Raw genomic sequence first — 1,069,448 nt, 5'->3', positions numbered from 1 at the left:
AATAATACAGGTTTTGCAAAAATAGCTATAGATGAAAATTAAGAAAGCAAAGAGAAACTCAATTGATATAAGAGCATAAACCCATACATTTTTTTAAAATGTGGCTGTATTTTTAAATTAAATTCATTTCATATACCTATCATCTATAACATGCCTGTCAGTATCTATGACATTTCAGAATTTTATTAAAAACAAAATATGTTCAGAAAACTCAATACTATTGGAAGTATGAAATAGTTTAAAATTATGTAAACTTATTATATTTATTATATCCTGTGGCTGTGCTATTATCAGTGTTGGGGTTCTGAGAAACCTACCTCCACAGCAGTGGTAACCAGTAAATATAAATTGGGTATCAGATATTTCAATAAGATTTAAAAAGCATTTGCTAATGCAAAAATATGATTTTTCTTTAAATAATCTAATAAGAAATAGAGAAATAAAATGCCCAAGTTCTATTGTTTTTTTAATTAAATTTTATTTATTATAAATAGAAGGTTTTGTATGTGTGTGAGCTGGAAGTGGTGTTAGTAAAAAAATCAATAGCAAAAATAGCAGAATCAACAAGAAAATATTGACCATAGGAAATACAGTAACTATCCTATATAATCATATGTAATATAGAGGTAATATACAAATTGGCCATCACTCCAACATACAAGATGGCCGCCCCCATGTGGACACAAGGCCTCCACAAGATGACCAGCAGGGGAGGGCAGTTGGGAGGGACCAGGCCTGAAAGGGCAGCTGGAGGCAACGAGGCCTACAAGAGGGACAAGTAGGGGGGACCAGACCTGCAGGGGAGGGCAGTTGGGGAGACCAGGACTGCAGGGGAGGGCAGGTAGGGGCAATCGAGCTGGAAAGGGAAGGAAGTTAGGGTGACCAGGCCAGCAAGTGAGGGCAGTTAGGAGTGATCAGGCTGACAAGGGAGGGAAGTTAGGGTGACCAGGCCAGCAAGTGAGGGCAGTTAGGGGTGATCAGGGTGACAAGGGAGGGAAGTTAGGGGTGACCAGGCTGACAAGGGAGGGAAGTTAGGGGTGACCAGGCCTGCAAAGGAGGACAGTTAGGGGCAACCAGGCCAGCAGGGGAGGACAGTTAGGGGCAATCAGGTCAGCAGGGGAGCAGTTAGATGTTGATCAGGCTGGCAGGGGAGTGGTTAGGGGGTGATCAGGCTGCCAGGCAGAAGCAGTTAGGGTCAATCAAGCAGGCAGACAGGAGAGTGGCTGGGAGCCAGCATTCCTAGATTGTGAAAGGGATGTCTCAGATTGTAGAGGCTGCAGGCTCCGCTGAGGGACACACCCCACCCTGTGCACAAATTTCATGCACTGGGCCTCTAGCACTTGGGAAAAAATTTGGCTCAGTGAGTCCTCTGGATGGCAGGTGCAGTGACAGCTGTTTGGAGCATAGGGCATCACCCTGCATGGAAACGCCAACATTGTGGTAGAGTCTGTCTCATTTGGCATCAATAGCATTTTTTTTTTTTTTTATCAATGTGGCATTTATAGGTCTGGAGCCTTTAATAGAGTGCAGAAATATGGACTCACCTTTCTGGTAACCACTGATCCCAAGCTCACAAAACACCTAACCAATGTGGTGTAACTACTGAAAAACTGGTTGTATAAGTACTCAGTGCAGAAGCTGGTGGTGGTCATCTCAAATATTGAAAGTGGGGAAGTCCTTGAAAGGTGGCAGTTTAACACTGAATGCGACAAGATTGCCAGAGATGACAGTGTACCTAGAGAAGAGTTTCAGAAAGCCATTCAAGATGAGATCCACTGGGTGATCAAACAGATCACATCTATGGGGAAGTTTCCTAAAATGTGGAAATGGTAAAGAAAAAGGACTGAGAGCATTCTGCAGTATTTCTTCTCCAACGTTTGGTATCATTCCTTTCACTGTTCTTGCACGTTTCTGTGTACATGATTAAGACCAGAGCTGTGATAGTGTTTGCTCTCCTGGGCAACTCCTTCACTCACCAAACAGCTCCTGCACAGCATTGAGCCAGGGCAGCTGCCACCGGGCAGTATGCTCACATTCCATGGCTTGCACTCAAGCTGTCCCATTGGAGGAGACACTGTCAGAAAATATTTTATAATGGTTTTCTTGATTGTAAAAACAAAACTTGAATTTTTTAAAAATATATTTTATTGACTTTTCACAGAGAGGAAGAGAGAGGGATAGAGAGCCAGAAACATCGATGAGAGAGAATCATCAATCAGCTGCCTCCTGCACACCCCCCACCGGGGATGCACCCGCAACCAAGGTACATGCCCCTGACCGGAATCGAACCCGGGACCCTCCAGTCCCCAGGCCGACGCTCTATCCACTGAGCCAAACCAGTCCCGGCCAAAACTTGAATTTTTAATAAGATAACATAAAAGGAGTGCAGTATTTTCTGCACTAAAATAAATTTCCATAGAGAAAGAAATAACTCTAGTGATTAGAGTCCAGGCTAAACTCTTCTCTAACACTACGAGTAGTTTAAAATGGAGACAGGGTGAGTAGTGTCATGAGAACATGATCTACTTTAATGATCTTATCCCCAATTTATCTTCATTTGATCTGCTGCTCTATACAAAGATTTGATTGTATGTGAAAAGTGGAAAGAGTCCAGACCACAGTTTATTGCCAATTCTGAGCAAGCCCATCTGCATTCCTTCAGGACTACAATCCATAAAATAAAGAGCATGGTGGCCTACAAAGTATCTGCCAATGACTGAAGGTGTGTGGAACAGCAATGAATCCCACATGTGTGTTTCCTAATATCAAGACAACTGTAGTTCATTTTTTGTTTCACTGATTAATTTTTATGTGGGGAAATCTTAACATTTACTTTGCTAAACTGCAGATTTTTCCATATTTTGGTGACTATTTGACTTTCCATAGGGTTGACATCAGTTTTTACACACTGTTAGAAGGGAACCAGCAGATTATATCAGCACTGTAATGTCAATTCCTTGGAAGGTGGTAACTGGAAATGGAAAACGTTTAAAATAAAGCTAAATGCCTTCCTAAGTCAGAACTTCCAGTCATACTTGAAGTAGCCTGACTCAGAACGGAGATAAATATGAAACTGAAAAAGAAGTCTGAATATTCTCTCTTTATTTAGTCCTAAAGTAACTGATAACCCATAGTAACAGTATTCCTTGTAGATCCTTTTGCATTTATTTCATTTGTATAGTTTACATATAGAAAAATCCCCAGTTATTTGACTTTAATGTATATAATTTACACTTATAAGGCTGTCACTATTTCTCTTGTTTAAATTCACTGATACAAACTCTTAATGTCTCTCTGTGTTTTATAAAATCAAACTTTAAATTACAAAGATAAATACAATTAAATAAAATAAAAGTTGACCCCAAATCACCTTTAAAAAAAATTTAACACCTACATTATTTCTTTAGATGGAAACTTTCTAGTGGTGCACTTTTGAAATCAGTTTGGTGTACTAGCTTGGTATATAAATAGATATTAAGCTCGACCAATATGGGTCAGTGGTTGAGTGTTGACTTATGAACCAGGAGATCATGATTCAATTTCCAGTCAAGGCACATGCGCAGGTTGCAGGCTCAATCTCCAGTGAGGGGCATGCAGGAGGCAGCCAATCAATGATTCTCTTTCATCATTGATGTTTCTATCTCCCTTTCCCTTCCTCTCTGAAATCAATACAAATATTTTTTTTTAATTTAGAAATAGATATTTTAAAAAGGCTTCTATGGAAAAACATTTATTGCTTCCTAAGGTTCTTCATTAATATGCTTTCCACAGATAATCAAGATAATATTATTTAGGATATGAATTCTAAAACATAATATTACAAAGTACTTTTTTATTGCAACAGTTTTTAAATGCTGACTTAATTTCCTGACCATCTAATTTTACCTTAATGAGATATTTTATTAGTTGAATCACTATTTTTATAAATTCTTCTGCATAACAAAACAGAATGTGACAGCTAACAGTATGTGCTGGCTGAGAGAGCTCACTTGCCTGCAGTCCTATTGCTCTGAATGATTTACTCAGAACAGAGATATTTGACACAGCATGCAAAAAGGCAGCCTTTAAGCCAAAACCGGTTTGGCTCAGTGGATAGAGCGTCGGCCTGCGGACTGAAAGGTCCCAGGTTCGATTCCGGTCAAGAACATGTACCTTGGTTGCGGGCACATCCCCAGTAGGGGGTGTGCAGGAGGCAGCTGATCGATGATTCTCTTTCATTGATGTTTCTAACTCTCAATCCCTCTCTCTTCCTCTCTGTAAAAAATCAATAAAATACTAAAAAAAAAAAGCAGCCTTTTAGATGTCCTCTTAAGGCCCTCTTGAAAGTTATCTACCATGGTTCTTTCAATATCAAGCCTTGCCAAGAATAAAAGTGCTGTGTCATTCACTCCATTGGTTCTTACCTTTGTCACTTACCCAATAAAAAGTCCTTGTTTCATTTCTATGATATCTAGACTCAGCTGGCTATTCCTGCCAGCTCATTGCTGGTTCCTGATAGCAAGTGACACAGCCAGAGGCACCTAAGTTTTAGCCCAGGGGCCCATATCCTGGTTTGCTTGTGAAGAACTTAGAATCATTTTTTGGGAGGGTTGGGGGAAGTGATATTGGAGGGATTGCACTCAACCCACCACCCCCATTCCTTTCTGCTTCTGGTTTGGAAATCAGGATCAGAGCTTTAGTCCTGATCAGTTTTTTTAAATAACTGCTTAACGGTGTAAGTTTTGGGCCTGCATGATATCTACAAAGCATTTAATAAAGAAAATAAAAATAAAACAATACTGCCTATTAAATGCATCTCTTTTGTACAATTAGATTTTATATCTTATTTTCTTAAAATGAAATATAATTTATATTAAATTCATCACATTTTACCATATTTTGAGCTATTCCTAAGGTTTGAAAGATGAATAATAGTTTTGATTATTGATTATCAGAGAAGACAGTTATGAGGCCATGTCAGCATTAAGAAAGAAGTGATTAATCCAGCCCTGGTGGGAAGAAGTCTGGAAAGGTCTATGACTTTGAAGGTAAATTTAAAGAATGATTAACAATATTCCAGGTAAGACATTTCAAGATGGCTGCAGAGTAGGTAGAAGCTACATTCACCTCCTCCTGGTGTCAAACTGTATTTACACCTAAATTATAGAGCAATCAACATGAATTACTAACAGAAGGACAGCTGATCAGTAGTGTTATATCCAAAGATTTATAGAAGAAGCTACATAGGGCCTGGCATTGTATGAAGGGCAAAGATGTAAGACGGTTGGCCTCTGTAACCATGTGCAGCAGCTGAGAAGCCAGAGTGATATCTTGGCTGCAAAAGTACTCTCTAAGGAGTTTGGGGTCTAAATGCAATATTAGGCCCCCAGAGCACCAGGGCCAGGAAGAAAAACCTGCATAGCACCTGACTGTGAAAACCAGCGGAGACTCTGTCCACAGAGAAGGGGAGGGAGTCTGCTAGAATCCAGGTGCCCTCCTAAAGGATCATTGAACCTCAGGCACTCACCTGGGATTCCAGTAGAGGTAAGACAATGAAGGGCATATAGGAGTCATACAGAGAAGATCTAGGCGGTGTGAGTAGAAATCTAGAGGGTCAGCTAACTTAAGTGTCACTCCTGAGTCAATATCCCTCAGATGCCATTTTCCTAGGGTTAAGGACACCTATCCTTCTAGCACCAGCCTGAGGAATACACTAACCTGGTCTTCCTAATAGTGGTGACACCACCCAGCCAAGCTTGAGTCTAGCAGAAAGGATTGTTGGCTGTATTCAACAGAGACCTATGGTGTGCTCTTTATCTGAAGAAACTATAGGTACAGTACATGCTGACACACACAGTGAATTGTGAGGCCTTAATGGGGGCTAGGCTACCTGCAGGCTCAGCTTGTACCACCTCCTACAGAAAACTGTTTTGTTCTATCTTACCAAGTCCCAGAGGGCATGCCCTGCTGAGCTCAGTTTCTTGGGGAAGGAAGGGCTGGGACCTTCGGAGCACATCTCCCTCAGAGAATCTACTCTGGGGCTAAAATGGAAGTGACTGTAGAGCTGACAGGAAGCATGGAGCTTGCTCCCACCTCCTGTGGACTTGACCGGCACCACCCCCAACAGAAAACTATCCTGTTCTTGTTTCCCAAGTCTCAGGAACCCTGCTCTGCTAAGCTTGCTCTTATAGTGGGGGCAGCTGGCTGCACCAAACCTGAACCAGTGGTGTGCTCTACTTGCGGGAGCTAGAGATGGCGAATTTATCAGACACTGCATGGTATGGCACTGGAATAGAGGCCAAATTCTCCCCATTGAGTGCGTGGCCACAGTGCCCCAAAAAGGGGACCCTCTAGCCCTGTCCCCATAAACCAGTTACCCCTCCCTAGTGAGCTTGTGCCATGTGTAAAGGGCAGTGGGGTGGACAGCTTGAGCCTGCTCTACAGTCTTTCCTCAGAAAACTGTAAAGGAAGTTCAGGAAACCTCAGGGGATGGCAGAGTAGGAGACAGGTTGATATTGATCTCAGAAAGCCTTGGAACTTATATTGATTTGTCCCTTACTCAGAATTTCAGAAAGTCAACCCTTGTACACAGCTTGGCCTTTCTGATGAACACCCAGAATTAGCCATAATCAGTGAATAGCATGGTAGTTACAGATACATAGCCCAGGGCCAGTTACACACATCTAACATTGACTTGCACAAAACTCCATCCAAGGGGGCCCAGAACCAATGAAACCAGTGATGAACTTCAAACTCACCAGAGCTTGACCCAAGTATTTACAAAAATGGCAAATCTAAAGGGGGACTGCAGCAGGCACCAGATCCTGCTGGAACAATTCTGCCTTGGGGAGCAGCCCTTGCACAGCAACTCATACCAGGTCAACATGGTCTATTCTTATAGTCAGCCAAGCTGAAGGTTAACTCAACCCCCAATTAGGCCAACAGCATTTGAGACTCAACTACAATAGGAAGGGACACATAACCCACACAAGAAACATTTCTGAAGCACTGCTCTGGCTCAGAGACCATGCCACCTTGAAGGATTTACAAGGCCCTCTTTGGGAGGATGTTGCAGGAAGTGGCTGCAGCTAGGTGCCCAGCCTCACCATCACCAGGATTAGCCCTGGCCAGGGCCCAAACCCACAGACACCTTGGCCTGGGCTCCTCATGAGTGAGCATTCATCCCCAGGACACAACCCTAACCTTACACTTGCCCACTACAGTTGCCACCTGGACCAGCAAAAACGGTGTACTTGCAGCTGACATCTATGAGACCCCATGCTGCTGCTACAAGGAGCTGCTGCTACTGCCAAAGCCACTCGCTGGGCCCCATGAACACTCCACCTTGAAGGGTTTCCAAGAAAGCAGAAGCAGCTAGGTGCCAAGTCTCTCCACCACCCCATTTCATTGCCACTACCGTGGACCACCACTGACCCTGCTGGAATCGGTGCTGCTACTGCTGCCCTAGAGCCCAGCTCTTTGACTACACTGCCAGGGCTTGGGGACAGCATCCGTGCTAAAGGCTGGGAGGTGAATGCACCCTTCCCTGACCTGGACCTTTTAGAACCAAGAATCTGAGGAGATAAAAAGACTGTAGATCTGTAGGTGAGGTGGGAGTGCCCTGAGAGAGGAGGCCCTCAGGGCACTGGCTGTGGACACTGCAGAGTGGGTACAACAGGGAAGTCTGGGCTGAAGTCTCTGTATAGAGTAGCCCTAGCACCCCACCATCATACAGCCTGAAAAGCTCCTCCTGACCAGTGGAATGGTCCTGCAATTGATCTCAGGGCCAGCCTACACTAGAGGGGTCTGAAGGACACAGCCAACACTGAATCTGGAGACCCCCTATTACTTGGTGAGCAGAAAAGGAGCTGGTCACACTCCTAGGAATATATCCCAAGAAACTAAAAACACCGATCAGAAAGGATATATGCACTCCTATGTTCATAGCAGCACAATCTACAATAGCCAGAATTTGGAAACAGCCTAGGTGCCCGTCAGCAGATGATTGGATCCAAAAGCTATGGTACATCTACACAATGGAATACTATGCTGCCATAAAAAAGAAGGAATTCTCATCATTTGCAGCAACCTGGATGGAATTGGAGAACATCATGCTGAGTGAAATAAGCCCATCAATGAAAGAGAAACACCACATGACCCCACTCATTTGTGGATAATAAAGATAATTATAAACTGATGAACCAAAAGATAGATATAGAGCCGAGGCCGGTTTGGCTCAATGGATAGAGCATCGGCTTGGGGACTGAAAGGTCCCAGGTTCGATTCTGGTCAAGGGCATGTATCTTGGTTGCGGGCATATCCCCAGTGGGGGGTGTGCAAGAGGCGGCTGATCGATGACTCTCTCTCATCGATGTTTCTGACTCTCTATCTCTCTCCCTTCCTCTCTGTACAAAATCAATAAAATATATTTTAAAAAAAAACAAGTTTAAAAAAAAAAAAGATAGATATAGAGACAGTAAAGCAACAAGCAGATTGTCAAATTACAGCGGGGAGGGGAGGAGGATCTGGGGGAGATAATAGATCAACCGAAGGACTTGTATACATGCATATATGTACAACCAATGGATATAAAACTCTGGGGAGGGAGGGGATGTGTGGGAGGGAGGGAGGGGGGCAAAACAAATCAACAAATATGTAAAAAATAAATAAATAAATAAATAAATAAAAATTAAAAAAAAAAAAGAAAAAAAGAAAAGGAGCTGGTCAGTAGGTCCAGGGAGGAGAATCAGCCCTGTGTACCTGGAATGCAGGGGATACCCCCTTTGCCACTACCAAAATGACCACTTCTGACCCAATCTGCAGTGATCTAAAGCAAGGGGGTACAGCCAGGAGCAGGAAATCTGTACCTTTGCAGGTGACAGAGAGAGGTTCCAGCTAACCAGAGCTGATGCATTAGAAGAGGAAGGGCCATCCCCCTCCCCTCCATATAAGTGACCAGTACTACTCCCAACAAGAGTCCAATCAAACCATCCCAGCCAAGAACAGGATACCCTCACAGAGCCCAGATCCATGGAAGAACAGAGAACAACTCAGAACAGGGATAATCAAGATGTGAGGCTCAATCCCTGTAAACAGGCAGCAGGACATCCTTCAACAGGTCCCAGATTGGAGAAGATGTAGGCCAGGCTGAGGGACTCCCTCCCCCATGCATGAATTTTATGCACCAAGCCACTAGTCCTATATAATTAAGAGGTAATATGCAAATTGACTATCACTTCAACAAATAAGATGGCCACCCCTATGTGGACACAAGATGGCCAGCAGGAGAGGGCAGTTGTGGGAGATCAGACCAGCAAGGAAGGGCAGTTCGGAGGGACTAGGCCTACAAGGTAATGACAGTTGGGAGAACCCAGGCCTGCAGGGGAGGGAAGTTTGGGACAACCAGGCCTGCAGGGGAGGACAGTTAGGGGGAATTATATCAGCAGTGGAAGGAAGTTAGGGGCCACCAGGATGGCAAGGGAGAGAAGTTAGGGATGACCAGCCCAGCAGGGGAGGACAGTTGGGGGAAACTAGGCCTCTGGAGAGGACAGTTATGGGTGACCAAGCTGGCAGGGGAGGGCAGTTAGGGCCAATCAGGCTGGCAGGGGAGCAGTTAGGCATTGATCAGTCTGGCAAGAGAGTGGTTAGGGGGAAATCAGTCAGGCAGGCAGGTGAGCAATTCGAAGCCAGGAGTTTTGGATTGTGAGAGGTATGTCAGGCCTAAATGGGCAGTCAGACATCCCTCAAGAGATCCCAGATTGGAGAGAGTGCAGGCTGGGCTGAGGGACACACATCCCACCTTGTGCACTGGGCCTCTAGTGTGTGTGTGTGTATATATATATATATATATATATATATATATATATATATATATTAATAATTAATGTCGTTTTTTAACATTTGTTTAAAATCTTGCTTGGCATTGACTTGTATTGACATAACCTTCAAACACGTGGTATCTACAGAACGTGTGAAGTGCAATTAACAAGTTTTGCTTGAAAAAGTTTGTGTTTGGTTTGGTTTTTGTTGCAAAACTAGGGCTAAGAAGATGGCGGATGAAGAGCATATTCGGCACTGCATGCTTTACGAGTTCCAGTTAGGAAGAAAAGCAAGTGAGGCTGCAAAAAACATCTGTAGTGCTCTTGGTCAAGATGCAGTTAGCGCCAGAAAATGCCAGCGTTGGTTTGAGAAATTTCGCGAGGGAAATTTTTCGTTAGATGACAAGAGTGGTCGAGGCCGTGTGTCCAATTTTGATCAAGAAGCTTTTCAAGCTCTTTTGGTGCAAAATCCTCAAATTACCCAACAAGAGCTTGTGACAACGTTAAATTGTTCACAAAAAAACAATTTCCAATCAATTGTGTGCACTTGGCAAAGTCCAAAAGTTTGGAAAATGGGTTCCTCATGAGTTGACCGACAACAACCGTAATCAAAGAGTCACAATTTGCAGTTCGCTCCTCTCTCGTCAAAACCATTTGCCGTTTTTAGAGCAAATTGTTACCGGAGATGAACAATGGGTGCTGTACGTTAATCTGAAAAGGCAGCCTCAATGGTTGGACAAAAATGAGGCTCCGCAGCCCACTCCAAAACCTGACTTGCATGCGAAAAAAGTGATGTTGTGTGTTTGGTGGAATTTTAAAGGAATTCTTCATTATGAACTTTTACCATCTAACCAAACCATTACAAGTGCAATGTATAGTGCCCAATTGGAAAGGTTAGCCCAAGCTTTAAGAGAAAAAGAACCCGCGCTGATTAATCGGAAGGGCATAATTCTTCACCACGATAATGCATGACCGCATACTGCAAGAATCACTGCTGAAAAACTGCACCAGTTGGAATGGGAAGTTCTCCCTCAACCTGCATATTCTCCTGATATTGCCCCTTCAGATTACCATTTGTTTCGTTCTTTGCAAAACTTTCTTCTTGGAAAAAACTTTAATAATGAAGAATGCCTCAAAAATGCATTGACCGAATTTTTTGCATCAAAATCACAAGAATTTTACAACAGAGGGATTAAAATGCTTCCTGAGCGTTGGGCACAAGTAGTAGAAAACAATGGCAACTATATTGTTGATTAAATTTTGTTGTATTGTTTAAATAAATTAGATTTTAAAAAGTATTAGAAAACGACATTAATTATTACTAGACATAATATATATATATATATATATATATATATATATATATATATATATATATATATATGTCTAAGCAACCATTATGATGGAACAACCAAACACGGGGTAGACACTCAATGCAGGAGCTGTCCCCTAGTGGTCAGTGTGCTCCCACAACCAACCTCCCAAAGGCCCACTCCTCATGCCCATTCAACCTCTCCCAGCCCCTCCCCTCCACCAGCCCCCCTTCAGCCCTGATGGGGGATCCAGCTGACCAACATCCCATGGTCCCTCCCCCATGCCAACCAGCCAACTTCTCATGGTCCCTCCCCTATCCAGCCAGTCCCCCTGGTAGACCTTAATTGCTGGCCAGGCTGAGGGATCCCACCTGTTCACAAATTTGTGCACCAAGCCTCTAGTTTTTTATAGCCCTTTGTATTTCTGTGGGATCCGTTTTACTTTACCTCTTTCATTTTTCATTTTGATTATTTAGGTCTTCTCTCTCTCTCTTTTTTTTTTCTTGGTGAATTTGGCTAATGTTTCATCAATCTTGTTTATCCTTTCAAAAAACCAGCTCTTGGTTTTATTGACCTTTTGTATTGTCATTTTAATTTCTATGTCATTTATTTCCTCTCTGATCTTTATTATTTCCTTCCACTTACTCTGAGCTTTTTTTGTTGTTCTCTTTCTAGTCATTTAAGTTGTAGTGTAAGATACTTTATCAGAAGTTTTCATTGTTGTTTGAGGTAGGCCTGTAATTTTATGAACTTCTCTCTCAAGGCTACTTTCACTTTGTGCCATAGATTTTGGGTTGTTGTGTGTTCATTTTCATTTGTTTCCAGGACATCATTCTTGATCACTTTGGTAAACCATTCATTGTTTAATAACATGCTATTTAGCCTCCGTATGTTTGAATGGTTTTGATTGTTTATATTACAGTTAATTTTCTAATTTCATGCCATTGTGATGCAACAAGATGGTTGGGATTTCAATCTTCTTATACTTGTAGAAATTTAGTTTGTGTTCTTACAAGTAATCTATCATTGAAAATGACCCATGTGTACTTGACAAGAATGTATATTCTTCCGCTTTTCTGTAAAATGTTCTGTAAATGTCAATTAATTGTATCTGATCTGTGTATTTAGGATCATTGTTTCTTTCTTTGTTTATTTTTAAAAATATTTTTGTCTAGGTCTATCCAGAGATGTCAGGGAGTGTTAAAGTCCCCTACTATAATTGCATTGCTATGGCTATCTGCCTTAAAATCCTTCCAAAGTTTTATATTCTGTATATATAAAACCCTAATATACAAATAAACCAAACAGCAAAACAACCAAATAACCAACCAACCAGTCTTTGCTGACCACTGGGATAGTGGGCCGGGGGGGGTTAGGGGGGTAGGAGAGCTCATAGAATATGGTGGGTGTCAATAGCAGGCACTGGAGCACAGAACATGGTAGGCATTGGCCATGGCAGGATGGTGGGGCAGGTGATTGGGGGCACCAAACCAAGGCAGGGCGCCAGTCTCTGTCATTGGGATGAGCCTCTGGTGGTTACTAAAAATTCTTTACTCCAGCACACCACAGTCCTGTCCTATACTCACACCCGCTGCCATTGCCAGCCCCACTCACACCCGCTGGCAGTGCTGGCAGTGGGTTCAAGTAGTGGCTACCAACTCTGATTGTCCCTCAGGGCTTCTTCACCTCCCCCTGCTCCTAAGGGGTGATTGGGGGCAGCATCTTCCTCTCACACCCACAGCTGGTTCCAGAGCCATCATTCATACCCACTGCTAGCACTAGTCCCAATTTCTCAGTGCCGTCAGTGGGTGTAAGTGGCAGCTACTGGCCTCAATCGCCCCTGTGGGTTTCTCCACCTCCCCTGACCTGGGGGCAATTGGGGTGCTTCCACCCACTGACAGTGCTGACCCCACTCACATGCACTGCTGGCACCAGCCTCAATCATTCCAAGCCATCAGTTAGTGCAAGAGGGCCTGGTGTCTTCAGTGCCTGGGAACAGTAGTGGTGGAAGTAGAGCTGCAGGCAAACAGGAAACCAGGGGCCATGGTGGGAGGGACTTGGTGGGGGCATGGAGGATGGGCCAAGACCCACACTCCTGTGCCCACTGCAGCCTCACAGTCCACAGTTCCTTCCAAGGTGCACAAATTTGTGCACTGAGCTCCGTGTGTGTGTGTGTGTGTGTGTGTGTGTGTGTGTGTGTGTGTGTATTGAGTGCTTCCGTATTGGGTACATGTATGTTTGCCAGAATTATATTCTCATGATGTATTAATCCCTTTAGTAGTATGAGTTACATTCATTTTCTCTTGTTATGGCCAACATTTTGAAGCCTATTTTATCATATATGAGTATTGCTACCTCAGCTTTTTTTTTCATTTCCTATTGCTTGCAATTTTGTTTTCCATCTCTTCACTCTCATTATTTATGATTATTTTGTTCTGAGAATGGTCTCTTGTAGACAGTATATATATATATATATATATATATATATATATATATATATATATATATATGTCATGTTTTCTTATGCATTCATCTATCCTGTTTTTTGATTAGAGCATTTAAGCCACTTCCATTTAAGCTGATTATAGGTACTTAATTGTTGCCATTTTAATTCTTTCTGCCTGTGTTCCTCTCTATATATTTATTTATTATTTAATTAAATTAATTTATTATTATTATTATTATTATTATTATTATTGCAGGTTTTTCCCCCCATTTTTTTATTAAGGTATTATGTAAGTATCTTACCATTGCCCCCACCACCACCACCACCACCACCACACTCCCATACATGCCTTACATATTTCTTCTTATAATGGTCCTTTTAGCATTTCTTGCAGTGCTTGTTTGGTGGTAATAAACTCTTTTAGTTTTTTTGTTTTGTTTTGTTTTTGTTTTGTTTTTTTGTCTGCAAAAGCTTTATTTCACCTTCAATTTTGAATGATAGTTTTGCTGGATACCATAGTCATGGGTACAATCCCTTGCTTTTCATTACCTTGTATATTTCATGACAATCATTTCTGGCCTGAAGTGTTTCTATTGAGAAATCAACTATCAGTCTAATAAGAGCTTCCTTGTAGTTACCTTTCTTTCTCTCTCTTGCACCTTTTAAAATTCTTTCTTTGGTCTTGGGGGAAGATGGTGGCTGGCAGAATGGAGGTGAGGGAGAGGAAGGAATGAGTGAGGATATGAAAGGAGTGTGTGTGGATGTGTGTGGGGTGTGTGTAAGTGAGTGAGGGAAAGTTAAATGTCACAGGAGCAGCAGGGGCTTGCATACAGGATCTCCTTGACAAGGAGAGACTACCACTGCTGCAAGCACTCCCTGGATGGGAGGACTCCAGCATGGAGTTCACGCCATCTTGAAGGGGAGAATGACTTTTTTTTAGTAACTCATCAACACCACCAATAAGACAGGCCTTGGAAGTGCCCTGCTACCCAGCAGCAACTTCAGCCAAGGTACTGCTACCCAAGCTGCAGACCAGAGGACTCTAGGACCTTCACCTCCAAAGGTATGCCAATTGGCACCAGTAAGTGCTACCTCCCCTCTCCCCAGTGGCAGAAATTCAGATTAGCGTGTTTCCAACCAGAGGATCTATGCCACTCCACTCCTTAGGCAGTGCTTAGGAGCTTCTGAGAGCCCCCAGGTGTTTGTGTGTCTCTAGCTAGAATTAGCTAGTTTCCAGCTGGATCTGTGCATCTCCAGCCACACAGATACCCTGGACACTCGACCCCTTAGGCAGCACTTGGGACCCTCTGAGAGCCCCCGAGGGTGTAACTCTGTACAAACAAGGGCTTACACGGCCCAACCTTAGAAATTCTGAATTCCCTCTTCCCTGAAAAATTGCCCAGAATCGCCTGGCTCAACTGTGGTGCCAGGACCCCTCAGAGTACATCAGAACTCTGTGCCCAGAAGGCACACAACTACAGAAGTGAAGTTCCAATAGTCAGGCACCCTGACCCCATCTACCCACAGGACACTAGTGCGAGACAATGTGAGCTCTCCTTGGATGCAATCTTGAACAAGTGGGGGGAGGGACAGGTGCACTCTCCTCCACCAGTAGTTTTGATACCAGCCCACAGGCACCTCAATTGCGTGGCTACACAGTCAGGGCCCTTCAGAGTCCTTCAGTGCTCCTCACTGGCAAATGTACCAACGTTGCTCCTGTGAGCCGCCACTGGGAGAAAGCGCCTATCCACCACAGGTGCAACAGTAGTAGTTGAGTCAGCCCAACTCATGACTGCAGAACACTGAGCACCACAGCACACCTTTCCAAAGAGCAGGCCCCCTGAACCCCATCACCCCAACAGAGGTTCCTGGAGGCCATTGTGAGTCTCTGCTGGGCATGCGAGATTACATTTAAGGGTGCAAGACTGCAAAAATTGGGACACTCCCCTCCACAACAGCTAATTTCTAGACACCACAGTTGTGCCTCTCAAGCTCACAGGCCTACATCAAGAGAACCAAAATAGCTCAAGTAGGGAGCTACATTAGATTAACAAACCCAGGAGAACTGAGAGATTATGCCAGTAGCACCATCCCCAAAGAAACTGAGTAGCAAAGCAATTGGATCTACAATTAAAACATTACAGGAAAACATGGGAAGACAAAACATCAATCCCCAAAGTAAAGAAAAAGTCATATGAAAACCTGCTCAAAGTCACTAATCATCAGAGAGATACAAATGAAAACAACAATGCGTTACCATCTCACACCTATCAGAATGGCTATCATCAGCAAATCAACAAACGGCAAGTGTTGGCAAGGATGCAGAGAAAAAGGAACTCTTTTTCACTGCTGGTGGTAATACAGACTGGTGTAACCACTGTGGAGAACAGTATGGAGTTTCTTCAAAAATATTAAAAATGGAACTCCCATTTGACTCAGTGATCCAACTTCTAGGAATATATCCCAAGAAACTAGAAACACAAATCAGAAAAGATATATGCACCCCTATGTTCATAGCAGCACAATTCACCATAGCCAAAATTTGGAAACAGCCTAAATGCCCATCAGCAGATGAGTGGATTAAAATACTGTGGTACATCTACACAATGGAATACTACACTGCGGTAAAAAAAGAAGGAACTCCTACTATTTGCAACAACATGGATGGAAGTAGAGAGCATTATACTAAGTGAAATAAACCAGGCAGAGAAAGATAAATATCACATGATCTCACTCATTTGTGGAATATACTGAACGACATAGATTGAAGAACAATTACAGATCCAGAGACCCAGAAATGTTTATCAGAACCTCAAACCTCAGGGAAGGAGGAGGTTGGTGGGAGTAAGGGGGAGAGATCAACCAAGGGACTTGTGTACATACATATGAGTGTAACACAGTCAACAGGGGAGTGGGGCAGGAGTGAGGGGTATGGGGTAATGGAGGGATAAGGACACATAGGTAAAAAATATATAATAATAATAATAATAATAATAATAATAATAAATTGTAAGGTAACCAAAACCCCAAGAACGCCTGAGAATGTCTTTCCTGCCAAACTAGCAATCATCAGCGGTACGGTAATATTACCTGGGGCAAATGGGTAAGTATTTTGGACTTATGTTCCTGAACCTTCATGGGTAAGAGCTCTTAAATGGACTGATCCCCCACCTAATGTAGTCACTAATAATACTAAACACCTTGGTCATCCAGGAGGACCATGGGTGGGGTAAGGAGGTATAATTACACAGGATTTGCCACCAGCTTCCTTTTGTACGACACAATATCAAACCCATGCTCCTTTGTGTGTAAAATTAAAGAGAGATTTCTGGCTTGTGTGGACACCAAAGGAAGGGACTATCATTACTTGCTCCTGGGAGAGGTCTGGAAAATGTAACTAAGACCTTGTCTACACAAAAAGTAATTGATATCCAATCTGAAATAGAATTGCCATGGCCTAGAGCAAAAAAAAAAACAACACCTTATTATATGATATTATTCTACTATGTCATTATAATTTTTCCCAGATTTGTGTTACCCTCATTACCTATAATAGTACCTCGCACCCTTGGGGATCATCATTTTGGTGCTTGGAGACAAAGGTAACACATCTCTTGATATTTTAGAATTACAATAGCATAATGTACAATTAACCCAAACAAACTTACAAACCAATTCTTTGAATGTCTGGCAGCAGTTTTAAAAAGACTTGAAAGGATTTAATCCCTTCCACTATGTAGAGGGCCCCCTGGGCAGGCACATGAGCATTCTATATTGGCCCCTCTTGCCTTTTTGGCCCCTCTTCTCACAATCCAATTGCCCACAGCTGTTGCCTGAGCTTTCTGTTCACGTTGAGGTTGAAGCCTCATGATGACTGGTACCATGGATCTGTCCCTCGCCCAGTAGGATGAGCTGGGTCCTCCCTGGAGAAGAAACATGGGTTCCCCAAGATATGTGATTATTGCTGGGGCCTTGCCAGCAGGCAAGGGGATCCCAAGGCAGGTGCTGGGTGTGGAGGTCACAGGGATATATGCTACCAAGCAGACAGATCTGGGCCTCACATCACCCTGCTTGGTCCTGGAGGATGGCTGGTTAGCCATAGATGAGTAAGATTCCTCAGGGAAGGAACAACCTAAGACAGGCACAGTCACAGAGGGTCCAGCAGGAGAGAACTTGGGGGTCAGCAGAGGTGGGGCATAGACCCTCACCCCCCCCAACTTTGCAGTGGCCCAAACCCTCACCCCTTCTGAGGAAGGTCTACTGCTCCCATGGCTGCCTAACTTCCCATGCCCAGCTCAAATTGGGATCTGGGTAAGAGACAGAGACTTGGCCAACAGCAGCTGCCCTCTTACTGCAACAAGACTTGTTTGAGTTGTCTTGTACTCATGTTGTGGAGAAGTGGGTTTTTGAGGCCTAAATCCAACTTAGTACCATGAATGCTCAGGTCCTACTCAAGAAGGCAAATAATCCTTTCCACTACTATTTACAGAGTAAAATAAGATTGTTGTTAAAGTATTTAATTTGACAGTAAAATAGTAGTCAAGTTTTTGGAATAATTTAAATTGGCTAATTTAAATAAGTGAATATTTTAGAAAAATTAATTGTACTGGACAAAAAGCTATTCCTAAAGTGTTACAAAAATTTTTATTGGTAACTCATGGTAAAATAAGTAACATGTAATGAACCTATAACAGTCATACTTTAGTGCAAAAAAAATAATAATAAAATTTAAAAGCTATCAATATTACATTATAAAATTTCCAAAAGCTTCCTAATATTTAAATTAAAAGGAGGGATAATAGAAGAATATCATGTAAGGAAAAATATCCTGTAAGTAAATTATATCTGGAAAATTTTTACTTTAGAAAATAAACTTTCATTTGTAATGCTAACAACAAGACACCCAAGAAAAACACACATGGTGTCAAAACAAACCAAAGGAAAATCATTTGGGCAAAAAATGAAAAAGGATCCCAAGTCAAATATATTGAAAATATTTGTTTATTAACTTTTTATAGAGAATATGTTTTTATGTTTTCAGAAAACAACTCCAAGACCATGTGGATTCCTGCAACAGAGAGGAATTGATAGGACTGATCCAGCCATGAAGATAGAAGAGAAACAGTCCAGAGATGGAAGACACTGACAACACTTTGCCATACTAGCAGTCAGCAGCTGTGCATCACTGCAGGTTGCCCAGGACCAAACCAGAGAGGGTTGGACCTGCATTACCACCATTTGTACACCATTCATAACTGAAATATTATTGCTGACATGTACACATGAGGAACTGTTCAACATTGAAATTGGGACTCAGAAGAACTGTTGGCCCAAAATGAAACTATAGACTGATTCATTTGCCTACAAGCATAACCATTTATTGCTTGTCTCATTTTTGGTTCTTAAAAGTGTATTTCTTGTATCACATGATCTCACTCATCTAGGGGAAATAGTGAACAACATGAACTGATGAACAAAAACAAACCTGGAGACAAGGAAGCATCGATAAGACTGTCAAACTTCAGAGGAAAGGTAGGAGAGGGTGAGGGAAAAGGGAGAGATAAACTGAAGGACTTGTATGCATGCATATAAGCCTAACCAGTGGTCATGGACAACAGGGAAGTGGTGGCATATGTAGGGAAGGGTTTAGAATGGGAATGGGGGGATGAGGACAAATATGTGATTCTTTAATCAATAAAGAAATTAAAAATTAATTAATTAATTAATTAATTAAAATTCTTTCTTTGTGTTTAACATTTGCCATTTCAATTGTGATGTGCCTCAGTGTGGGTCTTTTGGGATTCATCTTCATTGTGACTCTGTGTTTTCTGAACTTGAGTGACTTTTTCCTTCACCAGGTTAGGGAAGTTTTCTGCCATTGTTTCTTCAAACAGGTGTTCTATTCTTGCTTGGATTCTTCTTCTCTGGCAGCCCTATGATGCAAATGTTCTTATGGTTCATGTTATCCCAAACTCCTGAATACTCTCCTCTTGCTTATTTTTTTCCAATTGCTGCTCTGACTAGGTATGTGTGGGGTTGTTTTTTTTTCCTACCTTATATTCTAATTTACTGATTCAGTCATCAGCTTCTTCTAGCCTACTGTTGGATCTTTCCAGGGCATTCTTTATTTCAGCTATGTCATTCTTCATTCATGATCAATTCTTATTCATTGTTTCAACCTCTTTTTTCATATTGGTGTAGTTCTTATTTAGCTCCTTATAATTCTTCTTAAGTTGCTTGTAGTTCTCTCTAAGATGTTTTAACATCATTTTAACCATTACTTTGAATTCTTTATCTGTCAAATTGCTTCCCTCCATTTCATTTAGACCCTTATCTGATTTCTCCTTTTATTTTATTTTGGGATTGTTTCTTTTTCTCCCCAATTTTGCTGTCCCTTTGTATTTGTTTCTATGTATTAGGTCAAATTTCTATACATTCTAGACTTTGTGGGTGGTCTCATGTAGTAAGTGTTTTGTGGGACCTAGTGGTGAAACCTGTCTGATCTAGTTTGGGTGATCTAGGAATTCCCCTTGTTTAAATTATTTGGGTTCTCCTGTTATAATTATGTCTTAAATGTTGTTGTTCCATTTGTGGATTGAATATCCTCTCAGGCTGGCTGATTATGAGGCTCACCACTGACCATGTCATGCAAGCTTTTGTAGAGGTGCTAATAGAACAGAATAAAATACAACACAACAAAACACAAAAGAAAAGAAAAAAATATACACAAGACCCTACAACAACAACAAAAACAACTAGCAAATAAATAAGAAAGAGAAAAGAGAGCAGGAATGATAGAAGAAAGAAATAAACAATACAAGGGTCAAACAAATTAAAGAAAGAAAATAAACAGGGGGAAGATTATGAAGGGTCAGAGGTGAAATAAAGAATAGTGGAATGAGGAAAGGAAAACTGTTGTTTGTTTGTTTTTTAAGAAAAAAAAGGGGGGGAATACTTGAAAGGGGACATAGAAAGGAAAGTAAATAGACCCAAGATAAGAAAAAGAACAAAGATGACAAAGCAGGAGAAAACAAAAAATTGAGTAGGAAAGGGGAAGAAAAAAATTGGGTATATGTATGAAACAATAGAGACTAAAATAATACAATAAATCAATAAAGCAGATAGATAAATAAGGTAAATTAAAAAAGAAAAAAGAATGGAAGAGAAAAAAGAAGAGGGAGAAAAAGTACTTAAGTGGCATTCATCTCAGTCAAGTTTAATACCTCCAGAGAGCTCCCTTTGGAAACTGCTCTTCTCATGACTTGACTGTGGATGACTGTTCTGTCTGCCAATTCTGGGCTTCCCGGGAGGTACTTAGGTGCTAACACTGTCCGAAACTGTCCTCCTTTGGCTTTCAGCAACCTGCTGGAATATCCAAGTGATCCACAGTGTGTCTGTCTCCACCAGATTTGGTTACACATGGGAAGGTCCAAACTGCAGTCTAAGGCTGATTTTTAGCAGCAAGGATCCCAGGGTTGGGTCAGTAAGCCTCCCAAGGTTTCCCAGGCTCCACCTCCACCTACTTTCTCTTGCCAGCCAACTGTCACACTAAATAACTCTAAAATCTGTTTCTGAATGGGTTTTAGGTAGAATTCAGAGTCTAGACCTCTGGGTCTCTTGAGAGGTGGAGGTGTTGTTCAGATTTTAGGGAAAATTATGGATATGTTCCCCTGTCTCAGAGCTACTCATCTGTGAGTGTCCCAGAATATTGCTCTGCCTTCAACTTGGCAGAGATCCTTATATGGAATTTAGTGGGATCAGCTGAAAACCTGAAGTTTCTATCAGCACTTTTATGTGGGGAAGGCACCAGTCAGTTTCCCAGGATAGTGGGGCAGAAGGCCCCAGCCCCAACCTAGAAACAAGCACTCCTTGAGACTGTTCAATCCTGTAGGCTTGGCCTCTGTGGCTATATCCTTTGAAAAGGTCAAGAAGGAGGGTGTTGCAGACAGAGTTCCTAAGGGTGGTTTTGTTGTTGTTGTTGTTGTTTCCTTTTTCTGCACTGCCACTACTGAGAGCAGCAAGCTTCTCTCAGGAAAAATGGCCATTTCTGTTTGGGGGTGAATGACCAAATGTAGGGCTCCAGACTACTGCTTTTCCATGCCTGTGGTGATTTTCAGGCTGGCCAAGCCCCCCAGTGACCCAAATGGAGGCCCTGGAATCTGGGATTTATTTATCTTCTATAATTGAAACTTTGTAGGAGAGACTAAGGCAGGCCAGAGCTGCAGGAGCTTGACTTCCTCCATCACCAGGGGCAACTCAAGTCTCCTGCTCTCTCCAGCTCTGTGACTGCCACCATTTTTGTTGGGATTTATTTACCTTCTATAAATGAAACTTTGTAGCTTTAAGTGGAGGCCTGGGCCAGCCAGGGTGTGCAGAAAGTTTAGCTTCCTCCATTGCCAGGGAAACCCAAGCCTCCTGCTTGCTCTGTGGCCATAGCCATCTTGATTGGGTTAATTTGCATACCCACACCTGATTGATGGGTGTGGCTTATTGGTGTAGCAGAGTGATGGTTAATTTGCATGTTACTGTTTTATTATATAGGATGACTCATTAGTTTGGGATCATTGTCTCTCAACTGGCCTGCTCCTACTTTGAGTGTATTCTCTATAAATCCCACTTTGCTTTCCTTTCCTTTTAATTGACCTTAAAATCTGTGTCCATGAGAAGAACCAAGGTCCCAGTCAATTGTAATGGGTGTGGGCTTGTTAGGGTACTGCAGATATAAGTGAAAGCAGTTTTTTGTTGTTGTTGTTTTTTGGTTTTTATTTATTTTTTTACATTTCATTTATTTTTATTGTTTAAAGTATTAAATATGTCTACTTTTTCCCTATTTACCCCTCCCCTGGCCGTTACCACCCCCCATGACAAGCCCTCACTGCACCAGTGTCTGTGTCCACTGGTTACCCTAATATGAATGCATACAAATCCTTTGGTTGATCTCTTACACACACACACACACACACACACACACACACACACACACTGCCTGTCCCTGCCTTCCCTCTGAGGTTTGATAGTCCCTTTGGTGTCTCTGGATCTACTTTTGTTCATCAGTTTATGTTGGTCATTATAGTATTCCACAAATGACTAAGATCATGTGATATTTATCTTTCTCCAACTGGCTTATAATGCTCTCTAGGACCATCCATGCAGTTGCAAATGGTAAAAGTTCCTTCTTTTTTATAGCAGTTTAGTATTCCATTGTGTAGGTACACCAGAGTTCTTTAATCCACCCATCTGCTGATGGGCACTCCAGCTATTTCCAAATCTTAGCTATTGTAAAGTGTGCTGCTATAAACATAGGGAACATATGTCCTTTTTGATTGGTGTTTCTGATTTCTTGGAATATATTCCTAGAAGTGGGATTACTGAGTCAAATGGGAATTCCATTTTTAACTTTTTGAGGAAACTTCATACTGTTTCCCACAGTGACTGCATCAGTCTACATTCCCAACAGCAGTGCACAAGGGTTCTTTTTCTCCACATCCTTGACAGAACTTATCATTTATTGAATTGTTGACGATAGCCATTCTGACAGGTGTGAGATGGTACCTCAATTTTGTTTTGATTTAGGTCTCCAGGATGATTAATGACTTTCAGCATGTTTTCATGTGTCTCTTGGCCTTCTGTCTATCCTCCTTTGAAAAGCATCTATCCTATATAATCTATCTATACTAATAAAAGGGTGATATACTAATTAGACTGGATCAACTGGCCATCTTCCAGATATCCAACTTCCTTCTGGACAAAACCATGGTGGTGAGGGCCAAGGCAGAGAAAGCAGTTGGGGGCGAGATCAGGCTGGCAGGGGAAGACCATTGGGGGCAATCAGGCCAGCAGGGGGGAGACCAATTAGGGGCAAGATCAGGCCAGCAGGGGAGAGCATTTGGGAACTAGATCAGGCTGGCAGGGGAGGACAGTTAAGGGTGACCAGGCAGGAAGGCATAGAGGTTAGGGACAATCAGGCAAGCAGGCAGAGGCCATTAGGGGTGATCAGGCAGGCAGGCAGGTGAGCAGTTAGGAGCCAGCAGTCCCAGATTTTTAGAGGGATGTCCAACTGCCAGTTTAGGCCTGATTCCTGGATTGGACCTAAACTGGCAGTTGGACAACCCCTAAGGGGTCACCAATTGGAAAGGGTGCATGCTGGGCTGAGGGACCCCCCTGCCACCATGCACAAATTTCATGCACTGGACCACTAATGAGTACATAAAAGACAGATATATATGAAAAAAATAAACACCAAAATCAGAATAGTGTTTGTATTACTTTAGTTCTCCAAGAAGCAGACACCAAGATAGGATTAGAAGGTAAGAAAGTTTTTAGTGAAGGACGAAGGGAAAAAAGCGGGAGTAAATAGAAAAAAATCTTCACATCACAAGGTTGATACATGTAAAAGGAGACAGGAAAAGAAGGATTGGGTAAGAAGAGTCAGACTGCAACAACAGTCTAAGAAATGTGTGGCCAGGCCAGTGAGAAGTCCTTAAACCACTGTCTTCTTTCAAAGAAGTCCTATATCAAACCTAAATCTTTATCCCCATCATGTTCAGTCATTGCTGATAGAAGCCTGGGGAAAGAAAGAACAGTTGTAAATTCAGAGGAGAATCATGTGGGATCATCTTTCACCATGCTTACTGCAGTAAGGGATCTGTGTGCTATTTTCATAGGGTCACATTAGCTATCTCTGGGGTAGGGGATGTGGTACATGAGGAAAGTGATCCAGGAGTTATATAAAAGAGCTCTTTGTAACATTTATTTCTAAATCTGGGAAGTGGAGATATATTGATAGATGTTCACTATATTATTTGCTAATTTATTTCTGGGCCAGTGAGGGAAGAAAATGGGATGTTAAGGAGAAAGGTAAATATCACATGATCTCACCCATTTGTGGAATATAATGAGCAATAGAAACTGATGAACTAAAATAGATCCAGAGACACAGAAGCATCAAACAGACCATCCAAATTCAGAGGGAAGGCAAGGGAGTCGATGGTGAGAGATCAACCAAGGGACTTGTGTGCATGCATATACTAGTAAACAGAACCCATGGACACAGACAGTAGTAAGGTGAGGGCATGTGCTGTGGGGGGAGAGGGTGAGAATGACTGAGGAGAGGTCAATGGGGAGAAAGGAGACATATGTAATACTTTAAACAATAAAGAATTTAAAATAAATAAATAATAAAAAGAAATTAATACATTGAAGTGAGGCACAGCTTTCCTATGATGAGATATTATAGCCTTCTTGAAGTTGATCCAATTTATGGGGAAATGTGACCTGAAAAAGAAGGAACATTGTAGGAACAAAGATTATGAGTGCTGAGAGAGGATGAATCCCAGAGTAATAAATGAAGAAATTGGCCCTAGATCGGCACAGGGTAAAGTTTACCCACCCTTGAAGAGGGAAGACTGAATATATGATAAAGATGAAGATAGAAAAATAGACTTAGTGGGGGAAGATGTAGAAGTTCTCTAGACTGTTTTTTATTTCCTCAGTAAAATAAAAAGCAGGATGTTCAGCTGAGAGTGAGGAAGAGGAAAGTGGTTTTGAAGGTTTGAAGTGGAATTACAAAAGAGTCCCGAGGGCTCATTTGAGGTTTTTGTCAGAGATTCAAAATTATACCAGCCAGCATGGTTGTGTGTTTTATAACAGCTGTAAGCAGTTGCTCAGATGTAGTCATGGAGTTGGGCCAGAGGATGGAGAACTGGATTCAACAAAAGGCAGGGGTTTTCTAGGCAAGTGCAATGAAGATATTTAAGACAGAGAGATCTGAGGGTGCAGGGAAAGACAGGAATATTAGAGTGATGGACTATAGTACAAGAGGAGACCGTGTCAATGAACTCTCTTTCCTTCCCCTGTATCTTTTGTAAGCTGAAAGTTAGAGCTGAAAGCTTCATTATCTTCAGTGAAGCGTTTTTGGCATGAATATTTTGTAGTCAATGCTCTGAATTTCATATTGCATTACATCAGGACACACATATGTCTGTCCCACTATATTTTGCTAAGATTGATCTCAATGAGAAAAATAAAGAACCATACTAATAACTGGAGAAAATCCCATTTTAAATATGTAAATCTCATTTTACTGTGCAAAAAAAATAATTAAATCCAGAAATCAGAAGTATCATATAAACACAAAGGTTGAAAACCTGCTATTCCAGAAGCTCATAGAATTTTTTACCTTGAAGGACTGGACTAGGCTGAGGAAGTTTTATAATCATTGTTAGAAGGGAAGAACCTCAGTGTGGTGAAAAATATGGAAAACTGGGGGAACTTATGCATCATTTTATCCCCTTCTATTCTTAGTCCAACCTGAAAACTAAATGACTGTGAAACCAAAGATCTTTCCCTAATAGGCAAGGCTAAGTATAACTTCATAATATAATATTACTGCATCCTGGCAAACCAAATAGTTCTTAGATTGTATATTTAAAATAACATCAAATGCTTATAGGGGCTCTTGCTACTTTTGTAAAAAAGCTGGGAGGGCACTGAAACCGGTTTGGCTCAGTGGATAGAGCATCAGCCTGTGGACTGGAAGGTCCCAGGTTTGATTCTGGTCAAGGGCATGTACATTGGTTGTGGGCACATTCCAAGTAGGGGGTGTGCAGGAGGCAGCTGGTCAATGTTTCTCTCTCATTGATGTTTCTAGCTCTCTATCCTTCTCCCTTCCTCTCTGTAAAAAATCAATACTATATATATATATATATATATATATATATATATATATATATATATATATATATATATTTTTTTTTAAAGCTGGGAGGACAAAGGCAAAAAAAAGAAACATAATTAAAACACATTTTATATGTCAACTAGAGGCCCAATGCACAAAATTCGTGCATGGGGGAAAAGGAGGTGTGTGTGTCCCTCAGCCCAGCCTGCACTCTCTCCAATCTTGGACCTGTCGAGGAAAGTCCAACTACCCATTTAGGTCCAATTCCACCAGGCCTAAATGGGCAGTAAGACATCCCTCTCACAACCCAGGACTGCTGGTTCTTAACCTCTTGCCTGCCTGCCTTCAGCCTGTTCACCCCCTAACCACTCCCCTGCCAGCCTGATCTACACCTAATTGCTCTCCTGCCTGCCCGATTGCCCCTAACTGCTTTCCCATGCTGACCTGGTCACCCCTAAATGCCCTCCCCTGCTGGCCTGGTTGCCCCCAACTGCCCTCCCTGCAGACCTGGTCCCCCCTACTGCCCTCCCTGTAGGCCTGGTCCCCTACCCCCAATTGCACCCCCTGGTCAACCCTAACTGCTCTCCCCTGCAGGCCTGTTTCTCCCCAACTGTCCTCCCCTACAGGCCTGATTGCCCCCAACTGCCCTCCTCTGCTGACCCAGTCACCCCTAAACGCCCTCCCCTGCTGACTTGATTGCTCACAACTGCCCTCCCCTGCCAACCATCTTGTGGCGGCCATCTTGTGTCTACATGGGGGTGGTCATCTTGTGTGTTGAGTGATGGTCAATTTGCATAGTATTCTTTTATTAGATATGATTATTAGACAGAATGAGCTAAGTGAGTAGTGATGGTTCCTTTAATAGAGAAAGTTATATCAGCATTCACCTGACTAGCATAGAGAGCAAAATTTAAGTTGTAATATATATATATCCTGTCCCTAGATTTTTGTCATTGGGCAAGCAAAACTTAATTTCATCAATATGGTATAGAGATTTTCTATCTACTAAAGTGATTAGCTGTTTATATTGAGTATTTACTTTCAGGAAGCAGAAATAGGCTTTCTAACCATAGGACTGCCTGATCCTGCCAGTGTCTGTGCTGTTGTCAACTGTCAATCCAGTGAGGCAGGCCAAAGCATGAGAGATGTGTACTGTGTATGCCTAAATCAAGGGCATATTTCAGGTTTGTCATGATTACACATATAAGTTCAGGCTATGGCATTTCCATTCTATATTCACTGTATTTTACACTACTAACAGGTTAAATCTAAGGGAAGAGGAATTCTTTCTGAACACAACTGCATTTCTGAATGACCAGAGAGCACAGGAAAATTACAAAATCCAAAACCTCATTTGAATGTGACTATATTGGAAAATCTATGAAGCTGGAAACCCAGGGCAGAGTCTTCTTTACTGGTGGGTTCTACTTATAAAGAAGAGTCCCACAAGAAAAAGAATATGGCATAATTTAACTCTTCTTTGCTTTTCTCACCTGGGGAAACTGTGGCTAATCATCAATTCAGTCCTTGAACTCTCAGATCAGATTAAATGCTTAGAATTTCCTAGGAAGGTTTAGTACCCAGGACTCCTCTCCACATTGAAACTATTGCTGGGGTATCTTGAACTGCTTACAGGAATACTATTAAGCACAATGGGCAGCGTCTGGTGCATTAAATGAAAAATAAATATTGCATCCTTTTTTAAAAATCAGATTTTATATTTGGCCTTTCTTTGTTACTATGATTTATGTGGGTACTTTAAAAACAAAATATACCTGGATTTACTATTTTATTCCAATGTATGGCTCTCCATATTTGATAGGTTAAATTCAATTTGTTCACAATTATCTTGACAAGTAATAGATTATAGTTCATTTTTTTCCATCCTCCCCATGTTTTCATTGTAACTTTTTTAAAAATATATTTTATTGAATTTTTACAGAGAGAAAGAGAGAGATAGAAAACTAAAAACTTCAATCAGCTGCCTTTTGCACACCCCCCTACTGGGAATGTGCCCGCAACCAAGGTACATGCCCTTGGCTGGAATCGAACCTGGGACCTTTCAGTCCGCAGGCTGACGCTCTAGCCACTGAGCCAAACCAGTTTAATCTCATTTGTAACTTTTATAATTTCCTTTTACAATCCATTGAATGGAATCTAGTCTCTCTCTCTCTCTCTCTCTCTGTCTCTCTTTGCAATTTTCTTTCTTAACCATTTTCTTCAGATAGTATGCATTGGTGGTATCACTTTTATTTGCTCTATAATATCTTATCATATATATATATATATATATATATATATATATATATATATATATATATGTGTGTGTGTGTGTGTGTGTGTGTGTGTGTGTGTGTGTGTGTGTGTATAGGCATAATATATATAACCCTAAAATGCAAATAGACCAAACAGTGGAACAACGGAACTGGTCACTATGACATGTGCTGACCACAAGGGGGTGCATGTGGAACATAGCTGGCGTCAGCAGCAGGAAGCAGAACATGGAACACAGTGGGCATCAGCCATGGCAAGATGGTGGAGCAGGTGAGCGGGGCCACCAGACCAAAGTGGGGTACCAGTCACTATAATCCGGGTGAGCCTCTGGTGGCTATTGAGAATTCTTTGCTCCCCCATGCTGCAGTCCCACCCAACATTCGCACCTGTTGCCAACGCCAGCCTCGCTCACACCCACTGCCAGTGCCAGTCCCGCTCGCACCTACTGCCGGCGCTGCAGCTCACACCTGTTGCTGGTGCCCTTTTTTATTGCTTGAAATGTTCTATTTTCATCTTTTCATATTTATTATGCTTATTATTTATTTGTTGTGTGTCTCTCCTGCTAAGATGCCTGTCCTTTATGAAGCAGAGACCTTTGTTTTAGTCATGGATATGTCTAAGCGCCTACAACAGTGCTTGGAATATATGAAATATTTGGCAAACATTTGTTAAATAAATATGGAATAAATTATTTTTAAAATTAGTCTTTGTCCAAGATTTGTCTGTTTCTTTTTAAGATGGGGGTGGGCACGTGTTTTTGCTGACTTTCATTTGTGCCATTCATGTCTTCAAATATTTCTACTTATACTTCTGAATGAAGGCAGCTAGGATGGCATATTTCTGCAAGTACAGCATCTTTTTTCCTCAAGGGTAAGGCTGGATGCAAGCAAACTTTTAATGGAGATCCTTGGAGATAGAGCAAAAATTTATACTTGGACCACACCCATCCCCACACCTACTGGCACAGCCTCAGTCATCAGGCTAAAATTGTGTGCTATATCTTTTTTGCCTATACCAATTCTACACCTCAACATACCAGTTAATTGTTTTACAGTGCAGTTGTCTGAATTTAGTCTGAGAATAAACACAAGAGGCCAGGACTCTGTATATTGAGGATGGAGGAAAGCATGAAAGAAGAATATAAAAGCAGGAGGACAAGCACACCTGTTTTAAATATGCCCCTTCAACTAACCATTTCAATGAGTCCCTTCTTGCACCTTTTGTTCTGACTGTATACTGCCTCCAAGCCTCTGAGTGAGGAAGTATTCTTCCCCACAGGGATAATTCTCCACTTTAGATTTCTATGGATATGTGAAACAAAGTCTATCCTTTCTATAATAGTTTATTTTTAGTATAATCCCATCTCTTTTCAATCTTCCAGAATTTTTTTTTAAATCAAATTGCCTGGTTTTTTGCTGCCCCTGCCTACATCACCTTCTTTACTCCCTCTAATGACTCTATTCCCATTTATATGTTTTAGGTAGCATATTCTTTGAATTTAATAAGAGACACATATAAGGAAGTTTAGTCCTCTATTTTGAACCAGAGCCCCAAGGAATCTCTGAGGAAACAGTGTTGTTGCCAGAGGACTGAGTGCATTGCTAGCGGGGTACAGCTGGAAAAAGAATTTCCATAGGTCCCCACAGGATGATGAGATGTGATAGAAAGCTTTATTTGCATATAATTATATCCCTCAGTTTGTAAAGTTCCATGTCCTTTACTCCAGTCCTGGAAAATATGTAGCTGGGGTTCTGAAAACTAAAGCATGGCCAATGTCCAGAGTTTCCTTTCCGTGGTGGCAGAGCATTAGGCTATATTTAGTCCATCAGTCTATTGTGTAGGTCCCACATGGCTATGGGCCATATGGGTGAGTAGAGTGTGTGAGCCCTGCAAACCAGGATTCAGGCATGAGCAGCAAGAGAGAGAACTTTCTTTGTTCAGGAGTTAAGTATTTCAGATTTGTGCCCTTGCAGTTGCCACACTTATTCTGGCCACTGACTTGCTCCCAGGTGAGCATCTTCCCACCTCACTCAGACCTTACTGGACATGCATCTAAATGGCTTTTGTCCAGTCTCTTCCCACAGCAATCTGTGTGGAATAGACATGGAGAGTGTTAACTGCAGCTTCCTGGCAAAGCTGCATAAATGGCATGTCTATATTATCTAATATCTCCTTTGCTCCTTTCCTGTTAAATAATAACAGATTATTACAACGGAATCCATTAGGAAGAGGATAAAACATTTACCTGAAGTACTGAAGATTCTTAAATTTTACTTCAGTTTCTTTTTTTTTCTCTTTAAATAAAATTACAGTTAATATACACTTAAATAAAATTACAGTTAATATCACTGGAGAATGTAGTCACTATGATTACTAAGCTATTCTTGCACAACCGATCATGGTCATTGTCTCTGCCATTTTCAAAGTGATAAATGGAAAGGTGTGAGAGGTGATTAGATATTAGTAAAAGGCGAAAGATTTATGCGATCTGAAGAGAAACCAGAGTATTAGATATTAGAATGATTTTATCACTCATCACAAAATCTCACAGTCACATATCTGATGTATATATACCATACAATTTCATATATGTGGTTTATCCCAGAATTCTTCATAAGGATGATATAAATACTTTACTATGGTCTTTGCATTTATAATACCCAAAAGACAATGGCAAAATTGATTTTTTAAATATGTTTAAAAATACCGCCAAAACCAGTTTGGCTCAGTGGCCTTTGGACTGAAGGGTCCTGGGTTTGATTCTGGTCAAGGGCATGTACCTTGGTTGCGGGCACATCCCCAGTAAGGGGGTGTGCAGGAGGCAGCTGATCGATGATTCTCTCTCATTGATGTTTCTAACTCTCTACCCCTCTTTCTTTCTCTCTGTAAAAAAGATCAATAAAAATATATTTTTTAAAAAAGAATCAGTTATTATAAAAATAAATAAATAAATAAATAAAATATGTTTTAAAATATGATATATTTATCCTTAGTGATACTATAATAAACTGACAGTTTTTAAATACTTGTCCAAATTCATTTGTAATTAACAAATTGAAAAGTATTTGTAAATGTGTTCCCTGGTGATAACTGACAGTGACTTTAGTATTCTCAAATCTTTTATTCAAATATTAGAGGCCCACTACTTGAAAATTCATACACTGGATGGGGGTCTCTCAGCTCTCACAGTCCAGGAGCCCTCAGGGGTGGAAGGCGACCCAGTGATCAGGGGAAGGTGATTCCAATCACAACTCTGCTGATGCCACTGCCGGCAGCACAAGCCTCAATCGGCCATGGTTACCTGAGCCTCAGGCAGCTCTGGGAGGCTGGACAGCTGCCATCTGAGGCTTGCAAGCACCTCAGACCAGACCTGGGAAGCTGGGGGACTAAGGAAACTAGGCACCGCCATCTTGTGACTGTGGGCACCACCACCTCCGAGGACGTGGCAGTCAATTAGCATATTCCTTCCTTATTGGTTGTGGACACCACAATCTTTGAGGGCAGGGTGGTCAGTTAAGATTTTTCCTTCTTATTGATTGTAGTCACTGCCATATTTGCTATGGTGTGATGGTCAATTAGCATATTCCCTCTTTATTAGATAGGATGTCAGAAATCTAAAGAAATGTATTTCAGAATAAATTTTTTGAAGATGGAAAATTTCTTATAGATTAAACTCATTCTAGTGGTTCAACAGCTCCTGGTTTTCCCAAGTTAATTATAAAATAGAATAAACATGAACTGATTATATTATAATAAAAGTGATACATTAATAATTACTGCAGGCATAATATCCCTTTAAAAAGCATAGTTGTTGTCTGTATCTCTAAGTCTTTCTTTTCTTTGCTTAATCCCTTTAGCCTTCTCACCCAGTCCCCAACTGCCTCCCCCATGACAGACAACTGTGGTGATTGCCAGAGAAAAGGGGAGTGTGAAGAGGTAAATGAGGGTAAAGGGGAATAAATGATGATGGAAGGAGACTTGACCTGAAGTGGTAAACACACAATACAATATACAGAGGATGTATAATAGAATTGTATACCTAAAACCTATATAACTTTATTAACCAATGTCTCCCCAATAAATACAATCCTCTCTATAAAAGAGAAACATGCAAATTGACCATACCTTTGCTATACCCACAAGCCATGCCCACCGGCCAACCAGAGCAAGTATGCAAATTAGCCCAACCAAGATGGTGGTTAATTTGCATATCCATGCCAGAGTGAAGACTGAAGACAGCATAGAAAGAAGCCAAGCGCTGCAGAAGGGAGTGAAGCTGCGGAGAAGCAAGCAAGCAGGCAGCAGAGAGGGAAGAGAAGCAAGAGGGGCAGCAGAGACTGCAGCAGGAAGCCCTTTTGAAGGAATCTTCCTGCAAGGGACCTCTAGTCAAAAATAAAAAGCAAGTTGTTACAATGAAGATAGGGTCTACTATTGAAACATGATGTAAAACTCTCCAAATGGTAATTTAAAATGTTTTTTCAAGGCATTATCTAAATTATATTTATCTTTAAACAAATGAAACAGCAATGATCTATAACGAAGTACATGGCTGCCTATGTGGTTTAATTTGAAGGTTGCCCCAAGCTCTTTCTTTCAATGGAGTGCCATGTTGCTTAGAATCCACAAAATCTATCCCAATCTTTGAGCTTTTCAGGAGGACCCTAGTTAATATTGAAAATATTTATAGGGATTAAAGATAGAGCTTAGCCGAAACCGGTTTGGCTCAGTGGATAGAGCATCGGCCTGCAGACTGAAAGGTCCCAGGTTCAATTCCGTTCAAGGGCATGTACCTTGGTTGTGAGCACATCCCCAGTAGGGGATGTGCAGGAGGCAGCTGATCGATGATTCTCTCTCATCCATGTTTCTAACTCTCTATCCCTCTCTCTTCCTCTCTGTAAAAAATCAATAAAATATATTTTTTAAAAATAATTTAAAAAAATAGAGATAGAGCTTAAAGCTGGGAAAGATATTAAAGGTTATGTATGCCTGATTTGTGCCCCAGTAATTAGCTATATAATATCCAGCAATAAACTCTTTCTTCCATTTAAGGTTCTTATAACTAAAAAATAAAAAATGAATTTAAAAAATTTACTCAAACTCTCTTAAGAAATAAAGATAATTTATTTTAAATTCCATGAAGTATTATGGAAAACCAAGATTGAGCCCTCAGGCCAAAGGTTCAGTGAAGTCCAAGGGAACTTTGGTGAGTAGTCACTTTCTAGTCTCCCTATCTCTCACTACAACTGTGCTTCTTAGAATGCTTCTATCATTCTTCTTTCTATTGTTCAGTGTCCTCTTCTTAACCATTTTAAACATTACTGTAAATGGCAGCCTTCTCATTAAGCCTATAGATCCTTAAGTTAGTTACTTACTCTTGAAATTTTTTGTTCCCTCTCCAGAGAACAAATATAAGATTGTGATAGCACATCACTTCTGGTCAGACCATCCAAGTCTTAGGTCACTGACAAGCAATGAATGGACAAATCTGAGCCAGGTGCTCACCTTGACACAATACAATAGTCAAAAGAATGTAGTTACACAGGCAGTAGGTTCATCCTAAGGGGCCAGGTAGTGGGAAATAAAGTCTCCAGCACACTGTCTTCATCTCACCTTTTCCTCTGCAAAATATGAACAAGAAATTTATTTCAAAAATTTCCTTGGGACTTGGGTACATAATTGACTTTTTACTTGAAGAAATTAACTAAGAATGGTATATTGCCTCTCAGTGCCTTTAAGCAAATCCCACCAACTTAATTCATTTTATTTAGTTGACATCACTAATGGTAACTGTCTTCATAGTCAATCTGCATTGCAATACCATCATATGTAAGGGCTGGCTCCAGGGCACACATATATTGCCTGAATGTATAGAACAACTTACTGAGACCAAGTTATATTTGTAATTCTCAAGTTGCACTCACGTGGATATCATCATTTCATGTGGCAATCTACGGTGGCCACGTACACAGCACAGGCCTCTCTGCCAAGGCCTTGTGTTCCTGTTTCTTCTGCATCTTCATTGCCCTCAGGCCATAGTGCTGCTCATCTAAGCTTCAGATATGCTTGTGCTGCTTCTTTAAGAAAGAAGGCTGTCAGTTATGTTACTCATGATTTGATTTTTATTTTTAAAATAACAAAACAAAACAAAAAAAACATAGGTGATCCCAGTGTTTACTGGAGGAAAACTCTCAGCATGATTGGGACACTCTGGAAAGTCACAGGGTTGGAGAAACAGTGACCCAATATTTAAGCAAAGGAGAAAACCAATGAGATTAATATAGTTTAAAGGCTTTTTTATAATTTCTTAATTATCAAAACTTGAGAGGTTACATCTTACTCATTATTATTTCAAACTTCTCAACATCTTCCACTATGGGGAAAAGTCTTGAAGAATTACTACTATATTTGCATTACCTCAGAGGTGAAAAAATAGTTTATTGCCTTCGTACATATATCTTCAATAAACAGGTTCCCTGCATAGGGTGAATGCTGTAACAACACATCCATGAATAATTGCTATCCTGTGAGTTCCTCCAATTTAGAAAAGAAATGTCACATATACTTGTGCCACAGTCTTTTTGTAGCAAGGGTTCAGGAATCTGGAGAATGGCTGCACATATATGAATAGAGACTAGACAAGAAATATAAATTTGGAAGGCATAGGGGAAGGCTAGGCAGAAACTTAGCTCTAGTGACTAAGCTCCCCAAAACTCCGGACCCATGGCTTTTTATCAACACGTTTTTCCCTTTAGCAAAGCAGATACACACATCAAAGGTAAGGTTTGGTAAACAATAAAGGATTATCAGGTTAGGGGAATTGCCAAAGCTGTTTAGCAGCAGGTAATAACATGTAGATCTTCAGCCCTGCTGAAGATATCTGTCAGCCTTCTGATGAACTTCTCACATTTATTATGCTAACTACTGTCCTTAGCCTGCAGCATAATTGGATCACTGGGTTGTAACTAGGATTCACCTTTAAGAATAAATTTTAGGAAAACTGTATAAAAGCAATTTAATAGCAACAGTGGGATGTGTTTCTTATCAGCTTCTCAGTTACCAAAATCATAAAATATTGAAGCTTTTGGAGCAAAAATCCTTCAGACCTAAAATATTTATTTAGAACAACACTCAAAATGCAAAGAGCTAGAAAAGGAAAGAAAAACAATTCAATACACAGTGTTCCATTTCTCCCAGAATGTGTGTCTTAAAAGAGAAATACTGAGAGGCAGACAAAGGGAGTCATGCCTTGTTTTCCAGCCCCAGGAACCACCTGACCCTGCACAATGGTAGCAAGTGTTGAATTTCTGCCACTGTGGGACCATCCACAGTAGAATCAGGACTAAAGAGAGGCAGATATAATACTGCCTCTGCCCTTAGATACCGTGTTTCCCCGAAAATAAGACATCCTCAGAAAATAAGACCTACTTACAGGTTTCCTTCTGAGTGAAATATAAGGCATCCCCCGAAAATAAGGACCCCCCCTAGGCTAAACATGAGATATTTGGTCCACTAATTCTGAAAGAAATGGAGTCACAAGAAATTCACCAGGAAATTCAGGAATTGGATTGTTATGATGATGTTCCAGAAGATGATGACATGATTGTCATTGAATAAATGAGTAAATTCTTGATACTGTAGGATTCACAGTTTGTCTGGGTTGTGTTCACAACTACCATACTACCGTACCGTATACAGGTAATAAATTTCCTTTATTTTCATTTAAAATGAATGTGTACCTTATTCTTCTTCATGGAAAAATAAGACATCCCTTGAAAATAAGACATAGCGCATCTTTGGGAGCAAAAATTAATAAAAGACACTGTCTTATTTTTGGGGAAACAGGGTATCTACACTAATAAAGAGAAACATGCAAATTGACCATCACTCTGCTATGCCAACCAGCCAATCAGAGCTAGTATGCAAATTACCCCAACTAATATGGCAGCTGCCAAGAAGCTGGAGGTAGCAGGAAGCTTGGGTTGTCCCTGGCGATGGAGGAAGCCAAGCTTCCCACCTACCCTAGCCAGCCCTGGCCTCTGTTCAAGGTTACAAAGTTTCAATTATAGAAGATAAATAAATCCCAGCTAATATGGCAGCTTCCATGGAACTGGAGTGAGCTAGAGACTTGAGTTGCCTTCAGCAATAGAGGAAGCCAAGCTTCCCACCCACCCTGGCCTCACTCAAGGCTACAAAGTTTCAATTATAAAAGATAAATAAATCCTAGATACCTGCTTCCAGCCAGCTCTGGCCTATGCTTGGGTCACTGGGGTGTGTGGCTAGCCTGCTTGCCCAGGCCAACCCACACTCCAAGGGAACCCTCACCCTGATCCAGAATACCCTTCAGGGCAAACCAGCCAGCCGCCACCTGTGCACCAGGCCTCTATCCTATCTAATAAAAGAGTAATATGCAAATTGACTGTCACTCCAATACACAAGATGGCTACTCCTATGTGGTCAAAGATGGCTGCCTCCATGTGGACACAAGATAGCTGCCACAAGATGGCCAGCAGGGGAGGGAAGTTGGGAGGGACCAGGCCTGCAAAGAGAGGGCAGTTGTGGGTGGTCAGGCCAGCAAGGGAGGGCAGTTGGGAGGGACAATGCCTGTAGGGGAGGGCAGTTGGAAGGACCAGACCTGCAGAGGAGGGAAGTTTGGAGAGACTCAGGCCTGCAGGGAAGGACAGTTGGGGGCAATGAGGATGGCAGGGGAGGGCAGTTAGGGGTGACCGGGTCAGAAGGGGAGGGCAGTTGTGGGGGACCAGGCCAGCAGGCAGGGCAATTAGGAGCAATAGGGCTGGCAGGGGAGTGGTTAGGGGGTGATCAGGCTGACAGGCAGAAGCAGACAGGAGCAATCAGAAAGGCAGGCAGGTGAGTAGTTGGGAGCCAGCAGTCCTGAATTGTGAAAGGGATTTCCGACTGCCGATTTAGGCCTGATCTTACGGGGATCAGGCCCATACGGGCAGTCAGCCATCCCTGGAGGAGTCCCAGATTTGAGAGGGACAGACTGGGCTGAGGGACATATCCTGCTCCCCCCCATGTACTAATTTCATGCACTGGGCCTCTAGTATTTAATAAGATATATTTTCTTTAAAATGAAAGTGACTCTTCTAAAAGCCTAATTACTATATACTAGTACATGTGTTGTGGTGTGTGTGTGTGTGTGTGTGTGTGTGTGTGTGTTCTCTCAGTTCCACTAGGCCTTTGTATATGATATTCCTACTTGGAATATTCTTCCTTACCATTCTTTCGTTTTCTCAAATCCTAATCCTGCTTCCCATGACCCCACCTTCTAGCCATTTCACTTCTTAAGGTTTCCATAGTCCTGTAAATGAAGTTAAGTTCCCTTCTTATTTCATTCCTTGCATGTTCTCCCTCTGTCACAGTTCTTATGATATAATTAGAGACCGAATGAGTGAAATTCATGCAAAAGTAGGCCTTCTTCCTCCAGCTGCCAGCATCGACTTCCCTCTCGCACCTAAGACCTGGGCTTCCAGCTTCATGCAGCCCCAGCTTCATAAAGCCCCAGCTTCATGCAGAAGGTCAGTCAGAAGGACATCCGGAAGAATATCTGTTATAATTTGCATAGACTTGTGGCCCGGTGCATGAAATTTGTGCACATTGAAAGGGACTTAATTAGAGAAAATATTTAAATATTGCTATTTGTCCTTTCTCTATAATAGAAGTGTGAGAGATGAAAGGAAATGAGTAAAATATATATGAAAATACTACATAATTTTATTAATAAATAAACAATAACAAAATGATATAAGAACAACAAACACATGATATAAAAACAACATTAATGCAAACAATGACTGATAAAGTGATTAAACTTATTCTAATATCTCCCTGTATACCACATTAAGAGTGAAAACACTTTCAGAGTGCTTGACTAGTTTCCCTTGGAATGAAGTTTTTACAAATTTAACTTGTCAAACACTTTTCAAACTCGAGAGAAACCAACATATAACTGGCCATGTGTGAAAATGGGTTCAGATAGGAATATTCCTACTGTGTCTAGAGTTTGTCCTTGTGATTTATTAATAGCCATCACAAATGCTGGCATCATAGGAAACTGTCATCAAATTAATTTAGATGAGAGGCCAGTGTCAGATGACTAACCTTTTCCTCTGCAGATCCTGTTCATACTTCAGCTTAGATTATGTTAGGTCATAATCTTTTGATTATAAATCTAGTACCATTACAAAGACCCCATTAACTATTAAGATTTCTCGATTGCATGATGATTGCACCCACTTTTGATTTTAGTTTATGACACCACATTCCCAAAGAAGTAATACTATTAAGAAATTTAATGGGAAATTTTTCCTCATCTGTTGAGTCAATGGAATCATCACTCAAATATGTGTGAAAATCTCCATCGAGTATATCCAAAATTTCTTCATTTAATTTTTGAACGTGCTCATTTTTTGGACAAAGAATCACATATTTAGATATACTTTTAGTATTATCTATAAATATACTATTTCCAAAGGTATCTTTAATAATAGATCCATTACAAATCATTTCACAGGGGATTTCAATAATATCCATTCCTAAGTGAAAACTGCTATCAAGTTTGCCATCTCCAACTTTTACTAACAACTCACTATAAGCAGAATCCTTTGATCTCATATTTGTTTTAAGAAACAACTTTCTGAAACATCCCCAAACATCACAGTACTTTAAACTCGCTTGTACTCTGGCCAATCGCATAGCATGCAGTACAATACTGAGATGTTGTTGAAAATCCCCTCCAAGAAAGACAACTTTTCCACCAAATACAACATTCAAATTCCTAATTTCTCTTAGTAATCTGTCTATATCATATGTTTATAGCATGACTGGATGCCATGGTGCATTCATCAATAAGAAGTTGGGCCTTTTTAATGGTTTTAGCAACTTCACTCTTTATATCAAGTCTAGAAATTGAAGTTTCATTTAATGGAATTGGGAATTTATATTAGGAATGAAAGTTTCTTCCAGCAAGTAAATTTGCAGCAATTCCTATAGATGCTATGGGTAAGGCAGTACCACCACAACTTCTAATATTATGTATTAAAACTTTATACAGATATGTTTTTTCTGGACCATCCAAGAAAAAGCATTTGGGAAGTACAATTTGATCTTCGATGGCTGAAGTTATAGTCTTAAAGGCTGCCAACTGTTCATCATTCAGAGAATTTATCAAAACCTCTGCCTGTTGTCACTCATACTATTTATCACGTGTATTTGCATTCTTTAATAGAGGATAGTCCGGAAGTTTGAAATGTGAACATTTCATTACATGCAATGTGAATACCTCCTGAATTTTATTAAGGGCATGGATTTCACAGTTTACACAGGCACATTTTCTTCAGTGCAATTTCTAACAAAAATCTTCAATAAAATTAAATTTATTCTCATCCCATAATTTGTCTGCATCAGAAGGACATCCAAACACACATTTGTATGCAAAAAGTTGCCATAGTTGTTTGGGCATATTAAGAATGATTGCATCGCCAAATGGATCTTTCCAGAGAGTGTTGTTAATAATCCTCAGTGTTTAACAGCTTCATGAAATGTATCATATGTTACACCTCCTACAGTTCACAGATCATCAAAACTTATAGCATCTTTTACATGCAGAAGCAAAAATCGTTCTGGTTCTCTAAAGCTCACAGTGAACACTCTACCTAATACTTTATTCCCACTCCTTTGACATTTTGTCCACAAAGAATTATTAAACACATAATGCTGTGGAATCTCCCAATAATAATAATTATGTGCCTCAGAGTCTTCTCTATTCAATAAGAACCAAGCCATCAGTGTTGAGTTATGCCTTTTAGTCCTATTTAAAACATCAGCAAAATCATCAGTATGAAATACAAATTTTGTTCATTTGGCAAATGAATAGCTAATCTTGTGATTACATGAGATTGGTCATGCATTTGCATTGCAAAAAGTCTCCAACAGCCTCAGTAGCACTCACATACCTGGAGTCAATGAAGTTCTGTACTTCATCATGATTGATAATATTTTTTTCAGAAATTTGAATGTTTGCACAATCATGCCCTTTATATATGTATTTAAATATATATTTGACACTTCTAATTGATGTGCAGACTTCAATGTTTATATGGCAGTTATATTTAAGGCACAAATACGGGTTATAAAGGACAATCCAAATATTACTGACAAATTTATTTCCAATAGACATGCTGCTACCAGATCTTTGTTTGTATTTGGGATATCCATCAATATTTACAATTGTCACATTTTGGAATTCTTTTGATATCCCTTTGAACATTTTCCACTTTCCATACATTGACTATTTGGATTTTATATTCCCCATGGTCCTTGTATCATATTTGATTTTACAATTTGAAAAAAGTTGAGAATACTGGTCTTCATCTGGAATTTCTGCCTTAACTATGTGGTCAATGTCATCTTCTGTTCATAATTTGTTTTGTTTTGTTTTGTTTTGTTTTTTAAATAAATCTTTATTGCTCAGATTATTACAATTGTTTCTCTCCCTCCCCCCATATCTCCCTTCCACCCGGTTCCCGCCCCACCCTCTGCTCTTACCTGCCCCCCACTCCCTGTCATTGTCCTCATCCATAGGTTATACGATTTTAATCCAGTCTCTTTATGCACCCCTACACCCATTTCCCCCTGATAATTATCAATTCACTCCATTTCTTTTCCCCTGATTCTATTATATTCACCAGTTTATTCTTTAATTCACTTGAATTTTAGATTCACTTGTTGATAGATATGTATTTGTTGATCATAATTTTTATCTTTTTTCTTCTTCCTCTTCTTAAATAATACCTTTCAGCATTTCATATATTACTGGTTTGGTGGTGATGAACTCCTTTAACTTTTTCTTATCTGTGAAGCTTTTTATCTGCCCTTCAATTCTGAATAACTTTGCTGGATACAGTAATCTTGGTTGTTGGTTCTCCTATTCATCACTTTGAATATTTCTTGCCACTCCCTTCTGGCCTGCATAGTTTCTGTTGAGAAATCAGCTGATAGTCCTATGGCTGCTCCCTTATAGGTAACCAACTGCTTTTCTCTTGCTGCTTGTAAGATCCTCTTTTTGTCTTTGGCCCTTGGCATTTTAATTATGATGTGTCTTGGAGTGTTCCTCTTGGGATTCCTCTTGTTTGGGGTTCTGTGTGCTTCCTGTACTTGTAAGTCTATTTCTTTCACCAGGTGAGGGAAGTTTTCTGATATTATTTCTTCAAGTATGTTTTCAGTATTTTACACTCTCTTCTTCTGGCACCTCCATAATTCTGATGTTGGTATGCTTGAAGTTGTCCCAGAGGCTCCTTACACTGTCTTCAACCTTCTGGATTCTCTTTTCTTCTTGCTTCTCCAAAGGAGTGTCTTTTGGCTCTTTGACCTGATTCTCGTGTTCCTCCATTCTGCTGTTGGATCTCTGCATAATATTTTCCAATTTAGTCAGTTTATGTTTAATTTTTAGTTGGGTCTCATGAAATTTATCAGCCTTTTCTAGGATATTCTTGCATAACCTTAAAACCGTGGTTTTGAACTCTATATCCTCCATCTCTTTCGTTTGAGATATATTTCCTTGTCTCAGCATTTTCGCTGCTTCCCAGAGTTGGTAGGATGGCTTTGTGTGTTTGGTGTCCTATATGGCCTAGTAGGTCAGCCTCCTCAGATACCTGAGGCAGACACTCTTGGTGCTCCCCTTTGTGGACTGCGGGAACCGCCTTGTGGTAGCTAAGTCTTTATTGTTGTTGGTATCCCTGGGAGGAATTGACCTTCAGGCCAATTGGATGTGGGTATCAGCTGTGTCTACTCTGGGATACCTTCTGTATTGGAGACAGTTTTATAGTATCAGACTTGCAAAATTGCAGAAGCCTCTGTGCTCAGCTTGGATGGGGCGGAGTCTCAGGGCTGAGCTGACAGTCTTGGTTTCTCATCAGCCCTATCCTTGTGTGCTTGCCTGAGTTTCGACCTGACCTCTGCCTTCCACAGCTCACCTGAGTTTCTGCCTGACTGTCCCAGATTCCCATGCAAGAGCATGAGTGCCCCAGGGGCTCGCCCGGAATTGGGATGGGTCTCTAGTCTGGAGCTTCTGACTCCTTCTGCTATGAAGAGGCAGTGGCAACCTCTGCAGTCAGACCTCTGAGCATACTCACTCGTGTGTGACTGTAGATCCTGCCCGCTGTGGTTCCAGGCTCCCCCAGTCTCCCAGTCTCTGAATCTCTGGGTGCCTTTCTCTACAGTCCAGACTTCACTCGTATGAGCCTGGGTCCACGGGGTTTCAACCAGGGTTGGGATTCAGTACAGTTGGAAAGAGTTCAGTGCAATCGGGAATTCCTCCCCTCCCGCCAGCCAGGCATTCGGCTGCACTTCTCTGCGCGCTCTAGCGTCTTTCCTACCTCAGCGCTTTGTGGCTCCCAATCCGGTCTATAAGCCTCTCTCCTTCTTTCTAGTTGTAAATTTCCCACTCCACCAGCTTTACTGTGTTTTTGGATGAAGTCCATTGTGATTGTAGTTGTTGTTTTTTTAAACTGTTGTGTGAGGCAACAACTTAGGTGCTTACCTAAGCCACTATCTTGGTTCTCCTCCTTCTGTCCATAACTGGGATTCACTATCTAATATCAATAATATGTAAGTGGGAGGCAGTCCACATTTCTGAAATTCAATGACATGAATCTTAGCTATTACTTTGCCAAATAAATGGAATTTACATATATCTTAAAAAAGCATTCAGCTTAATATTAAAAACTCTGGCTATCAACTCAGGTCTATTTTCAACTTTTTGCCAGTGTTGTAAATTGTTTGCAATACTTGCCCATTTGGGGGTGCATATCATGGTTTTTATTAATCAGGTTTGCCATACCTCGTTACAATTGCCATAGCATTCTGATATCACTGCTGCATAATTCTGGGACTACCCTCAAAAGATGATGGAAGTATTATCATTTTACCTATCGGCACAATGTCATTTTCAGATCTAAATTTGAGATAATCTATCAAACCACTATATTTTTTAACTCTCAACTTAGATTGGTTGCTTTAATGAAATTTATCCAATTGGCCTCCATTTTTTAAATATGAATCCACAATAAACTGTTGAGTTAATTTTCCTCTATTTAAAATAGGATTGAACGTGTCTCACACAGACAGATGAAATCCATAATATTGCATTTGTGTGACTCATGTCCTTATATTTTGTCTAGTATTATTTTTTATTATATTGTTGTCTCTGAGTCTTAATGATATATCTGTTCCCCAGCCTTTTTCACTATGTGGGAAAAGAATAGGATATGTCATTGCATCTAATGTAGGAAACAGGATACTGATTTTTTTTTTTTTTTTTTCATTTTAGTGGCATTCGGATTATTGGGATCTGGTTTACCATGAAAAAGCAAGTCCCTTTTAAAAGGAGGTTCTCCATCTGAATATGAAAGCAACCTCAGTTACATGGGGAGAATTGTATCTACCTGGGTCACTGTTAAATCATATTTAATTGCCATTGTTACTTCTGTGAGAGTAATACCTTTTGCTGCTGCTTCAGATTGGGCTTCCTTTTCTATCTCACCTAGCATCTTATACGATTTTGTTAATTCATTTATTTTATTCATGAGGTTGTTGATGTTGATCATGAGTATTTCTGAGAAGCTCTGGTTTTCTGGCATTGCTAATCTTTTACTTGTAGCTTCAGCTGTATCTAAAATATAGAGTTGAGCAAGCTCTGAGAAACACCACCTGAAAAATGTAAAGTTCCAGTATGGTGATAAACTTGTTCTTATTTTCTAAAACAGTATGGCCCATATCATGATGGTGATGCAATATTTGCACCCATGGAAGCAAAAGCAAAAGCAAAAGAACTATATATGGATCAAATATTTTCCATGCAATTTTTACTGTCAGATTCTTCATTTGTTATTAATATTTTTAAATATGCTGGCTATTCTGGAAAATGTAGACTTTACCTTTTCTACAACATTGAATAAATTTCCCATTGGATGGTTTTTCATCAGAGAAATTTAGCGATAGGTAAAATTCACATCTAATAATCATTTCACCATAACTATGTTCAAGAATTACATCCTCATGCATTCTATTTTCACTGAGAAGGCAGTTCCTACCAGTATTGGTAGTATTTGTTGATGACTGTTCTCTAGACATATTCTGTCATCGCCACTACCTTCTTTCAACTTCAAAGGCATGTTGATCTTTAGACATTTTCTTTAGATGATACCGGCGTTTTTTTGGCTTCAGAGCGATGTTTTTCCAATAGCTGCTCTTCAGATACATTCTGTCACAGGCACTGCCTTCTTTTAAAACCAGACACACGTTGCTCTTCAGTCATTTTCTGTCAATAACGCCGGCATCTTTTGGCTGCAGAGGTACGTTGTATCAACAGTTCTTTATACATGGTGCCACCTCTCTGCTCTCAGTGAGATTCCTGGCTGTCAGGCCACAGAGAGCAGTCTGACCAAAGGCTGATTCCGTGGGGGCGGGACTTCCTCCTCTCTGCTGTCAGTCTCCATGAGGAAGCTGGGACAACTGAGGGAGCCAGTCCCCCCAAGACACCCACTCTCCCGCTCTGCTCTCCGTTCAGCCACGAGCCCACTGTCTTTGTTGGGTTAATTTGCATCCTCACTCCTGATTGTCTGTGGGCATCGTGGATGGATGGCAAACTTACATATTTGTCTATTATTAGTATAGATGATTATCTGAGTGGTTTTTCTTTCCCACTAAATTATGCTTCATGTAAACAAAAACTGTTGTTCATCCGTGGCTTCTTGCAGAGCTCCTAACATATTCTAGGGTTACAAATCTCAATTAACATAGGTTGAATGAATGAATGATTCCCTCAGAAGGTTCTCAAGCACATATCAGCATCATTTACTTAAATGTATCTTCCTCCATTCCTAGAGAGTGGATTCTGCAGTCTAGAGATAATTTCATCAGGAACTATTTATGAATGAATACATGAATAGATGACAGAAAATGTCATAGTTATGACATGAGAAATATATAACCACTTCCTACAGTAGACTTAGATAAAAATCAAGGTGCTAGGCTAGATGTGGTGTTTAAGGAAATTAGAGCTGGTAAAAAGGACATTTAAGGACTGAAACATGTCTTATTCACTTAGGTCTGATTTGAGACAAATTGATTGTATCACTTTTCCTCCATAGATCACTTGAGTGTTCAGAGATGAATATACTTATAACTAGGGCTGAAGACATGGGTTTACACAGTCCTATGTAGCTCGTGACCACACATTCCTACCCCCATCTGCAGTTGCTTAAGTAAGGTATGGACACCTGACCCAAATGTATCTAATTTTATCCTCTTCATTAAATTTGAAATTGGGAAACTGAGAGACTCTGGAGCCAAAAAAAAAAAAACCATACAAAATCAAGACAAACCATTCTATAACAGAACAAAGCCAATGACAAGCTTATCTCTAATGAATAGAGGGAACCACACATAGCAGAGAAATGCAAGTAAATAGAGAGGCATGCAGGATGTTACCAGATTTGAAATATCTGTAACATGAGAAATGAAAAGAGTAGCCTTATTTATTTATTTATTTATTTATTTATTTATTTATCTATTTAAATATTTACTGAACCTCCTAGGATCCCTACATTCCCATAGGTGCTGGGGATTCAACAGCAAATGGGACAATGCAAGCCCTTGCCTTCATAGGGCTTGAAGTCCTATGAAAGGACTGAAAGGAACAAATTATAATGAAGTGTCACCAGTGTTATAACGTGGGATGTTCAGGCGCTCTGGAAACATAAAGCTGGGGAGCCCAAACTGGTATATCTTTACAGATCTTTATAGACCTTCCAGTTCCAATATTTTTGTTACCCAGTTGTATTTCATTTCCTACCATTTGATTAAGATTTATTCTCTCAAGAATTAGCTCTTTTTTCTCTTGAACCAGTATACCAGATATCATATGTATTTTGTCTACCCAGCACCTTTTTGGATGCTAACATTATAGGAACTTTCCCTTCTCTTCCTGGTATGGCGTTAGAGGGTTGCACACAAACTATCCTGGGTGACTTGGAATCCTTTTGTGAAGACTAATAGAGAGTCTCTGTCCTTTGTCCTATCTAGAACAAAGGGTCTTTTGAGGTTGTAGTTGTTGGGACCATTCTTGCCACCACTCGGAGAGAATTTGCCCAAGCATAAAGCACAAAGGATGGCAGAGTCAAGAGATTCTGAAAAAGATGAAGATTCCTAATGACATATTTTTAAGCATCTCTAAGGCTTTCTAGTTACAGGACCCGATGAGCTCATTTTTTCCTAATTTATATGAGTTGCTTTTAATCGCAACTAAAAGTATCCTTACTAATACAACTATTATGAATAAATTTCTATTTCATGCATAAATAATCTTGACCAAGATGATTTAATGGGGTGGGAGAGTGGAGAACAAAATTAACTTGCTCTATCTTTCCCATATTCTTTCCCAGCTTGTAATAACTCATTTGAATACTTTATGCAATAGTTACTCACACAAGTTCCTACGGCCCTTCTGCCATTTCTGTGAAGTAAATATTAGAACACCATTTTGCTGTGGTGTTATAAAGTTGATTTGGTACTTGGAATGTCATTCTGAAACCAATACACAGCTCTGATTCCTGTTCCCCCAAACCCAGTACCCCAATCTCAGTGCCACCATAACCAACCACCAGGTCCAGCTCTAGTCCCTTGGGGTATTTACTGGAAAATTCCCACTGGAAAATTATCCATAAATTTAATTATCTTATTACCCAGGAAGAGTTTAATTTTCATATGCAGATTTTAATAAATTAATAGTAAAATCAGATTTTTAAAAAGAACTATGCCAAGTTATTTAATGCATTAGATAAATACATATTTTATTGACACTTGGCAAAATATCTGGAAATAGTAATAGCAATAATCACACATAGGTATAATCACACATAGACAATAGACAGAAAAATCTTTTTTATCCAGAGTTCGTCTCTTAAATATATGAGAGCCCTCATCAAGAAATAAAACCCAGAAAACTATAACTATTTGTTAATAAAAAATTCCTATACTGCTATAAGATATAATCCTTAAATCTCTAGGATTTGGGAGACATAAATAATATTTTGTTCCATTACTCTAAAAGATTCCAAAGAAATATTAAATTTAAATTGAAACATTTAAAATACCATTTATTTTATTCACAATTAAATTTATGTTAAAATGGGGCCCTGAACATTATTTCCTTGACAGCCTAATAAAGCTAAACTTTCTCTTTCAAACTCCATTATACTTTTAGTGTTTAGAATTTCATTTTAATACTATCTTGTTATTTTTGTGTCCTTTTTTGAAGAATGACACCAACAATTATGCACTTGAAAGCCCTCTGCTAAATTACCTACTAAAATAAGCCAGGGATTATCACCACTCAACACACTTTTACTTTGATGTGCTATTAATTAAAGCTTTATTTTAAAATATAAATATTGCCACTTGTTACCCATTAACATAGGCTGGGGTCATTTAATGAATCTCAAATTTGTGTTTGTAAGCCACAATTTTTTCATTAAAATATTATCCTATTTATATATTATATTGAGCAAAAGAAAAAAATCTAAAATTCTTGTTCCAAGCTCATTCTGAAACCCTTCTTTGATTTTTATAATTCTATTAATAATTTTTCTGAACTTATTTCCATCTTGCTTACATAAAAATGAAGCATTAAATAATAATCAGACATGAAGATTTGATTCTGTGTGCTATCTTAGTAACTGCCTATGCAACATGATTTTGAAAACTCCACATCTCTCAAAATTGAAATCACTTAATACAGTCTGAGAGCAGAGACCTTTGAACCTCCTTGCAGTATCAATGTCAACTGCTAACACCTGGCCATGAACAAATGATGAATAAATCAGGTTTTCTATTATAGCAAAACATTAAAGGAATGAAACTGAGAATCAATGTGTTTTGTCAGACAGTAAGAAAGTCTAAGATGACTGCATGGAGCTGTGAGCAGCCAGGGGACATCAGAAAAGCCCTAGAGTCCTGAGAGTAGGGAAGGGCAGAAATAAAAGATAAGAAATGTGAAAGGACCTAAAGAGAAACTCACAAGAAATTTCACCTACTTCACATTTTAGACAGCACTAATTCTATTTAGTAACATTTCCAAAATATAATATCAGTATCATGACATTTAAAACAGACCATGAAACTAAGGGTAGTGATGGTAGAAATTATTCTCTTAATTAAGTTCACCGAGATAGCTGGCAGACTGGCAATGAAATTTAATTTATTCTTTTCCCCATTGTCTCATATGCACACTCTTCTGCACCTTACTGAACAAGCTGAACATTCAATAGATAAATCTATTCATTAATAATTTAGTATAACCCAAAAGGAAAGAAAAAATGCTGGAGTCACTCCCAGGGTCTCCACTTTGCCTAAAATGATTACAGTGGTGCAGAACTGATCTTTCGCACCAGAACTGATCTTGCAGCAGCCGCTGTTTGAGTGATCCTGTAGTTGTATTGATAGCCTTAGTAGTTGCACACCCACAGTGAGAAAAGATAAATTTAAATGTATTCATGTTAAGGGTTTTTTCCTCCTCCCTCTTCATTATGCACCAAGAGATGTTCTAATAAAATTCAAGACATCAGCTTAGAATATGTTAATGTTCATAAATTAAATTGCTCACAGAAGGTGATCAATTTTTAATGTTTACACTCAAGATGTTCTTTTTAATTAACACTTAGCTACATTTGTACTCTCTGTTCACTCAGAAAATGTATGAACTTGCAAAGAACTGTAATAAGTTGTAAGACATCAAACTACAGTAATTTTCAAAGCTGTGCCCTTCAACTGAACAAAAATGGATTAGCTGGAGAGTGTGGACATCACAAAGAGACCTAAATTACTCTTAGAAAGTAGTGGGAAGCTACTCTGTGTGCATAAATATTTTTGGAAAGTTACCTAAATTTCTCATATGGAGGTGGAAATTACCCATCCTTAAATTCCTATTATAAGATATTCTGTTTCTAAGATATATATGAGAAAATTAAAAGGGAGTTTCCAAATTTAATGAGCAGAAACTCAGTAATGAAAAATTCACTGCTTTATTATTGATCACTTGTTAGCTATGTAGAACTATAAGCAGATTGTTTACTAGCTGTATAATCTTGAGAAATTCATTTACTCCTCATCAGTAAAAATGAAAATATACAATAGTTTCTTATGACCATTAAGTAACATAGCACTTGTCAGTACCCTGCATATATTAGCTATTAAATAAACTTTAGCTTCTTTTCTGTGTATACTACCATACTTAGTTGCATTGTGCTTCTTAGTACTTTTTCTCTAAAAATGGGAATATTATATATATAGATAGATAGATAGATATAGATAGATATAGATATAGATAGATAGATGATAGATAGATAGATAGATAGATAGATAGATAGATAGATAATAAGCCCATTGCATGAAGATTCATGCAATAAGCCTTTAAGCCTTTCTTCCCCTGGTTTTCCTCTGGCACCCAGGACCCAGGCCTTTGCTCTGGCCTCTGCCTTCTGTCTTTGCTCCTGCTGGAACCTTCAGTGTTCACTCCAGTCAGAGCCTTCAGTCTTCTCCACTCCAGCCAGAGCACCGATCCTGTAGCTTCCTCTACCCACTGCCCTTCCCCTCATAGCAGGTATCCCACCCCACCCAGCAGCTCTGCAGCTGTGTATGCAAATCAACCCACCATGTTTGTTGGGTTATTTTGCATACTCACTCCTGATTGGCTGGGGGGGGGGTATCACGGAGGTATGATCAGTTTGCATATTTCTCTTTTATTTGTGTAGATAAGTATATATCTCCTTGTGGATAATGTTGCTTCTGGTATAGTCCAGGGGCCTGCTCCACAATAGGAACAACTCAGGAAAGCAGACCCAGGACTATAAAGTATTCTACAAAGGAAGGAGTATGGCTTATAATTTAAAGAAAAACTAGCCTCAGTAGAAAAATAGATATTCATGCACCATAAATAACAGAATGACTTTCATGGTGGAATTGTCAATTATACAGGAAACTAGTCGCCTGGTGCACAAAATCCGTGCATGGGGGCGGGTCCTTCAGCTCAGCCTGCACCCTCTCCAATCTGGGACCCCTTGAGGATGCCTGACTGCCAGTTTAGGCCTGATCCTGGCAGTCGGCCATCCCTCTTACAATCCTGGACCACTGCCTCTTAATCACTCACCTGCCTGCCTGTTTAGTCACCCCTTACTTCCCCAACTGTCGACTTAGTTGCCCCTCACGGCCCCCCTGCCAGCCTAATAACCCCCAGTTTCCCTCTCCCTGGCAATCTGGTCACCCCATCCAGGCTGCTGTTTGGTAGTCCCTCAGTGACTCCCCTGCTGGCCTGGTCATATGCAGCCATCTTGTGAGGGCATGAAGGTCAATTTGTATATTACCTCTTTATTATATAGGACAAAAGCAGAACAGTGTAATGAGAGTATAAAAGAGTAATTTTTTTTAAATGTTATGCATTCTTTCTCATCCTTATGTTCTTTCTATGCAAACTTTTATTTTAAGTATCTGTAAGAATATCTTGAACAGATTTTAAATTTGTTTTAGTTTGCTGGGAGAATAAATTTCAAGCTTAAAGAAGATAGTGAAAAAGGAGAAGTATTGGCACCAAAAAGGGTTGGTGGGTCTAAAAATAATTTTGCAGACTGCCGAAATTGGTTTGGCTCAGTGGATAGAGTGTCAGTCTTCGGACTGAAGGGTCCCAGGTTCGATTCCCAGTGGGGTGTGTGCAGGAGGCAGCTGGTCGATGTTTATCTCTCATTGATGTTTCTAGCTCTCTATCCTTCTCCCTCTCTGTAAAAAATCAATAAAAAATAATAACAATTTTGCAGACTAATGAAGTGTGATTTTGACAAAGAGAATTTTTTTGCATAATTCTACATATCTATGCTCAAACTAGCTGTTGAGTGGCTGAAATATCTATAATAATAAAAGGTGTAATATGCTAATTAGACTAGACAGCTGAATGACCTTTTGGATGTCATTTTGGAAGTCCTTCCAAAGGGGTTATTAGGCAGGTAGGCAAGCAGTTAGGGGTAATCAGGCAGGCAGGCAGAGTGGCTAGGGGCAATCAGACAGGCAGGCAGAGTGGCTAGGGGAAATCAGGCAGGTAGGTAGGCATGGAAGCAGTTAGGAGCTTATGGTCCCAGATTGCAAGAGGGATGTCTGACTGCTGGTTTAAACCTGATCATTGGGCCTAAATTGGTACTTGGACACCCCCTGAGGGGTTCTGGATTGCAAGAGGGTGCAGTCCAGGCTGAGAGGACCCTCCCCCTTGTATGAATTTTGTGCATTGGGCCTCTAGTTAAATTATAAATGCATAATTTTTACTCTTGGTGTGTTAACTTGACCAGGAAGTTCTCAAGATATATTTTTGGGATAAATATCCTGAAGTCTGAGTTTCTTCATCTATAAACAATTTCTGCCTATTTGTAATTCCAATAATTCATGTGTCTTACTTCCAGATGTCTATAGAAAATTTTGGTGTGTGATTTATTCAAATTATCATTTAAGCCCATAAAAATCAATAGTGCACTATACAGGTCAATGAGAGTGTATATTCTTGGAATATTTAAAACCAGATCTGTGAGAGAGCTTCCTGATTTAGAATTTCAGGGATATCTACACTAATAAAAGAGAAACATGCAAATTGATCGTCCCTCCACTATGCACACCACCCACAATTAAGAGTGAGCATGCAAATTAGCCCAACAAAGATGTTGGTTAATTTACATATGCAGGCACAGAGCAAAGACTGAAGACAGCATAGAAGGAAGCCAAGCACTGCAGAAGGAAGTGAAACGGCGGAGAAGTGAAGGAGTGAGGCGGCAGAGAAGGGAGTGAAGCCCACTGCAGGAAGTCCTATTCTTGCAGGAATAGGACTGAGGAAGCCCTATCTTCCTACAATAGGCTTCTAGTTCATTATAATTTGCTACATGTTAAAGTAGGAAAAATGATTTACCTTACCAAAACTTAATTTTCTTGTATTTTAATCGATTTCCCAAAAACTTTCTAAGCATTGCAATGTAAACAAATTTTCAAACAGCAGGGCAGAATATAACTATACATTGTATGGAGTTTTATTTTCTAAATTCAATGATTCAAGAGTGATAAGGCACAAAAAAAAAAAAAAAAAAAAAAAAAAAAAAAAAAAAAAAAAAAAAGACTAAGTGACCCTTTTGTTAACCTGACAATTAGTTTTAAATCTGGATGTGTGTGGGGGAAGCAATGCTAGTTTACATAAAAGAAACTTGGACCAGCAAAAATTCCATTGCCTTGGACTTGAAGACGACCCACTCAATCTTAAACACCCCCTAATCCTTGAAATTTTTTATTTTGTTAATCTATTTCATGTTTACTTAATATCATATTTAAGTCACTGTAATTCAAACTGGATAATTACATAATATAACCCATAGAGCAAATAGTTGAAGTATAAAATAATAACCCTGATCAGTGCTTTGTAACTTTGGAAAACATGCAATACCCACCTCCTACACAGTTCATGTCCAAGTAACTATAACACTACCCAAATGATTTTTTATGTGCAGATAAGATTAAAAAGCCCTTCTCCCAATAAAGCCTTTATTAGATAGGAAAGAGATTAAAACAAACAAACAAACAAAAACCTATGTCCACCATAATTCCCTGAATATGGAGAACAGTCAACAAATACCAGAGCCTTAAGTATTTAAATCCATCATGATTGGCAATTTTTTCTGTATGAGGTCAGATCATAAATATCTCAGGTTTTGCAGGCCATAAGGTCTCTGTCACAACTTCTCAATCCTGTCATTGTAGCACACAGTAACCATGCACAATATGAAATATATGGATCTATCTCTGTTCCAACATAACTTTAGTTACAAAAACAGGTTGCCAGTTGTATGTGGCTCACCTGCACCTGGCAATCATTTGCCAACCCCTACAGTGCATCTCTTCTCAATTCTATTGTATAGTTAAAAATTGCCAAGGATTAAATAACTAAGTAGCTAAAATAGATTATTATTAAAGAAACTAGAGGAACAGTGCATAAAAATTTATGAACTGGAGGAGGATTGTCCCTCAGCCCAGCTTGCTCCCTCTCACAGACCAAGAGCCCTCAGGGGAAGGAGGTTACCTGGTGATCAAGGGAAGGAAGTTCCCTATCACACCTCTGCAGCTGCCCCTGCTGGCAGTGCAAGCCTTGGTCAGGCCTGGTTACCTGAGCCTTGGGTGGCCCTGGGCGGCTGAGCAGCTGCCATCCAAGACTTGCCTGCACCTCGGGCTGGCCCTGGGCAGGTGACTCAGCAGGGCTGCAGGGACTGGACACCGCCATGTTGTCACTGTGGGCACCACCATCTTTGAGGGTGTGGCAGCCAATTAGCATTTCCCTCATTATTGGCTTTGGGGGCTGCCATCTTTTGCAATGGTGTGAGGGTCATTTAGCATATTCCATCTTTATTAGATAGGATTGTATAAATGAGAATGATCAAAATAATAACCTGTGCACTTTTTTATGAGATTACCATATCTAATGATGTTGATTATGAGTGAATTTCATTAAACTTTACCAACCTAACTAATATAACTTCATAAACTATGTCTACTGGATATGAAGTAACTAAATAGAAATTTCTCAATGCTACTACTAGTAGAGGAAAGGAGCTATTCAATTATTTTCATAGAAAGTACCATGGACAATGATAAGAAATATTTGGTATATAAAGGGCCACTTTTCTCTTTAGGAAATACATTGCCAATCAGTTATAACTAAGCTTGCATGTGGTCTCATAATATTTCTTAATATTGCTGCAGTACTCATCACAAATCAGAGTTAGAAGACTGAATGAAATCCATGTGATGTTCTTAAAACAAAAGGAGATGTTTTTCCAGCTCAGACAATAAGCAGGAAATTATTCTCCTCTCTAAGGGTATACTAGTGAATACCCATCCCATCACCTCACTAAAGAGTTGGCATTTTGCCAAAATCGGTTTGGCTCAGTGGATAGAGCGTCGGCCTGCAGACTGAAAGGTCCCAGGTTCGATTCCAGTCAAGGGCATGTACCTTGGTTGCGGGCACATCCCCAGTGGGGGCTGTGCAGGAGGCAGCTGATCTATCTTTCTCTCTCATTGACGTTTCTAACTCTCTATCCCTCTCAATTCCTCTCTGTGTAAAATCAATAAAATATATATATATTTTTAAAAAGTTGGCATTTCATGCAGCATATTTAGAAGACAGCAATAATTCCTATTGAAGTCAATCTATAACAATTCTGTAATTAAAGACTGTAATTCGAGTTCCTGCAAAAAGGAACAGTTAAAACTTTCTATTTATAGAAAACTTATTTACTTTACAATTTATATAAGATAAAGCATGAAGCAGAGTTTTTTTGGGTAGCTCACAGGAGACTAGATCTCATGACTGATATTTTGTGCTCTGCTGTCACCTGAGCATCCTAGTTCTGCTCCCCTTGGCCTCTCATCTTCCAGTTGCCTAGACCAGTTCCCACACATTCAGTTATAGCAAAGACAGAAGTTGAAAGGCCTTTGAGGCCTAAGGTCCAGAACTTGCAGAACATCACTACACTCATTCTAAAGGTCAAAGCAAGATTCAAGGGTAGGAAAAAAATTCTTGCTGGGAAGCTCTACAAAATATTTGGACATGCTTTTGAATCTGCCACTCATACTGGAGTCATAATCTTACTTAACACGTTCTTTTATTTCTTCATAAAATCCCAAAGTAAGCCTTTCTAGTATGGATAGCAGGACCAGATGGCCTCTCTGACACAATTTGAGCTTATGATTGCCAGAGTGGCCAAAATGTATAAGAAGTTGATCTAATAAAATTCTGTCACAGTGAAGCTTATTTCTGTTTAAGAAACATATCTTACATGTTTGCTCTCCTCTCATATTTAATTTTTTAGGATCCCAATATTAAAAAGAAGAAAAGACCTTAAATATCATAATACTTCATGGTAAGCCAGGTTACCAATTGATGAAAAAAATTATTTTATTAAAAAACATTGAGGTCCATGGGGAAAATTATATTTTTCTAAAAATATGCCTTTTTTTGAATAGTGCAGTACAGTACATTTTAGTGACTAATGTTTACTATCTGACTATATTTAAGAGGAAGCAAAGCTAGGAAGGCAACGTGACCTGGTTTCCTAAATGAGAAACAGAGAGAGAAACTAAGGGTCTTGTTCAAAATTACAGAGCTGGCTAATGATAAAATCTATGCCATGAGACAAAACTTCCCACCTCCCCAAAAGTATTTTTCCCATTGCTCTATCAGGACAGTTATGTGAACTCAGGAAATGTATACTAGTCTTTATGTGTAGAGCATGCTGCTTTGCCAAGATCAGGGACCAGTAAACTTGTTGTATAGGAACATATAATAATTATTTTGAACTTTTCAAGCCAGATGGCCTCTTGTCACAGCTACTCAACTCTGCCATTGTAGCAGGAAAGCAAACATGGACAATACATTTTTTAAAATCAACATACCTGTGTACCAGTAAAAAATTATTTATAAAAATGGACTGCAGGCCAGGTTTGACCAGGGGTCATTTTTTGTCAATTTCTGCATCTAATGTAAAATTTAAGCAATTAAGACCCCCACCATTCCTTACTCTTTCCTTCATCCATACCCCTGCCATATCTACATTTTTGTATACAGTTTATTACACCTTTACACTGGATTTGAACTTGGGTTGAATTGCATCCCCTCCCAAACAAAATATTTATACTTTAAAGTTCTAACCACCAGTATCTGAGAAGGTGACCGTTAGATTTGATGGAGAAATTGAGTTGATACCCTTCCCCTGGGAACTGGCTTTTCAGGTCATTTCACTATGGACATTCCCTTTGCTGAAGATCACTTTTCACTTGCAGTGACCACATTCCATTCTCTCACCTCCGGGTATTCATAAAGAAGTCTCCGCCCAGAAAAACCCCTCCAAAAGTCCTTTAAAAGCTGCTGACTCCCCTCACTGGATGCTGGAGCCATCCAGGCTCAGCCACCTGGTGTGTGGAAGATAGAATAAATTTGTAATTCCTCACCACTCTGGCCTTGTGCTTTCCTCTTTCAGCGACATAACATTTGGTGCCAAAACCTGGGAGGATTCCCAGGGGATGGGGAGGCATCCTCCAGGCTTCGGTCAACCGAGTTTGCTACTTGGAGAGCAGTAGGCAGCAGCAGCTCGTCCTGGGCTTACCTCCAAATCCTACTCGGGTGACTTGATTGCCAGACTCAATTAGGCCTCCCTCCCTTACAGGTCTTCCCAGCTAACCAAGGAGGATGCGGGATCAGGAATCGCTCTTTCTCCATTGCTGACCCTCCATCCCACACAAGCCAATCTTCTCTAGTGATGTTCCACAATTGCCCTCATCTCTGGTCTTCTGCCCATTCTCTCTCTGACTTCTCATAAGTTTCTCACCTCAAAAGTCCTAAAGGTAGGCCAGAAAACTCCTCAGCGGTTCTGCTTTGGGTCCTTCTGGATTGGGCATGCCCAGTCCAGAGGGTCACCTCTCATTTCTCATGGTGATTTTTTTTTAGCAGCAGGGATGCCTGCCCTAAACAGTCACCTTTGGATTTGTGGTCTGTAACTCACCCTTCCTCTTTCGTGGGCCACACCACACTCCATCTTGCACACTCGTGGGGGACATCATGCCCAACCACTTCACTTTATTTTGTAACACTGTTTGGCCACAATATAAACTAGATAATAAGTCTCAATGGCCTGAAAACAACACTTTCAATTTTAACACACTGAGCAATTTACATAATTGCTCTCTCTGCAATGGAAAATGGTCAGAAATTTTCTACATCCAGGCCTTTTTCACCCTTCAGTTCCAATCCTCTCTCTCTGTTCTGCTGTAAACATCAGATCTTTCTCCATCACACAAAATATCTTACCCCTAACAAATCTGATTCTGAATCTACTCTTGACCCAGCAGACTACCAATCTCCACCCCCTTATACAGCCTCACCCTCACCTGCAGTAGATTTCCAAAACCCAGACCCTCCTAACCAGAAGCTGCCTTCTCCCCAGTCCCTAAGAGCCCAAATCCTGAGAAAATCAGCTCCAAAATAGCCTTTCCCATCTAACACTCATTCTCAGGCCACCCAAAGCCTGCCTTCCTCAATAGCCTTTTCTATTTCCACATCCATTCTATCCCTGAGGGAAGCAGCAGGAACTGAGGGCATAGTCTGAGTCTGCATCCCATTCTCTATGTCCAGCCTCACACAAATTAAGAGGCATCGTAGGTCTTTTGCCACTGATCTGACCACCTTTATTAAGGAGCTTGACCCAGTCCTATGTCCTGACTTGGTATGACATCTATGTCCTCCTATCCTCCTCTATAGAAATTTACCACCTTAGACCTCACCTCCCCAGAGGGAGTCCTTCTTCTAAACACCCTTTTTATATCCCAATCAGCCCCTCACTTATGCCACAAACTTCAAGAAATAGACACAGGTTCACAAGTCACTCAAAAACACCTCATTAACCTGACCTTTAAGGCCTTTAGTAATAGAGACAAAAGACACAAATCCAAAAACAAAGGCGAAATCAGGCCAAGACTGAGGCCCAGAAGAAGGCCTTCCAGTTCCTAGCCACCACCTTCCTGATCCCCAAATAAAGTGCCAGTCCTCCAACTGCAGGTAAATGAGGGGCTAAGCTTTCTCCAGGCCCATGCTTCAAATGAAGCAAGGAAAGACACTGAGCCAAGTCTTTTTCAAACCCAATATCCCTGCCTGGGCCCTGACCAAGGTGTGGAAGGGAAGGCCACTGGAAATCAGACTAGTCTGGCCCCTCTGGGACGTACCTGAGCCAGTCCAGCAAGGCCTCCCTCTGGATCCTGTTTGAAGTTCCCAGACCTCCTAGGATTGGCCACTGAAGAAGCTTCTCAGGCCCCGACAGGCCCCACAGACTTACATCACCAGGACAGAGACTCGGGTAATGACTCTGGTGGCAGGCAAGCCAAACTCCCCCTGGCCGACCCATCGTTCCTCAGTTTCTTGCATGTTAGGCTTTTATTATGTAGGATTTTCTTCTTTTAGTCTTTCTTTTCATTTTCTCCTGCTTCTATATTTTATTATTATTTAAGGTATTACATATGTCTCCTTTTTCCATGATTGACCACTCCCAGCACTCCTATCCCTGAGAATAAGCCCCCACTACCCCAGTGTCTGTGTCTATTGGTTATGCTAATATGCACTTATACAAGTTCTTTGATTGATCTCTGAGCCAGCTCCTCCCCTGCCTACTCTCTAAGATTGAATGGTATGTTCAGTCCTACCTAGTCTCTGGAACTATTTTTGTTCATCAGTTTATGTTGATCATTATATCCCAAATATGAGTAAAATCGTGTGATATTTATCTTTCTCTGACTGAATTATTTCATTTAGCATAACCCTCTCCAGTTAAATGGTAAAAGGTCCTTCTTTTTTATAGCAACATAATATTCAATTGTTTAGATTACCACAGAATTTTATTCCATTCCTTTGCTGCTGGGCATTTAGGCTGTTTCCAAATCTTAACTATTGTAAGTTGTGCTGCTATGAACATAGGAGTGCATATATCCTTTCTAATTGGTGTTTTTGGTTTCTTGGGATATACTCCTAGAAGTGGGATTACTGGATCAAATGGGAGTTCCACTTTTAACTTTCTGAAAAAACTTCATACAGTTTTCCACAGTGGCTAAACCTGTCTGCATTCCCACCAGCAGTGCACGAGGGTTCCTTTTTCTCCACATCCTCACCAGTACTTATCATTGATTGATTTGTGGTTTACAGCCATTCTGACAGGTATGAGATGGTATCTCATTGTTGTTTTGATTTGCATCTCTCAGATAATTGATGATTTTGAGCATGTTTTCATATGTCTCTTGGCTGTCCTTCTGTCTTCTTCCAAAAAGATCTATTTAGGTCAGTTGCCAATTTTTTTATTGGATAGTTTATCTTCCTTTTATTAAGTTGTATAAGTTCTCTGTAGATGTTGAAGATTAAACCTTTATCAGTGATAACATTATTCAATGGGCAAAAGCTAAACCATTACCCTTAAATACAGGAACAAGACAGGGATATCCACTATCACCACTCCTGTTCAACATAGTACTGGAAATATCAGACATTGCAATTAGATAAGAAGAAGAATTAAAAGGCAAACAAATTGGAAAATAAGAAGTAAACTGTCCTTATTTGCAGATGACATGATATTGTACATTAAAAACAAACAAACTGAAAGACTCCATTAAAAACATATTAGAATCAACAAATTAATTTGGCAATGTAGCAGGATACAAAATTAACAAGAAATCTATGACATTTCTATACACCAATAGTGAACTTAGAGAAAGAAAGACTTAAAAAGCAATCTGATTTGCCAACACACCAAAAAAATTAAATTACTCGGAAATAAACTTAACTAAGGAGGCAAAAGACCTATACACAGAAAACTACAGGACACTGAAAAGAGAGATAAAGGAAAACATGAACAGATGGAAGAACATACCATGTTCATGGATTTGTAGAATCAACATCATTAAAATGTTCATACTACCCAAAGAATCTATAGATTCAATGCACTCCCCATTAAAATAAGAATGGCATATTTCACAGACCTAGAAAGAACTCTCCAAAAATTCATCTGGAATAAAGAAAAAATACCCTGAATAACCACAGCAATTCTGAGAAAGAAGAACAAAGTAGTTGGGATCTCAATACCAGAGTTTAAGCTGTATTACAAAGCCACTGTTATTAAAACAGCCTGGTACTGGCACAAGAACAGACATATAGACCAAGGCAATGGAATAGAGAACCCAGATATTGACCCAAACCACTATGCTCAATTAATATTTGACAAAGGAGTTATGAACTTACAATGTAGTAAAGATAGTCTCTTCAACAAATGGTGTTGGTGTGAAGGAAAAGAGCCACATGCTAACCTAACAAGCTCAGGGGAGGCTTGCATGGCAGTCTTGCAAACTCAGAGACCTCGATAAAATAACCACAAAAGATGGTTTTTGAAAATTGGTTATAGTGGGTAGTCATATCCTAGGCAGGTATTTCACCTGACAAAGATCAACTTATATATTCTTTACTGAGCCCATTTGCCTTCCTGCCTCTAAGATAACTTGTAACTTCCCTTTTTCTGGAGTCCCTGGGGCACAACCAAATGTGGTGGGCGCCAGGACAGATGCCTCAAATTCCTTCGTTATCATGTTAATTGTTCCTGCACTCACCTAAGTACCAGTCCATCATTTTACTTTTTATCCAAACTCAGGGATTTCCCATAGCTTTGCTTTCTTCTGCCTCCTTAATCCATCACCAATGAATTTCATGTAACCCACCTATGTCCCTCCTTTGATTGCAATGTATAAATAGAAATGTAACCTGCCATTCTTTGGAGCATTATCTCAATCCATTGAGGTTCTGCTTCCTAGCATATGTCGACAGTTTGGCTCAAATAAACTCACAAAAATTCTTTACTGGTTTCAATGGTTTTTTCATTAACTTTGGTAAAATTGAACAGATACAAGGAAAAAAAATGAAGCTAGAGAGCCAACTTACACCATACACAAAAATAAACTCAAAATGGATAAAGGACTTAAACATAAGACAGGAAACCATAAAAATATTAAAGGAATCCACAGGCAGCAAAATATCAGACATATGATGAAGCAATTTCTTCACTGATACTGCTCCTAGCACAATAGAAACTAAAGAGAAAATAAACAAATGGGACTACATTAAAATAAAAAGATTTTCACAGCAAAAGAAACTATCAACAAAACAAAGACAGCCACTGTTTGGGAGAACATATTTGCAAATGTTATCACTGATAAATGTTTAATCTTCTTGAATTTGAAGAAATTTTTTTTCTTCCAATATATGATCTATCTTTGAAAATGTCCCATGTGTACTTGAGAAGAATGTATATTCTGTAGCTTTGGAGTGAAATGTTCTGAAGATATCAATTAATTCCATCTGATCTAGTGAGTCATTTAGGATTGATGTTTCTTTGCTGACTTTTTGTTTAGAAGATTTATCCAGTGGTATAAGTTGGGTATTAAAGACCTCTACAATGATCATATTACTGCCAATCTCTCCCTTGGTATCTTCAAGAAGTTTTTGTTTGTTTGTTTTATGTATTTGGGTGCTCCTGTATTGGGTACATATATGTTTACCAGAATTATATCTCTTGATGACTTGCTCCCTTTAGTATTATGAAGTGACCTTCATTATCCCTAGTTATGGCCTTCACTTAAATGTCTAATTTGTCAGATATAAGTATTGCTACCCCAGTTTTTTCTCATTTTCATTCTCCTGAAAGTCTATTTCCATCCCTTCATTCTCATTCTGTGTGAATCCTTTGTTCTGAGGAGAGTCTCTTGTATACAGCAGATACATGGGTCTAGTTTTTTATCCATTCAGCTACCCTATGTCTTTTGATTGGAGAATTTAATCCATTTACGTTTAATGATATTATTGATAGGTATTTGTTCATTGCCAGTTTTATTCTTTGTGCTTTTGTTCCTTCTTCCCTTCCTATTTATTCTTTGTATAGTTGTCCCTTTATCATTTCTTCTAGTGCTCATTTGGTGATAATAATTTCCTTTGGCCCTGTATTTTCTTTTTTATTTTTTTATTTTTATTTTATTTTATTTATTTATTTATTTATTTATTTTTTACATATTTTATTGATTTTCCCCCCTCCCTCCCTCCCACACATCCCCTCCCTCCCCAGAGTTCCATGTCCATTGGTTGTACTTATACGCATGTATACAGGTCCTTCAGTTGATCTATTATCTCCCCCACATCTTCCTCCCCTCCCCGCTGAAATTTGACAATCTGCTTGTTGCTTTACTGTCTCTGTATCTATCTTTTGGTTCATCAGTTTATAATGATCTTTATTATCCACAAATGAGTGAGGTCATGTGGTGTTTCTCTTTCATTAATTGGCTTATTTCACTCAGCATGATGTTTTCCAATTCCATCCAGGTTGCTGCAAATGATGAGAATTCCTTCTTTTTTATGGCAGCATAGTATTCCATTGTGTAGATGTACCATGGCTTTTGGATCCAATCATCTGCTGACGGGCACCTAGGCTGTTTCCAAATTCTGGCTATTGTAGATTGTGCTGCTATGAACATAGGGGTGCATATATCCTTTCTGATTGGTGTTTCTAGTTTCTTGGGATATATTCCTAGGAGTGGGATTACTGGATCAAATGGGAGTTCCATTTTCAGTTTTTTGAGGAAATTCCATACTGTTCTCCACAGTGGTTGCACCAGTCTGCATTCCCACCAGCAGTGCATGAGGGTTCCTTTTTCTCCACAACCTCGCCAACACTTGTCGTTTGTTGATTTGTTGATGTTGGCCATTCTGACAGGTGTGAGATGGTACCGCATTGTTGTTTTGATTTGCATCTCTCAGATAATTAGTGACTTTGAGCATGTTTTCATGTGCCTTTTGGCCTTCCTTCTGTCTTCTTTTGAAAATATTCTATTTAGGTCCATTGCCCATTTCTTAATTGGATCATTCATCTTCCTTTTATTTAGTTGTATCAGCTGTCTGTAGATGTTGGAGATTAAACCTTTATCAGTGGTGTCATTTGCAAATATGTTCTCCCACACCGTGGGCTTTCTTGTTGTTTTGTTGATGGTTTCTTTTGCTGTAAAAAAGCTTTTTATTTTGATGTAGTCCCATTTGTTTATTTTCTCTTTAGCTTCCATTGCCCTAGGGGTAGTATCAGTGAATAAGTTATTTTGGCATATGTCTGAGATTTTGCTGCCTGTGGATGCTTCTAGTATTTTTATGATTTCCTGTCTGATGTTTAAGTCCTGCATTCATTTTGAGTTTATTTTTCTGTATGGTGTAAGTTGGTGATCTAGTTTCATTCTTTTGCATGTGTCTGTCCAATTTTCCCAACACCACTTATTGAAGAAACTGTCTTGACTCCATTGTATATTCGTGCCTCCTTTGTCAAATATTAATTGAGCATAGTGATTTGGGTTGATATCTGGGTTCTCAATTCTATTCCATTGATCTATATGTCTGTTCTTGTGCCAGTACCACGCTGTTTTGAGAACAGTGGCTTTGTAATACAGTTTGAAGTCTGGTATTGAGATCCCTCCTACTTTACCCTTCTTTCTCAGGATTGCTGTGGCTATTCGGGGTCTTTTATTGTTCCAAATGAACTTTTGGAGAGTTCTTTCTAGGTCAGTGAAATATGCCATTGGTATTTTAATGGGGAGTGCATTGAACCTATAGATTGCTTTAGGAAGTATGGACATTTTGATGATGTTGATTCTACCAATCCATGAACATGGTATGTTCTTTCATCTGTTTACATCTTCCTCTATCTCTTTTTTCAGTGTCGTGTAGTTTTCTGCATATAGGTCCTTTACTTCCTTAGTTAAATTTATTCCTAGGTATCTTAATTTTTTTGGTGCGATGGTAAATGGAATTGCTTTTTTAGTCTCTGTTTCTGTAGTTTCACTCTTGGTGTATAGAAATACCATGGATTTCTTGGCATTAATTTTGTATCCTGCTACATTGCCAAATTCATTTATTAAGTCAATTAGTTTTTTAATGGAGTCTTTTGGGTTTTTATGTACAATATCATGTCATCTGCAAATAAGGATAACTTTACTTCTTCTTTTCCAATTTGGATGCCTTTTATTTCCTCCTCTTGTCTAATTGCAATGGCTAGTACTTCCAGTACTATGTCAAACAGGAGTGGAGAGTGGGCATCCCTGTCTTGTTCCTGTTCTTAGAGGGAATGGTTTTAGTTTTTGCCCATTGAGTATAATGTTGGCTGTGGGTTTATCATATATGGCTTTTATTATGTTGAGGTATGATCCTTGTACTCCCACCTTGTTAAGAGTTTTTATCAGGAAAGAGTGTTGGATTTTATCAAATGCTTTTTCTGCATCAATTGATATGACTATATGATTTTTATCTTTCAATTTGTTTATGTGATGTATCACATTTATTGATTTGCGGATATTGTACCATCCTTGCATTCCTGGAATAAATCCTACTTGGTCATGGTGTATGATCTTTGTGATGTTCTTCTGGAGTCGATTTGCTAGAATTTTGTTGAGGATTTTGACATCTATGTTCATGAGGGATATTGGCCTGTCATTCTCTTTCATTGAGTTGTCTTTATCTGGTTTTGGTATTAAGGTGATGCTGGCTTCATAGGAGGAGTTTGGAAGTGTTCCTTCCTCTTGGATTTTTTTGAATAGTCTGAGGAGGATAGGTTTTAGTTCTTCCTTGAATGTTTGGTAAAACTCTCCTGTGAAGCCATCTGGCCCTGGGCTTTTGTTTGCTGGAAGCTTTTTGATGACTGTTTCAATTTCTTCCCAAGACACTGGTCTATTGAGATTTTTAGATTCTTCCTGATTGAGTTTTAAAAGTTTGTATTTTTCTAGGAATATGTCCATTTCCTCCAGGTTGTTCAGTTGGCCCTGTATTTTTTTGTGAATCTTCTGATTTCCCATTCAGATCAGAATGATATCCTTGCTTGGTATAATGTTCTTGATTCCAGTTCCTTCTTTACATTACTTTGTATATTTTATTACATTCCTTTCTAGTCTGGTGTGTTTCTGTTGAGAAATCAGCTGATAGTCTAATGGGAGACCACTTATAGGTAATTCTCTATCTCTCTCTGGCAGCCTTTAAGATTGTAGTTTGCCATTGGCGCTTGCCAATTTAATTATGATATATCTTAATGTCTGTCTTTGGGGTTCATCTTGTTTGGAACTCTATAAGCGTCTTGGACTTGTGTGAGTTTTTTCTCCTCAATACCACAGAACTTTTCTGTCATTGTTTCTTGAAATATGTCTTTTACTTTTTGCTCAGTTTCCTCTCATTTTGGTACCACTATTATGTGGATGTTGTTTTATTTCATTTTGTCCCAAAGCTCCCTTAGGCTCTACTCCTGTTTTTTAGTTGTTGTTTTTTTTTCCAGTTGCTGCTCTGCTTGGGTGTTTTTTTCCTACCTCGTCTTCTAGCTTGCAGATACTTTCCTCAGCTTCTTCTAGTCTATTGTTGATGCTTTCTATTGTTTCTTTATTGCTTCTATATCACTCTTCATTTCTTCTTGGTTCTTCCTCATTTCCTGTTGATTATAATACATGTTGTTGAATTTGTCTTCCATCTTTTTTAGCATCCTTATGACCATTGCTCTGAATTCTTTCTCTGACAAATTGCTTGCCTCCATTTCATTTACTTCCTTTTTTGATGATTCCTCCTTTTCTTCCATATAGGAGATATTTCTTTGTCTCTCCATTTTCATTCCTCTCAGGGTGTCTGGTTAAGTGCTTACTCTCTGTCACATTGACCAAAAGGCACAAAATACAACTCAACAAGACACAACAGAGAGGGAACAAAACACAAATATATTCATGACACCAATAACCCCACATAAATGTGACCACCAGAGAAAAGAGAATTAGCAGAGAGAAAAGAGCACAAAAATGATATTGAGAAAAGGAACAAAGGTAAGAGAGAAAAGAAAAAAAGGGGGATAAATATACATATCTGGGGAGAAAACTCCACAAAATCAACAACCAATCCAAAAATATGCAAACAACAAACACCCAGGGGAAAAAGGGGAGGCTGAATCTGAAGTGGCAGAGATTATTACCAGAATGTAAGGTAAAGGAATTGAATGGATGAGGGAATGGCCATGATTCAATATAGAGGAGGTAGAAAGAGAATTAGTGTATAAGAAGAAAAGTAAAAAGCAAAATTTTCAATTTTTTTTAATTCTTAAAAATAAAAAATAATAGCCGAAACCGGTGTGGCTCAGTGGATAGAGCGTCAGCCTATGGACTGAAAGGTCCTGGGTTCGATTCCAGTCAAGGGCATGTACCTTGGTTGCGGCCACATCACCAGTAGGGGGTGTGCAGGAGGCAGCTGATCTATGTTTCTCTATCATTGATGTTTCTAACTCTATCTCTCTCTTCCTCTCTTTAAAAAAGTCAAAAATTATATTTAAAAATAATAATAAAATAATAATTAAAAATTATAATTAAAATACATGTAAAAATTTATATATAAAAATTGTAAATGTTTTTCATTTATCTATCTATATATTCATCTATTTTTTGAAAAGGAGAATATAGTAGAGAACAGATAGGCCTAAGTTCGGTGAGTGAAACTAATTAAGCTATTAGTAGAAGAGAATAAGTGAGAGGAGGAAAAACAAAAGCATAAAGTAAAAAAAAAAGGCTAACAAGGAAGAAAAAATTGGCTAGCAAAGAAAGAGAAAAGAGAATGGTGCAGGGACTTGGAGCAGGGGTGAAGAAATTAACTAGTAAGCCAACAGAGACTACTATAATAGTAATGTGTTAACAAAACAGATAAAGAAGATCAATTTTTAACAAGAAGTAAAAAGAAAGGAGAGAGAGAAACTAAAACAGGAACAGGAGAAGAGAAACAAGATGAAAAAGGAAGAAGTGAGGAAGAAAGAGTTGGCATGAAGAAAAAATGAGATAGAATAAAATATTGATAAAAAATAAAAATAGACTGTAGAACACTAATCCCCCCCCCAAAAAAAAATAATAATAAAATAAAGAGAAAAACGTTAGTTTAAATAAAATATAAAAAATGGGGGGAAAAAGTGTAAAGGAAAGTAGTGAAATTCTTTCACTTCATTTGATTTTAATGTCCCCTGGTAGCTGTTTCAAGACCACCCTCTACTGTTCTGTCTGCCACGTTTCAGCCTCTTATTAGGTAGTCAGCACCATGTTGGATTTCCTAGTGATCTACTACTTCTCTGTGTCAGACTCCACAGCCTTGGTTTCAGGCCTGTGAGATCAATCTGCCCACTTTGTTTTACTGCCTGTTTTCAGTCTTATTTACACAAGTGTCTATTTCCGACATGGCCTCTAGGTGGCAGTGTTTTTGTATTCGTTTCTGGGACCAAATGGCCCCTCATCCCAGTTCCAAGGGCTCCCTGGGGTTATTTAGAATCTTTGTTTCCCTGCCCAGCTCAAGGCTGGGAGTGGCTGAGCTGCTAGGTCTTCGAGAGAAAAACATCTGTTCAGGGTTGGAGGGATCGGACTATCCCAGAACTGGATTCCTGATTGTTTCTCCCTATTTTGCTCCCCAGCTTCCACAGAACCACCTTCCTCTGCACAGCAGCCTCTGTGAGTGTTTGTAATTGAATGATCCTATGCACTGGGTTTAGCGAGTAAAAGCAAGGAAATTATAAAGACAGAGCAACCATGCTGCTATGCCTCTCTCTCTCCCTGGCACTGTGCACCCACTGCAGAACCTCAGGCTGCCTTCCTGGGCACAGCCTCCCATGGCTGTGGGCTTAGATCTAGAGTCCCCTGCTGCAAGCAGCCCTGTGGAACCCCGTCCACAGTTGAGGCCTACACATGTCCTCAAGGGACATGGATTTGGTATGGTGTAGTTTCCCTCTAAGACACTTGTCACAGCTGCATGTCTTTCTCACTACAGCCCATATCCCTGATCCTACCTCTCTCTAGTCAACCTGTGATCTTTCCATCCATGGATTGTCTCACCACCTGTTTTTAATTCACCAATTCCAGGTGGATGTTATTCTATTCAGCTCTTTCTTCTATCTACTCCATGAGAAGGCCCAGAATCTGTCCACCTACTAAGTTGCCATTTTGTCTCCCCCTGGACAAACTTTTTAGGAGCCCGCAGCCAGGAAGGCTGGAGTCTCGGTGTTTGTGGGTTCACAGCAAAGGCAGTGTGGCTGTAGTGTCCCATGTGGTTTTCAAGATCTCCTTAGGTGGAGGTGAGACTGGCTCCCTTTCACAGCTACTCTCCCCTGAAAGATTTCCAACCATAGTTAGGTTACATTCAGGGCTTCTCTCTTTTCTCTCTTTCTTTCACTATATCTTCAACAGATATCACTTTCTAAGGCTGCAGGAAACACACATGATGAGCTTGAAGCATCTTATAGTTCTAAGAAATATGAAAGTACTGAGTAACAATGCCACATCTTAGATTTGCATAGTAGATCAGTGGTCTCTCCTCCTTCTTTTCTTTCACATTCTCCTCTTTCCTTTTCCTTCTTTCTGCTCCAATTCTTTTGGTCTCTTGCATTATAGTTTTCTATTTTTTTAATCTTTTCTCTTTTGTTGCCTTATTTATTTATCCTGGTAGTGGTATTCTTTTTTGTTATTGTTAGTTTTTAGTGTGTGTGTGTGTGTGTGTGTGTGTGTGTTATTTCTGGGTTGGTGTTGTTTGTTTTGTCAGCACCTGTATGACAGTTGCCAAAACGTAGTTGGGATTGAGTCTCATAGTCAGCCAGCCTAAAAGCTGAACCTTCCCATGAATGGGACAACAGCAATCAAGAGCCAATTACAATAAAAAGGCCCACATAACACAGAAAAGGGACATTCTTAGAGTATCCAGCTCAGATCTAGCAGACTACACCACTAAGGTCTACTGGACATTCACTTCAGAAGACCACCCCACCAGGACTGGAGTCATAGCAGATCTACCTAATAAATAGAAACAAACATAAAGAGGCACCCAAACTGGATAGATTTTAAAAATAGGCCCCAAGTGAAAAAACAAGAGACTTTTCCAGGGGAATATCTACATGAAATGGAGATAAGCAATTTATCTGATATAGAGCTCACACTAATGATTACAAGGATGCTCAACAGCATTAAAAAAAAAAAAAAAAAGACATAGAAAATAAGACAAGCAGTCAGAAATGAAGAATAACATAGCTGAAATAAAGAATACACTGGAAGGAATAAACAGTAGATTAGAGGAAGCAAAGTATTAAATTTCCAAATTAGAAGACAGGGTAGGAAAAAAACACCCTCAATCAGAGCACCAAAAAGAAAAATAATAATTACAGGAGATCAAAGATGGCTGCCAATTGGAAAGCAGGCTGCAAGATAGTGTGTGAGTGAAAGAATGAAAGGAGAGTTTGTGGACATATGAGGAGTGTCTAAATGTCAGTGACAGGCAACTATATTCCAAGGGATTATTGGAGACTGCCCGATTGAACTCCCCTGACTGGGCAAACTCCACTGCTGTTGAAATCTCCCCCGGAGCAACTGGTTTTGCCTCAGAGACTGTGCCATCTTGAAGAGAAGAGAGCTGTGATCAGAAGCTAAGCCTTAATTCCAACCAGGAAGAATCAGATACCTGCTGGGACCCTAAAACCACAACACCCAGGGACCAGATGCAAACCCATGAACACTGAATCTCAAGCAGCATGAATACTCAGACTCAGATGATGAGCTCTGCACCTTCCCTTTGGAAAGGTGAGCTTTCAACCAGAGAAAAGTGAGGTCTGCGACCTAGGCTGGGGGAAGAAACACACACAGCGGGGTCTACAGGTACAGAGGAAGTCTGTGCCCTACAAAATCCATGGTTGTTGGGGCAAGCGTAGTCCATGAATGTGGAAGGCGGGCTGCTGGCAAAAGGGAAGTCTATAAATCAACCCATAGCGTGGCTTCACACAAAAAGGCAGACTGAAGTTTTATGAGTATACCAGATGCACTGTGCTAAGGGAAAAAGACTTGCACAAAGATGTGAGCAGATTCACTCACAGTGCCAGGGCTAAAAAGTCGTGAGTTTGCATGCTTACTCTGACTCCTTCTTCTTTTTAAATCCTTGCTTTTTAAAAAAATATATTTTATTGATTTTTTACAGAGAAGAAGGGAGAGAGCTAGAGAGCTAGAAATATCTATGAGAGAGAAATATTGATCAGCTCCTTTCTGCACACCTCCCACTGGGGATGTGCCCGCAACCAAAATACATGCCCTTGACCGGAATTGAACCTGGGACCTTCAGCCTGCAGGCTGACGCTCTATCCACTGATAAATCCTTGCTTTTGATTACTAAGCCTAGTATATAGGATCACCCAATTAAAAACTATCAGAGACTGCAGGGGAAAGTTGTTTTTGTAGAACCTGGGGATCAGAGCTGGGAGAAACTATCAGAAAACCAGCTCTGGGGCCCATTCCCCCAAACCAGTATTAAGTGTAGCAAGGAAAACAAAATCTAAATACTGGCTAGAGAGGACTTATAGCCCTGGATTTTGATACAGAAACACTGCCACCCAGGGGTTGAATCAGAAGTTGACTCTTTTGTAAATACTACTAAAGGCAGGCTGAGAAACAAAGAAATATTGCCTGCTTGAAAACAGGATTGTAGTTTATGACACAGAGGAGTGGTGGAATACAGGGAACTACAATACTGTCCCGACTATCTGACAGGAAATAGACATGCCAAACTGAACAGTAGAGGAAGTGAATGACCTTCACTACTGAACATTTTTATTTTTACTTAAGAAACTAATTTTTTTCTCACTTGATTTTATCTTTTTAATTATTATATTTTTACTTTTAATCAGTATTATTACTACTATTATTTTACCTTTTTTAAAGTTTCATTTTATTTTCTCTGTATTTTATTTTATTTTGAGATTAGTATCCTACATTCTATTTTCATTTTTCCTTTAGCATCATTTTACTCTATCTCTACTTTAACTTTATGCCAAAACTATCTTCATCACTTATGTTGTCCTGTTTCTTTAACCCTATTCTGGCTTTAGATTTTCCCTATTGCTCCTTTTTACCCTATTAAAAATTAATTCTACTTATGTGTCTAATTTCTGAATCATTGCTCCAAGTCCATACACATTTCTCTCTTCTCTTTCTTCACTATCCAATTTTTTTCTCTCTCCCATTTTTTGTTTGCTTCTTGTTGTTTTCTGTTTTGTTTTATGTGTTTGGTTTTATTTTGTTTGGTTTTGCCCTTCTTTCTCTCCATCATATTGCTTTTGTTTGTTTGATTGTTAATTAGAAAGTTTATTTGATTGTGTGATTGTTTCTCTGTCTTTCTCTCTTTTCTCTCTCTCTCTCTCTCTCTCTCTCTCTCTCTCTCTCTCTCTCTCTTTTGCTTCATTTTTCCTCACCTCGCTTATTATTAGTCATGGTTTCTAGATTGCATTCACTCTGAGTGTTAGTTGTTTGCATTTTTAAAAATTAATTGTTGTACTATTGAGTTTTCTCCACTTATAAATAAGTGCCTTCCCTTAGAAAGTGAACAGAGAACATAGAAAGTATTTTCTCCACTTGTCTCCCCCTTCTTTTTTATTATCTTTCTTTCCTCTCTTACTTTTTTTCCTTTTCTCAATAGCATTTTTGCACTCTCTTTTTTTATCCCCTAATTCTCTTTTCTCTGGTGGTCACCTTTATTTGAGGATATTAGTATCATGAATACATTCATCTTCAGGGCCTTGTGTGTTGTGCCTTGTTGTGTTGTGTTGTATTTTGTGCCTTTAAGCCAATGCAGGAGAGAGAGAGAGCTACATAACTAGAAATGCAGAGAGGAGAGATCATGGGGAGACAAGATAACAGCCATATATGAAATAAAAGGAGACATTGAAAGAAAAGGAATTAAACTAAATGGAGGCAAGCAATATATCAGAGAAAGAATTCAGAGAAATGGTCATAAAGTTGCTGTAAAGGTTGGAAGACAAATTCAACAATATGTGTAAGTGAAGAAGAACCAAGAATAAATGAAAAATAAATGACATCACTGCAATAAAGAACTCAATAAAAAACATAACAGTAGACTAAAAGAATTGGAAAACTACATCAGTGAGCTAGAAGACAAAGTAGGAAAAAATACCCAAACAGATCAGCATGTAGAAAAAAAACTTAAAAAACAAAAGGAGAGCCTAAGGGAGCTTTGGGACAACATGAAATGAAACAATGTCCACAGACTAGGGCACATGTGTCAAACACAAGGCCCGCGGGCCAAATCCGTCTCGCCAGGCCTTGGATTGTGGCCCGCACCGCGCTGTCATCACTGCACTCCGCTGCGTTTCCATCACAATGACAGTTTATGACTGTTCAATAAACCATTCGGCCCGCGATTTAGGCTGGATTTTAGATTTTGGCCCCTTCTCTGATTGAGTTCGACACCCCTAGACTAGGGGTTCAAGAAGGAAAGGAAACTGAGCAAGGAATCGAAAACTTGTTTGAAGAAATAATGACAGGAAACTTCACTTATTTAGAGAAGAAAAAACTCACACAAATCCAAGAAGCTCACAGAGTACCAAACAAAATAAACCCCAAAAGACCTGTGCCAAGGTACATTATAATTAAATTGGCAAACACCAACAATAAAGTAAGAATCTGATAATTGGCCAGAGATAGACAGAAAGTTTCCTACTAAGGATCAGAGTAGTGACTGATTTCTCAATAGGAACACATCAGGCCAGAGGAGAATTGAATGAAATATTCAAAATCATACAAAGGAAGTGTCTGAATCCAAGAATACTGTACCCATCAAAGCTATCAATCAAAATTAAGGGGGAAATCAGGAGCTTCACAGACAAAAAAGGACTAAGGGAACTTATTACCACCAAACCAGCAATGCAAGAAATGCTAAAAAGTCTGCTGTAAAAAGAAGAAATAGGAAGCAAAGAAGGAACACGGGCATAAAGAATAAAAAGGCGACAAATAAGTACTTATCAATAATAACTCTAAATGAAAATGGGGAAAAATGCCTCAATAAAAAGACATAGGGTAGCTGAGTGGATACATAAACATGACCCATATATCTGCTGTCTACAGGAAGCCCACCTCAGATAAAAGGATACACACAGATTGATGGTGAATGGGTAGAAAAAAAATTTTAGGCAAATGAAAATGAAAAAAAGAAGCTGGGATAGGTAGCAATTCTTATATCTGACAAATTAGATCTCAAAGTGAAGAACATAGCAAGAGATAGGGAAGGCACTTCATAATATTGATGGGAGCAATCCAACAAGAACATATAACACTGGTAAACATATAAGCACCCAATACAGGAGCACCCAAATACATAAAAAACAAACAAACAAAAAAAAACACTTCTGGAGGACATAAAGAATAAGCTTGACAGCAATATAGTCATAGTAGGGGACCATAATACCCCACTACCACCACTGGACAAACCATCTAAACAAAAATTCAATGAAGAAACATCAATCCTAAATGACACTCTAGATCAGATGGAATTAATTGACATCGTCAAAACATTTCACCCCAAAGCCACAGAATATACATTCTTTCCAAGTGCACATGGGTCATTTTCAAAGATAGGCAATGTATTGGGAGAAAGGAAAAGTCTCTTCAAATTCAAGAAGATAGAAATCATATCAAGCATCTTCTCAGGTCACAATGGCATGAAACTAGAAATCAATTACAATAAAAACAATAAAAAATAAAACACTTGGAGATTAAATAGCATGTTATTAAACAGTGGCCTTTTATATTCCAATAATTAACTCACAGAAAGATAAATTAAAAAATCTATCCCATTTAACATTGCACCAAAAAAATTAAGACACGAATAAACTTTAAGAATGTAAAAGACCTTTTCTTATAACACTATGAGATATTGAAAAAAGAGATAGAGAAAGACATAAACAAATGGAAGAACACAGAATATTCATGGATTGGTAGAATCATCATCATTAAAATGTCCATACTGCCTAACGCAATCTATAGATTCAATGCAATACCTATTAAAATATCAATTTCAAAGATCTAGAATGAACTCTCCAAAAATTCATCTGTAATTAAATAAGACCCCGAATAGCTACAGCTATCCTGAGAAAGAAGAACAAAGTTGCAGGGATCACAATACCAGACATCAAGCTACATTACCAAGCCATGATTCTCAAAACTGCCTGGTACTACCACAAGAACAGACATATAGACCAATGGAACAGAATAGAGAACCCAGAAATTGATGCAAGCCATTATACTAAATTAATATTTGACGAAGGAGGCAAGAGCATACAATGGAGTTAAAATAGTCTCCTTAATATATGGTGCTGGGGAATTTGGTCAGATTCATGCAAAAAAAATGAAACTAGATCACCAACTCACACCATACACAAAAACAAACTCAAAATACCCAAAGGATTTGAATGTTAAGACAGGAAACCATAAAAATACTACAAGACTCTAGAGGCAGCAAAATTGCAGACATAGGTCATAGCAATATCTTTATAGACACAGCCCCTAGGCAATGGAGACTAAGGAGAAAATAAACAAATGGGATTACATAAAAATAAAAGGCTTCTGCACAGCAAAAGAAACCATAAAAACAAAACAAAACAAACAAATAAAAAAAGCAAGCCCACTGCATTGGAGAACATATTTGCCAATGTTATCTTCAATAAGGGTTTAATCTCCAAAATTTACAGGGAACTCATACAACCTAACAGAAGAAAGATAAACAATCCAATCAAAATATGGGCAAAGGACCTAAATAGACACTTTTCAAAAAAGGACATTCAGAAAGCAAAAAGACACATGAAAACATGCTCAAATACACCAATCATCTGAGAGATGCAATCAAAACAACAATGAGGTACTACCTCACACCCATTAAAATGACAATATATCCTAAGAAAACTGAGACACCAATCAGAAAGGATATATGCATCCTTATGTTCATAGCAGCACAATTCAACATAGCTAAGATTTGGAAACAGCCTAAGTGCCCATAAACAGGTGAATGAATTAGAAAACTATGGTACAGTAGAATACCACACTCCTATAAGAAAGAAGGAATTCTTACCATTTGTAGCAGCAAGGATGGAACTGGAGAGCATTACACTAAGTGAAATAAGCCAGTCAGTTAAAGAAAAATACCACATGATCTCACTCTTTAAATAATAAAGAACATTATAAAGATGAACAAAATGATAGATACATGGGCAGAGAAGCATCAAACAGACTGTCAAATTACAGTGGGAAGGCTGGGGAGGAATGTGAAGGGAGGAGGCAGTAAGAGATCATCTGAAGGACATGTATGCAAAACTGAGACTAAAATAGGTCAAATAGTTTATTTACTACTAATATTCAATCATTTGAAAGATAGTTTTGAGGAATTTAACTTTCTCAAAATCCATATTTTAAGAAATGTATTAGTCCTATTGTTTTATTCATTGCTATATTTCCTGTGCCTTGGTTTGCAGGATATACACGATAGTAGTAACAAAAAAGATGTTTATTTTCTTTTAGGCTTTTTAATAACAATTATTCATGTTATGTTTCTATTGAATGAAGACTACTTATCAAACACATGAGTTCAATGTACCGTATTTTTCGGACCATAAGACGCACCGGACCTTTTTAGAGAAGGGAAATGAAGAAAAAAAGATTCTGAAACAAATAGTGTCCTAAAATATTTTATGTGCATTAAAACCCAACATCACAGTCATAAACACATGTAATCAACCCTGTAAAGTAAACAGCAGCATTTAGAACCATTTTAGAGCCGGGCAAGCACACAGAGACCACACAGAGCTGGGCAAGTAAAAAAACTTTTTTTTAAAAGTATATGTGTAGGCTATATTTGGACCATAAGACGCAGGGACTTTTTTCCCCCACTTCTGGGGGGGAAAAAGTGCGTCTTATGGTCCGAAAAATACGGTATTTTTCTTAAAGTTTTAGAGGAATGATTGTGTTGATTTAAAAAGTCTTTGTTCTTCTCTCATTAATAGTTCAAATAAGCAAATGTATTTGTATAAAGTTGTTGAATTTATTGAACTGCTAAAATATCTGCCTTTTTTTCTTCCTTCCTTCTTTTCTTTGCCCAAATATTTATTGAGTACTAACCACGTATCAGTCAATGACAGACATAATTCCTGCAGTCAAGTAGCTGCCAATCTAGTGAGAGAAAAAACAAAACACTTGGCAAATGATTACAACTTCATATTTTTCCATAAAAATAATTACCATAAAAATAATTTCCATAAAAATAATTACCATGAAACTATCATCTTCCAAAATCATATTATTTACTTAAATTTTACAAATTTATTGTCTTGTGTCCTTTTTAGAATGCAAGTGCAATTAAGACAGGCACTTTGTTTTATTCATTGCTATATTTCCTGTGCCTTGGAACTATTCATGGCCTGCATGAATAGTAACAAAGAAGATGTTTATTTTCTTTTAGGCTTTTTAATAACAATTATTCATATTATGTATCTAGTGAATGAAGAATGCTTATCAAATACATGAGTTCTTAAAGTTTTGTGTGTTTTTTTAAGTTGAACTTCTTTTTCAAGTATTCTACCCTTATCCAACAGGCCATTTGTGTTATATTATTTAACAGACACACAATCTTTTACATATAGAATTCCTTTCACTTATTTAACAACAAATTTGTACTGTAAGAAATGTATAATGTATCTTTAAAGTTGTTCTATTTCAGGGCTTTATTCTTTGAGACTGAAATGCTTTCTGATGAATCTATAATGAATATTACAGAGATGCTACTTGTTTATGTAACATTAGAGGAATAAGTCCTTATTTGTCTATATGACATTTCATTTTTGGTTAATGCTTATTGCGTAAGATGATCACAAAGCTCAAATAATTGATGTTTCAGTTATATTGACCATTTTGTTTATAGTTGTGTGTTCCAAGTTCCATTGCTTCTCTATGCTTACTCTATTTTGTATTATATTTGACTAGAGACCCAATGCATGAAATTCATGCAAGGACCTTGGCCCCTGCCACCATGATGGCTGCCTCTGCCTCAGCCCCCACCACAGTGTCTTCATCCAGAAGGTTGTCTGGAAGGACATCTGGTCTAATTAGCATATTATGCTTTTATTATTATAGATTATATTTTCATTTGTGTTTTTCTTACTTAATTGTCAAATAGATTACATTTTACAACTCTGGAGTACTGTGACCATGTCTCTCTATTTAGCTTTCAGAGTAATTAAAGTATTATTTACATGTTAAAAGTTAATGTATGCTTTAAAGTGATTCAATATAAGACATTTTTGGTTTAGTCATTAGCAAAACTATTGAAATAATGAAAAACATGAATTTTATAATTTCTGGGTTAGGACAATTCCAAAGAACTGATAGGAAAAGAAAGTAGAATTATAAAAATACCCACTGTTAACTCACATTTTAATAACTGGAAGCTACATGAGCTACATGAATAATCTTAGCAATAGTTAGAAAGTTTAATGTATGGCATATGAATAATGTCATTAGTGCTGTGGGTTTCTGAGAGCCTATGCAAAATTAAACACACATACCTAAGGAATAATTTGGAAAAGTTAATCCCATAAAGTCCTACTGTTCCTTTAAAAAAAAATAGAGAAATGTTTCTGTTTTGGCATTAACTTAAAGTACTAAATTTTATATACAAAGAAAGCAATGACAAAAGAGTCTAATAAAAATAAAAAGCAGAGAAACAGATATTGCAAAAGTTTGGTTTAAATTCTCAGTTACATTTTGGTAGACTGTTTACCTCTGTGGGTTAGTAAGTTATATATGATAATTTTGTTGTTATTATTTGCTTTTCCTTTTGGCTTTTTTATTTAAAAAAAAAAAACCAAACACCTAATTCAGAATACGCCTCCTCTCCCTGTGAATAGTAAAAAACAAACAAACAAATAAAAACAAAAAACAAAAGCAAGGAAAAGATATGTTGCTAATTTGGTTTCATGTTCAAAAAAACTTTTAAGCTTGATATATAAAAGGAAATTGTTAATTTTTGAGGTAGTAAATAAATATAGACAGTATATATATGATTACTTATTTAAAAAACTAAAAAAGACCCTAACTTGTTTGGCTCAATGGATAGAGCGTCGTCCTGCGGACTGAAGGGTCCCAGGTTCAATTCCAGTCAAGGGCATGTACTTTGGATGCAGGCACATCCCCAGTAGGGGGTGTGCAGCAGGCAGCTGATCGATGTTTCTTTCTCACAGATGTTTCTTACTCTTTATCCCTCTCCCTTCCTCTCTGTAAAAAATCAATAAAATATATTTTTTTAAAAACTAAAGAAGATAATGCTGTCCTATTTGCTATTTGAAGATGGAAAATTAGGGTCAATGAATGAAAAGTAAAAAGCATATATTAGTTTATTATTAATTATTATTAAAAATTCACAAAATCCTTCTATCTTCTTTTTGTGTTAATGTATAATCACAACTTCTATCATCTGTTAAATACTTGTTACAGGCATTATTGTAAATGTTTTATATGTTTGTGTCTTTAAATCTTTTAAGCAATACATGTGAGGTACTTATATTTTACAGGTGCAGAAATAGGTTCTGCTGGTTGATACTCTATAGCCCTGGGAAATCAAAGAACAAACCTCTGCTTGTCTTCATGTACTATTATATTTGCTAATTGATCAATGAGGTAATATTTTAAGCCATTTTCCCACTGGTTAATCCTTGGCAGCTGTCACCATTAGAGAAAGGCTCTAATCCAAAGCTTTATGCACCAGAGGCTCTTTAGTAGGGCTAAAATTTAGTATAGAAGCTCTTTCTTACCTTAAAGAGATTCTGTTAACGAGATAACTATTCTTGAGGACACTAGCACATTTCCTCATATGATACTTTTAATGGAATTATAAATTAAATTGATGAACATAACAAATTTTTTTTTATTTATTCCAGGTAATTTTTGTCTACAATTAAAATGATTATAAGTAAAAAGGCAAAAGGAGTTTCCTGAAACTTTATAGGCACAGATATATAAAATCAGATTGATTCTAGAAAGCACCTCTTGTTTGGCAGTTTTCACCAAAAAATGCAAAAATATATTGACAAAAATGACTTTTCCCGGTCTCATTGTCTTTCATCTGGTATATTTGATAGAAATAAAATAATGGCCTTAGTCTAGTTCCAAAGTAGGCCATGTGGAATAGTGAAATAACCTGAGGCCTTGTGCCAATCATGACTGAGATAAAAATCTTAATTTTATCACTTCCTAAGTAAGATCTCACACAACTGACAATCTCTGTTCATATTTGTTTCCTCATTTGAAAAGAGTGAACAATAACATCTTACTTGAAGGATTGTCATAAGGATTAGAGGTAAATCTAAAAGTGAATGGTAGGTAAGAGATGAACAGTATATGACAGCTGTGGTGGTTAACAATAATCAACCATAAACTTCACTCTTTAACATAAGTTATTTTCTCTAACACGTGTATGCCAAACATAATGGCAACTACAGAGCAACAGATGTCATTGTGGGGGGGAAAAATAAACTTACTGGTCAATGTTTCCTAATATGAAAATAATTATAAATATATGTTTTAAATATTTCAGTGAACAAAGTGCAAGTGACTAGATAAACAGTATTGTCTTGCCAATTTCTTACTGTTGGCAAATGAAGCAAATAGGATGAAAACAATTTATTTAAGTGAAAATTTGTCCAACTATACTACCTGAAAAAAAAAGTCAGAAAAAAATTAAATGCTGAAAATGGGTATAAAGTTTCAGATCACTTTCATTGAAGTGAAATGCTATATGCATTCATGAAGGTGGCATTTATGATGGTAAGAATTTCAATAGAGGATATGAGGAAGACAATACTGTAGATAGAAGAAAGAGCATGAGTAAGGTACCAAAGTAGGAAAACAAAATGTATTAATTGAGAACAGAATAATTTAAATTGGCTAAAGCATTGTTTCCCAAAGTAGGAACCCCAAAATCATTGAAAGTGATCAATAAACACTATATATGGCATTAATTCTTTTTTAAACTATACTTTACATTCAATATTCTTTGGTATTAGTTTCTGGTGAACAACATCATATGGCGAGCCAATCAAAAACTTTACATTTCCCTCTCAATATTTCCAGTACCCACACTTAGTTATTACAATACTATAGGCCTGTTGCACAAAATTCCTGCACGGGGTGTGTGTGTGTGGGGGGGGGGGGGGTTCCTTCAGCTCAGCCTGCATCCTCTCCAATCTTAGACCATTGCAGGCCTGTTCCCCCCCCAACTGCCCTCCCCTGCTGTCCTGAGCTCCCCCAATTTCCCTCCTCTGCTGGCCAGGTCACCCCTAATTGCCCTCCCTGCTGGCCTGGTCCCCCCCCAACTGCCCTCCCCTGAGGCCCTGGTCCCTGCCCAACTTCCCTCCCTTGCATACCTGACCCTCCCAACTACTCTCCCTTGCAGTCCTGGTCCCACCTCTAACTGCCTTCCCATGCTGACCTGGTCTCCGCCAACTGCCTTCTCCTTCAGAACTGGAGCCCCCAAACTGTCCTCCACTGCAGGCCTGCCCCCCCACCTTCAACTGCCCTCCCATTCTGCCTAGTCTCCCCAACTGCCTTCCCCTGCAGTCCTGATTCCCCCAACTGCCCTCCCCTGAGAGCCTGGTACCCCCAACTGCCCTCCTCTGTTGGCCTGGTCACCCCTAACTGCCCTCCCTACTGGCCTGATTGCCCACAACTGCCCTCCCCTGCAGGCCTGGTCCTCCCAAACTGTCCTCTACTGCAGGCCTGCCCCCCACCTCAACTGCCCTCCACTGCAGGCCTAGTAACCCCAAACTGCCCTCCCCTGAAGGCCTGGTCCCTCACAACTGCTCTCCCCTGAAGGCCTTCTATCCCCAACTGCCCTCCCCTGCAGATATGCCTCCCCCAACTGCCCTCCACTGTAGGCCTGCCCGCATAACTACCCTCCCCTGCAGTCCTAGTCCCCCCACCCAAATAGCCCTCCTCTGTTGGCCTGGTCACCCCTAACTGCCCTCCCTACTGACCTGATTGCCCACAACTGATCTACGCTGCAGGCCTGGTCTCCCCTGCCACTGCCCTCCCCTGCAGGTCTGGGTCAACCCCAACTTTCTTCTGTAGGCCTGGTCCCATCCCTAATTGCCCTCCCCTGCTGACCTGGTCTCTTCCAACTGCCTTCCTCTGCTGGCCCAGTCACCTCTAATTGCCCTCCCTGCTGACCTGGTCTCCCCAACTGCCCTCCCCTACAGGCCGATACCCTCCAACTGCCCTCCACTGCAGACCTGGTCCCCCACAACTGCCCTCCCCTGCTGACCTGGTCTCCCCCAACTGCCCTCCCCTGCAATCCTGGTTCCCCCCACCTGCCCTCCCCTGCAGTCCTGGTCCCCCCACCAACTACCCTCTTGTGGTGGCCATCTTGTGTCCACATGGGGCAGCCATCTTTGACTACATGGGGGAGGCCATCTTGGTGTGACAGTCAATTTGCATATTACTCTTTTATTAGATAGGATTATTTACTACATTCCCTATGCTATACTTGATATCTGCATGACTATTTTGTGATTGCCAATTTGTACTTCTCAATCCATTCACATTTTTCATTAGTTTCAACACCAACTCCCCTCTGGCAACCATCAGTCTATTTCTTGTGTCTATAAGTCTATTTCTATTTGGTTTATTTGTTTACATTGTTCTTTAGATTCCACACAAATAGTAAGTGAAATCATATGGTATATTTATTTCTCTGACTGACATGTTTCGCTCAGCACAATACCATCTAGGTTCATCCATGCTGTCACAATAATATTTTATTATTTATGGCCAAATAATATCTTATTATATATATCTGTCACCACATATGTTATTGTTCACCTCCTTCTCCTTCTTTTTGCATGGATCTGTCCAATTTTCCCAACACCATTTATTGAATAGATTGTCTTTACCCCCATTTTATGTTCTTGCCTCCTTTTTTAAATATCCACCCATCTATTGATGGATACTTGGGTTGCTTCCATAGCTTGGCTATTATAAATAATACTACAATAAACATAGGCATGCATATATTCATATATTCTTCAAACTAGTATATTTGTTTCCTTGGATATACACTGAGTGGCCAGATTATTATGCATTCAGAGATCATAATAATCTGGCTACTCAATTTATATATATATATATATATATATATATATATATATATATATATACATACACACACACACACACACACACACACATATATATATATACATATATATATATATATATATATATATATATACATATATATACATTTGTTAATTTTTTTTCTTCCCCAGGAACATATATCAGAAAAAAATATTACATAAAGACATTTAAGAGATTTTCTATGCTTTCTTCTAAGAGTTTTATAGTTTCAAGTTACATTTAAGTCTTTAGTACATTTTGAGTGTATTCTTGTATATGGTTTAAAAAGGTGATCTTGTTCCCTTCTCCTTCTCCTTCTCCTTCTTGTTTTTGCATGGATCTGTCCAATTTCCCCAATAACATTTATTGAATAGACTATATTTACTTTCTTTTTTATGTTCTTGCCTCTTTTGTTAAATATTAATTAACCATATAGGTGTGCATTTATTTTTGAACTCTATTTTGCTCCATATGTCTGTTTTTAGGCCAGTACCAAGCTATTTTGATGTCTATAGCCTTATAGTACAGTTTGCTATCAGGTAGCATGATACCTCTAACTTTTTTGTTGTTTTTTTCCCTTTTATTTTGAATTTATAGGTTCTTGGAGCAATATGGACATTTTAATGATGTTAATTCTTCCTATCCATAAGCGCAATATATTCTTGCATTTTTTGTATATTCTTTGATTTATTTTATCAGTGTATTATAACTTTCAGCATACAGGTCTTTTACTTTCTTGGTTAAATTTGTTAATAGGTATTTTTTTATGCAGTTGTAAATAAGATTGTTTTCTTAGTTTCCATTTCTGGTAGTTCATTTTTTGTTGTATAAAAATACCACAATTTCTGGATATACTTTTTAAAAATCCTGGTACTTTACTGAATTTATTTATTAGTTCTAGTAATTTTTTTGTGAAATCTTTATAGTATCATGACATCTGCAAATATGAGAATTTTACTTCTCCCTTTTCCATTTGGATGTATTTTATTTTTTGTACTTATCTGACTTCTGTGGCTAAAAATTTCAATATGATGTTGGATAAGAGTAATAAAAGTGGACATCCCTGTTTTGTTCCTGATCTTAAGATAATTCTTTTAGTTTTTGCATGTTAAATGTGATGTTAGCTGTTGGTTTGTCATATATAACCTTAAGTTGAAATATGGACCCTCTATTTTCACTTTGCTGAAAGTGTTTATCATAAATAGATTTTGTCAGATGTTTTTCTGCTTCTATTGATATAATCATACAATTTTTATTATTATTAAATGCTAGAGGCCCAGTGCATGAAAATTCATGAACTGGACAGGGGTCCCTCTCACAGTCCAGGAGCTCTCAGGAGTGGAAGGCAACCTGGCAATCATACCTCTGCTGCTGCCACTGCAGGAAGCCCAAGCCTCAGTTGGACTTGGTTACTTGAGCCTCAGGTGGCCGTGGGCAGATGGGCAGTCAGTCACTATCTGAGGCTTGCCTGCACCTCGAGCCAGCCATGGGCAGCTGTTGGGGGGGGGGGGGGGACTGAGAGGACTGGGGAACTCCAGAGGCTTGCCATGCTCCTGCTGCCCCAATGGGGCTGAAGGGACTGGGCGCAGCCATCTTGTGGCTGTGGGTGCCTCCATCTTTGAGGGTGTGTTAGTCAGTTTGTATTTTCCTCCTTATTGGCTGTGGGCACTGCCATCTAGCAGCCTTCCAAACAGTTAACAACCCCCCTCTAGGCCTTCCTAGGCCCCTCTCTAGACCTCCCCCACTGAGGTCATCCATAGGTGTAAGCTCTTTGTTCAATATCTTCCTGCACCCCCTACAACCCCTTCTCCCTGAAAATTGTCACTCTGCTCTCTTTCCTTGTCTCTGATTCTATTACATTCACCAGTTTGTTATGTTCATCAGGTTTTTTATTCATTTGATTTTTAGGTCCACTTGTTGATAGATATGTATTTGTTGTCACTTTGTTGTTCATAATTTTTTATCTTTACCTTTTTCTTCTTTTTCCTCTTCTTAGAGAATACCCTTCAGTATTTCATATAATACTTGTTTGGTTGTGGTGAACTGCTTTAGCCTTTTCTTGTCTGTGAATTTCTTTATCTGACCTTCAATTCTAAATGATAGCTTTGCTGGGTTGAGAAATCTTGGTTGTAGGTTCTTGCTATTCATTACTCTATATATTTCTTGTCACCACCTTCTAGCCTGCATAGTTTCTGTTGAGAAATCAGCTGACAGTTATATGGGTACTCCCTCATAGGTAGAACTAACTGTTTTTTTCTTGCTGCTTTTAATATTCTCTCTTTGTTTCTGCCCTTGGCATTTTAATTATTATGTGTCTTGGTGTGGTCCTCTTTGGATTCCTCTTGTTTGGGGTTCTCTGCACTTTCAGGACTTGTAAGTCTAATTCTTTCACCAGGTAGGGGAAGTTTTCTGTCATTATTTCTTCAAATATTTTCAATATCTTGCTTTATCTTTTCTTCTGGCACCCCCATAATTCAGATGTTGGTACGCTAAAGTTGTCCCAGAGGCTCCTTACTCTATCTTCTTCTTCTTCGTTTTTTGTTTGTTTGTTTGTTTGCTTTTTGCTTTTCCAGTTGGGTGTTTTTGCTTCTTCATATTTCAAATCTTTGACTTGATTCTTGGGATCCTCTAGTCTGCTGTTGGATCTCTGAATATTATTCTTTATTTCAGTCAGTGTATGCTTCATTTCTGATTGGTCCTTTTTCATATTCTTAAAGGTATCTCTAAATTTCTCTGAGGTTTTCTAAAAAATTCTTGAGTAACCTTATAACCGTGGTTTTGAACTCTATCCAGTATCTTGCTTTCATCCATTTCTTTCATTTGTGACTTGTTTCTTTGTCTCGCATTTTGGCTGCTTCCCTGTGTTTGTTTCTATGTACTGGGAAGCTACTAAGTCTCCTTGAGTTGATAGAGTTGCCTTGTGTAGTAGGTGTTCTATAGGGTCCAGTGGCTCAGGCTCCCCAATCACCTGAAGTGGACACTCTTGGTGCACTCCTTTGTGGGGGGTTTGCACAGTCTTGTTGTAGTTAACCCTTGATTGCTGTTGGTATCACTGGGAGGAATTGACCTCCAGGCTAGTTGGCTGTGATGACCAGCTATGTTTATACTAAAAGATCTGTTGTTCAGGAGACACCCTTATGGGGCAGGACTTGCTTCAGGGGGGCTTTGGTGCTCACTGAGTCTGCCCCTTGAGTGTGTCTCTTTATGGATGTGAAGAGTTGTAATCTGGTATGGTCTCACTCTGGCCACTGGATACACTGGCTCTTGGATCTCCAAGGAGGTCCAAGATCAGCCACTGGGGCTGCCCAGCAGAAGCTACAGAGACATCTGCAGATTCCTCCTCTTTGTATAAGGTTTGGAAGTGCCTAGATGAGGCCCAGCTGTGAAGCAAAGTAGGCTGCTGCTGCTGGACCTTGGGCCTTCTTTTGGAAGCTCTGGGGCTCTCTGACCCACCTGCAGTTTGACAGGTTTTAGGCAGAAAAAGGACAGGTCATTCATATGCAAAAGCGAATGCCTACAGCTTGGGTGGGGTTGTAAATTGGGTGGGGTGGTGTCTCTGGGAATCACCAGGATGGAGCAAACAGCAATAGCTGTCAGTCAGCCCTGCATCAGAGAGTTCCCTGGTTTCCTATGTTCCATGTCCCCCTGTAGGAACAATGATCGCTGAGAGCCCCTATAAGAGAAAGCCGCCATCATGTTCCTGTCCCAATGCCAGACAGTCCAGTTTCTCCCCATATGGGTCTGGGTCCCCCAAAGACTTGTCCAGAACTGGAGTTCAGAGCAATCAGGAGCTTGTATCTCCCTCCCAATTAAAAGAGCAGCACATCCAGGTGTCAACACTTTCCGCGACTCTGCACTCTTAACAGTCTCAAGGTTCTTCACCTCTCTAGTTGTGGAATTTACACTCAGCAAGCTTTCCCATGGTTCTGGGTTGTAGTTTTTCTGCCTGTTAGTTGTAATTTTGATGTGGTTGTGAGAGGCAGCAAGTACAGGTGTTTACCTATGCTGCCATCTTGGTTCTCTGTCTTTGCAGTATCTTTATCTGTTTTTGCAATTACCGTGTTTCCCCGAAAATAAGACCTACTTACAGGTTTCCTTCTGAGTGAAATATAAGGCATCCCCCCAAAAATAAGGCCCCCCTAGGCTAAACATGAGAGATTTGGTCCACTGATTCTGAAAGAAATGGAGTCACAAGAAATTCACCAGGAAATTCAGGAGTTAGATTGTTAGGATGATGTTCCAGAAGATGATGACATGATTGTCATTGAATAAATGAGTAAATTCTTGATACTGTAGGATTCACAGTTTGTCTGGTTTGTGTTGACAACTACCGTACTACCGTACCATATACAGGTAATAAATTTCCTTTATTTTCATATAACAATAAATATGTACCATATTCTTCTTCATGGAAAAATAAGACATCCCCTGAAAATAAGACCTAGCCCATCTTTGGGAGCAAAAATTAATATAAGATACTGTTTTATTTTCGGGGAAACAGGGTAGAATAATGCTAGATGCATAAAATTAGTTTTGGAGTCGTTCCTCTTCTTGATTGTTTTGGGTATAATTTTAGAAGAATAAATGTTAGTTATTCTTAAACATTTTGTAAAATTCACCTGTGAAATCATAGATCCAGGATTTTTGTTTGTGGAAATGTTTCTCTTATTACTGCTTTAATTTCATTATTTGTAATCCCTTTGTTAAGATTTTCTGTTTCTTCTTGATTCAGTTTTTGAAGATTATATGTTTACAAGAATTTATCTATTTCTTCCAGATTGTCCAAATTGGTTGGCATATATTGTTATTAGAATTTTTTATACTCCTTTGTGTTGTCAATTATTCTCCTCTTTCATTTCTGATTTTCTTTGAGTCCTCTCTCTTTATTGAGTCCAATGCAGGCTTTATCAATCTTGTTTATTTTTTTTTTTTCAAAGAACTAGCTTTTGATTTCATTGATCTTTTTTGTTGTTGTTTTTGCTTTCTTCTTTCACCTGGGATTCTGAAGTCCCTGAAGAAATGAAGCTGGGTTTTTGTTTGTTTGTTTTGTAAGTGTTAATTCTCACTCAAGGATATTTTTCCATTAATTTTTTTGAGAGAGTGGAATGGAAAGGGAGTGACATAGAGAGAAACATCATTGTGAGAGAGACATATCAAATGGTTGCCTTCTGCATGAATCCTGACTGGACTGTGGATTGAGGCTGCAACCAAGATATGTTCTCTTGACTGGAATTGAACCTGGAAACCCTTCATTTCATAGCCTGACACTCTATCCACTGAGCCAAACTGATTAGGGCTATATTGTTTTATTTTTAACTCTATTCTGATTATTTCTGCTATGATTTTCATTTTTTCCCTTCCACTCATTCTGGGCTTTGTTTGTAGTCATTCCAGTTCCATTAAGTGTAATGTTAAATTGTTCATTTGAGATTTTCTTGCTTCTTGAAGTAGGCTTATAATCCTACTAGAGCCATGGTACACAAAATTTGTGCACAAGGCTGTGGTGGTGGTCCCTCAGCCCAGCCTGCACCCTCTTGCAATACAGGACCCCTCGTGGGATGTCTGAATGCTGGTTTAGGCCCTGTTGGATCAGGCCTAAACCAACATCTCTCCCACAATCAGGGACCACTGGCTCCTAACCACTCGCCTGCCTGCCTCATCACCCCTAAGTGCTTGCCTCCCTGCCTAACTGCCTCAGTCCACTTGTGTGCCTGCCTGATCACCCCTAGCTGCTCACCTAATTAGCATATTATGCTATTATTATTATTATTATTATTATAATAGATGATTTACCTCTTAGTATTAATTTCTTTATATAAAAAAGCTTTTGGGTTATTGTATTCCCATTTTCATTTGTCTCAAGGTATCTTTTAATTTCTTCTTTGATTTCATTTTTAACCCATTTATTGTTTAATAACATGTTTTTAGCCTCCATGTGTTGTGGTTTTGTGTTTTTTCTTATAATTGATTTCTAGTTTCATACTATTGTGTCAGAGAAGATGTGTGGTATGATTTCAATCTTTTTTTCTTTTTTTCTTTTTTTTCTTTTTCAAATTAAGGTATTTTATGTGTACATATCTTACCATTGCCCCCACCTCACTGTCATATATGATCTCACCCCTCAGTGTTTTGAATCCATTGGTTATGCTTATATGCATGCATACAAGTCCTTCAGTTGATCTCTTATCTCCCCCACATCTCCATAATTTTCCTGCTATAATTGGACATTCTATTTGATGCTTTACAGTCTCTGTATCTATCTTTTTGTTTATTGGTTTATAATGTTCTTTCTTACCCATAAATGAGTGAGATCATGTGGTATTTTTCTTTCATTGACTGGCTTATTTCACTTAGCATAATGTTCTCCAATTCCATCCAGGTTGCTGCAAATGGTAAGTATTCCTTCTTTTTTATGGCAGCATAGTATTCCATTGTGTAGATGTACCATGGATTTCTGATCCAATCATCTGCTGGCGGGCACCTAGGATGTTTGCAAACCTTAGCTATTGTAAATTGTGCTGCTATGAACATAGGGGTGCATATATTCTTTTTTATTGGTTTTTCAAGTTCCATAGGATATATTCCTAGTAGTGGGATTACAGGGTCAAATGGAAGTTCCATTTTCAGTTTTTTTGAGGAAACTCCATATTATTCTCCACAGTGCCTACCAGTTTGCATTCCCACCAGCAGTGCAAGAGTGTTCCTTTTTCTCCACATACCCGCCACACTTGTTGTTTGTTGATTTGTTGATAGCCATTCTGACAGGTGTGAGATGGTACCACATTGTTGTTTTGATTTGCATCTCTGATTTTTATTATTTCCATCCTTCTGCTTACACTGGGCTTTTCTTGTTGCTCTTTTTCTAACTCTTTGAGTTGTAGGGTTAGGTAATTTATTAACATTGTTTCTTGTTTTTTGCAGTAGACTTGTAGAGCTATAAACTTCCTTCTCAAGACTACTTTTTCTGTGACCCATAGATTTTTGGATTGTTGTGTTTTCATTGTCATTTGTTTCCAGGATGTTTTTTATTTCTTCCTTGATCTCTATAGTAACCCAGTCATTGTTTAATAGCATGCTATTTAGTCTCCATGTGTTTGATTTCTTTGGATTATTTTTATTATAGTTGATTTCCAGTTTTATGCCACTATGATCTGAGAAGATGCTTGATATGATTTCTATCTTCTTGAATTTGAAGAGACTTTGCCTATGTCCCAACATATGGTCTGTCTTTGAAAATGACCCATTTGCACTTGAGAAGAATGTATATTCTATGGCTTTCGAGTGAAATGTTCTGAGGATGTCGATTAATTCCATTTGATCTAGTGAGTCACTTAGGATTGTTATTTCTTTGCTGATTTTTTGTTTAGAGGATTTGTCCAATGGTGATAGTGGAGTATTAAAATCTCCTACTATGAATGCATTGCTGTTAATCTCTCCATTAATATCCTCCAGGAGTTTTTTTTTTGTTGTTTGTTTGTTTTTGTTTTTTTATGTATTTGAGTGCTCCTGTATTGGGTGCAGGTATATATACCAGGGTTATTTCTTCTTGTTGGATTGCTCCCTTTAGAATTATGAAGTGCCTTCCTTATCTTTTGTTATGTACTTCATTTTGAGATCTAAGTTGTCAGATATAAGAATTGCTACCCCAACTTTATTTTCATTTCCATTTTCCTGGATAACTTTGTTCCATCCCTTCACCCTCAGTCTGTGTGCATCTTTTTTTTCTGAGGTGGATTTCTTGTAGACAGCATATATATTGGTCTTGTTTTCTTATTGAATCCATTACCCTGTGTCTTTGATTTGAAGTATTTAATCCATTTACATTTAAAGTTATTATTGAGCAGAGGAGGTAAGATGGCGGAAGAATAGACAGGCGGATTCTGAGCTCTCTCCCGAAGCAGAAAGAGAGAGCAGCTGATGGTCTTGAGCTGTGAGTGTTTATTAGCAAGCTGGGAGACAGCGAACACCAGAAGAAACTGCTGGGGGGAGGGGGGGCGCTCACAGAGGTACCCCTCTCAGGGAAGCACCCACGTGGGCTACGTCCCTGCCCAGAGCTACCTACCAGCTTGGACGGGGAAACCTTGTCATCTCAAGAGGAAGATAGGATCGTGTCAGAGGCCTGAATATCCACAGCCGCAGCAACCACCAAGCAGCTGTGACCCTCAGAACGCGGATCCCAGGAGGCGCGAACACCTAGCCGCACTGGAGTGGCCCACTGCTCAGCGAAAAGGTCAGATTTTGCAGGGAGAGGGTGGAGAGTGCTGGCCGCGAAGACAAAGCCTGCACGCACAGAGCGCGTGGAAGCTGGAGGACAAGGGCGGTGATTACAAGTAGAAGCCCCAGCTGTTGGGAGGGTGTCACCCAGGAAAGTGGACGGGGCTCCTAATGGGGGAGATATCTAAAGAGCAACACATTTGGATCTGGCTCGGAGGGATATTGGAGAGTTGCGGGAGATTGCAATTGCTTAGACTTGCCTCCTCCCCACCTCCATAGTTCCTGCTTCAGAGAGGACAAAAAAAAAAAAAAAAAAAAAAAAGGCTGGAGAGGCTCTAGACTAGAGTCTGGGAAGTCAACCTAGAAACACTGCCCCTGGAGGCTAATTCACAAATTGACTCTAGTGTAATAAAAACAAAGCAAAACCTGCTTAAAAATCAGGACTGGATCATAACAATAGAGGAAGCGAATGACCTTCATTACTGCAAATTTTATTTAAATTTTTTAAATTTTATTATTTTTTTAATTGTTAAATTTTTGTTTTTTATTTTTGTTTTCATTATTTGCAATGTTTACCCAAGAAACTATTTTCTTTTCTTTTTCCTCACTTGATTTTATCTTTATAATTATTACATTGTATATGTAATCAACATTATTACTACTACTAATTTACCTTTTTCATCTTATTTTCTTTTGTTTATTTTTATTATTTTTATGTCATTTTATATTACATATATATTTTTTTTTTATTTCAGGATTACTGTTCTACAGTCTTTATCTATCTTTCCTTCTCCAACGCTTTATTCTATCTCAACCCTACTTTTATGCCTTCACCCTCTTTCCGATCTTTTCCTTTGGTACCCCATTTATCATAACCCTTTCCTGCTCTAGATTTTCCCCATTCCTTCTGTCTACCCACTCCTAAAATTTCACCTTTCTTGTATATATCTAATTTTCAACTACCTGCTCCAAACCCATTCACACCTCCCTCACAGTTGTCCTAAAAACAAAACAAAACAAAACAAAACAAAACAAAAACAGTCTTTCTCTCTAACTCTTTGAAGTTGTATGTTGAATGTTAACTATATTGAAGTTGTATGCTTTTTTTTATAAGATTGATTTGCCTATGCTTTTTGTTTGATTGAATGTTTTTGTTACATGGGTTCTAGTCACCTTTATTGGTGGTTATTAATATCGAAACACATTTCTATTCAGTGCCTTGTGTGTTGTACCTGGATGTGTTGCATTTTGTGCCTTTAAATCAAAGCAGGAGAGAGAGAACTACACAACCAGACATCCTAGATCATGGGGAGACCAAAAAACAGCCTGAATATGAAAGAAAAGCAGGCTTCACCAGAAAAGGAAGTAAACGAGTTAGAGGCAAGCAACCTACCAGAGCAAGAATTCAGAGTAATGATCATAAGATGGCTAAAAAGAATGGAAGACAAATTTGACAATATGAGTAAGAACCAACAGGAAATGAAGAAGAACCAAGAAGAAATGAAAAATGACATCGCTACTGTAATGAACTCAATAGAAAGCATCAAGAGTACATTAGAAGAAGCAGAGGACTGCATCAGCGAGCTAGAAGACAAGATGGAAAAAAAATACCCAATTAGAACAGCTTCTGGAAAAAAAAAAAATTTAAAAACAGGAGGAAAGTCTAAGGGAACTTTGGGACAATACAAAACAAAACTATTAGAATAATAGGGGTTCCAGAAGGAAAGGGAATTGAGGAAGACATGGAAAACATATTTCAAGAAATAATGACAAATCTTTCCTGAGATAGAGAAGAAAAAACTCACACAAATCCAAGATGCTCAAAGAGTCCCAGGCAGAATGAACCCCAGAAAACCGACCCCTAGGCACATTATAATTAAGTTGACAAACACCAACGACAAAAAAAATTTTTTTTTAAAGCAGCCAGAGAGAGAGAGAGTTACATATAAAGGAACCTCATCAGACTAGCAACTGATTTCTCCACAGAAACTCATCAGGCCAGAAGGGAATGGGAGGAAATATACAAAGACATGCAAAGGAAGGGTCTGAATCCAAGAATACTGTACCCAGCAAGGCTATCAGTCAAAAGTGAAGGTGAAATCACGAGCTTCACAGACAAAAACAACTAAGGGAATTTATCTCCACCAAACCAGCAATGCAAGAAATGCTAAAGGGTCTACTGTAAAATTACAGAAATAGAAAGCAAAGAAGGAACACAGGGGTATAGAATAAAAATGGCATCTATTAAGTATCTATCAATAATAACTTTAAATGTAAATGGACTAAATGCTCCAATCAAAAGACATAGGGTGTCAGATTGGATAAGAAAACAAGGCCCATATATCTGTTGTCTACAAGAAACCCACCTCAGAAAAAAATATGCACACAGACTGAGGTTGAAGGGATGGAAAAAGTTTTTCCAGGCGAATGGAAATGAAAAAAAAACAAAAATTGGGGTAGCAATACTTATATCTGACAAATTAGATCTCAGAGTGAAGGACATAACAAGAGATAATGAAGGCCACTTCATAATACTAAAGGGAACAATCCAACAATAAGAAATAACCCTGGTAAAAATATATGCACCCAATATGGGAGCACCCCAATACATAAAAAAAAAAAAACACAAAAAAACAAAAAAAAAAACTGCTAGAGGACATTAAGGTTGAGATTAATAGCAATACAATCATAGTAGGAGACTTTAATACTCCACTGTCACCCTTTGACAAATCATCTAAACAAAAAAATCAGCCAAGAAATATCAATCCTAAATGACTCGCTAGACCAGATGGAATTAATCGATATCTTCAGAACATTCCACCCCAAAGCCACAGAATATACATTCTTCTCAAGCGCACATAGGACATTCTCAAAGATAGACCACATTTTGGGACATAGGCAAAGTCTCTTCAAATTCAAGAAGATAGAAATCATATCAAGCATCTCAGATCATAATGGCATAAAACTGAAAATTAACTACAATGAAAAAAATCCAAAGAAATCAAACACATGGAGACTAAACAGCATGCTATTAAACAAGGACTGGGTTACCAAAGAAATCAAGGAAAAAAATTAAAAACATCCTGGAAACAAATGACAATGAAAACACAACTATCCAAAATCTATGGGATACAGAAAAAGCAGTTTTGAGAGGGAAGTTCATATCCCTACAAGCCTATTGCAAAAAACTAGAAAAAATGGTAACAAATGATCTAACTCTATAACTCAAAGTGTTAGGAAAAGAGCAACAAGAAAAGCCCAGTGTAAGCAGAAGGAAGGAGATAACAAAAAATCAGAGCGGAGATAAACTACATAGAGACCAAAGAAACAATACATAAGATCAACAAAACCAAGAGCTGGTTCTTTGAAAGAATAAGCAAGATAGATGAACCTCTAGCCAGGCTAACCAAGAAACAAAGAGAGAGTACCCAAATAAACAAAATCAGAAAAGAAAGAGGTGAAATAACAACAGACCCCGCCAAAATACAAAGGATTGTTACAAAATACTATGAACAACTCTATTCCAACAAACTGAACAACCTGGAGGAAATGGACATATTCCTAGAAAAATACAAACTTCCAAAACTCAATCAGGAAGAATCTAAAAATCTCAATAGAGCAGTGACTTGGAAAGAAATTGAAACAGTCATCAAAAAGCTTCCAGCAAACAAAAGCCCAGGGCCAGATGGCTTCACAGGAGAGTTTTACCAAACATTCAAGGAAGAACTAAAACCTATCCTCCTCAGATTTTTCCAAAAAATTCAAGAGGAAGGAACACTTCCAAACTCCTTCTATGAAGCCAGCATCACCTTAATACCAAAACCAGATAAAAACAACTCAATGAAAGAGAATGACAGGCCAATATCCCTCATGAACATAGATGCCAAAATCCTCAACAAAATTCTAGCAAATCGGCTCAAGCAGAACATCACAAAGATCATACACCATGATCAAGTAGGATTACTACACGACAGTGAAAAAAGAGATAGAGGAAGATGTAAACAGATGAAAGAACATACCATGTTCATGGATTGGTAGAATCAACATCATCAAAATGTCCATAGTTCCTAAAGCAATCTATAGGTTCAATGCACTCCCCATTAAAATACCAATGGCATATTTCACTGACCTAGAAAGAACTCTCCAAAAGTTCATTTGGAACAATAAAAGACCCCAAAAAGCCACAGCAATCCTGAGAAAGAAGAGTAAAGTAGGAGGGATCTCAATACCAGACTTCAAACTGTATTACAAAGCCACTGTTCTCAAAACAGCGTGGTACTGGCACAAGAACAGACATATAGATCAATGGAATCGAATCGAGAACCCAGATATCAACCCAAATCATTATGCTCAATTAATATTTGACAAAGGAGGCACAAATATACAATGGAGTCAAGATAGTTTCTTCAATAAATGGTGTTGGGAAAATTGGACAGATACATGCAAAAGAATGAAACTATAACACTAACTTACACCATACACACAAAAAAACTCAAAATGGATACAGGACTTAAACATCAGACGGGAAACCATAAAAATACTAGAAGCATCCACAGGCAACAAAATCTCAGACATACGCCAAAAGAACTTCTTCACTGATACTGCCCCTAGGGCAATGGAAGCTAAAGAGAAAATAAACAAATGGGACTACATCAAAATAAAAAGCTTTTTTACAGCAAAAGAAACCATCAACAAAACAACAAGAAAGCCCACTGTGTGGGAGAACATATCTGCAAATGTTACCACTGATAAAGGTTTAATCTCCAACATGTACAAACAGCTTATACAACTCAATAAAGGGAAGATGAATGATCTAATTAAAAAATGGGCAATGGACCTAAATAGAATATTTTCTAAAGAAGACAGAAGGAAGGCCAAAAGGCACATGAAAACATGCTCAAAGTCACTAATTAACCTAGAGATGCAAATCAAAACAACAATGCGGTACCATTTCACACCTGTCAGAATGGCCAACATCAAGAAATCAACAAACAACAAGTGTTGGCGAGGTTGTGGAGAAAAAGGAACCCTCGTGCACTGCTGGTGGGAATGCAGACTGGTGCTACCACTGTGGAGAACAGTGTGGAGTTTCCTCAAAAAACTGAAAATGGAACTCCCATTTGACCCAGTAATCCCACTCCTAGGAATATATCCCAAGAAACTAGAAACACCAATCAGAAAGAATATATGCACCCCTATGTTCATAGCAGCACAATCTATAATAGCTAAAATCTGGAATCAGCCTAGGTGCCCGTCAGCAGATGATTGGATCCAAAAGCTATGGTACATCTACACAATGGAATACTATGCTGCCATAAAAAAGGAATTCTCATCATTTGCAGCAACCTGGATAGAACTAGAGAACATTATGCTGAGTGAAATAAGCCAGTCAATGAAAGAGAAATACCACATGGCCTCACTCATTTATGGATATTAAAGAACATTATAAACTGACAAACCAAAAGTCAGATATAAAGACAGTAAAGCAATAAGCAGACTGTAAAATTACAGTGGGGAGAGTAGGGAGATCTGGGGGAGATAAGAGATCAACCGAAGGACTTGTATACATGCATATAAGTTCAACCAATGGACACAAAACTCTGGGGAGGGAGGGTGTGTATGGGAGGGGGGGGGGAAATGTTAAAATATGTACACAGATAATAATTTAATTAAAAAAAAGTTATTATTGAGAGGTACTTGTTTGTCGCCATTTTTATTTTATACCCCTGTGTTCCTTCTTTACTTCCTGTTCCTTTTTTATTTTTACAACAGACCCTTTATCATTTCTTCCATTGCTCCTTTAGTGGTGATAAATTCCCTTAGTCCCTTTTTGTCTGTGAAGCTCCTGATTCACCTTCAATTTTGATTGATAGCTTTGCTGGGTATGGTATTGGATTCAGGTGCTTCCTTTGCATGACTTTGCATATTGCATTCCATTCCCTTCTGGCCTGATGAGTTTCTGTTGAGAAATCAGTTGCTAGTCTAATGGGGGTTCCTTTGTTTGTAACATTCTGTCTCTCTCTGGCCGCTTTTAAGATTCTTACTTTATCATTGGTTTTTGCCAATTTAATTATAATGTGCCTTGGAGTCAGTCTTTTGTGGTTCATTTTGTTTGGTACTTCGAGATTCTTGGATTTGTGTGGTTTTTCTTCCCTATAGCAGGAAAGTTGCCTGTCATTATTTCTCTAAACAGGTTTTCTATTCCTTGCTCTGTTTCCTTTCCTTCTGGATCCCTTATTATTATATGTGGATGTTGTTTTGTTTCATGTTGTCCCAAAATTCCCTTAGGCTCTCCTCCTGCTTTTTAATTTTTTTTTTTCTAGAATCTTCTCTACTTGGGTATTTTTTCCCATCTTGTCTTCTAGCTCACTGATGCAATCATCTGCTTCTTCTAGTCTACTCTTGATGCTTCCTATTGAGTTCTTTACAGCAGTGATGTCATTTTTTCATTTCTTCTTAGTTCTTCTTTATTTCCTTTTGTTCTTACTCATATTTTCGAATGTTTCTTTCATTCTTTTTAGGCACAGTATGATTATTTCTCTGATTTCTTTCTCTGATTGGTTGCTTGCCTCTTATTAATTTACTTCCTTTTCTGGTGATGCCTGATTTTCTTTCATATGCAGGCCCTTTCTTTGTCTCCCCATGGTGTCTCTTCTCCGGATGTCTGGTTATGTAGTTCTCTTTCTCATGCATTGATTTAAAGTCACAAAATACAATGCAACCAGGTACAACACACAAGGCACTAAACAGAAAGGTATTCATAATATTAATAACCTCCAATAAAGGTGATCACCAGATAAATACAAAATAGGGAATAGTAGAGAAAGAAGAAGAGTAAAAAGAAAGAAAAAAAGGAATGTCAAAATGAAATTGGGAAAAGGAAAAAAAAAGTAAGAGAGACAAGAATGAGACTATCAGAAAAAAAGGAGAACAAACTATATGTATGAGAAGAAAACTACAATAGGACATCCACTAATCCCAGCAAATGCCAGCAACAAGTACCTAGAGATTAACACAAAGTACAATACCAACTAATATCAAGTGAGGCAATGGAAAACAGAGGTGAAAAACAAAGCAAACAAAAACAAACAAACAAAAAAGAATAAGCAAAACAATCAGGAAAAACCATAAAAATTTGATATAATCAACATTCGAGCAAACAACAACAAAAGGACAGAGAGACAAACAATTTTTTTGATAGTTAAGACAGCAAAGAGAGTGTTGTGTATGGAGTTGTGGCCGGGTATTGAAAATTAGCTATATATGTAGGGTGAAATTTTAGCAGGAGGTATACAGAAAAAATAGGGAAAATCTAAAGCAGGAAAGGGTTAAGATAAAGAGGACACCAACAGGGGAAAGTTTAGGATGAGAGTGATGGCATAAAGGTAGAGTTGAGATAGAGTAAAATGATGGTAAAGAAAAGATGAAAATAGAATGTAGAAAACTAATACCAAAGTAAAATAAAGAGAAAATAAAATGACGCTTAAAAAAGAGGTAAAATAATAGTAGTAATAATACTGATTAAAAATAAAAATGTAATAATTAAAAAGGTAAAATCTAGTGAGGAAAAAAGAAAAAAAATAGTGTCTTAATTAAAAGTTGGAAAAATGAAAATAAAAAATAAAAATGAATAAAAATTAAAAATAAAAAAATAATATGTGCAGTAGTGAAGGTCATTCACTTCCTCTATTATTCTGTTTGACATGCCTGTTTTTCCAGTCCATACAGTATTGCAGTTCCCTGCATTCCACTGGTCCTCAGTGTTCTAAGCTAGTCCTGATTTTTAAGCAGGTGGTGTCTTAATTTTTTATATTCCTTTATTTTTTTATTACACAAGAGTCAATTTGTGATTTAGCCCCTGAGTGGCAGTTTTTCTGGATTGACTTCTGGATCTATTTGGCCTCTCTATCCTGTATTTAGATCCTTCTATCCCTGTGGCACTCAATACCAGTTTGTGGAAGTGGGCTGCCTTAGAGCTGGCTCTCTGATGGTCACTCCCCATTCAGATCCCCAGGTTCCAGAAAAACAGCTTCCCCATACAGTCTCTTAGGGTGTCCCCAACTGGGTGATCCTATGAATTGGACTTAGTAATTATAAACAAGGATTTGAAGATGAAAAAGTCCAAGTGTGCGAACAATGTGTCCGTGCACAAGTCTAAGCAGCCTGCATACCTTTGAAATTCTTAGGCTGTCCCTCCATGTCAGTTCAAAATGGGTTGCTTTTTAGAAATCCCTTCAGTTAGCAGATCTGAGGACCCCCTTCCACATTCACAGATCACACCAGCCCCAACAGCCACGGATTTTTCTAGGCACAGACTTCCCCGATCCTTCAGCTCCCACAAAGTGGGACTTCACCTTATCCCAGGCAAAATCTGGCCTTTTTTGGTGGAGTGAAGAGCTCCTTTGAATCAGTGTGTTTGCATCAATTGGGGACCAGTGTTCTGGAGCTCCCAGCTGTGTCTCAGTCTTTTTAAATGACTGAGACTTGTTTTGTATCCTAGAAAATGTTCCATGTCCAGTTGAAAATAATATATATTTTGCTGCTTTGGGTGAAATAATGTGAACATATAAATTAAATCCATCTGGTTTAGTGTCTCTTTTAAAGGCACTGTTTCCTTATTAATTTTATCTCTGGAAGATTTATCCAATGATTTTAATGGAATATTAAAATCCCCAATTATGACTGGATTACTGTCAATCTCTCCCTTTATGTCCATCAAGATTTACTTTATGTATTTAGGTGTTCCCATGTTGGGTGGATAGAGGTTTAAAAGAGTTATATCCTCTTGTTAGGTTGATACCTTTATCATGATATAATGTCCTTCTTTGCCTCTATTATAGCCTTTGTTTTAAAGCCTATTTGACTAATATAAGTGTTGCAATTCATTTATACTTGCATGAAATATCTTTGTCATCCCTTTACTTTTAGTTTATGTGTGTCTTTCATTGTGAGGCAGGTCTATTTTAAATAGGATATATTTGGGTCTTATTTTCTTATCTTCCCTGTCTTTTGATTAGAGAGCATTTAAGCCATTTGTATTTAAAATGATTATTGATAGGCATGTAGGCCCTTTTACTCTTTGTAGCTATGTTCCTTTTTTCTTTAAAAAAAATATATTTTTATTGATTTTGGAGAGAAAGGGAGAGGTAGAGAGAGACAGAAACATCAATGACGAGAAAGAATCATTGATTTTCTGCCTCCTTCATGCCCTGCACTGGGAATCAAGCCCACAACCAAGGTACATGCCCTTGGAATCAAACCTAGGACTCTTCAGTCCGGAGGCTAATGCTCTATCCACTAAGCCAAACCAGCTAGGGCACATGTTCCCTTTTTCTTCTTTTATTTATTTATTTTTTTTCTTCTTAAAGAAGACTCTTTAACACGTCTCGTATAACTCCTTTGGTGGTATTGTTATCCTTTGACATTTTCTTATTTGGGAAGCACTTTATTTCTCCTTCAATTTTAAACAATAGTCTTGCTAGGTAAAATAGTCTTGGTTGAAGGTCCTTGCTTTTCAGCACTTTAAATATTTCATGCCAATCCCTTCTGGCCTGAAATGTTTCTGTTCAGAAATCAGGTGAAGGTCTTACGGGAATTTCCTTATAGGTAAGCAACTACTTGTCTTTTGATGCTTTTAAGATTCATTTTTTTAATCTTTAAACTTTGCCATTTTAATTAAGATGTGTCTTGATGAGGACCTCTTTGGATTTATCTTGTTTGGGACTCTGCACTTCCTGGACTTCTGTGTCCTTTTCCTTCCCTAGTGTTTGTAAAGTTTTCAGTCATTTCTTCAAATAAGTTCTCAATCTCTTGCTCTATCTCTTCTCTTTCTGATGCCAATGTTATTACATTTCATGTTGTCCAAGAGGTCTCTTAAGCTAATTTCATTTTTAAAAATTATTATTATTACTAGAGGCCCAGTATACAAAATTCACCTGGTTGGGAGTGGGGGGAAGGTGGTTCCTCAGCCCAGCCTGCACCCTCTCCAATCTGGGACCTTACTCAGAATCCAGGACTGCTGGCTCCCAACTGCTCCCTTGCCTGCCTCTTTGATTGCCCCTAATCGCTTCTGCCTGCCAGCCTGATTACCCCCTAATCCTTCCCCGCCAGTCTGATTGATGTCTAACTGCTCCCCTGTCAGCCTGTTTGCCCCCAACTTCCCTCCTCTGCCAGCCTGGTCAACCCTAGCTGCCCTCCCCTGCTTGACTGATTGCCTACAACTGCCCTCCCTTGTAGGCCTGGTCCCTCTCAACTGCCCTCCCCTGCTGGCCATCTTGTGTCCACATGGGACCAGGATCTTTGACCAGATAGGGGCAGCTATCTTGATCTTGTGTATTGGAGTGATGGTCAATCTGCATATTACTCTTTTATTAGATAGGATAGAGGCCTGGTGCGTGGGTGGGGTCTGGCTGGTTTGCCCTGAAGGGTGTCCCAGATTAAGGTAGGAGTTCCCGTGGAGTGTGGGGTGGCCTGGGTGAGGGGCCTGTAATGGTTTTCAGGCTGGCCATGCCCCCCAGAGACCCAAGTGGAGGCCCTGGTGTCTGGGATATATTTATATATTTATCTTCTACAATTGAAACTTTATAGCCTAGAGCAGAGCCAAGCCTTCTGCCCTCTCTGTGGAGGCAGCCATTTCTGTTGAGGTTTATGTATCTTCTATAATTGAAACTTTGTAACCTGGAGTGGAGGCCTAGGCTGGCCAGGGTAGTGGAAAGCTTAGCTTCCTCCATCGCTGGGGGCAACCCTAGCCTGATCTCTCCAGCTCAATGGCTGCTGCAATTTTTCTTGGGATTTATCTTCTATAATTGAAACTTTGTAGCCTTAAGCGGAGGCCTGAGCCAGCCAGGGTGCGCAGAAAGCTTGGCTTCCTCCATTGCTGGGGAAATCCAAGTCTCCCTCCTGCTCTCTCCATGGCTGCAGCCATGTTGGTTGGGTTAATTTGCATAACCACTCCTGATTGTCTTGTGGACATGGCTTATGGACTTGGCTTGTGGGTGTAGCAGAGTAATGGTTAATTTGCATTCTTTAATTAGGATTATTATTGTTATTATTATTATTATTATTATTATTATTATTTTGATGTTCTGATTGGGTGTTTTATGCTACTTTGTCTTCCAAATCACTGACTTGATCCTCTGCTTCATCTAACCTATTATTTATTCTTGTTGGTATTGTCTTCATTTTAGATAATATATTCTTTATTTTTGGCTGGTTCATTTTTATGGTTTCTATGTCATTTTTCTTGCTGTTGAAGTTCTCACTAAGCTCTTATAACCTATATCAGGTAGATTGCTTGCCTCCATTTTGTTTAGTTCTTTTTCTAAAGATTTCTTGTTCTTTAATTTGGGGCATGTTTCTTTGTCTCCACATTTTGGCTGTTTTGTGTATTAGGCATATCTACTATGTCTCCCAGTCTTATTAGGTTGGCTTTATGTAGTAGGTATCCTATGGGACTCAGGGCATAGCTTCCTTGATCATATGAGTTGGGTGCTCCAGGAATGTGCATTTTGTGCATTATGTGAGCTCTCCCATCATAGGTGAGTCTTGACTGCTCTTGGCCCATCTGTGCATAAGGTCAACCCTCAATCTGACTGTGAGGACCTATTCAGACCAAACTGTACAAGCTGTTGTGTGGGTGTTGACCACACAAATTGGAATCTGCCTCAATAGGGTGTGGTGTCTTCAGAGATCTCCCTCTGGATGTGCCACTTGTGGAGCAAACTGGATCTTACTCTGATGTTGTTTGAAGCTTGTCACTGTGTGTATTGGTTCTGGAGCCTCTTGGAAGGGATTCTGGTGTAGGTCAACTTCAGATACTGCCTGTGCCTGGTTCTGGGAAACCTATTTGAAGCTACAAAGGGATTTATAGTTTGTGGCTGTCTCTGCTTTGTGTGTGTGTGTGTGTGTGTGTGTGTGTGTGTGTGTGTGGAATGCATCAAATTACACACAAAGCCTCACTTCTACCAACACAAAGTTCAGAGGGAGGTCAGCAAAAGACCTAAGGCACTCTGAAATCCACATCTGTTTGTGTCTGCCTGTCATTGCCACTTAAGTTAGACTCAGCCAACTTAAAATCTTTTGGACATACTCAAATTGTGTGAAGTAGGTTTTCAGTGAGTCACAAAGTAAGTGTGAATGTTGTTTGCCTGACTGATACATATTCAAACTCTGTTCCAGTGCTGGATCTGAGGCGACCCTGAACAAAAGGTATACTATCTGCCACATGCCCACAGACCTTTGTCTTGGAGTGGGGTCTCAGGGAGCTGTCAGGGGGAGGTCAGCAGTGTTTATCAGGCCCCTAAGAGACCAAGATTTTGCCTTGGGAAGGGTGGGCTCTGTACCAGTCAGTCACATGTGTGAGAGAAGAAATGCCTTATCTAGAGCCACACAACTCAGTATGTCCTGCATTTAGCCTGGCCCTCCTGGAGAGCTCAAAACTAGTGGGGTGAGGCTAGTGGATCTCTTGTGGGAGGATGGTTCAGGTCAGGATAGCAGGGAGGTGGGTCAAATGGTCCCCTCTCCAGAGCCACACAACTGAGGCTCTGACACTCTGAGTCTGCCCAGACATCTACATACCAAGGTCTGAGCAGCTGATTCCTCTCTAAGGCACAAGCTCCACAGGGCTAGGAGACAAGGAGTTGGGAATATGAGGCTATTGCATTCCCCCAGGCTGATGCCATATGGAGGGAAGTGCTCAAGGAAGATGGGATCTGTGGGCAATGTGACAGATGAACTGAGTACAGGGAGACTGCCAGCTGTCCCTCAGCTCTTTGTCCAGATTCATACAACTGAGGCTTGCCTCCTACAGCTTTAGTCTGCTCTGAGCTGCCTTCCTCTGTTGGAGCGTAGGGTGAATGGATACAAACTAGTTTTGTGTGCTGGGCCTTTAAAAGGGTACCTGAATTTCTAGGCGATTCTTGTCTTTCCCCGAATAAAATCCCTGATTTAAAAATATTTTTGATTTTAGAGAGAAAAGAAAAGATAGAAACAAAGATGAGAAAGAAACATTGATCGGCTGCCTCCTGCAAGTCCCCTACTGGGAATTGAGCCCACAACTCAGGCATGTGCCCTAACAAGGAATTGAATCACGACCTCCTGGTTCTTGTGTTGATTCTCAACTACAGAGCCATACCAGCTAGGTAATCCTTGCTGATTTTCACAGCCAGATATTATGTGGGTATCTCTTCCTAGCTCTGGTGCTCTAGGCTGAGTTATAACTCTAGAACCTCAGCCAGCCTGTTTTGCATCACTGCGCTTCCTACCAGTCTTCATGTAGCTTCTTCTGTAAATTCTTGGTTATAAGACTTATGCCCAGATAGTCTTCAGTTTGTTATTCAAATTAATTATCTTACAGTTATAATTCTAGTTTGGTCTGAAAGGAGGTGAGTGTAGCTTCCACCTATAAGGCATTGGATCTCCTGATATCAGTATTTCTGATTGTGGAAAGAATTTCTGGAAGCTCTATGAATGCAGTCAATTTAGTTTTTTTTTTTTTTTTCATGGCGGTTTCTTTATATAGGCATGGCTAATGAAGTCACTGTACTTTTGTGATTCTACATCAGGCATTTTTTGTGGTCAGAAAAAATATTAAACACACTTAAGCATATTAGCTTTCTAGGGCTGCTATAACAACAGAAATTTATTAACTCACAGTTCTGGAGTTGAAAAGTCCAACATGAGGGTATCAATAGGGCCATGCTTTTCCTGGTTGCTGGTGGTTGTCAGCAATTATCAGTATTCCTCGGCTCACAGCTGTAGAACATCAAGCTTTGCATTTCTTCACATGGCATTCTTCTCTGTGTGTCTGTCTTTCTATCATCTTCACTTTGTGTGCATGTTTGTCTGTATACCTCTTTTCCTCTCATTACAAATCACCAATCATATTTGATTTAGGGGCCACCTAATTCCAGTATAACCTCATTTGAACTTGATTATATCTATAAAGGCCTTATTTCCAAAAAAAGCGCCACAAGATACCATGAGCAGGACTTTACATATCTTTTGGGGGAATACAATTCAACCCACAATATATGTGTGTGTGTGTGTGTGTGTGTGTGTGTGTGTGTCTGAAATATATGTAAAAGTTGTACTTTTTAAAAAGTAAATAAATATGAAGAGGCATTTTCAAATTGAAAATAGCTTTTCAATATTGTATTAATATTTTCTCAATTAATGGGCATTAAAAGAATATCGCAGGTAGGAGTCTAGGAGTCTGAGAATATTATTTTTAATGATAAAAGGAGTTATGCACATCAAAAAGATTGGGAGCCATTGGTATAGACTTTGTGTCAGGAATAGAATAAGGTAAAACTAGCTAAGTAAGCTAATGTAAAGTATGGAGAGCTTTTAATGACAAGATAAGGACTCTTGGTTTCATTTGTTAAACAAAGAAAACAAAGAGAATTACTAGTGATTTTTTAGCAGGTGACATGTATGCATGTAAAAGCTATTGTGATTGATAAATCTGAACCAAAAATCTATTCATCAATGTGGGCTTTATAGGAAAATTACCCAAGTACAGGATGGACTATATAAGATCGAGTGAGGAGAGTTAACCAGGCATGACGTGACCAGTATCTGCTCACTGGATGACAATGATAATGAAGAGAATGAGATAAATGCTGGATGTATTACTAAGAAGGGCAGAGGTATGATAAGTATGTACATGCATATAGTGCATTTATATGTATATTTTTTGTGGATAATTGAAAGTACACATGTGAATTAGAGGTCTTATACAGTATCTAATTCTTTTAAAATGAAATAATACTTATTTCATTTGATATTTTTAATACATTAATTTGGTGGTTATCTTTCTATTTGTAAATGTAATATTTTTCTAAATAGAAAATTTTAAATCATCTATTTTAATCTGTCTACTTTCTGACACACAGTGGGCACTCAAATATTTCTTGGTAAACATCAACATTTTAGGCATTCCAAAACTTGATCTAATTTATTATTGTATATTGAATTTATATTTTCTATAAGTGATATTTTGGTTTGTTTGTTTTTGCTAATCCTTATAGAAGATTTTTTCCATTGATTTTTAGAGAGTGGAAGGGAGGGAGAGAGAGGGAGAGAGAGAAGGAGAGAGAGAGGGAGAGAGAAGGAGAGAGAGAGAGAGAGAGAGAGAGAGAGAGAGAGAGAGAGAGAGAGAGAGAGAGAGAGAGAGAGAGAGAGAGGAATGTGAGAGAGATACATTGATTGGTTGCCTCCTACATGCAGACTGATCAGGCTGGGGATCAAACCTGTTACCCAGGCATGTGCCCTTGTTGGGGAATCGAGCCAGTGGCCCTTTGGTACACAGACCAATGCTTTAATAATTTAGCACCATTGACAGGGGTATTTTGTGCCAGTGTTCTATGTTTAGGAGAGAGAGTGGTGGAGAGAAAAAGGTAGAAGTTATAGTAGTTGGAGGAAACTGAAGTTTGAGTTTGGTAAAGAAATTGTAAATATGTACCAAGCTAGTCTAATTGATTTCAAGTCCCCAAAACAGGACAAATTCTATCTATTGATCCTGAAAGAATTTGAAAACTAGATTACTAAACAATTTTCAGTGGTCTTTGAGGAATCAGAGAAGTAGAAATGACAAAAGATTAAAAAATAAAAGGGATGAGAAGATATATTCTCAAAAACCCATAGTATATAATTTAGTATTACTTCTAGGTGAGATTAGGAAACTTATCATTCATTAGAAAACGGAAGCAGTAAATCATGTCATCAGATTAAACACGCTATTTTATTTGTAATATAATTATTTGTAAAAGGTCATGATTCGCATCTCTCTCTATTTTTACATTAATTTTGCTCAGATACATAGAATATATCCAGACTCCAACCAAGTATAGTTGTTAAGGTCCCTTATGACATTCAATTAGAAAAGATAGTTGTTAGCATAAGATGGTAAATATTTAACATTTGAAGGATTATACCAAATAGATGCTCATAAACAAGTTAAATTAGTGGTTTTCAAACTTTTTGACTATGATTTTTAAAAAAAATATTTTATTGATTTTTTTACAGAGAGGAAGGGAGAGAGGATAGAGAGCCAGAAACATCGATGAGAGAGAAACATCCACCAGCCACTTCCTGCACATCCCCCACCGGGGATGTGCCCGCAGCCAACTTACATGCCCTTGACCGGAATCGAACCCGGGACCTTTCAGTCTGCAGACCGAAGCTCTACCACTGAGCCAAACCAGTTTTGGCACACTTTTTGACTATGATTTGCAGTAAGAAATACATTTTACATCATCTGGTAAGCATAAATGTTCAAATGTATGTTTGTTTATGTGTATGTTTATTTACAATAATAGGTGCACTTTGATATTTTCCACTCTATGTTTTTCTATTCTATTTCATTTACAAAACTGCTGTTTGTAACCCACTAAGTCTATTTCATGACTCACTAATGGGTTGGGACTCACAGTTTGAAAAATGTGAATTGATTTCTATCCGAATGTTTTTAGTGACTACAAAGCTGTTTTTATCCTGTTCATTGAATATTTGAATGAAGACAGAAGGAATGTTTTCAAATTTGCATAGAGGAATAAGGTCTTTTTTTGCATGAAATTATTAACAGTTTAAAATTAAAAAGGAAATTAGAGTCTTAACAGGTCCTTGAGGTGATTCTGAAGCACAGTTTAGTTTTACCATCATCACTGAGGCAAAACCTTCAACTAAAGACTTGGGGGATAAGAAGGAAGGACAGGATAGCAGTGAGGTTCACTTGAAAGTGAAAATACACCTCAAGAAACTCAAAGAATCATACTGCCACAGACAGAGTTCCAATGGATTCACTCAGGTTTCTCTTTGAAGGTCAGAGAATAGCTGATAACCACACTCTTAAAAACTGAGAATAAAGGAAGATGTGATTGAAGTTTATCAGGAATAAACAAGGTCATTAAATGGGTAATTCTTTTTATTTTCCCTCAGTCCTTTTTTATTTTTTAAAAAAGTTCTTTTGTAATGTGGTGTTCAAAATAGAATTTTGAACTGCCCCCCTCCCCAATCTCTTTAACATCTGGTAATGTGAATTTTAGTGCCCATTGTGCTGAATTTTTAAAATAAATCTTTACTGTTCAGATTATTTCAGGTGTTCCTCTCACTCCTCCCCATAGCGCCCCTCCACCTGATTCTTAACCCCACCCCATGCCCTTACCCCTGCCACTGTCTTCATCCATAGGTGTAAGATTTTTGTCCAATCTCTTCCTGCACACCTCAGACCCCTTTCCCCCTGTGAATTGTTAGTCCAATCCTTTTCTATGCCCCTGATTCTATTATATTCACCAGTCCATTTTGTTCTTCAGATTTTTTTTATTCTCTTGATTTTTAGTTTCGCTTGTTGGTAGGTATGTATTTGATGCTTTTTTGTTGTTCATACTTTTTTACCTTTACCTTTTTCTTCTTCCTCTTCTTAAAGAATGCCCTTCAACATTTCATGTAATCCTGGATTGGTGTTGATGAACTCCTTTAACTTTTTCTTTCTGTGAAGCTCTTTATCTGACCTTCAATTCTGAATGATAGCTTTGCTGGGTAGAGTAATCTTGGTTGTTCATCATTTTGAATATTTCTTGACATTCCCTTCTGGCCTGCATAGTTTCTGTTGAGAAATCAACTGACAGTTGTATGGGTACTCCCTTGTAGGTAACTAGTTGTTTTTCTCTTGCTGCTTGTAAGATTTTCTCTTTGTCTTTTGCTCTTGGCATTTTAATTATGATGTGTCTTGGAGTGGCCCTCTTTGGATTCCTCTTGTTTGGGGTCCTGTGCGCTTCCTGAACTTGTAGGTCTATTTCTTTCACCAGGTAGGGAAAGTTTTCTATCATTATTTCTTTTTTTTTTAAATATATATTTTATTGATATTTCACAGAGAGGAAGAGAGAAGGATAGAGTGTTAGAAACATCGATGAGAGAGAAACATTGATCAGCTGCCTCTTGCATACCCCCCACTGGAATATGCCTGCAACCAAGGTACATGCCCTTGACTGGAATCGAACCTGGGACCCTTCAGTCCATAGGCCAATGCTCTATCCACTGAGCCAAACTGGTTTCGGCTCTGTCATTATTTCTTTCATTAAGCCTTCAATATCCTGCTCGCTCTTTTCTGGCACCCCAAGAATCTGGATTTTGGTATGCTTTAAGCTGCCCCAGAGGCTCCTTACACTAGCCTCACACTTTTGGATTCTTCTTTCTTTTTGCCTCTCTGATTGGGTGATTTTTGCATTCTTATATTCCAGATTTTTGGTTTGATTCTTAGGGTATGTTAATCTATAGTTGAGTTTCTGTATATTCTTTATTTCAGACTTTGTATGCTTAATTTCTGGCTGGTCTTTTTCCTTTTTTTTTTTTTTTTTTTTTTTGTATTCTTATTAAGGTCCTTGAAGGTCTCACTAAGCATCTTGGAGGTCTCATCAAGTTTCTCAAAGGTTTTTAGAAGAGTCTTGAGTGATCTTATGTGATTCAGAACTGTGTGTCATCCAGTAGTTTACTCTCCTCTCTCCCCCATTTGTGTAATGCTTTTGTGTGTTCTCATTTTGGCTGCCTCCCTGTATTGATGAAGTGGCTTTGTGTGATCAGTGACCTACAGGGGCCAGTAGCTCAGCTTCCCCAATCACCTGAAGTGGTCGCTTTTGCTATATCCCTTTGTGGGCTTATTGCAAAGTCTTGGTGTAATTAAGCCTTGATTGCTGTTGGTACACGGGGAGGAACTGGCCTCCAAGCCAATTGTCTGTGAGGACCTGCTGTGTCTATAAAGGAAGAACTGCTGTGCTGGAGACATGCCTTGTCTTAGTGGGGCTTTGGTGCTTACTGAGACCGCCTCCTGAATGTGTCCTTTACAGGTGTGAGGGATTGAAACACTAAAACTCTGGTTTCTGGGTCTCAATGAGGTGCAGTTCAACTACTGTCTGAGGCCAGTACAGTTGCGGGAGCTACAGTGCGAACCACAGTCCTGTCCTCCTTGGATCTGTTTGCCCCAGGTTGCAATTTTGCTAAATCGCAACAGAGAGTGCCATTCATATGCAAAAGCCTCTGCTTGGAGCTTGTGTGTATTTGTAGGTTTTGCGGGGCAGAGTCTCAGGATGTCACTAGGCTGGGGCGTGGCCAACAACAATTGCTGCCTGTCCGCCACCTCTCTGATAGTGTCCCTGCATCCCCATGTCTCCCCATGTCTCACACCACAGCACAGCAAACAATCTCAGCTCTGCAAGCAAGCCAGCCTCACTTTCCGACCCGATGGCAGACAATCTAGCCTCTCCCCAGAAACTGGATTTCAGAGAGATTGGGTGCTTGTCTCTCTTCCAGTTGAAGAAAGCACTGCCCTCAGCCAGCCTGGATCCACTGCCAGCCCATATAGCCTCTGCGCCCCCCTACCTCCGTTTTTCGGCACTTGTGCCCTGGATTCTCCTCTCTTTCAGTCTAGTTCTAGGGCTTCCTCTCAAACCAGCTTTCTCTCGGTTTTTGGGAGATAGACGTTTGTGTTATAGGTTTTTTTTTATAGTTTATTTATTTTTATTTTATTTTTTATTTATTTTTACATATTTTATTAATTTTTTTTGCCCCCCTCCCTCCCTCCCCAGAGTTTTGTGCCCATTGGTTGTACTTATATGCATGTATACTAGTCCTTCGGTTGATCTATTATCTCCTCCAGATCTTCCTCCCCTCCCCACTGTTATTTGACAGTCTGCCTGTTGCTTTACTTTCTCTATATCTGTTTCTTGGTTCATCAGTTTATAATGATCTTTATCATCCACCAATGATTGAGGTCATGTGGTGTTTCTCCTTCATTGATTGGCTTATTTCACTCAGCATGATGCTCTCCAATTCCATCCAGGTTGCTGCAAATGATGAGAATTTCTTCTTTGTGTTATAGTTTTTTTTTTTTTTTTTTTTTTTTTTAATTGTTGTGCACGGTCGCCATCTTCGTTCCTCTCCATTGTACTGATTTTTGGTGATCAAACTTCAGCCCCCTTCATATTGCCCTCTCCTTTTGAAATATTACATGAAAAGGGAGACCACCATTTCCAAGACTGAATTTTCAGGCTTGTGATAAATAAGGTGGACTAATAATGCAAGTCTGCACAATGAATTTCTAACTGGCCTGGAAGTTCTAGTATGTGATTGCTTCACCCCTAGATTATCATTTTCAGTGGGAGAAGCAAGTTTTTTTTAGAAAACTGAACTGTGGAAAAATAAGCTTTCCTCAAATTGAAGCCACTTTTAAAATATAAAGGTCTGGATCAAAAGAAAAGGAATATCAAGTTGGAGTCAAGATGATCGGTAAAGTGAGAGTAAAGACTATGATAATTCCAAAGATGGCTTCGCTGAAGAGAAAGCATTTTAAGAGTAAAGAAAAATCTTGTCAGAAGATCCTAGAAAAGTTCTAAATTTAATTATCAGTTAATAAGGTTATCCATGCAGTAGTGTGTACAATAACACACAGATCTTTTTTATTTTATTTGTACCTTTTGGCCTGGGATATAATTTTTAAATGAACATTATCTGTACCAGGTTCATTAAAATAAACAAAATATTTTTAAAAGTTGTACTAATGTTTTTCCTATTTCTTACTGTACAGAAAGAAAAAGAAAATGGCTTAAACAAGATTTTTTTTGCACAAATTACTGGAAATTATTGTTTGTACATAATACAAATAAATTTTTTCTTCAGTACTATACAATGATGATGATCATGACTTTGGTGCACTGGAAGTTACTGAGGTGTCTTCTGAATTAAGGATTTAATTAAGGCAAAAATATTTCTTACTCAGTGTTCTGTTTTCTTACTCAGTGTTCTTTTTTTTTTTTTTTAATGTGATATTTCTCTATGGTGCTTATATATGACAGTCAACCAATCATGTTGACTAAGTGGGGATGCCAAAAATTTAAAATGGAAAATCTGAAAAGTAAATTAGATTTAAGTATATATGCACATTTCTGTACTTTATATCTCAAAATCTATATGTAAAACCAATATTGCAGATATGCTGCTGCTTCAGAGCAGCATGTTTAGAAACAAAATAAAACATTAGCAACAGAACAAAATATGTGGTGTTTCTGATGACAAAAAACTTTATATAAGAGGGGAAAGGGACCAAATTTTTTGAGAACCTACTATATGCCAAACATAAATCATTGCTATGATATTGTTGAAAAACCATGACCCTAAGCAAAGCAAACCAAACTGATTTGATTTGGATTACCTTAAGAGGGGCTATAATTACAAAGGATGAAAGTTTCCCTCTTTTTTTTTTTTTTTTACTGGTCTGAACTTAACTAGAATTTGAAGTACTCTGTTCAGATTAAGTTTAGAGGACAGTGAGAAACCTGCTTTTTAGATAACACATGAAGGAAATAGGAATATTCAGCCTGGAGAATTGCTGTTCTCATTCATTAATTTTTGAACACGTTTATTAAATATAAATTACATGCCAGGCATGGTAGGTATTGAAAACACAAAAATAACTACAATGTTGCCTTTTCCAACAGTCAAAGAAGGAAAACATTTATTTATTGACAATTGCTACTACATTAATTACCTTAAATGTATTAGATTCTTTCATCTCATAATCCTGTTAATTTCTACTTTGGGATGGGTAAACTAAGACTTTGAAGAGTAGTCCTTTGGCCCAGAGTCCACACAGGTAAGTGGATGGTGGAGCTGGAATTCAAATCCAGGTCTTAGTAAATATGGAGCATGTATTCTCAACTATATAATATTGTCTTTTGAAGCTCAGATTCATGGGCTTCTTATTTTGAAGAACTGACCTTTGAAAGTATGGATATGCATCTATTAAAGCAAACATGTATACAAAATTAATATTCACCACACAAAATATACAGTATGTTTTTAATATAAAGACTTAAAATGAACATTTTAGGTAACTTCTATTATTATATACCTATCTTTTATTTCAAAATATTGTTAATACAAACGCTAAGTTAATTGTACATTTGCAGGGAAACAGGCTTTGTATGCTAAAAGGAAACAGACCTGCTGTCTTTTTCTAAACTTTATGTTTGGAGATAGTATTGAAAACATATAACTGCAATTATAAAGTCTGGCACGTGGTTTTAAATTGGTCTTCCATGTATTTATAGGTCATTCAACACATTGTGTCTGTGTACTAAAGGTAGAAGGACACATATAATGTGTACTGGCTGCTGGTTGAGATTGTTTTATTAAATTTTACTGCTGTTAGTGAATGAGGAGACTGAGCTCAATAACTTGAGTAGACTGCATGGGTAATAAGTAGTGAGAGTGATTTCAAAGCTTATGCACTTTCCACAGTACCACACTACCTGCAAGGAGCTGACAGTGTACTGTATAATTCGTTTAAATTGATAAACTCTTTTAAATGTCTTTGATGTTGAATTAAACCCCAGTTGTTTTCATGGAAAATAACACAATAACCCTATATAATCCTACAAAGTAAAAGCCTAATATGCTAAATGTCCAGTCACCCATTCAACCAATCAAAGTGTAATATGCTAATGATATGCTAGGGCTGCTCAACCACTGGCTATGACGTGCACTGACCACCAGGGGGTAGACACTGTGACTGATAGGTTATCTTGCTGCTGGGGTTTGGCTGATCAGGACTGAGTGAGACAGGCTGGACACGCCCTCCCATGGTCTCTCCCTGGCTGGCCAACCTCCTGCATCCCTCTCCCGCCCTGATTGTGCACAGTGAGGTCCCTTAACCTGGCTTGTGCCCTCTCAGAATCTGGAACCCCTCAGAGAATGTCAGAGAGCTGGTTTCAGCCCAATCTCACAGGCCAGCCTGAGGGACCCCACTGGTGCACAAATTTGTGCACTGGCTCTCTAATAATACAAGAATTATCTTTGTCTCATGTACTCAAAACTGTAAACCCATTTTTGCCCTACCCTGAATATGTCCAGTGGAATGACAAAAGATAGTATAATGATCTTTCAGTATAGACTTATATATTTAAGATAGATGTCATTTTAAATTTGCAAATGAAAATAGCACTGGTAAAAGTAGAAGATATATATTTGGGACACACAAGTGCTATAGGTGGATATACACATTACAAGAGTTTTCAATTATATAACATATCTAAGTCACACTATTAAAAGTTTTTGGTTTTGTAAATTTTTCACATATTTCCATTTTCAAAATCTTCCATTCTAGCATTTTAAAATTAAATGGCATTTAACTTTAATAATGTACGAATTGCCACTTCTTTCATAAATTTTTGCTAAACTATTTCAGTAACTTAAACTCTCCAGTGCAAATTTAAACACACACACACACACACACACAGTCTAAGCACTGGTTTTGAGGAAATTTGTTATACTAGTATATGATGTATACCAATTTAGAATTTTACCATATTCCAATATCCTGGGAGTTAACTTGACTAGCTAGTCCAATATAATATATGCAATAACAAAACAAATTATGATAGGTAGGTTTGTATATTGACAATTAAAATGATTTCATATATCTAATATTTCTAGCAGCTTTTAATATATTGAAAAGGGCATACCTCGTGAAATATTAAAGTAAATTACATCATTTCGAGGAAGAAAATGACAATCATACCTATTTAGTTTTAATTAAATACTAGGGCAAGATTACTTGTACATTTTAATTTTTTAACTAAAAGTATTTTTTTGCTTCTATACTTGTGAAGGCAGAGAGATATACTTTTATCACAGACCAACACTGGCAGTGAGAATGACCTATACTTTTAGGTAATGTCGAAATTGTCTGAAGGGTACAAGCCTAAGAATAAGGGAGGCATCATCATTAACTGGTATCATACCTGAGGATCCTTAGAGATTTTAAAAATAAGATATTTGTAGCTTCCACCATGTTACCGCACAGTGTGACAGGGTGCATTCTTTTTAGGCCAGGAGGTGAGTTCAAGAGCTGTTTGTTGTTCAGAGCTCCGTCCAAAGTAAATCACCTTTTGACAAGTTCTAATTTAAGTTGTACCTGTGTGTGCAGGTGTCAGCCTCTTTCATAGCTGCAAGAAAAGACCCATTCCGATTCGTCTGTATCCTTCCCCGACAACACAGGATCTTTCCCCACAGTGGTGTGTTTCTGCTTCGCCAGCCGCCTTTGCTTTGGATATTGCAGGGATATTGCAGGGGCGGTGGGCAGGCCTGCGGGAAAGGGCGCAGCGGGCGGCAGTAGGTGGGCTGGCGCTCCCTCCCTCAGGAGCACGCGGTGCTGCCTGGCGGCTGCGGGGTGCGACGCCGGAGAGGAGGACGGTGAAGCTCCCAGCAGGGGGGCAGGGGAGGCAATGGCAGCGAAGGCGAGACGCGCCCTCAAAGGTGTCCTTCCCGCAGGGAGAACTCACCTCAGGGAACAGCTACAAGGAAGCTGGCGCCAGGGCCTGGCCGCGGTCCCGGCGCACCTGGTCACCTGTCCATCCGGTGGCGGCGGGCCCTGGGGCCGGGCTGGGGGGGCGGGCGGGGGGACTGGCTGGGCCGGGAGGGGGGGGGGGCGCCCGGCTCCGCCCCTCGGAGGCGCTGCGCAGGCGCAGTGGCCCTACCGCAGGCAGGGGGCGGCAACATGGCGGAGTGAGCGGCGACGGTGGGGCTTCACAACAACAGTGGCGCCGGTAGTGGCGGCTGTAGCCGTGTCCGCAGCGTCGCCGCAGCCCGGGCTCCAGCTGCGGCCAGCGCCGCGGCCCGCAGGGCGCCCCGGCCTTTCCGGGGGGGGGGCGGCGGCATCTCCGCCAGGCGCGGCCGGGCCGGGCGGCCGGAGGGGGAGAGCGAGGCGGCGGCACAGCTGCTCCGGAGAGCGGGCAGCGGCGCGGCCCCCGCCGGGCATCAGCCTGAGGGGAACCACCGCCTCGGCCGGCGGGGCTGAGGCGCAGGCGGGAGGGAGCTCGGCGTCGGCGCCGGTGGATGCTGGGCCTCCGAGGCGACGCCGGGGGGCGGAGGACGCGGCAGGTGTAACGGTGCCGGCGGAGGCAGCGCCTCTGCTTTTCCCTGCTCAGGCGCCGGGCGGATGGCGAGTGACAAGCCAGGCCCGGCGGGGCTAGAGCCTCAGCCCGGAGGGCTCATCGCTGTCGGGGCCGGAGGCGGCGGCGGGGGCGGCGGGATGGGCGAAGCCAGGGGCCCGTCCGCCTCCGGCGCGGTGGTGCTGCCCGCGGGGATGCTTAACCCCTCCGTGCCGATCCGCAACATCCGGATGAAATTCGCAGTGTTGATTGGACTCATACAAGTCGGAGAGGTCAGCAACAGGGACATCGTGGAGACGGTGCTCAATCTGGTAAGGGAAGAAGCCCGCTCTTGCCTCCCAGCCCCCACAGCTCCCTGCACCCGGGTCGCCGCGCTGCGCATCCCCGCGGGTCGGGATCGTCCAGCCGGTGCTGCCGGCGGGTGACCTGCCAGCCGCGGCCCTAGCCAGCCGCCGCCTCGGTCTCCTCGGGTCCTCTTTTGCCACCTGAGCGCAGTGTCCAATTTAATGACTAGCAAATCGTTCCTTTCCGTGCAGGTTTTGGGTCGACTTGAGAGTTAGTTGGGGGGAGAGGAGGCCTCCCTTTCTCTGGAGTCCTTTCGCTCACGCAGTTAATTGTCCCTGGGGTCGCTCCGCGAGGAGGAAAGCCGGGTCCCTGGAGTCTGAGCTCCCCGGTGCTTCTGAAATGCGAGGAGCGCCTGAGCTCGAACTCGAGCAGCTGGGTGTGATGTTTTCGAATGACGATGGAGTGTTGAGGCTATGTCCCCCGACCTTCATCTCTATTAGGCAGCCTTTCTTTCTTTGTAATGTTGTTCTGAATGTGCTCACCTCTTTAGTTGTGTGTGTGGTGTGGTGTGTGTGTGTGTGTGTGTGTGTGTGTGTGTGTGTGCACGCGCGCGCGGGTATTCACTTGCGCCCCCACAACATGTTAAAATGTGAGGGCACTAAATCATACAGGTTGGTTTCTGTGGTTGTCTTAGCGTGGCATATGGATAAAGATTAAAGAGAAGGTGCTACATGCAGCCCTAGGTTTTTTGTTGCTGTTGTTGTTATGTGTGTGTGTTATAAGAAAGCTTTACTGCAGAACTGTGTATGACTTAGGTTTTACGCTATCTACTGAGGCTAAGAAGCGTTCAAAATATTAGGGGAAGAAATATATTTCACATAATTAAGAGCAGTTCATTTTTCATGTTTTATAAATGCAGTTTTTTGTTGCAGCAAAGCTTTTCAACAGTTTCCTTTACAGTAGTATTTGACATTAAGTAGGGTTCAGTTTTGAAAGGCAAGGCTTAAATCAGGAGCAGCCAGCTGACTATTGTATTTAATGTGGAGTCACAGCAATAGAAACTGCTTGCAAGGAGATTTTATGACACCCAGGTACTCTGATTTTTCAACCCATTATTTTTATTTGCTTTATTGGAAAACTGAAAGGATGCTGCAGCTATAGCAGTAGTGCCATGGATTAGATAATGTCTATAGTTTATGCACCTCTTAAATTCACAGAGAAGTTAAAGCTGTTTTTTTTTTTTTTTTTTTTTTTTTTCTCTTTTTGCTAGTGTTCAAATCTAAGATAGGAGAATATCTGTCCTTGTTTTGTTATGTTTACTACTGTTTAAATACAGACCACCACTTTCTGTTTCTTTTTACCCTTAAATATGTCAGTTGTAACTTTGGGTAAAGTTGTAAGTTTGAAATCAGCTGTAAGTTTGGGTAACGTTACCACATTGATATAAGTTACCACATTGATATAACCGGATTATTTTTAAAAACATCAATAGAAATATTGAGAGTTTTAATTTTAATCAGCTGCAAATAGGAGTTTAGTGCATGTCTTCTTTAGTTTTCCCTTTTAAAAGAAAAGAGGTGAGATCTCAACATATGTTAGTGTTTTAGCAGGTACTGTATTCTATAACTTTATTTCTGTAAATTTAAAAGAACACATTTATAGTGTTTTTCCAGTTTTCACCAAACCAATACCAATTTTACTTTAAAAGATGTGCTATTAGGTTATTTTAACAACTGGTTTCATGCTTACTTAATACATTTTAACGTGATAAGAGGCAATAGAGCCCTCACAAGCTGGAAACGGATTTGAATGGGTTTGGAATCTGCAGCAGTAGCAATGTCTGCTAGATCAATCCTTAACAGATGGGGTTCTATAGATACACACTAGATTAAGAAAGGATGTGAAATATTTATTTTGAGGTTAAAAAATGCATTTAACTCTCTTCAGTGCAATAAAAATCTCCCATGAAGTCTCATATGCAAACATTATTGTAGAGATTAACTTGTACTATTAAGGTTTAGATTAATCAAAAATAAGTTAGCACAGAAATGGTATATCCCCACATCTACTTATCACCTTGTAACTGCATTGATTTTTGGAATAAACAGAGTTAGGTTTAAAAGTTCTTCGTATGTGTTTAAAGAATACAATGAATCTTTAAGTGAAACTTTTGGGGAAAACAAATGACAAAAGGAGCTATTTGCTATTTAAGTTAATTATATTGATTGTGGAAAACATATTGGTCATATGAAGGGTCATATTTTCTGAACAGTAGGTTTAGGTCTTTATCTTTCCAATATATTCATGATGAAAATGTCCTGTGAAAACTTAAGCTGATTCTGAAAATATTTGGAAATCTTAGGAATTTAAAAATAATTATAAAACTTAATTCTATTTGTTTAATAAGTATAATCCTGTAAAATCCATTTAGGACACTCAGTGATTTGTTAGAGATTGAAAACCCCTAAAGTGGGGTTCTCTCTAAAGTGAGTTTTTTTAAAAAAAATCTTAATTTAAAACATTAAATAAAAATGATAAGTAGAAATAGAATAATATCTATCACGGCCCTTTATGACAAAAAAGAGAAAAACTAGTGAAAATTGAAAACAGTAGAGTTTCTGCCTTAAACAGTACTCTTAGTCACCTCTTAAAAATACTTTTCTTTCTATTTTTTCCTTATACATTCTTTATATATAACATGAGACTACTAATAATTGCTTTTTAGGTGCTGTTTTTCACTTGTCTCAAAAACTAAAAGTTTTGCAGAGTAAAGTTTAGGCATGCAGCAAAATATGAGAGCTTCTTCAACACAGCCGTGGTTATAATTTTTTGCTTCTATTTGTTAAGGTAGAAATGTGTTTTCATTACTCAGGTGGATTGTGGGTGTTTGTTAAAAATTTTTATATGTATAAAGAAAAAAATGAATAATTTTCATTGTAGATGGCTATATTTTTCATAAAAATATTATCACTGACTTAAAACATTCATATATGGGATGGATAGCATCTGAAAGCTGAGTACATTGGTTTGTAAATAATGTTACTTGAGAGCATATTGTCAAGGATTTTGCATTGTAGCTTTACTAATGAAAGAAAAACTGATCATCAACAAACTTTGATTTAGAGAGGAATTACTTAATGTGGTAGTATAAGCGCATTTATAGAAAAAAATTTGACTGTTTCAGTTATAAAGCAGGCATATTACATAATTCATTGCTTCCTTAACATGTTTTTATAAGATTTTTCCTTCCTTGAGGTAAATGCTATGTAAATATCATGTGTTATTTGTTTATAATATGAAAGTTTATTTTTATCAAACATTTTAATATGAGCATATTTTTAGAAAAGATAAAGTAGAGAATTAATATTTACTTAATGAAAGAATGCACAGTGGGAATTTTTGAAATAGCTATCTATAATTCTATAGCATTTAATTTGTAGATATTTTCCCCCCATGAATTTGAGTGTGATATATCAGTGTATCCTTATTTGTAGAAAATGGTCATTTTTTTCCCCGTTTAAGTGGCACATTGTATATTGTATTAAAAATATAACAAGACACTTTCAGGGGATTTTGTGGGCTAAGTTCTTTTTTTGGCATATTGATAATATATTTTGGTAAAAAGGAAATTTCTAAGTTATTCTATACTTTTGTTTCTTGGAGTTTATTTGAAGCTTGATAATCAGAATAATTTTCAATGAAAAGATACTTACAATTTTATAAACAAAAGTATGTTCTGTATTTGAACTAAGTTTATTTTAAAAATATGAAGCATTTTGGAATAATCTTAATATTAATAAAACCACATTTATTTATATTAAAATAATTTCTTGCATTTTACTTTATGTTGACATGTAAGCTTTTCATATTAACTTGAATTATATTTTATTCTTGCTATTGGGTGTTGAAAATGGAATTAAAATGCATATGTAATTATTGAACTTTCTGAATCTTGAGTTCTTTGGTTTTCCACAGAATTACTAATTTTGTCATAGAATGACTCTTAAGTTGCAAATATTCTATAGCCAGTCTATAGTCAAGTTTTATTACTTTTAAATAAGTACTTTGTATATTGCTAGTTTTTGGCAAATTCGGTGCTCTTAATTAAATGTATCTGTAGGATCTCTCTGCTTTTGTTATTTTTCTCCAATACAATGTAAAGAAATTTATTGGTTCTAGCAGACCCAACCCCCATATTGGTTCCCTGATGTAGCTGTATTATACTAGTAAAATTCAGTCGTCTATCTTTTTGACTAGTATTTAAATATTATTTTGCATAAGTTTTATAGGTTTTTTATTTCTTGCCTATACAGCTCATGTGTTACGAAGATATACCTGTCACTCTCTGGTATTATGGTTTACAGGTGGTTCCCCTCCTATGCTGTGAACTCCAAGAGGACAGGAACCTATCTTATATATATATATTGATTCTTTGTATTTCTGGGTTTTTGATAGGTTAATGCATTTTGAGTATACAGGATAACATTATTAGGCAGAAGATCAGTTTCTGAAATTCTGTTCAACTGTAGGGACCAGACCCAAGATCTTTAAATAAATTAGACTCATGTCAAATTAATATATTGTTTATTCCTACGACTAGAAATGTGTGTTGAATATGTATGATGTTATTTATATAGTCATTATTATATATGTAAATGTTATTTTAAATTGGTATCCTGCAAAAAGTAGGAATCTGATAAAAACTTTTCAGTAAACCTATGTTTGTCAAATATATAAGGACATAACAAAGATTGTATTATTATTAATAAAGAATACATAGTGCATTGAATAGAAATTTAAAAAATGATTGTTAGCATTTGTCATATTACCAGGAATAGTGGATATCTCTTATTTTTGTCTATCTAGCATAATGGTAATGAAATGGGGAGCCACAGGGACAGTCCCAGGACTTGTGTTGGAACTCCTGTTAGCACTGCTGAACAAGTCAGCTCATTCCATAGTTGTTGATGCCTGTGTTAGAATTTGACCAAAAGTGAATCCAAGAGCAAGAAATGTGTTTATCATTCTGCTTGAGAACCTGAAGTTCTCTATGCTATAGTAATTATTCATCAAATTTTCTCTTTTAAAGCTTATTATTATTATTGTGATAAGCTTGAAGTCTGTTTAAATTGGGTTTTTGTTACTTATAAATGGAAAGGATACTTAGAAGTGTAGACATCAGTAACTGGAAATGGGACATTGTAAGGATCAGGCCTTAAAGGTTGAAATAGAATGCAAGGCAGCCAGGATTTTGCTTTCTCTACCAATTCCTCTTAAGGAATTATAGAGCAGCTGTTTGAATTGTCACCTGTGTTATTTTTGCTCATGAAACTACTGAGACTGGAACTTTAGTGATGACAGAGTGTTTGGGGCATGTCTCAGGGCCTTTAATAATGCCTTATAAGAGGAATTAGCTTTGGTCCAAGCTGGCATGCCTGAAATTATAGAGGGAAGAGAATATTGTCTTTCCAACTAAGAGAGGCCCTTTCTGTCCTCATCGGCACCGTCCAAAATAGTAGTGAATCAGAATACATACCTAGAACCTTGAAGGTTGAAAAGCCCTAATTTTTGATGAGTTTAAATTAGAACCAGGTAAAGTTTTGTCTTATAAGCTTCTCCCAAGCATCTCATGTATATTTCCGACTTCTCACCAGAGTAACAATCCAGTTACTAAAGAGCTTTAAAAAGGGTGCAACTAGGGAACAAATGCTAGGTAGAATAGCTGTGTCTGTTACACAGCTTATTGTTTCACATTGCTTCCCGGAAAATAATTAAGCTGAGGGTTAAGGAGATGAGTCCTGTGAAGGCCTGTTGCTTTGAGACTGAATATTGCTAGGAAACTGGAAAGGTGGCAATTTAGATTCATATACTGTATCCTGACAAGATCTCTGTCTTTGTTTGCTAATTTAACCAGTTGCCTGAAGTAAATTGATCAAAACCTTATTAAGCTTTTAGGGAAACTATTTCCATGGTTAACTTCAAGCCAGGTAACAAAGGCCTCTATTCTTGTATTTCAAAGGCAGTTCTCAGGAGGAAGTTGGCTGCAAAAGCAGTACAACTACCCTGTTTCCCCAAAAATAAGACAGTGTCTTATATTAATTTTTGCTCCCAAAGATGCGCTAGGTCTTATTTTCAGGGGATGTCTTATTTTTCCATGAAGAAGAATACGGTACACATTTATTGTTAAATGAAAATAAAGGAAATGTATTACCTGTATACGGTACGGGAGTACGGTAGTTGTCAACACAAACCAGACAAACTGAATCCTACAGTATCAAGAATTTATTCATTTATTCAATGACAATCATGTCATCATCTTCTGGAACATCATCATAACAATCCAATTCCTGAATTTCCTGGTGAATTTCTTGTGATTCCATTTCTTTCAGAATCAGTGGACCAAATTTTTCATGTTTAGCAATAGCAGTGTCTTTATGTCCCATAGATTTTGGATAGTTGTGTTTTCACTGTCATTTGTTTCCAGGATGTTTTTAATTTCTTCTTTGATTTCTCTGGTAACCCAGTCCTTGTTTAATAGCATACTGTTTAGTCTCCATGTGTTTGATTTCTTTGCATTATTTTTATTGTAATTAATTTCCAGTTTTATGCCACTATGATCTGAGAAGATGCTTGATATGATTTCTATCTTCTTGAATTTGAAGACACTTTGCCTATGTCCCAACATTTGGTCTATCTTTGAGAATGTCCCATGTGCGCTTGAGAAAAATGTATATTCTGTGGCTTTAATTCCATCTGGTCTAGTGAGTTACTTAGGATTGATATTTCTTTGCTGATTTTTTGTTTAGATGATTTGTCAAAGGGTGACAGTAGGGTATTAAAATCTCCTACTATGATTGTATTGCTATTAATCTCTCCCTTAATGTCCTCCAGCAGTTTTTTTTATGTATTTGGGTCCTCCCATATTGGGTGCATATATGTTTAGCAGGGTTATTTCTTCTTGTTGGATTGCTCCCTTTAGTATTATGAAGTGGCCTTCATTATCTCTTGTTATGTCCTTCACTCTGAGATCTAATTTGTCAGATGTAAGTATTGCTACCCCAGCTTTTTTTTTCATTTCCATTCGCCTGGAAAACCTTTTTCCATCCCTTCACCTTCAGTCTTTGTGCATCTTTTTTTCTGAAGTGGGTTTCTTGTAGACAACAGATATATGGGTCTTGTTTTCTTATCCAATCCGTTACCCTATGTCTTTTGATTGGAGCATTTAATCCATTTACAGATAAAGTTATTATTGATGGGTACTTATTTGATGCCATTTTTATTCTATACCCCTGTGTTCCTTCTTTGCTTTCTATTTCTTTAATTTTACAGTAGACCTTTAGCATTTCTTGCATTGCTGGTTTGGTGAAGATAAATTCCCTTAGTCTGTTTTTGTCTGTGAAGCTCCTGATTTCACCTTCATTTTTGATTGATAGCCTTGCTGGGTACAGTATTCTTGGATTCAGACCCTTCCTTTGCATGACTGTATATTTCCTCCCATTCCCTTCTGGTCTGATAAGTTTCTGTGGAGAAATCAATTGCTAGTCTGATGGGGGTTCCTTTATATGTAACTTTCTGTCTTTCTCTGGCTGCTTTTAAAATTCTTTTCTTGTCCTTCGTGTGCCATTTTAATTATAATGTGCCTTGGGGTTGGTCTTCTGGGGTTCATTTTGCTTGGGATTCTGAGAGCATCTTGGATTTGTGTGGGTTTTTTTCTTCTCTGTCTCAGGAAAGTTTTCTGTCATTATTTTTTATTTTTTTATTTATTTTTTAATATATTTTATTGATTTTTGTACAGAGTGGAAGGGAGAGAGATAGAGAGTTCGAAACATCAATGAGAGAGAGTCATCGATCAGCTGCCTCTTGCACACCCCCTACTGGGGATATGCCCGCAACCAAGGTACATGCCCTTGACCGGAATCGAACCCGGGGCCCTTCAGTCCCCAAGCCGACACTCTATCCATTGAGCCAAATCGGTCCTGGCTGTCATTATTTCTTGAAATACGTTTTCCATGTCTTCCTGTTGCCTTTCCTTCTGGAACCCCTATTATTCTAATATTGTTTTGTATTATCCCAAAGTTCCCTTAGACTTTCCTCCCACTTTTTAATTTTTTTTCCCCAGAAGCTGCTCTAATTGGGTATTTTTTTTTCCATCTTGTCTTTTAGCTCACTGATATGGTCCTCTGCTTCTTCTGGTCTACTCTTGATGCTTTCTATTGAGTTCTTTACAGTAGTGATGTCATTTTTCATTTCTTCTTGGTTCTTCTTCATTTCCTCTTGGTTCTTACTCATATTGTCAAATTTGTCTTCCATCCTTTTTAGCCATCTTATGATCATTACTCTGAATTCTTGCTCTGGTAGTTTGCTTGCCTCTATCTCGTTTACTTCCTTTTCTGGTGATGCCTGCTTTTCTTTCATATGCGGGCTGTTTCTTTGTCTCCCCATGATCTCTCTTTTTAGGATGTCTGGTTGTGTAGTTCTCTCTCCTGCTTTGATTTAAAGGCACAAAACCAGGTACAACACACAAGGCACTGAAGAGAAATGTGTTTCGATATTAATAACCACCAATAAAGGTGACTAGAACCCAGCTAACAAAAACATACAATCAAACAAAAATAATAGGCAAATCAATCTTATTAAAAAAGCATACAACTTCAGTATAGTTAACATTCAACATACAACTTCAAAGAGAAAGAGAGAAAGACTTTTGTTTTGTTTTTAGCACAGCGCAATAGCACTGTCTTTAAATGAGTACTTCTTGTCAAGGTAGCCTGCTCGCAGTGCATTTGCAATGCAACTGTCAGTGATTTTCTCCCATGAATTCTTCACCCACATCACAATTTCTTGCAGTTTACATTTCACAAAGTTTCCATGCTGATTTCTCTCCATTCTATTTTCAATGTAGTCATTACTTTCCATGCGCAAATTGTCTTTGAATGGCTTCTTTATTGCAATATCAAGAGTCTGAAGATAGGCTGTCATTCCTGTGGGAATCATTATCTGATCTATTTTTCTTTCGTGAAGAAATGTCTTCAAGTCTTTAGCGCAGTGAGTGCTGGCTGCATCCCAGACTAGCAGACCACTTTGGCTCCCTCGCATAACAAGCAGCAGCATTAAATCGGCCCACTTCCTTATAACTGCTTGTGTGGTCCAGTTTCAAGATTAAAAATGCCCAAAACACATTCAATTTTTTCCTTCCTTAGAAATGATTAAAAGTGGGGTTTTAGTGCCATCCAGATGAATTGCCAAAATACAGGAAACACATGCACTTTCGTAAGCAGTGGAGGGAATGTACACTAAGGAGGCACCCTGCTGTTCAATTGTTGTTGAGATGATTGGCCCATAAACACTGCAGTTTCATCTATAGCAATCATGTTAGAAAGATTGATTTAGAGAAGCCAGCATCATCAAGTGCTCGCTTAATAACTTGAGTATCTTCCAACCTAAACAATGAACTTCTTAAAGACAGTTCACTTTGCTGAAGGAAATTGTCCAGCCATTGTTGTGATGCTTTGAAGTCTTCGGGGGCTATGTCAAACTGTGGTGCCATTGCAAGAGCAAATTCTTGAATCTGAATCCTATTCACAACCAAAGCCTCTGCTCTCCTGTCAAGAACCCATTCCTGTCAAGACAGATCAGGTCTTCCAGCTCAGAAAATAATGGTTGCGCTTTTTAGCATTTCCCCTGTCCACTTGTTCAATGAGGTTACCATACTCTGCTTGCCATTTTCAGACCAATCAGATACTCAACATCTCTTTGCAGAAAGCAGTAAGATTTTGGCCCCAAGAGTCTTCCATGATTCCTTTCTTGTACTCCACGGAGTAGCTTTTTCTTTTTGCGCTCATTTCTAGGGATTAAAAAAAAGAAATTGAGGTATCAAGGTGGGGGGAGCGGGATCACTTAAAATGACCCAGGGGGGATCAGAGGGGGGAATCAAAATGGCACAGGAGAATCAGAGGGGGGATTATCATTTTAGTAACCCCTTTTGATCCTTCTGTGTCATTTTGATTGGCCCCTCTGATCCTCCTGTGTCATTTTAAGTGATCCCCCTCCCCCAACCCCTGTGCCACTGAACACCTTCATCAGACATCCCCCCTACCCCTTTATCAGACATTTACCCCCTGGGGCCTGCCTGGGGACTGTCACTGGGCTTGCTGGGGCCTGGATCTTGGCTGGAGCAGGGTCTGCCACTGACTGAGAACTTTCAGTCATCATGAGGGCGGCCGTGAGCATCAGGTAGTGTCACCAGAGACAGACCAGCACTCACCACCTTCACCGAGTCCTGTCTGCTCTGATCCTCCTGTTCTTGTACACACATCTGCTAAAGTCTCCTCCTCTCTCCCACCCTGCTCTCACTGCTCACTCCGACCTCCGCCCTGCCTCCACACAGCAGTGACGTCAGGACTCCAAGTAATGTCACTGGTTGCTAGATGCCAGTCGGGGCGGCCCTAGCGACCAGTTTACGGTAAATTAATTTTCATTCTGAGACACAGCCTAGGGAGGGCCTTATTTTCGGGGGGATGCCTTATATTGTATTTCACTCAGAAGGAAACCTGTAAATAGGTCTTATTTTCAGAGAATGTTTTATTTTCGGGGAAACACAGTACTAGGAGGAATATCTAAGGCCATAGAAGGTAATGGATAGGGAGGTCTTCTGAGTTGGTAATAATGATTACTTTCAAATTGACTGACCAAGGAACTCTATTTCCAGGACAAAGAATATTTGCTACTCTCACCAATATTGTATGGCTGGTCTGCGCTTTGAATCAGTGATCATGGTTTGTTTTACCCTTTTCACTTTTTGAAGTAGGAGTTAAGTTCTTTTACTGTTATATATTAATTACTAGTGACCCAATGCACGGGTTCCTGCACATTGAAAGGAAATTAATTAGAAGGTGGCCTGCAGGGTGGGACTGGGTGAAATGGGCTAGACATGCCCTTGAGCCAACCTCCCAAGGTCCCTCCCTGGCCGGCTGCACCTAGGGCTGTGCCATGGCTCCAAGGGCTTCTGTGGAGTGAGTGGAGTGGCAGGTGGGGTCCCTCGGCCTGGCCTGTGGGAATCCAGCTCTCTGACATCCCTGGAGGGATCCCTGAGTTTGAGAGGACACTCTGCAAAGTTCCTGTCATACAGGGTGTGGAATGCAGACACAAGTGTGCAGTAAACCAGATTCTGAGCCAGTAGTGCCCCAGCAACAACATAACCTATGGCCAAAGGTGGAATCGTAGGGCCCTGCAAGGAATTGGGTTCCCTCTTCTCTGATTTCTGGGTGCATCACCTGAAACCGCCACTGTCAAGTCACTCCTGTGTTGAGCATCTGCACCTTGGTGATCAGTGTGTGTCATGACTACCAGTTGGACGGATACTTACCATATTAGCTACACACACACACACACACACACGCACACGCAGACACACACACACGTATACACACACACACACAATTACATAGGTATATTGTCATATTATTAGGTATCACCCAAAAATAATTTAGATTTGTCCAATTGCTCCTAGCTCAAAGATTTTTCTTTGTCTTTCCTCCTTGCCTTAGTGAGATGAGTGTATGTGTTTTATTTTTTTTATTGTGCCTAAGATTAATATTGCTAAACGGAAGTTTAAAACGTGTTACATATATGGAAAGAAGTGAGTTTATAAGGCAGGTGAGCAGCCAAGAATTAGAATGTTTCAGATTTCTGTTGGTTTCTGATGCTAACAGTTCTAGATTTTTTGGCACTTCGTTGGGGAGTCATTTCTTTTTAATTCTTGTTTACATGGTTTGGGATTTCTCTGAATTCCTTTCTGCTTTCCTGGACCAGAATCAGAAACTGGACCTGGCCTATCAATAAAAGATATTGGTTAAAAATGTAGCTGCACATCTGAGACAGCATGATAACTTCTTTCATTCTGCTAGAGCAGTGTTTCCCAAACTTTTGACATATGTGTACCCCTTCTATAATTTTCGTAATGCTGAGTACCCTCGTACTCATGAGAATGTAGAATTAGGTGCAGCTAAGCACTGTGCAGTGCATATCCCCACCAAACTCCGGTGCAACGCATACCCCCATCAAACTCTTCCCGTACTCCTGGGGGTACACGTACCACACTTTGGGAAACACTGTGCTAGAGAATAAAAGGATGCTCACAACTAGAGTTGCTAATATGTCAGAATGTAAGTTTAGATTTGATTGGCAACCTGCCACAATTAATGCAGAGTATGCTTGAGAATGAAGTTAGCAACAGAGGCAACTAGAACCAAGAGATTGACAATGGTATTTTTGGAGCCTTTCAAGTTAATTATATGCCCAGACTTTTCAGTGTATTAAGCTAATATGTTTCCTGTTTTGCTTAAGATAGTTTGAGTTGGGTTGTATCCATTTCACTCCCATGATTCTGTTACCGGAAAGGGGACCTGGCCCTGAGAGGGTCTTGTCAAGGGCTGGTCGGTTGTGTGTGGGTTCTTGACTTCTTGCAGGAAAAATTTCACAACCTGAGTCTGGTTGACCATGAAGAAACATTTATTAAAGCTGAGGACTGTGAAACAAGAATGGGCTTAGCATAGAAGAAGCAACAGGAAAGCCTATGCTGAGCTGCCCTAGATCTCTGGGAAGTCAGAGAAAATGGTGCCTTGGCATCAGGTTCAGGGGTTATCCTGGGATTAGCTGCTGCTGCCCATTGCATCTTTAGTTGCAAGCCTGCTGGAGTCCTTTAGGACTTAGGAGATGCATGCCGTGGGGGAAGAAGTGGGAGAAAAATAGGGAAAAGGTAATTGCGGGGACTGCTACTCAAGAGGAAGAGCTTGCACTAGGTCTTTGTCTTGAGGCTTTATCTTTTTCTTACTGGCGGGAATCTTAGGGGAGGTCTCAGGAGAGGGTTTCAACAGAATATACACCAGTTTTCTAGGTGTGCTCCTCAGGGTCATGGTCTTCACTGTTTGGTCAGTGTCAGGGCAGGGGATCATTGGTCATTGTAGCTAGTTCTAGTGTTGCCCATCTGGTTTTTCCCCTTTCCTGGGTCTGGAGCAGAAGTACAATTGAGGCCAAGATTTATATTTAGGGAGGTGTCCTTCTGTACCTGCTGTAAATTGCTCTGTCATTTTGTGTAGCTGTCTCAGTTTTTTTATTTCACTTGTCCTGACTACTGGCCTGCCTCAATTCCTGATAAATATTCAGAATTAATTTTCTTTTTAAATTGAGTGTTATGTATTACAGGACAGATAACAAGAATAAAAATTAACTTGGCAAAGTATTTAATATATTTCAAGAAAGTAGAAATATATATTGCTAGTTAGTGCAAAATTACTCTTCACTAAATAATAGTGAGGCACCATGAATAAGAAGAAAATTACCATTAAATTAAAAAGAAAACTACCACTGTTTTCTAGGCATGCTTAAATAATCCCAAATGATGATTTTGGAGGTGTAAACATTATAGTTGTCCTGAATGGCATTTTAACAATATCTATCCAGGTTTTTGACATCAGTACTCAGTTCTTTTGACAAAGGAAGAGTTTATCTGTGGACAATTATAGGGTTTAAATATAGTTTTGTGATATAAGACTTGGCAAAAACCTAAATCTCCAACAATAGGAAAGGTTAAATAAATTCTTTTATATCCATGTTATGGAATATCATACAGTCATTAAAACTTTATGTGCCTTAGTTTCATTAGGTGTAAAAGAGGATATTTACCTTAAGGTTTTTGTACAGATTAAATGAATTTATATGTGTATACAGACAATACACACACACACACACACACACACAAACACACACACTTGCACTCTAGGGGCCCGGGCATGAAATTCATGCATGTGGATGGGGAGTGTCTCTCAGTCTGACCTGCACCTTCTCCAATCTGGGAGCCCTCAGGGGATGTCCTATTGATGGCTTAGGCATGCTCCTGTGGTTCTCTAATCTCTGTGGACCTGCCTGCTTGATACCACTGCAGGCCCTGCTGTCTGCTCACTTACTGTGGGGGACTGCTCGCTCACTGCAGGGGATGTTCCTGCCCTGCCCCTGGCCACTTGGGCACCACTGGCTCAGAGCTCCCGGGTCTTGGGAATGTTCCTGCCCTGCCTCCTGCTGCTTCATGCCTGTGCACATAGGACTGGAGTGGCTGGGGGTGATTCCAGAACCCCAGCTGTTCTGAGGTTACATGAGGAACTACGGGCTCAGAGTGGCCTGGGTCCTAAGGATGCCTGCTCCCAGGATGCAGGCTGCTTGGCGCTGGCTCAAGTGCAAGTGGGCACCCCGCCCCCAGCTGCTCTGTGCCTGTGTATGCAAATTGACCCACCATCTTTGTTGGTTAATTTGCATACTCCCAATTGGCTGGTGGGCATTGTGGAAATATGGTCAGTTTGCATATTTCTTTTTTATTAGAGTGAGTGTGTGTGTGTGTGTGTGTCTGTGTGTGTGTATTTAATTTTAATAGTTTATTGATTTTTAGAGAGAGCAGGAGGGAGAGTGAACAAGAGAAACATTGATGTGAGAGCGCAACATCGCTGGGCTGCCTCCTGTATGCCCCCTACTAGGAATCAAAACTGTAACCTGGGCGTGTCCCGCACTTGAATGGAACTTGCAGCCTTCTGGTGTACTGAAAGATGCCCAGCCAAGCGAGACACACCTTTAATCCTCACCCAAGGATATGTTTCTATTATTAGTTTCTAATCTGTTTCTATTATAATTTTTATATAGAGAGAAACATCAATGTGAGAAACATTGATCAGTTGCCTTCCATACATGCTCTGACTAGGAATTGAACCTACAGCCTTTTGGTGTATGGAATGATGCTCTAACCAACTGAGCCACTGACCAAAGCATGAATTAGTGTCCCTTAAAGTATCTGGTACAAAGATAATTTAATTTACTACTTACTGTAGTTTTTAAAAAAATTTTAAATTTTTATTCTTATCCTGAGCCTGGAGATAATCTGGTCAAAGGAAAAACATCTATTTAAAACTGAGTTATTCTCTTTTAGCTTGGAGTACCTGAGTCTGGTGAACCTCTCAGAGAACAGATCTCAGGTACCTACACATCATGATCTCCTGTTAAACATAGGAGGTCTGTTCCCCTGAATCTTGCATAGTCTTTAACAGTGTCCTTGGGTCATTTTTCCTAATTTTTTAATTTGAGTGAAGTGGGATGGAAAACTGGAGAAAGGATAGGAGGTTATTAAAGTTCCTTTGCCAGGAATCTCTTCCATCTTTTCCCTTAAATGTCTGAATTTCACATGTAGACCTAGTAGGACATGAATGATGATCCTAGGTAAATAATACTCCCCTCTGGGAGCATTAGTTTGAATATTTATAAGACTACTTGAATAACAAGCCTGAGGGACAAGTTAGAGGAGTAACAACGATTTTGTGATTTGTTTGAGAAATTTTTAGCCTATATTTTAATAGCTCTTAACTGTTTATAGTTCTTTTGAGAAATTACTCCGCATTAACTAATCCTCAGAATAACTTTCTTTTCAGATACCATTCCTTCTCTGCAGATTTGGAAACAAAGGCTGTATGAAATGTCAAGTAGTTACACAAGGTTATCTAGGTATTAAGTCGGAAGAATTGGGACTCAGGCCTTCAGATTTAAAAGATGGAGTCTTTCCCATTATTAATTGAAATGTTTATCCAGTACTTAGAAACTATCCCAAAGGACAGTTTTATATGAAGAGATGATATTAGAAGAGAAGGGATCATCCAGTCTCGGTGAGTTGATTCTGTGGCAGGGAATGTTAACCATAGAGGGCTCAGGACAAGATGTTCACAGGAAATGAAAATGAATGCAGGACAGTTTGATGGATTTGAACGCAAAGTGATTTAGCAAGCCCAGCCCGTGTGGCTCAGTGGTTGAGTGTCAACCTATGAATCAGAAGGTCACGATACCATTCCTGGTCATGACACATGCCAGGCTTTGGGCTGGATCCCCAGTAGGGGCTGTGCAGGACGCCTCTGATCGATGATTCTCTCTCATCATTGATATTTCTATCTCCTTCTTCCTCTCTCTAGCATCAATAATATATATATATATATATATATATATATATATATATATGTATATGTATATATATATACACACACATACACACACACACATATATACATATACATATATACACACATACACATACACATACACATACATATACATATACATATACATATACATATACATATACATATACATATACATATACATATACATAAATATATATATTAACGTGATTTATCAAGAAATACAAACTATGGGCCCAGTACACAAATTTGTACACCTTGAAAGGAACCACGAGGCTGAGGTGGGCACAGGAGCAGGTTTCAGTCCATCCTCTGAGCCCCCGTCTGGTCCCTCTCACTGTGGCTCCTGATCTCCTGTCTGCCTGCTCTAGCCACTGCTATTCCCACATGCTGATGGCACTGGCCCTGCTCATACCCACTGATAGTGCAGAGAGATTGGGGTCAGCACCAGCAGCAGGGGTGAGTGGGGTCGTCGCTGGTAGTGGGTGTAAGAGGTGGCAGATCCCCTTCAGGAGCAGGGGGAGGGGAGAAGCCCTCGGGGGCGATTGGGGCCAGCAACTGCAGCTCACACCTGCTGATGGTGCTGAGCGATTGGGGCTGGCATCAGAGCGATTGGGGCTGGCATCAGAGCGGGGCTGGTGCTGGTTGCAGGTGCGAGTGCTGGGCGGGACCATGGCATGCGGTAACAACCAGAGACTTGCCATGATGACATCAACTGATACCTTGCCTTGGTCTGGCTCCCCAACTCACCTGTTCCACCATCCTACCATAGCTGATGCCAGCCATGTTCTATGCTCTGCCACCTGCTGCCACCACCATGTTCTCTGTGCATTCCCTGGTGGTCAGCGCACGTCATAGTGACTGGTTGTTCGGTTCCACCTTTGGGTCTATTTGCAGATTAGGGTTTTATCTATATAGATTGCTTTTTCTGATGGAGTCAGATAGTTCTTGTAGCGCTCTTTCAATTTTGTTTATTCTAAGGTCTCTCTCTTCTTCCCTCTTTGTCATTTCTTATTTCCTATCTTTGATATCACTAATTCTTTGCTCCATCTGGTTGGCTCTGTTTTCTTTGCTCAGTAGTTTACTCTTGATCTCATTAATTGCATGCTTCATTTCTAGGATTTCGGATTGGTTCTTTTTTAAAGTTTCAAGTCTTTTTGATAAAATAATCATTTTGTTCATTGAAGTGTTTTTTGAATGGATTGAACTGCCTCTCTGTATTTCTTGCATCGCATTGAGTATTTTTAGAACTGCAGTCTTGTAATTTCTGTCATTTATTTCACATATTTCTATGTGTTCCAGCTTGCTTTCTGGGGATTTTTGATTTTTCTGATAATCCTTGTTACAGTGGTTATTCATAATATTTGCTGCTATCCTTTGTGTAGGCACTTATATCTGTCTATATTAATGGCCATTGACACTTTCCTCTGAAGACATCTTTCTCCTCTTTTCCAATAGATGGTGCTGAATTGCAAGATTTTTTTTTTTTTTTTTTAATCTCTTTGATCTTCCAGTCTTGACCTCCATGTCTTCTATAAGTAATGCTGGGCTCCTTTGGATTGGGGTTTGCTTTGCTCTCACCATATTGGTGACCTGATCTTTGTGCAGTCCTGCCCCAAGCATTCCACTTGGGTATTTGGGAAACAGCAGCTCTATTTACGGATGATATGCTCCTCAATCTGAGTCTAAGAGCAACAGGAGGTGAGGTTTTAGGAGTCCATGTCATGGCAGTGCTCTGTGGTTCTGTTTCTTTGTCTGAAACACCACTGCAGGACTGACAGTGAAGAGCCATAGGGCAGAATCCTGTGCTCTGTTCCTTTAGGCTGAAGGAAGCGCTTGCTACTGCAGGCTTTCTCCTCTCTTTAGGCCACATGTGAGCTCCAAGCTGCAGGGCTTTGCTATAGGCCATTTGCACTTTCCTCCTTTTTCATTTCCCATTTACTCCAAGTTGTCCAGCTTTAGATATTTCAGTGCACCTGTTTCTCAGGCATGCCTATGTATTGAACAGGTAATTCTTTGTTGAATAGTTGGTAAACTTGTTGAAATTTCAGCGGGAGAAGCCAAGGTTATTTCCCATGCCACCATTCCTCTTATATCCTAACTTGTTTTAAGAGTGGGTAAAGTAGTTGTGAGGAACCATTTTTGTCTGTGGAAGTATGTTGGACAAATAGATTTTAGTCAGATTTTCTGGGTTTTTAAATTAATTATATTGAGCTTTTTTTGTTCCAGAAATAATGTTTAATGATATTTAATGATCCGTACTCATGACAAACTGTCATTTGGAATGACAGCTGTATCCAATTATATTGAAAAATAATGCTGCCAAACTCTGAAATAAATTGAAGATGACTTCTTAGAAAATATGGAATCTAGACATTTAAAATAGTGATTATAGTTCCAGTGAGAGTGGTTGGGGTTTTGGATCAAAATAATTATGCATTCTGTATCTTAGAGCCTTAATTTATTATCTTTGTATGTAAAAGAAATACATGTATACAATGGGGAGGTAGTTTATGATATTGAAATTTCATAATTGGTTGTATCGTATTTGTGGCATATGTTAGTAGTTTTTAAAGAGAGACACTATTAATGTAGTTTATTCCTGAGACCTTATAAAGGTTTTGCTTTTATTATGATACTTAGCTATTAATGTTTAATATACATTTTTACAGAATCATATCATTCTATGGTTCACTTATTTTCTACTTGATTTAATTACTTAAGATACATTACTGTAGGGCGGGTGAGTGAATGGGGAGACCTCAACCAAAGAACTTGTATGCATATATGCATAACCCATGGACACAGTCATTAGGGTAGTGAAGGCCTAGGGTGGGGATGAGGTAAGGGCCGATCATTGTGGGGAAAAAAGGGGACATATGTAATACTTTAAACAATAAAGATTTTAAAAAGTTAATAAAATACATTACTATCTTTAATTTGCAGATCATTTAGTTTTTTGTTCATGGCTACTTTTCCTTAGGGCCCCCCTACCTCTTTTAAATAGTTGTGTCTGAATATATATTCTCATTTTTAGTCTAACTGCATCTTTAACCACATAATCTGTTTTATTCAACAAACATTTATTGACTCCTTACCTTATATAATGCTAGGCATGGAGTTTATAGTACTTTATCTGATGACAAATGTAGGCAATGAAATGTAAAAATTCTATAATAGAAATAAATTACGGCATAGTGGGCCACACTGAAGGGAGAAAAATACCAATGGAGTCAAGGAAAGGCTTCACAAAAGTGATGCTTGAGTTGAGGTTTAAAAGATGGCTAGATCTATTTAGAATTGTACAGTTGTGTGGTAGCCACTAGCGACATGTGACTGATGAGCACTTGAAATGTTCTGAAAGCATAAAATGCACACTTGATTTTGAAGATTTGGTATAAAAATGTAAACTCTACTAATAAAAGCCTAGGTGGTCTTTGCGCCCTTTTGTGCGAAGTCGCCATAAGATGGCTGCCACAGATAGCCTCCACAAAATGGCTATGCACAGAGTGGAGGCGGGGCTTGGGTGCTGCTCTGCACAGTGAGGCCTGGGAGTTTCATGGCTCCACGCAGTGCAGAGGCGGTCAGTCCCAGCGTCTGCCGTCTCATGCAGAGGAGGCGGGCTCCAGCGGAGGAGGCAGATTGCAGCAGGGGAGGGTGATCAAGCCAGCAGGGGAGGGCAGTTGTGAGCAATCAGGCAGGCAAGGGAGGGCAGTTGTGGGTGTTCGGGCCAGCAGGGGAGCAGTTAGGTGTCAATCAGACCAGTAGGGGAGCGGTTAGGGGGTGATTAGGCTGGCAGGCAGGCTAGTAGTTAGGAGCCAGTGGTCCTGGATTGTGAGAGGGAGGTCTAACTGCTGAGAGACATCCCCCCCCACCTGGTGCATGAATTTCGTGCTCCGGACCTCTAGTCCTATATAATAAAAGGGTAATATGCAAATTGACCCTAATAGCCTAATGGTGGAACAACTAGGAATGACGAGTTGCTATGACACTCACTGACCACCAGGGGGAAGACGCTCAATTCAGGGACAACTGCTCAGTCACACCTTAGGCTGATGGCTGTGAGCAGAGTGGCAGTGGTGGGAACCTCCCCTACTTCCTTTGTAGCGCTAAGGATGTCTGACTGTGGCTTGGGCGGAGAAGAGGCCTAAACCATCAGTTGGACATCCCCTGAGGGCTTCTGGGCTGCCATAGAGATGTCTGACTGCCAGCTTAGGCCCAATCCCTTTGGGGAGCCGGCCTAAGCCGGTAGATGGACATCCCTTGAGGGGTTCCAGACTGCGAGAAGAACACCCTCCCCCCTTTCCCTCCCACCCGCCGAGTACATGAATTTTCATGCACCGAGCCTCTAGTCTCATCAATAATTAAAATTATTTATTACATGTTGAAATTATATTTTAGATAATTGGTTTAAATAAAATATAAATGAACATCTGTTTCCTTTTACATTTTTTTTTTTAATGTGGCTAATGGACTATTTAAAATTACATATGTTGCTTACATTGGATAGTACTGGTTTAGAGATGACAGAAGAAGTAGATGAACCATAGAAAGAAACTAATGGGTATTTTAGCCTGTTGCCCTTTTTATGTGTATGCATATCTATTTGTGTACATATACACATACCCCATATGCTTATAAATACAAACACATGTATCTTTATTATATTGTTTGAGCCACTCATATTTTTGGTTCTGTTAGATGTCAGTAAATCTCATTCTAACGTATGCATTGGCTTAATGACAACAATTTAAGAATTACTATCATTGGGGAAAAACTTGTTCTTCCTGCTCCGGTAAAAATTGCCTAAACAATTCATGGAAATCAATATGGCAACATAGTAAATGCATTTTATTGTCAGTAAATATTTTGGGAGGCAAATTGTAAACATTGCTAGAGTTAAAAAAAAACCCACAAAAACAATTTCATTTTATTATTTATAAAAAAATATTCTTATTGATTTCAGAGAAGAAGACAGAGGGATAGAAACATCAGTGATGAGAGAGAATGATTGGCTACCTCCTGCACAGTCCCACATTGTGGATCAAGCCCACAACTCTGGCAGGTGCCCTTACTGGGCATTGACTATAACCTCTTGGTTCAACCACTGAGCCCTACAGGGTGGACAGAAGAAACAATTTTAATAAAATGTAGGAGTTTATTGTGTAGGATTTAGATAAAAGTACTATTATTTCTAATATGTTTTGCTTATTCTAGACTAATTATTAGTGAAATAAACAATTGCTTCTTTGAGTTACTATTAAAAATATAGAAAGTATACTTTCTGGAAATACATATGTGCCCTATTTACCCAAACCTGAAATCAAGAAGTAACTTTACCTGGAAAACAGGATATATATACTTAGTGAAGGTTTATTTGATTTATCAGAATAAGAGTACTCCATTTTTGTTAGAATGTAATTTTTGTATTAATGAGGAGTACCATTTACACTAATAAAAGAGAAACATGCAAATTAACCATCACTCCACCATGCCCACAAGCCACGCCCACCAGCCAATCAGGAGTGACCATGCAAATTAACCCAACCAAGATTGTGGCCAGCCACACAGTGAGCAGGAGGCTTGGGTTTCCCTGGCAATGGAGGAAGCCAAGCTTTCCACTGGCTCTGGCTGGCCCTGACCTTTGCTTAAGGCTACAAAGTTTCAATTATAGAAGATAAATAAATCCCAACAAAAACGGCTGTGGCCATGGAGCAAGCGGGAGGCTTGGATTTCTCAGCAATGGAGGAAGCCAAACTTCCTGGCCTGCCCTGGCCTCCACTCAAGGCTAAAAGTTTTAATTATAGAAGATAAATAAATCCCAGATATCAGAGCCTCCGCTTGGGTTATTGGGGTACATGGCCGGCCTCCAAATCACCACAGGCCCCTTGCTCAGGCCACCCCATGTCAAGGGAACCCCACCCTGATCCAAGACACTATTCAGGGCAAACCAACCAGCCCCCATCCATGCACCAGGCCTCTGTCCTATCTAATAAAATAGTAATAAGAAAATTAACCATCACTCCAACACACAAGATGGCTGCCCCCATGTAGCCAAAGGTGGCTGCCCCCATGTGGACACAAGATGGCTGCCACAAGATGGCCAGCAGGGGAGGGCAGTTGGGAGGGACCAGACCTGCAAGGGAGGGCAGTTGGGGCTGATCAAGCTGGCAGGGGAGGGCATTTATGGGTGACCAGGCTGGCAGACGAGGGAAGTTGGGGGCAAACAGGCTAGCAGGGGATCAGTTAGACATCAATCAGGCTGGCAGGGGATTGGTTAGGGGGTGATTAGGCTGTCAGGCAGAAGCGGTTAGGGGCAATCAGGAAGGCAGGCAGGTGAGCAGTTGGGAGCCAGCAGTCCTGGGTTGTGAGAGGGATGTCTGATTGGAGAGGGTGCAGGCTGGGCTGAGGGACATCCCCCATACATGAGTTTCGTGCACCGGGCTTCTAGTATTTTAAATAAGACTCTGAATTGAATAGTAGAATCCTGGTATGCCAGTGATTGATAAAATTTCAGATTTTCTGAATTATAGATAAGAAAACCCAGGCACAGAGAAGTTACTGATTTAATCTGCTGTTCAGTTTTTAAATTGCTCAACTGAATTTCAGGTCTCTGAATTTCTAGTACCCTTTCTGTTATATTAACCTGAGTGACTTGGGTTTGGCTAGCATATCTATCATTTTGCTAGGATGCTATAACAAATACTACAGACTAGGTAGCTTAAATATCAAATTTACTCTTTCATAGTTTGGTGGCTAGATGTCCCTCTTCTCTCTGTGTCTTCATATGGTTGTCCGTGTGTCAGTGTCCTAATTTCCTCTCTATAAGGAAAGCAGTAATATATGGATTAAGGCTCACCAGTATGATCTCATTTTACCTTAATTACCTCTTCAAAGTTTCTATCTCCAAATACAGTTAGAATTTGAGATTCTGAGGGCTAGCATTTTTTTGTGTGTGTGGTGAGGTGGGGAGTTGGTTAGGGACCAGCTTTCATATAGTCTCTTTAATATGACAGAAAAACACCAATCCCAGGTTTATTTGGTTTAATAAGTTTACTCCTTTAGTTCCTATTTGCAGCAACCAATATTCCTTTGAAATACCAGATAGACCCACGGTGGCTGGCAGTAAATTTCAGAACTTCATAGTTTAAGTTCAGGTTCTCTGAGCATTCTGTGTTGCAGTGTCACTTATCCAAAATTGGTACCTCCCTGTAGTTGGGGAACTTTAAACATAACCAGTGAAAAAAGCTTTTCCCCTTCATGAAAAAGGAAAACCACTCCTTAACACTCAGCAGGTATGGCTGTGAGGTCTTTCGTCCTATCTCTCCATTCAGGTTTATTTTTGCAGTGGAAGAAGAGAGACCAGCCTGAGTTACAAGAAACAACAGGAATGGCTAAAAAGGGAATGAGTGACCAGAAGCAATTGAGATACCCCTTTACCTCCCACTTATAATATATGTGCTTCATAGAAAAACAACAAAAATAACAGGACCACAAAATACAAAAGCTAGAATTTCAAAATCCATTCATCTAAGGGTGGTGAAAGGGAGGAAGGGGAGATGGGAAGTAAATAGCATGGGGAGAAAAAGTATTCAGATCAGTCCAGGCACAGGGGCTGGCAAATGCTAGGAAAGACCTGCAGAAAATTTGTCCTTTCAGACTCACAGATGTTGAAAATCCACATAGTTGTGTCAGGAAGATTGTGTCTTTCTGGCATGCACCAGAGACAAAAATCCAATTGCTCAGAAGGGAATAGGCAGAGGGCCCTTGGCAGAGTCGGTCCTGGGGGAGATAAACAAGGAAAGAGCTGCAGAGCCTCCTCCCAGTCCCACTTACATCCTCTTCAGGCTACTCAGTGGCCTGAAGTAGCCTTCAGTTTGCCAGGAGATGAAAGTGGTGGAGGGAACTTCTCTGCAAAGGTCAAGTTACTCAGAGCAGACTGTAGGTAGACCATCTTGTGGAAGTCTGTTGCTTAAGAGAACCACCAAGGAGATGAAGCACAACAACAGTAAGCTTTGACAGGGGTCTTTACTTTATTGGCATTGACAACAAATGAAGGAAAGAGGATAGAGAAGAGGCAGGCATTGATAATGGATGAGGACTGCATAGCTCTGAGGGCAAACCAAATCAGAAGTTAGTTGGTAGTTTCAATCTAAGGAAAAAAAGGTTAGGGCCCCTGACTAATATACTATCTAATAAAAGGGTAATATGCAAATTAACCATCACCCTGTCATAAAGATGGTGGTGCCCATAACCACAATATAGGGGCGCCCAGTCCTCTCAGCCCGCTGGAGTCCCCCAGTCCCAGTGGGGTAGCCACTGAGAGTGGGCAGTGAGAGCGGCCTGGTGGAATGCTTGCTTTGTTGCCGTGGCGAGAAGGCAATCATTCCATATCCGACTGTGGATGGGCCTTTGGGCTGCAGAAAGCCTGTGGGCAGCGGGCGAGGAGCGGCCAGGTCCTGCAGAGAGCTACTGGTGCACAGATTTGTGCAAAGGGCTACTAGTGAACAATAAAACAGGAGGAGATTAAACAAGAATACCCTGCCATTTTAAGCACAGCATTGGAGAAATTCTACCAAGAATATGTGGCTCACTTTCTTGTTTCCTCTCTATGCTTTCGACTCTCCTCTATGCCAGGACACTATCTGCTCTTTTTTAATGCTGGTCCTCTCTCTTTTGCTGAATTCAAGCATTAATATGGTACATATTTCCCAGATGGAGTCTTTGGTTCCTTTGGCAAGCCTCTGGAGAAAGGTTTGACAATGCCAGCCATCTCTTCACCTCCCACACTACCAACTGTATAGAGGAGAGAGAAGCATCCCAAGATCTTTCATTATGAAGAACATGGCCGCTCTATCCCTGGCTCTGGTCTGGCCCCTCACACATGGAGGGCCACTCCAGTCCTTCTCACCCAATGACAAGCTTCTGCCTGTCTAGGCAGTCATAGGGCTGAGGCCACTGCACCTGCACTGTGAGGTGAGGGTTAGTATTTTAACATGAGTTTTGGAGGTAAACAGAAGGTATTAAATAAAAATAGGGATTAAATAAATGATGGTGATGAAACTATGAGATCTGTTCATAGTGTTTCACATAAATATCCTTTAAAATTTACACTGTTTTTCATTACACAAACCTGACTTCCTTAATTTGAATTATTTTATTCTTTTACTTTCTTCTACTCTTTCCTTTTCTCTCTCATGTTTTTATTCTCATGCTAGAGGCCTGATGCATGAAGATTTGTGCAAGAATAGGCCTTTCTTCCCCTGGCTGCCCGCATGCCTTTGCTCCGCCCAGTTCTTCCTTTCTGCCTTCACTCCAGCCCAGAGCCACCTTTCTGCCTTTACTCGTCCTGCAACCGCCTTCTGAAGGTCTTGTCGCATCAATTTGCATATTCCCTTCTTATTAGCTGTGGCACCATCATCTTTGTCGTGGAGTTATGGTCAATTTGCATATTCTGTCTTTATTAGATAGGATGCCTTCATCTGTGCATCCAAAGACATTACTTATTTACTGGTGTCATTAAGTCCAAACAGTTTTAACTTTTTTCTTTAGCTAATCACAAGTGTTATTTTTATATCTTCTGCAGTGTTGGTAGAAAACTGATGTCTTCACTCTCCTTCAATAATAGCAATAAGGATAATAATAATAACGAATCTGGTTGAGCTCATGAAGCACCAGGTAGCCATTGTGCTAAGTCAGCTATTTTCAACTGAAGACACACACAAACTAATTACTAAAATTCTGTGGCATAACAAAAAATGTTCTATTTTTTGCTGATGTGACAAAAAATAGGTGTAATTCTTATTAATTTACAAAAAAATAATAGTAACTACCTATTCTTTTTGCTCCAAAGTGACGATTAAAAAAATTAAGTGCCTATATTTGTATACAAGGATTTCTGATATCAAGAATTAATAAATCAGACACAACCTTATTGTGTGATGCGACCAATATAAGATGTAACATTACTATATGATCTCTATATTTATGGTTCATATGAGGGCATTCATTCCAGATGGCTATTGTTTTGGCTGTTGTCATTTTTTTTAATTTGGCAATCTAAGGAAAAGAGGTTAGTGCCCTTGACTAATTATTCAGATATTGGATATTTTAAAAATTCTTGTGGCACACTGGTTGAAATCTTCGTGCTATTTAGTGCTTCACATGCATTAAATCTCACCAGAGTCATGTGAAGTTAGGTAGTGATGAGGAAACTACTGATTAGAGGTGTAAATAATATTTTCAAGGTTTTATAAGTAATAAGCATTGTTAGGTTTCAAACAGAGGCAATATTTGCTATGTTTATTGCCTCTATTTTAGAAATCTTAAGAATTTAATTTGCTGCTATTTTAAATTCTAACTATAGTCTCATTGAAATAAGATATGGAAATAGCATCATGTGTTCATAGTTTCTGTGATAACTATGCCAAGCATTTAGCACACTTAACTTGGGGTATTTAAATTTATTGAAGTTTTGATTCTCAAGCCCTTAGAAGTCTGTTTGTATACCTTTAGTCATTCAGTATTTCCTCTCCACTTATCATATAGCAGGAGTTTAGTGGCATGATTTATATTTCTTTTCATCATCTGTCTCTGCCTCTCTTTTTGGTGACAATTTATTTCTCCATAAGCTGTACATTCTTTAGTCATAATAAACTAGTATTTTTACTTTCAGAAATTTAACATACTCTTATTGCTCTGAGGTATTGCACATGTTTTTTAGGGTTGTTTATGAACTATGTTATTCACCACCTATTGAGACAATATCCAATGTATGTTTGTGTTGTTGTTGTTTTTTCTCTCTGTACTATTCAGAGTGATAATGGGGCCCAAAAGATGATTACTGCTTTGGACCAAAAAGGAGATATTCACAGTCTGATGTGGGCTACCTTGAAGAAAATCTGAACATACCTATTTGTATCTGATCAAGTGTATTTTTATTTCTATTTATTTATTTTGATTTCAGAGAGAAAGGGAGAGGGGGAGAGAGAGTCATAAACATCAATGTTGAGAGAATCATTGATTGACTGCCTTTCTGCATGTTCCCCCAGTGAGAATCCAGCCCACAACATGAGCATGTGCCCTGATAAGGGATCAAACCGTGACCTTTTGGTTCCTAGGTCGATTCTCAACTACTGAGCAGCACCAGCCAGGCTAGCCAACTGTATTTTAAATGGGAGGCAACAGGAGAGGGGCAGGGTTGTGAAGGAGGAGCAGGTGAAGACCATTAACTAGATTACCAGGTAGGATAGACATTTGATCCCTCTTGGGTCAAATTAACATTGGAATGGAGTAGAAATAGTGGACTGGGAAAATGACCATTGTGAGTAGCTTCTGAATGCTCCATAGCAGTGCCCAAAGTAGAGGACTCATAGCAGTGTTCCAAGGATGACTTGCCTACAAAGCTAGCACTGGGTATTTGTAGTGTTGTGGTTGTTTATTAAGATTTTAGAGTATAGTTCAGCAACATTCTTGGATCTTAAACCCTGAAGATTTCTAAATACCTAATGCAGAGGAGAAGGAGATTAATTTAAACATACATTTATTTCTTTGTGGTGATTGGGATCTCAAGTGTTCAAATCTAGTGTTAGTATGCTGAGACAAAGTGGGATTGAAAAGATGATTCTTTTCTAAAAAGTTCAAATTCTATTAAGAGACCAATATAAAAAATAATAAATATCCCTACCCAGTTTGGCTCAGTTGTTACAGCATCAGCCCTTGGACTGAAGGGTCTCTGGTTCAATTCTAGTCAAGGTCAAAAATATCTAGGTTGCAGACTTGATCCCCAGCTCAGGTCAGGATGTGTTCTGGTGGCAACCAATCAGTGTTTCTCTCTCTCTGTCTCTCCCCCTCCCTTCTTCTCTCATCCTAAAAATTGAATGGAAAAACATATACTTGGGTGAGAATTAACAAAAAAATATACTAAATAGTGTGATCAGGTCTTTGTGGTTTCACTTACTTGAATTTACATCCTGGCACTGCTTTTTTTTCTCTTGTGATCTTGAGTAAAAATATGTAATAGAATGTGATATCACAAAGGAGAAGATGGTAAACTATTTGCAGGAGTCAGAAAAGACTTTGAGGTGGAGGATTCTCTTGAGATTGGCTTTGAAGAGTGAGCAGAATTTTATTGAGTAGGCAGGATGGAGCAAGGGCTCAATTCCAGTATTGGAAGTTTTAATTGGCACAGTATATTTAAAGTAATATCTCCTTCTAGGAGTGTTTTTCTCCTTTAAAAAATTGCAACTTAGTCTTTAGGATTCAGCTTAAGCTTCTGTCATTTCCATTTTTCTTGTATCCATTAGCACATTGTAAATATATTAATCTCAATCTTATGAGTCACATTTTTGAAATGTATTGTGGTTTGCAAAACTGCAGTTTGCAAAATCAAGGTCTCTAGACAAAAAGGGGTAGAAAGAAGAGGAGAAATAAAAACAGTGGCTTAATCATGTATATATTTGTATATAAGTACATAAAGAAAGTTCTGGGAACAGCTGTTACCAAAACAAACCAGAATCATTTGCTGCTTGTTTGCACCAAATATAATGTAACTAAAGGCCCACTGCACGAAATTTGTGCACAGGGGGGGTGTGTCCCTCAGCCTAGCCTGCACCCTCTCCAATCGGATATCCCTCTCATAATCCAGGACTGCTAGTTCCAAACCACTTACCTGCCTTCCTGCCTGTTTGCCCCTAAAGATTCTGCCTTTCAGCCTGATCACCCCTAACCCTGCCTCTGCCAGCCTGATGGATGCCTAACTGTTCCCTTGCTGGCCCTATTGCCCCCATTTGCCCTCCCCTACTGGCCGGGTCATCCCTAACTTCCCTCTCTTGCCAGCCTGGTTGCCCCTAACTGCCATCCCCTGCAGGCCTGGTCTTCCCCAACTACCCTCCCCTGCAGGCCTGGTCCCCACCAACTGCCTTCTCTGCAGGTCTGGGTCCCCCCAACTGCCCTCCTCTGGTGCACTGGTCACCCCTAACTGCCCTCCTCTGCAGGCCTAATTGCCCCCAGCTACCCTCCCTTTCAGGCCTGGTTCCTCCCAACTGTCCTCCGCTGCTGGCCATCTTGGGGTGGCCATCTTTTGTCCACATGGGAGTGGCCATCTTTGACCACATGGGAGTGGCATCTTGTGTGTTGGAGTGATGGTCAATTTGCATATTACCTCTATTATATTGGATAGTAGTTGCAAGTTTTGGTTAGGTATGCTATTAGGTTGTTATGTGTTATTATTTAATAAGAACTCTTGGTGGGGAGAGAAAAAACACAGTTACATTAAATGTACACATCTATTATGGGTAATATGTGATTTCAGATTTTTAAAATCTAAAAAATATTTTCTTGAATAAAAGGAAATACAGCATTCTCAATTAATAAAATAATTCTATGACATAAGCATTTCTGTCCCATTATACACATGAGAAAAGTTAAGATGGGTGAATTTGAAACTTGAGTCAAATTCATTTTTGTATCCTGGTTTTCTATAAAGTGGTTGGCCTTTGTGGTATTTTCATCTGAATTCATATCTTGGGTCTGCCTTTTCTTTGGTTTGTGACTGACCTTGAGCCAAGTATTACATCGTTGAGCCTCTGTTTCTCTTTTTTTATAACTCCATCTCTATATCTATATCCTTCATATATCTATGAATATATAAGCAAAATATTGTACATAAAAAACCCTTCCCCTCCCCCTCCTCCTCCTCCTTCTTCTTCTTTTTCTTCTAAAAGCAGAACATAGTCTGATATTAAAGTAGCTGATAGGATACACTGGGATAGAAACATGCTTTAAGAAGTTTTTCCAGTGGATATAGATTTTTTTTTTTTTAAGCTTCTATTTACCAGATACCAAGAAGTTGATTCTAAAGATAAAATGATTAATGAAAACTATTTTTTATTCATAAGTGGTGGTCTTCTCGGGGGAGATGGATGTTTAAGTTTTTCTTTTATATACAAGGTGGTGCAAAAGTAGATTTATAGTTTGCAAACTGTAATACAATAATTAATAAATAGTATACTAATCCTATATAATAAAAGGACAATATTCAAATTGACCCTAATGCCAGAATGACCGAGAATGACCAGTCATTGTGACACGCACTGACAACCAGGGGGCAGATGCTCAACTCAGGAGTTGCCCCCTGGTGGTCAGTGTACTCCCAAATGCTGGGCTGACGGCTACGAGTGCAGCGGCAGTGGTGGGAGCCTCTCCTGCCTCTTCAGCAGCACTAAGGATGTCCGACTGTAGCTTGGGTGGGGAGGAGGCCTAAGCCATCAGTTGGATATCCCCTGAGGGATCCTGGGCTGCCAGAGGGATGTCTGACTGCCAGCTTAGGCCCAACCCCCCAGGGATCAGGCCTAACTGGCAGGTGGACATCTCCCAAAGGGTCCTAGACTGTGAGAGGGCACAGCCCTGGCTGAGGGGACTCCCTACCCCAAGTGCACAAATTTCTGTGCACTGGGCCTCTGGTCTGTACAATAAAAGCCTAAGTGACCATTACAGCAGAACAACCAGAACTATAGGTTGCTATGATGTGCATAGACCTTCAGGGGGCAGATGCTTGATGCAGAAGGTGCCCCTTGCCCCTGGTGGTCATTGCATTCCCACAGGGGGAGCCCCGCTCAGCCAGAAGCCGAGCTCCCAACAGGTGAGCACAGTGTCGTACCATGTGCCTCCTGCCTCCATGGTACCACTAAGGAGCAGTGAGCTGAATGGTAAGGAACAGCAAGCAGGCGGGTGGTAAGGAATGATGGCTCCTGGACTGCGAGAGGGTACAGGCTGGGCTGAGGGACACCCTCCCTCCTCCAGTGCATGAATTTCATGCAGGGGGCCTTTAGTCTATAACAACTTTAAACCTACTTTTGCCTCATCTTGTACATGCAAATATATATAATTTAAAAACATGTATGTGTGTATATATATATATATATATATATATATATATATATGTTAATGATACAGACAAAAATGTTGAAAAAGGAGCCTGTGAGAAACGAATTCTCTAGAACAATAGTAGGCAAATGCTTTCCTTAAACATCCAGGAATTTTAGGTTTTATGGGCCATATGGTGTGTCTATTGCAACTACTCAACTCTGCAGTTGTCACTGTAAGGCAACACTACCAGTATTTAAATAAAACACATTATTTCGGACACTAATTTTCTGGCACCAATTAAGTGTTCTAGAATTCAGTTAAATTCTGATACTAACTTCAATTCTGAAATTAGTGCAAACCCAACAGATTAAGGGCTCTCTTCCCCAAAAGACTGCCTTCCCTTAAATGCCAGCTGCAGCAGGTGGGCTGCCTGCATTTCTGCCTGTCTGACTTCAACCCCATCCTCAGGTTTGATAATTTGCTAGAATGATTCACAGAACTCAGGAAGGCACTATACATACAATTAGTTTTATTATGAAGGATACAACTTAGGAACAGCTAAATAGAATAGACGTATAGGAAAAGGCATTGGAGGTAGGGGAGTGGATGCACAGAGCTTCCAAGTTCTTTCTGGGCACCCTTTTAGAACATAGATGTGCTCAGAAATTTGGAGCTCCCTGAACCTCTTAATTTAGAGTTTTTGTGAAGTATTCATTATGTAGGCTTGATTGTTGAATCATTGGCTACATAATTAAATTCAGCTTCCAGCACTCTAGTTACATGGTTGGTCTTTCATTGGCCAGGAACTGTCTTGGAACTGTGTAGGGGTTGACCATGTCACCTTATTAGCATAACGTTAGGTGTGATCAAAAGGGTCTACTTGTGAATAACAAAAGACATTCTTACCATTCATGAAATATGAAGGACTTTTTGAAGTCCTCTGCTAGGAACTGGTGTAAAAAAAAAATGATAGCTAGGACGTATTGAACACTGCTATGCTATATGCAGGGAAGTATGCAGGGACATGTGCTTACTAATTTTTGTGCATTTTACATAAGGCTCATAAAAGTCATATAAAATGAATACCACTTGCCCCACAAGTGTAGGTCAGTGATTACGCGCCAACCTTTGAACCAGGAGGTCTTGATTTGATTCCCGATTCCTGCTCAGGACACATGCCCACATTGGGGGCTCGATCCCAGTGTGGGGCATGGAAGAGGCAGCTGATTGAGTATTCTCTCTCATAGTTGATGTTTCTATCTCTCCCTCTTTCTTACTGTCTGAAGTCAATAAAAATATTTAAAAAGTGAATACAACAATATTATTTTCTTTTATATAGATGAGAAAACTGAGCAGCTTAAATAATTTGCCCATCTGGCACTAATAAAAGGGAGAACCCAAATCCATATAATGGCAAAATCCATACTCTTAACTATAACTGGGCTGAGGGACACCCTCCCTCCTCCAGTGCATGACTTTAATGCATGGGGCTTTATATTTCTCTGTTTACCAGCTCATATAAAGAGTATCCCCTAAAAAAAAAAATATATATATATATATATATATATATATATATATATATATATATATAACATATATATGTACTTTATATATATACTATATATATATATGTGTATATATTTAGGGGATACTCTTTATATGAGCTGGTAAACAGAGAAATATAAAGCCCCATGCATTAAATATATATATATATATATATATATATATATATATATATATATATATTTTTTTTTTTGTTTGTTTGTTTGTTTGTTTTATTTTTTTTGTTTCTTTAACAGTGTATCCTTTTAACACTTTAATAGTTGATAGCTCAATTTTGAAAGTGAAATACATTTTTCATAAACTCTGCCTTTATAATTATTCAAAGTGTGTGCATAAGGTTTTTGGGATACACACACACACACACAGAGAGAGAGAGAGAGAGAGAGAGAGGGAGAAAGAGAGAGAGAGAGAGATAGATAGATAGATATGCTTGGTGAGTAACTAAGGAAATTTTCCACACAAATACCCTGGTTATTGATGTTTTAATATCAATTGAGAAAGAAGACTTCACTTCTCAGACATTAATTTCTCTTAGTTCCCATGATTAAGGAGGTTTGAATATTACCTACCAGATAACTGCTAGCTGTTTTTGTGCTGAATGACCACGGTTTTTGTCATATTTCTTAATGATATTTCATTTAATCTGTTGTCATTAGAATGCTGTTTTCCTTCTCTCATTTTTATTTTGTCTCACTTTTGTTTTTAGTGAAAGGAATTAGAGCTCTTTGGGTTTGAGGTTTATCATTTTGACTAAGAGAGCCTTCAATTAGGCAGATTTCACATTATGAGAGCTGTCACTTGTTAAAATTGCTATGTAATAGAGGTAAAAGGATAATCATTTAGAAACTTTAGTTTTCAGCCATTTGTTTGTTTGTTTATTTTTGCCACAGCATGAATTGTCTCCTGGTCTTATTGGAGACTTCACAATGAATGAATAATCATGCTTACAACAACGTATCAACTTATCTTGTTAATGTATAAAGTTTCAAATGTTCATAAAGATGAACATTTGGAAGGCCTCTAACTAAGATTGGGAATGGCCAGAACCATTTTAACAGGCATGCAGGGGGTTTAGGTTATCAAAGCTTGTGACTGCAAACTTAGGATAGGGAGTAAAGTCAATTCTCATAAAGAGAACTGACTTTATGAATACATGCAGCAATGATGAAAAATAGGATAATGGAAATATAATCTAGTATTTTAGGGATAAAATGAAAGCAAAATTTTGAAAAACTAAAGCGGAGCTCATTTGTTTTTATTAGCAACCATAGATAAGTTAGTACTCTCTCATCTTTAAACATAAAGGGCAGTTACTGTTTATACTAGAGGCCTGGTGCATGAAATTTGTGTTTGGGGTGTGTGTCCCTTAGCCCAGCCCTCTCCAATCTAGGACATCCCTCTCACAATCCAGGACTGCTGACTCTCAACTGCTTGCTTGCCTGCCTTCCTGATTGTCCCTAACCGCTTCTGCCTGCCAGCTGATTATCCCCTAACTGATCCCCTGCCAGCCTGATTGCTGCCTAAGCCTTCCCCTGCCAGCCTGATTGCCCCTAACTGCCCTCCCCTGCAGGCTTGATCACCCCTAACTGCACTCCCTTGCAGGCCTGGTCCCTCCCTACTGCCCTCCCCTGTTGGCCATCTTGTGGTGGCCATTTTGTGTCAACATGGTGGCAGGATCTTTGACCACATGGGGGTAGCCATTTTGTGTGTTGGAGTAATGGTCAATTTGCATATTACTTTTATTTTAGATAGAACTAGAGGCCCAAAGCACGAAATTTGTGGAAGGGGTTCCACCCTTGTAGCCATGGCAGCTTACCTCGGCCTTGCAGCCTCAGGGGGAATCAGGCCTAAGCTGCAGGGGTCCCAGATAGTGAGAGAGTGCAGGCCTCCTGAGGGTCCCCTTCCCCAAAGTGCATGAATTTTGTGCACTGAGCCTCTAGTGTAATAATATAAGTGTGAACTCTGTCTCACAACTGTAAACCTACTTTTCTCACTATGTATTTTCAAATGATCTGCAATGAGCTTATACACTATTAAAATAAGAAAATACCTGCACATGTATTAAAGAGTAAACTTCCCAATACACACAAATCTGTTATATACACAAATCATGGTCAAAAGTATATTTCATTGTGCCTGAATAATGTAAATAATATATGAGTTAAAGACATATCTTTCAAACTTCTATTCTTTTGCCTAATAATCAGTTTTATGAAAAACTAAATTTTTTCTCCATTTCTTCTAAACCAAATATTTCTAAAGTTGTTATAAAAAACTTTTTACCTTCTAATAATAGAAGCTGAGTATTATGAAGCTATAATTTAAAGTTGTATTCTTTGTTGTAATTTCTGGCAGTATGTCTATCTCTACTGTCAGATTCTTGCATGTTGTGGTATGTACTGATGAAAGGGCTTTATAGTATCCTACAAGTTACTGATGTTTTTGTTTCTGCCAGTTCTAAAAGATCTTATTATAGTGAAACCAGTGATATATAATAAGGTACCTTTTTCAGAGTGCTATTTGGCTTATTTTTACTTTTTTTTTTTTATAGATATACCTCCAGCTTCATGCTTATCAGATATTTTTCAGTGTGGACTTGATAGAGTAATGTAATTAAAAAAGGACACATCTTCCCTTATTATAGAATTAGTGAAATACTATAATTGCTAATTCTAACAAAAAACAAAAATATGGTAACATTTAAAAAATATATTTTAGTGATTTTTTACAGAGAGGAAGGGAGAGAGATAGAGAGTTAGAAACATCGATGACAGAGAAACATCAATTAGCTACCTCCTGCACCCCCTACACTGGGGATGTGCCCACAACCAAGGTACATACCCTTGACCGGAATCGAACCTGGGACACTTTAGCCCGCAGTCCATCACTCTAACAGGCGTCTTCAAACTACGGCCCGCGGGCCACATGCGGCCTGCAGAGGAGTCTGATTCGGCCCGCCAGGTTTTTTGGGCAGTGAGCACAGCCGAGGTGTTACAGTAGGAATTAGTAGTTCATATAGTCCGGCCCTCCAGCTCTCTGAGGGACCGTGATCTGGCCCCCACTTTAAAAAGTTTGAGGAGCCCTGCGAGCCAAACTATTTAGGGCCAAATATAGTAACATTTAAAAAAATTATTTTTAAGAATAACATTTGAGCATGGACGGGTGAGCCTTAGTGGTTAGATCATCAGCCTGCACACCAAAGGGTCACAGGTTCAATTCCTGGTCAAAGGCACATTCCTGGCTTGCAGGCTTGATCTGTGCCTTTATCTGTTCGGGGCATGAGAGAGGCAACCAATGGATGTGTGTCTCTCATGTTGATGCTTCTCTTTCTCTCTCCTTTTTCCCTTCTACTGTACCTAAAGTCAATGAAAAATATCCTCAAGTGAGTATTACCGTATTTTTCAGACCATAAGACGCACTTTTTCCCCCCCAGAAGTGGGGGGGAAAAAGTCCCTGCGTCTTATGGTCCAAATATAGCCTACACATATACTTTAAAAAAAAAGTTTTTTTACTTGCCCGGCTCTGTGTGGTCTCTGTGTGCTTGCCCGGCTCTAAAATGGTTCTAAATGCTGCTGTTTACTTTACAGGGTTGATTACATGTGTTTATGACTGTGATGTTGGGTTTTAATGCACATAAAATATTTTAGGACACTATTTGTTTCAGAATCTTTTTTTCTTCATTTCCCTTCTCTAAAAACTGGTGCGTCTTATGGTCCGGAGCGTCTTATGGTCCGAAAAATACGGTAGCAACAACAACAACAACAACAACAACAAAAAACAAAAAAAGAATAACTTTTGAAAATGGTTTTGATTGAGAGGTATTTAATCCATTATTTGTGTTCCCTCCCTGACTCAGGGATGATAGAACTTTGTATAAAGTGGGTTTAGACTGTGGAACCTCAGAAGGAAGGTTGGGAAGGATGAGTGGGTGGGAAGAGATTACCCCGAGAACTTATATACTTCTATGCATAACCCATGGACACTGACAATAGGGGTGGTGAAGGCCTAGGGCAGGGATAGGGGCAGGCTATAAGAGGTCAATGGAGGAAAAGGGGACATAGGTAATACTTTCAACAATAAAGATTAAAAAAAAAAGTGGGCATAGAAATTGAGTTTTCTATTTTACTAGTTTTAATTAGTACTTTAATAAAATAATATTTTAACACGTATTACTTTAATTTTTTTAAAGCAGCTCACAATTTTAAAATGTGAAGACACTTTGAGAATTAAAATGCATTCAATAGTTAAAATGAATTATATTCACTTTGACTGAAATGCTGTTTTACTGGTAAACTAAATACCTTGAGGTTAATTCTAAGCCATGCTCTCATCTCTTTCAGTTGTGTGTGTTCTTCCTCCATGGTCATTGCCTAAGATACAAACCTCGATGAACAAGTTTTTTCTGTAAACTTGGTGTGTAGTGCAGTGATTAAGCATGTGGCCACTACTTGTTGAGTATTTATTACTTGCTGGGCACTGTGATGAGTCAAAGCTTCCAAACAGGATGCTGTGCATTCACCTTGAAACTGCCATCCACAAACCAAGCAGCTCCTTTTATTAAAATTTTAATTTATCTTTATTGTTGAGAGTATTACACATGTCCCCCCACTTTCCACCCAATGCCCTCTTCCACCTGGTTCCTGTGCCTCTCAGGACTTTACCACATTATTGTTTCTTCGTTGGTCAGTTGAACGGTTTATAGTAGTGGTCGCCATCTGGTGGTCTGAGGACCACTGGTGTTCTGTGAGGTCTGAAAGGTTGCGACCACTGGTTTATAGGGCACTAAGTAACAATTCAGCAGCTCCTTGCTCAGTTTCAGAGTCAGTCCCAGGGGAAAAGAGGCTCCTTGTTCTTGAGAATCTCCTCTTTACATTCCCCAGGCAGCATGATTCTTTATAAACCATATTCATTTTATTATGTTACTTTTGTGGCACTGTCATCCTTATTATAGTGTTTCTCTGACTTCATTCTGGACATAATGGCTATTTTGGGCTTCAAGATCACTTTATGTCTTTCAGTCATAGGAGTAGCTTCAATTAATAATGTCCAATAGCAAGGTAATAAACATTCCTCAAATATAAATTCTGTAGTCCAAAGTTTCAGTAATCTTTGCTGGGAGGCACTCACTCAGCCTCTTCCCATAAGCCCCATAAGTCCCAGCCTATGCTCTACATAGGATTACCACAGAAAATTTGTCCAGACCAGCACTCGAGCTTGTAACCTATACTATGAGCCATCTTATTGATTCCCATTTAGCATGTTCAATTAATATTGTTTGAAGGGTGGATTTACATGATTTATATTTTATAATATTAGGTAGGGGAAATGTATCCCAGTCAGATACAATGTCCATCCCCATGTATAATAATAAAAGCATAATATACAAATCGACTGAACCACCAAATACCAGAAAAACTGTCTGGACGACCTTCCAGATGAACATGCTATGACACATACTGGCACCGGGCCAGCCAAGGCAGGTGTGATGCAATTGGTCAGGAGGCTCTGCCATCGCCCCATGATTGCTCCGCAGAGGGAGGCCCAGGCCAGCCAAGCGATGACACCCCACACCTGTCACTCGCAGAGGGAGGTGACCAGTGGCAGAGGAGGGGAAAGCACCACACAGATGGCAAGCAGTGGCAGCAGCGGGGGTGGGGCCAGCAGTTGTCAGCTGGGGGAAGGAAATCCCCATAGGCCCTGAATACTGACCATGCTTAGGGGCCCTACCCAAGGGGTTCCTGATTATAAGAGGGTACAGGCCAGGCTGAGGGACACTCTCAACCCCCCACCCCTTCCCGAGCATGAATTTCATGTACTGGGCCTCTAGTAATACAATAAGAAAAAGGGACAACTTCACATAAATCCTGTTCAAATATACTAAATCTACAAACCTTTATCTTAATTCATTGACTATAGTCTATTCACTTAAAAAAAAATATATATATATATTATTGATTTTTTTACAGAGAGGAAGGGAGAGGGATAGAGAATTAGAAACATCAATGAGAGAGAAACATCGATCAACTGCCTCTTGCACACCCCCTTCTGGGGATGTGCCCACAACCAAGGTACATGCCCTTGACTGGAATCGAATCCAGGACCTTTCAGTCTGCAGGCCGACGCTGTATCCACTGAGTCAAACCAGTTTTGGCTCTATTCACTTTCTGATGTGACTATTTTACAGTTTCTCATCTCTCCTTAAACATTCAAGATCTCCTGCCTCATCTTTACTCCGTGACACTAGTTTTTTTGTTTTGTTTTTTGCACTAATAAAATGTGAATAGAAAATAGCTTCATTATCTCTATCATATTTACCCTGCAGGTATACCCATATAAACCACCTTCCCATCTCTTCATATGGATGAACTATTCAGGTTCCTACCTATATTAAAGCCAACTTTTCCATCTATGCCCTCTATATTTTATGCCTTTTCCTTCCCCTTCTTGAGAATATACCCTGTTTCCTGGAAAATAATACAGTGTCTTATATTAATTTTTGCTCCCAAAGGTCTTATTTTCAGGGGTTGTCTTATTTTTCCATGAAGAAGAATACGGTACACATTTATTGTTAAATGAAAATAAAGGAAATTTATTACCTATATACGGTACGGTAGTTGTCAACACAAAACAGACAAACTGTGAATCCTATAGTATCAAGAATTTACTCATTTATTCAATGACAATCATGTCAACATCTTCTGGAACATCATTATAACAATCCAATTCCTGAATTTCCTGGTGAATTTCTTGTGACTCCATTTCTTTCAGAATCAGTGGACCAAATCTCTCATGTTTAGCCTAGGCAGGGGGCGGGGGGGGGGGAGGGGGCTTATTTTCGGGGTGATTTCTTATATTTCACTCAGAAGGAAACCTGTAAGTAGGTCTTATTTTCGGAGGATGTCTTATTTTCAGGGAAACATGGTAGTTCCAAGAATTGTTCCTAACTTCTATATCCATGCATCATCAGAAGCTGGATCATTTCCTTCACTGAATCATTCCCATCAGTACACAAAAACACTAAAATCCACCCAATCTTTAAGAGTCATTTACTCAACCTCACTCTTAAGCCATTGGCCTGTTTGTCTATTCTCCTTTGCAGAATCATCCTCATTTCTAGTATTTTATAAAATTTGAATTGCACCTGGTCCAGTATTTATCTTTTCTCACTCCTAGAAGACTTCACGTAATCTCATGACTTTTAATACCTATTAGATATCACTGACTCACAAATGTTTATCTTCAGCTCTTAACATTTGCAGCCTCATCTATCTAATTGATTTCTTGTCATCTCCTTATATGGGTAACTAGAGGCCCAGTGCATGCATGGGGAGGGGGGGTCCCTCAGCCTGGCCTGCTCCTTCTCACAGTCGAGGAACCCTTGGGATATCCTACTGACGGCTTAGGCCAGCTCCCCATGGACCTAAGCCACAATCTGGCTTCCCTCTGCTGGAGGTGACTGGGCCGATCAGGGGAAGGTGCCGTCTCCATCAACTTGCCATGTTTCTGGCCCTTAGCCCTTGCAGCCGCCTTGGTGTTTTCATCACCATGGACCCCAGTCCCTTCATCATGAAAAAATGACAACTTTCTTTAAGGCTTTTCAAGATGCCTTTTTCATAGGACTTTCTCTCTCTCATTTCTCTCTCACCTGAGGATATTTTTTCATTGATTTATAGAGAGTATGGAAAAGACAGAGAGAAACATCAATGTGAGAGGGACACATCAATTGGTTGCCTCCTGCATGAGCTCTGACCTGGGTCCGGGCCAGGGAGAAGTATGCAATCTAGGTACATGCCTGTGACCGGAATTGAGCCAGGACCCTGCGATCTGCAGGCTGAGGCTCTATCCACTGAGCAAAACCAGCTAGGGCAGGATATGACATTTATTAGCCCCTTCAGCAGCGGACCTTCGTTTTTTCCTCCAGGAGTGAGGTGGAAAAACCCTAGATCACCGTCTTGTATTCTTATTACCCAAGTTACCAAGAACACCACAAGTGGTATATAGCAAGCTTAGCCAATGAGCAGTCAGAAAAGTTGTTTCCTGTGAAGCTCATGCGAAGAGGCAGAACTTCTGGTGCCTGCAGCTGCCAGGTCCTTGTCCACCCTCACAGCCTCCATGGCTGCCCGGTCCTTTCCAGCCCTTGCAGCCGCCATGGCTTTGTCTGGAAGGACGTCCAGTTTAATTAGCATATTACCCTTTTATTAGTATAGACACCTAAAATTTAACAAGGCCAAGAACAAACTCCTAATATTCCCATTCCATCCCCATGTTAGATCCTCTAGCAGACTTTTCAGACTCAGTCAATTGAAAACTCTGCACCTGTACATTTAGGCCAAAAGTTTCAAGATCATTCTTGACTCTTCTTTCTCAAGTGCCCCATCCACTAGCTAACAAATCCAGTTGTTATGCCTTCAAAATATACCGTATTTTTCGGACCATAAGATGCACTTTTTTCGTCCCTGCGTCTTATGGTCCAAATATAGCCTACACATATACTTTAAAAAAAAAGTTTTTTTACTTGCCCGGCTCTGTGTGGTCTCTGTGTGCTTGCCCGGCTCTAAAATGGTTCTAAATGCTGCTGTTTACTTTACAGGGTTGATTACATGTGTTTATGACTGTGATGTTGGGTTTTAATGCACATAAAATATTTTAGGACACTATTTGTTTCAGAATCTTTTTTTCTTCATTTCCCTTCTCTAAAAACTGGTGCGTCTTATGGTCTGGAGCGTCTTATTGTCCGAAAAATACGGTACGTAGAATCTGGTCAATTCTTACTGCTACCATCCTGATCTGAAACAATATCCATCTCTTGTCTGCTTTACTGAAAAAGGTCCTCAATGATTTCTCTGTATCTATTCTCACAACCTAGGGTTTATTCTCAACATGAGCTAAGTACTAAGCAGATCATGTCTCCTTTGTTCAAGACACTCCAGTGGTTTCCCAACTGAGTTACAATAAAATCCAAACTTCTATAGGCTCCTACATAATCCACCCCATCCTCTACCTCTCAGGTCTAATCTACCAACTTCATTTCTCCTCTATACTGTTGCTTTGACAATCTCTCTTCACTCATGCATGCTTGCTGTTCCTTCAGTTTACTATAGCTTTTCCTTGATATCCACTTGTGTCTCTCCCTTAAGGTCTCTCTTCAAGTGTTACCTTATCAAAGAGGCCTAAACTATTTTACTTAAAAGAGTTAACACCCCAGAACTCCCTCTGTTCTTATTTCCCACCTTATTTTATCCATATAAAGTTTCTATTCTGACATATCATGTTTTTTAAGTGTGTATTTATTTTATACCACCTGTCCCTGGAATGTAACCTCCATGAGAGCACATACTTTTGTCTATTTTGTATGCTATTGTTTTACCTCTAACATATATTTGTCATTCAATAAATATTGATTGAATAAATAAATTCAGTACTTCAGCATAATTTACAGAGCCCAACCCCACTATAACCCACGGGGAATTATGAAAGATGCACAAACTATGAAAACAATATTTGATGATATCAGAGAGCTACAGAGATAATGAAAGATTTCAAAGCTGGACCCAGAGAAGAAGAAAGCTCAGAGAAGTAAATGCAGTATCTTTCCCCTCAAAGCAAATAGCCACTGCAAAAGCAAAAGTTGAAAGGCTGTGAGCCTTAACATAAATTTTATTGATAGCATACACATGGAAATAGACAAAAACTATGGGAAGGTGTCATGCTTTTATGGTGGGAAGAAGAGTAGTCATGGAAAAGGCTTTTAATTTAGGGAGATAATTTTATTTTTTTCAGTCATGATGTGTTGCAGATGGATTTGGGGGAAGGAACCCTTCTAGGTTCTTTTGGCCGATCTAATATTTAAATTGACATGCCATAGGTTAACAAGAGAAAATAATAAAATTTAATTAAATGCAGACTTATGGGAACCCCACATACATGAAAGAATCAGAGACTCACATATGCATGAGTGGTTCAGAGATAGAAAGTAATTATGGAAATTACTTTTAAGTTAAAACATAACATTAAAATGAGATATATATGACATACTGAGCCAAGGAATGAGATAAGGCTCCTAGGCTACAAAGTTTCAATTATAGAAGGTAAATAAATCCCAACAAAAATGGTGGCAGCCACAGAGCTGGAGAGAGTAGGAGGCTTGAGTTTCCCCCAGTGATGGAGGAAGCCAATCCTCCTGCAGCCCTGACCTGCACTCAAGGCTACAAAGTTTCAATTATAGAAGATAAATAAATCCCAGATACCAGGGCCCCACTTGGGTCGCTGGGGGGCGTGGCTGGCCTGCAAACTACCACAGGTCCCTTGTCCAGGCCACCCCATGCCCCATAGGAACCCCCACCTTGATCTTGGACACTCTTCAGGGAAAACCAGCTGGCCCTCACCTATGCACCAGGCCTCTATCCTATCTAATAACACAGTAATATGCAAATTGACTGTCACTCCAACACATAAGATGGCTGTCCCCCATTGGACACAAGATGGCCACCACAGATGGCCAGCAGGGGAGGACATTTGAGAAGGACCAGGCTTGCAAAGGAGGGCAGTTGTGGGTGATCAGGACAGAAGGGGAGAGCAGTTAGGGGTGACCAGGCTGGCAGAGGAGGGAAGTTGGGGGCGACCAGGCCTGCAGGGAAGGGCAGTTGGGGGGAGCCAGACATGCGGGGGGGGGGGGGGGGGAACAGTTAGGGGTAATCAGGCTGGCAGGGGAGTGGTTAGGGGGTAATCAGGCTGGCAGGCAAAAGCAGTTAGGGGCAATCAGGAAGGCAGGCAGGTGAGCAGTTAGGAGCCAGCAGTCCTGGATTGTGAGAGGGATGTCCGGCTGCCCATTTGGGCCCAATCCTGATAGGGCAGTTGGATATACCTCAAGGGGTCTGAGATTGGAGAGGGTGCAGGCTGGGCTGAGGGACACCCCCTAGTGCACAAATTTCGTGCACTGGAACTCTAATACTCAAATTGGCCCACGAGTGGGAGTTCAACGGATTAGAAGTTAGATGTATACTGACCACCAGGGGCGGTGCAGAACATGGTGGGCATTGGCAATGCAGCACTGGCAGCAGGTGGCAGTGGAAGAGCTCCAATGGGCCCTGATGAGAATGGGACTGCAGTTTGATGGTGGAACAGGTGAGTGGGTGGTGCCAGGCCAAGATGGGTGGGAGCGGGGTCCCTGATTGCCCTACTGATTGCCCCAGAGATGGCGATCAGCGGTGGTGGCAGGCGGTAGGGCAGGCGAGCAGGTGGCTCTAGACCAAGATGAGTGTGAGTGGGGGCCCTGATCACCCTGACAGTCGCCCCACAGATAGGCTGTGATTGTCGGCCAGAGCTAGCGACCTTACCTGTGCATTAATTTCATGTACCAGGCCTCTAGTACCATATACTCTAGGTGTAAAGTAGGCTTTACTATCTAGGTTTGTGCAAGTATATGTTGATGTTCGCACAATGACAAAATCATGTAATGTCGCATTTAGAAAATATCCCTGTTAAGCAATGTGCATGAGTGTAATTGATTCATTAGCTATTGGGATTTTTTGCCCTCTTGGAAAAAAAGTTACATTACATAAGAGGCAGTGAGATAGGCACTACGATATATAATGACGAACAAGACTAGGACTCTGCCCTTTAGGAGCTTATATTTTTCATGTGAGACAGATAATTTACACATAAAACAAGTACAGATTGTAATTGGTGTTATAAATGAAATACCTCTGATGTATTTTAATATAGAAGAATGGAGACACACTTTAGGTAGTCAGTGCCATCTCTTTCAAGTCACGCAAACTGTGACTTGAAATGTCCCATATAATAAAGAGGTGATATGCAAATTGATCCTCACGCCCTCACACAAGATAGCCACCTCCATGTGGTCAAAGATGGCAGCCACAAGATGGTTGGCAGGGGAAGGCAGTTGGGGGTGATCAGGCCTGCAGGGTAGTGCAGTTAAGGGCAACTGGACCTGCAGGGAAGGGCAGTTGGTGGCAAGCAGGCAGGCAGGCAGGGGAGCAGTTGGGTTCCAGCAGTCCCAGATTGTGTGAGGGATGTCTGACTGACCCATGATGGGGCCTAAACTGGCAGTCACACATACCCCAAGGGGTCAGATTGGAGAGGATGCAGGCTGGGCCGAGGAACCCTCCTCCCCCAGTGCATGTATTTTATGCCCTGTGCCTCTAGTGATAACTGGTCATTGCTAACTTTAGAAATAAAGTCAAAGTGAGAGGCAACAAGTGTTCATTTGAGGTAAAAAAGAATTGTAATATATTCTGGCAGCAGCCCAAATTATGTGTTGATTATGGGGTGAAGGAAAGGGTTGTTTTTTTTTTTTTATGAAAAAATGAAGGAAAATAATCACAAGAATAGAAGGAAAGATTTTTCTATTGATACTAACAAGCTAGGTTGCTCTTTAACTATGCATGGCTAATTACTGACTTTAAAGTACATCCACAATCATTGCTCCTTGCTTTTCATGATGTCTACTTCCCTGTTAGTTTTATAAATAGTTGTTTGTAACATAGTGTAGATGTGGACCAGTCCAAAGGTTATTGTGCCAGGTCACTGTTTCTGAGGTTCGAAGAGTAAGACCTATAAGGCAGTTCATTTAAAATTGCTTCTCAAGCCCTATTTCAAAATGGCTCCACTGAATGTCAACTATTCACATCATACAAAGAGCCAGTGAGAGCAATGCAGTCAGAGGGAACAAGGGTGTGTGTCCCTCAGCCCAGCCTGCACCCTCTCCAATCTCAGACCCCACGAGGGATATCCCTCTCACAATCTAGGACTGCTGGCTTCCAATTGCTTTCCTGCCTGCCAGCCTGATCACCCCCTAACCACTCCCTGCCAGCCTGATTGCCCCTAAATGCCCTCCTCTGCAGGTCTAGTCCTCCTGAACTGCTCTTCTCTGCAGGCCTGTTTGCCCCTTACTTCTCTCCTTTGCCAGCGTGGTCATCCTTAACTGCCCTTTCCTGCAGGCTTGATTGCTCTCAACTGTCCTCCCTTGCAGGCCTGGTGCCTTCCAACTGCCCTCCCCTGCTGGCCATCTTTTGGTGGTTATCTTGTGTCCACATGGGGGCAGGATCTTTGACCACATGAGGGCAGCCATTTTGTGTGTTGGAGTGACAGTCAATCTACATATTACTCTTTTATTAGGTAGGATTAGTAAAAATTCATGAACCTTTGTTTTTATTTCCTGTGAGTAAATATTAAGACTGGAACTGTTGGGTTATATGGATAAATACATGTTTAACATTATAAGAAACTTGCCAAATTATTTTCAAAAGTAGCTGTTTCATTTTGTATTAACACTAAAAAATGTGCTGTAGTTCCAACTGTTTCATATACTCTACTTGGTATGGCCAATCTTTTTTATTTGAATTTTGAATTTTTTTGGGTGTGTATTGTAGCTTAATTAGGGTTTGATTTTCATTTTTGTTTTTTAACTTTATTATTAGGAGTATTACAGATGTTCCACTTTTCTTCCCCAGTGTCTCCCTCCACCTGGTTCCCGCACCATCCTAGGCCTTCACCACCCTATTGGCTGCCCCCCCCCCCCCCCCCCCCCCCGCTTCTGACTTTTGTCAGTCTGTTCCATGTTTCCATGCCTCTGCTTATATTTTATTCATCAGTTAGTTTTGTTCATTAGATTCTTTGTTTATTTTGATTTTTAGGTTCAATTGTTGATAGATAGTATTTATTGCCATTTTATTCCTTTCCTTCTCCTCCTCCTCCTCCTCTTTCTCTTCCTCCTCCTCCTCCTTCCTTTTCCTCTTCCTCTTCCTCTTCTTTTTCCTCTTTCTCTTCTTTCTTACTCTTCCTTCTTCTTTAAGAATACCCTTTAACATTTTATCAATACTAGTTTGGTGGTGATGAATTCCTTTAGCTTTTTCTTGTCTGTGAATCTCTTTATCTGACCTTCAATTCTAAATGATAGCTTTGCTGGTTAGAGTAATCTTGATTCCAGGTCCTTGCTATTTACCACTTTGGGTAGACTAATCTTAGTTGCCTGTAGTTACTATTCATCTCTTTGAATATTTCTTGCCACTCCCTTCTAGCCTTCAAAGTTTCTGTTGAGAAATCAGCTGACAGTTACAAAGGCACTCCCTTGTAGGTAACTAACTGCTTTTGTCTTGCTGCTTTTAAGATTCTCTCTTTGTCTTTAACCTTTGGCATTTTAATTATGATGTGTCTTGGTGTGGGCCTCTTTGGGTTTCTTTTGTCTGGGAGTCTCTGCACTTCCTAGATTTGTAAGTCTATTTCTTTCACCAGATAGGGGAAATTTTCTGTCATTATTTCTTCAAATAGGTTTTTATTATCTTGAGCTTTCTCTTCTCCTGGCACACCCATAATGTGAATGTTGGTACACTTGTAGTAGTCCCAGAGGCTCCTTACACTATCTTCATATTTTTGGATTCTTTTTTCTTTTTGAACTTCTGATTGGGTATTTATTGATTCCTTATTTTCCAAATCACTGATTTTACTCTTGGTGACCTCTTCTCTTCTGTTGATTCCCTATAAATTATTCTTTATTTAGTTAGTGTATACTTAATTTCTGACTGGTCCTTTTTCATGTCTTTGATATTCTCACTAAGATCCTTGAAATTCTATTTAAGTCCCTTGAAGCTGTCATTAAGTTCCTTGAGAATCTTTATAATCATTGTTTTGAACTCTGTATCCAGTAGTTTTGATTGTTTCCATTTCATTTAGTTCTTTTACTGCATTTTGGCTGCTTCCCTGTGTTTGTTTCTATGTATTAAGTAGAGCTTCTATGTCTCCTGGATTTGATAGAGTGGCCTTGAGTAGTAGGTGTCCTGAAGGCCCAGTGGCACAGCTTCTTCAGTCACCTGAGGTAGACACTATTGGTGTACTCCAGTGTAGGCTGTGTACTGTCTTGTTGTAGTTGAGCTTTGTTTGCTATTGATATCACTGGGAAAAATTGATCTCCAGGCCAATTGGCTGTGAGGACCAGCTTTGTCTAAAATGGAAGAACTGGTATGTAGGAGAAACTCTTACGGAGCAGGACTTGCTTCAGTGGGTCTTTTGTGCTCACCAAGTCTGCCCCTGAAGTGTGGTTGAGTCGAGTTGTAATCTGGCATGATCTGTCCCCCACTGGCTCTGGGGCTTCCTGGGAGGAGCAGTGTCAGCCATGCCTGTGTCCTGCTGTGGGCTACCTGGCAGGAGCTATAGAGCAATCTGCAAATGGTGGCTGCTTGTGTTGTGCTTGGAGGTACCCAGGAGAGGCCAAATTTTGAAGCGAGGCTGGGCTTGAGGCTGCTTATCAAGAAATATGGGGCATCCTGAGTCTGGCTGCTAATTGTTGGAGAGATTTTAGTAAAACCTGAAGCCTGAGGCAGTATAGGCTATTCATATGGAAAAGCTGCTGCAGTCAACTTGGGTGGGACTATAAATTTGATGGGGCAGATTTCAAGAGAATCACCATGGCAGGGAAAACTGTGAGTACCAAGTAAGATTCAGATATCATGCTTGCCAGTCAGGGCTCACGTGCGCGCGCGCGCTCTCTCTCTCTCTCTCTCTCTCTCTCTCTCTCTCTCTCTCTCTCTCTCTCTCTCTCTCGTGTGTGTGTGTGTGTGTGTGTGTGTGTGTGTGTGCTCGCATGCGCATGCAGGGAGGGGGTTACAGGGAGAAGGTTTCAGATGTTGACAATGACCTCTAGAGGACCTCTAGAAGGACCTCTGGATTCTTTCAAACTGCTGCCCCTGCCCTGGAGCTCATTGGGAGTGAGTCCAAATAATTCTCTGCAATGGCCCTTCTAGAGGAACTATTTGGGTCTCCGGTAGCCTCCATGTCACAATCTCCACAGGTTTTTACAGCGCAAAGTGATGGAATTCTCTTTCTGGCTCTGGAACCCTGGCCTGGGGGCCTGTTTTGGGGCTGGGATCCCCTGCTCCTTACAGGAGACCTCCTTAGCCAAAATCTCTCTCCCAATTAAAAACAAGCCACACATGGTTGTTGTGCCAGCCTGTTCAGCACCTCTGCCCCTCCTACCTTAGTATCATTGTGCTTCCTACTTTTCTTCTCTAGTTGTAGGACTTCCATTCAGCTAGATTTCAGTTAGTTCTGGATGATGGTGGTTTTGTATATTAGTTGTAATTTTGATGTGGTTGTGGGAGGCAGAGAGTACCATGTTACCTATGTGCCATCTTCCATTACTCTGAATTTTCATTTTCTTAGTAACAAATGATGTTTAATATCTTTTTATTTGCTTAGAGGACATTTTAATACCTTTTTTGAAATATGGTTTTATCTTTTCCCATTTTAAAAAGAAATTGGGTTATTAATAGTAATATGTGAGAGCACTTTAAAAAATTTTTTTTTTAATTGATTTCTGAGAAGAAGGGAAAGAAGGGAGAAGGAGAGAGAGAGAGAACATCAGTGATGAGAGAGAATCATTGATCAGCTGCTTCTTGCATGCTCCCAATTGGGGATTGAACCTGCAACCCAGACATGTGCCCTGACTGGGAATTAAACCTCCTGGTTCATAGGTCAGTGCTCACCCACTAAGCCTCACCAGATGGGTGAGAACTCTTTACATATTCTAGATACAATTCCTTTATTACAACATGATTTCTAAATAATTCTTTTAATGCTGTGGTTTGTCTTTTCATTCTTTTAACAGTATATTAATTTTACAGAAGTCCAGATTATCAGTGTTTTCATATACATGTTGTCCATTGTGGCCTGTTTAAAATATATTTGCCTAATTAAAAAGTTAAGATTTTTCTTAGAATTTTTATAAGTTTAACTGTTAAAGAGTCCAGATTCATCTACTGGCATATGAATGTCCAGTTTTTCCTCACTATTTATATACTAGGGGCCCAGTGCGTGAAATTTCATGCAAGAGGGGGTGGGGCGTTCCTCAGCCCGGCCTGCCCCCTCTCACAGTCCCTCAGGGGCCTGAGGTGACCTGGTGATCAGCAGAAGGCAATGCCCCATCACACCTCTGCTGTTGCCACTGCTGGCAGCGCAAGCCTTGGCCAGCCCTGGTTACCTGCACGTCTGGTCAGCCCTGGATGGCTGGGCAGCCACCATCCAAGGCTTGCCTGCGCCTTGGGCCGGCCCTGGGCAGCTGGGGGTCTTAGGGGACTGGGAGATTCTGGAGGGAGTTTGGGGAGCGAGCCTGGCCTTGCCCACGTGCTGCTGCCCCGGCAGGCCTGAGGGGACTGGGCACTGCCATCTTATGGCTGTGGGTGCCACCATTTTTAGGGTGTGGCAGACATTAGCATATTCCCTTCTTATTGGCTGTGGGTGCCGCCATCTTTGTGATGGCATAGGGGTTAATTAGCATATTCATTCTTTATTAGGCAGGATACTGTTCTTTCCCCATTATTTATCTTGATATCTTTGTCTATAACCAGTTGATCATCTATTGATTTATTTTTTTATTGTGTGGGTCTATTTCTGGACTATCTGGTATTAATGCATATGCTTAGTCTTATAACAATACTACTGTCTTGATTTTTGTGGCTTTGTAGTAAACTCAAAATCTGGTAGTTTAGCGCCTCTCCAATTCATTCTGTTTCTGATTTGTTTTAGCTATTATCGGCCCTTTTATTGTTTATTATTCATATACATTTTATTTATTTATTTAATATATTTTATTGATTTTTTACAGAGAGGAAGGGAGAGAGATAGCTAGAAACGTCGATGAGAGAGAAACTTCGACCAGCTGCCTCTTGCACAACCCCCACTGGGGATGCGCCTGCAACCAAGGTACATGCCCTTGACTGGAATCGAACCTGGGACCTTTCAGTCCACAGGCCGATGCTCTACCACTGAGCCAAACCAGTTTCGGCTATTCATATACATTTTAGAATCAGTAAATTTTTAACAAAAAGATTGCCACAGTTTGATTAGAATTGTGTAAAAATTTGGGTGGAATTCATATTTTTTAACCTTTAAAATTATACATTTCTGTATCTGTGTAGGATTTTGTTTTCTTTCTTTTTTGAAAAAAAATCTTAATTTTGTATGTGTATATCTATACATATAAAGAGGTAATATGCTAATTTGTCCATTATGGTGCCCAAGACATGACCGGGCAGGAGCTGGTGGGTGGAAAAGGCTGCGGAGACTTCCGCTTCTAGAGCAGGCATGCACAGGCCTGCCCAATGCTAACTACATGTTGCCGTGGAGGCGGAGGCCACTCCCAACTGGTGGATGGAAATAGGGGAGGCCATCCAAGCCAGAGTCTAGCTTTGGTGGAGCCAGTGGGAGCCTGAGGCCACCGGGCCAGGCAGGGGCTCAGTGGCAGTCGGCCTCTCCATGCAAGGTGCCCAGGGGAAGCTTTGAGGGGAGGGGTGAGGGGCCTCACCATAGGTTGCTGCGCCACCACTGCTGCTCGGTGGGATCCTGGTGGCCTAGAGCCGGAGTTGGTGTGCACAGACTGCCATGCGCCCAGGCCCGCCGTGCCCTGGCCCCACGCCTGCCTCCGTGGTTGGCCTTGGACCCTGCCCTGCACTTCAGGCAGAAGGAGGAGGCTCACAGCTGCTAATGTCCTAGGCCATACTACCTGTGCTGCTGCCTGCCTGACTGGCAGGGACCAGAGCATCAAAGGTGTGCTGCTCCCACCCCTGGTGGTGAAATGGGGAGGAGGGCACTGAGTGCACGGAAGGGACCTCAGCTGGTGTCCTCCCCACGCAGAGAAGGGGCCTGGCCTGGGCCCTGTGTGGAGCTTAGGAAGTCTGGTTGAGCAGGCTCCAGTTCATACCAACTGTTACTCTGCCATCTTTCTCCAGCTCTCCAGGCCAACGCCCTGCCCCACCTGCCTGGGGGAATGGGCTCCGGGCTATCTCCCTGAGGGCAGACTGTGGGCCTGGAGACTCAAGGAAGAGTGCCTAGTGGGGTCGGGCGAGCACCAGTGCAGAACTACGAGGGCAGAGCTGCTTCAGTGTCTTGGTGAACTTTGCAACTGACCCAAGGAGGAAACCAAAAGGGGAGAGGCTGGGAGCTGTGGATTCCCAGCACTTTATTCACTTGAAAACAGCTCCGCTTAGAATGTGAGGTTGTTGTACATTCAGCTGAGAAGTGAGGGAGTGAACCCCACTGTCCTGGGCTCTGGTTATCCGAGGCCCGGGGCCAGAGGAAGAGAGGACAATAGAAGGAAATGTGTCTAGACTTTCCCCAGCCCCCTCCCCCTCCCCTTCCCTCTCCCCCTCCCCCTCTCCCTCTCCCTCTCCCTCTCCCTCTCCCTCTCCCTCTCCCTCTCCCTCTCCCTCTCCCTCTCCCTCTCCTCTCCTCTCCCCTCCCTCCTCTCCCTCTCCCCCTCCCTCTCCCTCTCCCTCTCCCCCTGCCCCTCTTCTCCTGCCCCTCTTCTCCCTCTCCCTCTCCCTCTCCCCCTCCCTCTCCCCCTCCCTCTCCTCCTCCCCCTCCCTCTTCCCCTCCCTCTCCCCCTCCCTCTCCCCCCCCCCTCTTTCCCTCTCCCTCTCCCTCTCCCTCATAAAAGCCCCTTTGTCTTGACCTTTTAGTCCCCTGTTCTCTAACCACAGAGGAAAGAAATAAGGAAGGAATACATGCTGCCTCCAGAAAATATCTATATACCTAATCGGCCAGTCGCCTCCCGCAGAGGGGTGGACCTAAGCTGTCAGTAGGACATCCTGTGAGAGCTCCCCAAGTGTGAGCGGGGGCAGGCCAGGCTGAGGGAACCCTCTCCTTGTGTACAGATTTTCGTGCACGGGGCCTCTAGTTAAGTATAATGCTGAATATGAGCAGTTGGAGAAAACACTTCCTTATTTTAGTCCTTAAAAATATGTAGTCATTCACCATTAAGCATCATGTTACTTGTAGGTTTTTCATACATGCCTTTTATCAGTTTGAGGAAGTTTATATTCCTAGTTTGTTGAAAGTTTTTCTAATAAATTGTTTTAAATCTTTTAAAGTGATTTTTCTACATCTTTTGAGATGGTCTTATGGTTTTTAGTGTGTTCATATGGTGAATAACATTGTTTGGCATGTTGATTAGTAAACTAAACCTGCTATCCATTTATATATTTACTAATTTTTGTGTGTGTCTATATTCATGAGGGTTGTTAGTCTCTAGTTTTTATTTTTTTCTCATATATTTTTCTGGATTTATTATCATGGTATTGTTGGCCTAGAAAATGAGTTTAGAAGTGTTCTCTCTTTTTAAAATTTCAGGAAAAATATGTGTAAAATTGGTAGTAATTTTTTTTTAAAAGTAACTGATAGCATTCACCTGTGAAGTCATCTGGATCTGGGGTTTTGTTTGTGGGAAGGTTTGTAACTACAAATTTAATTGCTGTGATGGACATAGGACTAGTTACATTTTTTTACTTCTTCTTACGCATGCTTATTTGCATTATTCAAATGATATATGTTTGATTTAAGTTGTCAAACTTACAGGCATACCTTTTTTATTTGAAGGATCACATATCCTTTGAGTATACATATGATCTATAGTGATGCCTTCTTTATTTGTACTTCTTTGTATTTCTGTCAGGTTTTTTCTACCCTTCATTTCCACTCCCAATACACACACTTTGAGTCATCTTGCTAAATAAGTGGAAGAACCAGGATTTGGTTTCATAATTTTTCTCTATTGTTTTTGATACTTTAAAATACCTTTGATTTTTTAAAATTTTTAGTTAAAATTTTCTGTCTTGCTTTGGGTATAATTTGCTCTCTCTTTTTTTTTTTTTTTTTTTTTTTAGTTCTTAATGTGCAAACTGAGGTGATTTTATTTAAAATCTTTCTTTGTTAGTAATATTAGAATTTAATGGTATAAATTTCCCTGAAGCACTGTTTTGTTCCCATCCCATAAATTTTGACATGTTGTGTTTTCATTTTCACGCAGTTAAAATTTTAAAAATGTTTAAGTGCTTTTTCTTTTTTCCTGATGTATATTTTTGCTTTAATTCTACTGTGATCAGAATTGTGACCTTCATTGAAATTTTTTTACATCCCTAGATTTCTTGTCTTGTGAATATTTGATGTACATTTGAAAAGGATATGTTTCTACTGTTGTTGGATGTTTCTACAAGTTGGTTGATAATATTATTTAAGTCTTCTGTATTTTTTCTGATTTATTTTAAATTATTATCAACTAATGAAAGAGAGGTGTTGAAATTTGCAACTAAAATTGCAGATTTGTCTATTTAACTTACTTGTATTAGGCTTTCCTTCCTGCTTTTTGAAGTTCTATTATATGAATTCATACTTAGGATTACTATCTTATTTGGATGAATCAATCTCTATCTCCTTGTGGAAAGTCTCTGGTTATTTTTCTTATGTCAAGTCAACTTTTTGTGATATTAATATAGCTACTGTACATCCTTTTTTTTTTTTTTTTGCTACAGCATGTGTTTGTATCCTATATCTTTGTACATTCTTTTACTTTTAACCTTATTCTTTATTCTTTAATTCATTAATTTGCAGTGTTAACCAAAGAAAAAATTCAGCCTGTAATAAGAAAACAAAAACTATTTGAGCAAAAATAACCTGGAAGACAGATTCTCGTAGCAAGCTAAATTGTGCTCCAGAGAACAAGGACAAGCAGAGCTTATAAGGCATAACCATAATTGGGGTTCATCCATGCAAATTAAAGATTGCTGGTTAGTTTAACAGGGATTGGTTAGTTCTATTATGCAAAAGAGATATGTAAAAAATGCAAGGAGGTCTAGTCCTTGCAGCAATTGTTCCAGGATATTTATGACTCAGCCTTAGTCTGAATTAACAACAGGTTAGCAACTTGATAGCAGGTCTCGAAACTTAGGCACAAGATGTGCATAGGTTCCTGACTATTTTATGTGACTGTCTTAGAAAAGTTTATTCCATTTTATTTTTTCCATTATCACTAAACTATTGCTCATGTGCTAGCTCCCTGGTTCTAGAAATAGCAATTTACACTGAACAACAGTCACATTTTGTCATTTAGATATTATATGGGGCTGTTTTTAACTAAAAAATGCACAATTTAATAGTTATGATAGAGGTCAAGTGATCTGGAAGTCTAAGATTTTTACTGTATTGCCCTTTGAGAAAAAGTTTTTGACTTCTACAGTTTTGATTTTTTGTTTTTGTTTATATTGTTGGAGCTTGCTATAGTTTTACACAACTACAATTTCTACCTTTTAAGTGATGGCTTCAGATTATTTACATTTAATGCAGTTGATTAATATGGCCATATTTCAGTTAGCTACCTTTGCTATCTGTATATATAAAAGCCTAAGTGACTGAACGAATGAATGACCTATTGCTATGATGCACACTGACACTAGGGGCCAGGTGCTCAATGTAGGAGCTGGCCCCTGGTGGTCAGTGTGCTCCCACAGCCAACCTTCCATGGCTGACTAACCTCCCATGGTCCCCTACACTGCATTCAACCATTTGACTGGTCTCTGTGACATGCATTGATCACCAGGGTACAGATGCTCTGATTAGTAGGTTAGCTTACTGCTGGGGTCTGGCCGGTCGGGATTTGGCATGCCCTGGAGCCCTGCCGTGGTCCCTCCCCGGCCACAGTTGTGCACTGTTGGGGTTCCTCAGTCTGGCCTGTGCCCTGTCACAATCTGGGACCCCTCTGGGATGTTGAGTCAGTTTTGGCCCAATCCCGCTGTCCAGGCCGAGGGAACCCATGGGTGCACAGATCTGTGCATTGGGCATCTAGTTTACTTTGTATTTATCATTTCTCTATTTTCTTTTTGTCTTTTCCATTTTCATATCCCGTTTGTAATTAGTTGAATATTCGCTATAATTTTATTTGATACTAGAGGCCTGGTGCACAAAATTTATGCGAAGATACAGTCTCTAGGCCTGGCCTGCAATCAGGGTCATCTTCTCCAGCTACCCACAGCCAGCCTCGCCCCTGCTGCCACCCACCCCTGCTTCCCTGTTCTCCATCGGGTGATCAGTGCCTGACAACTGGGGAAAGGGACCAAGCGGTCAACTGTTTCCACCCACTTGCTGGCGCCGCCCCTGCTGTGGTGGCCATCAGGTGATTGGAGCTTGCCAGCCCGGAAAAGGGACCAAGTGGTCAGTGCGCCTCATAGTAGCATAGTGACTGATCCTAGCATAGCTGCTGTTCCGGTCTTTCTGCTCTTAGGATCAATTTGCATATTACCCTATAGGATAGAGGCCTGGTGCAGGGGTGAGGATGGCTAGCCTTCCCTGAAAGGGACCCTGGGTTGGGTTGATGGGGATCCCTGCTGGGAGGTGGGGCCTGCCTGGGCGAGGTGCTATGGGTGGTTTGGAAGGTTGTCTGGAATGATGTCCAGAAGACGTCTGGTCTATTTGGTCTAATTAGCATATTTCCCTTCTATTAGTATAGATGTACTATTGATATATTAGTTATACCTTCTTGTTTCTTTAAGATTTTTTTTGAAAAAAATTAAGACTAACTTTTTTAGTAGTTTTAGATTCATAGAAACATTTAGGGGACACTACATAGATTTTTCATATATACCCTACCTCCACACATGCATAGCCTCTCCCATTATCGACATCCCCCAAGATAGTGGTACTTTTGTTATAATCAAGAAACCTACATAGATACATCATAATCACCCAAAGTCCAGTTAATCTTATAGCTCAATCTAAATGTTTTACAACCTATGTATTTGACAAATATATAAAGACATATACACACCATTATGGTATCATATTTTCAGTGCTCTAAAAAAATCTTTGCTTCACCTATGTCTTTCTTCAAAATCCCCTGGCAACCACTGATCTTTTTATTGTCTCCATAGTTTTGCCTTCTTTAGAATCTCATCTGTTGGAATTTAACATTTTATAGCCTTTTCATATTGGCTTCTGTACTTTTTTAAAAAATATATATTTTATTGATTTTTTACAGAGAGGAAGAGAGAGGGATACAGAGTTAGAAACATCGATGAGAGAGAATCATCGATCAGCTGCCTCCTGCACATCCTCTACCAGGGTGTGCCTGCAACCCATGTACATGCCCTTGACGGGAATCGAACCCGGGACCCTTCAGTCCCCAAGCCGACACTCTATCCATTGAGCCAAACCGGTCTTGGCTGGCTTCTGTACTTAATACTATGTTATTAAATTTACTCCATGTCTTTTTATGATTTGATAGAATCGTGATTTTTTTTTTTTGTGTGTGTGTGTGTATGTTACTAAATGATACTCTGTTATCTGAATATACCATTCACTTACTGAAGGACTTCTTGATTGCTTTGCAGTATTGACAGTTATGAATAAAGCTACTATAAATGCCCCTGTGCATATTTTTGTGTGGACATGAATTTTTGTCTCATTTTAAGTAAATACCAGGTGTCACAATGCTGGATTCTATGGTATATTTAGTTTTGAAAAAAATCTACTAAATTGTCTTTCAAAGTGGCTGTGCCATTTTGCATTCCCAGCAGCAAAGAATGAGAGTTCTTATTGCTCCACTTTTGCACTAGCATTTGGAATTGTCATTATTCTGAAGTTTGGTCATTCTAGTAGGTGTGTAGTGGTATCTCATTGTTGTTTTAATTTGCATTTCTTTGATGTGGAATATCTTCTCATAAGCTTATTTATAATTTGTATATCTTCTTCAGTGAGGTATCTGTTAAGAACTTTAGAATTTCTTTTTTAAAATTTAGTGTTTCTCTAGTTTACAATATTCATTATTAAGTATAATTTTTTACCTTCAAATAATATACCACTTCAGGTATGGAATTAGAACCTTTTAAAAGTGTACTTATATTTTCCCTTTCCTGTTCTTTGTACTTTTGTTATCATTGTTTTTACTTCTACATGTGTTATAAATTTCTTAATGTGCTGTTCTTTTTTTTGCATTAAATAGTTTTATTATAAGGGTTTTTAAAAATAAGAAAAAATATTTTATATTTAACAACAGACTTAATAGTTATGGCATTCCTCATTTTTTTGTGGAATTTCAAAATTCCATATGATAACATTTCCTTCTGCTGGAAGAAGTAACTTTAACATTTCTTGTAGTGAAGTATGCAGGCAATTAGTTCTCTCAGTTTTTATTTATCTGCAGAAGACTATTTTGTTTTCATTTATGAAATAGATTTCTAAGGGTTTTCTTTTTTGCTTAGGGTTTGCTTTATTTTTTTTTTTACATTTTGAATTTATTGGGGTAACATTTATTCATAACATTATATAGTTTTCAAGTTTACAACTCTATATAATTTTAGGATTTCCTTAGGGTTTTCATTGTTAGGTTATAGGTTAGAATTTAAAAGCATTTTGTAGTTTAACATGTAGAACTTCTAATTTTTAATTCTTTTTACATGTCAGTTGGCTGAGAGCTACTAGTTGTACTTTTATCTGTTTGTTATACTCATATTAAACAGTTATAAATGTGGTTTATACTGCATGTTATTTAAAAATACACTTTAAAGAAGGCACTTATTATTTGAAGTTGCTCCCTTTATTTTTCATCCTTCCCTGAAGTTTTTTGGGTTGTATTTGTAATAGTATTCATTATACTCTTGAGTATAGTTATTTCTACACTATGGAAATATTGTCAATATTAATTACCTGTAGAGAGGACTGGTGTGAAGGAAATAGGAAATAAACAATAATTTTTTATTTTTATTGCTTTAGTTTGTTAGCTGGGTTCAGTATCATTAACTTATTATTACATCCATGTCTGAATTATAGAATATTTTTTGTGATTTACTAAACACTTATCTAAAAGTTTTTTATTTTTATGCTAACATTTAACAGCCAACCTGGATGGTTTGATGACTGGTAAAGGTACATCTTTATGTTTTGGATGTGTTTTTTCTGGTATAGATATACTTCTTAATTCTTTATGATATTGTTAAGATAAGATACATTCTGATGATGACTAGCTTTTGGACCTTGCCAACTTAACTTACGCCAACTTCAACTTACTTGTTTGGGATAGTCATTTCATTGAGTCATGAGAATTACATGAAGCTATCTATATATGTAAATTACTCAGCACATACTAAATATTCATAAAATAATGGTTTTTAATGATGTTTCCACCTTTTTCTTTGTAAAGTTGCTGATAGATATAGCTTTATCTTGAAAAATAAGTTGTTTAGAAATTAATAATTGAAAAGCCTTATAATTTAGATTATATCAATGTTGTCTCTTGTTATAGGCTGATACACTTAATACCTGTGGCATTAAATGTTTTCAGCAAAAGTGTCCAAGTTGTGGAGATATTCCGAGTTCTGTGAAACAAAAGGCATACTTTGCATGTGTCTTTTAGGGAGCTCTCAGGTACTTGATCACCTCAAACACAGCTCTTTGAGAATAAGGACCCTACTGCTTCTTGTGGTACTAGTAACCCACAGAGTACAGGCTGTTGTCCTCATGATTGTCGTCAGTGATGATGAGACAATGCTTTTTAGCACAAAACAGTAGTTTCTCTTCATCAAGTCTTCCCATGATTGTTGTATATTTTTTATTTGATTCCAGAATTCTTCAGAAGTTCATTCTGACATTTTTTTGCCAGCTCATTAGTTTTTTACAGAGGACATAAGCCCTGGAATTGCCCACACTGCCATTTTTTGGTGATGTCACTCTCAAAGGAAGATGTTGTAAACTGATTTTACTTCAAAATAAAAACTGGAAGTGGAAATATATTTAAGACTGATTTTAACAACTAAAAATTGTGCGTGGTATATTTAATGTCTTAATAATTACAAACATCAATTTTGCCTATGGAACCTTACATATTTTCCATGTAATAGGAAACAATGTAAGGCAATTGAGAGGTATAAAAAACAATGAGAAAACAGTTTCTTTTTCTTTGTGGTAATCTCTGGGGCATTAAAAATGTTCAGTGGCAATAAAAGTAATTCATTGCTGAAGGAGAAAAGAGTATAGTAGAAAAGCTGGCATACAACTTGGTGATTGACTATGGATTAGTGAAGCCTTCTAACCAGCCTACTTTCATCCTCCATGTTCTCCCATCCTGCCATCTTCCATTTAAAATATTGAATATTTTACATGGGCCTGGAAGTGTGCTAATGATACAGATATAGAGAATAGTTAGAAATGGTCCTTTACCTCTACAATGATTAATGTAATGTGGGGGTTAAGAAAGAAATTTCTAAGCATCTAGGATATCATGTAATGTTTTCTGATGTGGATGGCTCATATGGGAGTGCAGGAAAAGGTCATTTTTGTGGTTACTGGGAAGGCTTTCTGGATTAAGTCTAACTGAGGTTTAGAGGTGTAATGGAAGTTAACAAATTTAAGAGTTGGGAGAGAAATCTATATCATGACTAGTTAATACCATAAATGAAGAATTTTAAATGGTGTGACCGAGGGCATAACAGTAGTGTTCCTTATGGCAGTAGGTAGGAAATGGGAAGTAGAGGAAACTGAACCTGGGATGTTAAATTGGGGTAATAAAAGTAATGTTTAGAATTGAGTTTATCCAGATAAGTAAATTATAAAAAAAGTCCAGCTGGTTGATAATAGTCCAGTTTGATCTAATTAATTAACATTGAATTATTTCATACTTGAGGCTGGTGCAAAAATTTGTGCACCTGTGGGGCCCTTTGCACCAGTGCATGATCAGGGCTGGGGAGGGACCACAGGAGGGCACCAGAATGTGTCCAGCCCATCTCACCCAATCCTAATTGGCCCAACCCCAACAGCAAGCTAACCTACTCGTCAGGGTCAATGTGCATCATAATGAGTAGTCGAATGGTCAAGTGAATAGTTGGACATTTAGCATATTAGACTTTATTATATAGGATTAGAGGCCTGGTGCATGGATTCATGCAGTGGTAGGGTCCCTCGGCCTGGCCTGTGCCCTCTCACAATTCGGGATCCCTCAGGGGATATCTGGTTTTGGCCCGAACCCTGAAGGCCAGGCCCAGGGAACTCACTGGTGCACAAAAATCATGTAGTGAGCCTCTAGTATGCATATAAGATCTTTGGTTAATTTCTTCCTGCCCTCCCGCCTCCCACCTTTCCTCTGCGATTCATCAGTCTGTTCCATATATTCATTCATATGCATTGAGCATCTGCCCTCAGTGCGCATCATAGCTATCAATCGAAAGGTAGCTATGCTTAGGTATATATGTATGAATATATATATATATATATATATATATATATATATATATATATGATCTTAACTAATAACTAAGATTTCAAAATAGACTATATTTTAAAATGTAAATAATACCTAAATTGCTAGTAATTATAAACCTTAGTACTTTTAGAAAATAATATATTTCAAGTAAGCATTTCATACTCCACATTTTTATGCAGTATTAAAAATGTTTATTTAAGTACACTTGACATGAAATATTATATTAGTTTCAGGTGCACAACATATTGATTCCACATTTTTTACCTTATTGTATGATAATCATAATTAGGTTAGAAACCATCTGTCACTGTGCTAAGTCATCAGATATTAACATATTCTTTGTGCTATACACTGTATCCCCATGGATTAATCTATATTAATAAAAAAGGTAATATGCTAATTAGACCATGAGACCTTCCGGACGTCCTTTGGGATAAAGCCATAGTGGTGGGGCTAAGGCAGAGGCAGTTAGGGGTGAGCAGCTAGCAGGGGGATGCGGTTGGGGGCAAGCAGACCAGCAGGCAGATTGGTTAGGGGTGATCAAGCAGGCAGGCAGGTGAGCAGTTGGGAGCCAGCAGTCCCTGATTGTTGTGGGAGGAGGTTGTGTGGGACCGGGCCTAAACCATCCGTCAGACATCCTTGAGGGGTGGTCCCAGATTAGAGAGGAAGCAGGCTGGGCTGAGGGATACCCCTTTCCCCAGAACAAATTTCTTGCACTGGGCCCCTAGTTACATTACAACTGGAGATTTGTACCTCTTAATCAGCTTTACCTTTTTCTCCTGTTCCCTTCACCCTCTTCTCCTTTGGCAACTAGTTTGTTGTTCATTTCTATAATTTTGTTTTTTTTCTTACTTTTTAAAAATGATTTCTCATGTAATTTACTTTCTCTGTCTTATTTCACTTAGCATAATACACTTTAGGTCCATCCAGTGTTGTCACAATAGGCAATATTTCTTTCTTTTTTTTGAGGAAGGTTGGCTTATATATTTATTGCTTTGGGGTGACGGAGTGCTCAGGACCTCTTGGCGGGGAGGGCCACTTCCTCTTCACCTTCATAGGCTTCTGGCTGCTTAGGATGGCACTGGCTCTACGGTTGGCAGCCCTGCTCAGATCCAGGCCACATGGTTCTTGCGGACCATGTACTGGATTCTGCTCCTAGGCATTCTTGTTGATGGTGGTTCACAGGGAGGATATGGCAGGCTTTCACTGCCCAGATCTCTGCTTCATGAGGACTACCACATCTTTGCCATAGGCCACCACTCCATGTCCATTGTAGTGAAAGTATAATAGTTGTGGGCCTTTAGGTTATTGGATTCCATAAATCTGCTTGTTCCTCTTGATTAGGAAGCTGAAGTGGTTCCATATGATCACCCATTGCAGGTGGGCAGACATGGCATGGCAGCTCTTCATGATGCCACAGCCGGAGACTAAAAAAGCAAAATTTCATAGTCCTTATTGCTTTAATAATATTCCATTCTATACATATGCCACATCTTATTTAATTCATTACCCATTCATCTGTGTATGAACACAGCTAGGTTTCTTCCATATCTTCCTATCCAATAAAAGAGCAATATGCAAATTAACAATTACTCTGCTACACCCACAAGTCATGCCCACCATCCAATCAGGAGCAATTATGCAAATTAATCCAACCTAGATGGCTGAGGCTACAGAGAGAGCAGGAAGGAGGCTTGGGTTTCCCTGGCAATGGAGGAAGCCAAGCTTTCCGCACACCCTGGCAGGCCCAGGCCTTCGCTTAAGGCTATAAAGTTTCAATTATAGAAGATAAATTCCAACAAAAATGGCAGCCATGGAGTTGCAGAGAGCAGGCTAGGGTTTCCCCTGGTAATGGAGGAAGCCAAGCTTTGTACCTGCCCTGGCCGGCTAAGCCTCCACTACAGGCTACAAAGTTTCAATTATAGAAGGTGAATAAATCCCAACAGAAATGGCTGCTGATATGGAGAAAGCAGAAGGCTTGGCTCTGCTCCAGGCTACAAAGTTTCAATTGTAGAAGATAAATATATCCCAGATACCAGGGCCTCTGCTTGGGTTGCTGGGGGGCATGGCCAGTTTGCAAACCACCACAGGTTCCTCGCTCAGGCTGGCCCACACCCCAGGGGAATCTCCCCCCCCCCTCCTCCCCCCGATTTGGGACACCCTTCAAGGCAAACCAGCTGGCCCCCACCCATGCACCAGGCCTCCATCCTATCTAATAAAAGAGTAATATGTAGATTGACCATCACTCCAACACACAAGATCAAGATAGCTGCCCCCATGTGGTCAAAGATCCTGCCACCTTGTGGACACAAGATGACCACCACAACATGGCAAGCAGGGGAGGGCAGTTGGGAGGGACCAGGCCAGCAGAGGGAAGTTGGGGGCAAACAGGCTGGCAGGGGAGCAGTTAGGCATCAATCAAGCTGGCAGGGGAGTGGTTAGGGGGTGATTAGGATGGCAGGCAGAACTGGTTAGGGGGAATCAGGAAGGCAGGCAGGCGAGCAGTTGGGAGCCAGAGGTCCTGGATTGTGAGAGGGATTCCAGATTGGAGAGGGTGCTGGCTGGGCTGAGGAAACCCCCCCCTCCCCGTGCATGAATTTTGGTACAAATTGGGCCTCTAGTAGTTATTATAAATAACTGGAGGCCTGTTGCATGAATTCGTGCACCCAGTGGGGTCCCTCAGCCTGGCCTGTGGGATTGGGCTGAAAATGGCTCTCTGACATCTCTGAGGGTTCCTGGATTGCGAGAGGGTGCAGGCCCTTCTGAGAGACCCCACTGGTGCACGATTGGGATCAGAGAGGGATATGGGAGGTTGGCCAGCTGTGGTGGGACCATGGGAGGACTCCTGGGTGTGTCCAGCCCCTCTTCCTCAGTTCTGATTGGTCAGACCCCAGAAGCAAGCTAACATACCAGTTGAGGTGCCTGCTCCCTGGTGGTCAGTGCACATCATAACCAGCTGTTGAGCAGCCTTATCATATCATTAGCATGTTATATTTTGATTGGTTGAACAGTCGACTGGACACTTAGCGTATTAAGTTTTATTATATAGGATTATTATATGCTTTAATGAACATAGGGATTGCACATTACTTTTCAAATTAGTGTTTTTGTTTTCTTTGGATAAATACCCAGAAGAGCAATTGGGTCAAATGGCAGATCTATTTTTAATTTTTTGAAGAACCTCCATGCTCTTTTCCATAGGGGCTGTACCAGTCTACAGTCATACCAACAGTGCATGACAGTTTCCTTTTCTCCACATCTTTAACAACACATCTTATTTGTTGATTGACATTTTGATGATAGCCATTCTGACAGGTGGTATGTCTTGTGGTTTTGATTTACCCTACCTACTAAATGGGAAAAGATATTCACAAATGATATATTAGATAAAAGGTTAATATTAAAAAATAAATAAAGAACACATACAATTCTATATCATAAAAAACATACTGTGTATTGGCCCGAGTGGCTCAGTTAATTGGGTGTTGTCCCCTGCACCAAAAGGTTGCTGGTTTTGATTCCTGGTCAAAATCACTTCAGAGTTACAGGATCAATCCCCTGTAGGGAGTGCTCTCACATCAATAGTTCTCTCTCCCTCTCTCTCTTTCTCTCTTTCTAAAAATCAATAAACTATTTAAAAACAACAACAATCTCATAATCTGATAATTAAATGGGCAGAAAAAAATATTGGCAGAAATTTCTCCAAACATTATATACAACTAGGGGCCCAGTGCACAAATTCGTGCACCCTGAAAGAACTGCGGGGTTTGGTGGGCATGAGGGCAGGTCTCTGCCCATCCTCTGTGCCCCACCTGGCCCCTCCCTCCACATTTCCTGGTCCCCTGTCTGCCTGAAGCCCTGCTTCTGCTGCTGAGGCTCCCATGTGCTGACGGCGCAGGTCCTGATCACACCCACTTATGGAGTAATTGTGGCTGGCGCTGTCAGTGGGTGTAAGCATCAGCTGCTGCCTCATCACCTCTTAGGAGCTGGAGGAGGTGGAGAAGCCCCTAGGGGCGATCAGGGCTGGCAACTGCTGATGGCTCAGAGTGATTGGGGCCGGTGCTGGGCACCGCAGCAGGGACAAGTGATGCCTCAGCACTGGTAGCCCGTGTGGCAGGGCTGACGCTGTAGAAGGTGTAAGTGCTGGGCACGAGGGAGCAAAGTTTTTTAGTAACCACCAGATGCTTGCTCTGATGACAGCTACCAGTGTCCCACCTTGGTCTGGCATCCCCCCTCACCTGTTCCACCATCCCACCACGTTCCTCATGCGCCCCCTGGTGGACAGCATACGTCATAGTGACCAGTTGTTGCTGCCATTTATTTGCATATTAGGGTTTTATATATATAGATAATTTTTTTAAGTTCTATCCACTGAGCAAAACTAGTTAGGGCTCTTTGTCCTTCTTAAAAATTAGATTATTTGTCTTCCTTTTGTTGAGTTGGATGTATTCTTCATATATTTTGGAAATTAGCCCCTTATCTGATGTATTATTGTTGATTATGTTCTCTCATACAATAGATTTCCTTTATATTTTGTTGATTTTTTTTTTTTTTTTCTGTGCAGAAGCACTTTAGTTTGATGTAATCCCATTTGTTTATATTTCCAGTGTTTCCCTTGCCTAGGAGATGTATCAGTAAAAATAATGCTACATGATATGTGTGAGATTTTAGTGCCTATTTTGGGGGGGAGGGGGTTATGGTTTTGCAACTTATAGTTAAGTTCTTTATCTATTTTGAGTTTATTCTTGTGTATGATATAAGTTGGTGATTTAGTTTCATTTTTTTTGCATGTATTTGTCCACTTTTTTCAATACCATTTATTTCAGAGATTATCTTTAATCCATTATGTGCTCTTACCTCCTTTGTTAAATATTAATTGACCATATTACCATTCTTATGCCACTATCAGGGTGTTTTGATTACAGTGGCTTTTTAGTATAGTTTGATATCCAATATTGTCCTTCCAACTTTGTTTTTCTTTCTCAGGAGTGCTGAGGCTATTTTTTGGTTCCACATAAATTTTTGGAACATTTGTTCTACATGTGTGAAATATGCTCTTGGTATTTTAATAGGGTTTGTGTTGAATCTGTAGACTGCTTTGATGCTAATGCATTCAATTCATGAACACAGTATAGGCTTCCATTTGTTTTTATCTTTTTATATTTTCTTTTTCAATGTACTATACAAGTAGTTTTCTGAGAACAGATTTTTTACCTCCTTGTTAGGTCTATTCCTAGGAATACTATTTTTTTGTTGTTGCAGTGATAAATGGGATTATTATCTTTTCCTCCCTTTAATTAATTTTTTAAATTTCTCTTTCTGAGAACTCATTAGCTATCTATCTAGTATCTATCATCTATCTATCTATCTATCTATCTATCTATCTATCTATCTATCTATCTATCTATCTATCATCTGCAGTGATCTTGATGACAATTGTTTGCCTGGCCACCATGCGGTGCTAGCATAGATGCAGAGACGCAGGTAAAGTCTATGAGTGAACTAAGAATGAACAAGACAAAAGCTTGCCTTCACGGAGTTCACACTATAAGAAGGTTGGATCAGGGATGAGAATTCAAAATTGCCACCAACACAGACCTGAGGTGCCACTTCTCAGTATGGCCAGAGATACACCTACTAGCACATGTGTCAAACACAAGGCCCGCGGGCCAAATCCATCCCGCCAGGCCTTGCAATGTGGCCCGCACCGCGCTGTCATCACTGCACTCCGCTGCGTTTCCATCACAATGACAGTTTATGACTGTTCAGTAAACCATTCGGCCCGCGATTTAGGCTGGATTTTAGATTTTGGCCCCTTCTCTGATTGAGTTCGACACCCCTATAGAGCATTGGGGGTGTGACTCAAGGGCTGGTGCTGACTTGAAGGTAGGGCCGTTCTGGATTTCCCAGAGGAGCCAATGCCTGTCTAGGAGGTAGAGCTTCTGATGCTGACTGGCATAGAAACTGACCAATCAGAACCAAATCTGGGTGAACTGTGAGGAACCAATGACTGCTTGGAAGGTGGAGCTTTTTCCACCAACCAAATCTGGGTGGACTGCAAAAGCAGAACCTAAGGTAGGGGCTGAGGAAGGATTTTAAGGGCAACAGCTGTTTGGTGTAAGGTGTAAGAAAGCACTTCAACTTTTTAATAACCAGTTTGGCAGTATAGTGCATGTGGCTCACTCTCAATCCAGATATAGAGGTTATGTATTTTTCTTTGCCAAGAGCATCTCCTCCTGTTGAAAAAGGCTTCCCCCCATTTAAGCAATCCTATTCTATTTAATCTATCTATACTAATAAAAGGGTAATATACTAATTAGACCAGGTCGACCAACCATATTCTGGAAGTCCGACTTCTTTGGACAAAGCCATGGTGGTGGGGGCTAAGGTAGAGGCAATTGGGGTGACAAGGCTGGCAGGGGAAGGCAGTAGGGGCGAGATCATGCCTGCAGGGAGGACAGTTGGGGGTGAGATCAGGCTGGCAGGGGAGGGTAGTTAGGGGCAAGATCAGGCTGTTAGGGGAGAGCTGTTGGTTGGCAACCAGGCCAGCAGGGGAGGGAAGTTGGGGGTGTTAGGCAGGCAGACAGGTGAGTGGTTAGGAGACAGTGGTCTTGGGTTGCGAGAGGTTTGTCTGACTGACTGCTGGTTTAGGTGGAATCAGGCCTAATCAGCAGTCCAACATCCCTCGAGGGGTCCCAGATTGGAGACCATGCAGGCTGGCCTGAGGGACACCCCCCATCCCCTGTGCATGAATTTCGTGCAGTGGTGTAAGGTGTAAGATATACACTGAGTAGCCAGATTATTATGATCTCTGAATGCATAACAATCTGGCCACTCAGTGTATACCCTATATAATAAAATGCTAATATGCAAATTGACCCCTTGACTAGGAGTTCGACCAGCAGGCAAGCTAGCCAACTTCCCATGTCCCCTTCCACTTGCCAGGCTGGTCGGATCCCACCCACGCATGAATTCATGCACCGGACCAGGCCTGTAATATATATTTATATTAGAGGCACAGTGCACAAAATTCATGCACAGGTGTGTGTGTCCCTCAGCCCAGCCTGCACCCTCTCTAATCTGGGACCCCAGTAGGATCGGGCCTAAACGGGCAGTCAGACATCCCTCTCACAATCCAGGACTGCTGGCTCCCAACTGCTCTCCTGCTTGCCTTCCTGATTGCCTCTAATCACTCCCCTGCCAGCCTGATTGATGCAGAACTGCTCTCCTGACAGCCTGTTTGCCCCTCACTGCCCTCCCCTGCAGGCCTGATCACCTCTAACTGCCCTTCCCAGCAGGCCTGGTCACCTCCAACTTCTCTCCTTTGTAGGCTTGGTCAACCCTAACTGCCTACCCCTGCAGTCTTGATCACTCCCAACTGCCCTCCCTTACAGGCCTGGTCCCTCCCAACTGCCCTTTCCTGTTGACCATTTTGTGTTGGCCATCTTGTGTACACATAGGGGCAGGATCTTTGACCACATGGGGCAGCCATATTGTGTGTTGAAGTGATGGTCAATCTGCATATTACCCTTTTATTATACAGGATATAGGCCTGGTGCATGGGTGGGGGCCAGTTGGTTTGCCCTAAAGGGTGTCCTGGATCAGGGTGGGGGTTCTCTTGGAGTGTGGGGTGGCCTTGGTGAGGGGCCTGTGGTGGTTTGCAGGCCGGCCGCTCTCCCTGGCGACCCAAGCAGAGGCCCTGGTATCTTGGGTTTATTTATCTTCTACAATTGAAACTTTGTAGCCTATTGTAGAGCCAAGCCTTATGCCTCCTCTGTGGAGGCAGCCATTTCTATTGCTATTTATCTTTTATAATTGAAAATTTGTAGCCTTAAGTTGAGGCCTGGGCTGGCCCGGGTGTGCAGAAGGCTTGGTTTCCTCCATCGCCAGGGGCACCCCAAGCCTCCCTCCTGCTCTCTCTAGCTCTGTGGCTGCCGCCATTTCTGTTAGGATTTATGTGTCTTCTATCATTGAAACTTTATAGACTTGAGTGGAGGCCTAGGCTGGCAAGGGCAGACGGAAAGTTTGGCTTCCTCCATTGCGTGGGAAACCCAAGCCTCCTTCCTGCTCTATGTGGCGTAGCCATCTTGGTTCGGTGTATTTGCATATTTGCTCCTGATTGGCTGATGAACATGGCTTGTGTGTGTAGCGGAGTGATGGTTAATTTGCGTATTAATCTTTTATTAAATAGGATATGTGTGTGCGTGTGTGTGTGTGTGTGTACACACACACACACACACACACACACACACGCACACGTTATGTGGCCAGGTTATTATGTGTTCAGATATCGTAATAATCTGGCCATTCAGTATATGAAATATCATTGATTTCTGAATGTTAGTTTTTTATCATGCTATCTTGCCAAATTTATTTATTAAACCTAATAGTTGTTTTGGTGAAGTTTTCAGTGTTTTTTTCTTTAAAATATTGTTTTATTTTCTAATTTAGATGACTTTCATTTCTTCTCTTCTAATAGCTGTGGCTAAGACTTCCAATACTATGCTGATTCAGTGGTGAAAGAGAATACCTGTCTTGTTCCTGATCTTAAAGAAAATGCTTTTAGTTTTTCCTCATTCATTGTGATATTGACTGGAGGTGTATGGCCCTTATTATGTTGAAGTATGATCCCTCTATTCTCACTTTTATTTTTTTTTTATCATAAATGAACACTATATTTTTGAAATTTTTTTTTCCTGTCTATTGTTGTGATTATGTGATTTGTCTTCTTCCTTTTGTTTACATGATGTATTATGTTTATTGATTTACAAATATTGAACCAACCTTGCATCCCAGCATAAATCCCACTTGGTCATGTTGTGTGATTTTATTAATGTATTGCTGGGTCTAATTTGGTAATATTTTGTTGAGGATTTTAACATCTATGTTCACCAAGGATATTGCTGTATAGTTTTCTTTCTTTGCAACTTTTTTATCTGGTGTTGGCATTCGGATCATGCTGGTCTCATATAAAAAGCTAGGAAGTCTTTCATCCTCTTGAAATGTTTAAAAAAGGTTGTCGTGGATAGTTGTTAATTCTTTGAATGTTTGGTAAAATTTGCCAGTGAAGCAATCTGATCCAGGACTTTTGTTTGTTGGCAGTTTTTTGACCACTGCTTTAATTTCATTAGCTATTACTATCCTATTCAGGTTTTCTGATTCTTTCTGTTTCAGTTTTGAAAGATTGTATGTTTCTTGGAATTTGTCGATTGTGCCCAGGTTGTTGGCATACAATTGTTCAAAATAGTTTATTACAATTCTTTGTATTTCTGTGATACTAGTTGTTGCTTTGCCTCTTTCACTTCTGAATTTATTTATTTGGATACTCTCTTTGTTTCTTGGTAAGTCTGGCTAAAAGTATATTGATGTAGCTTATCTTTTCATAGAACCAACTCTTGGTTTCATTGATCTTTTGTACTATTTTTTTTAGTCTATTTCATTTATTTCCCCTCTGAACTTTATTATTTTCTACTGCTTATTTGTTTTTTTCCTGTTGTTTTCTTTTTAGTTATTTTAGTAGTTGGGTTAGATTTTGTATTTGAGCTTTTTCTTATTTCTTGCAGTAGACCTGCAGTGCTATGAACTTTCCTCTCATGACTGCTTTCTTTGCTTCCGTTAGGTTTTGGTTTGTTGTATGTTCATTTTTGTTTGTTTCCAGGAAGTTTTTTTTTTAATTTCTTTCTTGATCTCATTGGTAATTCATTTATTGTTCAATAACTTATTATTTTGCCTCCATGTATTGAATGTTTTTGAGGTTTTTAACTCTAGTTGATTTCTAGTTTCATGCCATTGTGATTCGAGAATATATGATTGATATGGTTTCAGTCTTCTTGAATTTCTCAAGACTTATTTTGTGTCCTAACATGTAGTCTGTCTTTGAGAATAACCCACGTGCTTTTGGGAAGGATGTATATATATTCTGCCATTTTATGATGAAATGTTCTATAAAATCAATTAAGTCTATCTGATTCAATGGGTCTTTTAAGGTCACTGTTTCATTGTTGAGTTTTGGCCTGGAATATTTATCTAATGATGTTAGTGGGTGTTAAAGCCCCCTTAGCACTCCTGTATTGCTATCTATCTCTCACTTAAAGTCTTCCAAGAGTTTTTAAATATTTAGTTGTTTCTGTGTTTGGTGTGTATATGTTTATACGGGTTATATTTTCTTATTGGAATGATTCCTTTAGTATTATGTAGTGATCTTCTTTATCTTGTGTTATTGTCTTTGTTTTAAAGTGTATTTTGTTAGATACCACTATTGCTCCTCCATCTTTTTTTCCTCTTTGCATTTACATAGAATATTTTTTTCCATCCTTTCACTTTTATTTTGTGTGAATCTTCTGTTCTGAAGTGGGTTTCTTTTAGAATATGTATGGCTCATGCTTTCTTATTTATTTAGGTACCTTACATATTTTGATTGGAACATTAGTTCATTTACATTTAAGGTTTTTATTGATTGGTCCATATTTATTGCCCTTTTTCTTCTTATGTTTATATTCCTTTCTCTTGGTTTCTTCTTAAATCATTGCCTTTAACATTTTGTTTTGTTTGGTTTTTTGCAATGCTTGCTTGGTGTTAATGTACTCTTTTAGCCTTTTTTGTTGTTTTTGCCTAAGAAGCTCTTCCTTTCAACATCAATTTTAAATGATAGCTTTGCTGGTAGAGTAGTCTTGGGTTCAGGTCCTTGGTTTTCATTACTTTGAATACTTCATTCCAATTGCTTCTGGCCTGAAGTGTTTCTGTTAAGAAGTCAGCTGACAGCTTCATGGGGACTCACTTGTAGGTAACTGTTTCTATCTTTAAGATTCTTTCTTTGGTTTTATCTTTTGCCATTTTAATTATGATGTGTCTTGGTGTGAGTCTCCTTGGGTTCATCTTGATTGGGACGCTCTCTGCTTCCTGTACTTGGGTGACTTTTTCCATTAGTAGGTTAGGGAAGTTTTCAGTTTCCTTCAGACATTCTGTTTGCTACTAGCTCCACCTGGTAACTTTATTGATACCGGAATAAGCAAGGGTAGTGTCTCATGCAATCAAAGAATGAAACTTGAGGATTAGAAAAGTTCACACAAGGCAGGGATTTATTTTAAGCAAACATAGGCTCTCTACTCTGGGAGGGGATTCAGATGGGTTGCCACTGAAGCATTCTGTTCTTTCCTAATATCTGCTAAAGGCCTACTCTTTGTCTTCCTGTGCCACTCTCTCATTGGTTCTGGCCTTTTTGCAACATTTTACTTTGTACTTGCAAGAAAAACATCTTCATTTCAAAACATCCTGATATTCTGCTATCTATCCTGTTTTTCTGTGGTTTCATCTAACTCTAGGATTCCTCCTTCTTTTACCCCTTACATTGTGTTTATCTAATTTTGCTTTAACTCCTTTCACTATCATATGGTTATTGCTATGTTTCATGTGGTGCCATAGTTCCCTTAAACTATCCTTCTGTTCATTAATTCTTTTTTCTTTTGGCTTTGAGTGTATGTTTTTTACCTTGTCTTCCAAATTTGACCATCTCCTTCATTCAATCTGCTTTTGATTTCTTTCTGCTTATTCTTATTGTTAGATATGCTATTTTTCATTTCCAACTGCTTCTTGTTCATTGTTTCTATTTTCTTTTTCATGCTGTTAGTAGATACCACTATGTTCCTTGTTATTCTGACCAAGTTTATTTGAACATTATTATAACCTTTAATTTGAAACTCTACTGTATATCTGCTAATATGCTTGCCACCAATTTAATTTAGCTGTTTTTCAGCATATTTCTCCTTTTCTTTAATTTGGGGCTTGTTTATTATCATTTTTCATTCCCTTTGTATTTGTTTCTATTATTAGATTGAAAAGCTATGCCTTCCAATCTTCATGGAGGGATGCCTTATGTTCTGTGGGACTTGACGATTCAGTCTCTTTGATCACCTGAGGTGGATACTCTAGGAATGTTCCTTGTGTAGATTGTTTGAGCTCTCCTGTTGTAAGTGGATCTTGATTGTTGTTCTTTGTCCTATTCATGGGTGTATTTTCTCTCAGTCTGGCTACCTGTGCGTTTCAAGTCTGACCAGGTTGTATGAGCAGTTGTGCCAATGCTGACAGGACAAAACAAAAGAAGAAACAACCAAAAGCATACAGAAGATGCTTATAACAACAACATACACAATCACAAATAAAAGATTTAGGATAGAAAAAGGTGAACCAGAATAATAAAAGAAATATGAGAATAGAAAAGGGTAAGGAAAAGAATATGAAAGGAAAGAAGGGAGAGAAAAAATAAGAACAAAGAATAGGAAAAGGAAAACAGTATAAAAAAAAAAAGAGGAAAAAATTATGAAAAGGAAAAAAAAAGAAAAAAAAAGACAAAAATAAGAAAGGGAAAACAAGAGAAAAGAGGAGAAAGAAGAAAAAGCAATAGAGCCAGAAAAGGAAAGAAAAGTAAGGTATGAAAGAAATAACAAAGCAATAAAGGAGAAAAAAAAAAAAAAAAAGAAAAAAGAAAAAGAAAAAAAAAAGTGAAGTAGCATTCCTCTCACTAGAGTTCAGTGCCCCCTGGGAGCTTTCTTTGAATTCTGCTCTTATGTTGACTGAGGCTGTCTGTTTTATCAGTTGTTTCTGGGATTCCCAGAAGTTCTTTGTGGGTTGCCACTATCAGAAGCTGTTCATATTTGGCTCTCAGCAACCTGCTCTAAGCTTCAAGGAATCCATATTTTGTGTCTGTCTCCAGAGGGCTTGGCTGCATACAGGAGGGGCCAGTCTGCACTATAGGTCCAACTTGTTAGCACAAAGGGACCCAGGCAAGGGTCAGTAAACATCCCAAGATTCCTTGGGCTCCACCTCTGCCCTACTCCACCTGCTGGTCAACTGTTAGCCTTACTCACTGAAAAGGCTGTTTCTGAAAGGACTTTTGGCTGAATTAGTAGTATGAGACCTCTGGGTTTCCCATGATGGGGATTGCCACACCCAAATCCAGTCACTGACACCAGCTGATACTGTCTGGGTCAGTGTTTTTCAACCTTTTTTGGGCAAAGGCACACTTGTTTCATGAAAAAAATCACGAGGCACACCACCATTAGAAAATGTTAAAAAATTTAACTCTGTGCCTATATTGACTATATATAAAGTAATTCTCTTGAATAGGAATCAAATAAACACAAAGAAAGTATTTTATAATTACTTTATTATGAAATATTAAGTAAACAAAATAGTGAAAAATTATAAAATTCTTGTCTTGTCTGCACCTATGGCACACCAGGCAACATGTGCCGCGGAACAGCGGTTGAAAAACGCTGGTCTAGGTCCATAGGTTTGGCCCCTGCTGCTACCTTCTCTGCAGGGTCCAGATGCAGGCTGTGGCAAGAAAGATGGGGTGAGCTGTATCCCGAGGGCAGGGTATTTGCCTTTTCCCATAGCTTTGGCTGCTGGGAGGGGACTGTGCCTCTTAGGAAAAATGAACTGATGCGATATTGATGGTGGTGGGGGGAGACATTAGATCACAGGTTTCCAGTAGCCACTGTTCCACGTCTACCCCATTGCTTCCTATCCAAGCCTCTCCTCAGTCAACTCCAGTCCAAAGCATCCTCCTTCCGCCAAAGACTCAGTTGAGTGGCTGCAAATGAAAATCCTGTGAGATTTTTTTTTGGTGTGTTTTTTGTTTTTTAAATGTGGCTTTATCTCTGATAGGCCATAAACCCCAAGCCTTTCACTGCTGAAATTTACGTGGGCCACTGTTCTCAGCTCTAGTGCTCTGGGTAAGGGTGTCTAGCCTAAGGTTTGGGCCTTGATCCTCTCAGGAGAACCCCTCATTCTCAGCTCCTCTTTTGACCCTGCCATTTCTTTCAGTGTCCAGATGGTTTCTGCCCTCCCTTGTTAAATGTTTCCTCATTAGTCCTAAATTGGTAATGCCAGGTGAATGTTCCCCAGTTTAGTTTTATTCCAATCTGACTCAAAGGAAGTGCAAGAAAAGTTCACCTACTCTGTTGCCATATTGAAATCCATATGTGGCTATTATTATCTTTTTAAATTTCCCATTCTATTGATAAAAAAGATATCCAGTTTGTCAGTATTCTTTAAGAATGGAACTTATAATGGAACATAATTTATGTCGTATTGGTCAATTGAGAATGAGCATCATTATAGTACCGTATTTTCCGGCGTATAAGACAACCCCCTAATTTTACAGTTAAAACATAGGTTTAGGCCTATATTCTCTGTATAAGACTACCTCCCACTTCCGAGGCAACACCAGTTCTTTTTTTAATAGACCGCCTCTCTGACTGGCCAATCTGAGCAGGCTTTTTACTAGAACAGTGTCATCTTATACGCCGGAAAATACGGTACGGTATGTCTTTTACTCTATGCTAGTGGCCAGTGGACGAAATTCATGTACAGTGTGTGTGTGTGTGTGTGTGTGTGTGTGTGTGTGGTGTCCCTCAGCCCAGCATGCACCCTCTCCAATCTGGGCCCCCTTGAAGGATGTCCTACTGCTAGTTTACAGGGATTGGGCCTAAACTGACAGTTGGACATCTCTCTCGCAATCTGGGACTACTGGCTCCTAACAGCTCACCTGCCTGATTGCCCCTAACCACTCTGCCTGCCAGCCTGATCACCCTCAACTGTCCCCCATGCCAGTATGCTTGCCCCAAACTGTCCCCCCTGCTGTCCTGATTATCCCCACTAGCCTGCTTGCCCCCAACTAGCTCCCTTGCTGGTCTGCTCATCCCAACAGCCCCCAAAACCCGCCACTGGTCTTATCACCCCCAATGGCGCCCTCCCTCCCCTCAACAGCCTGATCACCCACAACCACCATCTCATCCTGGCCTGATTACCCACAACTGCCCTCCCTTCTTGATATCAACTACCTCTACCTCGGCCCCACCATCATGACTTTGTGCAGAAGAATATCTGGAAGGGTTCTTGGAAGGTCTCCCAGTCTAATTAGCATATTACCCTTTTGTTATATAGATAGATGGTGCACAGAAGGGGGGGCGGTTGGTTTGCTCTGGATGTCCTGGATCAGGGTGGGGTTTCCCTTGGGGTGTGGGGCAGCCTGGATAAGGGGCTGAGGGCTGTTTTCAGACTGGCTACACCCCCTTCAAGGTGGGAGTCCCCCTTGGGGTGCTTGACCAACCTGGGTGAGGGGCTGATGATTGTTTGCAGGCTAGCCAAGCCGGCCCCAGTGGGGACCCTCACCCCATGGGGGTGTGGCCAGCCTGGGTAAGTGGCTGAGGTCCGTTTTCAGGCTAGTCTCCTCCCCCCTCCTCCCTCCCCCCCCCCCCCCACACACACACCCACACTCCCAGCCCCTTTTTGAGTGGTGACCAGGGTGGGCTGGAAAGTCTGAGTTGCACATTGAGTGGAGTCAGGGGGGTTGGAAGCTTATGTTGCCCCCGATAACCTAGTCCCCTAGCCCTTCCTTGAGCTGATTGGTTGGTGGGCATAGCAGAATGATGGTCACTTTGTATGTTTCTCTTTTATTAGTGTAGGTGTATTTGTTTATCACTATACTTGAAGTAGCATTTGGGAGGTATAGTAATACTTATGACTAATTTGACATAATGCCACATGTCAAATAGGGTGTTGTTATTTCAACTTTCAACTTTTTAAAGTATTACAAGATAGGTATTTCTCTTTCAAACGTTTTAACATTGATTATCTCATTTCTGCATCTATATTTTATTTCTTCAAATTTATACATAATTTTGTCTTTTAATTATTATCACTTTTAAGAGCCAAACCCATTTTTTGTAGGAATGTTTCTTGAATCCCACCCAGGAGTGATATTCTCTATTTTTCTCTGTTATTCTAGATTTGAAATCACCTTTTTCATTAAAATTTTTACATTTCTCTTTGCAAATTTTAATTCTTACAAAGCAACTGTGTTCACTTATCTGTAGCTTAGAAATTTTTATCAAATTAGTTTTAGACTAAATGACAATTTTTAGAGTACCTATGCTTTCTTGCTAGTTGAATGGTTGGTATTATTTTATTTTATTTTATTGTTATAAATAACCTTCCTCCTTATTAGTTATTGGGTCTTTTTTTCTTCTTCTTTCAGCTGGTTGGTGGAGAATTTGACTTGGAGATGAATTTTATTATCCAGGATGCTGAGAGTATAACATGCATGACAGAGCTTTTGGAGCACTGTGATGTAACATGTCAAGCAGAAATATGGAGCATGTTTACAGCCATTTTACGAAAAAGTGTTCGGAATTTGCAGACTAGCACGGAAGTTGGGCTAATTGAACAAGTATTGCTGAAAATGAGTGCTGTAGATGACATGATAGCAGGTATGAGATTATCTGACAAGAAAGTATAATTTAAATGTTTGTAAAGATTTATATACTATAGGTAATATAAGTTTATTGAAGCTAACTTGATTTAAAATAGATAAATAGAAATGTATGAAAAATTTACTCTTTGTATTAAGGGAAAATCTGGCAAATGTAGGATGACTTCTATATTAGACAAACATAATTACTAATTTTGCTTTTTCAGGTTTTAGAAAATTTAAATAATTTGAATAAATGCTATGAAATCTACCAGAAAAACTAAGCAGTACTTTCTATGTAGTATTTAATTAAACTTTTACATAATTAAAAGATATAATACATATTATATTTCTGTATAATGGGCACTTTATCAAATTCTTGAACTCTGTGCTCTTCAGTTTGACGTACATGGAACTATGACAGGAGAAACTAAAAATTTTAGGATAAACTGGTTTTTTGGAGGTGTTCATTTTAGTAGACAATTTTTGAAGAAATATTTGTAGAAAATAAACAGATATATTGAGGGATAGAAAGAAAAGTATTATGAAATTTTAAGGTAAGATATTAATTATTGTACTTTTATTATATGTTATGTTAAATAATAATTCTGAAGTCTTTATTCTTCACCACAAGTTTTTTACCTCCCTGCAAGTTCATTCCCCTTTGGGTTAGATGCACTGAAATATAAATAGTTGAAAAGTTAGTCCCAGAGTAACAGTCATTCCCAAAAAATATGTGTAGAGTTTTAAGTGTTGATTCTCTGAAGCCATGGATCTTGAGCATAAGTTTCTTCTGACATGAAAGAGGTTTCCTAATTCTAAAAGTGGTAATATGATTCCATAATATCATATCTGATCCTTAAAAGTAGTTCAGACACTAGAGAATTCTCTATGCTATTTTGATTTATGCTTTAATTAATACTAGTAGAGCAAAAAATTAATCAAAAGAAAGCAGAATGAAGAATAGGTTAAAGAAGAATGCTTTTAAAATTTAAACAGTATTTTAAAATTTTCGTCTTCAAGAATATATTAAAATCATTTTTAACTGTTTTCATGGTGGCATCTATTACTTATTTAGAATTATTTAGTATTCTCTATATTATTTACTAATTATTCATTTGAAGAAAAATTAGATTCTAACAAAACACCTTTTTAATGTAGATTCTATTGTTTAAAAATTTATTTTTATAAAGTTATATGTACATGTTTTATTGAAGATCATGTGATCTTTGAATACTTTATCTGGATTTAACCTGTTAATTTTTTTTTCTTGGTAAATAATAAAGTGTCTTTATAGAGTGCATTTTTCAAAATGTGCCACACTTACATACATAGTGGTTACAGGCATATAATTGATGAGCATTCAGATCAGTGTGATAGTACAGCAGAAACTTAATATCTTCACAATTTTTTGTTATATAAAGCTTCCTAATTCTTATAGTCTTTGCTTTAAATAATAATATAACAAATTTCACTTTTTATCGTATTAAACATTGAATAAGTGTGAGGAAAATACCTCTGAACCTTACTTTTCAGTAGAAAAATGAAAAATTAGGCAATATACTAATTCAATAACCACCAAAAACTCTATTTTGTAGCATAAGTTCAAAGACATACATTTTATTTAATAATTGAAGGTATCACTAGAAGGTGGAATAAACTGATAGGAGAATTTCATAGTTTTGGTATTTTTTTCTACCTTAAAAATTTTGTGTACAGAAAAGAAGACCTGTTACATAATTAAATTGAGCTACTTTGTGATAAGAAATTTTAGTAATTATGTAATTAAGTCAAACTTAATAGATCACTTTTTATGGCACAAATAGGAGATAAGAGAAATGGAAATTACATATTTCAAAAAAGTATTTGAAGGTGAATTTTTAAGAAATCTATGAAAATTGAAGCTGACTTAAAACTGCTTTATATTAACTTAGAGATTTAAGATGTTTAATTTTTATCCAGAATTCTTTCTTAGGAACATATCTTCTGACTAATATGTAGTAACTATGAACATTTTTGTTACTTGAATGATGAAACATTTTATTAAAAGATTTCTCTCAAAAATGGCATATTCACTGTCACAATTTTATCACAGGGGTTGCTTACTTATTGTGGCAGTAAGTGAAAATTAGTCAATTATTTCTTGATGAAAACAACCAGTTAAATTTCTATTTTGAAATCATAAATATTTTTAAAGTTTCAAATTCTGGTTATTAACCTGTGATATTGGATAACATATATTAAATATCAATAAATAATTATTTCAACTTATCTTAAAGTAATCTTTTTAAATTGATGATTATTTTTTTATAATATATATGGATATTGATTGTAATCAATTTATATAGTACCTTTAATTCTTAGGAAGCATGTTAGAAATCAAGAAAATGGAGTAAAAATATTTAGATGTTTTATTTCTTGCAAAAAAGAACAATTGATGGAGGTATGACTCACAGTTTAGAAAAGGGAAAGTAATTAATTTGGGACAAGGAATTAAATGTGCTTTTTATTGTTGAGCTGGTATGTCTCTTATGTGCTCATAAACACATTGATATATGGCTATCGCTAGTAGTGCCTTTAGACTAGAATACTTCTTTTGAGGGACTGTTGAGTGAGAGAGTGAGGTCTCTGAAGCCATACTACCTACATTTGAATCCTGATTTTACCACTTACTAAATAGAGTGTATTGCAGGAAATGTGATTAATTTATCTGTGCTTCACATTACTCATTTTTAGAAGGGGGTAGTGGTACTTACCCCTTGGCTTGTTGTGAAGATTTGTGAAGTTAATACATGCAAATCACTTGGAATAATGCCAAGCAAGGTGTTAAGTACTCAAAATTGTTGTTAATGTGCCAAGGAATATTTCAAAAACATTTTCTAAAAGAAAATATTGTGAGCTATCACTTTTTCATTGGAAATAACCAGTTTAAAATGTTAAGTCAATGTACCTTTGCATATTTTTGCCTACCTTCCCTGCAAACAGCAGGTTTGTGTGTGTATTCTGGAAACTTAAAAAAGTCTATTTTATGTATTTACTAAGAAAACTTAATTAGATTGGTATACCTGATGTGGGAAAATTCTAAAACTTACATATAATTTTTTGTTTTTCTGATGACTTAAAATTAATTAGAATGACTATTCATGAGGATGTATGTTATATATATTTGACACTTGATAACTCCTGTTCTTTTAAAAAGTATATTATCTTGATAGATGACAGCTCATGACTAGAGTTCAGAATAACTTTATTTTCCTTTGAAGATCTTCTAGTTGATATGTTGGGGGTTCTTGCCAGCTACAGCATCACTGTCAAGGAATTGAAGCTTCTGTTCAGCATGCTTCGAGGAGAAAGTGGAATCTGGGTAAGCTGAAGTTAGAGTGAAAAGTATCCAATATCAGTACATTAATATTTAATGTTCAATAATTTGACTCTAGAGAGCTACGGTCTTGAATTTATAATGGAAATTCTTCCTCTTAAAGTTACATAAATGATTTAAAATTAATTTTCTTTCTAGTTAGAAAAATAGTTCAGTGGTTAATGTGATGTATTAGGTATTTTTACTAAATTTGTGCAATGCCTTTATTTATTTATTTTTTTTGTTTCCTCAGCCAAGACATGCAGTAAAATTATTATCAGTTCTTAATCAGATGCCACAAAGACATGGTCCTGATACTTTTTTCAATTTCCCTGGTTGTAGTGCTGCGGTAAGTTTAAAATACACATGTTTTTTTTTATTTACATATTTTTAAGGCATGATTTACATACAGTAAAATTTACTAATTTAAAAAGTTGGTTAAGTTTTGAATTGTTTGGTAATCACCACCACAATAATAATTTAGAACATTTCCATTACTCTCCAAATATCCTTGTTTATGTTTGAAGCCAGTACTCACTTCCCAGCCCTGTTTCTGTTACCTCTTATTTATTTTTGTGGTTGTTTAACTTTGCCTTTTCTAGAATTTCATATAATTAAAATTACACATTTTGTAGTCTTTTTGTCAATCTTCTTTCATTTACCATATGCTTTTGAGATCATTCTTGTTGTAGTTTAGTAATTTCCTTTTTATTCTGAATAGTTTTACATTTTATGCATATACCACAGCTTATTTATATATTCACTAGTTGATTGATATTTGGGTTTTCAGTTTTTGAACACCAATGAACATTAGAACATAGGTTTGTGGAAATGCTTTCCTATCTCTTGAGTAAATGCATGAGAGCATGATTGCTGGTTTTTATGTTTTGTTTGTTGTGTGTGTGTGTGTGTGTGTGTGTGGTGTGTGTGTTTCATTTCATGAGAAACAGGCAAATTACTTTTTATAGTTGAAAATTTTTCATTTCCATTTGGAATATATGAGAGTCCTGGTAGATATGCATCCTGGTCATGGTCAGTCTTTTTAATTTGAGTCATTTCATTGATTATGTAGTGGTGCACCTCATTTCAGGTTTGTTTGTTTGTTTTTTATAGTTTTAATTATGTATTGTTCTCATGGCTAATGATGTTGAGCATTTTTTCGTGTGTTGATTAGCCAGTCTTATGTCTTTTTTTGTTCTGCTTGTGTTAAAATATTCTGTTTATTTTAAAAAATTGGTTGTAAGGTTCTAATGTATGCTTGGAGTATAAGTTAATTTGTCAGATATGTATATGTCAAATAGTTTCTATTAACCTGTGGCATATCTTTTTAATTTCATAACATTTTATACTATTCAAGATTTTAATTTTGCTTAATTAAATTATTTTATGGCATATGATTTTGTAATGTCAGAAAATAAGGTCATGACATTTTTTTCTCTTATTATTTCTACTAAGAGCTGTGTTTTAGCTCTTACATTTAGGCTTATGATCACTTTTGTGCTAATTTTAAAAACATTGTGTGAGTCTCGCCTGGCTAGCTCAGACGGTAGAGCATGAGACTCTTAAAAACATTGTGTGAGGGAAGGTTGAGATTAAGTTTAATTTTATTATATATTAATATTGAAATATTTCCTTGACTATTTGTTGAAGAAACAAATCTTTTTATCTTTACTTGCCATGGCATTTTTTTCAAAAACTATCCTAACTCTCCATTTTGTTTTTTGTCCTATATAGCTATCTGTATGCCAACATCACATTATCTTTATTGTTGTAGCTATATAGTAGTTCTTGAAATCAGGTAGCATAAGTATTGCAAATTTGTTCTTTATTTTAAATATAATTTTGGCTATTCAATAGATTTTTTTGCATTTTTATATACATTATGAATAAAGTTATCAAATTTTATAAAAAGCCTGATGTTATTTTTATTGTGTTGTTTTAAAACTATAGAACAATTTGGAGATAATAGATCTCTTAGAACTCTTGAGTCTTCCAGCTGATAAATACAGTATATATCTCTCCTTTTATTAGATTTCTTTGAGTTTTCAGCATTTTGTAGTTTTTAGCATACAAATCTTAAAAGTCTTTTGTTAAATTTATCCATATAATAGTAGATAGGACTTTTGGGTAGTAAATGGAAATGGTATAGATTATTTCAGAGAAGAAAAGAGGGAGAAAGAGACAAAAAAAATATATGATGAGAGTGAATTATTGATTGGCTGCCTCATGCACACACCACACTGGGAGTCAAGTCAACAACCTGGGAATGTGCCCTGACCAGGAATTGAACTGTGATGTCCTGGTTCACTGGTTGATGATCAACAACTGAGCCATGCCAAGCTGGGCTCAGGGTTTTGTTCTTTATTTGAAATTGTTTGTGCATCTGTGTATGTGTTTGTGTGTGTTTCTGTTTTATTTTTATTTTTAAAGCAAGCACTTATAAATCTCTTGTACATTGAGATTTTTCCATTGATCATGTAGTGAATGTCTTCTACTTCTTATGTCACATGCTGGGAATCTAAATTATATTCCTTACTCTTGAGGAACTCTAATGGGTAGGTAGATGTAAAAACATCTTGTTAATTGTAAGCTACTGTAGATTTAGTTACTAAGTGCTGTGGTGTTGGAAGCCGCCCATTGTCTTCACTAGCAGAGAGGTGTGGACAAGGAACTTGGAAGGCTAGTCAGCCTTGAAGCTCTGAAAGGTCAGAGCCAGCCACCCACTGTTTAGTTGAGACAATGGTAGCTAAAGCAACTCCACCTTTTAGTTGTATGTAAATCCTTGCTGATTGGCTATTATTAGAATTGCCTGCCTCAGGGCTATGGGTGTATCCCACAATCTGAATAAAAGGGATAGCTAGGCCAGATCTGAGTGGAGTACTTCACCTTGAGTTGGGCTCCCACCTGGCCCCTAATAATACCAAATTAATATTTTATAGGCTCTTTTATTTACTTTCAGTCTCCTCCAGAGCCCAAACCCTGAACCTGAACCCTGAACCACGTGGGATGTGGGGGTGGCACTCTTAACTGGCAGTCCAATGTAGGGTACTTGTAAGTGGCAGCACAATGTGGGACACTCACAACTGGCGAGACATTGAGGGGACACTCACACTATGGGAAAAAAATGAAAAAGGAAGCTAAGCTAAGGTGAAGTCCAGGAAAGCTTCACAGAAAATCCTGGTGTGCAGAGATGCTTGTGAATTTGCTGGAAGAAGTCTTTTGGACAGAGGGTGTATCATATACAAAAAGGGGAGTTGTAACAAAACAGGTGGAGGAGCTGTCATATTTAGTATACTTTGGAATATGGAATAAGATAGTAGAAGTGAGTAAGATTGAAGGTGTTTTTTTTTTTTTTTCCATAGGATGTTTGAAGAGCTTATATATCCTGAAGAAATTTAGACTTTATTCTGTATGCAGAAGATTTTTAATATGGAAGCTATCTTATATTTGAGAAAAGGGTCATTATCCACTCAGCAATTTGAAGGATCTGTTTGGGAGAACAGATCAGTCATAAAAGCATAATAGATAATTATCTTTTAGGTGATAGGAATTTGGATATCTCATAGGAAGATAAGTAAATCCTCAGGTGTTTGTTTACATCAATTAAAGGAATCAACCACTTTCTCAATTTTTCCTTAGATTGGCTAGATTTTTAAAATTATTATTATCAACTGAATACTAAATTATTCCTTTCCTACTTAATGAGTGGGTCTTAGTCCTTTTCAGTCATAAATTTTATCGGTGAAGTTTCTTAATGATCTTATGATTTCCCTTCCTTTGTTTCACTAGTAATGAGCATTAATTACCTTATGATACTTAAATTTCTTCAATATTGATCCCATTAACATCCTCTCACAGAGTTGTTTTTGGATTCAAAGGTTCAATCAGCCTTCTTTAACCAAAAGAAATATTACTGAAAACCTACCAGATACCACAGAAAACTGAAAATTCTTAGGCATAGTAATGAGGGACTGTATATTGGTGAAACTGGAGGAGAACTTCTTGGAGTCTGAAACTTATTATGTAACCTGGAGATGAAACTTCATTCAGCTAGTATTTGAAAATATAATGCTTCTGTAGCCAATAAATAATATTTATAGACTAGAGCAGGGGTCCTCAAACTTTTTAAAGTGGGGGCCAGATCACGGTCCCTCAGAGAGCTGGAGGGCCGGACTTTATGAACTACTAATTCCTACTGTAACACCTCGGCTGCACTCACTGCCCAAAAAACCTGGCGGGCTGGATCAGACTCCTCTGCGGGCCGCATGTGACCCGCGGGCCGTAGTTTGAAGACGCCTGGACTAGAGGCCCGGTGCACGAAATTTGTGCACTTGGGGAGGGGGTCCTTCACCCCAGCCTGCGCCTTCTTGTAGTCCAGAAGCCCTGCAATTGATTGTCCAACAAAAGGAGGCGCTGCCCACTGCTGCAGGCTGGGTAGCCTGGGCCTCCCTCTGCAGGGCGATCTTGGGGATATGGCAGGGCTCGCATCGCACCTACTTTGGTGATGGCAATTGCTGGGTTGCTGTGGTGCTCATAACCCAGGAGGGACTGAGAGGTCAGTAGTTCAGCCCACTTGCCAGGCCCTGCCCACTCGAGCCTGCTGCACATGTAATCTGGTGTTTGGTCGGCTGTTAGGTTGTTTTGGACATTATGGACCCTGGCTCTTTATATTTTAGGATTATTTTCATAAGATACTATTTTACATTTTTATATTTACCATGATTTTCTGATATTTATTCCTCCACCATTTTTTAATCTGTAAAATTCATATCTGACCTTGGTTGCTGTTACATTTTCTTTTACTAATACTTTTGTATCTTTTTTTCATTGCCCTATAGGCAATTGCATTGCCTCCTATTGCAAAGTGGCCTTATCAGAATGGCTTCACCCTGAACACTTGGTTTCGTATGGATCCATTAAATAACATTAATGTTGATAAGGATAAACCTTATCTTTATTGGTAAGTAAGATATTTAATTTCAGTATGATTGTCTTAAGTATTTCAATTTTGTAAATAAAGTAAATTTAACATTAATATATTAAAGTATATGTTAAAATGATAGACACAGTTAAGTCAATTCATTATATATTAAAAATTTTGCTGTTGTCTCCATATTTTTTTTCAGATACAGTACCCCCTTCCCCTCTTACATTTAAGGGTCAAGGGTTGCAGACTTTCTCTGTACTGTCTTACCAATATAGATCAATTGTGGGTTTCTTAGTGAAGATGTGGATTTCTGATCAAGGAGAAGGAAAAAACCCAAAACTCCTACTTTTTTTCATTCACTTTGCCTTTTTACTTATTTTGTTCCGTGAGCATAATCAGGATATGTTTTAAAATATTAATAACAATCCTATAAGAAATTATAATTAGTTAAGAATAATTATTTGGTAGGTGTGTAACAGAATGAGTTGCTCAACCCAGAGATGGATTGACCTGACAGGACTGGGAGCTTGGTAATTTTAGTTTACCCGTAATGCACAGATATCCTATGAAACTTTAATTGATTGCCTTACTACATAGTAGGTATTGTAATAGCTTACAAATATTAACTGATTTAATACAGACAGTGCTCTGAAATAAGACAGTCCTATCTTTGGCTTTTATTTTATCCTTTGCTTTGGTGTCTTTAACTGTAAAATAAAGATGTTAATAGTATCTATCACAGGTTATATATGAAAGAATAATATTTAAGTTGCTTTTTCTGCAATGATTGGCTCTGAAATGTGAGTGTGAAAATGTGGTCTATTAATAGCTTGTAATTGCTTATTATAAAAATTTAAACACATACCTGAATTTCCAAACATAAATTGGATTGAATTCAGAATAGTCATTTTAGGAGAGCATTAATTTATTTCAGTAATTCTATCATTTTCAAAATCTATATAAATTTTTATATGGGGGTTGAATTTATAACTAGGAAGAATTACCCCTAGTTGTAGAAGAAAATAACTATATTTCATAATCACATAGCCAGAGGGGCAGGGGGAGGAAGGGGGCGTGGGCGGGGAACTGGATGAAGTTGGGCAGAGTGGGAATTGGACGATATCTGTAATAATGTGAACAATAAATATAAAATAAAATACTCTAAAAATGTTATATATTATACTTATAAAATAAGAAAAATGAAAACGTATTCCATTGCTTGATTACCTACATTATTTTTCGAAGTTGACTGTGACATTTAAAAAAAATTAGTATGTTTTTAAGAAAACATTTATCTTTATTGTTGAAAGTATTATAGATGTCCCTCTTTATTCTCCTCTGATGCCTTCTACCCTATTCCCATAAGATAACAGTAAAATTATGGAACAAGTTGTTTTTGAAACATTAACTTTATGAGTGATTTTAAAAATTTGCTAATTCCAGATAGTTCTTAAATGTAGATGTAATTGACTTGATAGGCTTTTGTAGGCCATTACTTTAATTTTATGTATTAAAATTGAAATGTTAAATGGTTCTTTTGTCTTCCATTTTTCTAATTTAAATTATTTCTTTAAGTTTTCTAAGCCTTTTATGTTTTAGCCTTTACTTGGTACATAAATTTTATTTTTATAATAATATTTTGTGTTATTCATATAATAAACGTTAGATACATTGTTCTTTCTATCAGAGGATATTATACTATTCTTAATTTTCTTTATAGTTTTCGTACTAGCAAAGGAGTTGGCTACTCTGCTCATTTTGTTGGGAACTGTCTAATAGTCACATCACTGAAGTCCAAAGGAAAAGGTTTTCAGCACTGTGTGAAATATGATTTTCAACCACGCAAGGTAGGTGTAAGTAAATATGTCTATAGAGAATGCCACAATGCACCATTCCTGCTGTTTTAAAACTCACCTGTTATGATTTTTGTAATATTCTTTTAATGGTTTTCTCATGACTTCTAATTCCTTTGATCCTTGTCTGAATTCTCTTGCTACTATTGTATTATGTCTAACTTTTGACATAAAACATTAGGCTCTTGACCTTTTGTAGTCTCTCTCTCTCTCTCTCTCTCTCTCTCTCTCTCTCTCTCTCTCTCTCTCTCTGTGTGTGTGTGTGTGTGTAATATATTCTCTTATATTCTTTCAGATAATACTTATAGAAGTATGATATCCCTGCAATTTTGCCTGCCATGGTTTTAGTTACCTCCAGGCAACTGTGATCTAAAAATACTGAATGGAAAATTCCAGAAATAATACATAAGTTTTAAATTGGGCACCATTCTGAGTAGTGTGATTAAATCTGTGCTTTCCTGCTCCACCTTACCCAGTACCTGTATGTATAAGCTATTCTCTATCTCCCTCTAGTTACTCACTTACTCACTAGCCATCTTGGTTATTTGATTGGTTATCAGGTAGAGACCACATTTATATAACTTTTATTAGAGTATATTGCTATTATCTCTCTCTTTTATTATTAGGTACGTTAATCTCTTACTGTGTCTAATTTATAAATGAGCTTTTATTATAGGTATATATGTATTGGAAAAAATATAGTATATATAGGGTTCTATACTACCCGAGGTTTCAGGAATTTACTCGGAGTCTTGGAACATAACCCTCTCAGACAAGGGAAAATAATCTATTTGGTCAATTTGCATATTAGGGTATTTAATTGAGTACCAGACACTGTGTATGCACTGGGGAATATGACAGTGAACAAAACAGATAATACCCTTGTTTTTCTGGAGTTTACAAATTTGGGGGAATTTTTACTCAGTTTCATGATAGCTTTCCACTTTTATTTTTATCTCCCGAATTTGATTCTTGTATTCTCATCCACCTATGAGATTTACCATGTGGATATCTTTATGATTGTTCAATCTCAGATATGTAATATTGAATTTACTATTTCCAGTGCCATGTTCATTCATGTTCCTAAGTCCCATTTTGATTTTTTTTAATAGTATTAATTTTTTATTGCCTCATTTTCTCTACAAGGAAAAACTAGTGCTTCCTAAATTTGGAAGGCCCATGAAATATTTTTTATTATATTTTCTATAGTTGACTAGAGGCCTAGTGCATGACATTGTGTACTTGGTGGGGGAGGGTGTCTCTCAGCCCGGCCTGTACCCTCTTGCAGTCCGGGGCTCCTCAGGGGATGTTCAACTGCTGGCTTAAGTCTGCCACTGCTGCTGCACTAGCCATGAACCTACCTGGCTTCTAGATGAGTAGTGCTTCCCCTGTGGGAGCCCACTGAATACCAGGGAGCCCACTGAATACCAAAGACACTCTGTATTGAGTGTCTGTCCCCTGGTTGTCAGTGTGTGTCATAGTGACTGGTCGTTCCGCCATTTGGTCATTTTGTATATTAGGGTTTTATTATATAGGACTAATGCACGAAATTTGTGCACTTGGGGTGTTGGGGGGAAAGAGATTCCCTCAGCCCAGTCTGTGTCCTTTTACAGTCTGGGAACTCTGCTATCAAATGCCCCATCTGCCAGTGGCCTGGGTCTCCCTCTGCAGGGCGATCATGGGGCGATGGCTGGGCCTCTGACCAATTGTATCATACCTGCCTTGACTGGCCTGGCACCAGTGGGTGTCATAGCTTGGTTGTCTAGACTATCATTCCGTTGTTCGGATGTTTGGTTGATTTGCATATTATGCTTTTTTAAATTATTATATATATTTTCCATTTTACACCCCTTGTTCTCCCTCTTCACAGATCCTACCCACCCACCTCCTATTGCCAGTGTTATGGCCTATGCATATCCTATATAATAAACAGCTAATATGCAAGTGGTCATCATGCCCTCATGCCATCACTTGGTAACAGCTCACAAACTCAACACCAGGGAGAGAGGAATGGGGACGAGCTAGGCACAAATGAACTCGTGAGGGAGGAATTAGCACCAGCCAGGATGCAGCTTGGGAGAAGGACAAGCCACCCACCCTGCAGTCTTGGGTGCCAGTGGCTCGTCTGTGCCTATGGCCCAGGAGAGGGACACCTGCACGCACTTGGTCCCAGGCACCAGTGGCTGGGGCTGCTGTCAGGGGGAGGGACAAGCAACCTACCCTGCGGTTCCGGGTGCTAGTGGCTGAGGCTGTGTCCCAGAGAGACACTAGCAGCCCGCCCTGTGGTCCTGGCCACCAACGCCTGCTGCCCAGGAGGGACAAGCCACACTCCCTGTGGACCCGGGTGTCTGTGGCTGTGGCATGGGCCATGCTACCTGCCCATGGTCCTCTGCGGCTACTGCCTGCCTGTGTCCTAGGTGCCTGAGGCAGCCCGGGTTCCCGGTGCCTGCGACTGGCTGGAGGAGGGAATCCTGGGTCCTGGATGCAGGGTGAGGCAGAGGAGGTTAGGGAAAATCAGACCAGCAGGGAAGCACTTAGAGGTGATCAGGCAGGCAGGCAGAGGTGGTTTGAGGTGATCAGGCAGGTGAGTGTTTAGGAGCCAGTGATCCCAGATTGCAAGAGGCAGTCGGACATCCCCTGAGGGGTCCTGGATTGGAGAGGGCACAGGCCGGGCTGAGGGATCCCCCTCTTCCATGCATGGATTTCGTGCACCAGGCTTCTAGTAAGTATATAGGTTCTTTGCTTTATCTCTTTTTGTTCTCCCAATCCCACTTGGATTTATGTCAGTCTCTTCCATGCCTCCCTGCTTCAGGTCTTGTTTTCTTGGTCACTTCATTTTGTTCATTAGATTCTACATATAAGTGAGATGATGTGATATATGTCTTTCTCAGTTTGGCTTATTTCACTTAGTATAATATTTTCAGGTCCATCTATGCTGTCACAAAGGTATGAGATCCCTCTTTTTTACTGCTGCATACTATACCATTATGTATATGTGCCACAGCTTTTTTATCCATCTAGTGATAAGCACTTGGGCTGTTTCTAACTTTTAGCTATGGTAAATAATCCTGCTATGAACATAGGGGTGCATATATTTCTGATTGGTATTTTGGGATTTTTAGCATATATCCTAAAGTGGGATCACTTGGTCAAATGGAAGTTTCATATTTTATTGTTTGAGGAAACTTTACATTGTTTTCCATAGTAGCTGCACCAGTCTGCATTCTAACTAGCAGTAAACTAGTGTTCTCTTTTCTCCACATCCTTCCCAGCACTTGTTGATTTTTGATGATATAGCCATTCTGACAGATGTGATGTGGATTTAATTTGCATCTCTCTGATGATTAGTGACTTTGAACATTTTTTAATGTTTCTTGGCCATTTGCATTCCCTCTTTGGAGGAATATCTGTTCAGGCTTTCTGTCCATATCTTAATTGGATTGTTTGTCTTTTGTTGAGTTGTATGAGTACTTTATATATTTTGGATATTAACCCATTATCAGATATATCATTGGCAAATGTGTTCTCTCATACAATGGGTTTCCTTTTTCATGTTAATGGTGGTTTCTTTTGCAGTGCAGAAGCTTTTTATTTTGATGTAGTCCCATTTGTTTATTTTCTCCTTAATTTCCTTTGCCTAGCAAATATATGTATAAACATATTGTTGCATGAGATATCTGAAATTTTACTGCCTATGTTCTCCTGCTCTCTAAGTCATTTATAGTTCACTAGAGGCCCAGTGCATAACAATTCATTCACTGGAGGAGGAGTCCCTCAGCCTGGCCTGCCTCCTCTCACAATTTGGGAGCCCTCAGTGGCAGGAGGTGACCTGGCAATCAGGGGAAGGTGATGCCCCACAACACCTCTGCTGCTGCCACTGCCAACAACACAAGTTTTGGCTGGCCCTGGTTACCTGAGCCTTGGGCAACCCTGGGTAGCTGGGCAGCCACCATTTGGTGCTTTCCTGCATCTCAGGCCTGCTCTGGGCAGCAAGGGGGCTGAGGAGACTGGGGGACTATGGAGGCAGGTGTACGGAGTTGCTGGGCCCACCTGGGGGTGGGTCAGGCTTTGCTGCTCACCTGCCACCCCAGCAGGGCTGAGGGGACTGGGCACTGCCATCTTGTGGCTGTGAGCACAGCCATCTTTGAGGGTGGGGCAGCCAATTAGCATATTTCCTCCTTATTGGCTGTAGGCACCTATATCTTTGCTATGGCATGAGAGTCAATTAGCATATTCCCTCTTTATTAGATAAGATGTCTTATATTTAAGTCTTTTATCCATCTGGAGTTTATTCTTGTATATGGTGTAAATTTGTGATCTGGTTTCATTTTTTTATGTGTCTGTCCAGTATTCTAGCACCATTTGTTGAAGAGACTGACTTTTACTCCATTGTATGTTCTTGCCTCCATTGTCAAATATTAATTGACCGTAATGGTGTGGGTCAATTTCTTTGGTTTCTGTTCTGATCCATTGGCCTATATGCCTCCCCTTGTACAAGTATAAGGCTGTTTCGATTATAATGGCTTTGTAGTGTAGTTTGATATCTGGTATTGTGATCCCTTCTTCTTCATTCTTCTTTAGAGAGATTGCTACAGCTATTTGGGATCTTTTATGGTTCCATATACATTTTTGGAGTATTTGATCTTGCTCTGTAAAGTATGCCATTTGTATTTTAATAGGGATTTTTTTCAATCCGTAGATTACTTTGGGTAGTATAGACATTTCAGTGATGTTAATTTTTCCAATCCATGAACATGGTATATGCTTCCATTTGTTTGTATCTCCTCTCTCTCTCTCTCTCTCTCTCTCTCTCTCTCTCTCTCTCTCTCTCTCTCTCTCTCTCTCCCCGCCCCCCTCTCTCTCTCTCTATTATCCTCACCCAAGGATATTTTTCCCATTGATTTTTAGAGAGAGTGGGAGAGGGAGAGACAGAGATAAATGCCAATGTGGTAATGAAACACTTCAATTGGTTACTTCCCACATACCCTCGACCAGGGCCAGGAGTCTGCAACCTAGATATATGTCCTTGAATGGAATTAAACCTGGGGCCCTTCAGTCGCAGGCTGGCGCACTATCCACTAAGTCAAACTGACTAGGGCTTTTAAAAAATATATATATATGTTTATTGATTTCTGAGAGGAATTAGAGGAAGAGAAATAAAGAAACTTCAGTGATCAGAGAGAATCTTTGATATTGTTGCATCCTACACGACCCACAATGGGGATCAAACCCACAACCCAGGCATGTGTCCTGACTGGGACTCAAAAACCATGACCCCCTGGATGCTCAACCCTTGAGCATGCCATCCAGGCTCTTCCTTTTTTTTCAATGCCCAATACTTTTCTAAGTACAGGTTTTATATCTCTTTGTTTACGTTTATTCCTGGGCAACTTATTTTTTGTTGTTGTTGTAATGTTAATTGGGATTGGTTTTTTAGTTTCTGAAAGTTCATTATTGGTGTATAAAAATTACATTGATATGTGGATGTTGATTTTGTATCCTGCTACTTTTTTTTTCATTTCTGTTTGCCTGAAGAATTTTTTTCTACCCATTCACTTTCAGTTTGTGTGAGTCCTTTGTTCTGAGGTAGGTATCTTCTGACCGTCCTTCTGGACAAAGCCACGGTGGTGGGGGATAAGGCAGAGGCCATTAGGAGCGATCAGGCTAGCAGGTCAGGGCAGTTAGGGGCAATCAGGCTGGCAGGGTAGGGCAGTTAGGGGCAATCAGGCTGGCAGGCTAGGGCAGTTAGGGGCAATCAGGCAGGCAGACATGTGTTTTAGGGATGTTCAGGCTGGCAAGGAAGAAAGTAGAGGGCAATGAGGAAGGTAAGGGAGGGCAGTTAGGGGGCAATCAGAATAGCAGACAGAGGCAGTTATGGGTGATCAGGCCGGCAGGGGAGCAATAAGAGGCATTAGGCTGGCAGATAGAGTGGTTAGGCACAATCAGGGAGGCAGACAGGTGAGCAGTTAGGACTTAGCAGTCCCAGATTGCGAGAGGGATGTCCTACTGCCAGTTTAGACACAATTACTGTGGGATCAGGCCTAAACTGGCAGTTGGACATCTCTCTAGTGTTCCCAGATTGGAGAGGGTATAGGGTGGGTTGAGGGATCCCCCCCAATGCATGTATTTTGTGTACCAGGCCTCTAGTCTATATAATAAAAGCCTAAGCAACCATTACGGTGGAATGACCAGAGTGACCAGTCGCTGTGATATGCACTGACCAGCAGGTGGTAGACACTCAACACAGGAACTGCCCCCTGGTGGTTGGTGTACTCCCACAGGGGGAGCGCTGCTCACTCAGAAGCCAGGCTCATGGCTGGCGAGTGCAGTGGTTGTGGCGGGAGCACAGTTGTAGTGCCGGTGCTAAGGAGCAGTGAGCTGAGCAGTAAGGAGTAAGCTGGCAGGGGGTAAGGAGCAAGGGATCCCGGATTGCGAGCCAGATGTCCAACTGCTGGCAATCAGACATCCCCCAAGGGATCTCAGACTGAGAAGGGGTGCAGGCTAGGCTGAAGGACCCCTTTCTCTCCAGTGCATGAATTTTGTGCATGAGGCTTCTACAATAGTATATATATGTCTGGGTTGTGTTTTCTTATTCATTCAGCTACCCTATGTCTTTTGATTGGAGCATTTTATCCATTTCCCTTTAAGCTTATTATTGTCTAGAAGCCCGGTACACATAATTCGTGCATGTGGGTGGGGTGTGGTGTCCCTCAGCCCAGCCTGTACCCTCTCCAATATGGGACCCCTCAAGGGATATCACTCTCACAGTCCAGGACTGCTGGCTCCCAACTGCTCACCTGCCTGCCTGCCTGATGGTTCCTTAACCGTTTCCATGCCAGCCTGATCAAGGCCTAACTGTTCCCCTGCCGGCTTGATTGCCCCAACTGCCCTTGCCTTCCAGCCTGGTCACCCCAGCTGCCCTCTCCTGTTGGCCAGTTAACCCCTAAAAGCCCTCCCTTGCCACCTTGGTGGCCCCTAACTGCCCTCCCATGCTGACCTGGTTGCCTCCAACTGCCCTACCCTGCAGGACTGGCTGCCCCTAACTGTCCTCCCCTACAGGCCAGGTCTCTCTCACCTGCCCTGTCCTGCTGGCCTGATCACCCACAACTGCCCTCCCCTGCCAGCCATCTTGTGGCAGCCATATTTTACCATATGGAAGTGGCCACCATGTGTGTTGGCGTGATGGTCAATTTGCATATTAGTCTTTTATTAGATAGGATAGATACTTGTTTCTTGCCATTTAAAAAATATATATTTTATTGATTTTTTATAGAGAGGAAGGAAGAGAGATAGAGAGACAGAAACATCAATGAGAGAGAAACTTCGACCAGCTGCCTCCTGTACACCCCCTACTGGGGATGTGCCCACAACCAATGTACATGCCCTTGACCAGAATCGAACCCAAACAGACGAACACCAAAATACAATATAATTAAATTGGCAAATGTAAAAGTCAAAGAAAGAATCTTAAGAGCTGCAAGATATAGACAGAAAGTTATCTAGAAGGGAGCTCCCATTAGACTATCAACTGATTTCTAAATAGAAACATTAGGCGGAAGGGAATGAAATGAAGAATATAAAGTGATGAAGAGCAAGGGACTGAATCTGAGAATACTCTATCCAGCAAGGCTATCATTCAAAATTGAAGGTGAAATCTGGAGCTTTGCAGACAAAAAGAGTCTAAGGGAGTTTATTACTACCAAACTACAAATGCAAGAAATACAAAAGGGACAATTGTAAAAAGAAGAAATAGAAAGAGAGAAATAAATACAAGCATAAAAAATAAAAATGGCAACAAATGCTGAAACCGGTTTGGCTCAGTGGATAGAGCGTCGGTCTGTGGACTGAAAGGTCCCAGGTTTTCTTCATTTTCTTTTAGTTCTTACACATACTTTTGGATTTGTTTTCCAACCTTTTCAGTGACCTTATGACCATTTCTCTGAATTCTTCTCTGACATATTGATGGCCTCCATTTCATTTACTTCCTTTTCTTTTGATGCCTCCTTTTCTTTCCTTTGTGGGCTGTTTCTTTGTCTCCCCTGATCTCTCCTCTCCAGGTGTCTAGTTATATAGCTCTCTCTCCTGCATTGACTTAAATGCACAAAATACAACACAACTAGATACAATGTACGAGGCACAAAAATGATATTGAGAAAAGGAAAAAAAAAAAAAAAAGAAAACTAAGAGAGAAAAGAAAGCATAAAAAAGTAGGGGGGAAAAACTACTTATATGTGGAAAAAATTTAAGTGAACAACAACTAGTCCAAAAATATGCAAACAACTAACTCCGAGAGATGAATGCAAACCACAAAAAACAGCTAATAACAGGCAAGGAGAGGAAAAACAGAATCAAAGAGAAAGAGAGAGAGAGAGGAACACACACCAAAAAATCAATCTAATCAACAATCAAAGAAACAATAATAATAGGTCAGAGAGAAAGAAAGGCAAAATCAAAGTAAATAAAATAAAACCATAAAACAACAACACACACACTAAAAATAAACAAACAGAAAAAGGAAGAGCAAAAAAAATTGGATAGTGAAAAAAGAGAAGAGCGTGTGTGTATGGAATGCATGGATGTTGAGCAGGGGATTGGAAATTAGATGTAAAAGTAGGATGAATTATTAACAGGGGTTAAAAAGAAGGAATTCTGAAAATCTACAGCAGTAATTGGATAAGAGAAATAGGACTACAAAACTGAAAGAGTGAGGAAGAGAGTGTTGCCATAATGGTAAAATTGAGATATAGTAAAATGATGCTAAAGGACAAATGAAAATAGAATGTAGAAGATTAATCCCAAAATAAAAGAAAATAAAGATAAAATTATATGGAAGTTTTAAAAAAGATAAAATATCAATAGTAGCTAAAATGTATTAAAAAAATATATAGTCTGATTAAAAATAAAAATAAAATAATTAAAAAGGTAACATCAATTGAGAAAAAAAGAAAAAAATTAGTTTCTTAAGAAAAAGATATAAAATAATAAAGTGCAGTAGTAAAAGTCATTCACTTCCTCTACTGTTCAGTTTGGCATGCCTGTTTCTTATTGGGTAGTCAGGACAGTATTGAAGTTCCCTGCATTCCACCGCTCCTCTGTGTCATAAGTCACAATTCTGTTTTCAAGTAGGCAATATTCCTTTGTTTCTCAGGCTGCCTTTAGTTGCATTTACAAAATAGCCAATTTGTGATTCAACCTCTGGTTGGCAGTGTTTTTTGTACTGACATCTGGGGCTATAAGTCCTCTTTAGCCAATATTTAGATTTTGTTTTCCCTGCCACACTTAATACTGGTTTGGGGGAATGGACTGCCCCAGAGCTGGTTTCTGTTTCTTTCTCCCAGTTCTGATCCACAGGTTCCACAAAAACACCTTCCCACTGCAGTCTCTGGTAGTGTTTTAAATTGGGTGATCCTATGTACTGGGCACAGTAATCAAAAGCTAGAGTAAGCATGTGGACTTGTGACTTCTTAGACCTGGCACTGCACATGACTGTGCAAGTCTCTGCATATGTCTTTTTCGCTGGCAGAGTACAACCGTATACTGGTAAAACTTCAAAATGCCTTTTTGTGCCCAGCCCAGCTATACATTGATTTCTAGAGTTTCCTCTGCCAGCAGCCTGTGGACCCCCTTCCACATTTGCAGACTTTGCTGGTCACAGTGCTGGTAGATTTTGTAGGGTGCAGACTCCCTCTGTACCTCTATGCTCCTCTGTGTGTGTTTCTCCCTCTAGCCTAGATCGCAAACCTCACCTTTCTCTGGGTGAAATCTGACCTTTCCTTGAGAAGCTGCAGAGCTCGTCCGAGACTGCATATTTGCACTGCTTGAGACCCAGTGTTCATGGGTTTGCAGCTGGTCCCTGCATATTGTAGTTGTAGGGTCCTGGTAGGTATCCAATTCTTCCTGGTTAAAGGCAAGGCTATGCTTCTGATCACAGCCACTCTTCCCTTCAGGATGGCACAGTCTTTGTGGCAGAGCCCATCGCTCTGGGAGAGATTTTAGCAGCTTTGGAGGCTACCTGGTCAAGGCAGCCCAGTCCACCAGTCCTCTATAGCCCCTTGGAATATAGCTTTCCCTCACAAATAGATACTCTCCACACATCCACACTCTCTCCTTTTGTTTTTTGTTCTCTCACACACTATCTTTCAGCCTGCCTTCCCGTCAGCAGCCATCTTTGATCTACCCCATTTACCAGATCTTATGCAGTGGGAAAATGGATGTGAACTGTTAATATATGACTTAAGGTGTAGTAACTGTGCTATACATTTAACTACTATTGATATTTATAAAAATGTTATGTTTATTATGAATTTTTAATTAAAACTAAATTCATATGTGAATATGCATACATAGTCTCCAAGTTTATATCCATGTTCTTCAGTCATCAAATATCAAGTTAAAAAGTTGTAGTACATTTACACAAAGGAATACTTTTTTGTTTCAATAAAGAAGGAAATCTTACTCCTTGTGACAGCCTGGGTGAACCCTTGAGAGCATTATGGAAAGTGAAATAAGCCAGTCAGTGAAACACCATGTGATTACACTCATGTGGAATCTAATGAACAAAATAAATTCACAAACAAAATAGAAACTAGACATATCCATAGTTAGAAAATAGACGGACAGCTGTCAGATGGTGAGGTATACAGGGCTGCTTGAAAAATTGAAGGGATTAAGCAAAGAAAAAACAAAAACAAATAAAAAACACTATCATAGAAACAGACAAGAATATGGTGATTATCAAAGTGAAATGCGACCAGACAGGTAGAAGTGATTAAGGGGAGATAATTTGTGATAGATGGAGACTTAGGGTGGTGAACACACAATCCTATCTAATAAAAGAGTAATATGCAAATTGACTGCACCTCCACTACAAGCCACACCCTCCAGCCATGCTCACTGGTCAATCAGGAGCTAATATGCAAATAAACCCAACCAAGATGGCTTCTGCCATAGAGATCAGGAGGGAGGCTTGGGATTTCCGGGCAATGGAGGAAGCCAATCTTTCTGCCTGCTCTTCCTGGCCTTGGCTGGGAGTCTGTTCATTGGAGCCAGTTGGGGTCCCCTGCAGGCCATCAGAGTAAGCTGAGGGTCCCTGCCCAGGTCCTGAGCCTTGGCCAGAGGTTATGGCCTCGAACAGGGGTGGAGCTGGGCAATTGGAGCCAGGTGGGGGTCCTTTGCCCAAGGCCAGAGGCTTTAGGCCTTTGACCACATGGGGGCATCCATCTTGTGTGTTGGAGTGATGGTCAGTCTGCATTTTACTCTTTTAGTAGATAGAATGGAGACCTGGTGCCTGAGTGTGGACTGGCTGGTTTGCCCTAAAGAGTGCCCTGGATCAGGGTGGGGTTCCCTTTGGGTGTAGGGTGGCCTGGGCAAGGGGCCTGTGGTGGTTTGCAGGCCAGCCATGCCCACTGGTGACCCAAGCAGAGGCCCTGATTTCTGGGATTTATGTATTTTCTATAATTGAAACTTTGTAGCCTGGAGCAGTCATTGTCAATTATGAATTTGGTTGATACTTTTAAGGATAAAGTATCAATTTCCTTTCAGGATGCAGAAATCCATACACCAGGCCACTAGTATTGAATAAGATTGGTGAATGGGGATATCACTGTATTGTTCCTTTTCCTAAGTTAAACACTTTCAATTTTTGCCCTTTGAGTATGATATTTGCTGTAGGTTTATCATATAAGGCCTTTATTATGTTGAGGCATGATGCCTCTATTCCTACTTTGCTGAGTTTTTATCAAAAGTAGATGCTGGCCCTAACTGGTTTGGCTCAGTGGATAAAGCACCAACCTGTGGACTGAAGAATCCTGGGTTTGATTCTGGTCAAGGCCTCATGGATGGGTTTTGGGTTTGATCCTTAATGGGGTTTTTAAGGAGGAAGCTGATTTATCACTCATTATTGGTGTCTTTACCTCTCTCTCTCTCTTTTCCTCTCTGAAATCAATAAAAATATATTTTTTAAAATGGGTGCTGGATTTTGTCAAAGGCTTTTTTTTTTAATGTATTGATATCATATAATTTCTATATTTTATTTTATGTAATGCATCATGTTTATTCATTTACCAGCCTGCATCCTTGGTATATATTCAACTTGTTCATGGTAAATAATCATCCTGTATAATAAAAGGCTAATATGCAAATTGTCCCCACTTGGGAGAGTTTGACCTGGAGTTCAACTGGGAGTTTGACCTGGGGGTTCCTTTGCCCGACCTGCATCCTCTGCAATCTGAGAGCCCTAGAAGGATGTCCAACTGTCAGTTTAGGCCCGATCCCAGGGATCTCTGGCTCCTAACCGCTCACCTGCCTGCTCACCCTAACCACTCTCCCTGCCTGACCCCCTAATTGACCTCCCCTGCCAGCCTGGTCACATCTAACTGACCTCCCCTGCTAGCCAGCCTCATCACCCCTATTAACTTAAAAAAAAAATCTTATCCTCTTCATACACAATTGTATTTAATTTCCTTATTGGCTTCTCTCTCACACAATTTTTCTCCTTTATGTAACACTTTTTCCTGCTGATTCATCATTTATAAGCTTTTCTTTCCTCATTTCCTTCTGTTCTATTATTCTTCTTCCTATCTTCCTCTTACCTTCCCTCCCTCCACACATTCCTTCTTTCCTTTATCTTTATCCCAGCCCTTCCTCTTCTTTTCTTTTCTTTCCACTTTAATTTTTTTCTTCTCTTCCTTCCTTCGACCTGCTTTGCTCTCTCCTGCATTTCTTCCTTCTTCCCATTCTCCTTTTAAGCTCTACTGGCTCCTATTTAAAACTTTTCGTCCTTCCCTCTTTCTCATCCTACCTTGCCCATACATTCTTCTCTACTTACTTGCACTCTTTTAATATCTTATCTTTCTACTTGCCTAATTATTCACTATCATTTTTCTTTTTTCTTTTCTGACTCCTATTTTTAAAATCTGTCCCCAGTATACAACTATACTTGATTTTCATTATAGTTCTAACAGTTCACTCACATGTCCTCTTTCCTTCTTTAACTCTGCTCTCTACTGACTCCTTTATAAAATTCTTCTCTCCCTCCCTCCCTCTTAAAGCTTCCTCTCAGGGTGGGGGGTGGGGAGACGCGGGGTGCATTAACCCCCAGCCCAGGGCTTAGTCCCGGCCAGGTGTTCACTTTCTTGCCTTTCTCTTGCCTCCTTGCCACCATCCTGCTCTCATTCCCTGCCCGGAATGGAGGGTGGCCTAGGCCCTTGAAGCCTGGGCACTGCTGCTGGCACTGCAAAGTACTAGCAGAGCCTCTGCCTAGAAGGCCTTGGATCGTCCACCTCTCTGTCCTGAACTTACGGCGCCTGCCCGCCAATGGCCTGCACTGGGGACCAGCACCCTCATCCTGCGGCTGGGTGGGCCTTCCAACGCACCCTTGCTGGGCGCACCTACTCCCCCCATGCGATCACCACCCCCTCCTGTGTGCAGCCCCTCTCCCCCTTTCCTTCCCTTTTCCATTCCTACATCATTTTCTTGTTCCCTCTCTGTATTTCTGTTTCTCCTCTCCGTCTGGTCTGTCTGCATGCAGGCCTGCCTTCCTCTCCCTCTCCTTTCATATCCCCTCCTATCATATCATATCCTACCCTGGGCCTTGCAGCTGCCAAATCATTCGTTATGATACTATAACGAATAATTTGCATATTTCTCTATTTAGTTTAGTTTTTGCCTCCTTGTGTTTGAAAGTTTTTGAGGTTTTTTATTTTATTTAAATTCTTTATTGTTTAAAGTTTTGCATATGTCTCCTTTCCTCTACATTTTCACCAGAACTTGTTTGTTGATTTGTTGATGATAACCATTCTGTGAGATGGTATCTCATGGTCATTTTGATTTGCATCTCTTGGATGATTAGTGACTTTGAGCATGTTTTCATAACGTCTCTTATCCTTCTGTATGTCTACTTTAAAATAGTGTCTATTTATATTTAGGAGCTTTGTATATTTTTATTGGATTGTTTATCTTACTTTTGTTAAGTTGTATGAGTTCCCTATAAATGTTGGAGATTAAACCCTTATCAGAGATAAAATTGGCAAATATGTTCTTCCACACAGTGGGCTTTCTTGTTGTTGTTGTTTTTTTAATATATTTTATTGATTTTTTACAGAGAGGAAGGGAGAGGGATAGAGAGCTAGAAACATCAATGAGAGAGAAACATCATTGCCTCCTGCACACCCCCTACCGGGGATGTGCCCGCAACCAATGTACATGCCCTTGTCCCGAATCGAACCTGGGACCTTTCAGTCCTCTGACCAATGCTCTATCCACTGAGCCAAACCGGTTTCGACTTTCTTGTTGTTTTGTTGATGTTTCTTTTGCTGTGCAGAAGTTTTTATTTTGATGTAGTGCTATTTGTTTTCTCTTAGTTTCAATTTTTCTAGGAGCTGTATTGATAAATATATTGCTATGACATATGTCTGATATTTTGGTGCCTGTGGATAATTTAAAAACTTTTATGGTTTCTCATTTTACATTTAAGTCCTTTTTCCACTTTGATTTTAAGTTGTAAGTTGGTCATCTTGTTTATTTTTATTTTTTCATGTATCTGCCCAATTTTCCCAGCACCATTTATTGAAGAGACTGACTTGTATGTATGTGTGTGTGTGTGTGTGTGTGTATGTTTTAACTTGGGTTGATTTCTAGTTTCATGCCATTGTGATTGAGAATATATGCTTAATATGGTTTCAGTTTGTTAAGATTATTTTTTGTACTAACTTGTGGTCTGTTTTGGGGAATGGCTTTTGAGAAAAAATGTATATACTGCCCTTGAAGGATCATATGTTTTGTAAATATAAATTAAATCTATGTTATCAAGTATGTTGTTTAAGGAGGCCACATCAAGATGGATAGGAAGTATGGTGATATGAAAAGACTGGCTAGACTCCCAAAGGCAGCAGCTGAAATTCTGGAGAAATATCTCAGTTGTAAGGGGTTACTATTTCTTTATTGACGGTTTTTTTTTGTTGTTTTGTTTTGTTTTGTTTTATTTTTTTCTGGAAGTTCTGTCCAGTAAAATCAGAGGTGTGTTAAAGTCTCCTACTATGACTATTGCTGTTGATACCTCCTTTAGAGTCCTTCAAAAGTTTTATTTTAAACTAGAGGCTCAGTGCATGAAATTCATGTATGTAGGGGCTGGAATCCCTCAGCCCAGATTGTGCCCTCTTGCAGTCTAGGAGCCCTCAGGTGATGTCTGATTGCTGCAGAGGTGAGAGAGGCTCCTGTCACTGCCACTGTGCTCACCAGCATGAGCCTGGCTTCTGGCTGAGCCACAGTCCCCCTGTGGGAGTGCACAGTCCCCCTGTGGTCACTGTATGTCATGGCGACCAGCCATTCTGCCGGAGTCCAAGGTGAGTGGCTGCAAATGAAATTTAGAGTGTTGGCCCATTAAGGGAATGTTAGCCATCTGCCCCTGCTGGACAGTACCCCTGGTGCTTTTCACAGCCAGGTGTTATGTAGACACCTTTCCCAGTTTTGTTACTCTGGGCTTGGGAGTCCTGCTTGGGTTTATGCCACAGACATCTCTGAGATAACCCCCTACAATTGAGATATTTCTCCAGAATTTCAGCTGCTGCCTTTGGGAGTCTAGCCAGTGTTTTCATACCACCATACTTCCTACCCATCTTGATGTGGCCTCCTCTTTACATGCTTGTTTATAATGATTCTTACCACTTAGTCTTCTGTAGGTTATTCAGGATGATATCTCTATATATTAGTGTAATTTCAATTTAGAATGAGAGATTGTTGGTGTAGCTTCTAATTATTCTGCCATCATCTTGGAATCTCTCAGTTGTTCAGCTTTTAGTGTTTGTCTTTAAAAATATATTTCAGCAGTAGAATTTTTTTTTTTTTTTACATATAAACATCTCTATTCTAGGTAGATATCTTAATTTCTCAAAATTTCATTAAAAATGTACAGATTGTGTGTAGATTACATTATGGTTGAAAATTTTCAAACTCAATGAATGTTATGTAGCCAAATTATATATATATATGTATATGTGTGTAAATATATTTGATTTCACAGAGGAAAGGAGAGGGAGAAAGAGAAATATGATGCGAGAGAATCATTGATCAACTGCCTCCTGCACACTCCTACAAGGGATCAAGCCACCAACCTGTGCATGTGCTTTTGACAAGATCGAACCTGGGACCATTCAATCTGCAGGCTGAAACTCTATCCACTGAGCAAAACTGGCTAGGGCTATTTAGATAAATTTTGATTCTTATATTTGTAAATATCTATGAGGTTTTCTTAAATTTATTTGATGCTCAATTTTATGAGTTCTTTCTGATAAGTTTGTAATACTTAGAAACACGAGCTGTTAAATGACTAATCTTAATGACTCAATTTGCAACAAAGTAGATAACCTAAAATGAAACAACTTAAAAAAATAAAAAATACTTTTAAATGAGTGAAATGATTTGACCTGACATTTTTTTTATAGTTGATAAACAATGTTTTTATATATTACTGATTTCTGTTGTTCATTGTTGATTTTCTAAATAAAAATAAATGAATTGAATTTTGTTCAAAATATTTTAGACAACTTGAAATAACAAATTTTAGTGGTTGATAATTACTATTAAATTATGTACTTGGCAAATATATATTAAATAACTGAATAGTGCTATTAAGTAATCTGGAGAACAAGGTGGTCTGTAATCTATATTTTTATTTATTTTTATTTTTTATGTGAAAGCTATTCTAATTATCCCCTGTCCCCTTATCCACTGGAGGTATACTTGCTCAAATATCTAGAAATCATTTGTGTTTTTCTATTATTTTAGAAAAACAACTTTTGTATTCTCTGCTTTAAGCTATTCTATCTAATAAAAGAATAATATGCAAATTAACCACCTCTATGCTACATCCATAAGCCATGCCCACCACTCCATTCAGGAGTGAATATGCAAATTAACCCAACCACGATGGCTGTGGCCACAGAAAGAGCAGGAGGGAGGATTGGCTTTCCCGGTGATGGAGGAAGCCAAGCTTTCCACATACCCTGGCCAGCCCAAGCCTCTGCTTAAAGCTACAAAGTTTCAGTTATAGAACATAAATAAATCCCAACAAAAATGGGGGCAGCCACGTTGCTGCAGAGAGCAGGAGGCTAGGTTTTCCCATGGCAATGGAGGAAGACAAGCTTTTGCAGCCCTGACATGCTTTGGCCTTCGTTTAAGGCTACAAAGTTTCAATTATAGAAGATAAATAAATCCCAGATACCAGGGCCTCTGCTTGCTTTCACTGAGGGGCATGGCCAGCCTGCAAACCACCATAAGCTCCTCACCCAGGCCTCCCCACAGCCCAAGGGAACCGCACCCTGATCCGGGATACTCTTCAGGGCAAACCAGCTGGCTCCCACCCATGTACCAGGCCTCTATCCTATCTAATAAAAGAGTAATATGCAGATTGACTGTCACTTTAGCACACAAGATGGCTGCCCCCTTGTAGTCAAAGATGATTGCCCACATGTGGACATAAGATGGCCACAAGATGGCCAGCAGGGTAGGGCAGCAGGGAGGGACCAGGCCTGCAAGGGAGGGGAGTTGTGGTCAATCAAGCCTCCAGGGGAGGACAGTTAGGGGTGACCAGGCTGGCAGAGGAGGGAAGTTGGGGGTAAACAGACTGGTAGTGGAGCAGTTAGACATCAATCAGGTTGGCAGGGGCATGGTTATGGGGTGATCAGGCTGGCAGGCAGAAGTAGTTAGGAGCAATCAGGAAGGCAGGCAGGCAAGCAGTTGGGAGCCAGCAGTCCTGGATTTTGAAAGTGATGTCCAACTGCCTGTTTAGGCCTGACTTCACTGAGATTGGGTCTCAACGGGCAGTTGAGGGGTCTCAGATTGGAGTGGGTGCAGACTGAGCTGAGGGATACACTCCCCCATGCATGAATTTCATCATCAGGCCTTTAGTCTATATATATAAAAGCCTAGTATGAGAATTGTCCCTTCAGGAGCTCGAAAAGGTTTGATCACTCACTATGACATGCACGGACCACCAGAGGATGGTGTGAGGTAGGGGTGTCGAACTCAATCAGAGAAGGGGCCAGAATCTAAAATCCAGCCTAAATCGCGGGCCGAATGGTTTACTGAACAGTCATAAACTGTCATTGTGATGGAAACGCAGCGGAGTGCAGTGATGACAGCGCGGTGCGGGCCACATTGCAAGGCCTGGGGGGACGGATTTGGCCCGCGGGCCTTGTGTTTGACACATGTGGCTGTGAGGCAAAGGAAGGCCCCTGCTAGTTGCCAGCAGCCTGGGAAGGGAGATTCCTGCCAGGAACCAATAGCCGGGGAAGGAATGGCCTGTCTGGCAGCCTGAAGGATGGTCCAGGCCAGCAGTCGGAAGGCCCCAATGGGCCTGATCACCGGCCAGGCATAGGGACCTTACCCATGCATGATTTTAATGCATTGGGCCTCTAGTTAACTGTAAAGAGACTAAAGTTTGGGTCCACAAATTATTACAGAACTTAAACCATCTATATAAAAAAAGCACACTAAAAATGCATTTTGTTGACCCTTGTTAATATAAAATGAGAACTCAATTGAAATGTATTTCTTTATTTTTAATGAATATAAAATTACCCCTGATTTAATAAGTCTACATGGTGTGTTTCAATTGTATTTAAATTGTACTACTTTTTAAAAAATATATTTTTATTGATTCCAGAGAGTAAGGAAGAGGGAGAGACATGTAGAAACATCAGTGAGGAGAGAGAATCATTGATTGGATGCCTCCCACAAGCCTCCCTTCCCCCTCCCAACTGGGGATCAAGCCCTGACTGGAATCATACTTGGGATTCCTCAGTCCACAGGCTGTTGTTCTATCCACCAAGCCAAACTGGGTAGGGCTAAATTGTGCTATTAATGTTAAAAAGTTTTTCACTTGCCAGGTCTTTCTTGAATTTACAATCCAAAGTAGAATGTAGGTTATTCTCTCTCATTTTACACCATTCTCTTTTTCTCACAGAAATCATTACAATTTGTGATCCTATATTGTTTTGCTTGTTTAATGTATTTCTATTTTATTAAACCATAAATTTCAGAAAAGTGGGAACTATGATCAGTCTTGTCAAATCTGTGTGTTTGCAAAACCCTGCACAATATAAATGTTAAATGAATGAACACAAATATAATTGTAATTTCATAGTTTTGGGGTCTTGGTTAATTGGAAGGTTTATCAAGATTTAAGGCTTTCTTGCTGTGTCCAAATCACAAGTTTATTCTTTGTGAACCATTTCTTTTATCTGAAAAATGAGAAATGGGATGAGGGACTTGAAATGGTAGAGGGCAACTGTTTCTTTCTGCAAGCATTTTTTGTAGGTATGTTATGAATGTTACAATTGCTTTTTATACAATAAAAACTATACATTACTTATTGATATCTTTAATTTTTTTTTCATATAAGTGGTACATGATCAGCATTGTCCACATATACAATCGATGGAGAAACAGTGAAATTCGATGCTATGTGAATGGACAGCTAGTATCGTATGGTGATATGGCTTGGCATGTTAACACAAATGATGTAAGTTTTATTTTAACCTGTGTTTTAATGTATTTGAACATATGCTATGTAGTTTGTAGTTGAATATTAAATAGTTTGTTAGAAACTTAATATATTGTTTTACTTTGAATGTTTTTTTCTATTAAGTGAATTTTTAAGTCTTAAATGTAATGTAATTGCTACAAGATATGATTGGTGATACAAAAAAAGAAAAAATGCTTGGGTAATTTATTAAGTATCAGGTCAAAAACATCAAGGCAGTATTCTAGTATTTCCAGAATCCCAGGCATTAAAAATGTATCTTTCACCTTATTTGGATGTGACACAAAAACCTTAGACAGAGAAGTATAACATATAGTCACTACTATTTTTAGATAAATGGTGAAAAATTCTATGGACTAAAATTAAGTGGGAATAGGTATAGAAAGTGTAGGTTTAGGGAAGGGAGAAGACAGATAATACAGAAATGATTTTATTAGAGTTCAGGGAGCAAGCTATGTGGATATTTGGGGAGAAAATCCCATTCATTGCATGTTCAAAGGTTTTAAGCTGAAACTGGAAAGTTTCTTAAACAACAAAATAACCAGTTTCTTTGGGGCAGAGGGAAGAGAAGAGATAAGAGATGAGGCAAAAACAGATACTAGACAGTTAAATATGCAAGGCCTCATCTACTAACTTAAGGCTTGGGCTTTCCAGTCTTACCTAGTGTAAAAATCTTTACCGATAATAATCTATAATAATAAAAGCATAATATGATAATTATACTGGAAGTCCTTCCTGACCACCTTCTGGAGGAAGCCAGGGCTGCCAGGGAAGGCCTAGTCCCAGGTGCCTGCTGACAATCAAAGGGAAGCCTGAGTCCTGGGTGCCAGAGGGAAGCTGGCACCCGCAGCTGGGGGAAGGAAGGCTACTCTTGCATGATTTTCTTGCATTGGGCCTCTAGTAAGATTATCAGCAGACCAGTGATATGATGCTGGTATTTTAGGAACATCAGTCAGGTTGCAGTATTGAAAATATTTTTAAAGGAAATAATTGGCAGAAGTAGGGGGATCTGTTAAATGATTTACAGCTACTATAACAAAGGCACTAATTTTGACTAGAATATTAGCAGTGGAGGAGATAACATAGTTGGATTCTTAATAGAGGATATATAGATTTAAAAACTCTTTTTTCTCTATTTTGTGCCTTCTCTTAACTTCATCCTAGCCTGTTAGAACAAAATTAAGAGATGTGTTCTAATGCTCACAGAATAATCCCAGCAAGCCTCTTTTTAATAAATTCATATCTCAATATTATTTGTATCTCAGTAGACTTTAGTCTTCTCAGTGCATGGATTGGCTCTTGTTCTAGTAGCACTGTATGCATAGTCTATTGTTTGTTCTCTCAGTCAGGGCCCTTTACCTCTTTCAGTATAGTCTAGAAATTAAGAATCTGTTTTTACATTTTTTAAGGACCCTAACAAACAGAAATCAAAGAAAATAACAGAAATCATGTGTCTTACAAACCACATTTCATATCTGTTCCTTTATAAGAAAAGTTTTGTCCTAGAAACTTGTACAATAGTTGGGACATAGTAAATATTTATGAGGATAATTTTGTCAGAATTAGAATATACAGATAAAATTCTTGTTTTGCTCTCCAAATGAAAAAGTCTTTTTATTAGAGTGGAAAAAAACCTCAGTCATATTGTTGAGTATCATTATCTCTACGAATATATATATCTTAATACAACAAAGAAAATACTTAGATTTGTGAATTATTTGCAGTAACACTCCACTACATACTACATGAAGAGACCTGGAGAGTAATGCATATGTACATAAGTATTATAAAGTCAGTACTTAAGTCCTTATACTTTTAATTAAGAATTGGATAGTTAATGACTAGTTTCTGGTTTTTGTATCTCATTCACATGAATGTAATAACCTGTAAGGATGTGAAAGAGAAACAGCCAGTGAGTGCTTTTACTGGTCTAGATTGGTGGGACCAAATATTAGGAGAGGTTTAAAACACCCTAGTGGGAAAGGTCTTCTTAAGAATGGCTTCTTAGGTACTCGACTCTCCAGGTGGAGAACACTGTACCATCTGCTTTAGGCATCAGACTTCTGTGATCTTTTTTGATTTTGAAAAATGCTTACTTATGTGAGAAAGGGGAGTGATTTTCTCTGTTTGGAGAAATAGAGGATTATATCAATAATGGAGAAATTGGGTTGAGTTTTAAAAATTAGGCCCTATGTATTTATGGTTAAAGTTGGACCAGTTATTCTCTGATTCAGATGCGTCTTTTTCTGTATATGGATAATAATAACTCATTTCAGTTTAAAAATAAGTTTTACTTTTGTAAATAAATAACTATAAGCCCTTTTGCTTTTAAATATAAAATTGGAGAACTGGTCAAGTGATTATTGAGTAATGGTTATTGTTTGTTTAACTTGTCAATCAATACCAAACATTTAACTGAGTTATTTTTCCTAAAAACTTTTAGCTGGCTTTTATTACTTAAATACTTGATAAGAATTAATTGATATTTTCTTTTTTATTGTTTTGACAGTGAAAGAAGGTGTCCTTAATTTTGTCATTAGAAAATAATACATTTGCTTTTTATAACTTTTTAAAAATAGAGCTATGACAAGTGCTTTCTTGGATCCTCCGAAACTGCTGATGCAAATAGAGTATTCTGTGGTCAACTTGGTGCCGTGTATGTATTCAGTGAAGCACTCAACCCTGCACAGATATTTGCAGTTCATCAGTTAGGACCTGGATATAAGGTAGTAAGAACTCTCTTATAAATTCTGTGGAAAGATTGTGTAAATTCCATGTTAAATGTGATATAATATTTAGTGATAGTCTTCAATGTGGTTTAAAGTCATCTCTATTTTTTGGAACTCAACTGTTATGTTTATTTTCTTTCAAAGGTGCTTTTCGTTTTTTAACATTTATCTTTCATGAGCTATTTTTAGTCTTTAGTTTGTTTTCTAATGTTGAAACCATGGCATTTCTTATATAATTTTGAAATATAAAATTTATAAAAACCTGTTGTTTAATGTGCTATTTGAAATATCAAATTTTGAAAGGTATACACTGAGTGGCCAGATTATTATGGCCAGATTAATATGGCCAAATTATTATGGCCACTCAGTGTATAATAATTGGCCACTCTGTATATCCTATATAATAAAAGGCTAATATGCAAATTGTCCCCTTGACCAGGAGTTCGACCAGCAAGCAAGCTGGCCAACTGCCCATGTCTCCTTCCCCTGGCCAGGCTGGCCTGACCCAGCCATGCACGAATTCATGCACTGGGCCTCTAATATATATGTGTGTGTATACATACACACACACACACACATGCTGAGTGGCCAGATTATTATGTGTTCAGAGATCATAATAATCTGGTCACTCAGTATATAATAAACAAGTGAAATGACTGTTAATTTTAAAATTAGAGTAACCTAGAAAGAATAAAGATTTAGAGGAAAAATGGTATAAAGTATTACATGTGGCTGAAATTATTTAGTTCTAGGGTAGGCAGTTATTATGGAGTAATAATTCTATTTTTGCAAAGCTAATTATTTAATATGATTTATTATATTCTTCCTGCTTTGTAATATTTAAGATGAAGACTTATTTAGGTAAGTTATTGTATTCATATATATGAACTAGAGGTCTGATGTATGAAATTTGTGCATGGGTAGGATCCCTAGGCTTTGCTGGTGATAAGGGCTGATCTGTGGGGCGACTGGCAAGGCGATTGGGGGTCCCCTGCCGGCACTTGCCTTGGAGCCATCCGCTTGTGTGCCCTGCCTCCTGGCACTGCCGCCAGTTGCCTCACTCTGTGGGGCAATCAGAGGGGCAAATAGGAGGGCTCTCAATGGCACACTCCTTGGCTGATCTGGGCCTGCGGGTTGGGGGCAGCTCCTGTGTTGAGCATCTGCTCCCTGGTGGTCAGTGTGCATCATAGTAACCAGTTACTCCATTGGTAGTTCTGCCATTTGTTCAGTCAATTTCATATTAGGCTTTTAATATATAGGATAGGATTAGCTTTTTAATTTAATTTTGTTTATTTTATCTTATTATTGACAGTATTACAAATTTTCCCCAATTTCCCCCTCCTGGATCCCCCACTTCTCAATCCCTGCCCCACCCCAGGCTTTTACCATACTATTTAATGTACAACACATCTGGCTAGGAAATATTCTAGTATAGGAATTTTATTAAAATTACATTGGAAATAGTGACATCACTAAATGTTTGGAGTTGAAAAATTATTATACAGTGTATGTGAAAATGTTTTTGATTCTGAAGAAGTCCATGGTTTGAATGGAAGAGCCAGTGATTTATTTTAAACCTAATGTCCAAATTATCAGTGTAAAGATTGTGTTAGGAACAAGGACTAGAAACATTAAAAATACTTTTTTCTCTTTTTATTTTTGCATTTGTTTTCAACTTTATGTTCCATGTTGACATATAAATCACAGTTTGAGTTTACTATTATGAAAATATATTGCTGTTTTCAGGGATCTTAGTAATCATAAATTGCATTAGGATAGTACTGTTGTTTTTATGTCAAGGTGGTAATACTTGCTATCTTTCCTTTTTCTGTAAAATTTTACTTGTTTATCCATAGAAGTGAATTTGTTCTTGTACAGTTAGTTACTTCTTCTTTCATGGGTCCTTTTGTTAGGTTTGAGACATAGCTGTGCCAAGTGTTGGCTTTGCATTGGAATCTATACTAATAAAAGGGTAATATGCTAATTAGACCAGAAGTCTTCTGGATGTCCTTCTGGACAAAGCCACAGTGGTGGGAGCTGAGGCCAAGGTGGTTAGGGGTGATCAGGCCTGCAGGGATGAGTAGTTAGGGGCAATCAGGCTGTCAGGGGAGAGCAGTTAGGGGTGATCAAGCTGACAGGGGAGAGCAGTTATCAATATCAGGCAGGCAGGCTGAGGTAGTTAGGGGTGCTAAGGCAGTCAGGCAAGGGCAGTTCAGGGCAATCACTTTGACAGGGGAGCAGTTAGGGGCGATCAGGCCAGCAAGGGAGCAGTTAGGGGCATCAGGCAGGCAGGCAGGCAGAGTGGTTAGGGGTGATCAGCAGGCTGGCAGAGTGGTTAGGTGTGATCAGGCAGGTAGGCAGGTGAGTGGTTAGGAGCTAGGAGTACCAGATTGGAGGGTGCAGACCGGGCTGAGGATCCACCCCCTCTTGTGTACTAATTTCATACACCGGGCCTCTACTATTTTTATAATTGCAGCCTGCCTGCCTTGCCTACTGCTTTGTCTTGTTCCATAAAATATTTGAAGTAGCTTTCTTTAAGCAATAACAGAATGATAAGTAGAGTAACCAATCAAACCAATGAAACATAAATAAAGTTAGAAAATCAAGTAAATACAGATATGCAAACAATAAATTCAATATGATTGACATAGTGAAATTTCAAAATTGATGGGTGCTTTTAAGGCGCAAAAAAGGAAAATACAGAGTTATGTAATTTTTTCATTTAGAAAGAGAAAACATTATCCTGAACTACTTTGCAAATGTATTAATTAGTCATACTGCTCTTTCTTATCATGTTCTTCCATACTAACAGAGAAAATGAGTATTAATCCTGAGTCACTGTGTTCTATGCACAAGCATTCATGTTATAACATATTTTTTCCCTAGCATTCTAGCATAGATACAGAGTACCTATATAAAGTGAGAACTTTTAAAAGAACATACCTCTAAATTTGGGGTTTTACATGAAAAAGTATTATGTTTATAAGTTGCTAGCGTTTCAAAGGATCCTTGTTGTTAATGGAATTTAACTTTAAATTTATGGGTGTATATGTGTTTTCTCAATTTTTAAATACCAAAAGTATAATTAATATCAGGAAAGATACTTGCAAAATTTTTTTGATATTAATATTTTTTTTCAAGAAGCTTAGAGAATGAATAAGGGAAGGTTGATTGGATGCAGATGAAGATCAAATTTACTTTTGACTGGTAAAAAGGCTGAGATAGTTCACACTTGGTAGTCTCAATTTCTTTGTGAAATAGGAAGCAAAGTAACTTCCTATGAGTGAAGGAAGTAGAGGGCTGTTGTGAAATTTTTAAGGGGTGTACGTTATATTAATTAGTTGACATTTGATTTAAATCACAAAGGAAGCTTAAGTTTTTCAATGTTGCATAATAAATTTATTATTTTTTGCCTCAAGTTATATGAAGCTTTCTGTCTTTGCAGTGGTCAGACAGTATATGATTCTGAGCTTAAGGTACTTAGCATATCAATATTTGGGCTCTGAAGTAAATAAAATAAATCAATTTTGGCCTTTCCCACCCCTCACTCTCCACACCCCAACCCCCATCCATAGTCTCAAATGATTTTGGTCTGTCACTAGAGGGCTACAAAATTTTCTTTCTGTGAAATGCCTGGTTTTGAGCAGTGAATATTTGTACTGGATTATTTTAAATTAACAGTATATAAGGGAGGGTATCACTAATCAAAGAAATTGTTAGGTTTGAAAGTAATTTTTAAAAATCAAATTTTCTCATTATAACTTTATGTACTATAGTAAAATTTAGCATGAGTTATATTTATTTGGTGCTATGGAATGTCTATAATATTATGAATTCTTATATGGTTGTCTTTTGACAAAATTGCAACACTGATTTTAGTAAATAAAGTTTTGGTAGTTTATAGTTGTTATTGGGAATTTTCTAATTGTCAGGTAACCTCATTTGGCAAGTAATTCATCTACATTTGTAAATACTTTAGTTTTTTGGCTTTCTGTTCTTTCTTTCATTTAAGAAAATGAAACTATAATGATTTTTTATCAGTTTATTATCCTACCTAATAAAAAAGTAATATGCAAATTAACCAACAATCTCTCATGCCCACAAGCCACACCCACCAACCAATCAGAGCAAGTATGCAAATTAACCCTAAACAAGATGGCTGTCGTCACAGAGATCAGGAGGGAGGCTTGGGTTTCCCCAGCAATGGAGGAAGCTAGGCTTTCCACACGCCTCAGCCATTCCAGGCCTCCATTCAAGGGTACAAAATTTCAGTTATAGAAGATAAATAAATTCCAACAGAAATGGCGGCAGCCATGGAGCTGCAGAGAGCAGGAGGCTAGGGTTGCCCCTGGCAATGGAGAAAGCCAAGTTTCTGCAGCCCTGGCTGGCCCAGGCCTCCACTTGAGGCTACAAAGTTTCAATTATAGAAGATAAATAAAACCCAACAGAAATGGTAGCAGCCATGGAGTGAGCAGGAGGCTTGGCTCCGCTCCAGGCTACAAAGTTCAATTATAGAAGATAAATAAACCCCAGATACCAGGGTCTCCACTTGTGTTGCCATGGTCAGTCTGCAAACCACCACAGGTCCCTCACCCAGGTCTCTCTTGCCCCAAGGGAACTCGCACCCTAATCCGGGACACTCTTCAGGGCAAACCAGCTGGCCCCCACCCATGCACCAGGCCTCTATCCTATATAATAAAAGAATAATATGCAGATTGACCATCACTTCAGCATACAAGATGGCTGCCCTCATGAGGTCAAAGATGACTGCCCCCATGTGGACACAAGATGGCCAGCAGGGGAGGGCAATTAGGAGAGACCAGGCCTGTAAGGGATGGTGGCAGTTGTGGGCGATCTAACCTGCAGGGGAGGGCAGTTAGGGGTGACCAGGCCTGCAGGGGAGGGCAGGTAGGGGCAAATAGGATGTTAGGGGAGCAGTTAGGCATCAATCAGGCTGGCAGCAGAGTGGTTAGGTGGTGATAAGGCTGGCAGGCAGAAGCAGTTAGGGGTAATCAGGAAGTCAGACAGGCAAGCAGTTGGGAGCCAGGAGTACTGGATTGTGAGAGAGATGTCGACTGCTCATTTAGGCCCTATCTCGAGGGGTCCCAGATTGGAGATGGTGCATCCTGGACTGAGGGACACCCTTCCCCTCCCCGTGCACGAATTTTGTTCACCGGGCCTCTAGTTTATTATAAAGACTTGTCTGATAAGAGAAAAATATATAAAACTATCTCCAAAAATAAAAATCACTTTGCAGGATTTCCATTACTCAAAGTCACATATATTTTCTTGATATGTAAATATTCAGTATTTTATTTCCAAACAGCATATTCTGTAGACTTCTTTTTCAAATCACAGATATCTTATACTCAACATATACTCAGTAGAAAAGAAAAACAAAATAAATTAATTCAAACTAAGGAATACAGGAGAGAGGCCTGGAAATGCCCGGAGCATGCTGGGCACTGGGCTTGTTTTGGTTGCTAGGGAATTCTCCCTCTGCCACTTCAGAGGGTGCTTCTTTCAGAGGTTGCCCAGGCAGGGAGGAGGGAGCAAGCTTCCTCACAGCAGAGGGGGAGCATATGGGGCGCTGGGATCTTCATGGCCTGCACTGCTGAGAGAGGTGCCCTCCATGGTGGCAGGGGGGGAGTGCCCTGACAACCTACTGAAGCCAAGTGCCCAGCATATTCCCCCTCTGCCACCAAGAGCCCCTCTGAGGAAGATTGCTTCCTCATAGCTGCTGTGGAGACTGACAGCAGGGTGGAGGAAGCCCCACCCTCACAGAATCAGCCAGAATCAGCCTTTGGTCAGACTGTTCTCAGTGCCCTGACAGCCAGGACTCTTGTTTACCTGCATCTCAGACCATGACATCAGGGAGGTGAGATTATGTCTAAAGAACAACTATTGAAACAATGCAGCCTAGACATGCAGGCGTTATTGACAAAAAAATGCCTGAAGAGCAATGTGCTATCTGATCTTGAAAGAAGGTGGCACCTGTGACAGAATGTATGTGAAAAGCAGTTATTGGAAAAACATGGCTCTGAAGCTGAAAAATGCTGGCATCATCCGCAGAAAATGTCTAAAGACCAACATGCTTTTGAAGTTGAAAGAAGGTGGTGGTGACAACAGAATATGTCTAGAGAGCAGTCACCAACAAATACTACCAATACTGGTAGCAACTAACTTCTCAGCGAAAATGGAGTACATGAGGATGCAATTCTCAAACATAATTGTGGTGGAATGACTTTAGATGTCAGTTTTGCCTATCACTAAATTTCTCTGATGAAAAACCATCCAATGGGAAATTTACTCAGTGTTGTAGCAAGGCTAAAGTCTTTCCAAATGAAATACATTTTCCAGAATACCCGGCATATTTAAAAAGATTAATGACAAACGAAGATTCTGGCATTAAAAATTGCATGGAAAATATTCATTTCATAAATAGTTCCTTTGTGTTTGCTTCCATGGGTGCAAATATTGCATCATCATCAGGATATGGGCCATACTGTTTTAGAATACACAGAATAGTTTATCACTGTACTGGAACATTACATCCTTTGGATGGTATTTCTCGGAAGTTTGCTCAACTCTATATTTTGGATACTGCCGATGCTATAAGTATAATAAAAGATTAGCAATGCCAGAAAACCAGAGCTGCTCAGAAAGACTCATGATCAACATCAACAATTTCATGCATGAAATAAATGAATTAAAAAAATGTACAAGATGCTAGATGAGGTAGAAAAGGAAGCCCAATTCGAAGGTATTGCTCCCACGGAAGTAACAGTGGCAACTGAATACTATCTTAATAGTGACCTGGGTAGATATAATTTTCCCCATGTAACTGAGGTTGCTATCATATTCAGGAATGAAGATGAAGAACCTCCTTTTGAAAGGGACTTGCTCATTCATTGTAAACCAGATCCCAATAATCCAAATGCCAGTAAAATGAAACAAATCAGCATCCTGTTTCCTATATTAGATGCAATGACGCATTTTACAATTAATAGAAATGGGGGAAGTCTTTCATTTAATGAAGATAGAATTCCTTTCAGAATTCAAAGAGAAACATTAATTAGGATTGAAAGTATAGTTGTTTAGTTTTGCTTGTTTTATTTAAGTACATTTCTTACCAAGGCATTATCTCTTTCCTTGTTATATTTTTTCACTCCATTTCCATCATTGTTTTCTTTTGTGGTACTGTCTATATGTAATTTGTTTTTCTGCTCTCCCGATTATTTGCTTATACCTTCTTATACATTTATTTATGCCTAATATATCTGCAAATAAATTTTTTATAGAAAAATACCTCTGAGTAGTATGTGCACATATACTTATGTTCATCTGTAAATTTTTGTGAAATAGGGAAGCTTTATTTTTAAACTAACATATTTTAAATATTTATAATTTATAATTTTAGCCAGAAGATAAATGCATATTTGAATGTTATCATATTTCAATTAGTTGTAATTTTTATTTTGGAATTGATTGAAAGGTCAGTGCAGTTTTCATTACAGCTATCCTATATTTTTTATGAAAGATGATTTTATAACACTTATTAATGTATCTACCATGGCTGCAAATAACTTTCTTTATCCTAAAAATAAATCCATCTCTTGAGGATGACAATTTGTCTTCAGAAATATAATTTTAATTGCTTAGAGTTTGATCAGTAGTAGAAATGAAGAGCTACCCCAGCTGGCCCCAGTCACTATTATAGTAACTATAAGCACCCAGGCTGAGATGCAGCCTGGCACTATGGCAGTGATCCTGGGTGGCCTTATATTGGTAGCACCTGACAGGAACAAGAAGGTCATTGCAAGGAAGATAATGGCTCTGGGTGAGAAATGCATATGGTTTCATCAATAGGAATGACTCTAAGAAAGATATATTTGTTCAACAGGCTGCCATAAAAAAGGATAACTCCAGGAAGCTCCCTAACAGTGTAGAAGATAGAGTTTGGTGTTAAAGGAGAAAAGGGTGCAGAAATAGCTAATGGTACAGGCCCGGTGGAGATTCAGACAAGTCAGTACATATGCAGCTGACTGTAACTATAATAGACCTTATCTACGCCCCATGGGTTTTCCACACAATTACCAGCAGAACTACCAGAATGGAGAAAAAGAGGGGAAAAGAATGAGGGATTGGAGAATGCTCCTAAAAGCCAGGTGCAACAGTGCTGGCCCTACTTCAGGTCATGGTGATCCTCACTGTATGTGGAGACTGTATCTTTGGATATTGACCACAGTCTTTCAGCTCTCCTCTTTAGGTAGAAGTCACAGAGGATGCTGACATCCCAGGTACAGGAGATAAAAGTTAGACCAGGAAGACAACATGTATTAGGCTACAGCTACATAAATATTTTGCATGGGCTCCCCTTGCCAAAGATAGTTTAGATGAGGAAAATCAAGGAGCTGAGACCCCAGGTTAGCAGCCACCTCATCATTGGTACCACAGAAACTTCAATTATGATGCAGATGTTTAAAAAATCCCAAACCACAAGATGGCAAAGAAACAAAGCACCAGTCCACCAACTGAGAATTGTCATCTACTGAGGGCTGGTAGAGTAAATTCCAGTTTATCAACTTTATCATTATCTGGGTCAGTTATTCAAGTAGAGGAAATGAATTTGAAGTTCCAACAATGAGAAAAAGAACAAAAGATTTAGAGCTGAAGCTTTCAAAGGCTAGCTTTTTGCCCCCTAACCAGATAACTAGAACTGTTTGCATTTTCCCTCTAACCCAGTGGTTGGCAAACTCATTAGTCAACAGAGCCAAATATCAACAGTACAACGATTGAAATTTCTTTTGAGAGCCAACTTTTTTAAACTTAAACTTCTAATGCCACTTCTTCAAAATAGACTCGCCCAGGCTGTGATATTTTGTGGAAGAGCCACACTCAAGGGGCCAAAGAGCCACATTTGGCTTGCAAGCCGCAGTTTGCCAACCATGACTCTAGGGCTTATAATTTACATTTTAAGTGATCAAAATCAGCTTCAGATTTCTACTAATTTAATTCCAGTGAGATATAGAAATGTTATTTCTATCCAGCTCTATTGCATTTTTCTTTTTTTTTAACTGTTACATATGTATACATGTTATACTATAATCTTATAAGCCCAACATTACATTATTATAATTATTACTTTATATAATTATATGTCTTTTAAGAAAGATGAGCAAATAAAGGATATCAACTATATATTTATATCTTTTATTATATTATCCTTATTTATCACTTTTGAATCTTTTTGCTTCTTTAGTTACCATCGGGAGTCATTTTCTTAGCTTAGTATAGCTTTCCCACTTACCTTCTTTTTGTTCTTATTAACAAACGCTTTGCATTTCTATATGTTATGGGCAAAATCATATGTTACATATATATTATTATATTTAATTGCTTTGAAATCAATAAAAAGAAGAATAATATATGATAAAATTATATTTTTATCATCTTTGATAATCATATAACTGCTGTTGCTTTTTGTTTTTCATGTGGATTCAGGCTACTGTGTGGATCATTTAATTTTAAAATTTGAGGGACTTCCTTTGGTATTTCTTGTAAGGGAAGTCAACAAATCAACAAATTATTAAAACTTTTTATTCATTTGGGAATGTATTTAATTTTCCCTTCAGATTCAAAAGATTGCTATTGCTTTGTTAGAGATAAACTATTGATTGTAAGGTTATATTTTTCTTTAACAGTTTGAATGTTTTACTTCTCTTTGTTCTTGCGTCTGATTTTCTCAGATGATAAGAATGCTATGGATCCTATTGGTATTCCTTTTTAAGTGAAGAGTTATTTTTTTATGCTAGTTTTTTTTTTTTTTTAAATTCTTTATTGCTGAAAGTGTTACATTAGTCCTCCTTTTTCCCTGGTTAACCTCTTCCAGCCCACTCAGGTCCTCCCCTGACCTTTATCCCTGGCCCACACCACGCCATTGTCTGTATCCATGCGTTAGATAAATATGTATACAAATTCATTGGTTGATCTCTTCTCACCCACCCTCCCCTGCCTTCACTCTGGAGTTCAGTAGTAGGTTCATGTTTCTATGACTCAGGGTCCATTTTTTTAATAAGTTTATTTGGTTCATTAGATTCCACGTATGAGTGAGATTATGTGATACTTATCTTTCTATGACTGGTTTATTTTGCTAAGCATAATACTCTCCAGGTCCATCCATGCTGTTGCAAATGGTTAAGAGCTCTTTCTTTTTTATTGCCCTATAGTATTCTATTGTGTAAATGTACCATAATCTTTTTATTCTTTCATCTTCTGATAGGCATTGCGCTGCTCTGAACACAGGGATGCATATATTCTTTTTGATGAGTGTTTTGGGACTCTTAGGATATATTCCTAGAAGTGGGATGACTGGGTCAAATGGGAGTTCCATTTTTCATTTTTTGAGGAAACAGCATTCTGTTTTCCACTGAGGCTGCATAGGTCCGCATCGCTACCAACAGTGTATGAGGGTTCCCTATTCTCCACAGTCTCGCCAGCACTTGTTGTTTGTTGATGATAATAGCCACTCTGACACATGTGATGCGATATCTCATTGTCATTTTGATTTGCATCTCTCGGATAATTAGTGACTTTGAGCATTTTTTTCATATATCTCTTGGTCTTCTATATGTCCACTTTAGAGAAGTGTCCATTTAGGTCCTTTGCCCATTTTTAATTGGACTATTTGTCTTTCTTTTGTTAAGTTGTATGACTTCCTTATAAAGTTTTGAGATTAAAACTTTGGAAAATATGTTCTCCCATGTATCATTGGAAAATATGTTCTCCCATGTACTGGGCTCTCTCGTTATTTTGATGGTTTCTTTCATTTTGTGCAGAAGCTTTTTATTTTTATGTAGTCCCATTTGTTTAATTTTCCTTAGTAGTTTCCGTTGTCCTAGGAGACATATCAGGAAAGATATTGTTACTAGAAATGTCTGAGATTTTGGTGCCTATGGTTTCTCCTAAGACTTTTATGGTTTCACATTTACATTTAGGTCTTTTACCTATTTTGAGTTTATTCTGTTATGGTGTAAGGTGGTCTAATTCATTTTTTGCATGTTACCTCTCCAATTTTTCCAACACCCTTTATTGGAGAGACTTTGTCTTGACTCCATTTTATGCTTTTGCTTCCTTTGTCAAATATTAATTGAACATAATGGCTTGGGTCATTTTCTATTCTTTTCCTTTGCTCTATATCAAGCATGTCAAACTCACGACCTCCAACGAATATCTTTGTGGCCCAGCCAATATAACCGTTTGTAAGAAATGTTTTTATAATAATTACATAAATTTTTACAATATCCTATTATACATAATTAATAATGAACTATAATGTTCACTAATGACTGATTACTATAATTGTGTTGCATTAATTTCCCTTATGGTTCTTACGAACAGATGTACCATTTCTGTTCACTAATACTAGCAGCTAATATTTTAGCAGCTGATTGCCATGTTATTAGTCTTGTACTGACTTGTTTTGTATGTGAAACAGGAATTATTTCACATTCAGAGAACAAGAAAATTGGATTTATTTTCATTATTAATTTGTGCAGTTATTCAATATCTAGTAAGTTAATGTTAAAGAAAAATACTAATTTTCATTAAAATGTTCTATTATTTCATGCTATAGATTCTTGTTTATTTGGCCCATGTTAGCCTTTGAGTTTGATATGCTTGATCTATTGTTGTGCTAGTACCAGACAGTTTTGATTACAGTGGCTTTGTAGCTTTGTATTACAACTTGATATCTGGTATTGTGATCCCTCCAACTTTGTTCTTGTTTCTCAAGATTGCTGTAGTTTTTTGTTCCGGTTCCATATAAATTTTTAGAGCATTTTTCTACATCTTTGAAATATGCTGTTGATATTTTAATAGGGATTGCATTAAATCTGTAGATTTCTTTGGGTCATATGGACATTTTAATGATGTTAATTCTGACAGTCCATGGATACGGTATATTTTTCTCTGTTTATATCTTCCTCTTCTACCTCTTATTTAAATATCCTGCAACTTTACAAGTGCAAATCTTTTACCTCCTTGTTTAAGTTTATTCCTAAGTATCTTAAAAAATTTTTAGTTTTTAGTTTCTCAGTCTGAGAATCCAATATTGTTGTATAAAAATGCTGTCTATTTTGGGGTGTTAATTGTGTATGCTGCTGCTTTGTTGAATTCATTTATTAAGTCTAGTAGATTTTTTGGTGAAGTCCTTAGGGTTTTCTATGTAAAATATGTCACTTATGAATAAAGAGTTTCACTTCCTCATTTCCAATTTGGATGGCTGTTATGTTTTCATCTTGTCTGAGCACTGTGGCCGAAACTTCTAATTCTAATACTATGTTGAATAACAGTGGTGAATGTGGACATCCCTGTCTTGTTTCTGTTCTTAGAGGAAATGGTTTTAGTGTTTGCCCATTGAGTATGATGTTGGCTGTAAGTTTGTCATATATGCCCTTCATTAACTTGTGGTATCATTCCTCCATTCCCACTTTCCTGACAGTTTTTATAAAAAATGCTGTTGGATTTTGGTGAAATCTTGTTTTACATCTATTGATATGATTGTGATTTTTGTATTTCACTTTATGTGATGTATCACATTTATTGATTTGCACATATTCTATCAACCTTGCATCCCTGGAATAAATCCTGTAGTCATTCTGTATGATCTTTTTAATATGTTGCTTGATCCAATTTGCTAATATTTTGTTAAGGATTTTAAGATCTTTGTTTATCAAGACTATTGGCCTGTACTTCCCTTTCTTTTTATCATGTTCATCTTATTTTGGAATTAGGACAATGATAACCTCATAGAAAGAGCATAGGCATTTTCCTGCCTCTTGGATTTTTTTTGATAATTTGAGGAGGACAGGTGTTAATTCTTTAAATGTTTGGTAAAACTCCTCTATGAAGCCATCTGGACCAGTGCTTTTGTTTGCTGGGATTTTTTTTTAATTTTTATTACTGCTTCTATTTCATCAGTTGTTATTGGCCTATTCAGGTTTTCTGATTCCTTCTGATTAATTTTTGGAAGCTTGTATTTTTTCAGGAATTTTTCCATTTCATCCACATTGTCCAGCTTCTTGGTATAATGTTGTTCATAGTATTTGCTTACAATCTGTTGTATTTCTGTGATGTCAGTTGTTAATTTTCTGCATTTGCTTCTGATTTTATATATTTAGGGCTCTCTTTGTTTCTTGATGAGTCTCCCTAAACATTCATCAATCGTTTTTATCTTTTCAAAGCTCAAGCTCTTGATTTCATTGAACTTTTTAATTAATTTATTTATTTTAGTTTCTGTGTCTTTTATTTCCACTCTAATCTTTATTATTTACTTTCTTCTACTTACTCTGCTTTCTTGTTCTCTTTCTAAACCATTAGGTTGTAATGTTAGTTTATTAATAATTTTTCTTGATTTTTGAGATATCTCTCGGGGGAGAGGGGGAAAAGACAGTTGACCCACCCTATTGAAAAACCCCTTGCCCCATCCTATAGAGTTTCTGAGGCCCATTTAGAGTTTAAGAATTACAAGTAGCTTCCAGGCAGCAGCAATTTCCCCACCCTTTTAAAAAACCATACCCTACCTCTGGACAATTGCTGAGGCTCCTTAAGGATGAATCCAATTAGCTTGCAGGCAGAGGACATTCTTGGAGGCTTTGAGTTTTTGCCTAATCTAATAAGTTAGAATGAGATTTTGGGCCTGAGCGAGGGGCCTGTGGTGGTTTGCAGGCCAGCCACACCCCCTGGCGACCCAAGCAGAGGCCCTGGTATCTGGGATTTATTTATCTTTTATAATTGAAACTTTGTAGCCTTGAGTGGAGGCCTGGGCCAGCAAGGGCAGGCGTAAAGCTTGCTTTCCTCCATTGCTGGGGAAACCCAAACCTCCCTCCTGCTCTCTTTGGCCACAGCTATTTTGGTTGGGTTTGGCTTGTGGGTGTAGTGGAGTGATGGTCAATTTGAATATTACTCTTTTATTATAATAGATAGGATGTTCAAATTCACTAATCATCAGAGTAATGCAAATTAAAACCACAGTGAGATATCATCTCACACCTGTCAGAATGGCTTATCATTAATAAATCAACAAACAACAAGTGCTGGAGTGTATGTGAAGAAAAGAGAACACGAGTTCACTGCTGGTGGGAAGGCAGATTGGTGAAGCCACTATGGGAAACAGAGTGGAGTTTCCATAAATAAATAAATAAATAAATAAATAAATAAATAAATAAAATGGAACTTCCATTTAACTCAATGATCCCAATTTTGGGAATATATCCTAAACACCCCAAAACACCAATCAGAAAGAATGTATGCACCACCATGTTCATCCAGCATTATTTATAATAGCTAAGATTTTGAAATAGCCCATTAGATGAATGGATTAAAAGCTGTGGTACATTTACACTATGGAATACTATATAGCTATAAAAAAGAGGGAAATCTTACCCTTTGGCACAGCATGGATGGACCTGGAAAAATATTATGCTAAGTAAAACAAGCCAATCTGTGAAAGACAAATATCACATGATCTCACATATTTGTGGAATTAAATGAACAAAATGAGTTGATGAACAAAATAAGAGCATCCAGGCATGGGTCACACTGACATAACTCCAGTGGTGTTGGGGGGATGAGTAGAGATAAACCAAAGAACTTAATATATTTATATACATAGCCTGTGAACATAGGCAATATGGTAGGGAAGACTTGGAGGAATGGGTTGGGGCTAGAAGGAGATAGGTTAAGATGGGGAGGGGAGGATTCAAGATATCTTTTATACTATCTATACTAATAATACGCAGATATGTAGATTGACTGTACCTCTGTGTCACCCACAACCAATCAGGAGTGAGTGTGCAAATTTCCCCAAAAAGAGAGTGGGTCTGTGGGTAACGTGCACACACACAGGCGCTGAGTAACCGGTGGTAGGGTGGAATGCTGGCATCATTGTCCAGGCAATGAGGTCAGATGGTTGCCCGGCTGTGTCTGCCTCTCAGGGTGTGCTTGCGCCAGCGGTCCTATACAGGGTTCCAACCACTGAGGAGTCCTCAGACCCCATGCCTACCCTCTCTGCTGATAAACAGGAAGCTGCTTCCCTGAGGCCCAGGCAGAGCACGGTTCTGCCTCCTGCTTTCCAGACCCACCTGGACACAGGAGCCGAGCTTGGACTTCACAGTCTCTCTGGAAGCACCCTTCAGGGGCAGGTGAGCAGGCTGGAGGATCATGCCTCGGGCTCCGTGCCTTCCTGTGAGTGGGGAAGTGGCAGCTTGGCTCCTCCTCCTCTCCCCAATCCCATCCCTCCCTTTCTAACTAGGGGCCTCACTGGGAACTTAACTTTTTTTTTTTTTTTTAATAATATATATATTTTATTGATTTTGTACAGAGAGGAAGGGAGAGAGATATAGAGTTAGAAACATCGATGAGAGAGAGTCATTGATCAGCTGCCTCTTGCACACCTTTCACTGGGGATATCCCACAACCAAGGCACATGCCCTTGACCGGAATCGAACCCGGGACCCTTCAATCCCCAAGCCGACGCTCTATCCACTGAGCCAAACCGGTTTCTGCTTAACTTTCTTTGTTAAACAAGGGAATTATGGACAACAATTGTCCGACCTCTGCTAACCCATCCGGAGAACATTTCCAGGGCCAGGGTGTCTCCACCAGCCCGGGACCAGGCAGTGACTGCACAAGCACACATCCTTTTTTCCACGGAAAATGGACAGCTCAGAGAACTCTGTGGAACTGCAGGAATCTGCTGAGCAGTTCTCAGGCATCTGGAGACCAGTCCATCTGTGAAGTTATGGGAGAAGGGTGTCTCTGCTGCAGGTGCTCCCAGCCAACCTCTCTGACTCCCCCAACGGTGAGGTTTCCCACGGAAACCGCAACACAGGAGGGGACCTGCATTTTCTCACCATCGAACTCTCTGAGAAACTAAGAAAGAGGCTTCCAAAGCTGGGAGTGTGAGCTCTTCCTGCATACCCACACAACTGCCTCCCCAGCCAGCACCCGGCTCCTGCTATCACCCAGGGGTCTTCCATGTTCCGTTCACCCAAACACATGACCACACACCTCCATGGCTGCGAGCTTAGGGGACCATGATGGACGAAAGCACCATGACTGCCCCGGGGACACAATAGTGGGGCGACTCGGTGCAGAGAACTGGCCAAATTCCCAATGCCTGGATCTGGTTACTGCGTGGGATCAAGGCTCTGACTCCCCAGGCTGTGCCTTTCCCATGAGCTACACACAGCCCTGACGGACACTACACTGCTGGGCAGCACACAGCAGATGCATGAAACCCATGAACAAGCCAGTCTCAGGCAGCTGTTCATGAACTAGCCATTGCTGAGATGGCCTGCTGTCCATCCTCACTCAATTGCCTGCCGAGGTCCTGACCATATGGTTTGGTTCACTCCTCTTCCTCCCCAGCCCCACTAGAGACTAGAACTAGTATATATATAAAATCATCTGAAGAAAGAATGATTCAAAAATTTCTAAATTTAGCAAAATATAGTAAAAAATATAAACCTACAGATCAAAGAAGCTCAGTGAATAGCAAGCACAGGAGATAAAGAAAGCTACATCAAAAACATTGCTCAACACCAATGATGAAAAGAAAAATCTTTTAAGTAGTCAGAAGAAAATAGACACTATACACAGGAATAAACATAAGGATTACAAAAGATTTCTCATCAGAAACATTGTAGAGCAATATCATTAAAGTAATCACAAGGGGTGGGGGAATATTCTCAATTTATAATTCTAGACTGAGTGAAAATATTTTTAAAAATAGTTAAAATATATTTTTTGTATATAAAAGATTGAATTATTTTTTTATCACCAGCAAATTTGTAGTGTAAGAAATGTTAAAAGCAGTTCTGCAAGCAGAAATAAAATTTTGCCAGATACAAATAACTATCTATGCCAAGAAATGGAAAACACCAAAGACAGTAAATACATAGGGAAAAACTTAAGTTTCTTATTATTTAAATATATTAAAAATAATTAACTAAACAAATAATAGTGTTTTTTTTATTGTTTGAAGCATTACAAATAGTAGTACATATGTCTGTTTTCCCCACTTGACCTCCCCCAGCCTCCCCTACTCCCCAGAATATGCCTTCCCTGCCCCCCCCCCCCATGTCTTGTATCCATTGGTTATGTTTGTATGCATGCATATAAGTCCTTTGTTTGATCTCTTACAGCGCCCCCTCCCACAACCTCCCTTGCCTTCCCACTGTAGTTTGACAGTCTGTTCAATGGTTCTTTATAACTATTTTTTACCCATTTTTTTTAAATCTTGCAACTGGAGACTAGAAATAAACATAATAACAACAACAACAAAAAACAAAACAAAACACACACACACACACACACACACACACACAAATTGAGTTCCAATTTCAGTGTCCATCAGTTCTGAGACCCAATTTCAATGTCAAATAGTTTCTTATGTGTACATGTCACCAATGATATCTGGATATGGACAGATGGTGGCAATGTAGGTCTGACCCTGTCTGGTTTGGTCCTGGGCAACCTGCAGCAACACACAGCTGCTGACGGCTAGTGTGGCCAGGCATCTTCAGCGTCTTCTATCTCTGGACTGTTTCTCCTCTTGTCTTCGAGTTTGGGGCAGACCTGACAACTCCTCTCTGTTGCAGGAATCCCCATGATCTTGGAGTAGTTTTCTGAAAATATAAAAACATATTCTCGACCAAAAGTTAATAAAGGATTCTTTTCTGTAAAATTGATGGGATTCTTTTTATTTTTGCCCAAACAGTTTTCCTTTGGCTTATTTTGATACCATGTGTGATTTTCATGGGTGTCTTGTTGTTAACATTACAAATGAAAATTAATTTTCTACAGTAAAAATTTTCTAGATGTAATTTATTTACAGGCTATTTTTCCTTATATGATATTACCATACTATCCCTCCTTCTTTTAATGGTTGCTTTTGTAAATTTTTAGGTTCATTTCACGTTAAGCAATTTTACCGTGTGATATCGAATACATTACCATTAGAAATTTTAGTTAATACTTTAGGAACAGCTTTTTATCCAGTACACCTAAATTCTTTTGGATGTTCACTTATTTCTATTAACCAATTTAAATCTGTGAAAGTAAAATACTTGACAACAATCATGCAAAGATTGCCCCAGAAAATTGAAATTTTTTTACAGTGAAGTTTCTATACAAGATGTGAAGTGGTATAATATCCACTTGAAGATAGACTGTGACAAGTTAAAATCCTATATAATAAAGATCTAATATGCAAATACTCATCATGCCATCATGCCATAATGGCTAGACACTCAACACTGGGGACCAGCCAGGCTGTGCCCATGAGAGGGACAAGCCACCTGACCTAGGGCCCCAGGTGCCAACAACTGTGCCTATGACTCTGGCCCAGGAGAGGGACCAGCTACAAGCCCTGTGGTCCTGGGAGCTTGCAGTTGTAGCCTGGGTGAAGCTGCCCACCCATGGTCCCCTGTTGCTGCAGCTGGCCTGGTTGAAGCTAGCCTGGGTCCTGGATGCCCATGGCTGGCTAGAGGGAGGGAAGCCTGGGTCCCGGGTGTGGGGCAAGGCAGAGGCAGTTAGGGGCAATCAGGCCAGCAGGGTAGCAGTTAGAGGCGATCAGGCAGGCAGGCCTGTGAGTGGTGAGGAGCCAGCAGTCCCAGATTGCAAGAGGATCGGGCCTAAACTGGCAGTTAGGCATACTCAAAGGGGTCTCCAATTGGATAGGGTGCAGGCTGGGCTATGGAAACCCTCCCTCCGTGCATGAATTTTGTGCTCCAGGTCACTAGTAATATGTATATTACTATAATTGTTGCAAAGGTTAAATTTATTTTGTCATTGCCAGGTTCATATATGAAGATAAATTTTAAATATTTCAAACAATACCCTTCTTATTACAGCTGGTATATTTTTATTTTTTCTCTTATTTAAAGTGGTAATATATTTTTTCTTAAGTTTATAATATTTAAAATAAAAGATTTTATTAAATTTATTGGGGTGACATTGGTTAATAGGACCATATGGGTTTCAAGTTTATATTTCTGTGATACAAGATCTGTATATTGTAGTATGTGCCCACTCCCCCAAAACCAAACCATCTTCTGACTCCATTTATTAGACTCATCTCCACCAACCACCGCCTTCCCATTCCTTTCCCTGTGGTAATCAGCACTCTGGGGTCTGTGTCCAAAAGTTTCAATTTTATATCCCACATATAGTTAAATCAATATGGTTCTTAGGTTTTTCTGACTGATTGATTTCACTAGTGTAATAGATCTATCCATGTCACAAATGTCAGTATTTTGTTTTTTTCTTCTGGCTGAATAGTATTCCATTGTACATATGTACCACATCTTTTTTTATTCAATCCTCTGTCAAAGTACATTTTTATTATCTCCATGTCTTGGCCACTGTGAATAATGCTTCAGTGAACATAGGGGTGCATATATCTTTTAAATACTTGTTTTCCAGTTTTAGGGGTCAATACCCAGGAGAGGGATTGGTGGATCATGTGATAACTTTATTCTTATTTTTTTGTGGAACTGCCAGACTGTTTCCATAGTGGCTATACCAATCTACATTCCCAACGTCAGTGAATTGGAGGGTTCTCTTTTCTCTACAACCTCCCCAACACGTGTTTTTGTTTGTCTTTTTGATACTAGCCATTCTAACAGGTGGTAACATGAATTTTTGTTTGGGGTTAATTGGGTTTTTGTGAAGTACCATCATTGGTATTCAATATGTTAATAAACTTGCATAGAAGTTTTTCATGTGCCAGGCACTATGTGTGTGTGTGTGTGTGTGTGTGTGTGTGTGTGTGTACACTTGAAAGTAATAACAAGATAAATTTATATTATAGATTATTAAAGTAAAATTTTATTTACATTTAATATAATCTGGTTTTAGATGTTTTCTAATAAAAACAGTTTATAGTGAAAAACAGTAAGAATGAGAAAATGAAGATGTGTTTATTAGCATAATAAAATTTAACTCTTATAGAACTGAAGTGAATTAAAAAAAATGTAAATACCATGGATTAATACTTGGAAGGGTCACACAAGTATTTTTTTCCTTAAATGTCCTGATCTTTAAAAATTTAGGGTTTTATTGTATATTGCCTTTAATATGAGTATTTAACTTAGCTTTATTTTTTTCAGAGCACCTTCAAGTTTAAATCTGAGAGTGATATTCATTTGGCAGAACATCATAAACAGGTTCTATATGATGGAAAACTTGCAACTAGTATTGCATTTACGTATAATGCCAAGGCCACTGATGCTCAACTATGCCTGGAATCCTCACCAAAGGAAAACGCATCAATTTTTGTGCATTCCCCACATGCTTTAATGCTCCAGGTGGGTGAATAGTAACATAGTTTTCATGTTCTGATCCTGGTTGACAGTATTTTTGTTTCACATATTAAACATTGTTCATCTACAAATCTACAACTATTCTTCTGTTTTTCTTTTTGATTTTCTAGTTCTTTGAATGACATTTTTTCCTTCTTCCCTTTTTTCGGCAATACACTTTACCTTGGACTTGTCTCCTTAATAGGATATCTGTCATTTTTGATATCTCATAACTTCTATAGCCTTTGAAATAAAATCAGTTGGTTAACTGAACAGATAGTTGTTAATATAAAAAATACTTTGGTTTAAGAACAGTAGTCTATATCTCCTTAACATAAAATTCCTTGAGTATCTTTAAATCTTATTAACAGTATTTCTTATAAAAATATCTTGATTTATAACTTCATATTTTTAGTGTAAAAAATCTCTCAACTTAAGATTTCAAATTTCTATTTTATATGGGCAACAAAAATATTATAATTGAAGGTTTTTAAAATGTCTAGCTAATGTTATTTAATTGTATTTCAAAGTTATTTGGAACAAGGAAATAGTGATACCCTTATGCTTGTGATAACATTTTTGTTTTCTGAATGTAGGATGTGAAAGCTATAGTAACACATTCAATTCATAGTGCAATTCATTCAATTGGAGGGATTCAAGTGCTTTTCCCACTTTTTGCCCAACTGGACAATCGACAGCTCAATGACAGTCAAGTGGAAACAACTGTCTGGTAAGTTTTCTTTGAATGTATTATTTCTAATATTTTTTACATACTTAGATTATATCTGGTATACTTGGTATTGTATAAATGTATTATAATATTTGGGTTTTATTCTTAGAGTTTGAATTAAAGTTTTTTTTTAGGATTAAGGCAAATACATATTTAACCCTAAAGAGGAGTGACTTCCTTCATTATAAATAAAAAAATTCTTACCAGATGAAACATAGTGATTACATTATGCAGTTGAAGAAAAATATTACTCTCAACATAATCCTTTGCAAATACTCATAGATTGGATTGTCCACGAGAAATCCTTTCAGGTTAAGTAAAATTACGAGGGTAAAGTTTATTTTTAAGAATAATATTTAATAACAGTTACATAATTTAAATATTGATGTTATTTTATAATGCTGTTATCATAAGAGTAGCAGACATTAGCTTTTCTTTATAGGTAGTTCATGTTTGCAAGCCCAAATCTAAACCACTGGCATCTATGTCTATAAAAATTCAGTATATCCAAGTAGGTTTATTTCTGTTTTTGTAGCTTCCCTCCTTTTTATTAAAAATATCTGATTCATAAAACTCTGATTTAATCATATCTTAGAATCATATATGTAAGAAGTTAAATGTAAATTTTAAGTTATTTTGGCTGTGTGCATTGCTATGCTTAGAGAATTTAAGGGAAAAGTTTCATAGGCAAACATTAATTTCTACTTCAAAAGTAATATAGGAATGCTTCACCAGTATGCACATGAAATTGTTCATTTTTGAATTGATGAAAGAAATCTAGTGAATTAAGCAAAGATGGGAACATTTAAAGTCCACTGAAATATAACATGACTTTCTCATAGTTATTATCTGATCTAGCTTTTAACAAAATTCTGTTGTATTATTGCTTTTAATATTGTTGCTGCGGATATAAATATAAATATAAATATAAATATAAATATAAATATAAATATAAATATAAATATTACCTGTACCTTTATAAAATTTAGCTCCCATCCATAGGTCATGCTTTCTTTCATATCAATATAGTATAAAGATTGATGTTTTGAAGTGACATGCAATCCTGAGGTCATGCCCTGTTATCATACTACTTTTGTATGAAGTATTAAATAATTTTCATTGGCAGGCAGATCCACAATTTGGAAAAATAAAATTTTAAATTCTAGTCCTGAATTTCAGTTATAAATGTTTTATCTTTATCATCTAAGTAATCCAGTACATATTATGATCAGTAATTAAAAACTTAGTAAACGCTATGAAAAATAAGTTGAAGATGAGATAGCCAGTAGAAAGTTCCATGTGTGATTTTAATATTCCTTATGAAATTAATATTAAGTCCATAATTATTTTAACCTGAAATGGAATTATTTTGCTTGAAAAAGAAATATTAGGAAGATTATGCTGTTTGAAATGTTTTAACTAAAATTATCCACAATAACTTAAATCTTTATGAATAGCTATTATAAAATCGTAGTGCTAAAATTACACTTAACAGTTTATCTCGTTCATTTATCCAACACACATGGTTATTTTTCATTGCCTGTCATTAAAACTCATTTTAGTTTTTACATTATATTGTGGTATTTAAGTTGTATTTATTTTATTATAAAAGATAGTGTAAAAGTTCAGCATTCTGATTTTCATTTTGATTTGTTGGTTTTAAGTTAATTTAAATAATTCATTTAAAATTTTCTCTGTAATAAATAACTTCAGTTTTTTCAGTGATATGTATGTTCTTAGTTTATTACCAATAGAGAACATACAGATATCACTCTCATTTTTAATAATAATATATACACAATTCCAAGCTACCCTATGCTTTTTTGAATTCTTATCAAATGAAACATAATTACTATTTTTAGTTAATTATGTCAAAAGCCCTTGATATCTGAGGTTCACTTATGTGTGGACAGTTGTGTGCATCAGTAATATAATCTTTTGTTATTTAAAATTTTAAAGTGAACATTATAGACATGTGTGTACATCGGTGATAAGGGCTTTGGGTTTTAAATGTTACATGCAAATTGTTAAATGTGATTTCTCTCTCTATTTGAAGAACACAGTCTTAGCTACAGGATAGGATAAGCATTATTAGAATTTCATGTGTTCTAGGGAGATAATAAATCCATATTTATGAATGAGACCTTGAAATAGCCTATATCTTGTTTTTAGTCAACATAAAAATCTTGTGTGGGAATGAAAATTTATTTGAAGTTTTTAAATTTTCCAGATAAAATTCAAAAGACTCTCTTTTTTTGGAAAATTTGTTCACAAATGTACATGCCAAAAATTGCAATATTACCTAATTCGTAATCACATTTTGGAGAAATTGAGCAAATCACTAAAATAAGTTATTTCCCTTCTGTGTTTCAAATTGTAGTGTTTTAGGTCCCATGAATTTTCCTCCACTCGGTAGTCATTTTTAATAAGTTTTTTTCTTTTTCAATAAGACTTAACCTTTATTGGCACTACTCTGCCATTATATAAACTTTGATGAGTTTTACTCGATATAAAGGGTTTAGGATTAAAATAATTTATTGAAATAATAATCTTATTTCCTGGAGCCTTTAAAAGTAGGCTTTATTTGTGTAAGATAATTTTTGTGGCTTGTTTTATCATAAAGGCTTCCTAATACAACTATTATATGTGTGTCAGACTTGGGTACAAATATAAAGTTTACTATTTCTTATTAGTATAAATCTGAGTGTGTTATTGCCTTTTTTGTGCTTTAGTTTCCACCATTATAGAGATATTAATTGTTTACTGGATTATTTACTTTAAATGCGAAAAAATATATAGCAAAACATACTAATCACTCAGTACATGATGGTGTTTTTTTTTTTATTATGAGTGTGGGCTCAGGGATATACAAGATTATGTAAAATACTATGATTTTATATTTCAAATATATATTATCTCTCTTAAGAATTAGTTGTTATTATAGGGGCCATATTGTTATATATTTGAACTTCTTTCTACTTATTTAAATAGGACTTTTATTTTGAATTTTAGTTGTAATGATCAAAACTTCTTTTGAATGATCCTATCCATTTTTTTTTTTTTTTTTTTTAGATAGAATGGCTTAAAATTGAGGACTTTAACTCAGTTTTTAAAATAAGCATATATTTTATGAGGCCCAGTGCACAGGTTCGTGCACTGGTGGGGTCCTTCTACCCAGCCTGCATTCTCATAATCCAGGGAAGTCAGAGGCCCAGTGCACAGATTCAGCCCAATCCCACAGGCCAGGCCCATGGACCCCACAGATTCGTGTACTGGGCCTCTAATATGCATATAAGATCTTTGGTTAATCTCTTCCTTCTTTCCCCCTCTCTCTGAGATTTATCAGTCTATTCCGTGTTTCCAGGCCTGTGCGTTGAGTGTCTGCCCCCTGGTGGTCAGTGTGCGTGATAGCTACCGGTCAAATAGTCTAACCATTGCTTAGGCTTGTATATAATATTTATTGATTTCAGAGAGGAAGAGAAGGAGAGACAGATAGAAACATTAATCATTAATCAGCTGCCTCCTGCAAAGCCCCCACTGGGGATGGTACCTGCAACCCAGGCATGTGACCCGACCAGGAATAAAACCATGACCAGCCACTGTGCCATACTGGCTGGGCATTAACTCAAGTTTTTAACAGAGTCAAACAAAAAACACCAGGTCAAACAAAGCTTGGACTGGTTTAAGATGATTTTTTTGAATTAGTTTTTGGATTTTGTATAATTATCCTCTTATTCTAGATCTTCAGAAATAATATTTTCTACATACTTTTATTTTAACATATAGCTAGCTGTTAGTATGGCATAAAATAACTAACCAACAAAGGAGTAGATAAATACTGTTGAACTGAGAAAACTAACATGTGGCAACACACACTGTATTGTTGATGTGATCTGATTTTAATAAGTAAATAAGGCCAATATATAGTCACTGTTGTGATTTTATCCTGTTCATAATGATTCTCAATCAGCATGATCACCTTGAGTAATACTGCCTAAGTGACCAAAGCTATTTGGATGTTTTATCATTTCTTTGGGACTAGTAGTATTTTATATTGTACTGGTTGATCTTTCTCAGTCAATTGACTATTGAGAGTATTAACTATGCAAATTACATTTCACTAGACATTTAATAAATACTTAATGACCAAACGAATAAGCAGATGGCCGTAGCTGGTTTGGCTCAGTGGATAGAGCATCGGCCTGTGGACTGAAGGGTTCCAGTTCAGTTCTGGTCAAGGGCAAATGCCCAGTTTGCAGGCTCAATCCCCAATAGGGGGCATGCTTGAGTCAGCTGATCAGTGATTCTTTCTCTTCATTGATTTTCTATCTTTCTCCTTCTCCCTTCCTCTCTGAAATCAATAAAAAATAATGTAGCCCTAACTGGTTTGGCTAAATGGATAGAACATTGCCCTGTGGACTGAAGGATTTGAGGTTTGATTCCGGTCAAGGGCATGTTCCTTGGTTGTGGACACATTCCCAGTAGGAGGTGTATAGGAGGCAGCTGATGGATGTTTCTCTCTCTTCCATTTTTCTAACTATCCTTTTCCCTTCCTCTCTGTAAAAAATCAATAAAAAAATTAAATAATGAGCAGATTAATAAATTAAGAAGCATAACTAACCTTGAAATAATCATATCATCTGTATTTTGTGTCTAAGAATGACTCAGTATATTAGAAATTTCATTTTCCTTTGATTTGGATTATCATACTAAGTGAATACAAATGATATATTCTTCTCAAATTTGGCCTACACCCCTTCTTTTTAAGAATGTTTGTTATTAAATTTTATGGATGATATCAAAACAGAATAAATCTTCCTCAGTGTGTGACTTAAGAAATTACTTTGATAAAATGTTTTTTTGTCTAAAGGTATAGAATTTTTATGTTAAGCAGTTAAAAATGTATGAAGCCCTGGGCAATGTTCTCAGTGGTTAGAGCAGAGGGTTGTGGGTTCTTAGTTATAGATTCCATACCTGGCCCTAGTTGGAGTGTGTCCTGGAGGCAATGGATGTGTCTCTCTCATAGAGATGTGTTTCTCGTTTCTCTCTCTCCCCTCCTCTCTTTTTTCTCCTCCCTCCCTCCCTCCCTCACTCTCTCCTTATGTCCCTCTTTCCCTCCCTCCCTTTCTTCTTTCTCTTCCCTCCCTCCCTCTCTTCTCTTTCCCTCCTTCCCCCTGTCCAGTCTATCTAAAATTTTCCCCAGGTAAGGATTAACAAGACAGACAAAAAATACATGAAAAGAGTGGTTTTTATTAGAGACCATGTGACATGATGAGCAGGTCTTGACCTTGGGTGTAATACAGATGAAGCCAGACTGATGTTTGTTATGTACTCTCTGATTTTAGGAGATTGTAATGTTTGAGGGTGTATAGTAGTAGTAGTAGCTCATGGTATTTATTGATAACTCATTATGTCCCAGTCACTGTTTGTAATTGTATTGTCTTTTCTGCTGATGAGGAAGGAAAAAGTTAAGTACCGTATTTTTTGGACCATAAGACGCTCCGGACCATAAGACGCACCAGTTTTTAGAGAAGGGAAATGAAGAAAAAAAGATTCTGAAACAAATAGTGTCCTAAAATATTTTATGTGCATTAAAACCCAACATCACAGTCATAAACACATGTAATCAACCCTGTAAAGTAAACAGCAGCATTTAGAACCATTTTAGAGCCAGGCAAGCACACAGAGACCACACAGAGCCGGGCAAGTAAAAAAACTTTTTTTTTTAAAGTATATGTGTAGGCTATATTTGGACCATAAGACGCAGGGACTTTTCCCCCCCACTTCTGGGGGGAAAAAAGTGCGTCTTATGGTCTGAAAAATACGGTAGCTTGTTCAAGGTGTCCCAGAGACGCAAGTGGTAGATTAGAACCAGGGCACTATTTCTGAAAGACTGACTCCAGAGCCCACATCGGAAACCGCTATAGACAACACTGACAATCAGTTTTGCCAACTGTGGAATGATTTTGATAATACCAACTTTACTTTATTGTAGTATGCATTTAAATAAGATAGTATATATAAAGTGTATATAGTATATAGTAGGTATATAGTAGGCATTTAATGAGTTTTCTTTCTTCAGTAAATATTGGTAAGTCTGTTGATGTGATAAAATCTTGTTTTGATGCTATTTTACTTCTGATAAATGATATAAACAAAAAATGAATTTCAAGTGATAAATAAATTATAAATATTTTTCTCAGAAAAGTTTTTATTTTTATTATGGGACTAGAGGCCGGTGCATGAAATTCAGTGTGTGTGTGTGTGTGGGGGGGGGGGTGTCCCTCAGCCCAGCCTGCACCCTCTCCATATGACCCTGGTGGGATTGGGTCTAAACCGGTAGTCAGACATACCTCTCACAATCCAGGACTGCTGGCTCCCAACTGCTCACCCGCCTGTCTTCCTCGTTGACCCTAACCGCTTCTGCCTGGCAACCTGATCACCCCCTATCCACTCCCATGCCAGCCTGATTGATTTGTAACTGCTTCCCTGCCAGCCTCTTTGCCCCCAACTTCCCTCTTCTGCTGGCCTGGTCACCCCTAACTGCCCTCCCCTGCAGGGTTGATCACCTTCACCTGCCTTCCTTGAAGGCCTGGTGCCTCCCAACTGCCCTCCCCTGCTTGCCTGATCACCCATAACTGCCCTCCTCTGCAGGCCTGGCTCTTCTCAACTGCCCTCTCCTGCTGGCCATCTTGTGGTGGCCATCTTGTATCCACATTGTGGGCAGGATCTTTGACCACATGGGGTCAGCCATCTTGTATGTGGGAGTGATGGTCAATCTGCCTATTACTATTTTATTAGATAGGATAGAGGCCTGGTGTACAGGGGGGGACCAGCTAGTTTTCCCTGAAGGGTGGCCCGTATCAGGGTGTGGGTTCCCTTGGCGTGTGGGGGGGCCTGAGTGAGGGGCCTGTTGTGGTTTGCAGGCCAGCCATGCCATCTGGCGACTCAAGTGGAGGCCCTGGTATCTGGAATTATTTACCTTCTACAATTGAAACTTTGTAGTCTGGAGCAGACCAAGCCTCCAGCTTGCTCTGTGGTCAGCAGCCATTTCTGTTGGAATTTATATATCTTTAGTAATTGAAACTTTGTATCCTGGAGTGGAGGCCTGGGCTGTCCAGGGTGTACGGAAAGCTTTGCTTCATTCATTGCCAGGGGCAACTCTAGCCTCCTGCTCTTTCCAGTTCTGTGACTGCTGCCATTTCTGTTTGGATTTGTTTACCTACTATAATTGAAACTTTGTAGTCTTGAGTGGAGTCTTAGGCTGGGAAGGGCAAGCAGAAAGCTTGGCTTCCCCCATTGCCTGGGAAACCCAAGCCTCCCTCCTGTTCTCTGTGGCCATAGCCATCTTGGTTGGGATTATTTGCATACTCACTCTGAATGGCTGGTGGACGTTGTTTGTGGGTATAGTTGAGTGATGGTTAATTTGCATATTATTCTTTTATTAGGATATATAGTTTGATAGACTTCCTGACAGAATATTATATATAAAAAGATTTGTCCTAGCCAGTTTTCCCCAGTGGTTAGAGCATGAGCCTGTGCACTGAAGGATATTGGGTTCCATTTCCAGTTTAGGATGTGTACCTCGGTTGTGGGTTTACTCCCAATCCCCACTTGAGGCACTTGTGGGACGCAACCAATGGATGTGTCTCACATGGATGCTTCTTTCTCTTTCTAACCCCCTCCTTCCCTTCTACTCTTTGTGGAAAAAAATAATTTAGAGAATACCTTAACACATTGGTGTTAATAATACTATCATTGAGAATACTCTGGTAATATGAATATTAATGGGTCATTAATTTGGTTAGTGAACATAAATCAAGATTTTCTACACCCCAAAATACATTGCTAACCAATTATTACAGTAATTTTCTTGAATTTTATAGCCTCCTTAATAATTAAGCAGCCCTCTTAATAATTAAAGATTTCATAGTAAAGTACTAATTAGAACTAGTTATATATAGTAAACCAATAAAATTACCTGAAAATTTCAACATTTCAGTGTTTAACTACCTAATACAGATTTTTTTTTTCTTAACCTTCACAGTGACATAAAATCTTTCTTCTGGCTATGTTTCCTGAATTCTTGTTCAAGGAAAAGTGCCTAGTATGTATGTAATGTCAAAATTTGATTATGTAATTTTAGATCAACTGACATAAAAAATGAAATATAATTACTTTCAGTAAACAAAATAAGTGAGATCAATATTTTTTCGTAATGGTTGTCTTTTCTGTGGCGGCTGTTCATATATGTATATATAGAAGATAATTATTATTTCAGTTTCCAAAAGTTTTTAAATATTTTGAACATATACCTATCAAATCATATTACCTTTGTATAGTTTTCAGAAATGTACATCTGTTACTCCTTAATATGCATATTCGTTGGTTTGTCTGTTTTATAAAGATTACTAAGTTAGTAATGAAAATATTCTTTCATATGAAAGAGACACAAATAAATGCCATTGAAGTATTGTGATACTACTATTATTAGAGGATAAAATTTAATAATTGGTGTAGTGAGGTTTAATGAGCGTAAAATATACCTTACATTGAATTCACTGAGCAAATTAATTTGTAAAGAGTGAAAAATAAAGTACAGTAAGCATTCTGCCTAAAACATAGGGTCATTTTAATGTGATGTTCAAATTATTCTCTCTTTTTTGTTAGGCAAGTCATTTTTATTCCAAGAAGTCTGTACAGAGGCTATCTAATAATAAAGTGTATAGTACTTATATAATTTAGAGTGTTTTTCATAATTAATTAATTTTCTACAATAATACTTCAATAAAACATTTCCTTTAAATTTAGTGACATCCTTTTTAATGCTATGTCACTTTGTGCTTTTTTAGTTTACAACACAATCTTTAATGCACTGCTTGCCTTCATTTTCCTCTAGTTTGCATATCTACATCATCTGTCATTCAATATTTCAATCATATCATGTTACAGAAGGTATTGTTATTTCATTATGGATTAATATTAATTTCTTTTAACTTATCTATGTCTTTAAAATTCTTTTGAAAATAAATAAATTGCTTTATTTTAATTTCATGGTAATCATACAGTCTAAAAAGAAAATTAGTATTATTTGTTTTTATAAGGAATATTGTCATATGCCTAAATGTTTATGAATTTAATCTCAAAGCTTCAGAATATTTTTAATGAAAAAGTGGGTATAATACTGAATCTCCCAGGTATTTAGGCTCTTTTTCTTCCTTTCTCCTGGATGTGATGACCTTTATGTGCAGTGAGTAGAATCTATAAAACAACAACAACAGGGCATCATTAGGAGATTGTAGTTAATTTAATATTGGTGTTTTATTGCTTTTATTTTTTAAAATATATTTTTATTGATTTCAGAGAGGAAAGAAGAGGGAGAGAGAGCTAGAAACATCAATAATGAGAGGGAATCATTGATTGGCTGTCTCATGCACCTTCTAACTGGGGATTGAGCCAGCAACCTAAGACATGTGCCTTCGACCAAAATTAAACCAGGGACCCTTCAGTGTACATTCCCAGTGTCAGTGAATAAGGGTTCCCTTTTTCCACAACCTTACCAATACTTGTTATTGCGTGTTCTGTTGATAATGGCTGCTCTAACAGGTATGAGCTGGTATTTCATTGTAGTTTTGATTTGCATTTTCTTAATGGCTAGTGAGGTTAAACATCTTTTCATATATCTATTGACTGTTCATGTGTCTTTTTGGAAGAGGTGTATTTTCGGGTCTTCTGCCCACTTTTTTGATTGGGTGGTTTTGTTTGGTGTTGAGTTTTATGAGTTCTTTATTAGAAATGAAACCTTTGTTAGAGCTGTTGTTTGGAAATATCATCTCCCATCTGGTTGGCTGCCTCTTTATTTTTTTGTTTGTTTGTTTGTTGTGTGGGTGTTGTTGTTTTATTGTCATTTCTTTGGCAGTTCAGAAACTTTTTAGTTTTATACCGTCCCATTCATTTATTTTTACCTTTACTGCCCTTGCCTTTGGGGTCAAGTTAATAAATGTTCTCTACCACCAAGGCGCATAAGTTTGATACCTATATTTTCCTCAATGTAACTTATTGTTTTAGGTCTTATATGTAGGTCTTTGATCCATTTTGAATTAAGTTTTGTACCTGGGGACAAACTGTAATCCCGTTTCATTCCTTTGCATGTGGCTTTTTAGTTTTTTTTCAGCACCATTTATTGAAGGACTAACTACTCCATTGTATGTTTCTCACTCCTTTGTGGATAATTACCTGTTCACATACATGTGGTTTTATAGCTGGATTCTCTATTCTCTTCCATTGATCTGTGATCTCTGTCAATACCATGCTGTTTTGATTATCATAGCTCTGTAGTACAATTTTAACTTAGTGTGATACCTCCAGCTTTGTTCTTTTTTCCCCTCAGGATTGTATTTGCTCTTTGGGGTCTTTTATCGTTCCATAAAAATCTGATGATTTCTTGTTCTGTATCTTTAAAAAATGACATTGGGATTTTGATGATGATTGCATTAAATCTGTATGTTGCTTTGGGTAATATGGCCATTTTAACTTGATTCTTCCAACTCAAGACATGTGATTTTTCCCCATTTTGTTTTGTCTTTTTCACTCTCTTTTTAAATAATTATTAGTACATAGGTCCTTCTTGTTCTTTGCTAAATTTATGTCCAGGTGTTTTATTCTTTGGTTTTAATTGCAAAAGGAAGGTGTGTTTCTCCCCACCCCCCCCCCCACCTTTGTTTTCATTTCTTTTTCTAAAGTTTTGTTGTTAGGAAGGCAATGGATTTTTGCATATTGATTTTGTATCCTGCAACTTGACTGTATTTTTTAATTGTTTCTAATAGTTTTTTGGTGTAGTCTTTAAGTTTTTCTATATTCAGAATCAAATATTTTGCAGAGTGACAGTTTTACTTCTTCCTTCCCTATTTGGGTGCCTTTCATTTCTTTCTCTTTCCTTTTGCTCTGGCTAGCACTCCCAGCTCTGTGTTGAATAAAAGTGGTGAGAGTGGACGTCCTTGTCTTGTTCCTGATCTTGGAGGAAAAGCTTTCAGTTTTCACCATTGAGTGTGATATTATCTGACATTTTATCATAGATGGCCTTAATTAGTTCAAGATAGTTTCTTTCTACTCTTATTGAGTGTTTAAATCATAAATGTATGTTGTGTCTTTTCAGGTACTTTTTCTGTATCTATTGATAAAATCATATGTTTCTATCCTTTTCTTTTGTTAATATGGTGTATTACATTGATTGATTTTTGTCTGTTGAACATTGTGCACCTGGAATGAATCCTACTACATCGCATTGTATGATGTTTTTTATGTATTTGATTTCCTCGTATTTTGTTGAAGATTTTTGTATCTGTATTAATCTTACATAATTGGTCTATAGTTTTCTTTCTTTGTGTTATCTTTGCCAGGTTTTGGTATCAAGGTTTTATTGGCCTCATAAAATGTGTTAGGAAGTATTGCCTCTTCTTCAAATTTTTGAGAAGGATAGGTCTTAAATCTTTGAACATTTGGCTATTAGGTCCTAGAATATTCTTTCTTTGGGGAGGTTTTTGATGATTGTTTCAATTTCCTCACTGCTGATTGGTCTATTTAGGTTTTTCAATTCCTCATGATTTAGTCTAGGAAGGTTATATATTTTTAGGAACTTACCATTTCTTCCGGTTTATTGAATTTGATGGCATATAATCTTTCTTAATATTCTAATATAATCCTTTTTATATCTGTGATGTCTGTGGTGACGTCTTTTCTTTCATTTCAGATTTTGTTTACATGGATCTTCTTTCTTTTTTCCTTAGTGAGTCAAAACAGGGCTTTGTCAATTTTCAAAAAAATATATTTTATTGATTTTTTACAGAGAGGAAGAGAGAGGGATAGAGAGTTAGAAACATTGATGAGAGAGGATCATCGATCAGCTGCCTCTTTTACATCCCCCACTGGGGATGTGCCCGCAACCAAGGTACATGCCCTTACCAGATTTGAACCTGGGACCTTTCAGTCCGCAGGCCAATGCTCTATCCACAGAGCCACCGTTTTGGCGGTGGGTTTTTTTTCTTGAAGCTTTAAACATTTCACTCCATTCTCTTTATGCTTGTACTGTTTCTGAGGAAAAGTTGGATGTCATTCTTCTTTTTGCTACATTTAAGTTGTCTTTTCCTTCTGGCATATTTCAGGAATTGCTGTTTAACTTTGATTTTCTGTAATTTAAAAATGATATGCGTAGGTGTAGTTTTCTTTCCCTTCCCTTTAATTTTTTTTAAATTAAGATTTCCATCTCTATGCTTGCATTGCCCCTTTGTTCTTTCATGCTATTTTTATCATTCAGAACCATTAGCATGTTAATTGTAGTTGTTTTAAATTTCAATTCTGCTAATTCCAATATCTTAGCCATGTCTGAGTCTTATTCTCAATTTGTCTTTAAATTGGAATTTGCCTTCTAATTTTGCCTTGATAGTCAGCCATTGTGTTGGGGGTGGGAGCACACTATAGTCTTTATGATTGTCATTTTATTTGTTTGTTTGTTTTTGTCCATTTAAAGTATTACAAATAGTAGTGCATTTGCCTCCTTTTACCCCCATAGACCTCCCCCAGAGACCACCCACCTCCTGGCACATGCCCTTAACCCCTTAGTGCCTGTGTACATTGGTTATGCTTATATGCATGTATTCAAGTCCTTTGGTTGATCTCTTATCCCAGTGGTTGGAAAACTCATTAGTCAACAGAGCCAAATATCAACAACACAACTATTGAAATTTCTTTTGGGAGCGAAATTTTTAAAACTTAAACTTCTAACGCCACTTCTTCAAAATAGACTCGCCCAGACTGTGGTATTTTGTGGAAGAGCCACACTCAAGGGCCAAAGAGCTGCAAGTGGCTTCTAGCTACAGTTTGCCCAGCATGGTCTTACCCACACCCCTTCTTTCCCCTGCTTTCCTGCTGAAGTTTGAAAGTCTGTTCAATGCTTCTTTGTGTCTGTAACTGTTTTTGTTCATTGGTTTATGATGTTCTTTATTTTCCACAAATGAGTGAGATTACGTGATCTTTATCTTTCTCTGACTGGCTTATTTCGCTTAGCATAATGCTCTCCAGCTACGTCTATGCTATTGCAAATGTAAGAATTCCTTCTTTTTCAAAGCAGCATAGTATTTGATTGTGTAGATGTACCAGTTTTCTAATCGACTCATCTGCTGATGGGCACTTACACTGTTTCTAAATCTTAGCTATTATAAATTGTGCTGCTATAAACATAGGGATGTATTGTATATATCCTTTCTGATTGGTGTTTCTTGTTCTTTGGAATATATTCCTAGAAGTGGAATCTCTGGATCAAATGGGAGTCCCATTTTTAGTTTTTTGAGGAAACTCCATACTGTTCTCCAAAGTGACTGCACCAGTCTGCATTCCCACCAGCAATGCACGAGGGTTCTTTTTTCTCCTCATCCTCAACAGCACTTGTCATTTGTTCATTTGTTGATGATAGCCATTGTGGCAGGTGTGAGGTGGTATATCACTGTCATTTTGATTTGCATCTCTCAGATGATAAGTGGCTTTGAGCATGTTTTCATATGTCTCTTGGCTTTCCTTATGTCCTCTTTCAAAAAGTATGTAGGTCCTTTTCCCATTTTTTAATTAGATTGTTTATCTTCCTTTTGTTAAATTGTATGAGTTCCTTTTAAATTTTGAAGATTAAACCCTTATTGGATATAATATTGGCAAATATGTTCTCCCATGCAATGGATTTTCTTATTTTGTTGATTGTTTCTTTTGCTGGGCAGAAACTTTTGATTTTGATGTAGTTGCATTTCTTTATTTTCTTCTAAGTTTCTATTGCCCTAGGAGCTGTATTGGTAAAGATATAGCTATGACAAATGTATGCTATTTTACTTCCTATGGCTTCTTCTACGATTTTTATGGTTTCCTGTCTTACGTTTACGTCATATATCTATTTTGAGTTCATTTTTGTCTATGGTATAAGTTGGTGATCTAGTTTCATTTTTTTGCATGTTTCTGAGCAAGATTCCTAGCACTATTTATTGAATAGACTGTATTGACTCCATTGTATACTCTTGTTCCTTTTCAAATATTATTTGAGAATATTGGCTTGGTTCTGTTTTGTGGTTCTCTGTTCTTTTTCATTGGTTTATAGGTCTGTTCTTTTCCAGTACCAGGAAATTTTGAGAAACTTGGCTTTGTAATATAGCTTGATATATGGTGTTTTGATCCCTCCAACTTTGTTCTTCTTTCTCAGGATGCAGTGGCTATTTGGGGACTTTTTTTTTTTTTTTAATTTTTTATACCATATGAATTTTTGGAGAGTTTGTTCTAGGTCTATGAAATATTCTGTTGGTATATTAATGAGGATTGCTTTCAAACTATAGATTGCTTTGGATAGTATGGAAATTTTAATGATGTTGATTCTACCAATCCATAAACATGGTATGGTCTACCATTTGTTTATTTCATCCTCTATCTATTTTTAGAATGTCCTGTAGTTTTCTAAGTATAGGTCCTCTATTTCCTTGGTTAAGTTTATTCCTAGATATCTTAATTTTTGTTGTTGTATTAGTAAATGGGATTATTTTTTATTTTCTCTTCCTGTTAGTTCATTATCTATGATAATTAAAGCATAAGGTGCAAATTGACCGAATGGCAGAACCGCAGAATGACTGTCTGGACATCTTTCTGTATCAACCCAGGGCTGAGAGTTCTGAAGCAACTGGAGTTGCATAGACCGAGGCACACGGGGCTATGAAGGTCTACTCTTTTTTCTTTTTCTTTATTGATTAAGGTATTACATATGTGCCCTGATCCAACCATTGCCCTCCCATCCCCAACTCATGCCCTCACCCCCTGGTGTCTGTGTCCATTGGTTAGGCTTATATGTATACATATAAGTCATTTGGTTGATCTCTACCCCATACCCCATACTCTCCTACCTTCTCTTTGAGATTTGATGGCCTGAATGATGATTCTCTGTTTTTACATCTGTTATTGTTCATCAGTTTATGTTGTTCATTATATTCCATAAATGAGTGAGATCATGTGATACTTATCTTTCTCTGACTGGCTTATTTTGCTTAGCATAATGCTCTCCAGTTCTATCCATATTGTTGCAAATGGTAAAAAATCCTTCTTTTTTACTGCAGCGTAGTATTCCATTGTGTAGGTGTACCACAGTTTTTTAATGTACTCATCTACTGATGGGCACTTAGGCTGTTTCCAAATCTTAGTTATTGTCATCTGTGTTGCTGTGAACATAGGAGTGCATATATCCATTCTGATTGGTGTTTCTAGTTTCTTGGACCATAATCCTTGAAATGGGGTATTGGATCAAATGGGAGTCCCATTTTTAGTTTTTTTGGGAAACATCATACTCTTCTCCACAGTGGCTGCAGCAGTCTGCATTCCCACCAGCAGTGCATGAGGGTCCTTTTCACTCTGCATCCTTGCCAGCCTCTTTCACAGACCTAGAACGAACTCTCTGAAGATTCATCTCCAATGAAAAATGACCCCAATTAGCTGCAGCAATCCTGAGAAAGAAGAATAAAATAGGAGGGATATCAATACCAGATATCAAGCTATATTACAAAGCCACTGTTCTCAAAACTGACTGGTACTAGTACCAAAACAGACATATAGATCAGTGGAATAGAATAGAGAACCGAGAAATTGACCCAAACCACTATGCTAAATTAATACTTGCAAAGGAGGCAAGAACATACAATGGAGTCAAGTCAGTCTCTTCAACAAATGGAGTTGGGAAAATTGGACAGATACATGCAAAAAAGTGAAACTAGACCACCAACTTACACCATACAGAAAAATAAACTCAAAATGGATAAAGGACTTAAATGTAAGCTGGAAAACTATAAAAATATTAGAGGAATTTGCAGACAGCAAAATCTCAGACATGATGAAGCAATATCTTCACTGATACAGCTCCTAGGGCAATAGAAACTAAAGAAAAAGTAAACAAATGGTATTACCTTAAAATGAAAAGGTTCTGCAGAGCAAAATAAACCATCAAGAAAACAAAAAGAAAGCCCCCTGCATGGGAGAATATATTTGCCAATGTTATGTCCGATAAGGGTTTAATTTCCAACATTTACAGGGAACTCATACAACTTAGCAAAAGGAAGATTAACAACCCAGTGAAAAAATGGGCATGAACCTAAATAGATACTTTTTGAAAAAAGAAAGAAGGAAGGCCAAGAGACATATGAAAACATGCTGAGAGTCATTAATCATCCAAGAGATGAAAATCAAAATGACAGTGAGGTATCATCTCACACCTGTCAGAATGGCTATCACCAACATATCAACAAATGACAAGCAAAGGCCTACTCTTGCATAAAATTTGTGCATAGGGCCTCTAGTTGGTTTAATAAAAGCCATAGATTTGTGGGTGTTAATTTTGTATCCTGCTACTTTGCCAAATTCATTTATTAGGTCTAGTAGTTCTTTGATGGAGTCTTTGGGGTTTCTATGTATAATATGTCATCTGTTAATGATGACAACTTTTACTACAATTTGGATGCATTTTATTTATTATTTTTTATTTTATTTTTTAAAATATATTTTATTAATTTTTTACAGAGAGGAGGAGAGAGGGATAGACGTCGAAGAGAGAAACATCGACCAGTTGCCTCCTACACACCCCCTACCAGGGATGTGCCGCAACCAATGTATATGCCCTTGACCGGAACCGAACCTGGGACCTTTCAGTCTGCAGACCAACGCTCTACCACTTAGCCAAACCAGTTTCGGCTGGATGCATTTTATTTTTTCTTTGTCTGATCGCTATGGTTAGCACTTCTAGGACTACGTCAAACAGCAGTGGTGAAAGTGGACATGCCTATCTTGTTCTTATTCTTTGGAGAAATGTTTTGTTTTATTTTATTATATTTTATTTATTATTGCAAATTGAGTATGATATTGGGTACAGGTTTGTCATATATGGCTTTTTATTATGTTGAGGTATGATCTCTCTATTCCCACCTTGTTGAGAATTTTTCTCAAGAAAGTGTTTTGGATTTTGTCAAATGCTTTCTCTGCATCAATTGATGTGATTATATGGTATTTATCTTTCAATTTGTTTATGTGATGTATCACGTTATTGATTTGCAGTTATGTACCATCATTGCATCCACAGGTTAAAAACCCACTTGGTCATGGTGAACTATATTTCTAATGTAATGCTGGACCGGATTTGCTAGAATTTTGTTGAGGATTTTGGCATCTATGTTCATGAGAGATAATGGCCTTTAATTCTCTTCATATTGACTTTATCTGGTTTTGTGATAAGGGTAATGCTGGCTTTGTAGAAAGTGTTGGAAGTATTCCTCCCTCTTGAATTATTTGGAATAGTCTGAGAAGAATAGGTTTTGATAAAACTGCTGTGAAGGCATCTGGTGCTGGGCTTTTGTTTGTTGGAAGTGTTTTGATTACTGCTTCAATTTCCTCCATAGTTATGGACATATTCAGGTGTTTTTATTATTCCTGATTGAGTTTTAGAATATTGTATTTTTTAGGAATATGTTCATTTCTTTTAGGTTGACCAATTTGTTGAAATAGAGTTTCTAATAGTATTTTTTTTTTTTTATGATACTTCATATTTTGTGGGTTCTGTTGTTTTTTCACCTCTTTTGTTTCTGATTTTTTTTCTATGTGTCCTCTCTTTTTGCTTCTTGGTGAGTTTGGCTAGAGGTTCATCAATCTTGTGTATCCTTTCAAAGAACCAGCTCTTGGTTTCATTGGTCTTTTTTTGGTCTCTATATTTTTATTTCCCCTCTGATTTTTATTATTTCCTTCCTTCTGTTCACTCTGGGCTTTTCTTGTTACTCTTTGTAATTCTTCAAATTGCCAAGTTAGATGGTTTTTAATATAAGTTTTTCTTGTTTTTTGAGGTAGGCATGTAATGCTATGAACTTTCCTCTCAGGACTGCTTTCTCTGTGTCCCATAGATTTTGGGTTATTGTGTTTTCATTGTCATTTGTTTCCAAGATTTTTTTATTTTTATTCTTTTGTTTCTTTGGTAACCTAATCATTGTTTGATATCATGCTATTCAGCCTCCAAGTGTTTGAATTTTTGTGATTATTTTTATTGTAGTTTTTCTATACTACCTGATAAAAACCTAGGTCGTCCTTGCACTTTCAAGCACTATTTTATCACAAGATGGCCACCCCAAATGGCTGCCACAAAGATGGCTGCCACATGATATCCACCATAAGATGGCCACTATAAGATGGCCACCACAAAGATGGCACCACAAATATGGCCATGTGGATAGCCATGGCTGCCACTTCGCACAATAAGACATGAGGTCCCATGGATCTGCATGGTGAGGACATATGGTCCTGGCATCTCTGCCACCTCACGCAGAGGTGGTGGGTACCAGCAGAGGAGGAGGGTCATGTAAGAGGTGGGGTGGGGGGCGGAGTTGTGGTCAATTAGGCCAGTAGGGGAGGGCAATTGGGGGCAATCAGGCTGGCAGGAGAGGGCAGTTGGGGGTGATCTGGCCTACAGGGGAGCACAGTTGGGGGTGATCTGACATGCAGGGAGGGCAGTTGGGGTGATTATTCTGGCAGGGGAGTAGTGAGGTGTCAACAAGTCTGGCAGGGAAGTGGTTAGGGGGGCGATTAGGCTGGCAGGCAGAAGTGGTTAGGAGCAATTAGGCAGGCAAGCAAGCAGGTGAGCAGTTAGAAGCCAGCAGGGATCGGGCCTAAACTGGGATCAGATATTCCCTGAAGGGTCCCAGATTGGAGAGAGTGCAGGCCAGGATGAGGGACACCCCCTTGCCATGCACGAATTTCGTGCATCTTGCCTCTAGTTTCTAATATTATGCCATTGTGATCTAAGAAGATGCCGAATATAATTTCAATCTTCTTGAATTTGGAGAGACTTTGCCTGAGTCCCAAAATGTGGTTTGTCATTGAAAATGTCCCATGTGTACTTGAGAATAATGCATTCTGTAGCTTTATGAATGGAATGTGCTGAAGATGTCAATTAAGTCCATCTTATCTAGTGAGTTGTTTAGGATTACTATTTGTTTGCTTTTTTCTTTTCTTTTTTTCTTTCTTTTTTTTTTTTCTAGAGGATTTATCCAGTGATGTTAAAATCCTCTACTATGATTGTTTTGCTGTCATTCTCTCCCTTGATATCTACCAGAAATTTTTGTTTTTTTGTTTTTTTTAATGTATATTGGGTGCTCCTGCATTGGGTGCATATATGTTTACCAGAGTTATGTCCTCTTGTTGTATTAATCCCTTTAGTATTATGTAGTTGCATTCCTTGTCTCATGTTATGGCCTTCACTTTGAGGTCTATTTTTTCAGATATAAGTGTTGCTACCCAGCTTTTTTTTTTTTTTTTTTTTTTTAATTTCCATTTTCCTGAAAGATATTTTTCCATCCCTTCATTTTCAGTGTGTGGGAGTCCCTTGTTCTGAGGTGGACCTCTTGTAAACAGCATATATCTGGGTCATGTTTTCTTATGCATTCAGTCACTCAATATCTTTTGATTGAGGTATTTACATTTAATTTTATTATTGATAGGTACTTGTACTGTGGGCAGCTAGCCATTTTTATTCTCTGTACCTGTTTCTTCTTCCCTTTCTATTCTTTTTACAACAGTCTCTTTAGAATTTCTTGCATTCCTGGGTTGGTAGTGATAAACTTCCTCAGTCTTTTTTGTTTGTTTTCTCTCTCTCTCTCTCTCTCTCTCTCTCTCTCTCTCTCTCTCTGTGTGTGTGTGTGTGTGTGTGTGTGTGTGTGTGTGTGTATGTGTGTGTGTGTCTGTGAATCTCCTGATTTCCCCATCAATTTTGATTGATAGTAATGCTGGATTGATAGAGTATTCTTGGATTCTGTCCCTTGCTCTGCATCAGTTTGTATACTTCCTCCATTCCCTTCTGGCCTGATGTGTTTTTCTTGAGTAATCATTTGATAATCTGTTGTGAGATCCTTTGTAGGAAACTCTCTGTCTCTTTATTGCAGCACTTAAAATTCTTCTTTGTCATTAATGGTTTCCATAGTAATTAAGATGTGTCTTGTTGGGACTCTTTCATCTTGTTTGGGACTCTCTGTGCTTGTGTAACATTTTTCTTCCACAAATCTGAAATTTTTTTTTGCCATTATTTCTTCAAATAGGTTTTCTAATCCTTGCTGCTCTTCTTGTCCTTCTGGACACCTATTATATGTTTGTAACTTTGTTTCATGCTGTTCCAGTGTTCCCGTACGGTGTCTTCCTGCTTTTTAATTTTTTTCTCTAATTTCTGTGTAGACTGTGCTTTTTTCTGTATCTTATTTTCTATCTCAAGAATTCGGTCATTTGCTTATCCTAGTCTACTGTTGAAAACTTCCATTGTGTTTTTCATTGTAGCTGTATCACTATTGATTCCCTTCTGATTTTTGTATAGGTTGTTGATTTTCTCGTCCATCCGGTTTATGAATTGTAGGACCATTACTCTAAATTCTTTTTCCAACATATTGCATGCCTCTTTCATTCAGTCCCTCTCTTGGCAATGCCTCCTTTTTTCCTTTGGGGATTATTTCGTTGTCTTCCCTTTTTTCTATCACCAGATGGTTCAAGTGTCGTGTTGCAAGAATCTGAGCTGCGTGCAGTGGGAGCATCGTGCAGCCCAAGTGTCACTGAAGAGCTCTGGCATCGTGACCCAGCTGTTGTGGGTTGGTGGGAGCTGTGCATGCCGAGAATTAGAGTTCCTGCATGCTCTGAGAATCAGAATCAATGGTGCTTAGCTAGGCCTCATGTGTGTGCCAAGCATCAGAGTCCTCGCATGAATGCACCAAGTATCATAGTCACTGGTGCTTGGTGCATCCTCCCGTGTGCACTGAGAATCAGAGTTCCCGTGTGCGTGTGCCAAGAGTCAGACTTATGGGCACTGGGTGTGGTTCCCGCAGGTTAGTGGTGGGCCTCTGCACCTAGAATACGAGTCTCCACTCATGCATGCTCTGAGAATCAGTCACAGGCCTGCTAGGGGATCCGATTGCATGGCTGCCCGATTTCGGTGAGAGGCCTACTTGATCACTGTGGGTTGAGTATGCCCTATGCTGTGGCAACAGGCCAGTGGGAGGGGTATGCGCTCTGTGACTCACAGGAATCTGTGGCTGGAATGGCTGGAGTCTTGGTGTCCCTGGCTCTGCACCTGTGGCAGCAGGTCTTTGTACAGAGACGCTATAGGGTCCCAGCTGGCATCTAAGCACAGTCTGGGTCATGGTAAGCCTGGTTTCTGAGTCACAGCAGTTCTACTCTTCAAGATGGTATGGTTTGTATGCTAGTGCTGGCTTCCCTGGACTGTTTGCAGCATCGGTGTCTCGCAGTCTAAGACCACATTGTTTGCCCACCCCCGAAAGTACTGCAGGATCTAACTGTCCCTAACACACATACCATGTTCACACACTCCGCTTCTACTCCCTCATTCTCTCACACTCTGTCCCTCACTACTGTCCTGCTGGTTGCCATCTTCCACCTTTCTGATTAGGTCTTTTAGTGATCCTGTGCCTATCAACTGTGACCTTTAGAAGTGTTTTTCAGTTTGTTAAACCTCCTTAGTTTAAAGATGATTAGAGTTAGCTGTCATTGGACATTTTCTTTCCCAGGTCAGTTAGGCTCTAATAATACTTCAGCAAATTAGGCCTGATTAACTAGTTTATCCTGAGATCAGGCCTTGTTAAAAATCTAGTGTTTCATAATAGTTCCTTTTCCTTACTTCTGCTGGAAGCTCAGGATTTTCCTCTCACATTGTCATATGGGAACTCAGTCAAGCTCTGAAGATAAATCTCATAATAAACGTGGGGGCCTCTCTATTAATGGTGAATTGTAAGCACTCAGCTTCCAGAAATTTCTCAGTGATTTCTCAATAGTTCAGGTTTTCCCACCTGGGCACTAGTACCCAGGGAATTTTCCATGTGTGGGTCTCTGCTTTGGTTTATTATGACTTCCTGTGGGATTTTTGTCTGCCTCACAAAACTTGGGGACAGCAGTTTGCCCTGTTCCCTTCTCTTTTTTAATCCTAGGAGAGTTGATTTTTCAGACTGTTCATTTAACTGATAGGATGGAATGGTGACTCCCAGACTCTTGGGCTCTTTGCATTTAGAATCAGAAATTTCTCTAATGTGAGTGTGTGTACGCGCGCTAATCTCTCTCTTTTACAGTTGGTTTATTTTGGATGTTGTCAGAGTTACAGAAGTGCATAACAGAGTGAGGATACTTCTGAAGCCCTAGCATTTTGACAGTAGAACTGAAAAGTGGAGCCCCAAAGCTGGAAATTATCAGGGAAGAATGTGTGGAAGTAGCCATATAATATTATGTATGAACTGAGCCCTGAGCTATACATGTGTATATCTTTTCCAAATCAGATTCAAGCAATTGAAATAAGGCAAAAAAAAAAAAAAAAAAAAAAAAAAAAAAAAAAAAAAGAAACAAAAGTCATACTGATTGGAAAGGAAAAAAAATGTAACTGTCCCCTTTAACAGATTACAGCATTATCTGCATAAAAATTAAGGAATTAATACATGCAAAAATCTAGGACTAGTAAGCAAGTTTAGAAAGTTTGCAAAATACAAGGTTCTCACATAAAAATAAATTATGTTTCTTTGTATTAATGTGTAGAAGGTATTTTAAATTTGGTATTTTAAATTTAGCTCTGAAGATAAATCTCATAATAAACGTGGGGGCCTCTCTATTAATGGTGAATTGTAAGCACTCAGCTTCCAGAAATTTCTCAATGATTTCTCAATAGTTCAGGTTTTCCCACCTGGGCACTAGTACCCAGGGAATTTTCCATGTGTGGGTCTCTGCTTTGGTTTATTATGACTTCCTGTGGGATTTTTGTCTGCCTCACAAAACTTGGGGACAGAAGCTAAATTTAAAAACCAAATTTAAAATACCTTTAATGATAGATATTCAAATATGTATATAGGATCTGTGTGCTGAAATCTAAAAGTTGCTGATGAAAGAAATCAGAAGTCCTAAATGCATGTTGGAGGTATATTGTATTCATATATAGGAAGATTCAACATAGTAAAGGTGTCATTAAATTGATCTATATATTTAATGTAATACCATTTAATTACCTGTCTGGATTTGTTTCTTGATATAGATAAGATGGCTTCAAAATTAAAAGGAAAATTAAAGTAAGTAGCTTAGATAAAATTTTAAGACAGAATAAAGTTGCCTCTAAGACTCGCTGTAAAGCTACAATATTGAAGACATTGTGGAATGAGCAATGTGATAGACATATGTATCAGTGCAACAAATAGAGTTCAGAAACAGTTCCTCACAAATATGGACAATTGATTTTTGGTGGAGGTGCAAACGCAGTGTCAGGGAGGAAAGATAGTTGTATGCCAAAAGAAGAACCTACATCTAAACTTCACACTTGATAAAAAATTAACTCTACATGTAAAATATAAATCTATAGAGGTTTTAGAGAAAACACAGGAGGAAATCTTTGTAATCTAGGTTAAGCAAAAGCATATTGGACATAACACCAAAAGCATGATGCATAAAAGAAAAAAAAAGATAAGTTTGACTTGGTCATCATCAAAGTTAACACCTTTTACACTGCAAAAGATGCAGTGGAAAGAATGCTACAGACTGAAGAAAGATGATAGAAAATCATTTATTTTTAAAAGGATTTATATCAAGAATATATTAAATTCTCAAACCTAAGGAAACCTAAATTTCAATTATAAAAAATGGGCAAAAGACTTGAACATACACTTCACCAAGGAGATATAAGTATGTCAAAATAGCACATGAAAATATCTTCAACAGCATTAACCAGTAGAAAAATGTATATTAAAGCCACTGTTAGAGAACAAATACACATCCAGAAGAATGGCCATGATAAAAAATTCTCATGGTACCAAGTTCTGGCAAGGATGTAGAGCAACAGGGACATATTACTAGTGGAAATGCCAAGTGTTATAACCACTCTGGCAGGTTAGCAGTTTATTATAAAGTTAAATATACACTTATTTTATTATTCAACCTTTCTACTCCTGGGACTGTTTTTATGAGAAATGAATGGAAACAGTATTCACACAAAAACTCTTTTGTGCATGTTTATAGTAGTCCTATTCATAATTGCTATTAACATATATAATTCAAATGTACACAAATTTTTACAATCCATTTATACTATGGAATTATATTGAGTAGTTAAAAGGAAAAAACTCTTGATACATGCAACTACTTGGATGAATCTCAAAGGCAGTATGTTGAGGTCAATGACATATTCAGATTATATAGTGTACTAGAGGCCCTGTGCATAAATTCATGCACAAGTGGGGTCCCTCGGCCTGGCTGGTGATCAGGTCAGCTGGGGGAGTGGGGAACTGGCTGGCTGAGGTGAGGGACTGTGGGAGGTTGGCCAGATGTCTGCGAGGAGGGGCCTTGGGAGGTTGGCTAGCTGTGAGAGTTTGGCTGTGGGAGCACACTGACCACCAGAGGGCAGCTCTTATGTTGAGTGTCCGCCCCCTGGTGGTCAGTGCACAGCATAGCAACTGGTTGTTGGATCATTCTGTCACTTAGGCTTTTATATAAAAGGTGATTTTATATAGAAGGTGATTCCATTTATATGAAATTCATGAGAAGTCAAAAGTATAGTGATGGATAAGAGGCAAGTCCTTACCTAAAGTTACTGGTGTTGAGAGAGTGTGGCTATAAAGATGTAAAGGGATAAGATAAATTAGTATTTTTGATGTGATGTAACTGGTATTTACTTGATTTTGGTGAGATTGTATAAATCTATATATCTAACATTCTTAGAATTATACATATACACATGACAAAAAGAGGTCAGTTTTACTGTATAGACCACTTAAAAAAGATAATTAACTAGAGGCCTGGTGCATGAAATTTGTGCACGGGGGAGGGGGCGGTGTCCCTCAGCCCAGCCTGTACCCTCTCCAATCTGGGACCCCTCAAGGGATTTCAGACTGCCCATTTAGGATCGGAATTAAACAGGCAGTCTAACATCCCTCTCACAATCCAGGACTGCTGGCTCCCAACTGCTCGCCTGCCTGCCTTTTTGATTGCCCTTAACCACTCCCCTGCCAGCCTGATTGATGCCTAAGCATTTCCCTGCCTGCCTGATTGCCCCTAACTGCCCTCACCTGCAGGCCTGGTCACCCTAACTGCCTTCCCTTGCAGTCCTGGTCTCCCCCACCCCTCCCCGTCCCAACTGTTCTCCTCTGCAGGCCTGGTCCCCTCCCAACTGTTCTCCTCTGCAGGCCTGGGTCCCCCATAACTGCCCTTCCCTACAGGCCCGGTAACCCCCAACTTCCCTCCTCTGCTGGCCTGGTCACCCCCAATTGCCCTCTCTTGCATATCTGGTCCCTCCCAACTGTCCTCCCCTGCTGGCCTGATTGCCCAAAACTGCCCTTCTTTGCAGACCTGGTCCTTCCCAACTGCCCTCCCCTGCTGGCCATCTTGTGTCCGCATGGGGGCAGCCATCTTGTGTGTTGGAGTGACTGTCAATTTGAATATCACTCCTTTATTAGAAAGGATAGAGGCTGGTGCATGGGTGGGGGCCACCTGAAGGGTGACCCAGATCAGGATGAGGGTTCCCTTGTGGCATGGGGCAGCCTGGGTGAGGGGCCTGTGGTGGTTTGCAGGCTGACCACACTTCCTGTGACCCAATCGGAGGCCCTGGTATCTGGTATTTATGTATCTTCTATAATTGAAACTTTGTAGCCTTGAGTGGAGTCCAGGGCCAAGCAGAGCGGGCTGAGAGCTTGGCTTCCTCCATTGCTGGGGAAACTTAAGCCTCTTGCTAGCTCCATGTCTGCAGCCATCTTGGTTGGGTTAATTTGCATACTTGCTCCTGATTGGCTGGTGGATATGGCTTGTGGGTGTAGCAGAGGTATGGTCAATTTGCATGTTTTCTTTTATTAGTGTAGATGATAAGCAGATTAAAAAATTATTGGGCATACAAGGTGGGCAAAGGTAAGTTTACAGTTGTGCATATGGAAAATAATTCAATGATAACTAGCAATACAAGAATGAACTGCATTTCTCATACTCACAACTGTAAACCTATTTTTGCCACAACATGTATGTAGAGCCGAAGTGTCAAATGATCATTTCAGCTTTCTGTGTATTCAGCTGTTTAAATATTTTTTCTCTTTATTTTGTAATTTCAGCACATCTGGGGTATATTTTTAATCATGCTTCCGTTAAATAGGCTGAGGGTTGACTGAAAGTAGAGCCAGCACCAGATAAAGCACTGACCAGTTGGCATGCTTTCATCATGAAGGGCATTATACGTATAGTTAAGATTTCACATGTTTTGTTATAATCTTTCTATTTTTTTCTTTGAAATTTTTAATTTTTTTAAGTGTAGGAAGTTATAGCATCAAATTTCCAAAGTACTCATGTATTACTATAGTGGTGCTGCTATTTATTACACGTCCAGGGAAGTTTTCATAAAGAGACTAGGGAATTTACTAGTAGAGTATTGAAGTGGCTGTTGGTCATTTGAGATTAAATTACAAACTCTTAGACTTTGAGAGTGTTTTTGTTTTGTTTTGTTTAAATTGGAGCCTTTTCAGTTAATATCTATCAGCCATTTTATAGACATTATGAATGCAGCTGATCAAAAGACTCTTGTTCTCAAACTATGTAAATATTGGTAGATATTATGTAATAACACATCATGCAATAATGGGTTTATAGTTATTTTGTTTACATGATTAATTTTTTAAATTGTTTCTTTGCTAAGACAAATTGTTATACCTTTCAATCATACTTTATAAACTTCTATGTCTTTTGCCTATGCATATATTTTGGAAGAAATAAAATAGGCTAATGAAATATAAAATCAAAGTTTGTTACCAAAGAAAGGTAAGAATGTGTTGCAGCTTGACAAACTTTTATTAGAGCCTTTTCAGACTGCTCTTAAATAGCCATGATAGTGATAGCAATTGAATTAATATGGCAGCCTGTCTCATATCAGGTTGAAAGGAAGGAGAGATTACAGAGGCGAGATTTCATGGCAAAGTGCAGGCTCAGTCATTTCATGTGCTACCCATTGTATTCCATCCATTCTTACACTTTATTGTGCTGCATTTCACTCTTTTTCTTTTTTGACTTGCAGATAAATGCATTTTATTTAATTTAGCATATATCTCCACTTGATGTCTTATTTGATGAATGTAACAATTTGTGTACCAGATTCATTGCATATGTAGGCAGGTAGGCAATGATCTTTTGAGATAGCATCTTCAGGAATATAGTGTCTAAAAGTGACAGCTAAATGTACCTGTAGTTGGATACTTTCTGTTTGGGCATTTCTAATTTTGAACTGTGAAAAAATTTAACTCTTCTAACTTACTATGAGAATTTTTGAGTGTGTATGTTGCTGAAAATTGTGTTGAGTATGAAATTATGTTGAGTATGGCTTTGAGTTTATTTTTTTTACAGTTTTATTCTTGCTATGATCACTCTCATCTCCAAAGAGTTTTGTAGTAGAAAAAATCTAGTATTAAAACTATAGTATTAGCCTTACCTGGTTTGGCTCAGTGGCTAGAGCATTGGCCTGTGGAGTGAGGGGCTCCTGGTTCTATTCAGGTTAAGGGCATGTATTTTGATTGCTGGCACATCCCCAGTAGGTGGTATGCAGGAGTCAGCTGATTGATGTTTCCCTCTCATCAATGTTTCTAACTATTCCTGTCCCTTCCTCTCTGTAAAAAATCAATAAAATATATTTAAAAAAAACCTATAGTATTAGGTATTTTATGTAAATTTATCTTTTGCAAGATTTCAATCTATTTCAATACTAAAGTAAAGACATGAAACTTTATGAAAAAGCCAAAAGACCCTCCCCTTACTGGCACCTTAAATCTTATTAGGACTTGATCTACTTTCGAATTTATTCTGACAGTTACTTTGCTTGTAGTGAGTGTTTTTTAAAGATTAAAAACATTTTTATAAAGGGATGTGTTGAATCTCTGAGTGAATATAGAATATTTTATTTTAACACCATTCCATTCTTAATGTATTTAAACAACTCATCAAACTGAGGTACTTGCTTATACAAAGCAAATTGAAAAATGAATTTCTGTATTCTAAGAACTGCTTTTGAACTGAACTTAGGTTATATATTTAATGTTAATCATTTCAGTAATAAAGTAGGACTATCTATATGATATATTTTACCTTTAAATAATAAAGTACCTCAAATAATAAAACTTCTGTGATCACATCACATAAGTTATCCACATTGTTATTTTAAGAAATAAATAAAGATCAAAGTAGAATGGATAAATAATATTAAAATCAAGTAAAATCTATAGTTATATAAATTTTAATGGAACCTAAATATCGTCATATTTTTATTAGAAACATAATTTAGTTACATTTTTACATAGTTATTAAAATTCTTATGTATTTTTGAGCCAAGACTGATCTTTGTGGGGTGTGTGTGTGTGTGTGTGTGTGTGTGTTTAGATAATATGGGCCAGAAACCTCTGGAGATTTTAATAAATATAGCAAGTTGTTAAATGTACTTATTGTTTTCTTTAATTTTCCTAAGGTCTAGACCTTTATAAGTATGACACTTGAAATAAATATTTCCTAGTTTACTTGAAGCTTATTAAAATTGGGAAGATTGTTATTATTTTTAAGAAATAACCCTAAAAGATACTTAGTGTCTGTTTCCTTAAAAGGAGACAGAATTAAAAACCCATTAAATGTTTCTGAAGTGGAATTGCTATGTACAGAACATGTGTTATAATGTCTATTGAAAAGCTTAGCAGTTTTACCTTATGAGATAAAAATCAGAGTACTTTTTATCTATCAAGTAAAAAAAATTCTTTTTTTTTTTTTACAAAAAAAAACATCTCTTTCTAGCAATTGATACACTTTTCAAGAGAATTATCTGGTTTTGGCTGACACAGATACTTTCTTTTGATTTATCCTATATATTTAGATCCTCTACAGTTGAACTGATGTGTCTAGACAGGAAGTGGTATGTAGGAGATATAGGAATGGGCTGAAGTATCCTTTATATTTGCCTTTGTATCTAGGGGAGTTGGAAATAGGCAAGAATGGAGAGAAATTTTGTATGGCAGTACACAGAATTTTGCAAGTTTATTGTGAGCCCTGCAGCAATCCGATGCATTTTAGTTACTGGTAAGTTTGTTAAATTATGTTTGAAAATGTACCTCTTCGAAGATGGCCATCTATTTACTATTACATCTACCATGTCAAATATATCTATTTAAAGAATTAAAAAAAGATATGGTATTACTATTGCATTGGGTCTTAGGTATAAATGAATAATACCTTTGTTATAGTGAATGAATTTTACTTTTTAATTTTTGTCATAGTTAAAATTGAAGTGAAATTAATATTATATGGATAGTATATATTGTGTTAAGACTTTGGAAAAATAAAATTAATATTTCTGGTTTTGCAATGAAAGTCTAGTGTGTTTAGAAGTCTGAGTTAATTCATTAGATGTTTGTGGAAGAGTTGTCTTTCTGACATAAAAGAATAAAAAAATCCATGGCATCCTTGTAATTTTATATGGGTCTACGTAAGAGGAAGATTTATCATAAGAAATACTTTTTGCATTTTTTAATGGACCGTAGGGACCATAGTGATGCTTTTCTGGTCTTTTTGGCAGTGCTGATGTTTAGGAATCCTAGTCTTCTTCCTCTCTAAATCACTAACTCAGATGTAGGTTAAAAATCCATGAACAGATTAGGATATTGTGTGATCTCTATGCAATCTCTGTCTTCATTGTTTTCAAACATGTAGGCAGAAGTACTTTATAACATTTCTTAAGCAGTTATTTGTGAAGTGGCTTTGACTATTGATACAATTCATTTAACATGGACTAGATTATTTTTAATAGCTGTTCTTTGTTACAGAAACATTTAGAAAATTCCAAGGAATTCCTTGGGAGTTGTGTTTTTCTTGTATATATCTAACTTTGATTTTTAGGACAGAGTAAAACAATATCATTGATTTATAATAATAGTTTACTTGTTTTTGTGGCTTAAAGATACAAATAATGTAATAGAATATTAATTTCCTATAATGAAGTACTTTATTTTAAATGTACTATATATTTTTTTCTAGCTGAAATCTGTTAAACTATTTATTTTTACAATAATGATAATTTTGATAATTATTTTTATGAGAATACTTTTCTGATTTGAACAAGTATAGCCTCACTGTTAGAGAAAAGTATTATTTATAATTTTTATTGAAATCAGAAGAGCAACCCCCACGTAGGTCAAGTAAGTGCCCATGACTCTCAAACCACGAACCCTGCTGGCCTGGGCTTTCTTGATATTATTTTACAAATGCTTTTTTTTTTTTTTTAATAACTCCAAAGAATATAATAACTTTAGATTATTTGGGGGCCTTAGTAATTTTCAAGTTTACCTCATTACCAGATTTTCTTAATTTCTTTTAGGAATGAGTACTTGTGTGTTAAAATATATTTAGAAGTTTCAGGCTTTACCCATGCTTGTGTATATTAATAGGGAATTTAGGATCCTTGTAAAGAACTTTGAAATAGATATTATTTTAAAAGGTGGTAAAGTCTGGCTTATAGTCATTTATTGCCATAAATTATGATAACATATAACTAGAAATGCTGTCATGTATGAATGCTGCTGTTTGAAAATTGTTTTATGTAATTTTCTCACTATATTACCACATCTTAATAAATTGCAATACTTTCTTTTTCTTTTGTTCATTCAGTTACCACATCAAGTATTTTATGTTTGTCTGGCACATATCTGTATGTGCTTTTATGTATTGTATTATATATACAGTGTTACTGTCACTTTTCATTTTAATATCACATAAATCATTTATTTTCTCTGCTCTCATGAACTTTCCTGAGGGCACATAGGGCCATAAGTAACATGTTTCATGTGTCTCTGGATATATATTTTTATTGACCCTTACTCAGAAGTAAGGATGTTTTTTCCATTAATTTTATTTATGTATTTATTTTTTTTTAGAGAGAGTGGAAGGAAGGGTGAGTGGAGAGAGAGAGAGATAAACATCAGTTAGAAAGAGACACATCCATGGGTTGGCTGCCTCCCACATGCACCCTGACTAAGGACAGGAAGGGGTTGTGAGAGTGGGGGCTTGGGGAGGGGTTAAACCTGCAACCTCCAGGTAGGTCTGGTAGGTGACAATGACCAGTAGTTGAACCTGTGATCCTCTAGTGTGCAGGCTGATGCTGTAACCATTAAATCCTGCTGGCCAGGACTCTCTGGATATTTTTTTTAAAGTAATTTAAAAAAATAGATCTCAATGAAAGGGTTATTTAAAAAATCAATGTGTTCTTCCAAAACAATCTTATATACTTATTTAAAATTGTCTAAGCTAGCACATTCTTTGAAGATATGATAAAGTCTTTATTATGATGAAGTGACATATTTTGGAGTGTGTTTCTTATATGTTAAATTTATTTGAAATGGAATATATATGTATATAGGTAAAATTAGATGTTTTGCCTTGGAACATAAAAAATATACACAGTTTTTTGTTGACTTACAGTATTTAATTTTAAATAAGTGAATCTAGTTTTCTCATGTTTATAAGAAATATATTATTGCATAACATAAGGTATAATAATAATTTTCAGCAAAACAGATTTGATTTAAATGTGGTTATCTTTTTCATAAAAATATTGAAGTTGAACACTATTTATAATCAACAGTTGATGATTATATAATGAAATTATCTGTACTTTGCAGTGCTACTCTTTTGGCTTTCCTGGTTGAACTCCTTAAAAGTTCAGTAGCCATGCAAGAACAGATGCTGGGTGGAAAAGGCTTTTTAGTCATTGGCTACTTACTTGAAAAGGTAAGTGATATGTAATGATTTTATTGTGTAGCCTTCAAAGCTGGACAACTGTCACTCACTAATTATAGTTTTTCTATAGTTTCCTTTTCCATTAACTATACAGAGACTATATTTTAGGCTAATTCATAAGCATTTTTATATTATACACCTAGATGTTAGTGTAGACATTGCACTAAATTAGGTTAGAAATTTATATAATTAAGAAATTCTGAGTAAAAATAGAAACTAAAAAAGATATTTCATCTGCTTTTCTTCAAAGTGATATGTTTGTTCTTAATTATTTTTTAATTATGGAAACTTTTTTTATATCTTGATTATTGATAATTACCTAGATTTATCTGAAATTACATTTTACATAAATGAGATTCTATAAAATGTCTTTGCCATATAACTGCACATGACACAGTCACTATCAGGAGCTACCCCTTATATAAACATAAACTTGACATTTATTTACTAATGATGTTTTATTAGCATAATCTTAAAGTGAGCTTTTTTTTTTTTATCCTAACCCATGGAAATTTCTTCATTGACTATCAGAGAGAGTGGAAGAGAGAGAGAAAGACAGAGAGAAACATCCATGTGAAAGAGACACATTGATTAGTTGCCTCCTACATGAGCCCTGACCAGGGCCTGGGCCAGGGAGGAGCCTGCATCCAAGGTATGTGCCCTTGAATGGAATCAAACCCGGGACCTTTTGGTCCACAGGCCTACACTCTATACACTGAGCAAAACTGGCTAGGACTAAAGTGAGCATTTTTTTTACACTAAAATTTAGTTTAAATTAGAAATATTGGGAAAACACTTCAAATCAAATAAGTAGAATTCAGTACTTTCTCAGAATCAATGTCCTTAATATTATACTGTCAATTTAGTGGATAAAATATTTTCTTATGGTTTTTATTTATATTTTTAATTTTGAGTAATATTGGATATATATATATATATATATATATATATATATATATATACACACACACATTTATATTTATTGGACATCCTTTGTTTCTCTTCTATGAGTGCTTATTTATTCCTTTGACAATTTTCCACATTACCTTCAAGACCCCTACTCCTAGGCAGTCTGTTCTTGTCCTTTTGTAAATGGCTTATTTCACTAAGCATAATGTTTACAAAATTCATTGTTGTAGCATATATCAGAACTTCATTTCTTTTTATGACTTAACAGAATTCCATCATATGCATTTATTGCATTTTCTTTATTCACCTGTCAATGGACATTTGTATTGTTTCTATCTTTTGGCTTTTATAACGACGCCTAGTGCACGAAGTTCGTGCATGGGGGTATATGTCCTCAACCCAGCCTGTACCCTCTCCAAACTGGGACCCCTTGAGGGATCCCAGTTTGATCACCCCCTAACCACTTCCCTGCCAGCCTGATTGATGCCTAACTGCTCCCCTGCCAGCCTGATTGTCCCTAACTTCCCTATCCTGCACACCTGGTTCCTCCCAAATGCCATGCCCTCCCCTAATGGCCTGGGTGGTTCCCCCCCTACCCCCCAACTGCCCTCCCCTGCTGGCATTATTGTTCACAACTGCCCTCTCCTGCTGGACTGATCCCTCCCAACTGCCCTCCCCTGCTGGCCATCTTGTGGTGGCCATTTTGTGTCCACATGGGGGCAGCCATATTATGTGTTAGAGTGATGGTCAATTTGCATATTATTCTTTTATTAGATAGGATTCTTTATTAGATGGATGATTTCCAAAGGTAGTGTTCCATTCTGTAGATCACTTTGTGTTATCATTTGAATTTCTCTGATAGCAAATTAAATTTAGCCCTTTCATATTTTTATTATCTTTTTGGTTATCTTTTTTCATTAAAATCTGCAGTGTTTGCCCTTTTTCATTTGGATTTTCTATCATTTTCTTATTAAGTTGTGGAACTTCTGTATATATCCTGGATATGACTCCTTTGTTGATAATGTATTGCAAATATTTCTTCCTCTGTGGCTTGTCTTTCACTCTCTTCATGGTATTTTTTAATGAACAAAAGTCCTTAACTTTAATATATGTCAAGTTTTCATTTTCTTTTATGATTAACTCATTTTGGATTCTTATGTATGCCAGAACCATAAAACTCAAAATTATGCTTTACTTTTCACATTTAGATTTATAGTCAACCTTCAGTTGCATTTTGTATATGGTATGAACTATAAAGGGCAAAATTTATTTCTCTCTCTTTAGATATGTATCCTATATAATAAAGCCTAGGTGGTGTCACATGACATCATCATAAGATGGCCACCACAAGATGGTCAGAAGGGGAGGTCAGTTGGGGGCGACCAGGCCTGCAGGGTGGAGGGCAGTTAGGGGCGACCAGGACTACATGGGAGGGCAGTTGGGGGTTATCAGGCCAGCAGGGGAGGGTAGTTGGGAGCCATTAGGCTAACAGAAGAGGGCTGTTGGAAGTGAGATCAGGCCTGCAGAGGAGGGCAATTGGGGGCTTTCAGGCTGGTAGGGAGGGCAGTTGGGAGCAAGAAGGGGAAGGCAGTTGGGAGTGATCAGGCCATCAGGGGAGTGCAGTTGGAGGCAATTGGGCTGGTAGGGGAGCAGTTAGGCATCAATCAGGCCATCCTGGGAGCAGTTAGTGGGTGATCAGGCTGGCAGGCAGAAGTGCTTAGGAGCCAGTGGTCCCAGAGGGATGTCTGACTGCCAGTTTAGGCCTGATCCCACAGTGTAAACGGGCAATCGGATATCCCCTGAGGGTTCTCAGATTAGAGAGGGTGCAGACTGGGTTGAGGGACACCCCGCTCCCCTTGCAAGAATTTAGTGCACTGGGCCTCTAGTATGTAAATAAATAGGTAACTGGGTGACTATGTGTAGTCATTTCCAAAATCTTACTATTGTGTTTTTTTTTTCTTTTTCTTATCTTTGATGTAGTACAACATTATCTTGATACCTCATAGTGTGCCATCTAGTTTTTTCTTCAAAATTGCTTTGACTATTCTTGGTCTCTGAACAAGCATATATATCAGCCTTTCAATTTTCATACACAAAAAGTTTTTCTAGGATTTTTATTGTATTATGTTCATTTTTATATTGAATCTTTCAATTCATACACATCTTATGTCGTTCTGTTTATTTAGGTGTCTTGATTTCTGTGTAGAAAAATTTTTACTAGATAGTTGATTTTTTTCCTAGATAGTTGAAGTTTTTATAAATTTCCTTTTTTCTTTTTTAATTTCTCGTTTGTATGTAGAAATATAGTTGGTCTTTGTATTGATCTTTTATATATTGATCTTGCTATTACTCTAGTAAACTTAGTAGTTTGCAGATTTTTTATATTTCTGTTAAAGCACTTCAGTCCACAGGTTGATGCTCATTGGATAGAGCATCAACCTGTGGACTGAAGGGTCCCAGGTTCGATTCCTGTCAAAGGCATGTTCCTTGTTTGCTGGCACATCCCCAGTAAGGATGATAGCTGTTCGATGTTTCTCTCTCATCAATGTTTCTAACTCTCTATCCTTCTCCCTTCCTCTCTGTAAAAAATAAGTGAAATTAAAAAAAAAAATCTGTTAAAAGTTATATATCTGAGAATGAGAACTTTTTTTCTTTTTAATACTTTTTATGCCTCCCCTCCCTTTGACTAACTGTATTATCTAAGCCATTCAGTATAGTGTCAAATAGAGGTTGTAATGTTGCATTCCTAACTTATTTCAGATTTCATGGGCAAAGATTTCAATAATTTTCTACTAAGTAAGATTAGTAGGCTATAAATTACATTTTGTTAATCCTTTAAATGAAATTAAGAAACTATTAAGAGTTTTCTTTATCAAAAACAAGTACTGAATTTTATTAAGTGCCTTTTCTGCATTATTTGAGATAGTTATAATGTTCCTACTTTGTTTTATTAGTTTAGTGAATTATATTGATTTTCAAATGTAAAACCATTCTTACATTCCTGGAATCCTGTCTAGTCTTAAATTCATTCTCATTCCAACCAGTTTTCATCTCTTTACTTCCTTTAAAATGTCTATGTGTCACCCTTAGGCTTCATGTTCTTACTTTATGATTCTCAGTTTACATCTTACTTGCTCTTTCAATAATATTTCAGTTTAACATTCTTGCCTTGAAATTATTTCTTCAATTGTATTTTGTGACAGTATTCTTTGTTTCTTCTTACTTCCTTGAACTTTTTTTATTCTCTCTCTGTAGTTCCTCCCCTTGTTTCTAAATTCTAAAGATTGTACAATCTTGTTATCTAATCCTGTAAACCTTTTTACTTTTCTGTTTACATATAACTGAGTTTATCATTCCCTTAACTTTTATTATCCTGTAAATACTACATATTCTCAAATATATATCTCAAACCACAATCTTTTCTTTGACTGCTAGTTTCTCATATTCAGCTCCAGATGGATGTCTAATAAGCTTCATAAATATAAATTATCCAAACTTACTTTTTGTTTTCCTCTCTAAACCTTAATCCTTCACTCTTCTCTTAGTTAAGAACAACATCATTCAAGAAGTACTTCAGAACAAAAATGTTAATCCCTTTTTTAAGAGCATTTTCTTTTTAAATATATATTTATTTTTATTGTTATTGATTTTAGAGCAGAGGAGAGAGGGAGAGATAGAGACATCAATGATGAGAGAGAACTAATGATTGGCTGCCTTCTGCATGCCCCCTACTGGGCCTGCAGTGAGCCTGCAAACTGGCCATTTTCCCTTGACCTGAATCAAACTTGGGACCATTCAGTCTGTAGGCTGATACTCTATCCACTGCGCCAAACTGGCTAGGGGAGTGGTCGGCAAGCCAAATATCAACAGTACAACGATTGAAATTTCTTTTGAGAGCCAAATTTTTTTAATCTTAAACTTCTTCTAATGCCATTCTTCAAAATAAACTTGCCCAGGCTGTGGTATTTTGTGGAAGAGCCACATTCAAGGGGCCAAAGAGCCACATGTGGCTCGCAAGCCGCAGTTTGCTGAACACAGGGCTAGGGCAATGTTAATCTTTTTTGACTGTACTTTTTCACACAGTAAATTTGTACTATCAGCAAATTGTATTGCTTAGTATCAAAATATATTCCAAGTCAATAACTACTTTGTACTATTCTGCACCTTTCTACATTCTATATATCTATAAAAGCGTAATATGCAAGTCAACCAAAGGCTGAACAACTGATCACTATGATGTGCACTGACCACCAGGGGGCAGACACTCAAAACAGTAGCTGCAGGTCAACCTCTTGGTCCCTCCCCACAGGCTGCAGGCTCTGATCACATGATGGGGAACCAGGGATGGGTGGCGGCAGATATGGGTGGTGTCAGGCCAAGGCAGGTATGAATGAGTGGGGCCCGATCACCCTGCCAGTTGCCCAAAATACAGGGCGACTGGCATCAGCTGCAGGAGGGCGGGGCCAGCTGCTGGCAATTGGGGAAGATTGGTCCTGATCGCGGCCAGGCCTAGGGACCCTACCCATGCTAGAATTTCATGTGCTGGGCCTCTAGTACATTGATATTATCCTAGTTCAAATTGCCATCTTTCAGCATTGGTTACCCATAGTCCATTTTTCACTTGCATTCAGAGTAAAATTTGCCAGATCTGACAAGTTTATCCTTTTTATAGTAAATTCACAAATTTCTCACTTATAACATACCTTTAACATTCTCCTTTTTGCCTTTTGCGATCACATGAAAGGCCTTGATATTTATCACATTTATGATAAATGTGTTTCATGAAAAACTTTTAATGTATTTTGTTTCATTTTTCCAAAATATGAATGATACTGTGATTACTCTAATTAGAATAGTAATCCTTCCCTGATCATCAGTATCTGTCTACCCGGCTAATTTTTATAGTACTATTTTGATATTTTTTAAAAAAATGTTTATTTTCTAGCTCCTTTCACTCAAATGTAGTTTTCGGATTCATGAAAACAGAGGCAAATTTTTTCCACTCACTTTATTGCTGTATCTTCAGCACCTAAAATAGTGACTAACACAAATATTTGTTAAATAAATGAAATGTTCTTACATGCTTCTTTGATTACCTAAAAAGAATATGCTTTCTCAGATTATTTATACTGTTATTTATTTATTTATTTTAAATGTATATTGGTTTTTATTGATTTTAGAGAGCGGAATGAAGAGGGAGAGAGAGCTAGAAACATCAGTGATGAGAGAGAAGCATTGATTGGTTGCCTACTGCATGCCCCGTAAGGGGCATCAGTTCTGCAACACAGGCATGTGCCCTTTATGGGAATTGAACCTGAGACCCTTCAATCTGCAGGCTGATGCTCTATCCACTGAGCCAAACTGGCTAGAGCTATACTGTTTTACTTTTAAAATACTCAGCTTCTAGGTGAATAGTATCTATACTAATAAAAGGATAATATGCTAATTAGACCGGATAGACTGGGCATCTTCTGGACGTCTTTCCAGACAAAGCCATGGTGGCTGGGGCCAAGGCAGAGGCAATTGGGGACAATCAGGCAGGCAGAAACGCAGGTAGGGGTGATCAGGTCAGCAGGGGAGAGTGGTTAGGGGCAGTCAAACCAGCAGGGGAGAGTGGTTAGGGCAATCAGGCCAGCAGGGGACAGTGGTTAGTGGTGATCAGGTCAGCAGGAGAACAATTAGGGGCATCAAGCAAACAGAGGTGATTAGGAGCAATCAGGCAGGCAGGCAGAGGGGTTAGGGGTGATCAGGCAGGCAGGCATGTGAATGATTAAGAGCCAGTGGTCCTGGATTTTGAGAGGGATGTCCAACTGCCAGCAGGTCCTGGATTGGAGAGGGTGCAGGCCAGACTGAGGGAACCACTCCACTCCCCATGCATGAATTTTGTGCACTGGGCTTCTAGTAGATAATAAAGATTCCATTTCTATTTTATTATCAATAAATAATAAGTTAATGGTTAACTGTCTTACCTTTATGTTCTTGTCTGGGAAGGTATTAAGATATTATCAAGGAAGATAATCTAGAATCTATAAGATATCAAAGAAGATAGTCTGATGAAAGGCCTTGATATTCATCACATTTAGATTGTTTCATGAAAAATGTATTTTGTTTTATTTTGCCAATATATGAATGTTCTTGAACCTATTATTACTGAATAAGAATGGAATATATGAGATAAGCTATGCGAAATTATAACAAGTGAAGGAGCTGGCTGAAGCTTTAAATATCCATTGATCTCTTATTTAATTGTATTCCCCTTTCCATTAATGGTATTTTAGAACTTGAAAGTATTATATTCTTTTCATTAAAATTCCTTTAAAATGAGAGCCCAATCCTTGCAATTTGTTTTTACTCAAATATTTCTTTTTGTCCCACTGTCTCTTATAATAACTCAGCTATTTGTTAGAACCATTTACTTTATCTTCTCAAAACATTATCATGTAAAGTTAAGCGTTAAGGCTTGTTTTGAATTTTATAGGATTATTAGAGGACCTGTGCACTTGTGCACCAGTGAGGTCTCTCAACAAGGCCTGTGGGGATCTTGCTGAAACGGGTACGCGACATTCCCCCAAGGGGTCCTAGATTGCCAGAGGGAGGTTCTTGGGTGGCCCAACCCGGAATTGGGCTCCCTCCTCTCGTTCCTGGTGCATCACCTGAGAACCACAGCTGTCAAGTCACTGCAGCTTGGCAGCTCCTGTGTTGAGCATCTGCCCCCTGGTGGTCACTGCTCATCATAGCTACCGGTCAGAGCGTCTGCCACCTGGTTGTCCTTGTGCCTCATAGGTACTGGTAGGACAGTTGAATGGTCTGAATGGTCAGATGGTTGCTTAGGCTTTTATATATATAGATTGCTTATCTACTAACCATTGGTGGTTTGTCAAACACACAAGCCTACTAATACAATCCAAAGTCATTGCTGGTGTTATCATACTTCACTCTAATTAAATGCTACCTTCTGAGTAATACCTTCATTTAACCACCCATCTACAAATTTCCTATCCACTTTATGTTTTTTTCATTCATTTATAAATATTCAACATGCTACATATTTTACCTTTTTATTTTATTGATTGTTTACTCTGCCTTCTTTCACCAATGAGGACAGCCTCTTTTTTTCTTTTTGTTTTCTTAACTCTTCTTTCCATAGTACTGAGGAGAGTGCCCCCGAAATTGTAAATATTCAACATGTATATTTTTTAAATGGCTAAATGAAAAGTATAATGCTCTAACTTTACAGTAAAAGAAAAGGATATAATGGTTTTACAAGTTGAGGGAGCATGATAGAGAAAGCATATGAAACAAATTGGTGCTAAGTAGGTGAAAATGGGGCAAAGAAATATTTGGTTAGTTCAATGGAAAGTTTCTGTTTTGAATTTTAGTTCCTTTGTGTATTTAGAGAAATCTTCACTATTTTTTTTAATTAAAATTCTTTATTATTTAAAGTATTACATATGTCTCCTTTTTCCCCCCATTGACCTCTCCCCGGACACTCCCACCTTACAGCACATGCCTTCACCCCTCTAACTGTGTCTTTTGGTTATGCTTATATACATGCATACAAGTCCTTAGGTTAATCTCCTATCCATTTCCCCTCCTGCCTCCCCCTCTCCCACATTCTTTCTGAGGTTTCACAGTCTGTTCGATGCTTCTTGTCTCTGGATCTATTTTTGTTCATCAGTTCATGCTCATATTCCACAAATGAGTGGGATCCTATGATATTTATCTTTCTTCTACTGGCTTATTTCACTTAGCATAATGCTCTCCAGGTCCATTCATTCTGTTGTGAATGGTAAGAGTTCTTTTTTTTTTTTTTTTTAACCACTGTGTAGTATTCCATTGTGTAGGTGTTCCACAGTTTTTTGGCTTTTTAAATCCACTCACCTGCTACTGAGCATGTAGGCTATTTACAAATTTTAGCTATTATAAATTGTGCTACTGTGGACATAGGGATGCATATATAATTTCTGATTGGTGTTTATGATTTTTTGTAATATATTTCTGGGAATGTGATGATTGGGTCAAATGGGAGTTCCATTTTTAATTTTTTGAGGAAACTCCATACTGTTTTTCAAAGTGGCTGCACTAGTCTGCATTCCTGCCAGCAGTGCACGAGGTTTCCTTTTTCTACATGTCCTCGTCAGCATTTGTCCTTTGTCGATTTGTTGGTGATAGCCATTATAACAGGTATGAGATGGTACCTCATTGTCCTTTTGATTTGCATCTTTCAGATCATTAGTGACTTTGAGCAAGTTTTCATGTCTCTTGGCTTTCTGTATGTCCACTTTTGAAAAGTGTCTTTTAGGTTCTTTTTTTTTATTATTGGATTGTTTATCTTCCTTTTGTTACATTTTATGAGTTCCTTATAAATTTTGGAGATTAAACCCTTATCAGATATAACATTGGCAAATATGTTCTCCCATGCAGTGGGCTTTCTGATGATTTATTGATGGTTTCTTTTACTGTACAGAAGCTTTTTATTTTGATGTAGTCCCATTTGTTTATTATTTTATTAGTTTCCATTGCCCTAGGACCTCTATCAGTAATGATATTGCTACTATATATGTCTGATATTTTGCTACCTATGGCTTCTTCTATGATTTTTATGGTTTCCTGACTTACGTTTAAGTCCTTAATCCATTTTGAGTTTATTTTTGTGTGTGGTATAAATTAATAGTTTAGTTTCATTCTTTTGCATGTACCTATCCAATTTTCCCAGCACCATTTATTGAAGAGACTGTCTTGATTTGATTGTATGCTTTTTCCTCCTTTGTCAAATATTAATTGACTATAATGCCTTGGGTTGATTTCTGGGTTCTCTGTTCTGTTCTGTTGATTTGTATATTTGTTCCTGTGCCAGCAGCTGACAGTTTTGAGAAAACTGGCTTTGTAATATAGCTTGATATATGGTATTGTGATCCTTCCAACTTTTTTCTTTTTTCTTAGGATTGCTGTGGCTCTTCCGGGTCTTCTTTTATTTCATACGAATTTTTAGAGACTTTGTTCTAGGTCTGTGAAATATGCCATTGATATTTGGATGGGGATTGCATTGAATCTATCTATTTCATTTTAATGATATTGATTCTACCAGTCAATAAACAAGGCATATTGTTCCATTTGTTTATTTTTTATTCTATCTCTTTTTTCAATGTCCTGTGGTTTCCCAAATACAAATCATTACCTCCTGAGTTAAGTTTATTCCTAGGTATCCTAGTTTTTTTGTTGCAGTGTTCAGTGGGATTTTTTTTTTTTTTTAAGTTTTTCTTTCTGTGAGGTCATTATTAGTGTATAAAAAAGCCATTGATGTCTGGATGTTAAATTTGTATCCTGCTACATTGCTGAATTCATTGATTAAATCTAGTATTTTTGATGGAGTCTTTAGGGTTTACTATGTACAGTATCATGTCATCTGGGAATATTGACAGTTTTATCTCTTTTCCAATTTGATTGCCTTTTTTTTTCTTATTCTTTTTGATCACTATGGCTAGCACTTCAATACTATGTCAAGCAAGAGTGGCGAAAGTGGGCATGCCTGTCTTGTTCCTGGTCTTAGGGTAAATGGTATTTGTTTATGTCCATTGACTATGATGTTGGCTGTAGGTTTGTCATATAAGGGTTTTATTATGTTGATGTATAATCTCTCTATTTCCACTTTGCTGAGAGTTTTTATCAAGAAAGGGTGATGGATTTTGTTCAGTGCTTTTTCTGCATCGGTTAATATAATTATGTGATTTTTGTCTTGCAATCTGTTTATTTGATGTATCACGTTTATTGATTTGCAGATATTATACCAGCCTTGTATCCCCAGAAGCAATCCCACTTGTTCACGGCATATGTTCTTTCTAAAGTAATGCTGAATCTGATTTGCTAGAATTTTGTTCAGGATTTTAGCATCTATATAAATCAGGGATATTGGCCTATAATTCTCTTTCTTTGTTGTGGCTTTATCTGGTTTTGGGATTATAGTAATGCTGGCTTCACAGAAAGAGCTTTGAAGTCTTCCTTCCTCTTGAATTTTTTGGGATAGTCTGAGGAAGGTAGGTTTTAGTTCTTCTTTGAATGTTTCTTAATACTCCACTGTGAAGCCATTAGGTCCAGGGCTTTTGTTTGCTCGAAAATTCTTTTTTATTATTATTCCTTCAATTTTCTCCATAGTTATTCTCCTATTCAGATTTTTTTAATTTTTCCTGATTGAGTGTTGGAAAATTGTATTTTTCTAGTCATATGTCTATTTCTTGTAGGTTGTCCAGTTTTTTATGGAATAGAATTATTCATAGTATTATTTTTATTTATTTATTTATTTACTTATTTTTTGCAATCCTTTGTATTTCTGTGAGGTTGTTACTCCACATCTTTAATTTCTGATTTTGTTTATTTGGGTCCTCTCTTTTTGCTTCTTGGTGAGCCTGGCTAGAAGTTCATCAATCTCGTTTACCCTTTCAAAGAACCAAAGAACTTGGTTTCATTGATCTTTTGTATTGTTTTTATTGTGGTTGACTTCTAATTTTATGCCATTGTGGTCTGAGAAGATGCTTTATATGACTTAAGTCTTCTAGAATTTGTAGACTTAGCCTGTATCCTAATATGTGGTCTATCTTTGAAAATGTACCAGGTGCACTTGAGAAGAATTTATATTCTGTAGCTTTGGGGTGAAATATTTTTAAGATGTCAATTAAGTGCATCTGATCTAATGAGTCATTTAGGATTGCTGTTTCTTTCTTTTTTTAAATATATTTTATTGATTTTTTACAGAGAGGAAGGGAGAGAGATAGAGAGCTAGAAACATCGATGATGAGAGAGAAACATCAACCACCTGCCTCCTGCACACCCCCCACCAGGGATGTGCCATCAACCAATGTGCATGCCCCTGACCAGAATCGAACCTGGAACCTTTCAGTCCGCAGACCGATGCTCTACCGCTGAGCCAAACCAGTTTTGGCAGGATTGCTGTTTCTTTGTTGATTTTTTTCTCTAGGAGATTTATCAAGTGATGTTAATAGGGTATTAAAATACCCTACTATGATTTGATTGCTTTTGATCTCTCCCTTGATATCTTCCAGAAGGGAGGTGTGTGTGTGTGTGTGTGTGTGTGTGTGTGTGTGTGTGTGTGTGTATTTGGGTGCTCCTGCATTGGGTGTATATATATTTAGCAGAGTTATACCTCTTGTTGTATTGATCCCTTTAGTTTTATGAAGTGGCCTTCCTTGTGTCTTATACGGCTTTCACTTTAAGGTCTGTTTTGTCAGATATAAGTATTGCTACCCCAGCTTTTTTTTTTTTCACTTCCATTTGCCTGCAGTTCCCCCCCCCCCCCCCCCCCCCAATCCCTTCACTTTTATTCTGTGTGAATCCCTTATTTTGTGGTGGGTCTCTTGTAGACAGCATATGTGTGGGTCATGTTTTATCCATTCAGCTACTGATGTTTTTTGATTGGAGCATTTAATCCATTTTCATTTAAGGTTATTTTTGATAAGTACTCGTTTGTAGCTATTTTTATTGTTAATCCTTATATGCCTTCTTTCCTTTCTATTTCTTTTTTTTTTTTTTTTTTTTACAGCAATCTCTTTAGCATTTCTTGCATTATGGCTTGGTAGTAATAAACTCCCCTAGCCTTTTTTTTGTCTGTGAAGCTCCAGATTTCTCCTCCAATTTTGAATTTTAGCCTTGTTGGATAGTATTCTTGTTTTCTGTCTCTTGCTTTGAATCACTTTGTGTACTTGCTTCATTCCCTTCTGGCCTGATGTGTTTCTGTTGAGAAATCATTTGATAATCCAATGAGAGATCCCTTGTAGGTAACTCTCTCTCTCTTGCAGCCCTTAATTTTCTCTCTTTGTTGTTAAAGATTTCCATAGTTATTATGACGTTTCTTCATGTGGGTCTTTCGTGGTTCAATTTATTTGGGACTCTCTGTGCTTATGTGACTTTTCCCCCCCCAATTCAGGGAAATTTTCTGTCATTATTTCTTCAAATAGGTTTTTAAATCCTTGTTCCTCATCATGTCGTTCTCTCACCCCTATTATACAGGTATTGCTTTGTTTCATGTTGTCCCATAAGCTTCTTAAGCTCTCCTGCATTCCATTTTTTCCCCCCAACTGCAGTTCAGATGGTGTGTATTTTTCTACCCTGTTTTCTACCTCACTGTTTTGGTCCTCCACTTCTATTTGTCCACTGTTGAAACCTTTCCATTGTATTTTTTATTGTAGTTATACCATTCTTCATTTCCTCTTGATTCTTATATATGTTGATTTCCTCATTCAGCTGTTTTAGCAACTTTATGACCCTTGTGCTGAATCTTTCTTTGACATATTGCTTACCTTTATTTCATTTAGTTCCTTTTCTGGTTATTCATCCATTTCTTTCCTTTGGATATTATTTTTCTCCCCTTTTTGCTGTCTCTTTCTTGCCCTGGGCTCTCTACTTGCGGTTGAGGGGTTGAAGCCCCTAATGGTTCAGCTATCTTCAACTCCCAAGTCAAAGGTTGGGTCTGCCTGAGTTTCACACCTTATTGTCTCTGCTCTTAATTGTACCCCCTTCTCCCACAGTTCTGGTCCCTCAGTTGTCCACTTAAGATTCTCGGGGGTGGCAGTGGCCATGCACAGTTCCTCTGGTGTGTGACTCCCTGTGATGGCCCAGGGCCCTCTGGCATGCAATTCACTGTGCGGCCCAGCACCCAATGCAGAATGGTGCCCTAGGACCCACTGGCAACACACATGCATTGTGGTCCTGGGACCTATGGTTGGGCACACCAGATTGCACCAGCAACTCCGACCTGGGCTGGGGAAGGTATGCCAGCTGTATTTGTGTCGGGGGCTGAGCATGCACCTACTGATTGCTGTCTGTGCTGGGTGGGGAGTGCACTGGTCTTTGGCTCTGTACTGAAACCAGGGATAGAGCTGGGCAAAGGGTATCCCTGGCTTGCACTTATAGCACGGACCTGAAGCATGGGCTCCTGGGACACTGGGTTTGGGCTCCTGTGAGGAGGTGAAGCTTGGAAGGTCTGTCTGGTGTATACTCACTGAAGATATCTGGAACCTCTGTAGCTGTACCATGCTGCTACAGTCTGAGGCATGGTGGTCATTCCACATTGATTATGGGCTGGCAAGTCGCTCACTATACAAGTCTGGTGGTGGTGGTGGAGGCTCATCTGGGTGTTGGTATGTGTGCACTTTGGCCTCCATTGCTCCCCTCTTCAAGATGGCCTGAGCTCACCGCTAAAACACCGGCCTTGGAATGCCCGCAGGAGTAGCAGGGACTCCCCGCCTAGGAAAGTTGGATCTGCCAGTCCCCCGGACTCCTATGACATCTAACTATCCCTCACTCCCCATAAACACACCACAAATGTCCCCGCATGGTCCTCTCACTCCTTTGGTTACTCACACTTTCTCCTCCCTGCTGTCTTGTCGGCCCCCTAATCTTTATTGTCTTCTACCCTGATGATATATTATTGTTGACTACATGCATATTGTAATCATTTGAGTTAAAAGATTTCTTATGTAGAAGTATGAAAATGCATGCATGCTTAAAGCAAATTTATGGAGTTGTTACGAGCATGATGAGTGTAGGTAATATTATACCTTAATAATCCTATACTGATAGTGTGACTTTAATCAGTGGCTAATAGAGATAAAGCTATAATATGACCTGAGCTTTAGGGTAGTGTGATAAGTGATTCTACTACTTTGGAGAAGCTGGTGATACTATGAACATGATTCGTAGATGAGGAAGAAGTAATTTGTATAGGTATATACATTTTTTGACATTTGAGTTTTTGTCATTAGCTTTTTTGAACACCGTTTTCTCTATAATATTTTCTACTGAAATTATACTCTAGGGCAGGGGTGTCGAACTCAATCAGAGAAGGGGCCAAAATCTAAAATCCAGCCTAAATCGCGGGCCGAATGGTTTACTGAACAGTCATAAACTGACAATATTAACCAGAAATGTGAATTTAAAATGAGTGGAACAATCTTTTCCTTAACAGTGCTGTTAACCAACTCACATGCTATCAAGCAAAACAGTAATATTGGCATCAAGCAAAACAGTAATATTGGAATGTACCAAAAATGCTCATTGTTTTGTTTTCTGGCTAGATGTCTGACACCGTTTTCCCTGGATCAATGAGTCAATGTTCGGTTTTATTTCTTGGGCTGTAGCATCCCGCAAAACAGCATGGAGGTTGTCATCGGTAATGCGTGATCTGTGCTTGTTTTTGTTCAGATTCATTATTGAAAACATCTGTTCACAAAGATAGGCGCTCCCGAACATGGAGAGAATACGGGCAGCATGAAGTCGGAGCTCTGGCATTGAGTCAGGGGCCAGTAGAGGGTAGAAGTCCTCAATTTCAACATCCTGAAACCTTGATTTCAGGCCACTGTCAGACTGAAGCTCGATTATCTCCATCTGAAGGTGATGAGGCACATTGTTGACATCAACTGTAAAAGGATTGGCAAAGATGCCAAAGCCTGAGTGCTGTGTTCTAAAGTCAGAGAAGCGCCGCTCAAATTCACTTACTTAACGGCTAACTTTGGTAGCCAGCCGTCTGCAAGGAAAAGTACCAGAAATAGTGGTTGAGATACTCAAACAAACGGGAAAGTGGGCAAGATTGTCCTGTTCCAGTTGGGACTTCCATAGTTGAAGTTTACGCTGGAATGCTGTGATCATGTCAGACATCTTCGTGATGACTTGTTTGAGTCCCTGCAGCTTCAGATTCAGTTGGGCGAGATGCTCGCATATGTCACACATCATAGCAAAATCACATAGCCAGGCGGGACCCGACAGTTCAGGCAAGGGCTTTCCTTTACTTTCCATGAAAAGAGCAATTTGTTCTCTGAGCTCAAAAAATCTTTTGAGGACTGCGCTCTTGCTCAGCCATCTTACTTCTGTGTGGTATGGCACGTCTCTGTGCTCTGCACCCACCTCCTGTAAAAACTGCTGGAACTGGCGATGATTCAGGCCACGTGCCCGTATAAAGTTAATAGTTTTAATGACTGTGGTCATTATGTCATTCATGTCCAGAACTTTTCCACACATAGCCTCTTGGTGGATAATGCAATGATAAGTAATCAAGGGTGTGTGGCAGTGACTTTTTTGCATTCTTTCCTTCATTAGTCCAACCAAGCCTTTCTTGTCTCCGCACATTGAAGGTGCGCCATCGGTAGTTAGCCCCACCAACTTTTCCCAGGGTAATTTAAAATTATTTATAGATTTCTCCACAGCCTCAAATATATCTCTACCAGTCGTCGTCCCATGCATGGCAGCTACATCCAAAAGTTCCTCAGTGACAGAGAGGTCGGTCTTTGTAGCACGTATGAAGATGGACAGCTGCGCTGTATCAGTGTTGTCTGTGCTTTCATCGATAGCAAGTGAAAAAGCGAGATAACTGCATGCCTGTTCGGCCAGCTGTGATGATAGATTTCCTGAGAGTTCTTGAACTCTATCTGCAATGGTGTTTCTTGACAAACTGACATTTTGAAAACTCTGTATCTGGTCTGGGCATACTTGCTCACATACTTTTAGCATGCATTGCTTCAAAAAGGCACCCTCTGAAAAACACCTTGAAGTACGGGCAATTTCTTCAGCCACTATAAAGCTTGCTTTCACTGCAGCATCATTTTTCGCTGTAGCCTTTGTAAACATTTGCTGCTGTGATTGTAGTTTGCCTTTTAGTTCTTTAACAATTTTATGCTTTTCTTCCAAAGTATATTTGCCATACTTAACATTATGTTTGGTTTCAAAATGACGACGTATATTGTACTCTTTCATCACCGACACTGTCTCATAACACAATATACACACTGGTTTGCCCTCTCTAAGCACAAACATGTATTCATTTTCCCATTTGTCATTAAATTGTCTGCCTTCACCGCCAACTTTTCTTTTCCTGGACATTTTGGGATCAATATTGGCAGTAAAAGATGTAGTTTATTGGAAATCTGCATTAGAAGGAAAAAGTTGAAAACTGCACAGGGATAGCTTGATTTGGCAGATGGAGTGGAGAAAAAAAAAGTCAGTCAATAAATGCCTGGCTGGGTACAGATAGCAGATTCTGTTGCGATTTTTATGCACTTTATGCCAGGAACTGGCAGCTTCTGCTGTGTATTTTTTATGCCCGCACACTCACTCTCTCCTCTGCTCTGCCACCCGCACAACCACATTGGATGCCGGACTATAGGTCACGCCTCCTGAATCTCGAGTGACTTGTTATCTATGCGCATGCGTAATAGATAGCAAGTATGGCGGCCAGCTAGGCAGCCGGCGAGATCACAAGCCTCCTATGTCATTGTGCGTCATTGTGATGGAACGCAGCGGAGTGCAGTGATGACAGCGCGGTGCGGGCCACATTGCAAGGCCTGGCGGGCCGGATTTGGCCCGCGGGCCTTGTGTTTGACATGTGTGCTCTAGCGTAGCATTTTCAGTTAAACTATAATACAAGTTTGATATGCATAAAATTTTCCAGTAATAAGTAACTTTTGAAGTTAACTTTAATAATGTATTTTATTTAATTTAGTATACCCAAAATATTTCCACTTCATCATATAATCAATATGAAAAAGAGTATTTGGTATTTTGCTTTATTTCTTCATTCTAACTCTTCCAAGTCTAGGATGTACCGGTACATAATTACAGCACATTTCATTTTAGACTAAACACATTTCAAAGGCTTAGTAATTACATATGATTAGTGGCTACTCTATTGGACAGTAAAGCTTTAAGGTTTGATTTGAATTTTGGAAGATCTATCATTTACCTAAATACCATTTGTTACAGGTTATGAATTGGTGATGGCACTTGAAAATTCTTGATGGGAGACCTCAGCATAGAGATTTGTTATATGAAGTTGTGGAAGCCTAAAATATCTAGGGAGAGTGTATTTATTCAGAAGAAAGTTCCAAATAAACAATCTTCAGCAGTTTTCATCTTTTAAGTAAAGGATTCTTTGGAGTAATCTAAGCCTTGTGAATGCCAAAGGAGGACAGTATTTTCAAGCAAACATTATGGATAGGTCAAAAAATTTTATGCTGTGCAAGGTGCAACTCATTTGTAACTTTTTGAACAAAGGTTTCAGTAGAATGGTAGCATCAGTTTATTTTCCCTGTGGGTTGGAGATAGCAAAAGCAGTTTCTACTAATAACTTTTTTGTATGTATATGTATTACAATATAATATTAATTTTAGCTCATTTTTTAAATTTTGTGTTTTTTTTATTTTTAATTTTCCCCTACCAATTTCTAAAAAAAAAAGGAATAGAACAATTTATTATTCATAACATTTTATTATTTATTATTCATAACATATTCATAACATATTTTATTTCTTTAGCTCGAGTTAGGTGGCATTTTTAAACAGATATTTACTATCTGCTGTTATACTAAAAAGAGCTTCAGATAACAAACTATCTTTCAGAGAATTATCTTAATATTCTAAATTTCAAAATAAAATTTAAATATAAAAAGAAATGTAAATTAAAAAATATTTAAAGTATTAGGGATAGCATATGAAAAAAATAGTATATGTTTATGTTGACTCAACAATTTTATACTTTGGTATTCTGCATAGTTTTAGTTTAAATTTCTGTTTTCTTTCTTCAGTCCTCACGAGTTCATATAACTAGAGCCGTCCTAGAGCAATTTTTATCATTTGCAAAATACCTTGATGGTTTATCTCATGGAGCACCTTTGCTGAAGCAGCTTTGTGATCACATTTTATTCAACCCAGCCATCTGGATACATACACCTGCAAAGGTATAAATTTTTTCTCATTTATTTTATTTTATTGTAATGTTGTAACTAGATGCCTAGTGCATGAAATTCGTGCACTCTGATGGGTGTGGTCCCTCAGCCCAGCCTGAGACTTCTTGCCATCTGGGAGCCCTCAGGGGATGTCCAGCTGATGGCTTAGACCCACTTCTTATGGAGACGCTGCCTAAGCCAGCAGTCGGACATCGGTAGCACTGCTGTGAAGACGGGAAAGGCTCCCACCACCGCCGCTGCACTCGCCAGCCATGAGCCTGGCTTTTGGCTGAGTGGTGCTCCCCTTGTGGGAGCACACTGACCACCAGAAGGCAGCTCTTGCATTGAGCATTTGCCCCCTGGTGGTCAGTGCATGTCATAGCGACTAGTTGCTCCACTGTTCAGTTGATTTGCATATTAGCCTTTTATTGTGTAGGACTAGAGGCTGGTGCATGAAATTCGTGCATGGGACGGGGTCCCCTCAGCCCAGCCTGCATCCTCTCCAATCTGGGACCCCTCAGGGTTCATCCCTCTCACAATCCTGGATCTCTGGCTCCTAATCGCTTACCTGCCTGCCTGCCTGGTTACCCCTAACTGCCACTCCCTACTGGCCTGATCACCTCTGTGTGCTGGCCTGATATCCCTAACTGCCCCCCCTGACGGCCTGGTCATCCCTAACTGCCCCCTATTGTTGGCCAGATAAGCCCCCATTTGACTCTCCCTGCCGGCCTGGTCACCCCCACTTCTCTTCTTCTGCCAGCCTAGTCACTCCTCAGTGCCTCCCCCTCCTCACCCCCCCCCCCCCCCCCGTCAGCCTCATCACCCCAAGTACCCCCCCTGTTAGCTTGGTTGCCCCCAACTGCACCCCTCTCCTCTGCCGGCCTGGTCACCCCCAACTATCCCCCCCAATAGCCTGATCACGTCTTACTGCCCCCTCTGCCAGCCTTGTTGCCCCAACTTCCTACTCTGCCAGCCTGGTCACCCCCAACAGTCACTCCTGCTGGATTGGTTGACCCCAAATGTCCCTCCTGGTCGCCCCTCACGGGCCCCTCACTGGTTTGGTCACCTCACTCAGCCTGCTGCTCAGTCATTTGCAAAATACCTTGATGGTTTATCTCATGGAGCACCTTTGAGGTTAAAAATAAATATTTATTAAATATTATTTATATTAAAAAGCGATCAGCAATAAACAGGATCCCTCAGTAATCCCCCTGCTGGCCTGGTTGCCCTATGCAGCTTGCTCTTCATTCATTTGGTTGATCCTCATTATGCCCCCAGCCTGCCTGGTTGCCCCACACAGCCTGTTTGTTTAGTCATTTGGTTATCCCTCAGGCCAGCCCTGGATAGCTGGGGGGTTGAGATTTCTGAGACTCTGGAGGCAGGCATGTGGAGCCGCCGGTCCTGCCTAGGGGCAGGCCTGGCCATGCTGCATGACTGCTGCCCTAACGGGACTGAGGAGACTGGCGCCGCCATCTTGTGGCTGTGGGTGCTGCCATCTTTGAGGGCATGGCAGTCAATTACCATATTCCTTATTGGCTGTAGGCACTGCCATCTTCGTGAGGGCGTGATGGTCAATTAGCATATTCCCTCCTTATTAGATAGGATAATTAGTGGGTCTAAACTATCCAGTAGAGCACATTTGGAATTTTCAGCTTATTTTGTACTCAACATGAAGCAGTTGTATTAAGCTGCATCAAAAATCAAAATATTAAATATGTAAATATTTAAATAAGTGAAACAATAGTTAAAAATTAAGCGTTGATATAACTATATTCTGATGTCATTAGCTATGATTTATACTTTTCCAAAAAAGAGAATTTGGTACACTAATTATTAGAAGACTAAAGAGAGAAAATAATAGATAACCAACTGTATTATGATAATTAGGATTCTGTGATTGAAAAATTGCTTGTATTGTAAATATAGAATTTGTTTTTAAATAAATATATACACAAGACATTTTTTCTAGATTCAACATAAACCTATTAATATTTTGTATACCTGCACTTACAGTTTAATGTTAATCAATAATTAGGGACATATTTTATGATTTTGAACTGCCTTTTGCAATTTTCAAATCTTTCACATAACTTTTTGTACATAATCTTTAAATTATGACTTTTATTACAGTTTATGTTCATTATAGTGCTAATCTCAATTAACCATGAAGTTTGTTCACTATTTCAACAAGGTGTTTGACTTATCTTTTCTTTGTTGACATGGTTAGACTTCCCATAGTGGCAATGGGTTACGATATTTTGAATTTTACATTAAACTTTTAAGATATATGATAATACTATATATTATTTGCAAATATGACATAACTATTTGATATTCTGTGTTTTTTGAGGCTGAATTATACTTTGATTTAGACTTTCAGCTAATTGACTTTTTAAACAATTTGATAATCCTTTCAGATACTTTCAATGGAATTACTGATTTATTTTAAATTATTTCATGTTTAATAACTATTACATTTATTAAAATAAATGGCATTAGATCCTGTTTATTGCTGATCACTTTTTAATATAAATAATATTTAATAAATATTTATTTTTAACCTCATATGCTACTTGCTAGGCCTTTACTAATTTTCATCTAAGTTAGAATAGAGTGCATATGTATAATATAAACACTTGAAACTTTAAAAATTTATTTTAATGGTCTGTTAATATTTTGTGAATTAGGTTCAGCTTTCTCTATACACTTATTTGTCTGCTGAATTTATTGGAACTGCTACCATTTATACCACCATACGCAGAGTAGGAACAGTGTTACAGCTAATGCACACATTAAAATATTACTACTGGGTCATTAATCCTGCTGACAGTAGTGGCATTACACCTAAAGGATTAGGTAAGTATAATCTTTATCTTTACCTTATACTGTACTGTGATAGGTCTATATTCTGAGTACTGTTATAGTTAATAGATATGCTTGGTTATGAAAATATCACTCAACTTTTGTGTTTCTTATTTAGTAAACCATATAAGATATTTTGAGATATTTTTCTTGGTCAAGAAGTTTATAGTTCTGCAATATTAAATTATTTTCACAAAAAGAACAGGTAGAGCGAATAATATTCTATCTTGTGTACAATATACTTATTGTGATTGAGGAAGTATATTCATAATATTAAAAACAGATGAATGATATTGGTCATGATACCATGAATTCTGATAGTTCTTTCAACATTTTGAAATTGTTGACTTTTTTTATATTTGTTTCCCAACTTCATAGTTTCTTACAAGTATAGAAGAAGCTAATTATTCACTGCATTGGGTTGTTTAAAATATACTGAAAGTTATTTTCTAATTATAGAAAAATACATACTTTTCATAGAAAATATAATAATATAAAAGAAAAATTATTCATAACCCAAACCTCAGGAATTAACTGTTACAAGTTTGGTGTATGTTCTTCCACTGTTTCTCATTAAATAAATCTGAGAAATATTTAAACTCTTAAAGAAATAAGGCTTTCTTGATTTTTGCATATTTTTGTTTTCTTAGGTCTGTATAAGATGATGTGCCATTTACCTATTTCTAAAGTTTTGATTCTATAAATAATCAAATCTACAGATAATTATTTGGGGCACATGATGATGAGTTGTCTTATTGCCACTAGTATTAATTTTGATCATTTGATTATGGTGGCTTATACCAGGGTTTTCTTTTTTTAAAACTGTTTTTGAACTTATTGGGGTGACATTGGTTAGTAAAATTATATAGGTTTCAGGTGTATAATTCTGTAATACATCTGTGTATTGTAATGTGTGTTCAGCACCCTTTATCTCTCCATACCTCTTACCCTCTACCGTCCTCCCATTCCTTTTTCTTCTGGTAATCACTGAGGGAAAAATCATACCTTTTTTTTGTTTTGTTGTTGTTACTTAATCCCTTTACCTTTTCAACCAGCCCTGCAACCCCACTTCCCTATGATGGCTGTCAGTCTGTTCTCTGTGTCTGTGATTCTTAGTCTGTTTAAAATTACTTGTTTCTCTCTTGTAATAAGTATTTTATGAGAAAATACATTGAGATATGTAAGTATCCGCTTTTTAAATAAACTCACTGATTCTTCCATAACTCTTGTCAGAATTGATTTTTACTCTGAATGTTGCCAAGAAGCAATATTTTTAACATTTATTTCTTTCAATTCTACTGCAGAAATAACTCATTTTTCTACTCCATTTATTTATTTTCTCATTTTTAATATTCGTATACATTTTTCAAGGTTTCCTATTTTATTTAGTATGTTGTACCAGTAGTTGGTAGGCTTTCTCAGGGAAGAGCCAGACAGAAATTATTAGGTTTAGGGTACCTTAATGTCTCTGTTGCCAACAGTTTAGTTTGCTACTGTGTTGCAAAAACAGTCCCCCAAAAACCCAAACCCAAAACACTATTTATAGTATGTAAATGAATGGGTATGGTTTGGTTCATGAAACTTTAAAAAAATCTGCCTTGATGTAACCCAAAGACTATTCCCTCAGTTGTATGAACATTTATTTTTATGTTCACGTTGTCTCAGATTTTGCCAGTAGGAGCCCCTTCATATGAGTTCTTGGGTTTTTATGACTGATGTCCATATTTTTTTGGTACTTCCTTGCCTTCTAGTATAAGATGCCCTTTGTTCATGTTATACTTTTCTCATCTGAGTCCTGGATTCATCCATTTCTTCAAGGAGTCCTAGATTGTTTTGGTAAATACAGTTTTTAGAAACCAGAATTTTGGTATTAAATATGCTTGTTGTATTTATTCTTCTTTGGTGTTATTGGTTTCTGGGCATTTTTAGTGAAAATGATGCAGAGATATAAATACATGCATTCATCTAAACTGATCTACCTGTATTAAAACCTGTGAGTTTATACCTTCAATCCCAGCCCAAAACTGTGGTTCAATATAACCTCAAACACATCCTATTTCAGCTTTCTTCCTTTAATAGTGAGAATTCTTACTCCCAGTATCTTTAATATATTTAGATTAGAGGCTTAGTACATGAAAATTCGTGCATTTGGGGTGGTGGGGGAGTCCCTCAGCCTGTTCTTAACCCTCTCACAGTCCAACAGCCCTCAGGAGATATCCACCTGCCAGCTTAGGCCCACTCCTTGGGGGATCAGGCCTTAGCTGGCAGTCAGACATTCTTCTGTCAGCGGGGAGCAGGCCTAAGCCACAGTCCAACATCCTTAGCACTGCTGCAGAGGTGGGAGAGGCTTCCACCACCACCACTGTGCTCACAGCCCATCAGCCCGGCTTGTGACTGAGGGGAGCTCACTCTGTGGGAGTACACTGATCACCAGGGGGGCAGCTCCTGTGTTGAGCATCTGCCCCCTGGTGGTCCATTATGCCTATTAGTGGCCAGTTGTTCTGCTGTTTGGGTCAATTTGCATATTGCCCTTTTATTATATAGGATATTTGCACATTCTACATTATGAAACCAGTGTTCTGACACCTACACCATCACCTTTTCAGCATTGACAATCCTCTTGGCTCTGACCCTCCACAACTTTAACTGTGGATGATCCTTATTGCCTCCTTGCCCTCCATTGTTTCTTTGCCATTGCATACCACTGGCCTCTATTGTTTTTTTGCTTTGTCCTGAAGGTGTTGCCTCCTAGTCCATGCTAGCCTCTGGTGTCTCTTTGGCCTCTGCTATCTTCTAGACTCGTAGGCCTTGCTGGCTCTGGCCGTGAAAAGAGATGAGAGGGGAAAAATCACATATATATCCTATATAATAAAAGCCTAATATGCAAAATGCCCCCTTTGCATGGTTGTTCAACTGGGAGAATGGGAGTTCAACCGCTTGGTATAATGTGCACTTACCACCAGGCAGCGGCACAGCACTGGCAGCAGGTGGCAGTGTAGGCCCTGATGAAAGTGGAACCTAGGTGGGATGGTGAAGCAGGTGAGTGGGCGGCACCAAGCCAAGGCAGGTGCAAAAGGAGGCCTGATTGCCATGTGGATCGCCTTGCAGGAGCCAGCCAGCAACAGTGGTGGGGGAGGGGTCGCCACCTGGCTCCCAGGCACTGAGGGAGACAGGTGGCACCCCAGCCTGATCAGTTGCCCTGCAGGTGGGATGGTGGATTAGGTGAGGGGGTGGTGCCAGGCTAAGGCGGGGCAGCAAGGCTAGGGGCCACAAGCTGGGGCTATGAGACTGGGGTGCGAGCTGAGACCTGATCTCCACAGGCCATCCTGAGGGACTCCACTGGTGCATGAATTCGTGCACCAGGCCTCTAGTGTATATGTGTGTGTTGCTGAAAATATTACATAGGTCCTCCTTTTTGGAAGAGCTTTTTTTTTTCTTTAAAATTTTTTTTTCTTTATTGATTAAGGTATTACTTGTGTCCATACCCCACCCCCAGTGCCCCTTTCACACACCCCATTTTTCTTTATTTTAAAAATATATATTTTTATTAATTTTTAGAGAGAAGAAGGGAGAGAGAGAAATATAGATGTGAGGGAGAAACTTTTATCAGCTGCTTACTGCAACCTGGGCATATGGCCTAACTGGGAGTCGAACCAGCAACCTTTTGGTGAATGTGATAATGCTCAACCAACTGAGCCACACAAATCAGGGTGAACATGTCTTTTTCTTTATGGAAAAGAGGGATAGAGAAGCCTCAATTTGAGAGAGACACATTGATTGGTTGCCTGCTGAACCACCCCAACTGGAACCATCAATGGAATCTGCAACCCATGTATGTGTCCTTGACTGGGTATCTGACCCAGGACTCTCAGGTGCACAGGGCAATATTCTAACCACTACACTATGCTAGTATTATATGTGTAAGTATAAAATGAACATATTTTCTAATCCATCTGAAATTTTGTTACTTAGTGTTATGTCAAATTCTGATTGAAACTTATAGTTTGCTTTCATTAATACTGTTTTAAACTAAAATGCTTTAAGGACATAGTAAAGATACTTTGTCCTTCATCAGCTTTTTATTGAACCTTTGTGAAGTATGATCTTTTTTACTTTGATTCTGATTAGTAATTTTGTTTTTTAAATTATTTTATATGGTTCACTGTAAAAACATTTATTTATATTATAAATATCATGGGAATACATGAACTTGGTAGCAAGTAAAATAATAGAAAGTTTTATGAGTAAAAAATAATATTCTCAAAGGATCCAAGGTTATCAGCTTTACATATATGCTTTGGCCATTATTTTCCTTCTCGTGTATGTACATAGATGTTTCAAGTTATAGGTGTTTTTTTTTTATATATATATTACTAGAGGCCCAATGCATGAAGATTCATGCAAGAATGGGCCTTCCTTCCCCTGGCTGCCGGCACTGCGTTCACACATGACTGGAGCCATCTTTCCACCTTTGCTCCAACATGGAGCCACCTTTCTACCTTCACTCTGGCCTGGAGCCACCATTCTACCTTCATACACTGCCCAGAGGCCCGGAGTGGCTGGGGTTATGCAGAACACCTGTGTCATTGCCATGGGGATGATGCAAGTGCCCTGCCCCCAGCTGCTCAGTGCCTGTGTATGCAAATAACCCACCATCTTTGTTGGGTTAATTTGCATATTCACTTTTTATTGGCTGGTGGGTGTTGTGAAGGTATGGTCAGTTTGCATCTTTCACTTTTATTAGTGTAGATAAACACAAAGTGGTATTATATGTGTAAATATAAAGTGAACCTTAATAAGAATAATTTAAAAAATAAAGGTAGAATTTTAGCCCTCTAAATAAATAAATAAATAAATAAATAAATAAATAAATAAAATGAACCTTAAGTACACTAAGCTTAAGAAATAGAACATTATCATAAGCCTGTTTGAAGGTGAACATACCTTCCTCCCCTCTCCAGCCTAGAGATTTCCCCATCTTTAATTTTATCTTTATTGTGCTTTTACTTTACTTGAGTACTTTTTATTTTATACTATGCTTTACTCCTTTGCTATTTAAATCAATCATGTTAGGAATATTCACATAATGGAAATAGAACTTTGCAAATGACCTAAATCAGGACCTCACTCTCCACCTTGTACAGTTCTTTCCCTGCATTCAACTGGTTAATGGGTTTCCCTGCCAGGCTGTTCTCAATGTTCAATTTCTTCACCTAAGAAGTGTTTCTACAATAGATGTTCATTTTATAATAATTCATTAAGTTGTACATGTATATCTTTTGTATAAGTGCTTTTTTACACAGCGAAAAATATTATTTTAAGAATACCTAATACCAGTGTTAATAAAAAGGATAGGATACTTTGTATTATTGGCAAAAGTGGGACAAAGATGTAGAAGGGAGTCTTGGAAAAATAGGAAAGATATTTCTTTCTCAAGAATAAAAAGAGTAGATTATTTGAATGTTAATTTGCTTTGAGATATAATAATCTACATGTTAATTTTTGCTGAATAAATAAGAGATGCTAGAAATGATACATAAAGAGATTATAGTTTGAAAACTATAATGGTTGCATTAAGAAAAGTTTGATGTTTAAGGACTATCACGGTTCTAGCTACCTGCCTTAAAGGCATAATTTAATTTTTGCATATTATTTATTTTGTATATACCGTATTTTTCGGACCATAAGACGCACTTTTTTCCCCCCAGAAGTGGGGGGAAAAAGTCCCTGCATCTTATGGTCCAAATATAGCCTACACATATACTTTTAAAAAAAAGTTTTTTTACTTGCCCGGCTCTGTGTGGTCTCTGTGTGCTTGCCCGGCTCTAAAATGGTTCTAAATGCTGCTGTTTACTTTACAGGGTTGATTACATGTGTTTATGACTGTGATGTTGGGTTTTAATGCACATAAAATATTTTAGGACACTATTTGTTTCAGAATCTTTTTTTCTTCATTTCCCTTCTCTAAAAACTGGTGCGTCTTATGGTCCGGTGCGTCTTATGGTCCGAAAAATACGGAAATTTATGTAAATTAGGTATATAAATATATACAAATTTATATTTTGTATATAATTTAATTTTGTATATTATATATTACATGTGCTTTTTGTATATTTTCATTTTTTTGGTAATTATCTGCAGTTAATTAACTTGAAATTTAGATACTATAATGTAATTTACATATATTTAATGTAACTAAATATATATATTAATTACCATTGTCATTTTCATTTATTGACTCATAAGCATTTATTGAGAGACCACTATAATATGTATTTGGTATATACATGTGACAGAAGAAAAGACTTGCAAAGAAATAATTACAATAGTGTCACTCTTTCTATGCTTTATTTTTTAAATGAAAACCCTTTTGAGGATGGACGATATTTTGGGAAAACTTGGATTTGAGGGGTAATAGAGAACCAACCTATTAAGTTAATAGAAGTGGGGAAAAGTATTTGTGTAACCATTTGATAATTATACATTTATCCATGTATAATAATGTAATTTTTAAAAAGTTATTCCCTCAAGTCTGACATTTAGTGAATAATTTGAAATTGTTAAAACTCTGAAAAATTACTGTTTAAATCCTCTGATATAATTGAAAGTATGGAGCATTAGTATTAATAAATATTATAATTATATCAAATATAACTATTAAAGAATTCCTTACTATCCTAACATTATTGCATTAAGATTATTTAATAACAAAAATTTTTCCTGTTTTTCTTTTTCTTTTTTCTTTTTTTTATTTCAGATGGTCCACGGCCATCACAAAAAGAAATTATATCACTACGGGCGTTTATGCTACTTTTTCTGAAACAGCTAATACTAAAGGTAAAATGATTTTATGTAATTTAGAATTACAATATATTAGATGAAAATAAATTTTTGGTATAGTTTAAAATAATTATCATAAAATTAGCACAAACTGTTTAATTCATGGATTATTTTCAGAATTTTATAAATCTTAGTATTAACTTTGGTTGAATTATATTTTTTGTTAAATACTCTTTGAGATTCTCTATATTAATGGTTATAGCACAAAAGCAAGGAACATGTGAATATGAAACAAGAATAAAGATTTTATTCCAGAAAATGGTGTGTGTCTTCTTTTAATAAGGCTTATATTAATGTATTTTATCAAAGTAGGGTTTTTAAGAGATTAATATTTTAAAAATGGAAAATAAAGATAAAATTTTCAACATTGTGAAGTTTTATAGCAATTTGCATTATTTTTCAATTTTACTTAATTTTTATTGATTTCATAATGGAAGGGAGATGGAGAGGTAGAAACATTAATGATGAGAGAGAATCATTGATTGGCTGCCCTCCTGCATGCCCCCCAGGTATGATGGGATGTGACCTCCTGGTTTATAGGTCAATAGTCAACCATCATGGCACACTGCAGCGGCAGTAATTTGCATTATTTTAAGGAAAGAGTATATGTTTAAAAATAGTGATTATTAATACAACAACATGATCAAAATACACTAACTCTTTATAGGGAATGTCAATCAAATATTAAATTCAGAGAATAAATACAAATTTCTAAATATTTATTTAAACTGAAGTAATATAGTCTCTTGATTAGGAAGTATCTGGATATTTTAACTAAAATATTATTTAAGTTTTTTAAAATTTCTTTAAAAATGCTCATTTTGATGCCTTTAATTAAAGTTTTAATTTTAGATTTAAATTAATTCTGTTTTTAAACATTAGGATCGAGGGGTCAAAGAAGATGAACTTCAGAGTATATTAAATTACCTACTTACAATGCATGAGGTAGGACATGGTCTGGCTCTTCTATTTTAATTATTTTATTCAAAACATAGCATAAAGTTTTAACTAAAGAAATTTTGGTTATTCTTATGCAGGATGAAAATATTCATGATGTGTTACAGTTATTAGTGGCTTTAATGTCAGAACATCCAGCCTCAATGATACCAGCTTTTGATCAAAGAAATGGAATAAGGTATGAGTATAATATTAGCATTTTAATAAACTTTAATTGAATACAGTTGTGCTTTTTTGAATGGCCCCTATTCTATGAACTTTTGAATAAATATAGCAGTCTTACATAATAAAAGGAAATAAATGGAGGAAGGTGCTATATAAACTCCAAAATGTAACTGATGAGGTATATACTAGAAAATGGATCTCAGCTCTCAAGAAGAGTAATTAAATTGTTTCTATACTGGATAGTATTATTCTAAGAAATAAGCCAGTCAGAGAAAGACAAGTATCACATGATGTCACTCATTTGTGGAATCTAATGAACAAAAATAAAATGATGAACAAAATAAATCAAGAGACATAATATCACGGAAGAGACTTTGGAATCTCAGAAGGAAGAGGATGGGGGGACAGAAAGAGATTAACCAAAGAACTGTCCTAATATATAAAAACTCAGGGTCTGTAACGACCGACATAAGGTTTGACTGAGAAATGCATGTGTATTTATCTTTATTTTAAAGTTAGGAATATACAATGAGTTTTCAAATTCAAAATATTGTTATAGTTTACTTTTATCCTAATATATAAAACCCTGGGTCCATCACATCCATAAGGACAAGAGGCTCAACCTAATGCCCAGACTGCACAAGCAGCAGGCTCTGGTAGGTGGGGACTTGTGCAGTGGTCATGAGGACAGAGGAGGCGGGACTGGCACTCACACTCATTCACAACTGCGAGCGTGCGCGCGCGCACACACACACACACACACACCACCCACCAGCTCACAGCCCTTTCTCCCTTTCTTTCCCTTCCTTCTAGGTCGCTCTCAGGACCTCTCTCAGAATGAGGGAACAAAACAGACTGGGCTTGAGAAGGCCTGGATGGAAGGGAGGGCGGGCAGAGGGTGGGTGGAATGATCCCCACTGGCCCCACCTCCTCCCAGCCAGGAAAGAGGAAGAGGGAGACTGGGAGGCAGGGAGGTCTGGAGGAGTGCTGAGAAAAAACAAAGTGAGACAGAGACTGGGAGAGATCAGGCTGTCAGGGGAGGACATTTGGGGCAACCAGGCTGGCAGGGGAGGGAAGTTGGGGGTGATCAGGCAGGCAGAGGTAGTTGGGGGTGAGATCAGGCCCACAGGGGAGGCCAGTTAGGTGCAGACAGGCAGGCAGGCAAGCAGAGGCATTTAGGGATGATCAGGCAGGCAAGCAGGTAAGCAGTTAGGAGCCAGCAGTCCCAAATTGCGAGAGGGATGTCCAACTGCTTGTTTAGGCCAGATGCCTGTGGAATTGAGCCTAATCTGGCAGTTGGACATCCCCTAAGGGATCCCTGATTGGAGAGGGTGCAGGGTAGGCTGAGGGAACCTCACCTTCATGCACGAATTTCATGCACCAGGTCAATAGTCTATATATATAAAAGCCTAAGTGACCTTTAGACTTCTCAATTGGTAGCTACGATGCACACTGACCACCAGGGGGCAGACACTCTGACCGATAGGTTAGCTTGTTGCTGGGGACTGGGCTGGACATGCCCTGGAACCCTCTCTCAGTCCCTCCCTGCCCAGCCAACTTCCCATGGTCCCTCCCCAAGCTGGCTGGCTCCAATTGGCCCCAATCAGGAGGCTGGACACACCCTGGAGCCCTCACACTGTCTCTCCCCATCCCCTTTCATGCATCTGTGGAGTCACTCAGGCTGGCTTGTGCCCTCTCGCTACCTGGGAACCCTTGGAAGATGTCCACAGGCCAGACCCAGGGACCCCACTGTTGCACGGATCCATGTACTGGGCCTCTAGTATGCATATATGCATAACCCATGGACACAGACAGTAGTGCATAGAAGGCCTGGGTGTGGGTGAGGGCCTCACTGGGTGGAATAAAGGCTACATCTGTAATACTTACAACAATAAAGATAAATTAGAAAAAATAAAGACATTTCAAGAAGTGGGAAGAGCAATTTGTTTTTTGCAGGAAAATGAGAGTATGGAATAATTCGGCCAAAGAGAACACAAGAAAATCAATGAGTTTAGGATCAAGAGCTAGAAAAGTGGCCTGGAGTGGAAGGTCCATAGCATGTTAAATTTAGATTTGTTCTGTTGATGAAAATTTATGAATTTTTAATGGGGAACTTATTTACTTAGATTTCAATTTTGTAAAATATAGTCAACTGTGTGGAAAAGAGTTGGAAAGGAACAAAATTGTAGTGAGTTCATGTAGTGAGTTCATTAGAGCAATTATTATATTCATCAGTGTTAGGGATGATAAGTTAGGGTAGTGGCAGTACAATGGCAATTATATAGATGAAAAATGTCTTAGGGCAAGAGGACAAAGCAAAGGACTTTGAAGATTAACTTTATTTATTAAGATTTAAAGTAATTATTATAAATAAGTGGGACATAATTTTTTGTTAATATATTTTTGAAGGTCAAGTTTAAATAAAAATTAATAAAATGTGCTAATTCCCCCCCCCCCCCCAAGAATTTGTAATCCTGAGTGGTATTTTATATTTTACATATGTGAAATTGAATTGTAAAGGATACAGTGCTTATATTTTCAGTACTTATAGAAGTTTAAAAGATCACTGGTTTCTATATTTTTTTAGGGTAATCTACAAATTATTGGCTTCAAAAAGTGAAAGTATTTGGGTTCAAGCTCTGAAGGTTTTGGGATACTTTCTGAAGCATTTAGGTCACAAGTAAGTAGAAGTTTTTTTATAATGAATAATAGAAATTGTATTTTTACTCCTTTTGTATCTAATTTTACATGCAATCTGATTGGAATAATCTTACAATGGAAAATAGCTTCTTATGGTAAAAGTTGCAAAAATATTTTATAAGACAGTATTTATTAATAGTAGATTATATAACAAATATCACAATTTCAGTAACAGTGTATTCCTATATGCTTGCTAAAAAAATATTGTCCATCTTGATATAATATTTCATCAAATAAAGTATCGCACATTGGATAGGATTTCAATGAAAATTTACTTGTATCATGTATATTAAAATTTCCTTAGAGCTATTTCTTTGCTTACATGCTAAGTCAATATTTTATTATTTGGTACATTGGCCTTTACTGGCATTGGCCTTATTAATCACTTTTGTGATTTAAAAGTCCTAAAATATATTTTTTCCCCAAAGTCCATAAGTCAGGTACTTTAAAAGTCACCTGCTGATACAATAAGTTTTTTTACACTGTTTTGACCACTGTATGATTACTCTTTTTTAAAATCCATTTTCTATGCAAATGAGCCAGCCAAAATTAGTGCTTTTATTGAAATACTAGTAGCCCTGCACACGTAATATGCAAAGTTGTCACACCATGAAGCATAATGACTGACCGAGTAATGACTGGATCACGGATCAGCAGGAGGGTGGTGCAACAAGCTACAAGGGGGGGCAGGGCAGTGGGCGGAGAGTTACTGGAGGGTGGCAGCAAGCTACTGGCATGCTACTGGCACATGGATTTATCTTTATTATATAGGATTGCCAAGTGGGATTCCTGTCAGAACCTTACTTTGGCAGTTCTTTTTAGTGTTTAAATTTACCAAGAGTTTACTGATAAGACTGATGAAAACTCCACAAAATCCTGATAAAAGATACTATTTTCGTTTTGTTATCAAAACAATATTTAAGTAAAAGGGAATAAAGATAGCAATGATACAAAGACTAATTCAGTGTAACCGGATTGTAGGAAAAAATTACCTATTTATGAGGGAACAGTATATAGATTACTGAGAATGAGAAACATATATACTTCAGTATTAAGAGAAAAGGTTGCTTATTTAAAGAAATCGATTATGAGATATTAATAAAAGATTCTAACTAAGATGCATCTGTTGAAACTTGTAAAGAAAGCACATTTAAAAATATAAAAATGTGAAAAAATTGCTATTGACTACATCATTGTGATTAGAAATTTATGATATGTTAAAACAATAAATAAATTATTTGCTTCTGAGGAAGAACAACTACTAACCACATGAGGACTAACATAAATAAATTTCTATAAGGAGACAAAGAAGAAGCCACTTGGAGACTGGTAGGAGAGATGGAGACATAGAACAGACAGGTCACACACCCACGGTGTGTTAAGAATCAGAAGAGGTATATTGGTTGCATTGTTTTCACCTCAGAAATGAGTGATCCCAGCCCCAAATGTAGCTCTTCACCCAGACAAGCAGTGTTGGGAAGAGGAATCCTTATCATCTGACTGAAAACCAGAAGGGATAGCATCTGAGTAAGATTGAGGGCTGCTAGAGACCAAGTTGATTCTTTTGAGGGGCGCATACATGGCTTCTCATTCACAAACTCATTCATTTTAAGCTTCAGTTCAGAGGCAGCAGCTTGAGACAAATACAGGGAGGATCTGAATTAATTAACTTCAGCATGAAGGCTGCAGAGGCACGGATTCGGGTAGCTTTTCTCAGGGACAGAAGTGCGGGCAGGCATCATTATTACTTTGTTGAACTTTTCCCCCTCCACGCTTACAGGCTCAAGCTGGGATCAAATCTGAGCTAAGATTGTTCACCTTGTGCTGGTGATTTCCTGAGACCTGGCCCCACACAACTCATACACTAGGTCAATACCTTTTTCCAATCGATTTTCCATACCAGCAGCCTGCCTGGCTCATGCTGCAACTTTCCCAAAATCTTTTAAAGGTCCACAAATCCCAAAGAAGCAACAGCTAGCCTGGCTATGCCCTCTTTCTCTTCTAAGCAGCTCTAAGCCATGCACAAAGTGGCAACTGGTCTCACCTTGCATTGTAGATTCCACCAAGTGGTCCCAAGCCTGGCATAAATGGCAGCCAGCCTTAGCTTGGAACAGAGCTTCAAGTAAGCAGTGACAAGCTTGGCAAAAGTGACAGCTCTTCTCAAGTCACATCATGGTACCCACCAAAGGGTCCAAAGCTCTGTACTAGTGATAGCTGGCCTCAATTCATAGCATACCCTCTCACAAGTGCCTCCAAGACCAGCACAAGTGACAACGAAACACAGCTCACTTTCTAGCTTCTACCAAGCAGCCCCAAAGTGGATACAAGTGGTAGTGGACCTTGGATTGCACTGGAGCCCTCCCAGAGGCTCCACAACAACACCACATGGTAGCTGGCATTTTACCAAACAATAGCACTGCCCACCCAGGTCCACCAATGACATACCTAAAAGGCAGATTCTGTAGGCACAGAACCCTGTTAAGTTGATTCCTACTTATCAGGTCAGCACCAAACAGAACTTCTTGTCTACTATAGTAGTCTTCAAAACCGATAAGCTTGAAGGTCAGTTCTACCTACTGATGTGCCAACAACAATCAAGGCTTACCTACAACAGGATGGCACATATAACCCATACAAGGGACACTTCTGGAGCACCAGCTCAGGTGATCAGAGACAGTGTGATTCTGGGCCCCACTGGAAACCTATTATATATAGCCACTTTGCTGAGCCTGGGATATATAACAGATATATATAATAAATAGAAATAAACACAGAGATGCATTCAAAACGAGGACACAAAGAAACATATCTCAAAGGAAAGAACAAGACAAAACTCCAGAAAAAGAATTAAGTGAAATGAAGGCAGGCAGTGTAACTAATACAGAGTTGAAAACACGGGTTACAAGGGTGCTCAATGAATTTAGGGAAATAATATATGAACTCAGTGAGAAATCTAACAGAGAGACAAAAAACAAAAACAAACAAAAAAAATCATAAAAAAAGAGAAAACATAAAAGTACAGTCAAGAACATTCAGGAATAAAGAATAATGAAATAAAGGATATATTAGAGGAAATCAATATATTACATTGAATAGAGTTTCTAATAAACTATCTGGAAGACAAAGTGGCAGGAAATATTCCACAGGAAAAGAAAAATGATTTAAAAAAAATGAGAATAGAGGAAGTGGCCTCTGTGGCAACATCAAGCATATCAGCATTTGCATTTTAGGGGTACCAAAAGGAGAAGAGAGAGGCCAGTATCCCTGTTGAGCATAGGAGATGGAAAAATTATCAACAAAATGTTAGCAATTCGAATTCATCAATATATTAAAAAGAATATACACCATAGTCATGTGAGAATAATTTCTGGGATGCAAGGCTGGTACAATATCCATTAGTCAATTAATGGGATATACCTCATTAACAAAATGAAGTATAAAAATCATGCACCCATGTCAGTAGATTAAAAAAAAGTAATTTACTATATCCAACATCTGTTTACAGTAAAAACTCATAGGAAAGTGGGGCTATAGTGAACATGCCTCAATATTATTAAGGCTTTATATGATGTATCTGCAGACAGTATCATACTCTGGTGAAAAGTTGAAAGCTTTTTTATTTATTTTATTATTTAATTTAATTAATTTATTATTTTTCATTTTTATTAAGGTATTACATGTGTACATATCTTACAGTTGTCCCCTTAACCCCACTCCCATACATGCCCTATCCCCCAAGAGTTTTGCATTCATTGGTTATTCTTATATGCATGCACAAAAGTCTTTGGTTCATCTCTTATCTCCCCTAGCTCTCCCTAACCTTCCCACTGTAATTTGACATGCTGTTTGATGCTTTATTATCTCTGTATCTATCTTTTTGTTCAACAGTTTATAATTTTCTTTATTATTCATAAATGAGTGAGATCATGTGGTATTTTTATTTCATTGACTGGCTTATTTCACTTAGCATGATGTTCTCCAATTCTATCCAGGTTGCTGCAAATGGTAAGAATTTCCTATTTTTTATGGCAGCGTAGTATTCCATTGTGTAGATGTACTATAGTTTTCTGATCCAGTCATCTGCTGATGGGCACCTAGGTTGTTTGTGAATCTTAGCTATTGTAAATGGAGCTGCTATGAGCATAGGGGTGCATATATACTTTCTTATTGGTGTTTCAGTTTCTTAGGATATATTCTTAGTAGTGGGATTACTGGGTCAAATGGGAGTTCCATTTTCAGTTTTTTGAGGAAACTCCATACTGTTCTCCACAGTGGTTGCACCAGTTTACATTCCCACCAGCAGTGCACGAGTGTTCTTTTTTCTCCGCATCCTTGCCAACATTTGTCATTTGTTGATTTGTTAATGATAGCCATTCTGGCCGGTGAGAGATGATACTGCATTGTTGTTTTGATTTGTATCTCTCAGATAATTAGTGACTTTGAGCATGTTTTCATGTGTCTCTTGGCCTTTTTTCTGTCTTCTTTTGAAAAGATTCTATTTAGGTTTGTTGCCCATTATTTTTTTTTTATTGGATCATTATCTTCCTTTTATTAGTTGTATAAGTTGCCTATAGATGTTGCGAGATTAAACCTTTATCAGTGATAACGTTTGCAAATAGGTTCTCCCATACAGTGGGCTTTCTTGTTGTTTTGTTGATAGTTTCATTTGCTGTGCAAAAGCTTTTTATTTTAATGTAGTCCCATTTGTTTATTTTCTCTTTAGCTTCCATTGCCCTACGGGCAGTATCAGTGAAGAAGATCTTTCGGCATATGAGATTTTGCTACCTGTGGATTCCTCTAGTATTTTTATGATTTCCTGTCTAATTTTTAAGTTCTGTATCCATTTTGAGTTTATTTTTGTGTATGGTGTAAGTTGGTGATCTAGATTCATTTTTTTGCATGTATCTGTCCAATTTTCCCAACACCATTTATTGAAGAGACTGTCTTAACTCCATTGTATGTTCATGCCTCCTTTGTCAAATATTAATTGAGCATAATGATTTGGTTTGATATCTGGATTTCCTATTCTATTCCATTGATCTATTTGTCTATTCTTTTGCCAGTACATGCTGTTTTGAGAACAGTTGCTTTGTGATACAGCTTGAAATCTGGTACTGAGATCCCTCCTGCTTTGTTTTTCTTTCTCAGGATTGCTGTGTATATTTCGGTCTTTTTTTGTTCCAGATGAATTTTTGGAGAGTTCTTTATTTGTCTGTGAAATATGCCATTGGTATTTTAATGGGCAGTGCATTGAATCTATAGATTGCTATAGTATGGACATTTTAGTAATATTGATTCTACCAATCCATGAACATAGTATGTTCTTCCATCTTTTTACGTCTTCCTCTACCTCTTTTTTTTGGTGTCCTGTAGTTTTCTGCATATAGGTTTTTTACCTCCTTAGTTAAGTTTATTTCTAGGTATCTTAATTTTTTTTGATGTGATGGTAAATGGGATTGCTTTTTTATTCTCTTTCTCTAAGTTGAAAATTGTATAGAAAGGCCATAGATTTCTTGGTGTTAATTTTGTATCCTGGTACATTACTGAATTCATTTATTAAATCTATTAGTTTTTTGATGGAGTCTTTTGAGTTTTTAATTTATAATATCATGTCATCTGCAAATAAGGACAGTTTTACTTCTTCTTTTCCAATTTGGATGACTTTTATTTCTTCTTCTTGTCTAACTGCAATGGCTAATACTTCCATTACTGTGTGGAATAGGAGTGGTGACATTGGGCATCCCTGTCTTGTTCCTGTTCTAAGGGGAAATGGTTTTAGTTTTTACCCATTGAGTATGATGTTTGCTGTGGGTTTATCATATATAGCTTTTATTATGTTGAGGTATGATCCTTCTATTCCCACCTTGTTGAGAGTTTTTATCAAGAAGGGGTGTTGGCAAAGGACTTGTGTGCATACATATGGGCCTACCCAGTGGCCATGGACAACAGTGGTTGAGGGGGGTGCATATCTAGGGAGGGTTTTGGGATGGGAGTGGGGGAATAAGGACAATTATGTGAGACCATGATCAATAAAAAAAAATAATAAGTGTAAAAAATATATATAATCTCACATTGACATAGTAAGCTTCTTCCAGATGCATTCTGCATAGGAAATATTATGAGATATCTTAGGAGCTGAGAATGTTGGTTTGGCCTGTAATCTCCCCAGACTCCTGTCTAATAAAGGGGTAATTCCAAAAAAAAAGGAATTGGATGTTGTCAAATGCTTTTTCTTCATCAATCGATATAACTATGATTTTTATCTATGTTTGTTAATGTGATGTATCATGTTTATTGATTTGCGGATATTATACCATCCTTGCATTCCTGGGATAAATCCTACTTGGTCATGGTGTATGGTCTTTCTGATGTACTGCTGGATTCGATTTGCTAGAATTTTCTTGAGTATTTTTTCATCTATATTCATAAGGGATGTTGGCCTGTAGTTCTCTTTCATTGTGTTGTTTTTATCTGGTTTTGGTATTAGGGTGATGCTGGCTTCACAGAAGGACTTGGAAGTGTTCCTTACTCTTGAATTTTTTGGAATAGTCTGAGGAGGATAGGTTTTAGTTCTTGAATTTTTGGTAAAATTCTCCTGTGAAGCCATCTGGCCCTGGAATTTTGTTTGCTGGAAGCTTTCAGATGACTGCTTCAATTTCTTCCATAGTTACTAGCCTATTGAGCTGTTTGGATTCTTCCTGATTGAGTGTTGGAAGGTTATATTTTTCTAGGAATCTGTCCATTTTCTCCAGGTTGTCCATTTTGTTGGAATAGAGTTGTTCATAATATTTTGTAACAGTTCTTTGTAATTCAGCGAGGTCTGTTGTTGTTTCATCTCTTTCATTTCTGATTTTGTTTATTTGAGTCCTCTCTTTTTGCTTCTTGGTGCGCCTGGCTAGAGGTTCATCAATCTTTTTTATCCTTTCAACGAACCAACTCTTGGCTTTGTTGATTGTTTATATTGTTTTTTGTTTTGCCTTTTTTTTTTTTTTTTTTTTTTGTCTCTGTGCTGTTTATCTCTGCTCTAATCTTAATTATTTCCTTCCTTCTGCTTACTCTGGGCTTCTCTTGTTGCTCTCTTTCTAACTCTTGAGTTTTAGCGTTAGGTAATTTATTACCATTAGTTCTTGTTTTTTGAAATAGGCTTGTAGAGCTATGAACTTCACTCTCAATACTGCTTTTTCTGTGTTCCATGGATTTTGGATTGTTATGTTTTCATTGTCATTTGTTCTCAGAATGTTTTTACTTCTTTCTTGATCCCTCTAGTTACTCAGTCCTTGTTTAATAGCATGTTGTTTAGTCTCCATGTGTTTCATTTGTTTGGATTGTTTTTATTGTAGTTGATTTTCAGTTTTATGCCACTGTGATCTGAGAAGATGCTTGATATGATTTCTATCATCTTGAATTTGGAGAGACTTTGCCTATGTCCCAACATATGGTCTATCTTTGAAAATGACCCATGTGCACTTGAGAAGAATGTATATTCTCTGGCTTTGGGGTGAAATGTTCTGAAGATGTCAATTCCATCTGGTCTAGTGAGTCATTTAGGATTGATGTTTCTTTGCTGATTTTTTGTTTAGAGGATTTGTCTAATGGTGATTTTCGGGTATTAAAATCTCCTACTATGATTGTATTGCTGTTAATGTCTCCCTTGATATCCTTCAGGAGTTTTTTAATGTATTTGCGTGCTGTTGTATTGGGTGCGTATATGTTTACCTGAGTTATTTCTTTTTGTTGGATTACTCCCTTACATATCTCACAATGGTTATCATCAATAAATCAACACTAATTGTTGGGGAGGATGTAGGCCAAAAAGAACCTTTGTGCACTGTAGATGGGTTTGTAAATTGCTTCAGGTGCTATGGAAAACGATACGGAGATTCACCAAAAAAATTAAAAATAGAACTACCATATGGCCCAGCAATTCTACCTCTGGGTATTTATAGGAATAAATTAAAAACAGTAATTCAAAAGATCCATGCACTCCTGTCTTCATTGCCTAGTTCTACCTTATAAAAGAGTAATATGCAAATTAACCATCACTCTGCTCAAGCCACGCCCACAAGCCAATCAGGGCAAGTATGTAAATTAACCCCAACCTAGATGGCTTCAGCCACAAAGAACAGTTGAGAGGCTTGGGTTTCCCAGGCAATGGAAACCAAGCTTTCCACACACCTTGACAGGCCTAGCCCTCCACTCAAGGATACAAAGTTTCAATTATAGAAGGTACATAAGTCTCATATAAATGGCTGTGAGCCACTGAGGTAGCAGGAGGCTTGGCTCCACTCCAGGCTACAAAGTTTCAATTGTAGGAGGTAAATAAATTCCAGATACTAGGGCCTCCGCCTGGGTCACCAAGGGGCATGGTCAGCCTACAAAACCATCACAGGCCTCTCGCCCATGCCACCCTCACCCCAAGGGAATCCCTACCCTTATCCAGGACATCCTTCAGGGCAAACCAGCTGGCCCCCACCCATGCACCAGGCCTCTATCCTATCTAATAAAAGAGTAACATGCAGATTTACCATCACTCCAACACACAAGATGGCTGCCCCCATGTGATCAAAGATCCAGCCTCCATGTGGATACAAGATGGCCACCACAAGATGGTCAGCAGAGGATGGCAGTTGGGAGGGACCAGGCCTGCAAGGGAGGGCAGTTGGAGGTGATCAATCCTGCAGGGGAGGGCAGTTACTGGTGGCCAGGCCAGCAGAGGAGGGAAGTTTGGGGAAAAGGCTGATAGGGGAGCAGTTAGACATCAGTCAGGCTGATATGGGAGTGTTTAGGGGGTGATCAGGTTGACAGGCAGAAGCAGTTAGGGGCAATCAGGAAGGCAGGCAGGCAAGCAATTGGGAGCCAGCAGTCCTGGATTGTGAGAGGGATGTCTGACTGTCCCTTTAGACCCAATGGGATCAGGTCTAAATGGGCAGTTTAACATTCCTTGATGTGTCCCAGATTGGAGAGGTGCAGGCTGGGCTGAGGGACACCCCCTTCCCCCGCATGCATGGATTTCATGCACCTGGCCTCTAGTTATTTATAATAGCCAAGATATGGGTACAACCCAAGTAACCATTGATAAATGGATGATGAAAGAATGAGTGGTACAAATATATAATGTAATATTACTCAGCCATAAAAAATAATGAAATTTTGCCATTTGCAATAACATGGATGGGATCTAGAGGGTATTTATTATTCTAAATGAAGTAAGTCAATTGGACTAATTGAATAGAAATTTGAACAATGGTATAGAGAAGTTGAGTATGTATTCAAGGAACTTAGTAGATGTATATTCAATTTTACATTTTTGAGACTATATTTAATGCATATATTACTGCAACCTGGGCATGTACCCTGACCCAAAATTGCTTGGAGGACACTCAACTAACTGAGCCACACTGGTCAGGGCTACTGTAATTTTTTTTAAGTAACCAATAAAATGGATAAAAAATTTCCATACTTAATTCAGATAAAATGTCCTCCAATTTAGACGGGAAACAAGAAAAAATCTTAGAAAAAACTATAGGCAAGAAAACCTCAGACATCTCTCATAGCAATATGTTTACAGATACATTTCTTAGGACAGTGGAAACTAAGGAGAAAAGTAACAAAGGGTACTACATCAAAATAAAAAGTTTCTGCATAGCAAAATAAACCAGAGGCAAAGTAACAAGAGAACCCACTGCATGAGAAGACATATTTGTCAATGATATGTGATAATGGGTTAATCTCAAAATTTTATAGGGTACTTATGAAACTTAATGAAAGAAGACAAACATCTAATTAAAAAATGGGCTAGGGACCTAAATAGACACTTCTGCAAAGTAGAAATACAGAAGACCAAGAGACATATGAAAAAAAAATGCTCAGTACTAATGATTTGAGTGATGCAAATCAAAACTACAATGAGTTGCCAGCTCACACCTGTTAGAATGTCTATCATCAACAAATGACAAATGTTTGTGAGGTTGTGGATAAAAGGGAACACTAGTATACTGTTTTTGGAAATGCAGACTAGTGCAGCCTCTGTGGAAAACAGTATGGAGTTTTCTCAGAAAATTAAAAATGGAACTTCCATTTGACCCAGTCATCTCACTCCGAGAAATATATCTCAAGAAATCAGATACACGAATCAGGAAGAATATATGCATTCTTATATTATAGTAGTGCAATTTACAATAGCTAAGATTTGAAAGCAGCCTCAGTGCCCATCATCGGATGAATTGATTAAAAGATTGTGGTACATTTACATAATGGAATACTCTGCTGCTATAAAAAAGAAACAACTCTTACCATTTGCTACAGCATGGATAAACATGGAGAATGTGATGCTAATCAAAATAAGCCAGTCAGAGAAAGTTAAGTATCACATGATCTCACTCATATGTGGAATTTAATAAACAAACTGATGAACAAAAATAGATCCAGAAACATAGAAGCATCAAACATACTGTCAAACCTCAGAAAGAAGCCAAGGGAGATTGGATGGGTAGGAAGAGATCAACTAATGAACTTGTATGCATATATGCATAACTCATGGACACAAACAATAGGGCGGTGAAGGCCTTGGGTGAGGGATGGCAGTGGGGCTGGAAGAGGTTAATGGGAAAAAACAGGGGACATGTAATACTTTCAACAATAAAGATTTTTAAAAAATAAACTGGAGTAATGTAGAATGAAGAAATTTTAAAATCATAAGACAGATTATAAAATTATAAGAAAATATGTTAATTTTTGGCAACATAGAAAAGGTAATCTTTTAGCTCCTAGTAATAAAATCATTTTGTTATAAATGTTTTAAATGTTTATTTTATGGCTTCTCCATACATATACATGTTATTTTCCTCAAATAAAAGATGTAAAGAGTAATACCAAATTATTAATAAAAAAGGTAAATGTACATACTTTGTTTTGCTTCACTAGTAGGCAGTACTGATATTTCAAGTTTTATCTTGTTGTTCCTTAATTCATAGTTGTGTTTTGGTTTAGTTTCCTTCTAATTACTGGTAGAAATTTACCTGTAATCCTTGATAGATATGGTTGAACTCATATAGCTTTTTAAATTTTAGCCTCAAAGTAAAAGGATGTGGAAATGTAGGTTAAAATGTCAACCTTCCCATTGTCCTAATATGTTGAAGATTAAAAAGCATAATAGAGTCTAATAGTTGAATAAATAATGATTTTTACTAAAGACTATTAATATATCAAACAGTAGCCTAAAATACTGTTATTTTCAGTTTATTAGAAAATAAATTGAAAAATAAATAAAATTTTCCTAAAAACTATGAAGAAGATTTAATAACTATAGTAAATGAAGAACTACTATATCATGTACTTTAATGGAAAGGCTCAATTATTTTTAAGACAGAATTATAATGAATTAACTTATTGACTCAGTTTTAGAAAAAAATTTGTTTTAATATAGTTTTTAGAAACTTCTATAAAGTTAACTCTGATAAACAAATGAGTAAAAATGTCAATGAAAGATTTAAAAATGTATTTAGGAAAAGCACATGATCTAGGAAAATGTGCATAGAATTATCACATTCTGTTGTGATAAGTCTAATAGACTGTATACCAAGGCAAATGATAAAACAGAGGTGAATAGCAAGCCTAAGAACAAATACTAATTAATACATGTATGCTTAGATGCTAGGAACATAATTAAGATGAGATTTAACCAATAATTTACAATGGGAAATTCTTTAGTTTCTGAATTGGACATAGGAAGTACAGAAGAGTCATACCCCAAACCATGTCTCCTCTCTCTTCACCCCACATGTCCCAGTATCCCCCCCTCAAAAAAAACAACAGACATTATAAACATTTGGAATTGTAGACTGCATCACTTAAAGCAATGCCCATCTATAATTTCATGTGTATCCTTACCCTATTCCTATGCCTCCATAATCAGTAGAATTCCTAGATTTCTCCTAAAATGGAGTGATAGGAACTTATTAAGCATCCCTATTTTATTTTGCCTCTAAATTTGGGTGGGTAGAAATAGTTGCTGGGAGAGGCATGGAGAAGGAACAACTATGGCTGACATTATGTGATGAAAGTTGAAATTCTAAGATTTTCTATATCAAATATGGGGATCAATCCAAAGCCTAAGATAATCTCTTTGTCAGAATGAGGTATAGCCCCTTAAGTAGACTGAATTGTAGTAGAGAATATTCTTTTAAATTGTCTCAGAATAAAGAATGGTACTAATGCTCTAATAAAATCTGTACATAGTCTCAGCTGTTCTCTTTCTATCCAATAAAATCTTCAGAACTCAGAATAAAATAGAACAGGAAATACTTAGCCAGGACTGGTTTGGCTCAATGGATAGAGCCTTGGCTTGGGGACTGAAGGGTCCCGGGTTCGATTCCAGTCAAGGGCATGTACCTTGGTTGCGGGCATATCCCCAGTAGGGGGTGTGCAAGAGGCAGCTGATCAATGACTCTCTCTCATTGATGTTTCTGACTCTCTATCTCTCTCCATTCCTTTCTGTACAAAATCAATAAAATATATTTAAAAAAAAAAAAAAAAGAACAGGAAATACATAGCCCTGAAAACTACCCCAGATGCCAAAGCAAACAAATTTCAACATGGATAAAGAGAAAAGATGAGAGATACATGATTTATATAAGAATTAAGAATAGATACTATATCATAAAATATACTAGAAGCCCAGTGTACGAAATTCATCAACTCGCAGTGTGGGGAGTGCGGGGGGTGGGGGTGGGGGGTCCCTCAGCCCAGCCTGCACTCTCTCACAGTCCAAGATCCCCAGGGGGATGTCAGGCCTAAGCTGCAGTTGGACATCCTTAATGTGCTACCGCCTAGGTGGAAAAGACTCCCGCCACCACCACCACCTCTGCAGCTGCACTCTCCAGCAGTGAGCCCAGCTCCTGGCTGAGCAAGTGCTCCCCTGTGGGAGTACATTGACTAACAGGGAGAAGCTCCTGCGTTGAGTATCTGCCCCCTGATGGTCACTGCATGTCATAGTGACTGATCATTCCATTGTTTGGTTGATTCGCATATTAGCATAAACAAGATGAAAAATATGATAGAGAAATCATTACAAATATGAGAGAGACTGAAGAATTTACTTCAGAAAACACATATAATAAGAAAAAGAGGTAATAATATTTTGACATAAAATAAATTTCAAGAATATAAATGCAGTGAGCTCACAAAGGTCAGCTAATAACAAAATGAGATGATCAGGAACCTAAAGAGTTAATAAAACATGCTGATGAACCAATGAGATACAGAGGACAGTGTATCTAAAGATGACGAGTTTCTGGAGAGGAGACCCAGTCAAATAATACAGAAAGTACTCCCAAGAAATAAAGAACTCACTTATGTAAAGGAAAAGCACACGATTTAGGAAAATGTGACAGAATGATCAGTACTGAACACAATATATATATATATATATATATATATATATATATATATATATATATATATTTATTTATTGAAGTTACGGATAATAAAAAGAATCCTATTGTAATCTAGACCAGCTATTGCCAACCTTTGGACCTCATGGACCAATAAGTCTGTTGTAGGAAGATAAATATCACATTTGTGGAATGTAATGAACAATGTAAACTGATGAACAAAAGCAGATCCAGAGACAGAGAAGCATCTGTCAGACTGTCAAACCTCAGAGGGACAGTGTAGGGTAGGGGAGAGGAGGAGAGATCAACTAAAGTACTCTTACACATGCATATAAGCATAACCAAAGGACATAGACATCAGGTGGATGAGGAAATGAGCAGGGCCGGGGGTGGGGGGCAATGGTGGGATAAGGACACGTATGTAATACTTTAATCAATAAAGAAAATTTAAAAAAAGAGATAGAAGAAAATATTAAAAAGTAGAAGAATATTTCATGTTCATGGATTGGTAGTATCAACATCATTAAATGTCCATACTACCCAAAGCAATCTATAGATTTAATGCAATCCCCATTAAAATACTAACAGTATATTTCACAGACCTAGGACAAACTCTTCAAAAGTGCATATGGAATAAAAAAGACTATCTTGAGAAAGAAGAACAAAATTGGAGGGATCACAATACCAGATATCAAGCTGTGTTACAAAGCCATTGTTCTCAAAAGTGCCTAGTACTTGTATAAGAACAAATACATAGACCGATGGAACAGAGCAGAACCCTAAAATCGAACCAGCAGTTGAGTGGATTAAAGAACTGTGGTACATCTACACAATGGAATACTACACTGCTGTAAAAAAAAAAAAAAATAACTTGTACCATTCCCAAAAACATGGATGGACATGGAGAGCATTATGCTAAGTGAAATAAGCCAGTCAGAAAAAGATAAATATCATATGATCTTACTCATTTGTGGATTATAATGAAAACATAAACTGATGAACAAAAATAGATCCAGAGACACAGAAGCATGGAACAGACCATCAAACTTAGAGGGAAGGTCGAGGGTGAAGCGGTGGTTAAGACATCAACCAAAGGACTTATATGTATGCATAGAAGCATATTTAGTGGACACAGACACTAGGAGGATGATGGCATGTACTTGGGGGTAGGGTTGGCTGTGGAGAGGTCGATGTGGGAAAAGGGAGACATATATAATAGTATATATAATAATTGAAACAATAAAGAATTTAAAATAAAAAGTAAATGAAATCATAAATGATGAAGATAAAATCAAGGAACTCAATTTAAAGTAGGTCAGGATCTAGCAACTAATATATAACTATGTTAACATAAACATAATCTGAATATTTTAAACGTTTAGGATGTTAAAATAGTAATGTAGGTCACAAAAATGGGGCTGACATGAAGTGTGGAAGAGCTAATTTTCTTTTTAATTTAATGGGAAATTAATAATTTCCAAAACTGAAATGTTTGGTCAAAATATATTAGCATTTTACTCTTTAATTCATAATTTCTTTTTTAAACTTCATAAATACTTTAAAAATAAATTGTACATTTTTGGGGTGGAGAAAGTCACCTCAGTTTCACAATTTTTAAAAATTAGTTTTATATACATTTCTTAAATATTTCTTAAACCACCTCATTGTCAAGAAGACAACAACAACCCTTGAAATTCAAAATGTGGAAAATATTTGTCAATTACTTGTATATTATGAGAATTCTTATATTTAGTAAGAAAAAGGTGATACAGAGATTTAAAAAATGGTTAGAGGATGGCATCAGGCAGTTCTTAGAAATATGTAAATGGTGAAAAAACTTGTGAGCATTTGTTAGCACTTCTTGTAAATTAAAATTCTATTTTTTGCATATCACATTGACTGCTTTCATGATTATTATAAGATTAATACCCTGTTTCCCCAAAAATAAGACAGTGTCTTATATTAATTTTTGCTCCCAAAGATGCTCTAGGTCTTATTTTCAGGGGATGTCTTATTTTTCCATGAAGAATACGGTACACATTTATTGTTAAATGAAAATAAAGGAAATTTATTACCTATATACGGAGTTGTGAACACAAACCAGACAAACTGTGAATCCTACAGTATCTAGAATTTACTCATTTATTCAATGACAATCATGTCATCATCTTCTGGAACGTCATCATAAAAATCCAATTTTTGAATTTCCTGGTGAATTTCTTGTGACTCCATTTCTTTCAGAGTCAGTGGACCAAATCTCTCATGTTTCGCAGTAGCACTGTCTTTAAATGAGTACTTCTTGTCAAGGTAGCCTGCTCGCAGTGCATTTGCAATGCAACTATCAGTGATTTTCTCCCATGAATTCTTCACCCAAGTCACAACTTCTTGCAGTTTAGGTTTCACAAAGTTTCCACGCTGATTTCTCTCTATTCTATTTTCAATGTAGTCATTAATTTCCATGCGCAAATTGTCTTTGAATGGCTTCTTTATTGCAATATCAAGAGTCTGGAGATAGGCCATCATTCCTGCGGGAATCATTATCTGATCTATTTTTCTTTAGTGAAGAAACGTCTTCATGTCTTTAGCGTGGTGAGTGCTGGCTACATCCCAGACTAGCAGACCTCTTTGCCTCCCTTGCATAACAAGCGGCTGCATTAAATTGACCCACTTCCTTATAACTGCTTGTGTGGCCCAGGCTTTTTCAGTTTCAAAAATAAAAATGCCCAAAACATGTCCAATCTTTTCCATCTTGCCCTTAGAAATGATTAAAGGTGGATTTTAGTGCCATCCAGACGAATTGCCAAAATTCAGGAAACATGTGCACTTTCATAAGCAGTGGAGGGAATGTACACTAAGGAGGCACCTCGCTATTCAATTGTTGTTTGAGATGATTGGCCCATAAACACTGCAGTTTCATCCATAGCAATCATGTTGGAAAGATTGTATTTATTTAAAGAAGTCAGCATCATCAATAAAGGACTTGAATGCAAGTGCTTGCTTAATAACTTGAGTATCTTCCAACCTAAACAATCTTGTAGATCTTCTTAAAGACAGTTCACTTTGCTGAAGGAAATTATCCAGCCAGTGTTGTTATGCTTTGAAGTCTTTGGGGGCTATGTCAAACTGTGGTGCCATTGCAAGGGCAAATTCTTGAATTTGAGCCCTATTCACAACCAAAGCCTCTGCTCTCCTGTCAAGAACCCAATCACAGATCAGGTCTTCCAGCTCGGAAAATAATGGTTGCCGACCTGATCCACACTTGGGCTTTTTAGCATTTCCCTTGTCCACTTGTTCATTTTCTGCTAGCCATTTTCAGACCAATCAGATACTCAACATCTTCTCTTTGCAGAAAGCAGTAAAATTTTGGCCCCAAGAGTCTTTCTTGTACTCCACTGACTAGCTTTTTCTTTTTGTGCTCATTTCTAGGGTAAAAAAAATGGAATTGGGGTATCAAGATGGGGGGAGGAGGATCACTTAAAATTACACCGGGGGATCACAAGGGGGAATCAAAATGGCACAGGAGAATCAGAGGGGGGATTACCATTTTAGTAACCCCTTTTGATTCTCCTGTGTCATTTTGATTGCCCCCTCTGATCCTCCTGTGTCATTTTAAGTGATCCCCCTCCCCCCACCCCTGTGCCACTGAACACCTTCACCAGACATCCCCCCCTACCCCTTTATCAGACATTTACCCCCTGGGGCCTGCCTGGGGCCTGTCACTGGGTTTACTGGGGCCTGGATCTGGGCTGGAGCAAGGTCTGCCACTGACTGAGAACCTTCAGTCATCATGAGGGCGTCTGCGAGCATCAGGTAGTGTCACCAGAGACAGACCAGCACTCACCACCTTCGCCATGTCCTGTCCACTCTAATCCTCCTGTTCTTGTACACGCATCTGCGAAAGTCTCCTCCTCTCTCCAGCCCCACACTCATAGCTCACTCCGACCTCCGCTCTGCCTCCACACAGCAGTGACATCAGGTCACTGGTTGCTAGATGCCAGTAGGGGCGGCCCTAGCCACCAGTTTACGGTAAATTAATTTTCATTCTGAGACAGAGCCTAGGGGGGTCTTATTTTCAGGGGGATGCCTTATATTTCACTCAGAAGGAAACCTGTAAGTAGGTCTTATTTTCCGAGGATGTTTTATTTTCGGGGAAACATGATAATTGTTGAAACTGCTTATAAAATGCATTTATACTTTGACAGTGGAAGTTTGAATGTACATATTTCGAGAGGTTTTTAACTGTAAGGTCTCAAAAAATAAAATGATATCTAATAGCTATTACTAAATCATTTCAGTTACAGGAATTTGTCCTAAGGGAATAATCATGGATATGCCCAAAAATAAAAATAAAGGCACCAAGTTTTGGGTAGAAATTTTTATAAATAACAGTCAGCAGTAGTGACTAGATTATTATGCTACTTTCTTTTTATCAATTATATTTAATGACAGTAAAAAAAATTGTGTTTTTTTGTTGTCAATCCTCACCAGAGAATATATTTCGCTTGATTTTTAAAGAGAGTGAAAGGGAGAGGGAGAGACCGAGATAGAGCAACATCTATGTGAGAAAATTCAATGTGTTTTATATCACATCGTTTGGTTGCCTCCCCATATGCCCTGACCTGGGTAAGGGCCCTTGTCCAAAATTGAACCGGGGATCATTCAGTCCATGGGCCAACACTCTATCCACTGGGCCAAATTGGCTCGGGCAAAATTTAATATATTGATTTATGGGACACAAGTAACAAATTACCTTATACAGAGTTATTTTCACTGCCTGTGTATCATTATATTTGTGTCATCTTCTTAGTAATCTAGAATAACATAAACTGGTATTTAAAACTATCTCTGAGTTAATAGAGTTATAGGTTTCTTTTTTCTTTTTTCCTGTTCTAACTTACTCTCTGAATTTGTTACAAGAGTTATTTCTATGACCATCAAAAACAAACAAACAAACAAAAAAACAAAAAATAACTCATTTGGTTTGTGAAGAAGGAAATCAGAGTATATGAACTTTCCTGTTCGCAGTCTTTAGTTAAATGGTCACACCTAACTATAGTGTATAGCTGTGGTCTCAGGCCCAGGAAGAAAGCAACAAGAATTTGGTAATTATCTAGTCATTTTATGTCATAGTTGCCAAATCTAAACAGGGTACCATGGGAAATCAAGGTAAGAAGTGAAATACATTGGGTTGGGAACCAAGAAGACCCAGAGCTTGGATTTTAAGAAAGTGAAGTAAATGAGAAGCTTGTAATAATTCCCTGAGCTAGAGCTATGTGTTCTAGGAGGCCTTCAATAGTGCCTTCTATCCTCATTATGGATTAGGGTAGAAGGGCATTTGAATGAGTCAGTAGTAAGTATATAGAAAGTATTGTTTGTTCGTTTGTTTATTTGGTTTTTTAATCCAATGGCAGACTACGAGTACAAGCAATAATGAATCTGCTTCACTTCTGTCAATTTTTTAGTTTTGTAATCTCCACTTTAAGCTAGAATATTCATTTTTAACTACAATTTTAAGTTCTTGATATTAAAGTTTGTCATAGACTATTTTATATACTTCCATTTGAATAGAAAGGATTTAAAAATTCTGTGGTCTCTGTTAGGGGAATCCAAAAATCTTAACCTAATAAAAAGAGCTCCTAAATAGTTATTAGAAATTTGAAAATGATAGCTGTTAACATATACATAATATTTTATAATTCTATATAATATAAATTTTTATATTTCACATTTTAGTTTGCAAGATATTTTGAGAAATGTTTAAGTAGTATTATTGGAATTTTAGGAAATATCTGTGCTATAAATTCTTTTTTGTAGGTGGAAGTTAATAAAGATTATTACTTATATAATTGTGTATCTACTTAAAGATTGTATTTTTTTTAAATCTCAAATCCTGAAATAGAAAATTTAATGTATTTTCTATCACTGTGTGGTGTTTGCTTTTTGTTTTTAATCTCTTTTTCTCCAGGAGAAAAGTTGAAATTATGCATACCCATAGTCTTTTCACTCTTCTTGGAGAAAGGCTGATGTTGCATACAAATACTGTGACTGTTACTACATACAACACACTTTATGAGGTAAACATTTTAAAATGTGTGATGTCAATTTGAAATGTATGAAGTGGATACTCTCTATGGAATTAGGATCCATTGTTGGTTAATTAACCTACAAAGCCAGTAATCATTTTAGAAAATAAAAAAACAATTGCAGTTTTATATTTTATATCCAAATTTACCCATGTACATTTATTTGCCAATTTTTATATTGGTCCAAGGACATTTCTTTGAGTATGGATTAGGTGATTTGCTTTGCACAGAGTTTTGCTTTTTTTATTGCGCTAATATTTTATGTACAGGGATGAATAAGTACTCACTAACAGATAGTCTTAAATTATATAGGACATCTTGATTCTCATTTATTTTTCTAATAATTATTTATTTTTTGGGTACTTCCTACTGTAGTCATCTTGGCAAGTTCTTTACAATATTATTTTAGATCCTTGAAACAATCCTATGAAACTGGTATTTTTATTGCTTTTTTAAACAAACAAACTGAGACTCAGTTTAAATTATTTGTTCTATGTCTTATCATTGATAAGTAGTTATACAATATGCAGTTTCCTTAGTATATGTGTGTAAGGCAAAAAATGTCAGAATATACCTTCAAGTTGAAAGCATTAAAGTCATCTTTGCTAAAATATCAGAGTTCTGAATGCTAGTCTCTAATATTAATTAACTTGTTTTTCTATCTTGGTGTCTTCCTACTAATTGCTTTGGTTGATGATGTCTGTATATTTTTTTAATCTCTATCTCTATTGCTATATCTCTATCTTTATCTCTATCTCTATCTCTATCCCTATCCCTATCTCTATCTCTATCTAATCTATATCTATTGCCTACATGAATTTCTGACCTGCTTGTTTTTATCTATAGTGTCAATATGGTAGAAAGTCTTCCTAAACAATGAAACTTTATATTAAAACTGTGGCTTGGTGCATGAAATTCATGCATGGGAGGGGGTTCCCACAGCCCAGCCTGCACCCTCTCCCATTGGGATCTAATCCAGCAGGGGGACATTCCTCTTGTAATCTGGGACCTCTGGCTCCTAACTGCTCACCTGCCTGCCTGCCTGATCACTCCTAACAGCTTCTACATTCCTGCCTGTCTGATTGCCCCAACCTCTCTGCCTGCTTGCCTGATTGCCCCTAACTGCCTTTGCCTGCCTGTCTGATCACCCCTAACTGCCCTCCCCTGCCAGCCCGATCACCCCTAACTGCCCTCCCCTGCCAGCCTGGTTGCCCCAAATGTCCTTCCCTGCCAGCCTGATTTCCCCCAGTCTCTGTCTCTCTTTTTCTCAGCAGTCCTCCAGACCTCCCTGCATCCATGTCTCCCTCTTCCTCTTTCCTGGCTGGGAGTGGGTGGGGCCAATGGGGGCTGCTCCACCCTCTGCCCTCCCTCCCTTGCATCCAGGCCTCTTCAGGCCTTCTGTTTCGTTTCCTCATTCTGAGAGTGACTCCTGGAGCCAGCTGGAAGGGAAGAAAAGAAAGGGAGAAAAGGCTGTGAGCTGGTGGATGCTGTGTGTGTCTGTGTATGTGTGTGGTTGTGAGTGAGAGTGAGTGTCGCCCCACCTCCCCTGTCCTGGTCTCCTCCACTGTCACAAGTCCCCACCCAGCAGAGCCTGCTGCTCCTGCAGCCTGGGCATTAGTTTCAGCCTCAAGTCCTTGTGGATGTGACAGACCCAGGGTTTTTATATATTAGGAAAAAAGTAAAGTATAACAATATAATAAGTTGAATTTGAAAACTCATTATTTATTCCTAACCTTAAAATAAGAATACATACACATGCATTTCTATTAATCTTCCTGAAAAGTGGCTCAATAGCAAGTACAGCAGCATTTTCACGTACTATCTATACTCACTTGCATGCTTTTAGTATCCAGATTGTGGTCTGTAATGATATTATACACTAAACAAAGCCAAGTTTAGTGTATAATTGCTGATTTCACATCTTAGGTAGAACAGCCATGATAAGGTTGGATCTTCTGATACTGGATTTCATAGAGTTTCTGAAATGATAAAGTAACTGACGTACTGTCTGACCAATTCAACAAAAATATATGCTTTTAAAGTAGCATAATAATTATGGTTAATTGGAATGAAGAACTCTGAGTTAATTGATGCTCTAAGAAGGAAAGTTAATGTACGTGTACAAAAAGTCCAAAAAGAAAAATGGTAATGATGTGATTAGATAGAACTGTAGATCTCACCTAAACAGGTTTGGCTCAGTGGTAGAGCGTCGGTCTGCGGACTGAAGGGTCCCAGGTTCGATTCTGGTCAGAGGCATGTACATTGGTTGCGGGCACATCCCCGGTGGTGGGTGTGCAGGAGGCGGCTGGTCCGTGTTTCTCTTTCATCGACATTTCTAGCTCTCTATCTCTCTCTATTCCTTTCTGTAAAAAATCAATAAAATATATCTAAAAAAAAAAGTAATGTAGATCTCAAAAAATTTAGAAAGTATCTTTAAAATAAGCTTTATTACAACTAACAAATCAAATTGTTTTATCAGATTGACAGGAAGGTAGATGACTAATTCCAGATCACCAGTTTAAAGACTGTATCATTTTAGAGGGTGACATCTATCGCAAAACATTAAAATTTATATAATAGGTTTAAACTTAAATTCCAATTAATATAGCATGTGAAATATAACCAAAGGGGAAAAAAAAGAAAGAAATAAAAATCACCTGAAAACCTGCAGTTGGATTTGATGCACCCTGAGTCAACCAGGGTCTGCACCCCTAGAAGGATTTGATTGATAATCTATAGTTAGCAAGCTGATTTCATCTCATTCTCTTTTTTGGCTTAGGGAAATTATATTAATCCCGGCCAGTGTATCAAAATCAATATCACCACAGTATAGAAATGTGTAAAAATAAGTACAGAAATAATAACTATATAAAACCTGTGGTGTGCTGAAACCGGTTTGGCTCAGTGGATAGAACGTCAGCCTGCTGACTGAAAGGTCCCAGGTTCGATTCCGGTCAAGGGCATGTACCTTGGTTGCAGGCACATCCCCAGTAGGGGGTGTGCAAGAGGCAGCTGATTGATGATTCTCTCTCATTGATGTTCCTAACTCTCTATCCCTCTCTCTTCCTCTCTGTAAAAAATCAATAAAATATATTTTAAAAAAAACCTGTGGTGACAATAATGACATTTTAGAACATGTCGTTTTCACAAAGTGAATGTCCAGTTAGGATAAGGACTATGTCACTGTGATCTTTAAAATTCTAAATCTAGTAGAATACTTGTAATAGAATAAATAACAAATATTAAAGGACAAAGTAAGTTAGGCTTTTATTTTAGCAGAATATATCAGACAACATTGCTTAAGTTATGAAAATGTAAGAATGCTAATTATTATATAAACTAAAAAGTTATTAAGAAAACATCCCTGTCTCCTGGTTTTCTGAGAATTTATTCTTGAATCTCATATACTAAGAAGTGAGTTAGCTTTAATAGACTCTTCTTTGAAATTACACAAAGCTATTTTTATACAACTAATTTTGAGAATTACATTTGCAAAATATGTCTTAAATTTCATTTGCTTTATTTTATATTTCACTCCATATATAAATTATATTTGTGTTTTCTTAGTTATTTTTAGCATGCTTCAGAATTACTTGTTAGATTTTAAAATATGTCTTCTAGTGAAAAAACTGGACTTTTTAATATTCTTATAGATCTCAAGAATACTATTAGACACATTACTTAATTAGGTATTGTGATATTAATGTCTCTTTTTATAGGTTTGGGTAAAATACTTTTCTTTACATCGTATTCCTATAATTCAGTTAAACAGTGCAGAGACCTCACAGTGTGGGATCTTTAAAATAGTGATTTAATTTCTTGTTTTACTTAATATGCTAAGCAAAATAAGATATAATTATTTCTTACAGAAATAACTGATTTTTAAATGTATATTTTTAGTTACTTTGTCTTTTTTTATGAGTATAATGGTTATTGAGCACAGATTTTTTATAAGAAGGTATTCAAGTTTAAATCTTTTTTTAAAATAAGTATTGTTCAGATTATTACAGTTGTACCTCTTCTCCCCCTCCCTCCCTGTTGCTCCCCTGCACCTGGTTTCCACCCCACTCTATGCCCTTACCCCCCCTCCCCATTGTCCCCTTCCATAGATATTTTTGTCCAATCTCTTCCTGTACCCCACACGGCCCCTTCCCCTCGAGAATTGTCAGTCTACTCCCTTTCTATGCCCCTAATTCTATTATATTCACAAGTTTATTTTGTTCTTCAGATTTTTTAATCACTTGATTTTTAGATTCACTTGTTGATAGATACATATTTGTTATCACTTGGTTGTTCATAATTTTTAACTTTACCTTTTTCTTCTTCTTCTTAGAGAATACCCATCAACATTTCATATAATACTGGTTTGGTGGTGATGAATTCCTTTAGTTTTTTTCTTGTCTGTGTAGCTCTTTAAATGACCTTCAATTCTGAATGATAATTTTGCTGGGAAGAGTAATCTTGCTTGTAGATTCTTGCTATTCATCACTTTGAATATTTTTTGCCACTCCCTTCTAGCTGCATAGTTTCTGTTGAGAAATCGGCTGATAGTTGTACAGGTACTTGTGGTGTTTCTCTTTTTTCCGCATCCCACACAGAAAAAATGACTGGTTCCTGAGGGGAGGAGCTGGGGATTAAGAAATTAGAGAAAGAAAGAGAAAGAGACTAGACTAGAGGCAGAAATAGATTCATAAAGCTGGGAGCTAGGTGGGTGCCATCTCTCTGATGGAGAGACAGTCACACTCACCACAGACAACACAGCATATTTATTGGCTTCCAAAGGGGAGTTTAAGGTCAAAAGGACTTTCGAGTGTGCCCAGATCCTATTCATCAAAATCTGGGTAAGCTCCTTATTTTTTGGTACAAGATTTAGCATATCAAGACCTGGGTGAATCAAGGTCCTATTTGTTCCTCATTCCAAGCACATGGATTAAGAAATTAGTACTGATAACTGGATTCTGCCAGTGCCCTCGGGCTCAGCTGATCAGAATTAAAACAATGTCCATGTGCCTTCTTAGGTGGCTCTCTACAGGTACTCCCTTTGTAGATAACTGTTTTTTCTTTTGCTGCTTTTAAGATTCTCTCTTTTGTCTTTAACCCTTGGTATTTTAATTATAATGTGTCTTGGTGTGGTCCTCTTTAGATTCCTCTTGTTTCGGGTTCTCTGTGCTTCCTGGACTTGTAAATCTATTTATTTCACCAAGCAGGGGAAGTTTTCTGTCATTATTTCTTCAAATAGGTCTTCAATATCTTGCTCTCTCTCTTCTTCTGGCACCCCCATAATTCGGATGCCGGTACACTTGTCCCAGAGGCTCCTTACTACACTATCTTCATGCTTTTGGATTTTTTATTTATTTGTTTTTTTGCTTTTTGCTTTGACAGATGGGTGTTTTTTGCTTCTTTGTATTTCAAATCTTTGACTTGGTTCTTGGGATCCTCTAGTCTGCTGTTGGATCTCTGTATATTATTCTTTATTTCAGTGCATGCTTAATTTCTGATTGGTTCTTTTTCATATCCTTGAGGGTATCACTATATTTCTCAGAGGTTCCTAGAAGATTGTTGAGTAAACTTATAACCAGGGTTTTGAACTCTATATCCAGTATTTTGCTTTCATCCATTTCTTTCATTTGTGACTTGTTTGTCTCTTCATTTTGGCTGCTTCCCTGTGTTTGGTAGCTGCTAAATCTCCTTGAGTTGACAGAGTGGCCTTGTGTGGTTGGTGTGCTAAAGGGCCTAGAGTCTCATTCTCACCAGTCACCTGAGGTGGATGCTCTTGGTGCACCCCTTTGTGGGCTGTGTGCACAGTCTTGTTGTAGTTAACCCTTGATTTCTGTTGGTATCACTGGGAGGAATTGACCTCCAGGCCAATAGACTGTTTTGACCAGCTGTGTCTACACTGGAAGATCTGTTGTTCAGGAGACACCCTTATGGGGCAGGACTTGCTTCAGGGGGGCTTTGGTGCTCACTGAGTCTGCCCCTTGAGTGTGTCTCTTATGGATGTGAAGTGTAATCTGGTATGGTCTCACTCTGACCACTGGGTACACTGGCTCTTGGAACTCCAAGGAGGTGCAAAGTCAGCCACTGTCTAGGGCTGCCCATCAGGAGCTACAGGGACATCTGCAGATTCCTCCTCTTTGTACAAGGATTGGAAGTGCTCGGATGAGGCCCAGCTGTGAAGGAAAGCCTCTGCTGGGAAATAATTCCATTTATAAAATACAATTTAAATGTAAATGCTAAGGTAGGTTTATGTCTGTAAATAGCATATTTATTCAGTTACCTCAATGCACTATTATTTTCATGCATGCTCTTATATGAGACACTAGTCTCATGTAGCTATTAAATACTTAAAATGTGGCTAGTTTTTATATCAAGTCAATGCCTTTTTTATATACATTACTAACATAACTAAGTACATTTCCTATCTTTTTTTTCTTTTTTCAAAAAAATCTGGGGAGGAAAGTAAGAAAAATGTGACCTTTAGATGTAAGCGTCTTTTTCTATTTCAAAGGGATCGTTTATGTCTCTTTTTTTATAATTTACTTTCTTCATCCCCAATTTTTGCAATATAACTAATTCAACTTACTTTTATAGTTTTTGTACTTTAATATAGGCTGAACTATTTTGGGGGGGGCCTTGAACTATTTTTAATTCAAAACTTAGCATATTAAGCAAAACAAGAAATTAAATCACCAATATAAATACCTTTACTCAATAAATAAGTGGAAATAATAGGGGCGCGGGGGAAGGAGTACTGTACTCACCAAGATTTTGTTAGGGGAAAAATTACTAAATGTTTTAGAATTGTTCTTTCCTTTATTTGGTTAACTTTTGATATTTTACTATTGTTTGAAAGAAGTGTTTAAAACTATTTTGTAAATAATAATGAGCCACATATTTTATTTAAACAATTTTTCTCTTATAGCCCTTCTGGGGTGGCTCTGGTTGAGCATTGACCTATAACTCAGAAGTCATGGTTTGATTCCTGGACAGGGCACATGCCCATTGGGGCATGCAGGATACAGCCGATCAATGATTCTCTTTTATCGTTGTTTCTCTCTTTTTTTCTCCCTTTCTCTTTGAAATCAATAAAAATGTGTTTGTTTGTTTTTTTAAAGAATTTTCCCTATGGCTTTTCATTTTGAGTTGGGACCCAGGTTTCAGACTTGATTTTATTTATTTATTTTCTAAGTTTAAAAAATTAATGTTGACATCAAGAGTCAAATGTTTGCAATTTGCATCATAATATATTAAGGATTTATGCTGAAAATGTATTTTAAACAGAAGAAATTCTTTTATTTACTAATTAAGTTTTTTTTCCTATAGATACTGATCTTTGTTTTTGTCTTTATAATTAAGAAAATAAAAAACAAACAAAAATTGAAGAATCCATAGTTTAGAACACATGTGTCAAACACAAGGCCCGCGGGCCAAATCCGTCCCGCCAGGCCTTGCAATGTGGCCCGCACCGCGCTGTCATCACTGCACTCCGCTGCGTTCCATCACAATGACAGTTTATGACTGTTCAGTAAACCATTCGGTCCGCGATTTAGGCTGGATTTTAGATTTTGGCCCCTTCTCTGATTGAGTTCGACACCCCTAGTTTAGAAGTATGTAGAATACACTAGAAGACCATTTAGAAGAGATATTTCTCTTAATTTGAACAGAACTTACATACTTTTAAAATTTTATGTAAGTATCTATTTTTCTTTTATGTTTTAAATTATTTTACAATTGAAATTAAAATTCTTCATCTTTTAGATATTGACAGAGCAAGTATGTACTCAAGTTGTACACAAACCTCACCCAGAACCAGATTCTACAGTGAAAATTCAGAATCCAAGTAAGCAAACAGCAATTTTTTTATTTTAATGAAATAGTAACATGGTAATATGTCAGACTAAATCACCTTTTTCCCAACCATCTAAATTCATTATGGTGCTTACATAGTTCATAACACTTGAAAATCACCTACCATGGTGCTAAGTAAGCCTTTAGTTGAAAAATCAGTAAATAATTTTTGATTGGAAGATATGATGTAGTTATAAATCTATACTATGCTTTTTTTGTTATTGTTGTTCTTTTACAGTGATTCTTAAGGTAGTGGCAACTTTGTTAAAAAACTCTACACCAAGTGCAGAACTGATGGAAGTTCGTCGTTTATTTTTATCTGACATGATAAAACTTTTCAGTAATAGCCGTGAAAATAGAAGGTAAGCAATTGGAATACTATTACAAAAAAGCAACAAGTGTATTCCATAATTTACCCCAGTTCCTTTTCTTTATTTTCAATCTCTTTTAGAGAAAAAAAAAATTCCAATCTTTTCCACTTTTCTAAATCTATTTTTATCCTCACCTGATGATATATTATTTTTCCCATTAATTTTTATAGAAAAATAAAAAGAAAAGGGTGGGGAAGGACGAAGGGAGGGGGAGAGGGAGAGGGAGAAGGAGAAGGAGAGGGAGAGAGAGGTGGGGAGAGAGAGAAGAGGGGGAGAGAGAGAGAGAGAGAGAGAGAGAGAGAGAGAGAGAGAGAGAGAGAGAGAGAGAGAGGAGGGAGGAATCTACGATTGGTGGCTGGTTGCTTCTCTTACTGGGGCTGGGTGTGGAACCTGCAACTAAGGTACATGCCCTTGACCCATAATCAAATCTGTGACCCTTTGGTCTGTGGGCCAATGCTCTAACCACTAAGCAAACCAGCCGGGGTGCTGAACACTTTTGATCAGAAGACATTGCATGTTTCTTTAATATAATCTGCAGTTAGCATACTTTTGCTTATATCAATGTTTTTACTTATATGGTTATTATATTTTAATTGAATATATGAATATATACCCACAAAACATATTTTTTAATTAATTGAATATATGAACATATACCCACAAAACATATTTTTAATTGAATATGTGAATATATACCCATTAAGAACATATTTTTTTATTATTTAAATTGCACTGTTCCTTTTGGTGCTTTCTATTATCTATCACCAATAATAGTTTTAATTAGAATTGTGTTGGATAAGCTCATATTCATCCATGCTTTTCCTGAATTTGTCTGATAACTGGTAGTTACCATGTATTTTTAAGCTGGTTACCTAGGACATGGAGCCATAGTTGCTGCCTGAGTCATTAATTTAACAAATATCGATTTTCTGGTGGGTATAAAGCACTTTGCTGTATAGATTGTCTTGTATACAGTCTTAGTAGAGCTTAGTGGGAAAGAATAATAAAGCAGTGGTTATTTTACAAGATATAAGTGCATGGTGAGTGCTGCAGGTGATGAGGTAGTAGAGAAATAATAACTTAATGTGACTGGGAAAGTTATGAAATTAGTTTTAATAATAACTTAGATTTTTTTCCAGGTATAAAAATGGGAGAATGCTATTCCAAGTGTAGAATATAGAATATGCAGAATGATTGTACCTTGGTGCAGTTTTCACTATCTAAATTTCAAAATAGTAAATTCTAAATAATTTAGATGTCTTTAATGAATATATTTTTTTCAATAGATGTTTATTGCAGTGTTCAGTATGGCAGGATTGGATGTTTTCTCTTGGCTATATCAATCCTAAAAATTCTGAAGAACAGAAGATTACTGAGATGGTCTATAATATCTTCCGAATTTTGTTGTATCATGCAATAAAATATGAATGGGGAGGCTGGAGAGTCTGGGTGGACACGCTCTCAATAGCACATTCCAAGGTAATAGAGATTTAGCATTTTATATCATCTAGTTTTCATCTGTAGGTTAATTAAATGGCAATAAATGCTCATTTGGTGCCCTCTTCTGGGCATTTTCCATTAAAGCCAACTCCTCCTTCCCAGTTTTCTTTCTTTTCTGTTTTTCCCCCCTTCTGTTCATACACTATTAGATCTTTAAGTTTTATATATCATTTGATTGAAATCTCAGCTTTATAAATTAGGAATTTTAGACCCCAAAGGTGACTCCGCATATATAGCAGATCTGAGAACTTGAGACTGAGCCAATTGCCCTTTTTAAAAATAAAACATACCTAAGAGTATTTTATGGATTCTACTTTTTAAGACTTTAAAAAAGCAGACAGAAGTTCTTTTTATTTACAAGTAAATTATAAATATTTTAAAGTGTTTAATTTTAGTGCTATCTTTAATTGTATTATCATTTCTTTATTTTTAATCCTGGAAATAAACATATTTATATTTAAAATAGTATCTAATCTTTGGTAGAAGGAAGACAGTTTTCCAACTCCATTTTTGGAATTTGATTTTATCTTCCATAAAATAAAGGGATAATCAAGATAATCTCCAAAGGGAGGTGCACTACAAACTAAAATTTTCTTTCTATGACTTAATTAGAAATTAATATCATTTGTGCTACTAAGGAAAAATGTTTAACTTATTTTTATTTTTAGAAGAGCTTTTATTGCTATTAATACCTTAAACTTTATAATATAATATATTATACTAACAAATTTGAAAATACTATTTTATAAGAAAAGATACTGCATTTTTTTATTATAACATTATTACAAATGCCCTCCTATTTCCTCCCCTTTGCCCTCCTCCACCAGATATTGCATTTTATGTAAGATATTTATATATTCTAAATAAGTCTATAAAGTTTCAAATTAATATAGCCTATGTAAAAATAAAATTGTGATGACTTAAATATTTATAATTATATATATTCATAGATGTGTGTGGGTTTCTTAAAACAATTGTTGAAATAGGCACACATATGATTAATGAGTGGTGAAATCTGATCTAGTAATAGTATTGGGTCTGTATATTAGTCACTTCTTCAATTTAGCTCAAATAACCTCAAATATGTAGGAGTTCAACTGGCATATTAGGTAAGAGCAACACTGAAATACTTAACCTGTAAGTAAAGATCACTATTTAAAACATTAATATTGTTAATTTACCTAGCTTACTATTAATACATGCTGTGTTTGATAATTAAAATTCTTGGCACCATTTTCCTATTATTAATATAACTAGGGTCCCAGTGCATGAATTCGTGCAACTAAAAGGAACTGTGGGCCAGGAGGCTGCAGTAGGCACAGAGGTGGGTCTTAGCCCATCTTCCTTGCCCCCTCCTGGCCTTCCTGCCACCCTGTCCCTGTCCCTGTCTGCAGGAAGCCCCCACCCGCTGCTGCTGCTCCTGTGTGCTGATTGACACTGGCCCCGCTCACACCTGATGGTGCAGAGTGATTGGGGCCATTGCCAGCAGTGGGTGTTAGAGGTGGCTGCTAGCCCTGATCCCCTCTCAGGAGTAGGTGGAGGTGAAGAAGCCCTGAAGGGCAATCGGGAATGGCTGCCACCACTTGCACACACTGACAGCACTGAGTGATTGCTGCAGGCACCAAGCGCTGGCAGTGGATGCAAGTGGGGCCGGCGATGGTGCCAGCAGCAAGCGTGAGCAGCAGGGTGGGACCATGGCATGTGAGAGCAAACAATTTTCAATAACCCTCAGAGGCTCGCCCTGATGACAGTGACTGGCAACTGCCTTGGTCTGTCATCCCTGCTCACCTGCTCCACCATCTGATGCCTGCCATGTTCTGCGCATGATCCCTGGTGTTCAGCACACAACATAGTGACCAGTTGTTTGGTTCTTTGGTTGTTCTGCTGTTCAGTCTATTTGCATATTAGGGTTTTATATAGAGAGATTGTATTTGTATCTTTTATTTCTTGTTATATATAAAATGCCTTAAGGTTTTTTCCTTTGTTTCTAAGGTCACTTATGAAGCACATAAGGAATACCTAGCCAAAATGTATGAAGAATATCAGAGACAAGAAGAGGAAAACATTAAAAAGGGAAAGAAAGGGAATGTGAGCACCATCTCTGGTCTTTCATCGCAGACAACAGGAGCAAAAGGTGGAATGGAAATTCGAGAGATAGAAGATCTTTCACAAAGCCAGAGCCCAGAAAGTGAGACAGATTACCCTGTCAGCACAGACCCTGGAGACTTGCTTATGTCAACAAAAGTGCCAGATGATATACTTGGGAATTCAGATAGACCGAGAAGTGGTGTACATGTGGAAGTGCATGATCTTTTAGTTGATATAAAAGCAGAGAAAGTGGAAGCAACAGAAGTAAAGTTGGATGATATGGATTTATCACCAGAGACCCTCGTAGGTGGAGAGAATGGTGCCCTTGTGGAGGTTGAATCTTTGTTGGATAATGTATATTGTGCTGCTGTTGAGAAACTTCAGAACAATGTACATGGAAGTGTTGGTATCATTCAAAAAAATGAAGAAAAGGATAATGGCCCATTGATAACATTAGCAGATGAGAAAGATGATCTTCCTAATAGCAACACATCATTTCTCTTTGATAAAATACCCAAACAGGAAGAGAAACTTCTTCCTCAGCTTTCTAGCAATCACATTATTCCGAATATTCAGGACACACAAGTGCATCTTGGTGTTAGTGATGATCTTGGGTTACTTGCTCACATGACTGGTAGTGTAGACTTAACTTGTGCAAGTATAATAGAAGAAAAAGAGTTCAAAATCCATACAACTACAGATGGAATGAGCAGTATTTCCGAAAGGGACTTATCATCTAAAGGGTTAGAGTATGCTGAAATGACTGCTACAACTCTGGAAACTGAATCTTCTGGTAGTAAAATTGTACCAAGTATTGATGCTGGAAGTATAGTTTCAGATACTGAGAGATCTGATGATGGCAAAGAATCAGGAAAAGAGATTCGAAAAATTCAGACCACTACTACAACACAAGTAAGTTACCTAACATATGTTCTAAAAATTTATTAAATAGATGTTGCATTGTTAACATTAAAGAGGAGTAATTTCTTAACAGTTACACTATGCTTATATTTAATTATGATAAAATAGTATTTTATAGAATTGAATAGTATGGTAGTACATATTAAAGAAATTTAAAATAGCTGGATTATATTTCCAATTCTGTGTAACTTTGCTCAATCTCTCTGGGCCTGAATTTGCTTATATTATACTACAGATTGTATTAGATTAAAATATGGCCATTAGGGGCTCACCTAGTTCTAACATTTTATGACTCTGTGACTACATGTACACATTTTGTATTCAATATCTTCACTCTGAATACTTAGTTTAAATTGTTTTGTTGTCATTGTTGAAAGTATTACAGATATCCTCCCCCCCCTCAATGACTCTCTCCAACCTGCTCCCATCCCTCCCCAGCGTCAGCCCCAAGCTTTCCCAGCACTATTGTCTGACAATGGGCTATGCATATAAGTTCATTGATATATCTCTTCCCACACTCCCCACCCCCCCCACTGCTTCCCTCTGAAATACATTAGTTTGTTATATGGTTCAATGTCTGTTATCTTTTTTGTTCATCAGATTTCATATGTAAGTGAGAGCATGTGATACTTATCTTTCTCTGACTGGCTTATTTTGCTTAGCATAATGCTCTCCAGATCCCTCCATGCTGTAACAAAGGGTGAGAGAACATTTTTTACAGCTATATAGTATTCCATTGTATAAATCAGGCGTCCTCAAACTTTTTAAAGTGGGGGCCAGATCACGGTCCCTCAGAGAGCTGGAGGGCCGGACTATATGAACTACTAATTCCTACTGTAACACCTCGGCTGCGCTCACTGCCCAAAAAACCTGGCGGGCCAGATCAGACTCCTCTGAGGGCCGCATGTGGCCCGCGGGCCGTAGTTTGAAGACCCCTGGATAAATGTATCACTGTTTTTTAGTCCATTCATCTACTGATTGGCACTTGGGCTCTTTCCAAGCTATTTTACATAATGCTGCTATGAACATAGGGGTGCATATATTGTTTCTGGCTTCTTAGGATATATTCCTAGAAGTGAGATCACTGAGTTGAATGGCAGTTCTATTTTTTTATTTTTTGAGGGAACTCCACACTGTTTTCCATAATGGTTGTACCAGTCTGCATTCCCACTAGCAGTGTGCTTGGGATCCTTTTTCTCTACATCCTTGCCAGGAAAATGGACAGATTCCTAGAAAAATACAATCTTCCAAAACTAAAACAGGAAAAAGCAAAAAACCTGAATAGGCCAATAGTAACTGATGAAACCATTCTCCTTAAAAAGCAAGACAGAGTTGTCCACTTTCACCACTTTTATTCAATACTAGAGGCCCAGTGCACAAAGATTTGTGCAAGAATGGGCCTTCCTTACTCTGGCTGCCAGCACTGCCCTCACTCCAGCCTGGAGCCTCCTTTCCGTCTTCCCACACTGCCCAGAGGCCCGGAGCAGCTGGAGCCATGTGGAAAGCCTGCATCATTGCCATGGCAATGGCGCAGTCTTAACCCGTCCCAGGCTGCTCTGAGTCTGTGTATGCAAATTGAGCTGTCATCTTTGTTGGCTTAATTTGCATACTCACTCCTGATTGGCTGTTGGGCATCGTGAAGGTATGGTCCATTTGCATCTTTCTTTTATTAGTGTGGATAGTACCCAAAGTCCTAGTCACAGCAATCTGACAAGAAGACAAAATAAAAAGCATCCAAATTGTAAAGGAGGAATTAGAACCGTCATTATTTGAAGATGACTTGATATTTTATGTAGAAAACTATAAACACTCCACCAAAAATCTACTAGATTTAATAAATGAATTCAGCAATGTAGCAGGATACAAAATTAACACCCAGAAATCGATGGTAATTTTATCCACCAATAATGAATTCTCACAAAGAGAAACTAAAAAAAAAAAAAAAAATTAGATTAGATTAAAAATCCCACTTACCATTGCAAGAAAAAAATTAAGATGTTTAGGAATGAACTTAACCAAGTAGGTAAAAGATCTGTACTTGTAATTAATTTTAACCTTTTAAATTTCAGTCCCAGACCTATTCTGTGGATTATAGAAAAGAGGACTGGGAGGCCAGATTGAACTGATAGATGAAATAAAGGGGATGAAGGGGAAGGGAAGAAGGACATGTTATTTATCAAGTGCCTACTATGTTCCAGGCAATGTGATACATGTTTTCAGATTTAATCCTTACAGCAACCCTGTGAGGTATGCAATATGGCTGAGGAAATTTGCAGTTATTAGCAGTGAGAATTTTTTCTTACAACCACATGGATATAAAGTTATTATGAGAAAATGAAAGACTCTAAGGCCTGGTGGGGAGGAAATGTTAGTGCTTCAATTTTGGCCTCACCAAAGTAAAATGAAAAATGGATGATTTTTTCTAATATGGATTTTAATTATTGATCTTTGTGTTTTTAGTCTACTTCCTTATTTTCTAGGCTAAATAATTCCTTAGAATTAAGAGTTGAAAAAAATTTTTACCTTTTATGATTTGTTTTGTTGCTGGTCTCTGAGTTTTACAGAATTCACTAAGTTTAACATCTACACTAATAAAAGAGAAAGATGCAAATTGACCATACCTCTGCCATGACCACCAGTCAATCAGGAGCAAGTGTGCAAATTAACCCAACCAAGATGGCTGTGGCATGGAGAGAGCAGGAGACTTAGGTTTCCCCAGCAATGGAGGAAGCCAAACTTTCTGCATACCCTGGCCTGCCTTGGCCACCACTTAAGGCTACAAAGTTTTAATTATAGAAGATAAATAAATCCCAACAAAAATGGTGGCAGCCCTTGATCTGGAGAGAGCAGGAGGCTTGAGTTTCCCCCAGTGATAGAGAAAGCCAAGTTTCTGCTGCCCTGGCCTGCCTTGGCCTCCGCTTATGGCTACAAAGTTTCAATTATAGAAAATAAATAAATCCCAGATACCAGGACCTCTGCTTGGGTCGCCCTGGGGTGTGGCCAGCCTGTAAATTACCACAGGCCCCTTGTCCAGGCTGCTCCACGCCCCAAGGGAATCCCCACCCTGACATGGGATACCCTTCAGGGCAAATCAGCCAGCCCCCACCCATGCACCAGCCTCTATCCTATATAATCCTATCTAATAAAAGGATAATATGCAAATTGACCATCACTCCAACAAACAAGATGGCTGCCCCCATGTGGACACAAGATGGCCACCACAAGATGGCCAGCAAGGGTGGGCATTTAGGAGAGATGAGGCCTGCAAGGGAGGGCAGTTGAGGGCAACCGAGTCTACAGGGGAGGGCAGTTAGGGGTGACCAGGCTGATAGGAGGGAAGTTCGGGGTGACTGGGCCTGCAGGGAGGGGAAGTTGAGGGGCAGTTGAGGGGGGACCCGAGCCTGCAGGGAATAGCAGTTGGGGGACCAGGCCTGCAGGGGACGGCAGTTAGGGGTGACCAGGCCTTCAGGGAAGGGTAGTTAGGGGCAAGCAGGCTGGCAGGGCAGCAGTTAGGCATCAATTAGGCTGGCAGGCAGGAGTGGTTAGGGGCAGTCAGGAAAGCAGGCAGGCAAGCTGTTGGGAGCCAGCAGTCCTGGATTGTGAGAGGGATGTCCAACTACCTGTTTAGGCTCTATCCCAGTAGGATTGGGCCTAAATGGGCAGTCAGAGATCCCTCAAGGGGTCCCAGATTGGAGAGGGTACAGGCTGTGCTGAGGGACACATATATATATATACACTAGAGGCCTGGTGCACGAAATTCGTGCATGAGGGTAGGGGTGTCCCTCTGCCCAGCCTGTACCTTCTCCAATTTAGGACCCCTAGAAGGATGTTCGGCTCCCAAATGGGCAGTCAGACATCCCTCTCACAATCCAGGACTGCTGGCTCTCAACGGCTCACTTACCTACTAGCTTGATCACCCCCTAACCACTCCCCTGCCAGCTGATCAATGCCTAACTGCTCCCCTGCTGGCCATTTTGTGAAGGCCATCTTGTGTCCACATTGGGGCATCCATCTTTGACCATATGGGGGCGACTATCTTATGTGTTAGAGTGATGGTCAATTTACATGTTACCTCTTTATTATATAGGATATGTAAATAAGCTAGCCTACTTAAGTGATAAGTAAAAGCTTTATTCATGTACTTACTTTACTATATTGTTTTTATTTTGAAATCAGTAATTTGTTTTGCTTTCTACAAATGTTCACCTTTTATTTCTCTAGGCTGTTCAGGGTCGGCCTCTTACACAACAAGACAGAGACCTCCGAGTCGATCTAGGATTTCGCGGAATGCCAATGACTGAGGAGCAGCGGCGCCAGTTTAGCCCAGGTCCACGCACTACAATGTTTCGTATTCCTGAGTTTAAGTGGTCCCCAATGCACCAGCGCCTTCTCACCGATTTACTGTTTGCTTTAGAAACAGATGTACATGTTTGGAGAAGGTAGAAATATTTTTTTTCTAGAATTAAGACTACTTTCATTTAAGAATTTTTTTTTTATCTTTTACTCTTAAAAATTAATACCATGTAATAAATGTATTCTTATTATTGAGCTAATAAGATATATGCATTTTTAAAATAAAAGTTTAAATTATTTATGACACCTATTTTAAAGACTATATCAGTTAAAATATAACCACTTAATGAAAACCAAGTGTGCATACATTAAGTCAATACCTTGCCTCACTTTTGATTTAATTTTTAATAGCAAATATACAACAAATTGATTATGAGAGTGTGTCATTTATATATGCAGGCATATAAATTAGGAAATTGATGGTACTCTGTAACAGAATAAGACACTATCACAAGTATCAGTGGTGCAGTATTCTCAAGATTCAAATGGGTTCCTCTGCTTCTCCTGATTTTTTTCTAAGATTCACGGTGGTTGCTTCAGCTCCTAGGATTGAATCAATGTAGGTAACTTGTCCTAACTAGAGGGTATGGATGACTCTTCTTCCTTCATATCCTTCTTTCCTCCTCTTTCTTTTTCCTCCTCCTTTCTCTTCCTTTCTTTTCTTTTTTTTTTTTCCTCTTTCTCCTCCTTCTTCTTTCTTTTTTTATGTTTTGTTTTAATTGAAGCCACTCAAGAAATTTCCCTTAGCTAGCAGGATCATATGCTCTTTTCTAAGTTAATCACCAGCAAAAGGAAATCCTATCTAATAAAGATGCAATATGCTAATTGACTATCATGCCCTCACAAAAGACAGTGGTGCCCACAGCCAATAAGGAGGGAATATGCTAATTGCTACCACACCCTCAACGATGATAGTGCCCATAGCGACAAGATGGGGGCGCCCAGTCCCCACAGCCCTGCCAGGGCGGCAGGCACTCGGCACAGCTGGGCTCGTCCCAGGTGGGTCTGGCCACTGTGTGCATCTTCCTCTGGAGTCCCCCAGTTCTTTCAGTCCCCCCAGCTGCCCAGGGCCGGCCTAAGGTGCAGGCAAGCCTGGGATGGTGGCTGCCCAGCCACTCAGGGTTGCCCGAGGCTCTGGTAACCAGGCCTGGCCAAGGCTTGTGCTGCTGGCAGTGGCAGCTGCAGAGATGTGATGGGGCATCGCCTTCCCCTGATCCCGCCTCTGAGGGCTCCTGGACTGTGAGAGGGGACAGGCTGGACTGAGGGACCCCTCCTCCAGTGCATGAGTTTTCATGCACCGGGCCTGTAGTACTATATAATAAAACTCTAATATGCAAATAAACCGAACAGTGAAATGACCAGTGCTTAGGGGTAGCACCACTCAGCCTGGCTCATGGCTGGCAAGCACAGCGGTGGTGGTGGGAGCTTCTCTTGCCTCCACTGCAGGTGGGCAGTAAGGAGCGAGGGGCTCTCAGACTGCTATAGCCCCGTACTAAGAGAGGGATGCCTGACTGCTAGCTTAGGCGGACTTCTCCCAAGGGGCCCCAGACTGCAAGAGGGCGCAGGCCAGGCTGAGGGACCCCGCCAGTGCACACTAGGCCTGGTCTAGTTCAATAATAGAACAAAATCTTGATTGTGTTAGCATGGAAGAGGAATATGGTAGTAGTCAAGGTCTGCCACATTAAATTTTTACTTCTGATGTTATTTTATTAGTTTGTCCTTAGTCTACTGATGTATAGAAACAAAGGTATTTTCCTTGCTAGTGTTGTTACATGATAAATTACGTACAGATGGTAAAGAAGGAACCTAGAATACCATGAAAGACATTAAGGTTAACATGAATAGCATTGTATAAAAATTATGTAATTTCCTAATTTCAGTATTAGTGGCTTCTAAGTGAGTGATAGTCAATTTTATTTCCTTTAACATACTGTGTATCTTTGTTTCCTTTCAAGGGCTCTCAAAAAATTTCCCAAACAGAAGTCTATATAATTAAAAATATTTTTAAAGGCAGAACTTATACTTAGGACAGGGGAAAACATCTTGAGAGCTAAGATATAATATATGATATTGTACAGTTCTAAAAGTTGAGAATCATTGACTTAAATTTGATCATAAAGTAGTTTCTTCCTTTCCCCCGTTAGAATATAGTTCATATTCTTGACTGACACAGAACTAAAGCAGTGTATTTCTCTGAATATCTACAGTATATGTTTTATATGCGGAAACTCTACTGCCAACCTTTGAGGTCTTTTCTCTTTTTATTCAATAAATCTTCGAATTTTTACTGATTTATTTCTCCTACTACATTACTTCTGTGACTAGCAATATACATTTTCAGTATGACTGGTCAAAGGTAGGGGACTGGAGTCTGGTGATGCAACAAATTGAAACTGCGTAAAAGGTAGCCAAACGTTGTTAACTATCCAGTTGTTCTGCCTTTTAACACAAGATGAATAACTGGCAAAAATAAATATTTTTAGCCAAATTCATTGATAGAGTAATATACCTTTGAATATATTTCATGGTAAACAAAATACTAGATTAATGTACACACATAATAACCATGTAAAGGTGCTAAATTTTGGTAATATAAAATATCAATTTTAAATTATATTATTTTCTGAGAAATCCATTTTAAATTTGCCTAGCTCTTCATTATTTGTCACTTTAAAAAATGTTATTATAAACTGTCTAAATTTCTTATTCTTTAGCCAAGGAATTGTTCATTTGCATTTTGTTTTTCTGCTATTTTAGCCATTCCACAAAGTCTGTAATGGATTTTGTCAATAGCAATGAAAACATTATTTTTGTACATAACACAATTCACCTCATTTCCCAAATGGTAGACAACATCATCATTGCTTGTGGAGGAATTTTACCTTTGCTCTCTGCTGCTACATCACCAAGTGTAAGTACTCTGCTTCCATCTAGTGGTTATATTGTATAATTACTTGACTAGAGTATGTCAGTGGTGTTCAATACTGTACACAGATTTATAAGGCCTAGGACTCATTAAAAAAGGGTATCTAAAAATTTAGGCTTTAAGTTTATAAGTGGATTTTAACAAAATATCTTCATCTAAGGGAACTTGTAACTGTATGAAGTTATATTTATTCATCATATTAATGTTTGTCAGTTTTGGTTTCTAGCTATGTATATTTATGAAAATATTTTTCTGGTAATTCTAATAAATACTTCTTATAAATAGTCATAACTACAAGCTGTTAACTTTATTTTGTGTATGTTGTTTATCCCTTCAAATATAATATTATAATGAACTGTTAAAATCTTCGTTCTGTAAATCTTGATGTTCTAAATAGAAGTATATACTTAATCATGAATATAAATTTAGAAAAAAGTCATCATTATAAATGCAATCTCATATAATTTATTTGACATATTATTTCTAAACTTAATATTATTCTAAACTACATCTATGATGTTTACCTTCCTGCTCTCTGAGATTTGATCTTAAGTAATTTGTTTCAAATAAAACCAAATTAATAATTTCTAGGAGTGTTTCTTATTTAAAACTTAGGCACCTAAATAGAAAAATTATAAAACATGCTGTTTTTATGCTATCTTAAAAATTTTGCAATCATTGAAATCCTCAGAAAATTTTATGTTCTCATTGGCTTTTAATAGCATTTTTACCTGACTTTATTTGCTGGTTCAACATTTATTTTAGAAAATATAGTTTGCCTCTATATAAAACATTGAAATATATTAAAATAATAAGGTTGAAAGTCAATCGGTGTTAATTATGTCATTTATAATATACTAGGTAGATGCAAACTTTATATTTAGTCATCACTTTAAAAAATATATCTGAACTATATAAAAAAATTTTGGCACTATAGCTGTCTATAAAATTTCATAAATTTTGTTCTATATCTAACTGAAATGAGAAAGAATAGAGAATTATGCTTCCCATATTTCCTGAGAGCTTGCTACCATATTGGAGACTCATCTCTAAGCCCATGAAGTACTATACTTTTTTTCCAGAAAGAGATCTGTTTTGTTAAGATGTCTTTTACTAGCCCTGGCCAGGTAGCTCAGTTGTTTAGAGCAGTGTTTCCCAACCTTCTCTCATGATGAGAATCACCTGGTGGAGTTGTTAAAACACAGATTCCTGAATCCCAATAAGAAGTGCTAAACTAGAATTTTTGGGAACATATAGGTAAAATTGTATACTTAACTAGTGCTCTAAGACAGATTTTATATACAGAGCACTAAGTTAAGTATGCAATTTTACCTATATGTTCTCAAAAATTTTAGTTTAGCACTTCTTAGTTGGGATTCAGGAATCTGTGTTTTAACAACTCCACCAGGTGATTCTCATCATGAGAGAAGGTTGGGAAACACTGGTTTAGACTCCCCTATACACCAAGGTCGTGGGTTTGATCCCTGGTCAGGGCACATAAAGTATCAACCAATGCATTTATAAATAAGTGAAGCAGCAAATTATTATTTATCTCTCTCTGTCCCCCTCCCCCATCGCCCTCCTCTCAAATCAATAAATTTTTTTTTCAAGTTTCCTTTTCTTTTTTTTTTAAAGATGTCTTTTACTTGTTAAGACAATGTTTCCAAATTGATCTCTGGCTTTATTTAATCCTTAACACACTTCTACATGACTCTTTTGCTCACTATATTTTTTGTCATTGCTACCACTCCCCAAGCAACCTTGAAACTTAATATTAGCAGAAGATTGTACTCTCAAATTCCCATTCTCTCACAGGTACATGTATTTCAGTTTCATCCATGAATTTATTCAAGAAGTCTAAAAAACATGGAGGTTAGTTCAGGCGAATGTGTAGCAGAACATATCATCATTAGGACTTTAATGGAATTAGTAGCTAACCAAGGAAATAGAGCCAGGAAAAAAATTGCTGAGTGCAGGTATCCTGTGAGATTAATATACTGTCCCTTCTTTTAATCTGATTCTCTCTGGAGATATATATCAAATACCAGTAAATTGACAATTGTGTATGATTTAAAAAAAATATTACAATGCTGAGGCAGGGAAAATTTTCATTTTGTCTTTTATACACTAAAAACTGAATAAATCAATATTTTCCTCCTGGCATTTTTTTCATCATATAAATTTTGTTTTATGTCTTATAAATTATCATTTATTATCAATACATTTTAAAAGTTTGTGTTGAAATTCATTTTTAAATATATCATTTTAAAATTTCTGCAGAACAGAAAAATTGGCTTTATATAAAGTTAACAGTTGGTGCTAAAATTTTTATAGGTTTCAGATATTCACATTACTATATAGTTTTCCAGATTTTAAAGCTAAAACATAACTATCAAGATAGGGAAATATTAAATTAATGGAATATGTTACTGATAAATATTAAAAAGTATATAATATTTCACGACCCAAATTTGCTTATTTTTATTTTATAATGAATGTGCAGTAAAGATACTGACATTTTGAGGTTTGATTTTTCAAACATATTACCTGTGCAATTTTGACTAGTATAGTTTGAGTTTGGAATTACTTAAAGGCTAAACTGTTTTCAAAAGACTTGGTAATTCATTCAGTAGGAGAAACTTTTCTTCTTTTTCTCTCTATATTTTTGTTATTTTGGTCCATTAATTGATTTTACCTATGCCTGGTTATATATCAATTTTATATTCTTTGAATAAATTGTTTCCCTAAAAGAAACAGCTAGAATTATTTCTCCCACTTTAGTATATTTGGTGCTGACTGCTGATATTGTTTTCTATTCCTTGACTATATAATATTCTTGCTAAAAATTATAATGTATTAGAGGGGGAAAGTTAGAAAGGAGGATATTGAATTAAGAAGGAATTAGAACTAAAATATGGAACTTTTTTTACTTAGTTTTAAAATGTAAAAAGCTAATCGACATATTTGGAAGGAATAAGTGAAAAAGAATCATTGGCAACATCAGATTACCAAAGAGAAACATTGCTATGTAGATGTCCTTAAATTTTTAAAAGAGAAATTAGAAATATTTGAAACTAATACTCGAGTGATCTGATAACTTTGTTTAGGTTTGTGAAGTTTTTAAAAATATTCATGCATTTTATGTGGATGTGCATTTAATGAAAAATTATGATAAATGATGATATGGCAGTGGATGGCAAACGTTTTCCTGTATGGATCAGATAGAGTAAATATTTTCAGTTTTGTGGGCTGTATGGTCTCTATCCCATATACTCAGCTATGGTTTTGCAGCTATAGGTAGTTACATAATGGATTTGGATATATGTGTGCCTTAATAAACTTTATTTATAAAAACAGCCAGTGGGGCAGATTTGACTTGTGGGTTATAGTTTGCATCATTTCTTCAAGTAAATACAAATATCATAATAAATGTTTTAGTGTGAAAACTTTATTACTTGGTACTGAAATTTAGTGTGAAATTTTAATAGAGCTTAACATTATTACAGTTTAATTTTTAAAAGCAATTTCTGAATATTACAGGCATTATATTCCACTAGGAGAGATGTAAATTTTGTCAGCCATACTACTTTTCTTTAGCATTTGACATGTCTAATGTTAGATTATATTTAACTAGGAGAGTGTAAGTAGAATGCTAAGAATTCTGCATAGTTATCTATTTTTAAAAATGACTCAAAGCTCAGGACAGGAACATATCTTTCCCATATAACTTACTTATTAGAAAAAAACAAACTTGTTTCTGTTATCAGTAATATTCAGACATGATCTTTTGATGTTATGGTTTAATATAAGGTATATTAGTTTTAGCATAAATCTTATATTTTAACTTGGGTTTTACCACTTCCTAGATATGACCTTAATTGCAACTTTGTCATTTATTAAAAGGTGTTCATTTTACTGATCCCATAGGGAGTTTGTTGAAAATTGTTAGGTATATATATGTAAAGTGCTCTAGAGAAGCTCTTATTGAATGTTTCCTTTATTTAGTTCCTTTTGGAACTATTATTCAGAATTGTATCATGATAGAATAATCTTCCCATTTATAAACTAAAGTTGTCATACTCAAAATTTTGAAGTTTAAAAGAAGATATTTGACACAAATTTAGTTATTATGGATTTTGATGGCAAAATACTAAAATGATATAATATTTTTGCCTGTTGTTTCCATGGGATTGGCATAATGTTTGTCTATTTTCTGCCCTGGGACCTTATATGAATACAACAATCCATACTAAGGATAACATTTGTGTATTGCTGTTGCAGTATTATCATGTATGAAAATATGAGCTGTTTATATTCATCTTTCTTGTAAGGAAATATCTTAATGAAAACTTCAAGGAAAAGGGAGTATAGTGATAGAATATTTATGTTATAGTGAACACCTTGAACTTAAATCCATGGAAGAATAGGAGTTTGTCGAGTTTCAATTTTGCCTATATAATTTAAAATCATATGTGGCATAGAAAATAAATTACAAAAATAATTTCAAACATATTACCTGTGTAATGGTTTTAACTTTAGACTTCTTAGTATGTACTTTGACCAATCTTTGTTTTCAGGAAGGAACATTATTTTTGTTGATTTTTTTGAGTTAATGTTTTCATGATTAGCTATTTGAATCAAACTCTTATTTACTAGTATTTTCTACACATTGTGCAAGTAGGTCATAAATGAAAGAAATTGGAGGGGGGAAATAAAGAAAAGTAAGAAACATGGATCAACTGCAAATTACAAAATGATTTTGTGATTTTAGATTGACCATTTTGGTCAGTTATCCAGAACACTGAATGCTTAGAATTTAATTCAGTTTCATGTATGGTTTATTTCTCTGTTATAGAAAAATAATTGAGACTGATATTTCTGGCTTTCCTAATAGTTTCAAAGTCAAAAGAAAGAAGAACAAGGTTTTTCTGTTAAAAAATGATGACAAAATTTTAATATTGGTAATGTTTTCTTACCATTATAATATTTAGTTAATAGATTTGAAAATATTATTTTTTGTTTTATCTCATAACATTGATTATTCTTTAGTATTCTCAGGAAGATTTTGTATATTGTCCTATGCAATGTACAAGTAAATAGTGTATTTTAAAATTTATACTCACATATATTTGATCAAAGAATAGGAACAGTTGATGATTTTACTATAAACAATTCTACCCCAAATTTTCAATATGTTAAATATAATTCTTATAAGATTCTGAAGCTAAAATATCTATGTTAGTTCATATGCAGAAACCATTTAGTATCAGGTATATCAATAAATTCTTTCCTAGCAAGGGAAAGTGGTCTTTAAGTTATAATCACTGAAATATTTTATCTTTTATTAACTTCTGGGGGGTGTGATCTATTGGAAGGGCTCCAAATTATAACGTAATTTTTTAAAGAAAATTCTGGAAGTATGGTATAAATAGTTTATTTTCCTAATTCATGTCTGCCTAAACCAGTACAGGCTTTTACAGAAATATCATACTAGTTTGTTTCCTTAAAGCCATCTGCTAGAAAAAAGATACTTAATTTACAAATAGGATATGCATAATTTCTAATACATAACTTACATTTATAGACATGTTATTTGGCAGAGTTATTCTAATAAAAAATAAACAACTCTGGATATTTGATATTTGATTTTAGTCATTTTAAATTATAAAATGAATATCTCTTCTGAGATTTTTGCTTTTAATAAAATACTCAAATATAATTTTAAATATATTATTTTGTGTTTCAATTATATATTGTATTTTTATTTAATTTTAATAATTTTCTTTTCTTGTACTTTTTTGGTCTGTTGTCTGTTTTGTCTAATGCATGTCCAGGGTTCTAAGGTTAGTATTAACTTCAGTAATTTTCAGGTGTTAGTTTTAAATTTTATTTTTACTTTTTTATGAATTTTTTGACTTGGTTATATTTTGTGTTTCCATACGATCTTTAACATTAGGCATGCCTTCAGCATATTTAAAAAATTCACTGAATATTCTTAGTTTATTGATGAATTACTGTTTTATTATACCATTACCTTTAGACTAGAGTATTAACATAATGTTTCAGTCATATGTACAATCAGATGTTATATGGTTCCAATGAAAGGAAATTGGATGGAATATATTAAAGATTAGTAGTAATCATATGTGAATGCTCTTTATTTTTAAACCTGATATGATTTTCATATAACATTTCATTAAAATTATAAGTTATTTTTATATGTAATGTAATAAGAACTCCTTTTGAATTTATGGTTTGTATTAAAATGAGTACTTTTTAAAAAATATATTTTATTGATTTTTGTACAGAGAGGAAGGGAGAGAGACAGAGAGTTAGAAACATTGATGAGAGAGAGTTATCGATCAGCTGCCTCTTGCACACCCCCCATTGGGGATATGCCCTCAACCAAGGAACATGCCCTTGACTGGAATAGAACCCGGGACCTTTCAGTCCCCAAGCTGACACTCTATCCACTGAGCCAAACCGGTTTTGGCTGAAATGAGTACTTTTTATTTAAAATGTGTTTAGTCAAAGATAACAATTTGGCAAACTATATGGATGTTAATTTTGTTTATAATTTCCATTTATAATTCACTCATTTAAAAATGAAAGCCCTCGCAGGTTTGGCTCAGTGAATGGAGCACCAGCCGGTGTACTGAAGTGTCCCAGATTTGATTCCTCTCAAGAGCAAGTGCCTAGTTGCAGGCTCAATCCCGTGCCTCAACTCGGGGTGCTTGAAGGAAGCAACCAATCAATGTGTCCCTCTCACATCATGTTTCTCAGATTCTCTCCCAACCTTCAACTATCTCTAAAAATTCATGGAAAAATATCCTTGGGTGAAGATGAACAAAATATAAAAATGAAACCATATTTTAAAGGTTAAGTCTTGGTAGACTCCAAAAGACTCAAAAATCAGACATTGACTAAAAAAGTGAGTGAGACTTCTAATAATTTCAGAAATTCAGAATGATGAAGAACTTATTTGAGAACATATCTATAGATATACTAAAATTCTAATATCTTGGGCCCTGGCTAGGTTGCTCAGTTGATTAGAGCCTTGGTCGGCAAACTGTGGCTTGCAAGCCACATGCGGCTCTTTGGCCCCTTGAGTGTGGCTTTTCCACAAAATACCACACCCTGGACGAGTCTATTTTGAAGAAGTGGCGTTAAGAAGAAGTTTAAGTGTAAAAAATTTGGCTCTCTAAAGAAATTTCAATCGTTGTAGTGTTGATATTTGGCTCTGTTAACTAATGAGTTTGGGTTAGAGCATCATTCCAATACACCAAGGTTTTGGGTTCAATCCCTGTTCAGGACACATGCAAAAATCAACCAATGAGCCCTCAGCCGGTTTGGCTCATTGGATATAGCATCAGCCTATGGACTGGAGGGTCCTGGGTTCGATTTTGGTCAAGGACATATGGCTGGGCTACAGGCTTGATCACTGCTAGGGGGTGTGTAAGGGGAAGCTGATCAATGATTCTCTCTCATCATTGATGTTTCTCTCCCTCTCCCTTCCTCTCTGATTTCAATAAAAATATATTTTTTCAAAAAAATCAACCAATGAATGCATAAATAAGTGGAACAACAAGTTGATGTTTCTCTCTCAAAAAATTAGTAAATACAAAATGAAATTTCAATATCTTGAAAAATTATTTTGAATGTTTAAAAGATCTAAGCATTGACAAAATCTTCCATTCTATTATAAAATTATGTTGATAAGTGTGACTTAAAGGAGATTTTATATAAAATGAATGTCTTTGCTTTTCATGTAATCTATTGGTGGTGTGGCCACAGATTTTTAATACATGCTATAACATGATACTGAATAAAGTGCTAGGAAATAAAGAATTTTAATTTTGAAAATACAATTATTTCTTTAATCCATAAATACTAAATTGGCATAATGTTGTAAATCAACATTAAATGCAAATTTTTGAATATTTTCAAGCTCATTTTAGAAAGACTGATTTTGCCTCTATTTAATGTTCCATTTATAATCAAGTTATATAGTACTTGCAGTAGTTACCTATCATTTTTAATACCCATCTTGTACACAAGTTTTTAAAAGTTGGCTTATAAAAAAATCATTATTTTCTGATGACATTTCCATGTTAATATGAGCAAGAATATGTTTAAGTAGAATGATGGATCTAATCAATATCAAAATGAAACAATAATTTGGAGCATGTACCTATAATAGATGCTTACCTTGTAGTTTAATTTATCATTTGAAGAGCTAAATTTAATCAACCTGGCTAGTATGTCTATTTTCAGAAATTTTAAAGAGTAATATTTTTATTTATAAAGCATTCCTTACTTTACTCTTTGAGACATTGAGAAAATGAGGCCTTGTCAATGAGGCCTAGTCACAATGAACCAATATAGCTAAAATTTTATGTGATAAATAATGAAAAGTAAAATAAGAAATGTTGTTATTGCTTATAAAATCCAGTTATACATCTTAAGAAACAGAATACTTTGTAACATTTCCCTTGAAAGCAGGACATTATATTTTATTATAGACAATATTTAGTGAAATTGTAGCTTCTACTGATTCTTCTTGTTACTAGTGTTTATATCTGTAGAAGAATTAATTAATGATCTTCTTGATTGTTTTTACCTTAGATTTTTACTGTATATTTGAGATAACCTCGTGGTTTTAGACTGTTCTGAAATGGATAAGAAATTGTTATACATTGTGATTGGATAGTTGTCTCATTTTGATGCCAAACTAGAGTGACATATATTTTCCCTAGTAATCATTATACATTTACAAGAGAAAAAAAAAAGTAACACTTTGTTTTTGTTTTTTTAATAAACAAGAGAGGGGAATTTAGGAAATATTTTTTTAAAGTAGTATAAATAGCCGAAACTGGTTTGGCTCAGTGGAAAGATTGTCAGCCTGCGGACTGAAAGGTCCCAGGTTCCATTCCGGTCAAGGGCATGTACCTTGGTTGCAGGCACATCCCCAGTAGGGGGTGTGCAAGAGGCAGCTGATTGATGTCTCTTATCAATGTTTCTAACTCTCTATCCCTCTCTCTTCCTCTCTGTAAAAAATCAATTTAAAAAATATATAAAATAGTATAAATATATATGCTATTATTTCCAAATATCTTTGCAAAATGATCTTCAGTTTGGAATGTAGTTTTTATAAGTAATGACATTTAAATCTAACATTGATTTTAAAAATAGACTTTTTTTTATTCAAGGATAATTCATAGCTAACTAAATAAATTCAATAACCAACTCATATATATCAAATTAGATTATAATTTGCAATCTATAATTTATTTTGTTTACTAAATATACTAAACTACTCTTCACTTGTAATACGTATGTATACGTATTATACTTCTAAATTTTAACAAGTCTTAAATCTGCTTTTTTAAAGACGGAATTGGAAAACATCGAAGTGACACAAGGCATGTCAGCTGAGACAGCAGTAACTTTCCTCAGCCGATTGATGGCTATGGTTGATGTACTTGTATTTGCCAGCTCTCTAAATTTTAGTGAGATTGAAGCTGAAAAAAACATGTCGTCTGGAGGTTTAATGCGACAATGCCTAAGGTTAGGTAAGTCTTAAGGTGTCCATTATGTAATTATCTACAAAGTAGTTATTTGACATTCTGTGGTATATAAAGTATTGATTATATAAGTTGATGATTATGTAATGTAGAAATTATTATAATAAATTATAGAAAATTATAATATCTTTAATTGGAGATTTATAGAATTGATCATCTTGAATGGATTATTATTTGAAATAGAATTAAATATATTTTGACTTATTTAAAGTTTAATAGTACTGTGACTGTGACATTTTTAATTGATCTGATTTTAATGTATACTAATTTATTAATTCTTTTTCTGGTAGACTAATACAGAGGGTAGTTGCTCTGGGATCACACACATATCAGAAAAATCAGGACATAGTTTTATACATAAAATGCTGAAGAATAAATTGACAATGCCAGTCTCACTATGTCTCTCAATGTTAACTGTTAACTCTAATAAACATTACTTTACCTATGCAATTCACCTTCTATCTTGTGTTGCAAAGAAACTAAGCACTAATATAATATTGTACATCAACTACAATTGAAAAATAAATAATTTAAAAAATCTATAGATATTTGGAGGATGAAAGATAAAACAAAACAGAATGCCATGCCGCAACTGGTTTGGCTCAGTGGATAGAGCATCAGTCTGGGGACTGAAGGGTCCCAGGTTTGAGTCCAGTCACGGGCATGTACCTTGGTTGCAGGCACATCCCCATTAGGGAGTGTGCAGGAGGCAGCTGATTGATGAATCTCTCAAATTGATATTTTCAACTCTCTATCCCTGTCTCTTCCTCTCTGTAAAAAAATCAATAAAATATATTTTAAAAAAACAAAACAAAGAAACAGGATGCCATATGGCTACTTTCTAAATACTTTTTTTTATTATTTTTATTTTTTTTAATAATAAATCTTTATTGTTCAGATTATTACAGGGGTACTTCTTTTTTTCCTCACCATAGCTCCCCTGCACCTGATTCCCCACCCCACCTCATGTCTTTACTCCCACCACTCTCTTCATTCATAGGTGTAAGATTTTTGTCCATTCACTTCTTGCACCCCTCAGACCCCTTTCCCCCTGAGAATTGTCAGTCCACTCCCTTTCTGTTCTTCAGATTTTTTATTCACTTGATTTTTAGATTCACCTGTTGGTAGGTATGTATTTGATGTCTTTTTGTTCATAGTTTTTACTTTTACTTTTACTTCCTCATCTTCTTAAAGAATACCCTTTAGCATTTCATGTAATCCTCGTTTGGTGGTGATGAACTCCTTTAACTTTTTTTTTTTTTTTTTTTTTTTTTTTTTTTTTTTGTCTGTGAAGCTCTTTATCTGACCTTCAATTCTGAATGATAATGATAGCTTTGCTGGGTAGAGTAATGTTGGTTGTAGGTTCTTGCTGTTCATCACTTTGTATATTTCTTGCCTCTCCCTCTGTCCTGCATAGTTTCTGTTGAGAAATCAGCTGACAGTCATATGGGTATTCCCTTGTAGGTAACTGTTTTTCTCTTGCTGCTTTCAAGATTCTCTCTTTGTCTTTTGCCCTTGGCATTTTAATTATGATGTGTCTCGGTGTGGTCCTCAATAGATTTCTCTTGTTTTGGGTTCTGTGCACTTTCTGAACTTGTAAGTCTATTTCTTTCACCAGGTAGGGAAAGTTTTCTGTTAGTATTTCTTCCAATAGGCCTTCAGTATTCTGCTTGCTCTCTTCTTCTGGCACCTCAAAAATCCGGATGTTGGTATACTGAAAACCATCCTAGAGGTACCTTACATTGTCCTCACACTTTTGGATTCTTTTTTCTTTCTGCCTTTGTGGTTAGGTGTTTTTTGCTACCTCATATTCCAGATCTTTGGTTTGACTCTTGGGGTACATTGATCTGCAGTTGAGTTTCTATATATTTGTTATTTCAGACTGTGTATGCTTAATTTCTGACTGGTCCTTTTCCTTTTTTTTTTTTCATTCTCATTAAGGTCCTTGAATGTCTCACTAAGCTTCTTGGAGGTCTCATCAAGTTGCTCAAAGGTTTTTAGAAGATTCTTGAGTAACCTTATAAATGTGGTTCTGAACTCTGTGTTGTCTAGTAGTTTACTTTTCTCCATCTCTCCCATTAGTGACATGCTCTTGTGTCTCCTTATTTTGGCTGTCTTCCTGTTTTGATGGAGTGGCTTTGTGTGGTCGGTGACCTAAGGGGCCAGTAGCTCAGCTTTTCCAATCACCTGAGGTGGTTACACTTGGTATACCCCTTCGTGGGCTGAGTGCAAAGTTTTGGTGTAATTAAGTCTTGATTGCTGTTGGTACACTGGGAGGAATTGACCTCCAGGTCAATTGGCTGTGAGAACCCACTGTGTTTATAAAGGAAGAACTGCTGTGCAGGAGATGCGCCTTGTTTCAGTGGGGCTTTGGTGCTCACTGAGTTCATCTCCCAAATGTGTCACTTATGGGTATGAGGAGTTGAAATCCTGTGTCTCACTCTGACCACTAGGTACACTGGCTTCTGGATTTCCAATGGGGTAAAGTTCAGCTTCTGTCTGAGGCCACCCTGCAGGAGCTACAGCGAGAACCACAGTCCTCTCCTCCCTGCTTGGAGCTTGGAGGCTTTGGAGCTGTCTGCACCAGGTTTCAAGTTTGCTAGGTTAAATTGCACTAGAGAAGGCCATTCATATGCAAAAGCCGCTGCTTGGAGCTTGGGTGTGTTTGTAGATTGTGCGAGGCAGAGTCTCAGGGCATCAGTAGACTAGGTCATGGCCAACAGAGATGGTTGCCCGTCAGCCGTCTCTGCCTCTCCACCCGTGTCCCCACATCTCGCGACCCCGCACAGCAAACAATTATTCTTGCGTGCAGCTCTGCAAGCAACCCTCACTTTCCAATTCGATGGCAGACAGGCTAGCTTCTCCCCAGAAACTGGATTTCAGGGAGATCGGGAACTTATCTCTCTCTAGGTTGAAGAAAGCAACGCCCGCCTTTAATCAGGATCCGTCACCAGCCCATATCGCACTTGTGCTCCTGTACCTCAGTTTTTCAGCGCTTGTGCCCTGAATGCTCTTCTCTCTCTCATTCTAGTTGTAGAGCTTCATCTCAGCCAGCTTTCCCGTGGTTCTGGGTGATAGATGTTTTGTCTTTTGGTTGTATTTTTGTAATTGTTGTGCCTTGCAGCAGTTTAGATGCCCACCTACGCCACCATCTTGGATTTCTCCTTCCAAATACTTTTTTAAAAAGAAAGAAACGAAAACTTAACATTGACAACTCTTAGTAAATTTAGACCAGCTCAAGGCAGGAACCATCTTTACCTCTCTTACCTGTCTTAAAGGGGAAATTTATTTATACTCTTTAGACTTTACAAAAAACCAGAAAGCTACTATTTATATACTTGCTTTGCATCATAAGTAAGATGTAAGAAACCAAGACATTAGATAGGGAGGAAATTCCTAATGTGTATTCTTTTTACCCAGAATTAAAAAAACAAACAAAACTTATGTAAAACGCTATAGGTGTATAATTTCAGGGGAGAAGTTTCACCTAAGAAAGGCATTAGAACTGCGTTAAAAATGATATGTTAATTAATATGATTGTGATTGTCATTTCACAAAGTATTTATATGTTAAGTATGCTATACTTGACATATCTACACTAAAAAAAGGGGAAAATGCTAACTGTCTGTACCTTTGCTACACCCACTGGCAATCAGAGCAAGTATGCAAATTAAACCAACAAAGATGGTGGTTAATTTGCATATACCGAGGGAGGAAGGAGTAAAGACTGAGACAGCCTAGAAGGAAGATGGAGGGAAAGCAGAAAGCAAGGCGGCTGTGGGAGGGAAAGTGCAGGAGGCATGCGCAGCAGTGGTGGCAGGTGGGGCGGGGCAGATGGGGCGAGTGGCAGCAGCAGTGAGCTGCAGAAAAGGGCAGTGTGGCAGCAGAAGGGAAAGCTCCGGGCAGCAGAAGCTGGAGGGAAAGCGCAGGGGGGGCGGCGAGGGGTGCGCAGTGGCTGCGGGAGGAAAAGCATGGGGTGGGGGCAAGAGGCGACAGGGAAATTACCAGGGCAGGAGGGCGGGAGAGGTGGTGGTGGCGGGAGGGAAGCCCGCCAGAAGCCCTGTTCTTGCAGGAACCTTCCTGTAAAGGGCCCTTAGTCCTATATAACAAAAGCATAATATGCTAAGTGTCCGGTCATCCAGACAGCTGTTCAACCAAAGCCTAATATGCTAGTGATATGCTAGGGGTACTCAACTATTTGCTATGATGTGCACTGACCACCAGGGGGCAGAAGCTCCAACTGGTAGGTTAGCTTGCTGCTGGGGTACTGCTGATTGGGACTGACTGGATGGGTCTGACACACCCTGGAGCCTCTTGCAGCCCTTCCTCAGCTGGCCAACCTACCACATCCCTAAACTGTCAGTCAGACATCCCCTGAGGGCTCCTATACTGTGAGAAGGTGCAGGCTGGGCTGAGGGAGCCCCCAAGTACACGAATTTTGTGCATTGGGACTCTAGTAAATACATAAAAATTTTATAAGTACATAAAAAAAATTATAAGTACATACAATTTTATTTCTCAACAAGAGTTCTGCTGCACACATTCGTGTATAGGTGGAGTCTACTGGCCCACATCAATGGGAACCATTGTGCTAGTCCAGCAGGGGGTAGGAGGCACAGGAGGTTGGCCGCCCTGCCCTTGATGGGGGGATTAGGGATGGGGAGAGCTGAGGGAGGTTGGCCAGCCAAGCCTGTCCCCAATTGGTGTGGGGGCAATTGGAGGCAGGGCTGGCTGGGGGGAGGGCCCACATGTATATATCGACCAGAAACTGCACAGGCGCCCCCAGAGCACCATCATAGCGCATTCTTTTGCATTCTCTCTCAGTTTCCTTCATGAGCTTCAGGGCCGCAGGAGGTGCGGTGCTTTCTGCGAGTTGTAATGTACTTCTTCAAGAAAGGGCCCTCCTGTAGACTGGGCTCTGGGTTTCCAAGAATTATGTCTCCAGGCATACCCACAGGAGGGCACCATACGTTTGCCTAGGTTGGCCTTATCCTTCAGTGCAGAGTGGAGGACCAGGGAAGCTGGCTGCTGCGGGAGAAGGGAATGTGCTATGTGCTTAAGTGCAGGGCAAAACTGCCCTGTTCATCCCAATCATTACAAACAGGCAGAGGCAGGGCAAGGTGAGAATGGGGTGCCTGAGGCCAGCCAGGGGTGCAGTGCAGGAGGAGGCTTTGGTGGCTGTGATGGCAGTGTGAGCGTGAGGAGGTGGTGGCTGTGGCGTAGGTGGGTGGTAGTGCAGCGGGAAGCACAGGTTAATGAGTAGCAGCAGTGACATGCAGGGGTTGCGGTGCACCCCTCTCACGTGCCCAGAGAGCTCTCTGCTCATCTGCCTCTCAATAGTGTCTGTCAGGCAGCCTGTGGCGCTGAGCTAGAGTTGGGGTTGGGGAGCATGGCTCCCCTAGTGTGGGTTCTTCCAGGCAGGCTTTACCTCTGTTCTTGCCCTCTTTGATGTGCATTCCTCCCACTTCCCAGGCAGGCATCCCTCATGGCAGCCACATTTGTAATTTAGTGCTCTTGAGGTGTAGAGAAGCACAGCCAGGAACTGAGCCCCTCCCCCCTGGGGCTCCAGGCCTCAGGGCAGCTCTTGTGCACCTTGAAACAGGAGAGAAGGGTAGGAGGGTCCAATAGGGGTGGGGGGGAAAGGGGCTTCAGGAGTTTGGGGGGACAGATCGGGCCTATTGGCTTCCACGGTGCATGTCATAGTGACTGGTCACTCCAATCATTTTGGCCATTCTGCCATTCAGTAGCTGGGCTTTTATATATCTATCTACATAAAACCGTAATATCCAAATAGACGGGACTGCTGAACAGCCAAACAACCGGTTGCTGTGACATGCACTGACCACCAGGGGGCATGCATGAAACATGGTAGGTGTTGGCAGCAGGTGACAGAGCGAAGAACATGGCAGACATCGGCCACAGTGGGATGGTGGAGCAGATGAGTGGGGGTATCGGACCAAGGCGGGGCACCGGTTGCTGTCTTCAGGGCAGCCTCTGATGGTTACTGAAAATTCTTTGTCCCATGTGCTGCGGTCCCGCCAAGTGCTTGCACCTGATGCCAGTGTGCTGGTCCTGCTCACACCTGCTGCCAGCACCTGGCGTCGGCCCCCAATACTCAGCGGTTGTGAGTGGCAGGTGCCAGCCCAAATCGCCCCTCAGGGCTTCTTTACCTCCTCCAGTTCCTGGGGGATGATCAGGGCCAGCAGCTGCCTCTCTCACCAGCTGTCAGTACCAGAGCCTCTGCCCTCCCCTGCAGGCCTTGTTCCCCCCTAACTACTCTCCCCACTGCCCTTCCCTGCATGCCTGGTTGCCCCCAACTTCTTACCTCTGCTGGCTTGGTCATGCCTAACTGCCCTCCCCTGCAGGCTTGATTGCCTCCAATTGCCCTCCCTTGCAGGCCTGGTCCCTCCCAACTGCCCTCCCCTGCTGGCCATTTTGTGGTGGCCATCTCATGTCCACATGGGGGCAGGATCTTTGACCACATGGGTTCAGCCATCCTGTGTATTGGTGTGATGCTCAATCTGCATATTACTCTTTTATCAGATAAGATGCTTCAGTATCTTCAAACTAGCACTTATTTGGTTATTTTTTTTTTTCTAATATATTCCAAAGCTTTACTGATGATTTAATTTTTATCCCAATAATTTCTAGCAGATTTATTTCTTGGAATGTTTTATAAGTGAATAATAATAAAGCAAAAACAATTATATATCTATGTCTTTTTACTGTTCCAAGCACTTTACATATATCAATTCAATTAATCTTCACAAGAATTCTCTAAAGAGGTATGTTTATATTCATTTTTTATATGAGGAAACTAAGGCACTGATAGTTTAAGCAGCTGGCCCAAGATCACAAAAATCAGAAGTGGAAGAGCCAGGATTTAAGCTCCTGTGATCTGATTCCAAAATCGGTAGTTTATTGCTATACTTTACTATTTCTTAAAATAAGTAAAGGAAAAGTTTCTTCTTATTGAATGCTTATTGACAAACGCCATGACTTTCTTACCTTGAGGAAAGATGGATGTTGGGATTTGTGATAGTTGCTAAGGTAGTCAAATTATGGGAAGAAGTCTTATCCAAAAGAACTTAACAAATATGAATATTAATTTTATAAAAACATTTTAGTAATTCATAAAATTCAGGATTTTGAGTGATGGAGGGGAAAGACAAACTATGGAAGAGAATATTGGGAACTTCAAAAGCCCTGGTAATAATCTGTTTAGTTTTGTTTTTAGCTAGTACATGAGTATTTTGTTTAAATTTTGTAACTACACTTATGTTTCATATGTACTATTCATCACTATCCTATATAATAAAGAGCTAATGTGCTAATTAGACCGAACAGCAGAAAAACGATCTGGAAGACCTTCTGGACAACCTTCCAGAAGCCAGGGCTGAGAGGGCCGAGGCAGGTGGGGCTGCAAAGGCTGAGTCCCTTTCACGAATTTCATGCATCAGGCCTCTAGATACTATAAATGTTAAAGATTACCTATCCTGCTCCCTCCAATGTTAAAGATGTATGTGTCTCTCTGTTTTGCTTCTTATCCAATCCTAGAGATTTCCTGGCTTTGCTTTCTTCTGCAAAGTATTAATGTATAACCAAAGTATTTCATGTAACCCTCCTTATGACTTTTCTTTTCATTCTAATCCTATATAATAAAAGCCTAATATGCTAAGAGTTTGGTTGTCAGGTCATATGTTTAACCAATCAAAGCATAATATGCTAAAGCTGCTCAACCACTTGCTATGACATGCACTGACCACCAGGGGACAGATAGTCAACCAGTCAATCAGTTGCTATGATGTTCACTGACCACCAGGGGGCTGACACTTGAAGTAGAAGCTGCCCCCTGGCGGTCAGTGTGCTCCCACAGGAGGAGCACTGCTCAGCCAGAAGCCAGGCTCATACTTGGTGAGTGCAGCAGTGGTGGCGGGAGCCTCTCCTGCCTCTGTGGCAGCGCTAAGGATGTGCAACTGATGTCCAGGGTAAGCGGGCCTAAGCTGTCAGTCGGACATCCCCCGATTGCTTCTGGACTGCAAGAGGGCACAGACTGGACTGAGGGAACCCTCCACCACAACCACAGGTGCACAAATTTCATGCACTGGGCCTTTAGTATTTTATAATTATCAAACATATTTACTGATCTAGTTGATTTAAGTATAATAAAAAGATGGAGGAAGGGGAAAGAAAGAACAATAGAACCTAGCAACTTTAATCAACATGTCAAAGTCAATTTATATTAATAATAACCTTCTGGTTTTTTAGTTTGTTGTGTTGCTGTGAGAAACTGTTTAGAATGTCGGCAGAGACAAAGGGACAGAGGGAACAAATCTTCCCATGGAAGCAGTAAACCTCAAGAAGCAACCCAAAGTATGACTGCCATAGCAGCTTCAAAGGTAATTCAATATTTTCTATGTTAATGTAACTTACCTTAATTTTATTTTAACTTTATGAGAACAAAACTAAAAAGGGTTTAGTGATCAGACATCACCAGGCTCTAGTGCTGGCTTCTCTCTTCATAATATGGCACCAAGTTATTTAACCACTCTGAGACTTGAATTTTTGTTTTTTACATGAAGATACTAATAATATCTACTTCCTTAGGGCTCTTTTAAGCAGTATAGCATACATAGATCTGAAAAGTTCTTAGTTATAACTATTTTAATACATATATTTTATACAGAGTTTAATATATATTGACTAATGAATGGAAAATGAATGAATAATATATATTACATGAGTGAATAATGTTTTTTTGGTGATAGACTTCCATAATGTTCAGTAAAAATAAATTGAATGTCTAGGAAATGAATGAATAGTGGAGAGTATTTTTGAACCTGCTATTAATCATTATCCTAAATTAGCTCTCTTTATCATATGTGTAAGTGACTCTGCAACTTTTCCCTTTTCCCTTGCTTTTACCATTTTTGTCACATTATACACTTCATTCATTTCCTCAGAAAAATCTTTTTATTCTTTATTTATTGACTTTTACATGGGTTCTCTTTTCTTAAAGTTTGTATCTGTATTTTTTACCCAACTAAAATCTATTAAACTCTTAGCTATAATTAAGGGCTACTCTGAGGAAAATGTTTTGAGATAACTGTCACTGTCACCCTGGACTAGGGTGGATATTTGTTTGATATACTCCACTTGTAATGAGATGTTTGATATTGGCCCATGATTTTTCCCCTCAATAAGTGAAGACATGGAATAGAAGTTTAATTAATTTAAAAAGTTGTATGGCTTCAAACTTCTGTAGTTTTTAAACAGAACAACCACACATTTAGTATATCTGTATTGCAGCATATTTCTTTTTCACTGCATTTAGAAAGACATTTGTAGAATAATTAGACTGCTTTACTGCTCACAAGTCTCCACAGGACACTCCATTGCTTAGAAAATTAAATATAAAAACATGCGCAGTAATGCCTCATGTTATTTTTGTGGGTATAGTAAACTCTAAGTTATTTGAGAGTGTTCCATAACTTGTACATTTTTGTAATTCCAGAGCTTGTATAGCACTGTGAGCACTTATCAAAAGAGCACAAACTCTGGAATCGGACAGTTCTGAGTTTGTATCCTGGTTCTACCACTGAGTGGTTTTGTGAGCCAAGACATATTCCTTAATCTCCAATGCCTCAGTTTTCCAGTCTTTAAAATGGGTCAAATCTTAACCGAAAAGGTGTTTGTGTGACTTAAATAAAACAACAACAACAACAATAATGTATTAAAATACTTAATTCCTGACATGCAGTGAACATTCAATTAATACTAATTCCCTTCCTTTTTCCAGCAGTTAACCACTGATTGTATGAACTCATGAAATGAATAAACTACTATTTTTTAGAGCTTTGATTTTAAAGGTGTCTGTACTCAATTCAGGAGACAAAGCGAACTTTTCATGATAGTCAAGCCAAGTATTACTCTGATTGTTGCATATGAACAGAAAAGTCCAAAAAGAAAGAAATTTGTAGTATTTTAGTTGAGGTATTCCATTTATCTAGCAAGAAAAATGGATAATAAGTGATCACTATAGAAATATTAGAGGAAAAGTTAACTTAGTAAGATAACACATTTTAGGACAGAGAATCAATGGACTGGTTGGTGAGTGTTCCTTTTTGACTTTCTGTTAGATATCTACCTAATAAAATAGTAACACGCTAATTGACTGTACCTTTGTGATGCTTATCAGCCAATCAGGAGTGAGTATGCAAATTAACCCAACAAAGACAGCGAGTTAATTTGCATATGCAGGCATGAAGCACAGGGCTGGACTCTTGCATCATCGCCATGGCGAAAACGCAGGCTTTCCCTACCACCCCAGCCACTCCAGGCCTCTGGGCAGCGTGGGAAAGCAGAAAGGCAGCTCTGGCCCAGAGTGAAGTTGGTGCAGGTAGCCAGGAGAATGGAGGCCCATTCTTGCATGAATCTTTATTCATGCATTGGACCACTGGTGTGTGTGTGTGTGTGTGTGTGTGTGTGTGTGTGTGTGTGTATATATATATATATATATATATATATATATATATATATTTTTTTTTTTTTTTTTTAAAGTAAATCTTTATGGCAAATTTTTATTATTGAAAATATTACATACTAGAGGCCTGGTGCACGGAATTTGTGCATGGGGTGGGGTGTCCCTCAGCCTAGCCTGCACCCTCTCCAGTCTACCATGTTTCCCCGAAAATAAGACATCCTCTGAAAATAAGACCTAGCGCATGGAAAGATAAGACATCCCCTGAAAATAAGACCTAGAGCAACTTTGGGAGAAAAAATTAATATAAGACACTGTCTTGTTTTCGGGGAAACAGGGTAGTATCCCTCGAGGGATGTTTGCCCATTTAGGCCCGATCAGTTGGACATCCCTCTCACAATCCAGGACTGCTGGCTCCCAACTGCTCACCTGCCAGCCTTCCTGATTGCCACTAATTACTTGTGCCTGTCAGCCTGATCACACCCTAACCACTGCCCTGCTAGCCTGATTGATGTCTAACTGCTCCCCTCCCAGCCTGTTTGCCCCTAACTGCCCTCTCCTGCAGGCTTGATTACTCCCAACTGCCCTCCCTTGCAGGCTTGGTGCCTCCCAACTGCCCTGCTGGCCATCTTGTGTCCACCTGAGGGCAGAATCTTTGACCACATGGGGGCAGCCATTTTGATCTTGTGTGTTGAAGTGATGGTCAATCTGCATAATGCTCTTTTATTAGATAGGATAGAGGCCTGGTGCATGGGTGGGGTTCAGCTGAAGGGTATCCCAGATCAGGGTGGGGGTTTCCTTAAGGTGTGGGGTGGCATGGGCGAGGGGCCTGTGGTGGTTTGCAGGCCAGGCCGGCGACCCAAGTGGAGGACCTGGTATCTGGGATTTGTTTATCTTCTACAATTGAAACTTTCTACCCTTGAGTGGAGGCCTGGGCCCGCCAGAGTGTGTGGAAAGCTTGGCTTCCTCCATTGCCTGGGAAACCTAATCCTCCCTCCTGCTCTCTGTGGTGGCAGCTATCATGGTTGGGGTTAATTTGCATATTTGCTCTGATTGGCTGGTGGGCATGGTTTGTGGGTGTAGCAGAATTATGGTTAATTTGCATATTACTATTTTATTAGATAGGATATCTCCTTCCCCCCTGCATTGACCCCCTCCAGCTCTCCACTCCAGGTATTCAGCACCATATTGTTTGTGTCAATGGTTTATGCATATATATATACAAGGTCTTTGGTTGATTACCTCCCACTCACACTCCCCCACTTTCTTTCTGAGATTCCACACTCTGTTCCATGCTTCCCTGTCTCTGGTTCCCAGCTTTTATGCATTTTTATGTGCTTTAATAAGGAAACACCTTAATTAATTTGGGTGTGGCACTAAACTGGATTTGCAGTGGTCTCATTTTTTATACTTTTTAAAAAGGAGTGATGAGCCGAAACCGGTTTGGCTCAATGGATAGAGCGTCAGCTTGAGGGACTGAAAGGCCCCGGTTTCGATTCCGGTCAAGGGCATTTGCCTTGGTTGCGGGCATATCCCCAGTGGGGGGTGTGCAAGAGGCAGCTGATCGATGACTCTCTCTCATCGATGTTTCTAGCTCTCTATCTCTTTCCCTTCCTCTCTGTACAAAATCAATAAAATATATTTTTAAAAAGGAGTGATGATACAAGCTTTTTTCCCCTTTATTGATTAAAGTATTACATATGCCTTTATAAGGATTAAATTACTTTATGGATATAGAGACATTATAAAATGATTTATACGTTAAAATGTAATTTCTTCATTTTTGCCATAAATTATGTACTTTTATGCTGTCAATGCATTATTTTTTGTCTTGTGATAAATATTGTTAGCCTATTATTTAGATTAAATCACTGAGGTTTATAGAGGTTAAATATCTCACCTAAGGTTATATTGCTGGTAAGTTTTGGAATTGTAATGTAAACCAAATAACAACCTTCAAATACCATGCTCTTTTTACTGTCCTGTGCTGCAGTGGAAATCATGTTAATTTTTGGAACAAAATATCATAATTGTGATCTATAGAGAAATAGAAAGATATTTTTAATCATAATAACAGCAAGTTTTCTTATTTATAGGAATTATATTTTGTACATCACATATATTACCTAGTTTAATTCATGCAATTAAAAATTATTTACTGATTAGGGAGAGAGGAGAAAGAGAAAAAGAAAGAGAAGGTGGGGAGGAGAGAGAGAGAGAGACAGAAGCAGGGGAGGAAGGGAGAAGAGAAAGAAAAATATATATTGGTTGTTCCATTCATGCATGCATTCATTGCTTTATTCTTATATAAGCCCTGACCTGGGATTGAACCCTACAATCCTGGGGAATTGAACTTGAAACCTTGACATATAAGGATGACCTTCTAATCAACTAATTCATGCAATTCTTAACATATTCTGTCCATACAATTCTTAATATGTTGTGTGAATAAGTGAAAAAGTACTAGATTGAATTTCAGGGAACTTGACTCTGTTATTAGTTTGCTATGTGACACATTACAAATAATTTGTCAATTTTTGTATTTTCAAGTATAAAAAGCATTTTGATTGTAATGGTCTTTAATATCTTTCAGCTTTAATATTAAGGGTATGTTTACATTTTTTTCAGTTTACCTATCTCTAACTTGTGTAGTTCATGAAATGGTCACACACATAAAGTCTCATATAATAATGTAACATAATAAGTTCATATAAAAAGTATGATGGTTAAATGAAACCCAGTGACTTAAAGAGATTTATTAACAAAAGGTAGGGATTAAGGCCAAATAAATTTTAGTAATAAGCTCAAGGTCACACAGCAGAGATTTAGAGCCCAGATTTTCTGAAGTTCAAAATCAGTTTTTTTCTTCCTTCCACAATCTTACCCATTTTTCTAAATCTATCTTGGTTGGTCTGGTAATAAAAAACAAGAATACTAGAAAGGAAATCTACAAGATACAGGAGAACAGAAAACTACTCTTATAATACAGTATTGTTGTCATTAAATGTTGTCCAGTGAAGAGGAGTTAAAGAACACGGACAATTTGATGCCTAAATTAGAGAAATTATTCTACTTTGTAAGTTTATGTATTGTGTTGTTATGTTTTTACAATTGGGTATCTTTTTTTTTAGAATTCATTAGAAAATGTTCCAGGTAACCTCTCTCCTATTAAGGACCCTGATAGACTTCTTCAGGATGTTGATATTAATCGCCTGCGTGCCGTTGTGTTTCGGGATGTGGTAAGTTATGCCTGTTTGATGTCTCAGGAAAAACCTCTCATTATCATTTGTGTAAAATAATTTAAATTTTAAAAGAAATCTAGATATTAAAACTAAGAGTCCCAATGTTAGGAATTGTAGGATTTATAACATACTTCTGTTTATAAAACAGTTGAGCCTTAGCTTTCTCTGAAAGCTTATTGATACATTTTTTTTAAATTATGTGAAATTTTGATATAAGTTGTATATATATATTAATTAATATTATAATTCAACTTACTTTGAATCACCTACTGTCTTTTAGTATTCCCTGCTCCATGTGTAGGTACTAAATAGTTTGTTATCCATCAATATTCCTTGTATTATGGATTAATTCATAATGGTATTACTGGCATTACTTTTGAAAGAAGAATCTGAATTTTAAAATATATTTTATCAATAGGAAATTGAGTTAGAAGGATAGCTTAGTAAAACTTAAGAAAAATATAGTTTAAGGAGAGAGTTTCATGGAATACTTCAATTATATCATCAATTACTCAAGATAAGCAAAAATAAGATGGGGGTATTTCAGAGCAGATTCAATATGACAGCACTGCTTATTATAGTTACTATTTACCAGCCATTTTAGGTTCTAGTTTTCTTTTCTTTTTATTGTTATTAATTTTTTCAATTATAGTTTATAATGAATATCATTTTGTATTAGTTTCAGGAAGTTAGCATTATTTTAATTAATGACTTGTGAAACAGAAGAAAGTTTATGTTTTAAATTTACACTTAAGAAATTGGGTGCCGTACTTTAGAATGGCTGAAATGTATGTATTTCATATAGTATAATACTGGAGGCCCATTGCTGAAAATTCATGCACTGGGGGGGTGTCCTTTATCCCAGCCTGCACCCTCTCCAATCTGGGACTGCTGGCTCCCAACAGCTTGCCTGCCTGCCAGCCTGATCACTCCCTAACCACTCCCCTGCCAGCCTGCTTGATACCTAACTGCTCCCCTACCAGCCCGATTGCCCCATAACTGCCCTCCCCTGCAGGCCTGGTTGCCCCCAACTGCCCTCCCCTGCTGGCCTGGTCACCCCTAACTTCCCTTCCCTAATGTCCCGGTCACACCTAGCTGCCCTCCCTTGCCAGCCTGGCCACCCATAACTGCCCTCCCCTGCCAGCCTGGTTGTCCCCAACTGCCCTCCCCTGCAGGCCTGGTCCCCCCCAACTGTCCTCCTCTGCAGGCCTGGTCACCCACAACTGTCCTCCCCCGCAGGCCTGGTCACCCACAACTGCCCTCCTCTGCCGGCCCATTCACCTTTAACTGCCCTCTACTGCAGGCCATCTTGTGGTGGCCTTCTTATGTCCACATGGGGATGACTATCTTTGACCATATGGGGGCAGCCATCTTGTGTGTTGAAGTGATGGTCAATTTGCATATTACTTCTTTAATAAATAGGATTATATGGTAGTAATATACAGTAGAAAAATAATCTAATATGTATCAGTTTTTATAAATCACTGGGAAAATTATAAATATATCAATACAATAATAGGCAGTAGACATAAATATTAGAATTAAGGTAACAAACATATGATAACATTTTATTATCACCAGTAGTCAAAAGAATGCAATTTAAAACAAAAGTGAGATATTCTTGCTATTAAATAAACTAGTATGTAAAACTTTTAATTCCAGCATTGGAAGGGTACATTAAAATATGCCATGATCCTATATAATAAAAGGGTAATATGCAAATTGACTCTAATGGTGGAACGGCCAGAACAACCATTAGACTAGTCACTATGAGGTGCACTGACCACCTCTAGGTCCCTTTCCCTGGCCAGCAGGCTCTGATTGTCCGATGGCAAGCGAGGAACCAAAGGTGGGGGGGGGGTGCGGGGAAGGCTGCAGGCTACTGGGGAAAATGGCGCTGATTACAAACCACATCTAGGGACCATACCAACACTCGAATTTCTTGCCCCAGCTTCTAGTATATAGATATGTATGTCTATACATATCTGTCTCACTGGTAGGAATAGAAATTGGATAAAAATTTTGAATAGCTCTTCATCAGTATGTGTTAAAACTCTTATAAATATTGATGCCCTGTGATCCATTGGTCTTGCTTAGAAGTTATTTAACCTCATGTGCTCATTAAATATTCCTACAGGAGATATGGTAACTACAGGAAATATTTTAAATCTCTAAAAGAGTTTCAGCCCAATAAATCATAGTATATTTATTCAAGGGGGAAACTGTGCAGCCATTAAAATCATATTTTTGAATGAAATTTAATGGCATGGAAAAATACTCATGTTTTAAGGGAAATTAGCAGTAAACAAAAGTACTTATATTGCACAAATATTACATTTGTATGCTGAGTATATGTGCATGCATATCTTTATTTAAAAAAAAAAAAGACTAGAGAAAACATATTGAAATATGACCAATGCTTATTTCTAGATAGTTTTCATTTTGTGCTTAATCCTTTTATGTTTTTATATATTAAAATGTTTAATGATAAACCCATATTTCTTTATAATTAATAAATGAAGGGATTTAAAAATAGGATATAAAACATGATAGTATAAAAAAATATGAAAATCTTATCACAATTTGATTTGTAATCTAGACTTGGAAAAACATCACTTATTAACAACTTGACCATTTAGAATTGGAAATTACTCATCTTGAAAAAAAATATTTTGTGGAAAGAATGCTTTTTAAAATAAAGAATGATTAACATGTAGAGCATGTCTTTATCTCCAAGAGGCACAGTCAGATCTAACAAGTTTGACATTGCGTTTTAATAATCAATTCTGTATTATGTAGTTATGGTAAATTATTATAATTTTGGTAGATAATGACATATTTTTAAGAATTATAGATGTTCTATAAATATGTTGTATAGCCAAGCCATGACACTTAGTAATTTTTCACGCTAATATAGTTTCCACTAAGTTTTATGTAGTTCCCATTGAACTCTGTGTTTGATAAATTCCTTGCCTTCATTTCATTTAGATTTATCTATGGAGGTTCCTCATTTGGGGGTTGTTTCTTTGTCTCCCCATTTTAAGTGTTTCTTTGTTATTGTTTCTATGTGTTAGAGTTGCTATTACTCCCAGTCTTAATGCAGTGGCTTTATGTATTATAGTAGGTGTCCTGTGGGACCTAGTGGAGCAGTCTGCTTGATCTCTTGAGCTGAATGTTCTAGGGCTGTCCCTTGAGTGATATTTGAACTTTCCTGTTGTAATTGGGTCTTGACTGTTTTGTCTCAAAAGAGATTGCTAAGATAAACTCACATGAACTGTTAAAATAAAAGTAACAGATTTGTGTGGCAAAATTGAATACATGGCAAAAAAGAAATAAGTGGCTTTAAAAAAACAAAAACTTCATTTTTAATGTTCTCTAGTATGTGCAAAATTTGAAAACAAATTTGTCCTAGGTCACCTGTGTTCAAAATTATATAAACTAAAGTAATTTTAATCCTTAAAAATTAAATTTAAAGTTTTCGAACATTCTGGTTGAAACATTATAATTTTTAAAGAATTTCAGTTATCCTATAAAATAAAGACGTAATATGCAAATTGACCATCACACCCTCTCACAAGATGGGTGCCCCCATATGGTCAAAGATGGCCACCACAAGATGGCTGGCAGGGAAGGGTAGTTGTGGGTGATCAGGCCATTAGGGGACAGGACTTTGTGGGGGAGGGAGTGAATAGGCTTGCAGGGGAGGGCAGTTGGGGGCAACCAGACCTATAGGAGTGGGCAGTTAGGGGTGACCAGGCCAGCAGGGGAGGGCAATTGGAGGCACTGGACTTGCAGGATAGGGCATTTAGGGGTGATCAGGCAACAAGGTAGGGCAGTGGGGAAAATTGGGCTGGCAGGTGTGGGCAGTTGGGGGTTATTGGGCTTGAAGGGTAGGGAAGTTGGGGGCAATTGAGCCAGCAGGGGTGCAGTTAGGCATTGATCAGGGTGGCAGGGGAGTGGTTAGGGGGTGATCATGCTGGCAACCAGGTAAACGGTTAGGAACCAGCAGTCCTGGATTGTGAGAGAGATGTACAACTGCTGGCAGTCAGACATCCCCTGAGTGTTCCCAGATTAGAGAGGGTGCAGGCTGGGCCGAGGGACACCTTTTCCAGTGCACGGAAGGAATGGTGACTCTAAAGTACCATTGCAACCTAACACATAGCCGAACAAGCTGTGTGCGGTGGCTAGGACAGCAGGAGCATTAGTGAGGGGTGACCAAACAACTAAGCAGCAGGCTGCATGGGGAAATCAGGTTGGCAAGGGGCTCAGTGAGGGGAGGCCAAACGACAGAGCAGTAGGCTGCATGGGACGACCAGGCCAGCGAGGCGGGGGGTGGGGGGGGGCTTGTGAGTGACCTGGCTGGGACGGGGGTGGTAAGGGGTGACCAGGCCAGAGGGGGTGGGGGGGCAGTTGGAAGTGACCAGTCTGGCAGGAAGGCAGTAAGGGGCGACAAGGCCAGCGTGGGGAACTGTTGGGGGGGGGCAGTTGTGGGGGACTAGGCCAATGGGGGGTCAGTTGAGGGTGACCAGGCCAGCAGGCAGTGGGGCTGTTAGGGGCAATCATATTGGCAGGCAGGTGAGCAGTTAGGAGCCAGTGGACCCAGATTGTGAGAGAGATGTCTGACTGCTGGCAGTTGGACATCCACCAAGGGGTCCTGGATTAAAGAAGGGTACATGCTGCGCTGAGGGGGGGACCCCCCTCCATGCATAAATTTAATGCATTGGGCCTCTAGTATAATATATAAGAAAGTCAATTAACTTGTATAAATTTTAGTTGTTCTCCAGATGTTTTGCCTCTTTGTATATTGTTATTCTTCTTCAAAGCCAGAATAGGGAATAAGCAGCACAATTTAAAGATCTGACTTTGAAAAGAAATGGCAATTATTTTCATACCATATTTAAAGGGAGATTTTAGCTTGGCTAGGACAACTATATGTTATTTGCAGTTCTACATCTTGGTGGTTGACATCAATTCATTTCACATATATATATTTGTTAAGTGCCTGTTAATTGCCTGGAACTGAGGTCCAATGGTGGAAATAAAAAGTGACATGGACTTTTATGGTTTATCAAAGCTTGAGCTGCGTTCACATTTATTCTAGGTCAATATTGTTTGTTAGTTTGATTGTACTTATGTCCTTATAATAACCATTTAAGCTTTTGTGTTTTTACCTTTTTCTGTATATCTATTCCATTAGCATTGTAATGCAAGTAGTATGTAACTTAAACACATCATAAGAAAGCTCTCAACCACTAAATATGAAATACTAAATTTATATGCCAGAACAAGTTTAATCTGTTTTGGTAATTTTCACCATTAGCTATACTAATTTTGTTTCATAGTATTAAATCATTATTTCTTGTTTACTTTCTTTTCTGACAAATGCACATAAATTTTTATTTTTGTTTATATTGTACTTAAATGAAATAATCCAATGAACCCATTAATAGAGTTACTAAACTTGAATGCTTGTTTCTTTTCCTTATTTTTATGATACTAATTTTTACCAATTATCAATGGGACACAGTAAATGCAGTTTTGATTTGAAGTATTACTTTTATGTAGCTTAGAAAAAGGCTACCATTTATATCTGATTATTTATACATAGTCTAATTTGGTAGTGGTCTTATAGGTCATATAAATTTGCCTTCTTCTCCTCCTCCTCCTCCTCCTTTTTCCATTTCTCCTCCTCCTTCTTCTTCCTCATCACCTCTTCCTTCTTCCTCTTCTCCTTCTCCTTCTCCTCCTTCTTCTCCTCCTTCATTTTTCTTTCTTCTTCCTTCTTTCTCCTCCTCCTTCATCCTCCTTCCTTTCTCTTGCTCCCTCCTTCTTTCTTCTTCCTCCTTCCTTTTTCCTCCTCCTTCCTTCCCTCTTCTGCCTCTTCCTCCTCCTCCTTTTTCTTCTTTCTTCTTCATTTTCCTTCTTAACAGTTTTCCCTATAAGATGGTTATCTAAGCTTTTTGGATAGAACTTTTGCAAAGGATGCTTATTATAAAGTTGTCTTCTCTGCTGGACAGCAAGTTCCTTTTAATAAAACTACTAGTAGACTATCTCGCAATATTGTACACAGTAGGCCGCTTGCCACTTCCCTGGGAGCCAGCAAGAACTTCAGTGTGCCATTGGGAGGGGAGCCATGCTGCTTCCATGGGAGCCATGTGGGGCTTTTGCCAGAGCTGGGAGGGACCCGCTTGCTTCAGAGGAAGGAAGGCCTGACATCTCCTCTCTGGACCTGTGCTCAGCCCCAGAGGCTGTGGGCTGGCCCCCTGTCCCCCAGAGGCCCTCTGCAGCCAGAACATTGCCATGGCAATGAAGCAAGCATCCTGCCAGGCCCCTCCATGCCCACTGCCCAGAGGCCCTCCTTTGCAAACATTCCATCAGGCTGCTCAAACTGTTTGCTTCCAGCAGCAGCCCCTCCTGGACTGGAAGACTCCAGCAAGGCTGATGGGACTGGGCACCTCCATCTTGAGGCTATGGGCACCGCTATCTTTGTGATGGAGTGATGGTTAATTTGCATGTTACCCTTTTATTTGATAGGATTACCTCTTTATTCTAAATAGGCTGATCTCTATCAGATCTTTTATTGTTAGGCTCTTTTCCTCTGGAAGAACTCTATTTTCTTATAGAGATTTTGAAATTAGGAGCCTCAATCCTGGCAGTGTTGTAGTGATTATTTTTCCAAATAGTGAGATTTTTACTTCTTTTTAATCTGTTTAAGCAGGTAAAGATTGCAATCGCTTTCTCTTAAGCTACCATGTCACCTTTTATCTCATATTGAGATTGTATAAAATTTGTTTTAATGCTCCCCCATTATGTGTTAATAGTCACTTGCTCAGATAGTAACATGTCTGAAATGTTTATGTATTCCAATTATAATTATATTCTGTTAATTTTTAGTTATAACATTTGAAACTCTGTTTTTATCATTGAGGTGTATAATTATTCTATTAATCTTGTGCATATTTTTAATATACATACAGCATATTTTAATATACATGTTGTATATAGCTGCATTTTTATACATACTCTATCATGGAAGATATAGATAATAATGATGAAAAACACAAAGAATAAAGTTTTATGGCATATTCAGCAAAATTTATCATTCGTCGTTTTGTTTTTAATATATTTTTATTGATTTCGGAGAGGAAGGGAGAGGGAGAGAGATATAAATAAAAGTTAAATATCATATTTTGTTCCATAAAGACAACGTAATAGGAATAATTTCTTGTATTCCAAGAACTTTCACTTTAGAATTTTTGAATGTCAAAATTGCCTTTGTATTTTACACAGGATGATAGCAAGCAGGCACAGTTCTTAGCTTTAGCTGTTGTTTACTTCATTTCGGTTCTGATGGTTTCCAAGTACCGTGACATATTGGAACCCCAGCGAGAGACTGCAAGAACTGGAAGTCAACCAGGTAGAAACATCAGACAGGAAATAAATTCACCAACGAGTACAGGTATTTAATATTTTTATATTATTTAAATTTTCATTATAATTTGCCTTCTTTTAATCTCATTTTTACATCCATACTTAAACTAATTCTATTCATAATTATCTCATACATTTACAAGTTAGTGGAATATAAAGACCAATTTAATATTCACCTGATCCCTAAAAAATGTGTGAATGGTATTTTTATATTTGCTATATTTTCATTTACCTGTGCTGTTTTGGTTTTAATGTTTTATATTCATTAATACAAATCATTTATACTACTATTTTATTTGCAAGCAACTCATTTTGAATGTATTATTTTTAACCTTTATAAACATGAAAGTAGGAGGTTCTTATAGAGTAGTACAAGACCAAGACTAAGCCAAAATATAAATCTTTGTAGCCAAGTTCAATGATAGTCCCCTTCCTTCTTTCCTTCCCTTCCTTCCTTCCTTCCTTCCTTCCTTCCTTCCTTCCTTCCTTCCTTCCTTCCTTCCTTCCTTCCTTTTCTTTTGCTGTATAATTATTTCAGTATCTAAATAGATATGCTCTATGTTCTATATCATCTATATTAAAAATATTCTGTATTCTATATCAGTATTCTAGCAGAGATCATAATAAGCAAACATACATTCTAAAGTTTATACCACAGTAGCTTCAATTAAAATCTAAGACTTATAGATAACAATGAACCATCTTGGATCATGTCTTTCTTACCTACCCATTATTGTAGGAATTCTTGCATTATCAACTTTGTCTACTCTGCTTGAAAATATTAATATTTCCTAGCAACAAATTTTTTAATATCATGGGGTTCCTTCTATCAATTACAATATAGGCCATGTTTATATCAAGCTTATTTCTCTGTGTTTGTTCGTTTGTTTTTTGCAGTGTAACCTTGGTAACCCGGTGGTTATTTCATGTACCACTGTATTGGTAGTTTAAATTTTATTTCCTAAATAAATGTATATGACATATAAATAAAATGGATATTTTAACAAGTGCATAGAAATTAGTGGTCAGATCTCTGCATCTTGTTTTTTATAGCATTTTATATCTCATTTACCTTTTCTTGCTGTTGTGTAAATAATGGATTATATAGAAGTTTTAATACTTTGCTGTTTTATGCTATATTTAGTTTAAACTCATAAACATATTATTCATTGTAATATACTCTTTTAACTTTGTTCTTCAAATTAAACATTATCTTACCACTGCAGTTAATGTCTTTTGACCGTTTAAAATACTAATATTTTATTAACTTAACTTTTTAAAAATGTATTCTTATGAGTCATATGTATATGAAATAAACAAATATTAATGAATTGCCAGTTCACTCAAACCAGTTCTGATTTTTGTGTATGTTTTTATGTGTCTGTGTCTGTTGCTAAAATTACTTAAGCATATTATTTCCTTTCTCTTAATATATAACCACTTTCCTTCCCCCAGGGGTGCAGTCTTTGTTGCTATCAGTGCTTGTATGTTGCAATAATATAAACTTGTCATGTTTTGTCAGTGGATCTCTTGCAGTTGTTACATACTGGCTCAAATTTGGTTCCATAATTTTCTTCACAGTTGTGGTCATACCATCTATCTCTCATCCAACTTTGAACCATGGATTCCTTGCCAAGTTAATTCCTGAACAGAGTTTTGCCCACTCATTTTACAAAGGTAATATTGACCTCACCTTCTAAACTATTTGAGTATTCTTGCTTCAACATATTATGTAATAATTATCAATAACTCTATTGTTATAAACAAGTACATCACCTCAGGTTTCATAGAGATATATGTTTCATAGAGATATATTCCTGGCTAATGAGAGCAAAATATCGCTTTTATATTTATAGTGGAAGCCTGGTACACAAATTCATGCATGGGTAGGGTCCCCAGACATGGCCCCTGATCAGGGCCCATCAGGTTCCTCCCACTTCCCCGCCTCTTCCTTCCCTCGCTGCTCGTGCCGCCATGCAGTCCCCTGCCTCCCTGCCTCCCCATTGCCTTGCTCCCTCAGTGCCCTGCCGCCACTGCTTGCTGCCCGCCATGTTCTATGCCACCCTGTGATGGTCAGCGCCTGTCATAGCAAGCAATTGAACTCCCGGTCTCCTGGTTGAACTCCCGAGGGGACAGTTTGCATATAAGCCTTTTATTATATAGGATTCCATTACATTTTTAAGTACCATCTGCAAATTAAGGATACCTAATTATATGTAGAATAATATGTACAGTGGTAACATTTATTCGAGAATGCAAAAGAGTCAGACCTTAGCAGAAGGACTAAGTTAGCCCTATAGTGAAGGCCAATCCATATTCACAACCAAAAACCTTAAAACAAGCTGTGAAAGCATCAAAGCAATATAAAGTTATTTAAGTTTTTGTCAAAGCAAAGTTCCAACTCTCTTTAAAGGAATATAAAAAAAATTCTTCAACAAGCAATGTAAATGTCAGTGCTAAACATCTAATAAAAATTATTAAACATGCAAAGAAGCAGGAAAATGTAATGAATAAGCAGGAGGGAAAAAAAATTAGTCAATAAGAACAGATTAAGAAAGGACAGATATTTCAGAATTATTAGATTAAGAACATTTAAACAGCTAATTACAAGTATATACAAGATGTTTTTTAATCTAAAAGAAAAAGGAGACATAATGTGGTTGAAAATGAAGAGTTTTAAAAAGAACCATTAGAGATGAAATATTAAATAGCCAAAATGGTTTCTGGGTAAGATTAACATGAGAATTGTCTCTGCAGAACAAAGGATTGTAGTAGTCTGATTCTGCATCCCCATATCTCACCCCCAAGTTTTTCCTATGTATACTCCTGCATAATTCCTGGAACACTTAACAAAATGGATTTTGCTTCTGTGACTGTTATTTTCTATAGGACAATTGCTTTTAATAAAAGATGATTATCCAGGTAGCCCTGATCTAAGCCCAGGAGTTCTGTAAAGGCAGAGAGACTTTTCTGGCTGGTTGCAGAGCAGTGTGAGAGGGATTTGACATTGCTGTGATGGAGATGATCACAGGATAAAGATATACTAACATCACCTTGCAAGATCTGAGAACACTGCCTAGCTAAGAGTCAACACAAAATGGGGGACTTGCCAAAACTGGTTTGGTTCAGTGGATAGAACATCGGCCTGCAGACTGAGGGGTTCCAGGTTCGATTCTGGTCAAGGGCATGTACATTGGTTGCGGGCACATCCCCAGTAGGGGGTGTGCAGGAGGCAGCTGATTGATATTTCTCTCTCATTGATGTTTCTAGTTCTCTATCCCTCTCCCTTCCACTCTAAAAAATCAATAAAATGTATTTTTTTTTTTAAGTGGGGGACTTTACCCTACTACTGCAAGAAACTGATTTGAGTGAGTTGGAGAGGACCTGAGCTCCAAATGATACGATGGTTTAGTGTACGCCATACAGTAGTTAAGGATATGGAAGACCAGTTTATAAAACAAAGGAAGCAATAAAGTATTTTTTGTTACAACTTGATGAATGCATATATCTTTTTTTTGTAAATATGCAACCTTTTAAGCATCATAATGAAATAAAGGGAAAAAACATTTTTTAGCTTTATTTCTTATAAACACATAAGGCTCTGAATTGTGTAAAGTAAGAAGCTTTAGATTTAATAAATTAAATGTCCTCTGGAATTTCTGTAGCGTGTAAGCATATTCCAAAGGTTTAGCTGTAATGACTGGGAAGTATTCCATATTAAGGAGCCTACATCAGAATATCAAAAAAAATTTGTTATGAAAATAATTTTGGCTGAACTGCACAGTGGACTTAGTGATATGATATAATTTTGAGGTCCTTTTAGGTTGATGTGGTAAATTTTTTATTATTCTCTTTAATATGTGCTATTATGGAAGTGGATTATACATATCTGTGATTGCATGCTGTGGTGCAATGGTTATTAAGAGAAAGTTTCTGTTGATGATATTGGAACTATAGAAAAAACTCTTAGTGTTTTCACAGGATAAAAAAGTATTTGGATTCTACTATGTAAAGATTAATAGGATTATATTTTTAATGAACGTAGCACTGCCAAACAAAGAAGGATTCCAACATATTTTTTTTTCTTGTTTTGTTTTTTCTGGAGGCAAGTGTCAGAATAAAAATCGAAGTAAGAATGCAATTGTCAGAGAATAAAAATCAAAGTAAGAATATTGGAAGTACACAATTTATATGATATGTTTCATTATCTCTCTATATAAAAACCTAAGTGACCATTATGGTGGAATGACCTGTCACTATTGGAAGTTGTGAAATACAATGCATATGTAGACCACCAGGAGGCAAACGCTCAATGCAGAAACTGCCCGCCGGTGCAGCCAGAAGCTGGGCTCACCACTGGCAAGTGCAGCTGCCATGGTGAGAGCCTCTCCAGACTCCGTGGAAGCCCTTCCAGGCAACAACAGCAGCAGATACAGGCCTGGATAAGCAGGAGCGGTGTTGCACCCAGCCCTAATTCAGGCTCCTCCCTGACTGCCTGCCCCTTGGCACACTGCTACTTCCCTCAGGGAATGCCCAACTGCAGGTTTAGTCAGCTGGACATCCCTTGAGGGGTTCGGACTGCAAAAGGAATGTCCTACTGCCAGCTTAGACCTGATCCTGTTGACATTCTCTGTGTAAGGCAGTCAGTCTGAATTTCTCAGTGACTCAGGGACGCTCAGGAACTCAGGGTGAGCCTTCCATCCACTTGATGTTGTTTGCAGGACAGACTATGGTGGCCCAGATCTTATATATGCAGCAGCTGCTAAAGCTCAAGCAGTAGGCTATGCAATAGCAGAAGGCCATCCATCCACAAGCAGCAGTTGGACATCCTCTAAGGGATTCCGGGCAGCAGTAGTGTGCAGGCTGGACAGAGGGATCTCCCCCCACCCCAGTGCATGAATTCCATGCACCAGATGTCTAGTCCTACCTAATAAAAGAGTAATATGCAAATTAACTATTACTCTGCTACACCTACAAGCCACGCCCACCAGCCAATCAGAGCAAGTATGCAAATAAACCCAACCTGGTTGGCTACAGCCACAGATTAGGAGGGAGGTTTGGGTTTCTCAGGCAATGGAGGGAGCCAAGCTTTCCACTTGCCTTAGCTAGCCTAAGCCTCCACTCAAGGCTACAAAGTTTCAATTATAGAAGATAAACAAATCCAAACATAAATGGCTACAGCCACAGAGCGAGCAGGAGGCATTGCTCTGCTCCAGGGTACATAGTTTCAATTATAGAAGGTAAATAAATTCCAGATACCAGGGCCTCCACTTGGGTCGCCAGGGGATGTGGCTGGCCTGCAAACCATCACAAGCCCCTAGCTAAGGCTGCCCCATGCCCCAAGGGAACCCCCACCCTGATCCAGGATACCCTTCAAGGCAAACCAGCTGGTCCCCACCTGTGCACCAGGCCTCTGTCCTATCTAATAAAAGAGTAATATGCAGATTGACCAGCACTCCAACACACAATAGCTGCCCCCATATGGTCAAAGATGGCTGCCCCCATGTGGACACAAGATGGCCATCACATGATGGCCAGCAGGAAAGGACAGTTGGGAGGCACCAGGCCTGCAAGGGACGGTAGTTGAGAGGGACCAGGACTACAAGGAAGGACAGTTGGAGGTGATCAACCCTGCAGGGGAGGGCAGTTAGGGGTGGTCAGGCTGGCAGAGGAGGGAAGTTGGGGGCAAACTGGCTGGCTAGAGAGCAGATAGGCATCAATCAGGCTGGCAGGGGAGTGGTTAGGGGATGATCAGGCTGGCAGGCAGAAGTGGGTAGGGGCAATCAGGAAGACAGGCAGGTGAGCAGTTGGGAGCCAGCAGTTCTGGATTGTGAGAGGGATATCCGACTGCTGGTGGGATCGGGCCTAAATGGGCAGTTGGACATCCCTCGAGGGGTCCCAGATTGGAGAGGGTGCTAAGGGATAATCCCCACCCCCAACACCTTGCATGAATTTTGTGCACCGGGCCTCTAGTTTAATAATAATTGTCAATAAACTGTCTTGAATTCTAAGAATAAAATTCATTTTGTTCATCCTTGCAAAGTTGGCTTTTGTCATCTTAAGTATTGGATGGAATGTTTTGTGTTTTCTGTTTTAAAAAGATTCATACATAAGAAATTCATGGAACTGGAACTATTTCTTTCAGTGAAACAATTTATATGTGTTATCATTATAGGATAAATTACTGTAAGTGGGTATTGAACATTAGTGGTATGTTTTGAAGATACAGCACTTCTAGTTTCATTCTGGATAAAATTTTAAAATAAATATTCTAAGCTGAGTTTTCATTCCATCAACATACTCTGTGACACTGCTTTCTCCATGTTATTAAATAAAAATAGGTTAGCTCTATGCTATTCCCTTGAGTATCATTATTCCTGGTTCAACTTGGTTTAGATTCAGTTTGACAAGCAAAAAGCTCATGGTCACGTTATAAACTTTAAATATGTATATTCTCAATGTTTGTTCATAGTGTTTACATAGTCATATCTTTTGGGGAATCACTTTTTGCTTAAAGCTTTTTGTTTAGTTATGATGTGTAATGAGAAAATTTACAGGTATAAAACCATTTGTGTAATATACACTTTCAGTGAACAACATACACAGTTTTTACAATTATTGTCTTTTTCCCAATGTTGTCTTTGTTCAGATTATATTTATTGTAGTTTTATGACTGTGGAGTCAAATAAAAAATATTTGTACTTTTATTTTGTGTACTTTTAACATTAAAAAAAAAAATTCCCAGAGAGTTTGAGAAACATTAATATCATCTACTCTCTAACTCCTTCCCACTTCATTTCCTTCTTTTAGCTCATTATTGAGCTTTTTAAAATGTTCTGAACTAGCTCTCTGGCCTCTCTTTTTTTTAAAAAAATCTTTGATAGTCACTCATTTCAAGGTCTTATTCAGTTTTCTAGTATTGCCATTTTCTTCATTGGACTTATCTCTAATCATTTAAGTTTATTAATTGATGAAAAATTTAAAAAAAAAAACACCAATTTGTAATCTCAGAGGGAAGGTGGGAGTGGGTGGGTGGGTGGGTGGGTGGGAAGAGATTAACCAAATAATTTATATGCATATGTGCATAACCCATGAATAAAGAAAATACTGTAGTGAAGGCAAAGGGTAGGGGGTACTAGTGTGGACTAGAAGTGGTCAATGGGGGGAAAAGGGAGATCTATACTACTTTCAACAATAAAGATAAAATTTAAAAAATTTAAAAAGTAATGTAATGAAATATAATTTCTATTTAATATATGTTTCTATAATAAATACTTTATATATGTAATATAACAAATATAATAAAATATTTTTTCTTTCTAAAGCATTCTATAATTTTGGGACAAAGTTAACATGTCTAAACTTACAGTGGCAAGACTACTTTATTTTTATTTTACCTGAATTACTACAGTTGCTTCCATACTGGTTTTTGCACCTGTTCTCTTAGTGATCACCATATTACTTTTTTTTTTAAGTTTGGCTCCATTTTAGTAAAAATATAAATGAGATTATGTCTTGATTTGACTGAGTTTTTTCTTAATCCTTAGTTTAGAGTAACCTTAGATAATCTTATTGCTGACTACTTTTCCAAATTTATCTTGTTATTCTTCCATTTGCCCACTTAGTTACAATCAGATTCCTTTTTAGTTCTTTAATCATTCCAAGTGCTTTCCTGCCTTTTGATCTGTGCATTTTGTTTCTAGTTTATAGCTCTCTTTCCTTTTTTTTTATTTTTTATGATTGCCTTATTTACTCTTCTTTAGGTATTGGCTTAAAGAAGGTTACCTTTTCATAGAGGTCTTTCCTGCACGTTAGAGTGACTGGTCAACTGTCTGCTGCCTGGTGGTCAGTGCACATCATAGCCAGCGGTTAAGCGGCCTTAGCATTTTAGCATATTATGCTTTGATTGGTTGAATGGCCAACACTGGATGCCCAGCCACTTAGCATATTAGGCTTTTATTATATAGAACTAGAGGCCCGAAGGACGAAATTCGTGCGTGGGGGGTGTCCCTCAGCCCAGCCTGCACCCTCTCCAATTTGGGACCCCTCAAGGGATGTCCAACTGCCCATTTAGGCCTGATCCCAGTGGCCTAAACATGTAGTCAGATATCCCTCTCACAATCCAGGACTGCTGGCTCCCAACCGCTTGCCTGCCTGCCTACCTGATTGCCCTAACAGCTTATGCCTGCTAGCCTGATCAAAACTTAAATACTCCCCTGCCAGCCTAATCACCCCTAACTGCCCTCCCCTACAGTCCTGATCACCCCCAACTGCCCTCCCTTTTAGGCCTGGTCCCTCCTAACTGCCCTCCCCTACTGGCCGGATCTCCCACAACTGCCCTTCCCTGCTGGCCATCTTGTGGCAGCAATCTTGTGTCCACATGGGAGTGGCCATCTTGAGTGTTGGAGTGATGATCAGTTTTCATATTACCTCTTTACTAGATAGGATAATATTTTTATTATGCCATGTTCTTTTCAGAAAGGAAGGAGAAATGCCCAAAGTAGCTTAAAGCCTAGACTTTTAAGGTGGGATTGAGAGGTCACATTTTTTAGGATAGGATATAGTGCTCTACAGATAAAGGGGCCAACCTAGAGAAAAGATACAGCAATTAATGATGAGTAGAGTGAATAACTAATAGAAGTGTTAGGCTCTATATTTTCTTATAAGTGGCCCGGCACATGAAATTCCTGCACTGGTACAGTCCCTAGGCCTGGCCTGTTATCAGGGCCATCTTCCCTGGCTGCTGGCAGCTGGCCTTGCCCCCATTGCCACCCATCCCCGGTTCCCCATTTGCCATCTTGCACCTGAGGTGGGTCTGGCCCAGGATATATTTCGAGCCCAGGTAGGAGGCTGTGATTCCCCTGTTGGAGGCCCTTTCATGGGAGGTGCTTTTGTGTGGAATTTCTTTCAGGTAAGGGATGGGGTGTGGGCCCAATGCCCAAAAGAGTTCCAAGGGCAGTGGTGCTATCAGGGTCATTCTGGTCACACCTGAACGTTCAGTGTGTCAGTTTGCTGGAGGATTCTTCTTTCAGGGTCCTAGGGCACAACAACCCATCCCACAAACAAGTCCCATTAGATTTCAGGTTGCAGCACCACTGAGGAGGGTAAGATCAGGTGCTTTAAGCAGAGAACGCGGAATTCTAAACAGGGTTAGAATTTAGCAGAATCAGGAGACAGGTTTCTCAACAACCCAGCTAACCAAGTCCTATTGCCTTGCTGATGGCTTCTCCCTCCCCCTCAGGGAGCAGGTAGGGAGGAGTGAGGAGCAGCTGTCTGCATCTGTGCGCAGGCCTGTGTCTAGGCTGTGGGAAAGAATGCCAGTCAGCCGGGGGAAGGACTAAGAGGTTGGCAAGTTCCACCCATTCCCCAGGTCCACCCCCCGCTGCCACCCACCCCCAGTTCGCCAGCGGGTGATCAGAGCTTGCCAGCACAGGGGAGGGACTGAGAGGTTGGTCCTTCAGCTCACTTTGGCGGTCCCACCCCCCATTGCCACCGGTTGCCCTCTGTGTGTGGAGCGACTGGCTAGGCAGGGCCCTTGGCTGGCTCTGTTCACATTTACCACCATCTACTGGTGGTTCCCCATCCTCATTGGGCCATCGGAACCTGCCTGCAAGGGGAAGGACTGAAAGGTTGGCCAGCAGGCCCTGATCACCTAATTGGGGCCTGTGGGCTGGGGACAACTCCTGTGTTGAGCGTCTGCCCCCTGATAGTCAGTGCGTGTCACAGCAACCAGCCATTTCCCCATTCCGTCTATTTGCATATTACCCTTTTATTATATTAAAAGACTAGAGGTTTGGTGCATGAAATTCATATTCAGGGGGATAGAGGGAAGTGGTGTCCCTCAGCCCAGCTTGCACCCTCTCTAATCTGGGACCCATTGGGCAGCTGGACATCCTCTTACAGTCAGGGACCACTGGCTACTAACCACCTGTTTGCCTGCCTGATCACCCATAACCACTCTGCCTGCCATCCCGGTCACCCCTACAGCCTCTGCCTGCCTGCCTGATCAGCCCTAACTGCCTCTGCTTGCCTGCCTGCCTGATCACCCTAACTGCTCTCCCCTGCCAGCCTGATCCCCCTAACTGCTTTCCCCTGCTGGCCTGATCACCCTAACTGCTCTACCCTGCCACCCTGATCTCCCTAACTGCTTTCCCCTGCCATCCTGATCACCCCTAACTGCCTCTGCCTCGGCCCTATCACCATGGCTTTGTCCAGAAGTTCGTCAGGAAGGTCATCTGAAAGATGTCTGGTCTAATTAGCATATTACCCTTTTATTAGTATGGATGATTATGGTAATGATAATGGTAGTGAGGATAATAGTAAAATCCATAATGACAGCAACAGGTACAAAACTTATAAGTTAAATATTACTTTATGGTAGATATTCATTAATTATGCTCTTTAATAATCACAACTATGTATATACTTTTATTATGCTCATTTTACAGGTAAAACAATGAGGCTGAGAAAAGTTAAATGGCTCATCCTGCATCGCAAATCATGAATAACTTAATTGGAAGTAAAACAATCTTAATTTCAAAGCCTAAGTTTTTAATCATATATGGGGGTGGGCAAAAGCAGGTTTACAGTTGTGAGCATGCAAGTCATAGTTCAGTCCTATATTGTTATTTATTATTTGCTAGAAGCCCGGTGCATGAATTCTTGCATGGGTGGGGTCTTGCATGCCCACCCTGATCAGGGTTGAGGGGGTCAATTGGGAGTGGGGCCAGCCAGGGGGTGGGACCTGGAGAAGACCCACTGAGCTGGAGCTGAGCATGGGCCCAGAGCTTCCCAGGAAGGATGGCCTCAGCAAGGAAACAGAAACCACCAGAAGGCTCTGCACACAGGCCCTGAGCTCTCTAGCCAGGGGGCTCAGAGCTGGTGTCTCTGTGTGTATATTAGACACAGCCACCACTCGCCTTTGTCTGTTGGTCAAACCCATTGCATTGAAAACTGTTCCCCTTCTCTTTGGGCTCTTACAACAAATACAGGCCAATTGGAAGATGCAGGCCCAGTGGCAGAGCCAGGCCCCACAATCACCCGGAATTTAGGCCTAAGGCAACTGGGTAGCAATCTCTATGGAACAGAACACACTGTTTTAGAGTCTTAATTCTCCCCTAAAATATGCCCAGCTGCTCCTCTTTAGCCGGGATAGACTGAACTAAGGAACCAAAGACCGAGTTTCCTTTGAGGTGTGATCCACCGGGAGCTGGCTGGTGGCAAGGCCCCTCACAGGCGCTGCCTTCCCTCCAAGCTCGGTGTGCTCTGAGCAGTCCATTTCTGGCTGTGCCAAGACCTAGGCTGCTGTTAGGGTGTCAGGTCCACAGGGTTTCTCTCCGCCTCCTTCTTGGTGTCCCGAGCAGTACCCTCTGACTCACCATGCCCAGTGGCTATCGCTAGAGCTGAGAATGGAGAGTGAAGGATCTGGCCTGCACCAAGAGGTACCTGGCTTCTCAGTCTTGCTCGTGTGTATCTAACCAACGCCCACTTGTCTAAGACTGGCACCAAGTGGGGAGGTTACAGCAAGGAGAGGAGCACCCAAACCTGCCAGTCTTGGTGACAATTACCTGATTGAATTCATCCCACAGAGCCTTCATCTCAAGCTGCACTCACATGCTGGCTGCCTTTGCATTCTTCTTTACCAGCACATTGGCAGTGGTCATACAACTGCCCTGGGGTCCCTCAGCTCAGCAGCAGTGCTGGTGGCAGCCCCTGCAGCTGGTGCGTCATGGCAACTGGTCGTTCTTGTTGTTCATAATGATCACTGGGCTTTTATTATATAGACTAGAGGCCTAGTGCATGAAATTCGTGCACGAGGGTGTGTGTCCCTCAGCCCAGCCTGCACCTCTCCAATCCTCGAGGGATGTCCAACTGCCCGTTTAAGCCTGATCTCACTGGGATCCAGTCTAAATGGGCAGTCGGACATCCTTCTCACAATCCAGAACTGCTGTCTCCCAACTGCTCACCTGCCTGCCTTCCTGATTGCCCTTAACTGCTTCTGCCTGTAGCCTGATCAGCCCCTAACCACTCCACTGCCAGCATGATTGATGTCTAACTGCTCCCCTGCAAGTCCATTTGCCCCCAACTTCCCTCCTCTACCAGCTTGACCACCCCTAACTGCCCTCCCCTGAAGGGTTGATCACCTCCATCTGCCCTCCCTTGCAGGCCTGGTGCCTCTCAACTGCCCTCCCCTGCTGGCCATCTTGTGGTGGCCATCTTGTATCCTCATGGGGGCAGCTATTGTGTGTTGGAGTGATGGTCGATCTGCATATTACTCTTTTATTAGGATAGAGGCCTGGTGCATGGGTGGGAGCCAGCTGGTTTGCTCTGAAGGGTATCCCAGATCAGGGTGGGGGTTCCCTTGGGGTGTGGGGAGGCCTGAGTGAGGGGCCTGTGGTGGTTGCAGGCTGGCAACCACCCTCCCTGCCCCCCCCCCCCCCCCCCCCAGTGACCCAACCAGAGGGATTTATCTGCTACAATTGGAACTTTGTAGTCAAGCATCCTGTTCACTCTGTGGCCAGCAGCCATTCTGTTGGAATTTATGTATCTTTTATAATTGAAACTTTGTAGCCTTGAGTGGAGGCCTGGGCCAGCCAGGGTGTGCGAAAAGCTTTGCTTCCTCCATTGTCAGGGGCAACCCTAGCCTCTTGCTCTTTCCAGCTCCATGGCTGCCACCATTTCTGTTTGGATTTCTTTACCTTCTATAATTGAAACTTTGTAGCCTTGAGGGGAAGCCTAGGCCAGCAAGGGCAGGCAGAAAGCTTGGCTTCCTCCATTGCCTGGGAAACCCAAGCCTCCCTTCTGCTCTCTGTGGCTGTAGCCATCTTGGTTGGAATAATATGCATGCTCACTCTGACTGGCTGGTGGGTGTGGCTTGTGGGTTTAGCAGAGGTGCAGGCAATTTCCATATTACTGTTTTATTAGGTAGGATTGTATTTATTTGTAATACAACTGCCCACTCCAACATAAAATATAATGTGTGATTTATCTATTATTTGATGATAATTGATATTGACAATGTTATTCCGCATTTGATTGTTTCTATTTCCCTGCAACTCAAGAAGAGTTTTATATATTTATGTTGGCATTTTATTATTAATGTTATTGTCTGCCTCCATTACATTATAGAAATGTACGATTTTTTTTTTATTCTTTGAGAAGAGAAAAAGTACAAATAAGCTAATGCAAGGGAAGAACAAAACAAGTTTTTTGAATATTTTATTTTATTTAAATCCTCACTAGAGGATATTTTTCCATTGATTTTACTTATTTATTTTTCGAGAGAGTAGAAGGGAGAGGGAGAGACAGAGAAACATCAATGTGAGAGATACACATTGATTGGATGCCTCCTATATCAGCCACAACTGAGGTACATGCCCTTGACCAGAATTGAACCTTGGACCCCTCAGTCCACAGGCCAACGCTTTTATCTACTGAGCCAAACTGTCTAGGGCTATGTGAATATGCTGTAATTTCTATTTATAAAATGTATAAATTGGAACTGTCCTTAAATTTGGAGCTGAAACATCATTTAGAGGCAGGACTTGTGAAAGAGTAGAGTTAAGAACCTCCATAAAACTACTCCTCCATAAGAGCAATGAGAACATTGGCAAAAATTGTCACAATCCCTTTTTAATTCTCTGGTAAGTAATCAGAAGTTTGAAACAATCCAAAGATTGTTAAATCAAGAAAATCTGCAAGGTTTTTTTTCTTTTTCTTTTTTAATGAGAATAGCAAGCTTTGTGGAGACTTAACTTGCTTTCTTGCCATCCAGCTCTGCATTAACCTTGAAAACCAGCAGCCAGTCAACCATGTCAGTGGTGAAAACTAGTAGCCTAGTAGCTTCTGGAAGGAGGCCAATTAGAAGAAAGTCCCATTTTGGGGCATTGTTTGGCAGCTCCCTTTGGTAAAGCTCCATTTTTTTTTTTTTTTTTTTTTTTTTAATCTGATCCATGTTTGCTTGGTGAGTAAAGCCTGTTTCCAAGGTATTTGTCAAAATAATTATTAGAAAAAACCTATTTTTTCATAACATTGCAACTGCCTGAGGTTAGCCATGACAATCATATACCTCTGGATAATTTTTGGCCCTTCGCAAGCAGGAAGAAAAGGGCATGGGAGAGTTGTAAACGTGATAAGTGTTGAAAGTATGCTCCAATATACACATAGGATCTCTGGCATTGAGTACAATTCTTACTGGTTCATGACACTGAAGGCAATTTCTGTCCAGTTATTAGCTGATGCAGCTTCAGTGGCTGCAGGTGCCAAAGAATATAGATTTTACAGAATTAGTTCAGGAGAGTCAATAAACAAACAGAGACACAATGAACCCCATCAGAGGGAGTCTGATTTCCAGGATTGGTACATCATATGTTTTAATTGTATAATTTTCAACAAAAAATTATGAAATATGTAGAGAAACAGGCTAACACACAGGGCGAAAAAAAAAAGAAAAAGCACTTAATAGAAAGTGCCCCTGAGGACAACCTGATCTTGGACTTTAGACAGTTACTTTAAACCAGCTATTACACATGTGCTCAAGTAATTAAAGGAAATATTTTCCGAAAAATTAAAAATATGAGTATGATATCTAACTAAAGAGAATATCAATAAAGAAATATTGATATTATTGAAAAGAACCAAGTAGAAATTGAAAATTTAATAACTAAAATGTAAAATTCACTAGAGAGTCTCCACAGAAGGTTTGACTTGACAGAAGAAAGAATCATACTATAAGGAAGGTCCATTGCAATTATCATACCTTGAGGTACAGAATGAAAAAAAAAAAAAAAAAAAAAAAAAGAATGATGGAAAGTGAAGAGAGCCATAGAAACTTTTGATATACCATCAAGTGGAGCAACATACACTTATGGGAGTTAGAGAAGAGAGGAGAGAAAAAGAAAGGGAAGAAATAATATTTGATGAAATACTGTTCTGAAAAGGTCTTAACTTGATGAAAGTGACTACTAGCAATCCAAGGAGCTCAGTGGTCTCCATTGAACTCAAAACTCCCAAACAGATTTATACATCATAGTCAAAGCATCCATTGAAAGAATCTTTTTGCCTCTTAATGGTTTCTTCTAAATTATAATTTGTATTTTTTTTTTTTAGTAATGTTGAGTTCCTGAATTATTTTTTATACACTTAGCAAACAAAAAATTTGAATCATATGTATATGTGTATCCTATATAATAAAAGTTATATGCATATTGACTGCACCTCTGCCACGCCCACCAGCCAATCAGGAGTGAAGATGTAAATAAACTCAACCAAGATGGCTGCAGCCACAGAGAGCAGAGGGAGACTTGGATTTCCCTTGCTGTGGTTTGCGCCTGCCCTTGCTGGCCTTGGCCATGGTTGGAGCTGAGCGATTGGAGTCAGCTGGTGTCCCCCGTAGGCGATCAGAGCCAGCTGGGGGTCCCTGCCCAGGGCCTGAGCCTCAAACAGAGGCTTGCAGCCTAGGCTGGGTCTGGAGCCAGGTGATGGAAGCCAGCTGGGGTCCCTGCGGGCATTCTTAGTGAACTGGGGTCCCTGCCCAGAGCCCAAGCCTCCGCTAGAGGCTTGTGGCCTTGGCCATGGGAATGGAGCCTGGCGATTGGAGCCAGCTGGGTTCCCGTACCAGCGATTGAAGCGAGCTGGGGGTCCACACCCAGGGCCTGAGCCTTGGCCAGAGGCTGGCCTTGGCTGGGGGCAGACCCTGGCAATAGAGCCAGCTGGGGGGTTCCCTGCCAAAGGCTTGAGGCTTTTGGCCTTAGCAGGGGTGGATCTGGAGATCTGAGGAGATAGGTGTGAACTACAGAGGAAACACCTCTTCTGACCACTCATTGGCTAAGCTCCCTGTTTCCACTGGTAATATTCTTAGAAACTTGGGTATAAGAATCCAAAAAGGTGATCTAGGGCTTTTCCACCACACTCCTGGGGGAAAAAAAGAAGGTCCGCTGCTGGAGAGCTAAGAAATGTCATAACCTGCCCTAGGTGGTTTGTCTCAGTGGATAATGCCTAGGCCTGCCAACTGCAGGGTCTGGATTAGATTCTGATTAAGGGCATGTACCTAAATTGCAGGCTTCTCCCTGGCTGGGGCCCAGGTCAGAGTTCATGCAGGAAGCAACCAATAAAAGTGTTCCTCTCACTTTGATGTTTCTCTTGTCTTTCCCTTTGTCTTCCACATCATCTAAAAGTCAATGGAAACATATCCTCAGGTGTGGGGGGGAAAAAAAACAAAAAACAAAGAGAAAGAGAAAGAAAGAAAGAGAGAGAGAGAGAGAGAGAGATGTAGATGTGGGTTATCAGGCTAGATAGAGAGAGCTAGATAGAGAGATAGAGGGAGAGAGAGAGGAGAGAGATGAGGAGGAGGGAGAGAGGGAAGGGGAGTGAGGGAGGGAGGGAGGGATGAGTGCGAGTTTAGGGAGAAGTGACACAAAGAACCTCCGATCGCAAGACAATCAAAGCCATACAGAAGAGCAAGAACAGAAAGCACGCAGCCGCCAGAAACGCAAGACTCAGCCCCTTCGCCGTTCCTTGAGTCCTCCCGTTCCTAGTCTGGATCCTGATTCCATCCCCTCGTTACATAGGGAAGGAAGGAAAGGGAAGGGAAAGGGAAAGGGAAAGGGAAAGGAAGGCATATCCTATGAAAGACACATCTTGAAAATGCCTAAAGAAAGTTGTCATTTTCTCATGGTGAAGGGACTGGAGTCCGTGTTGATGAAAACACCTTGGTGGCTGCGGTGACTGGCAGTGGTTCCAGCAGTGGGGTGATGGTGCTGGTGCCTTCCCCTGATCAGCCCGGTTGTCTCCCACAAAGGGAGGCCAGACTGCGGCTTAGGACTGTTCCCCTTGGGCCTAAGTAGGACATCTGCCAGTAAGTAGGACATCCCCTGAGGGCTCCCAGTATCTGAGAGGGGGCAGGCTGGGCTGAGGAGAAACCCCCCCCCCCCCCAGTACATGAATTTCGTGCACCAGGCCCCTAGTACGTATGTATAATAAAAGCCTAATGTGCAAGTAGACCGAATGGCAGAATTACCGGCAAAACGACTGGTCACTATGATGGGCGCTGACTATCAAGGGGCAGATGCTCAACGCTGGAACTGCCCCCAGCATGCAGGCCCCAGGCCAGGTGGGGCGCAGGGCTGGTGAGCGGTCAGCCAAGGCTGGTGCCAGTGGGGGTCCTCCTGATCATCTCGCCAGTCACCCCACAAAAGGAGGTGTCTGGGGTGGGGGGTGTGACCTGCCAGTGGGTAGAGCCAGGCTCACCAAGGTGGATGTGAGTTGGCCCCGATCATCCTGCCAGTTGCCCCACAGATGGGCTCCGATCACCGGCCATGCCTAGGGACCCTACCCATGCATGATTTGGTGCACTGGGCATCTAGTATATATATATATATATATATATATATATAACTGCAAATAATTACTCAGTGCTTATTGCATTTTTTTTTGTTTTGTAAAATGAACTCCAATGATTTTTAAAATTTTTATTTGTATTTTCTTTGTTATTCTGGTTAATTTTTATATAACTTGGAATTTTTTGGATTTAATATAAACAAAATATACATGTTTGTTATAGACAGATATTAATGTTTTAAATCACTCTAATGTGACTTAGTTTCTTTAGTATTACTATTTGAAGATGAAATAATTATTCTTAACATAATATTTAGTGTTAAAGTAACAAGGAGCTGAATGTTTCTTTTCATGTTATTTCTTATTGAGTTTGGAAAATACCAATATGAATAACTTAATAGGTCAGACATATTGAAACACTTTATAAGTCACTATAAAACAAGATTTTTGGAGGAAGGAATGTTATAAACATGATCTCTATGTAGAAATCATGTTATTTGCTAGACTTAATCCCATAATTTTCTTGAAATTTATTAAATGATCTAAATTAAACTTAATGAAACACAGTAAAAAAAGAAGAGGCACCTGGCTTCCAACTGCCTGTTTCCTAGGAGGTTAAAATCACTTAGGCTAGTAATGTTTCTGCATTATTGTTATGCTAGAAGCCTGGTGCATGAATTCACACATGTGTGGGGTCCCTCAGCCTAGCCAGCAATGGGACCATTTAGGACCATCTCACCCAGCTCTGATTGGGGCCAATGGGGGCTGGCCAGCTGGGGACTGGACTACAGGAGGTTGGCTGGCTAGGGAGGGGCTGTGGAAGGGCTCCAGGGCATGTCCGGCCCTCTTGTCCAGTCCTGAGTGGCCGGACCCCAGCAGCAAGCTAACACACTAGTTGGAGCAGCTGTCCCCTGGTGGTCAGTGCACATCATAATGACTGGTCAAGCGGTCAACCAAATGTCCAACCAATCATTCAGACACTTAGCATATTATGCTTTTATTATATAGGATAAAACTGATGAGAGTGTCACAATAAAACATGTAAGTTATCTAAGCTGATGTTTATGCTATCAACTAAGAGCATGTTATGTAAAACATGTTAATACATAATGGGAAATTAATATTTTGACTATGATTTATTTTTAAAAAGAATTGCTATTATAAAAATTTCCATTGGTGTTAATTTTTGTTTCCATGCAACATGAACACAGGTTATGCTTTACAAAACATATTTATTTCAATAGGATTTTTGTTGAAATATTAAATTTACTGCTTGCTTCATTTTTGAAATATTTTTTCACCAGTTTCAGTAAAAATAAAACTAAGGTTTTTATTACCATGTAAATATTTATTTTATTTTTTAAAAACATTGTTATTGGATTTTTTATTTTATTTATATTTTCGAGAGAGAGAGGAAGGGAAAAGGAGAGAGAGAAAGAAACATCCCTGAGAGAAAATATCCTCCTGCAGGCCACTCATCAGGGATCAAACTCACAACTCAGGCATGTGTCCAGACCAGCAATCAAACCAGCAACCTCTTGGTGCATAGATCAGCGCTCAAACACTGAGCCACACTGTGTAAATATTTTGATGATTCATTTGAAAGTTTAATAATGTTCATTTTTATAAACTTTTCATTGTTTTTGTTTTTTTTGAGTTTTAAGTAACTAGTTAATGAGTTATAGATTTTTTTAAAATTTGTTTTTATTAATTTTTAGCTACAGAGGAAAGGAAAGGGAGAAAGATAGAAACATCCATGAGAGTGAAACATCAATTGGGTGTCTCTTGCATGCCTCCTACTGGGGATTGAGCTAGCAACCCTGGCATGTGCTGACCTGGAATTGAACCGGTGACCTCTTGTTGCATGGGATGATACTCAATCCACTGAGCCACACTGGCATCAGTTATGGATTTTAATTGTCCATTGAGAGTCATTTGAATAGAAAAAGCAAACAATTATATTTAAAAATAAATATTGTATATGGCCCCTGTAGATACCAAATTAAATTTTTTTATTTCCTTTGATATTTGTTTGCTAGCAAAATGTTTATACTTCATATTACTAAAACTTGAAACATTTACAATGTTCCCATACCTCTTAATATAAAACACATCTTAAGTAAAGACACCACGTTAGGGTAAATGTAGGCCAAATCTGTAAGTTGGTTAAATTCAGGTGAAGTGGTAGACTTGATTATACACCTTTTGATAATTAAACTCTGTAGGAAAAGTTGGCCCATTCTAGTAACCATGATACTTATCTTTTCTTGATGTTAGTGTTCTTATTTTGTTTCAGCATTTACATTCTCAGTCCTATTGTCACAAAAATACTAATACTATTACTTACTTCTTTTTGTTTTCTCTCCAAAAATGTATTATCTGTAGGTGCACATGTACTAAAAAAAATTGAGTAGTATCACTGATAGTGGAAAAAATGCCTTCAACATCTTCTCATTTTGTATCTCTAAGGTTATTATGAAACTTCCAAAGTTTTGATTAGCTCCTCAGTTTAAATGTTCCCAAAATATATGTCTATACTTACCTTGACCTGCAGATATAAATATCCCATAGATTATGAAGACTTAATTGATTAAAAAATCCAATTAATTATTTTTCTAACAAATACACTTCTCCTTTGCTTTCTTCCTCAATTAGTGGCAGAGCACTATGCTTCTTTTTCATTAAGAGATATTCCATAAACATCTCGATTCTTTTCCTTCCTGTTTATTCCTAATAGTATTATGTCTTAATCTTCTTTTACAAGGTTTTATAAAAAAAAATCCCAACTGTTACCTTTATCTCTTAACTTTTTCTTTCTGTAGTGCTTTGCCTGTAGTATTACTGAAATAGTTTGTCGTCTCAAAACTTTTGTGAAGTTATTTTAAGTCTTAGTCTTGGGGTCATCATAGAATAGATTTATCATGCTTTCATATTGGTTATCCACTTTTTAAATTTAGTATCATGTTACACTAATTAATATTTTATTTCAATTTTAAAATCAAACAAACATGCAAAACTAAAATCTATGTAATAAATATTAGGAAGAGCATAATATAACACTGAACTATGAGAGATGATTGTTTTAATGAATTTAACTAAATATTATATATTAGGAATCCTACCTAATAAAAGAGTAATATTCGACTTAACCATCACTCCACTCAAGGCACGCTCACAAGCCATTCAGAGTGAGCATGCAAATTAACCCCAACCAAGATGGCTGCAGCCACAGAGAACAGTTGAGAGTCTTGGGTTTCAATAGAGGAAGCCAAGCTTTCCACATACCCTGGCCAGCCTACGCCTCCACTCAAGGATACAAAGTTTCAATTATAGAAGATATATAAAACCAAACAGAAATGGCTAACAGCCACAGAACTAGCAGGAGGCTTGGCTCTGCTCCAGGCTACAAACTTTCAATTGTAGAAGGTAAATAAATTCCAGTTACCAGGGCCTCCACTTGGGTCACAAGGAGGGGGCATTGCCAGCCTGCAAACCACCATAAGCCCCTCGTCCAGGCCGTCCCACACTCCAAGGGAACTCCCACCCTGATCTGGGACACCCTTCATAGGAAACCAGCCGGCCCCCACCCATGCACCAGGCCTCTATCTTATCTAATAAAAGAGTAATATGAAGATTGACCATCACTCCAACACACAAGATGGCTGCCCCTATGTGGTTAAAGATATCTTTCCCCCATGTAGATACAAGATGGCCACCACAAGATTGCCATTAGGGGAGGGCAGTTAGGAGGCACCAGGTCAGCAAGGAAGGGCAGTAGAGAGGGACCAAGCCTGCAAGGGAGGGCAGTTGTGAGTGATCAATATTGCAAGGGAGGGCAGTTAGGGATGACCAGGCTGGCAGAGAAGGGAAGTTGGGGGCAAATGGGCCGGCAGGGGAGCAGTTAGATATCCATCAGGCTGGCAGGGGAGTGGTTAGGGGGTGATCAGGCTGCCAGGCCGAAGCAGTTAGGGGCAATCAGGAAGGCAGGTAGGTGAGCTGTTGGGAGCCAGCAATCTTGTATTGCGAGAGGGATGGCAGACCCACCGGGATCGGGTCTAAATGGACAGTTGGACATCCCTTGTGGGGGTCCTAGATTGGAGAAGATGCAGGCTGGGCTAAGGGACACCCCTGACCCATGCGTGAATTTTGTGCACCAGGCCTCTAGTATTGAATAATATGAAGACATTATTTCTAACTAGCTAACATTTACTAAGAATCTAAGGAGGAATCGCAAATAATTTTCATGCAGTATCATATTTTCTTCTTTATCATGCCTTTATAAAATTAAGATCTGTTATTATCTCCATCATATTCTAGATTAGATAAACTTTTAAAATATATATATATATATATATATATATATATATATATATATATATATATATATATATTATTTTTTTACAGAGAAAGAGAGAGGGATAGAGAGTTAGAAACATCGATGAGAGAGAATCATTGATCAGCTGCCTTCTGCACCCTCTCCCCCCCATTGGGGAGGTGCCCGAAACCAAGATACATTCCTTGACAGGAATTGAACCTGGGACCTTTCAGCCTGCAGGCTGATGCTCTCTAGACACTAGCCAAACCAGTTTTGGCAAATGAACTTTTTAAGGTCATCATTTACAATTTTATAACTATTTATTTGTGTGTGTGTTCACTATGGTTTCATTTTTTATCTTTATTGTTGAAAGTGTTACATAAGCCTCTACCATATGGAGAAGTTTATTATATTAACATTTGTATAATGAGATTTAATGTGAATTTAATAGTTTAAAGGTATTTTTCTTTTTAACCATTTTAATTGGTAATGTTACATGTGTATCTTATATCTATATTTTTCTAATTAAGTTTTCATAAATTTAAGTTTATATTTATTCACTAGAAATAAGTACTCTAAAATAATTATTATTGAAGAAAGGCACATGTAGGCTAAATCCTTGAAGAGCATCATTTTCTGATTAAACTATTATTTTGAATTAATCATTTGACATGATTTTTTCACTTAACTCTTTTGAATTTTATGTATTATGTTATTGGAACTTTAAAATATCTTCAACCAGTTTAAATGTTTTAATTAGACACTGATTATTGAAGTATGACAAAAGTTATAATAATAACATTTTAAGGACAATATTAGAGAAGTATAAAAAATCTCTTCAGTATTTTTTGCTAACAATAAAATGATAAAAGGGTGACTTCAGATAATAATTATTTATGAGCTGTTATGAAAAATTGTATGGGAACTTTGTTTCCTATTCTTAAAGACATCTGTTTTGAAATGCCAAGTGATTTATAATAGGAACAGGGTTCTGTTGATGATTACTAAACAAATATAAGTATATATGAATATATTTTAACCCAGCTGTCCTGCACATCGAGATGGCAGACTTTTTGTTTATTACAGGTTTTATTTTCTCTATTATGTGAAGATATCTTATAATATTACTGGGTTTCCAATTACTGAGTTTTTTATTGAAAGCATTTCCTTTCATTACAGAAACACCTGCTGCATTTTCAGACACTATAAAGGAAAAAGAAACACCAACCCCTGGTGAAGATATTCAGCTAGAAAGCTCCATTCCTCATACAGATTCAGGAATTGGAGAGGAACATGTGGTTAGCATCTTGAATGGGGCAGAATTAGAGCCTAGTGCAGGCCCTGATGCCATGAGTGAACTGTTATCCACTTTGTCCTCTGAAGTGAAAAAATCACAAGAAAGCTTAACTGAGAATCCTAGTGAAATTTTGAAGCCTGCACCATCCATATCTAGCATTAGTCAAACCAAAGGCATTAATGTCAAGGAAATATTGAAAAGCCTTGTGGCTGCTCCAGTTGAAATTGCAGAATGTGGCCCTGATCCTATTCCATATCCAGATCCATCATTGAAAAGAGAAGCGCAAGCTATTCTTCCTATGCAGTTTCATTCTTTTGACAGGTAGGTACTTAAACTAATTACTTACAGTGCTGTATATAGGGAAGGAAAATTGTGGTCTGTTAATTTAAAAATAGTAGGAGGTCTTAAAAACATTAGATTTATTAATATGGATTCTTACTACAAATAATATCTGACAGACCAACTTGATTGATCTCAATATGGCATTTTCATAAGATATCTCTAAAAAAAAGGGTTTCAATATGAAATGGAGGATATCACATTGAATTAGAAATAGCGAAACTCAGATTCTGGTAATAATCAACCATCTGATTATTCTGATCATAATCAACCATCAAGTGACTATACTACATTGGAGAACTCATTTTATCTTTTTAGACTCAATTTGTTAATGGATATAAATGGGGAAGGCCAGATTTTTCTCAAGGTTTACTCTGGCTCTAAAATTCCATTATATTATTAATGAAAACTATAATAATTGTTGGATATTAAGCAGCCTGCCTTAAATAATAAATAATTTGAGTTTTAAATGCAGATATATGGGAAAAATTAAATGTTTGATCATCTTCCTCTTGGAATTTACATTATCCATGCAAAAAGCCATATTTTGAAGCAAGTATTAGAAAGTAACTATTGCTGAAAGACATTTGAAAGTAAATATTGCTGAAAGGTATTTTAGGGTTCTAAATAATTTATAACAATCCCCATTTATCTGTTTGTATTCAGATATTAATTGTACAAGGAACTTTTAGTTGAGAACCAAGAATTTTGTTTTCTGTTCCATTATACTTGCCACAGAAGAATAGAATATTTTACAATCAAAGAATATGTGCATATAATACATTCTGCTATTTAAAAACGTGCAGCATTAGAAAATTACTTTAGAATAGTCATTAATTCTAACAATATTACTTAACTTTGATACTGGGATTGATACATATTCCAAATTATGCTTATATACTTTTTTTTAACCTTCTGAATGTTCAGAACACATTTTCCTACAAAAAAATTATGTGTGTGAAGTGATTGACAAGAAACTCTTTTTTTTTTTTTTTTTTTTTTTTTTTTTTTTTTTTATAAAGAATCAAGTTAGGAAATAAAATGTTTCTTAACCTGTAATGCCAAAATAAATATATAGTTAAAATATAATATCTAAAAAGTCAGACTGCCTTGTATAAATTAGAAACAGTAATTTTTTTGGTGTTTAAGGGTGAGGATTATCTTTTTTTGTATAAGAATATAATTTAAATTTTGTCCTTACACATTTTAACCAGTGTTCTACACATTATTCTTAAAAATCTATTGTGAAAATATAAATGGCACTGGTCATTATGTTAGTATATAAAGATGAATTAAATCTTTTGTCTATTATGTAATTAGAGGAGATAAAATGCTTGCAAATAATTTTGAACAAAGGAGATAAAAAAGTTTGCAAATAATTTTCATATAAAATGTGCTGTCAAAATAAAAAAAATATAAAAAGAGAGGTCAATAAATATAGAAAGATATTTCTTTTAAAAATAGTTTGTTAATATTTGGATGTTCATTCATGTGGTTTCTTGGATGTTCCTATGCCATTTCATATTTATGTCCTCTATCTCACCTATTTGGTTTATGTTCATGGGATGTCTGGGTATATGCGTTTTTATGAGTGCATATAAATATGCATGTAAATATGTTTTATTATATAGTTCTATAAATAAATGTTACGACACCTTAAGGTAATGAAAGTTTGTGCTCCATTTAATTTTAAGTTACATATTTAAATTTTGTTAAAATAAAAAAACAATAAATACAGAGAATTATGGTAATTTGCATAAGAGAATCTAGTGAAATAAAGAGTAAGTAAGACATTTTTGTGTAAGTTTGGATTATTGTTAGAATGGTCCCCCCCAATAAATCTTAACAAAGCAATCACTTGAGTGCCAATATTCTTAGCTACTCAAAATTTATTATATTTGGGGAATATTGCTTTTAAAAAATAGAACCTTTTGATTTGTTCTTGGTAGCTTTTGTGTAAAATGCAATGGGAGGATAATCATAATTCTAAGTAGAAATAAAATTGAGGTGCACAAAGCATATTTTTAATTCTTTTTAGGAAAAGGGTCTCCAGTGTAGTTAATATATGCAATAGTTCAAGTACTATCAAATGTAAATGATGAGGTGATATTGATGAAAGGAGGGATTGAGGTCTCAGGGGGCGAGATGAAGGATTGAACAGAAGCGGCCTCGCACTGCCTGTAACTCAAGTCTGTCGTCTTCACTGCTCAAAGCCATAATGGGAGGTGGCAGTCTGAAATGAGTTGCCACGGCAAAGAGTATTATTTTTGAAATGCTTTCACACAAATCACTAGGCCCTGCATACAACTTAGTTTCATGCTTTAATGTCATCAGGAGGCACAAATTGGTGTGTCTAATTGTTTGCCACCTGCCAGGCAAAATGAGCTGCCAGCCAGCCAGAAGGGTTTGATTGTCTGTCAGCCATTCAATAGATTGAGAGTGACAACATCAAAAATTTAACTTCAAACTCTGTAGCTTTGAGCAGCTTTTCAGAGATATCATACCCACAAATACTTCTGGACAACTGCATTTTTCAATTACATTTCCAAAATACAGCTACCATTTATTTGCCTTATCTACCTTAAATAGCTATAATTACACAATGAAGTATGTAAACACATTTTTGAAAGACCAAAGTCTGAAACCCAAGTTATGACATATCTTTTAACATCAGATTGAATTTTTGAAAATAAGATCCAAGATGATAGGCTTTCAAAGCAAAGTCCTGATTACTACCAGTTTCAAACACAGAAGTAACACAGTCTTATTGTACCAATCATGTATTTACGAAATTATCTTTAGTTTAAAAACAGCTATAAATTCAATTATCTATTTACTTACAACTAAATTATACCTAATAATACTGTAAAGCCCCCATGGAAATCACTTAGGACTTTACTATTGTTAGCTAATAACTTCCTTGTTCTATTGCAAACATATATTCTTTGCATTTATTCCAGTTTGTAAATTTGGAAATAGCTTCCTGAAACAACGAATGTGATTTGAATAGTGTTAACTTTGGTTGTGCCTAGAGTGTTTCTCACCACTTAGTAGTGGATGGAGCAGTGGATAATTGCAGTGTTTTGAAGTTTATTTTTTATTTTTTTAAGTTCATATTCATTAGGTAAACTGCAATATCAAATTTTAGAAACATTTATACCTAACTAAAGTAAGATTTTATTCTTTTAGTTTTAAATATTTTACCAGATTTTATTATAAAATGCAGAAATGCTCTTATCAGAGTATATGAAAGAGCTGTTTCTTTTTCTTTCATTTGCTCCCATCATCATCTATGCCAAATTTGAGTATGTCTTTGATTACACTGAGTGGCCCTAACTAATATATATTTATGAATTGTAAACCACTGAAAATGCTAGATATCCTGTAGTATTGTTGTATAGTGATAAAAAAAAAAACTATATGCAATTTTAAAACTATATCAGCTTTTCTAATGTGCTATTACCATGAAGAAAAGAGAAATATTTGTTATGCATGTTTTTAACAGAAGTGCTTAATAATCTCACCATAGAACTCATAAATCAAGTTGTAAAGTTTCCCCAAATACTGTTTTGATAGATTTCTGTATAAGTCTATACTTTATAAAATATACTAGCTGAGCTATATTTTTTATGAATTAGTAACCTTATCACTTTTAGATTGTGGTAATGCTTTTCTCCTAAACCACCAATTAAGTTTTACCATATCTTTTATACTAAAATTTTAATCTTATAGATCTACGTGTTTCTAATCTTTTGAGAATTTGGTATATATCTGTGATTTAGCTCAGTCAGTTTTCCTGGGATTTTTTAAGATTCCCTATAGTTTGGACAAAAGAAAAAAAAAGTCAGAGGGCAATATGCTTCTCCATGGATTTTAATTATTATTATGTTTAGAAAATTGTTTTAACTCTGGTATTTCACAAATAGATTTTGCTGCCTTTCTGTCTAATAAACATTTATCTAACATGATCCTTTAGGATTTTGCAGATCTGCTTATATTCGAATTTCTTCTGAGTTTCAATAAAGTGATGTCCATTTTGTCCCATCAAACTTTTCTATTCTTGCTTCCAAGTGTTTCATTCTCTGAGAAAGAAAATTTCTAAAATGAAAAACCATATATTTTCTCAATATTATAGTATAAAAAAAACTATATAGATAGCCTTCATATTATTGAATTCAAAGTACAAGCTTAGACTAGGTATTTTTCTATAATTTTTAACATTAAAATTTTTAACATCAGTGCTAATGATGACAATTTGGAGTATAAAATAAATGTTTTATATATTTAATGGAATTCTCCTACATTTATTAAAAAATTAACATTTTTCACATTTATGCCAGAGACCTTTTTATTAACTACAGATCTGAAATAAATTACTGTTACTACCTGATAAAGGATGAACTTTTAGTTTGGAATGGAAAGTCCTTAACTTTCACCAGTTGTGAAACTTAGAATTAAGTGAGATTATGAAAAATTATAATTTTGTAAGATTCCAATTTCTGTTCTTGTAGTTTTCTATTTTTTAACAAATGTGTTGATTATATTATTTAAAGGAATATTAAATAAATGTGATCCAGATTTACTAAAAATCTGTCAACCTTTACATTTCATAGTTTCTGTGATATCTAGCTATTGAAAGGACAGTTATTATACTCTACCTGTCATGGATAGAGTATTTTTTATTTAAGTTTTTTTATTATTGAAAGTATTACATATGTCTCCTTTTCTCTCCATCCACCTCTCCTTCCCCCCCCCCCCCCCCCGTTTCTCCCCCAAGCACGGGGCCCTCATCCCCCTCTGTCTCTGACTCTGGTTGTGCCTGTATGCATGCATACTTCTTTTGGTTGATCTCTTACCCTCTCCTGCCTTCCCTCTGAGGTTTGAAGGTCTGTTTGATGCATCTATGTCTCTGGATCTATTTTTGTTTATCAGTTTATGTTGTTCATTATATTCCACATATGAGTGAGATCATGTGATATTTATCTTTCTCTGACTGGCTTATTTCGCTTACTATAATGCTCTCCAGGTCCATCATGCTGTTGCAAATAGTAATTCTTTTTTTTTTACAGGAGCTTAGTATTCCATTCTTTAGATGGAATAAGTAGTAGATGGATATTTTTGAATTTGATTAAAAGACCTGTATTCCAGAAAAGATAGGACATGTTCACCCCCAAAACCTCACTAAAGCTGGAGCATCTCTCAAGTGGATTCTTTATGTTGCCGCCTATCTGGCCTCCCTGTTTCCAGAAGCTCCTTCTGACCCCCAGGGTATTTTTCACATTTATGCCAGAGACCTTTTTATTAACTACAGATCTGAAATAAATTACTGTTACTACCTGATAAAGGATGAACTTTTAGTTTGGAATGGAAAGTCCTTAACTTTCACCAGTTGTAAGAATCTATTTGGAGTTCCTTCAGTCTGCTGAGTTTTTCAATTTATCTTTGTCTAACGAAGTTTTTACAATTGAATTTTTCACTTCTTGCCTAATTTCTATTGATCCTTCTAGATTCAGTCACTCTTCCCACAAATACACACCTTTTCTGTTCCTAAAAGGCCTTGTGCAGAACTTTGATCTAGAGCAATTATTTAAATATATTGCACATTTGATTTGTTTGTCTCTTGTATTTCTTTAAAGTATCTCTAGCCCGGATTGTCTCTTACTTGGCTTCCTATCACCCTGAACATATTAGTGTAGTTCTGTTCCCTTGACCTGTCATCACTTAATAACTGTTACAGAAAAGGAGTAAAGGATATTGATAAGAAAGGGATTTTTACATGGTGCATAATTAATCATGAATTTCACTTGCTGAGAGTTTTTAATCAATAAAGCTTATTGGTTATTGTCAAATGCTTTTTCTGCATCAATTGATATGATCTTGTGGTTTTTGTCTTTCAATCTGTATTTGTGATGTATCACATTTTTTGATTTTTTAATATTGTACCAGCTTTGCATCCCTGGAATAAATCCCACTTGGTCATGGTGTATGACCTTTGGAATATATTGTTGGGTCTGATTTACTGATAGTTTGTTGAGCATTGTAGCATTTTGTTCATTATGGATATTGGCCTGTAACTCTCTTTCTTTGTAGTGTCTTTACCTAGTTTTGGGATTAGGGTAATGCTGGCTTCATCAAAAGATAAGATCTTCAAACCTCAGAGGGAAGGTAGGGGAGGGCAGGGTTAAGGGGGAGAGATCAACCAAAGGGCTTGTATGCATATATATAACTTTAACCAATGGACACAGACATCAGGGAGATAAGGGCATGAGTAGGGATGGGGTGGGGGGCAATGGGTGGATAAAGGACACAAATGTAAAAAGAACTAGCTTGTAAGTGTTCCTTCCTCTTGAATTTTTTGGAATAGTTTGAGGAGGATAGGTGTTAGTTTTTCTTTGAATGTTTGATAAAACTCTCCTGTGAATCTGTCCAGTCAAGGGCTTTTGATTTCTGAGAGTTTTTTTGATTACTGCTTCAATTTCATCAGATTCACCATGATTGAGTTTTGGAAGATTGTATTTTCTAGGAATATATCCATTTCATCCATATTGCCCAGTTTGTTGGAGTATAGTCCTTTGTAGTATTTTTTTTTTTTTTTAATAATCTTTGTATTTCTGTGGGGTCAGTTGTTATTTCACCTCTTTCATTTCTGATTTTGTTTATTTGGAACCTCAAACATATGGAACCTCTTAGCAATATGTTTATCAATACTTCTCTTAGGACAAAGGAAATTAAGGAGAAAATAAACAAATAGGATTACATCAAAATAAAAAGCTTCTGCACAGAAAAAAAAAAATCATCAACAAATGAAAAGAGAGCCCACTTCATGGGAGAACATATTTGCTAATGATACATCTAATAAGGGGTTAATTAAAAAAAAAATATATATATATATGGAACTCATACAACTTAACAAAAGACAATCTAATTTAAAAATGGGCAAAGGACCTAATTAGACACTTCTCCAAAGTGGAGATATAGAAGGCCAAGAGATATATGAAAAAAATGCTCAAAGTCACTAATAATCTGAGAGTTGCAAATTAAAGGGACAATGAGGTATTTACTTATACCTGTCAGAATGGCTATCATCGGCAAATCAACAAATGACAAGCGCTGGCAAGGATGTGGAGAAAAGGGAACCCTAGTACACTGCTGGTGGAATTAAGACTGATGCAGCTGCTGTGGAAAACAGTATAGAGGTTTCTAAAAAAAAACCTGAAAATGTAATTGCTGTTTGACCTAGTGATCTCACTTCTCAGAATATATCCTAAGAATCCTGAGATATCAATCCAAAAGAATATGTACACCCCTAAGTTCATAGCAGCACTATTTACAATAGCTAAGATCTGGAAATAGTCCAAATGCCCATCAGTAGATGAGTAGATAAAAAGGCCATGGTACATTTATACAATGCAACTCTATGCAGCTGTAAAGAAGGATCTTTTACCCTTTGAGACAGCTTGGAGGGACCTGGAGACTATTATGCTAAGGAAAATAAGCCAGTTAGAGAAAGACAAGTATCACATGATCTCATTCATATGTGGAATCTAATGAACAAAATAAAATGATGAACAAAATAGTACCAGAGTTAGGAATACATGGAACAAAATAATAGATCTCCAGGGAGGTGGGGAAGGGAGAGAGCAGGAAGAGATTAACTAAGAATATATGTATAACTCAGGGGCAGAGAAAGTAGTGTGGGGAAGGCCTGGGATAGGACAGGAGTTGATGGGGGTAAATAGGCAAAAGATAATAAATGTGTTATTAACACATACTGATAAGTGTAAATTTTTAAATTATCCTACCTAATAAGAGTTATATGCAAATTATTCCCCTATACCCACAAGGCACACCCACAAGCCAATCAGAGCGAGTATGCAAATTAATCCCAACCAAGATGGCTGCAGCCACAGAGAACAGGAGGGAGGCTTGGGTTTCTCTGGCAATGGAAGAAGCCAAGCTTTCTGCCTACCCTTGCCAGCCTAAGCCTTCTTTCAAGGCTACAAAGTTTCAATTATAGAAGGTAAACCAATCCAAACAGAAATGGCTGCTGCCACAGAGCAAGCAGGAGGCTTAGCTCTGCTCCAGGCTACAAAGTTTCAATGGTAGAAGGTAAACAAATCCCAGATACCAGGACCTCTGCTTGGGTCACTGGGGGGCGTAGCTGGCCTGCAAACTACAACCGGCCCCTTGCTCAGGCTGCCCCATGCCCCAAGGGAACCCCCACCCTGATCCAGGACATCCTTCAGGGCAAAGCAGCTGGCCCCCACCTGTGAACCAGGCCTCTATCCCATCTAATAAAAGAGTAATATGCAGATTGACCATCACTTCAACACACAATATGGCTGCCCCATGTGGTCAAAGATCTGCCCCCATGTGGACACAAGATGGCCAGGGACAGTTGAGAGGGACCAGGCCTGCAAGGAAGGACAATTGGAGGCAATCAACCCTGCAGGGGAGGGCAGTTAGGGGTGACCAGGCTGGAAGAGGAAGGAAATTGGGGGCAAATGGGCTGGCAGGGGAGCAGTTAGGCATCAATCAGGCTGGCAGGGGAGAGGTTAGAGGGTGATCAGGCTGGCAGGCAGAAGCAGTTAGGGGCAATCAGAAAGGCAGGCAGGCGAGCAGTTGGGAGCCAGCAGTCCTAGATTGTGAGAGGGATGTCCGACTGCCCTTTAAGTCCCGATTCTACCAGGATTGGGCCTAAATGGGCAGTCTTATATCCCTCAAGGATTGGAGAGGGTGCAGGCTGGACTGATGGACAACCCCCCCTCAGCGCCCCTGTGCATGAAGTCTTGTGCACCTGGTCTCTAGTTTATAAAATAGATTTTTTAGGACATAGAATGCTTTCAGGTGTTATGGAATGGATAGTGTTGGTGAGGAAATAATATTAAGAATGGGAATATACAGTCCTTTGATTCTAGATAAGTGATGTGGCCATAATAATCAAAGGAGACATAGTAGTTCTTATTAATGCATTAGGTTGTAGACAGAGAAAGAATTTAAGGAAACAGTCAAATCCAGCTTTCCAACCATCTCAACACATCCCCTTGTGACATGATCATCTTCTAAGCCATTATGGAGTTCATGAAAGTTACTATATATTCTTCCTCTTGTTAGCCCTAATTTGATATTTGAATGTACATAGAAGTTTTACCTTATTTTCTTCTCATATACATGTTTTCTTCTCAGATCTTTAATTGGTAATATATTTTAGTCTTTCAGCCTTTTCTCATATGTCTTGATTTCCAGATTTGCTATCATCCTAACTTTCCTCTTATGAACATGATGCTGTTAGTCATTATTCTTGACACACAGTCCCCCAAACTGCACATAGGTTTTTGTTTATGAGAACTGACAATCAAAAGGTGTATCAGATTTATTGCTTCTTTCAATTGGGTACTGATATAGACCCAGATTACATCAGTATTTTGGGGAATCATAAAAGTATTAATAATAGCTAAGATGTATTGACCACTTGCAATATTCCAGGTAAAGTGCTAAGTACTTTATATTTATTATATCCTTTTATCTTTATAACAATTTTCTGAGTTTAAAACTGTAGTGAATCTCATTTTAAAGGTGAGGAGAATGGAGCTTAGACAGATTTACTTGCTCAATGTAAGGCATGCCCATATGTCTTAGTAATTATTGGAGGTACTCTTCTAACTCAGGTTTGCTGTCATTAATAATTGGGTTTTTATCCACTGTGCTACTGTATTTAAATATCTTGCCATCTTATCAGTCACTGCTATGTTTACTGTCAATGAAGTGTCTGGAGACTTTCATATTAATTGCTATTAATTAGCTATTGGTTTTTTAGTAGACATGCATATAATGTTGTTTGCATTTATTACAAGCCGTTGTTACAGGTTGTTGAGGTTAAATTCTTTTTTCTCTCATCCATGTAACTAATTTTCCATACTATAGTTCTCTAGCATTAGCACTTGACAAATTACCTGCACTAGTCTTACAGAGAGAGTTTTTGCCCAAAGTTGGTAATGATCTGTTAATCAGAAATTTTTGGTAATAGTGTTTCTACCATCTGTAAATTTGTATCACAGCACTGTTTATCAGCCTGTGTTTCTTTATTTTATCCATACAGATATTAATGAGAGATGTAGAAAAAAAGTATAGTTTCACTAATGACTTATTTTCAAGACTTGATAATTTTGTTTTCTTTCTAGGTAGTCAGTGAAATAGTGCATCTCAACATTAGTTTTGACATTGAGAGAAGATAAACCCAAAATTACAGTTTTTTTTAAAAATTGATCTTTATATAGGACATTATAATTTGATAGTGTATCTTAAAGGCAGATAATTATTTCAGTTTAGACAGTGGTAACAATTGTTAATATTTATAAGATAACTCATACTTGACGAAGTCCTTTTAAATAGTCGTTTTTAATCTCCCCCAACTTATATGTGACATGTGGCATTCATCTTGCCATTTTTACAGTGATAAACAAATTTAAGATCACATAGCTTAAGAGTGATTTAGTTCTCATGACTTAATTTTCTAAGTCTGAATCTTATATTCTTTCATTGTCAGACTGCCTCTCAATGGTATATGAAGTAATTAGATAAAAAATGGCCAATGAAGAGATTGAAAACATAATATGTGATTTGGATAGTTTAGTAAATAATTGAGAGTTCAGGGTGAGTCTGATGAATTTGAATGTACTCATAAAGAAAAGAGCCAGGGTAAGGGGGGAGTGAGGACATATATGTAATACCTTAATCAATAAAGAGATTAAAAAAAGAAAAAAAATAAGTACCCATATGTAATGAAGAAAATTTTTTGGCACAAGTCAAATTTTCAAGTTTATAACCTTTGCTTATAAAAAAAAAGTCATGAAGTTATTTGAGCATAAACCATTGATACAGATTCCTTGAAGTAGAGCTTTTTAATGGGAAAATTGTAAAATATAGATATATTTAAAGATCTAATTTAGATTAGATATTTTGTGTTCTCCGTCACCAGTTTTCAAGCATTACACTTGAGCTTACAACATCTAATTTCTAGATCAGTGATTTTCAGCTGGTATGGCATACCAGTGTTTTGCAAGAATTTTTAAAACATGTAATATCTGATTCTTTAGTCAGAGGGATTAACCTCTTTTTCCTTAGGTTGTTAAATTAAAAAAATGACAACGGCCAACACAACAATAGCTGTCTGATGTGAATGAAGCAAAATTATACCTAATTTTTGTCAGATTGTTAAAATATATAACATATTTTTTGGTGGGCTGCAGAATTTTAGTAATTAGTTTATGTGAGCCTTGAGATGAAAAAGATTGAAAATCGTTGTTCTAGATTAGGGGTGTCGAACTCAATCAGAGAAGGGGCCAAAATCTAAAATCCAGCCTAAATCGCGGGCCGAATGGTTTACTGAACAGTCAAAAACTGTCATTGTGATGGAAACGCAGCGGAGTGCAGTGATGACAGCGCGGTGCGGGCCACATTGCAAGGCCTGGCGGGATGGATTTGGCCCGCGGGCCTTGTGTTTGACACATGTGTTCTAGATAAATAAGTTCAATATGTTCTTGAAATGAAGTAGCAGTGCTGTAAACTTTGAGAAGAATAAAGCCTCCTGCAAAGAAATAAAGATACCTGGTATTATGTTAGAAAATAATTTCTTTATCCTTTAACTAATATTCCTACGCATTTATAATTTAAGGTTAGCACAATGTCACATTCAGACTTTTTGTGTGAAATTCATTTAAATATGCTAAAGAAATATGGAAGAAAATACTCAGCTCCTATGTTCAGAAAGTCAAGGCTTAAAAGCTAATAGATTTTCACCAAATACCTAGTGTATAGTCATAGTTTTTTTTTTTTTCCAATCCATTCCTACTATGATGAATAATTCAATTTTGTTCATAAAAATAAAGTATAAACTTATTTAGTATCAGAGTTTTTGGTTTAATTTTTTGCTTTACTATGAAGAAGATTTAGAATTCGATTTTCAAAGTTCTTACGACTATTTTATAGATGGAGAATAAAATGTAGGTAAGGTGGACAATTTATATATATTTTGGGGGGAAAAAAGGCCATTGTGCATATGCAAAATATTCTAACTTGAGCACACATTTCCCCAAATTCATGATTATAGCCCACATGCCATTTTGAGAAATGTTTGAAAACTTCAATTCTGCATAAATGTTTGCTACATGAATTATAGTAGTGAATACACTTTATAATATGTTTAGTATCCATATTGTTTCCAACAATGAAGTTGTGTTCAGGAGTTTTAAAGCAAGGGAAAAGAAAGAAAAGAAAATAGTATCTTATCTATATGTATCTGCCATGGTAGGATTACAATTCATCCAAACCTTGTGTTATTTATTACTTCCTATCATTTCTTTGCAGGAGTGTCGTGGTGCCTGTGAAGAAGCCACCTCCAGGTAGTTTAGCTGTAACCACTGTGGGAGCCACTGCGGCCGGAAGTGGGCTGCCAACAGGCAGCACTTCTAATATATTTGCTGCTACTGGAGCTACACCAAAAAGTATGATTAATACAACAGGTATTGTCCTTATATATTTTTGTGATATCTCATTGTTTTCTGAATCTTCATTTTTGTGTTTATTTGATATTAAAAATAAAATACCCTGATCATTTAAGGTTATCTTAATTTTTAAGAAGGTTCTACCTTATGTTATTACCTTTAAGAATTTGTCTGTAGTTCTAGAGTATATATTTTCATGGTCATTTGAGAAGACACTTAGTAATTGTGGTTTTGAGTCTTCTCAAAACATAGAACTTACTTTCAGAGTAAAATCAGGTTGCCAAAAGATATATGGGGAGCAAAACCAATGGTAATTTGACCACTGAAGTTTTTTATGTAAAGCAGTACATTCTATCAAGAATAACAAAGTGTACTAAATATGTTAGTGACAGAAATGAGATTTCATGACATTTAATGGTTGAATCCTAATCTATATATTTTTGCTAACTCCTCTAAGGGAAGGCAGAGCACCCCTAAGAAGCTTGGGGATCTTCAACTTAAAAAAAAAATGCATTTGACTAAGAACCATTGTATCATATTGAATTAGCATATATATCTAGATCACAATTGTATCCAATTCATTGTCCAACACTTTTCTAATGATTCTAGGGACAGGCAATTCCAAATCACTACAGATTTTAAAAGCCTGCTTAAAATAGCCTTTTAAAAAAATTTTTGGTAAATTTCCAGAAATGTTCCTGTTGATTAATAGCTAAATAAATCCTTACCCAAATGTTTGTGATTCCATTTTAGGTATTTATACAGCGCAAGATGATCCCTGACTTTTCTTCCCTGATTATAGTAGCCTTCTCTTCTTCAAACTTTTCCATCTATTATCATTACTTAGATTATTAATTTCATAGCTCTTCTTTGTGCTTTCTATATCTATGTTGTTTATCATACCACCAGAGTAACATAGCATGAGCAACACGCTTATGTGGTTATAGTAAGTAGAATGTACTCTGATATTTATATGAGCAAATAAACATCATTGATGGCATTGTGCTAAAGAATATAACATCTTTGATTTACCTGTATTATAAATAAATACATTTGGCTTTTCTGAAGACTTTATATAAATTTTTTGTATTATTTACAATCTTACTCTTTTTGCTTTCTAGATATAGAAATACAAATGTTTTTCTTTTACCAAAAACTTTTTAACATACTCCAATGTGCCAATGTAGTAGAGAAAAATCTGCATTTGATATTTATTGAATAAGTTCTATTTTAAAAATATAGGTAAATGAAAATTTAAATCAGCTTTTTATCTTTATATGAAACGTTATTTTGTTCTAATGTGTATTTTATTAATAAATAAGAAATATAGGAAGTGATGGTAACAAAAGGTCTGATAGTATGAAGTATATAATATTATAATGAAAAATAAAATTCTATATAATAAAACCCTAATATGCAAGTAACTGAATGGCAGAAAGACCGTTCACTATGATGCACAGTGACTACTAGGGGTCAGACACTCAATGCATGAGCTGTCCTCTGGTGGTCAGTGCTCTCACACAGGTTGAGTGCTGTTCAGCCAGAAGCCGGGCTCACGGCTGGTGAGCACAGTGGCAGTGGCAGGACCCTCTTCCGCCTTTGCTGCAGGCGGGCAGTAAGGAGTGAGGGGTCCTGGGCTGTGAGAGCTCCAGACTGTGAGAGGGATGTCTGACATCCCCCGAGGGGTCCTGGACTGTGAGAGGGTGTAGGCTTGGCTGAGGGCCTCCTCCCCGCCCAGTGCACGATTTTCCTGCACTGGGCCTCTAATGTAAGTAATAAATTCCCTCCTTAGAGGTTTTGTTGTCTTACAAAATGTGTATACAAGTTTTGTGGGCCAGCATCTAAATGGGACCTATTATCCAGTTAATACAAGGTGTCCCAAAAATGTATACACACTTTGAATGATTATAAAGTCAGTGTTTATTAATATATAGTTAATCTTTAGAATTTAAAAGAATCACAGAAATGAATAAAATTTTTTGCCAATGCCTGTTTTCAAACTGATGAACATTCTAGTCCAGGAACTGCTGATAAGGTTAAGTAATGGAATCTCAAATATCAAGAATAATTTCTTTCAGTATTAGTGTGCCCTGAATTCATCGACTATTGCTGGCTTTGTTTCATAAAATGTATCTTTATTCCTATAAAAAAACGTCTGAGGCACTTTGGGATACATTTTTTTTGTTCAAAGCTTAGTCTAGCTTTACCCATTATTTCAAATCTGTTAAACATGAAAGGAATGAAAATGAAGTGAATGATCAGCTATTGAAGTATGTATATATTTTGTGGGGATAGCTTATGTTTTGGTACAGAGATGCTTTATGTATTAAGAGTTGAAATCCCAGGAAGCAATCCTGTTTTATGGGAATTCATATAAGATAAAATAATATTTAGGAACACTAGATGTCTCTCAACTCCATAACTATTTCATATACTTAAGAATTATAGAAAAGTCTGTTCTAAAATGGCATCTTCATATCATTGAGAACTCCTTTTAAAATCAGGTATAGATATACTCATTATAGCCCTTCTTATATAATCATTCTATCAAAATAAATATTTGGTGCTCTAGTGCTACAAATTTATACTCAGACAATTTATTGTTAATTATATCTTAAATGATGGAAACTAAAAATATTACAGCATAGCCATAAAACAGATAAATTTTCTACATCTAACTTTGCATGGTTTTATCAGTCACATTACATCTAAAATTATTTTAATTTATTGATGTTTATTTAGACCTCATTTGTAATGTGTAGTTTTGTTAGATTAATATAAGTAAATCAACAAAATTTAATGCAACACATTAACTATAATTATAAGTAATTAGTGTACTAATAGCCAATTATTTTTTAATTGTTAAATTCTGTTTTGAAATTCAGATGAGTAATTCTTCAAAATCAGATAGCAATAATGTAATGAAAATTATTTTGTTAAATGAAATTTATGTCTAAGGTTAGAAATTTATTATTTTGGAAACAGGTGCAGTGGATTCAGGGTCCTCGTCCTCTTCCTCCTCTTCTAGTTTTGTGAATGGTGCTACCAGCAAAAACCTTCCAGCTGTACAAACTGTTGCTCCAATGCCAGAAGATTCGGCTGAAAACATGAGGTATACATTACAATTTGTTTGATGTTTTACTCATTTTACTCCCTCCCTGCCCTTTCAAACATAGTGAAACAGTACATAATGAACACAAAGGTAGGGCAGGGTGGAGTAATGGAGGAATAAGGACACATATGTAACACCTTAATCAATAAAGAACTTTTTATTTTTTAAAAAAAAAGGTATAGCTAACAATTTTTGAGAATGGTATTATATATTGTGACTACATTTCATAATTGCATTGTTTCAATACTTTATCTTTTCATTTTACAAAAATCTGTTATCATATTTCAGCATCCAGAGATCTTGAATACTTTTCAGACTGAATATATAATCCATTGTCATATAGCGTTTTACAATATCCAATAAAATAAGAAACTTGATAAAATTAGGCATCTTTGGGATGATGAAGAAAAGTTTAAATATAGACTTTCAAAATGAACTTTTAAATTATAGGTTAACATATAATTGGAACTTGAATAACCAAACACTTTTATTATGGTTAATAGGTAAAAATGTTTTTAGCTCTGGCCAGTGTGCCAGTGTGGCTCAGTTATTTGGGTGTCATCCTACGCACTGAAAGGTTGCCTGTTAGATTCCAGGTCAGGGCACATTCTTAGATTGCGGGTTCAGTCCTTGGCAGGATGCAGCCAATTGATGTCTCCCTCTCACATAAATGTTTCTCTTCCTTCCTCTCTTTTCCTTTCTCTCAAAAATTAGTAAAAAAAAAAAAAATCTTAATTAAAAAAATTAAATTGATTGCAGTGATATTGGTCAACATGAACATATGGCTTTCTATGTTACAAGATCTTATAGTGCATCATATGTCTACTACCCAGAGTCAAATCCTCTCCTGTCACCTTATATTAGTAGCATATCAAACAGCATTCCTAGAAGAGACTGGCCTACATTCTTGGAGACACACACACACACACACACACACACACACACACACACACACAGGTATATGTATGTATTCACATTTTTAGTTCAAGTATTACACAAATGCAGAATGTAAAAGCTCAATGAACAAATGAATACACTCATATTACCATCACCGAAATCCAAAAGTAGAATGTTACTAGTGCTCCAATAGCCCAACATTGTGCTCTTTTTCTTTACACTCTTCTTGCTCCCCTTCAGATTCACTACCCTGACTTTTAATACTAGGTTCGTTTTGTAATTTTTGAATTTTATATAAATGGGATTGTACAATATGTATTCTTTTGTCTCTGGCTTCTTTTGTTCAACATTATGTTTATGAGATTCATCCATGTTGTATTTAGCAAAAGTTTATTTTTATTCCATTTTTATTTTTTGTGAGAATATAATTACAAAAATATTACAATTTATTAATCTATTTCACTGATGATAGTCATTCGAATTTTCTAGTTTAGGGCTACAAATAATGCTATGTTTTGCATAGCAGTGCTGCTTGTACTTCTTCTCTTAGTTGGATTTAGCATTTGTATGTATACCTTTTGGGTAAATAACATGGAGTAGTATTTCTGATTCATAGTATCTGTGCAAGTTCAATTGTATTAGATAATGCTAGTTGGTTTTCTAAAGTGGCTATGTAAGTTAACTCAGCAGCAACATATGAGAGTTCATATTTAATCACGTCTTTAACAATGCTTTGTATTATCAATCTTATATTGTACCATTTTGGTAGAAGTATAGTGATGTTCCATTGTATTTTTAGTTGCATTTTCTTGATGATTAATGAAGTTGAGCACTCTCTTATATATTTATTGGTCTTTCATTTTCCTCTTTTGTAATTTACCTATTTCTTTTAAAATTAATTTTAAAGGTTCTTTATGAATTTTTAAATTGAGCCATGTGATGATTATGACATCTGTCAATCTGTCTATTTATCATCTATCTATATATCTATCTATCTATCTAATATCCTATTTTGTTGCTTTATATGATCTGTTTTGATCATATGGAAATTGTAAACTTTAATGAAATAGTTTATCTAGTTTTGTTTGTTAGTGCTTTTTGTGTTGTAGGTGATACCTTTGCCTACATTTTTCCTACCTTACCTTCTTGTTCTTTATACATAGACTACAGGCCTGATGCATGAAATTCGTGTGGAGGGAGAGGGGGGAGTGGTGTCCCTCAGCCCAGCCTGCACCCTCTCCAATCTGGGATCCCTCGAGGGATGTCCGAGTGCCTGTTTAGGCCCGATCCCACCTAAACGGGCAGTTAGACATCCCTCTCACAATCCAGGACTGCTGGCTCCCAACTCTCGCCTGCCTGCCTTCCTGATTGCCCCTAACTGCTTCCACCTGCCAGCCTGATCAACCTCAAATACTCCCCTGCCAGCCTGATTGATGCCTAACTGCTCCCCTGTCATCCTATTTGCCCCCAACAGCCCTTCCCTGCAGGCCTGGTCACCCCTAACTGCCTCCCCTGCAGAGTTGGTCCCCCCCCAACTGCCTCCCCTGCAGACTTGATTGCCCCCAACTGCCCTCCCTTGCAGGCCTGGTCCCTCCCAACTGCCCTCCCCTGCTAGCCATATTGTGGTGGCCATCTTGTGTCCCCATGGGGCTGGATCTTTGACCACATGGGGACAGCCATCTTGTATGTTGGAGTGATAGTCAATCTGCATATTTCTCTTTTATTAGATAGAATAGAGGCCTGGAGCATGGGTGAGGACAGCTGGTTTGCCCTGAAGGATGTCCTGGATCAGGGTGGGGGTTCCCTTGGGGTGTGGGGCAGCCTGAATGAGGGGCCTATGGCGGTTTGTAGGCCAGCCATGCCCCTGGTGACCCAATGAAGGCTCTGGTATCTGGGATATATTTATCTTCTACAATTGAAACTTTGTAGCCTGGAGAGGAGCCAAGCCTCATGCTCGCTCCATGGCTGCAGCCATTTCTGTTTGGATTTGTCTACCTTCCATATTTGAAACTTTGTAGCCTTGAGTGGAGGCTTAGGCTGGCAAGGGTAGGCAGAAAGCTTGGCTTCTTCCATTGCCAGAGAAATCCAACCCTTCCTCCTGTTTTCTGTGGCCACAGCCATCTTGGTTGGGGTTAATTTGTATACTTGCTCTGATTGGCTGGTGGGTGTGGCTGGTGGTGTAGTGGAGGTATGGTCAATTTGCATATTACTCTTTTATTAAATAATATCTATCTTTCATCTGGAATTAAGTTTCTTGAATTTAATGAGAATGGGAATAATATGGATGTCAAGATGACCCAGCACCATTTATATGAAAAAACAAAACAAACAAAAAAACTCTTCTTTCCCCCATGCTCTGCCACTTTTGTCACAAATCAAGTATCCCTATATACTAGACTTGTTTATCAATCAGTTGCTCCACATTTGTCTATTTGTCTATCCTTGTGCCATAATGTCATAATTACTCATAGTGTTTAGTAATTAATATGAATATCTTGCCTGGCTGGTATAGCTCAGCTGTTGAGCATTGATCCAGGAACAAAGAGGCAACCAGTTCGATTCCCAGTCAGATTACTTGCCCAGCTTGCAGGCTCGATCCCCAGTGTAGGAGTGTGTAGGAGGCAGCCAATCAATGATGTTCCTCTCATCAATGTTTCTATCTTTCTATCCTTCTCTCCCTTCCTGTCTCTAAATATCAATAAAAACATATTTTAAAAAATAAAATGAATATCTTGTTGAGTAAAGTCTTTCCAACTTTGTCCTCTTTTCAAGAAAGTGTAAGCTATTCTTAATTCTTTGCGTTAGTTTAGATTTTAGAATTAATTTGCTAATATACAAGTTAAAAACAATTTGTTATGGTTTTGGCAAGGAATGGAATTTATAGATCTATTACATTTGGAGTTCTATTGCATTTATAAATCTCCCTCAAGATTGTGATTTCCAAACTATAAACATATCATATAGTCCTTCAGTTTCTTTAATTTTTCTCAAAAATTTTTTAGTAACAGTGTTTACTGTTCCATGTTGAAGTCATATGTTTCTTACTTGAGTTATTCTGAGAATTTTAATATTTTGTATTTGTATATTTTTCTCAGTGATGAGAGAGGATCATTGATCAGCTGTCTCCTGCATGCCCCCTATTGGGGATCAAACACAAAACCTGGGCATGTGCCCTGCCTGAGAATCAAACTGTGATCTTCTGTTTCATAAGTTGATGCTCAACCACTGAGCAGCACTGGCAGGGCTAAGTTTTGCTATATTAAATACATATATCTTTGTGTAGGTCTCTTTGGGTTCATTTCTGTGCCTCTTGGACATTAATGTCTATTTCCTACCTCAGATTAAGAATGTTTTCAGCCATTATTTCTTCCAATATACTTGCTGCTGGATTGACAGGGCAGTTGCCTTTGGAGAAATTGTGTGCATTGCTTGGTGTCCAACCTGGTCAGAAGAATTTGGTTCCAGGTGGAGCAGCCTATGTCTGAGAGTGCTTCCTTGCACTTTTTAATCCAGATTGGCCACTTCCTGTGCACAAAGTATGCCTTACTGCTTTAATTGTCTGCTTCCTGAGTCAGGTCTAGGCAGTGTTGCTCTGAGTGCAGTTTGCAGTGCCCTACTGGTTCCTCACTCACTTTCTCGGAATGGGGCAGTTCTGTGTGTGCACATCATCATACTTTGCTAGTTACGCACCCTTGACTGGTAGGCAACCTCATGTGTGAGCACATCAGTGCCCCACTATCATTGCACAGGGCATCCCGGTCTGCAGGTAGCATACATTATGTTATTTCATCACTTTGTGAGGATGGAGCAACCCCCCGTGTATACATTGCTGCATTTTGCTTGTTCTGCATCATCTGTGAGCAGGACAGCCCCATGTGTGAGTGCTGTGGTACCCCACTATTTTCATACTTTCTCTGAAAAGGGAAGATCTGTGTGTGGGTACCACAGCAGTTTGCTAACTCCACACTCACTTCAGGAGGGGGAGCCATGTGTGCACATGCAGCCTATTGGCTGCACACAGCAGTGCCCTTCTATACCAGCTGGATCAGTCTCTATATTGCAGAGCCCTTGTTCAGGAGCTCTGGTACCCTCCTATTCCTGTAGATCTGGTTCTAAGAGAGGTGGCTGGGGACATGCTACACTAGTCCTGCAGGTCAGCCAGAGAACTGAATAGAGCTTCCACACACTAGCCAAGTGCAGGGGAAATGTAAACAGTGGTGCTCACTGGTTCCTCTGGTCTGAATAGTTTCTTCACCTCACAGGTAACTCTTGTGGTTCCCCAACCTTCTCTATACAGTCTTTCTCTCTTGTTTGCTGTGCAGTAGCTGTTAAATTGTCTCTCATTTGTCTCTCAGGAGGAATTGCTCTAAATATAGATGTACATTCCTTGTGTTCTTGGGAGGGGGTGTCCTCCTACTTTGTCATTCTGGACCTATCTTCTTATGCTGACATTTTTATGAAATAGATTTTATTTCATTGTCTTCTGGCCTGCATAGTTTCCAATGAGAATATCATTCTTATCATTGTTCCTTTTTATAATGTCTTTATTTTCTGATAGCTTTCTTGATGTTTCACTGTATATCTGGGCTTCAACAGTTTATTATGACAAATCTATGTTATTAATTAATTTTTATTCTGCTGTGTGTGTGTGTGTGTGTATCTTTTTTGGAAAATTCTCATTCATTATCTCTTCACATTTTTCTACTATATCTTCTCTTTCCTTGTATTAATTTTTTACTGCTATCATAATAATTTGCCACACATTTTGGAGCTTAAAACAATGCCCATTTATTATGCAATGTTCTGTTGGTTAAAAGTACAACAGAGATCATACTGGGCTAAAATTCTGATTTTTGTGCTCCTTATTGCATTCCTTATTTGAGGCTGCAGAAGTTAATCAGGTTATTTAGGTTGTTGGCAGAATTCAGTTTCACTCAATAAAGGACTTATGATTGTAATTATTTGTTGACTGTCAGCCTGCAGTGGCCCTTATGTCGTAGGGTCTCTTTTCCAGTCTTCATACTCAGAACCAGTGACAGTGTATCACAGTCTTTTCATACCTGGGGTCTCCCTGGCTTCCCTTGCTGATACATCTTTTCTGCCTTCCACTGTCACAACTCTCTGATTCCACCCATAGAGTTTTGTACTTTTTAGGGTTCCTGTGATTAGATTGTGCATACCTACATTGCGGGAGCCTGATGCGGCGGGGATCTCCCTTTTCCTTGTCCTGCACCAAAAGAGATGAACAAACTGGTTCTAAGTGGAGGCGGCCAGGGATTGAGAAATATTAGAAATAAAGAAAGAAGACACAGAGATATATTTTTAAGCTGGGAGCTGGGTGGACCTCCATCCTGTCTGCTGGAGAGCCAGGAAGAAGATGATGACCCCTCCCAGCACATTTATTTTATACCCCCAATACCAGGAAGTAACACCAACTTATTTGCATTCTTAAGTAGGCCCTAGCATGCCTGGATTTACATATCTAGTCCCGCCCCTGCCGACACCTGGGCTGATTTGAAGGCCAAGCTGACAACATGTTCCCATCTTGGGGAAACATGTTCCCACGGCGTGGTTCTGGCTACACCCTGAGTTCAGCTGACGATAATTAAAGAAAATTGCCCATGTGCCTTTCCAGGCAGCCCTCTACACCTTCATAATACCAGATAATATCCCTATCTTTATTTTTATAATATGATTTTCATTTGCAACGTCCCTTTCACCAATTATCATAGCCTATTCACAAGTTCCAAGGTTTATAGTTTGATCATCTTTGGGCAGCCATTATTTAGCATAGAACATTTCCCTCTGGGATTCTAATAAAATTAATATAAGTCTATTTTATACTATTCCGTAGTTTTTGCATACACTTGCCCTCTACCTCTCCCTGTCTCATTATATATACATATATTTTTCTCTTTTTTTTTTTAAATATTGTTGACAGTATTATAGATGTACCCCATCTGCCCAGCCTCCCTCCCCCCAACCTTACCCCTCTCTACTCAGCTCCTGCTCTATCCCAGGCCTTTATCACACTATTGTTTGTGTCCATGAGGTATGAATACTGGTACATGTATACTAGAGACCCAGTGCATGAAATTTGTGCACTGGGGAGGGGGTGTACCTCAGCCAGGCCTGTGCCCTCTTATAGTCCAGGAGCCCCGCAATCGATCACCCCAAAGAGGTAGGCCCCACCCACCTGGTCAGGGCTACTCATTGGTTCACCCCAAGGACATAGGCCCTGCCTCCCAGCTGAGGCTCTATGATGGATGAGGGAGGCCTCACCCACTCGCCACAGCCCCAAGTCAATCAGTCACCCCACCGGGCAGCGGCCTGGGCCTCCCTCTGCAGGGTGAATATGGAACTTACCCTCTTCATCAATCGCCCCAGTGGCTTGTGGCCTGGGCCTCTGCAGGGCGATCCTGGGGCAATGGCGGGGCTCCTGACGATTGCATCGCACCTAACTTGGCTGGCCTGGCACCAGTGGGTGTCATAGCGTGGTCTTCTGGAAGGTCGTCCAGAAAGACGTTCGGAAGGTTGTTTGGCTGTCCACTCTAATTAGCATATTATGTTTTTATAATATGCTAATTAGAGATAACTTATAGATAAGTTCTTTGGTTAATCTCTACTTGTTTTAATGTATGATTTTTAAAATTGATTTTAGAGAGAGAGGAAGAGAGAAGGATAGAAAGATAGAAACATCAATGAGAGAGAAACATCAATTTGCTGTCTCCTCATGCCTCCTACTGGGGATCAAGTGGACAACCTGGGCATGTGTCCAGCTGGGAATCAAACCAGGGATCTCTTGTTTCATAGGTTGATACTCAACCGCTGAACCACACTGGTCTATTTGTTTTAATATGTCTTTTTTATTGGACTATTTTCTAATCCTCTGATTGTTTCCTTGGTGCTATGAAGTCTACTGATAAATCCATTGAAGACATTATTATATTTTTAGTGTATTTTTACTTAGTAGCATGGTGTCTTTTTTATAGTTTCTTATTTGTGCTGAAATTCCCCATCTGTTTATGCAAGTTGACTATCTTTTCAACTATTAATTAACTTTTAAATGTTAATTATAGTTATTTTAAATTCTTTATCTGATAGTTCCAAAATATGGTTTATCTGTAGTCTGATTCTGTTGGTTTGTGATTCTGACTACATTGATTTTTTTTTCTTTGTATGTCTTATATTTTTTGGATGACATCTGGACATTATATATGGGACAGTAGTGAATAACATTCATACTATTTATGCTGGAAATAGGCCCAACTTGTCTTATGCTAGGCCTTTAATATTGAGTTTAAGACTTTCTACTCAGGAATTGAAGGAGGTTTGTGTTTTCTTGTTTTAGTTACTCTCAGTGCTTTTAATTCCTCTACCTTTTCCTTGTGTTAATCTAGGGGCTGGTTTGTGAGAATGTTTTACTCTGTGCTCCGATTTTACCTTCATCTTTAGGCTTTCCTTTGATCCTATACTTCAAAGAAGTTCTCTATGCTATGGCTGCTTCTGCAACAGTATCCTTCTATTATTTGTTACTGGATACTTGCAAGCCTGGAGTTTGGGGGATATAGGCTTGTTTTCTGTTGTTCTGGTTCAGACTTCTTTTTAGGCAGGTTCGCAGGTTCTGCTCTGGGTCTTGGAAGTAGAACTTTCCCACTCTTCCTGCTGATTCCTGGAGAAAATCTAAATATCAGGACTCAAGATAAAATCCTGCCCATCTCCAGAGCAGAGGTTTTTTTCTGTTCTCATTCTCAGGCTTCACTAGGCTTTCTCCTATAACCTGAAAGTGAAAGGTTTTGTATCCTTTTCTAGGATGTAAAAGACTTTTTTCATAGAGGATAGAGAGAAGGGGTAGGGATTCTAAGCTGGGCTTTGTGTCTTTTCTGCAGCAGTTACTGCTTCCCTCTCTTCTCCTACAGCCTTAAAGGAAGTTCCTCAGTTTTCCTTGCTGTTCTGGGCTTTATCGTGAGTAATCCAGACTTAGTGTCTGCCCCTCTAAAGGTTTTATTCTCTCACATTTGGAGTTAAGCAATTTATTAAAAGCTTTATCTGTTTTCTTCCTTTTTTTTTTTTTCTTCATCTGTTTCTTACCAGCTTATATGCTACCCAGTGTTCATTCTTCCTGTGCTGTACCCCAAGGAAGCAAGTTCTTGTATCTCTCCCATGTCTCCTTGGAGGTTTCTGTCTCTCTTCAGATTTCAAGGCTAGTTGTTTGGCCTGCAACTTCAGCTCTCTTATACTTCCATAGATTATCTGGCTCTCTCTTGTAATTAATGTGGGTGTGACCCTTTACAGCTTCCTACAAGCAAAATGGAAATTCTCTATTTCTCTTTAAAACTTCATATTCCTAATCAATAACTTTCCAATTTGTATTTTCAAAAGATATTATGTGAACCAAGAAATATAAAAAACACTCATTAGCTGCCTACTATCCCAGGTAAGAAATTTATAGATAGAGCCTTGGATATAGGTGATTTACTGGGGAATGTTCTTAAAAAAATATATATATATGTGTGTGTGTGTGTGTGTGTGTGTGTGTGTGTGTGTTTATTGATTTCAGAGAGAGAGAGGAGGCCGAGGGAGATAGAAACATCAATAATGAGAGAGAATCATTGATCGGCTGTCCCCTGCATTCCCCCAATGGGAATCAAGTCTGCAAACCAGGCATGTGCCCTGACCAGGAATTGGACTATGACCGTCTGGTTCATGGGTCAATGCTCAACCATTGCACCACATTGGACGGGTGTGGGGAATGTTCTTGATCACATCACCTATAATGAAATGGGAAGAGAGGATTGGTCAGAAAGAAAAGTGATGCAATTATAAGGGAGACCCCAGGCCATTCCATGGGAAAGCTCTGAAAGTGGACTGGCTACAAGAGATGTCCTCAAATGAGTCAAAAGATCTAGTATTTTTTATCTCCTAAATGACTAGTGTTTGAATGCAGATTGCTCCTGCTCCTGATGAGGGGACATAACTTTGTGTGAGACAGGTTCTTTTTGGGGAGGAATTCAGCTGTGAGCAATAACCCAGTTATCCTCCTTTGAACTTTCCAGGAAATGAGCATCTCTATCCTAAAGGGGGATTTTGATGATCCTCTATAGTATCTACTACATTGATATTTTTTATATTATAATTTTTTAGTAGGAAAAGTTTTAGTTTTTCAAACTTTTTGTAACTTACTAGAGGCCCGGTGCATGAAATTCATGCATGGAGACGAGGATGGGGTGTCCCTCAGCCCAGCCTGCACCTTCTCCAATCTGGGACCCCTCAAGGGATGTCCGACAGCCCTTTCAGATCCAATCCTACTAGACTCAATCCAGGACTGCTGGCTCCCAGCTGCTTGCCTAACTGCCGTCCTGATTGACCTAACCACTCTCCTGACAGCCTGATTGATGCCTAATTGCTCCCCTGCAAGTCTGATTGCCCCTAACTGCTCTCTCCTGCAGGCCTGGTCCCCCTAACTGCCTCCCCTGTAGGTTTGATTGCCCCCAACTGCCCTCCCTTGCAGGCCTGGTTTCTCCCAGTTGCTCTCCTCTGCTGGCCTGATCACCCACAACTGCCCTCCCTTGCAGGTCTGGTGGCTCCCAACTGCCCTCCCCTGCTGGCCATCTTGTAGTGGCCATCTTGTGTCCAGATGGGGGCAGGATATTTAACCACATAGGGGCAGCCATCTTGTGTGTTAGAGTGATGATCAATCTGCATATTACTTTTTTATTAGATAGGATAGAGGCCTGGTGCATGGGTGGAGGTCAGCTGGTTTGTCCTGAAGGATGTCCTGGATCAGGGTGGGGGTTCCCTTGGGGCATGGGGTGGCCTGGCTGAGGGGCCTGTGGTGGTTTGCAGGCTGGCCACGCCCCCAGCTACCCAAGTGGAGGCCCTGGTATCTGGGATTTATTTATCTTCTATAATTGAAACTTTATAGCCTTGAATGGAGTCCTGGGCCTGCCAGAGTGTGCAGAAATCTTGGTTTCCTCCATTGCCAAGGAAACTCAAGCTTTCTGCTGGTTCCATGACCACAGCCATCTTGGTTGAGTTATTTTGCATACTGTCTCCTGATTGGCTGGTGCTTGTGGCTTGTGGGTATAGCAGAGTGCTGGTTAATTTACATATTACTCTTTTATTAGATAGGATTTAAAACACAGCCTTCTTTACATTACTAAGTTTGTTGTTTTGCCTCAGTAAAATCACATGTATTCTTTTCTTTAGCCCCTCTATGCCCTCTTCACTTCCTCCCCACCAACTCCCCCCACTGCAATTACCACACTCTTTTCCATCTCCATGAGTTCTCTCTTTTCTTTTTTGCTCAAATTGACATATAGTCTTGAACTTATATTTTTATTTCATTACAGTTAGTTTTTATGTCATTTTATTTTCTAGTTGACTAGAAAGGAGAGATTTTTTTCCATTTCAGTTTTTCATTTTCTTTCTCCCTACAAAACATGCAATTAGCAATTTTAAAAAATGTGCTGCAAACAAGCTTTTATAATTATTTAAAGACATCCTTGCATTACATTTCTTGAAACTTAAAAAATGTGTATTTCAAATTTAGTTTATAGTTTACCATATAAAAGAGCCAACTTCCACACTGAGAATTCTGCTGAGGCTTAATTTCTTAGTCTTTTGTAATTTTATCTACTTTTTTAACCAGTACATCATACACTTGAAAATGTATATGATTCTTTTAAGAAAGATTGAGGATAAATGTCATTTTTTAATTTAAAAGACCTTGGAGAAATAAAATAAGCAACATATTTTTTAGCTTCATATTTTGCTTAGTGGCTGTGAAAAGTTATAGTTTGAAGAAATTGTTTATCAGTAGGATCTAAGTGCCACAGATTTGATATGTAGGATGCACTTTATCCATCTGCTCTCTAGTATGTCTATGATTCACACTAGATGTTTAGTGAACTGTGAACAAGATATTTAAAGTCAGTGTTTTTCCATTACTAGTTATAATATACAACTGGTTAACAATTTAACTTTTACAGTATATGGTTTTGCTGTCATTAATATTCTCCTATTCTTTTCTTTGCATCAGTCTTTACTTAGATAAATCAGCTCACTTACCTCTGCCTGTATTCCCTCATTTACATAGGAGTATTTGATTAATAAAATCTGTGGATTTCAGGATTGGAATAATTTTCTTTATATCTGAGTCATAACTTTTAAATACATATCTTAAGGGTACATGATTACTCATTTTCATTCTAGATTATATTTTTATATACACTGATTGTTTTTTATGATTTTAAAAATGAGTGACAAAATTTAAGAACTTGAACATATCAAATTAAGTTATTATTTATTATATTTTGACATGCTAGGGGTCTGTGAGAATACAAAAAATTAAAAAAGTAAACAAAAATTGTAACATTATAAACTGGTAGAAATATACTGTTGCTTATTAAAATGCAATTCACAGTGAAAGTAATATCTTAAGTAAAAGTAGAATTATGTTTTTCTAAAATTATAAAACATTTAATATTTGAAAGTAATCAACACTTGTGAAAGCAGACTTTAGAAAACATCATGTATCTTACTTTTAAAAAATATATATTTTTTATTGATTTCACAGTAGAAAGGGGAAAGATAGAAACATCAATGAAGAGAATTATTAATCAGTTGCCTCCTGTACATCCCTCACTGAAGACTGAGCCCACAACCTGGGTAGATTGGTCAGTTAAATTTGATAAGATTTGATGATAATTGCAGCCATAGGATTTCATACCATTGTTTCTCTCACGAGTTAATTATATCTCTAGTCAAATAAATTTTTTAAAATCTATAAATCTCTGAAAATGAGATTTTCTTAATACAGGTAAAGACCAATATATAATTGTGTCTTTTAAAATCATCATAATAAAATGTTATGTTTTAAGTCATATTGTTTTATGCAGGCATTAGATCTATAGAATTTCATTTAAAACATTAATATTTGCTTTGAATGTTTTGTTTTCCTATAGTTGGTAAATTTGTTAGAGTACTTGATAAATTTATTATATTGTAATGGCAATTTTCTTCATGGAAATAAATCAGTAATTCTCTTTCTTAAAAGAGTTTGCTCTTACTATCAAGAAAAATAGCCAGCCTTAGCTGATTTGGCTCAATGGCTAGAGCATCGGCCTGTGTACTGAAGGATCCTTGGTTTGATCGCAGTTGAGGGCACACGCCCAGGTTGTGGGTTCAATCCCCAATAGGGGGCACGCTGGAGAGAGCCAATCAATGGTTCTCACCCATCATTGATGTTTCCATCTCTCCCTCTCTTTTCCTCTCTGAAATCAATAAAAATATATTTAAAAGGAAAAAAAAAGCAAAAGTCAAAATAACATTCCAACCATAGTTAGTGTGACTGAAGAGAAGGGAAAAATATAGAGTGAGAGAGATAAATGGATAGCTTGAGGGAATGCATTTCAACCTAGAGTTGACAAATTCTATGTTTAGAGCCCAAGAACTTTTCCAAACTTAAGAAATTCCTAAAGTGTTAAGATAATAAACCTCACTCAAGACTGTGTAAGGAAAACTCCCCATCTAGTGCACCTGTATATTATTTCTATTTATAAAATGTCTGAGTCTGAATGTTGTTTTTTAAAATATGTTTTTATTGATTTCAGAGAGAGGAAGGGAGGAGAGAGATAGAAACATCTATGATAGAGAAACATTGATGGGTTGCCTCCTACATACCTCCTACTGGGGACTGAGTCCACAACACTAGCATATACCCTGACCTGGAATCAAACAGGTGACTTCTTTGTTCATGGGTTGAAACTCAAATCACTGAGAAACACCAGCCGGGCTAAATTAATGTGTGTGTGTGTGTGTGTGTGTGTGTGTTTTGTTGTTGTTTTGTTTTGTTTTTAATAAGTGAAAACAAGCTTTCAAATAAAACTGAAAAGTTACTGCTTAGTTGTTTTCCTAACCTGTACTAATTTTTCTTACAAAAGATTTTTTAAAGAGCCTGTTGTTAATTGTTTTCTGATAATTATGTATTGTTTCTATTTTTAAAATAAAAATTATACTAAAAATGAGGTGATTAATTCATGTATTTGTATAGGACACAGGCCAACGAATATTCCCTTGTTCAAATTTATTTTTATTGTTATTACATGTAATTAGATAAGTTCTTCATGTATGCAGTTGGGAATAAGGAGTTTTTATTATATTCCTCTCAGATGAGAATTGAAATAACACTATAGGCACAATGTTATTTTTTAAATAATTGGGGGTTATTTGCTGGGTGATAGAGTTGGGTATAAGGCTGAGATTTAAGTTTATAGCATTTCCTTTGGGAATTTAAGTTATGTAAGTATGAAGATCACATACAGTGTTTATTTTTCTTAAAATTTTATTGTGAGGAATCTATAAATATTAACAACAAGAACAGAAACTTGCCCACATTCTTCTCTGTGAGAAGTGATGATAAGACTTCTCTGCAGGGTTGGAGAAATCTGCTTGATAATGACTTTTTGTAATTAAAATATTTGACCTCATGGTGGGTAAAATGTTACATGGTTTGTCCACTATTAGAAAATTAAAATTATGATTGCAGATAATATGTATAAACAGAATCCCAATATTCTAATAAATTTTATAAGAAAATAGTTGCAAAAAATCTTATTATAGGGATTCACTCTCTGACATATGTCTGTTTTTATCCATACATGCTATTTACACACACACACACACCTACTTAGTTGCTTTGATTAGTTTCTATTTGATATTTAACTTAATCACCAAGAGGAGAATTCTTGCAATTTTGAAGTCTCTAAATTAAACATAAACCTGTAAAATATGGGAGGAGGGGGGAGTTTTAAATTGGGAAAATCAATGTTCCTGGATGTAATTGAATAACAATATACTACAATCCAACAGTATAACTGTAATGTGAACCTGTATAAGTCTAGATTTTTTTCTAACTTTATTTTCATTAATTAATCTTAAATAAAAATAAGTATTCATGCTTCACTCAGAATTCAACTGCAGAAGCAAACAAGAATAACTACATATAGATTTTTCTCCTTTTCATAGGTTCATGTTTACCTTTCTTCCTTACATTGCCTTAGTAGTGGGGAAGAATCATAGGAAATGATCCTGGAGAATGAAAAAGAATGAAAGAAGTAGTAGATCCAAAAAAGAATTTATATCTACTGTCACTAAAAGTCATAAATAGCATGATAATTATATTACTTTGGGTAGCCTTTCCTTTGCAACATACTGAACATAATGAAAGTAAAGACTTTCATTAAAACAGTTCTTCTCAAAGTGTGTTTCCTAGAATAGCAGTTTTAGACCACCTGAGAATTTGTTACAAGTGCAAATTCTCACAGTTCACCCAGACCTGCTGAATCAGGAACTCTTGGTATAGGGTTCTAGGACTGTTTAAACAAGCCTTGGAGATGATTCTGATCTGCACTAACATTTGAGAGTCATGGCCTTAATGTAGGTGCTTGCTTCAGGAATAACAGAGTAGCTCTTTCTTCAGAATATTGTCTTTAAGTATTTACTTAATCTGAATTTCCCTTTCTGGGTTCTCCTTTCTCTAAGGCTGTCCAATCAGATAAGATGAGATAAAGTCAAATCGAAGTAATGGTAAGGCTGTGTGTACACAAAGGATTCAAATAATGCTTTTTTGAAAGTATGAAAGAAGGCATTTTGATTATTTCCTAATCCCTAATCATTTAATTGCTTTAAAAAAATGAAATAATTTAGTTTCAAACATTAGTACTATGTTTCAAATCATTCTATGATTTTTTGTCATTATGTTTTCTCATGCCTAACAAATATGTTACTTAGCATTGTGGCAGAACTTTTATTATTTGGAAGCATTGTTTTAATTCTTTATTATACATGTTTTCTGTATGGATAAAAGGAGTGGTCATCTAATATTATATTTTTAAATTGAATTTTTAAGATACATCAGACTCACATTCTGTAAGAGTAAATGTATCTGTTTTTTTAATTAACATAGCTGTTAGAAGAGCTACTATTGTTGATCTCTCACTGTGTCCAGGTACTTTTCTATGTACTTTACATGTCTTAGCTGATTGAATCCTCACTAACTAGTGACTTGTCTTTTCATTTTTCAGGTGTAGGTCATCTAGATACCATATGATAGAATCAGCGTTCCAGGCTAAGCAGTCTTACTCCAAAACACTTTTTGTATTTGCCTGAGCAGAGTTAGTTTTTACATGTTTTTTTCTTCTTTTTGCATATACTACTCAAACGGTGCTTATGTAAGGTCATATAACTGAAAACTTAATAGTGAACAACATACAGTTAAACCTTCATTCTTGAAAGTCTCCTATCTCAAACAATTGGGTGATTGACCAAGTTGTTCATAAAAATAATGTTGTGGTTGTTGAACCAAACTTTGCACTGGACTTGACAACCCTTTCGTGCAGATACATCATCATGACGAAAGGCATTTCTCACATCACAAACAAAGGAGAGAATGAGAGTCAGTTTATTTCTAAACCTCTCTTGTTAACATCTCAGGATATTGTGCTGTGAATATTTTTTCTGTTGTTGGTGGTGATAGTGTGTGTGTGTGTGTGTGTGTGTGTGTGTGTGTGTTTCTCTTTTGCTTTGTTGCTAGCCAAATGGATGCTTAGCACAATTTTAAAATTTAAATAGGCCATCAAGAGTGCTGATGTTGCAAAAGATGTGAAAGAAACAATGATCACAGGCAATTGAAGAGGTAGAAAAACTTGTTGATTTGGATAAGTGAAAATCAGTCAGCTGGTGACAACATTTCAGAGGCAGTGATACCTGAGAAGTGAAGAATTGCATACTGACCTCCAAAAAGACACCCGGAAGGAGTATGAAAACGATTCCTTTAAGGCTAGTAGGGGGTGGATCAATAAATTAAGAAAAGAAGTGTGTGTTTATAAATTAAACAGTACATTAGACATGTACTATATACAAGGAAGGTTTAAATGGAATCATTTGGGGATCTGGAATGAATTTATTCAATTTACATTATTTTTAATGGGAAATGATTCTGTTTTATTTTATTTTTTTAACAAATTGCTTCTCAAACAGCCTTCTGGAACAAATGAAGCTTGAGAACTGAGTTTGGTAAATACAACTAAGTGGACTTATGAAATGGAACATGCCTACTTTAGCAAAGCAATTCAATTATATTACAGTGAATTTCAATTATTCCCTTATTTGTTTAGCTTTTGAGGAAATTTTCAGGGAATTTTTTAGATCAAGAGTTAATTCTTTGTAATTATCACAGTGATCCTTATAATAAGTGTTGAAAAACTGTTTTATTTTAGGGATACAATGAGAGACAAAAAAATGATACATGGAGAACTTATTTTCTTAAAGCTTCTAGAACTATGAATAGTGTCTGTGGCCCTCAAAGGTTATAGAACCCTAAATCCTTTTCACCATATAGTCATTCTAATTTAGCTGCAGTCTTTGGAGTAGCCTTATGATTGATATGAAATTTTACTGTGTCCATTCTACACATTATTCAGTGGAATAGATTGAACTTTTATTATTTTCAAAGGTTTTAATTTAGAAATAAAAAGTTTATTTCATTTTTTATTTTGAATTATATTTACTAGTCTTTATGTCTTAATTTCAACAGCATCACTGCAAAACTTGAAAGAGCTTTAGAAAAAGTTGCTCCTCTTCTTCGTGAAATTTTTGTAGACTTTGCCCCATTCCTATCTCGTACACTTCTTGGCAGTCATGGACAAGAGCTATTGATAGAAGGTATGCTTTCTCTCTCTATTCTAATTATTTTAGTTTCCTATAATGTTTCTATTAATCATGACATAATTTGTACTTCTGGAGGAAAATTTATTGTCAAAGTATATAAAGACATTACTTCCACGAATGCTAATAAGATATTATGTATACTTTCTTCTTGTTCATTTTTTTTAAATAACTTATTTGCACAGTCAGTCTTATTGTACAGCTAATAACAGAATGAAGAACTTTGAAAAAGTTGGATGGAACTCTCTGGTCCTTATGATCCTAATCTACAGGCTGTATATTTTTCATTAGGATGCTGTGTATACTAAGCAAGGATCTCTAAAATTTCCTTCAAAGAGCCAGGCTTCTTTAAGTGACTTTTTTTGATTCACATTTGTTATATGAGGATCTTTAACTGAGAAAATGTAAAGAAATACTTTAGTTTTTATTGATTCAGAAAACAAAATTCTGAATAAAATTACTTGAAAAAAAATGAAATACTTAACTGGGAATTGAAGCTGTTGTCTTTTACTTAGTAGCAGCTTAAATGGAGTAAGAAGGCAAAGAAGGTAAATTAACTCCTATGAAGATTTAATGCACTTGTAATAGGAGAGTAGCTTTGAAAAAATATTATCTGGAGCCTTAATTATTTAAACAAAGTTTAAATAGTCATGAAATTCAGAAGGGGCTAATCAATATGCAGATGATCCTGAGAGTGAATAATTGCTTTAGGTACCATTTGTTGAATTTAGAAGCCATATATATGTTTGCTTTTCACTTCCTATTTACTCTGTGTTTCCTATGCCTTTTCTATCATGTCCTCAACTGCTTTTGCACAGTCTGTTTCTATTAGAAATATCTACTAACTGGACTGAGTTTAAATCCTTATTCCTCCACTTTCTTAGCTCTATGACCTTTTGAGACTAATTTGGCCATTTGTAGCTTAGTTTCTTACTATAAGTTGTCATCAATGGTAGTACCACCCTCCCAGGACTCTTGGGAGGATCACATTATATAATGCATACAAAGCTTTTAGAACCTATCTGGACTATCCACTTTTTATAAAAAGTATTGCATTCTTACTCTAGGTTAAGTGCTATCTTAGGTACTTGGAATATATTAGTAGTTAACAGACAAATATCCCTGCCTTGTGGAGCTTTTAACCTAGCAAGGAGAGACAATAAATAAGCATTAAGCACAAATATTTGAATCATGTAAAATGTTGAAAGTTGGCAAATGCTATGTAAAAAAAATAAGTAAAGTACCACTCTAGTGACTGGGATTATAGAAATGGCAGGGTTATAGTGCAGTTTTAAAAAGGGTGATTGAATTTTAATAAGCCAATATTAAAAGTTATATTTGAGCAAAGATTAAAAGGAGGTGAGCCATATAGCTTGCTAGAAGAGTGCTCTAGGCAGAGAGAATTGTCAATGACATGTTACTTTTACAATAAGAAATAAATTGAATAACCATTATTGAAAACATAAATCTTAAATGTTTCCTTATTCCCTAAAAATCTTTTATTTTTCTACTAGAGGACTGGTGCACTGGAGAGGGGTCCCTCAACCCAGCCTGCTCCCTCTCACAGTACAGGAGTTCTCAGGGGATGTCCTACTGACGACTTAGGCCCAGTGCCCTCAGGGAGCAGGCCTAAGCCACAGTCTGGCCTCCCTCTTCGGTAGGCACCCGGCCAATCAGGGGAAGGCACTGCCCTTATCACTCCCTCACTGCTGCTGCCACTGCTGGCCGGCCGCCATGGCTGCCTGAGCCTTGGCCCTCATAGCCACAGCAGCTGCCTGAAACTTGGCCTGGCCCTCTCAGCAGCAGCAGCTGCCATCCATGGCTGCGGCTTTGTCCTGAAGGGTGTCTTATCTAATTAGCATATTACCCTTTTATTGGTATAGATATTTAAGTATATCTTTTCCTAAAGTGTTGTAAAAAATATATAGTAGAAATTTGTAATTATCAAGGACATACCAAAATAAACACAGAACACATCTAGTAAAATAGCAATACTAGTAATGAGTCTAGCATTGTTATTAAACTGGGACACAAATCTGCCCCAAGTTCCCCAGCAGCCAAAGCAAAGAAGGATTTATGTTAAGTTATAAGACTCACTTTAGTGGTTCCTAAGTGATAGTTTATAACACTTTAAAATGTAAGGAATTGCTGTCAGGTAACTTTTACTTCTTCCATATCTGTCAATCAGGACTCCATTTATGTAGCCCCCTTTTTAGACATCTGGACTGTTTCTTATTTTCTTCCCAGCACTTCAAAGAGAAGATAGAGAAATGGCTGGGTAATCGAGAGTAATTTTTCTTGGGCTTCTCTGAGTTTACCTCCAATACTCTGGATTGAGTTGAAAGAGCATTAGGATATGCCACTTGGATATTTAAAAAGGACTATGCTAAAAATGAAACATTGGAACAAGTTACATATTGAAGTTCATTTTGTGTTCACTGGGCAAAATAAAATTTTATTTTATAACTTTTCTGCATCTAAAGTTATATCCTAATTTTAATATATCAGATATAAGTCCTGTGTTTAAGATTATACAGATGTATTATTCATATTCTTTTTTGTATTAAAATGATTTTTCTTAATAAAATGACACTAAATGGTAGGTCTTAGGTTTTGAGTTCTGTTTTTTAAATGCCATTATTTGGCAAAATATGAAATTGACAATCTTAAAATATGGTCCTTTAAATTTTTGCCAGTTTATGCAATCCAAAATCTAGAAACGTCTGCTATATAACAGAACATTTGGTATCCCTCACAATTTAGTCCTAACAATTTTTTTTTCAGATTCAACTCATCTCTATCTTCTTGCTGTAGAAGACATTCCTTAAATATGCAAACAAGCTATGCATTATCACATTTCCTTGTTTTTCTACAACTCTTTCTTCTGCATTGGATCTTTCTCCTTTTTTCTATGCCCCAAATTCTTTTCATCTTTTGAATCCTGCTTCAGGCTTCTCATACAAATTAATGCCATCTCTTTGTGGTTCTGTGACATTATATTTATATAATATTAATAAAATTATTTTTACTTGTAAATAGAAATAATCTTATTGTTTATATTAACGTTGTTTAACTTAGATTTTTTTGCTAATCATTTTTGATGAAGGTAAGTTTTAAAAATAAGGGAAGATGGAGAACATTGTTGTGTGGTGAGAAATCCCAATATTGATCATGAACACACATGAGGTAGCTGCTACATTCTTTCAAGGTTCATTCTTGCTCTTCACCCCAGCTTCTGGAAACAATGTGCTTTCATGTTCTCATTCTTTAACAAGTACTCTTGATTATTCTTTCATTTTTCTTTGTTCCCTTTTTTTTTCTTTCTATTATTTTATATACTATTCCTCTCCTCTGAGAAGAAAAACTGTCAAACTCTTATGAAGAACTCAGGATATTTACATGGTAAAAATATCTTTACCTTAGCTATTAATTCTGTTTAAAAAATAGTGCTAATGATGAATAAATTGCTTTACTTTTGACTTTATTATATATATGTATATGGTAGCAACAAAATAAGATTAGGTAACTAAAGGTATTTTAGAGTCTTACAGAAAGAAACAGTGAGTACTCTTATTTTAAACTAGAGGCCTGGTGCACGATTCGTGCACAGGTGGGGTCAGGCTGGCCCACCCTGATCGGGACCTATTGGGGTGGGGATGGTCAGATGTGAGGCAGGGCCAGCTGGGGGGAAGGGCTGTGGGAGGTTGGCAGGTCAGCCCCACCTTCTAGTTCAACTCCTGGTGGAGGGGACAATTTGCATATAAGCCTTTTATTATATAGAATAATCAAAATATATTTGAATTGCACTTTGTCTTATTTTATTTTCAGGTTTTTTTTTTTTAACCATCATGTATTTAAATTTTTTCGTATAGGATAATTGATCTTTGGTAGTTGATATTGTTATGTATTTAAATTATAAATTAAGATAATGTTTAAGTTTGTCACTTTAAAAAATATATATTTTATTGATCTTTTACAGAGAGGAAGAGAGAGGGATAAAGAGTTAGAAACATCGATGAGAGAGAAACATTGATCAGCTGCCTCTTGCACACCCACTACTGGGGATGTGCCCTCAACCAAGGTACATGCCCTTGACTGGAATCAAACCTGGGACCTTTCAGTCCGCAGGCCAACGCTCTATCCACTGAGCCAAGCCGGTTTCAGCAAGTTTGTCACTTTTATTAGTCACACCTTTTATTTGACTAATAAAAGGACAAACTTAAATGTATTATTATAGGATTCTAGAGTAATCAATGTAGTTCACATCTTTTAAGGGCACCCATTAACTGTAGCTATTTTTATATAGCTTTTGGTGTGTATATGTTTCTCTTGGCAATAATTAAGGATTTTTTTAAAGACAGTAGTTATTTGGAGCTTAGCCAATTTTCTTTAAAAGGATTCCAGCTTTTCAATTTGCAAACTGATACAGAAAAAATAGAGTAACTATGTATGTAACTATCAAACCTATTAGCCCATGATGACAAAGCAACCTTTGATCCAAACTTGTTATATTTGTCTTGCTGCAGCAATTGAGAATGCAATTCAGAGATACTGTGGAGCTTCCTTTAAAGGAGTTATGAGGAGCTTATTTTGAAGTTTGTATTTAAGTAAATGGGGCCAGTTATAGATTGTCAGGAGGTGGGTTAGATAGTGCTAATTTTTATTTTGGGGGCTTAAGAACTACAGTGGGCCTAGAGTTGTAATTAGTAATAAAGAAACAGTAGTTACTCAAGCTAATTAGAAGAGAAGATGCTTACTTGTGTGTATATTTGTTAGCATAGTGTGCTTCACTCTGTCTTGTTTCACCATGGCATAGAGTGGCCTTTTAAAATCACTGTTTATAATCTGTGTGAGCATTTTATATTTGTTTAAGACTCATGAGAATATTTAAGTTAACGTAATTATCATAAGGGTACATCAAAAGTTTCATAAGCATCCACGGACAGGAAATGGACTCCAGGCAGCTTAGAAATGGGAGAGGGGAGTCAGTAACCAAGGCTACTCCCCTTTAACTCTTAAAGCAACTTCACAGACTCCTATTTGTGCTTCTCTCTGTATATGAACTCTTTTTTTTTTTCTTCTCTCCTAGACTAGCTTCACTCTCTTAGTCATTCGAACATAGCCCAGCATAACATCCATTCTTAACTCCAAATGTGCTTTTGATGTAAATATCTTTCATTATCTGATTATAAATCATTATCTATCTAGAGATAATGTGAATGGCTTAGCCTTGGGTTAGGTGTCTATCTCTGTTATAATCAGTTAAGATTGATGTGGATGTGAAAGGCAAGGTTAGATGTAAAACACAGGCTTCCCTTTTTATAAGCTATATATAACTTGAAACATCTTGGAAAAACGGTAGCAGTATAGCAAATGTCACTTATGAGTCTATTTCTAGTGACATTAGTAAATATTTTATTAAGTCATATAATATTCAAGAATCTTTATAGTTTCCAAGACTAGCTTATTTTAAACATATTTAAGTATAGCCTGAAATTTCACCTCTACCAAAAGAGAACATCACTAAAATCTTATTATAAATGGAATAAGCTTAGTCAAGAATCTCATAACACCTTTGGGTCATATACAATAACAATATGATAGAAAAATATATCTGTTTATTTTAATTTAAATTTTATGTATTACCGTATTTTTCGGACCATAAGACGCACTTTTTTCCCCCCAGAAGTGGGGGGGAAAAGTCCCTGCGTCTTATGGTCCAAATATAGCCTACACATATAATTAAAAAAAAAAGTTTTTTTACTTGCCCGGCTCTGTGTGGTCTCTGTGTGCTTGCCCGGCTCTAAAATGGTTCTAAATGCTGCTGTTTACTTTACAGGGTGGATTACATGTGTTTATGACTGTGATGTTGGGTTTTAATGCACATAAAATATTTTAGGACACTATTTGTTTCAGAATCTTTTTTTCTTCATTTCCCTTCTCTAAAAACTGGTGCGTCTTATGGTCCGGAGCGTCTTATGGTCCGAAAAATACGGTAAATATAATTTTAATAATTTTGAAATTGTACTGATACATAAACTGTACACAACATGACAAATTCAGGGAAATGGCAATGGTGGCATTGTTTTTACATTTCCCTGAATTCTTCCATGAACAACAGACATAATAATCCTATATAATAAAAGGGTAATATGCAAATAGACCAAATGGCAGAACAACTGAACAACCAATCAAAGTGTAGTATGCTAATGATATGCTAAGGCTGCTCAACCACTTGCTATGATGAGCACTGATCACCAGGGGGCAGTCAACTGGTTGACCAGTCACTATGTGCACTTACCACCAGGAGGCAGATAATTCAACCAGTAGGTTAGCTTGCTACTAAGGTCTGGTTGATTGGGACTGAGAAAGATGGGCTGGACACTCCCTGAAGCCCTCCCAAGGTCTCTCCCTGGCTCAGTGTGCACCAATGGGGTCTCTTAGCCTGGCCTGTGACCTCTCACAATCTAGGACCCCTTGGGGAATGTCTGAGAGCCAGTGGCAGCAAAATCCTGCAAGCTATTCCCCTTGCGAGAGTGCTAGACATAGGGCTCATGGCTGGTGAGCGCTGCTATGGCAGCACGAGCCTCTTCCAATCAGGACTGATTGGGCGTGAGCCCACGGTAGGCACAGTGGGGCCAGGATGAGCGGGAGCAGCAGTGCTGGACTACAGGTTTTGGCCCAGTCTCTGCAGGCCATCCAGAGGGACCCCACCCATGCCTGAATTCATGCACCGGGCCTCTAGTAGATAGTAAAATGATTACTACCCCCCTTAATAATAACTACTCCATTAGCAATAACATATGGACACTTACAATGAAAATAAATGACAAGGTATCCCATTGAACTCCAAAATATGATTGGATGAGGAATATATATATATATATATATATATATATATATATATATATATATATATATATATCTATCTCTAAGTGACCATTACAACTGAATGACTGGAATGACCAGAATGACTGGATGACTGCATGACTAGTTGCTATGATGCACACTGAACAGCAGAGGGCAGACACTCAACACAGGAGCACTCCCCTCATGGTCAGTGTGCTCCCAAGCCAGCCTGCTGCGTCCCCTCTTCCTGGCTGGGCAACCTAACACGGCCCTGCCCCCCCAGCCAGCCAACTTCCCATGGCCCCTCCCATTGGCCCTTTCCACCAACTGGCCAACCTCCTGCAAGCTCTTCTCCCCAGACAGCCAACCTCCTGTGGTCCCTATCCTTGCTGGCCATTTCTACCCCCTCCCTTAGGCGCCGATCAACATGGCCGACCAGCCAACTTCCCAGGGCTAGCACCCCCAATAGGCCTCAATCACCGAAAAGGCTGAGGAATCCCACCTGTTCACGAATTCATGCACTGGACCTCTAGTTTATCTACAATATAAGATATACATGGTATCAGCAGATGCATGGGAAAATGGTAGAGAACAAGAGAGCACCTGAGGAGCCTTGTCTATAAATACTCCGTGGAAAAACAATGGAGGGCCAGTTTAAAGGAAAGCACAAGGAGGCTTTCACACACTATAATAGCAGATGACATATATAATAACAAGGGCTCCAGGGTAAGGCTCCCATAGCTAGAGCGATCGGGGCCCCATGAGAAATTAGCCTGCCAAGTTCTCTTCCAAGGTAAAGCCTCTCATTTAGGCTAAACTGCTATGAATAGAACTCAGACAGAGAGAAAGCCCAAATAACAACGGGAAAGACAGGCAGAGCTGGTACATCTCAGAAAGTAGGCTGTTATATTTTTTAAAACTTCATGAAAAAAATCAAGTGGGATCTCTAGAATCTGAAGAAAAGTAATTTCAGGTGTAATAATTGAACATAAAATAGTAACCAGCAAGAAGAATCTTTATCCCATATATTACAATAAGAAAAATGAAAAAAATAGCCCCTCATACCATAAAAGCATGCCAGAAAAAAGGATAACTGTTTAAATAAGCTGAAGAACATTAGAAAATAATACAGGATATGAAAGAACAATTTAAATCAGAATTTAGAGAATTTCACCAATTAGGTGATAGAACTTAAGAAGAATTCAAAATAAAGAATTCAAAATAAAGCGGAAAAAAAAAAACAATTTTATGAATAAAGGCTAAATTAGAAGAAATAAATTAATGAATAATCTTTACAGATAAGGAATAAGAGAAATTTAAGATAAAGAGATAATTTTTGAATATTAAAAAAATGACTAAAGAGACTAGAAAAATGAGGACAAGTTTAGAATATCTAACATACATAAGAATTTTCAAAGGAAAAAAATACAAAAGCAAATAACAGAAAAACAATAGAATCAGTTATTCAAAGGATCTCCTGGAATATTTTTAATGGACATTTTTCTCCTAGAAGAAAACATAGGCAATAAAATTTTGGACATTTCTCTTAGGAATATTTTTTCTTTTTTTTATTTCTTTTTTTAAAAATATATTTTATTGATTTTTTACAGAGTGGAAGAGAGAGGGATAGAGAGTTAGAAACATTGATGAGAGAGAATCATCAATCAGCTGCCTCTTGCACACCCCCTACTGGGGATGTGCCTGCAATCAAGGTACATGCCCTTGACTGGAATCGAACCTGGGACCTTTCAGTCCGCAGGCCGATGCTGTATCCACTGAGCCAAACCGGTTTTGGCAAGAATATTTTTTTCTGATATATGTTCTCATGCAAGGGAAACAAAAGAAAAAAATTAATGATGGGACTATATCAAACTACAAAGTTTTTGCAAACAAAAGAAATCATCAGCAAAATAAAAAGACAGCCCACTAATGGGAGAACAAATTTGCCAATGCTACATGAAATAAGGGGTTAATATCCAAAAAGTGTAAAGAATTCATACAACTTTACACCAAAACAAAAAACAATCCCATGAAAAATAGACACTTTTTCAATGAGGACATGCAGGTGGCCAATAGACATGAAAAAATGCTCAATATCACTAATCATCAGAGAGCACAAATTAAAACTGCAGTGAGGTACCACCTCACCAATCAGAATGGCTCTAATGAATAAAACAACAAAAAACAAGTGTTGTCCAGGATTTGGAGAAAAGGGAACCATTGTGTACTGTTGGTGGGAATGTGGACTTGTACAGCTATGAAAAACAGTATAGAGGTTTCTCAAAAAATTTAAAATGAAACTGTCTTATGACCCAGAAATTTCACTTCTAAGAATATATCCTAAGAAACTCAAAACACTAATTTGAAAGAATATGTGCACACCTTTCTTCATAGCATTGTCATTTGGAAAACACAATCTATGGAAGCAACCTAAGTGCTTATCAGTAGACAAGTGAATAAAAAAACAAACAAAACTGTGATACATACATTCAATGGATTAATATTCAACCATAAAAAAGAATGAAATCTTACTATTTGCTATAGCATGGATGGGTCTAGATTTTATTATACTAAGTGAAATAGGTCAAAACAAATACCATATGATTTCACTTTTATGTGGAATCTAAAAAACAATATAAGCAAACAAGCGAAACAGAAACAGACACATAGATCCAAAGAGCACACTGACAGCTGTCAGAGGGGAGAGGTTTGGGGAACTGGGTGATAAAGGTGAAGGGTTTGAGAAGTACAGATTGGTGACTACAAAATAGTCACAGGGATATATAGTATAGAATGGATATCATAGTCAACTAGAGGCCCGGTGCACTAAATTTGTGCATGGGGAGGGTGTCCCTCAGCTCAGTCTGCACCCTCTCCAATATGGGACCCCTCAATGGATTTCTGGCTGCCCGTTTAGGCCCGATCCCAACAGTGGGATCGGGCCTAAACGGGCAGCCGGACATCCCTTTCACAATCCAGGACTGCTGGCTCCCAACTGCTGTCTTCCTGATTGCTCCTAATCGCTTCTGCCTGCCACTCTGATCACCCCTTAACCATTTCCTTGCCAGCCTGATTGATGCCTAACTACTCCTCTTCCAGCTTGTTTGCCCCTAACTGCCCTCCTCTGCAGTCCTGGTCCCTTCCAACTGCGTTCCCCTGTTTGCCATTTTGTGGTGGCCATCTTTTGTTTACATGGGGGAAGCCATCTTGTGTGTTGGAGTGATGGTCAATCTGCATATTACTCTTATTAGATAGGGTAGAGGCCTGGTGCATGGATGGGGGCTGGCTGGTTTGCCCTGAAGGATGTCCTGGATCAGTATGGGGGTTGTTTTGGGATGTGGGGCAGCCTGGGCAAGGGGCCTTGTGGTGGTTTGCAGGCCGACCACACCCCTTGGTGACCCAAGTGGAGGCCCTGGTATCTGGGGTTTATTTCTCTTCTACAATTGAATCTTTGTAGCCTGGAACTGAGCCAAGCTGTCTGTTTGCTCCGTGGCAGCAGCCATTTCTGTTGGGATTTATGTATTTTCTATAATTGAAACTTTGTAGCTTTAATGGGAGGCCTGAGCAGGCCTGGGTGTGCGGAAAGCTTGGCTTCCTCCATTACCTGGGAAACCCAAGCCTCTCTCCTGCTCTCTGTGACTGTAGCCATCTTGGTTGGGTTTATTTGCATATTCGCTCCTGATTGGTTGGTGGGCCTGGCTTGTGGATGTGGCTTATGGGTATAGTGGAGTGATGGTTAATTTGCATATTACTCTTTTATTAGATAGGATAATATTGTAATAACTATATATAGTGCCAGGTAGGTACTTGACATATTGAGGGATCACTTTTTAAAGTGTATGGTATATGTACACATAAAAAACCTTAATAAAAATATATATAAAATAAAATAAAATAAAATAAAAGTGGTTGATTGTCTAACCACTTTGCTGTACACCTGAAACCAATCCTATAGAATAAAAGGCTAATATGCAAAGAAACCGAATGGCAGAACTACCAATCGCTATGACATCACTGACCACCAGGGGCAGATGCTCAATGCAGGAGCTGCCCCCTGGTGGTCAGTGTGCTCTCCCCGGACCTCTAGTATAAACTAATAGTGAATGCAAATTGTAATTGAAAATAAATAAATAAGTAAATAGGAGATTTAAAAAATTATTTTTAAATGTACTTTGAATATTTGAAAAATATTACACAGGTGACCAATATTGAGACATAGCCTAGTAAAGTCAATGTCCTTTAAAGGGAAAACATTTTTAAATATGAAGTTATTATGTACGCAAATGCATGCCTATGACCATGCACACACGCACACGCACGCACACACCCACATACACTCACATGTATTCTCTAGCCATATCTACTGTTTTGCCTAGATATAGTAACCAAGTCAGTAGCAGAGAGCACACCTAAAGTCCAGATTATAGTCCTTAAATATCATTTGCCTCTGAAAGAAACCAGAACTTCTTGGAGAAATGGGTGATTTCAAGGTTGAGGCAGGAAATGTTCATGATTCGCCCATGCCATTTGGTGATACCAAAAACCAAGGAAGATATTAAAGATTGTAAAGAAGTCTAAAGAGTTAACTTGAAGACATTCTTATTGGCCAAAGATGGAGCATTTTGAGCATTAGTAAGTATAATTACTACAATGAATATATTTAAATCTATGAGTTATAAGAGTGATTTTTTAAAATGATTTGGTGGAATTTAGAAAATGGTAGGGAATGAACACATTATTTTGAAAACTGATAGGGGAAAATTCATTCTGTCACTTCTTTTTAAATTATGTCATTTATATTATCAAGTCATTAATAGGAGAAGTTTTCTTTTCATCCTATATAATAAAAGGGTAGTATGCAAATAGACCAAACGGCAGAACAACCAAACAACCAATTAAAGTGTAATATTTTAATGATATGCTAAAGCTGTTCAACCGCTCGCTATGACATGCACTGACTACCAGGGGGCAGATGCTCCAACCAGTAGGTTAGCTTGCTGCTGGGTTCTGGCCAATCCAATCAAGATTGAGTGAGATGGGCCTAACATGCCCTGAAACCCTCCTGCAGTCCCTCCCTGGCCCGAACATCCACCCAGGGGGTCCCTAAGCCTGGCCTATGCCCTATAGCTTTCCGGGACTCAGGGAATGTCAGAGAGCAGGTTTCAGCCTGATCCTGCAGGGAACTCCTTTTGGGAGGGTGCCAAACACAGGGCTCATGGCTGGCAAGAGCTGCTGCAGCAGATCGAGCCTCTTGTAATCAGGACTGATTGGGCACCTGCCCTGGCAGGCACAGTGAGTTCGGGATGAGCAGGAGGGCAAGTAGGAGCTGTAGGCCAGTGTTTCCCAACCTTCTCTCATGATGAGAATCACCTGGTGGAGTTGTTAAAACACAGATTCCTGAATCCCAACTAAGAAGTGCTAAACTAGAATTTTTGGGAACATATAGGTAAAATTGTATACTTAACTAGTGCTCTAAGACAGATTTTATATACAGAGCACTAAGTTAGGTATGCAATTTTACCTATATGTTCCCAAAAATTCTAGTTTAGCACTTCTTAGTTGGGATTCAGGAATCTGTGTTTTAACAACTCCACCAGGTGATTCTCATCATGAGAGAAGGTTGGGAAACACTGCTGTAGGCAGTGTTGGGCTGCGGATTTTGGCCCAATCCCTGCAGGCTACCCAGAGGGACCCCACCTGTGCACAAATTCTTCCACCAAGCCTCTAGTAGAAATATAAATAAATGTGATAAATGGTGGAAAGGTATTTCAGTTAATGTAAATTTGCATATTCTCAGAAATGAATCAATTTTAGCATAAATTGCTGCTAACACCATAGAAAGAGTAAATAGATAACCAGATGAAGAAAATAACCATTGCTCATCAAGACTTACTGACCAAATGAATGAGTAATGGATGCATGAATGAATTGATCAATTAAAATAAACCTGGATCTGATTGATCTTGTGTACCCAGCATTTTAAACTATCTTATGAGAATTCCATCATCAAAATCAACACTGGTGAAAATTCTGAAATACAAATGTCTTGGTTTCTTCAAAATACATGAAATGTGTAAAAAAAAAAAAAGTGATAGAAAAGGAAATTATAAATTAAAAGGAGCTTTTTTGATATAAAAATTGGCAAAATTAAATTGTTTATAAATATAACTGAATTAGGTAGATCATAAACTTCAAGAAAAGCACAGTGATCAAAATGATGTTTTGTTACTAGAATCGATAAGGTAATTAGGACAAGACACAGGGAGGGCTCTTGAGATACTTGGCAAAAGTCTGTTTTTTCAAACTATGTAGTGGTTACAGAGTATTCACTGTATTATATGTTACAAAAGTGTCTTTAATACCCTCTCTGGAAAGATAAAGTATATAATGCTATTAAAGACATAAATAATAGTGAGCTACATCTATTAGTTGTTAGTATGAAGACAATATCTCAAACAAGTAATTTATGTCCATAATAATACATCAACTTCAGTGAAAATTCTATTTCAAACAATCTCAAATTATTTTCATGGAATTTGATGAGAATTCTCATAATTTTCAACAGTTGGCCTGGCCACTGTGGCTCAGTGGTAGAGGGTCAACCTATAAATCAGATGGTAACTGTTTGATTCTGGTCTCGGGGCACATGCCTGGGTTGTGGGCTTGATCCCCAGTCTGGGGAGTACAGGTGGCAGCCAGTCAATGATTCTCTCTCACTGATGTTATTATTTCTCTCTTTCTTTCCTTCCTCTCTGAAATCAATAAAAATATACTTAAACATTTTTTCAACAGTTGAATGAGAGGTTCAGTATAACCAGGATCATTTTAAAGATATAGGAGCTATTATAATTTAAACAGTATGGTAGTGTCCCAGTGATGAACAGATTGCTCTGTCATAATAAATATCTAGATGCACACATTATATGGCAGAGCTGCTATTTTTGAAGAAAGAGATGAACATCGAAACAATTGCAGCTAAATCAATTGGATATTGTTTGTTAATTAAAAACAAGAAAGAAATCGGATCCCTTTCTCATTAAATACATAAAAGTCACCATTAATGGGGAAAAGCAAAACATTAAATGTTGCAGAGAAGAAAATAGAGAAAAATGTTTGTACAGCCAAAGGCAAGAAATATTTCTTTAAACATAAAAGCATAAAATGTACAGTTTAGTAAATTTAACCATATTCAAATAATTTAATATATCAGAAGATACCACTAAAAAGTTAAAAGATGGAGCCCTAACTGGGGTTGCTCAGTTGGTTGGGCATAGTACCATGGACTAAAAAGTTTCCAATTCAATTCCATGCCTGGGTGTGGGCCCTGTCAGGGCATGTGAAGGATGCAGCCAATTCATATTTTGCTCTCCCATTGATGTTTCTCTCTCTCTTCTCTGTTCTCTCCCTCTTCCTCTGTCTCTAAAGCAGTGGTTCTCAATCTTTGTAATGCCGTGATCTTTTAATACAGTTCCTCATGTTGTGGTGACCCATAAAATTATTTTTGTTGTACTTCATAACTGTAATTTTCCTACTGTTAATGAATCATAATGTAAATATCTGTGTTTTCCAATGGTCTTAGGCTCTACAGCAGCGATCCTCAACCTGTGGGTTGAGTCTAAAGCATCAATAAAAAAATTTTAAGTTAAAAGATCAAGAGTGACATCGATATGATGGTAAACTAGGAAGCTCCAGGATTTTATTTTCCCATCAAAGCACTGAATAAACAACAATATACAGATCAAAGTAGCTTTAACAAAGGAAAAATTTAAGAAGCTGCAGAAATCAAGCTAATGCTAAAAATGGTTGGAAAGTTCAGGGTATTTTGTGTGAACTTGTGCTATCTCCTCCACAATACAGTATAGAGCATAGCATACATACATAGCCAGGAGGCAGTTACCATTTCTTTTTCTAAGTGATGGAAGGAAAAGAATGGAACTTGCTTGCAAAAGTCTGGCTTGTCTGATGCTGCCCAAGTGACTGATTTCTGTTTTCCTATTTCAGAGCACTGATGGGAATAGTGGCATAGTTTGGATAGTAGAATAAAGATTTTGAAAGTAAGTGGTGGTCATCATGGCATATTACAGATGCAGAATATCTGACCTATGAGCAATTGGGGGCAAGGGATTATGGGAAAAAAATACAATACTAATGCAAGTCATCTCAGGAGAAACAAGTTTGATACCCTTAAGGCATTTAAAAGCAGTGGTTTATACAGGAACAGGAATAAAAGGGAATATATAGACCCAGGGGATATGCCAGTATATCCCAGAAAATATTTGAGAAGACCTCAGCCTTAAAGTCAGTCTAGTAGGTGAAGGCCTTTCCCTACATGAAGGCAGTCAATACATCCTGTGACAGGTGACTTTTTTAAATACCAAGTATCATTAAAAATATACAAGTCATATAAAGAATAGGGAAACATGGCTTATTCACAGGAGCAAAATAAATGAAGAAAGTAACCCTAAATAAATGCAGGCCTCAGTCTTTCTTGACAAATAATTTTTTTAAATGTGTCTTTACTGAGCAAAAGAAAACACAGTCTGAAAACTAAAAACAGGAATATATTTTTTTTAATAAAAGGGGAATATTAACAAAGAGACATAAATTATAAAAGAACCAAACAAATCCTGGAGCTGAAATATACAGTACTACAATTGAAAATTCACTAAAGGGGTTTAAGATCTAACATGATCTAGCAGAAGAAAAAATGAGCATCCATGGACCTAGAGAGCATAATGCTAAGTGAAATAAGCCCATCAGAAAAAGATAAATATCACATGATTGCACTCATTTGTGGAATATAATGAACAACATAAACTGATGAACAAAAAATAGATCCAGAGACATAGAAACATAGAATGTACTGTGCAACCTCAGAGGGAAGGCTGGGGAGGGGAAAGGAGGAATAGGGAGGGAGTCAACCAAAGGACTTGCCTGCATATAAGCATAACCCATGGGCATAGACAGCAGTGGGGTGAGGACACGTGCTGGGGGGGGGGAACAGCTGGGGAGAAGTCATTGGGGAAAGGAGACGTGTGTAGTACTTAAAACAATAAAGAATTTAAAAATATATTTAAAAATAATGAGTGGATTTGAAAACAGGTCATTTAAAATTATTGTTAGAGGATCAAAAAGTAAAAAGAAGGAAGAAAAGTGAACAAAGTTTAAGGGACTTATGGCTCATCATTTGGCGTTATGGAATCTCAGGAGAAGAAGAAAGAATGGGGCAGAAAGCATATTTGAAGAAACAACAGCTGAAAAATTCTCAAATTTGAATAAAGATAGAGAAACATAATTTAAAACAGTTAAAGTTCCAGTAGAATAAATTCTGATAGACATATACTGAGATACATTATAATCCAAGTGTGGAAAGGAGAAGGAGGAGGAGGAGGAGGAGAAGAAGGAGAAAAAGAAAGAGAAGGTGGTGGAGGAGGGAGATATCTACTAAAAGCTGTAGGAGAAAATGATTTGTTACATACAAGAAAGCTTCTGTAAGATTGTCAACAGATTTTTCAACAGAAAGCCTACATGCCTAAAAGCAGTAGGATAATATATTTGAAGAAAAAGCACACCTGTTGACTAAGAATACCATATATTGTACATCACAGCTGTCCTTCAAAAAATGGAGGAGAAATTAATAATTTCTCAGATAAAAGTTGAGGGAATTGATTATCACTAGATCTAATCTAGAGAAAATGATAAAAATAATTGTAACAAAAGGATTCCAGACAATGCTTGATGATATCCTACCTTATAAAAGCATAATATGCAAATTAACCATCGCTAGGCTCAAGCCAAGCCCACCAGCCACACCCACCAGCCAATCAGAGTGAGTATGTAAATTAGTCCCAGCCAAGATGGCTGCAGCCACAGAGAGCAGTTGACAGAGGCTTGGGTTTCCCCAGCAATGGAAGCCAAGCTTTCTGCTCACTCTGACTGGCCTAGGCCTCCACTCAAGGCTACAAAGTTTCAATGATAGAAGATACATTAAACCAAACAGAAATGGCTAACCACAGAGTGAGCAGGGGTGTGGCTTCTCTCCAGGCTACAAAGTTTCAATTGTAGAAGGTAAATAAATTCTAGATACCAGGGCCTCCACTTGGGTTGCCAGGGGGCTTGGCTGTGCCTGCAAACCACCACAGGCCCCTTACTCAGGCTGCCTCACACCCCAAGGGAACCCCCACCCTGATCTGGGACATACTTCAGGGCAAACCAACTGGCCCCTGCCATTGCACCAGGCCTCTATCCTATTTAATAAAAGAGCATTATGCAGATGGACCATCACTCCAACACACAAGATGGCTGCCCCCATGTGGTCAAAAATTCTGCCCACATGTGGACACAAAGTGGCCACAAGATGGCCAGCAGGGGAGGGCAGTTGGGAGGCACCAGGCCTGCAAGGGAGGACAGTTGGGGGTGATCAAGCCTGCAGGGGAGGGCAGTTAAAGGTGGCCAGGCTGGAAAAGGAGGGAAGTTGGGGGCAAACAGACTGGCAGGGGAGCAGTTAGACATCAATCAGGCTGGCATGGGAGTGGTTAGGGGATGATCAGGCTGGCAGACAGAAGTGGTTAGGGGCAATCAGGAAGGCAGGAAGGCGAGCAGTTGGGAGCCAGCAGTCCTGGATTGTGAGAGGGATGTCCGACTACAGTTTAACATCTCTCAAGGTTTCCCAGATTGAAGAGGGTGCAGGCTGGGCTGAGGGACACCCCTTACCCTGTGCACAAATTTTGTGCACTGGGCCTCTAGTGTGAAAATATAAAGTTCTCCATTAAAGATATGTATGTGAAAAAAACTATATTATCATAAATCCACTTTCAATTATTTTGTAAGATTTAAAACACAAAAGCATAAAAATACCTATTACTCTCTATCTGTCTCTCTCTCTCCATATATATATATATATATATATATACATATATATATATATATATATATATATATGTATATATATATATATATATATATATGTAATTTGTGACAACAGTAACAAAATATGGAGAATGATAGGTGTAAAGGAGTAGAATTTTAGCATGCAATTGGAATTGTTTAGTTAAAATTATTTAATATGTTTTATGTAATGACCATGAAAACTACAAAGAATATATTTATAGTATTTACACAAAAAAGAATATGAAGGGAATTGATACATATCACTTTGTAAAAATCAACTATACACAAAGGAACGCTGTAAGGGAGGAAATGAGAGACAAATGCTATGAAGTTTACAAAGCCAGTTCACAAAATGGCTATTATTATTGTTTCTTCCCTATCAGTAATTGCTTAAAATGTTAAGTGTATCATATGATTCAATCAAATGGCATAGATTGGCTGAATGTATTACAAAAAGAAAAAGATAACAAAATGGTATCCAATTGTATACTGTTTACAAGAGATTCACTTTGAATTGAAGCACAGTGAAAGTGAAAGGATGGGGGAAAATAATATATTTAATACAAATAGTAATCGAAAAGAGAGGGGATGACTATACTAATATAAGACAAAATAGACTTTAAGTAAAAAACTTTTGTAAGAGACAAAGAAGGGCAATAGTAGTATATATGGGCAAAAAGATCCATTCACTAAGAAAGATAACAATTATAAATTTATATGCATCAAATATAAATTTGACAGAATTAAAGGAAGAGAAGATAGATAAGTCTAGAATCATAGTAGGAGATTTCTCCCAAATTCAGTAATGGGTAAAACAGACAGAGATCAGTAGGAAATGATGACTTGCACATCAATTGAAACAAACTAACAAGCATATACAGAACATAACATGTAAAAACAGAATATTTTTCTAAAGTGCACATCAAGTATTTTCAAGGATAGATTGTAGATTAGACCACAAATGTTTTAATACATTTTAAATTGTTTAAATCAGACAAATTATATTTTATGTTCACAGTGGAATGAAACTAGAAATCAGTAGCATAAGGGAAATTGGAAATCCACAAATATGTGGAAATTAACATACTCAAAATAACCATTTGGTCAAACAAAAAATAGCTACGGAAAGTAGAAAAGACCTTGAAACAAATGAAAACTGAAATACAACATACCAAATCTATAAGATATGGCAAAAGCAGTGCTAAGAGGGAAATTTATAGCTATAAAATTTTACATTAAAAAAAAAGATTTAACATCAATAACCTGACTATATACCTTAAGGAACTAGAAAAAGAACAAAGTAAAGCCCTCACTGACACAAGCAAGGAAATGACAAAGATTAGAGCAAAGATAAGCAGAAGAGAGAATAGAAAAACAATAGGGAATATAAAAAAACCAAGACTTGGGTTTTTGTAAAGATGAACAAAATTGACAAGCTCATAGCTAGATTAACCAAGAACAGAACAGAACCGGCATTCCTATAGCTGAAATTTAAAACACCCTATGTTACAAACATAAAAGGATAACAAGAGAATACTATGGCAAATTATGTGCCAACAGATTCTGTAAATGAAATGAATAAAGTCCTACATATATACAACTTATCCATAATAATCGTAAAGAAATCTGAACAGACCCAAAAACAAGTGCAGAGGTTGAATCAGGGATAAGAAATCTTCCAAAAAAGAAAAGGCTAAGACTAGATGGCTTCACTGGTACATTTTCCCTAGTAATTAACACCAGTTCTCCTCAAACTCTTCTGAAAAATGAAAATGAAGTGCAAATTTCCAAACTCATACTAGGCAAGCATTTCTTTAACACCAAAACTAGACAGTGATACTAAAAGAAAATACAGACCCAAATCCTTTATGAGCATTCATGCAGAAATCCTTAACAAAATACTAGCTATTTAAATTCAGCATCATATTAAAAGGATTATATTCCTGATTAAGAGAAATTTTTTCATAAGACACAATGAAAGAAACAAATTATTATATCAATTGATGCCGAAAAAGCATTTGACAAAATTCAACACCCTTTCATGATAACAACACTTAAACCAGGAACAGGAACAGAAGGAAACCACCTCAACATAATAAAGGTTATATATATGAAAACCCACCAAATAAAAGTTCTTCCCCAAAGATAAGGATCCCACTTTCACCACTTTTATTCAACGTAGTACTAGAGTCTTAGATGGAGTAATTATGTAACAAGAACAACAACAAAAGGCATTCAAATTGGAAAGGAAAAAGTAAAATGTTTACATATGACATGGTGTTATATAGAGGGTGCTAAAGATCCTACATATCTGTTAGAACTACTTTGTAAAATGAAAAATCAATACCCCCAAAATGAGTTGTGCTTCTATACACTAACACTGAAAAATGTACCAAGAACATTAAGAAAATGATTATTTAAAATAGCATCAAAATAATAAGTTATTTATGAATAACTGATCAAAGAAAGTAACAAGCTTTTATGCTGAAAATTTTTTAACAATTGTGTGAGTAAAAAGCCACAAATACTAGCAATAGGAAAGACATCCCACATGCACTGATGGAGGGAATGCAGACTGGTGTAGCCACTGTGGAAAATAGTATTGAGTTTCCTCAAAAAATTAAAAATATATCCTAAGAATCCTCAAACACCAATTTGAAAGAAAAAATGAACCCCTATCTTCATAGCAGCATTATTTACAATAGCCAATACCTGGAAACAGCCCAAGTAGATGAGTAGGTAAACAAGTGCTGATACTACTCAGAATGCATAGTGGAATACTACTGGATTGTAAAGGAAAAAAAAAAAAAAAGTAGAAGAAACTCTTACCTTTTGCGACAGCCTGGATGGACCTGGAGATTATTTTGCTAACTGAAATAAGCCAGTCAGAGAAAGACAAATGCTATATAATGTCGATTATATGTGGAATCTAATGAACAAAATAAACTGATGAACAAAATAAATCCAAAGGCATGGATACATGAACAAACTGAACCCTGACAAGAGGAAGGGAAAGGAGAAATAGATGAAAGAAAATATTTATACACAACCCATAGGCACAAACAACTGTGTGGTGTTGGCTAGAGGAAAGAGGGTAGAGAGGGCTGGGTAAAGATGGGCAAAGGGGGGAATTGGGGATATCTGTAAAAGTATAAACAATAAAAGTTTAAAAAGTCAATATCCAAAGCAATCTACAAATTTAATGCAATCCCTATCAAAATCCCAAAGGTATTATTTCAATCTAATAGTAGAATTTCAAAGGACCCTAAATAGCCAAAACAATATTGACAAAGAAAAATGTGGAGGTTTCATGCTTCCTGATTTCAAAACTATAATAATCATAACAGTATGACACTGAAATAAACACAGATATATAGATAAATAGGATCAAATCTCTAGCCCAGAAATAAATCCTTGGAAATATGCTCAAATGGTTTTCAGCATGGGTACCAAGATCATGTAATGGGGGAAGGACAGTTGTGTTTAAAGAAAAAAAAAAAAACATCTTGCAAAAACTAGATTCCAAATACGAAAGAATGAATAACATTATACCCTAAGCAAAAATTAATTTCAAAATGGTCAAAGACCTATATGTAAGAATTAAAAGTTATTAAACTTTAGCAGGAAACAGAGAGAAAAGTTCCATGACATTTGGCAATGATTTCTTGAATATGACGCCAAAAGTACAGTAAAAAGAAAGTAAAAACATAAATTTGGCTTTATCAAATTTAAAAAGTTCTGTGCATTAAATGACACAATCAACAGAGTGAAAAAAATCAGCCTAGAGTAGTGTACAAATATTTATAAACCATGTACCTGTTAAGGAGTTAATATCAGGAATATGAAGAACTGCCCAAATTCAACAAAATAAATATAAATAATTTAAATATGAGAATATCAAAGCCACAGATATCACCGCATACTCACTATTTTGGTTGCTATCAAAACATCAGAAAAATAGTATTGTAGGATGTGGAGAAATTGGAAGCCTTGTGCATTATAGGTGGGATGTAAAATGGTATGATCAGTATGGAAAACAGTATGGCCATCCAATAATTAGAAACAGAATGATCACATGAATCAACAATTTAACTTTTGGCTATATCTCTAAAAGAATTGAAAGCAGTATCACTCAAAATGGACAAGGTATGGAAGCAACCCAGCGGGGTTCATCTGTACATGAATGGATAAACAAAATGTGAGATATATATACATATATATATATATATATATATATATATATATATATATACACATATATATATATGCACACACACACACACACACACACACACACATGCACACATACCATACAATTATTCAGTCTGAAAAGGAAGAAAATTCAGATACATGCTGTGATATGGATGTACCTTGAAGACATTTTGCTAAGTGAAATCATAAAAATATTATGGATTTGTAAAATATTCAAATTTACGTAAACAGAAAATAAGATTGTAGTTGCCAGGGTTTGTGGTAAAAAAGAAATGTGGAATTGTTCACTGGGTATATGATTTCAGTTTTGCAAAATGAAAAGTTCTGGAAATTGTTTATGCAGTATTGTTAATAAAATTAACATTTAAAAGTAGTTAAGATGAAAATGTTTGAGTTATGTGTATTATACCACAATTTCAATAAAAGTGAGAAATTCACCCACCCATGGAAAATGTCTATCTAACAACAAACATTGACTAAGGTTGTTATCGTGATTACACAAAAACTATAAGTCAATAAGAAAAACATAGTTTCATAGAATAGTGAGTAAAAGACAAAATCTTTAATTTTCAAATGAGGAGAAGGTAAGTTAAAAAAAATTAAATCTTAATTATAATCAGGTACATAATACAAAATGTGTGTTTGTATCCGTTTTTTACAGAATGTGTATTGAAGACTCATTCAGTTGGTACAAAATATGTATTTAAAAACCCACATATTATGGCGGGTGTAGAATCTTCAAATGGGAGTGTAAATTGCTACAAAGACTTTGAAATATAATTTTGCACTACCTTATAAAGTTGAATTTGTAACAGTACATTGACTCAGCATTTTCATTCTCAGGAAAATTTTCATACACTGTGAAGAATATACACAGCAGGTATAGGTTTAACATGCTTACAATAATAATGATTTTGCCAAGGACAAACTTAAAACAGACTAAATGTACATTAATAGAAGAGTAGAAAAAAGTGGTACACTTATCCAAGGTAGTTCTATGCAGTAGTGAAATGTAATTTCACAAAAATAATACTGAGCCTAAAAGCTTAACACATGGAAAAGAATAATATATCTTGTTTAGAGACTAATTCATATATAGTAAAAATATAAAATGTGAAGAGATTATTAGTTTATAATAGGGGTGTCGAACTCAATCAGAGAAGGGGCCAAAATCTAAAATCCAGCCTAAATCGCGGGCCGAATGGTTTACTGAACAGTCATAAACTGTCATTGTGATGGAAACGCAGCAGAGTGCAGTGATGACAGCGCGGTGCGGGCCACATTGCAAGGCCTGGCTGGACGGATTTGGCCCGCGGGCCTTGTGTTTGACACATGTGGTTTATAATAATAATTTCTTTGGGAATGTGATTAGGGAAGGTTACACAAGTGCTACAAGTCCAGATATTTTCTTTTTTCCAATTTAATTTATCTTTATTGTTGAAAGTATTACAGAAGTCTCCCTATTCCCCCCCATTGACCCCCTAGATTACACCACCCCCTAGGCTTCAGCATCCTATGTCTATGTCCATGGGTTATGCATATATGCATACAAGTTCTTTGGTTGGTCTCTCCTAACCCATCCATCTACCTATCCCCCACCTTCCCTCCAAGATTCCACAGTTTGTTCCATGCTTTTTTGTCTCTGGACCTATTTTGTTCATCAGTTTATTTTGTTCAACAGTTTATTTTGCTTATTAGGTTCCACATATGAGTGAGATCATGTGGTATTTGTCTTTCTCTGATTGGCTTATTTTGCTTAGCATAATACTCTTCAGGTCCCTCCATGCTCTCTCAAAGAACTGAGTGCTGATTATCATTACATTATGGTCCAAGTGAACAAACTATAGCCTGGTGGCCAATGTGATGGCCACCTATTTTTGTAAGTAAGTTTTATTGAAACCCAGATAAGCCATTCCTGTATAATATCCTATATAATAAAGAGGTAATGAAAATTGACCATCACTCTAACACACAAGATGGCTGCCCTGTGGACACAAGATGGCTGGCAGGGGAGGGCAGTTGTGGGCAATCAGGATAGCAGGGGAGGGCAGTTTGGGGGGACCAGGCCTGCAGGTAAGGCAAGTTAGGGGCGACCAGGCTGGCAAAGGAGGGCAGTTAGGGGCAATCAGGCCAGCACTGGAGCAGTTAGGCATTGATCAGGTTTGCAGGGAGTGGTTAGGGGGTGATAAGGCTAACAGACAGAAGCAGCTAGGGACAATCAGGCAGACAGGCAAATGGTTAGGAGCCAGCAGTCCTGGATTGTGAAAGGGATCCCAGACTGGAGAGGGTACAGGCTGGGCTGAGGGACACACCCCTTCCCCATCCCACCACCCCGTGCACAAATTTTGTGCACCGACCCTCTAGTTATTATATAGTATCTAAACTGTTTCTGTGCTGCAGTGGTAAAGTTGCTTGATTAAAACTGAAATCATATAGCCCTAAAAGCTGAAAATATTTGCTGACTCTTATGGCAAAAAATTACTGACCCTGAATCTATATCTCTGTGCCTTTTGGTAAATCGGAAGTATTCTTCTATAAAAGAAAGAAAGAAAGAAAGGAAGGGAAGGAGGGAGGGAGGGAGGGAGGGAGGGAGGGAGGGAGGAAGGGAGGGAGGGAGGAAGGAAGGAAGGAAGGAAGGAAGGAAGGAAGGAAGGAAGGAAGGAAGGGAGTGATGTGTCTGAAATTTCAATTGATGTGCTTACCCACTTTATGAAATAAGAAAGGCTATTTTTTTAATAAAGTTGATTAATTGATGATGATTTAGTTTTTGCTTTATATATATATATATATATATATATATATATATATATATATATATATATTTTTTTTTTTTTTTTTTTTTTGGATTTTTTACAGAGAGGAAGAGAGAGGGTTAGAGAGTTGAAACATCTATGAGAATCATTAATAAGCTGCCTCTTGCACACCCTCTACTGGGGATGTGCCTGCAACCAAAGTACATGCCCTTGACCAGAATCGAACCTAGGACCTTTCAGTCTGCAGGCTGATGCTCTATCCACTGAGCCAAACCGGTTTTGGCTATTTAGTTTTTGACATTGTGTTGGAAATTTATCAAGCACATACACTTTTTGTTTTTCCAGATTCAAACCTTAATATTATCCATTATGCCCTATATTTTATTACATCTCTTCTATCATTAAAATTTCTTAGCAGTTAAAAATAATGAACTAACATGATCTTCTTTCTTCCATCTTTTAGAGTAAATGCAAATAGTTTACATAAGTATTTTACCCCTAGATAAAGTCATTTGGTTGATATTTGTTCCAATTCCTGCCAGAATTTTCAGGGGTAATATTTTTATTATAAAACTATTAAAATTATATTTAATGTCATCAAAAAAAATATAGGTTTTATAGTTTGTATACCTATTTTTGATAGCAGTGTGAAAATAAATAATATTTCTTTTCTGTTCTTGAACTTAGAACTGACAAATCATTTTCCCAAGATTAAAGAAATGACATTTTAATTAACTATTTTTATATTTATATTACCTCTTTTGCTTATAATTGTTGAAATACTACAAATTATATGACATAAACTTAAAAATATTTAGCTCTAGCCGGTTTGGTTAGGTGGATAGTCAGCCTGCAGACTGAAAAGTCCCCAGTTCCATTCCGGTCAGGTCACATGTCTGGGTTGTGGGCACAATCCCCAGTAGGGGGTGTGCAGGATTCAGTCAGTCAATGATTCTCTCTCATTATTGATGTTTCTATCTCTCGCTCCCTCTCCCTTCCTCTCTGAAGTCAATAAAAAAATATTTTTTAAAAATAAAAATATTCTGCCAAAGCCGGTTTTGTCTCAGTGGATAGAACATCGGCCTGCAAACTGAAGGGTCCCAGGTTCAATTCCAGTCAAGGGCATGTACCCTGGTTTTGGGCACATCCCCAGTAGGGGTGCAGGAGGCAGCTGATCCATGTCTCTTTCTCATCAATGTTTCTAACTATCCCTCTCCCTTCCTCTCTGTGAAAAATCAATAAAAATATATTTAAAAAAATAAATAAATAATAAAAATATTCAAAATTGATACAGTAAATAGGTCTGTCTTGAGAAAATTGATTTTGCCATGATATTTCCAAAATTTTAAATTGATAAGAATAAATATATGAATTGGATTCTATAAATGCTCAATAAGGATTCCTGATATAAAAATATGTTTTTGACACTAATCAGTTTTGGCATTTCAGTTTTAGCTTTTCTTACCCCGCCATTATCTTAATATCTATTTAAAATATTGTATAGCCCTGCCCTGGCTGTGTGGCTCATTTGCTGGGCATGGTCCCATGCATTAAAGGTTTCTGATTCGATTCCTGTGCAGGGCACATACTCTGCGTGATCCCCAGTAGGAGGTTTGCAGGAGGCAGCCAATGGGTGTTTTGTTCTCACTTGATGTTTCCCTTTCTCTCCCCCTTACTCTTCCTCTCGCTCTGAAAAGCAATGAAGACATTTAAAAATAAAATATTGTATATGTGATTAATTGCTTTATCATTTCTGAGTGATGACATGGTGCAGTAGCCACATAATTTTTAACACAACTTCTATTAAAATTTACATTGTAAGAGTAGCAGTGGACATGGCAACTATGATTATGTTTAGTGGCTATAGAGATAAACTTAAAAACTTATCTGGTTAAAGTTTTAATTTTTACACAATTTGAGTATTTAATGCACAAGATGATGGTGTGCCCTGAAGCAAATGGAAAGAAACTCATGTAAATCCTACTTTAGACAAGGATGAATAATCTAACAACAAAACACAATTACAGAAGGTGTATATTAGGGTTTAACAATACTGGAAACTTATTCTTTTCTTTCTTTTTTTTTTTTTAAGAAACTGTTTATTTTCCACCAACCTTATTTCCGTTCTGTTAATAATCTGTGGAAGAACAGCTTAGGACCACTCAGTGGTTGTTGCTACCCACTCAGTAGCCTGAGCAGTGGGGGCTGCAGGCCAGTCTTCAGGGGCAGGCTGAGCACTCCTGTCTTCAGGGAAAACTGCTGAATGGGCACAGAGGGCCCCTGCGCCTTCAGACCAGTCTGTGACCTCAGGCTGCGCAGCTCTTTAGGAATAAGTTAATACTTTTTAAAATGTAACAAACTCCAATTTTCTATATTCCATTGAGCTATTTGACCTTGTAAACACTAAGATGGATAATTATGTTTTTTCTGTGTTTCACATAAATCTGATTAATAAAAAATTTAAATTCTATCATGTATTGTAAAAGGAAAATTTCCAATTTTTTCATATTTAAATAAATAATTATAATCATCTCACATCTGATTGTGAATTAAAAATCTAACAAAAATTATCTTATACAAGAAGTTAGATAAACTGTATAGTTACAAGTTTTATCTCTTTGAAAGTGGAATTATGAGGCCCTTATATAAAATTTTATATTCAACATTTTTATTTATAATGTGTTCTGGTGCACAGATTTGTACACATTAAAAGGAAATTAATTAGAAGAAATATTTTAATATCGCTATTCATTTATAGCTAATGAAAAGAAGTCTCCTATCTACCTATTCCAGGACTTCTGAGAGAATCAAATGGGATGAGGCATAGGAAAATGCTTCACAAACATTTGGTTAAAAATGTTTGCAACTGGCTATAAAGCAAGTTGGGTTCCTGGACTGTAAAAACTCCAAGGAGTTTAGTGACTAGGAGAAGAAGCTGGGCGTTGCTACATGATGTCATTATCTGGCGCAACTGTTTCCAGGGGGAGCTGTGGGTGGCATTTTGCACTGTAGGGTCTTGGAAGTGTTGGCTGCGATTTGGTAGGTGTCGCTCCCTGGGGTGGTAGGTAGCAGGGCCTGTGTTCCTCTTGGGTTAAGCTAAGTGTTGAGTTTGTCTGCACCAGGTCTGTGGTGCTGTTTATTTTTATTTTTTTTAATTTTATTTTGTGGGGTTTTTTTGGTTTATCTTTATTGATTAAGTATCACATATGCATCCTTATCCCCCCATTGTCCTCCCCACCACCCTAATCATGCCCTCACCCTCTTGGTGTCTGTGTCCATTGGTTAGGCTTATATGCATGCATACACGTCCTTTGGTGGTGCTGTTTATTTTAAACCTAGCAGCCCTGTGCACGAATCCGTGCGCCAGTAGCTCTCGGCCTCTGCCCCACCCTCCTGTAGCTCCTGCCCCCCTCTTAGCTTGCTGCCCTGCCCCCTTCTATAGCTCTCTGCCACCCACTTGTAGCTCACTGCCCCACCCTCCTGCTGATCTGTGATCCTGTCCTTAAGTGGTCGGTTGTTACTCTTCTCAGCATAAGGACCATTTGATTATTAAATCTTTATTATATAGAATGGCCAGTGCATGTCATGGAAGCTCCTGCATTGAGTATCTGCCCCCTGGTAGTCAGTGTGTGTCATGGTTACCGTTGGATGGACAAACACTTAGCCTTTTATGTAGATAGATATTGCATATTATTCAAATTTTCATTTTAAGAAATTTAACATTTCTCTTTGTTCTCTAGGTGTATCTTAAATCCAGAAGTACTCTAGAGAAAGGGTTTGTAAACTTTTTCTTTAAAGGTCTAGATTGTTTAAGGACCAATAAATAGTCTCTATAACATGTATTTTTTTGTGTGTGGTTTTTTTGGGGTTTTTTTTTGCATATTTTTTAACAACCTTTTAACAAGGTAAATTTGGTCTTATCTTATTGGCCACATAAAATGAAGCCGAAGGCTGGATTTGGCTATACTTTGCCAACCCCAATTTTTAGAGTAACAGATAATGGCATCATCAAAAGAAAAATTAAATTTAAACACAACTGATACCAATATTATTCTCAGGATTCTCAGAAAGAAGTGGCAGGGAGGAGGGGGGGTGTGGTTAGGTGGATGGCAATCAACCAAAGACCTTGTATGTATAGATGCATAACCTATGGACACAGACAATGGGGTGGTGAAGGCCTGGGGTGGAGGATGATGGTGGGATAGAAGGGGCCAGTAGGGGGGAAATGGGGAGATGTGTAATACTTTTAACCAATAAAGACTTTAAAAAATTTGAAAATTATAAGTTTTATTTCTTTTAGCTGAGAACCAAGCTCAACCAGTATAATTTACCAGACAACCACAATTAAATGTTGTATCGCTTAAGACTGAACTATATTAACTGCAGAAAGCATTTTCTTCCCATTTTTTAATGTTACTCTTGATAAATGTTGTTAACTGGCACTTAGGTGCTGTTGTTCATTTTTTGCATAATTCTGCCAAAGCACTGTGTATATCCTTAGTTCCTATAATTGTTTCTAGTTATTTTATTTAAGAAAATAGCCACTGACATCTTAGCAAAATTTCACATGTATTCACATGATATTTTATTTAAAATTTCAAGTTTTTGCAAATAATAGATTCATTTTAACATTAGGGGAAAATATTTCACATATTGTGCTAAACTTCAAAAAAATTAAGAATTTATAATCAATTTTTATCAAGTAAAATATTTTCTATTTCAAAATATATTGTAACTTATTCTATAGAGATTTGTGCTGATATATGAACAGATGATCACTTGAATCACTACAAATATTATAGTTAAGTGACATTGTATCAAAAGATTTCATTACAATTTTCAAGTAGCTATTGAGTCTTTTAGGTACCTGGATTTTTTGTGTTGCTTTTATGTCAAGAGATTATAGGGAAATGACCCTTCAGAAATGACATCTTTTATCAAATTTTTTCATGTGAATCAACAAGATGGAGTAGGGTGCCTGAATGATTAGCTATATCAGATTACACAACATTGTGAAGATCAGAGTATCTTTATGTGTCTGCTGTATAATGTACTATGTATGTTTAGGGATTTTGCTTTAAATGTATAAAATTTGATCTTGCTTTCAAAAATGGGATAATAAGGAGAACCTTTAATCAAGATTTTATCTTCTTAGTAATTAAAATTGAATATAAGATTCTGCAAAAGATGTTGAAAGAACAGGGAGAAAGTGGCAATGATACTATGTTTTTAAAAACGCATGGATACACCTACAGATATTATATGAAGTGAAATAAGTCAGAGGAAGACAAATACTATGCCATTTCATTTATATGTGGAATCTAAAAAATGAACAAAGACTCATAGATAGAGAAAACAAACTGAGTTACCAGAGGATTGGACAGTAGGGGGGAACAGGCAAAAAGGTGAAGTACAAACATAGTTATTACATAAGTAAATCACGGGGATGTAAAGTATAACATAGGGAATACAGTTAACAATAATTCAGTTACTGTACAGACAGATGGTTACCAGACATATGATGATCATCTCATAAGGTATATAAATGTCAAATCACTATGTTGTACCCCTGAAACTAATATAATATTGTATACCAACTATACTTTAATTAAAAATAGCTTTACATTTTACACAAAAAAAGGAGAATCCTAAAAGAGGAGTTGACTTGTCCTCTAGTTAAAATCACTAGAAGTTTTAGACCTTAGACAATTGGCCAATGAGAACTCTAATCCCTGAAAAAATGGAAATGATTAACTTGGGCTCTATTATTTCCCTGCATTTTTCCTGGAGGCACATTCTAGATTGTTGCAAAATAAGAGGGATTTCATGTAAAACACAGCAATCTACTGAATGGGGGAGACAGTGATCAGAGTAAAGGAATTGTTGAGCAGTTTCATAGAGGAAGGAGCTAAACAGTAAAATAGCTGCAGAAACCTGTATGTGGGCCCTTTAAATATTTTCTTAATATAGGAAGAAATTCTGTAAGACCTGACAAAATATCCAGAAGCTTTGAAGTGATTAATTTTCACAGTGCAAGAGGAGAATGCATTATTCTAACTACCCTGCCGGAGTAGCAAGTCTTCATTGATTACAGTGAGTAGAGAGCCCAAAAGGGAAACATATTAGTAGTAGAGCTAAATTATTTCTAGAGTGAAGGACTCTCTAGTATAGTTCCATGCTTTAAAAAGAGTCTTTAAAGTAAGTCTGAAAAGGATCAGATTGATGTACCAATATTTTAAATGCCAGAAAAATTCCCAGCACATTTTTAAAGAATATAGCAAAATGCAAACACTTAATGTAATAATTATAATTCCCAACATAAAAAAAAAGACTAGACATGAGGTGAAGCAGTAAACATAACACAAAACCAGAGGAAAATAAGTTTATAAAAATGACAGAGATAATGGGTTTAAAAGACAAGGATTATTAACTGTTATAAAAATGCACATTTTAATTGAATTTTGATTTTCCCAGAATAAAATGTTATCATTTTTAACATTTTATAGTAAATTATATACTGTTATTAAACCTCAAGAGTATGATTTATTTTTTCCTATTTTAATAAATTCATGGAAAGCATTTACTCCATTTAATTTCCAGTCACAATGAATGGAACCAAAGCATCAGGAATATGTGAGAATTACAGTAGATAAATATATGTAAAATTCAGCCCATTAGGGACAATATTCCTATAAAAGAACAACTGACTGTTGTTGTAAATTAAGAAATAGCAGTACCTGGCACTGGGGCTAGAAGATCAGGGACAGTGTATTTGCCATCCTATATACAAAAACCCTACTATCCAAATCTCTTGAACAGCAGAATGACCAGTGGAATGACCTGTCATTCTGACAAGCACTGACCACCAGGGGGCAGACACTCAATGCAGGAGCTTCCCCCTGGTGGTCAGTGCACTCCTACATGGGAGCATTGCTCAGCCAGAAGCAGGGCTCTTGGCTGGCAAGTGCAGCAGTGGTGACAGGAGCATCTCCTGTCTCCACAGCAGCAGCAGTGTTACAGAGCAGTGAGCTAAATGGTAAAGAGCAGTGAGTAGGTGGGTGGTAAGGAGCAAGGGCTCCCAGACTGCAAGAGGGCACAGGCAATGCTGAAGGACCCTCCCCCTCCAGTTCACAGATTTTGTGCACCGGGCCTCTAATATAAAAATATTCTTGTGTGCCACTTGATAAAGTGATTGATCCGGGTAATGAAACCCAGGCCAATTTATTTATGCATTCTTTAATTTCCATTAATTTTAGATTCAACAAACATGAAGGCTTGTATGCATTTCAGAGATTCTTTGTATTTGTAGCAGATAAATTAGAATTTTCCTTTGGTGATGTGTATGTTTAAACATTGTGACTACAGAATTCAATGAAATCAATGTTTTAGTCATTAAGAATACAAGGGATTCAAAATACTTTCCATGATGAAATTATTTTTAATGACCACAAAACGCTTTCTATTTACCTAAATTTGCCTTACTGACTTATTTATATCCTTGTATCATAAACTTCCTCTGAGAAGACTTATGTGATATTATAGACCAGCAATTTTCAGCTCTGTGTTCTGGCACCCTGGTGTACCTCAATAATTTTTAAACATGCAATACCTGAATATTTAGTCAGGAGCACTGACCTTTTCTCTTAGAATCTAAGACGTAATAGTCAAACTAAAACATGATAACAGCCAACACAACAATAGCTGCACAGTATGAATAAATCAAAATTATGCCTATGCTTTTGTCAGGTTGGCAAAAAATATATTTTAGTAACTATTTTATTTGTGCCATGAGATAGAAAAGATTGGAAATCACTGTCCTAGACTATGAGGCTGCCTTGTTACAATCTTTCATAGCACAATGTACATTTTCTTTTGAGCATGTATCAAAATTGTAATTGGTAACCCATATTTGTGTAGTTAGTTGGTAATGTCTTTATCACCTGTCATACATTAAGCTCCACTAGGGATCCAGGACCTGCCAGTGTATCTGACATAAAATGCATATCCCCCAAATCACTCATGGTTGGTTAAGTGAACTGTAGAACAAGTGAAATTGTTTTCTATTAACACATATATTTCAGTAATTGCCTTACTAATAGAAGAGAAAGATGTAATTTAATATAAAACAAGCAAAAAATTTTCATTACCTTATTCTAACATTGTCTGAAGATTTTATGAGAGAAGGTGACAGCAACCAATTTTTAATATTGTCCATGAAATAATCTACCAGGTGTACCAGTTACCTATGCAGATTTTTTTCAATAGATGGAATTACACTTACGTTGATAATACTAGTATATGCCATTTGATATGTATGCTATTTTGTTGTATTGATAACAAGCTTCAAAACTTCATATGTCAAATTTTCTGAAGGTTATTAACATCATAGATATTTTTACACTTAAAAATGTCGAATTTCATGCCAAAAAAAAAACAAAACACATTTGTGGGAAATTTCATTCATTAGTTTATTTTGAAGAAAATTGCTGCTGAAAGTTATCATATACTTCTGGAAGCTTATGGTGAACATGTTCCATTTCAAGTTACTTGTGAACACTGGTTGAATCACTTTAAAAGTGATGATTTCTATGTGAAAGACAGAGAATGTCCAGGTCAACCGAAAAAGTTTGAAAAACATCAATTACAAGCATTATTGGATGAAAATTCATGTCAGGCTCAAAAACAACTTGCAGAAAGATTAAATGTTGCTCGCCAAGCAATCTCTGATCTTTACAAGTAATGGAAAAGATTTTAAAGGAAGGAAAATGGGTACCACATCAATAGAACGAAAGACAAATGAAAAAAACGAAAAATCATCAGTAAAATTTTGCTTCACTGGCACAAAAGTCTTTTTTTTCAATAGAATGGTGACTGGTGATGAAAAGTGGATTATTTTGAGAATTCCAAACTCACAAAATCATGGTTGATCCATGTCAGCCATCAACATCACCAGCAAGGCCAAATCACTTTGGACAGAATTCAATGCTCTGCGTTTGGTGGGATTCGGAAGGTGTAGTGTATTATGAGCTATCAAAGTCAGGTGAAACCATTAATACTGATTGCTACCAACAACAAATAATCAATTTGAACCACACTTTGACTGTAAAACGACCAGAATGGGTCAGAAGGCACAACAAAGTAATTTTGCTTCATGATGACGCACCCATCACACACCTCAAAACCAGTTAAAGACACGTTAAAAGATCTTGCCTGGAAATTATTGACCCACCCGCTGTATTCATCAGACCTTGCTCCTTCAGATCACCATTTGTTCTGATGGAAAGCACATGCACTTTCTGAGCAGCGCTTCAAAACATACGAAGAAGTGGAAAATTGGGTCTCTGAATGGTTTGCCTCAAAACGAGAAAAGTTCTATTGGGATGTTATCCACAAATTACTTGAAAAATGAGAGAAATGTGTAGCTAGAGATGGACATTACTTTTGATGTTTCTCTTGAAATTATCATGTTTTCTTTTATTACAAAAATCCTCATTATTATCTAATACAACTAGTATTTCAGGATAGTAGTTCATTTTGTTTTTAATCTAAAAACTTGGTAAATATTTATTTATTCCCAACTTTTTTCCTAAAACAGAATTTTGTAAAATAACAGTACATAATATGGATGACATTGTTGACCAAGTTTAAGCCTGTCAGAGAAACTAGAGCCAAGAAAACATGCATATTTTTTCATGACTGCTGTTGAAAATTATGTAAAGGCAGGGACAGGGACTTTGCCAAATACATACATCTAGAGCACATGTGTCAAACACAAGGCCCGCGGGCCAAATCCATCCCGCCAGGCCTTGCAATGTGGCCCGCACCGCGCTGTCATCACTGCACTCTGCTGCGTTTCAATCACAATGACAGTTTATGACTGTTCAGTAAACCATTCGGCCCGCGATTTAGGCTGGATTTTAGATTTTGGTCCCTTCTCTGATTGAGTTCGACACCCCTAATCTAGAGATAGAAACTAGATTCTAGTCATCTTTGGAAGAATTTTGAACAGGGAGGAACAAAATCAAAATATGATTATTAAACAATTTGTCAGTTGTATACAGCAGATTTAAGTAGGATAATCTGGACAGAAACCAAGATGGTGGTGTAGGGTAGACACCCGAATGCAGCCTACCACAACAAATTTGAATTTAGAACTGGAAAACAGTAGGCATTGCCTTGAAGCACCAGACAGCTAGCTGAGAAGAGGCTCCGCCATCTGGGAAGAAGAGAGAAGGCGCGCTGACCCTCAGAAACTGTGAAGATAAGGAGAACTGTGTGCATGAAAAGGCCTTGGCTTACTCCCTGTGAGCGAAGAGGCCAGGCTGGGCCAAGTTCGCTACTGGCTTACTCCCGGTGCGCAGAGAGGGCGGACAGCTAACGCGCGGCTGGCCTTGTTTGAGAGAAAAACAGAATCACCCTATTGCTCTGATAGACGGCCCCAGTCAGGGAGAGGCCAGACTGTCAGGCAGTGGGCAGAGATCTCTCAGAGGTGTGTGAAGCCAGAGGCCATTACTGCGGGACTTGGTGAGGAGCCGACAGGAAAACAAAGCTTGTCTGCACCAACCTGAGACTCTGCCCCATCCGAGCTTAACACTGAAGCTCTTCCAGAGGCTGGTTTTCTCTAAGGAGGGACTGGCCAGAATCCAAAGCTTGTCTGTGCCTTTACCAAAGAGGTGCGCCTGCCTGCAACCAATCTTGCGAGACTCAGCTCGAACAGGACTTTTCTAAGGCGAGGCTGACAGGAAACCAAAGATTGTCTGTGCCACACCGAGACTCCGCCCCATCCAAGCAGAGTACAGAAGCCCTCCTAGCTGAGACTGCTGATCCTCACAGCCAATTGGCTTGGAGATCAATGCTTCCCAATGATACCAACAATAAGTAAGGCTTAACAACAAGACTGCACACACAGCCCATAAAGGGCTACATTAAGACTGTCCACTGCTGATAACTGGGAAGGCTGTGCTACTGGGCTCTACCAGAACACCTAGCACACAAAACTATTTCATCAAATCAGGGAAACAACTAAAATGCAGGCAAGAGGCAGGACACAAAGGAAGGAGATGGAGGAAAAGAAAAGAATGGACATAGAGTTCAAAACTACACTTATAAGGCTTTTTAAGAATTTCCTTAAAAAAGGCTGATAAAATAAATGAGACCTATGAGGATATGAAAAGGGATCAACTAGAAATAGAAAGGGATCAACTAGAAATAGAAAGGGATCAACTAGAAATAAAGAAAACATTGTCTGAAATAAAAAATATTACATAGAGTCCTAAAAACAGACTGGAAGATTGCAAGAGTCAAGACAAAGATTTAGAACACAAAGAGCCAGAGGACACTCCTCTGCAGAAGCAAGAAGATAAGAGAATCCAGAAAGTTGAAGATAGTGTAAGAAATCTCTGGGACAATTTCAAGCAAACCAACATCAGAATTATGGTGATCCCAGAAGAAGAGAGAAAGCAAGATACTGAAAGGATACTGGAAGAAATAGTGACAGAAAACTTCCCCCACCTGGTGAAAGAAATAGACTTACAAGTCCAGGAAGCGCGCAGAACCCCAAGCAAAAGGAATCCAAAGAGGACCACACCAAGACACATCATAATTAAAATCCCAAGAGCAAAAGACAAAAAGAATATTAAAAGCAGCAAGAGAAAAGCAGGTAGTTATCTATAAAGGAGCACACATATGATTGTCAGCTGATTTTGCAACAGAAACCATGCAGGCCAGATGGGAATGGCAAGAAATATTCAAGGTGATGAATAGCAAAAACCTATAGCCAAAAATACTCTACCCAGCAAAACTATCACTCAGAATTGAAGGCCAGATAAAGAGCTTCACAAAAAAAAAAGCTAAAGGAGTTCATCACCATCAAACCAGAATTATATGAATTGCTGAAGGGGGTTATTTAGGAAGAGAAAGAAGATAAAGATAAAAATTATGAACAACAAATATGGAACTATCAACAAGTGAAACTAAAAACCAAGGGAATTAAAAAATCTGATGAACAATATTAACTGGTGAATATAATAGAATCAGGTATGGAAGGGGAGTGGACTGACAATTCCCGGGGAAAAGGGAAGTGGGAGTGCAGGAAGAGACTGAACAAAAACTACACCTATGGATGAGGACAATGGTGGGGATGAGGAAAGGACAAAGGGTGGGGGTGGGAACCTGGTGGAGGGGAGCAATTGAGGGGGAAGGGGAGAGGAACACATTTGTAATAATATGAACAATAAAGATTTATTTAAAAAAAAAAATAAGTAGGATAATCTGGAGACAGAAAAAACAAATAAAATTTTATTGGACAAATCTAGTGTTTAAATAAAGGTCGAATATGAACAAAAAAGATGTTTTTAAAAGACATTTGAAAGACAGTTTTAATTCAGAGAATGTAAAAATGAAGAGAAGCCACTGGCTTCATTTTTTCCACCTGAAACATAAATTTTAATTGTGAATTTGACATGTACTTACCAATTCAATGCAACATAATTAGCCATTTAGTTGATTTATTAATTGATTTTAGAAGAGAAATGTTGTTGTTCCACCTGTTTATGTATTGACTGGTTGATTCTTATATGTGTCCTCTCAGGGATCAGACCCAAAATCTTGGCATATTAGAATGATGCTCCACCAAATGAGCTATCTGACCAGGGCCTAATTGGCCATATTATGTTCAAAACTAATTCCTGCTGAAACAGTTACCAGACTTCACTGGGCCCACCATTAAAACTGAAACACTTGGGAGATACAAGTCTGTGTCCATGGGTTATGCATATATGCATAAAGTTCTTTGGTTGATCTCTTCCACCGCACCCATCCTCCCCTGCCTTTCCTCTGACATTCCAGTCTGTCTTATGCTATGTCTATGGATCTATTTGTTCATCAGTTTATTTTGTTCACTAGATCGCACATGCAAGCATGTGATACTTGTCTTTGACTGGCTTATTTCATTAGCATAATATGCTCCATTTCCCCCCATGCTGTCTCAAAGGGTAAGATATCATTTTTTACTGCTGCATAGTATTCCATGATGTAAATGTACCACAACTTTTGTATCACTCATCTCCTGATGGACACTTGAACTGCTTTCAGATTTTAGAACATAGAATCAGAAACTGGTGTTTCTGATTTCTTAGGATATATTCCTAAAAGTGGGATCACTGGGTCAAATGGCAGTTATATATTTAATTTACTATTTTCCATAATGGCTTTAGCAGTTTGCATTCCCACCAGCAGTGTAGTATGGTTCCCTTTTCTCCACATCTTTTCCGGGACTTGTCATTTGTTGATGGTAGCCATTCTGACAGGTGTAAGATAATACATCATTGTCATTTGAATTTCTATCTGATGATCAATGACTTTAAGCATTTTTACCTATATCTCTTAGCCATCTGTATGTCCTCTTTGGAGAAGTGTCTATTTAGGTCCTTTGCAATAACATGATCATATCTTCTTTTCCTCTCTTTATTAATTAAGGTATTACATATGTGTCCTTATCCCTCCATCGCCTCCCCCAACTCCTCCCCCTGCCCCGGTGACTGTGTCCATTGGTTACGCTTACATGCATGCATACAAGTCTTTTGGTTGATTTCCCCCCCTTACCCCCACCAGAAAAAGCATTCGACAAAATCCAACACCCATTTTTGATAAAAACTCTCAGCAAAGTGGTAATAGAGGGATCATTCCTCAACATAATAAAGGCGATATATGACAAACCAATGGGCATACTCAATGGGCAAAAACTAAAACCATTCCCTTTCAGAACAGGAACAAGATAGGGATGTCTGCTTTCAATTCTCTTATTCAATAGAGTACTGGAAGTCCTAGCCACAGCAATCAGACATGAAGGAAGGATTTAGAACCATGAATATTCAAGTCAAAAGGCACCATTAGTGTCTCGGTCAACAGCATTTTTCTGTAAGGGACCAAAAAAGAAATACTTGGAAGCTTGTATTTATGTATTGACTGGTTGATTCTTATATATGTGTCCTCCCAGGGATCAGACCCAAAATCTTGACATATCAGAATGATGCTCCAACCAACTGAGCTATCTGACCAGGGCCTAATTGGTCAGATAGCTCAGTTGACCTATCTGAAACTTTTCTGATGAGACTGAAAAGTTTCAGAAAGAAGGGGTGGGGGGAAGGGGGAGAGACTAACCAAATAATTTATATGCATATATGCATAACCCATGGACAGACAATAGTGCAGTGAGGGCCTGGGGTGGCAGGATAGGGTGGTGGGAGTCAGTGGGGCAAAAAATGGGACACCTGTAATACTTTAAAAAGTAAAGATAAATTTAAAAAATAATTTAATTTAGAAAACCTAAAGAAAAACAAAAACAAAGAAGTCTTTGTGGCCTTATAGTCTCCATCATAACTTTTCAACTTTGCAATTGTAGTGAGGAAGTAGCCCTAGACAGTTTATAAAGGAATGAGCTTGGCTATGTTCATATAAGACTTTATTTATGAACACTGAAATTTTAATATTCTATCAATTTTACATGCCATGAAATACTTTTTTAAAAACCATTTAAAACTGTTTTAAGCTTACAGACCATATAAAAACTGGAAGCAGTCCAGCTGCAGATAGTGATTTGTTGATGGCATGGTACAATCAGTAAAGTATGCTGAGACAATATTTCTTAATGACATTTTATAACATAGCATAGCATAGACCAGAGTATAGGACACAATGAAAAGAAGTGCTGGTGTGAAACATTTGTTTCACTTTTATATCCTGCATCATGATGTAAAAGGTATTGCTTTAAGTATAATAAATTATGTTTGCAATCAGTAATCTGCTCTTTACCAGCAAATATTTTTATACCATGCAGCAGTAAAAAAGGATGATCTCTTATCCTTTAAGATAGCATGGAAGGACCCGGAGAGTATTATGCTAAGCAAAATAAGACAGTCAGTTAAATACAAGTATCGCATGATCTCACTAATATGTGGAATCTAATGAACAAAGTAAATGGATGAATAAAGTATATCAGATATAAAAGCATGGAACAGACTGGCAAATTTCAGAGGGAAGGCGGAGTCGGTGGGTGGATGGGAAGCGATTAACCGAAGAATTTATCTGCAAATATGCATAACTCATGGACACAGTTAATAATGTGGTAAAGGCCTGGGGTTGGAGACTAGTGTTGGCTAGAAGGGTCAATGAGGGGGAAAGCAGGAATAACTGTAATACTTTCAACAATAAAGTTAAATTAAAAAAAATTTTTAAAGAAAAGCTCAAGTTTACACAGTTCTTTAGTGTGTGCACTAAAACCAGATATTTCAATTTCAGTCTATAACTTTTTTGACTTAAAAACTAGATCAAGATTAAAGAATTAGCTGAAACCAGTTTGGCTCAGTGTAGAGCGTCGGTCTGCGGACTGAAAGGTCCCAGGGTCGATTCCGGTCAAGGGCATGTACATTGGTTGCGGACACATCCCCGGTAGGGGGTGTGCAAGAGGCAGCTAGTCGATGTTTCTCTCTCATCGACGTTTCTAGCTCTCTATCTCTCTCCCTTCCTCTCTGTAAAAAATCAATAAAATATATTTTAAAAAAAAGATTAAAGAATTATGTAATGCTAATAAAAATGCCTAGGTCTGAGAAGTCAGGGTAAACCCAAATATTAAAATGTTTAGAAGGAGGTATAAGGGCTAACTGGTCTATTACTACCATCCAGATAATTAGTAGTATCCACGTTCCATTGTGTTTTCACAATATTTTTTTTTTTAATCTGGGTAAATCCAATTTATTTATTTTTAATTTCTTTATTGGTTTAAGTATTACATAAGTGTCCTCATTCCTCCATTACCCCCTCAAAAACAAACTAACAAACAAAAAAAACTCCATTGTGTTTTAAACACCTCTCTAACTAAAGAGAATACATATAGGCACGTTTTTCTGGTCCATAATCTCTGCTGTCCAGACATGTTATTCCTTGTCTCTAGTTTCAGAGATTGAGGTCAGGTCCAGGGCATGTCACCCTTAATCATCAGTTTCCAGTCTGTCTTTCTCAGGTATCAAAACACAAATTTCTACATTACAGATGCCCCTTAATTAGATATAGTTGCAACAATTTAGGTGGCTCAATCACAGAGAAATAAGCCCTTTCTACAATAACCTTCTCATTTGCTAAATAAGCATCTTTGGTTTCCTGTAATTATTTCCTAGACCTCCCTTCCTACCTCATACCATCCTCATATTTTCCCTATATATGAACTTAATTTCATTATGTCCTTCTAAAATTGTAGTACTTCCATGAACAACTAGTTCTAGCCCCATTATTGCAAAGTACTGTGAGATAGTGAGTTCATTTTTAATTTCTCTACTAGACAATAATGCACACCAAGATTGTATTTTTTCAGACTGCTGAGATTTTGAATGACTAATACCATTTTTTTAAAATTTTTTCTTTTTTTATAATATATTTTTTTATTAAATTATTATTTTTGTACATATACCAATGTCCCCCCTCCCGTACATCCCCTCCCTCCCCAGAGTTTTGTGTCCATTGGTTGTACTTATATGCATGTATACAAGTCCTTCAGTTGATCTCTTATCTCCCCCAGATCTCCCCAACCTCCCCGCTGTAACTCTGACTAATACCATTTTTTATTTCAACTACTCTTAGTCTAATAGGTTATCTGACTTGATACCTTTGTGCACTTTTTCCAGAGGATTAAGCTTTTCTCACTTTACAGTTATTTTTTCTGTGTAGCTTCTTTGTTTTCACAGCTTTATTTTGTATATATGTTGCCCCTCCATGTAGAATAGGTGCTTTTTATCCAGCTAAGAGAATTTACTGGGTTGTCTATAAAATGAAGTCAATTGTACATAATATAATCCATGGAAACTACAGTTTAGACTCATGATACTGAGTCTTGCTGTTACAAGATTATTTTCTTCTTCATGTGGAAATAAGACCTATTCACAGGACATGCATGTTATCATCCATGCTGTCAATGTACTCAATAGTGTTCATCTAATTATGCTAAATCCAATCAATGATTAAGCTTATTATTTTGACTTTAAAATTAATTAATTGAAAAGATACATGTAATTTCAACAACTGTATATTGCAACATTTACACTAGAAAATATTCTCACATTAAGTGTTTTTTGTTTTTTACATTTGTTTTGATAGAGAAAACGTGGGGCTGTCCAAAGTAGTTGTTTATATCAAGTTAGACAGATTCTGTTTTACAAATTGAATAATGCCATTTGTGATAGTTGAACTTGGATTGATCTCTAACTCATTTTCCCCAAGAAATTAATAACTGATCATTACTTCAAGGTAAATATTTCCTATTGTTATTTCTCAATTCCACCATTTTCTTGTATTTACAATGGAATTTCTCTAATGACACTGTTTATCTTACTTATCAAGTCAACATTCTATAACAGTTCTGAGATTACACTTGGTCTCATCACATTAAAATGATCCTTTTATCTGCCTGTATTCTCCATTAGAATGCAGGCTTCTCTAGGACATGGGGCATATCTATTTCATAATTGTGTATGCCATGTAGTAAGTATGCAGTACTGTTTTTGGAACTGAATCATTGAATGTCTTTCATTCCTATTCACTTTTTGACAAACATTTTTTATGGCCATTTATTTCATTCCATTTTTTTTTTTTAAGATTTCCCAGTTCATACTACTTCAAAAGATAACTGTTACTTTTTGTAATAGATCTATTTTTGCAAGAAGGAATAGAAGAAATAAAAGCACCATTGCTTTTAATCTATAAATAAGATTAATATTTTATGCTTGAAATGTGTTTTTTTATTTCAAAACAATTCACATGAATTATTTACTGTATCATTATTAAATCGATGCTGGTATCTAACCATAAAATTTAACTCCAAAATATCGCTCTCAATGCAGGTAGGTTTGAGTTGGATATAGAACGTAGGCTAAATAAACTTGTTAATGCAGTGACCTATACTTTCATGTTCATATAAGCCATACCATGTATTTTCAACAATTTTTTGTATAAAATAATATGTTTATTATAATTTCTTTGATTTATGAGAATATCTTCAATGTTGCAAAATTTAAGGAACTTTAAAGTTTCAAGGACCTCCTATTTCCTTTCTAAGAATGAATAAATCTAGACTAATTACTCATCTCTATTTAATACTTTACCTTAAATGGAGAATTCAGTAAATAAAATTCAGCTTGGGTCAAATTCAATAATTTGTTTTAATCACAAATAAGGAACTTTGTGAAGTTCTAATATATATTTTTCACAGTACTTCAACAACCTCTGTGTATAATTATTGGATAAAGTTAATCAGCTCTTGAAGATAACTGGGGTTCACCTGTTTGACCTCTATTTGATTCTACCTAAATCTGAAACTTTCATGCTCTGTGCCTTTATCACAATTATAAAATAATTTTATTTTATCAATTATATTATAGTTTTTTTTACCTTTGACTTTATGAGTGCATGATCAAGAAAAGTAATACATAATACCTATATTTTGCATTTAATTTAAATATTGAAGGGAAATGAGCCAATGATTTCCTGAATCCAAAAGATAAAGAACTTAGAGGTACATATTACTGCCAAAGCAACTTTAAATTTATTTTAATTTGATGAATTAAATATACCGTATTTTTCGGACCATAAGACGCACTTTTTTCCCCCCAGAAGTGGGGGGAAAAAGTCCCTGCATCTTATGGTCCAAATATAGCCTACACATATACTTTAAAAAAAAAGTTTTTTTACTTGCCCGGCTCTGTGTGGTCTCTGTGTACTTGCCCGGCTCTAAAATGGTTCTAAATGCTGCTGTTTACTTTCCAGGGTTGATTACATGTGTTTATGACTGTGATGTTGGGTTTTAATGCACATAAAATATTTTAGGACACTATTTGTTTCAGAATCTTTTTTTCTTCATTTCCCTTCTCTAAAAACTGGTGCGTCTTATGGTCCGGTGCGTCTTATGGTCCGAAAAATACGGTATTATATGTATTTATTTTAGGATACAAATGAAAACCAGAATTTGGCTTGTTTGGAGCTATAACTATACAAGGGATATTTATTTATTTATTTATTTATTTATTTATTTATTTTCTATGTTCTAATTGACTTCAGAGAAGAAAGAGAGGGAAAGGGAAAGAGAGATAGAGATAGAAACATCAATGATGAGAGAGAATCATGGATCATCTGCTTCCTGCATGTCTCCTGCATGGGACCAAGCCTGCTACTCAGGCATGTGCCCTGCCCAGCAATCAAACCATAGCCTCCTGATTCATGGGTCGATGCTCAATCACTGAGCCACAACACCAGGGCCAAATTATACACTTATACATAAACATAACAGTGTTTAAAAAGTGAATCCTATATTTTATAGAATATAAGTTATTTTTAATATAAAGGCATTAGTGTACCATTTTCACTCAACTGTAACAATGTAATTTGTTGACTATCTATCTGAGTGTTTTTTATTCTTTTGATTATTAGTATTTTTTAAAAGTGAAATACATAGCTAAAACAAATATATTATTCTCAAAAAGAATGGACCGGAGTCTTTCATGGATTATGTTAAAATTTGAGCCGACATAGTTTGGTAGTTTTAGAATTTGATTGAGTCTCTTTGGAATTTCAAAAGGCATTCTGAGAGCAGAAGAAAGTTGATGCAGAGAAGTGATATAGGAGTTGGTTTAAAAATAAAATATAACCCAAAGACAGTTGAGGGATCCATATGATTTATGATAGTGAAAATGTCTCTTATATTCCTGATTTCACCCTTATTTATTTTTGTTGTGATTAAATCAGAAGTGAAGAAAAAGGCAAGATACTCATTTCTGTAGTGGAAACTTGAGACTAATATTATGAACAAGAGTATTTAATAAAAACTTCAGAAATTATTATTTTATTTTGAGGCATAGAGTTTTATTGTAATTTTTTTCAGTGTAATACCACTACACTTTTTTCATTAATATATTATCTTTGTAATTAGACTGTTAGCTACTTGAAATCAAATACTGTCATCTCTCAGGTTTACTTATAGTTCCTTACATAAGTTATTTAAATGAACATGTCTCTCAAGAGTCAGCCAACTCAAAACTTCAATAATTCTAAGTGATTTGGAAATTGTAACCTATTTTTTAGTATGTGTAAATGAAAAACGGTATTTCAATAGAATGTGCAAACAGATGTTAAAGTCACAGGGTGACATGAAGAAAGTGACATTGGACTCAAGAATGTGCCTGAATATTTCCCTTGACATGATGTTTTTGATGTACTTGTACAAACTTGATTTCTAAAGCATGTATCAAAGGAGCAGCATTGTTTCACACGTAATAGGTATCAATGCCATGAGACTATCTTTTCAGTCCATCTTTTATTAAGGCATATCACCAGTAAATATATGTGTAGGAACTATCACTATAGCTTCATTTTATTTTACTTTATTTTATTTTTTTATTTTATTTTATAATCTGTCATTCTGTGAAAATTTTATTTTAGGAATTTCAACTCTACCACAACACAAAAAAATGTTAGCAGAAGCAAAATTATAAAGAAAGAACAAAATATCCAAGTCAATAAGATTCCTAGGCTGTATCAACACAATGGTTGAAAAAAGAAACAATTTAGAGAAACAATTTCAATAAATTGGTCAAAATGATTATTGGGGTATTACATAACTGCAGTTTCAATTAATCCTATTTCTGAGCTACTTAAATGTCCTAAGTTTACACTTTAAAAACACTTAGCCAAACATTTACATACAAAATAGATTTTTATTTCTTTTAAAATATATGGAATTTCCATCAGGAAAATGACAATAATAAATTATAATGAATATTAGTGATATTAATTTATTTATTAATCTTTTAAAATATATTTTATTGATTTTTTACAGAGAGGAAGGGAGAGGGATAGAGAATTAGAAACATCTACGAGAGAGAGAGAAACATCAATCAGCTGCCTTCTGCACACCGCCCACTGGGATGTGCCCGCAATCAAGGTATATGCCCTTGACCAGAATCGAACCTGGGACCCTTCAATCCGCAGGCCGACACTCTTTCCACTGAGCCAAACCTGTTTCAGCTCTTTATTAATCTTTCAGAATATTTCATACTTAGGAGTATTACTAATTTCTGACTTTTAGAAATCTGAGTCACATTTATTTTAATAAATGCCTGTAATGCCTTCTTCAAAACCTTAGGGCCAGTTGTGCCTGTAATTCAGATATTTGGGAATTTAAGACAGATAATAAATACCTATATGTATACTTCATAGCATCTTCAAGGGGGTTTGGGATATCTCATTAATAAAACAATGATCTGTTTCCAGTAATACATAGAGATATTTATACTAAGTGGAATAAAGATTTTAATAGCATCACATTAAGTAAAATTTTGCTGATAATTGGGTTTCCAATGACAAAAAAGCTTTTTTCAGAGATTTTTGGGGTTTGGAATATAAAATATCATAGATATAAATCTAAAATAATTTCCCCTCCAGTTTTAAAAATCTATAGATATATGTGTTTGTGTATATGTTTTCTCTCTCGTACACACATACACACCCACACACAGGTACACATATGCCTTGGAATGAGTCAGTAGTTTTATTGAAGACAGCAAAGCTCATATGATTATTCATTGCCTATGATTTCTTTGGCCCTAAAATAGCAGGGTTGAATAGCTATGACAGAGACTATATCTGCTCAAAGCTAAAATATTTTATCTGTCTGTGTCTTTACAGAAAATGTTTGCTGATTGGATATATATAATATATCCAGAGACTACAGTTTTTTGCCTATTTTAAAGATAGTAAAATTTCTATAAAATTGCCATAACTTAGTTTTTACTGAAATAAAGTAAATCAATGAATGAATGGATTTACTGTTTTTAATGGGATTTTGAGTGTATTTTTTCAGTTTAATTTAGAATCTAAATATAAAAATAAACTATAATGGTTTAATTATGATTAAAAAGGCTTTTCTTAGTAACTGAACATAATGTTATTTTAGGTAAATATTTTAGTTGCTTTAAGGTAACTTTGCTACTGTTTGCATTTGTAATGCAGTTTTAAATTAAAATAAAATCTCTAAAAGAGCATAAGGCCAATCTTAAAATGTTGAGTCGAAAGAGTAGTTAGTTATACTACATATCTTAAATTATTTTAAATGATGTTTAATATTGTGGGTTTTTTGGGGGGAGGGGTAATTGTTTTTTTGGTTTTTAAATTAGAAAGCCAAATTAATTACTTGGTATGCTAATTTTAAGTTTTAAGTTCAGATCTCCTAAAAAATAATACTGAAACTAAGTTTTTTCTAGACAGGAACATATCACAATGATGAAATAAAATAAATTTCATGTTCCAAATTTGAAAAGCAAAAGAATATTAAAAAACAAGAAATTGCTAGAATGCAGAAGCCTTAAAAAATATACACTTTATAACAATGTAAAAAATACATAGAACAGATAATTTCAAACCAATTATCAGCTATACTTTACTGAGACTAAAGCAAATGAAACATATTGAGCCCGCAAAATTCCTTTCAATGTCTATGGTTCTTTTCATTATTTATTACTAAAATGAAACTATTTCAGTGCCATTAGTCTCTGCTAATTTGGAGATTTAAAAAATTAGATTATTAGGAATTTAAAAACTTAATAGTCCAGGAAGGACTTGATTTTTAAAATCCAGATGATCAGACTTGTCATGTCTATTTGATGGAAAATAAAGTAATGTATTTTACTATGAGGAGAAATAGAAAAACTAGATCTTAAAACTGTACTGGTACAATAAGTATTTTAAATATACTAGTGGGACTCTTAAAAAATGTTACAATTATATTTTTCAATACTGAGTTATTTATATGACTTATTTATATCTGGTTTGTCAGAGATAACAAAAGAATAAATCATATGTAAGAAGAAGGTGGATGGCAGGACAGCAGTGAGAAAGAGAGTGTGAGTGTGAGCGAAATGGGAGTGTGTAGATGTGGGGTGTGTGTGACAATTAGATCTTGCAGAACTTTCAGGGGCTGGTAGACCTAAGAGAGCCCCTACTACCACTGCAGTCACTTGTGTGTGTGTGTGCTACCATAGAAGCCACACCATCTTGAATAGATTAAAAAACCAAGTTATATCTACACAATGGAATACTACACTGCTGTAAAAAAAAAAAAAAAAGAAGGAACTCTTACTATTTGCAACAGCATAGATGGACATGGAAAGCATTATGCTAAGTGAAATAAAAGCCAGTTGAAGAAAGATAAATAGCACATAATCTCACTCATATATGAAATATAATGAACAGCATAAACTTATAAACGAAAATAGATTCCGAGACAGAGAAGCACTGAATAGACAAATAAACTTCAGAGGAAAGCCAAGGAAGAGGGTAAGAGATGGGCCAAAGAACTTGTATACATGTATATAAGCATAACCAATGGACACAGTCAGTAAAGGGGTAAGGGCATATGCTGGGAGCTAGGGTGGCTGTGGAGAGGTCACAATGGGGGAAACAGGAGACATGTAATACTTTAAACAATAAAGAATTTTTAAAGAGAATAAATCATAATCCCAAAATTAATTTTTTGCCTATCAATATTTCTGATTTTGATCATATTTAAATTTGGCACTTTCTTTCTTCCAACCTGCTCCTTCATTTGTTTCCTTGTCTCAGTTAAAGGTATCATCACTCACACTTCGATTGCTCCTTTACTCTACTACCCTTTAAGCTCATATTCTGTAAAAAATATTTTATTGTCTCAAAGTAAAATGTATTTCAAATCTGAATTGCCACTACCTTCAGCACAGGCCTTCACTATCTTAACTTGACTTTGCAGTTCAGGTTTCTTCCTATATCACTGAGAGAAAGAGATCTTTACAAAATGGACTAGATTCTATCTTCCCCCTGCTTGAAATCTTCACTGGTTTTCTGTTGCCAATAGGAAAAAATATGCCAATTACGGCTCTGCTTCTGTCTAGCTCTCTGTCTTCATTTAAGCTCACTCTCTCACATCTGCACTCCCCAACATAACATTCCAACTTGATTTTACTAGCTATTTCATGTTTCTTTATACCTCTAACATTTTTCTTTCACCTCAGTCGCCTTTCCCTTTTTTCTTTCTTTTATTCAGAAAAGCTCAATATCATCCAATTCAAATGTCACATTCCTTATAAATTCCCCAGAGTTGCTCTTGGATCTTCCTGTTATTCTAACACGTTGTACACTCTGTGTGCAGGAGGCAACTGATCGATGTTTCTCTCTCATCGATGTTTCTAGCTCTCTATCCCTCTCCCTTCCTCACTGTAAAAAAATCAATAAAATATATTTTTTAAAAAGAGAATTGAATGAGATAGTGTATATAGAAGTGATTGTAAATAATAAGGCTCAATGTAAATGTTGGATAATCTAGAGATTGGATTAATGTATGGAACACGTGGAAGGTGTAGATGATGCCTTGTTCATTATTGTAAATTCCAGAGTACAACATTATACTTTGCACAGATGGGGAAATATCAAAGAAGTGAATTTGATTATGAAATCCTGACAGAACCAAAAAAGGAAAAACTCAACCTGTTTAAGACACACACTTATAAGATATACGCTTTATCCATTTATAGCCAGAGTTTTTATAGCATCATTAGGAAATTTGGCTATTTGAGCTTATGACTAAAGTTATACAAAACCATTTTTATAATAACATCTTAAATTTTTAAACATGGGTTTGTTTTTACTTAGAAACTATACAAGGACAGAGTGTTATCAGACTCTTTATTTTCAATATCACTATAAAAATTGGAGTTTACCTGTTTGTTTTAATAATACTTTTGTTAATACTTAGAAATAGTTGCAACTAAAGTGATTATATAATTTTTGGAGGTTGGTAAGTCTTCCAAAATTGCCTCTACTGTGTTCTCATTGTCAAGGTTAGTGTTTTGTTTTTCTTTTAAAGAGAATCCATTAATTCATATTGTTTAAAACTAATTAGACAAGGTATTAGTTTAGTAAAGGCATGAGTGTCTGTGGAGTTGGAATCACAGTGGCCTTTTTCAAAATATTGAGAGTACTACTTATAATCTGAAATTTTTCTATCCATTTGTTGTAATTTTCTTGGAACAAAGTATTGATTGAGCATTTGTTTATATTTTTCTTATGCTAGTACTTTTAAAGATTATGATTATTTTGTTACATGGAGGTTTTCTTTTGACTGTTCATTTAAAATATTAGTCTGTGAGAAATGAATCTAACTGCATGTTTTTCCTAAGTTTTACTTCAAGTTGTTATGTATTTAAAAACTCTTAATGCACATAATATGTGGTGAATGATTCTTTATATAGCCACTTCAAATAGCCTTGTAGTCTAATCATCCTTTTATATACCTTACAGTTTAAATCTAAATTCAAATAGAGTATACATCTTAATTATGATAATCTTGGTATGCATGGTCCTTTGGCCTTTTACTTAGTTTATCTGTGTAAGAATTTCAAATAGTTGAGTGGCCAACAGATAATAAATGTCCCATTTAGCTTCTTTCTGCCTCTTTATCTCCCTAGCATGAGATTTGCTGAGCAGTTATACCAATTGTCTCTTAAACGAGCTTCTCACATTTAAGAAGCTCATTCTTAAGAAGCTTCTCACATCTGCCTCTTATTTCATTAGTTAACTGTCTGCCCAAAGATCTGATAAGATGGAATACTACTGCCTTTTTACAGCTTGTTCTATCTGTACAATAAGGGTAGGGTCATTAGCAGAGTGGGCAAAAAAAGGTACTTATCATGCCCTACAACAGTATACATGCTAGTGTCTAGAAAGCAGTTGAAACTGTTTATTGAAATCACCTTAAGAAGACAAAAATGACTGGTTTTGCTTCAAGTCTCCAGTTAGCTACCACTAATGTAAAACGATGGCATTTCTTACTGTAAAAAGCTTTTAATGATTACATTTGTCCTCATATAAAAAGAAACATCATTATTAGTATACTCTCATCCAAAGTTTATTACTTCTTGGTTAATCTTTCTCTATGTTGGCACTTTTAAAAAGTACCAATCATGATCTGCTTTGTGACATGTTATAGCAGTTATAATTATTATTGGGAAAAGTATGTATGATTACTTAATGTTTATTGGAATAATATTTTCTTGCCTATACAATGAGAATAAAAATAGTATATAACAAAATTTAAATGAAAATTAAATGAGACTATACACCTAAGGCACTTAACACATAGTGCCCAGCACATAGTAAGTGATCAATGAATAGTAGCCATTATTTCAAAAATATTTAATTCCCCCCGATATCTGTTCAGAGACTTTGGAAGCAGAACACTGGAAGATTTTATGTGTTGTGTAATATGTTAATTGTGTGAACTTTTCTTTTTAATATATTAAAATCATTTAACAACTGGCAACCAATGCAAAATTACCTATTTGCAAATTATTTCAACTTTTCCTTTTGGAAGAAAATTTAGGTACATCTTCAATGATTATTGTTCTGTGCTTCAGGAAAGAATCATATAACTGTCATTGTAATGAAAGTAGGTCTAACTACTTCATCAATTTTGATAACCACCTTATTTAAATATAAGAAATGCCTTCACCAAATAAATAACCAAAGCATGAAGACAATTTTTAGTATTTTTCATATCGTGAATACCTGAATTTTTAAAAATTAATGCTATAAAACATGTCAATGATAAAGGAACGAGACTTGAATGTGGATAATAAACACACAATACAGTATACAAATGATGTATTGTTGAATTGTATACCTGTAACCTAAGTAATTTTATTAACCAATGTCACCCTAATAAATTCAATAAAGTGTATATTTAGGAGTTCTAAAGTTAAAATTTTATCATGAATTAACTTGGAATTGATAATGTGTCTATCATTGTAATTTCATTTTGTTTTAACCCTTTATTATAGGCCTTGTTTGTATGAAGTCCAGTACTTCTGTGGTTGAGCTTGTTATGCTGCTTTGTTCTCAGGTACGAAATCTCATTTATTTGATTTTTTTGAATGTTTCTAACAGTAGAATGATTATGCATATATATGTATATGTTTATATATTTTAAATTTTCATCTATCATCCCATAGTTAAATAAAGTAATTTATATTGAGATATACTTATATGTAGATGATCTTACCACGTATATATTGATTTAGTCTCCCTCCCCCTTCTTCTCTGTAGCTTTCTTTTTCTTTCCCACCCTTCCTATCCTGCTATTGTTCCCTATCTTTTTATCTCTGTATATATTATACAAAATTTGTTATTTATCTTTTTATACTCCATCTTTTAAAGATGATACAATAGAATTTATCCTTTTAATTTTTATTATTAATTACATGATTTCTTCTGTTAGATTAGAGATAATGAGAATTAAGTCGTTTTTTTATTGCAGTAGCCATAGTATAAATACAGCTCTTCAGTGGGTTGTCTTTGATATGATACCCTTCTGCTTTCTTTTTTCTTCACTGGAATTTGTATATTTCAGTGTAAATTCTAGAAATCTACTTATCCTTTTCTTTAGTAATCAGAATTAAAAATAGAATAGTAATTGTTGGATATTGTTTCTTCCTAGCAATTATAATAAAATTAAGCATATATATCTTATATTTTTCTGATAACTAAATTGGGTACCTAATGGTCTTCTCACCAGCTCTTTCAAGTATGTTTGTGATGCTGATTTTTATTTAAGTATAAATAAAATATGAGAATGAGAAAAGAAGCTACTAACGTTTTGTAATAAATATTATTATATTTATTCCTAGTTTCCTCAGCAGAAAGAAAAATACATTTAAACAGTTTCTAGTTACTGACCTGAGGTTTGCTTAAAAGCTAACTCGCAAATAAAAAAAACAATATGGCTTCAGTAGATCCTATAAAACATCAGCAAAAATAAACCAAAAACTTACCGATTGATTTTCAGTCTTCAGGTTTACTTTCTTCAAGAATATGTTCATAGGGAAATCATTAGGCCCATTTCCCCCTTTTCAGCCAGCAAGAATTTTAATAAGACATTAAAGAAAACAGCAGGAGTTCATCTTCAAGGCATTTGAAAAGTGTTACCTAATACCCAAGTCCTGAGTTCAAGAGACATTCTGAGAGATCTATCTGGACCTTTTAGGATCTTAATGATGCACATTAAAAAAAATGCTTTTATGAAAAAATAGCTTTAAATTCCTTTTTCCTTAGCTCTGGTTTTCACTGCAGTTCAGAGAAATAAAGAGGAGTGTAGCATTAGGGTCTAGTGTCTTTGATGGCCTCATCATCTAATCATAGGTTTAACATTACTCATTTGCTGGCTCCAGGAATTCCTGCCATTAAAGGCCCTAGAGAGGAAACTTTGCCTCAGATATTGATTGAAAGGAAGAGTGAGAAATTCAAGCTCTCTATGCTGTGCACTTTCTTTTCGTGTTTCAGCAAAGCAATTAAAAGCATGTCTCTCAGTTTGATTTCTAAGTTGATTTTAAAAATAATTCAAAGTGCATTTAAATATTTCAATGGTTGATTAGATATACCTTATAGAAGTGACTCAGAAATGTATATTTGTTTGTTTGTTTTTTTAAAGCTCCAACTGTATTATTTTCTCTTAAGCTGAAAGATAGCTTTTCACAAAAATATTTTTAAAGAGCAGATGAGTAATTTCTCTTTTTGCAATTCAGGTGGGGCGAGTTAATATTCTACTTTGAAATTATCTTATAAAACCATCAACTATCATTGTAGGTCATTACTTGTTCCATGGATGTATATAAAACCTTGGTTTTAAGGACACAAGAAAATGGATATCTTAAAAGTTTCTAAAAATAATCTATCATTGTTCTTTACTAGTCAAATTCAACATGATTTATATTCTACTTTCACCCATTAGCAGGGCATCCCATAGCAGTAGCAGACTTCTGATGAAGAGAAATAAATATAGTTAATGCTACTGAGGGAGATTGTGTGGTATAGCACTCTCCAAAGCTGGGTTCTCTTCTACAGGCCTAATGCATCTTTTGGACAATGGAGCTGATCCCTGTAGAATTAGCACACTCCTGTAGGCTGTGTTTGTGGCAATGCAGAAGGCAATCCTAAGAAATCTTTTAAGCTGCAGAGTTCTGGGTTGTACTTACATTTTATTTTATAATCTCCTGTTTTAAGTATTGATATTTCCATGTTATTAAGATGAGCAGTTATTACTACTAATAAAATAATTTAAAATATGAATTTAAAATATATATGTTGAGTGAGAATTATAGCTAAGATGTTACCCACACTGTGATTTAATTCTTGGTTAAAATAAGCTTTTAATGCTAATGGAATATTCCAGTATATTTATTTGCTTAAAATGTGCTTTACTTTTTTCTAAGTTTATAAACCACTGAAGAATAAAATTTTGTTGAGAATGGATATCTAAGGGTTGAAAAAGGAGAGGAAAATGTAACATTTCTTGCAGCCCTTATTCGTCTTTTATTTGCTACAACACATTAAATGCCTTTATTTTTTGTGCTTTTCATTTGGGAAATTTCATGTTAACTACTATGATTATTAAGGATATTAGTTTTCTTTTCTTCTTAGCTAGCTCCTGATTAAACTTACTATTACCAGTGGTTTGCATGCAAAATGTGGTCTGAATTTACATGAGGTCACATTACAAGTGTCCGGAGGTACTTGCCAAGAGTAGTAATTCAGTTCATGTGGATAGCCTTTCAGCTCCAAAGGACATGCCATCGTCTACCCCCCCCCCCCCCCACCTCCAGGGGAATCTTTGGTCTCTGTAGAAAACAGACTTTATATTTTAAGAAGCTATTAGCATTAGCATTATATTGCACTTATTTTTCCAGAAATACCCAAAACATTTTTTACTGTGTTTTGGGTACTTTGCTTTTTCATGTAATATTTATGACATAAAAGTAAATATTAATAATTGACTATTCTTATTCTCTTCTAATTTATATTAAAATTGCACTTAGCATTCTTTGAAAATGATTTTCTGTCATTTGTAAAATAAATTGAAGTAAAAAATTAAAATAGATATTATTTTGAAAAAAAATCAGTGTTTAATAATTTAAATACGGTGTTTTCTAAAGAGTTCTTCAGTATATCACTGATCTAATGCTGTCTTCTCCAAACTTGTTTTAAGTTTTTAAAATCAGGATTATTTTGTATGTGTACCTTATTTTATATTGTGTTCTGATTGTATTGTGTTCTTTGATGAATAGCAGATTTAGTTTTCAAGTAAGCTTTTCTAGTTACTGTAATAGTTTCTAATTATTTCCAGACTTTTTTAGGAAGTCTCCATCAGAGGTACTCCAAGAAAAATGGAGTGATGTTATCCCATAGGATTTCTTTAACTTTTCATAAGTAAAGCTTAACAGATGTCATTAGCATTTTTCTATGCCTTACTGTCAATAGAAAATGTTTTATAAGTTGAGGAACTTTTATGTAAAAATAATGTCTCTCAGTATTTAAGTACTTGCTGACTTGAAGCACTGATTAAGCAAATGTAAGCTTAATAAATTATTTTTAGTCTCATTAAAAACTCAAACATGGATATGTGACATAAAGCAGAAGTCAGCATTGCAAGTCTCCCTAGGATCTGTGTATGAAGTTAACATGAATTATTTTGTGGCTTTGTTTGCCTTTCTTCTTTTCTAAATACTTTATATACTTAAAAAAGGATTTTAGTGACTTCACTGATGTGATGAAGGCCATAACCCAGCACTTAAAAATGAACCACAACTAAAGAGCACTCTTCCTTTTTCAAATGATTTAGCCTTTGAACATTTAAATTTTTCATTTTTCTTCAATATGATACAGTTAAGTCAGATGGTGTGAAACAGAAAGTCATACTTCTCATCTAATTACAATAAATCTAACATTGAAGTACAAAGACACAGATAAGATGAATATGATGGTCTATTAAGGACTATTCACTCATGAGTACTCAGTATTGAAAAGATTTGGGGGGTATATAATAAGATTATGAGTGTAAGAAAACTAGGGATGGACTAGAGTATTTTTTTAAATACATTTTATTGATTTTTTACAGAGAGGAAGAGAGAGGGATAGAGAGTTAGAAACATCGATGAGAGAGAATCATCGATCAGCTGCCTCTTGCACACCCCCTACTGGGGATGTGCCCACAACCAAGGTACATGCCCTTGACCAGAATCAAACCCAGGACCCTTGAGTCCGCAGGCCGACGCTCTAGCCACTGAGCCAAACCGGTTTCGGCAAGGACTAGAGTATTTTTTAAAGCATCTTTGGAAGTAAGTCCTATTTATCATGAAGAAGATATATCACTGCTCTAACCAGTTTGGATTAGTGGATAGAGCGTCGGCCTGTGGAATGAAGGGTCCCAGGTTCAATTCCAGTCAAGGACATGTACCTTGGTTGCGGGCACATCCCCATTGGGGAGTGTACAGGATGAAGCTGATTGATGTTTCTCTCTCATCGATGTTTCTAACTATCCCTCTCTCTTCCTCTCCGTAAAAAATCAATAAAGTACATTTTTTTGAAAGAAATTATATTACATTTAATTATGTAATTATTTTGTGACTTTTTAGCATAATGATATTTAATAAAGATTTATTAATATATTCTTCTTTTTCTTAATGAGTCTAGTGTTCATCTACTGGATAGACCAGATGTCTTCCAATGTCCCTCTGGACAAAGCTACAATGGCGGGGCTAAGGCAGAGGTGGTTAGGGGTGATCAGGCAGGAAGGTAAAGGTGGTTAGGGGCGATCAGGCAGGAAGGCAAAGGCGATTAGGGGCAATCAGGCAGGCAGGCAGAGGGGTAAGGGGCCATCAGGCAGGCAGGCAGGTGAGCAGTTAGGAGCCAGCAGTCACGGATTATAGGAGGGATGTCCGACTGCTGGTTTAAGTGTTCCAGATTGGAGAGGGAATAGGCCAGGCTGAGGGACCCCACCCCCATCATGTGCACCAGGCCTCTAGTTTTTAGTATAAAATATTGTAGTGTATTAGTAGGACAGAATTGAAGTTGATAAGAAATTTCTAACTGTGAATAGTATTGAGTGTTTTGTGGGTTTTACCTTCATAGTTATGCCTTTATTTTTAGAAGGAATGAAGATTAAGTTTCATTCCTGAATATCTAACAGGTTCCTGCTTTTTTCTCTGGAAGATGCCTGACCCCCAACTCTCACCTGTGGTATAATATCATATCAAAGTTAAAGGAACACAATGGGCATTTAAAATTTTGGAGTTGCAATGATTGTATCATCTCTATTGCCATAAAGTTTGTATCATCCCAAAGTATAAATAAAAGTTAAGCTGAAGATTGAAAATGTAGTGATGAATAAATATCATTTTCAATTTGGGTCATAATAATGATTTTAAATTATTAGATATTATATAAGAAAATATAGACATTTTTGGATGGAAAAAAAGAGGTTATAAGTATTAAATAATCAGAAAAATTCTATTTATTGTATCTTAGGGAGAATGCTTACTGAACAAATCTAATAGGATGGTAGACTCAGCTATTTATTAGCTACAGCATCCCTCTATGAAAATTTAATCAAAGATGTAAAAAGCATAAAATTCAAATTACTTTTTACCATTTACTTGAGGTCTTCTATTGTTGATTTTGTTTACTTCAACTGTAGAAGTTAAGAGGTATAATAAATTTTGAGTCAGTCACTTTTATGTTATAAAATATTTTTCTAAGCAACCTACAATGTATGTGATCTAACACTTTCATTCTTGTATATTAATTAGTTCATATTCAACCCAAAGTTTAAACAGGGAAGGAAAATGAAGGATGAGCAGTAGTTCTGAGTTCATCTGTATGACAAGGGTTAAATATAAAAATAAGAACTGACAGTCCTATTCTAATGTCTGAATTCTCATAATTCTACTAAAATTGGGACAAAAATAAATCAGTAAGCCTTGGCCACTTGTAGGTTAATCCTAAAGTGTTCTATAGTTTCTGTGGTAAAGGAGGAATGTAGCATATTCTAAAGGTTTAGATTTCCCTGCATCACTGACAGACTACCTCCCTGACCTATACTTTGCCACAATAACCTCCCCTTTCCTTCTTTCCAGCTATTTTGTTTTGTTTCCCCTCAATTTTATTTTTCCACATTTATATTATATAAATTATTTGGGTACATTATAACAACTTTTAAAAATAGTGTAAACAATGTTTCTATGGGGTGTCCCAAATGTATACATACATTTTGAATAATTTTAAAGGCAGTGTTTATTTATTTTTCAAATATTGATATTGGTAAAATACTGTTAACTAGACTTCAGACATTATTCAGCTTTTGATATTTTGAAATTAATTTGTGTGTGCATCTAGAGATCAATGCAATTTCATTATATTGATATATTTACCACCTCTATCAAAATACAGGATCATTCCTATTACTTAATGTCTTCCCAGTTATTTCAAACTTTTTTTTTTTCATGAAGCTTCTCTGGTTTATTATTATATTAAGGGCCCAGGGCCCGAATTTGTGCAACTTGAAAGGAACTGTGGGCTGTGAGGCTGCAGTGGGCACAGGGACAGGTCTTGGCCCATCCTCTGGGCCCCCACCTGGCTCCTCCCACCATGACCCTGGTCCCCTGTCTGCTGGCAGCCCCACTCCTGCCACCACTGCTCCCATGTGCTTACAGTGCTGGCCCTGCTCACACCTGCTGATGGCACAGAGTTGTTAGGGCCCACACCAGCAGCGGGTGTGAAGGGGACTGACACCATTAGTGGGTGCGAGAAGCAGCTGCTGTCTGGATCACCCCTCAGGAGCATGGGGAGGTGGAGAAGCCCTCAGGGGCAATTGGGGCCAGCAGCTGCAGCTCACACCCACTGAGGGTGCTGAGTGATCAGGGTAGGCTCCGGCGGTGGCTCTGGCACCAGCAGCGGGTATGGGCCGGACCAGCACTATCAGCAGGTGCAAGCATGGGGCGGGACTGCGGCTCAGGGAGCAAAGCATTTTCAGTAACAACCAGAGGCTCACTCCAATGACAGCGACTGGCCCCCGCTCACCTGCTCCACCATCCCGCCATGGCAGACACCCACCATGTTCTGCGCTCTGCTGTCTACTACCAACACCTGCCATGTTCCATGTGTGCCCCCTAGTGGTCAGCACATGTCCCAGGGACTGGTTGTTTGGTTGTTCGGTTGTTTTGCCATTTGGTCTTTGGCATACTGAGCTTTTATTATATAGGATGGTTCTACTCACTCCATCATTCACTCTAGCATTTAAAGTACATATATCTCGCTGGATCTGGTTTGGCTCAGTGGACAGAGCATTGGTCTGAGGACTGAAAGGTCCGGGGTTCGATTCTGGTCAAGGGCATGTACCTTGGTTGCGGGCACATCCCCAGGAGGGGGTGTGCAAGAGGCAGCTGATTGATGATTCTCTCTCATCGATGTTTCTAACTCTCTATCCCTCTCTCTTCCTCTCTGTGAAAAATCAACAAAATATATATATATTTTAAAAGTACGTATATCTAGATAGTAAATATATGTACTTGTACATATTTACATGTTTTAATTGGATAACCTTATAGATGATAAAGACATGATTTTCTTATTCATTACATTGGAATTTCTTTTCTTTTTTTTAAAATATATTTTATTGATTTTGTACAGAGAGGAAGGGAGAGAGATAGAGAGTTAGAAACATCGATGAGAGAGAGTCATCGATCAGCTGCCTCTTGCACACCCCCTACTGGGGATATGCCCGCAACCAAGGTACATGCCCTTGATCAGAATCGAACCCGGGACCCTTCAGTCCCCAAGCTGACGCTCTATCCATTGAGCCAAACCGGTCTCGGCGACATTAGAATTTCTTTTAGAATAAGTATCATATCCAATATATCTTTTCTTTTTAAACCATTCTATTCAGCAAATAAAGAAAATAAGTATTATATAGTCTTGTCACCATATTCATTTAACATTTATTGAGGGCATTTTCATAGAATGTTTATTTAAAACTATCCAAAAGGAAAAACAAGTTAAGGATAGCACAAAAACCTTGAGTCTTCCAAGGTCATTTTATAGATTTTTTTTTTTAATTATGCTACACATTTACACCATAACAGTTTTTTTTTTTCTGTTGACAATGTCTTCTGTTTTGCTCATTATTGTGTCATCCACTCCTAGAACAATGTTCAGCACATAGTATAGATATTTATTAATTACTTATTGAGTTAATTCATGAGTAAAAGAAAAACAGTCCTCAATATTATTTGATTTTTTTTAATTGTGGTAAAAGATTTTTTTTTAAGTGCCATTCTAACCATTTTTGTTGTTGTTGTTGTTGTTAATCACCTGAGGATAATTTTTCTATTGATTTTTAGAGAGAGTGTAAGGGATTATGAGAAAGAGAGAGAGAGAGAGAGAGAGAGAGAAAGAAACATCAGTATTAGAGAGATACATGGATTCCTTACATACCAGACCTTGAGTCTTGCAACTGAGGTAAGTGCCCTTGACAAGAATTAAATTCACAACCCTTCAGTCCATGGCTGACACTCTAACCACGAGCAAAACTGGCTAGTCCTTAACCACTTTTAAGTGGCATTAATTCAATGGCATTAATTACATTCACAATGTTATATAATCACCACCATTATTTATTTTCAGAAATTTTAACACCCCAAACAAAAACTCTGTACCCACCAAGCAGTTATTCTCTATATGTCTCTCCCCGAAATTCTCTAATTCACATTTTCTCTATGATTTGCCTATTATCAGTATTTGATAAAAATGAAATTATACCGTATTTGTCCTTTGTGTCTGGTTTATTTTTCTTAACATAATATTTTCAAGGTTAATTTCTATAACATGTATCAGAACTTCATTCCTTTTATGGTTGAATGATATTCTATTCTTTGTAAAGTTCTGTATTTTATATATCCATTAATCTTTTGATAGACACAGGCTATTTTTATTTTTTGACCATTGTAAATAATGCTGCTATTAACATTGGTTTACAAGGATCTTATTTGAGTTTATATTTTCAATTTTTTTAGGCTTATGCCTAGGAATGGAATTTCTGAATCGTGTGCTAATTCTATGTTTAACTTTTCAAGGATATGCTAACCAGTCTTCCACAACCATTGCCCCATTTTACATCTTCATAAGGAATGGACATGCTTTCCAATTGTTTCATATCATCTCCAACACTTACCGCTTTTTTTTTTCTATTTTAAATTGGGATTGCTGTTGTTTTTTATTTTAGTCATCCTAGTAAGTGTGAAGTGATGTATTCTGGTTTTGATGTGTATTTTCATAAGACTAATGTTGCATCTTGTAATGTATTGGCCATATGAATGTTTTATTTGGAGAACTGTCTATTCCAGTTATTTCCCAATTTTTAAATTGGGTTTTTATTGTTGACTTGTAAATGTTTTTAATTTATCCTAATTATTAAACCTTTATCAAGTATATGATATGAAGAGATTGTCTCCCATTCTGTGGGTTATTTTCATTTTCTTGATGTAGTTTTTTTACACAAAAGTTTTTAATTTTAATAACGTCCAATTTATTTGTTTTTGTTATTGTTATTCCTGTGCTTTGGTATCCTACTTAATATATATATATAAATATATGTGTGTGTGTGTGTGTGTGTGTGTGTGTGTGTATCTGTGTTTTAAATTTATTTGCATAATTTAGTAATCTACTGAGATCCTGGAAATCCTTTTTGTTGTTGTTGCTGTTGTTATTAATCCTCACCCGAGGATATTTTTCCATTGATTTTTTTAGAGAGAATGGAAGAGAGGGTGAGAGATAGATAGAGAGAAACATGTATATGAGAAAGACACATTGATTGGTTGCCTACCAGGGCCAAAGATAGAACCTGCAACTGAGGTACATGTCCTTGACTGGAATCAAAGCAGGTACTCCTCAGTATATGGGAAGAGACTCTATGCACTAAGCTAGGGCCTAGGAATACTTTTTATATTTATATGATATGCCAAGTTTTCTTTTAGTAACTAGATATATTTGCATATTTCCTAATGGTTTTTCTATTATTGACTTTCATATCAGTAATATTTTTGAACTTATAATTGATTATTCATCTTTTACATTCAGTTTTTCTTATCATGCTTTTAGTAAGATGTTCAAAAAAAAACAAACAATAAAAATAAGAGAGAAAAACCATGATGGGGGGAGAAGTAAAAGCATTTACTCACCACCTCCCACAACCACATCGAATTTACAACTAATATACAGAACAATCGTCATTCAAAACCACCTGAAATCTGGCTGAATGTAAGTCCTACAATTAAAGAAGTAAAGACAAAAGCACATTGAGACTGATAGGAGAAGTAGAAGTGATGGATGGGCTGGTCTGACACCCACCAGGTTTTGTGTTTTTTTTTAATTGGGAGGGAGATAATCTCTGTGGAGGCTGCCTCTGAGGAGTCAGGGTACTCATCCCCACACTAGACCCCCAGCCCAGGTTTCCAGAGCTGGGAAGAGAAGTCCCTGTAACTTTGGGCTGTAAAAACCTGCAGGGATTGTGATTGAGTGACATAGATGATGATAGAGACCTGGGCTGACTGGAGCCATGGCTGAGTTTTCATCAGCCTGGCTCACAGTTTCCTCTGAACTGGGATTCCCTGAGACCCTGCTTCATCCAATTTGCAATCCTGCCCAAGCTGTTTGCAGCAGCTTATCCATATGAATGCACTACTGGCTTAGTCTTCAGACTTTCCTAAAATCTCTCAAACAAGGTACCAGCCTCCTTTGCTTTATAGCTGGACCTCACCTGGGCTCTTCCAAACCCAATAGAAATAGCAGTCATGTGCAGATCTCTCTGTAGGTCCTGCCTGGAAGCCCTATACCCAAAGTATCTGATAGACAGCTTCAGACAATACCAGATTACAACTGTATAAATCCATAAGTGACACAATCAAGGAGCAGACTCAGTGAGCACCAAAGCCCCACTAAAGCAAGTACTGCTCCATAGGGGTTCCTACTATAGTCGCAGCTGGTCTGCACAGCCAATTGGCCAGGAGGTGACACCAAAAGTAGTCAAGCCTCAACTATAACACAACTATGCACACAAGGGTGCACCTAGACTGCCCAGCTCAGCTGACTGGGGAGGCTGAGCCACTGGGCCCTGCAGGACACCTAATATACAAGGCCATACTTAACAACTCCAGGAGACTTAGCAGCTCAATCTAATACATAGAAACAAACACAGGGAAATAGCCAAAATTCAGAGACAAAGAGACATGTCACAAATGAAAAGATAGAAGCAAGCAAACTACTGCATACAGAATTCCTGAATGACATTTGTGTGCATAGTTGAATAACCAGGAGTTCAAAACCCTAGTTATAAAGTTACTCAAGGGACTTAGTGAGATTTTCAAGGATCTTACCATAGTGAGAATGTTGAAGACATGAAAAAGTAACAGTCGGAAATTAAGCTTATACTAACTGAAATAAAGAATAATTTATAGGGATTCAACAGTAGAGTAGAAGATTCTGAGAATCAAGTCAACAATTTGGAAAATGAGGAAGCAAAAAAACACACCCAATAAGAAGATAAAAAAGGAAAAAGAACCCAAATATATGAAGATAGTAGCATAAGAAGCCTCTGGGACAGCTTCAAGTCTACCAACATTAGCATTATGGGGGTGCCAGAAGGAAAAGAGAGAGAGCAAGATATTGAAAAACCTATTTGAAGAAATAATAATATAAAACTTCCCCTACCTGTGAAAGAAATAAACTTACAAGTCTAGAAAGCGCAGAGATTCCTAAACAAGTGGAACACAAAGAGGCCCACACACCAAGACATTATAATTAAAATGTCAAGGGTTAAACACAGAATCTTAAAAGCAGCAAGAGAGTAGTAGTTACTTGTAAGGGAGACCCATACGACTGTCAGCTGATTTCTCAACAGAAACTTTGCGGGCCATAAAGAAGTGACAAGAAATATTCAAAATGATGAATAGCAAGAACCTACAACCAAGATTACCCAGAAAAGCTATCATTTAGAATTGAAGGTCAGATAAAGAGGCTCACAGACAAGAAAAAGCTAAAGGAGTTCATCGCCACCAAACCAGTATTACATGAAATGTTGAAGGATATTTTTTAAGAACAGAAAGAATAAGAAGAAAAAAAGATTAAAAATATGAACAATAAAATGGCAATATACATATCTATCAACAGTTGAATCTAAAAATCAAAATAAACAAGGAGTCTAATGAACAAAATAAACTGGTGAATAAAATAGAATCAGAGGCATTAAAACATGGAACAGACTGACAAATCTCAGAGGGAAAGGAGAATTGGGGTGGGGGGCGGTAAGAGATTAGTGAAAGATCTTACATGCATACTAGAGGCCTGATGCACAAAATTCATGCAAGGGCTTGGCCCTCACAGCCGGGGCAACTTGCCTCTACCCTCACAGCATTGACTTCCTCTGGAAGGTCATTCGGCTGTTCAGTCTAATTAGCACATTACACTTTTATCAATATAGATATGCATTACTTATGGACACAGACAATAGGGTGGTGAAAGTCTGGGTGGAGAAGGCAATGGGAGTAAAAAAGAAGGGCATCTGTAATACTCGCAACAATAAAGATTTAAAATTTTAAAAAGATGAGGAAAGATACTTTGAATACTTAAGTATGTTCTTAGTTTATTTTATATGTCTATCTGTCTATCTATCTAGAGAGCATTACTCATCTGTTTTTCTACATAATACATTTTTGCTTTAACCCATGTACTTACTAACTTTTCTAACTTATTTCACAGAATTTATAAGCTTGCTAGTTTAAATGAGCACTGATTATAAAAAATTTTGCAGAACATATCTACTTATTTTAGAGGCAGTTTAAGATAAGCAGACATTAGGATACAGGAAATAAAAAACCAGTTCTGGAGTTCCAGAAGACTTAAGATGTCAATTTTACCTTTTATTTTTACCTTGAAATATTTTTTAATATTTTGAAAAATTTTAACATGATTTGAGTCTCCAAGGATACTAATTTTTTTTTAATTTTATACAAAACAAAAGGGAATGAGAAATGTGCATTAGCTGCCATAGAGAGAAAAAACTTTAGGGAAAAAGATATTTCATCCTGTATCTGAGATTTCCACTAGGTCGACTAACTACCATAACATGATTGTTAGGAGAACATCGGGATTTCATTGTTATCCTTCTGGAACTTATTTGTCTTCAAAGTTTTTCGTTTCAAAGGATCCTTAACTTGATATTCAATTCTCTGAAAAAGTCCTTCATCTTTAGGAAATTTTATGCATCCATGTAGAAGAGTTAAAGAATTGTGACAAAACTGTCTAAAGCCTTGGCAGTTCTCTGCAGACATTTAAACCCAGTTTCCTTGTGAAGATAAGAATTCAATGCCTATGTGTAACCTATCTTTTTTTATGGCTGTTCATTTTCTTTAATAGTGGGGTGAGTGTGTGTGTGTGTGTGTGTGTGTGTGTGTGTGTGTGTGTTCGGAAATGGCAGAAGACTTTTTGGAATGATTTGTAGATAAGATTTTTAAATAATACTTTTTTGCTGTCATTACCAAGCAGTTATCTTTATTGAAATGACAATCAATTATTTTTATCTCCTTGTATACATTCTCCTGTATGCCTTTTCATTGTTTTAAGTAATTCCTCTAAGCCTACATTTAAGAGAATTGTTAGCAAGTTCGACGGTAATTAAAATTTTCATTCCCTGTGTAGCTATCCCATTTGTTAATTCTCATGGTACTTTATACCTGAGGAACAACAGCAAATAAATATTCAAAACTCCTCTATTATTTGTACTTTTGTTGTCACAAAGTTTTACATTTCTCCCTTTTCAGTATTTTCCCAAATTATTTTTGAAACTCCTAGAATCACAATGATGTGCATTTAAGAATACAAAACCAAAATTGCTTCAGTGCCAAAAAATATAATCATTGCCTAACCTAATTCATTACTCACATTTTAATACATTCATTATAAGTTAACACATTCAGTCTTACAAAAATACCATTTATCATAATGAAATAACATGTTAGAGCTTCAAAGGATCTTAAAAGTGGCCTTAGTTTAGAGATGTGTGTATTTTAATAATTATGCCATAAATTTTTATGTAATTATAATACAATAGTATACTATTTTACAAAAGAAGTTTAATTGAACAATTTTTACGAAAATATACACATCACTTTGTGACAACTATATTACCTAGAGGTACTTTGAGATTTTATGAGTGCAGGCTTGTCTAGGAGGAGAAATGACCTAGATCAGTGGTTTTGAACATTACCTTAACATTAAAATTATTAGGGAAGCTTTAAAATAATACTGATTCTGGGCCCTATTCTTAGATATTTTTCTGATATAATTGGTACATTTTAACAACTCCCCTGTCGATTCTTTTGTTCAGGCAAAATTGGGAACCACAGATTTAAGTGATTTCATAGATTTGTGAGGATTAAATTATTCAACAATAAAAATAACTGAGAATATACAGTATGCCAGTCACTTGCTAATTAGCGGGTATACATAGTTAAATAAAATAAGATCCTTCCTTTTATTAAGGAGTTTATGATCTATTGGGGAGACATATGTGTAAGTAGATCACTACAAAATATAAATAATTATATTTAAGAAGAAATGTTCTCTGATTAATAAAAATACAAAATATTAAGTGCTGAAGAAATAATGATTCTAGGTTGATCCTATTTCCCATTTCCAAAGTTTTAAAGTTATTTCATTGACACACTTAAAGATTTATTACTTAGCCAGCATGAACTTTTAGTATTGCCCTTTTCCACAGGAATAAGGAATAAAAAAAATCATCTATAGCTTGGGATAACTGAAGAATGTGCTAGTTCCTTTTTTCCCATCCCACTTTTTTTTCCTTTGCACTTAATAATTTTTGTTGACTGCACAATTCTGTGTACCATATTTTACCAAGGATGTAGAGAGATTGGATTTTCATCTAAATGCCCCCCAAAAGTCGTACTACTTTCACAACTGTCATTCATAAATCTTTAAACAAGATTTAAAAAACACAATCAATCCTGACATTTTCTGTGGGGAAAATATACTTGTGAGTAATATTTTGTCCTCCTTTTTTGTCTTTCTCATTTAGTATTTTCCTCATTAGTTGAAAGAAATAAACTTGTATTTTCTTTTTGCCATGTGAAATAAATTTGTTTAAAATTCATCAAAATAATTAAAGACTTAAGTAAATGTCTTATGCTAACTCTCAGAAAACAACTGGTGAAAACTCATGTTTAAAATTTAGTTTTATTGCTACTGTGTGGCTTAAATCCTCATTTCTCCCGCTCCTCTGCTGAAGCATCACCCTGGGACACAGTGGGTAACAGAGAGGGGTTGAAAGGCTGATACAAATGTAACCCATACAGCCCCCCATAAGCACAAACATTCTTTGTACTTACATTTTAAATTTATATTTAATTGTATTCTTTTATTGCTTATAATCATGAATTAAATTACTTGGCTTTTTTTTTTCCTCTTAGACACTAGGGGGATGAGTTTGTCCAGGGCATTAGTTTCTCTCCTGCCTGAGATTTTCATATCTCCTATAACACTTTCAAAAACAGAAGCTTTCACAAACCTCTTTCTTAAGGAAAGGCAATTGGCACCATTTTTGTGACCTTGCGAATTGTTCATATTTTATTTTATTTTTATTTATTTATTTTATTTTTTAATATATTTTTATTGATTTTTTTTGCACCCCTCCCTCCCATACATACCCTCCCTCCCCAGAGTTTTATGTCCATTGGTTGTAATACTTATATGCATGTATACAATTGTTCATATTTTAACAGAGCTGGCCTTGACAAATTGAAATTGTGTAAATTGGTTATTATAGTTGATGAGAAACTTAAAAAAAAAAACACTCAAAAACTAAATTACACTCTAATATTAGGCAGAATACGCTTTGGCTCCTCCTTGGGACGAGGCCTGCAGAGTTAGTCCTGTAGTTCCAGCCATCGCATATTAATGCATAACTCAGGAGGTTTCCGTGTCACAGAAAAACATATTCATGTTTGTCAAGCAAATAAGTGATAGAAGTTGAAAAAACTGTACCAGGGAGTATAATATTCATTAAATTTTAGACATAGGATATTTTTCTTTGTTTTCCATCCAGTATCACTAACCTTCTAGAATTAAAGTCTTGCTGCTTTAATGCTGTAGTATAGTCTCTGAAAATTATATTATCTATTTCTTCTGCTCCTACAGTTATCACAGATGAGTAAAATATGGTTCTTTGTTCAAAGATGAAGTACCTAACATCTAATCATATTATGTGCACATAAAACATATAAAGAGTAAACTGAATTTGCAGACATATGGAAAATACCAGTAAGCAAATTAGTGTTGAACTCCTATATTGGAAAATTTGTATTTCAGTGTATGTTGTTTGAAAATCCTGTATCTGAGATTTACTCATGTCTGAAGACAGAAGATTGGGACAATCAGAGGTAGCAGAAGTGGTAGGTAGATAAGCAGCATCTTACATTTCCTGTAAATGTTTGGAGAAGAACAGAAAATGTCAGACAGAAAGAGAGAGGGAAAGAAAGGGGCAGGGGAGAGGGGGGGGGGAGACAGGAGAGTTTTTCTTTTTGTAATCAGCATTGCTTTTTCATGTCTTCACAGGAAAAGAATCCACTTGGTATGTGCTTTCACAGAAGAAACTCTGTGTAAAGTTAGTTAGGAGTATCTTTAACAAGGACATTTTTTAAAAATTATCTTCATTTTTATAGTATTACAGATGTCCCCTACTTTTTCCCCATTGACCTCCTCCTTCCCACTCCCATCCCCTCCCTAGGTCCACTATTGTCTGTGTCTATGGGTTGTGTATATTTTAAAAGATTGCATTACCCGTCACATAGCTTTATATCTTATATAATAAAAGCCTGATATGCTAAATGTCCAGTCGTCTGGTCATCCATTTTACCAATCAAAGTGTAATATGCTAATGATATGCTAAGGCTGCTACACTCACTGCTCACAATGATGTGCACTGACCCCCAGGAGTCAAACAGTGGACCAGTCGCTATGGTGTGCACTGACCAGCAGGGGGCAGACACTCCAACCAGTGTGTTAGCTTGCTTCTTGGCTCTGACCCATTGGGACTGAGTGAGAGGGGCTGGACATGCCTTGAAGCCCTCCTGCAGTCCCTCCCCAGCTGGCCAACCTCCCACACCCCTTCCCAGCCCCAATTGTGCACCAGTGGGATCCGTAGGCCTGATTGCACACTCTGGCAATTTAGGACCCCTCAGGGGATATAGGAGAGCCAGTTTCGGCCTGATCTCGCAGGCCACGCCAAGGGATCCCAGTAGTGCACAAATTCATGCACTGGGCCTCTAGTCTGTAATAATAACAATGGGGAATTGCATGTGAATGCAGCTTACCCAATAAGTCATTAATTATATTTATTGAGTATTACTTAATATGGCTTGGTTTCAGCAGATGATAAAAACCAAAATTATAATAGAATATAGGATATAAAAACCACATTTTTCTCTTCATCATAAAAACAAGAAGCTATCTTTCAAACTCCTACCAAATTTTTTCTTAACTTGCACTGCAAAATTTTTTGAAAGAGTATATTTCTAGCTACTATTCTCTTTTCTTTAATTACCTTTCATTCGTCAACCCAGTTCAATCAGGCTTTCATCTATTGAATTTTAGATACCAAATCCCAGGATCTCTCCTTCGTCCTCATCAGACCTAACATTTTTCACGTGTGGAAAAATTAACAATATAAAAGCAAAAGTAATGATAGGTTTTTAATGCCTAATCTGCAAAATTTAGATAGTAAATGAAAAAGGACACAGTCCCACCAGCACAGAAAGGTTCAGGAAATTTCTCTTGAGCAAGGAGACCTCAGCCCTCGTTTTAAGGTAGGAAACTTGGAGAAAATAGCAACTCTGACTTCAGGCCTTTGAGGAGGATAATTAACTCAAATACAAAGCCTGTCAGTGGCATTCTCCTTGAACAAATTAAAATTTTATTGGCTGCTAATCCATAAAAATCAATTCTAGATAAAAAAAATACAGGCATTGCAATAATAAATTTCCATATATTATATAATTTTTGATAAGTCTTCCATATTCAAAACTTCTTTGTAATCTGATAAAATTAACTATTTCCTTCTTGACTTGTCTGCATGCTATAAAAGTTTCCTGATTCTTTAAGAAACTGTTATTTTGTAATAGTTTTGTTACACTATTACAAAAGAAAAAGTTTAATTTTGAAATAATTTTAAAATTTGTGTAGATAGTTTAAAGATATAACAAAGCAATACAAAAATCAGAATCTTACTTCACCTCAGATGCACATTTAGTTGAGACAGCTACTTTGCATTCTTCCCTTTCCCATGTTATAAATCAGTATCATATATAATAAAGAGGTAATATGCAAATTGACCATCACGCCAATACACAAGATGGCTGCCCCCATGTGGTCAAAGATGCCACCCCCATGTGAACACAAGATGGCCACCACAAGATGGCCAGCAGGAGAGGGCAGTTGGGGTGATCAGGCCAGCAGGGGAGGGGAGTTGGGAGAGACCAGGCCTGCAGGGGAGGGCAGTTAGGGGTGGCCTGGCCAGCAGAGGGGGGCAGTTGGTGGCAACGAGGCTTGCAGGGGGGGCAGTTGTGGGGCACCAGCCATGTAGGGGAGGATAGTCGAGGGGCAGGGAACCAGGCCTGCAGGGGAGGGCAGTTGGGGGCAACCAGGCCTGCACGAGAGGGCAGTTGGGGGCGATCCGGTGGGCAAAGGAGAGCAGTTGGGGGTGATTGGGCCAGCAGGGGAGCAGTTATGTGCTGAGCAGGCTGGCAGGGGAGTGGTTAGGGGATGATCAGGCTGACAGGCAGGCAAGCAGTTGGGAGCCAGCAGTCCCGGATTGTGAGATGTCGGGCAATTGGATATACCCCGAGTGGTCCCAGATTGGAGAGGGTGCAGGCTGGGCTGAGGGACACTCTCCCCCCCTCCCCCCAACCCCCTCAGTCCACAAATTTCATGTTAATTGCAGTAACTTTACATATCACCTCTATAATTACAGTGTTATTTTTTCTGTTTCTTCAGTCTTTCCTTTTCAGGTTTCCTTTCTTGTATTTTGTTATTATTCCTTGTATCCTTCTACTCTTGTCTTGATCTCTGTCTTTCATATCAGGTTGCCAGAAGGACTGTAGGTAATGACTTCAAAAGTGATATTAGTAGCTTAGACACAAGCTCCAGCACTGTACAGCTAGGACTACTTTTAATAATTTTTAAAAAATATATATTTTATTGATTTTGTACAGAGAGGAAGAGAGAGATAGTCAGAAACATCGATGAGAGAGTCATCAATCAGCTGCCTCTTGCACACCCCCTACTGGGGATATGCCCGCAACCAAGGTACATGCCCTTGACCGGAATCGAACCCGGGACCCCTCAGTCCCCAAGCTGACGCTCTATCCATTGAGCCAAACCGGTTTCAGCTGCTTTTAATAATTTTGAAGGTATTATTTTCTTTCCTTCTATCTTTTTGTTTTGGTATTGAGAATTCTAGTGTCTTTCTAATCCTTGATTCTTTAATTTTTTTTTTTTTTTTTTTCCTATTAGCCTTTTCCTTAACCCTGGTGTCCTAAAATTTCATGATGATTAGCCTTACTGGAGATTTCATGTCATATATTTAATTCTTGGGGAAATTTTGAAATTTCTTTGATAATTTCCTCTCATTCATCTTCCCTAATCAGGGGATAGTTGCTACTCAGTGGATATTGGCCTTTCAGCAGAACATAATCTACTTTTCTTTATCACTTTTGTTTTCCTTGCATCTTTTAATCTTATCATCTTTCTGTTTTCTGGGAGTTGTTTTAAACTTTGTTTTTAAAGCTTTAGTTTTATTTTTTATAATTGCAGTAACTTTGCATATCACCTCTATAATTACAGTGTTATTTTTTCTGTTTCTTCAGTCTTTCCTTTTCAGGTTTCCTTTCTTGTATTTTGTTGTTTTTATTATTCCTTGTATCCTTCTACTCTTTTCTTGATCTCTGTCTTTCATATCAGGTTGCCAGAAAGATTGTAGGTAATGACTTCAAAAGTGATATTAGTAACTTAGACACAAGCTCCAGCACTGTACAGCTAGGACTAGCCAGATCTCACAAAAGCTCGAGCTTCATGTAACTCTGGGACCTGCTCTGGCTTGAGAACTAAAGACAGTGCCAGCTCTAGAACTAGAGCCAGGTCTAGAACTAGCTGTAGCACTAGAGCCAACTCCAGAGATAGAAGTAATTCCTTCATTAACAAGCACCATCTGCAGTAGCACCTTTAGGGCTAGGGCCAATTCCAAAATCAGATCTAGATTGAATTTAGGAGCTAGAGCAAACTCTGCATGAGCTCCAGAGACAGAGCTAGAGCCAACTATAGAGCTACAGCCAACTCCAATATGAACTGTTTTATCAGCTCCAAACTTATTATCAACTCCAGCTCCAGAGCCAGTGTCAGCTCCAGAGATAGCATCATCTCCATTGCCAATTCTCACACCAGATTTAGCGTCAGTGCCAAGATTAGAGTGAGCCCAGAACTAGAACCAATTCTAACACTACTATTCTGAGCTGGAGCCAGCCTTGCCAACACCAGCTCCAGCTCCAGAGAGCTTTTCTTTTCCTTCACTTCCTTAGAATGACATGTTTTGTTTTTTGTAGTTTTGTTTTCATATTTATTTTTGTTTGTGGTTTACTATATGTGAATTTTACAAATTCAAATATAATTTAACTTTTTAACCATTATAAAAAGAGAATTATATTAATGATTAAATGGTCTTGTATCTTTTTCTCTGAGCCAATATATATAATGGATTATTTTATTTTAAATAATATTATAGTATTCTTCTTTTCTTCTTAAATTCTGGAAGATCTTTTCTTGTCCCATTCAACTACTCTTTTTTCCCCATCTTAAATATGTGAATGGTTCCCAAGAATCAGCTTGAATTTTTTTTTTATCTTCTTTCTGTTTATTCTTCTTTGGAGACTTGCCTAATCCTGTGCCTTAGTCAATATTTCTATCTAAAGAATTCCAAATTCATTTTTTATATTCTATCATCATTCTAAATTCAACAAATATAAACTGAAGACATCCTTATTTTTCCCAATGTGTACCATTCTTTAGTATTTTCATAAGAATATTACTATTCCCTCTGCCATTCATGTTAAAAACTTAATAATCTTATTTAACTCACTCTTCTACTTTAACCCTTAAATCTAATTTCTCATTCAGTCCTGGCATCTCTTCTTTATGATATCTCTTAATTTTTGTTTCCCAGTTCATAATTGGAGTTTATTGTCTCTCTTCTGAAAGGGCCTATAAAACAACTCCCTACTATTTCCCTCACTCAGAAATGACAAATTACTTTTCTAAAACACTAATTTCTTGGATGTTGTGTTGCAATCATATGCTTTCATTGGCTTTTTCATCATATAAACTATATCTTTAGCTTAGCTCAGATTTAATTCTACTATTCTATGTAATAGAAGCCTAATATGCTAAGTGACCAGTCGTCCAGTTGTCCATTCAATCAATCAGAGGGTCATATGCTAATGATATGCTAAGGTCACTTAACTGTTTACTATGATTTGTACTGACCACCAGGGAGCAGGCAGTTGACCAGTTGACCAGTTGCTATGATGTGCACTGACCACCAGGGGATAGGTGCTCTGACCGATAGGTTAGCTCTTTGCTGGACTCCAGTCCATCAGGACTGAGTGAGAGGGACTGGACACACCCTGGAGTCCTCCCTTGACCCCTACCTGGCTGGCCAACCTCCCATATTCCTCCCTACCCTTCATCCTCTGGTGGGGTTCCTCGACCTGGCCTATGCCCTCTCACAATCCAGGACCCCTCAGGAGATGTCAGAGAGTTGGTTTCATACCGATCCCACTGGTGCAGGAATTTGTGCACTGGGCCTCTAGTTCCTCTATAAAATATTGCAGATAAGCATCTCATGGTCTGATGGTGCCTTGCCCATATGTTTTGTTTGATCTGAACAGAGTTTTAAAAAACATTTTATTCTGTGATTTTTTAGACAGTATAATTTGGGGTGCATATGTAATACCTGAATGTACATTGTGAAATATCCTCTTTAAAAATTCTATTCATATTAGAAGTTTATACTGATAAAGAGCCTTGATGTACAAGCAGCATCATAGAGAAAATTGTCTATAAGAAATTGTCTGCAAGAATCTACTCTTCTGAGTGACATGATTCTTGTTACATAAAAATCAGTTCTTTCTTTAAGTTAATATCACAGTAAATGTCAACTATTCCTGATAAAATGGCACATTGTGGTTTATTTGTTTGCAGTAATTATAGGCTATATAATGGTATATGTAAAATATTTAAGAGGATAGTAGTAAGCCATTTTTTTAGATATATTTTTATCGATTTTAGAGAGGAAGAAAAAGGGAGAGAGAGATAAAAACATCCATGATGAGAGAGAATCATGGATCAGCTGCCTCCTGCAAGTCCCCCACTGGGGATCGAGCCCACAACCTGGGCATGTACCCTTGACTGCAATTGAACCTGGGACCTTTCACTTTGCAGGCCAATGCTCTATCCACTGAGCCAAACTGGCTAGGGTGGTAATAAGTCATTTTGTTAAAATGTAGGAAAAAGTTTCCTATAATTTTTCAACAGAAATTATTTGAAAGGTTTTAATAAGCTCTGTAAAATACAGTAATGATCTTATCATTTTGATAAACTTTAGTTAAAGGTTGTTGAGGCTAAAACATTTTGCTAAAAAATACATCATTTAGGTATCTTTTTTTCTTTATAAAATAATTACTGACCCCATGCTACCACATAACTTTTCCCAAGTTGTTGATTTTCTCTTGGGGAAATGTGGGATAGCGGTTTGTTCTTTTATAATTCTTCCTAAATTTACTTAGAGCAGAGAATATTTACATACCAAACACCTACTTTTGGGGACCACATTTATTCACAGAATGTGTATAAGCTTCAGAGGAGCATGTGATCAGGAATAAAGTTAAGGGTTTTCATAAAGACTGTTCTTTTTGTGGAGCTGAATTCATAGGCAGGGAGCTGATCACTTAAGGTATGTGAGGCCAGCATTTTAATTGTTAACTCACAGAGAAAAATAAATCTATAGATGAGTGACGTAAGTGACCAATAAGGACTTTTTATATATAAAATATACTAGGGAATTATTTACTTATAGTACTATTGAAGTGGATATAGTTATAATCCAAAAATTGTAATTTACCACCTACATTTAAAAAAGACTCCCAAAATTAAAATTACTGGGATAAACCAATAACCAAAAATTATTTAAAGCATATTCTAAATATGTCATAGGAAGAGTATAACATTTGGATTTAGTTTTAATATTAAATATTTATTTTATAGGTTTTAAAAGAATTTATTTACTATTAAAAGAATTTATATACATTTTTTATGCTTTTCAGTTATTTGGACTACATACATAACTATAACATTTCATTTACAAACTAATCTAAATATGTTGTTTATATTTCTAATTTTTATTTTATAACCTCATTGAAAATTTTCTATATCAGGGACTATATTCCAATATTTCTAACCCTTATACAGCCACTAGGCATTTGATTTGTTTTGGAAGGAAGGACACTTTGTGCTGAGAATTTGTGATCTGTACCTATGATCTCACTTTCTATTTCAGTGGGCATCAAGCCTGAAATTTAGTGGGAATTCGATAGCACCTTTTAAACTGAGTAGCAGAGTAACATTTTTTATTTTTTTTTAAGTTTTAGAAATATCATCACACATGGAAGTTATTTTAACAGCACCAACATGATCCTTAAACAAGATGTTACTTTGCTTTACATGCTCATTTTTATGACACTTGGTTTGGTTTCTCCTTTTAGGAATGGCAAAATTCTATTCAGAAGAATGCAGGACTTGCATTTATTGAACTCATCAATGAAGGAAGGTAATTAATTTTACAATTTTTATTCCACTGCACATTGTATTCCACTGGGTAACTGATATTTCCTGCCATCTGGTCAAAAAATGTGTAGGAAAATATTTTAATTAAATAATTTACCAAAGAAACTTTAAAGGAACAAAATTTAAAATGTTGAAAATATTTATTCTGGCATGAGCATGTATGAAATAAAGGGACAAACTTCAGAAGGTTTTTTTTTTTGTGAGATTGGAGCCATATCTCACTAAGTAGTAAAGTTGTTTTACATAGATCAAGTGAACCCTGTCTGCAGTCCCATCTGCCACTCCATCTGGTTTCAGTGTTATGCTCCATGTGGACTCTCTCCGCCTATCTCAGCTCATGTGAAACAGTTTTATCTGAACATGCTGTGCTATCTGGTATCCAGCTGAAAATGTGAATGATGTTAAATATAGGAAGTATAACAGTCTGATTAGGAATTTATATATACATTATTAAAATGATGCTGTAAGTAAAGTTATGTTTGAGCCCATTATTGTATTTTCTCTTTATTATAAACAGTTGTTCACTATGATTTTCCTAAACTTTACTGGCACAATATACATTAAGACAAATGTAACTGTCATCATTTTGACATGTACAGCTTCTATCAGTTAAAGACCTATATCCTTTGCAAGTTGAGTTTCTTCTATGATATAGTATAATCTTTGGGAAATAATAACTGCATATTTGGCATAATCTATTTATTTGTATTTCAAACCAAATTAACTTAAGTTGATAAATAATGCTTACTATTTATAAAATTTTATCAAGGAAGTGGTATTATAAAAGAATATTTTATAACATATTCCTTGAAAATAAGTTTATGTATGGTATAGAAATCCATTTTAAGAGTAACTTAAACTAAATAAGTTTAGTATTATTGCTTTTTTAAATCAAGTTTTATAGTCTAAAAAATAACCTCTGTTGTTATAACAGTGAATCTTAATGAATATCTCTCATTTAGATATTCCATCTTTAAATTATTTTTAGTCATAATAATATAACTAAAATTTTAAATAAATATTCTACTCACTGCAAAGCAAAAGGTGCAACAAATAATTAGTTTTTTTAATAACATAAATAATTTTATATTACAACACACCATAGTTCTTATAAAACTTTATTATTGTAAGAATTGATAATAATTATTACCCATCTTCAAATGATGAAAACTAGAAAAAAAAACTTTTCACAGGCTACTTAACTCATTGTCGTATTAGTTATAGAAACTCTCAATTCACATTTATGCTCACTTTACTAGTTTCTTTCAACTATGAAGTCAAAAACAAAAATTATTTTGTCATCAGTAACTCTGAAGAGTTAACAGAATTGCATTTTTAACAATTAATATTATAATATTGTCTTAGACAAAAAGAGGATGGAGAATTTGCTATTATCAAAGGTTTTTTAGCTTTTGGTGTGTTGTTTTTTTTTTAAATATATTTTATTGATTTTTTACAGAGAGGAAGGGAGAGAGATAGAGAGTTAGAAACATTGATGAGAGAGAGTCATTGATCAACTGCCTCTTGCACAGCCCCTACTGGGGATATGCCCGCAACCAAGGTACATGCCCTTGACTGGAATCGAACCCGGGACCTTTCAGTCCCCAAGCCGACGCTCTATCCATTGAGCCAAACTGGTTTCGGCTAGCTTTTGGTGTTTTATTGTTCAGTGGTAGCACTTGGGGTTTACTTTGTTTTATTTTAGGAAAGAAGTTGGAATTACAGAAAGTAGTTTAATTTTGTTTAAATTTAAATCCAACTAAACCTTCAAAATGCTCTCCATAATATTTTTGTGCTATTGTAGAGTATGCTTCTATTTTCATACAGATTTTTCCTCTAATAAAGATGATTTTGGAATAATAATTGAAGCATGACTAGCTATAAATATACAGATCATGTATACATTAGTACAGCAAATGTCTATTCAGTACCTCCTACATTACAAACACTATTATAAGAACTGGGAATAGAGAAGTGAACAAGACAAACATTAAACTGGCACATACAATAATACAAGGGTGTGATTGGGGTTGTATAGATATTAATGCAAGCCTAAGGTACGGCACTTAATCTCATCTAGAAGAATGCATTATCCTAATGGTTGGGTTATCAGGGTATGATATGATAGTCTTTTTGACAAATGACGCTGTACCAACTGGACATCCATCCACATGTGAAAAATCTAGACATAGACTTTATAACAGCACAAAAATTAACTGAAAGAGGATCACAGACATAAATATGAAATGAAAAACTATAAAACTCCTAGAAAATAACATAGGAGAAAATCTCCATGACCTTGGATATGATGATGACTTTTTAAGTACAATACCAAACATATGAGCCATGAAAGAAAAAAAGTGCTAAATTGGACTTCATTAAAATGTAAAATGTTTGCTTTATGAAAGAGGATATCAAGAGAATGAGAATACAAACCAAAGACTGTGAGAAAATATTTCCAAAAGATATATCTGATGAAATGCTATTATCTTAAAATATAATATGAAGTCTTAAAATTCAACAATAAGAATACAAACCATCTGATTTTAAAATGGACCAAAGACCTAACAGATACCTCACCAAAGAAGATATACAGATGGGAAATAAACTTATGAGAAAATGCTCTGCATATCATCAGGGAAATGCTAATTAAAACAACAATAAGATACCACTATATACTTATTAGAATTTTCAAAATCCAGAACACTTGACAACACCAAATGCTGGTAAGGATGTGGAACAACTGTACTTTCATTTGTTGCTGGTGGGAATGCAAAATATACAGCCACTTTGAAAGACAGTCTGGCGGTTTCTTACAAAAGTAAATATACTCTTACTATACAGTCCAACAGCCATGCTTCTATCTACCCAAAGAAGTTAAAAACATCTACATAAAAACCTGCATGCAGATGTTTATATCCACTTTGTTCATAATTGCCAAAACTTAGATGTCAAGATGCACTTCAATAATTAATAGATAAATAAACACCCATTCATTTATATGATACATCCAGAAAATGGAATATTTATTATCTAGTTCTAAAAAGAAATGAGTTTTCAAGCCATAGAAAGACAAAGAAGAAACTTAATTGCATATTACTAAATGAAAGAAGCCAATTTAAAAAGGCTAATATACTGTATGATTTGAACTATATGACATTCTGGAAAAGCAAAAGTGTAGAGACAATAATAGATCAGCGGTCACTAGGGTCACAGAGAGGATTTTTAGAGCAGTGAACCTACTCCATATGATGCTGTAATATTGGATACATGTCATACATTTGTTAAACCCGTAGAATATACAGTACCAAGAATGAACCCTAATGTAAAGCATGGACTTTCAGTGATAATGCTGTATTAATGTAGGTTCATCATTTCTAACAAATGGTAGATGGTGATAACTTATGGGGGAAGGATTTGTGGGCTGAGAAATCTATCTTCTCAAGTTTGCTATCAACTTAAAACTGCTTTAAAAAATAGTCTACAAAGAAAGAGATTTCTAAAAAAAAGAAGCATACCCAAACATAATGCCATCTTGGTTAATAATTGAGAGAGGATTATGACATAGCTATATGAAATTTCAAAAAAGAGGAATAAAATTCTGGTCCAAGGGCATAATTTAGTGTAAAAGCAAAGATGCAAAAGACAGCAAGACATATTGCTGGAGAGCTATTTTTAGTCAGACAACAGCTATTTAATTGTGTGTTTTGTGCTAACCTACATAGAACTTGAGGGTCATTCCTCAAGGCAAGGGTCATTCCAGGAAGGGGTTTCTAAGATGTGGTAAGGCTGTTGAGATGTAACTGAAGAGGTTTAGGCATAGCTTGAAATGTGGCAAATGGATTTTAGAGGGTCAAGACTAGAACAGAGATGTCAAACTGAGGTTTCAGTAATCCTAATGAAGATGATGGTGTCAGACTAACAAATAGTGCTACCAGGATTGAAGAAGTGGACAAATTTGAAGTATCTTTTGGAAATTTAATTAATAGACTTGCTCATATATTGGATTGTAAAAGATGAATGAAGGAATCCAAGATAACTTGATTTTTAGCTTTCGTAGCTGCATGGCTTCTGGCAGTGCTTCCCAAAGTGTGGTACTCGTATCCCCAGGGGTACGGGAGGAGTTTGGTGGGGGTGCGCCTTGCGCCGGAGTTTGGTGGGAATATGCACTGCACTGTGCTTAGCTGCGCCTAATTCTACGTTCTCATGAGTACGAGGGGTACTCAGCATTATGAAAATTATAGAAGGGGTACACATATGTCAAAAGTTTGGGAAACACTGGTAGATACAGTTTATTTAGTTTAGAATAACACAGAAAGAGGAGCATGGCTCGGATGAGAGAGATTTTCACTTTGGGTTACACTGAACTTATGGCACCTGTGTAATGTCCAAGTGGAATCATTGACTAGGCATCTTGTAATTTGTGTCTCCAGCTCTCCAAAGTTATAGCTAGAGTGAAGATTGAGAGTTATCTGCTTGTATATGGTAAGTGGTAAGTAAGGACACAGATGTGATGCTCAGGAAGAGTTTGCAGAGTGAGAAGAAAACCTGGGGACAGGCTTGACTGCTCTTTCTATGGATAATTCTCTTTCTCCACATCTTCATATGATTGGTTGTTTACTGTCATTCAGGAATCAGCTAAAATGTCACCTCTCATAAAGGCTCCCTTTACCATCTTATTGATTTAGCACATGTTCATCACATGACTCTCTTTTAACATTTTAATAATATCTCATTATTTTATGTCTATCTTACTACAATGCACTTCCCTTAAGAACTCATGTCTTATTTGTGGATATCTCCCTGGTATCTGAAATAATGCCTAGTACATGGTTGACAATCACAAATATTCATTGAAGGAATGAAAAAAAGAATCGTGAGTAGAATGTTTGAGGAGGAAGGAATAGTCCAAAAGACAATAGTTAAGTTGGGATTAAAGGATCCCCTGTATAATAGGTATTTTATCCAGGCTTATACTGGTGAGTACCTATGTGCTAAAGATTCTGGTACAGACTCTAATGGAGCTTGGAGTCTAGTGGGAACAACAGTCTTTCATTAAGTACTTATCTATACTAATAAAAGGGTAATATGCTAATTATACTGGATAGACTGATGTCTTTCAGAAGTCCTTCCAGACAAAGCCACAGCAGCTGCAAGGGCCGAAGAGAGCTGGCAGCCACGGTGGCCAGCAGTGGCAGCAGCAGCAGGGTTATGGGGGTGATGCCTTCCCCTGATTGGCCAGTTGTCTCCCACAGAGGGAGGCCAGACTGCCATTAGTAGGACATTTCCTGAGGGCTCCTGGACTGTGAGAGAGGGCAGGCTGAGGGACGACCCCCTCCCCCCTGCAAGTGCACGAATTTTTGTGCACTGGGGCTCTAGTTGATGTAACAGAAGTGCCAAAGAACAAGTAGAGGGTGCTATGGGAGCAGATAAATGAGGAAAGTAACTTTTGAGAAAGTGGTGATTTGAGTATTGGGGTCAGAACTAGTATAGACATCAAGTATGTACAAGTGTAAGAAGTTTGGCCAAGAAGGGGAAACTCATAGGGTAATTACTAAAGATATATACAGTTTTTAATTTGGTGAGGGAGGATGTGTGGCATATTGTTTTAGAAGGAAAGACTTGAGTATTTTTAAATGCTGGTGGGGAAAAAGGCCAATATGGTGGGTGAGCCTGAAGTCCAGGGACTGGCCTTTCATTTAAGTTTTAGCAGGATTCAAGGGGTTTTTGTTTTGTTTTGTTTTATGATGCCTTACATTCTCAATGAAGAAAGTAGTGCTATTTACTGACAATAAAGCAAATTTGGAGAGGTGGGTATTATGTTTGAGAAGCTAGGAGAATATTGAAAATAGCCAAACCAACAGTCCATAGCACAAAAAAAGATGAACATTTGCTTTAAGATATTTACTTCTATTACTTTAATGAAAATAATCTCTTTGCTGAGCACCAATCTCTCCCCATTGCTACTCCAGATTATAGGTGCTTTCCTAGGTTATCATAGCACCTTCCATTTTCCCCTGGTTTATACTTCTCATACCATAGTGTTAGTGTCTATTTGTAGTGTATAATAAACTATTTTGTGACTATTTCCACAGTTCCTATTATAATACAAATCATATGTTTATTATTTGTACTGAGTTCAAATACCAGTTCTCCACCTGCTAGATGCTAGGCATGTAACATAATCTTCCTCATGCTTGTATTTCATTGGCATTGTTTCACATTGCACGATAGTATAACACCTAAGAAAGAAGTCCAGTTTATCTGAAGGTTGGAAATAATTTATATCACATTTATTACAACTTCTGTAATATAAGCTCTTAATAAATAGAAGGGTTTTATTTTCTTATCCTATATAATAAAGAGGTAATATGCAAATTGACCATCACTCCAACACAAGATGGCCACTCCCGTGTGGTCAAGGATGGCCACCCCCATGTATGCATAAGATGTCCACAACAAGATGGCCAGCATGTGAGGGCAGTTGAGGGTGACCAGGCTGGCAGAGGAGAGCAATTAGGGGGCAATTGGGCCAGCAGGGGAGCAGTTAGGCATTGATCAGACTGGTAGGGGAGTAGTTAGAGGGTGATCAGTCTGCATGGCATGCATAAGTGGTTAGGGACAATCAGGCAGGCAGGCAGGTGAGCAATTAGGAGCCAGCAATCCTGGATTGTGAGAGGGATGTCCAACTGCCTAGGCCGGACATCCCTTGAGGGGTCCCAGGTTGGCGAGGGTGCAGGCTGGGCTGAGGGACACACACCCCATCCCCAAACATGAATTTAGTTACCTATTATAGGTACTTAGAATTTTCTGACTTTCACCTTTACTTTGGTTCATATCCTTTCAATTTAGACCTTTTACTTTCATGAATTTGAATTGGAAGTTCCAAATCAAAACATATATTTAGATAGTTGGGATGTAGGTACAATAGTTACACATTGTTCTGTTTTGTTTTGTTTTTCATAGGTGCCTACTAAATTCTAGACATAGTTTAGATTCTTTGCACATGCTTGTATTTCATTGGCCTGGACATAGAGCATTTTTGTTAATTTTTTCTAATACTTTAAAATGAAACCTATTAAAATACTTTCTCATGGTTGTTAGAATATGTCTTTAATTTGTCCTTGTGGGAATGAAGATAAAATTATTTAAGTGGAAATTGTTATAAGTGTTTATCCTATTTAACAGCTACACTCTTGAATATAATTCATCCATCATAGCTGGAGAAAGCAATTGTGCAGTTGTCTATAATTAACAGACCAAACCAGTTGATGGATGTGCAGCTGAATCAAAGTACTCCCTGGGACAGGTTGAAATTATAAACTGGATCATTTAAAGGAATCTAACAAAGGATCTTTGTAATTAAAACAAAACAAGGTTAATGGGATGTAAAATTCCCTATAATGTCTTGGCAATAATAATTGGATTTTAAATTATTAAAATATGAATTGAACCTTAAAGCAAATAAGACTTTTTTAAATTATGGAATTTGCATGATTTTTTTAAATAAATCATTTGCCTAAAATAAATCTTTATCACTCTTTTGAAAGCATATAATATAAATCTAATTAATTGATATTCATACAAAAACCAGGTTGTAGTATTATTTAGCACTGAATTTAACCTAAAATTTACAAGATTTCAAGTTTTTATTGTATCTTTAAAATAGGGGGAGGAAAGCCTTGCATTTATTGGGTTTTGGAAAAGAGAAGTTTATTGCATCTAAGTATAATTCTTTAGTAATTATTATACGGCCCCAATTCGAATGTCCTTTTTTACTTTAACAATTACAATTTAATGATTAAATCAGTAAGCTTTGGTTTACTTGAGTTTGTTCTTAGCTTACTTATTGCAAGCAAATGTTTGCCATGAATCAGATGATCCATGTTTTAATTAGAAAACAAAATGTTGTCCTTGCTTTGCTCAGTTGAAAAATGCAAAAATTTCAGAGCCACAACTAGTAACACCACCTCCAACAATATAATTCCATGTCAGTTATCATGGTATATTAACTGTATTATATAAGAGTTGTTGGCTCTTTGATCCATAAATCTCCATGTAAATAATAGATATAGCATTATGAGCAGTGACCAATAGGTTCCTTCTTTCAAACTCTATTGATGATTAGTTACTGCACATTTGTATTTAGGTTAAACATAGGCAGCAAAGCATATTGCCTCTTGTTTCCAAGTGGAAATTCACATGACAATCCCCAAAAGTGGATAATCAACATATGAAAGAGTAAAGTACAAAATGCGATGCTGTTAGAACTGAAATAGGATGTGAATAGATCTGAAAATATGATAACCAAGGAAAGATAGGCAAAACCTAAGCCAACATGAAGTGAAGGTAAGAACTATGAACAAAGCTTCTGCACAGCAAAAGAAACCATCAACAAAACAAGAAAGTCCACTGCATGGGAGAACATATTTGCCAATATTATCACCGATAAGGGTTTAATTGCCAACATTTACGGGGAACTCATACAACTTAACAAAAGAAGATAAACAACCCAATCAAAAGAAAATGGGCAATGGACCTAAATAGATACTTTTCAAAAAGGACATAAGGAAGGTCAAGAGACATATGAAAACATGCTCAAAGACACTAATCATGCAAATCAAAATGACAATGAGGTACCATCTCACACCCTGTCAGAATAGCTGTCATCAACAAATCAACGAATGACAAGTGCTGGTGAGGATGCGGGGAAAAAGAAACCCTTGTGCATTGCTGGTGGGAGTGCAGCCACTGTGGAGAACAGTATGGAGTTTCCTCAAAAAACTAAAAATGGAAATACCATTTGACCCAGTAATACCACTTCTAGGAATATATCCCAAGAAAACGGAAACATCAGTCAGAAAGGATTTACCATAGCTAAGTGTCCATCAGCAGATGAGTAGTTTAAAAAACAGTGGTTCATCCACACAATGGAATACTATGCTGCTGTAAAAAGGGACTTGCAACAACATTGGTGGAACTGGAGAGCATTATGCTAAGTGAAATATGCCAGTCAGAGAAAGATAAAGATCACATGATCTCACTCATTTCTGGAAATATAATGAACAATATAAACTGATGAACAAAAACAGATCCAGAGATAGAGAAGCATCGGTCAGACTGTCAAACCTGAGATGGAAGGTAGGGGAGGGTGGGGATAAGGGGGAGAGAACAACCAAAGGACTTGTAAGCATGCATATAAGCCTAACCAATGGACACAGACACCAGGGGGGTGAGGGCATGAGTGGGTTGTAGTGGGGGGATGAGAGGATAAGATCACATATGCAATACCTTAATCAATAAAAAAGAAAAAAAAGCTGAAGTCACTTCAGTGGGATGCTAATTGAATATACTAGTAAATGGGTTACACAAGATATAGGTAACTCTGGACTGTTGACACTTTGTCCTTTGGGCAATATAGCCAGGCTGTCACAGGAATTCAGAGAAGGTGAACTTATGGACATCAATGAGGAAAGTCATTGTGACAAAAAGACTGACAGTGGCCTAGAGGAAGTGATACCAGCCTAAAACCTCACTTTAAAGAAACTCAGAAATATTTCACCACTTTGAACGTAAAAGAACAAAATGTAAGCTAATCCAAACTTAGAAAGAAATATGAAAGCTCAAGTCAACAAGACTTAGAAAAGACGCTTGTTCCATTTTATAAGTTACATAATGAGAAGAAGGCAAGTTCTGTTCAAACTCCTATTAACAAGTTTTTGCAAAGAAATAAAATACTTTAATTCTAAAGAAAGAAAAGAAAGCCGAAACCGGTTTAGATAGAGCATCGGCCTGTGGACTGAAAGGTCCCAGGTTCGATTCAGGTCAAGGGCATGTACCTTGGTTGTGGGCACATCCCCAGTAGGGAGTGTGCAGGAGGCAGCTGATAGATGTTTCTAGCTCTCTATCCCTCTCTCTTCCTCTCTTTAAAAAAATCAATAAAATATATTTTTTTTAAAAAGAAAGAAAGAAAGAAAGAAAAGAAAATATATTGATTTAATTTTTATACCATTTATACCAGGTAACAGAGGCTACTAGAGTTGGCCTTTGCATTAGTGGTCAGTTATGTTGTTTAAATAGCATAAACAGATAAAAGTTAACTAATAGTCTGTGGGAGGGGTTATGCCAACATGAAGTTATAGTGTATGTAGCTAGTGTAAGGATACAGTAAAGATGAGAGATGAAGGATAGGATGAGCAAGTCAGATAAGACAAGAATATACTGAGTGGTCAGATTATGATCTCTGAATGCATAATAATCTGGCCACTCAGTGTGTGTGTGTGTGTGTGTGTGTGTGTGTGTGTGTGTGTGTATTAGAGGCCCGGTTCATGAATTTGTGCATGGGTGGGGTCTGGCCAGCCGGTCCAGGAGGAGGGGACATGGGTGGTTGGCTGGCCTGCCTGCTGGTTGAACTCCTGGTCAAGGGGACAATTTGCATATTAACATTTTATTATATAGGATATACACTGAGTGGCCAGATTATTATGCGTTCAGAGATCACAATAATCTGGCCACTCAGCGTATAGTCATGGCCTGGGCCATAGGTTTTAGTCCAGAGAATCTTCCCAATGTGTCAAGGGACTTGAAACACTGAGTTATAAGGTGATTAGTACCCATATGTGTAACATAAGACTACATAGATAATTTCCATTCCTCAGAAGTGGGGATTTGGGGTGTGGGGGGTAGGAAAATGGGTGAAGGGGATCAAAAGATTAAAGAATGTGTATTAAACATCTAGATGCTAGGTTCTCACCTGATACATATGGAATCAAAATCTTTAGTTGGAACTTAGATATCACCATTTGTAATATGTCCTGCAAAGGATCAGGGTCTTGAATATACATCAGAGTTTGACAACTATTACACTTAATTCTCTTATTTTATTGCCATGTAAAATTATCACCATCTTTGGAGGTAGGTGGGTGGGTGAGTGGGTGGGAAGAGATCAACCAAAGAACTTATGTGCATATATGTGTAACCCATGGACACAGACGGTAGGTTGGCCAAGGCTAGAAAGGGCCAATGAGGAGGAAAAGGGGATGTATATAATACTTTTAATTATAAAGCTTTTAAAAAATAAATAAAATTATCACCATCTTTACCCAAAACTCTCAACATAAATAGTCCTATTTGCTAAGTCATTTGTTTTTCATCCTGCTCTAAGAATTATTAACTATTTAGGTTCACAATAGATTAATGTAACTACCTGTTTTATGTACTTAAAATTATGAGATATATTTGAAGATGCAAATAAAAATTATAAGAAACTTATATACTAATCTTTGGGTCATTTTTTCCATCCAGCATAATTATGAGTTCCAAGAGTATTCTTATAACATTTACTAGTAATTAGATGGGGGAAGTCGGTAGTTTTCAACCAATACTAATTTTCTTTCCTCTTCCCAACTTTTTAATGCCTCTCCCTCTTTCACATCAAGTCCTTAAATCTCAATCTGATGTTCTGGCCCTGCCCTTTATATTTATCTTTCTTCTCTCTACTTATGCCTAAGGAAAACTCCATTTTCTATACTAAACCTATTCTGAGAGAAATGTAGATCTGATTATATTTTTATATAATCAGTTGACCCAAATGTATGAATAATTGATAGCTTTTATTCTCTAGAAAAGATATTATTTTAAGAGAATAAATAATTTTCCCTGTATAATTTCTCCATGGGAGCCCTATGTATAAAATTTTAAGTTTATGTCTATTCTTACACTTTCCCTTTTTCTGCACCAATCGAAAGGCTCAGAAAGGCTGCTGCTACTGGGCCCTGGTGTTCTCATCTCTGTTTCCACAGCTAATGGAACTGAGTAAATTAGGTCAGCCTTCAAAAATAATGTTTGGTTAGTGTCACAGTTTATTATAAATCTAAGTTATTAATATGCAGAAATGCTTTGATGCCCCATCAGATATGGAGTTCCATATAGCTATTATTTTTATTATCTTCGGGGGTTTTTTGCTTCTAGTGAGTATAAAGATAACCAATGTTTCTATGTGTATCTTTTAGAATAGTCAACTGCTCTTTCTGTGTGCTTAATTAATGTTAAGACTTTGCAAGTAATCTCTCACTGGCTCCTAACAACCATATGAGGTAAGGGTCTTCCCTCTTTAAAGAAAATGTACTTTTGTGGAATGCAGAAAAGTTAGTGTCAGATACTTCTTAGGGCAACAAGGCATTTGTTCTGCAACGTTCATTAGGTAAAGACTTGTTGGCATCAAAATGATTCATGAACCAAAGTTTGTAAGTATTTTCCAAAATAAAAACATTTTAAAATAAAAATTATAAAATTTTGCAAAATTTTAAATAATCTATTAAAGGACTGAAGCACTGGAAGAAATTGAGTTTTTCTAATCCAACCACACTCTACCTTGCAATGTCACTAGAAACTCTGTGACTGCCTTTGAGATTTTGGGGATGGCCAGAAGAAGAGACACTAACTTATTACATTTGCTCCTGCACTGTGTGGCCACTTCACCTCCAATCAGAGTCTATCTTCTTGACTAAATAAATGGGATCTTAAAATATAATCTTACAATTTGGGAATGTACTCTTTCTTCCAGCTTATAGAGACATCTGAAACTGTAATCAGGAAACTAAAACTCAGTCACAGGATAAAGTATTGGTCCAAGTTTTTAATGCTATGAAAATGCAGAACTTAAATACAAGCTAGTTCTGTCTTTAGTCCCCCTCACTCATCTACAGATGATGAAAGACTAATTTGTCTGATCTCTCATATTGCCTTTGCTATTGATTTTTTTCTTTCATTAAATTACAGAAATACATTATTTAAATTTAAAATTCAGGATCTCAGAGTCTTGGGTCAAACACAAGCAATTTAAATTATAACAAACTAAATAAAATTGAATACTTCCTAGTACATCAGCTCTTTCATTGTTGATAACTATTTCAATGGAAATAGAATATTTTGTTTTGTCTTCTGACTTATTATTTCCTATACCCATAGCAGCCCTGTTTTATAACAGGAATGAATGTGACTGAACAAATTGTTTTTCTTTTCTGTTTCTTTAGAAAAATAAATTTACATGAGAAGGCAAAGACCACTTTATTTACTTCGTGCTATATAGATACTGTGAGGAGGAAAATGTTCTGTAATAGATATTCCTGTTATCATATATTTTTATTTACCTCATTTTCTGTGTGCTAACTGTATAATATCATAGAATTTTATAGCTAAAAAACAACCTTATCATTAAAATATAAAATGTTATTTGCCCTCCTTCCTAAATTCATCCAGTCATTTATCCACTTCCCATTTAATAAAAGGAATATGTAAATTAACCATCACTCCATCACAAATATGGCAGTGCCCATAGCCACAAGATGGCGGTACCCAGACCTTTCAGCCACACTGGAGTACCCCAGTCCTGGGAGGGGACTGCTGCTGAGAGCAGGCAGCATGAGTGGCCTGGTGGAATGCTTGTTTTGTCACCACGGTAACAAGACAAGCATTCCACTTTGGCCTTGACCAGCCTCTGGGTAGCAGATACAGAGTGGCCAGGGGTAGGGAGGACGCTTGCATTGTTGCCTTGGTGATGAGGCAAGTGTTCTGCGCCTGGCTGCGGAAGGCCTCTGGCCAGCCAGGGAGGGCAGTTGGGGGCCATGAGGCCAGCTGAGGAGGGCAGTTTGGGCCATAAGGCTGATTGGGGAGGGCAGTTGGGGATGATCAGGCCAGCTGGGAGGGGGGGGGGAGGGGGAGGAGGAGTTGGGGCTGAGCAGGCTAGCAAGGGGGGCATGGGGGATGAGCAGACCAGCAGGCAGAGTCATTAAAGGCAATCAGGCTGGCAGGCAGGTGAGCAGTTAGGAGCCAGCGGTCCTGGATTGCGAGAGGGATGTCCAACTGCCTATTTAGGCCCAATACCACATAGACATCCCCCAGCAGTCAGACATCCCCTGAGGGGTCCCAGATTGAAGAGGGTGCAGGCTGGGCTGAGGGGAACCCCCATCCCCCATGCACAAATTTTGTACACCAGGCCACTAGTAGTTATATTGATGAGTCCATACTTTATGACAGGTACCATACAAATCATATTAGATACAGAGATGAGTCAGCATTATAACTTATTTAACAAGCCTTACAGTTTGAGAGAGACTGATTAAAAAAGAAAGAAACAAAAATAAACCTAAGACAATGTTTAATATTATAATGCCCAAAAGTTTTAAGAAACTATGAGATGTTCTCTTAGTTCTTTTGGGAAAAGTGGATGACAGGAGTTATAGAAAGAAGAAATGGCATACAAAGTGCCCTGAAATAGTATGACTTATTAAAGGAACTACAAAGGCTTTCTAGAACATAGAATAACTGACAGAATGACCACGGACAAGTTTGGAGAGTAGACAGGCATCTATCTATATATGTTTGACTATTATCTTGTCTTTTATATGTAATCACTGAAGAAATTTAATAGTAAATAACTCTAATGGCAAAGTGAAAATGTATTAGAAGATAGCAGATTTGGAAGAGACAGAAAAATTAGGAAGCTATTGTAATCCAAATGAGAGATGAATAAGGCTTAAGTTAAAGCAATATTAATGCAGTGAATAAATAGATTAAAATATATTAAAGAAAAATTGGCAAAGCTTGATGATTTATTGTAGAATGTTTTTCAAGTCCCATTTCAATGGGCTGAATTAAAGATGTATGGGTTACTCAGGGATCTAAGATTCCTTCTGCTATAGAACATTTAGATTCTACATAGGGAAATATGGGTTTTAGGAGTTTTCCAGGGCCACTTCTCTACCTAATAAGTTGGTGCCTCAAAGAGTAGGTATGCCCTGGGTCATATGCATAAAAGAACAGTGTTTTGGGGATTTTAAACTTTTAGCCAGAAATTAAGTGAAAAATCTAGCCTGGAAATTTCAGGTTAAGCCAACATCCTTAAGAGAGGCTGATATGGTTATGGTGGGCTCTCCTTTATATCAACAGAGATAAAAGCAAACACATACTCACATTAGTTCTGTTAAACTCAAACAGATTAAAACCACAAATGTGTAACAATCAAAGATGACTAAATAATGAAATTGAAAGATACTTTGTATGAACATCAATAAGAAAAAACACAAAAATTTGTATCTTCAAGTACTATCAAGGTTAGAATTGTGAAATACAGGAAATAAAATGAACAGGAAGATTTTTAAAATTGAAACTTATAGAATTTAAAAATACACTTTTGTAAAAAAAAAAATCTATGTATTGATTACTTGTCAGATTAGATAAAGTTGGAGGAAATTAGTAACCTGGAACATATATATTAAAACATTTATCCAGAATACAGAGAGAAAAAGAGATGACAAATGAAAAGGATATTCATAGATATGAAAGTTGAATTAGAAAGTTTAATTTACAAGTGATCAGAATTAAAAATTCAGAAATTACAGAGTAGATGAAAAATTTTAAAAGATGATTGTCTTGAATATTTTAGAATTGATTGAAAGCATGACTATAGAGGTATAGGAATCACATGTAAAATAAGATAAATTAAAGAAACCCATCCTAGATGCATGGTCCTAACATTGTAAAACACCAAAGATAAAGAGATAGAAGCACCCACTCAAAATAACAGGTCTGAACAAAAAGAGAAAAAATTAGTAAACAATAATGAAAGTTAGAAAAATGTGACATACTTTTAAAGAGTTGAGAAAAAGAATAATACTTGGTAATTTTATATGCAACAAAAATATTTTCAGAAAGTATGGGGTGATGGAATAATTCTAAGATTTTAACTTATCCCAGTACCATTTATTTTTTGCTCCCCAGTTCAATGGGGCTATTTTTTTTTAAAATCACATTTCAAGTACTGTACCAAAGGAAGCAAAATGGACCTCACTAACAAATAATTTTACTCAATTATTTGTTCTGACCTGTCTAATATGAATAAAGCTGGTTCCTTGAAGGCATTTGTGGAAAACATTTATAGACTAAGTAGAGGCTCAATGCACAAAATTCATGTCCCTCAGCCCAGCCTGTACCCTCCTCCCAACTACCCTCCCTTGCAGGCCTGGTCCCTCCCAATAGCCCTCCACGGCTGGCCATCTTGTGTTCACATAGGGGCAGCCATCTTGTGTGTTGGAGTGACGTTCAATTTGCATATTACCTCTTTATTATATTGGGTGTCTTAGGTTGCCACTGCCTGAGGTGATGCATAGCAGTTGGGGTAAATAATAAAGTAACCAAAAAGTTTAGGAAGAACACCTAATGAGATGTACATAAGGGTTTTAAAAACTTATAACATATTTTGAAATCTAAAGGCCACATGCATGCTTAGGACTGTATGCATGCTCTGGAAAGAAGCACCTAAACTCTTAGTACCTAAAGAAGGACCTAATTTCTTACCTTCTGCTGTCATGGAGACTCTATGGAAACAGAGTGTGTGCTAAGGTAGAGTGGAAACCTGCCTAGCTGAGTGTTGAAGGGCTGTCCAAATACAAACACACAGCCCTTTGGGAAAGTCTGGAAGATATTCTTGTATTGGTGAATGGTTTTCCACATGGATAATGAAGTTTCCCAGAATGACTGTGAGTCAGTTAAAAGGTGCTGTCTCTGCATGAAAATAAAACAACATACATTAGTTGATATATATGATGCATAAGTGTCACAGATAGAATAGACTTTCAAGTAATTTAAGCAATTTCTCTGGTGTTTTGGAAGAAAGACTCTTCCCTTCCCCATCTGCTTCCCCGCTACCCATGCCTCTGTGTTTTGACAATCCACTGCTTTGCTCCTGAGTATAATACTACGTACTAGCCAAATCCTGAGCCTCTCTACCTTCCTGCTTTCTTCAGTTAATCTATTTAATTTTTGTAACTTTCACTAATTTGCATATATAAGATTTTTCCTCTTGGCTTTCTTTAGCCTTCACACACTAAGCAAAGCCTTTGAACTGAATATCAACATCTCACATCTTTCTCTTTTGAAACCTTAGTTATATAAAATGTAGGCCGATGATCTCATAAAAATTAATTTTTAGAGTTTCTTCCAGTGTTGTTTAACTTCTTATTTATTCAGCTCCCTCAATGATTGAGATTAAGACTATCAATATGATTGTTTGCCTGGAACATTATTTGTAGAGGAGTTGGAAAGCCCCCCCCCCCCCAAATATTATGGTTTCATTAAAATATATTTTATTGATTTTTTACAGAGAGGAAGAGAGAGGGATAGAGAGTTAGAAACATCGATGAGAGAGAATCATCGATCAGTTGCCTCTTGCACACCCCCTACTGGGGATGTACCCGCAACCAAGGTATGTGCCCTTGACCGGAATCGAACTCGGGACCCTTCAGTCTGCAGGCTGATGCTCTATCCACTGAGCCAAACCGGTTTCGGCAGTATTATGATTTCAAATAGATCGCCCTAGCCTTGGGTTCATTGAATAACTTATGTTTTTGTTAACTTTGCTGTAAACTAGACAATATTCCTATTAGAATGTGCCTCTGTCCCTTTCAAGTGATATGAGAGATTACCTTTACATGTTTCTAAGTGCTATCTCCATGATCCTGCTGCTATGCAAGATTTTAGTGGCGCCTCTGTCATACCGCCAGGAAGTTCTGCTAATCCAGAGTGACAGTTACCCAAATCTCATCATGGAGTAATGAATTCTATATCGGACCAGACATGGGTTTGGGGAAGATTTCTAATGAGAACTATCTTCACAACCGATCTCTCTCTCTCTGTCTCTCTGTCTCTCTCTCTCTTACCCCCCATCTCTCCCTCCCCCTCTCTCCCTTTCCTGCTTCCTCTCCTCTTCTTCTCTCTAAAACTAAATTTTAAAATATCCTTGGGTGAGGATTAAAAATTATATTTAAGTCATAATTTAGGAATATCAGGATACATAATCATTTTATTTTTCTTGTACATATTTATCAGTGAAGATAAGTTTGCCATGGGTAGACAGAATGTAGTGAAGAATAAATTCAGAATTGTATGAGTTGATATTTGGTAAATACAAAAGTTAAGACAAATTTAAAGCTAGCCTATTCTGATTGAAATTTATGACAACTTGGACACAAAAAAAAAGGATAATCCATTTCAATAATGAGCAGTGAAAATAATGAATGATTTTGAAAATAGCATCCTTGTTTAAAGTTTATGTGGAGCAAAACTAGATAATGGATATGAGTATGAAAACTAATTTTTAAAAAAGATGTAGGTAAAGAAGATGAAATTACTATAAAAGTTTGTCCTCTAAAACAAACAAACAAACACAAAAATCAAGAACACAGTATATTCTTCCACTTATTTATATATTCTTCTCTTTTTCAACATCCTGTAGTTTTCTGAGTGCAGGTCTTTTGCCTCCTAAATTAAGTTTATTTTTAAGAATCTTAAATTTTTTATTGTTGTAATGGGACTGTTTTTATTAGTGTTGTTGTTATTTCTCCTTCTGAGAGTTTATTATTGGTGTATAAAAGTGCCATTGGTTTCTGGGTGTTAATTTTTTATCCTGCTACATTGCCAAATTAATTTATTATTAAATCTAGTAGTTTTTTGGTGGAGTCTTTAAGGTTTTCTATGTACAATATCATATCATCAGCAAATAATGACATTTTTACTTCCTCCTTTCATATTTGGATGCCTTTTACCTTTATTTTATTGCTGAAAGTAACTTTACTAAATTCACTGGATAATTTGTTCACAGACACACTATTTAACAGAAGCATTGCTATAACAGTTTTATGACATATTTCTATATTTCAAATATCATTGAATTATAATTTCAACTATATCGATTTTATAATGTAGCTTTACCTGAAATGTATGCATAATTAATGCTTATAATACTGAAGATTGATTATTCAAAAAGCTGGATTAACCAAAACTATTAAGAATAATAACTTCAAAGGTACTTTTCTTTTTAGATTACTATGCCATGCTATGAAGGACCACATAGTTCGTGTTGCAAATGAAGCTGAGTTTATTTTGAACAGACAGAGAGCTGAGGATGTACATAAACATGCAGAGTTTGAGGTAAGTTTTTTGGAGCAGAACAAATTCTGCTTTTCTGTTATCAGTCAACTATTGCTGATGGTAACCTTACATTAAGAAGTGTGTTTTGAAGAGAAAAATTTCACGGAAGGCTTTTGAGTTCTTTAGTAAACGTCAAACTCAGACCACTACTTTATTTCACCTCATTTACAACATGAAGAGATCGTTCCAGCTCTGTCAGTAACCACTCAGTAGACCGAAGTTATTCTAATTTATCCTTAAAGGCAAACAAAAATTTTAATGCAATTACTTTTGTAGTTTTTAAGCAAGCTAAGTTTGCTAATCATTAGCTACGGGTATAAGAGGTTATATAAAGAAACTGAGTTTTACTAAACATTCAATAATTTATTACTGTGTCTCCATCTTTAGAGTGTTCACAGAACATTTTAGTTCATATTTTATTTTAATAATTGATACTTTATTGACAATTGAAGTATTGCTGTTGTGTGATATATATGTAGATCTACATGTATATGTGAAAATATAATAGTTTAAAAATCCTCATAAGTACTTTAAGTGAGGATAAATTAACTATCATTTTTATTTTCTTTTTAAAATATATTTTTATTGATTTCAGAGAGGAAAGGAGAGGAAGAGAGAGATAGAAACATCAGTGATGAGAGGAAACCATTGATTGGCTGCCTCCTGCATGTTGGACCGAGCTTGCAACCCAAGCATGTGCCCTTGACTGAAATCAAACCTGAGACCCTTCGGTCTGCAGGCCGATGCTCTATCCACTGAACCAAACTGGCCTGGGTTATTATTTCTATTTTCTATATAAACACTAAAGGAAGTAATATATATTTCATAAAAAATAATTTTTTAATTTAAAATATTATTTCTGTTTATAACATGCCAATAATTATTCACCAATATTTATATTGCCTCAATTCAACAAATATTTTTATTTTAGTGTTTTAAATATAACATTTATTTTAGTTAATGCACTTAACAAAACGAAAATGACTTCAGAAATATTTAGGGGACCTGGTGCTTGCCTTATGTTGGGCTATCAGTGGCCTTGAAAATAATAAATAACTTCACCAAAGTATTCTTCTGATGTCATATGTGAACAAGTACTATATGGCTGGAAGTCATACTCCAACATTTTAGTTTTGATGAGGTTTTTATCTTAGTAAACCAGCTCTCACACTCATGCAAGATGATATAGTAGGTCTGGTGATCTCTGACCTGTCCAACTGAAAAGCATGAGACAGAGAAATAGTTGTTGGCATTTTACTGCTAATACCAATAACCTCTGTGTCATTTGCCATACGAAAGAGTATACACTTGTCATATGGGGTTGCATATAACTTATTTGAAAAACAAATACCAAATATTTTAAACTTTGATTAAATTGCATTAACAATTGCTTGTCAAAGTGAAGGTTTGTATTACTTAAACAATAACTACCATTTGGATATTTATCAGAATATTATGTTGTAATTTTGGATAACAGTATAGTTATATTCTATTATTGAAGAATACCTTTAGAGATGAAACCAGTTTGGCTTAGTAGATAAGAGTGTCGGCCTGCGGACTGAAGGGTCCCGGGTTTGATTCTGATCAAGGGCATGTACCTTGGTTGTGGGCACATCCCCGGTAGGGGGTGTGCTAGAGGCAGCTGATCGATAATTCTCTCATCCATGTTTCTAACTCTCTATCCCTCTCTCTTCCTCTCTGTAAAAAAATCAATAAAATATACTTTTAAAAAAAGAAGAATACCTTTAGATATGAAATATGTGAGAATTCTAAACAAAAGAAGAATATTGAATTACTTTTTGACTTCCTTTAGTAAATAAGATTTAGAATGTTAACTGAATTCCATGCAGGATCAGTTTTGACTCACTTATACTGGTACAGGGTAGGGGCAAAAGTAGATTTACAGTTGTGCGTGCATAAAACAGAGTTTATTCTTGTGTTATTATTTATTAACTAGAAGCTCGGGGCATGAATTCTTGCAGCAGTGGAGTCCCTCAGCCTGGCCTGTGGGATCAGGCCGAAATCAGCTCTCTGACATCCCTCAAGAGGTCCTGGATTGTGAGAGGACTGGGCTAAGGGACCCCTCTGGTTCACAATCAGGGATGGGGAGGGACATGGGAGATTGGCCAGCCAGGGAGGGACTGTGGAATGGCTCCAGGGTGTGTCCAGCCCATCTCACTCAGTCCCGATTGGCTAGACCCCATCAGCAAGCTAACCTTTTGGCCAGTCTGCCCCCTGGTAGTTAGTGCAAATCATAGTGACTGGTCCACTGGTTAACTATCTGCCCCCTGGTGGTCAGTGCACATCATAGCAAGCAGTTGAGTTGCATTAGCATATCATTAGCATATTACACTTTTATTGGTTGAACAGATGACTGGACACTTAGCATATTAGGCTTTTATTATGTAGGACTAGAGGCCAGTGCATGACATTTGTGCATGGGGAAATGTGGTCCCCTCAGCCTGGTCTGTGCTTTCTCACAATCTGGGACCCCTTGGGGGATGTTGGGCCTAAACTGGCAGTCAGACATCCCTCTGACAATCCAGGATGCTGCATGCACCAGTGACCATACTTTCTATTCAGGCTAAAGGCATCTTGCTGTTGTATGGGGGCTACATTTTTTTTGCTCTAATTATAAAAAGTAGTACATAACATGATCCTTCTGAGACAGTAGTTCCATTTTTCCCATCTATGGGTGGAAAAATTGAATCAGAGAGAAGTTAAGTAATTGGCTTTTGTCACACAGTTATAAATGTCAGAATCAGGGCTGACCACAAAATGTGCAAGCCAGAGTTTATGCATGTAATCCTGCATCGTCCTGTTTTGTTTTGTTTTTTCATTGTTAGAGTACCCTTGCCAGGTTTTAATTTTTAAATCTAAGAGACTGTTCCCAATATATAGGATAGGGTCCCAAGGCCTGGCGAGCGATCAGGGCCATTTTTGGGGTGACCAGTGGGTGGGGAAATCAGGGGACCCCTGCTGATATCTGCCTTGGCTATGGGACTGGCAACACTTGCTGGCCTGCCACGCCCCCCCAATCACCACCCCTGATTGCTACATCAGTCACCTTCTTCTTGGGGGGCAGACGCTCAATTTAGGAGCTGCCCCTTGTGTTGAGCATCTGCCCCCCAGTGGTCAATAAGCATCATAGCAACTGGTTGTTACGCCAGTCCTTCTGTTGTTTCATCGTTTTGCATATTAGGGTTTTATAATATAGGATTATTATATTATTTTCCATGTAAACAACTATAACCCTATTTTTGTCTCATTCTATATTTCTACTAAGAAAAGCAAGATATTTTACAGATATATAAGCAAATTAATATTTGTCATGTGAAAACATTTAAAATAGAACTTTATGAAGCCAGATTTTAGATACTAGCTTTAACACATAACTACTTAAAATCCTATTAAGCTAAGTGCAGTGCTTTTCAAACTTTTTATTCACTATTGCCCCTAAGAAATCTTTTTAGACAATTTTTATCCTAATTATTTCCCAGTGATATTTTACTTCAATATGCTGCAATTTATTTCTGTACTGTATATACATCTCTGCTTTATTTATTAAAACAGTAAGTTTTTTTTTCACATTCACCCAACACCAATTTTCACCCTTTTGGAAATGAGAGTAATTTATTGAGGCTGCATGGCAAAAACTGCTAAGAAGTTATGAAGGAGGACATGAAGACTCAATGATTTTTAGATTATCCTACCTAATGAAAGGGTAATATACAAATTAACCATCACTCCACTATACCAACAAGCCATGCCTACCAGCCACACCCCCCAGTCACGCCCACCAGCCATGCCCACCAGCCAATCAGAGTGAGTATCCAAATAAACTAAACCAAGATGGCTACCAGAATGGAGGCTTTGGTTTCCCTGCCTGGCAGGCCCAGGCCTTCACTCAAGGATACACATTTTCAATTATGGAAGGTAAACAAATCCAAACAGAAATGGCAGCAACCACAGAGCAAGCAGGAGGCTTGGCTCTGCTCCAGGCTACAAAGTTTCAATTGTAGAAGGTAAATAAATTCCAGACACCAGGGCCCCTGCTTGGGTCGCCAGAGGCCATGGCTGGCCTGCAAACTACCACAGGCCCCTCACCCAGGCTGCCCAATACCCCAAGGGAACTCCACCCTGATCCAGGACACCCTTCAGGGCAAACAAGTTAGCCCCCACCTGTGCACCAGGCCTCTATCCTATCTATCTATAATAAAAGAGTGATATGCAGATTGACCATCACTCCAACACATAAGATGGCTGCCTCCATGTGGACAAAAATCCTGCCCCCATGTGGACACAAGATGGCCACCACAAGTTGGACAGCAGGGAAAGGCAGTTGGGAGGGACCAGGTCTGCAAGGGAGGGCAGTTGGAGGCGATCAACCCTGCAGGGGAGGGCAGTTAGGGGTGACCAGGCTGACAGAGTAGGGAAGTTAGGGGGGCAAACAGGCTTGCAGGGGAGCAGTTAGACATAAATCAGGCTGGCATGGGAGTGGGTAGGGGGTGATCAGACTGGCAGGCAGAAGCAGCTAGGGGCAATCAAGAAGGCAGATAGAGGAGCAGTTGGGAGCCAGCAGCCTTGGATTATGAGTGATATCTGACTGCCCACTGGGATCGGGCCTAAACAGGACATCCCTCGAGGTGCCCCAGATTGGAGAGGGTGCAGGCTGGGCTGTGGGATACCCTCCCTCCCACCCCTGTGCATGAATATAGGACCAGGCCTCTAGTCCTATATAATAAAAGCCTAGTATGCAAATCAATAGAATAGCAGAATGACCAGTGCTCTGACATGCACTGGACACCAGGGGGCAGATGCTCAATGCAGGAACTGCCCCCTGCTGGTAAGTGTAGGGGGAGTGCCACTAAGCCAGAAGCCCTGACCTAGGCTCATGGCTGGCGAGCACAGTGGTGATGGTAGGAGCCTCTCCCATTTCTGTGGCAGTGTTCAGGATGTCCAACTGAAGGCTTAGGCCTACTGAAATTGAGTTTGGGGAGCAGACCTAAGCTGTCATTCAGACATCCCCTAAGGGTTCCTGAACTGTGAGGGGGTGCAGGCTGGGCTGAGGGACCCTCCCTCCCTTTACAACCCTCCCCCCCCCCGAGTGCATGAAATTTGTGTACCAGGCCTCTAGTGTATACATAAAATACTGACTTAAACATAATTTTGAGAGTCTTACCATTGTTACTTAATGACTATAAATTGCTTATTAACCCAAATGTTTAATTTGTGTGTGTTTTTTAGTTTAAGCTATATTAGTAAATGCATTGATATATGTGTATTGTGTTTTTTTAGTTAAAGCTATATTAGTAAATGCATTGATGTGTGTGTGTGTGTGTGTGTGTGTTCACCAGTTATCATTTTTAAATTACAAAAGATTTTATAAAAATCTTGGCATTTTAATGAGACTTTTTGAGGAATTTCTGTCTTCCATACAAGCCTCTAATTAAGGGGAAAAGTATGTTTAATGTGACATGGGTATTTCATGGTTAAGTTTTTCTTAAGTTAACCACTGCAGTTGGTAAGGAAGAAAAATGAAATTTTAATTGTAGTCTCCTTTGAAAAAATGAAATATTAACCTCATTATGAAGCAGATCATTGTACTAATTGGTGATTCCCTGTTCAAAAAGATGAATTGGAATATGAATGAATTCTTCTTAATTTGTTATAATGACTTGTAATAGTAGTTTATGGCAATAGATAGAGGAAGAGTTATGTTCAAATACATTCCATGACACAGCTTTTTCTATAGTAATGATGAATGTGAACTAGTTATATGCATTTATTTAGATGTATATATTTTTCCTTTCTCGTTATATAACTCATTACATTACATACTTAGTAATGTTAAAATTTGTAGTCAATTCACCCTACATGAAATTTATTAAAAAATTAAACATGTTTAAAGAAATGATCATCTTGAACCTTTTAATACACAATGAGAATGATTAGCTATGTTATTAATACCAATGGGCATGAATACAGATAGCAAACATTATCCAAATTATTTTACATATACACATGTATAAACACATACAAAGAACACATTTTTAAAAGTTTGAAAGGGCACTATATGTGTTCCTTAGAATAAAGTTTCAAAAGATTATATTAATTGAGTTTATTAGCATTTAACTTAAAATTAGACACCATTCCTTACTAATGCACAGTTGAAGTTATACATTGTTTTCGTTTCTTTACATAGTCACAGTGTGCCCAGTATGCTGCTGATAGGAGAGAGGAAGAAAAGATGTGTGACCATCTCATTAGTGCTGCAAAACATCGAGATCATGTTACAGCAAATCAACTGAAACAGAAGATCCTTAACATTCTCACAAACAAGCATGGTGCTTGGGGAGCAGTTTCTCATAGGTGAGTTATAACAAATTACGAGCAAATAACTCATAGATTAATTATGATAGAAGTAAAAATGACAAAATTTTTAATTATTTAGAGATTATGATTGAAATTATTAAAAATTACCATAATTTTTCATATCTTTAATAATGTCTCTACAGTGGTGTAGAAAAAAATCTAAACTTTTAACAGTAGCTCCAAAAGAAGTTATTTCTTATTTAGAATTATGTGTAATATAATACAAAATTTGTTTAAGCAAGTATTTTAATCTCAAGAATCAAACCTTTGCCCAGCTGGTATGGCTCAACGTTTGAGCGTCCACTCATGAACCAGGATCTCATGGTCAGCTTCCTGGTCAGAGTACATGCCCAGGTTTTGGGCTTGATCCTCAGAAGGGGGCATATAGGAGGCAATGGGTGCATGATTCTCTCATCATTGATGTTTCTATTTCTCTCTCTCTCCCTTCCATTCTGAAATCAATAAAAATATATTTTTTAAAAGAATCAAACTTTCCAACTTCATAAATTTATATCATTCTTACTTTTTCTTATATACAAGTAATAATATAAACATTTACTATGGAGAAGTGATATATTTTTCTAAATTTTTTCTTACATATTCTTTTTATTTTCTTGCTTTTAGGAAGGATTATATCTACAATTAGATCATTTATGATTATAGTACAATTAAAACCAAAATTGGTTTTTTATAAATTATGAATTAGGAGCATAACTTTCTTCTTCTTCTGTACAATGAACTTTTCTAGAGAACTAGTAGTGAAGTAGCTTATTTAGATTGTTAATGTTCTTCATTTGCATATCTTCACTTTATTTGATTCCATTAAGTATTTTTATTAAGTCTCTGCCTGGCAGAGTTTAGGGTTTGGTTAATTGTAGACAGGACACTGTCAAGAATAATTCTAGAAGACCCAAGATGGTGACCAACAAGAAGGGAGAGAGGGAGAGTGTGTAAGAGAGTGAGGGAGCGATAGAGGAGTGTGTGAACATGAGTGGTGTGTGTGAGTGAGAGCCAAGGGCAATTAGATTCTGCAGGTCTTCCAAGGAGCTGCCAAACCAGGCAGTCTTAGACGACAAAACCCCACTGCTACCACAAACATTCTGGGGTAGACAGCGTGAGCTTAGAGACCACACCATCTTGAAGAACAGAACTGCTTGAGACTAGGATCATAATCTCGCCACTGCCCAGTCTGGTCTCAGAAGCAAACTGGGACCCTGCAGCCAGTGCGGTAAATGACCTGCAACCAGGCACCCCGGCCACAGGTTTCTGTGAGTCACAGAGCCAGTCCCCCTCCCTGCAGGCCCTGTGGCAGTGCTCTCTGCTCAAATAAGCCTCCTGGCCACTCACAGCAGCAGTGGCTCTACCTGAATTTGAGCCTGGGTGCAAAGACATGGGAAATTTGTTTCCCATTGCCAGACCCCACACTCACACAGGGAGGCTTCACTGAAATTGAGCTGGAGCTGGGGAGTCTGTTTCCCGTGATCAGACCCCACACTCACACAGGGAGGCTGTGCTGAATTGAGACTGAGAGTGTGAACTCATAGGGTTTATTTCCCACCACCTGACCCTGGGCCCACACAGGGAGGCTGCACTGAATTTAAGCCTGGGTACATGGACAAGGGGAGTTTTTTTCCTGCAGTGCACACCTGTGGGACCAGACCCCATGCCCACATAGTACGGCAGAGCCACCTGACCTTGATTCCAGGCAAGCGCATATGGAATGCTGTTTTCTGCAGGGCAGGAGCTGACTCCTGCCAACACAGTGCAACTGAGCAACCTGGTCCCCCAAGCAGACCGGGGTCCCTGATTCTCTGCACGAGAGGCAGCACTGAGCACCAGTGACTTGACTCTGTTTCTCATGTGTGCCTGGGATCCCTAATTCCCAGAGCATTCTTACTAAGAGACAGTGACTCCAATTCTTGGTGCATGCGCACACAGGGACCCTGATTCTTGGCGCAAGGCCACACCAGGCAACAAAAACTATGATACTCGATTCTCGGCATGGGCACAGGGGGTCTCTGACACCTGACATGCACTAGGGCAGTGTTTTTCAACCTTTTTTGGGCAAAGGCACACTTGTTTCATGAAAAAAATCACGAGGCACACCACCATTAGAAAATGTTAAAAAATTTAACTCTGTGCCTATATTGACTATATATAAAGTAATTCTCTTGAATAGGAATCAAATAAACACAAAGAAAGTATTTTATAATTACTTTACTATGAAATATTAAGTAAACAAAATAGTGAAAAATTATAAAATTCTTGTCTTGTCTGCACCTACGGCACACTAGTGTGCCGCGGAACAGCGGTTGAAAAACGCTGCACTAGGGAACTCTGATTTTTGGCACACGCCAGTGGGGTCTCTGTTTCAGCGCATTGCAGGTGGGGTCCCTGATTCTAGATGCACAAACGAGGCCACACTTAACACCTGTGACTCTGATCCTGGTTGAGTTTGGCTCCCACCAACTCACAGCAGCCACATGTCTTGGTATTGGAGCTCTTCAGTGACACTCAGGGGTGAGAAGCTCCCACTGCACATGGCCTAGGTCCCCGCAACTCAACATTTGAACCTTCTGTTGACAGTTAGAATGGGGCGACAATGAAACAATACCCAGAGGAAAGAAAGTGAGGAATCGCCAAGAAAGGAAATAAGAAAAAGAATTCAGAGTAATGGCCCTACAGTTCATACACCGGATAGCTGAGAAAAATCAACAACCTATGCAAAAATCAGGAAGAAATCAAAAGTGATATAGCTATAATCAGAAACACCATGGGATGTTTCAACTGTAGACTAGAAGAATCAGAGGACCGAATTAGTGAGTTAGAAGATAAGGTACAGAAAAAAGTCAAATCTGAACAGCAACTGGAGAAAAAAATTAAAAAGCAGGAGGAGAGCCTAAGGGAGGTTTGGGACAATGCAAAATGAAGTAACATATGAACTATAGGGCTGCCAGAGGAATATAAGAGCAGCAAGGATTAGAAAGTATATTTGAAGAAATAATGACAGAAAACTTCCCTGATATGGGGAAGAAAAAAGTTATTCAAGTACAAAGAGTCACAAGCAAGATGAATCCCAAAAGACTCACACCAAGACAAATCATAATTGCAATGTCAAATGTTAACAACACAGAATCTTAAAGGCTGCAAGAGAGAGACAGGGAGTTACCTACAAAGAATCCCCCATCAGATTATCAAATGATTACTTAACAGAAACACATCAAGCTAGAAGGGAATGGAATGAAGTATACAAAGTGATGCACAGCAAAGGACTGAATCCAAGAATACTCTATCTAGCAGGTCTATGAATCAAAATTGAAGGGGAAATCAGGAGCTTCCCAGACAAAAAAAATAAAAGACTGAAAACGTTTATCACTACCAAACTCCTTAAGAAAGAAATGCATAATGGAATGATGTAAAAAGAGGAAAAACAGAAATGTAGAAAAAAATACAGGCATAAAATATAGAAATGGCTACAAAGAAGTACCTATCAATAATACCATTAAACGTAAATAAATTAAATGCTTTAATCAAATGACATCAAGTGAATGAATGGATAAGAAAACATGACCCAAATATATGCTGTCTACAGGAGATCCACATCAGAACCAGGGACTCACAGAAACTAAAAGTGAAGGTATGGAAAAATATCTTTCAGGCAAATGGATAAAAAAAAATAAAAGCTGGGGTAGCAATACTTACTTCTAACAAAATAGACCTCAAATTGAAGACCATAACAAGAGACAAGGAAGGCCACTTAATAATTCTAAAGAGATTGACACAACAAGAGGAAATAACTCCAGTTATTCACCCAATGCAGGAGACCCCAAATTTATTTTTTTTAAAAACAAACAAACAAAAAAAAACTTCTAGAAGATATCAGGGGAGATATCGACAGCAATACAATCATGGCAGGAGACTTAAATACCCCATTAACATCACTGGATAAATACTCTAGACAAAAAATTAGCAAAGAAACATCAATCCTAAATGACTCACTAGATCAGATGGACTTAATCGATATCTTTGGAACATTCCATCCCCAAACTACTGAATATACATTCTTCTCAAGTGCACATGGAACATTTTCAAAGATAAACCACATATTGGGACACAAGCAAACTCTCGCCAAATTTAAGAAGATTGAAATCATATCAAGCATCTTTTCAGATCAAAATGGCATAAAATTATAAATCAACTACAGTGAAAACAATCACAAATATTCAAACACTTGGTGTCTGATAGCATACTATTAAAGAATGAGTGGGTTACCAAAGAGATGAAATAAGAAATAAAACACATTCTGGAGGGAACAACCAAGATGGCTGCATAGGTAAACACCTGTACTTGCTGCCCTTCACAACCACATCAAAACTATAACAAAGAGACAGAACAAATATCAGAACCATGGGAAAGCTGGCTGAGTGGAAGTTCTACAACTAGAAGGAAAAAGCACATTAAAACTGGTAGGAGGTGCACAGGTGTGGAGGTGCGGAAGTGCGCATGAAATGGGCAGGCAACTGGGTGCGCTTTTGTTGTTTTTCTATCAGGAGGGGGATACAAGCTCCCAAATGCTCTGAACTCCAGTTCTGGGGACCCAGACTCATATGGGGAGATACTGAACTGTCTGGCATCAGGCCAGGACACAACAGGGGCTTTCTCTCAGAGGTGCTCGCAGCGATCATTGTTCCTGCACTGGGGCCATGGGACACAGACCTGGGAACCTCTCCAGGGCAGGGCTGACTGGCAGCCATTGCTATTTGCTCTGCCCTGGTGATTCCCTGAGACCCTACCCCACCCAATTTACAACCCCACCAATTCCAAAATCACCCAGAAGATGGAACTGCCAGATAAAGATTGAAAAGCAGTTATTAAAACCATAGTTCACAAAGTAAAGATAAATATTCGTTTTTTGTATCAAATCATCACATTATATACTTCAAAGGTATGCAATTTCATTTGTGAATTAGTAAAGCTGGGTAGGAGAAAAGCCTCCAAAAAGGATGTGAAGTACCTTTCAGAGTAGAAGCTTTGCAGATAGCAGATGAGAAGTTGCCTGGGGTTAAAAGTTTCATTGATATATATACTACTATACATAAAATGTCAAAATATTACGCTGTATTACTTAAAATTATCCGGTATAGTATGTCAATACATCAATAAAACTGTAAAAACAAAGCAATCTAAATAATCCATTACAACCTAAATTAAAATCAAGATAATATAGTAGACCCTTATGTAAAAAAACAAAGATATATACATGTGTATATATTTACATAAATACTTTTTATACATTTCATATATATTTTATATTTCCCTTTTTAGTATGTATTTTTATAACCATGAACACTCAGATTATATTTTCTAATATGTTGGCAGAAATTTACATTTATTGAGGGCAGTTATGTAACTATCAGTAACTCTTTTAATACTTTTTACATCTAATGTGAATAATGAAATGAAAAGCAGTTCTGAACTGGTTTTCTAGGCTCAGTTGGTTAGAGCTTTGTCCAGTACACCATTAAGATGGTTGATTTATTTCCAGTCAGGGCTCATACCCAGTTGTGGGTTCAATCCTTGGTTGGGACACATACAGGATGCAACCAATGGATGTTTCTCTCTCTCTCTCTCTCTCTCTCCTCTTTCTCCTCTTTCTCTTTGCATCCCCATCCCACTTCCTCTTTCTAAAATCAATAAAAATGTTTTGTTTTCATATAAAAAGCACTTCTTAAACAGGAATAACTCTTGGAATCTAGAATTTAGAAATTAGAGAATATTTTAAGTTTTATAAGTCCAACCCTGAATGGACATTGAAACTACTCACCATAGAAAGGAAGATAGAACCTGAGATTTTGAACTTAACAGGGTTGATTGACTGCTAAAACAAAAACTAAACAAATACTTTTCATAGAAAGTTAACAGGATCCAGTGACCCACAATATAATATTTAAGATATCTAGGATAAAATCCAAAATTATTTAAAATATAAAGAATCAGGAAAATCTTAATATTTTTCAAAAAACAACAATTACCAGATACCAATCCCAAGATGACCCAGAATATGGAACTGTTAGATAAAGATTGAAAAGCAATTATTAAAACCATCTTTCACAAAGTAAAGGTAAATATTCTTTTTTTTTTTTTTTTAATCCTCACCCCAGGGTATTTTTCCACTGATTTTTAGAGAGAGTGGAAGAGAGAGGGAAAGACACAAAGTAATACTGATGTTAGAAAATACATTGATTGGTTGCCTCTTGCATGCGCCCTGACCAGGGCCCAGGCCTGGGAGGAGCCTGCAGCTGAAGTATGTGCCTTTGACCTGAATCGAACCCAGGATCCTTTGGTCCTCAGGCTGTCACTATTCACTGAGTTAAACCAGCTAGAGAAGGTAAATGTTCTGTAAATGAACGGAATGATGGAAGATCTTAACAGGGAAATAGAAAGTATAAAAAAGAACCAAATGAAAAATGTAATATCTTAAGTTTTTTAAGAATCACTAATGAAATCAATAGTAGAATGAAGATGACAGAATATGGAGTGAACAAACTTTTTAGATCAACCAAAACTCTACAACTGAAGAAAAAGGCAAAAGATTGAGGAGTGGGGGAGAATGGATGGAAAAGAGCCTTAGGACCCATGGGACAACATCGAAAGGTCTAAAATTTATGTCACTGAAGCTCCACAAAAAGAGGAAAAAGGGATTGGTATAGAAGATTTATTTAAAGAACAACAACAACAAAAAAAGCTGAAAACTTATCAAGTTAGGTTTAAGTGTCAAGTTAAAAAATCAAGAAAATTAGAGATCCAAAACAGGATAACCTCAATAAAAACTACTCCCAGACATACCATAATCAACCTTCTGGAAACCTAAGATAAAGGGAAAAAAATATCTTAACAGAAGTCAGAGGAAAAAGCAATGCGTTACATATAAGGGAACAGTTCAAATAATTATAACTTTCTTATCATAAATTATGCTAGCCAGCAAAAAAATTACTAACCCCAAATTCTGGATATAACCAAAATATCCTTTAGAAAATTCCTCAGTAGCAGACATGTTCTCAAATGAAGGAAAATAAGAAATGTCCTCAGTGGCAGACATGTTCTCAAAGAAATGCTGAAGGATTTGTTTAAGGAGAAAGAAGCAGGGGAAAACATTGAGGAACTTGGAAATGGGGAATGAAAGAAGAATTGTTTTATATTCTTTTGTTTTATTTTCCCACAAAGATGCAAAGGCAAGTTAATAGTAGTGGAACAATTGAGCATTCATATGAAAAATATTTGACCTGTGGTCCATAGCTTATGCAAAATTTAATTTAAAATGTGTTGTAAAAAATCACACAATGAACACTATATTCAGTCATTTGGGCTACTATAACAAAAATACCATAGTTTATGTGGCTTATAAGCAGAAATGTATTTCTCAAGTTTTGGAAGCTGGGAAGTCTGAGATCAAAGCACCAAAAGATTCACTGTCTGGTGAGAGCCCACTTCCTGGTTCATAGAGTGCTGTCTTCTTGCTGTGTCTTTGCAAGGTGAGAGAGTCAGAGGATCTCTCTGGATCTTTTTTTTTTATAAGGGCACTGTTCCCAAAACCTGAACACTCAGTTTCTCAACCTCTTAAGCCTCTATGCCCACCATCTCTTCTTGGATTGCTCAGCTTTGTTTTAAAAGGAATACCTCTTATGTGAGCTGAGAAAATAAGGGTAGCCCTAGGTCTCCTAGATTCAAAATCTGCTTTTGTTGGTCGAGTTGGCATAGAGTACAGTGGATATTTTGCTTATTATTTTTTTCTATCCACTTAGAATCCCTGGCCCAAACCTCTCTACAACCATCCTAGTACATCTCTTTGATCCAAAGGATCTGTAACCATACAACACATTTTGGGGATTTTTTAAAAAAAATTTATTTTAGTATTTGAACTTTGACATTCAATATGAAGTGCTCTAACTAATTGAAGTACTACTTACTGGTATAACTGCTGTAATAGATAACGTAAATTGAAAATGAGGTAGGATCATTATAAGCTGAGTAGAGGCCCGGTGTAGGAAATTCGTGCATGGAGGGGGGCAGGGTGTCCCTCAGCCCAGCCTGCACCCTTTCCAATTTGGAATCCCTCTCACAATCCAGGACTCCTGGCTCCCAACTGCTCGCCTGCCTTCCTTCTGATTGCTCCCAAATGCTTCTGCCTGCCAGGCTGATCACCCTAACCACTCCCCTGTCAGCCTGATTGATGTTTAACTGCTTCTCTGCCAGCCTGTTTGCCCCTAACTTCCCTCGTCTGTTGACCTGGTCATCCCTAACTGCCCTCCCCTGCAAGCTTGATTGCCCCCAACTGCCCTCCCTAGCAGGCCTGGTGGCCCCCAACTGCCCTCCCTTGCAGTCCTAGTGGCCCCCAACTGCCCTCCCCTGCTGGCCATCTTGTGGTGGCCATCTTGTGTCCACATGGGGGCAGGATCTTTGACCATATGGGGGCAGCCAACTTGTGTGTTGGTATGATGGTCAGTCTGCAGGATAGAGGCCTGGTGCATGTGTGGGGGCCATGAAGGGTGTCCCAGATCAGGGTGGGGGTTCCCTTGGGGTGTGGGGCGTTCTGGGCACGAAGCCTGTGGTGGTTTGCAGGCCAGCCACGTCCCCAGCGACCCAAGAGGAGGCCCTGATATCTGCAATTTATCTCCTACAATTGAAACTTTGTAGACTGGAGTGGAGCTAAGCTTTCTGCTGTCTGGAAGTGGCAGGGGATTTATTTATCTTCTATAATTGAAACTTTGTAGCCTTAAGTGGAGGTTTGGGCTAGCCAGGATGTGTGGAAAGCTTGGCTTCCTCTATAAATTGGGAAACCCAAGCCTCCCTCCTGCTTTCTCTGAGGCTGGGTTAATTTGCATACTCACTCTGATTGGCTAGTGGGTGTGGCTTGTGGGCATGACTTGTGGGTGTAGTAGAGTGATAGTTAATTTGCATATTACTCTTTTATTATATGAGATTATTGAATAGATAGGAGAGAACCAAGGATGTTGCCCAGGTTGCTGCCTTATTCACTGGGTGAAGGGTGATAGCAGTCTTAGAAGTGAGAGACACTGAAGGAACTGGTGTAGATGGTAAGATGCTTGTAGAGTTTGCCTTGCTTGTGTCATCTTTCAATGGACAAGCCCACCAGAAAGTTGAAAACAGAACCCCATATAACATTATATCACTATTCATGTATCAATAACCTTCTCAGACATGGCCAAAGCATATTTTTCCAATATTCAGTAAATGTCATTTCCCCTGTTCTCCCAGTAAAAGGCATCAAGGAAATGTTCTTGATTTACTTCTTTCTTTTAGCCCTTCCTCTCCCCATAAAAGAAAACACACATATACAAAGTATTCCTCAATAGGAATGTACTGTCAGCAATACATCTAGGCTACATGGTCTCTTCTTCTAAGAACTAAAAATACTAAGAATATGACTGCTTTCAGGGTTTTGTGTTGCTGGTTAGGTTCACCAATTCAAAGTTGCAAGAATATTAAGATAAAGTAAGAAATTGGTTGAAGTAATAGAATGTGTACTTAATCTAAGATAGTAAAGGAAAGGGAGTAAAGAAATAAGGGTAATCATAGGCAGAAAATAAAGAAGTCAAGAAAACAGAGTTGGTGAACTGAAAGTTTGGAAAGTTGTAGGATGTTTAATTTCGGGTTTCAAAAATACAGCAATATAATATTGACAAGTCTGGATGTAGTCATGTAAGTAATTAAGTGAAGTCTAGTTAAAGATCACGGTAATAAAATGAAAGGATGGATTCTTGCATGTGACACTTATGTTGAGTACCCAAGATAATTCCATGATTTTGGATGGAAAGATTTGTTTTATTTACTGAAGATTTTAAGTCTTCAGTAAATAAACAAACAGCCTGGGAAACTGATAGAGGACTCCAAATAGGTAGAGGAATGAGGTGGTATTATTGCCAGATTCAATAAGAGTCGTAAAGGATTCTCAAGGTTTATCTTCTCTAAATATACATATATATATATATATATATATATATATATATATATATATATATATATATATATATATATAGTAGGTCCATATGAATAGGAATAGAAAATATACTACAGGATGGCAGAACATTAAAAGCTTATCAAATCTTTTTCCCTAATAGAATTTCAACGTAGATCAATTGGTGAAACAATGATTTGAAAGAACTAGATGATGCAGACTAATAATAATTGTATGGGTGAGGACCAAAAATGTCTGTTATTTGAATGTGAACATGATCGAGCTGAAACCTCTGTGTTGCAATTGATTGCCAGCATTATATCTGCTACTTTTTTTCCTAAAATGTATAGATTTTTAAAAATCTAAAAAATTAGATTATTTTAATAATTCTCTCAGAAGTAAGAGTTTGTAAACTACTTAAAACATAGTTAAAATTACATAAGAATACAATTAATGATAATGAAAAAATCAATAAGCAGATATAATTATAAATCTCACAAATATTAGACTCAGCTATGAAAGCCATTAGTTTTAAAATAAATAGTGCTTTAGAATACCACATTAATGTAACTTCTTGGCTTACAAATGGCATAAAGTTCAATTTCTTGACCATTTGTAACAAGTGCCTAGAGTTCTACTGAGATTATCACAATCACTCACTCAGTCCTTTATTTGGCTGCAGGTTAAAATATGCATAGACCAAAGTGAAGAAAATATTTTTTAAAGCAGTAACATTTGTTATGTTAGCAGACAAGTTAAGAAAAATCACTGGAATCCTTTCTTGTGATTGTTTTTATCAGCTTGCTTTTGGATTAAACATCCTTACCTTAATATCATTACATTCCATAAAATAATATGTTCAACTAATCAACTTTTTGAAAATCATAAAAAGACATGGTAAAAAATTGAGGAATTTGAATGCAAACAGTATTTTTCACTATAAATGACTACATATACATTTATAACTACATATACACATATTTGTCTTTATAAATGAAATGAGTAAATTCGTTTATAGTGAAAATGCTCTATATTATATACACACTAAAATTTTATGCTTGAGATTGTGAAGTATTTTTTATTTTTGGATTGCCTAGTTGGAAAGTGTCATTCCCTTAAGTGGTGTATTTTTTTCCAGTTCCTTTTTTTATTTCAAGTAAAACAGTGTTAAATATAATAATGTTACATGCAATAAACACCAATTACTCAAGAAAATGATCTTAGATATAATAGTATTACATACAATAAACATTAATATTTCAAGAATAAAAGGATTTTAAGTATAATAGTATTATCAAAACTGTACTAACATAGTATGATATCACAAGAGTTGTAGGAAATATTAAAAATATGCAAATAAGAGGATTACTTCTATTATATTCTAGAATATTTTTTCCGTCTGGCTCTATTTTTGTTCAACAGTTTATGTTGTTCATTATATTCCACATATGATTGAGATCATATGATATTTACCTTTCTCTGACTTGCTTATTTAGCTTAGCATGATGCTTTTAAAGTCTATTTTGTTGGATATGAGTATTGCTACTTCAGCTTTTTTTTTTTTTCTTTTCCATTGCATGGAAAATTTTTTCCCATCCCTTCACTTTAATCCTGTGTGTGTGTTTTGTTTTGAGGTGGCTCTCTTATAGATAGCATATAGTTGGGTCATGTTTTTGTATCTATTCTACTACTCTATGACTTTTGATTGGAGCATTTAATCCATTTAGATGTAGGGTTATTATTGAGAGGTACCGTGTTTCCCCAAAAATAAAACATCCTCCGAAAATAAGACCTACTTACAGGTTTCCTAATGAGTGAAATATAAGGCATCCCCCCAAAAATAAGGCCCCCCCAGGCTCTGTCTCAGAATGAAAATTAATTTACCGTAAACTGGTCAGTAGGGCCACCCCGACTGGCGTCTAGCAACCAGTGACATTATTCAGAGTCCCGACATCACTGCTGTGTGGAGGCAGAGCGGAGGTCGGAGTGAGCTGTGAGCGCGGGGCGGGAGAGAGGAGGAGACTTTCGCAGATGCATGTTGTAGAAGAACAGGAGGATTAGAGCGGACAGGACTCTGAGAAGGTGGTAAGTGCTGTCTGTCTCTGGTGACACTACCTGATGATCTCGGCAGCCCTCATGATGACTGAAGGTTCTCAGTCAGTGGCAGACCCTGCTCCAGCCCAGATCCAGGCCCCAGCAAGCCCAGTGACAGTCCCCAGGCAGGCCCAGGGGGTAAATGTCTGATAAAGGGGTAGGGGGGATGTCTGGTGAAGGTGTTCAGTGGCACAGGGGTGGGGGGAGGGGGATCACTTAAAATGACACAGGAGGATCAGAGGGGGCAATCAAAATGACACAGGAGGATCAAAAGGGGTTACTAAAATGGTAATCCCTCCTCTGATTCTCCTGTGCCATTTTGATTCCCCCTTCTGATCCCCCATGTCATTTTAAGTGATCCCTCTCCCCCCACCTTGATACCCCAATTCCTTTTTTTTACTCCTAGAAATGAGCACAAAAAGAAAAAGCTACTCCGTGGAGTACAAGAAAGGAATCGTGGAAGACTCTTGGGGCCAAAATATTACTGCTTTCTGCAAAGAGAAGATGTTGAGTATCCGATTGGTCTGAAAATGGCAAGCATAGTATGGTAACCTCATTGAACAAGTGGACAAGGGAAATGCTAAAAAGCGCAAGTGTGGATCAGGTCAGCAACAATTATTTTCTGAGCTGGAAGACCTGATCTGCGAATGGGTTGTTCACAGGAGAGCAAAGGCTTTGGTTGTGAATAGGGCTCTCAGATTCAAGAATTTGCCCTTGCAATGGCACCACAGTTTGACATAGCCCCCGAAGACTTCAATGCATCACAACACTGGCTGGATAATTTCCTTCAGTGAAGTGAACTGTCTTTAAGAAGATCTACCGGTACAACATTGTTTAGGTTGGAAGATACCCAAGTTATTAAGCGAGCATTTGCATTCAAGTCCTTTATTGATGATGCTGACTTCTCTAAATACAATCTTTCCAACATGATTGCTGTGGATGAAATTGCAGTGTTTATGGGCCAATCATCTCAAACAACAATTGAATGGTGGGGACATTCCTTGTGTACATTCCCTCCACTGCTTACGAAAGTGCAAGTGTTTCCTGTATTTTGGCAATTCATCTGGATAGCACTAAAATCCCACCTTTAATCATTTCAAAGGGCAAGAAGGAAAAGATTGAATGTGTTTTGGGCGTTTTTATTCTTGAAACTGAAAAAGCCTGGGCCACACAAGCAGTTATAAGGAAGTGGGTCGATTTAATGCTGCCGCTTGTTATGCAAGGGAGCCAAAGAGGTCTGCTAGTCTGGGATGCAGCCAGCACTCACCGCACTAAAGACATTAAGACATTTCTTCACGAAAGAAAAATAGATCAGATAATGATTCCCACAGGAATGATGGCCTATTTCCAGACTCTTGATATTGCAATAAACAAGCAATTCAATGATAATTTGCATATGGAAATTAATGACTACATTGAAAATAGAATGGAGAGAAATCAGTGTGGAAACTTTGTGAAACCTAAACTGCAAGAAGTTGTGACTTGGGTGAAGAATTCATGGGAGAAAATCACTGACAGTTGCATTGCAAATGCACTGTGAGCAGGCTACCTTGACAAGAAGTACTCATTTAAAGACAGTGCTATTGCTAAACATGAGAGATTTGGTTCACTGATTCTGAAAGAAATGGAGTCACAAGAAATTCTCCAGGAAATTCAGGAATTGGATTGTTATGATGATGTTCCAGAAGATGATGACATGATTATCATTGAATCAATGAGTAAATTCTTGATACTATAAAATTCACAGTTTGTCTGGTTTGTGTTGACAGCTACTGTACTACCATACCGTGTACAGGTGATAAATTTCCTTTATTTTCATTTAACAATAAATGTGTGCCCTATTCTTCTTCATGGAAAAATAAGACATCCCCTGAAATAAGACCTAGCGCATCTTTGGGAGCAAAAATTAAAATAAGACACTGTCTTATTTTCGTGGAAACAGGGTACTTATTTATAGCCATTTTAATTCTGTATGCCTAGGTTTCTTTCTCTGCTTTTTCTTCTCAGCAATCCCTTACAGTAATCCCTTTAGCATTTTTTCTAATGCTGGCATGGTGGTGATGAACTCCTTTAAACTTTCTTTTTTTTTTTTTGTCTGGGATGCTCTTTATTTGACCATCTATTTTGAATGATAGTCTTGCTGGACATAGTAATTTTTGTCTCAAATCCTTGCTTTCCACTACCTGAGTACCTCATGCCATTCCCTTCTGTCCTGTAGAGTTTCTGATGAGAAATCAGGTGTCAGTCTTATGGGAGCTCCTTTGTAGATAACACTTTTCTTTTCTCTTGCCACCTTAAGATTCTTTATTTGTCTTTAATTTTTAGCGTTTTAATTATGATGTGTCTTGGCATGGGTCTGTTTGGGTTCTTCTGTTTGGGGTTCTCTGTACCTCCTGAACTTGTGTGACTTTTTCCTTTACCAGGTTAAGTAAGTTTTATACCATTATTTCTTCAAATGCTTTCTCTATTTCTCCCTTTTCTGAAACACCCACTATTCTAATATTGTAATGTTTCCCATTATTCCACAGCTCCCTTAAGCTTTCCTTCTGTTTTTTAGTTGTTTTTTTTTTTGTTCTCTAATTGAGTGATATTTTCAACTCTATTTTCTAATTCACTGATTCAATCCTCAGCTTCCCCTAATCTGCTGTGTATTCCTTCCAATGTGTTCTTTATTTGTGTTATGTCATTCTTTATATTAGACTGTTCTTTTTTTCTTTTCTTTTTTCTTTTTTTTTTTTAAATATATATTTTATTGATTTTGTACAGAGAGGAAGGGAGAGAGATAGAGAGTTAGAAACATCGATGAGAGAGAGTCATCGATCAGTTGCCTCTTGCACACCCCCCACTGGGGATATGCCCACAACCAATGTACATGCCCTTGACCGGAATCGAACCCGGGACCCTTCAGTCCCCAAGCCGACGCTCTATCCATTGAGCCAAACCGGTCTCGGCAACTGTTCTTTTTTTCATAGTTGCTATATGTTTTTTCATACTGTTGGTCATTTTTAACATCATTACTCTGAGCTCTGTTTCAGATAAATTTCTTCTGCTTCATTAATCTCTTCTGGAGAATTCGCTAGTTCTTTCACTTGGGGGTTGTTTCTTTATTTCCTCATTTTGGATTTCTGTTTGGGTTTGTGACTATGTGTTAAGTAGATCTTCTATACTTCTTAATCTCTAGTGCAGTACAGTGTTAAAAACTGCTTCTGACTTAATGGATCAAAGACTCAAAGCCTCCAAAGTCCACCTCCATCTACAGACTGATAGGATTCTGACTTGAATTGCCCCCATACAACCATCCTCAGGTATAGCAAGAGTTTTTTCAAGAGAGTGCGGCAGTTGCTTCTGCCTGGAGGCTAATTGTTACTTTTAATTTCTAAAGTGGCTTCAGGGCCAAGTGTTTTCTATTAGGGTGTGTCAACTGTCTTCTGCCCAGGCAAGGCAGATGTCTATGTGGGGAAATGTTCTCTGTTGTGTGAGGGAATTACTCAGCCCAGGAAACTTGGGGTGTCTGCCTTCTGAACTTTATCCCCAGAGACCCCAGTCCTGGGTTCTGCTCTCACAGCTTCAATCTATTTCACCCTCCCTCTGCCAGAGCACCAGGTAGATGGCTCCGCAGGGGATTTTTGTACATTGTCCCTTTAAGAGGGTGCCTGAACTTTCAGCCGCCACTCCCTGGCAGACAGCACCCCACTGCTTTTCACAGCTAGATGTTATGTGGGTACCCTCCTCAGTTTGGTGCTTTCTGCTAAGGAGCCCAGCTTTCGGATTAGACCCCAGAGTTCTCAGTGGCACCTCCCTGCTACATACTGCCCAAAAGCGGTACCTTCTTAAATTTATAATACTTCAATAAAATCTAAGTAACTCTGAAAATGTAGTATATTAACTCAATTCACTGTATTTTTGGTTTCAGGTGCTGGGGCTACAAAGTTTTGTTAAGAAGGGTCCTCTATTCCAGCCACTAATTACAAACAAATGCACCCAAACCATAATTATGGAGAACCTTGCCATATAGCAAGTCTAAGCATTTTTATGGTAGCCTGTGAATTTAGTTGAGTATCAGAGTACCTTAATTGTTATCCCAGGAAAAAAACAGTACAAGAAAAACAAAAACACACACAAATCAAACAAAACCAGTGACTGACTTTTGTTTAAATCCCATCTAGTCAGATCAGAATTTCCAGTTATCCACTCGACATCTTTAACTTAAAGTTAATAAAACTGATTTTAAATATTACCACTTTTGGTTTAGTTCCTCCCTTCTTTCTACTTCTATAACATTTTCTTATTTATTTTTATATCCCTGCTATATTGTATATTTTTTTTAATTTACCACCAAAATAATATTCCTCAGGAGTTGAAGTTCTTGATACATGAAGCCTGGCACATAAGAGGTAATCTGTAAACAAGGAACTGAATGAATGTGCCCAAATAATTATTATTTGGGCATATTTACTAACACTTCAGAAATTATTACCGTTGGGTAAAATTAAATAAGAATACATCTTCCTTCTGTCTCTACTTCTTTCTGCTTTATCATGAAATGTGGAAAGAATGAATAATATTATTCAGAAAATTTTTGAATTCAGTGTATTATTTGGTAAACTTTGAACATAAGAAAAGTCAACTAAATTTAGTGTGAAATTTAAGTTATTAAAATTACATTATGAGGGAAAACCAAGATGGTGGCATAGGTGAGCAACTAATCTGCCGCCTCGCACAACAATTTCAAAACTACAACTAAAGGACAAAAACATCTATCACCCAGAACCACGGTAAAGCTGGCTGAAATAGAAAGGAACACAAGTGCTGAAAAGCTGAAAAGCCTAGGTATGGAGGCATGCGAATTGGGCTGGTGGCGGGTGACTGGGCGCACAGTGAAACAAGCTCTCGATCACTTTGAAATCCAGTTTCTAGGGACACTCGGGGGACCCAGATGCCTATGGGGAGAAGCTGGTCTGTTGGCCATCAGGTCCGAAAGTGAGGGTGACTTTTTTTTTGCAGAGGTGCACACAGCAATCATTGTTTACTGCACTGGAGTGAGGGGACTTGGAAATGCTGAAAGGCAGAGAGGGCTGAGGGCAGCCATTGCTGTTTGCCACACCCCAGCCTAATGACTTCCTAAGACCCCACCCCACCTTGAGGCCCTGCCCTGCACATTCTACAAACCCGCCCAGACTCCACACAGCTGCTTTTGCATAAGCAGCGAAAATGCCAAGAAAAGGAAGGATATCTCAAACAAAAGAAATGAAGGAGATCAAAAGACTGGATATAGAGTTCAAAACCACAGTTATAGGTTTTGCAAGAATTTCCTAGAAAAGGCCGATAAATTTATTGAGACCCTCGAGAATATGAAAAAGAAATTAAACCAACTAGAAATTAAACATACGCTGACTGAAATAAAAAATATTATACAGAGACCCAACAGCAGACTAGAAGAATGCAAGAATCAAGTTATAGATTTGGAATACAAAGAGGCAAAGGACACTCTTCCAGAAAAGCAAGAAGAGAAGAAAATCCAGAAAGTTGAAGATAGTGCAAGAAGCCTCTGGGACAACTTCAAGCATACCAACATCAGAATTATGGGAGTGCCAGAAGAAGAGAGAGAGCAAGACACTGAAAATCTATTTGAAGAAATAATGACTGAAAATTTCCCCCACCTGGTGAAAGAAATAGACTCACAAGTCCAGGAAGCACACAGAACCCCAAGCAAAAGGAATCCAAAGAGGATCAGACCAAGACACATCATAATTAAAATGCCAAGAGCAAAAGACAAAGAATCTTACAAGCAGCAAGAGAAAAACAGTTAGTTACCTAAAAGGGAGCACCATACGATTATCAGCTGATTTCTCAACAGAAACTATGCAGGTCAGATGGGAGTGGGAAGAAATATTCAAAGTAGTGAATAGCAAGAACCTACGACCAAGATTACTCTACCCAGCAGTTATCATTCAGAAGTAAAGGGCAGATAAAGAGATTCACAGATCAGAAAAAGCTAAAGGAGTACATCACCACCAAACCAGTATTATATGAAATGCTGAAAGGTGTTCTTTCAAAAGAGGAAAAAGAAGAAAAAGGTAAAGATAAAAATTATGAACAACAAATACATATCTATCTATTAATAGAAGTGAATCTAAAAGTCAAGTAAATTAAAAATCCTAGGAATAGGATAAACTGGTGAATATAATAGAATCAGGGGCATAGAATGGAAGGGGATTGATAATTCTCAGGGGGAAAGGGTTGTCTTTGTGGGAGGCATGGGAAGAGACTGGACAAAAATCATATACTTATGGAGGAGGACAGCAGAGGGGGTAAGAGTAGAGGGTGGAGTGGAGACCAGGTGGAGGGGAGCTATTGGGGGAGAGGAGGAAGGAGAAACAATTGTAATAATCTGAACAATAAAGATTTATTTAAAAATTAAAAAAATGCCAAAATGTGATTCAACCTAGAAAAAAATATAACTTGGTTTACATAGAAAAAGGACTCTAAAAAAAATAATGTTATAAGAATTAAGTAATTATATGGCTAGCATTATTTGGAGCTTCAGAGTAAGACAGGCTTGAATTCATATTTCATTGCCAAAACTTTAGATCTGTATAGCTTTGACATATTTCCTAACTTTACTATGCTTCAATGTTTTTTATTTGTAAAATGTAGCCTAATAATTACTTCACAGAATTTGAATCATGTAAATTAGAAAGCAAAGTCCTAGAGTTTTTATCAAATGTTTATTAAATAAATGACTATTTCAAATTGTTAATAATTTTAAAATAAATCTAAGTAACTTATTGGTATTTTTAAAATATATATATATTTAATTGATTTTTTACAGAGAGGGAAGGAGAGAGATAGAGAGTTAGAAACATTAATGAGAGAGAATCATCGATCAGCTGCCTCTTGCATACCCCCTACTGGGGATGTGCCCACAACTAGGGTACATGCCCTTGACCAGAATTGAACCCCGGGACCTTTCAGCCCTCGGGCCAACGCTCTATCCACTGAGCCAAACCGGTTTGGGCACTTATTGGTATTTTTAACTGTTTTATTTTAAGTATGTACAATATTATATTTAGTCATTAGAATATTTGTCAACATATCTCCAGCCCAAAACATCTACAGGACTTCAAAGCTACCTTTACTGTTCTGATATCTAATTAAACTTATGGTTTTCTAATGGCCTTCTCATTATCTACACTAGTAAAAGAGAAAGATGCAAATTGACTGTATCTTTGTGACACCTACCAGGCAATCAAGAGTGAGTATGCAAATTAACCCAACAAAGATGGCATGTTAATTTGCATACACACAGGCCAAGCAGCCAGGGGTGTTTCACACTGCCCCAGCCACTCCAGGTCTCTGGACAGTTTGGGAAGGTGGAAAGGTGGCTCAAGCCAGAGCTGGCAGCCATGGGAAGGAAGGTCCATTCTTGCACAAATCTTCATGCATCTGGCCTCTAGTTATAAAAATAAAAGCAAATCATTTGAGTGAAAGCCTTCATCTCTTTTAAGAATGCTATTTCTGCCGAAACTGGTTTGGCTCAGTGGATAGAGCATCGTTGTGAACTGAAAGGTCCCAGGTTCGATTCCGGTCAAGGGCATGTACCTTGGTTGCAGGTACATCCCCAGTAGGGGGTGTGCAGGATGCAGCTGATTGATGTTTCTCTCTCATCGATGTTTCTAACTGTCTATCCCTCTCTCTTCCTCTCTGTAAAAAATCAAATATAATTTTTTTAAAAGAATGCTATTTCTTTCTTATTAATTGCCATTATAATCTTACAAATATATAGATATACATGGGTAGAATACTTACTAAAAATAACTTTTCTAAAAAAAATCTATAGTAGAGTATTGCTTATTAGTATAGTTTTTCCAAGAGAAACAATATTACCCACAGTGCTATAGAGTCAGAAATTTAGCCTGTGGTTTTAAAACTTTGGGGGAAGCTTTTTATTAAAATGTATATAAGTTTATTTTTTTTGTTTCTGGATAATTAACTATTATTAATTGTCTTGGCATTACTTTCCTAGTCTTTCAAAAAGTCTATGCACAACTTTTGGACACTTAACTAGATTGGACACTTACATAGTTAAAATGTGACTTAAAACTCTATGGTGTACATTGAATTCTTTTGATTTTTTAATGAGAATGCAACACATCTATTTTGATTAAAGAGCTTTTAGTCATGCAATATCAATTCTAGGACACTTCATATTCCATATTCATATGTTCTTTTACTTGTTCAACAAGTTTTTGTTAAATTGCATTATTTTTGTAAAATTGTTTAGAAAAGAAAATATTAGAATTATATATTATTCAAATAATTATATTATACCAAGAGTAATCATCTTGACTTTAGTTTTTCTTCTCTTCACCTTAATGAATTATGGTTAAACATTCACACTTACATGTTTCATTTTTTTCCTTTCACTACATAAAAGACATGTGTGGCAATATTTATATATAATACAAAGAAGGAATCTACCTTATTATGTCATTGTTTTGAAAATATCTACCAAGGTGCCAACTTATGTTCCCAGAAACTATAAGTTAAATCATAGCATTCGGAGGTTAAAATTTATAATTAATGACTGAAGTTTGTTTTTGTAATCACACATTATCTTCACTACACTAATTCAGAAAAGTTAAGGGATTTAGGGAAACATTAGGCATCTTTCTTTAAGTTCCTTTTTTAAAAGAAATAATAGTTACCTGAATTAATATCACTATTCACAGTTATTGAATAAATTGTTGCCTCTTGATTATTTGAAGAGTAATGATCTGTGTTCAGTATTTTCATCTTGGAAGTGTTTTTGAGAAGAAAATGTCTATATATAATAGTTGTCAGGGACTAACAGGGATAGTATAAACCATAAATCTTTGTTGTTGTTGTTTTAAAAAGTTTCTTAATTTTTTAACTTTTATTTTTGGTTAAGAAGAGAGCAAGAAAAAAATTCATTAATTCCATCATCTAAAGTAGTGGTTTTCAACCTTCCTAATGCCATGACCCTTTAATACAGGAACTTTAATACAGTTTCTCTTGTTGTGGTGACCCCAACTATAAAATTATTTTCGTTGCTATTTCATAACTATAATTTTGCTGCTGTTATGAATCATAATGTAAATATTTGTGTTTTCTGATGGTGTTAGGTGACCCTGCTAGTGGTTCTCAAGGTTTTACTGCAGCAGCTGAAAAGCTAGCTCACTTTTCCTCAATTCTACACTAATTTTTTCAATAAGGCTTCTGTTATAAAGTATAGAGCCCTTGAGCATAATGAAGTTGCTCTGTGGCATTTATTCATTGATATGGCTGCTTTATTTGAATGTCACATCATTTGAGTGAAAGCCTTCATTTCTTTTAAGAATGCTGTTTTTTAATTTTAAATTTACTTAAATTTCATTTCACTGTTGTTTAAGTGTCTGTAAACATTTTTATAAGCCTGATTTCTTATTTAGAACTTCTATCATTTAAACCACAATTAATTATAGTATTACTATTATTCACAAAAACCAGATTTGGCAAGTAACAAATCTTATTTTGGGGGGAAAAAGGCTGATATTTTGTTGTTAAGCATATCTTTTAGTTAGTTTTTCTTCTTTCTTTCTTTTTTCTTTTTTTCTTTTTTTTTTCTTCTTCCTATAAGTTATCCCGGTTGCTTAGAATTGTACAAGACCTGAGGAATAGTCTCCAAGAGGCTGAAGTCGAGGATGTGTCTGATGATGGAAGAAATAGGACGTCCACCTTTTGGACTGTTAGACTGTTGAAGGAGAGGAAGACTAGAGTTCTAGAGTAGTTAGGAAAAGGGATTGTGAAGTTGTGGGCACATCTATAATAATAAAAGCGTAATATGCTAATTATACTGGACAGACAAATGACCTTCCAGATGTCATTCTGAACATCCTTCTGGACGAAGCCACAGTGGCAGGAGCCAAGGCAAAGGCAGTTGGGGTGATGATGCAGGCAGGCAAGCAGTTAGGGGTGATGAGTCAGGTAGGTGAATGGTTAGGGGTGATGAGGCAGGCAGGCATAGTGGTTAGGGGCGATCAGGCAGGCAGTTGAGTGGTTAAGGCACATGTGTCAAACACAAGGCCCGCGGGCCAAATCCGTCCCGCCAGGCCTTGCAATGTGGCCCGCACCGCGCTGTCATCACTGCACTCAGCTGCGTTTCCATCACAATGACAGTTTATGACTGTTCAGTAAACCATTCGGCCCGCGATTTAGGCTGGATTTTAGATTTTGGCCCCTTCTCTGATTGAGTTCGACACCCCTAGGTTAAGGGTAATGAGGCAGGCAGGCATAGTGGTTATAGTCAATCAGGCAGGCAGGCAGGCATGCCAGCAGTTAGGAGCCAGCAGTCCCAGATTATGAGAGGGTACAGGCCAAGCTAAGGGACCCCCTCTTCTGTGTACGAATTTTGTGCACTGGGCCTCTAGTGCTCTAATAAATGAAAACTGCAGAAAAGTTGTTGTAAGCCTGTTTACAGTTAAAGCTGTGGGTATCCCACCAGCTGGCTGGGAACTCAAATAGTGAGGGGACTTTTCAGCATTTCTTTGTAGCAAGTTTTTAGGTCTTCTTCCATCCTGGTGAGATGATACATTCTATTATACGGAAAAGGGCATGACAATCAGATACTAGTTTTCTTTTTTTAAAGAGCTAAGGAACCCAGGAACCACGATTATGCTCTATGACGTTTGGTTTGTGGACAGGTTGTTTTTGTTGGTGATAGTCTGTTTTGCATTGTTATTTATCAATCAGAGATTAAGATAAAAAGGTAGTGAACTACAATAATGATGGCATTTTTATTGATGTTGATCAAAGGCAGTATCAGTCTGATATGGAATTTTTGGACTGGAACACGTGGGCAGACTGGTTTCTGGGCTATTTGTTCCCTGGAGTCAAAGAATGAATCCATGAACATGAGGTGGTATAGCAAAGGTGGAGATTTTTTGAAGAACAAGTACAGACTCCCACTTGGGGAAGGGGAAAGAGTCCCGCCAACTTCCATTGTTTATAAAGGCTGCAGTTCCTGTGCCCTGGTATCCCCTCTGAATGGTCAGTATTCCCTTCGGAATTGGTTACTACAGTGTCTCCAGAGCTCAAATGTCAAAAATAACATGGGACATGTGGTGCCCTCTTCCCTCATTGTTCTCCTATTTCCTCTGGGCTTTCTTTCTCTTTTATTTTGTAAATATAGACCTCTTGGATACTCCCAGTTCCCTTATCTTATATAAATGTAATTGTTGTTTCTCCCTTGTGTTATGGAAATGTACCTTCTCCCAGTTTCCCTTTTCTTATCCTATATAATAAAGAGGTAATATGCAAATTGACCCTTACAACTTCACAAGATGGCTGCCCATGATGAGGCCTGCAGGGGAATTAGTGAGGAATGACCAAATGACTATACAGCAGGCTGTGTGGGGTGACCAAGCCGGCTGGGGGGGGGGGGGCAGTTGGGGGCAACCAGGCCAGTGGGAAGGGAGTTGGGGGCAATTAGGCTGGCAAGGGTTCAGAGGAGGTGACTAGGCCAGCAGGGGGGAGCAGTTGGGGGCAACCAGGCCAGCAAGTGGGGGGGAGGGGAAATTGGGGCAACCAAGCTGGCAGGGGGGCAATAAGGGGTGACCAGACCGGCTGGGGGGTCAGTTAGGAGTGAGCAGGCCAGCAGGGAAGAGGCAGTGGGGGGTGACCTGGCCAGCAGCAGGGGCCAGTTAGGGGTGACCAGGCAAGCAGGCAGGTGAGTGATTAGGAGCCAGTGGTCTAGGATTGTGAGAGGGATGTCTGATTGCTTTGGGGTCCTGGATTGGAGAGGGTGCAGGCTGGACTGAGGGGATTCCCCTCTTCCCCAATGCAAGAATTTCATGCCCTGGGCCTCTAGTGGAAATATAACTATGCCTGGCTTCCTTGTGTTATGGAAATGTATCTTCTCCAAGTCTGTAGCCCTGTGTTTTTTCCATGGACCCAAATTCTAAAAACTTTCTAAGCCTGCCTATATTCCTCGAAAATTCCTGTTTCAAGACTAATGAGCAGAGGTAGTAAAACATTAAGGAGAGAAAGAAGCTAATTTAAAAACTGGCCAGTGATTTTGAAGAGAGATATGTGGCAGGACCCAATCTCCTACCAATAAACGGCAAAAAATATCCATGGAGGTTGAATTGTTGAAGAGAGAAGAAACTGTCCTTTGTGGACTAGGGTTTAGCTGTATATCCCTCTCTCCTACAGCAGTAATCTCCATTTTCTATGGTTTTCATGGTTAATTTTCTAATACAAGTGCTTCCAAACTTTTGCTTCTGAAACCTTCAATTGTCTTGAAGCATCAGGGTGCTGTCATTCTATATCCTAGTTGAAATAAAATATAGATAAAATAAAATATAGAATGGTTCCTAGCTCTTAGGAATGAATGTCAGTGATCAAATTCCAGAAACAACATTGGTAATTTAAAACATATTTTGAAGATATTCTGATATATGTAAACTGTAACATGACATTGGCTGACCATTTAACATCTTTTGTTTGTAAAATTAGCTTCCTGTGGTGGTAAAGAATGCAAATAAAGTCAGGTTCTTGAGGTTTGGGTAGATTTTATTTGGTAAGTAAATCAAAGAACTAGATTTTAATTTTAAATAAGCAGCAAAATGGTTTATAAACTACCACAGTGAAAGGAGGCAAACAAAGAGGCATGATGGTATCCAGGAAATTTCATATATCCTAATAAGACATCTCAGTGAATTTTCAAAAACTGTAAATAACTATGCAGTTATTACCCTAGATCACAGGTGGGGAACCTTTTTTTTTTTTCTGCCAAGGGCCATTTGGATATTCTTAACATCTTTTGCTTAATATAATTCACTTAATATCAATTTATGTTGCTATGAAAAAAGCTGAGTACAGCCTGCAGCATTTTGTGGGCCCTGTGTGGCCCTCAGACCAGACGTTCCCCAGCCCTGTCCTAAAAAAAGGAACAGACATTACTAGTTCCTTATAAGCCCCCCCACACACACACTCCACCCACCCCACAAGTAACCACTATTCTAAATTCGAAGAGCTTTTTATTGTTTTGTTAATTCTCACTGAAGGATATTTTTCCATTGATTTTTAGAGAGAGGAGGAGGGAGGGAGGGATATAGAGAAAGAGAAACATCTATATGAGAGAAAAACATAGAATAGTTGCATTCTACACACATCCCAACCCCGGCTGGGGATGGAACCTGCAACCCAGGTATCTGCCCTTGACTGGGAACCCAACACTGAACCCTCTGGTGAGCAGACCAACACTCTAACCATTAATAAACACTAGACAGAGAAAAGAGCTTATTTTTTTAACCTACTTTTGTATTTATGTAATTGGAATCATATAGTATGAACTCTTGTCTGATTAATTTTACTCAATTTAAAATTTGTGAGTTCATTCATATTGCAAATAGTTTTAGATTATTCTCACTGCTATGTAGTAGTCCATTTTTGTGAATATACCCGTTTCTTTTTTATTTATACTGATTTTTACTATTTTGAATAGTGTGGCTATGAACAATTGAGTACATGTTTGATCTTGTTTTTGTTTTGTTTTGTTTTTTTCATTGAACAAATAAATATATTTCTGTTAGGCATGTATCTGGATTGTAGTTACTAAATCATAGTGTAGGCTTATGTTTAGCCCTAATGCTTAACAGTTTTCTTTATATATATATATTTTTTTTTTTGTTTTGTTTTGTTTTGTTTTAATTGATTTTTCACAGAGAGGAAAGGAGAGGGATAGAGAGCTAGAAACATTGATGAGAGAGACACATCGAACAGCTGCCTCCTGCACACTCTCCACCGGGGATGTACAACCAATGTACATGCCCTTGACCGGAATCGAACCTGGGATCTTTCAGTCCGCAGGCCGATGCTCTATCCACTGAGCCAAATCTGTTCTCGGTGCTTAACAATTTTCTAATGTGTTCAGTCGTTTTGCAATCCTCTGGAACACTTGGATTTATTTCTATTCCATTATAGTTTTAATCTTCACTTTCCTGATCATTAATGAAGTTGAGTACATTTTTTTTTGATAAATCATATTAACTTTATTATTTTTTTAAATTTATTTTTCAGTTACAGCTGGCATACAATATTATATTAGTGTCATATTGTGATTAGATATTTATATACTTTATGAAGTTATTACCCCAATGAGTCTAGTACCCATATGACACCATACATAGTTATAATATTATTAACAAACTGAGTACCTTTTATAATAACCAATAAAGATTTAACTATTCTCTTTTGTCAAATGACTATAAGTCTTTTGCCCATTGATCTAGTGCCTTGCCTTTTATTCTCACTGATTTGTAAGACTTCATCAAATATTGTGGATCTCCATTCTGTTTTCTTATTTCTAGTTCAAATTACCAATTTTATTCTTTGATAGTTAGTGATTTTTGTTTCTTATGTAAGATATCTTTGTCTAGTCAAACATCACGAGGATACAAAGATGTTTTCCTAGGTTTTTTGTTTGTTCATTTTCTGAAAGCTTTATTGATTTGCCTTGTACAGTCAGATTTGAAATCCATCTGGAATTGTGTATGGCAAGTGGTAGAAGTCAAGATTAAGTTTTATCATCTGGATATTCATTTGACTCAGCACTATTTTTTGGGGAAAAAATCATTTCTTTTCCCACTGAACTAGGATGCCTATTCTGGGTCTGTCTCTGGCATTTCTGGACTTTCTCTTAAGTTCTTTTCATCATCTTGTCTTCTGGCACCAAGGCCACATTGTCTTAATTGCTATTGCTGGATAAATTGGTCTTGATACTCTTCAGCTCTGTGGCTCTCACAGATTGATTTGGCTACTATTGGCCTTTGCATTTCCATGTTAATTTGTTGATTCAGCTTGCGCATTTCTGCAAAAATAAATAAATGTTGGCAATTTGATTAGGATTGCATTGATTCTATAGAAAAAGTTGGAGAATTAACATATTTAAAATATAGTAATTTAAATGAAATATGACTTTACTTATGTAGATCTTTAATTTCTCAGTAGTAATTTGTAGTTTACAGTGTAGAAGTGTTGTATATCTTTCATAGAAATTATTCTTAGGTATTTGATATTTTTGTGAAACTTTTAAGTATTATCATTTTCAAAATTTAACTATGAGATTGAAATAGATATATAGAAAATGGTTGTTTCTTTGCATAGACTTTTATCCAATAACCTTGCCAAATTCACTGATTAATTATTATAGTTTGTATATGTATTAATTTCCTGTTAGTAGAATCATGCTATCCCAAATACTGACAGTTTTGCTCCTTTTTCAGTTTGCATGCCTCTTTTTGTTCATTTTATTTTTCATTTACTGTAATGAATAGGAGCTCCAATACAATGTTAAATTGAAGTGAAAATCAATAATGGCAAGGGAAAGTTATAAATATTCTGCCATAATTGTAATATCTGCCTTTTTTGTTTTTTGTAAATAATCTTTATCAAATAAAAGGAAGTCACTTTTCCTTCCCATCCTAATTTATTGAAAGGTTTTATTTTGAATAGGTAAATACTTTTGTCATTTGTTTTGTCTTTAGTTATCATATGGTCATATGAATTGTTTTTCTTTTTTATTAATTTAGTAATTCATTTGATTTTTTTTATAATATTAAACTATCAAAGAGTGATAATTAAACTACATTATGACTTTTCAGACTGAAAACTTATTAAGAGATTAAGTGCCTAACCTCTAGCAATGCATTTAATACATAGATTGTTATGTTTGTTAGCTAGCTGGTAATTCAATGAATATGTCATTTAGGGAATATGCCTTCTTCCATCTACACTAATACATCTGTAGCAAATATTCTGTGATATGACACACAGTAGACCACTTGCTACACTCTGTATAGAATTCAAAGATACTACTATGTAAGGATCAGTATCAGCCCTGAGGAAATATAATATAGTTTGTGAGCTCATAGCAATTTTTATTAATATAAAGCAATATTTAATAATATTTTAAGTGAAGCATTAACTAGTGTGTATGCTTTATAAAGAAATAGATGAATATCCAGAATTTTCAGTCGCAGTATATTACACAGAGTTGAAACAGCCAGGCATGCTTCATTACATTAAATTATCCAGAATAAAGTAAGAAAATGATAGTAATTAAAGATAAGACTCCAAAATAGGAGTTCAAATTTAATCAAGAAAAATCTCAACTGCCTAGGTAAAGATTAAACCTGGTTTTGTAGCAACTCAATTTTACAGATAAGAAAATAAATCTTGAGAGGTCGTGACCTACTTATGGTGATACGAAATCAAAATTGGGAATTAATAAGAAAAAGAATATAATCTTCTTGACTCTTAATGAAATTTTCCACCTCTTCCAAACTAGTTTATCTAGCTATTTATTATAATTGTGTTACTCCATAAAAATAGTTTGCTTCTTGTCTTTTTAAAATTATATTCTATGTCTAATTATATTTAATACTTAGAGGTAAGAGTAAATTGATGTGGAGTGGGGAAAAACAACAATGATTCTTAGCCATGACAGATATAATGGGCATTTATGTCATATGATACTGAATGTTAAAATGAGGTCACAGGGCATTAGGAAAAGTAAACAGCAGTATAGTACCTATGAGTGATGAATGTGAGGGGAAACGTTTCATATAGGGTACTAGACAGGATATTTATCATTTAGTGCTGAAACTCTGAAGACATGATAATAAGGTTTTTCTACAATAGTCATGACATTAGAATCTCATGGAATTTCTTTATGGTAACTTCTTTATTCTGTTAGCTCAGTGCTTAAACAAGATGGCCACAGTTTCATGGGGAATGATGAAAATGTCATTACCAATTTTTTTAAAGCTATCCCTGCTTTCTTAATATTAAGAACAAATCTTTTATTTAATATATACTTATTTACATATACTTATTTTATTTAATATATACTTAGCACCTTTATTTTATAATGAGAAGTATAGGAAACAAAAGATAAAGCAATTACCAAGTGAATTTGGAATTAATAATTTTATTGTTATTTTTATATGCCTCTTAAGTAGTAAGTTATATATTTTAGAGAACATTAATGTACATAAAAATGGTCAATAATAATTATAAAGTGAATTAATTAATGAAAAAAATAACTGTGTTATAATCATCTTTGTATAAGCCTAGGGAAGTAAAGTATTATTTCTTTCTCATTTATTTTCTTTTTATCTCAACAGTAGAGGCCCAGTGCATGAAATTCGTGCATGGGGGGAGGGGGAAACCGAAGAGGAGGGGTGTCCCTCAGCCCAGCCTGCACCCTCTCCAATCTGGGACCCCTCTCACAATCCAGGACTGCTGGTTCCCAACTGCTCGCCTGCCTGCCTTCCTGATTGCCCCTAACTGCTTCTGCCTGCCAGCCTGACCACACACTAACCACTCCCCTGCCAGACTGATTGATGCCTAACTGCTTCCTTGCCAGCCTGATTGCCCCTAACTGCCCTTCTCTGCTGGCCTGGTCACCCCTAACTGCCTTCCCCTGAAGACCTGATCACCCTCAATTGCCCTCTCCTCCAGGCCTGGTCCCCGTCAACTGCCCTTCCCTGCAGGCCTGGTCCCTCCCAACTGCTCCACCTCAGGCCTGGGTCCTCCCCAATTGCCCTTCCCTGCAGGCCCAGTTGCCCCCAACTTCCCTCCTCTGCTGGCCTGGTCACCCCTAACTGCCCTCTCCAGCAGGCTTGATTGACCCCAACTGCCCTCCCTTGCAGGCCATCTTGTGTGTTGGAGTGATAGTCAATTTGCATATTACTCTTTTATTGGATAGAATTGTAAAAGATTTACATTTTCAAAGTATTGTAGTTACTTATAATACTATCCACTTAAATAACAATTAAAATACATAAGTTTTGTAACATGCACTAAAAATTTATAAGCTAAGTTGAACTAAAAATGAAAATGCTTAACTTTGTCAACAAGGATACTTTAATTCAGTTTAGCCCCTAGTTTAAACATTTACTGGAATCACAAGAGTAATTACTTAGGATAAACAATGTCACCTTAGCACAAAATTCCCTCATGCTACCTGCCTTTATATAATTTGTGGGCAATAGGTACTAGTTCATAATATGCTTGCTTTGCCCTTCGCCCTTAAACACATTCATACCAGCAGGATATGCATGTCATTGTACAGTGATTATGCATACCAGTACCTTAAAGATTTGGGAAATTTGAATTATAATAGAATTCAATGAAGAAAGAAGTAACTTGTCTTAGCACTGGAATTCTCCTAGCCTAGAGATGACAGTAAATAGGACACATTTCAATTAAGCTATTAATTAAATTAGTTTAATTAATTAGTTTAAAGTATTATATATGTCTCCTTTTCCCCCTGATTGATCCCCTCCCCTCAACAGAACAAATTTTACATAGCTCTGTTGCTGGGAAAAACATGGAAAAAGATAGTAAATATGTAAAATTTGGAAATGAAAAGTGGCTAAATTATTTATAAAATGTGATCTTAATTATAAGCATAATATGATTATAATTTTTATCAGTATTTTAAAAGATGAAGAGGGAAACAATTTCAGGAAAAATTAAAGATTTTTGATTGTATAAGTTTAAACATATTCTTATATAATGGATAAAATGAACATTTTCTTCTATGTTGGGGATAGTGGTGAAGCAGCCAGAAAGACAGGTATTGGCAGGATGAGCTAGTCACATGAAGAGTCCCATATAGAAAGCTAAATCTAGCATAGAGACCCAAATGTTTTTAGACATTGAAAAGAAAGGAGATTCTAATACCCACGCCTGTCACAATATGCAGTATCATACTGACAGACAACAAAGAAAAGGCCAGCATATAGGAAGACAAACCATGAACATTATGAGTATCAATTTTATTTTATTATTTTTTTAAATTTCTTTATTGATTAAGGTGTTACATATGTGCCCTTATTCCCCCATTACCTCACAGCCACTACTCCCACTCATGCCTTCACCCCCCTGTTGACTATGTCCATTGGTTAGACACATATGTATGCATATAAGTTCTTTGGTTGATCTCTCCCCGTTACCCCCATCCTCCCCTACCTTCCCTCTGAGGTTTGGCAGTCTGATCGATGTTTCTCTGTCTCTGGAACTGCTTTAGTTCATCAGTTTATGTTGTTCATTATATTCCACAAATGAGTGAGATCATGTGATACTTATCTTTCTCTGACTGGCTTATTTCACTTAGCATAATGCTATCCAGTTCCATCCATGTTGTTGCAAATGGTAGGAATTCCTTCTTTTTTAGTGCAGGTGTAGTATTCCATTGTATACTTATACCACCAGGTTCTTAATCCACTTATCTGCTGATGGTCACTTAGGCTGTTTCCAAATCTTAGCTATTGTAAAGTATGCTGCTATGAACACAGGGGTGCATATATCCTTTCTGATAGATGTTTCTAGCTCCTTAGGATATATCATATTCCTAGGAGTGGGATTACTGGGCTAAATGGGAGTTCCATTTTTAGCTTGTTGAGGAAACTCCATACTATTCTCCACAGTGGCTGCACCAGTCTGCATTCCCACCAGCAGTGCACCAGGGTTCCTTTTTCTCCGCATCCTTGCCAACATTTGTCATTTATTGATTTGTTGATAATAGTCATTCTGACAGGTGTGCTATGGATAATTAGTGACTTTGGGCATGGTTTCATATGTCTCTTGGCCTTCCTTCTGTCTTCTTCAAAAAGTTTCTACCTAGGTCCATTGCCCATTTCTTAATTGGATTATTTATCTTCCTTTTGTTGAGTTGTATGAGTTCCCTATAAATGTTAGAGGTTAAACCCTTATCAGTGATAACATGGGCAAATATGTTCTCCCATATTTCTTGTTTTGTTGATGGTTTCTTTTTGTGCAAAAACCTTTTTATTTTAATGTAGTCCCATTTGTTTATTTTCTCTTTAGCTTCCATTGCCTTAGGAGCAGTAGCAGTGAAGAAGTTCTTTCATCATATATCTGAGATTTTGCTGCCTGTGGATTCCTCTAGTATTTTTATGGTTTCCTGTCTTATGTTTAAGTCCTTTATCCACTTCGAGTTTATTTTTGTGTATGGTGTAAGTTGATGTCTAGTTTCATTTTTTTGCATGTATCTGTCCAATTTACCCAACACCATTTGTTTAAGAGACTGTCTTGACTCCATTTTATGTGCATGCCTCCTTTCTCAAATATTTAATTGGGCATAGTGGTTTGGGTCAATTTCTGGGTTCTCTATTCTATTACATTGATCTATATGTCTGTTCTTGTGCCAGTACCTGGCAGTTTTGAGAACAGTGGCTTTGTAATACAGCTTGATATCTGGTATTGAGATCCCTTCTACTTTGTTCTTTTTTCTCAAGATTGCTGCAACTATTCAGGGTCTTATTTTTTTATTCCAGATGAATTTTTGGAGAGTTTGTTCTAAGCCTGTGAAATATGCTTTTGGTATTTTAATGGGGATTGCATTGAATCTATAGATTACTTTGGATAGTAAGGACATTTTGATCATGTTGATTCTACCAGTCCATGAACACTGTATGTTCTTCCATCTGTTTATATCTTCCTCTATCTCTTTTTTCAGTGTCCTGTAGTTTTTTGCATATAGGTCTTTTACCTCTTTAGTTAAGTTTATTCCTAGATATCTTAATTTTTTTGGTATGATGGTAAATAGGATTGTTTTTTTAGTCTTTTCTTCTGTAAGTTCAGTATTAGTATATAGAAATGCCATAGATTTCTTGGCATTAATTTTGTATCCTGCTATCGTGCCAAATTCATTTATTAAGTCTAATAATTTTTTGATGGAGTCTTTAGGGTTTCTATTGGGTCGGCAACTCAGTAATTGCGGATTTTTTAAAGAAAATCAAAGACAATTTTTTCATGGAACTAAATAACTTTATTCTGTAATGTATTGCCCATTTTGATCAATGACCTTTTGCCATCTTTCAGGCAGCATCATAATCCCACGTTCAAAAAACTTCTGGTTTTTATTAGCAAAAAACTGAATCAGGTACGATTTGACATCATCACCATTATTGAAATTTTTACCATTCAAGGAGTTTTGTAAAGATCGAAACAAAAAGTAATCAGATGGTGCAAGGTCAGGACTATATGGTGGATGTGGCAAAACATCCCAACCAAGCTCCATTAATTTTTGCCGAGTGACCAAAGATGTGTGTGGCCTTGCATTGTCATGATGGAATACAACACCTTTTCGATTTGTCAATTCGGGCCGCTTTTCTTCAACTGCATTGTTTAATTTCGTTAGTTGTTCAATGTAGACATCAGAATTGATCGTTCGGTTGGGTGGTAAGAGTTCAAAGTAGACAATTCCTTTGTAATCCCACCAAACTGATAACAAAACCTTCTTTTGATGAATATCAGCTTTTGATGTTGTTTGAGTTGGTTCACCTGGCCTGCTCCACGATCTTTTCCGCTTGATATTGTTGTAAACAACCCATTTTTCATCGCCAGTTATCAGTCGTTTTAAAAATGGATCATTTTCATTACGTTTCTTTAGCAAATCGCAGCTGCTAATGCGTTGCGTTAACTGTGATTCTTTCAGTTCGTGAGGAACCCATATATCGAGTTTTTGAACATAGCCAAGTTGTTTTAAGTGATTTTCAATGCATGTATGTGATACATGAAGCTTCTCTGCAATCTCACGTGTTGTACTGTGACAGTCCGAATTGATTATTGCTTTGATTAGGGCGTCATCAACTTCAACTGGACGACCAGAGCGTTTTTCATCTTTGAGTGAAAAATCACCAGAACGAAATTTGGCAAACTAATTTTGACACTGCCGTTCTTTTAAGGCTTCGTCACTATAAACAGCACATAACTTTTTATGAGCTTGCGATGCGTTTTTCCCTTTGCGGAAATAAAAAAGCAAAATATGACGAAAATGTTCCTTTTGATTTTCCATTTTTCAACGAACGCCAAACGAAAACTACAAAACAGATCAAAAAACTTTTTGTACTGATTAACAGCTGAATAGCCAACTATCAAATAACAAAATGTGTTTTACATTTGTACTACATCTGCAAACCTAAAAATTCAACTGAAGCCATATATGTGTGAAACCCGCAAGTACTTAGTTGCCGACCCAATATGTTCAGTATCATGTCATCTACAAATAAAGACAGTTGTACTTCTTCTTTTCCAATTTGGATGATTTTATTTCTTCCTCTTGTCTGATAGTAATGGCTAGTACTTCCAGTACTATGTCAAACAGGAGTGGTGAGAATGGTTATCCTTGACTTGTTCCTGTTCTTAGGGGAAAAGATTTTAGTTTTTGTCCATTGAGTGTGATGCTGGCTGTGGGTTTATCATATATGGCTTTTATGATGTTGAGGTATGATCCTTCTATTCCCACCTTGCTGAGAGTTTTTATCAGGAAATGGTGTTGGATTTTATCAAATGCTTTTTCTGCAGCAATTGATATGACTATGTGATTCTTATCTCTCAATTTGTTTAAGTGATGTATCATGTTTATTGATTGGCTGATATTGTACTATCCTTTCATTCCTGGTATATATACTGCTTGGTCATGGTGTATGATCTTTCTGATGTATTGCTGAGTTCGATTTGCTAGAATTTCGTTTAGGATTTTGGCATCTATGTTTATGAGGGATATTGGCCTATAATTCTCTTTCATTGTGTTGTCTTTATATGTTTTTGGTATTAGGGTGATGCTGGTTTCATAGACTGAGTTTGGAAGTGTTCCTTCCTCTTGAATTTTTTGGAATAGTCTGAGGAGGATAGATTTTAGTTCTTCCTTGAATGTTTGGTAGAACTCTCTTGTGAAGCTGTCTGGGCCTGGGCTTTTGTTTGCTGGAGGCTTTTTGATGACTGCTTCAATTTCTTCCATAGTTATTGGCCTATTAAGATTTTTAGAGTCTTCCTGATTGAGTTTTGGAAGGTTGTATTTTTCTAGGAATATGTCCATTTCCTCCAGGTTGTCTAGTTTGTTGGACTAGAGTTGTTCCTAGAATTTTTTAACAATCCTTTGTATTTCTGTGAGGTCTGTTGTTATTTCGCCTCTCTCATTTCCGATTTTGTTTATTTTATTTTATTTTTTTTAAATATATTTTATTGATATTTTACAGAGAGGAAGGGAGAGAGATAGAGAGATAGAAACGTCAATGAGAGAGAAACATCGACCAGCTGCCTCTTGCACACCCCCTACTGGGGATGTGCCCGCAACCAAGGTACATGCCCTTGACTGGAATCAAACCTGGGACCTTTCAGTCCGCAGACTGACACTCTACCATTGAGTCAAACCGGTTTCGGTCCGATTTTGTTTATTTGAGTCCTTTCTCTTTGCTTCTTGGTGAGCCTGGCTAGAGGTTCATCAATATTGTTTATTCTTTCAAAAAACCAGTTCTTGGATCCATTGATTTTATTTATTTATTTTTTTTTTGTCTCTATGTCATTTATTTCTGCTCTAGTCTTTTTAAAAAAAAAAATTTCTTTATTGATTATGGTATCATTTAATTTTCCTCAGCCTCCTCCCCCCATTTTCATCCCAAACCCCTCCCTACATATGCCCCCACCTCCCAGTTGTCTGTGACCACTGGTTAGGCTTATATGCATGCATACAAGTCCCTTGGTTGATCTCTCCCTCTTTCCTCCACTAACTTCTCTCTGAGGTTTGACAGTCTGATTGATGCTTCCCTGACTCCAGGTCTATTTTTGTTCATCAGTTATGTTGTTCATTATTTCCCCTAGATGTGTGAGATCATGTGATACAAGAAATACATTTATGCCGAAACCGGTTTGGCTCAGTGGTAGAGCGTCGGTCTGTGGACTGAAAGGTCCCAGGTTCGATTCTGGTCAAGGGCAGGTACATTGGTTGTGGGCACATCCCCGGTAGGGGGTGTGCAAGAGGCAGCTGGTCGATGTTTCTCTCTCATCGACATTTCTAGCTCTCTATCCCTCTCTCCTCCTCTCTGTAAAAAATCAATATATTTTTAAAAAAGAAGAAGAAAAGAAATACACTTATAAGAACCGAAAATGAGACAAGCCATAATGGTTATGCTGAGAGGCAAATGAATCAGTCTGTAGTGAGTTTCTTTCTTAGCCAACAGTTCTTTAGAGTCCCAATTTCAATGTGAAACAGTTCCTTATGTGTACATGTCAGCAATGATATTTCAGTTCTGGATGGTGAACAAATGGTGGTGATGCAGGTTCGACTGTCTCTGGTTTGGTCCTGGGAAACCTGCAGCGATGCACAGCTGCTGACTGCTAGTATGGCAAGGCACTGTCAGCATCTTCCATCTGTCTGAGAATAGTCTGAGGAGGATAGATTTTAGTTCTATCCTCTGTTTGTATAAGTTTAAACATATTCTTTTATATAATTTGGTATCCAGGAAATTATCTGGTACAGAAACAAGCCCAATTTTTCACAGTGCACATCCACATGGCCAGACCCCAAACCCACACTAAGTGCCAGTGCCATGGCTGGAGCAGTCCTGTCAATTCCTCTCTGTTGTAGGAATCCACATGGTCTTAGAGTTGTTTTCTGAAAATATATAAACATATTCTTGACCAAAAGTTAATAAAGGAATCTTTTCTAAAAATTTGAGTTGAGATCCTTTTTTGTTTTTTGCCCAAATGATTTTTCTCTGGTGTGTTTTGACACCATGTGTGCTTTTCATGGGTGTCTTGCTATTAGAATTACAAATGAAAGTTAATTTTCTAAAGTAAAAATTTTCTGGATATAATTTATGTATAGGATGTTTTTCCTTACATGATATTCTTCTACTATCACTCCCTTTTTTAATTTAAATATTAGGAGGCTTTTGGAAATTTTATAATGTAGTCTTGATAGCTTTTACATTTTAATTTTTTCATGCTAAAATATGATTGCTTTAGGTTCATTACATGTTACACAATTTTACCATGAGAGGAATTGCCAAAAAAATTTTGTAAACACTTTAGGAACATCTTTTTGTACAGTACAATCAATTTTTCTAGAATATTCACTTATATCAATTAGCCAATTTAAATTATTCTGAAATCTTGACTATTCTGCTGTCAAACTCAATACTCTAACAACAATCTTATTTTATGCCCTGAGGATTTTTTTCCTTCTTGAATAGGCCCTGAGCATTCCTAGTATTAGGCTGGATTTGGATATCAAAAACCCCACTTCCCCACACCATGAGTACAAGACTTCTCAAACAAGTCTTTTTGCAGTGAGAGGGCAGCTGCTTTCGGCCAAGTCTTTGTCTGTTATCTCGTTCTTGAGCTCTGCTCTAGTCTTTATTATAATGTTCCTTGTGCTCACTCTGGGCTTTTCTTGTTGCTTTCTTTCTAATTCTTTGAGTTGTAGCATTAGTTGATTCACTACCTTTTTTTCTTGTTTTTTGAGGTAGGCCTGTAGAGCTATAAACTTCCCTCTCAGAACTGCTTTCATTGTGTCCCATAAGTTTTGGATTGTGTTTTTATTGTAATCAGTTTCCAGAATGTTTTTAATTTTTTCTTTGATCTCATTGGTAACCCAATTAATAATATTTAATAATATGCTATTCAGCTTCCAAGTGTTTGAGTGTTTTGGATTGTTTTATTGTAGTTTATTTCTAATATTATGCCATTGTGGTCTGAAAAGATGCTTGGTATGATTTCAATCTTCTTGAATTTGGGGAGATTTTGCTTGTGACCCAGTAAGTGGTCTATTTTTTAAAATGTTTCATGTGTACTTGGGAAGAACATATATTCTGCAGCTTTGGGGTGAAATGTTCTGAAGATTTCAATTAAGTCCATCTGATCTAGTGAGTCATTTAGAATTGCTGTAGCTTTGTTGATTTTTTGTCTAGAGGTTTTATCCAGTGATGTCAGTTGTATATTTAAGTCCCCTACTATGATTGTATTGTTGTAGATATCTCTCTTAATATCTTCCAGGATTTTTTTTATGTATTTGGATGCTCCTGCATTGGGTGCATATATGTTTATCAGGGTTATATCTTCTTGTTGTATTGATCCCTTTAGTATTATGAAGTGGCTTCCCTTATCTCTTGTATGGCCTTCACTTTGAGGTCTATTTTGTCAGATATAAGTATTGCTACCCCAGATTTTTTTAATTTCCATTTGCCTCAAAGCTACTTTTCCATTCCTTCACTTTCAGCCTGTGTGAGTCCCATGTTCTGAGGTGGGTTTCTTGTATATATCATACATATGGGTCATGTTTTCTTATCCATTCAGCCACTTGATGTCTTTGGATAGGAGCATTTAGTCTATTTACATTTAAAGTTATTATTGAAAGGTACTTGTTTTTAGACATTTTTATTTTTTGAGGCTGTTTTTTCTTACTTTTTTTTTTCTCTTCTTTTTACAGCATTCCCTTTAGCATGTCTTGCATTGCTTGTTTGGTAGTGATAAACTCCTTTAGCCTTTTTTCGTCTGTGAAGCTCCTGATTTCACCTTCAATTTTGATTGATAGTCTTGTTGATAGAGTATTCTTGGATTTAGTCCCTTGCTTTGCATCACTTTGTATATCTCCTTCCATTCCCTTCTAGTTTGACATGTTTTTGTTGAGAAATCATTTGATAATCTGATGGAGGATCTTTTGTAAGTAACTCTCTGTCTCTCTCTTGCAGCCTTTAAGATTTTCTTTGTCAATAACATTTGCCATTGTAATTATGGCATGTCTTGGTGTGGGTCTTTTGGGATTCATCTTGCTTGTGACTCTTTGTACTTGAATAACTTTTTTCTTCCCCATATCAGGGAAGTTTTCTGTCATTATTTCTTCAAATAAATTTTCTAATCCTTGCTGCTCTTCTTGTCCTTCTGGAAGCCCTATTATACATATGCTATTTCGTTTTGCATTGTATCAAAGCTCCCCCAAGCTCTCCTCCTGCTTTTTAATTTTTTTCTCTAGATGCTGTTCAGATTGGGCTTGTTTCTGTACCAGATCTTCTAAATCTCTGATTCCGTAGTCTGCTTCTTCTAGTCTACTGTTGAAGCCTTCCATGGTGTTTTTGATTATAACCTATATCATTTTTCATTTCTTCCTGATTTTTGCATAGGTTGTTGATTTTCTTTTCCATCTAGTGTATGAACTGTATGGCCATTACTCTGAATTAATTTTCTGTCATGTTGCACTTGTTTCCTTACCTGGTGATTCCTCCTTTTCTTTTCTCTAGGGATTGCTCGCTTCATTGTCTCCCCATTCTGACTGTCACCAGAAGGTTCAGATATCGAGTTTCAGGGGCCTGGACCATGTGCAGTGGGAGTTTCGCACTCTCCCTCCCCAGGTGTCATTGATGAGCTCTGGCACCAAGACATGCAGTTGCTGTGTGTTAGGAGGAGCCTCGCTCGCCCCAGTTCAGGGCCACAGGTGCTCAGTGTCACCTGGTGGGTGGGTCTAGCATCAGGGAACCTGCCTGCATCACGTTGAAACAGACCACACACTGGCATGTGCCAAAAATCAAAGTACCTTATTGCATGTCAGGAATCAGAGCTTCCCTGTGTCCATGCTGAGAATTGAGTATCAGAGTCTCTGTTGCTTGATGCTATCTGGCACTGAGAATCAGGTCCCTGTGTGCACATGTGCCAAGAATTGGAGTCACTGGCTCTTACTGTGAATGCACTGGGAATCAGTTATCCCAGGCGCACATGATGAGAAACAGGGTCAAGTCACTGGTGCTCAGTGCTGCTTTTCATGTAGAGAATCAGGGTCCCTGGTCTGCTTGGGGGACCGGGTGGCACAGTGGCACTGTGTTGGCAGGAGGTCCACTCCTACCCTGCAGAATACAGCCTTCTGTGTGCACTTACCCTGAAACAAAGTCAGGTGGCACTGGCACTTAGTGTGGGTTTGGGGTCTGGCCATGTGGATGTGCACTGTGAGAAACAAACACTCTGTGTCTATGTACCTAGGCTCAAATTCAGTGTTGCCTTCCTGGTGGGCACAGGGTCTGGTTGTTGGGAACAGACTCCTGAGACCGCACAATCAGGTTCAAATTCACTGCAGCCTGTCTGCTAAGTTGCAGGGTCTGTTCATGGGAAACAAACTTCCAGGATTTGAATCCCCAGGCTCAAATTCAGCATATCTCTCTGCATTTGAGTAGGATCTGGTTGCAGAAAACAATTTACCCAAGGTCGTGCACCTATGCTCAAATTCAGGACTGCCTCCCTGCCTGGGCATGGAGATGAGTGGTGGGAAACAAATTCCCCAAGTTCGCAAGTTCGGGCTCAAGTTCAGCACTGTCCTCCTGCCCTGCATGGGCGTGGGATATGGTTGCAGAGACCACCTTCCTAATGATGAGCAGCTAAGCTCAAATTCAGCTCAGTCTCCCTTACTGGGTGTGGAGACTAGTCACAGGAAACAAACTTCCTGTGTCAGACACCAAGGCTCAAAGTCAGGCAGAGTTGCCACTGCTTTGTGTGTGCAAAAAGTCTCATTGTGTGGCTGGGGTCTGGTAATTTCCATGTCGCTGCTGCAGCAGAGGTTGGGAGAGGGGTTGGCTTTGTGACTACAGAAATCTGCAGTCGGGTGCCTGGAGTCTTGGTGTCCCTCGGTCTGCAGCTGTGGTGGCAGGTCTTCTACCAAAGCAGCTGTAGTGTCCTGGTTTGCTTCTGAGACTAGGATCCTAGTCTCAAGCAGTTCTGTTCTTCAAGATGGTATGGTCTCTGAGCCACTGGTGTCCTCCCCAGAATGTTCGCAGCGGCCGCGGGGTTTTGCCATCCAAGACTGCATGTATTGGAAGAACTGCAGGATCTAACTGTCCCTATTTTACACACACACACACACACACACACACACACACACACACACCTCTATCGCTCCTTCACTCTCTCACAAACTCTCTCTCCCTACCTTCCTGCCGGTCGCCATCTTGCCCATTCTCCATGAGTATTAATTTTAAATGTTAGAGTTACACTAGTAGTTTTTCTTTAGAATCATTATGTTCTAAAGAGTATTCATTTATCCTACAATTTTATACTCAATAGATTCTCTCTATCTTTAGTAAAATTTACTAAGTGGTGAATTATGTCTGAGGCATTAAGTAATATCCTTTAGGTATGTAAAATACAGCTCCTGATGTGTTAATGCCTGATATATAATCAGAAGAGTAGTAATTTAAACACTCAGCAGGTTATAATCTGTTTTTATGCATTTCTACCAATCAGGGAATTTTTATATGTCCTATAGCACCTACAATATAGAATTGTAAATTTTAAAAAAAATATTCCTTTTCAATCATACCCCTTTTGCAATTGGACTACATTTTTTTCTAAGGAAATCCTATTCAATAAAAGCTTAATATGTAAATTGTTAGACTAGGAGTTTGACCACTTGCTATGATGTGTGCTGACCACCAGGGGGTGGTGCGGAACATTACAGCAATGAGGTGCTGGTAGCTGGCATTCGTGGAGGCGCTGTGGGCCCCAGTGTTTCCTGGAGAGAGTGGGACCATGGAGCACTTGATTGGGTGGCACCAGGCCAAGGCCAGTGCAAGCAGGGACCTGATCTCCCCTCCAATCACCCTGCAGGCTGTGACCAGTGGTGACAGCAGGGGTGGGGGTGGGGGTAGGGGTGGCCCTGACTAATCACCCCACAGATGGCAACCAGCAGCCAACAGGCCCATATTGCCTGATTGGGACCAGGCCCCGGGCTGGGACAGGGTTCAGGGGGTTGGGGGGGGGGGGGGTGGCGGTGACCAATCTCCCATGGTACCTGGGCAGGGACGTGCAACCTCTTGCCAGTCACGTGGGGGCAGGGGTGACAGGGACAGAGGTGTGGTGAGAATGTGGGATGTCTTCTGAGCTTGTTCTCCGTCCCCCTGCTCCCCTCTCTGGGATGCCAGGGCTCATGTGCCGGGGAAGCCTCCATACTCAGGTGCCGGGTGCTTGCAAGCAACCCACCCACACCTGCATGGCTTCTTCCAGGTGGGCCACAGGCGCCGGGACCACAGGGGCTGGTCGGGTTCCCTGTGGGTTTGTGCAGGAGCCCGTCTGCGAGTCTGACTGGAGAGAGTGAGTGGCCTAGAGGCCCATGCTACACCCTGGCCCACGGTGTCCAGCTGAGCTCACTGTATCTCCGCATGGGACTTGAGTGCATGACTCAGGTGGATGGGGGCACGTGGAGGGCTGGGTGCCCAGGTGCTTCCCAGGACCCAGAGGTCAGCTGGGACCTCCCCTTCCATGCCAGACATTTTCACTTCAATCACAGGTCAGGTCTAGGGACCACTCTGTGCATGAATTTCATGCATTGCACCTCTAGTAAGAATATAGTATTCATCATTCCCAAAGTTAATTATAAGCTTACTTGAGGATCACCAAACAGAATTCAGTTTTAAGTTTTTAACTTTTTCATGTTACCTTTCTTTTTTTAAAGTATAATATGCTTGCCGCTGTTGGATCAGATATCCTCTATTTCAATCCCTACATTGACTATTATATTTTCTTCTTCTTTGGCATTATGTCTGTTCTTCAGGTAAATCCTTTTGAGTCTTTGCTGTGTTAAAAATTTTACTAATTTCTACAGTAGCTCAGCTTTATTAATTTAGACTTTGGCAAATTAAGGTTGGCATAAATGTATCTATCTATTACCTACGGGGCACTTCCTTTTAATTATCCATAATGTAAATTTAAAGGTGTTTTTGTTGTAACTTTATAATTTTTATAGTCACTGATTTTTTAAAATCTTAATTAAATTTTTGTAGAACCATTTTATTTCTGCCTGGTTAAGGAATACAAATCATGTTTCTGTATTTACAACTTTAAGAAATTAATATTTTCTCTTAATTAACATGTTAGTTGAAAATGTTTTATCTGTGGAATGGTAATTCCTAATTCCATAAAACTTTTTTATGTTATCTGTTTCATACTAATGCGTAGGACCGAATCTATTTGTCTGGCTTTGTATAAGGCTCATCACCATGTCACCCATGTGTGAAAAGGGAATAAATAGTAGTGGACATGTATGATTTACATTTCCCCATTCTTTCCACTTTCTTGTTTTATATAACTTTTTATAGAGATCCACAGTAAATATATTTGAATATTTATGTTTGCATAAGTAATTACATTAATATGACAAGTTTTACTAGAAATATGTATTTTTTAAAATATAGTAGAAATTACATAATATTTCAAAATATAAAAGAAATATATTTGTAAAATATGTAACTTAGACTTAACTGATGTCATTTTGGAAAATTTTTTAAAGGCAGGGTTGTTCTAGAATAGCATTTCTTCTAGATTCTTAATAGAACTCATAATAAAATACCAATAATGTAAAAACAAATATAAAGCATATTGATTTTTACTTTTTTTACTTTGAGTTTCCCAGAATACAATGGATGACTTTTAGCAGAATTTCTATTTTATTAGCAGAATTTTTATCCATACAGTTGTAAATTAAGAAATTTTTTTACCCTGAAATGTATTAACTACACAATTTTTAATTCTTTCACAATGTTTTTGGTCATTCTCTGCTATCACTTTCAGATAATTATTAACAATTAAAAGTATTTTATATATTAAATCAAAATTTACTCTATAGTTTTTCTAATTATAAACATTTTGAATAACAGAGTAAAATAACTCTAGGATACTCTGATTCAAGAGCTATGTAATTGAGAAGCCTAGATGTTGCTGGACTAGTTAAGTTGATAACAAAGTGAAAAGTAATAGTTCCTAAAATATAAAAAATTTAAGTCAATTTTGTCATCAATTGGATTCATCAATTTCTGGTAATAATGATTAAGCAACAAATCAATAAAACCTGAATTTTACTTCATTATTTTATTTTTTGGACCTTTGTTTAAAAATATATTAAGGTCTGTGTTTCTTTTATGACGGTGGATAAATGTGGCTACATTGAGCTTATAGCAGAGGATCAATGCTTTAAAATTTGAAACAGTATAGGTTTATATTGATTAATGTAGCTAAGTCAAAATGAGAGATTTTTGTAACAGCTTTCTTAGAAAGGCTACCTCCACTAATGGCAACTCCACTAATGGCAACCTATCAATGTTAGCTTTCCACTGATAAATCAGCTTGAAAATTGGATGTCAATTTTTTTTTTTTCATTGAGGGAGTGATTTTTTCCATGCCCTTTAACCTTTTCTGATATATTAGATTGGTTTATAAGACTAAGCTCTGTCTTACTGAAAGCAGTTGTCAAATTGACATTTGGATAGATTTTCAAATGATTGTAACACCTAATTTTATGTAAGTATATATAATAAACATATGTGCAATCATCTATGATCTATTTCCCCAACTACAAGGATTAATTTTTTTTTGAGAAAATTTCAGTTGTACATTCTAAAATTTTAAATTGTTCTGTTTGTGGATCAGAAGTTTATAGGTCAGAACCTCAACTGGAAAATTAGAAAATGTGCTTCCAGAAGTACTTCAGTTTTCACTGAGTGGGGACAGTGATTGTTTTTTCCTCATGAATATCTCCCCCTCCATATGTTCCCTTTTTTTTTCTTGAAAAATACTAATGGCCTAATTAATGAATTAATGGCAACTCTCCTATGTTGTTATGTGGTAACTGGGTATGTATTAGTAAGAAAAAAACAAACAGAACCTGACAGCACTTTATTTCTAAGGAACCAGTATTGATGACTGGAAATGACACTAGGAAAGATTTTATTAACAGCACGGAAAAACAGGCTTAATTTGGATTTAATGGGGTATACTTCAGTGACAGCTGACAGTGTCATACTTCCACACCTTTATAGCTGACTTTAAGTTAGCCTGAGACAGTATTGATTGTGAAGTTTCTGTTGTATAATTACTTTTTGCTAAGGAAAAAAATGCCATGGTTTATTGATCTAGAAGAAGCATTTGAGTAGCAGTTTCCCTTGGCTAACAGTGAGTGTCATCTTTCAGCAATGATAAATGGTAACTTTCTGGCTCAGCATAATTGCTTTGTGGTGAAATGAACCTCCTATGCCCTTCTCCTTTTCCCATCAAGGAGATACAGTAATCACCTTTATCTGAAAACCATGATTTACTGAACTAATCATGCTTTTAATACAGGAAAATCTCCCCCCAGAGTATGTCCAATTTTGCTATCTGAAACAGAAATGCATTATGAAACTATGGGATTTGTAAAATTTTTATCATCTACAAATATACACTTTTAAATATCCTATTGATTATTTGTGACATATGCTTTTCCCTCAAATTCTGGTCTATTAGGTAGCCTTTGATCTTATGTTGAAGGTAAATTAAAAAAATAAGTAGAGATGACAAATTTTATATACTTATTTTGACTATTGGAAGAACCATTAAATAAAAAAATCTTTTTTTCTAAAATGTATGACAATTGGAAAATATAAAAATTTAGTTGAAATATGTTTAGGAAACACTTCTCTGAACAGTAGATAACATTTTTAGAGTATTAAACAACATTTTTATTGTTTAGATTTTTTTTCCTATGGTTCTTACCTCCTTTAAGAGCAAATAAGTTATCTTGAATGTGAAAACCATACATTCCCTACCAATTCTGAAAAACTGAGATAGTTCATATTATTTGTTAGCTTTCTGACAAAAATGTTTAATGTGTTACCAGTATTTCTTTTAAGCCTATGTTATATTTTGCTGAAAACAGATCTATATTTACTTGCCAGTACTTTAATATTGCCCCTGGGTAATGACTTTTAGTTAAGTAATGTTATTTAAAGAATATCTGGCAGTCATTTCAGATCATTTTAATACTGCTGTGAAGGGTTTGGATGAAGGTCATTTTCAATGATTGTGCTTAGTTAAATAAATTTGAAAGGTTTCACGAAGGGAATCTTGCTTTTCAGTGTGCTGTCAAAAATTTCCTCTTTGCACTTCTGGGAATACAAATTAAAAATGTATTTTTTTCTGCCTGAAAGGCAATATATTTTATATTTTCCTTTTCTTTGTTTATTTTCTCCTCATAATTCTGTTTATTCCCACAACCGAGCACAAAGGTTTCATTTTGTCAGAAATTAGATCCATCACTTTGACAGCTTGTGAAAGCCCCTACATACTAGTATTTCTCCAAACATTTAGAAAGCATAGGGTTTTTTGCTATAACTTATTAAAAAGCATTGCTTTTTTCCCCAAGCAATTTTCCCTCTAGTGTAACCCTGGTTCACAGTTTGCTCCCACTCTGACCACAGCTGGCCTTTGCTGTTCACAGTTGGAAAGTGAAATCAATGCTTGGCCTAACAAAATGCAGATGAAAGCCATTCTGATCACATATAGTCATTTCCTGTAACTTTATCAGCCTCAGTTACTTATGTGATCTCTGAAAATCATGATTTACTCAAGTAAATATAGTTCCAACTTCAGTGTTGAGATGTGTTGTCTTCTAGGAAAATATTATAATATGTTTTTAAAGCCATAGGCATTGTGAATATAGCTAGCTCACCATTATAGTTTTCTAAAACAATTATTGCTTTTTTTCTTTGAAGGAAATATTACATCTCTAACCAAATAATTTATAAATTGATTCTAGAAACTTATACTCTAAGCAAAAATGTTATACTCTAAATAAAGATGCTCCTTTATTCTTATTAACACAATTTAAGATTCTGAAACTAAGAATGCTAAAATGCCTCAATCTAAATTATCATTGATCTGATATTTTCTTAAATATTTATTTGAACAGGATTGGAAGGAAAGCTGTAATGTTGTAGCTGAATACTTCAAAGGTCACAGAACTACAATGACTGATGAAAAACAGCCTTTTCTCCTTCCTATTTTAAATTGATCCTACTTTGATTATAAGCATTTATTATAATTATCAAGAGATTAGGCTGTTGTTACAGAATCCTTGTAATGGAACCATTTACAAGGAATATAATGCCAGTTTATTGGATTCTGAAAAAGAAAACAGCAAAGATAAAGTGGTTCTTTCTGCTAACTGGCTAGCCTGCTAGCTAAATATACCACTAATATTATTATTCTGTCTCATTTCATTTGCTTTAGTAGTTTTTGTGACTAAGGCTACAATTTTTCCTAGTAAATAACCTGTCTTCTTATTTTATCTATGGCTTATGTCTTTTGTAGAGTTCCTGCATATGTATATGTGTGTTTGTTTTCTGAAAGAAGGACCAATAAGTAGCCCTCAATACTCTTTGATATATATTCTTTGTTTTAGAATTTACATTTATACGATACTTTTCCTAATATGGCTTTTTAATATTAACTTATATTTTGATTTTTTAAACTTATTGCTGTATAAGACAAATCCATTTATTTATGACTTCTGAGTCACATGTTCTTATTTTTCTAGTTGCAGTAAAATAGTCCTAGTGAAATAAATACCCAGGAAGTTAGCCGCCTTCAGACCTATTCAGTCCTAATATTTTTTTTTCTGAATCAATACAGTTGGCACTCAGGGTTAATGTATTTTGGCTCTTTCCTGATACCTCAAAGGTAAAATACGGTCCTTAACAGTGCTCTTGTGTGTTTTTGTGTGTGTATGTGTTTTGTTTTGTTTTGTTTTTGAGACTTTTATCCATTTTCAGACACAAAGAAATGAAACACACTACATTCTATAAAGTAGATTTTTTTATCCTTTCCCAGACTAGCAACTAATGGAATTTCAATGTTTGCTAAAATACTAGCTTAAACAAACAACTGGGGAATCTATGCCTGCAGGGTTAAGGAACTAAGGCACTAACTGCTAACCTTTCAGAAGTCCCAGTATGAGTTGAAGGACTGAAGTTCAGAAAAACTGGTTCTTGTGAAGTGGGGGACTGCTGTGAGAAGGCAGTGCTATTTTGGAACTTATAAATGTGCTGCTAGGTATCCTAAGCATATCTTTAGAAAATTACTTCGCTTTTTATCAAACTAGCAAAGAAGTATCACTTTTAAAATCTTAGATTTTATATCTTTGAAGAATTTCAAACAATATTATCTCTACATTTTTATATCCCATATTATCAATGTTCATATTGCTATTTTGTTAATATTGTTGCTATATATTATAGCATAGAGTAGGAGCAATGGTCTCATGCCTAAAACGTACCTGAAAAGCCTTAAATTATTTGTCATCTACCATAATAAAGCTTTATGTGTAGCTTGAAGGTTTCTAGAAATAACTTAGTGCAAACTCATTAGTCAATGGAGCCAAATATCAGTAGTACGATTGAAATTTCTTTTGAGAGCCAAATTTATTAAATTTAAACTTCTTCTAATGCCACTTCTTCAAAATAGACTCGCCCAGGCCGTGGTATTTTGTGGAAGAGCCACACTCAAGGGGCCAAAGAGCCGCATGTGGCTCGAGAGCCGTAGTTTTCCAACCACAGATTTAGTGAAACAGTGTGTCTAACTTTTTCTTCATTACTGAGTTTTGTGTATGTTGTACTGTTGGAGAATTTGAAATTGCAATTGTATGCCAGTTAACATAGGTGTTAAAAAGAGTGTTAAAAAAAACAACGGAGAGGCATAATTTAGAAAGACATTTTGAATAATGAGGATAATTTAAAAATGCAGAAATTCATTATAAATTCTACAGATTTAACCAGTTTTATTATTTAGCTCCATATCAATTTAATACTAATCTTTGCTTATAAGAATACTAGAGGCCTGATGCACGAAATTTGTGCATGGGTAGGGCCCGTAGGCCTGGCCAGCAATCTGGGCAAATTTGTGGAGGACCAGAGGGGCTTTCGGTGAGATCTCACTGGCACCCATCTTGGTCAGCCTGATGCTGCCCACTCAACAACCCCCCCCCCCCCCGTACCACCTTGGCTGGCCTGTGGGAAGCTCCTGCATTAAGCATATGCCCCCTGGTGGTCAGTGTGCATCATAGCGACTGGTCGTTCCACCGGTCATTCCTCGGTTTGGTCAATTTGCATATTAGGCTTTGATTAGATGCTTTTATTACATAGGATGATATATGTATGTATACTAAAAGTTTTATACAGGCGTATATTGATAAATAAGAATTTTAAGTGGATAGTGTATATATACAGAATTTTGGAAATGTGGAAAATGAATGGATTTCAAGAAGGATATTTTACAAGAATTATGTTCTCCCCATAATCCTTGTAAAACTATACTTAAAATATTCAGAAGAGTGAAATCAAGAAATGTAACTCTTAGCTCCCTTGTAGCTCAGTTGGTTAGAGCTTTGTTCTGATATGACAACTTTGCAGATTCAATCTCCAATCAATCAATAAATAAATGGAACAACAAATCTTTCTCTCTCCTTTTCTCTCTCTTCCTTCCTCTCTCTAAAATCAATAAATAAAAATTAAAAACAAATTTACACATATTAGTTTAAGACTTTATTGTCAGTGCTTATTAAACTTGTCCATGAGGCAGTAGGTTCTTACTAAATCTTCATTAGGTAAAATCACATGTTAATTTGTAAATTAATTTTCTCTGCAACTGAATTTAGTTTTTTCTCAGATCTCAAATGTATGCATATAACATATTATGTCACTTTTATTAATATGACTCTAGTCAGTGTTGATGCTAGAATATGTACAGTGGCAATAATTTTGGTAAAGAGGCAACACAAACACTGTTACGTCTAGATTTTATATAACAAATCTATAAAAGTAAACTTTTCTATAAAACCATTATTTATATTTGATATGAAATATTTTTGTTAATCTTATTTGGAAGAACTTTAGGAGTCTAATATGATTATGATGTCATCACCATTGAAAATGAGAGCACACAAAAAGTTTTGCATTTATTTGCTAGGACCATAATATGGCAACTGACTAATATTATTGGAAAATAAAATAAATTAATGAAACTTTGCATTCACTTACGCATTTTTGTATTGGGAATAAGCATTTCCTACTAGAATTTGTCATAAGCCTCTAATCCTTTTAAAAAATTCTAAAAAATAGCCTTGGCTGCTATGGCTCAGTTGGTTGAGCATCTTCTACTACACTGAGGGATTGTAGGTTACATTACTGGTGTCCTGGATTGCAGGCTTAGGGGGCATGTGGGAGGTGGCTGATAGATGTTTCATCTTTGTTTCTCACCCAATGTGACCATTTGTTCAACCATTTGACCAGTTGCTATGAAGCTCACTGACCACCAGGGGGAAGACTCTCCAACTGGTAGGTTAGATTGCTGCTGGGGTCTGGCTGATCAGGACTAGGCAAGATGGGCCAGATTTACCCTGGAGCCCTTCCTCGGTCTCTCCCCACCCGACCAACCTTCCGCAGTCCCTCTCAGCTGGTCGGCCCATAATCAGTCTCCATTGGGATTGGGTGAGAAGAGCCAGACATACTGTGGAGCCATCCCGAGGTCCCTCCCTGGCCCCTATCATGCACCATTGGGGTCCCTTGGCCTGGCCTGAACCTTCTCGCAATCTGGGACCCCTCAGGTGATGTCAGAGAGCCAGTTTTGGCTTAATCCCCGCAGGCCAGGCTGAGGGACCCCCCACCAGTGCATGAATCCATGCACCAGGCCTCTAGTTATTAAATAAATAAATAATGTATCTAAATAAATAAATAAATGTTCTGAAAATCATAAATTCTTTTCATGTGCTTGTGGAAAACATAGCTAATAACTAAATTTAACTTAAACCAATATGTGGCTATTTGTTATCTTTTCTTATCCCACTTGGTGTGAATATTTATACACCAGAGGTATAGTGCACAAAATTCATGCACTGGGGGAGTGTTTCTCAGCCCGGCCTGCACCCTCTCCAATCTGGGACTCCTCAGACATTCCTCTTACAATCCGGGATTGCTAGCTCCAACCGCTCGCCTGCCTGGCTGCCTGATTGCCCCTAACCATTCTGCTTGCCAGCCTGATCACCTCCTAACCACTCCCCTGCCAGCCCAATTGCCCCAATTTGCCCTTCGCTGCAGGCCACCTAGTGGTGGCCATCTTGTGATAATGTGGGGGCGGCCATCTTCTAATGACATGAAGGCATCGTGCGAGGGCTTTTATTAGCATAGATAGCCTTTCAGTCTGTGGGTGTACCTTTCCTTACATTCTTTAGTCTCTTTCATTTATATTTGTCTTAAATATTACCTCAGTATACATTCAGAACATCAGTGTTATACCTTTTGGTTCTACGGTAAAACATAAAAAAAAACTCGAGAGAAAAATGAAAGCTTATTATATTTATTCATATTTTGCTTTCTTTCACCTGTTGTTCCAATGTTTCTTCTTTTATTGCTTTCCTTTTGTTTATAGATGTGGCTTTAGCCATTCTTTTAATCTAGACCTAATGGTACCAAATATTTTCTTTTTCTTTATCTGAAAGTATCTTCATTTCTACTTTATTTCTGAAGGATATTTTCACTGGTTGTATCAATATTATTCTGGGCTGACAGTTCTTTTCTTTCAGCACATAATGAATATGTTGCCACTTCCTTTGGCCACCATAGCTTTTAGTGTGATGTGTGCTTTGGCTGTTTTTTGTGGGGGTTTTTGTTTGTTTGTATTGTTTTGTTTTGTTTTGGGTGTTTTTTTTAGATTTTTTATTTTCTTAGTTTTCAGAAGTTTAATTATGATGTGCATTGGCATGAATTTCTTTGAGTCTGTTATGTTTGGAGTTTTCAAATTCTTAAATCTGTAGCCGTATGGTTTGGAGGGTGAATTTTTTTTTTTTTTTTCCAAAAAATTTGGGAAGTATTCATTCAAGCCATTGTTTTTTTTTTTGTGTGTGTGTGTGTTTTTTTAGGTATTACGTATTTTAGCCCTGTTCTCTTTCTCATCACCTTCCAGGACTCCAGTGAGCCAAATGTTAGATGTTATAATTCATTTATATTGCAATGCTCTCTTCAATTTTTCTTTTTTTGTCCATTTTCTCTGTTATTCAGACTGGGTAATTTCTATTATTCTGTCTTTCAGTTAACTAATTCTTTTTTGGTTCATTTCATTCCCCTGAGCTTTTTATTCGTTATTGTATGTGTCATTTATAACATTCTATTTAGTAGTGCTTTTACATCTTTTTTGTTTGTTTGTTTGTTTGTTTGTTTGAGACTTTTGGGGTTTTGCTATTTTTCTATTCTTTTCATTGTTTCAGGTAAGTTCATAATTGTTCATGAAGCATTTTTATCATGGCTAGTTTAAAATTCTTGACAGGAAATTCTAACATTCCTGTCATCTCACCTATTTGAGATCATCCACATTCTTTGTATAAGTAATTTGAGATTGAAACCTGGACATTTTCTGAGATATCTTATCTTATATAAGCCTTCTGTTTCAGTTGGCTTACTCTGACATCGTCCATGGGAAGTAGGAGTCACTCCCTCTTTACTGCCAAGTGAAAGTAGAAATTTATGTTTCCCACTTCCGCTCCATTGATATCCAAGGAGTGGGTAGCTCCCCATTACTGCCTGGCAGGGTAGGAGTTCCAGAGCCTCACCTGCTGTCCACTAGTGGGAGTGGCCCTATTGTTGTTGGTCAGTGGGGAGAGGGAAAGATGCCTCATTACTGTTCAGTGGGGCTGGAATTCCAGGCTTTCTAAGTGGCCTCTACTGGTTGCTTGAGGGTGGGGCACCTTGTTACCAGCCAGCAGAAATGAAAGTCCTGGATCCCTATTTGGTCTTCTTTGATACCACCCCAGGTATCAAAGGATGCTAGGGCATCTTATTACACCTTTGTGAGCTTCACATCTAGACTTCCCGTTCATCTTTTGTTAGAGTGAGTAGATGGGGGTCACAGTTTCCCTGTGGTATTTGGCAAAAATACAGAAGTTGTCTAAACATTTTCTGTCTTCCTAGGCTGTCTCTTTCTGGCTCCTTTGGCTAGAGAAAGAGACTTTTGTTGGAGCCTTCTTTTTTTTCTTTTTTTTTTTGGAGGGGTGGGGTGGGCAGTCTGAACTAATTGGCTAACTGGTTGCTGAACTTTTTGCCTCAAGGTGTAGGATATATGAGAGGAAAAGATTGCCCAGAAAACTTATTATTGTGTTGTTTCTTAAAGTTCCAAGGTCTTTAGCCAGTTTGCTTCTGTTGTCCAGTCATGTTTTTATATATATATATAATGTCTAATGTTTTATATATAAAGTCCAATTTTTTTTTTCAGTTGCACTTAATGAGAGAAATAGAAAAAAGTGTATGGCTAGAATTTGAGAAAAATAGTAAATTTCTGGTTTCTTCCAGTGAATTCATTTGCTTAATTTTAACATACACTTAAGGAAAATATTTATAGCAAGATTTATGGTTTTCCTTAAACCACTAGGATAAGTCTGTATTTGTAAGAATATAAATTATCCTATCTTAATAACAGAGTTATACTGTTTGTAACAATTATTCATCAGGTAATCATTATTTTGACAAAAATTGAGTAATATGATGATGATGTTTAGAAAAATAAGTATATTAGAATATACTGCAAATGCTTATAATTTTAATGTTATTTATATACTAGAGTTCTGATGCACAAAATTTATGCAAGAGTAGGCCTTCCTTCACCTGTCTGGCGACACCAGCTTCTCTCTGGCACCCAGGACCCTGCCTTCCCTCACAGCCCAGCTTCATCTGAAAGGACGTCCAGTCTAATTAACATATTACACTTTTATTATTATAGATTCCATACATTATGGCTTTATAATTAAGTTATAGAAAACAAAATTTATAGCTATAAAATCTGAAATGTTTTTAAAAATTAATTATTCCAAATACTATATAGAGGAAAACAGGCTTCTCAAGCAGTGCATTTATTATCAATTTGTATTGAAATTAAATTGGGGGGAATATCTGAAATATTCCATTGATATACAATGAACACACTTCAGTAGTTTGTGGCATATCAAATGGATTTTTAATATTGGTTTAGAGTGTAACACAGTTTAGACGATGTTACTCAATGATGGCCATGATTGTTAATGTTTTATATTAGCTGAAAGCTGTAAAATCATCCAATAACTCTGTTAGCATTAGAATAATAATTTACCAAGACAATTACCACATACTGGAACTTTTGCAGCCCTAATTCAGTATTATTAATAATGGATAAAATTGCACTTTTCTCAGGTTGCTGTGGGCAGCAGGGAATTATTTCAATGAATATTTCACCACATTACTTTGTTCCACCAAATCCAAGTGAGCAGTATTTTATAGTTCTTAATTCTGTCTACTGTGAAACCAGAGTCATTAAATTGCACACTCTTTGTAGTGAGATCTATCCTGTGATTTACAAGCCTTGTTAAAAATATTGTAAAAGAATGCAAACTGACATTAATACTTGTAATTTGATGCTACATTTATTACTAAACTCCCCATGATTAATGTGGGTTTTTTAGGAGAAGGAAGAACATTAAAAAGAAAGGAGAGCTGAGTATTATAATGCTTAAATCAGAGAATGTTACTATTTTAAGTTGTGTTCATTTATAAACATATATATACAAATAAAATTATAAATATCTCAAAATTGTCTTAATTTTCTAGTGAGATCAAATAAATATTTAATTTTATAGAAGAAAAGTGTTCAGTTATACATTATTAGTAATAGTATATTATTCTCTCTTTGTTTTCCCATTAATAGCCAATTACATGATTTCTGGCGTTTGGATTACTGGGAAGATGATCTTCGTAGAAGGAGACGATTTGTTCGTAATGCATTTGGCTCCACTCACGCTGAAGCATTACTCAAGGCTGCAATAGAGTATGGTTAGTACCACTGTGGCAACATTACATTTCTTGTTTGCTAAGTCATTTTTTTCACTAGCATTAAAAATTTTCATGTCATAAGTAAATATTATGCTCTACTTTATCCTTCAGCGTCATGTAGGTAGGCTACAATGAATAAACCCAGTATTTGCCTGCTGGATGTTTTTTAGTTCCTTCAACTTCTAAGAGATTAAACAGCTACACATAGTTAGTTATTACCCAAAATTCTTCTCATACAGCCTAAAACAAGAATATACTCAGCTTCTTTTTCAGTGTCTTTCAAACTTTGGTGACCAGGACCCAAGGTGAAAACTATTGTACTGTTGGTAATCATGTACCCAGACTTATATATATATTTTACTTATATTTGTGTCTATATTTATTTGTTTGTATATACACACATATGTACATTGTGTGAATACACATAAGTATATGAAATATGTATACACATATATACTTTATATACATATACACACATGTAAAAGGTTGTATTTAAATGAAGCAAATGTCTTATTAATAATCTCATTACTAATCCTATTCTATTCTATTCTATTCTGTTCTATTCTGTTCTATTCTATTCCTTTTAGTAAAAATAAAATAAATCCTGCTAAAAATATGCTCATTTAAGCCCCAATCTTCCAGTGGGTTGCAAATAAAGTTTGAGAAAGATTATCCCACATTAAAAATATTATCAATTAACACATTACAGTAGGACTGTACCCTAAATTGTCCTTTATAATATAATAAATAGTAAATACCAAAAATATTTTGTAATGTAATTAAAATGTTGTTACTTTTGCCCTAACTGGTGTGGCTCAGTTGGTCGGAGCCTTGAACCATGCACCTAAAGGTGACAGGGTTGATTCCTGGTCAGGGTACATACCTGGGTTGTGGATTCTATGGCCAACTGATCAATGTTTCTCTCTCTAAAATTAAAAAAAAAAAATGCTGTTACTTTTCATTGCTATTTACTAAGAAGTATTCATATGAGCATTTTGTCTATTTACACATTTTTAAATGCTCTTTGCAAGTTAAGTTTGATCGATCAGAATTTTTTAAACCATATACACTTGGGAAAATACTTAATGAATACCATCCATATATTTTTATTATTAACTACTTTTGTTCTTAAAATTACTCATGTTTTTATATTAATTTTCATTCATTTGAGAGTAATAAATTAGCCATTTGTTTTAAAATTTACCTTACTTTATAAACTTTAATAACATTCATGTTCTTGATGGATTGAGTGGAGAAAATATTTAATTCTGGTAAAAAGGAAATGTGCAAAGCTTTTAAAATTTGTTGCTCAAATTGTATGTGAATTGCTATAACTTAGTAAGGCTCAAAATATAAACAAATATGTGAGGATTTCATATGAAACTATTATATCTAATATAGTAACTTTATACAGTAAAAGGAACTACAGGAAACTATATAATAGGAAAAATTATAGTTGACCTGTTCTATAGATTTCTTTAATGAACTCAGAAGATCACCTAAGGAAGTTAGCACCTAAGGACTTAGTACCAACTTAAAAATGAGGTATTATTTTTGTGCTCTATAGAAGAGATTCTTAAAATTAGCTACTTAAAGTGCTTTATAATAGGAACTTAAAAATCATTAAAACTTCACTTCATATACACAAAAATTTAGAATTTTTGACCAATTCACCTTGAATTCATGTCCTTTGAAATGAGAAATACCTGCAGACGATTTATGGTAAAGGTTACAATAGAAGTAATATTATAAGTGATGCTGATTTACCAAACCTTGAATTATTTATAGGATTCACAAAGTATTCTACTACATTCAGTATTCTATGGGTTGCTTCAAAAAAGGATCTAATAGGGAAAATTTGGCTGGAGTGGCTCAGTTGGTTCGGCATCCTCCTGTGTACTAAAAGGTTCCCAGTCAGGACATGTGTGTACCTGGGTAGTGGGTTTCATCCCCATTTGGGAAGCATATGGAAGGCAACTGTTCAATGCTTCTCTCTCTTTCTCAGTCTCTCTCTCTCTCTCGCTCTCTCTCTCTCTCTCTCTCTATCTCTCCCCCTCTCTCTCTCCTTCTCTCCCTCCTTCCCTCTCTCTCTTCTCCCTCCCTCCTGGTTCCTCTTCTTCTCTCTCTAAGTATGTCCTTGAGTGATGATTTTTTTTAAAGGGGTCTGTCAGGGACTTTTATAATAAATATTCGATCAGCTGCTTCCTGCATACCTCCTACTGGGGATGTACCCGAAACCAAGGTACATGCCCTTGTCCGGAATCAAACCTGGGACCCTTCAGTCTGCAGGCTGACACTCTATCCACTGATCCAAACCAGTTAGGGCTCATTTATGAATTTTAAATACTGCATCATCAGCATTATCAGAAGCTATTAACTCTTGTTTGTTGGATTCTTTGATAAATTTAAAGAGGAGTAAATTCTTATTTTATTCATATTTAAAAGAAAGACCACATGCATGCTATGAAATATCCAAGAAATCTACATTGTACTTAGGCCAGAATTATTATGTGGTCATCCTCAGGTTTAAGGTTGTCTAATGGAAGACTAAAAAAGAACTAATACAATTATACTCCCAAAACCAATTCTAGAGCATGACTCTTCAACCTTCATCATGGTTCGCATCTAAAGACTTTTGAAAGTGAATAGAAAGTAGGGAGCCAAATATGGAGGAAGTGACTGGAAAATATTCCCTGAAGTGATCCATACATATAAATAGAAGGAAGAATTACAAACCACCAAGAGGAAAATGTATTGTACATTTTTTCAAACTCTGCCTTCTAAACTATGTACAAAATATTTCTGCAAAAGAAATAGGAAAAGTCAATAATTATTACAAAGTAGTTCATCTAATAAAAATAGATATTGAACTGTGGCAGGTATGGCTCAGAAATTGAGCATCTTCCATGCACCAGAAAAAGGTTATGTAACGTGCCCAGTAGGGAGTGTATAGGCAGCCTATTGGTATTTCTCTCCTCCTTCTTTCTTCTCTCTATATAAAACCTATAAAAACACATTTTTAAAAACAAAGATGTTGAAAAACTTATTTGAAGACTTTTTCTATATTTTAAAGAAAACTTTTATATTCACATATTGTAAGAACATTTATATAAAAGTAAAGAAACTCAGCCCTTCATCTGGCCCCTCTACCTGCCTTTAAACATATAAATGTGTTTAAGTATCTTTAAATCTGGTGGTGTATTAGACTAAGATCCAAATGATTGAATATTATGGTTTATATAGACATAGGTAAAGGATATAATTATAGCACAAATCTAAAAGTTTTGGAAGAGCTTCAGGAACAAATTGGAATACAATTTATTTCTTCCTCTGTATTAAATAATTACAGTATCTTAATTTTCCTAAAAACCCTATCTTGAAAATAGAAACTGCTATAATCTTTGGTCAAAATATTTTTATATTTATCTATATTGTAGCAAAATGTTTTAGAAATGAAAGAATATTTTATGAATGGACTTTCAGTAAGCTAGAAGTATTTGAAATAGTGATCAAAGTTTTCAGAATTTTAAAATTGTACAAGCTGAGGAAATTATCTTAAATTACTTAAGTAGGGATTATTTACATGGTTATCAAAGCAATCCCTGGTATTTGAACACTGGTCAAGTCTATCTGTTCCTGTAGTACACTATGTGTTAAGAATGTGAGCCTGAACAATCAAGATGGTGGCTTAGATAAACACCTGAATTTGCTGCCTCTGACAACCACATCAAAACTTCAACAAAGAAACAAAACAAATATCCAGAACCATGGGAAAGCTGGCTGAGTGGAAATTCTACAACTAGAAGGAAAGAAAGAAAGCACATTGAGACTGGTAGAAGGTGCAAAGATATGTGTGAAATGGGCTGGCAACTGTGTGTGCTGTCGTTTTTTTTTCTATTAGGAGGGAGATACAAGATCCCAATTATTCTGAACTCCTGTTCTGGGTGAGATTCTGCGGACCTAGACTCATATGGGGAGAAACTGGACTGTCTGGCATTGGGCCAGAACACGACAGTGGCTTTCTCTCGGAAATGCTCACAGCAATCATTGTTCCTGCACTGGGGCCATGGGACACAGAGACCCAGAGACCTCTCCAGGCCATTGCTGTTTGTTCTGTCTTGGTGATTCCCTGAGACCGCACCACACCCAATTTATAACCCCACCCAAGCTGTGTGCGGCAGGTTTTGCATGTGAATGGCCTGTCCTTTCGCAGCCTAAAACCTAACAAACTGCACCTAGGTCAGAGAGCTCCTAAGTTCCAAATGAAGGCCAAAAACCCAACAGCAGCAGCCTGCATTGATTCATGGCTGAGTCTCATCTGGGCACTTCCAAACCCCAAACAAAGAAGAGGAATCTGCAGATCTCTCTGTAGCTCCTGCTGGGTGGCCTCAGGCAGTGGCTGACTGGAGATTCAAGAGCCAGTGTAACCAGTGGTCAGTGTCAGACTATTCCAGATTACAACTCTTCATATCCATAAGTGACACTCTCAAGAGGCAGACTCAGTGATCATCAAAACCCCACTGAAGCAAGTCCTGTCCCATAAGGGTGTCTCCCGCACAGCAATTCTCCCATTGTAGACACAGTTGGTCCTCACAGCCAATTGGCCTGGAGGTCAATTCCTCCCAGTGATACAAACAGCAATCAAGGCTCAACTACAACAAGATTGTGCACACAGACCACACAGAGGTGCACCTAGAGCATCCACCTCAGGTAACGGGAGCCTGAGTCACTGGGCCCTATAGGACACCTAGCATGCAAAGCCACTCTATCAAAACAGGGAAGCTACCAAAATGCAGAGACAGAGAAACATACCACAAATGAAAGAAATGGAGGAAAGCAAACTACTGGATATAGAGTTCAAAACTATGGTTATAAAGTTACTCAAGAATCTTCTAGAAACCTCTGAGAAATTTAGTGAGATTTTTTAAGAATATGAAAAAGGACCAATCAGAAATTAAGCATACATTGACTGAAATAAAGAATAATATTCAGGAGCAGTGTGAGGAGAGGAGATCAACCCCCAAACTGAGCAAGGCCTGCACACTGCTGCACCCCTGTGTCCCACTCAGATGTCCCGCCACCATTGCCATCATACCCAAGAGAAAGGATGAAGGGGATACTAAAGGAGATAAAGCCAAGGTGAAGGATGAACCACAGAGAAGATCTGCCAGGTTATCAGCTAAACCTGCTCCTCCAAAGCCAGAGCCCAAGCCTAAAAAGGCCCCTGCAAAGAAGGGAGAGAATGTACCGAAAGGGAAAAAGGGGAAAGCTGATGCTGGCAAAGGTGGAAATAATCCTGCAGATAATGGAGATGCCAAAACAGACCAGTCACAGAAAGCTGAAGGTGCTGGAGATGCCAAGTGAAGTATGTGCATTTTTGATAACTGTATTTCTGGTGACTGTACAGTTTGAAATACTATTTTTTTAAATCAAGTTTTGTAAAAATGCAGAATTTTGTTTTATTTTTTTTAAGCTGTGTTGTTAGCACACAGAACACTTCATTGTTATTTTTTTTGGGAAAGACATATAGTACTAATAGAATATCTTCAAAGCTAGATTGACATAGGGGAGAAATACCTTTCCCTTCTAGTTTTGGGAAAATTTCTCTTGGTTCCTGGGAGGAGGGATCTCTTGATGTTGGCACACATTAGCCATCTTGGCACAAACACCTTGTCGTGTGGGAAAACTAAAATTCATGTTTATGCCCTTTTCTCCCTCTCCACTATAAGCATAGACTTTGGCTGTCTTAAGCCCAGAGACCTACTGGGATCTGATCTAAAAAAATTGATTTCCAGTATGTTGGGCAAACTGGATTTTCCAGTGTCACCGTTGAGATGACATTCCTCAAAAGAGAAGCAGTTCTTTTTTTAGATTGTGGATCTACAGATTGATATTCTCTGCCATTTTCATTACATTTCCTGAAATTCAGGGTCAGCTTGTGAAAAGTTGTTAAACAACATGTTTAATGTGAAATGTCAACCCTCACTCTAAACTTTTCCTGTTCAGAGCATCAGATTAAGACTTCATTGGGTTTTATAGTGGTTTTCTGATTTTAGTAGTTCATTGAATAAGGGAGTTTGAAAATTGTTGTGTACTGTTAATGATTGTCTGCCCATGTCTTGCCTGAAATACCATGATTGTTTATGAAAAGTATCTTTAATAAAGCTGGATACAGTTTGGGAAAAAAAAAGAAAAAAAGAATAATACATAGAGATTCAACAGCAGGCTAGGGAATCTCAAGAATCAAGTCAAAGATTTGAAATATGAAGAAGCAAAAAACACCCAACTGTAAAAGCAAGAAGGAAAAACAAATCCAAAAATATAGAGATAGCCTCTGGGACAACTTCAGGTGTACCAACATTTGAATTATGGGGGGTTCCAGAAGAAGAGAAAGAGCAAGATATTGAAAATCTATTTGAAGAAATTATGACAGAAAACTTCCCCTACCTGGTAAAAGAAATAGACTTACAAGTCCAGGAAGTGCAAAGAACCCCAAACAAGAAGAATTCAAAGAGGACCACACCAAAACACATCATAATTAAAATGCCAAGGGCAAAAGACAAAGAGAGAATCTTAAAAGCAGCAAGAGAAAAACAGTTAGTTACCTACCAGGGCGTATCCATATGACTGTCAGCTGATTTCTCAACAGAAACTATGTAGGTCAAAAGGGAGTGGCAAGAAATATTCAAAGTGATTAATAGCAAGAACCTACAACCAAAATTACTCTACCCAGCAAAGCTATCATTTAGAATTGAAGGTCAGATAAAGAGCTTCACAAATAAGAAAAAACTAAAGAAGTTCATCACCACCAAACCAGTATTATATGAAATGCAGAAGGGTGTTCTTTAAGAAGAGGAAGATGAAGAAAAGGTAAAGATAAAAATTATGAACAACAAAGTAACAACAAATACATATCTATCAAGTGAATCTAAAAATCAAGTGAATAAAAAATCTGATGAACAGAATAATATAATAGAATCAGGGCATAGAAAGGGAGTGGACTGGCAATTCTCAGGTGGAAGGGGGTATGGGGTTTGCAGGAAGAGATTGGACAAAAACCTTACTCCTATGGATGAGGGCAGTTGGGGGTGGAGGGTAAGGGCATAGGGTGGGGTGTGAACTGGGTGGAAGGGAGCTATGGGGGGCGGAGGGGGGAAGAGGAACAGTTGTAATAATCTGAGTAATAAAGATTTATTTTTTAAAAAAAGAATGTGAGCCTATGCTGTATAATAAAATCCAAATATGCTAATGTCCAGTCATCCATTCAACCAATCAAAGCATAATATGCTAATGATAGGCTGAGGCCACTCAACCACTTGCTATGATGTGTACTGACCACCAGGAGGCAGTCAGTCTACTGGTCAACCAGCTGCTATGACGTACACTAGTCACCAGGGGGCAGATGCTCTGACCAGTAGGTTAACTTACTTCTGGGATCTGGCTTTTTGGGACTGAGCAAAATGGGCCGAACATACCCTGTTGACCTCCCACAGTCCCTCCCTGGCTAGCCAACCTCCCACATCCCTCTCCTGCCCTGATCGTGCACCGGTGGGGTCCCTCAGCATGACCTGTGCCTTCTCGCAATCCAGGACCCCTCAGAAAATGTCAGAGAGCCAGTTTGGGCCTAATCCCGCAGGCCAGGCCAAGGGACCCCACTGGTGGATGAATTCATGCACTGGGCCTCTAGTAGTAACATAATGTAAATGAAACTGAATTAGCAAACTTAATGTTTTAGTGAAAATATTTTAATTATTTGATTTTTTCCCTTAAAATGAGTCAAATATTTTAATTAAATTATAGTTGGACTCTCATGTGATAGATGATATAAATCAGCCATAATTTGGATTTTTTAACTTTCTCTTTAGGCAATGTATTTTGAGCCACAAGACAAATAGTTAAATTTCTTTTAAATAATCAAATAATCACAATTGGATATATTTTCAAGGAAACATAAGGACAGTACTTTTATTTCATATTTACTTTGTAAAGCTTTTCTTTTGATTTCATTATTAAAACTTTTGGTTGACCTTTTTCAGTTGGAAAACATCTGTAACACTGATGGAGTTTTTCATGCTTCTTAGTAATACTAATGAGTTGAATAATTTATGAGGTTGTCATGTGCAAGAGATTTGGAGTGATTTTTATATACTTTCAGCCTCTGGTGTTGAAATGAGATTAATAAAAACCTAGAGGCGTGTAATTTTTTTTATGGTGTTTAATGTTTTAGAATTATATGTATTGACTGTGTTTTTTATGTGTTTTCTAAAGTAAAATCTAATACAAATGCAAATTTAATTGATTACCAAGAATTTATCAGACCACAACAATGGATGAATATAAGGAAAATATTTCAAAACTTATAAATTCATCTTCTGATCTACAATGTTTTTTTCTTCATGGAAAATTAGCTAGCACTGATTGAAAAAGGAGGGTTTTGTATAATACATATTTGTACGTTTAAACAAAACCTATACTAGTTAACTTTTGGTGCATTACTGATGCTTACTGATTATGCTGTCAAAGAAAAGTACAAAATCTTAGTAAGTTTGCTCATCTTTGTTGACTGTCAATGATCATTTCAGACTCTTTCCCTTCCATAAAATTATAGTGGAGCAATGTTTCATCAAAGCCTAAGATGACAAGCTCCCCATGACTGTGATCAAAGACAACATCTTAAATAGGTCTGATCAATGATCACAAAAGAGGACAGATTGCTTCAGTTGGAGGAAAAAATAACATGGAGCAAAGATGACAAAGTTAATCAGTTATTTCTTTAGCAATAAATAATAAGAGATGCTGAGAATTGCAAATGAGAACATCCTTAGGTTCCTCAGAGATGTGCCTGCTTAACACCTAATTTATTTAAGTTTGTGAAGCCACCAAGATTTGACCTTGATGAATAAAAAGCAGCTTTGTACTGAATCTGGAATTAAATTTGTTTTGATGCTATATGTATGCTTACTGTAATTTGTTACTTGCAGCCATCAAAAAATAAGAAAAGCACTCAGAATAAAAATATACTAATTCAATAATCCAGTTGTTGAAAAAGAAGCATTGAATTATCTGACTTGTATTTTTTCTGATTTAGTTTTTAAAGAGTTTGCAGTTCTATCTGAGAAAGGTGATTTTATTTTTTAACCTAATAACCTATTGTTTGTATTGTGTAGAGACCCTAGCAAATGTCTTATTATTGATCATTGATAAGTTTATTTTAATTGGTGTATTATTAATTGACTGTCCATATCTATAATGAATAGATAATCAAATTATGGCTTAAATTATTTTTTGAAATGTTAATGGTGTAAATTTTTTAAAAGAGAGGTAGAGAAAGATAAGCAGGGAATAATCTTTCAGTTTGTTTTGGTGCCAGTGTCACATATTTCACTTCATTATATTAGATGTCCCTCTCCCCAACACACACACATTGTGCCCCTGTACCTGGTCCCTACCTTGCCCCTTCACCACCCTATTATCTGTATCTTTAGGTAAGATCTTCCCTCCCTCCAACTTCCCTCTGAGATTCCTCAGCCTATTCCATGCTTCCATGCCTCTGATTCTGTTTTATTCACCAGGTTATTTGTTCATTATATTTCTTGTTCATTTTTTATTTTTATTTTAGACTTGATTGTTGAAAGACATGTATTTGTTGCCATTTTATTATTCATACTTTTTATCTGTTCTTCTTTTCCTGCTCCTCCTCCTCCTCCTCTTCCTTCTTCTTTCTTCTTCTTTCTCTTTCTTCTTCCACTTTTAAAAAATACTTTTCAACATTTTGTATAATGCTGGCTTATAGGGATGAGTTCCTTTAACTTTTGATTGTCTGTGAAGCTCTGACCATCAATTCTAAATGATAGGTTTGCTGGGTAGAGTAATTTTGATTATAGGTCCTTACTTTTCATCACTTTGAATATTTCTTGCCATTCCCTTCTAGCCTACAAAGCCTGTGTTGAGAAATCAGCTGACAATCAAATGGGCACTCCCTTGTAGGTAATTAGCTGCTTTTAAGATTCTCTCTTTGTGTTTAATCTTTGGCATTTTAATTATGATGTGCTTGGTGTAGACCTCTTTGAGTTCCCCTTTGTTTGGGACTCTCTGCGCTTCCTGTACTTGTAAGTCTATTTCTTTCACCAGGTAGGGGAAATTTTCTGTCATCATTTCTTCAAATAGGTTTTCAATACATATCTTGCTCTCTCTCTTCTTTTTCTGGCACCCCCACAAATCAAATGTTGGTACACTTGAAGTAGTCCCTAAGGCTTCTTACACTATCTTCATACTTTTTGTATTCTTTTTTTTTTTGCTCTTCTAATCGGATATTTTTTGCTTCCTCATATTCCAAATCCTTGATTTGATTCTCAGAATCCTCTACTCTACTGTTGAATCCTTATAAATTATTCTTTATTTCAATTAGTATATGCTTAATCTCTGACTAGTCCTTTTTCATGCCTTTGACATTCTCACTAAGATTCTTGAAATTTGTATGAAAATCCTTGAGTAACCCTATAACCATGGTTTTGAACTCTGTATCCAGTAGTTTGCTTGCTTCCATTTCTTTCATTTGTGACATGTTTCTTTGTCTCTGCATTTTGGCTGCTTCCTTGTGTTTGTTTCTATGTATTACATAGAGCTGCTATGTTTCCTGGAATTGATAGTGACTTTGTGTAGTAAGTGTCCTCCTGTAGGGCTCAGTGGCTCAGACTCCGCAGTCACCTGAGCTGGCACTCTAGATGTGCCCCTGTGAGGACTATGTGCACAGTCTAGTAGTTGAGCCTTGATTGTTGTTGGTGTCACTGGGAGGAATTGACCTCCAGGCCAATTGCCTGTGAGGATCAGCTGGTACTACAGTGGGAGAGCTGCTGTGTAGGAGACATCCCTTTGGAGAACCACTTGCTTCAGTAGGGATTTGGAGTCTTTTATGGATGTGTAGAGTTGTAATCTACTATGTTTTGAAGCTGTCCAACAGTGTACTGGCTCTAGGGTCTTCAAGGGAGGTGAAAAGTCCACCCCTGCCTGGGTCTCCCCAGCAGGAGTTACGGGTATCTGCAGAATGCTATTTGCTATTTATATTGGTCTTGAGGTGCCTGGGCTAGGCCCAGCTATGAAGCAAGGCAGGCTGGTGCTAGTGCCAGGTCTTCAGCTTTATTTGTTTTGTTTTAATCTTCACCTAAGGATGGATGGATGGATGGATGGATGGATATATATATATATATATATATATATATATATACATATTTCATTGAAAGAGAGTGCAAAAGACAGGGGTAAATATTGATGTGAGAGAAGCACATCAATTGGTTGCCTCCTACATGAGCCCCAACCAGGGCCCAGGCAGAGAAAGAGCTTGAACCAAGATATGTGTTCTTGACCAGACTCTAACCTGGGACCCTTCAGTCCACAGGCCGATGCTCTATTCCTATACTCTGTCCTCCGAGCTAAACTGGCTAAAGTCAGGTCTTGGGCATTTTATTGATATGTTTGGGGCATGCTGTCACCAGCTGCAGCTTGTTTGAGAGATTTTAGCAAAGTCTAAAGCCTGAGCCAGGACAGTCTATTCATATAGAAAAGCTGCTGCAAACAGCTTGGTTGGGTCTGCAAATTGGATGGGCCAGGGACTCAGGAAATCCCCAGGGTGGAGCAAGCATATCTGATGGAGACTCAGATTTGGCCATCAGTCATCCTTGCGAAAGGGGAGTTTTCAGCAAGAGACTAATTATCCCAGTGAGCACCTCTGTCTGGAAGAAAGGAATATCTCTGTCTGGGATAAAGCCGCCCCAATGCCAGACAACCCAGCTCCTCCTTCTATATATCTGCGTTCCCCAAAGCTGCCCATTTCTGGTAGTCTATGTAAGTTCATGCATGGGCCCTTTAAATGGTACACCTGGGTCTACAGCAGCCTCTGTGTCATGCAACCACAATCCATGCTGGTTCTTACAGTCTGTGGTTGAGGGGACTTCTCTTCCCAGCTCAGAATCCTGGGCTAAGGTTCTGGTGTGGGACTGGGATTCCTGGCTCCTCATGGGAAGCCCCTCCAGAGATGATCTCCCTCCCAGTTAAAAAACAAACAAACAAAAAAACACAACACACATGGGTGTCAGACCAGCCTATCCTGTACCGTTGCACCTCCTACTAGTGTAATGTTCTTTCTTCTTTACTTCTCTAGTTCTAGGAATTCCATTCAGCCAGCTTTCAGGCAGTTCTAAATGATGGTTATTCTTTATTTAAGTTGTTATTGTGATGTGGTTGTGGAAGACAGGCTCACATATTTTTATACCATGGCCTTCATTCTGTGGTTTTTATAATCTCTTAAAATAACCAAAACATATTATATAATAGTAGCAAAAATGCTTATAAAATACCTTTTACAGATTTTGTATAGCATTTTTATATCAACAAAGATTTAACAGCTCTTCTGTTTTTATGTTGAAGCTTCAGATTGCAGGGCTTTAAACAGATTTGGGGAAATTAAGTGATTTTATTCATTTAAAAGCATTTATTTCCACTAATAGTACACAAGGTTCCCTTTCCCCCACATCCTGTCCAGTACTTGTTTGTTGATTTTTTTTTTTATAATAGTCACTCTGTCACGTGTGAGGTGATACTTCATGGTGGTTTTAATTTGCATTTCTCTGATAATTAGTTACATTCAGCATTTTTTCATGTGTCGGCCATCTGAATGTCCTTTTTGGAGAAGTGTCTGAGGGGTGGGTGGGTGTGTAAGAGATTGGATGAAAGAAGGTGATGAGATTAGTTGAAAAATGCATAGATAAAGACACCATTATGGTGATAGCTAGAGGGAAAGGGTGGTGGTTAGGTGAAGGTGGGCAAAAGGGATGAAAATGGGATGGAAAGAAACTTTGATTGGGACAGTGAGCACACAGTATAGTGTGTAAATGATGTTTTAACGAGTTGTACACTTGAAACCTGTATGGTTTCGTAAACCAAAGTAACCCCAATGAATTCAATAAAAATAGAAATGAATAAATAAAAACATTTTTATTGATTATTTTTTATATGCCATGCATGTTCTAGATGCTGGACTCAGAGACTGAGAAACAGTTTCTACTTTAGTTTAGTGTAATGCTTCCCAGTGCAGGTGGAAGTCAGGGTGTGGTACTGACAGCTAATCGTTATAGACCATGAATGCACAGGACAGCTGCCCCAGAACAAACACAACAATAAAATTCCAACCCCAAATCCCAGTAGTAGCAAGGTTAAAAACTCCTAGTGTAGTGGAAAGAAAGAAATGGTTATCTTAGAGGAAGGTAGTAGTTCATTGGGAAGATAGTGACTAACTCAGTCTAGTGAGTGGGTCAGAATCAACTTCAAAGAATTAATACTTATGCAGTACCTCGAGAGAATATCAGGAATGTACTAGGTAAGCAGGGAAGGGCAGAGGTAATTACAGTAATGACTAATACATAGAGATATAAAAAGGCCTAACTTACTACTTTAAGTAGCCTCAATATTTTACAATTGGTAACAGGTTACTTTGTAAAGATTTCAGAATATGTTTTGACTTTAGATATTTCATATTCCTGTGCAAAAGAAACCCAGTAAGAACAGGAATTATACAGAGTGGGACAAAAGTAGGTTGACAGTTTCATATTCCTGTGCAAAAGAAACCCAGTGAGAATAGGAATTATACAGAGTGGGACACAAGTAGGTTGACAGTTGTTTGTCTGGAAAATAATACAATAATTAAGGAATAAGAATACAAGAATAAACTTTGTTTCATGGGCTCACAACTGTAAATTTACTTTTGCCCCACCCTTCTATCTATTCCACTTAGAGCATCCACATTAACATAATTTTATTCACTTTAGTTGCTATTTTTAATTGATAATTGATTGATTTTAAGGTTTATACACAGTATTTTACCCACAGTAATTCATCATTTTCAATAGCAGCATTGAAGGATATGATTTCTATGGAATAGGTCTATTGAGTATGGTATTTTCAAATTCTGAAGTATAATTTTGTCTGTACTTTATTCCACTCAGAGCATCAAAACTGTTAAAGATTAGGAACTGATAAAATTATTAATATATTAATGTATTTATTGTTGAGTGGCATAGAACTGTTTATAATCATGCTTATATTTTTAGACTAATTTTTTTATAATGTATATACACCATTGTATTGATAAATAACTAGAGATCTGTTGCACAAAATTCATGCACTGGGGAGGGGTGTCCATCAGCCCAACCTGCACCCTCTCCAATCAGGGACCCTTTGGGGGATGTCCAATGGCCGGTTTAGGCCCAAACCCAGGGACAGGGACTAAACCGGCAGTTGGACATCTCTCTCACAATCCAGGACTGCTGGCTCCTAGTCGTTAGCCTGCCTGCTTGCCTGATTGACCCTAACTGCTTCTGCCTGCCAGCCTGGTCACCCCTTAACCACTCCCCTGCCAGCCTGATTGATGCTTAACTGCTCCCCTGTCGGCCCAGTTGACCTCAATTGCCCTCCCCTGAAGACCTAGTTGTCCCCAACTGCCCTCCCCTGCTGACCTGCCTGCCCCCAGCTTCCCTCCCCTGTTGACTTGGTTGTCTCTAACTACTCTCCCCTGCCAGCTACCTTGTGGCAGCCACCTTGTAACTACATGGGGGCGGCCATTTTGTGACCACATGGGAGTGGCCATCTTGTGTGAGAGTGTGAGGTTCAATTTGCATATTACCTATTTATTATAGGATTATTATAAAACATGATAAATATATTCATCAAGATGTATTAAAAATGCTGTGTGAGCAAAGTGAAGGGGGTTGTTTAACTGAAGAAATAAATTCTAGCTGGACTTGAAAAGATGAACCAAAATCTTCTCAAGCCGATAACTGGGAGAATGGAGATGTGGAGAAAGGGACTGCACAAGATAACATAAAATGTAGAAGGATTGGAAAATGGTGCTGTGTGATGAAACAGAGGACAGTGTGGGAAGATTGTATGAAGATGAAACTAAGAAGGCTGTTTGGAGTCATATTGTATGGAGTCATTCATAAGGAAAGCCATTAGAGGATTTTTATATAGGAGGATGATAAACCATAGAAATTAAGTAATATGCTAATTAATAAAATGGCAGATCCATCAAAAATTCAATTTAAATATTATTTTCATACAGTGTATTGCTATAGAGAAATTGGAGTGTTGTTTTTTTAATAGTCAGCTATTGCATTTTTTTTTTAATATGTTGATTTTTTTACAGAGAGGAATAGAGAGTTAGAAACATCGATGAGAGAGAATCATTGATCAGCTGCTTCTTGCACACCCTCTACTGGGGATGTGCCTGCAACCCAGGTACATGCCCTTGACCGGAATCGAATCCGGGACCTTTCAGTCCGCAGACCCACGCTCTACTGCTGAGCCAAACAGGTTTCGGCTGGAGTGTTTTTTAACTGCAAGAGCATTATTGAACATTTCCTGACTACATTTACCTGTTACATTTTGATCTATTCCTGTAGACTATCATCTATAAAGGTATATCAATACAATTATCTTAGAGTCATTTATGATGCATTCTGTGTCATTTAGGAAAACACATTTTTATTTTTTTTATTTTTTTTTTGTTGTTTAAAGTATTATATTACATATGTCTCCTTTTTTCTTCAAACAACCTAGCCAGTTTGGCTCAGTGGATAAAGCATTGGCTTGCGGACTAAAGGGTCCCAGGTTTGATTCTGGCCAACAGCACTTGCCCAGAGGGGAGCATGCAGAAGGCATCTAATCAATGATTCTCATCACTGATATTTGTATCACTGTTTCTCCCTTCCTCTCTGAAATCAGTAAAAGTATATTAAAACAAAACACATTTTAAAATGTTTTTGGTGCTTTTAAAATGCTTTAAATAACTGCTTTTCCATTTTTTTTTTTAAAGTGGAGAAAATTTTTGTTAATTAACTATTTTTTCCATGTCTCTGAGTAATTTAGTTATCTCCTACCTCCACTTCCCAGGGTTTTAAAATAGATTTTCCATAATGAATTTTGCAACAGGTTTTAAAAAGAAAATTCAAGCATCATTCCCCAGGTTAATGCCACCTACTGCTAGGGCTGTACTCCACCCTCTCAGCCCTATTTCAAGTTGTCCAGTTTATCTTTTCTTTCATTCCAAGAGTTGCCAAAACTTTCTCCCTTCCATTCTGCTATTCATCTATCAGCTACCCATCTTGACTCATGTTGCAAGGTTTCTTTCCTTTATTCTTGTTTCTCTATTTCTCCCCCTTCTTTTCTCCCTTCCTTTCCGTTTCCCTTTCTTCTTAAAAACAAACATGCTTATTGTAGAAAATATAAAAAAATTTCCAAAAAACTTTAAAAGGGGGAAAAGGAGGTCACTGATAGACAACCATGTAAATATAGCTATCTTTATCATTCTTGATCTATTTATTCCATGCTAGTTTTTTTCTAAGTATATTGTAACGTAAGGACCAAACACTATGCTATTGCTCAATTGCAAAGATGAATAATGCATCATCTCAGCTCTTTATGGTATCTAGAGGTTCTAAAATGAGCAAAGTTTTCTATATGTTTTAGCATTTTTCTATAAGTTGTGTGCTGTGTGATTTTTAATATAATAAAATTCTACTTAAAATATTTAAAACCACATTAAGTAATATTCACTTTTGAAATGTATAATCTATATTTACCATCATGTATATTCTTAAAATATGGCTTATCAAATTTCCTTAAAAAAGCACAGAATGCAGTTTTCTACTTTCACTCCATTAAGAAGATTATTAAGTTAGCATTTTCATGCTTATGTAGTACTTCACTTAAATTGAATAATAGTTCCTTTCACCTTTTTAATTGCATTTTTTCTGTTTAAAAATGCTATTTATGAATATCTGCTTTGTTGGTCTTCTCTAAGAAATATTGCTTATGTATGAATATTTTAAATTAGGAATAAATGAAATTCCATTTTTGCTGTCAGACCCAAATTATAAAAATGCATTGCATGTCTTTGAAAATCAGTATACTCTATTAGCAGGCCTGTCAATATAAAAAGTGCATTCCATTTCCACCTCTTGCTCTAATAACCTTTTCTGTGTTACTCTGAGGCAGTTCACATAATCAGAGTATATTGTCAGCTTACTGGAGTTGGGGAAGCATGAAATGAAAATCACGTTAATATTGATCCAATTCTTTTACTTGCAAGTGTCCTTGATGTCCTTTTCCACTGAGCAGTAACTGTTGATGTTAGGTAAGCATTTAAAAAAAAATTCTTATAGTCTTGTAAATTATTTACAAGCATAACTAATCTGAAGAAGAATTTACTACTGAGAATAATTTATAAGAATATTTCATCTTAATTAGTGCCCATATTGCTATCAATAGTTCTACATATACCACTGAAATTACTATACCAGTGAACTATTTTTCTCAAGCTTTTCAGAGAAAACCCTATCTGTAGACATAATGTCTATGGCTAGTTAAAAGCAAACAAAAGTCTATACAAGTTCTTCATTGGTAAAAAAACAAATGATGCTGTACTCTAATTTTATGTGATATATAATGTGCTAAAATAGACTATATAAGAAACATTAGTTACTGACTCAGGTAAGGATTACCATTTCTGATCAAATTTATTATAAATTTAAAGCAGTTTAGGTCCTAGGTTTTTAATTTTATGGTAGTTTAGATAATATCTATTTTGTATTATTCACTATATTCTCTGTTAATATAAAATTAATTGAAGTGGAAGTTATGGTTAAATTCAATGCATTCAACGTAAAATACCCACAATAAGAAAATAGGAACTTGATGTCTAAATTGTGCAGATTTTTTAAAAATATATTTTATTGATTTTTTACAGAGAGGAAGGGAGAGGGATAAAGAGTTAGAAACATCGAGGAGAGAGAATCATCGATCAGCTGCCTCTTGCGGCACCCCCCACTGGTACATGCCCTTGACTGGAATCGAACCTGGGACCTTTCAGTCCATAGGCCGATGCTCTATCCACTGAGACAAACCAGTTTGGGCTAAATTGTACAGATTTTTTATCTATATATATTAAATTTAATCAATAAATACTTAGTTTTTTACTTAAAATGTGTTTAAAACAACAAATAGGAACTATTTGAATAGAAAGTCTACTTCATTTATCGAAATACTTATTTTCATCAAATGATTTTGTTGATAAAGTGAGTGAGGTTTCTCGCTCAGCATCAGGTATAACAGAGGAAACAAAAATATTTGAGACTTCCAGGCATTCTTTCTAATAATGTTTTTATTCAGTATTACTAACAGTTTTTACTATTAGGATTTTTCTACTGCAGTATCTATTTGCTTTTTATCCTGTTCTATATAGCAAAGGATTATTTTAGTCTTTAGTCATTATTCAATATGTCTGTCCTTTTGTGTCTTTATAATTTATGTTTCTTAAAAAAGGAAGTATTATGCCTATGCTACAAAGTCAAACACACTTTAATTTTTATTTTAAATTTAAATTATTTACAAATCAAAGTATTTGTTTTTTAGTAAGCAGTTGTTACAGTACAGTGTGTTCTATGTATGCATCAACTGCTTTTATCTTTAAGTTTGGCATAAAACTTTTTTAGTGATGTGTTTCCTAATATAATATTAACCATTCTTTTCTTTCTGAAATGTTCAAAATTATAAACTTCTCAGTAAATAGATCTATATATATTAATGTGCTGGTGGCCTGGTGCATGGATTCGTGCACATTGAAAGGAAATTAATTAGAAGAAATATTTTAATATTGCTATTCACCCTTTCTCTATAATAGAAGTTTCAAACAAATTCAAAATCAACAATGACAGATCGAAACACAAGCATGCAATTGGCACAGTGAGAGATTTATATGTATCTCGCATGTGTGAGTCAATTTTTATTTTTAAACTAGAGGTCTGATAAATGAAATTTGTGCAAGGGACTTGGCCCTCACAGTTGCAGTGGCTGCCTCAGCCCTTGCAGCCCCAATTTCATCTGGAAGGTTGTTTGGCTGTCTGGTCTAATTAGCATATTATGCTTTTATTATTATAGACTGCCAGTGCACATTATATGTACTGACTGGTTGGATGGTCAGATGGCTGGATGTACGTTCGGTCAGTCACTTAGCCTTTTACATATATTGATAAATAGATGAGACCATGTCACCATGTCTAATGTAATTAGTTGAAAGGTATATTGATTTTATATTCTTTTCTTTTAATTAAAATTAAATAATATCATTAGAGTTACTAAGAGTACTGTTCTGTAAAGGTATTTATTACTCTGATTTTAGTTTTAATGAGAAAAATTTATCTTTAAAATTCCTCAAAGTATTCATATGTCATTAATACTTCTAAAAGAAAGTAGGTTTGAAAATAAAGTTTAGCATTTTATCATATACCATATAGGGATACTTTTGTCAAAACACTTTTTTTTTTTTTTTTTTTAAATATATTTTATTGATATTTCACAGAGAGGAGGAAGGGAGAGAGATAGAGAGCTAGAAACGTCGATGAGAGAGAAGCATCGACCAGCTGCCTCTTGCACACCCCCCACCGGGGATGTGCCCGCAACCAATGTACATGCCCTTGACCGGAATCGAACCTGGGACCTTTCAGTCCGCAGACCGACGCTCTACCACTGAGCCAAACCGGCTTCGGCTCAAAACACTTTTTAAAAGCTAAAATATATTATAGAATGGTAGATATTATAAAGAACTTGTTCAAAAAAGATTGTCATCTTGTGAACTGGTTTCCAGATGTTTAGAAACTATCAGATTTCCTGACATCTCAGATTTAAATAAATTTAAGATGAGACTAAATTTTTATCCTATATATCTCCTTCCCATAATGGAAGAGAAGTATGGATTAAATGCATTACATGTATATAAAATTTTGGTATCAACTTTTGTGAGAAAACAATTCTTTCCCTTCAAATACCCAAGATATTAAGAGTTTTTATATTCTTATGATACCCACACACAAAATTAAAATTGAATGTCAAATACATTTATGCTTATTTAATTTTATTTAATCATATTTTTAAATGGATAATATAATTGTTGGGGAAATACAGTTTTTAATGTAAGCTATTTTCAATTTCACAAACACCTTATGGCACCTGTCTGTGTGCTGTCTGCACAGAGTATCCAATGTAGTGGAGAATCTGCAGGCATATATTGCATTGTAGTGAATATAAACAGTGTTATAACAGCATGGTGGGAGGAAGAATATTAATCCCAACTGTTACAGGTTTATTCTATTTTTCTCTTTGTGCATTAGCCACACATACAGGGTGTCCCCAAAAAATGTATACACACTTTAACAGCTGATAGCTCAATTTTGAAAATAAAATATATTTTAATAAACCCTGCCTTTAAAATTATTCAAAGTGTGTGTATATATTTTTGGTGTACACTCTATATAATTTATGGCTTACCTTTTGTTATAAAATACTTTTTTTTCTTTATTAGTATAGATGTTTTAAAGTTGACTATAGGAAGATTTCTTAAAGAGAAAGTGACTACTATGTAGCATTTTTGTTTACATGAACTGTTTATATTTATCAATGGAAAAAGACATGATGGACATACAAGTAAAATAATTTCTTTACTTTGTTTGTCCAGACTTTGCTTATAGATATTTTCTTTGAATATATAAGGATAAGTTAATGTCTGTAGTTTGTCATGTCTATATTTTAACATACTTACTTAAAATAACAACAGAAGTATTTTAAATGACAATAATACAATTATAGTAGTAACTAGAGCCCCAGTGCATGAATTTGTGCATGGGTGGGGTCCAGCTGGCCGGGGGCAGATCAGGGCTGCAGGTGATTGGCTGGCAGGCTCCACCCATGATTGGAGTAGGTGGTGCCAATTGGGGGCCAGCAGCCCGAGGGAAGGGCTATGGGTGGTTGGCTGGTTAGCCCTGCTTCTGATTGGGATGTGGGAGGCCGATCTGGGGTGGAGCTCAGAGGGGAAGGGGCTCCGGGAGGTTGGCCTGCCAACGCTGCCCCCTATTGGAGTGTGGGGTATGATAAGGGGTGTGATGGCTAGGGGAAGGGGCTGCAGGAGTTGGCTGGCCAGCACCACCCCCTATTGGGATGTAGGGGTGCGATCAGGGGAGATTGGCTAGGGGGTTGGGCTGTGGGCCTATCATGGTGGGGCAGGCTGATTGGGGGCCGGGCTGGCTGGTGGGGAGGAAGCGGATATTTGACCAGCTGGCACTGCTCTTGATCAGGGTCCGAGAGTCCGATCAGGGACAGGCTGGTAGGGGGGAGGGGCCACAAGGTTGGTTAGCTGGCCGGCCCCTCCCCCTGATCAGGCTGGTTCACTGGCCACAGTGGGCATCATAGCGACTGGTCATTATAGTTGTTATGGCCGTTACAGTCACTGGCTTTTTATATATATATAGATAATACTAGTGTATAGTGACAGTACTAGATTTTTTTAGTTGTCTTGTTATTTCACTTTTAAAATATATTTGTTTCACATGGGTCCTTGTTTATTAAGAGAATTTTTATGAAAGAGGAGCTTTATATAGATTCATATAATATACTATTCTATATTGGATAACATTTACTCATACAGAGCTTCAAACATAATATATTTTACAGAAAAACCTAATGTGTATCCAGTGCTTTCCTATATTTATTTGTAACATGATGTGGAAAATAAAGTAAGTGCAATTTTGCATCTTGCTTCATTAATCTATAATATGGTGGCATTTTTAAAATTCCAAAACCTTACAAATTTTATGGCATTTTAATGTTTCCTTAGAAAATAAGCATATACTAGTAAAAGCTAAAATATTTCTTTTATCTCACTTTAAATATATAAAACTAAATATAAACAGTATTATATATATATATATATATATATATATATATATATATATATAGCACTTTATACATAAATCACATTTTCAAATCTAAGGTATTCTGGTGGTTTGTGGTACTTGCTTGTTAATTTCTTGATGAATGGCTAAAAAGGCCAAGAAGTGCACTCAATTCAACATGTCTTCTAAAGATAGATGATCTCAAATAAATTATCTTCCCAATCAGATTTTGATTTGTTGGGTGTTAAACCAATTCTTTCTAAGGACAGTGTTTATAAGCCTTGTAATGAGACAGCCCTCTGAGACCTTACCTCTTTCTGCCTGTAATTTTGATGAATGAAGCTCTAATTCATAAAAGATATTGTGATTGAAAAGCACTTTTGCACTTCATACACTTTAATTTAGATAAATGTTTGCTGCAATACCATAAAAATCAGGAAGTTTACTGAGCTGCGAACAATAACACTTCAGCAGGGATGATAAGTTCAATGTGTTTATATGGATTAGTTTACTATATATATTTTAAAGATACATTTGTTTTACTGATTTAAAATAGAGGGGATCAATGAAAAAGCTTAATATACATTTCAGAGCTCGCCTTCATTTTTGTTGGTTGGTTTTATTTTTAATAACATGAGTTATATAAAAAAAATTTAATGACAAAGATTACACATGGTTGTGATATAAGGAAAAACTTGCTTTGTTAGGCTGTCTTGTATATAAATGGCTTTTTTTTTTTTTTACTATTTTATATAAAGAAACAAATTCCCTTTTGTGTAAATACATAGATTCTTGAATTTCCCTCCAATCTGAAATCAAATCACCAAGAATCTCTAAGATATCCTGGGATCTTCAGATTAAGAAATAACCAGAGGTAATTTTTATGTCTCAGTTTATTCATTTATTTAATATTTATCAGGATTTGTTTGGTGCCAGGCAGTGCACTAAGGACTGAGAGTCATCAAGAGCTTCCAGACTATGTGGGCATAACAAGCAAACAATTACAATACCATTAACCACTACAGTCGCAGGATTGTTATAAGGTATAGTGGCGGCATAAGGGAAAGAGCACAAAAACCTACCTTAAAAAATTAGAGAATGGAACACGGGGTGGGTAGACTTGAACTTCAGTTCAGCAAACGTTTGTGACACACCTGCTTAGTGGCAGGCACTGAGACCACAGAAATCAGTCTATAGTGGCCTCTTTCCATAAGTTTCCTGAGGTGACTTCTGAAAATGGTTCAGTATTCACTTGAACCCCCCAAATCCACAAAATTATGCAAATCAAGAGGTTCAAATCTTCATGTTCACTTTTAAGATCACTCAAGAAACTGCCTAGGTCATCAAGGGAATGTATCTAAGACAAGTCACCACGTATCTGAAGAATGTGGTGACTTGTTCTTAAAACAGTGGAATTGGCAGGTGTTCCCAGGCCAAACAGGGGATATACACAGATTGAATGTTCCAAAAGGAGTCTTGAGTTTTTGCTAAACATGCTTAAAAATGCAGAGAGTAATGCGGAGTTTAACAGTTTAAATTAGGGGTGTCGAACTCAATCAGAGAAGGGGCCAAAATCTAAAATCCAGCCTAAATCGCGGGCCGAATGGTTTACTGAACAGTCATAAACTGTCATTGTGATGGAAACGCAGCAGAGTGCAGTGATGACAGCGCGGTGCGGGCCACATTGCAAGGCCTGGCGGGACGGATTTGGCCCGCGGGCCTTGTGTTTGACACATGTGGTTTAAATGTAGATTCTCTGGTCAATGAGCAAAGCTCCAAAGATGCAGCACAGAATTTACGGAGCCTATGAGTGGATTGACCCACACATGAGCTTTCCCTGCCACATTGAGAGGATCCTTACTGAAAAAGAGCAGATTGTCCCTAATTTAGAAGAGGAACTTGCCCAGAAGAAAAAGGTATACTAGAAGAAACTGAAGAAACAAAATCTTACGGCTCGGAGATAAATTCAGCATAAAATAGGTACTAATAAAAGTTTTTTAAAAAAGGCCGAGATCGGTTTGGCTCAATGGATAGAGCGTCGGCTTGGGGACTGACAGGTCCCGGGTTCAATTCCGGTCAAGGGCATGTACCTTGGTTGCGGGCACATCCCCAGTAAGGGGTGTGCAAGAGGCAGCTGATCGATGACTCTCTCATCAATGTTTCTAACTCTCTATCTCTCTCCCTTCCTGTCTGTACAAAGTCAATAAAATATATTTTTTTAAAAAGTTTTTTTAAAAAGGAAGAAAGTAGCCTATAATGTAGTGCAGAAGAAAACCAAAAGAGATAGCACCTATGTAGCATGGCTGAGTTCTGTGTGAATTGTGAAAGTACAAAGGGGTTAGTTGGGAAAGGTACCTGAAGAAGGTGAATTTTGAAGGTCAAGCAGAAATTAGCCAAAGGAAGGAAGGAAGAAGGAACATACCATAGAGAGGAAACAATAAAAGCCCAGGTAAAGGGCTCTGAGAAAGCATGGCATATTTTGGAAGCTGTAAATGGCCCAGGATTGTTTATGGGGGAGTAATAAAAGATAATGTAAAATTGATATTAAGCAGATAAAAACCTTGATTAGTCATGCTAAGGAGTTTAAACTTTATCCTAAAAATATAATCTTTGCTCTCAGTGTTGATTGAAATAGTTAATAAACCATATTAAGCATGGAAATATCCTCACCTAGTTGTATTGTATAGTAATCACACTGACAAAAGCATGGAGGATGGTGTGAATAAGGGAGCTACGGAAGACCTCTAAGTCAAATGATGATGGTTTGAGCCAGGACAGTTGCAGTCACCTTGCAGGATAAATTCGACATTTGTGGCCTCAGTAAGTGCGTTGATGAAAATATTGTAGGAGGAGGTAAAGGAGCAGGAGATGATTTGTTCAGTTAGAAAAATGTAGAATTAAGAGAATCTAGTTGAAGGTGTCTAGTAAAAACATGACAGTAAAGACCTCAAGAGAGACTTCTTGATTAATAATCATTGGATTTGCCTCTTTTGTTCTCAGATAATACAAGCTCTGGATTTCTCCAATTAAGTTACTACCAAAGCTGCAAATACATTATAAAGATAGCAACACCCAGAAGATTACTGTTGTGCTGACTTTATAGTAAATAAAACAAAATAAAACTGAGATAAGGTTCTGGACCATTCAGCAATCAATCCTCAAATTTTATTCCAGAAGTAAGAATTGTATATGGGCCAGTGAAAGAAGAATGCACATCCTAATAACCCATTTAATTCTCCTCGCCCTCAGTATAGCATTGATACTTTTTGTCTCTGGAGTATTTATCAAAATATACATTTAACAATCAATTACTTTATACTGTTAAGCTATATTTTAACCATGCTCTCTAAATATTACTATCCAGGAAGAGCTTGGATGACAGACTGTATCTCTCAGCCAATGACACTCTACAGTGCTATTGTGACATGACTGTTCCTCAACATGTGTTTTTTACTTCTCTCTTGACTACTTTTGAGTCAATTTGTTAATGTTTTAGCAAGCAGTATTGGCTTTGAGTCGCTGACAAAAAGAAGTACAAGCTGCATAAAAGCTAATAGTGTTTTACAGTGCAAGTTTCATAGTGCATACTTCTAAGAAAATGGCGGAGCAGATATCAACAGATATTAATGGACTGTTGTTAGAAGTCCTCTATTTGGGCTTGAGAAAATTGAACAAAAATATTATTAATTGTTAAACAGCAAGAATTTTGACCAAAGGTATGACAGAACTTGGAGAGTAATTGCATGTGTACACAATATAACATCCCCTAGAATTATGATACAACACCACCATATAGGAGTGATTTGTTAAGCTTCCATTTTCAGGAATATGTCCACCAAATGAGATGTGACAGTGTTTTCTCAGTTAATGCTGCTCCTGAAATTTACATCCTAATAGATTGATATGAAGTGGAAATATTTTATATATATAATTACTTGAAGTTCAGGTAATTTTAGATCCATTGACACCTTCCAAAGAAGGTGTTTGAATAAAAATATTGAAATATTTGTTAAGCAGTCAAATCCATGAGAGTTTCAAATACATTTTAATTTTTAATCTTCAGATTGATTGACCTATTAATGCTATGTAAACTTTGCTATATTTGCATTTTTCTGACTTATTTTTGTGTGTTTGGATTTTGGTCATTTTTACTAATTTATGTAACAAAGTCAGGATATCACTTTAGAAAACTACTATTTTATTAATTGCTAAAGAAATAACTATTGTAAAGTACATGTTATGTCTGCATCATTCCTAATTCCACCTTTCTATAACTTCCCAATAACAACCATATCTTCCTTCAGATGTGAATGCTTTCTTATTTCCTCATACCTATTTATATTTTTAAAAGATCTGTCCAATTGATTACCTAATTCACTCAAAGGTATAATTATGTAATTATATTGTGTGATGTTATGGATTAGAAAACCAAGTTTTTGGGGAGATACAGATTTTTGATAGAAAGTGCAGTGATATTAGAAACCCCAGATGCCTTTATCTACCACCAGCCTACTGCTAGGTCTCTCTACAGACAAGTAGCTTTGTCAGTCTGTTGCCTCATCCGTAAAACAAAGGTAGTAGATTACACCATCTTTCTCACAATTATTTAGAAGACTGAACAAGATAAAGAATGTAAAAGTGCTCTATATTTGTAATGTGCAAATATAGCATATAATTATGAAAAATAATATATTATGTCTAACCCTCACTGAAAACAAAGCAATCACAATGACCTATATTATTGTATTTCACTTGTGACTAGGCACTGAAGAAGATGTTGTGAAGTCAAAGAAAACATTCAGAAGTCAAGCAATAGTGAATCAGAATGCAGAGACAGAACTTATGCTGGAAGGAGATGATGATGCAGTCAGTCTGCTACAGGAAAAAGAAATTGATAACCTTGCAGGTAAATTTTTTTAATGTGTTTCTTCTATTTGTTGTAAATAATAGTCACACGATTACAGAATTTAAAATCTATCTCCTGGTGGAAAAGTATGTGCCAGTGGTTAGAATAATGCCCAATTATGTGAATTTTAATAATGTATCTAATTTCTAATGACATGATGGGATATGATATCTTACAGTGTTGGCCCGTAACAGTTTTAGAATCCTGTGAGAACAGGTTGCTTCATGGAGGTACACATACAATGTTGTACACAATTTCACAGGGCTCACTGACCCCTGGAATCATATTCTAGATCTCAAATTAAAAACTATTTTGCTTGAGAGTCTCAAAAAGTGGTTGAGTCTACCTCACCTCTGTATTTTCAGGCCATACAACACTGGCGTGAGTTACATTCATCATAAAGGAGTAGAATTGTATTCATCATTCTGTTTACAAATAGCACTCCTGTGTCCAGAGGTATGCTGGAAATGATCTAGCATACCTATTGAAAGCTTCCAATGATATTTCTACCAGTTGGAGACCTGTACTTTTATGAAGAAATTGTATTACTGGCGATTATAAATTAGAAATAGTACATTATTCTCCCTCTTCTAAAAAATGTTATTCTAATACCATTTCCTGGATATGCCTATGTTATTAACATTTCATCTAGAATAAGGTTATTCTAATACCAATTCCTGAATATGCCTATGTTATTAACATTTCTGTTTCATGAAACCTATTTTTTTCTATTTAAAACTAATCTTAAATCTAGAAACACAGATTAGCCTCAAATTCCTAAATAAATATTCAACTTTTGGTTTTGTAGTTTCTTGATTTAATAGTTCAAATATTTTATTTGAGGTCATTTGGAAATATAAGCAAATGAAAAAACATTATTTCCTTTTGCCCACAGATTTGTGTGTATGTGTGGGATATTTTTTTCCCCTTGGCCCATTTCTTGATTCTGAATAACTAGAGAAGATTCACAAACATCAGTCCTGATCTTTTTAGATAATGTGTTGCCATTATTCATTTACATATGTTAAATATGTTCAGTAATTATAAAGTTTAGCTTAGAGTCTCTGGTCATTAATCCTCAATAAAGGTAATTAATTACTTGATAAAAGTTTGGCCAGTACCTTGGAGTTTCTTATGATAAGATCTGCCCAGTAATATTACAGGCAAAATCCAATAGTACTATAGGTAAAATAACTCTTTTACATTTCTCTCCTCTAATGGTAAATAGAGTGATTTTTAACATTAATTTATGCTTAGAAACAAAATTCCCAAAATAAAATTAAGTTAAAATACCTAAAGAACAATGAAACTATGCTTGAAATAAATTATTTAAAAATTGAATCTCTACCAGTTCACTCTGTCAAGACTCCTCTAACTTCTATAAATTTTAAACAAATTTGTCTTTGCATAGATCTGATCCTATTCATATTTACATAGTCCTAATTCATATTTGGAATCCTTGGATACAAATTATCTTATAAACTGCCCTAAAATATTGATTCTCTGCCTAGTCATAGTGTTCATTTTTATTTATTTTTACTCTGTGTGAAATACAATTTTATTATTAATTTTAAAAATCTTTCTTGTTGAGAATATTATATATGTCCCCTCTTTTTCCCTCCATTGCCCTCCTCCATTGGTTTCTGCCCTGCCCCAAGGCTTCACCACCCTATTGTCTGTCCATAGGTAATGCATATATGCTTAATAAATTCTTTGGTTAATCTCTTCCTTAACATTTTTTTTCTGCTCTTTTCATGTTTCCTTCTGAGAGTCCTCATTCTGTTCCATGTTTTCATGCCTCTGATTCTACTTTATTCATCAGTTTATTTTGTTCATTAGATATTAGTTTATTTTGATTTTTATATTCAATTGTTGATAGATATGTATTTATTGCCATTTTATTTTTCATATTTTTTTTATCATTTTTCTCTTTTCTTCCTCCTTTTCCTCCTCATCCTCCTCCTTCTTTTCTTCTAATTCTTCTTTATCTTTTTAAAGAATACCCTTCAACATTTCATATAATATTGGTTTGGTGATGGTAAAATACTTTAGGTTTTTCTTGTCTGTGAAGCTGTTTATCTGACCTTCACTTCTAAATGATAGCTTTGCTGGGTAGAGCAATCTTGGTTGTAAGTCCTTGCTGTTCATCACTTTGAATATTTCTTGCCACTTCCTTCTGGCCTGCAAAGTCTCTGTTGAGGAATCAGTTGAAAATCAAATGGGTGCTCCCTTGTAGGTAACTAACTGATTTTCTCTTGCTGCTTTTAAGATTCTCTCTTTGTGTTTAATCCTTGGTATTTTAATTATGATGTGTCTTGGTGTGGGTCTCTTTGGGTTCCTCTTGTTTGTGACTCTACACTTCCTGTACTTGTGTGTCTATTTCTTTCACCAGGTAGGGGAAGTTTTCTGTTATCATTTCTTCAAATAGGTTTTCAATATCTTGCAGAGTCTCTCTTATCTCCTTCTAGCACCCCATAATGTGAATGTTGGTGTGCTTGATGTTGTTATATTATCTTCATATTTTTGGATTTTTTTTCTTTTTGCTCCTCTGATTGGGTGTTTTTTGCTTCCTCATATTCCAAATCCTTAATTTGATTCTCAGAATCCTCTACTCTACAGTTGAATCCTTGTAAATCATTATTTCAGCTAGTGTATGCCTTATTTCTGACTGGTCCTTTTTTCATGTCTTTGTCATTATCACTAAGATTCTTGAAATTCTCACTACATCTCTTGAAGGTCTCATTAAGATCCTTGAGCACCCTTATAACTATTGTTTTGGACTCTGTATCTCATACTTTATTTGCTTCCATTTCATTTGGTATTTTTTCTTAACATTTTTTTTTTTCTGCTCTTTCATTTCTGACATGTTTCTTTAGCTCCATAATTTGGCTGCTCCCCTGTGTTTGTTTCTGTATATTAAATAGAGCTTCTATGTCTCCTGCAATTGGTAGAATGGCCTTGAGTACCCTGTTTCCCTGAAAATAAGACAGTGTCTTATATTAATTTTTTCTTCCAAAGTTGCGCTAGGTCTTATTTTCAGGGGATGTCTTATCTTTCCATGCGCTAGGTCTTATATTCGGAGGATGTCTTATTTTCGGGGAAATACGGTAGTAGTTGTCCTATAGGGCCCAGTGGCTCATCCTCTCTAGTCACCTGAGCTGGCACTCTAGATGTGCTCCTGTGTGGACTGTGTGTGCAGTATTGTTGTAGTTGAGCCTTGATTGCTGTTGGGATCACTGGGAGGAATTGACTTCCAGGCCATTTGGCTGTGGAGACCAGCTACAACTACAGGGAAAGGGCTGCTGTACAGGAGATACTCCAATGGAGCAGGACTTGCTTCAGGGGGGCTTTGGTGCTTACTGAGTCTGCCCCTTGAGTGTGTCGCTCTTGGATGCGTAGAGTTTTAATTTACTATGTCCACTGAGTGCGCTGTCTCTAGGGCCTCCAAAGAGTTACAAAGTCAGTCACTTCCTGAGATCACCTGGCAAAGCTACAGAGCAATCTGCAGATGGCTGTTATTTGTGTTTGGCTTAGAAGTGCCCAAGTGAGGCTAAGCTGTGAAGCAAGGCAGGCTGTTGCTAGTGCCAAGTTTGGGGCTTCATTTGATAAGTGGGTATGCTGACTCCAGCTGCTGCTTGTTTGAGAGATTTAAGGAAATCTGAAGCCTGAACAAGGTCAGGCCATTCATATGGAAAAGCCACTACAAACTACTTGGGTGTGGCTGTAAATCTAGTGGGGGAGGATCTCAGGGAATTAGAGCAGAGTGAGCAGTGTGCTCCAGTCTTATGGAAACTCAGATATGGCTGCCAGTCAGCTCTGCACCTGGGGAGGTCTCAACATAGGAATAATGACCCCTGTGAGCAACCCTGTCTGAGAGAAAGCCATCCCCAAGTTTTTGCTCCAATGCCAGACAATCTGTTTCCTCTTTGAATATCCCTGGATCTGACCAAGTTCTGCCCCAGGACTGAAGCTCAAACGGAGCATGTCTGTGTTTCATGCATGGGCCCTTTAAGAGGAACTGCCTGGCTCGCCAGGAACCTTCGTGTCACCCAGCAACAGTCCCCACTGGATTTTGTTGCCCAAATTTATGGGACTTCTCTTCCTGGCACTGGTTCCTCAGGCACCTGAAGGGGTGGAAGGTGGAGGGTTGAGGGTGGGGAGAAGGCTGATGGGTGACTGGGATCCCTAGCTCCTATTGGAGGTCTCTGCAACTGAGATATTCCATTAAAAAATGCCACATGTGGGTGTTGGACCAGCCTGTTCCACACCTCCACCCCTATTAATCTCAATGTATTTCCATCTTTACTCTGCTAGTTGTAGGTCTCCCATTCAGCCAGCTTTCAGGCAGTTCTAAATGATGGTTGTTCCATATTTTAGTTGTAATTTTGATGTATTTGTGGGAGGCAGTGAGTACCTCATTTCTCTACTCAACCATCTTGGTCCTCCTAAAAATCAGTATTCACTTTTAAAAGAGCTGTCTACAAAAGTGACCCTAAACTTTAAATGCAGTATAACAATAGGGGATTTTTGTTTTGTTTTAATCCTACCCTAGGATATTCTTTTCCATTGATTTTCAGAGAGTGTGGATGGGAAGTAGGAAGGGGAGAGAGAGTGAGAAAAACATTGATGTGAGAGAGACACATTGATTGGTTGCCTCCCGGCCTCTCCGGGCCATTGAACCTGAAATCCAGACATGTGCCCTTCACCAGGAATCAAACCCACCACCCTTTGTTGCACAAGCTAATGCTCCAACAACTGAGCCACAGCAGTCAAGGCAGGGATGGATGTTTTATGAAGAGAGAAGTAAAGGTCACAGGGGTAGTCTACAGAACACATAGGCAAGACAGATTCAGTCTGTAAATGCTGAAGCCTATTTATGAATCTAGCCTGACATGATAGTGAGAATGTCACATAAAAATCATTTTAGAAGTTAATTACAAACCAGTATTCTTAGATTTAAAAAATTAGCTATTAATGAAGTTTCTGAGCACATAAATATGTAACTTTTGATGTTGCTCTGACAATTGTTGTGCTGATAATTGTTTTTTCTCAGATATTAAAATTTGATAAACAATGTCTTTCTTATCATTGTTAATGACCCAATAGTGTATTTAAACTGGCTAAAGAAACTTTGCCATCACAGGAACTCTAACTCCCAATCAAAATCCAGGAGATAATAAAAGATGCATATAAAATTAATAATCACAATAGAAAAATAAGGGAAATTGCCAACTTAGTTAAGATAGATTGTGGGGTTTTTTGGTTGAAAAGATAGGATCGATTCTGAATATAGAAATAAAATTTGAGAAAATAATAATAGCCAGCATTTCTTAATAGAAGCCAGGCAGTGTTTTAAGGTTTTTATGTGCAATAACCTATTTAATAATCACAACTGTATAAGTAGATGCTATTGTTACCCTAGTTTTACAAATGAAGATATAGAGGCCAAGAGAGGTTAAATAGCTTGCATAAAGTTAAGAAGTATATGGTTTGGCTGAAAACAGTTTGGCTCAGTGGATAGAGCGTCGGCCTATGGACTGAAAGTTCCCAGGTTCGATTCCAGTCAAGGCATGTACCTTGGTTGTGGGCACAACCCCAGTAGGGGGTGTGCAAGAGGCAGCTGATCCATGATTCTCTCTCATAGATGTTTCTAACTCGCTATCCCTCTCTCTTTCCTTTCTGTAAAAAATCAATAAAATATATATATATATTTTTAAAAAAGAAGTATATGGTTTGAACTAAAATACACCAACTCATATACTTAAATATTTATCTGTATATACTTAAAGAATCTTCTAGCCATGCTGGTTTGGCTCAGTGGATAGAGCATGGACCTGCGAATTGATGGGTCCCGGGTTCCATTCCGGTCAAGGGCATGTACCTTAGTTGCGGGCACATCCCCAGTAGGGGGTGTGCAGGAGGCAGCTGATCAATATTTCTCTATCATAGATGTTTCTAGTTCTCAATCCCTTCCTTCTCCCTTCCTCTCTGTAAAAAAATCAATAAAATATTTTTTAAAATCTTATAAAATGCTATAAAAACAAGATCTTCAGTTTATAATTAAATTTTTATACTAGTTTTATTATATTATACTTAGAACTCTAGGAATATGCATAATAATTAATTTTAGTTTTACATATGTATTCCCCAAAATCATTCTAGTAAGTTAGAAAAAGTCTGATAGCATATTTATAGCACAATTTTCTTTCTTTCTTTCTTTCTTTCTTTCTTTCTTTCTTTCTTTCTTTCTTTCTTTATTTATTTTATTGTTCAGATTATTACAGGTGTTCCTCTCCCCCCCCCTCCCCGTAGCTCCCCTCCACCTGATTCCCAACCCCACCCTATGCCCTTAACTCCGCCACTGTCTTCATCCATAGGTGTAAGATTTTTGTCCAATCTCTTCCTGCACCCCTCAGACTCCCTTCCCCTTGAGAATTGTTAGTCCAATTCCTTTCTATGTCCCTGATTCTATTATATTCACCAGTCCATTTTGTTCTTCAGATTTTTTATTCACTTGATTTTTAGATTCATTTGTTGGTAGGTATGTATTTGATGTCTTTTTGTTCATAATTTTTACTTTTACCTTTTTCTTCTTCTTCCTCTTCTTAAAGAATACCCTTCAACATTTCATGTAATTGTGGTTTGGTGTTGATGAACTCCTTTAACTTTTTCTTGTCTTTGAAGCTCTTTATCTGACCTTCAATTCTGAATGATAGCTTTGCTGGGTAATTTTGGTTGTAGGTTCTCGCTATTTATCACTTTGAATATTTCTTACCACTCCGTTCTGGCCTGCATAGTATCTGTTGACAAATCAGCTGACAGTTATATGGGTACTCCCTTGTAGGTAACTAGCTGTTTTTCTCTTGCTGCTTGTAAGATTCTCTCTTTGTCTTTTGCCCTTGGGATTTTAATTATGATGTGTCTTGGTGTGATCTTCTTTGGATTCCTCTTGTTTGGGGTTCTGTGTGCTTCCTGAACTTGTAGGTCTATTTCTTTCACCAGGTAGGGAAAGTTTTGTGTCATTATTTCTTCCAATAGACCTTCAATATCCAGCTCACCCTCTTCTTATGGCACCCCAAAAATCTGGATATTGGTATGCTTAAAGCCGTTATAGAGGCTCCTTATACTATCCTCACACTTTTGAATTCTTCTTTCTTTCTGCCTCTCTGGTTGGGTGATTTTTGCTTCCTTATATTTCAGATCTTTGGTTTGATTCTTGGGGCACATTAATCTATAGTTGAGTTTCTGTATATTCTTTATTTCAGACTTTGTATGCTTACTTTCTGGCTAGTCCTTTTCCGGTTTTTTGGTATTCTCATTAAGGTCTGTGAAGGTCTCACAAAGCTTCTTGGAGGTCTCATCAAGTTTCTCAAAGGTTTTTTGGAGATTCTTGAGTAACCTTATAAATGTGATTCTGAACTCTGTCGTCCAGTAGTTTACTTTCTTCCATCTCTCCCATTTGTGTCATGCTTCTGTGTCTCCTCATTTTGGCTGATGGAGTGGCTTTGTGTGGTAGGTGACCTATAGGGGCCAGTAGCTCAGCTTTTCCAATCACCTGAGGTGGTCACTTTTGGTATATTCCTTTGTGGGCTGAGTGCAAAGTCTTGGTGTAATTAAGCCTTGATTGCTGTTGGTACACTGGGAGGAATTGACCTCCAGGCCAATTGTCTGTGAGGACCTGCTGAGTCTATAAAGGAAGAACTGCTGCGCTGAAGACAAGGTTTGTTTCAGTGGGGCTTTGGTGCTCACTGAGTCCGTCTCCCAAATGTGTCACTTATGGGTGTGAGGGATTAAAACTGACCACTAGGAACACTAGCTTCTGGGATTCCAATGGGGTGCAGTTCAGCTACTGTCTGAAGCCACCCTGCAGAAGCTACAGTAAGATCCACAGTCCTCTCCTCCTTGGAACTGTCTGCACCAGGTTGCAAATTTGTTAGGTTAAACTGCAACAGAGAGGGCTATTCATATGCAAAAGCCACTGCTTGGAGCTTGGATGTGTTTGTAGGTTGTGTGGGGTGGAGTCTCAGGGCATCACTAGGCTAGGATGTGGCCAACAGCAATGGCTGCCTGTCAGCCACCTCTCCGAGCCTCTTTGACCTAGTCCCTGGGTCTCCCTCTCTCCCTGCATCTCGCGCCCCCCTCACAGCAAACAAATATTCTTGTGCACAGCTCTGCAAGCAAGCCACCCTCACTTTCTGACCTGATGGCAGACAGTCTAGCCTCTCCCCAGAAACTGGATTTCAGAGAGATTCGGAGCTTGTCTCTCTTCGGGTTGAAGAAAGCAATGCCCTCCGCCATCTGGGATCTGCCGCCAGCCTGTATAGCCTCCGCGCCCTCCTACCTCGGTTTTTCAGCACTTGTGCCTTGAGTTCTCCTCTTTCTCTTTCAGTCTAGTTGTAGAGCTTCCTTTCAGCCAGCTTTCCCTTGGGTTTTGGGTGATATACATTTTGTTTTGTAGTTGTATTTTTGAAATTGTTGTGTACGGTAGCAGATTAGGTGTGTTTACCTAGGCCGCCATCTTCCTGTCCCCGAACAATTTTATTTAAGTAATGACCCTTTTGGTGATTTAGCAAAGTGAATTAGGGATTAAATTCCCTTATGTAAATAAAATTTTTGACTTACTATATTGTATTTATTACTTAAAACATTGAAATTAATTAGTATGGTTCACCTGATTTTAATATAAAACCTCAATTTAATTTAACTTGACATTTAAATCTGTTTTGTAAATTATGAAAAAATATTTTATACACATACACACACACACACATATACATATATAGATCCTATATAATAAAAGCCCAGTGATCGAAAAGGTGGAATGACCAGAACAACCAGAGACTAGAATGACCACGGCCCCTCACCCTGGCCAGCCAACCCCCAGCAAGTGGTGAGGGATGATCAGGCAGGCAGGTGAACAGTTAAGGGCCATCAGGGAGGCAGGCAGAATGCTTAGGGGCAATCAGACAGACAGAGGCAATTGGGCAATCAGGCAGGCAGGTAAGCAATAGGAGCTAGTAGTCCTGGGTTCTGAGAGGGATGTCCCACTGCTGGTTCAGGCCCAATCCAAAGGGATTTTGGGGGGATTTACCCTAAAACAGCAGTTGAACATCCCCCGAGGGGTCTCAGATTTCATGAGGGTGCAGGGTGAGCTGAGTTCCCCCATACACACACCCTGTGCACAAATTTTGTGCACTGGGCCTCTAGTATATAATATAAGCTGTTATTACCAACCACCTACTGATCTATTTAATGTTAAATAAAAGTATTGTGTTTTTTACAGGGCTGTGTTAATATCCAGATTTCTTTTTATACCTAAAATATCCCTTACACATGTCTGTTCTATACCCTTTCTTATCTCCCCCAACAAAATATCTTCTCAATTTTAAAAGCAATCTAAATCACTTTATGAAGTACTCATTATTTGTCACCTCATAATGTCCTTTTGGTAAGAACTTTATTGATATGTACTTCATATGCCATACAACTGACCCATATAACATACTATAACCTAATGATTTTTAGTAGATTATCAGTTATCAAACTATTACCATAATTTTAGAGCATTTTACCACCCCAAAAAGAAACCATATAGTCTTTTGCTAGTCCCCTCAATTTCTCTATTTCCCACCCACAAAGCCCTGGAACACCACTAATGTACTTTCTATATCCATAAATTGGCCTATTTGATATATTTCATATAAATGTAATCTTTTCATATACTATGTAGTCTTTTGTGACTGGTTTCCTTTATTTAGCATAGTGTTTTCAAGGTTCATCATATTGTAGCATGTATGTCTTATTTTATAGCAAATAACTTTCCATTATATAAATACACCCCATATTTGTCTTATCCATTCATTAGTTGATGGGCATTTTGTTTTATTTTAACTTTTGGCTATTGTGATTAATGCTGCTATGAACATCCATGTACAACATTTTATGTAAGCATGTATTTTTATTTCTCAAATATATATATAAGTGTGTAATTGCTGGGTCAAATAATAACTTTATACTTACCCTTTTTATGTATTGCTAGACTATTTTGTAAAGTGGCTGCATCATTTTATATTCCCATCAGCAGTGTGTGAGACTCCAGTTTCTCCACATTCTTCACAATGCTGGTTATTTATTATTTTTTATTATCGCCACCCCATTAAATTTTAATTAGACCATTCTTAAGACACATTAAAGCTTTATAGATGCTTTTCTGTGTGTTTTCTCCCTCCGTTTAAATTGTAAATCCCTTAAGGGTAGCAACCATACCTTGAATCATAAAGAAGTATGCTCTTAAAAGCTTTTCATTGACAAAATTCACATAGGTAAAGTAAACTAGAGAACTGAGATAAAACAAAAGACTATGAACACTTATTTTGTGCTTGAATTATCAGATCATCTTCTCATACTAGTTGAAACATTTCAAATAATTACTCTACTGATGACTTGACTTTTCCAGGGTAAGATCACGTAAAGTTAAGCTAATTTTTGTTTCATCCCATTTTCTGTGAATTGTATAATTTTAATTAAATGTCTCTTAAAGTCAAGTTACCACCTTGACTCTGAGTCACAAAACAGTTTCTCTATCACGTGGAAAAGATATTTGATAGTTCTATAACCAATGGGTTTTACTATTTCAAAAAAAAAGTATTAATATAAGGAACAAGCAACATGATAAGAATTGTTAGAATATAAGAGTTTGATTTTTATGTAGGTTTTTCAAAGTGGTAGATTTACAAACCTCTCTTTCTCAAGTCAGGAATCTGAAACTCAGGAAAAAAAAATACATAATGTAAATTTAGGAATATGAAGAGAAAAAAAAATAGAAGGAGGCAGTCTACTAAGAGAAACAGAATGTAATCAATGAGAAGTTCTCCTGACAATTCCAACATGGTTTTATCTTTCATGTCCATCACTATAACTAGTGCTTAGAATTTGTTGTTTTTATGGTTGACCATTCCTATCTCTCTAAATCTCTATTTGACTGCATTCACAAATTCTTTTACTAGTACTTGTCATTAACATACTAGGGACCCAGTGCACGAATTCATGCACCTTGAAAGGAACTGTGCTCTGTGAGGCTACAGTGAGCACAAAGGCAAGTCTTGGCTCATTCTCTATACTCGCACCTGACATCTCCCTCCTCGAACCCTGGTCCCCTGTATCCCAGCCCCTCTCCCACCACAGCTGCTCCCAAAGCTAATGGCCCCAACCCCACTTGTACCTGCTGATGGCACAGAGCAATTGGGGCCAGCGCCAGGCGCTGGCAGCGGGTGCAAGCAGCATCTCCAGCAGCAGGTGTGAATAGCAGACAGGACCAAAATGTGTGGGAACAAAGAATTTTTAGTAACCACCAGAAGATTGCCCCAATGACAACAGCCTGCACCCAGCCTAGGTCTGGTGCCCACACTCACCTGCTCCACCATCCTGCTGTGGCCAATGACCTCCATGTTCCACGCTCTGCCACCAGCTGCCAATTCCCACCAGGTCCTGTGCATTCCCCCTTGTTCAGCACATGTCATAATGACTAGTTCGGTTGGTTGGTTGCTTGATCTTTCAGTCTATTTGCATATTAGGGTTTTATATATCTAGACTAGTGACGCAGTGCAGGAAATTAATGCACATTAAGAGGGAATTAATTAGAGGAAATATTTTAATATTGCTATTTGCACTTTCTATATAGTAGAAGTGTCAGAGGTGAAAAAAAATTAGTAAAATGTATATGAAAATCTTCCTCCTGTCTGAGTCTGGGTGTGCCATGGGAACCAGAACCACCCATGTGTGTCTCAAAATCACGTGAGACCCAGACCCAGCCAGCCTCACCCCTATTGAGTTAGATCCAGACCTGACCAGCCCCACCCCCATTAAGCCCCACCAGGTGGGGGGCATGGCCTGAGGTTCCCTAGCCTGGGCCAGAGGGCGCAGCCTGAGGTCCCCTGAGGTCCACCAGGCGGGGGGCCCAGCCCCAAGTCCCCTGCCTCAGCCCAGTGCCATGCAACCTCAGGTCTTTGCTAGTTCGATTCAGGTCAAGGCACATGCCTGAGTTACAGGTTTGATCCCCAGGTGGGAAGTGTACAGTAGCAATCAATTGATGTCTCTCTCTCTCTATCTATCTCCCTCTCTCCCTCTCTCCCTTTCTCTCTCCTCTTCTTGCTAAGCATGTCCTTATGTGAGGATTAAAATTTAAAAACATAAAAAAGATCAGATAGATAATTTAGGCCTTTAAATGTTCTAACTTGGAATTCCCAGATTCCAGAGGCAATCATTTTACTTATAAATTAAAAGTTACCAAAAAGCTGAGCTAAAAAAGGAGGATAAAACAACATACAGAGTATACAAAGAAGGAAGCACTCAAGATTCTAGAAAAATATAATAAAACTAGAGGCCCCATGCATGAATTTTGTGCATGGGGCCAGGTGTGGGGAAGTGTCACTCAGCCTACCCTGCACCCTTTTTAATCTGGAATCCCTCAAGGGATGTCCAACTGCCTGTTTAGGCCCAATCCCACCGGCAGTCTGATGTCAGACATCCTTCTCACAATCCAGAACTACTGGCTTCCAACTGCTTGCCTGCCTGCCTTCCTGATTGCCCCTAACCACTTCTGCCTGCCAGCCTGATCACCCCCTAACCACTCCCATGCCAGCCTGATTGATGTCTAACTGCTGCCCTGCTAGCCTGTTTACCTCCAACTTCCCTCCTCTGCCAGCCTGGTCACCCCTAACTGTCCTCCCCTCTAGGGTTGATTGCCTTCAACTGCCCTCCCTGCAGGCCTGGTGCCTCCCAACTGCTCTCCCCTGCTGGCCATCTTGTGGTGGCCATCTTATGTCCACATAGGGGCAGCCATCTTTGACCACATGGGATCAGCTATTATGTGTTTGAGTGATGGTCAATCTGCATATTACTAATTTATTAGATAGGATAGAGGCCTGGTGCACAGGTGGGGGCCAGCCGTTTTGCCCTGAAGGGTGTCCCTGATCAGGGTGGGAGTTCCCTTGGGGGGTGGGGCAGCCTGGGTGAGGGGGTCTGTGTTAGTTTGCATGCCAGCCACTCCCCTGGTGACCCAAATGTAGGCCCTGGTATCTGGAATTTATTTACCTTCTACAATTGAAAGTTTGTAGCCTGGAGCAAAGCCAAGCCTTCTCCTTGCTCCTTGGTGGCAGCCTTTTCTTTTGTATTTGATTACCTTCTATAATTGAAACTTTGTAGCCTTGAGTAGAGACTTAGGCAGGCAAGGGCAGGCAGAAAGCTTGGCTTCCTCTGTTGCCTGGAAAACCTAAATCTCCCTTCTGCTCTCTGTGGCTGTAGCCATCTTGTTTGGGTTTATTTGCATACTCGCTCTGATTGGCTTGTGGGCGTGGCTTGTGGGCATGGCTTGTGAATGTAGCAGCGTGATGGTTGATTTGCATATTACTCTTTTATTATGTAGGATTTCAGGAACAACAGAATTCTAAAAGCTGAGGTTTTTTTTTCCAGATAAATTTGTTATTTAAAAATATATATGAGCTACACAGGAAGCTTTTATTATAATTGTTTAATGGAATGGAAGACTAAGTCCTACATATAAGTAAAGAATAAGTTTAGTGTTTCATCGAAGTAGATGAACTCTCAGATCATGTCTGCTTAAGCCTGTTCCCTGCAGTGTAATTCTAATATAGGTAATGAATATTTCTTCCTTAACAAAAGTACTATTTTAAAAAAGATTCCAACAAATTTATTTTTATTTCATTTTAGTTACATACTCTAACTAGAATTAGAACAACTCAATATTTGTATTTAGGGGTAAATGTCTTTTAAATATTCTGGATTGTCTAACATGCACTTTGCCCAGGATTTTCCCCTTAATTTTTAAACCCATGTGTATTTGAAGGGAAATTTAATCCATATGTCCCTGACTCACTCACACTTAACTCATCAAAATGTTGTTTAATAAAAGCTATTTGATGTTGAAAAGGCTTTATGAATCTTTACAAGTCTTTCTTCTCTCTCTTTGAATTAGGAAGTTGCTTTGCCAGTCATAAATAGTATACACAAAGATTCATGTTCAGCTTCAAACACAGAATTCACAAAGCTCTTAGAAACATTAAGCACATGCTCATTTCTTAAAAAACCAAAATATTTAGATTTTAACATAACTTTTTAATTCAGTCAATGAGTTGTAAAAGTAAATAAAAGCTTCACCTTGAATATTTAACCTTCTTAGCCTGTATCCATTATTTTTACAATATTTTTACAAGACCATTTTAGAGTCTGCAAATATTTCACTGTATCCATTTTTCTGTATTTTCAAAAATGTTTGTCACCTTCAACCATGGGTTCTATAGTCTATAAAGTTATAAACACTTTAAAGATATTCTTAATTGTAGCAGGATTCCTGCTAACCAAACTCTGTAAATTTAAAATATAATTAAAGGACATCATTCAACTATGTGTATTAGACATCAACCATGATACAAATTATAACATTCTTACATCTTTTTTATTTTAAAAATAAGCCATTCTTTGTTATGCTGTGTTTCACAAACTACAAAGCTGAGGTCTGTTTTTTTCTAATACAGTATTCTAGTTGATATTTATTTTTATATTTTACTTTTTTCTCTGTATGGAAAATTTTTCATAAAGCTATGACTCTACTGATGTATTGTCATTCTACCCAAATGAAAAATAGGGGCAATAAATAACTCAACTAACTTACCAATGGAACATATCTCTTCTATACTGTATGTAGGGGACTAAACTTCCAGTGCTATGCTTTTTAAAAAGTATATGAATGCGGATATTAATCACCTATTGAAAATATATGGGACAGGAGAAAACTAAGATAGCGGCCTATGTAAGCACCTAAGCTGCCGCCTCGCACAACAATTTCAAAACAACTAAAAGACAGAACATACATTATCCAAAACCACAGGGAAGCTGGCAGGGTGGGAAATCTACAACTAGAAAGGAGGAGAGAGGCTCACAGATTGGATTGGGAGCCTCAAAGTGCTGAGGTAGGGAGATGCTTGTGTGCAGAGAGGAAGGGCAGCCGAATGCCTGGCTGGCAGGAGGGGTAAGGAAGTCTCTGATTGCACTGAACCCTTTCTGACTGTACTGAACCCCAACCCCGGCCTTAACCCCATGGACCCAGATTCATACAGGTGGAATCTGGACTGTAGAGAAATCACCTGGAGACTCGAAGACTGGGAGACTGGGGGAGCCAGGACCCACAGTGGGCAGGGTCTACAGTGGCGCGAGTGAATGCACGCAGAGAGGTCTGACAGAGGAGGTTGCCACAGCCTCTCCATAGTGGAAGGAGTCAGAAGCTCCAGGCTACAGAGACCCAACCCAATTCCAGGCGAGCCCCTGGGGCGCCCACGCTCTTGCACAGGGAATCTGGAACTGTCAGGCGTAAACTCAGGGGAGCCACAGAAGGCAGAGGTCAGGCGGAAACTCATGCAAGCGCACAAGTGCAGGGCTGATGGGAAGCCAAGACTGTCAGCTCAGCACTGAGACTCTGCCCCATCCAAGCTGAGCACAGAGGCTTTTGCAATTTTGCAAGTCTGATCCTATAAGACTATCTCCAATACAGAAGGTATCATGGAGTAGACACATCTGATATCTAATGGGCCTGGAGGTCAATTCCTCCCAGTGATACCAACAACATTCAAATCTTAACTACAACAAGGCTGTTCACACAGTCCACAAAGGGGAGCACCAAAAGTAACTGGAGAGGCTGACCCACTGGGCCATATAGGACACAAAACACACAAAGCAATCCTACCAATTCTGGGAAGCAGCAAAAATGCCAAGACAAGGAAATAGATCTCAAACAAAAGAGGTAGAGGAGGACAAAAGATTGGATATAGAGTTCAAAACCACGGTTATAAGGTTTTTCAAGAATTTCCTAGAAAAGGCCGATAAATTTAATGAGATCCAACTAGAAATTAAACATAAACTGACTGAAATAAAAAATATTATGCAGAGATCCTACAGCAGACTGGAGGATCACAAGAATCAAGTTAAAGATTTGGAATACAAAGAGGCAAAGGACACTCCTCTGGAGAAGCAAGAAGAAAAGAGAATCCAGAAAGTTGAAGATAGTGTAAGGAGCCTCTGGGACAACTTCAAGCATACCAACATCAGAATTGTGGGGGTGCCAGAAGAAGAGAGAGTGCAAGATACTGAAAACCTATTTGAAGAAATAATGACAGAAAACCTGGTGAAAGAAATAGACTTACAAGTCCAGGAAGCACACAGAACTCCAAACAAGAGGAATCCAAAGAGGATCACACCAAGGTACATCATAATTAAAATGCCAACAGCAAAAGACAAAGAGAGAATCTTACAAGAGGCAAGGCAGTTGGTTACCTATAAGGGAGCACCCATACGATTATCAGCTGATTTGTCAACAGAAACTATGCAGGCCAGAAGGGAGTGGCAAGAAATATTCAAAGTGATGAAAAGCGAGAACCTACAACCAAGATTACTCTACCCAGCAAAAAGTTATCATTCAGAATTGAAGGGCAGGTAAAGAGCTTCACAGATAAGAAAAAGCTAAAGGAGTTCATCACCACCAAACCATTATTATATGAAATGCTGAAAGGTATTCTTTACGAAGAAGAGGAAAAAGAAAAAAGATAAAAATTACGATCAACAAATACGTATCTATCAACAAGTGAATCTAAAAATCAAGTGAACTAAAAATCTGATGAACAGAATAAACTGGTGAATATAATAGAATCAGGGGCAAAGAAAAGGAGTGGATTGATAATTGTCAGGGGGAAAAGGGTGTGGGAGTGCAGGAAGAGACTGGATTAAAATCATACACCTATGGATGAGGACAATGGCAGGGGGTAGGTAAGGGCAGAGGGTGGGGTGGGAGCCGGGTGGAAGGGAGCTATGGGGGGGACAAACTAGAAACAATTGTAGTAATCTGAGAAATAAAGATTAAAAAAAAATAATAAAAAAATTCAAAAAAAAAAGAAAAAATATATGGAACATCTTGTCTGTTACACTTGGAGGGAACATTATGTGAGATAACATACTGTTTTTCTAATCCCAAATTGTGTATATTAACAAAATAGAGAAGAAGAGAGGTGAGACATTCATGCATCGAATACTGCCACACTTATGAAGGCACTGATGCTCTCTGAAGGACTTTATCACTAATTCAAACATTAGGGGAATAACACATTTTACACTATATTTTGAAAAGTGCTAAACCAAAGGACAAAGAAGTTTACCATTGTACTAAAAATATTTTTTATTTAATTATTTTATTTCTATGGCTTGAGGCTATAGAGATAGAGTAATAGCTTGCAGAAGAAGGTATTTAAACAAAACAGTCAATATTAGGGATAAGTATTTACATGACAACCAATTTATAAATAATTATCACAATAGAATATGCTCCATCAGTTTAAATCCAATAAGTTTAAGTCTAGAACTTTTTATCAGCATAAGAAAGGAAAGTCAGGCAGAGTTTGCTGTCTATATATTGTTAAATATCTTTTTCCAGATAAAATAAGTAAGCAGTTTTACTGATCAGAGGATGACTGATCATGCCCTGGCCCATGTTGCTCAATAGTTAGATCATTGGCCCACCCACACTAAAGAGTTGAGGGTTCAATTCCAGGTTAAGGGCAAGTACTTCGGTTTCAGGTCCCCGCCCCTCCCTTACCCCAATTCAGTCAGGGAGCATTTGGGAGACAACCAATCAATGTGTCTCTCTCACAACTATCTCTCTCTCCATCCCTCCCTCCTCCCTCCATTCCTCCCTCCTTCCATTTTGCTCTCTCTCCTTTTTACTTTCTCTAAAAGAAAGTAAAAAAGAAAGAAAAAAATATCCTCTACTAAGAATTAACAAAAAAAAAACAAACAAAAAAATGAAGAAGATGATTGATCACAGTGATTTATTATTTTTTTTTATTTTATAAATTCTGGGGTTTTTTAAAGTCACTAACAGATAAATAGTTAAGTATAGTTGCAATGCTATACCAGTTCAATTTGGATATAAAGCAGGAATGTTAATCAGATATCACAACAAATTTCTAAAAAAAAATAAGATTGGGCTGTGAAAATGAGTCTCTATAGAACAGTCAAGCTTTTCTGGGGGTGGGTAAGAGGGGGGAGAAGAGGGATTAATGAAGTAGTTAAGTAGTAAAAGAATTAAGTGTGGACTGTCAAATGAAGCTGGGGACATAATTTACATTTGTTGAGAGAAAATAGTACTACAAGCTGGTAACTTTACAACTCTATGAATTAGGTATACTTCATTTTAAGATATGGAAACTAAGGTCCAGACATCATGATCACTTAAGAAGCACTTGTTAATTCTGTTATATCAGTGTTGTTGTTTTTTTAAGTCCAGGTTTCAACCTAGCAAATCAATTATATGGCTTATTACCAGCATTATTTTTAAATGACATATAAGAGAAAAGAATAGATTGGAGAGAGAGAGCAAGATATTGAAAACCTATTTGAAAAAATAATGACCTAAAACTTCTCCTACCTGGTGAAAGAAATAGACGTATAAGTCCAAGAAGTACAGAGAATCCCAAACCAGAGTAACCCAAAGAGGCCCATCATAATTAAAGACATATCATAATTAAAATGCCAAGGATTAAACCCAATGAGAGAAGCTTAAATGCAGAAAGAGAAAAGCAGTCAGTTACTTACAAGGGAGTGCCCATCAGCTGACTTCTCAGCAGAAACTTGGCAGCCCAGAAGGGAGTGGCAAGAATATTCAAAGTGATGAATAGCAAGAACCTATTATACAAGCAAGATTACACTACCTAGCATAGCTATCATTTAGATTTGAAGGTCAGATAAGGAGCTTCACAGGTAAGAAAAAGCTAAAGGAGTTCATCACCATGAGATGCTGAAAGGTAATCTTTAGGAAGCAGAAGAAGAAAAAGATTAAAAATATGAAAAATAAAATGGCAATAAATATATATCTATTAATACTTGAGTCTAAAAATAAAAATAAACCAGCAAGAAATCTAATGAACAAAATAAAGTGGTGAATAAAATAAAATAAAACCAGAGACATGAGAACATGAAACAGATGATGAATTTCAGAGGGAAAGGGGAAGGGAAGACAGGAAGAGATTAATCAAAGATCTTACCTATGGACACAGACAAAAGGGTGGTGAAGGCCTGGGGTGTGGTGGGAATTGGGTGGAGGGAGCAATGGGGGGAAAAAGAGGGATACCTATAATACTCTCAACAACAAATATTTGGGGGGGGGGGCAGGAAGGAGAATAGATTCAAACAGGAAAAAATCATTGCACATAGTAAAGAGCTGGAAACACCTATTTGTTCTTATTCCTTGATCTCAGATTTCAACCTGGCTCAGGTTGGATGTGATTAAGTAAAACAAATACATACACAATATATACTATATACAAGACATTATGGTGGGAGTGTTGAGTAAAAATACACATAAGGTTAAAATTCCTGTTTTTAAGGAAGTGATAGAGTCTAGAGGATGAGCAGATAATGGGGGTAGAAGGGGGACACCTTAGATATACAGAGGAAATAAAGAATTTTTAAAGAGAAGCTACTACATGTATTTGGGAATGGGGGGTGAGGAGTGTCTTAGGGTAGAGAGGAATGAGCATAATTGGTCTGTTAGATATCCAAAATTTTCAGATAGATAATAATGTTTTGAAATTTGAGAATCAAGCTGGGCATGGAATTCATAATTAAAACCGGAGATCACCCAAGAAAAGTGAGAATACAAAAAGAGAGGAACAGTAGGAAAAATCAGATCCCCTGTGTAACAAATGTGAAATTGCAACTAAGGATACCTTGAAGGAAGTCAGGCAGTAGGAGAACAAGAGAGTATATTGTGCTCTAGAAGTCAAGGAACTCTGGTTCAACATTTTTCAAACTGATATTCCTTAGAAACATAGCTTTTGAAATATGTTAATGTGGGGGAAATGCATGCTTCAATGTGTTTAGAAAATTCTGGGTTTAAAAATGTCACAGGCATTGTTTTTTAATGGAATTTTCCAACTATTTAACTTGTAGATAAATTAATATGTACTTGTCTAACACTTTGGCCTAAGAAGAGGTTTAGGATGAAACCAAAAGGAGTGAATAGAAATGAGAAACTAAGTGATAAAAACTGATGTCTAGAAGCTTCACAAAGAAAGAGAGATGAACATCAAGAGATAGAACTGACAGGGGACAGTATGACCAAATCCCACTTAGAAGAGTTATTGACTTGAAGAGAATGCAAGATACATTTTCTGAAACTGGAGAAAATTTATGAATACAGAGGCAGAAAAATCTTTAAACAGAGAAAGACATCAAGATAAATTACAAAATTTTCTTTTTCTCCAAAATATGAATGCTTCATTAATTATAAAATCAGAATGGGCAAATGTTTTTGAATTTTTCTAGGAAAAGGCCATATATTTAGCCATCCTCTCAAAGAGATGTATGACCCAAAACAGGATAAAGACTGCTATTCCACACTATATAACCTGAGGTTTTATCTTTGATTTCTTAACCTAAAAAGTCTGACATTCAAAGCTTCATGTGTTTTGTCAATTTAGTCTCACTACTCCCCTTTATATCCTAATTACTGGCCAACCTTATTTTCTCCTGTTCAAATTCTCTTCTCTTCTTACAATTCTCTCTGCCCACATAAGAACCTGTTAAATCCTACCTATCCATCACAGTTCAGTTCAGAGGCCGCCACCTTATCCAGCCTCAGCTGCACCCCGCACCTTCCCTCCCCCAACCTCCACAAGAAGCTGGCAATCATCATACTTATATGAATGTCTATAACTTTTTTTTCTGTCCCTCTCTTGGGAAGAAGTAGTAAAAAGCCCTGACTTTGGACTCAGATAACCAGATTTGAATTCCATCTTTATCATTTAGTAATTGTATAACTTTCCCTAATTACTTTGCATAGTCTCAATTTCTTACCTGTAAAATAGAGATAACAGCAGTACCTATCTCATAGATCTGTTATGAGGAATAAGATTAGTTAATGTAAAGTGCTTTAACATTACTAAGCTAAACCCTCTCTTCCTTATGTCAAATTGTACCTGTATGAATTATGTTTATTGTGTAGTATAAGTTCTTTGTGCGTGAAATTCACATTTTGTATTTACTATATTCTTTCTTGGTGCCCAAGACAGTAAATATTTTTTGTTGACTACATGCATGAATGAATGCTGAACTAAATATGCCTAAGCATTTAATTTACAAAGAGGGAAACAACTTACTCAGTAAAATATGGCAGTCATAAAATTTTCTGTTTAAAAATAAATAGTATGCATATGATACAACTAGATAACCAATTACATTATAATTTTCATTTGTTCTCAGCATATTTTTAAATTTATGCTTTCCCTAGAATTCAATGTCTTTCATATTTTTAAATAACAATTTGAAATAAATTCCAGAAAAATATAAATATGTCATCTGTTTTAAGCGAGTTTTTTACTATGACATATACGTGCAACAATGGTGTAATTTTCTATATTCAATTCCATAAACACAGATTGCATGTTATGTGACAGATATTGTGTTAATGAAGAAGATAATGCTGTCTTTCAACTGGGAGAAACAGACTTCTAAACATATGTATTCAAGGTATTATAAATGTTGCAATTAAAGAGATCCCCAGGAAATTATGGAAATCTATAGGCAAGACACTTAGTTCAAACAAAGGTTGCAAAGACATAGTCTTCATTGTCTAACAGATTTAAATCATCACCTCTGGTTTATTCACTCAGCTAGTCTAGTAGGAATTTATTCTTATTCATCGTTAAATGATATCCTAGGACTATAAAAGAGTCAGTATGCCTCCAGAAAGTGAAAAATGTGTTCCATATGTTAACTAAATGTGACATAAGCAGAAACACAAATGTCAGCTGACTTACCTATTGAATTAAAAGGCAGAACAAATGATCATATAAAACTCTCTTATTAGTATGTTTTTGTGCTAGAAAATAACTCAGTGATATTTTAGAGTATTATGCTTTGTAAACTTCTTTTATAAAGTCATTAATTGCCTTTGTTGAATATGCACTGCTTTTGCTGGTTTGTTCTGCAAATATATTTAAAATAATAATTGGTAGGTATTAGATTGTTTCTCAGTATTTAAAAAAAAAAAAAAATTATGCCCTAGCTGGTTTTGCTCAGTGGACAGAGCATCGGCCTGCAGACTGAAGGCCCCAAGTTAGATTCCTGTCAAGAGTACATGCCTGGGTTGTGAGCTCAATTCCCAGTAGGGGGCATGCAGGAGGCAGCCAATCAATGATTCTCTCTCATCATTGATGTTTCCATCTCTCTCTCCCTCTCCCTTCCTCTCTGAAATTAATAAAAATATATATTTACTATAAACACATTAAATAAGATGTAATTTTAGGTGTTAGTGCTAAAATAGATGTTCTACCATGATTAACATATTTTGTCTTCAAAGGCTTTCTGTTTCTGTTTCAGACTATTGTATGCTGAATTTTACCAAAGATTGGTTTACTCAGATTTGAAAATATTAATGTGCCTTGTTAAGCATCTGTCTTATTTTTTATAGTAATACTATGAGGAAACTGGTGCACTCGGGATCATTGGTTACTATTAATCTCAGTCTAAGGATGGATTATGGTTAAGAAGTCATCAGCAGGCACAAAGAGGCAATTTCTTCAGCACAGTGAACTTTGTAGTATAAAATTTTGGCTTATAGGATGTTTATAATCGTTGTGTGTGTGTGTGTGTGTGTGTGTGTGTGTGTGTGTGTGAATTAAGGAAAGCAGGAATAATGCTGAAAGTTAAATTCATAACTCTTGAAGTATGTACTCTACAAGTTGGTCAGGTGATACTTTCCTAATTTAAGCAAAAATGATTCTATAACTATTTTCAAGCAAGAAAAGTTTTTTAAAATTTTAGAGGATCACATAATATATTTGGCCATTATCAATATTCTCTGCATGGAGTTGAGGGAGATGGTGACCATCAGGAAGATAGTGAGGGAGAGAGTGTGAGAGAGTGAGGAACCCAAAGAGGAGACTATAGATGTGTGTGGTGTGTGTGTGTGCATGAGCTAGGGACAGTTAGATTCTGCAGGTCGTACAAGGGGCTGCCAAACCGGGCAGTCTTAGACTGCGGAACTCCCGCGCACAAATCAAATACCTCTGGGCTGTTGGTGCAGGCACGGAGACCATGCCATCTTGAGAAAAAAAACTAGGATCCTGGTTTCAGACACAAGCCAGGACTCTGCAGCCACTGGGGACAGAAAACTGTGACCACAGCTTCAGACCAACAGACAGCAAGAATCCAGACTTCCTGTTAGCAGATTTCTGTGAGTTCAAGTAACTATCCCCCTCCCCGCTGCCTTCAGATAGCACCATTGTAACTGATAGACCCGAACCTTGCCCAAGCTGCAACACTCCGCCCCTATGGGGAACTTGAGCTTGAGAGCACACAGGACACAGCTCCCTTTGGGACTCGGCCCTGCTTCAGGAATTTGAGCTTGAGAGAACTAGAGCACGGACCCGCAGTGCTACTACTGGAATTTGAGAGACTAGAATCTGCTCCCTGCAATACAATTGGGCAAGCAAACCCGAAATCCCTGCAGGGCAGCAGAGCCACCTGACTTTGATTCTGGGCAAGTGCACAGGCATGCCACAGAGCTATTTTGCAACCCAGTCCCCCATGGTAACCAGGACGCAAATTCTCCCCTCAAGAAGCAGTGAACACCACTGACTTGACTCTGTTTCTTACTGTGTGCGCCTGGAATCCTTGACTCACAGCTCATTTACACTAAGAGCCAGTGACTCCAATTCTTGGTGCATGTGCACACAGGAACTCTGATCCTCAGCGAGAAGCCACACGAGGCAACAAAGACTCTGACACTTTATTCTTGGTACATACACAGGGAAACTGACTCCTGGCACGTGCTATAGGACTCATTTTCGACACAAACCAACAGTGTGGTACAGGCAGGGTCCCTGATTCTAAATGCGAACACAAGCCACACTGAACGCTGAGAACACTGACCCTGGGCAAGCCTGGATCCCACCAACCCACGGCAGCTACACGTCCTAGGTCAGAGCACTTTAGTGAATCTCAGTTGGTGCGAAGTTCCTATGGCACACAGCCCAGGTCAACACAAATTGAAGCTTGAACCTTCTGGTGATAGTCAGAATGGGGAGATGACACAATCCCCAGAGGAAAGAAAATGAATAGTCACCAAGAAAGGAAATTAGTGAAATTGAAGCATACAACATGACCGAAAAAGAGTTCAGAATAATGGTTGTGGAATTTATACATCAGATGGATGAGAAAATCAACTTATGAAAGAATTAGGAAGAAATGAAAAGTGATATAGCTGCAATCAGAAATACCATGGAGCTGAAGCCTGTTTGGCTCAGTGGTAGAGCGTCAGTCTGCGGACTGAAAGGTCCCAGGTTCGATTCCGGTCAAGGGCATGTACATTGGTTGCGAGCACATCCCCGGTAGGGGGTGTGCAGGAGGCAGCTTGTTGGTGTTTCTTTCTCATTGACATTTCTAGCTCTCTCTCTCTCTCTCTCTCTCTCTCTCTCTCTCTCTCTCTCTCTCTCTCTTTCTCTCTGTAAAAAATCAATAAAATATATTTTTTTAAAAAACAACAAAAAAACACCATGGAAAGTTTCAACAGTAGACTAGAAGAAGCAGAGGACTGAATTAGTGAGTTAGAAGATCAGGTACAGAAACAAGCCCGTTCTGAACAGCAATTGCAGGAAAAAAATTAAAAAGCAGGAGGAGAGCCTAAGGAAGCTTTGGGGCAACATAAATCGAAGTAACATATGTATAATAGGGCTGCCAGAATGACAAGAAGAACAGCAAAGATTAGAAAATCTATTTAAAGAAATAATGACAGAAAACTTTCCTGATATTGGAAAGAAAAAAGTCACACAAGTACAGAGTCCCAAGCAGGACCAATCCCAAAAGATCCACACCAAGACATGTCATAATTTCAATGGCAAATATAAACGACAAATAGAATCTTAAAGGCAGCAAGAGAGAGACAGGAAGTTACCTACAAAGGAACACCCATCAGCTTATCAAATTATTACTCAACAGAAACACATCAAGCTATTATAGAAGGGAATGGAAGGAGGTATACAAAGTGTTGCAAAGCAAAGGACTGAATCCAAGAATATTCAATCCATCAAGACTATCAATCAAAATTGAAGGGGAAATCAGGAGCTTCAAAGACAAAAAAAAGGCTAAGGGAGTTTATCACCACCAAACCAGCAATGCAAGAAATGCTAAAGGGAATACTGTAAAAAGGAGAAATAAACAGGTAAGAAGGAACACAGACACCAATAGATATGACTACAAACAAATACCTTTCACTAATAACTTTAAACCTAAATGGACTAAATGCTCCAATCAAAAGACATCCAGTGGCTGAATGGATAAAAAAAAATAAATAAATAAATAACCCATATATATGCTGTCTGCAAGAGACCCACAGAACAAGAGACTCAAACAGATTAAAAGTGAAGGGATGGGAAAATGTCTTTCAGGCTAATGGAAATTAAAAAAAAAGCTGAAGTAGCAATACTTATATCTGACAAAATGAACATTAAAGTAAATACCATAACAAGAGATAAGAAAGGCCACTTCATAATACTAAAAGGATTGATACAAAAAGAGGATATAACCCTGATAAACATATATGCACCCAACACAGGAGCACACAAATACATAACAAAACTTGTAGAAGATATCAAGGGAGAGATCTACAACATTACAATCATAGTAGGTGACTTTAATACACCACTGACATCACTGGATAAGTCATCTACACAAAAAATCAGCAAAGCCACAGCAATTCTAAATGACTCACTAGATCAGATGAACTTAATTGACATCATCAGAATATTTCACCCCAAAGCCACGGAATATATGTTCTTCTCAAGTGCACATGGGACATTTTAAAAAATAGACCACATATTGGGTCACAAGCAAAGTCTCCCAAAATTCAAGAAGATTGAAATCGTACCAAGCATATTCTCAAACCACAATGCCATAAAATTAGAAATAAACTACAACAAGAACACTCAAAAAAATCTCAAACACTTGGAAGCTGAATAGCATGCTATTAAATAATGACTGGGTTACCAAAAAGATCAAAGAAGAAATTAAAAGCATTGTGGAAATTAATGACAACAAAAGCACAGCAACCCAAAAATCTATGGGACACAAGAAAAGCAGTCCTGAGAGGGAAGTTTATAGCTCTACAAGCCTACCTCCAAAAACAAGAAAAAATGGCAGTAAATAATCTACAACTCAAAGAATTAGAAAGAGAGCAACAAGAAGTTGTTGTGAGCAGAAGGAAGGAGATGATAAAGATCAGAGCAGAAATAAATGATATAGAGACAAAAAAACAAACAAATGAACAAAAAGCAAACAAAGAAACAAACCATAATACAAAAGATAAATGAAACCAACAGCTGGTTCTTTGAAAGGATATATAACATTAATGAACCTTTGGCCAGGCTCACCAAGAAGCAAAGGACTCAGATAAGCAAAATCTGAAATAACAACAGAACCCATGGAATATAATGGATTGTTAAAAAATACTATGAACAACTCTACTCCAACAAACTAGACAACCTAGAGGAAATGGACATATTCCTAGAAAAATACAACCTTCAAAAACTCAATCAGGAAGATTCTAAAAGGAACCAGCAATACATCAGAAAGATCATACACCATGACCAAGTAGGATTTATCCCAGGGATGCAAGGATGCTACCATATCCACAAATCAATAAATATGATACATCACATAAAGAAATTGAAATATAAAAATCACATAATCATATCATTTGATGATGAAAAAGCATTTGACAAAATCCAACACCCTTTCCTGATAAAAATTCTCAACAAGGTGGGAATAGAAGGATCATACCTCAATATAATAAAAGCCATATATGAAAAACCCACAGCCAACATCATACTCAATGGGCAAAAACTAAAACCATTTTCCCTAAGAACAGGAATAAGACAGGGATACCCACTCTCACCACTCCTATTTGACAAAGTACTGGAAATACTAGCCATTGTAGTCAAACAAGAAGAAGAAATAAAAAGCATCCAAATTGGAAAAAATGACAGAAAACTTTCCTGATATTGGAAAGAAAAAAGTCACACAAGTACAGAGTCCCAAGCAGGACCAATCCCAAAAGATCCACACCAAGACATGTCATAATTTCAATGACAAATATAAACGACAAATAGAATCTTAAAGGCAGCAAGAGAGAGACAGGAAGTTACCTACAAAGGAACACCCATCAGCTTATCAAATTATTGTGGAATATAATGAACAACATAAACTGAAGAACAGGGACAGATCCAGAGGCACAGAAGCATCCATCAGACTGCCAGACCTCAGAGGGAAGTTAGGGGAAGGTGGGCGAAAGGAGGAGAGATCAACCAAAGGACTTGTATGCATGAATATAAGCTTAACCAATGGGCATGAACACTAGAGGGGTGAGGGCACGAGGGGGGGTGAGTTGGGTCAATGGAGGGATGAGGACACATATGTAATACCATAATCAATAAAGAAATTAAAAAATAAATAGAAACACCCAGGATTTGGGTAATTTTATAAAAATTTATGTATCTTCTATAATTGAAACTTTGTAGCCTGGAGTGGAGGCCTGAGCCGGCCTTGGCTGCAGAAGCTTGGCTTCCTCCATCACCCAATGCAACCCTAGCCTCCTGATTTTCCAGCTCAGTGGCTGCCACCATTTCTGCTGGGATTTATTTATCTTCTACAATTGAAACTGTGTACCCTTGAGTGAAGGCCTGGGCCGCCAGGGTGTGGGGAAAGCTTGGCTTCCTCGATTGCCAGGGAAACCCAAATCTCCCTCCTGCTCTCTGTGGCCCCAGCCATACTCGCTCTGATTGGCTGGTGGGCAGGGCTGGTGGGTGTGGCAGAGTGATGGTTAATTTGTATATTACTCTTTTATTAGATAGGATTAGATTTTTGATGGAATCTTTAGGGTTTTTCATGTACATTATCATGTCATCTGCAAATAAGGACAGTTTTACTTTTATTTTTATCATTTATCTTTATTATTGAAACCTTAAAGCATTTTAATTATTTGAAACCCAGGGAATTATCCTGAATTAGAGCCATCTAAGATTTCTGCAGCATTTCCCCCTTAACTACCTTCTCCTCCACGCAAAGACACGCCTCTGCTTTCTTAATGCCTAATAAAGCTTTCCTGGTATTCCAAAACAAAGTTCCAACTTTTTCATACTCTTCACTAATTAAAGTTATTGAGATTAAAGCATCATATTCTTTTAATTATATGGGGAAATAATATAAGTTCAAAGTAATAATAAATAGTTTAGGTATGTTTAACTTACTTTGGCAGTGAGTTGTTTTCCTACAAAATTTATCACTGTAAAAATAATTGTAAAAATTTACTTCCCTATATTTTTGTCTGAATACTTTTTTGGAATGATATTCTTTTGCACTAAAAGTAAAGGATTTCCAATGTTCTTTCTTCTAAATAATGTCAGATTTTAAGTTTACTAATTTTACAATGATTTTAAGTTTTACTAATTTTTCCACATTTATATCCTAAAATAATAATCTCTTACATGTTCCAAAAACAAATTGAACATATGGTTTCCAAGTAACTGAGGTTGGGGGAAATCCATATTTTCTTAATATTAAACTAAGTTGAAAATATTCAAGTGATTCTAAAATACATTATAACTCACGTATACTATTTTTTGCCAATTCAAATTCATCAATTACTTGTAACGAGGCCATTTTTAATTAACTTCAACTCTTTGTCCCTACACCAGTAGATAGGTTGGAGCAAAAGTAGGTTTACAGTTTTGAGTGGGAGAAACGGGGTTTATTCTTATATTATTATTTATTAATTGTTATATTATTAATCCACTAGAGGGCCAATGCACAAAATTTGTGCATGGTGGAAGGGGGTCCTGTGGGATGGAGCCTAAACTGGCAGTGGGACATCTCTTGCAATCTGGGACCTCTGGCTCCTAACTGTTCACCTGCCTGCCTGCTCTAAAGATTCTGCCTGCTGGCCTGATCCCCCTAATTGCCCTTCCCTGCTGACCTGGTTGCCCCTGTTAACTTTTTTTTAAACCTTAATCCCCTTCACACACAATTTTATTTGACTTCCTTATTGTTTTCTCCCTCTCACACAATTTTCCTCTCTTCTTTATGTAACACTTTTTCCTACTGACTCATCATTTATAAACTTTTCTTTCCTCCTTATTTCCTAATTCTGTTCCATCATTCTTCTCATCTTTCTCCTACCTTTCCTCCCTCCCCACATTCCTTCGGTACTCCTCTCTCTTCCCCTTTTCCTTCCTTCCCATCTTAATTTTTTTCTTTACTTCCTCCTTTGGACCTGTTTTGCTTCCTCCCCCATTTCTTCCTTCCTCTCATTCTCCTTTTAAGCTCTACTGGTCCCCTTTAAAACTCTTCTTCCCTCCCTCTTTCTCTCTCATCCCAACTATACCATATATTCTTCTTTACTTACTTCCACTGTTTTAATATATACCATGTTTCCCCAAAAATAAGACAGTGTCTTATATTAATTTTTGCTCCCAAAGATTCGCTAGGTCTTATTTTCAGGGGATGTCTTATTTTTCCATGAAGAAGAATGCAGTACACATTTATTGTTAAATGAAAATAAAGGAAATTTATTACCTGTATACGGTACGGTAGTATGGTAGTTGTCAACACAAACCAGACAAACTGTGAATCCTACAGTATCAAGAATTTACTCATTTATTCAATGACAATCATGTCATCGTCTTCTGGGACATCATCATAACAATCCAATTCCTGAATTTCCTGGTGAATTTCTTGTGACTCCATTTCTTTCAGAATCAGTGGACCAAATCTCTCGTTTAGCTTAGGGGGGGCCTTATTTTCGGGGGATGCCTTACATTTCACTCAGAAGGAAATCTATAAGTAGGTCTTATTTTCGGAGGATGTCTTATTTTCGGGGAAACATGGTATAACTATCTACCTGCCTAATTATTCACTATCATTTATCTTTTTTCTTTTCTGACTCTTACTTTTAAAATCTGTCCCCAGTACACAACTATACTTGCTTTTCATTATAGCTCCTACAGTTCACTCAAGGTCCTCTTTCCTTCTTTAACTCTGCTCTGTACTGACTCCTTTATAAAGTTCTTCCCTCCCTCCCTCCTTTCTTCCCCATCTTTCCCTCTCCTCCCTCACTCTTTTACTCTTTTTACAGGCTAATTAAAAATTCTATGCTTTTAATCCATTCATCTGCTGATGGGCTCTTAGGCTGTTTCCAAATCTTAGCTATGTTGAATTGTGCTGCTATGAACAGAGGGTGTATATATCCTTTCTGATTGATTTTTCTAGCTTCTTGGGATATATTTCTAGAAGTGGTATTACTGGGTCAAATGGGAGTTAGTTTTTTTGAGGAAACTCCATACTATTCTCCAAAGTGACTGCACCAATCTGCATTCCCACCAGCAGTGAGTGCAAAACGTTACTTTTTCTCCGCATCCTCGCCAACATTTGTCGTTTATTGATTTGTTGATGATAGCCATACATATACATAATGGAATACTATGCTGTATTAAAAAAGATGGAACTGGAGAGCATTATGCTAAGTGAAATAAGCCAGTCAGAGAAAGATAAATATTACATAATCTCACTCATCTATGGGAAATAATGAACAACATAAACTGTTGGACAAAAGCAGATTTAGAGACAGGGAAGCATCGACCAGACTATCAACTTCAGAGGGAAGGTAGGGTAGGGTGGGGGTAAGAGGGAGAGATCAACCAAAGGATTTGTATGCATGCATATAAGCCTAACCAGTGCACAAAGACAACAGAGGTTGAGGGCATGAGTGTGGGGGTTGGGAGGTTGGGAAGATAATTCGGGGATGAGGACAAATATATAATATCAATACCTCAGTCAATAAAGAAATAAACATGAAAAAAAATTCTAAGCTTTTTGCCCTATCATAGTACTGACTGTTTTACTTTCTGGGCCCTGTAGCCGCCTCTGTTTGGGCACTTGGGCCCCTCTCCTACCAGCTTTGAGGGCCCGAGTGTGGATGCAGCTGTCTGGCCTACTGTGGCCTGTGCCTCCCCCTTTCAAATTGGGGGAGGGTCCAGCTGGCCAGGCCAGCATCCATCGTGAGGACTGCTGCGTTACTATGCACTCATGTGCATTTATGCACATGCGAGGCTTTTCTCCCGTTGAGTGCTGAAGGTGGGTGGGACATGGAGGCCTTTCCTGTGTCCCCACCCCCCTCCAAACCCCTCTCTGGCGTGCCCACTCCCATGCCTGGAGCAGCTCTCCATCCGCTATGTTGAATTGTGCTGCTATGAACAGAGGAATTCACAGGAGACGGGCGTGCTTGTGCAGGCATGGTCGAGGCCCAGCTTGTCCTTGGGGCGCATTCTGTCCAGAATGCGAGCCCGTCCGGCTTGGGCAGGGCAGATGAGTGGATGGACGGCTGGAGAGAGCCGCTGCAGCTTCCCTGTGGTGTGAGGGTCACAGTGATCTCCACGGTGGCGGGAGGAGGCTTGAAGGTTGGGTTGTGCCCTTGGAGGATAGACCAGCATCCTGTGCATTGCAGGGCCTCCCTATGAGTCTGCGGCAGTGGGATCCCCACATTGCTTACCCCGGTGGCCTGTCCAGGTCCACAGCCTAACCTTGACGTCCACCGTCTGTTGTTGCTCCCAGGACCTTTCTTTGTGTTGGGTCCACACCCTCTCGATTTGCATGCACAACCCCTATTGGGGGTCACCGCAAATGCGTGCACACCCCCCCATTGGTGTTTGCATCCCAAGAACTGGCCTTATGCCATGCGAGTGTCGCCCATCAGCCCCCTCTCTGTGTCAGGGGGAGGTTGGTGGCATCCCCTAGCAGAATGGTCTTGGGTGGGGCACAGTGTTGTGGGGGTGTTTGTCAGGCTCCTGGTGCCTGAGGCAGCGAAGCAAACCTCATGCAAGTCCCACTGATACGCATGCAGCCTCCTGCTGGTCTGTCAATATGTAAATTGGGCACTGCTGGTGGGAATGCAGACTGGTGCAACCACTGTGGAGAACAGTGTGGAGTTTCCTCAAAAAACTGAAAATGGAACTCCCATTTGACCCAGTAATCCCACTCCTAGGAATATATCCCAAGAAACTAGAAACACCAATCAGAAAGGATATATGCACCCCTATGTTCATAGCAGCACAATCTACAATAGCTAGAATCTGGAAACAGCCTAGATGCCCATTAGCAGATGAATGGATCAAAAAACTATGGTACATCTACACAATGGGATACTATGCTGACATAAAAAAGAAGGAATTCTCATCATTTACAGCAACCTGGATAGAACTAGAGAACATCATGCTGAGTGAAATAAGCCAGTCAATGAAAGAGAAATACCACATGGCCTCACTCATTTATGGATATTAAACTGAAAAACCAGAAGTCAGATATAAAGACAGTAAAGCAATAAGCAGACTGTAAAATTACAGTGGGGAGAGTAGGGAGATCTGGGGGAGATAAGAGATCAACCGAAGGACTTGTATACATGCATATAAGTACAACCAATGGACAAAAAACTCTGGGGAGGGAGGGGCAATGTTAAAATATGTACACAGATGATAATTTAATAAAAAAAATCAAAAAAAAGAAAAAAATGTAAATTGGTCATTACTGTGACACCTTTAGGATCATTTGCATATTACCTCTTTATTATATAGAAATGAACAATTATTAATCCACTAGAGGCCCAGTACACAAAATATGTGCATGGGTAGGGTCCCTAGGCCTGGCCAGCAATCAGGGCTGATCAAGGCCTTCTGGCTGCCTGCAGGGGCCTTCCTTTATTATATGCTGCCCCCTGGTGGTCAACTCATGTCATAGTGAGAATTGAACTCCCAGTCTCCTGGTCAAACTCCCAAGGGAACAATTGCATTATATATAATATATAATATATAATATATAATATATAATATATAATATATAATATATAATATATAATATATTATAATATATATCCAAACCATATATATATGTATATATATACACACATGCCTTTTGTGTGTATATATAATATATATATATTCCTTTTTGTTCTTTATATTGAAAATTTAATTGCCTTTTAAAAATTTATCTTTATTGTTGAAAGTATTACAGATGTCCACTTCCCTTCCTTATTGACCCCCTCCCCTAAGCCTGCACCACACTGTTGTCTCTGTCTATGGTTTATGCATATAAGGTTTTTGGTTAATCTCTCCCCCACTCAGTCCCCTCAGCCTTCCCACTGAGATTGCTCAGTCTGTTCCATGCTTCTATGTCTCTGGATCTATTTTGTTCACCCGTTTATTTTGTTCATTAGATTCTACATATGAGTGAGATCATGTGATACTTGTCTTTCTCTGACTGGATTATTTCACTTAGCATAATACTCTCCAGGTGACTCTACAACTGTCTCAAAGGGTAAGATATCTTTTTATTTTACAGCTGCATAGTGTTCCATGGTCTAAATGTATTCCAGGAATTGTTTATTTTTTATTTTATTTTTTTGGTATAGCAAAGGTGGAGATTTATTTTTTCTCTTTGTTTTATTGTTTAAAGTCTTATAAATAGTAGTATATAGATCTCTTTTTTTTCCAACTGACCTTCCCCCAGGCTCCCTGCCCCCCTCCCCCATGTTTTATGCCCATTGCTTATGCTTATATTAAGGTTACCAGATGTCCCGATTTTTAACAATTTGTCCCACATCCCGCGGTGTTTTAAAAAAGTACTGATTTTTTGAAAGAATGCACGACAAGCTAGGGAACTGCGGGAGAACGGGAAGGGAATATATAGTTTTTGGCGGCCATGTGACTATTTAGCCAGCATATGAGTTTTATATTATTTTTGTTAATTTTATTTTGTTAAACTTTAATAATAACAAATAATTGTTGAGTACTGATTATTGAGAACTGCTTATCAAAGTTTGCATTGTTGATCAGTTGTTAGAATTGTGGAATATGCACTGTCCTTACCAGGAAGTAATGCTGCGACTGAACACGTTTTTCCTATGGTAAATAAAGTGTGGACACCAGAAAAATCACAATTAAGTGTTGAGACTTTGAAAGCCATTTTATGTGTGAAATATAATTTTACAAATTCTTGTGGAAAATTTCATGATTTTTTAAACAATAACAGCAATCTACTAAAAAAAATCACTCAAATGAGAAATATGCCAAAGAATAAAATAATAATATACATAATTTTTATTTATTATATTTGTAAAATGTTCTTATGTTGAACTTTAATATATTACAATATTATTTTTGCATTCTATAAAAATTTTTGTTGCTCCGTATAGACCAAATTTTTAATCAAGAAACCCCCATCTCCCCCCGGTTAATGGTGTTCCGCTTTACCAATGTTAAAATCTGGTCACCTTAGGTTATATGCATGCATACAAGTCCTTTGGTTGATCTCTTACCTCAACCCCCCAAACCTTCCTGCTGTAATTTGACATCTGTAGAATGCTTCTCTGCCTCTGTACCTATTTTTGTTCATCAGTTTATAATGTTTTTATTATCCATAAATGAGTGAGATTATGAGGTATTTTTCTTTCACTGACTTGTTTATTTCACTTAGCATAATGCTCTCCAGTTCCATCCATGCTATTGCAAATGGTAAGAATTCCTTCTTTTTTTTATAGCAGCATAGTATTCCATTTTGCATATGTACCACAGTTTTCTAATGCATTCATCTGCTGATGGGCATTTAGGCTGTTTTCAAAGCTTAGCTATTGTAAATTGTGCTGCTATGAACATAGGAGTGCATATATCCTTTCTGATTCATGTTTCTGTTTTCTTGGAATATATTTCTACAAGTGGTATTACTGAGTCAAATGGGAGTTTCATTTTTAAATTTTTGAGGAAACTCCATACTGTTTTCCATAGTGGCTGCACCACTCTACATTCCTACCAGCAGTGCCCCAGGTTCCTTTTTCTCTGCATCTCCTCCAGCACTTGTTGTTTGTTGATTTGTTGATGATAGCCATTCTGGCAGGTGTGAAATGGCACCTCATTATTGTTTTGATTTGCATCTCTCAGATGATTAGTGACTTTGAGCATGTTTTCATATGTCTCTTGGCTTTCTGAATGTCCTCTTTCAAAAAGTATCTACTTAGATCCTTTGTCCATTTTTTGTTTGGGTTGTTTATCTTCCTTTCATTAAGTAGTATAAGTTCCCTGTAAATTTTGGTGATTACACCCTTACTAGAGATAACATTGGCAATATGTTCTCCCATGCAGTGGGCTTTCTTATTCTTTTGCTGATGGTTTCTTTTATTTTTTATTTTTAAAAATATATTTTATTGACTTTTTACAAAAAGGAAGGGAGAGGGATGGAGAGTTAGAAACATCGATGAGAGAGAAACATGGATCAGCTGCCTCCTGCACAACTGCTACTGGGGATGTGCCCACAACAAGGAACATGTCCTTGACCAGAATTGACCTTTGAGTCCACAGGTCGATGCTCTATCCACTGAGCCAAAACAGTTAGGGCTGATGTTTTCTTTTGCTGTGCAGAAGCTTTTTATATTTTAATGTCAACCCATTTGTTTATTTTTCTCTTTAGTTTCCATTGACCTAGGAGCAGTATCAATGAAGATATTGCTTCAGCATATATCTGAGATTTTGTTGCCTGTGGATTCCTGTAACATTTTTATTGTTTCCTTGTAATGGCATTTTTAGGGCATTACATTTAAGTGCTTTATCCATTTTGAGTTTATTTTTGTGTATGGTGTAAGTTGGTGGTCTAGTTTCATTTTTTTGCATGTGTTTGACCAAATTTCCCAGCACCATTTATTGAAGAGACTGTCTTGACTCCACTGAATGTTCTTGCCTTTTTTGTCTAATATTAATTGAGCATAGTGATTTGTGTCAGTTTCTGGGTTCTCTAGTCTATTCCATTTGTCTATAGGTCTGTTCTTGTGCCAGTATCAAGCAGTTTTTATAAAAGTGCCTTTATAATACATTTTATTATCTGGTTTTGATATCCCACCTACTTTGTTCTTTTTTCTCAGGATTGCTACAACTATTTGTTTTTGGTTTTTGTTTTTAGTCCAGATTAATTTTCAGAGAATTTGTTCTAAGTCCTTGATGTATGCCATTGGTATTTTAATGGGACTTGCATTGAATTTATAGATTGCTTTGGGTAGTATGGACATTTTAATTATGTTGATTCTACCAATCAATGAACATGGTATGTTCTTCCATTTGTTCATTGTACCTCTATCTCTTTTTTTAGTGTTTTGAAATTTTCTGAGTATAGGTCCTTTATTTCCTTGGTTAAGTTTATTCTTAGGTATTTTAATTTTTTTGTTGCAATGGTAAATGGGATTGTTTTTTTTAATTTCTCTTTCTCTGAGTTCATTATTGGTGTATAGAAAAGCCATAGACTTCTGGGTGTTAAATTTGTAACCTGTTACCTTGCTGAATTCATCTATAAAGTCTAGTAGTTTTTTGATGGAATCTTTGGGGTTTTCTATGTACAATATCATGTCATCTGCAAATAAGGACAGTTTTATTTCTTATTTTCCTATTTGGATGCCTTTTATTTCTTCTTCTTGTCTGATTACCATGGCTAGTACTTTCAGTATTATGTCAAACAGCAGTGGTGAGAGTGGGGATCCCTGTCTTGTTTCTTTTCTTAGAGGAAATAGTTTTAGTTTTTGTCCATTGAGTATGATGGTGGCTGTGGGTTTGTCATATATGGCCTTTATTATGTTGAGGCATGATCCTTCTATTACCACCTTGCTGAGTGTTTTGATCAAGAAGGGTTGTTGGATTTTGTCAAATTTTTTTTTGCATCAAATGATATGATTATGTGATTTTTATCTCTCAGTTTGTTTATGTGATGTATCACATTTATTGATTTGAGGATATTTGTACCATCCTTGCACCCCTGGAATAAATCCCACTTGGTCATAGTGAGTGATTTTTCTAATGTAATGCTAGATCCTATTTGTTAGAATTTTGTTGAGTATTTTGGCGTCTCTGTTCATGAGGGATATTGGCCTGTACTTCTCTTTCTTTGTATTGTCTGTATCTGGTTTTGGGATTAGGGCAATGCTGGCTTTGTAGAAAAAGTTTGGAAGTGCTCCTTCCTCTTGAATTTTTTGGAATAGCCTGAGGAAAATATGTTTTATTTTTTCTTTGAATATTTGGTAAAATCCATTGTGAAGCCCTCTGGTCCAGGGTTTTTTATTATTGGAAGTTTTTTTTAAAATTATTATTACTGCTTTAATTTCCTCCATAGTTATCAGCTTTTTCAGATTTTTTTATTTCTCCTAGTTGAATTTTGGAAGGTCCTATTTTTTTAGGAATATGTCAATTTCTTCTAGGTTGATCAGTTTGCTGGAGTAGAGTATCTCATAGTATTTTTATGATTCTTTGTATTTCTGTGGGGTTGATTGTTATTTCACCTCTTTCATTTCTGATTTTGTTTATTTGAGTCTTCTCTCTTTGCTTCTTAGTGAGCCTGGCTAGAGGTTCATCAATCTTGTTTATCTTTTCAAAGATCCAGCTCTTGGTTTCATTTATCTTTTGTATTGTTATTTTGGTCTCTATTTCATTTATTTTCGCTAGGATATTTATGATTCCCTTCCTTCTGCTCACTCTGGGCTTTTCTTGTTGCTCTCTTTCTAATTCTTCAAGTTGTAGAGTTAGGAGGCTTATTATCAGTTTTTCTTGTTTTTTGAGGTAGGCCATAATGCTATGAACTTCTCTCTCAGGATTGCTTTCACCATGTCCCAGAGATTATGGATTGTTGTGTTTTCATTGTTGTTTGTTTCCAGGATGGGTATTATTTCTTCTTTGATCTCTTTGGTAACCCACTCATTGTTTAAAAGTACATTATTCAGCCTCCAATGTTTGGATTTCTGTGACTGTTTATATTGTAGTTGATTTCTAATTTTATGCCATTGTGATCTGAGAAGATGCTTGATATGATTTTAATCCTCTTGAATTTGGAGAGACTTTGCCTGTGTCCCAATATGTGGTCTATCTTTGAAAATGTCCCATGTAAGCTTGAGAAGAATGTATATTCTGTAGTTTTAGAGTGGAACATTCTAAAGATGTCGATTTAGTCCATTTAATCTAGTGAGTTATTTAGGATTGAAGATTCTTTGCTAATTTTTTGTTTAGAGGATTTATCTAGTGATGTTAATGGGGTATTAAAATATCCTACTATGATTGTGTTGCTGTCAGTTTTACCCCTGATATCGTCCAGAAGTTTTTTTTTAATGTACTTTTGTGCTCCTGCATTGTGTGCATAAATGTTTACCAGAGTTATATCCTCTTTTTGTATTGATCCCTATAGAATTAGGAAGTGGCCTTCCTTGTCTCATGTTATGGTCTTCACTTTGAGGTCTATGTTTTCAGATATAAGTATTTCTACCCCAGCCTTTTTTTTTTCATTTTTATTTGCCTGATAGATCTTTTTCCATCACTTCACATTCAGTCTGTGTCAGTCCATTGTTCTGAGGTGAGTCTACTATAGACAGCATATATATGCGTCATGTTTTCTTATCCATTCAGTCATCCAGTGACTTTTGATTTATGCATTAATCCATTTACGTTTAATGTTGTTATTATTAATAAGTACTTGTTTGTAGCCATTTCTGTACTTTATGCCTGTGTTTCTTCCTCCCTTTCTATTTCTTCTTTTTACATCATTCCCTTTAGCATTTCTTGCATTGCTATCTTTGTAGTGATAAAATCCCTTAGCCTATTTTGTCTATGAAGCTCCTGATTTCCCCTTCAATTTTGATTGATAGTCTTGATGGATAGAGTATTCTTGGAATCATTCACTTTCTCTGCATCACTTTGTATATCTCCTTCCATTTCCTTCTAGCTTGATGTGTTTCTGTTGAGAAATCATTTGATAATCTGATGGGGGATTCTTTGTAGGTAACTTTCTGTTTCTCCCTTGCAGCCTTTTAGATTCTCATTTGCCATTATAATTATGATGTGTCTTGGGGTGGGTTCTTTTGGATTCATCTTGCTTGGGACTCTCTGTACTTGTGTAACTTCTTTCTTCCCCATATCAGGGAAGTTTTCTGTCATTATTTATTCAAATAGATTTTCTAATCCTTGCTGCTCCTCTTGTCTTTCTGGCAGCCCTATTATAAGTTTGTTAGTTCGTTTTGCATTGTCCCAAGGCTCCCTTAGGCTCCCCTCCTGTGTTTTACTTTTTTCTTTAGTTGCTGTTCAGATTGGGCTTGTGTCTGTATCTTATCTTCTAACTCACTAATTCGGTCCTCTGCTTCTTGTAGTTTACTGTTGATACCTCCCATGGTGTTCTTGATTGTGGCTATATCACTTTTCATTTCTTCCTGATTTTTGCATAGTTGATTTTTTCATTCATCGGGTATATGAACTGTACAACCATTACTCTGAATTATTTTTTTGGCATGTTGCATGCTTTCATTTCACTTATTTTCTTTCTTGGCAATTCCTCATTTTCTTTTCTCAGGGGATTATTTCATTGTTTACCCATTCTGACTATCACCAGAAGGTTCAAATGTCAAGTTGTAGGGGTCTGGGCCCTGTGCAGTGGGAGTGCCACTGAAGAGCTCTGACACCAGATGTGTGGCTGCTGAGCGTTGGTGGGATCCGCACTCACCCAGGATCAGAGTATCTGGCAGTTAATGTGGCCTTGTGTGCACACCTAGAATCAGGCACCCGGACTGTGCTACGCTTGGACAGAGACCCCACTGGCATGTGCCAAAAATCTGAGTCCCCAAGTATATGTCAGAGTTAGAGACCCCCTGTGTCCATGCTGAGAATCGAGTATCAGAGTCTCTGTTGCTTGGTGCAGCCTGGGGCCAAAAATCAGGATCCCTGTGTGTTCAGGCATTAAGAATTGGGGTCACTGGCTCGTAGTGTGAATGCAGTGGGAATCAGGAATCCCAGGAGCACATAATGAGAAACAGAATCAAGTCACTGGTGCTCAGTGCTGCCTCTTGTGCAGAGAATCAGGGTCCCTGGTCTGCTTGGAGGACCGGGTTGCACAGTTGCACTGTGTTGGCAGGAGGTCCACTCCTGTCCTGCAGAATACAGCCTTTCATATGTGCTTGCCCTGAATCAAAGTCAGGTGGCACTGCCGCCCTTTGTGGGTGTGGAGTCTGGTCATGCTGGTGTGCACTGCAGGAAACAAACTCCCCATATCCGTGAACCCAGGTTCAAATTCAGGGCAGCCGCCTATGTGGGAATGGGGTCATGTTGTGGGGAAACAAACTCCCCAAGTTGGCGCACCCAGGCTCAAATTAAGCACAGCCTCCCTGTGTGAGTGTGGGGTCTGGTCATGCAGGTGTGTGCTGCTCAAAATCAGTGCAGTCTTCCTGTGTGGGTGCAGTGTCTTGTTGTGGGAAACAACTCCCCAAGATCGCATACCCAGGTTCAAATTCAGTGCAGCCTCCCTGTGTGGGCATGGGGTCTGATAGCGGGAAACAAACTTCCCATGTCTAGGCACCCAGGCTCAAATTCAGGTAGAGCCACTGCTGCCAATATGTGGTCAGGAGGCCTGTTTGCACAGAGAGGGTCTGGCAGTTCCTACTCCACTGCCATAGGCCAGCAGGGAGGGGGATTGGCTCTGTGACTCACAGAAATCTGCGGCTGGGGTGCCTGAGGTCTTGGTATCCATGGGTCTGCAGCTGTGGTCGCAATTCTTTTATCTTAGTAGTTGTGGGGTCCCTGTTTGCAACTGAGACCAGATTGGGTAGTGGCAAGACTAGGATTCTAGTCTCAAGCAGTTCTGTTCTTCAAGATGGTATGGTCTCTGTGTCAGCGGTGTCCTCCCTGGAGTGTTTGCAGTGGCCTCCAGGTTTCACTGTCTAAGACTGCCTGGTTTGGCAGCCCCTTGGAAGACCTTCAGGATCTAACTGTCCCTAGCTTTCTCTCTCTCTCTCTCCCTCTCTCTCTCTCTCTCCCTTTCTCTCTCTCTCCCTCTCTTTCTCTCTCTCTCTCCCTCTCTCTCTCTCTCTCTCTCTCTCTCTCTCTCTCTCTCTCTCTCTCTCTCTCACACACACACACACACACACACACACACACACACCACATCCACACACTCCTCTATCAATTCCTCACTCTCTCACACACTTTCCCTCCCTACCTCCTTGCTGGTTGCCATCTTCATCCCCCTCCCCCCCCCCCAGTTGTTGTTTTTTTAATTCATTCATCTACTGATGGGCACTTGGGCTATTTCCAGACCTTCACTATTGTAAATTGCACTGCTATGAACATAGGGATGCTTATATTTTTTCTTATTAGTGTGTCGGGTTTCTTAGGATATATTCCTAGAAGTCAGGTCACTGGGTCAAATGGCAGTTCCATATTTAATTTTTTTGAGGAATTTGTTTAGTGGCTGCACCGTCTGCATTTCTACCAGCAATGTATTAGGGTTCCCTTTTCTCCACATCCTTGCCAGCATTTATGGTTTGTTAATGGTAGTTGGCCAACAGACATATGAAAAAATGCTCAAAGTCACTAATCATCAGAGAGATGCAAATTAAAATGACAATGAGGTATCACCTCACACCTGTCAGAATAAATTGCCTTTTAATTGCTAGAATACTATTCCCCCTCCCCCAAAATGATTAATTCCTGGTGTCTGAGAAAAAAGGAAAGCAGCCCCTGACCTCTGGAAAATGGCCTGGCCCTTAAAATGGAGGCCTTGGTATTGTTGGGAATTGGCATGGAGCTCATAACTAGACCATGGTGTTCTCATTTTGGACATAGCCTCACAGAACACCAACATCAGACAAGGTCACGTGATGATGATGTGAGGCAAAAACAACCAGACAAAAACAAGTTCATTCTGCATACTACCTAAATATTGAACATCTCCTCATCTGGCTAATTATATGAGTGACTGCTACTTCTTTGCCAATTGCAGCTGCTTTGATCTAGTTCTCCCTCCCTTTAGATAAGATTTATTAAGACACCCAATCAGAATTATCCCTGCTTCCTGACAGAGTCCAATCCAGAATAAAGTCTTGCTTCCTTCCTTGAACCCTTCCCAAAATCATTTAACTAAAGCCCAAATCCTATAGGAAGTTCTTCCAACACCCACTTGCTAAGTCACACCATTTCCTATGTCACCCTTGTTGAAATGAGCAACAAACCCAATTTTTTAAATCACAGATGTGTTTCTGGTGGTTTTGGGGCAAGAGGATATTCTCACATTCATAGCTGAAAATTGTGAATATTGAACTATAAATTGAATGTAAAATAATTTTGTAAACTATAAAGTTCTATTAAAAATTTGATGTATTAAGATTTCTAGGCTAAGAATTTTGTTTTCAGTAAATTCATCCAAACCCATAAGTGTTTTTTTAACATTCTACTTTTAAAATATATTTCATGAATAGTTCCCTTCTCAAATATAAAACATATGTTATTTTCTACTCTAGGTTTACCATCTCAGTGGATTAAAGACTCTATGGTTCTAAAGAGAATTTATTTTTTAAAGATTCTTTGCATTATGCTTGGAAATTGACCTTTGTTTTAATTCAGATTTTAAATTAGCATTAAAATGAAAAGTTATATCCCTATTCTTCTTTCAAAAATAATAATGGATCAGGATTTCTTAAACATTATATTCCCAATTCAAAAATGTAAATGATTTTTCTTTTTCTTTAATTACCACTTTAAATGATGTAGCTTTAAATTATTATAGGCATCAATAAGGGGAGGAGGTTTTGTCCCATCCATTTGTTTAACCATACTTTATTATTTGTCAGTATATGCTTTGTATTTTATTTTTTATTGCTATAGCATTGATTGGATTGAATACATCTACATTATATTTTGATAACATTATATTTTATCCTTTTATTGCTATAGTAGTGATTGGATTGAATATACCTACATTCATGTCCCCTGTCTCACTACAGTAATCAAAGTTAAAGGTTAAATTTTTACCAATGTATCTTCTAGAATAGAACCTGCTGGATCACCATTGTTCTTGCATCCAGAGATGCTGCCCCATTGTAACCTTTTTTTTTTTTAAGGTATAGAGGCTTTCAAATATCCACATATTCCAGATGGAAGGTCTACTGGTTTGTGATTGTGCATTACGTAAATATCTTCATATGAGATCCCTAAAATCATGAGGCTCTCCCAAACGGGATTAATGTATAATCCCCTCTCTCTATTGCTGTAGTGGATTAACTCTGCATTCTCTCTGTGACTAGTTTGCTTCTTGAAGACTACAACAAAAAGACTCAGTGCTCTTTAAACATGGAATTGGAAGTTGTAATTGAATACTAGTATTTCCAAAGGACAAGGGTAAAAATGACACACTATTAAAGCTGAGTATTTTATGACATGTCTTTCTTAAAGAAGGATCCTTTTGAAGCCCTTTTATAAACCCCCAGAAAATAGCAATTCAATAAAATAAGATTGGAGTAAAATCAAAAGGTAGTGCAGTGTCCTTTCAGAAACACAGAGAAACATGTAGAGAAAAAAATGTGTTACCTGTTAAAAGTCTACAGAACTGTATTTGAAATTCATAATATATTTTAGTAAATCAGTGTGTATGCTTTTCATAATGTGTTTATGATATATTTTCAGTCTTTCCAATTTAATTGTTTGGATCTGTTGAATTACTTTTTAAGAGAAAAAAGCATTTGCTTTTTTTTTTTTTTACCATTCTTGGACTCTAATTGCCAGAAAACTCTATTAAACCAGAAATCACTATCTTCCTGTGTTTACAATAGGGACTTTCCTAAGGTTTTATTTAGCAAGGCCCAAGGATGAATAAGAAGATATTTTGTTTCTAATGTGAATCACATCACCTCCTTTCTCACCTTGTCCTAAACAAAAGTAAACCTGTGTTTCTCCAGAAGGGAAATCGCAGAGTGGCATCCGAAGAGGTCCTGGAAGTTTAAGGGTTAAGGGAGCCGGTTGGATGCCCCTGGCTTTGGGGATTTTGAGCGAGGCTTGGGAGGCAGGGGCGCCTGTGAGCGCCATACCGACTCTCCAATGAACACAAAGGAGGGCCTGGGGAATAGAAACCCAAACCCACTTGTAATCATACAAGAGATTCAGGCATAATTACTTGAGCAACCTAGATTAAGATTGATGAGTCTTTAAAGTGGCGCTTCAGATCGACCGCTTTGCCCTTTGGAAAGAAAAACCTCATGGAGCCAAGGTGGACCCCTGACTCCGCTGGCTCAGAAGCGGAAGCTGCCGGCCGAGACCCCAGCGGGCCCCCCTGCGGGCTCGGGCGGGGAGAGAAAGCCATAAAATAAACGAAAGGGTTTAGTGTTAGCGACCTGGCAGGCAGTCACGGTCCAGGGTGTAGGCTGACACCGACACAGTTTGCTCCACAGCCACCCTTCTGAGCGCGGCTGCCGCCGGCCTAGTCCTCCCGGGCCTCCGGCGGCAGGAAGGCCGGCTTTGTGCGGCCGCGGCGGATGCCTGCGAGCCGGGCCCGCCGGCCGCCTCCCGGCCCGCGCGTGGCCGTGGCCGTGGCCGTAAGAGCCTCAGTGTCCACGGGGGACCCTCCTTTTTATCGCTACATTGCTGTTATTGTGACTCCTTGCAAGGGAGGGGATAATGGAAGGGAACGTAATGCGTCCTTGCTACAGAAGAACAGGCGTCATTTCTGATTTCCTTGTCTGCAGTCGAGCTAAGAATGCCTCCTCTTCGGGGAATCGTAAACAAACTGCTAAGCAACCCCCCTAATACTAGTCTAATTTGCGAAATTCTAATTTTCGATTCTAACTCAGATGGAAGGGATTTGAAGTAAGCGCCTTAGTAGACACATTGTCTAAACATCTTTTACTGCAGCTTGCTTAATTTCTCTAGTTTAAAAAATAGAGAATTAGAACTTTTCAGACGTTTTCCTGAGAATCGTTTTGTTCATATTTCTTAACAATTTCATCACCTTTTGACTGGCTCTCTGTTAGAAAAATCACTGCTATACATAAGAAATGTGTTTACTGTCCGTGTGTGCGCGCGCGTGTATGTGTACGTGGCACGCCATCAGGACACCGATGCTAATCCCTCTGCCCGATGCAAACCCGTAGTGCCCTGGACTTTCTACATTACCATCCCGCCTGCTTCACACCCGCCCGCCCAGCCCAGGGAGCTCTGCCGCCGGTTTACGGGGCTTCACGCAAGGACTGTCTCCTTCCAGCAGCGCTGGCTGCCCAGGATGCTCCGTGCAGAATCGGGCCTCGGAGAGTCCGTTCTGCACTTTTTAGTTAATCGCAGCGTCTCACCAACCATGTAGGATTACTAGGAGGAGGTTGCAAACTCATTTACTAAGGGTCTCTTATTCGGTTGTCTGGCCTATTAGGTTTTTATAAAAAGTATTTATTTCTAGTGTCGTTTTAAGGTAATTGTGAAAGCTAAGCTGACCTTACCGCATGGAAGGGACATAGTATAGGCCCCATCTTTTTGGTGCATCTTTAAAAATAAAAGCCTGTGGTACCCCTCTGGGAAGGAGCCAGAGAGTGTCACAGGACTTAGCCTGACTGGGTGCCCTTGTCTTTCAGGCCCAGTGGTCCTCAGCACGCCTGCCCAGCTCATCGCTCCCGTGGTGGTGGCCAAAGGGACTCTCTCGATCACCACGACAGAAATCTACTTCGAGGTAGATGAGGATGACGCAGCCTTCAAAAAGATCGACTCTAAAGTGAGTTAAAGCGATTAGGCTACAGGACTGGCGGCTTTGTGGGAGGAAGTGTTTTTCAGTTTTGCTGGGTTTTAAATGACAGTGGGGGAGGGGAGCAGATTCCCATCTTTCTCATAGAAAATAAAATGGGTGAAGAAGCACATGCTTTATTTTATGGGATTGAAAACTATATTACTGATTTTAAATTCTTACCAGAGGAGGCACATTTTAACAGTCTGTCTATGAATGCCTTTGTGTGCATTTGGGCAGATTTGGTAGTTAAGCCAAGTGCTCCCTAGTCCCTGTGATACAGAATCTCAGGCTCTCTGAGAAGACTGGGAAGGGTTTTATGAAATTTCTTATTGAATTCACTTTTAATTTCCAAAACTGTAGGTTTCAGTGTGAATTATTATTGATTGAAAGGTTATAAGGAAACTGCAGGGAGAGAGATACATTTAGATAATCTCCATTATTACATCCATGTTTTATTTTCTGAAATAAGAATGGGTTTACACGTGAATTTAAAAGGAAGAAAAATTGATTATCTGGAAAGTTTTTACTTAAAATGTGCTGGGATGTTTAAAGTTTGTATTCTTCTCTTGGTACCATGGCAGAAAATACACATTTGGAGGATTTAACATGCATATTTTGTTTGTTTTATATGTCTTGTGTAGATTTAAAAACCTGAATATTAGGGCAGTTCTACACCTCTGCACGTTCTTCTGCAATCAATTTTATTGTTATTTTAACTTGTCTGAAGTATACAATTTGTCAACTTTTTTTCCCCCTGAGGTTAAGAATTCAAGGACAGAAGTGTTATGCTAGATATGTAAGAATCATTTTACTGATGTCTTCCTTTAAAGTAGTTTTCAGAGACAATTATTCTAAAATAGTCAAAGATAAATGCTCCCAGAACTTTATACTTTTTATTTAAATTTTATATAGAAATAAAGCATTATAAAATGCTATTTGTAGAATAGCAATTGAAATTCTATAATTTACCCCCACCTGAATTAACTAATAACCTTGAGGCCATAGATGATTCGCTCTTCTCAGCACTTGTTGACTATTGAAACACTCTCTGAGAGATTGTTACAGGACTTCTTTCACTTCTAGATCCAAAATAATTGAATTTTACAAATAAGTGTAAATATAATGTATTTGATTTTAAATAATTTAAAGTTTGTCTTTATGCTTTTTTTTTTTTTTTATCAGCTAGCCCTATAAAGTAAAAAGGAATTTTGGATTTCTGATTAATTTACTCAGCTATTTGAACACTGCATAAAATAAGGTCTGACATTAACTGGTCAGAAATTATCTTCATTTTATTAGTTAGCATAGTTTTCATTTACAAATTTCAAAATTTTTATGATTTTGATTAGTTCATTTCTGTTAGTCTGATTTTTAACTTCAGGAGCCTTCACTGTCATAACATTTTTTCCCTTATATCATCAAAAATGATACAGAAATACTAACCTAGAAGAGCAAGCTTTCATGGGTAGATTTAAATTGTATCTGTCATGGGAAGAAATAGTCTTATAAGTAAGTTAGAAAGTAAGAGTATACTGTTATCTTTTGCAGCTCTACAAAAAAAAACCACATTGTAATATTTAAAATATTCAAGTAGGTTCAATTTTCAAAATGAAGTATTACATCTTTTCAAAAAAAATAATTTAAAGTGACACAATTTTTATTTTATTTCTTTATTAGCTTCTAATTAAATAAAAACCTGCAACAGAAATTAAAATCTAAATCTCAAAAGTAATTATCCAGTGTATTTCAAGTGCATTTTTCAAATATATAATTCAGATATTCAAGCGTTATTATATACGCTGAATTCAAATTTCTTTGACTATATTTAAATAACATTTCAAGTATATTTATGGAATGTTAGAAATAGAACAAGCAATATATTTGAAACAAAATGTAAACTTTTAAAAGTTCAGACACTTTCAAAGACAGATAAAGTATGGGGAGGAAATCTACCTTTAAATGTTATCTTTGTTTGAGGAAAATGTCTGGAAGTATCCAAAATGGCAATTTAACTTCTGTTCACCAAATCACAAAACACAAACATCCACACTTCAAAGACAATGTGAGATCACAATATTTGTTACAAATAAAAATATACATTACACTTTCCTTCAGATGGCATATCCAAATCATGTTTACTCACAGACAGATGCACCTAAGTCCCCAGGATTGCAATAATCCTTTGACAGTTAAGCAGAATGCTCCCTGTGGGCTTGCATTACAGCTGGGTTGTTTTCAGGGTGTCATTGTGCACTTTCCAAGAGAATTACGAAATCCTTTGAAAGAAATCTCTAATACTCGTGGGTTGGGGTTTTCCTTTATCTGCTTTCCCCACTGTTTTTCTCCCCTTGGAGGGGTGGGTGAGATGGTGTATAAGCATTGTATTATTCCTTTTTAAGGAAGAGATTGTTTGCACTGTCAAATGGTATTTTGGGGATCGAACAGGAAGTGTACACTTAATTAGGATTTTGAGAAGAGTAATCACGTTTCGGCTGTTCTCTAAAGTTTTTCCAAACTTTTTGGGTTGGTCAGGATCTCTCTTGCCAGTCGCCACGTTTGTTTAGCAGCGTTCTCTAGCGCAGAGTGAGGTTTGCCTTGAAACAGGTCTAGGTTAGGTAGGAAGTAGTGAGGGCACCGACGGCACTGCAGACAGGAGATAAGTTGCAGCAAAATGCCGTTGAGCCGATCGCCCAGGCAAGACTCGTCCCAGTCGGACTCGCGGGGATGCTTTTCACACTCATAGGAAACCAGAGTCTTCATGTGGTAATTGTTCAGGGGCTGGCCAGGCAGTTCCAGGTGGCGGTCCCGCAAGGTTTTGAGGATGGACAGGCATTTCTTCCTGCAGCCCCCCATCTGCAGCCTGTTCTCCGCCTCCGCGAACTGCAGCACCCAGGCGTCGCTCTCTGCCGAGCTCTGCTTGCCGGCCAGGGAGTGGCACTCCTTGGACAAGAGATTGAACCCTTCCGCTTTGACCTCCGCCACACGGTTGGGTCCCGGCCAGGGGATGTGGGGAAGCGGCCAGTGGGCAGCGCTCCTCGGCCAGATCCCGGTGCATTTAAAGGCAGGGGTGATCTGGACCACGTACCGATCTCGGATTCGCAGTTTCACTTCGCTGGTGTCTGCCACCATCTTCACCACATCCCTGTAGCTACATTTGTCCACGGCTTGAGCCACCAGCGTCTGAAACCGGGATCGGATTTTGCGCGCCGAGAGGTAGCCGGAGGCGGTAATGAACTCCACCCAGAGGGACATGCTCCTTTTGCGCCCGTCGCTCAGCTTCAGCACCGCGCAGCCGGGCAGCGAGCCGTCATCCACGAAGTTAAAAACCCCCATTTGGTTAAGGTAAAGCACCACCTCAAATTCGGTGGGGGAGATGACCTCCAGGCCCTCGTAGCGGTTGTCCATTTCGTTGAGGGAGCTGATGAAGCGGGGCTCCTGCACTTCCACTTCTTTGAGCACGTCGGACACGACTTTGCAGACTTCCCGGATAGTTTTAGCAATGGCAGCTTTCCTGGCTTGGCATTTTTCGTTGTAGTATTTGTTCAGGTGGTACACCAGCTTGGCCTGGGCCGCGATCATGTTGGGGCAGAGATCCGGATTGTACACCGGAGTCTCGCAATAGGCTGTGGGATCCAACGCGGCTGCTACAGCTGGAGCCAACTTCGTGCAGAAACTGCGGCGCTTTCCGAGCGTCTCCGACCCGGTCCGGACACGCCGCCGCGGGGGCTCTAGCTGCCGCGATCCCTCCTGGTGTCTGGGCGCCCAGCGACTCTTAAAGTGAAACACTGTCCCCCGCCCCCTTTCTCGGCCGCTCTTCCTCTTTTAAAGAATCCTGGCGGGAGAGAAACGCATGGAGAGATCTCTTTCTCAGTTATGAAAACAAAGTTGCGCTGATACCCAGCAAAGCTCTTCGGAAATCAAAATAAGCCCTTTCCCTCTTTATTTACCCTTTTCCAGAGTCATTGTGTGTGCAAGACTGTTAATCAGGTGGAGGAAAAGTGTGCTGAGTGTGTCAGGGGTGAGTGTGCGTGTGTATATGTCAGAAGAAGCTGCTGTCGGTTTGTCTCAGAGCCCAGACGCACTGGTGTGGAAATTATAAAGGCAGGGCCAGGCAGGCTGGCGGCCAATCGCCACTGGGCTCGTCACGACAGCCTCCTTCGACTCCAGCCAGGCTAATTAATCCCCCTCATGGATATAGGCTCAGGAACTAAAGGTAGGAGACTGCTGCAGGCAGAAACCCACCCAGGCCACCTAGACACTTTTGGAAACCAAGAGGAATCTCTTAGCTTTGGTATTACCTGAAGCATACTGACGTTTTGAAGAAGACTTGGCAAAGTGGTGCTCTTGGTGCTTTTTACCGCTGAAATGCATATACAGGTGAATGCATGGTCCTCCACCAATTAGTGAACTAGTTGGGGTTTTTTAAGACAAGAGTCAACATACATTTAGAGGAAGAAGATCATTAATGACTGACAATCCTGGAGGTCTTTTCAAATACAAGTTGAAAGTTTGCTCTTTCCTGATTATGCAGGTTGGCTTTCTGGATGTTCCTATATGTTAGAATGACTTTAAAAAATATTATGCAATGTGTTGGGGCAGAGATCCGGATTGTATTTGTACCTCAATTACAGTTATTGAGAGGGATCCAAAAGTTATCTACCCCACTTTAAGTTAGGGTGTTTAAAAAATGTTTAGTACACCTTCCCTTCCTCTTTGTACTGTGGTAGGCTTGCCCAACATTACAAGTGAGACACTAAGTTTTGTATGCATTGATAGAAATATTTGACAAATCAATTACCTCTGTGATGGAGAGATTATTAACATATGTTCATAATGAGCTGTATGGGAAATTCAAGAAAGATAATTGAAATGAGACCTACTGGCAGGTATTTTTCCTGAAAATTTGCAGGTTTGTGTTTTCTTGCTCGTTTTTACAGATGTATAATTAAGGATATATCTCCTCTCTTAAGTGTCCTTAGTGCTGACCTGACAGTAGACTTCTAATTTTATATGACTTTAAGTGATTTGATTAAGGAAAAATGATTAAAAGTTTAAAAGAAAATTTACAGTCATCCAGGATTTTTAATTAAATAATATTTTGGGAAAATTAGAAAGAAATCAACATTTCTAAATTTGGTACCTTGAAACAGAGGAGGAAATGGATTTACATAGATTTTTTTTTTTCTGGTACAATTATGTCCTTAATGAACTAGTAAATGAAAGAAATGCTACTTAGGGTTATGCAGTGGTTTTAAAACCTAAGCAGATTTTTAATCGCTAACCTTTAATTTAGATGCCCTCTCTTTCAAATTAAGAATATTTCCAGCAAAATCCTCTAATGCCTGGGAACAATTTTGTAGGCGCTTTCTTTCAGAACAACTTTTAACATGATCTTGTTCAGGGCCCCAATTTTTACTCAATCTTTTGATTTGGGGGCGGGGGTAGCGACAGCAGTGCATCACAAAAGCACCTATTATTTACTGTCTCGTTATCCAAGAGAGATACATTCTGATTTAACTTAAAATAATACATTAGATTTGGAACTTACAGCATTCATCTGCGCTATTCCTCGAGAATCTTCCATTCCCTTTGGAACTGAGGTTGGGATCACCGAATGCCCCTCCCCACTTCGCTGGCTTCGCGGGTGAATGCACTGCTACCTTTTGGCAGTTGGAAGAGGAAGCAAATCTGAGCGGAAGAACCCATGGCCACTAAGGCGAAGATGTGCATTAGCCTCTGGGGAAAAGCCACCTCCGTGCTTCTCTCAGCGCCGGTCCCCTCTCTGCCGCTACTCCGCATTCCCGGGCCGTCCTTTCCCCTCTCTGTTCTCAACCACACAGGCTTTATTTCTGTAAGCCGTTATTTAAAAACCTTACTCGGCGTGTCGGGTCTCTTCACGTCCGCGGAAAGCCTCGGTCTCTGCCCACACACCTCCCAGCCCCAGGCCCGCATGTGGTTGAAGCCAAACCGGCGCCTGCTGACCGCTGGCCGCGGCCCCTGGCCCCGCGCCCTGCGCGCTCCCCCTGGGGCTCAGGCTAGAGATGCTTGGACGGGACTCACCTCTCCATTTCTCGGGCCACCTGCATATTTCCCCAGTTATCGAGAACCTGGCGCAGCCAGGGACGGGAGGCCCGAGGCCGTTCCGGGGACCGTGGCCGGGCTGTCCGGGCGGCTCTGTCGCCCGCGCGGGAGGGCGGCCGGCGGTCCCCGCTGCGGCCAGGCGCGCAGGTGGCGCATCTTCAGGGCGCACTGTGCGGCTTAATTGGGTTAAAGCAGCTAAACACTGAAGCACTTTGTGCAAACTAATTGGTGTAACCGGGGCCTTTTCCTAAGGATTTGCACTTTGAAAAAGAAAAATGGATGGTGAGAAAAGGACTAAGAAACGCCTTAGCCCTCCAGTGTTCCACGAAAGGGAAGTCCTTCCGTTTCAAGGACACCAGGAGTGTTTACTGATCTGCTCCCAATAGCACCCTGCTTCGCCCAGGGCACTGACAGTGATTTACATAACACAGGACTCACCCACCCGCCATTATCTCTGGGGGTAAACTATTTTACTCCCGTGCAAGTACTGCTTGTTGCTACATCACAGTGATTTTCATTTGAACACGTGAAATGAATTGCTTTCTGTATCTGAACCTTTCCAAAGATCGCATAAACCTCTCAACTATTGAAGGGAAAATCAAACTGTTCTGAGGAATGTGCTTTCTATTCCTTACTATTTCTTTTTATTGAAATGACTTATGGAAAGGAACTTAAAAGATATATAAAATTTTTGCTATATTTTAGCCTTTTTAAATCAAGGTTTTGGAGTTAGATTTGTTTTATGGGGGTAATTTAACTATTGTATAGTAATTTTTTTTTGAAATATCATTTGCCCCATTGAACCACTTACCTACTTCAAATGACTACTTAATACATGGAGATAGCTTAATATCAACTTATTTACTTATATGAAAACTTTATAAAACAACTCGAATGACACCAGTCTTATGTTTTTACTATGAATATAATCTTAGTACCAGAATAAAAGCTTGTGTGTGTCCCATGCTTTACGATATGTGTAAATTGCTTTCATTGGTATGCTATGCAGGCATGTTTGACATGAGCTAATAATAGAATGATAATTGAAGAAAACTGACCTAATTGAAGGGGGAAGGGAGGAATAAAAAAACATCATGATTTAATGAAAATTTGAGATGCTTACATTTGAATGGTATTTGGAATTTTAAGGACTAACCAATTCGATTTTTCCCCCCATTTCATTTACCTAGTTTACTAGGCAACCTTGATTTAAAAGATACCACTTAGGAAAAAAAAAAAAAAAAGTCCAAAGAAGTCACAAGCTTACCATCATCATAAATTTTGGTACTTATTAATGAATATAAAACAAATACTGTGATTTTTACAATTCAAAGCATTCAAAATAACAATGGCAAAATATTTTTCCATAAGTGCTATTTCCTAGGTAACTTATCCCCATTTTGTTATATTATATTATGGGATAAAAAAGTAGCGTAAAAATAGTCACCTTATTAGGTTTAAAGAAAAAGTCTATTATGTTGAGAAATGTAGAACTGCAAGGTTTGCATTTTTTTTAAATCTAATTTAAATTTGAATTACATGTTCATAAATTTAAGCACTTGTGACCTTTCGTCTGGAAAAATTTACCTGTTAGTGGATGTGCACACACATGTTAAATGTTCACAACTATATTGTTTTGTGTTTTTTCATTATCTGCTGGTTGCTATTCTGATCCCAAATATTCATGAATTTAAAGCTTTGTTTTTTAATATGTGCTTATTACACTGGGGAGTTAAAAGAATATGAAGTTGAGTTTATTGAATTATTTATCCCTATTGCTGGAGTGGCTTTGAAGGCTTATTGTAAGCATTTGATTTCTTTCTAACCCCTCTTCTTTCTTTCTTTCTTTCTTTCTTTTTTTTTTTTTTTTTTTTTTTTTTTTTTTTAATGTACCAGGCTACTTTATCTGTTTTATTCTGCCAGACACAATATATTTCCTTTTTTTCCTTTTTTTTTTTTTACACTAGAGAAATTAAAGACAGATATTTGTACAGGGTTTTCTTTATGTGTCACATTAAATAAAGTAAAATAGAGGGAGTTTTTCTGGTAATCTAATTTGATGGCATCCATACCTTTCTTCCTAGTGTGACTCCTGGTATAATAACATTTGAAGCAAAGTAACTTGAGAGCTTCAAAAGTTTCAGTGATTTCTTGAAATAGTTATTTTATATTTTAGTATCCGGTTTATGACAAAGTCAAGCAAAAAAATGAGGTAACTGTACAACTTAGACCCTATTTTATTTCTTCAACCATAGCATCCCAATAATTATGGTTAATTTTTAAAGAAGTATTTCCTTAATTCTTCACTTGAATGATCAAGGCTATTCCCTCAGTTTTCCTCATCCTTATAGTACACAATCAAATAGGTTTGTAGTAGGGAGTACTTTTATTTTTCCTTACAGTGTTGCTTAGTAAACATGTTCTTGGTGCTTATAAATGTTGAAAAGAAAATAACTTTGAGATTAAAACTGAAAGTTGTAAGTGTACTTACTTTTTATCACCACCCTTACATTTGCAGATTTGAGCCGATACTGGATAACTGTCCAAATCTTTTCTTTGGATAGGAAACTAAATTTAAAATCTGGGTTATTTAGATAATTGTCTCAGTTTATTAACTTTATTTGCATTAATATGTACTAATTACACTGGGGAGATAAAAAGAATATGAAGTTGAGTTTATTGGATTATGTATCCCAACACAGAGGTACAGGATATTTTAAGTTGCATCTGTAAACTGAAAAACTTGGGGGTGAGAGTTATCAATGAAAATATTTTCTTATTGCTCAAAATAAATGTGATCTAACCCTTTCCAAACATATGAGGATATTGGGGCTAGTCATTCATTGATTATATGGAGCATGTGTTGTTTCCAATATTATTGTTCCTCATAAAGCTTTTTTTTTTTTTTATGTTTCTAACATTTATTTATTTATTTATTTATTTATTTATTTATTTATTTTTATTGATTATGGTCTCACATAATTGTCCTCATTCCCCCATTCCTATCCCAAATCCCTCCCTGCATATGCCCCCACCCCACTGTTGTCAATGGCCACTGGGTAGGCCCATATGTATGCACACAAGTCCTTTGGTTGATCACTTCCCCTTACCTCCATCCCCCCTTACTTTCCCTCTGTGGTTTGAGAGTCTGATCACTGGTTCTCTTTCTCTAAGTGTGTTTATGTTGTTCATTATTTCCTCTAGATGTGTGAGATCCTGTGATCCAAGAAATACCCTTGTAAGAACCTAAACTGTGACAAGCTTTTAAAGGTCCCTGTTATCTTTACAAACTCTAAAATTAAATTCATATTGTTAGATTTCAGTAATTAATTTTTATTTGGATATTCTAAACATATTGTAACAGGATAATTGGACTCCTGTGATTCTTTCCTATATGAAAATTATGCATTCCATATCTATAACATACTAGTGGATTTACCTGTAAGTCTGTCTCCTTGGCACTTTAGTACGGAGGAGTTTTATTGCACATAGAGAAAACAATGGAAGCAGATGTAATTAGGGTTTGCTAATCTGTACATTTGTAGTGGGTCATCCAGGACTACATAGCTCTCTCATCACTGTACTGTACTATATGTGAGTAAGCCACTGAAAATATTCAGCATGACCTTGAGGCTAACGTACGGTATGTAGATAATCAACTTCCAGTGATTGTATATCTAAAACAGCTATTACGATATTTCTAATTTATAGTTTTGTAGCTTATTTTTTAATTCAACAAAGCAATTCCTCTAAGCTAGGATTTACTTTTTTAATGATCAGTAACTGTGGTGATAATAAAAGGATTACTTTAAATAAAAACTATTACCTTTTATCATGTATATTATATGCAATATAATACTATAAATGATTTACAGAAAAAAGGAAATTCATTTATAAATAGAAACTTTCTTTATAGATTTACATGTAAATGTAGAGATTTCAACATTATCTGAGAATAGATCGCCTAAGTAATATTTCATTTCCACTTATGTTTATTTTCACTATTATAATATTTTATTATAATGTGTACTGTTTCTTAAAAACACAATTTTCCATATAATGATTTGTCAAAAATATCATTTCAAATTTAAGCAGATAATACTTTTAAATCTACATATGTTTATTGATTTTATCTAAACATCTAGATCTAATCAAAGCATAAAGAACATAGAGTCTGTAAGACAATATTTCTAATAAAAAGCTATGAACCCCCATTGAAATGAAAAGTATAAAGTAATTTTATTTTTATGGCAAATCTTTTTTTATTTTAAGTACATTTCATGGATGTATCATTTGCATACAGCAGTATTTAATCTTACAATTTTTTCCCCATATGAATGTGCCATTTTATGAATTCTGACAAATATATACAACCAGATAGCATTAGTCTGGCACATATATAGTACATTTCTATTACCATAGAAAAAGTTTCCTCATGCCCTATTTTTTTTTTAATTTATAAATTTTATGATTCATTTATAAATGTCTAGGTGTCTTAATATTTTATCAAAAGATCTTTAGACTGTAAAAACCTTTATTCCCCTAGAATTTATTATTTAATCTAATTTAAGACCAGTTTTAATGAGAGAGCAGCACTAAAGTAGAGGCAGAATATAAAATAATATTCCAGATATACAAACAACAGGTTTACAATTTTTGTTTTACTTAAAATTTGTTTAATTTTAATATATGCAACATTAATGCTTGGTAAAAGATTCTTTTTTTCAAAGGAACTGCCAATATTTGTTATGCCCTAATGAATGTATGTATTAGACTTGTGAATATAGTTTACATGTCAAGATATGTATTTAGAAATGGGTTTTCATATAAATGAGCAACATTGAGACATTTGTAATGATACTAGCTTTATGTCATTAGAGAAATAAATCTTATCTCAACATTTAAATTACATTTTACTTTACATTTTCAGTTAATGAATCCTTTCTTTGAGAGTTGGGAAACAAGGCCAAGAAGTTTATTAGAGAAAATATTAACTAATATACTACATACATTCTTGGAACATATGTTAATAGTCCTAATTTTGTATAAATATATGTCATTTAAATTTAGATGTTTATAAATACTCCAAAGAATTCTTAAATTTTAGGAGCATAAACATTTTTATTGATAATGATGCTTTTTAAAGTATTTTGCCTTTTTACAACTTTGAATAGTACCATAGGTCTCTGTTTCTTCCCTCAAGATATATAATTACTTAAATGCTCTCTGAATTATATCTTTATTTGGCAATTACAATAGAAAATTTAATGCAATGCATGCTTACAGGCCTACTAAGAAAGAAGTTATTGCTTTTTTAATAATCTTAAAGTATTTTAAGGAAGTATACTCTTTTTATGGTTTGCAAAATAGCCTATGCATGCAAATTGTATGTACACACACACACACACACACACACACACACACACATAGCCGCGCTGTTTTAGACAGTAAAAGATTGAATTGGCCTCTAAACATTTTTTATGTTAACTTGTTAAAAGGAAACAGCTACTAAATATAGGGTTCTTTTCACCACCAGGATGTAATATCACATCTGCAAGATGGTTTCATAATAACCATACAGTTCTCAATAATACCTTAAGAGATTGCAGCTAAATGGATTTTAAAATAATAACTGGAAATTTCTACCATATTTATCCAGTCATGTATACTATGACCGTTTTGAATGTCATGAACTTTTAATTGTGAAGTTGAGAAGTTTAAAAATTGCTAGCTCTTCTGTCCATAGAATCAAAATTATATTGCTCCATGATCACATACACAATATTCATGTGTATATAAAAACAACTACACTTATTTAAAAATTTCTTCTACTTTTTTGCAACAGACCAAGGTTAACTTTTTTGCAACCTAAATCTGTATTTTATAAGCAAATTGCACAACTCACTAGGATGAAAAAGTGAGGTTTGGGGGCTTTATTGTTTTTGCTTATTTTCTAGCAAATTCAGTTCTTCATTTGTTTTGCTCTCCACGCTGCATTAGCACAGTTTTCCCCTGTGTGCATCTGCCAGTGTACAATTTAGCCACGGGCATCTGTAGACCTTGTGGTGATCAGTATTGCAGGCAAAAGCCATATGTGTTTAAATTTTTAAAAAATCTCTTTATTTCATTTGCTGTTTTAACTGGATGGATAACTTTTGTGCCTCAAGACAGAAGAAGAAAAAATATAGAAATAATTAATTGCCTCTATTCTTGAGGCAGCTTCATTTCCCCCTCCAATATGGAATGCTTGTCAGCTTTCCTGATAAATGACTGCATGTATTTGCATAGATTTTACATTAACACAAAAATTAGTTTTATTTGGGGAAAACTAGTTTACATAATAATATAAGACCTAGTGTTATTGATTATGTTTCCAAGCATTGATGATTTTGTAAAGGAATTGTAGGTTCTTATTTTTTAAAGACCTGATCGATCCATTTCTTAATTTAAATTTTCTTTGCTTTAGTTTTGCATTAAATAAGGTAAAAATATTTATAAAAATTTAAAGTTTTAAACATCATTTTCTGGATATGTTAACCACAGCTATTTCAGACCCACAGTTAGTAGTACTCACATTGTTAAAAGGTTCTGATTTTAAATTTTTGGCCTTGAGTATTTTAAAATACTTATTATCAATTATATGTACCTCAAATAGTTGGAGTATTGCATCTGTGCGAATGATTTACATTTCATATTCATGCTATCAAAAGGACAGATACTTCATTGGATATGCTTATTCCTGATGCATTGTTTACAACCAAATTTAAAATATATCTGAGAACTATTCTCTCCATCGTCAATCTGTTTTCTCGAATATACTTAATCCAATCTTGAAGAAAATCACTCTGCTTGAGCTACTTGGGTGCTGAAAACAATTCTCCCTCTCTAAGTGGCAGGCGGTAGATGTTTATTCATGTAATCTGGCATCTTGTTGTCTAGAAGCAATCTGCTAATTATATGTGCTATCACTGTATTACCCATGTTACAGAAAATCCAAATATGTTCACTGCTGTAACTTACATCCCAAATATTTTCATAAAATATACTTGATCCTCAGGAAACATACTATACTTAATGGCATCCTAAACCAAGAGTGTCTCTGCCACTTCTTGATTCTGGGACACCCTGGGTGCCAGCTGTCACAGCTCAGCTAATGATGACAAATACCCCTCTCTATGCAGATTGCAGAGCTCACAGGCTGCTGTGCAAGAAACCAGATTACCTTTTTTTCCAGATAGTAACTTAACCTTTTAAACTCATGTAGAATGAAGTGATAAGCTACGATAGTTTCAATTTCTGTATCTTTCAAAACTAAAATCAGAACTATATCAAATTACACTGACTCACTTTTTCTAATTTTTTAATTTAGGCCCCACCTGTTCCAAATGAATGGTCCCATATATATATATATATATTAAGACTCAGGATTATTCCAATGTAATTGTTGTTAAATCAGAATTATATCAAATAATACTGACTCACTTTTTCTAAAATTTTTTATTTTATTTTATTGATTTTTTACAGAGAGGAAGGGAGAGAGATAGAGAGCTAGAAACGTTGATGAGAGAGAAACATCAACCAGCTGCCTCCTGCACACCCCGTACCGGGGATATGCCTGCAACCAATGTACCTGCCCCTGACCGGAATCGAACCCGGGACCTTTCAGTCCGCAGACCGACGCTCTACCACTGAGCCAAACCGGCTTCGGCCACTTTTTCTAATTTTTGAATTTTTGTATAGCCAACAATGCTTTACCCTTGAATGCTATAATATTTTTAAGTGAGAAACTCTAGGTAAGATCTACTTCACAAATACGCTAAAATGTGCATTTGGACTCTGAATATAACTTAGGTAGTATGGATTATTGAGAAAATTGTCTAGATTGTTTAGGCCAGAAAATAGGCTGATAAAAACATTTGAGGGAAAATGTATCCTTTCCTTTCTTCACCTGAACCTTAGAACCTCTATGCACTTGCTGTGTGATTGGCCCCTTCTGTTCCAAAGAAATGGTTCTAAATATTACTCCTTTAAGACTCTGGATTATTCCAAAATAATTCAGAGAATAACTGTTGCTAATGATATTTTTTTTCTATTTTCAAAAGAGCTTTTGTTTTAAGTTGTTAAATTTTTCTATATAAATTTGTTTTTGAGTTATGACTCATAAACATGCATGCATTTATTCAAAATAAAAATTAACACCATTAATGAGTGAACATCATTAACCATAATGTAATGCAGAGGGGGTATAAATTGCATATTAAATGAGGTAATAGTTTACAATTGGAACATTCATCTTCATTTATAGAATACTTTTATATGCACTAACTCATTTGATACTTAAAGTAATTTTTTGAGTTGAGAGAAATGGGCAATAAAGAATGAGCATAACTCAATGAGTATTTAATCTCTTTTAATCATCACAACAAATACTCATTCCCAGGTACAAATAAAGAGACTGGGGTTTAAAAATTTTAATTGTCTTAACAAGGGACATACTATAGTAATTCCAGAAACAGGTCTATTTGACTTCGGTTGCTCTTAATACTACAATATCTAGAACACATATTACAGAGGTATGTATGTATGCATGCATGTATGTCCTGTCTGTACCCAGAAATAATCTTTAGTGACTGTGATATAGTATTATTCTGAAAAACAACAACAACACTATAGACTTACATTTACTTAAGAATATGATTGTTTGATGAATTATAAAGATTAAGTTCTTTAGAGGAGGCTTTTAATTAAGTAAATATTGAGATCCTTTTTATGCTATGAGTTTTATTTTATGATAATGTATTGATCTATCACATGAGGAGAAACTAGGAAATATATATACCATTAGTGAATATCAAATTGGACTAATTCACCTAAAGAACCACTTCATTGCAAAATTTAAGATTATTGGGATGTACCTTTATAAAATGATGAAGAGAAACAATTACTTCAGTTATCACTTGAGTAAATTATCTTTGTACTTTTCTTTTATGCTATTTTATACTACATTTTCTTTTATACTATTTTTTTATACATATAAGCTCTACTTTGTGACCTTTCAGTTGAAGACACATAAAAACTCCCTTTTTCATGAATTTAAATAGGATCATTTCAAGAATGCTGTGAATGTCAACTGTTTTTATTCCTTGCTAATTCTTTTCTTTGGTATGGATACTATACAAGGATTTTTTTCAATGATACATCTGATTTTTCTATTTCATGAATTTTAATGATAGAATTCTACTTATAATTACCAATCAGTACTACTACTTAATAATTTTTAAATATTACATTGCATATAATTATATAGAATTTAAGTGAATACTTAAATAAAAGTATCATGCAATTAATGCTGGGAGGGAGGAACTAATTCTGCCTCAGAATTCAGACATTTGAGGGGATGTGTGGAAGGGAGGGAGGGGGGCACAAAAAAAAAAGAATTCAGACATTTTATATCAGGGCAGGAGGAAAATATAATGCAATCCTGCTAATTAATTCTCTCAATCTTCTCTACAGCACTAGTAGGGAATGGTCATCCAACCTCTTTTACTTCCATTGATGAGAAATTCGCTATCTACTCAGATAGCTACCGTGTTTCCCCGAAAATAAGACATCTTTCGAAAATAAGACCCAGAGCATGGAAAGATAAGACATCCCCTGAAAATAAGACCTAGCGCAACTTTTGGAGAAAAAATTAATATAAGGCACTATCTTATTTTCGGGGAAACAAGGTACTTGCACTTACATACAGTTCTAATTATTAGAAAGCTCATCCTGATATCGAACCAAAATCTTTTTCCTTGAAAGTTTCCCCTTTTAGTGCCTCCTTTTCTTGTCTTGTTCTATCCTTTTAACAGAAAAGAAAAAAAAAATTCTATAAATTCAGTATATAAGATATCAAATTGCATATGCTTTGAGCTTCCAGCCATGACACCTATAGCATATTCTAAGTCACCTTCAGCATTCAGGACCCATTCTCATATATCATTTTCTTTAAGTGTGGTGCCTAGAATTCATTACTCCCAGAGTGGATTGGTGAATATAGAGTAGAAGAGGCCTCTATAAAGTGAAACATGGTCATATTAACTTTGGGGGGTAGCTTTATAAACCTGTTGGTAAATGCTAGGGTATGTGTACACAAACAACAAGTATCATATTTGTTTAAAAACATGTTACTGGGGTCCTAAGTACCTGACTTTTACCCAACTCATTTTATATTGCTATTTTTAGCTATTTTTATATTATTTGATTTATAATAGCTAGTTAGGTATTATTATTTTGAATATAGATTAATAAGCATGATAGTTTAATTCTTAAACATTTTCATAGGCTACATATAGAACACCCATAGCAAAACTGAATTTAACTATAACATATTTACTGTTTTGTCTCAGCCTAGGTATTTAAAGAGACTGAGCTACTTAATAAGGTATCTGGATAGATTAAATTCACTAAATATTCCACAGCCTTTGTATAGTTTCTTGCTATCCACTTTAAATACTAGTTTTTTAATGACTTTATCAAATTATATAACTAATAATCTCCATTTGGTATGAAGAATATACTTTTTGTAATTTGACATTTGTGAGTTTTGCTTTGATAACTCTTTTTACCTACAAATGGAACCTACAAGTTCCCCTTTGAACAATGTACAGAAAAACTAATAAAATGAATGAATGTTAATAAGTGTGTATTATTGGAATAATTTTCATACCAACTCATGATTAGTTCTACTTTTGACTTAATTTATTAATTTATTAATTTCTAAATAATTTAGCATGAGTGGAGGTAAATGCTTTTTAAAAGTGATGCATTTAATAAAGTTGAAATCAATGTAAAAACTTTTTATGAAGCTAAAATTGTCTCACAAATCAGAACCCATTCTACTCTATTAGTTTCTTCAAAAGCAGTGCTTAGAACTGAATATACTGTAACCCAGAGTGAATGTAAATAAGACTCCATTAAGTAATTAATACACTGCTGGAAAAACATATTCAGAAGAGTAAGTAGTAAAAGGTGACCAATATTAAGTAATTGATAAAGTACAAAAGTACATTTATTTTATTTCGCCATAAATTGTGAAAATGAAAACATATCTCATAACTTTTTGTGTTATTTATTTTAAAGCCTTAAATTTCTTAAAGTTTAATACTTCTTTTTTATTTGCCAACTTCTTTTCCTAAATATGGATATGCCATTAATACTTTATTTACTATTGCTGTGACATCTAGGTAATAAAACTCAAAGACAGTCTGCCTCAAATTTGGCTTCCTTGCAGGTGGTGCCTTGAGTGGAGAATAAGGAAGGCCGGAGCTTTTACAAAAGAAACGTTCTCTAGCCTAGCTGTTCCATCTGTTTCATTCGGTGGCTTATGCAATAAGAGGCGTTATCACATGAATCTAAATGCACACACAGTTGTTTTATGAACTCTTTCTGTGCACTGAGCAGTTTATAAGTTGCCTACTCTATTGTATGTCAGTCCCAGCTGACCCGAGTACATTCTGCTGAGCATGTTTGGGGGAATAATTAGGTCTAATGAAGCCTGTAACACAGCTAATTCTCTAAGTGATTTATTTGTATCGTCTGATTCCTAAGAATTCTCCAAATAATAATCCATGACACTTATTTTTTCCGTAGCACTTTGTTGATACAGTTACTCTATTTTCATGTTTGTTTAATGGGCATTAAAAATAAATTAGGTAGTTGAAATGATGCAAAGCATATTTCAAATAAAAAGTATACATTATGCGTTAGGAGAATGCCAGTTCTTTGCCATCTTTTGTTTTTGTTACTATTTCAAAATGTTTTTGGCACTTGAATTAATAATGTGATAGAAAACCTCATGTGATAATAGCCTCTTTTAAAAACTGTAATAGTGGGAATAAAATGTATGAGCAAAATATTTGAAAATTATTCATGGAAGATTCCTATTTCTGAATTAGTTTCCCAAGGAAATGAGTTGTTTTGTTTGTATGTTTACATCTTATGATTTTATATGTTTGTTTACAGCCTTTATGTTTTAAAGCTGTTGATATGGCTTCACTGCACCAGCAATGCTGACAATGACATTTCTCTACATGCCCTCACCAAGTAGTCAGTGATTCAGTGGCCTGTAACACTTTAAATCCCATCGACTCATTTTCCTTTCCTGTTCTAACTATTTCAGTGTGTGGCACTTTTGTTGTGCAGATTAAAATCTGGTAGCTTAACTGAGGGCATACTAGAATGAGGAGAGGCACAGTGGCCAAATAAAGAAGACTATAACTCTACTGAAGCCTTACATTCAGTAAATAAGATACTCTCTTTAGGAAGGTATTTTTGGAATCTATGTCCTATTCAGTCTCCTGTTGTCTAGAAGCTGTAGCAGACTTCATTAAGAATCATGACTTTTACCTGTTTGATATCAATATTTAATATTCATCATACTCTAGAACACAGACAAGAAATACCTTAAGGACACGTACCACTTTATTAGATGCACTGACATACCTAACATAGTGTAGATCATCAACTTCACTGCCTAAGCACTGACCCGGGAACTAGGTAGAGTCTTGATGATCATTACGAGACATTTAATGCTGCCTCTTATAAATCCTAGTCTTAAATTATGCCCTGACCTAATGCATCACTCTTCCTCTTATTTAACCCTCTGCATGAAAGTAAACTAAACACTCAAATATCAGGTCTTTGAACCTTGAAGAAAAAAGTTGCAGATCATTGTTATTGCTTGGGCTTCAAGAACATTTATTTTTATTTTTACATTTTCAAAAGTGACAAAGAATGAACTGATAAAATTAGTACTTAATTGTTATTATATTCTAGGTACTGTGCCAGGTGCTTATTGCACCTTCATTCCTTCAACAACACCATGAAGTAAATACTACTACAGTACCATCATTTCATTGTTAAGATACTGAAACAAAGAGAAGTCAAGTATCTGCTCCAAATTTACAAAGCCTGGAGTTTGCAGAGTTAATATTTTTCAGCCAGTCCTTCTGCATAATCACTTTCTTAATCATAACACTAAACTTATTTTAAGTTTGTTTTCTCACCTGTAAACTGGAGATAATAATATCTACATCATAGGATTATTGCATGCATTAAATAATTTAATATACCCGTATTTTTCGGCGTATAAGACGACCCCTTAATTTTACAGTTAAAACATAGGTTTAGGCCTATATTCACTGTATAAGAAAGACTACCCCCCACTTCAAAGAAAAGACTTACTTTGCTGTCAAGATCTGCAGGTAATTTTTGTGCAATTTTGGTCTTTTCCCCCCGATTTTCGGTTGACTTTTTTTCGTTTCAAAAGTCGTCTTATACGCCGGAAAATACGGTACAGTAAAAGCTTAGATTTTTTAAAAAATTTTATTTTATTATTATTATTATTATTTTTTTTTTTTTTTTTACCCAAGTCCATACAGTAGCTGTAGAGTTAGGATTCAAGTTCAGTATTTTCTGTCTTTAAACTTTTTAGCTTATCTAGCATAGTGCTTAGGTAAATATTAGTTGAATGAATAATTACATGAGTATCATTGTCCCTGTACTTCCCAATGGAAGACTTTTTAGTTTTGCTGATTGTTTCAGTAGCACAGAGAAGATACTCAGTGGTGAGTGAAAGAATGATTATTCATTCTATACTTTAGGTACATTAATGAATCCCAAATTTATTTCTCCAGGCAATTCCTTTTCTTTCAACTTCAAACTCATTTTTTCAGCTATCTTCTCCACATCGTCTCACATATGTAGGATGCATAGCAAACACAACATATCCAAACTGAGCATCTGTTCTTCAACCAACCCAGGCTGATCCTCCTGCAGTCACTGTGTTTCAGTAAATGGCAACTTCTTTCCAGTTGCTTAGGCCAAGCTTGGCTGCTGATGTTGATTCCTCTTTTGCTTTCATAGTTCACAACCAGTTCATCTGCAAATCCACCAGAATCTGACCACCTTTCACCAACTTTAGCTTCAGTCTTGGTCAAGTCACCATCATCTCTTATTGGTATTATTAGTTATCTGAGAGATGTCCTGGCTTCTTTCTTTATCCCATGCTTGCTATACCATTATACTCTTTTCTCAATATAACAAGCAAACAGATTTGTTAAAAATAAAAGGTAGATCATGACACTCTAAATTCAGAATTCCCAAATGGCTTCCCATCTCAGAGTAAAAGTTTACATCTTTAAAATGACTTATCAGTGCTCTGGCCAGTGTGGCCCAGTTGGTTAAAGTGTTATCCCATGCACCAAAGGGTCTCAGGTTTGATCCCTGGTCAGGGTGCATAGAGGAGGCAATCAATTGGTGTTTCTCTCTTTCTCTCCCCCATTCCCTTCCCCTCTCTAAAACAAACAAACAAACAAATAAATAAATACAACTTCCCTAACAGTGTGGCTCAACTGGTTGAAGTGTCATCTGGTACACCAAGGGGTGGTGGGTTGGATACCTGATCAGGGGACAGGCCCGGGTTTTGGGCTAGATCTCTAGTAGGTGGCATGTAGGAAACAGCCAATCAGTGTTTTCCTCTCTCTCCCTTTCCCTTCTCTTCTCTCTCAAAAAATAAAAAAACACACAACAAAATCAAACCCATATCCTCAAGGATTAAAATGATTTTTTAGCTCTATAACAATACCTTTCCACCCTATTTCCCCCATATCCTCCTGAATTATCTACTACTGTCACTATTACTTTGTATTCACTGAGCATATTGTCACCCACCCCCATTAGGGTCCATGCAATTGCTGAGTCCTCCGTGTGGAGTTCTCGGCTCCCAGTATCTGCATGTTTTCCTTCCCACTCTTCAGTACATGTCCTGGCTGGTGTGGTTCAGTTGCTTGGACGTTGTCACCTCTATTGAAGGATTGCTAGTTTGATTCCTAGTCAGGGCATATGCTTGGCTTGCAGGTTTGATCTTCTGTAGCAGGTGTGCAGAAATCAGCAGATCAATGTTTCACTCTCCTATTTCTCTCTCTCTCCCTTTCTCTCTTAAAAAAATAAATAAAAATATTTTTAAATAGAAGTATATCCCACCAACTCTCTCTGTCCCCTTCTTTGCCTACATTTTCCCCTACAACTGATCACTATCTGACATGCTTTTTACTTATTTATCATGATTATTAATGTCTCTCTCCCCTTATTTCAATGTAAGCTCTTGGTTAAGGCAAAGATTTTGTCTCTTCATTGATGCATACCCAGAATCTAAAACAGTACCTGCCTTATAATAGTGCTCAATAAATATCTGTTTAAATGAAGGAAGGAAGAAAGGAAAAGATAAAGAGAGGGAAAATGATAGGAAAGCAGGACCTAAGGAAGGACATAATCAGTTTATTATGTTAATAGTATCTATAATAATAAAAACTATATAATGTGCTAATCAGACTGGACATCCAAACAACCTTCCGGATGTCCTTTCGGATTAAGTCTCAGCTGTGAGAGCTGAGCCCCTTGCCCAAATTTCATGCATCGGTCCTCTAGTGTTTGTAATAAGGCTTGAAACAGTGCTTAAAGATTATTTTAACCTCTTAATTAACAAATCAGCATGGCCTCTTGACATTGTTGACCTTCTTTTTGAAATATTCTCTTAACAAAAATATTATCTATTTATGATGTAAGACCTTGTGCTAAAAAAGCTAAAAACTTGATTTGTGCAGCAAGTGATTGAGTGTTTTTTTTTTTTCCCCTCTGGCCTTTGGAACTCTGAGCTGAGAGCAAAGAAACATTCAATACCTCACCTTCCAATGAGCTGAAAACAATTGAGGCTAGATAATGGAGCTTATATTCCAGTGGGGAGGCATTAAGTTAACTAAGAAGCATATAAGTAAGTAGAAAATATGTATCATGTCAGGTGGTGATAAGTGCTCTGAAGGATAGATATTACTATCTCACTTTTTGAGATAAGAAAAGTGAATCTTAGAAAATTTATTTAAGGTCTTCTAGTTGGAGATGGGACTTAAAGCCATTCTTTGTGACTTCAACATCCATGTATTGAATTATGTTCTACTCATTACCTCCATTCATTACCATATTTTGCCTCTTACTTCAATCACTGATTTTTCACCATTGGCTCCTTTTTTTCTTCTTTAATCCCCTAAAATATGTTTTTATAGATATCATAGAGAGGAAAGGAGAGGGAGACAGAAATAGAAACACCAACGAGGAGAAAGAATCATTGACTGGCTGCCTCATGCACGCCCTGTACTGGGGATCAAGCCTGCAAATCCAGTGAGTGCCTAAACCAGGAATGGAACCAGGACCACTGAGCCACACAGGCCAGGCTAAATATGAGTATATTCTTTAGTTTAATGTTGTCTTATGGTTATGTAACTTGAATTATCATCTCTGTGTAGGTGTGTCACAAATCTATGCCTCCATTTCTGCTCTCTGTTAATTCATCACTCTCATTTTCTACTCCCTGGTGGATGTCTTCCAAATTGAGGTCCCTGTTCTCTCTATGCTTTTATACCTCCTTCCTCTCAAGGAGAAGCAGAAGTCAACATTTTTTCTTGAGGGATGCTATCTCTCATTTCTCCCTTTGTTTCTGTCATTGACTTGAGCCATTGTTGTAATTTCAGGTATTGTTGACATCTTAGGTATTATTGACCCCTCTCTCACCTTTTGCTCCTTCTCTACCACCCCACACCCTCTTAATCATCAGGTGTTGAAAATTTTCCTTCTTTTCTACTATCTTTCACTTGTATTCTTGTCACACCCACCACCATCACCCTAGTTCAAGTCTTTATCGCTATTACTGGATTGTGGCTCACTGTTTCTACCTTTCCCTTCTCTAGTCTATCATAAAGAATGCTGCTCAATTGACTTTCTGAGACCACTTTTATCATGTTAATATCCTGTTCAAAGACCTTAGATTGACTCACAAGTTTCATGAGAGGGAGGAAGATAGAAAAGGGAAGGGAGGGCAGGGCAAGAAAGGGAGGGGAATAAAAGGGGTAGAAGGAAGGAGAAGAGACCCTTCTGGTATTCAAAGTGTTACTGGCAAAATGAGACCTCGGTTATTGTCTTCTTGAAGGGAAAAATTCAATCAAGAAACAAAGTGAACATAGCAAGCAAGAATTTATTGATTACAGCAAAAGCACACTCAGGACAGAGAAACAAGAAGGGCTTAGCATAGAAGAAGCAACAGGAAATCCTAGGCTGGGCTGCTTTGGCTCACTGGGAAGTCAGAAAAAAGGCCCTCTTGAAGACCTGGTTCATGGGTTAGCCTGGGATGAGCTGCTGCTGCCCATTGCTCATCTGGTTGAAAGCCTGGGGGCTCCTTTAGGATTTAAGAGATGCATGCCTGTGGGGGAAGAAGTGGGAGAAGAGGGAAAAGGGAATGGCAGGGGCTGCTCCCCAGAGAGAGAGCATGGACTAGGTCCTCTGTGTTGAGGCTTTTATTTCTCTCTTGCATGCTGGAATCTTAGGGGAGTTCTCAAGGGAAGTTCTCAATAGAATATTCATCAGCTGCCCAGGTGTGTCCTTTCAGGGTTGTCCTTTCCATTGATTGGTCCACCTCAGGGAGGGGGTCATTAGTCAGTGCAGCTCTTCCTGAGGCAGCCATGGCTTGTCTGGTTTTGCTGTTTTTCTGAGCCTGAAGCTGAAAAACAACTGAGGCCTAGGCATTATATTTAGGGACAAAAAGGTAGGAGGTCTAAACCGCATGACCACTGATGTACTTTGGGATGAATGCTTTCCCTGAGAATGAGGTCCTTCTTTTCCCAGTTTTGCCCATTGCTAAGTACTCAGGGCTTTCCTCCCTGGTGACCTTCTATACCTGTCCCATAGTCCTTGCTCTGCTCATGTTTAACTGCCTACTATAAAAGCACTGCACTATCTGATCACAGCAATATTCCAATATTAACTTTTTGACATCCATTCTTGTATTTTCTATGTTAGATTAATTATTTTTCCAAACACAATTCTTAATTTTCTTTCTCTGCCTTCAGAGTTACACTTTTTCCTTAAGATTAAATGTAGCCTGTGATCTTCCTAATTAAAAATGCTCTTTCCTTCTCAGTAATCTTATATCACTTGACTTTTCTACGCTTGGTATAATGTAGATGAGTTCTCTAAAAAAAAAACAAAAAAAAAAAACTTATTTAAATGTGTAAATGTTTTTGTCTCCCGAATGGATTCAGAATTCTTGAATGATAAGTAAAATTTAACTCTTCTCTATCCCCAAATGGCTAGTATCAAACTGTATGCACAGTGGAAGATCCATACATAATTGTTGAATGATAAAACTTATCTTAATTTTAAGGAGTTTTAATTTCAAAAAAAAGTAGGAGAAAAATTAAGGCATATCTAGTATTTATAAGAAAAACTGATAACAACATAGTCATTACTTCTATAGTAGCCATTACATCAATAGACTGATTATAAATAAATTGAATTAACTCACTTTCAAACATATTTCATCCAAAAGAACTATCCTATCTAATAAAAGAATAATATACAAATTGACCATACCTCCACTAAACCCATGAGCCATGCCCACTAGCCAATCAGGAGAGAGTATGCAAATTAACCCAACCAAGATGGCTGCAGTGCTGGAGTAAGCAGAAGGCTTGGTTTTTCCTGGCAATGGAGGAAGCCAAGCTTTCTGCACACCCTGGCTGGCCCAGACCTCTGCTCAAAGTTTCAACTATAGAAGATAAATAAATCCCAGATACCAGGGCCTCTGCTCGGATTGCCAGGAGGTGTGGCCAGCCTGCAAACCACCACAGGCCCCTTGCCCAGGATGCCCCATGCCCCAAGGGAAACCCCACCCTGATCCAGGACACCCTTCAGGGAAAACCAGCTGGCCCCCACCCGTGCAGCAGGCCTCTATCCTATCTAATAAAAGAGTAATATGCAAATTGACTGTCATTCCAACACATAAGATGGCTGCCCCCATGTGGTCAAAGATGGCTGCTCCCATGTGGACACGAGATGGCCACCACAAGATGGCCATCAGGGGAGGGTAGTTGGGAGGTAGCAGGCCTGTAGGGGAGGGCAGTTAGGGGTGATCAGGCCAGCAGGAGAGGGCAGTTGGGGGTACCCAGGCCTGCAGGGGAGAGCAGTTTGGGGGACACCGGGCCTGCAGGGAAGGGCAATTAGGGGTGACTGATCAGGCTGGCAGCCAGAAGTAGTTAGGGACAATCAGGAAGGCAGGCAGGCGAGCAGTTGGGAGCCAGCAGTCCTGGATTGTGAGAGGGATGTCCAGCTGCCCGTTTAGGCCTGATCCCGCTAAACAGGCAGACTGACATTCCTTAAGGGGTCCCAGATTGGAGAGGGTGCAGGCTGGGTTGAGGAACAGCCCTCTCCCCCGTGCACAATTTTCATGCACCGAGCCTCTAGTAATAATATCACATATGGTTCACTAGACTACCTGGCTGGCTTCTATTTTCTCTCCTGATATATTAAAAATCAAAATTTGGCTGGGACCGGTTTGGCTCATTGGATAGAGCGTCGGCCTGTGGACTGAAAGGTCCCAGGTTCGATTCCGGTCAAGGGCATTTACCTTGGTTGCGGGCACATCCCCAGTGGGGGGTGTGCAAGAGGCAGCTGATCGATGATTCTCTGTCACCAATGTTTCTAGCTCTCTGTCCCTCTCAATTCCTCTCTGTGTAAAATCAATAATAAAAAATAATAATAATAAAAAATAAAAAAATAAAAATTTGGTAAGTAGGTTGACATTCTGCATAGCCATCTCAATCTGCCACTGTTATCTTGGTGTCAAAGGAGCAATTTATGGGTCTCTTTTTTGCCTTACATTGCCCACAATTGCCAGTTCAGAATCTTCTTTTCTCATCAGATGAGTTCTTCCCTAAAGGCACTCATCCCTCAACACAATTCAAATAAATGTCTTCATTCAGAAAAATTTAGAGATTTCAAATAATTATTTTCATCACTTCAATGCCCATGAACTATGAAATCTCTAGTAATATTGATAAATATGTGTATAATAATATTTGAAAATTATAATTATTTGACTGCTGTTGAAAAATGGATATCTTACCTTGGCATGAATATCAAAGTGCACAGGCTTGCACTATTTCTAATTATGTCTGTTAGATTGCAATACAAGTGCAGATGTAGTACTTTCTAATATCCTTTCAGGGGGCTCAGGCAAAGAACCCCTTAAGTCATTCAATTATTAGATACTATTGAGTACTTCCTGTGCTCTCCACTTTGCCCTGGTGTTACCAACTCTTCCATCACAGAGCTTTTAGGCTAGTAGATTACAAACTACTGAATCCACAATTATGATTCAGTGGGCTTAGTAGTAAGTAACTGGAAAAGAGAAAATTAGGAATAATAAAGGAGGGGCATGTGAACACAATCCAAGAAAGCATTCCAAATGAAAATCCTGAAGAATGAATACATTGGTCCAATCAGCAAAAATTTTCTGAGCATATTTTTTTCTCTTTTTCTCCTGTCCGCAAAGCATTGTGCTAACTAATATAAGGGATATATAGTTTTTAGCCTCCATCAAGAAAGAGAGCTACATGAGAAAGAAATATCATAAAAGAATATTTGGATACATCTGAGATAATTCTAACATTTCTGATTGAGTGACTGAGGTATGAAGCTCTACCAATTGAAATACAGAAATATTGGAACAAGAATAGGTTTTCTAAGGAAATGAGTTTGGTTTTAACCACTGAACTCTGGGTTTTTCAAGTGAAAAGTTCAAGAAAGTAGCTAAATATATGACTCTGAAGCTTAGGAGACAGTTCTATGATTCATCATAGGTTTCTGTAGTTACGTCATCAGTGGGGAGCTCTCCATGTCCCCACCTGCTGCTGGTGGAAGTGGGCTTCTTGCAATGTCAGGAGAAAAGGAATTTTTCCGAGACTTGCATAGGAGAATGAGAGATGTTGATTTCAGCAGAATTAAACTCCTTAGTTTCCAAGGTCCCATCTCCCTCTGGCCCACCAAGGGAAAAATCAAGCTATGTCTTTGGCAGAGCTAGGATTAAAGTCATAGCCCAGAGTTTCTGCTCCACATTTACACATTCCAATACAGCATCTGATCAATTCAGTTTGTGTTCCCAGCTGCAGTCCATTTCATGTGGAGTCCACATGGCCTATGGTCATGCAGCTTCTAGGGCCACATAACTATGGCATGAGTGCAAAGAAGCAGGAGCAAAGCCAGGGGAAATAGAGAATTCCTTTCTTTTGGATTTACTAATAATAGTAACCTTCTAAGATTTTCAGTGCTTGCCGTGGGTCCACCCATTCTAGCCACATATCTTTGTTTCAGGCTAGACTGACAGAAAAGCATCTTCCCTACATCACCCCGAGTTTACTGTGCATGCATCCATTTTACCCTTCCCCAATGATCTGTAGGGAATGGACTGGTGGTTGCCTGGGGGCTGTAAAGTTGCAGCTTCCTGGTGAAGCTGCCCAGATAAACATGCTTATAATGTCTGGCTTTCCCTCTGCCCTCTTCCCATTATTAATATTAGCTAGTTAATTACAAAGGCAACAGTTAGAAGCATGAAAATGCTTGAAAAACACCAGGGGACAATCTGGAATGAGACAAGATACAAGGACATTACTCTAAGAAAGACCAACTGAGAGAGAGTTTCCACAAGATGATTGAGAAATGATGTTCAGAGAAGTAAGAAGGAAAACCAAGAGACAGAACTGTCCTAAAGGCAAAAAACAAGATAGTTTTAATAATCAGGTAGTGGACAACTGTTCAGCTACCATGTAGAGTTCAAACAAGTAAGATAAAAGGTTCTTTGTTTCTCTCCATTAGTTTCAGTGGAACCATAGAGATTACAATGGGATTGAAGAATAAATGGGAAACTGAAGTGTAGAATACACTTTCAAGAAAAAAATATAAAAAAGAAATGTAAGAGATTGTGGCAATAGTGGAATGATGCAGAATAAATTTTAAGAGAGATTTGCACATATTGAGAATAGAGAGAGAGAAGTAATAGAAGAAAAGTGAAAAAGTGTGAGCTAATTTATGGATGCCTATTTCTAAGACTAACAAAAGGAAGTGGTATAATTCTCTTAAGAAGAACTCTGCAGAGAGTTGAGAGATGGTTTAGCTTTTCTTGAAGGTAAACTCTTCACAGTCATTAGTATTGCATTTTATTCACTGTAATAATAACAGTGGAATATGAAGGTATGGTTTGCGACAGATAGATAAAGGTCTAGAAACACACCAGGAAGAAGCTGTTTTATTTTGGAAGGTAATTGTTGATATAGACAACTTTATAAATGATTGTTTAAACAGTTGATAGAATATATATAACTAAGCCTCAGTTTTCTCTTGGTAATAGAGAACACTGGGACTTTTGTAAGAGTAAGGGAGGGAATTGATTATTTAAATTATCACTAAAAGAACTGTGAGCTAAATATCCTGATATACATGAAAATCTGTTTAGAAGTCAACCCAACTCTTAATCCACTAGGCATACTTATTTCCAGTACTACCAAAGTGTCTCTGGGGATATTTTGGTAGAAGTTAGTCATACCTGTTTTAGTTGAGATATGTAAACTGCCCCAAATATTTACATTTTGTTGTTTTACAGTAGAGTAAGAAAAGCCCTTGATTAAGAATCAGCATGCCTGGGTTCTAAGGCTTGCTCTTCTTCAAATGAACTACATGACCTTGATTGATGAGTTAATCTGTCCAATTTCCTGCCCTTTTTGATGACAATGTTGGAATAGATTATTTCCAATTCCTCTTCTACCCATCAATTTCTAAAATCATTCAGTTCTCTATATTTTATTTAACTTAGAGATCAGCACAAAATATCAGCAGTTTTACTTTTGGAAGTATATTTTGTCATATGCAGCATATACATGAAAAGTTAACAGTAAATCATATTTTTGTTATTTGAATTATATTTATATTTAAATTTATTCTTTCAAAGACCCTTATAATGAATCTTTTATAAACAAATTATTGTTTGATATTTTTATAAGTTCTTATTATATTAATGGTCTTTAATTCCTCATTGTTGAGGAGTTACAGAGAATGAGAGTATGTCAAGGCAAAATATTAGGAAATTGTATACTTGGCACCTTCTTTTTTAACATAGTTAAAAAGGATATGAAGAAGATTTTAGGGGAAATATTTAAGTCTGCCTTAAATCCTTTTGGTAAGCACGTAGGATATACATTTAAAAAAATAAATTTTGTAAGTCCTAGCTCAACCTTTAAGAAAATAACTAAAATATGTATAGTTTTCTTAAAAATCAAAGGAATTACAATGTTACACTAGAAGAGAATTACTTAATGCAAAAGAAGTCAGTAAAGGAGGGACAGATAAAGAAAAAAAGACATGAGACTATAGGAAACAAAAAGCAGAGTGGCAGACATAAATCCAACAAATCCAATCAATAATAACATTAATGGGAATGGACTAAACAATTCAATCAGAAAGCAGACTGGATATTTTAAAAAGCAACAAGACCAAGCTGTGTGCTCTCTACATACAACTATCGATATGTGCTGTTGACTATAAGCCTTGATCAGTTTAGGTTCAAAGACACAGGTAGGCAGAAAATAAAAAGATGAAAAAAGATATACCATGCAAACAGCAATCAAAAAAGAGTTGGAATGGCTATACTCAAATCAGAAAAAAATAGGCTTTTAAACAAAACCAAACAAAAGTCTCACTAGAGATAGAGACATTTTATAATAAAAGGTTTTGTGCATCTGGAAGATATATGTAGATATTGCATATATTTATAATAGTAAAATCGTAATATGCTAATTATACTAGACATCCTTCTGCATAAAGCCGGTGCTGCAAAGAAAGGCTGGTCCCAAGTGCCAGCAGCCGGTGGAAGGAAGGCCTGCTCTTGCACGAATTTTGTGCATTAGGCCTCCACTATAATTATAAATGTTTATGTGCCTAAGAACAACTCCCAGAATACATGATGCAAAAACTGTCAGAATTGAAGGAAGAAGTAGACAGATACCCACTTTTAATAATGAATAGACTAACTACACAGTAGATTAGAAAGAATATAGAATAATACTGAAAACAATAGAGACCTAATAGATAGCTATGGAACACTTCACTAATAACGGAATAATTCTCTAGTGTACATGTAACATTCTCCAGGCTAAGCCATATGGTAGGCCATTTAAAAAGCTTCCATAAATTTAGAAGAATTTAAATAATACAAATAGTTTTCTCTGACACAATATTATAAATCAATCTATAGGTAATACAAACCTGAGTTAGCAAAAACTTTGAAATGATACCAAGATTCATAAATGGAACAAATGGAAGAATATGCCACGTTCATGGATTGGTAGAATCAACATCATTAAAATATCCATACTACCCAAAGCAATCTATAGATTCAATGCAATCCCCATTCAAATACCAATGACACATTTCACAGTCCTTGAACAAACTCTTCTAAAATTCATCTGGAATAAAAAAGACCCTGAACAGCCACAGCAATCCTGAGAAAGAACAAAGTTGGAGGGATCACAATATCAGATATCAAGCTATATTGCAAAGCCACTGTTCTCAAAACTACCTGATATTGGCACAAGGACAGACATGTAAACCAATGGGACAGAATAGAGAACTCAGAAATCAACCCAAACTATTATGCTCAATTAATATTCAACAAAGAAGGCAAGAGCATCTGATGGAGTTCAGAGAGTCTCTTCAATAAATGGTGTTGGGAAAATTGGACAGAAACATGCAAAAAAACTGAAACTAGACCACCAACTTATACCATACACAAAAATAACTCAAAATGAGTAAAGAACTTAAATGTAAGACAGGAAACCATAAAAATCTCAGAAGTATCCATAGGCAGCAAAATATCAAACATATGTCATAGCACTATCTTACTGATACAGCTCTAGGGCAATGGAAACTAAAGAGAAAATAAACAAATGAGACTACATCAAAATAAAAAGCTTCTGCACAGCAAAAGAAACCAACAACAAAACAATAAGAAAGCCCACTCACTTCATGGGAGAACATATTTGCCAATGTTATATCTAAATAAGGGTTTAATCTCCAAAATTTACAGTGAACTCATACAACTTAACAAAAGGGAGATAAACAATCCAATAAAAACAAATGGGCAAAGAACTTCAATAGACAATTTTCAAAAGAGGACCTATAGAATTCAAGAGTCTTATGAAAATATGCTCAAAGTCACTATCATCTGAGAGATGCAAATTTGTTTTAATTAAAACAACAATGAGGTACCATCTCACACCTGTCAGAATGGCTATCACCAGCAAATCAACTAACAACAAATGCTGGCGAGGATGAGGAGAAAAAGGAACCCTCCTGCCTGCCATATATAATAAGATCATATTTATCTGTGATCTTCTAGAAGACACAAGACCAACAGATGGAAGTTATAGCACAAAATAAGGATGAAAGTTCTAATAGTGCTTTTCAATAAGATATAGGCATTCTTGTACTTTCACATATTGTGTTTCTTAAAATATATTTTTAAAATCATAATCAGAAAGTCAAACAATAATTTATAACAATGCTTTACAAAGCATTCCATCCCAAAAAGGTTTAATAATTAAATAAGTATGATTTCTATAAAATATCTTTTCTCAAAAAGTCAAGAAAAAAGCCTTCTGCTGAAACTGGTTTGGCTCAGTGGATAGAGCGCCAGCCTGCGGACTAAAGGGTCCCGGGTTTGATTTTGGTCAAGGGCATGTATGTACCTTGATTGTGGGCACATCCCCAGTGAGGGGTGTGCATGAAGCAGCTGATCGATGTTTCTCTCTTATTGATGTTTCTAACTCTCCATCTCTCTCCCTTCCCCTCTGTAAAAAAATCAATAAAATATATTAAAAAAAAAAAAAAAGGTAAAGAAAAAAAGCCTTCTTACAGCAGCAGCTTGGTATTCCGGCAGCTCTGTCCTTCCAGGTTTGGATCTACAGTTTAGAACCTGAGTTAAACCATTTCACTTCTTTCTCAAAATGTTGCCACACTTCATTTTTTTTAATTTTTAAATATATTTTATTGATTTTATACAGAGAGGAATTGAGAGGGACGGAGAGTTAGAAATGTCGATGAGAGAGAAACATCGACCAGCTGCCTCCTGCACACCCTCCACTGGGGATGTGACCGCAACCAAGGTACATGCCCTTGACCGGAATCGAACCCAGGACCTTTCAGTCTGCAGGCCGACGCTCTATCCACTGAGCCAAACCGGTCCCGGCAAAATGTTGCCACACTTCAAACAAACTGAACAAATTTCTTTAAAAAATGTGTAATTTTCTTATGTTTGGAAGTTTTTTTTTTAAATTTTATTAAGCCAATCCCTAATTACATAAATTTCTAGAAGACCACATGAGCAACTCTTTCTCTTAAATGTATAGACTTGTTTTGTTTTTTTAAATTGATTTTTAGAGAGAGAGGAAGGGCAGGGGATGGGGATAGAGAGATAGAACATCAATGATGAGAGAGAAACATCATCAGTTGGCTGCCTCCTGCATGCCCCCTCCTGGGATCGAGCCTGCAACCCAGATATGTGCCCTGACTCGGAATCCAACAGGTAGCCTCTTGGCTCAACCACTGAGCAACACCAGTTAGGCCAATTGTGAATTATTATTTTAACTAGAGGCTCAGTGCATGAAAATTCATGGATTGGAAGTGGGGGGGGGTCCCTTAGCCCAGCCTGCCCCCTCTCACACTCCTTAGAGGCAGGAGGTGACCTAGTGATCAGGGAAAGGTGATGCCACATCACACCTCTGTTGCTGCCATTGCCAGCAGTGCAAGCCTTGGCTGACCCTGGTTACTTGAGCCTCAGGCGGCTCTGGGTGGCTGGGCAGCTGCCATCTGAGGCTTGCCTGCACCTTGGGCCGGTCCTGGGTAGTTGGGGGGCTGAGAGGACTGGGGGACTCCGGAGGCAGGTGCACGGAGTGGCTGGGCCTGCATGAGGATGGGCCTGGCCATGCTGTGTGCCTGCCACCCTGGCAGGGCTGAGGAGACTGGGTGCTGCCATCTTTGAGGGCGAGTCAGTCAATTAGCATATTCCCTCTTTATTAGGTAGGATTATTTTATTCTTTATTGATTAAAGTATTACATATGTCCCCTTTCCCCATCCCATTGACCTCTCCCCAGTCACTCCCACCCCCCAGCACTTGCCCTTACCCTCCTAGTGTTTGTGTCCATGGGATATGTTTATATGCATGCATACAAATCCTTTGGTTGCTCTCTTACTCCCCTCCACTGCCTTCCCTCCGAGATTTGACGGTTTGTTGGATACTTGGTGTGTCTCTGGATCTATTTTTGTTCATCAGTTTATGTTGTTCATTATACTAGTATTCCATAAATGAGTGAAATCATATGATTATCTTTCTCCGACTGGCTTATTTGACTTGGCATAATGCTCTCCATGTCTATCCATGCTGTTGAAAAATTTAATAGCAGTTCAGATGTTAAAGATGTGCTGATATAGAATCTTCAAAAATGCAGATTGTACAAAAATTAAATATGTGAAAAACCAAGATCATCTCCAATAGATTAATAGATTATAAGTAGTGAAGATTGCCACTCAAAGTTTCAATCAGGATTCTGAAGATCTTTCTGTGGGGGGAATTGAGGAAGTTTTCCTACAATGTATATATTTGTGTACACATACCCAAAATTGAACTGAAATATCAATCTGTTTTGCCAGATATTCTTATCTTCTATTTTTCTCTTCATTAAGATAATGTTTGTATTACTAGAGAGAGTAAAATTTCAAAATGATTTTAGTTAGAAAATTGTTTTATTTACTCTATTTTTCCAGAATATAAATTACACTGTTGGAATAAGTTTGGCATTATCCTTTACAGCCTCAAGTTTCTTTAGCATATTCTTCTTCCAATGAAACTAACTGATGTCCTTAAAGTGCTGAAGAAGTTAGCATTCAGATTGTCTGATATGCTTATAAGATTAATTTACAATATATCTGAGGAAGATCTGTATAAATCTGGGTACTCCATCACTTAGTCATTTCCCCCCCCCTAAATATTGGCCATCAATTTAGATAGCCCCCTCAACCTCGGAAATGAGAAAGTTTTGGTATATTATTTCTTTTAGTGATGAGCAATGAGATCTCATTGTAGGAGACTTCAGATTATTTATAGCCTTTTCTAATATTATATAACTAAATATATTTGTTTTTTTCATTAATTTTATTAAATATTTAAAGAGAGGTATATTTAAAAAAAATCCACTTGAAATGAATACTTATTTTTTTTTGCTTATTAAACTTTGTAAGATCAATTATTTGTTTGTTTGTTTTTGTTAATCCTCACCTGAAGATATTTCTCCATTGATTTTTTAGGGAGAGTAGGAGAGAGAGGAAAAGACAGAGAGAAACATTGATGTAAGAGAAACACATCCATTGATTGCCTCCTGCATGAGCCCCAACCAGGCCTGGGTAGGGGAGGAGCCTGCAACCAAGATACAGGTCCTTGACTGGAATTGAACCTGAGACCCTTTGGTTTATAGGCCAATGTTTGATCCACTGAGCCAAACTGACTAGGGCTGTTTGTTTTTTATTATCATCTGAGAATATATTTATATATTTATATATTGATTTCTAGAAAAAAAGGAAGAAAGAGTGAAAGAGAGAGAGAGAGAAATATCAATGTGAGAACAAAATATCCATTGATTGCCTCTCATACCTACCCTAACTGGGAATTGAACCTATAACCTTTTGGAATACAGGATGATTTCCCAACCAACTGAGCCAGCCAGCCAAGGAGATTCTTAGTTTTTAACTTGAATATGTTATTATTATTTATCTGTAATCTTTTTCCTGAACATAATTATTTTAGAAGCAAAATTATTTAATGCTAGATTTATAACATTGTAGATTAGGGGTGTCGAACTCAATCAGAGAAGGGGCCAAAATCTAAAATCCAGCCTAAATCGAGGGCCGAATGGTTTACTGAACAGTCATAAACTGTCATTGTGATGGAAACGCAGCGGAGTGCAGTGATGACAGCACGGTGTGGGCCACATTGCAAGGCCTGGCGGGACGGATTTGGCCCGCGGGCCTTGTGTTTGACACATGTGTTGTAGATCTTAACATATTTTATTTATATAAAAGCTCTATTCTTTAAAGGGCATATAAATTAAATTTCATGACAGAAATGCATTAGAGATGCTTAGCAACCATTTTCCTGTATATTAAGAACTGCTTGCTTATAAGGATGTTTTACTGTTTATGTATGAACTAGAGGCCCAGTGTGTGAAATTTGTGCACAGGGGTGGGGGATCAGGGGTGGTGTGTGTGTTCTTCGGCCCAACCTGAACCCTCTCCAATCTGGGATCCCTCAAGGGCAGTTGGACATCCCTCTTACAATCCAGGACTGCTGGCTCCTAACTGCTCACCTGCCTGCCTGCCTGATTGCCCCTAACCACTTCTGCCTGCCAGCCTGATCACCCCCTAACCACTCCCCTGCCAGCCTGATTGCCCCTAACTGCCTTCCCCTGCTGGCCTGGTCACCCCTAACTGCCCTCCCCTGCTGGCCCAATTGCCCCTAACTTCCCTCTCCTGCCGGTCTGGTCACCCTAACTGCCCTCCCCTGCCAGCCATCTTGTGGTGGCCATCTTGCTTCCACATGGAAGCAGCCATCTTTGACCACATGGGGGCAGCCATCTTGTGTGTTGGAGTGATGGTCAATTTGCATATTACCTCTTTATTATATAGGATTAAATACTTAAATTGTAACACCCAGATCTCCCTGAGTTGAAAACTTTTCATTGCTATGCTTGTCTTTTATGTGTCCAGTAAGATTCATGCAAATATCTCCCATAAGGTGGCAAATAATTGCTAATTACTATTCAGTTTCTTCCTCCCCACCAGGTAAGTCAGTTCCTATCTAGTACCTAGAGCAAGGTGGACAAGGCAGAGTACACTGGTGTCCATGCCTAGAGCCATCACTATATGGCATGAAGACATCACAATGTATTTGTTTTGGAGATGGTTGAAGCATTGTTAGATGATGAGATACTTTTCTCAAAGCCTGATGAGAGTAGGGATTACACTAAGCATTTTTTAAAACCTCCTTCAGGATCTTGAAGAAAAGAAGTTCAAAATCAAAATACACTAATTTCTTTAATAATTTATACTTTCCCCTTGACTATTTACCTTATCCAAATATACCCTGAAAATATTTTTGTTTCAATTTTGAATTTTCATAAGAAAATTTGTATTTAAAAATACTGACATTATAGTTATCAATCAGTTACATTAAATGTTTAGTTTATGCTATATTTAATTAAATGATGTATGTCTTCACTAATGGAAATGATGTGTTCCAAAAGCTCCATTAATTCCCCTCTCCCCTGACGTCTGAAGGTCACTCATGCCTGTTAAAGTGACATATAGACATATACTTTTATGACTTTATTAATCAGTTGTTTATGGTATTTTGGCTGAGATTTGTGTGTTGTTTTGTTTTTTTAAAGAAAGAGTATTTAGTGAAATTTATGTGCCCATACCCTGCAGTTTAAGAGTAGGTATTATTCCTGGCTTGGATCTGTAATCAAGTTAATTGTAATCACTTATAGAAGAAGATAGGCTTTCATAAGCAGACTGTTTTGTTTTTTCTAAATGAGAAAAAATTGATGTAATGCTCTTTACATTGCTTTTTACAGAAAAGCATAAGATTTGTTTACCTCATTGAAATTTAAAGTGTTTTATTATGGTGTCAATTATTTGGTGTTGGCAACAGTTCTAAAGTGTCTATTCACAAAACGACTAGCACAGTGAATGAATGCTAGTGTTGACACCAGCTAACAAGCAGGGATTATGTGTTTACAGAAGAAGTAACAGAATAGGTCAAGTATGAGAGGCACTTCTCAAGAGTACTTCAGCACAGGATGAGTGACTGAAAGGAAAGTGGGGAGCTGCCGCTCTGACTTGAGTCCTGGTGATGCCTGCCTCTCCTCCACAGGTCTCCCCATCCTGATCAGCTACTCTCTTCTTTTGTGGAGAATAGTAGTAGAGCAAAGCTGCTTTTCTGTCTCATTTTTCTTGCTAATTTACACATTCAAGCTATTTTTTGTTTGTCATCCTTATTTGCTATTCCCTTTTGTGAAGGCATTGTTCTTTTTTGCCTCAGGCCTAAGAACTAATTTGAGCTTCTATTATTACTTCATGTTTCACACCTGTCTGAATAGCATGTGCCTCCTTGTCTCTGTATTTAAGCTTCATATTTTTTTTGCAGTAAAGCTTGTTTTCATATACAAGGAATCCTAAGTTTCTCTCCTCAGACTTTCTACAGAAGAAACACAATTAAACTGTTGAGATATCCTTAGCAATCAGCTGACCTCTGGAGTCCATGAAGGACAATTTAATGCTGCCTGCTCAGGCAGTTTGTGTTAAGACATTATTGAGAGGAGAGCCTGAGCTTTGTTCCTCATGAATAAAGCAATGGTTGTAGTCATTTTAAAATCATTATGACTTTGAATGCACAGTATCATTCTCAGTGTTTGCTCTACAGCTGCTCTTCTGCTTGAATAGCAGTTTATTAAATTTGGGTCAAGCATATTCTGAAGAGTATCACAATGAAGATACTGTCCTAAATATTACCTGTTTAAAAAAGGCAATTGATTATATTTTTAACTTAAGTGACAGCTGCAATTCATTGCCTATTCTTTGTGAAGCCCTGTAGCCTGAATAGCCTTTCATAATTTGGGTTTCATTTTTTAAAAGCTTTCCAGAATAATCCAGGGATGCTTTCCACTTAGAGCCTGCTTCAAACCAATTAGGAGTTTAACAGGGTCAAATTAAGGAGAATTTACACTTCATGTTTGCATCATTATCCATAAGACTGTGATGTGAGTGCATGGCTGTGTGTCAGGAGAGGGAAAAAGCTGTCACCCACGACGTGGTGTGTCCCAGTGCTGATGGAGGCTCAGCGAATGGACTAACAACAACATTTACAGTTGTCTTTTGAGGTTGTTGCCTTGTCAAATCAGCTGCTAGATAGTTGGAGGTTACAGGTGCTAGCTGAGACTGATGAAGAGTAGTGTATGTTTTGCCCTCTCTTCGGTAGCCTATTGTGATAGGACCTCTGAGAAGACATGGGGCTGAAATCTCTTGAGCATTCATTATTTTTGATGAGATGACAACTACCTAGGTTCAAATTCTCACTCCTCAAGCTGTTTTCTGCTTTAAAAAAAAAATCACACATAATGGCCATTCTGTAAAATATTATCATAGGGAATGGAAAGTTATCTTTTAGGGAAGTAGTTTGTTAGAGATTTTACAAAGATTAGAAAAACAGCTTATAGTATTTTCAGAATTTCAATACTTAGAATAAGTTTTTGTTTTACTCTGTCCATACCATCAATTTATACTTATATTTTTAAATGTCTCTAACTATATTATGTTACTGTAAACAAAATGACCTGCTTCCAAAAATACAACAAATCCTACGAATCAACATTTCATGTGTGAGATGTTGCTAGAGAACTATTGCTGTGCCCTTCAGTAGAGCTTTGTTCGGTTACACACAGAGCAAAAATTATCTAAAAATAACACTTTTATTGTTCCTTTCTTAGCTCTTCAACCCATTAATAGGTACTTTAGTATCACGAGTTTTCATAGTTTAATCCCCTTTCAAAAGCTTTTCAGAATAAAAGCTGTAAATGGTCCTCAGTATTAATTTGATGTGACTTCTGTACAATATGCCTTAAAACCCAGTAGCACATTTTTACTGCTTACCCTTTTCATTGGAGTCATATGTGGAAAACACCAGCTAAATGTTTAGTGGAGTGTCTGATGGGAACTATTTTTGTTCCTTTCTAATAATATAGTTTTCCAATTTAAAAAAGTATTGTCATGGTGATATACTCAAGAATATTGTTTTGGGTTTGTGTTAAATTTTTTAAATTATAACTATCTCTTAATGTTTATATTTTTCAAAGCTGTATTTTTAGTCTCTGATTTGCTAAGAATTAAGAGCCAGTAATAAAGTCAGCCTGGTATGTAGCAATCAGGCTAGATTATATGCAGTCAATTACATCTTTGTTTATATTTGGACCACAGTGGCTTTAAACATAAAAGCTTCCAGGGCTAATAACATGCTTCACCCTTTTTGTGTTTTGTTGCTTTCCAATATATATATGTCTTTCTAAATGTAGTAGATACATGTAAATGTAATATTTGCTATCTACAAGTCACTTAATAATGGACTCATGAATTTCATGCCAAGTTCTATTTCAACTTCTCATACATGTATAAAGCCTCCAATATGAGAAAAAACAAAACTGTGAATTCTTTTAAATTTCAAATTCCTCCTCTGAATTTTAATGTTTATACTTTCTAAAGGGCTATGTGTGTTTAAGTATATGCATACCTATGAGTTTATACATGTAAATATCTTTCCACAGTGAAAAAATTACTCATTTTCTTAAAAAAATATTTTCAAATCAGCTATTGGTGCAAACACTGTGCTGGTGAAAACTAAAATAATACCATTTGGAGCTATGATGTATCAAGGAGACAGCATAAAATAAAATAAACAGACAAGTATATGTAAAGTATTACTGTGGATGTACTTCAATTGGGAAATGTGATCTGGTCAGAAAATTCAGGGAAGACTTTATTAAAAAAAATGATTTTGAATCGGCCTGTTGAAGACTTCTTGCTATAAAACATTTTTGTATATATCTATTTTCATCCCATAGCACTAGAAACATTTGCATTTGCACTTCTGATTCAATGTTATAAGTACAATGAAAATTTCTACTGATAATATCTTAAGTCAGAGAACATGTGGGAAAAGGCATCTTAAAAGAGATATAAATATAATTATACTTACACAGGACAGTTTTAGGTGATGTTTTGGCTTTTCTCGTGGACAGGAAAAAAGCAGATGACTTCTCTAGAACTGTTTCTTTCTTGGTATGTTTTCTCTAGTGGTTCTTTTTCTTTTTCCACAAGACTTATTACGATTTATCTACTTACCATGTAGAAACAGATTGGAATGAACCCTCCGTTATGAAACCAATGGTGTTCTGGAACCCGTTTCTATAGGCTTCTGAGAGTCCCATGTGCTCATTTCTTCTCAGCTCCATGTTGTCATCTCAGCATTGTAGCTTGAAATACAACGGGAATTGGTAAACCCTGCAGATAAGCATCAGCACCCCAGCTAGCTTAGGAGCACACTTTAAAAAAAAATATATATATATTTTATTGATTTTTTTTACAGAGAGGAAGGGAGAGGGATAGAGAGCTAGAAACATCGATGAGAGAGAAACATCGACCAGCTGCCTTCTGCACATCCCTACTTGGGATGTGCCTGCAACCAATGTACATCCCCTTGACCAGAATCAAATCTGGGACCTTTCAATCCAAAGACTGATGCTCTATCCACTGAGCCAAACCGGTTTCAGCATGAGCATACTTTTGCTATATCTGATATAATACATGGGATCTAGCCTATAGATAGATTTGGGAAGAGTTCAAAAATTATCACATCTTACCGTCATTCTTCTATGGGAGCTAGGAATCTACACTAATAAAAGAGTAAGATGAAAATTGACTGTACCTTTGTAATACCCACCAGCCAATCAAGAGTGAGTATGCAAATTAACCCAATAAAAATTGTGAATTAATTTGCATATGTAGGCGTGGCCAGGGCTGGGTGGGGCGGGATGCTCTCGTTGTTGCCATGGCGATGATGCAGATGTTCTGCCCCCACTCCAGGCTGCTAGGGTCCTCTGGGCAGTGTGAAAAGGCGGAAAGTTGGCTCTGGGCCTGAGTGAAAAGGGGGCTCTGAGAGAGAAACATGGTTGTGAGAAAGAAACATGGATTAGTTGCCTCACCCACTCACCCTGACCGGGGATCAAACCTAAAACCTGGGTTTGTGTTCTGACCAGGATTTGAACTGATGACTCTTCAGCACACAGGAAGATGCTCTAATACTTAGCAACACCAGCCAGGGTTTATTGTTTACCTTTTGAGATAATAATCAATAACAACTTTACCCATGGATTAACTGATGATTTCCTTCTTAAATAATGTCTTTTGGCTTAACTGTTTCCTAGTTTTCAGTGTAATCAGATGTAAAGGTATATTGTTAGCTTACTGATTAACAACTTTTAGCAGTCTTTATATCCTATAATTAATTAAATTTTTATTTTGCTTTCAAAACTAATACATTTATTGTTTTACTACATGTAAATGTAAATTCCTACTAACAAATAAAAATTGTTTACATTTATAATGCCATACTTTTTCAAATATGTATCCACATATAAGTAGATATATTTTATAGATGATAATTTTATATTTTTTTCATAGAACAATATAATATTGACATATTTTATATTAATAAGTATAGATGTATATCATTCTTTTTATCTGCTTTATATTATTTCAGTTTATCAATATAATATAATAACTAATTATCTATAGGTAGACATTTTAATTTTTCTTTCCAGTGAGTGATTTTGTAAATGCCCCTTTGTAGACTTATTTACTTATTACCTTAGGATAAGTTCCTAGAAGTAGAGGGGCTGGTATTAATCATTTGTGTTTTGTTTTGGTGGCTTTCATATATGTTACTTTCAAAACATTGCTCCAGAAAGTTAATTACAATATCTAAAGTAGCATATATAACTACACATGTCATTGTACCTTTGTCAACATAGGATATTATTATTATTATTATTATTAATATTAGAGGCCCAGTGAATGAAAATTCATGCACTGGAGGGAGGATCCCTCAGCCCAACCTGCCCCTCTCACAGTCCGGGAGCCCTTAGGGTCAGGCTGGCAATCAGGGGAAGGAGACACCCCAATCACACCTCTGCTGCTGCCACTGCCAGCAGTGCAAGCCTTGGCTGGCTCTGGTTCCCTGAGCCTCAGGCGGCCCTGGGCAGCTAGACAACTACCATTGGAGGCTTGCCTACACCTCATGCCAGCCCTAGGTGGCTGAGGGACTGAAGGAGACTGGGGGACTCTGCAGGCAGGCACACAGGGCTTTGGGGACTGGGCACCACCATCTTGTGGCTGTGGGTGCAGCCATCTTTGAGGGTGTGACAGTCAATTGGCACTACCATCTTTGGGAAGGTGTGGCAATCAATTTGCATATTCTTTATTAGATAGGATTAATTTTTGATAAATAAATATATCCCAACAAATACGGCGGCAACCACAGAGCTGGAGTGAGCAGGAGGCTTGGGTTGCCCCCAGTGATGGAGGAAGCCAAGCTTCCTGCCTCTCTGGCTTGCCCTGGACTCTACTCAAGGCTATAAAGTTTCAATTATAGAAGATAAATAAAACCCAGATACCTACTTTCAGCTGGCCCTGGCCTATGTGTGGGTTACTGAGGAGCATGGCTGGCTTGTAAACCACCACTGGCCCCTTGCTCAGGCTGCCCCATACCCCAAGGGAACCCCCACCCTGATCTGGGACATCCTTCAGGGCAAACCAGCCAGCCCCCACCCATGCACCAGGCCTCTATCCTATCTAATAAAAGAGTAATATGCAAATTAACTGTCACTTCAACACACAAGTTTGCTGCCTCCGTGTGGACACAAAATGGCTGCCACAAGATGGCCAGCAGGGAAGGGCAGTTGGGAGGGACCAGGCCTGCACGTGAGGGCAGTTAGGAGTGACCAGGATGACAGAGGAGGGAAGTTGGGGGCGCCTGGGCTTGAAGGGAAGGGCATTGGGGGGGGGGGTAGACTTGCAGGGAGAGCAGTTTGGGGGGACCAGGTTTGCAGGATGGGCAGTTGGGTCGGACGAGGCCTGCAGGAGAGGGAAGTTGGGAGTGACCAGGCCTTCAGGGGAGGGAAGTTGCTGGTTACTAGGCCTCTAGGGAAGAGGAGTTGGAGGGGGACCCAGGCCTGCAATGGAGAACAGTTGGGGGAGACCAGGCCTGCAAGGGAGGGCAGTTAGGGGTGACCAGGCTGGCAGGAGAAGGCACTTAGGGATGATCAGGCTGGCAGGGGAGAGGAGTTATGGGCAATTAAGCTGGCAGGGAAGGAGTTAAGCATCAATCAGGCTGGTAGGGGAGTGGTTAGGGGCTGATCAGGCTGGCATGCAGAAGCATGATTCTCTGGCTGGTGGATCAGGCTCTCCTGGATGGGGAGCCCTGCTACCACTGTGGGCACTCCCTGGGCTGTGCAGTTTTAGTGTTGAAACAATGCCATTTTGAAGGGGCGAGCAGCCCCAGGGAGGAGTGCAGCCTCACCACCACCCAGCCTGGCCTTGGATATCCTCGAACACCTAGCTCAGGGAATCTGAGAGACTGCACAGAACACCAACTATACAGGACCACCCCCAAAAAATCTGGGTGGCATAGGAGTTTGATCTAAGACATAGAAACAAGTACAGCAAAAATGGGGAGACAAAGAAACAATCCCTAAAGGAAGAAAAGGAGGAAAGGCCAGAAAAGGAACTAAATGAATGGAGGCAAGTAGTTTGTCAGAGAAAGAATACAGAGTAATGGATGCTAAATGTCTGGATGACAAATATATACAACTCAATGGAAATTATAAGAAATTGAATGAGAAATTCACCAATGTTGAGCAAGAATTAAGAGGAAATGAAGAATGAAATAGCTACAATAATACAAATAATACAAATAGCTACCATGGAAGATTTAAACAGTAGACTAGTAGAAGCTAAGGACTGAAACAGTGAGTTAGAAAACAAGGAAGAAAAAACACCCAAGCAGAGCAGCAACTGGAAAGATAAATTAAAAAGCAGAGAGTCAAAGGGAGCTGTGGGAAAACATAAAATGAAACAACATCCTCATTATGGGGATAACAGAAGGAGAAGGAACTGAGCAAGAAATAGAAAAACTGTTTGAAGAAATAATGACAGAAAACTTCCCTGACTTGGGGAAGAAAAAAGCATACAAGTCCAAGAGGCACAGAGAGTCCCAGGCACAGAGAATCCAAAAACATCTATACCAAGACACATCATAATTAAATTGGTAAATGTAAAAAACAAAGGAAGAATCTGAAAGGCTGCAAGAGGGAGAGACAGAAAGTTACCTATACAGGATCTCCCATTAGACTATCAACTGATTTCTCAACAGAAACACATCATGCCAGAAGGCTTAAAGCTGATTAGCAAAACATGTGAACTGGGACCATCTTGCTAGCCACTTTTCTGATAAATTCTTTGGTTGCATGGAATAGACCTCATTAATGTTACCACAAGAAATAGTGGCTTTATTATAAAGATACTAGAGGCCCGGGGCATGAATTCAGCATGGGTGAGGTCCCTTGGCCTAGCCGGTGACCAGGGCTGATTGAGGCCAGCTATCCAGGGGTAGGGACCATGGGAGGTTGGCTGGCCTTGGGAGGTTGGCTGTGGAAGCACACTGACCACCAGGGGGGAGCTCCTATGTTGAGAGTTTGCCCCCTGGTGAGTGGTTGACCTATCATTTGGTCAACTGGTCATAATGATTGCTTAGGCTTTTATATATATAGATATGCTATGAGTAATGTTCTAGAATTTTAAAACTAAAGAACTAGAGACTGCTCTTTCTATCCCTCTTTCATTACTCACTTACTCTGCTTATCTCTAAACATTATTTTATTTTATCTCAACAGATAAACTTCATAGCTTTAGTTCACTTGAATTTTCAGTTTCCTGGCATTCCATCTTGATTCCCCTGACCTCTCACTACATCATGACATTTCAGCTTCAGTTTGTATTGCCAATCACAGTATTTTCTATGTTTCACTTTGCTACAGAGGATCAGATTCACCAACCTCATGCTCTTGATCCAGGCCAAACCACAGAGTACTGGCAAACGTATGGATAGGCTGCCATTGATTCTGCCTAAGGAAGGCAGCTCATGGTCCTTATAGGTTGGCCTCTTTCACAGAAACCCATTTCTCTCAAAAGGCAAGTGTGTGCTGTCTCATACTACCTTTCTGTAAGATTAATTTTTCTAAGTTGTGCTTTGGGAAAAATACTATAAACCTTGACATTTAGTATAGTACAGTATAAAGATATTGTTGAGACATTATTTATTACACTATATATTGCCCTTTGTGTGAAAACCCTTGGCATAAATTTACTTCTAGATTTAGTATTAAAAATATTTGTGCAATTATTGCTGAATTGGTTTGTTTTTACTTTATTAACTTTGGTGAATTTATTATTATTGTTTCACTGGCTATGAGATTTTACAAATTTGTGACCTTCCCCAAAATGAGGTTTAAATGACTCTATGGGATGCTTATTTATTTTAATTATCAAACTTGCATCTAGATTAATTTTCTGTATTTGATCTTGTTTTTTCATAAACTTTTAATTCAAATCATATTTTATATATCCCTGTAAGTAACTATATCTTTTCAAAAGCAAGGTATTTTATGTAAATTACATAAATTTTAACACACTCAGGGGTTTCTAGGTCGTTTTTAGTTAAATGTGATCTAATTTTAATGAAATGAATAAATAATTTGAAAATATTAATGTTACATTTTTTATGTTTATGTAATTTTAAATAATCCAGCTACTTTTTAAAAACATAAAAATCCTTTTGGGCTTCTAAATATCTATAAAAAATTTCAAATAAAAATATTTAATTACATGTCAATCTTGTCTTTGGCATTCATAACTATTTGTAACATATTCTTATTATGGAGAAGATAGCTGTGTAATAAAATTAATATAATTTTTAAACTGTCTTCACATGAAACCTGTTTCAAAATAGGAGTCTCTACCCTTAACATACTCCTAAAGTTATTTATTTTTTCTCCCAGACTTTATTTCTAGGTTACCCCTTTTAAAAAAAATAAACTGAAATCAGTTTTATATAAAAGAAGCCCTTGAGGTGGAAAGTTAGGGATGGCTACATGAGCTTCTAGTAGACAAAATGTCGCTTACATTTTGCTGCTCAGTAGTTTGATATACTCATTTGCTAATGTAAAATGAGAGGGCTTACAAAACAGGGGTTTGTTTTTAGCTGCCTGTAGACCTAGTGGGGCCTAACAGAACCCAGTCAGCAGGTCATTAACTTTGGAGAAAACAGCTTGCATTAATATGCTCTAATCCAGGATAATTAGTCAAATCACTGCACGCAGATCAGCTTGTCATATGTTGTCAGACTTGGCATGCACTCTGGATTGCCTGGATCCCTCTGGAATGCCACCCTCAATCAGGGAAAACTGCTCATTTGTCCTGGTCCTGAACTCTTGGTAAAAAATGCTAAGTAAAACAGCAGTCATAGAGGAACTTTTACTTATTCTTTAACTTAAAAATATTTTTTCATCAAAAATCATTTAGTGTTTTGTTGGTTGAAATGGAATATTTTTATTTCTGTGATTTTCTGTAGCATGCCTATATTAACATTCCAAGTGAAGTTAACATTAGTTTGAAAATAGATTATTACCATTTGATCCACTATCTTTTCCAGTATTGGGAGTGTGAATTCCTGTATGTTTGTGTATGTGTGGGTCTTTTTCCAGGAGGGTAAGAGGTTATTAAACTCTGAAAGGGCCATATTAGCATAAATTTACAAGAGCTCTTGTTCTGGCAGCAGGATAAAAACCCGTGTTACCTTTGCATTAACACTGAATTGCTTGTTGTGCTTTTGGCAATGACAGATAAGTCAGTGTAATTCCCCATTGCAAGGGAAATGATGCTCCAGAATCCAAACGCATCCTGAAGATGTCACTGACAATAATCTTCAAAGAATGGCCAGTGAGAGTGGGCTGTATGTTTGTAGGATGATATACTGCAAATGACAGGAAGAATTATGTGAGTGAAGACAAATCTGTAACATATTATTAAGCAATTTCATGAGAATAACAGGGATAAAAGGATAATGGATGAGGGTGTCATTATTACCTTCATGTAGAGGGAAAGGAAAAGCAAAAGTAGAGAGACAAGATTAATTGAGGAAGGCTGAAGCATTCATTGCTCATCAGCTCTTTTGTACTCTTTGCTCCTGAAATTCCTGACTGAGGTTGGGTGGGTTGGGGTAAAGATGCTCAAAGCTGCATTTTAATGCAACTGGCAAGAAGTAGAAATCTGACAAGGCACTTTTTAGTCACCTCCCATCTTAAAAATCACTATTACCTTTGAATGTTCTGAGGCCACAAGAAAAATCCAATGGACCATATATTCTACTTTTTTTTTTTTTTTTTTTTGTAGTAGCTTTCATTATTAGTTATGCCTTTAAAAAACATTTTAACTTTCAAAAATGCATTTTTACATACAATGCCAAAAATTGCTCTTTTAAATTTAGGATTCATATTCAGTGATGAAACCTTTCAAAATTCATTACATTATTTTGATCATCCTGAGGTCTTTAGATTAAGAAAACAACACATTTTATAATTGATTTTGACTGTTTCATTTTTTAAGCAAATTTTCCTTTTATGTATTACCTGCTTTTCTTAGATACTAGTAAACATTTACTTTTATCAAATGAATGTGTATTTGAAAATTTTAAGTTCTAAAGTCTTTATTTGTGATTTCCTCTATTGTTTTTTTTAATAACTTCTCATTTGGCTAATTCTTTCAAAGTACATATTATATGATATATAGTAAGATGAAATTATAATAAAGTAAGCACTCTCCTTGTTGCAAAATAACAATACAGGTGTTTTGCTTCAATCTAAGAAATCTTTTGGGATGTGAATTGTTTCTGATTATAATTTACTTCTGATTTAGAGTTAACCTTAAATGTTGCTGAAATTTAAAGATATATATATATTTCTCTGTACTAAGCTAGTGGTATAGTCAAATAATCAAATTATAAGCTTAAATATGAACCCAATGGAGACCCTCAGTTGAAGATTAATTTTGGAACAAGAAACCTAAATTTCATCCTTGTCTACATATATTCAGGAAAGGTAACAAAAGGTTAGGATTCAGTGTCAGTGAAAATTGAGAATCATTCAAGGATAATAACCAGCTAGCAACCAATAGTTTTATATATATATATATTAGAGGCCTGGTGCACAAAATTCGTGCATGAGGTGGGGGGGTGTCCTTCTGCCCCGCCCCCTTGAGGGATGTCCAACTGCCCAGTTAAGCCTGATGACACTGGGATAGGGCCTAAATGGGCAGTTGGACATCCCTCTCACAATCCAGGACTGCTGGCTCACAAATGCTTACCTGCCTCTGTCTTATTGCCCCTAGTCACTTCTGCTTGCCAGCCTGATCACCCCTAACCACTCCCCTGCCAGTCTGATCAATGCCTAACTGCTACCCAGCTGGCTGGTCACCCCCAACTGTCCTCCACTGCTGGCCTGGTCACCTCTTAACTGCCCTCCCCTGCAGGCCTAGGTCCCCCCCAACTGCCCTCCCCTGCAGGCCTGGGTTTCCCCCAACTGTCCTCCACTGCAGGCCTGGTTGCCCCCAACTGCCCTCCACTGCAGGCCTGATGCCCCCCCAACTGCCCTCCTCTACTGACCCAGTCACCCCTAACTGTCCTCCCTGCTGGCCTGGTCCCCCCCAACTGCCCTCCTCTGCAGGCCTGGTCACCCCCAACTTTCCTCCATGTTGATCTGATCTCCCCCAACTGCCCTCCTCTGCCAGCCTGGTCACCCCTAACTGCCCACAACTGTCCTTCCCTGCAGACCATCTTGTAGTGGCCATCTTATGTCCACATGGGTGCAGCCATCTTTGACCACATAGGGGTAGCCATCTTGTGTCTTGGAATGATGGTCAATTTGCATATCACTTTTTTATTAGATAGGATATATTTACATAGATAGATAGATAGATAGATGCATAGTAGTAATGCTATCAAATGGTAGATGTGTACACCATCCAATAATATTATTTTCATTGTATAATAATTTGTAAATTATCTTCCTACATACCTTATCATAGTTCATTCTTAAAATCATTTTTAAAAAATAAATCTTTATTGTTCAGATTGTTACAGATGTTCCTCTTTTCCTCCCCATAGCTCCCCTCCATCTGATTACCCCCACAACATCCCATGCCTTTACCCTCCTCCACTATCCTCATCCATAGGTGTAAGATTTTTGTCCATTCTCTTCCCGCACCCCTCACACCCTCTTTCCCCCGAGAACTGTCAGTCCACTCCCTTTCTATGCCCTTGATTCTATTATATTCACCAGTTTATTCTGTTCATCAGATTTTTTATTGACTTGATTTTTAGATTCACTTGTTGATAGATATGTATTTGTTGTCACTTTGTTGTTCCCATTTCAATTATATAAATAGAAAAACCGAAGAGCAGAAAATTGAGTTTATTCAAGTACAATAATTCCATGGAAAATGATGCTGCTAGGAATAAAACCAGCATCTGCAAGATATCTGATCCAATGTTTTATCTATGTACTATTTACTATTTGATTTTTAAATTTAGTATTTGTGCCACACTCTGATTTTGGTATTTTCTACTTTTCATGTATGTCATTTTGATTTTCTTTAATATATCTTCACTAAAGGAGCATCCTCTGCCTCTGTTTTCCATAGAGTAAGGAAAAAGATACTAACATTTGTCAAGCACATAGTTTGTTCTCTACATTGTACTAAGCACTTTTCATACATTGTCTAATTTAATATTTTCATCAACTAAGTGAGTTAGACATCATGATCACCGCTTTAGAAAGGAGGAAACTGAAATTCAGAGGTGTCTAGTCACTTGTCCAAGCTCAAAACTAGTTAGGGCAAGGATTCAAACCCAAGTTTTCCAAAGCTTGTTCTTTCAAACACTGTCACTGGAAGGGGACTGCACCTGGAGCAGGTCTGCCTTGGGCGGGTCCAGTGTGTGGGTTCTTGATTTTGTGCAGGACAGACTTTACAACATGATTCCAGGTGATTTTGAGTGTATGTTATTAAAGCCAGGGAAGGTGAAACAAGAAGGGCTTAGCATAGAAAAGCAACAGGAGAAAGCATAGGCAGTGCTCTGTTTTGGTTCCCTGGAAACTTTATATGAAAGAAGTGAACCACACATGGGCTGCATGGACTCACTGAGAAGTAAAAGTCATAGGGACAGAAGTGAGCCACGGTGGGGCTGCTGTCACCTCACTGATAAATCAGAGAAAAGGGGGTCTTGGAGACAGGCTTAGGGTATAAGCCCAGGACAAACTGCCATTGCCCACTGCTCCCCTTGTTGCACTTTTTACCTGGATCCTTAGAACTTAGGAGAAAGAAAGCAGATACACATGCCAGAGAAAGGGGGGAGAAAGGCATGGGTATGCTCCTGAGAGAGCCCGTGCCAGCTTCCTTTACCTTGAGTGGTTCTATCAGTTTTTAAAGGCAGGGATTTTAGGGGAGATCTTAGGGGAGGATCTCAAGGAATATTCATCAGCTTTCTAGGTGTCCTTTCAGGTTCATAGTCTCCACTGATTGGTCAGTGGCAGGGCAGGGGGTAGTCACTGCATTGGTGCTGATGTCAGCAATGGAGTTTCTCCATTTGGTTTTGCTGCTTTTCTGGGCATGGAGCTGAAACACAGCTGAGGCCTAACAGTCATCTCTAGTTTGACCTGAGGCTTTGATCCCAAGATTACTTGATATGAGTCAGAACTTCATTGTCCTGCTTAAGGGAGTGGTCATGCAAGGGCTTTTATGGGAGTCATATGAAGCTATTCTCTGGCCCCTTGTTCCTCATCTAAGGGGATCTAAAACCACATGACTAGCAACATGCCAGGGGAGGAAAGGTCAGCGGAGGGTGAACCGCATGGCCAGTGATATGAAAGGTCAAGAGAGGATCTGAACTGCACAAGGAACGATATGGAAGGTTGGTGGGTTTAAACCGCATGACCAGTGATATCCTAGGGAAGGAAAGGTCACCCTGGGGCAAGGTCTGTACCTGGCCCATTGTCCTTGCTCTGCTCACGTCTGTCTAAGTGCCTAACACACAAACACATGCAAAATTATATTGTATTCTAACATCTATCCCATATTTTAGATTTCTGAATGTCTAAATGCAATGTTGTTATTTTTGTTGTTGTTGTTCGACTGTTCATTGATTTCTGCATAGCATTTGAAGCTGAGCTTCCAAAATCCTACATAGTATTTTTTCTCTAACTCACTGGCCTTTAAGTGTTTTTCACAAGCTGTCCTTCTTTCTGTCATGCTCAGTATAGATTTTCCCCTTCCCATAAGTGTGTTCTTTCCATTCCCTTGATTCTATACCATAGAGATCTAGTCCTGCTTTTATTCTTAGCTGTCTGCTCTGCTGAACAAGCCTCTCAGGAGCTCTGCTTGTTTCCCACTAAACTCATTGTCCCTTTCTTCCTAAAATTTCTCTTAACTTTCTGATTTTAAAAGTAGCTATTATTATTCTAATCACTCTGGCCTTTTTGCCAGTTTGAATTTGAGAAGTGTTTCAGCCTGACATGAAAAGCCTCCTGTCTTTTAGGTTGCTGAAGTTCACCCCATCCCTTCTCAGTCTTTCACAGCTCATCCATTCTTTAAGGCTCACATCAAATATCATTTTTAATAGAAATCCATCAAATGTATGTCTTTCTCTCTTCTTTGAATCTCCAAACACTAAATTTGTACCTAAGTTTTTCTGGCTCCAAAGCTCATGAACTCTAACAAGAAACTCAGTAAGTATTTGTTGAATTGAATTAAATCAATTCTCTAACAATCTCAATCAAGTGTTTTTAATTTGTACTATCTTTCCTTATACATAAATAAGCTTGACTTTCCCATGTCAACATTTAATTTTAACATTTTGATTATTTAATATTTCAGATTTTTTTTTTGTGTGTGTGCTAAATTTATATCTCTACATCCCAGTTTATTACCAGTACCTACCATTTGTTGAACATGCACTTACTGTGATATACACCAGTGAAAAAGTCTTTACCTTCATACAGTTTCTTGCTTATTTGAGAATATGTGCTCTTTTTATATGACATTTAAATAAATGTTATTAAGCATGCCAACATTCTCTTACAGTTATATTTATGATATATGGATGTAAGAAAGAAATATAGAGCAATTGTAACATTGTAGAGATGTCCTATTCCTTATAATATATATATATATATATATATATATATATATATATATATATATATTATTTATCCCTGGAAACAGACTTTGAGAGTCTGAATTACTTACTCCAAATTACAAAATTGGTGAAGTAACTGAGCCAGAAGTTTATGTAATGCCAAAGTCCATGATTTCCCACTGTGCTTCATGGCGCTACTTGTCTTGGTCCTAACAAAGGTGATGTTATGTGACAGAAGTTGACTTTGACTCTTGTGTTTATCCAATTATCTCAATTTAGAGAATGCAGGGAGCTTCAGCATAGTGTATGGAGCAGTGGCATGAGGGGGAACTAGAGATGGAAGCTGACATCCATCAATGCATAGCTATCAGATGACATGGTGGATTTAGGAGAGTCTGGAAACTGGCACATTGCTAAGGCTAGATTAGAAAATATTAGAGATTCAGTTAAGAGATTTACAGTAGTTTAAGCAGTAGAAATGAATAGGAAAGGGCAGATTGGGAAATATTTTAGAACTAGAATCAATATTTAGCCACCAGTTGGATATAAGGAGTGAAGAAACAAGAATGTTTACAAATAACAAATTTTAGCTTTGATTACTTTATGAATGGTAGTGCCATTCACTGGGATATGATAAGATCTTACTAATGCTTTCTAACTACTGTTATACTTATTACCTCTTTCTAAGCACTGTTCTTCCGATTCATTATTTTATTTAATCATCATAATATCTCTGAATTTTATATTTTTTTCACTGTTTTATAAATAAAGAATACAAGCCTTCAAGAATTTACTAGATGTACCAGTTAATAATGTGGATTTTGTAATGAAAGAAAACACAAAAATTTCAAAAGAAATGTCAGAGGTGCTTTATTCAAAGTAATGTCCATTGCTAGCTACATATTTCCCCCATCTTTCAGGTAATTTGTGGATACCGTCTCAATAGACTTTTCTTGTTTTGAGGCAAACCATTCAGAGGCCCAATTTTCCACTTCTTCATATGTTTTGAAGTGCTGCTCAGAAAGTTTGTGTGCCATAAATCAGAACAAATGGTAATCTGAATGAGCAAGGTCTGATGAATATGGCAGTGGGTTAATACTTCTAAGGCAAGATCTTTAATGTGTCTTTAACTGGTTTTGAAGTGTGTGATGGTGCATTTTAATGAAGCAAAATTACTTTGCTTTGTCTTCTGGCTCATTCTGGTCATTTTACAATCAAAGCATGGTTCAAATTATTTGTTGTTGGTAGCAATCAGTATTAATGATTTCCCCTGGTTTTAGAAGCTCATAATACACCACACCTTCCTGATCCCACCAAACACAGAGCATTGTCTTCTTTCCAAAGTGATTTGGCCTTGCAGTTGATGTTGATGATTGACCTGGATCAACCCATGATTTTGTGCATTTGGGATTCTCAAAATAAATCCACTTTTCATTGCCAGTCACAATTCAATGCAAAAAAAAAAAAAAAAAAAAAAAAAAAAAAAAAGACTTTCTTTAGTGAAGCAACATTTTACTGGATGACTTTCCAGTTTTTCATTTGTCTTTCGTTCCATTGATGTAGCACCCATTTTCCTTCCTTTAAAATATTTTTCATTGCTTGTAAATGATTAGAAATTGTTTGCTGAGCAACATTTAATCTTTCTGAAAGTTGTTTTGAGTTTGACATGCATCTTCATCCAATAATGCTTGTAATTGTTGATCTTCAAATTTTTTCGATAGACCTGGGTGTTCTTTTCTTTCACATTAAAATAATCTTTTCTTTCACATTAAAGCATTAAACCATCATCCACAGGTATCTTGAGATGAATCTTGTTCACTATAAACTTTCCAAAGTATATGAAAGCTTTCAGCAGCACTTTTCTTCATAATAAAGCAATGAATTAAAACTTCCCACAAATGCTTTTTTCTTTTTGGCACAAAATTTGACATTTTTAAGTGTGAAAATATCTATGATGTTAACTCCTCACTGAACCACATCCAGCATGGCCTGAGGAGGGGCAGTGAAGGATTAAAGAAGACACACTAAGAGAATACCGTTGGGGCTAGGTAGGTTCACTTGTGCCTGAATGAGGACACAGTGACCCAGCCTGACAGCAAAAGCTTTATTTTATATTTAGAGTACACAAAACAAAACAAGGGGAGTGGTCAACATGTTTATAATATTCTTGTGAATTTCAAATCTATTTAGTTATTCAAGCTTTGTTTTGGCAGCATTTGCTGCAACTCCCACAGCCCATTAGCTACTTAGGAACAAGGAAGACTATAAGGGCAAGCTTAATTATGCTAGGAGGGCTCCACCCTCTGAGATAGGACTTATTTGTGGCCCTGCCACAGGTCAGTCCAAGGCTCAGCCACGCCCTACATTTCACAAAATTTGACATATGAGGTTGTTTTTATTGTTTAAAGTATTATAAATAGTACATATGTCTCCTTTTTATTTCCTCTTGGCCTTCCCCAGCCTCCCCTATACCCCTGGCACATGCACCCTCACCCCTCCCAGTCTCTTCGTCTATTGATTATGTTTATATGCATGTATACAAGTCTTTCTGTTAATCTCTTACCTCCTCCCCCAAACCCTCCCAGCCTTCCCGCTATAGTTGGACAGTTTGTTCAATGCTTCTCTGCCTTTGTATCTATTTTTGTTCATCAGTTTATAATGTTCTTTATTATTCATAAATGAGTGAGATCATGTGGTATTTTTCTTTCACTGACTGGCTTATTTCACTTCGCATAATGCTTTCCAGTTCCATCCATGCTGTTGCAAATGGTAAGAATACCTCTTCTTTTATAGCAGAGTAGTATGCTATTGTATAGATGTACCACAGTTTTTTAATCCATTCATCTGCTGATGGGCACTGAGGCTGTTTTTAAACCTTGCTATTATAATTGTGCTGCTATGAACATCAAGGCGCATATATCCTTTCTGATTGATGTTTCTGTTTTCTTGGGATACATTTCTAGAAATGGGATTACTGGGTCAAGTGGAAGTTTCATTTTTAATTTTTTGAGGAAATGCCACACTGTTTTCCACAGTGGCTGCACCAGTCTGCAATCCCACCAGCAGTGAAGGAGGGTTCCTTTTTCTCCGTATCCTCTCCAGCAATTGTTTTTTGTTGATGATAGCCATTCTGACAGCTGTGAGGTGGCACCTCATTGTTTTGATTTGCATCTCTCAGATGATTTGAGCATGTTTTCATATGACTCTTGGTTTTCTGAATGTCCCCTTTTGGAAAGTGTCTAGGTCGTTTGCCCATTTTTTTTATTGGATTGTTTATCTTCCTTTTGTTAAGTTGTATGAGTTCCCTGTAAATGTTGGAGATTAAACCCTTATCAGAGATAACATTGGCAAATATGTTCTCCCATGCAGTGAGCTTTCTTTTTGTCTTTTTGGTGGTTTTTATGCCGTGCAGAAGCTTTTTATTTTTATGTACTCCCATTTGTTTATTTCCCCCTTAGTTTCCATTGCCCTAGGAGGTGTATCAGCAAAGATATTACTATGACAAATGTCTGCTATCGATATTTTGCTGCCTATGATTTCTTCTAAGATTTTTATGATTTCCCATTTTTTGTTTAAGTCCTTTATCCATTTTGAGTTTATTTTTGTTGTATGGTGTAAGTTGGTGGTCTACTTTCATTGTTTTGCATGTATCCATCCAGTTTTCCCAACATTATTTATTAAAGAGACTGTCTTGACTTCATTGTATGGTCTTGCCTCCTTTGTCAAATATTAATTGAGCATAACAGCTTGGGCCGATTTCTGGGTTCTCTATTGTTCCACTGGTCTATATGTCTGTTTTTGTGCCATTATCAGGCAGTTTTGAGAACAATGGCTTGATATCTATTATTTGATCCCTCCAACATTGTTCTTCTTTCTCAGGATTGCTGTGGCTCTTTGGGGTCTTTTTTTATTCCAGATAAATTTTTGGAGAATTTGTTCTAGGTCTTTGAAGTATGCCATTGTTATTTTAATGGGGAATACATTGAATTTATATATTGCTTTGCCTAGTATGGACATTTTAATAATGTTGATTTTACCAATCCATGGATATGGTATATTCTTCCAATTGTTCATGTTTTCTTCTATTTCTTTTTTTAGCATCCTGAAATTTTCTGAGTACAGGTCCTTTATTTCCTTGGTTAAATTTATTCTAGGTATCTTAATTTTTGTTGCAATGGTAAATTGCTTATTAATTTCTCTTTCGGTGAGTACATTATTGGTGTAGAGAAAAGCCATAGACTTCTGGATGTTAATTTTGTATCCTGCTACATTGCCAAATTCATTTATTAGGTCTAGTAGTTTTTTTTTGTTTTTTTTTTATGGAGTCTTTGAGATTTTCTATGTACAATATCATGTCATCTGTAAATAAGGACATTTTTACTTCTTTTCCAATTTGGATGCCTTTTATTTCTTCTTTCTGTCTGATTGCAATAGCTAGTACTTCCAGTACTATGTTGAACAAGAGTGGTGAAAGTTGGCATTCCTGTCTTGTTCCTGGTCTTAAGGGAAATGATTTTAGTTTTTGCCCACTGAGTATGATGTTGACTGTGGGTTTGTCATATATGTCTTTTATTATGTTGAGGTATGATCTTCTATTCCCACATTGTTGAGTGTTTTTAATCAAGAAAAGATGTTGGATTTTGTCAAATGCTTTTTCTGCATCAATGAATATGATTATATGTTTCTTTTAATCTTTCAGTTTACTTATATAGTGTATCACATTTATTGATTTGTAGATATTGTACCATCCTTGCATCCCCAGAATAAATCCCACTTGGTCATGGTGTATTATTTTACCTAATGTAATGCTGGATTTGATTTGCTAGGATTTTGTTGAAAATTTTGGCGTCTACATTCATGTGGGATATTGGCCTGTAATTCTCTTTCATTATGTTGTCTTTATCTTATTTTGGGATTAGGGTAATGCTGGCTTTGTAGAAAGAGCTTGGAAGTGCTCCTTCCTCTTGAATTTTTTGGAATAGTCTGAGGAAGATAGGTTTTATTTCTTCTTTGAATGTTTAATTAAGATTCCTAGGAGTAAAACTCCTCAGTGAAGACATCTGGTCCAGGGTTTTTGTTTGTTGGAAGCTTTTTGATTACTTCTTCAATTTCTTCCATAATTATTGGCCTATTTGGATTTTTTTATTCCTTTTGGTTGAGTTTTGGAAGGTCTTATTATTTTTAGGAATATGTCAATTTCTTCTAGGTTGACCAGTTTGTTGGAGTAGAGTTGCTCATAGTATTTTTTTTTTAATGATTCTTTGTATATCTGTGGGGTCTGTTGTTATTTCACCTCTTTCATTTCTGATTTTGTTTATTTGAGTCCTCTCTGTTTGCTTCCTGGTGATCCTGGCTAGAAGTTCATCAATCTTGTTTATCCTTTCAAAGAACAAGCTCTTGGTTTCATTGATCTTTTGTATTGTTTTTTGGTCTCTGGGTCATTTATTTCCACTCTGATTTTTTTTTTTTTTTTAATTTACCTCCTTCTGCTTACTCTGGGCTTTTCTTGTTGCTCTCTTTCTATTTCTTCAAGTTGCAGAGTTAGATGGTTTATTACGTTTTTCTTGTTTTTGAGGTAGGCCTGGAATCTTATGAACTTCCCTCTCAGGATTGCTTTCACTGTGTCCAATGATTTTGGATTGTTTCTATTTTCGTTGTAATTTGTTTCCAGAGTTTTTTTTTTTTTAAATTTCTTCTTTGATCTCTATGGTAACCCACTCATTGTTTAATAGTAGGCTATTCAGCTTCCAACTGTTTGAATTTTTGTGATCGTTTTTACTGTAGTTGATTTCTAATTTTATGCATTGTGATCTGAGAAGATTCTTGATATGATTTCAATCCTCTTGAATTTGCAGACTTTGCCTGTGTCCCAAATATGTGGTCTATCTTTGAAAACGTCCCCTGTGCACTGGAGAAGAATATATATTCTGTAGTTTTGGAGTAGAATGTTTTGAAGATGTTGATTAAGTCCATCTGATCTCTGATCTAGTGAGTTGTTTAGGATTGAAGTTTCTTTGCAATTTTTTTTGTCTAGAAGATTTATCCAGTGATATTAATGGGATATTAAAGTCTCCTACTATGATTGTGTTGTTGCTGCCAATCTCTTCCCTGATATCTTCTAAAAGTTTTTTTTTTTTGTTTTGTTTTGTTTTGTTTGTTTTATGTATTTGAGTGCTCCTGCATTGGGCTCATAAATGTTTATCAGAATTATATCCTCTGTTGTATTGATCCCTTCAGAATTATGAAGTGGCCTTCCTTGTCTCTTGTTATGGCCTTCCCTTAGAGTCTATTTTGTCTATTTTGTCAGATATAAGTATTGCTACCCCAGTTTTTTGTGCTTTTTTTTTTTTCACTTTAATTTGTCTGATAGATATTTTTTCATCCCTTCACTTTCAATCTGTGTGAGTCCCATATTCTGCGGTGAATCTCTTGTAGATTCAATATATATATATTGGTCATTTTTCTTATTCATTCAGTTACTCAATGTCTTTTGATTGGAGCATTTAATCCATTTATGTTTAATGTTATTATTGATAGGTACTTGTTTGTAGCCATTTCTGTATTTTATGCCTGTGTTCCTTTATCCTTTTCTATTTCTTCCTTTTACAGCATTCCCTTTAACGTTCCTTGCATTGCTGGGTTGATAGTGATAAACTCCCTTAGTCTTTTTTTGTTTGTGAAGCTTCTGATTTCCCCTTCAATTTTGATTGATAGTCTTGCTGGATAAAGTATTCTTGGATTCAGAGTTCTACTTTGTATTACTTTGTATATCTCCTTCTATTCCCTTGTATAATAGCTTGATGTGTTTCCAATTAAAAATCATTTGATAATCTGATGGGGGATCTTTTGTAAGTAACATTTGTCATTAACACTTGCCATTATAATTATGACTAGAGGCCTGCTGCATGAAATTCGTGCACAGGGGTGGGTGTTCCTCAGTCCAGCCTGCACCCTCTCCTATCTAGGACATTCCTCTCATAATCCAGGACTACTGGCTCCCAATTGCTCACCTGCCTGCCTTCCTGATTGCCCCTAACCACTTCTGCTTGCCAGCCTGATCACCCCCTCACCACTCCCATGACAGCCTGATTGATGACTAACTGATCCCCTGCCAGCCTGTTTGCTCTAGCTGCCCTCCCCTGCAGGCCTGGTCATCCCTAACTGCTCTCCCCTACAGGCTTGCCTCCCCCCCCCCACAACTGCTCTCCCTTGCAGGCCTGGTCCCCCCCAACTGCTCTCCCCTGCAGGCATGGGTCCCTCCTAACTGCCCTTCCCTGCAGGCTTTGTTGTCCTCAACTTCCCTCCTCTACCAGCTTGGTCACCTCTAACTGCCTTCCCCTGTAAGCTTGATCACCCCCAACTGCCCTCCCTTGCAGGCAGGGTCCCTCCCAACTGTCTTCAACTGCTGGTCTGATCACCCACAACTGTCCTCTCTTGCAGGCCTGATCCTTCCCAACTGCCCTCCCCTGCTGGCCATCTTGAGGTGGCCATCTTATGTCCACATGGGAGCAGCCATCTTTGACCACATGGGCACAGCCATCTTGTATGTTGGAGTGACAGTCAATCTGCATATTACTCTTTTATTAGATAGGATAGAGGCTTGATGCATGGGTGGGGGCCAGCTGGTTTGCCCTGAAGGATGTCCCAGATCAGGTGGGTTTCTCTTGGGGCATGGGGCGGTCTGGGTGAGGGGCCTGTGGTAGTTTGCAGGCATGCCACACCCTCTTGCAACCCAAGTGGAGACTCTGGTATCTGGGGTTTATTTATCTTCTACAATTGAAATTTTGTAGCCTTGAGCAGAGCCAAGCCTCCTGCTTGCTCTGTGGTGGCAGCCATTTCTGTTGGGATTTATGTATCTTCTATAATTGAAACTTTGTATCCTTAAGTGGAAGCCTGGGCCAGCCAGGTTGTGTGGAAAGCTTGGCTTCCTCCATTGCCAGGGAAAACCAAGCCTCCCTCCTGCTTTCTGTGGCCTTAGCCATCTTGGTTGGGTTTAATTGCATATTCCTTCCTGATTGGCTGGTGGGCCCATCTGGTAGGTGTGGCTTGTGGGTATAGCAGAGTGATGGTTAATTTTCATATTATTTCTTTATTAGATAGGATATGGCTTGATGTGAGTCTTTTGGGATTCATCTTGCTTGAGACTTTCAGAACTTGTGTAACTTTTTTCTTCCCAATATCAGGGAAGCTTTCTGTTATTATTTATCCAAATAGATTCTCTAAACCTTGCTGCTCTTCTTGTCTTTCTAGTACCCCTATTATATGTATGCTACTTCATTTCGTGTTGTCCCAAAGCTCCCCTATTTTTTTCCTTCAGTTGCTATTCAGATTGGGCTTGTTTCTCTGCCTTATCTTTTAACTCACTAATTCAGTCCTCTGCTTTTTCTAATCTACTATTGAAACATTCCATGGTGTTTTTGATTATAGCTATGTCACTTTAGATTTTTCCAAATTTTTGCATAGATTGATTTTTCTTGTCCATCCAGTGTATGAACTGTATGACCATTATTCTGAATCTTTCTTCTGTCATGTTGCTTGCCTCAATTTCACTTATTTCCTTTCTTGGAAATTCCTCTTTTTCTGTCCTCTTGGGATTATTTTGTTTTCTCTCCATTCTAACTATCACCAGAAGGTCCAATCACCGAGTTGTGTGTGTGTGTGTGTGTGGGGGGGGGGGGGGTGGCGTAGCACCACCTAAGTTTCACTGAAAAGCTCTGACACCAAGATGTGTGGCTACTGGGAACCCCACTCACTCAGGATAAGAGTCACTGGTTCTCAGAGTCTGTGCGGCTTCATGCATATACCTAGAATCACGGATCCCGCCTATGTTGTGCTGCAAAAGAGACCCTGTTGTTGTTTGCCAAAAAATAAGAGTCCCCTAGCTCATGCCAGGAGTCAGTGTCCCCCTGTGCCCATGCCGAGAATTGAGTAGAGGAGTCTCTGTCACTTGATGTGGCCTCGCACTGAGAATCAGGTCCCTGTGTGCACATGTGTGAAGTATTGGAGTCACTGGTTGTTGGTGTGTGTGTACTCAGGATCAGAGATCCTGTGCGCAGGCAATGAGAAACAGAATCAAGAGACTGGTGCTCAGTGCTGCCTCTTGTGTGGAAAATGAGGGTTCCTGGTCTGCTTGGGAACCAGGTTGCACAGTCACCCTATGTTGGCAGGAGGTCCATTCCTCTGCTGTGGGAGACAGACTTCCATGTGCTTTTTCTCAGAATCAAAGTCATGTGGCATAGCTGCCCTGAGTGGGCCTGGAATCTGGTCGCAGGAGTATGAGCTGCGGGAAACAAACTCCCTGTGTCTGTGCATGTGGAGAGGGTTTCACAGTTCCAATGCAGCTCCAGTTGGCCATTGGGGAAGGGGATGGGCTCTGTGATTCACAGAAATCCATGGCCGGGGTGCTTGGAGTCTTGGTTTTCCTGGATCTGCAGCTGTGGTTGCAGATCTTTTACCCAAGTGGCTGTAGGGTCCCAGTCTGAGACCATATTTGGTGGTGGCAAGGCAAGGATCCTCGTCTCAAGCAGTTCTGTTCTTCAAGATGGTGTGGTTTCTGTTGAACTTCCACTGGGGAGACTTTGGATACCTCTTGGGACCTTACAACCACCGACATGAAGTTTTGAAGCTTGCTGTCAATACAACAAAATAGCATACTTATCAAGTCGCATATATATCAACATATGTGTAATTCCATCTATTAAAAAAATCCTTTTTATTAACTGGTACACTTAGTAAGTACTTTGCACATACTCAGATAACTCAGAAGGAGCAAAATTAATTTTCACACCCATTTCTGTCTAACTTCACAATGATCAAGCACTTGCATTTACTTTTCTTAAGAAATAAGATTAAGTTTTAAGGAAAACATATATTTCCTTTTGGACATATTATATTGGGTTTATTCTGAGGCGTTCGGTTGAAGAGTCCAGGGGTGAGAGTGTTATCCCAGTATGCCAAGGATACAGGTTTGACCTCCATCTGGGCACACACAAGAAACTTCCAGTTAATGCATAAATAATTGGAACAACAAACTGATGTTTCTCTCTTTCTCTCAAGAAAATAAATAAAAGTTTTTTAAATACATGCAACTTTACAGAGTATTAATTTTTAATTTTAAGCATCTTTCTTTTATCAGTTGTTACAGGCCAACTTTTTGGTTTTGTACTTTATTTTCCCTTTATAAAAGATATTTACTGGGGATTTGTTCTTTTAGTTGTCTTTTCAAAGAACTAGTTTTTAAACTTTTAAAATGTTCACTTTTAATTTCTAATGATCTCATTTTTATTTTAACTATATATTTTTTCCTTGTGCTTTTTTCCTTCAATATGTCTTGCTATCCTTTTTTTAAGATTTAAGTTTAATGCTGAATTCTGGTATTTTTGTTTTTGATAGTAGAAAGCATTTCAAGTTAAGAACTTATCCTGATACTCTATTTTCATCACATTTTGGGTACTATTTTAATATTTAATTTTCCTAAATGCTCTGTTGCTATGTTCATGTTTCAGAGAATGACAATAATCTAAGTTAAACTCACTGGCAGGATGCCTTTGGTAATAAGCCATTTTTCTGGGGCCTTGGAATGAAGAAACTGCAGAGCCTCACTTCCTACAGCACACGTTGCCTGGCCAACTCAGAATCCATAAGAACTGTACTATAGATTAAAAGAAGAGAGAAAGTTATTCTCTTTTTAAATATGTTCCAAAGAAACAAGTCCAATCTTTCGGATATGTTCCAAATAATGAGTAAGCAATGAACAATATAGTCTGAGTGTCTGAAGGAGAACAGGGAGTGTCCCCAGAGCTCCCCTTTCCCTTCTCATCTCCTGTTACTGGCTTTTTCTCACTCCCCCAAGTGCCTAGGGGTGTTTCCTATAATCTCCATTTAATTGGACTGTCCTCAACATATTAACTCCATGGATTATTTATTTCAATTAGAGTCAATTTTGTATCAAGTTCTATGTCAGTGGATGATATTAGCATTTTTAAATTTCTTTATTTCAACCTGTGTATTACATTTGAGTGTCATACTTAGCAAGCAAACCCAATAAAAGCTAAATATTTTCTGAGAAAAATATAAATGCCTTCTTACATCACTCAGATTTTTTTTTATATAATTAAAAATGACTTTAATTAGTGTTTGTAAATGTGAATTTTATAATTAAACTTACTGATTTAAATATCATAGAAAAGTATAAAACAACTGTCTACTAAATAAAGACTTGTTTACATTTGTTAAGTAGGTAGAGCAGCAGGCACTAATCTAGACATTTCTAATCAGTGTACAGGGGATTGAGAACAGACTTCCTGGATGAATGATGAGGAGGCTTTATGTAGACAGCATTATAAAGAAGGGCACAATATATCCTGATCCTTGATGTGGACCCATTTTAATTATTTCCTAGAGAACTAAAATTGATGTCATTTTTTTTTAGAATTATGCTAAAAAATTTATTAGTCTTTTTGTGTGTTAACCATGTTTCAGAAAACATTTCAAGAAAATTAATGTTATAGAAATTAGTTACCATAAAAGCCTATTACGTGTTATTGCTTAATATACTTACTTACCTTACTAAAATTATTATTTAGTGCCTTTAATGTATATAAAATCCTTGAACATTTACAAAGACATATGTTATAGATTATAGAGATTATACTTTCTTAATGAAATAAATTTGAGAGAACTTGTCCATATTTACGGGAAAGTGTGCTCTATAGGGAATCTCTGAGAGCAGGGTACAAGGGGTCTAATCTCAGCTGTGACAGCATCCAGATTTTTTGAGACCTTGATGGAAGTGTCAGTAAACATCACTAAGTCTTTTATTCCTCACCGGTAAAATGAAAATAAAAATTATTTCCCTACCTATCTCACAGTGACCTTGGAATGATTAATTGAAGTTGAATATTTGAAAATTTCTTATAAATCTATTTAGATAGAGATAGATATAAATGCATATATTTAGAACATATAATCTGTTTGTTAATATTTTATATTATTTTATTATGATATAGTAAAATCAATAGAAAAAAATCAGAGTAATATAACTGATGTCATGCACCCAATGCTTAACTTTAACATATTATAAAATTCTGCTATATTTGCTTCTAATTATTTTTATGACATAAAACATTACATATACAAGTTGTACTACATTATAATTCCATTCTCTTCCTTCATTCCCATTTGTGAATGCATAAAATACTGTGGCATTTGAAACTGTAATAATTTGATAATGTTTAATTTAATATTTCTACTCAACTTTCACAGATTTTATATATCCAACAATTTTGCTCCAAAAATGAGTATATCCATTCTGATGGCTTTTAACAGAAGAGCAGACCAATCACATAGATTTCCAGAAACATTATTTGTAGGCATTGTCATGAAAACCTAAAGTTAGACTCTATTTGCCTTGCTTTTGTTCTCTTTCTAGTTGTTAGTTGATGCCAAATGAACAAACAAAAAAAGACATTCTTTTAAATGCATTTGTACAGTTATAAAGATAGTTCATTGAAAGTACTCATTTATCATTTTTATTTGAGGTAGATAAACTAAGAACAAAACCAACTTTATAACTCAATTAAAGTTGCAATTCTGGATGACAAATATGAATATTTACCACAATGTGAATAGGTTAATATTTTAAAACAAGGTTGACAGGAGAAAAATGGTCTTAGTTTGCAAAAAGGAAATTTGTTTCTTAAAGTGAAAATTGAGGTCAGTAGGCCATAGCTCTCCTTACTCCTACATGACTGAAATGAATTAAATAATGCAGCAATAAAGCAGTACTGAGCAAACCAATAAAATTATACATGAAAGCTTGGATAAAATTATTATATGTTAGAAACATGTATTTTGTATGAGAAAACATAAACTTTTAAATGCATGTCTACTTTACTTTGATTATCTTAGGATAGAAAAACCAAGTCCTATTCTCTTGTGTTCACTAGAATCTCGTGGTCCTTTTTCAGGGAGCAAGGATAATAACCATTGTTTGGACATATTTCAGTCTTGGTTACTGCATTTTGTTTACTTACTGTGATTTCAATGTGACTGGGTTGAATAGTTACATGTAAAGTGAACATCTTTATATGATACTAAAACAACTTTATTCTGATTCACATAAATTATTTAATCAGAGTTATTTTCATTTCAACTTTTCACTCTGTAGTCCCTTTTGTCAAGTTATATAACATAAACATGATCTGAGTTGTACTATCCTCCATGGGCTTTATTTATTTATAATGGCCCTATTTTTAACATCACAAGGGGCAGAAAACATGTTCTACCTATGTGAAAATACTAATTTTATCCTGTTACTCTCTTTATACATATATTGGTTCTAAGAACATGGTAAATAAAAACAGCACAACTGTTACATGGTGATCTTTACAAGAAAATTATTTGATGATAAGTGATTATGATATCAATAAACTGAATTGAAATCAATGTTAAATTTCCAATATGATAGAGCCAATGTACAGAAAGAGACAAGATGGTCTGAATGTTCCTTTTCTCTCTTTCCACATTATATCTGTTTCTCTCTAATAATGACATATTTTGTTGGCATTAATACTAAGTAACATGGATTGTATGCATTATTAGAGTTCTTTTAATTACTGTGTAAAAACAATATATAATTGAAACAAAAAGCATTATTTCTAGTCCTGATTTTTCCCCCCTTACGTCCATCCTGTCAAGCTGAAAGCGTGAAAGTTATTTTCTGGTGGTGTGATTAGATTGGGGCTGAACTCTCCAGCTGGCAAGCCTGTCTATGACTGGCGGCGGCTGTCCCCAGTGCTTGTCATTTCCTGACATGCCTGACAGGATGGGGACAGCCGCCCCAGACAGGTTCATTAGATGGTGTTTTCTACAGCTGAGCTAAAAAATAAGTAAGTAAGTAAGTAGTAAGTATATAAATAAATAAATAAATAATCTTTGCTTTGTCAAGGTCCAAGCTGCAGGGGTAATTTTTGTTGGTTTAAACCAGGGCCTTGTTTTGACAAATTTAGATCTGTGCAGTTTTTAGATTTTCCTGACACATTTTTGTTTACTTCCCATTTGACCTACACTTTGTGCACTCCTTTGTTGCTGCTTCAAAATCCTAGTATAATCTTCCCAAGAGAAAAAGAACCATAGGTATTGAAATCCTTAAAGGAGAAACAGTGCAATGCTCTATAAAATAGCATTAGCTCATTTTTTTCCTTGGTCATCTGCACAGTGGTAGGAAAACAGCTTTGAGACTTATAACAAGCCAATTACAAGAAAATTAAGAGTTTTTATAGTGCCAGAAACTTGTCATCTATAGAGAACATATTATATTGTATCAGTACTAGCACTCTACACTCTGAAGTGCATCACTCCTTAGAACTGTCAGAAATGGGCAATTCTAAATATCTTCATTCTTGGGCTTTTAGAAAGCTGATAATTTTCCACCTGCCTTTATAGGCTTTGATGTCAGGAAGAAAAATATAGAATACATGCTAATATAAATTTCAAAATCAAATTTAGGGAAATATGTTTCTTAGTCAATTATAGGATCTCTTTTAAAGTAAACTCGATTTGCTAAAAATTGGTATGCAATTGAAACATAATTGCATACAGAGTCATGATTTTTATCATTTTCAAGCCCAAATTTAAACTTCTAAAGCTGTGCTATTGGAAAGGAAAATAAAATCTTTAGCCAAGAGATTATTCTTTCTTTAGTTATAGGCTTGCTAGCTATAGTCTACTTTCATAGTCTGTGATAGCTGTTTTCCATTTGATCTTTATTTTTTCTAAGTAGATCATGCTCAGATAGGAAGCATTTGACCATATTTATTGACATAATCTTAGTGCAGCTGTTGGCTATCTTTGCATTCACATGCAAGATACAAATGTAATACTATTTGCATCTCTTCTACTTTGTCATTGGTGTAATAAACAGTGTTGCTGAAGAAAAGCAAGGTCCTCATTCACAGAAATCTTAGCCCTTACCTTTCCTTTGTATTGTTAGCTTCTGCCGTTCACCATCTATCTCTATGACAACTGTTTAAATTGGGATGGGCAACTGTCATCTGGAGTATTACTGAGGGAAAAGTGTTAGTGAGCACACAGTTCCCATAGATGGAGCATTTCAATATAATCCAATTTTAATTGAGCTCCAGAGACTTTGATGTGCTACAGAAGGTTGGGCAAGAGCTATTCCAGGGAGAAATTAAAGCAGCCCAGCAAGACTTCTCTACTTCAGACTGTCACCATTTTAAGTAAGCATTAGCATCAGACTTAACCTGCCCCTGTGGAACATATCACTTCTTTTTTCAGATTTTCACTGATTTATTTTGCCATATATAAAAGCAAAGCACTTTCATCTTTTTAATATATGTGTTTACACCCATTTGATTAGGCTTACAAAGCTTGTATTGGACCTGCGATCCATCTAATGCTGTCTATTGAACTTGTGTTTGGCTGTTCACAAAAAAAAAAAAAAAAAAAAAAAAAAAAAAAAGGGAAAGTAGAGTGGGGATTAGTTTTAAGTTGTCAGTTATCATATATTTAACTTTCTTTTCAACATCACTTTGTAAAACCGTATTTGGAACTAAAAAGTTGAAGGAAGTTGAATTTTTATTTAGCATTGAGTTATCTTTGAATATACTTTTAATGCTTGGATGCTTAGGCATTTATTAGAGGCTGGGATTTTTATTTCAAAATGCATTAAAGTATCTTTTCCTCATCACATGAAAAAAAAAATACCTTTAGGTAAAGCTAGTTTAGAGCAACTGGACACAGGCACATCAGTCCTTAATGGTGAAAGCATTAAACCTCCCTCTTTTTTTTAAATGAGAAGGAAAGTGGATATTTTTCATGTATATTCAAAGACCTTTTAAATGCTTTGAAGTGTAATGTTTAACATACATAGGTATTTCAGTAATCATAAAAATGACTTGAGAACACAATGTTAATTAAAATAAGTAAATGAACACTAAATATAATGCTTGTGTTATCAGAAAGCTTTGTTATAAGTATGGTAAATTTAATGAAGTTACTACCTGTTCATGATATACCTGAGATTTCTGATCTGTATTGGCACATTTCAAAACATAAATTTAAAAATGCATGTTGAGAAATTAAGTAAAATTTTGACAATAATTAGAAATTAGTTTACTGTATGTATCATCCTGAATAGATTTGCTATAGACCTAAGTGAGCTTCAGCATCAGGGCTGCTTGCTCCAAAGGCCTTGAGAGAGGTGGAAATTGCCAAGAATTGTATAGTGGTCTCAGTTTACTTAATTGCCTTTAATGACCTCAGAAGAAAACCTCAATTTCTAAGGCTCCAGTAGTTGTGATTTTTCTCATTCTAAATAAGTATTCACTTACATAGGTAATTTTTATTTGTGACTTTGTATTATTTTTTTATTATTATAAAGCATCCCAAATAATGTAAGCTTATTTACACTTTATTTAAATACTTTATTGAATATCCAACCCCCCAATGATGGGCATTATTTTTCTTTTCTTTTTTTTGTTATTATAAACAATGCTGCAATGAATAATCTGGTACATACTTCTCTTTACTTTTCTGAGCATATATTCCCAGGATAAATTCCTAAAAATGAAATTGCTGGGTTAAAGGGTATATAGTATTTGAAATTTAGATAGATAATACAAAATTCTCCTCAATATAAGTTATACTAATGTATACTCCCACCAAAAATATGGTGTCCTTTTTCTTTACAACAAACTCATTATTATTTATTAAACTTTTAGATTTTTGCCATTGTTTCAGATAAAAATAGTATCTCCACATAGTTTTAATTCTACTATGTATGAGGTTAACCGTGTTTTCCATCAACAAAGAACCATTGGCAGTATGTTATCTGTGATTTATCTATGTGACTTTTTTTTGAGCAAAATTTTCCTGTATTACAATGTCTACAGGAAGATATTATGGACAATAGTATAGCTTGTCTCATGTATATATTTTTGTGAAATAAACATCATAAGACTTATACTATGTATAATGAAAATTACATATGCATATGTATATCCCTTTTCTACCTCCTCCCTATCTAGATTAATTTGTTTTTCCTCTATGGAATGCCCTCCCAAATTTTAGTGACATTAATTATAAAGATAAGATTTTTAAAAAATTAATTACTTACCTAGTAAGAATCTCATTTATGGTATTAAAAATAAATTAACTGCATGACATTATTCAAAATATAGTTAGCTAAATATATTAACACTTCATAATATATTTACTATATAGAATACTATGACATCTGGCCAGTGTGGTGCAGTGGTTGAGCATCGACCCAGGAACCAAGAGGTCATTGGTTTGATTTTTGGTCAAGGTACATGGCTGGGTTGCAGGCTTTTTTCTTCTTCTTTTTTTTTTTCTTTTTGTAATTTTCTTTTGTTAAATTATTATCTGGGTACATATTTTAACATTGCCCCCCCCTCCCATACATACCCTCCCTCCCCAGAGTTCTGTGTCCATTGGTTGTATTTATATGTATGTATACAAGTCTTTCGGTTGATCTCTTATCTCCCCCAGATCCCCCTCCCCTCCCCACTGTAATTTGACAGTCTGCTTGTTGCTTTATTGTCTTTATATCTACCTTTTGGTTCATCAGTTTATAATGTTCTTTATTATCCATAAATGAGTGAGGTCATGTGGTATTTCTCTTTCATTGACTGGCTTATTTCACTCAGCATGATGTTCTCCAATTCCATCCAGGTTGCTGCAAATGATGAGAATTCCTTCTTTTTTATGGCAGCATAGTATTCCATTGTGTAGATGTACCATAGTTTTGGATCCAGTCATCTGCTGACGGGCACCTAGGCTGTTTCCAAATCCTAGCTATTGTAGATTGTGCTGCTATGAACATAGGGGTGCATATATCCTTTCTGATTGGTGTTGCTAGTTTCTTGGGATATATTCCTAGGAGTAGGATTACTGGGTCAGTGGGAGTTCCATTTTCAGTTTTTTGAGGAAACTCCACACTGTTCTCCACAGTGGTTGCACCAGTCTGCATTCCCACCAGCAGTGCACGAGGGTTCCTTTTTCTCCACAACCTCGCTAACACCTGTCGATTGTTGATTTGTTGATGTTGGCCATTCGGACAGTGTGAGATGGTACCGTATTGTTGTTTTGATTTGCATCTCTCAGATAATTAGTGACTTTGAGCATGTTTTCATGTGCCTCTTGGCCTTCCTTTTGTCTTCTTTTGAAAATACTCTATTTAGGTCCATTGCCCATTTTTTAATTGGATCATTCATTTTCCTTTTATTTAGTTGTATAAGCTGTCTATAGATGTTGGAAATTAAACCGTTATCAGTGATAACATTTGCAAATATGTTCTCCCATACAGTGGGCTTTCTTGTTGTTTTGTTGATGGTTTCTTTTGCTGTAAAAAAGCTTTTTATTTTGATGTAGTCCCACTTGTTTATTTTCTCTTTAGCTTTCATCAACCTAGGGGCAGTATCAGTGAAGAAGTTCTTTTGGCATATGTCTGAGATTTTGCTGCCTGTGGATGCCTCTAGTATTTTTATGGTTTCCTGTCTTATGTTTAAGTCCTGTATCCATTTTGAGTTTATTTTTGTGTATGGTGTAAGTTGGTGATCTAGTTTCATTCTTTTGGATGTATCTGTCCAATTTTCCCAATTGAAGAGACTGTCTTGACTCCATTGTATATTCGTGCCTCCTTTGTCAAATATTAATTGAGCATAGTGATTTGGGTTGATATCTGAATCCTCGATTCTATTCCATTGATCTATATGTCTGTTCTTGTGCCAGTACCAGGGTGTTTTGAGAACAGTGGCTTTGTAATACAGCTTGAAGTCTGGTATTGAGATCCCTCCTACTTTACCCTTCTTTCTCAGGATTGCTGTGGCTATTTGAGGTCTTTTATTGTTCCAAATGAACTTTTGGAGAGTTCTTTCTAGGTCAGTGAAATATGCCATTGGTATTTTAATGGAGAGTGCATTGAACCTATAGATTGCTTTAGGAAGTATGGACATTTTGATGATGTTGATTCTACCAATCCATGAACATGGTATGTTCTTCCATCTCCTTCCATCTTCCTCTATCTCTTTTTTCAGTGTCGTGTAGTTTTCCACATATAGGTCCTTTACTTCCTTAGTTAAATTTATTCCTAGGTATCTTAATTTTTTTGGTGAGATGGTAAATGGAATTGCTTTTTTAGTCTCTGTTTCTGTAGTTTCACTGTTGGTGTATAGAAATGCCATGGATTTCTTGGCATTAATTTTGTATCCTGCTATATTGCCAAATTCATTTATTAAGTCAATTAGTTTTTTAATGGAGTCTTTTGGTTTTTTTATGTACAATATCATGTCATCTGCAAATAAGGATAACTTTACTTCTTCTTTTCCAATTTGGATGCCTTTTATTTCCTCCTCTTGTATAATTGCAATGGCTAGTACTTCCAGTACTATGTCAAACAGGAGTGGCGAGAGTGGGCATCCCTGTCTTGTTCCTGTTCTTAGAGAGAATGGTTTTAGCTTTTGCCCATTGAGTATAATGTTGCCTGTGGGTTTATCATATATAGCTTTTATTATGTTGAGGTATGATCCTTGTACTCCCACCTTGTTAAGAGTTTTTATCAGGAAAGGGTGTTGGATTTTATCAAATGCTTTTTCTACATTAATTGATATGACTATATGATTTTTATCTTTCAATTTGTTTATGTGATGTATCACATTTATTGATTTGCAGATATTGTACCATCCTTGCATTCCTGGAATAAATCCTACTTGTTCATGGTGTATGACCTTTGTGATGTTCTTCTGGAGTCGATTTGCTAGAATTTTGTGAGGATTTTAGCATCTATGTTCATGAGGGATATTGGCCTGTAATTCTCTTTCATTGAGTTGTCTTTATCTGGTTTTGGTATTAGGGTGATGCTGGCTTCATAGAAGGAGTTTGGAAGTGTTCCTTCCTCTTGGATTTTTTGGAATAGTCTGAGGAGGGTAGGTTTTAGTTCTTCCTTGAATGTTTGGTAAAACTCTCCTGTGAAGCCATCTGGCCCTGGGCTTTTGTTTGCAGGAAGCTTTCTGATGACTGTTTCAATTTCTTCCCAAGTCACTGGTCTATTGAGATTTTTAGATCCTTCCTGATCGAGTTTTGGAAGTTTGTATTTTTCTAGGAATATGTCCATTTCCTCCAGGTTGTTCAGTTTGTTGGAGTAGAGTTGTTCGTAGTATTTTGTAACAATCCGTTGTATTTCGGTGGGGTCTGCTGTATTTCACCTCTTTCACTTCTGATTTTGTTTATTTGGGTCCTCTCTCTTTGTTTCTTGGTTAGCCTGGCTAGAAGTTCATCTATCTTGTTTATTCTTTCAAAGAACCAGCTCTTGGTTTTGTTGATCTTATGTATTGTTTTTTTGGTCTCTATGTCGTTTATCTGTGCTCTGATTTTTGTTGTTTCCTTCCTTCTGCTTACACTGGGCTTTTCTTGTTGCTCCTTTTCTAACTCTTTGAGTTGTAGAGTTAGATCATCTGTTACCCGTTTTTCTAGATTTTTGCAATAGGCTTGTAAGGCTATGAACTTCCTTCTCAAAACTGCTTTTGCTGTGTCCCATAGATTTTGGATTGTTGTGTTTTCATTGTCATTTGTTTCCAGGATGTTTTTAATTTCTTCCTTGATTTCTCTGGTAACCCAGTCCTTGTTTAATAGCATGCTGTTTAGTCTCCAAGTGTTTGATTTCTTTGGATTATTTTTATTGTAGTTAATTTCCAATTTTATTCCATTATGGTCTGAGAAGATACTTGATATGATTTCTATCTTCTTGAATTTGAAGAGACTTTGCCTATGTCCCAAAATGTGGTCTATCTTTGAGAATGTCCCATGTGCACTTGAGAAGAATGTATATTCTGTGGCTTTGGGGTGGAGTGTTCTGAAGATGTCAATTAATTCCATCTGGTCTAGTGAGTCATTTAGGATTGATATTTCTTTGCTGATTTTTTGTTTAGATGATTTGTCGAAGGGTGACAGTGGGGTATTAAAATCTCCTACTATGATTGTATTGCTATTAATCTCTTTCTTAATGTCCTCCAGCAGTATTTTTTAATGTATTTGGTTGCTCCTGTATTTGAGTGCATATATATTTACCAGGGTTATTTCTTCTTGTTGGATTGTTCCCTTTAGTATTATGAAGTGGCCTTCATTATCGCTTATTATGTCCTTCACTCTGAGATCTAATTTGTCAGATATAAGTATTGCTACCCCAGCTTTTTTTTTCATTTCCATTTGCCTGGAAAACTTTTTTCCATCCCTTCACCCTCAGTCTGTGTGCATCTTTTTTTCTGAGGTGGGTTTCTTGTAAACAACAGATGTATGGGTCTTGTTTTTTTATCCAATCTGACACCCTATGTCTTTTGATTAGAGCATTTAATCCATTTACATTTAAGGTTATTATTGATAGGTACTCATTTGACGCCATTTTTATTCTATACCCGTGTTCCTTCTTCACTTCTTATTTCTTTATTTTTACAGTAAACCCTTTAGCATTTCTTGCATTGCTGGTTTGGTGGAGATAAATTCCTTCAGTCTTTTTTTGTCTGTGAAGCTCCTGATTTCCCCTTCAACTTTGATTGATAGCCTTGCTGGGTACAGTATTCTTGGATTCAGACCCTTCCTTTGCATGACTTTGTATATTTCATCCCATTCCCTTCTGGCCTGATAAGTTTCTGTTGAGAAATCAGTTGCTAGTCTGATGGGGGTTCCTTTGTATGTAACTTTCTGTCTCTCTCTGGCTGCTTTTAAGATTCTTACTTTGTCGTTGTTGTTTGCCAATTTGATTATAATGTGCCTTGGAGTCTCTCTTCTGGGATTCATTTTGCTTGGGACTCTGCGAGCATCTTGGATTTGTGTGGGTTTTTTCTTCTCTATTTCAGGAAAGTTTTTTGTTATTATTTCTTGAAATACTTTTTCCATGTCTACCTCAGTTTCCTTTCCTTCTGGAACCCCTATTATTTGAATATTATTTTGTTTTGTATTGTCCCAAAGCTCCCGTAGGCTCTCTTCCTGCTTTTTAATCTTTTTTTCTAGAAGCTGCTCTACTTGGGTTTTTTTTCCCCATCATATCTTCTAGCTCACTGATGCGGTCCTCAGCTTCATCTAGTCTACTCTTGATGCTTTCTATTGAGCTCTTCATGGTAGTGATGTCATTTTTCATTTCTTCTTGGTTCTTCTTCAGTTCCTCATGGTTCTTCTTCAATTCCTCATGGTTCTTCCTCATTTCTTCTTGGTTATTGTCAAACTTCTCTTCCATTCTTTTTAGTCATCCTATGATCATTATTCTGAATTCTTGCTCTGGTAGGCTGCTTACCTCTGACTCATTTACTTCCTTTTCTGGTGATGCCTGCTTTTCTTTCATGTGCGGACTATGTTTTTGTCTCCCCATGGCCTCTCTTCTCAGGATGTCTGGTTATGTGGTGTTCCTTCTCCTGCGTTGATTTAAAGGTACAAAATACAACACTACCAGGTACAACACAAGAGGCACTTAACAGGAATGTATTTACAATATTAATAATTTCTAATAAAGGTGACCACTAGAGAAAGGCAACTTAGGGGATAAGGAGAGAAGGAAGAAAGCTAAAAATAAAATAAAGAAAAATTAAAAAAAATTAAAATTAAGTAAATAAAATAAAAAAAAAGAGGGATAAAGAGATAGAAAAAGAGGGAAAAAAGTAATGACAAAATGAAGTTGGAAAGCTGGGAAAAAAATAAAGGAGAGAGAGAGAGAAAGAGAGAGAGAGAGAGAGAGAGAGAGAGAGAGAGAGAGAGAGAGAGAGAGAGAGGAAGAGAGAAAAGAAGCAAACTAAAAGAGAAATAGGAAACAAACTATATATATGTGGAGAAAATTGCCATAGAACAACCACTCAACCGAGCCAATGCCAGTAACAATAGTTGGAGATTAATACAAACTACAATTGCCCCTATTATTAAGTAAGGCTATGATATACAGAAGTAAAAGAAACAAACAAAAACAGAGAATTTTTTTTAAAATACAAAGCAACAATAACAACACAGTAATAAGCATAACAATTTCACTAACAAGCATTAAAATTCACAATAATCAACCTTCACTCAAACAATGCAAAAAGGATAGAGGGGAGAACAGGTTTTTTTTTGTTTTTTGTTTTTTTTTAACTAGTTAATATAGTGCAGAGATTGGTATTTATACACTTGGATCAGGGGTTGGAACTTAGGTCTATAAGTATAGTGAGAGCTTTAGCAGGGGGTATACAGAAAGAATAGAGGAAAAACTAAAGCCGGAAAGGGATAGGATAAACCATAGACTAAAAGGGTACAGTTTAGAAAGAGAGTGATGGTGTAAAGGTCGAGTTGAGACAGGGTTGAATGATGCTATAGTAGAGATTAAAATAGAATGAAGGTTTCTCTCTATGTAAAATAAAGAAAAAATAAAATGGTACTGGAGAGAAAAAAAAGAAAAAAAAAGAAAAAAAATTGCAAAATAGCAGTAGTAATAGTGATGATAGAGATTGAAAAATGTAATAATTAAAAAGGTAAAATCAAGTAAGGAAAAAAGAAAAAAATAGTTTCTTAAGTAAAAGATATAAAAAATGAAAATTAAATAAAAGATGTAAAAAATGAAAATAAAATAAAGAATAGTAAAATTAGCATAAAAATGTCCAGTAGTGGTCATTCACTTCCTCTGTTAATGTATTTGGCACGCCTGATTCTCGGAGCAGACAGTCTTGCAGTTTCCAGCATTCCACTGCACCTCAGTTTTGTAAGGTAATCCTTAATTTTAAGTAGGCTATATCTTAGTTATTTGTGTCTATTTATTTTTGATTAATTAAAAGATAAAAGAAAAGAAAAGAGAAGAAGAAGAAGAAAAAAAAAGGCAGTTTGTAATTCAGCTCCTAGGTGTCAGTGTTACCGGTTTGACCTCCCAGTCTTTTTGGTTGCTCTGGCCTTCTTTCTCTATGGCTCTAGCTGGCAGGGTGCCTGCTGGCTCCCAGACTATCTCTTCTGGTTTAGATCCCTTGTTTCCAGAAAGGCAATTTCCCCCTGCAATTTCCCCGGATATGCCCAACTGGGCAGTCCTTCCCTAGTATTCAGAAGCAAGGGGGTAAAGGGGATCAGGCGCCAAGGTGTCCAGATGTTCCGCCCTTGGCAAAACAGCTGAGATTCTTAACACTCTGTCCTGTGACCTCTGGCGTTTTAAAAAAGTCCCGCTTCTGGGGAGGATTACGTCAAACCCAGCACTAGGTGTCGCTGCAGCCTTCTTTGGGTGCTGCTAGGTGGGCGGTAGTGCGTGCTCCCGGCCACAGTGGGGGAGGGGCCGGAGCTCCCCGGCTACTGTAGCTGCCTGCGCCACGGGACCCAGATCCCTCAGGCTGTCCCCTCAAACTCTGACCTTTCCATGGGTGACTGAAGAACTCCCTTGAATCCTCGTGTTTGCGCCTATTCGGGCTTCTCAGCTGCTCGATGGACCTCCCTGCTGTGGGCTTTCCAGGCCTCAGAGAAGCTCCTCCTTTCTTGGTATGATGGCGCAGCCTTCCTTCCGGGAGAGCTCGCCGGGAGAGCTCGCCGTGGCCACGGCAGTGCTGGCCTCCTGGTCAGGAAATCCTGTCCAGCGGACCCTTCCTTACCTTCCTTGAGAATTCCGCTGCCCCTTAGCTGCCAATCAACATTCCCTGAGCGACTCAGACACTGCCTCTATCTGTTCTGGGACCAGAGTCAGAACAAGTCCAACTGTTCGGTCGCCATCTTCAAGCTCCGCCCCCTCCATTGATTTTTAGAGAATATGGAAAAGAAAGGGAAAGACAGAGAGAAACATCAAAGTGAGAGAAACTCTTTGATTGGTTGCCTCCTGCATGAGCCCTGATGTGGGCCCCAGCCAGAGAGGAGCCTTCAACCTAGGTATATTCCCTTGATCAGAATCGAACTAGATCCTGTGGTCACCAAGCCTAGGCATTATCCACTGAGCCAAACTGGCTAGGGCAGGATATGACATTTCTTAGCCCTCAAGCAGCAGACCTTTGTTTTTTTCTCCAAGAGTGTGGTGGAAAAAGCCTAGATCACCTTTTTGGATTCTTATACCCAAGTTACTAAGAATATTACCAGTGGCAAACAGGGAGCTTAGCTAATGCGCGGTCAGAAAAGGTGTTTCCTCTGTAGTTTACACCAATCGCCTCCAATCTCTGGCTCCATCCCTGCCCAGAAGCCCCCTGGCTCAGGCCCTTCTCAGGTTGCTCAGGACCCACCCAGGGGCCCTTGGAGTGCTGAGAAAGTTTCTGGGACCCAGGCAGCTGGGCACCTACTTTTGCAAATTAACCTTCATCTTTGTTGGGTTAATTTGCATACTCACTCTGATTGGCTGTGGGCATAGCAGAAGCATGGTCAATTTACATGTTTGTCTATTATTAGTTATGATTATTAGTGGAGAATAAGATATTAATAACAAATTAGATATTTTTATTTACTTATATTTTATTCACTGGTTATTATTCCTTTAAAGTAGTCAAAATTGTTAGTTGTTAACCCAACTTTTTGCACAAGTTTATGTTTATATGAGTGACACCGAGCAGAATTATTGCCATATCTTAAGTCTAGACTGAATCTTGATCTTTTTTACAATATTCACTGTCCATCAGTAATCCCAAAGCCACATGGTGCACTGGACCCAGAAACTCTTGCAAAGCTTTAATTTCTTCTATTTCTTTACTTCAGAATAAAACAAAACAAAATAAAAACATGCAAGTCCTATTAATTTTACCTCATAAATATATTTACTGTATTTCCCTTCTTCTTCCTACATCAACTGTCTTAAAATTCATTCATTTCTATGGGCATAATGCAGATTTTCAATTTAACATCCTCCCAAATACTTCTCATTGCTTCCAGAGTTGTATCTATCCTACTTACAGGGATCTTTCTGAAATGGATATTTAATCTTATAATTCTGCTCACTGTAATGGTCTCGGTGGCCTCACTGTCATCATTAGAGCTACCATTCACTGTGAGCTAAGTTTAAAATCAATCACCCTGACTTCAGTGAACTTGTCTGGGCAGCCTCTTTTCAATAGGAAGGTGACCTGAAGTACTTATATTATAGATAGTTGTTAAATACAGTAACCTATTACAATTTTTCAACAATCCAGTGGAGTATAATTATATTAAACAAGAATAAAGGCATGGATAAGAAGTGTGAGTTCTATAAAAGGAGGGAGCATCTTTGTCTTTATCACCAATGTATTTCCATCACTAGGCACAATTCCTGGAAACTAGTAGGTGCTAACTAAACTTTTATTTGATGAACAAATGATATGTGATGCTAACAGTCTTTGCCTAGGGATAGAGTGCATGTTCATGATGCTAAAATAGAACAGATAAATGGTAAATTTTCAGCAAAGTTGTATTTTGTTGCAAAAGCTTTATAATCAATGAAGATAAAGTAAATAAAAGAAACAAAAATAGTTTTAGGTCATTACAGTATTACAGAAGAAATTTTTAGGGGATACCTAACACTGAAAATACTATTTTCATTGCCAACAAAAGTTGGAAGGTCTCTTTTTACTACCCACTCCCAATTATAGAAATTTATTAAAGATATTCATGTACAAGCAAAGGGCGCTTACTGAACTGTTTACATTTTAACTCACTTGCACTTCTTAAAGAGATATTAATTATCCTCTAATATAGAAAAACTAGAGTAGAAGTAAAAATACTATAGGAAATTCATAATATGAATTGTCTCTAACTGAAGCAGTGAGATTTAAAATATATATATATATATTTAGTGATTTCAGAGAGGAAGGGGAAAAGAAGGAGGTAGGAAGGAGAGAGAGAGAAAGAGAGAGAGAGAGAGAGAGAGAGAGAGAAGAGAGAGAGAGAGAGAGAGAGAGAGTCATTCACTGGTCGCCTCCCTACACACCCTTACTGGGGATTGAGCCTGTAACCCAGGCATGTGCTTTTGATTAGAATTGAACCTGGGACTCTTCAGTCCCCAGGCCAATTCTCTAGCCACTGAGCCAAACCGGCTAGGGCAAGAATTTTTTAAAATTAAACTTTAAACATAGCAGACAGAACTCTCAAAGCCATCTAGTAAGTGGTATATAAGAATAGATTCTGGGAAATACCCAGATTTAGTTAAACCTATATGAGATCCCAAAGCAGAGTTTGGATCAGAAAACAATGGTCATTGGAAAAAGATCTGGGCTGCGACCAGAGCAGGGACTGCCCTTATCACTCTAATTGAGAGTTTCTCTAAGGTCCTGGTGGGAAAAGGATTGTGAGCAATGCTTTCATGCCAAGCCAGCCTCTCCACTAGACACTCTATATGTTATTTTACTTCATACAAAAACTCTGCAAAGTGGATATGATCATTCTCATTTCATATAAGTACAAACTGTATCTGTGTTATGCTATGGAATGTCCCCAAGTAACACAGCTTGGAATTGGTTGATTCAGACTTTAGGCTATCTGTCATCCTCTAAAGTCCAATTTCTTTCTATTCCAGCATGGCTTACAGATATATAAAAATTATCAGATTCCATAAAACTAAGTGTTAATAGAGGACATACTACTTGGTACATACTGATAGAATGAGGAAATGTGCCAAGATAGCATTCATACTGTGGTGGGCAAATGTACATTAATATAAGACTCAATCTGAAGGACTTCTTGAAATCCTGCATGAAGTACTTTTGAGTTTCATACTCGAGCTGCTCTTTGGGAGACAGTGATTCTAGAGGAGATCTAGCTTTACGAGGAAGAACAAAATTCTCGTGAACCCTGAGGCTGCACCTGTGAGTGCCCAGGGGTACTCAAGTTTTCAAGTGAAAATACACTCTAAAAACCCTGAACTCATATTGTATGAAAATAGTTTTCAATTGCTAATTACCACTGAAAATAGGTCTTTAAAACATGAAAAATCATTCACATTCATATTGTCTTCAATGAGCCTATTACCTGCATGCCAGATACTTGATTAACAATATCTTTTGAGGAAATGTTTTTTGTTTTTTTTTTGAGCAGCAAGCTTTTAATAAATAAAATTTTATCAGGCAGACAAGGAAGGGAAGCTATTCTAGAACATATCCAAAGTGTGGAAATGTTTAATTTCTGAATGTTAAAAAAAAACTTTAATAGACTATATTTTACCACAGTTTAGGTTTACAGAAATTTTAGTAGATACTACATTCTCTTAGTCTGTATTAGTTAGGTTTTTTCTTTCTTCAAATAGCAAAGACATGAAGGTAACAAGAGTGTTTTTAATGATTAATTTTTTTGTTTAATTGAAGTTATTACAGTGACATTGTTAATAAGATTATATAGATTTCATATATACAGGTTTTTTTAAATTTTTTTTATTGATTTTTGTACAGAGAGGAAGGGAGAGAGATAAAGAGTTAGAAACATCAATGAGAGAGAGTCATTGATCAGCTGCCTCTTGCACACCCCCCACTGGGGATATGCCTGCAACCAAGATACATGCCCTTGACAGGAATTGAACCTGGGTCCCTTCAGTCCCCAAGCCGACACTCTATCCATTGAGCCAAACCGGTCCCGGCAGATTTCATATATACAGTTTTATAACACTCTAGAGGCCCCGTGCATGAAATTCGTGCGCTGGAAGGGTTCCCAGCGGCTGCCATCTGTTGGCTTGGTACTCCATCCCTTCCCCTGGCTGGCCCCACCCCCTGGACAACTCCTAGTCGAGGGGACAATTTGCATAGTATGTTTTTATTATATAGGATCATCTGTATATTATGTATTTTTTCAGAAATCTTTTCAACTGAAGATAATACATACTCTATCTCAAATGGCTTTGTATGTATGTGTGTGTGTATATTTGTGTATCATAAAATAGTAAGTCCTGAATTATATTAGTCTTCAAGATTCACTTGCTCCTGAATGTTTTCAAGAATCCAGGTTCATTCCCCATTTCCATTATGTTATTTATTTATTTATTTATTTATTTATTTATTTATTTAAATTTTCACTCAAGGATATTTTTTTCAATTGATTTTCAGAGAGAGTGGAGGGACGAAGGGAGAGAGACACAGAGAGAAACATCTATGTGGGAAAGACACATCGACTGGTTGCCTCCTGCATACACCTGGACCAGGGTGGTATTATACTTGCATCCCAGGTATGTGCCCTTTATCTGGAATCAAACCCTCAATGCTTCAGGGCTGACACTCCAACCAATGAGCAACACAAGCCATGGTTCCACTGTCATCCTTGATTTTTCCTCATTCTCATACTGATAGCAATGTGGCTTCAACACTCCCCAAAATCACCATAAGCTTAGGAATGTCCAGGAAGAAGAAAGCATCTCTTCCACTGCTCTCAAGATTAGGAATGCTTTTCTACACCTGATAAACCCCTGGGACTGGCCATTGGCTCAGTGTATCCTAACTCAGAAGTGCATGGAAGAGAAGTCAACAACTTAACAGTCAGGGTTCCGTTCAGGAAGGTGCAGGACAGGGAAATCAGGAATAAATTCTAAGGGGGTAGACAGTAGTGTCTACTACAAAGTATATACTAGGAAAGCATAGTAAAGTACAAATGGGAAATTCTCATCTAACCTTCTGAAAGGGTACAATTTTCATTTGAACTTTTTAAAATGTCCCTTCACACATAGATACCTATTAACATTATATAGTGCCAATTATGCTGTCTTTGTTTATATATTTTCTACTACAGACTAATTAAACCTTTAATTAAATCATTCAACAAATTATTTATTGAGTTTTTATAATGTAACAGGCACTGTACAAAGCAATAGACATATAAATATGGGTATAAGAGTGGAGAAATTTCATTAATAAAATCCGTAATGAATTTGCAAAACTACATTTGTGGTGAGCGTTGTGAAGAGACTTCTCTCGTGCTATGCACAGGGGACTGAAAGAAGACTAGGCGGCTGGGCTCAGAGAGCAAAGCGATGCCAGAAGTGTCTGGAGAAGTAAATAGTCACATCTACCACTAGACCCATCTCTTTTATTCCTTGGCTTCCACTTCCTCAGAATTCTTTCTGCCTTAAGATTTCTGGTGACTACATTCTCTGTCTGTTGGCTTCTCACCTTCCTGTTAGAGTTGTCTCCAAATATCTGACATTCAAATCATTATGAGAGATTATCTGATGGGGTTAGCCAGCCAACATTTGTGATAGCATGACTCTGATGGACAGGGTTCTCACTAGTGGCTATCCTACTGAGAGATAACTACTTTGTATTAGGTGTCCATCCTGGTTTAAGTGACCATGCCAGAGATCTGGGTTCATAAATAATCAACATGATAAAAATATACTTTTCAGAAGAGGCACCTTACATGTCCTGTTCAGTACATAATGAATTGAGAATCAACTCTAAAATATCTTCATATGACTGCTCTTAATTAATATAGATCATATCTATAATAAAACAAGCATAATATGCTAATTAGACTATACGTCCTTCCCCAAGAAGCCGGAGCTGTGAGGGAAGCCCACTTCCCAGGTGCCAGAGAGAAGCTGGTGCCTGCAGCCGGGGGAAGGAAGGCCTACTCTTGCACGAATTTTGTGCATCGGGACTCTAGTAAATTAATTGTTTTGCTGAACATGTGTATTACTAAGTATAGATCAACAAAAGCATTCATTTTTTAAAATTTATTGCAGTGAAATTAATATTTCAAGTGAGCATGTCTATGATGCATACTCTGCATATTGCATTGTGTATCTACCACCCAAAGTCAAATCATCATGTCATCATATATTTGGCCTCCTTTATCCTTCCCACCCACTTCCCTCTGGTCAGCAGCCTACTGTTATCTGTGTCTATGAGTTTAAGTTTTATATTCAACATATGAGTGAAATTATATGGTTCTTAGCTTTTTCTGACTGACTTATTTCATTTATTGTAATATTCTCAAGGTCCATCCATGTTGTCACTAATGGCAATATTTTGTCTTTTCTTATGGCTGAGTAGTATCCATTACATATATGTACCACATCTTCTTTATCCAATCCTTTATCAAAGGACACTTTATTTTTTATTTTTTTTTCTTTATTGATTATAGTATCACATAATTGTCCTCATTAAAGGACACTTTAATTGTCTTCATGTCTTGGCCACCAAGAATAATGCTGTAATGAACATGGGGTACATACATCTTTGCAAGTAAATGTTTTTGAGTTCTTTGCGTTGATACCCAGAAAAGGGATTGCTGGGTCATAAGGTAACTCTTTTCTTAGTGTTTTGAGGAACTACCAGACTGTTTTCCATAGTGTCTGTTCCATTCCTATTGGCAGTGAATGAGGGTTCCTTTTTCTCCACAACTTTGCCAACACTTGTTATTACCTGTCTTGTTAATAATAGCCATTATAATAGGTATGAGGTGGTATTGCACTGTAGTTTTGATTCTGATTTCCCTAATAGCTAGTGAGGTTGAACATGTTTTCATATATTTGTTGGCTATTTGTATGTATTCTTGAGAGAGATGTTTGTTAAGGTTTTCTGCCCATTTTTTTTTTATTTAGTTGATTTTACTTATAGCTTGTATTTTTTACATTTTAAGATTATTACACAATTACATTTTTCATTTTCTGACCTGCAAACAGATACCTTAAATTAAATTGTTTTAAATTATCAAAGTAGGAATATCCAAAATGCAACAATTACACATATGACAATTAACTCACAAACTGTAATCCATCACAACCTATCCTAAGAATTCAGGAATAGCCAGCACGAGAAATCTTATCAAATTTAGCAACCAACTATTTACATATCCAAAAACAAACAAACCTACCTGAACCTCAAAACTATAAATTTTTAAATTGTATTATTTGTTTTGTGTTGAGTTGTATAAGTTTCTTATATATTTTGGTTATTAACTCCTTGTCAGAGCTTTTGTTTGCAAATATCTCTCATTAGGTTGGTTGCCTTTTTGTTCAGTTGTTTGTTTCTTTTGCTGTGCAGAAGCTTTTTAATTTCATATAGTATCATTCATTTATTTAAAAAGATATCTTAAGGAATTACTACTGTTACATTACTGCTGGGTTCTTTGCTAAGTATGACAAATGCTGAGATATACCGTATTTTCCGGTGTATAAGACGACCCCCTAATTTTACAGTTAAAACGTAGGTTTAGGCCTATATTCTCTGTATAAGACTACCCCCCACTTCCGAGGCAACACCAGTTCTTTTTTTAATAGACTGCCTCTCTGACTCTGGCCAATCTGAGCAGGATTTTTACTAGAACACAGTGTAGCTTTGGGTACAGAACATGTATAATTTGCATGCATAAAAAGCCTGCTTGGATTGGCTGAGTTAGAGAGGCGGTCCTAGCAGCCTTGCAGTGATTGGTGCGAGATCGAGTTGGAAAATTCATTTAGTGGCATATCGAGACGTTTTTTGGGATATATCCTCGGTGTATAAGATGACCCACGATTTTCAGTTGACTTTTTTTCGTTTCAAACGTCGTCTTATATGCTGGAAAATACGGTATTAAAGAATTCTTGCTCTCAGTGAGTTTGTAGGTTAGCAAGAGATGCCATGAGTAAACCACCACTTTGATGTTTCGGTAAGTACCTTAGGTAGATACAGAAATAGCAGGCTCTTCTAGCTTAGTCAATAATAGTTAATCAGCAGAACAAAATAGGGAGGGATCTGCCAGGTGGAAGAAATATCATGTGCAAGAGCATGGAATTGTGACAGACCATGGCACATGTGAGAGCTGAAAAGCATTCAAGATGATTGGAATTTCAAAGCTAAATGTAAAATGCACCTTGTGATTAAATACCTACTATGTAACATAAGAAGTAAATGTACTTTTTATACATAACTGGATCGTTAGGGTTTTTTTGGTGTTAAATTGTATAAGTTCTTTGTAACTTTTGAATATTAACCTCTTGTCAGATATATCATTGGCAAATATGTTCTCCATTCAGTGGGTTATTATTTTACTTTGTTGATGTTTTCCTTTGCTGTGCAAAATCTTTTTAGTTTGATGTTGTCCCATTATTTGTGTGTTGTTTTTTTTGTTTGTTTGTTTGTTTCCTTTGCTAAAAGGGATATATCAGAAAAGTATTATTATGAGAAATGTCTGAGTTTCCTCTCCCCCAACCCACCCCCCCCCCCAGGATTTTTATGGTTTAGAATCTAACATTTAAGTCTTTAATCCATTTTGAGTCTATTCTTATCTGTTTGGTGTAAGTTGCTAGTTTAGTTTCATTTTTATAATGTATCTTTTCAATATTCCCAACATAATTTATTGAATAGACTTAAACTGTCTTTAGCCCATTGTATGTTTTTTTGCCTCCTTTGTCAAATATTAATTGACTATAAAGATGTGGGTTTCTTTCAGGACTCTCTATTCTGATCCAACGATCTATATGTCTAGTTTTATGCCTGCACTATGCTGTTTGGATTACTTTTAAATTTTTTTTAATTTTAAATTTTTTTTAAATCAAGTTAATTTTAAATTTTTTTTAAATCAAGTCATTGAGGATATACACTTTAAAAAATTATTTTTTTCTACCAAATATATGGATTACTATGGTAGCATTTTTTCTATGGTAGCCTGTTTCCTCAACTTTGTTATTTTTTTCTCAAGATTGCTGTTGCTATTCAGGGTCTTTTGTGTTTCCATATACATTTTTGGAATATTTGCTCTAGTTCTGTGAAATTGATATCTTGGTAAAAATTGAGTTGAATCTGTAGATTGCTCTGGGTTGTCTGGACATTTTAATGATGTTAATTTTTCCTACCCATAAACATGCTATATGCTTACACTTATTTGTATCTTTTTCAGTTTCTTCAGTGTCTTACAATTTTCTGAATACAGGTCTTTTACATGCATAGTTAAAATTTTCCTAGGTATTTAATTCTTTTTAAAAGCAACTATTAATGGAATTTTTTTTTAAATAAATGAATTCACTAAAGTAGCAGGATACAAAATAAATATTCAGAAATCAATTGCACTTTGGGACACCAATAATGAACTACCAGAAAGGGAAACTATCATCACCTATTTTAAAATACACAAATAATTATTTTTTGAATGGACATTTTATAATGTAAAAATTTCTTTTTCTCTTTCAACTTATTTCCATTTGGTTTGCTCCCCAAAATGTTTCTAATATAAAATATTTCATACTTGAAAGTATTATATTGATCACTATATTATCCCAATAGGCAAAAAATATAAACACTAAAAGTTTTAAAAATTTAAATCTAGAGACAATTATTATTACAAATATTATTAGCTTATAATCATACCACACCATAATTATATTGTGAACTTTAAAAAATAATTATTAAACCTAAAACGTAAAATGCTATTGAAAATTTATCTCTTAATAAGATCAATGGTTAATATATTCACTTATGAATATTATTTATTATTAGGACAATGTTAGAGCTTCTCCCAATTTTCCTTTTCTGTAGATGTGATGGAAAATATTGTTCACATAAATAAATAGAAAGATGTTGAAGTTTTATCATAGCAATGTTATAATTTTAGGTACCACTTCTAAGTTGCATGCTTAAAATAACCTAATGATCTATTATCAAAAATAATTTTTGTCTTTCACCTGACAACCAAATTAGATCCAACTTCAACTCTTAAAAGAAATTGAGGATATCTAACTTGCACAAGGATTTTTTTTAAATCAAGTCATTGAGGATATACACTTTAAAAAATTATTTTTTTCTACCAAATATTAATTGACTATAAAGATGTGGGTTTCTTTCTGAGCTCTCTATTCTGTTCCAGTGATATATATATATATATATATATATATATATATATATATATATATATATATGTTTTTATGCCAGTATTATGCTGTTTTGATTAATTACTATGGCTTTGCCATAGTAATTTGATATCAGGTAGTATGCTTCCTCCAACTTTGTTCTTCTTTCTCAAGATTGTTGTTTCTATTCAGTGTCTTTTGCTGTCCTAAATACATTTTGGAATATTTGTTCTATTTCTGTGAAATATACCATTGGTATCTTGATAGGTACTGAGTTGAATATGTAGATTGCTTTGGGTTGTATGAACATTTTAATGGTGTTAATTCTTCCTAAACCATGAACATGTATATGCTTCCATTTATTTGTATCTTCTTCAGTTTCTTTCTTCAGTGTAAGTTTGCCCTTATACCTCTTCACCTTCTAACACATCCATCAGTATTTTGAATTATTTCTTATTTGAGGCTTCCACCCCCTCAGCAGATCTTATACCCCAGGCAATGCACCAGAGAGAGCTCCTCCTCCTATTACTACTTAAAAAAAAAAATTGGACAAAGCCAATGTGAAAAGGGAGATTAGAAATAGAAACTGTACTTCCCTCACAGGCTCATGCTCAAAAAGAAAGATTTTAGGAAGTTGAGGGTCTGGAAACTTACTCTGTTAAATTATGCATACCTTACTTGGAAAGTTATTGCATTCCAATTCAGAGGAGGCTAGTGCATAGTGTTGTTCTTTCAGTTTTTCATAACCTTCAAAAGATTTTGTATATCTTATACTCCCCTATGCCTTTGGTGAGGAAATAGCATCTCCAAGATGTGGTGAGAACTAGAACTAGCCTCTGAAGCATTTTCATCAATTCTTAACATAAAATATAACAAAACAAAATTTAGATTTTTCATATTCAAAGAAAAAAGTATTTGTAATATTTGTTATAATATATGTATTAGATGATTTAAGATCACCAAGCTATCACTAAATAAGTAGTTAAGCTTGTCTGTTGTGGCTCAGTGGTTGAGTGTCGTGGATCCATGCACCAGGAGGTCACCTTTTGATTCGTGGTCAGGTAATGTGCCTGGGTTGTGGCAACCTCCATGGGGAGGAAGCTGATTGATGATGAACTCTCATCGACATTTCTCTCTCGCTCCCCCTCTCTCTCTAAAATCAATAAAGCTGTATTTTTTAAAAATAAGTATTTAATTTTTTTGTTTGAGAAAGAGAGGAATGGAAAAGAAAGAAAGAGAGAGAGAGAGAGAGAGAGAGAGAGAGAGAGAGAGAAATTGATTTATGCATTCATTGGTTGATTCTTGTATATGCCCTGACTAGGGATCAAACCTGGACTTTGGTGTAGTGAGATGATGCTCTAACCAACTGAGCTACCTGTCCAGGGCTTAAACAAGTACTTTTTACATTGTACAATATTAGCTGCTTTAAAAGGAAGAAAAGATGTAACTGATCTGACAGCCATATACATGTTTCTGACAACACATACAAGTCTGATACACATGAGTGCACAGCAACCCTATTTTTCTTCAACAGTATCATCAAATAATATGTGTTAAGCACACACATTTAGGCAAGTTGTTTTACAAGGGATCTGTTACATTTGTTTTCTATTGCTTCCTGTGTGCTTCAGCTCCTATGTGAAAGGGGCAGACCTCAGGGTATAAGACTAGTATGAACTCTTTCTCCCCTCACTTTATTTGGATACTAAACAATTAGCTAAAAATAATTCAGTTGTCACTTAAGAAAAATCACAAAGTTCCATAATATTTGGAATCAAGATGTTTTAATATTCTTGTTTATGATCTATGTGGTACAATAAAAATTACCTTTATTCGGTTTTCAGAACGTGGAACTGAAGGGGTAATTATAATTGGTTGGATTTCATGGCATATTAAATAATTTGGAGAAGCATGAAGGCACAAACCAGATGATATGGGAAGGTCGACTTAAAGCAAAAATCAAACAACCTAAAGTATAGATGAAAGTACTTCCATAATTTAGAAAAACATCCTGGACTAGAATGAAAAATTTAGTTATTATAGAAGGTCCTGAAACTTATAGAACATTATGTAACTAGTAAAGCTATAAATACGATACAGAAAACATTATAGTACCAGGTCAAATTTCAGACCTGGAATTATTACCATATTTTTATAGAAATGTGCCATAAACTCAGTGATCAACTATAAAATGATATTCCTTTATATTTATGTAGAAATTGATAAAACTCCTCATCATTTGCCTCAAGTAGTACCTTCACTGTTTACTTTGACTTTAGTCTCAAAACCTCCACATGCTGCCTCAGAGTGTTAGTGAAATCTCAGTAGGTGACCCTCCCTCTGAATGTCCAGGCTTTCTTATTGCCCATGAGCAATGGAGAGGAGAGGAAACTTGGGTAGAGCCTAAGGACACCAATGGCAATTACAAAACTTACTTGAATGTTAGTGTTTTATCTCAATAGTTCATCATTTGTTACATTTTATTTCCCAGCTGTGTTAATTTCACTTAAAAATGTTTTAAATTACTTACCAGAAATAAAATTGATGGTCAAGAAGAGTGCCAACTGATATTTTTGACACACCTTTGTATACATTTTCTTATGTGAAAGGCATAAACCTATAAAGTCAAAATGTCATGTGATACCCTAATGACCTTCCTTGGCCCCTCTATAGTGAAGGAGCCATTTTCTGCAGTACAAGGTCTTTCAGGATGGAGAATAACCCCATCGTGAGATTTTTAAGGATGCCAATTAAGCTACAAAAGAAGATAAACCAGTTCTGCTATTAATATTTAGATTGCTTTTTAGGTATTCATTAAATCTTAAATGAACTCCACCATAAGGATATAAACATGAGAAGTTTCAAAGCCAAATTGGAAGTAATTTCCAGTTCAGCAAAGGAGTCAGAAATATATAAACACATTTTGTGTGGTATCTTGTCATCTTCCCCATAAGTATTACCTGTCAATTTCTCTTAGTGATTTATTCAACTAACAAATGTATATGGAGCACACATGTGCCAGGCAATATTTTATGCACTGTGCATTGAACAGTAACTAACATAGATGAGCATCCTGTTCTCTATGTCACAGGGATGTGACAGACAAAAAACAAACAAAGAAAATAAATAAGTGCCATTCATATTATAGAATGAAAACAAAATTATGTAATAGAAGAGACAGTGAAGGTTAGTACATCGTAACTCTTCATTGGATGCCAGGAAAGACAAACTCACAGGAGGAGCTATAAAAAATTAATACAAATATTTTAGGAGAGTTTCATTCTATAATCAATCTCAAAATAAACAAGAAAAAGGGAAAGCAGGAGGGGGCTTCCTGTAAAAAAAAAAAGAAGAGGACTCCAGCCTCCACTGGGGTTCCTGGCAGGCAATTATGACCAGCTCAGAATATTGTCCTTTACCAGACCTTTTTAATTATCTCAAGACTTAATTAAAACATGGATAGCAGAGAAACCAAGATGGAAGCATAGGTAAACACCTGTACTGCTGCCTCACACAATTTCAAAACTACAACTGGAAGACAGTGGACATCGTCCAGAACCACTGGAAAGCTGGCTGAGTGGAAATTCTACAACAAGAAGGAAAGATAAAAGGACACTGAGACCCAGAGGAGCTGTGGAGGACAGAGGTGTGGAGACCCATGCACATGGAAAAGGTGGGCGGCTGAATACGCGGCTGGCTTACTCGCAGTGCATGGAGAGGGCGGGCAGCAAGTGCGCAGCTAGCTATCTCATTCTGGAGGGAAACAAAACTCTCAACTGCACTGAAATCCAATTCAGGGTGAGACTTTGCAAAACCAGAATCATTTGGGGAGAAACTGGACTGTCTGGCAGTGGGTGAAACTCGAGGGCAGCCTTCTCTCAGAGGTGCATACAGCCATTGCCGTGGGACATTGAGACACAGGGCCTTGTAGGTCGGGGCTCATGGGAAACCAAGGCTTTCTGCTCTACCCTGTGACTCTGCTTCATCCAAGCTGTGCACAGAAGCTCTCCCAGTAGAGGCACAGCTGATCCTCACAGCCAATTGGCCTGGAGGTCAGTGCTTCCCAGTGATACTAACAACAATCTAGGCTTAACTACAACGAGACTGTACACACAGCCCACAAAGAGGCACACCAAGAGTGTCCACCTCAGGTAACTGGGGAGGCTGAGCCACTGGGCCCTGCTAGGACACCTAGCACACAAAGCCACTCCATCAACTCAGGGAAGCAGCCAAAATGCAGAAACAAAGAGGCAGGTCACAAATGAAGGAAATGAAGGAAAGTAAATAACTGAATATAGAGTTCAAAACCATGGTTATAAGGTTTTTCAAGAATTTCCTAGAAAAGGCTGATAAATTTAATGAGACCCTCGAGGATATGAAAAAGGATAAACTAGAAATTAAGCATACACTGACTGAAATAAAAATATTATACAGAGACCCAACAGCAGGCTAGAGGATTGCAAGAGCCAAGTCAAAGATTTGGAAAACAAAGAAGCAAAAAACACTCACCTGGAAAAGCAAAAATAAAAAAGAATCCAAAAAACTGAAGATAGCATAAGAAGCCTCTAGGTCACAGGGGTCTGCAACCTTTAAGACATAAAGAGCCATTTGGACCCATTTCCGAAGGAAAAAAAAACAAACCTGGGAGCCACAAAACCATTGCGACATTTAAAACAAATATAACATTGCAAATATAACATCAGAATTATGGGGTTCCCAGAAGAGAGAGAATAAGATACCGACAACCTATCTGAAGAAATAATGACCAAAAACTTCTCCCACCTGGTGAAAGAAATAGATTTACAAGTCCAAGAAGCACAAACGAAAGGAATCCAAAGAGAACCACATCAAGACACATCATAATTACAATGCCAAGGGCAAAAGACAAAGAGAGAATATTAAAAGCAGCAAGAGAAAAACAGTTAATTACCTACAAAGGAGACCCATATGACTATCAGCTGATTTCTCAACAGGCTAGATGGGAGTGTCAAGAAATATTTAAAGTGATGAATAGCAAGAATCTACAGCCAAGATTACTCTACCCAGCAAAGCTATCATTCAGAATTGAAGGTCAGATAAAGAGCTTCACAAACAAGAAAAAGCTAAAGGAGTTCATCACCACCAAACCAGAATTATATTAAATGCTGAAAGGTACTCTTTAAGAAGAGGAAGAAGAAGAAAAAGATCAAAATTATGAACAACATATATGTATCTATTAACAAGTGAATCTAAAAACCATGGGAATAACAAATCTGATGAATAGTATTAACTGGTGAATATAATAGAATCAGGGGTATAGAAAGGGAGTGGGCTGACAATTCTTGAGGGAAAAGGCAAGTGGGGTGTGGGAAGAGACTGGACAAAAAGTGTACACCTATGGATGAGGACAGTGGAGGGGAGGTAAGGGAAGAGAGTGGGGTAGGAACCTGATGGAGGGGAGCTATGGGGGGAAAAAGAGGAACAATTGTAATAATCTGAACAATAAAGATTTATTAAATTTAAAAAAATGGATGATGGTTAAATAATTAAGCACATTTTTAAATCAAGTTATAAGAGGTTTTATAAATATAATTGTCCTTCCCATGGTCTTTTGGTAAATGATATATGCTTATTCAGATACTGCTGCCCTTGTTCAAAATAACATCTGACCTTTGGATCTGTCTTTTGGAATTTGCTCTCCTGCACTGTTTACTAGCAAGTAAAATAATTTAATTTTAATTTTATTCTCTCTTCCTTGTCTCCAGGGTTTACTGAGTTCCTCTAATTATCTCAATATCATTTTATCTTGCTCCTGAGGGCCCCTGAGGACTAGTGTGGTCCCAACCTGAAGCTAGGAAAGTGGTGGTAGAGGGCAAGGGAAACAAAAGAAAACATACACGAATTAGAGGCCTGGTGCATGAAATTCGTATACTGGGGTCTTGCAGCCCAGCCTGTGCCCTCTCACAATCTGGAGTCTCCTCACTGCTTCCTGCCTGCCTGTTTGCTGTTCCCTACTGCTCGGCTCTCTGCTCCTTAGTGCTGCCAGCAACATTCCGCCACCTCCACTGCACTCGCCAGCCATAAGCCAGCTCTGGCTGAGCGGCATTCCCCCTGTGGGAGTGCACTGAGCACCAGGGAACAGCTCATACATTGAGCATCTGTTCCCTGGTGGTCAGTTCATAGTGAATTGTTCATATTCCACTGTTTGGTCAGTTTGCATATTAGGGTTTGTTATATGGGCTAGGATATTGAATGTGAACTATAAATGAAAAATAAAATTCTAAGAGAACCAAATAAAATTTTATAAATATATTAATTCTCACCTGAGAATGTTTTTAAAATTGATTTTTAAAGAGAGAAACATCCGTGTGACAAAGAAATACCAGTAGGCTGCCTCTATTCCTGCTGACCCACTGGAATCTAACCTAAACCTAAGTAGTATGTGCCCTACCCTAGAATACAACAGGAAATCCTTTGGTGTACAGGTTGAGACTCCAACCAATTGAGCTACCTGGCCAGGGCAGATATGAAAATTTTTTTTTTAAATGTACCTCATTGGTGTGGATCAGTAGTTAGAGTGTCCTCCATGCATCAAAGGGTCATGGGATCAATTCTAGGTGAGGGCATATATAGGTTGTGGGTTCCATCCCTGTCAGGTTGCTTGGGCAACTGACCAGTGTTTCTCTTTCTCTTTCCCTCTCTCTTCCATTCTCTTTAGAATCAATGAAAAGAACATATCCTTAGAGGAGGACTTAAAGGGGAGGTGATGCTGGTTTGTTCAGTGGATAGTGCTTCTGAGGCAGACTGAAGGGTACAAGGTTGGATTCTGATCAAGGACACATACCTGGGTTGCAGGCTTAATTCAGGGCCTTGGTCGGGGATTCAGCAAAAGCCAACCAATTGATGTATCTCGCATTAGTTTCTGTCTTTCTCCCTCCCTTCCAGTCTCCGAAAAAAAAAATCAATGCAAAAATGTTCTTAGGTGAGGATTAACCAAAACAAACAAATAAATAAATAAACACCCATCCCCAGTGTGATTATTGAAGGAGCATATGAAGTATTTGTTGAATGAATGGGAAGGGATGGGATTTTGCTTTATAACTGTTTTAGCAACTCTGCAAGCCAGAGGGATTATTTTTATTTTTTAAATATATTTTATTGATTTTTTTCTGTTTTACAGAGAAGAAGGAGAGGGATATAGAGAGAGTTAGAAACATTGATGAGAGAGAAACATCTATCAGCTGCTTCCTGCACACCCCGCAGTAGGGATGTGCCTGCAACCAAGGTACATGGCCTTGACTGGAATCGAACCCAGGACCCCTCAGTCCACAGGCCTATAACCAGTTATGGCCAGAGGGTTTGTTTTTTTATTTTAATTTTTATTGATTGATTATTTTAGAGAGAGGAAGGGAGCGAGAGAAACACCAGTGCGTTGTCCACTTATTATGCTCTTTTTGGTTGTTTCTTGTCTGTACCCTGACGAGGGATCCAACTCTCAAGCTTGCTGTATCAGGAGGGGGTTCTAACCCACTGTGCTGCGGGCTGCCTGTCAGGGCCCCTCAACAAACCCCCTGGCTGCCCTGGCCCTGCTGTGGGTCAGAGCTCCGCTGTCACAGCAAAGGTTTGGTTCCATTCTGTCAGGGCACCTACCCTGTTTCCCCGAAAATAAGACAGTGTCTTATATTATTTTTTTCTCCCAAAGTTGCGCTAGGTCTTATTTTCAGATGTTTTATCTTTCCATGCGCTAGGTCTTATTTTCGGAGGATGTCTTATTTTCCGGGAAACACGGGCTGACTGCTGCTCAGAAGTGACCGAGGACCGTTGAGGTCCGTGTGCTCTAGTCATTCATTCGGTGGGGAGCTCGGGTTCCATTCAGGGGGAAGCTGGGGTTCCATTGCCGACATAGCCGACTCCGATCCCCGCTACCCCCACTCCTCCTCGAGAGCGACTTCAACTAAGACAATTGCATGGCCTCTGGGTAGGTCGCCCTCTCCACGGCTTGCCAGGCTGGGCCGCTGGGCAGTCACCCGGAGAGGTGGATTTCTGGGTTCCCAGGGAGAGCAGGGTCCTGTCGGGAAAGTACTTCCCTCCACCTCCCTTCTGGGCTTCTGGGCTGGAGCAGAGCTCTTGTCCTGCTCAGGGCTTCCAGGGGAGAGCTGCCCCAGGGGTCCTCCTATCTGGGTGTGAGAAAACGAAAATGGTGCCCTTGCTCCTTGAATCCTGTTGTCTTCAGGCATGTGAACGCATTTTATTTAATTTGACACAGTCTCACGTGCAGCACGCAGCCACACCCACCGGCTCCTGCCAGATATTACCCATGAGGGCACCCTGGCTAATTAGCATATTCCTCTCTTATTATATAGGATGGTACTACATCAAACTGAAAAGATTCTACACAGCAAAGGAAACCAACAAAATGAAAATACAACCCACTAAATGGCAGAACATATTTGCCAATGATATATCCGATAAAGGGCTAGTGTCAAAATTTTATAGGTAAACTTATACAATTCAACATCAAAACCCCCAAACAATCCAGTTAAAAAATGGGCAAAGGACCTGAACGAACACTCCTCCAAAAGAAACATACAAATGGCCAACAGGCATATGAAAAGATGCTCTAAGTCACTAACCATCATAGTGATGCAAATTAAAACCACAATGAGATCTCACTTCACACCTGTCAGAATGGCTATCATCAATAAATCAACAAACAAGTGTAGGTGAGGATATGGAGAAAAAGGAACCCTCTCCAACTATTTGGTGCAGACACTGTGGAAAACAGTATGGAAGTTACTCAAACTACTTCATGGCCCAGCAATTTCACTTCTGGAAATATACCAAAAGATCTTAAAACATTAATTTGAAGGAATATATGCACTTCTATGTTCACTGCAGCATTATTTACAACTAGAGGCCCAATGCACAAAATTCGTGAAAAGAACAGGCCATCCTTCCCTGGGCTGCAGGCCCTGGCTTCCCTCTGGCACCCGGACCCAGGCTTTCCTTGCAGCCCCTGAAGGAAGTCTGGTCTAATTAGCATATTATACTTTTATTATTATACAATAGATAGCCAATATTTCAAAGCTTCCCAGGTGTCCATCAGTACATGAGTAGATTAAGACACTGTGGTATATTCACACAATGGAATACTACTGGTCAGAAACAAAAAGAATGAAATCTTACCTTTTGAAACAGCATGGATGGACCTGGAGATTATTATGCTAAGTGAATATTATAAATCATCCATAGAAAGATAAGTACCATATGATTTCACTTGTAAGTGGAATATAATGAACAAAAGAAACTATCAAACAAAATAGAAACAGACTCATATATACAGAGAACTAACTGATATCTGTCAGAGGGAAGAGGGTTGTGGAACTGGGTGAAAAAGGTGAAGGAATTAAGGAAAAAGCGAACAAACAAAAACTTCATAGACACAGACAACAATATAGTGGTTAAGGGAGGGAAAGGGGATTGGGGATAGTATAAGAGTTGATAAAGTGGGGATAAATGATGATGAAAGGAGATGTGATGGGTGATGAACACACATTGCAATGTACAGATGATATATTATAGAATTGAATACATGAAACTAAAACCGGATAACCAATGGGTTATGGCTGCTTGTCACTACTTGAGCCAATTAAGCAGACAGGGTTGAGCTGACAGCATGAAAGAGCAGCAGGTCATCCACAAAATCCTGCTGTGCAAACCCCCTTAAGCCAGCTGCTTATATAGGGTAGGATAAAGATTACATGGGGAAGCCCTAACTGGTTTGGCTTAGTGGATAGAGGCTTGGCCTGTGGACTGAAGGGTCCCAGGTTCAATTCCAGTCAAAGGCATGTACCCTTGGTTGCAGGCACATCCCCAGTAGGAGGTGTGCAGGAGGCAGCTGCTTGATGTTTCTCTCTCATCAATGTTTCTAACTCTCTCTCTCCCTTCTTCTCTGTAAGAAATCAATAATATATATATATTTTAAAAAATTACATGGGGAAATAGGCTATGCATGCTGGGATGGGACTCCATTGTTTGGGCAACAAGGTTGTTAATCTTTCCATTATAATAGGTATTTCTTGAATGAGAATGGACCTTATTTCAAGATTGATTCCCAGGTCCAAGGTTGACTCCCAGGGGGCTTACAAGTCCCAACCAGGTTAGAATGTACCTTCTTTAACCAGAACAAGGCAATCATGGTTAAAAGAGCATGATTAATATTTCCCAAAACTATAGCTAGTTCCCAATATTCTATTTTTGCCCCTAACAAAACCTATATAATTTTGCCAAAACTGGTTTGGCTCAGTGGTAGAGCATCGGTCTGCAGACTGAAAGGTCCCGGGTTCGTTTCCGGCCAAGGGCATGTACATTGGTTGTGGGCACATCCCTGGTAGGGGGTGTGCAAGAGGCAGCTGGTCTATGTTTCTCTCTCATTGACGTTTCTAACTCTCTCTCCCTTTCTCTCTGTAAAATATCAATAAAATATATTTTTAAAAAACCTATATAATTTTATTAACCCAATGTTGCCCCAATAAATTCAATACAAATTAAAAAAAGAAAAAGAAAAAGAAAGAATTTGTCCAATTAGGACAGAGAAAGCATTTAGCAATTTGAACAGGGAATGTGTAATATAAATAGTTATAATAAATTATAACAGGAAACTGGAATAACAAGGGAATGGTTAGTAAGAAATAAAAATAACTCTAAACATATACGTGTTTGGAACAGCATATACAGTATAAGGAGTAGCCACTACCCTTAGAGCTGACATTGAATCCAGGGAAGAGGCCCTCCAGGCCTTGCTGTGAAGAGCATGGCTGTAGCTCAATGAATGGTGGAGAAGTCATTCAGGTGCCTTGTTGGGGGAGCTCCTTCCTCTGGGACATTCTAGACATCTACTCTCTCAGGAGTTGGTTAAGCTGTTCCTGGGAGGCTTCTGACCGCAGGCACTCTGCTACAAAACTGGCTGGAGTAGGGGGAATTCTGGAGGAAACTAGTCACTGGGTACTGTGTGCAACCATACACTGCAGGCCTACATTTTGCAGGAACTAGCTGAGTGAGCACACCAGAACCAGGAAGAAAACCCTTCCTCCTGCATTGTCTCTTTAGTGTCCTTTCCTGACAAAGCTTAACATTGTGCCAACAAGCAAAGGAAAAATAAGGGGCACAGATTCATTTTCAAAGAACAAGCAATTAAGGGTAAATTTGGTGCTGGAAAGCAGTCCTATATAATAAAGAGGTAATATGCAAATTAACCCTCACATCCTCACAAGATGGCTGCCTATTACCAGGCCTACAGGAGGATTAGTGAGGGATAACCAAACAACTGAACAAGCTGACTGTGTGGAGCAACAAGGCTGGCAGAAGGGGTTAGTGAGGGATGACCAGATGACTGAACGGCAGGCCACATGGGGTGACCAGGTTGGCAGGGAGGGCAGTTGAGGGTGACCAAGCCAGCAGGGGGGGGGGGGCAGTTGGGGATGACTAGGCTATCAGGGGTGGGGGCAGTTAGGGCAACCAGTTGAGCAGAAGGGAACAGTTGGGGGCAGCCAGGCCGGCAATGGGGGCAGTGAGGGGTGATCAGGCTGGCAGGGGGGGCAGTGAAGGGTGATCAGGCCAACAGCATGGGGCAGATAGAGGCAACCAGGCAGGCAGGCAGCTGAGTGATTAGAAGCTAGCAGTCCAGGATTGTGAGAGGGTGCAGGCTGGGCTGAGAGGTCCCGCCCCCCACCCCCCTCATTCACAAATTTCATGTGCCAGGCCTCTAATAAATTGATAACCTTTCAGTCCGCAGACCGATGCTCTACCTCTGAGCATTGTTGGTAAGACATGGAGTAATTAAGGAGTCAAACTAACTCCTATGTGTTTATAAGCTACCTGCCTCCTATGAGTAAAATAAATGATAATGTGCTTAATGGAAAGGAATAATTGATATTTATTATATGACAGTTCTCAAAGAGAAAAATAAGTAAAATAGGAGTGTATGTGTGTGTATGTCTTTATCCTCCTGGCATAGTATGAGGGTGTCAACACAGCTTTCATGGGGAAAATCTCTTCTTTTTTCTGAGATTATAATCATTTTATTATCTATGTTTTTAAGTGGTTTTAATTTAAAAAAAAATTTTTTTTGAATAGTAGTCATAGTGAAAGATAGTTTTTGTTTTTGTGGCTGTTTTGTCTTAATATTTTTCGTACTTTGCAAAGAAAACCATCCTATATTAGTATTCTTTCCATTTTAAAAAAATATACTGGTCTATGAAATTCAAATCTGGAAACCATTGCACTCAACTAAGAATTTATTAATATAAATTTCTAGAGAAAGAAAATGTACAAAGGAACTTCATAACTTGTTTTCAAAGCTTAATGTATATCATGTACAAAAAATTCAATGACTAGTTTCCATTTTCACTAAAGAAATATAAATCTAGTAGATTATGCAGAGTAAACCAATGCAAATGTATTGTAATATACATTAGTGTATCAGAAAGGAATGTGTTTGTTGCAGATTTGACTAGCTGTGGTATGAACATATATGAATTTACATGCATCAGGTATCAAGATGTCTACACATATGGATCATTGCTGAGATTGTTTCAGTAGCTCAGTTTCAGGGGCCAAACCTCAACCAGATTCCCTTGGCCTTCCTCCCATAGTTACATAATGCTGCTACAGTTTCCACCATCACATATCCTTTTAAGCAAGAAGGGGACAAGAGTGTATCAGCTATATATGACTCATTTTATCAGCTTCTCTGAAACATCCCCAACTGACTTTGGTTTTATTCTCATTTGCCAGTGCTGGGTCAAATATCCTTACCACTAGTTGTAAGGGAATTGAGGAAAGCAAGGAATGACTTTGTCATGATTGGCTGAGACCATAGGTTCAATACACTCTGGCCTTGGGGCCAATTCAGGCCACTCCTGTTGTAAATAGTTTTTTTCTGTTTGTTTGTTTGTTTGTTGTTGTTTTTTTATAAGTTTCAATGGAGCACAGATCTTATCATTTATTTATACTCTAGAGTAGGGGTGTCGAACTCAATCAGAGAAGGGGCCAAAATCTAAAATCCAGCCTAAATCGCGGGCCGAATGGTTTACTGAACAGTCATAAACTGTCATTGTGATGGAAACGCAGCGGAGTGCAGTGATGACAGCATGGTGCGGGCCACATTGCAAGGCCTGGTGGGACGGATTTGGCCCGCGGGCCTTGTGTTTGACACATGTGCTCTAGAGGCTCAGTGCACAAAATTCATGTGAAAGTAGCCTTCTTTCCCCCAGCTGCTGGCACAGGCTTCCCTCTGACACCCAGGACCTGGGCTTCCCTCTCAGCCCTGGATTTGTCCAGAAGGTCATCTGGAAGGATGCCCATTCTAATTAGCATATTATGCTTTTATTATTGTAGACTAGAGGCTCGGTGCATGAAATCTGTACACAGGGATAGGGGTCCCTCAGCCTGACCTGCACCCTTTCTAATCTGGGACCCCTCAGGGGATGTCCAACTCCTGTGCGATCAGGCCTAAACAAGCAGTCAGACATCCTTCTTGCAATCCAGGACTGCTGGCTCCTAACTGCTCACCTGCCTGCCAGCCTGACACCCCTAAATGCTCTCCCTTGCTAGCCTGATCGCCCCTAACCACCTCTGCCTCAGCCCCCCCACCATAGCTTTGTCTGGAAGGATGTCAGGAAAATGTCCGGTCTAATTAGCATATTACCCTTTTATTAATATAGATTGCCTGTGACTGTTTTCATGGTATAGTGGCAAAGTTGAGTAATCATATAATCAAGCCTGAAAATATTTACTATTTGGCCTATTACCAAAAATATTTCCTGTCCTCCAGTTTAGATCAATCATGATCCATCACCTGAGGTTGACCACATGGACACTTCAGAGATAACTGGGCTTTCATTAAGCAAGGAAGGAGGAGGAAAGAAGATATTGCAAAAGAACCAACAGTTATGTCAGGTCACCTGGCCCAACTAATTATATACAAGATAAAAAAAAAAATACATTTTCTGTTTTAAGTCACAGGGTAATATTGAATATACAAGTTTTTTTGCTTCTTCATTTCCCAATGAGCCAATTAAGAAAATTAAGAAAGGTAGAATTTTGCAAATATATAGAATTAAATGATATATAATGAATTCAGAAAGATGATTCCTAATTACTGACTTTTATATAGAACTGCCTAAGATATTGTTTTAGACACATATTTTACTGATGTAAACTTCCATTTAAACTATTTATTTTAGGTCCTTGCATACACTGAGGGACTTCATGGAAAATGGATGTTCAGTGAGATACGAGCTGTATTCTCAAGACGTTATCTTCTACAAAACACTGCTTTGGAAGTATTTATGGCAAACCGAAGTAAGTATCCTTAAATATTTTGAAAGAAGACATGCTCATATTTTAATACTATTCACTTGCATGGTGTCTCTGCTTTCCCCCCTGCTGTATTTCTCTCTGTTATGCCCTCACTAAAATAACAATATTAAGAAATTAATATGTTTGAAATATTAATCCTAGGTTTTTATCACAGATAAAGTTATAGAATGATTTCCAAGAAGATATATTACCTTTATAAATAAATGGTGATAAGCACTTGAAAATGTTTTCTGAAGTTGATGGTTTGCTCTCCTGTACTTTTCTAATAATGAATTTACTTCTTTCCACAGCCTCAGTTATGTTTAATTTCCCTGATCAAGCAACAGTAAAAAAAGTTGTCTATAGCTTGCCTCGGGTTGGAGTAGGAACCAGCTATGGTTTGCCACAAGCCAGGTAATTATGTCATGTTATACATTTTCTATGGGTTTTATAAAACATACTTCATTTTAATAAGACAGAAATATATATATATTATAATTAGTTGAGAACCAATGAATTTTCTTTCTTTCTTTGCAGGTTATTTGTAGGGAAAGAGGTTATGAAAACAACTATTTTAAGAATGACAGAATAGTTAAGACATAATTTTATATAACATATAAATGAGGAAGTAAAAATTTGATTGAATATCATAGCTAGTATATAATTAAGATGTTATTTGATTGGTGATCTTACAAAAAACATACCAAAAGCCTCATGATGTTTGTAATTGTAATGTAATAATATATAATTTGTTCTTATAAATGTTTCTTCATTAAAGTAATAAAACTCTTAGCATTTATTGAGATTTATAGTCACTAATTATGGTTTAGTTTTACCATTCCCTAAATTTCTCATCTAGGTATGTATGCATGTATGTACTTAGTAGTACATGATTATATTTAATACACAACTTTGGTACAACCAAAAAGTAAAACACCACAGTGAAATAATAACAAAAAACAGGACATTTTATTTGCAATGCAAAAGAAATGGCTAACAGTAACAGAGACACTATAACCCAAGGAAACTGGATAAAAGAAAATCCTATGTAATAAAAGGCTAATATGCAAATAGACCAAACAATGGAACAACCGAAACAACCCATTGCTATGACATGTGTTGACCACCAAGGGGCATGTGCAGAACATGGCAAGCATTGGCTGTGGTGAGATGGTGGAACAGGTGAGCAGGGGCACCAGACCAAGATGGGGAGCTGGTCACTGTCATAGGGGTAAGCCTCTGGTGATTACTGAAAATTCTTTGCTCCCTCGTGCCGAGGTTCAGCCCAGCATTCACATCTGCTGCCAGCACCAGTCCCGCTCACACCCACTACCAGTGTCAGCCCTGTTTGCACCCCAGGCAGCTCAAGAGCCACTGCTCGCACCTGCTGCCCATGCCTGGCACCAGTTCGATCACTTGGCATCATCAGTGGGTGCGAGAGGCAAGTGCTGGCCCTGATCACCCTTGAGGGCTCCTCTACCTCCCACTGCTCCTGAGGGGTGATTGGGGCAGCAGCCACTGTGCACACCCACTAACAGCGCCAGCACCACTTGCACTGTTGCTGGAGCTGGCCCCAATCACTCTGTACTGACATTGGGTGTGAGTGGAGCTGGCACCATCAATGCATGGGAGCATCAGGGCTGCAGGCAGACATGGGACAGGGGGTTGTGGCGTGAGGGACCAGGCCAAGACCCATCCCTGTGCCTACTGCAACCTCTTGGCCCACAGTTCCTTTCAAGGTGCATGAATTTATCTACTGGGCCCCTAAGTGAAATAATAAAAATGATGTTTAAAGATTAAACAGTAACAAAGAATAATTTCTCTGCAATAACACACTGTCACAGAATAAAAACATTGACACCTAATGTTTTTCAGTTTTGAACAACGTTATACAGTTTTAACTCTCATAACTGAACACTTGGAAACAAATTGATGAGTACCTACAATTAGGGTGAAAGCTAAAATCAAAATATAAATTTTGAATATCCTTAGTCGGAATAATTCCAAGTGATTGAAATTACTACAACAAATTAGTTGAACAAATTCAAAGTGAGTTAAATCAAAGTATGGTTAATGCAAAGGAAATATGTGGCCAGTATAAGCACCCTAAAACACTACTTGCCTTTCAACTTATCAACACAACCCAAAAAGGAAGTGCACAAAATCCACTAACAATAGATAATAGCATAACGAATACAGTCAACAATACTGTGATCACTATATGGGGCATGGTGGATACCTGAAATATTGAGAGAAAACTTTGTAAGTATAGGATTATATAACTACTATGCTGTGCACCTGAAACTAATACAAAACAATATTGAATGTAAACTGTAATTAAAAAATAAAATCAGACAGTATAACACTGGAGGGTACAATTAAAAGAAAAATAACATCTTGGTATTTTTAAAGCACCATTTTGAAATTTTATTTTGTTGAAGTATAGAGGCTCAGGTAGGGTCCCTAGGCCTGGCTGGTGATCAGGGCCAGTCTGTGGGGTGACCAGCCTGGGCCTGTGGCTGGGGGCAGCTCCTGAGTTGAGCATCTGCCCCTTGGTGGACAGTGTACCATTCAGTCAATTTGCATATTTAGCTTTTATGATATAGGGTAGGAAACAGTAAATTTGTGTATCACTAATATCAGTTACTTTTGGGCTCCAAGTAACTGAATGCATGACTAAGTGTGGCTTAACAGATAGAGTTCTTTGCTTATTAGTTTTTGTCTTTAATGTAAAAGATCTGGAGTTGCTAGTATTGGCTCAGAGGTTCAGAGATGTTGGTACTCTTAGTTGGCCTTATGTTCGCAAAATAAGTACTGCTACTCCAGACACCACATCTTCAGACAACTGCAGTAAAGCAAGAGAAAGACACAATGGATTCTTCTTAGAGCATCATGTTTTAAGACAGAATATATTTCTCAGAAACCTCCTGCAATCTTTATTTTAAGTCCCTTTTGGCCAAAATGGTTTGCCTTCCCATTCCTAAAACAATCACTATCAACGGGAAGTGTGTTTACTGGCTGAGCCCCCTAGAATTCAGGGAAAAATACGAACTCCATGTTATCTCCAACTTGAAAAAAAATAGGGTGTCTTTTGGCAATGAAGAAAGAGGTATCAACTTTGGATAGGTAAATTAATTAGTACAAGCACTGCATGGATGGAAAGGAAAACAAATCTTCATGTCTTCCCTCAAGTAGGCTACAGTCACTTAAAAGACAGGGACTGTGTCTTACTTATCTTTTAATCTATAGGATCTAGCATAGTACTTAATTGTAGCATAGTACCTATTTTTAAGTGCTATTCACTTTGAATTACCTTGTATTGTAGTGTATCTATTCTCCTTAAGCTTACAGTATAAAAGCAATTTACTGACATGTGTGCACATGCTCATATATTTTGCCAGTAGACTGACAAGATTAAATTAAGAATCTAGTAGATAATTAAATAGTTATATAAAATACAAACAAAAAAGTGCATTTACTCTATCAAGGAAATGTAGTTAATTTTGCAAGACTTGGTCTTATTGAATCTAAACTGACTGACAGTAATCACTACTTCCTTTCCCTGGTGCTTACTGACTATTTAATCACCAATTCAATAATTTTTTTCCAGGAATTGACATTAAGAACTCACAAGGAGTTCTATATCCTTTTAAAAATAATCTGCCTCTTGGCATCTTTCCCAATGACCATGATTCTTCAAAGATTACCAATATGGGTTTCTCAATGACATATGTGTGAGTTCCTTCAGTAGTCTTCAACTTTTCTGTACCTGAATTAATTTGAAATAACCAGAGCTCTTCTACTATCTTTGTTACCTATTATGAGTATTATTTCCTTTTTAGCAACATTCAGTCTTTTGGGAAATCATTATTCTTGATAGAAAAACTGGGGGAAAATAGATATTCAGTAGTTTTGGTTCTGCTGTTACTTATACAACCATTCTATCTTAAAATTCTGTTTTCATATGGCAGAAGGGAGCTCTCTGTCCTTAATTCTTAAAACAACCACATTTTAAAAACAAGGGTATTTGAGAGGAGAGAAGATGGTGGCCAAATAGGCAGACCTTTCTTGCACCTCTTTCTAGGGCCAGACTAGAGATACAACTAAATTGCGGAACATACACCTGGAATTATTATATCAAGGAAGGCCAGAAAATACCTGGAGACCAGTAGGAAGGACAAAGTCCTGAGAGGGCCTGCCATGGGCAGCAGGCTGGTCAGCCAAGAGTGAGGAGAGATCCCTATGGGGAGGGGCTTTCCCTTAGGAGATGGAGGCCAAAACACCAGAACTGAGGTCAGCAGCCCATGTAACATCCAGATGTGAAAGGCAGCAGGGCTGCTGGCCTCCGTGGAGTCTGGAGCCAGTTGAGGAGAAGCTTCAGTTCTGTTTTGGGTTGTGTGTTTTTTGTTTGTTTTTTAAACCCAGAGCACAGGAGTTTTCATTTGCAGCTACTTACCCAAGGCTTTGGTGCAGGTAGGGTCATGCATACTTGAGATGCCTAAGAAAAGGCTGGGGTAGGAAGCATTGCAGGGAGGGGGGAGGGGAGAAGAGGTGGAAAAGCAGCAGTCAGGAGACCTGCATTGGGTAGGTCATACACCACCAAACCGAAACAACCATTTTTCCTGAGAGGATCTAGCCACTCCCAAAAGCCCCAGCTCAGGAAAAGGAAGAAACCCTGTCCTAGATGATACAGCCAACTACTTTCAGGAGCCCTGCTGGCCACACTCTGCATCTTGACCTTTGCAAAATGAAAATAGCTGCAGAGGCCAAGCCCATAGGTTTGAACAGCCCCAGGGAGGCTCTATCCTAGAACTATCCTGGGAAGCTGAGTGGTGCCTCTACCACACAGGAGAGCTGTTAGAAATTCCAAGATTTCAGCTGATCCTACTGGACTGCATACAGGATCTCTGCCCAGCCGAGGGCAGAGTGATATTCTGGACCACTCAGAGAGTACCGCTGGGATAGGGAAACATACCCACCACTTACTTTGCCTGAAATCCGAACATCACCTCCTCCTCATGGGAGAAGCAGGGGTCTAGACTCCTGATTCTACTTAAAGCCCTTTCACAAACAGACTTGTGAGTGATTAAGATTGACAGCTGCCTGGCAAGCAAAGGTTCTTGGAGGCAGAGCCCAGGGAACCTTGGAAGCTTACTGACTCAGCCCTATGCCCCAAGCTACAACAAAACTGCTTTAGAGGGAAGCTTGGCCCCTCCTGCACACAGTCAAGTCCTGTGAAGACAGACACAAACTAGATACACTGAGGCTTCAAACAACTTACTGAAAGCCAAAGAAGGGGGCGAGTGGGGAGAGGGCGGGTGGCGACAGCGGCAGTGGAGCTTGGTGGTGTTCGCTCACGCGTCCAGCACGACCGTGGGCGCTGCTGGCGGTGTTCTCCATGGCCTGGTGTGTTGGCCGCTGCCCGGGGCGGATTCCACCCACTGCCAGAGCAGATTCCACTGGAAGCCTAACTCTTCTGGAGGCTTTAGAGCTGGGAGCAGAGGAGGACCAGGGGCTGCAGACAGAGCATGCAGAAGGGCTAAGGCAAGAGACCCAAGATCTCTCCCTTTTCTCGTTTGAGCTTGTTGCCATAACCCTCTAGAGATAAAATGCAATGCACATAAGCTTTGCAGAGGCAGCTGCTTTAAGGTGAACTGGCACAGAAGTTGAGCACAGCATGCCATTAGTGAAAAGAAATATGGATCCTAGACACTTGTGCCACACAGCACTTACTAGAGGCACTAAGAATGAACTAGAGTGTGTAACCAATATTTCCTTGGCAAATATAATTAGACAATTAAGTAGCCTAAGTAAAAATGCTGAAGATATATTTGGAGAATTATTCAATGAAGCACATAGTTTTTCCTTCAGAGGTAACTTATTATAAGAACCTGGACTGTTTATCTGTTAGTGTTACATATCTTGACCCTAAAGAAGAATTGTCTTTGCAAGATATAACAATGATAAAGGATTTCCGAAGTTCTACAATTCAACATCAGCAGCTTTTCGACCGCAAGACTTTGCCTAATCTGTTACAAGAGACATATGATGTTTGTGAAGGTTTGAACTTTTATACCAATCCTTCATATTTCTTTGATTTATGGAAAGAAAAAATGTTGCAAGATACAGAGGATAAGAGTAAGGAAAAAAGGAAGCGAAAGCAGAAAAATCTAGATCGTCTTCATGAACCAGAAAAGTGCCAAGAGCATCTTATGACAGACAGATAGACAGAATGGCAGAGGTTGGCACAAGGTCCAGAGTTGGCCAAAGATGATGCTAATCTTTTGCATAAGCATATTAAAGTTGCTAATGGCCCAGCCTCTCATTTTGAAACAAGACCTCAAACATACATGGATCATATGGATGGCTCTTACTCACTTTCTGCCTTGCCATTTAATTAGATGAGTGAGCTTCTAACTAGAGCTGAGGAAAGGGCCTAGTAAGACCACATGAACCACCTTCACCTCCACCAATGCATGGAACAGGAGATGCAAAACCTATACCCACCTGGATCAGTTCTGCTACAGGTTTGATAGAAAATCGCCCTCAGTCACCAGCTACAGGCAGGACACCTGTGTTTGTGACCCCCCCCCCCTCCACCACCTCTTCCATCTGCCTTGTCAACTTCTTTATTAAGAGCTTCCATTACTTCAACTCCTTCCCAACCAGTACCACCCCACCTCCACCTCCAACCACTACCTTGCAAGCTCCAGCAGTACCACAACCTCCAGCTCCTTTTCAGATTGCCCCTGGAGTTCTTCACCCAGCTCCTCCTCCAATTGCAGCTCCTCTAGTGCAGCCCTCTCCACTCTACCGGGAGCTAGAGCTGCCCCTGTATGTGAGGCTGTACCAGTTCATCCGCTCCCACAAGGCGAAGTCCAGGGGCTGCCACCACCCCCGCCACCGCCTTCCTTGCCTCCACCTGGCATTTGACCTGTCACAGTTGTAGCTCTTGCTCATCCTCCCTCTGGGCTACATCCAACTCCATGTACTGCTCCAGGTCCCCCTGTTCCCTTAATGCCTCCATCTCTCCCATCACAAGTTGTACCTGCTTCTGAGCCAAAGCATACAACCCTACGTGTAATCAGTGATGCCAGGAGTGTACTTCTGGAAGCAATACACAAAGGTATTCAGCTACGAAAAGTAGAAGAGCAGCATGAACAAGAAGCTAAACATGAACGCATTGAAAATGATGTTGTCACCATCCTGTCCCGCTGTATTGCCGTGAAATATAGTGATTCAGAAGATGATTCAGAATTGGATGATAGATTGGTTGGGAATAAGGAAAATGCATTGATATCAATAAATATTACAAAGCTGAATGCAAATGTCCTTTGTGGTGCTTGTTCTTTGGAAATGTTTGATCATTCCAGTGTTTTGCTTTTTCCCCCTTAAGATAAATAACACTTTTCTTCCATAATTTTTAATTTCTAAGAAAAAATATTAGAAATATATTAGAAATATATAAATATATTAGAAATACAAAAAAAAAAAAAACACTGTAAAAAGTGTTTTTACAATGGCTTCTCTTTTTTATTTTTCCCTAAAAAGACACAATTTGGTCAAATAAACCACTAAGTATTAAGCATGGACAGCTGTTGTTAGAGTAGCAGATTCACTTTTTTGATACATCTTAATTGTGCACTTTGTGGCTTTTAATTTAAAGAAAGCAATTGAGATTGGAATCTTGAGGACAGCTGTATCTATTAATGAGCCTTATTCAATTTCTTGATTTTTTAAAAGAAGAAACACTGACTTGATTATATTAATACCCTCAGAAAGTACATTTAGCTTGTAGTATTGAATTCTCTTAAAGGAATGCTTGAATTTCTTTAATTATTGTTTTATTGTTTTTAAATACTTGCTTTATTTGAATATTTAGCAATACCTCTTCCCACTTATATATTGTGTGGTATGATTTTGCTTGCCTATAAGAGTTTAAAGATTTCCATGTGAAATATTCTGACAGAAACATACATGTAAGTTACATAACTGTTAAGAATTATTTAATAAATGGTTCATTTTAAAGGGAAAAAAAGCCAAAGGAAGACAATTTCTGACAGTGGTTAGCACCCAAGTACCTCCGGGGAAGCCCAAAATTGCAGACAGAACACACGCACTCACACACCTACACACATTCACACACACACACACACACACACACCCCGCCCCTCACACACACACTCACACACACATACACTCACTCACAGACACACACATTCCCACACACTCACACACACACACACACACACACACACACTCACACACACACTCACACACACCCATTCAGAGCAGAAATTGGGAAAAATTAGAAAGCAGGAGAATCTAGGGAGCATTGGGACAACATAAAACTTAACAACATTCACATCATAGGGGTAACAGGAATAGGGTAGCAAGGAATAGAAAACCTGTTTGAAGAAATAATGGCAGGAAATTTCCCTAACCTGATAAAGGAAAAAGTCACATAAATTAAGGAAATACAGAGAGTTCCAATCAAGATGAACTCCAAAAGACCCGCACCAAGGCACATCATAATTAAAATACCAAACAATAAAGACAAAGAAGGAATCTTAAAGGCTGCAAGAGAGAGAAAGAAACTTACCTACAAGGGATCTTCAGTTAGATTGTCAGCTGATTTCTCATTAGAAACGCTTCAAGCAAGAAGGGAGTAGCATGAAGTATACAAAGCAATGAAAAGCAATGGACTAAATCCAAGATTACTCTACCCAGCATGACTCTCATTCAAAATAAAAGGTGAAATAGAGAGATTTGCAAACAAACAAGGCTAACCGAGGTTATTATTACTGCAGAAATGCTAAAGGGTCTATTATTTAAGAAGAGATATATAGATAGGAACACAGGTATAAACAAAAAAAAATTACAACAAATAAGTATTTATCAATAGTAACCTTAAATATAAATGGTCTAAATGCTATAATAAAAAGACATGGGATAGCTGAATAGATAAGAAAACATGACCCATATATATTATATATGCTATTTACAAGAAACTCAATGCAAACAAAAGAGTCACACAGAATGAATGTGAAGGGATTGAAAAGAATTTTGAAAATAAATGGAAATGAAATGAAAAGAAAAAGTTGGGATAGCAATACTCATATCTTACAATATAGAGTTTAAAATTAAGGCCATAAGAAGAGATAATGAGAGCCACTTCATAATACTAAAGGGAATCAATACAACAAGAGGATATCACTGTAAAACAAATATGTACCCAGTACAGGAGTAACAAAATATATAAAAAAAATTCTGGAGGACTTAAAGGGAGAGGTTGACAGCAATACAATCATAGTAAGGGATTTTAATTCCCCAGTGACATCCCTGGACAGAGATTCTAGACAAAAGAGAAAAAATTAATAAGAAAACAGAAAGCCTAAATGACACACTTGATCAGATGGAATTCATTGACATTTATAGAATATTTCATCCAAAAGGTACAGAATATACATTATTCTGAACTGCAGCTGGGATATTTTAAAAATAGACTACATGTTAGGATATAAACTAAGTCTCCACAAGTTCAAGAAGATTGAAATCATATCAAACATTTTCTTGAATCACAATGGTATGAAATTAAAAATCAACTACAATGAAAACACTCGTAAACATTCAAACACCTTGAGGCTAAATAGCATGTTATTAAACAATGATTGGGTTACCAAAGACATCAAAGAAGAAATAAAAAAATTCCTGGAAACAAGTGAATAAGCAACAACCAAAAATTTATGGGACTTCCTGAGAGGGAAGTTCATAGCATTACAGGCCTACTGCAAAAACAAAAACAAACAAAGAAAACAAATAAGAAAAACTTGTGATAATCTAAACCTACACCTTAGAGAATTAGAAAGAGAGCAACAAGAAAAGCCCAGGGTACATAGAAGGAATGAAATAATGAAGATCAAAGTGGAAATAAATGACATAGACTAAAAAACAATGCAAAAGATCAATGCAAAAGAGCTTGTTCATTGAAAAGGTAAATATGATTGATGAACCTTTAACCAAACTCATCAAGAAACAAAGAGGGAGAATCCAAATAAACAAAATCAGAAACAAAAGAGGTTAAGTAACAACTGGTCCTAGAGAAATACAAGATATCACAAAATATACTATAGACAACCATATAGTATATATAAGCTAGACACTAAGCTAGACAACCTGTATGAAATGGACAAATTCCTAGAAAAATACAATTTTCCAGAATTCTCAGGAAGAATCAGAAAACCTGAATAGGCCAATACCTACTGATGAAACTGAAACTGTAATAATAATAATAATAATAATAATAATAATAAACTTCCAGCAAACAAAAACTTGGTACTGTCATAAGAATAGGCATATAGATCAATGGAACAGAACAGAGAACCAAAGGAGGCAAGAGCATACAATAGAAAAAATAGTCTCTCCCAAAAGTGGTATTGGTAAAATTGGACAGGTACATACAAAAAAATAATTCTTTTTTCTCTTCTTATTTTGGGTCTATCTACTTTCTCTTCTATTTTCCCTTTCAATTTCTTTCTTCTTCTTTTATTTTAAATGGTCTTTCCTTTCCTATTCCCTTACTCTTTATTCTTTGTATCTTTTTTTCATATCTCTTCATATTCCTCCCCCTGTTTTTTGTTTGTTTTGTTTTCTTCTTGTAGTTTTTCTTTTCTTTATTATTCTTTCCTTTATAGATAATTAATATTCAACAGAGGAGCCAAGAGCATACAATAAAGTAAAAATAGTCTCTCCCATAAATGTTGTTGGAAAATTTGGATAGGTACATAAAAAAGAAAAAAGAAACTAGACCCTCAACTTACACCATTCACAGGAACAAACTCAAAATGGATAAAAAACTTAAAAGTAAATCATGAAACCATAAAAATCTTGGAAGAAACATAGGCAGCAAATTCTCAGACATCTCTCATAGGAATATGTTTGCCAATACATCTCCTAGGGCAAGGGAAACAAAGGAGAAAATAAACAATATCAAAATAAAAAGCATCTGCACAATCAAAATGAAAAGGGAGCCCACAGCATAGAAAATATATATGGCAATGATACATCTGATAATGAGTTAATTTCCAAAATATATAAGGAACTTATACAATTTAACAAAAGGAAGAAAAACAATCCAATTAAAAAATGGACCTAAAGAGACACTTTTCCAAAGTTGACATATGGAAGGCCAAGAGACATATGAAAAAATGCTCAAAGTCACTGATCTTCAGAAAGATGCAAATTAAAATGACAGTGAGGTATCACCTCACATCTGCCAGGATGGCTATCATCAACAAATCAGCAAATGACAATTGTTAGCAAGGATGTGGAGAAAAGGGAACCCTAGTACACTGCTGGTGGGAATGCAAACTGGTACAATTATTATGGAAAACAGTATGGAATTTTCTCAAAAAATTAAAAATGGAATTCCCATTTGACCCAATGATCCCACTTCCAGGAGTGTATCCTAAGAAACCCAAAACATCAATCAGAAAGAAAATATGAACCCCTATGTTCATAGCATAGCTAAAATCTGCAAATAGCCCAAGCGCCTATCAGTGGATGAGTGAATAAAAAAGCTGTGGTACATGAAATACTATGTGGCTTAAAAAAAGAAGGATCTCTTACCCTTTGAGACACATGGAGGGACCTGGAGTGTATTATGCTAAGTGAAATAAGCCAGTCAGAGAAAGATAAGTATCACATGATCTCACTCATATGTGGAATCTAATGAACAAAATAAATTGATGAACAAATAGATCCAGAGACATAGAAGCATGAAACAGACTCATGAATCTCAAGAGGGAAGGTCAAGGGAGAGATTAACCTGGGAATTTTTATGCATACTAGAAGTCCGATGCATGAAGATTCATGCAAGAATAGGCCTTCCTTCCCTCAGCTGCTAGCACCGGCTTCTCTCTGGCACCCAGGACCTGGACTGCTTTACTCTGGCCACTGCCAAGCACCTGAGACCCAGGCTGCTTTGCTCTGGCTGCCGCTGCCACCCACCAGGACGTGGACTGAGGTGGTCAATGCCACCTCATGGCAATCAGTCATTTGGTTGTTTTGGTTGTGACGACTCTTGGCCTTTCATTATTATGATATGCATAGCTCTTGGACACAAGACAATCGTAGTGAAGGCCTGGGAGGGTAGGTGGTGGGGGATGGAGGAGGTCAATAGCAAAAATTAAAAGGGGACATCTATAATATTTGCAACAATAAAGATACATTTTTTAAAAATAAATAAAAACAAGGGGATTCTTATTCAGTATTTCAAATAGGAAGTTTTTTTATTTAAATAACTTATTTTGCCCAAGATAATAGCTCACTCTCTTATAATTTCTATTCTGTGTTCTCTATCAAAGTGACCCACATTGTTCATAAGAAAAATGCCTTCACTTCTGCATAATGATTAAAAAACACTTGCCCATTTTCTGTACTCTATACTGATTATCATTGCTTTATTAATGTATTTTCTATTCAGATAGTCATTACAAGTAATTAATTTTGGATTTAATTATATTATTTACTTACTAAGGATACGCCTGGCTATAGTCATAGGGTCAATTATTTTAAATGGTCATCATTTGTTATGATTCTCAGCTCATGGCTGGCCAGCACAACAGTGGTGGCAGGAGCCTTTCCTGCCTCTGTGACAGATCTAAGGATATCCGACTAACAGGGAGTGGACCTAAGCCGTTAGTTGGACATCCCCTGATGGCTCCAAGGATGCCAGAGGGATGTCTGACTGCCAGCTTAGGTCTGTTCCCCAGTGGAGTGGACTTATGCTGGCAAATGGACATCCCCTGAAGGATCCCGGATTGTGAGAGGATGGAGGTCAGGCTGAGGGACCCCTCTCCCCCCCCCCCCCAGTGCATGAATTTCTTAGCTATACATCCATACCTATAATAATAAAAGCATAATATGCAAATTATTATGTGAATTTTCATGCACTGGGCCTCTAGTATGGTTATAATAGCAGCATGGTAAAAATTGGACTAAGTATAGTTTACTAATTATTTGATAATTCAGAAAATATTTTAGCATGTTGCTATGAATCAGGAGGAAATTTTGTAACATAAAATAGTTGTGTGGGTGGGAGTGGTCCTGGGAAAATTTTGCATGTTGGTGCCAGTATGGATAAAAATGTGGAAGTCTTTTAGATAGCTCTGTGGAAAGCATATTATAAATTAACTAGAGGCCCCATGCATGAAATTCTTTTTTTTTTTTTTTAATATATTTTATTGATTTTGTACAGAGAGAAAGGGAGAGAGATAGCAAGTTAGAAACATCAATGAGAGAGAGTCATCGATCAGCTGCCTCTTACACACCCCCTACTGGGGATGTGCCCGCAACCAAGGTACATGCCCTTGACCGGAATCGAACCCAGGACCCTTCAGTCCCCAAGCCGACGCTCCATCCACTGAGCCAAACCGGTCTCATCCCCATGCATGAAATTCTTGCAAGGAGCTCGGCCCCTGCTGCCACGGGGGCCAAAGCAAAGGCAGCTGCAGTGGCAGCTAGGGGCCTCTGCTGCCTCTGCTTCGACCCCCACCCACCACAGCAGCTGCCTCTGTCTTGGCCCCCACCGCTATGGCTTTTTCCGGAAGGCCATCTGGAAGGACATCCAGTCTAACTAGCATATTACGCTTTCATTATTATAGACTGAAAATGCACAGCATTATAGAATTAAAGTATGAAATATGTATACCAGGTACCATTGCAATGATTGGAGTCATTAGACGGGAGGTTCTTTGAAAGTTAATAGGGTCTATTATCTCAAAGTAGGGTCTGGTGCATAAAATCTTTGCACAAGTGTGGGGTGTCCCTCAGGCTGGCCTGTGCCCTCTCACAATCCTGGGCCCCTTGGGTAGGGTCTCTAGGCCTGGCTGGTGATCAGGGCCTAGCAGGGCTTTCCTCCCTCCAGCTGTTGGCAGCTGGTCCTGCCCCCGCTGCCGCCACTACTTGTCATTTATGTGGTGCTGCTCCCCCTCCCCCGCCACTGGTCACCTCCTTTTGTGGGTGACTGGCATGGGGTGTGATCACTTGGCTGGCCTGGGCCTCCCTCAGTGGGGTGATCATGGGGCAATGGCAGGGCCCTCCGGCCAATCGCATCGCACCCACATTGGCTGGCCTGGTGCCGGTGTGTGTTATAGCATGGTTGTCTGGAAGGTCAACCGGATGGTCATTCTGCATGTTATGCTTTTATTATTATAGGTATGTATGTATAGCTAGAAATCATATGAGACCAGACTGCTATAATTTTATCAAGTCGATGTTTTAAACATGGAGATACACATAATTATTCTTAAAATTCTTAATTCAGATTTGAACTTGAGATAACGTGTTCCATACCATCTGACGTCCTTCCTTTCTTCCTTTTCCTTAGCTAACATATATTTAGCTCCTAAAAGACAATGTCTATTGAGATTCCATTTGGACATAAATATTAGATAATAATATATGAATGACAAAAATATTCTTAAGTCCATAGTTCCTGGAAGCCCTGGATGTCACATTGAATTCATATGAGCGCTTGCAGGGCATTTTGTATTTTTTTAGGGAAACAACAATACCTGTGAAGCTACCACACAAAGTCTTAGCTGGAATTAGTTTTAAGTTTCAATATTAGGTAGCACTGTATTTTTGACATCTTAACTTTGTGAAAAACAAAACACAACCAAAAAACAAGTACTGCATGAAAATTTAATGTGGTAAAAGAAATGCAGATGGTGGCATCAGATAGGATTTCCAGGATTAAGAAGCTCTGAAAGCCCAACCAGTGCACATCTTTAGCAATTGTGGTTATTAAAAAAATAAAATAAATAAAAACATTTTTTTTTCAATATGTAGTATATTTTCAAACATCTATGAAGTTGTTAACACTTAAATATTTATTAAGCTATTTAAACCTAGGCACTTAATAAACAACTGTTAGGTGTTTCTCTTGGTCCAGGGGCACCATGAAAATAATTCCTGAAACACTAAAGGCAGCATGAACTGAAAAAATTTGAGAACTTCTGCCTTAAGTGGTGCTCATTTTAGAAACTCACTAGCCTTATCATATTTTTATAAATACAGCCATTTTTCATTATTTTTTAGATAAATAGATTGAACCTTGAGAGTCTGATAATTTACACAAATTATCCTGATTTGCTCCCTCAGGCCATCCTGTATAATAAAAGTATAGTATGCAAATTGTCTTCTTGACTGGGAGTTCATTTGGGGGAAGGAAGGGAGGCCCCAGCCAGAGGTGGCGGCAGTGACGGGGACCCTACCTGTGCACGAAGTTTGTGCACTGGGCCACTAGTTCTTGTATATCTTCTGAATTCATACAAGTTCCCATTTGTTTGTTTTGTATATCATCAGAACAATATGAGTTGTATGGGTATAGACTATGCATGTGGACACACTGTGTGTGGAGCCATTAATATAGAAGGTTTAAGTCAAATACCTATTAGCTAATACCAGACTACCTAGCTTCTTATCATGGAGTAGATTTTCTATGTTGTTTACAAGATATTTTGACTTATCTTTTAATGTAGGTTCAGATTTTTAATATTGTTAATTTGTAAAATACCCATTTCAGCCATATTATTCAAATAGGTACTTTAATATTGTTTATCCTGAGTAATTACATATCTACTCTATAATAGAATTCTTAATATTGCTAAAATCTATAATTGTAATATTTTAAAAATTTATCTAAGAAGGATAAACCATAGATATTTTAAATTATTTAAAACATTATTTATTCTAAAACATTTTAAATGTATTAGTTGATATTGAAATTTTAAAGTAATGAGTTAAAAGAGCTTATGATTTTATGGTTTACTTAATTGCTAGGAGGATATCACTGGCTACTCCTCGACAGCTTTATAAATCTTCCAACATGACTCAGCGATGGCAAAGACGGGAAATTTCAAACTTTGAGTATTTGATGTTTCTTAATACGATAGCAGGTAAGACATCTCATTCTTTAATCTCATAATCTATTTTATTTATCAAAATCATGGGTAATGTGACTTTATGGAATACATTTTCCTCTTTGGAATTCAAAGGCAGCATTATTAGACTAAATATTGAAGCACTCACATGAAATGTTATCAGAAATTATACAAGCCAGTACCAAGTTTTAAGATGCATTTATTGTTGAAGAGGCTTTTCCCTGCTGTCCTCTGCTATTTTCTCTGCTGACAGCTTTGTCTGAGGTTTATTAGAGTTAACAAACCATTGCCAGAGAGTGACTGGAAATAATAATGGGAAAATGCAATTTCACTGTTTTGTCATTCTCAGCAATAGCAGCTAGACAGGAGAATAACAACAGGATTCTTCCTAGTACAGATGTCACCTGGATATGGCATGATTGGGTCACAGCATTATTTTATTTTACTTAAAATCTTCAAATAAAAATATAAAATCAGATTACATTTCTAAATGATGAGTAACTGCCATCAACCTTGGTAGTACCATGCTTATAAATTAAAAGAGGGTAGTGGTCCCTTTTTTTTCCTGCTAAATCAGTGGTTGTCAATGGTTAAATATCTCTATGAGATTTAAGTATCTCTTTCTTTTTTCCTAAAGTTAAACCTCAAAAGCCCTTATTCAGGTTGAATTATAGTTTACTTTTGTAAATCAGGCCCTACCAAACTTTTTGCAGTCAGATGAATTTAAATAACTACATTATTATTGTTCTGTTATAAATGCATGCTCAGAACCATGCATATAGAGCTATATTCTCTGAATTATTGCTTAAAAGGATTACTGTGTAATATTATTCTTTATAAATCTATCACATATATGTGAATATAAATACTAAAGGTATATATTAAATATGAATGATAGATATGTATTAAGTAAATAGGCAAAAGTACTCAATTTATCAATAAAAAGGGATAAAGAAGTTTGAAATGTTTTACATTTTAATCATTTAATAAATATTGTAATATTAGTGCATTTACTAATAAGATACTAGTGGTAGAGCCAAAGGGATTATTTTATTAAATATATTAAATTTTATTGTATATTTTATATACACATGTCCATTGTATACATGTCTTCTGATATCTTCATGATATATCTATATATATATAAAAGCCCAATGACCAGAATGGAAGAATGACTAGAACAACCAGTGGCTATCAAATGCCCTGTGACAGCCAACCAACCTGATCTGGGTTCCGATTAGACCCCCCCCCCCCACACCCATGGCTGGCCTGGCCCCCCGATTGGCCACCATCTCCCAGATCAGGGGCGGGGCTGGCTAGCTAACCATCTGCTACCCCTCCCCCAGCCTGCCCCACCCCAATAGGCCTCCATTAGGGTGTGTTGGCCAGACCCCACCTATCCACAAATTCATGCACCTGGCCTCTAGTTTTCTCTAATAAAGAGGGAATATGATAATTGACCATCATACCATCACAAATATGGTGGCACCCATGGCCAAGAAGGAGGGAATATGCTAATTGACTGCCACACCTTCAAAGATGGTGGTTCCCATAGCCACAAGATGGCAGTGCCCAGTCCCCTCAGCCCCACCAGGGCAGCAGGCACGTGGCATGGCCAGGCCTGCTCCCAGGTGGGTCCGGCCACTCTGTGCACCTGCCTCTGGAGTCTGCCAGTCCCCTCAGCCTCCCAGCCACCAGGGCTGGCCCAGGGCACAGGAAGCCTTGGATGTAGACTGCCCAGCCACCCAGGGCTGGCCCGAGGCACATGCAAGCTTCAGATGGCTGATGCCCAGCTGATGCCTGAGGTGCAGGCAAGCCTTGATGGCAGCTAGCTGCCTAGTTGCCCAGGACTGCCCAAGGCTCAGGTGATCAGGGCCAGCTGAGGCTTGTGCTGCTGACAGTGGCAGCAGCAGAGGTATGATGGGGGTGTCACCTTTCCCTGATTGCCAGGTTGCCTCCCACCTCTAAGGGCTCCCGGACTGTGAGAGGGGAAGGCCAGGCTGAGGAACCCCCTCCCCTCCAGTGGGTGAATTTTCATGCACTGAGCCCCTCTGGTCCATATATATAAAAGGCTAAGTGACTGACCATACATCCGTCTGACCATCCAACTGACCAACTGGATGGCCACTACATATGATGCACACTGGCAATTTAAAAATAAACATTGACTCTCGTGTGCACGATATATATAAACCTCTCACTGGCACAAATCGCACGCATGTGTTTTGATCTAGCATTGTCATTCGTGAATTTGGTTGACACTTCTATTATAGAAAAAGGGTGAAAAGTGGTATTAAAATATATCTTATAATTAATTTCCTTTCAATGTGTGTGAATCTGTGCACTGGGCTACTAGTTGGAACTATTAATAAGAACCAGATTTTAATGACCTTGATCTTAGACTTTCAGGCTTTGGAATTGAAGGGAATGCAGTATGGACCTTTAGGTCAAACTGGTATCTATGTATGGCATGAATTAGAAATGAGATAGCTTAAAGTTAGGGACAGCTCTTAGGAGAGTATGACAGGACTCTAGACATGAAGTCAATTTGTTCATCCTTTTATTAAGTATTACTGAACACACACTCTATTTAGCACTGACACTACAAAGGAGAGAAAAGTATAGTTTCTGCCTTTGAAGAAATCATGGTATAGTTAGGGAAAAATACATGTATACTAGTGATTCCAATAAAAAGTGATAATTATTATAATTGGAGAGTATACAAAGCCATTTGGAGTCACAGATTTAGAGGCACTACTTACAACCAAGAGATCAGGGAAAGCTTCTCTTAGGCGACACTTAAATTGGAAATTGAAATATGAGTAAGAATCCACTAGAAAGTAAGCAGAGGGCATTCCAAGAAAAAAGAAGAATGTGGAATGAAGAATAAATGGCAGAGAGAAGTATGATTTCATTCTACAAAAGTAGGAGTCACTCTAATATGTTCCAGGTGAATGGTTGTCATTGTCCCCTGTCCTGTAGTACCAGTATCAGACTCCTTCTCAAACGTACTGAATTAGAAGTAGTTTGGAAATGGGCTTAGAGATCTGCATTTTAACTAGTCTTCTAGTTGTTTCTGATATATAATATTTTAGCACCATCATTCTAGCCATTTAAGATCTAATTGTCATAACAGTATTTGCATTTAAATACATTTAGAATATATAAGAAAGTATGCAATTAAGTTCCATTACCTAAAATAAAAATTTAGAAAATAGGATGAGTTTGTCTAGTCCAGGGGAGCTTCTTAGAAAATATAGGCTTTAAATTAACTCAAATGATTTTTTTTATGCACAAATGATTATCCTGACAAAATAACCTTTATACAGAAGTAGAATGACAATTGGAAAAGGTTATGAATATAAACATCTTGAGGTACTATTCCTGGTTATAATTATAATTCTTCCCTTGCCATCATCCTGAAGTTTTAAGTGGGAGTGCCAGTTTGTACTGAGCACCAGCATTGAAGATTTGGATAATGGTTTCATAGAGAAGTTTCACTAAAGCCAAGATTGAGTACTTATTAGGGAAGTAAATAGAATTGCCTGTTTTACTGAATTGTGGAGAATACTGTTATCCATTCATCTCTTCATATTGGAACACTTTTCAGAGTTCTCTGAGGATCCTAGAATAAAGGCTAGAATAAAGATGTTTAATTGTAACATCACTTTTACTAATAAGGGTTCCACTAAATAATCTATAGAATAGAGTTTTAAGAATACAGTTATTGTTCAGGGTACAGTAATTTAAGTCAATTGATTGAAACAAGATTTATCATTTCTTGAAAGTATGTTAGTATTTATATTGATAAATCTTCTAAGTAATCCATAGCCAGAAATGTTTGGTTTATATTTTATCATAGTCTTTTTTTAAAATATCTTTAGTTATTCCTAATATAAAAATTCAGAAAAAAATAAACATTTTTATTGTTTCTTTGTTTTGTTTCATTATTTCTTTTTGAAACATTTTTAATATTAATATCAACATTCTGAAAAATAATAAATAGCCCAGCCTGGCCAGTGTGGCTCAGTGGTTGAGCATTGACCCAGGAACTAAGAGGTTACTTGTTCTGTTCCCAATCAGGGTAAATGTCCAGAGTGTGGGCTGGATCCCCAGTGCGGGGTATGCAAGAGGCAGCTAATCAATGATTCTCTCTCACCATTGATGTTTCTTATATATTTCTCTCTCCCTCTTCTTTCTTCTCTGAAATCAATAAAAATGTATTTTAAAAAGAAAGAAAATTTGTAAATAATTATTAATACTCATTGAGCAATTTTCAGTGTTCTAAATATTTATTACTCTAAGTGCTTTATGTGTATTAACTCATTTAGTCCCAACAATAACCCAAGAGTTAAGTTCTGTTTTTATCTCCATTTCACAAATGAGGTAGTAAGGTACATAGAAGTTAACTAACTTGTCTAAGTCAGAGCTGAAAAGTGATGACGTCAGGAGTCTACCTGCTTTAGGTAGTTTGACTCTAGAACTTTACTCAACTACTGTACTAGACTGTGTAAGTGACATTCAATTTAATGTCACTTCTAGTCATTAGCTTTAATCTATTAACTACCTTAAAAAAAAACCTAAATAATGTTTTTAAATAATTTCATCAAATGAAGCTCTTGAGGAAAAAAAGTCGAGCCTTTTAAAGTTCATTTATTGTTATGACTTCTATACTAGAAGTGGGCCACAATTATCATCTCTCATGTAGAACCTGGTACTGTTTTTAGGAGGTCCCAGATCCCGAGAAACAAACTCTAAAACAAAGATTTGCATGCAGGAAATTTATTGGAGAGTATCTTTGGGGTTGACATTATGGGGAAGTGAAGAAAGTAGGACTCAGTAAAAAAAGAAATTGAACCCCAAGGTAGCTGCTACAAAGGCCTCAGCAGATCCCACAGGGAGCCAGGAACTGGGATATAGCTTCAGAGTTGTCTTGCCATAAAGCAAGGTGGTTAGGCCTTCATTACTCCACTCAGCAGTGATTAGGTAGAGATATGAGTCCATAGGTTAGAGGGCTCTCTTCTGATGGTGGTGACTCCTGGAGAGGGACTTGGCTGAGTAGCACCGGCCACAACACTAGCACCATAGCCACCAACCCAGCATCCAAAACACTGGTGGCCTTACAATCACCCAGAGGTCTATCTATCATTGAGCCTTATCCTCAGAGCTCCTGATTCAGTAGCTTCGAGGTGGGGCTCAAAAATTTGCATTTCTAACAAGGCTCCCAGTGACGCTATGCCATTGATTGAGGGACTACATTTTTAGAACCTCTGTACTATATCTATATTCTTTAAAAAACATATCTATTAATTATACTAATCTGCAGTAGCACTCACATGTTCTATACTAGTGTCTTATATCACACATTTTGGCACTTATGGTAGTGTGCCCTTAGCATTTTTTTGTCTATACTAGAGGCCTGGTGCACAAAATTCATTCATTGGGGATGGGGGTCCCTCAGCTTAGCTTGTGCCCTCTTGCAGTCCAGGATGCCTTGCTCCTTACTGCCAGCCTGCTAGCTACTCTTTAGCACTACTGTGGCTGAGGGAGAGGCTCCTACCAAAGCCACTGCACTTGCCAACCATTAGACCAGTTTCTGGCTGAGTAGCACTTTCCATGTGGGATTTCACTGACTCCTGCGTTGAGTGTCTGCCCCCTGGTGGTAAGTGCGCATCATAGCAACCAGTCATCCTAGTCATTCTGCTATTATAGACTAGAGGCCTGATGCACGAAATTCATACACGGGGGGTGGGATGTCCCTCGGCCAAGCCTGCACCCTCTCCAGTCTGAGACTCCACAGGGATCAGCAGTTGGACATCCCTCTCATAATCTGGACTGCTGGTTACTAACCACTTGCCTCCCTGCTGGCTTGGTCACCCCCAACTGCCCTTCCCTGCCAGCCTGGTCGAATCCAACTACCCTCCTCTTGCTGACCTGTTTGCCCACAACTGCCCTACCCTGCTGGCCATCTTGTGACAACCATCGTGTGACAGCTAACTTTTGGCCATCTTGTGATGGTATGAGGGTGGCCATCTTGTGATGACATCACGCGAGGGCATGACACCACCTAGGCTTTTATTATATAAGATCTTATCTTTCCAATGAGATCATGAAGTCACTAAAAATTTTTTTGCTCAGTAAATATCCATTAAATTGAACTGATTTAATATTTGTACTTCATAAGTATTTGCATAGTTTTATAATCTATTATGTGAATTCACTAAAATTGCTGGAGGGTGTATTCTTTAAATTTCCTGGTTAAAAAGAAGAGTTACAGAATTGAAACTGATTGAGAAGGTGAAACCATCTTTTCTGACTTCAGTGTTTTCAAAAGTATAGATCAATGTGACTGAAATTTACATTTTCTATTAAAAGGTTTTATTTACTGACTTATATTCTCAGATATATCTTCTTTCTCTAAACTATTATCTATTAATAAAAGCTTAAGGGGACATTTACAGCAGAATGACCAGAATGACTGGTTGCTATGATGCTCATTGACCACCAGGGGACAAACACTAATGCAGAAGCTGCCCCCTGGTGGTCTGTGCACTTCCACAGGGGGAGTGCCACTTAGCCAGAAGCCAGGCTCACAGCTGGCAAGCCTCTCCTTCCTCCATGGCAGCACTAAGGAGCAGCGAGCAGGCAGGCAGTAAGGAGTGAGGCGTCCCGGACTGTGAGAGGACACTGGCCAGGCTAAGGGACCACTCTCCGCCCCGTCCAGTGCACAAATTTCATGCACTGGGCCTCTATGTCTTTACATAAAATATAAAGTACATTTTATGACCCATTTCTTGCTCTCCATTTTTTGAGCTTTATCATAACTGGCCAATTTTGCTTTTCTTCTTCTTTAAGGATTCTTTTAAAAATCAGATAGTCAATAAAGTATATGACAGTAGTGTCTGAGTATTAATGCATTATTAGGTATTTTTATCCTCCTGTGATATGTGTATATATACATAATTGCATATAAATACACACATTTTTTACTGTATGCATGTAAATTTTGTAAAGATACTTTACATAGTAAAATTTTGTCAAATATTCAGAAACCATAAATTTTTAAAAAGATATCTAAAAGCTCATAAATATTTTTATGGTCTTTATTTTGTTATATTTATAAATGTAATAAATACTCATTGTAGAAAAATGGAAATAAGAAAAAGTATAATTAAAAAATTAAATTATCCATAAGTATCAAAGGTAACATTTTGGTGGTTTTTCTCTTTTTTCTTTTTCTGTGTGTGGCATATCATTTAGAACCTGCTACACTGATAAGTTCAGATTCTACTTTTCTATTTTATTGAGTATTCTTTGAAGGCATGGTTTTTAAAACTGCATACAAATCTTACTTAGGAACGTAGTGTAATTTATTTCACTATTTTGTACCACATGTGTGTTTTGTTTTTGTTTTTGTTTTTTTAATTTTCAATGAACATTAAATTTTGGGAAATTCTATAAGTGAATTTTAATGATGCCTAGAGAATGACTAAAAATGTGGTTCCAACCTCAAATTCCTGGATTTGACCTCAGTTCTGTTCATTGTGTTCTGAAAGGTACAGTCTATGCCTCATTTTATACTTTATTAACCAATACTATGGACCTGATGTTAAAATCTGACATTCTTGCATTAAAAAAATAGCATAATGGTTGCTAATATACCCTCATGTAAATGATCCCATTAAGTTTGAGATAATTTTTTAAGGTTTTTGAATTATTTTTATATGATCAGCTAATGAATTCAGCATAGCTTTCCAACCCCTACCTTTTTATCTTGTTTAGCATTTTACACTTTTTTACTCTGTGATGTACAAGCCCTCCCTGGTTAATTATGTATATATTTAGCTACTGCATGAGTTGGGCTTATTATTGTCATCTAATTAGATGTAACTTGAACTGCTTGCTTCTACAAAAATCATTAAAAATTCTTTCCTAATGACCTAGAGATGACAAAATGTCTGTAAAGTGTGAAGAAGCAGACAAGCACGGGAGCATCACTCTTAAAGAGTGTTAATCCAGATGCTGCAGTCATCTAATTAAACAATATTTTGCTGTCATTAACATTTTCACCAAGGAATTGCAGTTATAATTTCTTTGTCAGCTGTCTCTAGATCACTTTGCCTTCAAAACTAAAGTGCCATATAAAAACATTAAATTGGATGGTTTAATTAAAAAGTTTTTTTTTAAGTGAAGAAACATATCCAGTATTTCTCAGATCTCATTTACTGTGCTTCACAATTATTGTTGGAGTAGATTAGTGTCATAGATTTGCAATATTTAATATTCATCATCACTATAAATCCTTATGAGCATAGTTAAAAAAAAATCTACACACTACTGCTGAAAAAGGAAAGATTCTTATTAATTTACAGCACAAAGTTATTTACTAAATTTCAAGTATTCTAAAAAATTAAAAATAGAACAACTGATAAATAAGTTACTAGAAATGCCAGAACCTGACAGATATTTCTTTAGAAATACTTCATTTTTTGTTAACTTAGTGAACTGTGTTTGTTTTTTAATTTCACAAAAGTGTTCAGTAAAATAAAGTATTAACACTAATTTATGGCTGAAACTTATGAATGCAAAATCCCAAAGTACCATTTAATCATTCTTTGCATCCATGTTCTTTTTAAATACATAGTGTATTTTTAATTCATATAAAAGTATATATTGATTGCTCATGTTGCAAGGCTTTTATGTGGAAATTTTTATTTAATATAACTTTGTAAGTTCATCTATTAATATATAAAAGCCTAAGCTTATATTAAGGTCGACCGGCCAACCAGCTAACTGGCTGGTAGCTATGACATGCAATGACCACTAGGGGGCAGATGTTCTGATCAGTAGCTATGATGTGCACTGACCACCGGGGGCAGATGCTTAATGCAGGAGCAGCTGAGTTGCAGTGACTTGGCAGCTGCAGCTCTCGGTTAATGCACTCAGATTCAGAGAGGAGGGAGCCCAATTCCAGGGTGTGTCACCCGAAAACTGCCCTCTCACAACCTGGGATCTCTAGGAGGATGTCATAGAGCTAGTTTCAGTCTGATCCCTGCAGGCCAACCTCAGAGACCCCACAAGTGCAGGAATCCACAGTTTGTTTATAATGCTTATTGTATTTATTAGAATTTAAAGTTTGCTATAAGCTTTAGTAATTTAAAAATTACTAAATTTTTCTTAGCATTTGTTTTCTGCAAACCTTTTATCTACTATTAAAAGTAAATTGCCGCCCTACCTAGTTTGGCTCAGTCGATGGATACTGCTTATGGACTGAGGGGTCTCAAGTTCAGTTCTGGTCAAGAGCACATGCCTGGGTTGTGGTCTCGATCCCCAGTATTGGGTGTGCAGGAGACAGCTGATCAATAATTCTCTCTCATCATTGATGTTTCTATTTCTCACCCTCCCTTTTCCTCTCTGAAGTCAATAAAAATATATATTTTTTAAAGTGAATTGCCAATAACATAGGAGAGGTGACTTGCCATAAGCTGTGACTGCAATCAATTAATTTGTGTTATATTTTTAAAAATAATGCTTCTGTACTTTATATTTTTTCCAAAAATAACATATAGCTTTTTTTTTATTATTAGAAAATTATCTCTATTAAAAGACTAGTGTCTTCAAATATGGTCTCTATTTCTCTGCTATTTGTATTTATATGATACATTTAAATACTGAGTTAATGTAATTTAGCTTTTATTTATTTTATATTGACAGTTTTTTCCTTAGAATATGTTATAAAACTTCATCAGGAAATTTAAAAATAATGATGGTATCTAATTTTCAGATACTTATTTACATAAGTAATATAGATATCCTATCTAATAAAAGAGTATTATGCAAATTAACCATCACTCCGCTACACCCACCAGCCATGCCCACCAGCCAATCAGGAGCAATTATGCAAATAACAACAACACAGATGGCTGCTGCCACAGAGAGCACAAGGGAAGCTTGTGTTTCCCTGGCAACTGAGGAAGACAAGCTTTCTGCACACCCTGGCTGGCAGAGCCCTCCACTATGGGTTACAAAGTTTCAATGATAGAATATACATAAATCCCTACAGAAATGAGGGCAGCCAAAGAGCTAGAGAGAGCAGGAGGCTAGGAGGAAGCCAAGCTTTCCATACACCCTGGCTGCCCTGGCCTCTGCTTAAGGCTACAAAGTTTCTATTATAGAAAATAAATAAATTCCAACAGAAATGGCTTCTGTCATGGAGCAAGTAGGAGGCTTGGCTTTGCTTAAGGCTACAAAGTTTCAATTGTAGAAGATAAATAAATCCTAGATACCAGGGCCTCCACTTGAGTCGCAGGTGGGCATGGCCAGCCTGCAAACCCCACCCTTGCACCAGGCCTCTATCCTATCTAATAAAAGAGTAACATGCAGATTGACCATCACTTCAACACACAAAATGGCTGCTCCCAAATGGTCAAAGATCCTGCCCTCATGTGGACATAAAATGGCCACCACAATATGAGGGGGACCAGGACTGCAAGGGAGGGCAGTTGTGGGTGATCAAGCCTACAGGGGAAGGCAGTTAGGGGTGACCAGGCTAGCAGAGGAGGGAAGTTGGGGGGACTGGGCCTACAGAGAAGGACAGTTGAGGGGGACCCAGGCCTGCAGGGGAGGACAGTTAGGGGTGATCAGGCCTACAGGGGAGGGCAGTTAGAAGCAAACAGGCTGGCAGGGGAGCAGTTAAGCATCAATCAAGCTGACAGGGGAGTGGTTAGGGGATGATTAGGCTGGCAGGTAGAGTGGTGAAGGGCAATCAGGAAGGCAGACAGGTGAGCAGTTTGGAGCCAGAAATCCTGGTTTGTGATAGGGATGTCTGACTGCCCGTTTAGGGATTTAGATCGGGCCTAAATGGGCGATCAAGCCTGCAGGGGAAGGCAGTTAGGGGTGACCAGGCTAGCAGAGGAGGGAAGTTGGGGGTGACCGGGCCTACAGGGAAGGACATTGGGGGTTCCCAGATTGGAGAGGGTGTAGGCTGGGCTGAGCCCCTTCTCTCCCTCCCTGCCCCTTTGCACAAATTTTGTGCACTGGGCCTCTAGTATGTTATATAAACAATATCACCATTGTTTTTATTAGAAATAGACTTTTATACTGGGAAACCTATTTTTCATTCAATTATACAGATTTTTAAGTAGAATGGTAGCTCAGAATATAATGGAACACTAAAAATGCCATGGGCCCACTTAGAATCCAGAAATAACTCTGCCTAGCCAATATAGTTTCTCTGTTTAAATACATGTGTATAAAAAAAGTAGTGAGAGTAATAAGGTGTCTTTTACCATATTTATGAGCTATCTATTGTATTTTACAGTGATAGTTTTAGCAGACCATTTTCATGTACAAAAGACTTTAATAAACGTTCCAAATTCATTAGTATTATTCTTCACAATAGACAGAAACATAGAGCAGGTATCGCTGGCTGAGTTATTTAGCTACAGATACCTTCTTCCAGTTTAGCGTGCACATTCACAGTACCATTCTCTGTCACATACATCTGCCTTCATAGTCTTCATCCTCCAAAGACTGTCCTATAATTTACCTTCTTTACTTGGTTTATGCTTATTCAGCTGTTAAAATTTGGCTCATTTTTATCACATATGTATTCATTCTTTTAATAAGTATGTATTGGATAAACAGTATATGGAAATACACAGATTTATTTAAACACGAGAGAGAGGAGGGAGGGAGAGAGAGAGAGAGAGAGAGAGAGAGAGAGAGAGAGAGAGAGAGAGAGAGAACACCCCAGACCCTACATTCTTGAGTTTATAGACTAGTGGAGAGGCAGACAAATTAGCAGTGATGCTCATTAACTCTAACACCCGTCTGTGTGAATGCTGTGGTGGGAGAACAAAGGGGAAGCCCTAACCTACGTTCACCTCATTCTAGAAGATGCAAAGTGCGAGTAACACTCTGCTTTCTATCAGTTACCTTCATATATAGTACACACCTATATCAATTTACATAGTTAAAACAACATGTCTTTTTATTGTAAAATTCAGATTCATATAATAAACATTTATTAGTATGCAGGCTTCAAAAATAGGCTAAGAAATATTCTGTGTGTACTAACAGTTTTCAACAAAACTTCTACTATTATTGTTGAAAATAAAATGCCACTCAATAAATGTTTACTAAATAAATTATATAATTTGATTTGATGCTTATAATAGCACATTTAGTTCTTCCTCAGATTGTGGTTTGTTTTTTCTATTTTTATTTATAAATGCTATAAGAGTGGGTATCATTTACTCTCAATACTTGATAATGAACAGGAAAGTATCTGCATATCTATGTTACGGTTGCACTATATGTAGTGTCTGCAACAATGCATACTAGATGAAATTCATATCACTAAATACTAGGAAAGTGGCTATTTAATATGAATTTGAATGGAAATTTAGAAAGCTGCTCATGATCAGATCATACTTTTACAAAATATAATCTTACCCGGTAAAAGTTTTCATTGAACCCTTTCTTTTTTAAATAGCAGTTTTCTTCATGTCATCTGATTATTATTATTTCAGTACCAGTTTATGAGGGTGAGCCAGTAAGTGCTATGCTCTCCCAGTGGTCGGCAAACTTATTAGTCAACAGAGCCAAATATCAACAGTACAACGATTGAAATTTCTTTTGAGAGACAAATTTTTTAAACTTAAACTTCTTCTAAACTTCTTCTATTTTGTGGAAGAGCCACATTTAAGGAGCCAAAGAGCAGCATGTGGCTCGTAACCCGCAGTTTGCCGACCACGGCCCTAAACTATCTACATTCCCACTATACTTCAGTATATTACCTGAAATACTTATATATCCTTAAAAAATCACATCAATAAGACAGCAAATTCAATCTAAGATTCAGCAGCACTTCACTAAAATGAAACAATTTAATACAAAAAAAATGTCATGAATGTAAAGGAGTGAAAAAAGAATATGACATCTACCTCTATACTTTTCCAGACTGGCTTTGAAGTGCTTTTGCAAAATCACTACTCTGATTCATTTTTTATTAAATATATTGGGGTGATATTGGCTAATAAGATTATATAGGATTCAGGTGTACATTTCTGATACATGATCTGTATATATACGTTGATTCTTGATACAAACAATATAGTATTCTTTATACTGGCAGTGTAATTTCTGGATATATATTCTTCATAGTAGAATACCAACACAACCTGCAGGAGGGCAGGTCAGCAGGGTGACCTCCTCCATGATCACTTTTAGCATCCCTAGCCAAGAAGGCTCTACTTCCAATGTGGCAATATTATCTTCCATACTAGTGGCCCAGTACACAAAATTCATGCATGGGGTGGTGGTGGAGGGTGTCCCTCAGCCCAGCCTGCACATTCTGCAATCTGGGACCTCTTAGGGCATGTCCCTCTAGGATCCCATAAGGATCATGCCTAACCTGGCAGTTGGACATCCCCCTCACAATCCAGGACTACTGGCTCTAACCACTCACCTGCCTGCCTGTCTGATCACCCCTAAACACTCTGCCTGCCAGCCTTATCGCCCCCAACTGCCCCCCTTCCAGTCTGATCACCCCCATTTTCTCCCTCTGCAAGCCTGATTGCCCACACCTGCCGACCTGCTCACTCCCAACTGTCCCCACATGCCAGCCTGCTCACCCCCAATTGCCCTCCCTGCTAGTCTGCTCACCCCCAACTGCCCCACCCTGCCACCCTGCTCACCTCAACTGTCCATTCACCACCCCTTCTCCCCCCTGCTGGCCTGATTGCCCCTAACCTGCCTCTGCCTCAGCCCCACAACCATGGCTTTGTCCAGAACAATGTCTGGAAGGTCTCCTAGTCTAATTAGCATATTACCCTTTTATATAGATCACATGTGTCAAACACAAGGCCCGCGGGCCAAATCCGTCCCGCCAGGCCTTGCAATGTGGCCCGCACCGCGCTGTCATCACTGCATTCCGCTGCGTTTCCATCACAATGACAGTTTATGACTGTTCAGTAAACCATTCGGCCCGCGATTTAGGCTGGATTTTAGATTTTGGCCCCTTCTCTGATTGAGTTCGATACCCCTAATATAGATAGTCAGCAGAAGAGAGATGGACCATGGAGTGCACACATGAAAGTTGCAGTGAGCCAAGCCTGGTTATGGCACATGTCACTTCTGCTCACCTTTTGCTGATTAGTGCTAATTTCCATGGCCATACCTACTTGTAAAGGGGGCTGAGAAATGTTGTATTTACCAGGAAGAAAAGAAATCAGTTATGACAAACAACAGTCTCTATACAAGCTTATATTACAAAAAAATAATTATAGTTAATCATTATTAAGTGAATTCACTTGAAACACATTGTTATGAATGTTTTAGATTAAATAAAAACATAGGTCAATAAGCAAAAGAGTTACCTTTCTTCTGAAATTCAATAGTTATCCTACCTAATAAAAGAGTAATATGCAAATTACTCATCACTCTGCTATGCCCACAACCCACACCCACCAGCCAATCAGAGCGAGTATGCAAATAAACCCAACCAAGATGGCTACAGCCACAGAGAGCAGGAGGGAGGCTTGGGTTTCCCAGGCAAGGAAAGAAGCTAAGCTTTCTGCCTACCCTAAGCAGTTTGGCCTCCACTACAGGCTACAAAGTTTTATTTATAGAAGGTAAACAAATCCAAACAGAAATTGCTAAAGCCATGGAGTAAGTCGAAGGCTTGACTCTGCTCCAGGCTACAAAGTTTCAATTGTAGAAGATAAATTCCATATACCAGGGCCACCATTTGGGTCACCAGGGGGTGTGGCTGGCCTGCAAACCACCAAAGGCCCCTTGCTCAGGCTGCCCCACGCCCCAAGGGAACCCCCACCCTGATTCAGGACACCCTTCAGGGCAAACCAGCTGGCCCCCACCCATGCACCAGTCCTCTATCCTATCTAATAAAAGAGTAATATGAAGATTGACCATCACTCCAACACACAAGATCAAGATGGCTGCTCCCATGTGGTCAAAGATCCTGCCCCATATGGACATAAGATGGCCACTACAAGATGGCCAGCAGGGGAGGGCAGTTCAGAGGGACCAGGCCTGCAAGGGAGGGCAGTTAGGGGTGACCAGGCTGGCAGAGGAGAGAAGTTGGGGGCAAACAGGCTGGCAGGGGAGCAGTTAGACACCAGTCAGACTGGCATGAGAGTGGTTAGGGGGTGATCAGGCTGACAGGCAGAAGCGGTTAAGGGCAATTAGGAAGGCAGGCAGGCAAGCAGTTGGGAGCCAGCAGTCCTGTATTCAGAGAGGATGTATGACTGCTCATTGAGGATCGGGCCTAAATAGGCAGTCAGACATCCCTTGAGGGGTTCCAGATTGGAGAGGGTGCAGGCTGGGCTGAGGGGCACCCCCCCCCCCGCCCCCATGCATGAATGTCATGCACCGGGCCTCTAGTCTATTATAAGAACAGGAACAATTTCATAATCAATTGATGTATAAAGATTATCATTTCTCTCTCTCTCTCTCTCTCTCTCTCTCTCTCTCTCTCTCTCTCTCTCTCTCTCTCTTTTTTTTTTTTTTTTTTTCCTAGGACGGACATATAATGATCTGAACCAATATCCTGTATTTCCATGGGTCTTAACAAACTATGAATCAGAAGACTTGGACTTGACTCTTCCAGGAAACTTCAGGGATCTATCAAAGGTAACTTTTAAATATATAGAAGTCCATTTTCTTTATAAGACTATATTCTACAACCATTTCTACTGATTATATCTATTCAGTTAATGTTTGTGAGAATGTAAGCCTGGTTGTCTTCTTTTGTAGTCAGTATATAAATCTCGTCAATTCTTAGCATAGGTATTAACCCACAGAAGATAAATTAGTACTAATATATGCAAATGAAATGGATATTTGAGAAAGAACATATCCTAGGTTTTAAGGATCAAGCCAAGAAAGATAAAATTAGTACAACTTATAATAAAAAAAAATCATTTCTATGATATATTTCTTAAGTGATAAGACATGTTATCTTTACATAGTATATACACATACACACACACATATACAAACACAGTAGGGGAGCTTAACACTGAAAAGAAGTTGGTTACAATTTAACAAGGGGTTGGTAGGATTTGGCCCCAAAATTGGAAAAAAAAATATAATGGGTGATATGAATGAAAAGCTAATTTTTGGTTAGTTCAACTCATTTGTCCAGAGGAAACTTAAGCAGGATACTAAACTCTCTGAAATATAGTGAAGAACTAGGAACTAAGCCCCAAAAGCTTATCTATAGGCTAAAATAATTTCAGAGCTACAGTAAGCCTCCATCCATGCACTCTGAATGTTTCTCTTTTCTATCATCTTGGTTGTCAGGTTTAATATTCCACAGTGGATTAAAAGACATGTACTTACATTTGGGTTTGGTGGGGGGATCTTTGAGCCCTCTGAGACAGGGAAATATACATTGCAACCAATTTAAAATTAATCCCATAGATGGTTTTTAACTTAGCACACCTTCTCTTCCCCCTTTTCTTGCCTTTGAAAACTAGACTTACCTAAGTTGAAGTTCTATGTTCCACTACTTACTCTTACTGGATATGTGAATTAAAAGCACTTTCTCTTAGCTTCAGTTTCCCCATTTGTATTATAAGAATAATAATATTATCCTCCCTCATCCTATATAGTAAGAGCCTAATATGCTAGGTGTCCAGTCATCAGGTTGTCTGTTCAACCAATCAAAGTGTAATAGGCTAATAATAGGCTAAGGCCACTCAACCTCTCACTATGACATGCACTGACCACCAGGGGGCAGACAGTTGACCAGTCAACCAGTCCCTATGACATGCACTGATCACCAGGGGGCAGACGCTCTGACACATAGGTTAGCTTGCTGCTGGGATCTGGCCGATTAGGACTGAGCGAGTTGGGCCAGACATGCCCTGTACCCCTCCCATGGTCCATCCTCAGCTGTCCAACCTTCTGCATCCCTCCCCAGCCCTGATCATGCACCAGTGGGGTCTCTGGACCTCTCGTAATTCAGGGCCCTCAGGGGGGTGTCAGAAAACTCATTTCGGACACTGGTGCATGAATTTGTGCACCGGGCCTCTAGTATAGTTATAAAGATCAAATGATGTGTACATTTAAAGAAAGTAACATAATACTTGGGACATAGAGGCACTTAATGAATATTAGCTATTATTATTACACATGGAATATTTCTTAGCCTATTTTTGAAGCCAGCATACTAATTTTTGCCCATTCTTATGTTATTCACTCTCTTGATCTTTCATTTTGTGTGAAATTTCTATCAAATGTTAGTTACTAGAATATGCCTAATTTTAGTTATGATATTATAAGTAACTTAAGAGATCAGTTAGCCAGCATTTTACTGAGAATCACAAGTTGGTAAAAAAAATAAATAAATAATGCTTAACTACTCCTCTGCCAGCCTGTTTGCTCCTAATTGCCCACCCCTGCAGGCCTGGTCACCCCTAACTGCCCTCCTCTGCAGGTCTCCCCCACACACACCCATCTGTCCTCCCCTGCAGGCTTGATTGCCCCTAACCGCCCTCCTTTGCCGGCCTGGTCCCTCCCAACTGCCCTCCCCTGCTGGCCTGATTGCCCACAACTGCCCTCTCTTTCAGGCCTATTCCTTCCCAACTGCCCTCCCTTGCTGGCCATCTTGTGGAAGTCATCTTGTGTCCACATGGGGGCAACCATCTTTGACCACATGAGGGAAGCTATCTTGTATGTTAGAGTGATGGTCAATTTGCATATTACTCTTTTATTAGATAGGATTAATGTTTCCAATGTAATTGAACTGAACAAAAATCACTGCAGATAATTAATCAGACTTGGGTAGATGGACACATTGTAATTCATGGGCCTTTCATCAAGGAGCAAATCTAGTTATACATTATCTGAATACAATCATTATCTGCAAAGTTAAATAATTAGGTATCATATTATATAGAGAGAACTATATGAGAGGCACTATATAGCAGCTAGGGATAAGAGCAATGGAGCTAGATTGCATTCATATCTGAAGTCTGTTATTCATTGGCTTTGGGTCCTTAGACAAATTGGTTTTTTATCTGTATAATGGAGACAATAATAATAGGGTTTTGTGAGGATTTAATTGTTAACAAGTATAAGGAACTTAGAAAAGTGCCTGACATAGCATTAATTAATACTATAGTATATATGAAGATAATGTAATAAATCATTGACATAAGTCATACTTTGAGTTCTTTCAAATAATGGTGATAAATATATGCTGGTATTTCCTTATTGGAATTAGAATGTTTGAATGGAAAGGATTTGTGACATGACTTGCTAAGGCTGAGGTATAACTTTGGGTATAACACAAAACAAAACAAAACTAACTCATCAATATCAGGATGAAAACTGTCAAACTAATTCTTTAAATAAAATTTTATCTGCACGTGTTTTATTTCACAATGATTGAATGACCATTGTGTAATAGATATTATAAAAGATACATATAATAAAAATTTAAAGGTAGGTTACCAAGTAGTTTGATACATTAAAACCTTATAAACAGTCTATTTCTATGGCCACTTCAGATTATTTTTACAGTAGGTAAGGGGATCCTTTCTCATTGAAATCAACTGGGATATTATGGTAAAAGGAAATTTATAGGTCAAGGTGTCTTTCTTTCCTCCATTTATTTATTTGCTTGAGGCCCAGTGCATGAAATTTGTGTATAATGGGGGGGGGGGGATGTCCCTCAGTCCAGCCTGAACCCTCTCCAATCTGGAGCATCCCTCTCACAATCCAGGACTGCTGGCTCCCAACTTCTCGCCTATCTGCCTTCCTGATTGCTCCTAACCATTTCTGCCTGCCAGCCTGATCACCCCCTAACCACTCCTTTGCCAAACTGACAGATGCCTAACTGCTCCCCTGCCAGCCTGTTTGCCCCTAACTACCCTCCCTTGCAGGCCTGGTCCCCCTCAACTTCCCTCCTCTGCTGGCCTGGTCACCCCTAACTGTCCTCCCCTGCAGGTTTGATCACCCCCAGTTGCCCTCCCTTGCAGAGCTGGTCCCTCTGAACTACCCTCCCCTGCTGGTCATCTTGTAGTGGCCATCTTGTGTCCACATGGGGGCAGCTATCTTTGACCACATGGGAAACAGCCATCTTGCACGTTGGAGTGACAGTCAATTTGCATATTACTCTTTTATTAGATAGGATTCTTTTAGTAATTCAGTCAACAAATATTTGTCACACAATTACTGTGTCAAGTACTGTACTAGGTGGAAGGGAGTACAGGAATTTATAAAATAGACATAGTTGCAGCCTTCCTGGAAAGAGTCCAGTCCAAAGCTGAGATTAAAATTCAGATAATGAAATTAAAATTCAGGAAGTCTGTGAGGCAGCAAGTATGACAATAAGTATAAAGGAGACTGTACCAAAGGAGAGAGTACATGTTCAACTACTCTTAAGATATTGGACTCAAGCCAAAACCGGTTTGGCTCAGTGGATAGGGCATCAGTCTGCGGACGGAAAGATCCCAGGTTCCATTCCGGTCAAGGGCATGTACATTGGTTGTGGGCACATCCCCAGTAGGGGGTGTGCAAGAGACAGATAGTCGATGTTTCTCTCTCATTGATGTTTCTAGCTCTCTATCTCTCTCCCTTCCTCTCTGTAAAAAATCAATAAAATATATTTTTTTAAAAGAAAGAAAGAAAAAAACGATGTTGAACTCAAATGTTCTTGCAACCTTTTCCTAACCAAAGAAAATATGGCCTTTATTATGGCTAAAATAGATTATAGAAGATTTATGGTAAAATGTTTGCTAATAATTATAGGTTTTCAGTCTATGTAGAAAACATGAAATACACTAAATGAAGTAACTATTTCTATAGTAACTGGAATATATAAACATTGCTCAATTTTTAAAGCTTATCTGTTCCATCTATATTCCTAATGGTATAACTTTTTCCTTTGTGACTTGCATGTGCTCTCCTATTTTTATATAGTGTTAGATAGGTAAAAGAGGTGAACAGCCTAAGCCTAAATAAATTCAGCAACATGAACACTAACTGTATGTTGGTGTAAACATAGACTTCATGTTGTGAACATTTGAACCCATGAGCTGTTAATCGATAGCTTTTTCTTTCAATTCTACTGTTTCATGCTCTAGCAATTTGTTCTTTTTATTCTGCCAGACTAACATGATAGGAAAATGTTAGCAAATTAAAGCTTCTTGATATGTTAATAAATTACTCTTGCATTGTTCCCATGCTTCATTGAATTTCTTAATAGGAACTTCTTACAAATGGACTAAAAACCCAAGACTATCCTGTATAAAATTCATTAATAAAGAAGAGTTTAATGTAAGAAAATATATTATATGTCTAATGGGAAAATGACATTTGAAGTATAATAATATATTAGAAGGAACAACAATGCAATATTATTTTAGTGTAGAGATGACTACTAAGAAGCACATGAAATTCCTGTAGTTATAATTAATACCACAAAAGAAAAATTTGGTAGAGTTTGTTACTCTTTAAAAGATCAAGGAAGAATTGAAATATTTGAAAGATATTATAAACCAGAAACATTCTAAAAGATCTCTAGCAACAAAATAAATTGTTCCTGAACAAAGATTGGGATCCAAGTAATAATTCCTAGCAGACAATAATTATAGAATTTGTTTCAGTGAACAATAAATACATTTTATATCTTTTACTGCATAGAAAAAATTAAGATGCTATGAAATAAACAATCCTAAAGAAAATTGAAATGTTCTTTTCTTTATACTTCACACTAGAGGCCTGGTGTGAAATTCATGCATGGGGCAGGGGTGTTGGTGCCTCTCAACCCAGCCTGCACCCTCTCCAGGCTGTCTGTCTGTTTAGGTCCGATACATTCATCTCACAATCCAGGACTACTGGCTTCCAACCACTTGCCTTCCTACCTGCCTGAATGACCCTAACTTCTTCAGCTTGCCAGCCTGATCACCCCCTAACCACTCCTCTGCTGGCCCCATTGCCCCTAATTGCCCTCCCCTGCCAGCCTGATCACCTCTAACTGCCCTACTGTACCAGCCTGGTTAACCCAACTGCTCTCTCCTGCTGGCCCAGTAACTTCTAACTGCCCTCCCTTGCCAGCCTGGTTGCCCCTAACTGTCCTCCCCTGAAGGCCTGATCATCTCTAACTGTCCTCCCTTGCTGGCCTGGTTCCCTCTACCTGCCCTCTCCTGTAGCCTGGTGACCCACAACTGCCCTCCCCTGCAGGCCCTGTCACCTTCAACTGCCCTCCCCTGAAGGCTTGGATCCCCCCCAACTGTCCTCCCTGCAGGCCTGGTTGCCCCCAACTTCCTTCCCCTGCTGGCCTGCTCCCTCCCAACTGCCCTTCCCTGCTGGCCTGGTCCCTCCCAACTTCCCTGCCTTTCTGGCCTCCTCCCCCTCAACTGCTCTCCCCTGTAGGCCTGGTCACCCCCAATTGCCATCCTCTGCTGGCCATCCTGTGGTGGCCGTCTTGTGTCCACATGGGGCAGCCATCTTTGACCACATGAGGATGGCCATCTTGTGTGTTGGAGTGATGGTCAATTTGCATATTACTCTTTTATTAGATAGGATAATACTGGCTTCATGAAATTTTATGTTGTATCTGTTAAGATAAAAGCTTCAGACAGTTCAGCTCAAATCAGCTTGAACAATCCATCAATGTTATTTGTCTATGTTGGTTCTTATAACTGAAAATTTTAGAAGAAGACTTAGTTTTCAGCAATTTTTTCTCCATTTATGCAGACAGTGCCACCAAGGACCTGTTTGGTTTTTTTGTTTTGTTTTGTTTTGTTTTGTTTTGTTTTGTTTCATTGCTCTGCTCTGCCTTCCGCACTGTACACTTCATACTCACCCTATACTTAGTGGCTAGATTATTATGACCATGTGACTTTTGTAGGCAAATTAGCCATACACTGCATCATATCCCAATGGAGATGGCATCTTCCAACAAGACAATGCGCCATGCCACGGTGCTCATATTGTGCAGGAGTGGTTTCAAGAACACGAGGGAGACTTTACCTTGCTTAGGTGGCCCCCACAATCAGCAGATCTCAATCCAATTGAGCATTTGTGGGATGAAGGTAAAAGTGCCATCAGGCAGCTGGTTCCACAACCATCAAATCTCACAGAACTGGACAGTGCTATTCATCAGGCATGGTGTCAGATTCCTTGAATCACCTACAATACCTTGTGGTGTCGGTGTCAAGAAGAATCACTGAATTGAAGGCAAAAGGTGGCCCAAAAAAGTACTGATGGGGTGGTCATATAACCTGGCCACTCAGTTTATAGGATGAACATTAAAAGGAGTCAGAGATAAATTTACCATTAAGCTAATGAAGCTTAAGCTTTAAAGCCCCTCAAATTCCATGGGCTTCTTCTTATACCCTGCTCCTAATTTTATGTTCTTAAATTTATATTCATTTTCTGAAAGAGTCCTCTCTTACAAATTGCTTGAGTCTCACCAAACCTGGATCTGCCCTCAGTACAAATGAAGGAGCTACCTCTTAAGTAAGCCTGGATAATTTCTTGTAAGAGACAAATGAGAGGGGTGCATAAGGGTTTTAAACATCTAGGTACACCTGGTAATATTTCTTTCTATACTGATGTATATATTTTACATGCATAAATTGTATAATTACACAAAAACATTCTGAATATATTGACAAAATAATGGTTGTCTATTTTATTTTTAAAATTTTAAATGTATTTTTACTTTTTATTATTGATTTATTTAGTGACATTGGTTCACAGAACCATACAGGTTTCAAATGCAATAAGACAATCTGCACTCTGCATCATTCACCCAAAACCCCTTCTTTCATCCAGATCCCCATCCCCACACCCCTCTGACAGCTGTCAGTCTGTTCATGCATTCATGCTTCTGTTTGTATTTTATTCATCAGTTTATTTTGTTCATTAGATTCCACATATAAGTGAGATCATATAGTATTTGTCTTTTTCTGACTGGCTTATTTTATGTAGCATAACAATCTCAAGGTTCATCCATGCTGTTACAAAAGGTAAGATTTCCTTCTTTTTTAAGGCTGCATAGTATTTCATTGTGTAAATGTATCACAGCCTTTTTATTCACTCATCTACTGATGGGCACTTGGACTGTTTCCAGATATTAGCTATTGTAAATGATGTTGCAATGAACATAGGTGTGCATATATTCTTTCATATTAGTGCTTCAGGCATATTCATATATATTCCCAGAAGTGGGATTGCTGGGTCAAAAGGCAGTTGTATTTTTAATTTTTTGAGGAAACTCAATACTGTTTTCTTTTTTTAAGTCTTAAAATATGTGTATATGTATTTTAAATCTTTATTATTATATTACATATGTCCCCTTTTTACCCCTTTGCCCTCCACTCTTTCCTCCTAGGCCTTCACCACCCTGTTGCCTGTGTCATTGGTTGATCTCTCTCTCTGACCCCCACCTTCCCCTGCCTTCCCTCTGAGGTTTGACAGTTGATTTAAGATTCTATGTTTCTGGCCCTATTTTTGTTCATCATTTTATGTTGTTCATTAGGTTCCACATATGAGTGAGATAATGTGACAATGATCTTTAACTGGCTTATTCGCTTGCATAATGCTGTGGCAAATAGAGTTCTTTCTTTTTATAACTTATATAGATGCACCACAGTTTTTTAGTCTATTCACTTGCTGATGGGCACATGGTTGTTTCCAAATCTTTTGCATGTATTCTTTCTGATGAGCATTTCTGAATTCTTGGGATATATTTCTAAAATTGAAATCACTGGGTCAAATGGGAGCTCCATTTTTAATTTTTTGAGGAAACTCCATACTGTTCTCCACAGTGGTTGCACCAGTCTGCATTTCCACCAGCAGTGCATGAGGGTTCCTTTTTCTCTCCATCTCTCCAAAACTTGTCATTTGTTGATTTGTTGATAACCTTTCTGACAGTTGTGAGATGGTACCGCATTGTTGTTTTGATTTTAATTTCTCAGATGATTAGTGACTTTGAGCATTTTTTCTTATGCCTTTTGGCGTTCTGAATGTCCACTTTGGATAAGTGTCTATTAAACTCCATACTGTTTTCCACTGTGGCTGCACCAATCTGCATTCCCACATTCTCGCTAACACTTGCCGTTTTTGGATTTATTGATGGTAGTCATTCTGGCAGGTGTTAGGTGATATCTCATTGTAGTTTTAATTTGCATCTCTCTGATGATTAGTGATGTAATCATCTTTTCATATGCCTATTGGCCATATGCATGTCCTCTTTGGAGAAATGTCTATTAAGGTCCTTTGCCCATTTTTTTTTTTTTTTTTTTTAGTTTAGTAAGCATTTATTAAATATCCACTGGGTACCAGATAGGGTCTTTGCCCATTTTTAATTGAGTTGTTTGTCTTCCTAGTGTTGAGTTGTATATTTCGTTTTTAAGCAGCATTGAATATTTAACAAAAGCAAATTAGAAAAATAACAATAGTTTTATAAGATTGTGCAGACAAGGAGGAAAACATACTAAATTTAAAAAAAATGTCTCTGCACCAGGCATACTTTTGCTGGAGCTTTGATGATATGGGTAGGATAATGATATGACCTAGAGATGGCTTTCTTGCTCTTGCCAAAGTTCATAATACAGACAGTTCTATAGCAGTTAGGTCCCATTTACACAAGAAGTTGAATCCTTCAGGTTCCTATTCTCTTTACTGGATGCTGGAAAAGGTTAATTCTGGAATTATCAAACCTTTTTAGTTTTCTTTGTATCAGTATTAAAATTGAGAGTTAGAAAAAATTGAGAGAAGTTGTAAGTAAACATGCAAAGAATGTGGGCTTTGTTCAAATGTAGCTCTGACATACACTGTTCAATCTTAGGCATGCTTCTTAAGCTCTCTGAATTCATTTCCTCTTCTTTAAAATGAACACAATAATATAAACATGATAGGGTAGTTGAAAGAATGAAATACACTAAATGTAGGTAACAAACCCAGTGTAATGCTGGACACACAAGTGGCCATCAATGCCTTAGCTACAAAGCAAAGTTCCATGTTTGTCAGCTGAGGGTTCCCTGTCTTTGGTATGATTTTAAAAATTTAGTAAGATATTATTTTATTTTGTTCTAATAAAATATAAAGCAATAGCTTTTTAAAAATATAAAATTGCTTATCATGTAATAAATAATTTTTACCTCTTTAAATGATCAAATTATCAAAATCTTAAACATCAAAATATAGAAGTTAAATTAAATATTTATTAAAACTTGAAATACACATTTATTTAGACTGAAATATTTTATTATTATATTATTTTTACTTTTTTCTTAGCCTACTATATTGAACAGTTAAAGAGCACAAGAATATGAAAGGTCTTTATCAGTACAATTTATTTGACCCCATCATTTGATAAGATTTCACTGTTTAAAATTTTATTTATTACATTTACAGTTAGAGGTTATGTTTTTTGTTTGGCATGATAGGCAGCAAATGAGATAGTCTGCCATTGACTTATCTTTTTAATATTCAACCAACAATGAATATAAAAATTTCCCCCCTAATTTACACAGATATTTGTTATGGAGATGTGACCTTGTGCTAAAATCTGTCTTACAACATGATACTTACTAGTGCTTCCGTTATTCACATATACTCACATGAACATTGCTCTTAAATTGCAGTGCATGTGCCTTTTATAGGAAGCACAGCTTCTGCTCATTACAGTGTAAAGGGAATTTTCCCATTTCCCCATCAATGCTCTCTGATAAATGAAATAGTTTCATGACAAAGCCAATTCCTGTTCATATTGACATGCGCATAAGACATCACACATACACACATTCATTGAGTGGGAAAAATATTTTTACATAGGAATTATTGACTGACAGATGATTATAAACATAACCATTTTTCTAAATTATTATGCTACTTAAGAAAAGGAAGTGATAATGCCTTGAGGCTTTAAAATGTGATCATGGAAATGGATGCACTGGAGTGTGAATATTCTTCAAGCACTACCCTTGAAACTGCCAAATGTCTGTATACATCATAGAAAAGAGTTTACATTGTTAAGTTGGAAAATGCTCAATTTGGCAACTTGGTGCAAGTTTTTAGTTATTTTTACTTTTTTATTTTATTTTATTTTTTTTAAAATATATTTTATTTTATTGATTTTGTACAGAGAGGAAGGGAGAGAGACAGAGAATTAGAAACATCAATGAGAGAGAGTCATCAATCAGCTGCCTCTTGCACACCCCCCACTAGGGATATGCCCGCAAGCAAGGTACATGCCCTGGACCGGAATTGAACCCGGGACCCTTCAGTCCCCAAGCCGATGCTCTATCCATTGAGCCAAATCGGCTTCAGCAGTTATTTTTATTTTTCATCTTAAGTTAATTGTATTTAAAATCAAATTAGTTTTATTTATGCTTGTATGTAATCTATGTAAAACTTAAATTTTAACATCAAAACATGAAGAATGGGCAAAACTACTAAGTATATTAGTCGCCAACTGTGATGATATAAAACATTTTATAAGATAAAAATGTGAATGTGCAAATTTAACTATATAGTTTTTCTAAATATATGTTGACTAATGCCTTATCATTTAATTTGAAAATTGTGTTTGTTAAGCTTGCTTATGTTGCAATGTTGAATGAAAGTATTATTTTTTTTAATTTTTTTTTTTTTTAATCCTCACCCGAGATATTTTTCCATTGATTTTCAGAGAGAGTGGAAGGGAAAGATAGAGATAAATATCAGTGTGAGGGAAGCATATCACACTGGTATTTGGGCACACCCTAACCAGTGCCCAGGCCAGTGAGGAGCCATCAACCCAAGTACATGCCCTTGACTAGAATCTAACCCAGTACCCTGCAGTTCAAAGTCCAATGCTCTATCCACTAAGCCAAGCTGGCTAGGGTGAAAAGTTTTATTTTAAGACAAAATACTGTTTGACAATACTTGGATTCTGTTTTAATATCATGGAATAATCTAAGTTGAGGGCATAATTTATAAGGGGGTAAATGCAAAAGGGTACGAATTACAAAGTTGCGTTTAAAAAATAATAATTTTATTCATTTACTTATTCTTTTCTTGTTTTATTTACTTTTCTTTCTTTATCTATTTTTATAAGTATTACAAATAGTAGTACATATGTCTCCTTTTTTGCCCCCATTTACCTTCCCCCGGCCTTCCCTACTCCCCTGGCACATGCCCTCACCTCATCTCCCCAGTGTCTTGTGTCCATTCGTTATGTTTATATTCATGCATAAAAGTTCTTCTGTTGATCTGTTTCCTCCCCCCCCCACAATACTCCTCATCCTTCCTGCTGTAATTTGGCAGTCTGTCCGATGCTTCTCTGCCTCTGTATTTTATCTTCTTATTCATCAGGTTATAATGTTTTTTTTTATTTTCCATAAATGAGTGAGATCATGTGATATTTTTCTTTCACTGCCTAGCTTATTTCACTTAGCATAATGCTCTCCATTTCCATCCATGCTATTCCAAATGGTAAGCATTCCTTCTTTTTTATAGCAGCATAGTATTTCATTGTGTTGATGTACCATAGTTTTCTAATCCATTCGTCTGCTGATGGGCACTTCGGCTGTTTCTAAATCTTAGCTATTGTAAATTGTGCTGCTATGAACATAGGGGTGAATAAATCATTTCTGATTGGTATTTCTGTCTTCTTGAGATATATTCCTAGAAGTGGGATACTGGGTCAAATGACAATTCCATTTTTAAATTTTTGAGGAAATGCCACAATGTTTTCCACAATGGTTGCACCCCACCAGCCGGGCATGAGGGTTCCTTTTTCTTTAGCATCCTCTCCAGCACCTGTCATCTGTTGATTTCTTGATGATAGCCATTTGACAGGTGTGAAATGGTACTTCATTGTTGTTTTGATTTGCATCTCTGGGATGATTAGTGACTTTGATCATGTCTTCATGTGTCTCTTGGCTTTTTGAATGCCCTCTTTTGAAAAGTATCTATTAAGGTCCTTTGCCCATTTTTTTGATTGGATTGTTTATCTTCCTTTTGTTAAGTTGTATGAGTTACCTGTAAATGTTGGAGATTAAACCCTTATTGAGATAACATTGGCATATATATTCTCCCATGAAGTGGGCTTTCTTGTTGTTTTGTTTATGGTTTCTTTTGCTGTGCAGAAGCTTTTTATTTTGATGTAGTCCCATTTGTTTATTTTCCTCTTAGTCTCTCTTGCCTGAGGGTCTGTGTCTGTAAAGATATTGCTAGGACATATGTCTACAATTTTGCTTCTATGGAGTCTTGTAGGGTTTTTATGTTTTCCCATCTTACATTCAAGTCCTTTAGCCATTTTGCATTTGTTTTTGTGTATGGTGTGAGTTGGTGATCTAGTTTCATTTTTTTGCATGTACCTGACCAAATTTCCCAGTGCTATTTATTAAAAAGGCTGTTTTGACTACAATATATGCTCTTGCCTCCTTTGTCAAATATTAATTGAGTATAATGGCTTGGGTCAATTTCTGGGTCGTATATTCTGTTCTTGGGTCAGTACCAGGAAGTTTTGAGCACTGTGGCTTGGTAGTGTAGTTTGATGTCTGGTATTATGATCCTTCCAACTTTGTTCTTTCTCAGGACAGCTGTGGCTATTTGAAGTCTTTTTTTTTTTTATTCCAGATGAATTTTTGTAGAGTTTATTCTAGATCTTTGAAATATGCCATTGGTATTTTAATAGGTATTGCATTGAATCTACAGATCACTTTAGGTAGTATAACATTATAATGATGTTGATTCTACCAATCCATGAACATGGTATGTTCTTCCATTTGTTATGTCTTCCTTCATCTCTTTTTTCAATCTCCTATAGTTTTCTGAGTACAGGTCTTTTACGTCCTTGGTTAAGTTTATTCCTAGGTATTGTATCTTAATTTTTTTGGTGCAATAGTAAATGATTGTTTTTTGTTTTTGTTTTTTTTTGTTTTCCATTTCTCTTTCTTTTTTTCCATTTTTTAATTAAGGTATTATATGTGTACATAGCTTACCATTGACCTCCCCCCTACCCCACTACCATACATGCCCTCACTCCCCAGAGTTTTGTGTCCATTCATACAAGTCTTCCCGCCTTCTTGGGAGTGTAACCTGGACACAACTATGCCAATCCCTGGGGCTCAGCTGATAATTTAAAGAATGTCCATGTGCCTTCCCAGGAGGCCCTCTACAATAAATACTAGTAATACAAGAATAAACTTTGTGGTTTATGTACTCATGACTATAAACCTACTTTTTCTCTAACCTGTATACTATCCTACCTAATAAAGAGGGATTATGCTAATTGACCATCATGACTATAAACCTACTTTGCCCCACCCTGTATACTATCCTACCTAATAAAGAGGGGTTATACTAATTGATCATCATGCCCTCACAAAGATGGTGGCATCCACAGCCAATAAGGAAGGAATATGCTAATTGACTGTCATGCCCTCGAAGATGGCATTGCCCACAGTCACAAGATGGTGGCAGCCAGTCACCTTAGCCTTGCCAGGGTGTCAGACTATTCTGTGAGCCTGCCTCCAGAATCCCGCCAGTCCCTTTAGCCTCCTAGCTGCCCAGAGCCAGCCTGAGGCACAGGCAAGCCTCAGATGTCAGCTGCCCAGCTGCCCAGGGCCAGCCCGAGGGACAAGCAAACAACTGAACAAGCAGATTGCATGGAATGACCAGGCCAGCGGGGTGGCTGTGAGGGGTGACCAGGCTGGCAGGGGGCACTTAGGGGCGACCAGGCAGGCAGGTTGGTGTGTGATTAGGAGCCAGTGGTCCAGAGTCGTGAGAGGGATCCTGGATTGGTGAGGGTGCAGGCTCAGCTGAGGGGAACCCCTTCCCACCCCTCCACCCCCCATGCAATGGGCCTCTAGTAAATATATAAATAAATATGTAAATACATATGTACTAAAAATACTGAGAAATATATTAAGCAACTGCTTAATTAAGTAAAAAGATATGACTTCAATGCCAAAGGATTTTTAGAAAAACATTGATAATGCTATATGATGCTGTTTTTGCAAATGTCTTTTCAATCCTAGTTTTAGTAATGATAATTTAATATTATACTACAAAACCGTTGAGGTTCCCTTTGTAAAGACTAACTCAGATCTTATGTCTCTCTCATTTAAACCACTTGGTCCTTTTCTACTGCACTTACCTAAAATGAATTTCATCACCATGGTATGCAAAGCCATATAATGGGCCTCTACCTATTTTCTCACCACCTGTCCTAAACTCTTTCTCTCATCTACTAAGCTTTAGTCACCTATCTTCCTTTCTGTTCCTGTTTTTTGAACATGTCAGTTAAGCCCCTTTTTGGATCTTTGTATTAGCTCTTTCTCTGTCTTGAATTCTTTCGTTCCTGGTGTTCCCTGGATTGGTTCCTTCTGGTCATTCACATCTCTGCTCAGAGCTTCTTTTTGAGAGATGCCTTCCCTATCACTGACTTGCTGCTATTTGATTATTGCTTTGTCAGTAGAGCACTTAAATTTGGTATTTTCTCCTTTACTAATTGTTTACACACACACACACACACACACACACACCCTCATTTATCTTATTCTAGGGTCTAGAGTAATTTCTGATATATACTTATTGAATGAATTTATCCTGGAATTTTTTAAGCCACTCTTTTTTTCCCTTTCTTCTGCTGCTTTTATTTATTTATTTTTTCCATTTTTTAAATTAAGGTATTATATGTGTACATATCTTACCATTGCCCCCCCTACACACACACACTCCCATGCATGCCCTCTCTCCTCAGAGTTTTTCGTCCATTGGTTATGCTTATATGCATACATACAAGTCCTTCCATTGATCCCTTATTTCCCCAATATCTCCCTACACTCCCTGCTGTAATTTGACAGTCTATTTGTTGCTTTACTGTCTCTGTATCTATCTTTTTGTACATCAGTTTATAATGTTCTTTATTATCCATAAATGAATGAGACCATGTGGTGTTTTTGTTTCATTAACTGGCTTATTTCACTCAGCATAATGTTCTCCAATTCCATCCAGCTTGCTGCAAATGATAAGAATTCCTTCTTTTTTATGGTAGCATAGTATTCCATTGTGTAGATGTACCATAGTTTTTTTATCCAATCATCTTCTTATAGGCACCTAGGCTATTTCCAAATCCTAGCTATTATAAATTATGCTGCTATGAACATAAGGGTGCATATATCCTTTTTGATTGGTATTTCTAGATTCTTAGGATATATTCCTAGCAGTGGGATTACTGGGTCAAATGGGAGTTCCATTTTCAGTTTTTTGAGGAAACTTCATACTGTTCTCCACAGTGGTTGCACCAGTCTGCATTTGCATCAGCAGTGCACAAGGGTTCCTTTTTCTCCACAACCTCACCAACACTTGTTTGTTGATTTGTTGATGTTAGCCATTCTGACAGGTGTGAGATGGTACTGCATTTTCATTTTGATTTGCATCTCTCGGATAATTAGTGACTTTGAGCATGTTTTCATGTGCCTCTTGGCCTTCCTTTTGTCTTCTTTTGAAAAGATTCTATTCAGGTCCATTGCCCATTTTTAAATTGGATCATTTATCTTTTTTTTATTAAGTTGTATAAGCTGTCTGTAGATGTTGGAGATTAAACCTTTATCAGTGATAACATTTGCAAATATGTTCTCTCATATCGTGGGCTTTCTTGTTGTTTTGTTGATGGTTTCTTTTGCTGTAAAAAAGCTTTTTGTTTTGATGTAGTCACATTTGTTTATTAGCTTCCATTGACCTAGGGGCAGTATCAGTAAAGAAGATCTTTCAGCATATGTCTGAGATTTTGCTGCCTGTGGATGCCTCTCGTATTTTTATGGTTTCTCATGTTATGTTTAAGTCCTGTATCCATTTTGGGTTTATTTTTTGTATGGTGTAAGCTGGTGATCTAGTTCCATTCTTTTGCATGTATCTGTCCAATTTTCCCATCACCATTTATTGAAGAGACTGTCTTAACTCCATTGTATGTTCATGCCTCCTTTGTCAAACAAAAAATGAGTATAGAGGTTTGGGTCAGAATCTGGATTCTCTATTCTATTCCATTTATCTATATGCCTGTTCTTGTGCCAGTACCAGGCTGTTTTGAGAACAGTGACTTTGTAATACAGCTTGAAATCTGGTATTGAGATCCTTCCTACTTTGTTCTTTTTTTCTTGATTGCTCTGGATATTCTGGGTCTTTTTTTTGTTCCAGATGAATTTTTGTTGAGTTCTTTCTAGGTATGTGAAGTATGCCATTGGTATTTTAATGGGGAGTGCATCGAACCTATAAATTGCTTTGAAAACTATGGGCATTTTGATAATGTTGATTCTACCAATCCATGAACATGGTATGTTCTTCCATCTGTTTATATCTTCCTCTATCTCTTTTTTCAGTGCCATGTAGTTTTTCTGCATATAGGTCTTTTACCTCCTTAGTTGAGTTTATTGCTAGATATTTTAGTTTTTTTGGTATGATGGTAAAGGCGATTCCTTTTTTAGTCTCTGTTTCTGTAAGTTTACTATTGGTGTGTGGAAATGTTATAGATTTCTTGGTGTTAATTTTGTATCCTGCTACATTGCCGAATTCATTTATTAAGTCTCTTAGTTTTTTTTATGAAATCTATTGGTTTTTTTTATGTACAATATCATATCATCTGCAAATAAGGACAACTTTACTTCTTCTTTTCCAATTTGGATGCCTTTTATTTCTTCTTCTTGTCTGATTGCGATGGCTAGTACTCCAGTACTATGTCAAACAGGAATGGTGAGAGTGGGCATCCCTGTCTTGTTCCTGTCCTTAGAGGAAATGTTTTTAGTTTTTGCCCATTGAGAATGATGTTTGCTGTGAGTTTATCATATATAGCTTTTATTATATTGACGTATGATCCTTCTATTCTCACCTTGTTGAGAATTTTTATCAGGAAAGAGTGTTGGATTTATCAAATGTTTTTTCTGCATCAATTAATATGACTATATAATTTTTATCTCTCAATTTGTTTATGTGATGTATCACGTTTATTGATTTACAAATATTGTACCATCCTTGCATTCCCAGAATAAATCATACTTGTTATGGTGTATGATCTTTTTGATGTGCTGCTGGAGCTGATTTGCTAGGATTTTGTTGAGGATTTTGGCATCTATGTTCATGAGGGATATTGGCCTATAATTCTCTTTAATTGTGTTGTCTTTATCTGGTTTGGGTATTAGGGTGATGCTGGCTTCGTAAAAGGAGCTTGGAAGTGTTCCTTTCTCTTGCATTTTTGGAATAGTCTGAGGAGGATAGGTTTTAGTTCTTCCTTGAATGTTTGGTAAAACTCTCCTATGAAGCCATCTGGCCAGGGGCTTTTGTTTGCTAAAAGCTTTTTGATAACTGCTTCAATTTCTTCCAACGTTACTGGCCTATATACTTTATATAGTACCATTTATCCAATAAATATTTTAACTTAATCATTTTTCTTGCTCATTTTTGTGTACATGATATATTTTTTATAAAACATGTAAGGTTTTATAATATAGAAACATATTGACAGATTAAAATACAGAAATAGAAAGAAAATAATAAATTGAAATAAAATAAAAATTTACCCCTCATAAATACAGGGTGCATCAAGAAAACATATACACACTTTAACAGCTGATATCTCAATTTTGAAAATGATATTTATTTTAACAAACACTGACTTTATAATTACTCAAAATGTATGTATGTATTTTGAGGACATCATATATCTAGCTTAAGGATTATAACCAGAATTTTTCAAATTATATTCCAAGGAACACTAGTCTTTTTGCATGTTAATAGTTATGAAATAAAAAAGAAGGATGAGGTTTTAAGATAGATAGGTAGGTAGATAGATAAGGAGACACAGGAGTGAGCAAAATTAAACAATTCTATTACAATATTTCTTAGAGCCTTTAAAAATGTTAATCTCCATGAGCGTCTATCAGGATTTTTGTTCCATATCATAAAATCACAGCATTTTCTCAAAATTTTTTGTGGCACTTAAGGCTAAGACAGATTTCTCTCTGTTATATTAAAGAAAGAAGGAATCCTATCTAATAAAAGAGTAATATGCAAATTAACCACCACACCGCTATACTCACAAGCCACGCCCATCAGCCAATCAGGAGTGAGTATGCAAATTAACTCAACCAAGATGGCTGCAGCCACAAAGAACAGGAGTGAGGCTTGGGTTTCCCCAGTGATGGAGGAAGCCAAGCTTTTCACACACCATGGCCAGCCCAGGCCTCTGCTTAAGGCTACAAAGTTTCAATTATAGAAAATAAATAAATTCCAACAGAAATGGCTGCTACCTTAGAGTGAGTAGAAGGCATGGCTTCACTGCAGGCTACAAAGTTTCAATTGTAGAAGATAAACAAATCCCGGATACCAGGGCTTCTGCTTGAGTTGCCAGGAGCCGTGGCTAGCTTGTAAACCACCACAGGCCCCTGGCCCAGGCCACCCCATGCCCTAAGGTAGGGGTGTCGAACTCAATCAGAGAAGGGGCCAAAATCTAAAATCCAGCCTAAATCGCGGGCCGAATGGTTTACTGAACAGTCATAAACTGTCATTGTGATGGAAACGCAGCGGAGTGCAGTGATGACAGCGCGGTGCGGGCCACATTGCAAGGCCTGGCGGGACGGATTTGGCCCGCGGGCCTTGTGTTTGACATGTGCCCTAAGGGAACACCCACCCTGATCAGGACACCCTTCAGGGCAAACTATCTGGCCCCCACCATGTACCAGGCCTCTATCCTCTCTAATAAAAGAATAATATACAGATTGACCATCATTCCAACATCCAATATGGCTGCCCCATGTGGTCAAAGATGGATGCCCCCATGTGGTCACAGGATGGCCACCACAAGATGGTCAGCAGGGGATGGCAGTTGGGATGGACCAGGCAGACAGAGCAGAGAAGTTGGGGGCAAACAGGCTGGCAGGGGAGCAGTTAGACACCAATCAGGCTGGCAGGGGATTGGTTAGGGGGTGATCAGGATGGCAGGCAGAAGTGGTTAGGGGCAATCAGGAAGGCAGGCAGGCGAACAGTTGGCAGCCAGCAGTCCTGGATTGTGAGAGGGATGTCCCAGATTGGAGAGGGTGCAGGCTGGGCTGAGGGACACACCCCTCCCCCCTTGTGCATGAATTTCGGGCACTGGGCATCTAGTTGAGTAACAAAATCCTAAATATAATTTCTTCAATAAATTCAATAGTGTTTTATGTAGATATGGTAATGTTGCATATATAATTTCCTACTAATTTTATATTGAAAATAGTGCTTTATCAAGCTGTGTAGACTTGATAGCAGTTTTAGAACTAAAATTATAAAATGTTAGAGGTAGATATTTTGTTTTTAATTTTTGCATTTTTATTTGCATTATTTTTATGTTATATATATATATATATATATATATATATATATATTATCGTGTCAATTTATAGCATATAAATTCACAAGGAAAAAATAACAATAAATCTAATAGCAAGATCTAAACTTTCATTTAAACCTTTTTATACACAAACACCTAAAAAGCATAGAGGTGACTCTGTTTAGATGCCTCCTGTTTGAAAGAATAGGAAACTTGCAATTATGATAAAAATTGAAAAGGGTTGCAAAATAAATTTTTATATTTCATTTAGTATGGTTTTAGTTTTCACAAAAATTCTTACCTTATTCAATTTCTAAATACAAATGTTGACACTGCATTATTTATTCAATTTTAAAAAGATAACAAACTTACAATCTTATAAATTTATACATAGGTAAAGAGATAGGTAGGTAGGTGATCGATAGGTGATAGACAGATAGATAGATAAATAATAGGTCTATATGAATTCTATAAGAAAATAAGTTACTTGTGAGGAATTCTCATTTCCCAAACAGACATTTAAAAGCACTTTTCTTTGGAATGATTTATTGTTTCTGATTATCAGAAGCAAAATAATAAGTAGAAACCAAATTATTTACATTTTGTTTTTTAAAGTTCATTTTTAAACACATTAGATAAAAATGCAAAATTAGAAATTTATTTTAAGCAGCTATTAATGAAGGCATATACAGATGTAATACTGTGCAGCTATTATCTATATTGTATAAAATGCTCCAATGAGTGACTTTGATGAAATTTCAGTAAAATAAAAAGCATAACTTTTACTTTATACCTTTTCCAGTAGTTGAGGGGAACGCTAGGAAAGATTAGAGTAAGGACCATGTTCCTTTTCCAAGAATTTCTTGTGAGGTCCGATAGAACAAACAATCTCAGATAAGGTCAATCCTTATATATATGTAGACATGTTATTCATGTGAAAAGTCTATTAGCATATTCAAGACAGAAGAAAATATCTACTATATTAAATGCTTTGAAAAATATACTTATAATATTGAGTTAAAGAAACAGATATTGCTGAAACCGGTTTGGCTCAGCGGTAGAGGGTCGGTCTGCGGACTGAAAGGTCCCGGGTTTGATTCCGGTCAAGGGCATGTACATTGGTTGTGGGCACATCCCCAGTGGGGGGTATGCAAGAGGCAGCTGGTTGATGTTTCTTTCTCATCGATGTTTCTAGTTCTCTATCTCTCTCTTCCTCTCTGTAAAAAATCAATAAAATATATTTAAAAAAACACACATATATCTGCACACCTAAGAAAGTATAAAATATCTAGGCCTCTTGAAAAACTATTTCTGTTACTAAATTATAACAGAACTCACATTACTTCACTATAGAAATTACTTTTTTTCTGGAAAAAGTAATTATATATTTGTTTTAAATATTATTAATATTTATGTGATATTTAATGAAATTGCATTGCCTTTGTACATCTGAATAAAAAGATTTGAGATTTAACACAATAAAGTTTGATCCTTAGAACATTTAAAAACTACACTTAAACCAAAGTTTTTAAAGTAAATTGTTAAATTGTTTTATCTTTTTAAGTCATAATTAAGTTAGAGAAAAATGAACATAATTTCTAGATAATTTTAACATTCAGGATGGAAATCCTTGCTAGGAGTTATCACAGAAATTCTAAGAGATTCTAACTGCTGGCAACATCGTTTTGTTTGGATTATTCCCTAAAGACCAAAAGAAAAAGCTTACAAGCAATTTATAAATGAATATTTCTCTCTGTGGAGCATTATTTGTTCCATTGAGACACTAATTTTCTACTACTTCTCTTGTTAAAATTAAGCCTTCAGGGGAACTGCATAATTAACTATCATAATATTAAATTTTGAAATAAAGGAGTTATACATTATACTTATTATAGTATTCATCTATTGTTTTCTTTATAAACATTTATTTTTAGAGTATGCAACCTGAAATAAAATAATGTAGCAATTAGGTATCATAAGAGTGGACTCCATATACCATTAAACCAAAATTAGACAAAAACGTAAGGCAGTTTGCTATTTGAAATCATGAGGACTCTATGCTAGAAATTCTTAATGATTAGCTATGCTAAGAAATTTGGGACAGTGTTCTAATAAAAACATGATTTGCTGAAAGAAAATTATACATTGTATACTGAGAATTTTACTGAGTGTTCCACTATAGGCATTAATGTCATAATCAGTACTGCCATGGTACTGATAGAAAAGGTCTTCGTCACCCTGGCTAGTTTGGCTCAGTGGAAGGAGCATCTGTCTGAGGACTGAAGGGTCCCATGTTGGCTCAGTGGAAGGAGCATCTGTCTGAGGACTGAAGGGTCCCATGTTCAATTCCACTCGAGGACATACGCCCCAGTGCGGTTGAAACCCTGGTGGGGGCATGCAGGAGGCAGCCGATCAATGATTCTCTCTCATCACTGATGTTTCTATCTCCCTCTCCCTTCCTCTCTCTGAAAAGGAAAAAAAAAAAAAAAACCCACAAAAAAACCCCACAAACAAAACACACAAACACACACACACACACACGAACAAAAAACCCAAACAAACAACAACAAAAAACAGAAAAGGTCTTAGTGGCCTTACCAAAATGCTTTCCAGGGAATCTGAATTGTCTGAATTATTTCCAACAGTCTTAAGTTTGCAGTTTAACTTAATAAAAAAGATACATGCTTCTTCTGTGTAACAGAATGGGACTAGCATTCCAACAAGATTTCTTTCTATATGGGTGATATTGTCTGTCACACTCTGGATGACAGGCTAAGACAAAGTTTTCTCTAACCTGGTGAACTGCATCACTTTCTCATTGGATTTCCTATGATCAAGCTAGCTCAATATAGCTTCTAAGTAGGCAGGAAAATATCTTTTGGAGTATTTTTAGCAAGTGTAATGATTTGTAATTAATATCAAAATTAAATTTGGTGCCATGACTTGTTTGGCTCATTGGTTAAAACATTGGCCCAAGGACTAAAGGATCTTGGGTTTGATTATCAGTTAAAGGTACATATCTGGGTTGCAAGTTTGATCCCCAGCTCTGGTCAGGGGCATGATTTCAAATAGCAAATTGTCTCTCTCACATCAATGTCTGTCTTTTTCTCTCCTCCCTTCTACTCTCTCTAGAAATAAATGGAAAAAATATCCTCGAGGGAGGATTAAAAAAATTAAAGTTGGTAAAAATATAAAATCATTTATTTTTGCTCTATGGTTAAAATAAATTAACATACTTTCAGGACAAAGACATATAGAATGTTTAATATGACTGTATTAAACAAAATGCTTCTTTTTATCTTTTTATAGCCAATTGGTGCTTTGAACCCAAAGAGAGCTGTGTTTTATGCAGAGCGTTATGAGACATGGGAAGATGATCAAAGTCCACCCTACCATTATAATACACATTATTCAACAGCAACATCTACCTTATCCTGGCTTGTTCGAATTGTGAGTATCTTCATTCTGTTACAATTTGCCTCTAATTCTTCAAAGGTTTACATATAAGTAAATTGAATAAAAATAAAATATACTAATTAATTTGTTTTAAACAAAGATTAGAGATCCCAAAATGAGGATCCCAAACTCTAGCAAACCCCGAAGCCTTTTTTTTTTTTTTTAAGTGAGCTGTCCCATTTGCAAAATTGGGTTAAGAAGATATATTATTATGATCCAGTTATAAAGGGAGGAAACACTGAAGTGCATCTTTAATACCCACTGTTTCCTTTCTCACTGATTGTCACAAACTAACACTCTTCCTTCTTGGGCAACTTTTAAAAACAGTTTTTAAATCTTTTGAACACTTTGTTTTTGCTTTTTTTCCCCCTTCTAATATTTAAATAAATTCAAGTCTCTTTTATGTAATTAATTGATTGTCTCCTTCTATTCCCCCTCTGTAAGACCATAAACACCATTTTCAAAAATGGATTCCTCATCTTCCTGGCAAACTTGATGTGATTCTTGCTGCATTTTCTATCTAAATAAATGGCACCCAGTTATTCAATTTAGAAATTTTCCCCTATTTACTATTCCCTTATATCCAATCAGATATCACATCAGATAGGTTCTACCAACTAAATACCTCTGCAATCTACTTTTCTCTATTAACTCTGGCTTTTCCTTAGTGCAGGTTTCCATTATCTTTCATCTAGATTATTGCAAAAACTCATAACCAATATCTTTGCCTTCTTCAGTCTAATCTATTTCAGAGCAGTTACTGGAATCAGATGATCTGATTTTTTAATTTTATTTTTTTACCATAAGTAACCAAGGAGTATTCTAATTAAATTTTTAAATCAATGCAATCAACAGTTTTTTCTCCTTACCAAAATATACTTCAGACCACCTTGGTGCATGAAGCTGGTTTGCCATAGAAATACATGCTAAAGTAGTATAAATGAAAATGTGCATATATGGCAGTGCATCTTCTATTTTCAAAGATTTTTTTTTTGCCTTCAGCCTAAATGACAATATTCTCTACATATTGAGAAAAAATTGAGCTTACTGCCAATATTTGATGTATGACTATGTTTTTAGTAATTGGTAAGTGATATACCACAAACAATTTCTGTTAAAAAGAAGTTTGTCAGAATTATGAGTTCATTTAATTGAAAACAAGTTTTTTTGTTTTTTTGCATAATACTAAATCAGCATAAAAAGTTTAAGTTTAGATTAAATAGTTTATAAGAAAACAAACACAAATCTTATTTTAAAAAATCAGCTCTGTAATTATAAACTAAAGGAAAACACAAGACTTTTTTTATAGATCAAATCCAGGAAATGCCGAGTTTGCTACAAAAAAGGTGTTAGGAAAGAATCTACATACTGGTGTCCGGATTGTAAGGTAGCACTATGTATAACAATTGTTTTAAAATATATCACACTGGAGTTGAGTTTTGAATTTTTACATCTATATTTCAATTTTTTAAACTCAATATTTCTATTTTATTTGTGTGCTTTTATTTATTGTTCTGTAATTGTTAACTTTTTATATTTTTTATTGTGTATAGAAATAAAAAATATATATTTTTTGTAATCTTTATAATTGTTTGTAGAATTTATAATTTTTTAATTCGATGTTTCCATTTTTTGTTGGTATTCTTTTCTATTTGTTTGTAATTTTGTATTTTCCTTTGTGTTTATATATAAATAAATGAAAAAATATATATTTCATTTATTTTAATTAAGTATAAATTTAAAAAATAATAATATAAAATTACGTCCATTGGGCGTGACGTACTGACACATCCTAGTGAAAGAGTATGCGCCCATTGTACATTGTGTAATTAAAAAGGGAACTCCCCGGTTAACAGGTTTAAGGAAAGAAGAAAAGAACAAGGGGAGAGGGACTTAAGAAAAGAGTCTTATGAGATGACTGAGCAAAAATCTAAGTGAAAAGAATATGCAAGTTGGCTAAAGAGAAGAGGAGCAGAGAACAGAGTAAAATGTCTTCCGATGAAATTATGGTCTGTAACCACTGAAAGGCAGGAAAGTTGTTAGTCTTTGCAGGTGATTAAAGGTTATAATAGAATTCAGTAGGATAGGTACTTATCAGTACAAAAAAGGGTAATTTTATTTTGCAGCACTGAAAAAGGTTTGGAAGATATAAAATGACCTTGGGGTGAATGTAATTAGAAGGAAGTCTGCCATCAGCCATTGATATTACAGGATCAACCTAAAGTTTTTAAAGCCAAACATGTGCCAATATTTTAATATCTGAAATTTCTAGTCAATATTTATTTATTTGTACATTTGATTTTCTAAGCCAAAAGAATTTTTTAGTGTAATAACAAAATATCTAGAAAATAGTTCAATCAGAATATGTTAGACAAAGAAGAAAAAAGTTCCTTAAGCTTAATATAACATTTGATTCTCTACCTTAGTTAAGCATGAGTCAAATAAAAAAGAAAAGCCTTACAGTGTGCTAGGAAGGTAATAGGGAAACACATGGATAAAGGTTCTCCCTGGCAATCAGAGCTTGAAAAAATCAATACTCACTCTTAAACAAATAGGTTATCAATTTCTATTAGTGTACACTCAACCAGTGTAGCAGCTGGAGGCCTTTAGGAATAATGAGGATGATATGTAATGTAGTCTGTGACCCTAAAACAGCTGTTAATCAAATCTTCTTAAAAGCTACTTAAAGCAATGAAACATAGAATTCTTTAGTGTTCTCTGCTTTTATGAATCTAGGAGCCACTAGATTCATAAACTTCAAAACTAAAAATAAAAATAATTCTTCAATTTCTGATTTCTTTTCACTGTACTATTCTTGGCAGGTGTAAGTTAAGGTTTAAAAACCAGGAAGGATCATTTAGATTGTGGTAGAGATCAGCTTTTAACCGTTGACGATAAGAAGTAAGGTTTTACGTGTATAAATGGGACTTTGCTCACAACTATTTAATGGGTTATGTCAGTGGTGGAATGTTGACCCAGGAACCCAGCGATTACTAGCACTAGTTAGATTCCAGGTCAGAGCATATCCTCGAGTTGCAGGCTTGATCCCGAAATAGAACGTGTGCAGGTGGCAGCCGATCAGTAATTCTCTCTCTCATCATTGATATTTTTATCTCTCCTCCTTTTCTCTCTGAAATCAATAAAAATATATTTTTAAAATATCACTGAAATAAGTGTGACCCCTCTAGACTAATCTCTGTCTACTATCTAAAGAGGAAAAAATAAAAATCAGCATTCTAAAATAACAAAGTGGATTATCAACATACAACTTTTTGTTAAACTAGTGAGTAAGAACTAACAAGGAAACCTATATCTTATTCTTACCCAGCCATACCCCATCTTTCAACACTATCTTTGTTTAGCTGTGTTCAATAAACATATATTTGACACTAACTATAAGCCAAGTATTGTGCTGGGAACTAAGGATTCAAAGATGAATAAGACCCAAGGAACTAAGAATCCGAGTCTGGAAGAGTTGTCCAGGGAACAGGCATCTGGGGCTGAGCCCAGCAGTGAATACTTGACACAGTACAGGAAGCTGGTAGTCATTTTTATAACTCTCTCAAGTAAGATACGTGAAGCTTTCTAAATATTATTTAATCTTATTTAATTATCAAGGTATTGTCATTCCTTGATAATACTGATGAAGGAACCATGATGCTTAATACAATTACTTGAGATTAAGTAACTTGTCTAAGAGAGGTAAATGGTTCTATCGGATTCAAACTTAGATTCGTCACATTTTGTTCAATTTACCATTGCTATTTATAGAATTTTAATATTCTCACTTTAGTTTAATGATAAAATACACTGCATTAACTACCTTGTATTAAATAGTGAGTTAAAACTCTAAAAAGCAAATCAATTAGTGAAAGAAATTCATAATTTTATCGTAAGTTAATTTTGCCATTTGTCTCTCATATCACTTAAAATCTTAAACAATAATACGGAATTACAGGATGCATATCTAATTTTTTACCCCCTTTACCTATACATTGTTATATCTATATTCTACATCTTTTCTTCTTTATAATATTTTTCTGTCATTCAATAGTGAACATGAAATATTGGTGATACATTACAAATTTATAAAATTGATGGCATCTAAGCACACTAGGAAGGTACTGAAGATGATGAATATTTGTAGTTGTTGCCACACAGTTAGACTTTATGGCTAATAACAATAAAGGAATTTAATTTATTTCAAAAATTAATATTTTGAAAGGGGCCAAATAATATTTTATGGTTATAGAAGAATGGAGAGATTACTAGCATATATTAAAAAAAAAAACACACACACAAAAAAAACCTAAATATTTAGGAAAGATTTCTTAGCATTATTGAACCTAGAAGTGACATCATTAATCTTAGGCTTGAGTAAATAATTGAACCATGAAAAAAGAAATATAAATTTATCTTCATTATAGATACTAAGAAATCCTTAGTAAGAATGAAAGTTATTTAATCCCTTTAAATTTAGAGGCAAATTTAATGACATCAGCAATAATGTCTCTCTCCCAACACAACTATAGAAAAATTATTAGTATTAAATACATTAGGACCTTATGATAAAGTTATTTTTTGGTTTCCAACTATGTAAAAATGTTTTGGGTGACAGACACTGTCATTGTAAACATGTCACAGAAAACTAGAAGAACAAATGAATTAGTTTATAGTTTCTCCGAAGAGCTCTGAATAGATATGAGAGAACTTCAAGCAGGGATTTGTATTTTAAAATAATCATCAGACCATAATGTGGTAGGAGTATATTAATCAATTTTGATGGGTAATCCAAGATGGATGTTTCCTACTTAATTCCATATTGCCACGAACAAGTGTCAGGATGATTTTCTTATTGCAGTGTTACTACGTATGACCTTAACTGTAAGGAAGAAAATCTGAGTTGTAAATGGCCAGTAGTGCAAAATCACTTATAAAATCACATAGCACCATCATTTTATAGATCAGAAGGCTGAAACCCAAGAGGCAAAATGACCTATCAAGGTTGCAGAGTGACGTTGACTGACCTAGTCAGGCCCAGACCAGCACCTTGCTGATTGATTCCTTGGTGTGGTCATCTTCTCAGGATCCTACACTGTTTCCACCTCAAGAGGGTTTCAAAGAAAGTCATAGTTAGTCCTGATGGGTGTGGCTCAATGGGTTGTAGCATTGGCCTGCAAGCTGAAAAGTCTCCAGTTTGATTTCTGGTCAAAGGCACATAGCTAGGTTGCAGTTTGATCCCCAACCATCCATGGAAAGAGCATATGTGGAGGCAACCAATAAATATTTCTTTCTCTCTCTTACTCCCTTACTTCCACTCTCTTTAGAAAATCAATGAAAAAATATCCTCAGGTGAGGAATAACAGAAAAAAAGAAAAGAAAAGAGAGTCATATTTTACAAAGAACTGAGGGAAGCTGTATTTAGAGGGTCAAATTGTGTCTTTTGTCTTTTTCATTTTCTTTTTGCTTAGGAACCTTTCACAACCTTCTTCCTCAATGCAAATGATGGAAAATTTGACCATCCAAATCGAACCTTCTCATCAGTTGCAAGGTCTTGGAGAACTAGCCAGAGAGATACTTCTGATGTAAAGGTAGGCTCTTTTATATGTTGACTAGAGGCCTGGCGCTTGAAAGTCATTCACGGGGGTTGGAGGTGTCCCTCAACCCAGCCTGCACCCTCTCCAATCTGGGACCCCTCTGGGGATGTCCCACAGGATCGAGCCTAAACCAGTAGTCGGACATCCCTCTCACAATCCAGGACCTAGCTCCCTAACTGCTCACCTGCCTGCCTGCCTGATTGCCCCCTAACTGCTCCCCTGGTGGCCTGATTGTCCCATACTGCCCTCCCCCACTGTTCCAATCGCCCACAACTGCCCTCCCCTGCTGGCCCAATCACCCCCAACTGCCCTCCTCTGCTGTGGCTAATGGTCCCCCAACTGCCCTCCCATGCTGGCTTGATCAGCCTCCTCCGCATGAGGCAGCGGAGATGATGGGACCAGCCTCCTTCACACTGTGCAAAGCCACAGGATCCCCAGGCCTCACTGTGTAGAGCAGCCTCCGGGCCCCTGTGTGACCATCTTGTGGTGGACATCTTGTGATGATGTCGCACAAGGGCATGACACCACCTAGGTTTTTTATTATATAGATGTATAGGATGTTAATTTAAGTTATACATATGTTGAGTCCTGTCCGGGTGGCTCAGTTGGTTGGAGTGTCATCCAGTACACCAAAAGTTTGTTGCTGGTTAGATTCTTGGTAAGGGCACATACTTAGGTTGTGGATTGCATCCCTGGTCCGAGAGTGTACAATAGGCACTCAGGTAAGGATAAAAAATACTTTAAAAATATGCTGAAATTCGAATTTTTAAATTTAAGTGGGCATATAAGGCATTGTATACTGCAGCTTTGTTTCATCATATTTTTAAATTATGTGGTACATCTATCCCAATAGGAAACTAAAGGAAATAATTTTGAAGTTTGTAGAAAATGATTCAGGATTCTTTTATATTATTCAGTTAAAGTACTTTCATTATTTCAAAAAATTCCTACTAATTTAGATAGAATAATCTGGAGGTGGAAAGAAAAACCCATAAATTGACTTTCCTGCTGTTAACTCAATTTTGGGCCCATTCCATAAAACACAGCAGGAATTGGATTTGTCCTTAATGTGTCATATTGTTATAGCTTGCCCTGCATTGGGTTTATGTAGCCTGGGGCAATTAATAAAGCATTAATGACAAGACCCATTTAAAATGTAGGCTCTTCTGTACAGCCTTAGCTTTTACTCGACTGTGCCTGGGGACACTTGCAACAATACACATTAGATTAAACCAACACACATAAGATATGTAGGAATAGCCAGAGAGAAGAACAATTTTACAGTTTATACTGCTTAACTATTGTTAAATATAAAGATTTATTACTCATTATATGGAATTTTGTTTAAAAAATGGTTATATTCAAAACAATAAAATACATTTGTTCTCTCATTTTTCTTATTTCCTCCTCCCCTCTGATAATAAAATTAAATGACCAGGTTATTGCACTGGTATATGTGTTTCTTATTTTAAGCCCTTTTACTTTAAGGCAGATTTTCCCCCATTACTGTCATCATACATGACATAAAAATGTTATAATATCATTCCATTTAGGGTCTTAATCCAACAAAAGCATTGAATTAAAGTCAAAATTGTAATTTTCTTATTTATACTTTATCTATTGCAAACATTTTAAAAAGGCAACTATAGTGTTACTGTGCTATAAGAAAAGTGGATGGGAACAACTTTTGTTCAGTTCTATTAGTTTGCATAGTGAATGTTAATTTATACCCACAACATATTCACACTTGGAAATAAATAATTTAACATGTGTCCTTACTAAGTTAAACTCTTAAGGCCCACAATGTCCTTTTAACGGACTTATAACTTTACTGAGAAATTAAACTAAAAAAATAATCATTTAAACTGATTTAAGACCAGTAAAATCAGGGAGAGAGTTTGTTTAATATTTAATAACATTTTGAGCATTAAAAGAAAATGGAGAGTCCACAGGATTCTAGAATTTGCAGTGTTCATAAAAAGCATTCAATAAATATGTTACATGGGAGTTAAATATTCTTACCTATATTTTAAGACTTCCTATTCTAGGTAAGACTATGCATATCAGAATTCAGAGTTTTATAACCATATACCTTATGGTGGCAAACTTTTTAAACTAAAAATGCCTGTTCACTTCTATTTAATGAGAGAGAGAGAAAGAGAGAGAGAAAGAGAGAGAGAGAGAGAGAGAGAGAGAGAGAGAGAGAGAGAGAGAGCGAGCGCAACTTGGCTTTACAACTTAATTCAAAGATTCACCCTCACAAGCCCACACATACATCAGTTAGTCATTCTAATTTATGTATGTATATAGAATTTTAGGCTTTACTTTCTATCTTGAGCACTTTATTGATGCTTTTGATCACCAAATATCTCATCAAGTTGTATGTCAGTCTCTGATGATCAATGCCTATACTAGACTTTTTCCCTCTAAAAGTGCTGAGAGAATTCTTACATGTTCTGAAATTTTTCAGAAACATTTACATTTTGTTATTATGATCTTTGACTCCTAGGGTGACATCATCAAAGATAAAGACCAACAGTGCTTTGATAATATGGGAGGTGTTTTATTTTTTATTCTCAAGTAACCCATGAGTACAAACAGGTAGCATCCCTCTACTCCCCGACTTCATTAGTTCATGAGAATTGCATTTCCCCAGCTCAGCATGACATGGATTGCTGTCTTTTTTGTTCTTTGCTGCCACCCTAAACCTTTTAAGTTTCATGATAATGTATCTTGAAATATTTCCATGTAGTCACTTTATTTTTAAAGGCTGCACAATGCATACAATACAATAATTTATTTTCATAATCTCTTATTGGTGGATTGTTTGTCTTTGTAACTCTGATTGTTTCTATTAAACACAAAGTTACAGTAAACATTCTTATATAGACATCTTGATAAACTTTTTGTATCCATATAAAGAATGATTTCTGTTAATGGGACTGGTGGTTCAAAGGCTATATATACATTATTAATTTTGAAAGATATTGCCAGACAATAGTTCCCAAAGATAACTTACTCCATACAACAGTGTGTGGATGTCTCCTTACCCATGCCCCCATCACTGCTATTATTAATAAACAGCATAACTTTGGCTAATCTGGTAAGTAAAAATGGAGTTGTCTTTGTTTTGGCTTGCATTTCATTAATTATGAGTTAAGTTGTGCATTCCTCATATATTTATTGACCTGCAAACTTGCTCATATTTTTTGCCAATTTTCAGTCAAGTCATATCTCATTTTTTATTGATTTGAAAAAGATCCAATAAAATAGTTGCATTGCAAATATGACTTTTCAGTCTTTCAGTTTTGTTATCTATAATAATAAAATCACAGTATGCTAATTAGACTGGATGTCCTTCTAGGCGAAGCCCAGGCGGCGGAATCCGAGGCAAAGGCAGCTGCTGTGGCAGTGGGGGTTGAGTCCCTTGCACAAATTTTGTGCACTGGGCCTCTAGTCTAAACATATAAAAGGCTAATATGCAAAGTGTCCCCTTGGGAGTTCAACAGAAGAACAAGAGTTTGCTCATTTCCTATGATATGCACTGACTACCAAGGATTGGCACAGAACATGGCAGGCAACCAGCGGTGGTGGCAGGGTGCTGAGGGCCTGAGGGAAGGAGGAGGTGGGGAGGTGGAGAGGCGGGGAACCTGTTCAGCCTTGATCACCAGCCAGGCCTAGGGGATCCTATCTGTGCACAAATTTTGTGCACCAGGCCTCTAGTATTACAATATTTCAATTATGTTTAGGTTGTTGTTGTTGTTGTGTATGTGTTTGTGTGTTTGTGTGTGTTTGTGTTCAAATATATAAACCCATAAGAATTTTGGGTTTCTCATTAAGAGAATGTTAAAAAAAAATTTGTAATACTGGTGGTACTTTGAAATTTTATAAGTTCATATTTAAATATATTGATTAAAGTGTAAATATTTCCCCCTGAAATAATACCATATTTAGCAGGAAAGAATATGTTAACAAGAGCAATAATAGTTTTATTAACTGTTTTTTGATAAGCTTTCTATTTTTAATCCCTAAGCTATAAAACTAAACAGCTATGTGATATAGTTGTAAAGAAATTATTCTTCATTTTTAAAGAAAAGTATCTCTACAATATCTACTTAGACAATCACATAAGAGATAACTAGAGCAAAGTCGATGGTTTTATTCTGTCTCTCATTATTAATGTCAGTCTTCTGGTGGTAATGAATACAAGCTGGGCAGAGAAAGACTGTTGGTGAAGTAGCCTCTCAGGAGAGAGGTTTGCAGAGTTAAAACAGACCAGTTGGTTTTTACTTTATATCTTTTATTTCTCCAGTATAGTCTTGATAAAAATGACATTCAACTTGGTGAAGTTCTTATATAATTTTCCTTAATGCATTCAATAGTTGTTATATTACATTTGAATAGCTATGTAGATGTCAGAAAAGGTAGCTGCCACAAAATGACATTAAGGTGACATAGTGTAAATTAATACAGTTAATGGAGGTGTTCACTACTGACTCATTGACCCATTATAAGCTCTTGTGGAATAAACGAATGCCAGGGCATCAATCTTTTAGAAAAATGGAAGAAAAGAGATGGCAGTTTTAAAACCTTGCAGTGAATTATATTTGAAAAGTGAAAACATCTGGGTTAGTTTTGATTTCACTAGGAAGCCATAAAATGGTGTGCCTACTCAGAAAAATATATTAAACTGAAATGTCAGATTTGATGCAATAGGTATACAATTATGATAGTGTTAATAGTGGCCTTCTATCATTCTAAGACAATCAAGTCCAATTGCTCAGTAGCATGAACTTGTCATAAGCTTGTAAATTAGAAATTATGTTTGAGGATATTTTCTTTATATTAATGAAACGCACATAATACTATTGACTGTACCATGAGGTTTTAATATAGCAGTTAAAATAAGCTAGAAATCACATTTACAGATACAAAATGGCCATTACAATATTCATCTTGCCATTTCTTTAATAATATTTGATGTCTTTGTGTACCAATTTTTATTTAGGGGATTTTAAACTACTTTGACTATTTCCTTAAAGAGAAGCTGATTAACAGAAATCTATCAGCGGAAGAGAGTAAGCAGAAGAGGTATTATTATAAGTAGACAGGCTAATACATAAAGTACATCTGTAGGAGCACACTTAAAAATTATAATAGTAGTTCATTCTTTTTGAAAAATTCTCACTAGTTTTCAAATATGCTTTTTTTCTGCTTATTTGATATAGTTCTCAAAATAGTTGTGTAAGATAGCTGTCATTATATCTATTCTCTAAAGGAGGTTCACGGATAATAAGTGACAACAGATAAAGAGGAAGCCAGTGCTAGCACTGAAGGCTATTGAGTTATTTCCAGTCTTTATCTATTGGCTGGTACACAGATTTAATTCTTCTGCATGATTATATGATCATATCCAGCCACTAAGACTAGTTGGAGTAATTGACATTTATTACTGTGTAAATAACATCCCAAACTTTAATGGCTTAAAAATCATTTTTTTTCTCAGTGTTCTGCAATCAGACTAAAATTCATCAGGTACAGCTTGTCTTTCATCCATATGGGGTTAAATAGGGTGACCCATCTGGGTTTAGAAGATTCAAGATGACTACGCTCATGTGTTTTGTGCCTTGCCTGAACTGGCTAGAGTAGCTAGAGATTATTTAGGTCTGTTTGTCTCTCTATATCAAGCATGCAACCCCTGGGCCATATGCAGCCAATAAAGCATATTTTTGTGGCCCATCCAATATAGTGATATGTAAGAAACATTTTAATAAAAACTTTATAATTTAATTTTTATAATATCCTGTTATACATAATTAATAATAGCGAACTACAAGTTTGCTAATGACTTATTTATATACTAGTAATTGTCTTGCACTAATTTCCCTTACGGCCTTATGTGCAAGCACACCATTTCTCTCCACTAATACTAGCAAGCAAATATTTTAGCAGCCGATTGCTACGTCTTGTACTGACTTGTTTGGTGTGTGCAAGAGAAAATATTTCTCTTTTGGAGAACAAGAAAAATAGGCTTATTTGCATTATGCTTATTAATTTGTGCAGTTATTCAATGTCTGGTAAGTTAATGTTCAAGAAAAAAATGTTAATTTTTATTAAAATGTTCCATTACTTTATGTTAATGATTACTCATTTATTTCAGCCCTTTGTATTCAGCTTTTTGTATCTCTATCAAAATATACCTAAGTTTCTATGAAAATTGAAGCTTTTAAAAATATATATATTTTATTGATTTTTTACAGAGAGGAAAGGAGAGAGATAGAGTTAGAAACATCGATCAGCTGCCTCTTGCACTCCCCCCACTGGGGATGTGCCCGAAACCAAGGTACCATGCCCTTGACTGGAATCGAACCTGGGACCTTTCAGTCCACAGGCTGACTGACTGAGCCAAACTGGTTTCGGCAGGCTTTTGTTTTTTGCAGCCCACATACACTTAAAGCTTGTTTATTTGGTCCATGTTAGCATTTGGGTTTGACATGCTTGCTCTACCTGATCTTTCTAGCTCCACTTTATGTAGTAATTGGCTTCTAAGGGGATGAAAACAGAAGCTGCAAAGTCCCTGAAGTCTTACACTTATGTGGAAGCCCTGCAGTGTCAGTTTGAAATAAGCCAGCCCATATTTTAAAAGAGGAGACATAGAATCCACCTTCTTATGGGAACAGTTGTAAAGTGGAAATGTCAAAAGACATGTTGGGTGGAAGGTCTGGTTGGTTACAGCAATCTTTGAAAACTCCACAAGTCACTAATTTAAAACAATTGTAAGTTCAACTTTAATTTATATCATTTGATTCAATCTGTGCATTTAGACAAAACCTAAATCTGAAGTACACATAGCATAAAAATAGGTCTGATTAGCTGAGGTAAGTCTATCTAATATATTTGATTAACAAATACTTTGATCATTTTAAAGTCTGCATAGGTATTCATTTGAACAGATATTTGAATTAATGGAGCTTTTAACTAATCACAGATGTACTTTTGTACTGATAAACTCAGCCATAATATTTTTATTTACTTCTTTAAAAAATTCACACACACACACACACACACACACACACACACACACATACACACACACACACACATATGATGAGAGACAGAGAGAGAAAGAGAGAGACAGAGAATAGCTTCTAAATAGCTTGTGTAAAGCTATTAAATGCATTGTTTCATACACATTACTCCCATTTAATCCTTTTATTTACACTGTGAGTTAGATGCTATCATCATCATCACAATTTTGCATGAAAAAATGATTATTTTCAAGAGGTTAAGAAACTTACAATAGCCAAGATCTGTAAACAGTTCAAATGACCATCAGTAGATGAGTATATAAAAAAGCTGTGGTACATGTATACAATAGAATATTGTGCAGCCATGAAAAAAAGAAGAAACTCTTACCTTTGTGGAATTTAGATGAACTTGGGGATTATTATACTAAGTGAAATAAGCCAGTCAGAGAAAGACAAATATCATATGATGTCACTTGTATATGGAATCTAATGAACCGACAAAAGAAAGACACTTGGGCTAGCCAGAAGTCTAAATTTGAACTCAGATCTCTTTGATTTCAGTGCATATAAAGTAGCACTTCTCTGATAAAAGAAGAGACAGTTTCACAACTGCCTACCCAACCAGACTCCCCATTAGCTACAACTAACTGGTAGCCGTGAGGTCATTCTGCTTTACTTAACGCAATTTGAAAGCCAAGACCTTCAATATTTTTTATCACTATTTCATGCCTGAAATTCAGGGTATGATAAATTATTGATTTATTTTTTCACTCCACAGATATGTATTGAGTACCTATTATGGGTGAGGCCACTTCTTAGCAAATAAGTGATGAGCAAATGAGCAAGATAGACAAGATCCCTGCTGTCATAGAATTTCTTTTACAGTGAGACATGGAGGCATAAATAAAACAATAAATGCTGTGCAGACAAGTAAAATGAAGTCAGATAGAATTACTGGGTTGCTGTTTTAAAAGGTGAAATATAGGAAGTGGGAGAGCTGGGATCCTGGATTTAAAGTGTTTGGCTTTGATTTCTGGCTTAACCATGTATTTGTAGCATAAGCATTATCATATTATTTAGCATAATTCTCTTTGCCTCTATGTTCATGGCTATAAATGAAGTGAGAAAAATAAGAATACCTGTCTATGAAGTTTTTTGAAGATCAAAAGAAATGCAGAAAGCACTTGGAATAGTCCCAAGACATTAGGAAGATACAAAAACAAAACAAAACAAAACAAAACAAAAGAACACATGATACCTGCTGTTTTAAGATTGAACAAGCAAAGGTCATGCTTCAGCTGACTCCTTGTCTCAGAGCAGGCACAGTCCTGTCATGTTCTGTGACTTCAAGGTTGAATGTCAGAGATGAGACTCTTTTATTCATTAGATTTACTTTTAAAAATAAGTGATTTCTAATTAATATAAATGTGAGTGTAATTTCACATTTACATATTAACTTTTAAATTTTAAATGCCATTTGAAACAAGATTTAAAAACATTAATACAGAGGCATAAATTGTGCTGCTTCAGTGACTTCTAGACTTTTTGTGATTTTACTTGTTTTCCCTTCCCCTTCATAAAAACCTCCCCGGCTTGGAACTTCAGGGTTCAGACCTGAAGTTTAGTTATTTTCTGGTCTTTTCTAGGAATCTTTCAAATAAGCTGCAATTCAAGAATGTGTTCATTTGCTTTAAAAATGTGTCTGTTTTGTGATTGTTCCCACTATTAGAAATCTGAGCGTTTCTTTGTCCCTTCAGACATCAAGCCTATTTCAGTTTACACTAACATCTTAATTAACACCCCAATTTATGACCATATTCTGAGTGGCCAGATGAGTATTGGAGCAGAGAAAAAGTCTCCTGTGGGGTCCTTTTGAAGGCTATGGAAGTGACTGGCCCCAACTGAAGTCCTCCAAGTGTTCCTACTGAGTGCTCTTCCTCCCGCATTCTGAACAACCCTTTCAGCTTTGTTTTGTTCTGTCTGATGGTGACTCTCCACCCCCTATTTCTAGAGTGCTTCAATTAAAATGAAATAAGTCTTGCTTCTGTCAGTTCTGCACTTTGTGTACAATTTTGCTGGCAACTTTAAAAAAAAAACAAAAACCTTTTCTAAATTTAAATTTAACTTTTTATACTTTTCTAAAACTAGAATAACCCAGATAACTGTTTTTAAAAAACTGCAAAATCTTCCCTCAAGAGTAACACATTTTGTTTCTAGGCTCCTCTTACACTTTTATTTAATAATCTGCTTCATTGGCTTTTTTCATGACTTGAAGCATTCTCCCAACACAGTCCCCTGAAGATTTCTACTGATATTAAAATAACTTATCTAATACCTTCAATAGTTTAATATTTAATGAGCACCTGATGTATACAAAGTATATCACCAAGAACTATGGGGGAATTCAACAATATATAAACCTTACAAAATAAGGCTTAAAATCTGTTTTAGCTCAAATTTTTGTGAAAATAAAATCTAGGCTTCTTATAACTTTGTGAATTTAATTCAACGATATTTAGTGAAATACTATTATAATGGTAAGTAACCACATATTTTATATGACCGTATTGTAAGGAAAGAATGAAGAATAATATGTGAAAAAATATTAGAGCACTAAGAAAGTTAAAGCTAAATTGAGAGTCTTTGGGCTGTTTTTAAAAATACACATGCTGCTGTATCCACGTGGATATATATCCCTCTCTGTCCTCAAGGAATCTTATATCGTCTAGTTCTAGAGATAGGCCATGAATACAAACAACATGAAAGGCAGTAGGGAAATCTCTGACTTCCAAGAGCCTATTACGCCCCAACCAGCAGCTACATGGCCTTATATTTCTTTTCCTCTTCTGACCATTTGGGATGCTATTGCTATTTAGTGTCATACAAAAATGGGTAATTTTCAAGTAGCAATGTTATTTATCTTCTCTACATCTTTTACCAAATAGTGAGAGAAAGACCAAAAGAAAACTGTACGTTTTATCTTAATGGATTAAAATGACAAGTTAACAATTATCTTGGTTAGCTTGAGCTGCTATATTTTACCATAAAGTAGGTAGCTTGTAAACAACAGAAATTTATCTCTTGCAGCTCTGGAGTTGGATCAGGGCACCCACATGGCCAGGTTATATGTCTGGTGAGAGCCTGTTTCCTGGTTCATACAGGGCCATTTTCTTGCTGTGTCTTCACATGGCAAAGAGGGGCAAGCTCTCCCAAAACTCTAACAAGGATATGACCTCATCCAATGCTAATTACCTACAAAGGTTTCAACATTTGAATTTTAGGTAAATAAAAACATTCGATTTATAACCATTATGCATTTCTGATTTGAGTACAAATATATAAGAATAGCAATGATTCTTTACTTCTGCCTCCTAATTATAGACTACATACCTTTACAACATTGTTTCTTTAACACAATATGATACTATTTGTTATGCTTTCCCAGCCCAGAAATTGATTCCTTATAATTCTTGCTGATCTAATATTGCTGAAGCATCCTTTTACCCAGTCTTATCCACCAACTAATCTATATCATTATTTGTAAATTAGGCTGTTGGTTTACCTATTAGTTTTTCTTTCAACCCTCCTCAATTTCCCTTTTAACATTCAAGTCACTAAAAATTGCCAGAGACTCAGACATGAGCTATGTCAGGGAAGGCTCAGCAAATAAACAATGGTTTCTGTGAGCACTTCTGTCTGGAAGAAAGCTACCCGCCAGCTCTCATTCTGATGCCAGACAACTCAGTTCCTCACCATATGTCCCTGGTGCCTTTCAAAATGCTGGCCTCGCACTAGAGCTCAGAGAGAATAAGTCTGAGTGATTCTGTGCTTCGGCCTTTTAAAAATAACTCCTTGGACTTCAATAGCCTTCTTTCTCATTCAGCCATAATTAAGGTGACCAGACGTCCTGCTTTTGGCGGGACTGTCCCACTTTTGTCTGCTCACCTTAGCATAATCCCACTAGTTTTCCAGAGCCAGATGATATGGAGACTTCTCCTCCTGGCACTAGAATACTGGGCGGGGAGTTTGGGGGTGATGCTGGAACCCCTCGCTCCTCAGGTAGAACCTCCACAACTGAGATAATCTTCCTGATTTTTAACTGCCACACTTGAGTATGGAACCGGCCTGTTCGGTATCTCTGCCCTTCCTACCAGTCTCTATGGGACTTGTTCTTTATGTCCTTAATTATAGGACTTCTGTTCAGTTATATTTCAGGTAATTCTTAATGATGGTTGTTCTATAGTTTAGTTGTAATTTTGATGTGGTTGTGGGAGGAGGTGAGTACTCAGTTTAGCTACTCTATCATCTTGACTGAAAACTTTTGAGTATGATTTTTTGAGGGAGGTGGGGGCTGAAGAATCCAATTTATTTGAAGAACTCGGTGCCTGGTAGTCTTTTAAAATGTGATATGTATCACTAGACAAACCACAGTGAGGTTTGATTATATATCACACAAATAAATGTCCTTATGCTTTTCACAATATATTTTAAAGTTAATTTAATTCTCATATTGGTATTGGAAAAGATCAGTATTTTTTTCATGGTATAGATGGTATGTATACATAACAACTTCAGTGGTTTTTCTGTTTTCATTTTCTCCAGTTGCTATATAAAAAAGCAAAACAATAAAAACTTTTAGGATCATAAAATCAGTTCATTTCTATATCAGATTTATTCTCAAGTGACAAAAACCACATGTTAGTCTTTCCATATCAACCACATTTGCCTTGATCCCATTTGTTAATATCTTTCTTATATGCAGATAACACACATTTTCTTTGCATCCAATTTATTAAAAACTTACTATTGAGGTGTCATGCATTAAACAGGTAAAACTTATTATGGCCGAAACCGATTTGGCTCAGTGGATAGAGCATTGGCCTGTGGACTGAAAGGCCCTGGGTTCGATTCCGGTCAGGGGCACATACCTTGGTTGCAGGCACACCCCAGTGGGGGTGTGCAGGAGGCAGCTGAATGATGTTTCTAAACTCTCTATTCCTCTCCCTTCCTCTCTGTAAAAAGTCAATTAAATATATTTAATAATAAAAAAAACTTATGTTGCATATTATCTCTTATAGCTATTTTGTTTATTAGTCAGTATAAAAATAATTTATTTTGCAAAATTACAAAATTAAGCTGAATCTCTTTATAGAAATTATGCATTGTAATTGCCAGTATAGTCAGAAAAAAGTAGGAGACATGATTTTTAACCAATACTGACAAAAACTTATTTTTAATGTGAATATTTCATTAATAATATTCAGAAAAGTTTACTAAACAGCATTGGCTTGTAAATATAGCCTTATATATTTCTTTACTAACACTATTGTGAACTATTATTGATTTTATAACTCATTTCTCTTAATTTGTGGTAAGATAAGATTAGAAATCGTATAAAGATAACTTATCAAGCAAATTATTCAAGAAAAATGTCTTCCTAGATTCTTATCTAAATATAATTAAATTAAGAATAAAATATTAGATTTAAATAAATTATTTAATTCTATTTAGTTAAATTATAAATTGATAGTGTTATTCAACTGATTTTTAAAGTCATTTAATATGCTACATTTTTATTTTGGGCAGGAACTGATTCCAGAGTTCTATTACCTACCAGAGATGTTTGTCAACAGTAATGGATATAGTCTTGGAGTCAGAGAAGATGAAGTGGTAATAAATAATGTTGATCTTCCCCCTTGGGCAAAAAAACCCGAAGACTTTGTAAGGATCAACAGGATGGTAAGAGAGATTTTGTTTTTGCTTCAGCAGTCACCAAAAAATAGAAATACTCTGTAGTTATGTTTTGTTTCTAACTATTAACAAATTGTCATTTAACATTTATGAGGTTAAAAACTTAAGAGGAAAACAAAACATTTTACTGTTGTCTTTTGACACCATTCTCTATTGTAGAGTGGATATTCCTTTCATGAGGACTAATAAAGGAATGCTAACTTAGTTATATTTGCTCTCTTAGGAGAAGACAATCAGATGAGCATCTATTGACTAATGTAACATATTCTAAAATGCTTATAATAAATTCCCACTCCTTATTTTTTTATACTGACTAAATATGCTTTCTTTTTCACGCATAAATTATTCAAAACAAAATAATTTAATTTAGAGCATATTTATATTTATATGGAGAAAATTATAAGCTGTGATGCATAGCTTACAATGTAATATACTGACTTTAAGAGAACACCCATCTAGAAAACATTCTTTGGAAAAATGTCATTACTTTTTAAATTTGTATGAGAGGTGCCTGGGTGTTCCAATAAAACATGTAATAATCTAAATGATGTTAACATGTTTATAAATCAGGTCCAAACTAGTCACTTAGGCAAGCAAAGTAGCCAAAAATTGTTGGATCATTTTTTCTGTGCTCATTCTGTTGAATTCAGTTGGTTGAACAAAAGTTTTCATGTGGGTGCTAATCCTATCTAATAAAAGAATAATATGCAAATTAACCATCACTCCACTACACCCACAAGCCATGGCCACTAGCCATGCCGACCAGCCAATAAGGAACAAGTATGCAGTGGTAACAAAAAGCTTTCATTTCTTTGTATGGACTAGTACTCTGTATCCAAAAGCATGCCTTTAAGCTGTCACTAAAGAATTCATGGCAAAAAAGACAAAAATAATGAAAAGGAATGGTATCATTGAATATAGACGATTAGTTTTATTGTCTCCTGCCAGTGACTGAAAAGGCATTTGGTGCATTTGTAGAAGCCTTTACATGTATACAGCTTCACTTTCTTTTCTCACATTTAAAAATGAAACCTACTTTGATTTTTAATGATGTATTTCTTTCAGTCTATTGTTTTTTTAGTTATAAGCAATAATATATATAATTGGTTAGAGTTGTATATATTTATAATTACAGTGACAGGAATTGTGTTTCACTGAAGAAATGTGAAATTCAAAATTTGGTCTTATTAGAAAAATCTGGAAAGGTGATATAAACACTTTTAGTAGACGTTTCAATAAACTCTAAATGTATTTAGTTCACATATCAAGAATTGTTTAATTTATCCACACCAAGCTAGGTTGATTATGACCAAGTAACTCCTGAGACATTTATAAAGCACTGTGCTCAGTGCTAACATGATTATAATATGACTGCCTCATAAAGGACAGAAGTAGAAAGTACATCTGATAACATTATCCTAATGCTGGGTCCATCAATCATAATCTGCCCTTTTAAAAATTTATTTTAGAAAAAGACCTTTCATGGATGTGCACTGATATCGCCACCAGCCCTCAGCTCACAGATCCTGGTGCTTCAGGGCCAGATGCAAGACATTCTTGGTCTTTAGAGCAGATCCTGGTGCACTGAGCAGAGAAAGTGGAGTTGAATGTGGCTTTGCCCTTACTGTCTTACAATCTTTATAAGATTTTCATATTTTAAAGAAGTTTCTCTTGTGATAGGTAAAAATTTGCACACACACAAAAAAGAATTTTAAGCATAGTATAACAAGAATTTTTAGAAATCTTCTGCAGCATCTTAAAATATTCAGATAGGTACCTTGGGTGTGAGTGCCTGCTTTGCCATCTGTTTGCTATGACACTTTAGACAAAATAAGACACTCTTCTCTCTTGGAAGTGTCAGTGTTCTCCTTGTCTCTGAAACTGAGCATTGGTTAGTACCTAGACCTTTATTGAGAGCCAGCTCTGATAATGCATGATTAAAAACATAAGGAAGCATTGGACATGGGTCTTACTCTAAATAAAGCTAGAGTAGAACAGTTTCTTCATTTATCCCAGGCATCCTATATAATAAAGAGGTAATATGCAAATTAACTCTTACTCCCTCACAAGATGGCTGCCTACGACCAGGTGGGCTGGGGGGTGGTTAGTGAGGAATGACCAAATGACCAAATCAGGCTGTGTGGGGCGACCAGGCAAGCGGAGGGCCATGAGAAGCAACCAAGCCAGTGGGGGGGAGGGGTCAGTTAGGGGTGACCAGGCCAGCAGGGGGGCAGTTGTGGATGATCAGGCCAGTATGCAGAGGCAGTGAGGGGCCATCAGGCAGGCAGGCAGGTGAGTGATTAGAAGCCAGCAGATGGAGTCTAAACTGGCAGTTAGACATCCCCCAAGGGGTCCAGGATTGGAGAGGGTGCAGGCTGGCCTGAGGGAACTCCTCCTCATGCACAAATTTCATGCACCGGGCCTCTAGTTAAGTCATAAGGGCCTTTTATGCTTCATACTTCTCTGGGTTCTGGGAATACGAGCATGAGAAACACAGTTAGTATCTGGAAGGAACTCACAATCTAGTTAGGAATACAGACAAGTAACACAGTTATAGTAAATGTAAGCAGTGCTGTGCTCTACTCAGTCCACAGGTCATTAGTGAGCATCCCAGGCACTGTGTGAATGTTTTCAGTGCACCAGTGAACAAAGATCCTGCCGTCTCAGAGATTACTTTTGATCAAGACAATAAAGAGTAAATAAATAAGTAAAATATGTAGTATACTAAAAGGTAATCAACACGTTAAGGAAAAAGTAGTAAGGGATCAGGAAAACAAGGATGGCAGTCAGGATCCCCTCCTTGTGAAGGTGTGACTGGAATTAAGGCTTGAAGGGTGTGGGAGAGTGAACTAGATGACTCTTGGGCAAAGAGCATTGCAGGCTGAGGGACATTTGTAGCAGGGTCAAAGTGTTTCGCAGGAAATCCATTGGGTTTGGGTAGAGTGAGCAGGGAGCACACAGCAGGAGGACTGAGAGTTGAAAGCTATCGAAAAAACTTTGCATTTTTATTGTTACCAAAATGCAGTCATTGCAAGACTTTGAGCAAGAGTGCTGTGATTTTATTTCCTTTTTCTTTTTAAAATAGCTTTATTGAGATAGAACTCACATATAATACAACTCACCCATTTTAAGTGTATATAATTCAGTCGTTTTCTTTATAATCGCAGATATATGCAACCATCACAACAGTTGATTATAAACATTTTTACAATACTAAGACAAATTCTCATACCTCTTAACTCCTCTTCACCCCCAATCTGGAGTAGCCAGTAATCTGCTTTCTGTTTCTATAGATTTGCCTATTCTGGAGATTTCATATAAATGGGAATCATAATATGTGGCCTTTTGTGACTAGCTTCACTTAGCATAATGGTTTTTTAATTTTTTAATTTAATTTATTTTAATTTTTTATTGATTATGGTATCACATAATTGACCTCATCCCCCATTCCCAACCCAAACTCCTCCCAATGTATTCCCCCACCCTCCTGTTGTCCATAACCACTGGTTAGGCTTATATGCATGCATACAAGTCCTTTGGTTAACCTCTCCCTCTTTCTCCCACATTCCCCTACTTTCTCTCTGAGGTTTGACAGTCTGATCGATGCTTCCCTGACTCCGGATCTGTTTTTGTTCATCACTTTATGTTGTTCATTATTTCCCCTAGATGTGTGAGATCATGTGATACAAGAAATACACTTATAAGAACTGAAAATGAGACAAGCCATAATGGTTATGCTGAGAGGCAAATGAATTAGTCTGTATTAAGTTTCTTTCTGGGCTAACAGTTCTTTTAAGTCTCAATTTCAATGTCATACAAAGTTCCTTATGTGTACATGTCAGCAATGATATTTCAATACTGAATGGTGGACAAATGGTGGTGATGCAGGTCCAACCCTCTCTGGTTTGGTCCTGGGCAACCTGCAATGATGCACAGCTGCTGTCTACTAGTATGGCAAGGCATCAGCATCCTCCATCTCTGGACTGCTTCTCTTCTGTCTTCATGGCTGGAGCAGTCCTGGCACTTCCTCTCTGTTGCAGGAATCCACATGGTCTTGGAATTGTTTTCTAAAAATTGTGCAAACATATTCTTGACCAAAAGTTAGTAAAGGAATCTTTTCTATAAATTTGACTTAAGATCCTTTTTCATTTTTTGCCCAAATGATTTTCCTCTGGCTTGTTTTGACACCATGTGTGTTTTTCATGGGTGCCTTGTTGTTAGCATTACAAATGAAAGTTAATTTTCTAAAGTAAAAATTTTCTAGATGTAATTTACTTACAGGATATTTTTCCTTACATGATATTCTTCTACTATCCCTCTCCCCTTTTTATTTAGATATTAGGAGGCTTTTGGAAGTTTTATAATGTAGTCTTGATAGATTTTACATCTTTTTTTGTTTTTTGCTCGAAAATATGACTGCTTTAGGTTCATTACATGTCATGCAATTTTACCATGAGATGAACTGCCAATAAAAATTTTTGTTAACACTTTAGGAACAGCTTTTTGTACCATAAAATCAATTTTTCTAGAATATTTGATTATTTCAATTAGCCAACTTAAATTAGTCTGAAAACTTGACTACTATTCTACTGTCAATCTCAGCACTTTAACAACATTCTTATTTTACCCTGTGCATGTTAGTGGAAATTATTATTTGTCTTCTTGAGGAGGCCTGAGGATTCCTGGTACTAGGCTGGATTTGAATATAAAAAACCCACTTCCCCACACCATGGGTACAAGACATCTCAAACAAGTCTTGCTGCAGTGAGAGGGCAGCAGCTGTCGGCCAAATCTGTCTGTTACCTGGGTCCCGATTGGAGCTGTTCATGGGGAGCGAAGCAGCCATGGGGGGAGGAGACCTCCCTCAGAAGGGGTGAAGATTCAGGCCCTGCAAAGTTGGGGGGAATAAGAATATGTGCCCCACTTCTGTTGACCCTCAAGTTCTCTCCTGATGGCCCCTCTGGAACTGTGCCTGTCTTAGGTTGTTCCTTCCCTGAGGAATCTTACCCATCTCTGCTAACCAGCCATCTTCTGGGGCCAAGCAGGGTGATGTGAGGTTCAGTTCTGTCTCCTTGGTATCCTATGCCCCAATAGCCTCCCCACCCAGCATCTGCCTTGGGATCCCCTCACCTGTTGGCGAAGCCCCGCTGATCTCATATCTTGGGGAACCCAGGTTTCTGCTCCAGGGAGGACCCAGCTCACCCCACTGGGTGAGAGATAGATCCATGGTACCAGTCATTACGAGGCTTCAACCTCGGCATGAACTGAAAGCTCAGGCAACAGCTGTGGGGAACTGAATTACTAAAATCCCAAGAGGAGCCAATATATCTAGAATGCTCAAGTGCCTTCCCAGGGCACCCTCTTTAGGGGTGTCGAACTCAATCAGAGAAGGGGCCAAAATCTAAAATCCAGCCTAAATCGCGGGCCGAATGGTTTACTGAACAGTCATAAACTGTCATTGTGATGGAAATGCAGCGGAGTGCAGTGATGACAGCGCGGTGCGGGCCACATTGCAAGGCCTGGCGGGACGGATTTGGCCCGCGGGCCTTGTGTTTGACACATGTGCTCTACATAGTGGAAGGGATTAAGTCCTTTCATGTCCTTTTTAAATTGCTGCCAGACATTCAAAGAATTGGTTTGTAAGTTTGTTTGGGATAATTGTACATTATGTTGTAATTCTAAAATATCAAGAGATGTGTTACCTTTGTCTCCAAGTACCAGGATTTTTTATTGATTCCCAAGGGTGTGAGGTACTATTATAGGTAATGGTGGTAACACAAATCTGGGGACAATTATAATGACATTGTAGAATGATATCATGTAAGGATATTCTTTGCTCTAGGCCATGGCAATTCCATTTCAAACTGGCTGTAATTTCTTTTTGTATAGACAAGGTCTTAGTTACATTTTCTACACTTCTCCCAGGAACAAGTAGTGATAGGCCCTTCCTTTGGTATCCTCACATGCCAGAAACCTCTCTAATTTTACACACAAAGGAGCAGTGGTTTGATTTTGTGTCATTAAAAAGGGAAGCTGGGTGGTGACCTCTGTGTAATTATACTTCCTTGCCCCACCCATGGTCCTCCTGGATGACCAAGGTGTTTGGAACCATCATTGACCACATTGGGTGGGGAGATCAGCCATGTAAGTTCTCCCACCTGTGAAGGGTGAGGACCATAATTCCAAAATACTTTCCGATTTGCCCGAGGTAATATTACCATACAGCTGATGACTGCTAGCTTGGTAGGAAAGACATTCTCAGGTGTTCTTGGGGTTTTGGTTACCTCACACTTTTTTTAGGTTTATTATTATTATTATTATTATTATTATTATTATTATTATTATTTTACATATGTGTCCTTATCTTCCTATTACCTCCTATCGCCCACACATGCCCCATCCCCTGTTATCTGTGACCATTGATTAGGCTCATATGCATGCACACAAGTCCCTTGGTTGATTTTTTCCTCTCCCTCCTACCGATTCCCTCCTTCCCTGAGGTTTGAGGTTCTGATTGATGTTATTCAGTCTCTGGATCTTTTCTTGTTCATCAGTCTATGTCATTCATTATATTCTACAAATGAGTGAGATCATGTGATGTTTATATTTCTCGGCCTGGCTTATTTCACTTAGCACATTGCTGTCTATCTCCATCCATGTTGTTGCAAATGGTAGAAACTCCTTTTTTACATAGTATTCCATTGTGTAGATGTACCACAGTTTTTTAATCCACTCGTCTGCTGATGGGTGTTTAAGCTGTTCCAAATCTGAGCTATGGTGAATTGTGCTGCTATAAACATAAGGGTGCATATATCCTTACTGATTCGTGTTTCTAGTTTCTTGGGATATATTCCTAAAAGTGGGATCGCTGGGTCAAATGCGAGTTCCATTTTTAGTTTTTTGAGGAAACTCCATACTGTTCTCCACAGTGGCTTCACCAGTCTGCATTCCCACCAGTAGTGTACCTTTTTCTCCTCATCCTCGCCAACACTTGTTGTTTGATGATTTGTTGATGATAGCCATTCAGACAGGTGTAAGATGATAACAATTGTTGTTTTTATTTCAATCTCTCTGATGATTTGTGACTTTCTGCATGTTTTCATGTGCCTCTTGGCCTTCCTTCAGTCTTCTTTTGAAAAGTGTCTATTTAGATCACTTACCCATCTTTTGATTGATGGTTTATCTTCTTTTTCTTAAGTTGTTAGAGTTCTCTGTAAATGTTGGAGATTAAACTCTTATTGTTGATATCATTGGCAAATATGTTCTCCCATGCAATGGGATTTCTTGTTATTTTATTGATGGTTTCCTTTGCTGTGAAAAAGCTTTTTATTTTGACGTAGTCCTATTTGTTTATTTTCTCTTTAGCTTCCATTGCCCTAGGAGCAGTAGCAGTGAAAAAGTTCTTTTGGGATATGTCTGAGATTTTGCTGCCTGTGGATTTCCCTAGTATTTTTATGTTTTCCCATCTTATATTAAATCCTGTATCCATTTTGAGTTTATTTTTACGTATGGTGTAAGTTGGTGGTCTCGTTTCATTTTTTTTTTTTTTTTTGCATGTATCTGTCCAATTTTCTCAACACCATTTGTTGAAGAGACTGTCTTGAATTCATTGTATGTTCATGCCTCCTTTGTCTCATATTAATTGAGCTAGCGGTTTGGGTCCATATCTGGATTCTCTATTTTATTCCATTGGTCTATGTGTCTGTTTTTGTGCCAGTACCAGGCTGTTTTGAGAACAGAGGCTTTGAAATACAGCTTGAAATCTAGTATTTAGATCCCACCTACTTTGTTCTTCTTCTCAGGATTGCTGCAGCAATTTGGAGTCTTTTTTTATTCCAGATGAATTTTTGTTGAGTTCTTTCTACGTCTGTGAAATATGCCGTTGGTATTTTAATGGGGAGTGCATTGAATCTGTAGATTGCTTTGGGTATTATGGACATTTTAATGATGTTGATTCTACCAATCCATGAACACTGTATGTTCTTTCATCTGTTTATAACTTCCTCTATCTCTTTTTTCAGTGCCCTGTGGTTTTCTGCATATAGGTCTTTAATCCTCCTTAGTTAAGTTTACTTCTAGGTACCTTAATTTTTATTTTTTTTTTTTGGTGTGATGGTAAATGGGACTTCTTTTTTACTCTCTTTCTGTAAGTTTATTATTGGTGTATAGAAATGCCATGTATTTCCTGGAGTTAATTTTGTATCCTGCTACCTTGCCAAATTCATTTATTAAGTCTAATAATTTTTGGATGGAGTCTTTAGGGCTTTCTATGTACAGTATCATTTCATCTGCAAATAAGGACAGGTTTGCTTCTTCTTTTCCAATTTGGATGCCTTTTATTTCTTCTTGTCTGATTTCTATGGCCAGTACTTCCGGCACTATGTTGAACAGGAGTGGTGAAAGTGGGCATCCCTGTCTTGTTCCTGTTCTTAGAGAAAATGTTTTTAGATTTTGCCCATTGAGTATGATGTTGGCTGTGGATTTGTCATTTAAGGCTTTTATTATGTTGACGTATGATCCTTGTATTCCTACCTTGCTGAGAGTTTTTACCAAGAAAGGGTGTTGGATTTTGTCAAATGCTTTTTCTGCATCAATTGATATGACTATGTGATTTTATTTCTCAATTTATTTATGTAATGTATCATGTTTATTGATTTGTGAATATTGTACCAACCTTGCATCCCTGGGATAAATTCTACTTGGTCATGGTGTATGATCTTTCTGATGTACTGATGGACCCAATTTGCTAGAATTTTGTTGAGGATTTTGGCATCTATGTTCATGAGGGATATTGGCCTATAATTCTCTTTCATTGTGTTATCTTTATCTGGTTTTGATATTAGGGTGATGCTGGCTTCATAGAAGAAGCTTAGAAGTGTTCCTTCTTCTTGAATTTTCTGGAATAATCTGAGGAGGATAGGTTTTAGTTCTTCCTTGAATGGTTGGTATAACTCCCCTGTGTAGCCTTCTAGCCCTGTGCTTTTTTTATGCTGGAAGCTTTTTGATGACTGCTTTTTCCATATCAGCCTATTGAAATTTGTAGACTCTTTCTGAGAAAGTTTTGGAAGGTTGTATTTTTCTAGGAATATGTCCATTTCCTCTAGGTTGTCCAGTTTGTTAGAATAGAGTTGTTCATAGTATTTTTTTTTTTAACAATCCTTTGTATTTCTGTGGGGTCTGTTGTTATTTCACCTTTTTCATTTCTGATTTTGTTTATTTGGGTCCTCTCTCTTTGCTTCTTGGTGAGCCTAGCTAGAGGTTCATCAATCTTGTTTATCCTTTCAAAGAACCAGCTCTTGGTTTTGTTGATCTTTTGTATTGTTTTTTTTTGTTGTTTGTTTGTTTGTTTGTTTGTTTTGTGTGTGTTGTTTTTTTTTTGGTTTTTTTTTTTATCTCTATATCCTTCAATTCTGCTCTGATGTTTATTATTTCCTTCCTTCTGCTCACTCTTGGTTTTTCTTGTTGCTCTCTCTAATTCTTTGAGTTGTTGAGTTATATGTTTTATTACCATCTTTTCTTGTTTTTTTTTTTTTTTTAGGTAGGCCTGTAGCACTATAAACTCTCAGGACTGCTTTCATTGTGTCCCATAGGAATCTGCAATGCTGTGTTTTTATTGTCTTTAGTCTCAGGATGTTTTTAATTTCTTCTTTGATCTCATTGATAACCCAGTCATTGTTTAGTAGCATGCTATTCAGTTTGAATTTTTTGGAATGTTTTTCTTGTAGTTTATTTCTAATATTATGCCATTGTGGTCTGAGAAAATGCTTGATATGATTTCAATCTTTTTGAATTTGGGGAGACTTTGCTTATAACCCAATATGTGGTCTATTTTTTAAAAAGTCCCATGAGCACTTGATTATGTGATTATGAGAACATATATTATGTGGCTTTGGGGTGAAATGCTCTGAAGATGTCCATTAGGTCCATTTTATCTAGTGAATCATTTAGAATTGCTGTTTCTTTGCTGATTTTTTTGTCTAGTTGATTTATCCAGTGATGTCAGTGGTGTATTAAAGTCCCTACTATGATTGTATTTATGTCGATCTCTCCCTTGATATCTTCCAGGAGGTTTTTTTATGTATTTGGGTGCTCCTCCATTGGGTGCATATATGTTTATCAGAGTTATATCTTCTTGTTGAATTGCTCCCTTTAGTATTATGTAGTGTCCTTCCTTATCTCTTATTAAGGCCTTTACTTTGAGGTCTATTTTAACTGATATAAGTATCACAACCCTAGCTCTTTTATCATTTCCATTTGCCTGAAAACTGTTTTTCCATCCCTTCCCTCTTAGTCTGTGTGAATCCTTTGTTCTGAAATGGTTCTCTGTTAGACAGCAATATATGGGTCATGTTTTCTTATCCATTCAGCTACCCTATGTCTTTTGATTCATGCAAATAATCAAATGCAAATAAAATAAAATTAAAACTTTATTTCCAATAGACATGGTGCTACCAAATCTTTGTATTTGGGATATCCATCTATATTTCCAATGGCCGCATTTTGAAATTCTTTCGGATATCCCTTTGAACATTTTCCATACATAGACAATTTGGATTTTGTATTCCACATGGTCCATATACCATATTTGATATTATAATTTGAAAAAGTTGAGGGCACTGGTCTACATTTGCCTTAACTATACAGTTAATGTCATCTCCTTTTTGTAATTTGGACTCACTAATATCAATAATATGTGAGTCTGAAGCAATCTGCATTTCTGAAGTTCAATGACATGAATTTTAGCTGTTACTTTGCCAAATAAATGGAATTTACATACATATCATTTAAAAGAGCATTCAGCTTAATATTAAAAATCTTGGCTACCAAGTCAGGCCTTTTTAAACTTTTTGTCAGTGTTTTAAATTGTTTATAATATCTGCCCATTTTGGGTTGCACATCATGGTTATGAATAAATAGGGCTTGCCATACTTCATTACAATTGCTATAGCAGCCTGATATTGCTGCAGCATATTTCTGGGACTACCCTCAAAAAACGATAGAAGGATTATCATTTTACCAATTGGCACATTGTCATTTTCAGATCTAGATTTGAGATTATCCATCAAACCACTATATTTTTCAACTCTTAACTTAGATTGGTTTGCTTTAATGAAATTTATCCAATTGTCTTCCATTTTTTAATATGAATCAATAATATACTATTGAGTTAATTTTCCTGCATTTAAAATAGAATTGAACATGTCCTGAACGGAAAGATGAAATCTATAATACCACATTTGTGTGACTCGTGTCTTTATATTTCATCTAGTATTATTGTCGATTACACTGTCATCTCTGAGTCTTAATGCAATATCTGTTCCCCAGCCTTTTTCACCATGTGGAAAAAGAATAGGATATGTCATTGTATATAATGTAGGAAACAGATACTGATTTGTTTCATTTGAGTGGCATTTGGGTTATTAGGATCTGGTTTACAATGAATGATCAAGTCCCTTTCAAAAGGAGGTTCTCCATCTTCATTTTTGCAACCTCGGTTACACAGGGAGAGGTATATCTACCTGGATCACTATTACAATTATATTTAATTGCCATTGTTAATTCTTTGGGAGCAAAACCTTTCACTGCTGCTTCAGATTAGGCTTCCTTTTCTACCTCATGTAACATCTTGTATGATTTTGTTAATTCGTTTATTTCTTGCATGAGACTGTCTTTCTGAGCAAGCTTGTTTTTTTTGGCATTGTTAATCTTTTACTTGTTGCTTCTGCCATATCTAAAATATTGAGTTGAGCAAACATCCAAAAAAACACCATCTGAAGGATGTAAAGTTCTAGTAGAGTGATAAACTTGTCCATGTATTTTAAAATAGTATGGCCCATGTCTTGATGGTGATACAATATTTGCACCCATTGAAACAAAAGCAAAAGAACTATTTATTGAATGAATATTTTCCATGAATTTTTTACTGTCAGAAACTTTGATTATCATTAATTTTTTTAAAAATATGCTGGGTATTCTGGAAAAATGTATATCATTTGGACAAACTTTATTTTTGCTACAACATCAAGTAAATTTCCCATCAGATGGTTTTTCATAGGAGAAGTTTAGAGATAGGCAGAATTGACATGTAACAGCCATTTCACCACAACTATGTTTGATAATTTCATCCTCATTTACTTTGCTGTGAAGGCAGGTCCTACCATTATTGGTATATTTGTCAATGGCTGTCCTTCAGACATATTCTATCAACGACGCTGGCTTCTTTTGGCTTCAGAGGTACATTTTGCCCAATAGTTGGTCTTCAGACATATTCTGTCTTGATGCCAGCCTTTAGGAATCAGGCTCCCTCCTCTCTCCTGTTAGGGTCCCTGTGGGGCCGATTGGGGTGGGGCCAGCTGGGGAGAGGGTTTAGAGGTTGGGGGGTGCTAATTGGCTGCCAGTGAGGGTGGGGCGGGGCGGACAGGGGCGCTGGAGGAGTCCAGAGCTAAAGGCCACAGGGTATTCTTCCAGTCTTTGTGGCTAGTCACTTGGGTTGGTGGCCTGCTCAGTGGCCACTGCTGGGACATGGGCCCAAGTTGGAAGGAGATGGGGAGGGAGCCCAGCCCTAGTAGCGGCACAAGAAGGGCCCGCTGAGGAGCCCTTCTCCGCATCATGACCCTTGGTTGTGGCAGCATCTGCTGGTGATCCTGAGGATGCACTTGAGGCTGACACTCAAGTCCCTATGTCCAGCAGGAGTGGAATTTGCTCCCAATCTTGCAATTGCTTGAACTGAATATTAAAGTAGAAAGGCCAATGTGGTCAAGCTGAATAAACCTCTGTGGGAGGCGACTGTGGCTGATCAGGGGACAGTGCCAGTCAGCGAGCTGCAGGCCCTGCCCCCCATCACCAGGCTGCTGCCATTGCTGGTGGCCTCCCTTTGAGGGAGGCCGATTGGAGGACCCTTTTATTTTATAGAATTATAGTAATGTTATATTAGTATCATGATGATTACTATATAATGTTCATTCTATGAATATTCATGTACAAATTTTATTTAACTACTCATTTCCAGTTCCTTTGTGCATATAACTAAAAGTAGAATTGAAAGGACCACTCTGGCTGTAGTGTTGGGAATGAACTGTGGAGGCACAGGGTAGAATCAGGCATATCTGTTAGAGGTTTTTAAGTGATGATGGTGGCTTGGAGTATGGTGGTAGCAATAAAGGTAGTATGAAATTAATTGATTTTGGATTATTTTAAAGTTAGAGCCAACATTCTCCACTGCAGTTGTTAGCTGTAACCATTTGCCCACACATTTCTCTAGTCTTATAGAGCTGGGTAATGATGGGGGGGCAAGTGTGTAGAGTGGTGATAGCTGGAGCAGTAGAGATAGGCCCACTAAATTTAATAATTTCCACTAGAAATGGGTTGGGGCTGGAGGTTAGTGCCCATTTCCACTTTGAGTTCCAGCATAAGTTCCAGCAGCAGTAAGAGACCAAGTCAACATGTTTATTTTCCATTAGATTGTCATTTTCCCCAGGATATGGAATGCTTTCTCATCTGAATTTCTTCTAGGTCCTGTGTCTGACACATGGTAGGTGCTCAGTAATTTGGAGCGGGAGAGAGATTAGACTAGGGGTGTCGAACTCAATCAGAGAAGGGGCCAAAATCTAAAATCCAGCCTAAATCGCGGGCCGAATGGTTTACTGAACAGTCATAAACTGTCATTGTGATGGAAACGCAGCGGAGTGCAGTGATGACAGTGTGGTGCGGGCCACATTGCAAGGCCTGGCGGGACGGATTTGGCCTGCGGGCCTTGTGTTTGACACATGTGGATTAGACTATGTTCACCTTGTGTTTTTGCATTTCAGTGGGATGTGTTTCTGGAGATTCAAAATTTGTCTTCTTTATCACAATATCACTGAGTTCTAGAATACTACCCGGTACATAATCATTGCTCCATAATGAATGAATGAATAATGAATGAATGTTTGTTCCCTCTGAAATTCTCTTTTACCAGATGTTCTTATAGTTCACTTCCTTTTTGTAGTTTTCAAATGTCACAAACTCAAGGAAGCCTTCTCTCTCCAGTGCCTCTAAATTAGCAGCCCCAGCCCATACATACATACATACTCCTTAATTTTTTTCCTGCTTTTCTCTTTTACTTAGCACATATCACCTTCTCACATACTCTGAATCTTATTAATTATCTTGTGTTTTGTTGGTGCACCTCTGTAATGTTAACCCCTGGCAGTGACTTTGCTGTCTTTTATTTACTGCTGTTATCCTAGGATCTAGAATAGTATCTGGTACATAGCAAATAATCATTATATGTTAAATGAATAAGTGAGCTTTTTTTGCCACCCGCACTCTCACTTCTTGACATTTCTTCTTTCTCATGACCAATACATCTTTCCTATTGCTTATTCAATCAATAAATATTTACTAAAAACTTATATTTAATGCTAGGTTTGGAGCTATGGAACTTGCAAAAGAAGTATTAGGTAAATAACATAAGTTGTTATGTTTGGAGGAACTTTGGAAGATTTTAATTAGAGGATTTCAATATGAGCATGATGGCTTCAGATGTCTGTTCCATAAGCAGCGTGTAAGAGGGGCGGGATGAGAGAAAGAGGTTGAAGTCTATTACATGTGGAGAGCAGTGAGAGAGCTGAGACTTGGTGATGCCAGTGGGAATAGAGTTAGGCCTCTGTATTATATATCCAGTAAGCAATCAACTAATAGAACAAAATAAAGTAAAATGCCAGACATTTTGAAAGGAATAAATCAAGAAAGAGATTGAGGTTAATAAATCATTACCTAAATCTGATCATAGAAAAGTTGAAAAGTATCATTCAGATATTTTATAGATTTTTAAAAATGAAAAATATTTTCATTATATTTTTATAATTATCAGAGGACTCATTTCAAGTGTTTTATATATATATATATAATATTTATATATATAAATATATATATAAATACTATATATATATATATATATATATATATATATATATATATATAAATGAATGAATTTCCAATTGGTTTTAAGACCTTAGAAATGAGGGACATGCATCCAGAGAATGAATTCATCCACATATTTAGTTACAGCTATAATGTAGAAAATTGGTTTTTATTGCTATACATAGTTAAAATTTAAGAAGTTAGTTCTACAGCTTTTTGCTCATGTTGCTGAAATCAGTGTGCTCTTAAAATGAATAAGAAATTGATGATAAATGAATGCATTAAATGAGAGGCATAGTGAGCCACACATTGTCACTACTCATGTCAGTTATAAACTGAACTCCATCTCTACATGACAAGTTACTTCTGGGAGGCTTATGATATCTCTTAGGAAAAGAAAAGGCCACCTTTTTTTCTGACTCTTTATGAGCTCATTAACTCTCAACAATTTTCCACCAGCTAGCAAACATCTAAAATTGCCAAGTGATTCCAAAACTGTATAAAAACAGAGTTAATTTGTGGCAGAAGGAAGGCATTCCCTTTTTGTAGAGTTAAATTTTGTAGAGGTAAGTTTGCATATTTAGGCATAAAAATATGTGTACCGTATTTTCCAGTGTATAAGACGACCGGGTGTATAAGACGACCCCCTAATTTTACAGTTAAAACATAGGTTTAGGCCTATATTCGCTGTATAAGACTACCCCCCACTTCCGAGGCAACACCAGTTCCTTTTTTAATAGATCGCCTCTCAAACTCAGCCAATCCAAGCAGGCTTTTTATGCATGCAAATTATACATGTTCTGTACCCGAAACTACACTGTGTTCTAGTAAAAAGCCTGCTCAGATTGGCCAGAGTCAGAGAGGCGGTCTATTAAAAAAAAGAACTGGTGTTGCCTCAGAAGTGGGGGGTAGTCTTATACAGCGAATATAGTCCTAAACCTATGTTTTAACTATAAAATTAGGGAGTCGTCTTATATGCCGGAAAATACGGTATATCAAAGTTTCTAATAAAACTGTTGTTTTCAAACTAATATTTCAAAATTAGGCATAAAATAATTGTAAAATAGGCATTTCAACTTATCTTTAAACATAAACATGACTTCATAAGAAATGTATTTAATACTAAAATTTATATTGTACTAGAGGGCCAGTGCACAAAATTCATGCATGCGGGGTGGGGTGGGGGGGGTGTCCCTCAGCCCAGCCTGCACCATCTACAATCTGGGAACCGTCAAGGATGTCTGACTGCCCATTTAGGCCCAATCCAGATAGGATTGGACCTAAACGGCAGTCAGACATCCCTCTCACAATCAGGACTGCTGGCTTCCAACTGCTTGCCTGCCTGCCTTCCTGATTGCCCTAACCCCTTCTGCCTGCCAGCCTGATCGCCCCTAACCACTCCCCTGTCAGCCTGATTGATGCCTAACTGCTCTCCTGCCAGCCTTTTTGCTTCTAACTGCCTTTCCCTGCAGGCCTGGTCACCCCTAACTGACCTTCCCTGTAGGCCAGGTTCCCTTCCCCCAACCCCAACTGCTTTCCCCTACAGGCCTGGGTCTCCCCAAACTGCCCTTCCATGCAGGACTCGTTGCCCCCAACTTCCCTCCTCTGCCGGCCTGGTCACCCCTAACTGCCCTCTCTTACAGGCTTGATCACCCCCAACTGCCCTCCCTTGCAGGCCTGGTCCGTCTTAACTGCCCTTCCTTGCAGGCCTAGTGCCTCCCAACTGCCCTCCCCTGCTGTGCTGATCACCCACAACTGCCCTCCTTTGTAGGCTTGGTCCCTCCCAACTGTCCTCCCCTGCTGGCCATCTTGTGGAGACCATCTTGTATCCACATGGGGGCAGCTATCTTGTGTGTTGGAGTGATGGTCAATTTGCATGGTACTCTTTTATTAGATAGGATAGATAACAGAGCGAAGAGAAAGTTAATCATTTAAGAAAAAAAATTTTCATTCACTTTTATTAGATATTGTGTTTTGCCATTTCTAGGAGCAGAAGATCAAATATATTAATAGATAAAATATAGGAGTATAAAGAGCATATCCTGCTTATTTATATAGAATATTTCAAAGTAAGAAAAAAAGTGAGCTAAGTTTGTACGGACTCTCATTTTCTTTTCTTGACTAATTTCAGGCCTTGGAAAGTGAATTTGTTTCTTGCCAACTCCATCAGTGGATTGATCTTATATTTGGCTACAAACAGCGAGGACCAGAAGCAGTTCGTGCTCTGAATGTTTTTCACTACTTAACGTATGAAGGCTCTATGAACCTGGATAGCATCACTGACCCTGTGCTCAGAGAGGTAGGTGGTCAGTCCCATAATTTAAAAAAAAAATCTGTTACCCCTCAAACACACATGTGACTTTCCAGCTCTTTCTGTATAAATTTTTTTCAACATAAATTTTCACAAAATATTTGTATTGAAATTTATTTCAATCCTTGACAAATTTGGAAAAATGAATGTTATATATTAAAACCAAGTAATGAGATCTGCATGTTGTTCCTATATGAATTGCAGACATATATGATAAACTTAAATACCCTTATTTCATTTTACTTCAGAATCTTCATTAACATGCTTAATGACTATGTGTGTAATTAATAAAACATAGTTGAATATTTAAATAAATACTAGGAGCCCAGTGCACAAATTCATGCACCTTGAAAGGAACTTTGGGCCATGAGGCTGTGGTGGGCACAGGAGTGGGTCTTGGCCCATCCTCCACACCTTCACCTGCCTCCTCCCACCATGGCCCTAGGTCCCCTCTCTGCCTGCAGCCCTGCTCCCACCACCACCACTCCCACACACTGATGGCACTGGCCCCGCTCATACCTGCTGATGACGCTGAGCAATTGGGGCCAGCACCAGCAGCGGTGCAAGCAGGGCCAGCAGCATTAGTGGGTGCGAGTGGTGGCAGCTGCCCTGATCACCCCTCAGGAGTAGGGGGAGATAGAGAAGTCCTGAGAATGATCAGGGCCAGCAGCTGCTACTCACACCCGCTGACAGTGCCAAGTGATTGGGGTTGCGAATGGTGGCTCCAGTGCTGGCAGCAGGTGTGAGCACCGGATGGGATTGGGTGGGACTGTGGTGCACAGGAGCAAAGAATTTTCAGTAACCATCAGAGGCTTGATGACAGCAATCGGTGCCCTGCCTTGGTCTGCCATGCCCACTCACCTGCTCCACTATTCTGCCACGGCTAACACCCACCATATTCAGTGCTCTGCTGCCTGCTGCTGAAGCCCACCATGATCCGCATGCTCCCCCTGGTGGTCAGCACACATCAAAGCGACTGGTTGTTCAGTTGATCTGCCATTTAGTCTATTTGCATATTGGGATTTTATATACAGGCAGTCCTCGGGTTACATTGGACTCGATGTACATTGCTTTGTGGTTATGTGGCCATGGGTTACATCAGACTTGATGTGTATCGTTTTGTGGTTATGTGCCCATCTCTCATTTATTTATCAAAGAAACTTCCATTATTTTGACATATGTACATATTTGCTTTATGTTTTTTATTATTTATTTACCGGAAGTAAAGGTCAGGAATCTTTCTTTAATTTTTTTTTTTTTTTTACTGTTTCACTTCATTACTGCTGTGTATGTGCTCCATGTGAGTGATGTAGGTGCTTATGTAGTTGAGTTCCCAACTTATGGTGAAAATTGCATTACGTTGCGCTATAAGAATGGAACTCTGATGTAACCTGAAGACCTACTGTAAATAGATAGATAATAGTTCATATAAAATAATCTGCCAGTGTGTTTTTTTAATAAAAACAAAATTATAACCTTCTAGATAGAATACTCAAAAAATGCATCAATGAAATAGATGAGGCTATAGTATTTTATTCCCATATCTTCTCACCCTAAAATTTTATAGTGAACAGTTGGAAATTATATATTATAACAGCAATTATCAACGTTTTTCATTTCATGGCACACATGAACTAATTATTAAAATTCTGCAGCATACCGAAAAGATGTATTTTTTGCTGATCTGACAAAAATTAGTATAATTTTGATTCATTCACAGTGATTATTATTGTGTTGGCTGTTGTCATTTTTTTATTTGACAATCTAAGAGAAAAGAGGTCAGTGCCCTTGACTAAATAGGTATTGCATGTTTTAAAAATTCTTGTGGCTCACAGGTTGAAAATTGCTGTGTTATAGTATTTGTATAAGTATTTTCAGTGAGAATATTCAGATAAAATATGTAAATCGCTTCCACATTACATAACATGATTTAAGATAGATGAAAAGAATGAACATACAACAGCTGCTACATAAGTGTCACTGCAAGGAAGCTCTATTTCAAGTCTTCTTTCTACCATCTGCTTTATGCAAAACAAGCAATCATTTCTACATTTTCATTCAGCGAAATGCTTTTTAATTTTTAATTTTAGAGGTGGAAAACTTGTAGATTTGGAAAAATAAAGCCTTACAAGAAGAACTTGTATCAAGAAATAAAGTTATTTCTTGCAGACCTCTATAAAAACAAAATGACTTTATTTGTATAGCTTCAAGCCAAGAAGAGGAAAGAGAAGGAACATGCCTCATGATCATTGATCATTGGACCCTATGGCTAATATTCAGAAAATACATTGCAAACATGGTATTAAATACAATATTATAGCATATTATATACACAAGGAGGTAGAATTATTTCCTGAAGCTAGGAGGAAAAAAATAGAGACAGATAATAAATGAATGAGAGAGAAGTCAGATATAATGAAATCAGTTGGTGAAATAGGGATATTCTCTACAAAACATTACACTCACCTAATTTAGTATCTCCCCAGTTGTGTTCAAACTATAAGATTGTTTTGTAGGAGATAATTCTGACTGAGTTTAATTATTTCTCTTAAAAATACACCTTTGCTTAACACACCCAGTTCTATAAACTCCTAACAAACTACATCCTCCTTTTAAAACCAATACTTTAGAATTATTTAAAAAATTATTAAAATAGCTTCTTATTTTATTCCAAGACCAACTCCAAATTACTTTTTTACTTTTAAATATTGTGGACATTTTTGCTCCTGAATATTTTATTATATACTTTATCCATTATAAAGTTCTGTTCTTATAAAGAAAGTTGCAAGATAATCTTCTTGGACAAATACAAATATTTTAAGCTTATTGCATGTAATGAAAGTGCAAGGCACATTAAAATTGACAAAAAGTAGATTTTTTAAATATTTAAATTAGAAAGGAAATTAATGAGAGAAAATGGAATCAGAATTGAGACTTTCTTTACATGTATATAATGTTTATTATTTAAGTCCTTAAAAAAAATACCTGTTTCTACATAATACCACACCATTGCTTTGGACAGCGAAAGAAACAATATATAGGTCTTAATTGTCAAACTGTAGAACTTCCTACTGAGTCACTAGATGGAAATGTGTAATGTAAATTTTTTCTTTTTCTTATGTAGATCATCGGAACATTATGTAACATACTGATCCTGATGGCCTCATAGTGATGCAAACTGTTGAGTGCTAGGGTACATTAGTTCAGGACTCTCTCCTCTAGCACATCACTGCTGAATACTGAGGTTCCATTGGAGAAATCCTGAGAATCATTCTGTAGCATGTATCCTCCTTTCCTAGGCTCCATAGTTGCCTCCCAGACCCAATAATTATTATTTTTCAGAATATTCGGTGAGAAAACATATCCCTGGAACACAAGTTACTTCCTTCCCCAGCCAGGATAGGCCCAAACACACACCAGCAGAGGTGTTTGCCCTGACCCTAGGACCTGTGTCAACTCAACAGATTAAATGTGTCAACAGATGAAGTGATTTTATGGGATATGAGTTAATTTTCTCTTCCCCCACTCCCTACCCTTATCTCCTCTACCACTAGCCTAACATATTCCCACAACAGAAGTTTTGCAGTAACATTTACGAACCAGCAGCAGAGGATAAATCAGCTGAATCCTTGAGTTATCTAATGTGGCCAACTGATTAATCTTACTCCACCTCAGTTGCTCTCTTTATAAAGAAGGGATAATACAGAGCATGTTTTCCAATATAAAAACACTTAGCATCTCCTGTCAGAAGAAAGAACTGTAGAGAAGTAGAACGAAGCAAAGCATAGTCACTGTTTGGTGGTCATCTGTGCCCCCTTACATGCACTGTACCTGGTGTGGAGGTCCTCTGGGAAGCACACCACCTCTTTCAACACATCAGTGTTGACTTTCTGGAGGTCTGCACAGTGGTGCTATGACTCCAGAGAGTTGATACCTATTTACACTCTTGGAAAACAGCAGTGTTCAAAATGTTAATCCTTTTATTAAGCTAAGTGCATTACCTTTATTTGATATTCATCTTAGTATTTTTATACTATTTATTTTAGTATTTTTAAATGGTAAGATGACTACTTTTCACATAAATAAACCAAAGGAATCTCATTACAATTAATCTCCACCAAACTCCAACTAACCTAAGGAAGATGTTTCTTTTAAATCCTTAAATTAAACACTGGTTTAAAAGAGAAATATTTTATATATGAATGTCCCTTTCTTTAGTAAAAAAAAGAAATCCCACATTTTGAACTTTGAAGTTAGAGCTAAAATTGGATAAATAGCTTAAGGTTATTGATTCTTCCTTGACAGGTGAAATCATGAAGCAGCACTAATCACAGCAATTATGGCATTAAAATGTCAAGAAATTAGAGGTCAGAATAACAGATAATTTTCTTCTCTATGAAATATTTAAAATTGACATTTTTTGACAGCTTCAGATTTCTGGTTGAGAAAAATAGGATGGCTTAACTTATTTTATACTTGTAAAGCAGTAATTGATAATCTTTTTCATGATAGCCTCTGGACAGAAACATGACAGAACAGTTCTGGTGCAAAGTTCTTATATGTAAACACTAGATCTGTTGGATATTAGAAATTATTTTAATTGTTTTAAGTCGTGGCTTACATCATAAACTAGAACCTTTTTTCATAAATGAGCTCAACTGGCTAAGTAGTTATTTTAAATATGATAATGAATATTTTTTCTTTTCCATTTTTACATATTAATAAAAAATATGTGATTTTATTTATATTTTCCTACCAAATTATGGCTGAGAAACTCCATCTTATGGCCTTCTTAGGTTAGTAATTATCTGGTTCCACAGTTTTCTACCTCCTTGCTACTCAAATGTGGTCCAAAGACCACCAATATCAGCATCACCTTGGAACTTGTTTGAACTTCAGACTCTCAGGCCTCCCTGAATTAGAACATGCATTTAAGGAGGTCCTAGCTGACTTGTTTGGAATAGAAAACCTAACAAAGTACTGCTCTAGTAAAAGAGTGTTAGAATGGCCTACTAAACTTTATTTCCCTACAAAAGTAGAGAGAATGCTGTAATAAACCCCCAGGTACTCATCACCCAATTTTAAAAAATTGAACTCTTATTTTATCTATACCCCTACTCTCACCCCTCAACTACTAGTATTTTCAAATGCCATATCCATCTCATCACATCTAATACACTGTTTCCTTCCCCATCCCATGGGCATCTGGGAATATCTAGGGAAAAGAATCAAGCAGGTTTATTTTGGCGGAAATAAAATCTCCCCAAGCATTTAATATACATTCCAAGTAAAAACAAACAAACAAACAAAGATGAACTTAGCCTAAAGCTCTTATTAAATGATTTTCCAACAGTTCTCCTGAATCTCAAGTCAAGTTTTCTTTAGTCCCACTCTTTTCTAGGAGTATAAAAATAACAGAATAATTACTAATGCTTATTTATTTCCAGGATGATATTCTTCTTACTTCCAAAGCGATTCTTAAAAATTTAAGGGATAACTAATGTGTATTTTCATTTTATTAAGCTGTGTTAAATTATTTTTAATATCTTAATCACTTTTATTAATGTAAACTTATTAGTCTTAGTCTTTTCCCATATAAAACAAAACAGTGAAGAAAAGAATTAGTTCATGAAAAAAATTATCAAGGATATAACAAGATATGTAAAATTTGTTGTTAAAATGCTTCATGATGGCCCAAACCAGTTTGGCTCAGTGGATAGAGTGTCGGTCTGCAAACTGAAAGGTCCCAGGTTTGATACCGGTCAAGGGCATGTACCTTGGTTGCGGGCACATCCCCAGTAGAGGGTGTGCAGGAGGCAGCTGGTCGATGTTTCTCTCTCATCAACGTTTCTAGCCCTCTGTCCTTCTTCCTTCTTCTCTGTGGAAAGTCAATAAAATATATTTTTAAAAAATAAATAAAATAAAATGTTTCATGATGGATATTTATTTATTAAAAGTAAAAATACCACAATAATATTAACTAACTTCTACTTCTAGATTTAAATCTATTTATGGGTTTTCCTTGTTGACACTATTACAAATGTTCCCCATTTCCTTCCCCTCTTTGCCCACTTCCATCCAGTATTCCTGCATCTGGCCTTCATCACACTGTTGTCTGTGTCCATGGGATATTCATATGTGTTCTTTGGCTAATTTCTTCACCCTCTTTCATCTAGTCCTTCCCTTTCTCCTCCCCTCTGACATCTGTCAGTCTATTCCATACATCTATGCCTCTGGATCTATTTTGTTAGTTTATTTTGTCCATTAGATCCCACTTATAAGTGAGATCATGTGGTATTTGTCTTTCTCTGACTGGCTTATTTCACTTAGCATAATAATCTCCAGATTTGCCTTGCTCGGTGGTTGAGCATCAACCCATGCACCAAGAGAACATTCATTTGATTCCTGGTCAGGGCACATGCCTACATTGTGGGCTTTATTTCCAGTAGGGGACATGTAGGAGGCAGCTGATAGATAATGTTTCTCTTTCATCGATGTTTCTATCTCTTTATGCCTTTCCCTTCTTCTATCTCTAAAAATAAAAAAACATAATAAATAATAATAATAAAATAGGGAACTCACACATCTTAACAAAAGAAAGATAAACAATCCAGTAAAAAAAAAAGGGGGGGGGGGCAAAACACCTAGATACTTTTCTAACGTGGACATAGAGAAGGCCAAGAGATATATGGAAACATGCTCAAAGTCACTAATCACCTGAGAGATGCAAATCAAAAGGACAGTGAATACCACTTCACATCTGTCAGAATGGCTATCATCAACAAATCGATAAACGACAAATGCTAACAAGGATGTGGAGAAAAAGGAATCCTCATGCACTGCTTGTGGGATTGCAAACTGGTGCAGCCACGGTGGAGAACAGTATGGAGTTTCCTCAAAAAAATTAAAAATGCAACTCCCATTTGACCCAGTAATCCTACTTCAAAGAATATATTCCAAGAAATCAGAAACACCAATCAGAAAGGATATATTTCCTATGTTCATAGTAGCACAATTCACCATAGCTAAGATTTGGAAACAGCCTAAGTGCCCATCAGCAGGTGAGTGATTAAAAACTGTGGTATATCTAACAATGGAATACTATGCTGCTATAAGAAGAAAGGAACTCCTACCATTTGCAACAGCATGGTTGGAACTGGAGAGCATTATGCTAAGCGAAATAAGCCAGCCAGAGAAAGATAAATATCACATGATCTCACTCATTTGTGGAATATAGTGAGCAATATAAACTGATGAACAAAAATAGATCCAGAGACAAACATGGAACAGACCGTCAAACCTCAGCAGGAATGTAGGGGAGTGTGGGGGGTGGTAAGAGATCAACCAAAGGACTTGTATGCATGCATATAAGCATAACCAATGGACACAGACACTAGGGGGTTAGGGCATGTGATGGGAGTAGGGGTAGCCAGGGAGAGGTCAATGGAGAAAAAAGGAGACATATGTAATACTTTAAACAATAACAAATTAAAGAAAAATAATAATTTATATCTTGATATCAAAATATCTACAATTGATAATGCCAAACTAGAAAATTATTTACATGACTTCTCTTTGACAATGTGAAGTATACACATATTTGCCTATCATAAAAGTCTAATTTGCTCTCAAACTTTTAGAACAGATATGTCATTTATTTATAAATACAAACACATTTATGCTAGAAATATTACTAGAAGTCAGAAAAAAAATGTGTTGTTTTTAATTTAATTTTATGTTGCTAATATTTCTTTGTTTTCTTAGATAATATTTTCTTAGATTTTCAATATTTTTTTTTTACCTGACAGGAATAATTATGCATACCTTTGGATGTGCTATAGTGAAAATTTGCCCATGGTTCACTTCAGTTTTCATTTTATTTTCTTGCTGAAATATTCCTTGCTATTACAGAGAACTGTCATAATAGGTATGTCAGGAACAAACCTGAAAGATGTGTATTTAACTAAAACAGCTCTAATGCTGGCTTTCCTTATGAATTAATAAAATTTATAAGGAAGAATATTAATCCACTTCTCATCCCAATTATCTAAATGAAGGTTTTCATAATGACAACATTGATGGCCTCTACAAGCATTTTTATACATTCTATGAATTTGTTATCCTTTGTTTTTCTTTCCCTACTTCTGACTTCATTATTTGATATGACAAGTGATATCAACACCACCCTTTGGGATCACTTGAGGGGGTTGTAACACAATGTTGTCTATTTATAAGTGCCATGATGCCTAACTGTCTTCATAAGAGGGATCTTCAGGTTTCTTCTGGCCAAGTATTCTGAGACATGATTAACAAATGATCAACAGAACATCTGATAAACATTTCTTAAAACTATCTTAATTCTCTCCCCATAATTACGAGTTTTATTAACCTAAAATAATTAATAAATTAAAAAACAAATAAAAATAAAAATAAAATTCCTGCATTTTTTAAAATTGGTATTGTTGAGGGTATTAAGATGTTTCATCATTTCCCACCCGCCGTTGTCCCCTCCACCAGGTTCCTGCCCTGCCCCTAGCGTTCACCACCCTATTGTCTGTGTTCATAGGTAATGCATATATGCATATTAATTAGTATCTTTGTTTAATATCTTCCCACCCCCTGCTTATCTCCATCCCCCTTCCCTCTGAGATTCATCCTCTGTTCCACATTTTCATGCCTCTGGTTCTATTTTTATTCACCAGTTTATTTTGTTCATTAAATTCCTTGTTCATTTGTTTTGATTTTTAGATTCAATTGTTCATAGATAGGTATTTGTTGCCATTTTATTATTTATATTTTATATCTTTCCTCCTCCTCTTCCTCCTCATCCTCCTCCTCCTTATTCTTCTCCTTATTCTTATTCTTCTCCTTATTCTTATTCTTATTCTTCTCCTTATTCTTATTCTTATTCTTATTCTTATTCTTATTCTTATTCTTATTCTTATTCTTAAAGAATACCCTTCAACATTTTCATGTAACACTGGTTTGGTGATGATGAACACCTTTAGCTTTTTTTTGGTCTATGAAGCTCTTTATCTGACCTTCAATTCTAAATGATAGCTTTGCTGGATAGAGTAATATTGGTTGTAGGTCCTTGCTATTCATCACTTTGCATATTTTTTGCCACTCCCTCTGGTTAAATGGGTAAATTTGTTATGTATGTTTTACCACAATTTAAACAATTTTAAAAGATATCAGAGAGAGTTTAATAATGGTCTTATTCATGGAGATATGGGCAGGGTGAAGTGGATGAACAAAAGAAGCTGAATCACCCAGGGATATTTACCCCTAGTCCTGAGGTTACAAGGGAGCCATTACCAGAAACTGGAAAGAGAAGTAGCCTTGGGAAAGTGGTCACCTAACAGGAATTGTGACCTCAGATAGAGGAATGCATCCTAGCTGCTGCCAAATTGTCTGCAGGGACCGTATAATAAATTCTTCACCTTCCTATCTCCTGTCCTGAACTTTAATTGCAGTGGGAAGCCAGAGAGCAGGAAGCACCAGGGATGCAGTGCCTGGAGTCTAGTTCTCCAGGAGCAAGGAAATGGTCCAGCTAACCTCTCTGTTCCCCCTGAGCAAGTCACTGCTCTAGGATGAGAAGACTTATCTAAAGCATCCAGAGTAGGACAGCCACTACCTACTACATTAAAAATACATGCACTTTTGCCATGGCTGGTTGCTCAGTGGTTAGAGCAATCGCCCTCATGCCAAATGGGCGTGGGTTCAATTCCTACTCAAGGGCATGTACCTGAATTGCAGGTTCACTCCCTCTTCCCTCTCCCCCACCCCCATCCCTGTCGGAGCACGTATGGGAGGCAACCAGTCGATCTATCTTACATCTCACGTGAATCTCTCTCTCTCTCTCTCTCTCCCTCTCTCTCTCTCTCCTTTTCTCCCTTCTTTCCTCCCTTCCTCTTCCTCCCTCCCTCCTTTCCACTCTTTCTAAAAAGCAATGGAAAAAATATCAAGTAAGGATTAACAAAAAATACATGCACTTTCAATGAAGCACATTCTACTGTAGGCTAATTGATATAAATGAAAGTTATGTTCCTACAGCATCTCATCAATATTATAAGGAAATGATATTTAATGAAACAATGTTATTCAAAGACCTGCTGAAAAATTGAGGAACCCAAAATTTGCATTGACCTAATTTGAAGAAAATGTTCTGGACAGAGCATTTTATATCCAATGGATAGGGGTGCTTGTTTTTTCACATTTATTATTTGTTAAGTCAATTATGTAATATTATCATTGCAAAGAGGAAATACAAAGTAGCAGGAAGATAAAGCCCTCTTCATTGTTTTAGATTTATACTAAAAGAATAAAAGCAAGCATTGGAGCAGGTAAATGAACAAATCAGACACTACTCCTTCATATTTTCTAGCACAGTCTGATAGTTAAAGCAAATGTGGTTCTTTTTAATTGACTTACCAAATATTTGCTTAAATATTCTAATAACTTTGCTGGTACAGTGTAGACTTAGGTTTAATGCAGCTGATGGTTAAAACAAAGGAAACATGTTTGTTCTTCTATTTTGTAGCTAGTATGAAAAATTAGAAGCAGATGGATATAAAATAGAATTTTAATATTTATATAGTTTAATGTCTATAAAGAAAGAACTAACAAACTGAAGATATTATTGTTTGATTTATGTTGGTCCTGTTTTTCCAGCATTAAAAAGTAATGCTTTGTATGATCTTATTTTATTATATTACAATAATACACCAGAAACAAAGCTTATCAGTTAAAATATAGTCTGCCATTAAGTAATCTTTTCTTTAATGTTGTAGACTTCTCAAAAACCCATTGTTTTTGTTTTTCTATTTGGTATAGAATTGGTAGACTTGGAGATAGAACAGAAAGATTATATAAATCGCATATATTTTTAGTTTTATGTCAAATTTTTATGGTTTTTTTTGTACAAAGAATAGTATCTACTTTAAAGCAGTAACATAAGATCATTTTGTTTTAATAAAATTTTTATTTTATTTTATTTTCTCCATCACCATTTATCCCCTCTATGCCCTCTTCCACCTCCACCCACCCCCGACCCCCATCAGAGCTGTCTGCCTACTCTCTGTCTATGAGTCTGAATAAGAAATATACAGTGAAATAATATAATACTGAGGAAATTATTTTGAAATTTCTTCTCTGTGCTCCCAGGCAATCACTTTTACAAATTTTTCCTTGAATTTTCTGAAAACCTATCTATATATATAAAAGCCTAAGCTACCAAATGACCAAACGACTGGTCAACCAGTCACAATGATGCACACTGACCACCAGGAGGCAGATGCTCAATGCATAATCTGTCCCCTGGTGGTCAGTGCTCTCCCACAGTGGGAGTGCAGTTCAGCTGACCAAAGGGCACCAGGCACCAGGCTCATGGCTGGCAAGCACAACTGCGGTGGCACAAGCCTCTCCCACCTCCATGGCTGCACTAACAAGCAGCAGTTGTAGAGGGGTTTGGATGAGCTGGAGTGATGCAGCTTTGGGCCAGGCTCCTCCCTGGCTACCTGCTGCTTCATGCACTACTACATTCCTTGGTGGATGTTGGTCTGCTGGTTTTGTCCCAAACCCTGGGGCCAAAACCAGCAGTCCGACATCCCTTGATGGGTCCTGGATTGGGAAAGGGTATAAGCCAGGCTGAGGGATCCCACCAGTGCACAAATTCAAGCATCGGGCTTCTCGTTCTTAATAATTGTCTAGCGATGTGGACATAGTCTAACATATATATAGTTTTAATATATTTTATTGATTTTTTACAGAGAGGAAGAGATAGGGATAAAGAGTTAGAAACATTGATGAGAGAGAAACATTGATCAACTGCCTCTTGCACACCCCCCAACCAGGGATGTGTCCACAACCAGGGTACTTGCCCTTGACCGGAATTGAACCTGGGACCCTTCAGTCCACAGGCCGATGCTCTACCCACTGAGCCAAACCAGTTTTGACTAGTCTGATATTTTGTATTGTGAGTAGCATAATCTGAAGTACTTCATAAAATGCTGACTTTTCTGGAAAACAATTTAAAAAATTGTACACACCAAGAAAAATAGATAAAACTGGTCATTTAACAGCCACCTTATTAGCTTCCTCATATAGTCTCTCTCCTGGCTCTTAGACCTGATGCCACTTCATCTGAAAGACAATACTAAATAACACTTAATAAAAAAAAGTACAACAAGCTTCTACAGGAGAAAAATGTATCTGGTTAAATTTAGCTGCATTGTGGAAAAGACAAGTAACCAAAGTTTGTATCTACTAGTAAATATAATGAGAGGGGAATCTACTAGCACACTTATTCACTTAAAAAGTAATTTTTTTCTTTCAGAAATTTTTGAATTTATTTGAAGATTGTTCTGAACTTTGACTTACTATCACTGCATTCATTGTTACCTTGACTGTGAGGTCTTTCATATTAATATGCACACATATATTGATAATATCCATACCCCACAGCATATTTTTCCTCTTCTGAAGATTTAATCCCAGTTACACATATCTTTATTCATAAAGGAGATAGGATTTTCTTGGGAGGGAAGTCAAGAAGGGGAAAAAAAACAAAAAACAATTAAGCAAGACATGGAGCAGGTAAAAAAAAATAATAAATAAGACACATGTCACAGCTACGTGCAGCACATATGGCCCCTCATGCAAATAAAAAAAAGACACCCTCTTTAGGAAGATGGATTACAAAAAGTGCAGCTTTTTCTGGCAATTGAGGTAGATTTTATCCTTTATTTGTTCCCTAATTAAATACTGTAGTACAGGGCATAGATTACACAGCCATACACAGTGGAAGATTACTAGCAAGAGCTTGTGAAAAGTAAGTCAGAAAACAGAGCTGAATAAAAGTTACACGTCATACATCTGTATGAAATCTGAAAATTACTGTTCGAATTCACTTAGTTTGTTCCCCTATGCATAACTTAGTTTACATTCTTCTTTGCTTTTCTTCCTACTTAATTATCATTAAGAAGTTATTTGAAGGTGTTTTAATATATTTGGAAATTATTAATAAAAAAAATTCTACACTGCAAAAAATATTTGATATTTAATGCTGTGGACTAGCTAATTCCTACTTAACCTTCAGACCTCAGTTTGTGCCCTTTTTCTGAAAGTCTTTTTTCTAATAGTTCTACTGTACCTACTTCCTACTTTTACCCTGAGTCTGATATACAATCACTCCCCTCGGCTCCCTGGCATTCTTGGCTGGCCTCCGCTGTGGTCCTTCTACCTGCCATGCACCCTGATTTACTAACTCATCTTATGACCTTAGAGGTTTAAACCTTCCTGATGTAGTCTGGTTTCTGATTTTGTATTCCTTGGCATAGAGTAACAACTTAACAAATCTTTGTCAGTTATTTTTGCAGTACTGAATTGTAAAAAGTAAAGAACTCTTAAGTTTTCTCTACCGTGCTTTTCTTCTTCTAGGCTATCTTTCAGATTTTGCACAAATATCCCACAATTGCCCCACTTCTAAATGTAGTAAATATTTTGGACTCTGTAGGACTAAATCACAGTCCTGACTTGCAGTGATTCAGACCAAACAATCAAGTGAAGAATTGTGTTGAACTCCACAATAAAGAGGAGTGCTGTGAGAATACGGAGGACATTCACTATGATTAGAGAGTCTGGGAAGGAGCTAGAACCCTGCCCAACATCCTCCTAAAGGGAGGGTCTTCTCCTCTATCAGAGAGTAATTAGAATAACTGCACCTATTCTCCATTGGTTGTACATCCTTGTGCACTCTTCCTTCTCCATAATAAAGAAGACATGGATGGCATATTAAAAGTGGGGGAGCATAGAAAACACATGATGGGGAGAAGGTGAAGAAAGTAAGTAGGCGCTCACTTTCCATTTATACATTTTGGTAATGACAAGAAACAGAATTTAGGAGAAACAGAGTGCTTTTTAAAGATTGGAAAGACTTTTTTTTTAATCCTCACCTAAGATTATGTTTTTATTTATTTTAGTGAGAGAGAAAGAGAGAGAGAGAGAGAGAGAGAGAGAGAGAGAGAGAGAGAGAGAGAGAGAGAGAAAGATGCTTTCCCTTAACGAGGTATCAACCTGTGCCCTGACCAGGAATTGAATTTGCAACTTTTTGGTGGATGGGACAATGCTCCAGCCAACTGAACCCCTGTCCAGGGCAAGACTTATACATTTTTAAATTAGAGGATAAGGAGTTATTAGAAGGCAGAATTACAAGATAGCTAAAAGGTAATGATTAGAATCAGAACCTTTAGATCACAAAGAAGAGGAATTCGGTTTAGACTAACAAGAAATAAATGGTCAATGTATGAATAGATGGCGTAATAAAAAGGTAAAATTGATCACAACTTAAAATTTATCCTGATTCCATTTGGGATTCATTTAAAACATATATGTATGTGTATTCTACTTTAGTCCAAAAAGGATCAAAGACAGGACCCACTGAAGAGTGGAAGATTTCTGGAAATTAAATCAGTTTCATAATATTTTCTAGTATAATTTTAATACTTTCCTTTCAGAAAAACATTAAAGTAAAGCAAAGCATGTTTGTTGATTCATTCCTTTTAGAAACATTTAAGTTGCTAAGAACCTGCTAAGTTCAAGGCACTGATCCAGAGATTTAAATGTGTTTAATTTTATCCTTGTCTCCCTAGTCCCTCCCTGGTCCTCTTTCTTAAGGAATAAAAGCACAAGCAATAGTATCTATTGTCAGAGAGACTTGAGCTCTTCATTATACATTGAGCTAGGTATTGGACATTTTCTAATCATGACAGCTTTAACAATAAAAGTACTCATTTTCTCAATAATTCTCAAGTGTTTGTTATTAATAATGTGAACCTAGCCAGAAATGATCATTTCCCCATTACACAATCATAAATCTTGCCTTCAGATGATAAATTATGCTGTTTGAGTACAATTAAGGTAAATAGTCACACTTTGCATATGTGTGGACACCATGCAAATAAATGTATACATTAAAATTGGGCACCACTTAAAGAGATTTAATAATTTATCCTAATGTTTCTGCAAGTAAAAGAACCAAAGCCCCATTTATGCTAAAATCTGGCAAATAATGATGCATTCATGGTTAATATTGCTAGTAAATTTGAAAATTAACACTTTTATTGAAAAGTATTTTCTTGAATTGCAGCTTAAGAGGACATGTTGTTAAATTTAAGTACTTTATAAATGAGAATTGTAGATAGTAATATAATTAGTGGCAGTATTGTGTTGAGAGCTATCTATCAACTTACCTGCACTCAGCAATGATTTTCATATTTCACTTTTATATGCAACAAAATGGCACATTATTTAGGAGGGAAATTAGCATGATAACAGAGTAATTATCATAGTAAATAATGTGGTTCTCCTTGCTAAATTAAATTACATATAATATTTCAGAAAATTACTTCCATTAGTCTACCTTAATATATTGAAATATTTTGCCTATAAAATTTACATATAGAAGATATACTTAGTTTTCAAGATTATCTCTTTGACATATATACAATAACAAGTATACAGTCCAGATAATATGGGGTCTAAAATAATTTTTATTCATTAGAAGCTTTAAAATCTAATTAATATTTCCATCTACATAGGCCATAATGAAATATTGCATAGCTCAGGATGCTCAAATAATGGTATCCTCATTAGGCTAGCTTTCTCTAGAATTTCAGAAACCTTTTGAAAATAATAAATTTATACCTTAAAATAATATTCCAGGATTCATCTTAAAGCAGCATAGCATGTTAAAATATATTTTTGTAGTGAACGTTTTGCTACATTTAATCTTTATACAAAATACTTAGTATTATTTCTACTGATTGTCTTCTGAATTTATTAGAACATGTGATTTTCTGAATTATATTTTGTGTTGTCTGTGGATTTCATGTCTCTTTTTTTTATTCCCATAAAGATTCCAGAGCTTATTTTATTAGAGATCTTCATACGTTTCTTCTTACAAATGACTTTATTGAGGTATACGTGTTGTATTTAGTGTTAAGCAGGTTCTTCAGTTCTTTGGTCTTTAGCTGCATGCATTTTCTCACAGGTTAACATTTCCACAATTAACCCCAGCTTTCAAGTCAGAATAGTAACTTGGTCAGCACAAGCACATTTGGAAGGAAATAAAAACTTGTCTAAAAAATACTAACACTTGGATGACTCTGAGAGAAGAGCACCCAGGGAATTTTCTGAATTTCCTTCATGGCTGACTTGGGATACACTTGCATTGTCAGAGAGTCTTGACCTCCCTCGTTGATGCCTATTGATTATGATAATCACTCCCCTTCTCCTGCAGGCCATGGAGGCACAGATACAGAACTTTGGACAGACACCATCTCAGTTACTTATTGAGCCACATCCACCTCGGAGCTCTGCCATGCACCTGGTAAGACATATCAACTTGTTGAAATTTTCTTTCTTATAGCTGGATATACATCAAATAAAAGTTATTTTTTAACATTTTTAAAGGCTTCTCAGTATATTGGTTAACTTTTTACCTAGGTATTTATTGATACCCTAGAGAGAAACAGAGAAGAGAGTACAGTCTTGCTGAAGCTAGCTCAAAATTTGGGGTTCACAAAATAGCCATCTTCTCTGACTATCTGCCTCAACATAAACTCATTCATACACATGCAGTCTTAAGTACACCCACACAAAAATTAGGTTCAATTTATAAATTAGTATGAAAAACATATAAACAAAACATATTGTCCAATTTAATCTTTTTGGGCAAGGTGAGATAAGGGCAATAGATCATTTTAAGAAAAGATACATAGAAGTAATTTATGGTCACCACAGAGTGGCAGTTGAACAGAGGGGTTAAGAACAAGGGCTCCAGAGCCAGAGGTGGGTGACATACCATCTCCACCACTAACTAGCGAATGACTTAGGCAAGGTATATTTAACTTCTCTTTACATTTCATCATACCTGAGAGTTTCATTACTCAATATGTATGCCACTTAGACTAGCACCTGGCATGTAATAAGTTCTCAATAAACATTAACTGGTGTCACCAATCATCATTAGCAATTTAAGTTAAATTTTCCTTTTCCATTTGCAATGGAAAAAATAATATTATTTTGCTTTTTTAATTTCTTTATTAAGGTATTACACATGTGTCCTCATCCCCTCATTAACCTCCCCCCCCCCCAATCCTGCACTCACCCCCATGTTGTCTGTGTCCATTGATTAGGCTTATATGCATTCATACAAGTCCTTTGGTTGATCTCTCCCACTTACCCCCACCCTTTCCTACCTTCCCTGTGAGGTTTAACAGTCTGATCAATGCTTCTCTGTCTCTGGATCTGTTTTTGTTCATCAGTTTATGTTGTTCATTATATTCCATGAATGAGTAAGATCATGTGATATTTATCTTTCTCTGACTGGCTTATTTATCTTAGCATAATGCTTTCCAGTTCCATAGATGCTATTGCAAATGGTAAGAATTTCTTCTTTTTTACCTCAGTATAGTATTCCGTTGTGTAGAAGTACCACAGTTTTTTAATCTACTCATCTGCTGATGGGCATTTAGGCTGTTTGCAAATTTTAGCTATTATAAATTGTGCTGCTATGACCATAGGGTGCATATATCCTTTCTGATTGGTGTTTCTTGATTCTTGGGATATATTCCTACAAGTGGGATCACAGGGTCAAGTGGGAGTTCCATTTTTAATTTTTTGAGGAAACTCTATACTGTTCTCCACAGTGGCTGCACCAGTCTGCATTCACACCAGCAATGCACTAGGGTTCCTTTTTCTCCGAATCCTTGCCAACACTTGTCGTTTGTTGATTTGTTGATTATAGCCATTCTGACATATGTGAGATGGACCACATTGTTGTTTTGATTTGCATCTCTCTGATGATTAGTGACTTTGAGCATGTTTTTATATGTCTTTTGGCCTTTCTTCTGTCTTCTTTCCAGAAATATCTATTTAGATCTTTTGCCCATTTTTTATTGGATTGTTAATCTTTCTTTTATTAAGTTGTATGAGTTCCCTGTAAATGTTGCAGATTAAACTCTTATCAGTGATAACATTGGCAAATATGTTCTCCTATTCACTGGGCTTCCTTTGCTGTGCAAAAGCTTTTTATTTTGGTATAATCCCATTTGTCTATTTTCTCTTTACTTTCCATTGCCCTCGAAGCAGTATCAATGAAGAAATTGTTTCAGCATATGATATTTTGCTGCCTGTAAATTCTTCTAGAATTTTTATGGTTTCCCATCTTATTTTTAAGTCCTGTATCCATTTTGAGTTTATTTTTGCATATGGTGTAAGTTGGTGATCTAGTTTCATTTTTTTGCATGTATCTGTCCAATTTTCCCAACACCATTTGTTGAAGAGAAGGTCTCGACTTCATTGTTTGCTCTTGCCTCCTTTATCAATATTAATTGGGCATAGTGGTTTGGGTTGATTGCTGGGTTCTGTATTCTTTTTCATTGATCTATATCTATTCTTTTGCCAGTACCAGGCTGTTTTGAGAACAGTGGCTTTGTAATACAGCTTGATACTGTTATTGAGATCCCACCTACTTTGTTCTTCTTTCTCAGAATTGCTGCAGCTATTTGGGGTCCTTTTTTATTCCAGATGAATTTTTGGAGAGGTCGTTCTAGGTCTGTTAAAGACAACACAATGAAATGCCATTATTATTTTAATGGGGAGTGCATTGAATCCGTAGACTGCTTTGGGTAGTATGGACATTTTGATGATGTTGATTCTGCCAATCCATGATCACAGTATATTCTTCCATCTGTTTACATCTTCCTCTATCTCTTTTTTTCAGTCTCCTCTAGTTTTTCATATATAGGTGTTTTACCTCCTTAGTTAAGTTTATTTCTAGGCATCTTAATTTTTTTGGTATGATTGCAAGTGGGATTGCTTTTTTAGTCTCTCTTTATGTAAGTTCACTGTTGGTATAAAGAAATAGCATAAATTTCTTGGCATTAATTTTGTATCCTGCTACTTTGCCAAATTCATTTATTAAGTCGAATAACTTTTTTGATGGAGTCTTTAGGGTTTTCTATGTACAGTATCATGTCATCTGTGAATAAGGACAATTTTACTTCTTCCTTTCCAATTTAGATATCTTTTATTTCTGTCTGATTACAATGGCTAGTACTTCCACCATTATGTCAAACAGGAATGGTGAAAGTGGGCATCCCTGTCTTGTTCCTGTTTTTCGGGGAAATGGTTTTAGTTTTTGCCCATTGAGTATGATGTTGGCTGTGGGTTTCTCATATAAGGCTTTTATTATGTTGAGGTATGATCCTTCTATTTCTATCTTGCTGAGAGTTTTGACCAAGAAAGGATGTTGGATTTTGTCAAATGCTTTTTCTGCAACCATTGATATGTCTATGCGATTTTTATCTCTCAGTTTGTTTATGTGATGTATCACTTTTGTTGATTTGAGGATATTGTACCATACTTGCATTCCCGGAATAAATCCTACTTGGTTGTGGTGTATGATCTTTGTGATGTTCTTCTGGAGTCGATTTGCTAGAATTTTGTTGAGGATTTTTGCATCTATGTTCATGAGGGATATTGGCCTGTAATTCTCTTTCATTGTGTTGTCTTTAACTGCTTTTGGTATTAGGGTAATGCTGTCTTCGTAGAGTGAGCTTGGAAGTGTTCCTTCATCTTTATTTTTTTGGAATAGTATGAGGGGAATAGGTTTTAGTTCTTCCTTAAATGTTTGGTAAAACTTCCCTGTGAAGCTGTATGGCTGTGGGCTTTGTTTGCTGGGAGCTTTTTGATGACTGCTTCAGTTTCTTCCATAGTTATTGGCCAACAATCCTTTGTATTTCTGTGGGGTCTGTTGTTATTTTCCCTCTTCCATTTATGATTTTGTTTATTTGGGTCCTCTCTCTTTGCTTCTTGGTGAACTTGGCTAGAGGTTCATAAATTTTGTTTATCCTTTCAAGAACCAGCTCATGTCATTGATCTCTTGTATTGTTTTTGGTCTTTATGCCATTTATTTCTCTCTGATCTTTATTTTTCTCCTTCCTTCTGCTCACTCTAGGCTTTTCTTGTTGCTTTCTGTCTAATTCTTGGAGTTGTAGAGTTAGAGGATTTATTATCATTTTTTTCCTTGTTTTTTGAGGTAGGCCTGTAGTGCTATAAACTTCCCTTTTAGGATTGCTTTCATTGTGTCCCATAGATTTTGGATTGTTGTGTTTTTATTGTCATTAGTTTCCAAGATGTTTTTAATTTCTTCTTTGATCAATTTGGTAACACAATCATTCTACTTAATAAAAGAGTAGTATGCAAATTAACCATCACTCCACTGTACCCACCAGCCACACCCACCAGCCAATCAGAGTGAGTATGCAAATAAACCCAATCAAGATGGCTACAGTCACAGAGAGCAGGAAGAAGGCTTGGATTTCCCAAGCAATGGAAGAAGCCAAGCTTTCCACCTGCCCTTGCCAGCCTAAGCCTCCACTCAAGGCTACAAAATTTCAATTATAGAAGGTAAACAAATCCAAACAGAAATGTTGGCAGCCATGGAGCTGAAAAGAGCAGGAGGCTAGGGTGCCCCCAGCAATGGAAGAAGAAAAAGTTTCCGCACAGCCTGGCCAGCCCAGGCCTCTGCTTAAGGCTACAAAGTTTTAATTATAGAAGGATAATAAACTCCAACAGAAATGTCTGCCACCATGGAGTGAGCAGGAGGCTTGGCTCTGCTCCATGCTACAAAGTTTCAGTTGTAGAAGGTAAATAAATTCCAGATACAAGGGCCTCCATTTGGGTTGCCAGGGGGCATGGCTGGCCTGAAAACCACCTCAAGCCCCTCGTTCAGGCTGCCCCACACTCCAAGGTAACCCCCACCCTGATCTGGGACACTCTTCAAGGCAAACCAGCTGGCCCCCACCCATGCACTAGCCCTCTACCCTATCTAATAAAAGAGTAATGTGCAGATTGACCATCACTCCAACACACAATATGGTTCCTCCCATGTGGTCAAAGATCCCGCCCCCATGTGTACGTAAGATGGCCACCAGAAGATGGCCAGCAGGGGAGGGCAGTTGACTCTGTTTCTTATTGCACCCAGGTGCATGCAATAAGAAACAGAGTCAAGTCACTGGTGCTCAGTGTTGCCTCCCTGTGAATCGGGGTCCTGGTCAGCTTGGGGGACTGGGTTGCACAGGAGGTCAGCAGGAGGTCCCCTCCTGTGCTCTGGAAAACAGACTTTTGTGTGCGCTTGCCCAGAATTAAGTCAGGTGGCACTGCCACCCTGCAAGGCTTTGGGTTTGGTCTCATGATTGCATTGCAGAGAACAAATTCCCAGTGTCTACGCACTCCAAGGCTCAAATTCCTGTAGCGAAGCTGCAGCCAATGCGAGGGGCACGTCTATCAGTTACTACGGCTCTGCCCATGATCCTGCTGGGAGGGGAAAAGCTCTGTGACTCGCAGAAATCTATGGCAGGAACGTCTGGATTCTTAGTGTCTGTGGATCTGCAGCTGTGGTCGCAGGTCTCTGTCCCCAGTGGCTGCAGGGTCCTGGTTTGTGTCTTAGATCGTACTGGGTGGTGCTGAGGCCAGGATCCTAGTCTCAAGCATCTGTTTCTCAAGATGGCATGGTCTCTGTGCTCGCACTGGCTACCCTGGAGTGTCTGTATTGGAGTGGGGCTCTGCCATCTAAGACTGCCTGGTTTGGCAGCCCCTCAGAAGACCTGCAGAATCTAACTGTCCCTAGCTAATACACACACACACCACACACATCCACATACTCTATTGTTCCCTCACTCTCTCACACTCTCTCCTTCCTTATCTTTCTGCCGGTCACCATCTTCCTTCCTCTATTATTTTTATTTTCATAACAAAGCAGTCCTTTTTTCAATTTATTAGCAAATAAAGGATATTTCCTTCTTTATCTAATTTGAAGAAAATAAAAATTTCTGATAAACTTATTTAGATTTTTTTAAAAGATAAGTTTTACTATTGTTTCTCTAATAAAAAATGCTGTGAGATAAAAATGTATTTGCACAAAATGTGATGAATTATAGCTTATCAGTTTTTCTAGACAGTTATCAAGGCAGCAAATACCCTAATTTGGGAAAAAGAGCTCTGGAATATGGTTCATAATGCAGGCATACACAAAGTTATAATTTGTTATGCTATGATGGAAGTATTTTTACACCTTTCATTTATTCTGTCAGTTGCTTAACAAATTTGTATTGAGCCCCTTCCCTGTATCAGACATGTTGGTAAGCATTGGCAATATAATGAGTACTGTATTGAGGCAAATAAGTACATCTTCTATACCTTCAAGGAGTCAATAGAGAAACTCCTAGTGAGCTACATAAGTAAGTGTTTGTATGAAAGCATTTTATTCTTCGGTGCACAAAATCTGTACATGGGTAGGGTTCTTAGGCCTAGCCAGTGATCAGGCGGATCAAGTTCCCCACCTTCCCACCTCCTTCCCTCACTCCCTCAGTGCCCTGCCATGGTCCTCGCTGCCCCCATGGTCAGCACACATAGCAAGTGATCAAACTCCAGATCTGCTGTTTGAACTCCCAAGGGGACGATTTGCATATTTACCCTTTTATTATATAGGATAATGGCTCAACCAATTTTAGCCCCTTGATTAGTTGCTAATGAACTCTTCTGATTGAATGGTTCCTTGTGTGTGACAGAGCAGAAAGGACTGTACCAAGTGTACTTTCCCATACAAACACCCAGTCATAGTGTAGATATAGACTCTCCAGCCTTCAGATGAAGCATTTTTAATAAACTGTCCAAGATAATATATCTTAACATCTTACTTTATGAAATACTTTGGAAGAAGAGTTTATTCCTGAGTTAGTTTTCTCTGTTTAATAATCTACACTAATAAAAGAGTAAGATGCAAATTGACCGTACCTTCACAATGCTCTCCTGCCAATCAGGAGTGAGTATGCAAATTGGCCCAACAAAGATGGCAGGTTAATTTGCATACTCAGGTGCTGAGCAGCTGGGGGCAGGGAGGGACAGGCATTCCACACTGCCCCAGCCACTCTGGGCCTCTGGACAGCTTGGGAAGTTGGAAAGGCAGTTCCAGGTTGGAGTGAAAAGGCAGCTCCGGCCAGAGTGAAGACGGTGTTGGAAGCCAGGGAAAAGAAGGCCTATTCCTGCATGAATCTTCATGCATTGGGTCTCTAGTAATAATAATAATAATAATAATAATAATAATAATAATAATAATAATATTTATCCTGGATTTATGCCTTGTTAGAATTCATTACTTTTCTAGAGGAAATTGTTAGAGACTAAATTGACCTGGAACTGTTTATAAAGAATATGTAAGCTTTTTAAGTTCATGTATCCGAGAATTCATATATATAGCAAACAATTACAAAACATGGATGAGAGCTAAATAATGTTTATTCCCAGGATCCCTATTTTGTGTTTTTAATAATAGTATTTATAGTGTTTTATAGTACTTAATAGTAGTACTTGTAGTATCTATTATCTCTTAAGTCATATCCTCAATGTTTGAGAAACAAAGGTTTAAAAATTAAAAGCGGGTTATCCCTCAGTAAGCTCACAGTACAGACTGGGGAAAGGAGGCATGGGCCATAAGCAGTCAGTACTGCCACAGTAGAAATGTATGTAAAGCTCTGTCAAGGGAGGCTATTATGTTGACCCCAGGTCAACCTGGTAAAAAATGAAAATATCAATCTGTGTACTTTATATTTTATGTAAACAGTGTCAGTAACTGACTTGACTAATTTTCCCATAAACCTGATGTTTTAATTGCATTGAATACTTATGCTACATCATGTGCACATAACTATAAGCTAACTTCTTACATTGTAGTCTGGTGGTACTTCCATGGAGATTGGTTGTTAAGAATTGAGTATCCTCCGTCAATGACTACCAGAGTCCCTGCTCTCTTTTCTCTGTGCTGTCTTCAGAGTACCAAAGTTAGCATTGTTTTGTTCTCTGTGTGCTCATGCTAACCTCATGCTCCCCAGAACTTTCACTAACTGTGTTATCCCTTTTGTTTTCTTTTGCTCTCTTCCCTTTCTATTCAACAGTGTTTCCTTCCACAGAGTCCACTCATGTTTAAAGATCAGATGCAACAGGATGTGATCATGGTGCTGAAGTTTCCATCAAATTCTCCAGTAACCCATGTGGCAGCTAACACACTGCCCCACCTGACTATCCCTGCTGTGGTGACCGTGACCTGCAGCAGACTGTTTGCAGTGAATCGATGGCACAATACAGTAGGTAGGTGTCTCTAAGAAAGTCACTTGCTAAGTGGTTCTTAAAAACTGCAATTAAGGTAACATATGTGCCAATTCAGGCAAGGTACACTGCCAAATTATCATCAAAAACAGCAGAGTAAATAATTGGCAGACTTAACTGTATGACACTTTTCTGCCTTATCTGCTGCTATATTTTAATACAGAATTTTAATACAGATCATGTGTTCAATACATCTTTGATAAATAGAAGCAGTTCTTCAAATCAGTCAGGTCCTTACACCATATTCTATATACCCCCAGAAAAAAAAATTTTTTTCCCCATATTAAATTTTCCCATATTTGCTAAAGAAATTAATGAAGTAAAAGAAAGAGGATTTGAAACAATTATCAAGAAAATGCAGATTCAAACTCTCCTTTTTTTACTTCATTAATTTCTTTAGCAAATCTTTGAATGGCCACTGTGTGTCAGATAGTCTTGAGCATATAGCAATGAAAAATATAAACACCATTTTTCTCCTTGTAAAGCTAAGAGTCTTTGACAAAAGAAAAATCTAAGTTATTCAGTAATCTCACATGTGTTTTCTCCAAACTCATTCCTGAAAATTCCAGCAAGTTCATCTTGAAGTAATATAATTCTGTCATAAAACCTAGACATATTGGTACTTATTTAATCAGAACAGAAGTGGATGTGACCAAATTATTTACTTGGCTCAGTTCACCAGTTAAGATCTCTCTGGAAGCCCCAGGATTCCCACTGTAGCCAGGACTGAACAGATGAGCTATGGTGAATTAACTGAAATCTTTCTAGTCTGTTGATTTCTGTATTGTTCTGAAAAATAGTCATTTATAGCATAAATTAGTCTCCTGAAAGCTTCTAAGTAAATCTATTTTACAGTTTTTGGCAATGTTATCAACATGGAGGTGGAACTACTTCCATTCAATCAGTAAAGTATAGCAAACATCTTCAAAGATACAGGGTTGGGCAAAAGTAGGTTTATCATTGTTTATTATGGAAATAATATAATAAGTAATAATAATAATAATACAAGAATAACCTTTGTATCTCACATACTCACAACTGTAAACCTACTTTTGTCCCATCCTGTATATGACTATTCGCAGGAATCTTAGCCTCTAGACCTGTTTTGCAGTGGGAGAAAATTATGAAGGACTAAATTTTAGACTTGTTCAAAAGCATTATATGTTATACTAGTGGCCTGGTGCACAAACTCATACACATTGAAAGGAAATTAATTAGAAGAAATATTTTAATATCACTATTCACCCTTTCTGTATAATAGAAGTGTCAACCAAATTCACGATCGACAATGACAGATCAAAACACACATGTGTAATTGGCGTCAGTAAGAGCTTTATATGTATCACGCATGCATGAGTCAACTTAGCCTTTTTATAAATATAGAATAGACTTTCTTAATTAGGCCTTATTTCTGATTTAGCTAAACTTTTTACAGCCCCGTGAAGCACCCCAACTTCTCTTTCAGGTAATTGTTAGCAACACAGCAGTAAATATCAACATGAAGCAGATTATTATTGTTGAGCACACAGGAAGAACTAAGGGTAAAATATTTAACTGCAGCAGTTTTTGACTGAATTCTGCACAGTGAGAAAACCTAAAGTCATTTTCAAGATCCATCATTTTTTACTTCTTTCCAGTTAGGTCAAGTTTCTAAGCTTTCTAAATCTCTGTTTTCTAAATAGGTTTCCACTGACTCTTCTATCTACCTATTCTAGGACTTCTTGAGGATCAAATGAGATGAGGCATAGGAAAGTGCTTCACAAACATTTGGTTACAGTGTGAAATTTTACCACCTGGCTATAAAGCAAGTAGTGTTCCTGGGCTGAAGAAACTGAAAGAAGGCTAGTTGTTAGGGAGAGGAAGCCAGGCGTTGCTACATGACATCATTACCTGGTGGCCACAGCCACTATTTCCAGGCTAGGCTGGACCGAGGGACTCATTTTGTGCCATGGGGTCTTGGCAGCATTGGCTGCAATTTGATGGGGTGTCATTCTGGGGTGGTGGTAGGGCTTGTGTCTCACTTGGTGGAAACCGAGTGTTGCTTTGTGGGCCCCAGGTCTGTGGAACTATTTCTCTGTAAATGGCCATTGCGTATCACTGCAGCTCCTGCATTGAGCATCTTCCCCCTGGTAGTCAGTGAGTGTCATAGCAACCAGTCGAATGGACACTTAGCATATTAGGTTTTTATATATTTAGATAATCACATGTAATAAATTATGACTGCTGACCTCAATCAAGCCCCAAAACAATCCTCTGAAGGAAGCTTTTACTGAGTTTAAGATTTGAGGTGTGGCTCAGGTTTATGCCTTTAGTTGTCTTGTCCTATATTGAAAGAAGGCCCTCTTGGGAGGCAGCTCCATCTTTCCATCTGCCCGTGCCTAGGTGAACCTGTGCTCAAACACATCGCTGTTTGCAGGCATAACCTTTCTTAGATTTCAGCCAGCAACCTTAGCTGTATTTTGGGTTCAAGAAATGTTATGATCATCTATTTTATCCAGTTTTTTGTTATAATATTAACACTCTTTCTAGCTTTCTACATTCTACATCCTAAGTGGAAACTAGCAATCTTTATTGTAATGATTTCTTAAAAGACTGTCTACAAAGACATTTGATGGGACTTAATCATTCTCATAAAAATTTATCAAATAACCTGTAAGTAAATGTATATTTTATATGTATATTTTGTATAATCATCATAAAATATTGCTGATTAGGAAAGGCCCCTTTTCTGATAATTTAATGGTAGTTTTCTCTTTTTATTTAATCTGTAGGCCTCAGAGGAGCTCCAGGGTACTCCTTGGATCAAGCCCATCATCTTCCCATTGAAATGGATCCACTCATTGGTATGCTAAAAACAAAAATATATTTTCATAGATGCTGATTGTCCACAAATGATAGTTGAATGATATTTTTATGCCGCAAAATTAATGTGCTAATAATGTCAAATTACTAGTAAAGAGCTGTGAAAATCATAATATACCATCTAAGAACTTTTTTGGTATTAAACAATTATTTGTGGCTTTCTTTTATGTTTTAGGAAGTCATTTTAAGTTGGTTCTAAACAAGGCACATATTTCCAAACTCTTCTTCCTTTCATCCTAAACTAGTCTTTTACAGCTTGATATTATTTAAAATATATAAAGGCTCAAAGAGATTATTAAAGTAAACTAATTCTGAAAAACATTTTTATGAATCTTTAGTAGAGATAAAATATTTTTTAAATTAAATATTTCATATAAATCACAAGCTCATGAGCTATAATTCTTTGCAGAAGTTATTACATATATTTTAAATTATCACACACATCTTTATTATTCATATGATCCAGAACAAGCTTCTCAATCTTTCTAGGCCTCAGTTTCATATCTGCAAGATGGTTTATAATACTAATGTTGGTTTTGCCTATTTCAGGTGATCATGTAGAAAACTAAATTAAGGGGAAAAATTTTTATGAAATATTAAGCCATATACAAGTAATAGTACTTTTTTCTTATATTAATTCACCCTTTACCTATGAACCCAGAAATAAGATAGAGAGAGCCATGTCAGTCAGGTATATCCCTATATAAAATAGCATTTATATGTCTTTGGGAGGTTATAAGGTTTAGTACCAGGAATATTTTTAGAGTCTAGCTATATCAAGAAAGATTGACAATGTCACATACAAGTAGAGTAGAACCATGGAAAAATTAATAGCTGTATTAGAATAAATAAAGGACCAATTATATAGTTATACTAGTGGCCCAGTGCATGAAATTCATGCATAGAGGGAGGGGTTCCCTCAGCCCAGCCTAAACCCTCTCCAATCGGGGACTCCTTGGGGGATGTCTGACTGCCAGTTTAGGCCCAGGCTCAGGCCTAAACTGGCAGTCAGACATCCCTCTAGCAATCTGGGACTGCTAGCTCCTAAATGCTCACCTACCTTCCTGCCCCTAATTGCCTCTGCCTGCCTTCCTGATCACCCCTAACTGCCCTCCCTTGATGGCCTGATCTTGCCCCCAACTGCCTCTGCCTGCCTGATCTCACCCCCAACTACCCTCCCCTGCCGACCTGATATCGTTCCTAACTGCCCTCCCCTGCCATCCTGCTCTTTCCCGAAACTGCCCTCCCCTGTAGGCCTGATCAAGCCCCCAACTGCCCTCCTCTGCTGGCCAATTTGGTTCTGAATGGTTGGTTTCTATGACAGTCAGGGTCAAAAGCTCTGCCTCCTAGGCAGCCATTACCTCCTCATACTTAACCCAGATTGGGTTCTGATTGGTCGGTTTCTATGCCAGTCAACATAAAAAACTCTGCCTCCTAGGCAACCATTGGCTCCTCACAGTTGATCCAGATTTGGTTCTGATTGGAAGTCAGTGTCTCTGGGCCTATCAACAGGGCCTGATCAGAAAGGTGGGGCTGATCAGCAGCCCTGGTGGAGGCCCGGAGAGAAATGGAGGTGTGTATGCTAGCAAGACTGGGTGAGAAAGAGAGAGGCAAGTGCTGATCAAAAGCTGCCACAGAGGTTAAGGATCAGTTCCTGCTTTTCTCTTCAGGCTTCTCTGAGGGAGCTCTCTTCAGCCCTCTCTGCTGAGGGTGCTGCCCTGATTTGCAGCCCCCTCAGCAGTCATTGCTGGGGCACCTCACCTGCAGCAGAAGCAGTGGCAACCCATCACTGACTGTAAGACTGACTTCCGGTTGGTCGAGCCTCGGTCATTACTGGTCATTATGACCCAGGGTTTTTATATATTAAGATATAATTACCAGTAGCCTGGTGCACAAATTCATGCACATTGAAAATAAATTATTTAGAATAAATTTTACTATTGTTATTCGCCCTTTCTCAATAATAGATGTGTCAACTAAATTCACAATCAACAATGACAGATTAAAACACATGTTTGCGATTGGCACCAGCGAGAGCTTTATATGTATCATGCATGTGCAAGTTAACTTAGCCTTTTATAGATATAGAATAAACTTGCTTAATTAGACCTGCTTTCTGATTTAGCTAAACTTTTTACATTCCAATGAAGCACCCCAACTTCTCTTTCAGGTAATTGACAGCAAAACAGTAGTAAATATCAACATGAAGCTGATTATTATTATAAAGCATGCAGGGAAAACAAAGGGTAAAATATTTAACTGCAGCAGTGTTTGACTATATTCTGTACAGTGATAAAACCTAAAATCATTTTCAAGGTCCACCATTTCTTACTTCTTTTCAGTTAGGTCAAGTTTCTAAACTTTCTAAATCTTCATTTTCTAGCTAATGGAAAGAAAATAGGATTCCACCAAGTCTCCTATCTACCTATTTCAGGACTTCTTTGAGGATCAAATGAGATGAGGCATAGAAAAATGCTTCACAGACATTTGGTTACAGTGTGAAATGTTTCCACCTGGCTATAAAGCAAGTCGTGTTCCTGGGCTGAAGAAAATGAAAGGAGGCTAGCTGCTAGGGAGAGGAAGCTGGGCGTTGCTACGTGAGGTCATTACCGGGACAGTTGGGCACTTAGCATATCAGCATATAGATAGATAGATAACTTACAGAGTGTTTAAGTGACTTAGGATCTTTAATTTTCTTTGCTACCTTTTTTGCAGTTTTTTTAATTGTTTATCTTCTCTAGTAAATATTATTATAGTGTTAGTAGATCCCCACAAATAGTAGCGCATAGATTTAATTAGTGTTAGAGAGTGATGGCGATCTTCTACATCACATTTTCTGTTTCAGAATTCAGCCCATAGATTTAGCCTGAAAGGGCGGTGTAGAGTAAGAGATAGACTGGCATACAGACAGGCACTAGGAAAATCAGATTGTGTTTGTGTTCTTGACTTTATTCAGATCCCAGTTCTGTCCACTGACACTTGGCCTGTCTCTTTCCTCTTCAGTTCCTCTCCCATCTTTTTCATTTCTCTGGTCCCCTGCCAGCCCATTCTGGAAAGGCCTTCTGTTTGTTGACAATCCAAGTCTTTAAAGCTACTGACCTAAATGTTCCTGTGAAACTGCCCATATAGCAACACCCCTTGTTCAAATCTCTATCCTCTTTTTATATGAATTGTAAATCCTATCAGAAAATGACAGATTGTTGAAAATATTAAGATATTTTTTCCTTATATAGTATATCTCAGACAGTATTATTCCTCATTAATGTTGAACATGTGGACACTAATGAACTTGTGTATAGTAAACATATATGAAATTAAGTGCATTTAGATATTGTTATTATTTTATTTTAAAGTCATTATCTTGAATTCCTTATATTGTATTTATTGGTGGAGGAAGAATTTACATTTATGACAATTTTTAAATATGTAATGTGCTTTATAAATAATCACTGCTACTAAAAATGTTTCTATTCCTCATGGGTAAATATAAAATATTAACCTATAAACTCTTATTAAAACCTTTTTACACAAATGAAGAATAAAAGTATTACATCTATAAATGCTTGATGAAACTTGTATGAAATATTTTTTTTTCTATTTACATTTAGCTAATAACTCTGGTGTGAACAAACGGCAGATCACAGACCTTGTTGACCAGAGTATACAAATCAATGCACATTGTTTTGTGGTCACAGCGGATAATCGCTATATTCTCATCTGTGGATTCTGGGATAAGAGTTTCAGAGTTTATTCTACAGAAACAGGTACCCTTTGATTTGAAATACATTATTCTCTTTAAAATGCCTATTCTTATATTTAAATCGTAAAATGAAATCATAATAATACAAGCATTTTTATCTTGAGTGCCAAGATCCAAATTAAATTTTTACATTATAAGTTAATAACTATTTATCATGCTATCCATTCTGAACTTTAGCATGATCCCTGATTTTACAAAGGGGACTGTTGTCCCCTTCCAAATCAAATCTAGTAAAATACCTTAAATCTCTTTTTGGTCTGGCCCAAACAAAAATCATCATTGTGTTATCTTATAAGTCCTTTTCTAAAAATCCCAAGTGATAGTCTTGTATTATTTTTCAGAAGCAATTCAAGAAAGCAAATCTATCACTATAATTTAATTATTTTACAAATTTGTATGTCTATAGGGTCACTTTTCAAAAATATCTTATATAATAAAGAGATAATATGCAAATTGACCATCACTACAACATACAGGATGGCCACCCCCATGTGGTCAAAGATGGATGCCCATGTGGTCAAAGATGGATGCCCCCATGTGGACACAAGATGGCCACCACAAGATGGCCAGCAGGGGAGGGCAATAATGGATGATCAAGCCAGCAGGGGAGGATAGTTGGGAGGGACCAGGATTGCAGGGGAGGGCAGTTGGGGACAACCAGACTAGAGGGGAGAGCAGTGAGGGGCAACCAGGCCAGCAGTTGGGGGGGACCAGTCATGCAGGGGAGGTTAGTTGTGGGGTACCAGGCCTGTAGGGGGGCAGTTGGGACAGACAAGGCCAGCAGGGGAGGGCAGTTAGGGGTGACCAGGCCAGCAGGGGAGAGTAGTTGGGGGATACAAGGCTTGCGGGGGGGCGGGGGGGTGTTGAGAAGGACAAGGCCTGTAGGGGAGGGGAGTTGGGGGGACCAGGCCTGCAAGGGAGGGCAGTTGAGAGTGACCAGGCTCATAAGGGAGAGCAGTTAAGGGTGACTAAGCTAGCAAGGGAGGGCAATTGGGGGAGACCAGGCTGGCAAGGGAGGGAAGTTAGGAGTGACCAGGCCAGCAGGGGAAGAGAGTTAGGGGCAATTGGGCTGACAGGTGAGCAGTTAGGTGTCTATCAGGCTGACAGGGAGTGGTTAGGGAGTGATCAGGCTGGCAGGCAAAAGCAGTTAGAGGCATTTAGGCAGGTAGGCAGGTGAGCAGTTGGGAGCCAGCAGTCCTGGATTGTGAACGGGATGTCTGACTGTCCATTGAGGCCCAATCCCACCAGAGTCCCAGCTTGAAGAGGGTTCAGGCTGGGCTGATGGAAACACACACTCCCTTGTATGAATTTCATGCACTGGGCCTCTGGTCCTATATAATCCTATATAATAAATAGTTAATATGCAAATTGACCATTACTACAACACACAAGATGGCTGCCCCCATGTGGCCAGAGATGGATGCCCCCATATAGATACAAGATGTCCAGCACAAGATGGCCAGCTGGGGAGTGCAGTTGGGAGGGACAAGGCCTGCAGGGAAGGATAGTTAGGGGCAACTGGGTCAGTAGGGGAGGGCAGTTAGGGGTGACTGGGCCAGCAGGGGATGGAAGTTGAGAGTGGCCAGACCTGCAGGGAAGGGCAATTAGGGGGGAATAGGCCAACAGGAGAGGATAGTTAGGAGTGACCAGACTGTCAAGGGAAGGAAGTTAGGGGTGACCAGGACAGCAAGGGAGAGCAGTTGGGGCAACCAGGTCAGCAGGGCAGGACAGTTAGGAGTGACCAGACTGGCAAGGGAGGACAGTTAGGTGTGACCAGTTCAGCAGGGAAGAGCAGTTGGAGGTGATCAGGCTTACAGGGTAGGACAGTTAGGGGTTACTAGGCCTGTAGGGGAGGTCAGTTGGGAGCAACCAGGCCAGCAAGGAAAGTCAGTTAGGGGTGACCAGGCTTGCAGGGGAGGGCAGTTAGGGGCAATTGGTCTGGCAGGGGAGCAGTTAAGCGTGATCAGGCTGGCAGGTAGAAGCGGTTAGGGGCAATCAGGCAGGGAGGCAGGCGAGCATTTGGGAGCCAGCAGTCCTGGATTGTGAGGCCTAACGGGCAGTCAGACATCCCTTGAGAGGTCCCAGATTGTAGAGGGTGAAGACTGGGCTGAGGGATACCTCTCCTCTTCCCTGTGCACAAATTTTATGCACCAGGCCTCTAGTAGTAAAATAAAGCTCTTGCCATTTATAGAAAAATAGCAAAAGAATTAAATCTGCTGTTTCTGTGTTTCAGGGAAATTAACTCAGATTGTATTTGGCCATTGGGATGTAGTCACCTGTTTGGCCAGGTCTGAGTCCTACATAGGTGGGGACTGCTATATTGTGTCAGGGTCTCGAGATGCGACCCTGCTTCTCTGGTACTGGAGTGGGCGACACCATATCATTGGAGACAACCCTAATAGCAGTAAGTATTGTCTAAAGCTGTCCTATCAAACTATAAATTCATTCATGAAAGTTGGTTGGCAAAAATTTCTATTGGCATGTAGCTTTATTCAATGTGTAAAAAAGAGAAGGTATAATGACTTTTAGCCTGGAGATGCTCCCAAGTCCCTTCACATTGGCATTCTGCTTAGCTGCCCTTCCTTTATCTCCAAATGCCCCTGTCCTTCAGAAATGTCGTATAGTGTCAACTGATTCATTAAACCTCATGCAGTTTCTCCCAGGTGAATATATTCTCTCCCTCCTCTGAATGTCCATAAAGTTTTATTTGTACCTCAGTGAGGACATTTACTACTTTCTGCCATGTAGTATAGTAACTATCTCCTTGTATTCATTTAACATGATTGAGAACCCACTTCAGAATAGTCATTGAGAAGGCAAAAAATTAATAAGGGGGTTTCTTTGCTTGGGATGATTCCTAAGTGTTTTTATTCAATAGTGCTCTTTAAGATTTTCTATAGGGGGGAAAAATGGGAATCTAGAGTAAAATAATTTTAGAAAATACCAGATATACTCTTATTTGCTATGAAGCTATAAAAATCCTACACAAATAAATCTGTTAACAGTTGTTTAATCTACAGTTTTCCAAAGATGTTTTTTCATGGAACCTTTGTTCATGGGAAATCAGTTATTGTTCCTTGGAATTGTTGTTTTGAGGACGTACTGAAGTGTGTCATGAGTCTCCCCCTTTCCATTTGAAGCCTCTGATTCCTGGCATAGTAGCACACATAATAGATTTTCAATAAATGGTGTTAAGTGACTGAGAACCAGAGAAGAGGATACCTAGATATAATTACTGTTTTTAATTACTAAGCTTTCAGTAGTTCAAGTTCACATGTTTATAGTAAAATAGAGAATGGTTTCTATAAAGCATTGGTAATCACAAGTACCTAAACCAAGGTTATTATAATTATAATTCATACATTGGTCCAAGCTTAAAGAGTACTCCAAATAAACCAAAACATGACTTATGGGAATATTGATGACTAAGAGAGATAAAAATTTCTTAAGAGTATTGGCATCTACCACTGAAATATTATAAGAATAGATGAGAAATGTGCAAGATGGTTTATTGCAACTGCATGGCTGGAGGCTGCCTTCTCTGGTCCATTCCAACCTGTGAGATAGCTGGGGATGAAACTGAATTTTACATTTACTCTTCAAGTCCCACTCACCCCCAACTCTTATGTGTTTTGACAGGAATACTGCAAAAATAGGAAATGGCTTTCAATTGATAGGAGCAAAGACGCTATCATAGTACAGAAAAAAAAAATAGATAGATGATAGATAGATAGATAGATAGATAGATAGATAGAATAGATGACCAAATATTTTGTGGGGTTTTATTCTTGCCTATAGCTACTGTTGAAGAGCAATAGATGAAGAAACAAAGTGTATTGTGAAGTAATGTCTGTTGGTGTAGATAAAAGATAGTGTGTGTATTATACATTTCAGCCTCTGTTTTATTTTTTTTAAAATATATTTTATTGATTTCTTTACAGAGAGGAAGTGAGAGGGATAGGGAGTTAGAAACATCGATGAGAGAATCATCAATCAGCTGCCTCTTGCACACTCCCCACCGGGGATGTGCCCACAACCAAGGTACATGCCCCTGATTGGAATCAAAACCGGGACCTTTCAGTCCGCAGGCCAATGCTCTATCCATTGAGCTAAACCGGTTTCGGCCAGCCTCTGTTTTAAGTTGTGAACTAAGATATAATACTGGTTTAAGGAAAAAAATTCAACATTGCTTGATTTCCAACTGGCCAAATAATTAGCTACCAATTCTACCTTATAAGAAGCATCATACTCCACATAGTAACAAATTAATGTGTGTGTGACATTTGATCTGCCAGTGATAGCTTTATTATTCTCAAGTATAGAATATTATCACATTTTTTAATCTAAATGCATTTTCACATATTTCCAATGTCTCTGTATAACAGGTAGTGTAACATTCATTAGAAAAGTTGAATTAAGCAGCAAGTCTGTTTAGTATTGTCTATTTATATTGACAAAAATTAGATTTATTATTAAATGTTTTTTAAACAGAGCACTGCTTTAAATCCAATCAATTAACATCTTCAAAATGAAGCTCAGAAATGATTAAAATTATATTTCAAAAAAGTATTTAACTCCTTAAAGCTACCATCTGGTAGTGATAAGATATTTTACATAATGTACTGCTATGGTGTAAAGAATTTTGAAGAAAAATGTTAAATTATAGTAATTATCTGTTAGTTACTTTATTCTCTAATGTTATTTTAACCCAAAAGGTGGTTAACAATTGATTATAGCTTTGATCTATCAGTTAGCAAGAAAAGTTAGATGTAGTAATATTTGGAGTGTTTAAAGTTCCTTACAACAGGAGCTATATAAATGAAAATGTTTATATTAATCCTTAAAAACAAAATTGTGAATATTGTATTTGTTAAAATGCAGCATTTTATTTGAGATTGCCCTTAAGAAATTACAGCAGCAGAAGTATCGATCAGACCATCAAACTTCAGAGGGAAGGCAGGGGAGGGGGGTAAGGGGGAGAGAACAACCAAAGGATTTGTATGCATGCATATAAGCCTAGCCAATGGACAGACAACAGAGCAGTGAGAGCAGGAGTAGGGGGATGGGGTGCCATGGGGGGATAAGGACACATATGTAATACCTTAATCAATAAAGAAAAATAAATAAATAAATAAATAAATAATAAAAAGAAAGTTACAGTAGAATATTATCAGTCTATATTTTTCAGTATTACTTCCACATATAAGAATTTATTTTTATTAATAGATATTGTCATCATTATGAACCTAAACTACTATCATAAAACCCACCTGGTCAAGACTTTATTGGACATTTAATGTGGACATATGTAATATGGATTTATTTCATGTTATCTTTAATACATGTAATGCTCTTCCATAATACACAGGCTGAGCACCTAAACTGTTAGTCAGACAACAAGCATGTATTGAATGTCTACTGTGTGTTGGTACTATTTTTTTCAAAACGTATTGGGATGACACTGGTTAACAAAATTATATAGGCTCCAAGTGCACAATTCCATAAAACATCATCTGTACACTGCATTGTGTGCTCACCACCTGAAATCAAGTCTCCATGCATCACCTTTTATCCTCCCTATACACCCTCCTCTGCCTCCCTCGAGGCCCATTCCTACAGCAATCACCACAATGTTGTCCCTGTCTTACAAGTTTTTTCTTTTTTGCTTGATTGCTCCACCTGCCACACCCAGCCCCAACTCCCAACAGCTGTCAGCCTGCTATCTATGTATGAGTCTGATTCTGTTTTGCTTGCTTATTGATTTTGTTCATTAGATTCCACATATGAGTGAAATCATATGGTACTTGTCTTTGACTGGCTCATTTTATTTGGCATAATGCTGTCCAGGTCTTATCAACAGAGGATGCTTTGGAGTCAAAATCTCTAAGCTTCTGCCGTTTACAGTAATCTATATTACACTGATCACAAAACTGCTTTTCTTGTTTGGATGTATTTATACATTACATATGTGTTATATGAATAAGGAATTACTATCAGATGATATTTAATATCATTAATATTTTGAACATCTACAAAATGCTTAGTCTTACCTCTTGGGTACAAATTGATGGTTATGTAAAAACTGCCTTCAGCTTTTTGCCATATATATAATCACAATAGGAAAAAATAATAATTAATCATACTAAGTATTTGATTAACTTGACAAATTTATGCCCTCGCTAGGGGCATAAATATTAGTGACTAGAGAGACTATATACATTGGCAGTTCACTTTTTGCACTTTTTGTAAAGGCAGTGACAGCACACACTGAATTGACTGACACATCAGGGATCAGTCATGGGTGTTGGCATAGATGTAGCCCTTGCTATCAGAAAACTCACAGTCTGAAAAAAAGATTTTTTTTTCCTCTTCTAGTTTCATCTGTTCTAGCTACCAATTCACAGGTCATAGAATCAGGCGATGTGTTTCCTATTTCATAATGCATTTCTCCTCAAGACCAAAAAGCTAGTTATGTATAAATTCATATTTAAGTGTATGATACAGTGTCCTTAGGTTTGGAGGGTTGTATATATTAACCAAGACTTGTGATTCTAGCATGAAACATAATATTCCAGTGGCTGTTAGGATTCAGAGATTAGCTTTGGTATAAAAAATGAATTGCTTTATATGTCAGAGGCTGAATCGTATTTATACAGCACCACATCAAAAGATGCATTTACTCACCTTACTTTGCACACTGCTCAAGTTACTTTAATACAGGGATGAGAAAAAGTAGGTTTACAGTTGTGAGTATGTGAAACAGTTTATTCTTGTACTGTTATTTATTAATCATTTGAACATTTCATTTGTATTATTGGTCTTATTATCGTATTATCATTATTTTATATTCCTATTTATGATTTATCTTTTAGATGGTGATGGCTGGTAATTTAACCTACTTTTGCCCACTATTGTATATTTATGCTTCTTTTGCATTATCATTATTTTTCTATGGATAGCTCTCTTAGTGCCACAGAGAAAAATAAGTAATGTTTATGGATTTTTTAGATATGGTAAGAGTTTATGGTTTTATTGTGTCAGAAATATTGTTGTGACTAAACAACTCAGAAAAAAAAGGTTTTTTTCTAATTATCTTATAGTTTCAATGAATTTATGACCAAGACGCTGAAAATTTTAAAACAGATTATTACAAAGAGTTTTAAACCATAAAAGAATAAAGAAAAAGATACCTAACATAGGTTACAGTTTAATCATAGTTGTTTTATTAATATTCTGGAGCCCTGGTACACAAAATTTATGCATGGGTAGGGTCCCTGGTTTGGCCAGTGATCAAGGCTGATTGGGACCTTCCAGCTGCCACTGCCTTCCTTTGTTCCATGCCACCTCTGGTGGTCAGAACACATCATAGCAAGTGGTCGAACTCCTGGTCAGTCAAACTCCTGAGAAGACAATTTGTATTTATTATCTAGAATTTTATACTTATAATCATTTCAAACTTGTGACTGTGAACATCAAAATGTTCTTAGATATTTAAATAGGTCCTGACTCGATAACAGGATTATAGACATGTGAAGGAACAGGTACTTTAATCTGAAACAGACTTCCACAAAAATTCTGAATTTGGAAGTGATAAAAATTAATTTTTGCACTTTAATTGGTAGCAGTCTACTGTATGAGAGAAAGAAGAGCAGAACAAGCAATTTGTGCCGAAAGCTGATTGAATTTTTTGTCAGGAAAGTTATCTTGGACTTGGCCGCTAATCCTCCTGAGCCCCTCTTTGCAATATATTACAGCCTATATCTGCCTGGTGTTCTTTAAAAAGATCAATGCTATTCCTAGAATCCCTAGAGCCTCAAATTTCATTGATCTTGGGACTTGACAGTTCTCATTATGTGTTGTATCTTCCAACAAGATAGTCACAAGATAGTCTCTTTAGCAGACTTTTAAAACACATTGGGACCTCAGCTCAAAATAAAATCTTGATTTTAAAATGTGTGGCTTTAATGTTTATACCAGATATGAGGTGCTTTATAGAGACTAGTTAATACATGTATAGAAAATTTTGAAAATCGTAGCAATAGGAAACTTTAAAGAGAATTTACTGTTCATCTTTTCAACTCAAACCTACAAATATTCTAATAATATGTATAAGACATTGGTATTGTGATTTTTCTATTTCACTTTTAAAAACAAGTATTTTAGCAATGTGTGAGCAGCAGGCACACTATGCAATGAGAACCCCATTGAAGAGGAGACTCCAGCTGTGCACACATCCCTTCCCAGGCTCCCATTGTGCATGCTTCAGCTCTGGACTCTGATCCTTCTGCCAGCCATAACCTGTCACAAAACATTGGCCAGATAACATCCCTGTCTTTGTTTTCATCCAGACTTCTTTTCAAATGACTATCCTGGTCCCCATTTCTACAACCACCACTAACCATTGGCATCATAAGAGATGAAAGCATGAGTAAAGAATAGCCCAGGTATTTCAAATGTATGCATACATATTAGATGATTAATTTGACTCATTTCTCAGAAAATGGAATCTTAGCTAAGGTTTAGTATATATTAAACTATCTTCTCACTAAGTATTAAAGGATAGTTATATGTGTAAAATGTTTTACCTCATAAGACTTTCTGAAGGCCACGTGGTATCTGTAGTATAACATCTCTAGCACAGGACCTGGTCTATTAGTCCTCTCAGCCCTCCAATACTTAGCCTGACATTAGGAGACTTTGTAGGTTTTGTGACTAGGAAGGGGCTAGCTGCTTGGCACTGGGTCTCTGGAGGCCTTTCCTTTACCTTCATGGAACTAAGGCTGCAATAGCCTTTGGCCTGCATCAGAAGCAAGGTAAAAAGACAGGAAAGTGACTAATCTGTTCTCATAAGCAGAGAGCTTCAGAGCGCAGACCGGGTTGGAGGAGGCTCTCTGGGCATTAGGCAGAAACATACTTCCTTGGGAAAGGTAGGTGGGTTACAATATTGATTATTTTGGGAAGGTTATGGTAAGAGAGTAATGTACTGTGCCCTAGATCTAGGTTCAAGACTAAAAGATAAAAGGTTTGCCCTGCAACTGTACTGCTCAGAGGAAAATGTGCTCAATGTCATTCATCTCTGAGGAAGAATGAATAAATAGGATTCTATCGCTCTTCTATTTTTCATTGAGTACTCTATGAATATATAATAAAATGAAACCACATCATGGGATGTTTTCCTTCCTATTGAATGTTTTTAATGTGGGTAACCTTGTGACCCAGGCATTTTGGATACTTGAGACAGACTCAGCTGCAGTCCTACCTGTGGCTGAGAACACAGTGTCTTGATAAAAGACTTCACACTGACACAGTTTTTCTGAGCTATCCCAGCAAATATCTAACATAATTTTTTATATAAATCTTTAAATCAGAGTAGTGATAGAATGATAGCACCCATTGATTAAATCTCTTATTCTGGGATTTAAGTAAAAAATCTATAATATTTTATGTAGGTATAAGCATGAATGAAAAATGCCTTCTGCAATGACTTAACAACAGTCATAGATAAAATCCAAATGTCGGATAGCATCAGGAGGTTTGACTTCTGACTCCAGCACAACTGTACTGAGGATCAGAGACCTTGGAAACTGCTGTTTTTGCTTAGTTCTGATTTAGAAGGACCAAAGCGTATTAGTAGTTCCACAAATTATGTTGAAAATAAGAACCATGAGTAATCTTTACTTTGATCATTTCTCAAAAGCTATAGACTACCTCACTGAAAAAGCTCTTCTTGTCACTTCTATGTGAATGGCAACATCCAATGCCTTTGTACTTTTTTCATCATCTGTTTTAAAAATACTAAAATGATGTTTGATAAAAATGATATGGAATCTGCTGGCACCGGTTTGGCTCAGTGGATAGAGCGTCAGCCTGCGGACTGAAAGGTCCCGGGTTCAATTCCGGTCAAGGGCATGTACTTTGGCTGCAGGCACATCCCCCGTAGGGGGTGTGCAAGAGGCAGCTTGTCGGTGATTCTCTCTCATCGATATTTCTAACTCTCTATCCCTCTCTCTTCCTCTCTGTGAAAAATCAATAAAATATATTAAAAAAAAAAAAAAAAAAAAAAATGATATGGAATCTGTTTATGATAAGCCTTTTATATTTAGAGTTTCTAAATATAAAATTCCATAAGGAATCTCAAAATTGAATGTGTTTGTTCTTTATCATTCATAGTAATTCCCTCACACAGAGAATGCTTCTGTTAAAAAAATGACTGGACACTGAGTGTGATGGCGCTGTGGTCCTTAGAGAGGAGGTCTCACCTGCACCTCCCCCTGCACTTTAACCCTCAGCTACATCCATCAATTGTGATGTGACAGTGACAGAATATTCCCAAGATTTTGAATGATTGTTGAAGTGCATAACATCTGTCCCTGGCAATGAAATGAAAAATAAGAAATATGCTTTCTCCCTGCTGCAAGTTTTCCAACTCCAAAGTCTCTGAATAATGTTTTATTTACTTTTTATTTACTTTTATCTGGTTTAAAGAGGGAAACAATGCTTTCAGAGGTCTTAAAGAATCATACCCCTAATAGCTAAGTTCTGCAGTTTATTCAAAGGATCTGGGGTATTGTAATGATAAATAAAATATTTTAAACTTTATAAATCAGATGCTAGCTTTTGAAAATGTATTTCTTAACAGAAAGAAATATTACATCATAAAATATATTTTAAATATTTTATACATTTTCAATTCCCTGCAATAGAACTAGATTGTTTTTTATTCTTTCTATAGCATATAAGGAAAAAGTTTGAGAAACTCTTACTGTATATAAATTTTATTAAACATATAATTTCAAGGTTTTTAAATTCACCAGTCTCTCTGATAAAATTATTCATTTAGGAAAATTAAAGATAGTATTTCACATAAAATCTTAATAATCCTTATTTTACCAGGAAATTCAGGACGTCTTTGAAACATAATTTTATAAATTATATAACTGTGTTTCATACAAATTCAGACTGCTGACAATTACAAATGATATTCTACCAATATTTCAACATATTATAGCACTATACATAAATTTAGAAAAGATCACCAATTGATTTGGCCTGCCAAACTATTCCCCATCACACACACATACACACATATACTCCATCCAAGTATGAGTTGCCTCAGAAGTAAAATTGAAGCTGATGCAGATGAGAAAACTCACATAAAAGTGTGAGCAATTTCTAGGGAGACAGAAGATGGGTGGGTGTGAAGGAGGAGATATTGACAGACCAGAAGGGAAGAGTATTTGATGCTTGCTGGGAGGCAGGTACAATTCTCCGAGACAAAATGGGCAGATGATGGGAGTCCATCCAACCCAGAATATGAGTTCACAGAGGAAACCAGGCCAGCACTCCAGGAACTCAAGTACTATGAAAGCAAGTTCATGAACTCAACAGCCAGAATGAAGAGAAAAGAATAGCACAGAGTTCTTTTTTAGAAGGCATAATATTCTCTAAGTCTAAGATATAAGAAAGGAGGCACTAAGGTTACTGGTAATCTATATATCTAAAAGCTTAAGTGATCATTCATGGCCATTCAGCTGTTTGACCAGTAGCTATGACGTGAACTGACCACCAGGGGAGCAGACAGTCAACGCATAGGCATGAAAACATGGAATAGACTGATGCATCTCAGAGGGAAGCAGGGAGGGCGGGAAGAGATTAACAAAAGGTCCTGTATGCATACTAGAAGCCTGGTGCACAGATTTGTGCAATGGTGGGGTCCCTTGGTTAGGACCATGGGGATCGGGCCTATAATGTTACATACTTCTTAAACTAGGTGGTAAGTACAAGAGAATTTATTTTCTCTTAATCTTATATATGTTATAAATATTTAATATGTAATTAATTTATAAAAAGTATTTAATTCTAAAAACAAAGGGAGCAGAGTCTGTGTGGTTCAGTGGTTGAGCAGCAGCCTATGAACCAGGAGGGCATGGCTTGATTCCTAGTCAGGGCATATACCCAGTTGTGGGCTAGGTCCCCAATAAGAGGTGCATAGAAGGCAGCCAATCAATGATTCTCTGTCATCATTGATTTCCTTTATCTCTCTTCCTCTCCCTTCTTCTCTGAAATCAATCTATAATAATAAAAGAGAAAAATGCTAATTGACCATACCTTCGCTATGCCCACAACCAAACAGGAGTGATATGCAAATTAACCCAGCAAATATGGCAGGTAAATTTGCATACACAAGTTTGCAGGCAGAGGCCCAATGCAGCTGATGGGATCCAAGCTACAGTCAGGGACCTGAGCAGGCAGATCCAAGCTGAGACGGGGACCCAAGCAGCAGCATCAGGCGGCTTCCTGGGTCCAAGCCGCCCAGCAATTGCAGGTGAAGAGCCCGGGTCCAAGCCATCCCATGATCATGGGGCAAAAAGGCCAGGCTGAGCCTGGCCAAGCAGCCCTGCAATCCCAGGCAAAGAAGCCACTCCACTGATCAACCTGTGCTAGGGACCTGTTTGAACATGTGGTGTGGAGTCTTGGGCCTCTAGCCTGCAGCCATGGGAAGTCTCCCTCTCCTGAGTTAGGAACACCAGCCCAGGTCTACCCAGCAGCCTGGTCCTGACTGCCAGGGTGAGTTCCTGCAGGCTGGGGTTTGATATTCCTGCATTAGCAGTAGGAGACCAGTGCCTTTGTTACTGCTGTGTGTCTGGGTTTTAATTGGACAAATGCCTGGCGGGTCCAGTTGCCAGCTTAGCAAAGTCTTTTAGGAGGGGAATTCTGTCTAGGTTTCCCTCAGCCCTTACTGACCCCTCTGTAAAGACACAGAACAAGTGAGGCTCTTAAATAAAAGTCAGAGGTCTCCAGCAATGGTGGGCTTATCTCATCACTGTCATTTGGACTGGATGGCATTTGAGTATTTATCTAGGCACCATGACAAAGAAACACAAGCTCAAGTCATGATCTCAGCCCTTAAAAATTCACTATCTTATTAGAGTGAGTGGATGATAAAAGTGCAGTAATAACATCAGAATGTAAGGCAACAATAAAGAGGGGAATGGAGACAATTGCTAGGATGATTTTTTTAAAATATATTTTATTGATTTTTTTACAGAGTGGAAGAGAGAGGGGTAGAGAGTTAGAAACATCGATGAGAGAGAATCATCGATCAGCTGCCTCTTGCACACCCCCTACTGGGGATGTGCCCGCAACCAAGGTACATGCCCTTGACCGGAATCAAACCTGGGACCCTTCAGTCCGCAGGCTGACACTCTATCCACTGAGCCAAACCGGTTTCGGCAGGATGGTTTTCTAATAATTAGTATAAAGAGTATGTGCTATGAATTAAATTTAAAAAATATGTGTGGAAATAGCTGCTTCATGAGTATGGCATCGCTTCCTATTTTAAAAAAAGCTGAATTCTGTGTGAACTGTGTACTATGCTATGATATCTGAGGCACAGGACAAGGAAGGCCTTAAGTGTACTATGCTTTGATATTTGAGTCATTCTTTATTGCTCAATGTGATTTATTCCTGTAGGTATCAGTTTTGTAATAGTTAAATTATTATAATAATACATCTTGCTATAAAATATGACTAGAAGATCAAATGATCAGGTCACATTTATTATTATTTTCTATAAATGAACACAATTTCTGATATGCTAAAGTGACAGGTATAATAGAAATAGTCAGATAGAGAGAACTACAGGCTTGATTACAAGTGAGGCTTACTATCACAACCCAAATTTATAGCTTAAAAAAAGCAGAGAGCCAACTAGAAACTGAACAAAATATAAGCCCTTGAAGAGCAAATGTAAATTAGATAAGTTTTGCTATTACAAGAGCAAGAAGAAAAAATTCATATGCAGAAATGAAAACCACATTGCATCCACTCTAAGTAGCTGTTAAAGAAAAGGAATGGTATACTATGAAAATACTAATACAGATTGTAAAGACATTTGTTCAAAGAGGATTTCCTAGAATAGGTGATATTTCAGTTAATTTTTTAAAATATGAAGAGGTTAGCTAGATAAGAAAAAGGTGTAGGGGTCCTGAATTGCTGAGGGTACAGGCAGAGTTAAGGGACCCCTCCTCCGGCATGAATTTCATGCACTGGGCCTCTAGTCCTATATAATAAAACTCTAATATGCAAATTGACCGAATGGCAGAATGACTGGTTGTATGACATACACTTGACCACTGGGGGGCAGATACTCAATGCAGGAGTTGCCTCTGACTGGTGGCAGCAATTGGGAGGCAGGACCGGCCAGCAGGCAGCACCAGGCTGCCAGTCAAAGTGGGTACATCTGGCCCACCGGGTGCCCCACAGATGGCCCTGAGCACTGGCCAGGTATAGGGACTCCACCTATATATTGGGAACAGTCTCTTAGATTTAAAAATTAAAACTGGCAAGGCTATTCTAACACTGAAAAAAACAGGATGCAGTAGCGATGACATGCATGGAATCTGGCTTGTACAATTTGTGATTGGCCCTGATTCTGACATTTATAACTGTGTGATAAAGCCAGTTATTTAACTTCTCTCTGCTTCAGTTTTCCACTGTAAGATGGGGAAAATGGTACTACTGCTTCAGAAGGATAATGTTATATACTACTTTTTATAATCAGAGCAAAAAATGTAGCTGCTCATACAACAGCATGAAGCCTTTCTCCTGTATAGAAAGTATGGTCACTGTGCGTGTAGCATCCCAAATTGCAAGAGGGATATCTGACTGCCAGTTTAGGCCCAACATCCCCTGAGGGGTTCCGGATTGCGAGAAGACCCAGGCCAGGCTGATGGACCCCCCTCCTATGCATGAATTTCATGCACCAGACCTCTAGTAAAAAATACATTAAAAACAAAGGGAAATCAGATAAATGCCAACTTGAAAAGATGAACTTGGAGGAAAAAATAAGTCTACAGTAATGTTTCTCAAACTTGACTAATACACTGACCCCTTTAAAGTGTACAAAATTGTCATTAACAATGACTCAGAGAAATGTGTTCTTGCCCGTGAGCCCTATTTGGAGAAACAATGACTTAATTTAATTTCAACTTTAAATTGTCATTGACTAAATTTTGACAGAAGTTTTATCCTTATAACTGGTTAAAAAAAATTTTTAGAGAATTATTAAAATACAAATCTCAAATTTGAAACTTTTTGTAGAACTTTTCTACCTCCATAAAATATTTACAGATCTCAAGGTACATAGATTGTAGCTTGAGAAATACCAAGAATTCTGGAAGAGTTGTAGTTATAAGACCAAGTTACAACATGCCTTTTTAAGGAAAAAAGTGATGGGCAATGATACTGACAACTTAAAGTGAATAATGAAGTTTATATATATATGCACAAAGGCATCCTATCTAATAAAAGAGTAATATGCAAATTGACCATACCTCTGCTACACCCACAAGCCACACCCACCAGCCAATCAGAGTGGGCATATAAGCCCAACCAAGATGGCTATCACCATAGAGAGCATGAGGGAGGCTTAGGTTTCCCCAGCAATGAAAGAAGCCAAGCTTTCCGCCTGCCCTTGCTGGCCTAGGCCTCCACTCAAGGCTACAAAGTTTCAATTGTAGAAGATAAATATATCCCAGATACCAAGGCCTCTGCTTGGGTTGCTAGGGGGAAGAGGGGACTTGGCCAGCCTGCAAACCACCACAGGCCCCTCGCCCCTGCTGCCCCACACCCCAAGGGAACTCCCAACCTGATCCAGGACACCCTTCAGGGCAAACCAACTGCCCCTCCCCCCATGCACTAGGCCTCTATCCTATCTAATAAAAGAGTAATATGCAGATTGACCATCATTCCAACACACAAGATGGCTGCTATGAGATGACCAGCAGGGGAGGGCAGTTGAGACGAACCAAGCCTGCAAGGGAGGACACTTGGGGGCAATCAAGCCTGCAGGAGAGGGCAGTTAGTAGTGACCAGGCTGGCAGAGGAGGGAAGTTAGGGTGACCGGGTCTGCAGGAAAGGGCAGTTGGGCGGGACTCAGCCCTGCAGGGGAGAGCAGTTCGGGGGGACCAGGCCTGTAGGAGAGGGTAGTTAGGGGTGACCAGGCCTGAAGGGGAGGGAAATTAGGGGTAAACAGGTTGGCAGGGAAGCAATTAGGCATCAATTAGGCTGGCAGCAGAGTGGTTAGGGGTGATCAGGCTGGCAGGCAGAAGCAGTTAGGGGCAATCAGGAAGGCAGGCAGGCAAGCTATTGGGAGCCAGCAGTCTTGAATTGTGAGAGTGATGTCTGACTGCCCGTTTAGGCAGAATGGGATCAGGCCTAAACGGGCAGTTGGACATCCCTTAAGGGGTCCCAGATCGGAAAGGGTGCAGGCTTGGCTGAGGGACATCCCCCCTCCATATATAAATTCCGTGCACCAGGCCTCTAGTATTTACATATAATGTTTACTCTTTGCTAAGACGATATAGCATCAACTAAACAACACAGCCAGGATAAACCAATGTCACAGCTAGAGCTGTTTAAAAATGAAAAGTTAGAGCCCTGGCTGTGTTGCTCAGTTGTTTGGAATGTCGTCCCATACACAAAAAGGTGGAGGGTTTGATTGCCAGTTGGGGTGCATGCAGGAGGCAGCCAATCAATCAATGTTTTTTTTTCCCTCTCTTCCTCCTTCCTTCCCTCCCTTCCTCCTTCCTTTCCTCTCTCCCTCCCTCTCCCTTTCTTTCTATAAAATTAGTAAGAAATATTTTTAAATTAAAAAAGATAAATAGGCAACATAAGATATTAATATGTGTGATGCTTTTAATGAAATAGTGGGGTATTACAAAACATTGATATTTGTTGAGTCTGATTAAATGGACTGTGTTTTATGTCCATCTTTCTGATTACACTGCCTTCAAGGGAATTTCACTTCAGTGAATCTTTTTTTCCCATATATTTGTTGAATTTTATTTTGGTTGTTTCTGCCCAATATTTTAATCCCAACTGTTACATTGTCATATTGATGTATAAACATGCTTGTCCCAAATTATGTTGTACACATATTTTATAGATCAGTTATCTATGTTGTTGTTTTATTTTTTTCTTTATTGATTAAGGTATTATACAATATATGTGTCCTTATCCCCCCATTACCCCTCACCCTCCCTCTCACTCCCTCACCACACTATTGTCAATGTCCATTGGTTATGCTTATATGCATGCATGCAAGTTCTTGGGTTGATCTCTTCCCCTTACCCCACCTTTTCCTACCTTCCCTCTTAGGTTTGATGGTCTGATCAATGCTTCTTTGTCTCTGGACCTGTTTTTGTTCACTATATTCCACAAATGAGTGAGATCATGTGATATTTATCTTTCTCTGACTGGCATATTTCGCTTAGCATAATGCTCTCCAGTTCCATCCATGCTGTTGCAAATGGTAAAAATCTCTTCTTTTCTACAGCAGCGTAGTATTTCATTACGTAGATGTACCACAGTTTTTTAATCCACTCATCTGCTGATGGGTACTTAGTCTGTTGCAACTCTTAGCTATGATGAATTCTGCTGCTATGAACATAGGGGTATATATGTCCTTTCTGATTCATGTTTCTATTTTCTTGGAATATATTCCTAGAAATGGGATCACTGGGTCAAATGGGAGTTCCATTTTTAGTTTTTTGAGGAAACTCCATACTGTTCTCCACAGTGGTTGCACCAGTCTGCATTCCCACCAGCAGTGCACGAGGGTTCCTTTTTCTCTGCATCCTCACCAGCACTTGTTTGTTGATGATAACTATTCTGACAGGTGTGAGATGGTACTCATTGTCATTTTAATTTGTATCTCAGATGATTAGTGATTTGAACATGTTTTCATAGGACTCTTGGCCTTCTGTATGCCCTCTTTTGAAAAGTGTCTACTGAGGTCCTTTGCCCATTTTTTTATTGGAGTGTTTATCTTACTTTTGTTAAGTTGTATGAGTTCCCTGTAAATGTTGGAAATTAAACCCTTATCAGAGATAACATTGGAAAGCATGTTCTTCCATACACTGGGCTTTCTTGTTGTTTTTTATGGTTTCTTTTGCTGTGAAAAAGCTTTTTATTTTTATGTAGTCCCATTTGTTTATTTTCTCTTTAGTTTCCATTGCTCTAGGAGCTGTTCCAGTGAATATTTTGGGTCCTCCGTTAGTGCCAACACTGGCTCTCTTTTCCCACTTACTGAACGAACTATCATAGCTCTTCCCAAGCACTATACCCAATTCACCTTCTAGATTTCCTTTATGACTTTCTGTTTTCTTTTCCTCCACACTTTTACATCCCAAGACTATAGAGATTCTTCACTTTCTTTCCAAACTGGCTTCTCTAGTTTTCCCAGTAAGACAGTGTTGGCCATGATGTCCTTTCAACTTTGCTGACCCTTCTCACACTGTTTTCATGCAGTTTATTCACCAAATATTCTGATTCTCTCTACAATTTTATGTGGATTATTTTTGACCCTACTATACTCTGTGCACATACACTTGTTCATCTTCATGCTTTTCACTATTGAGTGCTTGTGGTGAGAGTAAGCCTATGCAAGGCCAGAGTTGTTTGATGTGTTCTCAAACACATAACAGTTCCAGGTTATGTCTTATACCTCATATTTCCCACTTCTAGCTCCCTGGGAGAATGCCTGTCACTTAGAAGGCATTCAGTCAGTGTTCCTGAAAGCACCTTACAGTGGGAATGCTTATGGCATATAGTTCAGCTGGACTCTTTAGCTGGCTTTGACTTTATGAAATCAAGAGAGAAATTAAGACGACCATTTCTTCTTTCCTTTCCTTTCTCTTCAAAAATCATCCCTGGTGGGTGTGGCTCATTTGGTTGGAATGTATCCCATGAAACAAAAGCTTGTAGGTTTGATTCCTGGTCAGGACACATACATAAGTATAGGAGGCAACTGGTCAATGTTTATTCTCATTTCTCTCTCTCTCTCTCTCTCTCTCTCTCTCTCTCTCTCTCTCTCTCTCTCTCTTTTATCACTTTCTCTCTTTCTCTCCCTCCCCATTTCTCTCTCTAAAATCAATAAACATATCCACTGGTGAGGATTTAAAATAGTCAAAGCTCCTCAGGGATATTTTAAAAGGGGTAGGAACATGCATTTTAAAATTAGATAGCTCTGGGTCCAGAATTTGCTTGCTGTATGAACTTGTACAAGTTATAAACATGGGTTTCTTGGCTATAAAAGAGGGATAATAACAGTGCCTAACTCATCTGAATATTGCTGTTATTAAATAAGATAAGGCATGTAAATGCCTTAGCAGTTTGGTATCTGTTTTATAACAATAACAAGGAAAAAGGAATAATTATCACCATTTTATAATGTAAGCACATTATATTTGTTACATTATCCAGTCATCTAAGTAAGAAACAGCAGAGAGGTTAAGTAATAGGCTCGTGGTAAAACACAGCTAGTAAATGCTATTAACAAACATTAATTGTTATTATTTTAAACATCTGATTTAACAGTGTACCTCTTCATTTCTGCCATCAGCATACAGTACTTTCTGTTGCTATTTCCTTGCAGGTGACTATCCTGCACCAAGGGCTGTTCTCACAGGCCACGACCATGAAGTTGTCTGTGTTTCTGTCTGTGCAGAGCTTGGACTTGTTATCAGTGGTGCTAAAGGTCAGAAATTATTTCTTTCATTTTGGGTCTTTTAAAACTGTACCATTTCCTTACGTTAACCATGATTCATGACTTTTTTTCCTTTAGAAGGCTCTCTATAGACAAATGTAACCCCAGGATTTTTGCAGCTGTTTAGTTTTAGTATCAATAATTACCAGGACTGATATAAAAACTTTTATGTTATATAGTGTGGTCACCGGCATTCTAGCTAGAATGCTGGAAAATGAAACTGCAGTACTTCCTGTGTGATGCAGCCTCTGAAACCTACATATAGAAATCAAAGGAAGACTGGGAAGACGTCCATGGTGGGAGTCACCCTGGTGGGGCATCACCCTGCCCCTCAGACATGGCCTGGGACCATCACATGGATTATCCTTTTCTTCATAAGTAGAGGGGACTAGGTGGAGGTTGATAGAAAAGAAAAAATGACACTTAGGGTAACTATTTGAACTGGTGTGCCCTGGCAGGCACACTATTGCATGAAGAATTTTGTAATTAGTTTATGTGTACTGTGAGATGAGAAAAGTTGAAAATTGCTAGCTTAGGTTTTTGTGTGTTTTGTGGCAGAAGAGTTGTTGTAGGAAAAGTCAGGAAACCTGGGTTCTAATTCTGGCTCAGGACACCAGCTCTTTATGGGAAGGCTCTGGGGCAGGAAGAAGCCCGCTCTCAGAGAAACTGAAAGAAAACCAGAGACTGAGTGAGGCTACCACAGAATTAAAGAGAAAGAAGGCTGAAGAGAGGGAGAGGCCAGTGGCACTAGGCTTTGCGATTTATTTTCTTTTATCATAAGTACAGTGGGAAACTATTGAAGTTTTCTAAGCAAGCTGGTGAGATAACTAGGTTTGGTTTTTAGGAGCTTATTCTGGTTGCTTTATATCCATAAAAATAGAAGGTATGGAAGATGTTTTCTTCAATTTTGTATCTAAGAGTTAATAACCCAGAGATATACACATAAAATATTTTCAATAACTGTCTTTTTAATTAAAAAGAAACACTAACAATACATGTAATATCATTTTACCTGGTAAAGTTAAAAAAAAGAAAAGCCAGCAGGCATAGGAAACAAACATTAATTTTCTGTAGGTGACAGATGACTTTAGAAGTGATGCTATTTTTCTTTCTAATTTTCTTTATTTTCTATAATGAATCTATGTTACTTTAGTAATCAGGAAAAGACTTAAGTATGGCTTTATAATTTCATTTACCGTATTTTATAATATTTATATCTACTTAAATCAACTGATTGAAAAATAGAAATGTAATTTACCTACAGTTTTTGTAGGTTTTTAGATGGGAAGGCAAGGCCATACCAAACTATGGTTACACATTATTTTTATGAGTTTTTAAATTTTTTATCTTATCAAACACAATTTCTACAGGGGGGAACACAATTGGACCAAATAAGTCACTCCCCATACTCCTTTTACACTCCTGCCTCATTATTCATTTATTCAAATGACGAAAAGCGTAACTATAATCTGAATTACTTGATTAATTATTTTCAACTTGCCTCTTACATTTTATGTATAGACTATAAAAAATGTAAAATTTAATACTGATAATAAGTATTTAGGTGATACATTATTAGAATTTTGATACATTAAACAAAATTAGTAATTGTTTTGATGATTCTCCAAAACTTTAAAGAAAATATTTTTATAAGCAAATTAAGAAAAAACTTTTGGGTCATATAGTTTTTTATTCTCACATAATCTATGAACTATATCTTTTTTATGGAGGAAAAGACCAAGTCTTTAATTGGATAAAAATTTTGGAAGATATGTGTGTATTATTTAATAGTTCTCTATTTTTGTTGCATTCAAACATAACATCGGCTCTTGGCTCTTGCCAGCATACTTCTTTTTTATTGTCTACTTTCTTTCACACATCTGAGTATATACCAGGGATGGTTTGTGGATTTATGGTTGCTAATATGTGACTTGTCATCACCAATGACTCTGGCCATTGTTGCCCTCCATTCTGCAGAGGGCCCTTGCCTTGTCCACACAATTACTGGAGATTTGCTGAGAGCCCTTGAAGGACCAGAAAACTGCTTGTTCCCGCGCTTGATTTCTGTCTCCAGTGAAGGCCACTGTATCATATACTACGAACGAGGGCGATTCAGCAACTTCAGTATTAATGGGAAGCTTTTGGCTCAAATGGAAATCAATGATTCAACCCGGGTAAATCTGCATGTTTAGTGCTAAATAGAGACTAAAACCAACAGATTAAATATTGACTATTTTAAGTGATTTATATTGGGATTCATAATAGAACTTCTCTGGTATTCAATAAATGTGTGCTGGTTTTAAAGACATATAAATTCATAGAAGTGCTTTATATTCTACCAAGGGTGACTGGATTCTTTGAAAAAACACAAAGTTCACTTAATCCCAAGTAATTAACTCAGTGAGTTAGGCTTTGCAGATAATAGCTGCTGTTTGATTAGAGGTTAGACTTAAAGAGATTTTTTTAAACTCCTTTTATACAGTTTTAAACAGCGGTGTCAATGCTCTATCCCCTGAGTTTTTATAAAAGAATCTTACTTTTAGGACTGTAGACCAAAATTACATATACCAAATTATCCTTCACTCACAAATAAGTTGTAATCCCTGGTTTATCATTTTTAAAAACTCTATTGAAATATGCTCCTGCCATTTGTTCTAAAAGTCTTAACATTGTTAATATTTGGGGCTTAACAAAACATCATGTTACTTCATTCTCAACTTCTTCCTGGATTAGACTGATGATATTCTCTTTGGGACTTCTGTTATTTTGTAATATAAATTGGTTTTAATAAGATCCTTTGTTTATGTAATAACTTTGATGAATTCCACATTGGAAATTCCATGGATCAGACTTTAAAAAACTTGGACATATGGCCAAAAGTTGATAATAATTATAAGGAAACTGTATTGAGTATTTTTTTAGTACTGACCATTGATTGGGAAACACTGGGAGAAATGTCTGTTTTTCTGCCTTTTCTGAAGGCAATTCTCCTGAGCAGTGATGGCCAGAACCTGGTGACTGGAGGGGACAATGGTGTGGTCGAAGTCTGGCAGGCCTGTGACTTCAAGCAGCTGTACATTTACCCTGGATGTGACGCTGGCATTAGAGCAATGGATTTATCCCATGACCAGAGGTGAGCCATGAGGGGAAGTGTAATCACTTGAGAATGGTCATGGAAAGTTCTTTACATTCTACCAAGGGTGAAATATGCTGTAAGATTCCAGCATTCAGATGGAAAAAAAGACTAGTTCAGAAAAGGGTAAGTTGAGGATAGAAGTATGTGCTGTAATAGAGGATTCTGGCAAGAGGGAAACAGAAGACAAAAAGAAAACAAAGGAAAATAGGGAGTCTGAAAATGAACAGGCACAGCCCAAACAGAATTATTCCATCAACACCTCTGCTCTCATACCCTCCCCTAGGCTCAGCCAGGCCTCCCTGGCTTACATGATGTAAAGGAGACAGTTTCAGCAGAGCTGAGCTTCAGCTTCAGGCGTACTTCCCACTAACTGATTTCCAAAAAAACGCACAGTGCAGACTACAGCTGGTGCCTGCTTTAAAAGAGGCGAGGCACTCCCTCATTCCTCAAAACAATCCCCACCCCATTTTCTTATTTACATTTTTCTCAATTATGTTATTTTATTGAATTTTATGTGTTTCCCTGAGACACTATAGTCTTTTCTTAATTAATATGATTTTTCATTTTTTCTTAGTTTGCAACAGGATTTTGCTATTTCCTAAAATTTACCTTTGGTTTATTATATAGTGAAAACACTATTTAGAATGTAAAGTCTTAAAATTTCTAAATTTTGAAAATAAATTAAAACTGTATAATTTTAATATGGTATGTAATTTCTCATGTTTTGCTATACACAGGCAAAAGTAGGTTTGTAGTTGTATGTGAAACAGAGGTTATTCTTATATTGTTATTTAATTATTATATTGTTTTCCATATAAACAACTGTAAACCTACTTTTACTTCACCCTCTAACAGAAAAAAAGAAAAGCTTGTTAATCAAAGTTTTCAACTATATGTATATTCTTTATAAGAATATTGGTTTTAAAATATAAGTATTAAGGCTTATGTAATAAATTTAACAAAGCATCTTTATAATATAGTAAAATGGTACTGAAGTTATAAAAAACAGTATAATTTAATTTAGTTTGGAGAAGGGATACTTCATCTGCAGCTCAGCTTGGTTTTAAAGAAGATGTAAGCAGATTATTCTTAGAATGCTATTCTAAGATACTGTAGTCTATATTAATGAATAAATAGGAATGGCTTCCTGGGTAATTACTTGTATATGCAAAAATGTTTCTGAAGTATTTGAAATAATTTGTGTTCTTAAGGAGTTGAACTGTTCTCTCTGATATTCTTACTTATTCATCATATATTCAGATTGGAAACATTTGCTACCACCATCATAGATTAAGCAGGATATAACACATAACAAGATTACTGGCTCCAAAGAACTCAAATAACCATAATTATATGTGAGAGAAGCGAGGACAGAATAATAGACCTGTTTCTTCTGGAAGGGTGGGGAGGGCAGTAAGGCTTTCTCTAGGTGTGGAGAGGTAGGTCAGTCAGAGAGCATAGGCATAGTCACAGCTGAGTCAGGGTTCACTGAAGAGGAGTGAGGAAAGATACTACCAAGTTTCTATGTCCTTATAAAACACAAAAATAATCTCACCCTTCATCTCAGTTACAAGTTGTTAGATAAACATATATTGAGGGTGCATACTCCAAAGTGCTTATCTGACAAGGTGTCTTATCAAGCATTAAACTATACTCAGTCTGGCAGTTCAGGTATGTGGAGTTGATTCAGCTTCACTCAGGAGAACCACGAATACATTTTAATCCTATCTCAGTGAACTTTAATGAACTGAGATGTGGTGAACTTTGAGATCATGATTATGTCTTGTGTAAAATAGCAACCACATCAGTGATTTGTGTCACTCCTAATGCTGTCTCTGCTTTCCCAGGACTCTGATCACTGGCATGGCTTCTGGTAGCATTGTAGCTTTCAATATAGATTTTAATCGGTGGCATTATGAGCACCAGAATAGATACTGAAGACAAATGAAGAACCAAAAGCCAAGTTAAAGCTGAGAGCACAAGTGCTGCATGGAAAGGCAATATCTCTGGTGGAAAAACTCGTCTCCATCACCTCCGTATGTACATTCCATCACACCCAGCAATAGCTGTACATTGTAGTCAGCAGCCATTTTACTTTGTGTATTTCTTCATGACTAAATACCAGCTGCTACCAAGCAAGCTTATATCATGTAAATTATAAGAATTGGGAAATGTTATGGTAATTATTTCATATATTGTGGTTAATTGAGAAAAGGTAGTAGGACGCACAGGAGACTTGACAATTCTGAGGAACCTTATGTCCAATTGTTACAAAGTTAAGCTTTGAACTTAACCTGCATCCCATTTTCAGCCTCTTTTCAAGCTGAGAAAACAAAACAAAACAAAACATGTTTGATACTTTATACATCAGATGCATCTTATTTAAAGGGATACTTTTGTAAAAGTAAAACCTTGTATAAAAAAAACACACCAAAATGTTTCTTAATTTTATTGTGGAGTTACAACTTGCATGCTCTTTAACCCTGATGTATTGATGGAAAAGGTGCATCCACACTATGAAACAGAAGGATATGTCCAAGGACACAGCTCATATAAAATGGTTGTATTTAGGATCAATCGGTAATCTGACATTTTCGCTAAAATATGATATGTACTTTTTAATCTAAATTCATCCCTTCTAAGTGAAATTTGCTCATAAAGCATTTGGATACTTAAGCCATTATTTGCCACTTTTGGTACTTTACACAAAGAAAATTCAGCCCCACCCATCATAATTTGATACAGTAAAAAAGGGGTTTAACACAGCAGAAAGGGGATTTAGGGATGAGGTCTGGGTTTTTATTGTATAAGTAGAGTCATGATCATTAATTCAACAGTAATGACTTCCCAGCTTCTGGACATTTCTTCCAGAGTCATCTGCTGGCTTAGTCTCTGTACATTTATGGGAAGAGAATCTGATGCTTTTTGGTTCTTGTTGTTGCTATTTTGTTTTTCTATTTGGTTCTTGAATAGCTTAGTTTCTTTAATAACAAGTTGGACTTAATCATAACAATAGCTAAAGTTATTATTTTAGGTTTCTGTGAAATTCTCACCTAAAGTCTCATTCTTAGTCTAAGGCACTTCATCTTTTATGATATAAAATTATGGCTATCAAATTATTTTCCATACATTGTAATGATCAAGTTATACACGCAGGGGTATATACACTTTATTTATGTTTCTACTTTGTATATTTGGTGACTGTATTGTCATAGATGTACATATTGTGTCAGTAGGGCTATGAGGCATGTTACAGGAATGTAATTTTCTCAGAATTTACACTTACTTGCAGTCATTTATTTAAAAAGATTAAACAGGATAATGGGTTCTTTCTATTGGCACTTTGCACCAGAAACATGTCATTATTTATTTATGTGACTACTTATTTGTTATTCACCTATACTAGTAAATTTTAGCACTGAATTCCTTCTTCATTCTTGTTTGTATTTATGAAATCCTGAAATTCTGGGGAATCAGCGTAATGATTAAGTTATTCATCACCAGGCTGTAAGCAATATCTTGAGTTTGTAGCTTAGAATCGGGAGGACACAGAACATCTGGAAGACAAGTTCATTTCATCTTGAGATCATGGTGGAATATTTTGGATATATAAATTCCTTAAGCTATTGTAACCATGTTTTATTGCAAAGATGTAAAATACGCCAGATGTGTGTGAGTTGGATATCAACAAATGAAAAATAAAATATGCAAAGAATTTACTGATTGCTTCACATTTCTTTGGACACATCACTTACATGCATTCATTATGTCGTCATACAAGTTTAAGAAATGAACATCACCTTGTATAAAAGCCTACAGCATCTAAAACATGAAATTGTCTCCTAATGAGGTTCTGTCATTTGCTAAAACATGAGCCACTTTGCTTGGCCATCTGGCAGGGATTAGTGGCAACAGTGATTGGAGGGAAACTGCCCTTGCTGTTTCTTCTATATAATCCACTTTGGGTGTTATTATTTTTTTCTCTAAGGAAACTAAATGCAGGTGATGGTGTAGGATATAATTTCTCATTACATGAATATCATCAGATATTGCTATAATATAATAATTTGAACCGCACTTTCTAGAATTTCTAATCCACCAGGCATGACACAGGTGGGGACTGGCAGAGCTGGAGGAGCAGGGTGGACAGCAGGAGCCATGCTAGGGAACTCCTATAATTCAAATCAGTGTGGGCAATGGGGCAGTAACCAAAGAGGCATAGGGAGTGACAAAACTGCAAGTAAACTGTCATCTTCATTCCCAGGACAAAAGGGACAGAACCACCAGTAGCCCAAAAGAGGCTTGCTACGATCACTGTCTGTCCTAGCGTCACACCACAAGTTTGTCAGTCATCATCAGGCCACTGGCTCCCTAAATCCAGCCTTTTTGCAGGCCAGCTGGTTGCTACCCAAGGGTCTCTTTAAATTAGTACACACCCCTTCCAGAACCATCATCTGGATTGTCACCAAAGTCTTGACCAGTATCGGAGTCTCACATCCAACCTCTCCCTAACATACTCCATCCTGCCGCCAGAGAGTCAGACTACACTACCAACCTACTCATTCCTCTGCTGAGTGCCCTGCAGTGGCTCCCCATATTAGTAAGATCTGCTGCATGAAAAATGGCTTGGGAGGTTGTTTTTAAGAGCAGAATCTATGTCCTCAGGTGACTCTGGAGTGAATCATCCTTGGGCATATTTTCATTAGCATTATTGTAAGGAATGAGGTCCAAACTCAACTGAGCACAGAAGTGAGGGGAATTTGCTGTTGTCCTAATAATCTCACCTCAGGCAAACTCACCTATTTATGAGTCCCTGAGAATGGCCCTGCATTGGTCCCTAATGTCCTCCCTGCCCAAAGACCTCCTCTTTGCCTGTACTACCTAGTTGAACTCCTTGAGATAAATTGATCTAAACCAATTTGCTCAGGCACAATCTTTTTGGCAGGTAAAGGGAGTCCCCATACCCCAAATTCTTACAATGTGATGATGAAATCAGTTCTCAAGACCAATTTCTGCCACATATGACTATCCTTTTTTCAAACGCATTTTAGCAAGTAAGCATAAGACCTCTCTCCTGTGAGCTTGAGAGGTCCAGGACCTTTGGAGGTGATCTGCCAATCATCTTCCCTAGAAGGTACACTGGAAGAAGACACACCAATATTGGACAAGCATGCACCTATCAATATTATTCTTGTAATGCAACCAGCAATGAAAATCTTCCAAAGCTTCATTTAGGTATCAAACCTTGGGCACAATTCTAAAAGCACAGTTAAATTTTGGTTCTCAAAAGCCTGCCATCGAGAACAACATGGTTCTCAACAAAGTAGTTCATGGGGAAAAATGTCTAGGTTGTAGAACAAAACTTTGGTTTTCAACCTGACACTCTTTCATGCCACTTCAGCATGACAAAAAGCATCTCTCAGGCAACAAAGAATAGAATGTTTTTTTGTTTTTTGTTTTTTTAAAAAAATATATTTTATTGATTTTGTACAGAGAGGAAGGGAGAGAGACAGAGAGCCAGAAACATCGATGAGAGAGAGAGTCATCGATCAGCTGCCTCTTGCACACCCCCCACTGGGGATATGCCCGCAACCAAGGTACATGCCCTTGACCAGAATCGAACCCAGGACCTTTCAGTCCCCAAGCCGACGCTCTATTCATTGAGCCAAACCGGTCTCGGCGAGAATGTTTTTGTTGATGGCAAAATTGAGGATTAGCACAATTTTAAAACATAAAAAGGCTATCAAGAATGCTGATGTTGCTAAGGGTGTGAAAGTGTTCACAAAATCACAGACAATTGAAGAGGTGGAAAAACTGTTGTTGATTTGGATAAATGAAAAGCAATTAGCCAGTGACAGCATTCTAGGGTATGAAAAAGCAAAGATGCTGCACACTGACCTTCTGAAAAACACTCCTGGAAGGAGTGTGAAGTGATTTAAGGCTAGGAGAGGGTGTCCAATAAATTATTTTAAATAAGTGTTTATTTCAATATTAAACCAAACATTAGACATGCACTATATATAAGAAAGGGGGGAAAAAGAAGAAGAAAGAAAGGTTTAAACAGGGAATCATTTGTGGGTCTGGAATGGATTAATTAAATTTACATTATTTTTAATGGGAAAAAATGATTCAGTTTTCAAACAAATCACTTCCTGAGCAGCCTTCCTGAACAAATAAAGTGCAAGAACTGAGGTTTTACTGTACCGCATAGACTAAAAGCCACAGTAGATCTGTACACTCTAATTATGGACTTCTGGAAAGGTCTCTGAAATACTGTAGTCATTGTATATTGAATTCACATTTAGGGTGTCCAAAAAAATGTATGCATATGCTTTGAATAATTATAAAGCCAGTGTTTATTAAAATACATTTCATTTTCATAATTGAGCTATCAGCTGTTAAAGTTTTTATTTATTTTTGGGGGGACACCTTGTTTATTAAATACCACTAACTTAATCAATAAAAGACCATTTATATTGTCCATTATGTTAATTAAGAAGCCAATAATTACACCATTTTTAGTATACACTACTTTAATAAAGCTTCTGACTTCCTTTGCTTTAAGGAAGCTGGAGTCTGGGCCTTATCATTACATTGAGAACTTTCTGATTAAATAATCTGAAGTATCAATTTCTGACCAGGGCAACTGACTGACCACTAGAATTCAGTATAAATATTGTAGCACATACTATCACCTTGTCTATACTGCATATTTTAAAGTAAATTACAACCTCATAGCACTTCTTTCTACTAATTGTTATAGACTCAGTTCAAGTGTTTCTTCCTGTGTGAGGCCTTGCCTGCCCACTGGGTTAGCTTTCACACACCTGGCATGGCCTTGTCACCTCACGGACTAGTGCATTGCCCTCGTATACTTGCCTCTCCTCCCTGGCGACTGTGAGCTTCTTAGACAATGGAAAGATTTACCTTGTATCATTAAAACAGTATCTTTAAGTATATTGTCAATAAATGTAGTTTTGCTGAATGTTTAGATAAACAGATAAATACCAGACCTCTGGATAAAGTGACAAAGTTGGCTGGGATGCTCAGGAGCCTACCAACTCCCCTCTTCCTACTACCATTGGGGCCCTGAGGCTTCAGGTTGTCCTCTCCCACCCCACACTATGGTCCCTCCAGAGAGCTCTGTGCTTCAAGTACCACCACAGGGATGACCCTTTACAAGCCAGATTCAAGAAATCATTAATTATAGCATAACATTCTCATAGCTACAAAAGAAGGAATAAATTGCTGCTCTTATCCACAGCCATCCATTGGAAGAAAAGGGAATTGACACATGTTTTGGGGTTGGAGCTTCTGGGATTCTGGCTCCTCTCTCTGGAAAGAACTTGTTAATTTCCTCGTCAGTTAAAATGGGGATGATGATGCCTACAGTAAATGTTGTTTTGGAGATCAAAATTCATAGCATCTGTTCAGCACCTTGTGGAGTGTCTGGCTCTCATCAGAGTTCAGCAGATGGTCACTGCCTTCTACATCTCATGAACATGTCTCATTTTCATCTGCTTGGACCCCTTTTCCAGTTATCTGCTATGTACCTTTGAGGGAAAAACTTTCCCTCCATTTCCTGTAATGTAATTTACTGGGATCAGATCCCTGGGACCTCCTAGACTCAGACCTATCTAACCATGTGACCTCCATCTGGAGACTTTAGTGATTGGTCAGGGATAAGTCTACCAGAGCCTTTCCCTGAATTTTTATATTCTGAAGTGAGGGAGAAAAGTCTTCTCCTTCCTGGTGTCACTAACCTGTCACTAAGAAACCAGGGTCTGTTAGCAACCACATTCCCCATTGTGTAGAGAAAGCCTGTCTGCAATAGTGAGAATAAAGCCATAAGAAATGAAGCAACATGTACTGAGGCTCAGTTTTCTAGGTGTACAATACATAGAGCCCTTGTACAGATTTCATGCTTTGCAAATCATGAGGTATTCCATAAACATGAGCCATTACCACCAAATGAGAGCACCTCAGGCACCAGATTAAGTGCATTCGGGACATGGCCAAAACTTACAGGAGAGGCTGGGATTTTTTTTTTTTAATGAAATTTAAGCTCTCTCTGAGAGAGACTGAACCTGCAGCTTCCTGCTACCACATGTAGACACAAATTAGGATTTGAACTCTGTTTAGCACCTACTAAGAAGGAAAGATTTTGTTCGGTTTAATTCTGTTCTTTGGTAATGCCTCTTCTCAGCACAGAAACAAAATCAGGAAGCCAGTCAATGCCATTGGGAGAGCCAGCTGATCACAGGGCCTTCTCAAATCATTCTTCTGGTTAATGAAATGTTTTCTCTGTTTGTGCCACCGCCTGGTAGGGAAAGCTTGTTTAAAAGCTTGGATGCCTCTGTATAGACTTCTCTCTTTTTTGGAGCCAAAGATTCCTACAGAAACCAAGGGGCTTCTGCCACTGCAGGCTAGACCAGTCTGAGCCAGCACTTCTTTTTAGAAGGTGACTATAAGAAGGTCAAGTTCTCCATGCTGGGGGAGGCCTAGGGATGACAAGCCATGAGCCTGAGGAGAGAATCTTCAGCCCAATGTTTTTGATGGGTTGCAGAGTTCATCTGGTCTCTCTTTGCCCTATTAGGAAGCTGATGACCAGAGAGGTTATAGGAGTAAGTGACAGAGTTTCCATCCTGTTCCCCTCTCCTCCAACCAACACTTAGAACAGCCAGAGACGGGAGAGAGACTGGGGACCCTAGGTAGGGTTGAGAGTGGAGGTGGAGAGTTTGGGTTGATAAAGGCCCTAGTTATGCACTACTAGTGTCACCAGGTGTAGGTGGCCGTGGTCCGTGGCATTTCCTTGTAATTATACTAATGCTTCCCAAGCCTGATCTGAAAGTCCAAGATAAACATACCATTAGTCTAAAGTGAAACCAGACAAAAAGACCAAAGACTGAGCTTGTCCTAAAGTTGACATGGCCCAATTATTTTTATTCTGAGATTATGTCTTTTGTGTGTACTACATATTTCCTTTCTAATGAAATTATGGAAACCAAGTCAATCATTTTTCATGTCTTTTCTGATCAGTTAAAATCTGTGTCTGAAATTTTTTTTAAATGTTGCTGATTCCTGAAAACACTCTCAACTTAGACCTGACATCTGCCTTCAGGAAGAGAGTGACCCCAAATCCTGGAAAAGGAGATCCCAAGGCCCAGAGGCCAAAGTTGGGCATGAACCAAAGGTACTGAATTTTTGCTCAAAATCAAATCAAACCAAACCAAACTAAGGCTTCCTCTCTGACCAGGTGGTGAAACAGCACTGAGATCCAAATTTGTGTCTGCCTAAGAAAGTGGGAAGCCACTGGCTCAGCCTCATGCACTGCTGCTCCTGTTAGAGCCTTGTGTCTTCCCACCCTTGTCCAGTCTTGCAAGGTCTGGAAGGGGCTTGCAGAGCCTGGAAGTTGAAAGGCGACAAATATCTGAAAGAGAAGAAGTCCCGATGGCCTTGATGAAGGTGTCTCCCCTCCACTTACAATCAAAGAAAGCCAGTTCCAGATAATTAGAACACCAGTGATTTTTTGGTATGGTATTTGAAACCCTCTTCTGTTTCAGGCTGTATAGTGGGAACTTGAATTCCCTGAATATCCTTCCCCAGTGAAACAATTAGAATCTTAGGTCAAATACAGAAACCATAGCTTAAATATATGGCTGAAAAGAAAAGATTCCCCAGAGGCGAAACACATGGTGAAAGTGGGAAGCCTGAGTCACCTGCAAAAGCTTTGGGGATGAAGAGATTGTGTAGCAAAGATAATGGCCCAGTGTGTGGCCCGGTGCACCTTTACCCCAATGACCAGCAAGTGTTGGTTCTCATTGTGGTCATGATTATTGCAGGGTTTTATGCCTGCTGATTTGTTGTTTTTACTTTGCTTTGTTTTGTGTGACAAAGAAAGCAGCCTTTTGCTTCCTCATAGAGATGGAGTAGTTAAAATAACTACCTGAGGGTGTGGATAGTGACACTGACAAACCACACATGACTGTGTAGCAGGTATTTACAAATGGAGAACAATAGAAGCTATGGAGAAAAGCAATTATGCTAACCAAAAGAATGACTGTGTTGCTGTGATTGAACAACAAATTAGTTTTGAGCTTCCTGGCAGGCTAGCCAAAAATGAAAGTAGAGAAGCATAATCGTATCTCTAGTGACTTATTGTTATTAACTAGAGGCCTGGTGCATGAAATTCATGCACTTGGATGGGGGGGGGGGTCCCCTCAGACTAGCCTGCACCCTCTTGCAGTCCAGGATCCTCCGGGGGATGTCCACCTGTCGGCTTAGGCCCATTCCCTACCAGAAACAGGCCTAAGCTGACAGTTGGAAATCCCTCACCCAGTCCAGGACCTCTTGCTCCTTACTGCCCAATTGCTTGCTGCTCCTTACCACTCAGCTCACTGCTCCTTAGCACTGCCATGGAGGCAGGAGAGGCTCCTGCCACCACCACTGTGCTCACCAGCCATGAGCCCTATCTCTCTGTGTATTTGTCTGTGGGCCAACTGCTCTCTTCCTTCTCATTTGGGGCGAGCAGCATGTGAGGGCAGAGCGTGCTGTTGTGGAACGCAGAGGGCTGCCCGGAGCTGAGGGGAGTGGCCGAGCCCACAGGATGAGAGGTGGAAATGGAGGATGCTATCTCACCCAACTCTGGGGCGGGCTGGTCTTCATCTGCCTGACCCCACCCAGGGAGCAGGGTTTCCGCCTCTCTATTCTCCATCCTTCCATCTGTGACACCTGTCTCCCCCAAAGTGAGTTCAGCTAAATCCCTGAATGTAAAAGGGCACAGGGTCAGGGGGCCTCCACTCCAGTGCCCCCCGATTCCCCACAACAGGACCTGGTCGACAGGACCAGATCTCAGGACAGTGGCCACAGCTTCAGAACATAGATCTGTTTCAAGAAAAGCTGGGAATGCAGACTTTCATGAGCCCCTATTCCAAAAGGTAGCAGTTTATTCACATTGTGGCAAAGACACCTTCAAGAGTAACAAGTGGGTAAAGTCAGGGCCAAGCCAGGCCATTTCCTCATCCAATCTCTCTGATGCACACATGTAGAGGGCCCACTGGGAAGGCACATGGACATTTCTTTAAATTGTCAGCTGAGAGCTTGAGGAAGATGGCGACCGAACAGTCGGACTTGTTCTGACTCTGGTCCCAGAACAGACAAAAGTAGCGTCTGAGCAGCTCAGGGAATGTTGATTGGCAGCTGAGGGGCAGCGGAGTTGGGAAGGTAGGGAGCTGTCCGCTGGACAGGATTTCCTGGCCGGGTGGCCAGCACTGCCGCGGTGGCGGAGGTGGCAGCGAGCTGAGGGCTGCGGCTCGGGGGCTCCGCCACCTTACCAGGAAAGGAGTAGCTTCTCTGAGGCCTGGAAAACTCCAGCGGAGAGGTCCATTGAGCAGCTGAGAAGCCCAAATCAGCGCAGACATGTGGATTCAAGGGAGTTTTTCGGTCACCCACGGAAAGGTCAGAGTTTGTGGGGATAGCCTGAGGTTTCCTGGTCCCGCGGAGCAGGCAGCCATAGCCGGAGCTCCGGCGAGGCCCTGCCTCCACTGTAGGGGGGAGCGCCTGCTGAGCTGAGCACAAAGAAGGCTGCAGCGACACCTAGTGCTGGGTTTGATGTAAGCTTCCCCAGAAGCGGGATTTAAAAAAAAAAAAAAAAAAAAAAAAACGCCAGGGGACACGGGACAGAGTGTTAAGAATTGTGGCTGTCCTGCCAAGAGCGGAACATCTGGACACCTTGGCGCCTGATCCCCTTCACCCCCTAGCTTCGGAATACTAGGGAAGGACTGCACAGTTGGGCATATCCTAGAAATTGCAGGGGGAAATTGCCTTCCTGGAAACAAGGGATCGGAACCAGAAGAGATAGTCTGGGAGCCAGCTGGCACCCTGCCAGCTAAAGCCATAGAGAAAGAAGGCCAGAGCAACCAAAAAGACTGGGAGGTCAAACCGGAAACACTGACACCTAAGAGCTGATTTACAAACCGCCCCCCCCTTTTTTTTTCTTTTCTTTTTTCTTTTAATTAATCAAAAATAAATGGACACTAATAACTAAGATATAGCCTACTTAAAATTAAGGATTACCTTACAAAACTGAGGTGCAGTGGAATGCTGGGAACTGCAAGACTGTCTGATCCGAGAATCAGGCGTGCCAAATACATTAACTGAGGAAGTGAATGACCACTACTGGACATTTTTATGCTAATTTTACTATTCTTTATTTTATTTTCATTTTTTACATCTTTTATTTAATTTTCATTTTTTCATATCTTTTACTTAAGAAATAATTTTTTTTCTTTTTTCCTTACTTGATTTTACCTTTTCAATTATTACATTTTTCAATCTCTATCATCATTATTACTACTGCTATTTGGAAATTTTTGTTTCTTTTCTTTCTTTTTTTTCTTTTTTTTTTTTTTTTCTTTCCTCTCCAGTACCATTTTATTTTTTCTTTATTTTACATTGGGAGTAACCTTCATTCTATTTTAATCTCTACTATAGCATCATTCAACCCTATCTCAATTCAACCTTTACATCATCACTCTCTTACTAAACTTTACCCTTTAGTCTACAGTTTATCCTATCCCTTTCCAGGTTTAGTTTTTCCTCTACTCTTTCTGTATACCCCCTGCTAAAGCTCTCACTATACTTATAGACCTAAGTTCCAACCCCTGATCCAAGTGTATAAATACCAATCTCTGCACTATATTATCTAGTTAAAAAAACAAAACAAAACTGTTCTCCCCTCTATCCTTTTTGCATTGTTTGTGTGAAGGTTGATTATTGTGAATTTTTATGCTTTTTAGTGAAATTGTTATGCTTATTCCTGTATTATTATTGTTGCTTTGTATTTTTTTTAAATCCCCTGTTTTTGTTTGTTTCTTTTACTTCTGTATATCATAGCCTTACTTAATAATAGTGGATATTGTAGTTTGTATTAATCTCCAAGTATTGTTACTGGCATTGGCTGGGTTCAGAGGTTGTTCTAGGGCAATTTTCTCCACATATTATATAGTTTGTTTCCCATTTCTCTTTTAGTTTGCTTCTTCCCTCTCTCTCTCTCTCTCTCTCTCTCTCTCTCTCTCTTTTCTTTTTTCCCCTGTTTTCCAACTTCATTTTGTCATTACTTTTTTTCTTCTTTTCTATCTCTTTATCCCTCTTTTTTTTATTTACTTGATTTTTTTTTAATTTTAATTTTAAATTTTTTTTTAATTTCTCTTTGTTTTATTTTTACCTTTCTTCCTTCTCTTCTATCCCATAAGTTGCCTTTCTCTAGTGGTCACCTTTATTAGAGGTTATTAATATTGTAAATACATTCCTGTTAAGTGCCTCTTGTGTTGTACCTGGTATTGTTGTATTTTGTACCTTTAAATCAACGCAGGAGAAGGAACACCACATAACCAGACATCCTGAAAAGAGAGGCCATGGGGAGACAAAAACATAGTCCGCAAGTGAAAGAAAAGCAGGCATCACCAGAAAAGGAAGTTAGCGAGTCAGAGGCAAGCAGCCTGTCAGAGCAAGAATTCAGAGTAATGATCATAGATGGCTAAAAAGAATGGAAGAGAAATTTGACAATAACCAAGAAGAAATGAGGAAGAACCACGAGGAACTGAAGAAGAACCAAGAAGAAATGAAAAATGACATCGCTACCATGAAGAACTCAATAGAAAGCATCAAGAGTAGACTAGATGAAGCAGAGGACCGCATGAGTGAGCTAGAAGATAAGATGGAAAAAAATACCCAAGTAGAGCAACTTCTAGAAAAAAAGATTAAAAAGCAGGAGGAGAGCCTACGGGAGCTTTGGGACAATACAAAACAAAATAATATTCGAATAATAGGGGTCCCAGAAGGAAAGGAAACTGAGGAAGACATGGAAAAAGTATTTCAAGAAATAATGACAGAAAACTTTCCTGAAATAGAGAAGAAAAAAACCACACAAATCCAAGATGCTCGCAGAGGCCCAAGCAAAATGAATCCCAGAAGACAGACTCCAAGGCACATTATAATTAAATTGGCAAACAACATCGACAAAGTAAGAATCTTAAAAGCAGCCAGAGAGAGACAGAAAGTTACATACAAAGGAACCCCCATCAGACTAGCAACTGATTTCTCAACAGAAACTTATCAGGCCAGAAGGGAATGGGATGAAATATACAAAGTCATGCAAAGGAAGGGTCTGAATCCAAGAATACTGTACCCAGCAAGGCTATCAATCAAAATTGAAGGGGAAATCAGGAGCTTCACAGACAAAAAAAGACTGAAGGAATTTATCTCCACCAAACCAGCAATGCAAGAAATGCTAAAGGGTCTACTGTAAAAATAAAGAAATAAGAAGTGAAGAAGGAACACGGGTATAGAAGAAAAATGGCATCAAATGAGCACCTATCAATAATAACCTTAAATGTAAATGGATTAAATGCTCCAATCAAAGACATAGGGTAACAGATAGGATAAGAAAACAAGACCCATACATCTGTTGTCTACAAGAAACCCACCTCAGAAAAAGAGATGCACACAGAATGAGGGTGAAGGGATGGAAAAAAGTTTTCCAGGCAAATGGAAATGAAAAAAAAGCTGGAGTAGCAATACTTATATCTGACAAATTAGATCTCAGAGTGAAGGACATAATAAGAGATAATGAAGGCCACTTCATAATACTAAAGGGAACAATCCAACAAGAAGAAATAACCCTGGTAAATATATATGCATCCAATACAGGAGCAACCAAATACATTAAAAAACTGCTGGAGGACATTAAGAGAGAGATTAATAGCAATACAATCATAGTAGGAGATTTTAATACCCCACTATCACCCTTCGACAAATCATCTAAACAAAAAATCAGCAAAAAAATATCAATCCTAAATGACTCACTAGACCAGATGGAATTAATTGACATCTTCAGAACACTGCACCCCAAAGCCACAGAATATACATTCTTCTCAAGTGCACATGGGACATTCTCAAAGATAGACCACATTTTGGGACATAGGCAAAGTCTCTTCAAATTCAAGAAGATAGAAATCATATCAAGTATCTTCTCAGACCATAATGGCATAAAACTGGAAATTAACTTAAATAAAAATAATCCAAAGAAATCAAACACATGGAGACTAAACAGCATGCTATTAAACAAGGATTGGGTTACCAGAGAAATCAAGGAAGAAATTAAAAACATCCTGGAAACAAATGACAATGAAAACACAACAATCCAAAATCTATGGGACACAGCAAAAGCAGTTTTGAGAGGGAAGTTCATATCCTTACAAGCCTATTGCAAAAAACTAGAAAAAAGGGTAACAGATGATCTAACCCTACAACTCAAAGAGTTAGAAAAGGAGCAACAAGAAAAGCCCAGTGTAAGCAGAAGGAAGGAAATATCAAAAATCAGAGCACAGATAAACGACATAGAGACCAAAAAAACAATACATAAGATCAACAAAACCAAGAGCTGGTTCTTTGAAAGAATAAACAAGATAGATGGACCTCTAGCCAGGCTAACCAAGAAACAAAGAGAGAGGACCCAAATAAACAAAATCAGAAATGAAAGAGGTGAAATAACAACAGACCCCACCGAAATACAACAGATTGTTACAAAATACTACGAACAACTCTATGGCAACAAACTGAACAACCTGGAGGAAATGGACATATTCCTAGAAAAATACAAACTTCCAAAACTCAATCAGGAAGAATCTAAAAATCTCAATAGACCAGTGTCTTGAGAAGAAATTGAAACAGTCATCAAAAAGCTTCCAGCAAACAAAAGCCCAGGGCCAGATGGCTTCACAGGAGAGTTTTACCAAACATTCAAGGAAGAACTAAAACCTATCCTCCTCAGACTATTCAAAAAAATCCAAGAGGAAGGAATACTTCCAAACTCCTTCTATGAAGCCAGCATCACCCTAATACCAAAACCAGATAAAGACAACTCAATGAAAGAGAATTACAGGCCAATATCCCTCATGAACGTAGATGCCAAAATCCTCAACAAAATTATAGCAAATCGTCTCCAGAAGAACATCACAAAGATCATACACCTTGACCAAGTAGGATTTATTCCAGGAATGCAAGGATGGTACAATATCCGCAAATCAATGAATGTGATACATCACATAAACAAATTGAAAGATAAAAATCATATAGTCATATCAATTGATGCAGAAAAAGCATTTGATAAAATCCAACACCCTTTCCTGATAAAAACTCTTAACAAGGTGGGAGTACAAGGATCATACCTCAAAATAATAAAAGCTATATATGATAAACCCACAGCCAACATTATACTCAATGGGCAAAAACTAAAACCATTCCCTCTAAGAAAAGGAACAAGACAGGGATGCCCACTCTCTCCACTCCTGTTTGACATAGTACTGGAAGTACTAGCCATTGCAATTAGACAAGAGGAGGAAATAAAAGGCATCCAAATTGGAAAAGAAGAAGTAAAGTTATCCTTATTTGCAGATGACATGATATTGTACATAAAAAACCCAAAAGACTCCATTAAAAAACTAATTGACTTAATAAATGAATTTGGCAATGTAGCAGGATACAAAATTAATGCCAAGAAATCCATGGCATTTCTATACACCAACAGTGAAACTACAGAAACAGAGACTAAAAAAGCAATTCCATTTACCATCTCACCAAAAAAATTAAGATACCTAGGAATAAATTTAACTAAGGAAGTAAAGGACCTATATGCAGAAAACTACACGACACTGAAAAAAAGAGATAGAGGAAGATGTAAGGAGATGGAAGAATGTACCATGTTCATGGATTGGTAGAATCAACATCATCAAAATGTCCATACTTCCTAAAGCAATCTATAGGTTCAATGCCCTCCCCATTAAAATACCAACGGCATATTTCACTGACCTAGAAAGAACTCTCCAAAAGTTCATTTGGAACAATAAAAGACCCCGAATAGCCACAGCAATCCTGAGAAAGAAGGGTAAAGTAGGAGGGATCTCAATACCAGACTTCAAACTGTATTACAAAGCCACTGTTCTCAAAACAGTCTGGTACTGGCACAAGAACAGACATATAGATCAATGGAATAGAATTGAGAACCCAGATATCAACCCAAATCACTATGCTCAATTAATATTTGACAAAGGAGGCACGAATATACAATGGAGTCAAGACAGTCTCTTCAATAAATGGTGTTGGGAAAATTGGACAGACACATGCAAAAGAATGAAACTAGATCACCAACTTACACCTTACACAAAAATAAACTCAAAATGGATGCAGGACTTAAACATCAGACAGGAAACCATAAAAATACTAGAAGCATCCACAGGCAGCAAAATCTCAGACGTATGCCAAAAGACCTTCTTCACTGATACTGCCCCTAGGGCAATGGAAGCTAAAGAGAAAATAAACAAATGGGACTACATCAAAATAAAAAGCTTTTTTACAGCAAAAGAAACCATCAACAAAACAACAAGAAAGCCCACGGTGTGGGAGAACATATTTGCTAATAACACCACTGATAAAGGTTTAATCTCCAACATCTACAGACAGCTGATACAACTAAATAAAAGGAATGTGAATGATCCAATTAAGAAATGGGCAATGGACCTAAATAGAATATTTTCAAAAGAAGACAGAAGGAAGGCCAAAAGGCACATGAAAACATGCTCAAAGTCACTAATTATCCGAGAGATGCAAATCAAAACAACAATGCGGTATCATCTCATACCTGTCAGAATGGCCAACATCAACAAATCAACAAACGACAAGTGTTGGCGAGGTTGCGGAGAAAAAGGAACCCTCGTGCACTGCTGGTGGGAATGCAGACTGGTGCAACCACTGTGGAGAACAGTGTGGAATTTCCTCAAAAAACTGAAAATGGAACTCCCATTTGATCCAGTAATCCCACTCCTAGGAATATATCCCAAGAAACTAGAAACACCAATCAGAAAGGATATATGCACCCCTATGTTCATAGCAGCACAATCTACAATAGCCAGAATTTGGAAACAGCCTAGGTGCCCGTCAGCAGATGATTGGATCCAAAAGCCATGGTACATCTACACAATGGAATACTATGCTGCCATAAAAAAGAAGGAATTCTCATCATTTGCAGCAACCTGGATGGAATTGGAGAACATCATGCTGAGTGAAATAAGCCAATCAATGAAAGAGAAACACCACATGACCTCACTCATTTGTGGATAATAAATATCATTATAAACTAATGAACCAAAAGATAGATACAGAGACAGTAAAGCAACAAGCAGATTGTCAAATTTTAGTGGGGAGGAGAGGAGGATCTGGGGGAGATAATAGATCAACTGAAGGACTTGTATACATGCATATAAGTACAACCAATGAACATAAAGCTCTGGGGAGGGAGGGGATGGGTGGGAGGGAGGGAGGGGGGAAAATAAAATAAAATTTAAAAAAATATATATAAATATTTCAAATAAAAAAAATAAAATAAATAAAAAAATAAAAAATTTAAACGAGCTAAAAAAAAACATAAAGAAATAAACAAATTGTCAGCTGAGCACTGGCAGAGTTGTGTCCCTGGATACATCCTCCCCCCCGCCCCCCCCAGCCCCCCGCACCACCACCCAAGAAGGCGATGGGTATTATTCAGTTCTGACTACTTACTTTTGTCCAGGTATTGGCAGGGGCGGGACTAGATATGTAAATCCAGTAATGTTAAGGCCTACTTAAGAATGCAAATAAGCTCCTTTGACCCTATAAAATGAACTGCTGTGTAGATCAGGGTTCTTGCTGCCTCTCCATCAGAGAGAATGGTGTCCACCTAGCTTCCAGCTTTATAAATCTATTTCTGTGTCTTGCTCTCTTTCTTTCTTTACTTTCTTAATCCCCAGCTCCTCCACTCAGTAACCATACTGTTTCCATTTTCATGATGGACGCAGAAAAGAGATAAACACCCCTCCACACACATGGACAGAACCAAGTCTCAGCTCTTCATAGGACACTTCTGGGTTTTTTTAACCCTATAGGACAGTAGTCTGTCTCCATTCTTATTCTTTGGGATTTTTTTCATCATCAGATAAAAAGATACATACATTGGGGCGATCCTCTCAATATACAATATTCCAGTTGCACCCATGTGGTGATGACAAATGAGGAGCAGGGAATTCTGAAAACTAAAGCAATGACAGAGATGTTAAGCCTTTCCTTCATACATCTGACAACCCTCCTCAGGCAGCCTGCAGGCTGGGTGTCTGCTGGACCTTTACTATTTGTTTACTATTTGATGTCCTGCCCTGTGTGCCATGCCCCAGCCCTGGAGCACAGGGGGTGTCTGGGCACACCCCTCCCCAAACTGGGAGGGTCCCCGCTGTGCTTCCACCTCTTTGGGAAACTTTGATTTTCCAGCTCTATCCCCACGAGAGAGCCATAGTGGCACTGGATCCCTTTCCTTTTTTCAAAAGTGCCCTGAAAAGTGCAAAAACAGCTATGCCAGGAAGGGTTTGCTCAAGTTCAGCAAGAGTTTGTGATTTCCAAAGGCACATTGAACAGTTTTCTCTTACCCCATTTGTGGGAGTGTAATCTGAAAACCAATGGACTAAACAAAGAGAAGTACTTTCTGCAGGGAGCTCTGGGCCCCAAGTTTGAAGGCTGTTCCCCTTGGCCACCTCGCTGGCCAGGGCCCAAGGCCCAGTCATTTGGTCATCCCTAACTGCCCCACCCTGCTGGCTTGGTGGCCCCATGCGATCTCCTGTTCAGTCATCTGTTCCAGTCGTTTAGGATGTGACGATGTGACGACCCCTGGGTTTTTATATATTAGGACTAGTGGCCTGGTGCATGAAATCTGCACAGGGCGGGTGACGGGGGGGTGGTGTCTCTAAGCCTGACCTACATCCTTTTCAATCTGAGACCCCTGTGGGATCAGGCCTAAACTGGCAGTTGGTCAACCCCCTCATAATCCAGGACTGCTGCTCCTAACTGCTCACCTGCCTGCCTGCTTGATCACCCCTAACCACTCTGCCTGCTGGCCTGCTCACCCCAAATGCCCCCCCCACTGCCAGCCTGATAACCCTCAACTGCCTTCCCCTCCTAGCCTGATCATCCCTAACTGCCTCTGCCTTGGCCCCACCACCATAGCTTTCTATGGAAGGACTTTGGGAAGGCCTCATGGTCTAATTAGCATATTACCCTTTTATTAATATAGATAAGATATGACATACTGCCATAACTATAATATATCTACCAGTATTACTCTATGAGAATACATACTTCATGCAATAGGAAGGCATCTAATACATTCTATTGTATAGGTTTAAGTAGTAGAAAATACTGTATCCATAACAATAATATACACCCTGTGACTTCTCTTCCTGATTTGGGAATGGCTCCCCAGTTCTTTGAACGTTTCCTGGCCCTTAATGTATTTTTTTTGTGTGTGTGTCATTCAGTGTACCTTTATATACTGTTTATTGCACATGATTTGAGGTCTTTAATTTATAACCACCAAAGACTCAAAGGAAGTTCATGGTTCAATTCCAGGTCAGGGTATATACCCAGGGACTTGATGCCCAATAATGAGGTGTGCAGGGGGCAGTTGATCAATGATATCTCGCTTCTTTCTTCCTTTCTGAAGTCAATAAAAATATATACTTCCTTTCTGAAGTCAATAAAAATATATATATTAAAAATAAATAATATAAGAATCTTTTTGGATCACAATGGCATAAAACTAGAAATCAAGTACAATAAAAACACTCAAAGAAATTTAAGCACATGAAGGCTAAATAGCATGTTATTAAACAATGACTGGGTCACCAATGAGATCAAGAAAGAAATTAAAGACTTCCTGGAAATAAATGGAAATGAATACACAACAACCCAAAATCTATAGGATACAGTGAAAGCAGTCCTGAGAAGCAAGTTGATAGTACTATAGGCCTACCTCAAAAAACAAGACATATTTATAATAAACTATCTAACACTACAACTTAAAGAATTAGAAGAACAATTTTTAAAAAGCCCAGAGTAAGTGGAAGAAAGGACATCCTTTCTAATAGAAGAGTAATATGCAAATTGACTCCAAGACACCAGGTGGCTGCCCCCATGTGGTCAAAGATGGCTGCACCCATGTGGACACAACGGCCACCACAAGATGGCTGCAGGGGAGGACAGTTGTGGGAAGTTGAGGGGAGACCAGGCCAGGAAGGAAGGGAAGTTGGGGGGGACCCAAGCCTGCAGGGGGCGGGGTAGATGAGGGAGACCAGGCCTGCAGGGGAGGGCAGTTGTGGGCAATCAGGCAAGCAGGAAGGGCAGTTAGGTATGACTGGACCAGCAGAAGAGCATAGTTGGGGGAGACCAGGCCAGGAAGTTAGGGCAGATGAAGAGGGGGGAGACCAGGTCTGCAGGGGAGGGCAGTTGTGGGCGATCAGGCAAGTAGGGAAAGCAGTTAGGGGTGACCATACTAGCAGGGAAGGGCAGTTAGGGGTAACCAGGCCAATAGGGGAGGGCAGTTAGGGGCCATTGGGCCAGCAGGGGAGCAATTAGGCGTTGATCAAGCTTGCAGGGGAGTGATTAGGGGGTGATCAGGCTGGCAGGCAGAAGCGATTAGGGGCAATCAGGCAGAGACAGGCAAGCTGTTGGGAGCCAATAGACCTGGATTGTGAGAGGGATGTCCAACAATCCATTTAGACCCGATCCTGGTGGGACCAGGCCTAAACAGGCGGTTGGACATCCCTCAAATGGTCCCAGTTTGGCATGTGCAGGCTGGGCTGAGGCATGCCCTCCCCGCCCCCTCCTCCCCCCCATGAATTTCATGCACCAGGTTTCTAGTAATGAAGATAAGAGCAGAAATACATGGCATAGAGATCAATGAAACCAAGAGCTGGTTATTTGAAAATATAAACAAGATTTATGAACCTAGAAACAGAGAGGAACCAAATAAAATTAGAAACAAAAGAGATGAAGTTAACAACCGACACCACAGAAATACAAAGAATTGTAAGCAAATCATATGAACAGCTATATGCCAACACGCTGGACAACGTGGATGAAATGGACATGTTCCTAAAAAAATATGTGGTACATTTGCACAATGGAATACTATGCAGCTCTAAAAAAGATGGTTTATTACCCTTTGACACAGCATGAAGGATCCTCGAGATGATTATGCTCAGCAAAATAAGTCAGAGAAACACAAGTATCACATGATCTCCCTTATATATGGAATCTAATTAACACAATAAACTGATGAATAAAATAGAACCAGAGTCACAGAAACATGGAACAATTTGATAAATCTCATAATGAAGGGAATAGGGGAAGGGGAACAGGAAGAGATTAACCAAAAAATGTATATGCATATAAGATGAAGGCCTGGCACAGGATGAGAATTTTGTGATGAAGGGGAAGGTACATAAGATGGGGACATTTGTAATACTCTCAACATCCTATATAATAAAAGGCTAGTATGCAAATAAACTGAATGGCAAAACAACTGGAACAATTGAAGAGGCTGACCTACTGGTCACTATGACGTGCGCTGACCACCAGGGGGCATGTGTGGAACGTGGCGGGCATTGGCTGTGGCGGGATAGTGGAGCTGGTGAGCAGGGGCACCAGTCCAAGGCAGGGTGCCCATCATTGTCTTCAGGTCGAGCCTCTGGTGGTTACTGAAAAAATCTTCACTCCTGTGTACCATGGTCTAGCCCAGTGCTTGCACCTGCTGCTGGTGCCAGCCCTACTTGCACCTCCTGCCAGCGCTGCCCCTGCTGGCACCCGCAGCCAGAACCAGAGCTTCCACTCACATCTGTTGCCATGGCAGTCCTGATCACTCAGCGCCATCAGAGGGTGTGAGCAGCAGCTGTTGGCCCCAATCACCTCTGAGGGCTTCTCTATCGCCCCCTGCTCCTGAGGGGCAATCGGGATAGCAGCTGCCGCACCCTCTGTCAGCAGTGGCTCAGCTTTCATCCACTGCTGGTGCTGGGCCCAATAGCTCCGTGCTGTCAGAGGGTGGGAGCGGGGCCTGTGGGAGTGGCAGCAGTGGGAGCAGGGCTGCCAGCAGGCAGGGGACGGGGGCCATGGTGGGAGAGACCTGGCAGGGGTGCAGAAGATGGGCCAAGACCCACTCCTGTGCCTACCACAGCCTCACGGCCCACAGTACCTTTGAAGGTGCATGAATTGGTGCACTGGGCCCTGAGTTAAATATAAAATAAATATAAATATAAATATTTATAAATATATAATTTATAAATATAAATATTTTATAAATATAAAATAGTTTTATAAAATAAAAACACAATCAAAACTAAACAAGAGTTTGCAGTCAAGAAAGTAAGGGTTTATTAGTTGAGGAAACAGCACCAAGTCTGGAGTCACAGGCAAGTCAGTCCTCAGGAACCTGCCTCCTCAATGACTTTTCAAGGGCTGAAATAAATAAGTAATCATTAACATAAAATAATAGAACATTTTAATAAAAATTAACATTTTTTCTTGAACATTAACTTACCAGATACTGAATAACTGCACAAATTAATAACTGTAATGCAAATAAACCTTTTTTTCTTATTCTCCTAAAGTGAAATATTTCCTATCATACACACCAAATAAGTCAGTACAAAACTAATGACTTGGCAATCAGCTGCTAAAATATTCAAGAGAAATGGTGTGACAGCACATAAGGTGCATAAAGGAAACGAATACAACACAACTGTAGTAATTAGTCATTAGCGAATGTTGTAGCTTGTTATTAATAACTAGTGGCACGGTGCACAAAATTTGTGCACGGGGAGGGGGTGTCCCTCAGTCCAGCCTGCACTCTCTCCAATGGGGACCTCTTGGGGGATGACCCATTGCCAGTTTTTCACTCTTCCTGCCAGCCTGCTCACCCCCATTTCCCCCACCCCCCACTGGCCTGATTGCCCTCAACTTCCCCCCTTGTCTGCCTGCTCGCCACCTACTGCCCTCATTACTGGCCTGCTCGCCCCCTACTGCCTCCCCTCCCTTGCTGGCCTGCTTGGCCCCAACTGACATCCTCCTGCTGGCCTGCTTACTCCCAACTGCCCCCCCCCCCCCCGCCAGTCTGCTCACCTCCAACTTACTCCACCACCAGCCTGATCACCCCCAACTACCCTCCCTTCCTGGCCTGATCACCCCTAACCACCTCTGCCTTGGTCCTGCCACTATGGCTTTGTCTGGGCAGTGGCCATGGAGCCAGCTGGGGTGACCAAAAGTAGCCAAGCCTCTCACCCACTCCAGATGGCTCCATGGCTCTGGCCGGCTCTGCCATCTTTATTGTGTCAATTTGGATATTCCCTCCTTATTGGCTGTTGGCGCTGCCATCTTTATCGTAAGGTGATGGTTAATTTGCATATTATTTTATTAGATAAGATTATGTCTAACAGGATAGTGTAAAAATTAAGTTATAAAAATTTTTTACATGATTATATTTTCTCCAAATCTTTTTTTTATATATATATTTTATTGATATTTTTACAGAGAGGAAGGGAGAGAGAGAGCTAGAAACATCAATGAGAGAGAAACATCGACCAGCTGCCTCTTGCACACCCCCTACCGGGGATGTGCCTGCAACCAGGGTACATGCCCTTGACTGGAATCGAACCTGGGACCTTTCAGTCCGCAGACCGACGCTCTAACACTGAGCTAAACCGGTTTTGGCTAAATTATGAAATTTTTATTAAAAAGTTTCTTACATACTGTTATATTGGTTGGGCTGCAAAAATATTAATTGAGGGCTTCTACTGATGGATACTTGGGCTGCTTCCAGATATTGGATATTGTAAATAATGCTGCTATGAACAAAAGGGTGTATATATTCTTTGTTGTTAAACATATTACCGATATCTTCCTTTTTCCCACTTTTACATCTTCCACCCTAAACCCCCCAGCCCAGGCCTTCATCACATTATTGTCTGTGTCCATGGGTTATGCATATCCTATATAATAAAAGGCTAATATGCAAATAGACAAACAGCAGAACAACCGGAACAACCGAACAAACAAACAACCGAACAAACGAACAACCGATCATTAAGACACGTGACCACTGGGGGCCTGTGCGGAACATGGTGGGTGTGGGCTGTGGCGGGATGGTGGAGCAGGTGAGCGGGGGCACAGACCAAGGCCGGGTGCTGGGCGCTGTACTCAGAACGAGCCTCTGGTGGTCACTGAGAATTCTTCGCTCCCGCATGCTGCGGTCCCCCTGGCACTTACACCTGCTGCACTTGCACCTGGTGCCGCTGCTTGCATCCACTGCTGGTGCCCAGTGCTTGCCCCGATTGCTTGGTGTCATCAGCAGGTGCGAGTGGCAGCTGCCAGCCCCAATTGCCCCTCAGGGCTTCTCCACCTCCCCCTGATCCTGAGGGGAAATAGGGGCTGGCAGCTGCCTCTCGCACCCACTGCTGGCGATGGCCCCACCTGCACCTATAGCCTGTGTTGGAGCCACCGCTTGCACCTGCTGCCAGTCCTGATTGCAAGGTGCTGTCAGCTGGTGTGAGCAGTGGCTGCCTTCCCTTATTACCCCTGGGGGCTTCTTCACCTCCTTCTGCTCCTGAGAGGCAATCAGGGTAGCAGCTTGACCCAGCTTGTGCCAGCCCCAATCAATCTGCTCCTTCAGTGGATGAGAGCAGGGTTGGTGCCATCAGTGTGTGGGAGCAGTGGGAGTGGGGCTTAGGCAGACAGGGAACTGGGGGCCATGGTGGGAGGGGCCAGGCGTGAGCTTGGAGGTTGAGCTGAGGCCTTCCCTTGTGCCTACTGCAGCCTTGCAACCCAGTTTCTTTCAAGGTGCACAAATTCACACACTGGGCCCCTAGTATGTGTATAATTCCTTTGGTTCATCTCTTTCCACCACCGCCTCTCCCCTTTGAGATTTGTCAGTCTGTTCCATGCTTCCATATCTCTGAATCTATTTTATTCATCAGTTAATTTTGATCACTAGATTCCATATATGAGTGAGATCATGTGATACATGTCTTTCTTTCACTAGCTTATTTCACTTACCATAATACTCTCTACATATGAGTATTATGGGTAAGAGGTTCAAATGGTAAGAGATTCTTCTTTTTTATAGCTGTACTAGAGGCTCGGTACATGAAATTTGTGCACTCGGGGGCGGGGGGTCCCTCAGGCCAGCTTGTGCCCTCTCACAATCCAGGACCCCTCGCTCCTTACTACCCCCCTGCTTGCTTCTCCTTACCTCTTGGCTCACTGCTCCTTAGTGGCTGCCCAAGAAGTGGGAGAGGCTCCTGCCACTGCTGCTGCACTAGCCAGCCCTGAGCCTGCTTTCTGGCTAAGCAGTGATCCTTCTCTGGAAGTGTACTGATGACCAGGGGGCAACTCCTACATTGAGCATCTAGCCCCTGGTGGTCAGTGTGCATCATAGCACTGGTTGTTCCACTGTTCAGTGGATTTGCACATTAGTATTTTATAATATAGGACTACAGGCCTGGTGCTCAAAATTCATGCACAGGGGCTGTCTTTCAGTCCAGCCTGCACCCTCTCTAATCTGGGACCCCTTAAGAGATGTCTGACTGCCTATTTAGGCCCGATCCTGGTGGGATACATTTCTAGAAGTGGGATCCTGGTGGGTTCAGACCTAACAGGCAGTTGAACATTCCTATCACAATTCAGGACTGCTGGCTCCCAACTGCTCACCTGCATGCCTTTCTGATTGCCCCTAACTACTTCTGCCTGCCAGCCTGATTACCCCATAACCACTCCCCTGCCAGCCTGCTTGCCCCCAACTTCCCTCCTCTGCTGACCTGGTCCCTCCCAACTGCCCTCCTCGATGGCCATCTTGTGGTGGCCATCTTGTGTCTACATGGGGGCAGGATCTTTGACCACATGGGGGCAGTCATATTGTGTGTTGGAATGATGGTCAATCTGCATATTACTCTTTTATTAGATAGGATAGAGGCCTGGTACATAGGTGGGGTCCAGCTGGTTTGCCCTGAAGGGTGTTCTGGATCAGGGTGGGGGTTCCCTTGCAATATGGGGTGGTCTGGTCTAGGGGCCTGTGGTGGTTTGCAGGCTGGGCACACCTTCTGGCAACCTAAATGGAGACCCTGGTATCTGGGGTTTATTTACCTCCTACAATTGAAACTTTGTAACCTGGAGTGGAGCCAAGCCTTCTGCTCACTGAGGGGAAGCTGAGGATTTACCTTCTATAATTAAAACTTTGTAGCCTTAAGCGGAGGCCTGAGCCAGCCAGGGTGTTCAGAAAGCTTGGCTTGCTCCATCACCTGGGAAACCCAAGCCTCCCTCCTGCTTTCTCTGTGTCTGCAACCATCTTAATTTGCATACTTGCTCTGATTGGATAGTTGGCATGGCTGGTGGGTGTGACTTGTGGGTGGAGTGGAGTGAAGGTTAATTTGCATATTGCCCTTTTATTAGATAGGATACTATTCCATGGTGTAAATGTACCACAGCTTTTTTATCCACTCATCTACTGATGGGCACTTTCCAGATCTTACATATGGTAAATAACAGTTATTAATGTAGGGATGCTCATATTCTATATGATTGGTGTTTTGGAATCCTTAGGATACATTTCTAGAAGTGGAATCTCTGGGTCAGGTGGCACCTCCAATTTTTAACTTTTTGAGGCAACTCCACACTGTTTTCCATACACCAGTCTGCATTCCCACCAGCAGTGCACGAGAGTTTCCTTTTCTCTACATTCTGGCCAGCACTTGTCATTTGTTGATTGGTTGATGGTAGCCATTCTGACAGGTGTGGGGTGATACCTTATTGTCATTTTAATTTGTATCTCTTTTATGATTAGTGATTTTGAGCATTTTCAAAATGTCTCTTGGCCATCTGTATGTCCTCTTTGAAGAAGTGTCTATTTAAGTCCTTTTCCCATTTGTAATTGGATTGCTTGTTTTCCTTTTGTTAAGTTGTCTAAGTTCTTTATATATTTTGGAAATTGACCCCTTATCAGATGCATCATTGGCAAATAAGTTTTCCAATAGAGTTGGATCCCTTTTCATTTTGTTGATGGTTTCTTTGGCTGTGCAGTAGCTTTTAAATTTAATGTAGTCCCATTCCTCTATTATTTTTCTCTGCTAGTCTGGAATATCTTGAAGCTGGTGACCTCAGCAGACCACCATCATCATTACCATGCAGATCAGTGGGCTTGGGAGTAAGCCCACCATCCTGAGCATCAGCAGCATGCCCCCCAGCACCACCAATTCTGGCATGACCATTTTCTCCCTGTATCTTCACATCTTCTTCCCTATATCCTTATCTCCTCTTTTTATGAGAACACCGGTCATATTGGATTAGGGCCCACCCTTATGACCTCATTTGACCTTCATTACCTCTTTAAGGGTCCTAATTCCAAATACAGTCACATATTTAGGGACTAGGGATTAGGACTTCAATACAAATTTAAGGCAAGGTGTAGGGTTTGGTGCAGAATTCAGCCCATAACAGTGATAAAACACTCTAGGGTCCTTGTGTAGTCTGCTATACAAGAGAGGCTAATAAAGGAGACTCAGACCCACAGGTGGCAAGAACCAGGCATTTCTTCCTGCCTCATCTGCAGGAACCATTCCCTACCTGGAGGCAGGAGAAGCCCTAATCCCTTACTCTCCCATGGGCTTGTAGCTACCCTCTTCTGTGCCTACAAAAATATCAAGATGTTTTTGTTTCAGATTAAGAAAAATAAAACAGAAATAGAGTCAGTAAACGTTTTAATACAATTTTCTTCTCTAAAGACTTTGTTCAGTTTAAAGTGGCTTATCAGATGAGGGGAGGTGCCCAGGCCCCAGATTAAACAGGTGTCCTGGATCTAACCCTTCAGATTTGTCCATGGGAATCACTCTTGCCACAGCCTCCAATATTAAAACTATGCCCCAACCCACTGTATCCCTAATTCCACCTTGTTTATTAGTTGAAAAAATATAAGTCCAGGCTTCTCTTTACCATCTAGTGTACATTATACATTTTTCTTAGGCAAAAAAACAAAAACAAAAAAACAAAACAAAACAAACAAACAAAAAAAACACAACAATTTAAATGTAATAAACTCACTAGAAGATTCCTGCGTGTTGTACTTGATGTGTTACCTCCAACCTGCTTAGGCTTGTTTCTATTTCTGGTTGTTACCAAACCAAGAACCAGAGGCCTGATACACGTTTATACAAAGGGAGAGACTTGGAGGACCTTGGAAAGGAAAGTGCTAATAACTAACCACTGGGAGTTTGGGCTTACATTTTCCACAGCTGTTTGGAAACCAGTAAGGATTGATAATGAATAGCTGTCTTTCTGGACTTTGTCCAGGGGGTGGCCCGGAGAAGAACAGGGACACAAAGACTTAAAAAAAACACCCCTGAATGCCTGCAGCTGGAGTGATGTTAAAATGATATTCCAGAAAAAAGTTTTTGGCTCAAATAGGGGATCTGTTTCCTGATGGACCCCAATCAGGAATTGCTTTTTGTGCTGAAGAGCCAGTGAGGTAAAGCAGGATGAGTCCAATAACAGGAACTCTTGAGGTTCGCTGAGACAGAAATAATGAAAAGCCAATTTCAAATATTTAATAAAAATATAGCAAGGAGAAAAATCTCCTTATAAATAATGTTGATAATATGACATTGTGAAAATAAACCCTAACAATTAAACATCCTGCCGTGGCCGATGCCCACCATGTTCCACACTCTGCTGCCTGCTGCCAACTCCCACCATGCTCGCATGTGCCCCCTGGTGGTCAGCGCACATCATAGAACCAGTTGTTTGGTTGTTCTGCCATTCAGTCTATTTGCATATTAGTCTTTTATTATACAGTATGTTTTTTATTTCTAAGTGTAGGTCCAATTATCTAATGTTTCATTGCTTGTAGAAAGTCCTAAACTCAATCAATTCTCTAGATTTTGTCATAGAAGCCTCTGCATATAGAGAAATATATGGCACTATTAAGGGCAAGAGTTTGATTCCATAGGTGGAATAAAACTTGGGAAGTAACCCCAGGCCAAGAAAATAGAACACCAGGCGGGAGGGGCCTTAAATAACAAATGTATATTGTCTCACAGTCTGGAAGCTGTTTAACATCAAGGAGATGTTAGGGTTGGATTCTGATGATAACTTTCTTCCTGGCTCATAGCAGCTACCTTCTTGCTGTCTCCCCACACGACCTTTTCTCTCTGCATGCTGGAGGGGAGTGGCAGGCTCTGGTGCTGTTTCTTGTTCCTATCCTTTACGAAGCATGATTTTGAAACTTCTACTACTTATCTGCTAAAATAATATTGAGCAAGCTTTTATTTCTTTTTGTGAGGATCATATAAGATACTGAATGAAAATGTATAATTCTGAGCTCTACAAATGGAAGAAAACTAATATATTATCATTTTGATTATTCTACATATCACCAAAAAGTCTAATCAAAATGGTGTAATAGTGGGGTCATTTAAGGAACTTCTATGACTACAATATATTTATTATTTTATGATAAAGTAACTTGAATTTATTTCCAAAGTTGTTAAGGGCTAGTTAATTATCCCATTTTGGTTCCCTTGTTTAAAATATGAAAAGCTGGACTGTCAGCAATTATGTTATTTGCCCTATTTCCCTCCTTTTACTTCCAAAAGTGTAAAAGGATGAAGATTAACAGTTAGATCAACTATTGGTTTGTATATGTCTTTCATGGAGAGAAAGCAGAATCACTCAGTCATTTACCTAATAATCAAACAATCTGTCCCAAAGCTCTTTAAAATTGATATTGTGTGGAATGATGTCACAAATGTTAACTGACAATTTGCTGGAAACCTTCTCTTTAAAAAAACTCTCATTTTCTGTTCAAGATTTGTTTATTTTGTTACAAAGTTAGAAATCAAGGAGGAACTTCCAGGGAAAATGTGTGTGTGTGTGTGTGCATGCATGTGTGTGCACATGTGCGTGTTCTAGCTTTTATTCTAGTAAGCTCATTTGCAAAATATATATAGAGAAATGAAACAAGTAGACATGAAATTAGACCTGTGTTTATACAGTTCTCCACATTGGCCCAGCACTTATTTTTGCAAGTTTGTAAACTAGGCTTTCAGTTTAAATTGAATAAGTAGGTGCAGCTGAGTAAATGGAGAGACCTGGGTTTGCAGCCATGTGTTTTCACTTTAAAATTACATAGAAGAGGAACAGAGGGGGTTAGAAACAAACATTAGAAAAAGAGATATAAAACAGGCTATGTTTAAAGGGAAAATGTGAGAAAACAAAGAATTAAAACCGAAAATAAAGCAAGAAGGAATATAGACGGCAGCTACTGCACACACACACACAAACACACACACAAACACACACACACACACACACACACACACACACACGGGAAATATAACAGCCTTCTCAGAGCTGCCTTTATGGACTCTGGGGTAGATGGGAGAACTGTGAGGAAGGGAATTCCACACATGGGAAGGGGAGATATTAGGACGGGGACCTCAAAGAGCCAGGAGAAAAGCCATTTATCTGCTCATGTTAAAGACCAACCTAAAACTACTAGTTTATTTCTTATTAAATCAGTACAGTGACTCCCTCTAGAGCTAGATTGAAATGTGTCCCCTTCTCAAATTCACATGTTGAAGCATCAATCCCCAGTATCTAAGAATTAACCATATTTAAAGATAAGGTCTTTAAAGAAGAGACTGAGTTAAAATGAGGCTATTAAGGTGGGCCCTAATCCAATGGGACTAGTATCCTTATAAAAATAAGGATAGAAGCAGGGGTATGAACATGTTGCAGAAGAACCAAGCAACCCTTAGAGAGATGGAGTTACATTTATTATTATTATTATTATTATTATTATTATTATTATCACCCATGATCATAGAGGAAAATGCCTCTCAAATTCTGGGTCCCAACATGGAGGAACTTTCCCTGTTTATATGTTTTTACCTTCTTTGTCTCCCAAATATGGGGTGTTTCTAGCCCCCTTTACAAGTTCTTAAAGAGCCCTATGTGCTGGGGCCTTGAGACCTCAACCAAAGGCCTGGCCTGGTGCCAACACTGATAAATCCTTTGGGGGAAGGTTTATGGCCTCTCTGAAATGGGAGTAGTTTTATTTTCCTTATTATTTAAGCAAGCAAGCATTTACAGAAGCCAAAATAGCAGGGTTACAGTTTCAAACAGCAGTTTTTATATAAGATGTATGCTTCAAACGCACAGATGGAAGACTTTGCAATGACACAATGAAAAGTTGGCCATCTGCAAGCCAGGGAGAGATGCTTCAGGAGAAACCAGCCCTGTTGGCACCTTGATCTTAGATTTCCACTCTCTTGACCTGAGAGAAAATAAATTTCTGTTAAGTCACCCAGTTTGTAGTTTTGTTAGGGCATCCCTAGCAAATCAATACATTACTGAAGAAAGCCTTTTTCATAACACCAGTTTAAGGTCAATTATTTGCTCACTGGCTTCAACATAAGAATAAGAGGCTTCTTACTCTAGCACCAATGGCATTGCTTAGTTTCTGCCTCCTTAACTTCTCAGAGCAAGTTGTAAAAACCATCTGGAGACTCATGACCTTCTGTGTGATTCTAAAAGACTTCCCTCACCTTATCCCTATACTCTGTAGTGTTCCTGTTTGGGGGCTGAATTGTGTTCCCTCAGGATATCTTGTGGTCCTGATTCCTTGTACCTTAGCAAGTGATCTTATTTGGAAATAGAGTGTTTACAGAGGTAATTAAATTAAGATGAGGTCAATATCATTGGTTTCTTATAAAATGGGGAAATTTGGACACAAAAGCAAATGTGGAATTTCTTGTGCAAATGAACACAGAGATCAGGGTGATGTTTCTACAAGGAATGTCAAAGATTATCAGTAAACCATGAAATTACAGCAGGTAGGAGAGAGGCAAGGGACAGGTTATCTCTCATGAACCTAGAAGAAATCAACCCTGCTGCTGTCTAGATGTCAAACTTCTGCTTCCAGAACTGTGCAACTACATATTTCTACCATTTAAGCCACCTAGTGTGCGGTACTTGGTTGTGGCCACCCCAGAAAACGAATACAGCCTCTCTTCACAGCGTTTCTCTTCTATCTCCTGAAAACATGATAAAAATCACCACCTCCTTGAAGGTCCAGAAATTAATTTGACATATTTAGTCTACAAGAGTCTACCTCTTCATACTCCTCTCTCCCCCACACCCCATCCTGGTTCCTCTCTCCACAATGCCCTTCATCCTCACTCTCCTTCCTCACTCCTCATTTTAGACCTTATTTAAGTTCCTTTTTAACAAAGTCTGCTTTGCCCTTTCTCGCCCCACACTGATACCTGCCAGCCTTTGGAAGATTCTGTCTTCCTGGATCCTCTAACTTGAAGCCTGGCATATATTAGATATTTGGCTCATATTTGTTGGACTCCTGAAATCATCTCTGCTCCCCATCACCATTTAGCATTGAGCTTCAAGGAAAGGACTTTTATTCTGATTCGGGGTCCCTGTGTCACATTGCATCTTATTCTTTCTGCAACTGGGGCAGCTCCACCTCTCTGGGCCCATGGTGTCCTCAGGTGATGCACATACTCTTGTCATCCTTGGAGGAGTGTCTGTCTCTGAACAGAGGTGGACTGTTTTGTCTGTTTCTGTGAGTCAGACTGCAGGAGTCACCCTGACCTGACTGCATGGCCTGGGTGCTGCCCAGACTAACTGGTGGTGACATGCATCTAAGTTAGGCTTCCAGCTGTCAGGTCTCAGTTCACCTCTCTCTCCAAACATTGATTTCTGCTATTGTGAGGGCAGGTTCTAGAACAAACAAGCCAGTACTCAGAGTCATTTGTTATAGATCAATGACGCCTCCTGACTATATCACGTCTATCAACAGAGGTCACCTTCCTCTGCCTAGGCTAAGCAGGAGGCACAGGGAAATTGCACTTGTGACAAGAGCCCTGAGATGGGCTCCCATTTATCAGAAAGGACCATAGGCCCAGTCTGCCCACTGAGGGTCTTGTTTCCCCTGTCCCTTAGTGATCACATTTTAGGACACTTGAATTCTTTTCAAAATCTAGAGCTGGCTTCTTGGCAGAGGCTGGAATTGGCCTTCAAGGTGTTTGCTCCTGAGGAAGAGGTTTCCTGGTGTCTGGCCTCACTCCCGCAAACAGAGAAGCCCACACTGTGGCAATCACAGAATTAAGTATACCCCCCTTTGGAGACAGTTTTGATATGACAGCTGCCTGCTCTCTTCTTATTTTTTTCTCCATCTGTCTTTCTCCCTCCTAACCCTCTTTATTATTATCAGGAGAAAACAATAGGTCCACTTTTTTTTTTTTTTTTTTTTTTTTTTTTTTAGAGAGAGAGAGAGAGAGAGAGAGAGAGAGAGAGAGAGAGAGAGAGAGAATGGAAGGAAGGGGGAGGGGTGGGAGAGAAACATCAATGTGAGAGAGATAAACATTGGTTTGCCTTCCACAAGAGCCTTGACCAGGGACTAGGGGCAGGATCAAGCCTGCAACAGAAGTACATGCCCTTGACTAAATAGAACCTGGGAACCTTTAGTCTTCGGGCTGACACTTTATTCACTGAGCCAAACTGGCCACATTTAAACTTCAAAGAAGAGTAGAGAACTTACATTTCAAACAATGCAGAGGCCTCAGCTCTTAGATAGTTCTCACTTTTCCCACAGCTCTGGGGAACCTGAGGTAAGAACACATAACTCTCTGACCCAGTGCACCACCTGAGGAATTGTGGAATATCATGATAGCCAACAGAAATCCATGGGTCCCGAGCTCTGGGGGAGAATCTGAGAGAAAGACTGGTGGAGGGTATGGGACTCAGTTCTTTATATAAAGACACTATACCTATGACAAAGATAGAGGGAAAGGACAGGAGGATTGAATAGCTTCAGGGCCCAAAGTACTGCAGGTGTGCTCCAGAGCTGGCAAGTCAGCTGATGGGCGTTGATATAAAGTGTCGTCACAGTGCAACCAACACAGCTGATGGGGCCTCTCATCAATCACTATGGCTGATGAATATACTCTTCCCCTAAGACTGCCCCATTCTGCCTTACCACACAGTTAGAGAAGGGCACAGTTTCTTTTTCCCAAAGAAGTCTGAATGTATTGTTCTCATTCCTGCCCTTTGAGTACATTCACCCCATCAATTGGTTTCTTTGTTTAATAGGATTTAAGCTATGGAGGGAGATCTTGTGGCCCTTTACCTGTGAAGCTAATGAGATAATCAAACTTATCACTCACAGGACAAGGACCCCTGATGGAAAGGCAGTCTGGTATAACTAACGGAGAGGGGTTCTGATTGTGGAAAGGCCCTGCTCTGTTTCTACATGTGGCACATTTAACAAGACCCACAGGGCATTTTAAACTTCTTGCTTACCTCTAGACTAGGAAAAATAATACTTACAGAAATATTGGGGGGGATGCATCTAAAATGCCTAGCATGTGGTAAATGTTCAATTTAACACTTTTTCTTTTTCTCTTTCCCCTCGAACCTATTGATCCAGGTGGAGCAAGGAAGGATGGTAACCAAGAGGTCATGCAAGAGATGACAAGTGAAGACATCCATGCAACTTCTGTTTTTGTGCTCCTGCTGTTTTCCAATTCTACAGTCACATCCTGCTCCTGGGCAGTTTAGGGCACCCCAGGGTGAGCTCTGAAAAATCAAGTTGCCACGAGCTTTGTACCCCAGTTTGCATTTGATCACCACATAATGAAATGATTTTCCTTCTCTCTTTTATTTCCTCTCTTTTTCTTTCCTTCTGAGACAAATGAAAAAATAATTTGATCCCCTTGAATCCTTTCACCCTAAGTATTTCCCCCTTCACACTGACCACAGCCCCTTGATAAGTGAGAACACGTGTGCTGAGAGCCAAGCTGCACCTCCTAACTCAGACCTCCAGAATAAATTCATCCCAGCAGGAAGAACATTGTTTTTCTTTAAAACTTAAAAAAAATCCCATATCACAATTATTCCATTTCAGAGGGAAAATGTTGCCCTTTAATCTCAAAGTTTCTTCTCTCCAACTCTGAAGGCTGTGGCCCAGGGGACTTGCAGACTCAACACAGCTGCTTTTGCAAAGTCAGTATTGACTCATTACCTTGGAAAGCCAAAGGGTGAACCATGCATATTTTGAATATGACCCTGCATGTAGATCCTCACTGCAATTCGACCTAGGGAAGGTCTATTTCTTGACATGTTCACTTGGGTACACTTTCAATGGAGTTTTTACTTAAAAAAATCCACAATATAATTCATTAATTTGAATGTTAAACTTTATACAAAATATGCTGTGAACCTTAGTCCATTATTTTCCTGTTGTTCCTCTACCACTCTTTCCCTTAGAAAACAAGCCCCTTTTCCTTTAACAACAACAAATAATGAATATGCCCAAGGCCACAGAAATTAAGCTCTTTGGTTTGACCATCTTCTGTAGCAGACATTAAAGAAACAGGATATTGTCTTGACCTGAAGAATCCACTCAAGAATTCTTATAAACTTCCTTACATTTCATTTTAAGAAAAACTCTCTGACACTGAGAATACTTCTCCCTTGCTGCTAGGCATCTGTTTACTTAGCCTTGTTTACGTGTCCCCATTAATAAAAATTTATGTATAACAGATGCACTCAAGCACCTTGGAAACTAATTTTCTTCCAAATTCAAGCATTTTCTGGGAAAGAATAAAAAGAGCAGAGAGCTGGGCTGGCGGCCCTCCATTGCCTGACCGTTTACTGTCCTGGAATGCAGGAGAAGACGCTCCTACTATTTCCTTTTGATTTCAGTGTGTAAATCTGCTCTCACCTAAAGCTGGGCCACATGACAGTGCAGACACACATTAAATTGATTATTTCTGTCTGAGCTGTGTGTAGAATGTGCACTCTAAATTGCACATAAAAATGTTCCCTAAAATAGTACCACCTGCCTGCAGAAGTATCATTTTCTTTCACAAAGACAGAGCCAAATGTGTTTCTGGGATTCTGCAGCCTCTGCAAGTAGGGATTTCTCTGTCTGTGTTGGGTGTCAGCAGGGACTAGTCCAGAGCTTCCCTCCCAATAGAGGCAGGGTCTCTGGGGGCTCCAGAATTGTCTTGGGCTCGTGCTCAGAAGGCTCCTACAGATATTGAGGGAGCATCTTCTCCCTATCAGAATGAGGTTGACAGAGAACAGCAAAGGGGTTGGAGGTGGGAGGGGTTGGCTTGAAGAGATTGGAGGACAAAGAAGTAGCAGAGGTGAGATATAATACAGATGATCACAATCAATGAATGAGCTCTCCTAGGACAGGAGAGATAAACCTAGAGAAGGGGAAAGAAACAAATATAAAACTAAAAAATGAGAGAGTTGTTTCAATTTTTAAAAGACACAATGAAAGCTAAACCCAGGAATTCAAGATCAAATTATTGTAATTTCTTCTTATTGAGAGAAATCCTATTATCTTTCAAACATCTGCTATGCCCTTGGAAAATGGAAGAATAAAAAAATGTTTGGAAGAAGAATAAAAGGTGTTTTCTCCATATAGAAGCATGCCATGTGCTTTTACTCTTAAAGTAACTTTTACCTGATTCACTAACTCTTTTGTTCAACAAAAAGGACTCATCTTTGAGTGGCCATGCTTACAAATGCTCATAATTTCCTAGTATCTTGGCCTGTGCAGAGAAACCACACAAAGACCTGAAAATCCTCAGAAGTGTCTTGGTCATGGTGACCTCTCAGCACATGGTTCTAAGTTTGTAAGCATAGAAGAGAGTAGAATATCTCAACAGTTAGGATAGAATAATTCAGAACCAAAGCTTGTGCATCAAAATTTTTGTTAGCTGAGAGGGCTGAAGACTGGCTATTTTCTTACAGGCTTTGGTTTTGTCTTCTTTCCTAACAATCTCGGGTCCTTCATTCTGTCCCCAGACTGTGCTTTTGCTCCTATTTTCCATTATAACAAAGATCCTAAGAATAATCCATGTCTGTGTCTTTACATCCTCAGATCATGTTCTCATATCAGACCTCTGTAAACTGTCCTCCTCCCCTCAACCTTGCTATTCCCCCTGCTCTGACAAAGTTATTGACCTCTGACAATCAAAGCAGAGCGCATTTTTCTGTCCATCATTGTCCTCTCCATGGTGCCTAATGATGTTGATCTCTCCCTTTTAGAATCTCCCTCCTCTGACCTTCCCAACACTCTCCTATTATCCTCTAACATTGTGACTGCTAATTCTTTTATATCTCTAGCAAATTTCTCTTTAGGTTTCATTGTCTCCTTCTCCCACATCTCCCCAGTCTCAGATAAGTCATCCAGCCCAGGTCCCAGCAGATGTCAGCCCTCTGCATTCTGCTGCTACACTCTCAGATGTGAAGGAACTGTTTGTTCTCATCAGTTTTTAAGTTGGGCTGAGTAACGACACCCAAAGAAACCCATGTCCTAGTATTTGCAACCTGTGGCTGTTACCTCAGATTGCAAAAGAGATTTTGAAGATGTGATAAAGTAGGATTTGGGAATAGAGAATTTAACCTGGATTATCTGAGTGCACGCTAAATGTAATCACAAGTGTTCTTATAAGAGTGAAGCAAGGGGAAATTTGATATAGATGAGTAAAAGGTGATGCAACTGTTGCAACTGAGACCAAAGTGATCAATGTCACCACCAGTCAAGGAGCACCAGCAGCCTCTAGTAACTGGAAGAGGCAAGAAACACATACTTAAGCTGCAGAGGACACAGCCCTGTTGACACTTTGACTTTAACCTACTGAGATTGCTTTCAAACCTCTGGTCTTCAGAACCGTAAGAAAATAAATATGTTGTGAATACATTCAAAATTAGATACCTTTCAGTATAAAATAGACAGTAAAAGATATAGAGTCATATACATGAACCACATAGTAACCACAAACCAAACACCTGAAAAAGATACACAAAAGAAAAAAAGAAAGGAACTAAACAAACCAGCAAACCACAAGGCAAAAGGTCAAGAAAAGAAAGGAACAGAGATAAACTGAAAAAACAACCAAAAAAATTAACAACATGGTAATAAATACATAATTATGAATAATTATTTTAATGTATATTTAATGTAAATGCTTCAATAAAAAGACAATGGATTAAAAAAAAAAACATGACCCATCTATGTATTGCTTATGAAAAGCTGACTTAGAACTGAAAGACACATACAGATTGACAGTGAAGAGATAGAAAAAGACATTCCATGAAAATGGAAATGAAAAGAAAGTTAGATATAGCAGTGCTCATACAAGACAAAAGAGACTCAAATCAAAGAACAAAAAGAAAAATATTACACAATTAGAAAGGGATCAATCCAAGAAGAAGATATAACAATTGTAAATGTCTACATACTCAAACTATGAGCATCGGGACTTTTTTCTTTTTCTCATTTTTTTTATTAAGGTATTATATGTGTACATACCTTACCAATCCCCATCCCCTTCCCTCCCCCCCCCCCCCCCACTCTCTCTCATGCATCGGGACTTTTTTAAAACGCCGCCGGATTTGGGACAAATTGTTAAAAATCGGGACTGTCCCGCCAAAAGCGGGTTGTCTGGTCACCTTAAACTACAGTAGCATGTAAACTAGAAATTAACTACAAGAAGAAAACTAGAAAAAACATAAATTTATGAAGACTAAACAAGACACTATTAAACAACCAATGCATCAAACAGGAAATTAAAACTATGTTGAGACAAATAAAAATGAAAACACAACTTTTCAAAATTTCTGGGATACAACAAAAATAGTTCTAAGGGGGAAAGTTCATAAGCGATATAAGCTTACCTCGAGAAACAAGAAAATCCAAAATAAATATTATAAGTTTACCCCAAAAGGAACTACAAAAAGAGGAAGAATCCAAACCCAAAGTAAACAAAACAAAGGAAATACTTACAATCAGAGTAGAAAAAATGAAATGATATTAACACAATAGAAAATATCAACAGGAGAAGAAACCAAGATGGTGGCATAAGTGAGCAACTGGTCTGCAGCTCCCACAACAATTTAAAAATTAAAGTTAATATAAAGGACATCTATCATCCAAAACCACAAGAAGGCTGGCTGAAAGAGAAAGGAGCACAAGCCCTGAAAAGCTGAGGAGCCTAGGTACAAAGGCACGCGAATTGGGCTGGTGGCGAATGGGGCTGATGACGGGCAACTGGGTGCTCGGCTTTTCTTTTCAATCCTAAAGGAAACCAGCTCCCGATCACTTTGAAATCCAGTTTCTGGGGTCACGTGGGGTACCCAGACGCCTACGGGAGAAGCTGGTCTGTTGGCCATCGGCCATCGGTTGGAAGTGAGGGTGACTCTTGCAGAGGTGCGCACAGCAATCATTGTTTACTGTGCTGGATCACAGGGAAGCTGGGACTTGGAAACATGGACTTGGAAATGCAGGGGGCTGGGACAGCCATTGCTGTTAGCCATGCCCCAACCTAGTGATGTCCTGAGACTCCCTCCCACCCTGAGGCCCCGCCCCTCCCTGAGACCCTGCCCTGAGGCCCCGCCCGCAGATTCTACAGATCCTCCCAGGCACCACACAGCTGCTTTTGCATATAAATGGCAGCTTAATGAAATAAAAGCAGCTCCAGCAACAAAGCTCCAGCAACAAAACCAACAAGTCCCAAGTAAATGAACTGTACCCCATTGGTGATCCAGAAACCAGTGTTCCTAGTGGTCAGTTTCAACCCCTCACACCCATATGTGACACATTCGGGAGACGGACTCAGTGAGCACCAAAGCCCCACTAAAACAAGGCGTGTCTCTAGCGCAGCAGTTCTTCCTTTATAGACAGAGCGGGTCTTCACAGACAACTGGCCTGGAGATCAATTCCTCCCAGTGTACCAACAGCAATCAAGGCTTAATTACACCAAGACTTTGCACTCAGCCCACAAAGGGATATACCAAAAGCGACCACCTCAGGTGATTGGGGAAGCTGAACTACTGGACCCTATAGGTCACCTACCACACAAAGCCACTCCATCAGCCAAAATGAGGAGACACAGAAACATGTCACAAATGGGAAAGATGAAGGAAAGTAAACTGGACAACACAGAGTTCAGAATCACATTTGTAAGATTACTCAAGAATCTTCTGAAAACCTTTGCGAAACTTGAAGAGACCTCCAAGAAGCTTGGTGAGACCTTTAAGAACCTTAAAGAGAATACCAAAAAAATGGAAAAGGACCAGTCAGAAATTAAGCATACAATCTCTAAAATAAAGAATATACAGAAACTCAACTATAGATCAATGTACCCCAAGAATCAAACCAAAGATCTGGAATATAAGGGGGGAAAAAATCACCCAACCAGAGAGGCAGAAAGAAAGAAGAATCCAAAAGTGTGAGGATAGTGTAAGGAGCCTCTGGGAATGCTTAAAGCATACCAATATCCAGATTTTTGGGGTGCCAGAGGAGAGCAAACAGGATATTGAAGGCTTAATGGAAGAAATAATGACAGAAAACTTTCCCTACCTGGTAAAAGAAATAGACTTACAAGTTCAAGAAGCATACAGAACCCCAAACAAGAGGAATCAAAGGAGGGGCACACCAAGAAACATCATAATTAGAATGCCAAGGGCAAAAGACAAAGAGAGAATCTTAGAAGCAGCAAGAGAAAAACAGCTAGTTACCTACAAGGGGGTTCCCATACGACTGTCAGCTGATTTCTCAATAGAAACTATGCAGGCCAGTAAGGAGTGGCAAGAAATATTCAAAATGATGAACAATAAGAACCTACAACCAAGATTCCTCTACCCAGCAAAGCTATCATTCAGAATTGAAGGTTAGATAAAGAGCTTCACAGACAAGAAAAAGTTAAAGGAGTTAATCAACACCAAACCAGAATTACATGAAATGCTGAAGGATATTCTTTAAGGAGAGGAAGAAGAAGGGAAAAGTAAAGGTAAAAATTATGAACAACAAAAAGACATAAAATACATACCTACCAACAAGTGAACCTAAAAATCAAGTGAATAAAAAATCTGAAGAACAAAATGGACTAATGAATATAATAGAATCAGGGACATAGAAAGGGATTGGACTAACAATTCTCAGGGTGTGAGGGAAGAGATTGGACAAGAATCTTATACCTATGGATGAAGACAGGGGTTGGGGGTAAGGATATGGGGTGGAGTTGGGGATCAGGTGGAGGGGAGCTATGGGGGAAGGGGAGGAAAGAGGAACACCCATAATAATCTGAACAGTAAAGATTTATTATTAAAAAAGTTAAAAAAAAGACTCAATACATATTAAAAAAAAAAAAAGAAAAGAAAATATCAATAAAAGTAAAACCTGGTTCTTTGAAAAAATAAAGAAAATTGACAGATCTTTAGCCAAACTTATCAAGAAAATGAGAGAGAATGTGAAAATAAATAAAATCATAAATTAAAAAGGAGTTACAACTGACACCACAGAAATACAAATAATCATTAAATAATATTACAATGATATCCCAACAAAATTGACAATCTGGAAAAATAGATTAATTTCTAGAAGCATAGATGTCACCAAGGCTGAATCAAGAAAGAATAGAAAATCTAAAAAAAAATCAAATACTAAAAATGAAATTCAAGCAGTAATATAAAAACTTCCCACAAGCAAAAGTCCAGCACCAGACAGCTTCACCAGTGAATCCTACTAAACATTCAAAGAATTAATACTTATTTTTCTTAAACTATTTCAAAATCATAGAGAAATAAATGTTTCTAAAGTCATTCTACAATGTTAGCATTACCGTGATACCAAAACCAAATGAAGACAATACAGAAAAGAAAAATATAAACCAATTTTTTTATAAATATAAATGTAAAAGTTCTCAACAAATATTTTCAAAATGCTCAGTATATTAAAAGGATTATACACCATTAATAAGTGGGATTCATATCAGGGATGCAAGGATGGTTCAACACGTGTAAATCAATTGACATGAAGATCATATGAACATCTCAATAGTTGTAGAAAAAGTATTTGCAAAATTCAAATCCTTTTATTATAAAAAAAATTAAAAAGTGGGTTTAGAAGGAACAGACCTCAACATAATAAAGGCTATCTATATATGACAAACCCACAGCTAATATCATCCTCAATGGTGAAAAGCTAAAGCTTTTCCTCTAATATTAAGAAAAAATAAATAAACTGAGGAAGAAACTGGTCTAACAGAACTTTTTATCTAAATGCAGAGGGCATGGAACTGTGAACAATGCACTGCCCTGCGGGGGGAGGGTTGTTAATGCTGGTGCCAGGACTGACCATCACCATGGGATGTGGCCTGACACCTGGGGGCCTTCCTGCAGGGCCACGAAGGTGGCAGGGGACATATCTGCAAGAGAAAGACCCCAGCGGGATATATATCGACAGGCTCTGCATGTTTCTTCACTCTGATTTGGAAATTATTCCCAAGTCCACTAGTGTTAGTAAACACGGTCCCTCACTTTCTCTAGGAAGCATGCTTGGTATTTCTTTGGTCTTTTGTAGCAGTATCACATTCCCTGATTTCACACTATACTACAGAGCTAAAATAATTAAAATAGTATAATACTGCCATAAAACAGATATATAGCACATGGAATAGAATGCCCAGAAAAAAATTTCCCTTATATGGTCACTTAATCTATGACAAAAAAGGTAAGGATGTACAATCAGGCATAGACAGTTTCTTCAGTAAGTTGTTTTAAGAAAACTAGATAGATGCATGTGAAAAAAAAGAAATAATACCACTTTCTTACAACATATGCAAAATAAACTCAAACTGGACTAAAGACTTAAACGTAAGACCTGAAAACATAAAATTTTTAGGAGAAAATATAATATGTCAGTAAATTCTTTTACATTGGTCTTAGCAGTATATTTTTATGTATCTCTCCTTGGGCAAGGGAAACAGAAGGGTGGGGGGGGGGGCGGAAACGAGACTGTATCACACTAAAAAGTTTTTGCATAAGAGAGGAAAGATCAAAAACACAAAAAGACAATCTACAAAATGGGAAAAAAATAGTCACAAATGACACATCCAATAAGGGTTTTTTAAATTATTTTTTATTTTTATTTTTAAAAAATCTGTATTGTTGAAAATATTATATAGGTGCTCCATTTCCCCCATTAACCTCTTCTAACTCTCTCCCATTTTTTCCCAACCCCTCAGGCCCTCACCTCCCTATTTTCTGTATCATGAGTTATGCATATATGCATACAAGTTCATTGATTAATCTCAGATTATTACAGGTGTTTCTCTTTCCTCCCCTTCCCCCATAGCTCCCCTCCACCTGATCCCCAACTCCACCCCATGCCCACCCACCCTCCTCTGCTTTCAATCTGAGGTTCATCGGTCTATTCATGCTTCCATGACTCTGATTTTGATCATCAGTTTATTTGGTTTATTAGATTCCACATATGTGTGAGATCACATGATACTTATCTTTCTCTAACTGGCTTATTTTGCTCAGTATAATGATTTTCAGGTCCATCCAGGCTATTGCAAATGGTAAGAATTCTTTCATTTTTATTGCATGTAGTATTCCATTGTGTAAATACACTATAGTTTTGTTGTTGTTGTTTTTATCCACTCATCTACTGATGGGCATTTAGGCTGTTTCCAAGTCTTAGCTATTGTAAATTGTGCTGCTATGAACATAACATTACATATATTTTTTTCTGATTAGTGTTTCTGGTTTCTTAAAATATATTCTCATAAGTGGGCTGACTGAGTCAAATAAGAGTTCCATGTTTAATTTTTTGAGCAGATTCCATATTGTTTTCCACAGAGGATGCACCAGTCTGCATTACCACTAGCAGTATATTAGGGTTCCTTTTTCTCCACAACCTCACCAACATTTGTCCTTTGTTGATTTGCTAATGATAACCATTCTGACAAGTGTAAGGTGATACCTCATTGTCTTTTTGGTCTGCATCTCTCAGATTATTAGTGACTTTGAGCATTTTTTTTCATATGTCTCTTGGCTTTCTGTATGTCAACTTTGGAAAAATATTTATTTAAGTCCTTTACCCATTTAAAATTGGATTGTTTGTCTTCCTTTTGTTAAGTTGTATGAGTTGCCTATATATTTTGGAGATTAACACCTTATTGGATATATCATTGGCAATATGTCCTCTCATGTACTGGGCTCCCTTTTTATTTTGTTGATGGTTTCTTTTGCTGTGCAGAAGCATTTTATTTTTATGTAGTCCCACTTGTTTATTTTCTCCTTAATTTCCATTGTTCTAGGAGATGTATCTGTAAACATAGATGGGATGTGTTAATAAACACATCTGAGATGTCTGAGATTTTGCTTCCTATCCTTTATTCTAAGATTTTTACATATTACTTTTAAGTATTGTTTGTTTGTTTTGTTTTACCTATTTTGAGTTTATTCTTGTGTATGGTATAAGTTGGTGGTCTAGTTTCCTCTTTTTGCATGTACCTGTTCAATTTTCTCAACACCATTTATTTAAGAGACTGTCTCTGCTGCAATCTATGCTGTTGCCCCCTTTGTCAAATATTAATTGAGCATAATAGGATAGGTAGATTTCTGGATTCTCTGGTTTGTTCCATTGATCTATATGCCTGTTCTTGTGCCAGTATAAGGCTGCTTTGAGTACCATGGTTTTGTAGTATAAATTGATAGCTGGTATTGTTATTCCTCTAGCTTTGTTCTTCTTAAGATTGCTATGGCTATTCAGGGTCTTCTTGGTTCCATGTAAATTTTTGGAGTGTTTGTTCTAGGTTTTTGAACTATGTCGTTGTATTTTAATAAGGATTGCATTGAATCTATAGATTGCTTTGGGTAATATGAACATTTTAATGATTTTGATTGTACCAATCCATGAACATGGTATATTCTTCCACTTGTCTATGTCTTCCTCTATCTCTTTTTGTAATATCATATAGTTTCCAGAGTGCAGGTCTTTTGCCTCCTTGGTTAAGTTTATTCCTAAGTATCTGAATTTTTTATTGGAAAGATAAATGGAAATGTGTTTGTTTTTCAAACTTTTCTTTCTGACAGTCCACTACTGCTGTATAAAAATACTATGGATTTTTTTTTTTTGTGTGTGTGTGTGTGTGTGTTGATTTTGTATTAAGCCACATTCCCAAATTCATTTATTAAATCTAGAGGGTTTTTTTTTTTAATGTATCTTTAGTTTTCTATTTATAATATCATGTCATCTGAAAATAACGATTACTTCCTCCTTTTCAATTTGGATGCCTTTTATTTTTCTTGTCTGATCACTATGACCAGGTCTTCCAGAACTATGTTGAATAAGAGTGGTAAAAGAGGGCATCCCTGTCTTGTTCCTGTTCTTAGGGGAAATGGTTTTAGCTTTTTCCCATTGAGTATGATGTTGGCTGCAGGTTGGTCATATATGGCCTTTATTTTGTTGAGGTATGTTCCCTCTATTCCCAATTTGCTCAGAGTTTTTATCAAAAAAGGTGATTGGATTTCGTCGAATGCTTTTTTTGTATCAATTGATATGATCATGTGATTTTTATCTCACAATCTGTTTATGTGCTCTATCACATTTATTGATTTGTGAATATTGTACCAGCACTGCATCCTTGCTATAAATTCCTTGGTCATGATATATGATCTTTTTAATGTACTGCTAGATCTGATTTGCTAAAATTTTGTTGAGGATATTAGCTTCTATGTTCTTCAGGGATATTGGCCTGTCATTCTCTTTCTTTGTCATGTTTTCATCTGGTTTGGGATTTATAGTTAATGCTTGCTTCATAGAAAGAGTTTGGAAGTTTCCCTTCTTCTTAAATGTTTTTGGAATAGTTTGAGGAGCAGAGGAGTTAGTTCTTTTTGAAAATTTGGTAAAACTCCCCTATGAATCTGTGTAGACCAGGATTTTTGTTTGGTTGGAGATTTTCTTATTACTGCTTCAATTTCATCAGTAGTTATAGGTCTATTCACGTTTTCTGATTCTTTCTGATTGAGTTTTGAAAGATTGTATTTTTCTAGGAATATGTCAATTTCCTCTAGGTTGTTCAGTTTGTTGGAATAAAGTTGTTCATGGTATTTTTTTAGAATGCTTTGTATCTCTGTGGGGTCGGTTGTTATTTCACCTCTTTCATTTCTGATTTTATTTATTTGGGTCTTCTCTCTGTTTCTTATTGAGTCTGGGAAGAGGTCATCATTATTGTTTAGCCTTTCAAAGAACCTGCTTTTTGTTTTATTGATCTTTTGTATTGTGGTTTGTTTTTTGTTTGTTTTGTCTCTATGTCATTTATCTGTGCTCTGATCTTTATTATTTCCTTCTTTTTCTTGGACTTTTCTTGTGGTTCTCTAATTCTTTAAGTTGTAGTGTTGGATAATTTCTTATCACTTTTTCTTGTTTTTTTGAGGTAGGCTTATGAACTTCCCTCTCAAGACTGTTCTGTGTCCCACAGATTTTGAATTGTTGTGTTTTCATTGTCATTTGTTTCCAGGATGTTCTTTATTTCTTCTTTAATATATCTGGTAACCCAGTCATTGTTCAATAGCATGTATTTTTGTTTATGAGCTTTTTTATTGTAGCTGATTTTTAATTTCTGCCATTGTGGTTTGAGAAGATGCTTGATATGATTTCAATCTTCTTGCTATTTGTACAGAATTAGCATGTGTCCTAACATGTAGTCTATCTTTGAAAATGTCCCGTGTGCCCTTGAAAAGAATGTATATTTCATAGCTTTGGGGTGGAATGTCCTAAAGATGTTAATTTTGTCCACCTGTTCTAGAGTGTTTAGGATTGCTGTTTCCTTGTTGATATTTTTGTCTAGAATATTTACACAGTGATGTCAGTTGGGTATTAAAGTCCCTTAATCTGTTTTGCTGTTGACCTCTCCCTTCATATCCTCCAGAAGTTTTTAAAAATATGTATTTAGATGCTCCTCTATTGGGTGCATTTATGTTTACCAGAGTTATGGCCTCCTGTTGTATTATGAAGTGGCCTTCCTTAACTATTGTTATGGACTTCCCTTTCAGATCTATTTTGACAGATATAAGTGTTGCTATCCCAGCTTGTTTTTCATTTTCATTTGCCTGAAATTTTTTTTCCGGCCCTTTCAGTTTGTGTGAGTCCTTTGTTCTAAGGTGGGTCTCTTATAGACAGCATATATATGGGTCATGTTTTCTTATCCATTCAGCTAGCTACCCTATGTCTTTTGATTGGATCATTTTATCCATTTACATTTAAGATTACTATTGATAGGTATATATTAATTATGCCTTTGTTCATTTTTCCATTTCTATACATTCGTTTTACAACAGTCCCTTTAGCATTTCTTGCATTGATAGTTTGGTGATAATAAACTCCCTTATCTTTTTTTTTTTTGGTCTGTGAAGTTTCTGATTTCACCTTCAATTTTGAATGATAGCCTTGGCTGAATAGAGTATTTTTGAATTCAGTCCCTTTCTTTTTATCACTTTGTAAACTTCAATCCATTCCCTTTTGGACTGTTGTATTTCTGTTGAGAAATCAGTTATTGGGGGAATCCCTTGAAAGTAACTCTCTCTCTCTCTCTCTCTCTCTCTGGCAGCCTTTAAAATTCTTACTTTGTCTTTTATATTGACACAATATAATTAAAATGTGTCTTGGTGTCAGACTTATTGGGTCCATCTTAACTGAGACTCTGTACTTCTTGGACTTGTGTGCCTTTTTTCATCCCCAAGTCAGGGAAGATTTCATTATTTCTTCAAATGGGTTTTCTATTTCTTGCTTATCTTCCTCTCTTTCTGGCATCCCTATTATGTGGATTCTGTTTTGTTTTGTGTTACCCCAAAGCTCTCTTAGACTCTCCTGCATTTTATTTTATTTTTCCAGTTGCTACTCTGCCTGGGTGTTTTTTCTACCTTGTGTTCTAACTAAACAATTCAGTCCTCAGCTTCTTATGAAATCTTCCTTTGTGTTCTTTATTGCAGCTATGTCATTCTTCATTCCCTCTTGATTCCTACAGATGTTGAATTTCTCATCTAGATGTTTGAGCATCCTTATAACCATTGCTCTGAATCTTTCTCTGACAAATTGCTTGCCTCTATTTCATTTAGTTCCTTTGCTGACGATTTCCCCTTTTATTTCATTTGGGGGTAGTTTCTTTGTCTCCTCAGCATTGCTGTTCCTTTGTACTTGTTTCTCTATATTAGATTAAACTGCTATGCTACCCAGATTTTTTAAGATTGGTTTTATGTAGTAGATATTTTGTCTTTCTGTTATCCTGGGCTGGGAGTTCTAGGTAGGTCCCCTACTAGAGATATTTGTGTTCTCCTAATGTAGTTGGATCTTAAATGTTATTGTCCCATTCATAGATAGAGTCTCCTCTCAGGGTGTCTTATTATGTGGCTTGCTCCCTACTATGTCATTCAAGTATTTGTGGAGATGCTGACTGAACAGCACAAAATATAGCATGAAAGAAATGGCACAGAAGGAACAGAGCACAAAAGTACACAAGATACTTATAATTGCAACAAAAGTGACCACCATGGAAAAAAGGATTAAAAAAGGGGAAAAGGGAACAAGAGTGATAGAGAAAAAAATAAAAGAAAGAATATGGGAAGAAAACACAAAAAAATCAACAAATAAACCAAAAAGCATAAACAAAAAACATCCAGAAAAAAAGGAGGGAGACAGAATATGTAGAAACAGAGCTTAAATAAAGAAGTTAAGGTTAAGGAACTAAAGGAATAGGGGAAGGATCATAGTTTAGAATATAGGAGGGAGAAAAAAAATTAGACAGGAAGAAAAATAAATTTATTTTTTTTTTTTGAGATTAGCAGAGAGAGCAGAGAAGCCTAAATTCAGGAAGTGAAAAAAGTCTAAAAATTAGAAGAAAAGAACAAGATAAGAGAAAAAATAAAGTTAAGTAGTGAATAAATAGGAAATGGAGTAGGTGCAGGGAAGAGGAAATTAGATATTTGAATAAACCAACAGTCTAGAATAATAACACATCAATAAAATAAATAAGATCAATTTTTTAAATAGAGGAAAAAAGGAAAGAGAAAAACTAAGACAGGAAGGAGAATAAAGACTGGGAGAAAAAGAGGGGGAAAAAGGAGAGGAAGAAAAAGATCCAAAAAATAAAATAATAAAATTATATAATATATATACCTAAGCGACTGTTCAACAGTTGGACCATTCGACCAGTAGCTATGACATGCACTAACTACTGGGGGCAGATGCTCAATGTACGGGCATGGAAACATGGAACAGATTGATGAATCTCAAAGGGAAAGGGGCAGGGATGAGGGCAGGAAGAGATTAACCAAAGATCTTATATGCATACTAGAAGCCCAGTGCATGGGTTCATGCACTGGTAGGGCCCCTCACCCTAGCCAGAGAGGACTGGGCCGAAAATGGCAATTTGACATCCCCCTGAGGTGTCCCAGATTACAAAAGGGTGCAGACCAGGATGAGAGACTCTACCAGTGCATGAATCTGTGCAACAGGCCTCTAGTAAAATAATAAAAAAGTGAAGTGTCATTCACTTCAGCTGAGATTTAATGCTCCATGGGAGTTGGTTTAGGACCCCACTGTTCTTTTCTGTCTGCTAATTCTGGGCTTCCTGTTAGGTAAAGTGCTGACCACTGTCAGACACTGTCTTTAGACTTTTAACATCCGGCTTGAAGCCCCAAGTAATCCACCAGTCCCTTACGTGTGTCTGTCTCCACAGACTTTGGCTATAAGCAGGTGGGGCCAATCTGCTCTCTTTGCCTGTCTGCCAGCTGACAGTGTTAATCACTCAAGGGTCTGTTTCCGACAGGGCCTTAGGTGGGGTTGGTGCAGTTTTGCTTTCAGAGAATATGATGGGTGTTTTTTCCTATTCCAGAGCTATGCCTCCGCAAATGGCCAAAAATATTACTCAGCCTTTGGACAGAGATCCATCCTTGTATAAAGACTAATAGGGTTGGCTGGCAACCTGGAGTTTTTATCAGTGTGGTTCCTGTTACGCCCAGACTTCGTGATCCCCAAGGACCACCAGGGAGCCAAGTCCAATGCAATAAACAAAAGAGCCTTTTCCATGCTAGCATGGGCTCTGTCCCACTCATGCCGCCAGCATGGCGGAAGAGAGAGCGAATTTCGCCCAGTCCAGGGGTTTTACTCCGGTCAGTGGTGATGTCACTGCCTCGGCTAACCCTGATTGGTTGGGTGAGGGCTACGATTCAGTTACAGAATGAAGGATAACTCCGCCCTGCCCCACAGTAGAGTCAGGAGCCCATCCTCGCCCCACCCTGCCCTCTCATTCCCCCCTTGTCTTATGTGCCTGAGTCAAATCATTGACTCAGCCTACTTCCTTTCAGCATAAACAACAAATACAGTTACCAAGACCCTTAGTACCACAGTTCCCATCAGTATTGTCCTCACTGAAGTCCAGTTCCCCTCCTGCAGGCATCAAGTCTCCTCCTGGCCTGTGTGGAGCCCAGGCTGGGGATCTCACAGGTGTGGCCGCTAGTTGCCAGGATCCAGGCCATGCAGGAGCTGGGAGCCATGTAGTCAGGTCTGGGTGCCATCTACTTAAACAGCAGTGGGCATGCTCAGGATAACAGTGTAGCATCCCTTTGAGTCCTTGGGCAGTGAATTTCTTTACCCACATTAAGTTCCTGGGCTACAGGGTCTGCAGTGGGCACTGGCAGTGCATCTGGAACAAGCAAACTGCAGAGCCCATAAGGACTTGAGCAAGGGAATGGTTACCATACATGATCCCCACCCCAAAAAGGGGAAACTTGTCTCAGTAAGGGGTACACCTGGCCCTTAAGAGGGCAAAGGACAGGGGGTTGGTCCAATTTTCACTGATTCTAGGACACATTTACTTAAACCCCTTTTCCAGAGTCTCACTTACCTGTCCTAAGGCTAGGGCTATACTCTGAGATACCTTAGCTACCAAGGTGGGGCTGTTATCTGATACTGGCAGCCTGAATCTAGGTATAATCTCCTAGAGTAATCTCCTAACTACTACAGAGGCAGTTTCTGTCTTAGTGGGGTATACTTCAACTTAATCTGAAGTGTCTACAAAAACTAGACCTTAATGCTGGTGGTTTAATCTCTGAAATCCACCTACCAATGCTCTCCTGAGAAGTTCCCTGGGACCCGAATTCCCAGGGGGACCCCCTTATCTTGCTTAGCATTTACCGTATTTTCCAGTGTATAAGATGACTTTTGAAACAAAAAAAATGCCTGCTCAGATTGGCCAGAGTCAGAGAGGCGGTCTATTAAAAAAAGAACTGGTGTTGCCTCGGAAGTGGGGGGTAGTCTTATACAGCGAATACAGGCCTAAGCCTATGTTTCAACTGTAAAATTAGGGGGTCTTCTTATAAGCCGGAAAATACGGTACATGTGCACAGACAGTATTCTAGCAACTCTGCCTCACAGAAGTTCAGAAGTCTTGGTGACACTTAAGTGGGTAACCTGGTATCACTGGGCAACTCTGACCTAGATTCTCTGGGACCAACAGTCTTGTCATCTGGAGGGTCCACCAATCATCTGGTCCTTCAGTGGCTTGCTTCTGTTCAGCCGATTTCTTCTGGCTGCAGTTGGTAACCCTCTTTTCTCTGTGGATGGCACAGTGTCTCCATCAAAGGGCCTGGATTAAGGCCAAAAGTTCTGGAACTGTGCCCAAATGGTGTGGTCCAGGGTGACTACCACTGCCCCTGCATATCAGGTCCCATCCTGAATGTAACTGCTCCCATCTGTGAACAGCACCTTGTCATTTGTTACCTCTGTGCAGTCATGAATGAGTTCCTCCATCATCATCTGGAAGCAGGCTGGCAGGGTTGATGGCCAGAGTTTTATGAATCCGGACACGTGGCTGGTCCAGGAGAAAAGCTTAGCTCCTGGCCCAGAGTCTGCTTATCTGCCTCCTTCACCAGCAATGCTGTAGTGGCCACTGCCTGGAAGCATGCTGGCCATCCTGCTGCCACAGGGTCCAGTCTCTTAGACAGATAGGCAACAGGTCTCTTCCAGGGACCTAGAGTCTGAGTGAGAACCCCTTTGGCAATGCCTCTTACCTCACTCACGTAGAGGTGGAAGGGCTTTGCGACGTCTGGCAAGGCTAGTGTAGCTGCTGAGATGAGAGCCTTCTTTAGCTCCTCAAAGGCCCGTTGTTCCACTTTGGGCCAGTACAACAGCTGCATTCTCCCAGTACGTGTTCCTTCCTAGGACCACAGTCCTTCTTGATGTCCAAGGAAAACAGGCAGTTTGTCCGGTGGCTTCCTGGGCTCTCTCAAGACTAAATAGGCTGCCCCAATGCCCATCAGGAAACTAACAGTCTTGCCTCTCCTAGCTAACCTGTCAGGACATTCTCTTTATAACTTTTATAAAAATCTTATCTTCCAAAAATACATAACCATTCCTCAAATTTTAAAGAAAAGGCAAGGGAGGAGGGAGCAGGTCCAGTACCTGTTCCCAGGCCTCTAACCACTTGAAATTTAAAATGCCACATTTTTCCTACAGATACAGATTTATCTGCATTTCTAAGCTCACCTCTACTCCCCGCCCCAGAACATCGGTGAAAATTGTCCAAGCAGTTGTGGGGGATTAAATCATAAAAATAATTGTTTTCACATTATTTTAACACAATTCTAAATAAATTATAAACCTTTGTGATGAAGTCTATTTAAATCTATAAAGTAGACACACGTGACTGAAACCAAAAATGATTCCCAAAGTTTACAAAATACAAGATGCAGGTACAAGTCCAAATTCAAGCTTGCAATGCAATTACAAATGACAAAAATAAAGCAAAATGAAACAGATCAAATATAAAAGTTTCATATGTTACATTAAACATTACTTCAGAAAAACTGACTTAAAAAAATACTGCATCACTGACTTAAAATAATTTTTTTAAGTGTAAGCATCACATACTTTCTCATCTGACAAATGAGAATAAATCAATCCTTGAGATCTTTGATAATTACTGCTTATTTTTAACACATGTAATACAGTTTAGCCTGCCATATTCTAGGCATTTAGTTACTGCAATTAACTTTTCCTAATTTAATTTATACTTTGAACTTTTAAAGCTGGCTTCAAATATAAACAAAGCACTGAATAATCTCTTTGCAGGAGAGCAAATAGTCTTGCCCTCTCCGGCCTCCCCTAGACCTCTCTGCATCAGAGGCAGTTTACTAAGATTTAAGACAATGTCAGGGAAAAAAATGAATTTTGCTCATAGGTCAATCACAATTCATAAACATGGCCATCTGGGCAGCTTCACCATGGAATCACCTGCCACTCCCTGCAGATCACTGGATTAGCATTCAAATGCAAATGAACACATTCTTTAGCTGAATACTCCCAGCCATTCATGTAAACTTGTTTCCATTACCATCTAGGGCGGGAAATTTCAAAAGCTGCTTACAATGACTTGGGAAACCAGTTTTAATTTATCTCTCAGTTAATCTCTATCATTTTTAAAGCTCATTCTGTACACAGAAAAGTTTAAGCACAGCCCAAAACTATGCGCACTCATTTTGAACTGACCTTTTCCCTTTACATGAGCACAGAAATTTGCCCTTGAGGCCTATGCTGCCAGGCCAGCCCAGGCCTCCCGGGCCCAGACCCCCGAGCCAGGCTGCTTCAGCCGCCCCAGCCACACTGCTCAGGCAGCCCCTGAGGAGGAAGCACGGGTTGCCCTAGCGGCTTCCCAACTCTGCCTCCCCTTCTCCAGGCAGCCAGCAAAATTAATCCAGGTGCCTGCTCCCTGAGCGAGGCCACCACTGCCCAGCCGAGCTCCAATGCGCAGACTGAGCCCCTCGGAAGCTCCCCTTCGACCCAATGCCGCCAGGGGGCCCCACACCACCATGCCGGCCACATTTCGCCAGCTCCATCCTGGGGCACCATGTCTCCCATCGATACCAAACTCAGACCTGGGAAAGGCTCTGTCACTTTCCGCAGGTGAGGCAACGGATCACGCCACTCACCTAGTCCTGGAAGAGGCTTCCATCCCTCTCTCCATATGAGGGTTCCTCTAGGTCCCTCCTGGGAGGTCAGAACGTCTTTTGAATCCTCCTGCCCGTGGTCTTATGGCACGTCTGCCAGACATATTCAGGCACCAATTCCATGAGGGGTTTTAAGTCCCTCCAGAGCGCTCACACAAAGACACAGACAAACACACACCTAGCGTGGGCAGTCAGGCTCTCCGGATCGGAGTCCCTCATGGTCCTGGCTGGGGATCCTGGACGATTTCCCCCATATGTTACGCCCAGACTTCATGATCCCCAAGGACCACCAGGGAGCCATGTCCAATGCAATAAACAAAAGAGCCTTTTCCATGCTAGCATGGGCTCTGTCCCACTCATGCCACCAGCATGGCAGAAGAGAGAGTGAATTTCGCCCAGTCCAGGGGTTTTACTCCGGTTAGTGGTGATGTCACTGCCTCGGCTAACCCTGATTGGTTGGGTGAGGGCTAGGGTTCAATTACAGAATGGAGGATAACTCCGCCCTGCCCCACAGTGGAGTCAGGAGCCCATCCTCACCCTGCCCTGCCCTCTCAGTTCCCAGAATAGTGGGGCCAATGATCCCTCTTCCAATCCAGTCACTGAGGGCTCCTTGAGACTCTTCATACCAGTAAGCTTGTCCTCTGCCTTTGATTCTTTTATAAAGCTCAAAATGCAGGGTGTGGAAGGCTGTATCTCCTGTCCTGAGGCTACTGGGAGAAGCTAGTTCCTCTAGGGAAAAAGGGCACTTTAAGTTTGGAAGTTTAAGAACATCCAAATGCAGAATTCCTACCTATTGCTTTTCCCTGCCCTGCTTCCCTCCCTCGCTTCTCCTTAGGCACCTGAAGTCAGTGCCTCCCTCCCTCCCTGTGCCAAAGCTGCAATGGAAAAGTCCTGTGTTCTGGGCTTAGAGAATAAAAACAAAGGAAAAACAACAACAAAACCATGGCTTGCCCTCCCCCAAGCACAGCTCTGCTTTCCCCTCACAGCACCACCTTTTACAAGGGCCCACCTTTCCCTGGGGCCACCTGTAGAGGTGCAGCTTTTCCTGGCTGTGGTCTCAGGTCCAGAATCCCCTGAAGCCAGCTGTCCTGTGGCTTTGCCTTTTCACATTTGGATGTTATGCCTACCACCAAGGGATGCAGTTCTGGTGCTCAGTTTGAGCTGGGCTTCTATTTTTCTGAGGTAACTGATATCCCCTTAACCCAGCTTGGCCACCCCTTTTGAGCCCTTGCCACCCTTCCTATTGGTCTCTAGGATTTTCTGCCCTTCCTCGATATAAGTTGCCTCCTCAGCTGGACCTAAATTGTTAATTACAGGTGGATTTTTTCTGGTTTCATTGTACTTCCAATTTGGCCTCTGGATGAGGTGCACAATACATCTGCCTATTTGGCTACTATTTTTTCTCTGTCCTCAGGAGTTCCCAGTAAGGGTTTAATATCCGAAATATGTAAGGAACTCATATAGCTTAATACCATAGCGTGCACACACAAATGAGCAATCCAGTTAAAACTGGCATACAATGAAATAAAGACATTATCTTCAATAATTGGTGTTGGGGAAATTGGACAGGTACATGAAAAAAAAATGAACTAGACCACCAAAGAACATGATACAAAAGAATAAACTGAAAATAGATAAAATAAATACTTTAATGTAAGTTGTGAAACCATAAAAATTCCAGAAAATACCATAGGCAGCAAAATCTCAGACACCTCTTGTAGCAGTAAGTTTAATGGTAAATATCCAAGGGCAAAGGAATCTAAGGAGAAATTAAATAACTGGAACTACATCAAAATTACAAACTTTTGTATAGCAAAAGAAACCATTGACAAAATGAAAAAGGAGCCCATTCTATGGGAGAACATATTTGCCAATGACATATCTGATAATGGGTTAATTTCCAAAATATATGAAGAACTTATACAGCTTAACAAAAGGAAGATAAACAATCTAATCAAAAAATGGGCAAAGGACCTAAATAGACACTTCTCTAAAGTGGATATATAAATAGCAAAGATACATAAAATAAACAAAAATATGCAAATTAAAATAACATTGAGGTACTATCTCAAACCTGGTAGAATGGCTACTATCAATGAATCACCAAAGATAAGTGCTGATCAGGATGTGGAGAAAAGAAAATCCTTATGCAATGTAAGTAGTGTGGACAAAAGGGGCCACATGCTGACCTGAAAAGCTCAGGGGAGGCCTGCATGGCAGTCTTGCAAACTCAGAGACCTAAAGTAACCACAAAGGATGGTCTGAAATGAAACTTTAACTAAGCGCAGTTATGGTGGGCAATTACAACCTAGACTGGTGTCTTCACTGACAAGTCAACCTTTACCTTAACTGAGCCTGTCTTTTTGCATCTATTATATAATAACGTACCCTTGAAATGTCTGGGTAACTTGTAACTTCCCTTTTTCTGGAGCCCCTGGGGCACAAACAAATGTGGTGGGAACCAGGACAGATACCACAAATTTCTTCATTATCATGCTAATTGTTCCTTCACCCATCCATCATTTTACTTTTTATCCAATCCCAGGGGGTTCCCCCACTTTGCTTTATCCAAACTCCTTAATCTATCACTGATGAATTTCATATAACCCACCTATGTTCCTCCTTTGATTGCAATATATAAATACAAATGTAACCTGCCATTCGTTGAGGTTCTGCTTTCTGGCATATTTTGACAGTTTGGCTCAAATAAACTCACAAAAATTCTTCATAAGTTTCAATAAAGTGTTTTTTGTTTTGATTGTTTTTGTTTGTTTGTTTCATTAACAGTAGTAATACAGACTGGTACAGTCACTATGGAAAACAGTATGGAGTTTTTTTCAAAAAATTAAAATTGAAATTGCCATTTGATCCAGTGATTGTACTTCTAGGAATATATCCTAAGAATCCCAAAACACCAATCAGAAAGAATATATGCACTCCTATGTTCATAGCAGCTCTATTTATAACTAGAGGCTTGGTGCATGAATTCATGCATGAGTGGGATTTGGCCAGCATGCCCCAATTGGGGTCCGTTGGGCTGGGCTGGCTGGGGGAAGAGGCCCCAGGCAGTTGTCAGGCTGGCCCTGCCCCCTGGTTGAACTCCTGGTCAAACTCCTGGGCGAGGGGACAATTTGCATATTACCCTTTTATTATATAGGATAGCTAAGATCTGGAAACAGCCCCAGTACCCAACAGTAGATGAGTGGATAAAAACTCTGTGATATATTTATGTAATGGAATACTATGCAACTTTAAAAAAGAATTGTTGCTCTTTGAGACAACATGGAGAGACTTAGAGATAATTACACTAAGTTAAATAAGCCAGTGAAAGAAAGACAAGTATCAGATAATCTCACTTATATGTGGAATCTAATAAACAAAATAAACTAATGAACAAAATAGATCCAGAGACATGGAAGGAATCATGAAACAGACTAATGAATCTCAGAGGGAATAGGGCTGAGTTGAGGGGGTGGGAAGAGATTAATGAAAGAACTAGTATGTACAATATATATGCATAAGGCAAGGACATAGACAGTAGTGTGGTGAGCAGGGTGGGGAGGTGGTGGGGGGGGAGGGGAGGAGGAAGAGGATACTTCAATGGGAGGAAAAAGAGGACATACTTTATTTTCTGGGGCATTTACTATTTATTCTTATATCCTACTAGAGGCACAGTGCACAGATTCATGCACCAATGGGTCCCTCTGCTGGCCTGAAATGATAGGCTGAAATAGGCTCTCTGGCATTTCCCGAGGAGTCCCAGATTGCTAGAGGGTTGGCCTCCAGTGACAACCCAGAATCATGCCCCCTCCTCTCTGGTTCTGAGTGCAAAACCAGAGAACTGCTGCTGCCAAGTGACCACAGCTTAGCAGCTCTTGTGTTGAGCATCTGCTCCCTTGTGGTCAGTGCATGTCATAGCTACTGGCCAGTTGGCTGGTCACTTAAGCTTTTATATATAGACTAGTGGCCCAGTGCATGAAATTCATGCATGGAGGGGGAGTTCCCTCAGCCAAGCCTGCACCCACTCCAATTAGGCACCCCTAAACCAGCAGTCTGACATCCATCTCGCAATCTGGGGCCACTGGCTCATAACTGCTCCACCTGCTTGCCTGCCTTATTGCCCATAAGTGCCTCTGCCAGCCTGCCTGATTGCTCCTAACTCCTCTGCCTGCCTGATCACCCCTAACTGCTCTCCCCTGCCAGCCTGATCTTCATCCACAACTGCCCTCCCCTGTTGGCCTTTTCTTTCCTCCAATGGCCCTCCCCTGCTGGTCTGATTTTGCCCCCAACGGCCCTCTGCTGCCAGCCTTATCTCACCCCCAATTCCTCTCCCCTGCCAACATGATTGCTTCTAACTGCCTCTGCCTTCCTAATCACTCCTAACTACTCTCATCTGCCAGCCAATTTGGTTCTGATTGGTCAGTTTCTATGCCAGTCAGTGTCAAAAGCTCTGCCTCCTGGCAACCATTGACTATTCACGTTCACCCAGATTTGGTTCTGATTGATTGGTTTCTATGCCTGTCAGTGTCAAAAGCTCCACTTCCTAGGCAGCCAGCCATTGGCTCCTTACAATTCACCTACATTTGGTTCTGATTGGTCAGTTTCTATGCCAGTCAGTGTCTCCAGGCCTATCTGCAGGCCTGATCAGAGAGGCAGGGCTGATCAGCAGCCCTTGCAGAGGCCTGGAGAGAAACAGAGGCATGGCTGCTGGTGAAGCACGGAGAGAAAGAGAGAGGCAAGAGCTGATCAACAGCTGCCATGGAGGCTGTGCATCAGACCCTGTCTCTCTCTTCAGGCCTCTCCCTGGGCCTGATCCACAGCCCCCTCCGCAGTTTGACTGCAGGACTGACTTCTGGTGTCTGGTTGAGCCTTTGGTCAGTCGTATGGACCCTGGGGTTTTATATATTAGGACTAGAGTCCTGATGCACAAAATTCATGCAAGAGTAGACCTTCTTTCCCCTGGCTGCTGGCAGTGATTTCCCTCTGGCACCAGGGACTTGGGCTTTTCTTGTATCTCTGGCTTCATACTGAAGGACAGAAGGATGTCTTCAAGGATGTCCAGTCTAATTAACATATTAAACTTTTATTATTATAGATATGATGGCTAATAAGTTTATTATTCGTATATATTTTAGTAAGTTTTTCACCCATTTTTCTTTTTTTTATTGTTTAAATTATTACACGTCTCCTTTTTTCCTGATTGACCTCCCTACAACCACTCCCACTGCCAAGGACAAGCCCCACAACTCAGTGCCAGTATCTATTGCTATGCTAATATGCATGCATACAAGTCCTTTGGTTGATCTCTTATACCCACTCCTCCTCTGCCTTCTCTCTGAAGTTGGACCATCTATTCAGTGTTTCTTTGTCTCTGGATCTATTTTTATTCATAGTTTATGTTGTTCATTATATCCTTCACATGAGTGAGATCATGTAATATTTATCTTTTTTTCAACCAGCTTATTTTGCTTAGCATAATGCTCTCCAGGACCATCCATGATGTTGCAAATGGTAAAAATGCCTAGTTTTTTATAGCAGCATAGTATTCCATTGTGTAAATGTACCAGTTTTTTAATCCACTCATATGCTGATGGGCACTCTGGGCTGTTTCCAAATCTTAGCTATTGTTTTAGCTAAATTTTGCTGCTATAAACATAGGGGTGTATATGTCCTTTCTGATTAATGTTTCTGGTTTCTTGAGATATATTTCTAGAAGTGGGATCACTGGCTCAAATAGGAGTTCCATTTTTAATTCTTTGAGGAATCTCCATATGGTTTTCCAGAGTGGCTACACTAGTCTGCATTCCTACAGACAGTGCATGAGGTTTCCTTTTTCTCCACATCCTCTCTAGCACTTATCATTTGTTGATGATAACCATTCTGACAGATTTGAGATGCAACCTCATTGTTGTTTTGATTTGTATCTCTCAGATTATTAGCATGTTTTCATATGTCTGTCAACCTTCTGTATATTCTATTTCAAAAAGTGTCTATTTAGGTCCTTTGCCCATTTTTAGATTGGATTGTTTATCTTCCTTTTGTTAAGTTGTATGTGTTACCTGTATATTTTGGAGTCTAAAACCTTATCTGAGACAGCATTGGCAAATATCATCTCCCATGCAGTGGGCTTTCTGTTGATGGTTTCTTTTGCTTTGCAGAAGCTTTTTATTTTGATGTAGTCCCATTTGTTTATTTTCTCCTTAGTTTCCATTGCCCTAGTACCTGTATTAGTACAGATGTTGCTAGGACAAATGTCTGCTATTTTGCTGCCTATGGCTTCTTCTAAGATTTTTATGGTTTCTTGTCTTACAATTAAGTTTTTTTTTTAATTCATTTTGAGTTTATTTTTGTGAATGGTGTAATCTAGTGTTCTTGTTTCATTTTTTTTTTTTTTGCATTTATCTGTTTAATTTTCCCAACACCATTTATTAAAGAGACTACCTAAACTCCATTGTATGCTCTTGCCTTTTTTGTCAAATATCGAGCATAATGGCTTGAGTTGATTTCTGGGTTCTCTGTTCTGTTCTATTGGTCTATATGTATGTTCTTGTCCAGTACCAGGCAGTTTTGAGAACTGTGGATTTTTAGTGTAGCTTGATATCTGGTATTGTGATCCCTCCAACTTTGTTCTTTCTCAGGATTGCTGTGGCTATTAGGGGTCTTATTTTATTCCAGATGAATTTTTGGAGAGTTTGTTCTAAGTCTGTGGAATATGCCATTGGTATTTTAGTGGAGATTGAATTGAATCTACAAATTTCTTTGGGTAGTATGGACATTTTAATGATGTTGATTCTACCAATCCATGAACACGGTATATTCTTCAATTTGTTTATGTCTCCCTCAATCTTTTTTTTTTTTTTTTTCAGTGTCCTATAGTTTTCCAAGTACCAACATTTACCTCTTTAGTTAAGTTTATTCCTAGGTATCTTAATTTTTTTTTATGCAATAGTAAATGGAATTGTGTTTTGTTTTGTTTTTAATTTTTCTTTCTGTGAGTTCATTATTGGTGCACAAAAAATCCTTAGATTTCTGGGTGTTAATTTTGTATCTTCCTTCATTTACTAAATCTAATAGTTTTTTGATGGAGTCTTTAGAGTTTTTCTATGTACAATAATATGTCACCTGCAAATAATTACAATTTTACTACTTCTTTTCTAAATTGGATGCCTTTTATTTTTTCTTCTTGTATGATCAGTATGGCTAGCACTTCCAGTCCTATGTCAAACAGGAATGGTGTAAGTGGGCATCCCTGTCTTGTTACTGTTCTTAGGGGAAATGGTCTTAGTTTTTCCCTATTGAGTCTGATGTTGGCTGTAGGTTTGTCATATCAGGCTTTTATTATGTTGAAGTATGACCCCTCTATTTCCACAATACTGAGAGTTTTTATCAAGAAAGTATGAATTTTGTCAAATGCTTTTTCTGCATTTGATTGATATGATTATGTGATTTTTGTCTCATTTATCACATTTATTGATTTGTGGATATTGTACTATCCTTGCATCCTTGGAATAAATCCTACTTGGTCATGATATATGATTTTACTAATGCAATGCTGGATCCGATTTGCTAGAATTTTGTTGAGGATTTTAGCATCTATGTTCATCAGGTTTACTGACCTGTAATTCTCTTTCTTGGTGGTACCTTTATCTGGTTTTGGAATTAGGATAATTCTGGCTTCATAGAAGAAGCTTGGAAGTGTGCCTTTCTCTTGAATTTTTGGGAATAGTCTGAGGAGAATAGGTTTTAGTTCTTCTTTGAATGTTTGGTAAAGCTCATCTGTAAAGTTATCCAGACTGGGGCCTTTGTTTGCTGGAAGATTTTTTGATTACTCCTTCAATTCCATTGATAGTTATCAGCCTATTCAGGTTTTTTGTTGTTGTTGTTGTTTGTTTGTTTTTTATTCTTCCTGATTGAGGTTTTTTCCTAAGAATATGTCCATCTCATCTAGGTTGTCCAGTTTGTTGGTGTTGTTTATAGTAATTTTTTAATAATCCTTTGTATTCCTATGGGATCTGTTGTTACTTCACCTCTTTCATTTATGATTTTGTTTATTTGGATCCTCTCTCTTTGTTTCTTGGTGAGCATGGCTAGAGGTTCATCAATCATGTTTATCCTTTCAAAGAACCAGCTCTTGGTTTTATTGATCTTTTGTATTGCTTTTTTTTAGACCATATATATTATAGTTTATTTCCACTCTGATCTTTATTATTTCCTTCCTTCTGCTTACTCTGAAATTTTCTTTTTGCTCTTTCTAATTATTTAAATTGTAGGATTAGATAATTTATTACCATTTTTTTTCTTTTATGTTTTGTTTTGTTTTGAGTTAGGCCTTTAGAGCTATGAACTTTCCTCTCACTGTGCTCCATAGATTTTTGGATTGCTGTGTTTTCCTTGTTATTTTTTTCAGGATGCTTTATATTTCTTCTTTAATCTATTTATTAACCCAATCATTATTTAATAGCATGCTACTTAGCCTCCCAGTGTTAGATTTTTTTCATTGTAGTTAATTTCCAGTTTTATGCCATTGTGATCTGAGAAGATGCATGATATGATTTTTATCTTAATGAATTTGAAGAGACTTTGCCTGTGTCCCAATATGTGGTCTATCTTTGAAAATGTCCCATGTGCACCTGAGAAAAATTTATATTCTCTAACTTTGGGGTGAAATATTCTGAAGATGTCAATTAGTTCCTATCTGATCTAGTGAGTCATTTGAAATTGATGTTTCTTTGCTGATTTTTGTTTAGAGGATTTATCCAGTGGTATCAATAGGGTATTAAAGTCTCTTACTATGACTGTATTGCTGTTAATATCTCCCTTGATATCTTTCAGAAGTTTTTTTTATGTATTTGAGTGCATATATGTTTACCAGAGATATATCCTCTTGTTGAATTGCTCCCTTTAGTATTATGAAGTAGCCTTCCTTATCTCTTGTTATGGCCTACACTTTTAAGTCTATTTTGTTGGACATAAGTATTACTACCCAAGCTTTTTTTTCATTTCCATTCGCTTGACAAATATTTTTCTATTCCCTCAGTATTACTCTGTGTGAGTCCTTTGTTATGAGGTGGGTTTCTTGTAGACAGAAGATATGTGGGTCATGTTTTCTTATACACTCAGCTAACCTATGTGTTTTCAGTGGAGCATTTAATTCATTTACTTTTAAGGTTATTATTGATAGTACTTGTTTGTCACCATTTTTATTCTTTATGCCTGTGTTCCTTCTTCCCTTCCTATTTCTTCTTCTTACAGCAGTCTCTTTAGCATTTTTTGCTTTGGGGCTTGGTGGTAATATACTCCCTTAGTCCTTTTTTTTTTTTTTTTTTTTTTTTTTTGTCTATGAAGTTCCTTATTTCACCTTCAATTTTGAATGATAGCTTTTCTGGGTATAATATTTTTGTGGTCATTCTCTTGCTTTGCATCATTTTGTATATTTTATTCCATTCCCTTCTTTCCCAATGTGTTTATGTTGAGAAATCAGTTGATAGTCTAATGGGAGAGCTTTTATAGGTAACTATCCATCTCTCTGGCAGCCTTTAATATTCTTATTTTGTCATTGGTATTTTCTAACTTAATTATGATGTATCTTGGTGTCGGTATTTTTGGTTTCAATTTGTTTGGAACTCTGTGTGCTTCTTGAACTTGTGTGAGTTTTTTCTTCCCTATATCAAAGAAGTTTTCTGTCATTTCTTCAAACAAATTTTCTATTCTTTATTCAGTTTCCTCTCTTTCTGGCACCCCTGTTATGCAGATTTTGTTTCATTACGTGTTGTCCCAAACTCGCTTAGGCTATCCTCCTGCTTTTTAATTTATTTTTTCTACTTGCTGCTCCACTTGGTTATTTTTTTCTATCCTGTCTTCTAGCTCACTGATGTAGTCCTCAGCTTTTTCTAGTCTACTGTTGATGATTTCTATTTTGTTCTTTACTGCAGCTATGTTATTCTTCAATATCTCTTGGTTCTTCATCATTTCCTCTTGATTCTTACACATGTTGAATTTGTCTTTCATCCTTTTTAGCATCCTTGTGACCATTGCTCTGAGTTCTTTCTCTGACAAATTGCTTGCCTCAATTTTGATTACTTTCTTTTCTGGTAATTCTTCCTTGTCTTTCATATGGGGCTGTTTCTTTGTCTCCCCATTTTGCTCTTCTCAGGTTGTCTGGTTATAAAACTCACTCTCTACCACATTGACCAACAGGCACAAAATACAACTGAATAAGACATGACACAGAGGGAACAAAACACAAATGTATTCACAACACTGATAACCCCAATAAAGATGACCACAAGAGAAAAGAGAATTAAGGGGTAGAAAAGAGCACAAAAATGATACTGAGAAAAGGAAAAAAAGGTAAGAGAGAAAAGAAAAAGAAAAAAAGAGAAAAATATATATACATATAGGAAGAGAACTCCACAAAATAAATTAACCAAAAGATGCAAACAACACCCAGAAAATAAAGGGGAACTGAATCTGAAGAGGCAGTTCTTATTTCCAGAAAGTAAGGTAAAGGAATTGAATGAATGTGGGAATGACCACAGTTCAGTATAGAGGACGCATAAAGAGAATGAGTGTATGAGAAGAAAAGTAAATAACAAAATAATAAGAGAAAAACTAAAGCAGGACTAGCAGAAGATAAACAGGATGAAATAGGAAGTGAGGAAGAAAAGGTTGGCAAAAAGGAAAAAATGAGTTAAAGTAAAATATTGATAAAAAATAAAAATAGAATATAAAATACTAACCCAAAATATATAAAGGTTAAAAAAAAAAAAAAACCTAAAAATAAAACGAAGAAAAAAATGTTTTCCTTTTTCTTTCTTAAGTAAAAGATAAAAAATAAAAAGGTAAAGCAGTGAAGTGTCATTCACTTCAGTTGTGTTTTATTATCCCAGGGGGGCTGGTTTTAGACTCCTCTCTACTGTTCTGTCTGCCACTTCTCAGAGGTTTCCTGTTAGGTAGTCAGCACCATGTTGAAGTTCGCAGCAATATACTGCTCCTCCATGTCTGTCTCCACAGTCTTGGTTTCAGGCAGGTGGGACCAACCTTCCTGCTTTGTTCATCTGCCTGCTTTCAGTTATATTTACATAAGCATCTATCGGGTCTAGTAATAATTAATGTCGTTTTTAAACATTCGTTTAAAATCTTGCTTGGCGTTGACTTGTATTGACATAACCTTCAAACACGTGGTATCTACAGAACGTGTGAAGTGCAATTAACAAGTTTTGCTTGAAAAAGTTTGTGTTTGGTTTGGTTTTTGTTGCAAAACTAGGGCTAAGAAGATGGCGGATGAAGAGCATATTCGGCACTGCATGCTTTATGAGTTCCAATTAGGAAGAAAAGCAAGTGAGGCTGCAAAAAACATCTGTAGTGCTCTTGGTCAAGATGCAGTTAGCGCCAGAAAATGCCAGCGTTGGTTTGAGAAATTTCGCAGGGAAATTTTTCGTTAGATGACAAGAGTGGTCGAGGCCATGTGTCCAATTTTGATCAAGAAGCTCTTCAAGCTCTTTTGGTGCAAAATCCTCAAATTACCCAACAAGAGCTTGCGACAACTTTAAATTGTTCACAAAAAAACAATTTCCAATCAATTGCGTGCACTTGGCAAAGTCCAAAAGTTTGGAAAATGGGTTCCTCATGAGTTGACCGACAACAACCGTAATCAAAGAGTCACAATTTGCAGTTCGCTCCTCTCTCGTCAAAACCGTTTGCCGTTTTTAGAGCAAATTGTTACTGGAGATGAAGAATGGGTGCTGTATGTTAATTTGAAAAGGCGGCCTCAATGGTTGGACAAAAATGAGGCTCCGCAGCCCACGCCAAAACCTGACTTGCATGCGAAAAAAGTGATGTTGTGTGTTTGGTGGAATTTTAAAGGAATTCTTCATTATGAACTTTTACCATCTAACCAAACCATTACAAGTGCAGTGTATAGTGCCCAATTGGAAAGATTAGCCCAAGCTTTAAGAGAAAAAGAACCCACGCTGATTAATCGGAAGGGCGTAATTCTTCACCACGATAACGCACGACCGCATACTGCAAGAATCACTGCTGAAAAACTGCGCCAATTGGAATGGGAAGTTCTCCCTCAACCTGCATATTCTCCTGATATTGCCCCTTCCGATTACCATTTGTTTCGTTCTTTGCAAAACTTTCTTCTTGGAAAAAAATTTAATAATGAAGAATGCCTCAAAAATGCATTGACTGGCCGGGACTGGTTTAGCTCAATGGATAGAGAGTCGGCTTGGGGACTGAAAGGACCCGGGTTCGATTCCAGTCAAGGGCATGTACCTTGGTTGCAGGCATATCCCCAGTAGGGGGTGTGCAAGAGGCAACTGATCGATGACTCTCTCTCATCGATGTTTCTAACTCTCTATCTCTATCCCTTCCTCTCTGTACAAAATCAATAAAATATATTTTTTTAAAAATGCATTGACCGAATTTTTTGCATCAAAATCACAAGAATTTTACAACAGAGGGATTAAAATGCTTTCTGAGCATTGAGCACAAGTAGTAGAAAACAACGGCAACTATATTGTTGATTAAATTTTGTTGTATTGTTTAAATAAATTTGATTTTAAAAAGTATTAGAAAACGACATTAATTATTACTAGACCTAATATTTCTGACACTGCTTCTAGGTGGTGGTGTTGTATTAGTTTCTGGGACCGAATGGACCTTCAACCCAGTCCCCGAGGGCTCCATGTGGGTATTCAGAATCCTTGTTTCCCTGCAGAGCTCAAGGCTGGGTGCAGCTGTGCTGCTAGGAGGGCCTGGCTCTTCAGGAAAAAAATGGCTGCTTAGGGTTGGAGGGACCAGAATGTCCTAGAGCTGAAATCCTGGTCACCTCTCCATGTCTTGCTCCCCAGCCTCCACAAAACCACCCCTATCTGCATCACAGCCACAGTGAGTGTTTGTAATTGAAAGATCCTATGAACTGGATTTAGTCAGTAAAAGAAAGAAAAATATAAAGACAGAGCAACTGTACTGCTGCATTTCTCTCTCCCCCCAGCACTGTGGGGCAACTGCAGAACTTTGGGCTGCCTTTCTGGGCTCAGCCTCCCTCAGCTGTGGACTTAGAACTAGAGTCCCTGGCTGCCGGCAGCCCTGTGGACCCTCTTCCACAGTAAAGTGTTGCATGTGTACCCAAGGGATGCAGACTTGGTGTAGTGCAGTTTCCTTCTGAACCTCTTGTCCCAGTAGTCAGGTGTCTTTCCAATCCAGAGCCCTGATCCTTCTGTTCTCCAGGTGTCCTCTGCCCTTTCAAGCCATGGATTATTTCACCAGTTGTGTTTAATTCCCCATTTCTGGGTGGATGTTATTCGATTTAGTTGTTTCTTCTATCTGTTTCATGAGAAGGCACAGGACACATCCACCTACTTGACTACCATTTTTTCTCCCACAGGAGACATACTTTCAATAATAAAGATAATTACAAAAAAGAAAGAAAAAAAAAGGTCAGACAACATAAATAGACATTTGTCCAAAGAGGATATAAAGGTGGCCAAAAGACCTGAAATATGCTTATCACCAATTATCAGGGAAATCGAAATCAAAGCCCAAAATGTCACCTTACACCTCTTTTAATGGCTATTATCAGAAAATCAACAAATAACAAATGCTGGGGAGGATGAGGAGAAAATGGACAATCTTATAACATTGGTGGCATTGTAAATTAATGCAGTCACTATGCAAAACAGTATGGAGATTCTTTAAAATATTAAAAATAGAGATGCCATACATTTCATCGATTACACTTAGTATTTATCCAAAGAAATCCAAAACACTAACTCAAAAAGTAATGTGCACCCATGTTCATTGCAGGATTATTTACAGTAGTCCAGATGTAGAAGCAACTTACATGTTCATTGATAGGTGAATGGAGAAAGAATATGTTACTCACACATATACATGCACATGACTATTACTTAGCAATAAAAATCAAGTGAAATCTTGCCATCTACAACAACATGGAAGGATCTAGAGGGTATTATGATAAGTAAACTGTCAGACAGAGAGAGACAAATACTATACAATTTCACTTATATGTGCTATCTAAAAGTCAAAACAAATGAACAAATAAAACAGAAACAGACCCATAGATAAAGAAAGCAAGATGATGGCTGCCACAGGGCGTAGGAGTAAGGGATGGTTGAAGAGGTAAAAGAACATTGTGTTGATTTAAAGCACCAAGTGTGTTGCAATTTGTTACAGCAGCCATAGGAATCTAATATAGTCTCCAAAAGCTTATGATTCAAAGATCTGTTGGACAAAATTTAGCCTTCTTATCTCCTGGCAGAAGTATTTGGTCCTATTGAAGTATTTATTCCCTCTGGATCCTCCTCTTCCTTTGACTGTCATGTACCCAGTTTTCAACAGCCAATCCAGAGCCAAGTTTCAGGAATTTTACTTACCAAGTAGATTCAGCCTTATTTCAGATTCTCACCATCTCTTGCCTGCATCCCTCTGTCTCCTATCTAAATCGTATCACATCCAATTTACTCACCAGTTCACTACTTACAACATGTGAATTTCATATGGTATAACCCAGTAGAGATACTTGTTAGTATTCTGTTAAAAAAAAATATAATTACTGGATATAGACAGTTTTAAATGTGGCAAAATGTATGTAAGTTTGATTCACGCCTCTACTCCACCCCTTTTATTAATATATCAGGAGACCCAAATCAAGTGGCTGGGGTCTCTGGACATCAAGGAACAGGTTGCAAGCAGAACACCCACTCTCCCCCTTCTCTTTCTCCCTGGCTTCCCATTAAAGGCTGTGATTCCCTTTTAGCTCCTTAGTTCCACAGTCAAAATGCTTTCTTTAAAGTTACTGCAGCTCACACTCAACTTGCTTCAGCTCTCCATTGACACAAATTTTCTCAGGTCTCTGCTGAAGGCCAGTGTGAAAATCCTCCACCCTCGAAAAAGAACTTTCAGCTCCTAAAAAAAAAATTCAGACCCTTTAGACAAAACGCATTACCATGATGAAGAAATTCCTCTTGTTTACCTTCTCCACAGTAATGCATTTAAAGCTCACATTTCATTTTAACTCCTGCCCAAGCAAGCGACTCAAAATTGAATTGAGGGTTGAGGATTGTTATAGATCTAGATACAGACATCATTATGGCTTTTTTTTTTCTTTCCAATATTAGATTTTTAAAAATCTATAATAAAACTAAGGAGAGTATAACACCCCTAGGCAAAATAATTTCTTTTTGAAAGTTCATGGCATATCTTTCTATCTCTTTCATTTGTATCACTTTCTCTTCTTAGTTCCCCAAAACATCCATTGCAAAAGCTAATCTGCTTGTGTTTCTGTCCACTCCTTCCATAATGCCCCATGGCCATTGGTATATCCTCACTCTTATTGGTTCCATCCCTTATCCCCACACTTTATGATCTGGAAACACTGAACCTCTGCAGTTCCCAGAAATATTGGACTCCAAACCTTTCATGCTTCCCAGGCTCTCAAATACATCATTCCTCACTGAGCTAAGGGTAGCTTATACACATATACTTGAGTTTACTTTGGTAATTTTTAACTATTCATTTTGTAATAATTTCAGACATAGAAAGATTGAGAGAATAGTGCAAAAATTTCCCCAAATGTTAGCATCCCACATAAAAAAAGTAAAATTATCAAAATCACAAAATATAACATTTATTTAATTCTATTATCTAATCTATATACCTATTTCAAATTTCAATAATTATCCCACTAAAGTCATTTTGTGTCCCAGTTACCAATCTAATATGACATGTCACTTTTAGTTGTTATGGCAACTTAATGTCCTTCACTGTGAACTATTTTTTTGACTTTCTTTATTTCTCATAGCCTTCACATATTTTAATAACACCAGTTATTTTATACAGTATTCTCAATTTAGGTATGTCTGCTCATTCCTCATGATTGAGTTCAAGCCATGCATTTTTGGTAAGGATGCCACAGAATTACCCTGTCACCAAAACAAAACCAAACAAAACAAAAAGACATCACAATTTACAAAAATGCATTTCAATGTCTTTTATAAATATAGATGCAAAAAATATTTTTAACAAAGTACTAGTAAACTAAGTTCAGCAACATGTATATAGAATTATATGCCATAATCAGTGAGATTTGTTCTAGGAATGCAAGCGTTGCTCGATATATAAAAAATAAATCTATGTAACAAATCATATTAGTAAAATAAAGGACAGAAACTACATGAATGCTTCAATAAACATATACAAGACATTTTACAAAATCTAACATTCTTCCCTCAGAAACTTACTCAATGTACAAAAATCATTTGCATTTCTATACACTAGCAATGAACAATTTGAAAATAAAATTAAGAAAACAAGTTTATTTATAGTAGCATACTTAGGTATACATTTTTAAAAATAGTACATAACATGTACACTGAAAACTGCAAAATATTGTTGAAGAAATTAAAAGACATGTTCATTGATTGGAAGGCTTGATATCATTAAGATGGTAATATTTCCTAAATTGATTTACAGTTTCAGTGCAACAGCAATTGATTCTCTCTTGGCTTTATTTTTAAGATTTATTTTTTGAGCAGTTTTAGGTTCACAGCAAAATTTGGAGGAAATTGCAGAGAATTTCCAAATATTCCCTGTCATGCCTCCACCCCCACAGGCACATCCCTCCATTATTGACATCTCCCACCAAGTGATTCATATATATATATATATATATATATATATATATATATATATATATATATATATATAAAAGCCTAAGTGAATGACCAGAACAATCAGAACTACTGGTCAACAGTCACTTTGATATTCACTGACCACCAGGGGGCAGATGCTCAACTCAGGAGTTGCATCCTGATGGTCAGTGCACTGCCACAGTCAACCTTCTGCAGGTCCTCTCCCATGCTGGCCGCCCCTCACCCCCATAGTCCTTGATTGCTGACCAGGCTGAGGGAGTCCACCTGTGAATAAATTCATGCCCCAGGCCTCTAGTTTGTTATAATGATGAATCTACATGATAATCACTCAAATCCATAGTTTAAATCATAGTATAGTTCATTAAGTCTTGTACATTCTATGGGCTTGAACAAATACATAATAGTATGTATATACCATTATAGAGTATTTCCATTGTCCTAAAAATCCTCTGTGATCTGCCTAATCATCTCTCCCCACCCCCATCCCTGCAAACCTTGGCAACCACTGATCTTTTTATTGTATCATAGTTATGCTTTTACCAAAATGTCATGTAGTTGGAATCATACAGTATATAGCTTTTTTAGATTAGCTTCTTTCAATTAATAATATGCATTTAAGGTTTCTCCAGTCCTTTTATAGCTTGACAGCTCATTTCTTTTTAGCTTTGAATAATACTATATTGTCTGAACATACAATAGTTTATATATCTATTTATATACTGAAGGACATAAGCTGTTATAAACATTTGTATGAAGGTTTTTGTGTAGATATAGATTTTCAAGTTCAAGGAGCACAATTGCTGGATTATATAGAAGTATGTTTAATTTTGTAAGAAACCTCCAAATTCTCCTCCAAAGTGGCTATACCATTTTACATTCCCACCAGCAAGGAATGACAGTTCCTGTTACTCCATATCCTTGCCAGCATCAGTTATTGTCAGTGTTCCATATTATGGCCATTTTAATAGTGTGTAGTGATATGTAAGTATAGCTTAAGGGAGCAACAGAGTGAGTGGATTCTGCACAGATATGCTCCCAGGAACAAACTGGAATTACAACTAAAATACAGAAAAACTTCCTGAATAATCTATGGAAGACTCACAGGAGAGAACCCTGATGCCCGAGGACCAGAAGTGGAGACTACATAGAGACTGGCAGAGAGGTGGAAGTGTGTGTGAAAGGGTTCACTGGGCACTCACAGACAGCAACTGAAATTCCAGAGAGACATCTCAGCTGTGAGGGGTCCCTAGTGAGAACTCTGGGATCTAATCTTAAAGCTGAGTCCCCAGCAGAGAGCATCACAACTGAGAAGGATATCCACATAACATCTGGCTGTGAAAAGCAGCAGGGATGCTGTCTGCCAGAAAGTATCTGCTGAAAATTTAAGCACCCTCTTAAAGGGCCAACACACAAAATTCCTTATGGAGCCACCCACCTTGAGCTCTGGCAGAGAGAGGACAGAGCAGACTGGAGCTGTGTGAGCAGCAGCCAGAATTGGGGACTCAGGAGTTAGAGCTCAGAAGGCAGACAACCTCCGTTTCCTGTGCTGAGTCACTCCCTCACACAGGGGAAGACATTTTTCCCACAGTCATCTTCCTTGCCTGAAGGAAAGACAATTAATCCACCCTATGGAAAACACCTTGCCCTGAGGCCACTTAGGATACTAAAAATAACAATTAGCCACTAGGCAGAAGCAACTGCACCTCCTTGTTAAAAACAAAACAAAACAAAACAAAACAAAACAAAACAAAAAATTCTCCCCACAATTGAGGACAATTGCCTGGGGGCAACTCAAGTCAGAATCCTGACAGTCTTTAGGCAGGGGTGGTCTCAGGAGGCTTTTGATCTTTGCCTGAACTAATTATTCAGAAACAGCATTTGACAATGTCCTGCACTAGAGACTGAGAGGTGTAGAGGATCTGCCTAATGCATGGTCACAAACCCAAACAGAAAGCCAAAATGAAGAAACAAAAAACAAAAGAGAGAAATAAAGCAGAGATAAGAAATTTATCTGAAACAAAGTTCAGAGTAATGATGGTAAAGATGCTCAACAGCATGAAAAAAAGTAACTATGAAAAAAGAACAATCAGAAATAAAGAATGACATAACACAGATGAAGAAATACATAGCAGATTAGGAGAAGCTAAGGATCTACCGTATTTTTCGGACCATAAGACGCACTTTTTTTCCCCCAGAAGCGGGAGGGGGGGGGTAGGGGGGGGGGGGGGGGAAGTCCCTGCGTCTTATGGTCCAAATATAGCCTACACATATACTTTAAAAAAAAAAGTTTTTTTACTTGCCCGGCTCTGTGTGGTCTCTGTGTGCTTGCCCGGCTCTAAAATGGTTCTAAATGCTGCTGTTTACTTTTCAGGGTTGATTACATGTGTTTATGACTGTGATGTTCGGTTTTAATGCACATAAAATATTTTAGGACACTATTTGTTTCATAATCTTTTTTTTCTTCATTTCCCTTCTCTAAAAACTGGTGCGTCTTATGGTCCGGAGTGTCTTATGGTCCAAAAAATACGGTAATTAGTGAATTAGAAGACAGGATTGAAAAAAAAAAAATCACCCAATCTGAGAACCAAAAAGAAAAAAACAGGACAGTTTAAGGGAGTTGTGGGATGATGTGAAAGGTAACACTGTTAGAATAGCAGGTGTGCCAGAAGAGGCAGAAAGGGAAAAATGGATAGAGAACGTGTTTGAAGAAATAATGGCAGGAAAGTGCCCTAACTTGGTAAAGGAAAAAGTTACACAAGTTCAGGAGGTACAGAGAGCCCCAAGCAAGAAGACACAAATAGACCCATGCCCAGACATAATTAAAATGCACAAAAGTAAAGACAAAGAGAGAATCTTAAAGGCAGCAAGAGAAAAGCAAACTGTTACCTACAGAGGAGCTCCCATAAGGCTAACACCTGATTTCTCATCAGAAACTCTACAGGCCAGAAAGGAATAGCATGAAGTACTCAAGGTAATGGAAAGCGAGGATCTGAAATCAAAATTACTATATCCAGCAAGGCTATTATTCAAAATAGATGGTCAAATAAAGAGCTTTTCATGAAAAAATAATAATAATAAGTAAATAAATAAATAAAAATTAATTAATTAATTAATTAATTAAAAAGCTAAAGGAGTACATCTCCACCAAGCCAGCATTACAAGAAATGCTAAATGGACTGCTGAAATGAGAAGAAGAAAACAGAGAGAGAAACCTAGGAATATAAAATTAAAATGTCAATAAATAAGTAACTCTCAATAATAACCCTAAATGTAAATTAATTACATGCTCCCAATCAAAAGGCACAGGGTAGCTAAATGAATACAAAAACATGACCCAACTATATGCTGTCTACAAGAGAACCACCTCAGAACAGGAGGAAAGTGAAGGGATGGAGAAAATATTTCCATGCAAATGAAAAAGAAAAATAAGCTGGAGTAGCAATACTCATATCTGACAAAATAGACTTTAAAATGAAAGCACAAGAGGCAACAAAGGTCACTACATAATACTAAAGGGATGGATCTAACAGGAGGATATAACCCTGATAAACATATATGCACCCTATATAAAAGCACCTAAATATATAAAAAACTTCTAGATGACTTTAATAGAGAGATCGACAACAATACAGTCACAATAGAGGACTTTAACACCCTGATGACTTCACTGGATAGATCTTCCAGAAATAAAGCTTAATAAGGAAAGAGTGACTCTAAATGACACACTGGATCTGATGGATTTAATTGACATTTATAGAACATTTCACACAAAGCAGCAGGATATGCATTCTTCTCAAATGGACTTGAATCATTCACAAAGACAGACCACATGTTAGGACTCAAAACATGTCTCTACAACTTCATGAAGATTGAAGTCATGTCAAGCATCTTCTCAGGTTAACAGTGGAATGAAATTAGGAATAAACTAAAATAAAAATACCCTAAAACATTCAAACATAAGGAGGCTAAATAGCATGCTATTAAACAATGAGTGGGTTACCAATGAGATCAAGAAAAAAAAAAAAACTTTCTAGAAACATGCTATTAAACAATGAGTGAGTTACCAATGAGATCAAGAAAAATAAAAAAACTTTCTAGAAACATGAACATGAATACCCAACAATCCAAAATCTCTGGGACAGAGCAAAAGCCACCTTGAGAGGGAAGTTCATAGCACTACAGGAATACGACTGTGTTTCCCCCAAAATAAAACATCCTCGGGAAAATAAGACCTATTTACAGGTGTCCTTCTGAGTGAAATATAAGGAATCCCCCAGAAAATAAGGCCCCCCCTAGGCTCTGTCTCAGAATGAAAATTAATTTACCTTAAACTGGTCGCTAGGGCTGAACCGAATGGCATCTAGCAACCAGTGACAATATGTGGAGTCCTGACGTCACTGCTGTGTGGAGGCGGAGCGGAGGTCAGAGTGAGCAGCGAGTGTGGGGCGGGAGAGAGGAGACTTTCGCAGATGCGTGAAGAACAGGAGGATTAGAGTGGACAGGACTCTGAGAAGGTGGTGAGTGCTGGTCTGTCTCTGATGACACTACCTGATGGTCGAGAATGCCCTCATGATGACTGAAGGTTCTCAGTCAGTGGCAGACCCTGCTCCCACCCAGATGCAGGCCCCAGCAAGCCAAGTGACAGTCCCCAGGCAGGCCCCAGGGGGGAAATGTCTGATAAAGGAGTAGGGGGGATGTCTGGTGAAGGTATTCAGTGGCACATGGGTGGGAGGAGGGGGATAACTTAAAAAGACACAGGAGGATCAGAGGAGTCAATCAAACTGACACAGGAGGATCAAAAGGGGTTACTAAAATGCTAATCCCCCCTCTGATTCTCCTGTGCCATTTTGATTTCCCACTCTGATCCCCCCTATATCATTTTAAGTGATCCCTCTACCCCCACCTTGATACCCCAATTACTTTTCTTTACCCCTAGAAATGAGCGCAAAAAGAAAAAGCTACTCTGTGGAGTACAAGAAAGGAATCGTGGAAGACCCTTGGGGCCAAAATCTTACTGCTTTCTGCAAAGAGAAGATGTTGAGAATCCGATTGGTCCGAAAATGGCAAGCAGAGTATGGTAACCTCATTGAACAAGTGGACAAGGGAAATGCTAAAAAGAGCAAGTGTGGATCACGTCGGCAACCATTATTTTCCGAGCTGGAAGACTTGATCTGTGAATGGGTTGTTGACAGGAGAGCAAAGGCTTTGGTTGGGAATAGGGCTCAGATTCAAGAATTTGCCCTTGCAATGGCACTACAGTGTGACATAGCCCCCGAAGACTTCAAAGCATCACAACACTGGCTGGATAATTTCCTTCAGCGAAGTGAACTGTCTTTAAGAAGATCTACAACATTGTTTAGGTTGGAAGATACTCAAGTTATTAAGCGAGCACTTGCATTCAAGTCCATTATTGATGATGTTGACTTCTCTAAATACAATCTTTCCAACATGATTGCTATGGATGAAACTGCAGTGTTTATGAGTCAATCATCTCAAACAACAATTGAACAGCAGGGTGCCTCCTTAGTGTACATTCCCTCCACTGCTTACAAAAGTGCACGTGTTTCCTGTATTTTGGCAATTCGTCTGAATGGCACTAAAATCCCACCTTTAATCATTTCTAAGGGCAAGAAGGAAAAGATTGAATGTGTTTTGAGCGTTTTTATTCTTGAAACTGAAAAAGCCTGGGCCACACAAGCAGTTATAAGGAAGTGGGTCAATTTAATACTGCTGCTTGTTATGTGAGGGAGCCAAAGAGGTCTGCTAGTTTAGGATGCAGCCAGCACTCACCGCGCTAAAGACATGAAGACATTTCCTCAGGAAAGAAAAATAGATCAGATAATGATTCCCGCAAGCCATTCAAAGTCAATTTGCACATGGAAATTAATGACTACATTGAAAATAGAATACAGAGAAATCAGTGTGGAAACTTTGTGAAACCTAAACTGCAAGAAGCTGTGACTTGAGTGAAGAATTCATGGGAGAAAATCACTGACAGTTGCATTGCAAATGCACTGCGAGCAGGCTACCTTGACAAGAAGTACTCATTTAAAGACAGTGCTATTGCTAAACATGAGAGATTTGGTCCACTGATTCTGAAAGAAATGGAGTCACAAGAAATTCACCAGGAAATTCAGGAATTGGATTGTTATGATGATGTTCAGAAGATGATGACATGATTATCATTGAATAAATGCGTAAATTCTTAATACTGTAGGATTCACAGTTTGTATGGTTTGTGTTGACAACTACTGTACTACCGTACCGTATACAGGTAATAAATTTCCTTTATTTTCATTTAACAATAAATGTGTGGCCTATTCTTCTTCATGGAAAAATAAGACAGCCCCTGAAAATAAGACCTAGCGCATCTTTGGGAGCAAAAATTAATATAAAACACTGTCTTATTTTCAGGGAAACAGGGTAGTACCTAAAAAAAGAAAAGAAAAAAAAAGGCAAATCAGCAATAAACTATTTAACCCTACTACTTAAAGAACTAGAAAGAGAACAACAAGAAAACCCCAGAATAAGTAGAGGAAGGAAATAATAAAGATTAGAGCAGAAAAAAATAACAAAGAGTTTAAAAAACAAAAAATAATACAAAATATCAATGAAAAGAAGAGCTGGTTCTTTGAAAGGATAAACAAAATTGATGAACTGTTAGCCAGACTCATCAGAAAACAAAGAGAGAGGACCCAAATAAATAAAATCAGAAATGAAAGTGGAGAAGTTACCATAGAAATATAAATAATTTTACTCCTCAAACTACTTTAGAAAATCCAAGTGAAAGGAACATTTCCAAACTTTTTTTATGAGGCCAACATTATCCTAATGCCAGAACCAGATAAAAATACTACCGAGATAGAGAATTACAGGGCAATATCCCTGAGAACATAGATGCTAAAATCCTTAACAAAATATTAGCAAATCACATCCAGCAATATATTAAAAAGATCATACACCATGACAACTGGGATTTATTTCAGGGATGCAAGGCTGGTACAATATTTACAAATCAATAAATGTAATACAATACAAACAAACTGAAAGACAAAAATCACACGATCATATCAATAGATGCAGAAAAAGCATTTGACAAAAATCCAATACCCTTTTTTTGATAAAAACTCTCAGCAGAGTGGGCAAACACTAAAACCGTTTCCCTAAGAACAGGAACAAAACAGGGATGTCCACTTTCATGACTCTTATTCAACGTAATACTGGAAGTCCTAACCTCAGTGACCAGACAAGAAGAAAAAATAGAAGGCATCCAAATTGGAAAGGAGCAAGTGTTAGATCTTATTGAATAATTGAATGGATACTCCCTTCCCTGGGAACTGACCTTCAGGCCACTTCACAATGCACATTCCACTTGCTTATCCCACATTTCACTTGCTAACACCATTATCTCTCCCCTCCAGACTCTCTCAGACTCTAGACCTTCATATACAATAGAATTCTCTACCCAGAAAAAGCCCACCTAGAGTCCTTTAAAATCTCTGATTCCCATTTTAGGGCTCAGCCTATCTGGTTTTCCAGATAACTTAATATATTCATAATTATCTACCCCTTTTTGGCCTCGAGCGTTTCTCCTCAGGCAACCCTAATATTTGTTGCTGAAACCTGAGGGGGTTCCATGGGGATGGAGAGCCATCATCCTGGTTTTGATCACCACAACTTTGCTACTCGGAGAGCAGTAGGCAGTGGCTCAATTGCTGGCCTCTATTAGTATCCATCACGGATACTCCCGAACCAGCCAGGAGGACATCAGATCTGGAACCTCTCTTTCTCCATTGTTGACCCTCCATCTCACACTGGCCAATCTTCTTAGGTGAGTGACGTTCCAGTTCTCCTTGTCTCATCTTCTGCCCATTCTTTCTCACTGACTTCTCAAAAGTCTCTCATCTCAAAAGTCCTAGCGCTAGGCCAGAAGACTCCTTAGACATTTGACTTTGGGTCCTTCTGTACTGGGGACACCCAATCCAGAGGGTCACATCTCATTTCTCATTTGTTTAGCAGCAGGGACACTTACACTAAACAGCCACCTTTGGGTTTGTGGTCTCACTCTTCCTCTCATGGGACACTCCCTCTGCACACTCATGGGGGAGATCGTGCCCAACCACCTCATTTTCTTTTGTAACCCTGTTTGGCCACAATATAAATTAGATAATAAGTCTCAATGGCCTGAAAACAGCACTTTAGACTTTAACAAATTGCACAATTTATATAATTGCTATCACTGCAATGGAAAATGGTCAGAGATTCCCTACGTCCAGGCCTGTTTCACCCTTCAGTCCCAATCATCTCTCTTAGTCCTGCTCTACCCATCAGATCTTTCTCCTTCACACAAAATATCATAAACCTGACTTCTGATTCTGAATCTACTTTTTTTTTTTTTTTTTTAAAGAATTAAGGAACTGCTTTTTATTTATTTTTTTAAATATATTTTATTGATTTTGTAAAGTGAGGAAGGGAGAGAGATAGAGAGTTAGAAACATCGATGAGAGAGAGTCATCGATCAGCTGCCTCTTACACACCCCTTACTGGGGATATCTGCAGCCAAGGTACATGCCCTTAACTGGAATCGAACCCAGGACCTTTCAGTCCCCAAGCTGACGCTCTATCCATTGAGCCAAACCGGTTTCGGCCTGAATCTACTTTTGACCCAGGAGACCAATGACCTCCATCCCTGTACATATCCCCTCCCTCACCTGCAGAAGATTCCCAAATCCCAGACCCTCTTAACCAGCAGCCACCTCTTCTCCATCACCTGAGAGCCCAAATCCCAAGAATGAAAGCCTCAAAACAGCCTTTTCCCACCTAACACTTTCTCTCAGGCCACCCAAAGACCACCCTCCTCTACAGCCTCTTCGATTCCCATGCTCATTCTACCTCTGACAGAGGTAGCAGGAACTGAGGGTATTGTCCGGGTACACATCCCATTTTCACGTCAGACCTCACACAGACTCAGAGGTATCTCAGGTCTTTTTCCACCAACACAACCACCTTTACTAAATAGTTTAAGTACCTGACCCAGTCCTATGATCTGAGCTGGGATGACACTAATTCATCATATCCTCCTCTTTCACTCCAGAGAAGGAGAATGTCTGACTAGCAGCTCAGAACCATGTCCATGCTCATACCCATGCCCATGCCCTCCATGGAGAGGGTGTGGTGACCAATCCAGTTGGCACTGATGCAATTCCCTGAACTAACCAGCGGTGGGACTATTGGGTTAATTACCCAGCGTGCCATCTATGTAGCCATATAATTACCTGTCTTATTTTTTTAAATATATATTTTTATTGATTTTTTACAGAGAGGAAGAGAGAGAGACAGAGAGTTAGAAACATCGATGAGAGAGAATCACAGATCAGCTGCCTCTTGCACACCCCCTATTAGGGATGTGCCTGCAACCAAGGTACACGCCATTGACCAGAATTGAACCTGGGACCCTTCAGTCGCAGGCTGACGCTCTACCCACTGAGCCAAACCGGTTTCGGCAACTACCTGTCTTATTGCTGCTCTCAAAAAGGCTGACAATAAGGTGGTCAACTATTACACACTTAATGAATGAGATCATTCAAGGCTCTGATGAAAACCCAGCTCTCTTCCTCTCCCACCTCACAGAGGCCTTACAGAAATTCACCACCTTAGCCGAAACCGGTTTGGCTCAGTGGATAGAGAGTCAGCTTGCGACTGAAGGGTCCCAAGTTCGATTCTGGTCAAGGGCATGTGCCTTGGTTGCGGGCACATCCCCGGTGGGGGGTGTGCAGGAGGCAGCTGATCAATGATTCTCTCTCATTGATGTTTCTAGCTCTTTATCCCTCTCTCTTCCTCTCCGTAGGAAATCAATAAAATATATTAAAAAAAAAAAAAAAAGAAATTCATCACCTTTGACCCCCACCTCCTCAGCGGGAATCCTTCTTTTGAAGACCAATTTTATATCCTTATTAGCCCCTGACATATGCTGAAAGCTTTTGAGGTCCACAAACCCCTTAAAAGACCTAAGAGAGACAAGGAGACCCAAATCCCAAAACAAAAATGAGATTAGGCCAAGGCTGAGGCCCAGAAGGAGGCCTTTTAGCTTCTAGCCACAACTCTCATGAACCCCAAACAAAGTGCCAGTCCTCCAACCAAGGGTTAGTCAGGAGTAAGCCTCCTCCAGACCCATGCTTCAAATGCAACAAGGAAGGACAATGGGGCAAGTTTGCTCAAACCCGAGACTGCTGCCTGGGACCTGCCCAAGGGGTGGAAGGAAAGGCCACTGGAAATCACACTAAAGCCTGGCCCCTCCATGTCAGATCTCAGTAAGGCCACTCTCTGAATCGGTTTGGAATTCTCACACCTCCTAGGACTGACCACTGAAGACTGAAGCTGCCCAGGCCCTGACAGGACCCCATAGACTTACATCACTAGTACAGAGCTTCAGACAATGATTATGGAGACAGGTAAGCCAATATCCTTTTTAATGGACAATGGGGATCACTTATTCTGCCTTCCCTGAATTCACACATCCCCTTCTCAGTATTTATTAGGTGGATTGACAGATTAGTCTCACAGCCATTAGCCATCTCACCTCTACACTGAATCTTACTAGACACCCTCTTTATCCACCCTTTTCTCATTCTTCCTCAGTCTTCAACACCACCACACATCCCTCATAAAGCCCCGTTGTCACAAACCATGGTTACCTACCTAGGTTTCACCCTCATCCTACAAAGTCCAGCCATTATCTTAGGTCATAAATGTCTTCTCTCCTCCATGACTGTCTCCTCCTCTAGACAAGAAATACTCCCATTCCTCAGGCTTACTAGGTACTTTTGCCTCTGAGTTCCCTACTTCAGTCTTCTTGCAAAGCCCCTATATGACATGACATGGCAAAGGGACCCCCTCACTGAGCCTTGAGATCCTAAGGCCAGCATTCTCACCCTCTTTAATGCTCTAAAAACTGCTTTTACCTCAGCACTTTCTCACGCCACCCCTTACTTATCAGTCCTGCTACAATTGAAGCTGAACTCATTATCACCCAAACCCTGTCATGTTATCTGTAAGAAAAAATGTGGCAGTTTTAAATCTAAGTGGCTGGTGACCTGAAAACTGCAATTCTAGAACAGGCTGTAGGGCCTTTTCCCTCCCTCCCTCAGCCTTTCCTCCAGACTTCTATGCTTATACATAATTTCCCAAGGCTTTCTTTGACAACTTAAAAGCTTTAAAGCATTGCTGGATTAAATTATAAACAACTAAATTTCAACAACTTTTAAGTTCACCTGATTTTAGCTTTTGTTGCAGAAAATCTGTAAAGTAGATTTGGAAATGTTCATGTAATGTCTTTGTTGAAGGTGTGTTTCTTGAAAATAAAAGTTGTTGAAAGTGTGTTACTTTTTGGTTATCATTGGAAATTAGGGTTTCTAAGAGTTAAGAATTCTAATCAAATTAGAAAGAAATTGTATGGTTTTGACAATAGAAGGTATAAGGCATGGACATGCATTTTTAAGGAAAAGTTGAAGAATGTTTGTGAAAGTTGTAAGAAGGTTTGTGAAAGTTATAGGAGGTTTTTAGGGAGAAATGTCAAAAGAAAGCTATAAAAGTGCCAAAGGTCAGTAAGCCAGGACAAGCAAAATAGGGAAATGGAAATAGTAAAGCAGCACTTTGCAGCCAGATAGAAAATCCTATCTTCTAAACCAAGGACACTTAAGAGTAAATGATTTAAGGAGTAGAGATTAACCAAAGGACTTGTATGCATGCATATAAGCTTAACCAATGGACACAGTCAACAGGGGGGTAAGGGCATGAGTGAAGGGTAAGGACACATATGTAATACCTTAATCAATATAGAAAAAAAAATAAGAGTAAATGATTTGAGAATAAACATAATTTTGGCTACAACCCTCTAAATGCTAAACTAATGTCACCTTCCACCAGATTATTTCTCATAATTATTATTGTTCTAGCTTTTGCCCTAGTAATGCTAAAATTTATACAACACTTTGTCTCCTACTTGTACTCAGGAAATACCCCTCATAGACACCATCACAACCTTCTTTTGTGCCCAGGTTTCATCATCCCTTTGATCCCCAGAGCAAGGATGATGGGCCAGGTATAGGAACTTACAAGGCCAGAAATCCCCAGATGCCCAGCAAGGGGCAAAACTGGGAAATCAGGAACCTCACCCCCAGGATAACCAATCCTCCCCTTTCATATTACTAGTCAGGCAACTTAGACCCCTGATCTTTTCCTGCCTAAATGTAACATCTAGGCCTGGTTGTATTTCAGCTCCAGGTCCAGAAAAGCAGCAAAATCAGAGAAGTGCAGCCTCGGGACAAGCTTTTACCTCCCAAGTCTCTAAACAGGACTACTTTTGAGCACGAAGCAGTCTCTCTGAAATCATGCTGCTGCAACACCTCGCTCAAACCTGGAGGAATCTATACAGTGTACAGCCAACTACAATCAAAGTCCACCCTCCTGTGATCTCGACATCCCTCTTAGGTAGAAGTAACTATGGAAGATATGACCTTTATCCCTATTCCATAAAACAAAAAGGCTGGAATGTTAAGTCTGATGGAATTATTGAATGGATACCCCTGGGAACTTACATTTAGGCCCCTTAACAATGGACATTTTACTTTTGTAGACCACATTCCACTTGCTAAGATCATTATCTCTCTCCTCCAGATTTTCTCAGAATCTAGACCAGCACAGACAATTCTCCATCCAGAAAAAGCCTGCCTAGAATTCTTTTAAGCCTCTGACTCCCTGTTGTTTGGTGCTGGAGCCATTTGGGGCTTAGAACATCTGGGTTTCAGATGACCTAATAAATTCATAATTTTTTTTAATTAAGGTATTATATGTGTACCTATCTTACCATTGGTCTCTCCACCCTACTCCCATACATTTCCTCACACACCTCCCCAATGTTTTCCATCTGTTGGTTATTCTTGTATGCATGCATTCAAATCCTTTGGTTGATCTCTTATTTACCCCACCTCTCCCTAACCTTCCTGTTGTAATTTGACAGTCTGTTTGATGCTTTACTGCCTCTGTATCTATCTTTTTGTTCACCAAATTATAATGTTCTTTATTATCCATAAGTGAGTGAGATCATGTAGTATTTTTTTATTGCCTGGCTTATTTCATTTAGCATAATGTTTTCCAATTCTATCCAGGTTGCAGCAAACAGTAAGAATTCCTTCTTTTTTATGGCAGCATAGTATTCCATTATGTAGATGTACCATGGTTTTCTGATCCAGTCATCTGCTGAAGGGCACCTAGGCTGTTTCCAAATCTTAGCTAGTGTAAATTGTGCTGCTATGAACATAGGGGTGCATATATCCTTTCTGATTGGTGTTTCTACTTTCTTAGGATATATTCCTAGGAGTGGGATTACTGGATCAAATGGGAGTTCCATTTTTAGTTTTATGAGGAAACTCCATACTGTTCTCCACAGTGGCTGCACCAGTCTACATTCCCACTAGAAGTGCATGAGGGTTCCATTTTCTTTTCATCCTCACCAGCACTTGTCGTTTGTTTATTTGTTCATGATAGCCATTCTGACAGGTGTGAGATGGTACCGCATTGTCATTTTGATTTGCATGTCTCAGATAATTAGTGACTTTGAGCATGTTTTCATGTGTCTCTTGGCCTTTCTTCTGTCTTCTTTAAAAAATATTCTATTTAAGCCCATTGCCCTTTTTTTTATTGGATCATTTATCTTCCTTTTAGTAAGTTGTATAAGCTGCCAATAGATGTTGGAGATTAAACCTTTATCAGTGATAACATTTGCAAATATGTTCTCCCATACAGTGGGCTTTCTGTTGTTTTGTTGATGGTTTCTTTTGCTGTAAAAAAGCTTTTTGTTTTGATGTAGTCCTATTTGTTTTTTCTTTAGCTTCCATTGCCCTAAAAGCAGTATAAGTGAAGAAGTTATTTTGGCATATGTCTGAGATTTTGCTGCCTGTGGATTCTTCTAGTATTTTTATGCTTTCCATCTTATGTTTAAGTTCTATATCCATTTTGAGTTTATTTTTGTATATGGTGTAAGGTGGTTCTCTAGTTTCATTTTTTTGGCATGTATCTGTCCAATTTTCCCAATACCATTTATTGAAGAGACAGTCTTGACTCCACTGTATGTTCATGCCTCCTTTGTAAATATTAATTGAGCATAGTAGTTTGGGTCAATTTCTGGGTTCTCTATTCTATTCCATTGGTTTATATGCCTGTTCTTGTGCCAGTACCAGGCTTTGTAATACAGCTTGAAATCTGGTATTGAGATCTCTCCTACTTTGTTATTCTTTCTTAGGATTGCCTTGGGTATTCAGGGTCTTTTTTTATTCCAGATTAATTTTTGAAGAGTTCTTTTTAGGTCTGTAAAATATGCCATTGGTATTTTAATGGGGAGTGCATTGAACCTATAGATTGCTTTGGATAGTATGAACATTTTAATGATGTTGATTCTACCAATCCATGAACACGGTATGTTCTTCCATCTGTTTACCTCTTCCTCTAACTCTTTTTTCAGTGTCCTATAGTTTTCCAAGTATAGGTCTTTTACCTCCTTAGTTAAGTTCATTCCTAATATCTTAATTTTTTTTTTTTGGTGTGATGATAAATGGGATTGGTATTTATCTGTCTTTCTGTAAGTTCACTATTGGTGTATAAAAAGGCCATAGATTTCTGGCATTAATTTTGTATCCTGCTACATTTCCAAATTCATTTATAAAGTCTATTAGTTTTTTTATGGAGTCTTTTGGATTCTTATATAAAATATCATGTCATCTGCAAATAAGGGCGGCTTTACTTCTTTACCAATTTGGATGCCTTTTATTTCTTCTTTTTGTCTCATTGCAATGGCTAATACTAATGGCTAGTACTATGTCAAACAGGAGTGGTGAGAGTGCCTTGTTCCTCTTCTTAGGGGAAATGGTTTTAATTTTTGCCCTTTGAGTATGATGTTTGCTGTGGGTTTATCATATATAGCTTTTATTATGTTGAGGTATGATCCTTGGACTCCCTCCTTGTTGAGTGTTTTTATCAGGAAAGAGTGTTGGATTTGGTCAAATGATTTTTTTTGCATCAATTGATATGACTATGTGATTTTTACCTCTCAGTTTCTTTATGTGATGTATCATATTTATTGATTTGCAGATATTGTACCATCCTTGTATTCCTAGGATAAATCCTACTTGCTCATGGTGTATGATCTTTCTGATGTACTGCTGGAGCCGAATTGCTAGAATTTTGTTGAGGGTTTTGGTATCTGTGTTCATGAGGGATATTGGCCTGTAATTCTCTTTCATTGTGTTGTCTTTATCTGGTTTTGATATTAGGGTGATGCTGGCTTCATAGAAGAAACTTGGAAGTGTTCCTTCCTCTTGAATTTTTTTTTATAATCTGAGGAGGATAGCTTTTAGTTCTTCCTTGAATATTTGGTAAAACTCTCCCTTGAAGCTGTCTGTCCCATGGCTTTTGTTTGCCTGAAGCTTTTTGATGACTTCTTAAATTTTTCCCATAGTTACTGGTCTATTGAGGTACTTTGATTCTTCCTTATTGAGTGTTGGAAGGTTATATTTTTCTAGGAATATGTCCTTTTCCTCCAGGTTGTCCAGTTTGTTGGAATAGAGTTGTTTGTAGAAGATTTTAACAAACCTTTGTATTTTGGCGGGGTCTGTTGTTATTTCACCTCTTTCATTTCTGATTTTGTTTATTTGGGTCCTCTCTCTTTGCTTCTTGATGAGCCTGGCTAGAGGTTCATCAATCTTATTTATCCTTTCAAAGAACCAGCTCTTGGTTTTATTTATTTATTTATTTTTAAATCAATCTTTATTGTTCATATTATTACAAAGGTTCCTCATTTCTTCCCCCCTCCACCAGATTCCCAACCCACCCTCTGCCCTTTCCCCACCTCTCATTGTCCTCATCCATAGGTGCACAGTCTATGTTTAGTCTCTTCTCCCATCCACCACTCCCCTTTTCCCTGAGAATTGTCAGTCCACTCCCCTCCCGTATCTCTGATTCTATTACAATCAACAGTCAATATTGTTCATCAGGTTTTTTAATTTCCTTGGTTTTTTTTAAATTAATAAACTTTCATATTTTTAAGAATAAATTTTAAAATCTAATAATTTTAAACCTTGTTTTTACTGCCCTGGGAACTGAGAAGCAAACTTGTTTACATGTAAACTTGCCCTTAGGCTATCAAAAGGCGTAGCCATTCAAATGTAAATGAACACATTGTTTAAAGATAGCTGCTGGCTGCAATTGGATTACCTGTTCTGGGTGGGAGGGCTAGTCCTCCCTTTCTCCATTAAAATTAAGGTGTTAGCTTTAAAACCTCTTTTTGGCAAGAGACCTTAAACTTTCAGAACTTTAAATTTTTCAGGTAGTAAATCAATTACTTAGCATTTTCTCGAATCAATAATACCTCCACATAACCAAGGATACACTTCACACAAAAGACACATCCAAATAGATCAACCAACCTCATCCAGACCCCACACAAGGCACTCACAGATCAACACCCCAGCGCTACAACAACTCAACACATCCAGATCTAAGCCTTCATCACTTGATTCAGCAGACCCTCAGGTTCCCCCAAAAGTTTCCAGCCATGTCTGAGAAGCAGCCCTGGGGAATGGGCAGGCGAGGAGCGAGCTGTTCCAGCCCGGCTACTCCAGGCCTGGCTTCTGTTGCTCTGGGCTGCTTCACAGCCAGCTGCTCCAGGTCTGGCTGCTGCTGCTTGGGTCCCGGTTGCTGCCCCTCCGGGCCTGGATGCTGCTGCTCTGGGCCTGGTTGCTCCAGGCCCAGTTGCTCCAGGCCTGGCCGCTCCAGCCGGGCCTGACTGCTGCTGCTCTGGGCCCGGCTGTTCCCTACCCAGCTGCTCTGGGCCCGGCTGCTCCGGGCCTGGCTGCTCCTGGCCTGGATGCTCTGAGTCTGGCTGCTGCTGTATCAGGCCCAGCTGCTCCAGGTCTGGCTGTTCCGGGCCTGGCCACCCTGGGCTTGGCTGCCTCCGCCCCAGGCCTGGCTGCCTCTGCCCCAGGCCTGGCTGCTGCTGCTGCTCCAGGGCCAGCTGCCACTGCCCTGAGCCTGGCCCCCACCACTCCAACATTCTGTCTTTTTTTTTTTTTTTTTTTTTTTTTTTAAACGCATTTATGTGGCAATGTTGGCTGCTGAGTTGAGTTCTGTCTTAATCTTCGATTTTTCAAGATCTTCTTTGTATTCTTTCTTAAGTAATTTTACTATCTTTTTGCTATAACTTGATTTCTTCACATTGAAAACTTCTTCGGTTTCTTCCTCCTCGTCCTGGAAGCTCAGCAGGCTGGCCCGCGGTGCCCCTTTGTTCTCCTCTGCCTCCTGTGCAGCTTCAGCCTGCTGCCAGGCTCGGTGCCACCCAGGAAGCAGCTCCCGGCCTCGGCTCCATGGCCCGCAATCAGCGTTTGAGGGCCCAGCAGCACCTCCCTCCAACCCCGGGGGCTCTGTCTCCCGGCTCCTTGCAGGCACCCGGCTTGCCTGTGCCCAGAGGCTGCTTCTCATCGCGCTCCTCCCACCCTGGAGCCTTTGTCTCCTTCCAGCCAGGGCAGTCTAAGCATCAGAGTCAACAGTCCATCCTCTGCACACAATGCGCACAACTTGGGGGCTCTGCTTTTCGCCACAACCCTGGGATTCCACCTCACAGCCCTGGCTCCCTCTGTTTGAGCCAGGGTCCCCAGAGTTTGGCCTAGAACTGGGGTTCAGTGCTGTCGGACTGGGATCCAGCCCAGTCTGGAGCTTTTATTTCCTTCCCACTAGGAAACGCCAGCCAGGTACTCAGCTTCCCCCTCCGTGCATGCGCACGCAACATGTCTCAGTACCTTAAGCTTTTACAGCTCCTCTGATTTTCCTTCTGGTTTTCTCTTTCCTTATTGTTGTAGAATTTTCAGTCAGTGGACTTCCTGTAGCTCTGGGCAATGTCCATTTTATATTTTAGTTGTATTTTATTGAAATTGTTGTGTGCTGCTGTAGTTAAGTGCAGCCATCTTGGATCCTCTTCCAGCTCTTGGTTTTATTGATATTTTGTATTGTTTCTTTGTTCTCTATACAATACAAAACAAATAAATATGCCATTTATCTCCGCTCTGATTTTTATTGTTTCATTCCTTCTGCTTACACTGGGCTTTTCTTGTTGCCCTTTTTCTAACTCTTTGAGCTGTAGGGTTAGGTAATTTTTTACCATTGTTTCTTGTTTTTTGCAGTAGGCTTATAGAGCTATGAACTTCCCTCTCAAGACTGCTTTCCTTGTGTCCCATAGATTTCGGATTGTTCTGTTTTCATTTTCATTTGTTGCCATGATTTTTCTTTAATTTCTTCCTTGATCTCTTTGGTAACTCAGTCATTGTTTAATAGCATGCTGTTTAGTCTCCATGTGTTTGATTTCTTTGGATTGTTTTTATTGTTGTTGATTTCCAATTTTATGCCACTGTGATATGAGAAGATGCTTGATATGATTTCTATCTTCTTGAATTTGAAGAGACTTTGCCTATGTTCCAACATGTGGTCTATCTTTGAAAATGAACCATGTGCACTTGAGAAGAATGTATATTCTGTGGCTTTGGGGTGAAATGTTCTGAAGATGTCAATTAATTCCATCTGGTCTAGTGAGTCATTTAGGATTGATGTTTCTTTGCTTGTTTTTTGTTTAGAGGATTTGTCTAATGGTGATAGTGGGGTATTAAAGTCTCCTACTATGATTGTACTGCTATTAATCTCTCTCTTGATATCCTCCAGGAGTTTTTTGTTTTTGTTTTTTATGTATTTGAGTGTTCCTATATTGGGTGCATATATATTTACCAGTTATTTCTTTTTTTTTTTTTTGGATTGCTCTCCTTAGTTATTATGAAGTGGCCTTCCTTATCTCTTGTTATGTCCTTCACTTTGAGATCTAATTTGTCAGATATAAGTATTGCTACCCCAGCTTTTTTTTCATTTCCATTTGCCTGGAAAACCTTTTTTCATCCCTTCACCCTTAATCTGTGTGCATCTTTTGTTCTGAGTTGGGTTTCTTGTAGACAGCAGATATATGGGTCTTATTTTCTTATCCAATCCATTACCATATGTCTTTTGATTGGGGCATTTAATTAATTTACATTGAGTTATTATTGATAGGTACTTATTTGTCGCCATTTTTATTCTATACTCCTGTGTTCCTTCTTCACTTCCTATTTCTTTATTATTATTATTATTATTATTATTATTATTATTTTATTATATTTTTTTTTTACAGCAGACCCTTTAGCATTTCTTGCTTTGCTGGGATGGTGGTGATAAATTCCCTTAGTCCTTTTTTGTCTGTGAAGCTGCTGATTTCACCTTCAGTTTTGATTGATAGCCTTGCTGGGTACAGTATTCTTGGATTCAGACCCTTCCCTTGCATGACTTTGTATATTTCATTCCATTCCTTTCTGGCCTAGTGAGTTTCTGTTGAGAAATCAGTTGCTAGTCTAATGGGGGTTTCTTTGTATGTTTCTTTCTGTCTCTCTCTGGCCGCTTTTAAGATTCTTACTTTGTCATTAATGTTTGGCAATTTAATTATAATGTGCCTTGAGTCGATTTTTTGGGGTTCGTTTTGCTTGGGACTCTGTGAACTTCTTGGATTTGTGTGGGTTTTTTATTCCCTATATCAGGGAAGTTTTCTGTCATGATTTCTTTAATCATGTTTTCTATTCCTTGCTAAGATTCTTTTTCTTCTGGTACCCCTATTATGCAGATGTTGTTTTGTTTAATGATGTCCCAAATTACCATTAGGCTCTCCTTCTGCTTTTTAATTTATTTTTCTAGAAGCTGCTCTACTTGGGTATTTTTTCCCATCTTATCTTCTAGCTCACTGATGTGGTCCTCTGCTTCTTCTAGTCTACTTTTCATGCTTTCTATTGAGCTCTTTACAGCAGCGATGTAATTTTTCTTTTCTTCTTGGTTCTTCATTTCTTCTTGGTTCTTACTCATATTGTTGAGTTTGTCTTCCATTTTTCTCAGCCACCTTATGACCATTTCTCTGAATTCTTGCTCTGATAGATTCTTGCCTCTTATTTGTTTACATCCTTTTCTGGTGATGCCTGCTTTTCTTTCATATGCGGGCTGTTTATCTCCCCATGGTGTCTCTTCTCAGGAAGTCTGGTTATGTAATTCTCTGTCTCCTGCATTTATTTAAAGGCACAAAATACAACATATCCAGGTACAACACACAAGGCACTGAACAGAAATGCATTCATGATATTAATAACCTCCAATAGAGATGACCACCAGAGAAAGGAAAATTAGGGTATTTGAGAGAAAGGAGAAGAGTAAAAAGAAAGAAAGAAAGAAAAACAAAACAAAAAGAAGTGTCATAATAAAATTGGGAAAGTGGGAAAAAAAAGTGAGACAAGAATGAGACTAAGAGAGAAAAGGGGAACAAACTACATATATGTGAAAAAACTCCAATAGAACAACCACTAATCCTAGCAAATGCCAGCAATAAGTACCTGGAGATTAATACAAACTATCACACCAACTCATATCAAACAGAAGTAAAAAACAAACAAAAACAAAGCAAACAAACAAAAAAGAATAAGCAAAACAGTCTCACAAAAAAAGCATAAAAATTTGATATAATCAATATTCAAGCAAACAACAACAAAAGGACAGAGAAAGAAAATAATTTTTTGATAGTTAAGACAACAAAGAGAAAGGTGTGTATGGACTTGGAGCAGGGGATTGGAAATTAGATATATAAGTAGGGTGAAATTTTAGCAGGGTGTAAAAAGAAAGAATAGAGAAAATCTAAAGGAAGAAATGGTTAAAATAAATAGGACACCAAAAGGAGAACATTTAGGAAGAGAATGATGGCATAAAGGTAGAGCTGACATAGGGTAAAATAATGCTAAAGAAAAGGTGAAAATAGAAGGTAGAACACTTATCCCAAAGTAAAATAAAGAGAAAATAAAATGACAAAAAAAGGTAAAATAGTAGTAGTACTATTGCTGATTGAAAATAAAAATGTAATAATTAAAAAGGTAAATTAAACTGAGGAAAAAAGAAAAAATTAGTTTCTTAAGTAAAAAATGAAAAAAATAAAGTAAAAATGTGCAGTAGTGAAGGTCATTCACTTCCTCTACTGTTCTGTTTGTCACGCTTGTTTTCTTCTCAGGACAGTTTTGAAGTTCCCTGCGTTCCACTGCTCCTCAGTGTTGTAAGCCAGTCCTGCTTTTTAATCAGGCATTAAGTCTCTATTTCTTATTTTTCTTTATTTGTTTTAAACAGAGTCAATTTGTGATTCAACCCCTTCGTGGCAGTGTTTTCGGATTTACCTCTGGACTATAGGTCCTCTATTGTTTTCCCTGTGGCACTTAATACAGGTGTGGGGAGTGGATTACCCCAGAGCTGGTTCTCTGGTGATTATGCCCCACTTTGATCCCCGGGTTCTAGAAAAACAACTTTTCCCTGCAGTCTCTTAGAGTGTCCCCAATTGGGTGATCCTATGTATTAGGCTTAGTAATCAAAAGCAAGGATTTAAAGTAAGGTGACCAGACGTCCCACTTTTGGCGGGACAGTCCCGATTTTTAACAATTTGTCCCTTGTCCCGCAGCATTTTTAAAAAGTCCCTGTTTTTGGAAAGAATCTTTTAAATCTTTTGGACTTTTTAAAAACGCCACGGGGCACAGAACAAATTGTTAAAAATAGGGTCTGTCCTGCCAAAAGCAGGACGTCTGGTCACCTTAATTTAAAGAGGAAAAAACAAAAAAATAGCCAGAGTAAGTGTGGGAACTCCAGGGCTGTTTGCAAGTCTGTGCAGTCTCTTTTTCCCCTTGGGTCTAAGCAGCCGGCACACTTTTAAAAATTTTAGGCTGTCCGTTTACGCCCAGATAAATGTAGCAGCTCTGCACACTCCCTTCCACATTCACAGATCATGCCAGCCCCAGTAGCCATGGATTTTCCTAGACGCAGACTTCCCCAGGCCTCCAGCTCCTGCACTGCATGTTTCTTTCTCCTGCTGGGATCAGAGACCTCACCTTCTCTCAGGCAATATCTGACCTTTCCATGGTGGAGAGTAGAGCTCCTCTGAATCCGCGTGCTTGTGCCTCTCAGGGACGGATCTTCTCAGGTTCGCAGCTGTTCGGTGGGAGCTGTAGTTGTAGATTCCCCGGGCTTTTCTGGTGTCTGATAACATCCACTTTCCCCTTCAAGATGGCGCCATCTCTGAATCCATTCCAGTAGCTCCAGGAGAGAACCCAGCAGCAGTGGGGGCTGCCTGGTCAGGGGAGCCCTGTCCAGCAGTCCCCCACAGTCTCCTGGAGTACAGCTGTCCCTCAACTCACCAACAAATGCTACCCATGTGATTACACACTCTCCCTTTGTTTTCTCACTCACACACTATCTTGCAATCTACCTTCCAGTCAGCAGCCATCTTCCTTTTGATCCAAGCTATTACACTCAATTAATATTTAATAAAGGAATATGGAATGAAGTTAAGAGAGTCTCTTCAATAAATAGTGTTGGAAAAATTGGACAGATACATGCAAAAAATGAAACTAGACAACCAACTTACAACATACACAAGAATAAACTCAAAATGAATAAAATACTTAAATGTAAATTGTGAAAACAGAAAAATCATAGAGGAAAATATAGGCAGCAAGGTCTCAGACATCACTCATAGCAATATGTTTGAGGATACATCTCCTAGGTCAAGGGAAACAAAGGAGAAAATAAACAAATGGGATTACATCAAAATAAAAAGCTTCTGCACAGCAAAAGAAACCATCAACAAAATGAAAAGAGAGCCCATTGTATGGGAGAACATATTTGGCAATGATACGTCTAATTCAGGGCTAATATCTAAAATATATAAGCAACTCATACAACTTAACAAAAGGATGATAAAAAAAACCAATTAAAAATTGGGTAAAGAATCTAAATAGATAGTTCTCCAAAGATGACATATAGATGGCCAATAAAGATATGAAAAATGCTCAAAGTCACTAATCATCGGAGAGATGCTTATATAAAATAAAAATAACAATGAAGTACCAATCTCACCCTTGTCAGAATGGCTACCTTCAACAAACCAACAAATGGTAAGTGCTGGTGAGGATGTGGAGAAAAGGGAACTCCAGGACACTGTTGGTGGGAATGCATACTGGTACAACTATTATGGAAAACACTATGGAGTTTCCTCAAAAAACTTACAGTATATGGATCTACCATTTGACCCAGTAATCCCACTTCTAGGAATATATCCTAAGAAACCCAAAGCACCAATCAGAAAGAATGTATGTACTCATATGTCCATAGCAGCATAATTTACAATAGCTAAGATCTTGAAACAGCCCAAGTGCCTATAAGTAGATGAGTGAATAGAAAAGCCGTGGTATATTTATACCATGGAATACTATGTAGCAGTAAAAAAAGAAAAATCTCTTACCCTTTGAGACAGCATGGAGGGACCTGGAAAGTATCATGCTAAGTGAAATAAGTCAATCAAAAAAAGACAACTATAACATGATCTCACTCATGTAGAACCTAAGTAACAAAATAAACTGATGAATGGAGTGGATCCAGAGACATGAAAACATGGTACAGAGAGTGGAATCTCAGAGGGAAGATGGGTGGGGGTAGGTGATTGTTAAGTAATCAACCACAGACCTTGTATGCATTTATGCATAACCCATGGACACAGACAATAGGGTGCTGAAGGTGGCTGGAGGGAGTTAATGGAGAAAAAGAGGTCATATGTAACACTTTCAACAATTAAGAATTATTTTTAAAAAAGAAAAAAAGAAAAATTTATACCTCAAGGGAATGGATGTACAAAGAAAACATAGTGGTGATAATCCAATCGAGTATATTAATCCTATAATTATTTTGAAGACTAGTTTAGAGCTAAGCATTTTTCAATTCCTTTGTATATAGTCTTTCTTTAATTTCAACATTTATAAACTACAGACATTTATTTATTGTATTAATATTGAATACAAATGTATTTCAAAACTATAGTCACCTTTATGAGGAAAATGATCTAGGGCAAATAAGACTCAGAGTATAATTATCATTACCGTATTTTTCGGACCATAAGACGCACCGGACCATAAGACGCACCAGTTTTTAGAGAAGGGAAATGAAGAAAAAAAGATTCTGAAACAAATAGTGTCCTAAAATATTTTATGTGCATTAAAACTGAACATCACAGTCATAAACACATGTAATCAACCCTGTAAAGTAAACAGCAGCATTTAGAACCATTTTAGAGCCGGGCAAGCACACAGAGACCACACAGAGCAAGTAAAAAAACTTTTTTTTAAAGTATATGTGTAGGCTATATTTGGACCATAAGACGCAGGGACTTTTCCCCCCCACTTCTGGGGGAAATAAGGTGCGTCTTATGGTCCGAAAAATACGGTAATCTGTTTTACATTGAATGTCAAAAAATACACAATTACATCCACTTTCTATTGGTAAAAAAAACAGTGTGTTGTGATATCTTATTGTCCTTTAAATTTGCATTTCCTGGATTACATAAGAGGTGGAGCACCTTTTCCTATGCTTATTTGCCTGCTGTATATGTTCTTTGGTGAGGTGCTGCTTTGTTAAGCCTTTTGGATTATTATTTTTAAAATTTTATTTTTATTGTTGAAAATATTACAGATGCCCCCTTTTCCCCCTTTATCTCCTCCACCCACCTAAGACCTTCACCATACTATTGTGTATGTCCATGGGTTTGGTTTGTAAATTCTTTGGTTAATCTCTTCCTGCCCTCCCCGCCCCCCCCCCCCTTCCCTGTGAGATTCCACAGTCTGTTGCATGTTTCTATGTCTCTGAATCTATTTTGTTCATTAGTTTATTTTGTTCATTAGATTCCACATATATGTGAGGTCCTCTGGCTTATTTTTTAATTGGGTTTGTTTTCTTATTGTTGAATTTTAAGAGTTCTTTGTGTATTTTGGATAACAGCCTCTGTCAGATATTTGTGTCTTCTGCAAACTATTTCTCCCAGGCTGTGATTGTCTTCTCATTCTCTTAATATTGTCTTTCACAAAGCAGAAGATTTTGATTTTAATGAATCCAGCTTATCAATTATTTAGTTCATTAATCATGCCTTTGGTGCAAGTGATTACAATACACAAGGTCATTTAGTTTTTTCTCCTATGTTATCTTCTAGGACCTGTGTAGCTCAGTGGTTGAGCATCTACCGTGTTTCCCTGAAAATAAAACATCCTCCGAAAATAAGACCTACTTACAAGTTTCCTTCTGAGTGAAATATAAGGCGTCCCCCAGAAAATAAGCCTCCCCCTTCCCCCTAGGCTCTGTCTCAGAATGCTATTGCTAGCCATGAGAGATTTGGTCCACTGATTCTGAAAGAAATGGAGTCACAAGAAATTCACCAGGAAATTCAGAAATTGGATTGTTATGATGATGTTCCAGAAGATGATGACATGATTGTCATTGAATAAATGCGTAAATTCTTGATACTATAGGATTCACAGTTTGTCTGGTTTGTGTTGACAACTACTGTACTACTGTACCGTATGCAGGTAATAAACTTCCTTTATTTTCATTTAACAATAAATGTTATCGTATTCTTCTTCATGAAAAAATAAGACAGCCCCTGAAAATAAGACCTAGCGCATCTTTGGGAGCAAAAATTAATATAAGACACTGTCTTATTTTCAGGGAAACAGGGTACCTATGAACCAGAAGGTTATAGTTAGATTTCTGGTCAGGGCACATGCCCTGCTTGAGGGCTCAATTCCCAGTAGGGGCATGCAGGAAGCAGTCCATCAGTGATTCAGTCTCATCATTGATGTTTCTATCTCTCTTTTTCTCTCTCTTCCACTATGAAATCAATAAAAATATATTTAAAAAAATAAAATGACAAGTGGATCCTAAAATTTATATAAAAATTTAATGTACCTTACATAACAAAAGTAATATTTTAAAAAGTTGTACAACCCATGCTTTCCAACTTTAAAACTTACTACAGAGATAGAGCAATCAAGAGTAATTGAGACTGTGTCTTATTGGCATAGGATAGATGTACAGATCAATAAAATTGATAATCTAGAAGTAAATCCATACATTTCAACAAGGGTACCAAGAAAACTTAATGAGGGAAATAATAAAATGGACCCCTATCTCATACTATAACCAAAGTAATAGGCCTAAATAAAAAAGCAGTTAAAATTATAAACACTTAAAAGAAAAAAAAAGACATAGGTATAAACTTTTATGCCCCTGGGTTAAGAAGTGGTTTCTTAGATATGATATCCAAAAAGCACAAGTGACAAAAAATAAGTAAATAAATAATTTGGACTACATAAAAATTTAAAGCTTTTGTGCTGAAAAGGATACCATCAAGAAAGTGAAAAGACAGTCCACAGAATGAGATATTTGCAACACATATATCTGATAAGGAACTTGAATTCTGAAGAGATAAATAACTCTTACACTTAAAATAAAAAGACAAGTAAGACAATTAAAAACTTGACAAAGGATTTTAATAGACCTTTCCCCCCAAAAAATATAAAAATGGCTAATAAACTCATGAAAATGTACTAAACATCATTAGTTTTTGGGAAATGCCACTTCATTCCCACTAGGATGGCTAAAATATAAAAAATAAACAATAACAAGTGTTGACAAGGGTACAGAAAAATTGCAACTCTCATGGTAGAATGTGAAGTGGTGCAAGTGTTCTGGAAAAATGTTAAACATAGATTTACCAAGTAACCCAGCAATTCCACTCCTAATTGTGTGTATGTGTAGTATGTCTACATCTATACCTATCTCTGTATATAAAGGATATCCTATATAATAAAGAGGTAATATGCAAATTGGCCATCAGACCCTCACAAGATGGCTGTCTATGACCAGGCTGGCAGGGGGGTTAGTGAGGGAAGACCAAATGACTGAACAGCAGGCTGTGTGGGATAACTAGGCTGGCAAGGGTTCCATGAGGGGAACTAGGCTGGCAGGAGGGGCAGTTAGGGGTGACCAGGCAGGCAGGCAATGAGCAATTAGGAGCCAGCAGTCCATAATTATGAAAGGGATGTCTGACTGCTGGTTTAGGCTTGATCCTGAGGAGATTAGGCCTAAACCAGCAGTCAGACATCCCCCGAGGAGTCCTGGACTGGAGAGGTTGCAGGCTGGGCTGAAGGAACCCCACATCCCATGCACGAATTTTGTGCATTGGGCCTATAATATATATACATATATTGAAAACATAAACGTATATCTATACAAAAACTGGTATGTGAATGTTCATAGAACTATTATTCATAATAGCCAAAAGTGGAAGTAAAATGTCCATCAGTGATAAATAAATAAATACAATGTGATATACTCGGCAACAAAATAGAATGAAGTATAGTTCTATGCTACAACATAAACTTTGAATTATTATACTAAATTAAAGAAACTAGTCACAAAAGATCATGTACTTGTGATTTAATGAAATATACAGAATTGTCTACGATATGGACACTTAATTGGTGGTTTCCTAGGCCTGGGGTAGGGTGGGAATGGGGAATGACTACTAATGGGTATAGTTTTTCTTTTTGGGATGATGAAAATATCCTAAAATTAGATTGTAATAATGCTTACACAAACATATACATTGACTAAAAAACATTGAATTATATTCTCAAATGGGTGAATTTAAAAACATGATATGTGAATTGTACTGCAATAAAGCCACTAAAAATTAAAACTAATATTCAGAAGTAATGTACCTTCTGGGTGTGTCATGTCCTCAAGAGGTAGAGTGACAATATGTCCCATTATTAATAATACTATTTGTGATCACTTGAATACAGCAATGTCTTATTGGGTTTCTTCACTGTAAAGTTAGTATTTTACCCTTTGCAATTAATACAGGGTAGGGTAAATGTAGGTTTATATTTGTGAGTACAGGAAACAGAGTTTATTCTTGTAATATAATTTATTAATTACTAGAAGCCCAGTGTATGAATTCCTGCACTGGTGGATTCCGGCTGGCCTGGCCCCAATGAGGGTGGATAGGGGCTGGGCTTGTCAAGAGTAGCAGACAATGGGAGGTTAGCCGGCTGGCCTGTCCCGATTGGAGCTAGGGGAAGGGGCCGAGAATGATTGGCCAGCGGGCCCCACCCCCAATTGGAGTGGGGGGGCTGATCGGGAGTGGAGCTGACTGGGAGGAGGGGCTGCAGGGGTAGGACAGGGTGGCTCATCAGGGGTGGGGCCAGCTAGGGGGAGGGGACATGGGAGATTGGCCAGCTGGCCACCCCCCTCATCTGGCTAGTTCACTGGCCACAGTGGGCGTCATAGCAACCAGTCATTACATGGTTCTGGTTGCTAGCTTTTAATATATAGACTAGGGGTTCAGTGCACAAAATTCGTGCACTGGGGAGGGGTCGCTTGGCCCAGTCTGCCCCCTCTCACATACTGGGAGCCCTCAGGGGATGTCCAATGGATGGCTTAGGCCTGTTCCCTGTTTGGAGCAGACCTAAGCCACAGTCTGGCCTCCCATTGCTTGAGGTGACCAGGCTGATCAGGGGAAGGCACCAGCCCCATTACCCCACTGCTGCAGCCATTGCCAGTCACCAAGGTATTTTCATCAACATGGACTCCAGTCCCTTCACCATGAAAAAAATGACAACTTTCTTTAAGCATTTTCAAGATGTGTCTTTCATAGGATATGACATTTCTCTTTATTTTAATTTTAATCCTCACCTGAGGTTATGTTTCCATTGATTTTCCCCCTTCCCTCCAATCCCAAGCTCAGCCCCTTCCCAAGCCTAAAGCCTCCGCCCCAGGTTTAGGCTTGTGAAGGGGTTCCCCCACCCCCAGCACCTCCAATTGCAGGCTTGGCCCCTTCTTAAGCCTAAAGCCTCCACCCCAGGCTTTAGGTTTGGGAAGTGTTTCCCCCACCTGCACCTCCAATCATAGGCTCAGCCCCTTCCCACACCTAAAGCCTCTGCCTGATGGTCAGCTGGGAGTGACCTGGGTACTGAGGCGGTTCCCCGGACCCAGGTATGTAAGCAAATTAATCACCAGCTTTGTTGGCTTAATTTGCATACACACTCTGATTGGCTGTGGGCATAGCAAAGATACCATTAATTTACACGTTTCTCTATTATTGGGTAAGATTATATCATTTTTCACATGAACAACTATAAACCTAATTTACCCCACCCTGCAAGTATACTGAAAATACATAAATATTTTGTTTGTTTGTTTGTTTTTATCAAAGTTTATCCATTAATTTTAGCATTCACTGCTGATGTTTGCCTAAAACAATTATTGTGGTGGGGTTTGATAAATGTTGATTTCCTATTTCCATCATTCCTGCTACTTTTAGTAGTTGAAATTCTGCTGTAATATAAAGCTGTCCTTTCTTCCTCCCCCTACCTCATTATTTATCTGATTATTTATATCATTATGAACGCATAAATTCTTATTTTATTCTATGAATTATAATGCACAGTCATATATAGATATATTGCACATATACCCACACAACGCACTATTTTTTTCCTACTTACTGGCTCATCAAATATTTGAGCAGCTTTTACTCTTCCAGATTCTTAGATTTCAGTTTTGAAGAAGATGTCTTGGCCAGGAGAATGCCCTTTCTTGCTGAGTAGATATAGACATTATTCTTGAGTGTTCTCTTTTGTCTGTGTCCATTGAGCACCCTCGCTTTTGCCAACACATTCAGTTTCCTTTGTTTCTAGGTCTCTCGGCCTTTGGCCTGGAGGACCCTGAGGGCAGCAGCCCATGTTATCACTGTGCTGGCCCCTGGAAGATGTTCAGCTCTGATTTGTGGCTTGATGAACAAATGAGGGAAAGAATGAAGGAGTGAACAAACACTATTAAATAAATGCATGTCATAATATAAAAATACTAGAAGCCTGGTGCATGAAATTCGTGCACAGGGGGAGGGGGGGTGTGGTTGTGTCTCTCAGCCCAGCCTGCACTCTCTCCAATATAGGACCCCTTGAGGGATGTTCAACTGCCTATTTCAATGGGCAATTGGACATCCTTCTCACAATCCAGGACTGCTAGCTCCCAACTGCTTGCCTGCCTGCCTTCCTGATTGCCCCTAACTGCTCCTCTGCCTGCCTGGTCACCCTTAACTTCCCTCCCCTGCAGGGTTAATCACCCACAACTGCCCTCCCTTGCATGCCTGGTTCCTCCCAACTGCCCTCCCCTGCTGGCCATCTTGTGGTGGCCATCTTGTGTCCACATGGGGGCAGGATCTTTGACCACATGGGGGCAGCTATCTTGATCTTGTGTGTTGGAGTGATGGTCAATCTGCATATTACTCTTTTATTATAGATAGGCTAGAGGCCTGGTGCATGGGTGGGGGCCAGGTGGTTTGCCCTGAAGGGTGTCCTGGTTCAGGGTGGGGGTTCTCTTGAGGCATGGGGTGGCTCGGGTGAGGGGCCTGTGGTGGTTTGCAGGCTGGCCACACCCCCCGGCAACCCAAGCAGAGGCCTTGGTATCTGGAATTTATTTGCCTTCTACAATTGAAACTTTGTAGCCTTAAATGGAGGCTTAGGCTGGCAAGGGCAGGCAGAAAGCTTGGCTTGCTCCATTGCCTGGGAAACCCAAACCTCACTCTTGCTTTTTCTGTGTCTGCAGCCATCTTGGTTGGGGTTAATTTGCATACTCACTCTGATTGGCTGGTGGGCATGGCTGGTGGACATGGCTTGTGGGCTCGGCTTGTGGTTGTAGCAGATGTAGGGTCAATTCGCATATTACTCTTTTATTAGATAAGATTGCTTAAGAAATTCAATGTTTAATCTTGCATGCCCTGCAGTGGTTGCCAAATGTATACTAGTTTTCTGTCTGGAATGAACATAAGAGAAAGAGGAAAGAATCAGGTATACTTCCAAAGTTTCTGGTGATGAGCCTTAAATGGAAAGTGGTACAAATACTTAACCTGGGGACCTGCCAAGAGAAGATCTGTGAGTGCAGCTGTGCTGGTTTGAGGAATCTCCTTCACTCAAGTGAGGAGGCCAGGACACAGCTGGGGACCTGTGTTGAAATTCCCAGGAGTGGGCTGGCTGGAGTTGACAATGCTTTGGGAATCATGGGCCTGCTCTGGAAGGATCAAGCCATGAGAGGATGAGCTTGAGCAGAAAGAAGAGGAAAGAGGATGGAGAAGAGAATATTTGACAGATGCCAATAGAACCTGAGAAAAAACAGTCTGAGGAAGGAGAGAACAGTCAACAGAACCAAGAACGCCAGCAAATTCCACTCAGAGAGACTGAAGCGAGTCAAGACTTAGACATTGTGGAGAAGTGGTGGGAGCAGGAGTAATATTTCAGAGACCTGAAATATATGGAAATGAAAGCTTTAAGTGTAGCATATTCTCTTAGGTTCTTGAATGCCAATAGGACAGGGACCTGGTGATACTTCTTGAAAGTTTAGGGTTGACTGACAATTTCTTTTAAAACCATGGATGGTCTCAAGTATGTTTATATATCGGAAAAATAAGGGTCAGCAGAAAGGATGTGATTTGATAAAAGAAGAAATTCTCATTAACAGGAGACCACAGATGTGGGCGGAGGAAGAATTGGGAGCGCAGTTGGAAGGTGGCTAGGGAGGACCCAATTCCCCTGAGACCAGAGGGAGAAGCCCAGGATGGATGAAATGTGGGTGAGCTTGAAGACTTTCATGTTTTCTCTGAGGCATCTGGTGATATCACCTGCTGGGAGATGGAGGAGTGGTGAGCTGGAGGAACTGGATTAGTTCTGGGAGGAGTGAAGAGGAGCTGTTCATGAGGAAAAGAGCTCATCAGCAGCCAAACACAGAGGGTCTGATGGCAGAGAAATATTGCAGGCATTTCTCCTGCAGCACTTCTGACCCTCAGGTAAGAAGAGAAAAGGCAGGCTGGATGGGTGGAATGCCCCAAGAGGGTGAATAAAAGGAAACGGAGTAAGGAAACTGAGGTGAGAGAGTAGCTGAAGCGATGAACCCTGGTCTAAGGAGGGACCCAGCACAGCAAATCTTACTAACTAAGAGAACAGGCCCAAGGAAGGAAGGAAGGGAGAGAACTGAAAAACAGGCCTTGTGGCCAGTGAGTGGTATGCTGCAGTGTAGTGTCCTGGGGAGCAGTTCTGGGATAACAAGGTCAGTGTGTAGCTGGGGGTGGGAGTGGCAGAATTTGCAGAGTCAATAGGGGTATAGAAGTGAAGCAGGACATTCCAGTACACTAGAGGGAGACTAACCTCGGAGACCAGCCAAAATTGTGTCCAATTGTCAGAAGATATATCTGCCCTTCGGCATGGAGGCCAATATGAGGGAAGGAGACAGAGTGGGCAGGAACTGACACAAAAGGATGGAGAGAGAGCAGAAATCCTGTAAGGACAGGGAGTGGTGATCAACTTTGCTGCTTCAGTGGGGCCAACACTTCCTAAGAGAAGCAATTCTGCTGCACCCTGTGGTAGAGCCTTGCCTCTGGAATGTGAGCTCTACACACATCTCAGATAGAGGAAAAGTTCTGCTGGAGTCCTAGAGGTATTAAATGTGAAAAGCTATTAAAAGTGAAGTAAGTCAGTCAGAGAAAAATAAATATATGATCTCACTCATTTGTGGAATATAATGAACAACATAGACTGATGAACAAAAACAGATTCAGAGACAGAGAAGCATCAATCGATGCTCAAACCTCAGAGGGAAGGAAGGGGAGGGTGGGGGTAAGGGGGGAAGATCAATCAAAGGACTTATACTCATGCATATAAGCATAATCAATGGACACAGACAGCAGGGGGATGAGGGCATGTATGGGAGTGGGTGGGGGCAATGGGGGATATGGACACATATATAATACCTTAATCAATTTAAAAAAAAATAATAAAAAAAATAAAACTGCACAAATACTCCAGGCTTAGAGCTTCTTCTTTTTTAAATCCTCACCCAAGCATATTTTTTTCCATTGATTTTTTTCTCTCTCTTTATTGATTAAGGTAGTACGCATGTGTCTTATCCCCCAATGCCTCCTCCACCCCCCTAATCATGTCCTCACCCCCCTGGTGTCTATATCCATTGGTTGGGCTTATATGCATGCATACAAGTCCTTTGGATGATCTCTTCCCCTTACCCCCACCCTCCCTTACCTTCCCTCTGAAGTTTGAAGGTCTGAGCGATGCTTCGCTGTCTCTGGATCTGTTTTTGTTCATCAGTTTATGTTCATTATATTCCACAAATGAGTGAGATCATGTGATATTTATCCTCCATTAATTTTTAGAGAGAGTGAAAGGGAGGGATGAGGGAGGGGGAAAGAGAAAGAGAGAATCATTGATGTGAGACACATCCATTGACTGATTGCCTCCTCCTCCTCCCCCACACCTGCATGCATCCTGACTTGGGTGAGGATCAAACCTGCAACTGAGGCACATGCCCTTAACAGGGAATAAAACCTGAGACCCTTCAGTCTGCAGGCTGACACTCCAACCACTGAGATAAACTGGCCAGGGCATAGTTTCTTAAGTGCAATAAACCTGAGATGTGACCAATAAGGGTATGTGCTGAAACAAACTTGTTTCTAATTACAAATATGGTTATGTCTGCTACAGTGCAGTTTCTTCTGACTTTGTCTTCTTGCCCTTTACCCTAAGATGACTCAGATTCTCTTGCCACTATTTGCTGTTTAATTTACCTGAAACCTGGGTGAAGAGTTCCAACGATATCTGGCTTTCACTCATTGGAGGTGTAACACCAGCTGGAAGTGTTGGTGGCTTATGGTTCTCAGCTGAGCCTCATGTGAAGCTCTGCCTGTGGTGAAGAGCACCACTTTGCCCATGGTCACATCTTCAAGGCTACCTCCCCTCAGTGCGGGACAATGGTGAAGAATCATCCCAGCTCCACAGCTTTGTGGAGGGAGAGCTGAGGTTTGTTTTAACTACATGGCAGTTAAACTTCTTTCTCTGCCCTGTTCTATGGTTTCAGTTCCCTTTGGTGTCAACCTGAGAGCACTCCCCTGTAAACTTCCCAAATGCAAGGCTCAGAGTTTGAATCTTTTACAGTTGCCAGATTTAGCAAATAAAACTATAAGACTTTCAGTTAAATTTGAATTTCAGAAAAACACCAAATACATTTTAGTATAATTATGTCCTATGCAACATTTGAATGTTTGTGGCCCTTGTAAGTTGTGAAAGAAGACCCAGTGGTTTCTATGATTATAAAAGAGCTCAGAGGTTATTGAAGGCACAACAACGAGGGCACTTTAAGGTCATGAGACACTCCGTCTGGAGAAGAGACGGGGGACAGATATTATTGGTGCAGCTGAAGGATTCTCAGGGGTGGAAGTGAAACTGAGCAGCTCTGCCTACTTGGAAGTAACCATCTCAGGTGAGGCTGCCTGCAGAGCAGCCAGAACCAAACTGAGCCACGAGAGTCTAGGACATGTACCACCAAGACAGTCACTGGAGGAAACTGCCCTCTTCCTGCAGGCAGTAGGGGAGCCAGCTCTTACTGGAGGAGAGGGGTCTTAGAGCAGATTACACCAAGTCCTACACTCAAAGCAGTGATAGTTTAGTTTAATAATGAAGACATTTTAATGATAAAGACCGAGATTTAAATGCCAAAGTTACACTATTTTAGTAATTAAAAATAATGGAAACTTATGGAATCTGTTCAAAATGGTGCAATGAAGGGTCCCTAGTAAAAAATGAGGTTTCAATACAAACCTTATTAAGGGGCAGTTATTAGAAGGAATAAATTAACTTCAATGTTTATATACAATGAGTTATAACCCAAATAAATTAGTTATAATTTTTATTATTGCACCAAAGGGCTCGTAAGCCTAATAAACAAAACTTTATAATATCCTGAGCAAAGATGTCTATTTAACTCTTATTGGAGAAAAAGGAAAAAATGGTTGTAGCTCAGGAAAGGACCATGGGTCCTACTCCTCATCCAACACGCCTATCTTCCGGGTTCTTGGACTCTCCCCACTGCACTCATTCTGGACAGGCCATTTGTACCAGAAGTATATTTAGATCTTTCTAAAGAGTTTTCCTCAATCTATTGCTTCTTCAAGCTCTTCTTCCCCTCCCCCAGCCCACCCTCCCCAACTCCATAGGTCACAGTGGTGTGATGTAGCCAGTGGGGCTCTTTTGGAGGACAGAGAGGTCTGCTTGGTTCATGGCTTTGTTTACTGGTGTTGACCCTCCTGACCCCTTGGCAGCACCTGAAGAAGCTTCCTAACTCCTCTCCTAAAGCCCCTCTTCCCCAGGGGTATAAATTATCTGCCACCACTGACTACTCTCAGTCTCTGTTCATAGATAACCCCACCTCCTCTTTCTGCCTTGGGCAAGGTACTCATTTCCTCAAGTTCCATTTCAATTTCTCAACATCCTTGCCAACACACTTGTTATTTTGTCTGGACTTTTTTTTTTTTTTTTTTTTTGTCATTCTAGTGGGTATGAATTAATAACTTATTGTGGTTTTGATTTGGATTTTTGAATTGTAAGAATTATATAGACATTCAAGATATATATTTCTTACCAGATATTTTGTTTGCAAAAATGTGACCTTTGTGACTGGCTTTTTCCACTTAGCTTTTGAATTCTTTTGAGATTTATTCATGTTGTTTTGTGTATAATAGTTGTTCCTTTTTATTGATGAGCAATACTCCATTATAGGGAAGTACCTGGTGCACTTATCCACTCACTACCTGATAGATGATTGGGTTATTCTAGTTCTTAGCTATTTTTTCTTTTAAATGCTGCTACAAATGTTAGTGTACAAATCTTTCTGTGGCTATATGTTCTTATTCTTTATAACAACCCTATCTGGAAAGGAAATTCTAGGAAATGTAGCTCAGAATAGTGGCTCACCACAAAGCCATAATATTTGTGGCTACAGATTGAAAAGTCCCAATTAAAGTCTCTAATTGGCTCAGCTCAGGTCACATGACCACCTCTAAGACCCATCTCTGCTGCCAGAGGAAAGGGTAGCTTGATTGGGCTTAAAAATCATGGCTAGCTCTCTTAAAAAAAAAAAAAATTATATACAGAGAGGAAGGGAGAGGGATAGAAAGTTAGAAACATCCATGAGAGAAAAACATCTTTTAGCTGCCCCCCACTGGCACACCCCCTACTGGGGATCAAGCCTCTAACCAAGGTACTTGCCCTTGACCAGAATCAAGCCAGAGACCCTTCTTCAGTCCACTGGCAAACGCTCTATCCACTGAGCCAAACCGGTTAAGGCATAACTATCTGTTGACAAAGAGAATAGTAAACTGTGATGAATAACCTCACGGCATCACATGATTGGAGAGAAGAAGGAACAGGGGTCCAAAGGATGTGGGGTGCTGAAAAAAAGAACACACCCATATCTACATCTTGGATACCTGAGCATGTGCCTAGCACTTAGGAGGCACTCAGCAGGTGCAGCTGAAAACCTAAGTAAAAACAAAAGTGGCCCTAGCCAGTTTGGCTCAGTGATAGAGCATCGGCCTGTGGACCAAAGAGCTCCGGATTCCATTCCAGTCAAGGGCAAGTATCTTACGTGGATGAAAGGAGCCATATGCTAACCCGACAAGCTCGGGGGAGGCTTGCAAACTCAGAGACCTAAAATAACCACAAAAGATGGTTTGAAAATGAAATATTTAACTACCAACAGGTTATAGTGGGCAGTCATGTCCTAGGCAGATATTTTCCCTGAGAAAGATAAACTTAGATCTTTATGGAATCATTTGCCTTTTTTCCTCTAAGATAACATATCTGTGAGATGTTGGGTAACTTGTAACTTCCTTTTTACCCCCAGACACCTCAGGGCACAACAAATGGCATCAAGACATTTCCTCATTGTTATTGTTACCAAGTTAATTGTCAACTGTTAAGTACATTAAAGTATCCATCTCTGTAAAAGAAGCTCAGGTCCATCATTTCACTTTTCATCCTATCCCAGATGTTTCCCTGCTTTGCTTTATCACACCTCCGTAATCTATCACCAATGAATTTCATGTAACTCACCTACATCCCTATCCTTTGATTGCAATGTGTAAATACAGATGTAACCCTCCATTCTCTAGAGCACATGTGTCAAACACAAGGCCCGCGGGCCAAATCCGTCCCGCCAGGCCTTGCAATGTGGCCCGCACCGCGCTGTCATCACTGCACTCCGCTGCGTTTCCATCACAATGACAGTTTATGACTGTTCAGTAAACCATTCGGCCGCGATTTAGGCTGGATTTTAGATTTTGGCCCCTTCTCTGATTGAGTTCGACACCCCTACTCTAGAGCATTATCTCAGTTCATTGAGGTTCTGCTTCCTGGTATATGTTGACAGTTTGGCTCAAATAAACTCACAAAATTCTTTACAGGTTTCAATATTTTTTTTCGTTAACATTTGGTTGCTGGCTCCTCCCAGAGCTGTGCTGTGCAGGCGGCAACCAATCGATATGCTTCTCCTACATCAATATTTCTCTCTGTCTTTCACTCTCTCTAAAAATCAATGGAAAAATATTCTCTGGTGAGGATTAAAAACAAAAACACCCCATGAACGTGAAATGCACAGGTTACATTAATTCTACCCCCTGTCAATCATTGCCTTTGACTGGGCCTGGCTTAAACCCAAGAGAAGGGCAAGCTTGTCAGTTTCTGTAACGAAGGTCCAGGTTCTTGCACATCAGGATTGGATTCTCAGCATGTTAGTGCTTTCCCAATTTTCTGAAGCAGTTGTTATTTCCATAACTGCTTATTCACACATGGTTTTCTCTGAAATCTTTGGAAACACCATCTGGCTTCAGAGAGGAGATCTGCATTCTCCTATTGCCTCCTCCTCAGGGGACTTTAACCTCTCCGTAGAACGCTTAAGGAGAGGACCTCTTGTTATAGTTATAGTAGTGTGATGTTTGATTTATATTTTAAGGATTTAAAACAGTGTGAGAATAATTATTTGTGTGATTTAAAATAGGAGTGGAAGCATTTCTTTTATGAGTGATTTATAGTTTAAGTGTGAATTGTATTTCTGATCTTATTCTGATTTTAAGTAAAAGAAATTATTTGAAATGTGTTTTAGGCTTAGTATAAGTAACTCCATTTAGTGTGACTTGAACCCATTTTATAAAACTTGAGTTTTAAGACTGACTTTGAGCCCCTAACTGTGTGAACGCCCTAACATGTGCTTATCTGGAAAGTTGGCAAGTGAGGCTAAAGGTACCTGGAGAGGGCCCGATTAAGACACACTGAAGACCCATTGGTTGCACCCAGAAGGAACAAAAGAAAACCCAGAAATGGCCATAAAAGAGACCTAGAGGCACTGGGCAGAGACCACGAAGGGGCCCTCCACCCGACGCGTTCTTCCACTCTCTTCTCCCCGTTCAAAATACTGCATGAGACTCTGCCTGAGTGAAGCTGTCACCCTGCCTGTGAGCCAAACTTCTGAGGCCTCGTTCCTGACCGAGACGCTGCAGCAACGTGTTCCTGTCCAGTGTGTGTGTCTGTCGGCGCGGATCTCCAGGTGACCTGCCTAGGCTTCTGGAAACCACCAGAACTCTGGTAAATAAACCTTGGGATTCATGCATTCTAACTCTTGTTTCTGTGTTGTTTATGCTTGGTCAATTTTAGTTAAGTACTGTGGGCAACCCATATAAGTCCAATTCTTTGGCTGAGGGACCCCAGTCACCTGTGCATACGTTCCCACCTGAGGGTGAGTTGGAACACCTCTGAGTCTGTGGGTCCCACTAAGCCAAAGCACCAAGTTTGTGCTATTAGTCCCAGTGGCCTCATCCAGATGCTAAATGTAAGCCAGCAGAAATGGTGCTTATAACTGCTTCTCTCAGGGACTCATTGAAATTTCATGATCCTTTTCACCAGAACAGTTCCAGCAGGAAGAGGAGCTATCACTCCATAATCATCCCAGTTGTATCCCCTATGATGCTGTAAACTCCCTGCAGGAGAAGCATTGTCTTCCTGGGTGCATGTGTCCTCAGGGCTGATGAATAATCAGTGAAGGAGGGAATGAATGAAGGATGCTGGTCTTTCTTCCTCTTAAGCAGAGTCAGTAACTGAGCTGAAATCAGAGACTGTAACACAAGGCAGGACTGGTGAAGCCAGCAGTATGACTCACCAGGTGCTTCACTCACCTAGAAAGCCCTTGTCTTTTTGGTTGTTGCACTCATTAGAGTTGTAATTACATATAACACATCCCTTTTGTTCTACCTGCCTCTCCTCTGAGACTAAGTTCCATATGAATGGGGGACTGGTCCTGTTTTCCTCACCAGGCACTCAACAGACACTCAATAAATGTGTTGAATAAATTAATGTTTTCTTTGTCATCTGGTAAACATTCGATTCAAAGTATCTGCTTCTAGGAAGACAAATGATCATCTGCTATAATTTCAGATTTCCCCCAGCCTTTAAATAGGTAGTGTTTATTGAGTTCTTGCTATGTGCCAGGCATTGTTCTCCACCCTGACTTGTATATTTTACTAACCCTCAGAGCATCTCTCTGAGATAGGCTGTGATAAGGCTCATTTCTTGCTGAGGAAACAAGCCTTAGTGAGTTTAAGTACTTGCCTGAGATCATGCCCTTGATAAGTGATGGAACCACCTGATAATGAAAGGGATTTGCCCCACCCTTTGTGTCTAGACCAGTGGTTGGCAAACTCATTAGTCAACAAAGCCAAATATCAACAGTACAATGATTGAAATTTCTTTTGAGAGCTGAAAACTGACTTCTGTGCATGGGCCACGAAGTTTCAATCGCACTGTACTTGCACGCCCGCATGTGGTATTTTGTGGAAGAGCCACACTCAAGGGGCCAAAGAGCTGCATGTGGCTCACGAGCAGCATTTTGCCAACCACTGGTCTAGGCCAACAAAATAGTAACTATTATTAACTAATTGCAAGGCTTTGGAGGGCAGGACAGAGCCCAGACTTGAGTTAACTATTCTTAAAATTCACCACCTGGATATTTTATTTCCTGTATAAACTACTCAGCAACATTCATGAAGTCCCCTCTTCTTCAAAAATGTTTTCTGATATATCATATACTTGTAAGATAATCCAGAAATTCCACTCTTAGGTATTTACCCAAAATAATTAAAAACACATGTTTTCACAATATCTTATAAACGAAGGTTCATAGCAGCTTTATTCTTAATAACTAAAAACTGGAACCAACCTAAATATTCGTCTACTGGTGAATCGATGTGCAAACTGCAGTACGTACATAGAGGGGAATACTACTCAGCACTAAGAAGGAACAGAGTGCTGGGACCCATAGCCACATGGATGAATCACAAAGGTATTATGCTATGAAATAAACCAGACACAGACTATCTGCAGCATATGATTCTATTTCTCTGACATTCTAGGAAAGATAAAACTATAAAGACAAAAAGCAGATCAGTGGTTTCATGGGATGGGTGTATAGAGGGAGCAATTTACTGGTAGGGGACACAGAACTTTGGGAGGGGGAGAGTCAAAGCTTGATTGTAGTAATGACAAAATTGTATATGTATTTGTCATCCAACTGTCCACTAAAGAGAATTAAATTTATTGTATATAAATTATACTAGAGTAAATCTGTTTTTTTAAAAAGTAATATTTTTCTCTTTTATTACAATGTAATAAAAATTGTATTTTTCTTATCTTTTTCCTTTTTAATTCAATCAATAGCATCATTCTTAAAATATGTCTAATTTTTACATAAGAGCAGGAAAACCCTTACTGGAAAGGTGTGTACTAAATACATCCCACTGGACAAACAGCCAAGAGGTCCTTAATTCCACAATACCTGGAACAGCTTCTGCAGCCCAGGGGTCAGAGGTGACTTGGGGATGCATTTAACCCAGGGGTGTATTTGTGTGGCTTTTTGTTAATCAGATTCCTTGTGACTCTGCATTGACCTTTGTTTTCCTTTTAGTGGAATCTAAAACATTAAGGGAAAACCCGTTTACTTTTAGTGAGTGCTACAGGGTGCAAGCTAAATTGTAGTCACACAGGATTCAGATGTGCTCCTCCACCCCCAAATAATAGAGGGAATGATAAAGAAGCGATGCAAGGATGTTGGGTCAATGTTAGGAGCTAAGCAATCCAACAGAAAGCTTGCTGTCCCTGCTGAGCCCTAGCTCTGGACCTCAGCCTCCCCTCCCAGGGACTGGTGCCATGGCCCTGGGCAACAGAGACAGCAATACAAATAAATAGAAGAGCTGTTTAATTAAAAAACTCTGTAAGACTGGTGAGCTCTCAATGCAGTTTCTGTGACCCCTGGGACAGAGGAGGCCACATGTTAAAGACAAGATTGCCCTTGAGGCTAGCCTCTGGAGCAAGACAGGGACAGGGCAGCAGAGGGTCAGCCAGGGCAGCCTCCAGCTGGAAGGTGATGTCAGACCTCAGCAACATCAGCAGCTTCGGTTTCCAAGACTGAAACTGCAATGGGGCAGTGAGGCTGCAAATCTGTAGGAGCCCCCAGACCTGATTAGTTGGGGTCAGTGGGGACTGAGGCAGGGTGGGGTTCCTGCAAAGAGGGTAGATCTAGCATTAAAGAAAACATTGCAAAAAAATATATAATGCTTTCTTACTATGCTAATCACTCTCCCTGTCTCTCCTTGTGTCCTCCAGCTGGTGTGTGACTGGGGATAGCACAGGCCAGGGACATTTCTTTTAAGTAACTGGATTCCGTGCTGTGTAACATGATTGTGCTATCATTCCTCTCCTCATTTTCTAATATTCCCACCTACGTGATGTATAAATCTCCTTAAAAGTCCCACCTCTGCATACCAGGAATCCTGTTACATAGCAACTGAATTAGTATTTAGGCCAGCTTAATTAATAAATTGTGGATATCTGCAATCCTTCCAAACAATTATGGTACTTCTTCCACTCCTACATGGAATTCAGCCTATTAGCACAAAAAGTGCCAAGTACACCAAATGATTGTTTGCCTTTCAAAAAAGTTCTTTAAAATACAACTTGTTTTGATTAAGATGTTTTGGTCATTTCTTTTGCTAAATTGTTTGCTCTGATTGGTATGAGAGACGCCCTGGACTTAGCATAAGAGAAAGGTTTAATCTTTGTTGAATGATTGTTAATTTCTCCCAGAGCCTTAATTTTGCAATATTTAAAAATTGCTCTGTAATATAATATTACTCCTATAGGATCAAGCTGAGGAGCAGAGACACTATCCTTAAAACATGCAATGCAGGACAGCTATAAAAGATATTTATCATTTTAAACATCACACAAATGCTGGGAAGGAATAGAGAGACTACCTTTTAATCCCAGATCTGCTACTAAATTGTTGATTGACCTTCAGAATTTTGTAACTTCTCTATCGTTTTGTGCTCACCAAACTTTCTCAAACATTAAATGAGGTGGTATAGATAAAAACAGGTTAAAAAGAAGGCATTACAATTCATTTTGTATAGCTCTGATATCAGAGTACTTCCTTCAGAGTTAACCAAACTTTTCTTGCCCTAAGAACTAACCCCATTTAGCTATGGAATCCAGGTGTGCTTGCTGTACAAGCTCATCTTATATAGTTTATGCATAGTTAATCTGTACCTTCATCTCAACTCAGCTAGAGTTCAGCAGGAGCATTCTAAGTCCTTTGGGGTCTCAGAGTACTTCTGAGAAAAAGAAACATGCCTGTCTCCATAAATAAACACCATCCTACTTGTTTTTTTCCTAGGAATTACTGTCCAAGTTCCCCTTTCTGCACCTTGATCTGTCTAGAACAGTGCAATACTTATTTATTCATTTGCTCATCCATGCTCACTGGAGGCAGTTTCCCTCTCCTCATCTTTTGGAACTGTCATCCTTTGTAGATGATTTCTATTAAGCGTTAGGTTGAGCATCACTTGAGAACTGCTCTGGAATATTGCAAAACATAAAGCAGTTAGGGCAAACAGCTGCAAAACTTGGCGATATGCTGAGGTTTCAATGAGCTCTGGGCCAAGTCCTTGATGGGTTTCGAGGTCCTCAGAGAATGCTGTGTAGGAAAGATTTATTTGGGGAAAGGGTGAGAAATGTCACTTTGCAATTCAGGTATGAGTTAGAGGCAGTCAGCATTTACAAGCATGAGTCTTTGTCTAAATACAGCCTTCATGGTGTGGTCTAAACTGCCCTTATCCTGATACCAACAAGTGCTCCTGGTGGCTTTGAAAGAAGCTTAGATCCCAGGGCCATACTTTGAGGGTCTCGCAGGCAGCCCCCTCGGCCAGCCCCTGGATCTCTAGATTCCAATGACTGCTCTGTCCTTACCACCACCTTTTCTCTCAGTGGTCTAACAGGGCTTTCATCCCAGTGTACACAGTTCCCTCCCTCCAAGGTAATCCAACGCTCCAGCTTCTAGTTATCACTTCCTTGGAGACCATCTAGCCTGCTAGAAGGCACTGACTGGCAACATGAGCTTGTCTTTCAGCCAGCAGTCATTATGGATTTGGGTGTGTGAGGGGCATGCCTACAGTGTTTGGACAGATTCAAGCCTTGGACTGACAAGAGGGCACAGTCCTTTCAGCACAATTGTAGCCAACAGCTGTAGTTGTAAGCTTGAACCTATGGTATATATACGTGGCCCCACATACCTAAGTGATGTAGGCTGCAAGTAAACAAAGCTTGGTCAGGTGTATATAATTGAGTAGGCACTAGAATGCTGTAAACATCTTGACCATACCCGTACTTTGCCTCATGGCATCGGCTATAATATAAAGACACGGCTTGTAGTCCATGGTGCTGATGGGTCCCCATCAGGGAAGCAGTGTCACACAGAGTCCCAGCTTTCCTTCTCTTGTCTGTCTTTTCTAATCCTTTCATAGCCCCCACTCAGGGTCACCATTGGCCATGCTGATGCAGCGCAGAAGGTGCCCTGGGGCTGAGTATGCCATGGCCGTGCCACATGCCACAGATGTGCTTCCTAATCATGCAGACAAGAAATAAGGTTTTTAAATTGGACTGTTTGATGGATTTTTATTTGGTGTTAATTTCTATGAGGTTTTTATAAAATTTGGATATTAACCCCTAATTGGATGTATCATTGGTAAATATCTTCTTCCATTCAGTAGTTATCTTTTCATTTTGTTGATGGTTTCTTTTATGTGCAAAATCTTTTTAGTTTTAGGAAGTGTCATTTGTTAATTTTCTTTTGTTTCCTTTTTCCAAGGAGATATATCAGAAAATATACTATTAAGAGCAATGTCATGTTACTTCTCACTTCCAGAATGCCTACCATTAATAAATCCACAAATGACAAGTGTTGATAAGGATGTGGAGAAAGGAACCCTTGTGTACTGCTGGTGGAAATGCAGACAGCTGCAACCACTGTGGAAAACAGTATGGAGTTTCCTCAAAAATTTTAAGTTTATCTGTTTTATTGGCCCAGCGATTATACTTCTGTGTATATTTCCAAAGAAACTCAAAACACTAATTCAAAAGAATATGCTCATTGGTGCATTATTTTCAGTAGTCAAGCTATGGAAACCAAGTGCCCATCAATAGACGAATAGATAAAAAAGCTGTGATATATATATATATATATATATATATATATATATATATATATATATATATACGCACTCACACACACACACACACACACAATGGAATATTACTCAGCTTTAAAATAATGAATGAAATCTTATCATTTGCAACAGCCTGGATGAACCTAGAGGGCATTATGCTCAGTAAAATAAGTCAATCAAAGAAAGACAATACCATATGATTTAATTACATGTGGAATCTTTAGAGCAAAATAGACAAACAAAATTGAAACAGGGTCAAAGAGACATAGAGAAAACTGGTGGTTACCAGAGGGGATGAGAGGTTGGGGCACGGGGTGAAAAATGTGAAGAGATTAGGAAGCACAATTGGTAGTTACAAAATAGTCACAGGGAAGTAAGTAAAGCTTAGGGAATATAATCAATAGCATTGTGATAGCCATATTTGGGGCCAGTTGGGGTACTGAATATATTGAGGGGAACATTATGTAAAATATATGATTGACCACTAAACTATACATCTGACCAATACAAAATACTTAAAAAAAAAAAAATACGACTTTCCTGTCAACTGTGGACCTTGAGGTGTTGGATTTTTTTTTGTCATTATGTATTTATTTAAAAATATATTTTATTGATTTTCCACAGAGAGGAAGGGAAAGGGACAGAGAGCCAGAAACATCGATGAGAGAGAAACATTCACCAGTTGCCTACTGCACACCCCCTATCAGGGATGTGCCCGCAACCAATGTACATGCTCTTGACCGGAATTGAACCCAGGACCCCTTAGTCCACAGACTGACACTCTATCCACTGAGCCAAACTGGTTTCGTCTCTTTTGTCGTTATTAATAAAACATTACCTCAAATTGAGTATTTACTTCAGAGCCAAGGGCAGTTTCCTATACCTTATGAAATTCTGTGTGCATTAAAGGGCTAGTATTCTTGCAGCATGGCAGAGCCACATTTGGCTTTTATGGGTCTTGGGCACTTTTGTTCTCATGAGCTCCCATTTCCATAAGAGATAAACAGCAATAAAAACAAACAAATAAAAATGTTGAATACTGTGCTGGCATAAGACAAGTATTATTCAGTGTGGGTTCATTAGTATTATATTTATTTTTTATGATTTAAGAAAATAAAAACATTATCAGGGCCCCTAAACTGATCTTGGATCCCAGGTACTCCTCCTGCTGTGCCCAATGGAAAAGTCAGCAATATATCGAGGCTCCTCAAGGCTGCCCATGAATCTCAGTGTCTTTTCAACTTGGTCTGAGCCCAGAAGATTTCATTACTTGCACTGGCATGGAGCTGGTTTCCATTGTTTATTTCTCTCTCCCCTCCTGATACACTAATCAGAATTATTCCATGGGAATCATGTCTTATTTTTGAATCCCACTCTTACCCCCACCTTCTGTAGATATTCAACAACTTTTTTTGTAATTAAATTGAAGTTCTAAGATAAAATTTCACAACCACACATGAAGATGTAAGCTTAAGACACTAATTAGATGTCATGTGCACACTGCGCTGTGGGATAATCCAAGAGACAAATGATGGCACTGGTTACCTCAATGGTTCACTGCAGAATGGTTCAGGCAGCAAAAAAATGTCCTCTGGTCAAGCTGTGCAGCATCCTGGTTAGGTGCCATCGCAGACTTGGAGGCCTTTAGGCTGATTTTGGCTGCCAGCCTCCCTGCCTATAAGCTCCAAGGCCTTGGAAAAGTTCTTTAAACGTTGGAAGGTTTTCTCACTTTTGACTTGAGATCACTATAATAATAGCAACCTCATTAAAAAAGACAATACCTTTGAAGATATTAGGACATCACATAGCCTAAGATGTAGGGAGTATTCTATGTTAGCTCTTCTTAGAAGCCATGTTTAATTGTCATCTATAACTTAGTGGTTCCATCCTAGCTCCAGAAATTTCTGTCAACCATCTCAAAAATTGCATGTTCAATACTAAACTTCTTTTCTTACATTGATATGTCAGTCTTTCTCCCCCCTCCCCCCACCCCTGTCTATAAGCTCTCTGAGGGCAGCCCTGTCTGTGCCTTCTATCTTTGTTGTCCCAGGACATAGAAAATCACCTCTTTGAGGGGTGGGAAATAGGAATAGGTATGCAGTGATATTTCCAAGCAAGTGTCACTTGGAGATGTGTAGTGGTTGATTGACCCAGAGAAGTGTGGTGGAGTTGTGACTCATGGGGGATCTGATTAGTGCCAATGTTTGTGGCATTGAGGCTTTTTCACCAAGCTATATCATATCTACCTCTTTGCTGCCTCATGCTGGGCTGAGACTTACCATTGGAGAGAGAGGGATAGAGTTGGAGGAGCAAAAATAAACCTGGAGGCAAACTTTTCGCAAAGCACATTGGAGCCACACAGAACCAATATATGAAACCAGTAATTAAATGTCTATTCTTAAAGTGAACTTGGAACTTTTTTATGTAGGAATAAAAGATAAGAACACTTAGCTATAGTAGAATGATATTTGGAAGATTTTATTTGTTTTTTAAAATATATTTTATTGATTTTGTACAGAGAGGAAGGGAGAGAGATAGAGAGTTAGAAACATCGATGAGAGAGAGTCATCAATCAGCTGCCTCTTTGCACACCCCCTACTGGGGATATGCCTGCAACCAAGGTACATGCACCTGACTGGAATCGAACCCGGGACCTTTCAGTCCCCTAGCTGATGCTCTATCCATTGAGCCAAACCGGTCTCGGCGATATTTGGAAGATTTTAATAGAGTTATTGACTGATTTAAAAATCTCTCTCCCTTATCTCCCCTCATTCTGGTGGATGACACAACCAAAATGTAGAAGGCACCTTTCTGTGCTAACCAGAAGAATGTTGTTCTGGGTTTCTGTGGCAACGTAAAGAGGTTTTCACAATGCCTGGAGCACTTAATGTTCTGCATATGAAGGAGGAAGATGATATTCTCAAATTTCTTGCAGCACGAACCCAGTTAGGTAGCACCTACCTTAACTTCCGAATGGAACAGTATATTTACAAAAGGGAAAGAGATGGCATCTGCATCAAAAACCTAAAGAGAACTTGAAGACGCTTCTGCTGAAGCTCATGGCATTGTTGCCATTGAAAACTTGACTGAAGTACTAACCAGCAAGCTGTGCTGAAGCTTGCTGCTGCCACTGGAGCCATTTCTATTGCTGGTCACTTTGAACCTTCACCAACCAGATCCAGGCAGCCTTTCCAGAGCTGTGACTTCATCTTTATCACCATCTTCCTCATTTATTTTGGTAAAAGTATAGTTGTATACAATATTATATTAGCTTTAGGTGTGCAACATAGTGATTCTTCATTTATATACCTTTGGAAATAATCACCAAAGGTATATAGGTCTAGTAACCATATGCCACCATACAAAGGTACTACAATATTATTAACTGTATTTCCTACACTGTACATTGCATCTCTGTGACTTATTTTAGAATTGGAAGTTTGTACTTCTTAATCCCTTTCATTTATTTCACCCATCTATCCACTTCTCATCCCTCTGGGATCTCAGAGGGGTGAGAAGTGGGTAGATGGGTGAAATAGATGTTCTCTGTATTTATATAGATGTTCTCTGTATTTTTAGTTTTGCTTTGTTTATTCATTTGTTTTGTTTTTTAGATTCCACATATTAAGTGAATATCATATAAAGTACTATTTGTCTTTCTTGTTTGACTTGTTTCATTTAACATAATGACCTCTAGCATCATTCATGTTGTTACAAATAGCAAAATTTCACTTTTTATTGCTGAATAATATTCCATTGAATATTATATATAACACAACTTCTTCATATTTATATATTGATGGACACTTGGACACTTAGGATTAGGATGTTTCCATATCTTGGCTATTATGAATAATGCTGCAATGAACATAAATGCATACATCTTTTTGAGTTAGTGTTTTGATTTCTTCAGATAAATACACAGAAGTAGAATTGCTGAATTGTATTTTAATTTTTTGAGGAACTTCCACACTGTACTCCATAGTGGCTGCCCCAATTTGCATTCCCTCCAACAGTACACGAGGGTTCTCTTTCTCCACATCCTCACCACACTTGTTATTTGTTGATTTTTAAATGATAGCCATTCTGACATGTGTGAAGTGATATACATTGTGGTTTTTATTTGCGTTTTCCTGATGATTAGTAATATTGAGCATATTTTCATATATCTGTTGGCCATCTGTAGGTCTCCTTTGAGGAAAATGTCTATTCATGTCCTCTGCCTATTTTGAGCTTTTGTTGTTGTTGTTTGTTTGTTTGATTTTTTAATGTTAAATTGTTTGAGTTCTTTACAAAGTTTAGATGCTAACCCATTATTGGATATATCATTTGTAAATATCTTCTTCCATTCAGCAGGCTGCCTTTTGTTTTGTTGATGGTTTCCTTACCTGTGTTTTATGTTTTGATGTAGTTTCATTTGCTTAGTTTTGCTTTTGTTTCCCTTGCCAATGTTTCTAAGACCTATGTCAAAGAGAATACTGCCTATGTTTTCTTCTAGGAGTTTTATGTATTTCAGGTATTACATTTAAAACCTTAGTCCATTTTGAATTTATTTTTGTATATGGTGTAATAAGGTGGTAGAATTTTATTTTTTTGTATGCATCTGTCCAGTTTTTCCAACACCATTTATTAAAGAGACTCTCTTTCCCCCACTGTATGTTCTTGCCTACTTTGTTGTACACTAACTGTGTAAGCATGGGTTTATTTCTGGGCTCTTCCCTGTGACTTCTGATAGTTACTAATCTCAGGACTCATCACAAGTCTCTCAGCGAGGCTCTCATGTTAACCTGCCTACCTCTGCCTGTGTTACACAGACTCTCCTCCATATTATGTGGACATTGCCACCCCTTACAATAACAAGGGGGCTCACTCAGTGGATCTGAAGTGGTGGGTGCTAATTGGGAAGTTCTGCACAGACATGGCATCATGACTTATAAACATCCATGGCAGGTCATGCCTGATCTCTGCTTCTACAGAAATCCTGAGGAGATTGAAAAGAAAGAGCAGGTCCCTGCTAAAAAGGCTGGGACTGAGGAGAAATTTCAGGAAATGGATTGTGCCAGATCCCAAGATTACTGCTACTCAACCCAAGGACATAGGTCAGTCTGAAGGCACAGGGGCTCTCTCTGCTTAGTTAGTAGTTCGCTGCTGAAGCCTGGAGACACAGCCTGCCCCCGACCACTGACAGGCCTGCAGGCCCCACTGCTCAGGCTGCTGAATGGATGGGAATGACCACTGATGCACCTTACACTGTCTTCCACGAGCTCTTAAACAGAAAACGGAAATAAAATTAACAAAAAATGACTGTGTTGTTGCTTTTTAAATTTAGAAGACAGAAAGGAGAGCTCCTTCCCATGTTAGTCTTCCAGAGCCTAAACTCATTAAGGGTGTTGTTTCCTGCTTCTAAAGCAAACCTGAAGCTACAGGGATTCATCTAAGCCAGGGGAAAACCTCAGGAATGAGAAAAATTTCCCCCTCTAGCATCTTAAAAAAAAATGCTCTCCTAGAGTGGGAGTGGAGTCCTAAGATGGCTGCCTGAGAGGAGACCTTGATAGTTTTCCTGATTAGAGTCCTAGAAATTCAAGACCCCCAAGAGAATTTGCCAGTGAGGATGGGCCCCAATGGGAGAAAGAGGAAGAACTTACTTCTATGACTGTTCAGCAAAGAGAAACTTGCACCTGAGGGGCTATGTGGACAGCTCAGCAGAGCCTCAGACAAGATGTGGTGGACCAATGACTCAAGAACAGAATCCCCTGCAACCTCCTGCTTCAATGCTAAACAAGTTAATGGGACTTCAGCACCACCCTGGGGAAAATGGGGAGAAGAAACCCAGAAATAATAGGAAATATGTTTCTGACCATCATGTGGAACAGGAGCTTGAAATAAAAGTAAAGTTATATAAAACATTTAAAAACTCTATTTCTTAGAACACTGCACTTGTGGATGGGACTCATGTCAGAGATACCAGCTTGAGCAGAGAAAATCCAGCAAGATAGCCAATGGCTTGGACTCAGACAGGAAGAACATGATGCTGGGCCACAGCTGAAGAAGATGGATCTCTGCTGCAGACAGGAGTCATTCTGATCACACTCGCTGGGGCTCCTTTGTGAGGAGGAATGAGGACTTGGAAAAAGTTCCATAATAAATGACAGGTATTTACTTCTTGTTGTGGGGTCAAACCCTGGGTTCAAAATAAGACCACTGGAGGCTGATTAATTAATTAAAAAAAGCAGGCAAGGATTTATTGAAATATCTGGCCAGGACAGCCGTGAGAGCACCACACGCAGGTGGTCTCACACGACTGCACCGTTTCAGGGGTAGGCAATTCCTTTTAAAGGTTTAAATCGCAAGAATTTTCTTTTTGTTCCTAAATCCTAAAGACTAAATTCTAAAGACTGGGGACAGCCTGCAGGGTTGGTCCCCAGTCACATCCTGCTGGACATTGGAATGTGGCCCTATCTTGCAATAGCAATAACACAGAAGCAGAGCTCAGCGGTTAGTGTCTAAAGGTTATCTACAGTTTCTATCCCTGAAGCTACTGAGTCAGTGGGAATTAATCTCCTGTGGTCCTGCCCCCAGGCAAGGGAAAATTGCCTTAGCCTCCAGGTCTCCACCTGGAAGCTGAGGTAAGTACCCAGTGTTTTAATCAGATGCAAGAGCCAGAATTAGCAGGGTTAAAATTCAAACAGCAGTTTTTACCAAAGTATGGTTGCCACTATATTTCACTTCTCAGTCCAAAGTGGGAGCCAGTGATTTCAAACCAATCTTGGCACCTTAATAAAGACCCGAGGTAAACAAAAACACTCTCTTTAAGGAGGTTTTGTCTCTCATAGTCAGATCCTACTTGACTATAAGAGTCAAGATTGGATGCCTAATGTGGGTATTAACACATAAGCAGCCTTTCTCTATGATAGGGAATGCTGCCCCACAGCAAAATCTCTGACATTTCTCTTAGCAATATTTTTTTCTGCTATATCTTCTCAGACAAGAGAAACAAAACAAAACAAAACAAAAACAAAATAAATAAACAGGACTACATCAAACTAAAAAGTTTTTGCATAGCAAAGGAAATCATCAATGAAACGAAAAGGCCCACTTACTAAGTGGAAAAACATATTCACCAAAGACTCATCATATAAGGGTTTAATGTCCAAATGTTATAAAGAACTCATACTATTTAACAGCAACAAACAAACAAACAAACAAAAACAACAATCCAATTTTTTTAAATGGGCAAAAGACCTGAAATTCACTTCTCCAAAGAAAACATGCAGAAAGCCAACAGACTATGAAAAGATGCTCAAAGTCACTCATTGTTAGAGAGATGCAAATTAAAATCACAATGAGATAACATTCTCAGAGTGGATATTATCAATAAATCAAGAGTTTGTAAAGAAAAGGGAAACCTCATACACTGTAGGTGGGAATGCAGATTGGTGCAGCCACTATGGGAAACAATATGGAGTTTCCTCAAAAAATTAAAAGTGGATCTGCCTTACAACCCAGTGATTCCACTTCTGGAGATTTATCCAAAGAAACCCTCAGCACCAATTTGAAAGAATATACATACGCCTACCTTCATTGCAGCATTATTTACAATAGCCAAGCTATGGAAACAACCCAAATACCAATCAGTAGACCAGTGGCTAAAAAAGCTTTGGTATATATATACAATGGACTATTACTCAGCCATGAAAAAGAAAGAAATCTTACCATTTGTGACAGCATGAATGGACCTAGAGAGTATTATGATTAGTGAAATAAGTCAGAGAAAGACAAATAACATATGATTTCACTTATATGTGGAATCTAAAGAACAAAAAATGAACAAATAAAACTGAAACAGACTCATAGACACAGAGAGCAGACTGGTGGTTATGAGAAGGGAAAGGGCTTGGGAGACCAGGTGAAAGAGATGAAGAACTAAGAAGTACAAGTTGAAAAAAAAGTACAAGTTGATAGTTACAAATAGTCATGGGGATAAAGTAAAGCATAGGGAATGTAGTTAACTGTGTTGCAATAAGTATGTATGGTGCTAGTTTGGTACAGGAAATATAGAAGGGAACATTATGATTATCTTACCACTAACTGTAACACCTGAAAGCAATACAAAATAAAGTTGAGAGGAAAATGAAAGAATGATACCCCAGCCTGGCTTATTTTAGATTGATTTTGTTGCCTGATACATAGTAAGTGCTTGATATATGCTAACCAATGAATAAATGCCTGAGCTTCTGTAGAGCCTTAGTTGTTCCAGGGGAACATAATTTTTTCTCTTCAGCCAGGTCCTTAGGCACTAGTGCTACTGTTGATACTTGTGGCCCAGAGCTACTCAGATTCCTCCTCAGGGATTGAGTCAGACAGTGTCTTATTTTGAAAGTGCTTTACCCCTAGTTCAAACACCGTTTTATAATGGCCTTTTGCCTTGACTTTCTTCCCTCACTAGTCTGTAAATTACTAGAGCAGACAAGTATATTCTCAGCACAATGCCTGGCAAATATTTGTGAAATTAAATGATAATGTGATGAAATCACAGCAGCTTCACCAATCAAGGCCAGATAAGGGCTGCACAGACTCAACTCAGCGTTATCAAATGGCAGTGAATTGATAATCTCTGATCTGTGCTACTTTTCATAAGATGTTTACAGTGTTAATAATATCTATTTCTGAATCTTTGAATTTCCAGTAGGAAACATTTATGTTAAGCAAGCAACGTGGCAGGTATTCCCAGATGCTCAGGTCAGAGCAGCAGGTTGAATGCCTAGGGCCAGACAATCCTCCACTATACCATCCTCTCTGGTGCACAAAGTGGGATAGAAAAGAGGGAAGAAGGAGTCTCTGATTATCCTGTGATAATCAGAGGGTGCCTGAAGCTAAGAGATGAATCATGGAACTGAGCAAACAAAATATAGCTAGACAGAAGCTACAGGCCTACTTTCCTGCCTCTTTAAGTTCACTGGGGCTACAGGAGAGATTTTGCTGGTTTGAGGTCCATTCCCCAAGGAGTAGGATGATGCACAGATGCCCACTGGTGGTATTGTCTCAAACTGCAAGGCTCCAAATGCCGGGTGGTCTCCAGAGGAGAGTGGTAGGTCTACCCAGAGGAGCAGCATCCTGTTAAGGAAATAAAAAGAATCAATTGGGGGGCAGGAAAGCCAGAGTGCCTTAATTAAGTGCCTGACATTGTGAGATGTTTTCTTAGTGAGTCTATGTCCAGTTAGTCTTTGTGGATTGATTTTGTGATTACATCTTGAAAGCTGGCTGCCAGGAGCCTTGATAAAATCTTTACATCTACATTAATCAGAATGCAGGTAAGTACCATGGAGCACTTGCCAGATGTGTCCAGCAGATGAAGGCCTTCACTGTGGAAATCAGTGCTCCTGGGGTCAACATTAACTATCAGGTTCAGTAGCCCAAAGGGACTGAGCAATGAGGAAGGTGGGAATTGTGGGCGGGGGGGTTGGACATGCCTGGAGACCTTGTTGAGAAACCAACACAGCCCAGTGCTGAGAAAGAGCCACAGGCCCCATTCCTGAACACTTAGGAACAGGAAGATTCTCTTACTGCATGAGTGGGGAGATAGGGTCCACATATAGGCCCAGGCCACTGCCAACTGGCTCTGAAAGAGGATCAGGACTTCCTCAAAGAAGCAAGAATGATTTCACAGATTAGAATTTATCCTAAGGGTAAATTCTTTTCATCCCTGTACACAGATGAATCATCCTATTAAGTCAAAAATCTTTTTATAGTTTATCCAGCAGGTAGTTATGTGTTAACTATTGGGTCTAGTAATAATTAATGTTGTTTTTCAACATTTGTTTAAAATCTTGCTTGGCGTTGACTTGTATTGACATAACCTTCAAACACGTGGTATCTACAGAACGTGTGAAGTGCAATTAACAAGTTTTGTTTGAAAAAGTTTGTGTTTGGTTTGGTTTTTGTTACAAAACTAGGGCTAAGAAGATGGCGGATGAAGAGCATACTCGGCACTGCATGCTTTACGAGTTCCAATTAGGAAGTAAAGCAAGTGAGGCTGCAAAAAACATCTGTAGTGCTCTTGGTCAAGATGCAGTTAGCGCCAGAAAATGCCAGCGTTGGTTTGAGAAATTTCGCGAGGGAAATTTTTCGTTAGATGACAAGAGTGGTCGAGGCCGTGTGTCCAATTTTGATCAAGAAGCTCTTCAAGCTCTTTTGGTGCAAAATCCTCAAATTACCCAACAAGAGCTTGCGACAACTTTAAATTATTCACAAAAACAATTTCCAATCAATTGCGTGCACTTGGCAAAGTCCAAAAGTTTGGAAAATGGGTTCCTCATGAGTTGACCGACAACAACTGTAATCAAAGAGTCACAATTTGCAGTTCGCTCCTCTCTCGTCAAAACCGTTTGCCGTTTTTAGAGCAAATTGTTACCGGAGATGAAGAATGGGTGCTGTATGTTAATTTGAAAAGGCGGCCTCAATGGTTGGACAAAAATGAGGCTCCGCAGCCCATGCCAAAACCTGACTTGCATGCGAAAAAAGTGATGTTGTGTGTTTGGTGGAATTTTAAAGGAATTCTTCATTATGAACTTTTACCATCTAACCAAACCATTACAAGTGCAGTGTATAGTGCCCAATTGGAAAGGTTAGCCCAAGCTTTAAGAGAAAAAGAACCCACACTGATTAATCGGAAGGGCGTAATTCTTCACCACGATAACGCACGACCGCATACTGCAAGAATCACTGCTGAAAAACTGCGCCAGTTGGAATGGGAAGTTCTCCCTCAACCTGCATATTCTCCTGATATTGCCCCTTCCGATTACCATTTGTTTCGTTCTTTGCAAAACTTTCTTCTTGGAAAAAAATTTAATAATGAAGAATGCCTCAAAAATGCATTGACCGAATTTTTCGCATCAAAATCACAAGAATTTTACAACAGAGGGATTAAAATGCTTCCTGAGCGTTGGGCACAAGTAGTAGAAAACAACGGCAACTATATTGTTGATTAAATTTTGTTGTATTGTTTAAATAAATTAGATTTAAAAAAGTATTAGAAAATGACATTAATTATTACTAGACCTAATAGAAAGCAAGGTAATACATGGCTCCTAGGAAGGCAAGATATGTGGGAAGATGATTTTTCTTACCTTAAAATGAATAGGTTAAAAATAATATGATTTTCTATATCAATCCCTGTTCAAGAACCTACAGGAACTAACTCTTAATTCAGAGTCCAAATTATCATGCAGTTTGAATTATTTCATCATAAAATTACATCCATATACCCACAGTTTTTTTTCACTTATGCCTCTAGAAATCAGTTACCAATGTGGTTATTTACATAGTATGACTGAAAGTTTCTTTTTGGAAAAGCACACACTAGCTAACCAAATAAAAGTTTTCAAATAACAAGCTAAATGGGCTCCAATTATTAAAATAGTTGTAAACCCATTTGATGAATGACTACATTGAGGCTTTTAGGATCTTGCTATATAATATGTTTCATGATACTAGTACGTGAGCTGGGCAAAGAACAAAGGGATCCTGGCATTCCTCCATTTGTTTGCATTGAGGATGCACTTTTCACCATGTGTGTGCCTTACTCAGTGCCCCTTGAATTCACAGATACAGCAAGCATTCTCTCTTCTGGCTTTTTGGAAAAGACAGACCTTGAGAAGTGATTTCTGAGAAAAGCAATACCCCTCAATGAAAAACTGGTCATAAAACATAAAAGAGAAACTCCCCTCCTCTCACCAACAGTAATGCGTCTTCTACTGTATCCTGCCTTCTAAAGGCTTCAAACAGTGAAAGAGCAGAATTTGAAACATTTGCTGCATTAAGGCAAAATTGAGCTTAGCCAGGATCTTTATGGCTCTTATAAATATTTATACTTAATAACATCTGGGCTGAGCCTTAGTTTTGAAGCTCATGTTTGCTGAATGAGTCTCGTTCTCCCCCCCCTCTCTTTTTTAAAATGAGAAATGAGGTTGAGGAAGACACCTTTAGTTTGGTATTTTACAGTTTTCATATTTTTTCCTGTTAGCATATCTCACAAGAGCCAAAGCAGTGTTTGTTTGATTTATTCACTTTATTACTAGTCAAGAGGCACACAGTGAAATAGGAAAGGAAAAAGGGGGCCAATTGAAGGTGGAAGCTCTCCTAGGACCAGCTCACACAGCTGAGGGTTGCACAATAATCTGCAAATGTCAGGGCTTCAAGTTCAGTTTTGCCTGAATTCTATGATTGACTGTCCCAAAGGTCCTGAATTTCATCTAAATAATTGCATAATGTTCTTACTTTGTTTTACCTGAGGAGACTTAGTCATGAGAGTCAAACAAATGCTGTTGATCTCCTCAGGTTCTCCAAAAGCTGTTCAAGGAGTGATTTGTTATTTTTAGACAGGTCAAAATCAGCCATGTTTGCATAGCCAGAGAGCAATTATACCTTTTGAATTCAAAGGAGAAAAAAATGTATGAATGCAAATGAAGTCAACCCTCAATTTTCTACACTGGGAGAAGAGCAAGCTATTCAAAGCTCACTGGCATTTGGTTTGGAAATGGGTTTGTACTTTTAATCAAATCCAGTTCTTTAAAATTTTGTGGACATTCACTTTAGCAAAGCAAGTAACCTTGCTTTGAATCCTGACTTTAGAAGAAGCTAGAAAGAAATTTCCTTCCTCATCCCTTCCTATATGTATACATCAATAAAACCGGGGGGCTGGAGGGAAGGAGAGACAGCTTTCTTGCTGGCTCTGAAAGGTTTTAGGAAAAGCCTACTGTCTTTGCAAATGTCCTGGAGCGAAATAGGCAGTGTAACTTATGTTGCAAGGGCCCCCCACAGGGACGAATGCTGCAGGAAGGCAAATGAAGTAAGGAAGGAATGAAAATGTTTCCTGCTAAAAGAGGAAGCTGTCAACTCAGAAAATAATGTAATGGGCCCTGGTTAGGTGGTTCAGTGGGTTAGAGCATTGTCCGGATATGCCATGGTTGCAGATTCAGTCTCTGGTCAGGGCACATGCAAGAATCAACCAATGAATGTTTAAGTGAGTACAACAACAAATCGGTTTTTCTCTCTCTCTGAAATCCATAAATAAATAAAAAATGAAATAATAAGTGTCAGTGAATTTGAGAGATTTGCCTCAGGTAATGCAAATGCACACACAGCAGATGCACACCAATGGACACAAGGAAGGGTATTTTGACAGAGAAGTGACTTGCTCAAGGTCACTTAGGAAACCAGTTCTCCAGTTTATTTCCACAGAGTCTCTGACTGCAGGCCTCTGACCACAGTACTTACATTGTATCGCCTTTAATTAGGTCTATAGATATTTTTCTTCTTTTCTGACTATAAATGAGAATGAGTGAAAAACTTTAACAATTCCATTCTTGGCACTGGTCTTTTCTACTAAGCTGCCTCTGGGCATCACATCATCTCCACTCTATTATTAGAAGTAAATGTTTGGAGAAAGTGATTTTTTCCCACACTCAGTTTGTCATCGAAAATGTGACCGAAAGTGAGAGTAAAACGGAAGATAAATGCCTCACTCCTTGACTTGGAAGTTGGTTTTGGTCCAACTGTGGAGGAAGCCTTCAAAATGAGATAGCAGGTAGAATTACGCTTCATTTTCCTAACGATACAGGCACTATAATAACCTTGGAAACGTAATCCTCAACATGATACCCATAGGAATATTTCTAATAAGTAATTTGAAATCATATAACATTCCTGCCATGATGCAACGCCAGGGAACCGTGAGGAGATTAATTTTCTCATGTTTTTCTAAATGAAGCTGGGAGGCAAGAAGAGGGGCATCGCCTACTTAATACTAGTGCTCTGACACTGTGTGACTATGTTCTTGGGCCCACATCCAAATGGTCCTCAGGCTGAGAGAAACCAAAGCTGAAAGCTGAGAACCATCAATCTTTAATGCTGAGCTTTTTCAGATGCTTTCTGAAAATCAAATATGCACACGATGACCAGTGCATCCTGTGCTTTCTAAAGGCTGGGGATCCTGGGAATGGGTTGATGAAAAGAAACCCCAGGAGGAATTGACAAAAATCTAGCCTTTGAGAAAGAGGCTCAAATTTCAGGGGGGAAAAATGATTTTGCTTAGAACAGTTTGAAGAAATAGAATTTTTTTACACCAAAAAGAGAAAGGGACATAGAAGACATCCAATCAAGAATTTTAAATATAAGAAAAAGTAATATTAGTAAAATATTAGTATCCAGCATCTGGTTGAGAAATTACATTAAAATATTTTTCACTAAATGTAATAGAAACCATTCTAAATCTTGACTGTTCTGTTGGACACACTTCTTACAATAATAGCCACCATTTAATGAGCACTTAGTAGATATTAGGGACTAAATTGGGTATTTTACCAACATAATCTTGATTAATCCACAAGAAGGAGGAGTAGTTATCCCCATTTTCCAAATAGAGAAGGTGAGGTTCAGAGAGGTCTGGTGTGTGGAATAGCCGGAACCCAAATGAAGCTTGTCATCTCGTCAGTCAGATGCCTGCTTTGTATAATGCATCACTCTCCTAGTTCTAGGCCCTTTCCCACACCAGAGAAGGAAGCTGCGCCTTATTCAGGCCCAGAGGAAAGCTGGCATCCTCTGGAAAAATCTAAGTGAACAACCACTTGGGAGCCCCATTCTAACAATACACTAATGAAATGCAGAGCACAATAGATTTACTAAAATAAGTATTTTTTACAGGATGACGAATATAGTCAGTAATATTGTGATAACTATGTATGGTGTCAGGTGGGTATTAGACTGGTGTGATCATCACTTAAGTTATATAAACATCTAACCACTATGCTGTACACTTGAAACTAATATAATATTGAATGTCAACTGTAATTGAAAAATTAAAATAAATTTAAAGTAAAGTAAGTACTTCCAGTGTCATCAGTTTGATAAGAAGAATGATGAGGCATGTGATCATTCTGAATAATGTACAGACCATGAACCAGAAAGGTGGAGGAAAACATGTTCACACCAGATTGAACTCAGGCTGAAAAAGCAATAGAAGCGAGGTCTGTAATTAGGAGCAATTCGTTCATTCAGGGAAAGCAAAAGGGAAGCATCTTTGACAAGCCTTGATGTTAAGACCAATATTATTTTATATTTTAAAAAATAATTGAGGCTGATACCAGGCTTTTGCAGATCCACTGTTACCAGGGGAGGAACTGGGGTTGGGCCAGCAGCTGAGGATAGCAACCGATTTTAGTAGCCTGGGGAAGGAGAAGAGAAGCAATGAAATTCAATATCCCAGAAGGTAAAGTTCTGTGCTATAGAGAACAAAAGAGAACATGCTTACTGGTGTAGAATAATAAAGAGAGTGCTTTTTATTCATAGGGTATTGGGTCCTTCAAAGACTCTTGCGAATAGTACATCCATTGCCACACACCTGTGAGGCATTGTTATTTGCAGGTTGCTCTCTGGAGTGGCCCTGCTGGCTGACAGTGGTAAGAAAGCACCAAACAATGACTGCATTCCCAGTTCGAAGGGCTTAGGCTCTGAAACTACCTAGGAAGAGAACAACGCAGTGGGGGCTGGGGCCCCATAGCCTGCTCTTTTTGCCTTTGGGTGGGGAATTTTGGTGTGGTCTCCTGAAAGATGAGGTCACTCTGCTCTTCTCTCTCCCCCACTCACTCTTTGCTGAGTTGCTCAGGGGAGGGTGGGTATGGGTAATAGAGAGTTCAATCCTTGTATAGATGACCATTTTTAGAGAATGAGTGATGATTTATAAAAGTTTTGGCTTATAAACCCTCTAAAATAATTTTGAAAAATGCTGTACTTCCACCCATATTTTTTGGTTGATCTCTGAGTTTTTTCAACCTAAATTTACATAATTACAATGACTGTTCCTTCTGGCATATGGTAAAATTTGACAACTCAAAATATAATTGTTATTAAGTGTTTTAAATGTGTCCAATTGAATAATTTTATACTAATCAGCATCCATTTTTTAAAATATAAGCACGAACACCTCTCTTTGACATACTATATTTCCATTCTAGTTCTCTTTAGGGCCCATCTGATCATATATTTTTGCACATATTTGTTATGATCACTCTTTCACATGTTTCTGGGATAGATATATCTTATCTAATAAAAGAGTAATATGCAAATTAACCGTCACTGCACAACAAGAATGGCGGTGCTCATAGCCACAGATGGCGACACCCAGTCGTCTCAGCCCTACCGGAGTCGCCAAGTCTGCCCAGCGACAGCAGTCCAGGGTATCTATTGTAGCTGGGAAGTGCCTGCCACCCACTCAGCAGTCCCCTCCCAGCAGCAGCAGCCTGGGCTGGGGTCTCAGGCTAGCAGGACTGCGCACCCCCGCCATGTGATCTTCAGGACAGTGGTGGCCGCCTGGGCTAGGGCCTTGCACCCCCACCTCAAGATCCCTGGCTAGGCTGAGATGGCTGCCTGGGCTGAGGTCTCAGCCTGGCCAGGGCGCCATCCCCTTCCAGCAGTGGCAGCCTGGGGTCTCAACCATTGAGTCACACCAGCCAGGCAGATATGGAGGAATCGTAAATGTTTCTTTTTAAAAAAATATATTTTGCCGAAACTGGTTTGGCTCAGTGGAGAGAGCATCAGCCTGTGGACTGAAAGGTCCCAGGTTTGATTCTAGTCAAAGGCTATTTTAGAAGGTGATGTAACCCTGGCTGGGTGGCTCAGTTGATTGGAGGTCAACACCAAAAGGTTGCAGGATTAATTCCCAGTCAGGATGTGTACAGGTGGCAACTAATCTTTGTTTCTTTGTCACATAGATTTCCCTTTCTCTCTCTCTCTCTCTCTCTCTCTCTCTCTCTCTCTCTCTCTCTCTCTCTCTCTCTCTCTCTCAAAATCCATAAACATACCCTCAGGTGAGGATTAAAAAAAATTGGTGGTATAGAAGAATAATGAATGACAAGCATGATACTGATGACATTTTAAATAAGAAGGTTAAAATACACTTGGATAATTATTAGACAAAAATTAATCTTGTCTACTTAAAAAAATATGAAGTTCTGATCTCTGTCCATTCACCAAACATGCTGTACACAGACAGCCACTACCACAGCAAATGGAAACACTTTTATTCCAGTTGCTCAGGAAAAACTTTGGAGTCTTCTTTGATTGCAACAGCCCACATCCAACCTATCAGGAAACTTTGACCCCTAACTTCAAAGTGTATTGACAATCTCAGCCTTGCTTGAGTCATAGTGACCTAGTGAAAGCTCCCATCATTTCAAAGCTGGATTAACCCAATACACTTCCCTTTTGTCTTCTTGCTGTGATGCCTCACAAGTTATTCTCAGCACAGTAGTGGAGTACCCTGTTAAGACATTACAAGTTATTGTGGAACTCCTCGGCTCACAGCTTCTCATCTTACTCAGAGTCCAAAAAAATGTCTTACAAAGCTTTCCAGACTTTGCCTCCATTACTTGATTCCATATCTTCCTGCTCCCTCCCATCCCCTCCAGCTATGTCCACCCCAAACACACTTCTCAATTCTTGAACACACCAGGCAACTCTCACTTAAGGGCTGTTCCAGTGGCTGATCACAGATACATAACCACACCCTAACTGCTTCCAGTGTTTCCTCAGATCTCTCATCGAAGGCTGTCTCATTTAAAACTGCATCTTGTCTTCCAACTGCCAGGTATGGTGTTTTTCCCATAGCACTTACGATTTTCTAACTAGCATACTTCATTTATTTATTATGCATGTTTTTCTATAGTTATCCATCTTTAATACTGAGATGCAACTCAATCAATTAATTAGCATTTAGTCACCATTTCTTTTATAATGGTGCATAGAATTATGGTGCAGCTTACAGTTGATAATATAATGCACTGCTTCAAAAAATGATTGTGCATATGCTATTTTTTGTATCCATCCTTTTTTTCAAAGTGATTATGTTGCTCCTCTATTTTCCTATCCCTTAAAAGTGGCCAGGTATTGTAACTTATGTGATCAACAAGAAGCCCGGTGCATGAAATTCATGCACTGGGCAGTGGGGATTGGTCCCTCAGCCAAGACTGCCCCCTTTCACAGACTAGGAGCCCTCAGTAGATGTCTTACTAATGGAAAGCAGGCCTAAGCTGCAGTCTGGCCTCCCCCAGGTGACTGGGCTGATCAGGGAAAAGCACCAGTCCCATCACCCCGTTGCTGCTGCCACTGTCACAACCACCACGGTGTTTTCATCAACATGGACTCCAGTCCCTTCACCATGATAAAATGAAAACTTTCTTTAGGCACTCTCAAGATGTGTCTTTCATAAGATATGACATTTCTTTTTTTTTCTTTTTTATCCTTACCTGAGGATATGTTTCCATTGGTTTTTAGAGAGCTTGGAAGAGAGAGGGAAAGACAGACAGAAACATCAATGTGAGAGGGACACTTCGATTGATTGCTTCCTGCATGAGCCCTGCCTGACCTGGGCCCTGGCCAGGGAGGAGCCTGCAACCAAGGTACATGCGCTTGATCAGAATTGAACCCAGACCCTGTGATCGGCAGGTCAAGGCTCTATCCACTGAGCCAAACTGGCTAGGTAAGGATATGAGATTTCTTAGCCCCTCCAGCAGCAGACCTTAGTTTTTCCTCCAGGAGTGTGGTGGAAAAACCCTAGATCACCTTCTTGGATTCTTATTACTCAAGTTGCCAAGAACACTGTGAGAGGCAGCTTACAGGGAGCTTAGCCAATGACCCCTCAGAAAAGGTGTTTCCTCTGCAGCTCATGCACAGAGGACTTCCTGCATTGTGTCAGCAGGGCTTCTGTCCACTAGGCTGGGGGCATGCCCCAAGCCACAAGCGGGGGACTGCCAGGGGCACGACACCAGCCCAACAGCCCAGTTCTGTCAGCTGGATTTCTGTCAGCTGGGCTGGGGACATGTACCACACTGCATGTGGGTGGCTCAGAGCTTACCCCGACCCAGCAGCCCAGCATTAGGTCTGCAGCCCTTCCTCCCTCTGTGGCCTGGGCATGGGACACTAGTGTCATCACCATGCAGACAACTCCAGCATCCTGCCCTGGCACTATGGGTGCCCCCATGTTTGTAGCAAAGTGATGGTTAATTTGCATATTCCTCTTTTATTAGATAGGATGTATGGTGGAAGGACTCAAGGGTCAGTTCTGAACCTGGTCCTTGAGATGCCTTGGGTATGTCTGAGCTTTTTCTCTTAAGACTTTGCCTCTACCAGGTGAACAACCCCAAGCTAGACTGCTGGATGGTGAGAGACAGATGACCTAGTTGCCTCCATTGTCCCAACTGACAGCCAGAAACCACAAAAGCAGAGCTGCCTAGATGATAGGCAACTGACCATGGGTACATGAGTAAGCTTAGAAGAGAACAGAAGAACCACTAGGTTGAGTCTAGACAAAATTATTAAACTACAGAATAGTGATCTAAATTTTTCCCTTTGATGAGATTTATTATGCAGTAATAACTGATGGTTCAAAGAGATACAATGAATACTTTTAAAAGTTACATTGATAGAATATTTCCTTCAAGTAAAAGATAATCTCCATGAGTAAGGGATTTTTATCTATTGTTTTACTAATATGTGCATCTCCTCCACTAGGGCTCAATAAATATTGGTTGAATGTCTTGAATTTCTGTAATTATGGGATAATCCTATTTTTGTTAAAGACTGGAAGGCCATATGTTGAAGTCATCATAGCAGTTAACTCCTGGTTGTAGAATTATAGATGATTTTCCCTCCTTCTTTGCTCACTGAAGTGGTGTGTGTGGACTTAAGTTATTCTTATGTTCCTGGAATCTGGGATTTCTACAGTTAATGATAAAAAACATTTTAACTCTCAAAAGAAAAATGTCAACTCTGAACAACTTTCTTGGTCTTGGGTCTACTGAAATTGTTGTTACCCAAAAGCTTTTCCTGATCTGTTACTTCATTTCCATGAATGATAAAATTTGACCCCTCCCGCCCCCCTCAGCGTTAACTGATCACTACAGTTCTTATTTATAGATATTGGCACATAAAAATGGTATCTACTAGTTGGAGAATCAAGAACCTGCCTATGTTTACTATTTTGCACTCAGGGTTAGCATTTATTTGTTGAACATTCTTTCTATACAACTATTGGAAGCCAAATTTATCCTAAGTAAACAACCCCTTAGGATGAAAAGGATGGTGAAGCTAATATATCCACAATCTATTTGTTCATTATTGGTGAATATACATCATTGGTGAGTTTAACCAATGTGTAGACACAGTAATTGTTCTTTACTTAAGCATTTAATGCAAAGACTAGAGTACTTATAGCATCTGAAAGCCTTCTCTTCTTTACTTACAATCCAATTGTTGAAATCATTCTTCCTCCCTCCATTTCTCCATCCCGTTTGTTCCAAACATTTGTTAAGTATTTCTTATTTTGTAAGTGTAGTGCTAAGTGCTTCAGTGAAAACCTGGAGTTATCTCCATGGGTGAGAGAAGATCAGTTCCCTCAAGAAGCAACAATGTGGTAAGTTAAGCATTTAAACACATATAGTAATTGTTCTATAACAAGATGAGTTTTAATGGTAAATATTAGTAAATAGTAAAGTGGTGCACAAAGTGGAAATAACCCAGTTTATCCACTAGAGGTGGGAGGGTGGGAGTGGTTAGCAAAGGCTTCACTAAAACAAAGGTAAGCTAGCAGGGTTTGCAGGATGAGTAGAATTTGGATAAATGATGTATTGGGAAAGAACAGGCAGCAGATAAGGCTGAAGAGAGGAAACAGAGACATAAAAATCCTTAACTTTAAAAAAAATAACAGCTTTACTAGGATATGTTTAGCTGAGTGTAGTGGCATTTTGCTGTCTGTTGTTTTTGGGCCCCCCTTGTGGCTGACCAGGGGGGCTCAGGTGTCATTACCTGGAGGAACAGTTACCAGCTATACAGAACTCCCCCTGCTCAAATCAGCAGCTGCACTTGGCAGGACTACAAAGGGCTGTCTCAGTTCATATGCTGCAGAATTCAACCTTTAATGTGCATAATTCAGGAGTTTAATCTAGTCACAGAGTTCTGCAACTATTACCACTATATCATATTAGAATACATTCATCATTTCCCAAAGAACCCCATATTGCTAGTAATCACTCCCCACTACAACTCTGCCCTAGTCCTGACAACCACTAACCTACTTTCCATCTCTATGGACAGAAGTTTTGCCTATTTTTAACATTTCATGTAAGTGGAATCATCCAATATAGGGCTTTTGATAGCTAGCTTTTTTTTAGTGTTGTAGCATGAATCAGCATTTCATCCCTTATTATGGCTATACCACATTTTATTTATCCATTCATCAATTGATGAACATTTAAAGTGTTTCCACTTTTTGGCTAATATGAATAATGTTGTCATGAACATTTGTATATAAATTTTTCAGTTCTCTTGGGCATATACCTAGGGGTGGATAACTAGGTCCTATGGTAAATATGCTTTAGATTTTGGGGAATGCTGTTTTTCAAAGTGGTTGCACCATTTTAAAATCCCACCAGCAATGTATGAGGGTTCTAATTTCTCTACATCCTTGGCAACATTCTTATTGTTGGCCTTTTTTATTTTGTCCATCCTAACAGGTATGAATTGGCACCTCGTTAAGGTTTTGATTTCCATTGCCCTAATGAATAATGATGTTGCATCTTCATTGGATTTTATATTCATTACTTTCTCTCAATGTATCTGTTTGCTTAGTTTTTTAAATGTATAAATGTTTCTCCCAATTTTAAAAGAGATAACACAATGAACTCATCTTCCCCCCTCCACCCCCCAGGCTTATTTCTGGCTTTCCATTATCAAAGTTCTCTAAAAAATTAGCTATATTTGTCTGGCTTTATTTTCTTACCCCATATTAATCCCTGCACAGGCACCGTTCACTTAGAATGCAACGAGATTGGTACTCCCTAGAGTAGGGGTGTCGAACTCAATCAGAGAAGGGGCCAAAATCTAAAATCCAGCCTAAATCCAGCCGAATGGTTTACTGAACAGTCATAAACTGTCATTGTGATGGAAACGCAGTGGAGTGCAGTGATGACAGCGCAGTGCGGGCCACATTGCAAGGCCTGGCGGGACGGATTTGACACATGTGCCCTAGAGCAATACAATGGTAGTCTCCCTGTTCTTCATTCCTTTTACTTCTCCTCTTGCAAGCTGGCTTGAGGATTCATTCCTTTTTGGAAACAGAATATTTCCTAGAAGGCAGAGCTTCCCAACTGCTCACTGGTATGCTGAGAAGAGGCTAGAAGTAGACCAAATGAATTAACCCTCAACACTCAGAGCAGTCAGGTGAGTACTTGGAAGCCAGTTTTTCTATGCTAGTGCATCTGCCTCTAAGGAGCCTTGCCTGTTTTCCCTTGATAATATACAAATATCATTTTCTACTCTACCATGGCAAAGTTTGAGAAGCACTGACAATAGTTTACATATTGCTAAAGTTAACTGACATTTTTAAAAAAGTCTTCAGTGTACCAGTATTTTCTATCCTTAGCTTTCACAATACAACCCTCTCCTGGGTCCTTCCTACTTTGCCAGCTGCTTCTTTGTCTCATCTCTGTGCTTTTCTTCCTCTGCCCAGTCACTAAATGTTGAGTTCATCTCAGGCATTCTCATCTATCAGTTAGTTCCTATATGTAGATGAGTTACAGATTTATTTCTTCTCTGGCTCCAGACTAATATGCTAGAGGTCTCTTGGATATGTCAAAGTCACCTCAAAAAGAACATGTCTAAAATTAAGTTCAGTATCTACCTCAATTCCTTCAACTGTTTCTTTTCCAGAGTTCCCTAACTCAGGGAATGGAAGAGACCATTACCAACTTTTGTAATTGGAGATCCAAAAATCATCTCTGACAACTATTGCTCAAATCCCTCATGATCAAGTCCTGCTAAGAATAGCTCCTAAATATTCATATTCTCCATCTCCACTATCACTAATTGACTTTATTTACTCTGTGTCTTATCTCTAATACTTTTTACCTATATCTTCTCAGCCCCATCCTCTTAACTCTCCAAACAGCAGCCAGAATGATCTTTTTGAAATGCAAATCTGATTACATCACCATCTCCTCCTGCAATTTACACCAATCAATTACTCTGGGCATAAAGATAAACCATTGTTCTGTCTATAACACTCATTTAGCCCACCTATCTTCTAGGTGTCTCACACCATATTTCAGAGGAGCCAGGTGTTGGTTTATTCTCAGTACCCAGCATGATGACTGGTGCATCATAGGTGCTTAATAACTATTCGTGGAATGAATGAATGAATGAATGAATGAATAGATGCCATGCTAAGTTTACAATTTATCCTCTGGGCCTCATTGAAATAATGTAAACAGAAAAATAAGATTATTTGGCTTCTGAAACGAAAGCTTAGACCCTGGCTCAGTGGGTTGGAGGTTCAATTTCCGGTCAGGACATATAGCTAGGTTTCGGGTTTGATCTCCAGTCTAGGGGCATACAAGAATCAACTGATTGGTGCTTCTCTCTCACATCAATGTGTTGTTTTTTGTTTGTTTGTTTGTTTGTTTCCTCTTTCTCCTTCCTCTCTGTCTAAAAATCAATAAAAACATGTCCTCAGATGAGAATTAAACAAAATAAGAAAGGAAGTTAAGTCAATAGCTTTGAGACAAGATAGACAGGGGCTGAAAGGACCAGTTTGAAACCTGTCATAATAATGCAGGTGAGAAATAATAAGTATGGGTACCAAGGCAGTACCAGTGGGATTAAGAGCAGAGGGTACACATGAGGAAGTTTTGAAAGTAAAATTGATAGAACACTTCATTGAGGTGACTGGTTGGTTGGAGAGAAGTACACCAACTAATACAGAGTATATAGAAAATGGAACTTGTTTGTAGCAAGGAGAGCAGGCCCAGTTTTGGACTAGATCAGTGGTCGGCAAACTCATTAGTCAACAGAGCCAAATATCAACAGTACAACGATTGAAATTTCTTTTGAGAGTCAAATTTTTTAAACTTAAACTATATATTTAAGTACATTGTTATTAGCTTAATTAGGGTACTCCTAAACTGGCTTTTGCTAAAAATGTCCTCAGTTTGATTGAGGTACGGTCGCTGAGGTCGACCCTTTCCAACTGTCCTATCCACACTGTCTTGTATACTTGTTTCGTCTATCTCCTTTCATTCATCCTCTCTATATGTCCAAACCATCTCAACATACCTTTCTCAATCCTCGACACTACATCTTCTTTCACTCCACAACGTTCCCTAAAATTAACTTAATAAAATTTACTTAAAGTTTTAAGTCTTAGTTAAACTATAGGTACTTTGAATAAAACTTGATATCATACTTAATAACGATATTATTTATTGATAAAATTAAATTCCTTACAACTTACCTTTCAATATCCATAAAATTAAATCATGACAATGACTGACAAACACTAATGTGAACAATGGCCTAGCATCTCCTTGGAAAGTTTGGGTAAGTCAGGTTTATATGTTGTTATTTTTAATTTTAGGAATGATTCCAGGTTCTCATCAATAAGATGACTTCTCAATTTACTCTTGACAAGGTTCATGCTTGAAAATGATTGTTCGCATAAATACTAGCAAACGCTAGTTTTTTCAGTTCATTATATGAGTCAATACTATTCCAGGTGTTAAAAATCAACATATCTTTCTTCTCCAGGTCTTTCAAAGCAGACCACTTGTGCTGTGAACTAAGTTCACATTTGTTTTTCTCCAATATTTCTATATCAGCACAAAGACGTTCAAATTTTGAGCTCCACAATTATTTGTGGTTTTTTTTTTAAATCCAGCAATTGCATTTTAAAGTTGCCAATGTCAATATTAAAGGGATAAAAATTTAATTCTGTTACAGTAGCATTAAGAGGTTTTAAACAAAGGCTAATGTTGTTTTGCTGTTTCTGAATTAAAGAAACCTGTTGAGTGTTATGCCCAAGTGTCATAAACCCCAAAGACTATCAGGGAACCGAATCCGATGCAATTGCAGAAAGCCTGTATTTATTTCGGACTAGTCCGAGCTCAGTCACATTTATACCAATGAGGGCATGGTGAGAAAGAGAAAGAACTTAACATATCAATGGGTTTTATAGGGAGGGTGGTGCCGCTACCTTGGCTGACCTGATTGGTTGGGTTAGGCCTAGGGTCCATTTAGCGGGGAGCTGGACCTGCCCCACCCTGCACTCTCACCCCGCCTGCCCTCTCGCCCCTCCTGCCCTCTTACCCGGCCCTGCCCCCTCACCCCGCCCTGCCCTCTCATTCCCCCCTTGTCTTGAGACTTAACATGCCCAATCATGGGACCGTTTGCACTTCTGAAGGGTGCATAAAGTTCCTCCTTCCTGATGCCCTGATCTGACATTTTGGGGAAGTCCACGAGATGTGTCCAGTGGAGACACAAGACTACACAGAGGGTCAGGAGTGTCCAGGGCAGAAGTGAGTCTTTCCCCCCGAACCAGAGTATGGGGTGTGGGGACTCCTGCAGCCAGAGCGGCCGCAAACAAAATTTCCAGTATCAGGCAGGTTGAGTACGCCATAACTGGAGTTTGAGGGGGTTGTCTCTCTCGGTCGATGCTCCATCTGTTGGCGAAGTCTTCCCGGATCTCAGAGGAGTCAGCTGGCCGAACATGGGTGTGGTGGACCCAGGTTGCAATGCTGTCCACTTTGAGGGCGGTGGGCGTCGTCAGCACTACGATGTATGGTCCTTTCCAACGTGGTTCAAGCATCTCCTGGCAGTGTCTTTTGACAAAGACCCAGTCTCCTGGCCGGTACTGGTGGATCCTCGGGATCGGGCCAGCCTCGTAGATGGCCTGTAGGCATGGCCAAATGTCCTCATGCGCCCTCTGGAGCCTTCTTAAAGAAAAAGATATTTCTTGGTTTTCAAATTCAGTTAGCAGTTCTGCCTTAAGATTGGGAATGATAGGCGGGGGCCTACCAAACATAATTTCATAGGGAGTGAAGCTTAGGGTATAGGGTGAGTTCCTCACCCGGTAAAGAGCATAGGGAAGGAGAGTCACCGAGTCCCCTACAGTCTCCATGGTTAGTTTAGAAAGGGTCTCTTTTAATGTTCTATTCATTCTTTCTACCTGTCCTGAGCTCTGGGGCCTATATGCACAATGTAATTTCCAATTTGCCCCTATAGCCTTGGCTACTGCCTGTGTTACCTGTGAGATGAAAGCCGGGCCGTTGTCCGATCCTATCATAGCTGGGAAACCGTACCTGGGTAGAATGTCCTCCAGTAGCTTCTTAGCAACCATCTGGGCTGTTTCATGCTTAGTTGGATATGCTTCTACCCAACCAGAAAAGGTATCTACAAAAACTAGAAGATATTTATAGCCATACTTTCCTGGCCTTACCTCAGTGAAGTCAATCTCCCAGTGTACCCCGGGCTTTGTTCCTCTGAGCCAGGTTCCTTTTCCACTTGATCCGGCCCTTGCATTTGTAAGCTGGCAAGTTTTACAGGCTGATACAATTTGATCTACTCTGGCGTCCAGTTGGTGAATTTTGATCTTAGCATGCCGGACCAAATCCTTTAGTTTCCGGGACCCTAGGTGAGTCGATTGGTGTATGTGTTTCAACATCGGGATCCCAAGCTGGTCTGGTAGCAGTAGCTTCCCATCTGGAGCATACCACCAGCCTCTGACTTCCTTGTTTGTGGGGTGGCTTTTGATTCACTCTAATTCTTCCTGGGAGTATCCGGGCTGATCCGGCAGAACTGGGTTCCCTGGGCCTGGCAATTGCAGGGCCAGTGCAGGGACTGCAGTGAGAGCTACTTCTTTGGCCACCTGATCAGCCTTCTGGTTGCCCCTGGCTACAGGATTGTTGGCTTTCTGGTGTCCTGGGCAGTGGATGATGGCTAACTTGGCTGGGAGCCATAAGGCAGCTAGCAAGTCGAGTATTTCTTGTTTATTTTTTATAGTCTTTCCTTCTGCAGTCAACAGCCCTCTCTCCTGATAGATTGCCCCATGGATGTGAGCTGTGGCAAACGCGTAGCGGCTATCTGTAAAGACATTGAGTCGTTTCCCGGCCCCTAGTGTCAATAATGCCTTTGTCAGAGCCATGAGTTCTGCCCGCTGGGCTGACGTTCCAGATGGCAGAGCCTCTGCCCATAAGGTGTCAGTCTCAGTTACTACTGCCGCGCCCGCATACCTGTGCCTGTTTCTCATGAAGCTGCTTCCATCGGTGAACCGTGTGGCCTCTGCATCTGAGAGGGGCTGGTCCGTCAGGTCCTTCCAGAGTCCATGCACCTGTTCCAAGATCTCGGTGCAGTCATGTAGCAGGGCATCTAGGTCCGGGTCAGGCAGGAAAGTTGTGGGGTTGAGGGCTGCACTCTGGGAGGATTTAGGAGGAGGCACTGGTAGTGAGTCATGTGTGCATTACTCATCCATCTATCAGGTGGCTGTTTTAGAACTCCCTCAACCTCATGGGGGGTTGTAATCCAAATTTCTTGCCCTAGAGTTAGCTTGTCAGCATCCTTCACTAGGAGTGCTGTTGCAGCAATAATCCTCAAGCACAGTGGCCAGCCGGCAGCCACTGGGTCTAGTTTCTTAGAAAAGTAAGCTACTGGACGGCTCCAGGGGCCCAAGGCTTGAGTTAAAACCCCCTTTGCGCTCATCAATAATACAAAGAGGTGAAAGGGCTTTGTAATGTCTGGCAGTCCCAGAGCCGGGGCATGTAGGAGGGCCTTTTTCAACTGATTAAAGGCAGCCTCCTCTTTCTCTGTCTATTCAAATGTCTTCCCCTCTTTAGTAGCTTTGTACAGGGGCCTGGCAATCTCAGCAAAACCCAGAATCCGGAGACGGCAGTAGCCGGCCGACCCTAAGAATTCTCTCACTTCTCTTTGAGAGGTGGGTGTGGGGATCTTTAGGACAGTTTCTTTTCTGGCATCTGATAATCGCCGCTGTCCGCCCTCCAAGATATACCCCAGATAACTTACCCTCTCTCTGCATATCTGTGCCTTCTTCACGGATGCCCGATACCCCAAGGCCCCCAGGGTGACCAGCAAATCCTGGGTTCCTTGTTCACAATCCTCGGCCGTGTCGGCAGCAATTAGGATGTCATCTACGTACTGTAGGAGGGTGAGGCCAGAGTGCTCCCTTCTGTACTCACCCAGGTCTTCATGTAGTGCCTCATTAAAGATGGTGGGCGAATTCTTGAACCCCTGAGGCAGTCGTGTCTAGGTGAGTTGTCCGCTGTAGCCCTCCTCTGGATCATGCCACTCGAAGGCAAACAAGGGTTGGCTCCTGGGTGCTAGTGGCAGACTGAAGAAGGCGTCCTTTAAATCTAATACAGTATACCAGATTCTGGTGGGCACCAGGGAGCTCAAGAGAGTGTATGGATTGGGGACAGTTGTGTGTATGTCCATGACTTTTTTATTTACTTCCCGGAGGTCTTGCACCGGTCGGTAAGTGAGGCTTCTTGACCGGCAGTAGGGGGGTGTTCCAGGCAGATTGGCAGGGAACCAGCACCCCTAGACTCTGCAGTCTCTGGATGTGTAGCTGAATTCCCTCCCGGGCCTCCTGAGACATGGGGTACTGTTTGATCCTTACCGGACCTTCTCCTGGCTTTAGCTCCACTAGGACTGGGGTCCTATGAGCAGCTAGTCCTACCCCTCCTGTCTCAGCCCAGGCTGTGGGGAATTCTCGTAGCCATCTATCCATGTTATCCCCCCTTGGGAGCGCCTCCTGGTGGAGGCGGTACTCATCCTCTAGCCTCAGAGTTAGAACGTGGATGGGGTGGCCCTCGCCATCGGTGACCTGAGGCCCCCTTGTCTGAAAGTTATCTGAGCTCCAATCTTGGTCAGTAAGTTCTGTCCTAACAGTGGGTAGGGGCATTCTGGTATTATCTACCATGAAGGAGTGGGTTACCCGGCCCATCCCTAAATCCACTGTTCTTCGGGTAGTCCACGAATACTGGTTCATACCAGTTGCCCCTTGCACCCAGGACTTTTTGCTAGTTAGTTTTCCTTGTGGAGTGCAGAGGACGGAATGCTGCGCTCCGGTATCAACAAGGAAGTCCACAGGGGTCCCCTCCACTCTAAGAGTTACCCTGGGCTTGGGGAGGGGGTCCGAACCCTGACTCCCCTAATCACTTAGTTCATCAAGCCCCAAGACCTTTACTCGGTCTGTCTTGCTCCCCTTCCCACTGCCTCTCTTAGGACATTCTTGAGCCCAATGCCCTATCTTCTTGCAGTATGCACATTGATCCTTCTGCAGTTTCCACTTCCCTTCCCCGGAGGTCTCCTTACCCTTCTTTTGATCGTTTGCAAGCTGTCGGAGGCAGAGGTCCTGTTTCTCAGGGGAGTCCATAGTGGTGACCCATAGGATCCTAGCCAGGTCTCGGGTCTGCCTGTGAGCCTGTTTATCTTCAGGGGGCTCCCGGTTATTGTACACCTTTTCAGCCACCACCAACAAGTCCTGCAGACTCTTCTCTCCCAGTCTATCTATTCTTTGCAATTTTCTCCTAATATCTGCAGCAGACTGGTTTACAAAGGCTACAATAACAGCTGCCTTACTCTCAGGAGCCTCTGGATTCATGGGGGTATAGGTGCGGAATGCCTCCATGATCTGCTCTAAAATGGCTGCTGGAGATTCATCTTTCTCCTGCTGTACGCTCCCTACCTTAGCCAGATTAGTCGGCTTTGTGGCAGCCGCCCGGAGACCCCCCATTAGAGCCTGGCAGTAGACCCAGAGCCTCTCCTTACCTTCTGCTGTGCTGACATCCCATTCAGGCCTAGTCAGAGGAAAAGAGGTTTCTATCTGAGCTTGGTTGGTGGTAGGATTCCCATCCATGCCTGGAACCAGCTTCCAGGCCTCATTAAGGATCCTCTCCCTCTCCTCGATGGTGAACAGGACCTGCAAGAGCTGCTGGCAGTCGTCCCAGGTTGGCTGATGGGTAAAATGATAGAATCCAACAGATTAATAAGTCCTGCTGGCTTCTCAGAAAACTCAGGATTTTGAGCTTTCCAATTATAAATGTCACTAGTGGCGAAAGGCCAGTAGTGATGGGGCTGATCGCCCCTCTCATCTAGGGGACGAGTGGCTCGCAGGGGTAAAGTCTTAACAGTGTGAGTCGGCGATGAAGGCGGATTGTTCCCTCTGGACTCTTTGTCTGGTATATGGCGGGCTTCCTGCTCTCCTCGTGGTGTCTTCTCCCCTTAATGGGGGAGGGTCAGGTCCCTCCTCCGGCACCCTAGGGAACTGATACGGGGGAGGAAAAATTAATTCTTCTTCAGTTCCCCCCTGCAAGATAGAGTAGGGGGGAGCTGATGGCAGGGTGATTTTCTTCTCTGTCCTCTCGGTTCCCTGTGAGGCCAAAATAGGTTCTGGCTCCGAGGGGCGCAGAGCCACGAAGGGCTTAAGCCCAAAGGATGGGTTCTCCACAAGGTCCTGCACATTATAATGTATGGGAGCTGATCAGGATAACCTGTCTTGGGTTGAGAGATGATACTCTGAACCCGGAGAATGGTAGGGAGATCGAATGTTCCCTCTGGTGGCCATCCAACATTGAAAGCTGGCCACTCACTTGAACAACAAGTCTGCCATTTGTTCTTCCAGACCTCCATACTAAAATCGTTAGCTCTTTCCTCTACTTCCTGAAAATGATTAATCACAATGCTTAAAGGAGTAAACTGAGTCTGTCCCATAACATCCATACAGTGAGTCCATAAAATAACACATAAAATTACAACAGCCACCATGAGAAGAACTCCCCACATCAACATTTTCAGTATTATAACAATTCAATACATTCAGATTTAAGTTTTTATAGCAACTTTACAAACAAGAGCAAACTGAAACCTTTCCCTATACAAACAAACAAACAGACAAACAAAGAACACAGGAACAGACGGGGACCCCCAAGAACAGCCTTCTAACTCCTTGGAAGCAGAGCCTAAAACTAAACAACGGCTTCACGCTGACTACCTTGTCCTGAGAGGGAATTCTATGTCCCTCTTAAAGGAGGATCAAAACGTCTTTTGATCTCTCTGGCCCATGGTCTTCAATAGTGCGTCCGCTAGACCTTTTGGGCACTTCCCACAGGGATCCCTTTACACACATTTATCGCTGCCAGACAGACTCTCCGGATTCAGAGTCTTTCAGTCTTGGAGATCCCGGACGAGCCCCCATCTGTTATGCCCAAGTGTCATAAACCCCAAAGACTACCAGGGAGCCGAATCCGATGCAATTGCAGAAAGCCTGTATTTATTTCGGACTAGTCTGAGCTTAGTCCCACTTACACCAACAAGGGCATGGTGAGAAAGAGAAAGAACTTAACATATCAATGGGTTTTATAGGGAGGGTGGTGCCGCTACCTTGGCTGACCTGATTGGTTGGGTTAGGCCTAGGGTCCATTTACGGGGAGCTGGACCCGCCCCACCCTGCCCTCTCACCCCGCCCTGCCCTCTCAGCCCTCCTGCCCTCTCGCCCCGCCTGCCCTCTCATTGAGAAAAGCTTCCCTCGTATTTAAAAGTGTTGTTTTGAAATAGCAAGTGTCAATATCAGAATTATTTTCTTGGCGATGTTTCAACAGGCTTAGAAAGTGAATCAAAGTTTCTCTTTCAAAATCTTGAGCAAAAAGAGATAATTTGTTTTTGAATGAAATAACTTCTTCAAACATTGAAAAAATTGTGTTTCCTTTCCCCTGTAGTTTACAATTAAGTTGATTTAGATGAGACGTAACGTCTACCATGAAATAAAAGTTTTGGATCCACTGATTGTTTATTAGTTCTACATAGTGAACACCCTTCTCAAGAGGAAATGCTTTAATTTCTGTTAATAAGGAAGCAAAACGTTTCCTCTTGATAACCAATGTACCTTTTGTTATGCAGCAGCAGATCTGCATACTCACTCTCCATTTCAATTAAAAATTCTTTAAATTGGCAATGATTAAGAAGAGCTTTTGCTATAATGGAGTTGATAATGTTAATCACCAACTCCATAACTTTGCAAATTTCTTCTGGAAATGTATGTGCACAAAGTGCTTCTTGATGAATGATGCAATGGTAAGTATCTCGTGATTAATTTTTTCTTTCAAAATAGCAACAAACCAGTGTCTTACACCTGTCTTACTTTTTGCCCCATCTGTTGAAATTGAGACAATTTTATCAAGTGGAATATGATGTTTTCAATGTACTCAGTTACAGCTTTTGCTATATCCTCTCCACATGTTTAACCTTTGAGTGGCAATAATCCTAAAAGTTCTTCTTTAGGACCTGTAGATGAAATAAATCATACAAAAAGTGAAACTTCTTCTGTATCATTGATTGTCACAAGGCTCGTCAACTGCTATTGATAAAGTTGAAACCAATTTAAGATCTTCAACTTGCTGGTCAGTTATATTTGAAGACATTTTGACTGTTCTATCTTTCACTGTTTTAGGAGACAATGGTAACTCTTTAAATTTTTTTTTTTAGGATTTCTGCTTTGTTCTCAAAATCTCGAAATAGCTTTTCAAATGCATTTATAAAACAACTTTCTACGTATTCACCGTCTGTATATGGTTTTCCTCTCTTAGCAATGTCTTCACTAACCACAAAACTTGCAATATTAACAATGTTGGAAGATTGCATCCAGTATTTAAATACAAAACTTGATTTTTCTTGACTCCTCTGAAGTTCCTCAACTGCTTTCTTCCTTGCATCACCGTCAGGATATTTAGTACTAAATGACACGTGTTTAGTTGTAAAGTGTTTCACCAAATTTGATCTCTTGTAATGCAATTTTTTTTAAGAAATAAGACAGGTTGGAAGGCCATTTAAGTTTTGAATAAATGCAAAAGTCTTGGTCCATTCAATTTTAAATTCATGGTTTTTGTCTTCCATTTTTCTTTGCTTCTTCTTTGTAGCCATGTCAAACAGGGCACCTAAAAAAATTTTATTTTATGATAATAAAGCCACCAACACAAAATAATTACAATTCTTAAGTTGATGACAAAAATACCTGTAGGATTTTCAGCTGGTTGGAAAAATACAGGTAACTTTATGCTTCGAGTAGGTACTTTTGTCACCCATGCACGATTTGCGGACATGACTAGCACTAATCACTGCACAATGAGACTGCTGATGGACTGGCTCTCTCAACTCCTGCATGAATCATGCACCTCCTCTACACTGCATTTCCCATGACCACCTGTGTCGTGTCTCCCGTCACCCGACTGACCGACACCCACACTTCTAATGCCACTTCTTCAAAATTAGACTCGCTCAGGCCAAAAACCGACTTCTGCGCATGGGCCAAGAAGTTTCAATCTCACTGTACATGTGTACTCACATGTGGCATTTTGTGAAAGAGCCACACTCAAGGGGCAAAAGAGCCGCATGTGGCTCGCAAGCTTCAGTTAGCCAAGTACTGGACTAGATGAATTCAAAGTCCACATAAGATATGCAGGGGTAGAAGCCCAATATACAATCTTCTATTTCAGCCCTTTTTTTTACAGTGGCTTCTTTTCAGCCTATTCACTTAAGGACAAAGCACTTCTTTGAGCTTTATTTACTCATTTTGTTACCAAAATGTCTGTGAAAGGGTTGGGCCATAGGCTCTGACTGCAGGTGTCTACCTATTCTCTGCTCTTTTGTCATCTCTGAAACTGCTTTCAATAAGGCTCCCAGAAGCCACATCTAAGTGCACTTTGAGAGACTAAAGTACACAGATGGGCAATGCCAGACCACATATAAAAATAGAACTTTGGCCCACAACCTGCATCAAGCAGTTCAGGAAACCGATCTCCTTCTATCAGTGAACAACCCAGGAAGCCAGTCTGCTATGAGTCAGATTTTCAGGAAGCCAGATTGCTATCCTTAGTAATAATTCAGGAAGCTAAACATAACTTCTACAACAATCAGCTCCAAATAGCCAGAATTTGATTGATAATTGATAGCTTCCCTATTGTTCTGCTTCTAGCAGGACTAACCAGAGAAAGCCAAATAAAACCCTAAGCAATCACATAGGATATCTCAGTTCTAATTAGTCCACTCACAGCTTCCCGTGATAACAGCTCCCAATCAGGCACACCCAAAGCATTCCCTTATCCACTCTAATCTTTCCCACCCCTCTACCTGCCTTTGAGTATGTGCCAAAAAGCAAATGGTAGTTGCTGACTCCCTTGCTATAGCAAACTCAGAATATATAACTTTTGTTTTTCTAATTTAGTTGGTCTTTATTTCTACAAGTCTCACTTTTTATTTATTTATTAAAATATATTTTATTGATTTTTTTTTACAGAGAGGAAGGGAGAGAGAGAGTTAGAAACATCAATGAGAGAAACATCTACCAGCTGCCTCCTGCTTACCCCCCACCGGAGATGTGCCCGCAACCAAGGAACATGACCCTGACCGGAATTGAACCTGGGACCTTTCGGTCCACAGACTGACGCTCTACCACTGAGCCAAACCGGTTTCCGCTACAAGACTCACTTTTTAATTTAGGAAGTTGCTCAACTGTAATTAATCTTACCAATCATTCTCTTCTGAAATCATCTCTTCTCTTGGCTTCCAAGCCCCAAACTTCTGATCCACAGTCTCCCATGTCTATGACATCTTTGCTTCCTTCAAGATTTCTTCTGCCAGAGGCTTCCAGGGTTCCTTTCTCAGCTCATAATTCTACTTGGGTGATGGCATCCACTCTTTAAGGTTTTAGCTATCACTATTATTTTCCATTTCCAAATCATTGTGTTCAGCCCAGACTTGTTCCTGCTGGTTGTCTCTTCAAAAATGCTCTATCCTCGCTGAAGCTGGTTTGGCTCAGTGATAGAGCGTCGGTCTGTGGACTGAAAGGTCCCAGGTTCGATTCCGGTCAAGGGCATGTACATTGTTGTGGGCACATCCTCAGTAGGGGGTGTGCAAGAGGCAGCTGGTCGATGTTTCTCTCTCATCGATGTTTCTAGCTCTCTATCTCTCTCCCTTCCTCTCTGTAAAAAAAATCAATAAAATATATTTTTAAAAAAATGCTCTATCCTATCTAATAAAAGAGTAATATGCAAATTAACCACCAATCTGCTACACCCACCAGCCATGCTCACCATCCAATCAAGAGCAAATATGCAAATTAACCACAACCAATATGGCTATGGCCACTGAGCAAGCAGGAGGGAGGCTTGAGTTTCCTCAGCAAAGGAGGAAACCAAGCTTTCCACACAACCTGGCTGGCCCAGGCCTCTAAAGGCTACAAAGTTTCAATTATAGAAGATAAATAAATATCAACAGAAATGGCTGCCACCACAGTGCAAGCAGGAGGCTTGGCTTAACTCCAGGCTACAAAGTTTCAATTGTAGAAGATAAATCTCAGATACCAGGGCCTCCACTTGGGTGGCCAGGGGGTGTGGCTAGCCTGTAAACCACCACAGGCCCCTTGCTCAGGCCATCCCATATCCCAAGGGAACCCCCACCCTGATCTGGGACATCCTTCAGGAAATACCAGCCAGGCTCCCCCCCATCCTCCCCATGCACCAGGCCTCTATCCTATCTAATAAAAGAGTAATATGCAAATTGACCATCACTCCAACACACAATATAGCTACCCTTATGTGGTCAAAAATTCTGCCCCTTTGTGGACACAAGATGGCCACCACAAGATGGCAACAGGGGAGAGCAGTTGGGAGGGAACCAGGTCTGCAAGGGAAGGCAGTTGGGGGTGATCAAGCCTGCAGGGGAGGGTAGTTAGGGGTGACCAGGCCTGCAGGGGAGGGCATTTAGGCATCAATCAGGTCGACAGGGGAGTGGTTAGAGGGTAATCTGGCTGGAGGCAGAAGCAGTTAGGAGGTAATCAGGAAGTCAGGCAGGAGAGCAGTTGGGAGCCAGCAGTCCTGGGTTGTAAGAGGGATTTCCGACTGCCCATTTAGGCCTGAGAGGGTGCAGGCTGGGCTGAGAGACACCCCCTGCTTCCCACTCCCCAATGCACGAATTTTGTGCACCGGGCCTCTAGTAAATACGTAAACTCAACATATTCAGAACTGCTATTCCCCTTCCCCTACTCTCTAGCTGCCACTGAGCATGCTCCCCCAATTTTCTTTTCTCTTCTGTTAGCCACATCATACTCCCCAAATCACCCAAGTGAAATGAATGGATTCTGTTGATTTATTTGGCTTTCTAAATATTTCCTAGTGCATTTCTTCCTCTCCATTTCTATTGTCAGAGCCCACTTTAGTTTCTAAAATAGTACACGAGACCCCTAACTTGTTTTTCAGTTGCCAGTTGTGTTCCCTTTCAAACAATGCTCCACTCTGCTGGCAGAGTCACCTTTTAAAGCACAAAATCTCAACATGCTAAGCCCTACCTAAAACCTTTTAGAATTTATTGTTTAATATGGCAAAGGAAACCCGCATGATATTTTCAACAGCTACATTTCTTGTCATGTGGACTTTGAACTTGATGATCTAAGCAGACACATCCCACAGTTTAGACCCTTGAGCCTGCACAAAGATGTGAGTATATTCCCAAGTAGTGTCAGAGCTCCAATAATACTCTAATTTGTTGGTGCTCTCTGGTTTTATCTTAGAGTCCTGTGAGAACCTTTATGGCAAGTTGTTTGATGCCTATGAAGAGATCTCTGTTCAAGTAGCCAGCTGGCAGGAGGACCATGTGAACTGAAGTAGCTGTGTGAATTTGGGTCTTTAGAATTCTTCCTTTAAAAATCAAGTTTATACTTGGCTTTGAGGTGTGGTTGCAGCAAAACAGAAGAAAATACATGTTTTCTTAGGGGAAGGGGGATTCAAACTGTCACCCTCAGAGGTTTTCATCTGCTGCACAAAGCAAGTCCCTGCTAGTACTCACAAACATGGCCATTTCCCTCCTGTGAGCCCATCACCAGGTAAGGGTGCTGCAGGCTCTGCTCTCTGGAAATGTGGTGAGCATCCCCAGCAGCACTTTACTGTCAGCCAAACCAAAAGGAAGAAAGAAACATGGAGGGCTACAGGCTGATTCTTAAAAGCTGAGCCTACTGTGGAAGAAAAATAACGGTCTGGTGATTTCAATGCGAACATTTTTAAGATACCAATAGCCAGCAGGCAGCCTTTCACCTTAGATTTCTGTGAAGAGCATCGGCATTGGGAGAAGGCAGGGAGAAAAGAACTCCTGCCTGTAACTGAAGACATAGTAACTGGTCCTGAAGAAAGGAGCACCTCATTTTCCTAGTGCCAGATAGTGCCCTCCCCTGATTTACAGGAGGGCTTTCAAGGCTGACTTCTCAAATCTAAAGTCACTGTACTGCCCCCCTGCTTGTGGAAGACAGTGCTGGAGAGTCAGAGAGCTCCAGAGGCCGGCTGTGGCCACGAGCTAAGTTTCTCTAACAAGACTGACACTGTAGGGAGGGAGGATAAGATGGCAAACACTTAGAAACTGTGAAGCTGTCCACAGCAGGAAGCTTGTTGCACTGTACAATGAAGGCTCCCATTTTAATCACCATGCCCCTGTACACACACATCACAAATAAACATATACAACCATACATACATGTACATATACAGCACATATCTAAAAATACCACACCTAAACACCTAAACACATACATATACATACCCATATTCATAGCACACATACACAAAAATAGCACACCACACATAAACACCTATACACATACATACATAAATACACCATACATATAGCACAGGCACATACTGTACACACACTCACAAACACATACATGCATAGGCACAGCACAAATGCACGCCTACGCATTCACACAGCACATGCACACACATGCACATACCATATTATATATATTATATATAGGCATACACACAGCACAGGTACACACTCTATAGGCATACACAAATATAAACACATGCATACACATAGCACATGTATATGCACACACACATGCACACTTGTAACTAGATAATAATTCCACAGGTAACCCAGTCATGGCAACCAGACTCCTTATGCCATGGGGTCAGGAACCAGCAAGTGAACTCCTAGCAGTGCACAGGCAGCCAGGTCTGAACTATTAAAGCTAAATATTGCTATAATAGATTTTAGAATAAAAAAGCCCCCTCTTTACATCAGAGGTCCCTTGCTTCAAGTGGGTTTGTATTGAGCTACTGTATTCAAAAACACTTCTTAGGCTGGAGCTATGACCCACAGAGCAGGAAAGAAAAAAGCCTCCCCATCTACTGTGCTTTCACTTCTTCGAAATGGTCTCTGGTCCTTCAAAGGGGCACATGGCCTCTCTTATAAAAGCTAATCTTCCTGCAAATGACTCTCAAACATTCAGACTGTAAGAGGTATGGTGGGGGCCAAGGCCAGAGTTAGCCTAGAGGCTGGTCTGGATTTAGGACCACATTAAGGAGAAGTGAAACCCTGCACTTTTATGGTGGAGAGGCCACATGGTGTTCAGGCAGTAGATGTGCCTCTGGGAGGAAAGCAGGCTAAAGCCTTAATATCACCATGTCTGGGTTTATATGGCTATTTCTGCTGAAATAGAGCAATGGAGGTAAGCACTGGCAGGAGGCAGGAGCCTGACTTGGTTCCTTGAGACCTTCATCTCTCTCTCAACTAGACTTTTCCTCTCCATTACAGTGAGCCCTGCTGCCAGGCTGGAGGCAGAGCTGAGTTGGATTATCTTGAATGTGACTAATAGGAATGATCACTTAGGTCCAGGGCTTCTCTGCTCCTGTGGGCACTGGTGGCCATCTATTGTGCTCAGGGCCTCACAGAGGCTCTGGTCAGCTGACACTTGAGAATCTGAAGTTCTGCAGTGAATAGATGTCCTCCAGTTGCTTGGTCACCCAGGCTGGTGGTTACTTACTCTCCTTTATAAATGTACCTCTGGGCATCATGGAGACTCCGTTACTGAAATGACATTGCTTTCTCCTTCTCCTCCATGGCTGCTATCAGTGATTTTCATCAGACATTTTCAGAGCAAACATGTTGAGAGGTAGAAGGATTAAGATGCACATATGTGCCAACAACACTTTTGCAGAAAAGCATACCAAGGTACGGGAAATTCTGGAGAACCCACAAAAGTGCCAGGCAGGGAAGTACCTGGGATAAATCTGTGGATGCAAGTTTTGGAATGAGGCCTCCCTTCCATCTAGAGCAGGAAGTTTTCAGTTTTCCAATTTCAGAAACCAACGAGTAAGTAACTATAGAGTAAGTAGAAACAATAGAAGGTATTGATGAATCAAAAATTATTTACTGAACAGGCTAGAGAGAACTTAGAAAATGTTGTTAAAGAATGGAATGTCCACAATGGTGAGCCAGAGGGGACCATGTTGAGAGAGGAAATTGAAAAGGTCTGGGTTGCCCAGTCAGTATAGTTCAGTGATTGAGTATTGACCTATGAACCAGTTCTACTCCAGGTCTGGCACATGCCTGGGTTTGAGTCTGGATCCCCAGGAGGGGGAGTGGAGAAAGCAGCTAATCTAAATTTCTATCTCTCTACCCCCTCTCCCTTCCCCTCTCTCTAAAAAAAAGCAATAAACACACACACACACACACACACACACACACACACACACACACACAATTGTTAGTTTTTAATAGGTCTGGGTTGCTTTGGGCCTTGATTTACCTGTTGAAAACAAAAGGCTATTTCACATTCTGAACAACAAACCAGCAATGACATGTTCACTCTTTAACCAGAAGAATCCAATAAATTAATAGGAAATTCTGATGGAATAACAAAGCCTCTCTCATGTGGAACATTAATTATCACCCTTCGGCAGGGAGAGATGATGTAGATTTGTCCAGGAAGAAGGAGTCAGATATTTTTCAAATTCAGTGGATCTTTCTCTCTCTCTCTCTCTCTCCTTTCTCAAACTAAACAACACAGGAGAGAAGAATGATTTTTCCGTGTGAGTGGTGAACTGTGTGAGTTGAGGATTCTGTTCCTTTTAGAAAAGGGTTAATATATGGCCTGTTTTGTTTGCACAGAAAAGCTGCCCTCTGCTATTGCTGTGAGGGACTAATAGGATCCATGTTATTTTAGGAAGTGCTTTAATGCCCCCTCAAGAGCCATCCACCTTGCTCCACTTCCTCCTTAGCCAGCCCAGGGAATAAGCATCTGGTGCTGTTTCATTTTTAAGTTTACTCACCACATTCTGAGCACACACAGTGGCCTGTTTTCTGGTGTTACAGCCAAGGGTCTGTGTGGCCCCGCTCCCTGGTCTATACCCTGGCCTCATTGGGGCTGAGTTTAAGCTTCCATCTTACCACTTATAAGTTTCTCCATAGTCTCCAAACATGTCACTGTGGCTTGAAATACCTGCCTCCTTGTTGTTGTCATTCTTATCATTCTGGAGCACTTTTTGGAGGAAGTCTTCACTGAACACCGCCCCCCCCCCCCTCATTACAGCTAGATGAGCTTCCAACATGCTCCCAAAGTGTCCTATGCTTCCTCTGTCACAGCCCTGACCATGCTCGATAATACCTCTCTATTTATTTGTTTCCCACATACTACCTTGAACATGGGGAAGGCAGTGCTTAGGTCTTTTATCTTGTGACCCAGGATCCAGCAGAGGGACTGGCACCTGATAGGAACTTGTTGGAAATGGAAGTAGGTAAGTTGCCTTAGATGGCAGGGAAGGGCATCCCAGGCTGAAATTTCCATTAGTGCAGGTTCAGGGTATGTCCTTCCAAGTGGTGGGGAATGAGTTCTCAGAGGGGATCTTGAAAATCAAGGAAAGAATGCATAGTGAAGAATGGGCATTGGAATATTCTTGTAAAATGTTCCTCCTCCTGCTTAGAGAAATGCATTGATGGTGCTATTGATGAGATCTTATAATTCAGCCGATCACAGGGAAACTGTTCAGTTTATGAAGGGACAAAAAGTCTTGTTAAATCCACACTAACTCATGTTTTATGATTCCCACAGAACATCTCCTGGGACTAGTTTTGAGGGACACACTGTAAGACAGTAGTATTTTTCCTTCCTTTTAAACTCTCTAAATGATACACCAGGTCTTCAGACTGTGGCAACTTTGGTCTAAGGCAGCTTTTATGTCCTTCTTCCTTCCCTCTCTTTCTCTCTCTTTCCTCTTTTCTTCCCTTTCTTTTTTTCCTTATAGGGTTTTTCTACGGTTGACATATAAACTGTTGTGACAAAAGCCACGAATGTGTTTGCATGCGACTGATAATTGGCTTGTGGACAACCCACATTGTCTGTACATGCTGAGAGGGCCAGTGTTTGGCTGGCAGGAAGGTCATACCCTGGACAAACTCTGTGAGTGGTAAATCAGGCACCCAACCCATGACATCCAGAGTGGAAGATTTCTCACTAAATCTGAGATCCTTAAGAATAGGAATTGAGTCTTGTTCATCTTAGCCTCCACTGCACATCACTCACAGGAGATACTTGATAATGCTTGTTGCATAAATGTATATAGTTCAGTATCCCTCTATAACAGAGTTTAAAATTGTGTGCTAATTATGATGGCAGAGAGGACTCCAGAGTGCCTCCCACCTCAGAGGCCAGGAGAAAAGCCAAGAGTACCCTGGGTGTGTGCACCATTGATTAAGCAGATGGTAACCGCACATCCTCAAGTGAGAGAGTCCATGTTACCGTCAACACATTCTCCCTGGAGGTGGGTGTCTATGTATCTGAACTCTAAACCAGGAGTCTCAGAATAAATGCAGCCCTTTTAGCTGGAGATCTATTCTCTTGTCTTTAAAGTCTTCTGATCCACAATAAAAACAAAAATGGACAATTGAATTTTCCTTTCTTTTCTAAGCCAAAATGAAGTGCCTTGTGTGTCATTGGCACTTACTCAAGAAATGTTTGAATGACTGATTTGAATGTGTAGGCAAGCTGGCAGGGACATCTGTCACAGTGCTGATGGCCAGCATGGGTTTGGCTGGTACAGCTGGCTGGGCGGGGTTCCTCATCTTCACTTGGTACTCCTCCCAGAGCACAGGGAGACAGGCTGCCTTGTAAGATTGGAAAAAACGTTTTTTCTTCTGTTTAAGGAGATATATGACATTTCCCAGGATGTTTCTTTACCTGTTCCTTGTTACTCATTCACCTTTATTTGCATAGCTTCCTTATTTGTTCATAACAAATCCCAACATTCCAGCTACCACAGCCATCTGGAGTTGTGGAACACCTCCCTTTCCCAATTTCCTCATGTGGCAGGAATTTCCCAATTTTCTTATCATCTTCAATCCTAGTGTTGGTTTCTGCAGCAGGGCCCACTTTTCTGATGGGAGGTTTTTGGCGGAGCTGCCAGACTCATAAAACAAGGTAATGGCCTTTAGGAAATAGTCACATTAGCTATTGTTTCACAGCAGTTGCCCTAAGAGCCTGGAAAGGACCATTAGATTTCACCTCTGAGGGACAAAAGAAAAACTAGTCACTGTGGCCAAAGCATGTAGAAGGTAGGGAAGGTGACTGCTAATTTTACAAGCTCCTGGAGACATTCTGGCACCTTCGTAGGACACCAGGAGACAGGCAGTCACTTTTGCTGGCCAACTTTTCAATCTCCTAGCATTGAAAAGCTCACAGAGAAAAGAACTTTATTCCATTGTGCTGTTTTGTGATTTTTTCTAAGATCAATATTACATGTGGGATGCCTGATGGGAAATTGCTATAAAAATGGTAGCTTATTGTATGTTAGTAGATATAACAACCCTCTTCTCTGGAGAGCTTGTACATATAGGTTGAAGGATAAAGTAGGGATGAATTTGTGTTTATCCAAGTCACTGGCCCAGGCAGGAAGGTAATATATGAAAAGGGACATTTTTGGAATAACTGTTTTTGAATTATGCTTATGAAATATATACTCTGCTATAGAGGACATGTGGGAAAACTACATTCTGACCGCATGACTAATTTTTTAAAGCCTTGCATAGAGAGAATTCTCCCCAAGAACACAGCTGGATTATTCCTTTGTGGACTGAATGTGTCAGTTATGAAGTGAACTAAAGTGAAATTTTATTCCATCATGGCAAAGTGAACTGAGCAACGGACACTGCAGCTAAGGTATTACATAGTAGTTCGTACACCAAGTACTATTATTTTATTAACTTTAAGAATATGTTTTACATAAAAACAAGCAACATCAAAAAAAGCTCAGTTGATAAATGAAGATAATATACCACAGGTTACTTCATTCCACATTAACCTACATTTATTAGCTTAAACTGAGAATTAGGAAAAAATTAGATCTCATTCCAGCTTTAATCATGTATACAAATCATTTGAATCATTTCATTAAGATTCTCAGAATAAAAAAAATTAACCTATGCCATCTGATCCATGCAGCAATTGATAAATTCAATATTTTCAAAGGAAACATTGAACTTTTTTCTTACACCAAATTGAAACCTTTCAGAAACTTGTATAAATTTATCAAATTCCTAACCCACCTTTTTAGTGTGCATGAGCCAAATTCTATTTAATTTCACACTCAGCTAATTCTTTAATCATTTTCTTTCAACCAGAATGAAAAATGCTATTATTAATTTCCTAATAAAACATTTTTAAAAGTTATAGAAGCTATGACTCTAACCTTGGACTGGTTTCAATTTCTTCTCATTTTTTTCTGAGAATACATCAAAGATTAATGTCAATGGCAAGTGAAAAATTGTCCCTAGAGAACTTCAAGGTCTTTTTCTTTACCACATTGAATTGGACTGGAATGTATTGACATTATAGCATCTTTATCATCACTTTTAAAGTCCCACTTTCTCTTGATACCAAATGTGAAAGCTTGTAGAACTATTATTTACTTTAAATTAATAAAGTGTATCACAGATAAAAATATACAATTTTACATTGAAGCAACATTAAGAATATTGCTTCAGTTGACCAAAAAAGAATGTTGAGAAAATTTGCAGGTTGTTTTCATTGTAAAGATTACTTTTCCTTTAGGGAAAAAGAAATAAATGAGATCTCTCACTTGTCTCCAAGGACAAGATATCATGAACCTCATGATCAAAATGCTGCCAATTAGAAATTCCCTCACTAAGAAATGATCACTACAACTTCAGTGTGAAACCCAACAACAGAAGCAGCAGCAGCAGCAATAGGGATGGGGGTCAGGAGACAAAACCAAGGGGAAGCGAAGCCCACCCCAACCAGAAGCATTCTAAGTCTCTACATTGACTTTCCTGTTTCTCACCAGTTTAAAACCTTTAATGTTACTCAATATATGG

The 1,069,448-nt window shown here is 38.1% G+C and overlaps 4 protein-coding genes, 1 long non-coding RNA gene and 4 pseudogenes across 10 annotated transcripts; 5 read left to right on the top strand and 4 right to left on the bottom strand.

The window, feature by feature from the left end:
* LOC118729602 overlaps nucleotides 1-2,720 on the top strand; it is a 34,030-nt pseudogene extending 31,310 nt beyond the window's left edge.
* Nucleotides 2,721-103,150: 100,430 nt separating this feature from the next.
* On the top strand, nucleotides 103,151-107,473 carry LOC118729601 (annotated as a pseudogene).
* A 7,488-nt stretch (nucleotides 107,474-114,961) lies between these two features.
* NBEA (neurobeachin) lies at nucleotides 114,962-913,196 on the top strand. 6 transcript variants are annotated; one of them, XM_036455163.2, is made up of 58 exons: nucleotides 114,962-115,699; nucleotides 192,181-192,412; nucleotides 195,657-195,757; nucleotides 196,005-196,100; nucleotides 200,590-200,711; nucleotides 202,399-202,525; nucleotides 221,931-222,050; nucleotides 224,651-224,797; nucleotides 244,975-245,172; nucleotides 245,763-245,896; nucleotides 277,636-277,744; nucleotides 296,247-296,399; nucleotides 299,075-299,243; nucleotides 306,007-306,086; nucleotides 306,972-307,034; nucleotides 307,127-307,224; nucleotides 309,799-309,891; nucleotides 329,268-329,376; nucleotides 337,144-337,225; nucleotides 337,472-337,595; nucleotides 338,891-339,083; nucleotides 341,097-342,104; nucleotides 346,335-346,552; nucleotides 349,224-349,377; nucleotides 355,227-355,235; nucleotides 358,784-358,964; nucleotides 367,245-367,375; nucleotides 372,588-372,695; nucleotides 379,989-380,157; nucleotides 381,711-381,806; nucleotides 402,961-403,399; nucleotides 415,784-415,920; nucleotides 418,906-419,032; nucleotides 436,527-436,654; nucleotides 488,265-488,326; nucleotides 512,190-512,254; nucleotides 531,150-531,258; nucleotides 537,464-537,630; nucleotides 592,085-592,209; nucleotides 618,745-618,888; nucleotides 664,442-664,578; nucleotides 765,498-765,615; nucleotides 765,924-766,026; nucleotides 781,459-781,574; nucleotides 797,101-797,213; nucleotides 820,204-820,344; nucleotides 825,822-825,941; nucleotides 838,562-838,714; nucleotides 855,762-855,929; nucleotides 872,242-872,331; nucleotides 879,962-880,154; nucleotides 882,944-883,015; nucleotides 886,643-886,798; nucleotides 889,028-889,198; nucleotides 906,233-906,334; nucleotides 908,321-908,517; nucleotides 909,325-909,476; nucleotides 911,327-913,196. In XM_036455163.2, the coding sequence occupies exons 1-58, from the start codon at nucleotides 115,436-115,438 to the stop codon at nucleotides 911,415-911,417; spliced, it is 8,784 nt and encodes a 2,927-aa protein (XP_036311056.1). In that variant the 5' UTR covers nucleotides 114,962-115,435; the 3' UTR covers nucleotides 911,418-913,196. The 6 variants fall into 6 exon arrangements, with proteins under 6 accessions (XP_036311056.1, XP_036311055.1, XP_036311053.1 ...); XM_036455162.2 differs by having other exon boundaries at nucleotides 415,784-415,938; nucleotides 879,977-880,154; XM_036455160.2 differs by having other exon boundaries at nucleotides 415,784-415,938.
* LOC118728557 lies at nucleotides 177,006-177,571 on the bottom strand (annotated as a pseudogene).
* On the top strand, nucleotides 596,241-598,160 carry LOC118728480 (non-histone chromosomal protein HMG-17-like). The gene is made up of 2 exons (XM_036455000.2): nucleotides 596,241-596,330; nucleotides 597,202-598,160. The coding sequence occupies exons 1-2, from the start codon at nucleotides 596,241-596,243 to the stop codon at nucleotides 597,571-597,573; spliced, it is 462 nt and encodes a 153-aa protein (XP_036310893.1). The 3' UTR covers nucleotides 597,574-598,160.
* On the bottom strand, nucleotides 666,245-668,633 carry MAB21L1 (mab-21 like 1). Its single transcript, XM_036455168.2, has one exon. It carries the CDS (start codon nucleotides 668,167-668,169, stop codon nucleotides 667,090-667,092), a length of 1,080 nt encoding a protein of 359 aa, XP_036311061.1. The 5' UTR covers nucleotides 668,170-668,633; the 3' UTR covers nucleotides 666,245-667,089.
* On the top strand, nucleotides 771,121-773,053 carry LOC118728479 (annotated as a pseudogene).
* A 7,214-nt stretch (nucleotides 913,197-920,410) lies between the features above and the next one.
* Nucleotides 920,411-928,523, bottom strand: LOC118729026. Its single transcript, XR_004991107.2, has 3 exons — nucleotides 928,393-928,523; nucleotides 927,945-927,947; nucleotides 920,411-920,510 (listed from the first exon to the last, which is right to left on the bottom strand). It is a non-coding gene; the product is annotated as an uncharacterized LOC118729026 (long non-coding RNA).
* Nucleotides 928,524-1,050,645: 122,122 nt separating this feature from the next.
* On the bottom strand, nucleotides 1,050,646-1,055,256 carry LOC118729600 (the record flags this gene model as incomplete). Its single annotated transcript, XM_036457078.2, is given in 5 exon segments — nucleotides 1,050,646-1,052,694; nucleotides 1,052,697-1,053,774; nucleotides 1,053,776-1,054,127; nucleotides 1,054,130-1,054,208; nucleotides 1,054,210-1,055,256. Coding segments are annotated over 5 exon segments (4,605 nt in total), but the record flags the coding sequence as incomplete, so codon positions are not given.
* Nucleotides 1,055,257-1,069,448: the final 14,192 nt, after the last annotated feature.

This window comes from Pipistrellus kuhlii, unplaced genomic scaffold, assembly GCF_014108245.1.
Source record: "Pipistrellus kuhlii isolate mPipKuh1 unplaced genomic scaffold, mPipKuh1.p scaffold_m20_p_3, whole genome shotgun sequence".
Classification (NCBI taxonomy): domain Eukaryota; kingdom Metazoa; phylum Chordata; class Mammalia; order Chiroptera; family Vespertilionidae; genus Pipistrellus; species Pipistrellus kuhlii.
Note: the sequence above shows the minus strand (reverse complement) of the source record. Positions and strands in the feature narration are given on the sequence as shown.

Excerpts from the sequence above, each read along its gene's own strand:
- NBEA (XM_036455160.2), top strand. The coding sequence starts at position 115,436 with ATGGCGAGTGACAAGCCAGGCCCGGCGGGGCTAGAGCCTCAGCCCGGA. Across the intron at positions 618,889-664,441 it reads AGAAATTGATAACCTTGCAG|GCCCAGTGGTCCTCAGCACG; the intron begins GTAAATTTTTTT and ends CTTGTCTTTCAG. Across the intron at positions 765,616-765,923 it reads AGTATTTATGGCAAACCGAA|CCTCAGTTATGTTTAATTTC; the intron begins GTAAGTATCCTT and ends TTCTTTCCACAG.
- LOC118728480 (XM_036455000.2), top strand. The coding sequence starts at position 596,241 with ATGCTCACAGCAATCATTGTTCCTGCACTGGGGCCATGGGACACAGAG. Across the intron at positions 596,331-597,201 it reads TTGCTGTTTGTTCTGTCTTG|GAGCAGTGTGAGGAGAGGAG; the intron begins GTGATTCCCTGA and ends AATAATATTCAG.
- MAB21L1 (XM_036455168.2), bottom strand. The coding sequence starts at position 668,169 with ATGATCGCGGCCCAGGCCAAGCTGGTGTACCACCTGAACAAATACTAC.